The sequence below is a fragment of the Lissotriton helveticus genome, chromosome 4_1, assembly GCF_964261635.1.
Source record: "Lissotriton helveticus chromosome 4_1, aLisHel1.1, whole genome shotgun sequence".
NCBI lineage: Eukaryota > Metazoa > Chordata > Amphibia > Caudata > Salamandridae > Lissotriton > Lissotriton helveticus.
In genome coordinates this window covers 496595222-497748654 of record NC_136063.1, presented here as the reverse complement: position 1 = coordinate 497748654, position 1153433 = coordinate 496595222, and the positions used below count along the sequence as shown (strand labels likewise).

General features: G+C 44.2%; 2 protein-coding genes and 1 long non-coding RNA gene across 6 annotated transcripts in view; 1 reads left to right on the top strand and 2 right to left on the bottom strand.

Annotated features, from left to right (window-relative positions):
* Positions 1-349621, top strand: part of RALYL (RALY RNA binding protein like) — a 1751515-nt gene extending 1401894 nt beyond the window's left edge. For both annotated transcript variants that reach the window (XM_078687094.1, XM_078687095.1), the window contains 8 exons: positions 32230-32305; positions 144292-144339; positions 250006-250169; positions 269824-269904; positions 272270-272383; positions 308020-308195; positions 337666-337721; positions 343536-349621. In XM_078687094.1, coding sequence (XP_078543220.1) covers positions 32230-32305; positions 144292-144339; positions 250006-250169; positions 269824-269904; positions 272270-272383; positions 308020-308195; positions 337666-337707 — 701 coding nt within the window. In that variant the 3' untranslated portion in view covers positions 337708-337721; positions 343536-349621. The remainder of the gene's footprint in view (positions 1-32229; positions 32306-144291; positions 144340-250005; positions 250170-269823; positions 269905-272269; positions 272384-308019; positions 308196-337665; positions 337722-343535) is intronic.
* On the bottom strand, positions 7193-15475 carry LOC144828702 (uncharacterized). The gene is made up of 3 exons (XR_013610518.1): positions 15254-15475; positions 7731-7818; positions 7193-7328 (listed from the first exon to the last, which is right to left on the bottom strand). It is a non-coding gene; the product is annotated as an uncharacterized LOC144828702 (long non-coding RNA).
* Positions 349622-370744: 21123 nt separating the features above from the next.
* On the bottom strand, positions 370745-947368 carry LOC144827208 (uncharacterized). 3 transcript variants are annotated; one of them, XR_013610078.1, is made up of 4 exons: positions 947312-947368; positions 923673-923865; positions 447054-447114; positions 370745-370876 (listed from the first exon to the last, which is right to left on the bottom strand). XR_013610078.1 is itself a non-coding variant. In XM_078685602.1 (4 exons), exons 1-4 carry the CDS (start codon positions 947357-947359, stop codon positions 508783-508785), a joined length of 390 nt encoding a protein of 129 aa, XP_078541728.1. In that variant the 5' UTR covers positions 947360-947368; the 3' UTR covers positions 508753-508782. The 3 variants fall into 3 exon arrangements, 1 of the variants encoding a protein (XP_078541728.1); XR_013610079.1 differs by lacking the exon at positions 370745-370876 and adding an exon at positions 446549-446615; XM_078685602.1 differs by lacking the exons at positions 370745-370876; positions 447054-447114 and adding exons at positions 508753-508831; positions 509718-509817.
* Positions 947369-1153433: the final 206065 nt, after the last annotated feature.

Here is a 1153433-nt window from a genome sequence, read left to right as displayed (position 1 = left end):
TGGATCTAATGTCTGGTAACAAGGTAACTACTGTTGTAATTGTACTTTCTTGTGCATGTATTCTTTTAAAAGTGCTATCAGCCCTATTAATTTTGCCCAATTTATTATTAACTTAAACCTCCAGGTCCATCATATCTACTTTATTTTTAATCTAGGTTATTCAATTTGAATCTTCTCACCCCGCTTATGCATGTTTTGTTTTATTTTGCTAGTGTTTTGCCTTGAAAATGGGATGTTCCCTGTTGGATGGATATTTATGGATCGAAGGTTGAAAAGTGCAGCCGTTTCAAATCTTATGATCCTACAGCAAAACTGTTGTTTTTCATCAAATTGTCTGTCAAGACCCCCATCCCTGAATCGTCCGAGGACAAGTGCAGTAAACTAGTGGGGTAGTTTACTAAAAAGTGGGTGACATCTGCCTTAATTTTCTTGAGGTTGAAGCCAGATTTTAATTTGACCATTGCTCATCATCTTACCAAGATAACTACAATTGGTCTAGATTGCCGACATCTAAGTTAATGAATCTAGAGACTTTTGAAAGCCTCTTGCTTACTGTTAAAAACGGATTCACTGACAAACCTGGCAGTGGGTAGAATTCTTACAATAGCAGGGCCTATTCTTTTTCCTATTCTAACAGATCTCCTTAATCCCTTCCATTTGGAAGCATGTTGTGGTCGTACCGTTGTAAAAACATCACTTGATCATATGCAGCTCAAGAATATCCGTCCCATCTCGCTTCTTCCGATTTTGGCTAAAGTGCTGGTAAAATGTATTTATAGGCAGCTGTCAGAGTTTCTGGAACTCCATCAGCTGTACATCATCAACAATCAGGCTTTTGGCCCTTCCACAGTATGGAATCGTCGTGACTTAAGAGTGGTGGAGTAGTAACTTTAATTAATATTTGGTGTACGGTATACATTTTATTGCTCATCTGGAGGAAATCCCCACTCATTACTGGGCCCAGAGCTGAAACACCTGGGACGTAAGAAGAGAATTAATCAGGAGCTGCAAATCAAATCAAACTTTCAATGATCATTTCCTGGAAGTCAATCATGTGATTTGGCATTAGATTTCAAAGTTTTATTAAATCGTTTAGTAAGTATATATTAAGTTCTCAAGAATAGGTAATCAATTCATGAGTAGTACAATACAGTACAATTGCATAAAGCGTGGTCCATATAGGTGAATCTCTATTCTAAGCTTAGAAAATTTGAGAAAAGTATCTTTTAGAACCCATAAAGAGTTCCAAATCGAGAGGTGAAAGCATAAAGCTTTAAGCAATTCTAAATTAAAAGCACTTCCCATAAAGAGAAATTTGAGCATCTCAATAGAGTCTCAGAGCAGCATAAGTTCAGGCAAGGAAAATGAATGGGGCTCTCAGAGTAAATCTGAGCAAAGGGCTCTGCAGATAGTCTAGAAAGGGTCAGAAGAATCTCCATCCATCCAACGACATACACTACTCTAGAAACATGTGCTAATATAACACTTTGATATCTTTCACTAATGTAAAATGTTGCATTCTTCTGCCTCCTCATCCAATTATCGCATGGTGTCATCTTGGGAACAGGAAAGCTTCCGTCGTTTTAGCGGTTCGTGACAAAAGGCTTAAAAATATTAGGTGTTAAAACAAAACATTTAGCAAATTGAGTTCCCATAGCGTGCTTACTACAAGACAAAAACAGTTCATGGTTAGGTCTCACCTTCACAAGTGAAATCATTCTCACTTGCACATTTTATTCGTGAAGAAACATTATACGGAAATTAAACTACATAATTTAATACATTATTATATTTTATGAAAAAATCTCTACGGGGAGGTTGAAATCTAACGTTTTCTGTTAGATCATGTTCAGCTCAGCACATTTGTATCATTATACTCTTCACACCTTCACATTACTGACATTGATCTAAGGTCAATGCAAATAAAAGAAAAATTGTATTCAGAAGCCTTTCTAACTTAATACGCGTAGCTTTTGAACCTTAGTGCTCTTATTTGCTTTTAAAAATGTGGCTTCTCGTTTCAGGCCTATAGGTTATTTCTACATGTTCACTGCATTAATTTTTCATTTATTAAAAAATGCTCTAACAAGAGCTGATGTTATTGCAGCACTCGTACGTATACCAGTGCAGCATTTGACAGCATCTCTCACAGGATCCTGCTAAAAATATCAAGAGATTGTAATATCAGTAATAATATGGTTCACCTCATTTTTGGAAGGGCAGTCTTTCCAGGTGACGTTGCCCCCTTCCTCGTCCTTGAAGCATCAGCTGACTTATGGTGTGTCTCAAGGGTCTTCCTTGAGTCCCACACTCTTTAACATCTATGTCCTCCTGTTGCTGTACATTGTTAAATCCTTCAAATTGTCCTTGATTTCATATACTGACAACACAGAACTGATCATCATCATCAGAAAAGCTTTATTCACTTATAGATAAAACCATAAAAGCATACATAACGTACAACAAATATACACAGGGATAAGAACCATATAAATTGTTAAAATAATTAAAATACAGAGAAAAGTAACATGTTCATAATGCTATGCAGGTCTACAGTCAATCCCTCATCGAATTTCCTGATCTTACTGCAGCTTTTTAAAAACTAGCAAAATTACAAACAATATCCACAGGAAGCATTTGTAGAAACAAGAGATCAATTGGCCATGTCCCTGACTTCTTCAGAAGAGAGGAGCCGTTATCAGTTCAGGAACTGTATGATTACTGTAGTCAAATGGATACGCCGGAACGGTCTAAAACGTAATTCCATCGAAACTGAGGTTTTAATAGTACTAAAGCATCCTGATCTTTAGGGCTGGCATTGGTGGCCTGATGTGCTGGAGAATCTTCCTACTGCCAAGTTTGCTGTGAAGAGCTTATGCTATTGTAAGATTGCAATTTATCCTTTGGCGGCAAATAAAGCCAGCTACGCCCTGTTTCCTTGGTCTGCTTAGACGCCTAAAGAAAAATCTTTGTAATTTCTCTATCTACTTTCGGAGGATGGTGGTTCAGGCCCTCATCATTATCTTGATTATAGTAACAGCTTATACCCAGGCATTACCATTGGCTCAAAGAAGAGACTACAATGAATTAATTTAAAACGCCACAGCTAGACTGCTTGGACACCTACCTTAACACCTACTAATCAGTTGTGTAGCCTCCATTGGCTACCTATCAAAAGGCGTATTAGATTTAAGGCATTTGCATGACCCATCGAGTCATGAAAAGTATTGGCTCTCGATATCTCAGCCACCTCCTACAGGCCTTATCCCCTGCCAGACCCCTCAGATAATCTTCCCTCAAACTATCCATAAAGTCCTCGTTTTAAATTCACGAGTCAGGGAGGTCGCTCCCTCCGCTTTCTTGCCCCCAGACTCAGGAATAGTCTTTCACTCTACCTTTGTTCTATCCCCAATCAATGAAGTTTTTGCAAACAACTTAAGAATTGGCTCTTTTAGGACCTGCCACCATTGTCTTTGACAGTCTCTTATCTGACACGTTGGCAAGCCACGTTACTAGTAGCCATGAACAATATGTCTTTTTAACATTACATAACATTTTCAGCTGTTCTTCACATTTTTATTTCTTACTGATTTTTCTTTCTTTTCCTGTTCCACAAAGTACAACTTCCCATCCTCCTGAAAGATTTCATGACCATCGCCTGATTTAGTCAAATTATAACTCAAGGTTGAGTCCGCAGATACTAAGTCATGTAATTCAGCTAACCTCAGAGGAATCTCTGCTGCTTTTTACGTCTGTTTCCTTGACAGACGTTCGTATCGTTATGCCTCATTCATTTCACTTTATCTTCCTAACAACCTCTTTTATCCCTTTTAGGTTTTTACTGCAGTCTCTAATAAGAGTAAAATAGAGGGTAAAGTGGACATTTACTCAATAATTCGTGAACAAGTACAATTGGATGTGAACAAGTTTGCTTCCCTTATGACCAAATGAAGTAATTAATTCATGTGCCCCAAATTCATATCGATTGCGGAGACAAACCAGCTAAAGATCTGAGATGGTCAACTTGTAGGTCTAGTTTGTTGCATTGGAGATTCAGAGCTCTCCCAGTTGCATCTAATGTGTTGAGTAATGACGTCCAGCGATGGAAGGCCCTTTCCTCTAAAATATTCCTTGGATGTTCTGAATTGTTAACTTGTTTGTCCGAACCTTCTCTACCTCTTACCCAAGGGTTAGGATGGACTGAGTGACAATCCAAAGTAGCTGGGTCAAAAAGTAGAAGTTATGTCTACATCAGTGGAAATTTTGAAATTGGTGAGAGTTTAATTTAAGGTTCCATCGAGTTTGGCATCGGGAAGGAGAGATCAGCAACACCTGGTAATGAAATAATTTCAGTAGCTTGCAAAGATTTTATAACATTAGTTTCCTCCAGTGTCTTTGGGGACTTTGAGATATTCAATGGTGTTGTTGGCAAATATGTTACAGGGTTTCTGTTTTTATTTTTTGAAAAAACAAAGTGGTTAAGGGAGGTTCTGATTAAATTACAAGATCCATCGTAGTATGGCTATAGCTGCAAGTTCTACCACCTTGCAACTTTCTTTGGCACTAGCAAAAATGTGGGAGCGCCCAAGGCACATTTTGTAGTGAAAGCAGTAGAGAGGATTTTTACGTAATAAATATAAGGATTGGGGTTGTTGTGCTAAGTGGCCCTGGAGATTATGGAGAAGAGTTTCTGGCTAATGGCCTCTAGGCCTTCTCGCTAGATGGCCTGATGACGAAGCGGTTTTTCATCCTCTACATGCAATGCACACATCTCAGTTCTCTACACGCAATGCTCAATATCTCAGTTGTGTCGCTGTCGTGTCACGGCAGACCAGCGTGGTACAAATGTATATAGAATGCCCTTACCAGTCATTGGGTTCTTCCCAGGTTAGGTCTGCCCTTTACTGAGATATTCACTGTCCCACTAGTGATTTAGACTAGCTTGGACAGAGGATACCAAATTATCAAAAGCAGGATGGAGGGCAAAGAATCACAGAAAGCTTAACTTTTACTTGCAGATTCCCTACATATAAAGTATATTCTCTGTAATTTCTAAGAGAATCAGGATGTGCACATTAGTTGGTGTTATTATTCCTGCTAAGTGCAAGCCACAAAAGTAGCCACGGCAAAGGAAAGAAATCAACTGGAGACCAGGTACCTACTCTTGTAAATAAAACAAACATATGTTTGGATACCACTGCTAATAGAAGGATGAGATTATTTTTGCTAGTAGGTTGCACGCTGGTTCTGGTAATCCCATGGGAACAGAGGACTCCATGTCCAAGGTAGCATTTCACAGCAGTGTAGAATAACAGGCTGTAGCTGCTTGTGTTCTGCTGCTATGTCTTCGGAGACTCTAGTAGAGTGGTCAATGGAAAGAGAGGAGAGGGGAGGAAAACGTGTTATTAGTTTGTACATGTTATAAAGAACCAAGTGAGGAGATGATGTCTCTAAGAGATGGAGTGTAACAGAAAAGAGGGCATGCCCCACAGATGAGCCCTGGGGGACCCCTACTAGCAGGAGAGTAGGCGGGGAGAGTGTAGAATGCAGAAGAGGGAGGGAACACATGATTTGCAAGGAATTATAAGAACCTCTCCAGGGTTGATGTAGTGACCTCGAGGATAGAAAATAATGAAGTCAGGAAAGAGTGTACCACTCTGTAGAATACATCAGACAAGTGAAGAGAATGATGACAAAGGGTAGGTGAGTATGAGATGTAGAGGTGATAAAGCTTGACATATAGGTGGTCAGTTTACATGGAATCGTGCTGCGAAATCAAACCCAATTCCATTAAGCAGCTTATTAATAAAGAACTAAGGAATGAGGCAATTACAAATTTGGATTTTAAGCTGTGTGGGCTTATGCAGAGAGCAAAAAAGACGTCTCTTTCTTTGTTCGGGTTTATGGTGCCATATGGCCTGGTACTTACTTAAGTTCCCTTTACTATTGGACCCACCAAACCTATGAGGATGGCCACCATCTTCCTCCCCTTAGTCCAAATATTATGACAACACCAGGTTTTTGGATTGGGGGTGTGTGACCCCCTGCCCGTATTTATTACAGTATTAAAAAACATTTGTTATTAATATTTATGTACAAAAAATTACGCAGAAAGTACAGATACATTGATAGACAAAATGCTGTCATGTAGCTAACCTTAACAAATTCTAATACACAAGACACTCTTACCGTAAATCTAACAATGCATATATTCATTTTCTGCATGTCCCCTCTAGAGCCTACGGCAAGGTCAATGACTGGCAGCCCCCAGATCTCAGTAAACTACAAATACTCCACTGGAGTAAAGGTTGCACAGGGGGTACAGCTTATCGGACAGAGATTTTCCCCCGGGCCCCGCCTACGCCCTGAGCCTTACACTCCATCACGGGGCTGCAGACTTCTGCATACTGGCGCCCTGATGCGCATGCGCGTGCAGGGGTGGCCACAGACCCACTGGGAAGAAATGACTCCCCCGGCCCCCGTACCCTGACAGCCTACTTACCAGCTGTCACTGCCCCTGGAGTTACATGGTGCTGACTGCTAAGGACCGAAGACTATGGTTACCAATCATGACCTTACCACCACAGGCCAGCATAGTTGCCCGACTATCTGGCCTCCCCCTCGGGCCACTGCAGGCCCGGTGTCCTATCCTGCGGGGAGCAAGGAACAAGAGTCTGTTCTGCTCCCCACTACCCCCTCTTAAAGGGTGAGCCCAGGGCAGGCCGGTCTAGACCAGTCTGCCTGGCCGTCGGCTCAGCATTGAACCAGAAGCACTAAAAGTGCTTCCGGTTCATACTCTACCCTAAGCTCCCGATAGGTCAGCCTGGGGGTGGGAGTGACGCGTCATCAACTGGTGCGGCGACCAGCCCGCCCCCCTTTCCCCAGGGTCTAGTGCGCCCGCCATAATGGCGGCACGGTCTATTCTAGCCCTCTGCCTTGCCTAAATGTCACTGTGTGTGTATATAACTATAAACAATCCTATCAAACAAAAGGGAAGGGTTATTGCACAAGAAAAGGTTCAAATTAATTCCAATTAAAAAAAATTCTAGTCTTTTTAATAAGTTTTCATGTTAAAAACAACCAATGTATACACCAAAATTACATAAAAATGAGATATAGAGACAAATTATACAGGATTAATAAAATATTATCATGTAATGTGAAAAGACAAAAAAATAGCAATCAATACTCTCACATATAAAGACAAATTATACAGGATTAATAAAATATTATCATGTAATGTAAAAAAACAAAAAAGTGGCAATCAATACTCTCGACGCGCGTTTCGGCGTTCTGAAAAACGCCTTCTTCAGGAGCCACAAATGTATCTGAAATATACAATAGGTAAATATACAAATACAAACACTTACATTTATTGAAAAAGTTCTATTTCAATTAAGATTAAAACATCGTATAACACATAGTTAATACAACAAATTTAAGACAATCTTTTTTTACAAAACACCTTCCCTACTTGCTATAGCAATATCATAATTGCTAGACAAGTTACAAAACTGATATTTTTATATTTGAGCAGTTGTTCAATGGTCAAATCAAAGTAAGAAGAACCCCAAATGGGCAATGACCACCCCAGGCTAGGTTGATAATCAGACAATTATATCAAAAAGGAGAAAGACTGGGGACATTCGGTCACTGGATAACAAAAAGCCCCTTTGTATGTCCTAGAGTGTGACAAGGCATTTATATAGTACGAGGAGAACAGTACTTACTTTCAAATTTCATCACATTGGCTAAAATCAACTTCTAATTTCTCGACAGTTCATAGTTCAGTGTTGTAAAGGATAGGACAATAAATCACTGTGGGTGGAAGAGGACATATATTAGATGCCTTTTTTCAATATAAGGCTATAATACTGCCCAGTTAAGTGATGATCGACACAACGTAAATTGTTCACCCAGGGGCTAAAGTTATTAGTTATAGTTGGAGCTAGATGGTTCTAATCATCATATATAAGGACTCTACGACCATGTTTCTAGATCTGGATATAGTTTCGTTTTATAGGATGTCATTTAGTATCCCTAATAGAAACAAAATTATTCATATATTTTAAAAAACGACAGTATAATTGTTAGGGTTGGTCACTAATTTTAATCTAGTCCTCAAGCTCGCCTTTCGTCACACTTATAGCTAAAAGCATGGATTTAAACATACGCTTACCTATGAATAAACACAGAACATCCGTTGCAATGTGGGGTTCAAATGGGACCACTACGTTGCCCTTAGTTACTTGCCTCACGTATGATCTTTTAAATACGACCAAGGAAAGGCCATGAAAAAAAGGAAAGGGAAAAAAGAGAAATAAATCTTGCATTATTCCTGAATTCGCCTATTTTCTATCATAAGTTTCCAAGGAGTATTAAAAAACTTTCCATTCGAAGATAAACATAAACTTACATGTAGCTATGATTTACTGCGATTAGATCAGATTGCCGAACCGAAAATGAACAATCAGGACTAGATTAAAATTAGTGACCAACCCTAACAATTATACTGGCGTTTTTTAAAATATATGAATAATTTTGTTTCTATTAGGGATACTAACTGACATCCTATAAAACAAAACTATATCCAGATCTAGAAGCGTGGTCGTAGAGTCCTTATATATGATGATTAGAACCATCTAGCTCCAACTATAACTAATAACTTTAGCCCCTGGGTGAACAATTTATGTTGTGTCGATCATCACTTAACTGGGCAGTATTATAGCCTTATATTGAAAAAAGGCATCTAATATATGTCCTCTTCCACCCACAGTGATTTATTGTCCTATCCTTTACAACACTGAACTATGAACTGTCGAGAAATTAGAAGTTGATTTTAGCCAATGTGATGAAATTTTAAAGTAAGTACTGTTCTCTTTGTACTATATAAATGCCTTGTCACACTTTAGGACATACAAAGGGGCTTTTGTTATCCAGTGACCGAATGTCCCCAGTCTTTCTCCTTTTTGATATAATTGTCTGATTATCAACCTAGCCTGGGGTGGTCATTGCCCATTTGGGGTTCTTCTTACTATGATTTGACCATTGAACAACTGCTCAAATATAAAAATATCAGTTTTGTAACTTGTCTAGCAATTATGATATTGCTATAGCAAGTAAGGAAGGTGTTTTGTAAAAAAAAGATTGTCTTAAATTTGTTATATTAACTATGTGTTATACGATGTTTTAATCTTAATTGAAATAGAACTTTTTTAATAAATGTAAGTGTTTGTATTTTTATTTTTACCTATTGTATATTTCAGATACATTTGTGGCTCCTGAAGAAGGCATTTTTCAGAACGCCGAAACGCGCGTCGAGAGTATTGATTGCCACTTTTTTGTTTTTTTACATTACATGATAATATTTTATTAATCCTGTATAATTTGTCTTTATATGTGAGAGTATTGATTGCTATTTTTTTGTCTTTTCACATTACATTATAATATTTTATTAATCCTGTATAATTTGTCTCTATATGTCATTTTTATGTAATTATGGTGTATACATTGGTTGTTTTTAACATGAAAACTTATTAAAAAGACTAGATTTTTTTTTAATTGGAATGAATTTGAACCTTTTCTTGTGCAATTACCCTTCCCTTTTGTTTGATAGGATTGTTTATAGTTATATACACACATTTTTTTCCCTGTCCTAGGAATTATTGATTCTAATCAGGGGGTCCTTGTTGTTCACACTAAGGGGTTCATTAGGATGGCGGGCGGACTTTGTCCGCCCGCCACCCTAACGGAGCTCAGGACCGCCCGCCATAAGGGCTGGGGTCCCGTTGTGGGTATTAGGATGTGCCCGCCACAGTGGCGGGCACATCCCATATGTCTTACATTGTGGCGGGCGGTGCTCTCTGCACCGCCCGCCACCATGCAAAACATAAGTTGCAGCATTCAGACATGCAATGCGGCAGGCACCGCGCGGTGCCTGCCGCTTAGCATATGTACATGTGGGGGGGTACCGGTACCCCCCGTGTGCCCCCACGACAGTGGCGCCAACCTGGGGGCCCTGCAGGGGGCCCCCGCAGCAATCACCGCATGCCTTTCCGTGGCGGCATTGCCGCCGCGGAAAGGCCCACACATTTTGCCATTGTAATATGGCTGCCGGTGTCCAATGGACACCGCCACCATATACATCTATTACGACCGCGGCGGTAAAGTGGCGGACGGTCTTTCCGTCCGCCGCTGTCCCCTCCGCCATCCTAATCTGGCGGAGGGGTAAACGAGAGTGGTTGTCGGGCGGATTGCCTCCGCCAGGGTGGCGGTGGCCACCGCCACCCTGGCGGAGGCAATCCGCCCGATATCCTAATGGAGCCCTAAATGTCACTGTGCACAGTAACGGTTTGGGGAAGGCTGCTAGATCCTTCTAGAATGTTCTAGATGATGCATGACTCATGATGATGATGATGATGATAAACTTGCCATCGGCCTTGAATGAGTATACCGATGTAAAGGTTGCAAAGTTTATGTTACTGTTCAATCCCTTGGCATCTATATTAACAGTGCCCACCACAGCACAGCTCTCCATTGTAAACAAGAGTACGGTGTCTTTTAGAAGACCACAACATGAAACACGTTGTTTGAAGTTGCTGATTATCCACGGTAAAAGGAAACGTACAAACGACGTCCATTGGCCAACAATATCGCAAATCAATTCCCAGAGATACTAGAAAGAAATTCTAAACTGTTTCACATGAGCCACTAAACGTACGTAAACTCTTTGATATATTCTGCAATGATTACGATAATTTGAACAAGTTCGGTGATCATGAGACCAGGAAAGCATTCATCTGCTTCCTCGGGGTTAGTGGTGGTGCTAGGAAGAGCCATGTTATGCATGGATAGACATGGTGACATGCAGTGTGATGCCAGCCTGGGACCATACTATGAAATCCTTCTGATATGTATTATTTGTATCCTATAGGAAAGCTATGTCAGCCTGGGTCCATACTATGACATCCTTCTGATATGTATTCATGTATCCTATAGGATTGCCTACGTATTGATGCTAAGTCTGAATAACTGAATGTATGATACACTTATCGGCATTATGCTGCCTACTGTAGTGGCAGAGACACCACTCGCCAAGCATCAGAGGTATCCCACTAGCAGTGGATGCTTCATTCAAACCATGTCTTCTCTCTCTCTTCTTCATTTTATCACCCGAAAATAATAAAATCTGGTACTCCGTTGCTTGGAGTTGGCCTACCGTTCTTTCTAGTGAAGATTGCAGCCAACATAAAATTGCATCTTCATTGCTTTTGTTGCATTGTCCTACATTGTGTCTTGTGGGGAAAGATGCGAGTCTCGGCTGACTTGCATTTTATCAGCATAACCATTATTGGAAATTTCAGGGAAAGGGTGGTTCTTATTGAGTAATATGAGAGATGGGTGAAATCATGTCTCTACTGTCCCACATAGTATGATATTCATTTATGTGAGAGAAAAAAAGTCTAAAGGGTTTCTTCACTTACTTGTATTGTATTAGGGACGGATAATGAAGTGCTAATTGAAAGCTTAACTCACAAGCTGATTGAAGAAGAAGTGGAGATGCTTCAGCAAACACAAATGCATTGCTGCGTCTCTTGGCGTGTATGGAGCTGTGCTGCTTGAAATGATCAGGAGACTTATGAAGGTGGGAATCCATGCGCATTCGTGTTCAGGGAGGAGAGGGCCTACCGGGCAGGCGCACAACCAAGGAGCACATTAATAAGGATGCACCCAGGTTAAGGCGACAGCAATAGATACACTTTGTATTCTTGTGAGCACCCATGCAGATCACCTGTTAGAGATTATGCGTGTATAGTCATCTGGTGGCATGAGCAGCCGTGCCAACTCACACGGTGCCACCGTGTGTCACGCAGTACCAGTGCTCTTTGCCTATTCTCACGGTGAAAAGCTGATATCACATAGTGGGTACAAAGTGAGCTGGAAACCCAGGCAGAGAGCGCGTTCGCGTTTGGGGGCTGAGGGCGCTCACTGTCTATTACTGGTTTTATGACCTCCTCAGCACACTGGCGACAGCCTCAGAAGCCTATATTATTTGTTTATAGAGGAGTGCAAGGTTCGAAGGGCTACCCCTCCATTGTTGGCCAACTGGAGATGGGCTAAGCGTCCATCCCTGTGGAAGGTCCCACCCTTTGAAGGTCTCGACCCCGCTCACACAGTAAAATAAAAGAAATTCAAAGTTGACAGGTCCGCATCTGTGAAGAATGAACCTGGACTGGCTGCAGGGTTGAATGGACCTCTTTTTTTAACTTATATTGCATCTTGTTGGTTGCACCTCAGGTGATTTCGTCCAAGATTAGTGTGAGTGACTTTTGACTTTCTTTAACTTCTGTGCCTTTCTATATGCCTGTGCAGAGTGGGAGGTTGTTCATGGCAGTAGAACAATTAGACCAGGGGTCTCCAACCTTCTGTGACGGGAGAGCTACTTCTGGTCAGTGAAAATCGCCGTGAGCTACTAAACCCCAAGCAACTCGCGCATTTTTCCGAGAGACCTCCCCGCCCAGTTTCATTGACATTAAGCCTATTTCTTCAGAGCCCATACTGTGGTTTGAACACAATAGCGCTGAAAGCAAAGACTTTGCATGTGTGCTGTTGCCAAACCGCTTTACAACCTTTCAACTAATAGCATAAAAATCAGGACCTATCAATAACAGTCGCTACTCTACCCCAGCGAGACGTTCCGTGAGTGGAGCATGGGTGCCCCTTCCTGTGTAAACACAAATCTGTCTGCAACACAGGCACCCTTGCACCATAGCACAGGGGTGCCTGTGTTGGCACTAGGGGGCAGCAGTTTGTGTGCCAGAACAGGGAAAGAATACGAATGCATCATATTATGTTAAAATTTAAATGCAGTGCATTCACTGCCACAACAGTGAGACAAACAACTAAAGCACAAGCCACAACAGTGACAGACCAAAGTACAAGCCGTGCAAGCGGAGGCCAATGCTTGTCGGAATGGGACAGGAAAGAGGCCCTGGCACCAAATTAGAATTAGCCCTAAAGCCGGGTCTGTTGGCTCAGTGCACTAAAGCAGCCACTGCAGGGGCCTGTGTCTGACCTCATGGTCACAGGTTTAAATCCCAGCGGGTCCACTCAGCCTTTCATCCATTTGTGGTCGATAAAATGAGAACCATTGAGTTGGGTAACAACAGACATCTGTTATTCAGTGCCAGGACACCTTCGGGTAATCATGCGCTTTACAAATAGACCTGTTATGTTGTTAATATAGGGCAGGCAAATCAAATAGCTAAAAAAGTGGCCCACCTTTGCAAAATGAGTTTTTAAACTTAGACATGTTGTATATAGGAGGTGTTGTTCAAGGTATGGAAGACTTCACAAGGGTCTTTGTGCTTGCAGCAGGCAATGTTTGGTACTATCAGAAAAATTAACAACACAAAACAGCCCACCTGCCAATAAAATCGGCAAACAAATAGCCGAAAATCCAGACAAGCATTGGCACAGACCACCAACCAATAAAATCGTCCCACAAACAGCCCAAAAAACAACCAAGTTATAATATCCCGAGCGGCCACACAACACCAGGGAGCAGTCAAGGCCTGACTGTGGAGAGGCCGGAGCTGGGAAGCCAGAACTGCCTATGTGCCTGAAGACCGCAAAGTGGCCAGTGAGTACAAAGTGGTGACGAAGCTAAGGACTGTGAGCTGTGTGAGGAGTAGAGCAGGTGCCGGCTCAGGTGGCTTGATGGCCCTGTACTGAACAGTTTCTGGTGCCTGGGGTGGGTGTGTCTGGATTGGAGTTTGGACTCAGTGTGGCCTTTGCCAATGGGGAGTGGAACTGTGGAGGACGGGGGATGGTAAGGAGGAGTACACTGTGACCAGGGCCAGCGGGTATCTATTGCTCCCCCAGTGAAACTGGAGCAGTCAAGTGTGGTGTGGGTGAGGGGCCGAACAAGGTTTCAGGTTGGCAATGGTGGCCCACAATAAACTCTGAGTCTGAGATGAATTTGGATGCAAAGACATAATTTAATCACCTCTTCACTGCACCACTGAGTACCCTAAAACTGTGTGTGCTGCTGACACTGCAAAAGAGCTCGGCCACCTGCTTGCAACACGGAGGACCCCAGCTGCCACCGAAGTGTTCTGGATTCTAGAAGGCTGCACTTCACCTGCCAGCGAGAGGGCAGCATGGTGAAGGAAGTCCTCCACCACTCAATGTTACTCAGCAAGAACCCCCCACCTTCTTTCGGATAAGGGGGTTCTTCATTTTTCTCTTTTACTTATTTCAACCCTCTGTCTGTTTTACAGATCATTCTTCCTACATCTCCCATTTACCCTTTTTTGATTCCCCTTTATTATTTTTCCACTTGTCTTTCCATTTTCTCCCTTATTCTCTTTCTTTTGAATCTCTTTCCACTTTCCTCTTCACTCGCTCCCTCTCTCACCTCTATTTTACCCTTTTGTGTCTCCATCCATCTTAACTTCCCTTCTCTTTTGGCCGAACTTCAACTTCTCTATTCGACCCCCGCCTGCATCTCCCCAAGCAGCCCAGGAGCCGTGCCCCAGAGCAGTAAGTCTGTGTCTCATTCATCCAGATTCCATCCATATCACTTATGAAAATCAGACATCTCAGCAGAGGCGATGGAAAAATCAAGGACCGCAGCTCACCATCATTCTGACCTGCCTTCAAAATTGGGGACGGCCTAGGTTAGCGTGGGTTTACTTTACCAACATTAAGAATCCGCAGACGCAATATGGGTGTCGAGGGAGGGCAGGGATTATGAGCGAAAGTGCGGAGAAATATTAATCAAACTACTGTGAGGCCTTAGTAGTGTTGTGCAAAGGGGAAGCCCTGGTGGAGATCACAGATGGCCAATTGCAAGTGGTGCCTAATCAGAACACACCCCAACCTCAGGCACTTGCACCGTCGAGTCTGCACTAAAAAAACGGCTCAGACAATTTGGGGTCGGGGACCTGCGCAGATATGCTGTATATCTGCGCAGATCCCCGACCCCAAATTGTCCGAGTCGCTTTTTAGTGCAATGAGGAAAAAGGCACGCGTGGGTGTCGACAGTACTTTGATGCATGAGTGACGTGAAAACCAACAAGTAAAATCAAGGGGTGCGTAGATCAGGCCTGGCGTCGATAGAGACAGTCACAATGCACATAGGAGAGGAACGGGGCAGCAGTCCCATGCAGGGTCATTGAACATGCTTCGACTTCACTCTTTTACATTACTTTTTACAGGGGGGACCTAAACTAAGAGTGTTGTGGCTTACCTGCTGCTAATCTGGTGAAAGGTTGTACGCGCGGGTCCCGGCAGTTCTTTCGGCCTGCAAACTGCTCTACAATGCTCCACCGTGCCACGCCTGCTGAGCTCCGCACTGGCACATGTCGCACTTGCACAATGGACAGTACGGTGCCAGTGAGGGAAAGGCTGGGGGCGTATAAGCCGTAACAGTCACAAGACTGAGTCTGAGGAGAGGAACGTCATCCTTTTAGGCCCGCCCCGCCCCAGCAAAGCTCAAGCCAATCAGAGCAGCTGCTTTATGTGAGGGCGGGCAACGAACAAAGAAAAAAGCCTAAATAGCCCAAACAACACTAATGAGTTACTAAATTGAGCAGCACTCGGCGCGAGCTACTCACAGGGTCTCGGCAAACTACCGGTAGCTCGCGATCGACCGGTTGGAGACCCCTGAATTAGACTGTACCCTTCCAAGGCCACAACCTACGCAAACCACAAAGCGCTGAGTGTTTTCCTCATTGTAAGAATGAGCGCCAGGCTCCCGCTTCTTTCTGAGTGCAATCAGTTTTTCACCGGACCTGCTGGTAAGGTGTGTATCAATCAGTTAAAAATGTACAGGGCATTTTCAGCAGTGTGCTATTCTGAACTGTAATCCCATCTGAGCGCCACCCCTTAGTATCTTTACATTGAAACACCTGCTAGTGATTGGTGTAGGCTTTACAAAGTTTGTTGTCTTTATTTAATTCGAACTGGCAGGAAAATATTTTGCCACGACCAAGAGAGGGAAAATGTGCCTTATTTTAAAGTTCATCTCTGAATTCAGTTTACCAGCTCAAATGTTAAACACGGGTCGGCTGAGGCAATGGCAGTGGAGAAATTTGGATGGATTATCTAACATTTCCAGTTAGGAGAAGTTATTAAGATGAAGTCAGTGATTTCAGTATTTCTTCAGACGGGCCTGGGCAGCGGGCCAGCTAGGATGAGCATTTGTTGGAGCTTAGACAATGATGAATCGCCGCTCTGAAAGTTAGAAATGAGGGGCTTTAAGGTACATGACACCTCCATTGGCGCTTTACGTGCCTGCGGTACAGCATTCCCCAGAAGGCTTTACGACATCTCAACAAACAATTGAACGTGGCAAGAAATGGTAAAATTGTTCGATAAAGATTGTCTTCCTTTTTATGGCCGTGATTTAAGACACCGCGTCTTTGGGTTTAATTCAGTGTTCATCATGGCCTCGAACTCACTTTCAACGTAACTGCTCTCTGGGAAGTACTCCAGTATTTTATAAAGTGCTTCGTTTTTAGGTCTCGGCTGTCGAAAGCAGCGCATGCGCTGCTCTCGGCATTCGAGAGCTTCTTGGAATCAATACAGATTCCAAAGCTCCCGGAGGCGGAGTTGAAGCCCTGCGCATCTTTTTGATTGGGTAGCGTCATCTCCCATGCAAAACACTGGCTTCTGATTGTCAAGGAGGCTTCTTAGTCCCTCCTTGTTGCTGCCTTGTCTCCTTTTGGCCCTACCCACCAGGATTGGATCTTTTACTGGCGGCAGAATTCAGGCTGTTTTTTATTGCTTTTAAAAAGTACGCTCTTGCTGTCAGTTTGTGTTGGGCCTCCCTATGTGCGCATTAGTTTGCCTCCTGTGACTGCGAAGACACATGGTTTCTTAGGGCGGTGCGTGCTCCAGAGCTCTGCTGCTACCTTGTTTGTTCAGCACTTGTCAGGAAGAAGGCTGGCACCAGGGCTTTAAGTGGGGTGAAGAAACTGGGGGGGTCTCTGTAATTAAAGGCAAGGCCAATGTAATAAAGGGCGTGGCTTAAAACACGTAAGGTAAAAATCTGTGCTTAGCATAGTGTACCACCTGACTTGTATTTTGCGGTTTCTGTCATTGCATCCGTATTTGTGATACATACTGACAAGAAGTCAGGACTATTGGCTTTCTCAATGGTTGTTAGTTGCATAAGATAAATAAGCAGCAACTATGGCTTCTATATCATTTTGAGAAAGCTTCCACTTAAAGCCCTGGTGACACCACGGCAATGTTGCTGCTCCTGCGTTTTAAAAAGAGAAGGGAAATCCGGAGAGAAAATGACTCTCTTTAAAGGATTTCCCTTCCCCTACAACGCTCACCTGGCATGACGTCATGCCGTAACTTCTCTACTAGTGAGAAGTCAGCAGTGTGAGCATGCGCACATCGATGTGCCTGCTGTTACTGCAGTCCGGAAAAAACATGGACCACCAGGCCACAAAACAGAGCCCGATAGAGACCCGTTTCGAGGCCCCCTTTAAAAAACTGCCGGTGCTCAGACCCGGTGAGACCCGACCCACTTAAAGCCCTGGCTGGCACGAACACAGGCATTCCTGAATGGATATAAACCATGAAATCACTTCCTCTTTAGCCTGGGTGCCACATTAATGCCCTGGAAGCTGTTTTTACAGAGGAAGGGCAGAAGGATCCCCAAGCTGCGGCACGCCAGCCTGCCTTGAGACACATGCGCTACTTAGGAATAGGAGCCCATAGTGTAATGGATTCTTCTGTTTTTGTCACAATGTCTCAGTTGATTCCTTGAAACTGTACACCATTTGAAATTAGGTGTAAATAGATTGGATTCAAGCTCCATGTCTGCAGGAGGTAAAATATTTACAATATGGCCCAGTATTTTACCGATCAAGTATCTGCAGGATCAATGTTGTAATTGAAATACTGTGATTCACAGATATATTATGTGCACTGGCCAAAGTTGGTCTTCAATATTATATTAGGTTAAGGGGATCATTTAGATTTCTGGGACAGGAGAACTGGTGTAAATTAGTGCTTCTCCTGCCCCACTAAACTGTACATGTTCCCGCCTTATTTAGAAGTGGGCTACCAATGACTGACTGACGGTGGAGCCACCAAGCGTAGTCTATCTGCTAGAAGGGCTCTGCCATCCATGTATCTGAAAATACATCCTACCTAGGGCATGTCTTCTGATGCCTATTTTCCATAGTCGGCTTCTCTTGATGCATATTTTTTTTGCCCAAGCCACAACTCCAGGATGGCAGATCAATGTATCAGGAAAAACCTGTGTGTCTCAGGCTCATAGATTTATTTTTCTCCAGAAAATAAACCCTACCTTTGGGGGGTTTGTCACCTGAACCCTTTAGACTGATTATCCTACCATCACTGAGTTTAAACCTGGAAATGAGAGAATGCAGAAAAATATCTTCTCATTTTAGCTTCCTGAAGTTTTCTTAACCTCCACTTCAGTATCTGCTCGAAGGGACTTGTCCCATGATTGCTGACATCATTTGTGTGAACACACTTCAAGTGATCCTTTAGTCAAGGTCTACTAAGATAGCTTGGCACCTGATTTGAAGCCTCTCCTATGAGCCTGCAAGGGCCTGGAAGCTTAATGGTGATGGAACAGAGAATGCATTCTGTTCAGTAAATCAAAGTTTAGAGATCCATGCTGGGAGAACTTTGAGGCGTGTTGACTAGGGAGTGTGGAAGGCTTTATGGCTGCTTTTCACTGAGTTGGGTACATTTTGAATTAGTCATGAAGACCTGTAATTACTCTAACTCAGTATATCTTTTGTCTGCCTGTTAACTGCTTGTGGTAAAACATCATCTTTGTGTAACAAACCTCACAGTTTCTGAAATTGTCTCCATTTTTGTAGACGTATATTTGCTGTGGAGATCATGGGTACCTAACTAAAGAAAACATTTCCCCTACAAAAATGAGGAATCACATTTTTCAGCTCAGTGGATTTTTATCTCTGAAAAACCTGCTTCATGAGCCTTCAATCATGGACATCCAGTTTATATGCTGCTTTAATGGTCACTGCCCCAGGTTTAAAACACTGAACAGAATATGTTGTGAAAAGCTTCCAAATCAAATTGTTACTCAGTCTATCTACGTCAGTAAGCAGGGGTTTTATATGGCACTCGATTGCCGAGGCGTCTTGGTGCTGGAGAAACATAGAAAGAAGGATAAGTGCACCGGTACAAGATCCACTGCTAGGCCTGGAAAAGCAGGTATTAATAGGCCACGAAAACTGAGAGCTGGTTAAAATCTGATATCCAAAGGCAACCTATTCCAGAGTTTGGGAGCCAAGTATGAAAGGCATCTCCCACACCATCTGGCCTTCCTCCATTTTAGGATCTAAGCCAAAGCCTGATTGGCAGACCGTAGTGAACACCCTGAACAGTACCATTGAAATAAACTGTGGTACGCCATAGGACCGCCGCCATACAGGGTTTTGTGGACTAAGCAAAGGGTCTTAAATTCAATACGCTGCTTATCCGGGAGTCAATGAAGAGTCCTAATGGCCCCGAAAATATGATTGAATTTAGGTATGTTAAGCAATGTACGAGCAGCAGTATTCTGAAGGAATTGCAGCTTAATAAACTGTTGTTTGTCAACCCCTAGGTAAAGGGCATTACAATAGCCAATGCGAGACAATACAAGAGCAACCACCACAGTTTTCCTCAGCTCCATTGGAAGAAATGGTAGGATCTTCCGTAGAATATATAATGTAAAATAACAGGCTGAAGTAACTTGATTAATCTGAGCAGAGAAGTTAAACTGTGTGTCCCAAACCACACCCAGATTTCTCCTCTTGTCCACTGGTAACAAACACTCTCCTGCCCCCGTTGGCCACCAGGCTGTGTTCCAGATTGAAGGGCCATTGCCAAACTCCATGATTTCGGACTCTGTGTATTTAGTTTGAAATAGGTGGTGTGCGATCAACACAACTATGAAACCTAACCGAAGGCACCTCATTAGCTGTTGATATTCAACTATAATTTGAATGTCGTTGGCTTATGACACAAGCGAATAGCCAAAGTCTCTAACTAGTTTGGCAAATGGCGTCACATAAATATTGAAAAGGGTGGGTGAGAGCGCGACCCTTATGGGACTCCACAAGGGAGATGGAATATGTCTGATTTAAAATTATCCCAACAAACCTTATGTTCTCTGTCAGAAATGTTGAAAGAAGATCCAGAGCCTTATCACTGATCCCACTTGCCTTCAGCCGTTGCATAAGAATGAGATAATTTACCGTGTCAAGCACGGCTGACGGGTCAAGTAGGATCAGGATCGCCCTTCCACAACTATCAATTTGCATGTGAAGTTCTTCCGTGGCCATAACCAGTGCGGCCTCTGTAGAGTGATTTGCACAGAAACCATGTTGTGAATAATCCAGAGTGTTATTGAAGAGAGAAAGTCATTTAGTTCATGGTTAATGACTTTCTCCAAAACCTTGGACGTCAGAGGAAGGCAGGAGATAGGTCTATAGCTCTTAACATCCCTAGGGTCCATGGACGACTTCTTTAAAATGGGCCTAATGCAAACTTTCTTCCAAACTGTAGGAAAAACTCCAGCTGCTACACTGATGTTCAAAAGGGGGGTCAGGAGAGAGCTTGTTACTCTAGAGACCTCATGAATTATGTTCGGTGGACAGGGGTCCTCTGGTGAGCCAGACCTAATAGAGAGTAAGAGATCATTTACCAAGTCCTGAGTAACTAAGGAGAAACTAGATAAATGGTTCGAGATTGCTGACCCCTTCTCACCATCCTTAGCGGATGGAGTATGGGGGCCAGAGTCCAAACCCTCCAGTTCATTGTACTTTGTTTGTGCTTTTACCTGAAAGTACCCGGCCATTTGGTCACATAAATTTTGGTCCGGATTGAAAAACTCTCCTTGTTGGAGCTTGGATAGGGATGAAACAGTCTTAAAGAGTTCTCTAGTAGAGATCTTTGCCTTCTCTATCTTGCCAGTATAAAACTCAGTTTTGGCTCTACAGATAGCTTATTTGTACTCTGTAAGAGACTTGTTATAGCTAAGCTTGCTTTCTGTCTAAAACATTTATCCTGACCGCGGGCATATGAAAGTTGATGTGGGTAGGCATCACATGGCCATTTGATTCTATTAAGATTTACATGAACATTTGTTTCTTTCCCCACCCATTAATATTAAATACTGGGTGTAAATCGGTCCTTATAGGCACATTTCTTTTAACAGCATTTCCGATTTTCAGCATTTTTGTGAAAATGTGGTCATTCCATGTTAACCTTTTCTATTCACTTTGGTATCTAACCTTGCGTCATTTATTTATTGAATGGTACTGTTATTTGGTTGGTTGTATATTTAATTGCATTCACAATCCTCTTGAGGTTTGCCTTGCTGTTCAGCCTAAGCTACCAAAGATAATTCAAGGATAGCCCTAGGCCAAAACTGCTTTATCCCAATGGGTCTTTCTATTTGATCTGTGTAGTGTCAGAGTCATAGCTAACCTCAACACTGTGGTTTCTCCCTTGATAACCTGTCAACCAGATTCTCAAAACCAATTTTCCCGAAAAAATAGACAACCGTTAAAGAGTAATTTGCTGGATAGGGCTCTGACCTGTTCAGCAGTATGTACAAAATACACCATACAAACCTTTAGACTTAGAGAACAAACAAAGAGGACAGACAGAGCAATTGACACAAAATTATAAAAATATAATTGTTAATTTGATGGTATCAGTTGCCACCAGTCACGAATGTCCTTGAGATAGAATGACATAAGACGTGGGATGATAAAAACACACATTTTCGTCACAGCCCTCCATTAAAGATGTCAAGAAGGTGGGTCTTGTATTTTCAGATACAAACCAATCGCATCAAACAGGAAAATAAGTACACTCTGCAGTGGAATGCAAACACTATATATTCATTAGTAAAGTTATTAGCTTTTTGGTAGATTACAAATGTTACATTAGTTGAGTTGATGCCAAGGTTTAATGCACATTAGATTGCAGACATTATTAACATACACAGGAGTTATTCTACTATTATGCTGTATAATAAACAGTTGTTTCATGTGCTTCAATGTACATGATATTTCCACATTCACAGTTACGTTGTTCAGTTCCAGAGAGAAGTGGATATCAAAGGGGTGGACAGCCCACCCATGATTCACCCTTAATGTCAATCTGGCCTAGGACTTTTTTTTTAATGCTTTACATAAAAATCAGTAAGTAAAAGGTGGGGTAGGTAGAATTGAATTATCTGAAAATGAGATTACGATGGTCCACACAAGCTGCCTTAGGTTTATGTACAGAAAAGTGCCAAATAATGCTTGTGTAATGTTGCGTAGTGCAAGGTAGCACGGTTCTGCAGGATCCTAGTCTATATTAGGCATTTTGAAGCATGTCATGTCACTGTCTGGTCATATTGATTGCGGTCTAGGGATAAGTATCCTTATTTATTGTCCACAGAAAAAGCGATTTGTCTCTTAAAGAAAAAACATATACATACTCCCTATATCAGAGGGAGCAAAAAATACATTGCATTTCAGCCTGCATTCCTGCCAGTCATCTCTCTTTCTCAGGGTTTAAAGCTGGTTCCATTATGCCACGCCTTTAAAGTACCCTCTAAAATGGGTTGTATGTTAAATAAAAAAAATTATTTAATACAAATTCCCTTACCATATTTGACTGTATCTCTTATCCTTAACTAACCTATCAGAAACTCTATAGTAGAAGTAATGTTGTCCGGGGATGTGTAGGGCGTAATGCAGTGGGAGTATAGCCCTCTAAGACATGCCATCTCTCAATATACGCTCAATGTAACACATGTATCTCCAACCAACTTCCATTTTCAGCTAGCTTCGGGTATTAAAGTACGTACATTGTTAAACTTTTAATTAGTTCATTACAATAGAAATATAGTCCACAAACTACCAGTTCATTCCCATAAACATATAATCACAATAAACAAATATCTAATAAATGTATATAATAATACTCAACATGAACATATTTATGAAGATGGCAATGGCTACAGCAATAAAATATAAATCAAAAACGACCGAAATAGCCCATCTTGAGGAATTCATAATAAATGTATTATTGTACAACATTTCTCCTATTTTATGATTGTTCTATAGCTTCCATAGGCACCTGACAAAATGAAGAACTCAATGGAGTTTGGTTTGAGGAAGTAGCCTGCAAAAACATTGCAAATTCAAATTAACACAAAGGTCAGGAACAGGTCCATGGCAGGTAGATTTTTGAAAGTGGTATTATATAATTTGACATGATAGTGCAACAAAGGTTTTCCGGCGTCCCACGCAGGCAGGTGCTGTCTGCCTAACGTTTAGGGTAACTCTATATTCCTTTGTCATGCTTTCGTAGCAGCAAATTCATACTCGCCGACTGGTATTTTTGTTCTATTTATGGTATGGGAAAGGGAGATAGCAATGACAATAATACACAACACACACCTTTACTACATAAATGTTCATATTATTTAATAATTTACAAATGAGTCAATTCACTACAGCATTTTGGAGTACAGGAAGTAGTACTACTGAAGTACACGCTTATGTCTAGTACATGTCTTTGTGAATATGCAACAAATCGCCCTACTCTAGTTAGTAGTAGTGCAAAGAGGGCGCTGTCCTTTCTGTTTGTACTATTTGTATATGGATATTCTCATTCAGGGACATGTTAAGGATTTTGGGGGCCCTGGGCCAAACAGATTTTAGGGCCCCCTCTGTTCGGACCAGCTTTGAATTTGTGGTCCAGTTTCAGCTCTTTCACGCCCTCTTTGGCCAGGTCACTGGCAGTGCACAGACTCACTCGTCAAATTCTAATGGTGTTTACATCTAAAATTCATGGATGTCTGTTTCCAATATTGTATTTGTAGCACAGCAGTAGCTCAGTAATATCACTGCACATAATCTCTGTGACACCTTCCAATTTCTCATGTGTAAGTGTCCTGTTTTGATCTAAAAAAAACTTTTCTTATGGATGTTGCATGAAACATAAAGACACATTTCTCTGCAAAATGTCTGTCAGACTCTCACTTAAAACCCGTTGGTTTCCAAAGGTGCCATGCCATGATGGTGGTAGTAGTATGTTGTAGTAGTAGTAGACACTAACTGTAGCATTTGCAAAAAAAGAAAATGAGACTAGGGAATGAGTAGTAGAAGTACAGTACACAAGATGAAGACTTAAAACAATCTATTTAAGAATGAGTAAAGACTATCAGGCAGGACTCTCTACAGATCAGAGCTGGCACTGTCAGGGGGACCCAGTGAAAGGCTGGGGCCATGGGCCAGAGCCCACTTTGCCCATGCCTTCAAATGTCTCTGTTCTCATTGTATTGCCAACTTAGATGTTTTGGGGCCAGTTCACAAAGGCTCATAAGGGCATATAAAAGGGTACTACACGCAAAAATTCTGATTTACACAATCCTGAACGCCTTTGTGATTAGTCTTCAATAAGTTAAGTTTAGTCGTTAAGTTTGTGTTTTACCTGCCACTGACAAAGGACAGTGCATACTCTGCCAGAATGCAGATGATGTTTAAGGGCGAGTCCATGGCCCCTATTATTATTAATATTGCCTATTATTATTCAGTGATATGTTGCAATTATTGCTCTTTTTTTGCAAGGTCAAAGAAATTGTTCTGCAAAGCCAATAGCGCTAGAAAGGCGCCATTAAAACCCAAAGCGAGAGTTTCACTCCTGCGAGAAGCCAGCAGCGCCTTTTCCATCTGAATGTTAATTACATTGCACCATGACCAAGAATGCCCACATGCACGCGGCCGACAGTGATTAATATTCGCCATTCTTATCAAGGAAAGAGAGTCTGCCGCAAATCCAATTCTGCTGCCCAACAATATAAAGCACAAAAAGAGAGGCTCCCAGTTTATTATAAAAAGTGCTGCCGCGCGCACTTTTTTATTCAGCATGTGCTCTAAATCCGAAGCCCAGTGCAAGTGATGCCACAAACACTGGCAAGATTAGAAAAAAGCAATTCCGTGAGCCGAACCCTTTGTGCTTCTCATTCTCGGAGGTTGTATAGCAGTCGAAGGAGATGGGATTTCTCCAGGGAAAGCTGCATTCGCCTTTGACAGCTCTGCTGTTTCACTCGTAGAGGTCAGTGGCAAGGTCGTTAAACCTGCCGTGACTGGCTATGTTCTCACCCCACCTGGCATCATTGTGGGTGAATGTTGCGTGGTCTTTTGGGCGTGTCATGCTGTACCTGCTCGCTTTTACTTGGCGCCAGGCGGGCAACTAGCGCCAAATTTCGGGGGGGGGGGGGGCTAATCCTTCCAACCATAGACCGAGTGGCTGAAAGAAGGGGTGAAAACACACCAAACGCTTAATTTACACGTAAATGGTCTTTTAAAGACCTGTTAAGCACTCGAGTGCGGCTGCAATTAGATGTCCGCCAGCCTGCAAAGCTGTGTCAGCCCGGGCTGACACACACGACGGGGGGAGGCTGAAGCCCCTTGAACCCAATGGGTGTTGCGCGCCTGCTTGGCGCTGACCTGTGCTCCTGGGAAAAGGACGCAGATCCCAACTTTTAGTAGCTGTCTTAACTCAATTTCATTTGGTGGCTAGTTTTGTTTCGTTTACCACAAAAACATGTTTACTTTCAGTTAAGGGATCAAATAATAACGTTTATTTTATGGAATAAATGCAGTAAAAGCGGTGCTGGAACGATTTTAAGAGTGGGGGTGCAACCATCATTGTTGCATCCAGAAGTCAAAGAGATTGTGAAACATCCAAATGTCCCTTAATCACAAGTATAAGAAATAAGCCACACCTATTCAGCAGGAGAGTGGTAAGGGTGTGGTATATATCTGGTGGTGCACATTGTTGCAAACAGATTACTGTGGTGGGGTGGTGCACCATCAGGTGTTTAGTTAATTAGTTAGTTATGCAGAATGTTCCTGGTATTGTTGGTTTGAGGACACAGTTCTGAATTTGGAAAATGATAATTTCTTTACAAGAACACCTCCCCTCCAAAAACAATACAGACTCCAAAATCCAGGCACATTGTTGGAGACATAAATTGAAATTACAAAGAGCCAGGTAGACAAACTAAAAAACAGCGATACAACCTTAGGGATACTATCTCAAATTAGTCCAGTCAAGGAGTCAAGAAACAGTGATTGTAGATCATTATGAATTTATGAGGTATTCATTGAACAGATAAAAGGGAAGTTATAATAACCACTACAGAACGGCAGAGAGGACCCAACTAGATTTTTTTCACCATATTTAAGGCCCTTTGCTTACAGGTTGAGATAACAATTATTAATAGGATCCCACTCACATATACTTAAGTCCTAAAACTCCTTGATGTTGTGACATTATAATCTTGAGAAAATTACCTAGACTAAGAATAGATAGGTTTGAATTCATTTACATTCGAAGCAATGGCCCATGGTGGCCAAGATCAAATTCGTTTGACCATCCAGTGGATCAGGAGGATCAGAAGATGCCACCTACTGATGACCGCAAGGGTTGGAGAACTCAAAGAATAATGAAATTGGCAAATATAGTAAGAACAGAACATATGATCCTGGCAAGGTGGTGTGCTGGGAAGGTGCAAGTTTACTGAATGAAATATCTATAAATCAATGTATGAACAAAATGTTTCCAAATATTATCCACCAACATTTAACAGAAAAAGGAAAAGGAATACTTTCACTTTAAGGCTCCTTTTGTGACTAATAATCAGACCTCCCAGGATTTCGCGATTTGCAAAAAAATCACAAAATTGTCCCTTTTGTAAAAATGCAGCGATTCTTTTACAAAAGTTCCTTCAAAATATGTTTGTTTTAAACCTGCTGTTTACCCTCTATTTACTGGCTCTGTGCTGCCACTGAGCCAGTAAAGAGAGGGTGAGCAAGGCCAGCAGGCAGCAGAGGTGTTAAATGCCTCTGCTGCCTGCCTTTGAAATGCACCTACCCACTCCTGAGCAATTAGACTGCCGCCTCACATGTTTGTGTGCCCCCTGTGGACTAACCCCTAACCTTCCACAAGTCTCCTATTGTTTTTGTAGCTACTCTCAACCTTCTCTGCCACTACCCTCCCTCCCGCCCCTCCACTCCTGCGGCCTGCAGGCATAGGTTGTCTGGTGCCTAAAAGAGCAGGTTTTCTTATTGTAATCTGCTCTCTTTGCCTACAAATTAGCCACAGAGAGTCGCAAAATCCTGGGGGATCTGGATAATCCTGACCTAGGCAGGTCTAGACTGTCATTTAGAGGACAGCAGCAATGGAATTTTTGCCAAAAAGCAAGAGAAAAGCAATGGAAGTCCCGCAAAAAAAAAGTAGGAGCCATACGTTTGAAGACCAGCCTTATTCCCTTAAACGAACCTTCTACAACTCGTCTTTGAACTGCGAACAGTCCAATTTATTGAGATAGAGCAAAACTAGTCCACTTATGGGCCATGCAGCCATTTCGTAATAGTTTATTATTTCACATCACCATAGCTTTCAAAAAGACGTCTGTACTGTACCCTCTGGCCTGTAAACCATATTATACTCCTTTCATTATTACCATTTATTGACATCTACTTTCTAAATGTTTACTATATTTTATTCTTCCTGTGTTTGGATGGCTCCAGTGCCTTTTGTAGGTTTAAGACAATCCTTAGTTTAATCTACTGATAGGAGAACGAAAGGTTCCTTGTTTACCTTGCTGTATTTAGGAGTCTTCAGAACCTTTAGTAGAGCGCATACAACATCTTTATTCCAACCCACCCTTGTTTCCTGCCAGGGATCAATGATGTTTTCATCTCTTGAGATTTCTTCACATTGACTACTGTTGTCTCTGCAATTTTACACCCTGGTATACACTTGTGATAAAACATCCATGAATCATTCACTCGCATCCAGTAATTTAACTTATCAATTAATATCGTCCCGGTCCAGAATTATATAAAGTGCAGATGCAACACTATGAAAGTATCTTCAGTGGCATCATAATGGTCAGACATCCGTCTCAGCACAAGAGGGACTGTCCTGTAAAATGATCACGCATTTTTCTAGTACACTTGCTTTGGAATGGACCCTGATAAGTGCCTTCCCTGCACCATTAAGGAAGGACTGATTCTCAGGTCAGGGGCTGCCTTCTTTCCTTCTTCATCTGATATGTGGTTCTAAACCATTTCAGAGCTGGGAAGTTTACTGTCTTTTGTGTTTGCATAAAGGGTGTATGCCAAGTACCACTCTTCATTCTGAAAGCTGAATTTGGCCTTTTCCCTCCCCATATTGTTATTCTTTTCTTCGTTTTGAGAGTCAATGGCGAATATGGTGATCAAATGTTTCCCTTCCCCTGGGCTCTTCTGTCCTTATCTCCCTGGTCATGGCATTGGTGAACAGCCTGTTTTCTTGAGTAACGCTTAACCTAGAGTGGCCTGCAGGGCTACTGTGTGAGCTTTATTATGAATAGAGACCCGAATCACGTCCTGGTGTGTTTTCCTCCAATGGCACTAAATGGAAAATGGTCATAGTGCAGTACGGGGAAAACAGTGGTGAACTGATGATAGTATGTTAACTGGGAACACTCATATGACTCGGATGTATGCATTTAGACTCCTGCGTCTGCGACACTCGACAGGTCACTATGGTATGAGAACAACCTGTCTGAGAAATGTTTCAGATAGACCAGCACATCTAAATGCCCGTGGTATGCTAACATTTATGCTGGATACAAGAAACACACAAGGACAACAAATGGAAGCAGCAAAACAACATACTTCTCAATCTCACACATGATGCAACATACAAATTGCACATTAGCTAATATTTGGGACTCCTGTGTCACATAAAAAACTGCCTCACTCGGAAAACTGACATGATGTTGGAGAGAAAATCAGAAAATGCTTAACTATGATCTTTGCGGATCTGGGGGAGGTTGACTGGAGTTTCTACTGGATTTTCAACTCCTCTGCAAGACCCCTATTTGACAGGTCATCTGCAAGCTATTGTGCACACAGCTGCCCTCTGTGATGTGCAGTACATACTCCCAACCCATGTTCCCCTTTCCAAGAGCACACACATCTGTTCAGTAATTCTACCTATGTGAGAACAGTGGAAGCTTGGATTGGGCTATAACTGTTAGCGTAAGGCGTGCCTGTTGGCTTTGACAATGATGTGTCTTCTGCCTTTAACTTTGCACAGTAATTAACGAGAGACGCTTCTCTCCATTTTTCAATACATTTTTACTTTAAAACTTGTAAAATGAGCACAGAAATAAAAGTTGCCATTTTAACATTTATTATGTTTTCTATGTGGAATGCTTTTCTGAATGTTTTTTTTTTTACGATCGCTTCATTACCTATTTTTGGTTCACTCGCAAATATATAGTTAATAATTTCTTAGGCTGTGGTTGTTTTGATATTTAAATTAGTTGTATAAAGTGATGAAAGCTATCTTATAGGGGGTCATGGTCCATGCATGCTGGAATTACACATTTAAAAACGTATTACACGCTTTATGTGTGTTTATTGATGTTCAAGATTGCATTACGCGGTGCAGAAAAATCACATAAATATATTCAATTGCCCAAAATGTTATAGTATTTAAAATTTAAATTGGATATGCGTTAAGAATTTGTCTCGGAAATTAAATTAATTTCAATAAAAGCACATAGCGAATTGTTCTTTACTCTTTGTAGATACATTCATTAGAGATGCATTGTTTCAAATATGATAATATTCAAGCATACCATGGTCAAATTAATAATACCGTTGCTATGGTGTCAGATTCACTTTTTGTATCTAAAAGGATGACAAATAAGTCTCATTACTGACATTATATCAAACATTGATTTAAAAAGGGAGCAGTGTAACATTATGTCAACATTTATAATACTAAACTTCTAGACGAGTAGACCGGTACTCTAAAATTAAATTAATTTTCTTGTTGTTTCTTGGAAAAGGACAAATCGGAACAAGAGGTTTAATTTATGAAAGTGGGTGCCTTTTCTTGCATTTGAAGCAAACACAGCATAGTAAACAAAGATCTTTTATTGCACAACAAAACTAGACAGAATAGCCTGCTTCAGCGGAGGTGCAAACATAATGTTGCTGTAAAACTAGATAGGACGTAGAGATGATTGAATTATTTTAATTGGGTAGAAGCACCGAATTAATAAATGATTACAACACGGAAGGCTGTGATTAGCTAAAAATATAAAAGGAAGCAACACTGGTCATTTGCCCATAGGCGGTGGAAGCGGTGTGTGGGTGGGGGGGTGGTGAGAGGGGGTGGGGCGGGGGGCAGGCTGTCTTCTGTCAAATTGCTGCTCATGTACTTTAACAAAGAAACTGGTGTTTACTTTTCTTTCTCTTGTCAGTTTCAGTATTAAGGAGAATTTTTTTTTTATTATGGTGTAGTTTCTTTTAGATAATATACGACATCCATTTTCAAACGTCTGATGTCAGCGTTCATATTGTGTGACAAGTTCTGTTTATTTATTAACCTAAACAATATTAACATTGGCTCATGTAGAGCCTCAAAAATCATACAAGAATTGTTAGCATGCATTGATACATGTCACCGTGCTGGAAAACAGACATACATTCACTTCACCTGTGATGTTGAACAGAATCCTGGCAATATCCACAAGACTTTACAAGATTATTTGTCTTTAAAAATCTAGTTTTAAATATCTTATATGCAAATACAGAACCTGGAAAGTCGGTTTCAGGAAATTATAACAACTGTGTTGCCACAATGTTATTCTTAATGTGATTTACAAGCCATTCCCGCCCTTAAAACTGCGTTACTAGCCTGTTTCAATTCAGTGCATAGAGTAGGCTTTGATCGGGCCCTTGCTTATGAGTCTGGCTGTCTTGTTTGTCTCATTTCCTTTTCCTGATCTGATGGCCTCCCTCCATACTTTTGAGTTTGTCACGCTCAAGGTGAATTTCACCCTGTTTTGATTGGATTGAATGTATCCTTCCACTACTGATATCAGTCTTTGCCTTGAAGTGTATGTGAAGAAATATTTATACAGCCACTGCCTGCTTTCCTCATCCCTCCCCAAAATTCCCACCACCCTCTTTTGAAAACTATCCCCTGGTAGTACCCATTCCCCCACGAGCCCGTTTCGACTCTAAGTGACCCCCACCAATGTATCAGTAGGCAGCCATCTTAAAATGGTATTAAACAATACCATGATGGCCCCTCAATCATGCACATGTCAACATTTTAGAACAAGAAAGTGGCAGGTTTTGAAAAGGGAATTGTATTTTCCCAATTTATTTATATTGAAGCAGATGCAATTCTAAGTGGGAGACAGCTAGGATAAAAAGCTGTTTAACTTAAAAAGAAATGTGAGTCTCCTACCTGAATCATTTTCTTTTGTTTAGCGCAAAGCAATTGAAAATCTTCACCATGAATCCGGACGTATGTGCAACTGCCGTTTTTACATTATTTATCTTACAGTCTAAGCAAACCTATTCAAAGATGGCCACTTCAGATGTATATGCTTGCATGCAGTCAACTATAAATAATGGTCTCGACGAACAAAAGGAAATTCAGTCAAAGATGGCTACTTTAGTGACCTGCACACTTACAGCAGACATCTCCGAATGAATTTTCTTAAAGTATAAGAAAAACGGCCGCTTCACATGCCCATGTCTGCATGGTGGCCATTTTTGAATGGTTATCTTCAAAAAGAAGAAAGTTTATTCAGAGACGGACTCAGCACATATGAGCACTCACATGACAGCCATCAAAGTAAAATCACACGAATTGGTAAAGCCAATAAGTTTCATAGTTGATACCTACTGGCTCCATTAAAGGGTGTTGTCTCAGTATAAAAAAGGAGTTTACCAAGTCTTGTATTCAGAGTCGATGCAGCGTTGGTACGTTTAATAGCAGTGAATCTTCCCTGTTTTTTGTCCTTTCTCACACATATCTACAACTTGCTAGGGACTATTTAAAGGAATCTTTTATTTACTTATTGTGAACGATGAAAACATTCCTAACTGATGCAAAATATTGAACTGAAATGCCATTCATGTGGAACTGGAGCCTGCTCCCTAATTGACAACTGACTATGTTATCCAATTACTGAAATATATGCACTGGGAGTGGTCTTTGCAAGGATGTCCATCTTGATACACTTTTCTCTACAAGTGGTAGAAAAATATTCCTGCTCATCATTGGATCTGTACTTTTCTCTTTATGTACCGTGTGTCGCTAACGCATGCCAACTTGTTTTTACAGATATCAACATGGCGGGAGAGCCAAAGCCATATAGACCAAAACTGGGAACAAAGAGGCCCCTTTCTGCTCTCTATAGGTAGGTGCAAAAAGTCTACTGATGAATTAACCCAAAGAAATGATGTCATAAACCATAAAAGACCCAAACCCAGCTACATTGAATAAAATCAACACATAAGTGCAAACGTCGGTCCAGTTCAAATTACAAGGAACTTTCTGAACACAAACTGAAAGGAAAGTGGTTTATGACGAACCAGTGAAAATAAATGTAGCATAAGAAAGCATGTTATTGGAAAGTAACTGTAGTAACGAATGTAGATTTAGACATTTATTAGTAAAGTGCAAATGTTATATTCCATATTTTGCCATAGCAGAGCTGTATTCTCTGGGTCTTCAGGACCAGGAGACTTCTCTTGATCAACGTTTCTTCACAAGGTGGGTCTATGAATTAAGATTGTGCAGTCTGCTTAAATAGTTCTGGGTATTGCTTGTGAATGAACAGTATTTAATAAACTATATATTCAGATGCGCAAAGAACAATTTGTTATTGCTTAATTGTTGAGAGGGGCGTTATGGCCCACTCAAGACTGTCTTTCGCTGATTAATCAGTTTGCTATTTGCTGCAATTGTTGAGATAGTGAAGAGACGTCGCGTCCCACTCCTGGTGTTGCCTCTCACGAATGATGTCCCTTTCCAACACCCTGCAATGGTACTAAATAGCATACTAAACTCTGTGCACGCGCTACTGTGCTATGCGTGCTATACAGCTGAGCCATAATGCAAACCACTGTCGTCCTTGGTAGCCCACAACTCCTGCCTTTCTAATTTACCTAAATTGTCCATGGCTTGTCTTACTTTTATTTGATAATGCAGTAATTTACCATTAACACTACGTACCTGCACTCCCTCTCAACACTAATGAACTATGATTGAGATGCTTAGTTTAACAGTATGTATTTGTTCACATTTCTGCCTATATTGATCCATGTTTATGTTGTTGGTATATTATTTATGCTTTCAATACTTATTTTTCGGTGTGTTAAAACACGAAGAGCAACTACTATACTTCCACATTTATTGAACAGATAAATGCTCCCTCTCGCTTGATGCCTACAATAAAGTATAACAATAGAATAAATACATTAGCATTGTAGTTTTAAGTCGTGTTCACAATAGCCACATTTCAAGCTTCAATAAGACAAGCTAAGTGTTCTTTTTTAAACTCATTGCTTTCAATATGCCCAAGTGTCATGCCTAAAGTCGTGACTGACAGCACGGAGACACACTCAAAGTATTTTTTTTGTTTTGCATATCAATGCAGAAACATATTGTGTTTTGTATGTATTTATATGTAACAAGCCATATAGTCAAAATACTACGAGCTTTAGCTATCATGTCCAATGGAAACATGCTGAGCAAATTTTCTGCATCATTATTACTGCTAGTAAAAGTGTGAGATTCTTCAAAGGAATCGACTGGTTTGTGGTAGCAATACTATAACTAAATCAAAGTAATAGGCGAGGAAACATATCATACACCTATACCATCAGTTTGTTGGATTGTGTAATTAGTTTAGCGGTTTCAGACCAGGTTGTAGTGGACCGATGAATTCCACTGCATACACAAAAACATACCCATATTTGTGCCTTTTACAGCGTTCTTTGAGATGTGAAATGTTTACTGAACTTTTATAGTTACTCTCACAGTTTCTCTGACTAACTCTCACTAATGTTCCAGAAATCTGCTGTCTAACTTCTTTCCCAGCTGCCATAGACATATGCCCTCACTTGCCTGACCTCCTCATCTATTAATTCAGTATTTCCCTCCTATAGTTTATTTTCAAATCAACCCATCTTTGCTCTCTGGTTTCCATCCAGTCCCTACCCAGACATTACAAGTAATCCTCATATGTCTCCTAGTTTACGCTCCTGCCTCTAAGTCCATTTCTAAATTTCACTTGTTATTCCACCGCGCATTACTACCACTTTGTTAGTTTTCATTACCCAACTCAAGTGTTTTCAAGGAAGTCCCAACTCAAAATTATTCAAGTTTCTGAGACCAATCCAACCTACCTGCCTAAATTGTAATGCACCAATGTTAATAGCGCATCTATGTGCAATCCTTTGAATAGTACTCTAAAAAAATTGTAAAAAAATGTATTATTAATTAGGAGTTAAATTGTAGGCAGTTTTACCTACCGGGCCAAAGACTTTAAAGCAAACTAAAACTGTATTTTTCTCACAGATACCACTTACCACAGATACTCCCTGTCATCACCAGGGTATTTTTTCCATTTTCTGATCAGATGGAGGAGTCAACTAACTCTTATAAACAAGAGTCTAAAGACGAAAAGGCCACCTGCTGAAAGTGAAAATTACTCGAACAAAGTCCTCTTTCCTCCGCCACCTATCTCTAGGCTGTCTGTCTCATAACCAAATGCCTGAAAGAGTGGCTAAAGGGCAGCACAAAGTCAATAACAAAGGGGGGAGAGAGAGATTTGAAAAATGGATTTGTTCTCCCTAGTCAAGTATGTATAAACAAGATGAATCCACTTTTTAGAATGGAGAGGTTTCCCTACGATGGTTGGGATCACCAGGGTTGTTAAAACACCCCTCACAACCAAAAGGCCCCTTGGTATCATGCTTCATCATCGGGGTCTTCGCACCCCTCTACGGGATGCGGCGTGCTGCGACCTACGATTACGCGGGAGCACTTATAAACGACTATGTGTGGTGTGTGTGAGGGTTTGTGTATTATATACGTGAGTGGTGAGGTTATCGGCGAGTGATGTTAAAAATTGCCTGGCTCGTGGGGTGCACACAAAAAAACTTTAATCGGTCCCCTGGCTGGCGTTGTTAAAAGGGTGAAAGAATTAGAGGTATGGTATGCAGGACAATGTGCATCACCTCCTGTGTGTGTGTGTCAACATGTTTCGGAGTCGGAACTCCTTTTTCAGGACTGGGGTACACAAATCCCCACCTTACTCACGTTTCTCTACTTTAAAAATGTGTTATTTACAAAAAGTGAGATATGGTGCAGGTTATGCAATGTACCTACAAAATTTTTCAATTCGTCGCTAAATAGCTGACTGTTATGTATTGATTCCACTGCCTCATGAGCCTTAGGAAACGTAGGGGTTTCTCGTGCTGGTTCGCTACGAGGTCTGCGAGAGAATGTCTCCTGACTGCCCCATACGCGGCTCCGTTATCCTATGGAAACTTTGATCCTGACTATAGTAGGTTTTATATATATAGTATATGTATTTACACACATACATACACACATGACCCTGTTGAAGGCTACAGCTGAAATGCGTAGGCCATTTCACGCTGCTGCTGCACATGGTGGAATGAATAAATAAATCAATTCAAGATAACTGTTTGGTGGTGCTGTGTCAAGCGCAGAATGCATACATTTTCTGGGGCTTCTAGTGCTCATTGAACAGACGTATATATGTGTGTGTATATATATATATATATATATATATATATATATATATATATACACGTATAAATAGATATACACACATATGTATGTATATACACACACATATATATATATACACACACACACACACATATCTGTGTCTGTATATGTATATATATATATATATATATATATATATATATATATATATATATATATATATATATATATATATATATATATACACACACACACACACATATATATATATACACATGTATTTTGCACAGTGGCTATCACAACTGTGTAGTTATAGTTGGACAATGTTTTCATAGCAAATTGACTTTCTGGTTTGCTAATAACTTTGGCGCATTTTGACTGTTCTAGCTTGATTCTTGTATTCAATCTTGGATTGATCAATTAACGATCTCAGGTTTGCGATTCTTTTTTTCTTTCCCCGAATCTCTGGTGCCACCACCCTTTCTCCATGAGGATTCTTCTTTTTTTTTGTCCTCATTCACCTCTGAACACAATATCCACTCCAGACGCCTGTACCCTTGAACCATGACAATAGATGGGTGACCCTCCCACCTGCAGGTACACATGTGCGTAGGAGGGTACTGTTCCAAGTGAGAAAGACACTCTCAAATTTGATCCAGCAGAGACCGGCAGCCGCACATTAAGGTGGAGAAGGTCCATCGCAGCCTAGATAGATCTTAAAAGGTGTAACCATTGAGCAAGAGTATCATATCTATTTGTCACCTATCTATTTAACCCCTGCCTCTTCTTCCAACCATCTTTATAAGAAGTTCCAGATAGCCTTGTTCCTGTTAGATGGTTTCCCCCCTAGATCTAGCTTGGATGTTGAGCGTACAGAGTCTAGCCAATCGGATGTATGACGTTATAACGCATACTATTACTCCGCATACCATTACAACGCGACTTTTACTCCGCATACCGTTACAACGCATAGCGCCTTGGGGCGCTGGATAGTGGTAAGTATAATTTACTATTCTAACTCCAGTCCCCGTGGACCCTAGGGAAGGTGTTGGATAGTAAATTATACTTATTCCCTATCCTAGAGCGCCCCCCAGCGCAATGCGTTGTAATGGTATGCGGAGTAAAAGTCGCGTTGTAATGGTAGTGCGGAGTAAAAGATGCGTTGTAACGGGTGTATACCAGCCAATCAGAGTGTAGGGGAGGGAATCTCTCTACCCACTTACGACAGATTTCTCTTCTCACTAGAAGTATGGCATAGAATAGGAAATATCTTGCCAGGCCTGTAATATTATCCAAAACTCCAAAATAATCAAAGAGAGTTTTAACTTAACTTGCAGCCACAGTATGCTCGAGATAGTCTTACCCACTTTCTCCAAGAATTTGAAAAGAGACGGACATTGTTGGAACATATGAAAATCCAATGCTTTCTCCAATCGCATTTCAATTGACATTTTGGACAGCTTTTGTGGAGTTAGGTAGGCCCAGTGAATTTAAAAAATATAATTGCTCCTTAACCAATCAGGCTTGACAATTAAAAATAAAGGGCTCATCGATTTGCTGCCACTGCACTCCCAGCAGGCAATCACCCCATAGATTGTCCACCAGCATGAAGTCCCCATCTATGGCTTCTTGAATCTCCCAGTACCATATTGATACTTCTTTCCTCCCAGGAGGTTTTGCCACCAGATGCTCTTCTAGATAGTTGCCCATGCTGATCGGAGATTTCTGATTCTGTGCACAACTTCTCAGTTGAATATATTTGAATGTATCCTTTCTCCATGAGGATTGTAAGTACGGGAACAGTGAACCAAACACGGAAACGGCCAGTCACTGAAGGTACAAGACAAATAAGGAAATAGCCAGCCTTTGTCCAGATGAGAACCCCAAATCACTAGCGGTTTGAAATGCGACGGCGATAAGCATCAGGATTTCTTTATTACCTTATCCACATCAGTATGGATAGTAAAAAGACACTCTGAAATCATAAACCTATCCCTACTAGATGTCATTAAAACCCAAATGTGCACACCAAGAGGGTCATGATAATTTGCAGTAATACTGATAGGCTCCTCTGATTCTTTAATTATTGGACTGGTTTTAACAATTGGCTGTTATTATTTGTTCTTAAATGTACTAGCACTTCACGTTATGTTTTTTTGTTGAATGTATAGTAATCACTACGCTGTGTGTCACAATTTTAGAGCCACCAAGTCTAATAATGTGTTGCCACTGTCTTGTTGTAGTACATTTGATCAATGTTAAAGATGAGTAATTTTTCTTTTCATGACATGTTGATAATGCAATGACTATATCAGAAATAAATGTGAAATAAAAAAACAGGTCAAGTTTATTGATTCACTTGTCCTAGTTTATAAGTAAAATGATTTTCAATTATACAGGCATCTCTCCTGTTTTTGTACAATTTGGTAGAGGCCCAAGGTGGCTTTAGATAAGGGCCCAGCCCCCCAGTTTGCCAACTTTTGGAAAGTTGGCATTTTTCTGCCTTAGCCATTTGGTGCCTGCAACCTGTCTCTGGGTCATATGACTGGGTGTAGCTGACAGCTGGGCTGTGTTTATATATCCTAGACAGCCACACAGAACGGGGAACTTAGGTGCTACCTGTGGAGCATGATAACAAACTGGAATAATTGAAATTAAATACTGATTCATGTCAAGAACTTGTTATAGTCTTTAAGAAAGTAAAGGTTAATGATGACTACTATCATATGATCATCTTGAACTGTAAATATTCTAAATGATGACACAGTAGTATAACAGAAATGGTAGTTTTGACTGAAAACCAGTGATGCATTTACTTTTGTTATGTTTATTAAGTACAATCGGATTTCACTGTAGTAGTTAATTATTAACTACTATGAAGCCACCTGGTTAACATGCCTTACACTTACCATTTATCTCTATACAAATTGTAATTTAGTATGTCCAATACCTGAAAAAATGGTTTATATTGGTAGAGGCTCTTTACCTTTTGAAATATTGCTTTAGTTCTCAAAATAATTTTTCTTCTCTTTTATTTTAACATTTTGGAGGACAAAAAAAACAAAAAAACTAAGGGTGTTGTGGAGGACAACAGTGAGCCATGATAAACTCACGATGGATGGTCATATCTCTCTCTCGCACACAACAATGACCGTATGGCAGATGAGACTGCATGTCACTATATTGCAGAATTACTATACTATTTCTCGATTCAGCTTCAAAAGATGTATTGACACCGAGGTACCAAGAGCAGGTACTGGTGGAGGAACAGATGCACTGGGTGTTGGTGGAGGTGCTGATGGAGCAGAAGACGTAGAAGGTGCAACTGGAGGGACAGGTGCTGTAGGGTAGTGGTGAAGGTGGTGATGAAGAAGAAGTTGAAGGTGATGCAGTAACGGAAGAAGTGGCCGCTGCCGTTCTTCCTGCTTTGGCCTCTTCTTTCTCCTCCTGATGCCTCATTTCTGCATGCTCAAACCTGGTGAAATTAATTATCTGCAGGTGTTTTCTTATTCCCATGGTACCAAAGGATTACTGTTAATTGTTCCCACTGGAAATAACACCCCCCCTGCCCAGGGAGCACATTGGGAGCAGAACAAACCAACACTCCCCCAATACTATGAAAAAGGCTGCCTTTATTGGGAGTAAGTTGCATGTAACAAGTTAGGCATTCATTTGTTCCATCTCTCCAGGTGTCAATAAAGAAAAATCACATACAATGGATTCCTTTAATTTCTTCGTTCATGCCACCTGTTCATCATCCTCTTGCAACAGCACTGGATCATCTTCTTCAGCCATTGCCGTTATCCAGAAGTTGCAAGGTGGCTTTTGAAAAAAATGTTTTTCCCCTCCTAAGAGCACAACCTTCTCCTTTGAAGATATCACATTGAATGGGGATAAAGGAAATACTCTTCCTGTTTTCTACAATTAACAGAGTTCTAATCCAATGAAATGCTGTTTTACAAAAGCAAAAGTACAGCAGTATTATATTGATACTGCATTATTATTGCTATACCCAATAGTTCACAAACCCAACATACATTTATAATACTAACACATATACCATCAAAAAACAAAGCCAGGCATGAAACACTCAATCCATATTTTAATTACAAATAATTATTTGGTGTAAATATAATTTAAAAATTTAGCCAGACTACTTTTACAAATCGATCATGCAGATGATGCTGACGTTTATGATGAACTTTGTCCTATCAGAAATGCACTGTGGTTCCAAAGTAAAACTTTAAAAGAATTAATACCATAATAAACAACAATATATGTTTAGAAACTAATTTTTAAAAACCATACACATGTACTGAAAAAACAAAGGTTCAAGATTGGTTATAGTTAGGAAACCTTCATGTAATATTTCTATACAAAACAAAACTTAAACTACACAAACCGTATAAATTAAAAAAGTTATAGTTATAACTTAAAGATATAATTTGTACCCCACCCAAAACTTACTATAACACGCGCACCTTCAAACAGTGTTGTGAACTTGCTAGCTAGGCTTCATTAACTTTAATTCGGCCCTCAACCATGCACACTCTTTTAATAAATTATGTAATTTCAGATGCCATGAGTGTAGTAATGAATGCTAAAATTTAACATCCTATAAGTGATATAATATAAAATGGAATAGACCGTGCATGGGGAATGCGCAAGTTATCATTAATGTAGACTGGCTAGCGAGTTCACAACACTGTGTATGTAGGTGCACAAGCTACAGTAAGTTATGGTCAGGGCCCAAATAATAACCTTGCATTATATACATATATATATAGCGTACATCTCTGACATCTGAACGCAATCCAAGCAGCCCGTGCGCATCCTCGCGTCCTAAAACAATCTAAACCCACTCCTCTGAAACATCTAATTTCACCATCCAATTGTATATATACACACTTAGCTCTTCACATTGTACATATAACACACACTTCACACATATTCACTAGCTTCGAGCCAAGTAGTGTGTTACGATTTTTAGTAGACAGTAATTTTTCAATACATTATCTCTCTTTCCCCAACCCGCACTAATCCATTACCCACATGCACGCTGCAGTTCTTAGATAACACTTGGCATATTTCCATAACCAAAGACCAGGGAGAACATTATCTGGAAACACAATCATAGTACCAAGCCGCATACCCACCCGCATAATGGCCCACTGGGGCTTGACCCGTGTCATTAGTTTTACGGCATTTACCGAGAACCAAGAAGCAACATGCAGCGCCAAAGTACAGCACTTGCTATATGAATACCCAAACACGTGATATCAATGAAGCATACCACGAAGGTTTACGAGAGTCACTCTGCATCAGCGAGGTCTTTTTCACAAACAGCACACCAAACAAACATGCCCATGACTCACCTCATCCATCCGCTGTTACAGAATGCGCGCGCATGACATTGCCTTTATGCCACTAGACCTGGGATGTTTTGTCTATGGCCACTGTTCCAAACTAATGCAGCATTACGATGTACAAAGCAAGAGGGAGGGAGAGAATATTTTCCTAAATTGATTTACATTAACAATACAGACGAATACATGTCTCCAAACGCACTCAGAAGTATTTTAAATGTTTGTTTTCATTTGCATGAAGGAAATGTAATGATGATGACTTGCACATTTAGAGTCACAAACTTTTCTATGTCCATCACCTCCCCACCCGCTGCCATGGCAACTCACCTGGTCTCTTTTCGTGTGTCACATGTACTGCTATATAAATGCTCATTCACCTAGGTGAAATCAGATGTAGTGAACAAGGCGGACTTGTCTGCCGAAACACGTCTGGTCGTTTGGAATAAAATATACTCTGAATTCATCCCACGGAGTCGGTGCCTGTTTTGATACTTTTACCAGGATTGATTCTTGAAGCGGGGGCCGAGAAAAAAGGGGTCCCAAAACGTGTTTTCCCCATGCAATTTCCCATAGGACCTTTAGCCGGGGCTACAGCCCAAACGACTGAACGGAATTACACCAAACTTGGCAAAAAGGTAGAGTTCTGTTCGCAGATGGGCCTTTTTGTTAAATGGTGTAAATCCGTTCAGTAGTTCCTGAGAAAATCTAAAGTAAAATCATAACTATATATTGGAGGTGTTACAGTAAGCTTACGTAAGCTTACGTAAGCTTACTGTACTCTGTACCTTCCCGAGCACGAGCTGAATGCTAATTGGCTGTCAACTATCTGTGAACATTCTAAATCAGAAAGTGTTGGCAGCCATCTTGTGCCTCGGTAGACTGAGGCACAAGAAAGCAGAATAACAAACGTGTAGAACGCAAAAAGGAGGCAGGGTAGAAACACCCTGACCCCCTAGGCCTGCTCAGGGGGTCCCACAAGGACCCCCAAGGCCCCCCCCAATTTTTTTTCACAAAAATCACAGGGTACGAGTACGGTAAGCTTACTGTAAGCTTACTGTACTCTGTACCTGCACGAGCTGAATGCTAATTGGCTGTCAACTGTCTGTCAACACCCCAAACCAGAAAGTGTTGGCAGCCATCTTGTGCCTCTGTATACTGAGGCACAAGTAAGCAGAAAAACAAATGTGTAGAATGCAAAAAGGGGGCAGGGTAGAAACACCCTGACCCCCTAGGCCTGCTCAGGGGGTCCCACTAGGATCCCCAAGGCCCCAATTTCTTTTTTTTAAAAACCCGGTCTGTTTTTTTTCAAATTACCCCCCAGGGGGACCAAATCCCGGGGGCATAGTGAAAAAGAAGTGTAGGGGGGCTGCAATCCCCCCACACTGCCCCGGGGACCACCACCCCCGGGGCAAAGCAATGCAGCCCCCTGGCGCATACTGTAGGTTCCAGGTGGGCTAGTTGGCCCCCATGGACCCACAGTATGCAAGGGGAATTGGTTCCCCCTCTGCAAACGCGCCAGGGGGCTGCATTGCAGAGAGGTGTAAAAAGAAGGGTGGCCTCATTGCACCTATCTGCAATGCAGCTCTCTGGCGCATACTGGAGGTTCCTGGTGGGCTAGTTGGCCCCCATCTCTGATGGCTATCACATCATCTGTGCCAATAGATCTAACGGCAAACAAGGAGGCGGGGTAGCACTCATTCATAAATCCGATTGGCCCGTGGTGATCCCCTCGTATGAGCAAATTGACAACATTGAGGGACTGGTTTTTTGTGTTAAGGTATCTGCATCTATATCTTGCTCAGGGCTCTTGATCTTTCGCCCCCCCTGGCTCTAGTATCACCCATCTGCCGGCCCTGGCGGATTACATCATTCAGACCAGCACCCGCTATGCTAATTTTACAGCCTTAGGAGATTTCAATCTGCATGTGGATGATAAGACCAGCTCTCACAGTAACTGTTTTCTTGCAACACTCGCCGCATGCAGTCTGAATCAATTGGTGGAGGGGCCCACGCATAAAGAAGGGCATACTCTTGACCTAATTTGCACTAACCTTGCTAACACCCTGGTCACTAATTCCACTCCTGTGATCTGGTCAGATCACTTCCTGATCTCCTTCACGATCAATCTACCTCAGTTAGATAGGCCTACCATAATCCCTAAGACTTCAGGTAGAAACTGGAGTCGTATCACTTTGGAATCACTCCAAAAACATTTAAAAGACTCACAGCCCACTCCAGCACCAGACCTGAATTCTCGCATTACCAATCTTGACGACTGGTTAGGCCAGGCCATGGAATCACTAGCCCCATTGAAGCCTATTAAAACCTATAGAGCAGAACCATCAGCCCCATGGTATTCTGACGCCCTTCGTCAAGAAAAAGCATTGTGTAAAACTCTCGAACGTGTCTGGAGGCAAAAGTACACTACTGAAAGTAAACTCATTTATAGAGCTGCCTTAAAGGAGTATCGTAAACCAATAGTGGCACATAAAAGGGACTACCTAGCTAATAGAATAAACACAGCCAAGAATGGGACTAGAGAGATTTTTAACATTGTTAGATCATTTACGGATCCGCAAGCAATGAACAGGAGAGTGCCAGCCACCCAGTCCTTCTGTGATGAACTCTCTGATTACTTTGAAGACAAAATAGAAATTATATATGCCTCTTTCCCCACTACCAATAGCCTCAAACAGAGCGAGGAAGAAGCTACGCTGATTGAGTTATCCCCCGCCCTTTTAGAGTTCAAAGTTGTATCAGAAGAAGTCACTCTTGCTGAATTACAGAAATGTAAATCCGGATCTCCCAATGATCCTATGCCGACCAAACAATATAAGACACTGGCATCACTCCTTAACCCTCTTTTCAATTCCATTTGGAATGATTCCTTGAAAACAGGAAATTATCCTGATAAATGGAAACATGCCTCTCTTATACCTATTCTTAAGAAACCTAATGCAGATCTGGACAACCCTAGCAACTACAGACCGATATCCCTTCTGCCTGCTCCGGCCAAGGTCCTGGAAAAATTGGCGCATTTCCAACTTGCCAATTACATAGAAGCCAATGGACTCCTGCATGAGACACAGCACGGTTTCCGTTCTGGTCACAGCACGGAGTCGGCATTGATAGAAATGGCAGACACAGTGAGATGGACACTAGACCAGGGATCGAGGGCGGTGTTGGTGCTGCTAGATCTTTCGGCAGCATTCGACACCATCTCTCATAAGATCCTTCTGAAAAGACTGGCCACTTTAGGTATAGGGGGTACTGTACTGAAGCGGCTTGCTTATTTTCTTTCAGAACGCACTCAGCAGGTATTCACTCCCCCTTACACATCCCCTGCCAGACCACTTAAGTGGGGAGTCCCCCAGGGCTCCTCCTTAAGCCCGCTTCTTTTCAATGTCTACTTCACCCCATTAGTTGAAATGATTGCGCAGGCTGGAGTCAAAACTACTTCTTATGCAGATGACATCCAGCTCCTGTTTACCTTTAAAGAGCCCAATGTCAAGGCCTTTGATCTTATGAAAACCTGCCTTAGGAACATATCTAGATGGATGGACTCTAACTTCCTTAGGCTAAACGCCGAGAAAAAGGAGGTTTTGTTTTTCAACTTATCATCCCCACTATCATCTAATCTGTGGTGGCCGGATGATTTGAGCCAAGCGCCCGTACCAAAAAGCTCTGTACGGAACCTCGGGGTGTGCTGGGATAACCAGCTCACCTTTGAGATTCAGGTGCAAAAGGTAGCAGGTTCCTGTTTTGCAAAGATCAGAGCAATAAAAAGACTTATCACCTACTTGCCCACTGATTGTCGAAAAACAGTGGTTCATGGCCTGATAACTGCCCATCTCGATTATGCCAACGCATTATATGTAGGCATTACGGCCGGTCTGTGTAACAGACTCCAGACGGTCCAAAACGCGGCAGCACGTCTGGTGGAGGGTATCCCTCCCAGACATCATATTACCCCGCATCTTCGTAAACTGCACTGGCTGCCCGTTAGTAAAAGATGTCTATTTAAAGCTATGACACTGGCCTACAGGGCCTCACAGGGCAAAGGTCCGGCCTATCTTAAAACCTGCCTACGTCCTTATCACAATGCCAGGTCATTGCGCTCAAACTCTCAGTCTCTCCTAGTCACTCCTAGGTTTAAGAGAACTCGGAAAGGAGGGAAAACCTTTGAAGTTTGCGCTTCTCAACAATGGAATAAACTTCCTTTGTCCGTCAGAATCTCTATTCCGAAAGGCTCTTAAAACTCATCTTTTTGATCTGTAATCTTTCGTATATCTGCCCTCTGTTTCCAGATTCTCTAGTGCCGGGACGCCCCGCTGGGGCAGCTGCGTTCTTTATAAATGACACAAATAAATAAATAAATGGACCCCCAGTATGCAAGGGGAATTAGTTCCCCCTCTGCAAACGCGCCCGGGGGCTGCATTGCAGAGAGGTGTAAAAAGGGGCGTGGTCTCATTACACCTCTCTGCAATGCAGCCTCCTGGCTCATACTGAAGATTCTTGGTGGGCTAGTTGGCCCCCAGGGACCCCCAGTATGCAAGGGGAATTAGTTCCCCCTCTGCAAACGCGCCCAGGGGCTGCATTGCAGAGAGGTGTAAAAAGGGGCGTGGCCTCATTACACGTCTCTGCAACGCAGCCTCCTGGCGCATACTGGAGGTTCCCGGTGGGCTAGTTGGCCCCCAGGGACCCCTTGTATGCAAGGGGACTTAATCTCCCAACTTAGAACACTCTACAGGGCGCCTTAGCACAGTGGTGAAGCTAGGGGGCGGGACTTGAGGTGATGTGAGTGCAAACATTCCCTGAGGCGCGTTTTAAGTTGGGGAATTAATTCCTGTTCAATCCAAAGGTCGCCTAGGAGGCAACTAGTCCAACAGGTATCTCCAGTAAGCGCCACGGAGCTGTGTTGCAGAATGTTGTAAAAAGGGGGTGTGCCCTTTGAACAACTCTCTGCAACACAGCTGCCTGGATATATATATATATATTCATCTAATCCTGTTTACCACCATACAAAATCAGGCACCGACTCCGTGGGATGAAGTTTCAAGGACAATATTTATTCAATACAATTAGACGCGTTTCGGTGTCACTACATCTGATATATATATATATATATATATATATATATATATATATATATATATATTACCTACTGGCGGTCGCCAGTAGGTATATATAGTTAGGATTTTTTCTCTATGGGTTTTTTGAAAATTCTATGTCTAATAACTTTGGCGTTTGTGGACGGAATTGGCTGAAATTTTCAGGAAAATGGCACATTTTGTTTCTGAGCAGCCCCTGAAAATGTTGGGGGGGTTCGTCAAGGGGGGGCCGAGAAAAAAGGGGGGTCCCAAAACGCATTTTTCCCATGTTAATTTCCATAGGGCGGTTGGCCTCACTTTTAGCCCGAACGGCTGAATGGATTTGCACGAAACTTGGCAAAATTGTAGGGACTGGTAGCCCGATGTGCCTTTTGTAGGTCTCAATATATGTGCTCCAGTGGATTTTGAGAAATTAACGTTTAAAAAAAGATATATATATGTAACAGCGGACTGGGCAGCGGCCCAGGACGCGTACTTTTCGCGCAACGGAGCTTTGTGAAGCGAAGCTGATTGGTTCTCCGGCGTCTGTCAACATTCCAAACAGTCCGTAGCGGCCGCCATCTTGTCTCTCGGTAGGATCGAGAGACAAGAGGAGGTCAAAACAAAGGGGGAAATAACTATAAGGGGGCATAGTAGATCCTCGCTGACCCCCTAGGTTTGATGTGGAGGTTTTAAAAGGGCCCCGCGGGGCAAAAAAAAAAAAATAATAATAATAATCGAACGGCTGAATGGATTTGCACGAAACTTGGCAAAATATTAGGGACTGGTAGCCCGATGTGCCTTTGCTAGGTCTCAATATATGTGCTCCAGTGGATTTTGAGAAATTAACGTTCAAAAAAAGATATATATCTGTAACAGCGCTCCGCTTCGCGTAACGGAGGTTTGCGAAGCTGATTGGTCATTCTGTCACTGGGCTATAGTTGGGCTACATCTGGCTGATATTTGGGCTACATTTGTTTTTTTGTGTGTCTGGCGGCCATCTTTGGGCTACATTGGGCTACATTTGGGCTCCAACATATATATAGGCCAATGTAGCCCAATATATATTTTTCAAAGTTAATTTTCGTAAAAACCACTGGAGCATATATCTTGAGACATAGCAAAGGCACATCGGGCTACCAGTCCCTACAATTTTGCCAAGTTTCGTGGAAATCCATTCAGCCGTTCGAGCTAAAAGTGAGTCCAACCGCCCTATGGAAATGAAGGAAATGAATGGGTAATTTGTAATTAGCAAATAGCTCATCGCAAACTAGGAATGGTAAAGAATCGCTATTTATTCCTTAAAGTTCGCTATTTAGGAAATGCAAAAAACTTTGATGATACATATGGCGGTTCATCTCTAACAAGATAAGAAGCATAGGGATACATTTATGATGACTGGCGCATCACCAGGGATGTGTTAGTCATTCTGTGCCGCTGTTCCGTCACCTATGGTGTGCTGCATTTACAATGCGGCGCATCATGGGGCAAAAACAGCACAGATGTGTGATGTATCTGTGCCGTAAAGGTGGCGCATTGCTGGAGTTGTATCGCAAGTGTGATGAAGCTCCAGCAAGGGTCGGGGGTGCCCCTGTCGCAGGGTTTCTGTTCTCACACAGAACTGTGGACAGAGGATTGGAACCTCGGCGAATTAGGGTGTCCCAAAACTCACGTTAGTAATCAAAAACTCCTTAGCAAGCTAGGTACAGTGTCACATTGGATATAACAAACTCTCAATGTTTAGACAATCCAGAATATGAACTTATAGTACCTCAGGATACGTGGAACTCATGAACAGTCGGTCGTTATATATTTCTTAGAAACCAGAACATGGAGTTAAGAAGAACACATGTGTATTTGAAATGTTTATTTACTAATGCCGTCTTCACAGGCGTAGTATCTTAGATAATACAAGTACACATATTATCAGTAGCAAAATTACCAGCATAGTTACTAGTACATAAAAAGCGAATGGTGATAGTATGTTAACATGCTGTAAATGAATAAGAGTTAGCAACACTTATAAGCAGCCGCGGGCCGTGGAGGGAGTTACGGTGGGGCAGGGAGGCGGGGAGGGGGAGGGGCAAGGTAGAGAGGGCTCCACCCTGCTTCTCCCCGCCTCCCTGCCTCACCGTAACTCCCTCCACGGCCCGCGGCTGCTTATATCTCACCCTCCCTAATACACATATTATATTATTTGCTAAGAAGGTCTCTTTGTGTTGGTTTAGGGCGTGTCCATACTTTAGTGTCTTAGATTTGAAGGAATCACATCAGCATACACCAGCTCTCTCTTCATGTGAGCCGCATCAACTGTTGTGTATGTGTGTTCGGCAAAGCAATATAAAACCCGCCTCATGCCCAGAATTGGCAGAAGTTGCACTTATGTTATAAGTATGAAGTCGTGGAGATCAGACCTCATAACAATTCTGTATCGTGTTGTTCTTGAAACTTTAGCACTCGCTGTACAGATATAGTTTAACAAGCAAAGCAGATAGTAGAGCAATAACATATTATTCTCATGTAAACCACGATGAACTACTAGGTTGAAAGCTAAAGCAACAACTAAGTGTCGTGTGCAGAAGTTGCAAAAAAGGAAAAATGGTGTTTAAACCGGTAATGAGCCCATGCTAACTTAACACGGTGTAAAGATATCCAGGACCTAGATGACACCTCCCCATGATCCGGAAACGAACTGAATAAGATAATAGAAGTGCCATCTCATGAGAGCAGATTGCAAGTTTATATGTGGACGGTCCGCCAGGTAAAGCATTAAAAACTAGGAAAATTTAATGCTAAAGAAAAATAAAACAGCCAAGTACTTTATCGAGTCTTAAGCCAATAGGCAAGGTAAATAATAAAAACTTGACAAATAAGTCAATGAATTGTCAATGAAATGCTAGTACTCAGCATATCAAACATGAAAAAGGTCTATGACATAACTGTGTATGCAAAATAAGCTGCAACAGCCTCCAATAGGAAGTCACCGTCTTCATCCGAAAACAGTTCAGCCATCCAATTTAAAAGCGGAAAAGAACATACGTGCTCTCCCAGCACCGGATCCTCTATCACCATCAGAGGACAGCTCGGTGGGTTTTCAAGAAAGCTCTGTTCCAAGAAAGACTGTGCTGCCGCCAGTAAATTCCAGGGACCAAGTAGTCCATGCATCAATGCCACAGCCATAATCCTTTCGCCAGGACAAACCAACTCGTGAGTAATGATAGGAGTCATCAGCTGATTAAAGTCGACGTCAGGAGAAACCGGTCCGCAGAGACACAAATCAATGGCCCAATCGAAATCACAGGTCAGGCAGTGAAATACAGGCTGGACACAGGTGAAGTAGGAGAATCGAAAAGATAATCCATATGCCGTGCTTAATATCGCCAAAGGCATTGTGCCATAATATTCTAGCATGCGATTGCGGAACAGTGTCAGCAGCTGCAGGGTGGGAGGTTGCATAGGAGGGACATCCATATTTAAAAATGTAAAAAAGCACAAGAGCGTCCGCTGGTAATGCAAGTAAAAATGCCAATCCACGAACCAGAGTGGAGAAAATAGAATGAAAGGAAGCAGGGATGAGTCCAAAGATTTTCTCAAATGAAGTCACGAGACCACTGGTAACAACTTTAAAAAAGTGCGCCAGGGACTTTGCGGAGGATGCGTTAAAGATAGTCGGAACCATCTTGCTGAATTTGAAAGGCAAATCTGAATTGAAAAGTGTGTGCACCTCTGTACGGGTGTTCGCTATGTGAAGCACGAAAGTTTCACGGGCCGAACTCAAGGCCACCTCTCTCTGAGACAAAAGAGCTCTTATTCTTGCCATGCCGTTGAAATCTGTCCCAAGGTTGGTATTTGTGGCCAGATTGAAAACTCCCTATGTTCATGTGTGGGAGGAAATAGAACATTTCTGCAGCAAATAACCCGTTCACTTACTGTTATGATAAAAGGAATACTTTTAATTAACTCAGAACAATCTTCATTATTGAGCATCAAATAACTACCATTTTCCAACAACTTGAACGTGGGGATGATAGCAGGAACTGGCGTGCCTTGCAACACGCAAGCCATATTTGGTCGGTGTTTGTTGCATGAACCGTGTAACTGTATGTGCCTACACATTAGTGAATGATCTGGCGTCTCAGTGCATTCCTCTCCATTCAGATAAACTTCTTGATCATCTTTGAAACATCTGTATGTGTATGGAAGCGACCAGACCCTATGAAGAAAAGCACTACCTAAAGGTTCATAACGACCTATTGGTATATATTTCATACAATTTGAAAACTTATATAAAGCAAAAGGCAGCGTTATTAAACCGTGGATAAGGCACGTTGCCAAAAAACCCGCAATCCTCTGCTGATGATGTCACTGAGCATGTCATGAATGATGTAATATGTGACATCATCAGCAGTGGATTACGGGTAATAGTATCTCTAGTTTACTCCCCTATAGCTGTCTTTCTTTTAACATAAGTGTCTGTTTCCTTCCCTTATACTTACTGTTTTTGGTTCGCTTCCGGTTCGCGTACCGGCGAGCGAACTGGGAAGCGAACTAAGAGAAATAGAGGTTGGCACAGTTCCAAATATTGTACCAATTTTTTAATAACGGGGAGGTAGTTCTGAAAAGAACTTTTTTTTTTTTTTTTCAGAACATTTTTTTACTTTTTTTGAATTTTTCTGAACAGTTTTATATTTTTTGGGGTTTTTCTTGGAGGGAGCAATGAAAACGATTCATTGTAAAGGGCTCAACAGGAGCAACAAAACAAAAAAAAGAAGTATTTATTATTTTGGGCGTTTCGTACAAACTTGCATATGATAGTCAATAGCTCTGTTGATCAGAGTGATGCTTCTTTCTCCGTAGGAAATGAATCCATCGCAAAATACGCAGATGTGTTTTACATCACCAAATCTCATTTGTATATTTGGCACCATCTCCCTGCCCTCTGGTCCCGTTACTTCCGGTACAACAGATCTTCTGGCCATAATAGGGAGATTATCTAGGTCGTTCCGAAACTGTGCAGCACTGTAGTTGTTAGGATGCCACCTAGTCATATGGCGATGCATTGTGTAGTTTCCGAAACTGTATTTTTTGTCGGTCCCTCTGGACAGTCTATCTTGACATATAAGGCAAGTTACGTATCTTGCATTTACTTTTTTCTGACCTTTGGGAATTTAAAAAAATTGCCAAATGAAGTTTTCTTTCCGGTGAGACGTCCTGGGCTGCTCAGGCAAAAACTGCCTCTCTTCGTGCTCGTCCTCCTGTTCCTCTTCTTCGTCTTCTTGTTGAATTATAACTTGAGCAGGTGGTCCACTCTTCCTTGGATGTGGTGGAGGTGGTGGGGAAGCACCAGCTGAAGCTACTAAAGAAGCCATTGCTCAGTGATCACAAAGGGTCTTTCTCTCACAATGATGAAAGTCAGAGTGAGGAAAGAAGGAGGGATTTTCATCATTTGGGAAAAACAAGAGTTCTCAACCAATCAAAAGTGTTCATTTTAGATTATATGACCTAGTCTTACATCATTAGGAAACCAAAAGTGAAATGAACCAATGAAAAGTGTTATTACCAAGTCACATGACTTGCTGTGTTTACGTTAAGCGCTTTGCAGGGCCTCCCGGTTTGCTTCCAGAAACCTGCGCTTTGCGACTCGCTTCGCGTACCAGTTCGCTAACGTAGTACGTCATATGACGTATCACGCGACAACGTGAAACGTCATGCGGACGGGAGGCGTCACGATGTTGTTTTCTAACGCGGCACTTGCGGTAAAGAAACGTTTACCGGCTCGCGGTCTATTTCGCGGCATCAAGGTCAGCTAACGGGAAGCTTCCCGATTCGCGAAGCGGGAACGAAGAAAAAAAAATATTTAAAAAAAAAATTATTCATAAACATATAAAATATATTTTTGGATTTAAAGAAGAATACATTTTACAGCTACAGATATTAGCTGTTAAAAAACCAATGAAATTCACTGAAAAAACCATAGGTTATAGACCATATATAGTTAGGAATTAGCATTTACAAAACCTTGAAAATTCACTGAAAAAACCATAGGTTATAGACCATATATAGTTAGGAATTAGCATTTAGAAAACCTTATTTTACTCACACAAAACCATTGAAATTCCATATATAGTTAGTTGCACTAACTATATATCGCGCACCCGCAATCCACTGCTGATGATGTCACATATTACATCATTCATGACATGGTCAGTGACATCACTGATGACATCACTGATGACATCTCAAATGACATCACTGATGACATCACTGATGACATCTCAAATGACATCACTGATGACATCATGACACACCAATACCAGTTACTACATAAGCACTCACTGATTCCTACGTCTACACACACATTCACTCATTCACCCATACAATCACTCATACATACAGTCACTTATTATTACAACACTATCATATGCACTCATACACCTATGCAGACAGTCACACACTGCCACTCATCCATGGAGTTACTCACACACCAAGCCAGTCCTGTAAAGAATCAATCACACTTCCATTTCTTCATCTATACAGTTAAACACAGAACACCATACTTCAGTGACATCACTGATGACATCACTAATGACATCTGAAATGACATCACTGATGACATCTCAAATGACATCACTGATGACATCATGACACACCAATACCAGTTACTACATACACACTCACTGATTCGTACGTCTACACACACATTCACTCATTCACCCATACAATTACTCATACATACAGTCACTTATTATTAGAACACTATCATATGCACTCATACACCTAGTCAGTCCTGTGAAGAATCAATCACACTTCGATTTCCTCATCTATAGTTAAACACAGAACACCATACTTTTCACACATATACTAACACATACTTACTCTCTTATACAGTCACTGATACAAGTACACATTGATATGCACAGAGTCACACACCTCCCAGCCAGCCACACACACACTCAGTCTTCCATACATCCAGTCATTCTTCAATATGTAAAACGTATTTAAACTTTACAAAAACACACAGACACTAGATGATGTCATCAGTGATGTCATTTGAGATGTCATCAGTGATGTCATCAGTGATGTCACTGACCATGTCATGAATGATGTAATATGTGACATCATCAGCAGTGGATTGCGGGTGCGCGATATATAGTTAGTGCAACTAACTATATATGGAATTTCAATGGTTTTGTGTGAGTAAAATAAGGTTTTCTAAATGCTAATTCCTAACTATATATGGTCTATAACCTATGGTTTTTTCAGTGAATTTTCAAGGTTTTGTAAATGCTAATTCCTAACTATATATGGTCTATAACCTATGGTTTTTTCAGTGAATATATATATATATATATATATATATATATACCAGCACAGAAGCGTGGGAGCACTCACAGGGTGTCATTTCAAAAAGGCGCTTTATTATTCGCAGAGTCGTTTCGTCGTGATGCCTCTTCAGTGTGATAAGCCAAAGACCACAATGCACAGTAACGGGGTGTTTATATATATATATATTTTTTTAATACAAATGAATGACGTGCATTTTTTCATATGCTACAGAGTTCCATGTTAGCTACCTGTTCCTTCTCATCTGTTCCAGCATTATGCACAATGCAGGCAACCCATACTTGTGCTGATCAACACTGAAGTGTCAGCTGCGCATGTTGCTCCATCCCTCTGTTTTGCGAGGACCAATGCACTCTTGTTCACTGAACACATTCTCGAAGCCTTAAATGCTGTTGTCCTGCTTCCTTTGTCCTGTAGTGGTCTTTCAGACACAGAACACCCTTCTAAATCTAATTTCTTATAAGTATTCTTGACCTTATTGACAGTGTTTTCCTTGCACATACACAACCCTTGACATACATCAGGGCAAACTGAAGTGGAGAAAATAATAAACTGAAAATAGTCATGAGCCCACAGAATCTTGGTTGTCGACATGGGTGCCAAATACAACAGGATGTCCTCTTAATAAGTGATTTTTTAGCACTTCCAGGGACAGGGAATGAAGTTCAAAATTAAAGATATAAGGTGGAAATATTTCTGTCCAGGGAAGTAGACTTGTGTCTCTACATGCAGGAAGAAAATCTACTTGAGGGTTTTAAAAAATCAGTTACAAAAATGATCACTTCAAAGGCATGACTTCTTGTCTTTCAAAAGAATAGTCAGATAATTTCAGACCTACATTGCTTGGTTCCACTGACAAATGGAATGATACAAGGGTATATCTTGTATCCTACAAGGAGATGCACACTAAAGTCACAGGTTCAGGAAAGCAGGCACCTGCACAGATGTGGTTTACCTGATGTATGTAGTACAACCATAGGAATTTCCAGATGCTGGTGTCTACTGGGCTTCTATCTCAGACAACTCATGACCTACAGTAGTCCACAACGTGCAATGGGATCTCGGGAACCTATTTAAATTTCAACTTGCCCGCCAGTGTGGCAGAATCCATGCATGACTAAAGCTAATGTATTATTCACATTCTTGTGGAAATTAACAGGACACAAATTAGTTCTTGTAAGGGCTTTTGATTGATGTAACAAATAAAATAATCTGTTATACAGCTTTATTAAGAGTCTGTTCCAAGACAATTATTGAGGATAACTGGCATTCTTTGGAAATCTGAATCATGCAGTAGGGGTACTTAATTCAACAGCTTGGCAGGTAATCACTCAATGAGGGATATGAATAATAGTTCTGTGACTAAGATGATAAATATGCCAGCCAGCAATTTATGAATTAGCCCATCAGAAAGGAGGGGTGTGGGTAAACATGCAGAAAATTCTGTCTGTGATTCACAGATATAAAGGCTTAAAGGGTTTCAGTCTGCAGAGCACTGAAAACAAAAAAAGTTGCTAGCCATTCAAAACATCTGAGGACAGATTCACGAAGAAGTCATGCAACGCAACACAGTTACACAACTTGCTGGGAGAGCAGGAATGGGGAGTATCTACTAAAATATTACGCATTCCTACTCTTGCATACTGAGAGTTGCGAAGCGCCATGGCAAGCACACTTGCACCATGGTCTAAGGGTGCCTGCAATACAGGTAGGATTGTTTTTGTGCAGGGACTTCTTCCTGTACCAAAATAATTCTTTGATCCATTTAACTCTTTTTACTTGTGCTGAAGAGTGTTGAAAATGTAAATAATGACGAAAAATAAAGATATTTCTCCTAGTTATACTTCTGTTGATGGGACTGACCCCAGAATTAATGGGTGGATACATGTAAATGCCCATGCTCCACCCATGGAATCCGTACCCAACGCAGAGTAAACACAAATGCAAAAGACAAGGGTGCACCAAATATAGGCAATAAGTGAAAACCAGAAGTATTTTACAAATTTATGACAATGAATCTCGAACTATCCAATAGTGTTCTTTCTGTATTGGCGCTTCTTATAAAATTGTGCCTCCCTCTAAGCTCAGTTGGAAGCTTATTATCCTGAGCCAGGTTCCAGGAGAGGTGAGGTTCACTCCCTGTATAACACAGATAAAACAGATACTGGTTGATACAGAGGTTTGAAAGATACTTATCACGACACAGTTGTATCCTTTAATTATTTTTTTTCTTTTTGTCACGCAGTAGCAAACGTTAAGGACTGTGGCCCTGAAGAAAGCTGCGGAATTAGGGTCCTTTCAGGCTGAAACATGTTGGCCGTATATATATGCAGTTATTTGGTTAAACTGCATCTTTGCACTGTTCTTGTTGTTTTTACTAAAGGAGTGATCAAGTAATATTAAAGTTTTGGTATTGATTCACTACCCTTTTTTAACCTCACATTTAACCTCACATTTTTCTTTGCACTGCACTGCACTTTATTCCACCACGATCTTTACTCATATGGTCTTCACTGCATCTGGAGACAAGACCCAGACAAGTTTAGGTTATGGCTTAGTCCCAATGATCATGGGACACACCATTCCTATTTGGATGACCAAATGAGAATACATGATCTACATCTGACGTTGATGGACATCCTACTTCTCTCTGTATGGGTCTAGTCCATATTTGAAGTGAATCCCTCTACACAGGTCCTTTTTTGTAAATACTCTGTAAACTCTTCTGTTATACAGCATTGGCAAACGTTCATTGACTTGTTGAGCAGTTAGTTTGTCAGTTTGTTTTCTGGAGCATAATAGGCCCAGCTTTAGACCCCCAGTGTGGTTTTTTTGTTTCTTGCATTTACTGGTTGGGGGACTTCACCCTGGGCAGGTAACTAAATATTTTCCCTCTGACCCTCTTTCCCCGTTGTGTTTACTGCTTCTCATAAATACTCATAAAAACCAGCCAACATATTTTTTCCAATAGTCAATGGACTTCTTTAGGGCAGAAAAATTCTGTGTGAAAGCAATTCCAAATCTAAGGTCAAATTGATGAATAGTTAATCCTGCGGGCAAGGCGATTCTGTATACACCATCTATATGGAATCAATATAGTTAACTATATATTGTGGAAGAAAAATTGTGTTTCAGTAATCCATCCATATAGGAATCATGAGTATTTGTGTCTCATATCCATTTGATAGAGGGGCTTTATCTGCCATTAGAACCCGGCGTTAGCACTCAGAGGGATTTCTCAGGTTCTGCTCCTCTGCGGTATCCATCGAAATGCCGGGTACAGGGCAGATAAAGTCCCTCTTCCAAACGTTCCCTTTGTGAATGAAAACTGGTGGTAACGTATTACTGTTTTGCATTCGGAATTCAGTCACAAAATAGTAATATATACAGTTTTCTGTATTTGGAAGGGATGCCTTTAACACTCCCCTTCCAAATACCGAATCTCAAATGCAAGATGTGATTCTGTAACGAGTTACCAAATCACATTTTGCATTTTGTACATTTAAAAAAAAAAAAAACACACTTTTTCTGGTCTCAAACTGCCCGATTCTGCAAACACTCACTGCCTGGAGAGATTGCTTTACAGGCAAAATTGAAATGCCTCAACAGCTGCTTGAACAGATCTAAATTTGTAATTTCTCCCCCCTACCACTTCTCACAATATCCTGCGCAGTACCTCCAATTTTCATAGGGCAGCTTATATACCATTGTCACCAAATACAGCTCAGTGCCTAAGAATATTGGCTGTGTGGTCTCGGGCCAATGGCACCCTAAAGCTGTCTTCTACCATTGTGAACACATCCATCAAATGTATTTATTCTCCATATGACCCTCCCTGCCTCTGAAGAAAAAAATCACTGAGTCAGCGCAGCAGTTGTTCAATCTTTGCCACTGTTCTCACTACCCATTCCAGGAAGATACTGAAAGTTTAAAACCAAACAATGCATATGCTCTTGAGCAACCCATCAGCATGGCCTTATCTACAAAGAACGGACCCTTAAACTGGATGCCCAGAAGCTGATAATCTCCTGATTGTATCAGTAGTAGGCAAAATGCTGATTTGATGTCAATTTTACCCATTACCGCTCCCACCCCACACTTTCACAGCATTGCTATTTCCCAAATCATTATTAGCATATTTAACTGTACAATCCACTTGTCATTACACAGCCTCTCCAGTGCCCCTAAGGCATTCTACCATTTTTAGGCTCTATGTCTCCTTCCCCGGTCTCTTGGCCGACCTCTGCACCTTCACCACTGTTGATCTGAGAGCAGCCTTGTCCTCCACTGCCATATTGACAATCTAATTGTATGAGAGTCTCCTGTATCTTTCTGGTAGGTGACTATTTTATTGCGGTGTGGGCTGCTACCTCTCCCTACACCAAGGCCCTTCCTTACAGTCAACTGCCCTCTGTCGACCATCTCTTTTCAGTGCGTAGGGTGCACATGCCCTTCTCAGTCTGCCTCTTTGGATTGCGACTCTTGACCAGAAACCTGCCTCTCCCACTCAGGGAGGCACCCCTTGCACTTACGCTCCCTCTCTTTGACTAAGTGAGATCCTTGGTCGCCAGCCACAGTACCGCACCTTGCCTACGCCGCCTCCAATTTTTCCTTGCTTTTGTAGGCTTGCGCCCACTCTTTGTGTTGACCCTTGTACATCATGCCTTTCTGCCACCCAGTTCAGTCTCCTAGCCACCCACCTGCAGTAGCACAGTCACCTTCAACCTATTCAGGACCCCCACAACGTCTAGCAGGTACCTTGCTTGCAACAGCCTTCCTGAAGTCATCAAGAATTTAAACAATTGGATCACTTCCAGTGCAAACTCACTGGCTGCCCTGAAATACAACAACAATACACAGGATACAGGCCCAAGGCCAGTTGGTACATAGAGGGAGTCAGACTGATGAAACGCCACTGCAAACAAATGGAGCACAATTACAGAATGAGCCTGACAATGTAGACAAGAGCATGTTCAACTCTGCCCTGAGACACTACCAATAAATAATCTGGACCACCAAACGTGCTGCAATGCCAGCACCAACAGCAACCAAGAAATATTCGCCATTGTGAAAGATTTCATCTCACAATCAGCCACCTCCAACAGAATCACTCCTTCGCAGGACCTCTGTATTAATCTCTTTAGCAACGAAATCACCACCATTTACACAACTTCAGCCTGCAACCGTACCCAACAGACCTTGCCAAATCCCTCCCGATCTTATCCAAAGAACTAATGCTAACCTCATGGTCTGTCATCACCCCAGAAGAAACTGCTGCCATCATTAATTTCATCCACTCAGGCCCCATCTGACACCTGGCCCTGCGCAGCCTCTACCAGAGCCCTGCAAGCCATTAGTGCCATGCTCATACCCATTCTGAATGCCTCCACCTCTTCCGCGACCTTCCCAGATTCTTGAAAACACACATCTACACTCCCAGTGCCGAAGATACACTCTTCAGACCCTTAAACTCTCGCCAAGCAGAGACCGATCTCGCTACTACCATTCCCAGCCAAGGTTTTAGAGAAAATCATGAACAGACAAATTATAGAATACCTCAACGACCCTCAAATCCTCGAAACCACTCGGGTTTGGTGTGTGAACTGGTTTTTGGGTGCTTGTGGGCCTCTTTTACGGTCTGCTGGGCCAGTTTTTACTGTTGATTTTCCTGATATTAAAACAAGCATTGCCTGGAGCAAGGTCAAATCCCTGCTGTCTTCCATACCTTGCAAAACACTTATACAGCTGGACTTAACAGGCCGAAAACTGCCCCAATTTGCAAACAGGAGGCACTTTCTTAGTTAGTAATTAACTAATGGGGGGGCGCTTTTATTTTGGTACTAATGCCTTTTTTCTGCCACAGTCCAACCCTGCCTACTAACTGGGAACAACCTTTCTCAATGTATACAAGGTTTATTATAAAACTTTCAGGACTCATAAATACAGCAATTGCTGTAGGCACATCCTGATTGTAAACGTACCTCAGTTACTCTTTACTTCACGTGGGTGTGCATTTGGTCATCACATATACAACAAGGGGTCAAAAGATGTGAGAAACGTTTCAAAAATATTTATTTTCCCAACATAGTAGTATTTTATAAAGTGTTATTAAATCGGTCTAATTTATGAAGTGTTCTTCATTGTTGGTTTTTAGCCTGAAAACCAAATCATGTATCATGTATCATCATAGAAAGCTTACCCGAAAGTCATTACCCCACCTGACCTTTTTAACTAACATATCAAAATAGCTGGCAGTATAACCACTTTGAAGATTATCTTTCAAACGAGCAGGGGTTCAGCATGATAGTGAACAGTTGAGTATTCCAAATGACTAAACTGATACATATTATCTGTTATCAGTAATGGGTAAGGCCTGGGTGATGGAAGTAGCTGTGAATGCCTGCCTGTTTAGCTGGGCTGGCTATTACATGGCTCTAGCTTTCACTGTTATCCACATCCAAATAGCACTACCACCAAAGACCTGATGAGTGGTCATGTCTGTAATTGGGGTGTTGGTTGTCTGGGGTGTGAGCCCTGGTCAACCAGCAACCACAATCCTTGTCAGGGTAAGGTGCAAGTAAAGCACAAATTAACCTGTGAACAGATAGTAAAACATTGAAAACACCACACAAATAGGATCCAGATTAGAAAAGTAGAGTAAAATGTAATAAACAAAATAAGACCAAAACAACAAAAATTCAAGAAGTAGAACCTGAGGTATTCAATTTTAAATATTAAGGTACACATAGCACTAAAAATCTCAAAGCACCAACATTGGATATCTAGTTGCGCCGGACCTGTACAAAGTCACAAGTTCAGGTCGACCGCAATGGAGTGTGGGCCAGCTACAGTGATCCAGTAAGGCACGCCTAATAAAGTACCTTAAATCCAGGTTTGCGGAGCATTGTGTGGATCCACATCGAAGATGTTGCACAACCAAAGTAATGCATCAGTTCCTAGTTGTGGAGAGACTGATATGTAAGGGCCTGTGTCATCATAGAGAATCCTGTTGACTGGGCTTACGATGCGAAGTCCAGCATAGAGGATGCAGAGCACAGTCAAGATAATGCGTGAGTTCTGAAGAGCTGCAAGGTTGCGATGTCGGAGTCTGGCATTGTTGTCGAAGTTGCCGTCAATTAGGGATGCGAGGGCCTGCGCCAAGGATATGTCACAAGGTGTGAGTGATACAGAAGTTCTGTAAGATCTGGTCTTTGTGACTGGTTCAATGCATGTGGCAGTGGAGATATGTCGATTCTGCTTGGGTTTGTGCCGTACAGTAGAGAAGATGCGTCAGTTCCGCTGGTATCACAGAGGCTGACAGAGCACATTATGCCCACTTGCAGGGATCCAGGACTGGGGTGGCACTACTTGGCAGGGTAGACTCGCAGGTGGGTGGCACAACAAGTGCTGCAGGCCTCCGGGTAGTATTTAATTTACAGATCCTGGGCACATGTACTGCCACTCTACTAGGGACTTACAAGTAAATTAAATATGCCAGTTGGTATAAACTAATATTACCATGTTTAGAGGAAAGAGCACAAGCACTTTAGCCATGAAAGCGATTCATCAAAATGCCTGGGGTAGAGGAAGTGACATCACATGCCATGTGTCCCCTGCCTCATGTCACAGGAATTGACATCACACAAGCGTTGACCTGATGACATCACAGAAAGGGACATCCCCTGCTCTTTGACCCACCCTATGATGTCACAGGAAGGGACATCACACAAAGATTGACTTAGTGACATCACAGGAAGTGACATCACCTGCCCTTTGGAGGCCCATGAAATCAAAGGAAGTGACATTGCACGACCTTTCATTTGGTACTATCACAGGAAGTTATGCATCTAACTTTTGGTTAATTCCATCACAAATAGAGGCTGGAAAATCTACAGAAAAAAAAGAAGTACCCTATAAACAGAAATACTTCAAATCCTATTGAAAATATAGCTGCATAAATTGTTTCAGGTAGTATCTTCAGATAGACAATTAAGATAATGTAGCATTGATTGAGAACTTATCAAAAAGTGCACAACAATGGAAAATACACTAGTAAAGTTGAAATCCGCCATTATCAATATCAAACAACTTATACAATGGGAATTTTGATGGGCCTATAATGTTCAAAACGAGTTCAAATTATCATTTGTTTTAGAAACTTAGAATACCATGTAATTAAATCTAAGTCTTGGAATGTAGATAACCGTGCTATTTAATGCATATCAAGTTCTCCCAGCAACATTCCTTTCCATCACATGTTATACATACTTCTAACCCTGTTAAGCCATTGAACCTTTCCAGGTTTACTATCTTTAATTTCTTCGACAGAAAGCACGCACATCATCACTGATACAGTACTTGCATTGATAAATAATATGCTTGTTCTGCATTAGCATGTTTAAAAATTAAGAACATGTGGGCAGATTTTACTCACATGGATGCTGATACTGGCTGTTATGTTGATACTGCATTACTTATAAGAAGAGATGGTGCTGTTCAGCTTGCTTGAAAATAAGGCACTGTCTGGGCAAATAGAAAGAGGCCCACAGTTCACATGTCCCCAGCTAGAATTGCATCTGCTGGTATGAGCAGCAGGTAGTTCTAGTGGTGATTGGGAAATCCTCCTATGTAGAGAATGACTTGATGGTAAAATGAATTCTAAATTAATATGAAATACAGAATAGGCTGACAGCGCCACAGATATGAGTAGGATGCTGGTAGAAAGAATAGTTGCTGTACTGATAACTGCCAGTCTTGATGAGAGAGCAAATAAGTGGACAGCAAGTGTATGGCTGCAGGAAATCAAGGTGGCTAATAGTGCTTTGTAAAACTGTTTCCATATTTCTACACATGACTACACATGACTACACATGACAAGCTGATGTGATGAGGTTGCATATCCCTTGTGACAGAAAGAAACAAAATGGACAGCAAGTTGGTGCTTTGCCAATAGTGTTTAGAAGCATGGTAGCTGCTCTCTTCTTGCCTCTGCATAGGTTACTGACTTCTGCAATCACTGGCAAATATCTTCAGGTGGCATTGGCCTAAAGGGAATATACACTGATTTAGAAGAAACTGTTGTTTGCCTGGCAAAGTGTGAGGCTGCTGCTCTGCCTCTCTGAGGCTGTTTCTCTGATTGAGGGAAAGGACCAGCTCATGTTTTAAGAGGATACCGCCAGTGGCGCATGTCAGCAAATCTGTTGATGGCTTAATTTAAATTGAGCTGCTTAACCTCATTAGGTTCACAAGCCATTATCATTAAGTCACTGAGACTCATCTTCACATTTATTGCACAAATAATTTTTCTACCACTTTCAAACAGGAGAATAATCTATCATTTATAGCATTAGTAATAGATAATGTAAGAACTAGATTTAAAAGATCCAAACCCTGAGGAAATGGTCCTGGCAGATACATGAGATAGATACTGCCTGACAGAGTGAATACCCTGTAGATTCTTGTCTGAAAAATATGATTTTGCAGTTTCCAGTTCAGATTTTGGAAGAGTTCAGCCTCCTGCAGCCTATGGGTATTTGTCAACAATAACTAGTGCAGAGGAAAAGTCCAACAAAATCTCAGCGTTTGGATTGACCCATCTGACAGCAGACTCGAGACCCATGTTGTTTGTAAATCAAGCATCAAACTCATTCACAAATCTTTCCAAAGTATGGAAATAAACGTCCTGCTTTAAGCGCTCAGACCGTGGAGTTCTACTTTCTGAAATATCAAAATGGCTAGATATTTTCCCTACAGCGGTACTGACAAAATAATCTGTCAGTTTGTTAATCAATTTACAGTGTCTCAAAGGTAGAGCCCTTGAATTGGATTTTTCTTAAATCTCAATTCCACACTGCTCTGCTAAGTCCTTACCCTGACTTATCGGTCCACTGACTGTCTTGACGGAGTTTCACTAAATCACTTTTTGTTGACTTAATAGGATCACATGCTCTTGGAAAGTCAAGGTCTTTTTTTTCTGTACTAGTTCTGATAGACTGTGAATCTTTCGGAAAATGAGCTCCATACACTGCAATGTTCCAAAGTTTTCAATGTCCTTAGGAATTCCTGTAGCTTCTGAACTAGCCTCCTCGTCACGTTGTTTTGAATCTATCACATGGAGAACAACAATAAAAGACTCAAATTGCATCTGTACTTTTGTAACACAGGTGTACCAGTAAACCCACCCCGCACCTGGAAGTCTTTCTAGCTCCATTACATACAGTCTGCTTTCTTTCTGAGCTTTCACAAAGAGCTCATGCCTTGGTAAACTTTGTGAAAGAAAAACATAAACTGCTTGCAATGTTGAAAAGAAATGTTTTACTGGTTATATGCTAGTTAGAGTTTGCACAAACACAAGGTTTAGGCGATGGGCATGGCAGTGTATATAAATTGCTGGTGATGCAGTCCATCTTATTTTTACTTGGACACTATTAAAACAGCCACTCATGATGGATGCTCCATCATAGCGCTGTACAACACATTTCTTTCAGTTTAGTCCAGCTTTCTGTACTGCTTCAGAAATGGCTGCATAAAGGCTGGAGGCATTTAACCTCTCCAGATGGTAACAACCTAGTACATTCTCCTGAACATTTCCATCACCATCAACAAAGCAGATAGTAAAATTCAGCTCTGTGAGGCATCTTTGGTTTCATCAACTAGCACTGCAAAATATTTTGTCACATATTTGTCAATACACTCACGAACAAGCACTACCACCACAGATATCATGTCATTTTGGCAACTAGGAGAGGTATAGTGCCCATACCTCGTGAACATTTTTTCTTTTAACCTCCCATCTTTATAAGAAATCATCTCTAATAATGCAGTCAAATTTCTCCTATTGTGAGAATGCTTATCTTCTTTCAGCTCCGAAAAATCAGGAAGATCAGCAGATTTCTCACTACTAAAGCTCTGACCCAAGTAGTTTTAGCCGTAGTCTTCTCTCATATTGACTATGTTAACCCAATGTACTTTGATATACCAGCATATCAATCTAAAAGACTGTACCTGGTGTAAAACCAGGCTGCTAGATTAATCTATCATCAGCCAAGACAGCAGCATGTCACCCCTCTTATGAAAAAGTTACACTGGCTCCCGGTAGTCGAACGCAGTGCATTCAAGCTGGGATGCCTAATTTTCAAAGCGCTTCATGGCAACTGCCTAGTGTTTGTATCTACCTGGGTTCAGAGATATAGACCCACTCGGGATGTTAGGTCTTTCCATCTGAATCTCCAGGCTACCCCGCCCTCTAAACACAAAAAATTGGGGGGGGGGGGGTAAGATTTGCGGTCCTAGCCCCTTCATTTTGGAACGCTCTTCCTCAGGACATTAGATCAATAACATCATATCTTCAATTCAGGAAACTTTTAAAAACCTGGCTCTTTCACCAGGCGTATGAATGAATCACTTAGCGACAAAACTCCTTTGATCCCAGTGCCATGAAACTGTATGGTGTACGTGCGCTTTATAAGTACTTTTAACATAACATAGATTATTTGATTCAAGGTGCCTCTATTATTTCACTCTCCAAAAAAGAGCTGGCTGTATTGTCATCATAGAATGATGAACAGTCAGCAAGGGCAGCCAGTGAAGTACTGTCTAAGCTGCCAACATGAGAAGATGAATCTTCAACCTCAGTGTGAAAGGAACCCTGTCAGCATGTGAAGAAATATCAGTAATGTGAACAATGTCAGAGCTATCATCAGCACAGAAAGAAGCAGCGGCAACAGCAGCAGATGATGTTTCAGGGTTGTCCTAAGAATGTGCGCATATGCCTTCCCTGCTAGACAGAGCAAAATCAGACAACTCTTTTATTTTCTTGCCTTCATTAGAACCTTTAGGAGGGTCTTCAGTGCTCGTTTCTTTTGTGAACAAAACCAATATTGATCTTTGTTTTGGATCTTTGGATATTGTAGTAGAGAAAAACATTTTTTTGTTCCTTTGTTTGCAGCTGAACTTAGCAATTCCACTGCTAAAATGTCAAACATAGATGAAAAAAGGGTTAGGGCATGGTGTGGTACACTGCACATAACAGTGAGGAAACATCGGACTGTGAGGAAACATCGGACCATGCAGGGCAGAAGGGAGGAGGCAGTTGCATGGACTCGGATAACAGAGTGCAAGGAGGAAGTGGGTAGGGGCAGCAAGCTAACTGTGCAGGGCAGGTGGGAAAGGCAGTGTCAGAAGAATGGCCACAGAGGACAGTACATAGTCGAAGGTCTCTTTGGAGTGCCCTATCCTTTAGTTGGAGTAGACAGTGCTGAGCTTATACATAGGCTGTGGATGTGCCAGGGAGACCACAAAGCGAAATCCAGAACAACTTCCATATTTATAGATCTGGTGTTACTGATGGCAAAGCAGTGGCTGGTTATGAGATGGAAAGTTAACAGCGTGTCTGCAATTAGTAAGTGGCGAGTTGAAATACTGAAGCGGGCAGAACTTGAAGAGAGGCTTTGTGAATTGACAAGAGACGGGGTACAGCAGATCGCATGAGGGACTAGGAGACTTTACTGATGGAATTTTGCAACAGTCAGAATGATGAAGGGTATAGGGCACAGCATCCAAAAAGAGGACCCTGGATAAATGAAAGTGAGACTGCACTTGGGGTCTGAATGTTTCCGGTATCAGCCCCACCCATAGGAGACGTGTAACACGAGCCTTTTCACCCACCACCCCTCCCCCACACCTATTGAGTGCTCTTACGTAATATAAGGATCTTAGAAATTTATCACCACATGCTTGTAAATCAGCATCATATCCTGGATGACTAGCATGACTCATGGGTTTTGTTTGTCTAATTGTTCTGTTTACTGCCTGAAAGCAAGCTTCTATCTTATATTACAGCTCATGGAGCTATCGATTGAATGCCGTCAATGTGGTTTTAACGAAGCTGCTGTACTTTACATCTATTGAGTGGAATGGAAAAGTGTTTTAAGGGAACTGAACTGTAGAGCAACATATATGATTTGACTCTGCTTCACCTCGATTACATACATCCAGGAAAAAAGGCACTGAGAACTATAGAGATAATACCGGCTGTAATGCATTCGTAATTACAGTAAGATGTGGAGGGTACTAATGCAATATAATGCAAATGTATTGTTTCTGAAAATTAATAAATCGATGTTTAAAAAAATGCAGGAAGTGAGGCGAGAAAGGCAGCACCAAAACAAATGGGAGACTGGTACAAGAGAAATTCACAGGTGTCTTCTATGTTTACCCACTGTATTGGGACTGTATTTTCATGGCGGTGCCCAAACAAGCTGGCTCCATTCTACTATGTGCTCACAATCATGCTATGCCCATACATCTTGCAACAAGGGTGGAAGATTACAGTTATGACAAACTGTGCAGATTTTACCCAGGGAAGAATAGTATCCAGCCTTCTCACCAGGGATGCACTGTCTTCAGCTTAAACCAAAACTGGTGTTTTTGTATGAAGCTGCTTTCTTAGCAAGTGGCAGGCATGGGCCAATGCGGAGTGATATGCTGCGGAGCAGAGGCAGAGCCACACTTCAGGCCACCATGCACTGCACTGCTGGTTGCAGTGGCCACTGACCTCAGGGAGGATTCTGTCCACATCATGATGCATGCACTTAAAATTAAACTTCTAATGAAGCACTTAGTTCCTTAGTGATTGTACTTGTACAGGTTTGTCGCGGCCATGTCCACACCAGTCACAAGTCGATGACCTCCGGGCCGCACCTCCACAAGGGTCTGACTCAGAGTGACACGGTGAAGTCACTCACGGCCCAGTCAATAGTCTCAGGATTGGGACTCGAAGTAAAGTATGTAGAATCAGTCACACAAGTCAGTGACGAATACCAAGTCTGTCTGCGCCGAAGAGACATGCGTGGCGCATTATCACAGCTTTTAGAGCGTTGTGGGGGTGGCCAAAAATTGTTGCCAGGGTCGGCATTGATAGTGCTTTCGGGCCACGAGATTGACGGACATGTGACCCAAACACACTGTACACCCACCGCACCAGTGCATCACAATGATAGGGTGGCTGCAGTGGCAACATGAACAGAAGTTGCGCTTGCAGTTACACACACATGCCTCTGGCTAAGCAGCACATGTATAGTAACTAGTTAGTCTCTCCAGGTTGTGCTCAATCATGCCCCAGCCATGCACCATGTTTCGCACGTATTCACTGATCTTGCACGTGCCACTGACAGGCTTCATCATTGGCTACAAGTGCAATATCAAGCGCTTCGGCTCACACTGATTTGATGCCACCAGACCTGTGCGCTTGCCCAAGGCTCACAAATAGCCAGGGGTGACAAGGGATGCAAAGGGCGGCTTAGGTGTCGCAGTTGGGACCCTTGGTGACCCCTAATTGACGTCCATGACTTTTAGCCTTAGCTAGCAGCGGTAAAGTGCACAAAGTCCTATGGTCAACAAAAAAAACAAATTCTGAAAAACATAGAAGGATGAGGAGGCAAAAATCTAGGGATAACCCTGCAAAAAGAGCTAGGTCCAACAATCTCCATCTGTTTGATAATCCAGGAATCAAGCGCACTGTAATTAAGACTGAGATTATTCCATCCAGGGGCAAATCTTATGAAATTTCTTTCCATTACATCAGAATCAGTCGGACTCCATGGTGTCTTCAGAAGAAATCTGAGGACATATCTATTGTAAGGAGGAAAGGCTAGACTAGTATATCCATGGTAAAGATGATGGGCTGGATTAGCATTTCAGAAGAACTGCATCTAGAGACCTGGCTGGGCATTGTGCACAGAAATGTAACCAGTAAGTCAATTACCATTCATTCAAAAACGTTTCACCCACAAATCAGCTCAAGAGTGGTCAGTATTTTGGTTTTCATGGAGACCAATACTTTAACATGATGTGTCACCTGTTTATTCAATCAGTGTAGTTTTTTTGCCGCACTGTACCTTCTGATTTGTGACACTGTTGTAATTTATACACTTGAATCAAACTTTGTCTGTAGCACGCCCTAAGATCCAGTCATTGTGACTTATTCCTCCTACAGAGGAAGAAACCTGGTGGAAGAGCACTGTAACTTTATGAAGGATAGCTCAAGAACAAACTTGAAAAAACACTGGAAGACCTAGCCAGCTACCTGAGATTCAAAAAATAGCTAAAAACTATAATATCCAGAAAGTAGTTCAGTGATGATAGCTGGTTGCTGACCACTACGATAACCACTTTTTAACAAAAGTGAACAGGCATAAAATAAAGCTAAAGTACAGGAGGACAAACAGGTGAATCCCACCAGACTCAAAATGCGGTTGCACACTTTGTTGGCCTATTGCTTTTCAGTCAACAAGATCAATGCAAGGGTTCCCAGGCACCAGCTCTAAGGTCAAATGAAACTGAGGGCATGCGTTTGGTCTTTGGAATCACAAACCACATGCAACCTATCAAAGGGATCCAGAACTGTAGTGAAACAGCAGAATGCAATGTGATGGAAATACTCTTTCTATAAAAATAAAAGCGCTCCAAAGCATTAAGGAATGGACGCAAGCTTTAGTGTCTGCCAAGTTTTTTAAAAAGATGAACCAAGAGCAATGCATTACAACGTCATGCTGATTGGGTACCTGTCGGCCATTTTGTTAGGCCACGCCCCGTTTTATATTGATAGTTATGATGCATGATATCCTCTCAGGAATTACCACTACTTTGTTTTTGCTCTTTGTGTATATGGTTTTGATATTGTAAAATAAAGGTAGCAAATCATCAAGAAAGTGACTGTCGCATCAGAGAGCCTGGTCTTTTGCTGAGGTAAGATATGGCAGGTCTACGATTCATTTAATTATTGAACACTGTTGACTTTTTGCTTGTGGAGACAACTTCAAATGGGCTAATGTTGACCTGCAACTTGATTGTTCTTCTTAGCTATCCCTTTATCATAGGATAAGGTGCCTGAGTTGGATTGTGTGCTCATCTTACTTTCACGGTTGAGAACCTGAGTGGTGTATCCAAGCAGACTTTGGTCTACTGGATGGAGCCTCGGTCTAGTGTGTTGATGGTAGGCCTGTAGTTATGCATTGAGTAGCTCACAAATTGGTGTTAGCCCAAGTGTCATCAAGGTGTTTTAGGAGTGTTTGATGCTTTCTGAATGAGATGCTGTGTGGCTCTTCCTCCAACGTGGCATTGGTTATATCTCATATATTAATGTGCAGTGGGATACCTTTTTGGGCATAACATTGAGAATGTGAGTTATATTGTGAGCTGTGCCCTGAGGTTAGTTGTGATTGGTTAAAATGCGGGCATAGGTTTTGGGGCCACATGATGCGATTTCTGGTGTTAATGAATTCTGGGAGAGGAAAATTGTGGCTGGTTTTTAGTGTATAAGACATTGTGGAAGAGTCACAACCAGCAATTCACATAATCTTAAGAGAGACCTGTATTTTGGGAGGTTAATAAAGATACAGGTTTCTGGAAGCAAAAGGGAAACCTAACATATGTCAATAAGTATAATAATGGATTCATTTGTGGGCCATAGTTGACATTCAATTTCAAGAGACTCATTTGTGTCAAGAATTCCAATTATGGGAAATAAAAGAAGTAAGTGGTTGAACCTACTTGTGCTTAGAAGGCATTTGTCTGTATTGGGTGGGTATTTCTTTGAATATTATTGAAGAATTTGTTGAACTTGATTCCCTCAATAATGGTCTAATTTGCGTGTCTGCTGAGAAAGGACCATGTAGATACGGAGAGGCTTTAGTATGTAGGGTGCATGTAGATTACTTATGCGCAGTTGATTTGTATGTGTTCAAGCACAACTAACTCTTACAGGACACGGACATGTTCATTCAGTATTGGGGATAAAAATAATAGTTGGAGACGTCTTGTTTGTATTCATTGATGGTTCTAATTGGTAGATTGCAAATCTAGCGGAAAGGTTTCTGATATTATTGCAGTGAAAAACAGTCATTTAGATATTTCAGCACCTGGGTCTGCAACTGCTGATATTAACTCTTTATACCAAAGATGAGGCTGTCAGAAGAAATCTTGGAGAGTTCCTGAAGTTGTGGCTGCGTTTCCCTTTGTCTGTAATTGGCTATCATTACTTCATTACAAATTCCAGTATAACCCATTTTTTGTACTGCCTACAGTTTAATCTACTTGCCAGTCTGGCCTCGTAAAGTACCAGAAATAGAGGTGCTTTGGACAAATGTCAGATTCCTGGGACTAAGGGATGTTGAAAGGTTTCGTCTTCCAGCACAGCTGTTATTTGAAACCCAGCGGTTGTAAACAGTGGACACCCACAGACCCACAGAGATTATGTGTAATCTCGCCGGTGGAGTTCTACAAAGGCACAATAAATGGGGAATGAGGGTTCTGAGAGTGATGTGGATTACTCTGTAAAACAGGAGCAAGGCAGGAAGTTACATTCGTGACCAAGTCACCACTCTGAGACTTATTCTGCAGTAGCTGTAGCTCATAAGTTATTTTACTGAAAATGTCCTCAAACTCTGCATCTGTATGGGTTGCGATGAGCTTACAGAAATTGTCAGAGGGGGAAGACCAGTATGGTCTATAGTAGAAGTTCTTTTGGTGAAAAAGTTAGAAATTTGTCTGACAAGTAGGGAGAAATTATGTCTACGTTGTAGAACTAAACTGTGAGATATGCAGTGGAAACATCCTGCTCGGTATACAGCAATTGACAGAACTCGAGATTCAGCTTCACATATGGGCATTTCGGTTATCTTTAGCCTACTTGTTATGTCATCAATAGTAAATAGTAGCAATTTGTCAATCTCAGAGTCTTGTACCAGATGCCATATCTGGGTGTGGCTCCTTTTTTCATATTAGTCTTTATTATGAATTTCCTGGTAAGTCTGGTAACAAGAGTTACTGGTATTCTCTGAAATGCCAAGGCAAAAGTAACTCTGCTGGCCCATTGTTTTTCACAGGAGAGAAATTAGGAATTACCAGTGGAATTGTAATCAGAATGACTATTTCCCTCAGTATTACCTCATTTTTAAGAAAGGCCCACAGGTTCTATTTGTCATCCCCGTTAACTCTGCATCCCCAGAGTTACCAGTACCTCCCCTTCCAGAAATTCTGGGAGGTGAATTTATGGGGTCTCACAATGGGGGCCTCTTAATGATGCCCTTGATGTGGCAATGCCCTTAAAGTTTCAGGATAAGGATGCCAAGATGTTGCTGGAGGGTGATAGACATACAGCTGCTTTCTTTATTTTGGCAATGACACTAGCTATTAAAGTGCAAGAGTGTGTCCCCTGTTCAGCGCTCCATTGCTCTCGAGCTAGGTTTGACCTCTTCAAATTCCCATGCATATGTGCACACAGCCAGCTCTAGCATGCAAGTTTAGCAAGAGCTGCTGTAGGTGAATGGAATTCAAGACCTAACAAAGTGATGTTCAGTAGATCTGGGGTTGCGACGAAAAAGTATACAAAAGGGTGGACTGTTTTTACTGAGAAGGGTATGCTATTGGGTACGTTTTTATACCCCTGATAACGGACCACTGTGTACATTAAGATTGCAATCCTGTTTATACCAACATTCCTCCTTCTTTGAGGATCCCACATGTCTTTTGTGTTAATAAAGCAGAGTATAGTCAAGCTTGCTTTTGTGCCTAATAGGGAAGAAAAAGCTTCTTGAAATGATCTTGCCTGTGGACAGGATAAAAGCATAACTCTTCTCTCATGGTTTCTCCTCTTCTATTGCTTCAAGAAACTGGAATAGCCATCCAAGCAATTGAGTCTGTGTCCCCGGTCCTCCAGGCAACTTGCATCTAGCAGCTGATGCTATTCCTTCTACCTTCATGTATTTATATTAACTTTAGGGTTAATTGTACTTGAGTACCTTCAGCCTAAAAAAACCTTTGTTGTTTCAGTCTTGAAGAAGCTATCAGCCAACCAAAAAGTCCTACGTAGCTTTGGGCATATCTCCTTGCTGGCTTTTGCTGCTGAGGTTGCCATTTCCATCTGTATTCATTCTAATTTGAATTTTTAATTTTGAGCTATTTGTAAGCGCGCGTTCACTTGGCAGTTTCATGGCGCTGTAGGAATTCAACTGAGGAAAAAGGAGTGAAAGTTATGAACTAAATGCTTGCTGAAACAAAAAAGTCTTGAGGTTGCTGCGAAATTCTGTATAGGAAGACAGCGATCTTAGGGTGAGCGGAAGGGAGTTCCAAAAAGTGGGAGCGAGCACCGAAAATTTCGGGCCACCAGAGCGCTTCTTCTTAAACCGGGGAATGACTTAAAGAGATTTAGAAGAGGAGCGCAGGTCTCTGGTGGGGATGTAGTTAGTGATGGCTGCGTTAATAAAAGCAGGGGCAGTGCCAGCCCGAGCCTGAAAAGTAAGGCAGCCGAGTTTAAAAAGGGCTCTTTGTTTTATTGGAAGCCAGTGAAGGGCGATAACCAACGGAGAGGAATGATGAAATTTAGGTAGGCCGTGTACCAGGCGAGCCGCCTGGTTCTGCACCAGCTGGAGGCGATGGAGTGCATAGGCCGGTGCGCCATTATAAATGATGTTACCGTAGTCGATTTTGGACAAAATCATGGCCATAACAATCAATTTCAAGGCGGAGGATGAGAAGAACCGAGAGACTTTCCTAATGATTCGTAACGTAAAAAAGGAGGAAGAAACAACAGAACTAATGTGGGTGTGAAGTGTCAGCTGATGGTTAAGCATAATCCCAAGGGTTTTTACCGAATGGGAGGGGGTGGGGGCGGGACCAAAAGAAACAGGCCAAAAAAAGGGTGTCCAAGGGTTGTCGCTGCCCCCGGTCAAGATCAGTTCTGTCTTGTCCGGGTTGAGTCTGAGGTGATTTGCGTTCATCCAACCACGGATAAACAGAAGGACCGTCTGGAAGTTAAGAGCAGCAGAAGAGGGGGAGGAAAAATTAAAAATAAGCTGGAGGTCATCAGCATAGTTATATACTGTGACCTCCATTTGTTGAAGTGCAAAAATAAGAGGAAAAATATAAAGGTTGAACAGGAGGGGGGATAGGGAAGAGCCCTGGGGAACCCCGCAGTCCACTTTCCTGGGAGAGGCTGAAAATTCGACCAGGTGGACCGCCTGAGTGCGTCCCTTCAAGAAAGAGCCTGGCCCCTTATGCCCGCCGCCTTGACACGGGACAGAAGAATAGAATGGTCAACCGTGTCAAAGGCGGCGGATAGGTCTAATAGGACCAGGGCTTGGGGGATGTTGGTATCTAGGCCCTCCCTAAGTTGGTCCATTACTGAAATGACTACCTTTTCTGTGGAATGCCGGGGGCGAAAGCCCGCCTGGCACGGTGCAAGATAGCTACTACTTTCGATAAAGGAGCTGAGCACCTGGGTGGCATGGGACTCTGCTATTTTTCCCAAATAGGGGAGGAGGGATATGGGACGATAGTTTGCGGGGCAGGAGGGATCCACTCCAGGTTTTTTCAGTATTGGGAGGATTGTGGCTGACTTAAAGGGAGCCGGGACAGAGCCTGATGCAAAGCAATTATTCAGAAGGGCCAAAACCGGAGAGGGGCACGGCAGAAAAAGCTGGCTAAGGATGCGTGCCGGGGCAATGTCCGCAGGGGAGCCCGATTTGACTCAGCTGAGTAGGGGAAGCAACAGTTCTCTGGTGAGTGAGGGAATGGAAGTGAGAAAACTAAGGTTATCGGGAGGTTGAGGAAAGGTGAGAGAAGGGAGGGGGGCGGAATGTTGGCTTTAATGAGAGTTATTTTATCAATGAGAAAGTCATTGAGTAAGTCGCATAGAGCCTGGGAAGGAGGGATTTTGGGTGAGGTTCTGTCCGAGGCAGCCAGCTCGTGCACAGTGGAGAAGATTACCCGGGATTGGCAGTCGGCCGCTAAGATGCGTCCAGAGAAATAGTCAGTTTTTGCCGTGAGTATGGAGGTTTTATATTCTTTGAGTGTCGTGATGAAGTGTTGCCGGCTAGAGGGTGAGTAGGCACGGCGCCAGGCACGTTCGGCCTGTTTGACCTTCAATTTCATGGCTTTGAGGTCCGGGCTGAACCATTTGTTGGCCTGATGGGAACGGTTAATAACCATGCACTTCAGGGGGGCCACTGGATCACAGGCGGTGATAAGCCAGTGATCAAGTGCGGCGGTCTGGGAGAGGGGGTCTAATCCCATGATATCAGGGCAGGAGGCTGAAAGTGAGTTGCAGAGGGAGGTGATGTCAACCTTGTTCCAGTTCCTAGCCCGGATATTTTTAGGAGCTGGGGGCAGAGTGTTGAGGTTCAGGTCCATGGAGAAGGTAAGGAAAGAATGATCCGACCAGGGACAAGGCGAAACAATAAGGGAAGAGGTAGGGATATTAAGCGTCCAAATCTGGTCCAAGATGTGGCCACCGGTATGGGTGGGGCTTTGAACATGTTGGGTAAAGTTGAAGCTAGAGAGTGACTGGGTAAAGTCTTTGGAGGAAGAGTCCTCGGCGGGGTCCGTAGGCCAATAATTAAAATCACCCAGAACTAAGACAGAGGCATTGTTAATTACCAGGGTGGCCAGAAGATTTTGAAGGGCAGGGAGAAAATCAGGGGACGGTTGGGGAGGTCGATAGGTTAGTACACATGTGATCGGTGTCTTGAGATAGGTGGAGCGCACTACGAGACAGTCAGCAGATGGTAGTGTAGGCGAGGCCAGAATCTGGAAGTTGAATTCCCTGCGAGCAATCAAAGCTACTCCACCTCCTGCTCTGCCAGCAGGTCGATCAGCACGGAGTATAGAGTGTTCAGAGGGGAGGGCAGCAAGGATGCTGGGCAGGGAGTCAGGCCTGTACCAGGTTTCTGTAAGAAACAGGAGATCTGGAGTTTTTGAGTCCAAGAGATCGTAGATTTCAATCTGGTGCTTAACGGCCAATCTCGTGTTCAGGAGAAGGGCGGTGGTAGTTGTGATAGGGGGGGGAGAGGGTGTGTGGTGGAGCCTGGTGCTGCGATGCCCAGTTTATGGGTGTATGTCCTAGTAGCTGGATTCAATTGCCAATCAGAATTTAACATGAGCAATTGGTCAGCGGTGTATGATAAAGGTAGGGCAGTTTCCTGTGTCCCGTGGCCCGGTCTGGCGCGGACGGGCGCAGACGGGCTTGCCTTAGGCGCGCCTTCGGCGCGCCATCAGCGCGCCCGCTGCGCCCGTCTGCTGCGCGGACGAGGGTTACACATGATATAGGGGACAGGAAGTGAGGGTTGAGGGCGTGGCCTCTCGAGCGAGGGGCGTGGCCTAAGAGGGCGTCACTGCTGGCGGCAATTTCCTTGTCCCGCGGCAGCGATAAGCTCCGCTGCGCGGTGACTTGAAGAGCGAGAAAGTGCCCAGAACAGGTGAGGAGTAAGCAAGTTAAAACAACAAAGTTAAGGAAGTGACACTCAAATATTTAAAATACAGCAAAACAAACAGGCCTACTCCCGGCTTTTCGCCTCAGGAGAGAATCCTATCGTCTGGCCGCTTGTCATCAGCACCAGATAAAGAGGTGGTTGGGGGCGTGGCCTCTCGAGCGAGGGGCGTGGCCTAAGAGGGCGTCACTGCTGGCGGCAATTTCCTTGTCCCGCGGCAGCGATAAGCTCCGCTGCGCGGTGACTTGAAGAGCGAGAAAGTGCCCAGAACAGGTGAGGAGTAAGCAAGTTAAAACAACAAAGTTAAGGAAGTGACACTCAAATATTTAAAATACAGCAAAACAAACAGGCCTACTCCCGGCTTTTCGCCTCAGGAGAGAATCCTATCGTCTGGCCGCTTGTCATCAGCGCCAGATAAAGAGGTGGTTGGGGGCGTGGCCTCTCGAGCGAGGGGCGTGGCCTAAGAGGGCGTCACTGCTGGCGGCAATTTCCTTGTCCCGCGGCAGCGATAAGCTCCGCTGCGCGGTGACTTGAAGAGCGAGAAAGTGCCCAGAACAGGTGAGGAGTAAGCAAGTTAAAACAACAAAGTTAAGGAAGTGACACTCAAATATTTAAAATACAGCAAAACAAACAGGCCTACTCCCGGCTTTTCGCCTCAGGAGAGAATCCTATCGTCTGGCCGCTTGTCATCAGCGCCAGATAAAGAGGTGGTTGGGGGCGTGGCCTCTCGAGCGAGGGGCGTGGCCTAAGAGGGCATCACTGCTGGCGGCAATTTCCTTGTCCCGTGGCAGCGATAAGCTCCGCTGCGCGGTGACTTGAAGAGCGAGAAAGTGCCCAGAACAGGTGAGGAGTAAGCAAGTTAAAACAACAAAGTTAAGGAAGTGACACTCAAATATTTAAAATACAGCAAAACAAACAGGCCTACTCCCGGCTTTTCGCCTCAGGAGAGAATCCTATCGTCTAACATCTTGGACTCGGCAGAAGCAGGGTTGACTGTGTTACGTGGCCCAGAGGTTGCTCTGGTGTCCATTATGAGCGAGTTGGAGATCCCCAACTGATCAGTTTTTCATATTGTCGCTCATTCACACGTTAGTTCTATGATGCATGACTTAGTTATCAAAGATACAACTCTTGATTGGCTCTCATCCTATCGAGAGATGTCTTTTTAAGTTGTTACATTAGCCCCTTTCTGATCCACTGTCTGACCTCTGTCTTAATGTATTCCACAGGTTTCTTCCTTTAGACAACCTTATTCAGTGTCTAAATGACTCCTTTACCCTTATGAATCATCTCCTCTGCACTTTCTTCCCTAGCCTATGCAAGTGGAATCCAAATTATTCTGAGGGTGGGTGGCAACGTGGAACTATCCCGATCCAATTTCCGGTGTTGTCTGTAATTGAGGGATGGACTAATGAAAATCTTTCAACCTAATTCTGAAAAGACTACGGTTGTCAGCGAAATGGTGGGCTTCCAATCTAGGCTTGACTCCCAATCTATAGTGTGCAACATTATTTTTGGCAAGGGCCTGACTCTAACTTTAGATCAGCAAAGTCTGTTCAAGTTACTTTTATTTAAGGACGCTTAAATATTAATGTTTTTCTTTCTCAGAAGTGCTTCACAAGGTGATCGAGGCAGTTGTAATGTTTCGAGTGTTACAACTCTTTACATAAGCGACTTTCTCTTTACCTGATTTACCATCTCTTCCTGGTCCAAAAGTCAGCTGTCCAATTCCTTCTTGTTCTTCCATCTGTTTGTTTCCAGTCATCTGAAAAGGATTTCCTGCGTACACAGGGATAAGCATTCTTCCTTAAAGACATCATGTATCTCTGGCAAGGTCCAGTATTGTCATGGACAAGACCTTCTCTAGAGATCTTACTCTTTCCAAGTCTTGCCAGACTACCTTATCAATCTCGTCAACATTCAGAGTCCAGCGGGAGGTTTGTCTTTCTCTATTTAATTTACTACATTATCTTCCTTTGTCAATCTGCTCATCTACAAATCACTTGAGCTTTCGTAAACACCTTTTAACCTGACAGTTTCAGCATTAGCTTACCTTCCTCTTTCAGTCAGTCTGTTACCTCTCAACACCTAACGGGTATTTGCGCACTCTATAAATTTGCTTAGTAAGAATTAAGTATTTAAAAAAACGTGATTCTCGACTATGGAGTATCTTTTTGCAGTGGTGTCTCCTCAATAGAGAATAGCCCTCAGCCAGCCCCAGAATGATCCTTTATGCTCTGGGCTCCTCTGCTTACTTTGTGCTAAGGTCCAAGAAGGTTGCAGCTTAAACACACATGTAATGCCGATCTCTCCAGTGCGCATAAACACAGATCTCAGTAAATGACATTGTTCAGTCAAAACATATTTTTTTTAATGTCTTGTGGATCTGTCTTGAGAGTTCCTCTCACAGATAATTGCCTTTTTTGTGCTTTTGGTCTTATTATTTTTTTCCGTACATATGTTGGTAGTTCCAATCTTGGGAATTCGGTAAGGATTATTATAGTTAGTTCCTGACAACACAATCGTGTACAAACTTTGTTTTCACATTCGCGGCCATTATCAAACAACCATTTAGATTGTGTGCGCTCAGCAGGAGCAATAAAAAAGAAAGGTCGGTTTGTAATTACCTCCCTGATTACCCATCACACTTCAGAAGCTTAGTTTAAGTGATATCACAAATCACATCAGCCTTCTTAGTTCTATAGAGTGGAGTGGGTCAAATTTAGGGCAATCCTATTTAAAACAAATTGATTTCCAAGTTAAGGACGTCTTTCAAATAGGTTTTTAATTGCTGAATTATGTCCACAGGGTATTGTAGCAGGCACTCTTCTGTGTGCATTACACCCACTATATAATTAATGCTCCTTGGCAGAATACTGATGTTCCAGCTGTCTTCCCGACTTCAGAATGATTTTGTTTTCACCGTCGGCTGCACATCAACAATTGCAGCTTCCATTATTCCACAAATGGCAAAAAGAACAACATAAAATACCTTTTGTTATCGTGTTCGGAATCTCAATCAGTGATTGGATTACCAATTGATACTTTTATGGCTATATTAGACAAAATATGCAGCGAGGACCAGCAGTTTCGGAGTTCATCCTTCCAAATGTATTACGATGGGGTCACATGGGCATAGCTTTAGCAACAGATGCTTTGATAAATCATTCACATTAGTCGGTGGCGGTGTGTGAGTGCCATGGGGCTGATGCCATCAGGGCAGCCGCGGCCCGTGGAGGGAGTTCGGTGGGGCAGGGAGGCGGTGCTGGGAGGGGCAGGGTGGTGGGTGGTAAACAACGGAATATGGATAATTGCAGGTAAGTAAACAATTTAATAAATAAAACGAATTTCGTAGCACGCACTGCATCGCATTTTGCGATGTAGGGTGCACTACGAATAGTTAGGGGCTCTAATGAATGGTAGCCGGTGGCTCTCCTGCACTTGGACCTCCCACTCCAGGGCTATGATACCCCCATCGACTACCCATAGCTCCGCGGTGGACATTTCAAGCATGGCTGTTTCAGTGAGCTGCAACCAGTGTGTCACTTGCAGCTTATTTGCACTGTGGAGAACGGCAGCTTCTGCAGTTGTAGTGAGAGTGGCAGCCGTAAGGAGCTGACCAGGATGGACACATCACTTCCTGGCACGAGGCGGTAAGATGGTTCTTCTGGATGCATTGAGAGGATTGAAGGGCATGACTGAGTGCCGCAAACTGTAAAGAAAAGCAGGGGTGAAGTATGACTTAGTGAGTCGCCGGGGATCCTATCTTCCGTGTTCTCTTCTGTCAAATTCTCTGCCCACGGCTGTTCCCCTTTGAGGTACTGTTGGTGAGAGATGGAGTAACCGGACATTTGGGACAATATATGACTTGATACACCAGTAAGTGATTTTCTTCCAGTTCACAATACATATTTGTTCCTGCTTAGCTTGTCATCTCTTGAGGATCAACCTGCACAGATGTATAAACTGAGGGCCATATTTATCAAAGTTTGCATCGCCCTTGCGTCACACAAGTCGCAAAGGGCGACACAAAACCTAGATAGATTTACCAAGCCTGGTCCTTCTGTCCTCTGTACATCTGGAGTAATGCAAAGCAGTGACCTGCACTGCCTTCCATTGTTCCTGACTGCTTTCCATGGGTGGAGATAGGGTGTTCTCACACATTCACACATGGATTTTGGCACATCCCTAGATTTATTTGCCATGAGTGGTAGACCTGGGAATGCATAAAAATGCTGCACTTATCCAGATGAGATATATCTTTCTACGTGTGCTGCATTCTGCAGCACTCATAGAAAGCGGAAAAAGCTTCAAAGGATTGTTTTTGGTGCACGGGTGCCTGCTTTGATGTTAGGCAGCCAAGGTAAGGTAACCAAGTTAAGATCTATTGTACTGTTAGTTAAAACAATTACAAAAGTATTTAAAAAAGAGAGATTTCGTTTTTTCTTTTTAGTCTAGGAAGCAGTAGCAGAAGCCTCAATGAAGGTTTATGGTGTTCTTACATTTCAGCCTAAAAAAAAAAGAAGGCAATATGATTTTTTCCTACATGAGTAATTAACAGCAGCTGATTTCTTCGTACTGTGATCCTGTCTCACAAGAAGACCCTGGCCTATGTACTTCAGAAGTTCAAACTCGATGCATGGTTAATGATGGACACAGGACTGTGCACTTACTGTTGTACAGAACAACACAACGAAGACATGCCCACAGCAGTGTAAACTCGCTCCTCTAATGCAGGGTCCTACACCGCTCTCCAGTTTACGTACAGATTTCTTCACACCAAGGGGGATATTAGGATGCCCGCCCGCCACCCTATCGGCTATCGGGACCGCCCGACTAAACGGCGGGGGTCCCGACATTGGTAATAGGATGCGCCCGCCACAGTGGCGGGCGCATTCCTCAATTTAACATTGTGGCGGGCGGTGCTCACTGCACCGCCTGCCACAATGTTAAAAAAAATGCACATATTTAAATGATTGAAGCGGGAGGCACCGCACGGTGCCTGCCGCTTTGATCATGTAAATGAGGGGGGGTACCACAGGTACCCCCCGTCTGCCACCCCCCTTTGGCCTTCACTCTGGGGGCTCACAGGGTGCCCCCAGAGTGAACACCGCATGCCTTTCCGTGGCGGCATTGCCGCCACGGAAAGGCATTGAAAAATGCACATAGTAATATGGCGGGCGGTGTCTAACAGATACCGCCACCATATTACTTGTTTTCCGCCCTGGCCGCAAGGCGACCGGGGCAGAAAACAGGCGGGCGGTGTTTTTCACCGCCGCCATCCCCCCCCGCCATCCTAATATGGCGGGGGGGATTTGGGCTTGCTATGTCGGGCGGATTGCAATCCGCCCGACATCGTAATGGACCCCCAAGTTCGGTAGAGCGCTGATTGTTCATCAAGCCCTTTTTATAATAGTGAGTCAATTTTACAGTGAAAGGGAAATGCTCTCAAATAAAAAATCCTTTCTACTACACAAAAGCAGAGCGAGTCTTTGAGTGAGCTTTCCGTGGATGCTGTTAACAAGTAATTGATCAAGCGCGCAGTATCCAAGTGCACTTCGCAGAGAGAGGTCTTTTCATTTTGCAAAATGTTGAAGTGTCTTTCTGTGCGCCATTTCCTAAGTCAAATATCATTCTAAACAGACAATATCAGGGACAAGTGTTGCTGAAAAGTCATTCATACTCCCAGATAATTAAAGTTGAGGAGCCTTTATCATTTTCTATGTTGCCCACTGGCAGGTGACGTAAATGCCTCAGCTTGCATACATTTTTTGAAGTACATAAATTGCACTTCGAGGACGCGTTGTTGGAAAATTCTTCAGCAAGAGCCAAGGAGAATACAGAGGCGCTTTCACAACCTGAGGGTGAGGCTCTATCCACACTCTTGATTCTGTGTCATAATGATGGACAGCCATCGGCCGAGTGTGCCCCCTGCTGCTTAGATTGTTCTAGAAGCCAACAGCAGAAGTGTCCTTGGCGGAGACCAGGCGGATTTCAATTATTTACAATACCTGTTAAAATATCATTTGAGGTCATCGTGACAGAGACGAGCTCATGTGCATAAGGCTGAGTGACCTAGTTTTTGAGTTTATATAGCTACGCGCGTTCAAGGCATACACTCTTGATTTTCTCGGACAGTATCAAGCATCCTACAAATGTAGTCGCTGAACTCTGCCTCATTCGCTTTTGGGGGGTGGCTGCAGAGAGCGCTAGCTGTCTGTCGGAGGCAGCTTTGCATACAGTACTACCCAGACACAGTCCTTACTTAAGATTTGATGGCTTTCTCTTCAGTTGCAGCTGTCTACCCTTTCTGTGTTTGACCTACCCACATGAACTTTCCGGTTTCACCAGTGGTAGATGTGTCGAAAGAAGCATTGCATCCAAATGGAGCCACTTTAAGCAACACCAGTTTGCTGCATTTCCTTGCCTCATAGTGGTCACTAGAAAAACTCCAGCAAAACTCAGAGCTAGTAAACGAATGCAACTATCATAGTGGGCCCTGTTGTCATGGCGATACAACTGAAATAAACAATTCAGCTTCAGTGAAACGAGTATTGGCAATGCCACAACTGGCTTGTTTACCTTTGCATACAAGCAAGAACAATTTCCCATTGCCAATGCTGCGTTTTATTGCATCTGCCAAACAACCATCAGAGTAGAAATAGTACAGAAAACTCCGAAATCTGATCTAGGTGTTAGGTGCCAATAACCTCATTCCAATGAAATAACATACATTACTACATTTGATGTATGTGCAACCGCTGTTCCTCTCCATGTTTATCTGATTTCCCATTAAGAGGTGAAGGTTTTTTACAGGAGTGACTGATGAGATGCATTGGCGGGTCTTCACCAGTTGCCTTGGGTCAGGACAGCCGACAATGGTGCCAAGTGCTTCAAACTGCCGTATTAACAAAGATGAGTTTGTTTTGGTCTTTTAATAGCTTTGAATCTGTAAGATAACTCAGTAGACCAATACATCTGTGTTCATCCTGAAGGCCATGTTTGTTCCGTGAAAATCTACTCATGCGGTTATCCTTCTGAGGTCAATAAAATAATTACCACTTAATTGGGTACAGCACCAATTTTCACTGCCTAATGACCAATACCTTTCTGGAGCATTCTTTAAATGTGCTGCAACTCTTATTATTATGCTTTATCAACACTGACTGCAGCAGACACGGCATTGGCTTACATTGTTCCTTCTCATGCATGTGTGAAGAGAGAAAAAGCAGACTGTCTAATGATGTAGCCATCTTATCAAAGACGACTTACATTGGTTAATTCCACTGTCAAATATATCAATAGGGCAGATTTTTGGAGGCACCATCCATCCCCTACCTGAGGTCTCTGCTGTCAAATATATGGAATTTGAAGTTACGAATAGGCTTTAGAAGCCTAATCAAATTAGTTTGTTTCCAGTAAAATATGGTATACATTCTTTCCTGCCACCACACTTTATAACGATATTGCAAGTCGCGCAGGAGCTCAGTAGCCAGTTGTAGCAAGCTATGTACAATTACAGTTGAGGGACCTGGAATATAATTTTTACATATTGGCAAGACATGTTATTCTTTTTAGTGTGTGGTCACATCTTCACTCTTCTTTAAGCTAACACCTTTTTAGATCCGTCTTGCAGACATCTTTAGCTGTCTCATCAGTTTCATGTAATAAAAATAGTCTTCAAAAATTGCATAGAGGAGAGGCAATTCAGTAATAACTGCCTATTCCTTCCCCAGATATGCTTGCTAAGCAGAGGAGCCACTACTTCTGGGAGCCTTTTGCTCGTGAAAGGAAAATGTGTGCTTTTCCCCCATCTAGTCACAAATGTTTAGGTGAAGCTCTCATGTAGCCCTTCCTAATTTGACAGGGCCCACATTCTCTTCTTGATCTTTTTCGGATTGGCTCAAACTTCACTGCAAATGGTTGAAATTCACCATGAATTGCCATAACTATGAGATCTCTTTCCTTGACCACATTGTTAAAGTAGAGAACGATCATCTCTATACTACCCCTTTTCGCAAACCCACGCAGAGAAACACCCTCCTCTTTTACTTTAGTTATTATCCCAGATTACTCAGGGACTCTGTCCCTTACATCAAATTCTTAAGAATTAGACACAACTGTGAACAAAATTTTTTTAGGGAGAAGAATCCGAAGAGTTATCCATTAGACTACTTTCAAGAAGATATCACAAATGATTTGTTATGCGATCAAGAAAAGAGCCTGATACTGCTCCAGAGATACTCTTTTTGTATCCAATTAAAACCAAAGATCAAACAGAATGGTTTATGTCATTACCTTGTCTTCTGCATTGCATTTTGTGACTAAATGCATGAGCCTTGCACTTGAGCCTCCAGTGTTCGCAATGAAGAGAGGTAAAAACTCCGTCCTTTTGAGCCTGTGAGTGGCTAGGCGTCCTGTGGAGGTACATGGATTGGAGATAGCGCTGAAGTGTCCTTGTGAGAGACGCATTTGGTCTGCTCACATCAGGCAGTGTGTAAATAAGTGAATAGACCTATAGAGAGGAAAGATGCATTTGAATTGGTAAGGACGGCAGTCTTCAAGCAAGGGGTGAAAAGAGTACAATGGACAGTATTGTGCTCATACACGTATAAAATGGGATGAGTAGCGGCCATATTGGAGTGGGTACTCAAAAGCAGCAAATAAGCTTCACAAAGTATTAAAGCCAGAAACCAGAGAGCAGGATTAATGTTGAACAATGGAAAAAGAAATTAAATAGAGTAAGAAAATAGAATAACAAAGTATTATAGACTGCAAAGCTTATATAGTCTGTCTTAAAGAGTGGTCCTTCTCATGAGATGGCATAAATGGGTTTTATAAATTGAATGAGTCAGACACTTTAAACTTATACAAGTGAGACCATGCCTGAGCACTCATACATCACTATTCTTAGTGCTAATTACAACATATATATTCACAAGGCTATTCAAATTTGGTTTTTGTGATTTTATTTTCATCTTCTGATTGTTCCAGCCAACACGTGTTTCGTCATCCAGGAGTGAACCCACGACTTCCTCAGGGCTGTTAAGATGCGAAAAAATCCTTGTAAACCTCTGTGCCAGTTGTACTTCCGTCCCAGCCAGTTGGGGATAGGATAAAGGTTTCTCAATATTGGTCCGAGTTGTACATTTGAGTCTTAGTAAGATCTGACATCCACGCCATTCCGCATAGTGTCCGGTTTTGAAAGAGTAAGAGGGCATTCAAAATTAAAGGCCGTATAATGCTTTTGAGCGACGATGCCTACACATGTCTGTCACTGGCTGCAAGTATGGCCGCTGCATTTCTCACTTGTAAGGTAGATCCCTAGGGGGTCACATTTAGGGAGTGCGGGTGATTTCCCCCTCCATTGAGCACAATAGTAACTGCTTACGATTTACCTCTAAGAGTGAGCACCAACACCACACGGGGCTCTATCACCCAACACAGAGTTTAAACGTATGCAGTCCAATCTTCCATTCAGTTCAGTCCTGAGTGCATAGTGTTCAAACACAAAATCCATTTAAGTTCCTCTTAAACACTATCTCTAGGTGTCCAGTTAAAGTGCTGCTCGAAGTCAGATTTGTGAACTAGAATATAGAGGGCATCAGGTCTGGTACTCATCTAATTAGGCTGTGTTCCCTCTCAGTTGAATAGGCAAACAATATACAGTGCCTCAAATGTCACACAAATAAAATAGGTGGCTAAAATTTGAATACATGCCTCATTATATCAGGCCAAATAACATGCAAGTGCTGATTGCATTTTCTTGGCCTGAGGTACAAATGAGTAGTAAAGCAACATTTTTAATCCGAAGAAATGTAGGTCTGCAGTAGAAGCTTATTTGTGTAGATAAGGACAGATTTTGGTTGATGATATATCATGCACCACGTCTTTCACCGCTGATCCCTTTGATGTAGGCGGGCTCTCCACACTAATGCTGTTTTACAAGTATTGATATGTATACAGGTCTCAGTAACAGCCTAGTAACCAAACGGTGGCAAGTACTGCACTCGAAGGCCAATTGCATTCTGCTTTTACATAGGTTGTGTGCCTGTTTCAGGCCGGAAGACAAAGCACAACTCAAAAATACCGAGTACAAAATCAAAAATTACAAGAGAAAACACACAACAAAAAAGGATCTTCTTACAAGAAATATGGTCAAACAAGAAGTCAGAGTATCTATCGAGCTGTGGAAAATTATCTTTGCAGGGCCAAGAACTCGATGTAGTTCATTCTTGTAGAACGAGTGCTAATTGACTTGAGAAGCTGGCCTCCTGCTTTCTTTGCACAATACTTGTAGTCATAGATGATGTTAATGAAGATGGACAACTTCAATCTTGGAACAAACATAGTAAACTGCTGCCTAATAGACCTATGAGAGAAATAGGCCCTGGTTGCTTATGGCCCTAGCCAGGTTCCCACAAAAAGTAGCGTAGAGAGGCTGTACAACAGCAAACCGAAGATTACCTACAATTATATTTGTCTGTCCCTTTGGGAAAGTAATGCGGTGCAGCACCCCAAACAGCAAACACTTTAAAGATTAAATAATATATCACACATAATAATTCACTTAAAGTAAGCATACATTTTGGACTAACTTCCCCAAAAATTAGAAGAAAGGAGAAAAGGAAAAAATGGAAAAAATGGTGTTTGTGAGTGGGAATAATCCTTTAAACATGTTTTGAGCTATTAAATTATCTGTAAGACAAAGATGTCGAAAAACAATACGTCTCCTTTAGTAATAAGCCCTAAATATTTACTCCTCTGCGAGTAAAAGGATATTGGCCAAAAATTGTTTTTATCTTTGCTAGTAGATGACAACAGTACATGAACTATTAAACGACATTTGTTGGGACTGTGCTGAAGTCAACTACCACCTTGGTAGATGCACATCCACAATTTGGTGAAGTTAGAGACTTTCTAAGGTGCATGTTTGCACTTCGGCATAAACTTCTGATGGAAGTTACAGATTTTGTAAGTCTGCGGTTTACTGCCACACTGGTCAGAATGCCGCCAGCAGAGCTTTAGAAAACAAACGCTAGCTCCCACTAAGCAGGTAGAAACCTTGCCATTTTAAATCCCACTCTTTCTTTCCAAATATAGATTACAGACAACAATGCACTTCCTGACAGCTCAGTTCTCAAGAGTAAACAGTCTACAAAATGACCTTTAAGCCTTTAAAGCTGTTGATTGTCATCACAACAGGCACACAAAACAACCACCAACCCATTGATCCCAGGTCTACATTGGAGAACTATTTGAAAAAATCAATTTTGCCAGGACTTGGTTCAATTGTTCTTCTTGATATGGGAAGACGGCTTCTTTTTGATATCAGGAGCCAAACATTTAGTTCCTAATGTGTAGTGGGTCCCAGGTAGGCATCATGTTGGTATGTGCTGGCTTTCTATTTGTAAAGTGTATTCATGATTTTTTTTTAACTTAAGGTTTGTCAAATTTGAAGAGGCTCCCACAAACAGGATGAAGACAGATAAGTGCGGGGAGAAGAAGCTTTATTCAATCACTTTAGCCACAGCTTTTCCCAGCGGTGACCTCCGAGTGCAACTTCCTTGCAGCAGTCCATTTTAGAACCTGGAAGCGCCAATTTTCCCTTTCTCATAGACAATGACAATAGAAGCGGTGCACAACGTTGCTTTCACTAATCTAAGCTAAATCTAGTGAATGTTTCTTCCGTACCACGTGCTGTGAATTACGATAGAGGAAAACTAACATTTTGGGAAGAAGTTCTTCTCTTTGTTCCCATGTCCCTAGCATTAAAAATTGACTTCTGCTGGAAGCCTAGGGCAAGAGGATTGACAACTTTAATGATTTTGGCTCCATCATACTTAGAAAGATCTTAGAGGAAACAAAGGTTATCTTATTTACAGATCAAGGAAGATGACTCTGACACTGGGACACTAGTTGCTAAGTTAATTTCAGCTTCCCCAGGAGAGGTAATTATCCTATTTATAACCTCTATGGGTGTTCTCAGAAATATGTTATACATCGAATTGGAGTGGACTGGTGTTGCAGGCAAAATGATGTCAGTGCATTTTGAAATATAATCTAAAAGAATAACAATGAAAAATAACTATTAGTGTAAATACATGTGTTTTGATACACACTTTTTATATACCATGTAATTTGTGTAAAAATAACTGCCATTTTGAATTGTGGATTCTAAAGAGATTTCCAACAGATGCCTGTTACCCATCCGTGGTGGCTGGTAGAGACAACACCATTTGCAGGAGAATGGCTGCCGAGGAAAGAAAATGTATTTCTTGATTAAAATACCAAATTGCCATTTGCCTTAATAATATGCTAAATGGAAACACCTCGCCAGAAAATAGCATAGACATTCTACACATATATCTGATGCAATGATTTTGGAGCTCATTCTATATTCATAAGCAATTTGGGTATCCTTACATTTTGTTCACGATTACTAAATTGTAATTTAATAGAAAGCTGATGTATTCGCACTGTATCAAACGCATTCCCTTTAAGTGGTTGAAGAGACATCCAAAGCTGTGTGCTTTAGAAGTAAACATTATTTTTAGAGGGTTCTTTATAGAGAATATTTCAAATATATGTTAGACAAGGACGAAAAAAAAAGCAAGCACGGCTTTATTCCATCCACAGATGTTAAAGTATCCCCACATCTCTTCAGCTCACCCTATTGCATTAACAGGGTGCTTTGTAATGATGCCCCATCTGAAAGCACAGCTGCGGATTGCTATGGCGGCACCCTTTCATTGCAGACAATGGAGCGTGTCGACAGGGCACTGAAAGTGAACGCTCTCATCGTTTCTCTTCCGCAGAAGCACAATGGCCACTGAGAAGATGTCTTTATGTTATAATGGACCAGTTTATATGGCATATTAATAGCGTAAGGTCGACAAGTGCAGGATTTCATGTTTTGTAACAGTATGAATGTCCTCCAATATTATCCTAAGGGCGTAAGTGCAGGATTTCGAGTTTTGTGAGAATATAAATGCCCTTCAATGTTACCACAAGGTCGACAAGTTCAAGGTTTTATGTAATGTAAGTGATTAATGGTATCACAAGGTCTACAAGTGCAGAGTTTCATGTTTTGTAAGATTATAAATGCCCTTCAATGTTCTGCCTCGAGCACGTTGAAGTGTACCTTGTTGAGATGTTAGACTGGTCTAACAAATGTCGCCGCAATCCTTTCTTTTTTTTACAGTGAAGTGTTTGGGCCAAAGGTTCAAACAAAATGTGCCTCTAATGGCCTATCACAGGAAATATCGAATTCTTCTTGAACGAACTTTAATAGGTAATTAGAATGCTGTGGAGCTTGTTTTGCAAAAAAAAAGGTTTTAGTGCTTTTGAATGACTGCGTCTTTGTTCATGAGGAGGTTGCCTTTTGATTCAGTTTGTATACATGCCTGATTTGTTCCTCGTCAGCTTAATTGCATTGGGGCCTACATGTCACGTATCCCGTGGGACAAGCCATTTGAGCTCTAGTGATGTCTACAATGTAAAATATCTCTCATAGGAACTAAATTATCCTCAAAGAGGCCTACCTAACCGCTTTCTGCATGACCTCTAGCATACTATAGATCATACAAGTCCGGCTCTATGCTGTTATTTGTTTCCTGTGGCCACGGCATTGTTGACTTTTGATTCTTGATGGATATTACTTAATATGTCTGATTCGTACACTATGGGGTCGAATGCGGGGGATGCAAATGCTCTTATGAATTAATGCCCCAGGGAGTGGGGTTGGATCACGTTGCCCATACTGTTGAGGGTGGGCGACAGGCACTCTGCAAGTTGGGGGTGGTGGGTGGTTTTGTGCCCGTTATGCAAGGAGGCAGGGTGTGGGGTGGGTGTTGGGGGTGGTTTGTTTCAACTGTTTTGTTTCTCGTTTTTGTGCGATGATAATGTCTGTTTTCTTTTTCATTGATGGGTCAAGTCATTTTGTGCAGCAATTCTCCTTATCTATTGTACTGTATGTCCGCATTCAAGCTCCTATCGCAGCACCATGGGGAGCACAGGAAGTAAGTAGGGGTGTGTCCATTAGTCCACTTACAAATTCTATGAGTGCACGGTTTGAGCTATTGACACCATACATGCCCTACATCCACTACACTCACTGTCCGGCCATAAGCATGTCCTCAATTTCACGGCTTTACATTGCTCACGTGGGACGTCATTCAGCTCTTAAACTCCTCGCATAGAACGTTAATGGCCTGGGAGATAAAATCAAGTGCTGCATAGTTCTCCAGTACCTGAAGCGGCAGGCGCCAGACATTGTCCTTCTCCAAGAGACACATTTAATCGGCAACTCGTGCGGTGCATTGAATAGATGGGGATATAATTTGGTCGCTCACTTAGGGTTTACTTTGGGTTCTCGTGGGCCGGCGTGCTTTTACACAGAGGATGTCCGTATATGATACACAGGGCTTGGTCGGATGAACAGGGAAGATATGTAGCGCTCTCTGGCACATGGGAGGGACAGACTCTCAATGTTGTATCTGCGTATATCTCCCCTGGGCTGCAGTGTCCCCCACTGCGAGACATCGGAGCGCTCCTGCTTGACTTAACCTTGGGGCTACTGGTGCTGGGGGGAGACTTTAATCTTGCGGTAGATGGTGCCAAGGATCGCCTCCCGCCTCGTAGGGAGCCACCGGGGGGGATCTCAATTGGCAGCGTTCATGGCTGCTATGGGCCTGGTCGATATCTGGAGACGGCTTAACCCTACCGCCGTGCAATTTGCATTTCACTCTGGGGCCCACAACAGTCAATCGCGCATTGACCACGTGTTCACTCACGCTCAAGATATACATGTTTTCACTGAATCCAGGTGCCTTGCGCGCGGAGTCTCTGATCACCCCCCTTCCTCACGACACTCACGCTCAGATTACCCAAGCGCCGCACTACCCCTCATATAAATCCCTGGGCGCTCAAGGTACCCCACATTAAGGAAACACTACTCAAAGAGGCTGACTGCTATTTTAAGGGAAATGTGGGGTCGGTCACCTCGGCCCATGTATTGTGAGGAGTGTTTGGTGGTGTTATGAAAGGCAGAGCTTTGTTGCTGATGGTTGGACATAAAAGGGAACTCACCAAATACATAACAAACTCGAGGAGGATATCCTGACCAGGGAAAAAGCCCTTGCACATACCCCTGATCCAGAGGTGCAGAACTTGCTAGCGATGATGAGTCTTAACTACCAACAGCTTCTGACGGAAGCGATGAAAGCAAGGTATAACACCACACGCTATAAGATATATGAACATGGCGAACGGACGGGTAAACTTCTGGCCTTGTAGTGATTTAGCACGTATCGAGCCCCTTACACGTGCGGACAGAACTGGACAGTATGGTAAGAATTGCATGCCTCCTAGCCCTCCGGTAATATGGGATCAGATTCCCCTTGGGCACCTTCTCGGTTTTTAACCGCACTAGTTTTGGATTGCAATAAATGTTGCATGCTAATGTGTTTTTTCTCCAATCCAATCACAGCTGGCCTCTTGTGCACCCTTTCTGCAGCCGATTGAGATATCAGTACTCGCTGGCAACATAACCTATTTGATTTACTACAGAATACGTTGGCCTCGTGCTTGCTATTCGAGAGGTTTCCTGGCTACATAATTAATGTGAAGTACCAAAGAGCACGTTGACCTAGTGCATGCCATTCTAGAGGTTGGCTGTTGAGACCAACACCGTCACCGTTTACACCTCTGGTTCCACCAACAGTTTGCAGTATGGCCATTAGTCAGGGGCCACAGCATATTTCTCCATTGTAGTTTTTAACTAAACCCCCCCTTTTTTGTTCCCTTTCCCCACCCTACAACCCTGTATTTTCTTTTAATCTTTTTGCAGGTTCAACTACCCCCAGTACAGGACTACTAGGGCCCCACTACAGGCTACACCCAAAAGGCTTGGAGCCTGTTTGTCAATCGTGCACTTTATTTATTTTTACTCATAGGTCCTGAAGAAGTGCCAACCAATTCCTTTGGAACACCTGGGCACGAAACATGTCGACCCCACCTTAGAGACCGCCCGGTAGGAACATTGCTTTCCCACAGGGCGTCCAGTTTCTTTTATATAGGCAGGATCTACCTTTACCATTAAACTTATTGAGCGTAGGACTGACCCTGACCTATTTTAGACCACCTTACATGTGCACATTACCTCCATTGCCCCCTTACCCGTACGCACCCAACAGCTTCTCCAAAAAAGATCTCCGACAAAGAGCCCCGGGAAACGGTGAGCCCGTCGAGCATTGCAGCGCCGGCCCGCCAAGGAACAAGGCCCAATGATGAAGCACGACACCTCTCGGGAGTGTGAGGGCAACATGACAAAAGCTTTGTATTTTCCCCTTCCCCTTCTAGCTTACCTTTAGGAACTGCATTCCCTGTATTTAATGGAGAAAAAAGAACAAATGTCAAAGTGGGTTCCCTCAGTGTGTGGGGCCAATGGAGACACAATCACTGATCCCCAGCAGATTGCCGATACGCTCGCCTCCTACTTCTCCTGGTATATACGTCCTCCGAGATGTCCCAGGCATCAATGGCTGCGGACCTTCTTTCAACTATTAAAGTTGCCTGTCTGTCCACACAAGACAGAGACTCCCTGGAGGGCGACATTACGGAGGCCGAAATTCAGAAAGCAATTCAAGATGTCCGCTCGGGTAAAGCCATGGGACCCAATGGGCTCCCGATTGAATTTTTCAAGTCGATGGCTTCGAAACTCTCTCCCCACTTGCTGCAAATGTATACCGAAAGCTTTGATATAGGGGCGCTACCAGTTGATGTAAGGACGGCCTCCATTGTGGTCATCCACAAACAGGGCAAACCACCAGATGATTGTAGGGCCCATATCACTCCTCACAGTTGAGGCGAAAATCTTAGAAAACCTGTTGGCCAACAAGCTCATCCCCTGTATTACCGAGCTAGTGTACCCTGATCAATCCGGGTTTATGCCAGGGAGGAACACAGCTTGAACTTAAGGCGATTGCACGGGGTCCTGGGCAGACGTGACATCAGAAAGGACGCAGCTCTGCTATCATTGGACGCATCTATGGCGTTTGATACCACTGAGTGGGACTTTCTTTTCGCAGTGCTGACAAGGATGGGGTTTGGACCAAACTTTATAAAGTGGATCCAACTGCTCTATGCCCATCCAACCGCGCATGTGACAGTTAACAATCACGCCTCTAGGCCATTCCCATTAGGGAGAGGCACTAGACAGGTGTGCCCTCTGTCGCCCCTGCTCTTTGCCCTAGTACTAGAGCCATTGGCAGTCTGGGTCAGGGGAGACCCGGAGATCAGGGGCCTAAAGTTGACAGAGGACCACGAAGACCGTATCTCATTATATGCGGACGACATACGCCTCTATTTAGCCTCACAGTCTCTCCACCGGGTCCTCCATATATTCCATATCTTTGGCGCCCACTTGGGGCATTCTATTATTTGGACTAAGTTCCTACTTTACATGCTATGGGATACACGCCACACAAACCTTGGGGCTATGACATACCAGTGGCATCATAGGGCTTCAAGCATCTCGGCACATATATTACACCAGACCCGACTTTAATCTATGAGTCAGACTTGCTCCTACCCCAGACCCAACTTCGATCCGACGCTAAACATTGGCGATCCCTCTGCCTTACTCTCCTGGGAAGGGCAGCACTTTTCAAGATGTTAGCACTGCCACGCTTCCTCTATGCATTGCAAAACACCCCTAATGCGGTTCCTGACACCTATTTTGCCAGTATTGAAAGCGTGGTGCAAGGGCTACTGTGGGATGGTCGAACTCCGCGCATGGCCATGAAAAAATTGACGATGGGGTGGTATGATGGGGGTATTGCACTACACGACATGCAGCTTTATTATCAAGCATCCCAACTAATTGTAATCAACAAATGGGTACACAGGGAATAAGACAACCCAAATTTCCGTACAGACCAATGGGTTCTGGGACGGGAGGGATACAATAGGGCACTCTACTCAAACCCTGGCAAGCTTAACCTCCCAGAGAAGTGGCTATCCCAATGAGATTGCGCCTGATCCAATTGAAGATCCTCCATCGTGTATACTTAGACGCAGGAATCTTGGTCAAAATGGCTAATGCCACCAACCGGGAATCTTTTTTCATATCCTGTGGGACTGCCCAATAGTGCAACAATACTAGAGCAAGGTTACAAAGCAGGTGGAGAGAGCAGGTGGTAAGACTCTGAAGGCCTCCCCAACTATGTTTCCTAAATATACGGGACGCAAATGATTTAACACAAACAGAGAAAACGTGGGCTTCACTGGGCTGGGTCATCGCAAAACATAATATTGCACAAAAATGAGGGGTGGGTGCGGCCCCAACCCTACACGAATCGGCGGTTGACATGAACAGGGCAATGATCGCTGAGAAGGATGTCTTCAAACACAGGGGTTGCCCTAAGAAATTAAACCACAAATGGGGAAGTGAAAAAGATACAGAGGTAACATCTGCTTATCTCCTACAGTTGAATCACAACGTGAGAGACATACACTATTGGACATCTATGGTATCAATAATGTGCTCTTACTTGGAACCGAATAAGGTGATTGCTTGCTTAATAAGTACCAACTGGAGTATGTATCTGTTTTGTAAATTTGAATTCTTATGTGTTAATTACGTGGTGGACATGTTGGACACTCTCACTATGATTACACAGGAGAACTTGTACTGTGTTTTTCGAATGTCATCTGCACTGAAATATGCACATGTGTACTGCGGACCCATCTACTGCTTTATTGCTGCTTTATGCTTTTCTTTTCTTTTCATTATTAAAAAAGAGGCTTACCCTGTCACTTGCCTGCCCCCTCTTTTTTCCTTCTAGCAAGCCAAGCACCAATCCTAGTAGGTGAGGAGCTGCCCCCCGAGCCCATTTTGAGTGACCACAGAGGAGGAGTTGCTCATTTCCATGGCCACACCTCTTTAGTTGGCACAGTAGCTCTGTGAGGGGGAAGAAAGGTTCCACCATCTTGGTTTTAGGTAGAGCGAGGCATTGTGGAATTGTTTTGCATTTTGGCACACAGGAACTGATACAAATGTAAGTAGGATAACTTTCCCCTATTGGTTAGGGAGGGGCCAGGAGTCACCCCTACCGACAAGCTAGTGTAAGGCATAAACGTGACACCTCTGGTTACACGCTAGAGAAAACTACTGGACCTGTGAAAGACAGAAGAAGGACTGCACCTGCTTTTGGGACCTGTGGGGAGAACCATAAGGGCTTAACCTGCTGCTACTTGTACCCAGGACCAAGAAGTGGGTACCAAGGATCATGTCCCTGTTAAGCTATAAGGACACAAAAGCTGCAAGAAGCCCCCATTCCTGAAATAGTCCAGCTGACCAGTTTTCATTGGACCTCCCTGGAGCCTGCTGGTTGCTTCTGTCGAAGTAAGTCTTGAACCCCAAGTGCTGTTCTTTAAGTCCTGGCATCCTCTGCTGTGTCAAAATGTACTCCTCCTAACATCCTGAAAAAACCTGGGACTTAGAAACATTCTCAAACATTTTGCCTGAAAAACTGTTGAGGGACCAGGACCAACCAGCCTGCTGATCCTATAAGGGTGCATCACCTGTGGTCTTGAATTCACCATAGTTCCCGCTATGTTCTCTAGTCAACCACCTATACCTCAGAAAATCTGTGATTATTCTTGAAGTAAGAACGTAAATCCCATCCCCTGTAAGAAATAGGATACGTTTATAAAACATTGTGGGTCCTGAAGATGGAGTTTCACAACTGAACATGCATCAACTGTGTTAAGAGGTTCCAGACTGACTCAACAACTAGGGAAGCGACAAATGACATGCTCTCGGCTGGGGGTCTTGAAATATATGTTGAGGACATGTGAAAGAGAGTGTGAGAATGTGTGAGTTTATTTGAATGGTATGGATATGAGATTTTATCTGTATTTGGGGTATGGGATTGTTGATTTGTGCAATATAAATTTGTACTGTCCCCTAAACAGGATTTGAATATTTCACAATCATAGGAAAGAATAGTATGCATTTATTGAATAAAGGAAATAATATTTTCTGTTAAACCAAATGGTCAGTGGCCATTTCCTAACTTAGACTATTATTGAAGAAATACAGGTTAATCGGGAAATGCTGTATTTACATTGTAGTCTTCCTTACCGCTTTCCTGAACCTAAAAAGAAGAGTTTTAGGGTAACCCCATATGTGTTGTTAATGCAACGTGAGCTCCCTGACAGAAAATTAGGGAGAGGAGGGGTTTTTATGCATCATTTGATACTTTAATATAAACAAAATTAGAAATTATATAGTATTCATACTTTACGTACAGTCCTGGGTGTGATAGTGGTCATCATCATCACCACGAGGTTTGCTGTGGGGTTCACTTGTTCAGAATTCTTGGTACCAAGCTTTGAAACGTCATACTGTTTGACCTCGCCACACCAATCATTATTATCTCATTGATAACATAAAGAAATGGAAACCTGCTTGTACTGTTAATGCTTCTCACCCACTTCACCCACTTCCCCCTTTTGTTCTCCTTATCCCTTTCTAGTATATTTTTTTGGTCTTAGCGCAACAATATCTGCAGGCAACAGTTGCGCTCTACCAATAAATAAACAAAATGAACAGTACGCCATAAGCAGTTATTGTGCCACAATTCAGTCATCTGTGTGACCACATCCCCTAGGAAAACTCACCCATATTTGGTATTTCCAGACTCCGGATATGTAGGGGAACATTTCCTTGGTTAGCCTTCAGAGTTTTTGTTTGTCCATTTTAGAAATACAATAATATATTATGCAAATCTGTTCTGAAGAAATATATATTCAGGGCGACCCAGAAATGTCCTCTAAGTTATGCATCTGGCTTGGGTGTACAGGAAAAAGGCTAATTAAGCATCTTCCAGGTCATGTGACTTGGCATGTGGCGTGCTGACATTATCACATGTTTGCCAGTGTATTTGGACTGGTGCATCTGGATGCATCCAAATCGTTATGTGGAGATATGGCTAATTGTTGCAGATGTTGATGGTCAGCAATTTTAAAAGAGGTGTATGTTCCCCTTCACTGTCCTGTAATTGTCAATATTCCATGACTGGTGGATTCTCAGTTGCAAATTGCAAAAGTCAGTAGATTAGTATGCCTGTCAGTGAACTCGCATCATTGTGGGCAAGCGTTTCTAAGGAGACCAGGATCTATACAAAAGATTCTGTTAAAATATTTACATTGAGAATATTCTGACATGTTTTCGGGTTTTTAATTGGTAAAGATCCTGTTGAAGTGTCTCTATCTTTAGTGTTCAGTATCCTAGGAAGTGGAATTAATTGTGCGTTTTAGTTTTTTTGCCCTTGTATGTCTCCCTGTGGTACAGCTCCCTGAAAACTAGCCCTGATAGCAGTATGATATATGGCTAGAGTTTATAACTAATTGAGGCTAATTACCAAATCAGTAGTTGTTAAGAATGTATATTCAACGCTGTTCCTTTTCGGAACGAACTCTGTCAGGGTTCTTTGTTAAAATCCAGCTGTTCAATTACCCCCTGTTTTATATCGTTTGTGTTCATTTTTGTTCACATATACAGGTTTTTACTTTCCTTCCCGTCATACGAATATATTGTAATTTACAGGGGCACACAATCATATAGATCACGTGTGCATAATTACAATTGTTGTGGTTCCTGATAGTCCATATGGCTGGTAACCCTAGGTCCAAAATCTAGATGGTGTTTGTGAAATGGTAAATGCTACAGTTATCACATAGGTAGTGGCCTACTATACTGGTCCATCACCACCCCCTTTTGTACCGCTTTGTCCGCCATAAGTTGGCAGGGTATGCTCAGACGTGAGTCCCTTGCTCACTTTGCCACTGGATTCAAGCAAGCCTGGCTGAAGACGGCTGAAATGCCAGAAACCGGTCCTAGGAAGCTTGTTTCCGGTCCAGGGAAAGCATGGCTTGGCAGTGCGGGCTGGACTGTTCCCATGAGGCACAGGGTCAGACTGATTTGCATATGGCCATGTCTGAACTGGAGTGGCAGAGTGGGCTAAAGAACGGTGATGGATTAAACCCAGATCTTTTGACTGGTGTGAGTGTTTGATTAGTTCAGATGCTCTGTCCATCACCACCCCCTTTTGTACCGCTTTGTCCGCCATAAGTTGGCAGGGTATGCTCAAGCGTGAGTCCCTTGCTCACTTTGCCACTGGATTCAAGCAAGCCTGGCTGAAGACGGCTGAAATGCCAGAAACCGGTCCTAGGAAGCTTGTTTCCGGTCCAGGGAAAGCATGGCTTGGCAGTTCGGGCTGGACTGTTCCCATGAGGCACAGGGTCAGACTGATTTGCATATGGCCATGTCTGAACTGGAGTGGCAGAGCGGGCTAAAGAACGGTGATGGATTAAACCCAAATCTTTTGACTGGTGTGAGTGTTTGATTGGTTCAGATGCTCCGTCCATCACCACCCCCTTTTGTACCGCTTTGTCCGCCATAAGTTGGCAGGGTATGCTCAGACGTGAGTCCCTTGCTCACTTTGCCACTGGATTCAAGCAAGCCTGGCTGAAGACGGCTGAAATGCCAGAAACCGGTCCTAGGAAGCTTGTTTCCGGTCCAGGGAAAGCATGGCTTGGCAGTTCGGGCTGGACTGTTCCCATGAGGCACAGGGTCAGACTGATTTGCATGTGGCCATGTCTGAACTGGAGTGGCAGAGTGGGCTAAAGAACGGTGATGGATTAAACCCAGATCTTTTGACTGGTGTGAGTGTTTGATTGGTTCAGATGCTCCGTCCATCACCACCCCCTTTTGTACCGCTTTGTCCACCATAAGTTGGCAGGGTATGCTCAGACGTGAGTCCCTTGCTCACTTTGCCACTGGATTCAAGCAAGCCTGGCTGAAGACGGCTGAAATGCCAGAAACCGGTCCTAGGAAGCTTGTTTCCGGTCCAGGGAAAGCATGGCTTGGCAGTTCGGGCTGGACTGTTCCCATGAGGCACAGGGTCAGACTGATTTGCATATGGCCATGTCTGAACTGGAGTGGCAGAGTGGGCTAAAGAACGGTGATGGATTAAACCCAGATCTTTTGACTGGTGTGAGTGTTTGATTGGTTCAGATGCTCCGTCTATCACCACCCCCTTTTGTACCGCTTTGTCCGCCATAAGTTGGCAGGGTATGCTCAGACGTGAGTCCCTTGCTTACTTTGCCACTGGATTCAAGCAAGCCTGGCTGAAGACGGCCGAAATGCCAGAAACCGGTCCTAGGAAGCTTGTTTCCGGTCCAGGGAAAGCATGGCTTGGCAGTTCGGGCTGGACTGTTCCCATGAGGCACAGGGTCAGACTGATTTGCATATGGCCATGTCTGAACTGGAGTGGCAGAGTGGGCTAAAGAACGGTGATGGATTAAGCCCAGATCTTTTGACTGGTGTGAGTGTTTGATTGGTTCAGATGCTCCGTCCATCACCACCCCCTTTTGTACCGCTTTGTCCGCCATAAGTTGACAGGGTATGCTCAGACGTGAGTCTCTTGCTCACTTTGCCACTGGATTCAAGCAAGCCTGGCTAAAGACGGCTGAAATGCCAGAAACCGGTCCTAGGAAGCTTGTTTCCGGTCCAGGGTAAGCATGGCTTGGCAGTTCGGGCTGGACTGTTCCCATGAGGCACAGGGTCAGACTGATTTGCATATGGCCATGTCTGAACTGGAGTGGCAGAGTGGGCTAAAGAACGGTGATGCATTAAACCCAGATCTTTTGACTGGTGTGAGTGTTTGATTGGTTCAGATGCTCCATCCATCACCACCCCCTTTTGTACTGCTACTATACTGGGTAGGCCCGTCCGACTGAGAACTGTGTCACTCACATTGATAGTTCTTCATAGCCTTGTATGGACCAGGATGCCCTTCAAACTCTTAGCACCCTTAAAAGAGGACATGGTTTTTTTCCCACTTAAAGGATCATGTGCTCAAAATGTGCCAGTTCCTGTTAATGACCTTTTTGATCATGTTGGAAGCTATAATAAAGTTTGTGGCACAGATCAACAGGCTCTCTTGATTGTTTTTCAAATCTATTAATAATAATGCTTACCTATTTCTTGCTCTTTTGTTTGTTTTTTGAATAATCCTTTCTGGGTAGTCTTGTGCCCTCAGTTTTTCTGAAAGGGATTCTGCGTGTAATGTGAAGTCAGAGGTCTTACTACAGTTTCTTCTGAGCTGCAAATATTGGCCATAAGGAAGGTTCTCCTTTAATAGTCTCGGATGAAAGCTATCAAAATTCAGTAAAGTATTTTTGTCAGTCGGTTTGTGGTAAGAATCTGTCTGTAGGGCTCCTCCCTCAGTATACATTTTCACATCGAGAAAAGTAAGGGACTCACTACTTACAGGGTCGTAAATTTGAACTTTTTGCCACAGTTGTACATCCATAAGAAAAATGGAAGTGTGGAGTTTGTGTCCCCTTTCCAAACCACTGGGACATCATCTATAGACCTCTTCCATGTTAGTAAGTTGTCCCTAAATGGGTTAGCTGGGTTTAAGAGCAATTCTCTCTAAAAGTCATAGACATATAATCCCACCACACTTGGAAGTCCTGTGAATTTGTAAATATAATGTATCTTCGAATTTCAAATGTGTTTGTAATTGGCAGTCTGGCACACTCCAAAATGAATTAAGGGGTATCACATATTCCCAATTTTCTCTTTCAAGAGTTTTCTGTATCACTTGTAAAGTATCCTCCTTTTGTAGTCTAGTATAACGAATTTCAATATATAAACCAATTAACAGGGTCACCTCTAGACTGAATCCAATCTTTTTCATATGGTTCAAGAGATATTTTGTGTACTTGAGATATGTGAGGTCTTCTGTATTAGTGATCTTAGGAAACAAAATCACAGAACTGTGGTAATATAATGGCTCCAGGAGGGATCAAATGCCTAATGCTATAAGGCACCCAGATGATGGTAACCTATGTTTGTGTATTTTTTGCAGTGTCAGACTGGGTTGGTGTTCATAAGAAAAACTGGTTCTCTTTTTTTTCAACAAAGAGCTCTGCTGGTATTTAGGTGTATAGCCCACTCAAATATGTTAGGTATGCTGGATGAGAACCCAATGATGAAGCATGTCACTATTATAACTTGCTGAGTAACTACAATGCCAGCTAGCTGACACAATGTACCAGCATGTTTGCACAAACACAGCTTTTCATAGATTTACTTGCTGGGGTAGACTCCATTCTGCAATGACCCCACAATGTCCCTCTCCATCCCTCAATATTGTCTGTGTAAAATGCAAGATTCTTCAGTGGTCACTTAGTGCCATATATATTAAAGTATTTTCTACTCCCCTTTTGTGATTCAGAAAAGTATTTTTGAATTGCAATTAGGATGGGGCATGAAAGGAGCATTCTCTCATAACTATGAATAGCAATAGGATGAATCACTGGTTTGCAAACCATAGAAATTCTACCAACTCCTCAAAGGAGCTGGTACAGATTTGTAAAGGGGCATCTGTCCCCATCAGGTAGTTCCCCTTTGGGAATCATGTTAGGTGGCTTTGGGGGGCGCAGGCATTTGTCCAATTGAACGCTGCGTGCTGCCTTTCTAAATGGATACATATATATTTTGTAAACACCAATTCCTTTAAGGAACACTGGCTGCTTTAAAAAACATAGCTTCCCAATAAGGAATGCACACACAGGGGTGAGGCCCACTGTTCCTGGCAGACCACCATTTCTGTGTTTGTTGTCAATCATACGGGATTGCAAATAGCGACCTCCCTACTTAATATTCGTCAGACAGGTTGTTCTGCAACTGGAGATGTTATAATACAACCCACTAAAACGTATGTTGTAATGCAAAATCAAGTTAAAGATTTTAACTCCATGACCAATACTCGGGAATTTCCCAGTGTAAGACCAGGTTCATAATGCCACATAAATAGATAATTCTAGAGGTTATGGTTATGTGTCTTCATTGTCAGGCCTATTTGGACTGATGATTTCATAGATATGGCCTGCTGAGGCACATATGTCTTCACTGCCAAGCCATAATGAGAATGGCATTTCCTAAAAATGCGAGAGATTGCAGCATTATGTTTGTCCTCAATGACTTGCCTTTTTGGCCAATGACTTATGGCTAAAAGGATAAGATCTATTTACTCCCATCAGTCCCAGTGTTTCCTATAATTTATCATTCAATGAAGAGCTACACAAATTAAGTTTCAATTTACTTTTTATATATCTGCAAGAAATTCCCTCGGCAAGGGCACGTAAGTACAGTGACAAAACAAACACATAGGCTCATTTGCAAAAGGATACTTTTACAAATTCTTTTTAAAATGGGAGGGTGCAATTCATGAAGTGTTCTTCAAAATCCATCACTTTAGCCTGAATTTTAGGAAGATTTGGATTATGCTTTTTTCAAACCTTATTATCTACTTGAATCATAAAGTAGGAAGACTGGTAACATATTTGTACATCTATGTTTAAATGAATTTGCCAAGTACCCTTACCAGGAAATCTATACATCGGTAAGCCAAAGAACTCATTGAAGTATCCTTCTTTCACTGATTAGTAGTGTGAACTGAGTGAAAAACGTACTCTTATCTAAAATTTGAGAGTACAGGATCAACAATTCAAAATGTAATGCAGTTAAACGAATATCTAACGTAATGTTAAAAAGAAGCTCACAAACAGCCGTGAAAATAGTATTAGCTAACTATCCTAAAAAAGCTAAACATAGTCATGGAAATAATCCTAAAGTCATATAGCTGGACTCCCAGTCATCACAAGGCTGCATGTATCTAAGATCAATACTTTCCCTCACATATCCAGACAGACTAAGCTGAAGGTCCCACGTTTTGAAGACTCTTGGAAAAAGCCCACTGTGGTTTTAAGGCACCTTTAGCTGCGGAGGTAGGATAAAGAATCAGATGCACTGGATTGTTGTCCTGGGGCAGTTTTCCTGCTGCGGGTTGTACCATCATCTACAAACCTGGAAATGGTTACAAGATGATTCCCATTGGAGGTTCTTGTTCTTGCATCAAGATTCTGGAAGCTTGCAGCAAATGGATTTGGAAAAGATGAAAAAGCTTTGACTGATACAGGGTTCAAGTGGAGAATGATTTACATTTGTGTTCTTACAAAACAAAGCTCTTGGGAATTTGACATTAGCAGACCAGTACCTGAAATGAAGTAATCCCCAGATTTGCCTTCACATTTCTGGGCCCATGCAGTCGTCCCAATACAACAACTTGGGAAGTACCATCAATTGTGTTGAAAAGTCTGTGCTATCCTATCTCCATATATACAAATCTCTTTGAGCAGCCCAGCTCTCATCTTTAGGTCATTATCTTAGATGTCCTTCTAGCTTCTTTGTCCTTCAGAACGTCAGAGCTACAAACACACAGACCTCTGGAAACTTGGAACACCAAACAGCATCAAGGCAAGACAATAAAGCAAGTGCAAAAAGACCGCCCCCTCTGTTCTGGTAGTAAATCAGAAATCTGGTTTTATGAGGTGTGTGGTAAGCACATTATTCATGGCAGTTGATATATTGGTAGCAGTGAACACAGTTTTGCTCATTTTTATTTTGGTAAATTAGAGGACCCTTCTCAAAGCTTAAAACTACTATTAGAACTTGTGAGCACAGCATGGCAGTTTCCAGGAATACATCCTAAAATCACTGGTGATTTTAGCACACCAGACCCGTCTATTACTAAGTAGTCTGTGTGTAGATTTTCATCTGTTTTGATATTCCTAAAATCTTGTGGTACTTCATTCGGAGTCACTGAATTTGCATGTTACATTCCAACAAGGCCCCTGACTTCACTTCCTGCACAGATCTGTATTTTACAGCTCTACTTGCTCGAATACAATAGTTTTATTAGTCAAGGAAAGGGTAGAAAATAATTGCTGATAGTGGTTCCAGTTGTCTGTTGCTGATAACCGACAGGAAAAAAACACTATTATACCTGGATGAATCACTCAGTGACCTATCCATCCCATATATTTTCCAGAGAGCATCATTAGAATATGGCTTGCCTTATTTTGGCTATGCCAAAGTTAGATGTAGATTCTGAGTGGCTGAATCTAATCCCTTCACCAAATGTATTTTTGAAAAAAATATAAAAAGTTCATTTGAAATTTACAGCTTTACCTTCTACAAATGTTTAAGATTAGAGCTTCTACTGATAAGATGTTATAATCTCTTAGTTTATTTCAAATAGTAAATAAACAAGCATTGACAAGCCAGTTGGCCTGGTCTTAATGTGACAAAACAGATGATTACACGCATGCAGGAGATGAATCCATGTTCTAGGACATCAAATCCCAATCTATGGGCTTTGCCAATGGTTGGAGGTGATGGTGTGGTATTGGTGGTAAAGGTAGTGTTACTGGCTGTGGTATTGGTGGAGCTCATGCTTGTATTGGTAATACTGGTGGTATTAGTGGTTAGTATTGATGTAGTGGTGGTGATATTGGTGATTGTATTGGAGTAGTTATTATTGGTAAAACACCCAATTACAAACCCACCCAGACACTCGTGCATCCACTCACAGACGCACTCAGAGACTCATACTCACACTCACACATTGACTCAGACACTCATGCACCCACTAACAGACCCACTCAGTGACTCTTGCACCCACTCACAGACCCACACAAACACTTACTCACTGACTGATTGACACACTCATAGAGGCACTTGCAAACTCACTCAGACACTGACTCCCACTCACTCACTAACCAACTCAGGCACTCACACACCCACTCAGACCCTCACCCACCCACCCACACACCCACTCTAAAACTCATGCACCTACTCACAGACCAACTCAGACACTCACGCACCCACTCACACACACAGTGAGACATTCAAGCACTCACACACTCACTCTCAAAGATAACAGTTAGGAAATAAAATTAAATAAACCTTAGAGATTCACTTAAATACTAAATGTTAGAAAATAGAATTTTTTCAAAACCTTAGAAACTCACTGAAAAAAAACCAAAGGTTACAGGGACGTTATAGTTAGGTTCACATTTTATTCATATAAAGCCTTAGAAATTCAGCAGTTATAGTTACCTGAGCTAACTATAACTTATGCCTCCGCAATGCACTGCTTATGACCTCACATATTACGGCACTTCAGTTCAACCAAAAGTTCAGCTGTGAGAATGTGTTTTTTTGTGTGCGACAATCAATGCACAGTTGTAAGATGCTTGTCAAGCTGCCTCTTGAGAAGTCTTAAAGCTTTTGCAGGTCCACCATGAGCTATTAATGGATTGGACTGTGCAAGATAAACCTGCAGTTCATAGAACTCCCACAAAAAGCATTATACAGTGATGTATTTTCTCTGACCCAGACAAGGCGCTTCCCCCACCTGTCAAAGATGGATCTGTTTTTTAAGGCTGCCAAAGGGTACTGCTGTGCCTTCTATCTTACGTTTCTGCAAGAGCAACTTGAACTCCAAAGCAACCCATATACCAATAAACCTGGTAGTAGATATGGGTAAGAAGCTAATAAGCTTCAACAAGAGGAGAGGTAGGGAGAGTTAAGCAACACTCTTATTCCCCGGTTATAATCAGTAAACAAGAAAAGAGTGTCAAATGGTTATACCAGGCCACATTCAGGAGCAGCTAAGATATCCCCCTATCTTAGCTGCTCCTGATTGTGGCCTAGGAAGCTAATAACCCACAATATGTTCCCATGGCAACGGAATTAAGGATTACATTCAAGAACGTTTTGCTGCTTGAGTAACGCTAACATGGGTGAGCCAGATAGTCCTCTCAGCAACTAGTTTACCTACACATTTTGTAGGTGTTTTGAGAACTTAGTTACAGCTTAAATGGCAATAGTGGCCTATATCTCTCCTAATTTAATCATTCAGTTTCAACCAATAGCACAGTTCCCACTGAATCCTCACTGGTTTTCCCAATACCTTTTTGGTTCAGACCTAGCTCCAACATCTTTAAAACTGAGACCAGAGTCTTTAGCAAGCCACCTATCAAAAGAAAATCTGCTTTGGCAAACAAGAAAGGAACAACAGGACAGGCCCCAGAAATGTTCTGAGAACAAGACAGCATAGCAATAGAGGAGCTATGACAACACTTGTACGCTCTTAAAATAACAATGACACAGGGAACTACAGTTGCACCAACTGCTTTAATTCAAACAAACCCTATTTATCTTGATTTATGGTCATGCAAATAGCACTGGCTATATTCTGTCCAAACAATGATGAGATGGGTCTCCCTCCCAAAGAAAGACCTCTCTCTTGAAAGTAACTCCTAACTTTTTACTTCATTGAGATTGCAGGCCACTCATGGAAGGCATATGGCAGGGAACAACCCTGGTTAACAGAGCAGAAAAACATCTGTATATATAGCACAGGTACAAGGACTATCCTCGCATTTTTGGGATTCTCTGCAGTAATCAGGTATTAATTCCGTCTGCAGTGTGTGAATTATTTTGTGGCGAGGAAGGCCTGTTTCTCATGAGATACTATTCACTAATTGACTGAAAGCTGGTTGGCAGGCTTACAATCTCAGCATAGGTCAAAATTAGAGTTTTGAAAATGTAGAAAGCTCTGTAGATATACCACACTCTTATAGAATTTCTCCCAGAAGGTCAGGCACTTTCATGCATTATGCTGCAACATAAGATGAAGGAGAAATTCAGGCTTGTTCACAATAGGCAGCTAGACTCCCTCAAAGTGTTCCTGGTGGTCTGTGTCGCCCCACATTTATCCTCCTGCATGCACTTAAGAGCACACCCACATGATTCAATTAGCCTTATTTAGGATTTAAGTTATAAAAGAACGTTCTCCAAATTAGCAATCAGTTGTGTGGTAATATTATGCAACAGCCCTTTTTGCCCCACTCTCGACCCCCCTCCTCCCATCCCATCTTGGCCTCTCAAAAAATTAAAAGCAAATTATGCAGTTTTGTAAGCGTTATTTAAAATGTAAGACCAACCACTAAGTATATGGGGGAATAATTAAAGATGCAGCGCTGATATAAAAGAACAGAATTACCTGATCATCATATGAGAGTAGTTCTTTTATAAATATTTCAAAAGTTGGACACCAATTATTTGCTGTTTCATTAATGATTGCAGTCTGTCAGGTTTGTTAACAATGGACGCATCATTTCTCTTTCAAATAGATCAAATATATTGTCATCATCATCATCAAAATTACTTTATTCGATTAATACATGTTAATACAAAAAGTATGTATACATCACTGTTAAAAATATTAAAAGACGCAATTCATCAGTATCATTCAATAAATGATTTCCTGGATTTGAGACACATACATAAAAAAGAGCCAACACTGTAACAGGTTAGCGGATCAGACTGCATACGTAACAAATACAGGGCCAAACGTCATTATCTAAAATTGTGCTTACGTAAAAGCGGAATTAAAAACCTTTTCCGTTGGTTACAATAAAATTTACAGAAAAAAATGTGCAAATCAGACTGTCGTGAAGTGTTATCACATTGGCAACACGGGAGATCGTTTGAAGAAAAGATACCAGCAGGGTGGCCCAACATGCAAGGGATATATTTGAGCCAAAACCTTAGCAAAATAAACCTGTGCCGTGGGATTGTTGCAAAGTTCAGATAGGTGGATATCCCCTCAACCAGCAATGTCCCTTCAATATATTCTCTAACGGTAGGTTTATTACGCTGTACATTCAATCTCCATTCTTTAGCAGCGATCATAAAACATGTCTTTAGCGCTTAAATGTATGGGTTTCTTGTTCCCAACCTATTTGAGAATGAGCGAATAGAATTAGTGCTCTTTTCTAACATAATCCCACGGTTCTCTACCATAGTCCTCCAAGATGCCTTATAGTTGAAAGTGATTCCTAGGTATGGGAAAGACTCCCATCTGTGTCACTTTACGATTTTAGATAAAAAAAGTATGGTGGTTTACTCAGTTTTTGCCCTGCAATTAAAACAAATGAATTGGATTGATTTGTACGGAGATCCAAACCTTTCATAAAATCCACATAAGTGTTTAACATTGTCCGGAGGGATCTTCCCGTTCGTGCAATTAAAACTGCTTCATCTGCATATAATAAAATTGGGATGTGCAACTTCCTTTTTCTGGGCAAATCTATCGCTGTTTCTAGTAATTTAGACTCCACCCATTAGTATACAGTGAAAATTAAAAAGGGCGAACTCCTCTCGTTACTGGAAACCACCTAGTGCATTCTCCCTGTGACCCATACCTAACACATGCTTTAGCCCTCGAGTACAATTGTCTAATAAAGGTAATCACTGCCTGGTCTACCCCCATTTTCCTCATAATTCTCTAAAGCTGTGGGTGAGATACACAATCAAAGGCCGCACTGAGGGCTGTCACGGCCAGGTATAAATTGACTTGCTTCGCATGAGTATACTTTGCTATAAGCAGGCTCAAATTCATCATTGATCTTGTGTGCCTCTAACTTTTTGAAACTCATACTGTGCAGGAATCAGGATATTATTTGTTGATGCCCAAGTCTCCAATCTATTTGATAGCACTCTGCCCATTAATTTTGCCGAGCTATCTAGAAGGAAAATAGGTCTGTAATTCCTGGGGTCACCTTTTTTAAAAATTGGAACTAAAATGGCTTTAAGCTAGGAGGCGGGAGGTCCCTCTCTTGCTATTGCATTAAAGGTTTTAGTGAGCAGCAGACTCCAAAGGTCAGGGCAGTCTGTGAAAAAATCAATTGGAGCACCATCAAAACCGGGCGCCTTATTGCTGGAACTTTGATCCAGGGCTATACATACCTCCCAGTTATCAAAAGCGAGGGTATTACTAGAAGATGGGACAGACTCTGCATCCATAGGCCCTGGGCTCGCTGGAGGTACATTAAAGATGTTAGTGAAGTGCGCCACCCAAGAGTCCTCATCCACATGCGTATCCAAACTAGGCTCTGCATTAGATTTTTTAAATGGGGCGTTAATCGTCCGCCAAAAATCCCTTACATTATTTGTGACAGATGCAGCCAATAATTTCTCCCAGGCTTCTTCTTTCAGATTTTTTTATATATTCTTCCTTGCCATCAAATAACGTATACAGGCCTGTTTCACAAGTAGGGGATCTTTTGGTACTATCCTGAGTGCACAGTGTAAGTCAGAAAGTGCTTTAGTGCACTCATGGTCGACCCATTTCGGTCCCTTAGTTTTACGAGGCCCGCCACTCTTAGAGAGGTTCCTTTTTACCTCTTGCAGGATAGTTTTGAAGGCTGCAATGGTGGACCCTAGATCCTGATTTGGATCAAGACATATTTCTATTTCATTCATTGTGTTTGATATTACCTGGGGAATGAGTACAATCTTATCAATGCTATCCCGCTTGAGTGGTATCCCGTTCTTTCTTCCTATAGTGGGTTTTGAATGAGAAAAGGTAGCGACGTGAATACCTGGCCAATTCATATGCCAGCTTATGGCTGCGTGGTCACTAAAACCCAGGAATTCAACTTGCCTCACTACGTCATTACTATGAACTCAAGGCAGCGGTTTTGTTTGGGGGCAAGATGGCGGTCTGTCCGTAGACCGTGTAAGCAGCACTGTACTGTGTCTGATCTCCGCTTGAAAAACTGACATGCCGAAGGATTGAAGGATTACGGTCAACTTTCCCTGCCCGATCGCAAAACTAGCTAACTGGGTTACCTACTAGCAGTGAACTGAGTCATGAGAGATACTTATGCTTCTTTTTGAACTCTACGTTTCCTGTGAGCGGCTTCAGTCTTCCGCTACACCGGGAGCTCCGTTCGATTTCACCGCTCTGCCGCGAGTGATTTCCCCGACCCTCCCAGCCGCAGCTGCAGTGTGTTTCTCGCAATTGGTGCTGCAGGGTGGGGTTCCGACTCCGACTCCGCTGCAGGATCAGCCTTGCTCCGACTCCGACTTCGAGTACTCTGGAAGAATTGTAGTAGCGGACTCCGTAGCTGATATCAGCTCTGAATTGCCAATAGCGGAACTTGGTGGAGCGGCTTTCGCGAAGAAAATAATACAATCACGCTCTGTGAGGAAAATACCCGATATAGACAAGCATATCTTAATAATCCCGCAAAATCTTCTGCATCTGCCGCAGCAACTAGAGCACGGGTTGCTAAGGCGGCCAGGGTTCTTCGCAAGGAAGCTGAACATCAGCAGCGTGAGGAGCTGCTTGACGAAGATGAAGGAACACGCTTACCAACCAGCTCTGGCAAATCTAAGACGCGAGCCCAGCAGGCTACATCAGATGTAACAACAAGACAGGATCTCTACGCTGCCCGTAGGAGACTACAATCAACTGGTGGCACTGTATTGGATTTATTTTTCAAGAAAGGTCTTCTGACTGGCTCCAATGAGAGAAATATGACAGTAGAGACAACAGAGACTCCTATTGTATTTCCCACTTCCAGCACTACCACTGCCGCGCAATTGGGAAATCTGGGACAATCCTATGCAAACTCATCTGCAGAAAATTGTGCAACTCCTGAACTACAGCTTCCTTCAGTGAACATCGAAACTGTAAGTAACAACGATGAGTCTGCTTCTCTCTCTGGTATAATGAAGACCCCGATTAGTACAAATCAGGTTTTAGAGCCAGTGCGGCATTCTATGTCTTTTTCAGGGGTCGGGGAAAATGTTCTGGGGGTACAGATAGATTCAACCCAATTTCGAGCGATCGAACCCAGTCAACTGTCTCCTAGCAGGCTCCACACAACCCCTACTGAACTTTTGATCGCACCCCCTTTACAACAGGATGCTGACTGTGCGGGCTCAGACTTGATAGATGGGGTCAATACATTAAGTCAAATAACAACAGGGGAAAGCACCTTAAAGAATCATTTATCTGAAGAGAAGGAGAAGGAAAAGGAACTCAGCGAATTTTACTCTTTCTCTGATGAGAATGGATTAAATATTCAGGAGGACTGCTCGGATGAAACTGATTCTTTGAAAGGCTAGGGAGAATCTGAAATACCACTTAGCTCCTATGGTGAAAGCAGTGATGAGCAAGACTCTAACATTAACACCATTAGAGCCAGACCTAAAGCCACCACCAGGATACTGGAAAAGGGCTCTAAGTATAATCAGACTCCTCCTAATCTACCTTTACAACTAGCTGCTACAACCTCAATTGCTGCAACCTCAAAGGCCTCAGCCTCAGCCTCAGCAAATCTGGAGGTTTCTCAAACAGCCCTAGAGACTATTTTGCAGGCAATAGCGGCTCATAGAGAAGAGACTGCTCAAGACAGTAAAAGATCTCGTGCCGCACTCCGAAAAATGCAAGGAGTTGTTAGAAAACTCTCAAAATCATGTACTCTGATGGGTGAAAGAGTCACCGAGATGGAGGCTAGGGTTGTGACTAATGAGAAAGAAACTATGTTGAATGCTGAGCGCGCTAAACTTCAAGATGCCGAGCTCGTAGATATCAAGTGAAAGTTGGAGGAGTTTGAAAACCGCCAACGTCGGAACAATCTCCGTATTTTAGGTATTTTAGGTGTCCCGGAGAGACTTGAGGGGGGTGATACCCGAGCTTTTGTGGTTAAACTGCTAGAAGAGTCTCTTCCCGCCCTCAAAGATTGGAACTTGAATGCAGAGGTTCAACGAGCCCACCGGATGCCATTCAATATCCCTACGAAACCGGGCATATATCCCAGAGCTATTTTGGTTTATTTTGGGAATTTTTTGGTAAGACAGTTTGTTGCCGATAAGGCTAGGCCTGACAAAAAAGTGCAGTATAATGATTTTGCATATTTTTCAAGACCAGACTTTTGCCACGTTACTGTGGAAAGACGTTGGCGGCTTCGCTCTTTGATCAAGCCTTTTCAAGATAAAGGCGCACAAGCATATCTTAATAATCCCGCAAAGTTAAAAATTGTACATGGCGGCCACACAAAATTTTTTCAATCAGAAATCAAAGCAAAGGCTTATCTAGATCAGATCTCTTAAAAATTTCCAGAATATGAACGAAAATGAAAATTTTGTTGTTCCTTGCAGATATGCAGTAATGGTAGGGGAAGGGAAGGGAAAAACCCTGTTTGTCCAGTATAAATTAACTAATAGCGTAATACATTCTTGGATGATGTTTCATATGTGTTAATATTTGCATTTCTACCGGGGTTTTTCACCTATAGCAGATCACCGATATTGTATAAACGATCCGCTACTATCCTTCTCCCCACTCTCAATCCTTATTTCTTTTCCTTAGTTAATTCTTTGAGTCAAATATCTTTTAAGCGGTAGATTAGATACTATGCTGTGACGACATCACTCAGACTCTGTGTGAGTCTGATTGCCCACTGAATGGGGGGGGGTCAGGGGAAAGGTGGTGGGGTTGCATGGGGGGGACACGGGAGGGCTTCTTAGGGGGGTGAAAACACAAAAGAGAATTAAAGAACCAGGTTTTTCAGCTCAAGAAACACTTAAAAGGGTACCGAATAGAACAGTAAAAGATTTAGATAATTGTTTTATGATAAAGTTTTATATGCTTGAGGTGATGCTACAACCATTTCCTATAAACAATGGGTAGATTAAATATCCAAACTTGGAATGTCGGAGGGTTATTAACAGGGGATAAGCGCAGACGCTTGGCTGAGCTGCTTAAACTAACTCCAGTAGATGTATTATGCCTCCAAGAAACCCATGTACCATGGATTAAAAAACCGTGGTTAAATATGAATGGATATAATCTATTAGCTGTCTCCACACAAACCTCGAATATAAGGGGGGTAGCAATACTTGCGAAAAATAATCTTGGACCAAGTGTACGACACCTGTCAGACACCCACGGCAGATGGGCTATTGCTAAACTTGCTTCTGGTATAACCATATGCACGGTATATGGTTCAAATCAAGACGATCCCACAATCTTTGAAGAATTAGAGATCGAATTGCCTACATGGCAGGGTCCGCTAGTTTTGTGTGGCGATTTTAATATTTCATTAATTCCTCCTTTTTCTAATATCTCCTCCAAAACAAAATACCGAGGACGTAAACCTAGAGTTTACAAAGCTGTTAGGAGGCTTACAGCTAATCTTGGCCTAACTGATATGTGGGTACACAACAATCCATGTGATCAAGGATTTACCTACTTCTCTCATCCGCATCAAAAACAAGTTCGAATCGATTATATATTTGCTACTGGAGAGCTCATTTCACAATCAGATATAAAAAAATTCCAAGAATAATTTCAGACCACAATGCATTAATTCTCGCAGTCACAATCACCTCTCTGTCTACTCAACAACGATCTTGGTCATTTGACAGGAAATTACTCTCCAATAATGAATTCATTTTACACATTAGAAAATGGACTGAAGAGTTTTTTAATATAAATCGCTTCAGCGCGTCTAGAAACAGAGTTTGGGATGCATACAAATCTGCCTTAAGAGAAGAGATCTCCAGTTTTCAATATGCCGCACGAACCAAAACTAGAAATTTCTATGAAATAAAGTTGTCTGAACTGACTAAAGCTGAATTAGAGCACACCTCCTTGATTGAACAGGGCAAATATTCCATTAATCAATGGCTTCGAGTTGCGGTCTTAAAAGCCGAACTTAATACTGATTTAAGCCAAAATGCCGCTCAAACTTATAGAGCCTATAGAAAGAAAGTTTATGAAAGTGGGGAAAAAATAGGCAAACAATTGGCATTACGAACACGTCAAAAAAATGTTTCTAAGAATATTACCACTATAGTAGATGGTGGACGGACCTACGTCCAACCGACAGACATTATCCTACAATTCAAACGATATTATCAAAATTTATACTCTGAAGAAGTGACTAAAGCGGAAGAAGATATTGATACCTTCTTGGCTGGTTTTCTTAGCAATTCGGCAGCCACTACCTTACTAGATAACGAGATGAGAGAAGAACTTGAAGCCGAGATCACATTGGAGGAAGTTGTTGTAGCCCTATCACTTTTATCTTCTGGTAAAGCAGCAGGCCCGGACAAATTGCCAATTGAAATTTATAAAACCCTTTTTCCCCAACTAAGCCCCCTATTATTGGATCTATTTCTGGGTGTTCAATTTAATGGCGTTCCCCCATGTTCTTGGGATGAGGCTAGTATTATAGTTTTTCCTAAGAAGGGAAAAGCACCCGAGCAGTTGACGTCGTATCGCCCCATTTCATTGATAAATTCGGACTCCAAATTATATTCCAAAGTGATGGCTCTCAGACTCAGCGGGATCATTGTGCACCTGGTCTCTCCGTGGCAGCATGGCTTCGTTCCAGGTAAAGGGACCACCGATCATATTCGCTGGGCTATTGCCCTATTTGATGCCATGTCTGTCGTGGGGGGCCAGATATCTATGATCCTGCTTGATGCTGAGAAAGCCTTTGATCGTGTTTCATGGAAGTTCTTGTGGGTTGCCATGGCACGTCTTAATTTCGGCCCTAAATTTCTTAAATCGATAAAATCTATGTATCATCAACCCAAAGCAAGAATTTCATAATTAGGTTTGGAATCCGGTCCTATTAACATTACAAGAGGCACAAGACAAGGGTGTCCCTGCTCACCTTTACTTTTTGCCCTTTATATAAACCCTCTTATCCTAAAATTGTTAGAAAATACTAATATCAAGCCAATCCTATGCAACCAATATGAAACGAAAGTTTTGGCATACGCTGATGACATCGCGGTATTAACAACTCACCCGATAGAAGCGCTGCATGAAATTGAACAGCTCTCCCTGCAATATGGCAACTGCTCGGGATATTCTCTGAATAGGGGGAAAACCATTGTATTGTGCACAGACAACACTGTATGCTTAGATATAAGAAGAGCAAAAACTGCTATGTACCTGGGTGTGATCTTATCCACTAATACCAAGACATTAGTTAAAAACAACTTTGACCCACTTATAGATAAGATCAAGACAGATCTGGACAGGGTAAATGGTTTACATCTTTCTATTATTGGAAGGGTGAACTATTTGAAAATGAATATATTACCGAGATGCCTATATCTTTTTCGATCTATCCCTCTAATAGTAGAACCTAAGATAATTATGTTAATTAACAAACTCATTTCTAAATTTGTTTGGCAGCAAGGGAAAATTAGACGGTCACTGTCTTACCTGTCCATTCCGTTTAATAGAGGTGGGCTTACAGCACCGAATATTATCCTGTATCATTGGGCAGCTTTTTAAAAACATTTAAAACCAATGATTCTAGAATTACCGTCTATCTCTGGTACTATTAACACCAAAATTCCTACAATTTATGAATTGGTACTTGGGCAAGAAGCCAATGGTCTTTTACTAGGAAAAACTGAAAATACCCACTATAAACCCCTAAAGGGTGAAATCATTAAAAGTGCCTGGCTAATCTGGAATCAGGTCCTTAAACATATGAAGATCGGCAAAATTAACCGCTACACGCCTCTACTCCAAGCTACTATTACTTCTGGTCTGGATTTTGATCACACGGCTAAGAGATGGCAAAGATTGGGCATAAGAACAGTAAGAGATGTTTGGGTAAATGGCCCACATACTACATTTCAAGATCTAAAAACAAAATTTGGTCTTCCTGAAGGGGACTTTCTCAAATTCGCCCAACTCCATGCAAAACTAAAAGCAAAGATTGACTCAATCAATCTCCAGAAGAACGACCTAATAAAAGCATGCACTATCTCAAAAACTAGGATAGGAACATTTTATGATATTCTTCTAACAAATATTAATGACGATATTGAGAAAACAGAAATTAAATGGGCGGTGAAATTAAATAACCCCGATATTGATATAGATAAAATACTTGACATGAACAATAATTTGTTTATGGCTAGCAATTTAAGGGCACAACTTTATAAAACAATATATGATTTATATTTTACCCCGGCTAAACTATTCATGTGGGGTAAAAGGGAGACTGATCTATGCCCACGCTGCTCACAAGGCCCAGCGACATTAATTCACATGTTTAGTAGCTGCCCCGAACTTCTTCTCATAAAAAAATATGATCGCTTCATTTTGGGAGAAAGTTTTCCATCATAAACTTCCCGAATCAGATACCCTATACGTTCTGGGGTATGATAGCTTGCTTAACTTAATTAAATCAGAACAAAGATTATTATTTATAGGTACAGCTGTTTTGAGATTAATTTTATCGGCTTGTTGGAAGGATAACCTTCCTCCTAGCTTTCAAATGTGGTTAGCTCGTTTTTTTGCTGTTTCTAAGTATGAATCTGCAATATTTGCCACCAGGGGATTTAAAACAAAGCGCCGTGGTGAAGAACTTTGGCGCCCAATCTCTATCTGGAAAGAAGGTTTATTTCCTAGTGGAATTGACTGAATTTAATGAGACTCTGCTTCAGTATGCTATTGCCTTTTGCAATTCCCCATCAACACATTTGCTCTTCTGCTCTTTGATCTCTTGTTAAATTTCGCACATCATATCTGTTATTGGTTGTATCATCTCCGTTTATCTTTTTGTTTTTACTGAGCTCAAATGTATGTACTCTATTCAATCTTTTTATGTTAAATGTACTGTCTTATGCTGATACTGGTTCTTAATAAAAAAAAAGGAATAAAAAAAAGGAATTCAACTTGCCTCTTGTTGAGGTTTCCACCCAGTCTGGCTAATGCCATTAGAAAATCTATGGAGAAACTATGTGAGGGGGAGCAAATATATTGTCGATTTAAGGAAGACTTGTCGTCCATTAACTAGAGAAGTCATTATAAAAATCGGGATCACAGCTGACATCGCCTCGTGCTTGTAGTTTTGTTCGACTCTACTATGTTGGTTGATAATTGGTTAAGGATTTCTCCAAAGATTGTGAAAGGAAAGAAACCACTTATGTAGAACTATCTGTTCATGGCAGCATCAGCCCAGTAGCCTTTGGTGATATAAACATCAATAGATCTGTAGCAGTGTAGAGTCAAAGCAGCTTCTGCAGTTGAGTTGCCCAGGTGGAAAGTGAAAGGCACTTTCCCTATAAATAACTTTTCTTCAAAGTGCACGCACAAAGCTATCATTGAACTATTTTGCAATCTATAGTTGTAATAAAGTGAGCAGCAATGTGGCACCATCCATCTCAATTTATTAACCTGTCACTCAAAGGAATTCTCTTGGAGAACCTGAAGGCTAGAACTCATCACTTTTTCCTGCACCTGTCATGAACACTTTGGTGCTTGTCAGAAACAATACAATTGAAACACCATGACGCTCACATTGTGACCAATAAATTGGACTATCAATCATATAAGTGTATATTTCAACAGCAGTGTCTACAGTAAGGTAACTCAGAATAACATTTCAAGGCTCCGAAATCTATTTTTCTTGTGAACTATCACACACATTAATAAATAGTCCCTAAACTGATCGAGAACGTGGCTGTCAGAAAACAGGTAATTGAAATAGTGTGTTAGAGACTACTGAAAACCTTTCACCAGTTAGCTGCACCCTGGTAGACTACCAAAACAAAGTCTACGTATGATCAAAGCGACATCAGTGCTTGCGGAAATAAAATGCAAGAAAAATATACATTTGTGGGGGAGAAGTCAGGTTAAACATATCTGATTGTGGGGAAAATCAACAAAAAAAATTATTCTTCAAGGGAAAATATCAAGATAGATTTATTTCTAGAAAGAACAAACACTACTACAGTATCCTTCCATTGTTCGAAGTCATGTCATCACGAACAGCAGCACTGCAGCCCTACATCAGCCCACTTCTGGAATTTAACACCAAGCCCTGTAGAGTCATTAGAACGAAAATGCACAGGGAGACGAGATGGGAGGGGGGAGAGCAAGCGTGAGATGACAATGCAGCATCAGAGCAGCAGCCATGTTAACTAATATGGCGATTTTATAAAAAATGTAGCACAACCAAATCATATTAATAAACACACTTCTACATGTATTCAACTCGTTTCAACTGCAATCATGTTGATTTAGCATTTGCGTATTGGATTCATCATAAAAACATTATTTATCATCGTATTTATTCACAACAATATGTCTAAAAAAGTGCTACTACACTGGGATCAGTGTTTTAGGAGGTTGGCCCACTACTGATTGGCTGAATTCACTGTACCTATCCAACAGAATTCCTACAAAGTGGTACAAACTAGTTTCTGTGGCTTACTGTAAAATGAATCCCACAGTGCCATATTTCCAGCTCAACAAGTTGGCAGAATTTTCCCACTTTGTTGCCTAGATCTTCCAAAGGGTACCTCTCCCGCTCCCTCCATAACCAAAGAAATAGTTACCCATCAGGGTTTCTCGCCTTACAGGCAGTAAGGCTCCCAGTAAATGCTGAGACCCAGAATAACACAGGGATCCACTGGGTTAGTTCTATTTGGCATCAATTTGTTACACAGAAGGCCCTACTAAAATGCTATATATTTAGGAGAAATTACATTTCCATGATATGGGGTTTACTGAGCCGGAAGGCGCTTACGAGTGGCCAGGCCTTCGAGCAGATTCTTGAGCAGCTTTTGAGAGTTGACTTTCATACAGGAGAAGAGCCTGATCTTAGTGGTTCGTTGGCTCTAAGGAAGCCTCAGTTCTGTGGCAAATCCACACTTCTGTTGGACAGAGAGAATGTGTGATACAATCTCAATACTGATGCCCTGCAGAGAAAGCAGTCTTGGATGGTGATGACCGCCACCAAGCTTAATCTGATTTACTTGAATGCAGAGGAGTAGCAGCCTTTGAAAGGCTATTGGTGTGGCTTAGAAAATAAGAATAAAGTTTTACTAATGATTTTTATTTAGATTACTTAGTTTTATTCCACGACAGTGGCATTCTTTTTTATGGCCAGATTTAGAAGAATTGGGATTTTGCAACCGCACACATTTACTAATGTATAAAACATCTGCAGAGTCATGAGAAACATGGAACTTTAGCTGATGATATACCTTCAAACTTAAAAAGAGTATAGCTTGTATTTTTTTTTTATCCGAGCACTATAAGTTTAGCCCTTACTTTTTTCAAGACACTACAGCCGCTAGTATTGAAGGTGCCAAATTAACATTTCAATCTCAAAAACGGGTTTACTTTGCATCTCTATACTGAGACTTGGTCTGCAGTCCAACATGGTTGATTCTCAGCCCAGGTGCTAGGTTTTGGCTCCATGTATGAGTGGTGAAATCTTGGTGCAGGCAGGTACTTGTCTCTTATTCATCCTGGGTGGTTTGGGCAGACCATGGCTGACTTCCACAAAAGTCATATACACCCAGAGGCAAATCTTCAGGGGCGGAGTTTGAGGTGTTACATCCCCCACATGTAAATGTATTTTCTGGTAAATAGTTGTGTCCAGGCACTTTCAGCCAGGTATGGTGAGGTGTTTGTCGGATTTCACCAGGAATTGTTCCATACACACAGATAAATACACACACACTTCCTCTCTGTTCTAAAAGTCTTCAAAAATGTTGGTTATTTTACTAAATATTGTGTTTTCTCTCACTTCAAACCCGTCCATTGCCCCTTTAGCCCCTCTCATGTGCCCTGCTTGTCGTATTATGTATTTTAATATTATACGACAGCGTGATTGTTTGAAAATCTGAACCTCACACCAAGCTACACCCCAGTATCCGCCAAGTAATATTTTGAAGCAATTGCAATCCTTTAGGGGAAATCGCATACAGTGAGACCCTTTAGCCCGTCCCTTAGTGCACAGTGGTCAGAAATGCCAGCTAACCAATTCTACAAAACTAAAAATATATCCAGGCCACATCTGAAATAGTTGGATTTTCTACACTCCTAAACCATTGTTTTGACTGAAAGTGATAAACTGTGTAATTGCCTGTACCGAGTGACGTAAAACAATCATAGACATTATAAATGAACTCTAAACAAGATGCACAAGAGTGCCTTATATAATGAAGATATCCACTGAATTCTTGCCTACTGTGTCACCCTTACCTGGTAGTTCGCATTTTGTGATGCATCTTTGGAACATATTGTGCAGTCAAGTTTAAAGAACATTCATTCAGAAGTGTCAGAATGCACAGTTTCAGTGCAGTTCTTTTTCTGCTTAATTAAGTGCCCCCAACTGCATGCTCATTAATAATTTACTATTTAGGTCTTCTTAAGCCTCTAAACATATTGGAAGCACAGGTACTTAAGCAGTCCCCGTTGCCACGAGTGTAACAATCAAAGGTTTTTTTGGGCAGGATTAGACTCACCTCTTCTACGAATTAAAGGAGCTATTCCCAGATAAGGAACATCAGAGAAAAACTCCCAGAATTCCAAACACCTCCCGTCAGTGATCTTACATTTACCTTTAATCCCAAGTAGAAACAATGTTTTACTATTCGTTCACTATAAAACTTCAGATGAAGCATTCCCTAAACACTCTCAAAAATGAAAAGCACGCCTTCACGCACGTCTAAAGCTTAAAAGGGCACGTTTCCATGCACATACAGCAACAACTATAGTTCCCTAAACAGCTGTCCACAAGACATGTCTAGGACCACGAAGCTCGTAAACCTGCCCCCTGCTCCTCTCCGGCAGTGACACCGGATACTCACAAACCAGGATACATGTTGCTCCCTAGACTCATTCACCATTCCTCGACCCCAGTCTCTGTTTCAAATGAAAAAGCACAGATAGGCATACTCATAAAATCCTTAAACTAGGCTACTGAAAACCAGTTTTCATCACAACTACGCCCCACCAATCCTTTTTTGCTATTACTTACTTGAATTCTGAGTTTTAACCCGTTTCTAGATCTATGGGCAGGCACAGGACATTCTTGTTGTGTGCAATGGATTTACTTAGGTCTGTGAAATGTATTGATTAAAAATAACATCCTACATTCATTCTATAGGGGCTAGTGGCTGGTAGGACCTTTAAACTCATTAAGCTTAGTTATACACTTTTATTGTGATTATTTTATAAATTTTCAATTATCCCTTGCAAACCACAGCTTCTTTGTTTAAACTTTACCATCCTGCAACTGTTTACTTTTTGCTCTATGCTCTGATGGGATAAAAAGATGCAGCCTTCAGCTCATTAGAATAAAACACTGGTTGGCTTCAGGGCCAACTTCGGGGCAGTGCGACCGGTGCGGCTGAGCGCTGACCTCAGTGGGGGGAGCTGTGTTTAGCAATATCTTAATGATTGGAGAGATTAGGGGCACTTTTACCTGGTGGTAGTGAGAGAATCCAAGGAGGTGGTCATGGAGTGTGGGGGGGGCACCAAAAATAGTTGTCGCACCGAGTGCCATCAGTGCTAAAGCTGGCCCTGGTTGGCTTCGCCAAGGTCAGCATGATTCCGGAGTCATCATTTCTGAAGTGCTCCCTGAAATCCCGATCAGCTAGCTGCCTGTGTCTCAACCAATGCACTTACTCCTGCCTCTACTATTAAACATATGGACCAACTTAAAGCTCCTCGGAAAGGCAAACATCGGAGGGGAAAAATGAACTTGCAACCTACAGCTCTCGACTGCATTGCAGAATAGTCAATAGTTTCCTTTTTAATGTATTCTTTTTTCCCCCAAGTCTATTGAATTTGGGCAGTATAAGGAAAATTCCGGATCATGTCTCATTAGGGTAAGACTTCTACAATCTTGAATCTCCTATGTCTTAATAATGTGCCAGGATTAGAGATGACAAACAGAATCTATAGGGTATCATGTATATATCTACTCGACACGGAGCTTGAACCTACCTACAATGCAGCGGAGAGCTGTGCATCCGCGGTTGGAGGTCTACAGTGTGTAATGCATAGAAGTAGAGAGCGAAAGAATCACATAGCAATTGAGGGGGATGCAGTACTGAGGACAAGAGATTTTACAATGGAGGAGGAAAGTGTGAGGCTGCTTACATGAAGAGTTCTGGGCTATGGAACACGGAGAGAGGGAGGGCCGCAGGCTGCACTGTGTGGATACACATTGATGAAATGTTGCTTCAAGAGATGCTACTTGCACAAGTGGAGAGGGCTGGAGTGTGACGGATCTGGAATGGGATGGTGTCTTGGTCCTACCTTTCCAAAGGCACTTTACCAACCAATCTTGTAAGGGCTGGAAGATTCCAGATGAAGACCACCTTCCCTTCAAATCCAAGTGAATGGTCTATTTCAACCACAAGACAATGTCACAGGAGTCCTCGAGGCTTTCTGCTTATATTGCCATGGCCCATCAATTTAGTAATGGGTTTCTCTTGTCTTAAGTACCAACCCCTCTTTTGGAGAGGTTGATAAGACTGCACCAGTTAAACAAGGAGATTATCAGTACAGAACCCCTTCTGCAGCTCCTTGAAGCCCTACACCCTGCAGCTCAGAGGACTGAGCGTGAATAGAAGTGAGCACCTTTAGGACCAGCCAATGTTCTAACAATCTCTGGTTCGCAAATTTGTTTTGGGAGAGTATTATGATCCCCTGGTATCTGAGAGGTTACTGATTGAATGCCGCAGCATCAAGAATACTGAGAAGGCAGGAATCAAGAATCTGTACCTGTTGCCCGGCAGTTATCAAAGTACAGTAACATGCAAAAACCAGCTGAAAGTTTGGATTGCTGTGAACTTGTGCACACTGAAAAGGTAAATGCATGTTCTAGATGGAAAGAATTGTGCAAGCAAATTTTAGATGTAAGTATTGATGAAGGAAATGCACATTTTGTGAATGCAATGATACATTCACGTGCCAAATCTGCTCGTCTGCAAAATGTGCTGAATACTTAAGAGCATATTGATCATACAAATGGCTTCAACATAAAATCTTTGCTTGGATGCAGTGCCATGTGTGTGGCAGGCATACATATTGCTGCATCCCTTATACGCAAAGGGATGCAGTGAGATGTGGGTCTGATACACAACACATCACCTTGTCCTACTGCTGCTTGGAGCAGAGCAATATGCAAACCTGACAGGGAACAAAAAGGCCTACTGGCAGCTTTTTGGCCCAGGTACACAATTGTTCATGTCAGTCGTGAGCAGCGAGTACATATTTACATTTTGGCCCATTATATAGTGGATTCACAGTAAGCACATTAAAGGGCATGTAGATGCTATTTAAGGACATGTAAGGGCTGTTCTTTTCAATGTTCCTCCAATAGGTGAAGGATCAAGTGCCTGCTGACATCAGCAAGCTCTGTGCCTCCATCCAAATGGCTGGTGTGAGCCCATGCATTGTATATGCTGCTCTAATACATGTCTGTTCGACCCATCTAAATCTTTGAGCCCAGCACCTTCGTCTGTGGCCTGGTACACTCCATCCCTGAGATCAAGATTATGAAACCTTGCTTTGGAAATGCAGCCTCACACCTACAAAAGGCATATTTTACTTGCAGTGTGGCACCCACACTTCAATTACTTTACCTTTTCTTCTCGCTAGCTGTGAACTGTGTGCACCTCGTAACTTCCTGCTCAGTTGTAGCTGTGCTAAGCTAACAGACAACTTGAAATGGTGTCTGGGAAACTTTAGGGAGACTAGGTTCACCTTTGTCCATGAGTAGCTTTGTTTAGCTGTTGTAGGAGCTGAGGCTTGTGCACTTTCCCCTTGATGAGGACTTTATGAAGTCACTTAGAATATTAACATAACATTTGGTCATTTGTATGTTATATGCAGCACCAATATGAGTTATACTTGATAAGTGGCGAAGTCTTCCAGGCTCGAAGGAGAACATGCCATGCTTTTATCATATGAGTGCACCTTGAGAGTGAAGCGACAGGAATATCTAATAAAAGAAGAGAACAGAATTCTTAACCGTCTATTTTCGAGACGCTAGCTAGTGCTCTGTATGGTTAAGAATACGTCAGTAATGCATTGTAGACATCCCTCTGGGTTCCATCTGCCTGGCAGAGGTTTCTTTAGAAAAATGCCCTTTTGTAAAGGCGCTGGAATCTTCCTCTAACACCTTCCAGATGTGCGCAGCCGATGCTTTTTATGCGGCACACCTCGAGTGGCCGCCGGCTCCCTTTGAAACGGATCCAGGGAACGTTCAGGAGGCGGGTAAGAAAGGGCTCTGAGGCAGGTAAGTGCACAGCAGTCATCTTGGCATCTGGCGCAGACCGAGAGTCACCGGCTCGCATGCGCAATGGTGGAGCCCAAGAGAGGCCCTGGGCCTCTGCTGCTAAGAACAGTGCGCGCACAGGCTCCGGCTGACGTTTTACTTGAATGAATAACGTGGCAATTAAAAAAGAACGAGATAAGCGCGCGGATTTATCTTATCCGAAGCGCAATACATCAATGACCCGCGCTGGATTTTTTTTTTCCAGGACAATTTATCTATATCATGCCAAAGCCATTCAAGAAGGCCAGCTGTGTAAAGCAGTGCCCTCGGAATGTTTACAATCTCTGAGCCCATCGGGGTATACCAAACATGCTCAAATCTAGTTTTCCCATCCTGCAGGATCTAGGTACATTCTTGTGTGGGTACAATTCCTTTTACCGTGGCCGCTAGCTGCCAGAGACCGGAAACGAGATTCATAGCCCTGGGGTTACTCGGTGCGTGGTTATCGTGTGTTGAGAAGATTATGCAGACAAATTGTTAAAACATATCAAATGTTCAATTTGTATGTACTGATAAAATATATTTTCGGTAACCTAATATTTTGACAAGTTGATTTGACAGACCTATTTCACTCAACAGGTTCAGTTACATTGTTGGAGTGTGTGTATATATTTTTGTATAGTATGGTGGACGGATGTGAATAAATGTGGATTGCTGATGGTATGAATGGCTGATTGCGTGAATATTTATTCATTATATTATTTTTTTGTCCCTTTAATCACCAGTAATGGTACCCTTGATGCTAAAATTATGTGGTAATCGCGTTGTTTATTTTATGAAAATAATATAAAAGCAAATAAAAAGCAATTTAGAAGCTTTCGGATGTTTATACATTGGACATTCTGAAATAAAATTGATTGTTTGTAATAATTATCAGCACTGGCAATTGTTTTTGTTAAGATGTTTCAAGTCCAGGCAGGACATGACCTGGCAGTTCGGGCCGGACTGTTTCCATTGGGCAGAGGGTCAAGACTGATTTGCGTATGGTTGGGTCCAAACTGGAATGGCATGGTGAGCAAAAAAACAATGGATTTAGGCCCAGATCTCTCCACTGGGGTGAATGTATGATATTGCTCTGCATTGATTCTGTCCATCAATTGTCCTTTTTGCAAACGTCACTCATGATAGCGGATGAGATAAGGATGGTTTTGGCACCACGCTAAGCTGGCGAAACTTGGAACTCCGCTATATCCACCAGGATGGATCTGCTTCTCGAACTGAGGCTGAAATCTCACATCAGTGACACTGTAGTGACAGTGAAGCCGACTCTGCCTCACAGTAACGACCTACAGGAATAACTTTGCAAACCACGAAGGCTTTATTACAAATTAGTAAAGTTGCAATCAAATCACATTAGTTAATCATCAATCAATAATCACCTGAATCCGGCATATACAAAGTTACTTCAAGCAGTTCAGTAGACCATTTAATGAACAAGTTATTAAAGCCAGAGTATGCAGATGAAAAAGTTTTGATTTATAAACCGCAAACTTGACCCGAAGGGATCAGAGTGCTTTACATGAGCACCCGCTGCGTTACTGATGGACACATTCATTTTGTTAGGCATGGCGAGATTAAGTGATTTGCCCAGATTCACAGGATGTTGAGTGTCTCTGCTGAGACTCAAACCCAGTTTCCCAGCTTTGAAGTCGACCGCTCTAGCCATTAGGTGGTCTTAATTAGTCTGACTTAATATTCACATTGAAAAGTCCAATTACCCTTTAATATTTGTCAATCAAAATCCTCTACTTTGCCAAAAATGTATTCTGCTGCATAGAGGACTAACACATTATTTCCCATAATAGCACTACAGTTGGTGCTGATAGCCGCACTGATTCGTCCTCCTCACATCCCAAATGGTGGAGGAGTGAAAAAGAAAACTCCTCCACCATTTAGGATGTGAGGAGAACAGATCCATTAGCAAGCTTCACACAGTTAAAGCATGAAGTTGCATCCAATTGATACATCCCACAGGTTACCATCGAGCATGACCAATCAAAACTCAGTGTTCCTTCTGCATTCGGGATCAGCCTCCTCATGGATAATACAATGCCAAATTCTTCCATCTTAGTGATCCTCATGCTATTTCACAAAGAAGTATTCACCTCCTCTGCTCCCAAACTGCAGGTACTTTTTTTGTTCAAAGGAGTTAATTGCTATGTTAGGAACTTCAAAATGTAAGCTAACGAAATATAACATTTCTAAATGATAACATAGCATTAGCATAGTGGAGAAGTGCGGCTCAGGGGTTAGAGGCGGCAGACCCGGAAGCTGAGATCGGTCCTGGACCAGGGTTCAATTCCCCGCCTCGGCGGGTCTTGGGCTATAAATTCCACGGACTCGATAATTCTCGCCCCGGTGCCTCCTCGACTCACGGGTTCACACTCTACGACTCTGGGCAATAGCTTGCTTAATCTCCACAACGGCCCCTGGCGGCGGGATGCCTGACTTTCACCTTGTGGATACCCTGCTATCTCACAGGGGAATACCAGGAAGGGTTCCCTAAGCAAGCGCTGGGAAACCCACTCCGGGTAGCTGTGCGCTATATACGCTCAACTACATTTACATTTACATTTACATTTACATTTACACATAACACAATGACTTTTGGGACTAAAAACAAAGCAAGGGCTATGCACAACAGGCAGAATTCTGGCATTTATTTAAAAAAGGAGTGAGGCACGTAGGCCCACTTATGTCAACTTTAAAATGCACATCCTAAATGCAGCAAAACAAGATCATGTAAATACTTTGTTTCTATAAACCTAAATGTAAAACAATGTGAGCACACCTATATACAATGGTTAAATGTGTTACAGGCTAATATATTATCAAGTGCACATAAATGTGAAGGTGACTTTGCGTCACCACTGGCAGTGAGACTATTGTCCTTAAGGAGAAGAGAACCCCCTTATAGGAACATGACTGGGAAACACTCACTGTCAGCTCAGTCATTTTCCCCTCTCACCCTCTCCCGGACATCTGGCTAGTATCACATGTGCTGGTAAGGTCCATTACCAGAGCAGCAATAGTGTAAAGCAGCAGGAATTAGGGTAGAAGAAGGGGGGACTTAATGGGGTAACTGGACTATTCCAAGAACATGAATCATGCACCATGGTTTTATGCACAACCCCACAGCAGCAGAGGAAGAGCTAGCCCTAATATGACATCTTGGGAATGCTGGGATTTTAATGCAAAATGAATGAATGAATGGGGGTTTATGTATAGCGTGACGTTCACTCCAAGGAGCATCTTGGCGCTTTCGGAAACCTCAGCAAGTTTTTGCAGGGGGGAGAAGGGAGGAAAAGAAAGAAAAAAGGGGGGGGGGCGGGCAGCAAGAGGATGGTAAGGGGGTCATATTAGTGACAGTATTTGATTGTCCGGGGTGCCAAAGATCCAGGTTTTTAGGAGTTTCCTGAAAGTGGGTTCGTTACCGGTGTGCCTAAGTTGTGAAGGCAAGATGTTCCAGGCCTTTGTACCAAGTGCAGCCAAGGTTTTGCCTCCCCGGGTTTTCAATTTAAAATTGGGGATGGTGAGGAGATTTTCTGAAGTAGACCGTAGTGTTCGCTTGGTTTTGTAGGGCCTCTTAGGTATTGTGGGCTGATGTCATTTATGGCTTTCTGAGTAATGGTTAGGACCTTGTACAGGATCCTTTTATGGATAGGTAGCCAGTGGAGAGTCTTTAGTGCCTCAGCTGAAGGGGCGCGCTTTGGTAGCCCAAGTACCAACCTTGCGGCGGAGTTCTGGACTACTTGCAGTCTTTTTACCACCGTCTTTTTAGTTCATGCATATAAGCTGTTGCAGTAGTCCAGGCGCGACAGGACCAGTGCCACTGCAACGGTCTTCCTAGCATGCAGGGGGAGTAGATCGAAGAATTTTCTTAGAGTTTTTATGGTTTGAAAGCACACACCTGAATGAGAGAAATGAGAGAGACAGAGTCCAGTGCCTCTCATTTAGTGTTCCATATCCGAGCAGAAAGCATGGCCTGCAAACATACTGCAGAAGCAGATGGGTAAAGAAGTCTTGCTCTCCGAACAGGGTCCCAGTAACTGTAGGAGGTTTGTCTTGCTTCGCCTTTCAGATAATACAGAATCTCCCACACGGTGGCTTAAACCCATGGCAAAGCAGGAGACATAACACAAAAACAACATCTAGAAAAGGGTTTTATTTTACAAAATGCAAAGACTTTCTTTTTAGAATAAGGCTTGGGGTTTTATTTTACACAATGTTCTCTAACAGAAAGGTTTTCCAGGATGCCAAATGCTGAACATTCAAATACACATAGATATATATATGTTTTTATGCAAGCAATAGCACACTTGATTAATGCAAAAGTTAAATGCATGAATAATACTAGTGAATATACAAGCATCAAATAATATGAGATAAGACTCAAGCAAATATAATATGCTGGACGTCCTGCAAGAGATCAGAAAGATGTATACACACTAGATACATCAAATGATTACTTTGGATGCACACCTCACTCATTCACACATCCCAAAGAAAACACCCCAAATGATCAAAGCCACACATCACAATGGCAATAATCTAAACTTAACACTTTACCTGGTGCAAAACACTGCATCTTAGCCCACTCCTTACCGGGGGATTAAACAGCGGTGGATAAGAGCCTCAGCAACCAGGGTTCCGCTGTACCGAAGTAGACGCTTCTGTCTCCATTCGGATTCCAAAATCCCGGTTTCTAAGTCAACAACCCTCAGCTTTATAATCTCAAAAACACACTAGAAGGTTGGAGAAACCTTCCCCCCTGCACCAGAGGAATCTTACCAGTACTGGCCAGCTTCCAAGCAAGCATTCCATGGCAGGAAGTAGTTCCCATGTTCCCTCTACAGTCTCGCATGTTCCAGCCTTTATCTTGTTGAAGCTCAAGAAAGCCTTCCAGGGTACATTAAACAATCTCTCATAAAAATAATCCTTGAACGTGATTAACCCAAACAACTTGCAAGCGTGGCTGTACACACAGATAAAGCTCAAGCCAGGCAGAGTCAGAATTCAGGATGACATGAGGCCTTGTCAAAGCCAATAGTAAGAACTTCATAATACTTATCAATGTACAACAAAATGCACATTTGTGCACCACTGCTTATATCATCACATGCTTCATCTCTCAATGTACAACACAGAGCACATTTGTGCACCACTGCTTATAGCATCACATATTTCATCTCTCAATGTATAACACAGTGCACATGTGTGCACCACTGCTCACAACACTGCACTTCGAGACCATAAAGTACAGTCCACACCTCTCCCTCATGCTTTCAAATGCACATCCCACACATTCTGTTCTTGGCAAGGCTGTTCTACTCTGTGACAGCTCCCACTGAAAGACTGCAAGATTACAAGAAATAAACATTTAAGAGAAGCAAGGCATATGCAGGACGTTGTACATTTAGGCTAGGGTAAAATAACACACCAACGTCAATTAAAATAATGGTAGTCAAAGGTCATCACAGGGTGTCAGACCACAAGAGTGCATCTAGCACTACAAGGTTGAAGATCTACCATTGAGCATCAGTTTCTGTGCTGCTTGTGCTTCTAAGGCTAACAATGTCTTTCTGCACATTTGGTAGTGCACCATGTTGTGACTAGCATGGCACATACTTGTTTCCCCAACAACTAAGTCACATAGCTGGGCTTTTTTCAGCACTGTAGTTGTATGAACATTTTCACAGCAACACCTTGCTGCACCTGCCCACTTCATAGTGTTTGGATGCACAAATAGCTCAGTAGTTAGTATCACTATTTGTGTGTTGAAGAAGTTTTCATAACGAACAAGATAGCCCCTTAGTGAGAAATGTGATGGGATTATAGATGCTTTCAATAGAAGTAATATTTTATGAGCACCTCTTCTCAGTAAGGTAAATTATAGGGGAAACAGTCTGAACACCGCGGTCTTAACCACGCATATGCCTTAACCATGAATATGTGTGGTTAAGGCAATGCGCGGTCTAGCTGCTGGCTGCTGGGGATGGAAGCGGGAAGACCTCACAGGAAGAGATCTGCGGTAAGGTAAGTGGGACTGGGCTGTAGTTTTCTGGGCTGAGGTCATTTTCTGTGCTTGGGGATCAGGGGTAGTTTTCCTTACCTGGGGGGGTCAGGGTAGTTTTGTGGGCTGGGGGTCATGGTTGTTTTGTGTGCTGGGGGTTGGGTGTAGTTTTGTGGGCTTGGGGTGTTCGGGAAAGTTTTCTGGCCTGTGGGTTGGTGTAGTGTTGTAGGCTGGGGCGTCGGGTAGGTTCCTGGGCAGGAGGGAGTCAGGAGTAGTTTTGTGGTTTGGGGTGAGTAGGGGTACTTTTCTGGGCTGGGTTAGGTCAGGTGTACTTTTCTAGGCTGGGGGGGTCTGGGGTAGTTTTCTGGGCTGGGGTTTGGGGTAGTTTTCTGGGCTGGGGGTGGTTCGTGGGTAGTTGTCTGGGCTGGGGGTCGGGGTAGTTTCAGGGCTGGGTGTCAGGATAGTTTTCAGGGCTGTGGGGGTGCAGGGCTAGTTTTCAGGGCTGGGGGTTGGAGTTAGTTTTCAGGGCTGGGGGTGTTTGGGGTTAGTTTTCAGGGCTGCAGGTTAGGGTAGTTTTCAGGGCTGGGGGGTCAGGGGCAGTTTTCTTGGCTGGGGGCATCAAAGTAGTTTTCAGGGCTGAGAGAGGGTCAGGGTAGTTTTTTTATTTAGGGGCTAAGGTATTAAGCTTTAAGGGGAGGGGAATGGGTAGTTGAGATATTATTTAGGGCTGGGTCAGGTCTGGGCTGGGTCAGGTTAAGGGACAGGGTTTTAGGCCTTATGGCAGAGGGAGGGGAACAGGTAGCCGGGGTTGTTTTTAGGGCTGCAGGTTGGGTTGTTGTTTTAGGTTGAGCCTGACTCAGCGCTGCTCTGCAAGACTAGCTGTAGTAGAGTATGCACTTGAAGCCCCGCCCATCCTCCGCCCATATTTTTCATTGGCTTGTGTCTTCGTCCTTCGTAAATGCTGGCTTCTGATTCAGTAATTGGCTGGTGCGGCCTTGTCTTAATTTATAACCTCCCATGGCTACAGGCCCCTTTACTTCAGTTGTTACATGGTACATCTTTCTAAATCTGTAAGCACTACTTTCTGTAGTGAATTTTTACTACTGCAGGCACGACATGCTTTCCTGCAACATTCAGCGCACGATGTGCGCTTTCATTGTACAAGCAGCCTGTCACTTGGTTGGTGATGGGATCACTGTATCTAGTCAGAGTTAGGGCTTGCCTGTTGCAGTTAAAGGCCACTTTAGTTGTGAACTGTCCTCCCCCACGACGGTTCACGGGAGTGGAAAGGGTTATGGGGTTTCTTAATTAGGCACATTCACCCACTGCCGGTACCTCCATATCGTTCTGTTTTGCTGGCTATAGTCCGCATGCTTTGCTCCCCGGCACCTGCTTGTAGTAAGCCACCCAGCCACTATGATAAATTGTGTTGTGCATGCATCTTAAGGGCTGGGCATGGTCTGTGGGCTTAAATAAAAGTGCAGTAGCCGCTTGTGGCTATTGTACGCCTCCACCACAGTAAGCGTGTCCTTGTGTAATCTGGCCCAGGCGAGGCTTGTGTGTATGTGCCATCACAGCATTCCAAATTGGCAACGAGGCGGGCAACACCTGATGTGTTCTGCCAATTTCGGACAGTGCTCCTCGTCCTCCGATCTAATTCCCTTGAGGCATCCACCCCGGAGCAGCTTCAGAGCACCCCTTGCTGCAGCACACTGTGACATTTCCAAGGGCATGGCTTGGCCCTACCCTGTGGCCTTCTATTGAATGAGTGTGGTGTTGCCCGCTCCAGTCCTGCCCACAAGCTGGCCCATCAGGTGCTACAAGACATGCTGAGGTGACTCTCAGCCCATGCAACGGCATTCCCTGAGGTATGAGCCCAGCAGCTTGGGGGCCTGAACATTCACCATTTGGCACCTGCTGGCAATGTAGCAGGCACACTCATCTGCTGGAGGCTCAGTGGGTGGACGTGGTGGGTGGACGTGTCCCAGAGGTCGGAACAATGAGGCACCTACGCTCAGGCTATGGGGAAAGTTGTCCAGATGTCCCATACAAAGTAGGAACAAAAGAAACAGAACAACAAGGACAAGAAAACCCATAAAGAGGGATAACGAGAGACACACAATCACAAGCTAGCTCAAACAGTGAAGGTAGTACCATGCCTGCACTACCACGAGACGCCGCATCTCCAGCGGCTGCACTGCCGGTGCAATAATGAGGGACGCAGCCCCATTGACTGCATTACTGCCAGTTGCCTAATCCAGGGACTTGGGAACTCGTCTGTCCAGTCCACCATCTCTATCATGCAGAAAATCAAACACTTACTACATAGACCACACTAATAATCCTGTTCCTCCGAACCAAGCAGAACCAGTAGTGGAGCATGTTATGTGTCCGCTGTGTGGTACTATTCACCTGAGCTACAATCTATGCTATGCCAAGATATAACACTCTTTAATTCAGGGATTCACACCTGTTAAGCTGCAGGCAGTACTTTGATTTGCTTGCAATCAAGATATATAAAATGTTAATTTAACTCATTTGTATGGCGCAGCGAATCATCCCCAGAGGGATCTCTCGGCACCTGAAAAAGGGACACCAAATAGGCAGTAGAGTCTAAAACAGCCAGGTTTTGAGTAGCTTCTTGAACCGTGCAAAAGTAAGGCAGGCACAGATCTCCTCAGGGAGCCTATTCCAATGCTGAGGGGCAAGATAAGAAAAAGCCCGTCCACCTAGCTTGACCTTTCTAATCCTCTGAGTACAGAGTAAAGATCGGTTGCTAGATCTTAACTGCTGTGTTGGTCGGTACCATTCAAGTTTTTTTCCCAAGTAGGCATGGTTATTGCCCTGTACGGACTTAAAGACTGTACATAGCAATTTAAAGAGGGCCCTCTTCCTAATGGAGAGCCAGTGCAATTGATGTAGGAGGGGAGCAGATGGCGTACGTGCTAGCTTATTCATGGCTAGGCGAGCTGCCGTGTTTTGGACCTTCTGCAATTTTGATGCCAGGTCTTCCCTTATTCACACAAGCAGAGAGTTGCCATAGGCTAGTCGAACGATCAAAAGTGACTGAATCAGAGACTTCCTGGCTGCTAGAGGGATCCACTGGAATATCTTCCTAAGCATCCTCATTGTTCCAAAGGAGGCGCCCGAGAGTGATTTATCATGTTCTTCCATCGACAGTTTATTGTCGATCCTGATGCCTAGATCCATAGCCCACTTCTTTGGGGAGGGCGGCGCTCCCAGTTCTGCAGGCCCCAAGTCGGAGCTCCACAGCTCTTCTGCTGTCCCAAATAGCAATATCTCGGTTTTAGTGGAGTTCAGCTGAAGGAAATTCTTTCTCATCCAGCTTGCTATGGTAGACATGCAATTTTTGAAATTTTGCTTTGTTGTTGTGACATCCTCCTCTATAGGAACTATCAGCTGCGTATCGTCTGCGTAAGATATTGTTTCAAACACGCAGCCCCTGATAATACCGGTCAAGGGAGCCACATAAATATTAAACAAAGTGGGACTAAGGATAGATCCCTGAGGGACTCCCTTGTCTACCGCAGACATTTGAGACAAAAGAGAGTCCAGCTGAACACACTGTGACCTGTCTGACAGATAGCTTTGTGTCCATTTCAGAGCCATGCCCCTGACACCAATCCCTCGCCACCTATCTAATAGGATTCGGTGATAAATGGTGTGAAAGGCGGCTGAGAGATCAAGAAGGACCAAAAACGTAGGGGTTCCCTTGTCCAGCGACATCCTTATGGATTCGGTAACCTCCAATAGTCCCCGGTAGCTTGTCTCCTTTCTGGTGAAGAATTGGCTTGGTAGTTTGGTCTGCCCTGTTCCCATGATGCACTGGGCCAGGGACAGACTAATTTGCATATAGCCAGGTTCTGAGCTGGGATGGGGCAGTGAGATAAATAACGGTGATGGATCAAGCCCTGATCTTTGGACTGGGTAAGAGTGGTCTGCTTAATTCAGACACTCTGTTCATCACCATCCCCCTTTTCTGAATCTGTACTATAAGAGGCCCGAAAGCCGGACTGGGAAGGGTCCAATATGATTTTTTTTCCAGGTAGTCGGAAAGGTGCCTATTAACACCTTCCCTGCTGGGCACATTCCTCCACTGTGCTGGGGGGAAGGGGGGTGCACACAGCACCCCCATGCTCATGACGAGCTCAGCTTGTCATGCAGCACAGTGCTCGTGTGCTCATGACGAGCTGAGCTCGTCATGACCTCACCCGTTTTCATAGAACGCTCGCACAGCAGGGGAATTAGCCCAGCATGCAAGCGTTCTAACGGTCATGACGAGCTGAGCTCGTCATGAGCATCGAAGGAGTTAATTATAGTCTCCAAGATTTTTGAACAACAAGGGAGAAGGGAGATTGGCCTGTAGTTTTGCAGATCATTAGGATCCCCCGATGCCTTTTTAGACAGTGGCTTAAATGGAGCATTTTTCCACTTCTGGGGAAATGTGGCTGTGGCTAGCGAGATGTTATAAACTGCAGTTAGCACATCCACCAAGACCGGAGAAAGTTCTACTAAAACTGGTGGCGGGACTGGGTCAGTGGGTAACCTGATTTTACGTGCATGATTAAAGAGCCCACTTACTCACTCGTTATATCAGGAAAAGATTCTAGACTCGGTGTGGAGACCTCCTGTATAGGATCTTCCTTATCCTGTGTCTCTACCGACCCAAAGGCCTAATAAATTAAATCAATCTTATTAGTGAAGTGGCTGGCTAATTCTTCACATCGTTCATGGGAGTGTGGCAGGGATAGGTTGGTGGCCCTAGTGTTCGTAAATTCCTTCAGAATATTAAAGAGCTCCCTAGAGGAGTTCTTGGATTCCGCTATTCGAGTACCCAGATGTGCCCTTCTAGCTGCATTGCAGCTAGCTAGGTATGCTTTATGAGCCGTTCTATACAGCTGTTCGCCTGACTTCAATTTCGATTTCTTCCATTTCCTTTCTTTGGCCCCGCAAAGGGTCTTTTCTCTCCTCAGAGTATCTCAGTACCAAGGTGCAGGGGCTGTCCTCTTCTGCATCTTAACCTTTTTTAGCTGAGTAGTAGCATAAAGGCCCCCTATAATTGAGGCCTCGACCTTCCCTAAGGCTGTGTCACAGTCTTGACAGTCTCTAAGTGAAGGGGCCTTAAATTTGTTGCCAAAGGCAGTTGCAGTCACCTTCTTCCAAGATCTACGGTAGTCCGTACGGCCTAGTGGTCGAACGGGCAGCTTAGAGAGTGCCCAGTGAAAACTTAAGGCTGAATGGTCGGTCCAATGTAGTAACTCTGGGGGATCCACTACCAATTCCTGCATACTGGAGAACATCGTATCTAACTGGCCCAATGTGTGGGACTGGCAACTCTTGAGAGAAGGCCTAGTGATTCCATAGCTAACACTAAGCTAGCGAACTCTGTGTTAGAGGAAAGATCTAAATGATGAATAAAGTCTTCTGTTCCTTTTGTACAGAAACTATGTCTGTTCCAAAGATGTTGTGTGGACAGCACTTTCAGTCTGGCCATTTTCTGGGGTAGTCAGGTAGCATTCATAAATAAGCATGTGCAATGCAATAGGTTGCACATTACTGAAAGTTTGAGCTATTGCCGTTACGAATGATAATGTTTGTTATTTTTTTTATTTAAAAAATATCCCAGCGGTAGCCTAAGTAATAAAATAAAATCAATGAAGCAAGAAAAGGGTGCAGTACCACAGGCTGTTACTAAGTGGACCTATGGAGTTGTAAATGGACCTCTATTAGCCACATAAGGGACTGCACCCTTACTCATGACACTGTGGGGATATTTTTTAACAATAACAACAAAAATCACAAACATTATCATTTGCAACGGAAATAGCTCAAACTTTCAGTAATGCGAGACCTACTGTATTGCAAACGCTTGTTAAAATAGGGGTTTGCCTAAGATCAGTGGAAGGGGTTTGGGTAGTTGTATGGACAGCTCATGGGGGTCAAGGCAGTGTTTAAGGGTTAGGAGAAAGTGTGGGGGTTGGGAGTCAGTAGGGGAATTTGGACCTGAGGGCGGGAGGTGGGGAGTTTGTAGCTTAGGGCGGGAGCAGTAGGGGTCGGGACCTTAGCCACACATACCCCTTTACCATTCATGCCTTTACCATGAAAATACGTGGGACAGGCATGCGTGTCCAAGGAAAGCGTGGTTAAGATGCATTTGTGGTTTACGCTGCGTGGTACAGGCATGTGTGGTTTATCCAGTCGTGCCTCTATTGTACAACCATATTATAGACTAATAAAGCTGACACATGTAGATGGCTTTTGTATTGCCTGAGTCCTAAGCCCCAGTAGAAAGATGTCAAACTTTACCACATTCCTGAAAGACTGATACAAGCAGACTATGCCGGTACCCATGAAATGTGTAAAAAAAAAAAAAAAAAAGTTTGTAAATTGAATCCCGGAATAAGTCACTAAGCCCACACCGAGAGCAAGATTGTGATTCCTCCATCATGGACAACAGCTCACCGATGTAATTACATGGTGGAATCTGGTCCAGGAGTTTTTTAGGTGATTTAGACTTCAAGATTGACATTTCCAATTTAAGCAGTGAACCGATGCATTCCAGCTTCAATCCTACTTACTGCAGCAAACCCATCTGTAAGGGACTCATTTGATCTTTGGAAGAAGGCATAAAAACCCCAGTTTTTTGCTTCTGTTGAGCTGTTTGACAAGAATTTGGGATGAGAAATAAAGAATTACTGAATCAAGTGTCCCACTTTTTACATAAATAAGGATTTTTGTTCTATTTTTGTGAATCTGTTTTCTTATTCTTATGTCAATCAATGGTGTTAAGAGAAACGGGAAAGACACGGTTCCTCTTGTGACACGTCTCCTTTACAGCTCTGTTTACGGTGTTGTTGTTATTCAGTGCACTCTGTTACAGAGTCACTCAAATAGCCAATTAACCACATAAAACAATAGGTTTAACCAGTAACTGTCTAGTCACATAATATAGGAAGGCAGCATATTATCCACCCTCCAGGATAATATCTGACACATTTCTTTCACTGTGAACACTGGGACTCTTAAGCAGTTTATGCTGGAGTAGATTTCTTTAGTGAAATACATCTTAACGGACCAGATGTATGAAAGGGTTTTACCCATTCTGTGTCTATGGGAAAATGTGTGTGTACATATGGAGCAAAGTGGCATGACAGACTCTGTGCAGCTCGTAGTGTGAAGAATTTAACAAGGAATCCACATAAAACATATTTAATTGCAGCTTGTCCAGTTTCTGCCTGATGCTTTCTGGGTCAGTAATAAAGTACCAACTTGCCTAAACTAGAGAACAACCTCGAAACTACAACACCTAATAACACATTCAAACCCTATATAACCTTGCATCATTTGTATTAAAGCAAATCAGATTCCCCAGATATTAAGTTCTTTATCCCAAACATAAAGACTTAACATCAAAATATGTATTGCTATTGAGAATAATTCACTAGCAAGCAGTTCTTTATTTTAGAAGAAGCCTCTACCTTACATTGTGTTATAAAAAATCACATGTGAATGCAAAAAACAGACAGTGTCCTTAAAAGAGTTTGAAACCAACTCCTTTTCACTACCTTGCAGACTGCTGCAGGGGTCCTCAGTGAGACCAACGATGTTTATTGTCTACGTTACGTCCCTCACTGCTCTGATTAGATCATTTGGCTTCTCTCTTGTATCATATGCCGATGATACCCAGATTGTGGTTTCCTTCTTTGACTTCTCTGGCAGCACTCTTCATAGATTTCATGACTGTGTGCTTGCCATAGACAATTGGATGGCCAAAAACTGTCTTAAACTAAATTCAACAACGTGTGCACACAGCTTGTGTGCACATCCCAGCTGTGGGCACTACCTTTGGTTCGTCTTATAAGACGCAAACGGACGGTTACGCTACCAGCAGGAGCACCCGCACAGAAAAGAATCCAAATCACACCCTTTACAAACAGGTTCTAAGAAACTTACCCGCTGTGCACCGCACATATTGTTTTATAGTTTTTTTGTTAAACTAAATTCAAACAAGACGGAGGTCATCCTTTTTGGCAAAGATACCTCTTTCTGGACATCCTCTTGCTGGCCACAGAATCTAGGACTGTTACCAGCACCAGACAAGAAGGTTAAGAACCTTGGGTTTCTCATGGACAACAAACGTGTCTTTGAAGACCAGGTCAATGCTACTATCTCTGCTACCTTCAAAAAACGTAAGTTAGTGACAAAGATTCTCCCTTACATCATTCCATCTCTGCAGAAAATAGTAGTGACAGCATGGTGTTGTTAAAGCTGGATTACGGCAATGGGCTCTATCTTTACATGCAAGCGGAGTTTGTCAACAATCTGCTGTCCCTTCAGAATGCGACCTCTCGGCTTCTGTTGGGAATCCCCAAATTTGTCTGCCAAACCAGCTCTACAGAAGCTTCATTAGTTCCCAATCAAACAAAAAATCCATTTCAAAGCCCTGTGAATCACATTCAGGTCTCTGCATAACCTTGGCCCAAATTTTCTTAAAGGCCAATTTAAGTGGTATCTTCTGGAGAGGCTACTTCGTTCAAGTTCGGCCAAATGCATTGTGATTCCAAAGTTTAAGTGCACCTCCTGGGGCAGTAGGAGCTTTGTGATAAGGGCTTCAAAATTATGGAATACACTTCATCTGCATATTAAATCTCTGCCTAACCACCTGTCCTTTCGCAAGGCGCTGAAAACATAGCTTTTTAGTTATTTATTCAGCTTCCTACTCTCCGCAAGCCTGAAGCGCCTAAAAGCCTCTGGGCATTTGTTCACGCTATATACATTTATTTAACATAACGTAACGAAAAGGTCTCTAAAAATATTTTTGTTTTCACAACACTGGAACATTGGTTTGACACCCTGAAGAAGGTGTTTTTTAAATATGAAGATTCCGCTGAATCATGTGTCAACGTTTTTTTTAATTGTGATGGTTACTGTTTAAGTAACCCAATGTAGGAATGGACTTAGAAAAGGGCTATTCAATTGCTAGGATTACTCTGTCAAACAGAAACATAGTTTTTGGGATATCTTCTTAATGCCAAGAGTCACTTTTGTATCGAGTATTTCAGCATCCATGTATCCATGCTGAAACAGTAAGTGCTACCATAACTTAGAGACTCCGCAAGAGAGGCTGATCTACCAGCTTTAACCTAGAAAAGATATTTCTGTTATAGGAAATATTTGAGCTTTGAAATTGGAACAGTATATATTGATTAAAAACAAACAGTTTTGTTTTTCCTCTGATGGAATAAGAGTTACGTATGAAATTCGGGCTCATAACATATTGGTTGTTATGATAAGTATATGAAAATTGTTAACAGATTTATTAAATATTATTATTAAATAAATAATTATAGTTTGAAGAACTTGTGGATCCACTAAATTGGACTATACGGCAAATGGGAAATCCACAGATTTTGGTTGAATGATGAATGGTAACTTCATCTGTCATCATTAGATTTCATCTTGAATAATGGCCTGCCGAAAAAGGTTTAGTACATTTGCTTCTATTAAAAATGTATTCATGATCCAAGTGATTTACAGTATAAGAAATTCTGAGTAATTTCTCATGGTCAAAAAATGTGATTGCAAAACTATTGATTTCAAGGACTGACCTGTCTGTCAATTGATGTGCTGGATTTTACCACAGGAAACTGATCAAATGCTACTCTAAATGCCATTTGTTTGTATAGCTTAACTCAGGGGTGATCCTGTTATCATCCTCAGAATAATTAAAATCGAATTTGGCCAGATTGATTCAAAACTATACCCTAAAGGTGGTCTTTAATGCTAATGTTACATACCTTCTTTATACTGATTCTGTTGATCACATAAAATGTATTGCTGCCAATAGAATACTCTATATTTTCAAACAAGAATGAAGCTGTTTGACAAACTTGATGAATTGTATTTATTTTACTTTAGTTCTGATCATTACTATGCCTTTATGCATTAGTGTGTTGTTAGAATGTAAAGGCAGCTTAGAATGTGGCATACAAAGGACCTAGGTGTAATGATCACTCTTATCAACACTTCAGTACGTATATCTACCAATAAAAAAAAACAGCAATAGAAGCATGATAAGTCCTAATATTTTTCAACTTATTTGACACTTTTTCTCTGTTAAAAAATATACAGTGGTTGAAGAGGTAATAGCAAAATCTAGTCCGTCAGAATTCCGTTCTATCATAGCATTAATTCCTATTGATGCCAAGTTCTTGAAGGATCTTCTTACACAGCTTGATGATGGCTTTCATACATAAACGTCTGAAACCCATATGCACTACAGTCGAGCAAAGGTCCAATTAAAGACAGATACATTCAAGGTATAGATGATTATAGGAGGGCAGGCATTAATGCTACAGTAGTATCAGCACATTTTTTTCTCAAAATGGTATTTCATTTTTATCCTTTACCTTGCCTTTTTTGGTATTTAATATCTCATCATTCCTTGCAGTTCACCCACTTTTCACTTGTTTGGTGTTTATCTATTGGCTAAGTGTGAGAAAGTGGATTATTAGATGGAAGGGTATTAGTCCCCCCACAAGTAATAAAGCCACTGTTATTGTTAGGTTCAGTAAAGGTTTCAGTAAGTTTAACAGGAGCTCAACCCATGGTAGCTATGGCATCCTTTGTTATTAATTTGGCACAATTCCAACTCTGCTAATGAATTGGGTCTGTAATAAATAGTTTACACAGTCCAAAACCTAGCTTTTTATCTGGTTCCTAGGTGGAGACAGCATTATTTAATTTTAGCATTACCTCCCAATTTGTCCACTGGAACAGTTCTAGCCCTTGTACAGTGAAAATAGCTTTTTACGCCTTTTCACTGTAAGGGTAAGTTTTACTTAAACCATTTTCATGTCCTAATCTTAAATACCATGCACTCTGCCATATGGGCAATGGAGGAAAATTAGGGTGACTTGTTAATATTTAAAAGCAAAGTTTAAGCCTGCCAAAGGCTGTTATTCTGACAGGTCAGATTTGCAGTTTAAAGCTGCATAGCCAAGTTACTAGTGGCAGGAATGCAGTCTTGTTTTGCATTGTCATCTTAGTGGTGGTACAATATATGCTGCAGCCTGGTATTGACATTTACTATTCTGATCCTGGATACACTTTGTACCATATACTAGCGACTTATAGGTAAGTTAAATATGCCAATTAGGTGTACATCAATCTAACATGTTGTTTTTAGGGGACAGAGCACAAACACTGGTCACTGGACAGCAGTCCCCCAGAAAAAAACAATGACAACATTTAGCAAAAAATAGGGGTGACCACATAAAAAGGGTGTTTTCCTACCCTAAGCATCTGTAGCAACAGCACACAAAATGCTGGTGCTTTTTAAAAAAAAAAATCCGTTGTTGATCTAACACCCTCCCTTCAATGTTTGACTATTTTTCTATTTGGATTGAATAAAATGCCATTTAAGAGAAATAGGATTTCCAGATTAGATATTCTCTCAAGTATACTTACAGGCATTTTTAATTCAGTTCCTCAGGTAGTCATAGACAGGGTGCAGAGAGTTCTGCAACCAAAAGCCCAGAATGCATGTGAACCTCTGAAAAAATGGCCACATAAAACCTGATTTGCAAGTATTTAACTGTCTTCCAGCAGAGTCTGCATTATGCTTAAGACATACTGAGGCAAAGGACTGGAACACAAAGAGGAACTGGCACTCTGCTTGGTCCTAAACAGGAGTCAAGGGGCAGTCAGCTCAAATCAGAAACCCCAGATTTTGTCCAAATGCCAATAATGTTGTGTAGTTCCTATATATCCTATACAAAATATGCGTGTTCAGATAACATAAACTGTGGGTTTGGTGGCAGACTGGTTCCGAGCATCATAATCATGATAATCATTAATATAAAATGCATGATAAAAAGAAAGCGCATACTCCTACGATGCCTATCTAGATGTACCTAAGCAGGTGAGTAGGTGTGAAAGCCAAGAATCCCTCTAGGATTTAGTCTAACGCTATTTCCTGAAGTGAGAGTGTGGGACCCCGTCCTGGTCTCGAGTTTGACACCCCGCGAGGGATGTGTTAGACCACTGTCAGCTGGAGCATCTGCATGCAGGAGCCTCAACGTCTCTGGTCAGTATGTCTGCTAGGAAGTCTCAGTCTCCTCTAGCTAGCCCTAGTAAGATGTGCTGTATTTAAACAGAAAGTATCTAGGGTTCCTTTGTTTCTTGTTTCGTGTATTAGCCATTATTGGATTTGAGGATGAGGAAGGGGATGAACCTTGTACGTAGATGTTATGCAAGTGGTGTAGCCTCTGCCTGGTTTCCAAGAACCCTTATGAATATTCATTCATACTGTGTGAGTCGATTGATGAAGTTATAGGACGCTATTGTTCAAGGAAAAACCCTCCTTCTGGGCCTAGGACTAGAGCTAGGTAAAGGTTCAATCCTAAAAGGTTTGTTACTGTGTAGTGTAAGGGAGGTAATGTAGGTGAAGGCGTATGATATTACCCGGGCCTATATCAGGATACCTATATGGAACATAACAATAACAGAAGCACTTCCTTGGGTGCTCAGAGGCCCAGACTTTGATAAGAGCTAGCATGAGAGCAGGACCTGTATTTAAAGAGAGCAAAAACCGAAGTGTACGGACTAGCCTTGTAGTGACAATAAGCGACGAAGAGGATCACAGTATAGAAATACTGGGCTTGGGAGAGATTCACACGTAATAACTAGTTGTATTCTTACCAATCTCCAACAATGTTTCCAGAAGTTCGACTGTAAACCCTATTTGTCTGAAGTAACTGTACTACAGTACTTCCAAATGTCTCACTGCATTTTTTTCTATTTTTGCATATTTGAGATTTCATCCATGTCTTGTAAAAATATACATTAGTTTTACAATATTGTAAAACTAAAAAATATTTTCGTTTTCACCTAGATAAAAAAATTACTTACAAAAATATATAATCTTTTCAAGTGTATGGTGATTTTGCAGTTTTTTTGCGACGTGTATCTCTTCTACTTTCGGTTCAGTGGTCGGCTGTAGGCAGTCCACAAATGATAGACGACATAATCACTGCAGTGGTGAGCATGGACAATAAGAGTTGTTGAGGGACAAAATTAGAAGAACCACACTGGTCAGTAAGCCAGGCATATGCGCCTAATTCCAAATGTATGCGTGCAATACGTGTAAGGACAGCTGTGATAGGGTGTGATAAAAATGCAGAAAAGACCCATAATGACTGGACTGCTTGTCTGATGACTGCCAAATTTTGATAGCAGTGAGTGTGCTCACTGGACACAGCTCCTTCAAAAAGAAGGGGTTTATGAGTCAAAGTTGGAAGTTAACAATTGCTAATAACAAGGAAATCACATTCTTTGTGTTCTACTAGTCTACTTTACAGGTGTTGTATTTACTGTAACTTTTCTTTTGTTAGCAAGCGATTCAGCTCTTATAAGGCCAAACAGAGTCATGTTTTAGTAAATTAAAATAATTTGATTTGATAATCGTATTTAGACTGGAGAAGCTAATTCATCAATATATTTAGGCAATCTAGAAATGTACTCATATTCCTCCTACAGTGGAGGTAGATTATTAACTTCTGGAGAATTCACAAGCTATTTCACAGCATACGTAATGAAATTTACAGAGATTGTAGACTTTCATGCGCACATCTAACTCCAACTCCCTGATGCCATACATGCACAGTATTATTGCCTCATTCGCATGTCACATGTTGGAATGAGAGATAATGTGGTAATATGTGGATTTTCATCGTTTTAAGGTGTGGGAAGGTATCTGGTGGGCATCAAAATTATGCTTTATTCAGTGTTCATCTCCTTCCTTGTAGGAACATTTATTTTAATCCCGGGAACACCCCCACCCCTTCCACCCTTTTTCCCTGCCTTACCCTTTTTTTTACTGCAGAAAGCCTACCGAACAGACCGCATGAGTATCAGCGGATGCTGATTTTATAATTCAGGACTTGCGGGGCATGCCCGCAGGGGCACATTTTGTGATTTGGGTACCAGATGTCTATGAAGAAATATTAAGAATGGTGGAATGAAATGTGCCTTCTATACTCCATACTAAAGCACTTGAACCACCAGAAGCCTGTGCAAAGTTCTACTTTAGTTTAAAAAAGTACAAAACTCAGAATGCATCGTCTGTTTGAGTTTTAAGAAGTAAATATGTTAATGCATGCAATGCCAAATAACGCCTACATGTGCAAATCTTTGCTTCTTGTTAAATGAAAACAATTGTCTCTGCTCTAATAGGTGTTTTGCTTACATTTCTGTTCATTACCTTAGAGAAGGAGAGGCAATCTAAGCTCTTTGAACATTTGCTCCCTGCAGCAAATTACCGAACTGGCCGCTGTGTGACTGCGGCCGCCTTCTGCCGTCGCTCTGCAGCGCTGACTCGGCTACTCATTAGTTCATATTCTCAGGCCTATAATGGTTGTTTGATGTGACATTACAGCAGGCTCGGAAATTACCCATCAGCGAGCCCATTTGCATGCATTTGTAGCTACAGAGCGGCAATGAGGAAAATAGGCGCACAATATATCCCTGAGTGTGCAGTTATATTGCCATTATAATCTTACAAAGACGCAAATTAATGTCATTTTTCTGACTGCGGCTCATTATTGCTTTTTGTTTTATTTCCACAGTGGCTATGACATTGATTATGAATACTACCGGGATGATTTCTATAGCCGGTATGTGTAGGTTTATTTCATTTCTGCATGTCCTAACAATTTCTGTATTTTGTTAGTTTGAGAATGCGTAATGTGATTTTTACAAATCTTGTTTTGCTTCTGTTTTGCATAATGTCGATCAGGTCGGTTTTATATAGAAGAAGCCCATTCATTAGATGGTAAAAAATAAATGTTCTTTCCAGTGGCACAGAAAAGATCTTTTTTCATGCTCATTAAAGATTTTAAATATTTATTTCTTAGACGCAAATACTTAGACTAAACTTGCAATAAAAGCCTTGCCCAGAAAGAAGCACCGTTCCAGGCCAAGGCAGTACTTAAAGGCAGCAAAGTGGTGGTTCAAGATAGTACCTACAGTTTTCTGACTTAGACCTATTACCAAACGAGGAATACAGCAATATATTACATAACCTAAGGTACCAAAAGTCCAAGCCCTGAAGTTGTTCTTTGCCTTGCTTCTGAAAATGAATGTACTTTTTCATCCAATGGTCGTGCTCAGTAAATAATATTTTAAGATAACTTGCATTCCCATTTTAAATACATTGATTTAACAAAATGGCAAATGTGTTACCCAATTGACATTACACACCTTTACCGTCATAATCATAGAGGAGGGACCTGTGTCTCAACTTTAGACACCCAGCAGCCTCCCATTCATTGCTGAGGGGCAGGATAAGAGCACGGAGTAGAAACTACATTCCTGCCCTGCTTATTTTGTGTTATTGCCACCGTCTACCAAAGGTGAATGGAGGATAACCACTGTGCCCCCTGAGCATCCTTACTTGACATCAAAGGTCCTCTACCTTGATGGCTAAACTGTGATGATTTACCAGATCACCAGTATCCTTGCCCAGAGGTATATGTCCGCCAGATGACCCTGTAGAAGCAAGTAGCACAGCAGGCTCATGACTCGGGATACAGCACTGAAGTGGTCTTTTGGCTACTCAGCAACACTCCAAAAAGCTGTTATGGGAAAGGAATATCATGGATTGAGGGTGGTGCACCACAATATCGTTTGTTTGCATCAACATGCAACAGTATGAACTATAGAATATTGATACCCGCTACACTGTCAAGGTCCAGACAAGTTTGTAGCCTCTGGACAGGCTCTCATCTGCTCCAGGTGTCCCTGCCCGGTAGAAGGGGATTAATAAGGCATGTTCAGTGAGTGCTCTGGCAGTGTTGCAGTACCCACCTTGCCTGCTATGGTAATCATTGTGTCCCATACGAACTAGGTTACTGACTCTAGAATGTAGGGTGAAGCTTGGAAGTTGAAAAAAGAGGAATGCCAGAGGTGAGTCATACCCATTTTAACAAGAGATGTATTTTCTCGTATAAAATGTGAACATTAAAACTGTTTGTGATCATTTATTAGGTTTTATCTATCTTTATAATGACCATATATGATGTATCTATATATTTGTTGGCAAGCTATGTTTACCGTATGTCAAAGATGAAGCAGACCATTTTAACGGCAACTTGACATCAAAGAATCCGCAATAATCGGTGGTGGACCACAAGAATACCCTTTTGGTTGGGGATGAGTATCACATGTGTTTAATTTAAAATGTAGGCTGTATGCTGGTAGTGGATTCCCACTTGCCTGCCTGGGTCGCACTTAACATCCATAATGGATTCCACTATTGAGGCTTGTTAATCAACCACTGATTGAGTAACAAGCATCAATACTGGAATCCATTACAGGGTTTTGACTGCAAATATCTAATATAAGATTTTTCTGAATATACAACACAGGGCCACATGTATCAGGCAATTTTAAATTTGCAAAGGGGCCGATTCACAGAACAGGGCCATTTGCAAACGCAAAAACGCCTTTTTCCATGTTTCAAACCCTATTTTGTGATTCTTTAACCTGTTACAGATTCACAAAATGGGTTAGCAATTTGGAAGGCGCGTGTTTAGGGCGTCCCTTCCAAATGCCGAACCACAGCGGTATGTATGAATGTTTTGTGACCGTGAATGTGGTCGCAAAACATTCACTATTTACCACCAACTTCAAGTTGGTGGTTACCCATTCGCAAATAGGAAGGGTTCCCCAAGGGACCCCTTCCCCTATTGGGGAATGGTGGTGAAAAGTTATTTTAAGAGCAATCGGTAGTCCCATTGCCCACTGCATGCTGTTAAAAAATGAAAAGAAAACTTTTAATTTTTCTTTTTTAAATGCAACTAATTTTCCTTTAAGGAAAACGGTCTGCATTTAAAAAAAAAAGATTCATTGAAAAGTGGTGACTGACCCCAGCAAGCCACCATCCCTGTGATTTTAGCGATTTCTAGGGGGCCGCAAATTGCAACCTACCTCATTAATATTAATGAGGTGGGCCGATTTGCAACCCCCTTCCGAATTGCTAAATGAAATTCTTGGAGTTTCGTACATTTGGAATAGCGATTACCTAATTGGAATTAGCTGAAAATCACAATTAGGTCATCGCTTTTCCAAATGTTGATACATGTGGCCCACAAAGACTTGTTATTGTTTGAAGAGTATTCATTGATATTTCATCAAGTATTTTGAAGCAGAACCTGAACAGGTAAGTGGGGAGCCACTACCCGCATACAGCACTAGGAATTCAAAGTGCAATATTGGAGACCTTGCAGATTCCTGGTCAGCACAGGTGGAAAACCGGAATAACATATATAATTTAAAAAACTAATTAAAGGAGGGGTGCGAGTTTGGAACATAGTCCAGGTAATTTAAAATGTAAGCACATTCTATTTTTTATGTCCAGAGGAAGGTGCTTGACCTGAGCTACATAATACACTTTTAAGCCAATCGACTGATAGGTAATATAGGATCATTAGAAAGAGAGATGAAATCTAATATATTGCTATGAACATTTTAAATATTGTAATTCGATATAGGAAATTAAAGGCCCTATTATGATGGCGGACGGACTTGCGTCCGTCCGCCACCCACGAAGAAGAGGGACCGTCCGCATGGGCAGCGACGGTCCCTCCATGGCAATTAGGATGTGACCGCCACCCTGGCGGTCACATCCCCTACCTTTAACATCGCGGCGGATGCTGCTTCAAGCAGCACCCACCGCAAGGTTAAAAAATGCATGTTTACCTTTGCATGCACGAAGCGGCAGGCACCGCGTGGTGCCTGCCGCTTCGTGCACGCAAAGGCAGGTACCCCCCATGTGCAAACCCCACCCCCCCTTCACCCCTGGGGGCCCGCAACGGGCCCCCAAACAAAAGTCCGTATGCCTTTCCACAGCGGAAATGCCGCAGTGGAAAGGTATAGTACCGCAGACATCCTAATATACCTGGCGGTGTCTGATAGACACCGCCAGACATGTTAGAGCTTTCCCGCCGCGGTCGGAAGGCGACCGCGGCGGAAAAGCGGCGGAAAAGCTGCGGACTGAAAAAATATCCCCCCGCCATCCTAATCTGACGGGGGGTATTTCTTCAGTCCGCAGCGGATAATCCGCATCCTCCGGCCCGGCGGTGGCTTCCGCCGGCCCGGAGGATGCGTATTATCCGCAATCATAATGGGCCCCAAAATTAGGGATCCATATTACTGAAAATTCCTAATGGAATATATTGATTGTTGTTGTTAACCTGCTATATTATTAATAAAGGGATTAATAAAATATATTACATTAAAACTCAGTCTCAAAACCAAGCAGATAATATTTAAGGGACCCCAGATTGTTATCGGTGCACAAAGTTTGGCCAACACCACAATTCAACCAAAAAGTAGCCGAGGAGCACTCGTGTTTTCCTCAATATGACTACACTGGTGATCTGTAAATTGTATTGTAACGAAGAGTATACCCTTCGTGAGTCGTCAATGACTTCTCAGTAATTCCCATACAAAAGATTTGTGATGCTAATGTTATCCCCGTCCATTGTTTAAACTATTTCTCTTGATGTGGAAAGAAAAAGAAAAGACTACTGGAAAAAAATATGCATTGCTTATGTAGGGAAGGTTAAGAGCAGATGCCTCTCTTTTCCAGAGCAGCAGCAGTTCAATAGACTATTGAGTGTATGAACTATCGTTTCTGAAAATGTGTTTTCTTTGGTCTTCTCTGCATAGTTATTCTGACTGGTGTGCCTTGCATGGGGATGGCATATCCTGGGCATTGACTGAATGAAGGAAAAAGGTGAACGGATGTTCTGTCTTCTGATGTTGCGGTACTGGAGAGAACTCGGTGCAAACGACATGCAAAGTCTTCCTGGTGGGAAAGTCAGGGTGCTTTTTTGAGGCATGTCATACAAGACATTCCTGTGGAATGTGGCTTAGGTAAACTGGGAAGCATTACTTTGGGTACATCACTTTTCTGACCAGCACTAGCTTCAGTGAGGCACTTTTAACAGCAAGGTTGGGCCATACTAAATTGGTAGGATACTGGTTGAATTGAGTAGACATTGTTGGAAACTGTCAATATGTCCGAATAGAAATAGGGATACATGTAATTTTGGCTTCACCGGCCTCTGCAGAAGGCCCCTAAGGTCCAGTGTGAAGTAAAATCTAGTTTCTGTCGAATGTGAGTACTTTTGCAAGTCAAGTTTGCTTCAAAATCTGTCATATACGTCGCGTTTTCCTGAATATTGCTTGATAGAAGACTTCTTAACAACCAAACAAATAGTTTTTAAATCACCTCACATTCTCGGTATTCCTATTTAACCAATGTCATATAAAATCAGTGCAATTTCTTCACGTATTTTTCACAATATTTTTGGACAATGACATTTGAAATGCCTAATTCACAACATGGGCTACTGGAATGTGGCACATTTAAATCATTTCCAGTTCTGACTCATGTTACATCCCTGGTTTATTTTAAACTGCACAATTTAGCTCAACATTCCTTATCAAGTTCCTGTAAATCTGCTGTAAAATTGTTTTACATTCTTTTCAGTTTAGACTGGTGTTTTTATACTGAAAATAATTATTTGCAAAACTGTCTTTGAGGAGATCCTCAAATCCTCCAACTTTAAATTCTGTGTAGTTTTGTTCTAGGTTGCTGGGCAAAGAGACTTAAAAGGCACAATTTGCCACAATAATTCTTTAGATGTGTTTGCAGAATATGGACCACCCACTCCTAAATATTACTTAAGTTAAAATTCTGCCAATATTCCCCACTTATTGTGCTCTAAACAACGCCATTTGACTATATTTGTTTGAATATTCTAATTTTGGAACCTCCAAATCATTCTGCTAGCTGTCTTTAAATTATATCCAGTTTTTGCTAATGCTAGTGTTCCACTGGGCCTTAAACTGCAACATTTGCTCATTTTATCTTAAACCTTCTTTGTCAAAGCCCTCTATAACATTGTCTTCAAATCGTCCAAGCACTGTCTAGGCTGTCATCAACAATGGGAGTAGCACGACCAACAGAACTGAATAGCAAGGAGTGATCATTGGATCAACAACATAGGACTTTATATGATCTCAGTATCCCCACAATCGGAGGAGGGCGGTAGTGGAGGAATATTTTCATTGCTTGTATTAAAGTTATTGACTACCTTGTTGCAGCACTGATGACGTTCATCTTCACATGGGTTTTTCCGATGGCTATAGGGTTTAATACAGAATTGTAAGCTACTCTTGTTCTAATCCTGTACCTTAGCCCGGTAAGATGTTTGCAAATAAATCCTTTACAGTCGGTAACCTTAATTATATTGTTTGAGTCTCCCAGATCCCTGTCCTCCAAGTGTGATCAAACCATGTACATCTTTGCCAGCTATGGGATCGCCATCATTTCTGGACACCAACTGGATGAATGTAAAAGGCAGCGTAACTACAAGTGCCTGACTTTTCTGGAAGGCTGGTCTACAGCAGATCAAATCTTCAAATACACACCATATAGCAGTTTGTGTCATAAATCATGCTACCTTTCGAAGCCAGTTTATCTTTGCAACAGTTTTGTGGTTGTTTTATTGCACGCATGGAGTGTTCATATTATAGGCAATAATTTATCATTGTTATTATTTCTACTATTTCATATTATAGACAATAATTTCTCATTGTTATTATTTCTACTACTACACTTGGTTGCAGAAAACCATCAGGGACTGGTCACTTCTATGAGCTCTGTATTTCGCTCTGTGTCCGTAGTGGGCCATTCACTGTGATGCAAGATCTACTTCTGATTTTTCTGCAGTGGTCCCTACTTTTGTTTATTTTTAACTTCTACCAACCTTCGCTCCCTTCTGTGCAACTTCCAAGGTAAAGTCCAGAGGCTTAACCTCATAAGTGCTGCGCACGACCAACGGCCGACGGCACCACTACCTCCGTAGTGCTGCCGTCTGCCGTTGAACGTTCCAACTGCACCTGCGCAATGGAACGTCCAGCACTGGAGCTGGACGTTCCATCGCAGCTAAGGTGCTAGCTTGCACAGCTTTCCACAATCAGAATCTTCTGGCTGCTGCTAAATACTCCTAAAACGGTGCCATCACGTTGATGGTACGCATTAAGAGGAGATGACCAGGAAGAGAACAGCTCTCTGTTACGTTCAACACCAGGAATATTCAACTGCTAGACAGGCAGCAGAAGATCAACGTTGATAGGGGACTCACTATGGGAATAAAGCTTGTTATGGATTGAGATACTATTTTTTTCCAATTTAGCCTTAATTTCTCATTACTTTACAGCTTATTTATAGAAACTGCAGGCAGTAAACAGGTCTTTACATCCTAAGGACCACCCTTAAGGCTATATTAAAGCTGGCATGGGGTTATGCCAATATTTCTACATAGAATTAATCTAACTGCTTCTAGCAGCAACCTAGGCATTGATCACCAGCATGAGGAACAAGCTGTACCTGGAAGATGCCACAAAAGAGAGCCTTACAGAAGCATGACTGAGTAAGTATCGCTGAGCGGCTGTGGTCGTTTGATCCACTGGCGCCAAAGAATATCAGCCTCCTGTCAAAGCATTTAAGTGGAAGTGCTAGAATGGTTGATCCTCAGCATTTGTTGGTTTCAAAGCACTGTCTCCACTGCAAACAAAGCGGAACATGTTGACCTGATGGTGCTCTCAAAAAGGGCACCGCGTGTTCTTGCAGACAAGGCAGAGCAAGAGCAAAACTGTTGACTGCTTGAAGCTAATCAAAAGAGCATCTGGCTTTTCAGAGAGGAGGTCGGACCGCACTGCAGGCACTAATAGGCACAGGGCAAGACTGCAAATGCCCGACAGAAGAAGGGAAGGTGCCATCCTAACAATCATTTCAGCAATGAAATGAACAAGTGACGCCATTCTGCAATGTTGATGTGTAATGTATAACTTTTCCATCCTTTGTGTCACATAACAAGCCTTCCAGCTTGAAGTTTCCTCGATGAATCAACAACACGCGTCCATACAAATGAGCTCCCAGAAGCCCTGTTAAACACCACCAAAGAAGGCCAAGCAGCCCAGCAGCAAAGCTGCTGATTAGAGATTGTGTAAATGAATCACTGCAACAGATCAGGTATACAGTAAAAAAATATTGACTCTTTGGCTACTTTCCAGTCCCTCAGAGAGGGATCAACACACCTACCTCAGTCTGTTCTTTGCTTGTATTGTTTTAATATCCAATAGGAACTTGCCTTCATGTCTAGCTAGTTGATTCAAATACTTTTATGTAGCAGCTCTTGCAATAATCATGTGTTAGTGAATAGACTCATGGCACCCCGCTTCTCTTACATCCGCTGGTCCTTCGTCCCTGTGATTGGTCATTTGTAAGGACTGTGCCATTTTAGACCTATATCAGAACCAGAACTACCTCTTCTCCTTACTTCACATGTAAATAAGCCTTTCTCTTTCAATGACTTTGACCCGGTGCAGACAGCACTTCAACGCAGACTGGTTCAAAAGCAGAATACTCCTGTAAAGTGTGTTGGTCGAGTTCTTGGCGTGTGCATCTAGGAGTGCACAGTGACCTGTCAAATGCACTAATTTAGTTCTCTGCTCCTGTGCTCTTTGCGACTTAAAGAATATTGTTATTTTATATTCTGTCACATAAATGTATGCCATCAGCACTAAAGGCGGCCCTGACCCTCCAGCACAGATCGGCCACGTCATCAGCTCTCATTGGAGCCTTTCCATGCTCATACTGCCTTATCTCTTTCTCCCCCCTAAGGTCCCTCTCTCGCCAATCTCCCCCCCCCACCTCTCTCTATATATTTATGTATAACTCTAACCACTAGTATATGTAGTAGACCTTTGTACTTACTACCATTCCTATGAGTTTAGAGTTTATCCGTTTGTATCTCTTCCTTGAGTGACTTTACAACTTGTACATTTGCAATTTGTTTTCTGTGTGTATCTCTTCGTTGTGTGACTTTACAACTTGTACATTTGCAAATTTTTCCTGTTTGTATCTCTTATGTAACTCGTGTAATCCAAAGTCCTTATGTAATGCAACTGGTTCTTTTGTAAAGCGCTCTGACACCTTCGGGTAATGTTCGCACTATATAAAATCGCATTAAATAAAAATACTGCGTTGGACTAGTGCCCCCCGCACGAAGTGCACCCTACAGCATCTTCCTTCCATAGCTGCAATGTCTGATTATCCAAGAAGGCGCTCACTCACCTTCCTGAATGCTGGAAGTGGACGCCTTGCATTCCAGAAGGATTTTGCACAAGCGTTGTGTAATATTTGGTAGCCCGCAGCCAGTCGTGACGCAGCCGCCATATTTTCTTCATCTAGCCGGAGTGCAGAGACCGAGAATTTCAATTACATCATCAGTCTTCAAGGCCAGCAGCAATTTCACCTACTAGTAGTGTGAGACATTTCCATGTTGTGTAACTGCTAACGTTCTTTGCTTCAAATTTCAATTAAATAAAACTTGTTTATTAGAATGGCTTAGCACAGTTTTGTTTCCTTGCATAGTTCCAGAACTAGCTGCATGCTTCTGGGAGAGGGTGTTATTTGTGTATACATTATTTAAATGACGCTCAGACCTGGGGTATTCAAGCGCTTTCTCGAGGTAAGGCAGGTGGTAATAGCGGACAGATAAATCTAGGCAAGTCCTTAGTATATTTTTATGGTATATGCTGCAGCAGTTTTAAATCTCCAATGGCCACTTTTAAGAGTAAGTGTAGCAGACTGAAGCTGTTTGTTATTTATAGAGCACTAGCTTGGCACCAAAGTGTCCATGGTGCACTATTGGTGTCAGCAATTTCTGAGCAGAACTAGTGTTTTGACTTAACACCTACGTGGCATCAGAGGTAGAGTGGAGGTGTATAAAATAAACAGTAGCACTATCAGCCTCATGATCGTGAGCGACCTAGGAGGTGCGCCCTAGAGTGCCTCGAATAAATGGTATATGCAGAGTTTCAGGAAGCCCCAAAAAGTAGGGTGTGTGCCACACGTGTGTACACGTTTTCATGCACTGTACAGGGCAGTTTGAGCTGGAAATGCCATGCTTCAGGAAATAAATGTTTTCTCTTTGTTTTGAACCCATCCTCGCGAGATCACAATCCTGCAGGTTCACCTACGCCAGTGGTTCCCAATCTGTGCGCCATGGCTCCCTGGTGCGCCGTCAAAACTAGCCGCATACCCCTTAATGCATTCACTGTTGAAGTGTTTGTTGGCTTCAGTTAAACTGATTAGACTTAAACGCATGATGTTGATGATTAGGAAGTGACATGCCTAAAGATGGAAACACAGTTCTCAATTGACGGCATAAGAACAGAGCCCAATGGCGGACTTTCCAATCTGCACCTCACGCTAGTTTTATTTTTTGTAAAGTGTCCTGCATACACTCCGGCACCCGCCATTGTGCGATGCCCCTGTTCTCCATATCCTTAATCCTTAAAGCAATAGCAGGTGTTTTAGGTGATGAAGTCAAGGTAGACGTAGTAGTTTTTCAATAACCTTTATTCATGTTCTTTATTTTCATGTGTAATTCCTTATTACAACAAAACAGCTCAGCCAACGCGTTTCGTTCTCAAGCGCGGGAACTTCATCAGGGCTGAAGACCAATTAATATAAAAGCCCAATCAAAAGACATATACATAAACCAAACCACATATATAGACATAAAAAACATTACAACCCACACAGGACAAAAACACCAACCTAGACATGATTATTTCTTTAAGCCTACTGGGAAAAGGCGAATATCATCCCCACCTTGTACTAATCTGATCCCAGATTTGGTAATAATTAATTGGTGGGCATAGTGAAAGGGGATCCTTTTCTCAACTAGTACCAACATACTTGTAGAATAGTTGCACAGTGTGACGTAATTGATGGGAGAGAGACACATGTACAGCCAGGAGTGTTGACAATAAACATGTAGAGTGACCATAAAACACACATAATTGAATGCATAGACAAACAAAAAACAAATTATGTTATATACTAGGACAGAGACAGAGGAAAGAAGTTGTACCAAGGAAACACACACTAGATGACACATAGTGTTTACCTTAGATGTGCTAGACGCTGATTTGTGTGCAAGTCCTAAACCATATAAAAACAGTCCCTATGTCGGACATATTTAAAACTAGTACGTATATTCGGTGACATATTACATCCTCAAGTGCAATTAAAATGCTTTTTTTTAAAAATAGGAAAACATGTATCCATTAGTTTCACAATTTGAGCCTATATTAGTAGAGGTAAAAAAGTGATGGCATGTCGAGGGAGATGACCTCCATATTTCACTGGATCCCCACATTCCACACTCCCAAAGTAGGTAGAAGATGCCTGATTTATTTTGTTAGAATCATTGATAGTTTAGTCTTTTTTCAAATGCATTTTCCACCAATGCAAGTTATCAAGAAAATAAAGTTGTCCTGTCTCTTAAGCACACTAAGTGTTATTAAGTATTGGCGTGTCCTTGATCCTTAGGTACTTCAGGAACACATTCCTTCCGGTACACACATATTTCCAGACAGGCCAGCTCTCTCTATGAGCACAGGGAAGTAAAACACCTTAATCCGCATAATGCCAACATTTGGAAGCAAGAAAGAGGGGCATTGAAAAAAAAATCAGAGGAATTTATTTGGCTTGCATTGAATTAGAGGCAATTTTAGGGAGGAGGCAGCTATAATAAAGCTGTATTTGGGTTAAAAGAAACTGTGAGTCACCCTGCTGAGACAAGTGTTTTGGCAAATATGACATGGGTAGAAATGGAAGTGCATACAAATATTCTTCAAGTGCAGAAACACTTTGGCAATTGGACCTACATGCACAGGGCTGCTATCTAGTACTGTAAGTGGGCTAAAAAGGTTTTATAGGGCAAAAAGTGGAACTAGGAATATGTTAGTAAAGGTGCTACCTCAGTAATATGAAACATCCTGTGTATATGATTCTACTACCTTCATAAGCTTCAACCCAATTATTTTCTGGGAGGAAAATGGAAGTAATATTGAGGCTGGGCTTCCATCCCACATACCCTAAAAAAAAGTAACATAGTGGGGAGCCGCGGCCAATGATCAGTAGGTCAGGGGATCCATGGGTCCAAAAAGTTTGGGAACCACTGACCTACATAATCTGTTTTATATAGTGCTGCAAACCCAGAGCCTGCAGGTGTACCAGCTGATACCCATGTAGCAAGCTGGTGGGGTAGTTGGTTCAGGTTGTGCACAGCGGGAACACCAATAGTTTGTGCTTAATTTACAGAGCGAGGACCCTCTGACTTCAAGTGCTGCGTGACCCCAGCTCCTTGTGGAAGGAGTGAGGGGTAAAGCTTGAGAGAGTGTCTGAGCAGTTCTGATGAACTGCTTTAGGGGTCATGTATCTTTGTACCTTATATGTCATATGTGTGCACCCAGTGGACGGTCACTCATATGCAGACCTGGGTTCCTGGAGAGGAGCTGCAGTACCCTTGTGCTCTTATGCACATGCCATATGCTCACGTTTATGCAATTTTTGAAAATGTGCATTTTTTTATGTGTGGCGAAGCACTGCACACTTGCAAAGGAGCTGCATGCTGCTTTAGTGGTTTAGTTTTTTTTCAGTTGTATTTGTATAGAAGAGAGCAGCTCTAGGCAATACTTTTCCATTAAGTAAAATGCTTCCCTTTGCTTGCAAAATTAGTGGCACACGTATACAATCTCAGTTACCTCTTTTTCAACTCACTAAATTCCCTGGTATTTTAGATTGCAAATAATTACCTGCAACAATCATTTTTCTGTGCCACCCCAAGGGTGTCATCACTCACATTATTACTTCTGCATACGCTAAATAAATGTCAAACATGTCGGCTTTACCAATGTTTTTTAATCTTTTTGCGGATGCTGTTCAGCAGCAGCAAAAAACCTTTTGCTGATGATCTTTAGCATCGGAAACAGGCTTTGGCAAAGCCAAAAGGTCGACTAATGTCTTTAAAAGGCGAGACCTATTGGCTTTGCCAATGTTTGTCAATGAGGACTACAACCTTAATTTCTGTTACAAATAGGAGGAGAGTGGAAGCCTGGAAAGCAAGGGCTCTCAGCATAATGCCTCTCGATTGTGACAGCCCTGTGAACACCCTTCTGTTTCTTCTCCATCTATACCGCTCGGGCAATGCTGTCTGACTTTTTTATATCCTATAACCAGGGCCATTGAATTAAGCAGCAAGGTTGGGCTAAATTATGCAGCAAGAGAAGGCAAATTTTGCAGCATAATGCGACACATTTTATGATAGTGTTCAGTCATTATTTTGTAATTTTTATACGTGCTAATACCGTCTGGGCTTTGGTTGAACCTCATTTGTTCCAGTTAAATACTCCAATATAGCAATAAGCAACCCGAAAGATGACCACTCAAGCTTTTTAAAGGACCTTTCACTGCATTGCAGCACGTCAATGCGCTTTTAGTCATTTTGGACCGTTTGATCTAGAAACTATTTTTGTTATAGTCTGCGGATTATATAGGAGATGAAGGAATCTGTGGCAAATGCGACAAATCTATCATGCAAAAAACGCTGCGACCGCACAAACTCATAATTCCAGTGGCCCTGCCTATAATAGAAGGAAATTATAACATATCCATCAAGCACTAAGGGGCTTATTAATGAGGGCCCTGCATCACTTTTGCACCACATAAAGTGGTACATGCGTGACGCAAGGCTCTCATAAAGATCTATCTAGTCACACAAAGCCACCCTGCGTGGCTTTGAGTGGCCTCATAAATCTTGAGTAAGGCCTTACTCGGCACCTGTTTCCCATGCAACTCCTATGGAAAATGACGGTGTTCCAGATTTTCAAAGTGATGTAAACCTGGAGTAGGGTCAAACTGTACATGTCCTGAGTTGAGGTGTAATGAGGAGAAATATGTTAATTTCTCCTTGTTTTTTCCCTCTTTCCATGTGTGCTGCATTTTGCATTTTGCAGCACACATGGAAAGAGGAAAACGCCTTGTAGGATTATTTCTGTGCAGGAAGGTTCTCCTTGCTGCACAATTACAATCCTGCCCGCAACGGAGGCACCCTTGCACCATGGTGCTAGAGTGTGCCTACGTTGGTGGTAGGTTGCCAAAATGGCACCAGCCCAGGCAGAAAACACAGGAATGCACTTACTGCTTCCTGTATTCCTGCCCTTTCACGTATTGCAGTGCTGCAATGTGCCTTGCTGTGCTGCCTTATGCCAAATTGCCATAAATTAGGGCCTAAGTGGCTAGGAAGACGCTGCACCATAAATACTGAATTAACCTTTGTCGGTGCGCAGTATGAAGCTGACAAAGACATCCTGAGGGTTTTGGCATTTGTGGTTCAAGTCTCTTCCCTCAGTGAATTAAAAGTTTCCATGGCCTTTATTGCTGTACAGGTCTCATCTGTTCCGCATGGCATTACACCTGACGTTGTCACAGGAATAGCTAAATACGGGAATATTATAATAAGAATGCTTTATTCCATGTGCCCAGTGAATGAGAAGGGAAAAACTAAGGGGCCATTAATTTTTTTATCTCTGCATCTTCACGGTGCGTTAGCTGTAACCTTGAAAAGCCCAGAAATTTTTATGATATAATAAAAAGTATCATGGTTCGCCAAAATGACAGCAAAACATTCAAGAAGATGCTTTTCAGTAGGAGCTGAAAGAAGCATTAACAAACCCCAGCAGGCTTGTCTACATGGCACACACTCAATACACCTCCATACACATACATAACTACATACGCACTTGTGCTTACGAAAAGATGCTCCTATTTACACTAATGCGCCACAAGAGATACACAACGAAACATAAGTAGACTCATGCTGACACAAGCAGATTCGCAGGGACACCATACACACAATTATAGACACAGGCACACATTCACAGACATGCAGGCACACAGGTACAAGATCAATTGTGATACCGAACAACCCAGCAGGCATGATTGATTTGCTTTGTAAAGTCCTATGCACGGTGAGCATGTTTAGGGGTGGGGCGAATAATTCCACTCTGTCAGTGGAGTTTGCAGAGTTTTACCTACTGGGGAACACGGAGTTCCAGCAAAACTCCACCAACAGCCGCGTGGTGGAGTATTTCGCAAGCATGACTTACCAATTTTCTGTTGGCAAGTGCGTGGTAGAATTTGCACCCTTAGCACAATTTCTGGGTGCTAAAATGCCTCCCAGCGAGATTTCACAATGCGGGCGGTCGCAGCAGGTCACGATTGTTCACTTTGAGGAAGCTGCCGCTCAAGTAGAAAATATACTCGAGCGTCAGAAAGAAGCAGCGCCCTCGGTCGCGCCGTGTGGTGCAGTACATGCTTACTTCACAGCGTGGAAGAAGGTCCTGGTGCAAAAAATCAGTGTGAGCGACGCAATATGCCAAATTCAACCTACTCGCGGAACTCCGTGGAATATAACTCTGTGGAATTCCACAGAGTGAAACTCTGCATGTTCTGCCCACCCCTAAACATGCCATTAAATATAATGGGGTTTCCCTGTGTCCTTCAGCACCTGGGTATGCAGTTATGAGCTACAAACACTTCTGTCGGGTGAGTGAAATCTCCTCAAGGGGAGAAGATTTCGCTCACCCGACACAACTGTTTGTAGCTCACCCCTAAACATGAGCTGTGCAAAACTGCCAGTGAGGGCTCAGAATTGGTTTACAAGGTGAATGTCAGGTAGCAGATGCAACACATAGGGAAATCTACACAACACATCTCTGCCAGGTGGCAGCTTCTTATATTCTGTATATTCTCTCAGTGTCATCTGCCTCTTTCCATCTCTCTCTTTCTCTTTCTCTTTCTGTCTCTCACACTTTCGCTCCTCCGGACTCCCTACTGCTGCCTTCTATGCCTCCTAAGTCTCTGTCTTCTGTCTCATGTGTCTGGCTGTTGGTGTGTGTCTTTCTCTCTGCCCGTGTTTTTTCTTACTGTTCCTTTTGTCTTTTGTGTCTCTACGTATGTTCTCCCAATCTCATTCTGTGCCCAGTCTCTCTCCTTCTACCCTATCTCACTCTGGCCCATCTCTCACTGGCCCATTTCTTTCTATCCGCTGTTTTTTCTGCTCCGAAAAAAACGCGCTTTTCTGTCTCTGTCCCTGTCTCGCTGCCTTTAAATCCCCTGTTAATTTTTTCTCTTCATACATTGTCTTTTGCTGTGCCCCTGTCTTTATATGTGTTCTTGCTTCTCTTTGTTTGATTGGCTGTGTACACTTCCTATCTTAGCTATTTCCATCTCTCTTCTCTATTCTTTTGGAAGCCGCTGACTCTCTCTGCACCTTCTCTTTTGGTACCTAACATGAGACATTTTCCCTGATTCGTGCATTCACGGAGAAACACTCACTTGTGTTTCCTACTAACCATGGCACGGTGCAGTGCGTCTGCAATCTAAAGTTTGCTTCCTAAGCTTCTGCAGGTAGCTGTGGATGAGCAGCTAAGGCTTAGCTTAAATAAGATGGTGTGAGGTTAAATCAGGGTGCAGTATAACATAATTATTACTGTTCCTATAAAGCAATGGATTCTCCCGACAAGGGGGCGGATTAGGATCGCGGTGATTCCGCATCCTCCGGGCCGGCGGAAGCCACCACCGGCCCGGAGGATGCGGATTCACCGCTGCGAGGCTCCAAAGACACACCGCCAGATTAGGATGGCTGGTGGGTCAGGAAGACCGTCCGCCACTTTTCCGCCGCGGTCGCATTCCGACCGCGGTGGAAAAGCTCTGATATGGTGGCGGTGTCTATCAGACACCGCCAGCCATATTAGGATGGGGCAGAGGACATGCTTTTCCGCGGCGGCTTTTCCGCCGTGGAAAAGCATGTGGTCTTTCGTTTTTGGGGGCTCATTGCGAGCCCCCAGGGTGTTGGGGGGTGCACATGGGAGGTACCTATGGTACCCCCCTGCATATGCATGCACATAGCGGCAGGCACCGTGCGGTGCCTGCCGCTTTGTGCATGCATATGCAAAGCATGCACTTTTAACCTTGCGGCGGGCGCTGCTTCAAGCAGCACCCGCCGCAATGTTAAACATAGGGTATGTGACCGCCAGGGTGGCGGTCACATCCTAATCTGCATGGAGGGAATGCCGCAGCCCCTGCGGACGTTCCCTCCACCTCGGGGTGGCGGACGGACGCAGGTCCGTCCGCCATCCTAATACGCCGCTATGTTGTTGTTTTTTTGCAAGGACACTCCACCTTAATAGGAATTCAAAATGTGTAAATATATGTACAGTAAACACAATGTCAGACAGTGAAAATTACACAAATGAACTATACAATCAAAAATGCAGTGATAAAGTAGTATATCCCATTTGAGATTACTGATCACAAACACTAGCACACTCCTTAAAAAACATCTAGCTGAAACGAAGAAACAAGGTGACAAGTGATGAGACAGTGATGTAGGGATCCTCAAGGCAAAATAAGTGTTTCAGAGGTTTTAAACATGAGCGAGAAGATCTCTTGGTTTAAAATCAATAGTCTACGACACATAGTCAACAGTCTTCCCTCTTGTGTGTTATTGTGTCTCCGTCCCTATAAATATGGATAGTTCAGGTTTGGGGGGGGGCGGGAAAGGGGGCATAGTGCATCCAGGCCAGCAGTTTCTCATTCGGGGGCACAGCTAACACTTTGAGATGGCTTAAATCCTTCTCAGTCAAGATTGCGCACATGCCAACCATACTGCCAAACATGCTTCACCTACAGGCAGAGTCAGGTAACCAAAACAATGAAAGATTGGACAGAGAAGAAGTGTGCTCATCATGAGGAGTCGCCACTTTTCCCACCTGCCTCTAATAGTCTTGATTTCTTGAGGCGGGACTTTGCTGGTCTCTGGTGAGGAAGGAGAAGGCATCTAGGTATGGTGTCTGCATCCTTGTGCTTGCCACTGACAGAGCTGGCATTTTTACATTCAAAAGCTTTGGTGAGATGAGCATGAAGATAATGTGTGTGTCATATTTTGTAAGGATGTGTATATGAACATAGTGCTTCATCGTGTTGGCAATCTCAACTGTATGGGATGTGGATTGAATTGCAGGGACTAATATCCTGTGTATCAAATTGAGCAGTTACAGTGTACACTGGTAGGAAGTGCCAGAAACGACCTCCTCTGCTCAGGAGGGTGACTATCTGGGGCGCAATGCAAGGCCCCATCATTTAAAGTTTCGCCACTGGCTTCTATACTTTTAATGTGACTGTGAAACTTTGAAAGGGACAGGGCTATTCCTTCTGAGCATTTCTTCTCTTCATAAAATGAACAATACCAACATCCTTTAGCAGGACTGCTGACCTTTAATTGGAAAAATATGGGATCTCATTAGTAAGGCTACTGTATTTTAAGAGGGGCTGTATGGCCACTTGCCATCAGTGCTGCCATATCTTCACCAGGACAGTTTGAGCCCTTCTGAGTAATAATCTCATGCTTAAATGGGAAAGTTGCAATCTCAGCAGGACTGCTTTAGGTTGAGTGTAGCATTACGAATCCCACACTCCAATGTCACTATGATTTGAATTGAATGGTAGAGCCACTTGTCAGAAGAAAAAGTATACGTTTAACAGGATGATATAGTCTTAATGGAACACTAGCTAAACTTCTCTGTTATTCTTTTAATTCAGCAGTATCAGAACTTCTAAGCATGGCTGCTAAGCTCTACAAACTCTCATAATCAACATTTCTAAGCAGACATTATATATGCTTAATGGAACAGTACTGGAAGGCCTCAGCAGGACTGCTATTCTTTCACTGTGGTGGTGTGAGAATTCTGAGCAGAGTTGTCGTACTTTTAATAGTTTAAAACTGATAGCTGGTTTAAGTGGCAATGGAGTGTAGAGTTCTCTTATACACTACTGAGCTTCTTGGTGGATAATGGCGTGGTGCACACAAAGCAGCTCAGGGTAAGCAAAGACCAGAGTGTAGTAGTGTAAGCTTCCTCTCACAAACACATATCATCCATCAGCAGGAAAATGACACACACGTGCAAACACACATTTGGCATGTGCAGTATAAGGAGCAGCAGTTTGGTTTTGGCATAGCAGGTACAGTACAGGCAGCAGCAAGATAATAATCACTGGATGACTAGGCATGCTTTGTATTGCCAGCACATGTATGCAGTATACGTTTTGCATATTTGTTTCTAAATTGAGTAGGCAGATTTTTTTCAAATATTAAAAAGAAGGAAAAAACTGCTTCACTTATTAGTTTAATTTGTTTTTACCATACAGCTGTTAAAATTCCAAGAAAGAAGAAAGGGCATCTCTTAGTGGTTCAATATTGTCTTTCTTGGGACAGGAACCAGTTCACGATCTTTTGTTTTTAATATGCAAATAGCTCGCATATCAGTGTTAGTACCTGTTAGAAATGAGGTTTCTGGTAGGTTAGTGTATACACCTAGGCCAGGCAGAACCCACCACTCTAGTCAGAGTAAGGGTGTTACAAACTCATGATAACCCCTGCTCACCACCTTGGTAGCTTGGCAAAGCACTCAGGCTTATCCCACAGGCAATGTGTAAAGCTAGGTACACCACATAAAGAGACTCCACACAGTGGTATATAAAAATAGTACTTTGTATTAGACATAAAACACATAGACCCTAAACCCATAAATCAATAATCACTTGCTTTGCACATAAATCACTTTGTAGATAAAATGAGCTTTGTCAATCACACTGCATGTAAAATGAGCATTGTCAATCACTTTGTAGATAACATTAGCTTTGTCATTCACATTGCAAATAAAATAAGCATTGTCAATCACTTTGTAGATAACATGAGCTTTGTCAATCACCTTACAAATAAAATGAGCGTTGTCAATCACTGTGCTGATAAAATGAACATTACCCCTCACTGCAGTTAAAATGATCTCTTACCCATCACTTGGCAATCAAAATGAAATTTACGGTGCAGGCTCTCTGGCCATGGTAAGAAGAACTAATTAGTTGCAAATCACCTGCTACCGGGTAGCGAGGGACCCACCCCGGAGGATCTCGTGGCTGTCAGCACTGCTCCGGGGTGACTATACAATGGCAGGTAACCGGGCCACCTGCCTGTACTGCACAGTAGTGTGGCCACACCAGAAAAAATGCCCCTTAATGAACTGTCTCAGGCAGGAGGCACGAGGTGGCAATCTTGCACCGGTGCACGTCGGCCTCAGGCGGCAAATGCGGTAAGGGTGGGTCCCTCTCTGCGGTCCTGGGATGATGAGCGTCTTGCTCAGTCTCGCCCCCGTTGACTTCTCTTGGTGGGGCAGCTGGCCAGCCGCCTTTGATGACGCCACACACTTGCTGGCTTCTGGGGATGTTGTTGGGCAATGCCAGAAACTCCTGTCGGCCATGCTGTTTGCCCAGCAATGCTGCACACTGCCTTGTGCTGCTCTGGCTGAGGAGCGACCGTGCTAACTAGGTGCTGATCTTTCCCGACCTCATGGGGTGGGGACTCAGCCCAAATTTCTAGAACCAGATTGCCGCTCCCTCGGGGCCCAAGGAGCACGATGCAGGAGGCTCTGTCAGGCGTGTAACAGCACCCTGCAACTCTTCACTGCCTCAGGGAGCCTTCCAGAGATAAGACACGGGGAGACTTTTCAGCAACACAGCCTCCCATTATTCTTGGGAACGTGAAGACACTATGAATATTTTGATGACCCTGAGTATCCCAGAACAGGAGGCCAGCACACACAGGCCCTTGGAGAGTCCTTCACAAGCAGGATAGTATCTAGATAAAGAGTCATTCCTTTTCCTCCAGCACAGACAGAAGCAGCAACCTCAGGTCAACCCACCCCTCACACAGAAAAGGCAGTGCTCCCCACACAGTCCCTCAGCTCTTCTTCTTGGCAGGGTCCTCTTGTTCCTTGAAGTAATCTAAAGTCCTGGGGTTTTGGGTGTAATACTTATACCTCAAAATGTCATTGTTCTCTTTGTGGCAGAATCTCTGAACCCAGTCCAAACCAGTCCTGTCCTCCCTGGTGCAGCATGACCACACGGGGTGGAGACAGCATTGTGAAAAAGGAGACACAGCCTATTTAGGTGCAATCAAAGCTCCTACCACCACTCTAAATGCAGACCAGGTCTATTTAGCCTCCGAAGAGTCACCCAAGCAAGGCAGGTCACACCTCAACCCCCCTAGTGACTACCTTAAATGAATGCACATCCCAGCTCCTGTCACTCAAACACCAGACGCGTAATACACAAACAGCCAGAGGCACACAGAATGGTAAAGTAAGAAAATGCTCACATTCTAAAAGTCTCAACCGGTAATCATTTCAAAGGGCAAATATATGAAAAGAGTTAATCCATCGAGGAGGAGAGAAACAAAGGAGGAGACCACAAGGAAGAATATAAGAAAAAATAGATTCTTATTTGCAAGTAGTTATATCAGCACTACAATACAGTGTATGCATAAATAACCCAAAAAGTGGGTGTGCGTCTATCGTGCTCGTGATGGTGAACAGCGCAGTGATACAATAGGGTGAAGAACAGCGTGAACGGCGCACAAATTACAGAAAACCTAAAGGTCAACGATACAATGAAGAATATATACAAGGCAGGTATTGGATTAAATTGCTTTAGTTGACCACAGTAATGCCAGAGGTTACGCTGAGTGCTTGACTGCGTTTCGACCTGTATTATTGTAGGTTATCATCAGGACCGGGTTACTTACGTTAATATAGTGCTGTATAAAGATTAAGAAAACACATGAATGAGGCCCAAAGGAAACCAAGGAATAGTAAGGTAAAAGGGGGGCTCAAGAAAGGAGCAACTACCAGTAATAGTAGTTGAGGGTCCAGCTAGACAGAGTTAGCAAAGTGAAGGGTCCTGGCTGGCTCTACAAGGAAGGAAAGGAAAATTGCTGAAAATGGGAGGGGGTTGGGAGGTAGGGGTAGGGAGGTGGTTTGTCTGTAGTCCAGGGAAACAGGCAGTCTAATTATCTGGGGGGAGGGGCACAAGGCCACCATCAGTAGTCTAGATCCATGTAGAATGAATCGTAGTGGACCAATGACAGGATAGCGAGATCCAGGGGTCGGGGTTCAATAAGCCACAACTGGAAACAAAAAACAGATATTAATGCAGGCTAGTAATGGCAGGCTAAACACCAAGGAAGGTTTGGGGGGTAGGACAATTGTACCTGTAATGCTGTTGATATTTGGTTTTGTGCCCCTCCCCTAGGTAATTGCACTGCCTGTTTCCTTGGACTACACACAAACCACAACCCCACCCTCACCTTACATTTTGCCTACCTTAGCGGTGCCTTACATGTGAGGAAAGGGAAGATTTGGGCCTGGCAAGTGGGTGCACTTGCCAGGACAACATGGCACTTTACAACTCTGTGTACAGACATCAGGCACGGCCCGTGCCGGGCATTATACTGGGGCGGTGACGTCAGGCATGGGAGGGCCAGGGTGGGGGGTTGTAAAATGCGGAATATGGACCATTAAAGGTAAGTACCGAAAAAATTAAATAAAACGAATTTGGTTGCCCAGGCTGCATCACATTTGGCGATGCAGCGTGGGCAACGAAATTCGATTTTTTTTTTACGGTACTTACCTCTAATGGTCCATATCCCGCATTTTACAACCCCCCACCCTGACCCTCCCCTGCCTGACGTCACCGCCCCAGTATAACGCCCGGCACGGGCCGTGCCTGACAGACATTACAGTGGTAGGTTTGAGACACATTTATAGGGTTACTCATGTGGGTGGCACAACAAATTCTGCAAGCCCACTAGTAGCATTTGATTTACAGGCCCTGGTACACTGCGTGCACTTTACTAGTGAATCAAATATGCCAATCATGGATAACCAATCATTGTCATAATTTATATAGAGAGCATATGCACTTTAGCGCTGATCAGCTGTGTTAAAGTGCCCAGAATCCTATAGACAACAAAAACAGAGTCAGAAAAATAGAAGGCAAAAGGCAAAACATTTGGGGATAAACCGGTCAAAAGGGCCAGGTCCAACAGTACCACAAATTTTAGCTTAAGTGACGTCTGCCAAGTTCCCCATTGCCTAACACTATTCACCTTACTCAATATACAACCAACATTTTAAATGCATGGCAGTGCAAGGTATTCTCAACAGATTTACAGAACCAGATGTTCCCGCCCCATTCCAGTTGATGTCACTTCACAGGCATAGTGTTTCACTTAATCTATTGTGTCCGTCCTTTAAGAGCATAATACATTTGAGAGTAGGGGCTTAGGGAGATAAAGAAGTGTGTTGAGGAGTCAAAAAAGGGCACTTGTGACAGCCCACTGGAAGGACAAGGGGAAACAAACACAGACCCCTTTCTCATCTGACGTGAGATCTCTCTCGTCTGGTGTCAGAAACACTTATTTGTTTTATAGCTCCTCGTGTCCCTCTGTGCACAAGTGTCCAAACTCCCCAGATTCCACTGCATGTGGCCAGCCCGGTTACACAGGTGATCCTTATTTAATTTGTGTAGGTAGGCAAAGCTTAATCTGTACTTTGCATTATTAGGTCTCGCCTAGGTAGCGCATGTGTGCTGTCTCTTCAAGGCATGCTGTATCTACAATAAGGGCTTCAATAATAGCCCCTCTTTTTCATTGGCTCCTCTTACTCTTCTTTGTAAATGCCCCCTTTTGTTCGGTGAATACACTTAGTAGTCCCTCTTTGGGGACTTTTGTATTCTTCCTTGAGGACTGCCCCTAATACATGTGCTCTTACTCTTTAGGTTATTTAGGATGCTTTGGGAGACTCTGCTCATGTTACGTGTTCGTGTTCTCTTTACTTCGTGCGCTGGCTTGATGAAAGGTTCACAGGCAATTCATTTGCCTTGCTTGATCTTTTTTCACGGCCACTGCTCTCTTTTGTTTTTTTATTTACTTTGGAAGCTGTGTTTGTGTTTTGGTCACTTTGGGCAGAAAAGATAAGCATACAGCCACTTTATTTGCCGCATCCATCCTCCCACAGGCTTGTTTAGGACTTGCTAACTCTGACGTTCCACTTGATCACGCTGTGTGAGCATCAATTCCCATACCTGCCCAAACTAGCAGAGCTCAGATTAAAGAGGAAATATTTTTACTTATAGAGTCTCAAAGCCCCCCCTGCCCAGGGGAGGTCTGAACTGTTATCACGCTCCAGCACAGGCAATTAGTAGTTCCCTCTTTTAAACGAAACACAGAAGCCCTCCCCTTTCCCTCACTGTGCAGGTTATAGGTCTGGGGCTTGTAACTCGAATAGAAGGATTTTGGTATTGCTGTTTCCAGTGCCTCCTATGCCCGGTGGCTTGGGACACAGGGCATGGCCGGGGTGGTGTGAGCAGCGTTTTCAATGGAAAAATCTGGAGAGCGGCGCCTGTTGAAGGGTGAGCTGGAGGGGCTCCAAGTGATATTGGTAGAGGCGCAGTCCTAGGCCAGGGCTTCTATCGCACATGACTCTAGCGTTAGGTTCTGTTTTGTTATGTTATTTTTATGAGCAGTGCTCTTTATCCAGGCACAACAGTAGGTCGCAGATGTGGCCAGAATCCTGCCTTCATCTGTTGGTCTAACTGTGTGATCATGAGCAAATCCCTTTAGCGCCCTTTGCATTATTTACTTTCTATGCCAAACCAGGTAGTGCTTAGAAACAATTCAGTCTGCTTTTGCATGTTGTAGGAGAGCATACTTTTCTTTAATCTGTATATTGTGTTGTTGCACTAATGAATTCTAAAAGCGACTGATAGGACACCAGCATAGATATTTACCTGCACACCTCAGGCTGGGAGAATCGCTTCTGTCAACCGTTCTGTTCGCGTTTCTTAGAAAAGTCTGACACTTTTAAAGTGTTCTACGCTATTTTCATATTTCTATTCCTTTTCAAAAGCGGTGTATAAGCCTTTTTTGGGGACTGGCTATTTCCGAATAAAGGGGCACGCTTTTCAGTGAGTACTTTTTCAAAATAGCTACACACTTTTCGAAGTGCAACTCAACGCCTGCCTTTCACAATCAATATCATGACAATATGCTGCATGGCTAAAAACGTATAAGTTCACAAAGGCGAGGCCTATTGGGTATAACAATGCCAGTTGAAACTAACCATGGCTATGCCCTCTGGCTAGTCAGGGCATTGGCTGTGGTCCCGCTGGGATACAGAAGTGTTGCAGATCCCGGTGGAGGTTAAAAGCGGTTATTCTGGATTTTTGCCACATGTCCTCCTTTACAGAGGGTGATGCTCTCAACCAGGAATTAATGTGATACAATGGTCTGTAATTTAAAATTGTTCTGATGCTTTGGCCCGAGGTCACAAATGATGACTGACTTTGGTCTGCTACCTCTGCATAGAACCCTCTTCCCACAAACCAACCATGAGGCAACCTTTCTCAGCCAATCCCAAACGCAGCCCTATATTTAAACAGCAGCAACATGTAAAGAAATAGCAGTACAGTAACAATACCACGGTGGCTCAATATGCATATCCCTTAATATCAGATGCTCATCATATCATGACATAAAACTTTATTTTAAAGAAAATATGAGTATCTCAACAAAAAGTAACATAAAGTTACAGCCAATTATAAGTATAAGCGAATCTTTTTGATTTTGTTCTCCTCCCTACATATGAGATCTTATCTAAACAGGGAATGCTTTAAGTCCTAAAAATCATTATTTGCTCTTTCAAAGCTGATGAAATGAAATATGGCTGCTGCATTTTTTGCCGGTGGGCCACACGTTTTAGTAGCTGAATTCTACTTCAAACAAGTTAGTATTCAGGCAGCTCGGCAATCTCTAATGCACGGGACCATGAATACCTGCCCAGGAGAAATTACATATATTTTGTTCTTTCTAGACTAGAAAAGGCTCAAGCATTTATACGTTTCTATCCCTTGGTTGGACCTCAGGATACAGCCAGATCTGGACACAATGTGCACGAAGGAGATTGGGCTGCGCCCCAGAGAATGGACGGATTTAGATGCCGTTATTACAATATTAATGCTGAAATATAAGAACACGCCCGCAAAGATATGCAGTGTTTCCATGTGAGCATGATGTTACGACAAAGCCTGTATAATCCGAAGAATAATCTCATTCTCTTTTGAATTAATATGGCAACCGCACATACATACTAATGGTTCCCTCCTATGCGCGACAGCGAGCACGTCCGTTTGCCGCGAGCCCTGTCTGAGCTCTGCGCGTGGCATTTCCAAGGTGCAAAACGTGGTCCACAAGGGGCGGCCTTATCCATGTGCAAGCTGTGCACCTGCACAGGGCCACCAAACCCCAGGGGCCACCACGCCAATATATATCCTTAATATAATAATCCTCTGAGGATGGATACATATTTGCGTGGCGGCCCCTGGCAGGGATTTGGTGGCCTTCGGTTCTGTTCCGCTTCCAAACACCCTGACCCCCCCTCTTCACTGGCCTCCGCGCTCCGTCCCGCCTGGACCCACTCTTCCAGGGACCCCTACCTACGCTCCCTGCCCAGGGCCGCCATTAGCCTAAAGCCGCCCCTGTGGTCTAGCCCATTAAAACCAGACATGCATGTGCACATTACTTAGCGCTGGACCATCACACAAAGCCCAACCAGAGTACACACAGCATCAATTGTCACATTCCTCTGGGAGCGCAATGCACTCTGGGAGACAGAAGACCGGGCGCAAGTGCTACTTTGTAGTCTGGGATTCCAGCCTGCACAGATAAGAACTGCATAGAAAACCACGAACACCAGAACACCTACACGTCTATCTACGTTGTTTTTAATTGTCATCATTAGACTGTGCTGGGCTTGATACTACCTTCATATTGAACTAAATCAAGCATAGATTTTGATCTGGGCTCCACAGAGCCATAGCTGTTTCTTGGAAGACCTATTGTTTGCACTATATAACGTACTTAGCTGCGCTTTGTGTCAGTCCCTTGTTCATGGTTTGATGGCTTTGTTGTCTATCTGAATAGTCTGCTCTTGATTTGATGGCTTTTCTCTGCAGACCTGTGTTTGCTCTGCCCAGGAGCGTTTTCGTTTTTCAGTGATCTGAATCTGATTGGATTCTATCCTCCCACCGAAGACCTGAGGCAGTTCTTTGTTTTTTGTGTTCAGCACTCCATGGGACTGCGTGTGTTTCCTTTCTCCAGCACTGCTTTTCCCCTGCCACCCCTACGTGCTCTTTTCACTCCCTGATCTCCGATGGTCCCCACCCATCTCGCTCGCCGACCTCCTTCCATTGTTTTTCTGTCTCCCAATTTATTATTTATTTCCTGTATTTTTTTTTCTTGCAAAGTGCCCTAGCAGCAGCAAAATACTGCAGGGCCTCTGTGTTTTTTTTGTACCGCATGTGCGCATGTTTTTCACTATTTTAAACTTAAATTTACTGTTTCAAGGTGACTACTTGCTGTGTTAGAACAGTCAATTAGAAATTATCACTATGCATAAATGATGCATACATCACTACGCACAAGAGCATGTGTCCTAATGTTTGTGTGCAAACCAGTGGCCCTTTTGGAACGGGCTATTTTTAACACAAACCTCATTGTAAGGTTGCAGGCCGCGTGTCCACTTGTACATTGACGCTTGTATTTAGCAAAAAGCATTGGCAAACCCTCTATCTATGTCTTTTATAGCCAATAATTATTGGCTTTGCAAAAACCTATTTTTCTTGACAAAGATATTTAATAAAAAAAATTATGCAATTGTAAACTGCAAACCATGAATTTGTAAAATATTTCGTTTTCCTCAACAAAAATGATTTTAGTGAAGAACAAAAAGAGTATAGATCACAAAGAGATCCACCCAGTAATGGTCAGAAAGCCCCAACTAAGAATCAACTAGGATGCATCTTAAAGGTCTTGCAGTCAGCACTTTATCGATATATACACGAATATTAAGAATATCTGGGGTAATCTAGACCTAAAGAGCTAATCTCCCGAATAATCAAAGAATTGAAACAATTGCAGGTAATTTTAAAAAGTCAAACACACCCTTTAATTAATTAAAATATATATATAATGAGTATGAAAATGCATTCAACACAGACTCCTGAGAAGCTTTAACCCCTGCAATACCGTCATGCTGCATTTCACAAACATTCACATAGTAAGAATTAGCAATAAAGGACCAATTGAAAGAAAGACTAGAGTAGTAATCAACTGCTTGAGGTTTGCCTATTGCAATGATTATTTCATGCACTAAAACAGCATGGGCAGACACCTGATAAGTTCTCTGGCCCATGATTCCCTGCAATAGCAGTTTTCAACCATATTTTCGGCCTCCGCAGTAATGTCTTCTCTACACAACTGCATGTGTGTATCAACATGGAAAGGTTAGGTGATGATTACCTGAAAGTGTCATCAGATACATTTGAAATGTGCAGACATAACCTCAATTATCTTTAGTTTTCATTGGTTTTCGGAAAACCACATTCAGTGCTGCCGAATCAATACCAAGGTGCTACATACTGCGTGTTGTAACACAAACGGTCGGTAGGCCAAGCAAATCATACGATCAATTATAATAAGGTTGTCTAATGTGCACCTTTCCAATTAAGACTCACAAGAGTTGCAGTGGAACAAGGCGCACATAAACATCGCCTCTTTTTTTACACTCTACTCATGCGCATTCAACATAGGATTGCGTTTTAGTACCACTGTGCACCTTCTACATCTCTTAGTCATTCTCCTGCAAAGGGAAAAACATCTTAATGCTAAGCAAGGTATTAATGGGGTCTTATATGTGGCCGTTTTGGAAGCTGTTGTAATTACTAAATACCTGAGTCTTGAAATCAGCTGAGGCTGAGATCCCTCGCAGTCAAACAAATCTAGATCCTCCGCAGGGTCGGACTAGCATTGTAAATAGGTCCAGGCATCAAAATGAAAGCGTCTTTTATTAGCAAATCAGATAGCTAAAAAAGTGGCTCACATTCACAAATCTGGAAGTTTTGAACTTGTAAAGTCTTGCTGTGTGGTGTTTTGCATGGTGTGGGAAACTGCATGCATTTGTGCTTGTCAAAGGCAATATTTGTAGTGGAATCAGGGAAATCAACAGTAAAAAATAAAAATGACCACAGGACCATAAAATGGGCCTACAAACAGCCAAAATAACAGGGTGAACACTGACCTCTGAGACCAGCCCTTCTGGCATTGCCCGATTTCCCTATAGGCCAGTCCGACCCTGTTCCTACAGGTTTCTTTGAGGAATACCACGTTTATTCTTGGTCAGACAAAATTCTGTCTGATACAAGAAAAGCAAACCCAAAGCATAACAGTTGAATAAATAAATTGAAATATTCAATCCACATTTATTAATGAAGGAACCTTTTCATGATTATTATTACCCCAAAACATTGAAAATAGGATTTTGAGAGCAGGATTTATAAACATATAAAAACACATCCATAGTAAATCAGGAGAAAGTGAATGTCAATGTTAATAAATGGAGAACAGTCGTCCAGGCTCTAGGCACCCTCTAAGAGTAGCCACTAATGGAGACATTTCATGTAAAGGTCCACAGTTTGCCCAGGAAGAGTATTTTATCTGCTACTTAAGTCACTTTTATGAAAGTGAAAATCGGTTTGCAGAGCAAGGCAAAAATCTGTGGCAAAAGATGGCTCCACTGAGTTAGATTCATTGGTTTTGTAGTGCTGCTGGAGTATCAATTTCAGCTGTTATGCGTTTCAAGGAATAGAAACCAAGAAATCAAGCGGCTAACATTCTTTTACAGGTATAGTTACCACCACATTCTTCTCTTGCAGTTTGTTTTGGGAATTTAAATATTTTATGGAAGTCCTACTCCATCAGCTGGACAATCCTGTAAAGTCGTGGCTGAGTAGTGCTTCATGAGTTCAAACACCATGTTTTTGTGGTCCTACTAGAGCTTCAGATTTTAAAGCAAAACATTTGCAGCAAAACAAAGCACAACATTGTACCCCCCCCCCCCGCCAAGGTCATATTAAACCTTATATTTTGTCCTAGTCCCCCTCAGATGAACACCTTTGCCAGGATCATTTTTAACAAAGCTCTCTAACTTCCATTTTGGTGTTCCAAATGTTCACAACCATAAATGGAAGGGTTCTTAAACTCCAAGCCACAGGATCAAGTGGAAAAATTGATTTCTCCAGTTCCAGTAAGGCCACAGCCAAAAGTCCATTCCCATTGGTATTTCTGGTAGACTGGCGGTTCACCAGATGCATGCGTTTCTTTTGGTCACTTGAATCTTCTACAATTTCCAGTCAAGGAGAGAGGTTTCACAGAATATAACCTTCTTCTGCACAGACCTTGTCCATCTTGCCCTTGGGGGTCTGCAAGAGGCCAGATTCACAGGCACTCAGAGTACTATTTCAGGCCCAGGAATTCATGGAGAGCTTGAGTTGTTTTTTTTTATGTGTGAAAAAGCTTTTATTGTTCGATAATTTAAAATCATTACAATATGCTAACAGTCATATTCTAACTATGCAGTTTAAAAACAAGATGCATTAATGTTTTAAATGGGAGGTATGGCCACTTCTCCCCTCCTTCCAGACCTACAGTTTTCTTTTTGCGGCTCTGCGTTTACGGACAGTCCTACACGAATTAGTTCTGTGAATTTCCCCAGCCGTGCTACTATTTGACATGCTGTAGACGAAAAACACAAGTCCGAAATTTCGCAGCATCGGTTGAGGCCCTGAGCTCTGCAGATTGGATGGCTAACTTTGGGCAGGAACACAACAAATGATGCCAGGATTCCTGGTGATAATCACAAAAGTCTGCATGCTACTGTTTTATCCACTCGGGCCCAGCTTCGGTTGAACTCCACTATGGGTAGTGCCAGGAGCCTCATATAAGTGATCTTTTTTCGGGTTTGAACGGATAGAGCTTGCTCAAAATACGGCTGTGCTTTACCCACTTTATAAGAGGCATCCAGAGAGGAGAGATTAGGGTGATGATGCAGACTGGCGAGATCTCTTGCGAATGATATTTGCTTAACCTGTCGGTTCACTGCTCTTTTCCATGCTGCAATTGAAATATTCGTATTGGCCAGGTTTTCCACCTCTATTTCCAGCAATTGATTAGCTGCTGCCAATTGCACTTGCCAAGGTGATCCGCTTTCTTCGAAGATTGTTTTAATTTGAGCTTTCAATGCCGTTGCTAGGGCAGGCAGAGTGCTAATGTAATATTTTATTGTGTCTCCCAGGCAAGAGATGTCGGGGCGAGAAAGCCCCAGCTCCAACCTTACTCTGGCTCTCCTGGCCTGTCGTGGGATGCCCAGCACTTTCTTCTATGCGGCAATTTGAAAACTCATATAAAAGCTGGTAAGGGCTTCAGGGAAAATTAAATGGCCATAGTTGACTGAGGGCACTATTTTTGCTTTTAAAACTTTCAAGATGGCTTCCAAGGATGGGCTATGTAATTTTCGGTTGAGGTTTCCCAGACTGCAGATAATTCCTGCCCCTTTACTTCTTAGATGCTTCAGGTGAGCTGTTGTCTTTGCCACCTCCATTAGCCTGAGGCCCAGGTAGTTATAATTTTTGCAAGATCTAATTTGCTGGTCACCCAGGCGCCATTGGGCTATATGCTTTCGATGGTACTTCCCAATGATGAGAATCTTGGTCTTCTCCTGGTTTACCAATAATTTATTCTTTTGATTAAACCTGTATAGCGCATCTAGGGCTTTCTGTAAGCATGTCCTGGTATGATCCAAAATTACAAGATCGTCAGCGTACTGGAGGATTTGGAACCGCATATTCCTCAGCTTTGGAATGACTAAATGTGCCCCCTCCAGTGCTTGACCCAGGTCGGATGTGCGTTTCTTTTGGCCACTTGAATCTTCTACAATTACCAGTCAAGAAGAGAAGTTTCAAAGAATATAACCTTCTTCTGGACAGGCCTTGTCCATCTTGCCCTTGGGGGTCTGCACGAGGCCAGTTTCACAGGGCACTCAAGAGTACCATTTCAGGCCCAATAATTCATGGAGAACTTGAGTTAATCACCCAACATTTTTTTCAGTAGGCAGATGTTAATTCTTCATGCCTACAGGCATAAGACTTCTTTTGTGCCTAGCACCTTTCTGCTTTGTGATTTGCTACACCACCCAAGTGAGATTAACAGTATCTTCCTAGTGAGAAGTCCTGCAAATTATTATCCTATCTTTTACAGCAAAATCACCCAGTTCCTATTTTACCCTTGTGTAAAAACCATCCCATACTGATTTGTTTTGCTGTATTTCAAAATTGCAAACTGACGTTGGTCTAGAACTCCCTCAGTCTCACTCTCCTAACTCCTCCAATAGCCGCTGTCTGCTCATCTCAGCAGTTTTAAATCATAATGCCATCTCTTCTGCCTTATCAAGTTGTGGAGAGAGGGTCCTTTATGTCTACACACTCACTTCCCGTCAAAAAAGAGGAATAGCATGGATTGTATTGGGAAGTGAATGTCATAACAAAAAGGAAATGTATGGGCAGGAAGCCCCAGAAAATGAGAAGTCTTTGATCAGTGGTAATCGGCCTCTCCTGCAAGGGAAGTAACTATGAATAGGCCTAATTACCATTGAGCCACCTGGATCTTCTCTGCTGAAAAAGGGTGGTTGTTTAAAATGAAGATATGAAAAAACGTTACAAAATTCACCTTTGAAATATGCCTGTGAAATAAAAACCAATGTTGAGCAATGGTTGTTATTTTCTGTAATCAGTTATATGGCTTGAGAATGACTTTTCTACCAATTTTTCTTACTGAGTTCGTGTCAAATAGGTTTTAGCACGCTGCACAGTTTTACTCTGTTACTATAACCTCAAGCTTCAGTTGCCCATTTTTCTTGTTAACTATAGACAATGTTAGCTGTCCTTTCTCTAAAGACCTATTGTGTACAATACCAATATTTACATTTGACCTTGGGTAAGTTCATTACTTATCATTGGGTTTCTTGTCAAACTAGTTTGATTTCTTCTTATTCCATGACACACCTTTGTGTTCTTGTGTTTGCTGTCCCCTGGAGCTTAGCTTCTTTACTATTCTTTTCACCAGATAACTTGTATGCTTCCACTGCCTACAATTGGGCAATACTTTATTCTTTAGCTTTCAGCACTCCATTGGAGTGCATGTGTTTCTCACTTTATACCCTATTTGTTGCTTCCACCCTTAAAACCCCACCCTCTGAGCTCTCTCGGTTTCTTCCCCCTCGGTAGGTCTGTGCTTTCCCTGCCCCTCCAGAATCCATCTGTTGTCCCCAGCCTTCCATGTTCATCATTTCTTCATGCAGTGCAACTGGGAGGCAATCTGGTTCTTCGCCGTTCCTCCATTGCTCCCCACCACTACCAGTTCTAGTTTGTATTCATTCATTTATTCAGAGGGATAAGCAGCTGCAGTTTGCTGTCAGATCACTTTGATTCTGCGCTAAGTTTTACTTTGCTGCTCCAAGATGAGTATCCGCCATCTTGGAACAATAAATAAAAAAAGTAAATGCCCACTGTAGCATCATGACACATATGTGTACATGCTTGATGACACATGCACGTGTATACAACATCTTTCTGGGAATTACATGTTTTGTTGTTGTTTGTAAATGCTGTTCAGCATTGGCAGCAATCTGTTTATATTGTTTTTGCCAGTACTGTTTAGTACCAGTAACAGTAATTTCTGAAGCAAACAATTTGGGAAGTGCAAGCCCTGTTGTCTTTGCTGATGCCTGTAAATGGATGTGTGTGCACACTTCACATTTGAGTTTTATGCACCATGTAGCTGATCCTAACCTTTGCAAGGCTGACTTAAATTATGTTAAATGTGAAAGCCGGTTCATTTTTCACTTCTAACATCCATGCCTAGCCGGCTACAGGGATACGCTCATGCTCCATTTAAAAGTGGAGGAATTATCTCTATAGGCTGGCATTTGGTATTTAATACTTCTATAACCTTTGCCATTTGTGGGTATTTCACACCTTTTTTGACCCTTTTGTGAGTTTGAAAGAGTGCGACACCAGCAGTCCCAACATTTTCAGCCCTGCAGCCAACCCTCTAATTATATCTGCTCAAACAGAAATTCCACCTTGCGGACATAAACGTCTGTGAGACCAAATCCATTTTCAAGAGCAAAAACACATTCTGTAAATGAGTATGCAGTATGCTCACACAAATAAAAAAATCCCTGTGAGGGTACCGGTGTGAATCCGGACCTAAACAGTGATGGATTCGCAGTCCCAATGTTTTAGGGCGCCTCTCACTGAAGAACAAAAATGATGCATTTCAAGTTGAACGAACATTCTCGTTTCACATCGCATGGAATCGACTGCATCTTCCCTGCTAATCCATCTTTCTCAGTTTTACTTACCATGAAAGAAAGGACTGCAGTGCCAACGTCAGACTGCATTACACATATTTATTGCTCGATAGAAGAGTTTACTGCCTATAACGGTACTTTATGAGGATAACAACATTTCAGCATTTTCTTTTCCCATCCCAGTCATGAAAACAAGTCGAGGCACGGTTATGACATTCATGATAAACCTAGCCATATTGCACAAATAATTTAACATTCCTTTATATGCCAATTTTGTCTGCAGAACTACTAAGGTAATACACTTTTCGCTGATCTGTGTGCAGCACCCTTTAATAGCTAGTTCCTGTCATCCAGCAGGGCAGGCTGTTGTGCACTACCTTCAGCCAGAAAAAAAAAGCAAAGACCCAAAAAAAACAAGTTTTCAAATCACGTCCTTTTCCTGATTTATACTGGCTGACATTAGGTCTGGACGAGCAATCTTCTCAAATACCAGACCCAGTCATGCAGCTAGTTAGCTCTTTCTCGCCTTCTGCTCTCTCACCAAACGATTTTTGACTTGTTACATTTGCATATTTCTCATTGAACCCTCTATATATAACCAGAGCTCTCTGAGCTTCCCAATGGCAAGTGCAAGTCGTCGTTCCAAACAACGTTTTTGATTTCAAAGATGGTATTTGTAGCCCTTTTCATTCCATTATAAATTCAGGGCTACAAGTACCAGAAATCAAAACACTGGATTGGATAAGGTACCCCTGCATGGAATCAGGAAACTTGAAAGGTCATCCCATAACATCTTCTGCAATCATTACTAGGAGTTGTTTTATATTAATTTTGGCATAAATGATCAATACAGTGACACTGTTTCACGGTTTCCAATCTGTGATTGTCGTGTTCTACAGCGTGTCAAAACAGACAAAATGTGTCTGGTTTTGTCAGCAATGGCACACACGTTGTTTGAAAAGCTTATTTTTTTGTACGTGGCAACACCTTTATATTAACATGCCACCATCTTAGCTTTTTGCCAGAGGTTTGTGCAGACTACAAACAACAGACTACATCTTCAATGGAATAGCATATAAGGCATGTCTTATTTCGTGGCAAAAAATAACTGAGAGATTTTCTACGGATGCGTTTCTAACTGAATGGCAATGCGTCACATGCCTCCCACATTCAGAGCTGCTGCAAGACAGTCTGACTGTTTCAGAAGGTCTGTCCAACCTCCCCAGGAGCTAACCTGCTTTGTGCCTCAGCATTGCAAAGTTAGTTGTCGAGTCTGTTGGCCACAGGTCACCTTCATATCACCACTTTACAGGATAAGGACTTCTTCTATTGGTGTTGGTGAATCCCACTATCCTCAACAATATAATGCTATGTTTGCCATACAGACCTTGAAGGCCATTCTATTTTTTTTTTTATAGAAATAAGTGTGGGTCAGCCTTCTGAAGGCTTTGATGTTAAACATGTGTCCCATTAGCAGAACATTTCTTGAGAGGTAGAGTGTGAGGAGATCAGACACTCTTTCATTATGGCTAAAATGGCACTCTCTCCTTACCTCAGAGACTCCAGTGTGAAATGCACAAGCCATAGCTGATCTAGAACAATAAGGATTAAAACATTTAAAAGACATATCTTGCAGGGCTCTCCACAGTAAGGCCCGTGCCATTATCCGCTTGTCACGGTATGGCTAAATGAACTCAGCAGCTCTGAGTGGTCCAACAATTCATCTGTCCTAGATTTGACTGTAATGGAAATAATACAGGATCTCATAAACCCAAAGAGCAATACAATCCAGTCAAGTATTTGGGCTATTTGCAGATAAATGAGTGAGCAAAATACATGTAATGATTGTATTTAAATTTATTTGCATGATTCTCATTCTAAACGGGGCGTGGCTTGAGCGCCGAGGGAAATGGCGGCGTGAGCCCGGAGCTCCGTGCCTATTCCCTACATTCATCCTGTAAGAGGGGCCGCGGAGCCAAGGTGTGCCCCGGCGCCGCACTGACCCTTCACGGAGACTGGCTGGGCGGCATCTGACCGACTAACGGCTACACGGTGGGCAGAACGACCGCCGATTGCGGCGACCACCTGAGCGGAGTGACCGAGAGCGTCGCAAAAGATGGCGGCCGCGGTGCAGATCTAGGACTCCGGGGGACAAGCGGGGATCCGCGCTGCCGGAGCTGGAGCGCTGAGCGCGATCGCCGGCTCGGGGCCCCGGGCGGCGATCCCCCTGCTGTGGCGGCCGATCCTTCACCCTCGGCAGCTGAGCGCGGAGACCGCGACCGCGGGAGGCGGAGATCCGCCCGAGGAAGCCGGAGCGGGTGGTGCGAGCAGACGGCCCCCACCGCGGCAAAGACGAGCAGTAGACCGGCGCCCCGGCTCTGGGCCCAGGACACGTCAGCAGGTGAGGGGAGGCTACATTGAGCAGCGCACCACGAGAAACGGTGCACAGAACGTATTACTGGGGGCCCCCTCCCCCCCCCCCTCGCCTTGCTGCGGATGCTGTGGAGGTGTGCAGGGGCATAGCGGGGGAGCCCAAAACCTAGTGGAGGATCCTCGGCGGCGCCGGTCCCCTGTGGCGATATGCACCAAGCGCACTAGCCCAGGGGGGTGGGAGCGGGCAGCCACAGGCCACAGGCCCCGGGGGACGAGCCACGAAGCGGACGATCCTCTGGTGCACGACCTCAGCGCAGAGCCACCCCATAGCGCACAGGAGAGGGCCACGTGGCAGGGGCCCGGAGCACCGCGGACTGCAGGGGAGGTCGGTAGCGGCGAGGCCTACTGCGATGGGGAAGCCAAAAACCAAGGCGGAGGAGGCGGCAACTTCTGGGGCGGCGGAGGGGGGCCCCACCGAGCAGACAGACCTGCAGCGGTTGCAAGATCGAATACTGGAGGCCATAACGGCCACCCGAGAAGCACTCCACAATGATATAGCGCAGGTGGCATCGGGGCTGGGCTTGCTCCGGGCGGACCACGACAAGCTAAAAGACAGGGTCAAGGAGGCCGAGACGGTGATCAAGGAGCTAGCGCCGGCCCATAAGGTGACCGAGAGACAGCTAATGGAGGCCCTGGATCGCATACGCACCCTGGAACGGCGGGCGGAAGACGCTGAAAATAGGAGCCGGCGCGGCAATGTGCGAGTCGTAGGTGTGCCGGAGACGGAGGGAGCAATGGACATGGTTGCCTACATGGAGGAATGGCTAAAAACAGTGGTGGCACCGGAAGGACTTTCGCCATTTTTCACTCTGGAGCGGGCCCACAGGGTCCCCTCGGGTCCTCCCAAGCCCGGGCTTCCGCCCAGACCGATAATAGCCAAGGTGCTCCACCACAGGGACAGAGATCTTCTCCTGCGGAGGGCTCGGGAGGATGGCCCCTTTCAGATTGCGAACAGCAGAGTTACACTTTTTCCGGATTTCACTTTTGAGACACAGAAACAGCGGGCCTCCTTCCTCACAATTAAAAAAGAGCTGCGGACTGAAGGGATTGCCTACTCCTTACTTTTCCCTGCCAGGCTGCGAGTCGTGGTGGACGACAAGGCGGTCTTCTTTAGCACGTCGGCGGAGGCCTGGGACTGGTGGGAGACATACAAAGCTGGCACCGACGGAGCCAAGGCGCGAGAGGAACGGGAGAAGGAGCGAGAACGCTCACCGGCACGGCTGCGGAAATCACAGAGGCTGAGGAGGCGAGGGAGGGGGAAGCTAGGACCGACGGCCTCCCAGACTGCAACGGAACGGCGGGCCGCGTTACAGGAAGTGGAGAAGCAGGCTCGGGCAGAGGGCCCCGACTCCAGAGGGGCCACGGACTCGGACACTCATGCATCGGCCTCGGGCTCAGAATCGGACCTTTCTGGGATTCTTCGGACTGGAGGGCCGCTGGTGACACCGCAGACGGCGGACGAGATCCTGAATGTCTGAAACACTGGCAGGACACGTTGGGTAAAGTTTGGATGCTGGGAAGTGGACCCGTGCCCACGAGTATAGCGGGGACCGGGGCACACCAGAGGGCTCAAAGCGGGGAGGACATGTGGAATTGGGGAGGGGGCAGGGAGTTGGGTGGCGCAGCACCCCTCGGGCCGAGTCCGCGCTCCGTAGGCCCTTAAGGCACCCACGGCTGCGGCTGTGTAGTCGAGACCTGGGTCACTCAGGTGTGGGAGTTTGGATGGGAACTAGTATCATGATATTGGGGCCTATTCTGGGGGTGGGGGGGGTTCCACAGTTGGGGATTGTTTGTTCTTCTTGCAGGTGTTGACCCTGGGTACACCGTGGGTAGGACTGTCGGGATGTTTTGTTTTGTTCAGGGGGGGCACCACCACCACCGACGGGCGAGAACTGGAGGGAGGATTTCGACCAGATCACTGGGACAATGGCTAATGTACAAAAGTTGAACTGTATTACCTGGAATGTGCGGGGCCTACATACTATGCAGCGCAGACACAAGATACATGCCTATTTAGTACGAAGGGGAGTGCACATCGCGATGCTTCAGGAGACACATCTTACACGGCAGGAGGGGGCGGCGCTACAGAGGAGATGGCGGGGGCAGGTTTACCACACCAGCTATTCGGCCTATGCTAGGGGGGTACTAATATGGATTAGAGCAGGCACACCTTTCCAACTCACGCGCCAGTGGATAGACCAGGAAGGGAGGTATGTGGTGGTGGAAGGGAAGCTGGAAGGTAGGGAGGTTACCCTGGCTAGTGTATATGCCCCAAATGTGGACCAGCTGGCCTTCCTCACATCGCTTTCGGGGCGACTGGCTCACTCCCTGGTGGGCCCGATCCTTCTGGGGGGCGACTTTAACTCCATTGCGGACCCCTCTTTGGATAGGTCCCACCCCCCCTTGCACGATTCCCCGGTCCACAGGCTATCTAAGGGCAGAAGGGAGTGGCAGGAAAGTTGGGAACTTGTGGATGTCTGGCGCGGACAGCACCCGACTGACCGGGACTATTCCTTTTTCTCCGGGCTCCACGACTTACATGTCCGGCTGGACACGATACTCTGCTCCAGAGGGGTGTTGCCGCACGTTACGGGGTCTGAGTACCTGACGAGAACGATTTCAGACCATAATCCGCTATTGATCCGGCTAGCGTGGGTGGCAGAACCACCCAGGGTCCCTACCTGGAAACTGCGGCCTGAGACCCTAGAGGACCCCCTCTTCGGAGCGGCCCTAGCGGAGGGGGTGGCTCAATACTTCGCGGAGAATGAAGGAACGGCATCCACTAGGGCGACGGAGTGGGACGCCTTTAAAGTAGTAGTCAGGGGCATCTGCATTAGGGATTATGTGGGCGTGAGGAAGGTGTTGTTGGGCGATTTGGCCAAGGCGGATACCAGGCTGAGGGAGGTGGAGAAGGAGCGGCCAGGGCGCCCTGAGCTCCAGGAGACGCTCTGCACGGCCAGGGAGGCAGTAGCCGTTGAAGTGGAGCGGCTCCGAGCCTTCGACCATAAGCGCTATGTACTGCGCTCCCACGTGGAGGGCGATAAGGCGGGCACCCTCCTAGCATGGCTCTCGAACCCCACTCGAAGATGCTCCCCCATACTCCAACTGAGGAATGCGGCGGGCGCGGTGCAACATACTCAGCTGGGCATAGTCGATGGCTTCCAGACGTATTACGAGGGCCTCTACAAGAGCTCCCCAGGCGACAGGATGGAGCTGGCGGGACCCTTCTTGTCTGGATTGCCCCTCCCACGGCTGGAGGCGGAACAGGCAAAGGATCTGGGCTCGGACGTCGCGCTGGCAGAGATCAAGGCGGCGGTGCGGCGCATGGCACGGAATAAATCGCCGGGTATCGACGGGCTCCCCATAGAGTTCTATAGTAAGTACCTAGACGTTCTGGCACCACGACTACTGACCGTGTATAAAGAGGCCAAGGACGCGGGCCGGCTGCCTCAGTCAATGCGGGAGGCGTTAGTGGTCCCACTGCTGAAGCCTGGCAGAGAGGGTGGCGACCCCGCGTCCTATCGCCCACTTTCCATGCTCACCGCAGATTATAAGATCCTGAGCTCCATACTAGCGGCGAGGCTCCTACCTCACATGACGAGCCTGGTACATGAAGACCAGAACGGTTTTATACCGACGCGCAACACCACCATAAACATCAGGAGGCTTGTCCGCCTCATGGACGGGCTGGTCGGCGGGGCTGGGACGGAGCTGGTCCTCTCGGTCGACATTGAGAAAGCCTTCGACAGCCTGGAGTGGGACTATCTCTATGCTGTGATGGAGCGGTTTGGGCTGGGTCCGGGCTATATTCATTGGACGAAAGTCCTGTATGCGGAGGCATTAGCGAGGGTGAGAGTAGGGGCGACGGTGTCCCTCCGCTACCCGGTAGAACGCGGTACTCGGCAGGGCTGTTCCCTATCGCCGCTTTTGTTTGCGTTGGCCATAGAGCCATTGGCGGCTGAGGCCCGGACGGGGCGGCATTTCCGAGGAGTGCGAGCTAGAGACGGACAGCATTTTATTTCGCTGTATGCCGACGATTTACTGCTATTCCTCCGCGACGGCGATGAGGACCTGCAGGGAGCGGAAGCGTTGCTAGAAAGCTTTGGAGAACTGTCGGGCCTGAGGGTCAACTGGCCCAAGACGTGTCTTTTCCCGCTGCAGGAGGGCGCGGCCCGGCCACGACACCGGTCGGAGGCGGCCTGGGAACCCGCCTGCATCAAGTACCTGGGGGTCCACATTTACCACACGGCGGAGGCCCTGTTTGAGGGCAACCTGGGAAGATGCGTGCGAGGACTGCGGGGCTGTATGGCCTTTTGGGCCACGCTGCCACTATCGGTGGCGGGCCGAATCTCTTTGCTAAAGATGGTTGCCCTGCCGAGACTGTTATATTACTTCCGGACGCTCCCGATTTGGCTACCCAGCTCCTTCTTTCGGCTGCTTAAATCTCTGGTAACAACGTTTATTTGGGGAGCGGGGCGCTGCAGAGTGGCGCTCGCCACGCTTTCTCGCCCAAAGGATGAGGGGGGACTGGCGGTGCCAGACTTCGAACTTTATTATCTTGCAGCCCAACTACAGATCTTCACGCAAGAGGTGGCGAGAGTATATCGGGGCCCGGAGGACGACAGCTTGCGGGGAACACCCAGACACATCCTAGCGTATATTACCCTCCAGCAGAGGCTGGACAGTCGGGATTTATCGCTGGAACAGCGCACGTACCGACAATGCTGGAACAGAGTGCAGAGGAGGGCAGGGGTTCGGCGCCCATACGCACCGGAGATCCCTCTGGGCATGCTCACGGCTTTGCCACATGGGGGCGACTGGTCGCAGCTTCAGGGGTGGGAAGAGGCGGGAGTACAGGTGGTCGGGGACCTCTACGAAAATGGCGCGCTGCTCCCGTTCCAGGAGTTCATGGACCGCTTTGGTGTCCCGAGAGGGGGATTCTTGCTTCATGCGGCGGTGACCAGAGCAATACAGGCCCACTGGGGGGCAGGCCTTGAGGAACCTGGGACGGCGGCAGCATGCCAGTACCCTATGATGGCGGCGGGCACGATCAAGGCGGTAACGTGCCTATACAACCGAATGGTTAGAGAGGCTGCTCCCCCCCTTCCAGCCCTAAAAGCCAAGTGGGAGGCGGACCTGGGTAGGGACATACCCGACGCGACGTGGGCACAGCTGATCCGTAGGGCTCGCAACAGCACGAGAAACGCTCGCTTCCAATTAATCCACTATTACACATTACACAGGGCGTACATGACCCCGGGGAGGATCAGGCGGTATTTCGGGGCGGTGACAGCAACTTGTCCCCGGTGCCCGGAGGAAGGGGCGGAATTAGTGCATATGCTATGGGCGTGCCCGGCCCTTCGGGATTACTGGCAGGAAATAGGGGAAGTATTGAATGAGGTGACAGATAGGACCATAGACTATGGACCGGCGGAATGTCTCTTGCATTGGTTCCCCCGTACCCCCAAGACCAAACTCACGAGCAAATTCATCGATATGGGGTTGATGGTGGCTAAGAGGGAGATCACTAGGAACTGGAAGGCGAGGGTGGGGCCAACTCCAAGGAGGTGGCGGCAGGAATTTCTAAAATGGGCTGCGGCTGACAGCACACATAGGTACCAGCTGGCGCGCAGGACCCCTACCCAAACTGCAGCAGACACTGCGACCTCATGGGAAGTGATGGTTCAAGCACTCAGGGATAATGAGGCTAACGAAGAGGAGGAGGCCCCCGACGTAGACAGGGTGGCAGAGGCCAGTTGAGCGCCCAGTAGCAGCAGTTATGCAGGGGGGCTCTTACCAGTACCCCAGACATGTCCGTTAGAGAAGCCTTAGTTGGGAGGTGGTGGGGGGGGGGGCATGGGGGGGGGGGAGTTGTAGGAATGGCGCAGGGGGTGGGAGTTGGGGGTATTAGCGCACAGTTGGGTAGGACTATAAACGTAAGCATGCCCGTGATCCGTTTGACAGCCACTCCTTTATCTAGAACGTCGGGCATGAAAGAGCAGAGACATCATCGCCGCCCAACCCCCGGGTTGTGGGCATAACGGCTGTGTATTGGTTGACGTGCCGCACTGTATACCTGCTCGCTTTTCTGACGCTGTTTCTATATGTAAAGGCCTGTACAGGTATGCTTACAATAAAAATTATTTAAAAAAAAAAAAAAATGATTCTCATTCTAAAAAATAATTAGGGGGCATATTAACAAGAACCTCGGTAAAATTATCGCCGTTTTAGCGGCGATAATGGGCTTGCTAATATGCGCATAGAATTCCAATAGAAGCCCAGGTTAGATGCGCAGGACATCTAACCTGGGCTTCTATTGGAATTCTATAACGCATATTAGCAAGCCCATTATCGCTGTTTTAGTGGCAGTTTCCTGCCGCTAAAACTGCGACAATTTTACCGAGGTTCTTGCTAATATGCCCCCAGATTTTTGTAATTTTTCTGGGACGATTGAACATCCCTTAACACTCTGACTTCATCTTCCATCCTGATCATTGCTTTCAGAAGACCAGATCACTCTTGCTCCAAGTTCCTTCTTCGCCATAAAATCTACTCCAAAAGGCAGTTCTTCCTCCTTGTCTAATGTTTGCTCAGTGTTTAATTCTGGGCAACATTTCTTGACATGAAAATGTGGTTGCTATCAAATATTTCATGTGGTCTGCACGAAAGAGGCTTGAGCTCGTCAGTCATAACTTTTCCAAACTAGACATAACTTAAGTGTGTCACCTTTAGGAAGATGTAACCAGTGAAGGAAACTCCTGAAGTCTTTCAGAGAAGCTCATTATCCTGAAGTTTCAGAATGCCGAAAAACAATTAGATAGTCAAAAAACGATGCAGACCTATGCAGTTCAGCTAGTGTTCTGTGTATTTGCTCTTAATTTTAGGTAGTGTTTTATTAAACAATTTAAAATCATTAAAACGTGTCTCAATTGTGCCTGAGTAGAAAACATGTCACTGGAAGTTTATCTTCTCAGCATCTATTCAAAGATAAATATTCTGCTTTTCCACACCTGTGCTTCCAATTTACTTTTTTTAATGAAATAAAGCCTGGATTGTCTCTAGTAACTTTTGCTGCTGCAACAGGCCATGCTAAGCATTTGTTTTGATGGCTATCGTCAAAAGGGCAGCTGTATTGCTCTGTTTTATGCCGATCATAGGGGCATATTACCAACAACTAGCGAAATTTATCGCTAATTGGGCTTAGCGAGTTTTTTTTATCGCCAAGCATCGCCGGATATTTTCGCAGAGATAACGTGCTATTAGCAACGTTTATCTCTAAAGCGATAAAATATCCGGCGATAGCAGCGAAATGCGTTAATATCGCTGAGAATACAGCGATATTCACAAACTAACACCAATAGGGTCTTGGCCATAATATCCACCTCCATTTGGATATAATGGCTAAGAACTGGTCTGAGCAGGCGTTAGGTTTTAGAGATATTCGCGCTTAGCGTGAATATTTCCATCGCTACGCCTGCGTTGATAATAGGCGATAGCGATGTTAGCGACTGCTTTCAGTCGCTAACAGGTTGGGTACGCCCACTTTGCATGTCATTAGCGATAAATATCGCTGACATGCAAAGCGGGCCCCAAACCGCTCGCTATCACCTACAAGCTGTCGCTAACTGCTGTTAGCGACAGCTTGCTAATAGGGCGATAGAATTATTGCCGCTTAGCGGCCGAAAACGGCGGTTAAAGCGGCGATAATCTTTTATCGCCCTCCTTGATATATGCCCCATAGTCCCCATCTTTTTGAAGGGGGACAAGATTTGGCAGTCCACTTTCTATTGGCAGAATTTCTCATCCAGCGTAGGTGTTCGCAGAGAAAATATTTTGATGTTTCAGTAACAATTGTAACAATTGTAACAATCTATGTGTCCTTAACAATGTAGCAGATTAATTAAGACAGGATCTCCTTTCTGTGTGCCTCCTTTGGCACGTCCCCTGGGCCTGTTTTTGTTTTACAACTTTACTGACCTACAGCAAGCCTACAGGCCAGCGTGACTCTCTTTGGAGCCAACAGATACACTTGCACAGACTCCCAGACCAGGTTTGTAGCGACTGCAGGAGAGAAGAGAGCCTTGCTGCATTTCTTTTTCATTAGTTTAGCATGGATGCCTTTATTCATTGGGTCAACGTGTTCAGCTTTCAGGGCTCAGAAGCAAGTCTAGGCTGTCATTGCAGAGGTCATAGTGATGACTCACATGTCCTTTGAGGGCAGAGATGCAGAACAGCGGGGTGCTGTAAAAGCCTCAACATTAAACACAAGCTGAGCCCATATCTCCTGTTACAAAGGAAAATATATATTGGTCAAGGACAGTTCTTTAAATAAGATGTTTGGTTTGCGGCCAAAAAGGGTTGGAGCGGTCTATAGGGCAATTAGGTAGTGCCCGATGGGCTGGTCTGACAGGTCAGCGTGGTCAGTTGTTGGTGGGTCTGTTTTACGATCTGCTGGCCCAGTTTTTCTATTAATGTTCCTGATGTTATCAGGGACATCAACAGTAAACCTGGGTCAGCAGACCGCAATACAAGGCCCACAAACACTGCCTGCAGCAAGCTCAAATCCATACTTTGCATCCATAACTTCCATACCTTGCAAAACACTTATGCAGCATGTCTTTACAAGTTTAAAGCTGCCCCAATTTGCAAACCTGGGACATTTGATAGCTTTCTAATTCACTATTTATTCATTTTTATTTTGGTGCCCAGGCCTATTTTCAGTCCCAATCCGACCCTGCTGCCAAATATGTTAGGTGTTTTATAGTAAAGAGTCTAATCTAGAATATTTTGCTTAAAAAAAGGTTTACTTAGTGAAGGAAAAAGGTGAATAACTGCAGTGAATGATACCATTCTGGAATTTCATTTTTTACTGGACAAGTTAGTGAGACCAGAGAACTTCCTAACCAATATAATTATACTGTTTTCAAATAAGGAGGCTAGGCCTGGCTCCTCCATAAAAAAGATTCTATTTATTAACAATAAAATATCTTCAGTACTGTTGAAAGCTAAAAGGAAATCATTAAGCATTAATTTTTGTTATTTGTTCATTTTGGACTGGCCTATTGTTTTGCCAACATATCTGTTGGTATCGTTGAATGTTATAACTCTTGAATACGTTTTGCTGGGATCCCTTAACACTCGTTGATTTCATACAAATACAAGGTAAATTGAGCATCTCACAATTTTATATCTTGGAAGGACCAACTGAGCCTAGGATCTATGGAAGGGAAGTTCATAAGCTTGACCACAATTCTTTCCTTAGAATCATAGCATTAGCTAATCATGCAAAAAGGAAGACGATTTCTGATATTCTTTGCCCACTGCCTGATTTCACAACAGTGCCACCACAACCCACCAGACGAATGCCCTGAACTGATCACGGAACACCTATCAGCACGACCTTATAAAGGGACTATCTGCATGGTTCGGGCTGCGACTTCGTGCGGAATCCTGCAACACTTGGTGCACCCACAAACTTCTTCTGAATTGACACGGTCTCCGATAAGTCCTAAGCATGCATTTAACACCCAGATGGGCTTTCAGAAGCTGGTGAAGCTCACTTAAAATCAGATTCCTTGTTGTTAAGCTCCTGCCGAAGCCTTCAAATTAAGTGCTAAAAGGTCATCGGAGGACGAAGCAGGATTGTGCAGCTGTCAATGTCTTTATGCTGCTGACTAGAAGTGTCACTTCATCTTAGTCTGAAGTTGGATTTAGTCACTTTTTGGTTCTCAAATTCCTGTAGCATGGCAAGGGCGGAAGCTGGTGCTGGGCAGTGCCTGTCAAACCTGAGCTCTTCACCACGAGGTCTCTTTGAACTTTTTTCTTTATGACAAAGAGCTCTGAGCAGGACATAACTAGATACCTTGTGCAATGCTGATGCACCCTCCATGGGAAAACTTCAGCACTTTGTCCCAGTCCCTCCAAGGTGAAAAAATGGCAAAGTCCCAAAAACCTCTTCCTGCTTGGAAAGATCCTTCTGGTCACTCCTACGGTCCCCAGGGCTCCTTCAGTGTCCATTTCACAGTCACCAGCTGGGCCCTATTCAAGTTCAGAGTCCATGCTGCCTTTTGTGTTCCTAAAGCAGCATTTGGCAGACAACCACTGGATCTTTGGAGAGCTGCTCTAGTCTCTGTGTGCCAGTGAGAGCCAGGTTTCCTTCCCTTTGCCAGTGCTGTATTTGTTTCCCCTTCTGCTGGGACCACAGAGAGAAAGTCTAGGTTGGCTCTGAGCATGAATAATTTCAGTTCCTGAGATCCCCAGTTGAGAGGCTCCTTATAAAGGAAGAGCTGTGAAAGCTGCCCTTTGTGCTGCCAGTTGTCCCTGCTCCATCGCCTTCTAGATGGCTAATCCTTGCTAAGTGGTCCCTGTTAGCATATCCGTCGTCTTCCTGCTCCCAGAACAAGATTATTGTCCTCCAGATGGAGAGCTGGGGATGTGTATTCAGTCTCTAAAATAGGGCTACTAGACAAAATAAATCCACACGTTTAATTAGGCAACAGAAAGTAGACCTTTATAAAGTTACTTTGCCACTAACTGTATCAAACACATATGTTCGCCACTGAATTAGATTTCTGAATAATTAGCAGAATATGACTGTGAAAGAAAACCCTATTATGTTCATAGGTTCATTTATAAAAAGTGGTTTTTATTCATAACTATACCTGTTCACGGAAAATCTATTTTACCTACCCCGTGACAAACAGCTTTTAATAAACGTTCATTATACAAACATACTATTCATTATAATCTTAAATGTTCCGCAAGTGTATATTATCAATGGATATGGACAATGATTTCCTACCTTAGTTAATTTCTCTTAGTTTTGGCTGAAAAGAGCAAAATGTACCGTAAACCCCTTTAGTCATTGTCTCCTGGACATTAGTGTGGTTGATTGATGGAAAAGACTCCTGTGGTTCCTGATAATGTCTGTCACAGTATGTATCTTCCTACTACTGTTTAACGTATGATTGCAGTTCATACATCCAGATCACAGGCTTTGATTAGATGTGGTATATTTCATTTGCCAAGCACTTTTTAGTTTTCTATGGAACATTGCAGCAAAGATCTAATGTTGCAAACAAACAATAGATTCAAGCCCTAAGGATGAACTGCCGTATAGGAGCATAGTGTGCGTGCCTTTATGCTATGCTAATAATGTTCATTTGAAAAAAAGCTTCTACAATTACATTGTTTAAAGATCTTGACTATTCAGTAAACTTATAGTGATCACTGTCCCTAGGAATGAGGCAATTTTAATGGTTGACATTTCCAATAACTTCTATTACCGCACATACCTTAATTATTCGTGATGTGATAATATCAGGAGGCCAATCTTACTAATATATATGGGATACAAAGTGCCCAGAAAATATTGGGACATTTGGATTTTGATGCAGTAAACCCCAAAATCCGTATGTCAGCCATTCAAGGGGGAATACTCACAATATGTGCTACTTATCACACCCTAAAATAAAGTACAGCTCAGGGTTGTTATTTAGTGGATGTGATATATATTGTACCTAGAACTGGCTAACTTATAATGAAGGCCTACACTAGAGACATTCTGAGTTGTGAATGCACTTTAGACATTTTACAAGCATAAAAACAGATGCTCAGCTCTGAGCCAGTGCACCTGTCCATCATATCTCCAAGAGAGCCCATTTCACAAAGAAGTTGCAAGTCCTGAGATGTGCTGGCATGGACCTGAGCACTGCAGAATCACAAAACATCTACTTGTGTTTGTAAGTTCCCATGCTAGCATGAACCAAGAGCAGGGCTAGAATTGGGAGCATATAAGACTCTCTTCCTTTTTCTATACAAGGATAAGATCACCTCCTCTTAAAAATACCCCAAAAACTATGGAAATACAGGTTCCCTTTTCAGTTACTTCCTGCACCACATGCACCTGAATCATTCAAGTGTATATTTAGAAGTACCGATCAGAGTGTGATAGGTAACCTTTAGGATTGTCTCAAAAGTAGGATGGAGAGTGTTTGCCTCATTTCCAGTGCTTTTTCATGATTACTGAGCACCCACAATAACGTTTCTAGGGGCTGCTTACAAATGCAACATTTCTACTGGAGCATTAGAACTTCCACATATATGTAACTACTACCTCTGAGAGCAAATCTGGCTTTATGATTTTAATGTTAGTTTCAGATTTTTTTCTTTGAATAAGTCAGAGACATAAGCGAATTTTTGAAGAGATCAAACAAAAGCGAGCCCCCCAAGAGACTCCACATTGGAGAAAGATGAAGTAGAGAACATGAGTTTGGCGGTATGTAATAAATCCATTCGAAACAACAAAAGTCATGCCAAATCAGTGTCTTTAATACCTATTGTATGAATAGGAAAACTGAGCAAAGCGCAAGAGTTAATCACATTGAAAATAATGGAAAGGCGATGGTAAAATCAGCATAGGCACATGATATTTATGCACTGCTTCAAGCTGCTTGTCCTAAACAACAAAGAAAGTGGTCCCTGCGTTTTACTTGGCTGAGAATATGAGCTGTGTACTTGGGCCTCAGAGAAAGCATGCATCATAATGTGTATTTAACATATGTATATGTAAACGTAAATGGGAAGCACACTTTCCCAAATGAAGTGCCTGCCACAGAATAACAGATTTTTATTGTTACCCAACTCAGTGGTACTGATTTTATCGACTAGGCGCAGATGAAATGCCAAGTATCTAACCTGTAGGTATCAGGTCATATAAATATATCTGAGGGGAATTCTTTATTGCAATGAGCAGCCAGACCTCGGTTCAGTGGTGTTGCCCAGAAAACAGGCAAGAATGCTGGGAAACATTCAGAAATGGGGGTTGTATGACAGAGGCATGCATTGCTAAATCACGCGTGCCTCTAAAACACTGCCCGAACAACTAATGTGCCTTAATGAGTTCCTTTACCATGAATACCTTTACCACACATGCCTTTACCATGCAATTTCGTTGTAAATGCATGGCTGGTAAAGGGATATTGATATGTATGGTAAAGATCACACCCCATCCCCACCCCCCACCGAGCGCTAAAAATAACCCGCCTCCTGAGCCCTTAAAAGAACTCCAACCCCTCCTGAGCCCTAACAGCAACCTAACCCCCACTATACATTTATTTAGACCATATCCTCTAAATATAAAACAATTAATCACCTAATAGCACAAGCAATATAAAAAAATTGCAATGAAAATAAACATTCATGGCTTCCAATCAATTATCCACTCCATATTTTATTAAGCCAAGTCTGAATTTTGAAACTGCAGTGTCTGATTTCATGATTCGGTAAAGCCAAGATATAGGGAAAGACTGTTTCACTCCTCAATGAATCCCACTATCAATATTGTATGCGGCTTCAATAGTAAATAATTACAATCCCTTTCTTTAGAAACTTCTTCAATTTTTATTTGTATTTCAGATTTAGAGAACTTTACTGGAGATGTTCAAATGGGAGAGTTTAGAGAGAGTTTTCCTGCAATTTCATATAATGCTCTAACCTCGCACATTTTAACTCATTTTCTTGCACTTTTTCCCTACTGTCAGATGCGATTTTGTCTTCTCTGATGTTAATAGCGTATTCCATAATCATAATTTTGGCTTCATGGGTATAAAATACCAAGATATCAAACTCATCTCCATATTTATTGTCTGTACCATTGGAGGCATGAACAAATTTACTACAATATTCAGATATTGGTCCACACCTTGTCTTGACCTTCCCAATTCTGCATCCCACTCATATATAGATTATCTGTCCCATATACCAATTTTATTTTTCCACTAGTATGAATGTAGTTAGTACCAGTGCTAAATCAGAGTCCTTCCTATATTTGACGAGCCCTGCGATAGTGGGCAATACACTTGACTTCACCACTTCGAGATGGCTTTTTCAGGTTAATTGCTGAAAATTGCATATCCAGATATTTATAGGATTTACTTCATCCACCTTTGTATTAGTAAAGGAACCATTCAATCTCAATATTTTGGGACCTAAAACTATTATTTTAGTTTTGTCCATATTAACTGTTAACCTTTTCAATTTGCAATATTTGTGGAAAGCATTCCATACTTCCCTGATGTGATCCGAAGTCAATACTTCATCATCCTTTAGAAAGGCTTTTGATTGTTGGTCTGCTTCACTATGTTGGATTCACTTTATTCCATTAACGTTAAGATAATTTTCCACTTTACTTATCGATTCCTTTACTTAATGGAAATGGAAAAGGCTCTCCGCTTCTTTCATTCTTCATTCATTATAAAACCCACTCGTCTTGGGGAGTCACATGTGCCCGCGAAACAAGATGCCACCTCCCGTGAGCTTTCCTGGATGCCTATATTTTCAATAATAATATAGCATTGTTAAGGCTCACTGTGACACGTTTATTGTGCGTTTAATAGCTATATATTGCCAGCGCTTCATAAGGATAACTTTGTTGTTGCTGTTCCTGCAAAACACATTTCAGTCTAGGATGAAGGCTGGTATTTTTTACTTAAAAGATATATATCATAACAATACTTTTTAAACTTTTGATGAATTGCAACAAAATGTATTTGACCTCCCTCATATGTTTCCAAATATGAACTTTTGTGGAACTTCATCCTTGATTAATTTCCTAACAATTTCCCTCAGAATGCCACCTCTGATTTAGAAATGTATATGCAAACGATAGCTGTTTTCCCATATGCTATTTCAATTCTCTTTCTACTTTTTGGAATAAAGAGTTCAACATATCTGTTTACCAGGCTTTATGGAAGAAAATATGGATGAATACTATTTCTGGCTGTCTCCCTGTATTACACCAAACCAATCCATTCATACTTTTTAATTGTTTAGGACTCTTTTAAATGTATACAACTCAGAGCTTTTAAATTCTCCAAATAGTTGGCATTGTAATATGAATCCTGTATTGCTAAGACATATGCTGTATGAATGCAATATTGTTTCTAAGTTTTGGAAGGACGTTTGGGAGGTTATTACAAAAACCTTTAAAATCTCAGATAATCTTCCTTATGATATGTTGATTTGTAAATCTATTTCACTATTCACAAATGTGTCTGATTTAAATAACAAACTACTGGACCTTCTAGCCTCTACTGCCTTAAAATCAATTACTACTAATTGGAAAAATGCTTTATTATTATCAATCCATTCATGGTGGTCATGATTATCTTTCTTATGATAATCTTTCTTATGACATGTTGATTTTTAAATCTATTTCACTAGCCACAAACTTGTCTGATTTAAATAACAAGCTACTAGACTTTCTAGTCTCTACTGCCTTAAAATCAATTACTACTAATTGAAAAAATGCTTTATTATTATCAATCCATTTATGGTGGTCATGGATAATTTTTACTAGAAGAGGAGCTAATTCAACTCTTGGGTGTGATTCATAACACATCTACTTATTTCTTATTTTGGAAACTGATTTATGACTAAATTGCATATATTTTTAAATAAGTATTACTTAAATGTTATATAACTGTTTAATATATAAGAGATTTGAGATTGAAGTGGGTAGCTCTACTTGCTTTTATCTATACTCACGTTTTTTCTTTATCCCCTTTTTGTGTATAGTATTATAATGCAATTATCAGTGTATAGGTGCATTTATCATATTTATACTGGTTTGTAATTTTGTATGTACATCTTTAGATGCTCTTTTTTGTATGGTCTATTGTCATATCATAAAATTCAATAAAATATCTTGAGCAAAAGAAAATCAAACCCACTCATCTATCTTCAGTTGTAACTAAACGTAGAGAAGTTCAATTATTGAAAATCTTCAGGGACCTGTCTCTGTTTAAGAATCTCAAGGTATTTCTCTCTTTTCGTGACCTGAGAACATCAGCATATATGCCGAATTTCAAGGTTTAAAGGAGAGAGCACAGTCACTTAAAACGGTTTAGCACTGGTGAAGAGGACAGTGTCCTAAAAGACAACAAAAATGGGTTAAAAAAAACAGGTTGGGTGTAGGCAAAATGTTTGGGGCTGACCCTGTAGAGAAGACCAAGTAAAACAGAACCAATACTTCCTCTTGCATTTCCATACGTGTAACTTTTTTAACCTGTAATTTTGGAGTATCCCCTGCTGTCATTAACTTAAAGGGCCCTATTATGATGTTGGTCGGAAATCCTCCGACCGCTGGTTGGAGGATTTCCGATCGACATCACTTGTTTGATTTCCGACTTCCTAATTACAATGTACGCGGTCGGAAGCCAAACCGGCAGGCCATTCTGGCGGTCTTCCGGCGGGCTTAAGGAGCCCGTCGGCCAGTCGAAACCACAACGTACTCCCTTTAGGATGGCCTTTCTGCCATGGAAAGGCTGTCAGAAAGCAACTTTTGGGGCCCCTAGCAGGGCCCCCTTTCCTCCGCAGCCTACGGTTGTGGTCCTGGGGGGCACCTATGGTACCCCCTGGAAATCCCCGCACCTGGTGGTAGGCGCAATGAGATGCCTGCCACCGGGTGCAGAGATTTCCGTAAACTCCCATTTCTCTATGGGAGCTTGTGCTGCGACCGGTTTCTGACCGCAGCATGAGCTCCCATAGGGAAATGGGAGTGTGCGACCACACCATGTGCAGTTGCATTGTAATAATGCGGTCAGGACCACTGACTGGAGGTCTTTCAATCCCGATTCCGTGCCGATGTTGGTCGGAGGCAACTCCGACCAACATCATAATCCGGTCCAAAGTGTTTTACTACAAACTTAATTTTGAGGAGACAGAGACGATGCGGAAGGTGAAACAATTGAACCATCTACCCACTCTGCCAATGATATCTCTTCCCACATTTTTGTGAATTGGGTCTGTATTATTTGTGGAATATGTCACAGCTTGGGAAATGGTATTCATAGTATCCATTACCTTCTACAGGCCTTATCCTCCTTATACATCTTTTTCAATTTTTGGTTAGCTGCAAGTTTCTTCTTGGCTTGCTCACGATGCTAAAAGATCATAAAATTACCTCCAGTTTATTTAATATTAAAAGGTTGAGAATGTCATGATAAAACTAGAACTTAAAATGACTTTGCTAAATCAAATAGAGAAACTAGCCTCGAGTCACCTAACTCTACTGCAGAGCACTTTTGTAGTCGCTGCCTTACCCTTCTGATTCTATTGTCACTTGTGTCAACCAATTGCTTTGCACAATTGTTAGTTATGCAGTCACCCTGCTTTATCTTTTAAAAATCTACTGAAGTCTCTGTTTGTATCTAACAATACTAACAAGCAAATCAACCCTTGAGTTAATGGTTCTTCTATTGGCCGAATACTATAGGCTGAAGCCTCGGGCCACCACTCTGCCCACCCACACCCAACTCCTTGCATGCCTTTGAGCAGAGGTACTGGATCCCTTCACAGCTCCTTGGTTATAAACTGGACATACATTGATGCAGTTACTACAGGAACTCTACCAGATTTCAGCAACAGAGGGTACCAGGTCTCCGTCTTCAGACCCTCTAATTCTCGTGTCTCTTTCTACAATGTGATTTACACTTTAGTTAGAGACAATGCTGGCACGTTCTGGCATTGCTTCAGTTGCCGTCAGGAACACACTCATGCTACAGTCCTAAAGCGCTATAATTAAAAATGACATTACTGGTCTCATTGGCCACCGGAGTTTCTTCTCTCCTTTCATGCGGTGCAACTCCCGGGCCGTAGTCAACTCCCATTTTCTGCTTTCAAATAGAGTTTCTCACTACCTGTTCACCTCCTTCACAACAGCAAAAAAACAAAATGGCCGACAAGCTGGTGTGTTCAGCGCTTGGTGTTTCCAGAAGCAGAGGAAGGCTTGAACGCAGTACAAATTCAGCCTACTGCAGAGAGGGAGTTGGAGTCTAAACTGCCAGGTATTTGTAATACTGTGTTTTATTTTAGCAGGCCACAAGTAATCTGTCCCATTGTGTCTATACACTTCCCTTATTTAGATGTACAGCTGTCAAGGGTTTAGTGTTATTCATCTGCCAAAATGTACCTGGTAAACCGTGGTTTAATCTTCTATAGTCACTCACTTGACTCAGACTCAGTGCTCATTAGCTTCCTCATTCACATCCTCTCTCAATAGTGAGGTTTTGGGTCCCAGAAGAATTGATTTAACCAGCTGAGAGATTTCAGGGACCTTCTTCCGTTTGCTGCCCCCACTGTTCTCACAGTGATGGCGAGCAGTTGGAGATCTCGAAAGTGGAGAAGCACATGAGATTCCAAGGATGTTGTAACAATGTTCAGTGTTTCCCACTAGACCAAGAATGTTGAGAACCAAAATAGAAATGGGTCTGGGACCCAATGGGGAGGGGATGATCAGATTCCTCTGTTTGTACTCTTTCTTCATACCCTGTTGACACATGGTGCCTGTGGAGGAGGCACAAGGCATCCACAGAGAGAGTCCTCGCCCTTCTGAGTCACTAACAATCCATAATGCCTACAACTTGCCTCAGCCATAGTCTGTTGCGTGCCTGTCAACAGGTGGCACAGCTGGAAACTGAAACAATGGCAGGGGTCTTGCTTTAGTTTTAGAAAACATGGTTTCTGCTGTTGGTTTTGTGGCGATTTAATGTGTTAGTCATTTCCCAAACTCCTTACTATTTATGTGTTTTCACGTTTAATCAGGAAGCAGGCATTTTTCTTCATAGTGTTTATCAGAAGAGACGTGCATTCCACTTAGCAACCATTATAAGGGTTCTTTTGCTACCATCAAGAATAGTAACTGTGCTGTAAAATAATTTCACAATATTATCCTAAATTGCACAAAAATGTAGCATAGTTGTTCATGCAGGTAAACATCTTGAAAGTAAGACGTATATGAATGTACTTTATTTGGAATGTAAATGCTAACATCAATTTGGCGGATTTCTAAACTTGCTTTAAGCCTATGGATGCTTTTACAAGGCAGTCAAATCATTCTTTGGGAGTGTGATTTACTTCGAAATTCATTCTTTTGTTCCACCAACATTTCGTTTTAATTTTTATATGCATTTTTTCTTCCCACTAATGTGAAGCACCACTCAGAAGGCATTGACAGTAGCAGAAGAATCATGAATGTATACAGTCTAAGGACGACACACATACATAAACCAAGCCCAAACTGCCAAAATACAAAGATATAGTTTGGCTTCAGGAGTTCACCCATCAACGCAGTACTCACCCCATAATCCACCAGACCAGTAATTCCACTTTACTAGCGCTGTGATTAGTGAACGCTAACTGTTAGAAATGGGGTTTCTGGTTGACTAGGATATATACCTAAGCCAGGCAGAATACACCACTCTAGTCAGGGCAAGGGAGTTACACACACAAGATAACCCCTGTTCACCATCCTGGTAGCTTGGCAGAACAGTCAGGCTTATCCCAGAGGCAGTGAGTACAGCGTTTGCGCAACACACACACACACACACCAGTGACACACTAGGCACACCACAAAAACAGCCACATAATTCAATAATCACCTTGCCACTAGGCAATCGTCATAATAATGTATTATATTATAAATCACTTTGCAGTATCTGTAACCCACATTAGACCACAATCACGTAAATCCCTTTGCTATCTAGGCCATTGTCATAGTCATAACATAGATCATAAATTACTTTGCTATCAACCATAAATCATCTTGCCAATAACAGTCAAGTGTCATAACTGTACATGTAGTGCAATAAACCCATGGGTTGCACACGTCATGAAATCACACCATCACGGTACATAATATGCAAGTCTTGAAAATTATCTTGGTTATTGGGTTATCACCAGGCTGAATATGCCATATACCACTACAGTCGGGGCAGGTGATGCAGTATGTAACGAGGAAAATACATGAATCACAATATTTCACATAAGACCATGGGGTGCCGCCCCTCTGCACTCCTATTACAGGCTATGCGGTTAGGGTGACCAACTGGCATGGGTGCAAATTCAGGACGGTGAGTGTAAAAATTCAGGACAAAGGGTCAAAATTCAGGACAAAATTCAGGACAGGAGGTCAAAATTCAGGACAAAACTTCGGGACAAAAGGTACATTTTACAGACACATCAAAGGAGGTCGCAGTATAGTATATAAGTAATCCCATCTATATCCAAACATATTCATCCATTTGTAAACCTATCCATCATGTATCCTCCCTTCCATCCAACCCTCCATCCAACCCTCCATCCACACTTTCACTCATCCATCCATCCTTTCACCCTATCCATCCGTACACTCATCCATTAACCCTTTCAAACCCTCCAGCCATCGTGTCACTTACTCATCCATCCACCCAGTCACTCATCCTTCCACTCATTCCCCTTTTCAGTCATCCATCCTCCCTTTTTCTCTCCATTGACCCTTTCACTGAGCCATCCTTCCTTCCATCCATCCTTCTACTCATCCACTCATGAATCCATCCATTGACTCTATCACTCATCTATCCTTTCACTCATCTATCCACCCATTCACTCGCCCATCATCCACCCTTTCACTCATCCATCCATCCTTTCGCTCATTATCTATCCATTCACCCTTTCATTCATCCATTCACCCTTTCACTAATCCATCCAGCCATCCACCTATCCCTTCCCTCACTCGCCCACCTTTTCATATTAATTATGAGCTGAGTCTTTATCTGCAGAGTTGCATACTGAAGAGGCCCATCAAGAATTTCCCCCTTGTTGTAGTTCCTAAGGCAAGTTCTAGGATAGGCCATGAGACGGACATACCCCTCACCCTCAATCTAAAATGGAGACCTTCTTCTACGAATATCGATGAACGCAGAAATTGAGCAGGCAGCTTGAGTTCAGTAACTTGCGGGCAATAAACACGACCCCTTAATCGGTCACAATGGACTGAGGGGGTCGTAAAGTTCCAACCAGGCACAGGCTGCTGGCCACCTTCAGTACACGCCGAGGTCCGCCGCAGATGCTTACCTCGTTCTTGACCGGTGAAAGTCGAGGTGGGGAGCCATAAGGAGTCCTGGGGCAAAGGTATGGGTGCCAGTTCCACAGCAGACTTCTCTATGTATGCAGTGAGGTAATAGCAACGCAACCGCCATAGTAGTGCTTCTGAAGACCTTCTAAAGCAGGGAAATATACTAAAAAGTGATCCCTAGCCCTGGAGCCGAAGCGCGGCTCGGCTTTCTGTTGGCCATTCGTTGTATAGTGTATATACATGACTAGCTATAAATTAAATACATGTGAGAGAGGGGCTAAGGAGAGATGAGGGGCACCATGGTGGGTGGTAATCAGGGAATACATAAAGAAGGTCATTGAAGGGACACCAACAAAGATTGTCCTCCTGGGCGCCACTAATACACATAGTTTAGGGTTTGACAGTTCTTACAGAGTCTTTGCAGCAACCCCCCTGTAACGTTTCTGTCCTGTTTTGTGATACACAGTTATACGAAAGCTACGCCTCATTGTTTAAAATAAGTTTGCATTTGCAAACAAATGCAGAAAAGAGACGTTTTAAGGCAAGGGCAAAGTGTGCAACTTCCATGGTCCCAAAGCTATAAAGCCCCCCCTCATCCCCCAGGAAGATCTATTTCTATATTATTTATGTCTATTTATCTCAACGTACCCCCCTCTCCTGTGTAGTTTTAAGGCTTGTTGGGCCCCAAAGGAAGACACATATCAGCTGTTTCTGCATGATTCAGTTTTTAAAACTTTAAAAATAGTTTAATATTTTTGTGCTTTGTGTAAGCTTCAGTTTTCAGAAAATGGTTAATAAAATTCACAAATGTTCCGAACAGGTGGCCCCTAAACATGTCATGCACAGGGCCCCGAAAAACATTAAGATGACAATGATACAGGGCAGTAGCTATCGACGGTGGAGAAAGAGCATCGATACCGGGTCCATTGCACATCAATTACTGTTGCCTTTTACAGTGCAAACAGACAGCGGGATGACATTATCATTGCTTGCACCGGGGCCCAGTGCTCTCATGTGACGTTTAATCTGTTTAAAGCGTAGTGCGATGAGGATCTTATGAAGAATAGCCAGAACTAAAGAAAACCTCTAAAAATGCATTAGGCTCGGAATCTGACATTAACAGTTCAGTTCCCCAGCTTCCAATCCAGCCAAATGCGCCTTGAGGCCTGGTCCCTTTAGAACGTGATTTACTGAGTCTACAGGTCAGGGGTCGAGTAAGGGTCCCGATAAATTAAAAAGGTTAAGGCTTAAAACCGCTCTGCGCTTTTCAGAAGTATGGGGGCTAGGTACCTAAAGCTGTTGTCATTGGCCCTGAATCAGGGCTAATGAGAGCACTCCTGCAGTGTACCTGCGAGCTCTAGGATTGGCTGATGGCTTTTAAGCCAATCCTAAATAGCTTTGTTTGGTCTCCACGGCAAACGCTTGACATTGAAAGGCAAATAATTCGCTGTCACGTAACAGCTGTTAAAATTACGGACAAATGGCGTCCGTTAAAGAAGTCTTCTCGGACAACGGACAGACGGCCGAAATTACGGACTGTCCGTGAAATTTACGGACGGTTGGTCACCCTATATGCGGTACGACAAGATCCCAAGTATGTCCCAGAGAAACCAGAGTGCCTATTAGGCCAGTTACAGTAATGTGTAGACTAGTAAACTAGTTACGCATCCCCCAGCTGATTAATTTGTCACTTTATTTTTTGTATGTTGTTGATGTTCTTTCTGTGTATTGATTTTTCTAAATGATGTTTGCAAAATTGAGTCTAGAAATCATTCACTTGATAAAAAATGTTAATCTAAAAATAAGAAATATATGAAAAAGAAATACATTGCTGTAGATCATAACATGTGTGTGATCTCATGAGTGAATGAGTATTTGAAAAGATATCAGTATTGGCACTTGTGTTATTCTCTTTATTATTAGAGCCTAGCCTTACTGATTATAGGCCAAACCCTGTGTTGTTTTATTCACTTTCTAAAAGTTTCATTTTCAAACGCAAAATTTAAAGGCCACTTGTACCAAAAGGTGTGTTAAAAATTCTGAGTTCAGAGACCCTAAACTTAATTTTTCTATCTTGTCCCCATGGAAGGCTCCACATGTATAATTTTACAGCGCAGCCCCAATGATAAGCCTATGGGACAGATAGCCTTTCAATAGTGAAAAACGAAATACACAGTATTTCACTATCAGGACATGTCACATACACCAGTACATGTCCTACCTTTTACATACAGAGCACCCTGCCCATGGGGATACCTTGGGCCTACCTTAGGGGTGCCTTGCATGTAAGGAAAGGGAAGGTTTGGGCCTGGCAAGTGGGTACACTTGCCTGGGCAACTTGGCAGTTTACAACTGCGCTTGCAGACACTACAGAGGTAGATCTGAGACACAATTACAGGGCTACTCATGTGGGTGGCACAAACGGTGCTGCAAGCCCACTAGCAGCATTTAATTTACTGGCCCTGGCGCACAACGTGCACTTTACCAAGGACTTGCCAATAAATCAAATATGCCAATCGTGGATATCCAATCATATTTCAATTTATACAGAGAGTATATGCACTTTTCATTGATCAGCAAGTGGCTAGAATTCTATAGCCAACGAAAACAGGGTCAGACAAATAGTAGGCAAAAGACAAAAAGTTTGGTGATGACCCTGCGGAAAGGGCCAATGCTAACACTAACGCTTCAAGTCCACCATAAATACAAGAAGTAGAACGTTGAGCTGTATTATGCCACGCAGCCCCCACTAAGGCCAGATTCCAAGTCATGGAGTGCGATATCTCATTCTACCCTCTCTATTCTTGTGTCCCCCAGTACCTTGTGTAGTGTTTTGGGCCTTAGGCCCACATGCTACTGAAATGATGGACCCAGGCACCGTGGGTATGTTCAGTTAACTGGTTATGTGCACTTGGGCCCTTTTATTGACAGACCCACGTCACATGTGACACCTGTGGTGGATGGGTGTTGGGTGTGTGTGTCCTGCCCGCGAGAGAGTGACTGGTAAAACTAGTGCCTACTGAGACACTAGAATGTGTCCAGCAGGACACTACACCATGCAACTCAGAGTCAGGCATAAGTATACAATCATTTACAAATCGGCACCTTAGAGGTATTTTGGTGGTGCATGAGCAGAAATATTACTTTAGCCAGCCGTGAATGTTTAGGACCTCCATAGGTCTCATACACCACTTCCCAAGTTTCCACCTGTGCCCAAGAGTGACTCTGAGGGAGTAGCAGAGGATGTGTAAACAATCTGCATGGCTTCTGCTGCACTCTTCCAGGTCACGTTGGAAATTGCATGAGGAATAACGGCGCTGTGGCCTTGACCATAGGTGCAACACCACCTTAGTCTCCATCTCACCCCACACAGCCCTGCACTGCCCTACCCTTACCGATACATTCAAATATGCCATTACTAAGCGCCCACAGTGCAGACCTAGCCTTTTCCACAACCAACTCAAGCCTTAGATCAAAACTAGGCCCTATTGTGTATTGAGCAGCTTTGTTGCCTTTTCTGCCACCCCTTGAGCTTGTGTTAAACAAGCAGAAGTTCCTTAATAGTGTGTTTTAACCACGACTGCTATTAGCTACCCTACGTGGGTTAATTGTTACAGAGAACTGTTTTGCATTTTCCTGGAAATAAATTACACTTTCACTTGCATTGCAAACTCTGTTAACATGTCAGACTAGGCAACTAAAGTGTTTTCACTGACGTCTCTAACAGGCTCAGGATATATAAACACCTATTTGCCACTTATTAACTTATATAACATGAAAATGTATTAGCTTTCCATCCGAATTTAAACGTTATTTATAAAATGCCAAAACCTGCTGAAATTTTATCAAATAACTGTATTTTAAAGTACCAAAGATTTGCCTTATCTTTCATGTAACATTTTACAGGTTATGAAAATGTCAACAACTGAGAGAGGATCTGCTATGCTTAATTGCTACATTAATCACTAGGAGTGTGATTATTGTGAGACTTAATGCCATAACTCAAGCGTGCCGTTCAAGAATAATTTATACATATATTATTTAAGTTATACACTTTGTCGACAGAATAAAATTTAGCAAACAAATAAATGTCCTTTGTGAAATACAACGCTCTTTATCTGAATACCACTGTGACATTATAAATAAGTGCATGCATTCGCTGAATTAATGTGGTTATCTTAACAAAAGAGGACAACGTTTTTAACATGATGGCTTAGATATATCATATGACGTAGAGACCAATAACACCTGCCACCAAAAATATCAGCTTAGTGGATAGTACCTATCTTACGAGCAGGGGCGGCTCCTCCGCTAAGGCGGAGGAGCTTCACTCCACTGCTCCTTGAGCAGGAAAAAGAAAATGATAATAAAATAGTTATTATCGGTTAGGGCGGGGGGGGAGACTTGTGACACAGGGGTAGTGGATCTATCTTACGAGATAGGGACCAGTAGCATTCACCACCAAAAATAGCAACATGGTGGATTGGATCTATCTTATGAGATAGAGACCAGTAGAACTACTACCACAAATATCAACATGGTGGATTGGATCCATCTGATAAAATAGAGACCAGTAGCATTACTACCACAAATATCAACATGGTGGATTGGATCGATCTTATGAAATAGAGACCAGTAGAATTACTACCACAAATATCAACGTGGTGGATTGGATCCATCTGATAAAATAGAGGTCAGTAGCATTACTACCACAAATATCAACATGGTGGATTGGATCTATCTTATGAAATAGAGACCAGTAGAATTACTACCACAAATATCAACATGGCGGATTGGATCCATATGATAAAATAGAGGTCAGTAGCATTACTACCACAAATATCAACATGGTGGATTGGATCTATCTTATGAAATAGAGACCAGTAGAATTACTACCACAAATATCAACATGGCGGATTGGATCCATATGATAAAATAGAGGTCAGTAGCATTACTACCACAAATATCAACATGGTGGATTGGATCTATCTTATGAAATAGAGACCAGTAGAATTACTACCACAAATATCAACATGGCGGATTGGATCCATATGATAAAATAGAGGTCAGTAGCATTACTACTACAAATATCAACATGGTGGATTGGATCTATCTCATGAAATAGAGACCAGTAGCATTACTACCACAAATATCAACATGGTGGATTGGATCTATCTTATGAAATAGAGACCAGTAGCATTACTACACAAATAGCAACATGGTGGATTGGATCTATCTTATGAAATAGAGACCAGTAGCATTACTGCACAAATAGCAAAATGGTGGATTGGATCTATCTTATGAAATAGAAACCAGTAGCATTACTACCACAAATATCAACATGGTGGAATGGATCTATCTTATGAAATAGAGACCAGTAGCATTACTACCACAAATAGCAACATGGTGGATTGGATCTATCTCATGAAATAGAAACCAGTAGCATTACAATCACAAATATCAACATGGTGGATTGGATCTATCTTATGAAATAGAGACCAGTAGCATTACTACCACAAGTATCAACATAGTGGCTTGGATCTATCTTATGAAATAGAAAACAGTAGCATTAACCACCAAAATTATCAATATGGTGGACAGGATCTATCTTATGAAATAAAGACTAGTAGCATTACAACCAAAAATATCAACAAGATGGATAGGCTCTGTCTTATAAAAGATAATGCCAATAGCACACATCACCAAAAATATCAACATGGTGGATTGGATCTTATGAAACAGAAAAAACTATGAAGTAAAAGCAGAAAACCTACACTGGAAGTTTAGCATTAAAAAACACACAACATTGAGGTAAATGCACATCTACAGTTTGCCCTAATATTCGTCAGCACCTATTACTGAGTTGAAAAAGCCAGAGATATTAAAACAGCAAAAATGAACCCTTTATTCATGTCACAGTTTACTTTTTTCCTGCCTTTATGCAAAATGCCAACGCATCTCTATTTTCACTTCCTTCCACGTTACTCCTTTACCCTAGACCCACTTCCTATATTCCCCACCCTTGTTTCTAAAGATTTATTTTGAGTACATTTTACAATGCTTCTGTTTAGTTTTTCTTTGTTTTTGCCTTTTTATTTAGTGTACTTAATACTTTCACCCTCGTTCTTTTGACTCACCTCAAATTTTCTCAATTCCTGTGCAGATCAAATCAAACTCTGACTGGGAGAATACAGGATGATTTTTTTATGTTAGATGGACGTCCCAAACAAAATACCAAAAACATAGTACCCTGGGAAGCACTCTGCAGTTTGTTTTATCTACAAAAAACCTTAAAACTTATTTTTATTATTTCAGCCCAGAATCTGGTCATAATTGTCACTGAAGCCCTCCACCCCCCCCCCCAACTGGACATCATACCGGCAAAATACTACTTTCTTTATTGAATATCTGCTGATTAACAATAGACATGCACTTTTGAGGCTGGCTCTATAATGAGATTCCTTAAAACAGCTCATTAGAACTCACTCCAGTAGTGGTCTACTTAGAGCAATCTTGTCCAACATTCAAGAAATGGAAACCCTTGAGATTCTATAAGTCTCTTGGCCTTTCCATGGATGCTCACCAAAGATTGCATCCAGGGAAAGGTGCCCTGCCAGGTGTACACACACTGGTTCCGGCAATCATTCTATTACCTGCTGAACAAATTCAGCTCCTATCTAATGGCATGAAATTCAGCTCTCATCTAACGACACTTGAAAGGTCATTAATTCTACTTTATTACATAGATGAGCAGAAAACACATGGCTAGTCTGAATGGAGTCACCACATCTGGAACAACATTCTTCCCCAGTAGGTACAGTGTTGAATCAAAACCTCAGAATGACTGATTCTCACTTCCTTTCTGACATCGAATGTCATCTGGGTGCTCGCTGCTGTAGAGTTTGCTTGAGTGCGCTGCTGATTTGAGGTGAATTGTCCTGATTAATTCTGATAATATCATCCAGGATAAGCAAGATACTGTCAGTGAGCACCAGACCAAAATTCGGGATTCTGAGGATTCCACCTTTATAATCACGTTAACACGTGTATTTTATACCATTCAAGTGAAGACTGAGACAAAACGCAGGCCCCCATGGCTCATGGGGACCTCCAACTTCCAGGAGCCCCCTTGTAGCACGAGTCTCATGGGCCTCCCAGCACATTCAACAGGCAGGCCTCATCATTTTGTATTATGCCACTGAGTTGAGATGCTGACAAAAAACTAACTTTTCTTATCAGTGATAGCTTGCCTAACCTCCAGCTATCCATCATTCTCATCTAAATTCCACTGGTGCCAGATACTGGCCTGATACTATTTGAGCATATCTCATGGAAAGGATTTCTGCCTTATTAATATTATTTATAGTTGTCCAAAATTGACCTGCTGGTTATCCCCCATACGCCTCTGTCTTGTATCACATGTATGCTTATGATTGTTAGCTGTTTTAGAGCGCTTGGCATCTTACATTCGCCAAGTTTTGACCTTATCAAACACTGCAAAATAACTTAATTGCACTTTTTCAAAGTTTGTCTTTTGTGCTTTTAAGCTCATTTATAAGAGACCAATATTGAATATCTTACTCTCAAGCTGTCTTTAAAATATCTGTGTTTAAATATAAATACCCTGCTATTGAAAACAGTCTCAAGAACTGGACAACTGGAAACAAATAAGATTACCAAGATAAAAAAGCTGGAACGGACAGCCTGAAAGTTTTAAGTTTTTTTACTTTCAGGAGATGGGCATCTTAACTTAATTCTTTATAAGCCATGGTAATTGAAATGGGTCCCTCATAATTCTCTGATGTATTTAATGCAGCATCGGCAAAGTTATTCATATTATACTCAACACTGGACTATTCCTTATGTTATCATCAGTGTTTCCGTTCCTGTTTATTCAACTGCAAGTTGTGATGTTTGGTTTAGCAGGTCATGTGTGGCTTGTCATGCTTGCATTTTTAGTTGTTAGTACTTTTTCAGTAATAGTTAAATATTTTGTTTCACGTTTCTGATGTTTCGTATATTTAATATCAAAAACGATTTCATCAGTAGATAGAAAAAGTTTAGGTAAAACCCTGTTCCTAAAGCGTAGTAGGACCTGGAGTACAGTGATGCAGGTGTGGCCTGGGAGATCTTTGCAGTTTTAAAACCTCATCTGTGCAGTTTTCCATTTAAAAAAATACCCGAATCGTCTTCGAGTTCTCCCTTTGTACAATTTAAAATTAGTCTGGACCAGGAGCCATGATACGCAACATGCCTAAACTGTGGTCCATCTAATAGAGGTGTATCTTGCTTTTCCCTTTGTGGAAGGTGATGTCTTCACCTACTTTGAGACTTTTCATTATTTCAATCCTGCCTCACAGATCCTTGTGTTAAACTGATCTAAAGATGAAAATGTGGCTTCAGATATCACCTACGACTAAATGTGCTAGGGCGAATTGAGCTCCAAGAAATTTACTATAGCTGGACGTACTATTTTCACACCCCTAAAGAAATTTAGAAGAATCCCCAACATGTATTGTCCTCCCACAAATATTAGGTGGGCCCTATTACAAATGTTGATAGTGAAGTTCCAATAGCCTCTCATTGTGAAACATATGGTTTCCCCCATGACTTAATAATATTTAATAAGGGCCAATGGAGTGATTCTGTGGCTGAGGTGTTTTCCGCATAATTATGGATTTTCTGCATTAGCCACTTAATCTGTCATCTGCTGCATATTCTTTAGATTTTAGCAAAAATGTTTTTGGATCAATCAGATGAAAAGGTACCAAAAACATAGTGACATTCTCACACTGCAGAAGGCCTTTCACAAAGGTTGTTTGGCCTACTTACTTTTGTAAATAGTTAAGGTACTTTGTAACCTCAGCCTAAATGTGTTAAGCTTGTAGCCACTCTTCCACTTTTACTTTAATGACACCCTCACACTTATAGTTGCAGGTACCTCCCCAATTTCCTGCCTCCTCCTCTTTCCAACTAAAGTCAAGTCATGGTAATTTAGAACGTTCATAATCCTTAATTTAATTGGTGCCATACATTCCTTGGAAAATCAATTGAAAATTCTGATGTTAAAGAACTCTAGTCTAATATAATTACACCCTCAATGGTGCACTGTAATGATCAAACTTCAGATGTTTGATTACTCCTTCACCATCATGGATTATGTAGGACTGTTATGCCAGAGCGGCATACAGTAGCATTTGATTATCGCACCTGTGCTTCTAAACCAATACATAGAATGACTACGTGATATGTCAGACAGAAATATGATCTGTATTATGCCTAGGGCTTACAACTCTAGCTTAAAGTGTCTTTATTGGACAGCATTCATGTCTGCGGAGATTGTCTCAGAGAAATCAGAAACTTCATGTGTTCCCATTTTGTGAAAGTGCACCCCACCAAAGCTGAATTTCTATTTCTTTCTCCACCCTTCCAAACCTTACTCCTTCATTTAGAAGACTGGCTTTCTGAACTACGCTACACTGGGTTCTCTAAGTCAGAGTACTCTGATTTGTGCTTCTCTCTTCCCTCAACTTCAAAACCCACTTCATTGAATTTGCCTAATCTTGTCTATTTGTTAACCATTTTAAGAAATCTAAATGCCTGCCACTTTTTACCAATCTATGCACCTTTTCCTAGTCTTTTCTTCTTTCTAGACTGATTACCACAGTCCTACCACTGGTCATATGCATACGCAGCCTACCAATGGCTGGAACACTGATACATCATCTTGATTTGTATATTTATATTATGTCTACCACCGCAAACTTCTTAGAAGAGTCAGTTTCATTGTAATGGTCTCACCATAGAAATGTATGGTAAATGATTCTCCTTGCTGTTTCTAACCTACGTTCTATGCCAAAACTTGTATGTTTACATGGAGCATTATTATGTGTAATACAGTAGTCTGCTTTTATAATAGGTGCACTACACCACTGTTTTTATTATGGTTTTGTATACCATGATGATGAAGAATAATAATAATACAAGTTGATTGAGGAAATTAAACTTTTTTAATGTTGATTGTAATTAAGTATTATATAGACCATATCAGAAACTAGATATGCTGATCATAAAGTATGTCTTCCATTTTTATTGTGGTGTATTTATCATTGTTGAGGTGATGTGGGGCTTTTCACACGTGAGAAAGACTGTTATGGTGAAACGTGTCTTTCTGCATCTATACATCCTATGAATGCATACTCATGAGTGCCCTTTTCTTGTTTTTTTGAAAGTACCACTACATATATGTGTCTATGAATGTATACATGTTAGACCTGGCATCCTTGGCGTGGTTTTCCCTCTTTTTTTGCCTCTACCTCCTTGGTTTTTGATTGTATGCTAGACTGCTTTTTTGATGGTTTTAGCACTCTGGCCACTTTACCACTGACGATCAGTACTAAAGTGCGATGCGCCCTGGGTAAATTGTGATTATGATGTTTATCCATGATTGGTGTATTTGATTTACAAGCAGCTCCCTAGTAAAGTGCACTGTGTGTGCCCAAGGCCTGTAAATCAAAAGCTACGAGTAGGCCTGCAGCACTGATTGTGCCACCCACATGAGTAGCCTTGTAACCATGTATCAGGCCTGCCAAAGCAGTTTTAAACTGTCATGTCAACGGCCCAAACCTTTCCATTTATTACATGTAAGGCACCCCCTAGGGTAGGCCAAAGTTAGCCCCATGGGCAGGGTGCAGTGTATGTAAAAGGTAGGACATGTACAGGTGTGTTTTTACATGTCCTGATAGTGAAATGCTGCCAATTTCGTTTTTCACTATTGCAGGGGCTATCGCGCCCATAGATTATCATTAGGGCTCCTGGTTTTATGGTAATTATTTTTTTTACATTTCCGTCTGTGTTTATCCATATTTATTTTTTGATAATTTTATCTGTAGTTATCCATTTTTATTTTGGTCTTTGTGAAAAAAATTGAGGCTGAAATGAGTATATTTCCATATTTATGTAACAGCTAACTATGCACTCATGCTCAAATGCCTGTCAGGTTTCAGTGCTGTGAATAACCGCTGAAGTTTGCATGTTTTCTTATAAGTACATTGATTTAATACACTTATATGAAAACATGCAAATTTCAGTATCAACCGTGTGTATATTTACTGCTGTTAAAGCCTCTTTACTAAAATCCTTTTCTTTTTTACTCCCCTTTCCTATCAACCCACACAGCTATTGGCTTGGCAGTCATGGCAGACAGAATTTAGAATTACTCAAAAACCAACCAGTTTCCACCTTTATCCACATTTAAAAATATACACAGGCACGAAAATAAATGTTTTCTGTCTGAATTTATCTGTAAAAATCAGTAAAAACGGAAAACAGGGAGCCCTAGTTATCATTGCAGCTGCTGTGTAGCATCCTACAAATGTAACTTTCAGTTGGGAAGAGATGCAGATTTGGAGTATGGGCACTCTGAGCTCAGAATTTAAAAATACATCATTTATTCGAGTTGGTCTTTAAATTGTGTGTGTCAAAATGCCACTTTTAAAAAGAGTCTTGCTTTGCCATTCTGTGTTATAGCCTGCCTGTGGAATCAACATCTGGTTTAGACTGACAGGTACTGTTTGTGCATTCACTCTAGACAATCACACAAAGGGAGCTCAGGTGTGCCCTGCATATCCTGATGGCCCATCACCAGACTGATTGACCTTCCTTAGCTAGAGTGCTGCAAGGAGTTTTCACTACTGACATCTGAATAGGGCTAATCATGTCCTCTCACAATGCTGTCTTCACCCCACTGTAGAGTGTCTAGAGCCAAGGCTGGGCAAGACAGGATATTGTGGAATACAAATACTTTCCTTTGAAGTATGCCTACTTACATGGCCAAAAGGGGCATAAGTATTGGACCTCTAATACCCCATTTTTAGAACACTTCTGGAAATCTACCAAGAAGAAGAGCTGTAGACGTTGTAGGAGGGGAACTGCCACTCTGCTTTTTGTTGTGTTGTGCTGTCCTACTGCTTGTGGCTTCTGTCTTGGAGACTGAAAGGACTGGGCTTGTGATTTTTGTATCCTGCTTGTCAAGATTCTCCAAGGGCTTGAGTGTGCTTGTCTCCGTTGAAAGTCTCGGGCCATCATACACTTCACCTTCAACTCCTGAACTCCCCTGCTGGGAGTTCTGAACTGCCCAGTGGTGCCAATTCCTGTTCTAGACCCTAGGAGGTGGCTTTTCTGAAAAAAAAGAGAAGAAAATCCATGCACTGGACTTCAGCGCCTGTTTTTCCTGCGGCAAGTTTGCTGTGTGGTAGAAAAAACAATGCTGCACTGCGTCACGGCCAAAGAATCAATGCAGCCCCAATGTGCAGCCTGAAAATCACTGAAGCCAAGTCCCTAGCACCCTGTCTCTAACATCTGTGACACCCACTCCAACTCCGACCCTGCTGGGCTGCTGAAGATTCGACATATCACCTGCATCGCAGTGGAAAATCGACGCAGTGCCTGTTCACGCCATTGCATCGACCTAGTGTGCCTGGATTTCCCCACGCTTTGCACCTGTGCTTCAAGTCTACATCGATGCTGGGCTTCAGTGAGGAACAGAAAAATGACACATCACCTCCCCTCGCAGTGAGAACCTGACCCATCACATTCTCTCACATTAAGGAGCTAACACATAACCTCCCCTGCCTAGCAGTAAGGACCTGGCGCACCACCTCACCCGGGTAGCAAGGAACCAATTCATCACCTTCCCTTTGCGAGTAAGAAACTGACGCATCACCTTTCCTGAGAATAAGGAACGGATGAATTGTTTTGCTTTTCTGGTGCCTCATCTCCCCTGTGCCTGTTTACATCTTTTCTTTTGACGCATCCCAGGTACTTTCCACTAAAAAGTAACACATCCATAGTTTTATATGGACTGAAATGTTTTAACCTTTTTAAAGTAATATCTGATTTATGGTTGATGGATTTTTGTCGTTTTGGTTAGATAAATATGACCTATTTTTCTAAATTTGTGGGTAGTCCTGTTGTGGTGTTTTTACTGACATACTATATGTGTGCACATTCCCTCTGCAGTTTAGCCTGACTGCTCTGTGCCAAACTACCAGAGGGTGAGCACAGGCAAACTTAGGTGTGTACTTTATTTATCCTGACTAAAGTGAGGGTTCCTGCTTGTACAGGGTGCATACCGACTTTCAAACAGAAACCCCATTTTTAACAATGCATATGTATATAGAGAGAAATTATACATAATCCCACAATGCTTACTAACCTGTTCTACAGGGTACCCTTGTTGGTGAACTACCTTCTAGATTACACCAATTGAAATTCACATAATGAACATACCTGTGAAAAGTGTAAATGTCAAGAGTAGTTGCTCTCTTCGATTGTCCAAATCAAAGTGAACCGGCTGTAACTTTGGGATTTATTTTGCATTATTCTGTAGTCTCTACCACAGTCTAGTAAAATGTGTTCTTTTTCTATGAATTTCATCACAGTGAAGAATAACATGAAGGAAGCCAGTGCTTAGTGCTTGCTTCAGATTATTGGTTACAAATCAGTGACTCAGTGAAGTGGCCGTTCTTTGACATTTTACATTAGGAAAATGGATCCATTTGTTTCTTTGGTAATGGAAGTACCAGTAAAAAAAGCAGCAAAATAAAAATATGTGAGATTGTAGTTGTAATATCTGAGCCATTTTTATTTTTCTGTTTCTGTTCCATATTTTTCATAGGACATTGCTTTTAACGGTGTTCGCTCAAAGAAACATTCAGCAAGCTGTCTGCCAAACCCATTTATTTGTGAGAAATCTATATCCAGCTACAGTAACAACTTTCATCAGCTTTAATGTACCGTTTCCAGTGCTTTAGGCTGTTAATATAGATTTCTCATTGCTCTATGCTTTATCATTGAAAGCTGATCTATCATTGCAACACCTAGTTTTGTGCAGCTTCAGGGATTAGGATTATTGATTGTATATGTATTAAATTTAGAAGATTAAACTCTCTTAGTCTTATTCATGTTGAAGGTGCAAACAACAAATACTGATACAGAATCAAGATCTGTGGATATTTATACTTGCAAATGCAAGCAACATCTGCAAAGAGGTGCAACTATGGGAGGTTTCTTCAGTAATGAAAGTATGGCTAAATGTGTGAAAATTGATGTTCCCAAAGATGGAGCAGTGGGGATGAGGGTATGGCTAAATGTGTGAAAATTGATGTTCCCAAAGATGGAGCAGTGGGGATGAGGGGATGGTTAAATATGTGAAAATGTGTGTTCCCATAGATGGAACAGTGGGGATGGCTTTTGGAATTGTAGTAAACATCCACGGAGTTGAAACTTTGTCACAATTCACAAACTTATTCAACATATTTTCACACTAAATTTGTACATATAAGATCATCGTCAAATTAAATCTCAAACAAGTATGCAAATTGAGTGTGAAAAATACCCTGTTTTTTCTATGTAGAGGGAGAGGTACCTTTTCTACCTGTAAAAATATTTCATGAGTAAAGAAAAAGAGGAAGACAAAGATTAGGTGCATGAAGCCTATTTTTACATGATAATAACTTATTTCCATGCAGCGCTTCATGCTTAACTTAGCATGTGCATCTTAATACTAATTATAACCGGATGGATTTATTGATATTAAAAAAATCGGCAGAAACTCTCCTAGTATAGACATAGACGTTCACACAAAAATGTGTGATATCCATAAATTTAGGTGATTACATATAGAAATTTTTATGGATCACCAAAAATCGATAATCGTTTGCCGAAACCGAGGACTAGTACACTTAATACTTTATTTCTGAACCTACCGCTCTAACATAAACTGTTAGTTAAAAATGAAGGACCTAATCATGCAACGCAGTGTGAATTCAGCCAGGGTGCATGTGAGCCGTGACGCTGGTCATTCATGGGATCACGGCTTTTAGAAGAAACAAGGTAGGGTCACTGAGGTTGGACCTCTTCTTATGACAGCCATTACTTGGCACTGATGCTTTTGTCGAAGAATAGGTCATTCACTCTGGCATCACTTCATATTTAATATTAGAGGCTCTGTATTCTAACCAGAGGTGCTCTAGAAAAGTGTTATTTTTTACTCGATAAAGACTATCTCTGCCGCTTCTGGTAAAACTAAGAAAGAACGACTGTATCTCTTTCCATTCGTTATGTTATTTCAAAATATCAGAGATGAGTAACTGAAAACATATTTTCGCGCTCATTTGAGTCTTTCCCAACATATAGGGCGACAGTGCTCCTAGAGTAGAGGCTTAAACTGTGGAGACGTTTGCAGTTGCGTTTGGAATTTTAAGCCGTATGACCCTATGTCCAGAACGGTCTAGTTCTTGCCTGGAGGTCTAATGAAAGCCCAAGCACAAGTCAGGCGACATGATGGAAATCAGATGAAAATGTATTCCTGTTTAGGTAGTGGTCTTTAGCTGCCATTTGCATACTCGTCTCATCCATAGACTTTGTATCACCTTTATGTCAGTTTCTGCCCATACAACATTGTACATGCTAATTTCCAGGAGGCTCTTTCTAAAAGCAGCTGTTTCACAAAATAGCGCATATGTTACACTAAGTTAATGTTTGCAGCTGACACCATATAATATATGTAGCCGGACATAATCACTGCCCAGGGGCTGGAGCATCCTATTTTTCTTGGTTGCTTACATCAGCACACGTTGACACACACCGGTTGCAGATTCAGACTATGCCTTGTGCACACCCTTCAACGTATGCGCTATTTTGTGAAACAGCTGCTTTTAGAAAGAGCCTCCTGGAAATTAGCATGTACAATGTTATATGGGCAGAAACTGACATAAAGGTAATACAAAGTCTATGGATGAGACGAGTATGCAAATGGCAGCTAAAGACCACTACCTAAACAGGACACACCTTGCATGTACTATTCACAGGCATCAATCAATCAATCATTTGTAAAGCGCACTACATTCCTGCGAGGGTCTCAAGGCGCTGGGGAGGGGGGGCTGCTACTGATCGGACAGCCAGGTCTTGAGTATCCTCCTGAGGGTTAGCAGGTCTTGGGTCTGTCGTAGGCTCAGTGGGAGGGTGTTCCATGTCTTGGCGGCGAGGTGGGAGAAGGATCTCCAGCCAGTGGTTGTTCTTCGGATGCACGGACGGTGGCGAGTGAGAGGTCGGCAGAGCATAGCTGGCAGTTGGGGATGTAGAAGGAGAGACGTATGTTGAGGTAGACTGGGCCGGTCTTGTGGAGTGCTTTGTGTGCATGGATGAGGAGCTTGAAGGATATCCTCTTGTTGAGGGGTAGCCAGTGCAGGTTTCTCAAGTGGGGGGTGATGTGGCCATGTTGTGGTACGTCGCGGATCAGTCGTACCGAGGCGTTTTGGATGCGTTGTAGTGGTTTGATGAGCTTGGTCGGAGCTTCCACATAGAGGGCGTTTCCCTAGTCGAGTCTGCTGCTGATGAGGGCCTGGGTGACTGTCTTCCTTGTATTTGTCGGGATCCATCTGTAGAACTTGCGGAGCATGCAGAGGGTGTTGAAGCAGGAGGGGGAGACGGCGTTGACTTGCTTGGTCATTGAGAGCATTGAGTCGAGGATGATTCCCAGGTTGCGGGCATGGTCAGTGGGTGTCGGGAATGCCCCCGGTGTCGTCGACCACCAGGAGTCGTCCCAGACTGAAGGGTTGGAGCCGAGGATGAGGACCTCCGTCTTGTCCGAGTTCAGCTTCAGACGGCTGATCTTCATCCAGTCGGCAACGGCCTTCATTCCTTCGTGGAGGTTGGCTTTGGCGGTGATGGGGTCCATGGTGAGGGAGAGAATCAGTTGAGTGTCGTCGGCGTAGGAGATTATGTTGAGGTCGTGCTGTCGGGCGACGTGTGCGAGCAGGGCCTTGTAAATGTTGAACAGTGTCGAGCTGAGGGAGGATCCCTGGGGCCCTTTTTCATATTAAGGCCCTTATCTATGAGCATTTGGCGTAGGGCATCACAGTAAAGTCACCTTGCTGCGTTGCCCTATGCCAAAGTGAAAGGGCAAGAATGCACCGTATTTAAGCAATGCGTTGCATTCCTGTCATTTCTTCCTGCTCTGGTGCCATTTCAGTTGCCAAGCGCCAATGCAAAATGGTGCAAGGGTGTCTGTGTTGTTTGCAGGATTGTTTTTGTGCTCTTACTACGTATGCCTCAGATTGTAAGACACTTAGAAAGATGAAATAACGGAAAATACGGGAAGCGTAAGGATTTGGCACTTGCCCAGGTTTACATGCTCTTGGTAATCTCACCACAATGCCCACCGAACACCTCCCGAGCACAGAGTAAGGCTAAGCAGCAATTTGATCTCGCTTGCCTTACTCCATATCTATGAGGACATTCAAAGCCGTGCATAGTACCTTTGCGTGGCCTCCTAGACATGAGTTTGTAATCTGCACCACTGAGACGTCAGAAAAAGTGACACTGGCAGTGCGGAAGGCTCGTAAATAAGCCCCTATTTGTGTATTATTCTGAAACCCAATAACTGCAAAAGATTAGTAAATCACTGGAGACATCTTGTACTAAAGCACCAATATTATAACATGGTAGATGCCACATGTTAACTTTCCAGTTTTCCTTTTGTAGTAAGCAGAAACTGGGAGTGAAAAAGGGATGAAAATGTCCAGAAGGGTAACCTAATTTAACCCACAATATAAAAAGCAGATAGCTGGACTTTTGTACCCTTCTCACAATACACCGTGTAACAAGACCCAACCGTTAGAATTTTATATGAACTTAAATGGACTCACAAAATGAGTACAAAGTGTGGGGAATTAATTAGTTCCTTAAACTTAACATATAGGTAGATATTGCATTTTTGGGTACCCTTCAGTAACAGGAGGCAGATAAACTAAATTCCTGATAAGTTACAAATTGCTGTAAAACGACACATACTATGATACATTTATTGGATGCTCATACTTAAAGGGACACACAAAGAGAGTCCAACATTTAGAAAGAAACAAAAAGTGGCTTAAAGTTCACATATAGGCAGCTATAACACTGGGTGCTCTCCAGCAGCACAGGGTGGATCGTTGGGTGAAAACCAGGGCACTCTAACCTGTAGCTCATAATACAACACAATGTTCCATTGATCTATGGCACTCACTAAGCTAGATTATCAGGAAGTAGTCATATGTCAAAAGAAACATTTTTGAGAGAGGTGTAAGAGGTCAAAAAGCTCAATTAGATATGCAAATAACGCCATTTGCTGTTCAGGGGCAAATCATTATCCTATTCTCAGAACCAGGACTGTGCAAATGCGGTTTGTTCTACTGGAAATTTGGATGGGTGAGAGTTCTCTTTGGCAAACTTGCTCCCAAAAATGTGCATTTATGATTGTGTCTTGCAGCAGACACTAGTGCTCATACACAAACTCTACATTTTTGGTGTATTAACCAACATAAACATTTGGCTGAATAGGTTGGTGAGTGGGAGAGTAGTAGAGTAAGTGACAGAGAAATCGAATGAGTGAGTATTAGTGAATGAGCGACTTCCAGTGGATTTGTCGCTGGGTGACTGTCTGACTTTATGATCTATTGTATGACTAGCTAAATGAATAAATTAATAGGTGAGTAAACAAGTACCCAAGTGGGTGGTTAGTTTTATACGAATATTTTATTTAGTGAGAGGGTAGTAAGGTATGTGGATGAGTGGGTGCATGTCAAAACACATGCATGGGTTAGCATCTTTGTAGGCAAGAGAATGAGTGGGTGAATCCATGATTTAATAGGTAGTTGGTTTGATGAATCAGGAAGCATATAAATGTTATGTAGTTGAGTTGGCATGTGTGTAGAACCATGAGTGGCCAAACGATTGACAAGGAGGGTTTGTTCTGTAGATCTGATAGCTAAATGTATCCACTTGGGTGGTCCGATTGGCAGGTTTGGAATGGTTTGGAAAATAGGCTCAGGCACCAGAGTAATAGTGTCCCCAATTAGTCAACCAGATAGCTTGAAAAAGGGGGGGAGCGCACATTTGCAAACCAGGACAGTTTTTAAGTTCTAAAGACACGCTGTAAACGTGCTTTACTGACTGTGGTAGACCACAGTCATTTCTGCTTGCTGCAGGAATGCTTGTGGTTATAGCAGGGGAATTGACATTAAAAAAAGAAAACAGGGCAGGCAAACCGCAAAACAGGCCCATTAGGAGCCAAATAAAAACAACCTACAATCTGACCTATCAAACCAGCCTTTCTGGCAATGTCAGAATGCCCTGTAGGCCAATCCAACACTGCCCATTGGTCATTGATAATGGCAATGTTGTTGTCATATGTTGTAGTATTTCCCCTTCTGGGCCCACTTTGGTTGTCCCTTGGTTACATATAAGAGCAGCTTTAACCCCTTAAGTACACCTCTTGTACACTCATGACGAGCTGAGCTCGTCATGAACCGCGTTTTTTTTAATTTTCCAGCACACAGCGGGAAAATGCACCGCATCGATGGTGTTAAGCTGCCTTTGCTTTGTACAGCCTAACATGATAGAAATACACTGCACATATTATTTGTTATTCAGTGACTCTTCTTGGGATTTAGTCTGAACATTTCATACAAGGTCGAACAACATGGTGTACTGTTTATCTGGGCCCGTTCAGCAACATCTCCTAATGTTTTTAGACACAACACAATAGCAGAGATGCAGTCTTTCTAACACAACAGTTCTTATAATATAAACTGTGTCTCAACCCCTTTGAGGTTAGAGGGGAAAATTCCAGCAGCGAGACGGGTCTTGGAATGGAGGCAGCAGCCTAGTGTAAACTGAGTTTGCACCTATGATGAGGACCACTTAACCACGCCTACCAGATCTGGGGTTTGGTATTAATCCCATAGATCACTAATATATCCCTCTACTCTCATAGTGAGGGTAGGCTTAGGTAGATATATTAGTTGCCATGGTCGGGTTGTAAACAGCCTGTTAGTAATGTTAATTACTTTTCTCAGTTGTATCTGTCTACTAATCGCAGCAAACCTGCTTCAAAATAGACTAAGATAGTTTCAATAAATATATTGTAAACTTCCTTTGTTGCTTTCTTCTGTTTATTATGCAAAAGAAACAATTGATGGACGGAATGCTGGACAATGCAAACATTCACCCTCAGTCAGAAGGATGTTCTTTTTGCTTCTGTTTATTATGAACATGCATGAGTGAGAACAAAAGGTGATGATCTGTTTCCACTGTTCCCTTGGGGGCTAGAGGGTTGTGTTCTAGATTTGCTGAAATTACCTGCTTCTCTGGAAAGGTTAGGAGTGCATGTGAGTCACTGTGTGTTAGTCAGATGTGTGCCTAGAGGTACTGACATGGTTGAGAGGCTCGGCCCCTACATTCTGACGTCCTCTTCTCCCAAGGCACAGTTCTGTTTCCCAACAGAATCCCTGCAACAATCTGATGTTATTCATCTCATTGATGATGTTCTATATGGTGCCAGTACGGGTGTCATTGATGGTGTATTTTGAGATTAGGAAATTATATGTAAGTTCAAATGTGCAATTTTCAGCTGTGTTTTTAATCATAATTGGAAGTTACTACCAATGAAGCGGCAGTGGTAGTGTAACTACCATATGATGTTCAAAAACCATATTTTGGGGTATTGTAGCAGACCCACAGATTTTAAACATTGTGCTATAATAATAATAACATAGCCAAAATATCCACATACATGCATCTAAATAATATAATGTCAATTCTGGGCAATAGCTTGCTTAGTCTCCACAACGGCCCCCAAAATGCGAGGGATGCCTGGTTTCACCATGGGGGTGCCCAGGAGTGGACACTTCACAGGGAAAAACAAGGAAGGGTTCCCTTGCGGTATTCGTACAAGAGCCGGGAGACCCATTCAGGGTAGCTGTGCGCTATACAAGTACAAAAACATTTACATTTACATATGCTAATCAGCAGAAGCAATAAGCATTCTAGAATGTTGCTTTATTTGATGCCAGTTGTGATTTGGAGATGTATTGTGGCATCATTCACTGGATGGGCCTGTTAATAAAAAATAGCGATATAGTATGGTTCCAGTTACCAGTACGTGTGCAGTGCAAGTGGGGGTGTTGATGCTGGGCTTAGTGTAATGTACTGGGCTGTGCAGGGTAGACAGTACTGCACCGCTGTAACAGAATGCCGTAGTAATTGTAGTGTGTGCCCTGTATTATTTTTGCAAGGCTTGGTTAAGCTGGACACTGGTTCCTGCCCTGTTTTACTTGCTATCTTCTATATTTTGCCCTTAGCTATTCTTGTTTTTTGGACTCGAGGACCGCTTATCCTTCTCTGCACAGTTGTTCTAAATAAATAATTGAACAAATGCTGTTATTACAGAGAGAAGAAAGAGAGTTAAATAGGAAAGTAAGGATAGATGCACACAACTACCAGAATAGCAAATGACAATGGAGAAATGGGACACTCACTCTGAAGCAAGGCAAGACCAATATGGAGTATGAGTCATAATCATAGATGTGTTGTGGAACAGACTGATGTGAATATGATGAGGTAACAAATGGACCTAGTGAAGGTTTATAGTAGAAGACTGTTGGATGGGGTTAGTGATCCACAAACACAATGAAGAGGAACTGTTGTAGTAAGACAGTTAAATTAATATCGGTTCAAGAAAAAGTTCGGGAGGGATACATTTTATGATAAAATTGTTATGGGTGCTTGAAGAGGAGTCTTTCAAGAGGGTCTTTTTAGCATTCCATCATCAAACCCTCAGCGAAGAGATTAACCACAGAATGCACTGGAAAAAGGTTTTCAAAACGTTTCTGTCACCATTACTGACTTCACGCTGCCCAGCAAATCCTCTGTTTGATGTTGTTAATTTATCATAGAGGGAAAATCAGCATGCCTTTCATTTTGAGTCTTCCACTATTGGGAATGTGTCAAATACTTAGTTGAAATTTGAGATCTTTAAAAATGTGCACTACATCACGCCTTAAAAAAACACAAACGTGAAATTCAGCAAGAATCTTAATAGACATATGTGATCAGAGTAGCTACGAGCAAAATGTGAATTCAAATTCAAAGCCAGTATCTGCTACACTCTGGCTTGTAGAAGAGATGTATCTGGATTATGGAAAAAAATTGCTATGACCATATTCGAGCTCTTTATGAACCACATTATGGTATGTCGTGTACAGCTCACATTACCGCCCATTTTACATCAACGATCTGCCCTCTATGATGACAAATTATGTCTGTTAAACATCTGAAGATATTTTAAGACCAATCAAATTTCCTTATATTGGGTGATAATGTGAGTAAAAGAGATTATAGATCTTTAATATAGTGTGTTGGAAATTTAGGAATCTCAGCCCTTTAAGTATTCATTGAGAGGTTTTGTGGAGTGTGACATGTACCCTCACGTTTGCTTTAGAGTAGCAGTTTTTGGTTGCAAGGTTTGGTTCTGGTGGACTTTCTTCAAGTTGAGTGCCACACACTGTAATTTCATTGTTGCCCAATAGACTTGTGAGAGTGTGCTACAATACCTGCTGGCAGAATTAACTGTTTGGCACAAATGGCTGCTCTTCGGCGAGATGAGTTTTGGCAGAGTGAACACTGTGGGCCAATCCTTTCCTTGACAGTGCAAGAGTCCTCAGCCTGCCTGCAGTGGATGGATTGTCTGAACAATACCTCCATAATTCTTCATAAATATTTACAAATTCTGTTAAATGTGGCATATTCCAAGTTGTTCCTTTTTAACCCTCTTTTGTTGGATCAGGTATTTACCACTGGGAATGTAGTGAGATTCCATTTGTTGCACAGGAGCTGGGTGGCAAACAAAATGTTGTACATGATTATTATTCTTTTTTTGTTTAGTTTTATATACTAGACCCGAAGATATCAGGTATCAGAGCTCTTTACATGAACACCAGTTTTGTTACAGATGGACACATTCGTTTTTGTTGGACATGGGGAGATAAAGTGATGTGCCCAGAATTACAGGATGTTGAGCGTCAATGACGAGACTTGAACCCGATTCACCAGCTTTGAGGTCGACCGCTGTAGCCTTACATCCTCTCCCCAATTAAGGATGGACCACCCCTTTTAAAAATCCATAGGAATGGATTTCAATAATAAGTCTTTACTTCCCTTGATTCTATCTACGCACACTCACTGTGGTTACTGTACTTTTAGTTTATGCTAATGGATGACAGTTGCTGTACACCTAGAGGCGAAGTAAAGTGGAAACAGTTCGGTTTAATTTTTACTTGCTTTTGTGTCAGTCATGTTTAAGACACAGATGCAGGTTTGGTGAAACCAACAGTGCTTGTGCATAAATGAGCTGGGTGTTCTCTTCTCTACTCTAGGTATTAGTTGAAGTGACCTGGAGTGCTAGTGTTGATCTGAAGTTCGGGTAGAGGTGGAGAGAGCCAGTCTTTGATGTTGCCCTATGCAAACAAGGAGGAGCCACCCCTAATCTCAAGCAAAACCTACCACGAATAACAGCAAAGCAATCCTTCTAACAAAACTCCTCAGTGACTTCATTCAGAGAAAAGATGATTTTCCCTGTGAGGCTATGTAGGGGTCTAGCCTAAGTAGAGTGATGTCATTGTTGATACATTCAAGTGGCAACCTTTAGTTGGAGAAAAATGGACCTGAATGGGTCCATAACAAGCTCAGGAATGTGTGCATTATCTGTAGGGGAAGGTACAACTTCTGATGACCCACATTAAAGGTACATCAGCCCAAATACTTTTTGAGCTTTTGCCTAAGTGGGGAGACAGGGAGAGGCACAAAGAAGAAATCTCAATGACGTGTGGTGATGCAGTATCTTGGCTGGGTTACGTGTCAGCCACCCAATGGCAGCACAATCACCTAACTCACAAGTAACTGCAGATCCTCGCTACTGGTGTGGGCAGCTGGGACGTGTGTTTCTGTGCAAGGAAATAGGATCAGTCCTTTGTGCTTCTGGTAGTTTGCATCTTTCACATCAAGTTCACATTGACAGAGACTCTACTTTACTCCAATAGCATATGACTAGCTATAAAGGACAGAATTAATATGATATTTTTCCCCAGGTTCAATCTTTAATCTTTAAGGGCACTGAGCTCCCAGAAATCCCACAAAAATGTGGCATCCAATAATACTAATGGTGTTGCTGAATCCACAGTGAATGGAAGGTAATAATATGGATTCTGATAGTGGATTGTTTCCAAATGGGCTTCAACATAAGGACTGCTGACTCTAGGGCTGCAACACTTCTAGCTGAGCATGAGACATGATACAGACAAAAGCCACACAGTGCATCTGTGGGCTTCATAAAAGCAAATGGCAATGGAGTTGGAATTCCTTTCAAAGTGCTACCCTATTGCAAGGCACAGGTAGAACTTAGTCAATCCAATATGGCTAAACCCATCGGCTTTTCTAAGTTTCGTTGTATTTTTCTAAATCCAAACAAGAGACTCTGGACTTTGGAAAAAGAAGGGGAAATGGGCTGCATTAATGACTTGTAGGCAATAGAGAGAGAACAGCTAATGTCAAGGTTCACAGATGCTCTTATCAGCAAACCACCCCTTGGAGCTAGAGGTAAGGGCTCCCAGGTCCTGGCGAGCGTTCTTGAAGAAACAGTGTTTCTATTTTTATATTTTCCATTAATTTTGAGTAAAGCTGTCTTTGAATGATTTCTGTAGTTGCAGTTTCTCTCACAGTGTTGATTGAAAGCCTTCCTAATATTTCTTAGTGTTTGCCATATATTTCTTAATAACGTTTTTTATCTTTTGGTCTACACATGGTGAGGACATGAACATTCTTTATTTCTTTGACAGTGTTGTTGCTTAGCTGTTTCGTGGGGAGTGAAAGCTTACACAATTCCTCTGGGAATCACCTTGATGCTTAGGGCAAGCCACCAAAAGTTAATTATGGTTGCGGGTACAGAAATGTCTTTACCTTTGTTGGTGCTACCATTAGCACAATGTGGGAGCTTTGCCAGAGCTAGAATTAAGGATTTGGTTCTGTCTCTCCAGTAGTCTTCTTGTAATCCGAATCCCTGCACGGGTCACAGTTGGTTGAATGTATTTTTTAGATGTAAGCATGGACTTTGTAAATTGTTCTAAAATCTCTGCAGCTATTGAATTTGAATTTGTCAGTGAACTGACTTCACAATATCAGAATAATTCATTTTTATAAAATCAGATGTTTTGTTCGACCCACCCAATGACTGAAATTTCTTAGAGTGAACACCTTCAACACATTTGGTTAATGGTTTGTTTTATGACCACACTGTAAAAGATAATTTGGTCTTTCCAGTGAAGAGACTGTTGACCCAAGTATAATGATAAAACTGGGAGCACAGTGACCATCAGATGTCCGCCTATGAGCAATGAAGGAGTTGCCTCCATGCTCCATCTCTAGATACGCAATTGTGAATTATGGACTTATGCCTTCAACTTTCACATTTCCTTATGCGCTATTAGATATTAAAGTAGTGATCTTTAACCTGAGAGGTGGACCACCCTGGGGACATGAATGGATGTCAAGGAAGGCACAAGGCTCTGGCCAAAAAGAGCAAATCTCTACCCCTGAGGAAGGCAGACAACCATTAATCAAAATGTTACTGAGACTTGAGTAACAATACACAGCAGCCTTGATCTTCTCCCTTGTGCATAATTTATTTTATTTATGTTTATTTTTCGAGTTTTTTATAGTGCAGACTTGACCCGAGTGTACCAGAGAGCTTTACAGAATGTGTACAGCAAAATGTACAGACAATATACAAGGAAAATAGTAAAGACATGGGGACACATGGTAATAATATGTAAATAATGGCTATAAAGTTCGGAGGTAGCGATGGTAGGTTATTTCAAAGGTTAGGGGAATGCACAGTTAAATGCAGAGGTAGATTTCTTCAGCTTCCTTGCTGGTAGGAGCCACAATCAGTAACGTCTTTTGTCAGTCTTGCGCTGGCTGGGTTTATATGTCGAATGGATACCACTAAACAAGCCCAACTCCTCGATCCCTCAATTCTGATAAAGGATTATTCCTGCCAAGACATCTGCCAAATAGCATTTTGGCATTCAGGTACTTCAGATTGATTTTAAAAGGGTTACCTGGACATATCTGTAATGTCTGAAATGTTAAATATGTTCAGAGCTGTCTGTGGCCCCATGTGCTGCACAACACCTTCAGACAGTACTGGTATTTAAGACAACAGTTCTGTCTTCTAAGTATCTCGGTACTTGTATTTTTGCTTTTAAGTTTGTAAGGATGGCCACTAAATCCAAGCTCCCAAATTGCTTTTGACTAAGAAGACGGGACGGTCTGGAGGTGTCCTACATTATATGAGGGCAATTGCCATCTAGATATAGTAAGGAGAAAAAATAAAAGGCAGCAATATGCATAATCATTTTGAACACCATTTGAGAGCCTGCCAACATTGTGTCTCCTCTTCTTACAATACATTTTTAATTTCACAGATGTAATTTACTGTTAGAAAAAAAACGGAACATAGTTTTTAAACTAGTCTCTTAATATTCAGCAACATCCTGCCTCTCATTTGATTTGTTTGTGTGACTTGCTCTGTTTTTTAGTGCGTACATGTATACGATAAATTGAAAAGCACTTTTGTGCTTCAGTTATGTCGATTTGTTAGAGGATGTTCTACTCAAACACCTTTAGCTTGCTTACAATATTTAACATTGTGTGTACTACCGGTGGGAAAATGTACTTGAAATTATTGGGGGTTCAATTAAATTATTTTACTCGAGAGGGGAGCAGCATTTAAAAGCCCGAGAACCATTATCTTAAAGGTAAGCAGACCAGATAAAGCAGTGCGGTACATACATTATGGAAGGTGGTCTAACTATTAATACGGATTGTACATTTATATAACATTTTATTTAAATGCTCGGTACGCGAAATATAAAATATGTTGATAGGATGTAGATTTATATTATTATTTTAATACCCGCTAATACATGATTTTAGGCACTCATCATGATTTGTTTGTGCACGTTTCTTCACGTTCATAGTTAACTAATAAAGCAGAACACCAGGTATTTCTTTTTTAAACTTTAAAAAAAGAATGCACGCTATTCACTGCGAGCCTGGTACATCCTTATTGAGCGCTTAAACATCAAATAAGCGTGAACGCGCGTGCACACGCCCCCGTACTGCCATTTAAAACACTCAGTGCCTGTGTTGTTGATTTTCAAGGCTCGTCTCTGATATAAGGCGTCTAGTGCTAATGATTTAACAGATTGATTTTCAACGACGGCATCTTCTCTCACCGATCCGGAGGCGTCAGGATTATTTACTTGACTGTAATCTTCAGAAAGCAGGAAATTATTCTGCCATTTGTGATGCTTTATATTAATTTTTAGACGCACGCGCAGGGTTTCAGAACGCGAGGCGCCTCCGTGAATTGTTTGTTACATGCTGCGACGCATTGTCTTCAAAGGCAGCCCGGTTTCATGTGTGGCTTCGGGCGAGGCGGACTAAAACAAAAGCTACGAGGCACCACGAATCTCGCGCTTGGAAGCCTAAGCATTGAAGTCACCATACACGCTCTGCGCCGTCTGAAAAACACCTGCATTTAGAGTACGATACATTGCTCACTGTGGGCATGTATAGGGTTTTTTCATGCTTGTCCTCGCGAGACTCCTCTTTGACCAGTGGTAAATGGTTTGAAAGGGCGAGATTTTGATCGATACCTTATATCTATTGATCCAAACCTCGATCTGGTCGACTGAACCTTTGTTGCCTGTCTAGGAGGAAAACAGTACACCCATTTCTATGTTAGTTCACCCAAGAAAGGACTCTACTCTCAAAGATCACGGACAACTTCTAGTTTTCAAAAGTTTATTGTAAAGATATAATGAGCTGCAAATACAGGCATCTCAGAATGAGATTCACGAGATACACAGGTCCAATTACATACATGTGCTCTCGAAAAGCCCTCAGACGAGCAACAGAAATCACTAACACAAGTTCTAGGAATAATAAAGCTATCAGCATAGATGCATATCTCTCCTTCATTTAGGTTGGAGGAAAACAAACACAGGTTAGGCGTCCCTACCCTGTTCTAGATGGTATCCCTACTTAACCAAATCCCAACCTAACAAAGGTGTCAGCAGTGAATGACCCCCAAGGGAAGTCACCCACTCTAAGTCTCTTGGTGAAAACCTATAGTTCTCCAGTCATGACCCCTCACTGCCTACCCATCCGCTCTCTAAAGGGTCCTCAGGTCTCTGCTCTAACTCCACCCAGGGGTGCTGTCCCTAATACAAAACAGTCAACAACATTTGAGACGCCCCTTGCGAAACGCCTCTCACGTGGTGTAGCTTCAGGCTTTTTCCATGATGCTTTGTATTGGGCCTCAGACGTTAGAGTTGACCTTGCTTCTCAGACTCTTCTCCGGCCCGCTGATACCCCTTAAACATTCCAGAACCCTCCTCCATGTCTGGGCCATCTACTGAACAGACCTCTATTCATTCATTTATAATTGGATCCCCCCTTTCCTGTTGCAGACAGATATCTGCCGCCAAGAACCCAACTCTCATATACTTCTAAAAAGGCTTGCAACATTTCTCAGCCCAGACATGTACGTGTAAATCAACGTTAAAACATTTCAGGCCTACAATATTTCTCATTATGATTATAACATTCAACTTCTTCATTTAATTAAAGCATGTTAATACTCTTATTCTATTATTAAGTAAACATTTCTATAAATCATGGTCTATTAATGCAATGACCAAAAACGTTAATATAATCTGCGTCGTGAAAAGAACCATCTTCCCTTTCCCTCCAGCTCTGGCCCTGAGGCCTACCACGTTCTGCTTTTAACCACATACCATCTTATGTTTTAGCAGCTTCACGACATGGATTCAAAAATAATCACGTCTAATAAAGTCATATAATGTCACACATTTCTGTATTAGTTCCACTTCTACTTAAATCTCTACATTAGCTATACATTCAGAATATATTTGCAGATACTATTAGCACTCATGGCATTTCTCTTCATGATTTGTGCTTACTACAGGTAAGTGTGATGTACTCATACATTTAAATCAGTTTGCGCTCTCTCAGTTCCCCCCTTTGATGACCTCTCGGGGTCATCACTAACATTTAAACTGCAGTTATTGCTGGCATTCTCTGCGCTTCCAGAGCTCTCAGGCTCCTGTACTGATTATCTTGTATGGCAGCCAATCTCTGCAGCTGCTCTCTTTGGGCCCTTTCTGACCTTCTTGCTCTGTACCATTTGAATACCCTCACCAATCCCCACAATATTATCCCACAGATCAATATTATGATGATAGGCTTTAGGATATACCATACAAAGCTTTTGCCTAAGGCGGAAAACCACCCTCCAACTGTACTCATTCCGTGGCCCACCTTTTCCCAGACATTTTCTCTACTCAAGTCTTCGATCTCCTTGTGAATACTAGTTATGTTCTTAATAACTTTCTCAAGGGGCTTCGAATTGTCTGGAATGTATGTGCAACATTCCTGGACCTTCAAAGCCTTACAGACTCCGCCCTCTTTTGCTAGTAGGACATCTAATGCAAGACGATTTTGAAGAACCATAGCCCTTATCGATTGCATCTCTCCTTCTACCAGCATTAAGGACTGAGCAGTGCTGGCAGACAACCTGTCGACAACTGTTGCCAGTCGTCTAATTTTAACATCATTAAGGATTATTCCCAAAAGAGGAAACATAGCTCCAAAGACATCTCCAACCATTTCGGCATCACCTACATCTCTCCTTCCCCTCGATGATGTCTGACCCTCAATGATCACTAAGTCTTGTGCATGATATATTTTGGGGAAGACAATTGCCAAGTAACATGATCCATACCAGTTGTCAGGTAGTCTCACGTAAGCATTTCTTCCACATACAAAATACACATTTGGAATCACTTGCATTCCCTTCAGGAAATCCTTAGTGTAGTACTCTAAATTAAAAGCATGCTCACAGTCAACTTCACCCACGTATACATTTTCATAATACGTTTTGGCTCGGTGAAGACATAACTTTCCTCTCTGTGCTTTATCTAAAGCTATTGGACCACTACTACCCTTTCTCTTGTGTGATTTCTCTTCCTCGGTCCAATCTATTTTCCCTTGTCCTGATTTCTTCAAAATCTTTTGTCTCCTGTAACGATCATCCACCTGCCCTATGAACTTCTTCTCGACTTCTGACACCTTGCATGTCAGGTTATTTCTACGGGCATGTGAAGTATCTAAGGTAATCCAAGGAATGAAGAATTTGGCCAATCTGTCTTCACTCTTCCAGTAATCCCATTTATTCATCTGCTTATAATTCGGGACTTCTGGCAACACTGAATCATAATTAGAGAAATAGTATTCAAAACTATCTCTCTCATAAAATATACTAAGCAATAAGCTACATGTAATGCCATATGTCAGAGGGAGGTGATGATAGCGAATTCCTTCATCTACAGACGCAGGCAACTGCATGCAGACGTAGCAATCCTTAACCTCCATGGCATCCACGTATTCATATAAAAGTTTAGCATAAGCATTTGACCTAAAGTCTCCTTGGGACTCGTCTACATGTAACCTGCGGGCTTCTGCAGCCAATAACGCTTTCTCTTGAGTGTTTTCCCTTTTCTCACCAGCAACAATAGGTGTAAGCGTTACTACAGAACTCACATCAGTTACCTTTACCTCTTCTTCATTTCCCTTTACATAAGAAATTGTTACCACTAAAGCTATTAATATTATCACTCCTACTATTAGTGTACCTATTATACATTTAGCTCTGCGGTTCGGGGTGCCGGCCTCCATTTCGTCAGACAATCTAGCTCTCTCTTTATCTTTGCAAAAAGTTCTTTTCCTCTCGTTCCTTTACAGTCTCTTTTCAATCCTTTTGTCTTTAGAATCCACACAACTGGAGGCTGACAACCTTCTTCGCAAAAGTCCTTTAACAGTTCAAAAAGACAACCCTAGCCCTTCTCCATCAACTCGAGGGAAGTTCCCTAAAATTCTCTGCTTCCTGGGCGCTAGGTAATCTTCTTTTTCTGCTTGCTTTATTTACAAAGTCCTTTAACAGTCTACTATCAGATTTGTGGTTGCAGCTTCAATAGCATAGTTCAGTATTTCCAAACGAAGATTGTGCTCTTCATGTGCTGTTATCGTTGTACCAAAGTCGGGGAATTGCAATTCTGTAAGAAACATGTGTTTTAACTTGCTGAGGCGGGGAGGTCTGGGGAGCACGAATGTTAGTGACCCTTCTTGTTCGACACCGGGTACCAACAGTCGTATTTCCACGGTGATAATGGGCTCAGAACTGGACACCACCACCGCTCGGATCCTCCCTGTCTCCGGTTTCACAGACATTTGTCGCCAGATATGTCCACTCAGGTGTGGAGTATCTTCTGTTAGGCACACGCACTCTTCTTGACCTTCTTCGGCCCGGTGCTTCAGCGCCCTGAGCACCTTCTTCTGGGTCTGAGTCTTCTGATATCGGAGGAAGGGTTAACTCTGGAGTTGACCTCAGGCTAGAGCTCCTTCTTTGCGGCCAATTAGCTTCTCCACGTGCCCTTCTACTCCTTCTCCTTCTGGTCTGTTCTCGCTCTCTTTCAGACCTGTCAGGGTCAGACTCGTACTCCCAGCTACTTTCTCCTTCTGTAGCGTCCTCTGTTTCGCTGTTGTACTGACCGTCCTCAGCTTGGTCAGACTCGTTCCCTGCTTCCGCTGGCACCTCTACAGCTTGGCTAGCCCCCTCTATGGCTTCTCGGTCCTCAGCTGGACGTCTATCCGAGAGAGGAGCTGTTTCCAGAGGTGCTGGAACCCTTTTCGTATGTGACGCGTGGATCCAATTGGGCAGGCCTCCCACCTTTACAGCTGTGTTTGTGATCAGGATGACCTGGAAGGGCCCACGCCAACGAATATCCAGACAGCTTCTTCTCACGTGTTTTCTTACCAGGACCCAGTCCCCAGGGTTCAGGTCATGGCACGGGCCCTGGCACGCTGGAACCTCTGCAGCCTGCACCTGAAGGGACACAGAACGCATGGCGTCAGACAGCCCCTTACAATAGTCCAGGATCATATCATCTGTGATATTTAACAGTGCAGTAGCTGGAATAGATGGCAGCCTCATTGCTCTCCCCATTAACACCTCATGTGGTGACAACCCTGTTCTTCTGTCTGGGGTACTACGAAGGCTCATGAGGACTAATGGCAGGGCATCAGGCCAACTCAGGGTCGTTGAGGAGCACACTTTCGCTATTCTGGCCTTGATTGTTCCATTGATCTGTTCCACAATTCCTGAAGCTTCTGGTCGGTAACTGCAATGCAGCTTTTGGTCAATATTTAGTGCTACACAGATCATCTTCACAAGCTCGCTGTTAAAATGTGTTCCCCTATCTGATTCCAAAAAGGCCGGCACCCCGAAGCGAGGGATGAGTTCTCTAAGCAGTAACTTGGCCACTGTGAGGGTGTCGCACCTACGTGTAGGGTATGCCTCAACCCATCTGGAGAACACACAAACAACCACCAGGACATAGCGGAGGCGGTTGCACCTTGGCATTTCAATGAAATCTATCTGCATTCTATTGAATGGACCTCCAGACCTTCCTATGTGACTTAGTGCAACTGGTGTTCTTTTCCCTACATTCAGCTGCTGGCAGGTCACACAACGCTGGCACACTGCTTCTGCTGCTATTCTAAACTTAGGATTGTACCAAGTCTGTCTAAACACTCTCAGCATAGCATCTCTCCCTAAGTGTACGGGACCATGTATGAGTCTAGCCATTGGACTCACCATCTCATTGGGCAACACTGCTCTGCCGTCTGCTGAGACCCAAAAATGGGTCTCACCCATTACACATCCTGCCTTTTCCCATGTTTCTTTTTCAGAATCAGGAGCATTTTCTTGCATGGTTGACAGTTCATCCCAAGTATCAACAGTTTCCAATATCATGGCTAATTCAGTTCTTACATTTATTCCACCCACATCCACCTCTGTGAAAGAGTAACCTTGTTCCGCGCAATACCGCGCAACTTCATCAGCATATCTATTGCCTTTCGAAACAAAGTCCTCATTTCTGGTATGTGCGATGCACTTTACAACTGCGATACTTGCTGGGCATTGCAATGCTTCTAACAACAGGCGCACAAACTCTCCATTGCGAATGGGAGAGCCTGAGGAAGTCATGAACCCTCTTTGAGACCATAACTGCCCGTAATCATGAACTACCCCATACCCATACTGGCTGTCGGTGTATATGGTAACTCGAATTTGATTGCCTGCTAAGCAAGCACGTGTCAGGGCAATAATCTCGGCTACCTGAGCGGAGTGTACTCCTTCCAGGCACCCTGCTTCCACAACTCCTTCAATTGTGCAAACAGCATAAGCTGCTCTCAACTGCCCAACTTCGTCTCTTACACATGAGCCATCGACAAAGAAAACTTCGTCTGGGTCGGTCAGTGGCTCATCTACGATGTCGGGTCTGGGTTTGGTGCATAGTTCAGTCACATCGAGACAGTCATGGTCTGTACATTCATCATCATTATCTATATCATTTGGAAGTGGCATCAAGGTAGCAGGGTTCAAAACAGAGCATCTCTTGAGGGTCACGTTCTCTGCAGCAAGAATAACTTGCTCATAGCGCGTGAGCCTGCTGTTGGTCAGATGCTGTGTTTTGGTCCTGGTCATTAACAGTTCAACAGAATGTGGCACGCACACCTCTAACGGGTGCCCCATAACGATATTTTCACATCTTTCAATGCTGACACCCGTTGCAGCAACGGATTTGAGACATCCGGGCAACGCTGCGGCTACTGGGTCTAAAGTAGCCGAGAAATAAGCAACTGGTCTACGGGCATTCCCATGGATTTGGACCAACACAGACAACGCACAACCTTCTCTCTCACAACAGTAAAGAAAAAATTGTTTATTGTAATCAGGCATTCCCAATGCTGGAGCACGACACAGGTCCTCTCGCAGCTGTAAGAATGCCATCAAACAGTCTTTGTCCCATGGTACCGGATCACTCACCTCCTTGTGCGTCAGTTTTTGCAAGGGCTTTGCTTTCAGTGAAAAGTTCACGATCCACTGTCGGCAATAACCCACCATCCCTAGAAACATCCTGACCTCTCTCTGTGTCTTAGGCGCATTCATTTTCATGATCGCCTCTATCCTGTCTGGTGACACTTTTCGTTTGCCTTTCTCAATTCTGTGTCCTAAGTACTGCACTTCTGTCAGGCAGTACTGCAATTTTCCCGGGGACACCTTATGCCCATTGGCAGCTAGGTGATTTAACAAAGCAATGGAGTCTTCTCTGCAAGCTTCTTCTGTCTCTGACGCCACAAGGAGGTCGTCTATGTACTGGACCAGAACTGACTTCTGGGGCAGCACTAGACTTTCAAGATTTTTCTTCAAAAGCTGGTTAAAGATCGATGGACTCTCTGTATACCCCTGAGGGATACGACACCATGTTAGGACGCGATTTTCCAGCTTAAATGCGAAAAGAAAATGGCTATCTTCGTCCAAAGGGATCGAAAAGAAAGCCTGACAAAGATCGATCACTGTGAACCACTCTGCTTGGAATGGAATCTGAAACAGTATCACTGATGGATTCGGTACCACTGGACAACATGAAACGACTACGTTATTAATCTTTCGCAGGTCCTGTACTATCCGAAATTTCCCATTGGGTTTCTGCAGACCCATAATCGGGGAGTTGCATGGACTACCCACGATTTCTTTCAGTATTCCATGTTTAATCATGGACTCGATCACGGGTTTTATGCCTGCAATCGTTTCTGGAGTCAATTTGTATTGGGGTGTTCTTGGGAACTCAGCATGCGGTTTCACTACTATTTTCACTGGGTCCACCCCTTTGACCAATCCAATCTCTTCCCCAGTGAAATCCCATACTTCTGATGCCACTGTCTCTCTCAAGTCCCAGGGAAGCTCATCTACTGTCAAAGTAGGGTACAATTCCACGCATATTCTAGAGTTTGCAACTTTGAAATCTGCGTCATCATCATTGGTCAATACCTCCACCCCTTGAGGTGTACAATATATAGTACAATTCAATTTACACAACAGGTCTCTTCCTAGCAGACACACAGGGCTTGAATCGCAAACCACAAACTGGTGCTCATCACTGTACTTCCCTATTTTCACCTGCACCGGTTCTGTCAATTGGCTGGTTATTCTCCTGTTTGCGACCCCTACCACCTGTATGGTCTCTCCAGACATGGGCAGGTCTGGAACTGCAGCTGATCTGATCGTGGATCTAGTGGCTCCTGTGTCCACCAGAAATGTCGTAGGGCACCCTGCTACTTCTGCTTCCACATAAGGTCCCCTCTGATCTACCTCTAAGGCTGCCCCAAGGGTGCAGTCTTCTCTTTCTACTCTCTGTCCGGTTAATGGGTCCACATAATAGCACTCTTCCCCGTCTACAAACAGGGGCATTTGTCTATAGGTCTTACCCATACTCCCTACCCGAGGAGGTTGCGGGAACTGGGCTCGGGGAGGAGCCCCCCCCCCTTTGAGCACCTTTCCTTGGTATGGCGTTACCCCTCTTGTAGGCGCGCTCTGGACCTCTTCCTCCTCTATCTCTTGCTCTCCTATCTCTACATTGTAAGGGCACTCGCGTTTCCAATGCCCCACCTCGTTGCACTGGTGGCACCTAGTCGTTTTCTTCAAGGCAGCTATGTCTATTCTGGGTCTAAAGGTGGAACTCTCCTCATTACCCTTGTTCTGACTGTACTGCTTCTTTCCTCCTGTACCTGTCCCTTGCTGCTGTTGCTGTTGTCCCCCTTTCCCTGCTGCCTGCATCTGTACCACCATCAACTTTTCCTTTAGTTTCTTAGCCTTGGAATCTATCTCATCACAGCAGTACCTTGCATATCTCAGTATTTCATCTAGGGGTTTAGTTTGCCAACAAATCGAGTGTTGCTGAATCATTAAACTAATATCCGGTCTCAGTCCCAGAACGAACTTGGACACGAATTGCCCTATGTCTTTTGGGTCCATTACATCTAAGCCGCTATACTGTTTAAACGCCTTCAGCAATCTCTCGTAATATTCGTGAACTGTCTCTTTGGGTTCCTGTCTTGTTCGGTCTATTCTGACCCAATCTATGTCTTGCATTGGCACCTTCTCTTTCAGCCAAGTCATCACTCTCTCGAATTTTGCCATCACAATCTCGGACGGCCCATTAGTCTTGGCATCTCTCTCTGGCTCCGTTGTGGGCCACTCAGCGCTAACCTTGCATGCTGTCCACAGATCGCCTGGTACTACAATGTCAAACAGCGTGTTCAGATCTATCCAAAGGACCTTTGAGATTTTTACAAATCTCTCCACTTGCTTATACCACTCCACTGGGCTCTCACGTAATTTGGGGAAAGAGGTGGTAAAAGCAGCTAAATCTCCCCTACTCCAAGGGACATGTACATAGTTCCCGTTTGCAACTTCACGCAAAGGGTAAGCTTCTATTCCCTGCTGTCCTGGTGTTATACCAATCATGCTTCTCCTGCCGGTCCCTTTCTTGGACCACCTCTCTTCCCACTTATCTAGTGCCCTCCATGTCCTTATTCCAGTAATCAGTTCCCTTATGTGTGTTTTCAGCCCAATCGTTCTCCTCTCATCTAGGTCTCGATCTGAGTAATGTAGCCTGTGGTTACCCTGTAATGCTTTGGTTCTTGACAAGTCCACCATATATTTGCCTGCTAGTTCGACTAACTTCTCATGGACTGCTCTCGCCTTTCGAGTGATGTCCTTTGCCATATACAGTATTTCATCCTGTTCATACATTTCCATTCTTTCTAAAGGCAGGGTACCATCTACCATGTCATCCAGATCTGACCTTAAGCTGGAGACATCAAGTCTCTTGGCTTTTATCTCAGCTCGCAATATGTCTTTCGAAGGGGGCTCGCTGGTCTCCCTACCATCCCAACTTCGAGCTCTGCGTTTGGGCTCAGGAGAGTTAATGGGCGGCCTCCCTTGCTCCCATCTCTCCAGGTCCCATGCTCGGCCATCCGATCTTGGAAGGTGATGGAACACGGGCCTGTTACCCCTATTCTGGCTCTGCCCATTCTCTTCTTCTTCTCTCCTCTCACTGCACACCTCTCTGTTATTTTCCCTCTGGTCGCTACTCTTCCTTTGCCTCGTATCGCTCAGTATCCGATACGATCCTTCCTGGTTCCCCATATTCCCTGGGCTGCGCTCATTTCTGTCATCACAGGGACTATGGTGCGTCCTCTCACAACTCCCATTCAGTTCTCTGGTGCCAGGTACACAGTGTGGACACTTAAAGCTGTTTCTGTACTCTTGTGCTCTCTTCTCCCCTTCACTGAGTATTGGGCGCGCCACCCCTTCACTCCCGGGGCCCCCGTTTTCCAGGTCTGTTCTACCTCCACTCCGGGCCCAATGGGTGACTCCCCTACTCCCTCTACAGTCCCACTCCGGGCTACTCTCCCCAGCCCCGCAGTGAGTCCGTGCTCTGCTGTCCTGACTTTCTCTTTCAGCTTCCGCAGCATTGATGCACTTTTGAGCCTTCACTGCCTCATCCCACTGCTTCATGTACTCATTTAGCTCTTGAAAGGATTTTCGTCCCGATCCCCTCAGATCCATTGGCCATCTAGGGCCCCCAGGATCTCCTCCTGGGTCCCCTGCTGTGTGCATCGGGGTGCTCCACTCTCTGGGTATCGGCATCTGACTTGGGGAATTAGTGGTATCGTTCCTCCTTGCCTCCTCTGCTCCTTCTCTGTCTTTCCGTTTCCGTTCTTCCCCTTTTGCTCTCTCTTGATCATATATCGATATTATAGGACCTATGGTAACAGGTACCTGTAGTGCATCTGGTAATGGGTAGGATGTGGCGCTTTCCGTTTCCGGCGCTCTTTGTACCACAAACCTACCGACTACCTGTTGCACCTGACTAGGCTGGAACAACTCTTTCTTTGGCTCAGGATCCCACTCTGAACTGGGAAGTGGTCTATGCTCTCCTGCATTGCCCCCCTTTGCTCCTTCAGTATTCTCGACCTCTCCCCCTGCTCTATTATACGGGGGTGGCCTATCTGTCAGTAATCTGTTTATCAGGCTGTCCTCTGTTTCGCTCTCATCATCTTCTTCCAGGGGACTTTTATTTACTGGCGCCTCTAACACTGGGTACAGTTTATTTATTTCCAAATTATGCACTCTCCATCTTTTAGCATCCGCATCCCACCTGGCATCCTGCACTGCCCTTACCGAGCGTTTCACCCTTTCTTGTCGTCTGTTCATATTCTTTTCATGCGCTGCCCTAATCCATGCTTCAAGAGCTTCAAACTGGGTTGGTCTAGGCAAGGGTCTCTTTGAGGTCATGACTGATTTCAATCGATGTAACACCTCTAATCTGAACGTCCCGTACTTCGGGAACGTCAGTTCCTCATTTCCTTCAGTAATCTTACTCCACTCTGATATCCAAAGGATCGTATGCAACCCAACATTTACTGCCATATAACGAGCTGGCGTACCCTCCGGCGGGGCTTCTTCCCCTTCATACGATCCCCGCTTCTCTTTTTTAAACAGCGCTTTCAACCATTTAAAACACTTCATAATTATGCGCACAAAATCCAGCCTCGCTACTCTGTTTACTTCCTGATGACAATCCACCAATCCTGTCGCGGCTTTGCTAGCTTGGCCTATCACAGCGCGGTCTTTCTCCTGTCGGCCAATCACGTCGCGACCCTGTCTGACGTGTTCGCTAGCTGGCCTATCACAGCGCGGTCTTTCTCCGGTCAGCCAATCACTGCGCGACACCACCTGACGTCACTTTTCTCCGCTTCGCAGCAGCACCCCTCCTTTCTCAACTCGTCTCCCGGTTATGCATGCGTCCCATTCATACACCGAAAAATGACTACTTCCGACCAAGCGGTCACTTCTCTCGACTGTACGTCCACAGTCTATCTGTAATTGTCAACACAACTGACGAGATGTCTATCGTCTCTCTGATAGGTTGCTTACACACACAGTAACTTCCGACCAGCGTCCGTTACTCACGCACTCACTCTTACGTTCCCCCTATCTCGGTCTCTCGGGTGATCAATGGTACCTCATGACCCCCTTCACACTAGTTGACAATTACTCTGGGTGTCCGATACACCCGAACCACTTAAGCTCTCCTTGAACTTAAGATTTCCACCGGTTGCGCGCGCTCACAACCTGTTCCACAGTCACTCTACAGACATTCAACTCCGCCAGACATTACAACATAGATACAATACAAAACACCGCAATCTAACGCATAACCCTTTATACTCACTCTCGACCGATACTGCTGCTTTTTCTGTCTCACGTCATCCGGATCTTCATCTGCGGGCTGTTCTTCCGATCATCGATTTCTAGGGGCCTTGGGGTAAGCTAACCTGGCCTAGGTCACCGTCCTCAAGAAGGCAACCATCCTCTATAGCTACCAACTGAAAGGGCGAGATTTTGATCGATACCTTATATCTATTGATCCAAACCTCGATCTGGTCGACTGAACCTTTGTTGCCTGTCTAGGAGGAAAACAGTACACCCATTTCTATGTTAGTTCACCCAAGAAAGGACTCTACTCTCAAAGATCACGGACAACTTCTAGTTTTCAAAAGTTTATTGTAAAGATATAATGAGCTGCAAATACAGGCATCTCAGAATGAGATTCACGAGATACACAGGTCCAATTACATACATGTGCTCTCGAAAAGCCCTCAGACGAGCAACAGAAATCACTAACACAAGTTCTAGGAATAATAAAGCTATCAGCATAGATGCATATCTCTCCTTCATTTAGGTTGGAGGAAAACAAACACAGGTTAGGCGTCCCTACCCTGTTCTAGATGGTATCCCTACTTAACCAAATCCCAACCTAACAAAGGTGTCAGCAGTGAATGACCCCCAAGGGAAGTCACCCACTCTAAGTCTCTTGGTGAAAACCTATAGTTCTCCAGTCATGACCCCTCACTGCCTACCCATCCGCTCTCTAAAGGGTCCTCAGGTCTCTGCTCTAACTCCACCCAGGGGTGCTGTCCCTAATACAAAACAGTCAACAACATTTGAGACGCCCCTTGCGAAACGCCTCTCACGTGGTGTAGCTTCAGGCTTTTTCCATGATGCTTTGTATTGGGCCTCAGACGTTAGAGTTGACCTTGCTTCTCAGACTCTTCTCCGGCCCGCTGATACCCCTTAAACATTCCAGAACCCTCCTCCATGTCTGGGCCATCTACTGAACAGACCTCTATTCATTCATTTATAATTGGATCCCCCCTTTCCTGTTGCAGACAGATATCTGCCGCCAAGAACCCAACTCTCATATACTTCTAAAAAGGCTTGCAACATTTCTCAGCCCAGACATGTACGTGTAAATCAACGTTAAAACATTTCAGGCCTACAATATTTCTCATTATGATTATAACATTCAACTTCTTCATTTAATTAAAGCATGTTAATACTCTTATTCTATTATTAAGTAAACATTTCTATAAATCATGGTCTATTAATGCAATGACCAAAAACGTTAATATAATCTGCGTCGTGAAAAGAACCATCTTCCCTTTCCCTCCAGCTCTGGCCCTGAGGCCTACCACGTTCTGCTTTTAACCACATACCATCTTATGTTTTAGCAGCTTCACGACATGGATTCAAAAATAATCACGTCTAATAAAGTCATATAATGTCACACATTTCTGTATTAGTTCCACTTCTACTTAAATCTCTACATTAGCTATACATTCAGAATATATTTGCAGATACTATTAGCACTCATGGCATTTCTCTTCATGATTTGTGCTTACTACAGGTAAGTGTGATGTACTCATACATTTAAATCAGTTTGCGCTCTCTCAGGTTTATACACGAACCATTTGTCAGCATATACATTCTTGGGCGCCTGCTGAACAGCTGTGGGGAAAATCCCAGTTTCATCTTCGAGAATGGTTAAAAATGTTGAACGGGGGCCTTTAATATTTTTATTTAAAAAATAATTTCCCTTCAGCTTCTACAGGTTTTAATATAGTAAATTGTCAAAGGCCTACCTAGTGGAACCCAGGTATTTATCCATTAATTTACTGTATTTATAAAGTGCTACAATCATCCCCAAGGAGATATCCCGGCGAATGCGCCACCATGCTTCAACCATAATAGGGGGAGTAACCAAGTCTTCAATCTCTTTCGAACTGAAAAGAGGTCAGAGGTAAGGCGGAGATCAAAAGGCAAGAATTGCAGTGGATTGCTGCTACTTGGTTGAAAGAACGTCCACGTATTTTGGCTTCTTTAAAGAACTTGGCCTTCACCATAGCTAAATTAGGGGAACGAAGTGCACGTGTAGGCTTATAGAAGGCAACTCTCTCGCGTTAGTAGGGCTTGCCCAATATGGTAGAGTGTCCTATGAACATGACATAGTAGCATGAATTTGGCCCTCTCGTGTATTAGGAGCCACTGGAGTGACTTCAAGCAGGCAGAAGCCGAGCAGCTTCATATACTTTTGCAGAGAAGTCTAGCTGCCGTGTTTTGGATGAATTGCAAACGAGTAAATAGGAAGCGGAGCACTCCTAGGTATAAGGCATTCCTGTAGTCCAGCCTACTCATAATTAATGCTTGAGTAACTGTCCTTCGCCAATCTGTCAGGATTCAACAAAAAAGCTTAGGCAGCAAGCGGAGGAAGCCAAAACATACACCACATGTTGCATTTACCTGGTCTTGTATAGATAGAGAATTAAAAAAACAAGATTCTTAGCTACTCTCATTGGTTTAGGCGCAAGGCCCAGCGGCGACAGCCACCAGGAGTCGTTCCAGATTTTACAAGCCTCAACAAAGAGCGGTTTTTGCTTTCTCAGCACCAAGTTTGTAAATCTATACGTCTTAAATTTACCAGAGGATAATTTAAAGCGGTAAATATAAACAGGTTAATCTAGTACTTAACCTCTATTCTCACTCCCAAAAAAGTTTGGCAGAGGGGTTACTCTGTCTGAAACGTGACAAATATCCCATCTGCTTTATTAAAACTGCATTATATACTGTTAATAAGGTGGATAGGATATCTGTCAGGTTTATGAGGGAGTATCGACCGCCAGGCTAAATCAGGCCCTGCATTCGTTCAGTGTGCATAAATGTCGGAAGATCTTGATTTTATGACCTCAGATGGCTTTTTTGGCACACCTAGGTTAAACTCAGAAATGGAAAAGTATTTGTGAATGTCCCACCATACGTTTAAAACTCAAAGTGTTCCTGATTTATTGTCAGAGAAACTGATACAACCTTGTTGTCAGCTGTTATACCATCAAAGAAGGAGGATCAATTACAGTCTAGGTGGCAGAATTTCTGATCCAACACTGTTGCAGACCTATGCTCTGCCACCCTGCCAGTGGAAACAGTGGACATTTCACCACCATTGGAGTTCTCTGCAAGAGGTTTTTCCATCAAAGTGGCTGCCTCAGGAGGAGTTTCATTCTGGAAGAACTCTGTTTATCCACTTTGGGCATGGAAGAATTTTTTAGAGTGATTTAGAAAATATTAGAGACACAATACTTATTTTTCTCTAAGGTAGCCACTCTTTTTATATCCTTCGCAGTTAGTGAGGTGGCTACATTTTTTGGAAATGTGCTCCATATTGGCAGATAATTACTACAATGTGTGAGGTATGAGAGGTGAGATGACAGGAGTTGGCCAGAGGCTACCTTGCAGCTGCCAATAAAACCAAAGAGAGCATCACTTTTTCTGAGGCTCGGGTGGGGCATACCTCTCAACTATATCTATGAGGCACGCAATGCCTCTTCGTGTGGCTTTGCATGGCTTCATAGATATGGAGTAAGACAAAGCAAGCCAATTAGCTGTGTTGCCGTACTCTGCGCCAGGGAGGCATTCCATGGGGGTTGCAATGGATTTTCCCATGCAACCCCCATGGATTTTGACGCTGCCCCAGATTTACTTAAGCACGTAAACCTGGGGCTGCACCAAAACCTTACGCCGCCCCCAGACCAGGCGTAACAAGGAGCAATGTTTTTCTTTCTCCTTGGTTTTATTCTCTTTCCGTGTGTGCTGCATTCTGCAGCATGCATAGAAAGAGGAAAACATCTCTTTGTGCAGGAAGGTGCCTCTTCCTGCAAAAAAACCAGTCCTGCATGCAATGCAGACACCCTTGCACCATTGTGCAATGGTACCTGCATTGGTGCTAGGTAGCAAATTGTGCACAAGCACAGGGGGAAAGGACAGGAATTCTCCCTTTTTCATAAATAGGGTGCATTCCTGCCCTTTCACTTTGGCGTAGGGCAGCACAGCAAGAAGACTTGCGGAACTGCCCTATGCCAACATGAGGCCCAGAGGGTACAAAGCAGCAATGCGCCTTTAGAAATAGGCACTCCTGCTTCTGGTGAATACCATATCAGGCCATCAGGGCCTGGCCAGACACTAAAAACGATTGTGGCTAAAACGTTCACTCTGGCCCCACACTGCAGGTGGTAGTGACTAATATGGTGTTAAGGGGCATGCCTAGGTCACAGAAGCCAGCCCCCTAGCCAGCAGCATAGTGGGGAAATACCAGAGAGGCAGAATGGTCATTCCGACCTTATGCCCCAATGCGACTCATGCCAGGTTCGAGCAGTCCCCTACTCAGTTGGACTGAAATCTAATATTTCTCATTTAACTCTTTGCATGCTGATGACGGAACCGCTCCGTCATCAGCTGCGGTGGCACTGTGCTGATGACGGAGCGGTTCCGTCATGGCCCTGCCGCCGCGCCTGCGCGGTGCGGATTCCGCGCCTGTGCTGGGCGTTCTATTGAGCAGGCGGGGCCATGACGGAACCGCTCCGTCATGAGCACAGCCCAACCGCGGCTGATGACGGAGCGGTTCCGTCACCAGCATGCGGCCGCCCCGCCCCCTTAGCGGAATAGCCGCCGCAGTGAAGGGGTTAATGTATCACGCTATATCACTGAGATCTCGCCGCCATGCGTTTTACATATTCAGTTTCTAAATGGGAAGTCAGTTTGACAGGATGTTTGATTGACTATGAGCTGCGTCAAGAACCGTATCACAAGCGTGTAATTAGCAAATGTATTACAAACAAGAACGAAGGCCCCAGGAGTTTTCCAAAATAATGAACATATCGCTTTCCTCTTAGTGAATTGCAACATTTATTCATCTGTGAAAAGTTATTTTGCATAAATTACAAAATGTGCCGGTGGCGCAGCAAACTTGTTAACAAGTAACTCCTCTTCAGCGTGGAGGTTTCATATATTGAAATATAATGTGCCAAGTATGCTGAAACTATATGTACTGACAGCTGCCTGCAATTAATGCTGCCAAGTCTGAGAGTTACGCTTTAACACACGGCACCCTGGTGGTGTAAATTGCCTTGCATGTTAGTTATCATTTTATGAATATGGTAATGTGTTAGATGTTGAGTTCATTGTTGCCTATGTTAAAAGCAGTGGCAAAAATAACTAGACTCAACTATGGTCGTGCGGCATGTTTAACTCATGTTCCTTACGTTATGGCCCTATTTATTTTCTTTTATTGTGAATTTCATGAGTCTTAGGTACCGAGTCTCTCACCTAGAATCCTTCTGCCCATTGGACACATATTTTCTGCCAGGGTCATTGCCAAGAAACTTGCTCTGGCACCGAAAGCCTACCAATGTCAAAAGTGAGAATTCCCCTGTCCATTAATGGGGACAATGTACAAGGACGTCTCAAGGACTCTGTGGAAACCATATGCAGTCAAGGCCATGCTCAAAGGATGACGTGTATGATTGGTTCGAGGCAGGGGGCATCAGAGATGTGAATGGCCACCCCAGGCTGTCAGTTAATATTATTTTGAAACTGATAACTCTACGGAATGCAATACAATGATAATGCAGCACAGTACAGTAATAGAACCTGATCCCCTGGCAATAACACTACATTCTGTTTGCGATCACTCAATAATTGCAAATACCTGAACACTAAAGCTCAAGGACAATGCAGTTACTGTGTCTGCGAACTGGTGCCTGTTTAAGCAGTGTTTGCAAACATCTCTTGTTCTTTATCACTAACCGATTAAAGGAGCAGTGCTCCCACCAAACGCGAGTTACGTTTTTCAGGGTCTCAATCCTCTACTCTTCATAAGCCTTCTGATCTCAAACACCAGAAACAAGCATACAAAATACAGTGTAACAATAACTGCAAATGACATGAACAGTGCTTCTGAGTTTGAGAAGTGCAGTACTGCAGCTAAGCAGAAAACCCTATCTCACACTTTAGTGTTAGTTGCTGTTGGTCCTATAAAATGGGATTTTGTGACCTGGGTCCTAGAGGCTCTGGTTACCCGCTCCTCACTCGTGGAGTTTTAGTCACTCATGTCTGTATCCAAGATGCCTGAGAAGTGGGAAGGATGCACTAGGTAAAATTAAGAAATCCTGTGACCTGGGCAGCAGCCGACAGCCAGTCGGTGCCATTCATTTCCCAAGGTTCAGCAAACCAACCAGGCTGGGGCACAATTTCTCTCCTTAGTAGGGTTTACGTGAAGAACATCCCCTGCCTTCTTTCCAGAATGCATTGTGGCGGCCAGCCCCAATTTAATGTGGACTACTCTGGTGAGAATCCAAGAGTAGTACCCCTCAGACAGGTCTTGTAATTAAAGAATAAGAGAGTGTGGAAAAAGTGAGGTTAGGCAGTCTTTGATCGCTTCTGTAGACCGCATCCATCCTCTAGCTTGAAAATGCTATAGCCTCTTATCCATACATTTGCTCACAATCAGCTATGGCTAGCACTAATGACAAGTGCAGAACTGCTGACCATGAAGCATCGCCAGTGAACACACTTTACAATGTTTGCCATCTTTATTGAAAACCTTATACAAATAATGCTTACAAACAATTCAAGTACACAAATAAATAATGCAAATGTCCTTACTCTGCTCAAACCTATTGAGTTTTTATTTCTATTTTGTAGACTGGTAGGCATCAAACCTGAATGTAGCTACTTTACCTCCAATAAAACTATACACCTGCAACCGGTCAGGGCTTCCACAGCGAGGGTTACCCCCACAAGACTACAGATCGGGGAGACCAATAAAGGTCCCCTGACCTCAGGGTACCAATGGTGCCCCTAACGAGCACTAACTATCCCGTTTGATGGATTCCTCAGGGACACAAGAAACAGACGCCTGTCTTGACAAAAAGAAAAAAAGGCAAAGGTGCCACCTCTGTTTGGATAATTCTCGACTTTCATCCATACATTTATGTTGTCTGTGTTCAGTTGTATAGCCTGGATTAGAGTTTTGCCAGTGAAATGTCTGACTTTCAATCGGAGGCGGCTCCTCCATTGGAGTAGAGGAGCGTTGCCCCACTTAAAATTTCCCCCAAAGCCCCAGAGATAAACAAAATGTCACTCCCCCCCCCCATTCTGAACCTAGCAGCAGGGAAGGTGGTGGGCTGGCTAAGGCACTGTTTAAAGTGAACACAAGGATCTGATAGACGGAGCGCTGAAACTTTTCAGACACTCGCTGAAACTTTTCAGACCCTCGTCCCCAGTCCCATATCAGAATTTAATCCATTATCATTCTTTAGCTCACTTTGCCACCCAATTCAGAACCAGCCATGTTCAAATCATTCTTGACCCTGTTCCTCATGGGAACAGTCCAGCCCGTATTGCCAAGCCAGGTTTACCCTGGACTGTAAGACAAGCCTTCTGGGACCGGTTTTGGGGAAACACCCCTCATCAGCCAGGCTAGCTTAAATCCAGTGGCAAAGTGATCAAGGGAACCACGTCTGGGCATACCTGGCACACTTAGGACAAATAAAGCAAACTCAAGAAGATGATGGACCCCCAAAACCGGTCACAGGATGCTTGTTTCAGGTCCAGGTAAGACCTAGCTTGGCAGTTCAGGCTGGACTGTTCCCATGAGGAACAGGGTCGAGACTGTTTTGCATATGCATTTCACTTTAAAACTCTCAACCCAGCTGTCTTAAGGTTGAGAGTAAGTGCAGGCCTCCAGAGCACTGTGGAGCGCCGAGTGAGGACGCTCCCACCAATCCTGGTGCTGCTCACATGGTGCATGTGAGCAGCGCCAGGATTGGGCAAGGGAGCTCCAGCATCGGTTCCATTAAAGAGGAGGTCCTGAGCGAGGACGTTGCATCAGGTAAGTTTTATTTTAATTTAATTTTTTAATAATATTTTGTGTGTGCCCATGCCCCCCGTTGATGTCAGCCGCCAATGCTATCAATACAATCTCTAACCCGCTATACAGTTGGTGAACGTGTTACTTCGTTCTGACTTCTCTGCCATAGCAGTTGTGGTGTCCTCAATAAAGTGCCAGTCTCTACCATTGGAGGAGCTACTTCAGGAGAGGAAACTTGTGGTTCAATTTCACCTAATGCCCTGTTGGATGGAAAAATAGCCGCCGTCCATGTGGTCCCTCAAAATATATTTCCGAATAGTCATTATGCAGGTGCAGCAAGAGGAATTACTATACTCCATGTGGAAGCAACTCAAGCCAAGTTCAGAGTTTTGTGAAGGGAGGAAGTGTCTGTTATTTTATGCAGACTTGCTGGACATAAAACACAAGCACATTCATGATAGGTGAGCACAGCTATGAAGGCTATCATATGATTGACCATAGGATATTAAAACCACAAGGAACTGACAGCTCTGTATTGTTGGAATCTAACTGAAGTTAGTTAAGGCATGTTTTCATACAGTGTAACTGAACTTTTTTTAGTTGAATTGTATTTTTCCTGACTCATTGTTTAATCAACCAATTAATTGATTGTCATCTGCATAGCAAACTAAAATAAAATCAAGGCCCAGATGTATCAAGCATGTGCATGTGGCACGTGTTAACAATGCAAATATGTAGCCACCTCGCATGGCTTTGTAAAGAAATGTAACACAGCGCAGCTACTACAGCAGCATTGTGTTACATTTCAAGCTGGGAGGTGCTCAATGGGAGGAGCATGGGTGTTCCCATGCACCCACCCATGGAATCTGGCACATTCCCAGATTTCTAAAGCTATGAAAATGCTACGCCTTCAATGAGGCAGCATGCATAGAAAGAGTAATATGCCTCTTTGGATTTTTTTGTGCAGGAAGGCGTCCCCATAAAGCGGAAACTCTTACACCATGATGCAAGGGTACCTGCGTTGGCGCTAGGCAGCACACAGTTCACCAGTCTAAGGCAAGAGCCCCCTTTCACGCAACTCAGCACAGCAATTTTGCTAGCCGCCGAGCACTGTGTGAAAGATTATTAAATATGCACGTAAATGAACAAGTCAGGATGGCAAGTGAAGAAACATGTTAACAAGCACCGACAAAGCCAATAGACTAGGCCATAGCCTCAATGCTATTGGCTTTGCCAGTGCTTACTTCCTTTGCTGTAGTTTATTATAACAGTATCAAGAATGTAACTCATAAGCCATCTTGAAACCGCAAACAATGAGAAAGTATAATAAAAAGCATTCCAAAATGTCCACTAGTATTTGCGCATGAATGGGGAAAGATGGGAAGCCACCCAGAAGAGATTTAATGAAACTTTAGGTCTGTCCCAAAGGACAGGCCTAAAAAGATCGGCACTAAGAAATGACACCTGAATGACTCCACATGCTCGGGTACACATTTTGCTTTATGGCAGATTCATATTATAGAGCACTTTATGCACATTCATTGTATTTCGAATATATTAATATCTGTGATACTGCGGTACAGAAAAATAATAATGAATCCAGCAAATAGAGTTCTCACCTTCCCCTGAGGCCCAGCGTGGAATGCTGTGCAATTATACCTGAACATGGCAGAGCTTGTAGTCATTATGGTATATACAAGAAGAACTGTGACTCTTCCCCCCCCACAAATGCATAATGAATATTTGCACTAATTGTTAAAGCAAGTTGGCCCTTACAATGCTGTGAGTATTCTCCTAATACAGACAGCCATCTGTGACAAAATTATCTAGAGTTTTCTTTTGACTGACAAGTTCTAAAAAACAAATGTCCCTTTTTTCCCTAGTTTGTTTGAATATCATGGTCGTGTCCCGCCTCCACTTCGTGCAGTCATCCCACTGAAGCGCCCTCGCATCTCAGTACCTCTGACTCGAAGGGCAAAAGCCCTATTTGCTCTAAAAGGAGGATCGCGATCAACATCAAGCGGGACCTCTTCGTCAGGATCAAAATGTGAGTGTCAGTGTCAACGAGGCTTCAGTATGGAGACATACTTATAAAATGGAAGCTGTTGTGTTTATGTAATTATTTATTTGTCTGCTTTTTCTAGAATGTATGCCCTGTATTGCCACAGGGTTGTTTTCACTGTGCATTATACAGTGTTATATCAATATAATTCTAATGGATTTAATGCTGATAATTTACATAGGAACATAAATATACATATATATACATCATGCAGAGGTTAAGTTGCACTCATGCTGTATGTCGTTTATGTAGCTTCTGGCTATATACATACATTCCCTCATCACTCAGGTGTAGAGTGCGCATGTCGTAATATATTACGGATCAATTTAAATGTGCAGAAACCCCTTTTCCTTCACCTCGCGAAGTTTGAAGTTGTTCTGGTTCTACCAATATTGAAAAAAGATTTACTCGCGCTTTTCACAGAATTCAGGGCCAGATTTATCGAAGTATTGCATTGCCTTTGCACCACGCAAGGTAACGCAACACAAAAGTCAGATTTATCAAGCCACACAAGGCCACCTTGCATGGCCTGCATGGCTTACAAAATCTGAGTTCAAAATAATGTTATTGAATTTTTTGTTTAGTACCAACTAATAAAGACAATACATAAAACATTATTAATTAGCAAAAAATACCTAAATAACATGTCAAAGATTAATCATCAATAATACAAAATTACAGTAGGTATTAAGATACTACATCATGAGAAGAAAATAAAAGGGGTAAGGGGGAGGAAGGGAAGGGGGAACAAATATAATAACTTTTACATAAGATGTATACAGAGCTAGACTAATGTATTTGAAGAAGATCTTATTTGAAATAAAGTCACCAATAAAGTTATAAATACAACATTATGAGGATAAATAGATAGCAATAGGTCCAAAAAGATTGATAAGCGTTTGAATTATGAATAATCCCTTTCATAGACAATTGACCACCTCTCCTAGTAAAGAGAAACCACGACCACCATGCATTGACAGATAATATAGAAACATCTTTCCAACAAAACGTAATGGATTTTAACGCAGCTGAGATTAGTAAATTGAAGCGTTTATGTTCAAAATCAAGTAGATCTTGAGATATAATAGCAGATTTACAGATTATTAATTGATAGGAAATATCGGAATGAAGCTTGAAACGTTTTGTTATGATATCCCAAACTTCAGACCAAAATTTAGAAACCAAAGGACAATCAAACAGCAAATGTTGTAATGTACCAGGAAGTAATTTACAATGCCAACAATCTGCAGAGGGAATAAGGTTAGCCTTAAATAAACTTGACGGAGTCCATAAACGATTATATAGGATATAGGAATTAGTTTGGTAAATTAAAACAGGTAGCCAACCAGATATACTACTGCGCCAAATATCCTTCCATGTGTCTATAGATAAAGAAAGTGAAAGTTCATTTTTCTAAAAAATTTAATATAATCTCTAAATTGCTACCTAAAGTATCTGATACTTTTTTATATAGGATGCTTACCCCATGAGATGAACTATTGACCGTTTGAATGTAAATTGATAAACCAGCTGTAACATTAGAAGGAATAGCATTGGGAAAGGAATCTAAGATTGAATTGCAGAGATATTGATATTTAATAAGGTCAGAGTTATGTAAGCCAAATTTTTCTTGTAATTTTTCAAAGAGATAAAGGTGTTATTGAAATAGACATCTTTGAGATAAAAAATGCCAGCTTTAATCCATGAATACCAGAAAGTAATACTTCTGTTCAGTTTAATAACACAACTATAACATAAGGATACTTCATTAATATTATTCATGGGAACGAGAAAAATTAAATCAAGATCATTAAACAACATTTTAGTAGATTTAATAATAACAGATTTTTGAAACAGAGTAACCTTGTTAGACATAGACATCAAAGCAGGCAATAGAAATGGACGTTTTATTGTTTTCTCAATACATAACCATGCAGGAGAATCTTGTAAAAAAGAGTGATTAAACCATAATGAACTTTGTTTTAAAATAAAAGCTTTATGGTAAAGAAAAAAGTCTGGGATACCAAATCCAGCATTACTTTTAGGTATTTTTAAGTTTTTATAACTGATACGAGGAGCTTTGTTATTCCATAAAAATTTTGGTAACAATTTATCAATATCCTTATAAAACCGTAATGGAAATTGTGTAGGGAGCATGGCAAGGGTATAAAAGATTTTGGGAGCAATAGTCATTTTAATGGAATCCATTCTACCCCACTATGAAAGATGTAGTGATGCCCATTTAGACGTTTTGTTTTTAATATGATTTAAGATGAAATCACTATTTAAATTCATTGTTGATTTTATAGATGAGGAAAATAAAATTTCACAATATTTTAATGTATTCTTTTGCCATATATTGTCACGCATTGGCAACATATCGATAGTGCAATAAACATTTAAAGGAAAAAAATCTGTTTTGTTGGTGTTTAAAGTGTATCTCGATACTGTAGAATAATTTGTTATAACATCCATTAATGAGGGTAACGATAATATAGGGTCACTACCAAATAAAAGTACATCATCCGCATAAGCAAGTGTTTTAACAATACCATCCTTAATATTGAGTCCCTTAAAATTATCACATTTTCTTATAGAGGCAAGAAAAAGTTCAATGCCAATTAAGAATAAGAGAGGTGAAAAGGGGCAACCTTGTCGTGTACCGCTAAAAAGCGAAAATTGATTTGATATTTGGCCATTAATAAATAAACGAGCAGTAGGGGCAAAATAAAGAGGTGAAATCATTCGTATAAAAGTATCTCCAAAATTAAAAGAGGATAGCGTATAAAATGAAAATTGCCAATGGATTTTATCAAATGCTTTTTCAGCATCTAAGGCTAGAATTCCAGATGGTAACGTTAAAGTAGGACTTTGTTCAATAATATGTAGTAAAGTTCTTGTATTATTAGCAGAATATCTATTCTTCATAAAACTAAACTGGTCAGGGTGAATATTAGAATTTAATATGGGGGACAATCTAGTAGCAAGTACTTTAGCATATAATCTACAATCTTGATTAATTAGGAATATAGGACAATAATTAGATACAAGAGTGGGATCTTTATCTGGTTTTGGAAGTACTATAATTAGAGCTTCTGTAAAAGAACCAGAGGTAGTTCCTGTAGATCCAAAAAATGAAAATAGTTGGTATAAAAAAGGTAAAAGGTGTGATTGAAATTCTTTATAAAATTCCGATGGAATCCCATCAGGACCAGGAGATTTATTCTTTTTAAGGGATCTTATAACTGTTAAGATTTCATCTTTAGTAATAGGCGCATCAAGTCCAATTCTATCGGAATGTAACATTTTAGGAAATTTACAGGAATTTAAGGAGGAATTAATTAAGGAAACATCCTGAAAATCGGGTTTATTATATAATGCAGAATAGAAAGTAAAAAATTCATTAACAATTTCATTGTGAGAAAGAGCAATGTTACAATGAGGACCATGAATTGAGGTAATTTGAGTTTTATCTTTTTTTACACGTAAATATTTAGCTCATAGTCTACCGGATTTATTGGCATTAAAACTAAATCTGGCTTTAGCATTAGAGATCTAGATACCTGCTAGTTTACTTAGGAGTGAATAAAATTCATAACACAATTTTTGTAACTTAAATTTATATTGAGGATTATTGGATGTAATAAAAAGTCATTCACAGTTTGCAATCTGTGTTTGAAGGCTCTTAGAATTGGCATGAAAGGTTTTATTTTCGTAGGCCATAATAGATATAGATGCACCTCTTATATAAGATTTGAAGGCATCCCATCTGTTAACCATAGAAGTAGAACCTTCAGGATTGAGTAAAAAAAATTCTCGAATGGCTGATAAAAGTTTAGGTTTGTTATACTCATTTAATATTATACCAGTGTTCATTCGCCACCTAGATCATTTAGTAAAATTTGATTCCAAATTTAAAACCAAAGAAATCATAGCATGATCTGAGATATCAATATTACCAATACTAGGAGTAGTTATTGAACTAATTATTTGCCTGGAAACCAATAAACAATCAATTCTAGAATGGGTATTGTGAGGATTAGAGAAAAAACGTAAAACTTTTTTCTGTAGGAAAATGTAATCTCCAAATACCAGCTAACTTAGTGGCCTGAATAAATGAATTGAAAGCAAAATAAACTTTAGAAGGGTGAAACTTAGTATGATATAATCTATCTAATAAAGGGTCAGATATAACATTAAAATCACCTCCAACAATTAAAGGAGCATTACTGACCTTCAGGACCTCTGTCGTAAGATTAGTCCAAAAACAGTGTCAACCGCTGTACGGCCATAAACATTTAATAAAAATAGAAATGAGTCATGAACTTTAATTTTAACTATATATATATATATATATATCTACCATCCTTGTCAGAAGTTTTACGCAGAATTTGACAATGTAGTTTTTTTGCCAAAAAATAGCAACACCATTTTTTTTACCATTAGCAAGAGAAGAGACAATAGTATCTACCCATTTCTTCTTCATATAATCTAAAATGTTATCATCAATATGAGTCTCATGTAAAAAAACAAACATCCGCTTTGCGACTACTTAGATAATCTAGAATCTTTGTACGCTTAACTGGATGGCGCAAACCTTTAACATTAATGAAACTATTTTAATATTATGTGTACAAGCCATAATAGAAGAAAGGAAAAAAGTAGATCCAAGTAAGGAAGAAGGATAGGAAAAAGGAAAGAACATGGAAAAAACGACAAACAGAGGACAAAAGGTGTGAAATTTGAAACGCGCACAAGCGTTACAAGCATGACCAGAACCGCTGTAGCCCTTGATAAAGAAATTTCAGTATTATGTCAGAAAATACATAACTGGTGAAAATCATGTAGCAGAGTCATTAGTATCCATTGAATGCTGTGTCTGATGATCCAGAAAACGTCTCAAGTCTTCTGGACGCTGAAAAGATTTTGAGAAGTTATCCTTCCAAATGCACATCGTCGATGGATCAAAGAGACCATATTTATAGCCTAGACTCCGTAGTTAGGGGCGAAGCGCAGTGAATTCTTTGCGAATTGAAACAGTTTCTTTGGCGAAGTCTTGATGAATAAATATTTTATGACCATTTACCATCAAGGAAGGTATTTCTCTAGCCGCTTTTCTGATTAAGACCAAATGGTGATGTCGAAGAACTTTAAAAATCATTTGTCGCGGTTTTGTAGGAAGAGGGTTCCTATGTGAGGGAATCCTGTGAGCCTTATCAATTTCAAACTTTTCTGAGAATTCAATTTGTAAAAGACCAGGCAATAAATTCTCTAAGTATAATCTACAGTTATTTCCCTCAACATCTTCATGTAAATTAAATATACGCAGGTAATATTGTCTATTACAATTTTCCAAATCCAATAATGTTGAACACATAGGTGAAATTTTTGCAACAAGTGGAGTAAAAGCGTCAAGTTTGACTTTATTATCCTGTATTTTGATTGAATTATCCGATATTTTCATTGACAGGCTTGCCATTTCTTTGCGCACATTTTTAACTTCAGAAGCAATAGTATCAGTATTAATGCGAAGAGCGTGAATTTCTTCCAATATTAATGATAGTGAAGGCTCAGAAGACTCTACTACTTTAGATTTAGTAGGAGGAGGGGAAACTTGCTGCCTCCTTTTATTATTGATAGAATCGTTGCTTTCCATTTTGAAGTAAAAAGATGTAGAAATATCATTGTGGACACAAAATAAAGTGTTAAGAAGTTAAAGCACTGAAAATAAGCAAGAAATGTCTGGTGCAGCAGATAAAATGGGCTGGGGGAGTGGCTAGGCCCAAGCCAGGCCCTTTCCTGGAAGTTCACTCCGCCCCTTGACTGAGAGCTGGGTTGTACTGTGCAGGGAGCAGATACCAGACAGAAGAAAAACCCACTTCCGCTGAGCATAAATCCCCAAAATCGCTCCACAACAAAGGTGAGTCCTTCACAGAAGCAGCGACCTCCTCCAAACTACTTTTCTGGCAGAAAATCGGTGTTAGAAGCTCAAAAGAGATCCATCTTGGATCACGCGCTCCCGCGAATCCTATGGCTTACAAAATCTGGAGTAACGCAAGGCAGCGCAAGTCGCTGCCATGCATTACTCTGCCCCAGGGAGGCGTTCCATGGATGGAGCGTGGATGTATCCATGCATCCACTCATGGATTTTGGCGCCATACTAGATTTACCATAAGTGTCAGACGTGGGAATGTGTCAAAATGCTGTGCCTTCCCACGGGAGGCGTAACAAGGCGAAATGTATTTATTTATTCTTATGTTTTCCTCTTTCTGCATGTGCTGCATTTTGCAGCACACTTAGAAAGAGGAAAAAGTCTCCCAGGATTGTTTTTGTGCTGGCAGGTGTCCCTTCCTACACAAAAACAATTCTGTCTGCAACGCCGGCACCTTTGCACCATGGTGCAAGGGTGCCTACATTGGCGCTAGGCAGCAAATGTTGCGCTAGTGCAAGGAGGGGACAGGAATTTGCTATATAATGTTAAATATGGCCCATTCCTGCCCTCTCCCGGTTATGCGAGTTATTGTGCTGTGCTGTATTGTGTGACATTCTGATAGATCTGCCCCTCAATCTCAAACCATTTCCAGGGTGGCACGGGGTAAAGATGAGGTCATTAATTCCCATAAAACCATGTTTGTGGTTGTTCACAAGATTTGAAGCCAAGCCACGGGTCGGAATATCCACACCACACCTCTTGCAGGAACTGTACTCCCATATAATATTAAACCTTTGTCGGCATAATATAACGTGAATAAAAAGGTTGTTGAGTGCAAGGTCGTCTTCTTGAATTCCTTGCAGTGGAATATCGAGCCATTTGCACTTTGACATCAAATTTACATCTGAAAATGGCCCTATGAATCAGAACCCCTTTGCCTCTTTTTCACTAGTCGAAGTTTACCTTACATCTGAGAACAGCCTTGTGAATGCTGAGGCTGTTTTCAATTAAGTTATCTACTCAAAAATGTCACTTAACCCTATTTAAGACTGCACAGTTTCCTCTGGACCTTAATTAGTACACTATCGTGGTACTCCCTAAGGAAGGTAGACCGTCGGATTGATGGTCTTCATATCAGCCTATCTCTTTGCTGAATACAGAAAGTAAGATTCAAGCCAAAATTCTGGCCACCCGACTACTTTGGGTGATTGCAGGCTTGGTCCACCCAGACCAGGCGGGATTTAACTCGGTACCGGCGACGTGGTTAAATCTGCGGCTACTGCAGTTGTGATTAGACACCTTCCCTAGTGTCCATACAGAATGGAGTTGGAATAGTAATTATACTATTCCAACTTCCAGCGCCCCCCTCCGCAAGTCGGTGTCCGACTTGCGGAGTAATGGTATGCGGAATCACAACTGTGATGCTGGGCAAATCACTTTGTGTCCTTATGTAACGTAACTGGTGCTATGTAAAGCGCTCTGATACCCGATTCGGGTCAAGTTTGCACTATATAAAACTTTGAAAAAAAAGGTATATTCGTGGTACAGGTGATTGGAGCAGTTTTACAGACTTTTGCACGTTGGTGTAGAACCTGAGAGGGGTGCTTGTTGTCACATCTGTTGTTTGTGCTTTGCGTGGAACCGTTGGTGTGATGGTGAGCTGATATTGTGGGGTTCCCTCAGGTGACGAATGCCCCGGATAATTGGACTTTTATGCTGATGATGCGCTGGTGTATGTGGCTAACCCAGACTGTTCACCTCTGGTGATACTATCGGTGTTCCAGATTTCTTTATTCATATTTGTGGTATCGCATAGACTGGAACAAGTTAGAGCTTCATCAGCTGGATGACAGGGTGGGGTGGCATCTGTTGGTATGGAGGTCATGACTGAAATGAAGCGCTTCTTGTATTTTAATTTGGGGAGAGTCCTGTGAGGTTTCCAGTCGTCGCAGAGTGTGCGGGTGCTTCCCCTAATCCTGATGGCCCGGCCAGCATTTTTTAAGATGATTACCCGGCCCAAGCTGCTTTAGATGCTCCAGAATGGCCCCTCTCCGGTCCCGGAGTGCTATTTTCTTAGCCTAGACAGGACCCTCCTATGGGATAGCAGCACTCCCAGAGTAGTGCTGTAAATACTGTACTGCTTGTTCTACAATGGAGGATTGGTGTGATGACCTGTCTTCCTCTGTATTCTGGTTCCATGTTGGAACCTAGTGCTTGGAACCACATGACACCAAGGTTCCCATAACTGGTCATTCCAGGATTGTCAGTTGTGAGCTGACTGTTGGTTGGGGCTGAATAAATATAACCTATTGGACACAATACTGTGTATATTCCACTTTATTACACTGGCGACGAGGATGGGATCTACTCGTGCAGGACAGCCTCAACAACAGGAGATTAGCTAAATACTAAGAGAAAACCTCACGTGACTGGTATGTCGATGAAGGAAGATTGATCAACATCTCCATGGTACAGCTGTCACCCAGCGAAGAAAACGCAGTGAAGGAGGTGGAGAACGTCGAAAACGCGACGAAAATCGGCAAAGAGGATTGCATCCGGTGAAACAACAGTTTGGAGTGAGACATTAAAAGGGTATCAACCTCAATGGTGAAGGAGGACAGAAGGACCTGTTGCAAGGAAAGCGAATGAAAACTGGAAGTAGAGAAAAGTTGTGAGAGCAAGGTGGATGGAGTAAGTGACTCGAACTTGGAGTAGTACTGAGAACTGCCGAAAAGGAAAACCAGACTCATTTTTTTTAAGTTCTACATTGTGGAACTTGAAGCCTGTCGACGGTGATAGGCACACCTTTGAGGGAAGGGTGGGGGATCATTGTTGTTTGTGGTTAAAAAGTAGAATAAGAGTAAGAGTGTTGAGTGGAGCTTGGGCAGTAAAATGCAGAATGTAACTGCACCCCCCTTCTTTCTGATGGAACCAGGAGAACCACTCATTAGGTGGAAAAAATGGAAAAAAATATTTGAAAATTACGCAAGGGTGTGTGGTGCAAATTTGAGTGGTGAAAGGAAGCATGCTTTATTGATGCATTGTTTGGGCGGAGAAGGCCAGGAGATTTTGGAGACTCTTCCAGTCATTCCTCAAGCAGAACAAAGAGGATTGAATGAGTATGAGGTGTGTGCTAGGCAGTTGGATTTACATTATCTTCCTAAAGTGAGTACAATCATGGAAAGGTACTATTTCGGGTTACGGGAGCAGGGTAAGGAAGAGAGTGTTGAGGAGTACATTACAGCACTAAGAAAGTTAGCTTCAAGTTGCAACTTTGGGGGTTTGGTGGAAGAACGAATTAGAGATCAGTTTGTTTTGAGATGTGTGAGTGATAAGATAAGGGAAGAGTTGTGGCTAAAGGATGAACCTGCATTGGAAGAGGTGGTAGGTATTGCAAAAAGGGTTGAGCACATGTTAAAATGCGTTGGAGAACTAAGCAAGGAAAAAAAGGAGGAAAAGTCAAGTAGTTCTTCAACGCAGGAAGTGGTGTGTCAGGCTGTGAAGAGAGAGGATGAGAAGAAAAAAAAAGAAGTGTGTGTGGAGGAAAAGTTGAAAGGGGAGGTTGATGGTGGTGCTTCTAAAATACAGACAAGTAGGAAGTTCACAACTCCTTTTCAAGGAACTTGTTATAGATGTGGGAGATATGGACATATGGCTAATGCGAGAGAGTGTCCTGCTCTTAAATTCAATTGCAATGTGTGTGGTAGAAAGGGACACATTGGTAGAAATTGCAGAACAAGAGTTGGGAGAGATACGAAGACTGAGACTAAATTGGTTAGCTTTCAGATTAATGATGATGTCGTTGAACATCCTTCTGATTATGTGTTGATTGGGAAAGCAAGTGTGTTGATGAAATTTGATTCATGCTCACATGTTACTTTTATTTCAAACGAGGTGTTTGAAAATGTGTTTGGAAAGGAAAAGTCTTTGTGTAAACCAGATATAAGACCAACAGGTTATCAAGAACATCCCATAAAAATAATGGGTTACTTTTTGACTGCATTGAATATAAGGGGAGGTACACAGAAGCAAAAGTTTATGTGGTAAACAGGGGGACAACTTGTTGAGTTGGTCTCATCAGGCAAGGTTGGGTGTAAGCCTCAATCCAAATGCTCATCCTGTTATTCAAGTACAGGCTGTAGACAATGTGGAGAACAAGTTCATAAAGAACTTCAAAGAGTTATTCAGTGAAAAACTGGGATGTATAAAAGGGTACAATCACAACATCAAACTGAAGTTGGGTGCGGTGCCTGTGGCTGCTAAAGTAAGACGCATTCCAATTTGTGTAAAGGATGTCGTGGGTAAAGAAATTGAGAAGTTGTTGGCAACTGGGGTTATACAACCAGTAGAAGCTACTGAGTGGCTCGCACCAATTGTGGTCGCAAGAAAGCCTAATAATGAGATTCGGCTGTGTGTTGACCTTCGTGCTTTAAATAAAGAGGTGATAGTTGACAAGTACCCTTTGCCAAACATAGAGGAGTTGGTTTCTACATTAGATGGTGCATGCTATTTCACCACCTTAGATATGGCTTCGGCCTATCACCAAGTTCCGTTAAAAAAGGAGTGTCAAGAGCTTACTAGTTTCATTACACCTATGGGTGCATTCAAGTTCTTAAGAATGCCTTTTGGGCTGGTTTCAGCTGCCTCGGTATTCCAGAGAATTATGGAAGACCTGTTCAAAGGAATACAGGGGGTAAGATGTTATCAGGATGATGTTCTCATTTCTGGTAAGAATGAACAGGAACATGATGAGAGAGTTTGCCTGGTGTTGAAGAATATGTTGGAAGTTGGTTTAACTCTGCGTCAGAGCAAGTGCAAGTTTGGTGTCAATGAGCTAGATTATTTGGGCCACCACATTTCAAGGAAGGGCATATCTCCAAAGAAGGATCTTGTGGAAACTATTGAAAAATTGAAGGAACCTTGTTCAAAAGAAGAGGTTTCATCATTTTTGGGCATGGCAGAATTTTACAATAAGTTTGTCAGAAACTTCGCAGATAAGACTGTCAATATGAGGAAAATCATGTGTAAAAATGTTGTGTTTAATTGGACTGAGGAGTGCAGCAGAGAGTTTGATCAGGTGAAGATGGATCTGAGGAATGCACCAAATTTACAGGCGTTTGTTCCAGGGGATCCGACGTTTATTGTAACAGATGCTAGCAGTAAGGGTCTGGGTGCTTTGTTGTTACAGGTGAGGAAAGACAAGGAGGTCTTGATAGCTTGTGCTTCGAGATGTTTGAAGGGAGCAGAGTTGAATTACTCTGTCATAGAGAAAGAGGCGCTAGGTATATATTGGGCTGTGAATAAATTCAGGAAGTTTGTTTGGGGTTCCTCTTTTACCGTCAGGTCTGATCACAAACCACTAAAGGAAGTGTTTGAAAAAAGGGGTTAGACTCCATCTCGGCAAGAATAAGGAGATGGGTAATTTCTTTGCAGGAGTTTGTGTTCAGGTTCGAGTATATCCCAGGAAAAACTAATGTCTCAGCAGATTGCCTGTCTAGGCTGGTGGATGTTGTAGACAATGTTGAGGAAGCTTTAACAGACGATTTTGAGAGTGAATTAAAGGTGTGTGATGTTACCTTGGGGGCGGTGAAGGAAGATGCTTGGAGAGATGAGCTGAGTAAGGATGAGGATTTGAAGGAAGTCATTAAATTGTTGGAAGGTGGTAGGTCTCGTTCTTTAAAGAAACCTTGGTCTTTGATTGCTGATGAGTTGGCAGTGGTAGATGGTTTACTCATGAGAGGTACTAGGTTAGTCCCTCCAGTTAATCTCAGAAGTGTGCTGGTGGACATGTCTCATGAGGGACACTTGGGTATTTCAAAGACGAAAGAACACATACGAATGGATTTCTGGTGGCCTGGTATCGATTTGTTGGTGGAACGCACTGTTAGAGATTGCTCTTCTTGTCAGGCGAGTGATAAAGTTTTGAGGACTAGGTCTTCTCCAATGGTTTGCAGGAGGTTGCCTAGGTCCCCCTGGGATGAAATCGCAATTGATATTGTGGGGACTTTACATGGTGAGCATCAAACTCCTTTTATGTTGGTTTTATTGGATTTGTATTCTAGGTGGGTTGAGGTTAGTTTGGTAAGGGAGATTACAAGTGAATCTGTTATTTCCTTTTTGGAGTCTGTATTTAAACATGAGAGTTTTCCGAACTCCATACTTTCTGACAATGGGCCACAATTTTGTTCAGGGAAAGTTGAGGAGTATCTCAGTAAGTGTGGCATTATTCACAAGAAGATTTCTTTGTATCATCCTGAGGCAAATGGTGCTTTGGAGAGACTCAACAAAACTTTGAAGGAAAGCATTCAGTTGGCTAGGGTCAACAATTTGGACTGGAGAAAGGAGTTACAGAATAGAATTTCAGCATATCGATTCTCTCCTCACTCAACTACAGGAAAAACTCCGTATGAACTTTTCAAGGGTAGGGCACCTAACACTTGTTTATGTCCTGCCTGGATGGCTGCAGACAAGGGTGTAAAAAATAATGAGGTGGGTGCATGGAGAGAAAGGGAATTGGAACTACAGAGGAAAAGGAAAATATATGTGGATAGGAGAAATTCTGCAAAGGATTCCAAATTCGTGGTGGGGGAGGTTGTTAAGATCAGGGCTCCTGTGGGCTGTCAAAATTGGTTGAAGTTTTCTGTTCCTAGAACCATTGTAAAAATTTTCAAAAATGCTGTAAAGACGGAGGATGGTCGTATCTGGAACAATAGTCGTGTTTCTCATTTTGGGGGAAAAGGGATATGTGATGATATTGTTGCTGTTCCTGATCTGCGTTCTAATCATTCTCGCAAGAGTGTGAGAGTATGCAAGCCTCCTGTTCACTTACGTGATTATGTCTAGGTAGTTTCTGCTTTGTTTTTCTTATCTTTTTGTTGTCTACTTCATTGCTGGACATGTAAACCTGTTTAATGTTTAAGAGGGAGAAGTGTGATGACCTGTCTTCCTCTGTATTCTGGTTCCATGTTGGAACCTAGTGCTTGGAACCACATGACACCAAGGTTCCCATAACTGGTCATTCCAGGATTGTCAGTTGTGAGCTGACTGTTGGTTGGGGCTGAATAAATATAACCTATTGGACACAATACTGTGTATATTCCACTTTATTACATTTGGCACTGCCCGATATGAGAGCCTACCATAGGGCTGCACAGCTACAGGTTTTTAATGCATGAGGACACAGTCCACATGACAAACTGGCATTCCGTGTGGAGAGGGTAGCCATGGAATGAAGACCTATCTCCACTATTTCTATGCGAGGCAGGCTGGCAGGTTCTGCTGGGGCCCATACTGGCAATGCTGGGGGCATGGGATAAGGCAGTGAGAGACTTGTGGTGGCAGGTTAGATGCACGCTGGCTACTCCTTTGTGGAGGGGCACGATCTTGCCTGAGGTGGCCAGGTTCACTTGCTTCCATCGATGGGAGCGGATTGGAATAAAGATGTTGAGTGATCTGGTTTCTTTGGACGGTGAGATCAACATGTTTGAAGCACCACAGCAGGAGTATGCTCTGCCCCCCCTCAGCAGTACCGGTACCTACAGCTTTGAGAGACCTTAGGGGAGACTCTCCCAGAGGGCAGCCCTTTGAAAACCTGGGTTCCTGGAGGGGAAATTATGAATAAGGTGGTGTCCCAGCTATATCGAGTTATCCTGAATAACTCCCCAGATACTCTTGGAAAGCGCCAGACACAGTGGGAGGCGGATGTTGGGCCCCTAGAGGATATAGGGCCCGATGTAGGACACCAAATACCGCACGGTAACGGCCGATTTCGGCCGTTACTGTCCAGTATTTGGCTTTTAAAATGTAGGGGGCCTTAAATTTACCGATTCGGTAAATTTACCGATACGGTAAAATACAGAATCGGTAAATTTACCGAATTGGTAAATCTAGATGTAGGTAGCACTGAAAACAGTGCCACAGGCCCTTAAGAATTCGTTATTTACCATGAAATACTATTTCATGGTAAATAAAGAATTCCTGTATACATGCACATCTGTGCATGTACACCTGTGCCATGTATGTATGTGTGTCACATGGCACACAAGCCAGAATCAGAGGTGCAACAGGGTGTCAAAGTGACACCGTGTCCCCCTTGACAATTCGGTAATTGACATTGATTCCTATGGGCTTCAAGGCCCATAGGAATCAATGGCAAAAACCGATTCGGTAAAAATTACCGCATTTTTACCTAAATCTCATTTACCAAATCTAGAATACCGAAACGGTAAAATTCGGTATTCTAGAGTCGGTAAATGAGATTTACCTACATCGGGCCCTAAGTACCTCAAGGAAGTTGCCATCCCCGCAAGGTTGAGGCTCGTACAGTTCCATTTCCTTCATAGGAACTACTATAATCGGTCCCATCTTCGCATGATGGGGAGGGCGGAAAGCCCTATGTGCCTGCAGTGTAGTGTGGTAGTGGGTATCTTTGTGCATAGTGTGGGATAGCTCCAGGGTGCGCTCATATTGGGGGGATGTCGTCAATGAGTTGGAGTTGGTGCTGTTGGTTGATCTCCCTAGAAGGCCCCGGTTCATGGTCTTCGGTATACCAAATGATGTGGCTCACCCTCAGAAGTAGTTGTTTTGTGAATTGGGGTTTGTGGTGGCACAGAGAGAGGCAGTCAGGATATGGAGTCGGGATCGGGCACCCACAGGGGAGGAATAGAGAGTGGAAATGGCTAGGTATTTGGAGGCGGAGCCGGTGGTGAATGAAAGTAGAGGCTGCTGCCGGAAGTTTGATAAGGTGTGGGGGCAGTGGGGGTCATATCATTGCTTGACGGATGATGACATTGTAGCAATAGTGGGGGAGTCAGAGCCTCGCGATGAGAATGGAGTAGATGCACATGTGCGGGCAGGCGTGTGAGGGAGACTTTGGGGTTTGGTCGTGTGTAAGTTTACTGTTATTTTTTTGTTTTAGGAAATAAACAAATAAATATTAATTTTTTTAAACTGCTATGTTTTATCAATGAGTAGTTTAAAGATACTATAGTGAAATGTACAGCCGCGTCTCTAGACAATGGGGTCAGGGATTTCATGCATATAAACAAATCTTTGGAAAAGGCTCTCCCTACGAACCAAGGACTTGTATATTTTTTGCAGAACATGAAAATAGCATATTCGATGCAAACATCAAAGAATTATTTTTTTCGAGCTGTGACTATTATCATTGAGTACCTCTCTTGAATTAAAGCTTTACACCACATGATTGCGCAGCAGGAAACTAGTTAAATCCTACAAACCTGTATTTCCGTAGCATTCCATTACAATCAAGATTCGATTTGAGGCCGTAGCTATCTTCAATTTCCGAGTCACTTTGAATGTGATGGGTTTCCTAAATGAGCGGAAATTGCTCGGGCGATTTCACCTGAGCAATTAGGTGTCAAGTTGAGCAATCGCACATGCGCAACACATAACCACTGATCTGGAACTGCCTTCTGCTGCCGCCCTGTGTTGTGGCTGAGGTACTGCAGGTGTATGTGTACTATAAAGCTGACCTTCAGTGGCCACTGCTTGTGCACCAACCTTAGGAGATGAGGTGTGCCCTCTTGTCATCTGCGAAGTGCAACTACTGGCTGTAACTATTTTGAGATAGCGTAGGGGTCTGGGAGCCTTATAGATTTTAAATGGGAGCTCAAAGGCAAAACAACCTTGCCTAAAATGCGCCTACATTTGTTCAATTTAGCCGTAGACCGCGCATAGCCTCAAACCTGATGAACTATCACATTTTTTAAATAGTGCGTTCATTTGAGGAAATGAAGGAGTCCTTAAAACTATTTGATGTATATGGGCTGTACATCAGAACTCCTAATTAGCCTCTAGACTTTTGCATCAGTTGTCACAATTTCAAAAGCAAAGGCCTTCTATGAGCTACACTGAATGTCTATCAGAAGCCGAAGGTGAAAACTATGTTTCCATTGGCTTCCTTTATACTGAAAACACCTGGCACATAATTAGTTGAAAGTGCCAATTAGCATTTCATTTTATGTCAGCCAGCTGTAATGAAAGTCTATGGTAATTGACTGCCTTTATAGAGGAAGACGAAATAAATGTGATGTTTCGGAGCTGCTCTTCAGTTCATGCATATGACAGTTTCTTAAAGACTGGAACATCGGATCAAATGGAAAGCCCTAAAGTACATTCCGTTTTGTTCAAGGTTGACAAATGCTACCTTAATGTAGAAACTAGGAAAACTAACATTATATTTAATGGGTGATAGGGAGGAATTGTATGCAAAAAAAATGCTTTAAAAATCAATGAATGTTTAAGGGCATGTATGTTAAGAGCATACATTTGAGTAAAATGATAAAAGAAGACATTAATACTTGTAACTAGAAAAGAATTTCGTTCCAGAGCATTTAACTTGGACAAACTTTCATTCATACAGCATAACTCCCACAAGCCATAATATCGGTCAGTATAAAATTCTAGTTATGACCGAAGAATTGTGAGGTTTAAAACGTCATGTTCTAGTTAATTTGCATTCAGTTTGCACTATTTTCAATCTTCTGCAGCTTTTTTGTCCTTGCCTGACATTAGTTAGAAATGATGTTGCACAGAGTTTTAGTTTAAAAATAATGCTCTGGCTTAATCGATTTAAATAAACCCAACGTATTTATTGGAGCCTTCCTTGCTGTATCTAAGTTGAAGATGGTAGACCTCCTTGTTCTAGGACATCTAGTACCTGCCTGTGACCCGGAAGGAGTGCGCTGCACGCTCCCTGGACACCACCTTCCTGTTGTCCTGCTGCCGCCTTGTGGTGCCCTCTCCCCGGCGCCCCCATCCCAGCCAAAGTCAGGAGCCCTGGGGTTAAAATTCTAATGGATGCAGAGTTTTCACATGGGTTTATTAACTCACTAAAGCCAGACCGATTGGCTTTTCCACAGCTTATTCTTTGTTAGATTTCTGAGCCTCTTTACCCCGAAATTTGTATTCTTAATGCATCATCCCTTAGCTGTGTCTGGGGGCGGAAGAGACCACCACCTATGCTCTTCTGTGGCCCAGGGACCAATCTCATGCAGGTGTTTATTCATCTGAATTCTTACCCCAAGCTATGCTCAGTGATCACCCCTCACTACCAGGAATTTCAGTCTGTTATGGATTGTTTCTGAACACGTTGCAGCAAATATCATTTTGGTGAGTAATCAAGTGCTTTAATTTCAGTGCACAGAACTATGAATAGATTGAGTGTAATTACAAAAATGTGGTTATCAATATTAAATGTTAAATAAACTGTTGTATGTGAACTCAACAAATGTTATTTCTTCACCTGGGGTTCTAGATTCCCCATTATCCTCACAGTCCTTTGTTCAAGTCCCTAAACATCTTCACTGTGTTCTGACTAATTACATTCATGGCTTTCCAAACCACTACGCACCCCCTTTCCAATTTCTCAGACCCTCTTGGGCACCTGAACGCACACAAAGAGCCCTCCAGAAGCACATTTACCCCAGCAGTGTCTTTCTGGGCCTCCTTCTGCAGCCCAAAGTCCAACCCAGGTGCCCGAACTTCTATACTGCACTGTAATATGTCAAGAACCTCAGAGAGAGCTAGCATGGATTCAAGCACAGTGTAATTGGGGATAAATAGCCCAACATTTCCAGTCACTAAAGACTGCCTTAGAGAGGTGGGATGAGGGTTTGGCCATACTACATACTTCACATTTTCAGTGTCCGGATTGAACAACAAGTCTTGGCAACTGCAACCCACACAGTCAGAGAGGAGAGGATGTAGCCTAACGGCTAGAGCAGTCGGCCTCAAAGCTGGGGAACCCGGTTCGAGTCTCGGCAACGACACTCAACATACTGTGATTCTGGGCAAATCACTTACAGCCTGATTCATGAAACGAAAATCGGCTCGCAAAGGGCCAGATTCTGAGAATCTGGCCCTTTGCGAGCGCAATTATTGCATTTGGGATTCATTATCCCAAATGCAATATTCGCTATTACAGAATTCTCTATTGTGCGAAGAATTGCATTTAAGGGATCTCTATTAGAGATTCCTTAAATGCAATTCATCAACCAATTTTAAATTGCAAATTCGCAATTTCGGGCCGCTATTTACCGAGAGGTCAGACCTCTCGGTAAATAGCAAAAACTTAGAAAAATGCTTTTAAAAGCATTTTTCTAAGTTGCATGTTGCACACACACATGTCCTTTGGACATGTGTGTGCGCAACACCTGTTCCAATTTGCATTTAAGGGGTGCTACAGGGTGTCCTTTGGACACCCCTGGCACCCTTTAAATCGCTATCTTATTTGCGAGTAGCAAATTGCTACTCGCAAATAAGGAATACTCCCCATTCATTCCTATGGGCCTTTTGGCCCATAGGAATGAATGGGGAGTTATTCCTTAATTGCGAGTAGCAATTTGCTACTTGCAAATAAGGAATGTGTAGGAATTGCTATTAATTTAGCAATTCCTACATGAATACCGTTTTGCGAGTCTCTAATAGCGATTCCTTATGAATCTCTATTAGAGACTCGCAAAACGGTACCTTGATGAATCAGGCTGTTAATCTCCCCGTGCCTAACGAAAATGAATGTGTTCTCATGTAACGAAACTGGTGCTCATGTAAAGCGCTCTCATACCTGAAGTCTTGGGTCTAGTTCGCGCTATATAAAACTCTAAAAAAGTTTTTTTTAAATACCATTGTAATCCCGTGAAAGTCACCCCCAGCTTCACGTCTTCTTTTATTGCCATTTGAGGAAACCTTTTCCTTGTTTGCAAAACACAGGAGGTCTCATTTATGAGGTTTTGTCATAAGGTAGTGCCGCAGGCCTTCCTGCCGCGCTGCCCTGTGGCAAATGAAAAGGGCAGGAATGCGCCGTATCCGTTCGATACAATGCATTCCAGTCCTTTTCCCCTGCGCCAGCACACAATGGGCTGCTGTGCGTCAACGCAGGCACCTTTGCACCATGGTGCAAGGGTTCTTGAGCTGTGGGGGTGATTATTTTTTTACAGGAAGGGAAACCTTCCTGTACAAAAATAATCACAAGAGGCTTTTTCCTCTTTCTGCAGCACACATAGAAAAAGGAAAACCAAGGAGAAATAAAGATATTTCTCCTCGTTGTGCCCCACTTAAACCTCCCCTGGGGAGGCGTACGTTTTTGGCGCTGCCTCAGTTTTAAGATTTCTCATAAATCTGGGGCAGTGTCAAAAAGCCATGGATGTTGCTGGGAACAACCCTAGCAACACCCTTGCACGCCCCTATAATGCAGAAAACTGTGCTTAAGGGACTAAAAAAGTGGCTCACTGCTGCCTGATAAATATCACGCAGGCTTCTGCGCCATGGAACGTCACAAAAAGTGACGTTCCGGAGGCGCGTAAATGAAGCCCCCGCCATTTATTTCCAAAGACAACAAGTCTCACACATTCACAAGATTTTTTTCACTTCCTGCAAAAGTCAGAATGATGTAAATTTTTAGAAATAGTACTACATTTGCTCTGAACCTCAAATCATGTACTTGCTAAAGTCTTTGATCTATCAGCCACTCAAAGTTTAAACTAGTTTTGCACAACTCTCAACAAACAAATCCTGGTAGCTCTGTACTACTTTATCCTTCTGAAGTCACTAAACCATTGAGTAGTCCATATGCAATAGCGTCTACTTAGACCATGTGGAAATTCTTCTTCTCAAGCCAGCTAATACTGTTGATATGAACCATAAGCCTTTGTCATTTAGTAATTGAATATATTTGTATGTTTTTAGGGGAGCAACAAAGAAATGGTTCACCTGCTGCAGCTGTGAAGCGCGTGGAGGATCGATGGCATCACTGGGTTTCTATGTTTGGTAAGGCCACCGCTGGAAGTGTGAATTTTCCCTTCTGGTGAATAAATATGCCAATTATACCATATATCTCAATTATACTGATTGGTTTCTAATCCATCTCATGGAGTACTCCTGAGAACCTTTTGGGAGTTCCCATTTACATTAATGTGAAGACACTTTCGTAAGTATAATTACAGATAGAGTACAATTTCATGTGTAAATGCATTTTGTTTTCCATAGATATCCATTTCCTCAGTGGAAGAGCTCAGCGCAAAACAGTGTTGGCGATGTTCCCTTGAAATTCCCTAAAACGAAAATATTTCCCTCTAGTGGTCATGCTTGTATTATATAATTCCTAAATATGTAAAACACTCCTTCCCGTTAATACAATTCTAACATCTAGGTCAACATAAAAATACTTTATCTCACTATAGTTAAAAAAATAAAGATGCCATTTATTCATCATAATAAAAAATATCATATTACACATTAAATAACATGTTTTAAATATCATATTCCAAAGCACAACTTATCACATAGTCATATCGTACACAAACTCATTAAAAATCCATGTTGATGCATTTCAGTGGATTAAGATATGGTTCAAACCACCTTCATCAGGACATATCGTTGAAAACAAAAACTAAAAGAGACAGAAAAACATCATTATTCTTCTTTACTCACTCCTAAATACAGTTTTATTGTCACTGTACATGTCTTACTAAACACATTCATTATTTGTTACTATCAATAATATCCGCCCTTTAGGCACACATTGTGACTGAGTAACGAACCTTCGTAATAACGATACATCAGGGACAGCCACCCCAAAGCTGTTATCCTGTACATGTGTTCATCACAGTCTTTTTGGTCAAAATGTACCTAAGAGACCTAATACCAATAAATAATGCATTTTCACTTTGACTAGGGAGTGATATAGTATCTCCCAGTTAATTTCTCTAGTGTCTTTTCCTAACTTCCTTTGGGGAAAAAATAGGGGCCGAACTTTCTCCTCTTTTGCAGTAATATGTTTAATCACAACACTGCTCTAATCTTTACACATTAAATATTTCATGTGTGTTTATTCCTAACCCTCAAATTTATTTAAGACAAGATTCACGTTAGTGATCATGCCTCATCTTCTGTGGTATACTTGTTACACCATAATGATCAGGAGCCATCTGAATAGTATTTCATTGAGTGTAAAAACAGGGGAAAACAAAAAGAAATAATCTTGTTAACCATTTCTAATGTATTGCCTCCCTCCCTTCTTGTCAAAGTACTCTTTCTTTTTCCTCAAATCTGGGTCCTCTTTCTCTCTCTCCCAAATTTATTTCAGGGAATCTCTAAGGTGCAAAAAAAAATTGTTGTTGTTAAATTGACTTAATAGCCCCTTTTTTTAAACTATAGTGAGAGAGAAAGTGATTTTATGTTGACCTTCATGTTAGTACTGCATTGATGGAAGGAGTGTTTTACATATTGAGGAATGATTTAATACAAGAATGAGCACCGTTTGCTTAATGTCTTGTAACAGATTTCCCATGGAACTCCCTCATTCTATCACCGAATCCAGCATAGTATTGTGTAATTTGCTAAAAAATGCTCATTTGATGGCTCCAGCTACTGAAGGTGAGAGTGTGATGGGTTTTATGTTATTGTTATCGCATTTATTCAGGAGCAAAGAAGGGCTGCCGTGTCATTTCATAGCTACAGAACACTATGGTTCAATGCCTGTGCTTTCCTTTTACAACTCCTTGCTATTAGACGTTAGTCCACTTGGCTTAGTAAAAGCAAAGCAATACTACAACTCCTATGAGGCACTGCTTTGATAAATTGAATGTAAGCATGATGTCCTGCTGTCATAAAGTCACCTGGAAACTTTACACATGCCTAGATTTGAATAGATATGTACATTTTTACCAAATTTACAAAAATGTTCTCCGGAGAGAGTTACAAGACGACCGTAAGCATGTCGTATTTACACTATCCATGAACAAATCTGGATTTTCTAAATGCATTTGTACAAATGGAATTTGAAAAAGTATTTTAACATACACTCCCCTCAAACATACTCAACACGTACTCAACACACTTTTCTTGATTTGTTCAAGTTAAGTATTATCTTTTTCAATATGGTAACTGGTGTACGTTTGACATGCTACCAGAATCTCCTTCGCTTCTAAGGAAATCTTTGTGGTGGTGCCCCCATTGTGGAAATTACCTCCTTTAATTGGTGTCTCAATTTGATTTCCTGAAAATTGTGCTCCTCCTTAGAAGAGAAATTCTAGATTGACTGGAGGAAGGACAATGTAATAACTTTGTGGTGCTTCTGAACTTTTACTTTATATGTAGAGATTACCAATATTTTCTTTTCTTCTTTTCTCAGTGAAATCAGACGAGCTGCAAACTATAAAGAAAGAGCTGACACAGATTAAAAGTAAAATTGACTCCTTGTTGGGTAGACTGGAAAAGATTGAAAAGCAGCATAAAGCCGAAGCAGGTATGAGTCATTCTTTGTGTATTTGTTGAGAGGTGATGGCTGTAAGATCTTCAGAGCACTTGTTAGAAATGGGTTTTCTAGTTGGCTAGGGTATGCACCCAAGAGAGGTAGAATCCAACACAAGTCAGGGTAAGGGGATTACACGCCTAAAATAACCCCTGCTCACCCTCTTGGTAGCTTGGCACGAGCAGTCAGGTTTATCTCAGAGGTAGTGTGTAAAGCATTTGCACACAACCAGCAGTAATACAGTGAAAATACTGCAAAATGACACCACACAAGTTTTATTTGCATTTCATACCCAAAATAAACAATGTTATCTTTTAAAGAAATAGAGATGTTTGAATAAAAGAAAAGATATAAAGAAGTCATCAAGAAGTTGATCAGGAGGATTCTCTGCACTAAGCAATTGATTAACGTTTTCAAAAGAAATAGAGATGTCTGAATTAGAACAAGGCATTGAGTTATCTATTTCATTAATCACTTTACTAATCTGTTTATGTACAGTTTTAAATTTCAGGAACTCGGCTATCCTTTTACCACATTTATTTTCACCATCATTGTATTCAAATGTAATAGAATACTGCAGGTTTGCAAAGTAGCAAACTTATTATGTTCCTAAGATCAAATTCGTTTTGGCATATAATATAGATGCCCAAGATCTTTTATTTTATTGAGGAGTGACAGGTATTCAGCCTTACTCTTTTTCCTTTTCTGTGCCACAAATGAGATAACAAAAGAATGTAGAGAATCCCGAAAGCCTTACAATGATCTTTTACAGAAGTAGCTAAATGTTTATTTATATTTAAAAAAATCTGAAAAAGATTTACATTTTCTAATAAAATGTATAACAAATAAGAGATAGTTGTTAAATCGCCATCGATTAAATTTAGGAGGTTCAGAAAGTGTATCAAAACAAGATATGACAGGTGCATGGTCGGATATGAAAATGGAGCCCATGTGTGAGGAGTGTAGGCAATTTGTAGGGGAACGTAAGGCAAATATGTAGTCTATTCTCATTAAAGAACCATGTAATGAGGAATAAAGGGTATTCTAATGATTCAGGTTCACAGGAGCACCAGGAGTCAAAAAATGAACAAGATGCAATAGCTGCTTTAATAGCTTTATCAGATTTGTCTGGTTTGAATTTAAACTTACATTTACGATCCAATAATGAATCACGCATTTCAATAAAATCGACTGTAAATATAATATTAGCATTTGAGAATGAGGCTAATTTTTCTTTAATAATATTCCATAAGAAGGGATATGAATTTCCTGAACAATATACATTAAAAATGAGAGAATAATCTGATCCACTTTAACCATAACCAATACCCAACAACAGTCATTGTCACATTCTTGAGAAAGTACAACCAGTTTTCGTGATTTATGGAATAAAATAGAAACACCACATTTCCTCCTAACAGCTAGAAAAAAACAATATGTCTCACCCAATATCTTTTTAATTTTTGAGATTCATCAGCAGTGCAATGAGTTTCTTGCAATAAAAGAAATTTGAGCATTAAGTTTAGAAAGATGAGGCAGTACCTTTTGGCAAGATCCACGAACATTCCACAATGCAACTTAAATATTGGGGAAAGGAAACAAACAAGGAACACCAGGACATGACAATCTGTAGAAACAATAAAAAAAATTCATAGGTGACAACCAATAAAAAATAAGTAGAACCATTAAGCATATACAATGAGAAAAAGATATGAGTTTGAAATGGAAATGCTTTAAAGGGAGACTAAAGTAAGACATAAAAAACTAATAGGAGAGATAAAAGTATAAAACAAAAATCATTATATCAGCAATTCAAGGGACAGAACCCAGACCTGAAGGAAGAGAGAAAAAAGGCAAACACAACCTGAAACAGCAGCATCGCAAGATGGTCATTGGGGCATATATAATGCAATTTAAAGAAAATTCAGCCTCAGGAAATCTGGTCAAAAAGTCATGAACTCACTAGTAAAGTGTCCATTGTAGACAAGGGAGAGGGCACAAAGATATTCTTTCAATGTAGCGGATCAGCAAATGATTTGGTATTGCCATTGTGAGTAATTTTATAGATGGGTGATGCAATATCAAATGTTCAGTTGCCTCGTCAAGGGGGCGTTTGGCCAGAAACTCTTCATACTTGCTGTTAGTAGCAGTAGATAGATCCAGAGAAATGTATTTGTTTTGGCCAGACCACAATAGTTTCTTCTTCTGTTTTACAGATTTAATTACTTGCAATAAATCATTATATTCCAGAAATAGTATAATGACCCCCCTTGGTTTATTTGAATCAGATTTAGAGCCAAGACATCGATCTCTCTGGATTTTGGATGAGTAGCTTAAGGGAAGTCCAATAGATCAGGAAGAAAAGACTTCAAAAAGTATATCATATCACCATTTCCCTTCCTTCTTGTAGATCAGAAAGATAGAGATTATGATAGCGATTACAGTTTTCCAAATCTTGAGAGTGCATTTGAAGGCGGACAGTGTTTTGCTCCATCCTGGTGATCTTTGTTGACATGACTTTTAATTGCCCTAATTGAATGTCCAACTCTGTGATTCTCTTCTCCATAAACACCCAACAGTCTCCAATGTGCTGTAGTTTTGTATTAGTAGCAATCATAAAAGGTTGTAAGGCTCTAATTTCATCTAAAACAGTATCTAAACCCAGAATATTAGATGATGAAATAGGAGAAGGAGGATCATTATTAAGTCTCTTTTCTTTGGTAGCAGGGGAAGATTGAGACTTCGTATTTAAATGAGATTCCAACAGCATTTTACTAGATATTGACTTAGAATGATGATTTTTTTTTCACATAGTGAGTCCTGCCAATAAAAAACACACTGAAAAATTATATATGGCGCTGCAAGGAGGAGAGTCATTGACGAAGAGCTTCCATCAAAAGAGTATTTGTTCAGATCTAAAAGGCCGGCTATCAATGTGTAAATATGTAACTCATAAGGAAGGCACCAACTTTGTTGGACAAGCCACATAGGACCAAGCAAAAGTCAGCATTCAAAATAGGTATTCGATTGAATGTGATGAAGTGGGAGAAGATGTCTCTGTAGCTTGGTTCTTCAAAAGAAGAAAAATGCCTCACTAAGAAAAAACAAAATGGCGGCTGGAATACATCCTTATCCAAACCATCTGAAATCCTGCATAAAGTTAGCTAGAAACTCACCCCATGGCGATGAAGCAGGTGCGTCACCCCCACTTTAGCAGCTTAAGCGGGGATGGATGCCACTGAGCAGTTCGGATAAATATTCAAAGTTAAACTTTTTGTTTATAGCTCATTTCACTTTTATCAGAGATTGCTAGTCTCTGAACTAAAGCTAATAAACACCACTGTAGGAGAGTAGCATGAATGCTTTGGGGGTGGGGGAATAAAAGGTACAACAGAGCCTGGAAGTAAGGAAGCGAAAGAGGGATGAGAGATGGAGGGATGGATGCAGAATGGATGAGGAAATGAGTGGAGAGGATGATGGATGTTCCAAAGTGGTGCTAACAAATGCTCTGAGGGGGTCCCCTCCTATTTGGTTATGTGCGGCTGATATCTGAGCACGGTGAAAGGGGGAACCATGGACAGACAACAAAATAAATAAATAACTTACCTACATCCATTGTCCCATCTGGCTCCGACACTCCGATCTGGCGCCATTCACTGCTGACACAGTCTCTCAGAATCCCCTGCGGCCAATCCTGATGCTGCATGAAAATAGCATCAAGATTGGCCTGAGCACCATGGATTTGCACTCCCAAGTAGACTGGGAGCCTGTGTCTGCTCTCTCCAACCAAGTAATGCAGCTGGGGCTGAAGAGAGCTTCAGTGCGCATGATGGTTTGGCTGTCATGAGACGATCGGCCAAACCGTCATGTGCACTGTTTACAGTGCAAAACACTCTTCCACCAAGCTGTCATCTCTGGCCCGCCTCCAAGCCTCGGCTATGACAGCCAAAATTAAATGATAATAAATAAGTGTTTATTATCGTTTTATTTCACATTCTTATTGTCTGCTGACGGGTGTGGGGGTTTGCAACGCTCCTCGGCCATAGCTGAGGAGCTGCCGCTGTTAACCAGACAGGGTTCAAAAGACTATTATTGTCTTGAAGGCATGAAGCGATGATTCAGGGTCATTTACTGTTAATAGTAAGTTCACAGCGTAAAGGAAGGATCCCAATAGACATCTGTATGATGGGTGAAATGGACTCAAGAGCTAAGACAAAGGAATAAGGAAAAGGGGCATGGGTTGGAAACAGTTCAGAAATAAGTCGGCTAGATCAAATCCACTGGTGGCAGAGTACTCCAATGGGCCGAGAGGGAAGAGGAATACCCGGTCCCGTCTGGTGCAGGGTCTCCTATGAATGCTTTGCATCTCATGTTGTGGTCCCCGTTCCAGACACCTGAACACTGAGTCATGTTGTCAAATGTGTTGACTCCCACCACAACAGGTGTAACAATGTGGCCTCTGTGGGTACTCCCCTTGTGCCCCGGTTTGGTACAGCATAGCTGCAAGGAAAGTCAGCCAGTGCTTAAGTTGAGCCGATGGTTGCAGGTGGAACCCACCAGGACAGTTTTTGGGGTGTGACACTTATTTTTAATCATTGGACTTTGACTTTGAGCAAGTGAGAGAAAAGCAGCAAGGGGGATTAGAAAGAGTAAGAAAAAGACCGGAAAATAGTGACAAAGGGAGAGAGCAGGGACGAAAAAGTGCCTGCAAGTGAGATAAAAGAGCAGGGAGAGTATGTTAGTGGAAGAAAGAAGTGTTAGGTGAAATACAGCCATAACAATCAGCAACCCCAACATTCAGCATATGTGAGCTTCTTTAAAAAGAGCTGCCCCCCTCTTTTTTTTGCTTTTACAATTTAAGCATTGTTCATCCCCCTTCCAAGAACAATGACAGGAGCATTATCAGGTACCTCCGCCTACCAACAAAAGGAGAGCAGCAGCACCCGTTTAAACAAAATCTTCTCAATTATCTTTTTTGTTTTTGTTTTTGTTTTTTGAAAAAGACCTTTATTGTCCGATATACAGTATACACAGCGTTATAGCTTACAACCCAGCCGGGCCAGCCGCAGTTAAAGAACATTATCTTGGGTGGGATAAGTGAACACAGCTTCAAGGCCGACAACCCTGGGGTCCGGCAGCGTGTATCAGTACATCACATATCACTGTTATCATGCAAGCATTCGTTGTCATGTAAGTGTGTGGTCTATGGGTTTTCCATATTTAGTCAGTGGGTCAGAGTAGCTGCGCTGAACCAACCCTCATCAACAGCAGTTGCAGCTTACGAACCCGTTATATCTTACATGTGTCTTTGGTAAGTGTCTCTGTGTGGGTCGACATTCAAACGGGTATGGTTTCATATGAACGAGTGATGAGGGTATGCAGCGCCTAAGCGTGTTTGGGGCGCATAACCGCCTTGTTTGCCCATTCCCGTGGAAATAGCCGCTCTGTATCTCAGCGCCCAGGAGAGGTATCTAATTCCTAGCTGCCACGTCCGAGGGTGCCAGGAGGCTCAAATGGTATGAAACGTGAAGTTGTATGTGTACGGATATGGTCTAAGAGGAGATAAAACCAGATCTATAATGAACTACAAAACAGGAACATGGGCTATATAGGAGGCGGGTAGGGGTAAGTGTGGGCAGAATTCGCCATAATGTCGAGAGGGGGGGATCGGAATCAGTGTGTCAGCCTTGTCTCACGGGGTAGGTAGGCAGGAGATCGGGGGGGGGTTGGGACAATGTAGGTTGTTCGTGAGGCAGTATTATATTGGGGGGGGAGGGAGTCCCCAAGCGTTCGTTCGGTGTGGTATTCCGGTGCAGTGCCCGGGCCCCTGTTGCAGCGTCTCTTACGGTGGCGCGCGTTCGGGAGTGGGGCAGGTAGTCGTCAGTGTGAAACTGTAAAACACATGTCAAGCGGTGTGCACTGCATACTGGTCAGTTGGGTGGCGTATGGTGCATCGTGTATGATTCGCAGGACTGCGCATTAGGGAGTGGGGGGAGACGGTACATGATATCTCACATAACTCCCTGTTCCACACATTTCTGTTGGAAAGAATGTAGTATGTCTTCCCATTGTTGTGCGATGGGGAACTTTCTGAGCCCTGCTGTCTCTTCCCGCTTCAGGACGGAGCTCTCAGCCCTTGCCCAGTTAGTCAGCGACAGACACCAGTGTCGGAGGTGTGGGGGCGTGGCCGCCTTCCACCGCTTGGTAAGTAGTCTTTTAGCCGTGATAAGTCCAAGATCCCAGTATCTAGTCTGGACTTTATTTAGTCTCGTGCGTTTGTACAAACCCAATATACAGGCCTCCCACGTGCGCGGCACTCGCTCCTTGGTACAATGTCTTAGTAACCCGGTCACTCCGTCCCAGTACTGCTGGAGGGCGGGGCAGAGCCAGAGCATGTGGAGGAGATCTGCACCTAGAAGGGAGCAGCGGCCGCAGGCAGTGTCTGCGACTGAAAAATACTTATTTATCTTGCCCGGGGTGAGGTACGCGCGGTGCAATATGTAAAACTGTATGGTTTTGAAGCGAGGGCTGCGGGGAATGTTCACTGGGCTAGCTAGGATCATAGCCCACTCTTTATCCGTCCAGTCTCTCCCCCTGTCAGCCGCCCATTTTTCCCTCAGGTGTATAGTTGTCGGGTGTGTGTGTAAAAGAAGTGCTTGCGTTAACCAATGGATAATGTGTGTGCCGTTGCTCATGACATGAAGGTACTGCAGGAAGTGATGTGTTGGTGGCTCACTTGACATGTCTCCCCAAGCGGTAGTCAATGCATGAACGAGGGACGCGTGAGTTAGGAACTGTCCAGCCGGGAGAGAGGTATCTCTCGCGAGGGTTGCAAAGGGGAGGAGGGCGCTGTCAGAGTAAAGGTCGCCCAACGTTTCCACCTCTGCGGTGATCCAGCTATCCAACCTCACAGTGGTCAGGGTCCCCGGCGCTGTCGGAGTACCTAATAGTGGCAATATCGGCGCATATGGAGTCGTCGCTCGTGTTAGACGCAAGCAGCGGAGGAAGCATCTGCGCGCCACCGCGAGTAGCCGTTGCGGTGGTCGGGGAGTCCGCGTCAGCGGATGGAACAGTACGTGAATCTGGAGTAGGGACCAGACAGTAGTGTCCGTGGCCGTGTCGCCCAGGTTCTTACCACCCAGCCAGCCCGACACCTACTGCATTTGTGCTGCTAGATAGTAGAGCTCCATGTTGGGAACCGCTAGTCCGCCCTCCTCAGTAGGCATATAGAGTTTCGTCAATGCAACTCGAGGTCGACCCTTGTTCCAAATTAGGTCTCTCTGCAGGATCTCGAGATCTCGGAACACCCGGGTGGGTACATACGTTGGTATATTCGCTAAATAATATAACAGCCGTGGTAGGACTATCATCTTTGCTATCTTCTCAATTATCTCTTAGAACATTTTGGGAACCCTACCTTATATGGACTGGGCCAATTCCCAATAGAAAACCATGCTAGGCAGGGCTGGATCAGGAACAAATCCCACCCATTCTCTTTTGGTCACTGTTTCCTTAACCTCATACTTTCCTTACGTTTCTGTCCAGGGACTGTGTCTTCAGATAGGAGCAACAGGGTCACAAGAAGGTTGATGGGCTGTGTTATCGGTGGGAATACCCTGAAGACCAAATGAAAACCTTCACAGACAGTGAAATAAACCGCCTGGCACTATCAGGATACATTTTCCACAGTATTACCAAGTTGTTGCAAAGCCTACATGAGTAGTGGTAAAACCTTGTGATGCAATGTGAGTTATGACATTGCTTTTGCGCGTCCCAGAGCAGTGTACGTTTATGGATTAGGGGCCAGATGTAGGTATCCAAATACCGGTTGGTAACGGCCAAAAATACAGATTTTCGGCCGTTACCAACCGGTATTTGGATACTGAGATGTAGGGCATCTCAAAATACAGATTCTGTAATTTTACCAAAGCGGTAAATTTACCGATTCTGTAAAATTACCGAATCTGTATTTTGAGATGTAGGTGGCACTGTAAACAGTGCCACAGGGCTTTAAGGATTCGTTATTTACCACCAACTATTAGTTGGTGGTAAATAACGAATACCTGTGTATATGCAAATCTGTGCATGTACACCTGTGCCATGTGACAGACATACATGCCCTTAGGGCATTTATGTGTGCCACATGGCACACAAGCACTAATCAGGGGTGCAACGGCGTGTCAAAGTGACACCCTGCCACCCTTGACCATTTCACAATTTTACCGAATCGGTATTTACTGATTCGGTAATTGACATTCATTCCTATGGGCCTGGAGGCCCATAGGAATGAATGGCAATTACCGAATCAGTAAATACCGATTTGATAATTACAGAATCTTACCGATTCGGTAAAACATATTAATTATTACCTACATATAATTTACCGATTCTAAAATACCAAATCGGTAAAATTCGGTAATTTAGAATCGGTAAAAAAGATTTACCTACATCTAGCCCTAGGTTCCTTTCCCAACCCATATAACTTTTTGCTACACTCCCCACGGACTCTTGCAACATGGGGCTGGGTCTTCTCCAGGCCACATAGAGGCGTGAACCGTGCTTTCTGTGCCTATTCTTTTTTGTTTTGCAACCTAGAGTAGATGATGCGCTTGATTTGCATTATCTCTCCCGACCCTTACTGTAACCTAAATTGGCTGAATGTCATCAGCATAGATGTGTATGTTGTACGTCTCAAAACAAGTGTACACATCGAAGAGTCTTGTGTAAAGGGCAAAACCTTGTACACACCACAGATGAAGAGAACTCTTTCAGACACTAAGGTGCTGAGCATGTGCAGACCAGTTCTATAATTCCTGGCAGTTCATTGAGGGATCAATTAACCTCTGCAGATTTATCAGTCATGCTGCTTTGGTGGTAATGCAGGGTGTGTGAGCGCAAAGTTGCCATGCTCTTTGTGATGTATTGTGCTGTAAAACTAGATCTACATTTAGATAAACGAAGCCAAAGCAAAAACTGACCGAAAAGAATGTGTTGTTTCTGCCTGCCAGGCAGAAAGATAATTGCATTGAGATTTCACTGATGCCTTGCAATGCACTAGCACATAAACGTTAAGATGGGTACAGTTTATTTTATACTGTTATCAATATTATTGTTATCTCTCTGTGTAGCTTAATAATGCAAAGAGTGTGGATAAAAGGAGCTAATGTTTTACAAGAAAGTTGTTTTCCTGAAATGTAAGCTCTTCTACGTTTCTCTTCCGTAAATCAATTCCTTTGATAAAATAATTATTTGACCTCTTTTTTCATGTAAAGCTAGTTACCAAATTTTTCAGCTCAGTTATTCGGTTTGCCCAGCTCAGTGTTGCTCCTTTTTTTTTTTAATCTATGTAGGAAATTCCATTAGCCGATCCAAAACCCCGATATTTTCTGTGGTCTGATCTCTTGGATTTTGATTTCTGCTGAAGTATTATTTCTGTCTCAGAAGCCATATGTTGTGTATACAAATAAGGTCCCTGTTCTCCAGCACCGCTTGTTCATAATATGACAGTGTGGTAGAGACTATTGATGTAACCTATACTGTAAGATGATTGTTCATGTCCTGTCCTTCATGGTCACCTGCATAGTTATAATCAGATTCACTAAGATTTTGTATGAGGATTTTTTTTTAATTTGCAAAGTCACACAAGCCCCATACCCGTGGCTTTGCACAACTTTGTAAAAAGACAGTAATGCCTTGCTTTACCCAGCATCTGGGAGGCATAACATGGGTGGAGCATTAGCATTCCCGTGCATCCACCCTTCCGATTTGGCGCAAACCCAGATTTACTAAAGTCTGTAAACATTGGGTTCTGCCAAAAATGGTGCGCCTACCCCAGGCTGGAGTTACTTCCTCTTCGGCTGCACACATGCAAAGGGGGAAATGCTTCTAAGGATAGTTTTATGCTGCCCACAGTGCATGCACCCTTGCACCATGGCACAAGGGTGCCTGTGTTGGTGCTCGGCAGACACCAGTGCAGAACTTCTATTTAATCCTTAAACTGTTGCATTTGAATGGTGGAGTTGGTACCGTTCGAATGAAACAATATAAGGATTAAATAGAAGTTCTGAGAGGAATGGTTTCACATTCTTGAACAAAGAGAACTGATCCCAGGCTCCTTGTTTTCCTTGGTGGTTTGTATATTGAGAGTAAGATTGGTGTCCAGAGTCAATCCAAGTGACTTGGGAGTGGGTGAGTGGGATTCACACCGTTGAGCCACGTGCCACAACTGGACACTTTATCTTTTAGCCACTCAAAGGGTTCCTGATGCAATAATTTGATTGAACACTAGACTATTAAAGGCTGATGTAATTAGCTCAATTCCTTGCACCCTGCAGTGACTACCATTACAAACATAGATTGAATTTAAATGCCTAACTGGGACTCATGTCTAACCTTTCTGCCACACCTGTACTGAAATCTTACAAACACAAGGTGTCAGATATTTTATTAGAAATGGATCACAAAAACCCCTACTGTAGTTAGCCATAATGCACTTTAAATAATGCCTTGTGACCCTTAGCAGGAACACACTTTCCATGCTTGCTTTGACGTTCAGTTGAGATGGATTGTGAATTTTAAGAGGATTGGTCCATAAATTCCTGTCTTGTGTTGCAACAAGCAAGTGTAGTGGATGTGCCTGGCTTCCTTCTGGGATGTCCCCCAGATTTGTTTTTCTTTAAAATAAGGGCCACATTCATTTGAGAGATCGAGAGGTTTGAGTGAGCACTAGTGAAAAATCCAATATGTTCACAGTTTGTCCTTAGACTTATTGTTTTTTTTAATTATTTATATGGTGGTATGTTGCGTAAAACATTATTGTATCATGAATAATATCAATTAAAAAAGTCCAAAATTATTTCAATACGTTCCTGGGGCTGCAGATAAGGTTGCCTATCCAAGGGGGTATTGGAATTCATCTTCCCAAGGAAGAACTTGGAAATGGTACAATTTTCCCTAAAAAATGTAAAGGCAGTTCAGACAATGTGCACCTGCAGAGTGCAGGCCTGTGCAGGAACACCTGTACAGTACTAGCCTTCAGAGCAGCCTAGAACACGCTATATGCAAGGCAGGACTCAATGCTTCTTCCCAGTGGCGGCTGCTGCAACAAAACGTGGTGGGCAACACAGGGAAAAATAAAAAACATTTTTATGTTGATTTGTAGAGCGTGCTGATCACCCGAGTGGGAATCCAGGCGCTTGAATATCACCTCAGCACTGATGTTATGGATGAGGTCTTCATATATAGAGCATAATATTTGTTTTTATGAAAGTGTTAGTTAATGATGTGAAATTGTATGTATCTGTTGATCTAAGGCATAAATATTTTGAGGCTGCAGCAATGCCTTTAGTGAACTTTGCATGTATTTCACAGGTTACCAGTTTTCAAGGCTGCCATGTATGTTGGTGTGGAGACTCGGGTGCAACTCGCAGTGTTTGTAGCTCAACTAGTTTAGCACATTCTGCAAACATCAACATGTAAAGCATGAGACCTGCAGAATTAATGTATTGATTCTTATAAAGGTGATAAAATAAGTACCATGAAGTTGAGGTCTAACTAAGAACTATTCAGAGGCAAAAAACATATACGTTTGTGTTGCCCAATCTTTATATTAATTTAATTATCCACCAGTACAAGACATACATTACAATGTTATTTGCCCTGCCCTGGAGTTGCAGTGGTGGCTGGCAGGGAACGGGGCTGGCAGGGCGGGAGGGGGGTAAGGGGCGGGGGTGTTTGAACAAAAAATATAAAAAAACACTTACCTTTTCCCTGCTGCCGTCTCACCATCATTTCTTCTCTTCCTGGCAGTCCCAGAACCAGCAATCTCTCTGGCTCCTCTAAGCCAATCACAACGCTGTAATGCACTGTTTTGATTAGTCTGAGCGCCATTGTTCAGATGGGGAATGGGAGCCTGGGCATGTTCCTCACTGGGCTATGTGTTGCAGTCTGGTGAGGAACATGCAAAGTGCGCATGACTGTTTGGTCAGCCCAAGATGGCCAGCCAAGCAGTCATGCGCACTTAGTGTGCGCACACCACTCCTCCCCCTTATCAGCAGCCCTGCCCCGCCCCAACCCAGCCCAGTAGCAAAGAAAAATACAATGATTTTTTCTGATCTGTGAGCAGTGGCCAACTCTCCTCCCCCTTAGCGGATGACATACCCCTGGGGAGTTGAGCTCAGTCCCTGGTAAGTTTTAAAGACAAATAAACCGAAAGCCTGTGCAAAGGCCTCTGCCCCCCATCTTCTGCAGCTCTCTGGCGGGGACACGAATAAACAAGGTAACCTGTGGAGTGTGTGAAGTGATCATCATCAAACGAGATTTCCCTTTCCTCCACATTAGACTCAAGGCCGTATCTTCGCTCTTCAGCTCCTGAAGTTGTCCTAAATCTCGGCTAGACATGCAGAGCCCGGAAGAGCCAGCACTGAACATCGGCAGGACCGGGCTCACTTAAAGCCCTGCACACTGACCATTCTCGACAACGCACCAACCAGGGCACTTTCTAACTTCAAGGAGAGGGGTCCCCTCAGTAACCAACACTAGTAGTGTAGGATTTTAGAAGCACTTCTAGGCTCACGAGGGAAAGGAGGTAATTCTCACACTTGAGCTAACATATGCCCTCACTATTGACCCCCACATAACATAACTGTATACAGAAGTCTCTACAGGGCTTCATTCACCTCACCTCAGCCTGCAGGATGGTTCTTTGGTGTCCCTGAATGGCCAGGAGTTAATCACCAGAGCTGTGACCAAAGGCCTCCTACTTCCCGAATCGACTTCAGTATATAAAAAATAAAATACTTACCTGCTGCTGCTGGCTGCCGCCTCAGTGCTTCTCTTCTCCCAGCAGTCCATGGGCCGCAATGCACAAGCTCTCAGACTACTGACCAATCCAGTTGCTGTTCTCATGCTGGTAATGATATTACCCAGCATGAGAGAAGCGCTGGGATTGGTCTGAGCGGGCTGGTTTGACACTCGCTCAGGGACAGTGAGCATGTGCCTCTTCTACACCTAGCTGTGCAATACAGCTCGGATTGGAGAAATCCAAGTGTGCATGCTGGTTTGGCCTGCCTAAGACAGCCGACCAAACTGACATGCGTACTTGCAGCGCCCACCACTCCTCTGTGCTCCTAGCCTTAGTGAATGGCCCGCCCCACCCTAGACTCTGCCTGGACACAACTTAATCAGTGAAAAATAAAATTATTTTATTATAATTTTATTTGTCCTCTGCTGGCTGTCAGCAGTTGGACAGCACTCGTCCGCCATGACGTAGGAGTTGCCGCTGCTTTTTCCATGTGGTGAACAGGAAACCACCCAGTGCCTGTCTCATAGCGGGGCATTTCATTATGCTACACAGCAAATTTTATATTGGAAAACAGCCTACAGCCACTTTAAAGTTTATCCTGAAGCAATCTATTTAGTAAATCCACATTGTATCCGGAAAATGATCAAATTAAAAAAAACACTATTCTCCACAGGACTGTTTTGTATAGGAGAGAACTCTAAAACACGGCTGATGTTTAAAAAAAAAAAACATATTGATCTTGTTCCCGTTTCTCAAATTATTTGAACAAGATAACGTAGGTATTTGTTCCATGTGATGATTTTTTTTACACTAGAAATATATTATTCTGTATCTTCAATAACAAGCGAGCTCTTTGCTACATGTAAATGCGTCATACTTCATTATCATCAGCAGGATATGCTTGGTAAAGTATTTTCAAAGGAAAAACTCGGCAGAGTTCTCAGTGTTCCGATAATACACATTCAAGAAGAAGCTCCGCATGAAGTTACTTACATCCTTTTACTTGGAACAGGTGCACAGTACATTCAATTTCTACTAATTTCATATGAATAATCCTTATTTAGAAGTAATCGTTTACGTATTCTTCTTATATGCCTTTGTGAACCTGCCCCAATGTGTCTGCCTCAAATAGATGTATTTTATTTATTGAAGAAATAGATAATTGCATAGCCTCTTGGGGGCCCTACTCTGTTATATATCCATGTATTTATAATGGGATAATCAGTCATTGACTATACTAATTGGGCAGCTACCCTAACAGATGTGGCGAATATTTCTCTAACTGAAGAAATACTTTTCGTACCTGTGCTGTGAATTGCAGAGGAACATTTTCATCAAGTTAATTGGACTTTTCTCTGGTCGCTACTGGAATGGTACCATTTTTTCCTGGGATGTAGGAAGGCAGAAGTGGCAATATTCACAAGAAACATCCAATTTCAGAGGGTTTTTTTATTTTCTAGAATTGAACTAATCAGTGCAATAGCACCCAAGATTTTAAATGGAAACACATTTAAAGTCACTTCATTCTCGAATAAGGGGCCCGATTCACAGAATGAACTTAAGACTAAATCCTAAACTTACTACTATTTGGTATTGACAGAATGCACTTACTACTTTTGGGATTCACAGAGTGAACTTACTACTTTCGGGATTCACAGAAGGAACTTACTACTTTTGGTATTCACGGAATAGATTTAAGACTACTAACTTTACGTCCGCACTCGGGCCGGAAATTCCGGCCCGGAGGCGGCTTGGGGGCGGACCTTGCGGCCCGGAGGCGGAGCTTGCAGCCCAGAAGTGGAGATTTCAGCCATGGCTAAATCCCTACCTCCGAGCCGGAAGCTCCGCCTCCAAGCTGCAAGCTCCGCCTCCGGACCGCAAGCCCCACCCCCAAGCCGGAAGCTCCGCCTCCGGGACGGAATTTCCGGCCCGAGTGCGGACGTAAAGTTAGTAGTCTTAAATCTCTTCTGTGAATACCGAAAGTAGTAAGTTCATTCTGTGAATCCCGAAAGTAGTAAGTTCACCCTGTGAATCCCAAAAGTAGTAAGTGCATTCTGTCAATACCAAATAGTAGTACGTTTAGGATTTAGTCTTAAGTTCATTCTGTGAATCGGGCCCAAGGTAATTAGCTTTATGTTCCATCTAGAGATGGCTGTTGCTGCAATTTGTGATGGAGCATCCTGTCCTCCAAACTCTAAAATAACAAATGTGTCTGGCATTTAAGTTAGTGTAGCCTACATTTTCACTATCAAAACCATTCTTCCATAATATGATGTTTGCTTTCCATCAGCAGTTTACCACATTTTTTAGTACTCTGTGTTCCATGGAGCAGTCCTTGTTTAATGATTATTTATTTATTAGCACACAACAGTGCTTGTATTTCAACAAGAGGTGCTGGGCATAGCAATAGAACACAATAAATCTTAGAAGTTCTGGATTACATAGAAACTGGAGGTGGATGTGACAGATGATGAACAAAACCGGACGGTACATACAGTTATAATTTGTACATATAACAAAATGACAGTGATAGTTTAGTGTGTGGCTGTGTCAGTTAAGAAGATTATTGTAAGGTGAGGGTGCACAGACATAATATCGACTCCAAAATATCGTTTGGACAGAATATCGAGTTTTAAATATCGTTTGGACAAAATATCGACAGGACAGAATATCGACAGTCAAAATATCGTTTTTAAGGTAAGTGAAGTAATATCGACTGTAAATAATATAGAAAGTGAAAATATCCAAGTATATAATCTAGATAGTAAAAAATATCGTTTTTTAAATAATATTTAATTATTTATAGTGTTTTTATGTTATAATATGTGTGAAAAGTGTCATTTTATGTTATAATTATTTTTAATTAATGATTTTTTTGTAATTATTGTGTAATTTTATTCTGTAGAGGGTTGTGGGTTTATAGGGGAATAGGGTGGGAAGTAATTTAATTATAATTAATTAAATATGTAAATTTATTAATTGGTAGTAATAATTAATTAATTGGTAATTAAATAATATTTGTTAATTATTTAAAATTTAATTGGTAATTAATTTAATTTAATTGATTAATTGCTAATTATGTAAATTAAAATAATTTATTTCCTGTAGCGGGTTGTGGGTTTATAGGGGAATAGGGTGGGAAGTAATTTAATTATAATTAATTAAATATGTAAATGTATTAATTGGTAGTAATATTTAATTAATTGGTAATTAAATAATATTTGTTAATTATTTAAAATGTAATTGGTAATTAATTTAATTTAATTGATTAATTGCTAATTATGTTAAATTAAAGGGGTATTTTTAGGGTTCAGGGTCAGTTTTTGGTTTTTGGCTAAAGGGGTATTTTTAGGGTTCAGGGTCAGTTTTTAGTTTTTGGGTAAAGGGGTATTTTTTGGGTTCAGGGTCAGTTTTTAGTTTTTGGGTAAAGGGGTATTTTTAGGGTTCAGGGTCAGTTTTTAGTTTTTGGGTAAAGGGGTATTTTTAGGGTTCAGGGTCAGTTTTTAGTTTTTGGGTAAAGGGGTATTTTTAGGGTTCAGGGTCAGTTTTTAGTTTTTGGGTAAAGGGGTATTTTTAGGGTTCAGGGTCAGTTTTTAGTTTTTAGGTTAAGGGGTATTTTTAGGGTTCAGGGTCAGTTTTGGGTTTTTGGGTAAAGGGGTATTTTTAGGGTTCAGGGTCAGTTTTTAGTTTTTGGGTAAAGGGGTATTTTTAGGGTTCAGGGTCAGTTTTGGGGTTTTGGGTAAAGGGTTTTTTTTTAGGGTTCAGGGTCAGTTTTGGGTTTTTGGGGTACAGGGGTACAGTGTAAAAATAAAGTAAAATTAAATTTACATTAATTTAATTTAATGAAATGAAATTAAATTAAATTAAATTATATTAAATTAATTTTAAATAATTTAAATTGTAAAAATTATTATATACTTACCAATACTTACGTTGTAATGGTAGTGCGTTGTAAAAGTTGCGTTGTAACGTCATATATCCACTGTTGCACTCCTTGGAGTGGGAATAGTAATTTTAACCCCTACGCTATCCAACGCTTTCCCTACTGTTGCACCCACTGGAGTGGGAATAGTAATTTTTACTCTATTGTATTTGTACGTTAATAATATTGGCTATTATTTAATTAAATTTTGTTACTATATATATATATATATGTTTTAAGAAATATGATTAAAAAAATATTTTTTTACTTTCATTAATTATTTAATTATTAAAAGTTATTTTAAGTATTGTTAAGTATATTTTAGTAATTAATTTTTTATATTAATGTAATTAAACATTGCTTTTATTAAAGTCGATATTTTTTACAACTATATTTTTGTAAACGATATTTTTAACTCGATATTTTTGTACTTACCTGTTTGTAGATAGAAACTCGATCTTTTGTCTCTCGATATTTTGTCAACGATATTTTTGTTGGTCGATATTCTGTCCCTCGATATTATTTCAGTGATCCTAAGATGAGATGTTCTTTAAGAACAATTTTAAATTATTCTGCAGAGTGATTGAGCAAATATCGCCAGGAAGCAAGTGCTAGTGTAAAGGATACAGTAACTCAAAGGAACAGAATCTAGGTGTTGCAATTGGACGTTCCAGAATACCAGGAGGGTCATGATGCATGTAGACATTACTTCAGGTACTTCAAAACCATTTGAGGTACCTGACGGTCATGGCTGTTGCAGATAGACTATACAGGGACCATTCAATACACGTTACCAAATGGGCTGTGTACATGTGCCTAGGGGCCTAATATCATGAAGGGTCGACAAAGGCCAGCCCTGAAGTGATCAGAGGCAACCACATCTGCAGCTGCCACGCTTGGATCCCGTGTTTTCGTCCTAAAGAATGCCACAGACTTGCATGAGCCATCAGGCAGAAACATGTTGACGGTGTGTGTGGTGATGGGATACTAATTCCCCTTATCCCCACATTGGTTTCTAATACCAAGTGGTATTCCATGTAAATATAAAGGTCATTTTGGCATATCACAATGGTTTTTAATCATTATATTTTATGGGTCCTTTCGTAGCAAGAAGTGCCACCCTGATTTCAGGTGTAGCCTTGCTCCTCCTCAAGCTGGGTTTTGAAGAGTGTGGGGAGTCCTATGATGAAGCATGACACCTGGTGGAATGTGAGAACATCCCATCACATTTTTGTGTATGCCCAGAAGTACATAGTTATGAGGTGGAGCATTGGTTGGTATACAAAAATAATTTGAATCTCGGGTGGCTTTGTTGTATTAAAACTGTTTTGACTGGAGGCCTTTCCACCCTTGAAGCCCCATAGCCTCTAGTTCCCTACAATGGACAGTTTCCAGGGTGTTTGTGTTTGAAGTTAAACCTTATTCCAGTCGCGGATGTCCACCATTACACCCAACACAACTTCAACCACAACCACAGCTTGTTTTTTTTTTATATAAACCCTTGCTGACAATCTAAACTGTGTAGAGCCTAATTGGATTAGCATTCCTTATAACATATGTTACATAACAATACAGGTGAACACCACGCATCCCCTTTCCTTCACGCACTAATACAGCGTTAACAATACAACAGTTATTCTGAATGGTGAAGTTTGCAACAAACATAAAATAACATAAAAATACTTCTTGTGCCCTTTTAGAGCTGTTCTTTATAAGGTATGCAGACCAGTTAATTTATCTGGATTCAGATGTCCAACTCTAATTATCTAACGTAAACAGAACTCTACCATGCATTATAGTGAAGGGAATGTACCCGGTAGTGTTTTGAATAATTACATACAGTCTAATCATTTTCCTCACTTCCAACACCCACTTCTTCTTCTTGCTCTTACCCATTTATAAACTACCCTTAATGATGCAATTGAAACTTTTAACTTCTCCCTTACCCTCTGGATGATAAGTAAATTTATGCTCAACTGGATTACGCTGTTAAAATGTTTCCATTTCATGAGCTCTAAACGGCACACCATTATTGCTGAATATCCTCCTGGGTAAACCTTCGCCCTGAAAATTTTCATCCAAAAAGGTAACCACACTAGCAGCATACGCACATTATACAACTCCCCTCTGTTCACTTTAAAAAGTACTTCTAAACAAATGGAAGGTTCCCCTGGTTATAAACACAGGTAGGGGGGAGATGCAGCAGAAAGAATGAAACCTGTGGTTTGTACTATGCTCAATAAAATCAGCAATATTTACTAAGACCAGATGATGTAAAGGAAAACTAGTTTCTAAGCTAGTCCTCAGGTATCACATCATGGTGTGATCAAAAAGTAATTATACAACACTTTCCATCTTTGTATATCCACATAATACTCAAATCTAACAGGTAAACAAGGCCACCAGAGATGTAAAAATTATAAACACAATTTATTAAAATACCTCCCTGTCAGGGTTACAATCTAGAAAATACAATTAAAATATATTCACGTAAGTGAACCAATCTAAAAAAGTCAAAGGACAAAGGTCGACGCTGCGTTTCAGTGTTTGTTTGTAGTGTTTACACCTTCTTCAGGACACTTTGACAGTTCAAACATAGTCTAGAATTAAAACAACATTATTTTAGATACATATTAATTCAGTAAATCATCTATGATACATTTACAGTGTTTACTCTACATTCTGGTGTGCATTTTTGCTCTGTAGTTAGTTCTACCTGTTGTTTTTACAAAACATTTGTTACTTTAGAACCTCCTATGAGTCTCTACCTAAGATGTGTGGTTCTATGGTGACTATACCACCCTATTGTTTGGGCATTCAGTTGGTGAAGTAAACCCCTCACATTTAGGCAGAGGTTTATTTAAAAAATATTCATAATAATAAGAGTGGATACCTGACGTTACGAAGTTTCTCTGTTTATCAATTAGAGAACTTCTGAAGATAACCGGATGTCTGTATACCATCTGTTTCTTCTATTTGTACCTTTATGAAACAAGTTTGAGAAAAAACATCTTATAATGACGATCACTACACTCATCTTTTTTTTCTAGTGTGGTATCAGTTCTAATATTGAGAGGTTACCTGGTATCAATTCACGGAAATAGGTTAAAAAACACGGAGGAGCCACCGGACTTTTCTCTCGGCTCGAGTTTTTGGCGGGATAGCCTTAGGTCCTTTTCTGAATTTAGGATCCCTGTAAAGTAGGATACACGTGTGTAAATGGACTCTATGGTATGCCTTACTTAGTTATAATCACAAAATGGATCCCACACTTACCACAGCTATATGTCCATTTTCATATCACTGTGTTAAGATTTGTTGATTGTGTTGCATCACCTGTTTAGAATGGAGGGAACGTGTTTTTACTGTCACAGCTCTTAAAGTTTTAATTCAAAGTGCTTCTTGCGTTATTATCCCCAAACTTATTATTTCATTTGAGAATAGGTCGGTACTCTCAGCTTAATGAGACTCATATGGAGATCTCAGGGTATGTTCATCAGTGTGTTGTTATTTAGAAAAAACATTCCGAGTTATTGGTCTACCCTGGACACAATTTTTATATAAAAAAACCTATTCCTGTTTAGCTCACTCATATAAAGTAAGACTCCATTATTTAACTCTACATTATCACAAGTTAAATGCGCCGGGCAAGCGCTCTCCCGATCAAGGGTCTTCCACCCTTACAGATTATAACGCGCCTCAGTTTGCATACCTTTGAAATTGTGGTCGGCCTCCCTGCTCCTCCGTGTTACGTGTCATCCGAATAAGTAATTACCGGATTGCGCGGTCTGCTTTTATGCCGCCCCTGCCCTCTTTAACCCGGAAGTAGAAAGTATTGGAAAAGATTGCCGCTTTAGATTTGTTTACGTATTTATATTTCAGTTATTTCAACCTAATGTTATAGCTGGCAATCAGGGAGTACTATATCGACACCTGGCTACAAAGCATTATGCTGAAAAGCAGTCAAGTAGATCGTTATACGCAGGACACCGAACGTGCAAACCGGAAGTCGTTACTAGAAGGCGAAGCATATTCTTAACGTCTATTAGGGTATAATGTCTAACGGCAATCTGAGTCAATAGTAATTTATTTATTAAAACTCTACGTTAATCTGTAATGCACTATAGACGATTGGTATCACTAATATTAACCATACTCCTCCACTCGAACATGGCGGCCATTTTGGAATGGGGTAAATAGTAAGACACTAAGCATATCATAAACTATCCTTTGTGCCTCTATTGATTTTCGTCATATTAGACACATTCATTTATATTAGATTAAGGAATGTTCTCAGATTATATCCAACGCTTTTTTACCACCTTGTAACGATCTCAATCTATATCATATGTTGCGCCTCCTCCTCCGAGGGACAACCTGTAAATTATCATGAACTTGCAATAAAACATTGTATTCTTTTTCACTATTAAGGTTAAAACAATGCACAGTAGACCATATATAAACATTCCACATGTTCTCATATAATGTCCTCAGTCAAAGTTTTTACATTGTTGGTGTAGCTAGTATGATGGTATATACTCCAATACTGTATCTACTTCTATAGACATTAATATTCGCACCATACCTCTTCTATTCCATTTGTTCCACAGTTAGAATATTACCATAATCGGCTTAATGATATACAGTCCCATTACTGTGATAACAGACACATACTAAATCTATGTAAAATGAGGAGCTCACTTTTCCTTGATATTTAGGAAACACCTTCTCAAATGTCTTTATACCATAAGTACACATTTATTCCATTTAATTATGTTATGCTTTTGCCAGTTGGTCAGCCAGACTCAGAAAGGGCGATGGATATTCTATAAAATCAGTCTTTCCCATTCTTTTTTGTTATTCAGACCTGTCCTGAAGGTATTAAAAAGGGACATGAAGAATTGTTCTCTTTTTTTCCTCTTGGTCTGTATGTCACCCCCTCTAAGGGTTTGCTGTATTACTTCTATACCACACCATTGAAGGTCTTCAATTTTGTGGTTGTTGGACAGCCAATGTTTAACCAAGGGAGCTGTTTTCTTTTTTGTTCTAATGGCTGATTTATGCTCCGTAATCCTTGTTTTGATTTCTCTCGAAGTTTCACCAATATAGGCCTTGTTACAGGGACAGATTATCAGGTAGACTAGATTTTTGGTTTTACAGTTGATGACATTTTTTATTCTATGCTTAATGCCATTGTGATCTATGGTATCAATTTTCATCAATGTTGCACAGTTCGTACACATGTTGCAGCAGAAATTCCCTACTGGTAAAGGTTTTCTGTTAATGGTTTGTTGACTTTCGTTTTTTTCATCTTCCCTGAATGTATGGACTAAACAGTTCCTCACTGTCCTATTTCTCCGAAAACTAAACATTGGCTTCGGGAGTTTTTCATTGTTGTTATTATTAAGGAGTGACCAATTCCTATTGATTATGTTCTTCGCCTTATTGCTAGCTGTGCTGAAATTGGTAACAAATATCAATCTATTCTCTGTGGTTTCTGTACCTTTTGGTGCTTTTGAGAAAAGAAACTCTCTGTCATAGTATTTTGCACGTTTATAAGCTTTTCTAATTAGATGTTTCAGGTACCCTCTCTCTTTTAGTTTATGTGATAGAGCGTCAGCATATCTATTAAAATCTCTGATATCTGTACAGTTTCGTCTTATTCTTAGATATTGACCGAAAGGAATATTATCCTTTTGGCTATTTGGATGGTTACTATTGTAGTGCAGTAGAGTATTTCGATCGGATGGTTTTGTGTAAAGTTCCACTGCTAGAGTACCATTGTTTTCTTTAATACTGATATCTAGAAATTCAATACTCTCTTTGTTGTATTTGGAAGTGAAATGTAGATTCACATCTCCAAGGTTCAACCAGCTAATAAAGTCAGTGAGGTCTTCAACCGTTCCGGTCCAGATGAAAAAAATATCATCTATAAACCTCGACCAGCAAGTGATATTTTCAAAATACGGGGCAATATTGTTGAAGATGTGCTTCTTTTCAAATGCTGCTACATATAGACAGGCTAGGCTAGGAGCACAGGTGGCTCCCATGCTGGTGCCTTTCACCTGCCTATAGAAGTCGCTTCTGAACAAAAAGATGTTATTTTTGAGGATGATAGTTACACATTCAATTATAAATGTTGCATGGCTGCTTAGATCCCCTGTGTCTGTATTCAGAAGACCCTCTAACATCTTGATGGTGTCATCCTGTGGGATGTTTGTGTTGAGGGCCTCGATGTCTAACGTTACTAGCCATTGGTTTTGAATATCATAGGGGTGGCCTACTACTCTGTCTATCATACTAGTTGTATCTTTGATATAGGCTTCTTGGACAGTTACTAGGGGCTGTAAGAATGTATCCACATATTTACTCAGTGGCTCTGTAAGTGAATTGATACTTGACACAATGGGTCGCATCGGTGGATCCAGAAGGCTTTTATGAACCTTTGGGAGTCCATATAGAGCTGGTATGATGGGAGTTTTATTAATAAGGAATCTATATTCTTCTTCACATATGATTTCGTCTTCCTTGGCGAGGTCTAATAGGGAGCCTACTTTTACAATTAATGCGTTCCATTCATTTCTGTTGGATTTACAATAGTGTGCAGTGTTGTTGAGGAGAAGCATCATTCTTCTATTGTAATCTTCAGTGTTCATAAGAACGATGCTACCACCTTTATCCCCAGGTTTCACTTTGAGATTTCTATTATTTTCAAGGTCTTTAAGTGCTGAGTTTTCTGCTTTACTGAGATTGAATTTGCTTATTATTGGTTTTCCTAATAGGTCAGATATATTACTTTCCACTGCTTGTTCAAAGAGGTCGACTTTTTTATGGACTATACCAATTGTGGGGGTCCAGTCTGACTTTAATTTAAGTCCTGATTTATTTTCCGGCCGTTCTCTCTGTTATTTGTCTAATCTTGTAGTAATGGCGTAACCTAAGCCTTTTTCTAATACTGCTGTCTCATTTTGGGTCAAGATTTTGTCTGATAAGTTAATAATGGCAGCTTTTTTATTGTTTAGTCCCACTTGGACTGACTTCTGGTCTTCATATATGGCCTCTTTTGCTGTGGAGGTTGAGGGTAAAAATTCCCTCTCCCTCTTCCTCTCCCTCTGTTGTGATTGCCTCTCTGAGGTCGGTGATCTAAAAAAGGTAAGGAGCTCTGATTGGAGGAAGTTTCGCCGCTATTAGTGTTATCTAGGTTGGTTTCGTTGTCAGATTCTGCTCTGGTATATGAGGAATCTGAAAAGTTCACTCTTTTTTTTGGGTAAGTTCTTCTTGGTTGTTGCCATTGATTCCGATTGAAGTGTTCTTCTCTCGGTCTGTCAAAGAAATCTTTCTGTGTATAAGGATATACAGCCTCTGGATTATAATTGGAGACGTCTTTTCTAAATTTATTTGACTTTTTGTTTAGAAGATAGTCTTTATAGCTAGAAACATCCCTTTGGATGTCCTCAAGTTTTTTCTTTGCATCTTCTAAGGCAGTATTCCCTAAAAGTTTACTTTCAAGTTCGTTGATTTCTTTTTTCTCAATAATCAGTACAGAGGTGGCTGTTTCAATAATAAGCAACATCCAGTCCCTACTGCATCTATTGGCAATAAGGGTCCAGTTTTCAATAAATTTCGCATGGCGTACAAATATACCAGGTTCATTTTTTACCTGTAGGCCTTTGGGAATAATGCCTTTTTTACAATATTCGATTAGAAAGTCTGCATGTAATTCAGTTCTAACCGCTTTCTTTTTGGTGTTCCACAATTCACGCCATTTTTCTTCATCGCAATTTGTTGTGGAAATTGCCGAATAATTTTTGGAGGTACCATTTATAATTTGGTTAAATTCCTCCTCAGAAAAACCTTTTGTTTTTAAGGTGTCCATTAATTTATTTTGGAAAACACCGTGATTATGTATATGGTTAAATATTATTATCCTTCCCAGCTAACAAACTGTGCATAAGAACTTCTAAACAAATGGAAGGTTCCCCTGGTTATAAACACAGGTAGGGGGGAGATGCAGCAGAAAGAATGAAACCTGTGGTTTGTACTATGCTCAATAAAATCAGCAATATTTACTAAGACCAGATGATGTAAAGGAAAACTAGTTTCTAAGCTAGTCCTCAGGTATCACATCATGGTGTGATCAAAAAGTAATTATACAACACTTTCCATCTTTGTATATCCACATAATACTCAAATCTAACAGGTAAACAAGGCCACCAGAGATGTAAAAATTATAAACACAATTATGATGTGATACCTGAGGACTAGCTTAGAAACTAGTTTTCCTTTACATCATCTGGTCTTAGTAAATATTGCTGATTTTATTGAGCATAGTACAAACCACAGGTTTCATTCTTTCCACTTTAAAAAGTAGCCAATGGCGACAAATGTGTTATTATCCTCTTCTTCAGCCAGAGGTCCCATTATATTCACCCCCATGGACTCCCAAGCTGTTCCAGGGCTCTGTAAAGAATGCTAAAAGGGTTTTAACATAACTTGAGATTTGCCAAAACTCTAACATCCAAACACTTTCTTACTACCTGTTCCACCCATCATGCAATATAATTTCTGGACTTCTTTTTTAGTTTTAACAAATCCTAGATGTCCTTCGTGGCATAAATCTGTAATTCTTCTCCTCAACTCTTTTAGTGGAACAACCCTTTTCCCACGCAGAAACCTTTCACCTGAAACCAATGGTTAATCGCTTACTACGCAAAAACAACGATAATCTACTTCCAATACTTTTTTAGACCACTCGCCCATCACCAAGACATTCATTTATTCTGATTGTTTATCTTTTGCGCTACCTTCACTCCATTCGTATTTTGTTCAGCATCCTTTCCTACTGCACCAGTCCAAGCCTCTCTCAACTCCTCCCAGTTATCTTCCTGTACCTCCCCAAAAGGCAAGGGTAAATGACTCAGATAGTCTGCAACCTTATTTTTCACAGCAGGAACATCCTGTATCTCATATTAATAGTCTGTATGGCTTCACAGGAGTACACACAGGCACTGATGCAGGTTGACTTTATGATGGTGCTTTCGCACCATACCTGTACAGAAATAAGTTCTGTTTTCACTGTGTTTTTTAAAGCACCGACTCCTACGAGAGTGGACTCTGCACAAGGATGGGCATGGCCATCCGGCTGCCACCAGCACCACCTGCACTGTCTGAGCCCGGTGTTGAGGCAAGTGGATCTTTTGGGATTGTCATTGCAGCAAAAATAGGATACCCATTGTGTTGTCACAGAGCACAGTTATGGTGCCTTATGCTTCCAATTTTCAATTCTTCCTACCACAGTGTGGTCTTAGCATTATACCTTTGTTCTGCTCTTGGACTGGTCTGGGTTTCACCTGCGCTCTCCTCCGTGCAAGCGCGATGGGTAATATCTTACCTATGGTCTGCTTCTACGTCCTTCTGTATGGTTGTATGCACTCAGGTGAGACTGTCTCTTCTGCCTCGCTTCCTGCTCCTTGTGACTTCTGAGACTGGGGTCACCGTGTGACGCTTTCCAATCTAAAGATATAGTGTCCTTTGGGGTCACATTCTGGTCAGCCCGATTCAATGCCAACGATGAGTGGTTGGGCTGAAGGGAACAGTGGATTCAGTTCAGACTCCCCACAGGGCTATCAAAATTCATATCTTAATTGTAAATTAAAAATTAAAATAGAACTCATGCACCGAAGCCCTGTATTAAGAATATTGTGTTGGAGCCGGAATTATTCAGCGTGCCTTAAAGCGTTATGTTGCGTACTTTATCCCTCACCTTTTGCCCATCAATTACTTGGAAGAAGAGGACATGACATTGACTCTGGAGGTAAGGGTCCACAGTCAAATCCCAGATTTCCTACTTGCCCATAATGTGCCATCCTGGGCCAATCGCATTTCATCACTACTATGGCATTGTTTTTCAACCCTTTGAGTTAGGAAGGCCCTGAGGATATCTTGCACTTTATCTGCACTAGCTCTGGAAAATGCTATTAAATGACCATGTACATATAGCGCCTAAATAACAGTGGCACCCCAGAGCATTATTGTTTACCTTGAATACATGCCTAGCCAAATGATGGCAGTGTGTAAAAAAGCAGATCAAATGCTTAGGGCAGTGGTGGCAGGAGCAGGTAGGTAGCAAACAATGCAAAAATAACAAAACCATCAACGCGGTGTTCACCTGTGAGTAATGTTTGGGTAAGTGTATGTTTTGTTTCTTCAATGCATTAAAGCTCTCTAAAGGCTCTCCTGCGACTGTAATAATGTCATCAAATCCAAATGGCTCAAGGCGTTAAGGCACCCCACTAAAAGATCTGTGTGTGTACCCGAGAGCCAGCAGTCCAGGTGTGAACACACAGCTTCCCATCGTGCTGAAGGCAATAGAACTGGGCGACATATTATCAAGAACAGGAGATGAAATTATCGCCGCTTTATCAGCAGGAAACTGCCGCTAAAGCGGCGATAATGGGATTGATAATATGCCCTTGTGAATTCCCATAGCAGCCCAGGTTCTGGTGTTAACCTGGGCTGCAATGGGAATTCACAAGGGCATATTATCAAGCCCATTATCGCCGTTTTAGCGGTAGTTTCCTGCCGCTAAAGCGGCGATAATTTTATCGCCGTTCTTGATAATATGGCCCTTTATATTTTCGACCACTTGTGCTTGGCATTAGTCGTTTATTAACCGTTCCCATGGTAGATGACTTCTGTGCCTGATAAAAGGCACTGACCCTTTCAGGAACATTGTAGGTTTGAAAGGACCCAATCTCCCATAAAGCTCATCCGGTCCACCCATCGGAGTATGGTTCTGCTTCTCATAAATTCTGCGTGTTTATGAATATAACATGGAGGATCGGAGTGCAAAGAGCTGCACTCATCAAGGAGCACTCTCGGTTCACCTCTTTGCGACAAAACCGCACATATATTTATAGAACGTATCATTTTCCAAGCATATGCTACATTCTGCTGAAAGGGCGATTAACGAGCAATTAAAGCACTAATTTCAGAAAATATAATTGCTGTCTCATCCAATGTGCTAAATGACAAGGATGCTGATAGCAGAGCAGCCAAGTAATTTAGCATGTAGAATAAAAACATCAAAGCTGTCAATGGCAAATCATCGCTTAAGTGGTTTTGACTTGTTTAAAATTAAACAAAGTACATCATTAGAACATGAAATGTATGCCACGGGATGAATTTCTTTTCCAGGTCTTGCCTGTTGAGATTTGTGAAAACTGTGCTTATTTGACGTCAATGAGTTCTCTTTCTTCTCCCTCCTTTCTGCCACCACATGCCTTTAGTTGACAAACTGTTAGAGTGCAGGTGGAGAGGCAGCCGGCTTACTAAAACTGCATTTATACAAATCTCTCATGTGGTACCCGCAGCCACCCAGTCGCTTAAGCTGATGGGTTTCATTAGACCTTAAACGATGTGTCACACTGGTGTCCACGTCAAAGAATGCCTAATTGCTTTTTCCAGATGACTCAAAAGGTAATCAATGGTCTGCATGTGTCATAAACACCTTACCACACAAGCATGTTGTGTATTTCATGACCCATGAGGGTTTGGAGAAGAACATTACTAGTATTTGTCCACCCACCACAACCTTCTTCCCCTGCCCCCCACTCGTAACACACATCACTTGGCTGGGAATTTTAACCCGTTCGCTGCTGCCGTCGGACGTCGCACGAGCTACCTCCCTGGTGCTGCGCACGTCCAATGGCCGACGCGGCCGCACCCGTTTCTTCGAACGTTCAGCACTGGCGCTGAACGTTCGAAGCAGCAAACGGGTTACAATTACAATCCCAGCTATAAAGCAATGGGGCACTTTATAATGGTTTTTGGTAAGAGCTTCATTGATTCAAACCACATCCACAGCTGGCCAGAACTCCCTAAAACTCCCAAAACCAGGCTTTCAAGTATCCAGAAAACATTCCATTTCTTCTGCAAAATACCACGCTTCTTCCCTTTACACAAATGAAGCGCTTTGAACACACAAAAATCCATACAAAACAAAACAAAATAGAAAATTACATCAAATTGCAAGGATGGCCCCAACAATCCAAGCATGGGCCCATATACATAACAATGATTCAAAATCATATCATTGGTGACAGTTCCAAAGCTCACATGTAGTCCCACAGGTGAGAAGGCATCCGGTGTGTTCTCAGACATTTTCTGCAAACACCAAAGACTGTTTCAGAGGAACAACGTTCCTGTGTTCTTGGTTTTGCCACCCTGTGATGTCCTTTGTCACCTTATCATTTGACTCAAAATTCAGATATTATTATTATTAGTTTTTATTGCATTTTTAAACAATTCAATCACTTTCATGAGATGTGAATATTTTGATTATGGCACACTCCCTTTGGTTAATCTTACTTTGAACCAATCTCCCACCCTACTAATGTGGTTCTTGCAAAAAGCTTGGAATTATATATATGTTTTCTTTCACCCTACCTTCTCACCTCACTCTTCCTCCATAAATCGTTGCAGGAAACACCAACACCCTCCTTTGACCACAACATCCATCCTAGAGAAATCAACATGCACAGACTCCTTCCTCTCAATAAATCAAACGGAGAGCTCCCATTTGTTGGATGCAGGCAATTTTTTCTTTAATTCTCCCTTCCAAGGAAGGTCCTTGTCCCTTGGCTGTGGCAATTTGAATTTCCATCTTTATGGTCTTCTTAAAACAGTCAACAACCCCATAAATGTGAGGGTTATACAATGTATTATTTGTGTGCATCACTCCAAATGCAGATGAAGCTCCTCCACCTCCTTTGAGCAAAACTGGACCCCATTGTCAGACAGCAGTCATTTAGGCAAACCCCACCTTTGGAAAATTTCCTCCAGAAATTTAATAACACCCTTTGTGCTTGTGTCATTCACACACTTAACGTCTGAACATTTTATAAACAAAACACCAATGCAAATAGGTAAGGGATGTCATGTTCCCCAGGTAATTAACCAACTAAGTCGATTGTAACCTCTTTCCAATCAAGGTCAAGAACATATTTTTCTAGCATGGATGGCTTACTTGACTTGATACCTTCTCAGTATTGGAAAATTCTGCACAATCTTGCACCTCTACCTCAACCATCATATCAAATATGTACTACCAAGAATCATGTTGTATTTATTTCTCAGTGCCTATGAGTAGATGATCAGCGTAACCCAGTTTCACAATTCTGTCTCGCAGAGAACTGGGCAGAATCATTGTGGTCCTACAAAGCAGAAGGCAATGTTTTACACAAAGCTCATCTCTCACATTCCAAATTGGTCTCACACCATCACTCTTTTCCTTCCTTTTAACCCATCCACAAGCAGATTTCGACACAACCTCTTTTAGACCAACATCGCCATACATTTCTCTTCTCCACACATCCTCACTCACTACCACCTCAGTGATCACACACACACACACTCGAACATTTCATCATCCAAAACAAATTATTCATCAATCCCTAGTTCTACATGCACCAATATAGACAGAGAATCAGCTGCACTTTTGTGTACTTCGGGAATATACTACCATGAAAACTAAACTCTTTGAGATCAATACCCCAAACTCGAGTTCTAGATGAGAAATTGTCCAAACTTTTAGATGTAAATATCTCAAGCAAAGGCTGATGCGTTCTCTTAGTAAACATTCTTGAACTTCTTTAGGACCCAGTGTACCACAAGAGCCTCTCGTCCAATGACACAAAAATTGGACTAAGTCATCGTTATTGACCTTGAAGCAACTGCGATAGTGATCTTCCATTCCTCTGAGTCCTGCATCAGAACCGCACCAAGGATAAGGGGCAACACTTAAGAAATGGCTTCTCTTCCCACATCTTTTGTACACATCCCTGTGCACGGGGCAATCCTTGTCAGTAGCCGTATGCCCTTGCTGCAGGCACCTCTATTAGTCTTTGCTCCAAGCAGTTGAAATAGGTCGTATCTATACTGTTCAGTTAGCACCCAATATTTACAAGTAGCAGTAACTTAAACTTGTCACATACACTTCCACACTTTCACATTCTCCCTGCGCCCTTTTGTCCAAATGAGATCACTCTAAAATCATACTGACCATAGGCCAAGTTTTCTCAAACCCTTTTCTAAATTATTAAAACAACATGCCTCACATTATTCTAATTCTTGTAGAACAACTAACGCCTCCTGTCCCACAACACCTAGGTAATGCACCAGCAAAGTCAGCTTCTTGTACACAGAGATATGTTTTGCACACAAATGGGTATAATTAAAAAAAACGTCCTCCATTTTGCCCATTTGATGGGAGGCTCCTGTTTGCGAAAGAAAGTGCCAACCACTGTGACTTAACAATGATGAATGGGTGCTCCTCCTGCACCACCATAAAGCTTGCTTATTGTTTATCCGTCCTTCATATCGATACTCGTTAAACGCAAGGCGAGAGCTTCTCAGTTAGCTACTATGGCTGAAAAGCACGAGAATTGCAGTTTATATTTCTTTGCCATGAGCACATTTATTACATCCCAACACCACAAAATGGCTGTTTTGTGCATCTTGTAGGCACAATAATGTTGCTTTCAGGAGTCATTTGAGCACATTACTTGCTCAGATGGCAAAATGTTGGCATGACACATTGTGGAATTTACAGCACATGCATACCCCCGGTAGCTTCGCTCTCTCCACTATCATCTTTATGTTCACAGTCAGTTAACTGGAACCTACCTCTGATACCAGAACATGCCTCAGGCAAGGCCCTACTCCACACAAACACTTCTTGCATTTGGGTTAACACAAATATTAACCTTCAACAGTTCTATGATGTGGACCATACCATCTTACTTTCACGTGTCGAGGCGGCGGGAATCGGAGGGACAGCCCTGTTATGGTTATCCTCCTTTCTGAGCGGCCGGACTCAGGCGGTTCGCCTTGGTGAGTACTCAACGGATTTCCGGCCCATCCAGTGCGGGGTCCCACAAGGATCTTCTTTGTCCCCCCTTTTATTTAACCTTTATATTGCCCCCCTTATTTTTGCGTTACAGCGGATGGAGGTCTCTGTGTTTAATTACGCTGACGATCTCCAGCACATCTTCACCCTTTCTTCCTCTCCTGAGTCAATTTCTAACTTTCAACTCATCATGACGTTCATCCAGGACTGGATGAACTTCAACCACCTGAAACTCAATCCCGATAAAACGGAATTGGTGTTGACAGGTGGTTGCTCCAGTCCCTGGTCCTCCTCCTTTTGGCCCTCTTCCTTAGGCTCCCCACCCATTTCTGTTCCCTCCGTTAAAACTCTTGGGTTTAAAATTAACAATCAACTTTCCCTACACTCCCAAGTTTCTGCTGTTGTTTCCTCAGCCTTTCTTTCTCTTAGGACAATACGTAAAGTATCAAGTATTCTTTTCCTCGGATGCGCTCAAGTTAATACTTCTGGCCATGGTAACATCTCGCCTGGATTATGGCAATGCCCTTTATCATGGCATACCTGACTACTTGATGAGGCGCCTCCAACTGGTCCAAAACCAGGCCGCCCGGCTGGTTTTCAACTTACCAAAATCACACCACGTTACACCCCTCCTTGTCTCTCTGCACTGGCTCCCTGTCCGGCAGCGCGCCTTATTCAAGCTTGGCTGCACCATCTTCAAAGCCCGGACAGGTTCTGCCCCTTCTTTCATTAACTCAGAAATACATGACTACTTTCCATCGAGAGAACTCCGTTCTTCCTCCCACCACCTGCTCGTGGTCCCTCGCTTCAAACGGAAGAAGTGGGGGGGTTCTAAATTCTCGACCACGGCCCCAGCTTTCTGGAACTCCCTCCCAATTTACCTGAGAACCTGCCCCCAGTACCCTTTGTTCCGTAAAGGCCTCAAGACCTTTCTTTTCACTCAAACCTTTCCCTCTTAAACAGACACTCCCCATTTTTCCTGCCCCCTGAGTAGCAGTAGCCTTTTAGCGCCAAGGAACCGCCAGGTGTACGAGCGCTTTATAAAACCCTTAAACTCAAACTCTATGAATTCTTCCTCTTGCACACCAGTCACGCCCAATGCAGCTGTGCATGGAAGTCCTTGCTGTTCAGGTTTTGGGTCAGGGTACGACACCAGTGTAATGAAGTTCAACTGGCCTTGACAATGGTTTTTGATCACAGCTTTATTAATCCAGACCCTGTCCACAGCGGCCCAGAACAACTGCTAACCCTGCAAGTCCCAGAACTAGAAGCTCTGGAGTCCAGGCACCATGCACTTCTTCTGCTAGATAGGACAGAAGGGTATACAGAAATCACAAGAGAAATTTCCAGCCGGGATCCATCTTCCAGTGGTTACACATGGTTGAGATCTTTCTTGAAGAGCGGGGCTTCAGTTCTTTTGGAGAAGAGCAGAAGTGATAGAGATTGCCAGACATGTGTGGAGATAGAGTTCAAAATCGTAGGGGAGAGGATTTTTTTGCAACAGAACACTCCCTCCTGTATTTCCTTTGCTTAGGCCTGATAAGGTTGCTTGCCTCTGTGAATGTTATGTAGCCAACACAAGATATTTAATCTTGCTTGCCACACGTGGGAATATACAAAAAGGAGAGATGTCAAGCCAGTTAGACTGAATACCTTCACGCTGTTCACTGCCAGATACCATCCCAATAAACTTGAGCACAAGCAAAACCCTCTATTACTGATGCAGATATCTTTCACAATTTGAATGCCAGCAGAAACGAGAAATAGAAAAAACAAGCTGAATCCCTGAAGGAATGAGATAGAAAGTATAGCTCAGAGATCAGTTCTTCTTTGAAGGCTTGAACATCATCATCAAGATTTTATAAGACTCTAATACACCCTACAAAACATGGCCGAAACCTGTATGGTACTTAAGGGTTAGAAAGCGACCTTTCAAGCATAATTTGTAAGGAGGTAACCAGGTTAAAATCCTAGCGACAGCCACCAATACTGCTGGCCATGATAGATTTCTCATGATATTGCAGTACTATTGGTTCATTTGAAAAACAGAGATGGTTTATAGTTCAACTCCATAAAATGCTCCAGTGCACTTCATGACTGAGTAGAACATTGTCATCTGAGTTTGGATTATTTCACTGACCGTGCAGCTGGAAAGGTGTCCCGTTAATTAAGGTGTTGTAATCAGATGAAGGTTAGGGTGGAGTCCAAGATCACTCCAGGAATTCTGACCTGTTCCTAGACCAGCTGAGTGAAGCTATAAGTGAGCAGATGGGGATTTGTTTGTCCATGGTATTGCTAACCTATGGCTTCGGACGGCCAATATTTACAATTTGGGAAAAAACATAAATCTGAATGGTTAGACGCATGCTTAAGATTGTACACATGAATCTCCTCCATCACTCCGTGTGGTAAAAGTATTTTAAGGCCACTGGTAATATGGTTTCATTAGGAAGAGATCAAGATGTTTGCCAACCACAGGAGAACAACACCAATGTAGGTGTTTAACTCTTGGATGCTGGCAATGTTTATTTCTGGACAGGCATTGATTAGACGGTTTCCAGAGTCTTCATAGTAGGATACTTGAATTGTTAGATCAAATACTATGTACTACTTCAGCCCTGGCATCTTCCCTGATCCTAATCAGGCAAACGTTTTCTTCTAAATTGCCTGCAAAGGAGCTGGGGCTGGGATCCCCCGTTTTGTTGCAGCCGTGAGCTATACTACAAATTTTGGGGTTTACTTTAGTATTTTTTTCTGCAAATGCTCCCAGCACAAATCAAGCTAATGGATGTGCTATGGTCACACAGTTTAACTTCCACTCAAAATTGAACCAGTACCTAAAAATAAGGTTATCATATACAGTTAGCATATGATCATGTCCTTACATGCTCTAAGGATTCCCAGGGCATGCTATGTTGAGGAGCGGTGGCCACTTCTTGTCATTGAATCCTGGGTACACACATAGACAGCACTGGGCCCCACTGTGTAGGTAGATGTTGGCATGTTTCACAAAGGTTTGAAAAAGTAGCACATTTTCTCACAACTGTCACCGGTATGTTCGGAGCAAATGTACAATTTTTCACAGAGGCAAAATTGTATTTGCACTGGAAAACGTTTTTTGTTTCACTTCCTTGTCATGAGAAAATATATTTTTCCCAGAGGAATCCCCATCGGTGTTGCGGGTCTCCCCTCCACATTCCTACTCTAAAAAATAATTTACTCCTGCCCTTGACATGAGTAAATGTAGGAGCACTGTCAGGGTGAAAACTACCTGCAAACGTGAGCTTCTAATTGTTCATCAACTTTTACGGGTGGAGCCCTGCAGGTCAAGCCCCCTCCTATAGCTATTTCGCTGCAAGTAAATGTCATTTGCAAGTAAATATACAGAAATTATCTGAATCCGGAATGGGATTTACCACGGAAATTATGTTTTTTTGCTCACCTAATTTGTAATTCAAAACAATTTGCATCGGGTTGTTTCCTGAGAATGTGCATGTATTAACTGTGACTTTTAAAAGTCGTACAGCAGATGTGACTGGACGTTGGTAGGAGTTTTTTAATAATACAGCAACACTAATGAGTTTAGGGCCAAACGTTTCAGTAATAAACAGGTTTTCTGAGTGCTGCTGTTATTAGTTTAACTTTCTACACTTGATTAAATCATAACTAGACCAGTCATTTATTTTTGTGCAGAAAAAAATTCTTTATACCACTACTAAGGGATTTGGGAATGTAAAACAAATTGTCAAACAAAGCACGAAGTAGTAAAAGCGTGCCTTAAATAGGTTCAGGAGGGAAACTGGCAAATTGTTGCCAATAGGCAAATTACGTTGTTCATTATGTTTAAAGAAACGCATAAAACGACAATTTATTTGTCCCTATTTAACAGTTGTTTTATTCCCCAAAGAGTTCAGTTGAAGTCTGCAGTCTAATGGTGATAAACGAGAGAAGTGAGATGCGAAATCTGAGGAAATAACTGCAATGTGCTCTCCTTGCAGGCGCTCACAAGAAGCAGATTGAACACCACCTGCAGTTACTGCAGGAGGAGTACGCCTCCGAGCACGCGGAGAACTCCACGGAAGAAGCCGGGGACGGAGGGACCATCGCCGACGGCGACGACGGCACTGACGGGCTGGATGAGGAGGACTTCGACGACGAGGGCAGCAACGAGCCGGTGAGGGCGACGCTCACACAGTATCAATCCAGGCCCGGCTCCAGGAAGTTTTATTTGGGTGGGCCAAGGATACACTTGGGTGGGCCACTGCGGTCACGTCTTGTCGCTTATGTCTAGCCAGGACTGCTTCTGGGCCCTCCTTTCTCTCTTATTAGTCTTACTGGGCCCAGGAAAACACACTCTCTTCCAAATCTCTTTCTAAATGTTATCACTCTCAAAAGGTTTTTCTTTCCCATGTAATGTCCCTTTGATGGGAAGAGGAGGTTTCTAAGTTGAGAGTCTCAGCCAAGTGATACTACTCGGCCTCCCTCTGTTCGAGCCTTCAGGGAGAATCCCTCTTCATTACTACCTCCACCTCACCCCTGACTCTGCAGCGCACTCCCTTACAGGCTTGATTATCCACTTTTCTACCATCCCTCTCCCATGCACCTTATCTCACAGCTGATCTTGGTTCCCAGCCCCATACCAGCCACCATCCGGTTCCACTTTCATTATTCCTGGTAAAAATATTAGTAAAATCACCTTCAAACTTGAAACATTAAATTTAGCAGTAAATGTAATTAGTATGCACTTTAAAGTATGCTCCACAGTTTTCCTAATCAACCAACTGTTAATTAATTAAACGAAAACAGAAAGGCCATGACAGGGACGGCTTTAGTGCTGGTGCGAAAGTCTTTTTTGGCACCCCACGAATGACCTCTGTATCCATAAATGTCTTTACTACCACCCTCCAACAGTGTCATTCGCCACTACGTAGCCCCTCCACCAACCCATGAACTCCTCCTCGGATTCCCTCACTACCACCCTCCAACAGTGCTCCTCATCTCTCCGTTGCCCCTCTCTCATATGCATTTCATTTGTTGTATAGCGCTACTCATATCAGTGTAGGGTGTCACAGTATTTTACATCATGCACACATTATACAGAGACAATAAATCAGTCTACAGGTAATGTCCCATAAGCCAATGAGGTTTACATGGTGTAGAAATCACATCATCCATACTAGTTTGCAATATATTTTACGAGGGTTTAGTCCGTAGAAGCACAAACTCAGGATTTAAAGAGTACTCCAGTGGTTGGGGGTTGGCTTTACTGATAAAAATGTATAACTGCCCTAACAAACTTTTTTTTAGCAACATTAGAATAATGAAAGACTGGGGATGTTCTAAGTATATCACAACACAAGAAAGTGAAGTTTGAATGCAGCCCTTTAATAACAGTTCATAGGTCACTGTCCTATGTTAGGATAGTAACTTCTGAACTGCACAATGATCTCTGTGACAAAGTCAGTAACCCACTAAGCTATCCACATAAAATAAAGTTTATCTTCATTTAAAAACTACCAACAGACAAATGATTGCACTCCAGCAGGATCATAAATCACCAGTTATCTGAATTTTTTTTATTTTTGTACATCGGTGGCAGATTTACTACCAGGGCCAAGGCTCATGTTTGGGTGGGCCAGGCTAATGTATGGGTGGGCCAGCAGCCCACCCCCTAGAACCAAGTCTGTATCAATAACCCATACAGTAGACCACTCACTTTACCACTTTAACCATTGTGGCGAAAAAATAATAAAGTGTGTCAAAACAAAAAGAGAGGCAGGGTAGTGGGACACTCTTACACCCCAGTATAGTTCAAGTAAACAAAACAAGAGTATTCCAAGGCAGTCATGGACCACTAGTATGGAGCAAACAAAACGGCTTCACTTAAGGCGTTTTAAGAAAGCCCTCACTCACCACCTAGTGATGACATGCTTCATCATCGGGCCCCACAAAAGGGACCTAGCGTCCCTTTTGTGTGCTACAACGCCAGATCTACTGCGGAGCGGGTTGGTGGGTAAGGACAGTGTTGTGCAAAGAGATTTAAGTGAATGATGTGAGGTTAAAAAGAAGTCTGTAGTGTATCAAAATTAACTTTATTAAGATCACTAAGGACTTGGAAATAAAATCATGTGTAGGAAATGCGTCCACAATTAATTAAGTGGTAGTTTCCTAAGTCAGTCGACATGTTTCAGCCACGAAACGGTGTAAATTTACCTGGCATTCTTCAGGACTTAATGTGAATAAACCCTGGCGGTATGGACTCTCTAAGGCCCACCCTTACCTAGGGGCGTGAAAGTGAAAATTAAATAGTGAAAAAAGATCTTCGGGGTCCAGCAGAGGGTCGCTACAGGTATACAATGGGTGCCGAGCGTCGAGGGCGGTGTGCCAATTACGCTCCCACCCCCCTCCTGTGACCCATGGTGTGAATCCATCACACCCTAAAAGTGCAGAAACCGAAAATTCGGAAGCCTCCTAAACCAGGAGTTACTAGAAAGACAATTTTTCTTTCTAATTTTCTTGCACTTTTTTCACTATTTAATTTTCACATTTCTCTGGTATTACAGAAGGGGCCGTAGACGCTTGTGCGGCCACTTCTGTAATACCAACTGCGCTGGCATACTTAAAGTGCCAGCGATATCTTCAGAGGGCGTTCCCTCATTTGCATGGGGGCATGCCCCATGCAAATGAGGGCATCCCTTTGCCTCTACGCCTGCGTCTGTAATACGTCACGGGCGCAGAGGCAAAGGTATGCAAACTGACAGTGCACCACCTGATTTCAGCCCTCTAGAAGGGGTAAATGGGGTCCCATGGACTCCCAGACATCGCCTTGCATGCTAGTGCAGTCACTGACTGCACCAGCCTGCAAGGGGACGTCTGATCCCATAAAAGTGCAGGTAGATTGCCACCTGCACTGTGAAAGCACAGAGCAGCTTTGAAGCAGCATCTCTGTTTTTCACGAATGCAGGAGTCCTCGGCTGCCCTGGGGGCAGCGCATTCACCATAATGCAGTGCATTTTCCTGGATTGCGTGGGCACACCTTTTGAAAAGTGCACCCAGCTCAATCCTGGAAAATATGCTGTATCCATAATATGGCCCCAGGTAGGATAAATGAGAGGGCGGGAAGAGTGAGAAAGAGAAGCAAGCAGGTGTAGACAAGAGGGGCGGGTGAGAACACAGAAGGAGCACAGTAAGACATTGGAGGGCGGAACACTGTTATTGAGTAGCCTTTCATGTATTCCTATGTAAGCGCATGAGTAGATGCAGAAAGCTCTCTACATGATGGCTGAAAAAGGCTGGTTTACTAAAGCCTATCTGTATTGTAAGCAATAGGTTTGTTTGACTGTGCTGTCAAAACCCAGACCCAAAAAGACACTCTCCTTTTAAATATGAAGAGAGACAAGAGGCACATGACTGTGAACCAAGGTTTGCTCTTTGTTGAGACGGAAAAGTCCTCTACTTGGTAATGGACGTGCACCCTTGCCCTGGGTGGCCAACTCTACTGCTGTCTGTATCCCTAATGCTGAATTTTGTTATCATAGGGAAACACAGAGCACGCGTGTGCACCATGACATAGCTCTGTCTCACAGATTGCTGTCTTGGAACAGAATGTGCACCCAAAGTACTTCCTTCATAGTGGTGTAAGGCTACTGCCTTTACCAGGAGTTAAACCGCACAGGCACAATGGTGGAATCATATTGTGTAGTGATCAGCCGAAGTGACTAGGTCCTTTTTATTAACTTGTGTCACTAGAATGAGGCCCAAAAGCCCACTCTTTTTTAAAGTTCAGCTGCTAAGTACTTAACCCACCCTAGGCCTATAGTGGTTTGTTGTGAAGTGTTGCAGAGCGCAGGAGTGGTTGCGTGTGTGCCATGGCAGGGTACAATACAGGAAGAATGCCATACTGCACAGTGCATGCATTCTAATATGTGTGCCTATGAATGGGACAGCACTGAAGGATGTAGTGCTATGCAGTGCGTGCAGGATTAATGCATATGCTGGGTGTATGTGTGTGCCTGTGAGTGGTACAATACATGAAGGGTACAATGCATGCATGTTAAATGCATGTGCTGTATGTATGTGTGAGTATGAGGTGTACAGTACTGTGCATTGTGTGTAGGCTGTATACAAGCACAGGATGTATGTGTGCATGTGGATGCTACAATACATAGAGGACTCTGGGTTCCTTACTGGCAGACCCAGGCCTGCATGGGGGAAAATAAAGTTGAGGTAGAGAAATCCCATCAGACACATTTGTGTATTACCACATTCCTGTAAGCTGGATGAGACAGAGAATGGAGAGGAGAGGCCAGGCTTCCCCTGTAACTTCAAAGGGTGATCTTTGATTCAGTGATAGGTCACAAGGAAGGAGCCTGGGCTTATCTAAGAAAGGAGATGGGGCTGATAAGGAAATCATAGGGCAGCTTAATACCCCCAAAACATTTTAATCTGCCAAGCAGGCAGAATGGCTGCATGGGGAGGAGAAGCTCTGCAAGACCTCTGCCTGTGATCAGGACTGGGAGCCAAGGTCTATTACTCTCCCCGCTGGGTGAGGGGACATCACCCAGTGAATCCAAGACTACCTGCCCGGGAACCTGGAGCACCAGCACCTGTCTGCTTGCCAAGACCAGCTCTGTGAGGTAGAGGAGAGCATTGAAGGGAGCAAGGTCCAACAGGAGCCCTGTCGAGTGGACTCCCTGTGCGCAGTGTGAGGAAATGGCTGCAGCACCAATTAGGTTGTTGCTCATGTGCAGGTCACAGTCGACGGCCCTCATATACCAGGAGGCGACACCGTGAAAAAGACTGATGTGCGGTAAAGTCCGTTGCCTTATGTGGTAGTGGGCAGTGACCCTGTATGCAAGGAGGGGCCGCCCGGCCGCCATGATGGATTTCACCATGTCGATCGGGCAGGATCCTGTGAGCTGTGAGATACGGTGACCCCATATGCCAGAAGGATTCATCGGAAGCATCTAGCACTGTGACCGTGATCTGCCAATTCCTGCCAGAGAATGACTAGAGAGTGGTCCCAGGGACCACTGCCTGCCCTTAAAAAATGAAACTGAAAAGTTTAATTTTTCTTTTTTGAATACATCCCATTTTCCTTTAAGGAAATCGGGCTACATTTAAAAAAAAATACATGGTGGTCTGCTGACCACAGCAGGTCACCATCCCTGTGAGTGCTAGCCATTCCCAATGTGGTCGCAAATTGCGCTTGCCTCATGAAAATTGATGAGGCATGCAATTTGCGACCCCATTGGGAATTGCTAACAGTGTCTGAGACACTGTTGTACATTCAGTGTTGTGAGTCGCAAAGTACGAGTCGCAAAGTACGAGTCGCAATTTGCGAGTCACTAAACTGAATAGTCGTACATCTCGCCCTTAATAATTTAGAGAAACATTCAAACATACATTCGGATATTTTATATTAAAGTGCCAAATCATGTAAACAGTTTGGAACCTAGATCACTTAAGCAAATGTGTTATAGTAGTATCTTAATTAATCATTACCAATAGCTGTTGGCTGTATTCGAATCTGTTGGTGGAAGATTGAGCAGGGATTGATTCTAACACCACATTACACCATCTAATGTGCCTTGCACTTCTGCCAGCAGAATACAGAATGAGACACTTATAAATACTGACGCCTACGCACATGGTATTTACCAGGTGTATAATTGGCACCTAAGAGGCAGCCCTTTCAAAATGAGGTGTTAAATCTTTTCTGTAATGTACATCTCTGCCGAACCTTTTGGAGTGTTAAACAATGCTACGTGTGACAACCATTGTCACAAAAATCACGATTTTTACAGATACCAGTAAACTACAGATTAATTGTATTATCAGATGCAGAAAGCAAACTTTTTGCGACTGCTACACTACTTAAGTTGGAAACTTGGATTAAAGAAGAACACTTATTAACTCTCACACAAACTGCCTTTTGCAAAGGTGAATACACAATCGATAATCCTATGTCTCATTTGTTGATGGCCGTATTCACCCTATCAACAAACAAGTAAAACCTCTATTGCTGTTTTGTTCAGCTAAGTGCAGCTTGTGACAGGGTAGATTGATTAACACTGTGGTCAAAATTAGATTGATGGTAGTTAACCTATTACTGCTAAATTTTATTAATGCACTCTATTGCACATGGGTCAAAGTTCAGACAAAAGCTGGAGTCATTTTACTTATACTATTCATGTGAAAAGTGGCTGAAAGCAAAGATGGATACTTGTCCCTTTTGTGAACGAGGAATAATAGTTGGGGTGGATGGTAGTCCACCACGTGTAATAATGACACTATTTTTGTTCGTTTACACCTGAGCTTCATCCCTGGTAGCCAAGGCGCAGATAGGCTTAATGTAAAATAATGTGTAAAGCATTTAAAAGTACCAAAACGCTTAAAAAGTCAACAATAAAACACTATAAAAATACCACTCCAATTTAGAAAATTTAGAACATTTTAAATAACGCAATGTCCCCAAAACAATAAAATCCATTAATGGCAAACAGTGATATACATTTTAAAAGTTTTAAACAAAAATAGTGGCAAAAAGTGCAAAGCATCAACCGCAGGCATTAGGTCCAGACAAGGGTAAGGTTTTCTGGAGGAAAGACTGTCATCATCGAGCAAGCTGTGCCTGAAGTGGAGCTCAATGATGGTGGGTTGCTGAAGCATGTGGTCCCAGTACAATCATTGCTGAAAGCAGGAATGCTCCGAGTGGACAAAGTCCAAAGCCCATTCCCAGGAAGGCCTCAACATCAATCGGATGCTGCTTGGTGTCAGTCCAGGTGAAGGTCTCTATGTTTGAACGTAGAAACTTTTTGGGAAGTTAGATTTTCTTCAGCAGGGCAAACCAGTGACCGGTGATGTGATATCAACAGCTAAGGCTTAGATGGTGACCCCTGTCTCTGTTCTCGAGACAGAAAGTTGGGAAAATGTTTTCCACAGTTTTTACAGTTTGAGCAGAGGTGGAGTATGCTCTTAACAACATCCCACGAGTTCCAGGACCTCTGGAACAGCATTTGGGGGGCCAAGACACACTCCAGCAGAATCCACCAGCTGTGTCCAAGTAAGGTCCAGTTGAAACCAGGCAGCTGGGCTCTTTCTGGAAAGTGTTCCTCTTACAGATTTTCTGTCCCTGTAGCTTAACAGAAGGTCATCCAACTGAATATTGCAGTCCACATCTTTGTCCTGGGCGCAGCTCTTATTTTTCTAATCACAGGTCATGTCACCAGGTGCCCTCCTGAGTTCCAGCAGTGTTCCGAAGAGGGTGCCCAGAGATGCTACATTTGCACCTGGCACTAGCCTTTGGCTGGGGGTGACTCATTGCCCCTCCCAAACCAAAAGAGAAAAACATCCCTGGTGTAATCCTACCCATTTTTCCAGCAATTCCTTTGTGCCCTTCTGCAACCTCACAGTGCAATTTCCCCCTAAAACCATGATGGCTGAGCAGTTCTTCCCCTGTACAGAGCTCCTGTGAGCACCCTAGAGTTCTGGCCAGAAAAATGAGCAAACCTGACCAAAGCAGTCTGGAGGCTGCTCCTCTTCCAATGGGATAGCTGCCTGGCTGGCTAGAAGCACAATAGAGGGTCCAGCCCCATGTATGAGCTGTATCTCCATGTGACAGGGGGGGGCTCATTTAAGAAAATTAAGTATCTGGAGCAGCACAGATGGTTATTGTGTCAAGGAAACAGGACACCTCCCCACACAAAAGCCAGTTGTCTTAATTATGGAAGCTAATTCACAATTAATCATGGACCCATCCAACTCCTGGGTGACAGTTGAACATTCTTGCAAATGGGTTCTATAGGGTTTGGGAGGTTAAAGGTAACTTTTTAAAAACACCTTTTATACAATATTATTTTTTACAAATCATACTCTGCCAATGTATTGGATTTGTAATACTTATTTTAAAAAGTCCAAAAAGTAATTTTTGATCAGTTTTCTAGGCTGCAATACAACTATTTAATGTTAATATTAACACCCACTGCTTTCCTATGGAACAGCTAACCCTGCTACAGTGAAAATAGTGTTTCAGTCCTTTTCACTGTAAGGGCATGTTTACATTAAATATTTACATGTCCTACTATTTAAATACAATGCACCCAGCCTCATGGGAACTTTAGAGTAATTTAGGAGTGACTTATTAATATTGTAAGGAGGGCGGAGGCCTGCCAAAAGGGTTTATTGGCAGGTTGGATTTGCAGTTTAAACCTGCACATTTCAGGCTACTGGTGGCAGGCCTGAAGTCATGTTTTGCAAATATGTGCTGCAGTCCACTAGTCAATATACAACAATACGCCAGTACTGATGACCAATTTCACCTTTTTCACATATCGCATTAAAACCAAACAACGCGACAACTAGACCTTTTTCATCTCAGTTTTTTAATCAATCAAAGTTTATTCATCCACAAAATTATTTGAATGGATTATTAAAGATCAATAAAGGTCGGCAGCTTTGAAACGATGATTTTTTTTAAAAAACATTCTCAGTTGGCATAAGACCACAACATATTCCTGAAGCAGAAGGAGAGATCTCTAAGTTTGAGAAAACTCTCACAATTGTTTGATATCAGTTTCGGATCAAGTGGCAAGCATTTCCTAAGTTTGCAGCACTTACTTTCCAAAGTGTTCCCAAATTACGCTCCCCTTCAGCAAAAGCGGACCGTTTTCATTGTGTCCATTCTGCAATAAATCGGGAGAATTCTACATAAGACCTTTGTGCTTACAGGGTGCGTGAGGTAACGAGACCCTCAAGAAGTCAAATTGCACCATACCTTTATCACTCGGGGAATTGGTCTCTCCGTGCACCGTGGTGAAAGAAAACGGCAAGGTAGTGCAGGCGTATACTTCCGGCTTTTTATAGTGTGAAGACTCATTTATCCAATTGTTTACGGCGCGTAGCAGCCGTAATCTACCAATTCCCTGAGTGATAAAGCCTGTTCAACAGGCTCTGAATTGTGGCAGGGGCAATCTTCTACCCAAGGGCATTACTTTTAACTGCTGATCTCTCTTTGCTCTCTGAGTCAGGGCAATTTGACAGTATACATATGTTAAGTCAAATGTGTCAGAGCCCCCAACTTGTCAATAAGCGCAATCCTGCTGAGATGTTCTGTGCGTCAGTCTTGGTGACAGCATTCAGTCCTTTGTAATCCACCAGAAGCTGAGTTCTGGGGTCCCCCCTTTCGGGCTTGCCTTGGACACCAACACCACAGGGCTGGCCCAGGGACACCTGGAAGGCTCAATCACTCCCCTGGAGACTTCCTCCTTGATGCTGGACCTCACTTTATCTGACGTCTTGTAGAGTTTACTCGACAGGTGTGCTGGCACAAGGGATGATGTCATGAACACACCACTGGGTCAGTCCAGATATCAGGGAGTCGAGCAACCTACCCGAACAATAGCTGCTGCTTTTTCAGTGTAAGGGGGAGCACTACTCTATTCACTGATCCATTCTTGGCATTGTGGGATAAGAGGTCTAGGAGAGATTCACTCACCATGGCCTTTCCTCCACCTATGACAATGAGCATGGTCATGTCAGCCCTGTCATATTGGGGCTTCAGGCAATTGACATGGATCCCTTAGGGGTGCCAATACAAAAGAGAAGCCCACTTATTTTGTGCTACCTCCCTGTAGTCAAATAAAAGGCATGTGATTAGGACATCCCCCTTCCTACAGAATCTCTTAAACAAACTGTAGTGTTCTGTTAGGTTTACTTTCTAGTCTTTTTAGAACCTTCCACACTCTGTGTTCTGTCTACTTTATCTCTGATTCCGTTTAGAATGCTGTTTTGAATTACTAACTGTATTGATGATTTACTGGCTGAGTGAGCTGCTGCGCAGCACTTGTTCTAATAAACCAGCTTACAAATCAACCTGCCTGTGAGCTAATTACTACAAAATATTTGGCGACGATCCGTGAACAAGTGTCTGCTCACCACGCGTGTACCCATGGAGTGATGTTCGGCAAACCTGAAGTGTCGCTTGCACTTTAACACCAGAAGACGCAGAAGTCTAAGAGGCACCGGTTCCACCCTCGAGAATACGTCGAGCAGTTGGAAGAACCAGCATACCCGCGTTAACCTCCTCAACCCCGCTGAGCTTAAAAAGGAAAAGAGGTACTGTACTTGTTTTTGTGTATTCTCACGGGAAGCGGCAGCAGTCTCCATTCAGCGCGGGCACCGGCCTGCTTATTTACGTCAGTTACGCTACTAGCGCAACTAACCTACACTCTTGGCGCATTGAGTAACGCCCAGCCAGTGGAGTGAATACAATTTTCCTTACGCAAATGACGTAAATTGCACCATGAAACGTCACTGAAACACAACGTTCTGACGTTGGAACACAACGTTGGAGGCCATTTTACAGATCATTTTCGTTTTTTTTTCTCGAAAGTTTTATTATCACACCGCTAACGTACAAACGAGCTTTCAACGCGCAAACAAAGACGCGCCTTCACAGCTGCTCAAAGCAAAACTGTTCACGAGGTAACCACCACGAGGTGAGCGGCTGCTATCTGTTTTTTGTGTTCACGAAGCGAGGAGTCAGTTCCAATACGAAGCGAGGAGACTATTTAAACACTATAAAAGAAGCACCTTGTTTGAGAGCTGTCATCATTACAAAGCGAGGAGACAGTCTTGACTCATCCTAGTGACGCTAACCATCTAAGTCATTTGCCTTCACGTAGCAGGAGATTGTTTCATTTCCTCATACTTACATTTGCCATCAATAGCCCGGTTGTTCCTCCTGCGTTTTGAGCATACCTTTACATTCATACAAACATGAGTCTACAAGCTGTTTCTCCTCCTCCACCATTCCTTGATCTTCCAGGTGAACCTCCCATTGTCTGGAAAAAGTGGTTTGACGCTTTCACCACTTACTTAGGGGCTATTGGTGCGTCCAGGTACAGAGCAGAAAGGAAAAAATACCTTTTGTTAAACAGTCTGGGGTTTGAAGGACGTTCAATTTTTAAACATTTACCCCCCTTGGTACCTGCTCCTGAAGAGGAAGATTTAGATGACTACAATCAAACTGTAAAACTACTTGAACTACGTTTTGATGTCAAACCTAGTCTTGTTGTTGTCAGGCACAAATTTTTCAAATCTGAGCAGAAACATGGTGAAAAGGTAGAAGATTTCATTTCTACTCTTAGGGTATTAAGTGCAGAGTGTGAGTTTGAAAATTTTAGGGACCAAATGATAAGAGACCAATATATTTGCAAATGTTTACATAAAAATATTCAACAGAAATTGTTATCACTTGATAATCCCTCTCTCGAAGAGACTGTACGAGTTGCGAAAAGCATTGAATTTTCAAAGCTTTCTGTCAAAGAATTAGATATTAGATCTTCTTCGTCCATTACTAAAGATGAGACAGTAGTCAGTTCTGTGAAGGTTGTTGATAACAAGACAGGTACTCTGGGTCGTGCCGACAACAAATTCTTTAAACAAACCAATGTGTGTTTCAAATGTGGAAATTTTCCCCATTCAAAGTCTGGTCGTCCTTGCCCAGCCAGGAGTGTCACTTGTAGACTGTGCGGCAGAGTGGGACACTTTGCTAAAGTGTGTCAAAGTGGAAAAATAAATCCTTCCTTCTCGCAACCTGGTAAACAGTGGAACAATAATTATGCCCCCACTTCGGTTGCTTATGTATCTGATTATTCTCAGGATGATACCAGTATACAAGATGATCTGAGAGACATGGTTGCTGTGGTTAGCATTGAAGATCCTGAGTCAGAGTGCGTGGATCCTTACTCCGATTTTGGTATTGGAGATAAGATAGTTTGTTTGTTGGTCGATTCCGGGGCCAGGATAACAATGCTAACTCAGGAACTCTTTGAGGAAGTTTGGGGTAATCGCAAACTTTCTCCTCCAGATAGGTTACCCCTCAACTATGAGGGCAGGAAGATCGAACTGTTGGGATATTTTGAAGATTCTATTGAATTTAGGGGGAGGAACATTTTTGGCAAAGTGTATGTCTCAGTCAAAGGTTTGAACATCCTTGGTTGGTTCCACCAAGGTTTATTTAAGATGGTTCTCCGCCCAGGAACCAAGGATCCCATCTCCATAGCTGTTGTTCAATCCGACGACATTTCCCCTGCAAATGATGTCCTTTCCACTCAGGATGATGATTTTATCTGCACTTTGACCAAAGATTTTCCTGGTGTGTTTAGCAACAAATTAGGGGAAGTGAAAGGATTCATGCACACTATCCGTATCAAGGACAATGCTATCCCAATTAAACACAAATTGAGAAATGTCCCATTCAGTGTGCGAGAGCAGCTTGAGACAGAGCTTTATGATCTTTGCAGCAGAGGAATAATTGAACCCATTGAATCCTCTCTATGGCTTTCTCCACTTGTAGTTGCTAAGAAAAAGACTGGGGAGCTTCGTGTCTGTGTCGACTTACGCAGCTTAAACAAAAACATCTGGGTCGATTCTTTTCCCCTGCCTAAGATCCCCGACATGTTGTCGCTTATTGATGGTTCTAAGTGGTTCAGTAAGCTGGACCTAGCATCTGCATATCATCAGGTGGTCCTGGATCCTGCGTCTAGGCATTTTACTGCCTTTGTATCCCCTATAGGTTCCTTTCAATACTGCCGTATGCCCTTTGGGTTGGCCTCTGCGGCAGCCGTCTTTCAAAGGATTATGACCAATATTTTAAAAAACATCAGTGGTGTGGTCGTTTTCCAAGACGATGTGCTTATTCATGGTAAAAGTGGTGATGCCCATGATAAAACTCTGAAAGAAGTTTTGAAAGCCCTGAGTAGTGCAGGTGTAGTTTTAAAGAAAGAAAAATGCATTTTTAGAGCTCCCATGGTAGAATACCTTGGACACGTATTATCTGAGAACGGTGTTGAACCCAGACCTGGTTTGGTTAAGGCCATTGTTGACAGTCCTGCACTTAAAGACAAGAGTGGTTTGAAGTCATTCATTGGACTTTGTGAGTTTTACGCTAGGTTCATACCTGATTACGCCACGAAAGTACAACCCCTATCCAACATGCTTAGGAAAGAGGTTCCTTTTTGTTGGGATGCAGATTGTGAAAAAGTTTTTTCTTGGATCAAACAAGAACTTACTGGGTCTAAAGTTTTGAAACCTTTTAATCCCAATTCATTGTGCACTATCACTGTTGATGCCAGTGGGTTTGGTTTGGGGGCTGTCCTTACTCAAGAGGTGGGTGGTGTTGAGCATACTCTTGGATATGCTTCCAGGGTTCTTCGAGGAGCGGAGTCCAACTTTGCAGTTATTGAAAAGGAACTCCTAGCTTGTTGTTGGGCTATCAGGAAATTTAATCCGTATATATGGGGTAACCACTTCTGTCTGAGGACTGATCACAGTCCTTTAGTCTCTATCCTGACTGGGGTTCGGATTAAAGATCATTCTCCTAGGATTGCCAGGCTTTCAACGAAACTTCTCCAATATGATTTTGAGGTCAGCTACATACCCGGGAATAAAAACATAAGGGCTGATTACCTTTCTTGGAATCCTGTTGACGTTGATACTGACAGAGATTGCGAGGAAGATTATGATGAAGAAGACTGTTTTGTAGCTTTTGTAGGTGTTGATGATATGCGCTCCATTAGTGAAAGGGAGTGGAGAGAACATTTATCTAACGATACCCTACTAGGTGAAGTGATCAAGTTTGTTAGAGGTGGATGGCCCAGGGAGAAAAATGTTCATGTTTCCCTTCAGACCTTTGTCAAAGTGTCTGATGAGCTTTCCATTGAGGGGGGTATCCTAATGCGTGGGGATAGATTGATTCCTCCCAGTGATCTTAGAATTAGAATTGTCAAAGGTGCGCATGAGGGTCATCTTGGCAAAACGCTAACCAAAAGAAGGGTTAGAGAGCATTACTGGTGGCCCCAGATGGATCAGGATATAGACACTGTCTTTGCTGAGTGTGTGGTTTGTTCTAGTGCTGAGAAGTGTTTGAAAACACGTTCTCCTCCCCTTCAACCCATTCCTTTTCCTGATAGACAGTGGGAAAAGATAGGTATAGATCTTGTTGGCCCGTTCTATTTGCTTCCCTCTACTTCCAGGTTTGCTATAGTTGCAGTCGACTACTACTCTAAATGGCCAGAGGTCCGTTTTGTAAGTGAGGCCAGCTCCAAGAATATTATTGATTTCTTGAAAGACCTGTTTTTGCGTGAAGGTTTTCCTTCCTCCATTGTAAGTGACAATGGCACACAATTTGTTAGTCAGGAATTTTGTTCGTTTGTAGATTTGAGTGGCATCGTTCATTTGAGGAGTGCTCTTTATCACCCTCAGACGAACGGTCTTGTTGAGCGCATGAACAGGGTACTTAACAATTGCATTCAATGGGCTATTGCTCAACACTGCCATGTCCCGAACGCTGTCAGATCCATGTTGTGGTTCTATCGTACCACTCCCCACACTTCCACCAAGGTTTCCCCATTTGAACTGTTGCGTGGGAGGAAACCATGTTCAAAAGTTTGTCCTGGGTGGATGTCACGTTGGGTAAAAATGAATTCCATTGATAATGTTGATGAAGTTGTCAGGTCTAATGTCTCGCATGCTCAGTCTAAACAAAAGAGTGTTTTCGACTCCAGGAAGAAAGTGATCTCTCAGTCATTTGTGGTGGGTGATAGAATTCGGATCAAGTTACCCACTCACTCTACCAAGGGGAGTCCCAAGTTTTCTGAACCTTTTGTTATTGACAAAGTATGTGGGAATTCTGTGAGAGTTAACATGAAGAACTGGTGGAATGCTGCCAGGGTGGTTAAAGTGGGCAAATCTGTGGTTCATCCTCAGTCTTCTCATGATATGTCTATGTTGCCTCTTGATGTTCCTATTCTGCCTTCTACTTCCTCTGCTCTTGATTTGCCTCGCAGGAGTTCTCCTGTTCCATCTTCCCATGATGCTTCTGCATTACCTTCTACTTCTTCTGCCACTGTCCTACCTCGTAGGAGTTCTCGCACTCGAGTCACTCCTGCCAGGTTTCGGTAATTTCCATGTTTTTCTTGTTCTTGATCTATTGCTGTTCTTTCCTGCCTCTTCTTTTGTTTTGTAGGAGAGAGAATAATGTAGTGTTCTGTTAGGTTTACTTTCTAGTCTTTTTAGAACCTTCCACACTCTGTGTTCTGTCTACTTTATCTCTGATTCCGTTTAGAATGCTGTTTTGAATTACTAACTGTATTGATGATTTACTGGCTGAGTGAGCTGCTGCGCAGCACTTGTTCTAATAAACCAGCTTACAAATCAACCTGCCTGTGAGCTAACCCACAATCATACATTTTAAACAAAGGCGGGAATGCTATGAGCCGGAGAAATCCCAAGTCTGTGCCCAGAAAGGCCTTGCCATTGATCGGATGTTGCTCGGCATTAGTCCAAGTAAAGCCTATATTTCGGCTTTTTGTGAGAAATAATGTATCTAAAAATAGGCCTGATGTAAATTCGCATTCAACACATAACAGCCTCTAGGACGAGATCTAAGTTGAGAAGAAGAACTGTTGATTAAGCCAACTAGACATTGGCTTTATTCATTTATCATTTATGCACCACCTTCAAATTACTATAAGTTGGGTACCTTTGAACAAAGTCTGGTCACCTCACTCACCACTCTACAGTCGCTATAACTCATGCCTTTTCCTTCCATGCACTGTTTATACCCTTGCATACTACATAACCTATAGCATTTGTAATCATGATAATCATAACATCACTTACAATTTCTACAATTACATTATTTGTCACAACACAATGAGTGGTAGCGTGGCGAGCTGTAGTTAGTGTTGGCTGTTTAGCGAGCTGAAAATGTAACGAGGTCCATTACTTACAATAATTGGAAGGAGGTGGATACATTGTAAATGAAAGTTATAACTCTAACTTTAGAATTTTTAAGGTTTGTGTAGTTTAAATTTAGAAAGAAGAGAAGAGTTGAGTGTCGTGTCATTGAGTGTCGAAAAGTGTAGTACAGTAGCATAGTGTGTATGGGCATAGAGTGGAGCAGTGTCTTAAAATGTAGAACAGTTATATAGAGTGGAATGATGTTATATAGAGTGGAGTAGAGTGTCGTACAATGGAGTGGCGCAGAGTGGATTACAGTAAGGTGGAGTAGCATACAGTGGAATACTGTAAAGTGGAGTGCAGAAGAGTTGAGTGGCATAAAGTGGAATAGAGTTGAGTAGTGTACAGTGGAGTGGTGTAAAGTGGAGTAGCGTACAGTGTATTAGCTTAGTGTGTGGTGGCTCACTTTGAAGTGTACAGTGAAAACTTATAAATTGGAGTGGAGTGCTTACCGTACTGTGTTGGAGACTGTACACTGGAGTGGAGTAAAATGTTATAACATATAATGGAGTAGCCTACAAGGAAGTGGCGTAGCGTATAGTGGAACAGCGTACTACAGTGTACTGGCATAAGTTAAGTAGAGTAGAGTAGCATACAGTGGAGTAGAGTGTCGAACAGTGGCATGTAGCGGAGTTTAGTACAGTGGCATAGAGTGGGTTAAAGTCTAGTAGAGTGGAGTACACTGGAGTGCCGTAGTGTAGAATGGTGTAAAGTGTCAGAGTGGAGGGGTGTGTTGTATACTATAGTGGTGTGTAGTGCAGTAGAGTGGAGTAGCATACTGTTGAGTAAAGTGTCATAGAGTGTAGTGTGGTGTCGTACAGTGTTGGAAAGTAATGTAGACTACAATAGAGTAGAGTGGCATACTGTCTAGATGATTTTTGTAGAGTGGAGTGGTGTACAGTACAGTGTTGTAGAGTGTGGTACTGTGAATTGGCATGTGTTATTGAGTACAATGGCATTGAGCGGCGTGGAGTGGGGTAGTGGAGTTGAGTGGAGTACTGTGTCAGAGTACAGGGGAGTAAATTGGGATGCAGTGGCAGCACAGCATAGTGTACAAGAGTGAAGTTGAGTGTTGTACAGTGGAGGGAGGGGGTATAGACAGGAGTAAAGTCTCAGAGAGTGACATACAGTGTAGTAGAGTGTTGTTCCATAGAGAACAGTAGTGTGTGAAAGAGTTGAGATGCATAGAGTTGATTGTCGGATAGTAGCGAAGATTAAGGTAACGTCTCCTACAGTGGAGTAGAGTCGAGTGGTGTAACAATGTGGAGTAAAGTACAATAGAGTGTATTGGTGTATCGTAAAATGAAGTGGCATGAAGTGGAGTGTACTGGCATAGCGTAGGTAGAAAACTATTATAAATTGGAGTGGGGTCTTGTACAGTAGAATGGAGTCCTGTGTCATATATAAAAGTGTTGTGTGGAGTAGAGCGTTGTGCATTGGAGTATATGGGCGTAGAGTGGAGTATAGAGTTGGACTATGGCGTATACAGGATAGAGGGGCATATTTACAAGGGGTTATTTTCATTGGAACGTCACTTTTAATGATGTTCTGGTGGTCATATGCCCTTCTCCATATTTACAAAGTGGCGTTATAGTAAATAAGGCGCTTTGTAAATACATGCATCACTTAGCGGGAAAGGGGGTGCAATAGGTGGTGCTGTGGGCATTCCACTGCAACACCCATTGCTTTTAATGTTGCCCCAGATTTACAAGAAGGTGTAAATCTGAGGCAGCACCAAAAACTCCATGCAAGAGCAGGTGTTAGAAAGGTGATACGAGGAGAAACACTTTTATTTCTCCTTGTTCTTGCACATAAACAATCATTAAATAATGACGATTTGCTACTTCTATGTGTGCTGCGTTCATTAGTTATTATTTATATGCAGCAAGGGACACATTCCTGTACATGAATAATGATTCCCTGCAAAGCAGGTACCCTTGTACTGTAGTGCAAGGGTGCCTGCGTTGGCACAAGGCAGCTAAATTTAGTGCCAGTGCTAGGAAAAACTCAAGGATGGCCGAATTTCTTTGAATACCGTGCATCCATGCTTTTAAAAAATTTAGGAGCACAGTGCTGCTAAATTTGGGGCAGCTCTGCACTCTGCCATTTTCTCATACATATGTCCAAGAATGTCGTTCAGTGCCATGAAGTGTGATAGACTTTTATAGGTGGAGTTATAGAGTGGAGGAGAGTGTCATACAATGGACCAGTATCGAGTGCAGTAGCGTACACTGTAGTGGCACAGAGTGGAATACTGTAAAGTGGAGTAGCACACAGTGGAGTGAAGAGGAGTAGAGTGGAATAGAGTTCAGTATTGTACAGCAGAGTGGAGTGGCATAGAGTGGAGTAGCTTACAGTAGATTAGAGTAGAGTGGGGTGGCTTACTTTAAAGTGGTGCAGTGAAGAGTCGAGGAATCTGTTTTAAATTAGAGTGGCTTCCCAGACAGTAGAGTAGAGTGCTGTGTCATACAGTGAAGTTTTGTAGAATAGAGTGACTGGGCATAGATTTGAGTGCAAATGTGGACAGTGGAGTTTACAGGGATAGAGTGGAGTAGAGTGTAATAGAGTTTTGTAGAGTAGAGTTATATAAAGTGGAAAAGAATAGTGTACAGTGAAGTGGCATAAAGTGGAATAGCGTAGACTTGAGTGGCGTAGAGCGTAGTAGCGTGCAGTGGAGTTGCGTATAGTGGAGTGGCGTGAAGTGTAATAGCGTATAATGGAGTAAAGTGTATTGGACTGGTGTAAAATGTAATAGCATATAGTGGAGTAGCGTACAGTGATGTGGTGTCCAATGGAATAGCTTTGAATAGAGTGGGGTAGAGCAGAGCAGCATACACTGGAGTGGCGTAGAGTGGAGAGCTATACAACGGAGTAAGAGAGTGGAGTGGCATACAGTAGAATGGCTTTGAGTGGAATAGCATTCATTGGAGTAATGTTGAGCAGTTTGGCATGCATTAGAGTGGCATACACTGAAGAGACGTAGAGTGGAGTTACATACAGTGTAATAGCATAGAGTGGAGTGGCGTAAAGCGTAGTGTTGCACAGTGGAGTGACGTAGAGTGTAGTAGTTTATAGTGGAGTAGCGCACAGTGGAGTAGGGTAGAGCATAATAGCATACAGTGGAGGGGTGGGTATTGAAGGGGGTTCCAATTGAGTAGTCTAGAATGAAGTAGCATATAGTGGAAAGGCATAAAGTGGAGTGGCATACAGTGGAATCGTGTAGAGTGGAATAGCATATACTGGAGTAGCACTTAGTGGAGTGGCCTACACTAAAGCGGCATAGAGTGGCATTGCATACAATGTAAAATATTAGAGTGGAGTTGTGTACAGTGTAATAGCGTAGACTGAAGTGCCATAGAGCGGAGTATTGTACAGTGAAGTGCCACTGAGTGTAATAGTGTATAGTGGAGTAGCGTACAGTGGACAGTGGAGTGATACAGACTGGAGTGGCCTACAGTGGCATGGGGTCCAATTGAATAGCATAGAATTTTAGTGGCATAGAGGAGAGCGCCATACAGTGGTGTGGCATACAGTGGAATAGCATACAGTGCAGTGTTGTAGAGTGGAGTGACGTAGAGTAAAATGGCATACAGTGGAATAGCATATAGTGGAGTAGCATCCAGTGGAGTGACATGCTCTGGAGTGGCGTACAGTGGTGTTGTGTACAGAGTAATCGTATGGAGTGGAGTGTACAGTGGTGTTGTCTACAGAGTAATCGCTTGAAGTGGGATCCCGTACAGTGGATTGGCGTGGGGTGGCATAGAGTGGAATAGTGTGGAGTGGAGTTGCTACAGTAGCATGGCATACGAATATATGTGAAATTTAGCAGCAATGTAGATTATGGTGTGCAGAGTAATGTAAAACAGTGAATTGCGCTGCTGTATGTTTGTCGAGATTTACCAATCAACGCAGAGCCACGCATGGTGGCCTTGCATTCCTTTGTAAATCTGACTTAAGTATTGATTGCATTGCCCATGCAATACCATGAGTGACACACGGGTACCGCAATCCAATAATACAGCTGGGACTTAGGTATATTTTGGGCCATGGTATACTGTGAAACCTTTTCAGTATACTGTGGTACATAGCAATGACAAGCACTAAATAATTCAGTAACGGCTGTTTTTAGAGAATGAAAAGGTAGGCATATTGTTCTTACCACACCATGGATGTGTGTAGTGTTAGGGTCGTAGGTATAGGTAAGTAGTAGGTCTCTACCTATTGCCACTTCATTAAAGTGGCAATGGGTAGGGATATGTAATTATATTTTTATATATTTTTTTAAATGTGTTTTCGGCCATGTACCACGGTTGTTACACACACAAATCCACAGAAATTCAGTGTTCTCGTTATCTCAAGTAACTATAACCTGTGCCCTAAAGTAACTATAACTTGCACCCTTGCCAACTGGTTGAAGGTTCTAGGGCCTTTCGGTCCAAACATAGCCCAGTCTCCCGGGATCAGAGTGGTTTATTGTCTCAGAAGGACTTCTTGCCCAGGGTGTCCAATGCAACTCAAGTCTCTCTGGGATAGACTATCAACATTCAGCCATCCCGCTCTTCATTCCCGCTGGACGTAATGCTGCTTATGCACAAGACTTTACATGGCACCCTAGAAACCCTTGTGGCTGTAAGCTCAAATCAGGTGGACCAATCAAACTATTTAATAGATATTTTATCTGAACTCTTTAGCTCCAACAGTGGTTAGCCTGCATTATGGGAGGTAATGGGTATAAAGGCACCATTCCTTGAGGAAACCCTGGACAAAAGCAAGAGGGGCTTTGCCAAATCCAAAGGGGTCAGTTTATATCTCGAAACGATCAATGTTAGTTAGGAAAAGGCAATACATCTTTGGCCCCCCAAGTTCTCCTCTAGTTATTACCTTTCCCAGAGATTTAGAGAAATGAAAAGCACACCTCTTGAATAAAGAGTGGGTAAAGGAAAGTGTGCTAGAATGAAGGCTAGGATAGTACCCCCTCATCAAGGGGATCCCAGGCTAGAAGAGCGCCTTAGTTCTCCCCTCCCCCGCATAGCAGCACCTCATCAGCCTTAATCGCTTGCATGCAGGCTGTAGCAAAATCTCACGTCAGAAGCTAGCCAGTTACAAATCCTCAGACATCTAAAGGTCATGCCATTACATACAAAATTATTTCTGTGTCGATCGGAAAGGGAGACCAATTCAGCAGGTGCTAAAAAGAAAAGTAAAGAAACCATCACTAGGTCAGAGAAATTAACTACGTTTAAGCCTGGCCCTTATGTATTGCTGCTGGATATACTCAGCAGAGGAAAAAGAAAATTATGCCCCGGGAACCACTCAGAAATTCTCCATATATTCCAACAAATCCCCTCACTCTCCGGGATATCCACGGACAGCTTAGTCTCTGTGAGGTTCCAGAGTGAGGAGCAAGTAACATTTATTTCCCCTTGTATCGCTCATTTGGTAATGAAGGCAGAAGTTGAACTAGCCAAGTCGTGTTTACAAGGTAGTTGTCCCCTAGAGAGAATTCTAAGCCATCTGTCTCAAATTTAGAGTTAATCTCCTCTCTTATTTAACTGTGCATTGTGGGCTAGATGTCAGCCGGTGAGAGAAGATCATCCCCTATCCCTATGACAGGCTGCAGCCAATGGACATGGCAAGATAGACAGACCCCTAAGAATTTGAGGGTGATACTTGTAAACTACAGATTGATGCAGCAGAAAAAGGTCCCAGAGTGGGAGCAGGGTAATAGACTTTACCCCCTGGTGCAGCTTCACGACACTTGGGAGTGGGAAGACTGCCCAACTGGGCCATAAAGCAAGGAATCCTCTCCCAGTTTGAGAATCCTGAATTAGAATAGCCATGGATTTGAGCTACTTAGGAAGCGCAGCAAAATTGAAGAAATAATAAATCCCTTTCATGTGGTGTTTATTCAGTAGTGTTGGTTGAGATGAGGATAAGTGCTTCGTAGTGTTGAACAGTAAAGGCTCAAGACGAGGAAAGGGTAGAGCTTAAGCTGGGTTTTAATTTTAATATCTACCAAAGTGATTAAGAAGCCACTCAGGTTATTAATGTGTCTAGTGGTATACAGCTTTCTGTGGTTGAACTTGTTTTGAGCAAAAATGTTTGCATGTGTGTTTTTGTTTTTTTATTAAAAAAATGTATATGTCCATAGGGAAGAGTACCGGAGACCTAAAGACTGGCTGGAAACTTTTGAACAGTTTCTCTCAGGACATTATAGGAAAATTCCCAGAAGCAATTATAATATGGGCTGGGGATTTCAATGCTCATCTGTATTCTGGTCAAGCGGACATACAGATGGAAGGTGTTGTGGACTGTTACAGTATTTCCCCAGTCTTGTTCCATTTGGGCTCTATGAAGCAGAAGGCCCACGATTTGAGACAGTGGTTGGTGATCAATGGTCTGTTCTGCTTGAATTGTCATTTTAAAAATTATAAGTCAGCATTCGCAATATTTTTCCAGTGCCTTCCGTCGGGCCCGATTGACTATATGGTCACCCCTGCCTGGCAAATTATGAAGATATTGACATTGGGCCACCTTGGCTTTTTTCCATCTTCACAAGCCAGTGGCAGTGGAGTAGGCACTGCCCTAAAGAGTATCTTACCCCTGGAGGCTTACAACTCATCTCGACCCCACCCATCTTCAGCTTCCAGCAGCATATCAATTAACGGAAATAACTGAGGTTCTGTCCGTGAGTCAAGAGAACAGAATTTTTGGGTTTAATGAGAACTTGATTAATGTGTTGGACTGCATATGTGTAAGCATCAGAAATGATGTGTGACAGGCAACTTGTCATGTTAAAGGGAAGAGTTGATTTGATTCAGCGTGTCAGCATATGCAATGCCTGATGAGATGGACAACCAAGCTAGTTAGGCTGCGCCTAGAAGGTGGTTTAAACCAGGAGTTGGGTATGCTCTAGTGTCAATGCAGACACCTGATTAAAGAGGAAATGGCCTTTTTCTATCATAGCAAGTTGGATGAGATGCAGAAGATTACTCAGTTAGGGGATCAACAAGACTTTTGGGTAAAAGTAAATTAAACCAACAACCCTCACGGGGAACCTTAACACACACGATTCCTAAGCATACATGATTGATCCTTATGGTAGCCCTTCTACCACAGAAAGTCTTAAATGTACTGCTGATAAGAATCCCCTCCTCCCCAACATGGTTCTCAGTAAAAGAAGTAAGGGCAGTAATTGATCGGATTAAGCTTTCAAGGGCCGCAGGCCCTGACATTATACCAGCAGTGATAATTAAATCTAATAGCAATATGTCGGTAAGGGTGTACTCCCTCATTTTCTACTGCATAGCCTCAAAAGGCCTATGCCCCATCATCATGGAAAGGGTCTATAGTGAAACCCATATTAAAAAAAGCAGAACGGTTCAGATCCCTCACATTAAAGACCGATTAGCCTTTTGGACATCTCAGTTAAGGTTTTCTCGAAAATTAGTTTTTCAAGGCTTGAGAACTGGGTTTCCGAACGTAAAATTATACTGATTGAGCAAACAGGATTTCGGAAGGGTCACCAACCATAAACCATTGTTTTGCTCTCTGGGTCATCATCAAGAAGGCCCTGGAAGTGAATCAAATGCTATTGTGTTGTTTTATTTGATTTTCGGACAGCCTTCAACCCGCTGGAGAGGGAACTGCTATGGGGGAAACTGGAAGCTCCCAACCGACCTCCTTAGTGCTTTGCATGATTTACACAAAGACAACTGGGCAGAGGTCAAGCAAAATTTGGTAAGTTATCTCAAAATATTCCCATCAAGAATGGCTTTTGGCAAGGGTGTGTTCTAGCCCCCTTGCTTTTTTTTTTACTTTTAGCAGACCTTCCAATATATATAATTCAAGCAAAGTAACTTTCTCCTAAAGTTGGGAATTAGCATATATCTTGCCTGCTATATTCAGATGACTTGTTTCTGCTGAATTGCACTCCAATCAGTCTGCAAAGAAAGCTAGACTCCCTTAAAACATACAGTAAGTAGAATTTGTTGAAAATTATTTTGGAGAAAACCAAGGTGTTGTTCTTTGGGGAAAAATGTAAAAAGCTTTAAATGGCACCTGTATGCTCGAGAGGTTGAAGCAGTGAATTCCTAAATACGTAGGTCTGTCCTTTAACAGGAATTTGAAATGGGACACACAGACGGGTTGTATCAAGCAGAGGTCCATGCTGCAGGCCAGTTGACTGATCAGATTCAATTCGAAATATGGAAGCCTGGCCCTCACTCCCTTAATGAAGGCTTATGAAGGTAAAATACACCCCTTGGGGCTGTTTGGTGCTGAGGTAATTGCCCTTGAGCCCTCTTGTGATTTGGATTGATTGGAGAGGGCAGTTCGTAGAAGGCTCATGTCGCTGCCTCCAGGTACTATGGTCCAGGGCATAAGGAGGAAACTGAATCTGATCTCCTGGAACCTGTTGGCGCATTCCCAGGCCCTGAGATTTTTCAATAAGCTGTCTCTGGATAGGGAAGCCTCAAAAGTGTCTAAACTGTGTTGGGATGAGATCCAATGCAGTGACAGAAGGTGGGAAAGGAAAGCAAGGAAAAGGCTAAGCAATCGTGAAAACAAGCATTCCAACTGGGGAACAATTGTAGTTGGTCTCCTTTTTCTAGTAAACAAGTGCTGAAAGAATCTATGGAAAAGGTTGCCCGGTCTCTTGACTTGGCGTATCTGAGAAAGAAGCCTTCCATCAGCTTCTCACTAAACATCCTTGGCCTAGACAGTGTTTTCCCTTATCTGGCTCAGATACCTAATTGCAAAGGGAAATGTTAAATGTGAGTCTGGGATGTTCTCAATCTACCCGTCCCACAACTGGTGTAATATGATCCAGGATGGTAATGGTCTTATGTAAAATTGTACTCATTGACTGTGTTTTTTTATATTCGCATTCATAATTCATATCAAGTTTTTAAGATCCTTGTTTTTAAAATACAGAACATTACAAAGGTTGGTGGTGATAGAGTTGTTGTCTGAAATGCACTTATTTGACAAGGCAGTAGGAACTGCATGATTTATACTGACTGTCAAACAGAGCTTCAAGGATGGGGTTCAGTAGGGTGTGCTGTTCAGGGGCGGGGCGGGGGGGACTTGCGAATTTTAAGTCAGAATTTTATACGGTGCAGGTGTTTTTATTGTTTTTGAATTTGTTATGGATAATTGTCCTAATAAACTTTGGGGCATATTATCAAGGGTGGCGATAGGGGATTATCGCCGCTTTAGCAGTCGTTTTCGGCCGCTAAGCGGCGATAATTGTATCGCCCTATTAGCAAGCTGTCGCTAACAGCAGTTAGTGACAGCTTGTAGGCAATAGCGAGCGGTTTGGGTCCCGCTTTGCATGTTAGCGATATTTATCGCTAATGACATGCAAAGTGGGCGTTCCCAACCTGTTAGCAACTGAAAGCAGTCGCTAACCTCGCTATCACCTATTAGCGAGATAGGCGAAGCGATAAAAAAATGTGCGCTAGAAACTAACGCCTGCCCAGACCAGTTCTTAGCCATGTTATTCAATGGGAGGTGGACAACATGGCTAAGAGCATTTCGTCGCTAATGCGTGAATATCGCTGTATTCTCAGCGATATTCACGCATTTCACTGCTATCGCCGGAAAATGTATCGCTTTGGAGATAAACGTTACTAATAGCACGTTATCTCAGCAATAAATTCCGGCGATGCTCAGAAATACAAAAATCGTCGCTAAGCCTAATTAGCGATAAATATCGCTACTTGTTGGTAATATGCCCCTTTGTTTTTTACCTATCCATGACTTGTTTTACGAGTATGCTTCTGCACTGTTTCTATGAAGCTGGTGCTTCCTTCATCCTTCACGGTACTTCCATTTTGCTTTTGTCAGGATACAGAGAGAGCGACTCTGCAGTCACCCACAGCTGCGAACATCGACATAAACCATTTCAGAGCAAACTCTTTGTAAGTAAGCCGACTGTTTGCATAAGGGGAGTAAATGGGCACTGGGTGACGAGCTCTACGGGTATGCTGCAGCTGGCGTCATTGGTGCACTCTCTGCTTTGGATTCTGGCAGCTCACCAAGCCCTCGGAGAAAGCTCCAGAGGGTCCTGCTGGCCAGGCCGGCTATGCCTACGGAAAGGGCTCAGTTCCAAAAAGCGTTATATTGTACTCTGAGTAACTCTCTTCGTACCTGTGGCCTAGACTTCAGATGTTGCTTTGTCAAAGGCACTCTAAAGGCGATTGATGGGCGATCCGCTGGAGCGCTCTGTTTACTGAAACAAGGAAGTGCCCTCATCTGAAGCACTGTCACAATCTAGTTAATATAAAAATATGGTTAACCTCTGTGCCAAAGCTGTCGCAAGCTTGTTATTCACGTATGGGAAAAAAGCAGATGTAAATCAATGAGTTTCGAATTACATGTTCTTGAAAAGAAAGTGCTTCATATTTCCGAATATATGAAAAGACAGTTTATTTCGTCTTCTTTTAGGATTTATACCTAGCTCCTGCCTGGAGCTATCTCCTGAGCACCGTGAAATACATCTTATTTTCACAGTTTGCTGGCATCACCTTTTTTCCCATTATTCATCCGTCTCTGGCATTCTCTTCTCGGGTGACTGATTTACCCCCCTCTCTTTTATATGTTTAAACTGTCCTGCCTTTTCAGACAGTGCGAATAGTTGAAGAGTGCCCCCTAGTCCAGAGCTCAAACCTATCTATCTTTCCCTTCACCTGTCCAATGAAAAGATGAGCAGATGTAGAAATGTTTCCACTTTTGCTCTCGCTCACGGTATGAGACATGCTCCTGACTTTGCCCAGATGGAGAGACGTGCCTGATGATAATTTTTGTCAATAAAGGATTTTCCAAAGTGGAACAGGCTAAAACGTTTGCACTCCAACTCTACAATGAGATTATCCTTCTCTACCTGAGCATAGGCTTTCTACGCTTCTATGAGACTCTGATGTGTATATGCAACAACCTACCTAGTGGCCTCTGGATCCGTCTTAAATAATATTTGTCATTAGGGATACATTTGAAAACGTACCCGTTCCTTGTGTGCTTACATAGAGACGCACTACTTAACGTAACATCAAATATGTCACTGGACTGATAGCTCGATAACCCTAGAATAGGTCAAAGTGCTGAGATGTTTTCTGGTGGAGGAGCCGCACCAGGGCTGAAACAGTCAGGAAATAGGTGCGTGCCTTATTGAGTGGGAGTCCAGCACCATCAAGGTGGACCTTAATCAGTGTTTTGTCATATTCTTGTTTGAGTTTGCCAAAGAGTAATATATAATCACTATAAATGGGCATCCCTTGGATAACCCATCGTAACTCGTCCTGAAAAAACTCAACAAATGAAGAAACGCTAAGTCACTTGTGCCGAAACAGACCAAAGTGAGTTGCGAAAGTTATGTTGTGTGATATCTTCTCTTTTGAGTCTTTGTGCAAGTCAAAAGTAGAGAAGATGAGGTATCCATTCAGCTGATAAATTATGTCTGTTCTTGGTGATAAATGTCTTTCATGCTGTAAAGCCAGATTATGCTGGGGCATGCCAATGCAGATGCATACTCGCCCTTCCGTGTGGCTTTTCGGTACTAGAACAATTGGTGAAACACATGAAGTTAGCCACAACAGGTTCAATGATTTCTTTTTCTAGGTGGCTTTGAATTTTTCCTCAACTTGTTTTTGGATGCTGAAGGGGAAACCTTTAAATGGTGAGCCAGGGGTTTATTGGTTTCATCTACATGAAGGAAAATCGGTCCTTTACTTTGCTCTTGTCTTAAAACAAAGGTGGTGAAAAGAATTCTATATCTACTTGACCTTAACCTGACACTGTAGTGTTGTGTGATCATGTGCAATAGGATATTTGTAGTCCTAGTCGTACTCCTTATCAGTTTATGTAATCAGTTGTGAGGTATTTGGGTGTGTCTGGGTGTGGTCAATAAAGTCTATGATGCAGTATTTTCAGTTAACGGTTGCCTGCAGAAGAATAAAGGTGGGTATTACAGATCTCCATGTGTGGTTTAGTCATTTGCATGCTCCAGAGCTGGGGTGGATGCTGCAGACACCTCGTTTATAAATTCTGCACAATACCTGTATAAGCCCAGTTTGATGCAGCTTCCAAATTGGGGGATGTTCAGCTCAATTATGAGTCAAGGACGAAAAAGAAAAAGACACTTGAGAGGGAATTTTGAGCTGCATACATATATACATGCATCTGTTAGCAGAAGGCCAGGTTGAGGGGTAGTTTTACAAAATTTTACAAAGTCAATGTTAGTCATTACATTGATAGTAGGACAAACTTTTCTTCCATGACAATGTTTAGAACTACCATAGTTACTCCATTGTCATTTTCGGATTGCCTGCTGCTCCTGTTGGAGACATCTTTTGCATGTTCATAATATTCTAAATCAGACTTCGTGGACCCAGACAAAGAGGATGATACCCTGTGACATGCTGCAGCCACTTTTACTCGGTGCCATGGATGAGTCATTCGCTTTGATTTTCCGTGAGATGATAATATGGTCTTGGTTGCAGGAGAAGTATTGGTTGAAGACTTCTTCATGCCTTAGCATCTACAGATGCTTGTGTAATGACCTAATTTTCCATATTTGTGGCATGTGCTTTGTGAAGCTGGGCACACACCTGAGTGTGGGAGATGGATATCAGAACAAGGGCATCTGCGTTTGGGTTCTTGTTCTGCAAGGTGATCCCTATCAAAATGGTTGATGGATTTATCTATTGCGTTCTTGAGCATGTGTCGACCAATGGCCCCCATCTGATGTTCAAACATACAAGATGTTCTGGCCATGTCAAGAATATCCTTTAGTTTCTTTGATTTGTGAAGTAGCTTCATAAGATCAAATCAGATTCTTAGCCTGCATTTATGTAAGCACAAAGGGCTTCTTCACAATTGTAGGTGTCAAAATCGCAGTATTGAATGCATACTGTCACCCTTGTATTGAAGTTGTATGGCCAGGTTTTTGTAAAGATAAACCATCAAGTGAAAGTCAATTGGGACTCTTAGGTCTATGCTGTCTGTTTAATCATTTGGCGCTTTGTAATTATGTAGGGTGTTGTATGGTCTTGTCTCAGCAGCATTAGTGTTTCAGAGAATGTTTTACAAGATGACATCCTCAATTTTGGAAAGAGCATACCAGTTAAACACAATAAATATTTCCAGTGTTAACAAAGTTATGTGAAAGATTACCCTGAAACTAAAATGTGAATTTCTAGATCTAGAAGTGGAATATTTGGGGTACATGTTGAAGATATAGTTTGCATCAACGCTAACACTCATCAAAAATAAATTGTAGGTTACGAAACATAGGAACAGTAATTGGCCAAGAGTCCCCAATATACCACATTTTGAGAATTGTTGTTAATTTTTAACTGGTAAATATTTATTACATGACTGCATTATGTTTGTGCTCGGGGATACATATCTGTTTAAAAAGAATCGAATACACAATCAGGAGGAACTTTTTTTCAGAGATATGTTTATGTTTAAGCCATTTTAAATTAATATTTTTGGCACCTTTATAAGATATTTTTAAACTACACTCGTAGTAATTGTTTACATTGCACTTGAATTTTAAGTTAAAAATAATTAAACAGTAAATGCTGGTAGTTAAAAAAAACAGGGACTTACTTTAAGTCCTTTAGGTCCTTGAATCATATTGCAATAAACGCTCCTTTACAATTTTTTTAAGATGACAGATTACCAAAATTGCATGAGCAGTCAGATAATGATAACTGGAATCCAAGAGAATACTTAAAACTGATGGAAAACAAATACAACCTGTTTACTATAGCTGTGCTATATTTAATAAATCAACTGTCCTCAATTGTTGCTCTACACTTGTATTTCTTTAGATGGAGAATCACGTTTCAGACCTAGAAGACACCAGTAACTGAAGAACAAACCTCAGGTAAAAGTTTGCAAAAGGCAGTATTTAAGCTTTATTCTACCTAATAATGTGAGACTAATTGGCCAAAGAAGCACAACTTAAAAGCAAGTCGTCATTAAAAGTAAGAAGGGCAAAGCACTGATGAAACTGTCACTCATGCAAACAAAGAACCAACAAACAGTGACTCTGTTTTTATGTTGTTTTTCTTTAACTTTCCTAAGGTCACACTAGGTTAAGTATCTAGTTAATCGTCAAGTTGCCACTTGTGGACATTCAGCCTTGGATAGAAAAGCCAAGGGGCAAGGAGTGTCACAAAGAAGTGGTTTTATTTTAATTCCCCTAGGAGATTTTGCTCTCCACTACAGCAAACAACGCTCAAAGGATTTGCATCATACCAATCATGAAAGGCATAACTTTACTTAGTAAGTGTGCTTTTTACATTTTTTTGTAAACCCATTCAGTAGCTTTGGAGATGCAAGCTTTTGAAAAAGATCTTCCGGATAAACTTGCAAGCATGATATTTGTTCTGTCAATCACATTTTAATTTTTCAAGAGATGAAAATGCTTATTGAAGAGTTTAAATCATTTATTTTCCACCTTCTTAAACATGCAAGTTTTGCAAAACTTACAAATTTGGCATGCTGTAAAAAATGCACGCAAATGGTGAGGTATGAATATTTCTAAAAGACAGAGAATGTCAGACCAAAGTCATTGGTAAAATTCTTTTTGTTTATTTCATTTTGAGACAACAGAAACCACATTTTACAAGATTTGTGAATTTGAATGCCATCTCGAATATGTAAATAATGTAGTTTAGTTGCAGTTCGTATTGAAACAAAATGTTTGTTTTTGTTATACCTGTGGTGCAGTTTTATGAATTTACACAATACGCAAAGATTGGTACACTTGTCGCATATTTAGGTTATTGTTAATATGTCAAATTGCATGTAGATTCACAGTTGGTGTTTAAATATGCTAATAACTGACCACAATTTCATAGTCTGATAGCACACTGATCTTAGTACTGAGAGCTCAAGTTTCATGCAGATGCGGTGTGTGTGTGAGCGACTGCATGGGTAAGTGAGTGGGTGTCTGAATGGCTGTATGAGTGAGTAACAAGTAGTGTAAGTGGGTGTATGGGTGAGTGACTGGCTGTTTAATTGGGTATTTGGTTAATTGAGTTGGTGTGTGAGTGGCTGTATTGCCAATTAAATGTCCATGTTAGTGGCTGTATGAATGAATGAGCACAGTGCTTGTATGGATGGGTGTGTGAGTGCTTGTATGGTTGAGTGAGTGGCTTTGTTGAGAGGCTGTATGGGTGAGTGAGTGGGTGTTTGAGTGGCTGTATACGTGAATAAGTGTGTGTGTGTGTGAGAAGCTGTATTGGTGAGTGTGTGGCTGTGTGAGTGTCTGGGTTGTATGTGTTGCTGTGTGGGTGAGTAGGTGGTTGTGTGAGTGGCTGTACGAGTGAGGGAGTGGGTGTATGAGTGGTTGTGTGGGTACTTTTAAGGGTCTGTGAATGGGTATGTGAGTGATTGTGTGGTGTTTGAGTGGGTGTATGAGAGGTTCTATAGGGGTGTGAGTGGGTATATGAGTGGTTCTGTGGATTATGGCATCAGTGATGTCATTTGCGATGCTATGAATGATGTTATCAGTGATGTCACTGACCATGTCATGAGTGATGTAATATGTGAGGCAATAAGCAGTGCATTGCAGGGGTGTAGGTTATGGTTAGCTCAGGTAACTGTATCTGCTAAATTTCTATGGTTTTTGTATGAGTGAAATATGAGCCTAATGATAAAGTCCCTGTAACCTTTTTTTTTTTCTTCAGTGAATGTTTAAGTTTTATTAAACTATATTTTCCAACTATAACGTCCCTGTAACCTTTGTTTTTTAGTGGATTTTTAAGGTTTTTAAAATTGTATTTCCGAACTGAAACCTGTAACCTTTGCGAGTGAGTATCTAAAGTGAGTGCATGAGTGTCTTGATGTGGCTGTTGTGGAAATATGCCTTTTTAGGGACACACCGGTACAGGGGTCACCCTTATCTTTGTCCACGGGTCCTTAGACCAACAAAATAGAGATTGACACTGAAGCTGAAATTCAAAATAACAAGTTTATTCACTCATAAGTGAGACCACGTCCATACAACACCCTTGAGTGTTCCATGAGGTAATGACTTGAATGCACAGACCATGGGCCTTTTATGCTGAATTTGCTGCACTGGTAAGCATGTAGTTACAAATAGAAGGTACACGCCTACACAGGAATAACGATCGACAAACTTGGGAAAATGTGGAAATCACTTAGTCAGAAAAGTGAGAGGGGAGCAGGAGTGCTTATGGCAGCACTGAGAGATTGACAGTTGAGTCTGAGACCAGGTGTTCTGGCAGCTACAAACTCTTTAGCATGCATATTGCTTTTAGCTGAGTCAGGAAATTTAACTAAAATAGACAGCACAGGCAGGGGAATAGACGAGCAGCAGAGGATGGACGAATTACATAGCTGACAAAATGGATGCCACAAAAAAGATGGTTTCAGCTTATGCGAACAGAGATTATTTGCGATTTCCACATACGGCCCTTTTAGCATGTGCTGAAGACATCTTCCTATACTTTTGAGGGAGTACGGAAAACATTGTTCACATGTATTTGCATTAATTCGGTAATTTCTTGGTCCATTGCCAAGCGAGCATTCACATTTGTGACATTCCGTTAAGTCGGTATGCATGGGGTACAAATAGAAATGCAAAGTGAACAAAGCATCAGGCTACATTGTATACATAAACAAGAAACTAAAAGAATCACAGCAAATATACATGGGCTGACAATAATTTCCAGCCCCATACAGTAAACATAGTCCGTAGCCATCCAGTCCAAGTCCATGTCGCTGAATCCTGATGGATTCAGTGGCTATTTTGTGCATCTTGGAAATCGCTTCAAAAACTAAAGGGGCGTAGTCAGGGATCTACACACAGCAGCTGCTCCCAATGATGTGGCATGCTCCACCATGGTCGGCCAGAAGGACCATCCTATTTTGGAGCGCCACGATTCTTGCAATTTGTAGCTCTTCTGTGATATTTCCAAGTGCCATGGCTGTCTGATTGGTTACAGTCTCCACAACGCGTGTCAAGTGCCTTATCTTCTGCTGTTTAAGGCCACACCAACAAAGAAGAATAGTCCCAAATTAAAGTCAACGTACTGCTGCAGTGCAGTATCAGTTTGATCCACCTCATCATTGTTTATGTTCCTCTTGAATCTGCTCTTAGAAATGTCAGTACACAGTTTATAGTCTTTATGGTAGGTTGCAGGTGCCAAAAACACAGGTGGTAGCAAAAAGGACACAAAGCAGCTACCTGACCACCCAATAGGTAGGTGGTAATAACCTTTATTTCCACAAATGGAATAGGTGTTATGTGAGGACAAAAAAACTACTATTGTTTATTCCAGTAACCTTTAAAACCATAGTACGGTCACTTTTCCCCACAGGAATACTGCCAATACTGTTCACATACAGGTCTGCTTGAGCTCTAGTAAGAGCTATAACAGGAGGTCCATTACCCTTGACAGTTCGAATGTTAGGGAAAACATAGTGCGTGGAGGCATTTCCTCGGTGATACTCCTCCATTTCCCATACAGTTCCTTTAGCTTGTGAATTTCCTTCCTCATCAGGGTAACAAGCGCTGTTCAGCTGGGCATTCAGTCCACCTACATCAGCATAAGTATTGTTAGCAACTTTAGAAGCCCATAGTAGCGCAAACCAGGCTTTGCAGGAGCCATTGTGTGAAAATGACAGAGGAATAAAAGGCGTTCCTCCCTTTTTCTGTAGAGCTGGCATCATTCCTCACACCCAACAGTTGGTAAAGTTTGTAGCATTATGGGTGTGATGCAACATTTGAATGAACGTATTGTTGAGATAAGACAGTCTATACTTCTCCTTGTGATAAGGAAGAGTGAAATGGTGGTGTTCAATGGGGACAGGAGTAGTAGCAGTCAGTAGTTTCCGGGCAGGAGCTACTCCCTCTACAACCCATGTTATTATAGCAAAGAGAACAACAATCAAAGTGAGTCCAATAATGAAAATACTCTTTCGATCACAAACTCTTGCAGCAGTTTGCTTCTTCTCCTTAGGCATGTTCATCTCGTCGTTGAACAACAAAACAGATGGTACCCTAAGGTCCTGGTCAGACGTTGGTTTCTACAATGAGGTTGAGACGAGCAGTCACTAAAAGGCTACCCCCCCTTTGTATTCAGTCTTTAACCACCAAGGACAGTGGCTCAAATAGTCTTTTTCAGCAACAAAGTGTCTTTTTTCCAGGGTCGCAGCTGATATCGAGATGTACCAGGGATCGTATGGTCCGGGAAGACTTCTTCAGGTCCTTCAGGTGATGTAGCTTGTCCTTTCTCGGTGTCCGGGACATCGCGGTGATCTGCCAATACAGCTGGGCTCGCTAGGTCCTGCAACACCTTCCTGCAACGTGTTGCGTGCACCCAGTTTTTCCGGTTGTTCACTCAAACCGCAGTCCTGGTAGCCAAGAGCACCTGCTCAGGGCCTCACCATCTGGGTGCTAGGGAGCTGGCTCTCTGTAAGGACTTTGTGATGACAAAGTCACCAGTGCACAAGCAGTGGCCCTCACCTTGCGACCTGTCTGGAAGAGTCTCCTGAACCTGTTGATAAATAGAAGACAAACGGTCAGTCAACTGAGACAAATAGTCATTCAGGACTAAGCAAGCTCCTGATTATGATCCCATACCCGTTGTTGGGGATCGAAACGTCGTCAACAACCACGTCTTAAACTCTAAACTTCAAATTGAGAATTTTGTGGAGTATAAGATGTCTGTGTTATTGTGACTGTTATTTAGTATTTTCACCAAAAGTCACTTTTAAGTCACTTGCCTGTGGTAAGGAAATCTGATGATTTCCTAATACCCCGTCACATCCAGCTCACTTATTGTTTATGTATTGTTTTGCTTTAAATATGTCAAAATAAATTCTAAATACCGTCCAATTGGACACAAACAAGCCCGATCCTGATTGAAGTATTGGGGTTATCTATAGTGATTCTCCTTGAAAGGGATCACTGTCTCTAATATTCCATTCAAACGTAATGAGCAAGAGAAATTTCAGTCCTCGCACTCTGCGGAAACATGAGGCGCCACCGTTGGAAAGGAAGGGATGGGCGGGTGAGCTCAGGAGGGAGTTACAACTGTTTTTTAGTTTTAACTGTAAGTTACAATTATCTTTCAAGTTAACAAGAAATAGCATGAGTGCTTTTGTGAAAATAGGTATGGTAATTATGATCGTCAATGTACGTGTCTGACTGTTATGAGAGATGATACACCTGGAAAAATAAGTTATCTGGACCCAGTTATACAAATTATAAATAACAACTATACCAATACCTATTGCAGTATGTAATGGAGAAATGCTAATAAAGTTTGTATTTAAAAAAAGTTCATTAATACACAATTGTTTTCACATAAAGGGTACCCTATCCTAATTATTTTAACAAATGGCAGACCTGTGACCGTTATTTAAATTAACAAATTTACCCCGGAAAAATTAAGAAAATCAGATGTTTCAGTAGAAGTTCTTTTCAACCTTTTATCCAAAAGTAACAAGGTTCTATGGCCTATAGCATTTACTAATAGACAGCATCAGATCTTCTTAGGTTAGGCAAGTACATGATGACCAGTGTTTACAAATGAAATTATGAGTGGTCTGACTACGTTAACAGCAATTGAATTTTGTGTATATTTTTTCTGTTTGAAGTGTGTCTATATGTTCTTGATTATTTGTAAAAAGCTGAAATCTGATACGATTTATTTTTCTACAGATCTGATTATCTGAAACCACGATGGGTACTTAGGGATGCTGTGAAGATAACCGCCTGATGTGAAATGTGAACTTTAGTTTCATGCCAGTATTGGCACCTTTCATTCAATGTGTATAAAATTAAAGTCACTTCAAGAAAGCAGGCATCAGTGTCCCAATCTGGGCAATGCCATTTCTTACGTGTTCTGAGATGTACAATGGTCAGATTGTATGGTTTACATTGTAAACGTGTTTCCTTTTGCCTGTTTCTCATTTTATTTTGTTTGATTTGATGATTTCTCTGACGGTGTCCTAAGGACAAATGTAAGATAATGTGAAGGACACATGTAGAAGATGTGGAAACATTGTAAACAATTGTATATTTGTAAAAGCTATTTTTATGAATAGCATGTTTACTGTTTGTCAAAGTCATTGATAGTACATTTTGCAATTGCTTTGTGTTCAGGCTACCCCAAAAACATCCTTATGCTATGATCATATGTGTTGTACAATACAGTTTTTGTAAGTGCAGATGGGATCTAGTGCAATTTCCCATGCACCATTACTGCTGTCCACGTATCAGGCAATATTTATAATGGTAAGCATTTTCAACGTGTTAAAAATGAATATGGATGATTGATGAAATGTGCCCACGTACTGCAAATAGGCATGGACATTAAGTATTTATAAATTCCTGAGAACGATGTAGAATGTTTTTGAAATGTTAAGACATGTGAACACAATCATCTTCATGACCTACACTAGATAAAGACATTAGCACAAAGTACGTGTTTTAACAGCTATATTTGATAAAGAGGCATGTTCCACTAGCTAGATTAAGGGGACACAAAATTGAAGCAGCTACTGGCTAATCATGAGTACTAATGATTCCATCTTGCTGACAAAGTGACATGGTCAACCTTCATTAAAAAAAAAATGTGTCTACATTTATAGGAAATTGATAATACTTGAGCGCCGTATTTACTTAAGCACAGCAGTATTCCTTCCAAACGGTCTTTCCTAGTATTATTTGTTCCAAAGAGTAGCTTTAAAATATAGAATTGATTTTGAGATCACAGCTTTACTGCAGAGTGCAAGTTTCATTGTGTGTCCACAAAACCCACATGAGCTTTCACTGCAATGTACCATGGGGTTCACTTCATTCTGCCCTGTTTTATTCCCTTTATTAAAATGTACATTGTGATACATTACACCTGTTTCCACATCAAAATAAGTACAAAGAATGCGTTAGTACACTACATTTGGAGCCCTCACAGGAGGGACTTAAACTATACTGTTCAATATTGGTACTTTTGCCCCTGTGGAAATTTGTTAAGCCCTTAATGTATTCTCAAACTCGCGCCCTGCTATAGAGCCATATTTTCAGAAATTTGAGACATACTTTAGGACTTTTGATCCTGAATAAATGTACTTATTGAGAAAGAAAAAAACCTTCCTATCCACACAAATTAGAAAATGGAAACTGTTTACACATCAAACCCCGGTCTAGCCTTACATTTTTCTGCAGCAGCCTTAGGAAACATGCCGTATACAGTTATTCTGGTCTGTACATGCTGGCACAGAAACAAATAAAAACTTTTTCTCTTTTGGTTCAGAGTGCATTATCACAGGAATCTGTAGTATGTGGTTAATGTTCTTTTCTCCCTTACTGACAAAGTAATTGAATCTCTTCTTGTTTGCTGCATTCATACACAGACTTTGACATGCCTGGGACCCATAGTCTTGGCTGATGCTCTGTCTAAGCCTGGTCTCTTGTCCCCCTCTTCTTACCTGCTCTGTAAATCATACCACCTACATTCAGATCTTGAGTCTTAACATAAGACTGTACTGTCTTCAGTGCGCGCATTTCCTTTTATTGTGAGACATATTAGGAGCCTGTCCGTTTGGATATACCACCTGCAGTACATCAGAAATGGGATTGCTAAGCTCTACAGAGAAGCAAAAATGACTGTGCAGCTCATGGGAAGGGACCGTTCCCAAGAAGATTTATAAGAATATCCTTAATTGGCTATGGTCATCCAATACTCACATAATTTGATGACTAGCAACCACCACTAAACATTTCCAGGAATTTGAAAAGTAAGAGTTCTCCAGGGAAATAACCACCTTCTTTTTAGTGTCCGATTTCTTTCCTGACTTTGGAATTGGTGTTGTACTCAGTGATGTAAAATTATGACAAACACTTCTGACAAAGTATTACTTCTTCGTAGCACCGATTTCCATTTGTCCTTACATCCCTAAGCAAAATTTCAGGTGTGCCTTTGCCATCATACTTTAGATGATGGTAATGCTTTCAGCATTTTTTATTAATATCTGATGTACAGCAGATGTGCATAATCAGTTCATCGAGTCAAGAAATAGGATTTGATTCAATTACATACTTATATGTGCACACCATGAACTCAGTCGTTTCTTCAAGCTATCCCTGTACATGAACGTAAATCTTCGTTCCAAGGAATATTTGTTAGAAAGAGGTTTTTTTTAGGGCTTGTTTGAAGGAGTACAAAGAAGAAATACAGCGAGTGAGTATTACAAGCATAAAGATGACACAGTGATTTGGGGGCAGTTATGGAAAACTTCGAACAAGGCCCAAAAACCTTGAAGGGGATTTGTCAAGATGGTGACCATATGTTTCTAAGGGGAATTCAAAGTGTTACCATGGATTGAGATAGACGGCGTTTCAATGACAGGTATTTGTGGGTAATGAAAACTATTCTTAACTTGATCCTTGCATGGAGAGTCAGCCTGTGAAGGTTTCAGAGGACTCAATGTTTGATGTCCCTTTTAAAAGGACAGTGACCTTCCTGCTAGCTGCATTGCTGCTTGCTCCATCTACCTCCATCCCTGGTCCACTGTGACAGTCCTCTTTAATGATTGCCCTTTATATGTCCTCTCGATCTCAATGCTTAAAAATATCTCAGTTCTTCTCCCCCCCAAACGACCCCCAACTATGTCATTTCCAAAGTTTCATTTTCTCAAAAATATGAAAAATAGTCTTTTTCTGTTACACTTTGCTTTAGACCCTCGGTAACAATCTGAAATAAAGATGGCCCTTTCCCTTTTATTACCATTGATTCTTAAACGTAGCATATATGTGCATATTCTTTGTTAATTGTTCACTTTTTTTGTTGTATTGTTCCATTCCTGTGGTGCCCTGATCTTGATATCACCACTAGGGATCCCTTTAAGTATACTTTTGTATGAAGACCAATCTGTACTATGTGTTTAATATATATGACCATCTTCCTTTCATTTTAGAAGGTAATCTCTTGTTAATATCAAAGAGCAGTACAAAGACACACGATGGGTCAACAGATCAAATGTTTTAGGAACTCCTGACTTTAAACATATAAAATCTTAAACATTTTATTACATCTATTTTTTTATTTGATATTTAAAAAATATAAAGAACTACAAAGATAGGAAATAAAATTGAATACATTAATTCATTATTATATGAATATATAAAGCCAATTACTAAAACCGAACATATCATGCACAATTCTAACTTTTAGGTCACCATTCAAACTGCAGATTGATGATTTGCTTATTTCAGCATTTTCAGAAAAATTGTTTTCTATTGTCTCACTTCCTCAGTTACAATTTACTTGTTTTAATTTGTAGGACCTTGATGCTGTCCCAAAGGTGCTCGTGGTTAGTGCAGTACAAATAGATATACAAAACAAGTACCCTCATGAAATAATCAATATCTGACAAATTTGTACCTATAAGTTAGGTCCCTTTTCAGTACCCTCTAAGTTAGTAGTCATGGTCTTCTTTATTTCCTAGTAAACAAAGGGAAGTTTTCTGTTGTGGCTCTTGTATTTTGAGTCCTTGATATTGTGGAACACTAATATCGTGGACAAACTATTGAGGTACATAAATAGCAAAATAGATTTTCTATATGTAACACCAGATCTATGTACCTTGACAATATGTATATTGTCATAGCATCTAGATTTGGAGATAAAAATGGTAAACCTATGCTTCCCTATGTGCACTTACCTTTCAATATTATGTCCCTCAATAGTTTGTCAATATTAGAGTAATACTATATTCTTGTACTCTATTTTATAGCTTTATAGCCCACCGTAGTGGGCTATGCCAGCCATTATTGGCCTGCCCCAACGTTAAACAAAGACCTCACGAAGCCAAAGAGGACAGAAATAAACTCAACGCTGTAGCCTTTGTACAGCTGTTGCTGTGAATGTTCTACAGCTAATAGCTGTGTGCAGGGCCACAACTGTTAGCGTTTGGACAAGAGCTGTGAAAAGGGGTGGAAGTCAGTCCCTGGTTCTCCCCAGCTTGGCTGAACTGCTTTTTGTAGTGTAACCAAGCCAGAGATGCCCAGGAGCTGAACAGCATTCATCCCTCCCTTCCTCTGAATTCCTAGTACCATTGAGCTACAGAAGTAGGGAAGGATGAAGGCTGCGTTTGTCATCCTCCATGGCCTCTTCCTTTCTTTTTCCTCTGCCAACTTAATGTATTTTGAGAGGCAGTGGAAAGAGAAAGGCAGAAACTGTGTATTAGGACCTTGAAATGTTGAGAGCAGTGGGCCTATACCAGTTCATATAGGCCACTGCTGTTCCATTGTTTTCAACGGAACTTTCAACATTCCAGTGTTGTAATACAGCGTTATAGCCAGCTGTAGTGGGTTATACTGGCCATTAAAGGCCCGCTCCATCATTGAGCTTGGGCCTTTAATTGCTGGTATAGTCCAGCTACAGCGGGCTAGAAAGCTATTAGAACATTCCACCCCATGAGGATAGGATGTCCTAATAGAGAAATGAAAGGCATCGGAGATCGAGGGGGTTAATGTCCCCCTTGCTCCAAAGCCTTTGTTTCACAGCTGTTGCTGTGAATGTTCAACTGTTAACAGCTGCGTTCAGTGCCACGGCTGTTATATGTTTTGCATTCACAGCAAGAGCTGTGAAAGCAGGTTGAAGTCAGCCTCTGGTTCTCTCCGGCTCAGCGGAACTGTTTTTTGTAGTTCAGCGAAGCCACGGAGACCCAAGAACTGAGCAGCATTTACCCCTCCCTCCTTCTGAAGCCCCAGCAGAAAGGTGAGCTACAGGAGGAGAGAAGGGTGAAGGCTCTGTGCATCCTGCTGCTCATCTTTCTCTTTCCCCTGCCCATTTCACATATATTGGAGAGGCAGGGTAAAAAGCCAGAGGACATTAGGATATTGAAATGTTGAGGGCAGCTGGCCTAAACCAGATTATATAGACTGCTGCTGCTCAATTGTTTTCAATGAGCTCCCAACATTCCAATCTTCTTATATAGCCTTAGAGCTCACTACGGAGGGCTCTTAGGCTATAGAACATTCCGTCCCTAGAGGGCAGAATGTTCTAATTTGTAAAACATAGGCCTTACTAGTCCGAGGAGGTTGAAATCAACTCGGGCTCCGTGAGGCCTTTGTTCACAGCAATAGCTGAGAACAAACATTACAATGTTAATGATCCGGGCTTCTACCAGCCATTAGAAGCCCGGAGCACTTGATTGTCAGCAATGGAGATCACAACATTACAATGTTCTGATTAAGAATACAATGAAGTTTTCTACATTTCCAATGACACAGCTGCAAATATAAAAAAAAGACAAAGAAATGCGATAGCATAGCTACTGATGCTGAATTGCCATTGAACTATAATTGGCATAGAGCGGCAAACCTGGCAGAAATTGGTAGACAAGCCAGTAGCAGCATACCTAAATCATGGAGAGCATCACTTTTGATTTTGTGTTCTGACATCTCTAATGAATATTCTAGCACACAAAAATGGAAGATATTTTACCAATGGGAAAGCAACATTTTCGTTTTCGCTCAGTGTTCTACTGCATTGTGTGGAAGCTTAGAGCCTGTTGTATCCTACACTTTGTAAATAGTCCCGATCATGCAAGCGGTGCTACTTCTGAGACAAGAAAGAGCAGATGACTTACAATTGCAGGATTCAAAGAAATTCAAGTAATTTTCATTGTTTTTTCATCCTTACTTGCATAATTGTTCATGATAACAGTGTTGTTTCAAATGCTGTAACATACTTTCTACATGTCTGTAAATAAATATTTTCTCTGAATTATGCACTAAAAGAGTTTTCCCCATTTCTTGCCTCTGAAAAGTCTGTTCATATATTGTACTAACATTTTGTTACAGATATCATCAAGAACTACCTGAAAAATCAATATTTACAAGGCATTAGAAGGGCAGCTTGTGAAAAATGTGTTCAACAAATAGCCAGGTTCTGATTGAGATTTATAACAACAAAAAAAGATGTATTTAACAGCGAGAGCAAATCCAGAATGCAGTGGATTAAAAAACATATTTTGTATGTTTTACATTAAACAATCAGGCATATGTGATGTTACTACTTGGTACAAGGTCCCTTTAGAGAGCACTGCAACATCCTTAACTGCTTGACTGCCACTGGCTCACAGACATAAATGACATTCAACTGTATGTAAAAGAGATATAGGCCCAATTTAACATTTGCTGAAGTGGCAGCAATACAGTGGTGTTCTCACTCCTCTAGATTTGGAGATCACCTGGCTCATTTATAGTTCGGTGAACCATTAGGTGTTCAGCAGCAGAGCATCAGGTGGCTCCACTGTCAGAATCCTATACCTGCATGCACATTTGACACAAGGAGAAATGTCACATGTTTATCGACAAGTTATCAAACATGATATCTGTCTGTTGATCACTAACAGAGTGGTGGATTGGATGAAAGGAGTGCATTCAAAGTGATATCATGGCATGCTCCCACACTCGTGATCAGTCCATGTACTGCTAACAGTTGTAATTGTGTACAAGCTAATTTACCTGTACCCTAAGGGGAGAATGGCTACAAGCTCTTTCTGTGTTAATCTGTTTAGTATGTCATAATTAGGCCCGTAGTTTCTTCTGATTGTATGTGGTATGCCAGGAAATGCAGGGGGACTTCAGAAGTGTGAAATCATGTTGGGGTCTGTAGCATCGTGCTACAAGTACTACACAGACACAGGCTCATTACATGTATAGAGCTTTATTCTATGCTTCCAGTGTCTCCCCTGTCCCTACTCTATCTGCCCTCATCCTGTCCCTGCTCCGCCTCTTCCTTTCCCTGACCACCTAACTCCTCCCACCCAGCTACTAGACTGCTAACATATAACATCTCCCCCTTTCTTAACAAAATTAACGACATATTCAATCATATCTCTTCAATGAGTCTCTTTGGTCGCTGGACATTGCGACGTGGCCGTGCGTTCGCCTCGTCAGAGTTCTCTTCAGTCTGAGGTGCATCCAATTGGCCCGGATCCTCTAAAGCGTCCCGTTCAGAGGTCTCAGGATCTAGTGACGCAGTGTGATCAAGCAACACTCCGGTCGTGTCTCTGGAACACTTCTTAAAGTGGGACACGTTCCTCGTTACTTTGCGGCGGTCATACTCCGCCGTCAGCATAGTGCCCTTCTGCCGAGTGACCAGTAGTGGTTCATCGCGGAACCGACAGTCCGTTTTCTTCTGTTGGTCTTGTTTCACTAGTACGTAGTCTCCTTCGTGTACAGAGGGAGATCTTGCTCTTCGCTTGGCGTCTGCATACGACTTCATCTTGTCCTTGTTACGCTTATCCGTGTCCACCATCTCTCGATGGTTGGGGGTGGGTGATATAGCACGTAGGGCTCCATCCCAGGTTGGAATTCGGTTCCTCATGGGGCGACCTAACATCAGCGTGGCAGGACACTTGCCGGTGGTCGAGTGGGGAGTTGTCCTGTAGGCTCTGAGGACCTCATTCAGGGCAATCTGTAGGTCCTTCTTTTCGGCACAGGCCTGCTGAAATGTTTTCTTGATCGTGGCCATGAAGCGTTCAACGGTGCCGTTTGCTTGTGGCCAGAGGGGTGTGACTTTCCTATGGTGGAAATCCAAGTGTCGGGCATATGCATCAAACTCATGTCCATTGAAGGGGGGACCATTGTCCGTCTTCACTTCTCTAGGAACTCCCCAGGTTGCAAATAATTCATCCAGCACCTTGAGAGTACTGGCGGCACCAGTGGAGGGCACGAACTGTGCAAATGGGAAGCGCGAGTACTCGTCAACTATGACGATCACATACTTGCCGGAAGATAATGGTCCATAGAAGTCCACGGCAATTTCTTGCCAAACTCCGGCCGGCAATGGGGTCATTTGCAATGGGGCTGGTGGATCACCTTTGCTTGTCAGTGTGGCAGTCTTTCAGGGTGGACTCCACCATTTGGTCGAGCAGGGGAAACCACACACATTCCATGAGTGCTCGCTTAGTGGACACAACTCCCCGGTGGCCTTCATGGGCAAGATCGATGACACCTTGCTGTAGATTGCTGGGGATCACAATTCGCTGTCCTCGCAGTATGATTCCGTCTGAGGTCACTGACAGTTCGTCATGGACGTGCCGGAAGGCTTGTAGCTCCTGCTTGGTGTCTCGCTCACTGTCCTCATCCTGAGGGTCATGTCTCCACCTGTTGGTTCGAATCTTGCGGAGTACCTTCTGTAGGACGGCATTCTGCACGGTGGCATCTCGGATTGCATCCATTGGAATGGCAGGAGGTAGCGCCTGGTCAGCTACGAAGTGGATATATTCGTCTGCAATTGAAGGATGGGAATTGGATGATGCAGGCGGATGCCGAGACATGTAGTCTGCCGGGTTTTCAGACTTTCCCGGCTTGTGTACGATCGTGAAAGTATACTCCTGAAGCCTCAAGCTCCACCTCTTAATTCTGGGGGGCATTTTAGATCGAGGGTTGCCGTAGATGGTGACTAGCGCCTGGTGATCAGTGATCAGGGTAAAGTGCTTGCCGTAGAGGAAGACATGAAAGTGTTCACATGCCCAGACCACTGCAAGACTCTCCTTCTCGGGCTGAGAGTACGCCTTCTCGGGATCAGACAGGCTGCGGCTGGCGTAGGCAACTATCCGTCTCTGGTCAGAGTCATGGTCATATTGCGCCAGAATGGCCCCCAACCCTACAGGGCTGGCATCAACTGTGACTTCAGTCATTCGTCTGGGGTTGAAATAGGAAAGGTTGTCGGCGGACTCCACAGCCCGCTTGATTTCAGTGAATGCTTGCTCACACTGAGGAGTCCATTCAAAAGGTTGCCCTTGCTTGGTCAAGGTGCGGAGCGGGTGGCTGATGGTCGCGTAATCCCAGATGTACCGGGCGCAGTAGCTGGCCATTCCCAGGAAGGATCGTAGATCGCTGACGTCCTGAGGACACTTGGCGTTGTTCAGGGATGCCACTTTTTCAGGTCAGGTCAGGTTTCATTCCCACTCCTGAGAAGATGTGACCAAAGAACTTTAACGTTGATTGATGAAATTCGCATTTATCCTTGTTCAAGGTCAAGTTCGCATCAAGCAGGGCATGACAGACACGGTTGAGCGCTATGTCATGCTCACGGGTGTCAGAGCCATATACAAGGATGTCGTCGCTGTAATTGAGCGTATTGGGGATATTTTGGATGATCTGTCGAATAGCCTCTTGGAAAATTTCGGCAGCTGAAGACACACCAAAGCTCAGCCTCTTATACCTGAAAAGTCCTAGGTGTGTGGCAAAAGTTGTGATGGGGCGTGATTGGGCATCCAGCTCCAGCTGGTGATAGCCCTTGTTGAGGTCCAGTTTAGAGAATACTGTGGCCCCGTTCAGAGCCAAGATCATGTCACATATAAGTGGCCCTGGATGGCGTTCACGTTCTATCGCGGTGTTGGGAACTTGCATGTCGACACAGAGTCTTACTTTGTTGGTGGTGCCCTTTTTTGGTACGACGACCACTGGCGAAACCCATGGGGTCGGGCCGTCTGTGCGTTCAATGATGTCGGCAGACAGGAGGTCATTGATCTCTTCTTCGACAGCCTTTTGGAGGTGGAAAGGAACACGCCGGGGGTGCTGAGCAACAGGCCTGATCTGTTTGTTGATATGCAGGTGTATCTGACGATTCTTCAGCTTCCCCAGCCCGATGAAAAGGCGAGGAAAACGGTCGACGATGTTCTGGTCATCACAGACTTTGAAGAGGATCTCCACAAGACGGAGACGTTCCGCAGTCGGCAGGCTCAGCAGACAGTCAGCTTCGGGGCCCTTGATGACATGAATGACGGCATCAATCGTGACATTGTCATGTGCAAGTGTAGTCGGGAATTTGCCAAGACAGTGCAGCGGCTTCCTTGACATCCAGGTGAAGACCCGTACAGGTGCATGAGTGAGGGCCGGCTTGGGGCGCATCCTCTCATACTCGGTAACGGGGATGTAGTTCAGCGAAGCCCCGCTGTCCATAACAAATTTAGTGTCGTGATTCCCCACTTTGATGTGTAACCGAGGATACTTCTTCAGCTGATCTGGGTCAGCGATCTTGTAGGCACGGTGGGTCGTGTACTCGGAGTCTCGATACGAAGACCTGGAGTCTCGGGATGGAGATCTGCGCTCCCATTGCGATTTGTGTGACTCCCTGCTGGAGTGTTCCGAGCTGGAGGACCCCGTGTCTTTGTCATGGACGGCTCTAATGTGGTGCTTTCTGGTGCTCGATCGAGACGACCTCCCAGTGCCGCTTCGCCTCTCCTTGTTATACTCGCCGCACATGGCCTCGAAATGGTTCGTCCGACCACATTTCCTGCACCGCTGGCCCATGGCAGGACAGACGTCCACGTGAGGATAGTCATACCCACACCTGTAGCACCTCCTTGCTCTCTCTGGCCTCTTCTCTCTCCGGCCGGTTTCTCGCCTCCGGTGGTCTGATCGCCTTGAGCGAGAGGATGGTCGTGATGTCCAACGATTGTCCCTCGAGCGTCTACGCCCGCCACCACGGTCTTGAACTCGGTGGGCTTGCTCATTGCTCACTTTGCACCCAGATTCAATGGTGGCAGCATGCTCCTCAGCTTGATCGTATACGTGAGTGAGCTCCTCAATGTCGTCCAGTTCTTGCGGCTTCCTCAGCAGCCGTCTTCTGAGGGAGTCAGAGTGGCACCCCTCTATGATCTGAGACTTGATGGCAGTGTCGGTGGAAAAATTATCGAAGTCGCAGTGCCTCGACAGTCGCCGCAGTCGAGTGATAAACGTGCTCATGGCCTCATCTTTCCCTTGACGTGCCTGATGAAAGGCATGGCGCTCATAGTCCACGTTCCTTTTGTGGAGGAATCTCTTGTTTAGTGCGTCACGCACTTTGTCATACGTTCCGGTGTCCGCATCAGGGAGATCCTTGATGAGTTTGCTTATTTCACGCCCAGCCAAATTCCGGAGAGCAATTAACTTGTCCTTGTCAATGGTCACTTTGGACCCTTCAACGTAGTCCTCGAAGTCTTCAAGCCATTCCTGCCACTTGGGGCCCATGCTTCCACCTGTCGTTAGGGCGATTGGCTCAGGGGCCCTCAAATGTGATCCTCCTGCGAAGACGGGCTTGACCTCATTTCGTCGCGGTGAAGTTGACATCGTGGGACCGCGTAGTGCTGTGTTGGGTACTTGTCAATGTTTGTTTGTTCCTTTTGCCAAGGCTTGTGTATTTACTCTTGACAATGCTTGTTGCTTTTGCGTACACCAATGTTTGTTTGCTTGTCCTTGTCAATGTTCGTATGTTTCTTCTTGCCAATGCTTGTTTGTTTCCGTGCGCCAATGCTTGTTTGCTTGCTTTTGACAATGCTTGTTTCTTTCTGTTCGCCAATGCTTGTTTATTTGTCACAGTCAGTGCTTGTTTCTTTTGCCGGTGCCTGACTTCAAGATGGCCGCCCTACAACAACCAAGGGTCTTGTCCTGAAAGTCGCCTGACTTCAAGATGGCTGCCGTCACTGCAGGCACACACGAGGCTTTCTCTCCAGGTTCAGTCACCTCCGATTCACCCAGGACTCACCGGTGGTCGACTTCAAGGGCAGTCCACGCCAGGATTCACTCTTCTTCAGCCACTGCGACGATCAGGTGAGGTTGGGGTGGGCTCCCGCCTTACTTTGCAGGGTCCCGCGTTTTTCAGCGACAGCGTGCCAACGCTCACGCATCGGGCGTGTGGTTTTCCGACGTCGGGTCTCACTCGGGCTCGAATTTCACCGCGCTCGACAGCGCTCGGCTGCAGACCTTCGCGGGGGCAGCAGACCTTCGTGGGGGCGACGTCCTCCACCCTGAGGCACTTTGCCTTCACCTTTGGGGCTTGGCAGAGTCGGGGTGGGCTCCCGACTTCTGCTTGTACAGCGCTCACCCTTTTGCACGCTTCACGCGTGAGTCGCGCTTCGGCGCGAACAGCGTCTCTTCTTCAAACGAGTCAGCGCTCGGTGTTTCGGCTCCCTCATGGGTCCCTCTCAACTGCGGGGAGGGATAGGGTCACCTGCTGCTGGTTTCTTTTCAGGCAGCAACTCCGTCTTCCTCGGGCAGCGCTCTCTTCTTCCCGAGGCTGCCTGGGACAGGGCGCTCTTGTGGGGCTCTGCACACAGTGGGCTTGGCTATCCCACCCTCGTCGCCAGTTGTAGCATTGTGCTACAAGTACTACACAGACACAGGCTCATTACATGTATAGAGCTTTATTCTATGCTTCCAGTGTCTCCCCTGTCCCTACTCTATCTGCCCTCATCCTGTCCCTGCTCCGCCTCTTCCTTTCCCTGACCACCTAACTCCTCCCACCCAGCTACTAGACTGCTAACATATAACAGGGTCCTGCTGGATTTGTGTAGCAAATCAGGTTGTAGGTTACTTCATAGGGATTAGTGGTAGTCCATACTCCTGTCTCATTCTGCCTTTCTCCCCCTTTGCTGTTCTCCTGAATGCTCTCCTGAAGAATTCATTTTGAAACCAAGTGCATATATGTAGGTTTGAATTCACATCCAATAAATGGTGTAAGACGGATCCTTTTTTTTCACCGGACCAAGCCAGTTCCAGTAACAGGCTGTAGCCTCAGAGGAGTGACATGCAAACTAAGACCACGACTAAGGGAATGGTCAACTACAAATGTTACACAAAGAGATGGTTTGGTTGCTCTTCCCCACATTATGTTTCCTGTTATCGTGAGACAAGACCCTGGAAACAGCATCTTATTGTTCACATATCCCCGAGATTCCAATACATGCCTGAGACCGACCGTTCCCCGATCTGTGGTTGCCATGGAACAGTGGCCTACCTGAAAGGAACAGCCACTTGAACAGGGATCCAGCGCTGGGCAACCTCTTATCATTCATTACACGATGGGTCTTTGTCGACTGAGAAGTAAAGGGAGTTAGCATTAGTCAAACAATCGAATTAACGGTGTAACCCATAGGGCTACACAATAAGGACTAGAAATGAGAGAATAACGTTAAGAAGTTTTATTACAAGTTAACAGTCAGGTTAACGTAAATAAATCTGAAAACCATGCTGTAAAGATACAAGACAACAACAGGATAGCCAAACCTCCTAAATAAGTTCAAGCGCATCAGCATGAGACAAACAAGAATTTCAGTCACAACAATACAGAAAATTAGTAATAGAATCTGGTGCTCCGAGAAGAGTCTCTGGACCGCTCTCCTAAACATCAGTAATGTCTAAAGTAATCTAATTTAGGGTCAAGGGTGATTAAATCTAAAAGGGTCTCAAAAAGTTGAGAAAATTCATTAAAAGAGAAAAATATATGTGGCAATGTGACAGCATTGCCAAAGCTCTGTCAAGAGCTTTCTAGAGATAGAGAAGTAAGTGTTAGCCTAATCCACACTCAGCAGAGTCGAAGGACAAAGCATAGAGGTCTGTACCTCTCAAAGTCCAAAGGTACAGTGGCCAACGTCCACTTGTGAGAACACTACCGACCAAATACTCTGAGCAACACATCTTTTTAACGCCATCAGGGGCTCCATTGTCCTTCCCATTCTCATGTTGTGCATGATATCGACCTTGGGTACCTGCAACTCCTTGTTACATTACTGATTAGTGACTGTCAGTTAACGCTCTGGCTCTCCATGTCCTTTGACAAGGTCCTTTTCTCAGGCTCTCTATCACTAGTACGGTGTTATATCTAACATCTATTCTTAAACTAACAACCCATGTGATTGTACCTACAAAGAAAAGACATGCAAGCAGGAATGGAAAAGCAGTATTTAATGCCGAAAGAAATACAGGCCTACTTATGTCAAGCTTAAAGGTATACTTTTGTGGTGCACATTAATATGTGTCATTTGTGCACATATAACTACAAATAAATGAAAATGTCAGTACATAAATTCAAATGAATTTATGATGGAGTTTAGGTTAATATAATGTAACTTTGAATACCTGAGTATAAATGTAAGTGACAACTACATTTTAAATGCAAGTGAAAACATTAGTGCACACAATTACATACATTTTTCTCATTTCTGAAGTAAATACATTTTAATAGTGTGAGGATGGTTTTATCCAATCTCCAAAGAGACTACATTTCATTTAACATGGTGTACATGAATCTCTAGTTATACAATGAATGCACTTCAGTGCGGAGTTCAAGTGCAAGACTTTACATTTATAATGTTAGGACACACAAAGTATGAGGCACACAAATATATTGCATATTTGTGATGTGTAATGGTGGAACCAAAATGATGCTTCTCCAATCCCCCTCTGATGGTGAATCACGCCGTCACATCAAGATATAGATCTCTTATCAGATGGGCCAGTCAAACTTTTAAGGCTTCTTTATGAATGCTAATATGGACTACTCAAGATAGTTCACGTCATCATAGTATCTGCTCAGTCTGTCTTCTAATTCTATGTCTGTTCTTTTTCTCTTTGGTCCCTTCTTTACTTGTGTACATTTGTAACCCTTATAAATCACGGATAGGAATAATCCACAAAGAGCCATTTTCAGTAGGGTTCTCAAGATGCTTCCAACAATGCCACTCCCTAAGTTTCCAAACCATCTGCCCACAGCAGAAAATCCATTCCCTATTGCTTCCAATACACCTATTGCTTCCTAGCCATTCAAATATTTTTTCAGATCAGTAAGGTTCTTAGTACTTACCTGATACGAGTAAGAAAGAAATATAAGTACAGCACTGCTGAGCCTTTAATATCCTGCAGACTCTACCCTCTTTTGTGAGGAGAACGTCTAACGCAATTCTGCTTTGCAAAACCATAGATCTGATAGCTGCCCTCTCAGTATCTACAACTAAAAATGCTCCAGCTGCATTAGTAGACAGCTTATCACCCACAGGAGACCACTTCCACATTTTATAAGAATTCAGTATCCCTCCTACAGATGGAATAATTGTGCCAAAGATGTCTCCAACAATTTCCCTAGCACTGACACATTTCATCCTGGCATGTTCTTCTCCTGTTGGGTCAACATAGATTTTCGGAACAACTATCCCCATATAGCATGATTCATACCATCTCCTGGGTAACCTGCAATAAGAGTGATTCCCACAGACATAATAAACTACAACAATACCAGGATCCTCTCCATCTAAATACAATCCCCAATTTCCATGGGTTTCAATAGTGTGATCACAAACACTCCTTCCAGCAACATTTGTGTCTAATTTGGATTTTCTAGTATGAACATACTATTTCCCATGATGTTGCTAATCGAATGCTAAAGCACCTAGATTCCCTGCTACTTTATGCTCAAGTTCTTCATTGGCCAATTTGTTGCACTTGTATGATTTGCCGCTATGGCCATTATATTTTTTCTCCTGTCTTTTACTGAATCTATACATTTCTTCTCAACATCTGTCAATATACAAGTCAAGATGTGTCTATGAGCATAAGCTGTGTCTATTGTCATAGTAGGTTTAAAGAAGTGTCCAACTGTGTCTAGTTTTTTAGCATCAGGTTGACGATTCAAATGTTTCAGCATAGGAATTTCTGCAAAAACTAAGTCATAGTTTGAATAATAATATTGGAGATGTCCCTTTCCATAGAAAAGGCTTATCAACAAATGACATGACACACCAAAAGGTAAAGGAATATGGTGATTTGTGATACCCTCTGTAGTTGAGGCAGGTAATTGCATACACACATAACACTCCCTAGCATCCATAGTATCAACATACTCATAAAGCAATTTAGAAGAAACATCCAGTAAATAATTTCCTCAATATGTATCTACATGTAAGTCATTCTCATCACATTGTCATTGTCAGTAGCAAGTGGTGCTGTAGGGAACAGTTGTGGACCAAATCACTCCTTTACTAGAATTTGTCAGTAAGCCTGATCCTAGAAGCAAAGCAATTAATACTATAGTTATTACAACTTACACTCCTCTCCCAGTCATTGGCAGCAAGGTATGTGCATTCAGGTGAGGAGTACATCCAACAGGGCACTCTTCATCTCTTTGAACTCCTCACTACTGGGCCTTCATTATCACTGCCACTTAGGCCAGATCCCTCAGTGTCTTCCGGGATAGTGTGGCACATACACTTCAGGTAAGCTCTATCTTCTTTTCTCCTATCCTCTTGGCCACTGGTCTTTGGGCACTACGCATGTTACTGCAGCACTTGGCCCCTCGCCAGGGTCTGGTTCTGCCTCAGTTAACACTACAGGATGGGACCCTCTTGTTCAGACTTCAACTGCTGACTCATTCAGACACCCCTCAGGCCAAACATGTGATGTCCCCTACTCTTGCTGGTCCCCAACAACTTGACTAACCTGCTCCCTTTGTCTCACTGTAATCAAAGGCACTTCAGAGATAGGTGCTGTTATATCTCCAAGGGGACACAGGAGTCTGTGAGTATAGGTGCATGCACCCACTTGGGGAGACCTCCGCACTTCACAGCTATTGTAGGGACCAAGATGACTTGGTAGGGTCCTAACCACAGAGGCTCCAAGCACATTTTGTGCATGTGCTTCTTCACCATATCCCAGTCACTGGGACTGAGGCCATGGTACTGCTCCTGTTGAGGCAGGGCTGTAGCCTCTCCAACCTGATGAGACACAGAACACACCACATCAGCCAGTCCTTTGCGGTAATCAAGAACCATTTCATCTGTAATGTTCACAAGCACATTTGCAGGCAGAGCTTGCAATCTCATGGCTCTGCCCATGATCATGGTGAGATAATCCTGTCCTCCTACTGAGAGTACTGCAAAGACTCATCAACACAAGGGGCAATGCATCAGGTCATTTCAAAGATGTCAAAGAACACACTCTAGCCAGTCTGGATTTCAGCGTCTGATTGACTTGCTCCACAATACAAAAAACCTCAGGTCGGTGACTGCAATGTAGCCTCTGCTCCACTTTGCAGTGCTGCACACAATATCTTCAGTATCTCCTTATTAAAATGAGTTCCTCAGTCTCATTCCATAGGAGTCTGAAATCCAAATCTCGGAAATAACTCCCTTAACAACAACTTAGCTACTGTTAGACTGTCATTTCTCCTGTTCAAGTAGGCTTCAACCCATATACTGATGAACACAATCACCAAGACATATCTTAGCCCATTGCACACAGGCATCTCGATGAAGTCCAATAGCATCCTGTTGAAGGAACCTCCTGTTCTCCTTACGTGACTCAGTGTTACTGTGGTTATTCTACCTACATACACCTGTGACACAACCCTTCAGCCATCAGTCGGAACCTAGGATTAAACCTTATCTGCTGAAGCAAAAGCACCATAGAATCTCTACTTACATGAGCAGGTCCATGATACTGTCTCGCCATTGGGGTTAACCAGCTGTTTTGCAAAACTGGTCTTCCATTTCTTGAAACCCAAATGTCAAGCTAGTCTCTCTTGACACAACCTGCTATAACCCAGCCTTACTGTTCTGCTTTAGTTGTGGGTGGTGAACTCCGCAAACTCTGCCGGTGAAATTCATGGTGTTTTGCCACTCTGTGTTCCAAGCAGAGCACGGAGTTAAGCAAAAACTCTGCTTACAGCCACGTAGCAGAGTTTACGGTTGCCCACTGCCCACCCCTTTGTTACAGCATTCAGCTATCCTTCGAAACAAAGCATCAGGCTTTCTGGGAGTTTCTACATGGCCCCAAGGTACTGCGAATACAATTACCTTATGATGCTCTTGAGTTCACACAACTCTGCCATTGTAAATGTCAATGCTTCCTATGAGCTGTTGACTGCATTCAGCAATATCAAGGTAAAAGAATACTATAATGGTGCGAGATTACCACCGCGCATATGCCCAGAGACTGCAACTCCTAAGCACTGTACATAACAGGTGTCATCTATTACCCAATGTAATAGCACCTGGAAGAATGCAGGGCTGAGTCGTTCCCACTGGGATTTCAATTTGTGACCTACAGGTTATGCCCACGGTTGTTTCATACACCGAGCCACCCCACCGGCTCAACCAATTAAACTCAATGACAACATTTCAGCTGTAACCACACATGAGGAGGTAATGTTGCGAAACCTAACAGCAAAACACAAGCTGTAAAGTACCTTTTAAGGTAGTGCCCCTCACAAAATTCACATCGCCAAAAAGAATAAAGCATATGCGTTGGAAACACCTAAAGAAGTAGGGATTACAACCACAAAAGAACATGCTGTGGCTATTCCAGGCATGTCCATGAAAATTGCAAACATGAACACGTCAATACTTTTACAGCACTTCATCAGCAAACCTTTCATTCCAAAGAGAGGAACAAGGCTTTTTTTGATTATTAATAAAGAATGTGCCCTTGAAACCAGGCTAGTTTTAGGAAGGAGAAAGAAATGCATGTAGCGGGTATGGTGAAGTCTGAGGTTTCAGCAATAGGGCTTAGTACATTTGGCAAAGAGCAAGTGGGCACAGAGGGATGATCAAAACACTGAGCAAGAAGAGGGATGACTAGGGTGGCACTGCGGCGCATGAGCACGCGGAGTGGGACAGAAAGGAAGCGGAGATGAAAATACAGGGCAAGGAGAGGGATAAGAACAGAGGGATGCAGAGGTAGTGAAGAGAAGCTGAAGAGCACATAGAGTGGAACAAGGGGCACTGACAGGGATGATGAAAACACAGAGCAATGAGTGGGATGAGAACAGAGGGATACCAACCAAGGCGGCTTATAAGCGCACAGATGGGTGAAATACAGGCGGTAGTAAGAAGGGAGGGAAACACAAACAAAGGGACGGAGAAGCAGAACACAAATGGGTAAGCCACTGTACTTGGTACACTCAACCTAAAAAGCACGCAGCAGTAAACTGTTTTAAGCAGGGAATAGTTCTCATGGTGCCCAGCAGGAGGTGGTGTCTTGATAGATAGATGGTCGTAGTTAGTATACGTCTTTAAATACATTTGAGACAAACTACAACTCCCAGAAACCTTTTAAGAAGTAAAAAGTGAATCTGGGGCACAGGGGTGATACAGAGGAATTTTGGAGTTCAGTTTAATTTCTGTATTGTAAAGGCAGCATGGAGTCAGCAAAAAAGGGGCAGAGTCTGCCCAGTGTTCCCAGCTTGAAGCACCGCTCGGACACAAGTTATGGGCTGCTGAAGGAAGCCCAGCATGGGACCCTGCAGGAGCTCACCCGAGTACACATCGATTCCATCAACCAGGTGCTGGGAGAGGGACTGAGTCATGCGGCGCAGGTGAGAGGGTAATGCATGTTGCATGTGTACATTAATACTTTTTATATTTATAAAAAGTACTCATGACCCATATAAAAATATCCATGCGTGAATTTGTTTGTATTTCTGTTTATACAGAGTCATGTTTTTTAACCTGGGATATATACAATACTTTATCCGCTCGTGGAATTGCACAGAGTTTTTTGGTAACTCCGTGGAAATCTGCAGAGGGAAACTCTGCAAGCTCCGCCCAGGCCCATTCTGATACTGACACTTCCTCCTGCAACCTCTTAAGTTCCTCTCATAAATCAGCTGTGGTTAACAAGAGGTTGCAATTGGTTTGCTCTGTTCCCTCAATTTGATATTCACCATTGAGAGTACAAACATTTAAGGCACAATATCAAATGTTCTCATCAGCATACTTTTTGCCCACAGTTACATAATCTTCCCATTTGTGGTGTGCAGAACATTTCACATCCGCAATCTGGGCAGGTAGCTGTAGTGCCTTCAACAAGTTATGCACTCTTTCCCCATTCCTTATCAGGACCGTGAAAAGTTCCTAAATCCCCGTTGTGACCATAACTCTCCAAAGTCATGGATGACAACATAGCCATACTGGCTATCAGTGAAAATGCTCTAAAATGCAGCATGCTACAGTATGAGAAATCAATTCAGCCACTTGTGCAGAAACCCCTCTTTGAAGCCAGAAGGCTTCAACCACACCTGAGACAGTACAGACAGCATAGGCAGCTCTCAGGCTTCCTTCATGGTCTTGTAAACAGGAGCAATCAACACACATTACATAATCTGATTCAGTGAGCAGGGCATCTTGTATGCCATTTCTTGGCTTTATGCACAGTTCAGTGACATCAAGACAGTTATGCTCAACTTCACCTTCAATAACATCATTTCCAGGAATGGGCAACAAGTGAGCAGGATTTAAGGTAATACATCTTTTGAGAGTGATATTGCTAACAGCAAGCATGACTTGTTCATACTTAGTCAAACGGGTATTGGTGAGGTGTTGAGTTCTGGTGTAGGTTAATATTTCCACAGAATGGGGGACAAAAACATTCAAAAGATGACCACTGCTTTGAGACAGCCAGGCATAGCAGCAGCTACTGGGTCAAGTGCAGCTGAAAAATAAGCAAAGGGTCTACGAGCATTCCTGTGCATCTGGGTAAGCGCTGATAGAGTGCAGCAATCCCCCCGAATGCAAAACAAAGTGAAGCATTTATTGTATACAGGCATTCCCAGTGCTGAGTCATAACAGACTTCCTCTCAGCTCTGAGAAGGCACGCATGCAAATATCATCCTATTGTACTGGATCTGACACTTCCTTAGTGGCCAAGACTTTGCAGCGGCTAACACACAAGGATAAGTTGGGAATCCACTGTCGACAGTGGCTCACCATGCCCAGGAATATCCTGACTTCTTTCTGAGTAATTTGCAGATTCATTCTCAGAATCGACGAGATTCTCTCTTGTGACACCTTCCTCGTCCTTTCTCAATGTGATATCTGAGGTACCGGACTTCTCTCTTAACGTACTGCAGCTTGGTCAGGGATACTTTATGTCCATTTTCAGCTGAGTGGTTCACCACGGCAATGGTATCTTGTCTACAAGCCTTCTGTGTATTTGACAACACCAACAGGTTGTCACTGGACTGGACCAAGACTGAGTGATATGGTATTACCCGGGACTCCAGATTCTTCTTAAGGATCTTGTTGATGATGGACAGACTCGCGATATACCCTTGTGGGGCTTGGCGCCATACCTAAACACTGCTACTGAACCAAAATGCAGAGAGGAATTGGCTGTCCTTATGCAACAGTATGGAAAAAATGCTCAGCAAAGGTTAATAACAGTGAACCACTCCACCTCACATGAAATCGTACCACAGTACCACAGGACAAGGTACTACAATGGTCATGATATTTCTCAGTCCTTGCACTTTTCCATGCTTGCCATTGGGTTTCTGCAAGTCCATAAAGGGTGAGTTACATGGAATCCCCATAATATTTTTCAGAATGTCTTGTTGAATCATTGAGTCAATCACAGGAGTAATCCCAGCAATGGTTTCAGGGGTCAGATTATATTGTGGAATTTTCAGATACTCAGCAATGGAGTTCACTGCTATGCGGATAGGTTCAACAACTTTAATGAGGCCTATATCCTTCACTGAAAAGTCCCACAATTCAGGTAGCACTGTCTTTCTCAGCTCTGGGGGCAGATCATCGTTTGTAAACATGGGGTACAGTCTGACATGTGAACTCTGGCTTACAAGTTTGAAGACATCTTCATCATGAGTTTGAACTCAATACCCTTTGGGGTACAGTAAATGGAACAATTTAACTTGCAAAAAAGAAAGATCACTTTTAAACAGATTTACAGGACTTGAATCACACACCACAAATTGGTGATTCTCCTCAAAGGACTCTATCTTAATGGGTACTGCTATAGTAACAAGATTAGTCAATTGTCTGTAGGCAAGTCCTACAACTTGGATTCTTTTTCCCGAGCAGGGTAGGTTGGGAACCTCTACTGTTCTAACAGTAGAGTGGGTAGCACCAGTATCATTCAAGAATGATACAGGGTGGCCATCCACCTCACCATCCACAAATGGACCATTCTGGCCTACCTCTAAGGTTGCACCAAGACACATTTCTCCAACCCCATCAGGTATTGTCATTGCAACAGGTCTGAACTGTAATCCTCATCGCCTGTTGACATACCCTGATTCACAAAAGGGTTGTTGTTTGCATTGGAGACTGGATTCAAATTATATCTTGAAGCATTTGCATTCAATTGTGGCATTGGTATTTGTGGAACCTGCATTACCTGAGCTTGGGGAACATGGGAATGTTGTGTCCTTTGCCTTTATTAATGCTGTGTATGAACTGGATTATTATTTTGGAGTTGCATAAATCAATTATTCTGAAACTGATTCCCAACATTAAACTGACATTCCCACTTCCAGTACCCCAAATGTGACAAGGATTCAACTTCTTCAAAGTTGCCGCATCAAACCCAGTTCTCGGATCAATTGAAACACTGCAACCTCTACCCTGTTGTTGTAACCAATTACCACCTTGCATGGTCAGAGCTCCCTGTTGATACACTCCTTGCATAGAACCAACATTCCTGACAAACTGCTGATTCTGATTTCATTGTGCAGCTTTCATCTGTGCCACCTTCCACTTCTATTTCAATTTCTTCTGCTTCATCTCCAATTCATCACTACAACATTTTGCGTACCTCAAGATTTCTTCAGTTGACTTACTCTGCCAGCAAATGAAATGCTACTGAATCATCATGCTAATCACAGATTTCAATCCATGCACAAATCTGAACACAAATTGTCCCATATCTTTAGTCTCAATGGTCTCCGTCCCACTATACATCTTAAACGCCTGTAGCAGTTCCCCATACTATATGTGTATTGACTCTTTGGACTCTTGGGTTATTCTGTCAATCTTGACCCAATTAATGTCTTCAGTAGATAGCATTGATTTTTAAAAAAATGTAATCACCTAGTGATACTTTCTCATGATCACTGGTGACGGACCCACTGGTGTCTCAGAGGCTACTTCTCAGGCCAGGCCACAGCTATTTTGCATTCAACCCACAAGCCACCTAGGACCACAATCTCAAACAAGGTATTCAATTCTATCCACTGGTCCTTTGATACTTTGAGAAACCAGTCAACCTCTCTATACAATTCCACTGGTTTTCCCACATTTTCACTTCTGTTCTAGGGCACATGGACATAGTTTTCACGAGGCACTTCTCCAGACAGAGGCAACTCATGTCTTACTTCCTTTGGTTCTTCCCTCTTTGCTCACCTGCTTTCCAATCTATCCAGCTCACTACACTTTTGGATATAGCAAATGAATTCTGTGATCTGTAATTTCATTCCTGATGGTAATCAAAGCTTAAACATTTACTTCTCTGTAAGGCTTTGGATGTACTCAAATCAATTTTGTATTTATGAGCTAATTAGGCCAAGCTTTAATGAGCCTGTCCAGCACATCTGGTAATATCTTTACACATGCTCAAGAGCTCTTTGTCTTGGTAGGTATCAAATTAGGACTAATCAAAATTGCCAAGTATAATTTAATTTAATTTAATTCTAATTTTAATTTAGCCACATCTACTGTCTTTTCCCTCTCCAGGGTTTGGACAGTCCTTCCACTTGTTTCTGAACCTTCACTTGGGATGTCTATACCTTTGAACCAATCGCCCTATTCTTGGGCACTCAGACCAGGTTGCTCTACAGGCGTATTAATTATTATCTTTCCTCTAGAGGTACTCAGATTTGCATTACCTGGTGAATTACAAATGGATATGTCAGAGTTTGGCAAACCCAAAGTAATTCCTGTCTTAGCAGTACTGCAATTAGAACTTTGAAGTACCCTCATGTTGGACATGATTAAGGGTGGTGATCTTAGTGGAAATCTTTCATTTGAAGAAAACCCTATCTGATTTCATGTTGGATCTGCACTTGCAGGACATGGAGTATTCACTTGTGTCTGGACCAAAAGTACTTTTCTCACTGTTGAACCCACAGGATTGTTACCTGAGGTACGCATCTCAGTTGGAAAATCCTAAGTATGTGTAGCACTTTCTGCCATTCCAAATTTATACAAATGAACTACAGGACCAATTGTGACGGGAACAATCAGTGCATCTAGGGTATTTAAAGCAGACAAATTTGGAGGGACAGTCATCCCTGAACCCTCTCCCATCCAATTAGAATTTATACCTACTGGTATGTAGGCACATCAGAATTCCCACTGGTATTTGAATTACTCCCTCCTCCAGCCTGGGTCACATTGTATGGGGGTGGACAATTTAACAATAGTTAATTTACTAAATCTTCAAACAGATAACTAAAACTGTCCTCACCTTCATTCTCTGTGTCATCTATCTCTTCCTTCTTTTCCTTTTGTTTACCTTTCCCATCTTCCTCACCCGTCAATGCAGGGTACAGTCTAGCTCACTCGATCATGTCAGTTCTCCATGTCTTTTGTTCTGCGTCCCACCTAGCACCTACCAAGTGGTAACTGCCTTTTTGACCCTTTCTTCATATCTTTCCTTGTGTCTAAGATGAGCTATGTGTTCCCAAGCATTAAGTGCTTCGTATTGTGCAGGTCTAGAAGGGAGTTTCATGTCGTACAACACCCTCCTTAAATTTTCAGTGATTCTCAAATTATGTGTGCTATAGAGGGGAAACATCAGTGCACCCTCTTTATTAGTGATCTTGTGCTATTGTTAAAGCCAAATACATTTGTGAAGACCCACGTTTATCACCATATAATGACCTGGTGTTCTTTCGGGAGGAGATTCTTCTCCCTTTCTAACAGGTACATTTGCATCTTCCTTCTTTAGACTTTGTACGGATTTAAAGAATTTCCTTTTCAGTCAAAATATGCAAAATTCACAAATAACATTACATGTAAACCAGGAAATGATTCTTCACCCATAATTCTTTGCCCAGAGTACACAACTAATACCAATGCGACATTCTATGATGTTTCCAAACAATCCCAGCGCTGCTCTACCAACTGACCAATACCAACACAGCACCCTGTGATGTCAATTTCACTCCTTGCAGTGGCTTACCCTCCTTCAGAATTTTTCACAAACGCAATCTCTCAACAATTTACTCGCAAAAACTAATGCAAAGCAACTTCAACAGCTAACGTCTACTCCTCTAAAGAAATGAAGGCATTCAAACATACAATAAAAGGTCCGGAACAACACTTACCCTGATGTACACTGGAACGAAACCTCATCCAGCGGGGTCTTACTCAGATTGATACAATTACTCCCTGTTTACTGGGATTCCCTATACGAACTGCACCTTACAATCACACAAAGATAAAGTCCATATCTCAATTGTGCAACAATGAAGTTTCACGACTGGCACCACAACACAGCAGACAACTAAAATATAGTGTATTCTACACTTTTAATGTCATCTCAGGATCTTAGACCACGTTGAACTAGATAACAACTTCAAATTCTCTGCATTAAGCGCCCCATTCACACAACAACTTAAAACATCTCAGCAGAACACCACATAATCATAACAAAACACGGTAAGCTAGGCTAAGCAATTGCAATGCATATTAATACTCACACCTCCGCTATTACAACTCACTCCCAGACTGCTGGAACTCCATCAATCCTCCGAATGAACAATGGGCTTTAGAGGTTTGAACTGGGTTTGGGCAACTTCTTAATGGGACATCCTAACTTACTCACTTTAAATGACAAACTATCCGACAAGCTACTAATTAATCCAGCGCTTGGCCAGCCTCTCACCATTTATTATCTGGGGGGTCTTTTCTTTCTTGACTGAGAGGTCAAGATTAACATTAGTCGAACAATCTAGTTAACAGCGTAACCCATTTGGCAACACAATGAGGACTAAAAATGAGAGAATACAGTTAAGACGTGTTATTACAAGTTAACAGTCAGGTTAATGTACATTGATCTCAAAACCATGTTGTAGAGATACAAGATAACAGGATAGGCAAACCTCCTGAATAAGTTCAAGCGCATCAGCATGAGACAAACAAGAATTTTAGTCACAACGATACAGAAAATTAGTAATAGGCTCTGGTGCTCAGAGGAGACTTTCTGATCCTCTCGCCTAAACATGAGTAATGTCTAAAGTCATCTACTTTAGGGTCTGTCCCGGAGGGGTTGGGACTTGTGGGTAATCAGCCACTAGGCTGTCTTGGGATGCTTTAGAAAATAGAAACACAGGTGCCTTCAGGAGAGGTCTCAAAGAAGGTTTAATGGGGATATACGTCTTTTTCATCGGAAAAGGCAGTCCACTGATAAACAAGAATACTCCAGGGCTTAAATCATAACTGGCTTCGTTTCAGCTCAAACTTCCGGGGTCTTGACAGGCGAGGTGATGCTGTCCCAGGGACGTCTCTCTAGACTTCCTCCACCGGAGCCCAAAAGAAAAGGAAAGTGGGGGTCAGATAACCGTAACGCTTTCGTATGTTTTACAGGGCCGGGGGTGAAGACACAATTCCCATGCAAGGTGCTCGTTACACTCAGTCTGGGGAGAGGGCAGTGCTCGTGCAGAGGGAGGGGGGAAGTAAGGGCGGTGCTCCTCACTCATGGGGCTGTTTCCTCCGCCCGACCCAACCCGCTACCCGGCCACGTACCTCTCGGAGCCACGCTCCTCCCGTGGGACCGTGGCTGGGCGATGCGTTTTGTTGTTGGCCTCCTGGCTTGCCGCTCTCTCCGCGCTCGAAGTCTCTCCTCTCGTCCTCTCCTACACTCGTCTTCACCAGGGAAACGCCTTCCTCCGGGCTCCGGACACTTCCTGCTTTTTGCTTGCCGTCCTCGTCGGTGGGCGGAGTCTCGTCCTCCAGATACCATTCCTTAAAGGGGCCGCTGCCTTGGACATCGTCGGTCCCGTCGTCCTCGGGCTCAGCCGTCCAGGTGCATTGTGGTAGCTGTGGGGACAATGGGCACAGTGAGAGAGGGGTGGCGGACCACCAGTCCTTAGGTCCAACCATGTCCGGTCCGCCCGCCCCGTCACAGGGTCTAAAGCAACAAAGGTGATTAAATGTAAAAGGGACTAAAAAACTTGGGAAAATTCAGAAAAAGAGAAACATATATGTTGGAAGGTGTCATCATTGCAGAAACTCAGCTAAGAGTCTTCTAGAGATAGGTAAATAAGTGTTAGCCTAAGCCACACTCAGTAAAAAGACTAAGGGGAAACATAGAGGTCTGTACCTCTGAAAGTTCCAAGGAACAGCAGCCAACATCCACTTGCGAGAACGCTAATTAATACCACACAAATCTTCTGAGCAACACCCTTTGTTCACGCCATCAGGGGCTCCATTGTCCTGTCCATTCTCACGCTGTGAGCTGCAACATTTGTGGATTCTCCCAGGCCAGTCCTGTGAACGATATGGACCTTGGGTACCTGCAAATCCTTGATACATTACTGAATAGAGACTGTCAGTTAATGCTCTGGCTCTCAATGTCCTTTGTCAAGGTTCTCACCTCAGGCTCTCCATCGTTAGAACAGTGTTACATCTCTTCTCAAACTAACAACTCATGTGAAGGAAAAACATGCAAGCAGATATGAAAACACTGTATTTTAGGCAGAAAAAAATACAAGCCTACTTATAACAAGCTAAAACGTATAATTCAATGGCACACATTAATATGTGTCATTTGTGCGCATATAAATACAAATACATGAAAATGACAGCACATAAATTCAACTTAGATTCATGTTGCAGTTTAGGTAAATGTGATGTAACTTTGAACACAAATATAAATGTAACTGAGAACTACATTATAAATTCAATGTGAAACCATTAGTGCACAAGTTTACTTAAATCTTTCTAGTTTCTGAAGTACATACATTATAATAGTGTGAGGATGGTTTTATCCAGTCTCCAAAAACTACATTTCATTCAATAAGGTTAAGGCACACAGTTTATATGAATCTCTAGTTCTACAGTGAATGCGCTTCAGTACTGAGTTCAAATGCAACATTTTACATTAATAACGTTCAGAAACACAAAGGAGCAGATTTACAAGCCCCTTGCGCCTCATTTACGCCGCCGTTGCGTCACTTTTGAGATGCAGCAACGGAGCAAATCGTGTGCCATGGTGCGGGTACTTAAAACGTGACGCATCTGGGAGACGCATCACGTTGTAAAGCCCTGAGCACATGTAGGCATTCCTGCGCAGAGGGGGTGTTCCGGCGCAGAAACGCCTCCTAAAAGTGGCTGAGTGAAATCTACAAGATCTACACTTTTAGGCCCATGCCGTGTCAAAATGCTGTGCCTGCTCGAAACAGGCGTAAGGATTGTCGCAGCATTAACAAGATAGGCCCCCAGAGCATTGCTGGAGCTGCGTCGCGCTCGCGACGCAACTCCTGCAATGCGCCGCCTTTACGGCACACATGCGTCATGCATCTGTGCCGTTTTTGCCCCATGATGTGCAGCATTGTAAATGTGGTGCATCCATGCTGGCGGAGCCGTGGCGCACAACAACTGGCGCATCCCTGCTGATATGCAGAGATGCGCCAGTTATTGTAAATCTGCCCCAAAGAATGTAGTGGTAAGTGCATGCATATATTGTGTTTTTGTGACATGTGAGGGTGGAACCAAAATTATATTGTTCCAACATGATTGGCTTTGCTATGATGATTTAGGATAAACTTGGTATCCGACTGATCAATGTAGTCTAACTGCCACTGTACTGGATTGAAGCTTACCCATATAGCTTATTCATTGTTTAACGTTTTCTTGAAAAAGTTCTGCACACCTGGGCACAGGAGAGATAGGATCAGAGGCAGAATCTTAAGCTGTATCTACTGAAGGGATAGGTCTATACTCCAGGATTGAAGAGAATAATATTCTTCTACAGAAACATAAGGAAAGGAGGTAGACTGCTCTACAACGAAACAAGCACATGTTTGTAACTAAAATCCAACTTTTGAGATCATGTCACTAACCTTCTGTGTTGGATCCAGTGGGAGAGATGCACACTTCTATCTCTCACCATCTCCACCAGTGACCACATACACAGTGATACGTGGGCCAGCAGTAGAAGCAATCAAGGGGAATGTGATAAGAGAGAAAATAGAGAGACTGGACTCGACCACTCTGACTCAGCGCTTCTGCTGTGGGATGATGACTGCAGAACATAATGGGTGTCTCAACGTTATGAGAGATTGTTACTAAAGTGCCATGAAAGACCTGCATCCAAGTGTAACTGTGAATGGAAATACCTTAGCTAAATCTCTGCATAACCAACTCCCTGTTATCTGATGTGTAACTTGTAATCCCAGAAACTAAACATACAAGTGATGAGTATCTTAATTATGTGTTCACCAACACTTCTCTCAATGCATTCTGTTTGGAAGATGAGTATTAGTTTCTATTTGACGGTTGGTCGTTGAAGGCACTTAATCATTAATATGCTGTAATTCCGAGCTCAACAATATGATCTTACTTTAACTCTACCACCTTATGTATTGACATGTGTACATACCCCATGAGAGACATGGTCCTTACTCAAGACATTATAACCTTAAGGTAAATGTCACAACCCTACAGTCTTTTAGAAAAGATCATTTTAAATGCCTCAAAGTTCAGTTTGTTTCCAAAAACACAACTTGACTTTTAAAAAACTATTTGTATTACCAACGTCCTTCAGAGCACCACAACTGTAAGCATGAGAGTGCATGTGCCTCAGTCCAGTTACTGACCTTGTGAACCTTGTCTTTGAGCAATGCCCGGTATGCTAGCACTGTATCACTGCTATTGGATTCCTCATATTCAAACGATATCAAAGAACCAAAGGCCAATGGGCCTGCATTTGAGAAAGTGTCTCTTTTTTCCTGGTCATGCCCATTGTTTTGTGACTGATGCTCTTGATTTTGGAACATTTCACACAGGGGCACAGCTCACCATCCCTACAGCGTATGTCTTCTGACCCAGAAAACATGATAACATTTGCTACTCTCCAATTTGCATATTAAACTTTTCAGTAAGGCCATAGTATTTGTTATGTTGATTTTTTGAACATTCTTATCACCTGGTAGGGTATCCAGTTGCTGAGAAGGTGAGTAGGACAAGTCTAAACCCAGCAGTGTCTTCAATATACCACAAGGTTAGTTGAAGATCCAGGTGTTTAGATTCTTGTGGAATCCGAGAAGAAAAGAGGGGGTACTCATGTGATGGGGTAGGTCGTTCCAGGTCTTGGCAGCGATGTATGAAAATGAATGACTTTTGGTTCCGCTTCTGTGGATACACAGGGTGTGTGAAAGTGAGAATGACACAGAGCAGAGTGGTCTGGTGGGTTGGTAGAAGTGTTTGTGGATTGTTGAAGTTAGCAGGTCCTACGTTGTGAAGAGCCTCGAATGTGTGGGTGAGAAGCTTGAACTGACTGCTTTTATTGATGGGGAGCCAGTGAAGCTCCCTGAGGTGAGGTGAGATGTGAGAGTTGCAAGGGAGGTTTAAGATGAGTCTGGCAGCAGCATTCTGAATGTTCTGGAGTCTGCATGAGGTGGGTTAAGATTCCGGCATAGAGTGTGTTGCCAGAGTCTATTCTGCTCGTGATGAGGGCTTGTTTGACGGTGCATCTGGTGGTAGGGAGGCCACTTGAAGATCTTATGCAGCAATCATACGATGAGGAAACATGAGGAAGTGACGGTATTGATCTGTGATGCCACTGTTAGTTTGTTATCCAGGAGGAGTCCTAAGTTTCTGGCATGGTACGATGGGATAGGCATGGGTCCTAGTTCCGTGACCACCAGGACGGATCACAGGGTGAGCTCTTGTTCCCAAATATCAGTAGTTCCTTCTTGTCGGTATTGAGCTTTAGGCAGTTCTCTTTCATTCAGTTCGCTAAGATGGCCATGCAGTTCAATCAATCAAATAATGTTTTACTTGACAATTTGTGTCATAAAAGCGTTTACAGATAAAAAGTTAAAACAGATCTAAAAAGTTAAAAAACTTGAATAAAAACACTGCGCAAAATAGCAAAATAGGCATCAGAATATCCTGGCATGATACCAATACATTGGTTCATAATGAAACTAACATATAAATATTAGTTTGAGATGTCCTTAATTAATCTCAGAAAAGCGTATAAGGGCTTATTGAACCCCACACATAACTTGAGTTCGAATACTCGATCATAAATGGAAGCGAGTGACAGTTTCATTTTTCAGCTGTAATATGTTGCGAACGGATATACCACATCTACCTTAAAAATGTTGCCATAGCGTACCTAGGTGATGGGTCTGTACAGAGAATTTGAAGAGCTGTGCTGCATAATCTAGTGCCCATATTCCTGCACATTTGCACCAACTAGACCTTACGCGGACAAGAATAGGCAGGGCAGACAAACAGCACATGTGCTAAGGTTTCTACCTGATTGGCACATATTATACATTTGTTGGTATGTGTGGTGGACCATTTAGCTGTGAAACTCTTTAGTGGTAAAGTTCATGTTCTAAATTGGAAATGCAATTTGCGATCGAGAGGCTTTGTGATAACGTCACAATATGGCTCGAGGTTTGGGTGTGGTTTAGTCTGTAAATGGAGCCACTCTTCATGTGCAATCACCTCCCAGTACTGATGTTTGAGTGTGTCTTTCGACGGGAACTGGGAGATAGAGGGACTATCCCACAGATGTATGAGGCCCAGTTTGTTAAAGAGGACCTTTAAATTTCGCAGCCAGCTAATTTTGTGGAATTGGTCCATATCAATAATGTCCCTTAAGCCCTCAGCATACACAGCCAATTCCGGTGTGGTCCATATCCTGCATCAATATAGGATGGGTCATAAACTGGCATGGTCCACCATAGCATTCCTACCCAGATCGATCCTTAGGGGGACTGTAGGTGTGCTTTGTGGTAGACTAGTTATTGCACACAGAAACTTGTTCTTAGCAACAGTTAGCTGTGTCATATCCTCTATACCCCATAGCTCGGCACTTTGCTGTTATAAATTTGAAGTACTGGACTGAGTGGTTTTGTCAGGGAGGTTGTGAATTCCTTTCGTAGGGCATCCGCAAACTGTTAATGTTTTAGTGCCATGGCATCGATGTGCAGTTTCCATCTCATATCCTTCTGCAGTTTGATGCCCAGATAAACAAACACATCAAGCTGCTCAAGGGGAAGCCCATCCATTGTTATTTTGCCCTTGAAGGATCTGTGTTGATTGAAAGCGATGAACTTGGTCTTTTAAGCGATAATGTTTAAGCCTCGTAAGAGACAGAATTCTTCATACCGTTGCAAAACAAGTTGCAGACCACTTGGGGTTTTAGAGATGATTAGAGTGTCATCTGCTAACATTAAAATCGAGATCTTTCTGCCAGCTGAAATGGGAGCATCAGTTTGAATAGCAGCAAGAAAGTTTGCCACTCCATTTATAAAGAGGGAAAACAGTGTTGGAGCTAACACACATCCCTGGCGAACGCCCTTAAGTACCGGAAAGGGATCTGTCTTGTTTCCCTGCACTCCCCAACGGACCTGTGCAAAAAAAGGGAGAGTAAGACCTGTGGCATCCCCAATACTTTCAATACCTCCCATAATTTGGGCCCAGAGACCGGGTCAAAGGCTGCTTTCAAATCAACAAAGGCAGCATACATGTCAGCCAATGTGTTCTAACAAAGCAAAAGACCAGGTCAATTGTAATTATATGGGCTCGAAATCCTGCCTGGAGGTGGCCAATGATGAAAGTTCATCCATACATACATAAATTTGGGCCAACACGAGCAGAGCTACCACCTTTTGTATGGAATCTATAAGGCTTATTGGCCTGTAGTTGGCGGGCATGGACTTGTCTCCTTTTTTATATATTCTGATTATTTCAGAACACCACCAGGTGTCTGGAATAGGAGCGCCATGAGCAATAGCGTTTGCTAGTAAAAGAATATATTGCATCCATTTGATCTGTCCTGCAAAAAAATTTCAGCGGGAACACAATCCTGCCCTGGTGCTCAACCTCCTGTCAGTGCATTGAGAGCAGTTCTAACGTCTGCCTCATCAAATACCTTATCCATGGTGTAGGGAAGTGTTAATATTGATCCATGAACGTCTGCATCATCACTGGCATATTGGGAGAAAAAGTGACTAACCCACTCACTAGGATCAACATGGTTTTCCGGGGGTGGTGCCACTCCTCCCCTGCCCTATTTTATCAAGTACAAGAACTATTGTGATTGTTTTTTGTTTTTTTTTATTACTTTTTTTATTTTAACAGTAAACAAGAGTAGGCGTTACAAAATCAGGTGTCATACTATAAAATGCAGAACAGGGACAAGCGGGGGAAATATACAGGTAAATAATCAATGCAATGGGGACATGGGACATATTCTCGAATACGCATAATAGAAAAAGAAGAACACACAATTATCAAACGATCAAGTACAATCCCATCCGCAAGACCCCGTCTTCAATGATATAGGATAATCAGAGCCAGTGTAGACACCCAAACAAAGAGAGGATCAGTGAAGGATAGACAGCCCACATCTCGTAAAAGGGAAAAAGAAAAGAAAAAAGGGGCCATAGAACAAAACAAAGGCAAGGGAGTTTCTCCAATAGTCACTAGGGGTCTCATTAAAACATAAAAGAACATCAGTATTTGTATTAGGGGGCAGCAGGACAGAGCAGGGGACGCTGGCGATAATCACGGGCTCGCTGGCTAACAATTGGGCATCAACAAAGCTCATTGAATTCGGGTCTTGCACGGGGTCCTCGATCTCAGGCGTACAGCGAGCCGCTGATACCACAGCCGGCTGAGAGTTCAATGAAGAGTCGTCATCCAGTCCGAGGATACCGTCCACTTGCACAATCAGTGTCCGGAACACAGCGACAGTTTGCGAATGGAGCGCCCCAATGGCGGCCATGACGGCCTGCAGCGATAGCGCGCCTTCCGTCCGCCCCATCTCCTCTCACCAGGCGATAGAGCAGGACTTGAACCCCGGAGGCCGGCTACTCCGGGGTAACAGGCCACGCGAATACAATGTCAGCAATGGGCGCTACGCTTCTTACAAAATCGACACCTTCGCCGTTAGCGTGGGCCCGAGCCCGTCCACCCCGGGAAGGTAGCAGGGTCTCTGGGCACCGGACCCCGAACGTGGCAGCCGGTGTAGCACGCTGGTGTGTCCTCGGTGTAGACAGCGCAAAGTATCGTCATCCAAAAATCAACAATTTACGGCACACTTCGGGAGACCGGGCTCAATCCAGGTCCCGCGGCCGATGTTGATCAACTACAACCCGGGCAGGTCAGAAATCGAGGCCCCGGCTTCCGCACGCTGTTAGGCCGAGAATGGAGACACGGCGTATCTTCGTCATCCGATAAGATAGAAAACTCAGGATTGCACCTTTAGAAGCAGAAAAACTTCACGAACACGGGAATCCGGTGCGAGTTCAGGATTAATGGCAGGATATTCGAGCTGCTGGCGGAGGTCGCGGGAGCCGGGAGCTTACGCGGCCATCTTGATTGCTAGCGTAGCTCCTCCCCTCCTGTTTTGTTTTTTTGAAAATCTTTTTATTGAAAGGTTAAGTTCAAAACAGTCATGACATGTTAGTGTTTTGTAAATTACTCTTTTCGTACACACATATAATCGTCATGTCATTTAGGATGGAACCATTTTAATTTTATGGCATTTATAAACGTTCCCAACATAACACCTCCCTCCCTTGCCCTCCCTCCCTCGGCACGTACATATTATTATTATTATTATGGAATTTTATAAAGCGCTTGGTTACGCGCTCCGGCGTGTCCCCGCGCTGAGAGTGAGCATGTGAGATAGGTAAGGAGGTTAGAGCAGTGCTAGGCGGAAAAGGTAGGTTTTGAGGGCTCTGCGAAATTTGGCCTCAGAGGGTTCGAGGCGTAATTCAGCGGGGAGCAGGTTCCAATTCTTGGCTGCGAGGAGCCTGAACGATCTGCCCCACATACGAGCTTTACGGATTTTGGGGACAACAGCCAGACCAGTGCCAAAGGATCTAAGCATCCGCTCTGGTTTAGAAGGGGTGATGAGGCTGTTTAGGGGAGCTGGTGCTCTACCTCCAAAGATGCGATGACACATGCATAAAGCTTTGAAGGTAATCCTTTCACGGATCGGAAGCCAGTGAAGGGACTTTAGAGCGGCTTTAGAGGGCGTTCTCCTAGGAAGCCTCAGCACCAGCCGGGCAGTGGCGTTTTGCAGTACTTGGAGACGATTGAGACTTCTAGCCATGATACCCAGGTATAAGAGATTGGCATAGTCGAGTCTCGATGTAACCAAGGCATGCACAAGAGTCTGTCTGGCACCAACAGGGAGTAGGTCAAGGACCTTACGTAAGCTCTTGAGTATCCCGAAGCACATTCCCACCACCCGATTTACCTGGGGAGCAAAAGACAACTCGGAGTCGAATAGTACCCCGAGATTTTTGGCCTGTTGACACGGCGCTGGAGTAGAGCCCAGACAGTCAGGCCCCATCACATTGTGATCACTCATGGTTCCTAGCCCCCTCTACATATGCACATTACTTATTGTGGACCTGCTGTAACCTTACAAGGACTATACATAATACCTTCCATGTATTGTATTTATCTTGTGCACCCAGAGGTGTTTATAACGTTCGTGTCCTGGTTGGGCCAAGTCCAGTAAAGGCCACTTTATTCCATATGAATACTATCACACCTGTTGTCCCAGGTCTATAGCATGGTCATACTCTACATCTTCACCTGCCTCAAATGACCCCAGCAACGTGTTCCAATCCAGTGATATGGGGGTTTTCCTAAGTCCCCTGCGCTCCTCGCGCTGCAATGTCGTGCTTTCAGCCTTACCCCAGCGTATCACCTCCGCCCTCCATATCTCAGGATCTGGTGGCCTAGGCGATTTCCACTTCATGGCTATGGTGCGTTTCGCGAGGATCAGGGCTAGATCAGTGAAGCGTGTGCCTACGCTCTTTTTTCGTTCTGTAGGGCCCAGTCCTAGTATGGTGTACTCCAGTGTGGTGTATGGTTTGGTGGGGACTAGTCTGGCCAAGTCCTCTTGTACCGTGGTCCAGAAGTACCCCAATTTTGGGCACGTCCATAACATGTGTACTAGACGTGCATCCTCCACACCGCATCGGGGACATGCATCAGTCGTGTTGGGGAACATTGTGTGTAGGCGGTGGGGTGTCAGGTATGCCCTATGTAGGATCATTAGCTGTATGAATTTGAATTTCGGGTTTCTCGACACTTTCTTAGGGTGTTTGGGAATCCTATCCCACTCCTTGTCTCTGATTGGCCTCCCAATATCATGTTCCCATTTGTCTCGTAAAGGTTGCAATGAGGTAGCCCTGCCCTCTCGTATACCGTGTGTTATCCATCTAGTCAAGTGGCTTCCTGATCCCATCAGGTACTGCATCGTGAGTAGTGGGTTCGTAGGTGGCTCTACCCCGTCCGATGACCATACCTGAGTGACATAGCGTTTTACCCCTGCGTGTTGTAGGAATAATCTTCCCGACGTGTGGTGTGCATTTCGGAAGTCTTCAAACGCCATAATCCTGCCATCGGCAAACAGATCCCCAATCTGTGTTACACCCGAATCGTGCCACTCCGTAAGTAGTGGATTCGATAGTGTTCTCAATCCTACTGGGAGTCCTAATAGCGGTATCATGGGGGTATAGGAGGACGTGCCAGACATGTATCTCACCTCCCTTTTCCAGTAATCAAACGCTAGTCGGAGCAGGGGGGGTAACGATCTCGGGACTTCTGCTCTCGGAAGTAGCAGGGTATGTACACTTCCCCTGTTCCACTCCGTCTCTGACATGCCAATTTCGTGCAGGTTGCGCCCCACCAGCCAATAAGCCAACCATTGCAGTTGGCAGGCGAAGTTATATGCCCGGAGATCCGGAACTCCCATGCCACCTGCCTCTGTGGGGAGCTGCAATTTATTTAAGCTAATACGTCGCCTCCCAGAGCCCCAAATCAGCTCTGTCAGCAGTGTGTTAAGCGTTTTGAACGTGGATGCAGGGACCAACAGTGGCAAGCTTGTGAAGTAGTATAAAAGGCGGGGCAGAACCACCATCTTAGTAATGGTCACCCTGCCCGCCACCGAAAGTGGCAGCGCGGTCCAAAATTGCACTTGTGACTTCAGCGCCGTTATTGCCCTCCCCAGAGTGCCATCTAATAGATTCCTTGCCTCTCTATATATCTGTATTCCGAGGTAGCGGAAGGTGGTCTCCGCCACTTGGAAAGTGTGTGGTGCAAAGGGCAGATGGGCTTCCGCTCCAGTAGCCGAGAAGAAAAACCCGTACGACTTGGGTTCACTGATAGTGAGTCCCGATAGTGTGCGGAAGTTGTCAAATATGGCAGGGACAGGGTCCAACTCCCCCCCCAGGTCTCCGAAGTATAGGATGATGTCATCTGCATACGCCGACACCACATGGGTCACCCCATCCCTCCGTATGCCCCTGTGTTGCGCAGACCCGCGAAGTTTGCTTAACAACGGCTCCAGTGCCAATATAAATAATAGCTGGGATAATGGGCACCCCTGCCTTGTACCTTTCTCTATGTCCAAGTGCGTAGAGATGCATCTATTCGTGCGGACCCGTGCCGTTGGGCGGGTGTAGAGCAGTCGGACCCAGTTGATATACTCTGGTGGTATTCCAAAGTATTCCAGCGCTGCAAACAAATAGTCCCATTTGATAGAGTCAAACGCCTGTTTTAGATCTAGCGAGATACATCCCTCCGTGTCCAACTGTCCCGGCCCGCCTAGCATGAGTTGGCTGAGTCGTCTTAGGTTCATGGCAGTGCTCCTGCCCGGCACGAAACCGCACTGGTCTGGGTGTATTAGTGTCGGAATATATTGTGCCAGTCTCGTCGCCAGAATTTTACTCAATATTTTGTAGTCTGTGTTCAATAACGACAGAGGTCTATAGTTTGCCATGTGCAAGCCGTCCCTGCCCGGCTTCAGTAGTGACACTATTAGGGCCTGGAGTGTGGATTGTGGAAGGCCCCGTGTCCGCAGCGCCTCTCGGTATACCTCAAGTAGCCGCGGCGCCAGGAGGTCTATGAAGGTGCCATAGAATTCCACGGGAAGGCCGTCCATGCCTGGGGCCTTTTTCCGCGGAAGTGCTTTTATGGCTTGGCGTATTTCCGCTACTGTAATTGGGCGTGCTAGCTCTTTGCGTTGGCAGTCCTCAAGTCGTGGCAGTTCTAATCCCTCCATGAACTCCCCAAGTGCCTCATTAGGGAGTGGATTGTGTGGGCCATATAGTATTTCATAGTAATCCCTAAAGGCTGTGTTAACACCCAACTGTGTCGTTGCCAACGACCCCCCCTGGTCAATGACCTCCATCACAGGTAGTTGTACTGGTTCATCCCGTACCAGTCGGGCCAGCAAGGATCCCGCCCTATTTGTGTGTGCATGTTGCCGGCATGTGTATTCCCTGTAGTCCAGTATGCGCAATTCCTCGAGCAGCTCTGCGTGTTGGATGTGTGTCTCTTGTAGTGGTGTAAATGGTACAATCGTGCCAGCAGCCTCGCTGTCGAGCATGGCCAAGCGCCCCTCTACATCCCGGAGTCTTTCCATCACATTGTGTCTCATACCCACCCGCGTGCTCATCGCCTCTCCCCTAATCGACACTTTGAAAGCGTCCCATTCTATTTGGCGGGAGCTCGCAGACTTATCATTCACATCAAAGTAATTGGTTATTGCATCCGCAATTGCTGCGCGAAAGGTCGCGTCCTCCAGGAGGCCTGGCGAGAGACGCCATGTTGGTATGGGTGTTGGAATCCTACCCCATTGGAAGGTGACTTCTACTGGGTTGTGGTCTGAGAAAGTCTTGCCCATGTGCTCCGCTATTGTTACCGCCCCCAGGAGTGCTTTAGTGCAAAAAACTTGGTCGATTCTGGTATGTAACTTGTGGGGTGGTGAGTAGAAGGTGTACTCCCTGTTCAGTAAATGTTTACCTCGCCAAGCTTCCACTAGGTTCCACCCCTTTGCCCACTGCGCCAGCGCTTCTGCCTGTCTTCGATTCTCGGTTGCCTGTAGGGGCAGGTGGGACCTGTCTAACAGTATATCCAGGACTGCATTAAAGTCCCCACCAATAAGCCACTGATATTCTGCCCAGTCAGCTAGCACTCTATTGATGTTGACTAAAAAGGCTGATTGGCCCGAGTTTGGCGCATACACACTGCCAAGCACAACAGGGGAGCCATCTAGTAACCCTCGGATAAATACATATCTGCCTTCTGTGTCCGACCTCAGTTCCACTAGCTTAAAGGGGACTGAATTCCTCAGCCACACAGCCGCCCCTCTCGAGAACGCAGAATAAGAGGTAGCGAACAATTGCCCCTTCCATTTTTTGAGCAACTTCCCACTCTCTGCATTCGTCAAATGGGTCTCCTGAAGGCAAGCAATTTTAACATTCCTTTGGTTGAATTGAGCTAATATTCTGTGCCTCTTGTGGACAGACCCCATACCACGAACGTTCCAGGTGCACAGTTTGTAGTCATTAAGGGTCCCCATTCCAGTCTGCAGCAGGCAGAGTCAGTGAGCATTGCACCATGAAGTGTGTGTACATAATCTGTTGTAAATCCTGTGCCAAAACAATATACAACCCCACAACTACAAGGTCCCCGAGTAAAACCCTTCGGGGTCCAAACATTGCGGCCCAACGTGGGCATATGTAATACCAAAACATGTCTACGTGTTGGGGAGCGGGGACCACTTACACCAGTCTAGAGTCTGTTGATATCACTCCGTTGTGCCCTTGGCAGGTGTGTTCCCCACCCCCGATCGCCCTCACACATAGCTTATTCTTTACCACTCGGATTCTTCTATTGTTGCAATCAGAGTTCATTTGCTTCTTGTGTCGTGATCTTAGGGAACAGCTGTAGGCTATCCGCCGAGCCCGACACCTCCGTATGCGTGGCAGAGCGGCTATCTGTGGCTGTTCGGTCTCGTGCGTCATGTTCTGCCACGGCGGCCTCCGTCAGGTGACCAACCTCCGTCGTCCTCCTAGATCTGGCCGGTAGTGCCCCTCCAGTCGCCGTAGGTTCTTTCGCACGGTCCACAGTCTCGTCAGTCCGGCTATGCTCCTCTCGGTGAGAAGGTCCCTCTCCCTGGTCTTCTTCAAAGGGGTCCTGTGTATTTGGAGGTGTCAGGGTTATCTCCATCCACTCCGTTTCTTCCTCAGGTGTGTCGAAGAAATAAGACTTGTTTTCATACAGTATTTTAAGACGAGCCAGAAACAGTAGAGCGTATTTCAGGCTTCTGTCCCGTAGCTTGCGTTTCACCCCTAGGAATGATGATCTGGCTCTCTGTACGGCCGGGGTGAAGTCCGGGTACACTGAGATGGTTTCGTCTTCATAACGTAGTGGGGCTTTTTCTCTCGCCACTCTTAACACGGAGTCCCTATCTTTGTAATGCAATAGGCGCGCAATCAGTGGGCGCGGCGGTGCCCCCGGTCTAGGTGGTCTCGCTGGCATCCGGTGCGCCCTTTCCACACTGTACATCGGGGTGAGGTCCGGGGGGCCCACAACCTTTTTCAGCCAGTCCTCTACAAATTGTGTGGGGTTTCTCCCTTCACTTTGTTCCGGAATACCCAGAATTTGCATGTTGTTGCGGTGGGCCCGCCCCTCCGCATCGTCCATTTTGTCCCATAGCATTTTGATCTGTTTCTCCATGTTTTCAATTTTCGTGGAGTGGTCCGTTTGCTGTGGGATGAGGTCGTCCAGCGCAATCTTGTGCTCAGTGACCTTTTCCGCCAGTTTGTTATGGTCTGCCCTGAGGAGCGACAAGCCCGTCGCCATACTGTCCATACGTGTCTCCAGCGCCTCCCTGGACGCCTTTATTTCGGCCAATATAAGGTCTAGCTTTGCGTCCTGTGAGGTCTTGCCTGTTGGTGGTATCATCTCCACGTTGGAGGAGGCCAGCAGATCCTCCGATCCTGTAGATTGAACATCAGTGTTGGCGCCGTGGTCTTGTACCTTAGCCCTGTTCCTGCCCATGGCCCTCGTCTGCAGGGTGGCAGTCGCGGTGTCCCTCCTCCGTCACCGGGGTCAGGGTATGCGCAGATTTCCTGCAGGTGTGTGGTATTTAGCGAGCGCAGTCATTGTACAGGCGTTGGCGCCTATGTATGGGTAGATGGTCTGTAGTGCGTCAGTGCCGCGTCCGCCTCCAGCAGCAGGTCACACCCGTGCCCCCGATGAACAGACCGCCAGGGCGCCGTCGGTGTCCAGTAGGAGAGTGGTGGCCTCCAGGTACTCTGAGGGTTGTTATGCGCCACACCCAGCGTTACGGCGTATTCGTGAGCCACAGGATCAACTAGCACACTTCCAGTATCACCCCAGGTTATTATCACGTGTGCCCTCCTATGTTGACCTGGGTATCGTATAACCTGCAGGCCCCTCCTCACAGTCTGCACCGGCACAGCGCCACCGACCAGTGTCCCAGGTGCCCTACAACGGTTAACTCCGCTCCTTTCTTGTGTCCCCGTCGTCCTCAGGAGCAGGGGCTGTGCGGTGGCAGTAGCGTAGTGGCCGGTGCGTCCCACAACAATGGCGTCCCTTCGCTCGGCGTTGCAACGTAGCGTGCGCCCTCAGTCCTCCAAACTTCAGCCCCCCAGACCAAGTACCTGTGAAGGTTTGCCGCCGCCCGGGTTCCAGAGCAGCGCTCGGCGGGTCAGGCGTGCATACTCGGTGCTCCGGTGTTCCCGGCGCCGTCTCCGTGGGGCTTTGGATGACTGTGCGGTTGGCCCGCAGGGCTCTCTCCATGCTATCCCGCCCAATTGCCGGTGTCCCGCAAAGGTCTGCACCGCTTCAGTCCCCCTCTGGTTGCGCTGTGCAGTCCAGATGTCTTGCCGCGTGGCAGCGCTCTGTGTGCCCCAGCGGCTGGTCTCTCCGATGTCGGCCCGCCTCTCCACCCTAGTCCGCGGCTTCTCCACAGGATCTAGGCCGCTCCGGAGCAGTTCGCAGTTCGGCACATCAGTGGCCGCCGAGGTCGGAAGACGGCAGTCGGAGGGTCCCACCGCCCTTCAGGATTTATAGCGATTGTTTGGGCGATCGGGGAGCGAGGGAAACCAGGATAATTAGCTAATTTTGTCGGGCAGCGAACGGAGCCGCTCTAAAGCACGTCGGCTATGCTCGGCTCGTGACCACGCCCCCTATTGTGATTGTTTACTGCCACAGGCACGTTTAAGTTCCAACCACCTGTCCTCGTCCCAAATTTTTTGGGCACAAAGGGTAACCTTCTTATAGGTCGTCCTAGCGGATCGCACTCTGGCCACATCACCCGACTTGATTGCCTCACTAAGGGCACCACTGGCACTTCTACAATCGAAGTTGTACCAATGATGCTTGGGTTCTGTGTCTCTCATTCTAGCTTTGCTGGGTCTTAGAAAGTAGGTACGAATATGAGTAAATAGTGAAGAATGCAATTATGTAATGTCATTTAGCTATTAAGGAGGGATATCTCCATTGCTTTTATTCTGTTGACCATCTCACTAGTTATGGAAAGTAGGACTGCCGGGCGTTCTAAAACCGTGGGCCATTTAACTCGTTGCATGTTATTTAAGAGATGGAGGTCACTGGTAGTATGTGTAATATCTGTTTGTGTTTGTGACCTCAAGTCCCTAAATGCAAACCCAGAGCACAGAGAGTTATGGTCACTCTCTACTCTTGACAGCACAACCATGTCCTCAAGGGTATGCCATAGGTTCAGACCAACTAAAAGGTAATTAATACGACTTGACTGGAATCCACTATTGTATTGGGTATACCCCTTGTCTGTCTGAAGTGGCTCTACCATTGGCTGCCCTAGGATCATTTAAATGCAGCCTCGGTCCATCTTTTGATTGGCATAAGCTCCAGTGAAGGAACACCCCACTGCTCATCCTCCCCCTCGCCACTTCATTATCCTCGTTACCGAGGGGTTCAGAGGTTGTATTTAAGTCCCCAGCTATAACTACTGAGGCTTCCCCTGAGAGGGTTTCTAGAAACTCGCCTAAGGGGTGAATGGTGTCTGATTTCCGCCCCCCACTAAGGCCTCTCACGTATACATTGTATATATCAATGGATCCATATTGGCCAGTCTCCAGTCTGATTGCAAGGATGTCATTATTATCTGTTGGTAAGGCCTGGATTTTGAGGCTGATATCCTGTTTAACCCAGGCTGTAAGTCCCCCCATGGCTGACCTCTAGCACCCTGGATTGCTGGACCATTTGAGGTGATGGAGCACACGAGTAGGTTTCATATCTTTGAAATGGTGATGCTAAATTCTCTTTACTGGGAAAGTTGGAATTAACATTACTATTTTATATAGGCCTCTTTTAGAAAGTCTACTGCAAAAAGAACGGACGATAGATGGAATGCCGAACAAATCAAGCATTCACCCCTAGTCAAAGATATGGGTTAAATCCATTGGTTTGTTTTGCCATTCCAGTTTAGACCCAGTCATATGCAAATCAGTCTTAGCTCTGTTCCCCGTGGGAACAGCCCAGCCCCAACTGCCAAGCCAGGTCCTTCCTGGACCAGAAACAAGCATCCTTGGACTGGTTTTAGGGTATCATCCCTCATCATCCAGGCTGGCTTGAATCCGGTGGCATAGCAAGCACTTGACCCAGTCTGGGCATACCCTTCCCACTTAGTGCGGCAAATGAAAAAAGAACAGATGATGGACGGAATGCTGAACAAATCAAACATTTACTCCCAGTCTGAGATCAGGGTTAAATACATTGCTTTTTTGCTCGCCATTCCAATTTAGACCCAGCCATATGCAAATTAGTCTTGACCCTGCTCCTCATGGGAACATTCCAGCGTGAACTACCGAGCCAGATCCTCCCTGGACCAGAAACAAGCATTCCGGGACCGGTTTTATTGTATCACCTCTCATCAGCCAGGCTAGCTTGAAGAACTCTGCCAGGAGTAAAGACTGCTGTGCTACAAGGATTGCCAATCTGCTTGACTGTTTCTCTAGAAGAACTGCTTTTCTGCTTTGCTGTGGTGCTCTGCTGCGGATTGGTTTACCTCCTTTCTTTTGGATAGGTCCTTCCAGGTGTCGCCCCCCCCCTTTCAACTCCAGATTCCATCCTATCAAACAGGGAGTGCTGCAGAGCTCTGCGTTATGTCCAACGCTTTTCAACCTGTAAGTTCAGCCCCTAGCTGCGGTAGCCAAGAGGAGAGGGCTGACTATAGTATCATATGCTGACGATACACAATTAGGAGTCGCCCTCTCCGATGACTGTTTGAATGAAGCTACAAAATTCCAGAGCGGTCTTGCAGACAACACAGGGTGGATTGTGGCCAACTGTCTCCAGCTCAACGCCAGCAAGTCTGAGGTCTTGCTGGTTGGGAAAGATCTTGAGCTATGGAGTGAACAGGGGTGGCTCACCACACTGGGCCTTGCACCCACCCCCAAAGAGGTGGTGAAGAACCTTCAGGTCTGGGTTGATTCGGCCCTTAGTTTCCAAACCCAGACTAAGATGGTGGCGGGGACATGTTTTAGCATCCTGCGTGGGCTTAAACCTCTGCTGTTTTTTTTTACCCTACCATCCGACAGATGATTGTCCTGGCATCCGTGTTGTCGAGACGGGACTGCGCCAGCTCGCTCTACTTAGGGCAGCAAGACAGAGATTCTGAGACTACAGAGAGTCCAACATGTGGCTGCTAGAACTCTTCTAGGCATGCCTAGACGCTGCCCCACCTTCACCGCTTTCCGTCAGCTTCATTGGCTGCCGGTGGCAAAACGGGTGGAGTTCAAGCCCCTCTGCTTTGCGTTCAGGATCTTGAACTCCCCTACACCTGGCATTCTAGCTGGCCTGCTCTCCGCCTATGTTCCTACTTGTCACCTTCGCTCAGCAGGTCAACACCTGGCAGTTGTTCCCCGGGTCGGTAGGGCATGAGCCGGTGGGCGCACCTTTTGCACACTGGCAGCTAAACAGTGGAATGCCCTTCCTGTACACATCCGGAGCATGGATAACAATCTGACATTTCGGAAAGCACTGAAGACTAATCTTTTCCCATCTCTTTAGGTTTTGCAGTCCACTCCCTCGGTCTGTCTCTGTGGCTTTCATGGCACTCTGGATTTTTCTCTCGCTCATCTTGATGGCCTTTATTGCTTTTAGTGCCGGGACGCCCCTTTTCTGGGGCAGCTGTGCGCTCTACAAATCAGCCTAACCGAGCCTGCTGATCTCTGCCCTACTGAGGACACGGACTGGGCCAATCCTATTGAACCCAGAGTGACTCCAAGGACTTTCTGGCTTTCTCCCTAGTCTGATGCCTCAGGGCAATCAAAGACTTCCTTTAAACCTGCAACAGCCCCTGGACTCTGCCATCTGTCAGTCCTGCCCTACCAAGTGGGCCAATCCAGTTCCGGGCCCTTGAAAGTTGACTTCTGCTGTTCAGAACTATTAAAATAGATGCAGTGACCACTTTGCTCAGATCAAAACTCCCAAACAAGTAAGGCCTAAACAAGTAAGGCCTCAGCTTCTTCAGTGCTCAGACCACAGCAAATGACTCATGCTCAATCGCACTCAACTCTGTTCCTGTGGAAGTAACCTCCTACTAATGAAGGCTACTGGTTGGTCTAGGCCCTCGTCCTTTAGCTGTGAGAACACAGCCCCCACACCGTGCTCTGAAGCATCTGTCTGCACAAGGAATTCCCTTGAGAAGTTGGGCGCCTTAAGCACGGGTGCTGTGCCCATGGCTGATTGCAGGGCATCAAAAGCTCCCTGGTAGGCTTCAGTCCAGTTCACCTTCCTAGGCTGCTTCATGGAAGTCAGATCTGTCATGGGTCCAACAATCGTGCCATACCCCTTGACAAATCTCCTGTAATACCCAGTGAGTCCTATGAGGGCTATCACCTCTGTCTGGGTCTTGGGGGGTTCCCAAGCCAGAATGTTATCAATCTTGGGCTGTACGGGCGCCACCTGCTGGTCCCCACCTGGTATCCCAAGTACACCACAGAACCCTACCCGATCTGGCACTTGCTTGCCTTGATTGTGATGCCTGCCCTCTGCAGAGCCTTCAACACTATTTATTTATTTTTTTATTTTTTATTTATTATAGAGTTTTGTATAGCGCGAACAAGACCCGTGGGTATCAGAGCGCTTAACATCGAGGTAGGTTACACATTGACAGTCCAATATCAATTCTAAAAACAAACAGATATAAGGTAAAAGGCGCTATGGCTATATGGGGTGCCTAAATAAATATATTCCAAACACATGTGCAATTAGTAATAAAAGGTGAGAAAGGCCTAGTTCATAACACGGTCCATATCAGTAGATAAGGTGGGCCTTGCGAGACCCCAATTGCATGAGGACAAGGGGTTGAGATTGCTTGGTTAACCCGGACTCGTTGAGTTCTGTTGCTTAGGAATGGATTAAACTATCTCAGCACACTACATCACATTACATCGAGGTAGGTTACACATTGCCAGTCAGATATCAGTTCTAACAACCAACAGATATAAGGTAGAAGAAGCTGTGGCTATAAGGGATGCCTAAATAAATATATTCCAAACACATGTGCAATTAGTAATAAAGGTGAGAAAGGCCTAGCTTATAACACAATCCATATCAATAGATAAGGTGAGGTAGAGGTTATATAGTTTGGCTATGAAAACAGCAATTGGTTCACACAGGACTGTGGTATCGATCAGGATACAGCCGAGGCTTGTGAGTGGAGTCAGTCTCTTGATAATGTTAGTATTCATGAAGAGGGACCACTCTTCAGCTGATGTAGTAGTTCATACCAGCGATCCGTCGGCTTCTCTATGCCAGGTATTTACTCATCATATGGCTTTTCAATTCCCGTTTAAATGCTGCAATATTTTGGATCTTCCTAATGCTTGGAGGGAGTGAGTTCCAAACTCTGGGGGCAGCTCCAGTGAATGCTCGATCATATGTCTTTTTCTTTCGAAAAAAGGCCGGCCTCAAGCGAGCTCCTTGGCGCTTCTCGTTGGTCTGTTTCCTCCCGATAGCTTTATTTTCTTGCTTAGGTATTCTGGCGTGTTATAGTGCACCGCTTTGTGAGTAATACATGCTGTCTTCATTTGAATTCTGGCCTCATAAGGTAGCCAGTTTAGTGCTTTCAGGTGAGGAGATATATGATCAAATTTCCTCGATCCAGTGATAAGTCTTGCCGCAGCGTTGAGACAGGCTTTTAGCGGTGCTGTAGATGTTTTAGGTAGACCAGTTAATGTAGAGCAACCATATTCGATCCTGGATATGACTAGGGACTGTATAGCCAATTGTAAGTCTGCCTCTGAGATGAATGGTTTTAATTTCCTTAGGTAGCTCAGATGGAAGCGGGCACTTTTCGCCATTGAATTAATGTGGGCTTTCATGTCGAGGTTCTCATCTAATATGATTCCCAATGATTTGGCTGAGTTGACTAGGGTTGGTGTGCAGTTAAGCGCAGTCACCAATTTGGTCCATTCCTTTACTTCCGGGTGGCTCCTTGGAGGTGCAATTAGCATGAATTCTGTTTTCTGGGCATTTAATTTCAGATGATTCGTCGTTAACCATTGCATAGCCATCTTTAGTGTCTTATTCATTAGATCTATGTCATCAAGGGAGGCGATCTTTAAGTATATTTGCGTGTCGTCAGCATACATGTGGTAGGATATCGTTGATTTCCGAAGAATGTCTGTAAGAGGTTCGACATACAAGTTGAATAGATCTGGGGATAGTGTTGAGCCTTGCGGGACCCCAATTGCATTAGGACAAGGGGTTGAAATTGCTTGGTTAACCCGGAATCGTTGGGTTCTGTTGCTTAGGAATGAATTGAACCATCTCAGCACATTACCGGCCAATCCCATCCTGTCCTATAGCCTGGACAGTAGTGTTTCGTGGTTTACCGTGTCAAAAGCAGATGACAGGTCTAGGAGAATCAATAGGCATGCTTGATTTTGGTCTAGGGCTTGTAGCGCGTCATCAACAATATGCAGGATCGCTGTTTCTGTGCTGTGCCCTGCTCTGAACCCTGATTGGCATTCGTCTAGTAGGGAGAACTTGGTGATGTGTTGCTTCAATTGGCTCTGCACGCATTTCTCAATTAGTTTGGCCAGTAAAGGGATGTTGGTTACTGGTCGATAGTTATTCGGATCTGATGCGTCCGCTGTCGGTTTTTTGATTATAGGCACTACTTGTCCTGTTTTTAGGCAATCAGGGAGGATCCCTTGTGTAAGTGAGGCGTTTATAATTTTGGTCCAGATTGGAACCACAATGTGGCTGATTTCTCTTACACATTTTGCAGGTAAAGGGTCTTGATAGTGGTTGTTTGGTCTGATTTCTGACAGTGTTTTGGCGATCTTGACCTGGTCGTATAATTCAAATGTGTCCCAGTTTGCTTCATTCTTTGTTTTATTACTCTCTGTTGTCACACCGGCCTCGCTCCTCGGCAAAGTTTGGGTCGGGAGGATAACCGCGGCGTTAGAGAGCTCTACCTCTAGCGATTTTGTTCTCTCAGAGAAGAATGTAGAGAATTCCTCACAGCTTAAGGGAGTTTTTGAGTTTTCTTGGGTTGATTTGGCTAGTTTATCTGATTGCTGTTTTAGTATCTCGAAGAGTTTTCGTGGTCTATTTTTGCCCAGAGGAGGTGCAGATGATCTTGCCAAGTGGCAATGAACACTGCGATGTCATCTGGGTAGGCAACACTGTAATCCTCCAGTCCCGCCAACACCTGGTTGACTAACTTCTGAAAGGAGGCAGGGGCATTCTTCAACCCAAAGGGCATCACCTGGAATTTGTAGTGCTCCTCTGGCATTGAGAATGCTGACCTCTCCTTTGCGCCATCAGTTAAGGCAATCTACCAGTACCGGGCAGCTCCCAACTGATCTACGAGCTCATCAGCTCTGGGGATGGGGTGCGCATCAGTCCTGGTGACCGAATTGAGCCCTCGGTAGTCCACACAGAAATGGAATTCTGGCATGGCACCTGTTGCGGCAGCCTTTGGGACCAAGATCACTGGGCTGGCCCAAGGGCTGTTTGAGGGATCAATCACCCCTAGTGCTTACATCTAGGAGACCTCCTCCTTGACGCAAGCCATGACCCGGTGAGTCACTCTGTAAATGTTATGCTTCACAGGATGACTGTCCCCAGTTCCCCAGTGTCCACATCTTGGACACACCACTGAGTGACACCAGGGGTCAGGTAGAACAGAGCAGCAAACTGCCCTAACAGTTGGTGGCAGTCACTTGGCTATTCAGAAGAGGGCTACTTAAATCATCAAGGGGAGGGAAAGAGAAGCTGTGATCCACTCGGCTTCCAATGGTTAGTATAAAGATCAAGTCAGAGGGGGAGTGGACCACTTGTCCTGTGTCACCAGGGTCTCGGATAGCGTGGTAGACCATTGTTATAAAAAAAAACTCATATACGGACACAGACGTTGGGCGGTATATGTTGATTCTCCGCCTTTGTGTACCGTAACAGCATGATCATTGGGTCTTTTCCTTTGTAAGTTATGCTGACCTCCACATTGAGGAAGACCCACTGGTTTGACAGTAGTGGCCAAAGTTTAAAAATAGAGTGTACTGGTGTTAAAAAAAAGGTGAGTTAAAATTCCTAAATTCAAGTCTCTTGTGTTTTATTCTTGAGGTATATGAATTTGGACATTAAAAAACAGGGTTGTGCGTGTATAGACCTAGTTACTGGCCTATTGCACTAGTGATCGTGGTCGTCATGGTCAACATGTTTCAGCCTCTTGGAATCTCTAGAGGCTTTCATCAGGACCAAATGGTTAAGGGCCAAATTGTAGCTCCTAATTGTGAAATAAGGGGTGTAGATTTACTCACCACCTTAGATAGGTATGGGTCAGATCTATATTATCTGTACCTAAAAGGAAAAGGATAAAGAGAAAAACAGTAGAAATATTGCGTCATGATGGCTAGCAAGTATCTTTTAATTTAATTAGCTGTTACGTTTTTTCCATTAGTATAGTCCCTGGGGATCCAATTTGGAATAGGGTACATGTAGAGTGAATAGTATTTCATTTATGCCAGTATTGTAGAGCAAGATTAGAGATAGGTACAGCAAGTTAATGATTTAAGAAACAGGAATAGCGAGTTCCTTATGGGGAGCTGGTTAGGCTAGTTATTCGAAATAAGAGAAAAGATGGACCGTCTCTGTTGTTATAAAGAGGGTTTCCAAGTCGTCTCTGTCAGTGGTTTGGTAGTTTAGCAAAATCATTGCGGTGTCAAAGAGCGTTAGTACGGCTTTTTTGAGGTTTAGTGGCCGCCGCATTATGGCGCGCTGGTATTGGGAGAACAAAGGGTGGGGTCATTGTGCGCTGTTGACATATTTCGGTATGTGATGCGGCTGGATTTCGAATAGATGTTGGTCGAGTGCATCATAGTTTCGAAATTTGCCAATGTTTATCTAGTATTACGGTGCGAGTGTAATGTGGGCCTTGTCATTAGGCAATGGTGCACTCATAATTTGACTCTTAATTGTGTCTTCTAAGTTTAGTATGTGCCGTGATCATCAATGCGAAAGTGTTGCAATCAGCAAAATACGTAAAATATTAATAGAATCTTTACCTACGACATGAGTTGTAAATAGTTGCATCGGGTTGCCAACGAGTCTGGAGGGCCTTTTGCTGATTCGGAGACAAGGGAGGAAATTTAAGTTAGTAACCTTTTACTCACGGTTACCGACTCTCTTGAAGTCTGCTACTTCTCGGCTTACAGGCACTCTGTCGGAACGGCTTGTTCTGGCTCTGTTGGTGGTTCCCGGGGAAACGCGGTTACGTTCACCAGGCGTTTTTACAGAACCTCGAAGTATCGAAATAGGCAATAGACTGTGGTCTATTGGTGGTTGGCAGAGTTGGTTGGCATTTGTGTGTATTAGAAGAGAGACTATCTTAACATGACAGTATTGTGTTCTGTGGGCACATAGTGATGTTTTAAATTTTGGTAATAACCTCGTAATGAATTACTCGGTGCTTAGGGATGGAGCAGATTATATTTACATTATTTTCGGAAGGTGGTGGAATGATCTTCCAAATTATCTTAGATGCTCTCCATAAATGTTCAGGATGGCACTTAGTGTGTTCTAAGTTGACAATGATACTGAGCATATTCGCTCATTGTTAAGAGGAGGAGCTACATTGATGACAGCTGTATGGGAATAGCAGCATCATTCAATTTTCTGAATGGAGATGGTAGAAGTTAAGTCTCTTGCACCTATCTCCGATTTATCGATATGTGTTTCTCACCCCTAGTTGAAATGCAACATCAATCTGTTTTCTGGGTAGTAACATTAGGTGGTGTATACTGTTCTTGCTAGGTGGTTGACAAGAGTTCGACAGACTGGGCATCAAATTGTTAAGTCATTTGTGTAGGGGGTCTTAATTATCATTTATGCTAGTGAGTGCCACGGTATATTGTCATTCAGCCCTTCTTTGTCAGTATTTAGACGGTGCACCTAGCGTTGTTCTCTTTCGTACAGGGTACGTTCTGCATTGTAGTTCTTGGCAAGGAGGGTCTCTAGTACCACGCAGTTAATATCTTCTGGGAGATGGTTGTGCTCAATGAAATGTCTGCTCATCTTTGTTGTTGATTGTTTACACATGATGTTACTCCTGTGTTCAATAATGCATTGTTTTATCTTCCGGCAAGTCATTCCTATATACTGCAGGTCGCAGGGGCAGGTAATCATATACACTACATGTGTGGTATTACAATTCGTATGATTACGTAGTTCCCATTTCAAGTTTGGTAGTAGTTGTAGGCTTCTAGTCACTTTCGTCGTTTGCACACGGAGCACGAGCCACATGAGTAGTGTCCTGTTATTGGGGCCAAGTTCCATGCAGATGTTATGGTGTTTCTCTTTGTTACTACGCTAGGTCTTGTGTGCACTAGGATGTCTTTTATGTTTCTGGTTCGTTTGTTGGCAAACCTGGGTTTGGGCCATTTCAAAGTGTTTGAGGTGAGGATCCCACAGTTCTTGTTGATGATCTTTTTTACGTTGTTTGATGCAGTGTTATATATAGTAACACAGGTCAATAGATCTTCAGGTTCCTTCCGTGTTGTTATTAGTAACAGGTTCTCTCTTGGTTGGTTGTGTGCTCTTTTTTGGCACTTCTTTATTGTCTTGATGGGATAGTTCCTCTTCATGAGCTTCTTCTCCAACTCCTTTGTATGCATCTTGTAGTCTCCCAGGTTGCTACAGTTGCGTTTGAGGCACCAGAATTGGCTGTATGGTAGACTTTCCCTTAAAGGGTGAGGATGGAAACTGTCGTATGAGAGTATGCTGTTTCGGGCTGTTGGCTTGTAGTAGGTTTTGGATTGCAGAGTACCTCCTCCTGGGAATATTGTGATGTCAAGGAAGTCCAGTTGTTTGTTATCTGCTGTATATGTGAATTTTAGGCAATTGTCCCTTGTATTTATCCAGGTTACAAACTCATTGAGTGTTTCTCGAGTGTCATTCCAGATCATAATCACGTCATCTATGTAACGTCGCCAGAGTTTGATTCCTCCGAAGAAAGGGTTAGTTGCGGTCTGTGTGTGTTCTTGTTCAAATGCACTCACGTATAGACCGTCTACACTTGGGGCAAATGTGCTGCCCATTGAAGTGCCATGACATTGTCCAAAAAGAGTGCCTTCATATTCGAAAAAGTTTTCGGTGAGAGCTAGTTTACAACATTCAAGTATGAAATGTCTAGGTGTTCTGTGATTCCAGGTTTCACTGAAAAGGATGTTTTCCAAAGTGTCTAGCGTTTTCTGTTGAGGGAGACTAGTGTAGAGGCTCTCTACATCGAGCCCTACTAGGAGCATGGTTTCTTCATCATATGCTTGTCCGTCCAAAAGATTCAGAAGATCAGGGGTGTCTTTCAGATAAGTTGGTGTCTTCTGCACCAGTGGCCTAAGGTACTACACGTCATCTTACCCATCGTGTTCCTTCGCAGACAGGAGGTCAGAAGAGGCTAGGACTCCTCCTCCATTCCAGCATCTGTTGCTAGGAGCATGCCTACTTTGGACCTCTCCAATTGGGGCTTACGGTGATTCACATGCAGGACCCGTACAGGATTCCTTGGTGACTGCAAGTCCACCAAGTAGGTGACTTTACTCTTGCGCTCCACCATCTCTAATGGTCCAGTCCACTTATCCTGGAGCGACAAGGCTCCACTGGGGCCATGACCCACACTTTCTGTCCAGGCTGAAACTCGATCAGATTGGCAGTCTGATCATACCATTGTTTCATCTCCTCCTGGCTGGCTTGCAGATTTGTCTGAGCGAGTTGTCTGAGGCACTTAGTCTGGTTCCTAAAGGCCAGCATGTAACTATATACAACCTGGGGAGGTTTACTGGGAGCTTTCTCCCAGCCTTCTTTGACAAGACTTAGAGGTCCTCTCAGAAGGTGACCATACAAGAGTTCAAAGGGACTAAACCCTAAGGACTTTTGCGGTACCTCCCTGTAAGCAAACAAAAGGCAGGGTAAGAGGACGTCCCACTTACACCCGATGGGTTCACCAAGACCCATAATCATGCCCTTCAGGGTCCGGTTGAATCTCTCAATCAGGTCATTACCTTGGGGGTGGTAAGTAGTGGTAAATTTGTAGGTAACTCCGCACTCCTGACACAGGGACTTCATACATTTAAATATGAGCTGGTATCCCGGTCGGACACCACCTCTCTGGGGAGCCCCACACAGGAAAATTCCCCCTCAACGGATGACTCACCACAGGGGCCATCACAGTCCGGAGAGGGATGGCTTCTAGGTACCGGGTGGCATGGTCCACCAAGACAAGGATAAACCTGTTGCCCATGACTGTCTTGGAACTAAGAGGCCTCACAATGTCAATATATCCACCCTCTTAAAGGGGGTGCTGACCACAGGGAAAGGTTGGAGAGGAGCTTTACACTTCCTCCCACTCTTACCACTTGCCTGGCAGGTCTGGCAAGACCTTCAATGAGTATCAGAATTCTTACGCATTTGGGGCCAGTAAAAGTAGATGACAAGCCTTTCAAAGGTCTTGTCTTGCCCCAAATGTCCTGCCAAAGGCACATCATGAGCCAGACCCAGTAGGAAGGCTCTGAAACCCTCGGGTACCACCAGCACACGGGCTGACCCAGGCTCAGCAACCTTAGGTTTGTTACACAGGAGACTGTTCTCCCAGTAAATCCAGTGTGAGCCAGACTGATCACCTCCTGCCTGGTTTGCAGCCTGCTGACGCAAACAACAAGAGAAGGGCATCTCTGCTGCTCCTGGAGGGGCCTCCATCCTGCTGCCAATAGGTCAGCTCAGGCAGGTCCCCCAGTTCAGCCACTTGTTCCCCTGTAGGCTCCAGGGCATCCCCCTCAAGGTCTGCCTCCACCTGGACCGTGGGAACTTTGGGGGCTGTTTTCCCACGCCACTGCCTCTTCTCTTTCTGTCAGGCACCTGGTCTACTCTTTCAGGCTCCAAGTTCTCTTGAATGCCCTTACCGGCTGCCATAGACCGAGTGGTCACACACGCCCACTTAGGCAGACCCAACATCTATAAATGAGACCTCCGCTCCACCTTTGCCCAAGCGCAGCTCTCCAAATCATTGCCTAGCAGACAGTCATCAGGCATGGCTGGCCTCACAGCTACTTTCAAGGTACCTGAGACCCTCCCTCCACTCAAAGGGAGCCTGTGCCACTTTGCAGAGGCACTATGAGATATCATGTGCAACTACTGGGTAGAACGTGTTAGGGACCACCTGCTCCTCAGACACCAGCCAACAACTGACAGCTGTCACACTGGCTCCAGTGTCTCTCAGAGCTTCCACACTATGGCCATTGATGGTCACCAGCTGCCAGTACTTCTTAATGTTATCAGGCAGATGAGCTCTTGGGACCATCTCACTGTCTCCTAAAGAAACCAGGGACATTTCTGTTGGACCCCACCCCGCTTGGGCACCCTACTCCTCTCCCAAAGCTACACTAGCCATTTCCCGGGGCGATGCACCAGGGGTGCGGTGTAAGCTTCTTGGGACACCTAGGATCCCCTTGGAAGTGGCTCACCTGACCACAACCATAACATGCCTTGGGACCCCTATGAACAGGCTTACCTGTCGGGACCCATGGTTTCTTTTCACTGGAAGGCTGGTAACCCTTACCTTGGTTCCCTTGGTAATTAATTTTGGGCCTTCTGTTTACCCTTGTCCCCCGCACTCTTTTGCCGGGGACCCTGCCCACCTTTGCCAGAGTCTCCCACACAACCTTTTTAGACCCTGGTACCGACTCAGTGGTCTGCCTCCACAGCAATCTTCCTGGGTGAGTCAGCTTACTGTCAATCAAATGCTGGCATAGCTCTGGAAAATAATTATCTGACAAGTGCTCTCATGTAACCAAATCATAGAGCCCCTGCAAATCCTTCACCTTGCTACCCTTCACCCAACCATCCAGTGCTCTGCAAAAGTAGAACACATACTCCACCCAAGCACTTGGCTCCAGCTTCTTACTGTTTCTAAATGTCTGCCTGTACAGCTCTGGGGTCAACCTATACCTTTCTACTAAGGCTTCTTTCATGGGGGCATAGGACTGCTGATTCTAAGTGGGCAATGCTAGCAATGTTTCCCTTCCTTCACTGATAAAGCAGCCCCACGACCCGCTCCCCAATCTCGTTCAGGGACTCTGTGGGACCTCATTGCTACCTTATAGGCCTTGAACCACTGACCTATGTTCTCATGCTACATGAAATCCTTAACCTCCTTCGGGATGTAAACCTTCCCTTTTCCAGGCACTAATGGTGCGCTGCCACCATTAGGATGGTCTCTAGACTTTTGGCTTTCAGATCCAACTCCCTTAACCCTCTTTCATGCTCTAAGAGCATCTTCTTCTCTTCCATGGCCAATTTCTGTCTCTCTAACTCCAATTTCTTACTCTCCATGTCACACTTCTTCCCGAGCCTGAGCTTTGTAAGCTCCAACTCATGCACTCAGCTTCTCTGCCTGTCCTCCAACTCCTCTGGAGACAGACCCTTTGAAGACACCCTGCTACCCCCCTTGGAAGGCAACTTGCCTCCAGTCAGGCCCAATAGCCCATCATGCTGCCCACCAAAATCTCTCCCCCAACCATAGGCTCCTCGGTATGGTATTCCTCCTTTATGGTGAAGCCTCTTGCAAAGATTTTATATTTTCTGCAGACAGCTTTACGTTGTGGCACAGTGTAGTTATCAACTCTCTCCTCTTAAAATTCAATATCCACAGATGCAAGTGATGCTGGTTTACTCATGGCAAAAATTGGCAGTTCTCAAGTTGCAAATAATTCCATGGAAAAAGTTCTACCAAATGTATGTGGTAGCGTAATGGCCTGCACTATACTAGTAGTGTACCCCAATCACTGTATGTAAGACACAAATGCAAGTCCAGATCCTCACCGCTGACCACCAATGTTAATGAATGAATGAATGAATAATAGTCTTATAAAGCGCGGACTTTGCCCAAAGGCGTCAAGGTGCTGCAGATATGGCCAGAAGTCGAGGTAAATAGAGGCTCACGAGAATTAGGTGGTACAGAGCAAGGTCTTCAAGGGCTTATGGAAGAGACAGTGAGACTCTTGTCCAGAGATTGACAGAAGGAGAGTATGCCAGAGCTTAGCAGCAGCAACAGAGAAAAGCTCTTCCCCCCAAATTGGCTCTCCTAAACCTAGGAACTACCAACCAATGTTTACAGGCAGATCTTAACTGCTTGGTGGGAACATAGTGTTGAAAAAGTCTTTTTATGCCTTCAGAGCCTAGGTTATAAAACGCCTTATGAGCGAGGCAAAGGGCTTTAAATAAGGTTCTCCGGCCTAAAGGAAGCCAATGCAGCTTGCGAATGGACGCTGAGACTGGGCGGAATTTAGGAAGACCCATCACCAGCCTGGCGGCTGTATTCTACACATGCTGCAGTTTGTGGATGGATGCTTTATTGATGTCCAAATATAGGGCATTACAGTAATCCAATCTGTACAACACCAGGGTAACAACTGCCTGCTTTCGGGATGATAAGGAAAGAAATTCAGAGATCTTCATGAGGACCCTAATGAACAGGTGGAAACCGTTCTATTGATCTGAGGACCGAAAGAAAGGGAGCTGTCAACTATGACACCAATGTTTTTTGCTATGGGGTCTGGGCAGGGACGTGAACTGAGCATTTTGGGCCACCAGGCAAGAGACCATGTAGATTGTTGGCTCCCCTCGGTTTTATCACCATTGAGTCTAAGGTAGTTATTTACCATCCAGGAGGCTACTGCCTGCATGCAATTTTTTACGGTTTTTTAGGGCACCTCTATGCTGTTGGTAATAGACACCACAATTTGGGTGCCATCAGAATAGGGCAGCGCCTCCAGCCTGAAGGATCTGATGACCTTGGCTAGCGGGGCGACGTAGATGTTAAACACCGTCAGACTCAGTGAAGATCTCTGAGGGTCCGAGTGAAATGTATCCATTTTTACTATTTGTGACCGGTAGTAAGAAATGAGGCAAGAAGCTTCAAAGCAGAGCCCATGACCCCAATTTCCTTAAGCTGGCCAACCAGTCTCAGGGGGGAGATGGTGTCAAAGGCTACAGTTAGTTCGACACTGTCTTTCATGACATCTTCAGAGACAGGCTAGAACACAGCAGAGTCAAAAACAAGGCACTGGCCTGGATTACATCTTTCCTAGATAATAAACATCAGATTGTAACACTAGGAAGTTACAAATCGGGAGAAAAGTGTCATCGGGGGTTCCCCAGGGCTCATACCTGAGCCCAACCATCTTCAATCTTTACATGACACCACTTCTCTCTATGATGGCCACCTTTGATGCTGAATCTATCGCATAAGCAGATGACACTCAGCTGATCCTCACTCTTGACAAAAATCCCACAGTGGTGCCTCGGTACCTTACTGTGTCGGAGAGGGGACATCACGGTGGCGGCAAGACATCGGTTCCTTACAACGGTGCGGTGTTGATGGATTCAAGAGTCACGCACGTTGAGTATTGGCTCTGCGTTGATGAAGCACCGACGTTGGCGAAGTCGGGGTGCAGTGCAAGTCAGGACTGTTTGTTGTGGACATCACAGGTGGTGTCCTAAGCTCTGGTGCAGGCAGCGGCCTCAGTGACGGCTTCGGAGTGGATGTGGCACGGCGTCAGCAGGCATCGGGCCTATGGTGCAATTTGGGGTGATGCACCGTGCTCTTCACGAGCAGTGCCCACTGCTTCGATGCAGGTTGGGGCGTCACTCGCCAGCGTTGGTGTTGCAATTTCCTTTTGTGGAAGCTGAAACAGCAGTTCCAGATTCAGAAAGACAGAAGAAATTAAGTCTTTGTGTCCCAGGGACTTCAGAACAGGAGGCGAGATCTTGCCCAAGCAGGGGACTCAGCAAAAAGCAAAGTCCTTCTCCTTTCCTTGGCAGCAGGCCAACCCTAGACAGCAAAACAGCACATGGGCAGTATTCCTACTCAGTTTCTCCAGGTCTTCTCCTTGGCAAAGGTTCCTCTTGATTCCCAGAAGTGATCTAAAAGTCGGGTAAAATCCTTTGTTCTCTGGTGGCAGAGAGCCCTTTGCTTGGTCAAAACCAGTTCTGTCCTCTCTGGCGCAGCTTCCTGGCTGGAGGTGGAAACAGCATTGTAGAAGGCAGACCAGGCCCATCCAGGTGAAAGGAAATCTCCCCCCCCTACTCTAAATGCTGCCCAGGTCTATTCAGCCCAGCCCTGACATATCAGACTCTCTGGAGCCACTGCACCTCCCCAGCCCCTGACACTCCAACCCCAGACAGTCAATCCACATCCTAACAGAGGCACACTGGATGGCTAAGCAAGAAATACCGACTTTCTAAAAGTAGTATTTTCAAACACAGATGGTACAAATCACCCTCTCTAAAAGATGTATTTTAACATTCTGAGTTCAGGCATACTGAATTTTATTTTCCTACCTTGTTCCCAGGGGTAGTTATGTTTATAAGATGTTATAAGCAAACTCCCCGTTCTATCCTATAGGAACAGGTAGCCTTGCAATAGTGAAAAACAAAATTGGCAGTAATTCATTATCAGGGCATTCTACACACATCAGGGCATGTCCTACCTTTTACACATTGCACCCTGCCCACAGGGGTGCCTTGGGCCTACCTTAGGGGTGACTAACATGTAGGAGAAGGCAAGGTTAGGGCCTGGCAAGTGGGTGCACTTGCCAGGTTGACATGGCAGTACCAGACTGCACACAGGCTCTGCAATGGCAGGTCTGAGTTACATTTACAGGCCGCTTATGTGGGTGGCACAATCAGTGCTGCAGCCCACTAGCAGTATTTGATTTACGGGCCCCGGGCACACACAGTGCACTGTACTAGGGACTGAATAGTAAATCAAACATGTCAATCATGGAAACACCAATCTATAACAATAATTTACAAAGGGAACAGTTGCACTTTGGCACTGAACAGTAGTGGCAAAGTGCCCAAAGCATCTAGACCAGCAAAACAGAGTCCAACACACGGTAAACATAGGTGGTCAAGGCAAAAAATACAGGGGAAATCTACGCCAATGATGCCAGGTCTAACAGTGTGTTTGTTGCACAAATACGTTACACATTGCCTCTTTAGATAAACCTGACTGCTCTGTGCCAAGCTACCAGAGGGTGAGCACAGGTTATCTTTTAGTGTACATCTAGCTTACCCTGAATAGAGTGGTGATTTCTGCTAGTACCGGGCGAATACTTTGATAACCAGAAACCTCAGGTCTAACAGCTATTTTGTAACTTTTATTTAGAATAAGTTACAGAGTCCATTCAACCACTCTTATTAATATTCAATACAACTCCAGTTCAGTGGTAAAAATGGATTTGATAAAGTTGTACCTTTTCTGTCTGAGGCTCCAGTGAGCTACATATCTTCAGCCTGCCTGCAGCTTCTCTTCCGGTCAGTGTCAGAAGTGAGAATTCTGGTCCCAGAGCAAACACGATGGCCTGGGCCTTTTGGCAGAAGTACCTGTGACCCATTGTAAGAAATTGGGTTGTTGGTTGACTGGGGTGTGGGCCCTGGTGCCCTGGTCAAGCAGCAACCACAATTCATGTCAGGGTGAGGCACACCCAACCCAAAATTAACCCGTGCTCAACTCTCTGGTAGTTTGACACAGAACAGTCGGACTTAACTTAGAGGCAATGTGTAAAGTATTTGTACACTTCAAACAGGAATGAAGTGAGAAACACCACACAAATAGGATCTCACACTAAGTTAGAAAAAAGGTTTTATTTTAAATAAATAAAACAAGAGTAAAACAACAAAAGTCCAATCAGTAGAACCAGAGATATGCAATTTTAAAGATTTTGCTGAACATAGCGCCAAAATGCACAGAGCACCAACTGTGGTTATCTGGTGGTACTGGACCGGAACAAAGTTACAAGTTCAAGCCAGCTGCGGTGGAGCACAGGGAAGCTACAGGGACCCAGTTAGTCATGCTCAACAGAGTACCTTAAATCCTGGTTTGCTGAACGTTGCAAGGATCTGCATCAAAGGTGCATGATGCAGTTGAAGCAATGCGTTGTTTCTGCGATTCGGCGAGGCTGCAATGTGAGGGCCTGTGCCATCGTTGAGGATCCAATTGACGGGCTTGTAATGCAAAGTCTGCCGTCAAGGATACGGCGCGCAGTCCGGGCAATGCATCGGTTCTGAAGAGCTGCAAGACTGCAATGTGCAATCCATTGTGATCATTGAGGCTGCCGTCGACAAAGGATGCAAAGGTCTGTGTCGAGGATGCATCGGACAGTGCCCGTTTCAAAGGCATTGTGGGATCCAAAGGCGATGCGCGTTTTTGCGACAGGTCAAAGCTACACAGCAGCGGGGATGCATCGGTTCTGCTCGGGGTTGTGCCACACAGAAGAGGAGATGCATGGGTTCCCCTGGATCTACAGAGGCTGGTGAACACCTTAGGCACACTTCCAAGAGGATAGGACTGGGGTAGTACCACCTGGAACTCTGGATTCACAGATAACAGTGTCCAGGTGCAGGGTTGTTGGAAGCATGTTATGTCCCTGAAGCTTCAGAACAGGAAGCCAGCCAACTAGCCCTTGGAGACACATTCTTGGGTTCTGGGTTCAAGAGATCCTGGTCCAGTCCTTCTTACCCAGGCAAGAGGGCAAGAGGTCAGCAGGGCAGCAGTCCTTCGGAGCAGCACAGCAGTCCTTCTTCCTGGCAGAATATCCACAGGTGCAGAAATGTACTGAAGTGATGGAGTCTGAAGTACAGTATTTATACCCAGATGTGCCTTTGAAGTAGAGGAGGTATGCAGCCCTTTGTGTGAAGACATGCCTATTCAAGTGTATGTTGGGCTGGGCCCAGCTCCTCCCTCCCATCCTGCCATTGAGGGCCCATCTAGTCACACCAAAGTTCCCTATTGTGTGTGGCTGTCTAGGAGTAGTAGCTCAACTGTCAACTAGATCCATTCATGTGACCCGGAGACAGTCTGCTGGCACCAATTGGCTGAGGCAAGAAAATACCAACTTTCTTAAAGTGGCATTTTAGGTTGTAATTAAAAATCCAACGTCACCAAAAGTTAGGATTTTTCATTACGATTCCAGAGGTACCAAACTTGTTATCATTTTGAAATTACACTTTTAAATCGTAATAAGGTAACACCAATGTTATCCTATGGGAGAGGTAGGCCTTGTAGTAGTAAAAAAACAATTTAAAGCATTTTTTACAACCAGGACATGTAAAACATTAAAAGTACATCTCCTACTTTTTAAATACATTACATCCTGCCCTCTAGGATATGCAAGGCCTACCCTGGGGTGACTTACATGTATTAAAACAAAAGGTTTGGGCCTGCCAAAAGGTTTACTTTGTGAGGTCGAAACTGCAGTTTAGAACTGCACACACACAGGCTGAAATAGCAGGCCTGAGACCTGTTTAAAGTGCTACTCAAGCGGGTCTACTAGGAGCATTTAATTTACTGGCCCTGGGCACAGGTACTGCCAGTTTACTAGGGACTTACAGGTAAATTAAATATGCCAATTGGGAAAAAGACAGTCTAACATGTTTTAAGGAGAGAGTACAAGCACCTTGCACTGGTAAAGTACACAGAGTTCTAAGGCCAGCAAAAGCGAAGTCAGCAAAAACAGGAGGTCTTTAACTGGACTAGTTTGTGGACTTATACATTTGGTGGATTCACACCCACCCTAATTAACAACCACTTTCTAACAATGAACCTCAGCATTGCTGTTGGGATCCCTATCTTTGAGTAACACCAATGTCAGCAGAAGGCCTGTGTGCCTGTCACACATCTGTGATGATACTGTCATTTGGTACCTCTGGAACATGGGGGTCCTATCTTCCTCTGCCTCCCGCTGCTCTTCTATAATTCCAACGACATAGGACCCATGATTTACATGCAATTGGCAGCAAGGACCAAAGAGACTGTTACCAGCCCAAGAAGTACAGCATACCATAGTTCCATGCAGTGTTTGTTCCCCACCAGCTATCTCCTGAATCAGGCATAGAAATGTGTAAATGTCAGAAACCAAACAAGTGCTGTGCTGATCTGCAGCTTTAACGTACGTATGCAACTCTTTCCTTGCTTTTATTTCTCATCTGTCCCATGTGACTCAGTTTATGTACCAAGTAACTGTAGTTCCTACCAGACTATTAATTCATTAACAGTGGTTAATGCCATAAAACTTCTGCCAGCTGATAAGAGAATTTCCTGAACATAAATAAGTCTAAAATATTTGGTTTTTAAAGAATAACAATGCTGGAACAATTTATTATTTGTGACTGATATGCGTACTAGGTGAACTAAACAGTCTACCCCACACCACCCTCCAGGAGTAAATCTCGAGGATTTATACCTTACTACCCGGTGAAAGTCGAGGCCTAATGAGGAGGCCCTTGGCAATGCTGAGAGCCTATAGTGGTATTTATCTCCTCTGTTTTCAAAGACAATATTTATCACAAGGGTAGCCTAATTACCTCGACTGACCAAGACACTACATCTCAGAAAGCACTGAATATCATGAGTATAAGTCCAAGTCATTTACTATTAAGTGCTTAGTAAAAAGATAGCAGAGAGACATGGTTTTGAGGAAGCTTAGTGAGAGGCTATGTCTACAAAGGAGTAGATAGCAGCTGCTTCACTGAGACAGGGCAAGTATGCAGATTTCAATAACGCAGAGTTAGTCACTGAGCTAATGAGATGGCAAAAAGCCCACCTGGGACTGTGCTAAGACTGTTATGAGCATTAGCTCATTTGAGCACATGCCCTGTTGTTAACTTTCTGTGCCCCTCTCTACCTTGCTAACCCAAATCCTATTGTTAAACCTATGACCACAGATATTGCTACACTACTCAGAAGTTTTGAAGGGGAAACAACTTGCTTAGAGAAAAGTCAAAGAGCAAGGAATGCAACAGAAGGAAAGAGTTAGGCAAAAAGAAGCTTGAGTTTAAAAAGCTCAAGATGGAGACTACTGAGGCAGCACCTGCACAAAAAGTGATGGCTACTTCTCAATATAGTAATCCCCCAGCCCCCACATCCTCAAAGACCTGCACTAGGGTCCTATGTGATAATCACTTGAATTAGCATTTGAATTATGCAATTGAAATGTATATTCTTTAAGGTAGGACATTGAAAAAGTGGCGCCTTGTATTCCAAAATACATGTTGGATATTATTGTCACTGTCTCATTTCTGGATGAAATGACACAATGACTGGATGTATATTGTTGAATCTCTTTTTGAATTAACTTTGATTACAATTAAAACTGAATCACTAGAATTTCAAAATGCCCGAATGGAGCTCTGAATGCTGTCTTTCACTCATCATCTGATCAGACCCGAATCAGGTTATAGGCTCCTCTCAGATCTAATTTAGTGTACACGTTGGCCCCTTGAACATCATCCAGAATGTTAGTAATGAAGGGTAGGGGGTTTTAATGTTTATTACATTTCAACTCTTGTAATCGATACAAGACCGCTGTTCTGAAGAACCTTTCTTTGGTACAAAAAATAAGCAAGCTACAGCTGGGAACTTGGGTTTAGCAATCAGACCATTCTCAAGATTGGCGTCAAGATACTCTTTTAGGAGGTGGTCATGTGAAAGGAGACAGAGGAAAAATTGTGCCCATAAGGAACTATTGCCTCAGAAAGAATTGTGATCAGCAATCAAAAAAAATGGAGGCATTTCAGATAGTTGTGCATTTGTTTCAGTGGTAGGAATGAGGGATTTCAGACCCTCATCAAAAATCAGACCAGTTGATGTAGGAGATATGTCTAGCGAGCCAGTTGATTCCCAAAATAACATCATAGCAAAGAGGAAATTAAATCAAAGGTATGTTTCTCTTAATGTGAAACAATCGGGAGAGAGAAAGCGTGAGTTTCTTCAGTTACTAGACCAGACCACTAATGTAACATCAATGGCTTGAATTCCAACTGGAATATCCTTCCTCAGACTGGAATTTATATAGTTTGAAGCCAACTGGATATCAATAGATAAATTAGAAGTTCTCAGTGCCTAATTTGTAAAAGAATAAGTGCTGGTGCCTAAAGTTTTGCTCAGAAGACCACTGACGGTACTTTAGAAGGTCTGGATGGGAATATTATGGCTTCTTAGGCTTGATTCTACCTCATTACTCTTTCACCCACCACCAGACACACCCTATCTTAACTCTGCCAAGTTCATCCTTCCACTTTCTCTTTAACCCTTTTCGGAACAAAGTGAAAAGGGCTGAGTTAGGCCGGTTGATCTCCTTAGCTAAGCTCTTTAATTTAGAGATGAAGGAGTACAGGTCAATGGAAGCTTGCTTGAGTTCCAAAATCTCCTCCTGGGCCGAATATTTAAGTTTACGTTGATCAAACCACTTCTTGAATTCTGCAAGAAAGGCAGGGAAATTATCAAGATGAGGTTTGGGTTCTGAAACCAAAGGCATAGCCCACGCTAAGGTGCTTCCTTTGGAATTACTAACTACAAAGTCACTGTGGACCTAACAGTGGTGTAAATATGGGGCTTAAAGGTGAAATTGATCTGGCCAGTGTCCAGAAAGGCCTTTAGTTCCCTTGGGTTTCTGTCAAACTTTAATTCCACCAAGCCAGCCAGAGGAGGATCCAAAGAACCTTGTTGCAAGAGATTGCTGCAGCCTTTTCTGTGGTCAACCTTGGATTTGGAGATTCCAGTTGTGGACTGCAGTTAATAATTCTTGCTCCTGATCCATCCTTATATTCCGTTGGCATTGCAACCTGCCTAGAGCAGGCTTTCTTGGTATCAAGTGTAGGATTTTCTTAGTGTGTAGGAATGGCTGACTATCTCCTGGAAAAAAAACAGATGCCAAAATATAACTGGAAGTCTAGAACTGCTCCAGAAAATAATATTCAGTAGGAAGGAGAAAAACTGGCCACCAGAAAAAACATCCAGCTGTCAAGGCCAAGCAGCAAGATGAGGAGTACGAAGAGAAACATAAGCAGGGACTAAAGTTGGTGGAAAATCTACAGAGTCCAGTAAGTGAGCAATCAAGCAAGGACAATTGCGATTCATCTGGACTAAAATGAAACTCCCTTAAATAGTACTAAACAGGATGTGACCTAATCCACAAGGGATTCGGCCAGCTTGAACTGGAGAATTAATTTAAAAAACTATAATCCAAGAAAACCTTTTAACAACATGTATGGATTTAAATATTAAGTAAATAAAGAGCATAAAGGTAATTTACATGACCATAGTGATTTATAATCTAGAGATCCAGGATTTCTTCCTTCTTTAGGGGTTCCTACTCCCTGTATGCAGGAATGTAATTTCTAGTCCACCCGAAACATGCCATGAAGAATCAAGATGACACCCATGGACACCGCTACACATCAGCAACTCCAAGCATCCGACTCTGGGAAACGTAGTGAAAAATCCACAATGTTCTGGGCCGCTCTGCCTGTCAGCGGATATGATAGGGAGAAATCCTTACAGTCTTTCAGCCCACTTTCTTAGCAGGTTTCTGCCAAACAGACCCTATGTCAAGGTCAATTTCAGCAGTTCCTTCCACAATCTGCTCCCCCTGTAGGGTTATCTTTTTCTTTCCTCACTCACAGGCAAGATAGGTTGGTTCCAAACCAGTCTACTTGTTCATGCTTCAGACAAGAGTCCAGGCAATGTTCATTCACCTCTGGATAGTTGGCTGTCAACAACACCAATGCTTGGCTGCATAGTAGTCCCAGAGTACTCTGTGGAGTAGCTCCACAACCAACTCCAGTATCTGAAGCATCAGTCTTTACTATAGAGGGTTGACTGTAGTCAGGTGCTTTTAGTAAATGTGTTTTGCTCAGTGCCCCCTTCAGTTCCAGAAATGCCTTCTGACATTCTGCAGTCCAGATCACTTTCCTGGGCTGTTTCTTAGATGTAAGTGCAGTCGAAGGGTCCACTGCAATGCCATAGTTAGCTACAAAGTTTCTGTAGAAATCAGATGGCCACATTTACAAAGAAGTGACTGAGTGCGGCGTTAGGCTTCTTGGCTTAACGCTGCGTTCCACCACTTCTGAAATGCACAGCTGCACCATATTTACCACAATATGGTGCAGTCCTATGGAATTCCCCCTGCGCTGGCACTAAATTTAGCTGCCTAGCGCCAATGCAGGCCCCCTTGTGCATTGTGGGGAATGATTGTTTATGTGCAGGAAGGTGTTAATCTTTAAATGGCGATTTGTAACTTCTGAGTGTGCTGCTTTGTGTAGCACAAGTAGAAGTTGCAACTCGTCATGTTTGAAATGATTGTTTATGTGCAGGAAGGGACACCTTCCTGCACATAAAAAATCTTGTATGGCGTGTTGCTGTTTTTATGTGTGCTGCACAATGCAGCACACATAAAAACAGCAAAACTGGGAGGGGGCGTGGCTTACCGAGCCAAGATGGTGGACGCACCTTGAGAGTGCTCCGTCATCTGCCCGTAATCCTCACACTAAACGAGCCATCCCGCCCTGAAATTTGCTGCTCACCCGGCGCAGTATCTTTGGCTGAGTCCCTGGGAGTGCAGAGCTTTGTACCTCGTCGTCCCGCTGCTGCGGACTGACCCGCCGTGCCTCTCAGTCAAGATGGTGGCTCCCTCAAAATGACTGCGACGCTGGCCACCCTTGGAGTGCTCCGCCTGGCCCTGTATTCGGTCTTCAGGATAAGCGGGGAGGTTCCTCTGCTGCGGACTAGCCCGAGAGTGACTGCTGGCCCGGGGTGGTGCTCGGCTCCTTCTCCCTACCTCCTGGTCTCCCCTGCCAGCTCTGGGAGAGGTGGGCACAGTGTGCGGTGATCTGGCGGCCTACTCCTGTGAAAAGAGTCATGCTTGTGCCCCCGCCCTCCCAGCAAAGCACCCACAACACCGGCTGCTACATCGGTCAGGAGGACAGCAGCTGCCACCTCCTACAGCGCGAGGAGCCTCTGATGACCCTGGGACTGTGGTGTGGGGAACTACAGAGCGGGTGAGTCCCGGCGGCAGTGGGGGTCTGAGGACATTTGCTCGGGGCCCCCCGTGCGCGTGGGAGGCTAACTGGGGTGGGGGCTGGCCCCAGGTGGCCATGTCCAGCATCTGGCCTGGTCGGGTCTCCCTTCCCTTCCCCGGGCCGAGAGATACCTGGACCGGTTCCCCCGAGCCCTGTGAGTACCCCGAGGAGGCGATGCTCCATGCTGCGCAGTGGTCCCAGGGCTGGGGATAGCCCGGGGAAGGCCTTTGGCCCCGTACATCGAGCGGCAGGTGGCCCGTGACTGGACGCCTCATCCGCTTCCTTGGCCTCCGGCCTACCACCCTTTGTTTGAACGGCACTGGAGAGGGTGGGAACCCTCTGTGGCTGTGCCCTACATCCTGGTCTCACGCTGATCACACCCTCTACCGTGGACCCGACAATAGGGGCTTTCAGCCGCACACATCGAGCGGAGTCCGACTGGGTGTGATGGTCTCCATCGGTGGCCCCTGTCCTGTATTCCTCTTGTTGGAGCTGTGGTTCTGGAGTGGCCCCCCTCCCCATAACATTGCCCACTGGAGTTGCGGCCTAAAGGGGTGAAGCTGTCTGTTGGCTCTCCTACTACCACCCTGGCAGGGCGCTCTGTGGCCCTGGTGGGCGGGGACCTACCTGTGGCCCTGGTTCAGGATTCCCTCCTTCCCTCTCCCCCTTCCTTGCTCCTGAAGGGCCATCCAGCCCGGAGAAGCGGAGTTGGCCGCACGTATTGGGCGGTGGTGGACTGGTTCGAACCACACCTTCATGCTGGCTGCTCACCCTGCCTAATCATAGCCATCTGAAGAGATCTGTCATCCCCTCACTGAGGAGTCCACATGGAGGGATTCCAAGACTCCACTGTTCCACGGAGTGTCACCATGGGCAGAACGGACAGATTGGCAAAGACGGCTGCCACCCAAACAAAAATGGATTGTTTCACCCCCTTCCGCGGACTTGTCCACTATCTTACAAGCCATCCATGCCTCACAAACCTCAGTGGAAGGCAAGATTGTGAAGGTGCGAGTGGACATGACTCTCATCCGGCAGGACCTCCGGAATGCCACAGCCCAGATCAAGGAGACTGTGAACCGAATCTCCACTGTAGAGGATGACCTCCAGCAACTTAAGGGACAGGTGGCCTGTCTCCAGTCGCACACTCAGGAGTTGCATTGTAGAAAATAGGTCCCAGCGCAACAATCTCCGCCTCGTGGGCTTCCCGGAGGGAGCGGAGCTGGCCGCACAGTGGCCGCATGCTTCGCAATTGAGCGGGCCCATGGGTCCCTCTCCCTAAATCACCACCGGGTACGGCCCCCCAACCAGTCATAATGCGGGTTCCTAATTTCAAGGATCGCTATGCCATCCTGTCTAAAGCCCGCAAACAGCAGCGGCTCCACTCCGAAAATCATTTACTCCGGGAATATACCCGTGAGGTCAAGGGTCAGCGCTGCTCCTTCGGTGAAGTTAAACAAAAACTGAGGGCATTCAACATCCAGTATCGGCTCTTTTTCCCGGCACGCCTGCGAGTGGTGTTCGCTAACAAGACCTTGTTCTCTGACACTCCTACAGAGTACTGGACCTGTGCGACAGAGGATCGCCCTACGGGAATTGATGACCGAACTCCACTCCTGGGGGGGCGGATGGTGGACCCGTCAATCTCACACCTTTTGCTCCCCAGCCTCAATGCAACCGCTCCCGCAGGTGCCGCGGGTAGAGGCAGGCCCGGTCCGACTCCCAACCGGGCCACTCCCGACAACCAATACTGCTCTCTGAAGAATCCTTGGCCGGGAGGCACTCTGGCTCATCCGGCCACCTGAACCGTGGAGGTGCTATGACCCGGCCCTCTTTACTTGATCTCCTGGACACGGACCTCTCACGTAGCCCGATGCTCTTGAGAAACCCTGATTGACCTCTTCTCTGCCTGCTATGCTTGGCTCCGCAGCCAGAGGCGTGCTTAGACTCTCTTGCTGATGGACTCGTTTATGCACATCCTGTCATGGGGAGGGGTCCTCCTTGCTTTCTCATTCCCAAGCATTTTAGTTTGGTTGTTCTTTCACTTGTTTATTGTTAGGGTGACAGATGCTTCCGTTCCTGAAGTGTAGAGTGGGGGTGAGGACGGGGGGGCCGTTGTCCCAAGTTTTTTCTTTAGTTTTGTTTCGTTTGTACTTTATTTTTGCCGCACCAGCACTTACATTGCCCCCTGATTTTGCACCCGGTGGGACACACAGACTTCCCTTTGGACACCTCACTGGGCCTTGTGACGTCCCTCTTCACTACCAGACCTCCCCTTTTGGGACTTATTGCCACACTGCCACACCCGCCACAATGCCTGACTCACCTTTATTAGGCACTTTTCGTGCAGCATGTCCTGGCATGTTAATGGCCTCCTGGCCCATTTGAAGGGCATAGCTGTCCTACGTTTTGCCCAATGCCTTGGGGTGGACTTTCTACTGATACAAGAAACACATGATGGGTAATCACTGCCCCTTTTTAGCATGCTACGACAGGATTTGGCATTCGGGGTTCACTCGGGGATCCAGAGGGGTGGGGATCCTGGTGAAATGCTCCCTTCCCCGTGTGACTGTGCACACAATCCTTGATGCCCAGGGCACCTTCGTGGCCCTTAGTGGCACGCTAAATGGTAGCCCCCTCAATCTTGTGTCACTCTACTCTCCTCCATCGATGTTTTCGGCGACCCTAACCAAATCCGCTTACCTCTTGGCATCCCTACCCCTGGGTCCCACATTCCTCGGGGTCAACTTTAATGCGGTCTCCTCACCTGACCTTGATACGACCGGTCCCCCTTCCCCTAGTAGAATCGCACAGGCAAAACAGCTGATGACTTGGTCCGAATCATTGGGTCTCTGTGATGCATGGCGTATATGGCACCCACATTGTAAACAATTCACACACACCTCGGCGGCACACCACATACAGGCACGGATTGATGCCATCTTCGTTCCATCGACGGACTGCCTCTTGATTCAGGATATCGCACTCCTCCCATGTGGTATCTCCGACCATTCCCTGGTAATGATTTGGACAGGCCCCCCTAGCCTCTATGCGGCAAACATGGAGGCTAAACGCTTGGTTCCTTCAGGACAGGGTGTTTCGGAAGGTGGTGGGGCGGGAACCTAAACACTACGGGCCCGATTCACAGAACTAACTTAAGACAAAATCCTAAACTTACTACCATTTTCGTATTCACAGAAGGCACTTACTCATTTTGGTATTCACAGAAGACACTTACTCATTTCAGTATTCACAGAAGTTAGGAGTCCTAACTTTAGGACTCGTAAATGCCTTCTGTGAATACCGAAAGTCTTAAAATTAGGAATTTTCTCAGTTTAGGAGTAGTAAAGTTGAGAAAAATCCTAATTTTAGGACTTTCGGTATTCACTGAAGGCATTTAGGTGTCCGAAAGTTAGGAGTCCTAACTTTACTACTACTAAATTGAGAAAAATCCTAATTTTAAGACTTTCAGTATTCACAGCAGGCATTTAGGAGTTGTAAAGTAAGGAGTCCTAACTTTACTACTACTAAACTGAGAAAAACCCTAATTTTAAGACTTTCGGTATTCACAGAAGGCATTTAGGAGTCCAAAAGTTAGGAGTCTTAACTTTACTACTACTAAATTGAGAGAAATCCTAATTTTAAGACTTTCGGTATTCACAGCACGCATTTATGAGTTCTAAAGTAAGGAGTCCTAACTTTACTACTACTAAACTGAGAAAAACCCTAATTTTAAGACTTTCGGTATTCACAGAAGGCATTTAGGAGTCCAAAAGTTAGGAGTCTTAACTTTACTACTACTAAATTGAGAGAAATCCTAATTTTAAGACTTTCGGCATTCACAGAAGGCATTTAGGAGTCCTAAAGTTAGGAGTCCTAACTTTACTACTACTAAATTGAGAAAAATCCTAACTTTAAGACTTTTGGTATTCAAAGAAGGCATTTAAGAGTCCTAAAGTTAGGACTCCTAACTTCTGTGAATACCGAAATGAGTAAGTGCCTTCTGTGAATACCAAAATGGTAGTAAGTTTAGGATTTTGTCTTAAGTTAGTTCTGTGAATCGGGCCCTACGTTCTTTCTAACGACGGAACTGTCTCCTCCCCGGGCACCCTGTGGGAGGCGCGCAAGGCCATGATTAGAGGGGTGGCCAAGGGCCAACTCAAGCTCCAGCGACAGGCCCAATTGGAACAAATTACTACACGGGAAGTGATACCCTTTGCCTTGAGCGTGCCTCTGCCAGCTCCCCAGACGCTTCCGATGTGAGACTTCTTACCCGGCTCCGCTCAGAGATCAAGCAGTTGTCGCAGGAAGCGGCCAAATTCATTTGGCGCTCCTCTGAGGCCAGGGTATATGGTTGGGCCGACAAGAATGGCTCACTCCTCCACCGCCTTGCCACTTACCCTAGGGCGAACCGTATAATTACCGAGATCGTGGCGCAGGATGGTTCGATGTGTCGTTCCCCAGCGGAGATGGCCCGTGCCTTTGCCACATACTACCACCAACTATACGAGGCTAAAACTCCAACCCTTTCTCTTGCGGACCTGCTGGAGGTCGGGGGTGGCTGCCTTCTGAGTTTAGACCCTGTTACTCAAGCTGATCTAGACCGTCCCATCACCCGTGAGGAGATTGAGGAAGCGATTGCCCTTATTTCCTCCAGCAAGACACCAGGTCCGAACGGCCTCCCTCAAGAATACCGTGTGCACTACCGGGATATTCTCACCCCCCAACTTGCAGAACTGTTTCGAGAAGCTGTTGAAAAAGGCTCCTTCCTCAGGAGACGGACATGGCCACCATTGTGGTTCTTCCCAAATTCCAGCTGCCCTCGTCACGATGTGCAGACTACCACCCTATCTCCCTCATTCATAGCAAGGTTAAACTGTTCACCACAATCCTCGTCCAGCGGCTAAAACCCCACTTGTCCACGCTGGTTCATCCCGACCAATGTGGGTTCATGCCCTCCAGCGGCACCCAGCATTGTCTCTGTAGATTGCAATCAGCCTTGGCCCACCGCCATCTACTCACCCCGTATCTTGCGATTCTTCTTGTAAACTGTGAGAAGGCCATTGATTCGGTGGATTGGGGGTTTCTAGCAGATGTCCTTGACAAGATGGGACTCGGTCCCAACTTTCGGGCCATGGTCAAGGTTCTTTACGCCCACCCTCAGGTTTGTGTCTTGGTGAACAGTGTTCTGTCAGAGCCCTTCTTGGTTTGCAGGGGAACTAGGCAGGGTTGTCCCCTTTCCCCCCTGCTCTTTGCTTGGTTGATGGAGCCCTTGGCGTCCCTGATGCGGTCATGTGAACACATGCAGGGATGGGAATGGCCCAACACCGAGCCAGACAAAATTGCCCTCTATGCAGATGACGTCCTTATCTATTTAGCAGATCCCACCCGGTCAGGCCCCCATTGTCTCCGCATTCTGCATTCCTTCGAACGGACCTCTGGCCTCCGGTTAAACCCTGACAAATCGGTTCTAGTTCCCCTCCACCTATCCTGCAAGTGTTTTGATTGGCAATCCGATATATCTCTTTGCTGTCAATCCTTCAAATACCTGGGAAGATGGATGACCTTGCTCCCTGAGCTTAGTTGGGCCCTCAATGTGACTGCCCTGGTGAAACGGGCCAAGGCAGACCTCCAGAAGTGGCAGTCCTTGCCCTTGAACTCCATGGGGAGGGTTGCCCTCTTTAAAAAGATGGTGCTTCCCCAATTCCTAAACGTTCTCCAAAACACTCCCATGTGCTTTCTCAGGGCCTGGTTCCGCAAACTGGATAGCATGGCCAACAAGTTCCTGTGGGGGAAGGCTAGGTCCCGACTGGCGCTAAATGTGTGTAGGATTCCCTCGTTCAACGGGGGTCTAGGGATGACTCACCTTTATTTGTCTTACCTTGCCACGCGACTTCTCTCCATACTTGGTTGGTTCAACGGGGGATGGTCTGACCCGGCTTACAGGCTCGAATTGGGGGAATTGGGCCTCGCCAGGATTCAATCCATGTGGTACGGTGCCCCTTCTCTTTCTCCTCTACCAGAGGTGACATGCTCTGTGTTAATGGCCTGGCGAGCTGCACTGCGGCACACCAAATGGCCACACACACTGACTCAATGTACACCCTTGTGGCAGGGGACCTGGCAAAAAGAGGATAATGAGCTGCAGGACTTCAGAGCTTGGAACCTTACAGGTATTTTACAATTAGGAGATATATGGGTGGGGGACCACATGCGTTCCTTCGGTGACCTCCAGAACAGATACTCACTGCATCAATCACAATTCTATAGGTATACGCAACTGCGACATGCCCTCCACATGCACCTTACAACAGGTACACAGCTTCCTGATCACAGCCCGCCAGAGGCTCAGATTATATTCGGGAACCTGGGGAAGGGTGGCATCTCCCGCATTTATCGTACACTGACCAACAATACCCCTACTTCCCTAGACTACCCGCGGGCTCAGTGGGAGGATTGGGTGGGCCCTTATGGCCCCCAGATCGGTCACCGAATCCGCTAGGCTGCGCTTGGTGCAGCTCTATTATTTACATGCCACATACTTCACCCTGGTGCGCCTTTATCGGTCGGGGTTCAGCCCGACCTCTGCTAGTACTAGGTGTGGCCATGACCCAGCTGACTTCCTCCATATGGTATGGACCTGCCCCGCCTGACGCGGTTCTGGGGGAGAAATCGAGGAAGTACTACCCCAGGTCTGAGGCCCCCCATGACCCAAAGCACACGATCATGGGCATCAATGATGGGTTGGATGGGTCTCGGAATGAGAAATTGTTTTACACTACAGCTATGGCAGTTGCCAAGAGGGACATTGTGGCCTCCTGGAAATGCCCTGAACCACCGAATGTTGGGCGATGGCAGACTTGGGTGTACTGGTGCGCCACACAGGAGAAAGTCATTTATGAGGCACGTGGGTGTCCCAAGAAATATCATAGAGTCTGGGGGAAATGGGTAGGGGTGTGGTTTAGTCATAAAGGGATTTTCCAAACTCATGCGGTTTGATTTTACTAGTGTCTGTAAACTGGGTAGCACAAACTCTTCTATGTAATCCTAGATATTCATGCTGTAGTGCTGAATGGCTGGTGTATTCTTTCAGCAAAATCAATAAAAATTTGTTTATCAAAAAAAAAAACAGCAAAACCGAGGGAAAACAAAGCATTTCTCCTCATTGCGCCCTGTTAATATCAGGTTTTCCCTAGTTTTAATGTTGGCACTACCCCATATTTACGCCACTCTTGTAAATATGGGGCAGTGTCAAAATCAATGGGTGTTGCGACGGAATGTCCACCACAACATTCATTGCCCACCCCTTTCACGCTAAGTATAGCGTAAAAGGGTCCCTTATTTACAAGTCAGCGTTAAGTCATGTTAAGTGGCTTAACATTGCTGTGTAAATAAGGCAAAGCCTGTGTCGCCACCACAGCGTCAAAAAAGTGCAGTTCTGGTGGTGATAGGGGCTTGTAACTATGTCCCAGAGAGTCCTAAAAATGCTCTCACTTCTGTCTGAGTAGTTGGCACTTCCCACTCCTACGAAGATTGTATTTATGCATCCCACAGGTGAATCGTCCTTTTTCCCTACCTGATGCCCAAGGTAGACTACAGTGTACTGCCGCATCTCGCACTTGGTTGCTTTAATTGTAAGTTTTGCCTTCTGTCCCACACCTGTTCAAAGTGCCTCAGATGGACTCCCATGAATTGCTGAATGTGGTAATGTAATTGTGATAGCCCACACTGAACTATTTGAACCCTGCAATATTGTTCACCATTTATTGAAAGCGGGAGGAGCATTATTCAACCCGCAATCTCTCAGGTTTTGAGAATGCGGTCTTCTTATTGGCACTCATTACAAAAGCGATCTGCCAGTAACTGCTGGTCAGATCAAAGGTGCTCAACTACTTTGCAACATACAACCTTTCCACAAGCTCATCAGCTCAGATGTCATTGAGGCCTTGGTATTCCACACAGAATCCTAAGTCCTTAAAACCTTGCTTAGCCACAAGCACCACTAGATGGGCCATGAGGCTGTGCAAGCAATCAATCACCCCAAGTCCAACAACTTGAATACCTCTGTCTTGATGCTCTCCTAGATGCGGTTCGACAATTGAGAAGTCTTGCTTTTGACAAGAAGACTACCTCTTGTTTCTATCTCATGGACACAGACAAGTGTTAACCCTGGCATCAGTGAGAAGAGGTGAGCAAACTCCCCAGAACTTCCTTATTCTCTTTCTGCTGGTCAAGCATTAACTCAACAGCTATATGTACCCCTTCCACCCTGCCCTTATCCTTGGCACAATGCAACAAGTTAGGAAGAGGCTCACTATCTTCCTCAACTCCCACAGACATAGCTATGATATTCGTTGTGTAATGTCTCTGGAGGTAAGGTTTAAGCTAGTTCAGGTGAAGCGCTCTTCTGGGTTCCCTTATGACACATGTGCCCACCAAGTAGTTCAAATCAGATAACTTCTGCACTACTTTGTAGGGCACATACTATTTATGTTCCAAAGCTCTGACACAAATACATGTGGGAGCCAAACCCCAATATTTTACAGTACCTTAATATTTTGATCACCCCAAATTTACTTTCGCCACTCAGCTCCTGCACCTTTGATCTTGTGATGAGAGTCACTACTCTCCTTGACACTTGGCCACACACATCAGCTTAGCATAGTAATAAAAATAGTGACTAGGACCACTCAATAACTGAGCTCTAGATCAATGAGAAGTTAGAGAGTTTTATTAAAAAGTATCAAGTAGGCAGTACAGAGAAATGCAAAAAATATATATGCTATGAAGGCTCAGATCAGAGTACAAAGACATAAATCAGAATTGTCCTAATAAGCTACAAAAATCATAGGAGAAATGGAAAGAATCTCTAGACGATAAGAGAAGTTATCAAAATAATTATACAAAGTCCTGTGAGGAGAACGAAAAGTCTCTCAGTAAATTCTATTTGTCAGATTCACAAGGAACACTGAAAAATTCTTTAGTGGGGGGGGAGAAGAAATGCTCTGGCTTACACTGAAAACAAAGGGTTTTTATACATGTTTTACAAATAGATAATAAGCAAAAAGGGAAACGGCCACTACAACGCGGCCATTTCCACAAGTAGCCATAACCACGCATGCATTACAATGCATGCGTGGTTACACGAAAAGCCTTTACCACGCATGCCTTTACTACGAGATACGTAGTAAAGGCATGTGTGCAGAAGGTAACAAAGAAAAGAGGGGAGGCTTGGGGGGTCTCCCCCACCACAAAAAAACAGCGTGGGTTTAATAAAGGGGGTTGGGGGGGGCTCCCCCCCCAAAAAAAGAAACTCACCTGATTCAGAAAGATGAAAAAAATGAAGAGTAGAAATGTGGAGGCAATCGGCGTCGTTAGAGGAAACGGGAAGACATTTCCGTTTCCTCTTAATGACGTGAAACGTCACCGCGGCAGGGATTGGAAAGAAGAGGAAGTGGAGAGGTAAGGAGGAATGAGGGGGTGGTTTCACAGGGGAAAAATATAAGGGATAATTTACAGTGATAGGAGATATCCTTTAACATAAAAATGCTAATAACATGCATAGTTTCACAACGAAAAACGTTGTAAAAACGTGCGTGTTAAAGGCATTTTCGTGGTAAAGGAGATGCGTGGGAAAGGAATTCCATTGTAACGCATGCGTGGTAAAGGCATGCGTTGCAACGGAATTCGTTGTAACATCATACAACCAAGCAAAAACTACAAATTCAGCATATAATGACTAGTCAGAACACATATTGAGAAAACCTGAATGGAGATCGTACCAATAATGTAGAACACTAACCCATTTCTAAGGTAGAAGAAAACTTCCATCAGGTTCTGGAGATGTACAACACAATATGAACTATTTTCAAACTAGGACTCAAAGACCAGTGTGCTCGCAAGCCCACATTGGAACTTCCAGCTGAAGTGACCTTCACAATTCTATATTAGGAACACAAAGAAAGTTTAATTCCCAATACATGTTCTTTAAGGAAAATCACCTGCTGTCCTGTGATCCACGAAAACTGTGGGAGGAGAAAACACGCAGGGGGACTTTGATTGGAAGGCGTAATGAGTAGGAGCAAGATGAGCAGAACACCAAGACAGCATATATTTTAATTAAGTGGTGCCTCTGCGCAAATGTGGCATAATTAAAATACACTAATAAACACACTTCATAACCTTTAAATAAAATTATTTCAAGTGCAACATTAATAATTCATTGGTTATAAATATATTCATTATAAAAATCATTAGTATTCAAAAATAATTTTGGAGGCGCATTACCTGGGTAAAAAGGGATTCTTTGCAATCCCCAACATTCCACTTCCCTTGACATCCACATTCCCCCAGGGAAAATTATTGCAGGATGCCAGAAGAACGTCAGAAGGTCCTGAGAGTGATGGAGATCCCAGTTTAGTGGGGCATCGTGGGTGGCGCCAAAGCCACGCCCCCTACTAATATTCTTATTATTAACACCAACCCTACAATTTTGCAGCTTTTGCTGTATTCCATCTTCTATTGAGAGAAAACTCTTATTGTGGTAGAAATCCAAAAATCAACAAAAGTTTTCTTTAAACAATAATATTTTTCTTCTTTTCTTCTTATTTTATTAAAACAATAATCAAAATAAAAATTCAAAAGTATTCTTCATTTTAACAGTCCATATCACAAGTTAATTTTAGATTCATTTTTGGTTTCAGCGCTCTTTTTTCAACAATAGTCTCAAAAATTGTATTTAAAAAAAATCTTTATTCATCTATTCAAGGTGATTCTTCCTCCATCTCATACTCAGTTTCTGATTCACTCTCAAAAGTGTATTGACATTAATTCACCCAGGAATAATCATCCAACGCAGTTTCCTCTTCTTCTTCTTTGTCTTGAGAAACTGTAGCTAAATAAACCCATTAAGGTGAGGCGTATTTTTGATTTGGATCTCACTTTCTTGTGGCTCTTCTGGCAACCAGGGGTTCACTTCCACTAGTTTTAGAATATATTTGCCTCTTAGGTTTCTCTTCTGGATCACAAGATTTTCTTTCGCTAGTTCTCTTCCATGGAATATATTCCTCAACTTTCTCAGCAACAGCCTTTGTCTCAGTTTCTTTACTCTCCAAGGAACTTAAACTTGAGCTCAGTCACGATCTTGACCTTGATCAGCTTTGTCTTTGTCTGTTCTGTTCTGTTCTCAGTGAACGTCTTCTTTGCTTTGGTGGGGTCATTGTAACTTTGATCTTCAACTGCAACTTTTCACTGCATGGATCAGAGACTACAACTTATTGCTGCCAAACATGCCTTTGTCTTTTGCCCAGTACCGGCTCATCACTCTGATCACTGTTTTTAACTGGAATTTCAGGAATGTCAGGTTCTTTGCCTGATCTTCCTCTGACCTGAAACTCTACCCCTTTAATTTGCTTGTTGTTTTCACCAATTTCACATTTTTCACCTCTCTCCGGATTTTTTTTTTTTAAAGAGTTTTATTTAGTGCGACCTAGACCTGAGACATCGGGTATCAGAGTGCTTTACATGAGCACCCGTTTTGTTACAGACGGACACATTCATTTTTGTTAGGCACAGGAAGATTACGCAATTTGCCCAAAATAACAGGATGTTGAGCGTCGTTGCTGAGACCGACAGCTCTAACTGCAAGGCTACATCCTCTCCCCATTTATGCTGTGAAACTCAGCTTGGCTTTGTGTGGTTGTCTCTAGACGGACTGATTCATCCACTGCTTCAGTTACTCTCACTTTCTTTGTGTGAGCAGTGTAGTTCAACTGTGGCACACCAGAGCATTTCACATATGTGTTATCTGATATGGCCCCTTCCATCATTCTTCCAAGTACCCCTTCCAATCACCAGGATTCAAGGTATGACAAGCAATATCCTTCGACTCTATTGTTGCAACATTCACCTGATGAGACAAATTTTACCACATCAGCCAGCCCCTTTAAATAATCCAGCACAAGCCTAATTACTCTTCCCATGATAATCTCAGAGGGAGATAAACTAGTCTTTCTGTCAGGAGTCCTTCTCATGCTTATCAAAACAAGAGGAAGGGCATCCGGCCACTTTAAACCAGTTGAAGCACATACTTTTGCCAGTTTGATCTTGAGAGTACAATTCACTCTCTCTACAATACCAGAAGATTGTGGTCCATAACTACAATTAATTTTATGGTTGATCTCAAATACTGTTCAGATTATTTGCAAAAACTCATTTTTAGGTCTTGCCTAGCAGCTCGCATGCGCTGCATAGGAAAAGACCTTTAGCCATCGGCACAGCTTTGCTGCCAAAAACTTGCACGAGTTTCATTGCTTCCAATGGCAACGTGTGCATGTCTGGCGATTCCATTGCAGGAGCGAGATTTGAAACCATATGTTTGTAATTAACATATCGTTCCTGATCGCTCTCGCAAGGGAAACAGGCGCCGGCCCCCTCCCCTGGCCTCCCTCTGCTGCCTCTCGTGAAACTTGTTTTTGAGCGCGAGGCGCGCGCTTGCTTTTAAAGAGATTGGTGATTGATTGATGACCCTAATTAAGGCAATATGTTCTAGCGCTTCTCTCCAGGGACAGCAGCAAAGCTTTCAGGGCTGCACTCTGCAGTGATTTTTCTGTACTCAGCACACAGATGGGCTCGTCGTCTCCTCCTCATCAGCCATGTTCCACTGAAAAAATATTCAGAAGCGAAGGCACCAACCAACGGCGTCCCGGCCAACCATTAGAGAGGCTCAGACATTCCTCGCAGACCTCCCTCGGTTATTCCCCAGCGACCCTCTGCTTTTCCAACAAAATACCACGCGGCGTAAAAGCAATTTGAATACCAAATGCGCGCATTTCTTTGTCACTGGCATTACGTTAAGTGCCCCCAGAAGTGCCGTGCACTCATTATTGCTTGTGTTTTTTTTTTAATCTTTACAGTGAAGTTCACAGCCTGCAAAGAAAACAGTAGCATACGGTTCGAGACCAGCAGTCCGGCCAACTTTCACATAGGCGGGGATGGCGTGGTGTATGTAGCAAAGACCTTTGACAGCTCTCTGAGTCGCATGGACTTCCTGGTGTATGCGCAGGACAAGGAAACGTGACAGCAGTGGCACGCGACCATCAAGTTAAGCCAAAGACCGTTGCTCAGACCGGATGTGACGTAGGTAAGAGTTCCACAGAGACACTGCAGTATGTGACTAGAAATGCTATTTATCTCAAGCATAGAGGAGTCAACTTCGTGTCATTCGTGCCTTTTGCTTGTAATTATGAAGCTTAATATTTGGAAGGAGTAAAAAAACAGGAGTATGCAATAACAGCATGGAAAAGAAAATATGTCCTTAAGGGCCTGATTACGAGTTTGGAGGAAAGGTCACTCCATCAAAAACGTGGCACATATCCCGATTGCCATATTACAAGTGTCATCATATTCTATTGGATATAATGGAACACGTAATAGGGCTGAGGGAATATTCCTCACGTTTGTGATGGAGGGACCTGTCCTCCAAACTTGTAATCAGGCCCTATGTGTGCTCCTACAAAGAAATGACTTAACATTAACGCACAGATGCCCTGTAGGTGGATTTCTAAACATTCCCACCCCAGAGCAGATCGGTCAACAAAACTATATAAAAACGTATAATGTATTAATGATTCCTCCTGACTGATCACCCTACCTCAACCAAGCAAGGGGCAACCAAACACCCCAGGAAAAAGAAACAAATACCTTATTTAGAGTTTAGAGCCCCTTCTGCCCTAGTTAGACGCTAATGATTTCTGTGCACCATAATTGGGCGAACGGGATGCCTGCCATTTTCTAAATGAGGCCAGAGCCCTTTGGCACACACTTTAATAGTCATGGAGCACACATGACAGCATCTAGCTGACCACTGTTAGTATGAATCACTACAAAACAGTGCATTAGTCAGTCAGTGCCACCTACCATATTTCATTACGAGACAATGCAAGTATAACAAAAGGAAGTGTTTTCCTCATTGACTTACCAATGACAATACAAGAACCATATTGGGTCCCCCACCTCCGAAGCACTGCGGGATTGATGGTAAAAATGTGTTGTACAAATGCTTGTAACATGACATAACCTGCGCGAGGAACCCTCAGAAAACCACTCAGCATTTCCACCCCAAATCTCATACCTCTGTAGCGGTCTTCAAAACTTATGACAAGGTGCAAACACGACTTCGGGGTATACAAGACTCGGGCGAGGAGGAGTGAAGCCATCTTGACAAAATGTGCTTTTAAAAGATACAAAGGGACATTTTTGCAATGTTTGAAATATTCAATATGTTAAAGTAACAAACCTACGAGCATCAATTTTTGTCATAATGTGTTGGACAATACAGGGGCTGTACTCCCAAAGTCCAAAAGACGTTGAACGCCCTGATTTCTAATGTATGTCCAATTTGCTGTGCTGCATTTGTTGTTGAGAAAAATGCTACACAACAGTTTTGTTTAACTTATTTAAGATTTCATTTCGTGTTCCCATTTGAAGGTTTAACTCACTTCCAATGTCAAACATGGCGTATATTATTATTGTGAGATATTAAAATGCTTTTCTGAATATCAGTCTTTGTATTTCGGGCAGTAAATATCCTTGAGCTTCACTAATGTAACTAAAGCACACTGATGTGGGTTGGTTAGTTCAGAAAATGTAACTTTTTACCTAAAAACTGAGAGAAAATATTGTTATGACATTTGGGAGGCCGGCTAAATTATTTTACAAAATTGGGATTTCAATATTGAAATATTTGAAGAGCTGTTCTCCAGGAGGTGACTTGCATAAGCAGGAGTTATCAGCAGTATATGATGTAAAGTTTGCCATTTCTTGGAGCCAAGGAGTTGGGGTCAGGCATTTTTGCCACCAAGAATGGCCCTTTTTCCGTAACACAAGCCAAGAAAATTGCCTCTGATTTCACACTTGAATAGTCACAGGGCGCCATAATTACGCGGCAGGGGCCCTGCCCATCCCTGGGCCGGATGCCATTGTACCCGCTGCAATACTTTCAGCCACGCCTCTGGTAGCAGAAACTGGCGAGTTCCAGTTTGCAGCATTGCAGGTTGACTCAGGCCTGTGGCACTTTGGGCATCATCACCTTATTGGACTATTGATATGGACTGCTTGGCCTTCGGAAGATCCGTTCCGAAAATGTGAGTTTCTAACAACCCTCAGTGTCAAGAATGAACCCCCTTGGTCCATGCTCGGTATCATCTGCTAGCATTTAGACTGATGTTTTGACGTTATTCTGTGGTCTACAGAAGGGATATTCATTAATACAACAGTGTATTCCTAGCTAGGGATTCATCATGCCCATGAAATTCATGTTCTGCTTTTAATGGTATTTTTTTAAAATGTGAGAACAAAGAAGCAGTATCTCACTTCAGGGATCCTCGAAGCATTTGGGGCAGTAGATTAATCTAAAAACCTTTTTGACACTTGAGGAATTATAATATCTTAGCCATGCAGCCGAGCAACAGTTATATGATTTCAAAGCTAATAATCAAATCTAAGGAACCATATATTATCATTACTATTGTTCTTATTAATTATTATATTGTTTTGGTATGCAAATGTTGAGGGATGGGGCTATGGCAAGAGAACAGGCCTTTTAAATCATATAACTGTTGCTTGGCCAGACACTGCAGTGGCTGTAGTATGGAATATTGGAATATCGGGATACCCTAATTTCAAACTCAAAACATCGAGAGCGTGACCAACTGTTTGATCATCTACAGAATAATGCTGATATAATTTCCTTTTCATTTTTAGGTCTCGCCTGTCAATGTGCTTGCGCATTGAGCTTATGAGAATATAGGGGCTTATCCAGAGCTTAACCAAACTGGCGATTCCATGCAGTGCCCGTGAAAAGCAAGCTCAATGCGCAAGCGCATTGACCTAAAAAGTGCGTGCACATGAAAGACGGCCATCTGCCGCCAGCAGCTTCACTTGAAAGGGATAATTTCGCACTTTTCACGGCCGCCAGGCCGTGTCGCATTTCTCCTCCCCCTCCCCACAGCAATGCTTGTCCTCGCACTCTCCCCGTTAGCCTCTTGTTACAGGCATTTCTCCTCCCCTAATTATTCACGGCCGGCCAGCCGTACTTGCACTTTCACGGCCGCCAGGCCGTGTCTCTCGTTTGTCCTCCCCCCTCCCTACAGCAATGGCAAGAGTTTGCTTGTTATTTTTTATATTTATGAGTTCATATGTGTTTCCAGTCATCGAATGCGAGTCCACTGGATGAGAGCTCACAAATGCGCCATGTTTTTAACAAGATTATGACCCTAAGCTTTGAACTGACAGAAGCATTATTAGAAATTATTTGTTACTGAGGCGAGATTTAGTGACATATTAAACACTTTTTTTTTCAATCAGAGTCCATTGAAATTGAAGATTTCCCTCCGAGGCAATCCATTTGCTAGCAATAATAATAATATATAGAATTAACTGCCTGCTCCGGTAGATAATCAGGCTGCCGTAACCCCAAGTGCTATGGACACACAGCCTCACTCGTTGTCTACTGCCTGCATGGCCACATGCGCTCTGGGCACACAGCCTTACTCCGTGTTCAAACCCCATATCTTTCACGTTTTTTCACCACGAATTTACAGCAATGCCGAGAGCTTGAAACTTCACCTCAGAAAAGCGGTTTTTAAATGCTATTGCGCTAACTACCGAAGCAGTCTTAAAATCCTTTGACACCCCAGCTGCTTTGACACCCCCTCCCTTCCTGCTGGCATTCACCCCTCACTTTTCACCGCACAGTCCTTGTTTTAAATGATGTAGCTCGGTGCAGCTAAATTTCTTTCGGCACCTCGCTGTGCCATTTTATTCTAAATAAGCCCCAGAGAGTCTGCACCATGAAAAGTGCGGTAGTCGGCATTTGAGCAGCGTACACATGATCGAAAGTGAGGTATTCACTATCAAAGCAGCGTGTGCACCACCTGATGTGTGATATTTGGTTGACGTTTATTCTTAACTTGGCATAACCAATAGGTCTCGCCTTTGGGACGTTATAAGAGTTTAGTTATCTGGCACAATCAGTGCTTAATTTGTGGCGGTGCTTTCCGGTGCTTAGCACCGGCACTTAATTTTCAGGTTCGTGTCAATACGGATTTAGTGCACGTAATTTGATATAATAGTAATTAGTGGCACAGAGTGAGTGCTGCTCTACCGTAAGTGCTGCTGTTACTGTTACATAGTGTTACGTACTGATGTGTTGTGTTGTTGTTGATGACTGATGTTGAAGTTGTTTCTGACTCCTATTCTGTTCATGTTCTTCTCAATGCCAATCTAAATGTTGTTCAATGCAGTGGCACTTGCGGCCCAGTGGCCGCAGCTCAGTGTTGCCGGCCAAGTGGGCGGGACACTGAGTTGGGCTGGGCTGGAATTTGGTCTTTTGCGGGGGTTGGGGCTGTGCGCGGCAGCCGGTAGCGTGCACAGTTTTTTAAGATTGCGCGTGCATTCGCTGCTTTGCCGCACCCCAGCATACCCGCACGGCCGCACCTCACCACCGGCACCGAGTCCTCGTGGTTCAACGGCCGCTGGCTGCCGCCGCCATTCAAAGTCTCTGAAAGCACTACCTGAACGACATTGGCTGCGTTGAGGCGTTAACTCCTTGCATGCTCATGACGAGCTCAGCTCGTCATGAGGCACGGTGGCCGTGTGCTGATGACGAGCTGAGCTTGTCATGACATGCGCGGCGCTCACACGCGTGGCTAATTCCCCCGCGGTGCTGAGCGTTCTGAAAAACAGGCGTGGTCATGACAAGCTCAGGTAGGTGCAAGAGACTGTGCCTGGCAACAAAACTATCATGACAACCAGCACGCTCTCGGGTGACTCATGGGGCATACTACTTAGTTACGATAGATTGGCCCGACTCTCAGGTCCCCACAGTGGCACTACTTTAATTGACGAGGCCACTTTTCACTCACTTATTACCTTTATCACTCCTTTTTGGTCCTGAAGAAGCGATAGGGATCTTCTCCTGGGACCATGTGTAGCGTGAAACATGTCGACCTACAGTATTAAACTTTTATAAACAGCACAAAACAATTACTGCTACTAAGGGGGCCATAATTACCCCTGAGAAGCACCTAACCTATTGGTTTTTTAGCTATGACAGCAGGTCCACTTTATTAAATCTACTCACTCTCGACACCCCCTCGTCATTTTTACCCACCACTTACCACCTACTTGTCACAGATTAATACTGACCTGCACCACCTTACGGCTTGACAAACAAAAGATCTCCGCCGAAGTGACCCTTCAGGAGACCAGGAGGGCATTGCAGCACCGGCCCAACAAGGAGCACTGCCCTATGATGAAGCATGACATCCTTCAGGGTGTGTGAATGCATAAATTACAAGTCTACCTGACTTACTCTAATTTCTAAAAACAAGAGTTCCCAAACCTCTCCCCCAGGAACTACAACTCTCTTTAGTGAACCATATAAAATACTTTGCCACTTGGTCTGCATGCTTGTTTCCAAGCATAACCATATCCTTTCCAGCTTTATGAGCTATACATTAAACAGAAGTACATTTTATGGCTTCTATATTTCCTTCACTAAATCCAATATGTAAATACTATTCTTTAAGGGCCTTCTGAGAATGTCATAAAACTCCTCTGTGACCACAGCTGACCATAGTCATTGACAACTCCAAAACCATATTGGCTGTCTGTATTGATCATCACATCCAAATTCTCAGATTAGCAGTACGTTCTAGTCAATGCAACCAATTCTGCCACTTGTACTGAAGTTACGTTTGTCAGAAAGATGCTTTTAAAGTTTCAGAAGTGGAACATACTGCAGAGGCAGCTCTCAATGCTCCATATTGGTCTCTCAAGCAAGATTGATAAACAAACAATGTCAGATCAACCATTTCCAAAGGTGTCCCTTTAATGTCTATTCTTGGCTTACTACATAATTAAGTCACCTCTATAAAGTTAAAGTCAATCTCACCATGTTACCTATCTTCACAACTCTTGTCTGAAATAGGAAGCAGTGTTGCTGGATTCAAAACATTGCATCTCTAATAGAAATGTTCTCTGCTGCAAGTATTATCTGCTCCTAATGAGTCCATTTGCTGCTGATCATATGTTGGGTTCTTCTTCATGTCAAAAGGATTTCAACTGAATATGGGACATAAACAATTAAAGTATGTTCCATAACAATCTCTTCACTCTGTTCAATGGCAATGCATACAGCTGCAACCAATTTCGAACAGAGAGACTTACAGCTACTGGATCCAACACACCAGAAATATTTGTCCACTATGCACATTAAACATCAATGCTTTTGTGTAAGAATCAAAAGTGCATATGGAATTTGTACAGAGGAATATAAATGAAGAGAAAATTGTATGGAGGAAGTACCCTGGGTGTTGAATGTATTAATAAAGGGAAGAAGGTTATTCGGTAACTGTGTGAAACAGCATCATAAGATATTGAGTGTGCATATACTAACACAACGGTATGTTTACGTTCTTTTTCCATTTATTTTTCTTTCTTCTCAAAAATGTGTCGAATTTATTGTAATTCTGATTTGTGAATGATGTACTCAGTTGATTTAATAAAATAAAAAAGTTGTTTAAAAAAAAAAAGCACATCCATTGCTCGCATGACAGAACTGAGAAAATGTTACGTTGTAACCAGGCATCCAGAGTGTGGGTGACTTACTCGCTTTCCAATTTTTTTCAAATGGGTCAATGCATTCATCATCAAATGTTACCGGATCTTGGACATCACTATATGTTAACCTTACTAAAGGCTTTCCAATCCAGAAAAAGTTTGGAATCCACTGATAACAGTGCCCAACAATTGCAAGAAACATCTGAACCTCTCCCCAGGGGATGATCTAATTCAATTTCAGAATTGCTGATATGTATTCTTTTGAGACTTTTCTCATACCCTTTTCAATATGGTGTCCAAGATAGAGGACTTCCTTTTCAGAATACAGCATTTTAGTTTGGGGGAAACCTTATTTCCATTTCAGATAGATGATTCAACAATGCAATTGTTTCAAGCTTATACTCCGTTTTTTAATCTTAGATGCTACCAGTAGGTCATCAATATATTGCACCAAGAATGAATTGCATTGCAACTTCAAACTCTCTAGATCTTTTGTCAAAATTTGGCTAAAAATCGAGGGAGTTTCGAAATACCTTGCTGGGATTCTACACCACGCAAAATATTAGGCATTCAAGAAACGGCCCTTAAATGGTTATCCAATTTCTTGGATGACAGATTCCAAACTATCACCCTCGGCCCTTACACCTCTCATGAGGTTTGTCTGGACAAGGGGGTTTATTTAATAACTGAAACACAAAAAGGAATTGTGATTCATCATGGAAAGGAACTGAGAAGAAAGCTTGGCATAAGTTGAGGACTGCATATCATTCTGCCTCTGATGGAATCTGAAACAAACTCCCTGCTGGATTCGGTAACACTGGACAACATGAAACAACAATCTTATTAATCTTGTGGAGATCCTGTATGATTCTTCACTTGCCATTTGGGAGAGTTACAAGGAGTACTTCCAGAAGGATTCTGTGTTAAATCACCTTTTCAATCACTGGTTTAATTCCTTCTTCTGCCTCTTTCGTAAGTCAGCAGTGACTGGTTCTATGAAATATTGCATCAGATTTGACTTTTATTTTGACTGACTTTATTTTTTTAATCAATCCAATCTCTTCTACAGAAAAATCCCATAACTCATTTTTGACAGTATGCCTTAAATTCAGAGGCCAATCTCCTTTGGTTAAAACTGGAAATAGCTCAATTCTTGAATTAGGTGAATTTATTTTGAACATAGAATCCTCATCTTGTGTTTCAATGACAACACCATCTGCTATGGAATAAATCACAAAATTAATTTGCAAGTCCCTACCCAACAGGTTCACAGGACTTGTATCACAAAATAAATTGGTTCCTATTTTCCAATCTGGCCAATTTTAACTGGAACATTTGCTGTAACCTGATTAACAATTTGTTTATTACCGATCCCAATAACTTGGAATTCTGCAGAACGGGTAGCCGCTATATTGTTCAAAAATGAAATTAGATGCTCATTTACTTCTCTGTCAACATATGGGTGACTTTGGACTACCTCTAGAACTGCTCCAAGTAAGCAATCCTCCTCCCCCCACTGGCATGTCATTGTGAACTACTCCCTGCCAACTCATCATTCAGAATCAATGGATTCTGCTGGTATGCAGCACTATAGAGCATCTTGTTTCTCATGTTTATTGCATCACCGAGGCTGTAGGCATAGGCATTCAAAATGATTTCTGACTCTGCACATTTTGTTCAGGATTATGCGTATTTGGCACCATAATATTTTATGTTATATATACTTGATATAGCGCACAAATCACCAAATAGGCATCTCAACGCTGCAGTATAGAACAGACAGCATTTGTCACAGGAGATCACATTAGAAGAGGCAAACTTTCAATGAATTCCTTAATTGGCTGTGGTTCAGGAAGATGCGAAGGTGAGTCGGAAACCTAATCAAATAGACAGGGGCCAGGTAAGAGAAAGATCTCCCCCCACATCTAGCTCAACGGATGCGTGCCACACACAACAGAGTTTTGTCCTTTGATCTTAGACTTCTGGTGGGAGCATAGGCTTTAACTCTCTGTTGAAGATACCTAGGACCTGTTTCTTGTAAGGCCTTGTAGGTGAGACAGCATATCTTGAAAATTCTCAAGAGAAGAGCTGATTGGGTGCCCAAATGAAGATCTAGAATAAGTCTAGCTCCTGTGTTCTGCACCACCTGAATTTTTTTAACCAAAGTCACATGCGCTGCTGCCACTAGCGAATTCCCATTGTCTAGTCTACCTACTACCAAGGCTTGGAGTAAAGCTCTTCTGCCCGAAGTCGGAAGATAAGGAAAAATTCTGCGTAGCATGTGCATTTTGTGGTAGCACACCCCAGCGGTGTATAATACGTGATCTTTCATGGAAAGAGTCTGGTTTATTTTTATTGCGATATTCTTCACTGATTGCTTAGGTGATGGAGAGGGCCACCATTCGCTGGACCACAGAGAGGTTGCTTTGCAAAACAACAGGATCTCAGCCTTATCTGTATTCAATTGTAAACAATTGTTGGTCATTCAACATGAAATGGCTAGCATTCCCTTAGCAAAGCGATCTTTGGTTACAGCTAAGTCTGCATCAAAAGTGAAGGCCAGCAGAGTATCGTCAGTGAAAGATATAATTCCAAAGCCAAACGGCTCGACAATCTTGGCCAAGGGTACCATATGGATATTAACCCGTTGACCGCGGCTGGAATTCCGCCTCAGTGCGGGTGATTTATGACTGGGCGTGGTCAGGACGACCCCCGGCCATACTCCGCCCACTGTGATGTCGAACGGCTGGGGGCCGTCCGACGCACGCAAAGGGTTAAACAGCGTGGGGCTCAAACATGAGCCCTGTGGTACCCCCTTGTCCAGACAAACCTTATGAGAGTTGTAAGGGCCAAGGGTGATAGTTTGGAATCTGTCATCCAAGAAGTTGGATAACCACTTAAGGGCCGTTTCTTGAATACCTACCTTGTGAAGTCTCTTTCTCAGCCTAGCATGGGAAACTGTATCAAACGCTGTGGAAAGATCCAGCAGCATGAGCATAGTAGGGGTTCCTGCATCCAGGGAGAGTTCAGAGATTCCGTGACTGCCGAAAGGAGGTGTGGCGCCGCGGCCAGGGCGACTGACGCTGGAATCTGGGGATCAGGGTTCGATCCCCGGCTCCGGCGGCAGGTTAGCCCAGCACCATGTGACTCTGGGCAATAGCTTGCTTAATCTTCCCGACGGCCCCCAGCGCCTAGAGACCCTAACGGGTGATTGTGCGCTATACAAATGTGGATTATTATTATCTCCGTACTACGTCCTTGTCTAAAACCAGACTCCAGAGTCCAGAAGGTGATTGTTTTCAAGATCAGCTGTTAATTGTTTATTTATTAGGCCTCCTAGCAGTTTGCCTAAGAGTGGCAACAGAGATGTCGGACAGTAATTCGCTAGGATGCTGGGATCCAGGTTAGCTTTCTTTAGGATCGGTTGGACATTCTCAACTTTCTACTCAGAGAGGATAGTGAAATGGGCACCAAACAATTAAATTGGGCATGAATGGCCAGTGAAAGGTATTTGGATAGTAAAGCCATAACTTTAGGCAGACAGGTGACAAGGGGGGAACCTGATTTTGACATTCGTCAAGACCTCTGGACCTCCGCCAGAGAAAATGGTTCAAACCAAATTAGAGAGGGGGTCATGGCGCCTTCCAAATTTATCATGTTACAAGTGGTACACAGGTTGCTCATAGGCAGGGTGTGAAGTTTAAATAGATCTGTGAGATTTTCCCTTGAAAAAACGTAGCAAGAGTGTCACACAGATCCTGTGATACTGAAGAGGGCTGCATGCACACCTGACGGTTCCTAAACTCCAGAACAATCTTAAAAAGTGCCGTAGGAGTATTGCCTGCATTTTCAATTTGATTGGTAAGAAAAAATGTGTGCGTAGGTCTAATATTAGAATGATGTCTAGCCAGGGCACATTTATAGAACTCCTGTGGAGTTTTAGTTCAACGCCATTTCCTCTCTAGATTTTTACAGGCCGATTTTTCCGTTTTAAGCTCTGTCATATACCAAGGAGCAGAAGCACATAGATTAGAAGAGCACATCTTTTTTAGAGGAAACGTTTTGTCAAAAGCTTCCGTGAGGACTGTTTTAAGATTGCCCAACAGGGCATTGGCATCAGAACTGCTTGAAGGAGCATAAAGCTGAAATGCCTTGCTAAAGGAGTCCAATGAAAATGCGTGAAAGCAACTTCGCTGGGTATTCTCCAGTCACCTTTCTTTTGGTAACTTGGATTTTTGTGAAGTTTACATTTGGAAAGGGATTATATAATGATTGGTCCAAATTAAAGGCCTATGATTCACAGAAAACAGCCTCACTATTAGTAAATGTCAAGTCAAGTGAGTGGCCCGCTTGGTGAGTGGGGCCGGTGACTAATTGGTGCAGACCTATGGATGCCATGTCTGCCATAAACTGAGTCACTTCAGGGTTGACTAAGTCTTCTCCATGTTAGTTAAAGTCACCCAGAAGAAGAAAAGTATTTGTAGCCAGGACCTGGGAGGGCTATAGCTTCCACCAAATGTTGGCTAAAGCCCGTCTTAATCCCAGGTGGGCAATTTAGCAAAGCGCCCAACCAACTTTCTGGAGCAGGTAAATTATTAAACAAAATGCTTAATTCCATGGATTCAGAAGAAGAGGTTCAAATCCATGAGACTTTAAGCAATTCTTTAAAAACAATGGCTATACCCCCTCAGTTTTCATGATCTCCGTCAAACCTGATTAGTTTTTTTTTTAAACTTTATTATTTTCAAAAAGAAATACAAAAATAAAGGTAAGCATACATGTTTAGAACATACTGATGAGTCATCGGGTGTCACTCTAGTCATATATACGTAATACATAATCCTCCAAACATACTCAAATGTCAGTCGTGATACAGGGTTAAAAGCATGCAGAGGGACATCACATCAAGGGTCACCCTCTAAGGTAGCAGAACCCCACATTGATCTCTACTGGATTCATACATTACTCGACTCCCCGAGCAACGGGGAAGCATGGGCAAAAGAAACAGAAGTACCATCCGAAGTGTTATATAAGGCAAGTGACCAAGAGTGGGATCCCTCACAATCCTTCAACCAATTCCCTCAGGAACCACTACATGGTTAGGGGTAGGCTGGCTTCCGACAATGGCTTCAGTGATATATGAGCGGTACGGGCCCAAAATGTCGACGGGTCTGGATGTGGAGAGAACCATGGCTGAGTATTCAGCACTATTAGCATTGCAGTGCGCCATGCTCCGGAGCCAGGAACTGTGTAACGGGGGGCGTCGGTCACACCAACGCAGTGCAACCTCACGCTTAGCCAACAAAAAGCTCAGCGCTGCCAGTCTGCGCACTGCCCTCGGAAATTCGGCCATATATCCCAAAAGGGCAATCTCAGGGACGGGAACCAGCTTTAAGTGTAACATGTCACTAAGTGTGTTATGTACCTGGGACCAATAATCATGCAGCTCAGGGCAGGACCACGAAAGGTGTGCAAAGTCCGCAAATGGTCCACCACATTTGCGGCAACGAAACTGATTAGTTGATAGTTGTCCAGGATGGAGAAGGTAATAGCCATATTTCAGTGAAAAAACATATCTAGGGATAAAGAGATGATGACATCCCATATTTCAGTAGCATGTTTAGCTAATGATCTCATATTGCAAAGAAAGCTTTTTGTGGAAGTTTGAGTGTAGTTGACATGTGGAATGTGAGATAGTGAATTGGTAGGCTCTGTGGGGGATGGAACAACCGGGTGGTCACCCCTATCCGTTGAAGTGAATTCAGGGTGACGGAATTGGTGTCGAGACAGAAGTTAACGCAGGGTACTACGTCACTATGAAAATGGCAATGGAGGCAAGCCAGCAGGCCCTCCAAGATATCAGGAAAATTATTTTTAGAAGGCTGGTGTTTAGATACACTGGTTATAATCTGGTAAAGTGAGGCGAGTGGGTAGGGAATTCGAGTAACAAAGTCACCTGTTTTCTCCAACGGACCAGGGGTCCTGGCTCCCGGCGACGTCCTCGCGTGGACTGGCGAAGACGGCGCACCTTTGGTGCGTACGCTGCATGTCCGGGCCAGGATCGGTTTATTTGGCCATGCAACCTTGGACGCTAACTAAGGGTTGGGGCCAGAAACCAGAAGAAAAATGATCAGAGAGTCGATGCTTTCTCCGCACAAACAGCCAAGGACTGGGGTGTACCGGAAGACAGCAACGAAAACAAGTAAGAATAAACAAAATAGTATGCCCAGAAGGAGTAAAAAATCAACAAAAGTACCTTGTAATGCAGATAAAATTTAAAAAGTCAGGGCTGTCTGCTTGTGCACTGCTTATTTCACTGCATCTGTGAAATTAGTACTATATTCCTCTGAATTCTGCTAGGATTCCGATTGCATTCCCTCTTCCAGTGCCTGATCTTTCCACAGAATTGACAAACAGTATTCTTCTACATCATTTCAACACTCATATTCAAAACATCACCTCTACCACTACCTTGCACCTGTATCTAATGTATTCCATTCATACCAGTTGGAACAACATTTACATTTGACCCAATTTGATTCCAAGATCCTTTTTCCAATAGCTTAGTTTGGGCAATCGTCAACATCTCCTTGATCCTTTTCTGTTTTGTATCAATATACTTACTGCTAGGAGGCGCTAGGGGGCGCACAGCGGGATGGCTGCCTGACTGAGCAGCTCCGCCGGGCGGATCAGACAAACCAACAATTGGGTTGTTAAAACATACCTATTTCCAACTTGAAGCATGCAGGAGTGCATGAGAACCTAAAGTGCACAATCGGAGCGACTCCACCAGCAGCGGCGAGCTCTCGTTTCAGCCGTAACAGCTCCGGTGGGAGAGCGGGGGACCTGCGAGGACATGGTGGCTGACCGGCCGGATAGACGCTGAGGTCTGTACACTTGCAATGCGCCGCGTGCCTGCATGACCTACACCGCCAAACGTCTGGGGCATATCACTGTAAATAACGAACGACCCCCGCCACAACGAACTGTGATAGATGCATGCGCGAGGAGAAGGGACAGGCAGATGACCAGCGCGCAAAATGGCGCCGCCGATACCGCTCCATTAACGGTTCTCAAAGGCACCTAAGGGCATACTGGAGTCCCACGCACCACGGTGTAGCTCATGTGTCTCCTAATGTTACAGCAGCAAGTTGATGAGATCTCCCCACACGGTGCCACCACATATATGACTTTTAGCTGGGTGACTGCAGCATAAACATAGCAACTCACAAGATGGCGGCGCCCGTACCTCCTGTAATGTCCTGGCTGCAAGCTGCTGTTTCTTGCACTATTTCAATTGCTCTAGTTTTATTCTGAAGCCAGGCTGGTATGTCTGAATGATCCTGGAGACCTGAGAAGTGGGTCCTGTTACCCTCACACTTCAAGTTGGCTGGTAGTGTCGATATTGCGCCACTGCCCCTCCCCTAGTACGAGCATGCTGATTGAAAACGGCGAATCGCGATCAGACCCTCACAATAGCTCCGACATCACCCTGTAGCCCCTGCTCGCTGAACTAGGGCTCTACCACCACTTCTCTGATTGGGACTCGGAGAGATTGCCCGCTACTTACAAGGAACAAGTATCCCACGCGAGGAGAGCTTAACTACACCAAGTGGCGCGAACTGAATTTGCACGTGTAGCACGGCTTGAACTTCGCTATCCACGCTGAAGGCGGCTCTCCACTGTCCCACCCTCACCACCTATAAGCTTTTCAGACTATTATTAGTGGGTGTCCGAGAACGACTGACGTTTCTACAGGATCCTCCAAACCACAAAGGAATTCACAAGTGAGAACCAGTACCGTGCATAGCTGTACTCCACCGGGTGCTTCACCTGCATTCAGCAATTATGGGCAAGCCGGACAGACAGCTATCAAAAATAAATTTTGAGACACGTAAAACCCCGAAAGGTCAGGCGGAACCGGTGGAAGAAGATGCGGCATCGGGTAGCTCAGAAGAATGCAATATGGTGGACATTCTCAAGGCCATTAAAACCAACCTGCAAGAAATTAATGGCAAACTGGACAATTTGACGGGGCGAATGGATAGAATGCATGCCAAAATGGAGCAACACGGGGAGAGACTAGATGACGCCGAGAAACGCATATCAACGGTGGAAGATGACACACATGCCACCACCACCAAATGCACAGGCATGGAGAAAGTACTGGAAGTAATCAGAGTCAAGGCGGAGGAATTGGAAGCGAGATCGCGTCGCAACAACGTACGCATCGCAGGCCTTCCCGAGACGACCAACACGGGACGCATGGAGACATATATCGAACAATTATGTAAGGATGTCTTTGTAGAAGATTCCATGTCTCCAATTTTCATCATCGAACGGGCACATAGATCTTTGGCGCCCAAACCTCCAACAGGCGCAACTCCTCGGCCTATAATCGCCCGTGTCTTAAACTACAGGGACAGAGACACCATCCTGCGACTCGCAAGGGATAAAGGCACCATCACCTACCAAGGTAATAAATTGGACTTTTACCCGGATCACACATACGCGGTGCAACAGGCTAGAAAAGAATTTCACACCGCCAAGGCCAAGCTCCGAGACCTGCAAATACCATATGCCATGCTCTATCCGGCGCGCCTCAGAGTCACATGGGAGGAGAAGCCGATCTTCCTGACAACCCCCAAGGCAGCCATGGACTTCATTAAAAAGGTAGCATCCAAGAGTAAAAAGGGGAACAACAGGGAGGACACACATGAGCCTGAGTAAAGGTAAGATGTCGAGCTACTGCTTTGCAAGGTGGGAAGTGCATTTTTTCGAACACTGGATGCCTTGCTGAGGGTCCCCCCTCACCAAAATAAGACAAGTTAACTGGAAGGCTGATGCACATTCAGCGAACATTGACGAATGGACAATACCTGTTTGAGCTGAACTTATGAGACACACCGCAACACAATCTTGCAACCATGACAAGTGTATCGTCACCCTAGTACTGCCGCTATGAAACATGTGTAGACTTGCACTGAGGTAACCAGCAGATAAAGCCTGATACAAAAGGTGCGGTGAGGTACATTGCAGCTGCCACAGGGCTTCCACACATGGTAACGGTTGCAAGCCTCGGGGTAGATGGGATCCCGAAAGCACCCTATCCGTTTTACTGCTGGATTATTTTTTGAGCTGGCAACCCACACTCTGAATTTATACGATCTGATCTGCCCCCATCCTTTAAGTAGGGTGGTGGAAGTGTATCCCCGGCGGACCTCCACATGGGAGATCCCCACAAAGTTATGGTTTCCGAGGTTGTTCCTAGGGCTACATGGCTTCGGCAAAATTGGGTTGCTGAAGTGGGTGGGTATGGGGGAAGTTGGGGTTTTGTTAAATCGACAATGCCAGGGCATTTGAGATGCATCGCTAATTCCCAAAGGCAATTATGATCATCTGTGTTTTGTAATGAACAATGTGCCTATAGATTTTCTGATGAGATTTGTACAGTTGTATTTCACATCACTGTTACGTTATGGCTGGACATAGTGAACTAAATTTGTTGACTTGGAACGTACGGGGCATAATTAATCCGAAAAAGACTAGACAGATCATCGCAAGTTTGGATAGGCAGCACATAGACATTGCATTACTGCAGGAAACGCATATAGCTCCAACTATGTGCGGAAAGATTGGGACGAGATGGGCTGAATCTTGTTACTCGTCCACATATTCATCTTACTCCAGGGGGGTAATGACATTGATAAGAAAAGGTGTTAAGTACAAAATCCACAGGTCCGTTTCAGACCCATATGGTAGATATGTAATAGTATCTGGAATGCTCCGTGGGCAACCCCTAACACAGGTAAATGTCTACGGCCCGAATGTGGATTGCCCTGAATTCTTTCAGGAGCTTTGGAATCATATGACGGAATTCACTGACACGAACATCATATGGGGGGGGATTTCAACGTTGCATTGAATGACACTCTAGATCGTTCTGGAACCTCCATGGAACCACATAAACGAGCTAGAGGTAAGATACAAGACTTAATGGATACTTTCCCCCTAAAAGATATCTGGAGAGTCAGAAACCCGGTGGTTACTAATGCCACTCACATAAACGCAATGTATGGTAGCTGGTCCAGGATAGACTACTGGCTGGGTTCTGATAATGTATTGATGTGGACAAAACATATCGCCACGCTACCTAGGACTATATCGGACCACAACCCGGTCATGTTACAGATACAAATACCACACTACACACCCCCACCATTTAGTTGGAGATTCAACGCTAAGGCGCTTCTAGATCCTCTATATGCGGATAAAATTACCACAGCCATCAAAGAATATTTCCACTTTAATGTAGCATCGGTCGAGGATCCGGGCACACTATGGGAGGCATTTAAAGTGACACTGCGGGGTGTTTGTATTGGCGCTAAGGTGGGGATATTGCGCGATATCAGAGATCAGATAGAGAAGTGTGAAGTAAAAATAAGAGCTCTGGAAATGGAATATGAAAGGACGCAGGATGTTACTATTCTGGGGGGCCTCAGACAAGCACTCACTGAGCATCAAACATATGCCGCAGATGAATTAAAGTATGTTACTAAACGACCCTTAGCCAAACAATATGGGGAGGGTGGAAGGCCAGGCAGAGTGCTTGCATCGAAAATTTGCGAAGGGAAGGCAACACAAGCTGTGACACAGATACGGGACGCAGAAGGCACACTACTGACGCAACCGGCAGATATACTCCGCTGCTTTGTAGATAGCTATAGCGCATTGTACACCTCAAAGCAAACACCACCCCCGGAAGAAACATTTGACTATTTACGCGATATTGCCATTGCCTGGCTATCAGACCGGCAGCGGGAATATTTAGCGATGCCCATCACGGTCGAGGAGGTGACAGACATTATTCGCTCACTACCAAATGGTAAGGCACCCGGCCCAGATGGGTTTACCTGTGAATTTTACAAGACATACTCAGACATTCTGGCTCCACATCTAGTAGCCATGTACGGTAGTGCCTTTGATCAAGCCACATTACCATCATCCCTGCGTGAATCTGTGCTGATAGCACTCTTGAAGCCCAACAAAGACCCAGACCTTTGTGACTCTTACCGTCCTCTATCACTGCTGAATGTGGACTCGAAAATACTGGCCAAAATTCTGGCGGTCAGATTACAGCCCTTGATGACTAATTTGATATTGCCAGACCAAGCTGGGTTCATACCCACAAGGGCAACCTCCCACAACACCAGAACATTGTTTGCAATGTCCCATTATTTAACACCTGACACTAAGGCGGTGGCGGTTATGCTCGAAGGCCGCCAAGGCATTCGACTCGATTGAATGGCCGTACCTGCTCAATATGTTACACCGCATGGGCTTTCCCGCACGGTTCATAACATGGATATCGCTCCTTTATACGAATCCGGTAGCCAGGGTGCGTGTAAATGGCTATATCTCAGACCCCTTCCATATCAAACGAGGCACGAGGCAAGGATGCCCTCTCTCGCCCTTGCTATTTGCGCTTGCATTAGAACCACTTGCCTGCATCATTAGACAGTCCCACAATCATTCAGCTCTACATTTCCCAAGTCGCCATTTGCATATATCCATGTACGCGGATGACATGCTACTATACATTAGAGACCCCGAACAAAATTTGAACCCAGTACTACGCGAATACATTAAATTTGGCAGACACTCTGGCTTGCAAAGCAATTGGGAGAAATCATCTATAATCCCCCTTACTAACACCACAACAAAACATGCAACGGATTTCCCATTGGATTGGCAGACTGACCCGGTCCGTTATTTGGGGATCTGGTACAGCAGAGACCCTGTGGAAATTATCCGCACAAACTATGGCAGAGTACTGGATAAAATGGAAGGGCAAATCGACCGGTGGATACAACTGCCACTGTCGTTGGCTGATCGTATAGCCATAGTGAAAATGAATATCCTCCCCAAGCTCCTGTACCTGTTTAACAATATACCGATAACACCCCCGAAAGCGGTGTTCAAAAACGTAACCTCGCTGGCTCTCAAACTCATATGGGCGGGTAAACAAGCACGCATAGATTTGCAGACTCTGACGTTACCCTACGAAAGAGGTGGCTTTTGTGTACCTGACTTTTATCTGTACTACCTCTGTGCTCAGGCACAGTATGCCACATACTGATACCATGAGGTTCCTTACTTAACACACACAGCGGTGGAGGAAGGGGACGCCTTTCCAATACCACTGACCTCAGTACTTACACACAAACGCCCGCCGTTGCACACGGCAGACATCAACACGGTTGACACAACTGCGGCCGCTTGGAGATCACTTGGCCGGTTGACGCACAAAATGCCACTTTATGCGCCAGCGTTACCGCTGCATCACCATCCCCAGATATCTGTCACTAGCGAGAAGGTGGGTATGGATCTCCTAAAACAGGCGGGCATTGACACATTTGGGGACCTCTATCATGAAGGCGTCTTCAAGAACATAGATGATCTGTCTTATATCAGCAATCAAACCACACTGTTCCGTTTCACGTATTATAGATTGCAAAGAGCAGTCCCGGATCTTTACCCGAATTACCCGGCAGAACCCCCCTGTTTGGAAACACTACAATGCATTATCACCTCCTCGAATTCGACACACCTAGTTTCCCGATTGTACAAAAAAGCCCAGAGCGAGATCCCATTCACTTCCACTAAAGCATGGATGCGATGGTATGAGGCATTACCAAACCCACTGACTGAAAAAGAATGGTACACTGCATGCGCGCTTATTAAGTTGCTCACTCCTAATGGTAATTTACGCATACTACATCTAAAATATCTCCACCAATCATATCATACCCCATTACGTCTCCATAAATTTGGACTACGTGAGGATGCTGGCTGTAAGCGTTGTGGGGAACAGGACGCTGACTTTATACATCTGGCCTGGTCCTGTCAGAAAATACAAGATTACTGGGGAAAAGTAACTAAACTGCTGAAGAACATGGTGGGGTGGAGATTGAATGCTCTATAAAAGTGTGCTTATTAGGCCTGCTCCCTGGGGTCAAAGCAGGGAGACGTAAGTACTGTGCGATTTCTCTGCTTTTAGCCAAGCGGCAAGTATCCCAATGTTGGGGAAGCACGAGAGTACCAGACACGAAACAGTGGATGAAAGATATGGCGCACTGCAGAACACAGCTAGTGACTTATGAGGAGGAGCTGCCAGCTCGGTCTAGGCCAAAAGACTATTGGACTTATTTGACGAGTTATTTGCAGACTTTGGATGCCCCCGACACTCTATGAACACTGATACCACGAGCACCAAGTCGCTTTGGATTTACTAAGTGAGGCATATGTACTAACTTGATGCAACTTTATGAACTGTATTGAATATGGCACTGAGTTTACGATATCTTACAGGTTGGGAAGAAGGATGCGGGAATGTACTGGTATTGTTGTATTACCATTTTTGATGGTTGTACTTCTTTGTTTCTGAAACTCAATAAAAAAGAATTTACAAAAATAAAAAAAAATTAAAAAAATATATATACTTACTGCTATATTTTGTCAATTTCAAAATCTAATCTATACTCCTTGTCTGCCAGCAAAATTCACTTTGCTGAATGTGATTAATACTATCTGGCCTCAAACCATTTGCGAAAGCAGACACAAATCCACAGACCTCATCCTTTTCGAGTCCTTTGACTCCACTATATATCTTGAAAAATCTGCATAAGCCTCTCATAAAAGGCATGCACTGCCTCTTTCAGCTCTTGTGAAGTACCCAAAATGTTATTCCAATTTATATTCCTTTTAGGAACTCACTTTTCAAATACTCAATCACATGCTTTTATTGGGTAGCCACCTCTTTAGAAAGAGAACCACTAGGAGTAATCCTTGCCGGTTCTTGTGTAGCCCATCTCACAACTGCCTTATGCTCAACCCGCAAATCACCTAGAACCACAATCTCAAACAACATATTCAAAACTACCCACAACATCTGGGCAATATTTGTTAATGTCTGCATCTCTTCATAAGAATTTCCTGGATCCTCTCTTAGTTTCGGAAAGTTATTTGTAAATGCATACAAATCAGCTTGAGACCATGGCACTTGCACAAAATTCCCTCCATGAACTTCTCTCAAATGAAAATCCAAAATTGTTCCTGTCTCAACCTCTCTCACGTGTGACACCTCTCACCTTTGTTTCAAACCTTTTCATTCACTTTTTATGTACTGTCCCTTTTCTCCATCTTTCTCTATATTCCATCAAATCACTCCAATTCCTCATTTTCTCAATTACATCTTTATTATTGGCTCTCAATGTAATTAAACCATCTCTTTAATTTCATCATCTGTCATATTAATTTGGTTTCACATTCTTCATTATGCAGATGTTACCCTCTAATCCATCAGCCAATTCTTCGAGTTCATCATGTGCTTCGTCCTGGCTGCTTCTTTATTCAAATATCTAATTTCATCAGCATTGTAAGTCAACAATCTATTTTAATCATGAATTCCCTGCAGCATCTCGTCAAATTCAATCTTCAAATTTCCCCCCAAAAATGTATTTTGGAACTTCTTCAACCACAACTGTTTTCACAGGTGCTGCAGCTTTAGGTTGTACTCCCAATTACGAATCTCCACTTGTGCTAGGCACAGCAGCCATCACTATCTGTGTTGGTGCACTCTGTACCTTTACATTAGTAGTAGAACTGCACAACTATACCACCATCTACCCCAGCACCTGTATCAGGTCCTGAGCTAGTCTCACTTGTTCCTGCAGATCTTGCTGTGTATAGAGGGAATCTAGAATTCAAAAGCTCATTTATAAATGTATGTATCCTCCTCAGAATCATTAGTCTGCTTGTCTTTTTTATTTGTCTTATCCTTGTCATCATTCCTATTAATTATACAGGCAATGTTTTTACACATTCAATCATATTCTCTTCTCCGACGCTTTTTCTGCAGCTCCATTTTATTCGCAAGATAATGTTTAAATGAGCTTTTCACCTGCTTTGTTGCTTTCTTTCTCTGTCACTATGCAATCCCATGTATTACACTCCTCAAACGCTGTAGTTCTAGATATGGGCTTCATGTCATACATGGATTGCCTCAAGAAATCTCGTTTTCTAACATTAAAGGTATCCTCTAATGGAAATTGCAAAACATCATCTGCAGTATATTTATTCCAAACTGAAATCCAGGTACACATATATTACTCAATCTCTTTCATCATTTCGTAGGCTAGTCCCCTCTGCCAGTAATTTCTGACCCTCCCTAGGTAATAGAGTAACCTTAGGCTTTATTAACAAACTTCCCATTCTTTTTGCTTAAAACAAACTAAAAAATCAACTTAAAATCAGAGCAAACGAGCAAGTGAGCAGACACCAATCATAGTGGAGCTACATCAGCAACCAACCAATCAGAGCACTGCTTTGTGATGACGTATCACCAGTCCCAGTGCAGTGCCTTGGCGAACTTCCCAATCACAACATGACTTATTCATGAATAGGAAAACAATCCCAAAACCTTGTTAAATCAATAATTAAAATAAACCCACGTTTGTTTACTCTCGGATTGGAAGGAAAAGTCAGTAAATCAAGTAAAACAATTCAAAGAAAATCATGAAACTTCAGAAACAAGAGCAAAATTTCCAAATCAACAACAGAAAACCAGAAGTGGTTCAAAAAGTTTAACTAATCACACTAGGCAGACTACCGCCCAGCAGTAATTCACCCTAGTCAGTAAACGTGCTCCCATGCACTTAAGAGCAAGACTCATCAACTCAAATTAAACTCGCAACCTAGAAAAGAAAACTTACAGTTCAGAATTCCTATCAATGTGTAAGCGGAACGTCGCTCTACATACCACAATTACAGACAATTGAAACAAATAGATCTTGATATCTTGGAATTCACTGAATCTGATACCAAACCAACCAATAAAACCCAATGAACTACAAAAGATCTTGAAATGTGTTTACAAATATGAATAATACATCTGTACAACGTCAAAAACTCAAATATCATAGGAAAATATTTTGGGGGAACCACAGTCAAAGAGGAGGCTCTTTTATGCAACCATCCTCTTCTTCCTTTTTTGTAGGAGACGAATATTTTACTGTACCCTGATATTTCAATCAACCAAAAATTTACCTTTGGTGTTTCGGCTCCTGCAGCATTGATCATCACCCTCCTCGACATAAGCCCCACAAATCAACTTAGTAGACAAAAAAAATAGTGATTGTATTATAAAATGTTAAATAGGCAGTACAGGGAAATGCAAAATATATGTGCCACAAGGGCTCAGATCAGAGTACATAGTCAGAAATCAGGATTGTTGTAAGTCCCAATAGGTAACAAAAAGCATAGGAGAAATGGACAGATTCCCTAGAGAAATGAGGAAGTCATCAAAATAACTGAACAATGTCCTGTGAGGAAAACGAAAATCCTCTCACTAAATTCTATTTGTCATAGTCTAAATGAACAGTGACAGCATTTCTAGGGGGAAGAAAGGCTCTGGTTTACACCCAAAACTAAGGATTTTTCTTCACATTTTACGAATAAGCAAAAACTGCAAATTCAGCATGGCATGACTAGCTGTATCATATAGTGAGCAAATCAGAATGAGGATAATCACAATAATTATAACACTTACCCATTTCTAAGGTAGAGGACAACTTTTATCAGCTTCGACCGCAACAGTGCAGGTCAGAGATCTATAACACAATATAAAACATTTTCAAACAAAGACTCATACACCAGTGTGCTATCAAGCCTGCACCAGAACTTCCAGAGGAAGTGTCCTTCAGAAAGTTACATTAGGAGCACAATAAAATCTCATTCACAATACATGTGCACTGAGAAAAATACCAGTGAAAACTGTGGGGATAAAGGACACACAGCGGAATATTGATTGGAAGGGGTAATGTGCAGGAGCAAGATGAGTAGAACACCAAAACAGCATCCATTTTAATAAAATGGTCTCTCTGCAAACATGTGGCATAACTAAACAATGATATTAGACCTGGCATCATTGGTGTGAGTCTCCCTTCCATTTTGATGGATTACCTCCTCTGTTTTAATATGTTTTTGCTGGTTATATGCTTTGGGCACTGTGCCACTGCTATTCAGTGCCACAGTGCAAGTGCGCCCTATGTTAAATTGATGTACTAATTGGTGATTCCATGATTGGGTTATTTGATTTCCCTGTCAGCCCCTAGTACAGTACACCATGTGTGCCCAGGTCTTGTAAATCAAATGCTGCTGGTGGGCTTGCAGCACTGGTTGTGCCACCCACAGAAGCAGCGTGTAAAGGGTGTCTCAGGCCTGCCATTGCAAGGCCTATGTGCAGTCTAGTACTGCCATATCGACTTGGCAAGTGCACCCACTTGCCAGGCCCTAAACCTTCCCTTTGCTTCATATTAGACACCCCTGTGGTACGCCCAAGGGCAGGGTGCATTGTAAGTATAAGGTAGGACATTGGCTCTGATGTGTGTAGCATGTCCTCATAGTAAATTACACCATTTTCATTTTTCACTATTGAAGGCTACCCGTTCTCCATAGGCTAGAATGGGCAGTTAGATTATTACATTCTTATAATCCTAACTGACTCAGGGAACATGGTAGAAAGTCGAATTTAGTATGCCTGAACTCAGAATAATAAAATGCATCTTTTAGTAAAGTTGGTTTTAATATTCTATGTTTGAAAATACCACTTTTAGAAGGTAGGAATTTTCTTGCCTAACTGTCCAGGCCTGCCTCTGCTAGGTTGTGTATTCCTTGTCTGCCTTCACTCACTTGGGGGATCATTCCAGTAGCTACCACACTCTTCTGGGTTCCTGACTGGGTACTTCTCCCTCCCACCGCCGCTATACCTACAGCGGCCGCCGAGCGGAGCGGAGGAGTGGAACCACAATACCAAGCCTCCCCAGCGGCACTGACATCAGCCGCCAAGGACGCCTACGCGCCCGGAGGCGCTTTAAATCACAGCACAGCCCCCGCGTCGCGGGAGCGCCGGGCGAAGCCCGAGCTAAGGGCGGGCCATCTGTGGCCGTCAGGGGTCGGCAAGGGTCGGGTCGGGCAACCCCCCTAACGAAGAGCTAAAGGACAATGGGTAAGCGATAATTACAAACATCGCCCACAGGAGGGGGAGTTAAAGCTAAAATCCCACGAAACTCTGCTAGTATAATATCCTACTTAACCTCTGCTGTGGGGGAACTAACATTTTTCAAAACAACAAGTGGTCCTGAGCATACGAGAGATAGGGAGAACAATGGATATATATAGATCACAATGGAGCTCTATATAGTTCAAAATTCCTTGACCAGCCGGACAAGGAATATTTATTGGTTCAATTGATTTGTAATATCAAAAATACAAACAAATAACCCAAGAAATAAGGGTTACATTGGGGCACAGTCCTGTGCCTTAAAGGGAGGAAAAGGTGGGAAAGTAAAGGTAAGTGGAGAAAATTTAAGTGGAGAAAATTTATCAGGCAAACAGTGTGAGCTTGCAGGTCACTGGTTTAAGTTATACATTTAGCAGTGTATCCTGGAGTCATTCATACAACCAATAGTATCAGGGAAGTACATGTATGAACTACTCTAAGGTCGACGTTTCGATCCCCAGCTCAAATATCATGGGATCATCATCAGGACAAGTGTAATAATGTTGCCTGAACACAGTTATATACCACACCCAGCGGTTGACTTGAGATGGGAATGGCTTCAGATGAGAAAGTTCGAGGGGGGCAACCACGTTTATTCTTAATGGGTAAATTGTTCCATGGAGTGTGGTGATACAGTCTGTAGGGGAGCTCGAATTAGTGAAGCCCAATCTTTAGGGGTTTCAAGGTGAGGTGACAGCAGAATAACTGGTCTTGTGATTAATAACTTGGAACATCTGGTCCTATGGCAGTATTTTACATAGTTTTTGGTATCTGCATAGGATTTGCAGAAGTCTGTTTCAGAGAAAAGAGAATGCAGCGTGGTTTGGTTGTTTCTTTATGGAACCTGTTAGTTCGTGGGCTGGATCGCCGTCCTACAGCGTCTCGAATTAGCGCTGAATCAGGAAGTGCGGCCAGGCGATTAACTGGTCCGCGATGGTGGAGAAAATTCTCCGAGGCGTCGGTCACTCGAGCAGCTCACAGTGGAGGAACTAACAACCCAAATTGCTAACACTGAGCGAGAATTGGGTCTGGAAGGCATCGATATTCAGTCACAGGGGCCCGTTGTTAGCCCCACCACTAGGCATATCCCTTTGGAGCCAAGGATTATATTTGACACTGCTAAGAGTATCATAACATCTGACTCTATTACCCCACTTTGCCCAGAGCAGGGCTCATCTGTTAACATCCCGACTGTGATCGAGTCCTCAGAGGGAGGTCATAATGACGTAAAGAAACGTGGAAAGAGGCAGTACAAAAAGTCTAAGACACCGATTAACAACTTGACAAAGAAAGGAACCTTATTATCCAGCCAACTTGAAATCTCCATACGGGACTTGGTGGAGAACATTTTCACAGAGAAACTGGAATCTACTTTGATACAGATATCCAACGACATTATTGGCACCTTGAATGATTGTGTGGCAGGGATTATGAAAACATGTGAGCGTCTAAACGCTTCTTCTCTAACACAGGTACATTCCCTTAGCCAGCCGGCAGTCATCTTTCCATCCATTAGCCAGGCCTCTAAATCCCAGAGCCCTGGGAGAAGGGAAGTGAGTGCACCATTATCCCCCACTAGGACTCAAGAGATAGAAATGCTCTCCATTAACACAGTGTCATCCCGGACCGGAACAGATTGAAAGGGTTCATTGTTGGGAATAGGCCCTGAAAGCCATCCTACTCCAAAACGGGCTCTGTCAGTCAGGAGGGAACCCATTAGGGACAGAACACCGGTACCCCTGCCGACTATCAATCTTCCCCCCAAAGCTACCCCTTTTGTTGCTATTCTTGTAAATGTCCCCCCACTGAAAGCAGGCGAGGTTGAATCCCTTGATGTCCTGTTGAGTAACATAAAGAAGTGGTGCAATGAAAACTACACTGGGGGGAAAAACATCTCTTCTAGTATAAATATGGGCAGACGGGTAGGTTGGCTGGGTCATACAAAAAACATCTTAAGGGGGATTGCCTCATTGTAAACTTTAATAATCCTGACGGGGCAACACATATGCTTTGGGATGCCTCTAAACTAGATCTGGAGGATGGAGGTATTCGAGCTATGCCATTGGGCTTTTTCTACCCGCAGCCGAACATGTGTAATATGGGAGAGAGGAAAGATCCGGCTCGGAGCTCCAGTAATCATAGTAGGCTTACCCCAAATCTTCCCATTTACCAACCCACCTGGGTAACACAAAAATCACGGTTGCTGCCTAAGCCTAATAATACCCCCAGACAGGAGACCAGGGTGGGACTGGTTTTATTGAATCGATTTTCCCCCTTATCCCAAGTAGGGGAGATTGATTGACTAGAGGATCCTGTTAACTTGATCTTAAATACCCAACATAATAGTGTAGGCATGACTGAGGGGATGGGGGAAAAGGTAAAAATGTTAAGTTGGAATGTTGCTGGTCCAAGGTCAAAGAGGGAAGATAATGTCTGGTTAAACTTTGTGAAACAGTACGATATTGTTGCACTCCAAGAGACGTGGGACAGGGACTGTGACTTCTGGTTAAACGGCTTCACATCATACTATGTACCTGCTTTGAGTTCGCTAGCGGGGAGAGACAGAGGGGGTCTTATGTTTCTGGTCTCAGTAAACATAGCAGGTAGAGTTAAAATGGTCGATTGTATTTCCCCTAATTATCTAGTACTGGAAGTAAGTTTGGCAAACAACATCCAGCTAATTCTTATTAACTGTTATAATTCAATGCAAGGGGAGTCCCCAAACGAGCATCTCCATTCGTTGTCTAATTTTTAAAAAATGTATAAGGAAAAGCAAACCACTTTTGTTCATTATATTTTGATGGGCGAATTTAATGTACATTTATGCAATCTAAACTGTCAGTATAGAGTTAGCGATGGCCCCGATTTCACAACCCCTCAACATTTCGAACACAGCTCTAAGGGTGAAGCAATGGAGGCACTCTTGTCCAATAATGACTTGTTTGAGGTGGGGTTTTCTGATGGGAGTGACCGTGTCGCTACATACAGAGCAAGGGACAGTGAATCTATAATAGACTATATATTTGTATCCCCAGGACATTTAAGTCACGTAATTTTTTATAATGCCATACCCTCCACTTTCAGCGATCATAACCCGGTAGTGATAGAATTGGACAATGGTCTTTCCCTCTTGAATAAAACGGCCACGACACAAGTTGTAGCTGATGTAAAAGTAAAAGATCAAGGGAGGAGATTAGAATGGAACAAAGTCACTCCCGAAGACTTTTTTCACACCATTAATATGAAGGTTGGCACGGAACTAAATACATGTGCAGACCCTCTCAAATATGGGGGGATGTAATCGCTTCATACGAAGCAATTTATTTGGAAGTGGCTAAAGAACTCACAATCAATACTCGATCTAAAGCAAATCCTGCCAAAGGCTGGTTCGATCAAAAATGCACGAAAGCACATAATCTACTTAGAAAGGCCCTTAATAAGATACCTAGGAACAAACTCCTAGTAGCTCAGCTTAGGAAAGAGTATTCATTAATAGTGCAGGCACGCAAAAATGAAATCAAACAAGCTGCCTGGGCAGCACTGATGGAAAAAGCAACAATGAAAGATAGTTCTGAGTTTTGGGCAATCGTTAATAACCCTCTGTTCACTGGTACCCAGAACTCTGTATTAGAAGTCAACATCTCAGAGGAGGACTGGTTAAGTCACTTTAAAAATATCTACGGGAGTAATATTGAGCTGGAAACTTTTGAGGTACCAAGCACTGACCCCCCCATTTACACCAATTAGTTTTACGGCAGAGGAGGTTGAGAAAGCGATAGAGGGAACGGCAGGGCGTAAGGCCTCAGGCCCTGACGGTGTGCCATCTGACATGTATAAGGTTAACTCCAAATACTGGGCGAAAATATTGACGAATGTTTTTAATACATCGGCTGCATCAGGGTTCCCAAAATCATGGTCCTGTTCAATTATAATCCCTGTGTTTAAGAAGGGCCAAAGGGGACACCCCAGATGTTATAGGCCAATATCTTTACTAGATTCTTCTATCAAAATCTTAGGGAAGGTCATTCTAGCTAAAATAACAGACTGGGCTACGGAGAAAGACATTCTATCCAACATCCAGCATGGCTTTAGATCGGGAAGAGGGACGGAGGACCAATGTCTCAATTTACATTTAATTATAACCAAATATATGAAGGCTGCTAAGGGCTCAATCTTTTTGGGTTTCATGGACGCAGGAGGGGAAATGCACCGCAGGTTTTAAATCAGGAAGAGGGGTCCGCCAAGGCTGTATCTTGGCCCCTATGTTATTTACGTTATATATAAATTCCCTGGAAGACAATGTGTTAACGGCGATGTGGAAAAGTAAATTTTGCCATGTTCTGTGTCCCTACGTGTTCCCCATCTTATGTTATATGTGCATGATTAATATGCATATGTATTCCCTTATGATCGATTAAAGACGCAATTTTAGTTGTGTCCATCTCTAGTATGCCAGTTTTCAGTTCTCGTTAAAGCTACGAGTATTAGGCCTATGTAAAGTTATGTTGCCACGTTTTACAGTGTGCACATTAATTCATTGAAAAGTCTCCGTTTCTAGGCCTCAAAAGGGCCCGGACACCAGATTCAGCTCCTGTCTCCTGAACCCTCGCTGAGGAGCGATACAGCCCCCACCTGTATCCCTGACCCTTCACTTACTTCCTGCCTCACAGTGCCCGGCCCGGCCTGGCTCTGCCTGCCAGTCTGCCAAGAGTATGTTATGATTCTAGTTATCAGTCCAGCCCTCCTTCTCTGCATTCCTAAAGCTACTGAATCGCATCAATAGTTTCAGTCATCGTCTAGCCTTTACGTCTCCATGTAAGAGAAATACTGTATTAATGGTCATTTAATATTCCTCAACACACACTACATATAGAATGATGCATGCACCAGTCTTAGAGTCTGTTAGCCTTTACCCTGATAACTTTTGGATTCTATCAAGATGTTCTCTAAACATCAGATACTAGATAGTGTTTAGGTACATGTCGCTCTGACACTCCAGACTTTCGTCTCCTCTTCTAGCGCAGAAGTCATAGCCCCCAGTTCCTCCTAGTAACACGTCATTGCCAGCTTGCGCGCACCACTAGGTCAGAGGTCCCGGCTCCTTAGGTAGCCCCCTCCATGTTTCCGCCCCGTTTATGACATATTCTGTTACGTTTACATCACATGTCTATGTATATGCCTCTTGTTCCACCCACTTTATGCCTTATCTTTCGCGACTGCTATGAACTCCACCCACTGCTACGCCTACTGTACTGAATGCTATGTATTTTGTTTAACTATATATACTTGTGCACTGTTATTAAAGGTTGGTTATCATTCCAGATCCTGCCCCCGGCAGCTGCCATCCTATTCCCGTGCAGGTTGTCCTGTTCCTGTCCTTTATGCCTGATTAAAACCTGCAAACTCCAGCTACCTCGAATCTTGACTCTTATTTATTGAGCTATCTGTTATTGTATATCTAGTCAAAAATAGAACAGGTATTTAATTATTTATTTACCACATAATGGCGCCCGAATAGGGACTTGCCCTTTCCCCACGCGCCGGAGAAGCCACGCCAGCCCCCTGACCCTCTGCAGCCGTGACGGAACCATACCGTGCACGTGCAGATATTTCTGCTTCAAGTATCCCTCAGGCCCACGGAGGAGACGGAGGTTGCGGTCCAGCATCCAGACGAGGCGGTGGAGGAACGCGGCGAGTCCCGACCAGAGCCCAAGCCGAGAGTCCAAGGTCCGAGGTATCCGGAGGCCCACCCGTAACTGAAGTCCGAAGTTCGTAGTCCGTCGTCGTAGCAGTCCAGTCCAGTCCGAGGCCTTCCGTTCTTGCTGCCCGGTGAGTACCGTTGCTGGGGTAGTATCTAGACAGGGTCAATTAATTTGTCTCTGGTCCGTGGGTTTGGGTACGCAAATCCAACACGAAGTATCCACCTAGGTGGATGCGGGTCCTGACGTGTCTCTTTATGAGACCGGTATGTTTCGTACTGTTTCAGCAGTGCATCTAGTAACTCTAGTAAGTTCTAGTCTCGAGAAATTCATGTGTTTCTGTTCTCAAGTATTCCAGGTAATGTTTCTGTTCGAACTGTTATTTTAAATGTCATTTCAATGTGTTTTTAATGTCGTGGTATGAGTGATCAGTCTCAAGTCATTATTGTGTTCATTGTGTATTGTATTGTGTCCAGATCCCAGTTCACGTCATGCCTCTGTTCTCAAAATTACGTCAGTTAAGAACTAGAAAAGGTCTGCTCGAGGAAGCAGTTCCTGTCCCACCTAGGGACAGTCCAGGTCATTTTATGTATCATAAGCATGGCATAAGTGCCATATTATATCTAGACTTATGGGTCGAGTACACTAAGGAATTAGAAGAGAAATATAGATGGCCTGTATCAGGCACATGGGATGCCGAGTGCATCATGCGAGTAGAAGAAGTATTATGGAAAAAGAAAGCCAGACAGTCACAGAAAGATGCCATCGAGTTATGGCGCAAAGAATCTCATAAAAGAACCGAAAAAGAAATCAGAAAGTCAGAATTAAGTAGAGAATCCTCAGAAAGAGCCCAAGAAAGGGAACTAATCGAAATAGGTGAACGAGTTAAAACCGAACAGTCAGACAGACAGAGGAATGCCCTTATTAAGGGTATGTACCCTCTTCTTGCCGAGGGCTTGCCAAAAGCAACCCCGGAGGCATCCAGTAATTTTCCGCCACCCTTAGTTCCGACCAAGCTACGTCACAAACCGACCGCAGCTGATATTTTTCTCTCGTCCTATTTGGACGACACAGCCCCAGAATATGCAAATCCTGTTCCGCCAGCTCCTGTAAATAATGTAAATCCTGCTCCTCCAGTCACCGGGGCACCTGTTACAGCACCTGTTACGGTACCCCCGGTCCAGCCTACATTACAAGTACCCGCTACACTGGTCACTCTGCCAGCACGAAGAGTATCAGTCGACGATTCCAGTTTAGGGGCCGCGGGAGGAGGTCCTCCGGGAACCCCGCCGCCACACAAACGTGTAACGTCAGTCGAGTTACATGAACGTGCGTTACAGCGCACGCCCAAACATCAGTCTGTTGCAGATATCAGACGAGCTCTTACCGAATGCCGTTATGATCCGGTCCCAGGTGATGATAGTATGGTTATATATTCATTACGTGTAAGACGGGTGACCGAGTATTTGGACACCCTACCAAATATGAAAGAAGATCTAGACAGAATATATCGTTTCATTCGTACAGGAACAGACCCAGAAAGTATTGGCGAAGTCATGTTTCTAAGAAAAGCTGAGATTCAGCTCATGCTATTAAAGTTTCTAATTAATTGTTTAATAAGGGAACAAGATTATCCGACTAAAGATCCGACCGAAATGAAAGTCCTGACAAGGTGGAGTGATAATAAAGCCGAGGGAAGACACAGGACGCTCAGTTGTATAGAGAGTATGTACAAGAAAATTCGTAAGGAAATAATAAGGTTACACGAGAAACGCAAAGCAGCACAAGTAAGCGAGAAGGAAAACGACTCTTCTACTGAAGAGGTAGACGACGAGAATACCGCCAGAATAGCGTATGTAGGTAAAGCTAGACTTCCCGACCGACATTCACGTCTAGAACACAAGAAAACTGTCCCTCTTCCAGCACCAGAACAAGGTTCTCTAGAGCAAGTATTTCAAGCTACCGATCACATTCTGAAATCACGAATCGGTTATAGTGAACTTAGTACCATGCATGAACAAGAACTAGCCCGATCAGCAGTCCGATGGGCTACTGATTCTACCACTTTTCCAGACGAAATAGTGGCACAAATGTGTCTGAAACTGCCCCCAGCCGAGCAGCGACTGGTGGGTATGTATATGATCCAGCACCTCATTACATTGTATGAGGGTCAGCATTCCGATCCAGGTCCGTTACATGATGTTCTGAACGAGTTACTCCAGTATAAATGGAGAGGTCTAGGTACCGACTTAATTAGTATCATTCTAGAACAGCGCCACAAATATAGAACGTTTCTGAACCCGCATTTTGTTCACGTCTCACCCCCAGAAAGTAAACCCTTTTACATAGACAGACAGCATCCGTTACGAGAAGTACACCCAGTTAGGACAGCGGGTGGTGAAATGCAACGAGTATTTGTTTACACCCCGATTACAAAGATGGAACTCTTAGAGATGAAAAAGTTAATTCCCTGTCACGATAAAGATCCAGCAGGGTTCCACCGTGAATTAAAAGACATGCTCCGTATGGGAGAATACACGTATCCAGATATAATTAAAATGTTAAAGGTCCTGTTGCCCGCGGGCATATATGAAAAACTCAAGGAAAAAGAATGGGAGGTGGGAGAGAAAAAGATAGATTGGGCAGCTCTAGAAGCTGAAGAAAATACACGTGTACCAGGTACCGGTCAAGGAGATAAATGTAAAGAATTACCTGAACTGTTAATACAAGTTTTGCCAAGATTACTAGCCACGAAAAAGGAAGACTGGGATGCAATCTCAGCCTGTAAACAGAAACCAGACGAAGATACTAGTGATTTTTATTCTAGATTTGAGAAATGTTTTAGCATCAACAGTGGTTTGAAGACGAGTAGTGAGTCATACCCTCATCTTTTTGTTACTAAACTAGTCGAGAATTCAAGTCCACAAGTTAAAAATAGAGTTTTGAAAGTCGAGAGTACCTGGCAAGCTAATACTCCGTCCCAAATGCTCCAGATGCTCCAGTATCACCAGAATAGAATCAGGGAAGAGCAAGAACACGAAAGGAGACGTATGAAAGACACGAAAATGAAAGTATTAGTTGCCCAATCTGTTCCACAAGACAGTCAGAAGAGGGGTCCAAATCAAGCCAGTCATCCTGCAGTTCCTGTTAAAGGGACCTGCAATTATTGTAAACAGCCAGGTCATTTTATAAACGAGTGTGCAGTTCTGAAACACAACATAGCCACTGGTAAGACTAAAGAAAGACCACGTCCGCCTAGACAAGAACAAGTTTCACAGACTTCCCAGTTACCACAGAATACACCACAGACAGTTACAGCACCGCAGCCTATAGCTGCAACACAGCATGTTACACAGCAGATGTACCAGTATGCACAGTCCGAGTATCCAGAGTACCAGCCGTATTCATGAAACAGCCTAGAGAGGGAGGTAGGCTTGCCTCTCATCGAGATTCCTGTAGATCAAGAGGGTCCCTATGTTCACAGTCAAGTATTAGGGAAAGACAGAAAGTTTCTGATTGATACAGGGGCAAGTAGGACTACTATCAGTCATGACGAGGTTCCAGGGGCTCCGCTCTCAGGCTCTAGAAATGTTTCCCTTGGATTTTCAGGAAAGCCAATTGTTAACGAGATTTCCAAACCAGTTACTCTAGAAGTAGGTCCATTGTCCCGAACTACTGACCTGCTACTCACGAAATCATGTCCAGAAAATTTGTTAGGCATTAAGACATTAAAAGAATTAGGTGCAGTTATTTGCTGCTCCCCAGAAGGAATACGTTTGTTTTTACGTGACTTTAAGGGTCACTATGTATTACGTGATTTTGATCCAAGATTATTGAATGTTCCGCAGCATCTATGGGCACAAGGTCCAACTGATGTTGGTTTTATGCAAATCACACCCCATCGTGTGACTCTCAAACCAGGTGTAGTGTTACCACGAATCAGACAGTACAGATTGCCACCTGAGGCTGTAGCAGCCTTATCCAAAATTATTGACGAGCTCATTGCTCAAGGAGTAGTTGTAGAAACTGACTCCAATGTATGTAATTCTCCTATCATTCCAGTCATGAAACGTACTGATCCAAATGCACCTCCAGTATATCGATTAGTGATTGACCTTCGAGAACTTAATAAATGTATCATTCCCCAGTACCCAGTTGTCCCAGATATTTCTTCCCTATTGACAGCCATTGATTCTGAGGCTACATTTTTCACAGTCATAGACCTCAAAAACGCATTTTTCAGTGTCCCCATTCATCCAGACAGTCAGTTTCTTTTCGGATTCTGTTTAAATGGAAGGAGCTATAAATTCACACGAGCTCCTCAAGGTTTCACAGAAAGTCCTAGTATTTACAGTCAAGCACTTAAGAGACAACTAGACAATATTCACATGCCAACTGACACTGCCCTGCTCCAGTATGTCGATGATCTACTGATCACAGCCCGTTCTGAACGTGCCTGCGAGCGTGCGTCACTTACAGTCCTGTATTTCCTAGCCGAGATGGGGCACAAGGTGTCCCCTTCGAAGCTTCAATTCTGTGTCCAGCAAGTGATCTACTTAGGCCACTTACTGTCCAAGAGGGGTAGGCAGTTGACACCTGACCGTATCCAGTTAATAGCGAGTCTTCCTCAGCCCAAGACCCAGAAGGAGGTACGAGCTTTTATCGGCCTCACTTCTTATTGCCGACAATGGATTCCTCAGTATGCATTTCTAGCCAAGCCACTGATACAGTTAACGACACAGGAGGCAGCCGTATCGACTGTCCTCCCTTGGACCCAGGAACATACACTTGCTTTTAATGAGTTAAAGAAAGCTTTATGTCAAGCTCCTGTTCTAGCTACTCCGAACTACAGTAAGCCTTTTACACTTTTTGTCACAGAACGTAATGGTACAGCATTATCTGTTCTCACACAAGATCAAGCAGGACAATACAAGCCCTGTGCTTATTTTTCGAGCACATTAGATCCAGTAGCCCAGGCTCTGCCTGCGTGCCTCAAGTCAGTTGCAGCCACAGCACTAGCTATCAGACAAAGTGATTCCATAGTGTTAGGACATTCCCTGACAGTACAAGTTCCACACTCCGTGGAAGTTCTTTTAAACCGAACCCAGACTCAGCACTTGACCATTGCACGTTTAACAGGTTATGAATTGACACTGTTCCAGCCACACATAGAAATCAGACGCTGCAACGTTCTAAATCCTGCTACACTGTTACCGTCAGTTACTTCAAATCCTGCCACACATGACTGTGTGGAAGTAGTTAACACCATGACAAAGCCAAGACAAGACCTGACAGATATTCCATTACCAGATCCCGACCTGACACTTTATGTGGATGGTTCATGTATGAGAACAAGTACAGGAGAACTAGTAGCCGCGTATGCAGTGACTACTGAGACTGAAGTTATAGAGACACACCGTATTGACACTCTGTCCGCTCAAGCAGCAGAGCTAGTTGCTCTGACCCAAGCCTGCATACGTGCCAAAAACCTGAAAGTTAACATTTACACAGATTCACGTTATGCATTCGGAGTCGTACACGACTTTGGAGTGCTCTGGCAAGAAAGAGGTTTTATGACTTCTCATGGAACCAAGATTCAGCATGGTCTCCTTATCCAAGCTCTGTTAGATGCAATACATTTACCAACAGCTATCGCTATCATGAAGTGCAAAGCACATACGAAAGTCACTGACATTATTTCCCAAGGTAACGATCTAGCAGATCGAACAGCCAAGTTTACAGCCCAGACTCCAGACATTCCAGTTAACGCAACACTGACACACACTCCAGATCCGACTACATGTATGACAGTTAAGGACCCCACTCAAGATGTCATAGATATCCAGTCACATGCTACTCCCGAGGAAATCAAGAAATGGTCCGAACAAGGAGGGGTCCAGACAGATCAGGGATGGTTGACGAAGGGAAAAGCCACATGGTTTCTCCCCGACTCAATGGTTCAAGTCATTATTAATACCGCACATAGTCCTGCACATTTAGGAGAAAAAGCCATGTTAGACAGTATCCAGAACATTTGGTTCAACAAGCATTTACGAGCTGCAGCCAAGCAGAAAGTCCGTACCTGTATGATATGTTGTCAGTTCAATCCAGGTAAAAGTGTCCCGGTGGAACAAGGGGGATTCCAACCCCCTGACCACCCTTTTGAAGTCCTCCAGATGGATTATATTCAGATGGAGCGATGTCGAGGTTTCAAGTATGTTCTTGTAGTTGTATGCGCTTTGTCCAGGTGGACAGAAGCATATCCAGTTCCAGATTACACAGCAGCGACCACTGCCAAGCAGTTGGTTCGTGAATTCTTCCCCCGTTATGGACTCCCTAGGGTCGTGTATTCTGATAACGGCCAGCCATTCTCATCTGAGCTCATGAAACATGTTTCCCTCTTGTTAGGGTACCAGTGGAAGTTTCATTGTGTACGCCATCCTGAAGCAGCAGGTCTCGTAGAGAGACATAACCAGACATTAAAAATCCGTCTTGCCAAAGTCTGTAAAGAGAAAGGTGTAGACTGGCTAGTAGCTCTGCCAGTCGCCCTATTTTATATGCGCATGGTCGCACATTCCAGATCAGGTCTGTCCCCTTATGAGGTCGTATTCGGCCGCCCCCCGAACATGTGGGGTACACCTAGACCCCGAAGTATTACAGATGTTTCCAGTAATATGCTGACAGATTACCTAGCTTCCTTGATGTCTGCCCTACACTCTTGTCGTTCACAGGTTGCCGCCGCATTTCCAGACAATACTGAGGTGAAACAACATGAGGTCATTCCAGGCGACCTAGTCCTTGTGAGGAATTTTGATCGTTCAAGTCCGCTGGATCCCCGCTGGAAACTGCCTCAACTTGTCCTTCTGACCACCCGCACGGCCGTGAAGCTGGAAGGCCGCAAGGGGTGGGTCCACCTGTCTCACGTCAAGAAGTTTCATGGACTCCGAGAAAAAACTTTTTCCAAGAACATTTTTAAGGACTGCCAGAATTCTAAAAACTGCCCTATTCTCAAGGACTGTCCCGCTACAAACTTTGATTCCAAGCCTCCCCTGTTAGAGGAAACTCCGCAGCAGGAGTATAAACAGAAGCTCCGGTCTAGTAAAATAAGTCAGCCAGTTTAATTGTCTAAGTCCCCCTCGGGTGAAACGGTTAGACAGGTTTCTGACATGTATGAGATAGACCCCCATAGTGAGAGAGTTAGTCAAAACTCCATCAGATGTATTGTTATTTTATGTTTTCTTCTATTTTTGAGTTTGATGGTTACTTGCACAAGTTATGCATTGCATTTATGTTTTTCAATTTCTCATGTAAATAAGTTTTCTAATGCTACAGTAGAACACACATTTAGTGATCTGCCTCCTCACGAGCTATCCTATCGTCTTGCTATGCGCAATAACACATTTATCCGTATGTTACACTATTCACACCAGACCAGCAATGCCACTAATTGTTGGGTGTGTGGTCGACTCCCCCCTTTCCAGACACCGAAGGGAGTTCTGCCACTCTTTCCTTATCCGTTTTCACATAATGGTTCGTGTGGAGCGTGGTCCACGTTAACGTCATCCTCAACTGATATGTCCCTTCTGAATAGTACATGTTTTCCAGACAAGCAAGGTCTCACCCATAGAACCGGGTTAGACCTAGAAAATGAAGTTTATAATTTAGGTAATTATTCTTCGAATTTTATGGTCCTGAATGTTCAGTCTGATACTACTCCAGATTTACCTACTATTTCAGTACTACCAGTCAAAGGCGAATTATGTGTCCGAAAAAATGGTTCCGCACATGTAGGACATAGTGATTGTACTACTATTGTCAAGTATAGTGACAGTGGGAAATCTATTTTCAAAGCCTCACGTCATTCTTATTTTGTTTGTGGTCAGACCGCATATGTTCGTCTGCCCCTCGATTGGGATGGAACATGTTACATTGCCTTCCTACTGCCACCAGTTTTCCTAGCCCCATCCGATTATCATAGAAACACACATCTAGTACACATTAGACATAGAAGGGAGATTGAGTCCCCGATTGTCGATCAAACTGAAACTGCTCTAGAACAGTATACAGACTTCAATAGAGGTTTCTTCTTCTTTATAGGACCTATCCAGAATAGTAAGTTAATCCGTAGGTTAACCAGAACCCTTGAAGCAGTAGTGAATGAGACTACTTCTGCTCTAGGTAACTTAACCGAAGAGCAATCTGCTATGAGATTTGTCGTGCTCCAAAATCGTCTCGTTCTTGACGTCATACTGGCCGATAGAGGAGGAGCATGTAGAGTCATCGGATCTAGTTGCTGCATTTTCATTCCTAATAACGCGCCGTCTGTTTATTCAGCTATAACCAGACTTCATAAAATTGCCCATCAGTTACACCAGAATCCAGGCACCTGGACATGGTCCGGTTGGCTCTGGAGTATAATCTCTGCCTGGGGATGGAAAGTATTGTCATTCCTAGGTATAGCAGTAATGATCATTTTCAGTTGCTGCCTCTGTTTACAATGTGGCCCTGCGATTTGCGGCATTTGTGCTACATCCTGTATTCCAAGTCCTAGTCCTAAGTCCCGTTCCAAGACAATTCGAGACGAGCAAATGATACTGTATGAAATGATAGATGGTATCATGAATATTGATGTTTCCTGATGGAAACGTAGTGACAAGGAGGGAATGTGGAAAAGTAAATTTTGCCATGTTCTGTGTCCCTACGTGTTCCCCATCTTATGTTATATGTGCATGATTAATATGCATATGTATTCCCTTATGATCGATTAAAGACGCAATTTTAGTTGTGTCCATCTCTAGTATGCCAGTTTTCAGTTCTCGTTAAAGCTACGAGTATTAGGCCTATGTAAAGTTATGTTGCCACGTTTTACAGTGTGCACATTAATTCATTGAAAAGTCTCCGTTTCTAGGCCTCAAAAGGGCCCGGACACCAGATTCAGCTCCTGTCTCCTGAACCCTCGCTGAGGAGCGATACAGCCCCCACCTGTATCCCTGACCCTTCACTTACTTCCTGCCTCACAGTGCCCGGCCCGGCCTGGCTCTGCCTGCCAGTCTGCCAAGAGTATGTTATGATTCTAGTTATCAGTCCAGCCCTCCTTCTCTGCATTCCTAAAGCTACTGAATCGCATCAATAGTTTCAGTCATCGTCTAGCCTTTACGTCTCCATGTAAGAGAAATACTGTATTAATGGTCATTTAATATTCCTCAACACACACTACATATAGAATGATGCATGCACCAGTCTTAAAGTCTGTTAGCCTTTACCCTGATAACTTTTGGATTCTATCAAGATGTTCTCTAAACATCAGATACTAGATAGTGTTTAGGTACATGTCGCTCTGACACTCCAGACTTTCGTCTCCTCTTCTAGCGCAGAAGTCATAGCCCCCAGTTCCTCCTAGTAACACGTCATTGCCAGCTTGCGCGCACCACTAGGTCAGAGGTCCCGGCTCCTTAGGTAGCCCCCTCCATGTTTCCGCCCCGTTTATGACATATTCTGTTACGTTTACATCACATGTCTATGTATACGCCTCTTGTTCCACCCACTTTATGCCTTATCTTTCGCGACTGCTATGAACTCCACCCACTGCTACGCCTACTGTACTGAATGCTATGTATTTTGTTTAACTATATATACTTGTGCACTGTTATTAAAGGTTGGTTATCATTCCAGATCCTGCCCCCGGCAGCTGCCATCCTATTCCCGTGCAGGTTGTCCTGTTCCTGTCCTTTATGCCTGATTAAAACCTGCAAACTCCAGCTACCTCGAATCTTGACTCTTATTTATTGAGCTATCTGTTATTGTATATCTAGTCAGAAATAGAACAGGTATTTAATTATTTATTTACCACAGCGACACAAAACATTCCGCGTATGGGAGGAACGCCCATTCCTGTACTCCTATACTCGGATGACGCTGTTTTATTGGCACAGACCCCCCATGGTCTACAAAGACTATTAGACTCCTTTGGGGATTTTATGAATTCACTGGACCTTGTGGTTAACAATGGAAAATCTCACATTATGTCACTGGGTGCGAGGAAAAACAGTATTAAATTGTTTTATTGCACCAAAGGCAGCAATCTCAAGAGTGAAAGTTTTTACTTATTTGGGGGTCGTGTTTGATGACAAAGGGCACTGGGCTCCGCAACTCTCAACTAAGGTAAATGCTGTGAGAAGCTCTGCCGCTGCAATATTAGGTTTTGCAAAAAGATTGGGAGGAAAGCCGTGTGAAGCAATCCTAGCCATATACAAAGCAAAAACCATCTCAATCACTAGGTATGGGGCTGCAATATGGGGGTACGCAAAATCTGATTCCATCCAAAGAGAGGAAAATAAAGTTCTTTGTGCCCTTCTAGGCCTTCCACAATTGACTGCGACTTTTGCGGTTCACCTCGAGTTGGGATGGGCTACATTTCAGACACAATAAATATGGCCCCAATCTTATTATGGATTAGAACCTGGTTGAACCCCAATCTTACTCTGCACCATAAGATTCTCAAGGACTGCATGAAATTAGAGAAAATGAAGGAAATCCAGTGGCTGTCCTTTATTAAAATGACAACAAGGAAACTGGGGCGCCCAGAGATTTTCTCCAATCCTGAGGGCCTGAGCAAAGCGGACCCAAACTGGGTTAAAACTAATTTCATTAAGTTCAGTGAGTTAGAGCGGGAATCGGAAGAGTTAAGCAAACCCACGGTCAGGGCCCACTACATGCTCATTTCGTCTCTAGCCATGCAATCGTACCTTTCCATCGTTACGATCCCTTTTCATAGATGGCTTCTAACAGCATTTCGGTTTAACCAGATTCATTTGGTATTAAGTGAAGCAAAGGGATGGAGTAGGCCTGAGGATGTGGTCCCTTGTAAATGCAATGATCACTCTCCCCACTATGCATTTCATGTTTTTTTGTCCCTTGTATTATGAAGCTAGAAAAAAATGTATTTTTCCATTGTTAAAAGAGAAGGTATTCCTGCAGTCTAAACCTGCAATACTGTACATACAACTAATGGAATTCCCTGTAATCATGTTTGGTGTTGCAAGTTTTCTTGTCGCATCTATTCGCAGTAGGAGGATTAGACTGGCAGCCCAACAGGAGAGGGATCATTTGTCACTATAAGTGTATTGAAAGCGATTAACGGATTTCTACTGTGAAACTGTTTTTTAAAATTATTTTTAATGAAATTTTATGAATTTTGGTACCATTTTTAAAAAACTATGTACAGTATACTTTTATGATTTTAATAATCGAATAAAGTGGTTTCTGATTCTGATTCTGATTCTATTCCTTGTCTGGGTTTGTGAGTGACAGGGCTGGGGGATTCCAGGAGACAGGCTGGGGCAGCCCAGTGGTGAATAGAGAGATCTGCATTTAGAATGGGAGGGAGCACCTGGGACCTGAATAGGGCTTGGCCTTCCCTCTACAATTCTGGCTCCACCTCCTGTGGCTTGTCTGATGTCTATGCCCTGCACTGTGAAAGGAGAACAGGAATCATGTCAACAAAGTGCTCCAGAGCTGTATCTTCCCTCCCCTGTGCTGGCTCCATCTCCTGTGGGGTGGCTGATGTCTCTGCCCTGCACAGTGAAAGGAAGAAGAGAGTCATGTAAACAGAGTGCTCAGGAACTGGTTTGGACTAGGCAGAGGCCTCTCTGCCTTCAGAGAACAAAGGATGTTGGGGTATAAATATTGGGACCCTGATCCCAAGAAATTAGATCACTACTGGAACAAGAAACCTTTGCCAAGGAGAAAAACCAATGGAAGCTGCAGGAGTTTTACTGCCCCTCTGCCAGTGTGCTGTTTGCTGGGTTGGCCTGCAGTGGTTGCTTCATTGTCAAGGAAAGGAGAAGGACTTTTTTTAAGGACTATCATCATCTTCAGAATATTCTCCAAGGGCTTGAACTGTGCTTGCCTCTTGTTGAAGTCTCAGGGACAAAAGAATTAATCTCCAGCTCCCCTCTGAATTTCCTTGCTGGGAATTATCAAACTCCGGACATTTGCGTGTCGTTGGGAGCTGGAAGCGTGACACATCGAGAGGAAGCGTGTCGCGGCGGCAGCTGAAATCGTCGCATCGCCGTGGAAGTGAGCCTTCGCCGCATCTCCCCTGTGTTCATCGAAGCTGCCTGCTGTCGCATCACCGGAGAAGCGTGACGCCATCGAGAGAGTCGCCATCGCATCACCGGAGAAGCGTGTCGCAGGGCCCGTGGCGGCTCCAAAGTACAGAGTCGTCGTAAGGCTGCCAGGGCCTCTACGCATCGTCATCCCATCATCGCATCAAGGGCACCATCTTCTCGCATCGGAACCCTGATCATCGCATCGCATCATGGCGCCATCTGTGTACCGCAACGGGCCCGCAGGCCGAGAATCTACGCATCACCTCCGCACCGGTAAGGAGTACGACGCATCCCCACCTCTGCGCAAGCATTGAGGCACGACGCATCATCTCCCCGGATCACGGAACCGACGCATCTCCCCTTTTGCGAGCCTTTTGTTTACTTTGCATTACGCATCCAAGTACTTTGTTAAGAACTTTACCGCATTTATCATCAACTTGAACTAAGTAACTGTGATCATCTTTAAAACAATCTTAAGTGTAGTATTGTAGATTTTTGTCGTTTGTGGTCTTGTTTTTAAGTTTATATAAAGAATACTTATTTTTATAAAACCTGTGCTGTGTCCATCTGTAGTGTTTTCACTGTATTACTGTGTCTATTCACAAATGCTTAACACACGGCCTCTGAGATAAGCCTGTCTGCTCGTGCCAATCTACCAAGGGGGTGAGCAGGGGTTATTAAGGAGTGTAATCCCCTTATCCTGACTTAGAAGTAAGGGTCCCTATTTGGACAAAGGAGACTACCATTGCCAACTAGAGACCCCCAGATCTAACATTGGTGGTCAGCCTTGAGGATTTGGACTTTAAATTTGTGTTTTGTATACAGTGATTGGTGTACACTACTAGTGAGTGCAGACCAAACGCGTCCACATACTTTTTTTTAGAATCATTTTCCTTGGACTGTTAGTTTTTCCTGAAAACTCCCAATTTTTAATACCATGAGTAAACCAGCATCTGTTGCATCTATGGATCTTGAATTTGAGGAAGAGAGGTTGGATACCCACACTGTGAAACAGCTCAAACATCTGTGCATGAAATTGAAAGTTGCTACAACCGGCATTTCTAAAAAGGAAGACTACCAAAAGGCACTGAGGGCCTGGGTAGAAGCAAGAAATGCCCCTGATCTTGTGTTGGAGCCAATTGTGGCTGCAGATGGGCCTATTGAGAGGCCAGTGTTTTCAGGTGGGGAGGGGGACTCTCTTCACCTGGCAGCAGTATCTCTTCCAAAGGCCTGTCCCCCAGAGAGTTGGAAGACAGGGCACTGAAGCTGGAGTTGGCTAAGCTTAAGATGGAGAGTCAGAGGGAAACAGAGAATAATAGGTTGTCTTTGGAAAGGGAGAGAACGAGAATGGAACATGAGAGGATGTTGAGGGAGTTAGAAATCAAGGCCAAGGGCTTAGAAATAAATCCCTCTGGTGGCAGCGCACCATCTGTGCCTTCAGAAGGCAGGGTACATATTCCCAAGGATGTCATCAAAGATTTCCACAAAAGTGAAGCCATCAACGCACTACATGCTCACTTCGACCCCCAATTAAACCCGTATTTCGAGAAATTGAAATTGCGTCAAGCCAGACAAAGAGAGGGAGAATCGGTAGATACATTCTATGCTCGACTGCGAGCACTTGCATGCACGTGCACCAACAATGACCTGTATAAAGGGGCTAGAGCCCAGACAATTCAAGAATGCAGGTCCGCACAATTGAGGCACCTGATTCAACGACAACCTGGCATATCACTGGAAGATATGCTGATAGTAGCACAGACATACAACCTATATACCGCGAGGGTGGAAGAAATGGAAGAAGCCCTAAAAAAGGACAACTCCTATGATCGAGCGCCACCATCAAGTCTGAAGTGGTGGACGCAGTCTGGAGCATGCCGGTGTATCAGCGACAAAGGGTAGGAACCACCTCAGAAGCCTCATGCCAGAACTATGGCCTGGAAAATCATCCACTAGAACGATGCCCAGCAGTAAGCCGCATATGCTCTACATACAACAAGCCAAACCACTTTGCCAGAGTATGCAGAGGAGGCAAAAAAGTGCAAATAGGATGAGGCCAACTTACTTTCAATAGAATGCTCAGACAACTGTCCGTGGACAACAGACTGGACACAGCAGAGAGAAACCCTGAGATGTGGCAAGGTTATGAGGCCAACCTTGAGGACGATTAAGAGGAGGACGTTCTCCTCATCTCATACACAGCTCCAAGTGGCAACGGGCGAATGCCCCAGCTGGGCTGCCAGGTAGCCATCACTGGCACCATATTACCCACCCTGATCCACAAGGGGTGTCAGTAAATGTGATGACACACAAACAATTTCTACGGCTATGCCCACGCCCTCCCATCAATCCAACCAGTACCCGGATATATGCATATGGGAGCAAAGAACAACTTGCCTTGGTGGGCCTGACAGATGTGCAGGTCCGACTTGGAGAACAGGAGGTGATGGCTTGAATCCATGTCACAGAGGAATGAGAAGGCAAGCTTCTCAGATGCCACACCTCTGAAGATTTAGGGCTAGTATTTTCCGCAAAGGAATTTCATGCCCCACAGGTAGACGACATTCTGGAGCACTACCAGGAGCTGTTCACAGGGCTAGGGTTCTGCAAAGCTTCTCATTGACAAGACAATCCGCCCAACGGCACTAAGATACCGGCGTATGCCATTACACATACAATACCAGGTAAAAGAAAAGCTAGAAAAGCTTGAGAAGATGTAATTGAAAAGGTGTCTGGGCCGACACCATGGGTATCCCCGCTGGTCATCACAGAAAAACTCAAGCAGCCATGGGTTATCAGGCTATGTGTTGACATGAGGCTACCGAACCATGCAATCTGCAAGGAAAGAGGCCTAACACCAATGATGGATGACAGCATTGCATACCTTAACCGTGCAAAATGGTTCTCCAAGTTGGATTTGAATGCTGGCTATCATCAGCTAGTGCTCCATCCAGACTGTAGATACATAACCACATTTACGACCCACCTAGGACTGCGCCGATACAAATGGCTCAACTTTGGAATCTCATCAGCCTCCAAGTTTGTCAAATCGCTATCAGGGACACTCTGTCAGGGTTCGAAGTGGTCATCATGAATATCAGTGACGATATTCTCATCTTTGCATCCACTTTGGCGAAACACAGCAAGTGCATGAAAGCCACACTGCACCGCCTGCTGAAAAGTGGACTGACATTGCTCAAGGACAAATGCCAGTTTTTCCTGCCATAAAGAATCCAATGGAAATATTTAGTTTCCTGGGCATGGCGTCATACTATGCACGCTTCCTACCAAACGTGGCCAGCCTGTCGGAACACCTCCGGGCACTCACCAAGACAGGAGCTAAATGGGCCTGGGGCCCTGCAGAGCAAGAAGAATTTGATAGCATCAAGAATGCCTTCCTGACAGATGCCACCACAACGTATTTCAATCCTGAGAAAGCCACGGAATTAGTGATGAATACAAGCCTGGTAGGACTGGTGGTGGTATCAACACATGAACATGAGCCAGGGGTGTGGACTCCCCTTACCTTAGCCAGCTGTGCTTTAAAGCTTTGGCAATAAAATGGGCATGCCATCATTTTCACTTGTATGTTTATGGATGAGAGTTCAAGGTAATCACAGATCGCAAACCTCTGGTAAGCCTTTTTGCGGGGACCATTTTCACCCACCCACACGGATTGAATGGTGGGCGGTGCAGTTCCTGCCATATCAGTTCACAGGTGTATACCAGCCAGGAGTCAGTAATCTGGTGGATTTCCTTTCAAGGCACCCACACACGGAACAGGAAGCCAAAGAAGATGGAGTAAGTGTAGAAGAATACGCACGTCTGGTGACTGAGGCAGCCTGCCCCACGTTGCTTACGATGGAAGACATCAGGCAAGCAACCGCCAGAGACAACGGGCTGCAAAGGGTGGAAGAGGCCATCACTAACAAGCATCTGTTCCCGAAAGATCGCAACCAATGGCACCCAGACGCAAGGTCTAGGCTTACCGAGATGTGGAAGGTACGAGACGAACTTAGCTCATTGGCAGATAGAGCCATCATGACAGAGGGACCATAGACATCCCGGCAGAGCTCAAAGACCGCGTGGGTGCCCTGGCCCATGAGGGGCACCAAGGCATTGAGAAGACAAAGGCCTGAATCCGGAGAAAGGCTTTGTTCCCTGGTATGGACCACAAAGGGGATAAAGTAGTCCAAACCCACCTGGGAAAGAATCAGCGTGGACTTTGGCAGTTTCCCCAATGGGAGACTGACTCTGGTAATGATGGATGATCAGTCAAAATATCCAATAGTAGAACTGGTACCATCTACTGCATTCACCCACATCAAACCATTGCTGGAAAAAACCTTTGCAGCGTTGTGCATTACCATAGGTAATGAAAACTGACAATGATCCACCATTTCAGGGAACAGACTTTGTCCACTATCACTCGACATTAAGCATGAAACACAGGAGGATAACACTGCACTGGCCACAAGCCAACGGCACTGTCGAGAGGTTTATGAGAACTTTCAATAAAGCACTCAGAGGCGCGGTAAACCATAATCAAGACTATGAGTGGGAGCTTCACAAGTTTCTAAGGATCTAGCGCAACACACCACACTCTGCCATGAAATGTGCACCCATGACCCTAATGTTTCAACGGCCAGTCCGGAGCTAGTCTCCCCTTTGGTCCAGGCTGGCAACCCACCCCCTTCAGGAAAAGTATTGTGCAGACCAGGAGAAGACAAACCAATGAAAGAGCCAGCCAGACCAGGTGATCTGTGCAACGACAACTGCAAGTTTGGGGCCAAGTGTTAATAAAAGATTGTCACCCAAGTTGAAGTTTCGTACTCCCTATGAGAAGGGATCCTGGACAGTGACGGTGATAAAAGGCACAATGATCATTCCCAAGGCCAGGACACGACAACCTGGAACATATCGTGGTTCCTTCAGACCAGCCCGAAACATGAACCCTGAAAAAACAGAGAATGAGAACAGTTGGGACAAGTCAGGCATGAAGGAACCTGGTGAGTCACACTATAGTGTCACTCCTGGTGAAAGCTCAGCCAGTTCACCAATGGCCAGTCCTGAGCTGGTTCATTCTCTAGGAGGGGCCCATCCCCAACCGGATGTGCCAACTGAGATCACCTGTTCCTAACGCCTGCCTTGGCCATCGGTATGGACTCAGACCAAACCCAGTGCCCAGCCAAAGGCTTTGTGACTTCGTTTGCACCCAGCTGAGGACATCATAGCTCATCTAAAGTTGGATGGGGTGTAGTGAGCCACTCAGGTTCACCGTCACAGGTAGTGATGTTGACACGCATCTGTTTGGCTGGGTGTGGACAAACAGATAAATAAAGGGGGCTGCACTGCTTGTGGTCAGTGCAGTAGCTGTAACCATTGTGTGCTTGTCATTCTTATGGAGTGTACTCAGATTAGGCCGTACACCGAAAACCTGGATACTATCTCTCTCTTACACCCTCCCTGTCACCCCGGTTCACAATAGCTTACAATGGTAAGCAAAGAGAATGCTTACTTTTTTTCACTCCTTAGATAGCGAATAGCTAGAATCTTTCTGCATGTTTCTACACATTATGAGCTGCTGCAGCTCTTTTTTTTTAAAGCTAACTTGTATTGAACTGTCTCTAATATCTGTTTTGCCACACATATCTTTCAGATTTTTGATGTCTTTAATTTTGCACTAGAGGTTTTATTTTTATTCTTCATGTTCGCAAACATACTCGTTCTTTCAAATGAAAGAGCTATGCACCAAGGTTTTAAGTGGTTTGTGGGAAAGGTGGTGTGACCATGACTATGTATTTTATGGGATAAAGTACCCCTGGCGCCCATGATAAGAATATTGCAAGTCATCTCGGAGTTCCATAGCCTTTTAGATGAACTCCGACTTTGGCCTCTTTCCTCTATATGGTTATGGAAATCTTCAATGACTTGCAATAGCTTTATATAAATAATCTGCTGCACCTGATACAATTTGATGTTATTCTTTTGCTGTATTCCTAGTGTTTTCTTCTCTGCTTTCTTTTTCGTCCAAATTTCTTTTCCACCCCACTGTAAATTCAGATACATTGGAGATGCACAACTTTATAGATTTAGGGGCATGTTACCAACAACTAGCGATAATTATCGCTATGTTGGCTTAACAGCAATATTTTTATCGCCGAGCTGCGGTGATTTTTATCGCTTAGGAACCTTGGTATTATCAAGGTTTATCTCCTAAGCGATAAAAACCGGCCGAAATGCATGAATATTGTTAAAAATTCAGCGATATTCATGCATTATCGAGCTAATGCTCTTAGCCATTTTATCCACCTACCATTGGATAACATGGCTAAGAACTGCTCAGGGGCAGGTGTTAGCTTTTGGAGATATTCGCGCTTATCGCAAATATCTCCAAAAGTTGGTAATAGGAGATAGCGATGTTAGCGACTGTTTCCAGTCGCTAACATCTTGGCACGCCCACTTTGCAAGTCATTAGTGATAAATTTCACTGACATGCAAAGCGGGGCCCAAGATGGTCGCTATCTCCTACTAGCTGTCGCAACAGCTTGGTAATAGGGAGATAATTTTCTCTCCGCTTTCTTGGCTTTTAAAGCCAAAAAAGCAGAGATAAACTCCCTTGATAATATGCCCCTTAGTTCTCATGCTCTTTGAAGCCATGGTGGAAATGTAATGCACTGATATGAAGGTCTGTCCTGCTTATCTTGCTCATGTGTGAAAACATTTTGGAAATTAGGGATGATGCTCATGAATCATACTTGTTCAACATTATAGTTGTATTACAAATTACATTTGCAGCAGCTTTTAGGTTCTGTTTCCAGAAGAGACTAAAAAATGTCATCAACCAAAGGAGTCGATGTAAGTAGAGACTGAGACTAAAGACTCCTTCTGTCCAGCTGTACCGGTAAAGACAGCCATCTTCTGGCATCTTGAGAGATCCCTTTTGAACTAGTTACGTTCTGGCCCTGAGACCAACTATGTCTATATCTTGAAGAGAGTTTGTTGGGGGTTTAGAGGAGGTTAAAAATTGCAAGAGTGAGCACAGATTCTGTTTCTCAAAGATGGTGATCTGCAGTAACACAAGGCTGGGGTTACGAAATGATTTGTCTGTGGTGTGCCTTCATCAGAAGAAAGAATCAGAGACAAGAAAACATTACACTACTTCAGGAACAGTCTGGTGCATTTTCTTGGAAGGACAGCTTCAAAAGAGAACGTACTGTGAGAGTGGGCAGAATAAATGCACGTTTCTCCTCTATTATTATGGGTTCACGTGGCTTAAAAGCAAAGTGTTATTTACTGCAAAATTACAGGGAAACAAGTATAATCTTCTCGTTGCAGCTCCGTCTATTTATCATACCTGTTGCTTCCAGAAGCACACTGCGAGATAGGCTGCATGTTCCCTGCACAACAGCTGAACTAAGAATACATGTTAACAGCAAAAATATTGTAGCGCAGAGGCAAACCTCCAGCATGAATTCCAAACCAGGGGCCAGATTTCTTTTTTTTCTAAAGCATCGGCAGGAATCACCATCACGGCAGTTCATATCAATGCTGTTTACAGTTTGGTGCAAGGCTCTCATCAACATGATTAGCTGGGAGGAACAGGCGTCCGTGGGTTCAGGCGCCTGGTGCGAGCCTGCAGTGAGGAAGCTAACATGTCCTTCGCTTACCTCACACACCAGCAGAAGGTGCTGCGGCTCTACAAGAAAGCTCTCCACCACCTGGAATCATGGGTGGTGTTCAGGACATGTACTCTTCGAACTTTCCCTCGACCGTAGAGACCCTGCCATTTGACCGATGCCCCGTGGAGCTGTAAGCTGAAGAGGAGACGGGCTGTGGATCCCCCCCCTCAGCCGTCACCTACCCAGCCGGACATTGGGCTGACGTTCTTTCGTATCTCCCTCCTACCCCCTCACCCTACCCCCTTCCCTTCCACGCTCCCTTCTTTTTGCCTTCCATCCCTTTAATGTTTTTCTGTTGAGGCCTAGCTATTTGACCGATGCCCAGTGAAGCTACCTGATAGCTGAAGAGGAGATGGGCTGTGGATTCCCCCTCGGCCGTCACCTACCCAGCTGGACCTTGGGCAGACCTTCCTTTCGTCTCTCCGTTATATCTTTACCCTGCACCTTTCTCCCCTACCCCCTTACCCTTCTCACTCCATTTTCCTTTTCTTCTATGCTCCTTGAATGTTTTTACTGGTATCATTGGTAATATGTAACTGATGTAAGTTTGCAGCTATGTGGAACCTTATGTAAAGCGCTCTGATACCTTCAGGTCTAGCCAGCGCTATATAAAACTTTTTAAATAAATAAATAAACATGATGAAGAGAGCATTTAGAAGTTTTCTCTGCCCCTTACTGCCAGGGTTTTGTTGGCGGCAACAGCAGTAAAAAGTGACCTCTAATTACGCCTACCGAAATTAGGTGGGTGGCCTCTGGGGTCTGCCTCTGACAGTCCTTACTCCGTGGGGCTATCAAAGGGGTTTAACCACTGTGGAGACAGAGTAGCAGCGGCAGCAGCTCCATTAGAGCGGAGGAGTGCCATCCCTGTTGCCACCACCAAATAAAACGATAATAAAACCGGTTTTAAACCAGTTTTAATATTGTTTTATTTTAATCCCCTGGACCCGCCCGAAGGACTCTGTCGAGTCTTGAGTGCGGGTCCAGGGGGTGACATTGCTGATGGGGGGAGTGGTGGACACTCCCTTCACTGCACAGGAGGTGTTTGACCGACCGTCTCAGGCCGGCCAAACCCCTCATCCGAAGAAAAGCTCTCTCCAGCCCCAGCTGCATTGCTGGGGCTGGAGAGAGCAGGCACAGGCTCCCAGTCTGCCTGGGAGTGCAAGTTACCGACGCTCAGGGCAATACAGCTTCAGGATTTGTTGCTGGGCAGGCTGGGAGCCTGTGCCAGGGCCAGAAGCAGGAAGAGCTTGATGCGGCGGGAGACTGTGGCAACGTTGAGGTAAGTTTATTTTATTTATTTTTTGTCCCCGAACCCTCCCCACCTCCCTCCTCCGGCCCCGACTGCCCTGAACCCACAGGGGACAGGCCGCTACTGCGGAGTAGTCTCCGCTGTGATCAAACTTAAGGTCCACCAGCGTGTAAACTTGGCTAGCAGACCACAGTTTTGGTGGTATGGGTACTCTGTCTCTGTTGAAACAGAGTATCTATACCTCCAAGATATAAAACTGGACCCAATAATTGTGCAAAGGAGCTAAATTTAAAACAGGCATTTAAAATTTGTTACTTGGACATAATTGTATTTTCAGTTCCAAATAATTACTGTATTTAATGTTCATTAATCAACCCAGAGCATGTGTGTTTTTTGTGTTTTTACCAACAAAGGATTCTTTGTTCAAATGGTAATAAAAGAAATGTTCAAGGCGTTTCTGACAGCAATCTTGCCTTGAGTTATATTGCAATTACCTAAATCTGATCGACATTGCAATGTTATACCAGATTGAAGCTCTGCTTGCCAAATGTTTTCTTCTGAGACTAGCATTGTCATTTGTATCCATGGTTGGGTTTGCCCTGGGCCTTCTCTTGCTTTGAAAATAGTTTATTTTTGTACTTAAGTTAAAGTGTTAACAATTATAAATCTATTCTATGTGTAGTATTCTAAAAAGCCTTGCTTGTTTTAATATAGCCAAACTATAAATAGGCTCTATTACATAAGTAGTGTCAACACAGAAGTTGTTTTTAATTTGTGTGGGTATCCTTAGTTATATGATCAAAAACACATTGGCAGGGCCAGTGAATACTGTACCATGTAGTCCCACACGTAAGACTCTGGCAAATCTTGTTTCACCGGATATGCATAGTTTTTTCAGGGACTGCATGGGGTTAAACAAAAGGGAAGTGGGAAATGGCTGAGCCCAGGATGAATCACAAGAATAGTGTCCCTGAGCTGTCGGGCAGGAGAGGATGCACTAGATCGTGTAAAGTGGTACGTGAGAGGTCAGTGCTAGAGTTGAACGGGAAGAGAGAAGCAACCAGGGGAGAGAGGCACAAGGGGATGAATATTAAAATGAGGTCTTGCCTAGGGTACAGGGGCTAAAGAGTGAGCAGTGCTGCACAAGGGTGTGTGGGCTGATGGGAGAGATGTGTGGGAATATGGGTATTAGACTTGTAGGGCTGCATTGGAGTTATATGAATGGAAGAGTTCCCACACCTACAGGAGTCTTGCATGCATCTTGGATAATTATGTAACGAACAAATGTTTTTGCTTCCCAAAACTGTATCCCTCTCACCCAAAATTGTGAAGCGCTCTGATACCCGTAAGGGTTATGTTTGCACTATACAAAACTTTATAAATAAACAAATAAGAATTCTGGCATCCAAGGTGTTAGACCCGGCTTCCTGGGCGCCAGGGCACTCAGGGGTAACTGCGCTCCCATCGCATCAACTGGAGTGTTCCCTCACTGGTGTCCTGGGGCCTCAGTACTAAGGGATCCAAAACTGGATAACCAAGTACTCTTCTCCAGCACTTGACTCTCTCAGGGTAGCGAGACAGAGCAGTCCAAGGCTTACTCAAGGAGGTGAGGTGGGGTTAGACATTCAGAATACAGTGTAAACCGTACCACCAGCTGATAAACTCAATGTCCAGTCAGTGCTTTACTTTTTATTAAAGAAAAGTACTTTAATACACATAAGATAATTATTCTACACATAAAACTAGGATAAACAGGGAAAACCAGAAGTCTCTACAACCCTCTGGGACAGAGTTCTGACCCCAAACAGTATTATAGCGCCTAGACACCAAGCACTATAAAAACACAGTTAACATGAAAACACACAGTAAGCATTGCATATTACAGATCATGTTACACAGGGCTGTTCTCATTCACTAGAGCCTTGATACCAAACTTTGTATTGAAAGGATATAGTTTCAGCATATGATGTGAAGTCAAATGTTCATGATCAGCCCCATAACCCCCCACCCAAAGCAACAGAAGTGCCCTCCCATTGTGAGTGAGGACAACGCTCTAGTGGTGTCAGGGATCTGATCAAAGGTGCCGGATGTCTTGGCACAGTTTACTGGAGTCCCACTAGTCACTGGCTAGCTGTAGGAGGGTAGTGGTTGGGCAGAGTGCCAGTTCATCCTGATACCCTCAGAGTTCACAAAAAGAAAGGTCGGGGTCTGCTTCACTGGTCTCTCTTCCCAGTTACTGCTTGTACAGGCTCCCACAGCGCAAGGGAGGAGCCTAGAGGGGATTTGACCTCACCTTCAAAGACTAGAATCAAGCATCCTCCTCTCTCTGGCTCTCGTCATGTGCTCAACAAAGGAGGTGCTGAACTGTTCCTACAACAAGTGGGAAGTTAAAGAAAGGACTAGGAAAAGCTGGCGTGACCGGAGGTGTAAATATAACACCTTTGGGCATCCATTTTGTTGGATGTATTTGCCTCACACACCCCGAAGGATGTCATGCTTCATCATCGGCGGTTGCTCCTCGTCGGGGGGGCGGTGCAATTCCCGACGGGCACACCTCAAAGAGGGGCACTTTAGCGGAGATCTTTTGTATCCAACTGCCCTATGGTGAAGTGTGGGTGTGTGGGCGGGAAGGCAAGTGAGCCTGGTGTGATAGTTAAAATGCAGCAAGGGGTGCCGGAAACTATTTTATTCTGGTGGTCCCCCTACTACAATTAAAATCGTGAAAACAAGCTCGCTTGGTGTCACCTCGTTAGGTAGAGTGACCCATGTCGAGCTAAGAAAAACAACAAATGGTCAACATGTTTCTCGCAATTGGGTAAATCTCCTGCGATTCATCAGGACCTTAAAAAGTGAAAACGATAAAGTAAAGAAACACAAAAACATGCCAGTGTCATGTATGTGGTGTGGGTATATTTTACCTCTGTGGAAAGTCCTATGCCTAAGGGTTAAGGGCTAAGAGCCACATGAGTGGTCGGCGGGTCAGTACATCGGGGTTAAGCCTTCAATTTAGCTCAATCAGCCCGTGTCCGCGTGGGATCACCTACCCATCTCCGCCGAGCTCGTCATGTGCTGCAAGCTTCTTTCCACCAGCCTCTGTTATGTGTAAGCTTCCTTTCCACACCTTTGGTGATGTGCCGCAAGCTTCCTTCCCACACCTTGGGCAGCTGTCTGTAATTTCCTTGGTCCAAAGCGAACGCTCCTCCAAGCCTCACAAACAGCTGGTCCTTAATGTTGCTGTTGCCTTCCTTCCAGACCGTAGTGAACAGTCTTATCTCCTGTCTTCACACTGCGGGGTCCGTGCCTGGCTATCTTCTCTGTCATAGACCAGTCTTTGAACAACAGCTGCCCACTCAGGCCAGACTTTTATCACCTCTGATTGATAGGCTCATCCAATCAGAGGGTCTTCTGCTCTTTGCATTCTGAATACACCTCCAATCACAGACCATTCACTGCGTGTTCAATGCATGGGTAAAGCATGTAGCAGGTCCTGTTCTGGTATCAGGCTGTGCAACCCACTAGAGAGGAATTTTAATTAACTCCAGCCCAGGAGGCCCTGACCAGTGGGGGAGGGTCCTCTCCACACAGTTAGTGCAGCTAAACCCAGATAAGAGCTGAGTGTCTCCCCCAGCCCACCAGGCCTTTCCAAGGAAATAGGGAGGGGGACGGGGGAGCTGGGATGTCCAGCAGGACAGCTCACATTCCTCACACTGGCTCAAATCCCCATTCTTCCCCTGTACACCCACGGGCTCTCAAACACACATCAGTCAGACAAAGGCAACAGGCCCAGAGGCATGGCAAACTGCACAGACTTGGTCAGGAGGGTGCCTAGGGACTCACCCCTCCTGACTATAGATGTATTGCTGCCACCACTGTCAGTCTACCACAGCCATAATAGAGAGGGCAGTAGCCACTCTCTGAAAGATAGGGGTGCACTAGGCATGCCCCCTCGACCTCAGAGCCAAGCTCTAGGGTCTCAATCCATGTAAACAGGGAGACCCTCAGTGGACATGTATGATTGTCATGCTCACTGAGGTAGGGATCTAGAAACTATACAGTAGCTTTTGAGTGACTTGCCTGGAGATTAGCATAAGGCAGGGGAAGCACTCTCTCCAGAGACATGCAGGAGACTTCCCGTCCCAACATATGCCCTCCCCAGATCAGAATGGCCGGTACTTACTTCCCAGTGGGAGAAGACCGATCATCTGATTGGATAAACCGGCGGGAAAGTCCATCTGCATTACCGTGCTGTAAGCCTGCTTTATGTTCCACTGTAAAATCTAGTCCCTGCAGAGATATGGACCACCTGAGCAACTTTGGATTCTCCCCTTTCATTGCCATAAGCCACTTGAGGGGCTTGTGATCTGTCTGAACCACAAACTTTGCACCAAACAAGTAAGGCCTGAATCTTCGAAGGGCCCACACAATGGCAAAGCATTCTTTTTCAACTGCAGACCAGTTCTGTTCCCTGGGGAGCAGTCGGCAGCTGATGAAGGCCACCGGATGCTTCCTTCCCTTTTCATTGAGCTGGGCAAGAACTGCCTCAACTCCCTTGTCTGAAGCATCTGTCTGCACAATGAAGGTCTGACTGTAATCAGGGACCTTCAACACAGGTGCATTGCATAGTGCAGTCTTCAATTCATCAAATGCCTTCTGACACTCTTCAGTCCAGATCACCTTCCTGGGCTGCTTCTTAGCAGGCAGGGTGTCCCCTGTGTCTGTGTCAAGCACACAGACAGGCGTCAGCCCAGGGGTAAGTGAAAAGAGACGGGACAATCTCCCCAGCAGCTCTTTACACTCCACCTGCTGTTCAGGTGTCAGTTCAGAGGCAAGCTTAACTCCCTCAAATGAACCATCCTTCTCATCACCTTGCAATAAGTCAGGGAGGGACTCACTCTCCTCTTCTAACTCTTCAGCCATTGCAAGTAAAGAAACCGTGTCATTCCTGGGAAGACACACCACCCTCTCTAAGGGTACCTCCACGACTGGTAGGGGAACCAAGGGTGCCTTCATCGGGCCACCAGACATGCTGCTGGCCTGACAGACCAGACAGGTATGGCAAAACCTCTCCACCTCCTGACCTACTCCTGGCCAGTAAAACAGAGGTGCTAACCTGTCCTTTGTCTTTTTGATGCCCAAGTGCCCAGCTAGGAGTACTTCATGGGCTAGATGCAGCAAGAAATTCCTGTGCACCTGAGGAACCAACAACCTTTTGCTGGCTCCTGGTTCTGGGTCAGGAGGCTCACTGTAAAGGAGTCCATCTTCCCAATCCACCTTGTGCTTTCCGACTACTCCAGTGGAGACCCGCTCCTGAGCAGTCGTCCGCAGGCCAAGAAGTGTAGGACACTCAGCCTGTGCCTTACAAAACTCCTCACGGGACGGTCCTCCTGCCACAAGCAGCTCCTGCAGCTCTGGCAGGGACCCAGACTCCAACACCTTATCCGCCTCTGGATGCACACCCTCCTCTCCAACAGGAGCAGGAGGTGCAGACACCAGGACAGGTGCCTTCTCAGAATCTGCCCTTAGTTCTTGTTCTGGCCTGTTCCCCTCTAGTGTCTCTTCCACTAGAGCGGTCCCCACTTCACTAGGAAGCAGTTTTTCAGTCTGTGCCCTAGTGAGCACAGCTGATGAAATCCAGGCCATATAGGCCTCAGGGCCTGGTACTAACCCGGGTTCAACAAGATCATTCCCCAGAAAGCACCCAGCACCCTGCTTCTCTCGCACCCGGACATTGACCATGGCCTTCCTGCCATTCACCCCTACCTGCACTCTAGCAAGAGGGTACTCCATGTCATCACCACTAGCTACAAGTCCATACCACTTGGAACCAGGAATGATCTCTTCGGGTTTGAGATATTTGCGTTCAACCATAGTCCTGTGGGCACCAGTATCCCTCATGGCAGGAACCTTCCTTCCATTGATACTTGCCACACTCATATACCCCGTTGAGTTAGGGTGAATATGCTTAAGGGCTTCTGGGTCAAGTTCCCAGATGTCCCTGGTGACTAAGTTAAACTCACTTGGGCCTCCCTTCATGTCTGCCCCCACTGAAAGCACACTTGCTATCACGGGTGCCACTGGCACCACGTCCTTCACTGGGCAGTCTGGCTTTAAGTGTCCCTCTCGGTGGCACTTATAGCATTTAATCACCATGGGAGTGAAAGGACCCTTACCTCCTTTCCCCTCCTGGTACTGACTAGAGGCCCCGTTCCCCTTAGACTCTTGTCCTGACTGAGAGCCTTGGGAACCGTTCTGGCCCTTCCCCTCTGGTTTAGGGCCAGCCTGCTGGGAGTTCTTCTCCCCTTGGCTTGGAAAGGGGTTGCCCCTGCCCCCTGTTCACTCTGTTGGCAAGCCACTTATCTGCCATCACTGCAAGTTTCTCAGGATCCCTCTCAGGAAGGTCAGACAAATACTGTCTGAGTGGGACAGAGCACTCCTCCCGGAGACGCTCTGCAATCATCACCTGATTTAGGGACTGGTAATCATTTGCTTCCATCCCTCTCACCCACTCATTCCAGTCTCTCACTATGTCATGGACCCAATTCTCAAAAGGAACCCCCTCTGCCTTCTTGTTCTCACGGAACCTCTGCAAATACTGGACTGGTTTCAACCCAAACCGCCTAATCAAAGCATCCTTCATGCACTCATATGTCAGACTGTCTTTCTCAGGCATCCTTTCAATCACTTCAGTCCCTTCCTGAGGGAGGCGACTCAGTAAAGTCGCTGCTTTAGACTGACCATTAAGACCTTGAGCCTTACATGCTAGATGAAAGGCACGCATCCAACTGAGAATATCAGTGCCAGGGACATACATGTGTATCAATTCTTTTGGTACCTTGGTGGTATTTTCCTTTCCCTGGGACTCTGAAGTGGATGCACCATCCACAGAGCTAAGCCCTCTATCAGCTGCTAACTTGAGCTTCTCTTTCTCTAGGGCTATCCGCTCTTTCTCCAATTCCCTATCCTTCTCTTTCTCCTGTCTCTCCCTTTCTTTCTCCAGCATCTCCCTTTCCCTGTCCTTCTCTTTCTCCTGTCTCTCCCTTTCTTTCTCCAGCCCCTCCCTTTCCCTCTCCTTCTCCTTCCAAGCCCACTCTTCCTGTCTGACCCTTCGCTGCTCCTCTTCTGCCTGGCGGGCCATCCTTAGCTTCTCCCTTTCAAACTCCCTTGCTTTCTCCTCTGCTAAATCCTTAGCTTCCTGGAGTTTCAGCTGAAGTTTAAGGGTCTCTGCTAGCTCAGTCCCTCCTAAGGAGGCGAATCCTGGGACAGGGGAAAAGGTAGCCCTGGAGATAGGGGGAGGTGAAAGTCTAGGGGCAGGTCTAGGGGAATACCTAGGGGAAAGCATAGGGGAAAGCCTTAGGGAATGCCTTGGGGCTGGTACAGGAGAAGCCTGCACTGACTGACTTGGCAGGCTTGTGGTATCAGTGCTCTCCAACTCTTGCACAACAGTGACCTCTTGCTCATAGCATTTTGTCATGTGGCTAATCAAGTGCCCCCTGTCCTTAGACCTTGGGACCTTCCACCCCCTTTCAGCGCACATTTGCTTTAATTGTTCCACAGTCAAGTTCTGCAATTCCAATTCCTCTCCAATGTTATCTGCCATTTTACATATAGCTTATGGATATCTGCTGGAATTATCAACTGGCCTCAGTGTCCACTGAGCCTGAAGTCTAGTGATCCGTCACCGCTTGCCACCAATGTTAGACCCGGCTTCCTGGGCGCCAGGGCACGCAGGGGTAACTGCGCTCCAATCGCATCAACTGGAGTGTTCCCTCACTGGGGTCCTGGGGCCTCAGTACTAAGGGACCCAAAACTGGATAACCAAGTACTCCTCTCCAGCACTTGACTCTCTCAGGGTAGCGAGACAGAGCAGTCCAAGGCTTACTCAAGGAGGTGAGGTGGGGTTAGACATTCAGAATACAGTGTAAACCGTACCACCAGCTGATAAACTCAATGTCCAGTCAGTGCTTTACTTTTTATAAAAGAAAAGTACTTTAATACACATAAGATAATTAGTCTACACATAAAACTAGGATAAACAGTGAAAACCAGAAGTCTCTACAACCCTCTGGGACAGAGTTCTGACCCCAAACAGTATTATAGCGCCTAGACACCAAGCACTATAAAAACACAGTTAACATGAAAACACACAGTAAGCATTGCATATTACAGATTACAGATCATGTTACACAGGGCTGTTCTCATTCACTAGAGCCTTGATACCAAACTTTGTATTGAAAGGATATAGTTTCAGCATATGATGTGAAGTCAAATGTTCATGATCAGCTCCATAACCCCCCACCCAAAGCAACAGAAGTTCCCTCCCATTGTGAGTGAGGACACCGCTCTAGTGGTGTCAGGGATCTGATCAAAGGTGCCGGATGTCTTGGCACAGTTTACTGGAGTCCCACTAGTCACTGGCTAGCTGTAGGAGGGTAGTGGCTGGGCAGAGTGCCAGTTCACCCTAGATACCCTCAGAGTTCACAAAAAGAAAGGTGGGGGTCTGCTTTTCTGGCCTCTCTTCCCAGTTACTGCTTGTACAGGATCCCACAGCGCAAGGGAGGAGCCTAGAGGGGATTTGATCTCACCTTCAAAGACTAGAATCAAGCATCCTCCTCTCTCTGGCTCTCGTCATGTGCTGCAAGCTTCTTCCACCAGCCTCTGTGATGTGCTGTAAGCTTCCTTTCCACACCTTTGGTGATGTGCCGCAAGCTTCCTTCCCACACCTTGGGCAGCTGTCTGTAATTTCCTTGGTCCAAAGCGAACGCTCCTCAAAGCCTCACAAACAGCTGTTCCTTAATGTTGCTGTTGCCTTCCTTCCAGACAGCAGTGAACAGTCTTATCTTCTGTCTTCACACTGCGGGGTCCGTGCCTGGCTATCTTCTCTGTCATAGACCAGTCTTTGAACAACAGCTGACCACTCAGGCCAGACTTTTATCACCTCTGATTGATAGGCTCATCCAATCAGAGGGTCTTCTGCTCTTTGCATTCTGAATACACCTCCAATCACAGACCATTCACTGCGTGTTCAATGCATGGGTAAAGCATGTAGCAGGTCCTGTTCTGGTATCAGGCTGTGCAACCCACTAGAGAGGAATTTTAATTAACTCCAGCCCAGGAGGCCCTGACCAGTGGAGGAGGGTCCTCTCCACTCAGTTAGTGCAGCTAAACCCAGATAAGAGCTGAGTGTCTCCCCCAGCCCACCGGGCCTTTCCAAGAAAATAGGGAGGGGGACGGGGGAGCTGGGATGTCCAGCAGGACAGCTCACATTCCTCACACTGGCTCAAATCCCCATTCTTCCCCTGTACACCCATGGGCTCTCAAACACACATCAGTCAGACAAAGGCAACAGGCCCACAGGCATGGCAAACTGCACAGACTTGGTCAGGAGGGTGCCTAGGGACTCACCCCTCTTGACTATAGAGTTATTTCTGCCACCACTGTCAGTCTACCACAGCCATAATAGAGAGGGCAGTAGCCACTCTCTGAAAGATAGGGGTGCACTAGGCATGCCCCCTCGACCTCAGAGCCAAGCTCTAGGGTCTCAATCCATGTAAACAGGGAGACCATCAGTGGACATGTATGATTGTCATGCTCACTGAGGTAGGGATCTAGAAACTATACAGTAACTTTAGAGTGACTTGCCTGGAGATTAGCATAAGGCAGGGGAAGCACTCTCTCCAGAGACATGCAGGAGACTTCCCGTCCCAACATATGCCCTCCCCAGATCAGAATGGCCGGTACTTACTTCCCAGTGGGAGAAGACCGATCATCTGATTGGATAAACCGGCGGGAAAGTCCATCTGCATTACCGTGCTGTAAGGCTGCTTTATGTTCCACTGTAAAATCTAGTCCCTGCAGAGATATGGACCACCTGAGCAACTTTGGATTCTCCTCTTTCATTGCCATAAGCCACTTGAGGGGTTTGTGATCTGTCTGAACCACAAACTTTGCACCAAACAAGTAAGGCCTGAATTTTCGAAGGGCCCACACTATGGCAAAGCATTCTTTTTCAACTGCAGACCAGTTCTGCTCCCTGGGGAGTAGTCGGCGGCTGATGAAGGCCACCGGATGCTTCCTTCTCTTTTTATTGAGCTGGGCAAGAACTGCCCCAACTCCCTTGTCTGAAGCATCTCTCTGCACAATGAAGGTCTGACTGTAATCAGGGACCTTCAACACAGGTGCATTGCATAGTGCAGTCTTCAATTCATCAAATGCCTTCTGACACTCTTCAGTCCAGATCACCTTCCTGGGCTGCTTCTTAGCAGGCAGGGTGTCCCCTGTGTCTGTGTCAAGCGCACAGACAGGCGTCAGCCCAGGGGTAAGTGAAAAGAGACGGGACAATCTCCCCAGCAGCTCTTTACACTCCACCTGCTTTTCAGGTGTCAGTTCAGAGGCAAGCTTAACTCCCTCAAATGAACCATCCTTCTCATCACCTTGCAATAAGTCAGGGAGGGACTCACTCTCCTCTTCTAACTCTTCAGCCATTGCAAGTAAAGAAACCGTGTCATTCCTGGGAAGACACACCACCCTCTCTAAGGGTACCTCCACGACTGGTAGGGGAACCAAGGGTGCTTTCATCGGGCCACCAGACATGCTGCTGGCCTGACAGACCAGACAGGTATGGCAAAACTTCTCCACCTCCTGACCTACTCCTGGCCAGTAAAACAGAGGTGCTAACCTGTCCTTTGTCTTTTTGATGCCCAAGTGCCCAGCTAGGAGTACTTCATGGGCTAGATGCAGCAGGAAATTCCTGTGCACCTGAGGAACCAACAACCTTTTGCTGGCTCCTGGTTCTGGGTCAGGAGGCTCACTGTAAAGGAGTCCATCTTCCCAATCCACCTTGTGCTTTCCGACTACTCCAGTGGAGACCCGCTCTTGAGCAGTCGTCCACAGGCCAACAAGTGTAGGACACTCAGCCTGTGCCTTACAAAACTCCTCACGGGACGGTCCTCCTGCCACAAGCAGCTCCTGCAGCTCTGGCAGGGACCCAGACTCCAACACCTTATCCGCCTCTGGATGCACACCCTCCTTTCCAACAGGAGCAGGAGGTGCAGACACCAGGACAGGTGCCTTCTCAGAATCTGCCCTTAGTTCTTGTTCTGGCCTGTTCCCCTCTAGTGTCTCTTCCACTAGAGCGGTCCCCACTTCACTAGGAAGCAGTTTTTCAGTCTGTGCCCTAGTGAGCACAGCTGATGAAATCCAGGCCTTATAGGCCTCAGGGCTTGGTACTAACCCGGGTTCAACAAGATAATTCCCCAGAAAGCACCCAGCACCCTGCTTCTCTCGCACCCCGACATTGACCATGGCCTTCCTGCCATTCACCCCTACCTGCACTCTAGCAAGAGGGTACTCCATGTCATCACCTCTAGCTACAAGTCCATACCCCTTGGAACCAGGAATGATCTCTTCGGATTTGAGATATTTGCGTTCAACCATAGTCCTGTGGGCACCAGTATCCCTCATGGCAGGAACCTTCCTTCCATTGATACTTGCCACACTAATATACCCCGTTGAGTTAGGGTGAATATGCTTAAGGGCTTCTGGGTCAAGTTCCCAGATGTCCCTGGTGACTAAGTTAAACTCACTTGGGCCTCCCTTCATGTCTGCCCCCACTGAAAGCACACTTGCTATCACGGGTGCCACTGGCACCACGTCCTTCACTGGGCAGTCTGGCTTTAAGTGTCCCTCTCGGTGGCACTTATAGCATTTAATCACCATGGGAGTGAAAGGATCCTTACCTCCTTTCCCCTCCTGGTACTGACTAGAGGCCCCGTTCCCCTTAGACTCTTGTCCTGACTGAGAGCCTTGGGAACCGTTCTGGCCCTTCCCCTCTGGTTTAGGGCCAGCCTGCTGGGAGTTCTTCTCCCCCTTGGGCTTGGAAAGGGGTTGCCCCTGCCCCCTGTTCACTCTGTTGGCAAGCCACTTATCTGCCATCACTGCAAGTTTCTCAGGATCCCTCTTAGGAAGGTCAGACAAATACTGTCTGAGTGGGACAGAGCACTCCTCCCGGAGACGCTCTGCAATCATCACCTGATTTAGGGACTGGTAATCATTTGCTTCCATCCCTCTCACCCACTCATTCCAGTCTCTCACTATGTCATGGACCCAATTCTCAAAAGGAACCCCCTCTGCCTTCTTGTTCTCACGGAACCTCTGCAAGTACTGGGCTGGTTTCAACCCAAACCGCCTAATCAAAGCATCCTTCATGCACTCATATGTCAGACTGTCTTTCTCAGGCATCCTTTCAATCACTTCAGTCCCTTCCCGAGGGAGGCGACTCAGTAAAGTCGCTGCTTTGGACTGACCATTAAGACCTTGAGCCTTACATGCTAGATGAAATGCACGCATCCAACTGAGAATATCAGTGCCAGGGACATACATGTGTATCAATTCTTTTGGCACCTTGGTGGTATTTTCCTTTCCCTGGGACTTTAAAGTGGACTCACCATCCACAGAGCTAAGCCCTCTATCAGCTGCTAACTTGAGCTTCTCTTTCTCTAGGGCTATCCGCTCTTTCTCCAATTCCCTATCCTTCTCTTTCTCCTGTCTCTCCCTTTCTTTCTCCAGCATCTCCCTTTCCCTCTCCTTCTCTTTCTCCTGTCTCTTCCTTTCTTTCTCCAGCCCCTCCCTTTCCCTCTCCTTCTCCTTCCAAGCCCACTCTTCCTGTCTGACCCTTCGCTGCTCCTCTTCTGCCTGGCGGACCATCCTTAGCTTCTCCCTTTCAAACTCCCTTGCTTTCTCCTCTGCTAAATCCTTAGCTTCCTGGAGTTTCAGCTGAAGTTTAAGGGTCTCTGCTAGCTCAGTCCCTCCTAAGGAGGCGAATCCTGGGACAGGGGAAATGGTAGCCCTGGAGATAGGGGGAGGTGAAAGTCTAGGGGCAGGTCTAGGGGAATACCTAGGGGAAAGCCTTGGGGAATGCCTTGGGGCTGGTACAGGAAAAGCCTGCACTGACTGACTTGGCAGGCTTGTGGTATCAGTGCTCTCCAACTCTTGCACAACAGTGACCTCTTGCTCATAGCATTTTGTCATGTGGCTAATCAAGTGCTCCCTGTCCTTAGACCTTGGGACCTTCCACCCCCTTTCAGCACACATTTGCTTTAATTGCTCCACAGTCTAGTTCTGCAATTCCAATTCCTCTCCAATGTTATCTGCCATTTTACATATAGCTTATGGATATCTGCTGGAATTATCAACTGGCATCAGTGTCCACTGAGCCTGAAGTCTAGTGATCCGTCACCTCTTGCCACCAATGTTAGACCCGGCTTCCTGGGCACCAGGGCACTCAGGGGTAACTGCGCTCCAATCGCATCAACTGGAGTGTTCCCTCACTGGTGTCCTGGGGCCTCAGTACTAAGGGACCCAAAACGGGATAACCAAGTACTCCTCTCCAGCACTTGACTCTCTCAGGGTAGCGAGACAGAGCAGCCCAAGGCTTACTCAAGGAGGTGAGGTGGGGTTAGACATTCAGAATACAGTGTAAACCGTACCACCAGCTGATAAACTCAATGTCCAGTCAGTGCTTTACTTTTTATAAAAGAAAAGTACTTCAATACACATAAGATAATTATTCTACACATAAAACTAGGATGAACAGTGAAAACCAGAAGTCTCTACAACCCTCTGGGACAGAGTTCTGACCCCAAACAGTATTATAGCGCCTAGACACCAAGCACTATAAAAACACAGTTAACATGAAAACACACAGTAAGCATTGCATATTACAGATCATGTTACACAGGGCTGTTCTCATTCACTAGAGCCTTGATACCAAACTTTGTATTGAAAGGATATAGTTTCAGCATATGATGTGAAGTCAAATGTTCATGATCAGCCCCATAACCCCCCACCCAAAGCAACAGAAGTGCCCTCCCATTGTGAGTGAGGACACCGCTCTAGTGGTGTCAGGGATCTGATCAAAGGTGCCGGATGTCTTGGCACAGTTTACTGGAGTCCCACTAGTCACTGGCTAGCTGTAGGAGGGTAGTGGCTGGGCAGAGTGCCAGTTCACCCTGATACCCTCAGAGTTCACAAAAAGAAAGGTGGGGGTCTGCTTCACTGGCCTCTCTTCCCAGTTACTGCTTGTATAGGCTCCCACAGCGCAAGGGAGGAGCCTAGAGGGGATTTGATCTCACCTTCAACGACTAGAATCAAGCATCCTCCTCTCTCTGGCTCTCGTCATGTGCTGCAAGCTTCTTTCCACCAGCCTCTGTGATGTGCTGTAAGCTTCCTTTCCACACCTTTGGTGATGTGCCGCAAGCTTCCTTCCCACACCTTGGGCAGCTGTCTGTAATTTCCTTGGTCCAAAGCGAACGCTCCTCCAAGCCTCACAAACAGCTGGTCCTTAATGTTGCTGTTGCCTTCCTTCCAGACCGCAGTGAACAGTCTTATCTTCTGTCTTCACACTGCGGGGTCCGTGCCTGGCTATCTTCTCTGTCATAGACCAGTCTTTGAACAACAGCTGACCACTCAGGCCAGACTTTTATCACCTCTGATTGATAGGCTCATCCAATCAGAGGGTCTGTCGCTCTTTGCATTCTGAATACACCTCCAATCACAGACCATTCACTGCGTGTTCAATGCATGGGTAAAGCATGTAGCAGGTCCTGTTCTGGTATCAGGCTGTGCAACCCACTAGAGAGGAATTTTAATTAACTCCAGCCCAGGAGGCCCTGACCAGTGGGGGAGGGTCCTCTCCACAGAGTTAGTGCAGCTAAACCCAGATAAGAGCTGAGTGTCTCCCCAAGCCCACCAGGCCTTTCCAAGAAAATAGGGAGGGGGACGGGGGAGCTGGGATGTCCAGCAGGACAGCTCACATTCCTCACACTGGCTCAAATCCCCATTCTTCCCCTGTACACCCATGGGCTCTTAAACACACATCAGTCAGACAAAGGCAACAGGCCCACAGGCATGGCAAACTGCACAGACTTGGTCGGGAGGGTGCCTAGGGACTCACCCCTCCTGACTATAGATGTATTGCTGCCACCACTGTCAGTCTAACACAGCCATAATAGAGAGGGCAGTAGCCACTCTCTGAAACATAGGGGTGCACTAGGCATGCCCCCTCGACCTCAGAGCCAAACTCTAGGGTCTCAATCCATGTAAACAGGGAGACCCTTAGTGGACATGTATGATTGTCATGCTCACTGAGGTAGGGATCTAGAAACTATACAGTAGCTTTTGAGTGACTTGCCTGGAGATTAGCATAAGGCAGGGGAAGCACTCTCTCCAGAGACATGCAGGAGACTTCCCATCCCAACATATGCCCTCCCCAGATCAGAATGGCCGGTACTTACTTCCCAGTGGGAGAAGACCGATCATCTGATTGGATAAACCGGCGGGAAAGTCCATCTGCATTACCGTGCTGTAAGCCTGCTTTATGTTCCACTGTAAAATCTAGTCCCTGCAGAGATATGGACCACCTGAGCAACTTTGGATTCTCCCCTTTCATTGCCATACGCCACTTGAGGGGCTTGTGATCTGTCTGAACCACAAACTTTGCACCAAACAAGTAAGGCCTGAATCTTCGAAGGGCCCACACTATGGCAAAGCATTCTTTTTAAACTGCAGACCAGTTCTGCTCCCTGGGGAGTAGTCGGCGGCTGATGAAGGCCACCGGATGCTCCCTTCCCTTTTCATTGAGCTGGGCAAGAACTGCCCCAACTCCCTTGTCTGAAGCATCTGTCTGCACAATGAAGGTCTGACTGTAATCAGGGGCCTTCAACACAGGTGCATTGCATAGTGCAGTCTTCAATTCATCAAATGCCTTCTGACACTCTTCAGTCCAGATCACCTTCCTGGGCTGCTTCTTAGCAGGCAGGGTGTCCCCTGTGTCTGTGTCAAGCGCACAGACAGGCATCAGCCCAGGGGTAAGTGAAAAGAGACGGGACAATCTCCCCAGCAGCTCTTTACACTCCACCTGCTGTTCAGGTGTCAGTTCAGAGGCAAGCTTAACTCCCTCAAATGAACCATCCTTCTCATCACCTTGCAATAAGTCAGGGAGGGACTCACTCTCCTCTTCTAACTCTTCAGCCATTGCAAGTAAAGAAACCGTGTCATTCCTGGGAAGACACACCACCCTCTCTAAGGGTACCTCCACGACTGGTAGGGGAACCAAGGGTGCCTTCATTGGGCCACCAGACATGCTGCTGGCCTGACAGACCAGACAGGTATGGCAAAACTTCTCCACCTCCTGACCTACTCCTGGCCAGTAAAACAGAGGTGCTAACCTGTCCTTTGTCTTTTTGATGCCCAAGTGCCCAGCTAGGAGTACTTCATGGGCTAGATGCAGCAGGAAATTCCTGTACACCTGAGGAACCAACAACCTTTTGCTGGCTCCAGGTTCTGGGTCAGGAGGCTCACTGTAAAGGAGTCCATCTTCCCAATCCACCTTGTGCTTTCCGACTACTCCAGTGGAGACCCGCTCTTGAGCAGTCGTCCGCCGGCCAAGAAGTGTAGGACACTCAGCCTGTGCCTTACAAAACTCCTCACGGGACGGTCCTCCTGCCACAAGCAGCTCCTGCAGCTCTGGCAGGGACCCAGACTCCAACACCTTATCCGCCTCTGGATGCACACCCTCCTCTCCAACAGGAGCAGGAGGTGCAGACACCAGGACAGGTGCCTTCTCAGAATCTGCCCTTAGTTCTTGTTCTGGCCTGTTCCCCTCTAGTGTCTCTTCCACTAGAGCGGTCCCCACTTCACTAGGAAGCAGTTTTTCAGTCTGTGCCCTAGTGAGCACAGCTGATGAAATCCAGGCCATATAGGCCTCAGGGCCTGGTACCACCCCGGGTTCAACAAGATCATTCCCCAGAAAGCACCCAGCACCCTGCTTCTCTCGCACCCCGACATTGACCATGGCCTTCCTGCCATTCACCCCTATCTGCACTCTAGCAAGAGGGTACTCCATGTCATCACCACTAGCTACAAGTCCATACCACTTGGAACCAGGAATGATCTCTTCAGGTTTGAGATATTTGCGTTCAACCGTAGTCCTGTATCCCTAATGGCAGGAACCTTCCTTCCATTGATACTTGCCACACTCATATACCCCGTTGAGTTAGGGTGAATATGCTTAAGGGCTTCTGGGTCAAGTTCTCAGATGTCCCTGGTGACTAAGTTAACCCCTTCGGGGCTGATGACGAGCTGGGCTCGTCATGGCGCACACCGGTCGTGCGCTGATGATAAGGCCAGCTCGTCATCAGCCCCACCCTCGGGGGAAGCGTTGGCGCTCCCCCCGAGGGTCTCCGATCGCGGTCGTTTTGCTGGGAGCGGCAGCGGAAGAGTTTCCGCTGCTGCCCCTGCCCCTCCCCATGGGAATCCCTGATAACGTCAGCGCGCACAGCGCGCGCTGACATCATCAGGGATTCCCAGCGCTCAGGAAGCCATTTGCTTCCTGAGCGCCGGTGAAGAAGGTAGGTTTTGGGACTCCGGCGGGGGTTTGGGGCCGCAAAGAGGCATCAGGGGAGAGGAAAGAGATTTTCCTCTCCCCTGATGTCTCTTTGCAGGGCATTTCTGCCTCACAATCGCGCACAGCGTCGCGATCGTGCAGCGGAAATGCCCCCACTAGCACCAGGGATTTAAATTTAGTTTATAGGAAGCGACCCCTTGGGCAAGGGTCGCTTCCAGGTGGGGTCTCATTATGTTTTTGTTTTTCTGCCCCCCCCCTGGGGGCAAATCGGCCTGGTTTTTCGTCCGTTTTGCCCCCAGGGGGGCAGAAATTCCCCACTAGCACCAGGGTTGTTTTTCGGGGGCAATATGGCGGCCATCTTTATTGTTTACGTTTTTCTGTGCCCCCTGGGGGAAATCGGCCCGTTTTTTTTGCCGTTTTGCCCCCAGGGGGGGCAGAAAATGCCCACTAGCACCAGGGATTTTGTTTTTAGCTTTTAGGAAGCGACCCCTTGGGCAAGGGTCTCTTCCAGGTGGCCTCACAATTAACTTTTTGTTTTTCTGCCCCCCCTGGGGGCAAATCGGCCCGTTTTTCAGCCGTTTTGCCCCCAGGGGGGGGCAGAAAATGCCCACTAGCACCAGGGAATTTAAATTTAGTTTTTAGGAAGCAACCCCTTCCTTCCTGGTGGCAAGTAATTATGTTTTTGAATTTCTGCCCGCCCTTGGGGCAAATCGGCCCGGTTTTTTTTACGTTTTGCCTCCTGTTTTTTGGCCCACTAGGCCCTAGGGTTTGAGTTTTGTTCCAATGTTGGTTTTAATTTTGGTTGTTTTTTACTGTCCGCCTCCCTAGGTGCCGGTTGGTCTTTTTTTGTCCTTACTGCCTTGGCTGGCAGTGTGTGGAGTGGTGCTTGGCTGGCGGTGTGTGTGGAGTGGCGCTTGGCTGGTGGTGTGCGTGGAGTGGTACTTGGCTGTCTGTGCACGGAGTGGTGCTTGGCTGGCGGTGTGTGTGGAGTGGCGCTTGGCTTGCAGTGTGCGTGGAGTGGTGTTTGGCTGGCGGTGTGTGTGGAGTGGCGCTTGACTGGATGGTGTGCGTGCAGTGGTACTTGGCTGTCTGTGCACGGAGTGCTGCTTTGCTGGCGGTGTGTGTGGAGTGGTGCTTGGCTGGATGGTGTGTGTGGAGTGGTACTTGGTTGTCTGTGCACGGAATGGTGTTTGACTGGCGGTGTGTGTGGAGTGGTACTTGGCTGGATGGTGTGCGTGGAGCGGTGCTTGGCTGGCGGTGAGTGGCGCTTGGCTATCGGTGTGCGTGGAGTGGTGCTTGGCTGGCGGTGTGTGTGGAGTGGTACTTTGCTGTCGGTGTGCGCTGAGTGGTGTTTGGCTGGCGGTGTGCGTGGAGGGGTACTTGGCTATCTATGCACGGAGTGGTGCTTGGCTGGTGGTGTGTGTGGAGTGGCGCTTGGCTGGTGGTGTGTGTGGAGTGGTACTTGGCTGTCTGTGCACGGAGTGGTGCTTGGCTGATGGTGTTTGTGGAGTGGCGCTTGGCTGGTCGTGTGCGTGGAGTGCTACTTTGCTGTCTGTGCACGGAGTGGTGCTTGGCTGGCGGTGTGTGTGGAGTGGCGCTTGGCTGCTGGTGTGCGTGGAGTGGCACTTTGCTGTCTGTGCACGGAGTGCTGCTTGGCTGGCGGTGTGTGTGGAGTGGCACTTGGCTGGTGGTGTGCGTGGAGTGGTACTTGGTTGTCTGTGCACGGAGTGGTGTTTGGCTGGTGGTGTGTGTGGAGTGGTGTTTGGCTGGCAGTGTGTGTGGAGTGGTACTTGGCTGGATGGTGTGCGTGGAGCAGTGCTTGGCTGGCGGTGAGTGGCGCTTGGCTTGCGGTGTGCCTGGAGTGGTGCTTGGCTGGCGGTGTGTGTGGAGTGGTACTTGGCTGTCGATGTGCGCTGAGTGGTGTTTGGCTGGCGGTGTGCGTGGAGGGGTACTTGGCTATCTATGCACGGAGTGGTGCTTGGCTGGCGGTGTGTGTGGAGTGGCGCTTGGCTGGTGGTGTGTGTGGAGTGGTACTTGGCTGTCTGTGCACGGAGTGGTGCTTGGCTGGTAGTGTTTGTGGAGTGGCGCTTGGCTGGTGGTGTACGTGGAGTGCTACTTTGCTGTCTGTGCACGGAGTGGTGCTTGGCTGGCGGTATGTGTGGAGTGGCGCTTGGCTGGTGGTGTGCGTGGAATGGTACTTTGCTGTCTGTGCACGGAGTGCTGCTTGGCTGGCGGTGTGTGTGGAGTGGCGCTTGGCTGGTGGTGTGCGTGGAGTGGTACTTTGCTGTCTGTGCACGCAGTGGTGCTTGGCTGGCGGTGAGCGTGGAGTGGCGCTTGGCTGGTGGTGTGCTTGGAGTGGTACTTGGCTGTCTGTGCACGGAGTGGTGCTTGGCTGGCGGTGTGTGTGGAGTGGCGCTTGGCTGGATGGTGTGCGTGGAGTGGTACTTGGCTGTCGGTGTGCGCTGAGTGGTGTTTGGCTGGCGGTGTGCATGGTCTGGTGCTTGGATGGTGGTGTGGGTGGACTGGCGCTCGGCTGGCGGTGTGTGAGTAGTCACTTTCTGTTGGTCACTACACACACTGCTAGTTGAGTGACACTCTACGCAGTCCATCATTTTCTGTAGTTGCTATGTCAGATATGTGGGCGTGTGAAAGTGATGAGCCCTTGAATGGCGCTGGCGGCTGGTGGTGTGAATATTTTGTATGTGTCACACTTACAAAAGGTGTATGAATGTCCTTACTGCCCCTGTGTGATGGGGGTACTGGTAGGAGCAAAAGACTGACTGGCACCAAAGGGGTCAGGCAGTAAAAAAAAATTCAAAAAATTAACCAGTGTCTTGATGTTAAACCTCATCTAATCCCAATTGGTCTAAGCCCTATTTGATGGCCCATCTGGCCGAATTTAAATTTGGGGGGCAAATTTGTGTGTTGTTGTTTTAATTGTTATATTGTTTGTGAAATGTGGTAGTAATTTTTTTTTTTCTTCTCTATTTTTGTCTTGTTCCAGGCTTTTGCTGTTTGGATTGTTGTAGGTTGCGGGTCTGTTTGCAGCTTGTGTAGTTGCTTGTGTTTGGTAAGTGAATGTATTTTGTACTACTTTCCCTTGATGTTTGTCTTTTTGAAAAAGGTTGTACTTATTGCAGTTTGTGTGGCTCTGTGTTTTTTTTTCAGCATTAGTGTTTGATGTGCACTTTGTTTTCTAATCTGTCATTTCTTTTTTTCTTTCTAGTGGGGTATCATTTCTTTTTGCTGTGTCTCAGCAGAGTAGGTGCTGGTGAGTGTTTCTATATTTGGTAAGAGTGAAATTGTTTTGGATTGTATTTATCTTTTTGTGAAAGCCTTACCTTGTTTACTTCTTACTTTGCACAGTGTAGGTTGTTGTTCACTTGTGTGTGCAGTCTTCTTGCTTTTTAAGGATAATGGCTAGTCGCAGGATTACTGCTCAGCAGGTTCTTGGTTTGCTTTTTGAGTCTTTCTCTGACCATGGTGCAGAGAGACTCAGAGGTAGGGGCAGAAGATTCAGGCAGTGAGTTTTCTCTTCGCATGGAATCATCATCATCGGATGATGAATCTTCTTCTAGTGCTGATGAAGGGCCTGTGGTAGAGGAGGACATTGATGTGCCGGTAGTGGGCCAAGAGGCATCTGTGCTGCTGCCTAGGGCCGCAAGGTTTCCTTTCTTTTTACGTCGGCAAGAGGCATGTGGGCTGGAGCCTGCGCCCAAAAGGCTTCACATTGCTGCGGTGCGCAAAGAGGCTTCTAGTGCTTTTCGTCTTCCTGCTGGTGTAGTGCAGCAAGAGGCATCTGGGGCTGTTAGGCTTCCTATTGGTGTAGAGCGGCAAGAGGCATCTGTGCCTGCTTGGTTTCCCGGTGGTGTAGTGCAGCAAGAAGCATCTCAGGCTGCTGGGCTTCCCGTTGGTGTAGTGCAGGAAGAGCCCTCTGGGGATGCTATGTCTTCTGTTGGTGTTGTGCAGCCAGAAGTATCTGTGGCTGTTAGGCTTCCCGTTGGTGAACAGCAGCAAGAGGCTTCTGGGCTGCAGGCTGGGGTGGCTGCTCCCCCCGTTGATAGGGATGGCCTCTGGGTTCCCCCTGGCATGGTGCAGCCGGCATTGCCAGAGTTCACTGGTGTTCCTGGATGTAGAGTGAATACTGAGAATTTTCTGCCAATAAATTTTTTTCAGTTGTTTTTTGACGATGTGTTTTTGCAAGAGATTGTTGATCAAACTAATTTGTATGCAGAACAGTTTTTGAGGGCCAACAGTGCCCGCCTTAAGCCCTATGCTAGAGCAATCCGGTGGACTCCCACAAATGTTGAAGAGATGAAGAAGTTTTTGGGATTCACTTTTTTGATGGGCTTGCTAAGGAAGCCATCAATGTCTTCATATTGGTCCACTAGTCCCTTGATGGCAACAGCTATATTTCCAGCAGTCATTAGTCGTGATCGGTATATGCTTCTTCTTCGGATGATGCATTTTGTTGATAATGGTTTAGCGTTGTCATGCGATCACCCTGATTGTGACCGTTTGTTTAAAATTCGGCCTGTCCTTGATCACTTTGTAGATCGTTTTTCTGAGATCTTTGCCCCTGGTAAAGAAATTGCAGTGGATGAGTCTTTGCTGTTGTTCAAGGGCCGCTTGGTTTTTAGGCAATACATTCCTAGTAAGAGGGCACGCTATGGAATCAAACTGTATATGCTGTGTGACAGTGAGACTGGATATGTCTACAATTTCAGGGTGTACACTGGTAAGGAGTCCAGCATTAACCCTCCTGGTTGTCCTTCTACTTTTGGAGTGACTGAGAAAATTGTGTGGGAACTAGGTAGAGGATTATTTAACAAAGGCCATCATTTATATGTAGATAACTTCTACACTGGTGTGCGGTTGTTCAAGGAGTTGGCCAAAGTGGGCACTGTTGCTTGTGGCACAATGCGCAGTAACCGTAAAGGTTTCCCAAAGGAACTTGTTTGCAAAAGGCTTGTGCGGGGACAGTCTAGTGCATTGCGATGTGGGGAGCTTCTAGCTGTGAAGTTTTCACACAAGAGAGATGTGTACATGCTGACTACTATCCACGATGAAAGTACAGAACCTGTGCCTATTTGGGGTCAGGGTGCTAAAGTGCGCAAACCTGTGTGCATTTTAGCTTACAATAAGTTCATGGGTGGTGTTGACAGAGTAGATCAGAGGTTGGAACCTTATGCTGCTCTTCGAAATGCTTACATTTGATACAAGAAGTTGGCTATCCATCTGTTCCACTTGGCATCCTTTAATGCTTTTGTTGTGTACCAGAAGTCTTGTCCTGAGACGAAGATGCCTTTTGTTAAGTTTCAGGAGTCTATAATAGGCAGCCTTGTACTTGTGGAGCAGGCAAGTGTTTCTAGATTTGGAGTGGTGGAGGAAGTGGCTAGATTGAAAGATCGCCACTTTCCTGAATCTATTCCTTCCACTACTGCAAGAGACTTTCCGACTAGAAGATGCAGAGTCTGTTGGCGAAGAGGCGTGCGGAAGGAGTCTCGTATATACTGTCCTGACTGTCCTTCTAAGCCTGGATTGTGTCTGTCAGCTTGTTTTAAATCGTACCACACACAAAAGAAGTTTTGGGAGTTTTAATGAGCTGTAAAGTGGATTGCCTGGTCTGCATTCTGTAAAAGTTTTTACTTTGTTTCAAGGATTGGCATTAGTGCAAAGTGTTTAGTATAAGAATTTGTGTTAGCTGATTTGTAGGTATTTCCATTTGTTTAGTGTTATTTTGAAAAAAAGAATTCTAAATGTGTTTGTGGTGTGTGCCGGCTGGTGCTTGGCTGGCGGTGTGTGTGGAGTTGCGCTTGGCTGGTGGTGTACGTGGAGGGGTACTTGGCTGTCTATGCACGGAGTGGTGCTTGGCTGGCGGTGTGTGTGGAGTGGCGCTTGGCTGGTGGTGTGTGTGGAGTGGTACTTGGCTGTCTGTGCACGGAGTTGTGCTTGGCTGTCGGTGTGCGCTGAGTGGTGTTTGGCTGGCGGTGTGCATGGTCTGGTGCTTGGATGGTGGTGTGGGTGGACTGGCGCTCGGCTGGCGGTGTGTGAGTAGTTACTTTCTGTTGGTCACTACACATACTGCTAGTTGAGTGACACTCCACGCAGTCCATCATTTTGTGTAGTTGCAGTGTCAGAAATGCGGGCGTGTGAAAGTGATGGGCCCTTGAATGGCGCTGTTTGCTGTTTGCTGGTGTGAGTGTTGAAATGTGATGTGTCCGCGGCTGGCGGTGTGAATGTTTTGAATGTGTCACACGTACGAAAGGTGTACGAATGACCAAAAGAGGTTGGTGCCTTGACGTGGCTTTACAGCTCACGAGCTGTGAGTCAGTGGTTCAGTTAATCATACTTTCAATTATACGCAGTGTATTTCATTTTTTGTGAAATTACTTGCGAATACAATTGTATGTACTGAATCATCACTCACCCTCGTGCCAAATCCAACCAGTATGTGTGTGTGCTTGCGGATTAGATGGCTGTGCAGTAATATTTGTTTTTTTTCTCTTTCTGCGGTAGGGTGTACCTTGTCCCTTATTGTGATTGTTTTAATGTGTTGCTTTTCCTTCCAGATGGTGTCAGTGGTCTGGTTTGAATCAGGTATGAAAGGTGCGTGAATGGCCTGTAAAACGGTTGGTGCCTTGTCGTGGCTTTACAGCTCACGAGTTGCGAGTCACTGGTTCGGTTTTTATGCATTTATTTATTAACAGAGCATTTTATTTTTTTGAAATATCATGTTAATAAAATTTTATGTACTGAACCATCACTCGCCCTCATGCCAAATCCAACCTGTATGTGTGTGTCTTTGAGGAATAGATAGCCGTGCTTGATTCTTTGTCTTTTGAGTAACTCAGTTATAGTGTATATTATAGCTATAAATAACTTTCTAAATTTAGATATTATTGTTAATTCATGGAAGTATATGGTCATGTCTTTCTGGTGAATTCTATTGTTGTTTTTTGTCCACAATCTCTTGCAAACTTGAAATTGTCTGTCACAATTTTCATGCGATTTTGTCCCCTGAATCGCACGTTCTCCAACTGAAAACTTAATTCATTCAAAACAAATTGGTTTTGCAAGGGGGTTCCCATGAGTTTTTGGCCCGGGGATTGGCGGGCATCTTTGGAAACTACCAAACCCAAACAGTTCTGAATACTAGACACGCGGGGGAGTCCAGGGAGGCATGGCATGCGTGGGTCCCCCAATGTTTTCCTACCCAGAAACCCCAGCAAACCTTAAATTTAGATTAAAAAAACCACTTTTCCATACATTTTTGGGTGGGATCTCCCTGCCGGCACAAATGTCCTACCACCCAGCGTTCCCCTTGTTCTCCCGAGTAAAATGATACCTCACTTGTGTGGGTGGGCCAAAGGCCTGTGACTAAGGTAGGGGGGCTTAATTTGTCAAACTTAAATACTACTTTTTTAAAAATTCATTTTTAGCCTGTTCTGCTTTGGGGCACGCACACAAGTGAGGTATCCTTTTACTCGGGAGAACAAGGGAACGCTGGGTGGTAGAACATTTTTGCCGGCACGGAGAACCCATGCAAAAAAGTTTGGAAAAGTGATATTTTTACCTAATTTTAAGGTTTGCAAGGAATTCTGGGTAGGAAAACATTGGGGGACCCACGCATGCCATACCTCTCTGGACTCCCCCAGGTGTCTAGTTTTCAGAACTGTTTGGGTTTGGTAGTTTCGAAAGATGGCCAATGAGCCCCGGGCCAAAAACTCAGGTGCCCCCCCAAAAAAAATCAAGGTAGTTTTGCAATAGGGTATTGTAAATTCACCACCGTACGTTTTGAACCGTTTCCTGTTGCAGCCACTATGCCTACCCACGCAAGTGAGGTACCATTTTTATCGGGAGACCTGGGGGAACGCTGGGTGGGTGGAAATTTGTTGATCCACACAGATTCCAGAACTTTCCACCACAGAAATGTGAGGAAAATGTGTTTTTTTTGGTCAAATTCTTAGCTTTGCAAGGGATTCTGGGTAACAAAACCTGGGGGTAGGCAGACGAGTCACCCCATCCTGAATTCCCCTGGGTGTCTAGTTTTCAGAAATGTATAGGTTTGCTAGGTTTCCCTAGGTGCTGGCAGAGCTAGGGCTCAAAAACAAAAGGTAGTCTCTTTGTCCAAAAAGCGCAAGATTTCACTGTGAAATTGAGGTGCAACCACCTTGCGCTTTGCGCTGTTTCATATCGCAGCCACTATGCCTAACAACGCAAGTGAGGCACCATTTATTTCGGGAGATCTGGGGGAACGCTGGGTGGGTGGAAATTTGTTGATTCACGCAGATTCCAGAACTTTCCACCACAGAAATGTGAGGAGAATGTTTTTTTGTCAAATTCTTAGCTTTGCAAGGGATTCTGGGTAACAAAACCTGGGGGTAGGCAGACGAGTCACCCCATCCTGAATTTCCCTGGGTGTCTAGTTTTCACAAATGTATAGGTTTGCTAGGTTTCCCTTGGTGCTGGCAGAGCTAGGGCTCAAAAACAAAAGGTAGTCTTTTTGTCCAAAATGGGCAAGATTTCACTGGGAAATTGAGGTGCAACCATGTTGCGTTTTGCGCTGTTTCATGTCGCAGCCACTATGCCTACCCACGCAAGTGAGGTACCATTTTTTTTGGGAGACCTGGGGGAACGCGGGGTGGGTGGAAATTTGTTGATCCACACAGATTCCAGAACTTTCCACCACAGAAATGTGAGGAAAATTTGTTTTTTTGTCAAATTCTTAGCTTTGCAAGGGAATCTGGGTAACAAAACCTGGGGGTAGGCAGACGAGTCACCCCATCCTGAATTCCCCTGGGTGTCTAGCTTTAAAAAATGTATAGGTTCGCTAGGTTTCCCTAGGTGCTGGCAGAGCTAGGGCTCAAAAACAAAAGGTAGTCTTTTTGTCCAAAAAAGGCCAGATTTTACTGGGAAATTGAGGTGCGACCACGTTGCGTTTTGTGCTGTTTCATGTCGCAGCCACTATGCCTACCCACGCAAGTGAGGTACCATTTTTTTTCGGGAGACCTGGGGAAACGCTGGGTGGTTAGAAATTTGTTGATTCACGCAGATTCCAGAACTTTCCTCCACAGAAATGTGAGGAAAATGTGTTTTTTTTGTCAAATTCTTAGATTTGCAAGGGATTCTGGGTAACAAAACCTGGTGGTAGGCAGTCGAGTCACCCCATCCTGAATTTCCCTGGATGTCTAGTTTTCAAAAATGTATAGGTTTGCTAGGTTTCCCTAGGTGCTGGCAGAGCTAGGGCTCAAAAACAAAAGGTAGTCTCTTTGTCCAAAAAGCGCAAGATTTCACTGTGAAATTGAGGTGCAACCACGTTGCGTTTTGCGCTGTTTCATGTCGCAGCCACTATGCCTAACAACGCAAGTGAGGTACCATTTTTTTCGGGAGACCCGGGGGAACGCTGGGTGGGTGGAAATTTGTTGATCCACGCAGATTCCAGAACTTTCCACCACAGAAATGTGAGCAAAATGTGTTTTTTTTTCTCAAATGTTTAGGTTTGCAAGGGATTCTGGGTAACAAAACCTGGGGGTAGGCAGACGAGTCACCCCATACTGCATTCCCCTGGTTGTCTAGTTTTCAGAAATGTATAGGTTTGCTAGGTTTCCCTAGGTGCTGGCAGAGCTAGGGCTCAAAAACAAAAGGTAGTCTTTTTGTCCAAAAAAGGCCAGATTTCACTGGGAAATTGAGGTGCGACCATGTTGCGTTTTGCGCTGTTTCATGTCGCAGCCACTATGCCTACCCACGCAAGTGAGGTACCATTTTTTTTGGGAGACCTAGGAAAACGCTGGGTGGGTGGAAATTTGTTGATCCACGCAGATTCCATAACTTTCCACCACAGAAATGTGAGGAAAATGTGTTTTTTTTCTCAAATTGTTAGCTTTGCAAGGGATCGGGGTAACAAAACCTGGGGGTAGGCAGACGAGTCACCCTATCCTGAATTCCCCTGGGTGTCTACTTTTCATAAATGTATAGGTTTGCTAGGTTTCCCTAGGTGCTGACAGAGTTTTTGCTCAAAAACAAAAGGTAGTCTCTTTGTCCAAAAAGCGCAAGATTTCACTGGGAAATTGAGGTGCGACCACGTTGCGTTTTGCGCTGTTTCGTGTCGCAGCCACTATGCCTACCCACGCAAGTGAGGTACCATTTTTTTCGGGAGAGCTGGGGAAACGCTGGGTGGGTGGAAATGTGTTGATCCACGCAGATTCCAGAACTTTCCACCACAGAATTGTGAGGAAAATGTGTTTATTTTGTCAAATTCTTAGCTTTGCAAGGGATTCTGGGTAACAAAACCTGGTGGTAGGCAGTCGAGTCACCCCACCCTGAATTCCCCTGGGTGTCTATTTTTCAAAAATGTATAGGTTTGCTAGGTTTCCCTAGGTGCTGTCAGAGATAGGACTCAAAAACAAAAGGTAGTCTCTTTGTCCAAAAAGCACAAGATTTCACTGTGAAATTGAGGTGCGACCACGTTGTGTTTTGCGCTGTTTCGTGTCGCAGCCACTATGCCTACCCATGCAAGCGAGGTACCATTTTTTTCGGGAGACCTGGGGGAACACTGGGTGGGTGGAAATGTGTTGATCCACACAGATTCTAGAACTTTCCACCACAGAAATGTGAGGAAAATGTGTTTTTTTTGACAAATTGTTAGCTTTGCAAGGGATTCTGGGTAACATAACCTGGTGGTAGGCAGTCGAGTCACCCCATCCTGAATTCCCCTGGGTGTCTACTTTTCATAAATGTATAGGTTTGCTAGGTTTCCCTAGGTGCTGACAGAGCTTGGGCTCAAAAACAAAAGGTAGTCTCTTTGTCCAAAAAGCGCAAGATTTCACTGGGAAATTGAGGTGCGACCACGTTGCGCTTTGCGCTGTTTCGTGTCGCAGCCACTATGCCTACCCACGCAAGTGAGGTACCATTTTGTTTCGGGAGACCTGGGGGAACGCTGGGTCGGTGGAAATTTGTTGATCCACGCAGATTCCAGAACTTTCCACCACAGAAATGTGAGGAAAATGTGTTTTATTTTGTCAAATTCTTAGATTTGCAAGGGATTCTGGGTAACAAAACCTGGTGGTAGGCAGTCGAGTCACCCCATCCTGAATTTCCCTGGGTGTCTACTTTTCAAAAATGTATAGGTTTGCAAGGTTTCCCTAGGTGCTGGCAGAGCTAGGACTCAAAAACAAAAGGTAGTCTCTTTGTCCAAAAAGCACAAGATTTCACTGGGAAATTGAGGTGCGACCACGTTGCGTTTTGCGCTGTTTTGTGCCGCAGCCACTATGCCAACCCACGCAAGTGAGGTACCATATGTTTCGGGAGACCTGGGGGACTGCTGGGTGGATGGAAATTTGTTGATCCACGCAGATTCCAGAACTTTCCACCACAGAAATGTGAGGAAAATGTGTTTTTTTTGTCAAATTCTTAGATTTGCAAGGGATTCTGGGTAACAAAACCTGGTGGTAGGCAGTCGAGTTAACCCATCCTGAATTCCCGTGGGTGTCTACTTTTCACAAATGTATAGGTTTGCTAGGTTTCCCTAGGTGCCGGCAGAGCTAGGGTGCAAAAACTACAGGTAGGCACTTTGCCATAAAAGGGTCAATTTGTAACTGCAAAATTGAGGTGTGACCATGTTGCATTTTGCACCGTTTCCTGTCGCAGGCACAAGGCCGACCCACACAAGTGAGGTACCGTTTTTATCAGGAGACTTCGGGTAATTCAGATTTGTAAATCAACTGTTATTACCAATTGAGCTTTCATGCATTTCTCCCTTTCAATGAAAGACATTGTGTAAAAAAAAATGTTTTTGAAAAATGACCAATAATTCTCATGCTAGTATGAGTATTCCCAATTTTGAAAATGTGCAATTATATACTGTTTCTGAACTCTATATTTTGTACCCAATTCAGAAATACATAGGTGTCTTTCATACAGATGTTTCCATGTATACATTTTCCAAGACAAAGTGCTCTATACCCAGTAAATGAAAAAATACCACTGCAAGATGCTACTCAGTTTTTGGATCTGGGTTCGTCGGGTTCTTGGTGAAACTACAAGTCCTATATATCCCCACAACCAAGAAGGTCTAACGGGTGTAACGGTATATTGCTTTCCAAGAGCTGTCAAGATTAGAAAAAGTTATGGGTGAAAACGTTGAGACAAAAGGCTGTTTTTTTTCAACAAATTTTCAATTATTCCAACATTTAACTGTTAGTTTCTATAAAGAAACCTTCATGGATTTAGACAAATGACCCCTTTCTGAATTCAGACTTTTGTCTACTTTTCGAAACTGTACAGCTTTCTAGGATCCATTATTGCTTTCAAACTCATTTCTACCATTAACTGGAAGGAGGTGGAAAGCTCTAAAAATAGCAAAAATAGGCTATGTCCCAGAAAAATGCCAAAACTGTGTGAAAAATGTCAGTTCTCTGACAAAAGACTGTCATTCCTTAAAAGCAGAGTAAATGGAGATTTCAGCCCCACAAACCCTTTTTTGATAACATTTTCAGGGAAAAACCCAGAGGCTTTCATTTGCAGCCTGTTTTTCCCATTTTTCTGAAAAAAACAAAAATGTCACTATATTTTGGTTAATTTCTGGGACCCCTCCAAGGGAATCCACAAACCCTGGGCGCCTTTGGAATCCACATGATGTTGGAAGAAAAGGACGCAAATTTGGCGTGGATACCTTATGTGCGCACTACCCCAAATCGCCAAAAAAAGGCCTAGCACAGGAGGGGAAAAGGCCTAGCAGCGAAGGGGTTAAACTCACTTGGGCCTCCCTTCATGTCTGCCCCACTGAAAGCACACTTGCTATCACGGGTGCCACTGGCACCACGTCCTTCACTGGGCAGTCTGGCTTTAAGTGTCCCTCTCGGTGGCACTTATAGCATTTAATCAGCATGGGAGTGAAAGGACCCTTACCTCCTTTCCCCTCCTGGTACTGACTAGAGGCCCCGTTCCCCTTAGACTCTTGTCCTGACTGAGAGCCTTGGGAACCGTTCTGACCCTTCCCCTCTGGTTTAGGGCCAGCCTGCTGGGAGTTCTTCTCCCCCTTGGGCTTGGAAAGGGGTTGCCCCTGCCCCCTGTTCACTCTGTTGGCAAGCCACTTATCTGCCATCACTGCAAGTTTCTCAGGATCCCTCTCAGGAAGGTCAGACAAATACTGTCTGAGTGGGACAGAGCACTCCTCCCGGAGACGCTCTGCAATCATCACCTGATTTAGGGACTGGTAATCATTTGCTTCCATCCCTCTCACCCATTCATTCCATTCCAGTCTCTCACTATGTCATGGACCCAATTCTCAAAAGGAACCCCCTCTGCCTTCTTGTTCTCACGGAACCTCTGCAAGTACTGGGCTGGTTTCAACCCAAACCGCCTAATCAAAGCATCCTTCATGCAATCATATGTCAGACTGTCTTTCTCAGGCATCCTTTCAATCACTTCAGTCCCTTCCCGAGGGAGGCGACTCAGTAAAGTCGCTGCTTTGGACTGACCATTAAGACCTTGAGCCTTACATGCTAGATGAAAGGCACGCATCCAACTGAGAATATCAGTGCCAGGGACATACATGTGTATCAATTCTTTTGGTACCTTGGTGGTATTTTCCTTTCCCTGGGACTTTGAAGTGGATGCACCATCCACAGAGCTAAGCCCTCTATCAGCTACTAACTTGAGCTTCTCTTTCTCTAGGGCTATCCGCTCTTTCTCCAATTCCCTATCCTTCTCTTTCTCCTGTCTCTCCCTTTCTTTCTCCAGCATCTCCCTTTCCCTCTCCTCCTCTTTCTCCTGTCTCTCCCTTTCTTTCTCCAGCCCCTCCCTTTCCCTCTCCTTCTCCTTCCAAGCCCACTCTTCCTGTCTGACCCTTCGCTGCTCCTCTTCTGCCTGGCGGGCCATCCTTAGCTTCTCCCTTTCAAACTCCCTTGCTTTCTCCTCTGCTAAATCCTTAGCTTCCTGGAGTTTCAGCTGAAGTTTAAGGGTCTCTGCTAGCTCAGTCCCTCCTAAGGAGGCGAATCCTGGGACAGGGGAAAAGGTAGCCCTGGAGATAGGGGGAGGTGAAAGTCTAGGGGCAGGTCTAGGGGAATACCTAGGGGAAAGCATAGGGGAAAGCCTTGGGGAATGCCTTGGGGCTGGTACAGGAGAAGCCTGCACTGACTGACTTGGCAGGCTTGTGGTATCAGTGCTCTCCAACTCTTGCACAACAGTGACCTCTTGCTCATAGCATTTTGTCATGTGGCTAATCAAGTGCCCCCTGTCCTTAGACCTTGGGACCTTCCACCCCCTTTCAGCACACATTTGCTTTAATTGCTCCACAGTCACGTTCTGCACTTCCAATTCCTCTCCAATATCATCTGCCATTTTACATATAGCTTATGGATATCTGCTGGAATTATCAACTGGCCTCAGTGTCCACTGAGCCTGAAGTCTAGTGATCCGTCACCGCTTGCCACCAATGTTAGACCCGGCTTCCTGGGCGCCAGGGCACTCAGGGGTAACTGCGCTCCAATCGCATCAACTGGAGTGTTCCCTCACTGGTGTCCTGGGGCCTCAGTACTAAGGGACCCAAAATTGGATAACCAAGTACTCCTCTCCAGCACTTGACTCTCTCAGGGTAGCGAGACAGAGCAGTCCAAGGCTTACTCAAGGAGGTGATGTGGGGTTAGACATTCAGAATACAGCGTAAACCGTACCACCAGCTGATAAACTCAATGTCCAGTCAGTGCTTTACTTTTTATAAAAGAAAAGTACTTTAATACACATAAGATAATTATTCTACACATAAAACTAGGATAAACAGTGAAAACCAGATGTCTCTACAACGCTCTGGGACAGAGTTCTGACCCCAAACAGTATTATAGCGCCTAGACACCAAGCACTATAAAAACACAGTTAACATGAAAACACACAGTAAGCATTGCATATTACAGATCATGTTACACAGGGCTGTTCTCATTCACTAGAGCCTTGATACCAAACTTTGTATTGAAAGGATATAGTTTCAGCATATGATGTGAAGTCAAATGTTCATGATTAGCACCATAACCCCCCACCCAAAGAAACAGAAGTGCCCTCCCATTGTGAGTGAGGACACAGCTCTAGTGGTGTCAGCGATATGATCAAAGGTGCCGGATGTCTTGGCACAGTTTACTGGAGTCCCACTAGTCACTGGCTAGCTGTAGGAGGGTAGTGGTTGGGCAGAGTGCCAGTTCACCCTGATACCCTCAGAGTTCACAAAAAGAAAGGTCGGGGTCTGCTTCACTGGCCTCTCTTCCCAGTTACTGCTTGTACAGGCTCCCACAGCGCAAGGGAGGAGCCTAGAGGGGATTTGATCTCACCTTCAAAGACTAGAATCAAGCATCCGTCTCTCTCTGGCTCTCGTCATGTGCTGCAAGCTTCTTTCCACCAGCCTCTGTGATGTGCTGTAAGCTTCCTTTCCACACCTTTGGTGATGTGCCGCAAGCTTCCTTCCCACACCTTGGGCAGCTGTCTGTAATTTCCTTGGTCCAAAGCGAACGCTCCTCCAAGCCTCACAAACAGCTGGTCCTTAATGTTGCTGTTGCCTTCCTTCCAGACCGCAGTGAACAGTCTTATCTCCTGTCTTCACACTGCGGGGTCCGTGCCTGGCTATCTTCTCTGTCATAGACCAGTCTTTGTATTTTAGAAAAAGGGGACCCCTATATAATACTCCTTCACTTGCTATACATAGGGAAAAACTGGTTTAGAAAAGGTCTATAGCTAAGTGACAGAATCATCAAACAATTTACTATCTGGATATGGTCAAACAATTTTCTTCATGAACATTTATAGTCCAACTGTATTCAAAAAACCCCAATAGGTAAATACTTAAATGTTTGATTTTATTGATATTCAAAATTTGTATTCATTGTTTACTTATATATTTTTTTCTTCCTCTCTTTTTTTGATTATCTTTGAAAAAAAATAAATATATAAAGTAGTTGGTATTACATATGAAAATCGTATATTACATTTTTGTAACATTAAATTTAAAAACACATTAGAAAAAGTGCATCATCAATAGACTTAAAACTATACAAATATGATGAAGTCAAAGCGGTAGATAGCATATAACACTACGCGCGTTTCGGCTCTTGAGCCTTCTTCAGGTGACCGTCTATTGCTCTATAAAACGTGAAGAAAAAACATATATCAGTAAAGCAACATAACAGATATATATACAGTGGACATAAGCAAAAGTGAATAAATACAAATATACAGTTAATTGGCCTTGGATCTTGAAAGGAGCAGCACATTCCTGGACATAATGATCAAGATATTTCAACTGAATGTTCATAAACTATTTGAAACTTAGATATATGCATCATTGTTGAATTTCATATTCCCAAATATATTATGTACATATCGGTGGTTTAGCATTCATAAAGATAAACATGTTGATCAAAATATTTCAACCGAGTGTTGATAAATTGTTTGAAACATAGATATCCGTGTCATTCGTAGTATCATCTCTCTCATAGTTGAATTTCTTATTCCCAAATATATTGTATACATGTCAGTGGTTTAACATTCATAAAGATAAACATAGATGACCATTGTTACAGATGCTGTACTAAAAAGAAACTATTTGTAATGATGCACATACTGAATCGAAAAAAACTGTTTTTAAAGACATAGGAACATCTCAATACATAACGGATGGGTGATAATGTCAATTGAAAAATCACATATTTTGGGTCATCGCAGCTTGAAATCTAATCAGAATGTGACATAGCTTTTGATATACTCAAGAAAACTTTTTTATGATGTATATCCTGAATATGGACAAAACAGTTTTTATAAACATAGGAACATCTCATGACATAATGGATGGATGATAGTGTCACCCACAAAATCGCATATCATAGATCATCGCAACTCAGAACGTAATCAGGTTTTGAAAACTTAATAATAAGGCAGTTATTCAAAAAAGACTATTTATTGAAAAAGCTCTTTCTTAAATAGGAAAAAATAATAATAAAACAGAGTACATGTGATAAAGGATACTTACAATAATAAAGTTGAACCGAGACCTGATATGTGGTAGGGATAGAAAAACCTCAGGGGCAACACAAGAGGAGGAACAATCGCAGATGAAGGTTTTTGAATATCTATAGGTAGACAAAATATAGTATTTGTAGTTCTGTTAGATGGTATAGGAACATGAGAACAGATTGCAGTAGGTATATAAGAGTGCATTTTATGAAAAGTTGCTCCGTTTAGCCATATGCGGAACAATGACTTAAAAAGTCCAATACCTGTTGAGATGTAGAAGGGTAAAAATAATGTGGCGACTATTCGCTTTGGTCGTGATACAGTGAGGTAGATATCTGTCGAGAGAATGCAAAGTTGTAACTAAATAGTGAATTAGTAAATAGTAATAGGAAAAAATAAAAAGGAAAGAGAAAGGTAAAGACTGAGAAACAGTGATGAGTAATTTACCTAAATCTTCATAGATGAGGACTCCTCGAAATATTTGGTTTGAAATTGATGCTGTAAGTTGTATGACGGCTGTCAATATGATTAGTATTTACAATGAGATCTGAAGATATAGAGGGTAAAAAATAAATATTTCATATGTAAACATCTAGTTCGATACGTTGTCACTGGGTAAATACGGGCAACTAAATGTATACGATCACCAGTCTTTGAACAACAGCTGACCACTCAGGCCAGACTTTTATCACCTCTGATTGATAGGCTCATCCAATCAGAGGGTCTGCCGCTCCTTGCATTCTGAATACACCTCCAATCACAGACCATTCACTGCGTGCTCAATGCATGGGTAAAGCATGTAGCAGGTCCTGTTCTGGTATCAGGCTGTGCAACCCACTAGAGAGGAATTTTAATTAACTCCAGCCCAGGAGGCCCTGACCAGTGGGGGAGGGTCCTCTCCACACAGTTAGTGCAGCTAAACTCAGATAAGAGCTGAGTGTCTCCCCCAGCCCACCAGGCCTTTCCAAGAAAATAGGGAGGGGGACGGGGGAGCTGGGATGTCCAGCAGGACAGCTCACATTCCTCACACTGGCTCAAATCCCCATTCTTCCCCTGTACACCCATGGGCTCTTAAACACACATCAGTCAGACAAAGGCAACAGGCCCACAGGCATGGCAAACTGCACAGACTTGGTCGGGAGGGTGCCTAGGGACTCACCCCTCTTGACTATAGATTTATTGCTGCCACCACTGTCAGTCTACCACAGCCATAATACAGAGGGCAGTAGCCACTCTCTGAAAGATAGGGGTGCACTAGGCATGCCCCCTCGACCTCAGAGCCAAACTCTAGGGTCTCAATCCATGTAAACAGGGAGACCCTTAGTGGACATGTATGATTGTCATGCTCACTGAGGTAGGGATCTAGAAACTATACAGTAGCTTTTGAGTGACTTGCCTGGAGATTAGCATAAGGCAGGGGAAGCACTCTCTCCAGAGACATGCAGGAGAATTCCCGTCCCAACACAAGGTTTGCTCACTCTGCAGCTGAGCCGTTATGAAGTATGAGGCCGACATCATGGCAAGGAGGGATATACAGGCAAAACAGGGAAGGGCTGATGTAGTGATGCAGGGTCGCAAGGTTTACATCATAATGAAGGGGGAATGGCTAAAGACAGCTTTACGTCTGCTACACACTGTAGTGGTTATAAACAGTGCTCCAGGACTTGGGGAGGAAAAGTCATAAACAGGCCTTTGGAGACAGGTAACAAGAAAATACTAATAAATGCCACTTAAATGACAGCGAGTAGTGCTTGTCCTTCTTATGTCCTTTTCCAGACAGAGCTTTGTGTACAGTGATGCTTCTCACAGCAGATAGCACTGGAGATCTCTCCAATCTGAAGCACTGACCAACTAGGCACAATGAAGTGTGAGATCCTGCAAGTGACAGCTTTACAGGAGCAGTAATCTGAGACACAAAAGGAAAGGTCGAACTAGAAACATCCTCACCTTGACCGATAGAAACTCCAATTTCACCTCTCACACTAACCATCTACCAAAGCTGCAGTGCTCAGGAAAAACAAGTACTCAGCATCCCCTCCTAACTAGCCCCCCAGTAAATTTGTAGGGGGAGCCCTTTCCCTAGGCTCGCTCACTTCAATCTGGTCTCCACTCTCAAGCCACAGGAATACAGTTATAAACTTCTACTCTATGGGGACAAGTTTGCCTTATCCGTATCATTGTAGTTCTGAAATTGCCCACACCGCATAAACAATAAAAAATCACAACCTCTTATGTAAAAGTAACACCCCTGCAACATAATAATACCTAATCTCCTGTAGTTTATCTATTAATGCTGTCAACTACTGAATGAAGTCACAAACCCTTCCCACTGAAGATCACACTCAGCTCCAAATAAAGCAACCTACCACATAGAAATTGGAGTATATGCTTGAAATGGTTTCCATACGAGCACAAAACAAAACCCACTAACCACTGAAATAAACACCACTAACCTTGGGTTCCAGAGCAGCGTCCTACCCAATATAAAAAAAAGTAAATGTCTCATCAGGTTATATAAATACAATTTTAATACAACACAATATCAAGCACTGGATGCTATCAAGGTCTATCAAGCTTTCTTCTACGTTGCTCAAGCAAAGGACACCTCCTTTAAGTAGCCACCGTGCACATTTCTGACCAGCGACGCTGCACCCCTGTTCTGAGCCCACTTGATGACACTCCCTCCCACTCCCACCGTTGAGGAATCAACATCCATCGGACTGCTGATTACCCCCATTGCTGAGGCATTACGTGCTGTTTTACTTGGCAACCGAGGAATTGCCGTCTCCCCTGCCAGATGACCCGCGGTGACACCCACAGACTTTACCCACCGCATCCTCATGTACCATCCACACCCTCCCACCAATGCCCCCTCCGGGGTCCCTCCCCTCTGTGCTTTCTCCCTATACTTTCTACATAGAGAAGAGGCAGGTTTGTCCCACTGTTTGTTCTTGAGGCAAGCTGGTCGCTTACATACTGGATGTTTTGCCCTTTCGAGAACCCAGTTGCATGCTTGTTGCCACCTGGAATGTTGACACGGTTATGGGCATTCTGTATAGTGATGATACTTGTGTTTCTTCTCTTGCAGTGTTAAATGATCAATAAATAAATAAATGTTGCAAAACAAAGTAGCCCAAGTGCCACCCTGCACTTATTATATACTTGAAAGGTGTCAAGTTCCTCCTTAGGAGGGTCCCAGTCAGAAGGAAAAAAGCTACAAAACCTCCCTTGCGATCTCTGTCGTTCTTGATTCAAGATGATTCATTAATGAATGTGTTGGGAAGCATGGCACCAAAAAATACTCTGAACCAAGTTTATGAAAAAGCCAAGCATATATCTTCCAGAACTAGGAATGCAAGTAGACATCAAACTGCAATGCCGAACAAAAATCAAGGACAAAACTGGTAACAAGTGGGTGATGAACATGCCGAAAAATAAAGAAACAAATGTGTTGTAATGCATCCATCTAAATGACATCACAAGAAATATATTAGTTCTATGCTAATTGGCAGGCAATGTCAGGCAAAAATTACTGGAAAAAAACACCATCTTAGGAAGGGTTATGCACAAGACTAGCCATGCCTATACCTGCAGACATAGGGAGTCTTGCAAGCATTAGAGGAAAAATCCCATGTTTGACATTCCTCTTTCCCTGCAGGCTTCCATGCCCTGAGCATGGCCACTCGGGAGTAGCACTCTTTACAAGTTACCAGGGCCGGACTGGCCATAGCAGGCATCAGACATTTCCCCGGGAGGCTGGTAGAGTGTGGGCTGGTTTTGCTACTGGGGGCAGGTATTGCAGCAGTGCTGCACTTATGGGCCCTCAATAACAAAAGCAACCGTGCTTCACTCTAGCATGCCCAACCCCCTCGAGGGCTGGTCCAACATAATAGTGAGGGCTGCTTTGGGTTCCCATTCTGACCTTGCAAGCTACAGAAATTCCTCTCAGGAAACCATACCTACAGAAATTAACACGAGTTCTGAGCAGTGATGGTTGAGATGCCTTCATGTGCTCTTAGCACTTGAACCAAAGACACTTTCTCCCTCCATGCAGTCATGCACTCACCTGGTCCCAATCGCGGGGATGGCACTGGAGCTGATGCTGGTCCTCCTATCCCTCCAGAGGACAGTTAATGCCTAGGAATCAAAACCTTAGAACACACAGGAGGACTGGGTGAATTATTTTAAACCTCAATATGCCCACAACCAGTTGGATAATTCACTGGTAGATCTTAGGCCAGTTTTTTATAAAGGTAACTTTTTTAATATTGATGAAGTTTCAATGGCCCTTAGTACAGTGGCAAGTGGTAGAGCACCGGGACTTGATGGGGTGCCTGCGGATGTTTTTCTTAATGACAAAGAACGCTGGGGCAAGTATATCTTGCTTCTTGCTAACGCTGTGGCCCAGGTAGCTCCAGTCCCGGAATCATGGCAGGGCGCCGTGATAATACCAGTTTTTAAGAAAGGAGATAAATCGCAACCTGGTAATTATAGGCCCATACGCCTTATCAATACTATCCAAAAGGTGGTGGGGAGGATGGTTGTGAATAGGGTACTTGATTAGGCTGAGGAGACTAGTGCTTTGTCACCCTTTCAAGCAGGGTTCCGAAAGTTCACCAGCACGATAGATCAAGTTTTTCGGTTTACCCTTCTGCAATAGAAGACTGTGTTGCTGGGCAAAGGCAGTCCGTATGCGGCATTCCTCGATTTACGCGCTGCCTTTGACCTAGTTCCCAGATCTCCGTTATGGGCAGTTTTAAAAAATCTGGGCCTACCGTTAGATCTGTTAACACTACTGATGAGGTTGCATGAAGCAAACTTCGCTAAGATACAGTGGGGAGGGCAGGGATTGGTTACCTCTGATTTGCCGGTGCAGCGAGGTGTTCGCCAAGGCTGCTCGATGGCACCCACGCTTTTTACATTGTATATTAACGGTGTTGTCGCGCGCATGTTATCTGCAAACACGGACGCACCTACTTTGGCTTGCATCAAGACACCAATTTTAATGTTTGTAGGTGACACGCTGATTTTATCAAAGACCCCGAGTGGTCTGCAGCATGCCCTATCTATTTTTGATACATTTTGTGCGGACCATGGTTTGAAAGTCAATGTAGCTAAAACCAAGCTCATGGTTTTTAATCCTCATCGTAGTTTTAAAAGTAAGATCATTATGAATGGACACCCTTTAGAGGTGGTCAATGCTTTTACGTATTTAGGGATTCTTGTGGTAAAGGATAATAGATGGACACAACATATAGATATGGCGGTACTAAGGCACAGGCAACTTACAGGAGCCCTTAATTTGGAGCACAAAAGATCCTTAACTAAGCCAATAAAGCCCATACTCCAGGTGTATGAGGCTAAGGCTCTCAGCTCAGTGCTTTACGGCGCTGAGCTGTGGGGGTTTGAGAAATTGAAGCCTCTGATAATTTCAGAAAACAAGTTTTTCCGAAGTATCACCGGACTTCCTGTGAGCACTCCCTTGCTTCCTCTGAGGTATGACCTCGGAAGGAAGACTATTTTGGATCTAGCAAGGCTCCGTCCGATCTTATATTGGCGGAGGCTCTGGACTACTCCAGAGCTCCTACATTATGCGGTAGGATTCCTGGACATTATTAAATCTGATGTTTTTCACAAAGTAAGTTGGCTGAATGAAATTAGAGACACCTTAGTTGGCCTAGGTTTGCAAATGCTATGGGGAAATCCGGAGACAGCACCATTTCCATCAAAAATGGCTCTAAAGGAAATTTATTGGGAGAAGGTGGCTCTCCGAAATTGGAGCGGTACTGACTCCACGACTATGGCCGGAGGTTTCCTAGAAGCAAAGCTTAATCCCTGTTTAGAGCCTTACTGGGATGTAATTACTAAACCAGGGGACAGGAAGCTTTTTTTTCAACTTAGAGCAGGTTCCCTTCCCCTTAGGTCTTTGACCGGCAGGTGGGGCAGTCCGACTTATAGTAACTGCCCTGCATGCGGAGATCATAAGGAGACTATTGGCCACTTTTTATTTGCCTGCCTGCCCTATGAATCTCCAAGGCGAGCCTGGTTAACCCCTCTGTGTAAGTCCTTAGGTACTACTAGTAGTTCTGAAGCTCTAAGAATCATACGCACTAGCACTTTATTCCCTATTTCAGTAGCTATTGCTAAATACTTAGGTTGGGCATGGGTGGTTAGATTGAAGCTTTTAGATACTGATCGTTGATTGTGTTCTTATGTAAAGGAATATTGGACTCGTTAGTCAATGTATAAAATTAGTATTTATAATCTATAAGTCATTTGTAAATAGCAATTGAGATGAATTTTACCTTTTGGATTGTGTTTTTATTAATCTGTTTGTAAATTATATTTTAATTTCATTTTTAAATTGATATGTATCCTTGAAATATATGGAATTCTCAATGCTTTTATGAGTGAACCTCGAATAAAGCTATAAAAAATAAAATAAAATAAAAGAACACACACTGTTCCAAAGGGGGAAGGGTGGTTGGGATAAAATAAGAAGAGAGTCTTGTGGTGTTGGATCTGCTTTGTGGGTTTGTGACACTACGTAACTTGAGCTGTCACTTCTGAGAGCTATGCTAAAGAAACAGTTGATGGACGGAATGCTGGACAATGCAAACATTTACCCCCAGTCACAAGGATCTGGGTTTAATCCATCATTCTTTTGCTCACCACACCACCCCACCCCAGTTTGGACCTAGCCTTATGCAAATCAGTCTTGACCATGTTCCTTTTGGGAACAGTCCAGCCAAACTGCCAAGCCAGGTCCTCCCTAGACCGGAAAAAAGCATCCTGGGACCAGTTTCGGGCATCACCCCTCTTCAGCCAGGCTAGCTTGAATCTAGTGGTGTAGTGAGCATCTGGGCATACCCTTCCCTCTTAGGACCACATATGCAAAAGAAACTGTTGATGGACGCAATGCAGGACAATGCAAACACTCATCCCCAGTCACAAGGATCTGGGTTTAATCCGTCATTCTTTTGTTCACCACACCACCCCAGTTTGGACCCAGCCATTTGCAAATCAGTCTTGACCCTGTTCCTTGTGGGAACAGTCCAGTCCGAACTGCAAAGCCAGGTCCTCCCTGGACCGGAAACAATCATCCTGGGACCGGTTTCAGGGCATCACCCTTCTTCAGCCAGGCATTTGTCACTTCTGAGACCTTCTGCGTTAGTGAGGTAGATGTGCCCGGGACCAGAACCTCTGTTTTTGCGATGACACAAAACAGTGGAAATAACAAAAGGGGGCAAACCACCAGTACACTAACAAGTCTTTACATACAACAAACATGCATTCAGTTTAGTGACACATGCATACACGTTTCTACAGCAGCTCGGCATGAGCTCAGATTAGAGTGTGACACTCCTAGGAATAAACTTGAAATACAGATTGGAGATTGGAGCATAGGTTATAGTGACTTGCACTCCTAAGGATACACTGAAAACACAGGGTGGAGTACAAAGGTCGATGAGTATGGTATGCAGACAAAATATCGATATTTAAATATCGATATACAATTATATCGAAGTTTAAATATCGATGGGACAAAATATATAAGGTAAGTAATATCGATAAATTTAATATCGATATCAGTAATATCGAAGTTTTAAATTTCGATGTCAGTAATATCGATGTTAATAATTTCGATGTTACTAATATCGATTTTTAAATTATTGTTGTGTATATTATTATGTATTTATTATGTTTTTAATTTATTTTTATGTAATTTAATTAAATTTTGTATTTTAGTACTGTAGCGGGTTGTGGGTTTATAGGGGAATAGGGTGGGAAGTAATTTAATTATGTTAAATTAATTATTAATTAGTAGGAATTATAAATTATTTTTAATTAATTGGTAATTATTTTTAATTAATTGGTAATTAATTTTAATTAATTGATTAATTGATAAATATGTTCTGTAGCGGGTTGTGGGTTTATAGGGGAATAGGGTGGGAAGTAATTTAATTATGTTAAATTAATTATTAATTAGTAGGAATTATAAATTAATTTTAATTAATTGGTAAATATTTTTAATTAATTGGTAATTAATTTTAATTGATTTATTAATTGATAAATATGTTCTGTAGCGGGTTGTGGGTTTATAGTGGAATAGGGTGGGAAGTAATTTAATTATGTTAAATTAATTATTAATTAGTAGTAATTATAAATTAATTGGTAATTATTTTTAATTAATTGGTAAATAATTTTAATTAATTGATTAATTGATAAATATGTTCTGTAGCGGGTTGTGGGTTTATAGGGGAATAGGGTGGGAAGTAATTTAAATGTAATTAGGTAATAATGTTATTTAATTAATTGTTTGGTTAATTATTTAATTGTTAATTAATTATTAATTGTTAATTAAATATTATTAAATGGTATTTTCATTAATTTTTTTAATTACATATATTTTGTTCACATGTTTTTAATAATTATGTATTGGTATTTGTAAATGGTTTATATCTATTTAATAGTTAATGTTTTTATTATTTAAAATAAAACATTTATTTATAAGTATGTTATTTTTACCCCTACGCTATCCAACACTTTCCCTACTGTTGCGCTCTCTGGAGTGGGAATAGTAATTTTTACCCCTATGCTATCCAACGCTTTCCCTACTGTTGCACCCCGTGGAGTGGGAATATTAATTTTTACCCCGACGCTATCCAACATTTTACCTACTGTGGCACTCTCGGGAGTGGGAATAGTAATTTTTACCCCTACGCTAGCCAACACTTTCCCTACTGTTGCACTCTCTGGAGTGGGAATAGTAATTATTACCCCTACGCTATCCAACACTTTCCCTACTGTTGCGCTCTCTGGAGTGGGAATAGTAATTGTTACCTCTACGCTATCCAACACTTTCCCTACTGTTGCGCTCTCTGGAGTGGGAATAGTAATTTTTACCCCTACGCTATCCAACCCTTTCCCTACTGTTGCACTCTCTGGAGTGGGAATAGTAATTTTTACCCCTACGCTATCCAACACTTTCCCTACTGTTGCACTCTCTGGAGTGGGAATAGTAATTATTACCCCTACGCTATCCAACACTTTCCCTACTGTTGCGCTCTCTGGAGTGGGAATAGTAATTGTTACCCCTACGCTATCCAACACTTTCCCTACTGTTGCACTCTCTGGAGTGGGAATAGTAATTTTTACCCGTACGCAATCCAAAATGTACTTAATTTTTTTAATTAGTTTTACATTGTTATTAATTGTAATTTATATTATTATTTTATGTATATACATTTATTTGTAATTTATTATATTTTCATTTATTTATAAGTTATAAAAATAATTATTTTAGAGTTAATATTAATTAAGTATATACTATGCATTATATTTTTATTATTATTAGTTTTTATTACATTATTTATTGATTATAAATATTATAATATAGTTTTAACTATGTTTATTATATTTATAAGTATTATTTTGTTAATATTACATTTTATTTAAATTTAAAAAAACCATATTTTTTAAAAAACAATATTTTTGACATCAATATATATTTTTCGATATTTTTGTACTTACCTTGTTAGAGATAGGATCCCGATATTATTGTCCTCGATATTTTTGTTGCGATATTTTGGTACCTCGATATTTTTGTAGTCGATATTTTGTCATAGATTCGATGAGTATATCAAAGACTCTGAAGTGCTTTCTCTTGGCACTACTGTTCATCAGAGAAACAGGACTAAAGTATTTAATCCTTGAGCGGTGACAGTTCTAGCATCATGGTTGTAAGGAGGGTCTGGAGTATACACACACAAGAAGCGCTGGAGTAAATCACAGAGAGGAATGGTGGAAAATACTATAGTCTTTGAAGATGGGATACTCGTTCCTGTTTACTACTGTAGGAGGCTTAGTGCACACTAACCTGATATCAAGTACTTAGCCTGATTCTTCAACTTGTCTGAAGTTTGAAGAAGATCTTGAAGTCTTTACTCATGAAGACGCATGGGATCTGGAGTAGCTGTGCAGGAGGGAGTGAGGTGGAAGAAATTGAGGAAGCAGATGTCACGGGCACCACCGGTTTGGATGGACTTTAAGGAGACTTGAGTGCTTTTAGTTTCCAGCAGCATTCTTCAGGTGAGTGGTAAGGGTTAAGCGTTTTCTGCAGGGAGCAAAGCCAAGCCACGATTCAGGTTTGACTGGGGGTTTATATACCCTCTTGCAGGCTCAATGGATCTAGTTAGATCAAGTGATGCATGTTTGGGTGCATGGCTGTCTGGAAGGTTCTAAAACCTTGTGGTACAACATGCATTAGTACACTCTCTATGACCTTACAGAATGGGCAGGTGCAATTTGTTTATCTGAACCAAATAACAGGAAACTAATGTATCATTTTCGGTCGAGCAAACATTGTAGAAAATAACAACAAGGCCCGAGAAACAGCAAGAGCAAGGCTTGTCATTGGCTCAATGGACTCTGGGGAAAACTTGCAGGAATTTAATGGAAAACATGCCATTGCCCTAGGAACAGCAAGAGTAGTTAATCCATTGATTCGTGGAATGTGGGGAAGGCTTGCAGGGGTTCAAACTTAATGGAAATCACTGGTGCTGGGGAAGCATCGGCCATGAAGGTGCTGGGGAAGGACATCAGTCATGATACCATAGAGGGACATAAAATGTCATAGGGGTAAAGCAACACGAGCCCTGCGAGCTAGGCCCACTACATAGATGGTGCAAGAGGGAGTTGTGACACATGCTGAGAGCAGAAAACAGGAACTTGCTCCCTTCTCATAACTGTACACAGCTGCCTCTGGCAAGTTCCTGGAAAAGGTATAACATCGGAAATTTCTATTGAGTCTCTCAACACTTACGTATATTGAATAAATAGAGTTGGCACCAGGCAAAATCCTTAGAGAACCATTCAAATGATAACATTGGCATCTAAAGCAAAGTTTTCTTTTCTCACAAGTCGTTTCCAAATTTGTTACTGGCATTTGTAATTGCAAGTAATTCTTAACCCCAGATGGTAATTGTTTAGCTCCTAAATGCATTAATATAGTTATTAATGTTTTAATATAAAATGTACAAGACCATAGATCATCATAGCTCTATTATTTATAGTTTATATAGCGTGGACTTGACCCAGAGGTATCAGAGCGCTTTACATAGAGGACGAGATAATAGTTACATGAGTTATATGTTGGGTAAATGCAATTACATGGAGTAAGCATAAAAATCTGACAGCAATATGCCAGCAAGTATATGTTAAGCAGTAGCAGTTGCAGGAGTTACATGTGGAGAAGATACCATTGCATGGGGAAAGTACAGGTACATGGCAACAGTGTGTATTAAAAGGGCATGATAGGCAGCAGGAAGCATAGAAGGTAAGTACTATTACACGGAGTAGGCAGAGATATCTAGCAACAATATACCAATAGGTATACAATGAACTGTAGCAGTTGCATGAGTTACATAAGGAGTAAATACAGTTACATGAGATAAGCACAGATACATGACAACACTGTATATAAAATGTACACAATAGTTATGGTAGGGTGTGTCGACTTAAGGTAACAGCGTGTGTAACAGTACAAACAAGGAGTAAATGATAGATAGTATCAGGTGCACAGGTTACAAGTGGAGTAGATACAATTCCAGGAGGTAAGTACAGATACATACAGACAAATGACAATAGTGTATACACAGGGGCGGCTCCTCCCTTAGGGCGGTGGACTGTAGCCCCCCTGCTTCCTCGCAGTGCGAGAAGCAGAAACATAAATGGTATTTTAAATGCCATTTTATGTTTCTGCTTCTCGCACTGCAAGAAAGCAGAAGGGTATGCCTGTTTGGGGGCGGCGGGGCAGGAGGAGTGACTTGCCCAATGCTGTGGCCCTGACTGGTTGGACGGCCCTTTGGGGCTGACCAAACCAGTCATGCGCACTCTGCCTTTTCTCTATGTAGGATGCATGTAGGCTACATAGAGAAAATGACCTCCCCATAGGCGCCTGGCTGGGCGCCGTCCCCACCAATTACAACGCTGCCATTGCAGCGTTGTGATTGGCTTAGGAGAGGGGAGTGTCGCTGCCTGTGGCTGCTTCCTGTTCAGCAGGCAAACACGGGACCAGGCCAGGGGCTGAGGCGGTGCGGGACCCGGTAAGGTGAGATTTTTTTCAATGTAATTAACCCCCCGCCACGAACGTGCATGACCCCTTCATGTGACCCCGACCCAGCCCCCCACCCATGTCATGCCTGGCGCGACTGTTATACAGGAGATATACGATGGACAGTGGGAAATGCGGGCAATGTTGTTCTGAGGGAGTTACATTAGGGTGACTTAGGCAACAGTGTATGCCTAAGTTAGCAGTGATTACTTGAAATGAGTAGAAAGCATGTAGGCACAGAACAACATGTCAGCAAAAAATATCAGAGTTGAAAAGTCTTGGTGTAGAGTAAGCAGACAGCAAACAGACATAAGACGACAGAGTAGATTAGCAGTGCACCATCAGAGGGAGGGCCACCGGGAAGCCTGGCAAAGGGATAACGGTGGAGCTTAAAGGAAGAAAGAAGTGAAAGCCTCTTCACTGTCCTTGCATCTGGCCATTCGCCCATTTGAGGAAGATATGGGGAAGCAGACCCTTGACAGCAGTCTGAAGGCAGTATACAACGGAGGACTCCTCACCGGCCCTGAATCTGGTGGGTCATACGCTTGAGGGAGGTGGAGGTGGTAGTTTCTTGGTCAATGATCCTTAAGGCCAGTGCTTCATATGCGTACAAAATTCAGACGGCACCTGGTATTGGCTGAGCGAGCCACGGGAGGTTGAGAGCAAGGGAAAACTGCAAGCTCACCTCCGCTTGCTGTCCTCCTTTGCATTCTGAGACCCATGGTGGTTCCAAACACATGGTAGTCACTTTGCCAGCAGCCAACCTGCGCAGTGCTTTGTGCACCTGAAAGACTCAGGTGACACCAGGGCTCGATCGTTGGGGTCTTGCGAAGTTGAGAGCAGGGGGCACCCGGGCTCGGTCACGGGAGGCTCGGGAGATTTAAAGCAGGGGGCACCATCAGGCTCATCTCCCATTGCTGCAATCCTTTCGCACTCTGAGACACCTGTACATCACAGACTCTCCCTCACCCTGGGTCCAGCAAGCTGCACGCCTGAAGGGTTTTGGGGGGTAGGAGACTGCCAGCCCCTGCAGATAGCCCGGGCTCGACTGCTGGCTCCCAGGCAGAGGCCAGTGGTGTGAAAAGGGGGGCAGCGGTAGGCTCATCTCTAGTTTTACCACCTTTTTTAGGTCGAAGCCTAGCGAAAGCCTGCGCACATGCGCAGTCTCGCTGGCGAGATTTAGTGTCATCAGGAGGGTTCGCTAGCGGGCTTTAAGCCTTGCCCCTCTTTTCCATTGGCTGGCGTCACCGTTCATGCTAAACGCTGGCCAGCCATTGGAAAAGAGCTTCTAGTTACGTACACTTTTCTCTTTTAGAGCCGTCCCACTTGGACTGGCTCCCCTGACTTACTGCTGTCGTAAAAGGTTTGTTATCTTCTTTATGGGTCCAAACAGATGGCCCCATAAAGAAGATAAAAAACCTTTTACACCACAAGGAAGTCAGGCCAAGCCTGTCCAAGTGGGACGGCAAAAAGAGGAAGGTCTACGTCGTGGCAGTGCCGCGATTATACCAAAATGAAAGAAATAGATGTTTTTTCTATTTCTTTACCTTTGGTATAATCGCGGCAACCGCACTTTACTTATAACATTTTAAAAGTAAAGCGCGGATGCCACGATTATACCAAAAGTAACCTACCCTGTAGATTAAAAGATGACCTGGGGAGAGAGGACTAGAACAAAACAAAGAAACAAAGACAATGGACATTGTAACACTTCCTTGCTTGAAAGGTTGGAAATGTTGCACTGCAGGACAGCTACTATCTAAAAATAAAAGAAGGCTTTTAGTAAGCTATTGTGCTGTATGGCTATTTTGCTGGCTTTGACAATTAACAGCTCATATTGCATGATATACCTGCTGACTCTCTCTTTTTTTTCTCCTTTGTGTGCAGGAATAAAATTTGATCTTTCTACTGCACTATAGTATAATTAAGGTTCATGTGGTAACCGCAAACATTATTATATATACTTTTCCCAAGAGAACTACCTTTAATATTATGCAATATCTTTCAGTAGTTCTAACATTCAAAGTAATAGGTTGATAATGCTAATATGAAAAGCATTCATTCAAAATTCAAAATTGTGTCTACTACATTCTTGGTACATGTATACTTGCTCAAATCAATATTGTCAACCCATACTTGTGTGATAACAAGTCTGTGTCAGTTTGATTTCACTGACTTCACAATGAAAGTAATGTAATGAATATTGAGTTCTAAATTTCAAGGAATTACTCACTGTACAAATAAACAAGTGCAGAAATAGAGTTTGTGCGCCTAGTGGATGATTTCTTTAGTAAATAAAAGAAGTGCAAAAATAGAGTTTGTATTCCCAATTGAGTACTTGTGAAAAGGGAAAAGTGCAAGTCCATTTCCTTTACAAGTGTGGTGTGAGAATACTTTTCTATTTCCAATAAGGGAATTCATCACCGTCTCAAAATAACAGGGTACAAGGATTTGACCAGCAACTCATGGCAGCAGAAACTCTGCATGATGATTGCCTTCCAAAAATGCTATGGGCCACAATAAATCTATATCCTAGCCATTCAAGACTCCCACCACCATTTGCAGGTCTTGTGAGATTTCTGTGGCTAAATGGGACACATCACTTTTCTCACCTTTACTCAGGCATGCACCATAGCACGTCCTTCTGAGAGGCAAGGCTTCTGTTCTGACAGCACCCTCATTCTACACACTCTTCTGCTCCTAAAGACATGCAGGTTCAGAGGCTATAAAGAGCTGCATTACACAGGGCAAGCAAGTAGAGGTAAGTACATTCTGCACTGCATCCTGACAGAGAATTTAGAAACTGGTAAGAGTAATATATATAGATGATGGTGTAGACAAAAGCAAAAGGAGTAACATTGGTATAACAGTGGGTGAGCGATAAAGAATATGAGCAATTAGACTTTCAGAGGACCACAAAATTAGATGCTGAAACAACTTTTGAGCAGATATGGTACGGGCCAAAGATGATTAGATTTAAGGTGAAAAGAAATATTAATCAAGGAGGACATGTTTAAGTTCTCATTGGTGAGTGGGCAGAGAAGCAATGTTGTGACTTGATGATGGAATGGAATTGAATGAGGCCTAGATTAACAAATAGTTGATGCAACGCTGGGCAGCACTCAAAGTTGCTGTTCAGAGCTGAGTGAAATAGAGAAAGCTTATCTGCACCATATCTACAAAGAAGTGGAGCAGTTGTGCTGTCTCCCTATGCTGGTGCACTCTCAGAAGCCATACACAAATGCAGGCCCCCGTGAGCATAGTACAATGGTGTTTGCATTATGGTCAGAATAGTTTTGTGCAGGATAGAGACCCCCCTACACAAAACTATGCTTAAAGACAATTCTTTGTACGTGTGTTACATCATGCAGAAAATATGCAAAGAGAAAAAAACGAGGAGAAATAAAATTATATTTGTCCTAGCTATACCAACCTAAGGGATGTGTTGTAAATCCATGTCTACAATTCTTTGTAGATATGGATTTGCATAACATTTTATGGGTGGATGTACGGGAATGCCCATGCTCCACCCATGGAACGCCCCCTTGAATCTAAAGTAAGGCAAGGCAGTGCATTGCATTGCTTGCATTACTTTTGGTTACAAACCAACAAAAATGGCCATTCACATTGGTTTGTAAATACCAACCATAATTTTGCATCAGGTCTGCATTAAAAAGGTAATGCAAACCCAACACAAAATCTTTCCAATTCTAGGCCTGAGTTTTTGGATGAAAACTGGGGTTTTATGCAGTATGTACAAATGTATGTATCTATATTGTATCCATATAGCATGAACCTAGATGAAAGGAAACAGTGCGGTGCTCAGATTCAAAGACACAGAATGGTAGATGGTTTGTGGACTGTTACTGCATCATGATGCAGAATTCTTTAAAGGTGTAGTTGTCTGGTGAGAGCTACCAGCAGTCGTTAATCTTCTTTGGAGTATGTGTTCCACTAGCTTCATTTTTCACCACTTGGGCCGGTTTTACTTAAATGGCGCATTTTCCCTGTTTACGGCACGAAGCACCGTTAACTAGGTGCACCAGCCTTAAACAGAGTAAATACACACTGTTGTGATGAATGTCCTGCCCTCGGGGCACCAGTGAACTCCCTCTGCCCTGAGGGCAGTGCTTTCAACTAAAATACAGAGCAGCGGTTTAAAAGTCGCACTGTGTTTCTCTGTGCAAGTGGCAACCCGTCTGCACTTTCAAGAGAGATTAGATATCCGCTTGCGGGGGTGCAGTGAATGTCTATCACCCCTTGAGACGGCATCCCTTGTGGGGGACAATGACAGCTCCACCTTTTTTGGCACACTTTCAGCCTCCTATGGGTATGTTAGCCTCTCTGCCCCTGGCAGTAATACAGTGCAGGCAAAGAGGCAAAGTGATTCCCTCATTTGCATGGTGCCATGCCCCCATGCAAATGAAGAAAAGCCCTCTTGTGATAGTGCCACTAGATCTATCAGTATTACAGAAGGGGCAACACAAGTGTCTGCAATCCCTTTTGTGCTACCAAATTGCCCCGGGGGGCGCACACAGCGGCACACATGCCCGCTGTGTCTGGGGCACTTTCCGTAATAGGCCCCATTTATGATTTATACCGCTGCTGGTACTCACTCCATTAGAATTTGTTTAATGCTGATGAAAATGTATAATTGAACTTCTAACATTAGTAACCTGAGGAGTGCAAACCTGAAATATACTGTTTGCTGTACTTTATATGTAATGAGAGATGCAGTCTCATTCATGAAACAACAGACGTTTAATCTAGAAAAAAAGCAGGACTGAGAGCATATTTATATCAACATGTGGAAACAAAGGCAAGAAGAGTTCCAAACCTCAGAGAGCGATATAGAGAAAGTGATTGAGAAATAATGATAGAAAATCTTCTGATCTCTCAGTAATGTAGACCTTGGATGAGGTTGAAATCCCTTTATCAGGAAGAGTTTTACTGTACTACACAAACAATAGTATAAAATAACATCAGGTTATTTTACAGGCTTAAAGATGCCCTCCAGAAATTGGCACTCTTCAGAATTCTGCATAACTGACAATGGAAAAGAAAAACATACTTTTAAGGTTGCCATGCCAACCTGTTTAATTTTCAACAATATGGGATATACTGAATAAAGTAAAGTACCAGAGGGATTAAAAAGTAACAAGTTAATTGTTTTGTTTTGTTTCCAAAACGTTTTTATACCATTTTTGTGAGACAGTACAATGCATCATTTACAGTACATGATTTAGGGTATGCAATGAGAACATACAGGGGATTGCATTCAACATGACAATATGGTTTACCGCAGATACAGGAAATGTTTTACAATTATAATTGAATGTGAAGATTATAATGGAATGCCACAAGGATGAACAAGATCATATGAAAACTGCTCTGCTATCACGCAATAAACTGTTAAGAGAAAGTGTCGACCTCTTTAGAGGTCAGTAGGTACTGTAGAAAGATCCGTTATTACAATCATCCTTGATAGCTTGTATAGATGCAAGAATGTCAACATGCATATTCAGCCCTGATAGTGGTTGTATACAGAACAAGCAGATGCTATAACCCGAAGAAAAAGGAAAAAAAGAAAAAAAAGAAAACTAGAACAAGAGGGGGCAACATACAGATAAAGATAGAGTTAGGGAAATAGGTGGAAGGACCAGGTGAGATGATGTTAAAGTGTGATGTGGTAGGGGGTCCATCAAATAAGGGAGTCCCAGTGTAACAACATGAGTGTCGGCATCTTGATGGTGTTGCAAGTTTTGCGACAATTAACAGGTTCTAGGATGGAGCCAGAATGGTCTCACAAAGCATGACTTGAATTGTGTTGGTCCTAAGTATGATGGAGACAGTAATAGCTCTAGAGGTTTGCTTTTATGTAAATACTTATCACAGCTGTCCCACAGCTTTCTTGATCTGCGCATCGAATGTGATTTGAAGAACACAGCATTGTCAGCACTTCTGGTAAAGTATAACAACTGTAACCACTTCTTAGCTGAGGACTTCGTTTTCCATTTCAATAGAATTACTTTGTCACCTAATATCAAACTCAGATCAAGGAGAAGCAAGTCTGATGTGCGAAGATTTAATGAGGATGGATAAGGGGAGATGCCCAAGGCAATTGTAGATAGATCTGCAATCAAACAAATCTTCCGCATGTCTTGAATAAGGTTTTGTACTCTGTCCTAGAAGGGCTGACATATTCACATTTGAGAAACATGTTCTATGTCAGCTCGAGAACTGTTGCGTTTCCAGCAGAGATCTGACTCGAGTAGGTCAAGTTTATGAAGTTTAGTTGGTGTCCAATATGTTTTATGTATGGACCAGAAGTGTACTTTGGTTAAATTTTGCAATAGGAGATTGACAACTTTTTTTCAAATTGACTCAAAAAGAATGGAACCGCGATGTGCTGGATTCTATAAGCCCCATTTATCTTCCATGTGTTTTTATAAACATACGTTTTTTGATGGTTCTAATAATTTATATATTCTGGATTCTGAGTGACCAATTTCCCTACATTAACCTAGTAAATCAGGGAGGTCAAGTGGTGCAAGGCACAGACCCAGTTTTCAGAGGGCACTATTTAGTTTCATGGAAGTCAGTAGCACACTTGATGCCTCACGCCTCCAATAAGATAGACTTGTTTAGCATTGTAATACATTTATTGTAGCAGACAGATCACAGGCCAGAACCCAGAAATGTATTGGTCATTTTTTTGTCCAGTAGTTTCAGAGCATTGATGATGTTTTGGATGATGAGATGAGAATGGTTCAATTTCAAGAGTATTATATGGCTAATGTTCAAGGTGTAGCGCAAAGGCGAGGGGTATACTAACTGAGATTCTATCTGTATCCATAGGAGGTATCTTGTTTATCTTGTATGAACTACAAGGAACCATGGGCAGCCAAGAAGCTGGTATCTTTAAAATCAGGACAACTCGGGCCCCCTTTGATTTTTATTCATTTTGAGTTTAACTAGAGATATTATTGCCTTTTTATCGTTCCAGAGAAATTCGGAAATTAGCTTGTCCACTAATTTGAAAAAGGAAACTTAGCGAGAGAATGGTTATTGTTCTAGCGCATTGGGTGATGTATATTGGGGACCGATGGCCTGATTTATAAGCCCATTGCACTGTTACTTTTTAGACGCTCTGGTGGCTCAGTGCACCTGCCCATATTCACAAGGCCACATAAAGTCACCCTACATGACTTTTCTTGGTCTTATAATTTTGGGCCCCTTTCACGCATTACTCTGAGTGAAAGAGGCGGGGGTTCAATGTGTGTTGCTGTGTGTGTTCCCACGCAACATCCATGGAATCTGACGTTGACTTGCATGGAGGTGTTGCAGCAGCCCTATGACAAAGGGATGGAGCAAGGATTCGCATGTAACACGACTTGCTTGTAGTCAACCCTCTCAACATAACGGTAATAAATTAATCAACATGTTTGTATTACTAATATTGCATTACACTACATTTTGGGTATCTTGATGAAATTTGCATATGTGCTTTTACTAACCGTAATCCGCTTGCAACTAAAATGGCTGCTGCTACGCAGGATTTTCTACTGCGCATGCATCTGTCATACTCACGTGACATGACGTACTCTTAGCTTTGGAGGGAATCTTTCGCTTCTGCGCATTGCAACTAAGATGGCTGCTATGTGTTTCAGCATGCATGAAGCTTGCACTGCTGCTTTTGCTAAGTTGTTCTTTCTGCTTAACCTTAACGCAATAGTTACAAATAAATAAATGGGAATAGAGTACAGATAAGTGGTATACAGTGCATTCATTTATGCTGTGTTCTAATATTGTTTCTTTTCTACTTTTCATATATCGTAATCTTTGGGCCCGAGAGGTTCTAATATTCCATCTTGAAAAGCTACACTGCGCATGTCAAACTCCAGAAGGAGCTATGTCATTTGTCATTGAAACCCAGCCAAGGCACGAATTGCTAGAAGATGTTCCTGGGAAATTCAACTTCTGACCTCTGTGAAGGAAACTGAACTAAATTATGGACTACATTGTAATCATTATTGATACATTCACTGCCGGGTGGAATAAAACCAACGTGAGAAAAATAAAAAAATTGATGGGGGGGAACGTTAAACAGAATATCCCAGAGAAAAGTTTCATTTTGGTATGGTGTGACGACCTCTCCTCATTCCTTGTCCAATCAAATTTGGGGATCCTTACATTTGCAACATCGGGGGGTGGTACACTGACCTGAAAAATAGTATAACTAGTGTAGGTTTAGCTTGAGAAATAGTCCGAATAGCTGACCTGTCACTGACCCAACGCACTCAATAGGTGACCAAGAGCAGAGGGCTGCGGAGCACTCTGTCAGAAGAATCGATAATCCAATCGGGGTTCTGGGAAGCTGAAGTGCTGGCGAAGCACTTTATCGGGGAAATCAATAACCTAATCAGATGTGCCAACTGAGATCACCTGTTTCTAATGCCTGCCTTGGCCATCGGTATGGACTCAGATCAAACCCAGTGCCCAGCCAAAGGCTTTGTGACTTCGTTTGCGCCCAGCTGAGGACATCATAGCTCATCTAATGTTGGTTGCGATGTAGTGAGCCACTCAGGCTCACCGTCACAGGTAGTGATGTTGACACGCATCTGTTTGGCTGGGTGTGGACGAACAGATAAATAAAGGGGGTTGCACTGCTTGTGGTCAGTGCAGTAGCTGTAATCATTGTGTGCTGGTCATTCTTATGGAGTGTACTCAGATTATGCCGTACACCGAAAACTGGATACTATCTCTTTCTTACACCCTCCCTGTCACGCCGGTTCACAATAGCTTACAATGGTAAGCAAAGAGCATGCTTACTTTTTTCACTCCTTAGATAGAGAACAGCTAGAATCTTTCTGCATGTTTCTACACATTATGAGCTGCTGCAGCTCTTTTTTTAAAGCTAACTTGTATTGAACTGTCTCTAATATCAGATTTTTGATGTCTTTAATTTTGCACTAGAGGTTTTATTTTTATTCTTCATGTTCGCAAACATACTCGTTCTATCAAATGAAAGAGCTATGCACCAAGGTTTTAAGTGGTTTGTGGGAAAGGTGGTGTGACCATGACTATGTATTTTATGGGATAAAGTACCCCTGCCGCCCATGATAAGAATATTGCAAGTCATCTCGGAGTTCCATAGCCTTTTAGATGAACTCCGACTTTGGCCTCTTTCCTCTATATGGTTATGGAAATCTTCAATGACCTGCAATAGCTTTATATAAATAATCTGCTGCACCTGATACCATTTGATGTTATTCTTTTGCTGTATTCCTAGTGTTTTCTTCTCTGCTTTCTTTTTCGTCCAAATTTCTTTTCCACCCCACTGTAAATTCAGATACATTGGAGATGCGCAACTTTATAGATTTAGTTCTCATGCTCTTCGAAGCCATGGTGGAAATGTAATGCACTTATATGAAGGTCTGTCCTGCTTATCTTGCTCATGTGTGAAAACATTTTGGAAATTAGGCATGATGCTCATGAATCATACTTGTTCAACATTATAGTTGTATTACAAATTACATTTGCAGCAGCTTTTAGGTTCTGTTTCCAGAAGAGACTGAGAAATGTCATCAACCAAAGAAGTCGATGGAAGTAGAGACTGAGACTAAAGACTCCTTCTGTTCAGCTGTACCGGTAAAGACAGCCATCTTCTGGCATCTTGAGAGATCTATTTTGAACTAGTTACGTCCTGGCCCTGAGACCAAATATGTCCATATCTTGAGGAGAGTTTGTTGGGGGTTTGGAGGAGGTTAACAATTGCAAGAGTGAGCACAGATACTGTTTCTCTAAGTTGGTGATCTGCAGTAACACAAGGTTGTGGTTACGAAATTATTTGTCTGTGGTGTGCCTTCATTAGAAGAAAGAAACAGAGACAAGAAAACATTACACTACTCCAGGAACAGCCTGGTGCATTTTCTTGGAAGGACAGCTTCAGAAGAGAACGTACTGTGAGAGTGGGCAGAATAAAAGCACGTTTCTCCTCTATTATTATGGGTTCACGTGGCTTAAAAGCAAAGCATTATTTACTGCAAAATTACAGGGAAACAAGTATGATCTTTTTATTGCAGTCCTGTCTATTTATCATACCTGTTGCTTCCAGAAGCACACTGCGAGATAGACTGCATGTTCCCAGCACAACAGCTGAACTAAGAATACATGTTAAAAGCAAAAATATTTTACTGCAGAGGCAAACCTCCAGCATGAATTCCAAACCAGGGGCCAGATTTTTTTTTTCTAAAGCATCGGCAGGAATCACCATCACGGCAGTTCATATCAATGCTGTTTGTAGTTTGGTGCAAGGCTCTCATCAACATGATGAAGAGAACATTTAGCAGTTTTCGCTGCCCCTTACTTCCAGGGTTTTGTTGGCGGCAACAGCAGTAAGAATTTACCTCTAATTACGCCTACCGAAATTAGGTGGGTGGCCTCTGGGGTCTGCCTCAGACGGTCCTTACTCCATAGGGCTATCAAAGGGGTTTAACCACTGTGGAGACAGAGTAGCAGCGGCAGCTGCTCCATTACAGCGGAGGAGTGCCATCCCCCCAGCCACCACCAAATAAAACAATAATAAAACGGGTTTTAAACCAGTTTTAATATTGTTTTATTTTAATCCCCTGTACCCGCCCCAAGGACTCTGTCGAGTCTTGAGTGCGGGTCCAGGTGGTGACACTGCTGATGGGGGGAGTGGTGGACACTCCCTTCACTGCACAGGAGGTATTTTACCGGCTGTCTCAGGCCAGCCAAACCCCTTCATCCGAAGTGAAGCTCTCTCCAGCCCCAGCTGCATTGCTGGGGCTGGAGAGAGCAGGCACAGGCTCCCAGTCTGCCTGGCCGACCTGACCTCATCAGAGCCGCTCGCTCCACCCGCCGCGTGGCCCATCCTGAGTGTGCCCGGTCTCCGCTGCCAGTAATTGTATTTGCTTCACTGTTGTGCCAGTATTTGTATTTGTATTTGTATTTCGCGTCCACTGTTGTGCCCCTGATTTCGTTTTAGTTGCTTCCACTGTTGTACCCCTGATTCTTTTTGTGCTTCTACCGCCGTTTTCTCCTGCTGTTCCACCCCGCTCCCCGCTCCCTGCCGCTGCTCCTCCGCGACCCCACCCCCGTTTCCTTCTGTTCACCGCTCCCCTCCCCACTCGCCACCCCGCTCCCGCCTCCCAGCTGCTGCTCCCTCCCACTGGATACTTAGGGTGGTGTCCGCGAGGCGGGGAGCTGTGACCGACCTGACCTCGTCAGAACCGGTCGCTCCACCCACCGCGTGGCCCATCCTGAGTGTGCTAGGTCTCCGCTGCCAGTAATTGTATTCGCTTCACTGTTGTGCCAGTATTTGTATTTGTATTTGTATTTCGCGTCCACTGTTGTGCCCCTGATTTCGTTTTCGTTGCTTCTACTGTTGTGCCCCTGATTCTTTTTGTGCTTCTACCGCCGTTTTCTTCCGCTGTTCCACCCCGCTCTCAGCTCCCTGCAGCTGCTCCCCCACGGCCCCACCCCCGTTTCCTTCTGTTCACTGCTCCCCTCCCCACTCGCCACCCCGCTCCCGCCTCCCAGCTGCTCCTCCCTCGCTCCACCCCCCACTCTCCATTTATGGCAGAGTCCGCACGTATGCGCAGCGATCACGCGCAGCGGGCGTGCCGATGGTGCGCCGAAGGCGCGCCAAAGGCAAGCCCGTCTGCGCCCGTCTGCGCCCGTCTGCGCCCGTCCGCGCCTGGCCCGCGCCCAGCGCCCGAACCCCCGGCCCCTGACGACGCCAGACCTCACGACGGACCTACGACGCCGCCACCCTCATCGCACTCAACACCGGACGGAACACCACCTGCTACCGAGCCACCCTGAAACGCACCCACGGACCCTTCACTTGCCATGCCTGCAAGTTCACCTGCCTCCGGACCAGTGCCGCACCCGACAAGCCGAGCACCAGCAACAACCACCTCAAGTGCATCCTGCTCAACACCCGCTCCGTCCACAGACACGCCGTCGAACTATGGAACCTGCTCGATACAACAGCACCAGACCTCGCCTTCCTCACAGAAACCTGGATGAATGCCTCCTCAGCGCCCGACATCGCCATAGCCATCCCGGACGGATACAAGATCATCCAGAGAGACCGCGTCAACCAGACCGGAGGAGATATCGCAATCGTACACAGGAACACCATCCGCATCTCGACCAACTGCAACAACACCCTCACCGCCGCCGAACACCTCCACTTCCAGATACACACTGACCCCAGGATGACCCTCAGAGGCACCCTCACCTACCGACCCCCGGGACCACGCACACAATTCAGCTAAGACATCGCAGACTTCATCAGCCCGCACGCCCTCTCCTCCACGGACTACATCCTCCTAGGGGACCTCAACTTCCACCTGGAGAACAACAACGACAGAAACACCACCACCCTGCTGGACAACCTCGCCAACCTCGGACTCAAGCAACTGGTGAACACCCCCACTCACTATGCCGGCCACACGCTTGACCCCGTCTTCTCCGCCAGCAAGCACATCTCCTTCAGCCACTCGACTGGACTTCACTGGACCGATCACAGCTGCGTCCACTTCAGCTTCAAGAGAAACACGACCCTCCACCACCCACAACAGGCGCCTCGCCGGAGCTGGAGCAAGATCACCACCGAGCAGCTCACCACCCCCCTCAGCCAGAACCCGCCCGCCAGCGCAACGGACCCCAACGAAACAGCCAGCAACCTCACACAGTGACTGACCGCCTGCGCCGACTACCTCGCACCACTAAAGAACCCCCCCAACAGACCCGGCAGCAAGAAAACCCCCTGGTTCACCGACGAACTCAAGGACTCCAAGAAGAATTGCCGCATCCTCGAGAAAGCCTGGCGCCATGACCAGACCACAGACAACATGACCGCCCTCATGCACGCCACCCGCAAGCACCACCAGCTGATCCGCACCACCAAGAAGACAGCATTCAAAGAACGACTGGACAACAACGCCCACGACAGCAAGGAACTCTTCAGCATCGTCAAAGAGCTCTCCAACCCCAGCGCCGGAAACAACGACATCACTCCTTCGCAAGACCTCTGCGACTCACTCGCCTCGTTCTTCCACCGCAAGATCATCGACATACACAACAGCTTGGGCGCACCAACCACGCACCCAACCATAGAACCAACGCCCCCCACCACCACCCTCTGCAACTGGACCCCGGTCAGCCTCGAAGACACCACCCGCACGATGAACACCATCCACTCCGGATCACCTACCGACCCTTGCCCCCACCACGTCTTCAACAAGGCCGACTCCATCATTGCACCCCATCTACGGGACATGATCAACACCTCCTTCCACGCCGCCACCTTCCCGGAGAGCTGGAAGCACGCCGAGCTCAGCGCCCTCCTGAAGAAACCAACAGCGGACCCCACCGGCCTCAAGAACTTCCGCCCCATCTCGCTCCTCCCTTTTCCTGCCAAAGTCATCGAGAAGACCGTCAACAGACAGCTCGCCGCCTTCCTCGAGATGAATGGATCCCTCGACCCCTCACAGTCCGGCTTCCGAGCCAACCAAAGCACCAAGACCACCCTGATCACAGCCACCGATGACATCAGATCCCTGCTCGACAACGGGGAAACAGCAGCCCTCATCCTCCTGGACCTCTCCGCAGCGTTCGTCACTGTCTGCCACCGCACCCTAGTACAGCGCCTCAGCAACACAGGAATCCAAGAAAAGGCACTGGAGTGGATCATCTCATTCCTCGCTGGAAGAACCCAGAGAGTCCGCCTCCCCCCGTTCAGATCCGAGGCCACCGAAGTCATTTGCGGCATACCACAAGGATCATCACTCAGCCCAACCCTCTTCAACGTCTACATGAGCCCTCTCGCAGCCATCGCACGCCAACACAACCTCAACATCATCTCCTATGCCGACGACACGCAGCTGATCCTCTCCCTCACCAACGACCCCGCCACTGCCGAAACCAGCCTACACGAAGGAATGAAAGACATCGCCGAATGGATGAAGAACAGCCGCCTGAAACTGAACTCAGACAAGACGGAAGTCCTCATCCTGGGATCATCGCCCTCTGCCTGGGACGACTCCTGGTGGCCCCCTGCCCTGGGCTCCACTCCCAAGCCAACGGACCACGCACGCAACCTGGGCTTCGTCCTGGACTCCTCCCTCTCGATGACCAGACAAGTCAACGCTGTCTCCTCATCATGTTTCAGCACCCTGCGCATGCTCCGTAAGATCTTCCGCTGGATCCCCACCGAGACCAGGAAGACGGTCACCCAGGCACTCGTCACCAGCCGACTGGACTACGGGAACACCCTCTACGCCAGAACCACAGCCAAACTGCAGAAAAGACTCCAACGCATCCAGAACGCCTCCGCACGACTCGTCCTGGACATCCCCCGACACGGCCACATCTCTGGCCACCTGAGAGACCTGCACTGGCTTCCCGTCAGCAAGAGGATCACGTTCAGGCTCCTCACCCACGCACACAAGGCTCTCCACGACCTGGGCCCCAAGTTCCTCAACGACCGCCTGATCTTCTACACGTCCACCCGCCAGCTGCGATCGACCAGCCTCGCCCTCGCCGCCGTCCCATGCATCCACAGAGCCACCGCCGGAGGAAGATCCTTCTCCTACCTGGCAGCCAAGACCTGGAACTCCCTCCCCATCCACCTTCGGCTGACCCTGGACCACCTTTCCTTCAGGAAGCAACTCAAGACCTGGCTGTTCGTGCAGTAACGTATCCCCCCCAGCGCCTTGAGACCCTCCCTGGTGAGTAGCGCGCTTTACAAATGCCATGATTGATTGATTGATTGAGTGCAAGTTACTGACGCTCAGGCCAATGCAGCTTCATGATTGGTTGCATGGCAGGCTGGGAGCCTGTGCCAGGGCTAGAAGCAGGAAGAGCTTGATGCGGCGGGAGACTGTGGCAACGTTGAGGTAAGTTTATTTTATTTATTTTTTGTCCCCGAACCCTCCCCACCTCCCTCCTCCGGCCCCGACTGCCCCTCACCCACACTTTGGCAGGGGACACTGCCGCTACTGCGGAGTAGTCTCCGCTGTGATCAAACTTAAGGTCCACCAGCGTGTAAACTTGGCAGACCACAGTTTTGGTGGTATGGGTACTCTGTCTCTGTTGAAACAGAGTATCTATACCTCCAAGATATAACACTGGACCCAATAATTGTGCAAATTAAATTAATTAATTCGTTACTTGGACATGATTGTATTTTCAGTTCCAAATAATTACTTTATTTAATGTTCATTAATCAACCCAGAGCATGTGTGTTTTTTGTGTTTTTCCCAACAAAGGATTCTTTGTTCAAATGGTAATAAAAGAAATGTTCAAGGCGTTTCTGACAGCAATCTTGCCTTGAGTTATATTGCAATTACCTAAATCTGATCGACATTGCAATGTTATACCAGATTGAAGCTCTGCTTGCCAAATGTTTGTCTTCTGAGACTAGCATTGTCATTTGTATCCATGGATGGGTTTGACCTGGGCCTTCTCTTGCTTTGAAAATAGTTTATTTTTGTACTTAAGTTAAAGTGTTAACAATTATAAATCTATTCTATGTGTAGTATTCTAAAAAGCCTTGCTTGTTTTAATATAGCCAAACCATAAATAGGTACTGTTAGACCTGTCAGCCCTAGGGTGGTGTTTCCCTGTTTTTTTCGCTCTTGCCTCATTTTTCCCACCTTCTTTTTGTTGGCCCTTAGGTCTTCGGGCACCTTTTCATGGCTAATCTATGTTAAGGTGCAGGTGCTCTCTACTACAAACATGGCTGCCACTGGCCCCTGCTACTGCAGCGTGGTCTTTTAGTGTAGCACCCTAGCTGCCAGGAGCTGGCTGGATCACCATACAATGTTGCAATGCCAGCCACCCATCCCCTGTCCATAGGTAGAGTGGGGAAGCTCCTGGAACCTTCCAGAAGAAAGGCGGGGTTGATTTTTGCCGCCTTAGAGAGTGGTCACCTGACCTGGGCATACTTAAGCAAGGGAGGGAACTTTTTCTAGTCAGTTGGGGCATCACTGACCTGGGGAACCCACGCAGGAGTTTTAGGCGGGAGGGCCTAGCTAGGAACCTATGCTACTGGGAGTGACAGGAATTAGGTGCTGCCTCTTAAGCTGAGTGAGGTGTCCTAGACTAGCCCCCTGATCTGGCCCAGCGGTAGGGAACCCCAGGGTCCATCTGTAGTGACTGAGGGAAACTCCTCCAGCCACCAACTCACCCCCCTCCCCTCTTCAAGAAACCATCACCTAAGGGTGCAGAACCATCCAAGCGCCAAGAAGACTACTTTCCTTTGACCAGAGACTGCTGGGGGATCGACCAGGTACTGGACTGTGCTGCCCTGCGCCCCCCTGCCTGCAGTGGGCCCACCAGCCCCACCTGTCTCCCCCTGTCTGAACTGCTCTGCTGTCCATTCTGCCTGCATTCCCTGCTGAACTGTAAGAAAAGCGTTATCTCCTGCCCCCCTGTCCAGCGCTGTATCTGGGACTGCCTGTACTGTCTAGCGCTATTGCCCTGAGCCCTGCCGTGCCACTGGGAGTGCCCCCACATCGAGTGCCTCAAGCGCTTCCCGGTGCTGTTCTGACCCACGCGCTACATTGGCCGCGTGTGTTGCCCCCGTAGCGCTCTGGGAATTAAGTGCACAGCTCAGGTTGACTCACCGCCACGGCTCAGAGCCGCCTGCGCCGTCCTGAGGCGCCGAGGAATCCCCTCAGAGGTTGCGTGTGTCCCCCCCCTCGGCGGCCCCCGTATGCCAGGAGAGGGCCGCCGGAATCCGTGACAGGCCGCGCTGGGCCGAAAATCACCCTCCTTCTACTCCCCCGGCGCCCCAGTGGAGTGTCGCGTCATTGGCCCCCCCTCGGCGGCCCCCGGTGCCAGGAGAGGGCCGCCGCATCAAGTTTGTCAGGCCGCGTTAGGCCTGAAGCCTGCCTGTGCCCCTGTCACGTGAGCGGGAGCGCCGCCGCCTCATCGGCCGCGCCCCCTCCCAAGCCTCTCAGCCATTGGTTGTCCCTGCCGAGCATTGTGAGGAAGGCCCGGCACCCAGAGCAGGTCGCGACTCCTCGCGGAGGGGGTCAGGAGCCGAAGGCGCCCCTCCGCTTTGCCCCGCAGTGCGTCTCCTTGTCCTCGGCGGCGGTGCGCTGAGACAGCGCCTTGCACCGCGCTGACGCAGCGGGAAGCCATGCGACCGGCGGAAGCTCCTCCCGCCTACACCAGACCACCGCAAGGGCCCCGGAGGGCCGAAGACCAAAGGTAACCCCCAGGGGAGGAGGGCGGAAGGCCGGTTTGAGGCCCCGAGTTCGCCCCTCCCCCGGGGAACGCTGTAACTGGGCCCTGTTGGCCCCATTGAGCCCAAACCAGTGCTGAGGCCTGATTCACGCAGGAGGTGTGCTGGGGCCAAGTATCGAGTTAACTATTTCCAGCCCCTTGGTAACAAGATCGGTCAGGTCATTGACTATTGGTGTTTGGTGGCCGGTTCATGCGGCCTGTATTGCTCATGCTTACTTATATGTTTTCAAGCCTGCTGAAAAAGTGGTGATACTTTTCCCTGTACTGAATTTCTTGCAGGGGCGGGCTTCTACAGTTCCTGATGGGGTTGAATCCTGATTCCTGGTGGTTCATTCCAGTACTATTTTGATGATCTGACTTTGGTTACTAAACTGTTGATATTTACAAGAGGAAATGCTTATAACTGCTCCTGATTGCTAGTTCATGGATTATGAAAGTACCCTCTTAGCCTGCTGAAGAGTATAACGCGACAGGCTGTGTTATTTCAAGTTTTCCGCTTTACTGAAAGTATTTAATGAAATGTTTCATCATTCTAGGAAGTGGAAATGCATTTTGAAAGGCGTCCATGAAACGCTTTAATGTGGTACCTTAATGTAACGCTGATGATTTGCTAATGCATTAATTGCTTTGATCTAAAGCCTACATAAAAGATCTTGATTTCCAAACACAACTACTGGTGTGGTCTCCATTATTGCGCCCACTTCGTGTCTCAGTGGATGAGTGTGTTAAGTGGCTGCTTTACACGTAAGCCCCTGGCTGCCTTCCTGCTCGAGCCAAGCTACCCCCCGGAGAACTGGTGGTCCCAGTTCTTACAGGTACTGAGACAGGTAATTGTATCAGCTCTATTACATAAGTAGTGTCAACACAGAAGTTGTTTTTATTTTTGTGGGTATCCTTAGTTATATAATCAAAAACACATTGGCGGTGCCAGTGAATACTGTACCATGTAGTCCCCCTATTAAGACTCTGGCAAATCTTGTTTCACCGGATATGCATAGTTTTTTCAAGGAATGCATGGGGTTAAACAAAAGGGAAGTGGGAGATGGCTGAGCCCAGGATGAATCACAAGAATAGCGTCCCTGAGCTGTCGGGCAGGAGAGGATGCACAAGATCATGTGAAGTGGAACGTGAGAGGTCACTGCTAGAGTTGAACGGAAAGAGAGAAGCAACCAGGGGAGAGAGGCACAAGGGGATGAATATTCAAATGAGGTCTTGCCTAGGGTACAGGGGCTAAAGAGTGAGCAGTGCTGCACAAGGGCGTGTGGGCTGATGGGAGAGATGTGTGGGAATATGGGTATTAGACTTGTAGGGCTGCATTGGAGTTATATGAATGGAAGAGTTCCGACACCTACAGGAGTCTTGCACGCGTCTTGGATAATTATGTAACGAACAAATGTTTTTGCTTCCCAAAACTGTATCCCTCTCACCCAAAATTGTGAAGCGCTCTGATACCCGAAAGGGTTATGTTTGCACTATACAAAACTTTATAAATAAATAAATAAGAATTCTGGCATCCAAGGTTTGCTCACTCTGCAGCTGAGCCGTTATGGAAGTATGAGGCTGACATCATGACAAGGAGGGATATACAGGCAAAACAGGGAAGGGCTGATGTAGTGATGAAGGGTCGCAAGGTTTACATCATAATGAAGGGGGAGTGGCTAAAGACAGATTTACGTCTGCTACACACTGTAGTGGTTATAAACAGTGCACCGGGACTTGGGGAAGAAAAGTCATAAACAGGCCTTTGGAGACAGGTAACAAGAAAATACTAATAAATGTCACTTAAATGACAGCAAGTAGTGCTTGTCCTTCGCAGGTCCCTTTCCAGACAGAGCTTTGTGTACAGTGATGCTTCTCACAGCAGATAGCACTGGAGATCTCTCCAATCTGGAGCACTGACCAACTAGGCACAATGAAGTGTGAGACCCTGCAAGTGACAGCTTTACAGGAGCAGTAATCTGAGACACAAAAGGAAAGGTCGAACTAGAAACGTCTTCACCGTGACCGATAGAAACTCCAGTCTCACCTCTCACACTAACCATCTACCAAACCTGCCATGCTCAGGAAAAACAAGCAATCAGCATCCCTTTCCTAACTAGCCCCTCAGTGAATTTGTAAGGGGGGGCCTTTCCCTATGCTCCCTCACTTCAATCTGGTCCCCACTCTCAAGCCGCAGGTATACAGTTAATAAACTTCCACTCTATGGGGACACGTTTGCCTTACCCGTATCATTGTAGTTCTGAAATTGCCCACACCGCATAAACAATAAAAAATCACAACCTCTTATGTAAAAGTAACACCCCTGCAACATAATAATAACTAATCTCCTGTAGCTTATCTATGAATGCTGTCAACTACTCAATGAAGTCACAAACCCTTCCCACTAAAGATCACACTCAGCTCCAAATAAAGCAACCTACCACATAGAAATTAGAGTATATGCTTGAAATGATTTCCATACGAGAACAAAACTAAACCCACTAACCACTGAAATAAACACCACCAACCTTGGGTTCCAGAGCAGCGTCCTACCCGTAGGTGATGGCGGCGCCTGAGTGAGGCTCTGCCGCGGCACCGGAAGACTCGCCTTTCACCATCCCTGGTTCCTGTGTTTGAGGCTTGGTCCCGACGTCGGAATACCTCCGCAATGCCCTGAAACCTTTAAGGCATTTCATTTTCTACGGGAGAAGACGGAATCCACTGCTTGCTCCTGAAGGCGCTCTGCTGCTCGCGGCCGCCATTTTGCGTGACCCGACGCGGAGCGCTCCTCTCCTGCAGACAAGCGCGTCTTGCTTCTCTTCTTCTGTTCAACGGTCGCTAGACCCTTAGGAGACCCTCGCAGCCTTTATGAAGTTTGAGCTTGCAGCCACACTCAACAAGAGGGTTCTACAAGTGAGTGTATACCTTTGTTTCCAGCGCGGCCGCCATTTTGCACACACCTCGATGTACTATTGTTTATAAGCCAGCATGCTTAATTCACATCCTCTGCGCCTAATGGCTACGCCTGGATTCTTCTAAATGCCTCATTGTTTACTTCTTCATGATGGTCTTCATTACCTTGAGTCAGCGTTCTAATGCATTTTAGAGGCGGTAGACTACTTGCCGTTCCTCTTAGCATGTGCTTTTTCCTGAAAAATTACCTCAACGTCATAGAGGCTTCCTTCTTGGCTACACCTCGATTGGTTGGCGATTTTACTACAACTATTTGCCTCTTGACTGCAGGCTTTGCTTTTTTGGTTATCCTTTCTGACTCAGCTGGATTTTTTACATACCTTTATTTAAGTTATGTATTGCGCTTATCCTAGGAGCCTGGCCATTATATTTTTGCTCTTATCGGCTCGGTAGTCCTGCCTGCATGACCTATCTTCAGTCTGCGAATTCTCCCTGTCTGCATCTTCGACTTGAATGCCTCCTCATTATGTCAATTGTACCTCCTGTTCGCCATTCATCATCCATTTCCTCATATTACCTATGATTGGCACCTCGTAACTGAACCTGCCTTCTAGTGACTTTTTCTTTTGCCATAACCAGTGTCTCCTTCTTCTGGTGTCCCGAGCTATTTCAATACGCTTCCTGCACGTTTTCCCTTTGTTTTTACAGCTTCTTTTTATGGGGCGACTAAAACACATGTCTCGCCTACCGTCCAAATCGACTACAAAGGTGGCTTTTGTGAAGAACTCTAAAGTCTTTTCTGCTCTTTCTCAATTAGAGGATTCCCTCGCTTCGTCTGGATTGGAGGCAGCCATGGATTCGTCCTCTCAGCCAATATCAGGGAAAACCACAGTTAAAAGACTGAAAAAAGACCCTCCTTCGCTCCCTAAGCCATCGACACCTGTATCTATGGAACTTTTGCTGGAAGAGATTCGATCATTTCGCCCTTTTCTCGAGGAAATTGGGTCATTGCGCCCCTTTATGGAGGAAACCAATGCCAAGCTTCAGGTTCTAACAGACAATTGGTCACAAATTGAGACAAGGGTCTCTTCGGTTGAGCAATCTGTTGCATCTTTTCGAGAATCTCAAGCCACAGTTTCACATTTGTCTTCGCAGGTAGGCGCTCTTCAGAAGCAAGTGGAGGAGTTAGAAAATAGAGGTAGGCGTAATAATCTTCGCATTTATGGCTTAGTGGAGGGACTTGAAGGCTCGGACCCACCTGCTTTCTTTAAATCTTTCCTTCCCAAGTTGCTCCACCTACCGGAGGGTACGTCTCTCAACATCCAACGAGCTCATCGTCTTGGCCGCCTACCTTCGTCTCTTTCCATGTCACAACGACCAAGAGGCGTCATTCTCTACTTCTTGGAGTACACCGATCTCTTGAAAGTTCTAGCAGCTGCCAAGGCTCTTCCTAAATTGACCTGGTCCGACTCTCCATTGTTTTTTGCCCAGGACTATGCCAAAGCAACTGCGAATCGTAGGAAAGCTTTCCTAGGCATGAGAGAGGTCCTTCGCTCTATGGGTGCTCGTTATGGCTTGTACCATCCCTGTTTGTTTAAAGTCACCTACAACAACAAAACAACTACCTACGAGGACCCAGTGAGATTGCAAAGCTTCATTAATGCACACAAGACCTCTGCCATGGATGCCTCTGGTCCTTCTTCCTCTTCCCCTGGCTGATTTGTAGTTTTGCTAGTCTTTGTATTGTTCTCTTTCTTTCTTCGCATGGTTTTTCCTCCTTGATGTTCTTTCGCTTGTTCGACTATTCCATCTCTTGCATTGCATTGTTGCTGTTTATTTTACGTTTCTGGCTGACTTGTGGTTTGCCTGCCTCTGTCTTTTTCTTACGTTTTGTCGTCTTGGTTACTTCTTTTTGGCGTCTTTTCGCCTGTTTGGTTGTTTTTTCCCTATGTTGCGTTCTTGAATGTTTGTTTCATGGTCTTTTTATAGTTTACTGTTTTGTAACACATTATTGTTTCTCCCCTTCTTTATCTCCACAGGAACCCCTTCTTTTTTGTCTGATGAAGTCTTCCCGGTTCCCTGCCCGGACGACCTCAGTTGTGTTGCCTTACCTATTTGGCCCCTTCCCCCCTCGACTTCTTCTCATCTTCCTCTTTTGTAGGTATGTTCCCCTCATGTTTTCTGCACCTTCTTTGTTTTTTGTACTTGTCCTCTTCCCTTTCCCCCATGAATCGATTTCCTTCTTTGCATAATGATGATGATTTTATTTTTTCAGGTTGTATTTCCTCTTCTTTCCTTTTTGATCATTTCTTTTCTTCACTTTCTCATTTACTCTCCTACGGTGCTTTTCTCTCTTCCACTTCTTACTTCTTAATCTTGGGTCTTTTTCTCACTTGTGCATATATTTTGTTTGCATATTGCTTTCTTCTTCTTCAACTCTCTCTTTTCTTTCTTCTTCTATTTCTGACCATTTCTTTTTTCTTTCCTGATTTACTTAATCTTATTGATTGCATTTTTGATTTCTTATTTTACCAATCTGTTGCCTTATTGTATAAACTATGTCTTTAAATTTAATCTCCTGGAATGTTAAGGGTATTAATTCTCCAATTAAACGACAGCGCATTTTATCCCACCTAGCTAAATTAAATATTGACATTGCTTTTCTTCAAGAAACTCACCTTTCTGATATAGAATCTGAAAAGCTTAAGAGGGGTTGGGTGGGTGAAGTCTTTTATTCACAAGGTGATGGCAAACGCAATGGTGTTGCTATTTTATGTCGCAGGTCGCTCCCTTTCACAGTTATTTCCCAAGATTCAGATAGTAATGGTAGATGGACTCATGTCAGACTATCGATTAGAGGTGTTCCAATCTCTCTTCTTAATGTTTATGGTCCCACAAACGGAGAACCCCTTTTTTGGGCTGAGTTTTCTCCCCACATTACCCAATTCATGGATGATAACTTCATTCTTGCGGGTGACTGTAATCACCCTCTTGATCCCTTTTTGGACAGGAAGTCTGATGCCACTTATATCCCCACAAAACCACATAAACTTTTTACTCAAGCTATTTCACAACATAAGCTTGTCGATTCATGGCGTTTATGTAACCCGTCTTTACAAGAGTTTACTTTTTACTCACCTCATCATCGTTCACAATCACGACTTGATTATATTTTTGTTTCCCACGCACTTGCCCAAACGCTTAATGCGGCGGAAATTGGGCTAATATTGCTTTCTGATCATGCTCCTGTAGACGGCCCCCCAGCGCCTAGAGACCCTTACGGGTGATTGTGCGCTTTACAAATGTGGACTTTACTTTACTTTAGTAGTTAGTCTTGAGGTTCTCCCCAAAATTGATGGCCCTAAAAGATGGCGTTTTAATAATGCCCTTCTTCTTGATCCCAAATTTTCCAATTCCTTCTCTACCTTTTTTGATGAATTTTTCCTTTTTAATGATGTCCCTCCAGTCTCAAAACACACTCTCTGGGATGCTTTTAAAGTCGCTGCACGTGACTTCATCATTAATTTTGTCGCTAAGAAACGCAAAACTGCTCGGCACTTTACTAAATCCCTTCTTCACGACATTAAGAGATTGGAACACGCCTATTTAACTTCACATTCCTCAGATAGTCTGACATCTCTGGTTGCTGCTAAGATTAAATGTAATGAAAAGTCTACTGAAGATGCCTCTCTATATCTACTTAAGTCAAGTGCCAAATTTTATGGTGGTAGGAATAAAGCTGGAAAGATTCTTGCTAATTACTTAAAGGTCAAGCACAATAAAGTGAACATTGATTCGGTTTATGACACTAATGCACGCTTACAACACAAGGATGCTGATATTCTTGCTACTTTTTCCCATTTCTATGAGACCTTATATACTTCCGACACCCACTCTTCTCCTCAGTCTCTTGCTCACTTTTTTTCCACCATCCAAACCCCTACTTCTTTCCCTCTTGACCTCTCCTCCTTAGAATCTGATGTATCACAAACAGAATTGCTTACTGCCCTTCAACGCCTTAAACTTAATAAAGCTCCTGACCCGGATGGTTTTACTGTTGAGTTCTATCTTCATTTTTCCAAATTACTGATTCCAAAACTTCGCTCCCTTCTCCACTCTACAGACCCATTTCCCTAGTTAATATTGACTACAAAATCTTTGCCAAATCATTAGCGATTAGACTTGATCATTTGCTTCCTGACCTAGGTGATGAACAATCAGGTTTCGTTAAAGGTCGTTACCTTACTGACAATACCAGACTTTTATTTAACATCTTAACAAAATCCACTCATCTCCAACATCCTCTCGCGGCGATAGCCCTAGACGCTGAAAAGGCGTTTGATAGGGTTGAGTGGCCTTACCTTTTTCATACCCTTAGTTGGTTTGGATTTGGCCCTAAATTTATTTCCTTAATTTCATTATTATATTCTCGCCCCCGAGCTGCAGTTTATGCTAATGGCCAAATTTCTCCTTATTTTGACTTGGGTAGAGGTGTTCGCCAAGGCTGTCCTCTTTCACCTTTTCTTTTTAACCTGGCCCTAGAACCCTTTTTGTCCAGACTACGCCAAAACCCCAATATTCACGGCTTTCAGACTAAAGATCTCTCCATAAAACTTGCTGCCTATGCAGACGACATTTTACTTTTCATCTCGAACCCTGCTGTTTCCATCCCCGCTTTTTTTGAGGAAGTACAGACCTATTCCTCAATTTCTGGTTATAAACTTAATCACGACAAATGCGAAATCTTGCCCTTGACAAAGTTCACCTTTAAGCCTGACTTTAGCACCTCCAATTTCACCTGGAGCTCTTCCCATATTAAATATTTAGGATTGCATATTACCCCTTCCATCCCTGATACCATTTCCCTCTGCCTTACTAAATGTATCCAGAAATTATCCGACCATACGGCTAAGTGGCATCCTCTTTACTTGTCTTGGTGGGGTCGCTTAGACACTATCAAAATGATGCTTTCTCCTATTGTTCTTTATACCCTTTCCAATATTCCTATTTCTATTCCAGCTAAGTTTTAAAAAAAAATTAATTCAGTTTTATCCTCCTTTTTATGGCATAATAACAAGCCTAGAATGTCTCTTGCCAAACTCACCCGTCCTGCTTCTGAAGGTGGTGTTAATTTTGCGGACTTCCTGGCATATCATAAGGCCTTTTTGTTGCGTCAATCCTCCCTTTGGCTACAAGATCCTGATTTCCCTTGCCCTTTGTGGACTAAGGTTGAGCGCCTTTTCCTCTCCCCTTTCTCCTTTGCTGAGTGTATCTCCTTTTCACGCAAGCCCTCTTCAATCCTTACTCCCATTCATAAATTCACTCTCAAACTCCTTTTATCCTCTAATCCTTCTCCTCCTGTATGTGTTGCTGACTTTCTTTCTTCCACTATTTGGCACAATAAATACCTTCTACTCCGGGGTAAGCCTATTTTCTGGAAATCTTGGAGAACCAAGGGTTTGCTTTGGATTTCGCAATTATTCTCACAATCCACTTTTTTGCCCTTGCACACTCTTCGCTCCAATTTTGATTTACCCCTCTCTTTTGCTCCCAAATACCTCCTCCTTAAAGCGTCAGTCATGGAAGTTTATAACAAGCTTTCCAAGTCTACCCCCTCTTCCATTTTACCTGACCCTGTTACTCAACTTCACTTTACTTTACGTACTCTTCCTAAAGCCTCTGTCATCTATAAACACCTTCATGCACATACACTTCCCAGACCCAAATCCAAGGTGGAAGAGCTTTGGGAGAATGATTTTTCCATATCATGGCCAATTTCTCTTTGGGACAAGATTTGGACAAAGATTCGTAAAACTTCTAGGGCTGCATCTCTAACACAATCTCTTTTTTTTATTTACAATCGTTTATTACACACCCCCTCTACCCTCCACAAACGCTTCCCTACCACACCAGATACATGTTGGTCTTGCACTTTACCTAATGCTACTTTGTTTCACATGTTGTTCATCTGCAAGGAGGAACGCGCCTTCTGGTTACAAGTTTGGGCTCAAATTAATGTTATTTTTTCTACTAGTATCCCATTTTCCCCTATCCAAATCTTTTTGGGTAGTTTATCCCCTTGTTGGGACAAGATTGATCTCAATGTTCGTATTGTTGATTTATTATTGGCTGTTGCATTTCAACAAATTACTATTAATTGGAAGTCTGCATCCACTATTACTTTCAAAGCATGGTGGTATAATGTTTGTCACAATCATAGACTTGATACTGCTTTTGTTTTTCCTGCCCAGTTGGCAGCTAAGCGTGCTGAGTTATGGCTTCCTATTTCGTTGTATTTAGATAAGTGTACAACTCGCTCCTTTCGTCCGAGACCTGCTCAGCAGGAGGTTTCTAAACCCCCTTGATACCCTTTCTCTTTCCTCACATCTGCTAAACTGTTTAACTGCATAGTTATATTTGCATTTGTTTTCATTGTATATTTACTGTACCCTTTCTTTTTATTTCCTGTTACCCATGATTAGTTTATTATGTTTCGAATTGCTTATTTCACTTTGCATTGTTTTTTGTTTACCATTTTTCTGATTCCCCTTCCCTTCCCATCCCCTTATTATTTTCCCTCATAATGCTTCACTTGTATTTTGTATTATTACCTTGTATTACTTTTAATAAACTTCTTTTGAACTCAAAAAAAATAATACAATACAATATGAAGCACTGGATGCTGTCAAGGTCTATCAAGCTTCTACGTTGCTCAAGCAAAGGACACCTCCCCTAAGTAGCCACAGTGCAAATTTCTTACCAGCGACGCTGCACCCCTGTTCTGAGCCCACTTGATGACACTCACTCCCACTTCCACAGTTGAGGAATAAACATACATCGGACTGCTGATTACCCCCATTGCTGAGGCATTACGTGCTGTTTTGCTTGGCAACCGAGGAATTGCCGTCTCCCCTGCCAGATGATCCTCGGTGACACCCACAGACTTTACCCACCGCACCCTCATGTACCAACCACACCCTCCCACCAATGCCCCCTCCGGGGTCCCTCCCCTCAGTGCTCTCTCCCTATACTTTCTACATAGAGACGAGGCAGATTTGTCCCACTGTTTGTTCTTGGGGCAAGATGGGCGCTTACATACTGGGGGCCTCATTTATGAAAAGTGACGCATCGCTGCGTGAAAACAGTGATGCGTCACTTTTCACTGCGCCCTCCTTGCACCACCAATGATGCGTCATATTTACAGTATGACACATCATTGCGCAAGGAGTTAGAGATACGTCAGTATTTCTGATGTATCTGTATGGCGCAAAAGTGGCGCATTGCTGGAGTGTGTCACAAAAGTGACGCAACTCCAGCAATGTATCCTTTCACATGGGGCAAGCCCCATGTGAAAGGGCCTGTGTCAGTCTTACGCCTGCTGTGAGGCAGGCGTAAGAAATTGACGAATTTGTGTCCTAGAAGTGGCGCAGTGAAATCACATAGATTTCACTGCGTCACTTCTACGACCCTTTCTTGCGTCAATACGCCCCCTTGCATACATTATACCTGGCGCAGGTATAATGTGACGCAGGGATTTACAAAATGACGCATCTACCTAGATGCGTCACTTTGTAAATATGGTGCAACAAGGCGCATTTTTTACACCACTGGTGCGTTTCTTCTTACTTGTGTTTCTTCTCTTGCAGTGTCAAATGATCAATAAATAAATAAATGTTGCAAAACAAAGTAGCCCAAGTGCCACCCTGCATTTATTATATACTTGAAAGGTGTCAAGTTCCCCTTTAGGAGGGTCCCAGTCAGAAGGAAAAAAGCTACAAAACCTCCCTTGCGATCTCTGTCGTTCTTGATTCAAGATGATTAATTAATAAATGTGTTGGGAAGCATGGCATCAAAAAATACTCTGAACCAAGTTTATGAAAAAGCCAAGCATATATCTTCCAGAACTAGGAATGCAAGTAGACATCAAACTGCAATGCCGAACAAAAATCAAGGTCAAAACTGGTACCAAGTGGGTGATGAACATGCCGAAAAAATAAAGGAACAAATGTGTTGTAATGCATCCATCTAAATTACATCACAAGAAATATATTAGTTCTATGCTAATTGGCAGGCAATGTCAGGCAAAAATTACTGGAAAAAACCACCATCTTAGGAAGGGTTATGTACAAGACTAGCCATGCCTATACCTTCAGACATATGGAGTCTTGCAAGCATGAGAGGAAAAATCTCATGTTTGACATTCCTCTTTCCCTGCAGGCTTCCATGCCCTGAGCATGGCCACTCGGGAGTAGCACTCTTTACAAGCTACCAGGGCCGGACTGGCCATAGCAGGCATCAGACATTTCCCCGGGAGGCTGGTAGAGTGTGGGCTGGTTTTGCTACTGGGGGCAGGTATTGCAGCAGTGCTGTACTTATGGGCCCTCAATAACAAAAGCAACCGTGCTTCACTCTAGCATGCCCAACCCCCCGAGGGCTGGTCCAACATAATTGTGAGGGCTGCTTTGGGTTCCCATTCCGACCTTGCAAGCTACAGAAATTCCTCTCAGGAAACCATATCTACAGAAATTAACACGAGTTCTGAGCAGTGATGGTTGAGATGCCTTCATGTGTTCATAGCACTTGAACCAAAGACACTCTCTCACTCCATGCAGTCATGCACTCACCTGGTCCCAATCGCGGGGATGGCACTGGAGCCGATGCTGGTCCTCCTATCCCTCCAGAGGACAGTTAATGCCTAGGAATCAAAACCTTAGAACACACACTGTTCCAAAGGGGGAAGGGTGGTTGGGATAAAATAAGAAGAGAGTCTTGCGGTGTTGGATATGCTATGTGGGTTTGTGACACTACGTAATGTGAGCTGTCACTTCTGAGAGCTATGCTAAAGAAACAGTTGATGGACAGAATGCTGGACAATGCAAACATTAACCCCCAGTCACAAGGATCTGGGTTTAATCCATCATTCTTTTGCTCACCAGACCACCCCACCCCATTTTGGACCCAGCCATATGCAAATCAGTCTTGACCATATTCCTTTTGGGAACAGTCCAGCCCAAACTGCCAAGCCAGGTCCTCCCTAGACCGGAAACAAGCATCCTGGGACCAGTTTCGGGCATCACCCTTCTTCAGCCAGGCTAGCTTGAATCTAGTGGTGTAGTGAGCATCTGGGCATACCCTTCCCTCTTAGGGCCACATATGCAAAAGAAACAGTTGATGGACGGAAGCAGGACAATGCAAACACTCAACCCCAGTCACAAGGATCTGGGTTTAATCCGTCATTCTTTTGTTCACCACACCACCCCAGTTTGGACCCAGCCATTTGCAAATCAGTCTTGACCCTGTTTCTTGTGGGAACAGTCCAGCCCGAACTGCCAAGCCAGGTCCTCCCTGGACCGGAAACAAGCATCCTGGGACCGGTTTCAGGGCATCACCCTTCTTCAGCCAGGCATTTGTCACTTCTGAGACCTTCTGCGTTAGTGAGGTTGATGTGCCTGGGACCAGAACCTCTGTTTTTGCCATGACACAAAACAGTGGAAATAACAAAAGGGGGCAAACCACCAGTACACTAACAAGTCTTTACATACAACAAACATGCATTCAGTTTAGTGACACAAATGTACACGTTTCTACAGCAGCTTGGTATGAGCTCAGATTAGAGTGTGATACTCCTAGGAATAAACCTGAATTACAGATTGGAGATCGGAGCATAGGTTATAGTGACTTGCACTCCTAAGGATACACTGAAAACACAGGGTGGAATACAAAGGTCGATGAGTATATCAAAGACTCTGAAGTGCTTTCTCTTGGCACTACTGTTCATCAGAGAAACAGGACTAAATTATTTAATCCTTGAGCGGTGACAGTTCTAGCATCATGGTTGTAAGGAGGGTCTGGAGTATAAACACACAAGAAGCACTGGAGTAAATCACAGAGAGGAATGGGAGGAAAATACTATAGTCTTTGAAGACGGGATACTCGTTCCTGTTTACTACTGTAGGAGGCTTAGTGCGCACTAACCGGATATCAAGTACTTAGCCTGATTCTTCAACTTGTCTGAAGTTTGAAGAAGATCTTGAAGTCTTTACTCACGCATGGGATCTAGAGTAGCTGTGCAGGAGGGAGGGAGGAGGAAGAAGTTGAGGAAGCGGATGTCACGGGAACCACTGGTTTGGATGGACTTTAAGGAGACTTGAGTGCTTTTAGTTTCCAGCAGTATTCTTCAGGTGAGTGGTAAGGGTTAAGCGTTTTCTGCAGGGAGCAAGGCCAAGCAACGATTCAGGTTTGACTGGGGGTTTATATACCCTCTTGCAGGATCAATGGATCTAGTTACATCAAGTGATGCATGTGTGGGTGCATGGCTGTCTGGTAGGTTCTCAAACCTTGTGGAAAAACATGCATTAGTACACTCTCTATGACCTTACAGAATGGGCAGGTGCAATTTGTTAATCGGAACCAAATAACAGGAAACTGATGTATCATTTTCGGTCGAGCAAACATTGTGGAAAGTAACAACAAGGCCCGAGAAACAGCAAGAGCAAGGCTTGCCATTGGCTCACTGGACTCTGGGGATTTAATGGAAAATATGCCATTGCCCTAGGAACAGCAAGAGTAGTTAATCCATTGATTCGTGGAATGTGGGGAATGCTTGCAGGGGTTCGAGTGTAATGGAAATCACTGGTGCTGGGGAAACATCGGTCATGAAGGTGCTGGGGAATAACATCAGTCATGATACCAGAGAGGGCCATAAAATGTCATAGGGGTAAAGCAACATGAGCCCTGCAAGCTAGGCCCACTACATAGAGGGTGCAAGAGGGGGTTGTGACACATGGTGAGAGCAGAAAACAGGAGCTTGCTCCCTTCTCATAACCATACACAGCTGCCTCTGGCGAGTTCCTGGAAAAGGTGTAACATCGGAAATTTCTATTGAGTCTCTCAACACTTACGTATATTGAATAAATAGAGTTGGCACCAGGCAAAATCCTTAGAGAACCATGCAAATGATTACATTAGCATCTAAAGCAAAGTTTCCTATTCTCACAAGCCGTTTCCAAATTTGTTACTGGCATTTGTAATTGCAAGTAATTTCTTGACTGCTAGTAATTCTTAACCCCAGATGGTAATTGTTTAGCTCCTAAATGCATTAATATATTTATTAATGTTTTAATATAAAATGTACAAGACCATATATCATCATAGCTCTATTATTTATAGTTTGTAAAGCGTGGACTTGACCCAGAGGTATCAGAGCGCTTTACATAGAGGACAAGATAATAGTTACATGAGGTATATGTGGGGTAAATGCAATTACATGGAGTAAGCATAAAAATCTGACAGCAATATACCAGCAAATATATGTTAAGCAGTAGCAGGAGTTACATGTGGAGAAGATACCATTGCATGGGGAAAGTACAGGTAAATGGCAACAGTGTGTATTAAAAGGGCACGATAGGCAGCAGGAAGCATAGAAGGTAAGTACTATTACACGGAGTAGGCAGAGATATCTAGCGACAATATACCAATAAGTATACAATAAACTGTAGCAGTTGCATGAGTTACATAACGAGTAAATACAGTTACATGAGATAAGCACAGATACATGACAACACTCTATATAAAATATACACAATAGTTATGGTAGGGTGTGTCGACTTAAGGTAACAGTGTGTGTAACAGTACAAACAAGGAGTAAATGATAGATAGTGACAGGTGCACAGGTTACAAGTGAAGTAGATATAATTGCAGGAGGTAAGCACAGATACATACAGACACATGACAACAGTGTATACACAGGGGCGGCTCCTCCCTTAGGGCGGAGGACCGTAGCCCCCCTGCTTCCTCGCAGTGCGAGAAGCAGAAACATAAATGGTATTTTAAATGACATTTTATGTTTCTGCTTCTCGCACTGCAAGAAAGCAGAAGGGTATGCCTGTTTGGGGGCGGCGGGACGGGAGGAGTGACTTGCCCAATGCTGTGGCCCTGACTGGTTGGACGGCCCTCTGGGGCTGACCAAACCAGTCATGCGCACTCTGTCTTTTCTCTATGTAGGATGCATGTAGGCTACATAGAGAAAATTACCTCCCCATAGGCGCCCGGCTGGGCGCCTTCCCCACTAATTACAACGCAGCCATTGCAGCGTTGTGATTGGCTTAGGAGAGGGGAGTGTCGCTGCCTGTGGCTGCTTCCTGTTCAGCAGGAAAACACGGGACCAGGCCAGGAGCTTAGCCGGCGCGGGACCCGGTAAGGTACGTTTTGTTTCATTGTAATTAACCCCCTGCCACCCACCACAAACGTGCATGACCCCTCCATGTGACCCCGACCCAGCCCCCCACCCATGTCATGCCGGGCGCGACTGTTATACAGGAGATATACGATGGACAGTGGGAAATGCGGGCAATGTTGGTCTGAGGGAGTTACATTAGGGTGACTTAGGCAACAGTGTATGCCTAAGTTAGCAGCGATTACGTGAAATGAGTAGAAAGCATGTAGGCACAGAACAACATGTCAGCAAAAAATATCAGAGTTGAAAAGTCTTGGTGTAGAGTAAGCAGACAGCAAACAGACATAAGACGACAGAGTAGATTAGCAGTGCACCATCAGAGGGAGGGCCACCGAGAAGCCTGGCGCAAGGGGATAACGGTGGAGCTTAAAGGAAGAAAGAAGTGAAAGCCTCTTCACTGTTCTTGCATCTGGCCATTCGCCCATTTGAGGAAGATATGGGGAAGCAGACCCTTTGACAGCAGTCTGAAGGCAGGATACAATGGAGGACTCCTCACCGGCCCTGAATCTGGCGGGTCAAATGCTTGAGGGAGGTGGGGGTGGTAGTTTCTTGGTCAATGATCCTTAAGGCCAGTGCTTCATATGCGTACAAAATTCAGACGGCACCTGGTATTGGCTGAGCCAGCCACGGGAGGTTGAGAGCAAGGGAAAGCTGCAAGCTCACCTCCGCTTGCTGTCCTCCTTTGCATTCTGAGACCCATGGTGGTTCCAAACACATGGTAGTCCCTTTGCCAGCAGCCAACCTGCGCAGTGCTTTGCGCACCTGCAAGACTCAGGTGACACCAGGGCTCGATCGTTGAGGTCTTGCGAAGTTGAGAGCAGGGGGCACCCGGGCTCGGTCACGGGAGGCTCGGGAGGTTTAAAGCAGGGAGCACCATCAGGCTCATCTCCCATTGCTGCAATCCTTTCGCACTCTGACACACCTGTACATCACAGACTCTCCATCTCCCTCACCCTGGGTCCAGCAAGCTGCACGCCTGAAGGGTTTTGGGGGGTAGGGGACTGCCAGCCCCTGCAGATAGCCCGGGCTCGACTGCTGGCCCCAAGGCAGAGGCCAGTGGTGTGAAAAGGGGGGCAGCGGTAGGCTCATCTCTAGTTTTAGCACCTTTTTTAGGTCGAAGCCTAGCGGAAGACTGCACACATGCGCAGTCTCGCTGGCGAGATTTAGTGTCATCAAGAGGGTTCACTAGCGGGCTTTAATCCCTGCCCCTCTTTTCCATTGGCTGGCGTCACCGTTCATGCTAAACGGTGGCCAGCCATTGGAAAAGAGCTTCTAGTTACGTACACTTTTCTCTTTTAGAGCCGTCCCACTTGGCCTGGCTCCCCTGACTTACTGCTGTCGTAAAAGGTTTGTTATCTTTTTTATGGGTCCAAACAGATGGCCCAATAAAGAAGATAATAATCCTTTTACACCACAAGGAAGTCAGGCCAAGCCTGTCCAAGTGGGACGGCAAAAAGAGGAAGGTCTACGTCGTGGCCGTGCCCCGATTATACCAAAATGAAAGAAATAGATGTTTGTTCTATTTCTTTACTTTTGGTATAACGCGGCACCCGCACTTTACTTATAACATTTTAAAAGTAGAGCGCGGGTGCCACGATTATACCAAAAGTAACCTACCCTGTAGATTAAAAGATGACCTGGGGAGAGAGGACTAGAACAAAACAAAGAAACAAAGACAATGGACATTGTAACACTTCCTTGCTTGAAAGGTTGGAAATGTTGCACTGCAGGACAGCTACTATCTAAAAATAAAAGAAGGCTTTTAGTATGGCAATTGTGCTGTATGGCTATTTTGCTGGCTTTGACAATTAACAGCTCATAGTGCATGATATACCTGCTGACCTCTCTTTATTTTCTCCTCTGTGTTCAGGAATAAAACTTGATCTTTCTACGGCACTATAATATAATTAAGGTTCATGTGGTAACCGCAAACAATATTATATATACTTTTCCCAAGAACGCTACCTTTAATATTATGCAATATCTTTCAGTAGTTCTAACATTCAAAGTAATAGGTTGATAATGCTAATATGAAAAGCATTCATGCATATCAAAATTGTGTCTACTACATTCTTGGTACATGTATACTTACTCAAATCGATATCGTCAACCCATGCTTGTGTGATAACAAGTCTGTGTCAGTTTGATTTCACTGACTTCTCATCTCAATGAAAGTAATGTAATGAATATTGAGTTCTAAATTTCAAGGAATAACTCACTGTACAAATAAACAAGTGCAGAAATAGAGTTTGTGCTCCTTGTGGATGATTTCTTTAGGAAATAAAAGAAGTGCAAAAATAGAGTTTGTATTCCTAATTGAGTACTTGTGAAAAGGGCAAAGTGCAAGTCCATTTCCTTTACAAGTGTGGTGTGAGAATACTTTTCTATTTCCAATAAGGGAATTCATCACCTTCTCAAAATAACAGGTTACAAGAATTTGACCAGCAACTCATGGCAGAAGAAATTCTGCATGATGATTGCCTTCCAAACATGCTATGGGCCGCAAGAAATCTATATCCTAGCCATTCAAGACTCCCACCACCATTTGCAGGTCTTGTGAGATTTCTGTGGCTAAATGGGACATATCACTTTTCTCACCTTTACTCAGGCATGCACCATAGCACGTCCTTCTGAGAGGCAAGGCTTCTGTTCTGACAGCACCCTCATTCTACACACTCTTCTGCTCCTAAAGACATGCAAGTTCAGAGGCTATGAAGAGCTGCATTACACAGGGCAAGCAAGTAGAGGTAAGTACATTCTGCACTGCATCCTGACAGAGAATTTAGAAACTGGTAAGAGTAATATATATAGATGATGGTGTAGACGAAAGCAAAAGGAGTAACATTGGTATAACAGTGGGTGAGCGATAAAGAATATGAGCAATTAGACTTTCTGAGGATCACAAAATTAGATGCTGAAACAACTGTTGAGCAGATATGGTACGGGCCAAAGATGATTAGATTCATGGTGAAAAGAAATATTAATCAAGGAGGACATGTTTAAGTTCTCATTGGTGGGTGGGCAGAGAAGCAATGTTGTGACTTGATGATGGAATGGAATTGAATGAGGCCTAGATTAACAAAGAGTTGATGCAACGCTGGGCAGCAATCAAAGTTGCTGTTCAGAGCTGAGTGAAATAGAGAGAGCTGATCTGCACCATATCTACAAAGACATGGAGCAGTTGTGCTGTCTCCCTAAGCTGGTGCACTGTCAGAAGCCATACACTAATGCAGGCACCCTTGAGCATAGTACAATGGTGTTTGCATTATGGTCAGAATAGTTTTGCGCAGGATAGAGACCCCCCCTACACAAAACTATGCTTAAAGACAATTCTTTGTACATGTGTTACATCATGCAGAAAATATGCAAAGAGAAAAAAACGAGAAGAAATAAAATTATATTTGTCCTAGCTATACCAACCTAAGGGAGGTGTTGTAAATCCATGTCTACAATTCTTTGTAGATATGGATTTGCATAACATTTTATGGGTGGATGTACGGGAATGCCCATGCTCCACCCATGGAACGCCCCCTTGAATCTAAAGTAAGGCAAGGCAGTGCATTGCATGCCTTGCATTACTTGGTTACAAACCAACAAAAATGGCCATTCACATTGGTTTGTAAATACCAACCATAATTTTGCAGCAGGGCTGCATTAAAAAGGTAACGCAAACCCAACACAAAATCTTTCCAATTCTAGGCCTGAGTTTTGGGATGACAACTGGGGTTTTATGCAGTATGTACAAATGTATGTATCTATATTGTATCCATATAGCATGAACCTAGATGAAAGGCAACAGTGCGGTGCGGTGATTCAAAGACACAGAATGGTAGATGGTTTGTGGACTGTTACTGCATCATGATGCAGAATTCTTTAAAGGTGAAGTTGTCTGGTAGGAGCTACCAGTAGTCGTTAATCTTCTTTGGAGTATGTGTTCCACTAGCTTCATTTTTCACCACTTGGGCCGGTTTTACTTAAATGGCGCATTTTCCCTGTTTACGGCACGAAGCACTGTTAACTAGGTGCACCAGCCTCAAACAGTGTAAATACACCCTGTTGTGATGAATGTCCTGCCCTCAGGGCACCAGTGAACTCCCTCTGCCCTGAGGGCAGTGCTTTCAACTAAAATACAGAGCAGCGGTTTAAAAGTCGCACATTGTGTTTCTATGTTCAGGTGGCAACCCGTCTGCACTTTCAAGAGAGATTAGATATCCGCTTGCGGGGGTGCAGTGAGTGTCTATCACCCCTTGAAAGGGCATCCCTTGTGTGGGACAATGACAGGTCCACCTTTTTTGGCACACTTTCAGCCTTTTACGGGTATGTTAGCCTCTCTGCCCCTGGCAGTAATACAGTGCAGGCAAAGTGATTCCCTCATTTGCATGGTGCCAGCCCCCATGCAAATAAAGAAAAGCCCTCTTGTGATAGTGCCACTAGATCTGTGTTAGAACTATCAGTATTACAGAAGGGGCCACACAAGTGTCTGCAATCCCTTTTGTGCTACAAAATTGCCCCGGGGGCGCACACAGCGGCACACACACCCGCTGTGTCTGGGGCACTCTCCGTAATAGGCCCCATTTATGATTTATAACGCTGCTGGTACTCACTCCATTATAATTTGTTTAATGCTGATGAAAATGTATAATTGAACTACCACCATTAGTAACCTGAGGAATGAAAACCTGAAATATACTGTTTGTTGTACTTTATATGTAATGAGGGATGCAGTCTCATTCATGAAACAACAGACGTTTAATCTAGAAAAAAAGCAGGACTGAGAGCATATTTAGATCAACATGTGGAATAAACACCGACTAAAACAAAGGCAAGAAGAGTTCCAAACCTCAGAGAGCGATATAGAGAAAGTGATAGAGAAATAATGATAGAAAATCGTCTGATCTCTCAGTAATGTAGACCTTGGATGAGGTTGAAATCCCTTTTTCAGGAAGAGTTTTACTGTACTACACAAACAATAGTATAAAATATCATCAGGTTATTGTACAGGCTTAAAGATGCCCTCCAGAAATTGGCACTCTTCAGAATTCTGCATAACTGACAATGGAAAAGAAAAACATACTTTTAAGGTTGCCATGCCAACCTGTTTAATTTTTAACAATATGGGATATACTGAATAAAGTAAAGTACCAGAGGGATTAAAAAGTAACAAGTTAATTGTTTTGTTTTATTTCCAAAACGTTTTTATACCATTTTTGTGAGACAGTACAATGCATCATTTACAGTACATGATTTAGGGTATGCCATGAGAACATACAGGGGATTGCATTCAACATGACAATATGGTTTACCGCAGATACAGGAAATGTTTTACAATTATAATTGAATGTGAAGATTATAATGGAATGCCACAAGGATGAACAAGATCACATGAAAACTGCTCTGCTATCACGCAATAAACTGTTAAGAAAAAGTGTCGACCTCTTTAGACGTCAGTAGGTACTGTAGAAAGATCCGTTATTACAATCATCCTTGATAGCTTGTATAGATGCAAGAATGTCAGCATGCATATTCAGCCAAGGTAGTGGTTGTATACAGAAAAGGCAGATTCTATAACCCGAAAAAAAAAGAAAACTAGAACCAGAGGGGGCAACATACAGATAAGGATAGAGTTAGGGAAATAGGTGGGAGGACCAGGTGAGGCGATGTTAGAGTGTGAGCTGGTAGGGGGTCCCAGTGTAACAACAGGAGTGTCGGCATCTTGATGGTGTTACAAGGTTTGCAACAATTAACAGGTTCTGGGATGGAGGCAGAATGGTCTCACAAAGCATGACTTAAATTGTGTTGATCCTAAGTATGATGGAGACAGTAATAGCTCTAGTGGTTTGCTTTTATGTAAGTACTTATCAAAGCTGTCCCACAGCTTTCTTGATCTGTGCATCAAATGTGATTTGGAGAACACAGCATTGCCAGCGCTGCTGGTAAAATATAACAACGGTAACCACTTCTTAGCTGAGGACTTCGTTTTCCCTTTCAATAGAATTACTTTGTCACCTAATATCAAACTCAGATCAAGGAGAAGCAAGTCTGATGTGCGAAGATTTAATGAGGATGGATAAGGGGAGATGCCCAAGGCAATTGTAGATAGATCTGCAATCAAACAAATCTTACGCATGTCTTGAATAAGGTTTTGTACTCTGTCCTAGAAGGGGCTGACATATTCACATTTGAGAAACATGTTCTATGTCAGCTCGAGAACTGTTGCGTTTCCAGCAGAGATCTGACTCGAGTAGGTCAAGTTTATGAAGTTTAGTTGGTGTCCAATATGTTTTGTGTATGGACCAGAAGTGTACTTGGGGTAAATTTTGCAATAGGAGATTGACAACTTTTTTTCAAGTTGACTCAATAAGAATGTAACCACGATGTGCTGGATTCTATAAGCCCCATTTATCTTCCATGTGTTTTTATAAACATACGTTTTTTGATGGTTCTAATAATTTATATAGTCTGGATTCTGAGTGAACAATTTCCTTACATTTACCCAGGAAATCAGGGAGGTCAAGTGGTGCAAGGCACAGACCCAGTTTTGAGAGGGCACTATTTAGTTTCATGGAAGTCAGTAGCACACTTGATGCCTCACGCCTCCAATAAGATAGACTTGTTTAGCATTGTAATACATTTATTGTAGCAGACAGATCACAGGCCAGAACCCAGAAACGTATTGGTCATTGTTTGTCCAGTTGAGCATTGATGATGTTTTGGATGATGAGATGAGAATGGTTCAATTTCAAGAGTATTATGTGGCTAATGTTCAAGGTGTAGCGCAAAGGCGCGGGGTATACTAACTGAGATTCTATCTGTATCCAGAGGAGGTATTTTGTTTATCTTGTATGAACTACCAGGAACCATGGGCAGCCAAGAAGATGGTATCTTTAAAATCAGGAAGATTCAGGCCCCCTTTGGTTTTTATTCATTTTGAATTTAACTAGAGATATTATTGCCTTTTTATCTTTCCAGAGAAATTCTGAAATTAGCTCGTCCACTGTTTTGAAAAAGGAAACCTAGCGAGAGAATGTTTATTGTTCTAGCGCATTGGGTGATGTATATTGGGGAGCGATGGCCTAATTTACAAGCCCATTGCACCACCGGTGTGTTACTTTTTAGATGCTCTGATGGCTCGGTGTACCTGCCCATATTCACAAGGCCACATAAAGTCACCCTACGTGACTTTTCTTGGTTTTATAATTATGGGCCCCTTTCACGCATTACTCTGCGTGAAAGGGGTGGGGGGTTCAATGGGTGTTCCCACGCAACATCCATGAAATCCGACGTTGGCTTGCGTGGAGGTGCTGCAGCAGCCCTATGATAAAGCATGCCACAAATTTTTGTGGGTGAGTGCAGTTTTTATACCATGTGTGTCTTGTCGACTCACCCTCTTTGATTTAGCGACAAATGTTTTCTCGCCCCATTTCCCTGTGTGTGATAAGTCTTGTTATAAGAGGTCTGAGTGGGGTGTTCCTCTCACCCCTTATAACTGTGTGTGACCTGATACATTCCCAGATTTACAAAGTGTTGCAAACCTGGGAATGCATCAGAATCCTACGCCTCCCGAGGGGAAGCGTAGGAGTGGTGCAACAAGGAGAAATACTTTTATTTTTCCTCATTTTTTGCTCTTTCTATGTGGGCCGCATTCTGCAGTATACCTAGAAGGAGCAAATCGCCTTTAATTATTTTTTATGTGCAGGAAGGTGCTGCTTCCTGCACAAGAACAAGTCGCAAGGTTGCGGTTTGTGCGCTGCTGCAGGGGAGAAGGACTGGAATGCACCATATCTTGTAAATATAGCACATTCTTGTGCTTTTATTCTTTTTTTTTGTTCAGAATGATTTTATTGAAACAATATGCAAACAGAAGAAATCAGACAAATACAATACAAAAGAAAATTCTCATATGCGTAAATGATGAAATTGCAAACATAAAATGCAATGATCCAAGGAATAGGAAAGGTGAGAAAAAGGGGAGGAAGGGATGGGGTAGGGGACATATCATAGAAACATAAAATACAACAAAATAGAGTCATAATTAAATTGAATTAAAAAGGCCGGTAACATAGGGGAAATTAGGTAACAAAATATAGAATAGAACTAGAGGTCATCGCATTACATAACCCAAGAATCATTGCATAACATACGAATCAATAGGAGACCAAAAAGTTTGAAATGATTGCGAATTATGAACAACGCCTTTAAGAGACAGCTGTGCTCCTTTTCTAGTAAAGATAATCCACGACCACCAGGCATGAACTGAAAGAGAAGAAGCATCTTTCCAACAAAAAGTAATGGATTTTAAAGCAGCTGACATTAAGAAATTAAATAACTTAGCTTCTGACTCACTAAGAGGATGGGAAAGGGCAACTGATTTACATATTAACATAGCATAACAAATATCATCTTGTACAGGTAAAATTTTTGAAATTACAATCCAAACATCCGACCAAAATTTTAAAATAACTGGGCAATCATACAACATATGACGAAGTGATCCAGAGCTAGAAGTGCAATGCCAACAGACATCAGAAGGTAACAATTTTGCATCGCACAATCGAAATGGGGTTCATAGGGCATTAAATAAAATAAAAGCATTAGTTTGATACAAAGACACTGGATGCCAACCAGAAATACTGTTAAGCCATATTGATGACCATATGTCATCTGATATGGAAATGGACAATTCATTATTCCAAAAAGATGATATTGTACCAACATTGGAGCCCTGGAAAGAAGTAAATTTTTTATAAAATACCGAGACAGCTTTGTGGGATGATGTAACAGCTGCAAGGTAAGTCAACAGATCATTAGTGGTGGAGGAAGGAATACCATTGGGAAAAGAGTCCAAAATTGAATTACATAAAGCTTGGTATTTTACAAAATCAGATGGTGGGATATCAAATTTTAACCGTAGTTGCTCAACAGGAATAAAAGCAGTACCACAAAAGACATCTTTGAGATGAAAAATTCCTTTTGAAATCCATGAGGACCAGAAATTGATGTTTCCATTTAGTTTAAGTAAAGCACTGTGCCATAAAGACAAGTGGACTGTGGAGAGTAAGGGCAGTTCAAAATTAGAATCCAAATCATTAATTATTAGTCTAGAGGATTTGATAATAGAGGATTTATGAATAACCTTGGATGTAGAGGACATTGATAGCAAAGAGGGCAGTGAAAAGGGACGAACAATTGAGGATTCAATATCAAGCCAAATTGGGGGTGTGACCATATGAGAGGTTGTAAACCATAAGGAGCTTTGCTTTAAAATAAAAGCTTTATGGTAGAGGTAAAATTCCGGAATAGCAAAGCCAGCCTGGGACTTAGGGAGTTTTAATTTCTTATAAGCAATACGAGGAACCTTATTAGACCAAAGGAATTTAGGTAACAATCTGTCAATATCTTTATAAAATTTAAGAGGGAACTGAGTGGGAATCATGGCCAATGAGTAAAAAAATTTGGGTGCAACATTCATTTTTATAGCTTCCATTCTACCCCACCAGGTGAGGAAAAGGGGAGACCATTTGGATGTTTTGTTCTTAATATATTCTAGTATAAAGTCACCATTAAGTTTTAAAGTAGCAGGCAACGAGGAGGCAAATAGGATACCTAAGTATTGCAGCTTACTGTTCTGCCAAATAATGTCTGTGTTTGGTAGCATATCCGGGGTACAAAAAGCATTCAAGGGAAAAAATTCTGTTTTACTGACATTTAACTTATAACCAGAAACCACTGAATATTTTCTAATAATGTCTAATAGGGAGGGAACAGAAGAAATTGGATTACTAATAAACAATAAAACATCATCAGCATAGGCCAAAATTTTAATCATGACATCATTTATCGCAATCCCCTGAATATTATCATTGCATCAGATATAATTAAGAAAAGGCTCAATTCCTATTAAAAACAATAGTGGAGAAAGGGGACAACCCTGCCTAGTACCTCTAAAAAGGGAAAATTGAGCGGAAATTTGACCATTAATAAACAAACGAGCAGTAGGGGCAAAATATAAAGCAGAAATCATACGAATAAAATGGGCACCAAAATTAAAAGACAATAAAGTTTTAAATAAAAACTGCCAATGAATTTTATCAAAAGCTTTTTCTGCGTCCAAAGCCATCACTCCCGCAGGGGAAGCAAGATAAGGACTCTGCTCAATCACATGTAAAAGGGATCTAGTATTGTTAGCCGAATACCTATTTTTCATAAAACCCGATTGATCTGGATGAATAATGGAGTGAAGAATGGGAGCTAATCTAGTGGCAAGAATTTTGGCATAAAGCTTACAATCCTGGTTTATTACGGAAATAGGACGATAATTAGCAACCAGGGTAGGGTCCTTATCAGGTTTTGGCAAAACAATGATTAAAGCGTCCGTAAAGGAGCCTGAAATAGTGCCAGAGGAACCAAAATGGGAAAAAAGTGAACTTAAATAAGGTAAAAGGTAAGATTGAAATTCTTTATAAAATTCAGCGGGGATACCATCTGGGCCCGGGGATTTGTTCTTGGGAAGTGATTTAATAGCAAGTAAAATTTCATCAGAAGTAATCGGAGAATCTAAACTTAATCTATCTGTAGGAGAGACTTGAGGTAATTTGTACTGATTTAAAAAGGAATCAATTAAAGAGTCATCACAAGGTACTGGTTTACTATATAACTGAGAATAAAAATTTAAAAATTCTTGTTCAATATCATTATGGGAAATAGCAACTCGACCACTAGGACTACGAATCGATGTTATTTGAGTTTTGTCCCTCTTGATCCGTAAATAGTTTGCAAGAAGTTTTCCAGATCTATTGGTGTTAAAGCGAAATTTAGCATTAGATTTTGTAAGGTGGATTCCTGCTCTAGTACTAAGTATAGCATTAAATTCATAACGAAGCTTCTGTAATTTGGATTTGTACTGAAGGTCATTAGAGGAAATAAATAAACGTTCATATTTAGCAATTTGTTTTTCCAAATAAGTAATATTAGAGTTAAATTGTTTATTTTCATGTGCCATAATAGAAATAGTGGCACCTCTGATGTAGGCCTTAAAAGCATCCCACCTATTCACAATAGAAGTTGAACCTTCTGGGTTGAATAAAAAATAGTCTTTAATATTTTGTAAAAGTTTGGACTTATGTTTATCATTGAGAACTATATTTGTGTTCATACGCCAACGATTTTGCCTAGCATAGGTAGAGGAAATATTTAACACAAAGGAAATCAACGCATGGTCCGAAACATCAATATTACCTATAACAGGGTTGGTGGCTGATTGAAGTAGAGAGGGTGAAAGCAAAAAATTATCAATTATGGAATGTGAATTATGGGGATTAGAGAAAAAGGAAAACCATTTCTCCGTAGGAAAGTGTAACCTCCATATATCAGTTAATTTGGTTGTGCGAAGGAAAGATTTAAAGGCATGAAACACTTTAGGAGGACGGAATTTTGTAGTGGAAAGCCTATCTAGTAACGGATCAATAATTACATTAAAATCCCCCCCAACAATCAAAGTGACCTGCCCCAACTTCAGAACCTCAGAAGTCAAAGCAGACCAGAAAGAAGGGTCATCAGCCGTAGGACCATAAACATTAAGCAAAAAATAAATTGTGTCATGAATTTTAACCTTAACCACTATATATCTACCTTCTGAGTCTGTAAATTTACTAAGAATCTGACAATGTAACCGTTTTGCAAAGAGAATTGCAACCCCATTTTTTCTTCCCTGCGCAGGGGAGGAAACAATATTATCAACCCATTTTTTCTTCATATATTGGAGAATTTTATCTTCAACATGCGTTTCTTGAATAAAACAAATGTCAGCTTTACACGCACCCAGGTAATCTAAGATCTTAGTGCGTTTTACCGGATGCCTCAAACCCTTAACATTAAGAGAAACAATTTTAACATTATGAATATTAGCCATTGTGCATTAAGAGAAAAGGACAGAAGAATGATACAGAAAAAGAAGAATGGAGAAACAGCCTTAGAAAAGGAGCGACTCTATGCAGAAAGTAGGAAAAGGAAAGACACAAGAGGAAGAAAGCAAAAAAGGAAAGGAGACAAACAAGGAACATAAATAAGGACAAAGAAACGCACACCCGTTCCACAAGAATGGCCAGAAACCGTTGGAGCCCATAAGTATAAGAATATGCAAAGATGTGACAAGAAAAGTCAGGCTATTCGAAGTCAAGTATTAGGATCCTGAGTATCCATAGATGGAGGAGCTTGTTGCTCAAGAAACAAACGAAGATCTTCAGGACGCTGAAAAGATTTGGAGACATTGTCTTTCCAGACACGCATCGTTGAAGGATCAAAAAGACCATATTTAAATCCAAGGTGTCGCAGCTGTGGACGATAGGCAGAAAACTCTTTGCGAATAGCAACAGTTTCTTTGGCAAAGTCCTGGTGAATAAAAATGTTGGTCCCATTCACTAATAAGGAAGGAATTTCTCTTGCAGCCTTGCGAATAAGGACCAAATGATGATGACGCAGAACCTTGAAGATCATTTGCCTGGGTTTAGTATGTCTAGGATTTCGATGGGAAGGGACTCTGTGGGCTTTATCAATCTCAAATTTTTCAGCGAATTTTATATTCAAAAGGCCCGGTAGAAGGGATTCAAGATATAAACGACAGCTAGTCCCCTCAACTTCTTCAGGCAAATTAAAAATACGCAGGTTGTATTGCCTATTACGATTTTCCATGTCCAACAGTTGAGTATGCATTGGAACAATTTTGGCCAATAAAGGTGTAAAAGTGTCAAGTTTGTTTTTATTATCCTGAATTTTAATGGCATTGTCAGAAATTTTCATTGACATAGAGGCCATATCTTTGCGGATATTTTTGACTTCCGAAGCAATTGTATCAGTATTCAAGCGTAGTGCTTTAATTTCCTCCAAAATGAGAGCAAAAGCAGGGTCTGAAGACTCTACCATCTTAGACTTTGCTGGAGGAGGAGAAACCTGCTGCTTACGTTTATTAGCATTGGAATTCTTAGAATCCATTTTGAGGTTAGTAATAGCTCTGCAATAGGTGTAAATTGATAAAAAGATGAAAAACAGCCTCAAAATGCAAGAAGAATGAGGTAATTATCACGAAAAACAGCAACAAACTCTTAAAAGCAGCAGGTGCAGCAGCTATATTAGGCTGGAGGCGTGGCTAGGCCCAAGCCAGGCTCTGTCACAGAAGTTGCTCCGCCCCCAAGCACTCAAACTCAGCAGTACCTGAAGGAGAGACCGGGGTCAAGAACCATGGAGCCAGAAATCGACCTTGCTCCACAAGAAATCGCCCCAAAATCACTCCACAAATCAGGAAGCACTTTATAAGGTAAGCGCCAGCATTTCCGCCGACTTCCTGACACAAAAATCGGCGTTTGAAACGAAGTCGGGCTGAGGGAGTTACGGAGCTCCGGTAATGGCGGCCATCTTGTTTGACGCGCTCGCGCGTCCTCCTTGCCCTTTTATTCTAACGCATGGCAGCACAGCAGGAAGGCTTGCTGTGCTGCCCTGCGTCAAAATATAGTAAATGAGACCCCAAGTTTTTATTAAATCCTTGATTTTGTATAGCATTTTACTTTCATGCATAGCCAGAAAGTCCTTTATATTGTTGGAGAACCAGGTACCATGGTATTCAAATTTGGGTTTTTTGCTACTATAATCCTGAATCCCTACACTTGTCAGCATGCAATGAAATTCCAGAGGGAAGACTGGTTTTTCCCTGTTAAGCGAGTAACTCGACAATGCAGAAAATGTACTGTTTCTCCCATGATAGCTAGAATAGCTCTTTCTGCATCCTCTGTAAATATTAGAATGTCTTCTGCATAGGCTGCAACCAATTGTCTACAGTTGGAAATTATATCCCTTTAAAACGGTTATCCCTTAATGCCAGTAGGGGATGTTCTATCACCAGTACAAACAGAAAATGGGATAGTGGGCATCCCTGTCAGGTTCTTTGAGTTAGTTTGGATGAGTTTATTATTAAAACATTTTTTAATGAGTTTTGTATAGTGCGAACTCAACAGGTATCATAGCGTTTTACATGAGCATCAGTTGTGTTATAGATGGACACTTGCATTTTGATAGGCAGGGGATGATTACGTGATTTTCCCAGAAACACAGGAAGTTGAGCATCCCTCCCCAGACTCGAACCAGGTTCCCCAGCTTTGAGATTGACTGATCTAGCCGTTAGGCCACATCCTCTCCCCTATTTGAAAGGTGACCATTGATTCTGACCCTTGCTTCTGTGCTGTAGTAGGGAGCCCTAGTCATGCGAATAAAGTCGCTGCCCGCCTGGTTAGTATTTTTGCAGCGCCACAAGGAAGAAGGCCCAAGAGACCATGTCAAAGCCCTTCTCTACCTTCAATGTCAGAGGGGATCACAGGTGAATTTTAAGTTTTTGTTTTGTCGATCACATGAGAACAATTGTGTTATCCACCACTAGTCTCCCTTTTAGGAACCCTACTAAGCAGGTTGGATGTTTGTGTAGGACTTTCTCTAGTCTGAGAGTTAACATTTTTGTGTCTATCTTGCAATCGATGTTTACCTTAGATATTCATGTTGAAAAGTTCCCAATTGTGTTAAAGGTGCTGAGCCTTTTGTGTATCTTAGTTGGCTTTCTAGGTTTTTATTTCAGTTTCTAATTCTGAAAGCTTTTTATTTGTGACTCTATTTTTGATTGACATCAGGGTTATCATAATTCCTCTTAAAGTGACTTTTACTGCATCCTAAATGACTGCAGGTGAGGTTGTTGTGGCACTATTTCCTTCCAAGCCGTGATTAATTACCTCCGGAACGTTGTTTTCAGAGGCTGAGTCCTCCAAAAGAGAATCATTGAGTCTCCACTGTATGGATCGAGGTATATTGGCACCTATTTCTACTTCCACGGAGATACAAGCATGGTTAGATACCACTATCCGTTATATTCTTGGATTTTAACTTAGTGATTCTAACTTTGTAACTATTAGTATCTACTCAATTTTAGAAAAGGTAAGGCGGGGTTTGAATGGAGTGTGTAGTCCGTACTTGGGTGGTTGTGAAAATACAAAAGATCTATGAGAATATGGTTACTGCCAAATTTTCTCATCTGGGAGTATGATTTGTTATGTATAAATGTATTTTCTTATATATTCCCTCCATGTTTCTGCCAATAGGTTGAAAGCTCCATCTAGTACCACAGTTTTGTCTAGGGATCGCAAAGATTGGATGAAATTGTACGTGGGGACATAGATATGTGTGATATAGAATACTTTGTAATTTTTCTTGGCTGTGGCTATGCGTCATATATCCTTGCTGTCGTGTAAGTGTGACACTGTTGAGATCCCAGACCTTTTGGAAATGACAGTTAATACCTCACTTCTCATGTGATGTGCAGGAGAGTTAATAGAGTCAACGATCCATGTAGCATTGAGTCCGGTGGTGCCTTTCGAGTCACAGTATTGTGTAACATAAATATGTCACCCTTCGGTCTGCTACAGTAGTCCACAATCTTCCTTCATTTACAGGATGTTCAAGAGCTTTAGTGGTTAATGAAACAACTTTGAAAGTGTGGTCCTTCATCATGATGCATTCTGTAGTATTTTGCCTGATTGTGACAAATAGTGGGAGGGTTTGCTTAGTGAAATTTCCCCAATCCTATATATGTACGAGAGAGAAAATGTGGTGATATGTGCAAAGGGCACTTGACTTGTAAGAGCCTGAGCCAGCTTGGTGAGATTGACAATGTGGGTATGACAGTAAAATCATTGTCGGAGCGGGGAACCCTTAATACAGATAAGATATGGTGTTAAGATGTCAGCCCCTTGAATGGAGAAGAGGTAATAGTAAGGGGGAGTGTAAAACAACCAAAGGGAGCAAATAACACACAATACCCTGAAAACCAAAACCACCCCAAGTCCCACCCCTGAGGCGATTTGAGCATGCACCTTTCATCGAAACATTAAACAAGCATGTGAAGTGCCATGAGCACAAACTCCAAGAACAACCATATCCATCTCTGTTAAACCATTGAACAAACAAATATATAACATAGCACTAATTGCATTTATTTCAGTTCTAGCATAAGTAAAGATGTAGTTTATAGTGCAGACGGGCATAAAATACAACTAGTCTCAGAAATGACAGATCTGTGTGTGACAGACATATCTTTAGAAGTAATCTTATAAAGCGCGACTTCTCACCCGTCAGAGTCCCAAGGCACAACATGCGTTTGGAATCCTCTCTGTTTGGAAACCTATGAGTGAAAGATGTGTGATTGAATCATGATCATAAAGGATGTGTTTGATGTAGGGCATGTGATTAGAAGATGTGGTTTGATTCTATGAACTTATGTGTAGTTTGCAAGTTCAACTAGTTTGTGATGGCCGAGTGGGTGTAGCGAGGTTCATGTTGTTAGTAAGCTATAATAAGGTATGAGATCAAAAAATTCCAAATAAGGAATGGAAGCTATTCAACCCCAATATCACTCTTTAATAATTAACTAATAACTATATGTATGAATGTGAGAGCTGATGGTAACCACAGATCAGCCATGAATCCCAATCCCTTGACCTTAGCTAAGGAGACCACACTACCTTCTTATCGGCATCTTGGGTGGTATGTCCATCTCGGTTTGAGTTGATGAAGAAATGAAAGACTAGGTCTAGCAGATCAGTTAAGAGCAGAGGTCTCGCTTTATGGATTCTATATTTTGCTGGGCCAATAAATGAGTAAGGTGTGGATAGGTCTCTTAGTGACTGTCTTAGAGTAAAAAATCCCTTTCTTTTGAATACCATTTCTTTTCAGTAGTCTTGTGCAATGTTGGTCTTAGCACCATTCCATTGAACATGTTGTACTTTCTTAGTGTGTGATAGTATTTCTTCAGCATGATGCTATATTAAGGTCTGAAGATCATAGGTCTTGGAAAACACGTTGGGCTTCTTGCATTGTTGGTTTGCCTTCCTGTTGGTATTCTATGTGCCCTCTCAATTTCATATTTTTTTTATTTGCAACAAAGGGGACAAACAAGAGAAAGCCATAATAAACAAGATTTGTCTACAGAAGATTCAGCAAGAACAGTAAATTAACATTTGCAATAAAAAGATGCATAAATCATAAGCAATATAGAGGACATACAGAAAAAAGAGAGAAAGAAAATTATACTGTTATTGAGACATGATTAACCCCCAGATTCTGTAAATTTTTCGTTTAGCCTGCAGGCCCCTTGTAGCAGCAAGGGCAAGCTCCATATTATATGTTTCCTTAACCAGGCTCCACCATTCCATAACCGTTGGTGGATTTTTTAGAATCCAAGCTCTAGCAATAACAAGCCTTGCACAAGTAACTAAGATATTCAACAAATCACAAAATACACTCGTACCCCCGCATACACCCACCAGCACATCAATTGATGAGAATGAAATAGGATGAGCAAGTCTATCAGAAACCACCTTAGTTATTCCCTCCCATAATTCACTAAGATGGGGGCAAGAAAAAAACATGTGTACAATATCAGCACCACTTAGATTGCATTTTGGGCATTTCGTACGCTCACTGAAATTATTATTCGTTGCCCATTTAAGAATTCTCTCGGGGGTGTGATATAATGGACATACAGTTTTAAACAGCTGTAATTTAAGACTACAAGATTGAACTGATACATTTAGACTTTTGAGAGATTGAGTAATTAAATCAGATGATACATTCATTGCCAGTTTTCTATTCCATTTCTCGGTCAATTTTGTAATGTCGCTGGTGTTAAAGCCTGAAAAGATCTTATATCCAATACTAATCATGGCTTTATCTGCTTCTCTATAAATGCAATCCCAGACCTCAGAATCTAATACCGAGGTAAGCTCTAATTTCCTCACTAGATAGTCTTTGATCTGATAGCATTTGAACCTGGCCAGTTCCGGTAAATTGTAGCACATCTTCAGTTGTTCATATGCCATGAATCCCTTGTGATCGTATAAATCACCCAAAAATCTAATACCGGAATCTAAAAATAAAGGGCAAGCTGAGTCGTGAAAAATTACAGGTAAGCCCGGATTACCCCACAAAGGTGTTTTACAATGTAGAAGAAAAGCATTACACTTAACCATAATGGAGCGCCAGATATTAACTGTATCTCGTACCGTCTTAAATTTAACCCTTTTAAAATAATTAGGGTCATTTAGCCTGTAAAGGAACATATTAACATCCTGTCCAAGTAAAAATCTATGGAAGTACAAACATTTATCGGAGACCATGAGGCTACGAAAACAAGTCAAAAAAGCCGACCAATAATAAAGTTTAAAATCCGGGAGGGCCAGTCCGCCTTGATTGAAAGGAAGTTTAAGTAAGGAGACAGCCCGCCGGGCTTTTTTATATCCCCATATAAGTAAGAATTATTTACCCGTAAGGGAATTGTTTGAAATAGATATAGGTATTTGGGTAAAATTTTCATCTTAACTAACTTTATTCGGCCAATAATACTAAGCGGCAATTTATGCCATTTCTTAAATTGCATAGCAGTCTCTTTTAGTAATGATTCATAATTTAATGCCACAATTAAATCAATATCCGAGGAGATTTTAACCCCCAAATAAGTTGCTACACAGCAAATTCCTGGAACAGGGGCTGGCGATTGGTAATTCATAATAATTTGAGTTTTAGTGGTGTTGAGTCTATAGCCAGAAGCTGAGCCATATATACCCGCTTCTATTATAATACCCTTCAGGGCTTGGGGCACATCAGAAGAAAAAACTGCAACATCATCCGCATACACAGTGATATCAAGTTTATTTGAGCCATTAAAAAAAGGACAAATTAAAGCCTGACGTTGAAGTGCAACTAAGAAAGGTTCCATACCTAAAGCAAAGAGCAGGGGTGATAAAGGACACCCCTGTCTTGTCCCTCTCTTAATTGGGAACATAGAAGAGCATTTTCCCATATAAGATACCTTGCCCATAGGGTTATCATAAAGCGATTGGATCCATCTCAAAAATTGGCCTTTAACGCCAAATGCCTGTAGTGCCGCCCATAAAAAGCCCCACGCCACTCGGTCAAATGCCTTTTCTGCATCTAATAAAATCATACCGAGTGAGGCGGACTGGGTCCGAGCAGCATCAAAATCAGAGATAGCCATATTAATATGCGCTGTAGTGTCTCGCTTTGGAATAAATCCATGTTGCTGGGAAGAAACGAGCTGGGACATTACTGGCGCCTGCCTAGTAGCCAATACTTTTTGCAAAAATTTTGGCATCGCTGTTGATAAGCGAAATTGGTCTGTACGAACCTCTATCTTGAGGTATTTTGCCCTTTTTAAAAAAAAAATAATTTGGGTTAGGTTCCAGGATTTTGGTGCTTGTTGCCCATTGCCTATAGCGCGGATCACATCAATTAATAATAGTATCAATTCCTCTGAGCAGCATTTAAATAATCCCAAAGGAATAGAATCCCCACCTACAGCTTTGCCCATTGCTAAGGAATTGATAGCACCCCTAATTTCTGTCGCTGTAATATCTACCGCTAGTTGTGCAGATTGTGCCGGCTCTAAAGTTTTGACCTTATTTAACTCTATATAATTTTTAATACTATCATCCGAGGCTACAGTTTCAGGTGTATAGAGAGTTTGATAAAATGACGCAAACTGTTGCAAAATTGATTTAGAGTCACAAAATAGTTGGTTGTTGTCCCCTTTAATTTCTTTAACAATATTCTGAGATCGATCTTCAGCAACTTTATAGGCCAAAAGTTTACCAATCTTATCACCATTTTCATATTGATCAAGTTGATATTTCTTTAATTTACTAATACTCTTGGCCCTAAGAAGATCTTTTAATGCAGCTTTAAGTTCAATTAGTTTGAAGCTTAATACATCCAAGTTCGTTACCCCAATTGATAGAGTTTCTGATATTTGATGTTCAATATCGAGTATTTCTCCGAGCCTTTTCTCATTTAGACATCGACGTTCTTTATTTTGTCGCCATATATATTGTTGTGTAAATCCACGTATACTAGCTTTGCAAGCGTCCCAAACTATCAAAGATTGAGTAGAATGTATATTTATGTCAATGAATTCCTTAATGTGTTCTTTAAGTTGGTTCACAAACCCAAGATCGGTGAACAAGTATCTTGGAAATGAGAAAGGGCGAGGTGAAGACTCTACAGTTGTAACCTCAAAAGTTAAGGAGATCGGGTTGTGGTCCGAGGTTACCATTGGGCATATAGCCATAGAGCTAGTTCCAAGAATAAGGTCTGAGACCCAAACCATATCTATGCGTGAGCATAGTGTGCTGCAGAATAATATGTATAGCCGGCCAATTTAGGGTATAGGCATCTCCAGGCATCTTTAAGGAGATGAATTGCTGCCAAATCCAAAATTGCAGCTCTAGTTTTCCTCATTCTCTGAAAGGAATTTTTCCTAGTGGTATCTAAATTATAATTCATAATACAATTAAAATCACCCAACACAATATATTCCCCATCCCATACAAGCAATTCCATATTAATCTGCTCAATAATTGTTGGCTCATCTTGATTTGATGCATAGACCCCACATATTGTATATTTTCGACCTTCCAGCTTTATCTGTGCAATTGCCCATCTGCCCGCTTTATCAGTTAATGTCTTAAGTATTTCAACTTTTAGATTTTTATGCTTTAAAATCGCCACCCCCCGAATTGAAGCATTAAACTCAGTACAAACCATAATATCGTATCCTAATTGTTTAAGCAAGTTTTTATCTTTATAAGCTATGTGAGTTTCAGTAATGACCGCGATTTGAGGATTGTACATCCTAAGCTCCTCATATACAAGGCTCCTCTTTGTTCTGTTATTTAAGCCCGCCACATTTCATACTAAGCATTTTACTTGATGCATTTAATGAAATATATTTCCCTATCTGTATGGCCTCTATAATAAACCAACTCAGCTTTATAATTCCTCTCATTTTTATAAATTTTTCGTCCCCTGATGCATTTTTTACCCCAGAACATATCTCCCTCTTCCCCACCCCACACACTATCCCACCCTCCTACCCAATAGCTACCTGCAGGTCCCCTCTTTAGACCGGCAGCCTGCCCTCTCAATTTCAAATACTATTTTGTTTTTGAGTTTAAAGAGCTTTATTGAAGTAATTGGTAACATATGTACACTATACAACAATACTTACGAAAGAAAAAGTAGCAAGGAAATAGCAAGCTGAATAAATACATTTGATGGAATAAAAGACACAAGAAGTTATTGGACAGCGGATGGATTGATCCTAGATGATGAGGACTGGAGGGAGGCCGTGGCCTCTCCGAGGGTCGTTGCAATCCAAATGAGGCTCCGACTGGTTCAGTTGAAGATCCTCCACCGCTGCTATGTGACTGGCCCACGGCTGGTGCGAATGGGTTTAGCTGTGAGTGATGAGTGCAAGAGAGGATGTGGAGAGTCTGGAACTTTCTTTCATGTGTTATGGGACTGTGCCCTCATTCGGGGGTATTGGTCTACTATTCATGCCAAGGTGCGTGAGGTGTGGGGAGTGAGCTTTGAGCTGGAGGCACGGCGTTGCCTCCTGAATGTTTGGGACCCGACGGATCTCCCGTCCCATGGAAAGGTGTGGGCCACGTTGGCATGTGGTATTGCCAAACGTAATATAGCTCAACTGTGGGAGGCGAATCAGCCACCCACTGTCGGGAAATGGATGGAAGACTTGGACTGGTGCATGTTTAGAGAGCGGGCGGTGTATGTGGCTAAGGGGAGGCCCAAGAAATGGGGCAAGATTTGGGGGCCCTGGAATGTTTATAGGGGTGATATATGCGCTCCCCCTGCAGAACCGGAAGATCCAGTAATGTCGGAGGACCCTTGAACCCGCATGTTGTTATTTCTGTTGAATTTTTTGTACAGGAGGATATATGTATATGTAATGTGTGTGAGATGCATCCCAGTGTATTTATTGTAAGTGTTTTATATTTTTATGTGTTTAATAAAAAGAATTCCCAAAAAAAAAAGACACAAGAATTCTATTATTAATATAGAGATATTCCAAAGAGGAAAAGCAATAATAAAACATTGTGCCTAGAAACATAATAGCATTTTAAATTTTTGCAGAAGAAGGGAAAACCTAGAAAAGGAAGAAAGAAGAAAAGAAAAAGAGGAAAGAGGGAAAGAACAGAGGAGGGGGGAAAGAAAGAGAAAAGAAAATGAAGATAAAAAGAAAATGAAGATATAGTAGTATATTCACCTAATATATGATATTAAAACTTTAATATTATAGTAATCATAATGGTTCCTAAAAACAGGATAATAACTGTACATTTGACATAATAAAAACTTAAAATAGAAAAAAGAATAAAATACTCCTGGTGGTTCATACACAAAGGAGCTATCCTAATTACGTAGTGCAGATGTGGATAAATAATTGGTAAGTGGAGACCAGAACGCTTCTTTACTAATAAGTTGTTGAGAAGTTTTAGAAGAAGCTCTGTCCAGTCTGTGCTGATAGCAAAGAAGGTTCCACCAGGTGGAGAAAGAAATCCTAGAGGCGTCCTTCCAATTAGAGGTGATTACCTGAAAGGCAAAAGCAATTTACAAGTCTACAAATATTCCCACCTAGCGAGATCCGAGCCAATTTGCAGGGTTACTTCCCAAAATATGGAGTAAATATCAAAGGGAAATTTAATAGCACAAATAGAGGAAATTGACTCACATACCTTAGACCAAAATCGGGCTATATTAGGGCTAAGAAAAAAGGAATGCATTAAAGAGCCAGGGGTATTAGGACATACCCAACAGTTCGGGGATACGTCTGAACTATACTTGGAAAGAGATAATTGGGTTAAAAATAATCTTTGATAAAAATAATAAAGAGTCTGAGTGGTGCTAGAATTACACAAGGTGTGGTGTATGCATGTCCAAATGGAGTTTCATGTATTAACAGAAAGGGTACGCTGTAAATCAGATTCCCATAAGAACTCAACTTTACTTTTGCGGTGACTGAGAGAAGAAAAATTGTGGTATTTCTAAACTTGAGAGGCTCTAATAAAGGGGGAAGTGGATAGAGGTTCAAACAGAGGATCTTGAGAAGGGAGGGGAGATCCAGAAAGCAGAGAAAGCTGATCCGTCAAGAGAAATCGTAAAGATTTGTTTCTAAGTAATGAGGAAACAGGTAGGTCAAATGTGGACTGGAATTCTTGTGGGGAAAGACAACGAGAATCTTGTATTAGTTGCTTAACCAGGAAGATCCCTTCGGCAGCCCATGTTTTCCCAAAAATAGTGCAATTGGACAATTTAATACTTTTATTATGCCAAAGAGGTGAGTCTAAAAATATCTATAAAGGGCTTTGAGACTTACACTTAATAGGATGAAAAGTTGAAATTAATTTTGAAATCGTTGGGTAGGTAAAACAACAAGGAGGATGGGTAAAACTGGCTAAGAGAGAAAAAGAGAAAGGAGAGATCAGTGATTCCTCTAACCTGTGCCAGACAGGGATGCCGTAAAAAGGAGAGGCTGTGGCACACAGATTTAAAGCCTCTGGGTAGGAAACTGCCTAAACAGTGTTTAAAAGATTACAAAGCAGCCATTATGGAGGAAAAGGGGCTACACTATTCAAAGATCACAGGATCAATGAAATCATCTAGGGATCTTTTTAAAGTTATCAATTCTCCTATTTCCCCCATATTATGGATCCCTCAGAATTTTCCCAGGAGTTCTGTGATAGAAATATCTGATTTCTTTCAAACTAAAATCACAGATATTTACTGGAAGCTTCCAACTCCAATGCAGGGTTTCCTGCTCATTCTACACCCCAAGTGAGGTCTTGCTTACGGAGGACAATCCCAGGCTTCTCACTTTTCCCAGTATGCTGCCAGAGGTGATTGACCGGCTTCTGGAACAAGTTAAATCAGGCTCACCGTTGGATACTTTCCCCCTATAGGTGCTAAAAATCGGGCATGAGTTTATTTTCCCCCACCTTACTGCTGTTCTGAATGTTGCCATCTCAGAGGGACAGTATCCCACATTGTGGAAGATGGCAGTGGTGAAGCCACTTCTGAAGAAGCCCTCTCTTGACCCGGTTGAATAGAAGAATTATTGGCTGATCTCTTTACTTCTGGCTCCAGCGAAGATCCTAGAAACTTACCTAAATTCCCATCTCAGTGCTTCCCTAAAGGAGCACCTATTACTCGATGGCTCACAACATGGATTTAGAAGTCACCATAGTGCAGAAACAACATTAACCACTGTATTCAACAATATCCGTACTCAAGTGGATGCTGGGCATACCACCTTGCTTGTTCTACTTGTCCTTACCGCTGCCTTTGATACCCTGTCTCCTCTGAGGCTGGTTGAACGCCTCAGTGAGATTGGGATCGGGGGCTCTGCTCTGAGGCTTCTTACCTCCTTTCTTAGTGAAAGGGCACAGACTGTGAAATTCAGCCAATTCTACTCGGCCTCCAAACCCTTGTCATGTAGTGTTCCTCAAGGCTCCTCCCTGAGCCCAACACTTTTTAACATCTATGTTGACCCACTGGCTAAGGTTGAGAGATCCTTTTGGTTAGAGGTGCTGTCCTATGCGGACGACACCCAAATAATGGTATCCATTTCTCATAGCATTAGGGACTCTGCCCTTAATTTTAGGAATTGTATGCAGGCAGTCTCCTCCTGGATGGTGGAAAACTTTATGAAACTGAACGGAGAGAAGAGTGAGGTCCTGATTTTCAGCAGTAAATTGAAGATTTGGTCCAGTGACTGGTGGCCGGACACGCTTGGTGTCTGCCCCTGTCCGGTATCCCATGGAAAGAATCTAGGGGTCATTGTGGATAACTCACTTTCCCTTAGCCTCCAGGTCAGCAGGACAGTGTCCACATGTTTCGGGATCATCAGCATCCTTAGAAAAATCACCCATGTCCTCTCCTTTTAAGCACGCAACCAGGATGTTATTGCCTTGGTAACGTCCAGATTGGACTATTGTAATGCCCTTTATCTGGGCATTAATAAACGGCTCCCAATTGAGTTGCGAGCCAGCTTCAGAACAGCCTGCCTCACACACAAAGCCCTACACACAGGCAAACTTGAATACCTGGACGCCAAACTCAAAAGGGCCGGCCAGTCCAGGAACCTCAGGAGCTCCAACACGCTGCTACTCATCCCGCTGAAAACTTGCAAACAAAAAACTGTGGCCACATCGTTTGCTGGAAACGCCCCCAAAATCTGGAATTCCATCCCCCCACATCAGAACGATCCTCTTATTTCCAAAATTCAAAAACCTGCTCAAAGTCCTCTTCCTCGACCGCTCTCAAGCGAACCGATAGGAGCCAAGGAAGTACCTTAGCCGGCACTCCATCTAACTTTAATTATGTGACCGGTGACACTGACTCTCATCAAGAAAACTTTTTGGATACTCACATTGTTTGATCAAGAAAACTTTTTGGATACTTAAGGAATAGGGATTATTATTTTACATAAGTAAGTCACTTTCCAGGACACTCTGTATATATTATCTTGTGTAATATGATAGAATTGTAATATGCTCAGACATTATAGGAGCATTTTTACTGATATTGTGACTATTGTTTTATGCCATTGTAAAGGAACGTCTATTGTATTTGTTGCCTAAATGTTCATATAACATTTTGTGTTTATATTTGCTTGTAATGCTTGTTTGACTTGAACCCTCCATGCTCCTTCTGCTCGATCTATATTCAGCGCGAACCCCTATGTTCTTCTATATTCTCTGTACTGCCTATTTGCACATAAGTTACTTGCTGTGAGGCGCTCTGATACCCTCGGGTCCAGCTAGCGCTACATAAAACTCCTAAAATAAAAATAAATAAATAAATAAAAATAAACAAAGGCCTAGTGCGACGTTTGCAACTGGTGCAAAATGCTGCGGCCAGGCTGGTGATGAATCTACCGAAATTCTATTCAGTCACAGCCTCCTTCAGGTCACTGCATTGGTTGCCTTTGGACCGTAGGATCCATTTTAAAACACTGTGCCTGACTCATGATGTCTATTTTGGCTTAGGCCCAGATGGGATCAAGGCGATGTTCCAGCTGTATGCTCCCAGCAGACAGCTCCGGTCCTTAGATAAAAACCTGTTAACAGTACCGAGGTTTAAAAAGGCAAGGTGGGAGGTAAAGCCTTTTCCACGGCTGCGGCTAGGCTGTGGAACTCCCTCTCGGAAGAGCTCTCTAGTCAGGTGTCCCACTCTCTCTTCCATAAAACCTTAAAGACCTGGCTTTTCTCACAGACTTCAGTATGAGTATGTTATTGGTCTGCACCCCTCAGTCTGCTAATAGCACCTTAACGCCCTTGGGCTAAGTTCGTGCTTTACAAATCCAATATTCATTCATTCATTCATTCATTCATACAGAAGTGAAAGTTCCTCCCGAAGTAGATAAACATGGTAACATTTGGCGAATTAGAGAAGAGGAATGATACTGTTGAAACTTGGGAAAGTGGACACCACCCCGATACTTAGGAGCAGAGAGAAGGGATAAAGAAATACAGGCCTTCCGACCGTTCCAAAGAAATTTACTCAAAATTCCATTAAGCGTTTTAAAAAACTTCAATGGAAGTTTAACTGGTAACATGGACAAATAAAAGTTAATAACGGGGAGCAACATCATTTTAATGGTGTCTAATTTACCCCACCATGACAAAAAAAGGGGAGACCATCTGTCTGTCATATTATTTACTTTTAATAGAATTTCTTCCAAATTAAACTGAATCGTTTTTGTAAGGGAAGAAGAGTATTTTATCCCCAAGCAAGTAATATTATTAGTATTCCATTTAAAGGCAAATATACTCCTTAAACAATATTTATTTAAAGGAAGCACTTCAGATTTGGAAAAATTCAACTTATAACCAGACAAGGCCGCATAGGAAGAGAGAAGTTTGGTAAAAGCGGGCAAAGAGGTAGAAGGATCGGAAACATATAACATAATTATCAGCCAACCTAACCAAGTCATATGTCATGGAAGCAGAGTCAAAATCAAGAAAAAGTTTCAATTACAGAATAGGAGAACACAAATTGGAGAAGGTGCAATTCTTCTCTTACCTAGGCATTTTATTGGATGGGCATTTAAATTTTAAAGCTTTACTTGAGGAGCGTTGTAATAGGATATTGTCAAGTACAGGGGCAATAATGAACTTTTGCCGCAGATTGGGAAGGTGGTCCCCAGAGCAAATGATGAATCTATATAACTCTATCTGCTACTCCAAGGTGCCATATGGAGCAAAACTCTGGGGATTTGCCATTTTAGACAAACTGCAGGTAGAATAGAACAAATATATGAGAAGGCTCCTCAGGGTCCCAAAGGGTGTTCCCGCTTATATTGTCCATGAAGATCTGGGGGGGCCTTTATAGAGGATAGGTTTCAGGTCAGACCCCTGTTAGCATGGCTAAAGATTTGGGACAACCCGGAGGCTGAATTGACCAGGCAAATAATTATGGATTGCCTTGGCAGGGATAAGGGAATGGCATCCCATGGCTAAAGTCTCTTAAGGCTGTTTGCGAAAAAAGTTGGCTGTAAGGATCTCGTCCCAAACCCGACTGGAGGAGTAGTCCAGAATAAGGCTAGTGTGAAGAAGAGGTTCACTACTTATAAAACAGCCTCCAGAGAGGAAAAGGAATTTGGCAAACAGTCAGTCAGAGCCTATAACTTAGTGAGGACTAGTGAAGGAATGGAACCATACCTTGCCCTTACACACAACGCTCAGGATAGATTTTTAATTACACGTTTTAGGCTCAACATTTTACACTATTTATTAGCCGAACCAGCAGGTTTTATCAATTATGTAGATCCAAAGGGTCCCTGCGGCTGCGATCACCGATCTCCGCAGGATACCCTTCATTTTATATTACTTTGCCCTTTTTACTCACTGCCTAGGCGCCTGTATCTAATAAATTTGTTAAAAAAATGAAATTCAGACATGCTAAGGTTGCTCTTTTACATTTACAAATGGCGCAAGACCCTTTTACCCTGCTTTCTATCACAAGTTTTTTAAGGCTTGCATTGAAACTAAGAGAGACAAGAGGATCTGTGTAAAGGAGTGGGGGATAGATAGGGGACTAATGAACCGTAATGAACTGTAATGAATATTGCTGTGCCCTTTTTTTTAAAATAAATTGTCTGTACAGATGACAATGAACATGTGTGTTATTTGTATTTTTTATTGAACTTTTATGGTGTTTTGTATAATGCCGAATAAAGGAATTTACTTACTATAACATAATATCATCCGTGTAAGCAGTAATTTTAATTTCAACAGTTTTATGTATAAAGCCTCAGAAGGTGGGGGTGTATTGTAAAGAGTGAAGGAAAGGCTCAAGAAAGAGGATAAAAAGTAAAGGGGAAAGAGGACATCCCTGACAAGTTCCCCATTGTAGAGGGAAATAAGAGGATTGAGAGCCAATAACAAAAACTGAAGCGGTTGGGGAGGAATATAACAAATTGATAAGAGACAAAATAGAAGGACCAAAACAATTCCATTTAAGGGCACGCATCATGAAAAACCAATGAACGCGATCAAAAGCTTTTTTCGCAGAAAGGGTTATGGCAGCGATAGGGGAGGAGCTCTTAGATGCAAGATGTAAAATGTTGAGGAAAGTTCTGGAATTATCAGCAACGGGCCTTCTCTTAACAAACCCTGTTTGTTCAGAACCAATTAAATCAGGAAGTACCTGATTGATATGAAGGGCTAACACTTTGGCAAATAGTTTGCAATCAAGATTAATCAAAGATATAGGACGATAATTGGAACACCTAGACGGGTCTTTATCTTTATTAGGAATGAGACAAATCATAGCTTCGAGAAAAGAGTCTCGAGCCTCACCATTAAAAACAAAATGTTGAAAAAGAGATAAAAGATGGGGCAGAAGGATAGGAGAAAACCAGGAATAGAACTCAGCAGTGAGATCCTCAGGACCAGGGGCTTATCTTTAGGTAACATGGACAAAGCATAAGTAATCTCTGAAAGATGTATATCTTTTTCACAAATAGAACAGTCAGGAAGAGGGGAAGAGCGGGGAGGTAATGAGTTAAAAAAAGAGTCCAGATTTGCATCTGAAGGAGAAAATTCAGGAGTATAAAGGGTCTTATCGAAATCTGTAAAACAAATTAATATTTCTTCGTCTTTAAGGCGGGGAATATCACGATCATCAATAATTTTGACTATTCTAGATCTTTGAGATTTAATTTTCAAGTGGTTCCCCAACAGTTTACCAGCCCGATTACGTCCACCATAAAATTTAGAGTTAATTTTTAATAACGTCCCCGAGGCTTCTTCCGTAGATTTCCTATTAAAGTCAAGTTTTGCTTGGACCAGAGTCTTGAAGGTATCACCATTTTTAGGAGAAAAATATGCATGTTCCAATTCTTTAATGGAAGAGAGCAAAGCAGCAGATTCCTTGCGATATTGTTTCCTTTTGCTAGCTACATAATCTATAATGAAGCCTCTGACTGATGCTTTGAAAGCATCCCAGACAGTATGAAAGGGCATATCTGGACTAGCATTAAGAAGAATGAATTCAGAAACAAAATCTTTAAAGCGTCCAAGAAAGGAGGGATCTTTAAGAAGATAATTATTAAAATGCCAACAACGAGATTTAGAGGGTAGGGAAGGAAGATCTAAACAAATCAAACAGGAGTGTGATCAGAAATAAGAATGGAGCCAATCTATACATGCAGTAGGTTGGAAAGGAGGTGCGGGCTTAAGAAAATGTCATCAATTCTAGAGGTAGAGTTATGAGTGGGGGAATAAAACGTATATTCTAAACTATCTGGGTTAAATATTCTCCAGGCATCAACTAGGCCCCTCGCACACATGGTCCTTGCAAAGGTTTTTTGCATTTTATTAGGAATATACCTAGAGGAGGATTTCCTATCCGTGAAAGGGTCCATGGCCTGATTACAGTCACCAACCACTATTAAATTAGATTCAGAACATGCATGAAGAGTATGTGACATGGATTGCCAGAATTGTGAGTCAATTGCTGTGGGGCCATAAATGTTTAGCAAAGAAACATGGGATCCGTTAATAAGAGTATGGAGAAGAAGCCAACGTCCATCTTCATCCTTCTCTTCTTTTTCTATCGTAAGGGATAAGGATTTATGAAAGAGTATTACTACTCCATTTTTTCTGTCTTTAGATGGAGAACTATAAATATGACCCACCCTTTGCTCTTTAAGGGAATTAACATTATTTTCATTAAGGTGTGTTTCTTGTAGCAATGCAATTTTACAGTGGAGCTTAGAGAGATGGGAAAGTACCCCTTGCTTTTTAACTGGGTTATGTAATCCATTTACATTTCATGAGATAATCCGAACATTGTCAGTCAATACAAGGCAAAAAAGGCATTAATACTAACAAGAAAATCACAAAATTCAACAAAATTATACAGTCAATTTGAAGGCAACCAAAAACAATACAGTTAATGCATTGAAAAGTAAGCAAATGAGCATAAAAAAGAATATGAAAAAGGTAAACAATTATGATTACAAAGAGGAAGAGAAGAGTAAGAAATAATGAAGGTACACTTGAAAAGGAAGATAAAAAGTCAAAAAATGAGAAAGAGAGAAAAGAAAGGAAAAATGGACAAAGATGAGAAAGTAAAAAAAGAAAAAGTAAAAGAAATGAGTGATAGAAAACAAGCAGTTGACAGAAAGCCAGGAGACTTCACTCAAGAAAAATTGAATAAATATCCAGAGGGAGGAAAAGAGCATTGGGAGGCGGAAAGCTGCAGAAAGAGAAAGACAGCAGAACCGACACAACACAGACAACCGAGACCGGTGAGACCCAGCCAATTAAGATTAATAGATAGAAATAGATAGAAGGAAGGGAGTAAAATGTATAAGAACAAATCAAGGGAGACCATCCACGAACTAAAAAATAAAAAGGAAGACAACAACAACCAGAATAACCAATTAAATAAGTGACACTTACCAAATATTTGGGGTAACCATGAACCCTGGGGTCAGAACAAAAGGGCAGGGGGTAGGAGGACATCCGGGGAATGGATCGGAACAATAATATAAACGGCTATAAAAGAGAAAAAAGAAGACATGGAGGATTACAAAATGAAGTAACCATTAAAAGGGTTAACCAGTCATAATAACTAAATAAAAACAATGTCTATAGACCATAGACAACAACATCATAGTGGGTGGAAGTTTTCAAAACATTAGAATAAGGACAGAAATATCCAAAAAACAAAACACAAACAGATTGGACAATGCAAATCAGGAACCTCCAAAGTCCATCTCGTCTCCTTTGTGGCGAGAAATAAATTGTCTTAAGTCGTCAGGATAATCGAAGGAATAAGACCTCTCGTTGTAGGTAACTTTGAAGAAGAAGGGATGCACTAGACCTTATCTGGGTTTCATAGATCGAAGGGCTGGACGAAGAGAAAGAAATTCCTTGTGGCAAGCTGCAGTAGCGTGGGCCACATCCTGAGAGAAGAAAACTTTTTGGACAGACCACAATATCTGCTTCCTTGACTTTGCCGCTGAGAGGACCATTAAAAGTTCAGTATATTCCAAAAACAGAACAATTATCCCTCTGGGATGTTGTGCTGACGATGATGAAGATGAACCAGAATTTTTAGGGCGGATGCGATGTGTGTGCTGTAAATTAAGAGATGTACCATCTTTGAGACCAACAATCTTGGGAATGTGTACTTTTAAGAAAGCAAGCATATCAGACCCCTCCTCTACTTCAGGAATACCATACATTCGAAGATTATTGTGTCTACTGCGGTTTTCTAAGTCTTCTGTTCGAGTCTTGAGGAGAACAATCTCTTTAGACATAGGTGGAATTTGAGGTGTCACTGATCCTTTGTTCCACAACAGACATTCTTGATTCCAGGTTAGACCATTTCTCATCTAGCTTCTGAAGGGCTGCATTGGTATCAATAACAAAGGGCTTAATAAACTTTATCTCTTCCATGAGGTCTTCCATTGTAATGGGTAATGGCAAATTAGGTTCCTTCTAGTGACGCTTATGAGAAGCGACTGGATTAGGTTCCTTACGAGAGGAAGACATACCTGCTGAGATGGTTCGCTGACCAAGAGAAATAGAAGGCTCCATAAAGATGAAATTATTGAGAACTTAAAAGATTCAAAAAATGTGCAGCATAGAAAAAGAAAGTCTGGATCGTACAGAGCTGTCTATTTTTTACTCTTAGCCTCAATACAGTTGGTATGAGTCATTGACTTTGTCGAGACTGTGACGAGGAAACGAACCTTCGCCCACCAACCAAATCTACTAGCGGTCGTCCCACAATGAGAGAGATTGGCCTGCTACTAACTAAGGCACTCGGAGTCTGAAGAGCTCAGTCCAACCCTCCTATGCTGGAGAAAACATAATGTATAGAGCACAGAAGAACAAAACTATGAAGCACTGCGAATGATAGGCACCAGTGGACTCCAATTGGACAAATGCTACTAGGTGTAAGTGGTAATCCAAGGTACGTCACAAGAAGGTGTCACACTTGAGGGAGCAGGTGCATACACAGACTCAGTAGTTACAAAAAGTCAATGTGGTAAGTAGGTAAAGATATCAGTACAGTATTTAGGTAGATCCAATTTTTAAGGCCGTTGCATGTATAGAAAGACTCGGATTTATGAGGTCAAAGTCAGAGGAGAATAGCCTCAAAAAGGGAGTTTATCCATCCCATATTCAATTAAACAAGACTTAATAGCGGTCTTCATCAGTTGGAGGCTAGTAAAAAACATGACCTTTAATTCAAGAGTATTGCCCATGAGGGGCAATACTTCCCAGCAGAAAATGTCTTCATAAAGCAGACAGTGGGGAAGTGAAAGGCAGAAAGGCCCATTTCTGTCAAAAAATCATAGCCAATTACACAACACTAGCTTCACGTTGTTGTTGAAAAATAGTGGATAGCATAAATGCAGACAAAACATCCCATTATGCAGAACAGCTGTGTAGGAAGAACCGTTACTCGCTATGAGGGATCCCAAATGGCGGTCGCGGTAAAAAAACATAAAGCCTGCCCGTAAAATACAGCCGAAATTCGAAATATTTAATGTTGAGTAGACAACATTGAGGAGTCTAATTAATTTGAATTTTTTCTTAGAATAAGGACCCCTATAGGCAAATGAGAAAAGAGGTGTGATACCTCAGGCCCACAGGGGACTTCCTCAGAGTGTATTACTCAGAGTAAGGAGTGTACATTCATTTAGGTTATTTTTAGGGTCATTGTAAATGTTGTATATATTGTGTATATGTACTGTATTATATATGTGATTGTGATTTATATGTGACTTTATGTATTGGTTGATGTCCTGTATATATTACGTTTGATGTATGAGTTCTTGATTTTTGTATTCATCCCCGTAATATGACACATGTATTTGATAGAATCATGTATATTTAGATGCACAAAATACTGAAAGCGTCAGGGTAATTGATGGTGCCTTGTAGGAAAAAAAAAATGGATTGGTCCCTCCATACTACTTTTTCTTTGTTATGCATCTTTGATGTTTTATGCCCAGGTATAGGAGGGTCATTTGGGCATACCCCTTCTATTGCTGTTCTTCCTCAGAGGCTTATGTAAGGGGCACGGCATACCTGTATGTCCCCAGTTGAAGCGCCAAAGTAGAGCCGCGCTGTACACAAAATAGCGGCCGCGATCCACACAGGGAGCGAACAGCAAAACTAAGTCCAAATACAGCGAAATAGCAACTCACCGCAGCGTGAAGATAGGTGTTATAAAGGCAGCAACCATTCCGACGGAGAAATCTGCTAGTGAAGGTCCCCGCAGAGCCGTACTTTTGGTCGCCCTTCCTTCTTTACGCGATCTCAGTCAGGAGTGAGATCAACCCGCCTCCATCTCAGTCGCGCTCAAGCCACGCCCCCTTCAAATACTGTTTTGAAGGTTATTTCCAGGGTTTTTGGCATCCAAGTTTCTAGGAATTCTATGCAGGAATTTGTATTACATTTGGCTCTTGTTGTTTACCAAAAATGTTCTAATTCCCTCTTCGATTGTAGTCTTCTAGTTAAGTAACTTCTTTTGTCAGTGCCACTATCTTGGTTGTAATGATGCTGGTTTGTTTCTTTGATGATGTGCTAGAGCCCTCTAGCACACTTATTTCACGTTCAGCTTCAGAAATCTTTCCAGCTAGGACTTTCAGCCCTTTTCTTATGGCCTGACCATCATTCTGTATAATGACTTTTAATCTCTTGAACTAAGTCATGGAGTGCACCTAGCCACTGAAAAATAATGTCCATATTTGTGGAGTAGCCTGCCTCAGGCTTGATCAGCGATTCCGGCGATGGTGGTCCTGATTTTAACCATTTCTGGCCAGTTGTGCTCTCTTCATGTTCCCTCTGCTCCCTGCCCTCCTATCCTCTTAAATCAGTCATTATAGATGACGGGTGTATTGTTAGCACTGGCGGGAGAGATAAGTATTGCATGGATGTGGTGAGTATGTTTAGGAGTTTAATTCAGAAATGAGGTGATGCGCACCTAAAAGTATTCTGCTTTATATCCTCCACATGGGCTGTAACTGCCAGGGTTAACAAAACATTAACAGTGGGCCTGCTGAAGAACCTTCAGATGCATGCGCCTTTATTTTGAATGTGGAGATCTACCTGAGAGTCAGTAATTGTAACAGGGAGTCCTATCCCCCTAGCTCCGACAGTTAGGTTCTGCAAGGAGGCAGAGTAGAGGTTCAGGACTCTGGTTTTTAAGGGTGATATGTGCTGTATTCTGGTATTAATTGCAGAAGTGTTCTGATAACTGATTTGATACCTTGCTCTGTGGATGGAGGCCATGTTGTGCGGAAAAATGCGTGGTTCGGCAGGTAGATGTTTTCAATGCAAACATGGCCTAAAGGCCAGAAACACCGACCCTTTAGTAAACTATTAGCCTTGGGAAAAGACCAAAACTTAAGCGAATCATAAGAAAGCAGACTGCATCAAGCTCCTCGTAGAGACTTTTATATGTCATTATGGACGATCTTAACACACATAAAGGAATACACTGAAATAGAGCACATAGCACACAAATGCTCACCTAATGACATAATTACCTTGCAAATGACCGAAGTCATACTCTCTGGATAACTCCTTATCCAAGCACTACTGCAGAGCACAGGTATGAAAGAAAAAAGATAGATAGGAAGATAGATGGATAGATAGAAACAAAGAAAGAAACAAAAAGATAGGAAATGAAGGAGAGAAAGAAGAAAAGCAAGAAAGAGAATGCAAGAAAAAAAGGAAATGAAGGAAAGGGAGGGAGAAAAGGAGCAAGAAAGAAAGTAAGTAAAGAAGAAAGGAAGAAAGAAAGGAGGCAAGGGAGAAAGAAAGCAAGAAAGATGGAAAGAAAAAGAAGGAAGGAATAATGAAAAAAGGAAGAAATAATTAAGGAAATGCATTTAAAACGTTTATTAAATAACCATTGGTGGAGATCCTGGATGCCCAAGGAGACCCTCTCTCCTTGGTTCGCGGTTGAGCTTGCCCACCGCTCCCTGGCTCCCCGACCTCCACCCGGGGCCCCGGCATGGTCTATCAGCATGAGGTTCTTCAATGTTTGTGACAGGGACGCTATCCTCAAGGCGGCGAGATCACAGGGTCCAGTGACTTTTCAAAACAACAAAATGATGCTTTTCCCAGACTATACCAGGGAGGTGCAGGCCCAACAGTGCACCTATGACAACGTCAAACAGAAACTTTGTGGTCTGGGTCTCCGGTATGGTCTCCTTTTCCCGGCCCGCCTCCAGGTTGTCTTTCAGGAGAAAACCTTTTTCATCGATACCCCCCAAGAGGCCTGGGCCTGGCTCAAGGAGGAACGCCCTCTACGTACTCACCCTGCCTTCTCTCCCGCCCGCAGTGGGCCACAACACTCCCAGCCACCCCCTCCTAAACCTCAGAGACGCCGCACCCGCTCCCGCAAGAACAACGATCGGCTGGGGGGGCTCGCTATCCCCGGTGGAGATGTCCCAGAAGCTCCCTCCCTCTGCACCTCCTCGTATCTCTGGACCTCCTAGCCTGCCTGGATCCTTGGTTGACTTGGGCCGGATCCCAGACCCGTCCGAAACGTTGCGGGCCTCCGTGTCTGACTCAGGCTTGTTCAGGAGCCCTGTGCTTTACAGATCTGCGGATGATGATGCTGATTGACCCCTGAGGCCCAGCAGATTGGGGTCCATACCTGCCTTTTATTGCTAATTGCAGCTGCTAACCTTGATACATACATATGTAATGAGGGGTCCACCTCCTCCAAGACTCTGTGTGACTAATTGTTTAGTTTGCTACCCAGTGTTGTTTGTAATTGCTTCTGGGGCCTTGTTTGCCATGTTCATGTCCTGTTAAGCGTTTTAGCTTAACACTCCAACTCTGTGTTGCTGTTTTAGGGTGTTTCCTTTTCAGGGCGCCAGATGCTTCATTTTTGGAAGTGTAGGGTGGGGGGCATTGGGGGGCGAGGGAGGGTGGGTATACCGTTGTCTCCTGATTGTTTATTGTTTTTGGCCGCTTACGAGCCGCTGTTTCCTGTTTTCCTTGGTAGCCTTTTTTGCACGCACGCCACCGACTATGACATGAGCCTTAACAGACCGCATGAAATTCAACCCCAGTCCCCGATTAGTGTAGGGTGGGTAGAGCTGAGGGGAATGGGAGGGGGGATAGACTTGTCACCTGGTTATTTATTTTTTTCGTCAACCTATGGGCCGCTGTCTCTTGTGTCTCATAGCACCTCTCCGAGCACCCAAGACTCTGGCGGGGGCATGGGCCTTGCCACGCTATACAGACTGCATCCCCATGCCCCGGCCATGGGTGACTACATCCCCTGGGACCGGGGTGCCCCCGCACTGTCCCCTGATGTCATACCCGCCCCAATGCTGTCTGCCATGGGTAGACCCCTCCATATCCTGTCCTGGAACGTCAATGGCCTGATTGACCGTATTAAGCGCACTGCTGTCCTCTGCAGCACCCAATGCCATGCACCTGACATTCTTTTCCTGTAAGAGACGCACCTTCTGGGTACTCACTGTACCTTCCTTGCCCGCTATGGGTTCGACAGGGTCTGGGGGCTCCCGGGGGGTGGCCATACTGATTCGTAAGGGTCTTCCCTTTTCCTTGTCACGGGCTGAGACGGACACACATGTGGCCCTGACCGGCAAGATCGAGGGGCATCTTAATAATGCCCTCTACCCTTCGGCACCTCAAAAGCATTTTCTCCTCCTTTCCTCCGGGGCTGGCGGTCATCAGGGGCGATTTCACTGCTATTATGCATCCACCGCATGACACATCAGGCGCTCCCTCTGATTCCCGTCTAACCTCCGCCAAGTGACTTTCTGACTGGTCCTCTGCCCTGGGTCTCTGCGATGCTTGAATGGTGTGGAATCCCCGTCAGGACCAATACACCCACACCGCGGTGGCCCACCACACTCACTCTTTTATCGACCTGTTCCTCTTGCCGGCCACCGACTGTCGGTTGGTGTCGGGCCTATATTTTTCCCCGGGGCATCTCGGACTCCCTGTCTCCCTCCGTCTCAGGACTCATCCAGATGGCGTTCATACGACCTGGCGGATGAACGCTTGGTTCCTGCAGGACAAGGAGTTCGTCGACTCCCTTGAACAAGAGCTGCGGCAATACTTTTTGATCAACACAGGATCGGTCACCTCACCGGCTACATTGTGGGAGGCGGGCAAGGCTACTGTACGAGGAGTTGATTTATTCTCTCCAGACTCAAGAGATGTAATGAAAAGCCGACACGTGTTTCGTCGTGTACAGTTGAGTCAACACGACTCTTCAGGGCTTGAGGAATGGTACGTTCGTGGTGTTTATTAATGGATCAGGGCTAATATCCGTGTATTGGACGGTACTTGCCGGAGAGAGACACGAGTCTGAATGATAGTCACGTGGAAGGTACTAGTTACTTGGTATTCTGTATTCAAGAAAGTACGGTCCGTACAGAGAGACGGCAACCGGGAACTACAGGAGGAGGGATTCTAAAACAGAGCGCATCGCCTTTTTGAGAGACGTACTCGTCTCGAGCCAGTCAAGTAACAGACGGATCCCCTCCCGGCTTATCTCCTGACACACCAGGAGTCAGAGTGGCTAAATACGAAGATTTTCGCCTTTCTTGAATACAGAATACCAAGTAACTAGTACCTTCCACGTGACTATTATAAAGGGACAGACCGTTTCTATTTAGTCACATTCAGACTCGTGTCTCTCTCCGGCAAGTACCGTCCAATACACGGATATTAGCCCTGATCCATTAATAAACACCACGAACGTACCATTCCTCAAGCCCTGAAGAGTCGTGTTGACTCAACTGTACACGACGAAACACGTGTCGGCTTTTCATTACATCTCTTGAGTCTGGAGAGAATAAATCAACTTCTTGCTGTATCAAGAACACACCAAAGATTCTGCTTCTGTTTCCTTATATATTTTTCAGTCATTGCACTGTTTGTGATACTTTGTTGTAGTAGCGAGAGCACACTTGTATATACATTGTTTAGTCCCTTGACTTTTTAGACGGTTAAGGGTGTTTTTCCGCCTGCTCTTTACGCACTACATGTCTGATTGTCAATCAACACCCTGTAACGTATATCCTAGGCAGTGCGCCTGAGTAATCTGAATTTCTAAAAACCCCACTGAAGTGTTACTGTACGAGGAGTGGCTAGGGGTTTGGTCCATGCAAGATGCGCGGCTCAGGCCGCCCGCCTTGCACAGCTGGAGGTCCGCGCTGCACTGTTGGAGGTGGCCCAGGCTGATACTGATAGTCCTGATTCCACCTGACAACTTGCTCTGCTCCGTGAGCAAATTTGTCACATCTCCTTAGACTCCGCTAAAATGCTATGCCATTCCTCAGTGGCGCGCGTGTATAGCTGGGGTGATAAAAATGGCAAACTACTCCATAACCTAGTCTCGTACCCCAAAGCGGCCGCGTCATTCTGAAGGTTTGCGACGTGGCTGGTTGTCGACATTTCACCTCGCGGGCCATCGCCCAAGCCTTTGCAGATTACTATGCCAATCTATACGCAGCCAGGCCTCCTTGGTTACAGTGCTGTTAGAGACCGGGACCCAGCTGCCCCGCCTTCCCCAGGAAGTCTCTGAGACCCTGGATCTCCCCCTTTCTCCGAAGGAGATACAAGGGGCCATTTCCCTCCTACACTCGGGCAAGACACCTGGGCCGGATGGTCCCGTACCTCGTGGCGCTGTTCCAGCATGTAGTAGACACAGGGTCTTTTCCTCCCAAAACGGACGTGGCCACCATTGTGGTCCTCCCGAAGACACAACCGCCCTCCCTTGCCTGTGCGGACTACCGCCCCATTTCCCTCATCAACACCGAGGTGAAAATCTTTGCCACTGTATTGGCTCAGCGTATCCGCCCCCACTTACACGTCTTAGTCTGCCCGGACCAGAGTGGTTTTATGCCAGACCGAGGCACTACCCTGCCTCTACCTCGCCCTCGTGCATCGCCACCGCCTCACCCCACATCTGGCCTTGCTTCTTATTGATTTTGAGAAAGCAATTGACACGGTTGATAGGAGCTATTTGGAGGACGTGTTGGAAATGATGGGGTTCGGCCTTCCGTTCCAGCGCCTCATCCATGTCCTTTACTCCAGTCCTTCAGCGAGGGTCTTAATCAACGGGGTGCTTTCGGAAAAATTTCCCATTTAGAGGGGCACTCGCCAGGGCTGCCCACTCTCGCCACTCTTATTTGCGCTGGCAATGGAGCCCCTGGCCTCTCTTGTATGCCAAGACTACAGCATCCGCGGGTGGACTTGAGACCCCTTTCAGGTCGACAAGATCGTTCTTTACGCCGACGATGTCCTCCTTTTTCTGGAAGACCCTGAGAGCTCCGGCCCGGGATGCCTAGATGCCTAGATGCCCTCTCTGCCTTTGAACAGGTCTCGGGCCTGCAACTTAATCGGCGAGGTCCACTCTAGGACCTCTCCACCCGTCTCATGACTGCTTTGATTGACAGACGAATATTCCCCTGCACAGGCTGTCCTTCAAGTACCTGGGTGTTTGGATCGCCCTACTTTCAGAACTCGAAAGGGCCCTGAATATTCCGCCCCTGGTCAACAGGACAAAAGCGGACCTTCAGAGGTGGCAGTCCCTCCCTCTCAATCTCCTTGGCAGGAGCGCCCTCTTTAAAATGATGGTTATCCCCCGTTTTTTGTACATTCCACAAAATGTGCCTCCACCTTTACTATCTAGCCACGAGGCTCATCGTGGTCCATGATTGGTTCACGGGCGGCTGGTCTGACCCGGCGTACCGGGTGGAACTTCGTTCAATGGACTTCCCGCAACTACAGGCCTATTTGTACAAAGCCCCCATGCCTCAGGATTTCCCCCCTTGTCACCAGAATGGTTCTATTGCCTTGGCGCACAGCGTTGCGCCACACGAAGTGGGGCTGAAAACTCACCACACAGACGCCCGTGTGGTGTGGTGCGTGGCTGCGAGAGGCCTCATCCCTTCGAGAGTTTCACTGGTGGGACAGCATCGGGATCTCGCACCTTGGAGATATCTGGGTTGGGGACCACATCAGAACCTTTGCAGACTTGCAGCAGCGCTACTCCCTCCACTCACCCTTGCGCGTCTTTACAGGGCCTGATTATGGCCCTCCCCGACCTGCACACGATGCAATCACGCCCCTGCAGACTTCTACCACATGGTTTGGCAGTGTCCTGTCCTGGCGGCCTTCTGGGCAGGAGTGGAGCTGGAAATTACATTGACCCTGGGTTGGACGGTCCCTCATGACCCGTTGCGCTTGCTCCTGGGCGTGTTTGATGGCCTAGATGGTTCCTGGGCAGATAAGCGCTTCCTTGGAACGGCAGTGGCAGTGGCAAAGCGAGATGTTAGGGCACTCTGGTCTCAGGCCAAGTCTCCTAGTGTAAGGAAATGCAAACGTGGGGTTGACTGGTGTGGGACTCAAGAGGAATCCCTCTTTGAAGCCCGGGCTGTCCTGAACTTTCCACGAAGATTTGAGGCAAATGGTTCAATCGAATATCCTAAAGGGGTTGCAGGTATTTAAGCTTATTGTCAACTATGGACATCATAATACCCTGAAGTTAGACTTACAAGGCCCTGTCTCCATTCGCGTGGCTCTATACAGTCTTCGTAATGTGCTTGATTTTGCTACCAATGTACAGTTTTGGTGTGTTTTAAAATTCAATAAACTTGATTATCCAAAAAAAAAAACATTGGTGAAATGGAGTCCAGAATAAACGTGTTCTAAAGAACTATCTGCTTATGAATTGACATGTATAACATTGAAGATAATTTAATGCAGAACAGTTTCAAATGGATGCAATCTGTCATGCTGTGAAATACCAGCAGTCAGATAAACAAAAGTTATTCCAAAAGGTATTTATAACTGCATTGGCATGAGACAGGAACCAATAAAGCGTGAAATGTGGTCTGTGCTCACACCTGGTAGAAAAGTCTTGCTTTCCCCTCAGGATTTAAACACAACCGTCACACTAAAGTACTTATAAAGTAAAAACAAAAACACTGTCACTGAAGGGAAATACCTTGTTTTGTGGCTGTGCATATTGTGAAATAGTAAAATGCATTCACTCAAAGTAAAGTTAACCAGTGGCTCACCAATTGCCCCCATTATGTATGCTGTACGGGTGGAACCTAAAAATGAATGACACAACAACAGACCAGTTTAATATATGATACATATAAATGTAGTAATTTCTGGAGGTATTGGCTAACATCAGATCTAAAAAACATAACCGACTCTTGAAATGTATTTCGCTCTCCGCCGAGTGCATCAGAGGAGAAACAACACACTCCAGAGAACAACAAAGCTTGCCTGAGTTTGTTGAATTAAATGCCTGTCACGTATGGAGTTTGTTACTGTGTAGTGCAGTGAATATGTTTTTTACATGATTTATATCTTACTGTTTGTTTGCATTCCATCATTTCATTGGTAACAGCAGTCTGGTGAGTCCACAAGTGGGAGGTGTAGGCTTTTAGTTAAAAATAAAATGTCCTTTGTAGTATTAAAACACACACACACACACACACCCACCCACACACACACCCACACACCCTTTGGTTTAGTGGTGCAGCCTGTTTTATTTAAGCTCCAAGCGCATATGGCACTCTGCACCTGGCCCAATTACATTTCCACTGTCATCCCTGCCAGTGCACAGTGGATGCTGGATGTGGGTGCTACAGAATGGCCGCTCTGATGCGGAGTACAAAAGGGCATATTTATGTGGTTTTTACGTCGCCCTTGAGAATTGCAAGGGGACCCAAGGGCGACACAAAACCTAAATAAGATTTATCAAGACACGCAAGGCCACCTTGCGTGGCCCAGAGCGATAAATCCAGAATAATGCAGCACAGCGCAAATCGCGGCATTGCATTACTCTGCCCCAGGGAGGTTTTCCATGAGTGCAGCATGGGTGTTCCCACCCATTCATCCATGGATTTTGTGCATTCCCAGATTTACCATCAGTGGTAAAGGTGGAAATGCGTAAAATTGCTATGCCTCTCCAGGGGAGGCGTAACAAGTAGAAATATCTTTACTTCTCCTAGTTAGTTCCTCTTTCTGTGTGTGCTGTATTCTGCAGCACACATTGAAAGAGGAAATTGCCTCTCATTATTGAGTTTGTGCAGGAAGGTGTCCCTTTCAGAGCAAAAATAATCCTGCTTACAATGAAGGCACCCTTGCAAAATGGTGCAAGGGTGTTAATGTTGGTGTTAGACAGGACATTGTGGGCCAGTGCTGAGAAATAACAGGAATGTGCCGTGTTATGTTAAATATGGCACATTTCTGCCCTTTCCCGATCATGCACAGCAGTGCAGCAACGTCATTTGTGCTGCCAGGTGCCAACACAGGCACCCTTGCTCCCAGGTGCAAGGGTGCCTGCGTTGTAAGCAGGATTGTTTTTGGGCCGGAAGGGACACCTTCCCGAATGAAAACAAACCTGAAAGGCAATTTCCTCTTTCCATGTGTGCTGTATAATGCAGCACATGAAAAGAGGAAGTAACTAGGAGAAATAAAGATATTTCTCCTCATTATGCTGCCCCTGGGGAGGCGTAGCAATTTGACGCACTCTCAGGTTTACCACTGATGGTAAATCTGTGAATGCGCCAAAATCCATGGGTGGATATGTGGGAACATCCACACTCCACCCACGAAGCTTCTCCCTGGGGCAGAGTAACACAACACAGAGTTGCGTTACTCTGGATTTATCAAGCCACTCGGGCCATGCAAGGTGGCCTTGCATAGCTTGATGAATCCTAGTTAGGGTTCACAACACCCTTGCACCCCTTTCCATGGTGCAAGGGCAATGCAAACCCTACATAAATATGTCCCTGATAGTTTCAATGCTCTCTGCCATAGTTACTCCACAGAGTATGGGTGAAGGTGTAAAGCACAAATTATGGGCACTACTCACAGGCAAAAAATGAGCGACTCATTGGCAGAACTGCCAACTGTCCATCTCCTTCATGGCATGAGCACAGAGTACCAGCCAAGGGCATCTGAGGTTGTTAAAGAATGCCTGTAGCATATCACTGCATTATAGATGTTTCCACTCATGTTCCCCCTCCTCCTGAGCTCACACACAGCATTCCCTTCAAGGACAAGGCGTCCCCATAAAAGGGGCAATGAAAGACTTCAAGTGAGTGCAGTCAGTCACATGCAAGGGATTGTTATCACAGTTTTTAATAAACCCTACAACATAAGAGAGAAGAAGAATATTACTGTCACGTTAACTGACGGGCTAACGTAATGTCCCTCACAAATGTGATCTTTGTGGGGTGAAGCGGACACTAGATATCGAGCCGTAAGATGATGTAATGGTGTTTCAACTGACAGAGAATGGCATTGAGCTCATCCTTGTCTTGTAAATAACATTCATCAGCCATTTCTTAATTGTAACTCCAATTCATAATGTTGCAGCAGTAGTCTATTACTCTTATAAATATAACTTTAACACATGGTTAGTATTTCTACTGAGGTTCATTACTTCACCTAACAGGCGATGGTCCTCCAATGGACCTTTCTCTGTCGTAAGGAGGGATGAGGAAACAGGATGTCCAACTGTCAACTACCCATTAAGGACCATAAATTAGTAGCCAACTTACAAATTCATAATCAGGTTTAGGTAAAATACTCTCAAAACCATGCTATAGAAATAAAGTATGGCAATTGGTAGACTAAACCTCCTAAAGAAGTTTAGTCTGACAAGAATCATGCAAACCAAATCTCCACTGTGGCTACTCAGAACAAAAGTAATAGCACCTGATGTTCTGAAAATAATCTATGACTATCTCATTTTGTATTGTTAGTAATGACTACACAGAAATGTTCAATTTCAAGTATGGCTTACTGCCACTGTTTCAAAAAGTAGCAACATGGAAAATAATTTTAAAAATCATTAAAATAAAATAAAATCATATTAGGCCCTTATACTGAAAATTTCAGACGTCTAATACAATTAGTTTAGGAACTGCATCAAAGTCAAGTTGGTTAGGACACTCTGCAATAAAGTCAATAGCAATGTTGAGTTATCATCAAATTTTATGACATCTCTCTTAATGAATGTAAGTTAACTGGTTACTTAATTACCTATAAAATTCACTAGTTGATTAATCCCGCTGTTTCTATCTAGTCAAGCACGCTTTTACAGTGCTGGTTCTTCAACTTTTCTAAGTTTCTGTGTCATTTTTCTAGACATGTGAAAGGTGCATATTGATATTTTTACTGTTGAGATAGGTTTTAAGTTTTAGCAAGGCAAGATCAGCTTTTACACTGCATCAATAAGGTATGGCTTTTTTTTTCACCAACTACTAATTTATTTTTTATGATATGGAACGCCGATGAAGGTCCACATAACATAACATCAGATATACAAAATACAAAGATAACAAACATGAATTGTAAATTCTAAAAAACAATATACTAAGTACAACACAGTAATATACAACTTCATTAGAACAAATGTATTGATCTTCGGTCAAACCATTTCATTAGGTGTAAATATTAAGCACTTACAGACCTCCGATACAGGTTGAATGTAATTTTAAAGAAACACTGTCCTTAGAAAGTGACAGCGTTCATTGTGCAACACAGGACATCCGAATAGTACATGATTAAGGTCTTGTAGAGAAAAGTGACCTAACTCACATAATCTCTCCTTTTTTGGGGCATTATCCCGAATACCTGGGATAACACTTAGGGGAAAGCAAATCCATTCTCAACAATAAGATCGATCTTAGGGTACCATGAAGGAGATTCCAGGTTAGATAAAGTTGGGGTTTATTCCAAAGATGGCCCTCCTGTACTACCCAATATCGCTGATTTATTTGACATAGAGCACTCTCTCTGCCCTGAATTATAGTTTAAGGTTTTTTTTTAATATAACTCTTTAGAAGGGATTTAGGCAAAAAAGAGCCTTCACTGGAACAAGCCCCAAAAGTTTATTCAGCCAACAGGAAGGACCTAAAAAAAGCACTCTTCTCCTTTTGAAGGACAAAAATGTATCACTTAAGTGCTGCGTGAAGAGTTCTCACCTTTCCCCCCAGAAGGGAATTTCCCCATCTCCGAACAGTTGGCATTGCAAAAGTAAAAGTTGAGAATAATCCAAGTAAAGTGCGTGAGGGTCTGTTAGAGGATTCAAAACACAAATCTGACAAAAAAGGTGACCTTCTATTACCTCGAAGAATCGCTAAGTCTCATGTCCAACACCTCAGAAACGTAACATAAAGAAGGGGGATTTTTACCCGATAGACTGACAAAACATGACCAAACTGACATTTTCCACATGTTGTATATAATCTATTGAGTGTGTTTGCCTGGGTTAAGGCCCTACTTGAGCAATGGATTACAGGATTATCATCCTGCCCACTACTAGGGAACATTTGATCCAGGTAAGGATGCGATTCTACTTTTTCCATTTGTCATCCCCTAAGTGCCAGTTAAACTCCTCCCCACTATTATCATGCCCTCCTTGCGAAAATTCAAATGTTAAATTTTTGATATATATATATATATTTTTAATGGGCTTCGGCATACTTCATCTGAGCTGTAAAGTGGCGTTTTAAATCAATAGGGGTTATATCCATAATCTCAACATCATCAGAATATAATAGACAACTTATAGACATGCCGCCAAATTTTGGTACCCCCGCACCTGACTTAAATGGCCTGGTAAATTATAAATATAGGGGAGAACAAAAGAGTAGCCAACAGGCAACCTGGCATTAGGGCATTGTGGGTTGTAACCTTTCGGGATGAACCCTCAGTTCTTCCCATCAGGATTTGACACCAGGTGGCTGTGTGAAGTTCAATAATTAGCCTCAGATGGTGAGGAGGAGCACCCAATAGGAGTAACATTCTCCACAGCGTCTGACGATCGACTCTATCGAACTCTGTGAAGAAATCACTCTGATGATGTGGCATGATAACTTAATATAGTGCAGCAACTTGCCCTCTAAAGGACATCTTGGTGCTTGGATAGCAAATCAGTTAACCATATTCCATTAAAAGATCCAGGTCTTCAGATGTCTTTTGAAGCTTGAAAAATCGATGCATGCCCTAATGTGGAAGGGGAGCTGATTCCAATGGTGGGGGGCAAGGTATGAAAAAGAGTGACTACTGTATTTTAAAGTTCGAATACATCGTGGTTGAAGAAGGAGCTGGTTGCTTGATCTGAAGTTTCTTTGAGGAAGGTAGGAGAGTAGTTTATCCTGCAGATATCTTGGTCCTATACCTTACCTCGCTTTGAAGGTCAGACAGAGTAGGTTAAAAATTGCTCTTTTCTTTACAGGTAACCAATGAAGGGTCCTGAGCAGGGGAACAGACGGAGTGCCAGATAGCTGTTTATTCACCAGTTGGGCAGCCGTATTTTGCACCACCTGTAGTTTTGATAGAAAAGATTCATTGGATGCTGCGAATAGCGCATTTCCAAAGTCCAGGCAACTGATTATGAGTGCCTGGACTAGGGCCTTCTGCAGAGACACCAGTACCCACTAGAATACTTTCTTAAGGAGGCGCATTACGTCAAAACACAAGCCAAAAGTGGCTATAATGTGCTCTTTTATCGATTGTTTTTTATCTATCAAAATGCCTAGATTTCTTGCTGTGTTTTTGGGGAAGGGAACTGAGCCAAGGTTCCGTGGGCCACCAGTCCATTGTCCAGAGGGACTGCACCTTTCCAAACAGTAAAATCTCAGTCTTCTGCCTGTTCAACTGAAGGCAGTTTAGGGACATCCACGGTAAACAGACATGATATCGACTACAAAATATCGAATGGACATAATATCGAGTACAAAATATAGGCTGGACAAAATATCGAATGGACAGAATATAGACATCAAAAATATCGTTTTGAAGGTAAGTAATGTAATATCGAATGTTAAAAATATAGAAAGTTAAAATATCGAAGTATATAATATAGGTTATTAAAATTATCGAATTTTTAATAATATCGAATTTTTTATAGTGTTTGTTATGTTATTATATGTGTGAAAAATGTGTATTTATGTTATAATTAATTTATTAATAAATTTTGTTTTTTTATTTTTTGCGTAATTTAATTCTGTAGCGGGTTGTGGGTTTATAGGGGAATAGGGTGGGAAGTAATTTAATTATAATTAATTAAATATGCAAATTTATATATTGGTATTCATTTTTAATTAATTGTTAATTCATTTATATTTGGTAATTCATTTCATTTCATAAAGCTTTATTCGGAACAAGAAACAAGTCCATAAAAGCACAACATAGAAAAATACAGTTAAGAAAAGCGGTGGCCATACTAACGCAAACTATACAGATCAGTTAATAATGGTTAAAACTGCATACTTTTCCTAGCATTAATTGATTTTAAAAGGAAGGTAGCTGTGTAAAAACACACATCAGGGTGTTGAAGGTTAAAAAGCAGTCTCATGGAGTCTTTTACAGTCCTAACTCCAAACTTTACAAACACTGGTTTAAGATAAGCAATCCGCAAGTATTTATACGGTTGACAAAACAAAAGAAAGTGCTTAGTGCTTTGTAAACAAATGTTATCACATGGGCATGGGCCAATAGGGGGTGAACGCTGTTGTGGGAAGGCCACAAGATTGTGGACTATCCCAGTTCTCAATCTAGTCAACACATACCGGTGGGCCTTCCAAGTCACCTGCGATAAGTACGGTTGAAAGCTCAAAAAGTCATTTAGATCATGATATAGAATACAGGAGGAAAGTTCAACATTGTCTTGGTGCCGTCTGTTAGCTTGGTGATTTAAAAAAGAATTCTTGATTTCCTGTTTGGCTAAATCAGAGGCACCACAATGATTAGTAAAAACATCCAGGCCAAAGTTCTCCTGAAAACTGTCCACATTATACTTTAGCCAAGGAATCCTTCGATAGTTATCCAGGGACAAACAGTCTGATATAATTGATCTACACAAAGACGTCTCTTCTTTCATCCATGTCGAGCGCCAGAGCATAAGTGGTCTCAGGAGAACCAAATCGGAAAGATGGAAAATACCCAATTCTTTGTGCACTAAAACGTTGGAAACTGAGCTGGGTAGACACAAAAGTCTCTTTAAAAAAGTGTTCTCCTCTACCTGGAGCGGTCCCGCCGGGGCATAGCCCCAGACACCTGCTCCATACAAGGCCGTAGAGAGGCATCGGGACTGGAATATTTTAAGCATATCATAGACACGCCTGTCCCCCAACTTCGTAGCCAACGTAAATATGCCATTTGAACTCCTGGCCATCTTAGACCTTACATTATTGTGTTCACTGGACCATTTGTTATATTTATTGTTTGAAAAAGTAACCCCTAGATAAGAAAATGTATCAACAAGTTGAACCTTGTGCCCATCGATGAAATATGAAAAGGGCTTCTTTCCGTTCCTCCTCCCACATTCCATTACAAAGGTTTTGGATTTGTTAATCACTAGCTTTCTTCCTTTGATAAATAGGGAAAATCCATCAACCGTTGGAGGCCTATGGGGGTGCGTGAGATTAGAACCGCGTCATCCGCGTATAATAAAACTGGGACGCGGTCACCGTGTATTGTAGGAGCGTCCCCTGCCATAGATTTTAAGATGGGATCTATCTCGTTGATAAAAAGAGTAAAAAGCAGTGGAGCCAACACACATCCCTGTCTAATTCCACGCCCGATTTTAAACTTGGTGGTACATTCCCCTTTGGATACCGTAACGTACACAAGCACGTAATTTGGTGTACAATCGTGCCAGAAAAAATACGATACCCTCAGGAGCCCCCATTTCAATAAGCTTGGCCCACAGGATGGCGTGATCCACTAGATCGAAGGCACTACTTAAATCCGCAAAACAGAGATAGATAGAGCCTGATTTTGCTAGGGTATATTTATCGATAAGCAAGTCTAGGTTAAGACATTGCTCTATCGTACCACGATCTTTCCTGAAACCAAATTGACTGTCAGCCAGTATACCATTCTCCTCCACCCATTCTTCTAATCTTACCATGAGAACTCGGCTCATGACTTTTACGGAAGAATCCAGCAAGGAAATCGGGCGATAGTTCTTGGCATCCCCACGATTGCCTTTCTTGAATATTGGAACAATTATGGATTCTTCCCATGTCGGAGGCACCTCATTGCAGACTGCAGCATTAAAAATATTAGTTAAAAGTGGGCCCCATACCTCGGGTACTAGTTTATAAACGTCGATTGGGACCCCGTCCGGACCCTGTGCTTTCCCCCCTTTACTAGCCCTGATACTATCTAAGACCTCTGGAACGGAGATGTTAAGTGGTAGATGAAGCCATCTGACCGCCGTATCCTCTCTAACACTGCCTGAGTCAAAGATTTTAGAGAAGTGAGAAATCCACTCTTCCCTAAGAATGGTGGTTGTTAGTTCAGGGATTTTTCCATCTTTAAGAAAAGGGGAATTAATTGTTTTCCAAAACAGGGTACAATCGTTCAGTTCAGCAGCCTGAGCCAGGTTATCCCACGCGTCCTGCTGGAGCTCCGCTTTCCTGCGTTTTAAAGTTACCTTATAACTACTTCTGAGACTTAAAACCAAGCTCTTGTCTCTGGGTTTGGTTGTTAGTGCCTTTTTTAATTCTTTAAGAGCTAATGTACAGGCTTGGTTAAACCATCCCCGCAAGCGACCTTCCTTTTGCTTGGCGGTAATGGTAAGTTTAGAATCAATTATAGAGTTAATGTAAATAAAACGTTTTATAGAGTTAGCAGTGGCATCACCGTCATCTAAAATCCCTACTATATCTGTCAGACAACTTTTAATAATGGAACCAGACGTAATCTCGGCCTTGTCTCCTTTCCATCTGATTCTCATACCAATGGGGCGGTGGGGTTCGATGTTATTAATACTCCCCATCGTTAGGAGTCCCTTTGTTTTCCCATAACAGGGCCTCTACGGTCAAGCAATTATGGTCACTAAGCTGCATATCTACAACTTTGGGTGCCATAATCCAGGGTTCTAGGCTCGAGGAAATACAGATGTAATCAATCACTGAGGAGGCTCCACGGCCTGTGAAGGTCGGGTATATTCCTCGCAATAATTTTTGTCATTAACCATAATATTCATATCATGTCCATGGAGGAAGAGATTTAATGATTCCCCATAGTGATTATGTTGAAAGTGTAATGCACCCTCTCCTTGACAATTTACCACCCCGCAAAAGTTGAGGTCAGAAAATGGGCAGGTGACAGCATTGAAATCCCCTGCCATAAACAGATCAAAGACGACATTAGAGGTTATGATTATATCGTCGAGGGCACTAGATAGTGCTTTTACCGCCTGATCCCTAGTGTTGTCAAAAATATTGTTATAAAAAGTAATTAAAAGGATGTTTCTACCATCCGCATAATACAACCAAAAGATCTGAGAATGCACCCCCACTTTTACATTGTTTTAACCAGCAAAGGAGTTTCAACAGATATCAGAACCAGGAGACCCCCCTTCGCTCTCCCTGACAAAGATCCAATAGCGGGTAGCTGATATGAAACGAATCCGTCATAGCCCTTAAAGTCCAGGCACCAAGTTTCCTGGAAACATATAATTTCAAATAAGGCTAAAAATTCTGTCCAGCCCAGACAATCCGATTTAGACCTGATACCTGCGACATTCCAACTAGCAATATGGCAGCTACAGAAACCTTCTCCATAGGGTGGTCGCCCACTACCATGCTGGATATGTGCAAGCTGTGTACTAACCTCGGAGTTGGTAATCTTAGATGGACTCTCCATACCTCCTCCAGTTTCATCCACCATGGCCACAGACATACAATCTACAGGGGTACATACTTCACTGGCGGTGGTTATACACCCCAGTAGGTGAGAACTTTGGTAATTAATTAAATTTTAATTGGCAATTAATTTTAATTAATTTAATTAATTGATTAATTGCTAATTATGTTCATTTTACTAATTTATTTTCTGTAGCGGGTTGTGGGTTTATAGGGGAATTGGGTGGGAAGTAATTTATTTATAATTAATTAAATATGTAAAAATATTTATTGGTATTTTTTTAGAATTGTTAATTAATTTTTTATGGGTAATTAATGAAATTTTAATTGGCAATTAATTTTATTTAATTGATTAATTGCTAATTATGTTAATTTTACTAATTTATTTTCTGTAGCGGGTTGTGAGTTTATAGGGGAATAGGGTGTGAAGTAATTTATTCATGAATAATTAAATAATTCAAATTAATTAATTGTATTTAATTTGAATTAATTGTTAATTAATTTTTAATTGTTAATTAATTAATTGTTAATTTGTAATTAATTTGAGTATGTAACTAATATAAAAAATGTATTGTAATTTGTAATTTTAATTGATTAATTATTATATTATATTAAATTGGTAATTACTTTTAATTAATTTTTTATAGATATTAATTTATATTTTTTTAAATAATATAAGAAGTATTTACTTTCCCTACTGTTGCACTCTCTGGAGTGGGAATAGTAATTTTTACCCCTACGCTATCGAATGCCTTCCCTACTGTTCTACTCTTTGGAGTGGGAATAGTAATTTTAACCCTTACGCTATCCAACGCTTTCCCTACTGTTGCACTCACTGGAGTGGGAATAGTAATTTTTACCCCTACGCTATCCAACGCTTTCCCTACTGTTGCACCCAATGGAGTGGGAATAGTAATTTTAACCCTTACGCTATCCAACGCTTTCCCTACTGTTGCACTCTTTGGAGTGGGAATAGTAATCTTTACCCCTATGCTATCCAATGCTTTCCCTACTGTTGCACCCACTGGAGTGGGAATAGTAATTGTTACCTCTACGCTATCCAACGCTTTCCCTACTGTTGAACTCACTGGAGTGGGAATAGTAATTTTTACCCCTACGCTATCCAACGCTTTCCCTACTGTTGCACTCTTTGGAGTGGGAATAGTAATTTTAACCCCTACGCTATCGAATGCCTTCCCTACTGTTCTACTCTTTGGAGTGGGAATAGTAATTTTAACCCTTACGCTATCCAACGCTTTCCCTACTGTTGCACTCACTGGAGTGGGAATAGTAATTTTTACCCCTACGCTATCCAACGCTTTCCCTACTGTTGCACCCAATGGAGTGGGAATAGTAATTTTAACCCTTACGCTATCCAACGCTTTCCCTACTGTTGCACTCTTTGGAGTGGGAATAGTAATCTTTACCCCTATGCTATCCAATGCTTTCCCTACTGTTGCACCCACTGGAGTGGGAATAGTAATTGTTACCTCTACGCTATCCAACGCTTTCCCTACTGTTGAACTCACTGGAGTGGGAATAGTAATTTTTACCCCTACGCTATCCAACGCTTTCCCTACTGTTGCACTCTTTGAAGTGGGAATAGTAATTTTTACCCCTACGCTATCCAACGCTTTCCCTACTGTTGCACCCACTGGAGTGGGAATAGTAATTTTTACCCCTACGCTATCCAATGCTTTCCCTACTGTTGCACTCACTGGAGTGGGAATAGTAATTTTACCCCTACGCTATCCAACGCTTTCCCTACTGTTGCACTCTTTGGAGTAGGAATAGTAATTTTTACCTCTACGCTATCCAACGCTTTCCCTACTGTTGCACTCTTTGGAGTGGGAATAGTAATTTTAACCCCTACGCTATCCAACGCTTTCCCTACTGTTGCACTCTTTGGAGTGGGAATAGTAATTCTTACCTCTACGCTATCCAACGCTTTCCCTACTGTTGCACCCACTGGAGTGGGAATTGTAATTTTTACCCCTACACTATCCAACGCTTTCCCTACTGGTGCACTCACTGGAGTGGGAATAGTAATTTTTACACCTACGCTATTCAACGCTTTCCCTACTGTTGCACTCTTTGGAGTGGGAATAGTAATTTTAACCCCTACGCTATCCAACACTTTCCCTACTGTTGCACTCTTTGGAGTGGGAATAGTAATTTTTACCTCTACGCTATCCAACGCTTTCCCTACTGTTGCACCCACTGGAGTGGGAATAGTAATTTTTACCCCTACGCTATCCAACTCTTTCCCTACTGTTGCACTCACTGGAGTGGGAATAGTAATTTTTACACTTCCGCTATCCTACGGTAATAATATTGGATATTATTTAATTATATTATGTTACTATATATATATATGTTTTAACAAATATGATTGTAAAACATTTTTTTATAACTTTCATTAATTATTTAATTATTATAAGGTAATTTAAGTATTTTTAAGTATATTTTAGTAATTAATTTTTAATATTAATTTAATTTAACATTGTTTTTAATAAAGTCGATATTTTTATAAACTATATTTTTGTAAGCGATATTTTTTACTCGATATTTTTGTACTTACCTGTTTGTGGATACAAAGTCGATATTCTGTCTGTCGATATTTTGTCGCCGATATTTTTGATAGTCGATATTATGTCCCTCGATATTATGTCAGTGTTCCCACGTGGCAATGCTTCTCATGCGTGTGGTGAAACGTGTTTTGACATTCTCTAACTCTGGTCCAAGGGCAATCACCAGTTAAGTATTGTTTGCATATGAACGTATTTCACAGCTGAAGGGCTTAATCAACTGAGCCAGGGGAGAAAAATAGATATTAAAGAGTGTGGGGCTCAGGGTCGAGCCCTGAGGCACACCCCTTCCTAAGGTCTTGCATTGAAAATGATCAAGCGTAATTATTTGAGTCCTGTCCTTCAGAAAGTCTATTAGCCAAAATAAGTGCTCTACTGTGTTTTCCTGTCTTAAACAAACACTGGATTAGGGTAGGATGGGACACAGTGTCAAATGCCGCAGACAGGTCAAGAAGGACCAGCATCGCTGGTGTGCCTGCATCCAAGGAAGGGTATGGCTTTTTAATATTGCACCACTACTTTCATGGATGCAGCAGTACTAGGAGTCGTCATACAAAGTTCAGTCCGGTTTCCTATGTATTGTGCTGCTGCTTTTTGTTCGCCGAGCTGAAAACATTTTTAGGAATCTTACTCCTTTTTTATAATCACACAAGACCACATCTAAATGCGCTATTAATATCTGCGTATAAAGAAAAAAGAGATAGAGGGACCAATCAAACAAATATTTTCATACAAGGTACCATTAATTACCTTGATTTCTCATTTATTTAAGAGAGTTATATTTATCCATAGTTCAAAATCATATAAGTGTCAAATGGCAGGACTGGACGTAAACAAATCTAATCCGAGTTTCTTCATGTGCAAAAATATATACAAAACATATAAGTCACATTCATATATATAGTATAATACATATATACATTATATGCAACATATACAACATATATACAAACTAACGTAAACAAAAAACTCTAACATGAACAAAACAATGAAAGTGTACACTCCTTATTCTGAGTGGTACACTTTAAGGAAATCCCCTACGCGCCAGAGGAATTCAACCTCTAATCCTATTATTCAAGAAGGCGTTTTCCTTTTTATACATGAATCACAATAATGGGATTCCTCAAAAGTCTGTTGACGCAGTCTCAGTCGCGTTTTAGCCAATGTTTGGAGATATTCGCGCTAAGCGCGAATATCTCCAAAAGCTAACACCTGCCCTGAGCAGTTCTTAGCCATGTTATCCAATGGGAGGTGGATAACATGGCTAAGAGCATTTGCTCGGTAATGCATGAATATCGCTGACTTTTCAGCGATATTCATGCATTTTGGCCGATTTTTATCGCTTAGGAGATAAACTTTGATAATATCAAGGCTCCTAAGCAATAAAAATCGTCGCTACACGGCGATAAAATTATAGCCGCTAAGCCAACATAGCGATAATTATCGCTAGTTGTTGGTAATATGCCCCCAAGGTAATTAATGGTACCTTGTATGAAAATAATTGTTTGATTGGTCCCTCTATGCCTTTTTTCTTTATACGTCTATGATGTTATATGCCCAGGTATAGGAGGGTGATGTGGGTATAATCCCCCCTTTATATTTGTATCTAATAATATATGCTGCATAATTCTGTTGCAAACAAGCACAAAGGGCAATTATGTAAGCCTTTTTCTGCCTTATGCAACATTCTCCGGAGTAATTAATCCTCCTTGGGAGAGTAATAAGGATGGATGTGAGACTTGCCTCTAAGTAAGCCAGGTCCCTATAGGGGGTACCTCTGACAAGTCTATAGATTACAGGTTGGTCACATCCATGAATGGCCAATAAGACTATTACCATGCCAGTCACATGTCAGACACACTTCTGAAAAGATAAGTAGGGCTGGTGCTAAATCAAGGATGCCCATTGTATCTCTGATGAGGAAATAGGCTTGGAACAAGGGCAAACACTTCTGCTAGTCATAGGCCTAGGCCAGAGTTAGTCATATACAAGGTGCATTGGTGGCACATCTTTAGAGCTAGTCCACAGTCAATACTCTGTATAGCTATGAAAGGCTAACATGAATGTTAATCAAATGCTCAATGTTCTAAGACTTGTCCTTCTCTGCTGCTATATATTAAGAACATTAAACAAAGTCACTATGGGCCATATTTATCATTATGTTGTGTCACCCTTATGCAGCACAATACTCCCATAGACCACTGCCTGCTCCTAAAAAATGTTTTTGTTAAAATTCACAAAGGGAAAGGTGACCCTTGGGAGCCCCATGTGTGAATGGGTTACTACCGCCTTTAAGGTGGTGGTAAAATATGAAAAATTTGCAACTGTATTTCCATCACAAACATGAATACCACAAGGAATTGTTACTTGGAAGGGGTGCCTTTAGTGCACAGATTCAACATGGTTTCCTAAACCAATTTAGCTTTTCAGACAACCCTTTCTGAATTGTTAAGTGGGGTTAGTACATTTCAAAAAGGATTGCAGTATTCACAAACCGTCTGATTTACTGAATCAATGGACTTGTGGACACTAAAACCGTTGGTACATAAAGGCTGGTGGAGTGTTATCTACCTTTAAAAATATTCCACTTTTTAAGTTCAAACACATTTTCTCTCCTTTAAACTATGCATATGCAGATATACACAAAATGCAAAGGAAGCAATCCCCCATCTGTTACCCATAATGACGTATTCATAACTAAACTGAACTTCAACTTCTACTGTTCCTAAAATACAACCTGAAAATGTAGGCAAACTATTTTATTTGGTGTCATTTAACAATAGATCAATACGTAAACTCACTACACAGCAACATAATATTCAGAAAACATAACATAAAGGATCAAATATATAAATGTTTTCAAGCACCTAACAATTCTTTAGGTGCACCAAAATGTATCCTAAATTCCACCTCCTGATTCATAGGATAAATGGAATGTAATGTCCGTAACCTATTCTGGTGATAACCTTGCCAGTAGAATAGGTTTCAGGTTAGGTGTGTAAACATGAGTGCTGTCGGAGCCTTCAGGGCTGCATCAAAATGGGCCACCTGGGTTCCTTTCCGATCACCTCATTATGATGAAAGTGGTCGGAAAGGAAACCTGCTGGTCATTCTGGCTGGCTTTCGACAGGCTTGGAGAGCCTGTCTGCCAGTCAGAAGCCAACTAGTAATCTCAAGCGCGGGCTTTTCCACCCTTGAGATTACAATGCACATTTTCAACATGGTGGCCTGTCCAGCATGGAAACCATGTTGGAAATAGTGTTTAGGGGCCACCAGAAGGGCTCCCTTTGGTGCACTGATGTTGCCCCCCTGTTGATGCCAGCACCCTGTGGCAGGCACCTTAAGGTTAACCACACCTCCCATTTTACTATGGGACCATGCATAACGGGCAGTTTACAGCCGTAGTGCATGCTCCCATAGTGAAATATAGGAATGCGACCAAACAGTGTTCGCTCGCATCCTAATGAGGCGGTCAGGACCGCCGACCAGGAGTCAGTCGGTCCCAGGACCGCCGACCAGGAGTCGGTCGGTCCCAGGACCGAGTCGGTGTCGGCAGGAAGGAATTCTACCAGACATCGAAATCAAGCCCTTAATTATGTGTTTCTCTGAATGAACGGTATTTCCAAGAGAAAGCATTTCTGAGTATTTGATATTTGTATGAACCTTGTACCTGACCTTATGCACTGAATTTAGCGTAGAAGTACTATTAACCCCAACCTATGTTCCGAGTGTTGTCCTTAGAAGTGCTTCACTCCAATCTGTGATTTTTGTTATTCTGCTCTCATGCAGGACGGTGTCAAGCAATTGTAAATGTATGTGAATGAGGTCAATGCATAGTCATTGTATGTTGAGGCCTGCTAGTGCGCGGATGGTAATTGCCTCCTCTTTTTATATCCAATATATTGCGTCATCGCAAAACCAGAGGCTCTGGTCCAGTGCATATCTACCTCGCAGTCACAGAAGGTCTCTGGATCGACAACATCCGGTTACGCAGTATCACCCAGCTGCCGAGCAGATCCAATATCACAAGTCTCTCATTGATTATTGTATCCCAACCTAATTTGCCCCAGTGGACAGTGTGTGCTCTAAGGTTTCCATTCCTTGACATGTGCTGTTCTTAGAAGGGATAGAAGGTCCAGCATTGGCTCCAGTATCATCTCCGCAGTTGGGACCAGGTGAGTGCGTGACACAAACAGGGCCGGACTGAGAACCAAAACCGGCCCTGGCAAAGTGCTCGGCCGGCCCCCTAGGGGTGCGACCGAGCTCTTTGTCAGGGCCGGTTCCGGCCGATTTTGTTACACGGCCGATTTTACAGCTATGCTGCTAAAACGGCCCTGTAACAAAAACGGCCCCCAGGGCCCCAAACCGGCCCCCACCCTTGCGGCGCACCGGGGGATTGCCCAGTGCAGTGGCGTCACTAGGGAGGTGCGGGGGGGTGCGGACCGCACCGGGTGACACCAACACATGGGGTGACACCAATCTGCACTGCAGCCTCGAGTCTGCTCTCACCTTTACTGTCGCCACCGGCATAACACAGGCCCCCGCAGCCCACGAGTTGGGGGAGGGAGGGGGGGGCAGCGCTCCAGGGCCCCCCTCCGCAGCCAGAACACACAATACATCAGTCTTGCTTGGATGTGACGGGTTACGTCACTTACGTGGTTACGCTCGCCGTCGTTGCACCTCACACAGTCTCTTTTTAAATTAAATGGTGCCCGGCGCGCAGTTGTCTCCACGTCTGTGCCAGCTCTTCATCCTTAAGGTGGTACTGGGGGAGCTCTGGCCAACGCTAATTAATCATCCATCCAGGGAGAGCAGCAGGGTAAGTGGGGCAGTCTATCGGATTTAAATTCATAATTTAATTGAGGTCAAAGTCACGGCGGGGAGAACGAAAGTCCTGCGCGCCGCTGGGACCAAGACAGATCCATAATAATATCTGGCAGGGAATGAGATACGAGTATATTTATTGTGACAGATTGTTTTACGGCTGTGGCATAGGGCTCAGGACAGGGGGCCGCTAGCGCTCCTGGCTTGTTAGGGGCTTCTCGAAGAGCTCCACTGCACTTTTATTTGGCAGTCTGTCTGGGCAACTGTCTCGGCTGAGAAACAGTGGGTAGACGGGGGTCACAGACTTGAATTGTGCGTCATGCCCCTGGCTGCTCTTAATAATGGGGAGAATAGGGTCGTTGGGGGTTACTTCAACAGGGGGGGAAGTAGGCCTCAGCATTGTGTGCTGGATGTCAGGGCGCCGGTGGAAGGAGCTACATGTGTTCGGTGGGAGGGCATGATTGTCTTGCTGGAGTAAATCTCAGAGCCGTCCACCCATTGACCTTTTCTGTTAGGAAGTTAAGAAGTTCTCCGATGTATTTGCAGATGCTGTGTTTAGTGTGGGTGGTGTCCAACGAGTTGATTGCCACACATGAGGAAAATCTGCCCTATCCCCAGACCTGGGTTTAGGATTCTGTGTCTCTCTCTGTGTGCACTCCCTTCTCCACCAGCATTACCGCTACTTGTCTTGTCTAGCCTCACCTTCTGTATTCCGGATGTACTCCTGTCCAATTTTAATTATGCATGGACATGAAGAAAAAGAAACTAACTAAAAAGCCTCATGTTTTAAACTTTGCTTTGCCAGAGACTCGACCCCCACGAAGTTAAAGGCAAGGCCCCTTAATGAAGATTAAAAGTTACATTTATGTAAAGACAATTCAAAGGCAACTTATTTTGTAGAATATTGTTTAATCAAACAGACCGTTCAGGTGGATTTCGTACATCACTTGTACAGTCCACATTCTATACGACTACTATTCCTAAAACGCCCATGCTTGGAATGGAAGGCAGCCCTCTGCGTTTTTGTGGGGAGTCTGCCCGGGCAGGCGGGTTATTCTGTAGTGGTGTTTAGCGCCAGTTATGTGCAGAAAAATGTAATTCCAGTTATGATGATAGGTAAAATGTCAACACTTTGGTAATTTCAATAGAAACATTCACTTAATGTCAATAACCATGGCCAGGCCTCCCTCTCCAGATTGTATTACTACCTCGGATGTAAATGCAGAGTTGTGTGCTTTTCAGATGCCTACGTTTCAAACATTGTAACTTTGAAGGTGCAGGGATTTTAATGTAATGTTGTTTTTTGTGTGTGATAGAATCACGAAAAGATGAAATCTTTAAATCGACCCAGACAAACGTGTATGTTGGGTAGACAGGGCTTTAGTAAAATGAAAGCAGAGCTGAGGAGATCTTGATTGATATGGAATGTATTTCTATATCCGAAGTGCATGGATCGATCAACACAGGCTGTTTTTTTCCTCTCCACTTCTTTACTTTCAGTATGATGGTGCCCTAGTTGCGGATGTGCAGAGAGTTTCCAGAGACGGAGCGCTTGTTATCGAGATATGCATAGGTGCTTGTTATGATGCAGCTGGTTTTGAAGATAGTGCTGACCTAAAAGTGGAGCCAGTGGGTTTCCTTCAGAATGTAGGCCACGCTTTGTTACCCATGGCCAGTGTCATCCAGGATCTTAAATGTGACCACAAGTATAAAGGAATGCCCAACGGTAATCCAAGAAACAAGAGAGACGAATGTTCATTATAAAATCACCCCTGATTGATCCAGCCAGGTGTTGATGGTCCACAGCATTCGTGCCCACTATAAAGGTAATATACCTGGGAGAAAGTTGGCTAGCCTGCAGTCCAGAACTGGTTATTGCCCCACATTTTCGCCTTACTACAGCTGTCAGAGAAAAATTGCATAATACTCTCTACCATCTATCCACTGACCTCCCAATCCACCAGTCTTCACCCATCAGTGTCAGAGTTCAAGGAAGAGAAAACTTTCAAAATACTAGCACAGATACAAAATTCCAAGGCCACTGTAGAAGGACAATTGTCAAGGAATTCAGTAACTATGATAAAGTATGTAGAAATTAGGGGTTGGCGTAACTCACATTATTCTGTGTAGCGTAATCTTTCCGAATTACCTAAAAATTCAGCGAGATTACACAGAATCACATAAGTGTAATTTAGAATTTAGCACCATTTTCTTTAGGCACAAATACCCACTCACCTTCAAAATGCACGCGAGGGTGCATTTTTCTCTAAAAATAGAACTAACTGCAACAGAACATTAATTACAATGTGAGCTACCATTTGAAAATGTGAAAGTGGAGAAAGATTTTCCCCCCAAAGGACTCAAGGCATTTACCGCCAGTTTCTTAGCACAAAATGCACCATCACTTACAAAATGGATGCAAGGGGGTATTTTTCGCTAAGAAAATAGCAATAAATGCAACAGAACATAAACTGCGGTGCAAGCAGCTGCTCACATTCTCTAAATGTGCTGTCACCTAAGGATCCCCCCTAAATTACTCTTAATTCCGTAAGTGGCGTAATCTAGTTATTTTTGGTAATTTCTCCTTAAAAAGTGTTGCAGAATTTAAATTAGTCTGATTACTCCAGCATGATTGATATTATTCCCAGGCCTCACAGAAATAGCCAGTGTAAGTAATTCCCTATTTGATGCTTTTGAACTGTGTTTGGGTAGAGTTAATTGGTGCCAAGAAAACATTTGCACAGTAAAAACTCCACAATATGTGGCATTCATTTAAACACCATAGAAGCACTTAAAACATTGTCTTAACAAAATACACCACTTTCAAATGTGCTTGCATGGTGCTGGTAGGTGGGCAGCTACAAAGTAGGTGGCCAAAATCTCAGGGTGAACATGCAGCTGGTCTTTGGCCATTAGTAGCCATTGCAGTTGTCAATGGAAATAATTTCAGCTTGCTCTTCACTACAGTGCCACCTGTTGCTCGCACTCTTGTTTATAAAAACCCAGGGAAGACAGATGGAGTAAGAGAGAGAGGGAGACAGAGGGCGCTAGAGGGAGTAATACAGAGAGAGGGAGCTAGAGAGAGCAAGACAGAGAGAGAGGGAGCAAGAGGGAGTAACAAAGAGAGAGAGGGAGACAGAGGGAGCTAGAGAGAGTAAGACAGAGAGAGAGATAAAGGGAGTAAGAGAGAGAGAGAGGGGGAGCTAGAGAGAGTAAGACAGAGAGAGAGGGAGATAAAGGGAGTAAGACTGAAGACAGAGAGAGAGGGGAGCTACAGGGAGTAAGACAGAGAGAGAGAGAGCTAGAGTGAGAAAGACAGAGAGAGAGGGAGCTAGAGTGAGAAAGACAGAGAGAGAGGGAGCTAGAGGGAGTAAGACAGAGAGAGGGAGACAGAGGTAGTAAGACAGAGAGAGAGGGAGCTAGACAGAGAGAGGGAGCTAGAGGGAGTAAGATAGAGAGAGAGAGAGCTAGAGGGAGCAAGACAGAGAGAGAGGGAGCTAGAGGGAATAAGAGAGAGGGAGCTAGAGGGAGCAAGACAGAGAGAGAGGGAGCTAGAGGGAGTAAGACAGAGAGAGGGAGCTAGAAGGGAGTAAGATAGAGAGAGAGGGAGCTAGAGGGACCAAGACAGAGAGAGAGGGAGCTAGAGGGAATACGAGAGAGGGAGCTAGAGGAAGCAAGACAGAGAGAGAGAGGGAGCTAGAGGGAGTAAGACAGAGAGAGGGAGCTAGAGAGAGCAAGACAGAGAGAGAGGGAGCTAGAGGGAGTAAGACAGAGAGAGGGAGCTAGAGAGAGTAAGACAGAGAGAGAGAGGGAGCTAGAGGGAGTAAGACAGAGAGAGAGGGAGCTAGAGGGAGTAAGACAGAGAGAGAGAGGGAGCTAGAGTGAGAAAGACAGAGAGAGAGGGAGCTAGAGGAAGTAAGACAGGGAGAGAGGGAGCTAGACAGAGAGGGGGAGCTAGAGGGATTAAGATAGAGAGAGAGGGAGCTAGAGGGAGCAAGACAGAGGGAGAGAGAGCTAGAGGAAGTAAGAGGGAGCTGGAGTAAGACAGAGAGAGAGAGGGAGCTAGAGGGAGTAAGACAGAGAGAGAGGGAGCTAGAGGGAGTAAGACAGAGAGAGGGAGACAGAGGGAGCAAGACAGAGAGAGAGGGAGCTAGACAGAGAGAGGGAGCTAGAGGGAGTAAGACAGAGAGAGTGAGCTAGAGGGCGCTAGACAGAGAGAGGGAGCTAGAGGGAGTAAGAGAGAGGGAGCTAGAGGGAGCAAGACAGAGTGAGAGGGAGCTAGAGGGAGTAAGACAGAGAGAGAGAGCTAGAGGGAGCAAGGCAGAGAGAGAGGGGGCTAGAGGGAGTAAGAGAGAGAGAGGGAGCTAGAGGGAGTAAGAGAGAGGGGGCTAGAGGGAGTAAGACAGAGTGAGAGGAAGCTAGAGGGAGTAAGACAGAGATAGGGAGCTAGAGGGAGCAAGACAGAGAGAGAGAGGGAGCTAGAGGGAGTAAAACAGAGAGAGGGAGCTAGAGGGAGCAAGAGAGAGAAGGAGCAAGAGGGAGTAAGAGAGAGAGAGGGAGCTAGAGGGAGTAAGAGAGAGAGTGGGAGCTAGAGGGAGTAAGAGAGAGCGGGAGCTAGAGGGAGTAAGACAGAGAGAGGGAGCTAGAGGGAGTAAGACAGAGAGAGAGGGAGCTAGAGGGAGTAAGACAGAGAGATGGAGCTAGAAGGAGTAAGAGAGGGAGATAGAGGGAGCAAGACAGAGAGAGGGATCTAGAGGGAGTAAGACAGAGGGAGAGTGAGCTAGAGGGAGTAAGACAGAGAGAGAGGGAGCTAGAGGGAGTAAGACAGAGAGAGAAGGAACCAGAGGGAGCTAGAGGGAGTAAGACGGAGAGAGGGAGCTAGAGTGAACTAGACAGAGAGAGGGAGCTAGAGGGAGTAAGTCAGTACCTAGCGCCGTACATTTCCGACAGAGGTGGTCCATGCGGTAAGTCGTGAGGGGGTGACACCATGAGTTACCCGCACCGGGTGACACCAACCCCAGTGACGCCACTGGCCCAGTGCCCGCAATGGCCAGTCCGAGCCTGGACACAAATCTTCATTTGCAGACCTATGGATGTCTTAATTTGGAAATCTACCTAAAAGTATGAGGAATCCCATATGAATTGGCTTATATTTACAAAGCATAGCATCTTGGGGCATGGTGCACTAAGGACATTTTGCAAACAAGCATGTGAAATTGCACAGTGAGGCCCAGTTTCTCAAAGGTTCAGCGTTGGGTTAGCATTACTTTTATAATGATAAACTGATGCTAGACCTTTTTAGTATTCACAAACCTACGCAGAGTGACATTTGCGTTGATTTGTATGGAAAAGTAACGCAAAACATCGTGAAACGCTGCTTTCGTTACTTTGCATCAAGGGGGCAGTATATGGGTGTACCCATGCTAACACCCATGCTATTTGATGTCTAAACCTAATTCTCAGACATCAATAGAGTTTAGCACCAAAAATGAACACAGCTGAAAAACATGCTTTAAACAGAGAAATGTTTTCATCATGCTTTTCCGATTTTCCATGTGTGCTGCACTGTTCAGCGCACATACAAAGTAGGGCAATCTTTTTCACTTGACTAAGCATAATATTTTGTACAGGAAGGTTGCCCTTATTTTACAAAACCTATGCTAGACTCACGCACACACCTCCTAGCGCGAAGGTGTGTGCGTGACGCTCGGCAGCTGAAATCAGTGAAGGCACTAGGGAGAGGGGAGGAGAGAGTAATTCCTAGGTGATTATGGCACCCTCCTGCTCCCTCAATGTCACGCACAGCAGCACAGCATCTTTGGGTGCTGTGCTGCATTGCCTGACAGCATTCGTAATCTGGGCCTGACTGATTTGCAGACTGCCCCTCAATTTGCGATGTGATTGATATACAATAATTACCTACAACACAAAATGGTTATGCGCAGGAGGTCTAATAAATATTAAGCCTGCATGTTGTGAGCCGCTGGGCAGGCAGTAAGCTCAAGTTGGAAGCGTGTAAGAATAGTAGATCACAATCCCATTCACATTCTCTGTCAAGAAGCATTTTTAACAGCCATTTGTATCCCTAAGAGGGACAGATGCTGATTAAAAAGTATTTACAGACAGGTAAGATATTACCGGGAGTATACAGAGGTACTCCGTCCTACAGTCAACACCACACCCGGGACTGCTCACAGCTCATCACAACGGTGAAGCTTTGCCACGGGGACAAGTTGCCCGTTGCAAATCAGACACCACCCCGATTCGGGCACTGCTATCTCATCAATGGTTTGCAGCCACATCAGCACTCACGAATCATTGATACATTACTTTTCAAATCACAAAGTGGAAGGGGGTCGCCAGTTTTACACCCCTCCATCTGTGACTCAGAAGGAAAGGAGCGAGTTTTCTGATTCGCATAATCAATTTCGTACATAGGAAAACGCACTTTTAGGGCCACATGTATCAAACATTTGTAATAGCGATTACCGAATTGCGATTTTCTGTGTATCGCAATTAGGTAATCGCTATTACAAGTGTATGAAACTCCAAGAGTTTCATATAGCGATTCGTAGGGGGTTGCAAATCAACCTACCTTATTATTATTAATGAGGTAGGTCACAATTTGCGAACACCTAGGTATTGGTAAAATCACGGGGATAGTGGACTCTTGGGGTCCGCAGACCACCATGTCTGTGATTGCTTTTAAATAAAGCAATCTTTTTGTTTTTGAATGCAGCCCGTTTTCCTTAAAAGAAAACAGGTTGCGTTTGGGAAAAAAAATTAAAAGTTTTCCTTTCATTTTTTAAGAGCAGGCAGTGGTCCATGGGACCACTGCCTGCACTTAAAAAAGGTTTTTGTTTCTCTTCGAATGCAAATGGGTTACCACCTACTTGAAGTAGGTGGTAAAATGTGAATGCTTTGCGACCGCATTCACGGTCACAAATCATTCATACATACAGTTACATTCAGTAATTGGAAGGGACGCCCTAAACACGCCCCTTCCAAATACAGAATCACAAACCCATTTTGCAATTCGGTAGCAAGGTTACCGAATCGCAAAATAATGTTTGATACATGAGAAAAAAAAATGTTGCGTTTGCAAAGGGCGCCGATTCTGAGAACTGGCCTATGTGCGAACGCAAAAATTGCTGGAAACATGTGGCCCATACAGCCTGATTCATCAACGGGCCGTTTTGCGAGCCCCTAATAGCGATTCATAGCGAATCGCTATTGAGGACTCGCAAAACGGTATTCATGTAGGAATTGCGAAATAAATAGCGATTCCTACACATTCCTTATTTGCGAGTAACAATTTGCTACTCGCAAATAAGGAATAACTCCCCATTCATTCCTATGGGCCAAAAGGCCCATAGGAATGAATGGGGAGTATCCCTTATTTGCGAGTAGCAATTTGCTACTCGCAAATAAGATAGCGATTTTAAGGGTGCGAGGGGTGTCCAAAGGACACCCTGTAGCACCCCTTAAATGCACATTTGAACAGGTGTTGCGCACACACATGTCCAAAGGACATGTGTGTGTGTAACATGCAAAAGAAAAAAATGCACTAAAGTGCTTTTTACACTATTTTCGCATTTTACCACCAAGTCAGACTTGGTGGTAAATTGAGACCAAATATTGCGATTTCGCTATTTCTAATTGGTTGAGGAATTGCATTTAAGGAATCTCTATTAGAGATTCCTTAAATCCAATTCCTCGCAAATGTGCGAATTCTTAAATAGCGACTTTTGCATTTGGGATGATGAATCCCAAATGCAAAAATTGCACTCGCAAAAGGCAAGATTCTGAGAATCTTGCCCTTTGCGAGTGCAATTTAGCTTGATGAATCAGGCTGTTAGAGTCCAAAAGTCTGTGACTTACCGAATAGCAGGCTCTGCAATTGCAAAAGTGCTTAATACATTTGGGTCTTGCTCTGCTATCCTCAACGGCAATGTTAGTATTTTTTATAAAAATCACATTTTAAATATTTCCTATGATTTTTTTTTTGTTGTCGCGCAAATGTAACAATGAGGCACAACAACGCAAAGTGTTGCTTGCCGACAAGAATTTCAAAACTGTGACATCACGCCAAGCGCATTGGGCTTTTTTTTACCCTGATCTTCAGGTTTCACATCGCATGTTGTGTGCAATGTAAAATATTCTATCACGTCTCCTGTTGTGTTCTATTGCTTACATAACATTATACAGTAGATTAAATTGTTCCACAATCTAATCCGATAACAACGCTTGCAAATATGGCCATAATGACAATAATGTGTTTTTAGCAGAACGCTGCGTCCAGGGTTCCTCAAGTGCTACAATCTAGCAGAGCACGCAGATGAGTGTGTGCTGTGAAGACAATTTGAAAATCATATTTTATGTGACTGTATGTTTACCTCTTCCATCTTTACTTATTGTCTGACACAAAATAGGAGCCATTAGTCTCGTTTGTGGAACTGTGCACTTATAAAGATATCAGCTGTTGAAAGATTGGTCTTGCTTCTGAAAAGAAATTCAATTTCCTGAACTGCCTTGGGCTTCCTGAGGCTGGTGGAAGGCAATCATATTGATTGCTGTGAAGATAATAATCTCGTTTCTTTGATGGACTGGAACTGGCTTCTTCTACTTGCTAAAATGTGTTATTTTTAGTGCAGGCCTGATATTTATTTCCTTAGAATCCAAGTGAACCTGAACCGCTGGAGAGAAATATGTGGGCGCATCACAAACAGAAGTGCTCAATGCAAAGTCAGTGCTATTGTCTGCATGTAGCCGGCATATTCGGACTAATACATATAGTTTTGCATGGGGGCGGTTAGCGGGAAGTAAATACCCGCCCTGAGCGTGCACAAATGGATCCAGAACACTCTACACCCTTTATTCCCCCTACCCACCGCCCTCCCAAACATTTTTTAGAAGAAATGAGCATTCTACAATGAAATGGTAACAAAAAAGTTTCTAAATAAGTCATATGATCTGAAAAGACCCTCAAAGAAAACATTCAGTGCTCACGAGATGCGTGAAGAACGCCTGACCTATCCATGGGGTGTTGCATGTTCGTCTCCCTGTGAATGTTTGGAGAAGATTGTGGCAGAATGGTGCGTTTGGCAGTGCAATTTCCTTACAAATGTCTGAAGGGCAGCTGGTGATTCAAGCAGTTGAGAAAAAGCAATTTCACAATGCCTATCATTATTCACAGCACGTTTATTCACTTCTTTCATCCTGCTGCTTCCAAGTAGAGTATGGGACGGATGCAGTGGCAATATCTTTGGAAGACAGAATGTGATCAAAGAAAAGAAACACACAAATCTTACACTCCGAGTTCGTAGACAGCAGTGCTATGGCTCAGTTTAATATATACAGGTTCAGACAGCCAAATGGCTTAACGGAAAATGATTTGGGCCCCCGCGGAATGATATGAGGGGACACCCAGTCTCCCATGTCTTACAGATATCCACTAGTCTAGGTCTGGAAAGGGCCCTCTTAACTACTGCGCCCCCTGAAGGGCTGGTGCCACAGGGACTGCAGGGACCGGCTTTACACCTTTACAGATAGCAGAGTTTACAGAGAGCTTACAGGGGCAGGTCCCGACAGACGAGCGACTATAACTCATACGTTATCTAGAATATGTATGGAAAAAAAACGTTTTGCGCCCCAACATCAGCATCTTGGCTTATGAAAATATACACGATTCGCTATCAACTGTAAGCGTTTTAGTCCATAAAAAGAAACTAAATTTGCAAAAACAAAAGCTTCTCATTGTCATTCTTTGGAGTCTTTCGACCTCACGTGTAGCTAAATTTCCAAATGATCCTAATTTGCATAACCTCTGTATGCACTGTTATGTAGATAATGGCATGCAGCAATCTACACTCAATTTGCACATGTAAATTATGAACGAATTGTCATACACCTAGATTTACGAACATTATTCCACGATGCAAATATTTTCGAACATAAGTTTCTGCACTTATTAACATTTCAAACACAAAATATTAAGCCACATGTAATATTATGTTTGCGCTATCGTGACATTTAAATTAATAATTTAGGCGAACGGACCCAACAAGCCTTAGTACAGGCCAAAGGAACAACATTTTCCTAAGAGAAATGTGTTTTAGATTTAAAGCATCAAAACGACGTTAATGTTACAAAACAACACAATAAAATTCCTAAATCAATTTAGCAAAAAGGTAACAAAAATAAATGCAATAAGAAAAGTGGCATAATATAGTCAGAATCCGCTTAGGGAAAATACGCTTAAGTTTTTGAATAAAAAGTACCAACTACTCAAAGCACCAATATGTCAATGGTTTTGTGTGACTGCAAACCATGCATGATTTAACCATGTGGTGCAGGGGCCGGTTAAGCCTGGCGTCAGGAGCCATGGTTTACATCTGATGGTTTGGGTAGAATGGAGTCGTAATACTCCAAACCCGATCTAGCCAAGTACATTTCAGACAAGGAAAGGCTGGAAGTGTTCACAGCGTGGATACTGCCTGGTGTCAAGCTTGGCGTGTGGAGAACAAGCTATATGAGAGTGCCTTGACAATGATCAATATTTCGCAACAGTCATCGAATACTCACATTGTTTGGTGACAGCTGGTATAACTTTCCTCGTGTCCATTTTAAGCAATCTTGCTATTATGTTGCTGCAGCCAGGACCTTGGCAGACCAGTTGCAGGCAACTGGCCCGCCACCTCGAGGACAACAACATCTTAGACCCATCCCAGTCCGGATTCAGATGAAACCACAGCACCGAGACAGCGCTCATCGCCGCCACAGACGACATTAGGTGCCAACTAGACAACGGCGAAACATCAGCCCTTATCCTCCTGGACTTGTCAGCCGCCTTCGACACAGTCTGCCACCGCACACTAAAGACTCGCCTCCATGAAGCCGGAATCCAAGAGAAGGCCGTCAACTCAACTACGTCTATCCTCTCCGGCAGAACCCAGAGCGTCCGCCTCTCACCCTTCCATTCCGAAGCCACCAACATCATCTGCGGAGTACCCCAGGGCTCATCCCTCAGCCCGACACTGTTCAACATCTACATGGCCCTGCTTGCATAAGTGGCCAGCCAACACGACCTCAACATCATCTCCTATGCCGACGACACCCAGCTCATCCTCTCCTTCACCAAGGACCCACTCACTGCCAAGACCAACCTCCACAAGGGAATGAAGGCCGTCGCAGATTGGATGAGGAGCAGCCGCCTAAAGCTGAACTCGGACAAGACGGGGGTCCTCATCCTTGGACCCACCCCCTCCGCCTGGACGACTCATGGTGGCCGACCACGCTGGGACCGGCACCTACACCCACCGACCACGCACGCGACCTAGGATTCATTCTCGACTCCTCCCTCTCCATGTCAACGCCGTCTCCTCCTCCTGCTACAACAGCCTCTGCATGCTCCGCAGGATCTACAAGTGGATCCTCACCGAAAACAGAAGAACAGTGACCCAGGCCCTAGTCAGCACCAGGCTGGACTACGGCAAAGCACTCTATGCAGGAATCCCGGCCAAACACCTGTGACGACTACAACGCATCCAAAACGCTTCCGCCCGGCTGATCCTCAACATCCCCCGCCGCAGCCACATCACCCCCCACCTGAGAGAACTACACTGGCTCCCCGTCGACAAGAGGATCACCTTTAAGCTACTCACCCATGCTCACAAAGCACTCCACAACACCGGACCAGCCTACCTTAACAGCAGAGTCAGCTTCTACACCCCTACCTGCCAGCTCCACTGCACCAGCCTCGCCCTCGCCGCTGTTCCCCGCATCCAATTAGCAACCTCCGGCAGCAGAGCCTTCTCCTTTCTCGCCGCCAAGACCTGGTACACCCTCCCCACCCACCTGCGGCAGACCCAAGACCTGCTCGCCTTCAGAAGATACCTCAAGACCTGGCTCTTCGAGCAGTAGCGGCACCCCCTCCCTCAGCGCCTTGAGACCCTCACGGGTAAGTATTGTGCTTCATAAGTAGATTGATTGATTGATTGATTGATTGCTATGTTGAATCAGAAATTATTTTTTGCAAAGAGTAGTTGCCACCTTGAAAGTTGGAGGGCATTTCCAATGCGGAGAAGTATTCTGAAAATCAAGTTGTGTTGAGAAACAAACTTTGAGCTATTCTGGAATTTTACTGTAAGCAGGGCTAAAGCCTTAAGAATTGTTACATTTAAGCTTTAGATTTATCATGTGAGGAAACTGAAAGAATTCCAATGTCAAGATAAGGTCTATTACATTAAATATACATATGAATGTGTGTAACCTACAAGGAGTTCTTAGCACGTGATATAAGTATGCTAACAGTAGGATCTACAGAATATTAAAGCCTGTAATTACTTTCTAGTTGCACAACACAAAATAGAAAACTACACTTATCTCCATCAGAAAGTGCATAGTTATTAAGCTAGAGGGAATAGGGAAGGAGTATTGATCAATATTTGGATGGATATTTACTCTTGTTATGCTTCATTTTCAGGACATCAAGTTAATATCAAGAACACAGAATTGGTTACATAGTGATTCATTTAAGGTGTATCGTTATCGCTGTTAACTATAAATGCAGAAGGGGGCTTGGCCAAGCAACATGGCCGACAGGACGTGAGCTCCACCAGCTCTGTCCCGAAGACCTACAAAATCCTGCAAATAACTCCTGCCCGGGCTGTCAACTTGTCTGATATTGGTATCGGAAGTCACTCTGACCCGGTTGAGACCTCCCGATCTGAAGGAGCGGTCCCGCACCCCTCCGTGAGCGGAGAAGACGACACTGCCGGTGGCTGCGGTGGCGCGCTGATTCACGCGACGCCGCAGTCTGGGCCTACATCACGAAGCCGAGCTGCGGGCGGACCGCCCGGGACTACCGTGCAGCGAGCTCCAGGCCGGGCGAGTCCTTGGCGGACCCCGGCGCTCTGTCCGCGACTGCCAATGTGAGCTTGAGGAAGTGGGGAAAAGTGGCTGAGAGGCCCGATGATCTGCAGTGATCGGGGTGACGGAATCCAGGCGCCGTCCATCTTGCGCTCTGCTTCGGCGGTGGAGCTCCGCCCCAGGCGCTGACACTGCCGGGGATAGATTGACTGGTCTTCGGAGGCCCTATCATTACCAGCGGAGAGCGTGAGTACTGTTGCCCTGGCCCCTACTCGGGGCGTACAGTCTGTGGAGCGGGTCTCGAGTTATTGGGCGGTCGGCCCGGCCTGATCCCGCCGCTGTTCCCCGCGAGAGCTGCGACCTTGCTTCCTCCCTCCCCCCCGGACTGCGGACAGCATTGCGTTCCCATCTTAGGGGCTATTGGTACTTCGATCCCTGCGGGGGTCCTGAGAAGAGGCGCCTTGGTGATACGTCCATGCTTGCGCCCCACCCCCGACCGCCATTTTGACTGCTTTCCCCTGGCGGCTTACTGAGGGAACGGTGGCTGCGTGTGGCGGAGTGCACCGCTGAACCTACTTACACAGCGGCCCTGCGCCCTTCCGGGGGGGCGCTCGTTGAAGCCCCTGAGCTGGACTGCTGCTGACTGGGGATGGAGTGAGCCATGAAGGGCGTTGGTGATCGTGCCTGCTGACCCGACTGTCCTGCTCCTTGGTGCCAGACTCTGATCTCCACTGCGCTCCCGGCTTTGAAGGGGTGACGAGTACACGCTGCCTCCATTCTGCCCTGGCTGCTAGATCGCCCGGCCTGTCCTGAGCACTGCCTGCGCTGCATTGGCCGTGAGCCCTGGTGTGGCCTCGCTGTACCTGCTGTCCCTGGCCTAGGCCCGACCGAATAGCTCCTCTCTGAACGGTGGGGCCCAGAGTGAATACCGTGGAACGCCCTGGATAGGAGCTGCAGATATAACTATGGCGACGCGTAAAGATCGCTCCTCGAAGGCCTCCCAACCTAACACAATTGTGCAGTATACTACTCCACGCCTACAGTCACAGAGGATCACACGGCAGACGGGGCCTGACGACGGGAGTGAGGGTCCTGCGGAACCGTCTAGAGCTGAAATCCTTAAGGCTATTCAGGGATCCCACTCTGCCCTGGAGCGACAGATAGAGACGGTCTCCATCGATGTTAACCTACTGCGGACCGACCTCCGCAAGGTGCCAGATAAGGTTTTGGACGCAGAGGGCAATATCACACAATTACAGGGTGAGGTCGCTTCTTTGCAAAAATCAGTCGCCCAGCTTACCTCTACCACCCGCGCATTGGAGAGACTTGCAGAGGATGCGGAAGGGAGGGCCGGTCGGAGCAACATACGGGTCCTTGGAGTACCGGAACAATTGGAGGCAAGGAATCCTGAGCGCTTCCTGGAAACTTGGATCCGCACGCAGCTGTGCCCGACTGGTTTGTCCAGCGTCTTCATTGTGGAACGGGCGCATAGAGCCCTCGTGCCCCCTCCGCGCCCCGGCGAGGCTCCTAGAGCCCTCATTGCTAACATTCTGAACTATAAGGATCGTGACTGTATCCTGAAGGTTGAGAGGGAGGCGGAATCCCTCATGATTGAGAACAGTCGCGTGTCAATCTACCCTGACTACACCCAACAAGTACAGGAACAAAGAAAATCCTACTTGGGAGTTAAACTAAAACTCCGTGAAATGAAGCTCCAGTATATGCTTTTATATCCTGCCAAACTCAAGGTACTCTCCCAGGGCCGTGCGCACTTCTTTGAGACACCTGCGGAGGTATGGGAGTGGCTTGAGATCAGAGGAGATGACCTGCCTCCAGGTGAGCGAGGTGGCTCACATGAGACTTGGGGGACCAGACCGCAGAAGAGGCGTCGAGGGAGAAGAGGATGCCGGTCTGGCTCCCGCGGATCTCCTGAGACTCGGCCTACAGTAGGGGCAGATGGAGCTATTCATATGGAAACCTCACCGATGAGAACGGGTTCGAGTTCAACCGGGGATCCTGCCCCTGGTGAAACTTTGTTGCCGGACACCTTGCAGGAAACACCACCGGACACAGACTCCACAGCCCCGGCGGTCCCAGAAACGGCCCTCTCTGAGGCAAGGTTGGAATAACTTTTTGACTTCAGTTGAATGTACTTCTCTGTGCGGATGTCCTCCGATTGGGCGACCTCACACCGACACTTTGGTGGGCTACCACGCTTTCTCCTTGTCGTTGGGGATTCTGGATATTGGAACATGCCGGAGGGCTTGCGCCCCTGTGGCCTGGGATGCGGGGGGAGAGGGTGGGGCTGACTGTTGTCTGGAGCAACATTGTGTCCACGCTACTGACGGAGGTGAGAAGACATGCTCGGGTATTGTCTTGGAGTCATTGGGTCTCTTGGGGAGCTGGGAGGGAGGGTGGGTGGGGTTGACTTGTTGTGAGTGAGTGGGTGTTGAGTGTGTTGTATGGGGTGGCTGTGTACGTCCTGGCACTGGCAAGGGAAGGGCAGGGTGGCGTTTTTCTTTGTTGCTATCCTCTTGCTCGTGGGTGGGGGTGGGGAGGCTGTTTTTGCAAAAGTTCCGTGTTTTGGGGTTTTTGGGGGGTGGGATGGGGTTCATGAAAAGGGTATTGCTGACATCATGTACATATTGAATCCGATTTGTGGATGGCTCACTGACAGGGCTACACCTCCAGATTTAAATACAGTGGGGACCGAGTGGCGGCGGGTCATGTTGTACCTATACTGTGGCCCGACTAGGTGTGATCATTGGCCATGGGCTTTAAATTTTTTAAGGTGGAATGTGCGTGGTTTGGGTACTTGCACCAAGAGACACAGGGTCCTCACCTTCCTTAAGCGACATGGGGCCTCGGTTGCTTGTCTGCAAGAGACCCATCTGGACGACGACGGCGCACAGCGGCTGTCCAGGAAATGGAGGGGCCAGATTTTCCATTCCTCCTTCTCCTCATATGCTAGGGGGGTCCTCATTTGGGTGACCCCGGGGATTCCTTGCGCTGTTCAATATGTTGATGCGGATGTGGACGGCAGGTACCTGTTAGTGAGGCTTAGATTGGACGACAAGGAACTCATACTCCTTAACACTTATGCCCCCAACACTGATGACCCGGCCTTCTTCTCTCGAATCCAGGACCTCGTGGCTTCGAGTTTGGATGCACTCCTCCTTTGATTTGGGGATTTAAATTGCATATTGCACCCTGAGTTGGACCGTCATCCGCCCAGGTCGGGCACTAAGCCCCGTATGACGGCGCGTTTACGGGAAGTGATGCACAATCTTGGGGCAATAGACGTGTGGCGAGCTTGCCACCCCACCCAGAAGCTCTACACGTGTTACACTCCGACACACGGTACCCATAGTAGACTTGACCGCGTTCTTGCGGCCAACCTCTCCCTGTCTCTTACCTTGAAAGTTACTCATCAGGCCCGATATCTGTCGGACCACGCCCCAGTGACCTCCATGGCGCAGTGGCCTGATCGAACTGCACGTCCACGCACATGGAGGCTGCCTGCTGACCTCCTCCAGGATCAGGTGGGCAGAGACCATATAGCGACGGCACTGTCGAATTATTTGGAGCTCAACTGGGGGGGAGATGAGCTACCCTACTCTACAAAGTGGGAAGCCTTGAAGGCGGTGGTGCGTGGCGAGTGTATGGGCCTCATGTATGGGGTCCGGAAACAATTGTTGTCTGAGCTGCACGATGCAGAAGTTGTGCTCCGACGCGCCCAATCCCGGTCTGATCCGAGCGCGTTAGATCAGCAAGCGGAGAAAGATGCCTTGGTGTTGATACATGACACGCTCACCCGGCTTGACAGATTCACGCTGGGCCAGTACAGGCAACGTCTCCACCGCGAAGGGGATAAAACTGGCCGCTTATTGGCCTGGATACTCCGTCGTGAGTTCGCACCTGAAAGGATAGTAGCCCTGCGGGGCTCTAATGGAATTATGGTCCACTCTGAGTTTGATATACTTGAGGCTCTACGGGGCCATCTACAGGCTGTTTATGAGGCTGACCCGTTGATTACGGAGGATGTCTATCACTCATACCTTGAGGACCTCCACCTCCACAATTTGCCGGTGGCTGCGGTAAAAGAACTTGATATGAAGCTGACACTGGGTGAGATTACTGCGGCGATAGCCGCCCTCCCTCGTGCCAAGACCCCTGGTGGGGATGGATATCCGGCCGAGTTTTATCATTCCTTCGGGCACGTCCTGGCCCCCCTCCTGTTGCAAGTTTACACTGAGGCTCTGCACACTGGCGCCCTTCCACCCACCATGAATCAGGGAGAGGTGTGCATGATTTTGAAGCCGGGCGGTGACAGTACTGATCCCGCGGCGTACCGCCCTATCACCTTGATTAACACAGATGCAAAAATCCTTACTAAGTTATTGGCCACTCGCCTTGCCCCGCTCATGACTCGACTGGTCCACCCCGACCAGTGCAGATTTATCCCGGGTCGTAATACGGCGATGAATTTGCGTCGCCTAAATCACATGCTGCACGAGGTACAGGGAAGAGAGGGCCCTCACGTGTTGGTCTCAGTTGATTTCGCTAAAGCCTTCGATACGGTACATTGGGGATATCTGGTGCAGGTGCTTCAGAAGATGGGGTTCGGGCCTGGATTTCGCAATTGGGTCCGGGTGCTCTATGGGGCGCCCCGAGCCAGGGTGCGCTTGGGATCGGCCCGCTCGAATGAGTGGTCATTGGAGAGAGGCACCCGCCAGGGCTGTCCTCTCTCCCCACTCCTGGTTGCTCTTGCAATTGAGCCCCTTGCCGTTTCCGCCCGCACTGAGCTGCAGAACTGGGGGATAGTGGTAGGTGACACTACCAATGTGGTCTTCCTCTACGCAGATGATGCGCTTTTCTACCTGACCTCCCCCGTTGAAGCCCTCCCCGCCTTGTTGCGGCTCCTGGACCGATTTGGTGCAGCCTCTGGGTTACGTATCAATCTTAACAAATCTCTGGTTTTCCCACTGACGAGCTCTGTCCCAGACCCGGGAACGGATCTTAACTACTTGGGCCTCCGCTGTGAGCGAGTGGCGTTTCGATACCTGGGCATTCAGGTGGCCACATCTGATGAGAGTCTGCTGACTCACAATGTTGACAGAATACTCAAGGCCCTACACAAGCCTTTTGCCTTTTGGAACACGCTTCCTCTCTCCCTCATGGGGCGGTTGGCAATTGCCAAAATGGTGATGCTCCCTAGGGTTCTATATGTTTTACAGAACACCCTATGTCCGTTACCTCCTCGAGTGTTTCGCACGTTGAACTCGCTCCTTACCTCCCTACTTTGGGCGGGTGGGCGCAGCAGGCTAGCTCTACGCACCGTAACGAGATGTTGGTGTCATGTATTCCTATAGGTCCTGAATCGATCCCCCTATTCCTGACCCTATTCTAGTTAAACAAACCAACAAGTTAACTAGCAGTCAGCCCATGAGGCAGAAAACCCCCATGATGCAGATACCGTTATCTGACGCAGTCACACTACGGCACAGGAACGTGTTATCTGATTAGGTCATAACGCTTGCGATCTAATTAGACAAGCGATATTCCTCCAGCCCCTGATAAGGCATACGGAGTTCTCATAACAAATCAAACCTATGACAACCTGGGCAAAACCCTGCGGCCATTGTTTTGATTTCACCGAGAACTTTAGTAAAAGAATGTGCTAACGAGCAAGTCGTATGACATCTTTATTGACGTATCTATGTCCATCCTTACGTCAATCTCGGCACCTTAAAGGTATAAATATTACCGATCTTGCCATATGCAAACACACGCGTGGTGACGAGACGGAGCAGCCATACTTGCCGAAGCGAAGAGCAGAGCAGACCCCGCTGGCAGCAGCCCCGCCTTTCTGGCGCGCTGAGAGACGCGCTGCTTTCTCCTGCCGAGAATCCAGCACCGGCGTTTCTGGGCAGCCCTCGCAGGCCGCCTGGAATATCGAGACCAGAGAGAGAGATACCATTCCTCATTCATCCTAACTTCCAGGTACAGAACTGAATAACCCCTCACAGAGAATTCTTTAGTTATTCACTTGGCAAAAACAAACTTAACTTAAACTGTAACTTTCTATTCCCGCCCACGTATTAGACTTAGGTCAGGTACACGGGGTAGGCGTATCTAGAAACACCAGTTGAGTACGTTTAGTCAAATGTATATGTGTATGTAATATATTTTATTCATTTTAAAACATCTTATGGCTTAGAAACCATATCAATGTTTTTACAGTATTATTTTATACTATTGCTTTTAATGTATGCACTTTACTTAACTATAAGTATTGCAATAATATCGATCCATTTCTCTTGTATGAGAAAAGAGACTGATCAATAAATAACACCTTTTTATTGAACACGCCCGTCTCTTCCTTTTCTCTACATTCTGATGAGACTAAGAATGCACGTACTGACTGAGTAAAATAATTTGCCTTTTGTTCACACGACTCTCGAGATTGACTCTTGATTAGGGGAGAGCAAAGTTGTCATGTTCTATGGTTGTCAGAAACTAAATCCCTTCTTGTCTAATCAGGGAAGTTAAGTCTTCCTTGAACATTCGAGAAAGTTTCTAGTGAACTCTGAGCTAAGCTGGCAAACCCAAAACTTTAAGTCTAGTATCGACAGTAGTAGACCTAGTTAACGTCTGGCCTAGGCCCTTACTGCTGTAGGTATTATTCCAATGCGCAGAGCCTATTGGGAAGATAGGAACTACACTACATGGCGCCCAACGCGTTTGGAAAGGGCGATAAAACTAACGTAAGACATTTAGAGTAACTCAGTCGTGCTTTCTCACTCAGACCCCTTTTCCCAAATACTCCAAAGACGTCTGGAGTGGGTGAAAGGTTATATCCGCCAGACCTCGCAGGAGGGAACTCCTATGTATGGTTCGGGAACAAATACCATTCTGGTTGGCACAGAAAATTACCCAAATAGAGGCGGTGTTTCCTGACACCACCCCGCTAGAAAAACACAGGATTCTGACTATCTGTCTTCCTATGGGAATCGCACCACACATTGAGGACTGTGACACTTGGGGTACAGTCTTTGCTTCCATCTACACAAAAACGCACGGTGTTCCATCCATTTCGGTGATACCAGATGTGCTAAAACAAATTCAAGACGAATACGGTCCAGAACCTGCTTTAACTCTTGGTATGAAATTACTAAAAGACTTCAAGCAGGTCTCGGCTATATTATTAGCCAACATAAAAGGTGAAGCAGCAAACGTAGCGATCCGCCAGAGGTTAAAAGAGACAGATATAGCAGACCAACCAGCTGAAATTGCCAGAATCATAGAAAAATCCTGAGGAACTAGGCAGAGATAGTTTAGGTGGAATACCAGTAAAACCGCAACTGACTGAAAGTCCAGAAAAAATATTTTTTAATAATAATTCACCAAAAAAGAACTGGGATGGAAACAAACAATCCAATCCTAAAGAAAAGAAATTCCAGTCCAGAGGAAGGTCTCCTAGGCTAAGAGAGAAATCTCCGAACCAAAGACACAGGTCACCCCAGAGTGACCCCTCTGGGAAAAGATATAACCTTAGAAATAGGGATAATATAAAAAAGCCTGATAGATATCAAGACATTGATACACGTCCCTCTCAATCTTTTCAGACTTCCTCGCAGAAATCGGAAAGAAGAGGACGATCAGAACAAAGAGAAGAGCACACCAAGTCCAAAGACAAGGAACCTGCTCAGCTAAAAAAGAAATTACAATTTCCAAAAAAGAAGGTAGCCAGTATCAAGGTAGTTAACAATGCCGAGAATACTGAGGACACAACTGAAAAACGGAGAGTGGGCTCAGACAATGCTAGACAGTGCAGCAGAAGTGAGCATAGCTCGCAAAGTCCTTATGAATCATCTGGAGACAGTGGACACGAATGAATATCTTCAAGTGGAAACTGCAGACACCAGGGTTAGCAAACCTCACAAGATATACGAGATAACATTACGTATAGAGGGAGATAAGACTAGGAAAATAAGGGGACTATTTTGGGATAACCTCTCCAAGGGTTATGACATCCTTCTAGCTGAAAAAGACTGGCCACCAGAGTTTGTCAGGGAGTGCCCTCATGGCGAAGAAGTAATTATGCCTGCCTTCTCAAATTTAATTCCAATTCATAAAAAATACACACTTGCCAGAAAGTGGGCAGTGGCTCTAGCACCTGCTTTATATAAAAATCATGTAGGATGGGATGAGGACTCCCCTCCTCACAAAATCCAGTTAAAATCACAACCTACTGCACAAAGGCAGTACCCAATTAAGCAAGAAGCTAAAAAACAGGTAAATGAAATACTAGATCAGCTAGAATACCAGGGGGTGATTGAAACTTGCACCTCACAAATGAACAACTCTTTGTTTCCGGTCTCCAAACCAGACAATTCATATCGTCTAGTTTTGGATTACCGACACCTTAACACATGTTGCAAAACTTTTGCAGTGCAAAACTCACACAGTGCTGCACTAATGAATAACATAGTGCGCAAAAAATATAAAACAACCTTAGACATCTCCAATGGATTCTTTTGTCAAAACATAGCACCAGAGAGCAGATATTTAACTGCATTCTCAGTAAATGGCACTCAAAAACAATTCTGTCGGTTAGCCCAGGGGTACAAGAACAGCCCGGGGGTATTCTCAGCGAGAGTAACAGAATTACTTCAACTATATGATGATGAAGCATTATCTTATGTCGATGACATTTACTTAACAGATGATGACTTGGAGACTCACTTGAAAAGAGTGAACACCATAATACTTGGGTTCGCTGCAGATGGTTACAAATTCAACTTTAAAAAATCCAGAATTGCCCATCTGACAGTCCTATACGAAGGATATGAATTATCAAGTATAGCCTGGTTGACAATTTTCTAAGAACTAGAAGAATTGAAAAATCTAGCATATGAAGAAACATATCCTCTGCCAATCGACATTCTGCCTTTACGACATTACGCCTGTGTAATCTATACAGACGGACATGCACAACCCTCCGTTTGGGGAGAACAAGCATACAACCCCACATGTGAGATTACAAAAGAAGTGTGGCGCGGAGGTAAACTAAAACCTCTATTAACAAAGACACACTCAGTAGAAACTAATTCAGAACAACAAACTGAAATATTAGCTTTGAAAATGGCGCTAGATAATGCGGATCGCGAATTCCCAACACTTATAGTGTCAGATTCATAATACTGCGTCAAATCATATAACAGCGATTTGCAGACATGGATTCAAAACGGTTACAAAGATGACACAGATGCACCAATAAAGCAGAAACTGCTCTGGGAACAAATAGCTCTTTTACAAAAAGAACTACCAAAGACTCACGTGACTCACTCACTGAGTCATCAGCGTGATGGCGTTCACGTTGTAGGGAATTCATTGGCTGAAACAGCCGCAGCGGCAGCCACTAAATCGGCTCCCGTAGTTCGAAAAAAGCGTACATTAAAATACATTGACGGTGAAACAGTGCTGGCGGTGAAAACATCATCAAAAGGCGACTGCTCAGCGTTACCGATCAACTATCCACTCAATTATACATACATAATCGATGCAAACTCCGTCCCTTTTGCTCGAATCCCTGGAGTGGGGGATAGAGTGATTCCAAACATGGACAGGAGAAACTTGTTAATCGCAGACGCACACATGGGCGAGGGTCTCAGACACCTTAAACTGAAAGATTCTCTGGAAGAATTACAATCACGGTACTGGTGGCCAGGCATGAGCCTGCGTCACACCATGTTTGTAAAAAACTGCCCAAACTGCAACAGAGATCGCAGTGGGGAGAGAAACAGTTTAATACCTCGTCGTTCTACTCCAGGAAAAATCAGGAGTAAAAAGGAAGGGTTGCGATTAACATATACAGGCTAGTTTCCACTTATAATGTAGATCACCAGCACTCGGCTGACGTCCGGACTGTTATACAAAGATTTGCGGGTCTAAATGGCATATACGCTAAGCGCATGCTATGTTTGACTATTGTTTTCACTCAAGCCCTCCAGCCTGGGGGGAAACATGGCCAAATGAGCATAGTCCAGCGGGAATCTTCTCACTTCCTTCCTGAGGGTACGGGACGGTGTAAAGAAAAAACCAAGGCATAAAGCAATCTATAACGGAAAGGATATTAGGTTCGGGAGCTGGGTGGGTCAAACATCTAATAAGTGTCCAACGTAGTCTCAATAACTTGCCAAGAAATTCTCTGAAGGGATTCAGTGCGTACGAATTATTATTTGGAACTAGGATGATGATCTCTGACATTGATAGTCAGACTTCAGTGGTGAAAGGAAAAGCCTTTGATATCAAAGACCGTTTGGCTATTTTGCAGGACTTAAACAAAACAAGAAAAGACCTGAGCAACATAAAGTTGAAACAACAGCCAACAACCACTGAAGAACCACCACCTGTCCCAGCAAGACCTGTCTGGATTCCAAAAGTCGGGGATCTAGTCAGGGAAAAGATCGCGGTAAAGAAGGAATTTGGGCCTTCTTACAGAAAAGCAGTTCCTGTCTTGTCTGTCAACGGGACAAGATCAGTTGTACTACCGCCACTTGCTGGTAAAAAGGAGAACCGAGTTGTATCCATCGACCTGGTAAAACCACAACATGTGGCCGATAACAAACAGTAGGCCAAGTGGACTCCCAATAAGTAGCAGAACACCAAGGTTTGCTACCAGTACAGAGGTCCTAACGAAGAGGCTCATCACATTCGAAACGCCTACAGAAGAACAACAAGGACTATGCAGCAATGCAATAGAACTCAGACCTCTGAAAACCCAAATAAAAACATTTAGCAGAGACACACCAATCTATAATGAAGTACCAAGTGAAAATGCAACCAATGAACCAATTGGAACAATTGACAGAACTGCATCCGGCTACTTCATAAACTTCGATGATTCCTCTGAAGGTTTCACTGAATCAAAGACACAGCCATCATCAAAATCCTTTAAAGACAAAGCTAAGGAACTTTTGAAACAACTGAAAGAAACATATCTGATTTCCCCATGGATTGAATTTTGGGTGGGTTTTGGTGCATTTATCCTCATACTTTGGCTCATCATGATACTAACTTTGGGACGCTTCATTGAGGGAAAATATGCAAAAATGGACACAGCAAGTCAGAAAATCAACTTGATCCTCAAACCACACACATCTTCACACGTCGAGAAAAGAGAACTTTCTTCAGCCAACTTCACAGCCAATCCGATACCTGGTGGGGTAGCCTGGGACAACACTGACTATGAAATTTATGGTCCGGTCGAGATCCTGAAATATCCACACCAAATTAAGATCTCATTGAGTGACTTTGCAAAACCAAACTCATTTGCTGATGATTGGGACTTCGAAAGCATTAATAATATGATGTCTGACTTAGTAATGTCTGCTAAATTTACCAAACATGATTATTTGCAGGGTTCTACAAATTATGAGAGTATGTATTGCTATAACCACTATGGTAACCACTTTTTACATAGATCTGCACAACCTAGAAATGTTTTAAATTATAATCAATGGGAACATTGTGCAACACCTCCAAAAGGGAGCTCAAGAACCGTTTACGACAAATATTCATATTTTTCAGGTTTTAACACAAGTAATGCTGAAACATTTTATTTTAAATTGTCAAACAAAACAGGGACCAAGACCATGATAACCAACACAAAATTGTTATATTCAGACTCATTCTTTGAAAAAATGAATACTTTTGGTTTTGAATATTGGGACAAAAATGTTGAATTGAAAAGTGTTTGGGGTACAAAAGAATGGCAAGTACAGGGTATAGAAGCTTTGTTTAGAGCCTGCATGATCCCAGAACAAATGATATTTTTAAATGACACTGTTCAACAATCCACCTGTCTTGGCCTAGCCAAAATCAAAGATTTAAATAAACCGTCTATTCCAAAGCCAACAATGTTTAGCAATAACTCTGATACAGATGAAGAGATAGACGTAAACCATATATTAAACCAAAACAGAACACATCCTAATTGGAAACAGTGGTTGATCTGGCCCACAGATACTAATAACTGTCAAGACAGATTCCTGAACAAAACACAGGGGTTCAAAATGACCAGGCCAGACCCTAGATATCCTCAAAGACATCACCCAGGGATAATAACAACCTACAGTGTGGGCAAATTATGCCTTCAATGGCTACAAACTTCCACACTGGCAGAAATTAAGCAACACCTAACTTTACTTACTGATGGTGCTGACTTGCGTGATTTCACTTTGGGACCACGCAAACAGCGTCAAAAGCGTTTCATAGCAGCCTCTGTATATGCAGCATACAATGAGGCCTGGAAGGTTACTCAAATTGAAACAGCAGAGAGAATACGGGAAATTGACCGTATTAATTTGGAAAAATCACTTTCTGTAGTGGACAATGGGTTAATGACTCTGTCCTCCAGAATTTTTTCTTTGGACAGCATTGTGTCGTCAGCAATCGATATATTATCGCAAGACTTACTGTTATTACAACACGGTCAGTCACAATTGCGTTCTATTGTACAGCTTGGCTGGACGTTACAAAATCTGCGTTCAGGCTATGTGCCTTGGCGTTTAATCAACACAACGTCACTATTCCAAATCTTTAACCTTACTGATAGACAAATCGGTATGGCACAAAAGGGTGCTGATTATACAATCTTGAGCATTGAAAAACTAGAAAGATTACCAATGACAATGTCAGAACGACCTGTCAGTGAATGGATAATACATGGGATAATAAATATTCCAATCTCAACCTTCAGGTTTCAATACTGCCAAAAATATATACAGGCTGGCATGTACGAGAAATTGGGAAAGGGGTACCTTAAAACAACATGGAACCTGCCATATTCACATGCATGTGTCAGTAATAAAGGACAGAAAGTGTTTCTTAGTGGCAACAATTGTGCGATGTCACTAAGTGGCACACTTCTGTGTAACGGAATTAGTTTGCATGGAGCCTGTGAAGGGAATTCATACAACCTTTCATGTCACCAGCAAGGCGCACCTGCAACAGAAATAGAACCATTCTTTCAAAGACTCTATAATGGGAGTTACATTCTTATTGTAGACCGCAGATGTTGTAGTCTTATGCCCGGGACTCCTTATCTAGTAACTACGACGGCGAAGGTCAAGTGCTGTGGACGCTCGTTGATCCCCAGCTCCTTCCCAGACAGGGAGGCAAGGCCCGATTTGAAAATTACTTCTATTCGAATAGATACTTTAAGCAGAATGAAAACAGTCCTTCTTCAGACGCCTACCAGGCTCTCGTCATCAAAAGAAACGTATGATCTACAAGTCGCAAGGACGACTGCAGAGATACATACATTATTATCAACTAATTCCCCCGTACATTTCGCGGAAATCCTGAATGAAATCTTAAATATTTCTGATACCAATGGGGTCTCAAAGGTATTTAAGACAGTATTTTCGATGGCATTAACACCATTCAAAGCCATACTGGGTATTTTTCCAGATTTCGTCCATTCGATTTTTGGCGGACTTCCCCTGATCTTGGGACTAATTGCAGGAATCCTATTTTTAGTCCTTATTTTTCGTTATGGCAACCCATGTCACAGACAAAACTCTTGCGACAAGGGAAGAAACAATCCTAGCCATTGGATACCGGGACCGGATATCAAAAATCCTGGGACTCTCCCAGCTTAGAGACCTGAACATGACTTGGTTTCTATCATTTCGACCAATGTGGCAAAGATGTGTTTTACCTGTATTGAGGTGTCTGCTATGCGGAGAAGAATGCGTGTTAGACACCTGTCTGACGCTACAATCGGATGCGCCGATGGACGCAGAAACATTGTTGAGCCCGATCAAGGTTCATGCTTTGTGCTGCCCTCAAAGGCTACCAATCCTGATGACGGCATTCGTGGAAGCTTCACCACTACGATTGATGGGTAGTGAAGTTCAAGATGAAAGCAGCATCGAACAGGTACGACCTTCTGTCAGCAATGCGAATCAGAATGTCAATGGAGACAATCATGCGCAAGAATGCATGATTACACCTATTTCCGAGTTAGTGGAACTTTCCCAGGAAGCTGTTGACAGTTTTTTCGAAAGCCTAAATGATATGATGTTCTCACCCGAAAAGAAATAGAGACTTTTGAACAAGCCCGCACACGGCGTTCCCTGAATTCGGCCTTCAACTTTAAAAATAAAGTCACATGAACAATTTCGCTCCAGTTCACGGACAGCAATTTTTCAGCAGCCCCAAAATATTTTTTCATATTTTTCGGGACATTATCTTCTGCTTAAAGTAAGAACTATTCTTAGAGAACTAAGGTTTCTAAATTTTAGATAGCTTATAGACATTAGCTGCCCGCTGGCATGTTCATAAATATTTTATTCTGTGATGGAATGGTCTCAAAACTTTTTTCTGTATTTAAGAAACCATTTCATGTGTAATTCTCATATACCATACAAGCAATAATGTATACAAATGCGATTACTTTGGCATTATTCTACAGCTTGAGTGCATACAATATATATGTCTGCAATTTTTCAGTATATTTGAAAATTTCAAAATGCATTTATGTATTTTGGGGTGGTAAGGTATACACACTACTCTATAGTATGTTGTACTATGTTATACTATGCCTAGATTAGTAGATATGTCCATAGTTAGCGTGGAGTGGGTGTCATGTATTCCTATAGGTCCTGAATCGATCCCCCTATTCCTGACCCTATTCTAGTTAAACAAACCAACAAGTTAACTAGCAGTCAGCCCATGAGGCAGAAAACCCCCATGATGCAGATACCGTTATCTGACGCAGTCACACTACGGCACAGGAACGTGTTATCTGATTAGGTCATAACGCTTGCGATCTAATTAGACAAGCGATATTCCTCCAGCCCCTGATAAGGCATACGGAGTTCTCATAACAAATCAAACCTATGACAACCTGGGCAAAACCCTGCGGCCATTGTTTTGATTTCACCGAGAACTTTAGTAAAAGAATGTGCTAACGAGCAAGTCGTATGACATCTTTATTGACGTATCTATGTCCAACCTTACGTCAATCTCGGCACCTTAAAGGTATAAATATTACCGATCTTGCCATATGCAAACACACGCGTGGTGACGAGACGGAGCAGCCATACTTGCCGAAGCGAAGAGCAGAGCAGACCCCGCTGGCAGCAGCCCCGCCTTTCTGACGCGCTGAGAGACGCGCTGCTTTCTCCTGCCGAGAATCCAGCACCGGCGTTTCTGGGCAGCCCTCGCAGGCCGCCTGGAATATCGAGACCAGAGAGAGAGATACCATTCCTCATTCATCCTAACTTCCAGGTACAGAACTGAATAACCCCTCACAGAGAATTCTTTAGTTATTCACTTGGCAAAAACAAACTTAACTTAAACTGTAACTTTCTATTCCCGCCCACGTATTAGACTTAGGTCAGGTACACGGGGTAGGCGTATCTAGAAACACCAGTTGAGTACGTTTAGTCAAATGTATATGTGTATGTAATATATTTTATTCATTTTAAAACATCTTATGGCTTAGAAACCATATCAATGTTTTTACAGTATTATTTTATACTATTGCTTTTAATGTATGCACTTTACTTAACTATAAGTATTGCAATAATATCGATCCATTTCTCTTGTATGAGAAAAGAGACTGATCAATAAATAACACCTTTTTATTGAACACGCCCGTCTCTTCCTTTTCTCTACATTCTGATGAGACTAAGAATGCACGTACTGACTGAGTAAAATAATTTGCCTTTTGTTCACACGACTCTCGAGATTGACTCTTGATTAGGGGAGAGCAAAGTTGTCATGTTCTATGGTTGTCAGAAACTAAATCCCTTCTTGTCTAATCAGGGAAGTTAAGTCTTCCTTGAACATTCGAGAAAGTTTCTAGTGAACTCTGAGCTAAGCTGGCAAACCCAAAACTTTAAGTCTAGTATCGACAGTAGTAGACCTAGTTAACGTCTGGCCTAGGCCCTTACTGCTGTAGGTATTATTCCAATGCGCAGAGCCTATTGGGAAGATAGGAACTACACTACATTGGGATGAAGGAGGCCTCGAAGCCCCGAGGTTTGACCTGTATTATTATGCAGCGCAGCTTCTCCCAGCCGCAAGGTGGTTCGCCGAGGATGATAATTGGGAACTGGCACTGCTGACTGGTACGGCAGATGACAGGGCCCTGCAGAAGGCTTTGATGCCGGGTCGTGGCGCCAACAGCACTCTACCATATGTGGTGCAACACACTACCGGAATTTGGCAGCGGTTTGTCGAAAGGGTGTTGAGGCGTGCTCCGTTTCATAGGGAGCTCCCTATTCGGATCTTGGCCCCGATACTCCGGTTGGAAGAAAACATGTCCTACCGGGAGTGGCGATCGGGAGGATGTGAGACTCTGGTGGACCTCTACCCGAATGACTCCTTCGTGTCCCTTGAGGGTGCCATGGAGTCCTTTGAACTGGGCGCCGGGCAATACCTCCACTACAGAAGTCTTCAAGACGTGGCCAGGATAACGTGGCCCCAATTTCCAGAAGCGCCTCTACTCACCAATACTCTTGATATCTTTTTATCCTGTGGGAGAAGCAAGAGGTTGATCTCCCTTCTATACTCGGCCATGCACCGAGACTCGACCCCCCCGACGGCACCGGCTTGGGCAGCTTGGGAGGCGGACTTAGGGGTGGAACTGGAACCTGCCCAACGGAAACGGATTGGGCTCTTGACCCGTAAAGTCTCCTGTAACGCACGTTTTAAGCTTATCCATTTTAATTTTGTCCATCGCACCTATATGACGCCTGTCTCCCTACATCGCATATCGGTGGATAGGCGTCACGAATGCCCTAGGTGTGGGACGCGGAGGGCGGGTTTCCTGCATTTGGCATGGGAATGCCCCCTGGTTCAGGACTTTTGGCGCAAGGTGGTGGCCCACATTACTCGAGCCACGCACATTAAGCTTCTCTTAGATCCATTCCACTGTCTGCTGACACTGGTACCCAGGCCCAAAAAAAAGAAGCTGTCCTATAAATTCCTGCAACTCTTGTTAGTTCTGGCGAGGAGATGTGTGGCTATCACTTGGATGGGTCAAAGGGCACCCGAGATTCCCCCTTGGCTGCGGGATGCAAGGGAATGGGCCTTAGCTGAAGAGACACACATGCAGAGCACTCGCAAAGATGAGAAACTACAGGATGATTTGCTCGCTTGGAGAGTGCTGTGCATGGAGGGGCTGGCGGAGGATGATTCGGACGCCACCAGCGCTGAGTTATTTACTCCCGCTGATTCGGAGTCTGACTATGATGGGGAGGGAGCTGATGTGAGATGTCTGGGTCCGGTGTAGGGGCCCCAAGTAGCCACGCCGATATTCCTTAATATGTATGCCTGTATATAGCTGTGATTCCCATGGGTCAACGCTACGCTATAATGACTACGCTTTAGCTAGCCCTCACATAAATGTCCTACATTTATCGGATCTGTACTTAGTGATACCATTCATGGGGTAATTGGTTATTATTAAACTGTTACGTAGTATGAGAGTGCACTATGAGAAAATGGCGAAGGTACTGATAGTATCATATCCTTAGAGCACAAATGCAATTTTCCTCCTTTTATGCATGCTTTACTCCTACGCCGCCCAGCCTCCGGGATGTGGGCCATATACGGCTGTGTATTGACCTTGGAGCGACATGTCATTACCAGTTGCATGTCGGTGGTATTGATAACTGTATGCTTTGTGCCCTTTTTTCTATCTTCGCAATAAAAAATATATTTAAAAAAAAAAACTATAAATGCAGAAACCAAATGGCAGGCTACTAAGTTACCTCTTCTTGTCTTTAGCTACCCACTTCAACCTGCAAACATCCATGCACTGCACAGTGATTAGTCAAAGGAATGGCACCCAATGTCTCAGTTCTCTCTGTCTTCTAATACTGGCTCTCATATCCTCATCTATTCGCACCTATCAAAAATGATTTCCATGGGACTTGGACTTTTTCTGACTATGGGTCACTGCGGCAGGGCAATATAATATGCTGCAGCTGATGGGGTACTCGAATCAGCGTTCCCACATTAGTCTTCAGTTTGAATACCAAAAGATACAGGCGAGAGAAACATGAAAACTGTAGCAATAAAGGTGGTTTTGTGGCTTGAGTAATTTAGCCACCTTGTCCCAAGTTTTACATTTAGATTTAGGGGTTTATTTAGAGGTTTGGAGGATGGGGGATTTTGAAGGGCTTTAAGTGGGATGAAAAAACTGGGGTGTCTATCAAAGGCGCGTGGCTGATATAAATATTTAAGGCTGTTGCCTGAAAACATACATGTAAGTTAAAAATCTGTGCTTAGCATGGTGTGCCACCCGACTGGTATTTTGCTGCTTCTGTCATTGCATCCAGATATAGAATACAAGTAACATTACACCTACAACATGCCAGGACTATTGGCCTTGTCAGTGGTTGTTAATTGCATAAGATAAATAAGCAACAACTATGGCTTCATCGTAAATCATTTTGAAAATGCTTCTGTTCTGAAATGATGAGACTGCGAAAGATTATAACAAGTCTCTTTGAAGTTACATCAAAGGCAGTAATGGGTGGTACTGCTGCAGAGTCAAGATTTAGTTTCACCCTGATGGTGAGGGCAAAAAAGGAGAACCCCCTAGGGACCCACCTCAACACCTGCTTTTTAGGAAGAACACAGCCCACTTAAAGCCCTGGTATTTTGTCACAAATGTGGCAAATGTCCCCTCTGCTATATTACAAGTGCAATATAGTCAATGGCACCAGTAATACAGCGCACAGGATATCTGCCACACTTTGACAGAGTATCCGGTCCGCCAAACCCTGAATGACATTTTTGGAGCCCAAAAGCCTCCGGCAAGGCTAAATACTGTAGGTGGACATAGCTCCGTGAAGCTGGATAGCTCAACTAGGATCAGAGGAAGCCTTTTTCTTCAGGGCAAAAGCTCCAATTGTGGTGAACCTGGAAATCCTGTTCACCAAGATCACACCTGTCCTGGGCAATCGTGGCACAATGTCCAAGTCCAAAAAGAGTCAAAAAATGACAACTGTCTGCAGCTGCTACAAAATTAACTCCTGGTGAATTTCACTCCTAACTGGTCAGCTGTTTTTTCCACACATAAAGGCCCTTTCCTTAATCTTTTCTGTCCAATAGGTTAACAGGAGGCAACCATATTTGTCCAGGGAGATCACCTTGAGTGTCTGGCTAAAAGTAGAGAGCATGTCCCACCTCCGTCCTTTTATGCCAATTCCAGAAAGAACTTTTTTCTGCTCTTTCTTTACTTGGTCCAGTCATGTTCTAAGGGACTGCTGGTGAGAAGCAGTTTTATATTGTGCATTAGCTAGTGATTACTTATAACTGCTAACACCATTTTCAAATAATTTCCCAAACCACCCAGCCCACTGTTGCAGGAGTTCATGCTTGCTTGCAACAAAACTGTCCCAGAGTACCCTGCTCTTAGGTATTCCAGGATGGGAGGGCCCTTTTCCTAGTTTCCAGAGCTCTTAAATTCCACACAGGGGGCCTTACTCACTGATACTGGAAACAGGTTCTCCCAAATGTGAGAGGATAGATGGTCAAACTCTTAGTTTAAACCCCTACATCACACCATGTGTTTCTTATGGTAAATATGATACAGGTCAAGCAGCAGCCTTTATTACAGTTAACTCCACTGTCCCACATTCCAGGATAAGTGGCCCGTGATTACTCCTCTCAGTCTTCCTGTCATTTAAACTAGGCCTATTGGCTCGGTACGAAGGAACTTCAAAGCTCATCAAAGAGCTAATCACTGTCATGAGAGAAGACCCATCACAGAAGAACTGGATGATGTGTTTGAAGCTCAAAGATGATCTTAAAAGATGGTGCAGAGAACATCTGTTGGACAGGGCCCTTTTTGCAGGGTTATCCCCAAACATTTTGCTTCTTCCTCCTATATTTTTCCTGACCTGTTTTGTTCGCTTTAAGACTCTGGACATTTTAACACCGCAGATCAGTGCTAAAGTGCATATTCTCTGTATAAATGGTGATGATAATTGGTTCTCCCTGATTGGCATATTTGATTTACAGGTAAGCCCCTAGTAAAGTGCACTGTGTGCACCAGGGCCTGTAAATAAAATGCTACTAGTGGGCCTGCAGCACTAACTGTGCCACCCACATGAGTAGCCCTGAAAAGGTATCTCAGTTCTGCCAATACAGTGTCTGTGCGCAGTTTGCAAACTGCCATGTCGGCCTGACAAGTGCACCCACTTGCCAGGCTATAACCTTCCCTTTTCTTACATGTAAGGCACACCTATGGTAGGCCCAAGGTACCCCCCGGGCATGGTGCAGTGTGTCTGAAAGGCAGGACATGTTCTGGTGTGTGTGACATGTCCTGATAGTGTGATACTGCCAATTTTGTTTTTCGCTTTAGAAAGGCTATCTGTCCCATAGGATAGAATGGAAGGTGCTTTGCAACATTTTACAAGTATAACTTCCCATTGGGATAAAATGGAGAGATAATGTTTAGGCTCTCTAAACTCAGAATTTAATAACACATCTTTTAGTAAAGATGTTTTTTAAATTGTGTGTTTGAAAATACCACTTTTAGAAAATAGGCATTTTCTTGTTTAACCAATTCCTTATGCCTCTTTACTCAGGAGGATCCTTTAATTGTGACTGATCATTGTATTTTGCGAGGAAGTACGGCTGCCAAGGTGCTCTTTGTACTGCCCCTTAGAATGTCAGAAGTGCAGTAGATTTTTGATTGCATCTCATTGAAGTCAGAGGTCCCCATATAGAAAATTTGATTTAAGTCGGAAGAAAGCTTAAAACACCCCTAGTTTTATTAGATCGACTCTTAGGAGCTGGGAGGTAAGATTAACATTCCGGAACTTCAATCCTTATTTGGGAGTGCTGATTTGTATGCTACGGGCAAGGAAAGGATTAATTAATTGCTGGAATTGCAAACTATTGTATTCTTGCTTGGACTCATTTCAAATTGTATACACTAGAGATTTTTGTATTCAGCTTTGATGCGATGGTATTGGACTCAAACTAATTATATTACATTTTTGTTACCATGCACAAGTAGTCTTCTTCTTCTGCTTTTATTGCATTAGAAAAGACCAGATGAGTTGCAACAAATCTATAGGAAACTAAATTACAAAGACATAGAATAGTAGTTGCACTTAGGAGCTGTACATCTGTTTTAGAAGGGGGGAGTGGAGTGTCAGTGTGTGCATCCGCAGAACATTTAGGTCTAGAGAATGTGACTGCACGGACCAGAGAAAAAGCATCTTTTAAAAATGTCAGCGGTTCTTCTTCATTGCTTGCCTGCAGAATGATGAGCTTGTGTAAATCCATTTGTCCGTGGTAGAAAAAAAGCCACGTTTCTGCCAAAGTGTCACTTCTACCTCTCAGAGAGGTGTTAGACTATATATAAATACACTTGAACGCCAGTTCTTCCCTTTGTCAATATCATGGCATTCATCTGAAGAAGGGCTTTTATTGCAATACACCTAGGATTATTTTACATCACAAATTGTATTTGTGATCATTACATATTCAATTCAATCTCATACATGTGTAGTATACAGAAAATAATGCTTTTTTATTGAATCGTCCTTTTTTAATGTTTTAGTCCTTCTTAGGTGCAACTCGTTTGTCTTCCCATTTCATTGCCTCACAAATGGCTGTTCCGAAACTGCTGAGTTGGGCAATATTCCTGTAAACTAATAGTTAAAAAATTCCTGGCAATGTTGCACTCCCATATGTGTTTTTCCTCAGTCTATTGAATGTGTAGACATATTTCTTGATAACGCGGTACTTTATCGAAACATTAATATGTTTTCTTGTAACAGAAGACTGTCCTCTGGGACTCCTAATATTCTGCTCACAGGGTGTACCATTACCCTGTTATGCAGACGGTGAAACGAACCACTCTAAACATCTACTTAACAGACATGTGCTAATTCTTGAAAGCAACTCTCGCACAGCACAGCCAAACAGACCACAATTCAAAGAATCATTGGGAACTTTTATTTATTCTGGTCTCAATTGATCAGTGTAAAAATACTCTGTCCGCTTTCAGTCCATTATAAATAATTCATGATTCAAATCATGAGGCTTAAACACAGCATGTTTAAATTGATCAAATGACAAAACAAATAAATGATTTTGGGAAGGAACTTGTTGACTGTGCAGGAGTAGTACTTTCAAGAATTAGCTTCTTTCTTTGCAGTACATGTTTTCTTGTTGCATAATTTGATTCTCCAATGGTTTCCCAGTATTGCGCTTTTTTTATTGCAACATATATTGCCAGCCTCCAACTTCAAAGTGCCAAGTGCACAAGTATACCCCTTTATGTTTTTCTCCAATAGACCTTTTATCTGTAGAGTGCCGCCAAAAAGCATAGTAACCTTTAAATGAAGGATTGTCTTACGCAGTGTCAGACTGCTGATTATATGGGTGTGGCTTCTATTGTGATGTCCTGAATAATCTACTTGTGTATGTTCTACGTAGTAACTGACTTATTTATGTATGTGCTTGTATATGTGCAATTTGAAATATCTATACATATGTAGGATGGTTTCTGGGAGTGTGTGATTGCATGTGTAACTGTGCGACTACATGCGCATATGGCTTGGAGATTACACACAGAAATCTAGTCAGGCACAAATGCTATTGAAAAGCGTTAGTACATTAAAGGCAGATCGTTGCCTTCAACAAAACACGTTATGAGCGTCACTTCGTCTTGTGACAGTGTGTGATTCAAACAGCTGTATTAAGAGATATATTGTTTGCATTAAGAGATATATTATGTGCAACTGCTGATTTAAAATTATGCAGCCCTCCCTATGTGGCGTCTGTGTGCAGACACAAATGTATAGCATATCTAGCTCTTTTGCCCCTTCCTAGTCTGCTGGCTCCCACCCAACTCTATTGCGACCCCTCAACTATTTCACATTATCCAACTCCACCACCACACTTCCACTTCCCTCCTCATTACTGGTTCCTTCCCTTCCACTTTTGTTTTTGTAGGCATCAGAGAGCTGAGTCCTCTCATTCACCAATCCCACCCGCTCTCCTGTTCACCACCCTCACCCAATTGCCAAACACAATAGATTGCCAATGCTTGTGAAGAACAGTATTAGTGATTATAACAACATTAATAGGGTTTATTTGACACCAGAGACAGAGAAGTCTATGTCTATGCCATAAACTAGAACATTTACACACACACACAGTAGATAAGACAATTTTAAAGGCTTCATTTGTGAGTTATTAACAAAAATATTATTCTACTAACATTTATTCTAGATTAGTGCAAGGATACACTCAGGCACAAGATGCAAAGGATTGCTACATCTGCACCCATCTACCTGAATCGGCTGCAGAGGAGGTGACTTATCACCATATATTTTAGTCATATGCAATAACAAAGTATTCTGCTTACATTAGTATATAGCTGAGAACACCTTCAATATTTGTATTTAAATTATGACTTGGATTTTCTAGAGTTGGAGTAGTAAAGAGTATGAACTTACACCCACAAGTAAAAGAAGTGGACATAGCTTGGTATTATTTTAGATCATTCATACCTATAGATAGTGTTAAGGCATACAAAAAAATGTAACCTGTTTAATGAGACCATTGGAACAAATATTTATCATGACATTAGAGGGAAGAAACACAAACATTACACATAATAAAAACAGAGAGGAAGATGTTTTGAAAAACGTTTGGAAGAAAGAGGAAGATGAATTCATAAATACATTTTTTTATCAAAAATGTAAATTAGAAGACAAAAAGGGAAAATTGGTGTTTTTCAAAAGAAGAACCCAAAGCAGTGGCAGAGTTGTAGGAAGGGGAGGTAGATGGCAAATTTCACAAAGAGAAGAATCAAACTCCAGGAATGGCTATTTCATTTGTGGACAGGATGCGGATTTCCAATTGCTAACTGACTGGGAGGATATTTGCTATTTAGCTTATGTGTTCCCTAAGATGTATCATGCATATACTATAGATGCTTTAACAAGTATACCATCACATACACATACAGGTTGTATAAGTGATAGAGCCCAACTAGTTGGCACATTTTTGGTGCAATCATACCACCAGTGGGAGTTATATTGAATGACAAAAAGATTAGAAAGCTTTCACCAGTGGTTGATAAATTGGAAACTAGTACTCCTGGAGCTTTATTAGTTGTAAATACAGAATTAGTGGCTATTCAATCTATGGTTTCGTAGAATCACCTAGCATTAGACATTTCACTAGCAGAGAAAGGCAGCACCTGCCAGATGCTGAAATTTCAGCATTGTTGTGTATACATACCTGATGAGTGTAAGAAAGTTTTAGAATCCACAAAGAACATTTCTGACCTGAAGTCTTAATTAGGATCATTAGTGGCACCTAGCGTTGTAGAGAATATAAGCAAAGGAGTTTCTGTTATTGGAAATTGGTTCGTGACAGCTGGGAAAGGATTTATTACAGCAATATTTGTGCCAATATTAATTGTAGGGATTTGCACACTGACTTTGCTTGCAGTTTACAAACTTTGAAAATGTTGTATTACGAGAAGGAAAACACAAAAGAAGGACATATGAATGAAAAATGATTTAGAATTAAATGATCACATTTGTGATGAATACAGAAAGGTAAAACAATTTGAGAGTTTGAAAAGAAAGAGAAAGGACTCAACTAAGAGAGAGAATGAACTCATTGTGAAAAAGTATGATGGTTAATAGAAATTATGAAAGTAGTGCTACTCGGAAACTGCTTGAAAGCAAGCTTGAATAGAAAATAGTAAACATGGATAAAAAGTTTGATTCTTGACCTCTCCATGATCATGATTTGGCATAATTGATAAGTTACTTAAATAGTTTCAAGTATTTCCACAGAAAGTTTCTACTTTTACAAAGATCACTGATTTATACATGATTCATTTTGGCTTTTAATGGCGTAATGAAGAGTCCATTCATTGTAATGTCAGCTTAAAATGTGAACTTGACTTCTAACCTACTTATTTTTCCCCTTCAATGAAGATATTGTAAAATTATTTCTTGTTCATTAAAATAGATGTTTCAATTTCCACTTGGACTATTGTCTAAACATTTGATGTTACAAGGCTTAAAATGTAGAGTTTTGTTGAGAAAGTAAGCTTGAGCAAGACAAACCCCACGTCAATCCGTAGGTGTTATAAAATAGTTGCAAACATAACATTGCTGTCTGAGGGCTATTGTATTTGTGTGAGAAGAGGAGTGATCCTGTTCTCAGGAGAGCATCGGACGTGGATTGGTTGACAGGAGACAAGAAGAGCAACAGGTTGCAAATACTTTGCAAAATGTGTAGTCTATAAAAGTGTGTGTTCCTGAAGTAGGTTAAGACACTCTTTCCAGACCACTTACCACACTTTTCCATTATTCCCTGACCCTTTTTTATGTCATTTTGCTTGAGACTCAGCTGAATTTCTTTAAATTCTCTTTATGGGAAGTTCTTTGCTTTCAGATTTTTGATATGTTTGAGTTGATTTAAATGCTGAAGCTTTATGCTTTTCTCTCACATTCTCAAACTAGAACTCTTTATGGGCTTTGACTAACTCCATTTTACCCGATTCTTAGAAAAGGGATTTTTTCCTTTACGCAACAAGCTTTTGATGCATTTATTATATGATAACTAATATTGATCTATAGTTCTGTCATTTGTGGATTATTGAGATAAATATGAATTAACTTGTGATTTATAAAATAAAGATGATCTACTAAAAGATGTGATTAATAAAACCCTTTAAACTTAATCAACTCTCTTTAAAACCTAAAGAGACTAGACTTAGATTAATGATTGTGATTATAATTTATATGATGCATTGTTTTCTTCTTCGCTAAAACATCGGCAAAGGTCTAATCTAGGCAAAGCAAAACACCCAGAGAGGGAATTAGCCTGTTTGATTTCAGCTCCAAGAGGATAAACTGCTCTTCACTGATCTGTTGACAAGAGTTTTAAAAAATGAAAATATAATCTCTGATAGTTGGGAACCCATCAGAGATGTACTTCGTCCCCATTGTGATTTTTATTGGCCATAGGGGTGCTGGCTGATATACTCAGAAACATTTAATTATGAATGGTCTTCAAGTCGATTATAAAGTGCATAAATATTTTTGTCGACGCATGATGTGTTAGTTTACTCTATTAATCCAAGGGTGGCGCTCTTGACACTGGCAGAAACATTACATGTTTTCAAACGGCGCCAGGTTAGGCACAAACTAGAATAAGCCTATCTTCTTCATTGACAGAAACATAGGCCTTCTTTGACAATCTGGCGGTAATACCAATTACAGATTAGAATTTTTCGCCCCCAGTAGAACCACACACAAAAAATAGACTGGAGAATAAGTTACACTATAAGAACAGTATTCCCCATTCCTAGATGTGTAAATCACAAGGATGTGCAAATTGCACACCAGGGAAATACTGTACCCCACTCTATCACTATTTACTGGGTGTACAGTTTGCACCAATGGAATATAGCAAATTGTAGACCAGTCGACATAAGAGCTTTAGGGGCATATTTATGAGAATGTCGTGCAGCGCAGCAAGTTTCTTTGCTGGGCTGTGTGACAGGGAAAGGGCAGGAATGCACTGTATTTAAAAGAATACAGCACATTCTTGCCTTTTTCCTAGCCCTGGCGCCGTTTTGGCTGCCTAGCACCAACTAAGGCACCCTTGCACCATGATGAAACATGTCGGGGTGTTCTTCATTTTCAGACTTATTCTTGAACTACCACGCTGGAATATGTGGCTTAGTGGTTTGAGGCTTGGATCACTTAAAGTAGTCACCACTGACTTGCCTAATCCGCACAAGGTACTTAAAGAAAGAGTTGTTCACTGTTAACTTTACAGTACCTCGTAAGGCTAGCATGTACAATATGACAAAGGATAACATATATATAGTGCAGCAACTGGTGAATAATGAGCAGAAACTGCTCCTTTATGGAGGTGAAAGGGGTTTTCTTCATATTAAATTTTTTAGCATTAATTCACAATTAACATGTAAACACTTAAATGTCTTAACTGTGCATTATTCATGTTTAGTTTGACCAAAGCCAATGTACGCCAGTGTTTAAAATGGCTTACTTTGGTTGCCATGTTGCTTGTCACATGTGTGCATTTTATTTCCAGGCAAAGCTGAATTCCAAATTAACCAATGCAACGTTCTTTTGCTTATTTTCCAAGTGAATGTTTTCTTTCACAGTAATAATCATGGAATGTTTTAACTGGTAACAGCATTACACCTACAGAGTACAGGTGGTTGTATGACATCACAATGCATGTCTTCATCATGCATGCTTTTACCATGCTAACCTTTACCATGCATAGTTAGTTGGACATTTGACTCATATAAAACCAGAGAAATTCACAAGTTATAATTATTTGAGCTAAAAAGAACTTGCACGCCCGTAACGCACTGCTGATGATGTCACATATTACATCACCCATGACATGGTCAGTGACATCACTGATGACATCTCAAATGACATCACTGATGACATCATCCAGTGAATGTGTGTTTCTGGAAAGTTTAAATATTTTTCATATATAGCTATGCCAAGGTGTATTGAAGAATGAGTGGATTTAGAAGTGCCTGAATGGATTATTTAGTAGTTGCGTGACTGACTGTATAAGTGAGTGATTGAACATGTCTTACTGAATGCATGGGTTAGTGACTAAACTGTGTGAAAGTCTGTATTAGTCTCTCAGTTGGTGTGTAAGCGGCTGCATGGGTTGGTGAGTAGCTACATAGGTGTCTATACGGGTTATTGATTTCTTGTCTGAGTATATGTATGAGTGCCTGAGTGTCTGTGTGGGTCGGTGGATGGGGTGTGACTACATATGTTTTAAGGCAGTATATGAGAGTGTTGGAGTATATAAATGACTATACGTGACAGTAAGTTATTTGAAGAGTGGGTGTATAAATGAGTATCTGCTTGTATCAGTGACTGTATAAGACAATAAGTATGTCTTAGTATCTGCATAAATAAGTGATGTGGTGTGTATATATAAATCAGTTAGTGTATATAACTGTATACATGAGTAAATGAGTATGTAATTCATTCTTTGCATGACTAACTAGGTGTGTGACTAACTCTATGGATGAGTGATAGAGTGTGACTGTATGATTAGGTGTATCAGTACATATTATACTACTGTATGTGTTAGACACTGGATGTGTGTATAGACCTAGGAAATAGTCGGTGCTATGTAGTATCTGGCATTCTTGTGTGTATGGTTTCAAAAATAGTAGTCTGTATTTTAGAGTGTGTGTATATCATAGTTTATATTAGGTAATCATTATGTGCATCAGATTATCATGTGTATGATGTCATCAGTGATGTCATTTGAGACATCATCAGTGATGTCACTGACCATGTCATGAGTGATGTCATAGCAGTGCATTGCGAGCGCGCGATTTATAGTTAGCTCAACTAACTACAACTGGTGAATTTCCCTGGTTTTATATGAGTCAAATGTCCAACTAACTATAAAGTCCCTGAAACCTATGATTTTTTCAGTGAATTTTCTAAGGTTTTTTAAATGCTAATTCCTAACTATAACATCTGTAAAACCTATGGTTTTTGCAGTGAAGTTCAAAGGTTTTTTTAAATGTTAATTTCATATTTTAATATTTATAAAACCTATATTTTTTCTTATTGTTTTTTAATATTTTGCAACTCCATTATCCTTTTTTACTTTGAAAATTATGTAATGTTTTATATCTTCCCTCAAAAATATGCATATCAAACTTTTTTTTTCGGGAGAAAACTACAGTCCCGTACCAGCAGTCTATCAAACTCGATCAGCACGCGAATCCTATCCACCACATTTAAATGAAACACATTTTGTATCCGATGAGTTTGTAACACCGCGTCCCGCGTAACAACATGTACGTATGAGGTCGCGCCAGCTGCTACTGTGGGATGCGACCGGTACGCACTACCAATTGGCGCATTACATCATGTACGTATGGAGTGGCACGCGCTGCACGTTCCAAATGCGACGAATGCACGCTGCCACACCCTGTGATACGTCATAGACGTACGGTATCGTGCCGCATACGCCATTCCCTCACTTTTTTTTGTTTTCAAAACTGTATCTAAATAACTTTAAAGTGTATAGGAGAGCAAGCGATAATTAAAAATATTTTAAACAGTTATATATTTCTAAGTGTAATAAACTTATATTATAGTAAATATATTTTCTCAAAATCACATCGGGTGCGATCTCATTGCGCACTAGCTGCGTGATTGCCATGTGACCATAAAAAAACATTTCATTAGTTCATAACATTTCCCATTGTAACAGTTCGAAAACGCCACCCATTGTAGTCAATATCAGTACTGCATTTCATGAAACTCACTTCTTCTGCTCGGAGAGCTTTGTTCTAAACTTTTTGCAATATACACATATCTTACACTACACACAACATGCAACCATCATTTTCATCAATATTCATGCTCTGTAAAGTAGCCTTTCACCTGTGATAGCCATACAACTAAAAGATACATTACCGAAATATTCTCCAATACCAGAGGTAACATGGTTGCATACGCTGTCCACAGCACAACTTAATATAGTACGGCCCAGAGACAGTATCATGCATAGATAATGAACACACGGACACAGATAGATAGTGGAAGTGGGTATGGGCACGTGCGCTTGACTCCTTTTTATTACCAGGGTCACATATCCAGTGACGTCTGTGCTGGATGCGTTTGGGGTGAGTGTAAACCAGCCCTCAGGGAATGCTTGCTGCTAGCATCAACTACAACAGTAATCATTGCATCACACACAGAGATTCAATATTAAAAGAATCAATAATTTGTGCTGCAGTAAGGTAGGGACAGTAGATGTGAAATAATACAGAAATATTTCTATTGTAAAAGAACCACAACTTGTGGTATACTGACACACAATCAATAGATCTGAAATAATACACAAAAAGATTATATCATAAACACTCCATCAGTTCTAGTGCACTCACATAGCCACATCAAAAGCATTCAGCATGTGCACAGCCAGCAATAATGAGTGCTGTAGACAGGCCGTACTAGGAGCAATATCTGTTGCCATCAACACTACATCATCTGCAATAGCAACTCAATCTGAATTGTGAACACTGTTGTCTGCAGTGTTGGCCTCAGAGAGCGATCAGCAACGGCCCTCACCTACATAAGGTGACTTGAGCTGCCCAGTGTGTCGTAAGCAAAGCAACAAAAAAGCGTGTGCGGAGCCTGCAATGATACATATGCATGGTGCAGACTAGAACAATGTCTTTTCCTACAGGACTACCTCATCTACAAAAGCGACTCAATCTCAATTGTGAACACTGCTGTCTGCAGTTTAGGCCACAGAGAGCAGTCAGCAAGGGCCCACAGCCACATGGCATTGACTTGAGCTCTACAGTTTGCAATACGCGAAGCAAAAAAAAGTGTAAAACCTCCAATGATGCGTATGAGTGGGGCAGACAGAGCACACTAGAGCACTGTTTTTTCCTACAGGACTACCTCATCTACAATAATGACTCAATCTCAACTGTGAACACTGCTGTCTGCAGTGTAGGCCACAGAGAGCCGCCAGCAAGGTCCACAGCCACATGGCATTGACTTGAGCTCTACAGTTTGCAATACGCAAAGCAAAAAAAAGTGTGCAGAGCCTACAATGATGCATATGAGTGGTGCAAACAGTACGCACTGGAGCAAAGTCTTTTCCTAGAGGACTACCTCATCTACAATAACGACTCGATCTCAACTGTGAACACTGCTGTCTGCAGTGTAGGCCAGAGAGGGCGTTCAGCAAGGGCTCACAGCCACTTGGCATTGACTTGAGCTCTACAGTTTGTAATACACGAAGCAAACAAAACGTGTACGGAGACTGCAATGATGCGTATAAGTGGTGCAGACAGAGCAAACCACAGCAATCTCTTCTCTTACAGGACTGCATCATCTACAATAGCGACTCAATCTGAATTGTGAACACTACATTCTGCATTGTTAATTGAAGGCAGTACTCACACATAATCATCATAACTTTTTCTCACTCCCTCTTTACAAAAATACAACAACATAAATTACAGAAAACTCTACAATAAATAAATAAAAACAATTCGAATTGGGATTTCATCTGTCCACAGTCTACACTATTCACTGTTCCTTTCGACTTGCAAGATTAATTTGGTCATTGTACTAAACCTATACCTCATCTAAAAAAACTTCTTAAACCAAGTATAGTATAGCCATATAGCCTGCCGTAGCAGGCTATACCAGCTATTAAAGGCCCTGTCCAGCATTAAAGGCTCAAGCCGAAGGTGAGGGCCTTTAACAAGGGAGAGCGACTTTAATAGCCACTATAGCCCAGCTACAAAGGGCTATAAGGCTATTTGTACATTCTGCCACTAGAGGATAGAGTGTTCTAATAAATAAAGCAAAGCCTTGAGAGAGCACAAGGGGATTGGAATCCCTTCAAGCTCCCTGAAGCATTTGTTCACAGCCAGATCTGTGAACAAAGAAACTTTGCAATGTTGCAGCTCCAGGCTTATACAAGGCATTATAAGAATAGAGCTACTCCATTGTTTTCAATGGACCTCCCAACATTCCAATGTTCTAATAAAACAATATTGTGTATGTTTCAATAGACGTTCTAAATACTTAACAACTGGATTCTGTAATTAAACAATCATCACTCAATCTAAATTGTGAACCCTGCGAACCACAGTCTAGAACAGATGCAGTGGTCATTAATACCTCACAGCCACATACCGTTCGATTCAAAAGCACGGAGTTGGTTGCACCTGATCACAGAGGGTACACAGAAATCATCACAAACTTTAACTTATGACATACTCAATCATACAATTAAGACCCCATTTCACTGTTTGCACCGGCTGTACCACAGTATACTCCACCGACTACTGTCAACCAAGTCCAATAATCATGTGCAGCAGTTAGCTATGGAAGCACAGAGTGTGATGCACCTCAACACACGAACTTCTGAGAAAAGCAAGCAGCAAGTAATATCGGACATCGTCCATTGTGGGATCAAGACACTGTTCCACTGTTGGAACCTAGAGTTGGTTGCAGCTGGTTGAACGGACTACCTTCATCTCCACTCTCAGATGCAGTTCTAACATCATCCATTGTGGGATCAAGACACTTTTCCACTGTTGGGACCTAGTGTTGGTTACAGCTCGTCGAAGGGAGTACCTCCATCTCTACTCTCAGATGCAGTTCTAACATCGTCCATTATGAGATCAAGACACGGTTCCACTGTTGGGACCTAGAGTTGGTTGCTGGTGGTCGAAGGGAGTACCTCCATCTCCAGTCTCAGATACAGTTCTAACATCGTCCATTTTGGGATCACGACACTGTTCCACTGTTGGGAACTAGAGTTGCTTGCACCTCATCGGACAGGGTACACAACAATCATCACAAACTTTACCTTATGACATCCTCATTCATATAATTAAGACCCCGTTTCACTGTTCGTACCTGCTGTACCACGGTGTAGTCCAGCGACTGCAGTCAACCAAGCCGAATAATCATGTGCAGCAGTTAACTACTGAAGCACAGAGTTTGATGCACCTCAACGGAGGGAGCTCCGTGAAAAGCAAGCACCAGGTAATATCGGACATCGTCCATTGTGGGATCAAGACACAGTTCCACTGTTGTGACGTAGAGTTGGTTGCAACTGTCGAAGGGAGTACCTTTATCTCCACTCTCAGATACAGTTCTAACATCGTCCACTACGGTATCAAAAACACCGTTCCACTGTTAGTACCTGTCGGACTACTGTGTTAGGTGTATACAGAGCACTCCACAGGGCTGGGCTTCAGGATGGACACTATGTGCCTGTGTCGCGGTAGCCAGCGTTAATCTCAGGAGCCTTCCGAGCTCGCAGACCTCGGCCCATGAGCTTCTGCCGGCACGTGGTGGGCCCTCTTTCACATACAGCGGTGTCATAAGGTGAACTGTGGAGCATATATGCGTTGCGTTCCATTACGCTTTCTAGATACCAGCACGCTGAAAGCATCATTCACGCAGCCACCTTCGCTCACGGCGTCAGCCTCGTGGCGGTGTAAGCTGAGCAGACCTGGCAGACACGTTCGCCAATCCGGAAGAGAACCACACCCAGAGAAACGTGCCTCTTCTTCAAACCCCTAAGCTAGCCTTGCATACGCCGAGCCAGCCCACTACACTAAACATTTAGGGGGGGCACGTACGCGCTACCATTCCGTAATCTTCCCTACTGACTGTACTATCATGGTTGTGTCCACTGTCCACTGCACTCAATAGATCATCAGTGTATGTTGACATGTACATGTCTGTGCTCTGCATACTCAACTGTGTCGGGCACATCCCCTCAAGACTTTACATTATATACTTTTATAATCGATAATTACTTACCACCTACTCACATACTTTGTTTCCATCTCTCCCCACATTCTGCATTGTGAGGAAGAGGTGCCAAGCCATCTTTAGTTTGTGTACATGGCTAGCCAGGTTTCCCACAGTATGTAGTTTTGGTGTCTCTGCTAGGTGCACATGTTGTTTTTAATGTTATATGTGACTATATTAGGTAGCGTGTTTATTCACAAGCAGTGGTTTCTCCCATTTACATATCGCTGTATTAAAGAGCATACATAGGTTTTTCTCACAGGTGAAAAGTGCAACCACAATGACAGTCATTCATTACTATCCAAGAATGTCCAACTACACGGCGCTTCTAGGCTTACAGCCCCCAAACTTGCGACCTTTCTTAAAAGCACAACAACTCCCACAATCCGACTAACATTCACACAGCTTTCTAACTGCAGTTATCTGCTTCTCATTAACATGCACTCATACGGAATGTGAGCTGGCACACTGCATGTCCTTACTGTTTCAAACTCAGTAACTTCTTGTGGCGATGTCTATTCCCACCCACAGAAACTAACTCCCAAACTTCAACTTGGCCTTCAATTCTTATTTTGAAAACAGATTTCAAGAAACAAACAAAACTAAAAGCGCTTTTGTTCAGAACAGTAGTCTCCCTCACTTCTTGCAGATACCACAAACTTCAAGTAAAATACATTCCCTTTTAATTAAATACGAACCGCCAATTACACTGTGTGAATTGTTACACAACTTACAAAACATGTCACACTAAACGTCTGGCACACTTTTTTAACACGGTCTCCTACAACCTTCCAACATGCTTTCACACTGTTCTTCTTCTAACACCAGACTACATTCATTTGATCATCTCTGGAATAACAGGAACAGTGCCCATAATTCTCGCTCTCTTTGCGGCCATCCTACTACTAATTCTACTTTATAGAAATGGCTACGCTCTCTGTGGTAACAACTATGTCCGACAGAATACGCCTCTATGCCAAGCTACATCAATACTGTAAAAAAAAAAAAATCTTTTCGGCTACCTACCTCTATCTATTATCGGAGCTAGCTACAACATAACATTTATCTGCACTTATGCAATATGCGTACAACCATCGTTTGATTGCAAAACTTGCCCTTTTGATTGGCGAATGGATCTATGCCTTGCCAACATCCCAACAATCGCTCCCGATATCTAGCATGTAATGCAGTATCTTGAAAACCATGAACATGATTGTTCTGGCAGTGGAGCAATGGCGAATGCAATGCAAAAAGGAATCGTAGCGGAATGGGATTTCTGCGCAGCCGCGAAAGATCTCCTGCAACGTGGGACCTTTCACAACATCGCAGATTGCATGCCAATTCAAATTGCCGCTCCAACATTTGAGGAACATTACTGTCCCTTTCGAGGATATGAATTGGATTGCTTCGCTTTTCTCAGATGATGGCAACAATAGCATCTTGGAACATTATGTATCTCAGGCCGCTGAAGAACTTCTGGACTGGAATCTCCAAGACTTGTAAGAAACTCACGTTATTCTTGAATGGATTTTTTTCCATCTTTTTTTACTTTTTCCTTTAAATTTTTTATAATACACTTCAATCCTACTACTATCATAAAACAACTTTCTAAGTATACTCAGACATTTGAACTCTATCTTCATGACTGCCCCTTACGTCTCGACTTTAACCAGGGATCGGTGATGTATGGACTATGCAAATACGCTATTTACTTCCAAAACTAGCCTAAACCCAACACTCATTTTGAAACCACGTCTATTCTTTGTGCACACACCTCTCTGCTTCCCTGTTCTTCACAAAGCCCTTTCACACAAATTTACTCAAAGTCAACTTCTGCTCAGAACCTCACAAGAAAAATGAAAAAAGACGACTTTGTTTAGGAACTGGTTGGCACAGTATAGAAATCGTAAACTACCTTTATCCTTTATTTTCATTCTACAATTTTTTCATCCATGTCTAATAGCTATTGTGTAGGTCACATAGAACTGTTACTTATAATGTGCAATTCACTGATGCAGGAGCTTGGATTTGACTACAGCAGAAGCGGTTGGAGTTTGTCTCAGCTCGATGCCTTAGCTCTCTACCCAAGAATGTTTTTTTGAAACAGCTGAAGACAATAATGTATGGTTTGACTACAAAGGTGCCGAATGTGCTTCTCAGAAGCGCAATGTTTGTATTCATCCTCAAAGTTCCAATGTGGGTAGAACTAGTACTAATTCTGACACGCACCGCATTGAATCTACTGTACAACTGTTTGCTGACTATTCTACTGTTGATAATTTTGTGTTACAAAAAAGCACTGCCAAGGTACCTAAAAAGTTTGATGATTACATTTTGCAATTTCTTTTTTATTTCTTTCTTTTCTTAATGGATACATTTGGTAATCATATCCTACCTTTATTTTCCTTATAGAATGTAGAGTCATTCAAGTGTAATAGCTAGGTCACATGCAACTGTAACATATAATATGCAATTCACTGATGAAGGAACTTATATTTGAATACAAAAGAAGTGGTTCAACTTTGCATCAGCTGGATGCTCTAGCTCTTGCACCAGTGGGTCCAATGATGGCACTTAAATAAAGACACTTTCTATATATTTTGCAAACTCCATGCCTTTATTACACACATCCACTTTCTTAGACACACCTCATTTCACAATTTTTCTTCTGTAGCATTGCGACATTCTACATTATATTCTTCACGATTATTTCTTTATTCCTTCTTCCTAAAACACTTCATTCAACTCTACAGACCGGTAGGGATGAGTAGTTTGCTTCCCACTCCCTGTATAGTATAAACGCACACTAACACTACTTACACAGGTAAGCTACAGCAGCCAGTATCCTACAGCACCCACAGCACATCACTTTACAACAATAAACTCACGACTTACACTCACAGTTTCATCCCCGAGTCTTCAGACCGGTACTAGTGAGTCCCCGAGTTTAGCGGTACCTCACCTCTGCACCTTCTCACTCTAGACAAAATAGCACTTTCACACCAGTACCAGTAAATACTTCGGTTCTGCCAGTATGGTACAGACCACTCTGCTCACAATTTAGGTATACGCTTTCATCCCCAGGTGTACCGGCACCTCACCTCACCACCATCTCACAGTAGGAAAAGCAGCACTTTCACACCAGTAGGAGTAAATACTTCACTTCGGCCAGTATTCTACAGGCCCACAGCACATCAGTTTACAGCACTCACTTCACAGTTTAAGCACACACTTTCATCCCCGCCTGTACCGATACCTCACCTCAACACCATCTCACTGTAGGCAAAACAGCACTTTCACACCGGTAAGGGTAAATGCTACGCTTCTGCCAGGATGCTACAGAGCACTCAGCTCACAGGTTAGGCTCAAACTTTCATCGCCAAGTTCACCGGCCCCTCATCTCCGCACCATCTCACAGTGGGCAAAACAGCATTTTCACACCGGTAGGGGTAAATACTTTGCTTCGGCCAGTATGCTACACCCCCAGAGCACATCAGTTTACAGCAGTCAGCTCACGGTTTACACGCACGCTTTCATCCCGGAGTGTACCGGCACCTTACCTCAGTACCATCTCACAGTGGACAAAACAGCACTTTCACACCGGTAGGGGTAAATACTTCACTTCACACTTTACAGCACACCTTAACCACCCTACAGACCTCACAGTGCTCCTAACCTCCTCTTTCCCACTTTTTTCTGCCCTTTTTCCCCTTGCTCGCTTCAACGGAATCACAAAATGGCGGCCAACACTTCCTAGTTGCAACTGCTCGCACCGCTCGCAGCCAATCAACAGCAAGCTTGTGCTCGTAACACCTCAGCCAATCAGATGGCAGAATTCCCAAATATCGATATCTGTAAATTGTGATATTTCTCAAAAACTACTGAACAAATTTACACCAAATAAACAAAAGCGTGCTTTCTAGACCAAGACTCTTCTCCCTGCCAAATTTGGGGTAATTCAGTTCCGCCGTTCGACCTGTAGCCTTGTCTAAAGTTTCCTATGGAAATTAACATGGAGAAAACATGTTTTGGGACCCCCCCTTTTTTCTCGCCCCCCCATGACGAATCACCACCAAACTTTCAACATAGGAGCTGATATCAACTAAAAATTTGTTTTGAAAATTTCGTGAAGATTCGTCAACCGGCGCCAAAGTTATTGGGAATAGAATGCCATTTTCCTATGGTCACTAGGTCCTAACTATAACTACCTACTGGCGACCGCCAGTAGGAGATACATATATATATATATACGTATATATATATATATACACGCGTCGGGCATGAATCGACAGGCATTCTGTAAACTGGATCCGCTTGCCGATCCGGCTTTTACCTCATGAAGGTTGCTGCAGTGGATGTCAGAGTGCGTCTCCAACAGGTGGGAACCTTGGAGCTTTGATTTATACGCTACCTCCCAGCCATGGGAGATGCACCACCCGGTAATTTGGGGCCACGGAGCTCCGAATCACGGAGTCTCAATGTGGAGGCATCCATGGAGGATTGACAAGCCGGATGTGCGAGTAGAGGCCCATTGGTGGGCTTGAAACAGCTCAGACAGCGGCACATAACTGAGGCACTCACTACAAGACCCACAAACCAACGCAGACTCATTTGAGTCGCCCATTGGAGGGCTCATATTTTTAAGTGGGAGGTGTGGCCTCTATGCCAAAATGACTGTCGCGCCGCTGAAGAGTGCAATGAAGACGCGTCCGGCGTGAATCGACAGGCATGCTGTAAACTGGATCCGCTCGCCGATCCGGCTTTTACCTCATGAAGGTTGCTGCAGTGGATGTCAGAGTGCGTCTCCAACAGGTGGGAACCTTGGAGCTTTGATATATATATGTATGTATATATATATATATATATATATATATATATATATATGGCAGGATAGCTCAACAGCGGGTGCAGGCGTTGGGCCAGACCAATGGCCAGAGGCAATTTTTCAAACAAAGGACGCCGCACACTGCAACTTCGATTTTTAGAATTTATTCAGTGCCCAGTCTGACACACCAACGCGTTTCAGCCTTACGGCCTTGTTCACGTACATACACATACATACACGGTACACATCCAACATTTTGCCGCCCCCTGGATTACTATGAGCTATGCCAGACCTTGTAGCATTTGACCCCAAAAACCTTAGGACATGCGTCCTCACTTACTGGTAGTCCCAAGAGTGACTTATTTTACAATTTCATACTTTGTTCCATTTTCATATAAATGGTGTTCTATGACTGGCGTAATGTTCAGCATTTTTTGCGAAACATTATGAGTGTTGGTAAGTTGTATGTCAATATGGCCCTGTGTCTGTACTCATGTGGACTCTTACCTAGCCTCCTCAATGACCAGCCATGGTACTAACTCTGGCTAGACTTCTCATCCTGTGATAACCCTTAACAATAATGGGCTCTTTTGCTATTAATAGGTAACATAGAAGTCTTCTTTCACATGTAGTCTTATACCTACTTCATTAACCTTTTCATACATATCACAAATAAAGACAATACAGAACTTGATAGTAGCATCTTTACTTTTGACAAGGTAATACATTTACATTTAATTTAGTGTGCCAGAGGCCGTAACTTAGCTTAATTTATTCTAGGAGTTTAAAGTAACTGACACAATCAATATAAAACACAGTCTCTTTATTGTTATTCTTAACACGCCCAAATAATAAGTAATTAAAAGTAACTAAAGGGCATATCTAAAGTGAAAACTAACGTTTTTGAGCATGAGCACAACTAAAAGGATGTTAGTCCATTAGCACTATATTTATTTTAAGAGCACCACATCTCACAAGAGATGAAATATTCGCTGAAGAATGTATAACTAAATGAGTAATAAGGTGATTTGCAGCCTTGAAAAAGCCCCTGCCATACAGACCCTATGTGGGGTGAAACACATGTTGGCTATCAAGTGAAAAGGTTTTATTTACCATATATTGGAAATGATACCTTGCAAATATTATATATGTGAAGAACTGTTTGTGATAAACAGCTTCAACACATAAAAAAATGTATTTGCACTAAGGAATTTGATACCTAGAAACAAGGAATCAGTACTATTAATAACTGTCTTGGACAATATGAAAATTGACACTCATCACCGTAACTATTTATATCCATGAGGCGTAGCTGGGCCAAACTATAAGGAGTGTCACAGAGTTTTCCACACAAAGAACGGAGAATGCAATAATAATAATACTACAAACAAATTAGGCATTTTAGGCTGAATGAGGAAAGGGTCAGGCCTGCAACCTGCATCAACAATGTAAAAACATGACTGTGAGATCCACACACATCTAGCTTGAGGGGCGGTTATAGGATTTTGGGGTTCTGGCTGAAAGGGAATGTGTGAGGTCCCTCTAATTTGCATACAAAATAGGACATTCAGGGTGGTTTGCATCTCTATAGATGACCCTGCTTCTGAAGCTGCTTTATGCAGATCCCTCTTGAGCTGCAGTCCCTACCTCCCATCCACCGACCTCTTTTAGTGCTCATAAAGGGCTGCAAGTGTAAAGTTTGCTTGTAGGCTGAGATGTTTAGAACAGCTGGGGCACTACACTGCAGGACAAACGGTGTCCTGCAGTGCCTCTGTATGGGCAGCAGGCTAGGAGGCCTGATTGGAAGTGAAACCTGCAGACTATGTCTCCTTCAACTGGTACCAAAGGAGGGGGCCCACCTACCCTACGCCTTGCCTTGCTACACCATAGAATCGAGGCCCTGGGGCACAATTGCAATAAAACACCTTTCTCCCAATTAAATAAGGAAGAGGCCTGGAGTGCTGTGGCCTGGCTGTGGCGTACTGGTGCAGGTCCCCATGTTGGCAGCTGCCCACACTGCCTATGCTTAGCACTGACCCTGTATAGTGGCACTCCAATTGGGAAGAGTCAATAACTCCTGGGGATTGCTTGTTTGACAGGAGAAGTCAAAGGAAGGAAAGGAGGCTCAAATAATGTATGTAGATGACACCCAGCTGCTGTCCTGTTCAGATAGGCCTGGTATAATACTGAACGCAAGCATGCCCCGCACTGACTTTGCCAGAGCTGGCACTACCATCAAAGCCCACACATGCAGTGCTTTTGTTTGAAGCCTGTCACCTTACTGTCATAAAGTGCACCCAGCAAAATGGGTTGGGGATGGTTAGCCGATGTTCACGAGAGATTCTGATAGTTTCCCTGCATGACACAAAGCTTGAGATTGAGTCGCAAACAGGGTAGCCCAAATCTGGGAGCTTTAGATTTCTGCCTTGCTCATCTCTATATGCTCCTTAACCCTAATTGGAGCATGGAAGCAGCACATGCCTGATGGTGAGATGGAGAGAACAACTCAATGAGACAAGGACATCAGGAACTAGCTCAGAAGATCCGGGTCAGGGCAGTGAGGTGGCCATGACTTCTTTTCCCATCATCTACTCCAGTCCAGTGCTTAATTTGTAAAGCCTCAACCACCAGGGCCCTTCTCAAAAGGCCACTGCAGCTTGCACCATCCACGGCCCTGTCAGTGCTGCCAATGACCATATCAGCACAACTACTAACCACTCCACTCCTACAAGTCTGAGAATTCAGAACATTTCAGGGCACCTAAATGTATAAGAATTACATTTTCTTTTTTTATCATATCTTAATCGAATACATGACAGAGAGGTAACAATCCAATTAGTAGTGTCAGACTATTATGAACACACATAGTAGAAACAGAGTCTCCCATTTCCCACAACTTGAGAATTTGACAGCATCACAGATCTACATCACTACTTTCCATTGCAGCTACACTCCCACCCATCTTATCTTATCTTATCTTAACCAGAATTTATACAGCGCACGTTCACCCAGGGGTTTCATGGCGATTACAGAGTATCTCCTCCACAACTCAGTGCATAGGCACCCCTTTATTCATTCCAGTGGCCCCAAATCTTTTCCCACTTACGGGGACAATCACAAATTTCATAATGACCCTTTCCACCACCATACACCAGTCCATATCTTGTTTCAAATCTTTGTGATATGGTGGTGATTCTGCTCCCCACAGTCTTACTACATTCCTCTTGGCCACCATAAGGCCTAAGGTGACCCATATTTGCTCCACAAGGCCCAAATCGATAGTCTCCCACGCATTCAGAAGACACCACCTCTCAGAGAGGGAAGCATCCCCTCCACCCACATTGTTTATACAGGCTACCACTAAGGGCCAATAAGTCTGTATTACTGGACAGTCCCAAAGTATGTGGTAGAAGGTGCCCTCTTCCCCACACCCCAGCTAGCAAGTTGAATCAAGCCTTCTTACTATCTTAACAAATGTATTACAAGATACATATGCCCTGTGCAGTATCTTGAATCGCACCAGGCAAAATCATGATCTAATCGCCACCTCTTTATGAGAGGCTAAGACTTCCTGCCAATCTTCATCCACTATGTCTCCAATATCATATTCCCAGCATGGGTGTAGCTGAAGCAATGTGTCTGGAGCTAGACCAATTAATATTGTACCCCGAGTACCTCCCAATGACTGTAAATATATCTAGTATGAGACCCAGGGAGGCGTGAAGGGCTGCTACATAAAATTGGATATCATAACCGTACAGAGATATTTGTCCTCCCATTCCTCAGTCCCTAGTAAGCCATGTATCAATGGGTCTTTGTGGACCCAGATCGCCAGTGGCTTTAAACCTAGGGCAAACAATAGAAGTGAAATGGGGCAACCCTGCTGGGTCCTACGTTGCAAGGGGAATTCTCTACAAGTTTTTGCATTAACGAATACTCTGGCCAAAGGATCAGTAAACAGGAAACATACCCAGGACAGAAACTTGGGGCCAAAGCCCATCCGTTCCAGTACTGTGAAAAGATATGGCCATTCTTACTGTGTGGAACGGCTACAGGCTTCGAGGGACAGAACAGCGGCGTTGTCTTGTATCAAATGGACTCACCCTAGCACACCATGAAGGTGCTGCAGATTTAAGGCCGTATTTCAGCCGGGCATTAAAACGGATTGGTCCAGGGGGAACCAACTTGGTAATAATTTGTATCAATCTAAGGGCTAGAAGCTTCACCAGAATTTTGACTTCAGCATTACGGAGGGAGATGGGTCTATAGGAGGAGCAATCCTTAGCCGGCCTACCCTCTTTATCAATGACTACAATGGATGCGAGCCTTTGATCCCTGGGGAGCACTCCCTCCTCCCGCCTCTCCAAGTACTTTTTTAGTAGGTGTGATGTAAACAGAGTTGTAGTGGTCGTGTGTAGTTCTATTGGGAGCCCATTAGGCCCCAAAGTCTTGCCTGCAACAATTACATTTTTAATGTATGTTGAATGAATAAATATTGATTGGAGTGCTCATCTTAAAATTAAACAACCAGGTTGTGGACTGTGATATGAGCCAGTGTTGAGAGTTAAGTGCAGGTACTGAGCACCACAAACCACTGGCTCAAATTAAGCAATGATCTACTCTGACTCTGCCCAAACTTCACTTATGTAGATGCTGCTACTAACTAATCAACAGAAGTCTTTTTTTTTTTTTGCAGAGTTTTATATAGCGCGAACCAGACCCAAACTGAATCAGGTATCAGAGCGCTTTACATAGCACCAGTTACGTTACATGAGAACACGCATTCATTTTAGGCACAGGGAGATTAAGTGATTTGCCCAGAATCACAGGAGGTTTTTGGCGTCGTTACCGAGACTCGAACCCAGATCCCCAGGTCGAGCGCCCTAGCCGTTAGGCCAACTCCTCTCCTGGAAAACAGATTACGTCCTTCAACATTTATCCTGCTTTGTATGCAGGAAAGTAGGAAAAACAAGGAGAAAAGAAAACATTTCTCCTTGTTAGGCCTTCCTGTACCACCCATAGAATACCCTCTTGATGCAAAGGAATACAAAGCAATTGTAATTTGTATTGGAAAGCAAATCCCAGCATAATAATTTGCGTTGGGTTTACATTTCAAAAGTAATGCGCAACACGGTAATGAAGCTGGTCCTTATTGTTGACTGAAGGTGGCTCCTGTCTCGTAATTCTACTGCTGAGATTTCTGAATATTTTGACTTTCCACCTCCACTAGCTGGAAAATAAATTTCTCTATTTTAATTTCCGCAAGCTCTTTCTAAACAAAGTAGCACACTTAGCTCAAATGATCAGGTAGCTTCGCCACTGTTATCCCCAATACCACATGTGTGAAAATGATAACATTGAGTTAAAAACAATGACCACAAAGGATGAAAATTAAAAGTTAAATTACACACAGAGAGGTCATACATTTGCATATCAGCCTAAATGGAGGGCCAATTCTTTTCCATATTTAATCCAAAAGGATGAGGCATATTCAATGTGATAATATATCTTGATTCTAAGCTGTATAGTTAAACACTCCGCCGCAGATGTTGGGGTGACCTGATCAAGCCCAATAAATTATAGTAGGTTACTGTTACTGGAATGGTGTTCCTTGAACTGTATCAAAACCAGGTATTGTTTATCAAGGTGGGTAATGGCCCTCATATGCTTTAAAAAAAATGTTTGGAACTATGTATAGTTCTCCCTATTTAAAACAGATTGCATGGGCATTTCAGTGCAGAGGTGCAAAAGTCAGAATTGCACAACAGGCCTTTCTGAACGTTGAACTAATTTTTGGTGTCTGATATAGTAAAGGATTGCACCTTCTTGCTGCATTTGCATGCTTCAATTCCTACGCAGCAAAAATCTGTGCGCATCCTGCCACTTGCATCATGTGTTTTGGTGATCATGTTTTTACAAAGCATGTCCTTCAGGTTTCCGCTTCTTCTGAAAGTGATGCTGGGGTGTGAGGATTTTTTGGGGGATTAAGTGTCCTCTCTATGAAGGCCATGCTAGTGTTTCTGTAGGATACTTCTAATATATTGGCTTGTTTGCTGAAGGTAGAGATAAACCTCATTTGGTCTTCCTCCCTGGACGTTTTCTTCGGGCTACAAGGAGATTTCCCCTCTTTATCTTATCTACCTTTTTCACAGCTGCCGATAATGTTTTGGTATCATATCCTGTCTGGCGAAATCTATGCCACATCACTTCCTTCTCACCCTTGAATGCTATGCCATTACTACCGCTGTGTGTAGCTCTAATAAGCTCCCCATATGGGATACTGTGAATCAGGCTCCTGGGGTGGCTACTGGTGGCATGCAACACCCTATTACCAGCAGTGTTAAATTACTGCATTGATGGTTATATTTCAATATGGTTTTCATTAGTTCATCTGCTCTGCAGTCCTTTGTGTATTTTGCTGTACTAATTCTTTCTATTAAAAGTTTGTTTTTTACTTTTCACAGTCATTTGTGATCAAGACACTTGAAACACGTTGAGTGCGTTGCTGCCATAAAACGTCATTGGGTTCCACCACTTGTCGGGAGGGCATGTGAATATCTCTGTATTTTGGAGTTGTTTGTGCTGACACATTTTGGTCCCCATGCCTGATCACGAACTATATCTATATTTTCACTGAAAAAAACAAAGATTACAGAGTGATGTCATTTGAGATGTCATCAGCTCCGGAGAGGAGTTGGCCTAACGGCTAGTGCAGTCGACCTCGAATCTGGGGAACTGGGTTTGAGTCTCAGCAATGACGCTGAACATCCTGTGATTCTGGGCAGATCACTTAATCTCTCGGTGCCTAACAAAAATGAATCTGTCCTCATGTAATGCAACTGGTGCTATGTAAGCACTCCGATACCGGATCCGGGTCTAGTTCGCGCTATATAAAACTCTGTGAAATAAAAAATAAATTAAAAAATATATACTTGCTGAATTTCTATGGATTTGTACAAGTGAAACTTGAGCCTAACTATAACGTCTCTGTAACCTTTGATTTTTTCAGTGAATTTCTACTTTTTTTAATGCTAATCTCCAAGTGTAATATCCCTGCAACCTTTGGTTTTTACAGAGAATCTCTATGGGGCATGTTATCAAGATGGGGCGATAAAATTATCGCCGCTTTATCGGCAGGAAACTGCCGCTAAAGTAGTGATAAGGGGCTTGATAATATGCCCTAGAGAATTCCCATAGATGCCCAGGTTAGATGTCTAACCTGGGTTTCTATTGGAATTCTATAGAGCATATTATCAAGTCCCTTATCGCCACTTTAGCGGCAGTTTCCTGCCGATAAAGCGTCGATAATTGTATCGCCCTATCTTGATAATATGGCCCTATGTTTTTTAGATTTTATTTCTTAACTATAACGTCTCTGTAACCTTTGGCTTTTTCAGTGAATTTCTAAGGTTTTTCAAATTTATTTCCCAGCTATAACGATGTAACCTATGATTTAAATTGTATTTTCTATACAAAATGGCCCTATAAGGTGTATTTTTAGAAGCTTGCATTTTCTTCATTAGATTATTAAGCACAGTTTTATCCTTATACATTTTATATTCGTGGTAATGTTGCGATGATTGTGATCATGTTGCAAAAGTACAAAACAAAAGCAGACATTCAACGACCACCACACCCAAAAATTTAACTTAAAAAGTTAATTCTAACTATTTCAGTGCACATATTACTAACTTTAAGAAAACATGTTTGTACACACATTTCTGTGTTATAACTGTTTGAACCCTACTTCCTGTTTTCGAGACTACATAGAGAGTCCGGTAACTGCGATGATCGTGCCTTTACTAGGGGGTGCAAAACATATATAGAGGCTAATTCTGAGGGTTTACTCACTAGCTGGTTACCCCTTGATACTGTGTCATTTAATCATATATTAACTAGTATCATATCTGGCTCCCCCAATGACCCTTATCCTATTTCCGTTTTAAAAAAATTGGACCCCCATTTTCTTAGTCTTATTATGGAACTTCTTAATGCCTCACTTTTGGAAGCAACAGTGCCAGCCACCTGGAAAAACGCTATGATTCTCCCTTTCCTAAAAAAGCTAATGCTGACCCAGATGTGCTTTTGAACTTCCGTCCTATTTCATTGCTCCCCGCATTCTCCAAAGTTTTAGAAAAACACATCAATCGCCAATTGACATCTTTTGTGGACTCTCAAAATATTTTGCACCCATCCCAATCTGGCTTTAGAGCAGGCTTTTCCACCGAATCGATGCTCTTAGGAGTCACAGAAACTATTCACCAATGACTGGATAAGGGTGATACAGTGGCCCTCATTTTATTAGACTTGAGTGCCGCTTTTGACGCTGTATCCCAGGAGACCCGTCTTCAAGTTTTACAATCTAAGGGTATTGCTGGCTCTGCTTTGAACTGGCTTGCGAGTTTCCTCACTAGCTGAACGTTTCAGGTTTTTTCCCCAACAGCCAGCTCCAGATCCCATTACTCCCCCTATGGAGTGCCCCAGGGCTCTATCTTAAGCCCGCTGCTGTTCAATATCTACATCAGCCGTTTAGCGTCCCTTGCAGAAGAAGCTGGCCTAACTATTTATTCCTATGCTGAGGACACCCAGCTTATCTTTTCTTTATCTACCAAAGATTCCTTGAAATCACCTTCCCTTCAATTAGGTCTACAAGAAATTGCTGGTTGGTTGCATACTAATAAATTAAAGTTGAATGGAGGAAAAACAGTGCTTTTAATTTTCAGTGGAAACAAAGCTCTCTGGGGCCTGCAGCACTGGTCTCTGCAAATGGGTGCCCTTCCCCTACCTTCGCAATCTGTATGCAACCTTGGCATTATTGTTGACGAACAATTGTCCATGCGACAACAAGCGGTCAAGGTTGCATCTACTTGCTTTGGAATTTTGAAGTGGCTTAAAAAAATCCTATGGATGCTGCCACTTATGACTCAAAAGACAGTGGTTCAAGCCTTAATCGTATCCAGATTGGACTACGGTAATGTTTTATATCTGGGTGCCAACAAAGTTGTAATCAGGAGGCTTCAAGTGGTCCAAAACTCAGCGGCCAGACTTCTTTGTCAGCTACCTTGAATGACTCCCATTACAGGGGTCTCTCAAGGATTGAGACTCGCTAAAGATTGAAAACCGGTCTAAATTCAAAGCCCTTTGCTATTTGCACAGAATCAATGCCGGTACTGCCCCCTGTTACCTTAATGCACTAGTTCAACTGTACACCCCTTCTCGCCTTCTCAGATCATCAAGTCAGGCAAAGTTTATAGTCCCTAGGTTTAGACTTACCCGAATGGGTGGACAGTCTTCTTGCCTACTTGGCCCCGTCTCTATGAAATTCGCTTCCACCCTCACTGCGTTTTGAACAAAATTATGTTACATTTCGGAAAAGCATCCAAAGTGGTTATTCAATATCTGAGCTTTGACCCGCTGCTTCCCTCTTTTATTCATGTGTCTGTAGGTACTGGGAAACCTCCGGGTAGCTGTTGCACCATATAAATTCAATTATAACAATGATAATAATATATGCACACATTTTACAGTATTTTAGACACTAGGGGCTTATTATTGCACTGTTTAAAGTCATATTTTTGTAGGGAGTTTTTATAAAAAACATTTAAACTGATTTACCATTTTCACAGTGACTTCAGGTTTCGCAATGATATTGGTATGCCGCGAATACGTCTCGAAATGACAAAACAATATCTCTTTAACACAGTGCGCATAACTTTTTCAGTGTAATCTATAACTGCATGCATCACTGTATCAGTAAGTCTTTCATTCACTGTATAACTATTTCAGTGAATCTGTAACACGGTGCATAAGTCTATCAATGCTTCTGTAACAAACTGCATGACTGTATCAATCAGTGTCTCATGGGGTCTGTGATTCGTTGCATGACTGTCAGTCAATCTGTGAGCTTCTTTCAAATAAAGTGTCCTCTGTATGAAGGACATGCTGGTGTTTCTTTAGGATATGTCTCATATATTGGCTTGTTTGCTGGAGGAAGGGATAAACCTTGTTTGTTCTTCCTCCCTGGACATCTTTGGGCTACTAGGAGATTTCCCCTCTTTATCTAATCTACCTTTTTCACAGCTGCCGATAATGTTTTGGTATCATATCCACAAAGTGCCTTTGTGCACTTGTAAGTAAGTATGTAACTGTCTGACTGGATCTGTGAGTGGATACAGGAGTATCTAAGTCGTTGTCTGAGTGGGTGAGTGAGTTGGTGCATAAGTGTCTGAGTTGGTCTGTGACTAAGTATATGAATCTCCAAGTGGGTCTATGGCTGGGAGCGTGAGTGTCATAGTGGTTCTTAGAGTGGGTCTGTGGGTCTCTGAGTGGGACTGCAAATGCTTGTGTGAGTCTCTGATTGTATGAGTGACTGGATGCATACATCTCTGAGCGAGTCTGTGAAAGGGTGTGTGAGTGACTGTATGGGTGTGTGAGTGACTGTGAGTGGGTGTATAATTGCCTCAATGGGTCTGTGAGTGAGAGCATAAGTCTCCGAGAGGGTGAGTGGATGGGTGCATGCATGAGTGTCTCAGTGGGCCTCTGACTGGGAGGGCGAGAGTCTGGATAGATCTGTGAGTGGATGCATGAGCCTTGAGTGGGTGAGTGAGTGGGTGGGTGCCTGCATGTCTAAATGAGTTTGTGTGGGTGGGTGACTTTCTGAGTGTATCAGTGAGTGACTGAGTCAATAAGTCTCTGAGAGAGTCTGTGACTCCGTGTGAGAGGGTATATATGGATGCGAGCGAGTGGGTATATGAGTGTATTGTGTAAATAGGTGTATGAGTGTCTCAGTGGGTCTGTGAGTACATAAGTGAGTGTGTGAGTGTGTCTGTCAGTGGGTGCATGAGTCTCTGGATTGGTCTGTTCATGGGTGCATGACTCTTCAAGTGAGTCTGTAAGTGGGTGCATGAGTATCTGTGTGGGTGCATAAGTGCCGATGTTGTTCTATGAGTGGTTGTAAGAGTCGCTTACCAGGTATGAAACTGTACGCATGAATCAATGACTGAGTCTCTAAATAAGTGTAAGAGTCTCTGAGTGGGTCTGTACATGGGTGCATCACTCTCCAAGTGAGTCTATAAGTCGGTGCATAAGTACCTGAATGGGTAAGTGAGTGGGAGCATGAGTATGTGAGTGGGTTTATGAGTATTTGAGTGGATATGTGACTGAAGTGTGTGAGTGGTATGTGAATGGGTGTATAAGTGTGTGAGTGAGTTTGTGAGTGCGCACATGAGTGTGTGACAGTGACATGTGAGTGTGTACAAATATATCTATGTTTTATATTTCCACCAATATACGCGATGTCCGGATTACAGTACACAGGGGTCCATGCTGCAGATTACTTTATGTCGTGAATATCACATGAAATAAAAAAAATCTATTTTAGACACATAACTTGTGTCACGAACACACCCATTTCCATTCAGATTTAGTCCAGCCAATCAGAGCATTCCCGTTGGCACGCTCATCCGTGATTACTCGCAAAACCAGTGTGAAATATCCATGGCCAGAGATATATCTATAATTTTCAGCTTAGATTTCTCACAAAGTACTTTACGGATTTTCACCAAATAACACAAAGCACAATCTGTGTAACAACATCTATCTTTCTGCCAAATTTGGTGTAATTCCGTCCAGCGGTTAAGGCTGTAGGATCAACAATGCATTCCTATGGGAATCAATATTACAAATTAACCCTTTTTTTGTGCCCCTATTTCTCAGTCCCCACAGAACTGATCAGCCCCAAACTTTCCATGACACATAGATCTTGCTTTGACACAAAGATTGGGGAAACAATGCCAAAATTATAGGCAAGTAAAAAAAAGGCTTTTCCTATGTAAAGTAGGTCCTAACTATACCTACTGGCAACATATATATATATATATATATATATATATATATTATCTACTGGCGGTCGTCAGTAGATAGTTATAGTTAGGACCTCTTTTCCAAAGGAAATCCCCAAAATTCTATTTGGAATAACTTTAGCGCCGGTTGACGAATCTTCCCGAAATTTTCAAAACTAATGGCCAGCTCCGGTCCGCTCCCATTCTGGAAGTCTCGAGGTGATTCGTCAAGCGGGGGCTGAGAAAAAAGGGGTTCCCAAAATGTGTTTCCCCCCATGCAATTTTCCATAGTAACCGTTCATCGCTGCTACAGCCCGAACTGCTGAACAGAATTACACCAAATTTGGCAAAGAGGCAGTCCTTACTTCAGATTCGTGCCTTTTGCTTAAATGGTGTAAATCCGTTCTGTAGTTCCTGAGAAAATCACATTTAAAAGTACATATATATCTATGGCCGCACAGGATCTGCGCATCCTAATCGCACCCTGTCGTGCACAAGCTGTATTCTAATTGGCTGTCAACACTCCAAATTAGGAAGTGTTGGCAGCCATCTTGTGCCTCGGTAGAACCGAGGCACAAGAAACCTAGAAAAAAAATGCGCAAACACGAAAAGGGGGTAGGGTAGAAATACCCTGACCCCCTAGGCCTGTTCAGGGGTTTCTTTAAAAATAAAAAAATAAAAATAAAATCGGCAAACTCAGCGCAGGATGCGCGGATCCTGCCAATCAATGCTAATTAGCAAACTGGTTTGCTATTTGGAAGAGAGCGCAGTAAACCTGCTCTCTCTTTCAAATAGCAAAGCAGATTGCTTTTCCAAAGGGGGAGCAGCATGTTAACTGTTCCCCATGTGGAAAAGCAATGCCGGCTCCCGCAGGATGCAGGGAGCCGGCTCGGACCGTGGGTGGATTGGGGACCCCCTACCGCCCCCAGCGGAGAGGGCCAGCCCCGGGGGATGGGGTCCCCAGGGCCATAAGTGGCCACAGGAGGGGGGGCAAGGCAGACCCCCTCCAAAATAATATTAATTAAAAAGGGCCTTGACTCAGGGGATGGGGTTCCCGGGCAAATTATGGCCTCTAGAGGGGGGCCACGTGGCCCCCTTCCCGATTTCTAGGCTGGCCCTGGGAGATGGGGTCCCCGGGGCCAATAAATTAGAAAAAGAAGGGGGCTACACAGCCTCCCTTCTTAAAAGTTTTTTTTTTTTAAACGGGATCACATCGGAGGCCACGCCCCTCCTTGCACCACTCTGCAAACGCGACCCTCAGGATTCAAGGGGACTTAATCTCCCATCTTAAAATGGACACAGGGTGCGTGTACACAGGGGTGAAGGGAGGGGACGGGGCCTCAGGTGACGTGTGCAAACACGCCCTGTGGTGTGTTTTAAGTTGGGGAAACAAGTTTCCCTTCAATCGTGAGGGCCCCTGGGGGCTAACGAGCCCACCAGGTGCTTCCAGTAAGCGCCACTGTGCTGCGTTGCAGAGAGGTGGCCCATGCCGTGCCCCTTTTTACACCTCTCTGCAACGCAGCTCTATGGCGCCTACTGGAGGTACCTAGTGGGTTACTTGGACCCCAGGGACACTCAGTATTCAAGGGGACTTAATCTCCCAAATTAAAACGGACACAGTGCGGGTTTAGACAATGGTGAAGGGAGGGGATGGTGTAGGAAAGTGGCTCTATATATAGCGGACCAAAGTAAAATCAGCCAAACTACGAATTCCGATTTACTCACCTGTTATCAGGAGAGACCTCAGTGCTGCATCTTTGAGCCCAGTTCTGATCCTGAAAAGTAATTCTAACCGTACTTACCAGTAACTTGAATTTCCTTCCATAGGCTAACATTGACTGGTTTCACTTGGAAATTCTTCGAAATGTTTTGAAACTTTACAATATTCACCTAAAATCATCCGAACAAGGAATTCCTATTTACTCACCTGTTATCACGGGAGAAGCTAGTACTGCATCTTTTAGCCCAGCACTGACCCTGAAAAGTAATTCTAACCATACTTACCAGTAACTTGTATTTCCTTCCATAGGAACCCATTGTGTGGTTTACACCAGAAAAGTTTCTAAGTGTCAATTTTCACAAACTACAAATATTCCTTAAACATCGCCTGTATGACTTAAACGCATTCTTTCAACTGTTTACAGGAGATGCACCAGTGCTGGATCCAGGATCCACCACTGAGTAAGAAAAAGTAACGATAACACTACTTACCTGCTAAGTTAATTTCCTCCCATAGGATAACATTGGTGATTCTATGTGAAAAAGTTTCTAAGTGTAAACTTTTAAAATACAATAATATTCCTTAAAAATGACTACTGTAACCAAAACACTTTTACTCAACTGTTTACAGGAGATGTCACAGGACTGAATCTAGGATCCAGTCCAGTGGTTAAAAAAGTAATCCATAAAGTAACTAATTGCATTTAACTAGAAATCCCCATTGAGCTCAATATTGCATTGTGTTTGAAATTGTGTTGCCCATTGCAACAACTGTAACTACTGTACTTAAAAGTCTATTGCCTATTTGCAAAGTATTTAAACCAAAGTAATTCATTTTGAGAAAGTATATTTTGTAATGTAATTATAATGTAATTTAAAAAATAAAATATCTAAAAATAAATAGTTTTAAAAAATGTAGTAAATCAGTATAAAAAATAAAGATAAGAATTAATACATTTAAAAATGGTCATTTACAAAACCCTTGAAATTCACTGCAAAAACCATAGGTTTCAGACATGTTATAGTTAGGAATTATCATTTTAAAAACCTTTGAAATTCAATGAAAAAACCATAGGTTTCAGACATGTTATAGTAGGGATTAGCACTTAAAAAACCTTAGAAATTCACTGAAAAAACCATAGGTTTTAGGGGTGTTCTAGTTAGCTGGACATTTCACTCGTGCAAAACCATTGAAATTCCTCTGTTATAGTTAGTTGTACTAACTATAACTCGCACGCCCGCAATCCACTGCTGATGATGTCACATATTACATCATTCATGACATGGTCAGTGACATCACTGATGACATCTCAAATGACATCACTGATGACATCATTCATGTGTCACTCAGATACACCTCATCATACACTAGTATAACCTTTCATCACTCTCTATAAAATATAAACTACCATTTTTGAAACCATCGACACACCAACACAAGTTTTTAAAAACCCACTCAGTGATTTGTAGATCTACACACACATCTAAACACCTACCTATACATTCACTCATACATGCTGACAAAGATCAATAGAACAATATTAAATATACTTATACATCTATATCAACATTACAAAGCAGCAAATATCCTACTCATTCATGCGGTCATCCTACTCACTTATGCAAACAATTAATCATACTTACATTTACTCAGCTATACACTTATACAAACATAACTTTATTTATTGATATAGAAAATAACTCATACTTAGTGTGTTATAAAATCACTATTATACGTTTACAGTTTTCCATACATTTAGTCAGACAACCACTGATTCTTATATATACTTATTTATATACACCAACTGTCACATACAGTGCCTTTTATATTTCAACATTGTTAGACATGTATCATTGAGAAATATATTTACTCATCAACACACACAAGAGATTCACTCACCCAAACAACTGTTTCCACATGCAGTCTTAACATCATATACCTACTAAATCAACTATTTACACATCTTTGGACAGTCACACACCTCCCACTCAAACACATACGCATTCACTCTCCCATACAAATAATCACTTAACTAATTAAAAACTAATATAGAGTTTCACATAGGTAGTAACCAACTTATGCAGTTGTTTACACAACAAGAGACAGAGTGAAACAGATATTCACACAGTTTAATCACTATAAATTAGGCACTTAGACAGTCCTACTAAATGCTCCATCCAGACACTTATACATCCACTCAGTCTTCAATACAGATTCCTATATATATAATACTTTTTTAAATATAGAGGCAAACCACATTCACTGGATGATTTAATCAGTGATGTCATTTGAGATGTCATCAGTGATGTCACTGACCATGTCATGAATGATGTAATATGTGAAGTCATCATCAGCAGTGGATTGCGGGCGCGAGACTTCTAGTTAGTACAACTAACTATAACAGAGGAATTTCAATGATTTTGTATGAGTGAAATGACCAGCTAACTATAACACCCCTAAAACCTATGTTTTTTTCAGTGAATACATATATATATATATGCATTGAATTTAAAGTTTACTTGCAGTAGTAGCAGAGAAAGTATTCAGTTTTAAGACCTAGAACTGTATGTTGAAAATGATAAAATTCAAACACGTACTTACCGCAAGCCAACAGCAGGTAATGCTATCCTGCACGCCCATAGTTTTCACCCTACTCCACTCAAACAATCAATCCCCTATGCAGAATGTCTAAGAATGACACGAAACTGCAGCACCAGTGAGGGTTTAAAAGAAGCCAAACAGAACCTGTTTTCTAGATTACTACAAAGGGGATACACTTCTAAAACATGCAAGAGTGCAGAAGTCAAATGTAACAAAAAAACTCGTAATGAATTATTGTTCCCAAACCAAACAGAGAAATTGCAGGTCAAACAGGAGAGGCAACCGCCAAGGTTGATAACAGGATACAACCGGTATCATGCTAACCTCCGCAAAATCCTAACTAGGCACTGGCCGCTTATCCGCAATGACCCTACAATAGGTCATATGGTGGGTAAAACACCCTTAGTATCGTTCAGGAAGGCAAAGTCAATGCGCAGTGAATTGGTCTGCAATGCCCCTGTAGTGAAATCCAAAAAACCCCAAGACTGGTTTCAGGCACAAAAAGGATTTAGAAAATGCAGTAAGTGCAAGGCCTGCACCCATGGGAAGAACACATCTAATGTTGAAGTACCTTTCAGGCGTTTCCCGTACAAAATTAGGGAAGCCTACACTTGCAAAACCGAGTTTGCAGTGTACGTGCTCACCTGTGAGTGTGGGAAAAGATATGTGGGCTCTACCATCCACCCTGTTCACGTAAGAATTTTGCAGCACTTGCGTGCAATTACTAATGAAGACCCAACTTACCCAGTCGCCAGACACATACACGAGAAGCATGGGGGTAATGCAACAGGCCTCACTTATTATGTCATCGACAGTATACCCAGGAATGTCAGGGGTGGAAATCGTAAATTGGCGTTGCGCCGCCTGGAGTCTAGGTATATTATTCTCCTAAACTCCAAAATCCCGTCAGGATTGAACGCGGATGAGGCGTTAAGTGTCCATATTTGAACTGTATACAGATTAGTTTTCCTTCTGTCCCTTCCCTGAGTACCACTCATAACCATCTGATGCTCCAAGCAATATACACTCACGTTCTAGTATTAAGTTGTCAAACAGTGCTAGTGAAGGTACTTACTTCACGGCACCACACCCATTAGCCTCCCGCCGCCAATTACTTGACAGGTCCCCGTGTCTAAATCAGCACGACTCCGGTCAAACTGCATAAAACATCCTCCCCCATCCCGGCGGTAACTCGCTATCAGCAGTTACCGTGTATCAACATAACACTGAGTGACTCGCTGAAGACGGCCATAAAACAAGGTATTTACCAAATATGCAGGCCGCCTTACGAGCGCGCTCTCACAAGCGGGCATTAAGCCATAGATTACAGACTCACCTCGAGCTGATGTGGCAGGCAGTCGCAGCAACACGGGTAGTGTAAATACTAATCACCGGGCTGCTAAAGCAGAGAAACCTTTGTGGCAGAAGCGCGATTATGCGCATCCAATTACAGAGCGACACATGTCGTATGGTGATGTCAGGTGAATTTGCGAGGCCTGGATAGGCCTAGGTAGTAATTCATGGGATGATTATGCAGTAACCCACAGTAACATATATGGAAAACAGACTCATGCGAGTAGGCATCTCGTGCATTAATGACATATTGTGAGGGACAACAATAAATTGCAAAGTTTGGTATTTAAATGGTCAAAAACAATTGTTTATGTTAATGGTGACAAGGGGAAGGCATGTGTTTATTTATATTATTTTTGCATTGCTTTGTATAATTTATGAAAGGTTTTTTCGAGTGTTACATAATAACTAGTGAAAAAAGACTAACATAGAACAATGGAATATGCATAGTCATCAACTAGTTATGGTAATTAACTGGGTGGGTCCAGGTTTGACAGAGTAATAGCCAGTCAAATGGCAGAGGAGTGTATCACATGACTAGAGTAAAAAGTATAAAGATGCTAAGATTTAGCAATACAGATGTTAGTGAGCAAGGCGGGAGTAAGCCGCCGAAACGCGTCTGAGCAGCAACTGAACATGGAATAAACGTTTTGAACTGAGATTCACGGAGTCAGCGCCTTCTTTGAATGGGAAAGTTTGGTGTGGTAAAGAATATATATATATATATATGATCAAGGGCACATCGTGCTCGAAACGCGTTGCAGAGAGGAGGGTTAAAATAAACATCTACCTGCCAGAGCCGTTTGGGTCCGACTCTCTATTTTCGCCTGGAGTGAAAGTCTGGAGAGAATGCCTGTTGCGAGATAGATTTTATATATATATATATATATATATATATATATATATATATATATATATATATTTTTTTTTTTTATATCATAGATAGGTAGATATCATACATATATATATATATATATATATGTGTTAAATGGAGCTCTCACATTTCAACATGCCTAAAGGTTATTGGTCTGCAAATAGCACTTCAGGAATTGATAATACCCAATTATAAGTTGATCTTAAAAAAACATAAATTAAAGTTGAACCCCTTAAATTGGATAAAACTGCATCAGCAGGGAGAAATCATGCTTGGTATATGAGAATATAAAAAAAAAAATGTATAGAAAATGAGGAACTACACAGACCATAAAACCTTGCGATGGAGCGTGACGCCCATTGGACAACTGACAATCAAATAAAAAAGTGCAGTTTCTGTCATGCCTAACTGGATGAGAGCGGCGCAACCCTTTGAAAAAGTTCAGGACAATTGAACGAAACATGTTAGGACAGCCGATTATCTCCTAATGAAGAGATGCAAACTCCGTTGTGGTGTGCGGCTACGACTTTCCTTTTCCAAGGAGGGTGTTTGGGGAATATATATATATATATATATATATATATATATATATATATATATATATATATATATATATATATATATATATATATATATATATATATATATATATATATATATATTACCTACTGGCGGTCGCCAGTAGGTATATATAGTTAGGATTTTTTCTCTATGGGTTTTTTGAAAATTCTATGTCTAATAACTTTGGCGTTTGTGGACGGAATCGGCTGAAATTTTCAGGAAAATGGCACATTTTGTTTCTGAGCAGCCCTTGAAAATTTGGGGGGGGTTCGTCCAGTGGGGGCCGAGAAAAAAGGGGGGTCCCAAAACGTGTTTTTAACATTGAGTTTTCCATAGGGCGGTTGGCCTCACTTTTAGCCCGAACGGCTGAATGGATTTGCACGAAACTTGGCAAAATTGTAGGGACTGGTAGCCCGATGTGCCTTTTGTAGGTCTCAATATATGTGCTCCAGTGGATTTTGAGAAATTAACGTTTTAAAAAAGATATATATCTGTAACAGCGGACCGGTTAGCGCTCTGGTTCGCGGACTTTTCGCGCAACGGAGCTTTGTGAAGCGAAGCTGATTGGTTCTCCGGCGTCTGTCAACATTCCAAACAGTCCGTAGCGGCCGCCATCTTGTCTCTCGGTAGGATCGAGAGACAAGAGGAGGTCAAAACAAAGGGGGAAATAACTATAAGGGGGCATAGTAGATCCTCGCTGACCCCCTAGGTTTGATGTGGAGGTTTTAAAAGGGCCCCGCGGGGCAAAAAAAAACCAAAATAATAATAATCGAACGGCTGAATGGATTTGCACGAAACTTGGCAAAATATTAGGGACTGGTAGCCCGATGTGCCTTTGCTAGGTCTCAATATATGTGCTCCAGTGGATTTTGAGAAATTAACGTTGAAAAAAAGATATATATCTGTAACAGCGCTCCGCTTCGCGTACTTTTTGCGTTACGGAGCTTTGCGAAGCTGATTGGTTCTCCGGCGTCTGTCAACATTCCAAACAGTCCGTAGCGGCCGCCATCTTGTCCCTCGGTAGGATTGAGAGACAAGAGGAGGCCAAAGCGAAGGGGGAAATGACCATAAGGGGGCATAGTAGATCCTTCCTGACCTCTTAGGTTTGATGTACCATTTTGCCAAGTTTGGTGTAATTCCGTTCAGCCATTCAGGCTGTAGACGTATGTAAATGTCCTATGGAAAATTGCATGGGGAAAACACATTTGAAAGTGTTGAAATTTAGAACCAATTAAAATGTTACTTTGGTTTTGTATTTGTGTGTGATGAAAGTTAATTGGTTATGTATATATGTCAAATGAGAGGAAACCACAGCCATTTTGTGATACTACTGTCTGAGGTACATTTGTGAGGAATTTTTGGTGGTGAATTTCTGGTGTTTGATTTACACAGTACTAACACTTCTGCTACTTTTAAAAAGGTGAGTTGTTAATTTGTAAGGGGAACTATGTTGTACACTTGAAGATAATTTGAAAAATGTTTTCTGTTATTTATTTGCTGTCCTTCTGTTATACTAAATACTTGATGAAGTTAGTTTTATATTATGTATTACTAAAAACGATAAATGAAAGTGATTATTTTTTTCTGCAATTTACAGCAAGCAATTTCAAAATAAAATGGCTCACAATGAAGAGACCGTGGCAATTTCTTTTGAATTGTCCACTACATTGATTGAAATTGAGAGCACCAATAATGAAATATTGTCACAAGGAGGACATGACTTGTATGATTCCATTAGATTGATTGAAATGGACAGCACCAAGAATGAAATATTGTCACAAGGAGATGACTTGAATGATTCCACTACATTGATTGAAATTGAGAGCACCAATAATGAAATATTGTCACAAGGAGGAGATGGCTTGTATCATTCCATTAGATTGATTGAAATGGACAGCACCAATAATGAAATATTGTCACAAGGAGGAGATGACTTGAATGATTCCACTACATTGATTGAAATTGAGAGCACCAATAATGAAATATTGTCACGAGGAGATGACTTGAATGATTCCACTACATTGATTGAAATTGACAGCACCAATAATGAAATATTGTCAGAAGGAGGAGATGACTTGAATGATTTTTTTGATCAATCTCTTGATGGCGAATTTATCGAGTGTTTGGAGACCATAGAGTTACAAGAATCATCATTGCAGACTTTTAATGAGGAGATTCCAGATGAGATGATTGAAGAGGAAATTACTGATGAGGACATGTTAGTAGTTGTTTCAAATTTAGAAAATTCTGAAGAATAAATTTATATTTAGAAATCAAAAATTGTTTGAGACATTATTTATTTTTATTTTTAATTTATGAGGTTGTAGCGAAGTGATTGTAGTATAAAATGAGACTTATAGTATAGAGTGCAACATTTTTATGTTACATGGTAAGTTTACTCATATTTACTTCCCTTCTGCCACTATATTATCTCCAATGTGTATTTGACATGTCTTCTTCATCTCCGGCCTCCTTTCTCTCACTGTGTGTCTCCGATGCATCTTATCGCTGGTATTTTGTGTAATTACAGAAGAGAGTAAAATAAAATAGTTCGGAACGTGAAAAGGGGGCAAAGTAGAGTACTCCTCACCCCCTAGGCCTTTTTAGGCGGTCCCAAAAGGATCAGTTTCTGCTTTCCTGAGAGATTATGGTATGAGTTCCATATACCACAATAACTTGCATTACAACATGCAAGATATCTATCTCCTATTACCAACTTTTGGAGATATTCGCGCTAAGCGCGAATATCTCCAAAAAGTAACACCTGCCCTGAGCAGTTCTTAGCCATGTTATCCAATGGGAGGTGGATAACATGGCTAAGAGTATTAGCTCGGTAATGCATGAATATCGCTGAGTTTTTAGCGATATTCATGCATTGCGGCCGTTTATTATCGCATTTGCGATAAACCTTGATAATAGTAAGGTTTATCTTCGATAATTTCTGACGATGCTTAGTGGTAAAAAATTGGTTGGTAAGCATCGTTAGCGATAAATATCGCTTAACTTTGGTAATATGCCCCAACGTCTGTTAACGTTCGATTCGAAGGAAATGAGGAAGTGTTGAAAAACATTGTCTGCGCCATCTTGCCTTTTTTGAAATGCCACACTTTTGTCGTGCACGGCAGCCATTTTAGATGTCTTGACCAGACCCACTCTCTGCACGCTGTCGATTCGTAGCATGGCTCCTCACCCTCGTAAGCATCTCCCCCAGGCACTGGTCACCACCGCTCTCTGTCTTATGCATGGGCAATAAACCTTCCCCCATCTGCGCTGCTCTTCCCTGAGAATCACACTCTGTGCCCGCCCGACACCTCCCTTTCGCCCTATTCACTACCGCACCCTCTGACACTCCTCTTCCTCTGTGTCCGAATGTCCAGGCCGGTCCTAGGCTATCAGCTAGCCCTGCAGATGTAGTTTATGGCCCCAGCTGTAAAGAATCACCCCTCTTCAAAGGAGTTATAGTAGATCAAGGCCCACACCCGATGTGATCCGTCACAGCACACGCGTTCCTACTATCTGAAAACCATCCTGTATTGTGATTGGGGAGAGGACCGAGCCTGAAGCGGAAGATTCCAGGAATGACTCTTTGTACATCAAAGTTTTTACAATTATGTGTCACATTAAAAATATATAGCACTCCAACAAAGTAGTAGGAATATAAAACTTTAATAACATATAAATATATACAACAAAACAAAAACAGTAAAAACATTTAAACAACGAAGAGACCGTGGCAATTTCTTTTTAATTATCCAATAGATTTATTGAAATTGACAGCACCAATAATGAAATATTCTTGTCAGTAGCGGTCTGTTGTGCGAATAGTTCCAAGGCAGCAGAACGCGCTGAAATCTAGATGGCACGAAAGTGATGTCTAGCAAGTTGCCGCCCAGCAAATAACGGCGTGGGGCGCCGCGGGGGTGAGTGAGTCCAGTAGGCACCACAGCTATTCTTACCGGCATTGCAGAATTACTGCTGGGGACAATGCCTGTGCTGTAGCAGGGTCACAGCAGAAACAAAAAGGATTCTGTTGAAGATGTTGTTGGTTTTCAATTTGAAAACAGTTCTGGTGTCAACTGCTATGCTAATGTAGTGGTTAATGTTTTGTTTTCTCTAGAAAATGTAAAAGAGGGGGAGGCAGTCCAAAGTTCCGTTAAAAGGGCAAAGGAAAGGATCGGTGGTTTGAACTATCAGTCAAAAAGGGGAGGGGGTGCAATAATTTTTCCTACCGGGTCACACTGTGCTTTCACCGGAAGTGAGGTCTGCAGGATTGTAGTAATTCAAAGTGAGGCTGGCGCCAGCATGGGAGCGCCGACGTCCCGCGGATACAGTTTCGTCACTCCACGGGCGATCATGGCAGTCATTCCCCATCGGGGGTCGGAGACTCCCGCGGCTCCTCTAGAATCTTCAAGGTCGTGGAGGACTACGGTGGTGGAGTCAACCAGTGACCGGGCCATTTCTTTATGTTGGGCCCGCTCTTGCCAGGTCGACCGCCATTTTGAGAGTTCGGCAGCTACCGGCGATCGCGGGGTCACATGAGCGGACGGGCTCCACCCTGCCGGGCGAGACGTTGCAGCATGGCCACAGTGGAAGAACCGTTATCTAGGTCGTTCCGAAACTGTGCAGCACTGGAGTTGTTAGGATGCCACCGCCTGGAGCGCTGAGGGTGCAGCTGGGAAGCCTCCACCTGGGGAGGCGGGAGAGGCCTGTTCGCACCGTCTCTCCCTCCCAGTGCACCCCACGGCGTCTCGCTTGAGATTTGTTATGGCCGGACCAGGCGATGAGGACGAGGGGGGGTCGGAGGCATGTGCAAGACATCCCCCTCCAGTGTTGTCGCAGCCATTATAAAAGAAAGAAGTGTCCCGTCCGTCTTCGGGCCGGGCTTCCGGTGGATGTCGGCCGGACGCCCCTGGCTCTGGCCCCATGAACGGGTTTCTTGGTTTATCGGCTGCAGCCGGATCCCGTCGGCCTCGGCCCCCCGACCGTTGGTGGTCGGACCGGAAGAGCATGTGGCGGGACTACCTGCAACTCTCAAGGGCCACCGCGGCCGGACTGGGAGAGAGAGGGGAGGGTCGAGGAGACATTCCCCCCCCCTGCAACTGTTCAGCGTTGTAAAGGCAATCCCCTGGCCGGGTCCCGCTGGTCTCGGCCTCTCCTGCGGCTACACCCTACGTTAGGATCTCCTGGCCGAGGCGTGGCAGCAGAACCTGCCTTATATGGGCTGCTCCCGGCTGGGCGTAGCCGGAACCCTGCCCCACCTTGGAAGTTTCCAGAGTGGGGGTGGATGTTCTACTGACTTGCATTTTCCCTAGTCTATCGATTTTTTTGGCGTGGCAGGCGGTGGGACAGCGAGGGGTGATTTGGTTTCTCTTACTGTTTTTCTGGTCTCTCACCACTGGCATATTTTAACGTTTTCTTGTTTCTAGGACATTAATAGGTTTTATCATTACGTTATGTTATCGTTTCTTTGTTCGTTGTTTAATAAAAGTTCATGTTCATCAGTGGCCTACTGATTTTCGTTTTCCTATTTTTTTCTTTCCAGGTTGTTTCATGGTAAAGTTTCTGTTAACAAGATACAGTGATCACTTCGTTATTATTGCATATGTCCTTTTCACTAGGGGTGCTCTCTGGTCGGGCCAGATGACGTATCTCTAGTAAATGGTCCGGGTGAAAAAGGTGCATCAATCAGTGGGGAGTAGATAGGCATGACAGATTACAACGGGGGAGAACGGTCCGCATTACGTACCCTTTCACTACTTGCAAAGATTTTCCTACGTTTATTTGCAAACAGGGAATACCTCCAAAAAGAACTAATTCCCAAACAGTCAATGTTCGGACAATCAATCAATCAATGAGGAATGAAATAGGTACGACGTGTTAAAGGCTTGCGTTACCTACCCTTCACTATCTGCAAAGGGAGATAGAATATTCCTATTCTTCCTCGTTTGCAGGTAGAGAAGATCGTTAAGAGAATTAACTTCGAACAATTCAATGCTCGATTGAAACAATCAACAAGGGGTACTGTGAACACAAATGAACGCCGCTTATATACATACGCATTGCTATTTTCAACAGGTTGTTCCTAATGTTTCTATTTTAGCGAGGTCAAAAGAGATCCCATTAGTGGCCTACTGATTTTGCTCGATTCCTTTTGTTTTTTTACACGATTTTTCGCTATCTGCAAAGACTAAACAGAGTATTGCGACTCTGTGCTTGTTTGTAAATAGAGAATGAACCAAAGAGAACAATCAATCAAATGGAGAGAGAAGCAGGCACGACGGATTACAAAGGGGGAAAGGGCTGCATTAACTACCCTTCACTATCTGCAAAGAGAGAGTACTCCTAATAGAAATGAGGGGTGGGGGGCAGCAATCAAAGCAGATCAGTGTGCATAAACACGAAAAAAAAAATTCTTACCACGTACTTGACATTCGACAGCTTATGATATTTGCTATTAAAAAACCATTGAAATTCACTGAAAAAACCATAGGTTATAGACCATATATAGTTAGGAATTAGCATTTACAAAACCTTGAAAATTCACTGAAAAAACCATAGGTTATAGACCATATATAGTTAGGAATTAGCATTTAAAAAACCTTATTTTACTCACACAAAACCATTGAAATTCCATATATAGTTAGTTGCACTAACTATATATTGCGCACCCGCAATCCACTGCTGATGATGTCACATATTACATCATTCATGACATGGTCAGTGACATCACTGATGACATCACTGATGACATCTCAAATGACATCACTGATGACATCTCACTTGACATCAATGATCACATCACTGATGATATCATTGATGTGACAATACAATGCATCTCCTCACATTTTAATATAACCTCTGTTTCACCCAGTGTTAAAAACAGAGTATAATTTTTGAAACCATTGACACACCAATACTAGTTACTACATACGTACTCACTGATTCCTACGTCTACACACACATTCACTCATTCACCCATACAATCATTCATACATACAATCACTCATGTTTACAACACAATCATATGCACTCATACACCTATACAGACACTCACACTCTGCCACTCATCCATGGAGTTACTCACACACCTAGTCAGTCCTGTAAAGAATCAATCACACTTCCATTTTCTACTCTATACAGTTAAACATAGAGCACCTTACGTTTTCAACCATATACTAACACATACTTACTCTCTTATACAATCATTGATACAAGTACACATTGATCTGTACAGAGTCACACACCTCCCATCCAGCCACACACACACTCAGTCTCCCATGCAAATACTTGGGCAATCAATCAATAACCCATATAGTTACTCATATAGCTACTGATCAACACATGCAGCAGTTTACAGAACAACAGACATAATGATGCACAAATTAAGACAGTTTAGTCACTAACCCATGCACTCAGTGAGACACATTTAATCACTCACTCATACATTCAGTCATGCACCTACTAAATCCTTCGTCCAGACACTTATACATCCACTCATTCTTCAATATGTAAGACATATTTTAACTTTACAGAAACATAGTCACTGGATGTTGTCATCAGTGATGTCATCAGTGATGTCATTTGAGATGTCATCAGTGATGTCATCAGTGATGTCACTGACCATGTCATGAATGATGTAATATGTGACATCATCAGCAGTGGATTGCGGGTGCGCAATATATAGTTAGTGCAACTAACTATATATGGAATTTCAATGGTTTTGTGTGAGTAAAATAAGGTTTTTTAAATGCTAATTCCTAACTATATATGGTCTATAACCTATGGTTTTTTCAGTGAATTTTCAAGGTTTTGTAAATGCTAATTCCTAACTATATATGGTCTATAACCTATGGTTTTTTCAGTGAATATATATATATATATATGTGTGTATATATATATATATATATATTTATCATAGATAGGTAGATATCATACATATATATATATATATATATATATATATATATATATATATATATATATATATATATATATATATATATATATATATTCAAAGAAACAACTTATAAATCACAAAGTTGACTCGAGCCCAGGTCCTTTTAGCGTGTTATTTATTCACACACGGAATGCCAAACAACACCCGACGCGTTTCGGTGCAGCCGCACCTTGGTCACGGGTAACGGTGTTTACAGACAATTACATTTTTAAAGTCAAAAAAATATAAACATAAACGTAGGACTACTCGTCCTCACACCAGTGTTAGTTCAACCACAGTTATGGCGGCCATATTTGAATGTGTAATTGGACACAGATATAATATACATTATACAATATGTACAAAGGAAACCGTATAAGGATCGCAGAGATTAATGTAACTTTAAATTAATTTGTTACAATTTACTCAAAGGTTAAACCCTTGTGTCAAATCAAAAAGTTTTTTCAAACGTTTCTCAAGATTGAGCCCAAGTGGGCGAATGTACCCAAGCTCAGATACATAAAACATAGCAATTCCGCCCCAGTGGGCATGACTGCATCATACCAGTCAGTAATCTCAATGTCCTGGAACTTCAACATTTTAGTTGAATTCCAAAGGTTTTCAAATAAACAAATGTATAGTCCTGTGATTCCATCCAATTAAGTCAAATCGGCAGCAACCAGTGGTATTACGTAATCCATGTGCGGCGACACATATGTCTCCTACAAACATAAAAAAATATATAATCACTTTAAAATATACTCAAATAGTTAAACATCCAAGACAGCTTCAAATTCATGTTTTTAAGTGATTACATTACTAGAGTATCATCAGAACGGTGAATATATTACACGGACTCTTTAAATTAAGTTAGGTGGACTGCTAACTCCTCATCCTTATTCAACCCCAGCGGGTGTACAGTGTCATACTTAATTATGAACCTTGATTCAAGCTGGCGTAGTTGTCTCAATCTGTCTCCGCCCCGTTCTGACGGTGGGACTCTGTCTAAAGCACAAAACTTAAATACACTTAGATTTTTTCCATGCAGGTCCTTAAAATGTTTGGCAATTGGATAGTTTTTGTCCTCATTCGTTATTGCCCGCATGTGTTCTAACACACGTTTTTTACAAGGATGTATCGTGCTGCCAATGTAGGTCAATGGACAGGGACATTGCAGTGCATAGACACAGTAGTCAGATTTACATGTCAAATGTTTTGTAATCTTAAAGGGTTTGTTATTTTTAGATAAAGTGATTTCCTTTTTATTGACACTGTTCTTGCAAGCTTTGCATGAGCGACAGGTAAAGAAACCTTCTACCTTCCCGGTATCATCTTTGTCCTTTACCATGTTGCTACATAGCACGTCTTTCAGAGCTGGACATTTCCTGTAGGTAATCATAGGTTGATTCCCCACAGCCTTTTTTAGTGTTTCGTCCAGCTGGAGTATATGCCAAAATTTCTTCAGACTTCTTCTGACCTGCCATGTTTGATCAGAATATGTGGTGATAAATCTAAGAGGTCCCTCTTCACTGTCGCTTGGTTGTTTGGATATGAGAAGATCTTTTCTCTCTACGTCTCTGACTTTGTTACAGGCTTGTTCGACCACTTTGGCCGGATAGCCCCTCTCCCTGAACCTCTCCTTCATGATATTCATTTCCTTGTGAAAGTCTGTGTCGGTTGCACAGTTCCTCTTTGCGCGTAGCAACTCGCCAAAAGGGATGCTGTGAATCAGGTTTTTGGGGTGACAGCTCGACGCATGCAACAAGCTGTTGCCTGCTGTAGGCTTTCGATACAGCTTGCTGATGAGTCGTCCATTGTTAACTGATACCAAAACATCCAGAAACTCAATTGACTGCTTGTCAATAGTACTGGTAAATTGTAAGTTACATTCGTTCTGATTCAGTTCTTTGACGAATTGCAAAGCTGCCTCTTTACTGCCCTTCCACAGACAAAACACGTCGTCTATGTACCTGGCCCAGAGGACCACGTTCTGGGTAAAGGCCAAGATGTCACCCCAAAAACCTGATTCACAGCATCCCTTTTGGCGAGTTGCTACGCGCAAAGAGGAACTGTGCAACCGACACAGACTTTCACAAGGAAATGAATATCATGAAGGAGAGGTTCAGGGAGAGGGGCTATCCGGCCAAAGTGGTCGAACAAGCCTGTAACAAAGTCAGAGACGTAGAGAGAAAAGATCTTCTCATATCCAAACAACCAAGCGACAGTGAAGAGGGACCTCTTAGATTTATCACCACATATTCTGATCAAACATGGCAGGTCAGAAGAAGTCTGAAGAAATTTTGGCATATACTCCAGCTGGACGAAACACTAAAAAAGGCTGTGGGGAATCAACCTATGATTACCTACAGGAAATGTCCAGCTCTGAAAGACGTGCTATGTAGCAACATGGTAAAGGACAAAGATGATACCGGGAAGGTAGAAGGTTTCTTTACCTGTAACTCATGCAAAGCTTGCAAGAACAGTGTCAATAAAAAGGAAATCACTTTATCTAAAAATAACAAACCCTTTAAGATTACAAAACATTTGACATGTAAATCTGACTACTGTGTCTATGCACTGCAATGTCCCTGTCCATTGACCTACATTGGCAGCACGATACATCCTTGTAAAAAACGTGTGTTAGAACACATGCGGGCAATAACGAATGAGGACAAAAACTATCCAATTGCCAAACATTTTAAGGACCTGCATGGAAAAAATCTAAGTGTATTTAAGTTTTGTGCTTTAGACAGAGTCCCACCGTCAGAACGGGGCGGAGACAGATTGAGACAACTACGCCAGCTTGAATCAAGGTTCATAATTAAGTATGACACTGTACACCCGCTGGGGTTGAATAAGGATGAGGAGTTAGCAGTCCACCTAACTTAATTTAAAGAGTCCGTGTAATATATTCACCGTTCTGATGATACTCTAGTAATGTAATCACTTAAAAACATGAATTTGAAGCTGTCTTGGATGTTTAACTATTTGAGTATATTTTAAAGTGATTATATATTTTTTTATGTTTGTAGGAGACATATGTGTCGCCGCACATGGATTACGTAATACCACTGGTTGCTGCCGATTTGACTTAATTGGATGGAATCACAGGACTATACATTTGTTTATTTGAAAACCTTTGGAATTCAACTAAAATGTTGAAGTTCCAGGACATTGAGATTACTGACTGGTATGATGCAGTCATGCCCACTGGGGCGGAATTGCTATGTTTTATGTATCTGAGCTTGGGTACATTCGCCCACTTGGGCTCAATCTTGAGAAACGTTTGAAAAAACTTTTTGATTTGACACAAGGGTTTAACCTTTGAGTAAATTGTAACAAATTAATTTAAAGTTACATTAATCTCTGCGATCCTTATACGGTTTCCTTTGTACATATTGTATAATGTATATTATATCTGTGTCCAATTACACATTCAAATATGGCCGCCATAACTGTGGTTGAACTAACACTGGTGTGAGGACGAGTAGTCCTACGTTTATGTTTATATTTTTTTGACTTTAAAAATGTAATTGTCTGTAAACACCGTTACCCGTGACCAAGGTGCGGCTGCACCGAAACGCGTCGGGTGTTGTTTGGCATTCCGTGTGTGAATAAATAACACGCTAAAAGGACCTGGGCTCGAGTCAACTTTGTGATTTATAAGTTGTTTCTTTGAATATTACGAGGATCGCCTCCTCACTCGAGCCCGCCGCCGTGTGTGGCTGGGAGACTGGCGGACATTTGTGGATTCATATATATATATATATATATATATATATATATGTTAAATGGAGATCTCACATTTCAACATGCCTAAAGGTTATTGGTCTGCAAATAGCACTTCAGGAATTGATAATACCCAATTATAAGTTGATCTTAAAAAAACAAATTAAAGTTGAACCCCTTACATTGGATAAAACTGCATCAGCAGGGAGAAATCATGCTTGGTATATGATTAACTCATACCAGTAGTTATGTATTCACCCTATCTGACGGCACATTTCTCGGCTAAAATAACAAATTGCTTTCTAAATCTACGAATGGGAATAAATATGACAAAAGAGTGTATGCAGCCCTGGATTGAGAAGTGGGTGGATACTAACTGCAGATTATGCGGATGGCCACAAGAATCATTAGTTCATATACTATGCGTGTGTCCTAAATTAATTACCATTTGGCGCATTATTTTTTAAAACCCCTATTTTTGAAGATCGGGGTTAGATTAGCACGCCAGGCACTTATTAAGTCCCTATCTGGTGAGTCGATCCCGCTGATATGCTAGCCGATAAAGTTTTTGTATGCAGCTGAAAATCTTTTGGTATTGCCAGTTTGAGATGTATTAATTGTATCACTTAAAATTAAGAGTCCTCTGCACAGTCTGATACCTAGTAGAACAAAGTGTATGTGCTATTAGGGTAATAATTAAGCAATGAACTTACTGAAATGATCATGGGACAGATATAATTGATGCACTTTATAATTGTCCTTGAGCTATGGAATTACTAATTATGGCACGTTGGCACTTTAACTCGCAATATGTGCACTATCTTGATATAGTAATTATTGATGTTTTCTTAAAAATAATTTTCTTTCCTCAACGGAATTACTATTTATTGCATGATTTGTATCACTTGAAATTAAGAGATCCTCTGCACCATTTGATACCTAGTAGAACAAAGTGTATATGCTATTAAAGTAATAATTAAAAGGTAATTACTGAGACTATCTTGGGACAGATTTAATTGATGCACTTTATTATTGTCCTTGAACTATGGAATTACTAATTAGGGCACATTGGTACTTTAACTCTCAATATGTGCAATATCTTTCTAGGGTAATTATTGACTTTAAAAAAAATAAAATGTTTTTTCAATGGAATTAGTATTTATTGCATGATGCAGTCCATGTTTGATTTTATGACATATTTATGAATGTATTGGTACAATTGTTAATAATAATTGCAGTACAGAGTTTTCTGTTTTTATAAATTATGTGATTGTGAAGAGGTTTGATTGCAATTCATTTTATTAATCACACAATAAAGAATTTATTTACTGATATACTTTAACACATTGTTGGGAAAGTCCCAAATGGTGGAAAGTGCTCATAGTTGGGGCGAATGATAAATTATTTTTGTGGTCAAAGGGCCCGTGCGGCCACCATTACTAATGGTGGGAGGTATCTAAATGCCAGGTTGTGCAAGACACCAGATCTTAATGTATATAGAAGCAAAATCAAAGCCTGTGTCAGTTTATTGGGCAGTACCGAATTTTGAATGGCTTTGAAAACATAAGCTTTGACAGCGCTGCTAAACACACAGAGATAACATTGTGTGGTAGCGTCACACATTTTTAAACCAAACGTGAAAGATCAAGGCATGTGTCAGTTTATGGGCCAGAAACAAAGGCTATAATACATTTAAAACATAAGACTTCAATTGCGCGAACGGCACCTGAAAGTAAAAGCATGGTGCGGTAGTGTAAATATGTTATCTTTAGCGTTGTCCTGTGTGCCAGCACGCACGGGACATCTCTAGGAATTCCATGTTCTGTGCTGGAATGTCTATGTTTGATTTATTGGCAGTTGCTGCCGAGAGAGCCACGCATCTACACGAATAAAGAAGAGCTGTTCACTTACCACGACTTCGTCTTCTTTTCACTGGCGACGAGACAAGACTGTTTGTTTACGTAACCTTATAAAAAAGAATGCCAAGTATGAATGGTCTGAACAGTGCACGATTGATTTTAACTTGTTGAAAACTGTAACTGTGCGGGCACGCCCACTCAAATCGTTTGATTTGAACGACCAATGCATTGTTGTTACAGATGCCAGTAATGTTGGACTGGGAGCTTTCCTTATGCAAAAGAGAGTCAACAATAGAGAAGAAGTAATTGATTTTGCCTCTAGAACACTGAGAGGTGCTGAGGGCACTTACGCCACCATTGAGAAGGAGGCATTAGCTTTATGGTGGGGTGTACAATATTTCAGGAACTTTTTGTGGGGCAATCATGTAACTCTTAAAACTGACCATAAGCCATTAGTGGACCTTTTTACAACCAAGGGTGGAGGTAGGGCAACACCCCGCATTGCCAAATGGCAATACAGACTTGCTGAATTTAATTATCACTTGGAGTATGTTCCTGGTATAAAAAATTATCTTGCCGACTGTTTATCGAGGTTACCTCTTCCTCACAACGATCATAAGGAGGAACCTGATCAATTTGAGATGGTGTGTGCTGTGGGTTCTGTATCTGACACTGGTGCTGCTTTATCAGAAACTGATTGGAAGCGTGCTATTTCTGAAGATGGGAATTTGTGTAAGGTAATAGACTTTTTGTCAAAGGGTTAGCCTAATGACAATTCATTATCTGCTGAATTAGTTCCGTTTAAAAGAGTTTGTGATGAACTGTCTTTAGTTAATGGAATTTTACGCCGAGGTAGTCTTTTAGTTGTACCTACTTCACTTTGCAAATCTGTGCTTGACTTGGCTCATGTGGGCCATTTAGGAATTCGAGCCATGAAACGGAGAGTACGTGAGGATTTTTGGTGGCCTGGCGTTGATCGGGCCATCGAACATTGTGTTAGGGATTGTGGAGCATGTGTGCTTAGTGACAAAACTCAAGTTACTTGCCCATCTTCTGTTAATCCAATTTCTGTGAAGGACATACCTTGGAACAAATTAGCCTTTGATGTGGTTGGCCCATTCAATGATTTGGGAAATACCCCTAAGTATGCTTTAGTTCTGATTGACTATATGTCAAAATGGCCTGAGGTGAAGTTTGTGGAGGGTATCAATTCTTCCACTATTATAAATTTTCTTTTTTTTTTTTTTTTGCAAGACGTTTATTAATATTTCTTGTTGCAGTACATATAGCATAGCCTACAACCCGTAGGGCCGGCTGCAACTTGTGGGTGTCCGTGATGGCTTAAGCCGTAGCTCGTTGGCAGTAACCTGCGCGCCACCGGTGCTCCTATGTACAATATGCTTTCACATGACGTCTTATTTTATTAAACATAAGAAAACATTTCAACTCTGTAAACTGGACATTGCTCATCGGTGTGTCCCATTTTGTCGGCTGTATCACCAAGGAACATGTCAGCAGCCGTTCGTCCGAAACCTATAATGAATGCATGCTGACCTCCGGTGTTTGGCAATAGTGTGGGTGTATTTGACAGTCGTATGTGGTCAACCCTTGCCACGAGGTATTCCGCCCATCAAGGGACAGCGGAGCCTCTCGTTTCATCCCTTCATAGTATAGTGTTTCGCACAGGTGGTGGTGTGTCCTGTCAGTCTGCTGAAGAGACGTGACCCTCATCTGTCCTAATGTCTGATTCTGTGTTCGTGTATGCCTCCAGGCTCATGCTCTATATATGAAGGGCAACTATCCAGTACAGTCAAACGGGGGGTGAATATACGGGAGTGGAGGGGGGGTGGGGGCGTGGGTGGGGAGGGAGAGCGTGTGCAAGAGAGTGTCGCTGTGAAAGGTGGCCAGGAAGACACGTCAGTGGACCTTTGTGGTGTCACTGCGTTTGCAGGTAGACAGCTATCCAGCCCACAGGTTAGTGTGTCGGACATGTTATGGGCGCAGGCGCCAGTCCCTTCGGGCAGTCGGGGAGGTGGCAACCTCTGTCAATCTAGATACGCCACACATCCAGCGCTCCGAACACGTTTGTACTATAGGGGGTGGGACAGCTCCTTCCGCGCGCCCATTGTATCCTCATCTGTTCCTTCTGTGTCATTTCGCTCGTGTCGATCCCTATATGTATCCCCTGGTCGCGCCTTCTTTTTGGAGGGAACCCACAAAACCATCCCAGAGCTGCGCAATTGGAACCTGCCTCAAGCCCGCAACCTCCACTATTATTAATTTTCTTACTGAAGTTTTTCTGCGAGAAGGTTTCCCAGAGGAATTGGTATCTGATAACGGTACTCAGTTAGTTTCTGGTGAGATGGAAAGTTATTTTAAAAGGCATGGGATTAAACATGTGCTCACTTCTTTATATCATCCATGTAGCAATGATTTGGTAGAACGCCTGAATCATGTTATTAAAGATCAATTACAACCAGCATCTATAAACGGTCTTCATTGGAGGCATGTGATTTCTGACATGTTGTGAGCTATGAGGGTCACTCCTCATGCCAGCACAGGTATTTCACCTTTCACCTTGCTCAGAGGTAGAGTAGCTGGTTCCAAGCTTAATAAGGATGGGATGTTGAGAAAAGACATTGACGTTACCAAGATTGGGAGTGTAGCTGATATTAGGAGTGCTGCTCAGGCAAAATATGCACAAAAAAGCGTAAGAACTTCTCCTGTATGTCAGGGTGATTGGGTGAGAATTAAGAAACCTGTGTTGATACGCAAAGGGCATGCCAAGTTCTCCCCTCCTGTACAGGTCAAAGAGGTCGTGCATTTCTATTGTACCCAAATCTAAGTTTGAGTTTGTCAGAAACAAATTTGGTTGGATTCCCTTGATTCCTCTTGTGATAGGAATCCAATTACTTCTGCAGCCACCACTGCTCGCAGCTCTAGTTTTCTGCGGAGGTCGTCAAGAACTAAGTCTATGCCTACTAAGTATCGTGATTTTATTGTATCTTGAATTGTTATCTTATATGTACATCCTGCTTTGGGTTTTTTTTTTTTTTTTTCTCTCTTTCTTTTCATTTTGTTATTTTTATTATGGATGGGGGAAGGGTTAGTTTTAAGGAATTTTGCATTTTGTTAATCTTTGTGTTATTTTGTATTTTCTTCTGGGAATGTTTCATTTCCTTGTTTGCTGTGTAGAAAGGGGGATGTGTAAAGATGTTATCTTTAGCGTTGTCCTGTGTGCCAGCATGCACGGGACATCTCTAGGAATTCCATGTTCTGTGCTGGAATGTCTATGTTTGATTTATTGGCAGTTGCTGCCGAGAGAGACACGCATCTACACGAATAAAGAAGAGCTGTTCACTTACCACGACTTCGTCTTCTTTTCAGGTAGCATGTACATATTATAGGGAAAGTCCCAAACGTGAGCGAGCAGTGCTTCCAAGCCCACACCATGATTACAAAAATGTATCCTTCCATAGGATTTGTAGTTTATTAGGAAAAGTGAAAAGTCTCTGTTGTCCTGTTTGTTTTGTTACTTTGGTTCCTATGTCGATGCAGTCGGTGGCATTTACTTTATTCACCATTTTTATACGGTTTCAGGATAGATAGTCTTACTTTGGTATCTACAATTTGATCCACGTCTGTGCTTAGAAAGGCGAAGTATGGCAATTTGCTAAGGTGACTAATCCTGTTACGGGGAATGTACACCCAATTACATCTATTCGTACTATATAAAAATAATTTTATTGAATTAAGGAACTGAGGGGAGCAAGATGGCGTCTGGCTAGTCGGCTGGTGAGAGCGCTCCGACGCCGACCTGTTCATTCTCTAAGTTTATGGATTAGTTTTACAGGTTAGGAAGCAGTAGCTACGCGCTGAGTTTCCAGCTGATTTTCCAGTTCGCTGTAGCAAAAGACGCTGCCCCCCCACTGTACCTTATGGAGAAATGGAGATTGGCATCGCGTTTGCTTCAGCAGTGACAGCCTCGGCGATACCAACAGCTGAGGCGCGATTCCGGCAAACTTCACGGCACTCCCCACAACACTCTCGACATCCCAGCAGGGGAGGCAGATTGGACGGCAGATTGGACGGAGCAACTGTGGTGCAATCCCCGTGGCGGAGTAGCGGAGGAAACAGAGGAAGCGGAGTTCGCGGAGTGCGAGGAGATTCTGGCTGCCTGCAGCGCAGGAGAGGCAGCAGAGGTCAGAGGAGTCGAACGCCAGCTGGAAGACGACGGAGACATCACGGACAGACAGCGTGGTGTAATCGGCAGCTGCAGTTACAGCAGCAGCAGCTCCTGAGGAAGCCAAAGGACACAAGGGGAATATTGATACACTGCTCAGAGTTCAGTATCAGTATCTACACTTCAAGAGACTGCCAAGCAAGAAGTACTGGTAAGGCAGAAGCGGCATATAGGGCCAGAGGGGGCGAGAGAAAAGTGAAAGCATTTACTACTCAATCAGGCAATGTGAGCACACCAGGAAGTTACTCACAAAGCGGGCGCCTGAGTCTGAACTTGAGCTTGAATTGGAGTCTGCCTGGCTTAAAAGGGCAGAAAGACTTACAGAAACAGAAACAACATCAGCTAGCCATAGAGGCCATAGAGGCTGAGCTAGAGGTATCTGAGGCGGGTGCGGCTCTCAAGGGAGACAAAGGGGTCATAATGGCTCCAAAACTTGTCCGTGGAGGGAAAGCGAAAGTACCTGAGGGGGCTGAGAAACAAGCCCTGGGGCAAGCCGTGAAAAATAAGGGGGTGATAAGGACCCACAAGTTACGAATGAGGAAGGAGCAATGGCTAATAGCAAAGCGAGAACTAGGAAGCAAGCAGCAATCAATGCTATGCAGCCTTCAGGTCAAACAAAAGGTATAACGGGATATTTCACCCCCACGAACACAACAAATACAGCAACAAATACAGCAAAGGAGAGCGCCACCAATACTATAACTAATGCCTCTGAGGTTTCTGGCACCCCTCCAGTAGAGATACAATGGAGTAACATTATGGACCTTAATGACATTATAGAGAACGCAGAGGAAAATACACAGCCTGATGTGGATATTGTGACCTCAGAGACTTCAGAGACAACAACAACAACGCTAGCACAACAAACTGAAATGTTGATACAGAAAATAACGGCAAACAGTGGTCAGAGCGGGCTAGAGGATAACGCGGATCCAGTGGATACATTTTTTTCAGTAACAGATGGATCAGATGCGTCTGAGGAGACATGCTCAGGCTTGGAGGAAAACGGTGGCATTAATACAGACTCAAGCTTGGAAGGGGGAAGTGGATCTTCACCAAGAGGGAAAAGTCAAGAGCTAAATCAAGAGCCAAGGAAGAAAAGGATGTCTCGACGTCAAAGAAGTACACAATCGCAAGAGAAATCAGGCAGCAGCCGCAGACGGTTAAGTGCGGCTAGCACTGAAACGGAAGCAGCCTTAAACTGGGACTACTCAGATACACAGCAAATCTACAATGACATTGAGATTGAAAAAGAAGATCCTAAAGCTGGGGGGGCGCATGGACAGACACAGACACAGACACAGGCACAGGCGGCGGAACCCACTCTGCAGCTAATACTTAACTCAATCAAACAACTGCAGGATGCTACAAAAGCTGAGGGTAAAAAAAACCGCTTAGCAACCAAAAATCTGCAAGGAGCTATAAAGAAGGTTGCAAAGATATGTACAGCCACGAACACGAGGATGACACACCTGGAAGAACGAACAGGGTTGATGGAGGACCAGCAAGCTAAAGACTCAACTAGATTGAAGGGGTATGAAAAACAGATGGTGGACGCCCAGTGGAAGCTGGAGGACTTAGAGAATCGTCAAAGACGAAATAACCTTAGAATCCTGGGTATAGAGGAAGGGGTTGAAGGCGGGGATATCAGGGCATATGTCCTAAGAATGTTCAAGGGAGCCTTCCCGGAATTAAGTCATTGGGATTGGGACAAGGAAGTGCAAAGAGTGCATAGGTTCCCATTAAATCTCAAAAAGAAAGGCTCCACCACCTCCACTGCTGAGGGGACATCAAGACCAAGAGCCATATTAATATATTTTGGCAACTTCTTGCTGAGGGAAGAAGTATACGCAAAAGCTCGTCCCAATGCTAAACGCACATTTGAGAACCAATCTTTCTTTTCAACCCCAGACTACTGTCATAGCACAGTTGAAAGAAGATGGAGATTGAGAGAGCTACTGGATCCATGCCACAAGATGGGCCTGCAGGCCTATTTAATGAACCCGGCCAAACTAAAGATAATCCACAAGAACTCTACCAGGGTCTTTTTTTCCGAAATTCAAGCGAAAGAATATATGGATATGATCAGAGCCAGCAGTGAGACTAGTAGTGAAGCTAGAGACAAACTTTGAAGATTGAAAAGGGGATATATTCATTAACTTACATGCTGGTTGAGCAAGAGAAAAGCTGGTTCATGAAGGGTTCAGCTGTGTTAAAATGTAACTAGAGTTAGTATCTGAGTAGAGATTACAAGAAGTACGAATCTCAGGGGGAAGATATACGGGCGATATGGTCAAAATGGGCAAATGGACAAATGGACATAATGGAATGAAATGGTTTTTTCCTTTTTTTTTTTTTTTCTTTCCTTGGGGAGAAATGGTTAAAGTGGCTCTAAAAGAGGAAATCTAAGGGAAATAATTAATCCAGATGGTCTAATTTAATTTAAGTATACAGGTCGGCAAAGGGGAGACGACAGCCAGACTCCATCACAGAGGCCAGCGGCCTGCTTGCTCTAACAGGTGGGGGGGGAGGTGGGGAGAGGGGGTGGGGGAAGGGGGAAGGGGGGGGAGAAAAACGTAAAAAAACATCACATCAAGACAAGATGGAACAAGGGGATAATTATCTTTTAAAAGACGAAAGAATTGTAGAAAAACTGTATGCTGAAATGAGGATAAAACAAAATTATCAATGCGGATAGGCACATTGAATATATGTGGTTTAAATGATGGAAGGAAGCGAAGGGAGCTGAGGGAATATTTAAAAACAATCCAGGTTGATATGCTGTGTCTACAGGAGACCCATATAGAGGTGTCCCAGAAGGGCTTATTGGGTCAGTTAGGTTTCCAATTGCTTGTATACACAACACAAGGGACGAGAACAAGGGGGGTGGCGGTATTAGCACGGCAAGGTATGGTTAATGTTAAAAGGCAAAAAGTTGATTCATATGGGCGATGGGTGTTGATGGAATACAAGGTGAAGGGATTTAATTTTACTCTATGCACAGTGTATGCCCCGACAGTTGAGACCCTGAAATGCTTAACCTGATAAGTACACAACTGGCTAACTGGCCCCAACCTCTGGTGGTATGTGGAGATCTTAATATTAATAGTCTGAATGGCTTATGGAAACAAGACCCGAAAAAATTTGGGGGGAGGAAAAAGAGAAGCCATACGGCTTTGATAAGGTTAATGGAAGACAATGGATTAATAGATATCTGGGAACAACAGCACAAGGTGGGGGGGGCAGCACGTATTTTTCCGCACCCCATAAAACATTAGCAAGATTGGACTATTTTTTTGTATCCCCTATAATAGCGACCATGAGCAAAGTTAGTAAGCTTCCCCGTGTCATATCGGACCATAATCCACTGATTTTGGACATTGCAATTGCATCACAAAACAATCTAAGCTTAAACTGGACATTTGAGAGGGCACTATTACAAGATGTCAAATATATTGAATACATGAGAGGCTGGTTAAAAGAATTCTTTGAGGTCAATAGAGGAACAGCCCCCCCAGCTATAGTATGGGATACTACGAAAGCAGGCATAAGGGGGGAAACACTCAGATATTCAATTAGACGAAACAAGGTTGAAAAGGAGGAGATGGTAGGAAGAATAGGAACTGTGGCAAACATTGAGGAAGAACTAGTGGGAGCTATAAGGTCTAAACAAGACACTGCTGTAATATCACAGAGATTAGCAATGGCCAAAGCAGCGGTGGGGGAGATACTTGCATCTAAAGCAGCAGGGAAGTATTTGGCCTGGAGGAAAGAACAGTACGAATACAGCGAACAGATCGGCCGTATACTGGCCGTGCGAACTAGACAGGAGGCCACAAAGGGTGATATCACAGAGGTAATGCTTCAGGATGGCAGGATGGTTACTGCACCAAGGGACATATGTGCCAGATTTCAAGAATTCTATCAATTACTATATAATGCTGATCAAGGGGCTGAGAAGTATGAGACAGAGGAATTTCTGGAAGGAGCTAATTTAGAACAACTAGGAGATGCTGACAAAAGGGCTCTGGAAACGATGGTTAGCCAAGGGGAAATGCATAAAGCAATTTTGGATCTCCCAGCAGGGAAAGCTGTTGGTCCTGACTCCATACCACTAGAATTTTATAAAAAATTTTTTTCCTTAAATCAAAGAGGATTTTTATAATTTAATAATTAATATACAAAAAGATATCCCTCCCCCAGAGTCATGGAGTGAAGCAACTATGATAGTGTTCATCAAAAAAAATAAACCACCAACTAATCCAGGGTCATACAGACCAATAAGTTTAATGAACAGTGATGCGAAAGTTTACTCGAAAATTATGGCAAATAGATTAGGGAAAGTAATAGGTATGATAGTATCCCCTAGACAGCATGGGTTCATCCCTGGGAGAGGCACCACAGAACATATCAGGAGAGTTGTAACCCTGTTTGATGGAACGACAGCCTCACGAGATCCTATGTCATTAATATTATTAGATGCAGAAAAAGCATTTGATAGGGTCTCGTGGGGGTTCCTATGGGCAGTATTAGAGAAGGTAAATCTTGGGAGTGGTTTTATAAAGGCTATCAGGGCTTTATATGTCAATCCAAGAATTAAACTTAGAATTATGGGCGAATGGAGTAAAGAGATAAAGATTGGACGGGGAACTAGACAGGGATGTCCTTGCTCTCCACTTCTCTTCGCCCTATATATAGATGCATTTATTAGGAAAATAGAACAGAATATAGACATACGGCCAATAGTCTTGAATGGACACGAAACAAAAATTCTGGGGTACGCGGACGATCTGGCGGTTACCTCTTGCGATCCTGAAACTGCATTACGGGCAATAGAAACAGAGGCAGCTATATATGGAAGATTATCAGGATATAAGCTAAACGTAGATAAAACGCAAGTTGTAATAAATAACAAAGTAACGTTGGCAGATCAAAGAGTCACTGAGACTGCGATATATTTAGGGGTTTCAATCTCCTCCGATATTACAACCATAGTAGAGAAGAATTTAGAACCTATAATACGCAAGGCTAAAACTGACTTTAACCGATTAAATAGCCTGCATTTGACTACAATTGGCCGATGCAACCTGATAAAAATTTCCTTTCTGCCTAAAGTGCTATATCTTTTTAGGTCCATTCCCCTACTATTCGACAATAAATGGTTCAGAGAGCTAGAAGGGGTAACAAACAGGTTTATATGGGCAGGAGGAAGAACGCGACGTAGCCAAAAATTTTTGTCGTTGCCTCGAGAACGTGGTGGGTTGACACTCCCAGACTTCAAAACCTATTATTGGGCATCAGTTTTACAGTTTATAAGAGGGATGCTGGGGGGAGATATAAGGGACAAATGGAGAGGGAGGGATATGACCCCGGATGTATATGAGCTTCTGGTCAAGGATTCGGATAGCTGGCTGCTCAAATATGATGAGAAAAGTTACTACAAGAAGGTACGGTTTAAGACCCTGGGGGCTGCCATACCAATATGGTCTATCCTTAAAAAGAAGCTAAAATTGGGTAGAATGAACTATTATACACCACTATATGGGAATCCATCGTTTCCAGGAATATTTCATGATTCCATAATGAAAGATTGGGACAGGCAAGGGGTAAAAACTTTAGGAGACCTTGTAGGTCCTACAGGGGTAATTATCACTTACGAAAACGCACAAAGGCATTATAATTTAAGGCGAAGAGATTTTTATAAATATTTACAAATTAGGTCAGTCCTATCAAGAAAGAGGGGCGGAGAGGCTGACATGCAAAAAGTAGATTTGATGGAAGACTTGAGAAAGGAGTCAGGCTGCTCTATATCGCAGCTGTATGTTGAAATATGTAAATTTAAGAAGGATGACTCTAAAAAAATGTTTGAGAAATGGGGAACTAAATTAGGGCTGACTGGGAACGAGGCCGAGAAGTCGTTAATAATGTCAAATAAGGTGCTGAGTTCAACAAATCTGCAAGCACAGCAATATAAAACACTGTATGAATTGTATTATACCCCCCACAGGGTGGCACAGTGGGGTGGAACAAGTGGGATAATATGTCCAAGATGTCACTCTACCCAAGCCGATACGATTCACATGTTTGCTTCATGTCCCAGGTTAGATAGCTATAAACAGGATATGGAACAATTCTTTCAGAAAATACTGGGAATGAATATAACACTGTCAAACGAAGTTATGATCTTAGGAGTTGCTAAGGATTGCGTGGTTGTTCCTCATTATGAGTTTTTGTATATAGCCATGGTATTAAGCAGACTATGTATAGCATCGCTATGGAAAGATCCTAGTCCACCGACTGTACATCAATGGGTTTCTAGGTTGCTGGCAATCTTTACCTTGGAACAGGCTCTATACGAAAAAAAGGGAAGGGTAAGAAGGGAAGTTGCGAGGCGAATATGGGCTCCAATAATAACATGGAAGCAAAAGCTGGGGGATTTATAAGCATACAGTAAGATAACTAATAATTTGTTTTAGGTACTAAATTGAATTTGTAAGATCTATTATGGATAGAATTTATTAAATGCAAGCACGAATTTATAAACTTGTTAAAGGATTAAGTTAATAATGAATGTTATTTGATTTTCTTATCTCGTGGAAATATATAATGAAAATGTAATTGTAATCTTAATGATGATGAATAAAAAAAAATTTTTAAAAAAGAATTAAGGATTCCTTTTAATTTAAATTTTTTACCCGTAGCAATTTTGTTTTGAGTATGTTTAAAGTAGCTCATTATCGGTGAATTGTGTAACTAGTGTGTTTACAGAATCCACATTTTACAGAAGAGTTAACAAGGCCTTGAAGGCATGATTACTTGTTTCTCGTTCTTTTAGTTTTTTATTCCTAATGTTCTTTAGAGAGGAATAGTCATGCTTTTACCTGTATATTAGATAATCGCTTAACATTAAAAAATGTGTTTAAGCAGCTTATTTATCCAGTGATAATGGTATTGGTACCCATTCTAGTTATGTAGAGCTAGCCTGAAACTATCTTTAGAGGCATTATTGTAAATAAAAAAGAGATTAAGTGATACAACAAAAACGTACATATCACAGCAGGAAGTAAGACAGTTATACATAAGAAACATGTATGGTCAGTTAAAAAAAAAACACACAATATGGACAGAGTTGTTCTCCATAGTTTCCCCTAAACCATGTTGTCAAGATATGTCATGATAAGGGGAAAATTTGAGTACGGTGGTTAGTATCAATGTGCTTACTTGGTGGCTCATTCCGATTTGCTGATTTTATTACAGATCAACCAGTATATATTGGGGGTACTCCTTGTTTCGTTTCAGTATTTGTGAAGAGTGTGTGTTGTTTTGAATCATCATGTCACATCAGCCAATTGTGTAGTTCAGCATCTTTATTAAGTCCTTGTTTGACTTTATTACATTTCAGAGTAATGTTACTTACGAAGGTTTCCATGTCACCACCTCGCAGGCTTCTGTTTAGTTTTTCGATCCCTTGGAAGAAGACAATCATATATCGCAGGTGGAATATTTTAAAATGTTTAACCAATGGTAATTTCAGGTCTGATTTTTGGATGTTGAGATGATGCTCTTGAATCCAGAGATGTCGGGATACTGGAGATGGACTTCTTGCGTCATGTATTGGCTATGTTATATCCCTTTAAACCAATAAAGTTTATTAAAAAATAAATAGTCTTGAATTCAATGTTTACAGGGTCTGATTGTGCTGCCGATGTAATTTTTTCCACATAGACAGGGTATATTATGAATCCTGTATGTTCTCTCACAATTAATCCAGTCCCGAATTTGTGAATGTTTACTGAACATTTTACAGTTTATTTTGCTCTAATTTGCAGATAGAGCAGTTTCTGCTGGTTTAGAAACCCGCGGGTTTCTCCAAGAAGGTGGTTGTCTTCCTTCTTTTTTCCTGGTAGAGTGAGTGACAAAACATCTGTTTTAGATTTGGTGCTCTTTTGAAGCTGATTTGGGGGAAAGGTTTGATCCCTTTTTGTAGTTGTGTATGATGTGTTGAAAGCACCAGTATTTTCTCAAGGTTTTTCTAATTTGGTGATGACCATTATTGTATTCTGTAATAAACTGAATTGTTATGTTTTTGTTTCCGTCTTATGTCGATCCTGTAGAAGTTGATTTCTGTCCAGGAGAGCGGTTTCACGCATGGTATTATATAGATACTTTTCGTCTTATCACTATACTATCAGACAACTGGTACGTTCAGTTGCTTCTTGTTTATAGACTTCCCTTTCACTAAGGTTTCCTCTAGTTCTCTTATATAAACATCTATTTTTCTGCACCAGGAGGCCCTTCTAGTTGAATGTGCCCTTTATAAATATACATGGTATGTTATATTCTCGTTTGGGTAAATCGTCAATTGAGGTCTTGGGATCGCAGCTTGTGGCATGCAAGATGGTGTTTGTGGATGCTCTTTTTCTATGTATTCAACTGTGCAATTTGTTTTGATCAAATCATCAATATATCATTGATATATCTTGCCCAGCAGATTATGTTGTTGGTTAATCCCTCATATTTCTAATTTCAAATCAAACTTTTTTAAATTTTGTCCATGAAGATACAGGCATACGGGGGAGTGAATTTGGCCCTCATGGCAGTTCCTTCTTGTTGTAGGAAAATTGAGCCATTGAAAATACAGAAATTATTTTGCAATCAGATGATTTCTTAAATCATCTGATTTCTTTATAAAAAGTGTGCCGGTCTTGTAGCGAGTGTTGTTTTTTTTGTGCGAAAATATGCACACGTTCATATTATCTTTTTTTTTGTTCAAAGAGTTTTTTTATTAACAACACGAGAAAATACATTCCAGATATATGTATAATAGGGATTGAAAAAAAAGAAAAACAAAAAGACCAAGGGGATGACGGGCGGACTTTGCCCGCCCGTCATCCTATCGTAAATCGGGACTGCCCGCCATAAGGGCGGGGGTCCCGGGGGTGCCATTAGGATGTGCCCGCCACAGTGGCAGGCACATCCTGTATTTTCAGCATTGTGGCGGGCGGTGCTCTTTGCACCGCCCGCCACAATGCTGAAAATGCAATTTCACATTGTCATTTGCAAAGCGGCAGGTACCGCGCGGTGCCTGCCGCTTTGCAAATGACAATGAAGGGGGTACCACAGGTACCCCCCATGTGCACCCCCCACCTGTACTTCACTCTGGGGGCCCCCAGGGGGCCCCCAGAGTGAAGACTGCATGCCTCTCTATGGCGGCAGCGCTGCCGCGGAAAGGCATCTAACACTGCCCATTGTAATATGGCTGGCGGGGTCTAATAGACACCGCCACCATATTAAACATTTTCCGCCCCGGCCGCAAGGCGACCGGGGCGGAAAAGTGGCCGGCGGTATTTTGGTCCACTGCGGTCCCCCCCCCCGCCATTGTAATATGGCGGGGGGAATTCAGGGAAGGATGTCGGGCGGATTGCCCCCACCAGGCTGGCGGTAGCAATCCGCCCAACATCCTAATGGACCCCCAAGAATGGAGAAAGGGGAAGACTAATTACAAATCAAAACAGATAATTAGTTTTCCAAACAAAAGCGATCAGTAGCAGGGCAGAAATAACACTTACAGACAAAATACAGATCTTAAACAAAAGTACCTCAAATTTTTTCCACCTTCATTAATGATCGTGCTCCTCCTATTTTAGCTAATGAGGACTCCATAGCATAGGTTTCTTTGACCAAAGACCTCCATTCCATGATATAAGGTGGTTTTGGAGATATCCATACCCGGGTAATAGTCAGTCTAGCACAAGAGAGTAAGATATTATTAGATCTTTCTGTGGGCTATTCAGAGCGGTATAAAGCAGGAATATCGACGGGATAATATCGACTAGCATAAATATCGAGGTAAGAATATCGAAGTTAAAAAATATCGTTGAAGTAAATATCGTTGTTGTAAATATCGATTTTGTATAATGACAAAAATATCGTCAAAATAAAATATCGTTGTATAGAATATCGTTTAGAGAAATATCGTTGAATATAATATCGACAAAATAATTGAATGTGTTATATAAGTGTAGAAAAATTTGTTTTATGTTTAAATATTATTAATTAAATGTCTATTTTTATTATTATAGGGATCAAAATGTAAAAAAAAATTAAATGTTTGTAAATATTTTAGGAGCGGGTTATTGGTATTATAGGGGATAAGGGTGGGTAGTAATTTTAAAAAGTAGTGTAAATAATATGTATAGAATGGTAAAAAATTAGAAAATTTTAATTAATTTTTTATTTTGAATGGCGAAATTTGAAATTTAATTTAAATAACAGAATTATTTATTTAATGGGTTTTTAAAAAGATTTAGTAGCGGGTTGTTGGTGATATAGGGGATAAGGGTGGGTAGTATATTAAAATATGTTTCATAAAATGTAAATTTTATTTAAAAAAATTATAAATTTAAATACGAAAAAATATTATATTTAATTGAAATTGAATGTATTATATAATAATTTTGCAATTAAGTGTGGGTTTTATTTATATAGTGTTTAATAAAAAATTCAATTGCTATAAAAAATACGAAATTTGAAATTTCAATATTTAAATTTGAAATTTTAAATTTGAAATTAGAAAATTGATTTTTAAATTATATTAAAATAAGTCAAGTGTGTAATATTTTATGTTTGTGTATTTGTTATAATATATGCTAAGAATGATTCGAAAAACACAAAAACAACGTTTGGGTTAAAAATTATAAAATTGTGAAAATTATGTAAAAATGTATAAAAAATTCGAAATTTGAAATTTCAATATTTAAATTTGAAATTTGAAATTTGAAATTAGAAAATTAATTTTTAAATTATATTAAAATAAGTCAAGTGTGTAATATTTTATGTTTGTGTATTTCTTATAATATATGCTAAGAATGATTCGAAAAACTAAAAAACAAAGTTTGGGTTAAAAATTATAAAATTGTGAAAATTATGTAAAAATTTATAGAAAATTCGAAATTTGAAATTTTAATTTTGGTTAAAAAAATTTGTTATTGTTATGTTAAAAAAAACATATTTTGTGATTGTCATTTAATATTCTATTTTGTAGTATAATAGATAAGAGTTGTTATTAATATATATAAAGTGATGTTTATGTGTTATAATATCACAAATATTATGGTTTACTGTCCAGCAGTTTCCCTGACTTATGTAGGATTGGAGTTAGAATAGTTATTTATTATGGTTTTCTGTCCAGCACTTTATCTGACTTATGTATGATTGGAGTTAAAATAGTTATTTATTGTTGCTTACTGTTAAGTATTTTCTATGAGTTATGTTTTATATTTTTTTATTTATAAAATTGTTTTTAAATATTATTATTATTTTTTTTTTTTAGAATTATTATTATATATAATGTTGTAATATTATTTTTATAAATAAACAAATATGAATATTTTCAACATTTTTACATACATATCACAAGTGTCAACATTTATTAAGTACAATAGTAATATAGTTTTGTACACATTTTTTTATTCATACTTTCATTTGTTGATGCAAACATTTACATAATTTTAATACACCTTTTTCAATTATTTGTTTACATTTTACATTGCAATTTTAGTCATATATACATTGTTATATTACATTAATTAGTATATTAAATTTTAAATTTTCTTTTTTTAAATTTAATATGGTAATTAATTGACATGTAATTGTATTTTTCTAAAGTATGTACATAAAATAGTGCTCAGTTTTATACATATAAAAATATTTTTTAACAATCAAAAACATATTTTTAATATACAATAATTAATTCATATATAAATATATTAAATATATTATTGTATATTTTACATTAATCATATGTTTATTTACAAACAATAAGTAAATTATTACAAAACATGGAAAATAAATTGCTATTCATCTCTATTGTTTATTTTTAATAATGGGGATCTAGTCCTATTTTTATTTTTATTGTGCTGCCATTTTGTTTTTTGAACCTCACTTTTTAGTCTATCTACATCGTTGTTTGGGTCATTTCAGAAAACGGAACCTCGCGGTTGGGAGCTGCTTCGTGTTGGTGAATGTAAGTTTATTTTACATAAATTTTAACTACATTTTAAGACATTATAGAGCTAGTTGTAGTGTGTACGTGTTGCTATGTGTTGTACTTTACAGTTTATGTGAAAAATAAGTGTTATTTAAGGTCGTTATTGATAACGTACTTTCTTAGATATTTCTTATGAAATTAAGGTTTATGTATTGTGTAAATGAATTAGTTCAGGTGTTTTCCTATGTTTTATATGTTATGTTTAGGCTTTCTGGCTTTCGTATTTATTGTGGGTGGGTTTTGTTTGTATTTATTTACAGGTGTTCGTTTTGGTGAGCAGATGGATTTTATCTCGTATTTTTTGTAAAATACAGGTAAATGTTTCACTACATTTCTTGATTTTTCAGGATTTTGGAGCGTTTTTATCGTGATTATTTTTCGGGTTTTTTATGGTTCCGTTCTCCAGAGTATTGCTACGTGGGACCCTTATAAAACAGTTGTATATTTTGCATTTTGTGGGGATTTTTTTAAAACATGTGGATTGATTTTGGTTCTAATCGTCTTGAAACCATGTTCTTGGAACACATTCTACAGCTGCAGAACAGTTAAGTTATTATTATATTTTTGTTTGGGGTGGATTGTGCTATATTGTGCAATTTTTTTAAATGTCGTTTTATTATGTCTTGTAATAATGGATTACATTTATTTTTACATGACATAATTTAACTACATTAAAAAAAAGTTTGTTTTATTTATTGTTTGAAATGTTTTTATGTGTTGCTTGTTAAAGGATAGATTTGGCTATTAGTTCTAAGTATTCAAGACCTTCGATACTTGGGTACATTCTTATTTTTTGCTGTAGGTATTCGTACATATTTAATGTTTGTTTACTTAGTTTAGGGCCGATTTTAGATAGAGATTGCTCTATTCTTAGTTCTTGGTAGCTTTGCTCTTTTTTGATGCTTTGGATTAGTTTATGAAGTGTGGGTTGTGTTCTTCCTATTGTGGCTTGGAAGGCATTATGCCATCCTTCGACCGCGTTGTTAGTTTTGGCTTTCTGTGTCATAGTACTACCATACACATTCCACCATGGAATTTGGAATTTAGGTTGTCTGCGGTGGCCAGAACGATGTAATCTTCCCACCCAGGTATCTTCAAAATAGTCTAAGAAGGGAGTTAATTTTTTCTCATTGGTGCGGTAGAAAGGGCTGTCAAGTAGTAAATTGTAATAATTAGCAACTTCTGTTGTTGGTACAAATGCCAATGCAATTAACTTTTTATTCTGATAAGCAAAGTTACTGTTTGTTGAATATTCAATGCTTAAAGTAGATTTTTGTAAGTGCCTCCATATACTTTGGTTGTAGTGATAATAACACCCTTGTATAGATGTGTGAGGATATATTTTAAGTATAGCTTGAATCATGGCTATTTCAAAGTCTATTATTATTCTTTGTGGATAGTAATTATCAGTACAATCTTTGATAGTTGTTAAACTTTCTACGTAGGTAGCATTTGTTTTATTTGGCAGCAGTGTATAAATTAAAGGGATATTTGTTTCTTGGTATTCACCATGGATGGTGTAAAGTTGATAGAAAGGTTTGGGACATACTTTAAAAGTTCCGTCCATCATCCAGGTTTCACACGATTTTAGTTTTTGCAAATTGCTATTTGTTGCAAAAAGTAAAATTCTTTTATCATGACTGTGGTTATCATACATTAAGAATTTATCTTCATTGTGTGTAATAGTATATTCAGGATATATTTTAATGTCTTGAAAGGTTTCAGGTGCTGGTGGAGTTGGATCAGAATCTCGTTTTGTTTTAGCAATTAATCCTTTCAAGTTGGGTATTGAAGGTAACTGTCCTGTGACATGTTCTGGCACCTTGCTTAAAACATTTTTCAAAATAGTGGTGCTTGTTTCTTGTGAGCCTGTACTAGCTTCGCTCAATGTCTCTAGTGCTTCTCTTACTTCGACTTCTGTTACATTGGGTGGGTGGTTATGCTCATGTACATTTACAACATTGTTATCAACAGTCTTTGCTCTACCATAGCATGCAGTTGAGTAATATTTACTACATTTCCAGTAAGTTTTATTCCCTTTTATTCTTTCTTGGGTGTAGGTGTAACCCATGTAGCTCAGCATTATTTTCCCTTTTTGAGAAGTAATAAAAGTAGCTCCTGTTGCCATGTCTAAGGTAGATCTGTGAAGACATATATATGTTTTTTTAGTAAAAGTGAAAAACATTTCTTGAGATGTGTACGTTAAAAGGAAAAAGTGCAAAAACGTACTTACAATGTTGTTTTCCTGCTAATTTTATGTTTTCTGTTCTTATATGTAGATTTTCACTCTTTAATGTTCTGTAGTTGTGGTAAAGAATAATAAAAAAAAATGATTTCGTTTTATAGTTGTTTATTTTTTCTTTCTGATTATTAATAGACTCAGTGGGTATACTTACTTAATGTAGTAGAAGATGTTGTTAGTTTAGTTGTAGATTGGTAGATGAAGTTTGTATATTCTGTAAAAGAAAGTTAATTTGTGTTATTTATTGTATTAGGATATATTAGTAGGTAATAACATATCAAGTCTTTTGCAACTTTACTTTGCAACTTTTTAAAATTATTTAAAAGCTTTCTAAGTAGACATGGATAAGGCAGTTCATAATTTCATTTAATTATTATCTTGTGGTGGTTGTTGATAGGATGTTGTAGTTATATTTAACCCTTTCGATGCTCATGACGGAACGGTTCCGTCATGAGCATCGGTCGAGCTGTGCTCATGACGGAACAGTTCCGTCATGACCACACCCATTTACATTGGGGCCCAGCACCGGGGGTAAATCTGCACCGCACGGAAGGTGTTAAACAAATATAAAGACCATGTTTTTAGTTTAGGGAGTTTAGCTACTTTTCGACAGGTTTATATGATAAATGAAATGGGACTTGACTTACTTGAGTTGTAGTATGCTGTGTTGTAGTCGTTGTAGTAGGTGTGTATTCTCTTCTTTTCAGCAAGGTAACCGTTTCCCTCCAAGTTTGGCCAAAAAATTGTAATTTAAGTTAAGTTTGTAATTGTATTTATAGTAGTGAGTTAATTAATGGTTATATTTGATTGGTTCAATTAAATATAATTTAAATTCATTGGCTGACAACATTAGTTTGAATTTGAAAGCCGTTATTTTGTAAAGAGTTAGTAGCATCAATAATTGTTTTCGATTTTTATTACCAAATGTATTATATGTGTTTTATTTTAATGGTAAATATTTATTACAATGTTAAAATTAGTGAAATGTGATTTAAAGTAATCCGATAAGAGTGTATGATAGTGTTTGGTAATGTTTATATTGGTATACAACCTTTACAACGCAACTTTTACAACGTACTACCATTACAACCAAACTTTTACAATGCAAAAACCATTACAATGCATGTATTTACAAGGCATGTTTTTACAACGTAGGTACCTTTACAACGCATATCATTACAACGTAAGTATTGGTAAGTATATAATTATATTTAAAATGTAATATGTTTGGGGTTTTTTAAGGGATATTTTTAGGGTTCAGGGTCAGTTTTGGCTTTTAGGGTAAAGGGGTATTTTTAGGGTTCAGGGTCAGTTTTGTGTTTTTGGGAAAAGGGGTATTTTTAGGGTTCAGGGTCCGTTTTCAGTTTTTGGGAAAAGGGGTATTTTTAGGGTTTAGGGTCAGTTTTCAGTTTTTGGGTAAAGGGGTATTTTTAGGGTTCAGGGTGAGTTTTACGTTTTTGGGTAAAGGGGTATTTTTAGGGTTTAGGGTCAGTTTTCAGTTTTTGGGTAAAGGGGTATTTTTAGGGTTCAGGGTGAGTTTTACGTTTTTGGGTAAAGGGGTATTTTTAGGGTTCAGGATCAGTTTCAAGTTTTTGGGTAAAGGGGTATTTTTAGGGTTCAGGGTCAGTTTTCAGTTTTTGGGTAAAGGGGAATTTTTAGAGTTCAGGGTCAGTTTTCAGTTTTTGGGTAAAGGGGTATTTTTAGGGTGCAGGGTCAGTTTTCAGTTTGTGGGTAAAGGGGTATTTTTAGGGTTCAGGGTCAGTTTTCAGTTTTTGGGTAAAGGGGTATTTTTAGGGTTCAGGGTCAGTTTTCAGTTTTTGGGTAAAGGGGAATTTTTAGAGTTCAGGGTCAGTTTTCAGTTTTTGGGTAAAGGGGTATTTTTAGGGTGCAGGGTCAGTTTTCAGTTTTTGGGTAAAGGGGTATTTTTAGGGTTCAGGGTCAGTTTTCAGTTTTTGGGTAAAGGGGTATTTTTAGGGTTCAGGGTCAGTTTTCAGTTTTTGGGTAAAGGGGTATTTTTAGGGTTCAGGGTGAGTTTTACGTTTTTGGGTACAGGGGTATTTTTAGTGTTCAGGATCAGTTTTCAGTGTTTGGGTAAAGGGGTATTTTTAGGGTTCAGGGTCAGTTTTCAGTTTTTGGGTAAAGGGGAATTTTTAGAGTTCAGGGTGAGTTTTCAGTTTTTGGGTAAAGGGGTATTTTTAGGGTTCAGGGTCAGTTTTCAGTTTTTGTGTAAAGGGGTATTTTTAGGGTTCAGGGTCAGTTTTCAGTTTTTGGGTAAAGGGGTATTTTTAGGGTGCAGGGTCAGTTTTCAGTTTTTGGGTAAAGGGGTATTTTTAGGGTTCAGGGTCAGTTTTCAGTTTTTGGGTAGAGGGGTATTTTTAGGGTTCAGGGTCAGTTTTGTGTTTTTGGGAAAAGGGGTATTTTTAGGGTTCAGGGTCCGTTTTCAGTTTTTGGGTAAAGGGGAAATTTTAGGGTTCAGGGTCTGTTTTCAGTTTTTGGGTAAAGGGGTATTTTTAGGGTTCAGGGTCAGTTTTTACTTTTTGGGTAAAGGGGTATTTTAAGGGGTCAGGGTCAGTTTTTAGTTTTTGGGTAAAGGGGTATTTTTATTGTTCAGGCTCAGTTTTGTGTTTTTGGGGTACAGGGGTACAGGGTAAAAAATAAAAATTAATATATTAATTAAATAAATTAAATGAAATTAAATGAAATTAAATTAAATTTAATTAAAATCTATTCATTTTAATTAATTTATATTAAAAAAATTATTATATATTTACTAATACTTACGTTGTAATGGTATGCGTTGTAAAGGTACCTGTGTTGTAAAAATATGCGTTGTAAATACATGCGTTGTAATGGTTTTTGCGTTGTAAAAATTTCGTTGTAAAGGTATGCGTTGTAAAAGTATGTGTTGTAACTTCATACATACTTTATATTACTAATGTATTTTTTCTTATTATATATACATAAATAATACATATTGTATATAAATATATGTTAGAAAAGCTTTTTTTGAATTTAAATAACTATGAAAAAGTGAATAACAGAAAGGTAATGTGTATATAAGGTTATAAAGAAAATTACGATTTTTTCTTATATTAATATAAGTAGAAAGGTAGTCGATATTAGTGTTGTCGATATTAGTGTAGAAGGTAATGTTATTTTAAATATTGTCGATAATGTAGTAGTCGATATTTATGTAGTCGATATAATTGTTAACGATATTAGAGTAGTCGATAAAAAATATCGATATTTGTGTAAATCCTTGTTTAAGTATATGGTTACGATATTATTGTAGACGATGTATTTGTGGCGATATTTCTGTAGGTCGTTGTTTTAGTAATCGATATTTCATCATGGAACCATTCAGAGCCTATACCCCTAATAATACCAGTGAAGCAGTAAGAGGAGAAAACCCTAGCAAGTTTTTGATTCAGAACCTGGTCAACTCCTGGCCAAAACTCAGCCATTCTGGACATAAAAATAACATGTGTTCTACATCGGCCGCTATTAAGTCACATTTGGGACATTTAGACGGGTCGCTGGTTGGGCTGTTGATGAAGCAAAGCTTCGCATTTGCGACGTGCTTTTGTCATGAACCTCGTTAATGTGTAATAACGTAATAAGTTGTACGTCTTACTAACGTTTATTTTATGTTGAAACGAGGTTCCCCGAAGCTTGCCTATGTGTTTTACTAAAATAATTATTTCGAGTCTTTAAAAATGGCCGCTGCTTGGAAGTAAGTGTCTGCGCATGCGTCAGTCACACTCACATGTCCTGATGTGTTTGCAGGTTTGGAGGGAAATAGTTGCGCATGCGTAATGCATAGCTTTGCCAGTAACGTGGTACTGCTCGTGCCACTGCTCTTGTGCTCGTATGTATGTAGCTAACATTTAGACTGCATAAGTATATTTCTTAGTGATAAGTTGAAAGTACAAACCCTGTGATGTGTTTTCATAACGTTATTTCTATGTATTAATTTGTTCTCGCTTACCTTTCATGTACCGCGGGGAATGGGGGTCTGACTGAGCCGAAAGCCATCTTGGAGGGTACTTGTGCGCAGACTCGAAAACAGCATCTTGTCATTGAATGGCTGCCAAAGAAGGTTGATACCAGAAGCAAGCCTGGGAAGCAGCACCTTCGCCCCGCAGCGTCACGATATTGTTCTATTATGTTGCAAAAATGTATTCTTTGCCTGTATTCTGCGCAATTTTCTCATGGGAACCCCAATCTTGCTAGGCGGTGCCCTGAGATGTAAATAAGGCCTCCAAATAGTGTGTTCTGATTGGTGTGTTACCCAAATCCTATCTTAGGACCAATCCAAATTGAGGGATTCTGACACTTTGCAACATTGGGGGGTGGTACACCGTCCCCAAACTGTATATCTACCCTGGGTTCACCTAGGGAAATTGTCCGACTTGTCTGGTTTAGCTGACCTGTCACTGACCCATCGTACTCAATAGGTGACTAAAGATACAGAGAGCTGCGGAGCACTCTGTCTGAAATTGACCATAGACTAAGGTTCTACTGAACCTTAAAGTGCTGGCGAAGCACTTTGCTGGGAGTTCGCTGACCCAATCGGGGTCTTGATCGATAGCTGCAGAGAGGGTGGAGCGCAGGCGTTGCTTCCAAACTGCGGGTGCGGTCCTGTCCTGAGCGGTCCTGTCCTGAGGGTTTGCTGCCCTGTCCTGAGGTCCTGTCCTGATTCCTAATCTGAGGGTATCCTGTCCTGTCCTGGGTGTCCATTCTGCACCTGCTGTCCATTGAGGGGTATCCTTCCTTGAGGGTTTCCTGTCCTTAACTGACCCGTGGCCAGGGTTTGGTTTCCACACCAGTCTAGGTAAATATTGCTCTAAGTTCTTTAAACTTGCACCTTTCTATTTTTCTGTCTTTTGCTTCAATAAAGAGACACCTGTGCATATGTTGATTTTTTCCATGCTTTTGCCGCAACTAGTGAAACATAAAGTCAATTGCATATTTTCATAACTTGTTCCTATGTTACCCTACCTGTTAGAAATCATATTTTGCATTGCAGTTTGTCATTTCCTGATATGGTCTAGAACGGCCTTACTTAAATTTTCCAAAGAACTATTGCCCTAAATGCATAGCGTTTTCTGTTGCACCCCATATTAGCATTTCCATGATTACCCTGACTTTATTTCTCTATAGTTATGTACTTTTCGTTATCTTGATTATTGATTGTCTTATTCTTGTAAACTTAATGCTCAACGAAAACGAACTTTAGATAAAGCTTTTAAAACTTCCAGTTGTCCGTGGTCATTTTACAACAGTATTGAATGTCATTTTGGGTTGGTATTTTGCTGCTTTTCCTTTTACAGCTAGCTCCCTGATCCGTTGTGGTCATAGGTACCCGTGTCGGTAGATGGTAAGTCGGGTACACTGAGTAATAACAGTAGGGCATTCACACAAATTGGTAGCAGCCCGTGAAGTCACCCTGTCAATGAATATTGTGAATTGAAAGTATATGGGCCCGAAGCTGGAAACGGCGAAATTATTGGCTGGGTGACCTCGCGCGCTCTATCAGTTTTTCTGGCTAGCAGAGGATGGTTAGGGACTAGTTGAAGGTTAGGCAGGATTAGTCAGGCTAGTTAAGTCGGTAGCTGCTAGTACATTAATGCTGCTATAAGAGCGGCCGTTCCGAGGGACCTGATCAATCTCTTGTGAATACGCTGCTTTGAAATTCATGAATTGTGTTATCATTGTTATTCTTGTTCTTATATTGTTATATGTATTAATCCATGCGTTTGTAAACCGTCTCGTTCATTGTTGTCCGAACTCCCCGGGGAATTGAAAAGGCAAGTGGTGAATAGAATCCATTGTCTTGAGGTCGCAGGCTTAAGGAAAGTTAGGTGCAGGTTAGGATAACCGGGAAGCACTAACTAGGGTTTTTTCTGAATACGTGTGTGAATAAATGTCAGTAACGAGGTTCATTGGCAAAATTCCCATAGTGGCGTAACCTAGTAAGGGTCACATCGGAAGAGTAGCAGGTTCTTCGGAGCTAGGGTGAAAGCAGAGGGGTCCGCTGGGAAACCTTAGACTCGGATATATCCCAGAGAAGTGGATGAGTTTAGGGGAATAACAGGTTCACCGATGCTAGAGTGAAGGGTGGGCGGAAGAGATCTACCCGCAGCGTGTGAAAAGTAAATGGAAGTAGTTTACTTGCAGTAAAAGAAATCTTTCCTGTCTAGACACTTGAGCACTGTGGCGAATGTGTATTCGTTGTAAAATAACCAAGCACTAGCACTTTAGAAAGAAAGAAAGTTTCCGTTACCTTGTGAAGGGAGGGAGTCAGCCGCGAAGCGTCTCTGACGTCACTCCGTGCCGCGCTGGGATTGGTAGAAGCAGCGGGCGGGTAGCGGGGCTGAAATTGTAAAGGAGGGGCGAAGCGCCGGAGCGTGAGGACAGTCTCACGAAGGGACCGCGCACCCATTGGCCGAGATTATTTGAACGCGTGCACCCCATTGGTCGCACAGAATCGCAAGACGCGTTCTGATTGGAGGTGACTTTGTAAACAGAGTTAAGCGCAGAAATCGTATGTGGCACTCGTATTGTCCAGAGACTAGACCCGATCCAAGAAACCAAGGGTTTGAAAGGGATCAGTGGAAAGCCAATAGATACGATATTATGTACGGAACTAAGAGAAAAATGTCCCTTGTAAATAGGGTAAAGAATTATTTCAAAACGGACAAACCAATTAAGTCCAGAGAAGGTGTTATTGTCCCGCCACCGAATACTCCCGCCTCGTTCATGATGTTTGACCGAGGGTACAATACCTGTGTGTGGTTGGAAAATTGGGTAAAGTACACAAAAGATGACGGAATATTGGCTTTTCCGTTAGACGGTACTTTCAATGGCAGGATTTTATTTAATTTGAGAACCCGCATGAACGAATTGCATCCCAGACCAAGACTAACGCAGTATGAGGCATTAGAGGAATGGGAGATTGAGGCTTTTGAAAGAGAGAAACCCCGGTTGGACAAAGGTCTGACCAAGTGGTACCCAAGGCTAAAACAAGAGACCAGGGACAAAAGGATGAAACAGTGGAGACAGAGCATGATTGTTGAGGGTCTGTTTCCCATGATGCCAGCGGGTACCCCTTCTGCAGGAGAGAAAAGGACAGAAAAGAGTAAACATTGGGGGGCCCTGGGGGAGTCTGACGATGAATTATTAGATGACATTTTTACGAGAAGTCCGCCCCCTTATAATGAGGGAGCCCGACCTTCCAGTACAGGAGAAAATCCCCAGCGTCCATCTATTAAGGAGGAGGACAGATCCCTAAGTAGGGGGGGAGGTGGCCAGGTACTGCCCTATTTTGAGAATCCCGGACCCGCGGAGGTACGAGATATATATCCTAGAGTGCCCGTGAGCCCAGAGGAAAAATATTCCCGTGAAAGAGCCTTTTTCCCCGGACCTCTTTATGAAAACGAAGAGAAGCCATTAAGTTCAGGAATGCCCTTTTTGCAGCCTCCATATGGGGAAGAGCGCAGGTCATTTGGCACAGGAACTTTGTTCCCAAAACCAAATTATGGTGGAGGACCAAGTGAAACGCATCCTACTGCCCCGAGTTTTACCCCTCACCTGACCCCACAGATAATACCTGACCGAACCTTAGGAAGAGTACTAGATGAAAGGGAGCAAGAAGCCATAGCTAGACAGAGGACAGAAATAATTCAGAAAATCTCCCAGTTAAATGCCAGTCCTGAGGCTTTGACTATTCCGGTAACAATCGGACCAGTGGTTCCGTTGTATGGGAATAATCAAGGAAGTCCAAACCCTCCAGTTATGAACCCAATCATGGTCCCGCCGAGGCAAGAGCCCCTACTGATAGACGATCAGTCCAGTGAGTGCGAGTCCGAAGTTGTGTTCTTGGACCTGCCAAACAAACAGACCGGGAAGGGAGTGCAGAAGAGGCATAATCCTTTTAATGCGAAAGAAATTAAACTAGAATCAACGTCAGGTACCAGGAGTGTTTCTTTGGTAACTCCGGAGGAAATTGAAAATTGGAGTCGTGAATTAGAAAAACAGACTCCGCAAACGAAACCTTTAGACCTCTACAAACTGAGGGTAGAAATAGAGGAATTAATGGCAGGAAATGTGGGATTGGACAGATTAAATACCTACTCTGAAGAAGAGTTGCTGTTTATGTGTAAAAGCCTTACCAGAAGTACCCAAGTGCTCCACGAAAAGCTGACAGACACCGCAGCTAGTATGGGGGTAGATATTTCCAGATCCAAGCCCTTGCAGAAACCATACTGAGCTGAATTCTCAGACAAAGATATAGAGAACTTGAATGTGTCAGGGAAAAAGTTGCAGATGAAAGAGTTGCTTGCAGTTTTGCAAAAATGGGGAGACGTGGAAAAATGGAAAAGCAGGTGGGCACGAAAGAAAGATGAGGCTCGATCCAGACAAGCCACCCCTGAGTTCCCTTTGAGAGAAGTAGACAAGCCCAAAACATTATGCCCCATGCGTGAAGTGCCAGGTGGGAGGTATGTGCACGTTCCATGGTCCAGACAGGATATTGTGTCCTTTACTAACGATTTCCCGAAACTGCGCGAAAAGCCAGTGGACTGGTACCGGCAGGTGGAAAGGTTCGTAAAGGTGCAAAAATGCCTGTGGAAAGACCTGGATGGATTTTTCGATATTGTGGTCCCGGTAGATCTATGGACCGAGTGTAAAATAGCCATAGGCTGGCCTAGTGAGGAGTACCCGAGGGACTCTAACACAGGGGAGCCGTCGATTGAAGTGATGAAAAAATACGAACAAGTAATGCTGCATTTGAAAAATAAGGTGCCCGCAAAGGAAACTGATTGGACCAGGATAGATAGAACCACGCAGGAGAGAGACGAGACAGTGCACTCCTATTATGAAAGGCTGTTGCAGGTGTTTAAAACATACAGTGGTATAGATAACATCGAGATGAAGGATATGACGCATTTCATTTACAGGTTTGTAAACGGTTTAAGGCCTGAAATTTGTCAGTGGATAAAAGATAACAAAATTTGTTGGCACTCCAAAAAGATAGACGAGGTCCTGCGGTACGCAAAGTACTGCGAGGACGAGATGGCAGAAAAGAAAAAGGCGCTCAAGGAGAAGGTCATGTGGGCTCAAGTGAAGCTCGCAGAACAGCAGGAAAAGCAGTTGAGTAATATGGTTAAAGGCACTCAGAACCAAGGTCCTGGGGGTGGGGGAGGAGGTAAGCCCCGGCCCAAAATGAGCAGGGAAGAGGCTATGAAGAAATTTCCCTGTCACCAGTGCGGAGAAATTGGACACTGGCGTAACGAGTGTCCTTATTTGCCTGACGATAACCCCAAAACACCTGATTTAACTCCACAGACGCAGAAAGAAAGACCAAGAAAGACTCAACCACAGGTAAAAACGGTTCAGGTGCCCCGAGCTCCAAAGCAAGTACATAAGGGAAAAGGCACAGAGGGTGATGAGATAGAAGTCTGGGAAAGCAATGAGAACAGAAATGCAGCAACTTCGCAGTATCTGTTAAACGATACCTTCCTTTGTGATGACCAGTACTGACGGGGCCTGAGAGGGGAGGACGAGGAGTGCGTACTTGGCGCCTCCTTGCCGGTAGACCAGTCCGGACCATACATTGAAGGAAAGGTTGACGGAAACGATGTCACTTTTCTGTTGGACACTGGTGCTACCCGTTCTACTGTGAGAACAGTAGACGTTCCAAACCTACCCCTCTCGGGAGAAGCCATCCAAGTAGTAGGTGTATCTAATCTATTAATTAGTACTCCTGTTACCAAGCCCATGGAGATTTCAATTGGAAACTTTAAGGAGATGCATAGATTTGTCGTTTGCGACACCAGTCCAGTGAACTTACTGGGACGTGATTTGCTGTGCAAAATGAACTGTACCATCTTTTGCACACCAAAGGGTGTTGAAATTCAGACCCCAGATGAAGACGGCATTTATAAATTAATGTTAATCAGACCTGACTCAGAAATTAAACGAATGACCATGCAGGATTTGCCCCAAGAACTCCAAGAAGCAGTGAAGCCAGAGGTATGGGACTTTACTGGGAAAGATGTAGGGTTAATGAAAAACGTGGACCCCATACAGATAGCAATCAAGGACAATGCAGTATACCCCAATACAAAACCCTACAGGATGAATGCAGAAGTGAGAGCAGGTGTCACTCTGGAAATACAGAAATTGCTAGAAGGAAACATCATACAGGAAGTAATGAGTAGCCCATGTAACTCACCGATTATGGGTATCAAGAAACCTAGTGGCAAGTACAGAGTAGTGCAGGACCTACGAAAAGTCAACAAGATAGTAGTCCCCTGCTGCCCTATTGTCCCGAACCCAGCAGTGATTCTGTATCAGATTCCCTGGGATGCTGAGTGGTTCACTGTGATAGACCTATGTCATGCATTCTTTTCCATTCCCTTGCATCCAGATAGCAAATTTCTTTTCTCATTTGCCTTCAATGGTCACGTGTATGTCTGGAACAGGGTCCCTCAAGGGTACACAGAGAGCCCCTCTATCTTTAATCAGATCTTGGAAAAATGTTTGGAAACTTTGGTCTTACCTGGGAACTCTGTCCTAGTGCAATACATAGACGACCTCTTGGTGGCGTCTAAAAGTCATAGGGATTGTGTAATTGACACCATTGCCCTACTGAACCACCTGAGTGAGAAGGGACAGAAAGTGGCCCCTGACAAATTACAGTTTTGTGCAAAATCAGTGAAATATCAGGGGCACCAGATAGAGAAAGGTGTCAGGAAAGTGACATCAGAAAGAGTGAGAATAATTCAAAATATGCAGTTACCCCGTACTCAGAAAGAGATCAGAATGTTCTTGGGAGTGATAGGATACTGCAGGCAGTGGATTCTGGGATTTGCAGTCCTAGCTAGGCCCTTGATAAAAATGACCAAGAGAGGAACACCAGATATTGTAGAATGGGATGATGAAAGCTTAACAGCCTTCACCAAACTGCGAGATTGTCTGTGTACAGCCCCTGCATTGGGAATGCCAGACTATACTAAAGAGTTTGCCCTATTCTGTGACACTCGCGATAATTGCGCTTGTCAGTCCTAACTCAAGAACATGGCACGACCAGAAGGCCTGTGGCATATTTCTCTGTCACCCTGGATCCAGTGGCGGCTGGATTGCCGGGATGTCTGAAAGCGGTAGCTGCTACCTGCGCAAGTTTAGAGCAGAGTGAGTCCATTGTCATGGGACATCCTGTAACTGTGTATGTCCCACATGGAGTGGTAATTTTACTGGCCAGAACAAAGACTCAGTATCTCACCCCTAGTCGGCTGACTAAATACGAGAGGATTCTTGTGGGTGCTGCAAATGTAAACATTGTTAGGTGCAGTATATTGAACCCTGCCACTTTACTCCCCGACCCAATGGATATGGAAGGTGGGGTGGATGATGAGCATGATTGCATTGATTTAACAGAATTCAATACCAAGCCACGTCCAGACATTAAAGAAACACCATTGCCTGTGCATGACAAGGAATTATTTGTAGATGGTTCATGTCTAAGACATGAACAAGGAGGCCTGAGTGCTGCCTATGCGGTAGTCTCCTTAACCAAAATTGAAGAAGCAGGTTATCTATTTGATATAAAGTCTGCACAAGTAGCCGAATTGATCGCTATGATAAAAGCTTGCAAAATTGGGAAAACCCTACGCATAACAGTGTATACTGACAGTCAGTACTGTTATGGGGTTGTGCATGACTTTGGCCAGTTATGGCTACAGAGGGAGTTCCTGACTTCATCAGGTACCCCTATTCGAAATGGAAAAGTGGTTCAAGACCTTTTAGAGGCAATCCAGTTACCAAAGGAACTGGCAGTGGTAAAGTGTGTCGCTCATAAGAAGGACATGGACACTGTATCACTGGGAAATGATTTTGCTGATCGAGTGGCCCAATGGTGCGCCAGAGATCGGTATATCGTAAATCCAAAACGAGGGGGGCCAGGAACCAGCTGCCAACTTCAGGTGTTTGAAGAAGTGCCTACATGGGATGAAGTGAAAGAGTGGCAGCAGGCGGCACCTTGGCAAGAGAGAGAGAAGTGGAAAGAAGATGGGTGTAGACCAAGACGTGTGGATGGTGTCATCTTAGGTCCAACTGGTATGCCTGTGTTACCTAGACACTTACTTAGCACAATGGCGAGATTGATACATGAAGGATCACACATTGGTAGGGACGCCATGATTCTAGTGTTCCAACAGACTTGGTACAGTAAAAAGTTCAGGAAAGTAGCAGAGTCCCTCTGCCAGAGGTGCCTGTCATGTCAAAAGATGAACCCAGGGAAGAAAACTGTGGTGGAACTGGGGAAAATTGGGAGGTCCGGGGGTCCCTTTGTGAGAATACAGGTTGATTTCATCACCATGCCCCGTTGTGAAGGGAAGCGATATGTCCTTGTCATGGTCTGTTTATTTTCGAAGTGGGTGGAAGCTTTCCCTACTCCCCAAAATGACGCAAAAACAGTAGCTAAGTGTTTACTAAAAGAACTGATACCTAGGTTCGGGGTTCCAGTCACTATTGAATCAGATCAAGGCTCACATTTTCAGAATGAGGTGATCGCCGAACTCTGTAAGGCCTTTGGAATATCACAAAAGCTTCACTGCGCATACCGTCCAGAGGCTTCTGGAATAGTGGAACAAATAAATGGAACTATCAAAAACAGACTAGCAAAACTGTGTGATGCATCTAAGATGACCTGGGTGAAGGCCCTGCCCCTGGTCCTGATGGGACTCAGAAGTGTTCCTGACCGCAAGACAGGCCTAAGTCCCCATGAAATCATTATGGGAAGAGTGATGAGACAAGCATGGGTGCCAGGAAGCAAACTGTTGAGTATTACTGATGATTTGGTGCTTGAATACTGCAAGAGATTGGGTGACCAAGTGCGTTCTATCTCTCGCCAGATCGGAGAAGACGCCATCCTCAATCCAACGACTCCTCTCCACAAACTGGTCCCGGGAGATTGGGTCAAGATAAAGAAGCATACTCGGAAGAGCTGCCTGGAGCCAAGGTGGGGAGAGAAACGCCAGGTGATCCTGGTAACTACCACAGCAGTAAAGTGTGCAGGGGTTCCACGCTGGATACACGCCAGCCACACCCAGAAGGTATTACCAGACGAGGAGCCTGAAGAAGAAGGGCGTCCAGTGGAGGACTCTGCAGGAGCCAGACCAGAAGTAGCTGACGACGTACAGCCCAGTACCAGTCGAGCTGCAGAATCAGCAGACGATGGCCCAAGAATAGTTGATAACGAACTACCAAGAGCCCAGCCTGCTGAAGGGGTCCAAGAAGCTGAGCCAGAAGTAGCTGAAGACGAGCTGCCAAGCATATGGCCAGAGGAGTGGATACCATTGATTGATCTCACCGAAGACCCCATTCGAACAAGTGAGCGACTTTGGGAAGGTAGAGAGTGGACTAGAGAGGAAAAGAAAGGCACAGGCGAAGAACCTCAGAATCTTGAGATTCACATCAAAACTGAGGAAGGAGAAGGTCAGACAGGGACAGAGCAAGTGATTGATACAGAACAAGTGAAGGATACAGAGCAAGTGATTGATACTCCTCCACTGACTCCTGATGTCGGGAAGGGACAGACTAGACATAGCGTAATAGTTCGAGCAGAAGAAAGTCCAGAGATCGAAGTGCTTGAACAGGATCAGATAGGATTAGCAGAACGTGTTCAGGAAACAGAAACAGAGACATTTGAAAAACAAACCAAAACCTGTCCTGAACAAGGCCAGATTAGTAACCAGGCAGAAGAAATAGATGCTAGCCCTGGAAACAGTCAGATAGAAGAGGAAGAAACTGAAACAGAATTGCCACAAACTAAGGAGAACAAGAGGGCAAGAGAAGAAAACGAAGTCCAAGTACCAACTAAAAGACTTAAGAAAAGAAAGCACATTGAGCCTGGATACATAAAGAAATTGAGACTGAGAATAAAAACGGTAGAAGAAAAACGTGCAGAAGAAAGGAGAAGTGCTCGCATAGCAGAACAACCAGAAGACACTTCCAAAAGAAGGAGTGATCGAATAAAGAGACAAAACAAAAAGTACAAGTCACCTGAATGGACACTTGTGTTGGAAGAATTTGAAGATCTTGATCTAACTGACGAGAGCGACGGAGAACCAGTCGCTGAGTATTCTGCCGAAGAAGAAGACGAGCCACCGTGAATTTGCACAAAGTAAGCTACTGGTGTAAAGACACAAAGAGGGGTCGAGAAACTTCTTCTGAGCCAAAATGTCTGATTCAAACGTGAATGGTAGACCTAGTTGCAGTCGTTGCAAAACATGCTGCAAGGTATGTGTATGTAGTATAGTTATACTGATATTACTCTGGATAGGACTAACAGTTTTCATTCCTTTTGCGGTGAGCAAAAATACTAATATTGTCCCTACTGAAATTGTAAATACTGACAGTGAGGAGCTGACAACACAGAGTGTAGCCAGACATGAGAGAGCACTGAGACAAACAAAACAAGACTTAGAAGCATCAGATGAGGGAGAACTACATTATCATGGAATTCAAAATAAGACGCGCTTAAATGTTTTCGCAAACTTGTTAATACACTATGTAGAGACTATGGAAATTGAAGATTGCTATGTCTGCATGAAGCTGCCTACCTCTGTAGCTGAAGGCGTGACATACCATCACTTGCCGCTGACATACGGAATCTCCTGTAGCATTTTAGCTAGTTTATTTTACAAAAGAGGACCGTTACAGTACTATTACTCTAACAATGACGTGATCTTTTCTGAACTTCCCATACGTGGGAACTTGAATCCTGTACATACCAAAAGCGACGTAATACGATATATGGGAGACTATTTCCTGACTATTGGTGATATCGACATAGGTGACGCACACAGAGATAACTTGACTTGTTCTTTGCGTGAGCAGGAAAAGATGTTCCTGAACATGGCAGAGAAAAGGAGAATTAAAATACAAAAGAAGGCAAATGACGAAAGTCAGAAAAGACCAAGGTGGGCAGAGAACATGGAAGGCACCTCTAATGGTGGAGCGGGTCCTGCTCTGTTGCTGGATTTTGAAAAGAAAGGCAAGCTATGTCTTCACCGCGAGAAGACTAGCTATTATAATAACATTTTCATTGGTTCCAGTGAATGCGAACATAATTACAAGGTAATTGGAGGTTGGGGTTTCAAAAATGGGTCAGAGCCTGTGTGTCCTGGAATTTATTATATTTGTGGGGACAAGGCTTATTTCAAATTGCCGGATCACTGGTATGGAAGCTGCTACTTTGGCATTGTCTTCCTGAAAATATACCATGTGAATGGAGTTGCTGGAAGCAGGGAAAATACTAATGGCTTAGTGCGTAGTAAAAGAGAAAGCATAGGTGAAATAATGGGTAGTATTTTCAGTGCACTGATACCTGGAGTGGGAGTGGTTCTGAACACTCACAGAATTTGCAAATTGTCTACTATAGTGGATGTGTTGTCTACTGACACAGCTCATGGATTTCTGCTGGTCAATACCGAACTGGTTGCGATCAGATCAATGGTTTTGCAGAACAGACTTGCTCTTGACACCTTATTAGCAAAAGAGGGCAGAGTCTGCCGGATGTTGAAGGCGCAACATTGTTGCACTTATATTCCGGACAAAAGTGTACAGCTCAAAAGATACGTGAAAAACATTACTAATTTGGAAAGGGAACTTAAACCACTCGAGGTTGACAGTGCCTGGAAGAGACTGGTAGATGGTCTCTCAAATGTAGGTCATTGGTTTGCTAGCTTAGGTAAAGGCTTATTGTTCAAGGTACTGATGCCAATTGGAATCATAGGGCTTATCCTATTTTTCATATTTGTCTGTTGCAAGGGTCGTAAACACACCGGAAAGCATCAAGTGAATGCGAGAGGAGTGAAACGAAGTGTGGATGAGCTTGAATTGGAAGAAATGAATAATCAGATATACAAAAGGGTGAAGAATTCTCACCCTACCAAAGATGAAAAAGAGAAATTGAATCGTTTGCTGGAAGAGATAGAGATGTATAAGGTGTGATAAGTTGGCATCTGGTTCCATTTATTTTTGTGATGATAGTAAATATCATCAAAGAGGGGATTGATGAAGCAAAGCTTCGCATTTGCGACGTGCTTTTGTCATGAACCTCGTTAATGTGTAATAACGTAATAAGTTGTACGTCTTACTAACGTTTATTTTATGTTGAAACGAGGTTCCCCGAAGCTTGCCTATGTGTTTTACTAAAATAATTAATTCGAGTCTTTAAAAATGGCCGCTGCTTGGAAGTAAGTGTCTGCGCATGCGTCAGTCACACTCACGTGTCCTGATGTGTTTGCAGGTTTGGAGGGAAATAGTTGCGCATGCGTAATGCATAGCTTTGCCAGTAACGTGGTACTGCTCGTGCCACTGCTCTTGTGCTCGTATGTATGTAGCTAACATTTAGACTGCATAAGTATATTTCTTAGTGATAAGTTGAAAGTACAAACCCTGTGATGTGTTTTCATAACGTTATTTCTATGTATTAATTTGTTCTCGCTTACCTTTCATGTACCGCGGGGAATGGGGGTCTGACTGAGCCGAAAGCCATCTTGGAGGGTACTTGTGCGCAGACTCGAAAACAGCATCTTGTCATTGAATGGCTGCCAAAGAAGGTTGATACCAGAAGCAAGCCTGGGAAGCAGCACCTTCGCCCCGCAGCGTCACGATATTGTTCTATTATGTTGCAAAAATGTATTCTTTGCCTGTATTCTGCGCAATTTTCTCATGGGAACCCCAATCTTGCTAGGCGGTGCCCTGAGATGTAAATAAGGCCTCCAAATAGTGTGTTCTGATTGGTGTGTTACCCAAATCCTATCTTAGGACCAATCCAAATTGAGGGATTCTGACACTTTGCAACATTTGGGGGTGGTACACCGTCCCCAAACTGTATATCTACCCTGGGTTCACCTAGGGAAATTGTCCGACTTGTCTGGTTTAGCTGACCTGTCACTGACCCATCGTACTCAATAGGTGACTAAAGATACAGAGAGCTGCGGAGCACTCTGTCCGAAATTGACCATAGACTAAGGTTCTACTGAACCTTAAAGTGCTGGCGAAGCACTTTGCTGGGAGTTCGCTGACCCAATCGGGGTCTTGATCGATAGCTGCAGAGAGGGTGGAGCGCAGGCGTTGCTTCCAAACTGCGGGTGCGGTCCTGTCCTGAGCGGTCCTGTCCTGAGGGTTTGCTGCCCTGTCCTGAGGTCCTGTCCTGATTCCTAATCTGAGGGTATCCTGTCCTGTCCTGGGTGTCCATTCTGCACCTGCTGTCCATTGAGGGGTATCCTTCCTTGAGGGTTTCCTGTCCTTAACTGACCCGTGGCCAGGGTTTGGTTTCCACACCAGTCTAGGTAAATATTGCTCTAAGTTCTTTAAACTTGCACCTTTCTATTTTTCTGTCTTTTGCTTCAATAAAGAGACACCTGTGCATATGTTGATTTTTTCCATGCTTTTGCCGCAACTAGTGAAACATAAAGTCAATTGCATATTTTCATAACTTGTTCCTATGTTACCCTACCTGTTAGAAATCATATTTTGCATTGCAGTTTGTCATTTCCTGATATGGTCTAGAACGGCCTTACTTAAATTTTCCAAAGAACTATTGCCTTAAATGCATAGCGTTTTCTGTTGCACCCCATATTAGCATTTCCATGATTACCCTGACTTTATTTCTCTATAGTTATGTACTTTTCGTTATCTTGATTATTGATTGTCTTATTCTTGTAAACTTAATGCTCAACGAAAACGAACTTTAGATAAAGCTTTTAAAACTTCCAGTTGTCCGTGGTCATTTTACAACAGTATTGAATGTCATTTTGGGTTGGTATTTTGCTGCTTTTCCTTTTACAGCTAGCTCCCTGATCCGTTGTGGTCATAGGTACCCGTGTCGGTAGATGGTAAGTCGGGTACACTGAGTAATAACAGTAGGGCATTCACACAAATTGGTAGCAGCCCGTGAAGTCACCCTGTCAATGAATATTGTGAATTGAAAGTATAAGGGCCCGAAGCTGGAAACGGCGAAATTATTGGCTGGGTGACCTCGCGCGCTCTATCACTATTTAGGGACCATTTTGATATTCTTTCTGGTGTATAGTACAGAAAGCATATTGTTTTGTATTGTTGTAGCCTTAAACTAGAGGACTGTACTGAGCTATTGATACTGCGAAAAGCGTCAGAAATCTTATTAGCAATTATATTGATACCCAATCTTATACTCCACTTCTCAGCTAGTTTCCCGCAATCATCAGCCTTATAAGAGTTAAGACATTAATAGCCCTCACTAATTAACGATTTAGTCTTAGCTGAATAAAAGCAGTCCCAAATATCTGAGTCTAAGATTTTCCTAAAATTCAACTTACGTATAAAAAAGTCACAGATTTGTAGGTATTTAAACCGCATAGCTTCAGTCAAATTATAAAGAACCTTTACTGTTTCAAAGTCCATAAAGCCATCATTACCATAAAGGTCCCTGTTGTAGGTCTAGTCATTTTCCTATAGACCTCTTGTTATTGGCCACACGGCTCGCGCAGCTGAGTGTCTTTATTGTGTATAAATATGATGTCAGCATTCCACCAAGACTGACAGTTTCACCTTCTTCCCTGTCGGTCACCTGTTCCTCCCCGCAAGTTCTTGTATTAATAAATACTTATTTCAAGGACTTTCTATGTGTACTAATTCATTGTACATTGTCACTACAAATTTGGCGACGAGTGCGGGACGAATGAAAGAGCTTGCGGAGGAGTAGTTGCGGAGGATGTTCCGTTATCTCAGGCAAGTCTTCGATACTCTTTATTTCACGAGAGTTTGCTTGATAGTAACGGTAGTTTATTTTATGTCTGAAAGTATGTCAAGATTCCAGTGAAGCCTTGCGGCAGCTAAGTGGAAGTTTCGAACTAGAACCGAAGCCGTCGGAGCCGAGCATATCAGAAGCAGCTGAACGTATCAAGTTTCCAGGCAAGTTCAGATGTTGTTCGTTACCGTGGAAAATGCGCGGAATGTAACACAGTTTTTCTTGTTTCCTGCTTTTCAGTCAGCTTGAGGTAATGCCGCGCCTGTGAGGAAACGGTTGACAGGACCAACTGTCTTCTGTCAACCGTCTTCAGCAAGTTGACGTCAGCACGTAATCATTGGCGGTATCGAGATTCGGCACCAGCTGATAGAGTCTAGTCAACGTGTGCACGTCACTACGTTCGTTGGTGTGCGTGCCGCCATTTTGAGCAATTCATTTCCTCACTATCGGCAGTGTTTGTTAGCGTGTTCTATTTCCATTAAAAACAGAGAAGCAAAGATTGTCAGGTATTTATAAATTTAACGAATTTGTTTCAAATTGTAATAAGATTCAGAAGTAATTTCGATTTCAAAATTGCGTGGTTCATTAAAAACGAGACTTTTGAGGAAGGTATTTCACAAATGGCTAATGAAAGCAATTTCAGTGCTCCAGCACATTTTCTTGAAACGCCAGGCAAGCCAGTCATGCCATGGAAAAGTTGGTACAGGGCATTTGACAGTTATTTGGTGGCAATTAATGGTAAAAGATTCGATACAGAACGCAAAAAAGCTATTCTTTATGGTTTATTAGGTATTGCTGGCCAAGAAATGTTTAGTAGTTTGCCTGAATTTGAACCTGAACCAGGACAATTTATTCCTTTGGATGAGTTTCAAGAGGCCATCAAGAGACTGGAAAGACAGTTTGATGAAGAAGAAAATATAATGGTGGGGAGACACAGATTCGTAATGAGGAAACAGACTGAGTCTGAGAACGTGGAGGAATATATAGGCAGTTTGAGAGTGTTAGCTGCTAAATGTGGATTTGGTGACAGAGTTGATGAATATTTACGCGATCAGTTCGTGTTCCATTGTCATGAAATCAAAATTCAGGAAAGGTTACTAGCTTGCAAAAACCCCTCGTTGTCTGAAGTCATAGACATCGCTAAGGGAATCGAGCGTTCATTAGAGGGTAGGAGAGAGTTGGCCAGATCGAATGGTACAAATAATACCAGTATTTCATATGTCAATGATAGAAGAAGGAAGGAGTATAATGGTAATCGTTATGTCAAATCTAATTCTGTTGTTAATCCTGTGAATTTTGTATGTTATAGATGTGGTTCACACAACCACAAGGCAGATTCTACGAGTTGTCCAGCTACAGGAAAAAGATGTACGAGATGCCAGAAGGTAGGGCACTTTGCCGGTGTGTGCGGAAATTTTGGCCATAAAAAGGTAGAAAGAGCAAAAGTAAATGTTATAGAAGAATTTGAAGAGGATATGTGCTCTAATATTATATTAGCATTAGGTGACGTTGACCCTGACATAAAAGGTCCCATAGGTACAGCACATGTTGGTGAGGTGGAACTCAGTATCATGGCAGATTCTGGGTCACCTATTACCATTGTTTCAGATATAAAATTTTTGAAGTACTGGCCCAATACAGATTTGTTAGCTCCAGATGTCAATCCTAGGGCATTCGGTGAACATGACATAAACATGTTTGGGTATTTTTTTGACATTTTAAACATTAAAGGGAGATGCATTGAAACAAAGATTTACGAAGCGGAGAGGGGCAGAGATATAGTGGGTTGGAGAGATCTGGCAAAGTTAAAAATTATTCTCAAACCTGGTGCTGAGGATCCCATCGTGTTAGATGAGGGTTTTGTCTCTCTCATTTCTTTACCTACTAAGTGCAAAAGTTTAAGTTATTCAGAATCAGAAGGAGAATTATCCACTATTTTGAGTAAGTATAAAAGGTTGTTTGAAGAACGCATAGGGTGTGTAAAAGGATTTATGCATAAAATTGTATTAAAAAAAGATGCTTCCCCTGTAAAACACAAAGTAAGACCGTTACCCTTATCAGTTAAGGAAGAATTACGCTTACTATTGGATAAACTTGTGAAGGAAAAAGTTATTGAACCTGCTGATTCTGCAGAGTGGGTTTCGGGCGTAGTTTTAATTAAGAAGAAAAATGGAGAGTACCGTCTATGTGCCGATTTGAGATCATTGAATAAGAACATATTGGTAGATTGTTTTCCATTACCTAGAATTCAAGAGATTTTAGCCAGCACATCAGGATCCAAGTACTTTTCCTTAATTGATCTCAAATCGGCATACCACCAGGTAAAGTTAGATGAAGAATCTAAAACGTTAACTACCTTCATCACGCCCCTGGGGGCATTTAGATATGTTCGCCTTCCTTTTGGGTTGGCTTCTTCTGCAAGTGTTTTTCAGAAGTTGATGGAGAATATGTTCGGCGGGATCAAGGGTGTGCAGAAGTTCCAGGATGACATTCTGGTTCATGCTGAGACTGAAAGCAGACACAACGAGATCTTGGATACGGTATTGCACAAATTACAGGAAAGAGGTATGACAGTTTCAAAGGATAAATGTAAATTTTTGAAAACTGAAATTGAGTATCTAGGTCATGTTCTCAGTGATGAAGGCATCAAACCTAAACTTAATCTTGTACAGGCTATAACCGATGCCCCCAATCCTGACAATAAGGACGCACTCAGGTCTTTCTTAGGCCTGAGTGAGTATTATTCTAGATTCATTGAAGGTTACGCCAGAATGGTAGAGCCTTTAAGGTCTTTGTTACGCAAGGGACAGATTTTTAGTTGGGAGAGGCAACATGACGTGGCTTTCAAAGAAGTTAAAGAAGCTATTGTTATGGCTCCCACATTGAAACCTTTTGATGCTCAAGGTTATAATGTCATCACTGTCGACGCTAGTTCTGTAGGAATTGGGGCAGTGTTTACCCAGAAAATTGGTAAGCAAACTCACACAGTTGCATTTATTTCGCGTAGACTTAACGATACTGAAAAAAATTACAGTACTATTGAAAGAGAGGCACTAGCTTGTGTGTGGGCGGTTGAGAAGCTAAAAATGTACATTTGGGGTAAGGAATTCGAGTTGATCACTGATCACAAACCACTCATATTTTTATTTGATGGTTATGGTAGAGGCAACGGGAGAGCTTCATCCAGATTAGTGAGATTGTTGGCTAGACTCCAGGAGTATAATTTCAATATTAAACATATTTCAGGCAAGTGTAACATCAGAGCTGATTTTCTTTCCAGATTGCCTACAGAGTGTCACGATAAACAAATAGTTGAAGAAACTGAGTGTGTAGTGTCTACTGTAGATGTAATTCAACAGAGCAATATGACCATTTCTAAGGAAGAATGGTTTGAAGCAATGAGTAAGGATGTAATTTTGTCTAAGGTTAAGAATTATATGTCTACTGCATGGCCTCCTATACGTAACTTGTCTTCAGATCTTAGAACATTTGTACAAGTGGCAAATGAGTTGAGCATAGTTAAGGGATGCATTAGAAGAGGTGATTTACTAATTCCTCCCACCAGTGTTCGAAACAGAATAATAGACATTGCACACAAGACTCATTTGGGAGCCACCATGACCAAAAGACGCATCAAAGAACATTACTGGTGGCCTGGCATGGATATGGACGTGAACTTAGTTGTAGACAAATGTGAAGCCTGCACTAAGTCGGATAAACATTGGAAATTGAGAACTCATGAGATGCAACTGGTGTCTATCCCTAGTACAGCGTGGTGTAAGATTGCCATCGACATGGCGGGACCATTCCATCTGTTGGGACAGAACGAGAAATTTATTATCGCAGCCAGTGACTACTACTCAAAGTGGATATACCACAAATTTGTAAGCACTATAGACTCTGACACGGTCATTGATTTCTTACGCAAGTGTTTTGACATTGAAGGCAATCCACGGATCATTGTTTCTGACAATGGTAAACAACTGACATCAACTAAAATGACAGAATTTTTCAATTCTCGTGGTATTATCCAGGAGAAAACAGCTTTGTATTCACCTAAATCGAATGGACAAATTGAACGTGTCAACAGGTTTCTTAAGGAAGGTATCCAGCTTGCTTTGTCTTCTAACATACCAGTGAAAGACTTCATTAGAGAAAGGGTATTTTCTTACAACGTAACCCAGAACTCAGTTACAGGTTTCTCTCCGTTCTTTCTGTTGAGGGGAAGGAGATGTGATCATGATGTTGTTCCCAAATTTACTTCATCAGGGAAGGATTTGCCTCCCTCTGTTGTTATTGATGATGGTAGGTTGCATGTTAAGAAAAAAATAACTGAGTGTCAAATGAAAAGCAAATTGTATCATGACAAGGTGCATAGGGCAATATACAAAGAGTTCTTTAAAGGTGATTGGGCATTGGCCACCAAGCCTGGTCACCAAGTTAAGGGAGAGTCCAAGTATTTTGCCCCCGAAGAAGTAGTTGAGGTTTCAGAAAGTGCTGTTCGACTTAAACATGCAGGTTGGCGTAATAGAAGTGATGTAATCCGAGTAAGCAAACAACAGGCTGATATCTGGTTAAGAGATCAAATTGATAAAACAGACTACAGCAAAGGGTATTCATGGTTGAACACGTTAAATGGCAATGAGGAAGAACTGTCCAATAACAACGCAGTCGGTTATAATTCTGAATATGATGATCTAAATGGTTGCATGAGTAAATTAAGTCACAGTTTTCGTGATACTAGTGATGTTGTAGATGAACCAGTAATTGACGAAGAAAACATTGACCAAAGTAATGCCAGTGATGAGGAGTACAGTAATGTTCCTGGTATAGAGATAGCAAATTCTTCCACTGAAGATTGTATTCATGGAGGGTGGCAAGGAACATGTACTAGGTCTGGCAGGGTTGCTAAATTACCCAGTATGTACAAAGATTATGATGTGAGTTAGTATTTTCTTCAGAAAGGGAGATGTTGTAGGTCTAGTCATTTTCCTATAGACCTCTTGTTATTGGCCACACGGCTCGCGCAGCTGAGTGTTGTTATTGTGTATAAATATGACGTCAGCATTCCACCAAGACTGACAGTTTCACCTTCTTCCCTGTCGGTCACCTGTTCCTCCCCGCAAGTTCTTGTATTAATAAATACTTATTTCAAGGACTTTCTATGTGTACTAATTCATTGTACATTGTCACTACAGTCCCCTAAAGTTTTGATTCCAGAAGTAGCCCATATATTACCAAATCCATCATGAAAAATATCAGGAAGTCCCGGATTGCCCCACAAAAGAAGTTTAGGATGTAAAAAACGAAGTTTGACATAGTATGAATCAAAAACCAAATTTTAACAGTCTTGAACTTGACCCTTTGGAAGTAATTGGGGTCATTCACTTTAGCTAAAAACATATTAGAGTCCTCATCCATCATGAATTTATGAAAGTAATAGTGGTTATTTGAGTTAAATAAACTATGGAGAAGACCAAGAAAAGTTGCCAGAAAGTATAGCCTAACATCAGGAAAGTTAAGCCCCCCTTTATTTAATGGAAGCTCAAGTAAAGCAATTGATCAACGTGCTTTTTTATACCCCCGTATAAAACTGCTAAAAATCCCGTCTAGACTTTTGAAAAAAAAATTATTAACCCGTAATGGGATGGACCTAAATAGATAAAGAAATGTAGGCAATACCTTCATTTTGATTAGGTTAATCCGACCAATGATGCTAAGCGGCACCTTATGCCATTTTATCAGTGTAGCAACTGTTTCCTTTAGTAGAGCCTCATAGTTGAGTGGACTATTTCGCTTATTTTAGAAGAGATTTAAACACCTAGATATGTAGCTGTTCTACATATCCCTTGTACTGGGGCCGGGGCTTTATAATTCATTATTATCTGTGTTTTATTTGTATTTAGTTTGTATCCGGACACTGCCCCAAACCTATTGGCTTCTTCAATTATCCCATGTAAAGCTTCTACCACGTCTGTGGAATATATGTTATGTTATGTTATGTTATGTTATGTTATGTTATGTTATGTTATGTTATGTTATGTTATGTTATACAGTTTATTAAGCGCACAGCTGCCCCAGCAAAGGGGCGTCCCGGCGCTAATCCCAAGTGAAGAAACATAGCTGAGGAGAGAAAAAACGGAGAAACACTATTTCTCCGGAAATAGATACGTTTTAATGGCTTTTCTGAATTGCAGAACATCCTTTATCTCTCGAATTTGAACAGGAAGTGAGTTCCAAAGCTTAGCCGCCAGGAGCCGAAAGGAACGACCTCCTGCTCTACTGCACTTAAACCGGGGTACAACCAACAGATTTTGTCCTGCCGACTGCAGAGACCGCGTGGGCATGTACAGATTAAGCAGTGGGCTCAGCAATTTAGGAGTGTATAGTCTAATGATTTTAAAAGCGATACACAAGGTTTTGAACTGTATCCGCTGAGCCACAGGAAGCCAGTGAAGTTTCCGGATAGTGGCCGATGTTGGACTAAAACGTGGTAAACCTATTAATGCTCTAGCAGCAGAATTTTGGTTCCGTTGAAGGCGGGTAATTTCCGCCTTGTTAGCACCAATAAGTAGCGAGCTCGCGTAATCCAGCCTTGAAAGTACAGTCGACTGAACAATGAATTGTCTGGTGGCGGGGTCGAAGAATTTCAAAACTGGCTTAAGGCTGCGTAGAATGCCAAAACACGTGGCAGCAACCTTTTTCATATGGACAGAGAAACTGAGCTATGAATCTAACCAGATATCCCGATATCATCGGCGTAAACTGTAATTTTGAACAAATTCAGGCCAAAGTAAAAAGGAACTATTCGGGATTGGGTCTGTAAAGCATAAATAAACGGTTCAATAGAGAGTGCGAACAGCAAGGGAGACAAAGGGCACCCTTGCCGAGTACCCCGAGTTATTGTAAAATTAGAGGATGTCATCCCAGCGTAGCTGATTTTAGCAGTTGGATGGTCATATAAAGCTTGTATACACTTTAGATATTGACCTTTAAAGCCAAGGGTTGTCATTACTGCCCAGAGATAATCCCACCCCACTCGGTCAAAAGCTTTTTCAGCATCCAGCAGTACCATACCGAGTGGGGTGCAGTTTATCTCTGCGACATCAAATGCTGTTATGGCCATGTTTACATGGGCTGTTGTGTCTCTGCCCATGACAAATCCGTGCTGTTGGGGGTTTACTAATTTCGGGATAAAAGGAGCCAATCGTGTAGCTAAAACTTTGTCAAACACTTTTGCATCGGTGTTAATGAGTGAGATTGGTCTATATGACCCACACTCATCAGCAGGTTTTTTTTTTTTTTTTTTAAATACAATCTTTGCCGTATTCCACGAATTAGGGGCCTTTCCCCCTGTGCCAATTGAACTAATTACCTGACAAAAAAGGGGTAGTAGTTCGTCAGTACAAACTTTGTATAGTTCTAATGGTAGCGTATCCTCCCCAGCAGCTTTACCCGATGGCAGGGCAGCGATTGCAAGTCTAATCTCTGTCATAGTATTATTCTCAATCAATTGATCAAATCCTTCTATTTCGCTATTCGTTATTATGTTAACATCCAAATACCTTTGTATGTTATTGATAGTGGGATGGTTTTCTGGAGTATACAGGGTTCTATAATAATTTACGAATTGCTCCAGTATCTGTACAGGATAGCTATAAACCAAGTTATTAGGTCCCTTTATTGTCCTTATTAATGTTTTAGCCTTATCGTCAGCCACTTTATATGCTAAGATTTTGCCGATTTTATCACGACTCTCATATTGAGAAAGATGATATTTATGCAATTTTACACTGCTTTTTTCTTTAAACGTAACTTTCAGAGCAGATTTGAGATCCACCAGCTTATAACCCAGTTCGACCGTATTTTGGGTGCCTTGACATAGAGCCCCTGCTAATTGATTTTCCAATGACAGTATGTTGGTGACCATCGTAATTGGTTGTTTTCCTACACTCTGAATTCTGTCTCCGGACAAACTGTTGCGTGAACCCCTTATACTGGCCTTACAGGCATCCCACACCACAATAGGTAAGGCAGAATTAATGTTTATTTAAAAAAACTCTGTCAAGTGTTTCTTAAGTTGTAAAATAAACTCTGTGTCTGATAATAAATATCTAGGAAATGAAAATGGCCTTGGGCCCTGCTTTTTTTGTGAGATATTAAAAGTGAGAAGAATTGGGTTGTGTTCAGAAGTGACCCTTGGGTATATCTCCATGGTGCTAATTTCTAAGATCCTATCCGAAGCCCAAGCCATATCTATGCGTGAGCATAACTTATGTGGTGCAGAATAATAAGTATACCCTGCTACATTCTGGTATATTATTCACCAAGCATCCTTTATATTATGTATGCGTCCCAATTCTATGATGGTGGCTCATGACCTGCGCATCCGTTGAAAAGCTCCCCGTCTAGTCTAATTCATTATGCAGTTAAAATCTCCCATAATTATACGCTCTCCTTCCCATTCTAACAATTCAATGTTTAGCCGGTCAAAAATTGCAGGATCATCTATGTACGGTCCATATATAACACAAAAAACATATTTACAATTTTCCAAAACTAGTTGAGCAATAGCCCATCTTCCCCCATTGTCCAGGGCAGTTTTAACAACTTCTACTCTAAATTGTTTCTGCTTCACAATGGCAACACCTCGAACTGAGGCGCTCAATGCTGAACAGACTATTACGTCATAGTCTAGTTGCCCCAGTAGCTTCCGGTCTTTATGGGAAATATGGCTCTCTGATAATAGGACTATTTGAGGGTTATACATTTTGAGCTCCTCATATACTAATCGTCTTTTATTCCTACTATTGAGGCCTGCTACTTTCCAGGCTAAACATCTCAATCGATACATCTCCTTGGTGTGTTGTCCCCTTCCATTCTAACCATACATATGGCTGTCTCCCTATTCTCAAATTTAACAAACCTCATTCTTATTTTGTTACTTTTTCAAATAAATGTCCCCCTCATGGAGAAAAGTACCCCTAAACCCACCTATCCCATGCCCCACCCCCTTGTCCCTTAGGGGAGAATACCCCTCTATATCCTACTGCCGCTGTTTGGGCAGCCCTGCAGAGTAGCAGCGTCGGAGGCCGCCCCTGCAGCCCTCAATCAATACAAAAAAGTAAGTTTCTCTAACAGTTTTGGATAAGTTATAGTTTATTATAATAGAAACTAGCTAAAAAAAGAACAGAAGAGAAAGAGGAGAAAAAAAAAAGAAAGAAAAAAAGGCAAACAAAATTTAGAGAGTAAGGCAGAGCAGGTCACCATTGAATAAGCCTTCATAAAGCTAAATTCCCAGTTCCAATTCCCTTCAGAGAAGATAATGAAGCTTAAATAGACCAAAAACGTTGGATAAGCTTCTGGCATACTAAGCAAGAGTGCTAGGTTAGTTTAGAGAGTGCTTGTTCAGATTCCTTATCATCTGTAAAAAAAATATGTGTGACCGCCCTTAATTACTTTTAAACAAGCTGGTTCTTGAAGTAAAACTTGTCCTCCCAAAGATTTAAATGGATCTATAAGCTGGCGCAGCTTCCAGCGTCTTTCCATCGTTGCCTTACTTAAATCATATCGAAGAAAGAAAGAAACAACCTCTATTGTGACAGGGGAATTAGGTCTAGTTTTCAGTGACACTGCCTGTAGAGAGTGTTTTCATTACTGTATCCATACCATGAGAGTATTTTATTGATGTGTAAAGGGTCACCACATTTAGTGCAGCCAGTATGTAATCTGGTTAGCAATCGATGTTATCCAATTTGTGCAGTATGTATTTTGTGTCCCTTACATAGGTCATTAAGCTCTTCATGAAAGTCTCATTTGTTGTTCATGTATTACCCTATAAGAAAACAGATTGAATCTATACCTGCAATGATGGACCATCCTTTTGGAAAGAAGCCGGGCATATGTATTATTGGTAACATGGTAGGCATCACTGGGTATTTTATATACAGGATTTTCTTCTCTTTGGAATGTTGATGCTTTTGTTGTACCATTTATCAAGATACTCGATTAAGCTTTTTTGTACTTCAGAGAATGGGTTGTATGGTAATTCATTTTAGCATGTGATCACAAATAAACCCTGACTAGACATCTCATCCTATAATAACCCTGAACAATAACTGACTCTTTTGCTATTAGTAGTTAACATGTGAGTCTTCTTTAACAAGTAGTCTCATACCTACTACATTAACCTTTTCCTACAGATCACAAATAAAGATGCAATACAGGATCTGATGTTAGCATCTTTACTTTTGTCAAGGTGATGTATTTAACATTTAATTTAGTGTGCCAGTGTCAAAGGACACAATCCACATATAACACCATCTCTTTTTATTTGTATTCTTCACATGCTAAAAGAATACATGGTCTTTAAAAGGGACTAAAGGGCACTTCTAAAATTAAAACAAAGGTTTTTGATCATGACTATTCTTTTAAGAGCACAAGAGGTGAAATAGCCTGTGAAGAATGTACAAATTCATAAAGCATATACTCATTTTTAGCCTTGGAAAAAAACCCTGCCTGTCAGGCTTTATGTGGGGAGAAACAGGTTTTGGCCATCAAATCAAAAGGTTACATTAACCATATAATGGAAAGGATGCCTTGCAAGTATGATATTTGTGAATAACTGTGTAAAAAAAGCTTCAAAATAAAAAAAGAAACCGCTTAGAATGTATTTACACCAAGGAATTTGACACCTAGAAAAAGCGAATCAGAACTATACAATGACTCTCTTATTTATTTATTTATTTTGCATCTTGTAACGCGCAAACTAAAACCCAAAGGTGTCAAGGCGCCTAACAAAAAAGATCAAAAAGCGGGCACTCATGCGCTTAATTCATACGCTCGGACAAAGAGACGAGTTTTAAGGGCAGCTCTAAAGGTTTGAAGGGAGGGGAGGGACCTGAGCTCTAATGGGAGGTCGTTCCACCATTTGGGAGCCAAAAGGGAGAAAGCCCTACCACCCCATCTGGCCTTCCGAATGCGAGGGATGTGAAGAAGAAAATGATTGGAGGAGCGAAGGTTCCTGCCAGGGTTGTAATAGGTCAAGATGGAGCCAATGCCTGTAGGGCTACTTTTTGCCAAGGCCTTAAAGACCATACACATGGACTTAAAGACAATCCGCTCCTTTATCGGCAGCCAGTGAAGCTGCTTCCTGGCCAGCGTTGCCGAAGAGCGTCGGGGAAGATCAAGGACAAATCTGGCTGCCGCATTCTGGACTACCTGCAAGCGCTGCAGCTGACTCTTATTCAGTCCGGCATACAGCGCATTGCAGTAGTCCAGACGGGACCCCAGAAGGGCGACAGCCAGTTGCCTTCTTGCCTGCAGGGAGAGGTAGTTCCTGATTTTCCTGAGGACATGGATTATACCCCAACAGGTAGATACCGTCCTGTTGACCTGTTGGCGCATGTCAAGGGTAGGGTCAATCATCACCCCGAGGTTTCTAGCCGAGGAAGTAGGCTTAGGGCAGGGACCGAGCGAGTCAGGCCACCACTCCATGGACCAAATATCTTCCCTTCCGCCGAACACCATCACCTCGGTCTTCTCCCCATTCAATTTCAGTGAGTTGTAAATCATCCACTGGTCGACAGCCTCCATGCAAGATCTAAATCTGGAGGCCGTCAGCTCTATTGACTGGGAGAGAGACACGAGGATCTGGGTGTCATCCGCGTAGGAAACTACCTCCATCCCAAAAGATCTAATAAGTCTAGCAAGGGGGGTCACATAGATGTTAAAAAGGGTAGGACTAAGCGCCGACCCTTGAGGGACCCCACAATGCACAGACAGGGATGGAGATAGAAATTTTCCCAGCATTATCCTCTGCTCCCTATGATCGAGAAAGGAAGAGAGCAAACCCAGGGCTGCCCCCCGGACCCAATCTCACCCAGTCGAGATGTTAAGACGCGGGGAGATAGGGTATCGAAGGCAGCCGTGAGGTCTAAGAGGATCAGGAGGGATGTTCGACCCTCGTCCACACTCATACGGATGGAGTCGAGGACCAGGGTGAGGGCGGACTCGGTGCTATGTTCCCTCCTGAAACCATGCTGGGAAGGGTCCAAACAGCCCGACTTCTCCACAAAGGCAGCTAGATGCCCATTTAAATGGGACTCAAGCATCTTTGCGGGGGCCGGAAGAAGTGAGATGGGGCGAAAGTTCTTTAATACCCCGGGATCTAGGGAGGGTTTCTTAAGAAGAGGTTTTACCACAGCATTTTTCCACTGCTGTGGAAAGACACCCTCCCTCATTACCCCATTCATGATCTCAAGTAAAGGGGGTAAAAGAGATCCTCTACACTGCTTCAAGATCTTAAGCGGGCAAGCATCTAATGGAGACCCTGACTTGGTTTTCTCAAGCAGCATGTCAAGATCTTGTAAGGAGAGCGGGGGAAAAGATTCCAAATAGCCGGCCGCAGGAGGCTCCGCCGAGGAAACATCCGGAACCGCAATGGCCGGAGGCTCACCCGTTATGAGCCTCTGTGACTCCAGAGAAGTGTAAATGTCCGATATTTTGGACTGGAAGAAGAGAGCTATGTCATTACAGAGCTCCTGAGATGGAATAACAGGATCGGGGACCTGGAGAGATGTGAGAGAGTCCACGATCCTGAAGAGCTCTTTAGGCGATGAAAGGGAGGAAGTCAGGGTCACAAAGTAGTCTTGTTTGGTCCCGATGACTTCCGACTTATATCTCTTGAGCAGGGCTTTATGAGCTTCCCTGTCTTTGAGATCCCAACTTGCATGCCATCGCCGCTCCTGTCTCCTAACTTCCTGCCTCAGGAGTCTCAGTTGTTCAGAGAACCAGGGGGCTGATGGTCTTTTCCTGGCTGAATAGCAGGTCCGAGCCGGCGCGAGTTCGTCCAAGGCCTCTGTGAGAATGTTATCATAGTGCGGCACCGCCGAAGAGGGATCCATCTCCCGAATAGCAGACAACCTAGGAATCCATGGGTCAAAAGAGTGTTCCCCGATGTTTTTGAGATTCCTGCGTACTTCAAGAGTACTCGGAACTTTCCTAAGAGTTTCCTGGCTAGAGAAGGATAATAGGAAAATTGAAACCCAGCACTGTAACATGTTTTTACATATTCGTAACACACACATTGATCATCATCACATGCAGAGGCAGTGTTTGGCCATGCATGTGTGTGCAAATAACATGCCAATTAGGCTTACTTGGTCTGCAACCAAACCGGTAAAAAATATCCTTTGTCCAAGTGGGTCTGCTACTGGTATACAAGATGCGCAGAGAGGTGGTACAATTTGGAGCACGAGAGGGGACATGAGCCAGGGATTCAGGGGGACATGGACGTAGAGGCAGGGTGGGTAGGGAGAGACATGGACACCGGACAGAAAAACAGGCGTTATGGATACAGAATGACAGGAATATACAGATGCAGCCATGGGGTCACATGAGAAGACCGGAATAGTGGGACTCGGACATAAAAACAAGAACATACGGGAGAGAGACAGGGCACAGAGACATGGAACTGAATGGTTTTTGGCCTGCTTGGTTGTAGGTAAAGCAATGCCAATCTATGTAGCATCTAGCATGACATGATCTGGCACAGCTTGTTCGAGACCGTGTTGAAAATGTGTGCCAAGACCTAACATGGACGATGGAGCTGCCATGTTCCTCCTTGTGACCTTGGACTCCACACATCTTTTGTCATCATACTACATCTTCATCTCACCCACTGCGTGCAGCTCCACGCCAAGCAAGATGAGGTGTAAGGTGGAGACATTGTTCTGCTGATCGCAATCTCCCACCACGTATATTTCCACCTACACTTCCTGTACCGGCCGTGGCACGTCTGGGGACTGTGCGTCTGAGCCATGCCAGTTTGGGAGGGAGGAAAGGGGGGCAAGCAGAACCGACAGCATTTGTGTTTGTAAACGGCCGCTTTATTGAAACAGGTGCACATCACACTTTATTAAAACTGGCATTTTGCCTTACAAAAGTAAAACCTCTCTAAACATCGAATTACCTGACTCCTTGACATTTCCTTCCCCCACCCCTACGATCCCCACATGATAAAAAAAAAACACCCTGCAACATACAATACATAACTTCCAATACATTAAATAATACACAATCTTATCACATAACATTAGAACTCCTACCCTCCCAAGACCTACAATCCTATTTTCCTTCCTGCAACTGTAACTAACGACCCTCTAATGTAAACTTCCAAACTGCTTAAATTTTCCCAGCTCCTGTTCACCAACTCCGCAAACTTAGCGATAAACTACCAAACTCCAGCCAAACTTGGCCAACTTCAAAAACAACTCCGCCACCCAGGAAAAGGCGAACGGGTAGGTGCTTACACCGTTGCCACCTTTTCCTGCCCCCCGCCCCCAGTAACAAACGCCCTGATGCCCTTCACCCTTGGTCCTTCACTCCCGACGTACACCCAACAACCTGGACAAAACCTCCCATAATTCTAACAAATAAAGGTCCATGCCCATGTGTGAAAGGTGAACCCCGTCACCCCGAAAAAATTCCGGCGCATTGTACCAAATGTCCCTGTGCCAGACCCGTGAAAACCCCAAGTGCCGACAGAAGCGAACCATCTCCACATTAATCTTCCGTCTGGCCTTTTCCACCGCCCGAGGCTTCCCTGCCCCTCTCCAAACCCTCCGCGGGACAAACTCGGTACACCCTGACCACTTCCTCTTGATTTCTTCCAAGTCCTTTTTCATGGCCCTCATCAAGACCAACCCCGTTTCTTGAACCATATCGTTCTCACCCAAATGGAGAACCAACACATCAGGGCATCTACACTCTACCAACAGCTTGTTAAGCGTACCAACCAACTCTTTCCAACGCATATCCCCTCTCCCAAACCACTGAACCTTAAAAATAGTAGGATTAAGTCCCGAATTTTCCCCGAAGTAACTGTCCTGTGCTTGCACCTGAGCCCACTTTACAAATGAGTGGCCCACTATCCACACTGCCATATCACGGGCGAGGGGACCAGCCACAGAACCTTAAACGAGAAACAAGAGTCAACACACAGTGCACAAAAAACAACCACGCTATCATTGGGCATCCTCGCTGTGCATGTACCGCTTGTAACAATCGGACGACCACCTCTCCAGGTGCATGATGTCCCCTCGCCCCCACCCCCAACTATGCGCCTCCGACGCTGCGCCAATGCAAAATGAGTACGTGCCATAGTTCCTCCCATCCACCCCCAGCAGATCCAACATTTTCTGCAACACTGCCAACAGATGCAATCCCGTCGCCCCCCTCCCATCAGCATGTCGAAAAACCAACCCCTCCGCCGATCTAGCCGCCCGCCTTTTCAACCCCCACTGTACCGTGCACACCTCCCCCACAGCCTCCTTCCCCAATGAAACCCACCTGCCAACACTCCTCTTGGACTTTCGCAACCACAGGCACACCTCCTCCCCCCCAAAAATAACCTCCGACCACCTTACCCCAGTACCTGTCCTCGACCCCAGCAACTCAGACACCCGAAACACCCCCGCGAACATCCACGCCATCAAGGTAGCGAACAAGCAAGCCTCTCTCCCATCCCTGCAGACCAACGGCAAGGCTCCCACTACCCTCCCCAACAAGGTCCACGACAAAGGTAGTCAACCCTAACCGACCTCCCACACTCCCAGGCCCAACCTTCCAACATCCGCGACCCGAGCTCGCCTGCGGACGGTGCATAAACCCACAAGAGTTTGCCCATTAAGGCAATCCCGGCCAGCTTGCCCGCTATAGTGACCTGCGTGAGGCCATTGGCGATCAGCAACAGTATAAACTGTACCACATCTTCCTGTCTCTCTTGCCCCGCAGCCCGCCATCGTGCCCCGGATGCCACAAACTCCCCCCATGCAGACACATACGTTGTCCTCGTCGACTCCGCCAATGACCCTAGAACCAGCTGCAACATCCTGTGTTGCCTGCGTACCACAGCTGTGGAGGCATGCATGTCGGGTCTCGATCTGCGTCCTTGGCTAACCGACGGAATCTCCCCCACTGCGAACGAGACAAAGCATCCGCTATGTCATTATTGATTCCAGGAACGTGCACCGCTCGAAAAGCAATGTCATGGCACAGGCAACCCATCTGCTCATCCCTGGTGGACTGGCGATTCACCACCTGCACCACCTTCATGTTGTCCACATTAAAAGTCACACATCTGTGGGCCAACACCTCCCCCCACAGCGAGATCGCCACCACCAGAGGAAAAAGTTCCAAGAACGCGATGCTCCTCCCACCCCCGCCCATTCCGGGGGCCACTTCTCCGCACACGACCGCCCTTGCCAGTAGAGCCCAAAACCATTGCTCCCTGCCGCGTCTGAAAAAATCTGGACATCCCAGACCAGGTTATCCCCGTCTGCATGGGGTCCTGTTGAAATGCTGCAGAAAAAACTGCCACATCCGAAAGTCTTCGCGAATGCCCCTGGACAGCCTCACGTGGTGATGAGGAGGCCTCCACCCCACCAGGGCCCTGCCCAACCTCCTACAGAATGTTCGCCCTACCCGCAGCACTCTGCAAGCAAAATCGACGTGCCCCAACAGCACCTGAAGCTCCCAAACCGTGACTTTGGGCCTTGCCAACATGACCTCCAGCAGCCCCAACATCTGCTGCTTCTTCTCCACTGGTAAACGGGCCTCCATGGTCCCCGAGTCCAGTTCTATGCCCAAGAATGACAGTCCCGTGTCTGGCCCCACTGTCTTCTCCGGTGCCAATGGCACACCCAGGTCCTCCATGAGCTCCTGAAACCTGTCCAGCGCCACCTGGCAGTCCGTGGAGCCTGGGGTCCGACCAAGAAAAAGTCATCCAGGTAGTGAGTAACTCTTTGGTGACCCGTCCGTTCCGTAAAAAACCACTGTAGAAACACTCAAAAAGCGATACAAACTCGAAAAGTGCGCAAGACATCGAGCAGCCCATCGACAATGCCTTGTCCACATACCAGCGGCCGTTAAACTGGATCCCCATTAGGGCCCAATCGTCTGGGTGGACCGGAAGCAGCCGGAAAGCCGATTTGATGTCGCACTTTGCCATTTTCGCAGTTGCACCCGCAGCCACCACCAAGGCCATGGCAGCGTCAACCGACGAGTAAGACACCGTAGTCTCCCGCTCATCAATGTAATCGTTGACCGAGCCGAAACTGCCCCACCTCCTTCTTGGGCACCACCCCAATGGGGGACACAATCAAATCCTCCAACGGCCAGTCTTCAAAGGGGCCCGCCATGCGGCCCTCACTGACTTCTTTGTCCAATTTGCCCTGCATCACCTCCGGGTGGTCCCTGGCAGACCTCAAATTATCAGCCCATCTCCTCAGCCATGGCCCCTCATAGCCCAAACAAAATCCTTCCAAAAACCCGGTCCGTAACCGATCCGCGGCCCCCTGTCCTCTGGGCCTTCCTAATGACATCCATGTACTTAAACAGGGACCCCGACGGCTCTGGAAATTTCTCGCAATAAACGCTGGTGAAAATTAAAAAGGCCGCCGTCCAGTTTTCGATCGTGAGAGGCACTTTTGGCCTCTTCTGGAGTTCGTATTCCTCCTCTTTGGACCCCTCCTTCGCCCGTACCTCCCGGTGTAAAAGCTTCAGCAACTCAACATACTCCCCTTCCATATGCGCTCCTTAGTCGACATCATCAAATGCGCACACAACGGTTTCGTAACCCCCATGTATGGCAACCACTTAATCTTTAGCTCCTTACTCTCTGGCTTCGCCGCTCCTTCTGCAGCTGCCCCGGCATCTGCCGTGCCATCTCCGCTCGCTGCCCCACCAGCAACAATGCCGCCAGCGCTCTCAAGCCCCGACCCCGAGGGCCCCACACCCCCCTTCCTGCTGTCGTCCTCCAACACCTTCCCACCAGGCCCCACCACCCCATCATCCGGGCACACTACTTTGTCCACCACATATTTCCACCCCCTCCGACGATCCCCCGTCCTTTCCCGCGGACCCCGTGACAACTACAAAACACCACCAACACCATTAGAGGACCCCCCGCCGCTCTCACCATCCCTCAACTCCCCTTCTTCCAAGCTATCCTCATCCTCGATCAACTGCACCTCGCCATGCATATAACCCCACCCGGCTGGTGGCACCAACTGCACCCTGCTGGCGACAGCAAACACATCCCGTGCCCCTCCCAAGCCAGTAAAAACATCTGAGGCGGTGCTCCTCTTCCGTCGGTGCCCCCAAGCCATAGAGGCCCTGTGGGTGGAGGGGTGGGCGAGACCATTACGGCCTTCTTGTGCCGGCCGCGACAGGATTCCCCCGCCGGTGCCGGGCATGCGCGGGAGGCTTAGCCCTCCCTTCACCTTGGCGACGAGGGGCCGTCCCTAGCCCTGCCAAGTCAGGAACCCCGCGGCGGACGTCCTGAAAAAGAAAAGGTAGGTCCGTTGTGCTGGGTCCCTCAAACTGAGCCTCATCACCACCTTCGCAACGCCCCCCCACCCTCCGCCTGCCTACCGCCCACGCACCACCAACCTCCACCTGGCCCACCGCCTCACCCCTGCCCTCCTCTTCGTCCCTCCAAACCAGCCCCCCTACCCCTGCCCCCCTTCATCCGAGGAAGCCCCCCAACCTCCCAATCCCGCTCTCCCTGCGCCCCTCCCACCCCCTCCCTGTAAACCCCGAACTACCCCCCCGCCACGACGGGCCCACCACCTCACCGCCGGATTGCACCACTCCCCCCACCGCCCCAGCGCCTCACGCACCCCCTCCTCCCAGGTGTCGAAAACATCAAGCCCCTCCCCTTCCCTCCCACTATCATCAGACTCCAACAACAAAGGGGACACCCCCCAACCGCTGCCTGCCCACCACTACATCCCCCGGAACCCTCCCCAGACGCTTCCCTTGTACCCCCAGCTCCCCTACAGATGCCTCCGCCCCCCATCCACCTGTGGCCCACCAAAACCACTCCCTGCACGCCCCTGGTGATCCCCCCCAGACCCCTTGCCTCCCCCTGGCCTCATCCTGCACCATGCCACTCCTGAATGGAGATGGACTCTCTCTGTGCCCCCCCCCGTGCCCCCCTGGTGGCTTGCCTTCCCCCCGCCTCCTGGTGCGCCACCTGTCTCCTCACGGCCACCCCCGTGTTACCGGGACTACCAGAAGCATCGAGCTCCTGCTGGGAGGGGACGCCCTTGCCCCCCTCCCCCCGCCGCACGCTTTGCCGCCTTGCCTGGGCCCCCGGCCGCTCGCTCAGAGGCCCGCGCAGATTGTTTCAGCGATACGCACCCCGCCCTGCTCCTCACTTCCACCGCCCCCGATGGACCAGGGCGGTCACCTGCCATCTGCACGGGCGGCGGGGAGCTGCGACAGCCCTCCCCCGCCACTGCTTCCTCCCGCCCTCTACCCGGCCGCCCTCACCTTCTGCCTCCACCGGTTGCACCGGTGGCGAGGAGCCGCCGCCAGCGCTTCCGTGGCGCGCCTGCCACTCCGCCTCCTGTAACCCCCGACTCCACCACCAGGGCTGCACCCCCAGCATCCGCACGGCCCTGGGACCTCACCTGCACTCGCGCCGCTTTCCTGGGCGGCGAGCACGCCATAACAGCGGCCACCACCCCAGCGGACGCACGCCTCACCGGGTGCACCCCGCCATGATGGCCCACCAATAAGTCCATCCGTCCTGCTTCGCTAAGCAGGCGGATGGCTTCAAGAACTCTCACGTCGTCAGCTGCCATTATTAAACACCACGCTCCAACGCCAAACAAATCCCAGCAAAAATACTCGCCAAAGGCCTGCCAGCAAAAAACCCTGACTACAGCGCTCCCAGCCACCAGGTCACCAGAACCTAAAATGGTGGCTGGGGCAGCGCAGAACACCTATTCATACCCATGGGCTATCTTTTTCAAATTGGGCTGCCTTTTGGCTATTCCCCAGGCAGCCCAAAGCAGCAAAATAGCTGCTCCCTGCTCGCACCCTCCCCCTCCCAAATCTGCCCAGGGGGTAGACCTCGCAGTGCTCGGCTGCCCCCCAAATCCCCCTTGTTGCTGCATTTACAGAGGAACAACACCTGGCGTTGTTTTACGGCTATTCCTGTTCCACGGGTGACTGCTTTTGGGTATGTGATTTCTCGCCATCGCGCCCAAAATGCAGATCTTGTGCCTTGAAGGTTCCCGCATGCACGTACATTTTTTTGCAACAGCATTTTCTACCATTTGCCACTGTGCTTTCCTGTATGTAGGCGCTGGTGGGCATTCTGATGTATGCAAAGACCCATGTGTGGAAACTTACGCACACAAAACACTCGTGTGTTAACGTTCATAATCAGAATTTTCAAGTATGAATAGCTCTACTTGTCATAAATTCTAAATACATTCTGAAGAAGTCCCTGCTTTTGCTCAAACCACGCAGAGGCATATTAGAAAATATAATATTAATTTTTACCATGTGGCCCAGTATGTTCATATTCCTGCACATAAATAAATCTAAAGAGAGTAGACATACAAATGACGTTTTTAAACGAAGACAGCTCTCCACACTCTACTCTCACACAGAGACATGGGCACAGATTGAACACTGTATATCTGACTTTATCTCGGCCCTGAAGTCTAAATGTGGAAGTGAACACCTGAAAGACAGATCCAATTGTTGAAGTAAATCAATAAGCACACGCTGGCTGACCAAGGGTGAAACAAAAAGGTTCAGTGCTAATGAAAAAGGGATTGCAAGAGACAACAGACTCCTTTATAGAGTCACTTAACTTGACTGATGCAGTAACTCAAGTGTGAAAAGGATTAACTGCTTTCCATATGCTGTGGCATTCTAACAACTTATAAAAATATATATATATATATTTATCATCCGTGGATTAAAAATATACAATTTGAATCATCATGTTTTGTCTGTTCAGACATGGGTGGAAATTGAAGGATTTACAGAAGGGAGGTAACAGAATATTGCAATAAAGGTTCACAAACTAATCCGATAGTAAGCACTGGCATCGCAATTTCCTCCCTACGTGTAATATCCTCTGGATGCCGGAAATTACACTCTTCTTGGTGAGATTCTGTGTTACACCCTCTTCTAAATCAGACCCATGGAGTCTGATTTAGATTTGTGAAAAAAACTGAAAATCCTTCAATTTGTGGACAAAGTAAATCCTGTCAGGTCCCCGCTAAATTGAATAGAACTGTGAGGCAGATTTATCAATGCTTGGTACCGGTACAGTGCCACAAAAAGTGCCACAAAACAGTACAAAGGTTTGAATTGGAATTTACTTTCCAATGATTTGCACTGAAAAATAGTCCTAAAGTAATGCAAAGTAGCAGTTTGTGCTACTTTGCTCTGGGAGGGGGGAGTCTTCCATATGAGCTACAGAATTTGTTTATGATCCTTAACTCTGCCTCTGTTATTCTCTTACCTTGAATTTAAATTCCACCACTGACACTAATGCTACTAGCTTTTCGTAAGCAGCCAAGGCACTTGGTCTTCATCTATTGTTTAAGGCCCTAATTCATAAAGGAAGCCATGTTCTTGATCTAATGTTTGCCTAATCAGAGTAGACACTCCCTTCCCTCTTCTCTAGGGAGATCATTTTGCAGTACCTTTTTTAGTCTCGGCACACGGAGGAGTTGTGCACCAAAAAAAGGGGATACAAAAACTTAAATCTTTCATATGACACTCAAGCTAAATCATTCTACAAAAGCAATAAAAATGATAAATTATCATCATCTTCTACTAGTTGCTCGGGCCACTTTTTATGCAATTCAGATTGAATTTGCATCCTGTGCTTCAAAATATATATTTTTCTATTGCCAATGATTTAGTCCACCCCCTGTCCGAAATAACTTGATCATTGCCTGCCAAGAACTATGCATGGAACTTTGAGTTTTTAATTAATAAAATGCAATCTAATTTCCAACCTCAACACTCTATTCAAGAAGAACTGTCTAAGTATGTTCACATTTCACCTACTAATACAGTCATGATGGCATATATACAAGGGGATTGCGCCACCAGAGTGTCACTTTTACTGACGTTCAGGTGGCGCAATGCCCGGCTCCATATTTACAAATTGGTGTTAAGCCACTTTGCCTGGCATAATGCCACTTTGTAAATATGGTACCTTTTCACGCAGATATATGCGTGAAAGGGCAGTGCAATGGGTGTGGCTGTGGGCGTTCCACCGCAACACCCAGTGCTTTTTGACGATGTCCCAGATTTAAAAGTATGTGTAAATCTGAGGCAGAGTTAAAAACTAATGCCATTCAAAAGCAGGTGTTAGATTGGCGCAACGGGGAAAAATCCATTTGTTTCTCCTCATTTTTGCTCTTTCTATGTGTGCTGCTTTCTGTTGAACACATAGAGAACATCTTTAAAGATTGTTTATGTGCTGGAAGGTGTCCCTTCTTGCACATAGACAAGCATTCCCTGCAACTCAGGCACTCTTGCACTATGGTGCAAGAGTGTTGGCACTAGGCAGCTTTATTTAGCATCAGCGCAAGGAAAAACACAGGAGTGCACTGTATTCTTGTAAATACAGCGCATCCGTGTGTCTTTTAAAAGCAGCAGCTCAGCAAAATTGCTCGCAGCACCCTACTGCAGCACTTTCTTGTAAAAATACCTCTTCCTCTCTAATTTTGATCTCTCTTTCTCAGGAAGAAGTTGTAAGCAATCTACGAGCCACTAAATCAGGCTCTCCATCGGACACGTCCTACAAATATACTATCATAAGTAATGAAATCATTCGTACATCTATTACTAATCTCTGCAACCATTCCATTTGCTCTTTAGTGTTCCCAGACATCTGGAAACATTCCAATGTCGTACCTCTCCTTAAGAAATCTAATGCTGATCTGAGTGACCAACTACGTCCTAATTCCTTACTTCATCTCCCATAAAGGATGATTCTTGAGAAATGTAATTATCAGCTTATCTTGGAAGCAATCTTTTTGACTCTTCTCAATAAGGCTTTTATCCACTTCAAAGTACAGACGAACAGAGATTTTCCTAGAAAAAAGACACTCAAGCTTTAGCAAAACGTTCAATGACATTTGTGTCTCAATTCAGATTTTGTGAACTGGTCTATGTACTAACAGGTTACTTCTCAAAATAAAGAATGTGACCCACTTCATGAATATTAATGAAGTAGGTCGCAAATGTAACCTATTCAGATTGGTGATTATCAATGAGAGGTGGCCTGCAAGAATCTGTAGGAATTTGAATAGATACATGGCCCACCACTTGTTTTATTTGGGTCGCTGCATCCCTTAAGGAAAGGCAATGAGGTGCATTTTTACATAGAATTAATGCGACCAGCGCAGCAAGTAACGTTGCTGTGCTGCATGAATGGTAGAGACCTTTTTATCTACTTAGAAGTGGCACACTTTCTTTCTCTCTCTCTCTCTCTCCCTCTCGCTCTCTCTCTCTCTCTCGCGCTCTCTCTCTCTCTTGCTCTCTCTCCCTCTCTCTCCCTCTCTCGCTCGCTCTCTCTCTCTCTCTCTCTCTCTCTCTCTCTCGCTCTCTCCCTCTCGCTCTCTCTCTCTCTCGCTCTCTCGCTCTCTCTCTCTCTCTTTCTCTCTCTCTCTCTCTCTCTTGCTCTCTCTGCGCTGGAGCACTTGTGGCTGCCATATGCCCAAGCAAGCACCCTTGCACCATAGTGCAGAGGGTCTTACTTTTACTCTGCATATTTTTTGTGCAGGAACAAGAAGGCAGCACACATGCAAAGAGGATGAAGGAAAACATTTCCCCTTATTATATCTGCCTCAGGGAGCGCAGAATTGGGGTGCAAAAACCTGACTACAATTCTTTGTAGATCGGATTTGCTTCAAAACTTGTGGATGGTTACGTGGGATCATCCATGGAACACCCATGGAACACCTCATTGACGCACAGTAACAAGTCGGCACATTGTGATGTGTTGCATTATTTTGGGGTACAAACATACACAAACCTTATTTTGCACTGGTTTGTAAATCCCAGCAGAAGACTTTGCATTAGGGTGTGTTAAAAAAAGTATAACAAACCGGACACAAACTCTTTGCAATTCTGGGCCCAAGTATTTAATGGACTGTCACCCATACTAACTTTGTGGCATGCTTCATCACCAAGTCCTCGCTCAGAAAATAGATGCAGAAAGACAGGCTCAACCTCTCTATAGAGGAAACTCTTGATATCTTGTTCTTAAAAAGGGATCCTCTAAAATAACACAATTATGATAGTTTGTAATTACCTAGATGTATGCCCAATCTCAGGAATCTTATTCTAGGGGTCCTCTGACAAACATGAAAACAAGTACTAGATGTCATTGAATATATTAGCTGCCCTGCATCTCTAATGGTGGGCTACATGTTTCAGCTGGCTACTTTAATGCCTATCATTAAATGTTTTTGCACAAACTATTTTGCAGTCGCAGATACTTCTATTTTGCGAATCGCAGCATTTACAATTGCAATATAGGAGATGTAGGAAGGTGGAATCTGACTATATGGTTACCCCCACTTTTTTCCTGGAGTTATGCTGGTTTTTGACTTAGTTGGGCTGGGATCCTGCTATTCAGGGCCCCAGTCTATCTGCTTTCTCTCTAAAATGGATTCCCTGTACATTAGGTACACTCCAAATTGGTTACCGGGCTACCCTTGTGAGTCCCTAGTATATGGTACCTTAGGTACCAAGGGCATAGGTATCCCAGAGGCCTACCAGGGGTTGAAGCATGTATTATGCCACCCTGGGAAGCCTTCCAAAATAGCACCACAGGTCTGCACTTGCAGCCTGGGCAAGGTGGTGTAAGCACCCCTTACTTAGATATAGTATACCTACATCTACTATTGAAAACAGACACATATAAACCTATAAGTCACTCCTATGGCTGGTCTTGACAATCCTGAAGGCAGAGTGCTTGGTTATGTGTGAGAGGGTGCCCTAGCATAAGCTGAGCCCCTCTGCAGCCTTTGGAATCCCTTCCTTATAGCTGTTCTGTGATATGGCCATACCATATACTCTTACATGCATTATAATCCTCACGGTTAATGCTAACTTTGGAATGGCTTTATCAAAACATGTCGTGTTTGGTGTCAAACACTTTGGAATACTATCCCCCCACCAGTTCTGGCGGCAGGGGTAGCATTCCACTCTTTCAGAGGGAGAAGACATGTACACACTTACTTTCCCAGTAATAGTTTTAAAGAGCCCCAGAATCACAAAATGGATGCTTCTGCCACAGACACGAGTCTGACCTCCTGCTGCTGGACGAAACTTCAGCAGGAGAGGCCTGGACAAGGAGGTGCTAGCACCTCCCCAGACAGGCTTTAGTGTATTGGGGCAGGGTGGGTTGCATTCAGTGAATGCTTTTCAGACAGTGCCTGGGCACACAAGGTGTCCCCGTGCATTTCCCAGGTCAAACCTGTTGCTGGGGCACTCAGGCCCAGCTCTGGTGCAAAACTGGACGAAGGGGTGTAACCACCCCCTCCCCAGGTCCTGCCATAGGTGGGACCCTAGAGTTAGTCCAACCCCTAAACTTGGTATAAGTATAGGAACCAAGTCCCTAGGACTTTAGATTACAATGGATAAAACTCTGACACAGAAATCTTGGACCTTCGACATTCCATATCAACTGGAAGATGTCAGAAATCTCACTTGGGGTCAAGGAGTGACTCCCCTGTTCAAACAGGCACCAAAGAAGCATCTTGCCGGTCTGCATTTTCGAGGCTCCTGCCGGATCCTGAAGAATCTGCGACACAGGACACCAACTTCCAGACATCTCCGAGGCTGACACGAGTCCCCAGCAAAGCTGAGACCTGTAGCTATCTTGAAAGATGTGGGACCGGAACTCCTGGACATCGTGCACATTTGCTAGTGCATCAACTTCCCGAGCTTTCCTGAAGTTGTGCATTGGGCTACTTGTAGTCCAAGCCCTGAGCGCCTTTTGCATTGAAGATTGTGGGCCTACACTCCACGAGTGTTCCGTGGGCCCGCTTTCAGCATTTTTTCTGCTTGAGGCTTCTTTGCGATCCCTATTCCGTTGACTGCTGGGTCCCCACGAAGGCAAATCCTTTGTTTCTTGGGCTTACCTGGTTGCTCCAGAAGTGCCCTGACTCTCCTCCAAAAGGTGAGTCCCTCAAACCGTGCTGGTCTGCACCGAAGCCAATCTTGTCATCTTGCTTGGGTTGCTGTTGCCAAGGCTTGTTGGGTCCAATCTGGATACCAACGTTGCAGTACTCGACATCGATGTGGTACAGCTCGAATCCAGCTCCTGGTTGCCGTCAACACCTCTTGGTCCTCCTGGCTGAAGAGTCAAGCTTCATCTACATCACCTTAAAGCACCCAACATCGGCTGGCATCTTCTTGTCGCCTTCCTGGTCACTGGCTAGTGACCCAGACTCTGTCCCCTCTGCTTTCAGGTTCTTCAGGTCTCTGATCCATCCGGACACTTTTCACCTCGTCGCCTGCAGCACTTCTTTGCAGCTCTCCATTGGAAACGACGACAAAACATGACACGAAAAGACACCTGTGCACCGCTTCCCTGGGTGAGGTAGCACGAGTTCTTTGGTGCTCCTGTGGGTCTCGACTCTCAAATTGTCCAGTACTGAAGGGGTTCTACAGTAGTCCACTCCCAAGTGTCCTTATTCTTTAACTTTGTAAGTTTAACTTTCGCCGTAGAAGTCAATGGTGATTCGCGGCTGTGTTTAGACACTGCACGCATCCCCCGTGGGTCTCCTGCGTCCCTACCTTGGGTGGTTCCTGGTTGCCCCAGTGGTTCTACAGGCTCTAGGCCTAACTCCTATCCCTCACGTGGTTCTTATACCACTTTCTTAGTATATGGTTTGTGAGGCCCCTAGGGCAAAACATATACTGTGCTAATTTATTGTGTGCTATTTAAGTTCTTGTATTGTACTTTTACTTCTAGCCTCATAAAGAGACTAGAGGGGTTGTGTTTAGAATAAATACATATATATTTGATATATACCTGGTGTGGATCTCCTTTCATTTGATTATTCAAGGGATTATAGACTGGTAGAACAAGCTGCTTTACATTCCTTCAAGACTTAGCCTGAAGGCTGCTCTCCACAGCTACCACTAGGATAGTTTTATATAAAGGTTGTCTTAAACCTACCATCAATAAGTGTCGTTTGGACTGATTCAACGTGCCCACTAGAATAGTGGACATCATATGCCAGGCCAACTTCTCATATTGATGTGCAGCATGTGGGATTCCAGCTTGCATTGTTTTACCAGATAATCTTGAGAATATCATTTGAAAAACCACTAAAGGTACCATAGGTACATTTAACCCAAGCTTATAATACAGTAAGTTCTGTTAAAATCTGGATTGTGGCGTAAACATTATCGGTGCCATCTTGTCCTTTTCAAATCCATATGTGCGCGTAAGCAGCAGCCATTTTTGATTGCCATGGTCTCTCTGCCCACTGCCAATAGCCTGCACGTCTCTCTCCCCCTCACTACCCGGCCTCGCAAGCACCCCCCGTGCCTCGACAGCCCCCGGTCTCTCCTGCTTGGGCCATAAACGCACCTCCAGCGTGACCCTGTCCCCGGGCCACATCCCGTGCTGAACCCCCTCACTCTTTCATCTCATTCATAGAACAGGCCCTTTTGATAACCTCTGCCTCCCTGCCCGATTGTCCGGCCTGATCCCAGGCAATCACCTAGCCCAACAGATACGGTTTATTGCCCCCTCCAGTAAGACCTCGCCTCACATCAAAGGAGCGGGGATTAATCAATGCCTCCACACCCTTAGATCCGACCGATCGCCCGCATTCCTGTTCCCAGCGGAATGTCCAGCTGCGCGATAGCCATCATGCTGAGATTTGGGTGGGGACCCCTACTGTAGATATGTGTGAGAACGGGCCTGAACCGGGGATTCCAGAGATGCCTTTTTTTGTACTTCAAGCAATACCACTGATATCATAAATGTAATAAAGCCATAAACTTGTGTATAAGAGGCCAGGCCTCAGAGATGCGGTTAGAGCACCTCGAGAAGATACCCTGTTGTCTGATTTGACGTGTTCTGCTCCATCGGAATAAACTCCTGTTTCCTGTCTTCTGTCTCCAGCGCCTGCCTCTTTGTTTGGTAATCTCGAATGGTATGAGAGGCGGCTAACGCCGGGCAAATACTGAAGGGTTCTTGGTCGAAATCGGCCCTACCTTTCTACAATTGGCGTCCCAAACGTGGGGCCCATCAGCGACACGTGGATCCAGTGGGAGAGGTCCCGACGACAGTGTGAACAACTGCAACGATCGGGAAGAGCTCCTGCCCGATAGACCCTCGTCTGGCAGCCGATCATCCGAACTTCACCGGTTCCGAGCGGACCTCTCTCGAGTGATCTACGGTCCTGACTAGGAACCATCAGGAGTGCCACAGCAATTACGGAGAATAGAGGACGATCAGGCGCTGGAAGTGGAAGACGAGAAACCGTCCATGCGGTCCGGGTAAGGTCGTGTAACACGACGAATTGCGAATTGATTGTTTGATTGTTTGAAAATACTAGTATTACTCATTTGATTGTTTCTGAGAGATTCTCTGTCTGCAAACAGGGAAGAATAGGAGTATTCTCTCTTTGCAGATAGTGAAGGGTAGGTAACGCAGGCCTTTGCCCCCATTGTAACCCGTCGTGCCTGCTTCCCTCTCCATTTGATTGATTGTTATCCAAGCATTTACTGTTTTGGAATTGGTTCTCTTTGGATCATTCTCTATTTGCAAACAAGCACAGAGTCGCAATACTCTGTTTAGTCTTTGCAGATAGTGAAGGATAGGTAACGCAGGCTTTTGCCCCCATTGTAATCCGTCGTGCCTATTTTTATCCCTCATTTGATTGATTGTTTATCCGAACATTGATCGTTCGGAATTGGTTCTCTTTGGGTTATTCTCTATTCACAAATAAGCACAGGGTCGCAATACTCTGTTTAGTCTTTGCGGATAGTGAAGGATAGGTAGTGCAGACTTTTGTCCCCTTTGTAACCCGTCATGCCTGTCTTCGCCCCGTTCGTTGGTAGTTGGTTCAGCCCGGACCGCTTATTAGAGGTGAACCATCCGGCTCCACTGGAGGGCACCCCTAATAAGGACATGTTTACTAAATATGGACTAGTCGCCGTGGCTTATAGTAAGCTGTGGCATAAATACACGAGAAAGGATCGAGAAAATCAGTGGCCACTGATAGGATCCTTCGATAACGATAAAATAAACGCGCTGGGAACAGCCCTTTATAACAATAAGACAACACCCACTATGCTCGATAGCTTCGGCATGTGGCGCAAAGAAACAGAACAGCGGAAAAAGAGAAATGAGGTCAGGTTAGAAAAGGAATTACGCAAAGCAGCTCACCTAGCCGCTAACAAATTGAAGGAAGAAATAAAAGAAAGAGAGGAAACCAAGCTAAAACAAGATTCCGAATCATCGGGCCAGTGTCCCGTCAGGACACCCTCTCCACTTTACCCCGAGCTACCTTCGAAACAGCGAACAAACGATGATTTACTACTAGGTCCCCCGATCATCTACATGCCCCCTCCATATGCCCCTTCCCAACCCTTAGCACAGCACCCGCAACCCCCAACGACAGGCGAGAGTAGTGCCGGAGCCTCGGTCCTCACGGCCTCTGCGCCGACCGAATCCCTTGCACTCAGCGCAGCACAAGCAGCAACTTCAGGTGATCCCGAAGCGGGGAGGAAAGACCCCGCAAGATCGAATAGATTAAGTAAGGACGAACGAGCTGGGATCGATAAGATTGTAAAGACACTGGTGGTGCGAAAGGAAAGTGAGGATTATATAACGGATATGTACAATACATATGCCAATAGCCACAGACAACACTTTGTCGTACGCCTTTGTTACCACACCCTTAATGCCTACGAGGACCGATACCAAGGAAAAGGCCCTGAAAACCTAACGACTCTGTATAGGAAAATTGATGTCCGAGATGGAGGCGAGTGTGATGTGGCGAACCTCTTCACGCATACGCTTGAAGTTTTCCGCCACCTCACGGAACTGAAACCAGAGACTAACACCACGACTCCTGCAGCGACTGAAGCCAGAGTAGAAAAAATTTACACTATGATGCCCATAAAGGAGGCCGCTCCCTATTGGGTCCCCCCACGAGGACAGGGAACACAAAACGATATTAACCACCAAGATGCGAGAGGGAGGGTAGTTTACAACTGGGTTTACCAACCATGGGATCGGCAAGACATCCTGACTTTCCGAAAGTCCTTGCCTGATCTGCGAAAGAACCCCACAGCCTTCTATACAGAATTAGCCACCGCTTTGGGTTCAACGATTATGACCCTAGCGGATATTGATTGATTTGTTTTTCGTGTTATGTCTGCCAGCTGATGTGTGGAAGCAAATCCGGAAAGTAGACCACCTTGAGCTATTTGGATACAACTCGGTGATGTAGACAAACAGCGAGAGCCGGGACAGAAACCTATGAAAGCCATTCTAGACCTACCAGATAAGATCGTGCAGAAATTAAAAACCTTAGTTCCAGAAAGGAAGGTGGACTGGTCGGTAGTAACGGCCTGTCGCCAGAAACCCCAGGAAGACGTATCAGAATACTTCTCCCGGTTTGAAACGGTGTTCTCCGATTACAGCGGCCAGGACATGACCACTGCAACCGGACATCACTTGTTTGTCCAGAACTATGTGAAAGGCCTGACACCAGAAGTCTCGCAGAAACTACAGACTAGCGAGAGTAGTTGGGCGGCCTCCAAGCCCGCAGCTATCCTTCAGATGGCTCAATACTATGAGCGACAAAAGAACGAGAACGATCAAGCGACTGAGAAAAAGAAAAAGGACTTGAAAGAGAGGGTAATGATTGCTCAGTTGCAAGGGGTGACTATAGGAAGGGAACAGTATAGAGGGAACTGCCAGTCGAATGCTCCTAGAAATCCACCCCCTAGAGACCGCACACCCGCACCCGGCGCTCCACGAACAGACCTCGATGAGAACCAGTGTGCGTTTTGCAAAGGATTTGGCCATTGGAAATCTCAATGTCCAGCGCTGCAAGAAGCACTCAGAAATAAAGCCACGAGAGACGTAGAGGGCGGGCCGAGAAATAGAGGACAGGGACGAGGGCACTCAAACGACACCAACAATGACAGACCTGGCAGACCGAACATGTTTGACCATCCCCGACAGAATCAGTGCCAACAGTCTGACTGCGACAATGCCCACGACTTTGCATAGGACTGCCAAGGGCAAGGAAGGGATCCAGTCGAGCTCTATGTTGACCAGCAAGGTCCTTATGTCACCGCTAAGGTCCTAGGTACCAAGTCTCCATTTCTGGTAGATACTGGTGCAACACGTAGCGCGTTGTCTAAACGATTGATTCCCAGGGCACCCTTGTCTGGCTCACATGTGACATCAATAGGTTTTGATGGAACGCCCTCCACTAATCCCTTGTCCACACCGATCTCTCTTAACTTGGACAATAACACTACTAACACGACGTTTTTGCTCTCCTCCAACACCCCCAACGCTATTATGGGACTTGACTTGTTGAAACATTTTCGAGCTACTATTAGGTGTTCACAAGACGGAGTTCGAGTCATCCTGTACGACAACCCAACGCTGCTCAGATCTTGTCACACACGACGCATGTTTTCCATCACCGACGCTGACTTGTCCTTACTCGACACCCTACCTCTGTACCTATGGGCAAAGACTGACTCGGACGTAGGACGCATGATGATAGACCCCGTACACATAACCGTTCGACAGGACGCAGTGCTCCCAAAACTCCCACAGTATCGGATATCGCCCGAAGGCGAGAAGGCATTGGTAAAAATCATCCAGTCCCTGGTAGACGCAGGAGTGGTAGAAGAAGTAGTTAGCAATGTTTGCAACAGCCCTATCCTACCCATTGTAAAGAAGCAGGGTGAGGGAGATGAAAAAGCGTACCTCTTCATCATCGACCTACGAGAAGTCAACAAAGTAGTCGTACCTCTGTACCCTGTAGTCTCAGACATCACCACCATTCTGACTCTGATTCCCTCCACTGCCACCACCTTCACGGTAATCGATCTCAAGAACGCATTTCTCTCCATCCCCATCCACTCAGACAGCCGCTACCTTTTCGGCTTCACTTTAAAATCCCGCTCATATAGATTTTGCAGAGCACCCCAGGGCTACACTGAAAGTCCAAGCATCTACAGTCAGGCCCTCAAGAGACAGCTGGATGCAGTCCAGTTCCCGGATGGAGTGGTATTGATACAGTACGTCGATGATATCCTTTTGGCGGCCGACACCACTCCACTCGCAGTCACAGCCACCATCCAACTCGTGCACTTCCTCGCGGAAAACGGCCACAAGGTCTCCAAGAAGAAGTTGCAATTCTGCCAACCTCAAGTCACTTACCTAGGCCACCTCTTGTCCAAAGATGGGAGAAAACTCACACCCGATCGAATTCAGGCTATTCTAGAGACCCCTATCCCTAAAACCCCGAAGCAAGTCCGCTCTTTGGTAGGCCTCACCTCCTTCTGTCGACAATGGTTGCCAAATTTCAGCCTCACTGTGAAACCACTACTTTCCCTACTGGCTAAAGATGTCCCCTTCCCGCTCCCTTGGACCCCTGAATGCCAATCCTCCTTCAAGGAACTACGAGACGCCCTTTGTTCAGCACCAGTCCTAGGAACCCCTGATTATACAAAACCCTTCTCTCTCTACACTCACGAAAGTAAGGGATGCGCTTTGTCTGTCCTGACTCAGTCCATTGGCCCCAAACAACGGCCATGTGCCTATTTCTCTGCCACTCTTGACCCTGTAGCAAGAGCTTTGCCTGCCTGCCTTCGAGCAGTAGCCGCTGCTGCTGTCTCTATCCGACAAAGTGAGGGAATCGTACTCTCGAATTCCCTCACGGTACTAGTGCCTCATGCTGTTGACACCCTCCTGAACCAGACCAAGACACAACACCTGACCAGCGCACGACTGACTGGATACGAACTGACACTGCTCGCACCTCACATCACGTTGAAACGATGCACCACACTGAACCCAGCCACCTTGCTGCCTCTGCCTGAAAACTATCCCGATGTGCCCCCAATACATGACTGTGTGACCCTCACGGACGAACAGACTAGGAGTAGAGTTGACCTCCGAGACACTGCCTTCCCAAACCCTGACGGAGAGCTATGGGTAGACGGCTCTTGCATTAAACTGCCCGACGGCACCACCTCAGCTGCCTATGCAGTTACCACAGCCCGAACTGTAGTTGAAACCGCCCGCATCACGCAACGATCCGCCCAGGCGGCAGAACTGATTGCCCTCACACGAGCATGTATCCTAGCAAAGGGGACGACAGCAAACATTTACACGGACAGCCAGTATGCCTTCGGGGTGGTTCATCATTTTGGGCCCTTATGGAAGGAGAGGGGATTTCTGACATCTCATGGCACACCCATCCTGCACGGAGATCTAGTCTCTGCTCTGACTGAAGCGGTTCTCCTCCCCAAACAACTTGCCGTAATCAAATGCCAAGCACACAAAAAGGTGACAGACATCATTGGACAGGGAAATGCACTGGCCGACATCACTGCCCGAACCACAGCTGAGAACAGGACGACGACTCGCATGTACGTGACTAGGTCACAAGCAGAAAAATGGCCAGACGCTCTTCCCCTGGCATTGCTGTCAATGCGTTCCACCCCCACCAAACACCACTTGACCCCTTTCGAGGTTGTTTTTGGCCGACCCATGAGTATCTGGTCTGCACCCAAACCGACATCTATTCATGACGTCCCGGACGTCCTAATGTCTGACTATCTGTATAACCTAACTAAAACACTGTCTGTTATTCATCAACAGGTGCTGCAGGCCATCCCCGATGCTTCCAGGGACCCCGGACATACCATCCAGCCTGGAGATTTCGTCCTGATTCGGAACTTCCAGCGGGAGAAGAGTCTGGAACCCCGCTGGACGGGCCCCTGGCAAGTCCTGATCACCACCGAACAGCTCTTCGAGTGGAGGGGAAGCGAAATTGGCTGCATGCACATCATTGCAAGAAAATCTCTCCAACCCTGACGTCGACCGAAGACGTGACCACCCAAGAAGAGCTCCTGAACAAAGACCAACCATCCCTGAGCTGCTACCCTGAGACAGAGACACTCGAATTGGCGGAATTCCCTGATCCCACTGTGCCATCCAGAGAAGGGTATAACCTGCGACGAAAGAAGGGAGCTTCGGCTAAGCAGACCACCGACTAAGTTACAATTCTCAGACTGGTGGCCTAACACTACTAAGGCTGCCAGGAGAAAAGCCCAACGAAGTTTGTGGTTCTGCCCACTACCGAGCACCTTGAAGATGATGGAAGCGCCCGATACGAAGATGATGGAAGCAACCGGACATCCGAAGACCCACTACAGAAACCCGAAAACTGACAGGTTGCACAGCTCAAAGACTATTGCTCTTTTTATCGCTCTTCTCTTTTGCCTCCTCCTCATGACTACCTTCTGGATCGCTCTTCTCTTTTGCCTCCTCCTCATGACTACCTTCTGGATCGTACCGCACCGGCTCATAAGACATTTCTAATGACTGCACAGCCTACCACCATGAAAGAACACTACCTGGTCTCTCTTTCACCTCAAATCCAAGAAAGGCGTAAGGAGTTCTGGAACAACTCCTTCGTACAGTTGCTGCACCAACACAACCTTGCTGCCAATGCCACGAATTGCTGGATCTGTGGGTTGATACCACATGCCACCGGACATTCCATCCCCTTCATCCCTTCACCTTTCTCTGTTCATGGTTCCTGCCTTGCTTGGCTGATCCTCTTGCAAGAGAGCTACAGAGACAATGCCACTTCCAGCAGAACTATGTCACACTTTTATCATGGGGTCTGGCTGAACAAAACCGGAAGAACTGCTGCTCCCTTCTGCCCTCTATCCTCCAATGCTTCTGTTCACATGGACATCCCCGCCAAAGAAAGGGTGGAGATGCAAGTATTCAACAATCCAGCCAGACCCACCTTCTCCTACCTCCGGAAACGAACGGCTGCCACACTGACTGTGGCCCTATCTGTCGTCAATGTCTCGGGCCTTGTATGCATCACAGGCCATGGGACACAACTGGTGGGCCACAGCTCTTGCCGCATCACCAGAACTTTGGACTCAACCGACCCGCCTTCTTTTGTCACCTCTCCAAACATGTACTTCGTCTGCGGTACGAAAGCCTACACCTGGCTCCCAAAGGGCTGGGGAGGTACCTGTTACATTGCCTTCATCCTTCCTCCGACCTATGTGGCTCCGGCAAACCATCACCGACAAAAACGAGCAAAGGACATTGAGCAGGCCGACTCCACTGGAGCACAATTCTTGGATGCAATACAGGGACTTGTTCCGCTTTGGGGTCCGATGGCGAACAGTCGCGCCATTCGGCATTTGTCCCAGGCAGTCGAAACAACGATGAACATTACAGCTGGTATCCTCACAAACAATACAGCCGAGCTTCAAGCGGTCCGTCTGGTGGCTCTTCAAAACCGCCTTGTTCTAGATGTGGTTCTGGCGGACCGTGGAGGAGCATGCCGTATCATCGGGTCCAGCTGTTGTACCTACATACCAGACAATTCGCCATCAGTCTACAGAGCCATTGAACACCTCCACAGACTCTCCTCGGAAGTTCATCAGGAACAAGACGGATGGTCACTTGGGAGTTGGTTCTGGAGTGCTGTAAAAGACTGGGGATGGAGGTTGTTCATGATCGTACTGATACCAATCGTCGTAATATGTGGAATCTGCCTGGGTATTCAATGCTTGCCACCTCTGTGCTCACTGTTTGCTAACTGTATTTGCCCTAAGACTCCGAACTTCGAAGCTGAACGCATGAAAGCTTTGTATGACATCGAAATACGTAATATAATGGGGATAGACATAAATTGACAAGCTGGCTAGATATGTTGAAAAGGGAGGACTGTTAAAATCTGGATTGTGGCGTAAACATTATCGGCGCCATCTTGTCCTTTTCAAATCCATACGTGCGCGTAAGCAGCAGCCATTTTTGATTGCCATGGTCTCTCTGCCCACTGCCAATAGCATAGCCTGCACGTCTCTCTCCCCCTCACTCCCCGGCCTCGCAAGCACCCCCCGCGCCCCGACAGCCCCCGGTCTCTCCTGCTTGGGCCATAAACGCACCTCCAGCGTGACCCTGTCCCCGGGCCACATCCCGTGCTGAACCCCCTCACTCTTTCATCTCATTCATAGAACAGGCCCTTTTGATAACCTCTTCCTCCCTGCCCGATTGTCCGGCCTGATCCCAGGCCATCACCTAGCCCAACAGATACGGTTTATTGCCCCCTACAGTAAGACCTCGCCTCACATCAAAGGAGCGGGGATTAATCAATGCCTCCACACCCTTAGATCCGACCGATCGCCCGCATTCCTGTTCCCAGCGGAATGTCCAGCTGCGCGATAGCCATCATGCTGAGATTTGGGTGGGGACCCCTACTGTAGATATGTGTGAGAACGGGCCTGAACCGGGGATTACAGAGATGCCTTTTTTCGTACTTCAAAGCAATACCACTGATGTCATAAATGTAATAAACAAGTGAAGTGGAGCTACATTAAGCTCCATGAGCCATTTGCACAGCGTCATGCCGCCCCTGGCGTGCATGTCAGTTTCGAAGGTATTTTAACAATTTTTCTGTAGTAATCCCGATTTTTGTTCTAGTTTTGTCACTTTTTTATGTTAGTTTCATTTATCATATTATTTTATCCAAATCCACGGAACACATTCATATGCCAATTTTCAGTTTTCTTATATTCAAACAGTGCCGATCCTGGCCTCTTGAAAGAATATGATTTTTTTTTTTTTTTTTTTTTTTTTTTTTTTAAAAACCTTTATTTGAGCAAGCAGAAACGTACAAGGATGGGCCTACAACCACACGGGCCAGCCGCTACAAAGGAGTAGACACATATCACATAAGCCCGCAGAGGTAACCGTCAATCAACAATGCAATACTCCACATTAAATACAGGACCAAAACAGGTTTTATATATATGAAAGAACAAACATACAAAAAGGCGAGAGTGTATCACTGAAGGTCAGCCCAAGGGACGCAAGGGGGGGACAGCAGCGGAGGTGCAGTAATAATATCCTAAGCACTAAGGAGTATGGAGCGGGGGGGGGGGGGGAGGGGGGCAGATATCAGGAAGAAGAAGGGGGGAAGAGCCGGTGACACCAGCTCAGTCCCTATATGAAGATTCCGGGAACGCTAGCCTAGGGAGATAGGGTAATCTCGATAGTGTCCACAAGGGGAGGAGTACAAATGTCGCCACGGTATTCGTTCCATTGACCCCACACCTTCACCCATGCCCTGGGTCTACCCCTGGCCACATAAACAGTTTTCTCACGGAACATGGACCAGTCCATATTATCCTCCCATTGCGCGAGGGCAGGGGGCCTGGAGGCCCCCCAGAGTTGCGCAATATCTCGCTTCGCAATCATATAGCCCAGGGTGGCCCATCTAGTCTGTGCCACCGAATAGTCCGTGGGCTCCCAAACATTCAAAAGACAGCGACGAGGTTCCGGTCGCAAGGATATCCCCGTCACCACAGTCATCAGATCAAGCACGGCCACCCAATAAGCAGCCACCATCGGGCACTCCCAAAGAATATGCAGGAAAGTAGCACGCAAACCACATCCACGCTTACACAGTCCATCAGAGGAAAAGCCCATCACCATCAGTCGCGGTCCCGTCACGTACACCCGATGAAGGATCTTCAATTGGACCAGACGGAGTCGAGCCGGTATAGCCACCTCCTTCGGAGAGGAGAGGGCCGATTGCCAATCCTCATCATCAAGTTCCAACCCATCTCCCATCCACTGTTCCCGAAGTCGGGCCAATAAGTCAGTCCGATTGTTGATCAACTTTTTATAGATCAGGGAGATAGTGCTATCAGGAAGATATCCGTCAAGGATACGGTCTTCAAGTGGGGAAGAGTCAGGCGGAATCTCACCAGGAGCAAACACCGAAACCAAAGCGTGCCTGATCTGTAAATAACGAAAGAATTCCCGACCACTCAGGCCATAGTCAGCCTGGAGGGCCTGAAACGGGCGCACAGAACCCTTAGAATATACATCCCCCACTTTAGAGATCCCAATCAAGTCCCAACGGTCAAAACCCTTGGAAGACCAAAGACCGCCCAGACGTTCCGAAGCATAAAGAGGCGTCGCCAACGTCAAGCGATCCTCCCAGCCCAGGCTCACATTCGCAGCACGCCACACTGTCAAAGCAGTCAAAGTAGGTCCCACAAGATGGCGCCCAGCGGAGCGAGAATAGAGTACTCTATTAAAGTCACCTCCCGGAAGCTGAAGTTTATCCATCTCAAACGCCGGATTACGACCCGGAGAGAACATAGCGTGATTAATAGCGGACAGATGGGAAGCCCAGTAGTATCTCTTAATATCGGGGAGCGCCATGCCCCCATCGTACCACGGGATAGAAAGTTTCGCGAGAGCAATGCGCGGTCGCCCATCCCAAATAAGTTGCCTCTGAAGGCTCTCAATCTCCCGAAAATAGGTCTTGGGGATAGGATCATAATAATTCTGGAGAGCGTAGAGAAACCGCGGTAGTGACATCATCTTAAACAGGGCCGCCCGACCCAGTGGAGACAGGGGAAGTTTGCGCCAGCGGGCAACGTCCAAACGGAGCCTAAGCAACGGGGGAAGGAGATTACGATCAAAACGAAGGGACGGATCCAAGGTAACGAAAACCCCCAAGTATTTGAAACCATCCCGGACCACCTGAAGAGGAAGTCTACTCGGCAACGGAGGCAAGATACCAGATAAAACGTATACACAGGATTTAGACCAGTTGATGACGAGGCCTGAGTTAGCACCAAAGGACGCAAGAACGTCAAATAAAACAGATAAAGACTTGCGAGGGGAAGTAAGATACAAGAGGATGTCGTCCGCATAAAGCGAGACGCGGTCTTCGAAGTCCGGGGCCCATCGAATACCTTTAAGGGACGGTTCCCAACGGAGCCAGGCCGCCAACGGTTCAAGAGCGAGCGCGAACAACAGAGGGGACAAGGGGCAACCCTGACGGGTACCCCTGCCCAAGGAGAAGGGGGTCGACACTCTACCGTTCACTACAACTTGCGCCAGAGGTTCCGCGTACAACAGTCTAACCCAGCTAATAAACTCGCACCCGAATCCAAATTTCTCAAGTGTCGCCCATAAATAGGGCCACTCCACAGTATCAAAGGCCATGGAGGCATCCAGGGACGCCAAAATGGCCGGTTCAGTCAAAAGCCCCGCCCTCGCCAGCGCGCCGTGGAGGCGACGTAAATTCAGAGCAGTGTTGCGATGCGGGATAAAGCCAGACTGATCCGGATGGACCAACTCCCCAAGAACCGAAAGGAGACGGGTCGCCAAAAGTTTAGCCAACACCTTAGGTTCAACATTTAATAGGGATATGGGCCTATACGAGGAACAGAGGTCACGCGGTTTACCCTCTTTGGGAATGACGACGATTGTCGCCAGACGCTGATCATAGGGAAGCATGTTCCGCTCACGAGATTCTAGAAACATGGCGCGGAGATACGGCGCCACCTTATCGGGGCATAATTTGTACAACTCAATAGGCAAACCGTTCGGGCCCAGTGCTTTGCCCGAACGGAGCGATCGAACTGCATTGGCTATCTCATCATTCGTAAAAGGGGAGTCCAAAGCAATACGGTCCAAGTCGGTGACACAGGGCAAAGTGATATCACGCAGAAGAAGGCGGGAGTCGGCAACATCCCTCACAGACACGGGAGCATATACCACACGGAAATATTCTGCAAAACGATCAACAATGGCGGTCGGATCAATCACATTCTCACCACTCGCAGACTGAATCACGGGCACCACACGATCAACTCTTTCTTTCTTGTCCAACCACGCTAGGAGTTTGCCCGCCTTGTCACCCACATCGTACAATCTGCCCTGCTGCTCACGAAACATCACCTTTGCAGCGTCAGTGACCAGAGATTTATATGCAAACTGTTTTAGACCCAGGGCATGGAGTTTGTCAGGCGTGACACCAGATTCCAACTCGTCCTCCAAAGCAGAGATCTCCCCCTCAAGGTCCACCACCTCCTTCCTCCCTGCCCTCTTAGCTTCAACAATCAAGGAAAGGGCCTGTCCACGAATCACAGTTTTAAAAGCTTCCCACAGGGACACAGCCGAAGAGACCGACCCCTCATTTTCCAGGAAATATGCATCCATGGACTTGAGCAAGAGGGTACAAGTCTCAGGGGAGGAAAGATACCAAGGGTTAATGGGAGCCATTCGGCCCGCTGCCTCTACCCCAACCTCGAAACGGAGCCAGAGCGGCGAGTGATCAGAAATACCCCTCGGCAAGTGTAAAATCTCACGAACCGCCGATGATTGGGCTGCGGGCATCAGGAAATAATCCAGCCGGGACAGACTGCCATGGGCCCCAGAATGAAAGGTGTATTGGAGCTGAGTAGGATGCAACAGTCGCCAGCAGTCCACAAGGCCAAAGGTATCCAAAAACCCACCCAACCACTGCTGAGCCTGCGGGGTATCTCTAGGGGGATGGCGATCGTGAAGGCCGGAAAGCACCGAATTAAAATCACCGGCAAGAAAGAGAGTGCTATCAGGGAGATCCAACAGAACACGGCCCAAGTCAGTAAAAGTAGAGGCCTGCAAACCCGGGGGAACATAAACATTGAAGAGAGATAGGGTGCGGCCTTCATATCTACCCACCAGGACAGTATATCTCCCACGGTCATCATGAATCACCTCATCGATAGCCAGGGGGAGGGAGGTTCGAACAAGAATACCCACACCCCTAGATCCGGAGGTAAACCCTGAGTGCGCCACAAGGCGGTAGCCCCATCTATTCATCGCATAACAAACATTACCAATCAAATGGGTTTCTTGCATGAAAACAATGTCCGGTGACAAACGTCGTATACATTTTAAGACCACACTGCGCTTAATACGATCTCCCAGGCCATTAACGTTCCAGGAAAGAAATTTCAACCCTCTACCCCCCATCCCAACCACCCGAGCCAAGACCCCTCGTCCATGAGCTAGACATCAGGAACAGCAGCAAACACAGGAGCAACTCGCCTTGAAAACAACACACAGAAAAGAAAAAACTTCCCAACCCCCCTCCCCCAAACTGAAGAGAAACACCCCCCACCCTGCACCCCTGCAAAAAGCTAAAGAGCCACCCCAACCTGCAGTGTGCCTGTCGCCCAAGAACCCCTATTCTACACAAAGACCCCGGAGGAGGAAAGGTCTCCGTTCCATCCACCCCCCGACCTCAGCAAGAACAAAAATAACAAACGAAAAGACAGAATGATCACAATGTAGAGGGACGCCGGCCAACACTCCTGAGGATGTATTCAAAATAAGACATAAGAGCTGAACAGTTAGATCTCCACACCACCTTCGGCACCGCCAGGGTGAGCGGCGGAGTCTGTCTCAGGAGGACAGTCAGGCAATGAGTCCAGCCAGTCATTAACAGCATCTGGCCGATCAAAGAAAAGGGTACGTTCATTGTATTCAACCCGGAGTCTAGTGGGAAAGAGCATGGCGTAACGTAGGCCCCGATCCCGGAGACGTTTCTTGGCACCACGAAACTCCATACGTTGTCTCTGAACCTGTTGGGAAAAGTCCGGGTAAAAGTTCACCGTAGCATTCTCAAAGGCCACCGGGCCCTTCACCCGCGAGGCCTGCAGGATAGCGTCCCGGTCTCTATAATGAAAAAGCTTCGCTACAATGGGTCTCGGCGGGGCTCCCGGCTTGACTTTGCCCCCTGGAACACGATGTGCACGTTCCACCGTGAAAAATTTTGTGAGACCAGAAGGGGCCAAATGGTTCAAGACCAGATCCTCAACCAGGAGATCCACCGAGTGGGGTTCAGGGTTTTCCGGTACACCAACCAGGCGAACATTGCAGCGACGCGCCCTATTTTCAAAGTCCTCCAGGCGACGGGTCATGAAGTCGTTCCCCCGACGGAGATTTCCAATCTCTGTTTGGAGCTCCGAGACGTCATTCGTAAGGCTAGAGGATTTAATATCCAGTGATTGTACCCTCTCATTCGTCTTGCCGAGGTCAGCACGAATCAGATTCACCTCGATAGCCACGGTGTCAAGTTTGTGGGCCAAGGCCTCGTACTGTAGGCCGATGGATTCCCTCACACCCGAGATGGCGCCCATGATATCCTGTAAGGAGGGCTCCGCCGACTCTTCCAAAATTCGTTCAGACGCAATACTAGAACCAGGCAGGGCAGCTCCGGGGGACCCCTTAGAATGGGTATAACGGTCCATGACATTTGATTGAACTGGAGCTCCGCGCAGGGGTGTTTTCGTCTTGCGCGTCTCTCTGTCCCCTCTGCCCGCCATTTTGAAGATGCGTCACAGGACAAGCCACCAGGTCCGACGGGCCCGACACCCAAAGTACAGGATCAAAAGTACAGAAAAAGGGGGCACAACTCGGGTAGAGGTCGCCAAACCAGCAAATAGGTCACATGAAAGCCCAACAGCCGATCTGCCTCCAAGTCTCAGTCGCAACACGACATCCACAGCCGTGGCCCAAGTCGGAACGGAATCGAAACCGAAACTTAGGAAGGGGGGACCCACAAGGCCAGATCTCCTGCCGTTGTTGTTCAATTGCAGGACGGCTACAGTACCGCACCCCGTCCCGGGCGCACCTCAAGGGCGGAGCCCAAAAGTTCAGAGCACCATATCTCAGGAATACGAGATCCAAATCGATTTCTGAAAAGTGCTAGGGTAATCAGCCAAACGTCCCCTACACGAATTCTTGCAAGAAATCAGGATTCAGCCAGGATAAAATGTCGGGAGCGGCGAGGGTCCGGAGAGCGCTGTGCTCAAGCGGCCATCTCGGATGCCCGCCAAGCTCCTCCTCCTCGAAAGAATATGATTGATGCTGTGTTCATCACAGGCAGTTTTTATTTAAAATAAAACCCAATGCATTTCGGGCCCTTACAGGGCCCTTCTTCGGGGGTCACTACAAATGATAAAAAATTACCATTAGCACCAATATTTTGCAAATACATGTATACAGAATTTTATAAATGTTACGCTTTTCCTAAATCATTTGTTATTACACATATTTCATCTTACTTTGCATATCCTTCCTTATTTAATCTACCTAAAAGGCTCCCTTCCTTGGATTGTAACCGTCACCCACAGTGGCTCTCCATTCCTATATCTCATGTTGCACTTCCCAGGTGGTCCCAATCACTACGTGTTACTTTCCTGTGCCCTTCCCCCAACCCTCCTGTTATCTGTGAAGCATCCCTCTTTCAACCCGTGCTGACTACCATATTACCGCTAATGTGCAGGTTTAAAGCTTGTAGAACACGCATATTTTTATCATCTTCAAATATTCTCATGATGTTAAAGCAGCAGAGTTACTCGTTCACTTTTATATGCTTATTAAGTCAAACAGCGTGTCTCCTACGCAGCGTTATTCCATACCTGCTGTGATAAAGCTTAAAAGCTGCAGTCTGCTCCTTTCCTCCCCAAGCTGTGATCCCTTGTCTGTTAACACCTGCCTCTTAAATCACACTGCCAAAGAAATTTCCCTCCCAGTCACGTGCACGTTACTAATCCCCACCCCCTTGTGCCTTTTCATTATTACCAACTGCAAGTCCCAAGATGCATGTCCTTAGTTAAGCGCTATATCTCTTCTTGTTGCATGGTGAATAATCATTTATTAAAAGCAATGTCTCAATTCTGTGTTCTGTATTCAAATCACTTCGTGCTTGTTCCATACTGCTTGAGATGAACAGTGTTCTTCCGATGTGTTAGGTGGATTTTTTGAGTTCTTTTTTCATCTTTCTTTTCTTTATCAAATCTTTAAGTGCGGGTGCATTCCTTAAGGGTGGGGCCTTAGTATGAATGTCCAATAGATGAGGGGATGCACACCCATTCTTTTTCATTTTGTGTTCGCAATTGATTCAGCCTTTGTAAAGTTCGCGTGCAGAACGGTTGTTCTGGCCTGCCCCTTTGCCATTTAGAAAGATCAACAAGTGAAGTGGAGCTACATTAAGCTCCATGAGCCATTTGCACAGCGTCATGCCGCCCCTGGCGTGCATGTCAGTTTCGAAGGTATTTTAACCATTTTTCTGTAGTAATCCCGATTTTTGTTCTAGTTTTGTCACTTTTTTATGTTAGTTTCATTTATCATATTATTTTATCCAAATCCACGGAACACATTCATATGCCAATTTTCAGTTTTCTTATATTCAAACAGTGCCGATCCTGGCCTCTTGAAAGAATATGATTGATGCTGTGTTCATCACAGGCAGTTTTTATTTAAAATAAAACCCAATGCATTTCGGGCCCTTACAGGGCCCTTCTTCGGGGGTCACTACAAATGATAAAAAATTACCATTAGCACCAATATTTTGCAAATACATGTATACAGAATTTTATAAATGTTACGCTTTTCCTAAATCATTTGTTATTACACATATTTCATCTTACTTTGCATATCCTTCCTTATTTAATCTACCTAAAAGGCTCCCTTCCTTGGATTGTAACCGTCACCCACAGTGGCTCTCCATTCCTATATCTCATGTTGCACTTCCCAGGTGGTCCCAATCACTACGTGTTACTTTCCTGTGCCCTTCCCCCAACCCTCCTGTTATCTGTGAAGCATCCCTCTTTCAACCCGTGCTGACTACCATATTACCGCTAATGTGCAGGTTTAAAGCTTGTAGAACACGCATATTTTTATCATCTTCAAATATTCTCATGATGTTAAAGCAGCAGAGTTACTCGTTCACTTTTATATGCTTATTAAGTCAAACAGCGTGTCTCCTACGCAGCGTTATTCCATACCTGCTGTGATAAAGCTTAAAAGCTGCAGTCCGCTCCTTTCCTCCCCAAGCTGTGATCCCTTGTCTGTTAACACCTGCCTCTTAAATCACACTGCCAAAGAAATTTCCCTCCCAGTCACGTGCACGTTACTAATCCCCACAACTGCCTGTGATGAACACAGCATCAATCATATTCTTTCAAGAGGCCAGGATCGGCACTGTTTGAATATAAGAAAACTGAAAATTGGCATATGAATGTGTTCCGTGGATTTGGATAAAATAATATGATAAATGAAACTAACATAAAAAAGTGACAAAACTAGAACAAAAATCGGGATTACTACAGAAAAATGGTTAAAATACCTTCGAAACTGACATGCACGCCAGGGGCGGCATGACGCTGTGCAAATGGCTCATGGAGCTTAATGTAGCTCCACTTCACTTGTTGATCTTTCTAAATGGCAAAGGGGCAGGCCAGAACAACCGTTCTGCACGCGAACTTTACAAAGGCTGAATCAATTGCGAACACAAAATGAAAAAGAATGGGTGTGCATCCCCTCATCTATTGGACATTCATACTAAGGCCCCACCCTTAAGGAATGCACCCGCACTTAAAGATTTGATAAAGAAAAGAAAGATGAAAAAAGAACTCAAAAAATCCACCTAACACATCGGAAGAACACTGTTCATCTCAAGCAGTATGGAACAAGCACGAAGTGATTTGAATACAGAACACAGAATTGAGACATTGCTTTTAATAAATGATTATTCACCATGCAACAAGAAGAGATATAGCGCTTAACTAAGGACATGCATCTTGGGACTTGCAGTTGGTAATAATGAAAAGGCACAAGGGGGTGGGGATTAGTAACGTGCACGTGACTGGGAGGGAAATTTCTTTGGCAGTGTGATTTAAGAGGCAGGTGTTAACAGACAAGGGATCACAGCTTGGGGAGGAAAGGAGCGGACTGCAGCTTTTAAGCTTTATCACAGCAGGTATGGAATAACGCTGCGTAGGAGACACGCTGTTTGACTTAATAAGCATATAAAAGTGAACGAGTAACTCTGCTGCTTTAACATCATGAGAATATTTGAAGATGATAAAAATATGCGTGTTCTACAAGCTTTAAACCTGCACATTAGCGGTAATATGGTAGTCAGCACGGGTTGAAAGAGGGATGCTTCACAGATAACAGGAGGGTTGGGGGAAGGGCACAGGAAAGTAACACGTAGTGATTGGGACCACCTGGGAAGTGCAACATGAGATATAGGAATGGAGAGCCACTGTGGGTGACGGTTACAATCCAAGGAAGGGAGCCTTTTAGGTAGATTAAATAAGGAAGGATATGCAAAGTAAGATGAAATATGTGTAATAACAAATGATTTAGGAAAAGCGTAACATTTATAAAATTCTGTATACATGTATTTGCAAAATATTGGTGCTAATGGTAATTTTTTATCATTTGTAGTGACCCCCGAAGAAGGGCCCTGTAAGGGCCCGAAATGCATTGGGTTTTATTTTAAATAAAAACTGCCTGTGATGAACACAGCATCAATCATATTCTTTCAAGAGGCCAGGATCGGCACTGTTTGAATATAAGAAAACTGAAAATTGGCATATGAATGTGTTCCGTGGATTTGGATAAAATAATATGATAAATGAAACTAACATAAAAAAGTGACAAAACTAGAACAAAAATCGGGATTACTACAGAAAAATGGTTAAAATACCTTCGAAACTGACATGCACGCCAGGGGCGGCATGACGCTGTGCAAATGGCTCATGGAGCTTAATGTAGCTCCACTTCACTTGTTGATCTTTCTAAATGGCAAAGGGGCAGGCCAGAACAACCGTTCTGCACGCGAACTTTACAAAGGCTGAATCAATTGCGAACACAAAATGAAAAAGAATGGGTGTGCATCCCCTCATCTATTGATAAATGTAATAAAGCCATAAACTTGTGTATAAGAGGCCAGGCCTCAGAGATGCGGTTAGAGCACCTCGAGAAGATACCCTGTTGTCTGATTTGACGTGTTCTGCTCCGTCGGAATAAACTCCTGTTTCCTGTCTTCTGTCTCCAGCGCCTGCCTCTTTGTTTGGTAGTCTCGAATGGTATGAGAGGCGGCTAACGCCGGGCAAATACTGAAGGGTTCTTGGTCGAAATCGGCCCTACCTTTCTACAGTTCTACTGAACTTAGAGTTGTGTGTGGTAAGGGCCTAGCACACCCTCACCACAACTCAAGAGAGGTTAGTAGGAAACCAATAGTGTAGGTAGGTGCACACACCACACCTCACTAGTGATGTCCTCAAAGGAGGGACCCAGTGGGTCTGTCCCCGATGTCAGTCAAGTACAGACATCTACGTATGACACAATCCCTTTCCAAGAGTTAAGGGCTCTGTGTGCCATGAGAAAATGGAGTCCAGGACAGAATCCCAATACCCAACGCCTTAGAGAGGTGTTATTGCTTGATGACTTTAAGAGAGCATCATATCCTGAACAGGTAGGCAATTGGATGGGTACATCTAGAGGAACAGAACACTGATGAGTTACCTCATCAGGACTCTGACTCTGATGGAAACCAGGAAGGTGACAATGACCTACACCTGGAGACTCCAGTTCTGCCTGGAGATGAGGACGGCCAAAATGGACCTATCTTTGTACCCCCAGGTAGTGTTGGTGGTGTGCCCAGAAGGGAAATATCTCCTTCCCAGGAATCTAACCATTCTGGTACATCAGTAGGGTCCTCTGCCTCTGCCCATAGGAGGAATACCTCCCAGGGGAAGAGGAAGCATCAGGTGAGAATGGAAGAAGCTCAGCTGAGAATAAGGACACAGAAAGTAGCCTTAGAACAGGAGACCCTAACTCTTGAAAGAGAGAAAAAGAATGGGGCTAGAGCCCCATGGTGGCAGCAACTTCCCTAGTGGTAGGGAAAGGTCTTATGACCATAGAAACCTGAACAATATTGTCCCTCCCTATCAGACTGGGGATGACATCCACAAATGGAGAACTGAATTGGAGAGTCACCCAGGAGCAGTGGGCATCAATCTTGTGGCTCTCCTTTGCAGTCAAAGGTAGAGACAAGCTCCTCACTGTAAGAGAAGAAGATGCTGACACAAGGTCTTGAAGAGTGCTCTGATTGATGGGTTGGCCTAACCACTGAACAGTATAGGTTGAAGTTCAGAGACACCCAAAAGGCTCAGACTCAAGACTGGGTTGACTTTGTTGATTGTGCTACTAAGACTCTGGAAGGTTGGTTACTGGGCAGGAAAGTGCAGGACTTTACAGGATTGTACAATTTGATTATGAGGGAGCAGATCCTTAATAATTGTCAAAACCAGCTTTTACACCAGTAGTTGGTGGACTCTGATCTGACCGCTCCCCAAGAATTGAGAAAGAAGGCAGACAAACGGGTCAGAACCAGGGTGAGGCTTAAGAACCAGGGTGGTGACCAGAAAAAAGATTCTACCAAGTCCCAAGAGAAAGGTGGGGATAAATCTTAAGATAAATCCACAACTGGGCTCCAAAAATCCTCTGAAGGGGGTGGGTCCCAAACTCCTTCCTCCCCTACCAAGAAACCTTATTGCCATGTGTGTAAGAAACCTGGCCACTGGAAAACTGACAGCAGTTGCCCAAAAGCCAGCAATAAGGAAAATATTCCTCCAAGTAATACTCCAACTCCTCCTGTTACTACTAGTAGTAATCCCCCAGGTGGTGGGAGCGCCCCCAAAAATTTGGTTGGGTTTTCTTGGGGAACTCGGGTGAACTCTGTCCTAACCAGGTCCCCTACTGCAGCAACTCTAGTTTGTGATGGTGGCATGGGGTTTGCCAATTTCATACCTTGGGTAAGTACAGACAAGAGCCCCACATAGACGGTCAGACAGCTGTGGCCTATAGGGACACAGGGGCTAGTGTCATCATGGTGACAGAGAGACTAGTACCCCCAGAACAGCTTTTACCTGGGTTTACATACCAGGTGACCAATATTGATGGAATCAAGTCAGATCATGCCGTGGATGTAATAAATCTCAGCTGGGGAGGAGTCACTGGCCCAAAGAGAGTGACAGTGTCTCCAAACTTGCCTGTAGATTGTTTACTAGGCAATGATCTAGAGATCTCAGCCTGGGCTGAGGTAGAAAAAGAGGCCCATTCCAAAATGTTAGGCCTTCCTGAAAAGGTTAGTGGGGCTGTGAGGGCCACAGCCCAAACCCAGACAGATTTTAGTGTGGTGAAACCTGCAACTATGAATCACTCCACTCAGACAGAGAGCATTGGGGAGGAAGAAAAGTCTCCCTCCCATCAGACTATAGGTGAGGGTCAGCCTCCTCAGGGAACTGACCCTACCCCTTGTGAAGGAACTGCCCCAGAGGTACTCAGGCCTGGCAGAACCCCTGATGACAGAGAACCCTTCCAAGGTGGCACCCAGTCTGGAGCAGGTAACCTGCCCCTCTCTACCCTGCCTCAGTCTGCCCAGGGCTGCAGAGGTCAGGGATGTCAGTGGACCCCACAGGGCTCCAAGTCCAGAGGAACCACCATCCACAGATTAGGGGAACCCTCTGTGTGAGAGGGTGCCCTAGCATAAGCTGAGCCCCTCTGCAGCCTTTGGAATCACTTCCTTATAGCTGTTCTGTGATATGGCCATACCATATACTCTTACATGCATTATAATCTTCACGGTTAATGCTAACTTTGGAATGTCTTTATCAAAACATGTCGTGTTTGGTGTCAAACACTTTGGAATACTATCCCCCCACCAGTTCTGGCGGCAGGGGTAGCATTCCACTCTTCTAGAGGGAGAAGACATGTACACACTTACTTTCCCAGTAATAGTTTTAAAGAGCCCCAGCATCACAAAATGGATGCTTCTGCCACAGACACGAGTCTGACCTCCTGCTGCTGGACGAAACTTCAGCAGGAGAGGCCTGGACAATAGGTTTCCTGTCCAGGGAGGTGTTAGCACCTCACCAGACAGAGTGTATTGGGGCAGGGTGGGTTGCATTCAGTGAATGCTTTTCAGACAGTGCTTGGGCACACAAGGTGTCCCCGTGCATTTCCCAGGTCAAACCTGTTGCTGGGGCACTCAGCCCACCTCTGGTGCAAAAGTGGACGAAGGGGTGTAACCACCCCCTCCCCAGGTTCTGCCATAGGTGGGACCCTAGAGTTAGTCCAACCCATAAACTTGGTATAAGTATAGGAACCAAGTCCTTAGGACTTTAGATTACCCTGGATAAAACTCTGACACAGAAATCTTGGACCTTCGACATTCCATATCAACTGGAAGATGTCAGAAATCTCACTTGGGATCAAGGAGTGACTCCCCTGTTCAAACAGGCACCAAAGAAGCATCTTGCCGGTCTGCATTTTCGAGGCTCCTGCCGGTTCCTGAAGAATCTGCGACACAGGACACCAACTTCCAGACATCTCCGAGGCTGACACGAGTCCCCAGCAAAGCTGAGACCTGTAGCTATCACGAGAGATGTGGGACCGGAACTCCTGGACATCCTGCACATTTGCTAGTGCATCAAATTCCCGAGCATTCCTGAAGTTGTGCATTGGGCTACTTGTAGTCCAAGCCCTGAGTGACTTTTGCATTGAAGATTGTGGGCCTACACTCCACAAGTGTTCCGCGGGCCCGCTTTCAGCATTTCCACTTGAGGCTCCTTTGCGATCCCTATTCCGTTGACTGTTGGGTCCCCACAAAGGCAAATCCTTTGTTTCTTGGGCCTTCCTGGTTGCTCCAGAAGTGCCCTGACTCTCCTCCAAAGGGTGAGCCCCTCAAACCTTGCTGGTCTGCAATGAAGCCAATCTTGTCATATTGCTTGGGTTGCTGATGCCAAGGCTTGTTGGGTACAATCTGGATACCAACACTGCAGTACTCGACATCGATGTGGGACAGCTCGAATCCAGCTCCTGGTTGCCGTCAACACCTCTTGGTCCTCCTGGCTGAAGAGTCAAGCTTCATCTACATCACCTTAAAGCACCCAACATCGGCTGGCATCTTCTTGTCGCCTTCCTGGTCACTGGCTAGTGACCCAGACTCTGTCCCCTCTGCTTTCAGGTTCTTCAGGTCTCTGATCCATCTGGAAACTTTTCACCTCGTCGCCTGCAGCACTTCTTTGCAGCTCTCCATTGGAAACGACGACGAAACACGACACGAAAAGACACCTGTGCACCGGCTTCCCTGGGTGAGGTAGCATGAGTACTTTGGTGCTCCAGTGGGTCTCGACTATCAAATTGTCCAGTACTGAAGGGGCTTTACAGTAGTCCACTCCCAAGTGTCCCTATTCTTCAACTTTGTAAGTTTAACTTTTGCCATAGAAGTCAATGGTGATTCGCGGCTGTGTTTAGACACTGCACGCATCCCCCATGGGTCACCTGCGTCCCTACCTTGGGTGGTTCCTGGTTGCCCCAGCGGTTCTACAGGCTCTAGGCCTAACTCCTATCCCTCACGTGGTTCTTATACCACTTTCTTAGTATATGGTTAGTGAGGCCCCTAGGGCAAAACATATACTGCGCTAATTTACTGTGTGCTATTTAAGTTCTTATATTGTAATTTGACTTCTAGCCTCATAAAGAGACTAGAGGAGTTGTGTTTAGAATAAATACATATATATTTGATATATACCTGGTGTGGATTTCCTTTCATTTGATTATTCAAGGATTATAGACTGGTAGAACAAGCTGCTTTACATTCCTTCAAGACGTAGCCTGAAGGCTGCTCTCCACAGCTACCACTAGGATAGCTTTATATAAAGGTTGTCTTAAACCTACCATCAATAAGGGTCGTTTGGACTGATACAAGGTGCCCACTAGAATAGTGGGCATCATATGCCAGGCCAACTTCTCATATTGATGTGCAGCATGTGGGATTCCAGCTTGCATTGTTTTACCAGATATACTTGGGAATATCATTTGAAAAACCACTAACGGTACCATAGGTACATTTAACCCAAGCTTATAATACAGTAAGTTCTACTGAACTTAGAGTTGTGTGTGGTAAGGGCCTTGCACACCCTCACCACAACTCAAGAGAGGTTAGTAGGAAACTAATAGTGTAGGCAGGTGCACACACCACACCTCACTAGTGATGTCCTCAAAGGAGGGACCCAGTGGGTCTATCCCCGATGTCAGTCAAGTACAGACATCTAAGTATGACACAATCCCTTTCCAAGAGTTAAGGGCTCTGTGTGCCAATAAGAAAATGGAGTCCAGGACAGAATCCCAATACCCAACACCTCAGAGAGGTGTTATTGCTTGATGACTTTAAGAGAGCATCATATCCTGAACAAGTAGGCAATTGGGTGGGTACATCTAGAGGAATAGAACACTGATGAGTTACCTCATCAGGACTCTGACTCTGATGGAAACCAGGAAGGTGACAATGACCTACACCTGGAGAATCCAGTTCTGCCTGGAGATGAGGACGGCCAAAATGGACCTATCTTTGTACCCCCAGGTAGTGTTGGTGGTGTGCCCAGAAGGGAAATATCTCCTTCCCAGGAATCTAACCATTCTGGTACATCTGTAGGGTCTTCTGCCCAAAGGAGGAATACCTCCCAGGGGAAGAGGAAGCATCAGGTGAGAATGGAAGAAGCTCAGCTGAGGATAAGGACACAGAAAGTAGCCTTAAAACAGGAGACCCTAACTCTTGAAAGAGAGAGAAAAAGAATGGGGCTAGAGCCCCATGGTGGCAGCAACTTCCCTAGTGGTAGGGAAAAGTCTTATGACCATAGAAACCTTAACAAGATTGTCCCTCCCTATCAGACTGGGGATGACATCCACAAATGGAGAACTGCACTGGAGAAGGCCTGCAAAGTACAGAAGGTCCCCCAGGAGCAGTGGGCATCAATCTTGTGGCTCTCCTTTGCAGTCAAAGGTAGAGACAGGCTCCTCACTGTAAGAGAAGAGGATGCTGACACAAGGTCTTGAAGAGTGCTCTGATTGATGGGTTTGGCCTAACCACTGAACAGTATAGGTTGACGTTCAGAGACACCCAAAAGGCTCAGACTCAAGACTGGGTTGACTTTGTTGATTGTGCTACTAAGACTCTGGAAGGTTGGTTACTGGGCAGGAAAGTGCAGGACTTTACAGGATTGTACAATTTGATTATGAGGGAGCAGATCCTTAATAATTGTCAAAACCAGCTTTTACACCAGTACTTGGTGGACTCTGATCTGACCGCTCCCCAAGAATTGAGAAAGAAGGCAGACAAATGGGTCAGAACCAGGGTGAGGCTTAAGAACCAGGGTGGTGACTAGAAAAAAAGATTCTACCAAGTCCCAAGAGAAGGGTGGGGATAAATCTAAAGATAAATCCACAACTGGGCCCCAAAAATCCTCTGAAGGGGGTGTGTCCCAAACTCCTTCCTCCCCTACCAAGAAACCTTATTGCTATGTGTGTAAGAAACCTGGCCACTGGAAAACTGACAGCAGTTGCCCAAAAGCCAGCAATAAGGAAAATATTCCTCCAAGTAATACTCCAACTCCTCCTGTTACTACTAGTAGTAATCCCCCAGGTGGTGGGAGCGCCCCCAAAAATGTGGTTGGGTTTTCTTGGGGAACTCAGGTGAACTCTGGCCTAACCAGGTCCCCTACTGCAGCAACTCTAGTTTGTGATGGTGGCATGGGGTTTGCCAATTTCATACCTTGGGTAAGTACAGACAAGAGCCCCACATCAACGGTCAGACAGCTGTGGCCTATAGGGACACAGGGGCTAGTGTCATCATGGTGACAGAGAGACTAGTACCCCTAGAACAGCTTTTACCTGGGTTTACATACCAGGTGACCAATTTTGATGGAATCAAGTCAGATCATGCCCTGGATGTAATAAATCTCAGCTGGGGAGGAGTCACTGGCCCAAAGAGAGTGGCAGTTTCTCCAAACTTGCCTGTAGATTGTTTACTAGGCAATGATCTAGAGATCTCATCCTGAGCTGAGGTAGAAAAAGAGGCCCATTCCAAAATGGTAGGCCTTCCTGAAAAGGTTAGTGGGGCTGTGAGGGCCACAGCCCAAACCCAGACAGATGTTAGTGGGGTGAAACCTGCAACTATGAATCACTCCACTCAGACAGAGAGCATTGGGGAGGAAGAAACATCTCCCTCCAATCAGACTATAGGTGAGGGTCAGCCTCCTCAGGGAACTGACCCTACCCCTTGTGAAGGAACTGCCCCAGAGGTAGTCAGGCCTGGCAGAACCCCTGATGACAGTGAACCCTTCCAAGGTGGCACCCAGTCTGGAGCAGGTAACCTGCCTCTCTCTACCCTGCCTCAGTCTGCCCAGGGCTGCAGAGGTCAGGGATGTCAGTGGATCCCACAGGGCTCCCTGTCCAGAGGAGCCCCCCATCCGCAGATATGGGGCACCCAGTCTAGTAACCCTAGCCAGGTGAAAATTCCTCAACCCTCTGAGGGATCCCCCTTACCCTTGTGTAGGGGCCTCCCCAGATGGGCTCTGTTGGGTCAAGACAAACCTGGAACCCAGTGGTTCCAAATCCGCCCTGTCCCTCCAGTGTTCCAGCCAAAGGGATCCAACCCCAGGAGGTGTGGCGCCGCGGCCAGGGCGACTGACGCTGGAATCTGGAGATCACGGTTCGATCCCCGGCTCCGGCGCAGGTTAGCCCAGCACCATGTGACTCTGGGCAATAGCTTGCCTAATCTTCCCGACGGCCCCCAGCGCCTAGAGACCCTAACGGGTGATTGTGCGCTATACAAATGTGGATTATTATTATTATTAAAGGTTGACCCTGAGAGCACAGTGCAACTCAGTCATGGAAAGAAAGGCATTTATGGTGGACAGTGGTTTGAGGTAGCTGAGCCCAACCTTAGTAGGGCCTCACTTTAATACTCAATCCCAACACCAGCCTTTTACTTTACCAAAACATCCCCCAGGTAGTAATTCCCGATGGTGGAGACCCGCTGATACCCTTAGGGTGAGGGATTGCTTAGTGGACCATAAGACAAGGGGTAACCATGCTAGTGCAGGTACTTCCTTATGTATCCACTTAGTCACTATAGGCTCACCTGGGCAAGGTTAGCCTTATCTCCTTTCGTTTGGGGGGGTGTAGGAAGGTAGAATCTGACTACAGGGTTACCCCCACTTTTTCCTGGTGTTTTGCTGGTTTTCGACTTAGTTGGGCTGGGATCCTGCTATTCACGGCCCCCGTCTATCTGCTTTCTCTCTAAAATGGATTCCCTGTACATTAGGTACACTCCAAATTGGTTACTGAGCTACCCTTGTGAGTCCCTAGTATATGGTACCTTAGGTACCATTGGCATAGGTACCCCAGAGGCCTACCAGGGGCTGAAGCATGTATTATGCCACCCCTGGGAATCCTTCCAAAATGGCATCACAGGTCTTCACTTGCAGCCTGGGTAAGGTGGTGTAAGCAACCCTTACTTAGATATTGTATACCTATATCTACCATTGAAAACAGACACATATAAACCTATAAGTCACTCCTATGGTAGGCCTTGACAATCCTGAGCTGAGCCCCTCTGCAGCTTTCAGAATCCCTTCCTTATAGCTGTTCTGTGATATGGCCATACCATATACTCTTACATGCATTATAATCCTTGCGGTTAATGCTAACTTTGGAATGGCTTTATCAAAACATGTCGTGTTTGGTGTCAAAAACTTTGGAATACTACCCCCCGCCCCCCAAGTTCTGATGGCGGGGATAGCATTCCACCCTTCCAGAGGGAGAAGACATGTACACACATACTTTCCCGGTAATAGTTTTAAAGAGCCCCAGCATCACAAAATGGATGCTGCTGCCACAGACACGAGTCTGACCTCCTGCTGCTGGATGAAACTCCAGCAGGGGAGACCTGGAAAATAGGTTTCCTGTCCAGGGAGGTGCTAGCACCTCCCCAGACAGGCTTTAGTATATTGGGGCAGGGTGGGTTGCATTCAGTGAATGCTTTTCAGACAGTGCCTGGGGTACACAAGGTGTCCCCGTGCATTTCCCAGTTCAAACCGGTTGCTGGGGCACTCAGGCCCAGCTCTGGTGCATAACTGGACAAAGGGGAAGGGGTGTAACCACCCCCTCCCCAGGTCCTCCCGTAGGTGGGACCCTAGAGTTAGTCCAACCCCTAAACTTGGTATAAGTATAGAAACCCAGTCCCTAGGACTTTAGATTATCCTGGACGAAACTCTGACACAGAAATCTTGGACCTTCAACAGTCCATATCGACTGGATGACGGAAGAAATCTCCCTTGGAGTCAAGGAGTGACTCCCCTGTGCAAACAGGCACCAAATAAGCATCTTGCCGGTCTGCATTTTCGAGGCTCCCGCTGGATCCCAAAGAATCTGCGACAAAGGACACCAACTTTCAGACATCTCCAAGGCTGACACGAGTCTCCATCAAAGCTGAGACCTGTAGCTATCACGAGAGATGTGGGACCGGAACTCCGGGATATCCTGCACATTTGCTAGTGCATCAACTTTCTTAGCTTTCCCGAAGTTGTGCATTGGGCTACCTGTAGTCCAAGCCCTGAGCACCTTTTGTATTGAAGATTGTGGGCCAACCCTCCACGAGTGTTCCGTGGGCCTGCTTTCAGCATTTCGGTTCAAGGCTCCTTCACGATCCCTAGTCCGTTGACTGGTGGGTCCCCACAAAGGTAAATCTTTTGTTTCTTGGGCTTTCCTAGTTGCTCCAGATGTGCACTGACTCTCCTCCAAAGGGTAAGTCCCTCAGACCTTTCTGGTCTGCACCAAAGCCAATCTTGTTATCTTGCGTGGGTTGCTGTTGCTAAGGCTTGTTGGGTCCAATCCGGTTACCAACACTGCAGCATTCGACATCCGAAGTGGCACAGCTCGAATCCAGCTCCTGGTTGTCGTTGAAGCCTCCTAGTCCTCCTGGTTGAAGAGTCAAGCTTCATCTACATCCCCTTAGAGCACCCAACATTGGCTGGCATCTTCTTGTCGCCTTCCTGGTCACTGGCTAGTGACCCAGACTCTGTCCCCTCTGCTTTCAGGTTCTTCAGATCTCCGATCCACCTTGGATCCATCCAGAAACTTTTCACCTGGTCGCCTGCAGCACTTCTTTGCAGCTCTCCATTGAATACGACGACGAAACCAGACACGAAAAGACACCTAGTCACCCGGCTTCCCTGGGTGAGGTAACACGAGTACTTCGGTGCTCCCGTGGGTCTTGACTCTCGAAGTGTCCAGTACTGCAGGGCTTTTACAGTAGTCCACTCCCAAGTGTCCTTATTCTTGAACTTTGTAACTTTAACTTTTTTTTTAAAACTTTTTTAAAAAAGTTTTTATCAGTGGTACAACAGAACCGATGCATTTACATCCATACATTCCAGTATATAAACATCAATGCGTATATGTAGCCGGACCCGACATCAGGGCAAGAACGACATATTAATACAGTCTCAGGGCAGTGGAAACTCGCCTCCCTCTGTGTTTCCCCTTTCACACATTGAAGCAGAGCCGCGTGGCAACAAAAGGTAAACAGCACCACACAGTCACAAGTCGGTTAGGTGCACAGGCATTCATCTCCACACGTCAGCCAGGGGTCAAATGAAAGAGCCAACATTCCAAATTGGTCACCTTCCTCGGGTCAGTCACATTAATTTATAGTGTATTATCGTTCAGACTATGTGTCGATCGCAAACAGCACCCAAGTCTCCTATGTCCTATCACTTGTGAGGGCACTTAGCGGACTACCCCAATGCGGCATTATGTCTGGGACAAATGCGTCAGCTCTGCGTCATCAGAGTCAGCACTGTCCAGTAGGTAGCACTGCAATGGGGCCCATATATTTGCCGGCCTGGAGGAAACCGGTAGTAGCTCAGAATATGTAGCGATCTGTTCCTGACAATATGTAAGATCATGCAGCCATTCCTTGAATTTCGGGGCTCTGCCTCTTCCCTACCTGCAAGCTACTCTCCTCTTGGCCACCAGGAATGCTAACGCAAGAAATTTACGATATGACGCTTGTATTGGCTCCACATATCCCAACAGAGCAAGTAGTGGGGTGGGCATGACCACAGTGTGGACCATTTTAGACAGTGCAGTAAACACCTGACGCCAATACGCCTGCACACTTTCACACTGCCATGCCAAGTGTAAGAAGTCAGCTTTTGGAGCGTGGCAACTGTCACAAGTGTCAGTGTCACGTAAGTTATACCTGTGCATACGAACCGGCGTGTAGTACAGCCTGTGTATGAATTTGTAATGTGCCATTTTGAATCTTCTGCTCGAGGAGACGTGCTCTGTTTGTTGTAAGCAAAATTCCCATTGTTTATCTGTGAGGACCACTCCGAGTTCCGGTATACAACCTTTACAACGAAACTTTTACAACGACCTACCATTACAACGCAACTTTTACAACGCAAACTATTACAACGCATTGCGCTGGGGGGCGCTCTAGGATAGAGAATAGGTTAATTTACTATCCAATAACCTTCCCTACTATCCACGGGGACTGGAGTTGGAATAGTGAATTAAACTATTCACTATCCAGCACCCCAAAGCGCTATGCGTTGTAATGGTATGCGTGGTAAAAACCGCGTTGTAAAGGTAGGTGTTGTAAAAGTATGCGTTGTAACGTCATACATCCCCGAGTTCCTGATCCCATTTGGCCCTGGCTGCAAGCGGCGGTGATACTTTCAACGTATGTACAGTTCTGTAGATCGTCAAGACTAGTTTTTTGGGTGTCTCATCCTGAAGGATACGGTGTAATGGCTCAAACGCTGGAGGTTCACCAGGAAATTCCGGTGTGATCTCCTTCAGGTCTTGACGCAGTTGAATGTAAAGAAAGGTGTCAAGAGGAGACAGAAGCGTGCCAGAGCACAGGTGGTCCAGTGTACGAACTGTTCCTTCATGGTACAGATCTCCCCATGTCGCAACATTTAAGCATTTAGCTAGTCTATGGAAGACTGCCTCCTGTAACAACAGCATGTCTGGGTGATAAGTGAGCGGCAGTAACGGCGAATACATCATGGCAGTGTTTAGCATATATCCTAATCGAGCCCACGCATTCACAGTGCTCATTACCGTGGACGGCGATCGATCTCTACCCTGGGAAGGGGCATATATTACCCCCTCTATAGGTACTGGATGAGCCAGCCAGTGTTCTGCCGCTACCTGGGGCATATACTGAGGCAGATATATCCAAAAATTAGCATAGTGTGCCTGCGCAGTATAATAATACAGTTCACAATCGGGAATACCGAATCCCCCCCGGTTGTACGGCCTGATGAGAACATCCCATTGGAGCCGGGGCGCCTTACCACCCCAAACCAAACGAGTGAGCTCCGATTTAAGCTGACGGAAGAAATATCTTCCGGGATAGGATGGAACATTTAGGAATAGATAAAGCAACTGCGGCAAAATAACCATTTTTATTAAAGAAGCTCTACCCGCCATTTACAGTGGCAATGTGATCCACCGCGTAATATTGTCAGTAATACGAGATATGGTCGTGCGATAGTTGATTCTCAGCAACTCATCTCTGTCCCTCGTCACCCGAATTCCTAAGTATTTGAAATCTCCCTCACACTAGGCAATGGGATAGTCTAACGCAAATTTCACCGTGGACGCCGTGAGGGGAAATAAGCATGATTTGCTCCAATTTATTTGAATGCCAGAGAGTTTGCCGAATCGAATACATTCCCTGAGAACGAAGTTTAGATTTTGGCTGGGATCGCGAATGTATAAGGTGATATCGTCTGCATACATTGATATTAAGATCTGTCGCTGATTACATTGCAGGGCCTTCTCCTTATGATGCTGCCGCAGTTTCGCAGCCAAGGGCTCAGTAGCAATCGCAAATAATAAGGGCGACAAGGGGCAGCCTTGCCTTGTGCCTCTGGTGATAGGAAATTCTTGAGACAGCCGCCCATTGACAGTCACTTTGGCGACTGGCGATTCATATAATAGCCTTATCCAAGATATAAAAATAATCGGGAAGCCCATTTGCTCCAACACTTGGAACACATAGTCCCATTCCAGGGAGTCGAAGGCTTTGGTGGCGTCCAAAAAAATGCCCGCCATAGGTAAGTCCTCATGCACATTATTCATGATGGTAAAGAATGTGCGCAGGGTGTGTGACGTCGCCCTGCCCGGGACAAAGCCCGATTGATCAGGTAAGATCAGATTGGGCAGCAGGAGGTTGATGCGCGTTGCAATTAGTTTAGCAAGTATCTTCACGTCGCAGTTCAGCAGCGACAGGGGCCGATACGAGTCACAGTTATTAGCCGGTTTCCCAGGTTTGAGCAATGATGTAATAAGAGCACAACGCATGGAGGGCGGGAGCTACCCTACCTCCAGTGCGTCTTCATAGACCTCCCGCAGAACCTGGGCCATGAAGTCAATATATGTTTTATAGAACTCCACTGGGATCCCGTCTAACCCTGTAGCCTTACCCGACTACATGTGCATTATTGCATCTCGTACTTCGTATATTTCAAACGGAGCACTTAAAAATCACTTAACCAGCCTAAGGATACATCCTGCAAATAGTCATTCAATTGAAGCTTCCCGACTCTCGTGGTGGTGTATAAAGTGGTGTAATGTGTGACAAAGGCATTGAGGATCTGCGTAGTGTCCCTACATATCATTCCATCAGATCCCTCAATTTCCAGTACTACATTCGGCTGTCGCGTCATCCTGATCAACGCAGCAAGGGCCTTCCCAGGTCTCTCACCTTCGCCATACCGGCGAGCTGTCCAATGCCGACCTCTAAACTTGGACTCCCTATCAGCCTCCTCAGTGTATTCCGTAATTTTGTCCCTGATCCGAGCTAGGGTCATTTTATCCGGGCATTCCGCTAAAGATCTGTCAAGCGCTTTGAGTTCAGTTTCAAGACCGTTCAGCTTTGCCAGTATACTCTTAAGGACCCCAGAGCCTTTCGCTATACACATCCCTCTCAGGGTAACTTTAAAGGCGTCCCATATAGTCGCCACGTCCTCCACTGATTCCTTGTTGCGCTCAAAGAAGTCTAACGTTTCCACCCTCAACTCCTCCTGAAACACAGCATCCAGAAGCATTGTAGGTTGTAGCCACCAGGCAGCCTTCGGCGGACCTAGGTCCTCAGCCTGCAACGTGATCTTTACCGGTGAGTGGTCAGAGTAAGTCCTGGCTAGGTGTTGCGCTCCTACAAGCGCAGGGCCGAGTTGCGGAGAAATAAATATGTAATCCAGCCTAGCCCACGACCGAGCCTGTGTCGTGAAGTGCGTGCCTTCCTGTATATCAGCATTAAGATGCCTCCATGTATCCACCAGATCATAGTCCTTGATTAACGTGTGCAGCTCCGACCTCGCTCTAGTGTAATGGTGGGGTGCAGGGTGTGATCTGTCAATGGCAGGCTCATGTGCTATGTTAAAATCCGCGCCCCAAATTATGTGAGCAGGGTCCGTGCTCATAATTGTGGCCCATAACTCAGTGAAAAATTGGGGATCATCAGTGTTGGGTCCATAGGTGCATATCAGGGTGACCTCCATGTGCCCCAGCCTTCCCGAAAGCATACAGTACCGTCCCTGAGTGTCCTGCTTGCTACCAACCAATGTGAACGGTGTGCCCCTTTTCACCAGAATCGCCATTCCTCTAGCATAAGTCGAATATGAAGAAAAGGCTGTATGAGCCGACCATCTAGCGCAAATGTGTGACCATTGTGGGGTTTCAAATGCGTTTCTTGTATGAAAGCAATATGCATAGCGTTACGGTCCAAGTATGACAACACCTGTCGACATTTCTGCGGGTCTCCCAGCCCTCGTACATTCCACGTTAGGAGGTTCAAGTGTGTACCTGCCATAAGTAGTATGTTGTGTAATGATATCTACGCTCGCGTGCCCCAGCCAGCCCATAAAACCAACAGTACAGATCATGATATGCATCATCTGCTAACAGCTTCACAGGTGAGTCAGCACCGTCCAGCATCCATAAAACGCATTCACTACTAAAATAGCCAGTACTCAACAATGTATGCTTCAAATGCATCATGTGAACAACCCCGCCCCCCTTAACCACCCCCAAACAATCCCAAAGTACCCCTCCCATTCTGTCAACAAACTGTCGTATCATGCGATTATCAAGCATCCCATTCCTCGCAATCCTACCCCCTCCCACTGAAGCATCCCCAACTTGCCAGCATGCTCTACCCTCCCCCCTCCCCTACGACCAAACAGTAGAACAATCAGTCCCCATACAACAAAAGTTACTACTGGGGAATACCCATAGGGGGGTATGCCAGAGGGCCACGTCATCACCACCCTCTCCTCGAGCCTCCTGACCTGTACCACCACTAGGCTCCATCTGAGGGAGGGCTCGGGTCCTGGAATACGTTACTACCGGACATGTCGCAGTCTCTCCATATTGTGCAGCAGGCCGTCCATTCCAGTCCCATCTCAGCTCCGGAGGACATCTAGCCACAGACACAAAAAAATCCAGTGTACTAAAGTCACCACAAGGACTCTCCTTTAGTCTTCGTCACCTCGGCCAGGGTATTCTTCACGCCACTCTGCCCCTTGATGTGTTCCACCTCGTTGTGCCCTCTTCACCGATCGAAGGAGGTCCTCCACCTGCTGCGGATTCGTAAAGAATTGCTGTTTACCCTGATGTGTCACACGTAATCTTGCCGGGTAAAGTAACGCATAATCAATCTGCGCCGCCCTCAGCTTTTTCTTAACTTCAATAAACATGCGGCGTTCCTCCTGTACTATAGGGGTGAAGTATGGGAAAATCGAGAACGACACTCCCTTGTAGGACAACTGCTGCTTCGCCCGTGCCGCCCGGAGAGCCACATCCCGGTCTCGGTAGTTCAAGAGGCGTGCAATGATGGATCTCGGAGGCGCCCCCAGTTTCGGCCTTGGCCCAAGGGATCGGTGCGCCCTTTCAACAATGAGCTGTGCGGAAAAAGCTTCAGCGCCGATGGAGTCTCTAAGCAGGCTTTCGATATAGTCCTCCATACGCCCAGTATCTGTGGATTCTGGAATGCCCGTTACGCGGATGTTGTTGCGTCTACTGTGGGCCTCCAAATCCTCATTCTTAGCGGCGATAACGCGCAGCAACTTATCCATTCTCGTTAATTGTGCCGTGTGATTAGCAGTGGTGTCGTCCTGATCAGAGATTCACCGTTCAGTCTCCTTCAGCCGCTCCTCATGTTGGTCAACCTTCTGCACAATGGTGTCCATTCTAGAAGACATGCGGTCCACTTTATCAACTACCGTTGCAAATCCTTGCCGCATTTCCTGAAGGAGTTGTCTCATGTCCAGTTCCGTGGATGCCGTGCCGGTGCTCGAGTTAGTAGCATTCTCTAATGCTGCATTGGTGCTCGAGTTAGTAGCATTCTCTAAGTCCTGTTCAATGGGAATCTGCTTGGGTCCCTTTTTCGCCACGAAGTTGAAGCTGAGCCTGGGCTGGCGTGTATCCGGTTTCCCCATGATGGCAGAGGTCCGGTCGCGCCGCCCAACTGCGGTGGGTCTGCAACGCATGTCCACGGTCTGATTCCTTACCACTGAATCTGGTAGTGCACCCGCAGGCTCTGTAGTGTATGGCCGCTGCGGTACGCCACTCTGCGAGAAAGAGGGGGTGGGGGGTAGGCGCAGGTCCCTCTATCCAGAGGGCCTGGCCAGGCCAGGTATTGCAGTTCACACCTCCTTAGGATCTGTACACCAGGGGAGCAAGTCAATCCCGCCCGGGGTGGTGTCACCTTCTCCCCTCAGCCTACTCGCAATAAAGCAAGGTAAAGTCCGGGCGCGAAGAGCTCGTTCCAGCCCCCCTCACCATGTGGGCCCCTTTGGGTAAAAACGTTCCCCGGGCTGCACCCTCAGCACAGTAACCTGCCTTCCACGTGGTAGCCTGCGGTCTGCTCCGCCGCTCGTTGCCAGGTCCGGCGAGATCCCCAAATGTAGCGCCTCGCCAAGTCACCAAAACAGGATCGTGTTGCCCATCGAGGCACCTCTCGCCATATAACTGCTCTGCCAGTTGTTCGCCGTGGGCAATTATGCAACTCTTCGCCACCTTTATCCACACCCCGTGTCGTCACTGCACCAGCGCGATCTTCCCCAGCTGACTCAAATATGCACTGTGAACGGCAGGCCTCGCGTCGATATTGCCAGTAAACGGCACCTGCACTTTACAGCGACGGCTCCAAGCGCTGTGTACAGTCCATTCAGACTCCTATCACCAGCGTGTCGAACCTGCCCCCAGGGCATGCCCTGTGATCCCTGCAGTGCTACGCCGTCCTGAACATGCGGGGGAGGGAATGCAGTCCAGCTCCGCGACACGATTCAGCGGGCCTTACCCTGGGCTCAGCGCACACAGTCCACACGTTTATGCAGCCGGGCCAGTCCCTCTCAAAATAGCGGATGTTGCTCAGGACCGCTCAGGACGTGCCCATGGATATTAGCTGGGGGGTCCACTATAAGGGCACCGGGCCCTCTCACCGCGTGAGCGTACTGGTGGTGTCCTCCGCCTACACCGGCACTGGTCATGTGGCCTGCACTGCATTTGCCAGTCCTCGAGCTTTCCTGCCGCCCAGCGCCGACCTGTATGAGCCTGCCGCTCCAGTGCTGTTCTCGGGCAGAACTTCAATGTCGCATAACTGCAGAATGCATCGGTCGATCTCCTTTAAGTTTTCGTCGAGGGTGTAGGACGTCCTCACACACAATTCGGCACCTTAATATCAAAACACGGTCCAGTTTTAAAGGATAAATCTCAGGATAATGATTCCAGGCAGCCGGAGCCTCACCAAATGGCGGCCATTCAGCTAGTGGGCCCTCTTGTAACTTTAACTTTCACCATAGAAGTCAATGGTGATTCGCGGCTGTGTTTAGAGACTGCATGCGTCCCCGTGTGTCTCCTGCGTCCCTACCTTGGGTGGTTCCTGGTTGTCCCAGTAGTTCTACAGGCTCTAAGCCGAACTTCTATCCCTCACATGGTTCTTATACCACTTTCTTAGTATATGGTTTGTGAGGCCCCTAGGGCAAAACGTATACTGTGCTAATTTATGTGTGCTATTTAAGTTCTTGTAGTGTACTTTTACTTCTAGCCTCATAAAGAGTCTAGAGGGGTTGTGTTTAGAATAAATACATATATATTTGATATATACCTGGTGTAGATCTCCTTTCATTTGATTATTCAAGGGATTATAGACTTGTAAAACAAGGTGCTTTACATTCTTTCAAGTCTTAGCCTGAAGGCTGCTCTCCACAGCTACCACTAGGATAGCATTCTATCAAGGTTGTCTTAAACCTACCATCAATATGGGTCATTTGGACTGGTCCAAGGTGCCCACTAGAATAGTGGACATCATATGCCAGGCCAACTTCTCACAGGACATATGGCCCAATGTTCCTATCTCCAAACCAAAAGTGACTTTTATGAAATAAACATAGGCCCGAGCTGAGCCTTTAGGTACTTTGCATTTAGTTGGTTTACAGGGAGTCAAATAGATCCATACCATCATCACTTTTCCCATATATTGTTTAGGGAATCTAAACCCGTTCTGGCCTTGGTCCCTAATGGACATCACCTGTTTCAGTTGCAGGAGTGTGGATTTTTCACCATGTTGAAAACCTGCAAACAGTTTCAGTGCTATATATGTAAAAGTCCTGGAAAGAAAAGTTATTCAAAATATTTCAGATACATGTAGTAACAGATTTGCATTCATTCTTTAATTTCTCATGCTCATCACAACCGATACTCAACTGTATTAAATATTTATAAGTTACCCTAGTGTTACATAAAGTATGAGCACTGATTAGAGGGTAAAATATTAATCAATCAAATAGTATTTGTAAAGCGCAGCTTATCACCGTGGGAGGTATGATGTGTGATCTGACGACGTCTGCGAGTGGTGTCCTGTAGATGTTGTAGAGGGTAGGCCTAAGTGCAGAAATTTTGGGTACGACACAGATGGTATTCTTGGGTTGCAAATTGAAGGGAGAGTGGCTGACTCTTTGGGTGCATCCTTTGAGGAATGATGACATCATCTGAGTGCATCTTGTGTGATTCCAATCTAGCGAAGTCGATAGATGAGTGTGTGGTGAGAGACTGTGTTGAACACTGCAGGGAGGTCCAGGAGAATGAGGGCAGCAGATTCTCCTTTGTCAAGTAGAGCTCAGATGCTGTCTGTTGCTGCAATCAGGGCAGGCACTCATACACCCACTGATTCATCAAAACACCTTGGTGTATATATTTTTAACACTCAAACATTATAGAAATACAGTCACTGGATGATGTAATCAGTGATGTCATCAGGGATGTCACTGGCCATGTCATAAGTGATGTAATATGTGAGGTCATAAGCAGTGCATTGCGGGGGCATGAGTTATAGTTGGCTCAGTTAACTGTAACTGCTGAATTTCTCTGGTTTTGTACGAGTAAAATATCGGCCTAACTAGAACGTCCTTGTAACCTTTGTTTTTTTCAGTGTATATCTAAGGTTTTTTTAATCCTATTTCCTAACTTAAACAGCCCTGCAATCTTTGTTTGTTTCAGTGAATATCTAAGGTTTTTTAAATGCTAGTTCCTAACTATAACTTACTGTAACCTTTGTTTTTTTCAGTAAATTTCCATGTTTTTTCAAGTAGCAATGGTCTTTGCAGAATCGTTTGGAAAGGGGGCAGGCATCTGACCAGCTCTCAGAAATCCTGCTGAGTAGGACTTATAGTAAGTACCAGGAGGGCTTCTTGGTACCCAACGTCCTTTAGCATCCAAGACAACTTTATTCCACAACCAAAAGTGTGCCAGGAGACGTGTTTGCAGACTGGTGCAGAAAGGGTGTGTGGCCTCCGAAGACCTTTAAGCAAAGTGATTTTGTGGAACTTGCTGGAGTTAACAAGAGGGACACTTGGCCTCCAAATACCCTCAATAGCCAAGGAGCTTTCATCAACCAACAAGTATTATGCCAGGAGGCACTTTTGCAGAGTGATGGATAAAGAACATCCTTGATGATTGCACAGGTAGTGCCTGTATGATTCTATGAGTGCCATTGCCAAGGACAGACTGAATACCGGGGGTTTTTAACAAGGCGTAAAACACATATATAGACCTATTTTATATAAGGTTTCAGTGTAGCTATTTAGTAAGACACTAATTTAACTTTCCCCTTTGTATTCATTTGTCGAAATAACTAATTCAAAAATGCATTTTCCTTCTTCACAGCAAAACCGGAGGTAGGAATGACATCATTAGTTGTGAATACAAATGGCAAAGTAAAAAACAGATATATAGACATATTTTACACAAAGTTTCAGTCTAGCTGTTAGGTAACATATAGGTTTAACCTTATTTTAAGAACACATTTATAAAAAAGAACAGTTTAAAAAAATAACTCAACATCTGAACTCAAATAGAACATAACTACCAAACACCAATCAAACTACTCATTGTTACCGAAACTCATGGGGAATTAAAACCTGCTGCTAAACTAGTGCAATGCACAATCTGGAAACATCACATGACTGGGAAAGTAAGGAATATCATTTGATAATATACTTTTCAGTAAAATGAATCAGAAGTATACACCTACTCCTCCTTCTTGAATCTTCTTTGCCAGAAGTTTTTTGTGAGCAGGTGTAGGTTTTGGCTGGAAACGTTTTTGGCACTCATGTGGGAAGACGTTCATGTTATATCATCCTAAAACTTAAAGAAAAAGTCTCCAACTGCCGATCAAGCAGAAGGAAGCTGGAGGACCATCTACATCAGTGGCAGCAGCAACAATTCCAGGGCAGAAAGTCCCTTTAGAGTTCTGGCTACTACAGCAGATATGGCTCCAGAGTTTTCAAGAATGGCCACTTATTGCATGGACTGAAGTGTTGTTGTAAGACCTGGAGAGCAGTAGGTTACATCTATTTGCAATGCTGGCAAAAATCATACATGATAATATTTTCCCCCTTTTATATTTGTTGCACATTTCATAAGACAAGTTCATGGTGAGCAGTAAGAAGGCAACACAAAACTAAAGGACCCTCAACTTCAATAGCAGCATAACAACACCAAAGCAGAGAATCAATTCAAAAGTCCAATCTCAACTTCAAATTTTGCCTCCACAGTTTTCCCCTATAGCATCATACTTTATGGATTGTGGAGTTATAGTGAGTGCTGGAGAGCAGTCCATAGTGGCCCCATGCAATGCTGCAAATAATAATAAATGTTGCTTTATTTGTATTGTTGGCCCTTCATAGTTTTTCTACATTACCAGGTATTTTATTATCTTACACAATGGGTATTTAATATCTATGTGTTGTTCATTTCATCTTCTCATTTATTGTTACACTACTTCCATATAACTTGCTGTATAGACAAGTCAAGCTGTCACTCTACAAATAAATACACAGGTAACTTTTGACAGTTATCACGATGTACTTTTAAATATGCCAACAGTCTGTGTTTAAATCTTCCAAAAGGTGCATAGACAACATATACAAACATACTCTGGTCTTTTAGACAATACAGTGTTACATTTTGTAATCTCTTCTTTTAAACTATCAACTGTAATATATGTGTCTTGTTCTGCAACTTCTTCTCTTAACAACTCTTCATTTTCACTTGAATCCTGCTCAGGTCCAAAGAAACAAAACTGCACATCACCACACACCTTTTCTATGTCTGCCACACTAACATGCAAAAGTGCTCTATTCCTTTCTCCTAAACATAAAGCAGGAGTTTTCACATAATACAGCCTCCTACCTAAAGTTTGCATTGTTGAGTGGTATAACTCACTTTGTGTTTTAAACTTCACCTTGGAAAGATAGGTAGGAATGTTCTTAATATATCATTGGATTGCTGTCTAATACTAAAAACACTACTACAGTTCCATTTGTATACAGTACCCCCACTACACCATTCTTGTACCTCTTCTGCAATAATTTCTTCTACATTTCTAGTTACCAGCACCTCTTTTGCTATAGGTCTACCGTTCTTCATTTCATAACATCGTCTTTAATCAATAGGATGAGCTAATCTGTCATCCTGGAGATAGCTTTCTCCATTAAAGAAAGGCTCTGTACAAGAAGTATTTATCTAATCTCCATTAAAATCTGTACAACAGTTACTTCTATTGACTAATTTTTTCCTCATGTTTTGTCTCCTCATGCACAACACTATTTTATCAAGAGTCTTCATTCTATTTAGAATCAAAATGAAAAGCTTCCTCTTCAAAGCAAATACCTTATCAACTACTCTCCCAACTCGTTCTTTCTGTTTCACTGCATCTCTCTTTCTTCTACACTTTTAAAAATGTATCAAAAATTTTACAAGGCTGTTACTATACAATAATTATAACATTTGCGCAGAACCTATGCAGCCATCTAAACACCTACTTACAACCCATGCAATCATTGAAATACTGAGGCACACATGAGCACTGATGAATCACTCAGGCTCTACTCATGCACTCGTCTAATTATGTAGAGAACACTTGTAGTAAACCTATCACCTATATTGTCTAAAGAGTACAAATTCCTCAGTAAAACTAGTAAATACATGAGTTTGTGGTTGAATACACCAATACTCCCTGGATGATTGAATGAGTGAATAGGTAGTGCATTCATGGGTCATTCAATATCTGCATACTTATTGCCTGCCTGTTTGCATGAGGATACCACTAGTATCTGGGTGTTTGGATGAGTGCATGAGTAGAGCCTGAATGACTAATGCTTCAATAATTCAATACATGCATAGACACTGGTGGGATGATTACATGAGTGCAATTCTAGTGCCTGGATGATTGCAAGAGTGCATACATAGTATATAGGTGATTCATGCAGTGCATGGATAGTGCATACATGATTGTTTAAGCCCATGCATAGCACCAAGCCTATTGGATGAGTGGATAAATAGTGTTTCAGCAATTGGATATTGCCCATTTCTTTTTGGTTGAGTGAGCAGGTAGTGCCTGGATACTTAGATAACTACATGGGTAGTGCCTGGAGAATTGAATAAGTGCATCGGTAGTGCCTGTCGAATTAGATGAGTGCATGACTAGTGTGAGTATCGGCATGATTCCATTGTTAAAGCTTGAGTGATTGGAGGAAAGTGTACTGCTGGGGTGATTGTACTAGTGCAAGACTATTGCCTCAGTAATTAAATGACTGCGTAGGTACTGAATGGGTGATAGGTTTACTACAATGGTACTTTCTACGTAATTAGATGAGTGTGATTAGAGCCTGAGTGTTTCATCATTGCATACGTGTGCCTCAGTATTTCTACGACTACATGGGTTGTAAGTGGGTGTTTAGATGGCTGCATAGTTTCTGCCCAAATGTTATAATGATTGTATAGTTACAGAGGTTTGGAATTACTTTTCCTGGTGACCAAAGAGAGGGCAAGGTGCAGGGGTGGCCAGGACATGGCATTTCAGAAAAGCAGGGGGCCCAGCTGAACGTATTGTCACTGAGAGGGACCATGCCTCAACCCACGTCCTCGGGGCGCAGGTCCTACCCAAGCTGTATCAAAACCAGGGCTCCCAGTGGTTACTCACAGTTCTGGTAGTTTTGATGCCCCTACCTGCCATTTGGATGAGAGTAGGAGGACTTAGTGCTCAGCGCCTCCAAGTAACCGTGGAATTGTGTTAACTTTGCCTCCGGAAACAACTCCTTATGTCATCGTCCTGGGGAATATTCCCCTCTGCTCTAGCCCACTGGGGAATCTTATCAGGAGATTAAGAATAAGGTGATACATTGGCTTAGCTCACATCTCTCTTTTACGAGGAGTATGCGGATCCCATTATTCTGATATGGAAGGTAAGCTGGATTGGTAAGGATAGGAACCCCTGGGCGGGAAATTGTGTGGTGGTTAACTTTAACAATCCCTAGTTAGCGGGGAAACTACTTGCTGCCACCCCCTGATCAACATCAGGCTTACCAGGGATAGTTGCCTTTGGGTATTTTTCTATAGATAAGGTAGCTTAGCTAAACCAGCTGACTTTCATTACGCTGGTAGAGTCCCCTGCTCTGCCATTGTTTACCCTGTGTTTAGGCCACCTAGCCTGGCAGTTTGGCTGGACTGTTCCCGTTAGGGGTGGGGTCAAGACTGATTTGCATATAACTGGGTACAAACTGGAATGGCATGGTGAGCACAAAAAAAAAGATGGATTTAGGCCCTGATCTCAGTACTGGGGTGAAAGTATGACATTGCTCTGCATTCTGTCCATCAACTGTTCTTTTGCGGATGAATATCTGGAGCAGGGTGGAGCTGAAGTTAAGCGGGTTGATTCTTGAGGACTACTTGGCTTTGGATCAGGTTTCTAGTATACCTTGGTTTGTGCATGTTAAGGCTGCCTTTTTCTCTATAGGTAGGCTGAACATTTTCACTAACCCGACCTTTCTCTCCGTCCAGGAAGTGGGGAGTGTCAAAAGGTTGTTTTTGGAACGCTCCCATTAGAGAGAGAAGGTATAGAACTCCAGAAGTTAGGTGTCAAATGCTTTTAAAAACTGTGCAGGGGATGGAACCTCATTTGGGTTTGGTTCGCTCACAGCATGACAGCTTCTTATTGGCCATGTTCAGTTATAATCAATTGCATCATATTTTGGCATCCTCATGTGGGTGGGTTTGGGCTGAGGTAAAGGCACCAAACCCACCCACATGAGGATATTATTATTATAAAGTGGAGAATATCCTGCGTAGACACATTGTTCTGCCCTTAATTCAGCTGGCCTAGAAAGCATTTTTTAATCCCCTTGCTGAAAGCATTGAATTTTAAACAAGTCAGGCCTGCCCTGATGTACCTTCAGATGCTTTCCACCGAGCGGCTGATTTTTACTGTTTTATCTTTTCTTCAAGCTGTCTGGGTGGCCAAGAAATTGAGACCGGATTAGTGCTTTTGTTTCTATGAGTAATTTTACTGTCTGTTTTTATGATGTATAAAATTGATATTACTGACTTTTGATTACAACTATTATGGCAATTTTATTTACTGAATAAAGATTTATTTTTTGTATAGTTACAGCATTGTTAATTGCATAAGTCAATAGATAGTACCTAGGTGATTAGATGAATGTATGGATAGTGCCTACATAGTACAATGTCTACATAATTTCTGCCTACCTGATTGCAAGAGTACATCTGTAGTGCCTGGGTAACTGAATACCTCCATGGATAGTGAATCACTGATTTGATGACTGCCAAAGTAATGACTGAGTGATTGCACGAGTGCCTGAATACAGCCTGACTGACTGTGAAAGTACCTTCATTGCTGTTAGATACATAACAGTAGTCACTAGATCTCTGACTCATTGGTTATCTCCTTCTGTCAGTATCAAACTACTTGCTTTACTGTATATATGCTTTTCTTCTGAGCTATGTGTGAGTGAAATCTAGGTATCACACTTGATATATATTTGCATACATGGCTCTCTAGAAACATACATTGATTTTTTTACTGAATGTGCACATGCACCAGTAAGTTTCTAAAACAGAAAACATTTTGAAATTTTCCAAAGCACAAAACCTTTTGCGAATGGCATACCTACATCATTCTGCTTCTAAAATATATATTCAGCGTATCTCAAACAAAAGTTTTACTCGATATGAAGCTAGCACAAGAACTCTCAAGGCATTCTTCACTATTAATCCTTTTCAATTTTAAACAAACCATGTTTAAAGAAAAACACAACCCTCACCATATACATGACATTTTCATCAGCCTTACTGAACAAAGATCACCTTGTAAACATATATGCAATTTCTTAATAGATGTACACCTTCAAGCCATCTTTCCAAAAATATATACCGCTCTGCATCTTTAAGTAAACTCAAACGTCTCACCATTTTTATAGCTATGTGGAAGCACAAAAACCATAGCTCACCATCCTAGCACATGCAAAGCGGTCATATTAGGCAAAAACCACATTGACAAACACTTCCCAATACTTACCTAACAAGTATTATACCTTTCTAAATCAAATACAGGCAGACAACATGTGCTCATCTTTTATTTCTCACAACACTATTCCTGATTAATAATGTTACTGAAAGTACTAAAACTCCCAGAATGCAAATAATAGATGTATCTATTCTGCACATGTTTAGACATTTAAAACATTCTTAGTTCCTCGTTGCAACTTTCCACCAGACTATACTATTATTTTTGAATAAACTACACAATGTAATAAAGAGGCCCTAATTCATGTTTCTCTTACTTCCCAAACCATTAACCACTAATCTCCTAAACACATACCCTCAAATAGATACAGTTCACTCATATATTTTTGCACGTCACTGTAATACTCCTTTTAATCAAACTCCGATATACATCTTCATTTCTAATGTACATTTTTAAAATAATTACAAAGTTAAATACATACCAGTGAATTTAGTTTGTAGATTATATTGTTGTTTTAACTCTTTCTGGATAGTTTTGACACTTAACATTTGTAAAAATTAAGCACTAGAATGGTACACCACTCTCATAAAAAGAAACTCTAAAATGGCAGCCTCTTTAACTTCCCACTCCATCATCATGAGAAAAGCAGGAAATGAAATAATTTCTTTCATTTTAGACTACTGCATCTCCACTTGTGGATGATTAGTATCTGTTAACCTTTTCCCTCTCTTTTAAAATGAGGTTCCAGTCAGTGTGTTTTTGCAATGTATTTGCGATTATCGCATAGTAACCGTCAAAAAATAAAACGGAAGTCCAAACCAATATTTAGCTTCAATTTTTTTTATTTACTGCACAACAGTTTATTACATAGTCCTGAGTTGGAAATTAAAACTTACCATTACTTACATTGTGTCATCACTCCCCAACTTTTTATAAACGGCTCTGTCTCTTTAACACCCTTCCCCCCCAATAGACTTTTAGCTGACTGTACCTTGCAACCCAGTGGAACCAGTAGGAACATGCTGGTTCTAAATAAGATACAGCAGGTGTGCTTCATGCCACAGATTCAAAAGCATGTCCATGTCAGTATTTCCTATTCTTTTCTTAAACAACAGCCAATAATAAGACTTCTTGCTAAGGCATCCAACGCACTACCTAATTTTATTCACTTTCATGCTGACGGCATCCAATGACAAATCTATTTGTTTTGCTTTCTTTTAAACCTCCATTTTAATTACTTTTCCTTTGGAAAAATACCTCACTCAGCTCCAGCCTTCTCCTTACTACTATTGCTCCTACACCTCAAAATGCTTAGAGTATGGATTGTGGGCCACAGCTGTATCTATTGGGCTAAAGAGGCTGCAATAAGAGAGTTATTAACAGGGAATTGGGTTTGCCAAATGTGCAGATTACTTAGTTTGGCCAGAGAGGGTAAACGTTTCATCAGTTGCTGGTTTTGGTTAAATTCAATGTGGATTCCTAAGCTCCTCACTTCTTGATTGTGCACTGTGGTAGCAATGACCTAGGCATATTGACTGGGGTAGGTCTGGCCATCCTAATGAAACAATCCTTTGCAGAACTGATGTCACCTTTCCATCACACTGCCTTGGTGTACTCTAATATATGCCAAAGATAGAAATATTGGTGTACTCTAATATATGCCAAAGACAGAAATGGAAGTGGTCAAATCAATTATGTCCACAGATTGACAAAGCCGGTAAACATGTTAATAAAACTGAGACAATGCATGAGCTGTATCTAGAACAACAATATGCGTTTTGACATGCATGGAATTAATAGGGTGTTTCTTAGTAACGTGAAACTTTGTAGCCGGTCTTATGTATAACAGCCATGCACACACAACCAACAAAACGGCTCTTGTCAGAGCCACCCTAGTACCCGAATGATTGTGAAGTTTTTTCTGAAGAGTTTTTTTCCCTTTCATTTTTGACAATCTTCACAATGATGTCACGATCCTCCTGGGCATGTCGCGAAAACAGAAAACAAAAGCAGACATTCAATTGCCACCAACATATCCAAACATAATATGTAAAAAAAATCCATTCTGAATATTGCACTAAACATATTACAATATACATACTTCTTTCACAGCAGGGTTAAACTCATATTTTTACGCTAACTTTCTTTAAAAACCATCTTTCAGATCTTTTTTCTGTTTACGCGGTTATTTGGAAAGTTGTGATGACTTTGTTAACCGCGACGATCACGCCTTTTCCATGAAGTGAAAACACATGGATGCACACAAATTTCACAGTATTCTACACACGAGGGGTTTATTGCTGTACACTTCAAACTCATGTTTTGCTGGTATATTTCTTGAACAACCATCTCTAAAACCTATTTTCATTTTTGCAGTGAGGCCGGAAATCGCAACAACGTCGGTAATCATGATCCCTGCAGTTACGTCGCGAACGCAGAAAGCAAAAGCAGAAATTCAATAGCCACCACCACATTAAAAAATGATAACTTTATAATTAATTCTAACCATCATAGTAGATAACTCACTATATAAATAAATCTATAAAAATAAATTCTCATAATCTCAATATCTCTATAACAATGCATATTAATGATTCACTGGTAATTTTTTTATATATCCTCCAATATTCGTGAGGACGTTGATAGTCGCGATATCTTCGCGATGGTACTCAAGGGGCCGCACTGGCGGTTGTGGTGTTGCCGCAAATATCATATGAGATTAAAGAAAACAAGTTTGGACACATAACTTGTGTCACTAACACCCCCATTTCTCACCGTGGGGTCAGAGTATCTCCACTCTGACCCCTTATGCAAGTTTTCACACAGAATCTCAGCCCTGGGAATTGTTCCCGATAGATAAAATGGCAGCTGCAACTTTCAATTCAGATTGTGTTGTGCCAATTAGAGCATTCCTGTTGGCATGTGAATTCGTAATTCATCGCGAAACCACTGCAAAATATCCACGGCCAAAGATATAACTATAGTTTTAAACTTACATTTCTCAACAACTACTAAATGGATTTACACAAAATAAGCAAAAGGCACTTCCTTGAACTGACATCTACCTGCCTGCTAAAGTTAGTGTAAGTCCCTTCAGCGGTTCGGACTATAGGTGTGGCTAAAAGCTCCTATAGGAATTAACATTACAATCCCAGCCTTATTTCATGCCTCAAATTCTCAGTCCTCACTGCACGCATCACCTCCAAACTTTCCATAACAATAGTATCCACCAGGACACTTTTGTAGACATTTCATGCAGATTGGGCAAATGACGCTAAAGTTATAGCCATGTCAAAAAATGCTTTTCCTATGGAAACTAGGTCCTAATTATAACTACCTACTGGTGATATATATATATATACGTCAGTACTCGAAACGTTACATTTTGGAAGGCACTTAAAATAAACAACATCTTGCCTGGACTACGTGGGGTCTGTCTCTTCTCTCGCCGCTGCTGTTACTGCTGCATGTGGAGGTTTGAAGGATTCTTACGATATATATATATATATATATATATAACACACACTCAGAAGGCGTGCATCTGCCGCTTCCGACGGTGGGCACTCGACGGGGTTTGCCAGCCCCTAAAGATTAAACCACTCCTGGTCCGCTTATTTCTTCACGTGAAAGAAACCAGAGTCGAGGCCCCAATGCAGTTCACAGTGCTTCAGGTTTATTAGGCACAAAAAACCCTACGGGTTTCGAGATCAGCCGATCTCTTGCTCACGGGTGGAGCTTCGGTGCACTGCCATTCTAAACATTACCGTGTTTGAAAGTCACACGTGATCTATAAACATAGACAAGTTAATTTCGTTGTTACAATGTCTTTCAAAAAATAAATGAAAATCTATAAATTCATTTAAATCATTTCATCGCGTTATTGTCATGTTATAACGTATTATTTAAACAGGAAATGTGTTCTTATTACGATACATGATAAGTAACACTTGTTTAGCCCCAGGGGGCCGGCCGATTGTAAACCATCCCAGCATTATTTGCATCATATGATATTTCAGCAAGAGTTCACGTTTAGCCCATGTGGGCAAGTGTCCATTCATAGTTCAAATGATGCATCGCATAATGCCACCTGGCCAAATTTTGCCAAATGTCATGCCCCAGTGGGCAAAATAATGTCTCCAATATTGTTAATCTTCCTGTTCCTGTAATTTAAGAAAGACATTGTTCTTTTAACATAATAGATTATGTCAGATCACATGCTGCATACGTTAAAATCATTTTAAAACTTCAAGAATACAGTTACATAGCAAGCAGCAGCTACTTAACACATTCTAGCCTGACAAATTTGATTATATAGGTGGATTGCTAATTCTTCCCCCAAGTTATGTCCTGTGGGTTGCATTGTGTTATATTTGATTATATATTTTGATTCTAGCTTCCTTAATTCCAACCACCTGTTACCTCCTCGCTCTCTATTCTCCACACAGTCCAATACACAAAACTTCATTAGATTCGGATTTTTGTTATGTTCCTCCGCAAAATGTCTGGCAATTGGGTACTGATGATTTACATTCTTGATTGCCCTTTGGTGTTCCAGGATTCTCAATTTAGCCTGCTTTGTGGTACATCCTATATAGAATTTATCACATGGGCACTGTAGTGCATAAATAACATATTCAGTATTGCAACTGAGATGTTTAGGTATTTTATGTGCACTGCGTTCTTTTGATAATTTTAGTGTTTTACAGTTGTGACTGTATTTACATGCTTTGCATTTACGACAGGGAAAAAATCCCTGTATTGTGTTGGACTTTTGATGTTCCTTAATCAATGTGGTACTTAGGGCATCTTTTAAGGATTTGGCCTTCCTAAAGGTTAATGAGGGGGTTTCATGAATAAATTCCCTAAGATCCTTATCCAGCCTTAATACATCCCAGTACTTTCCTAGACTTTGTCTCAATTTCCATGCCTGGCAATCGTAGTTTGTGATGAATCATATTTTGGCATCTTTTATATTTTCTTTTGGGATAAGAAGGTCATTCCTGGCCATTTAATCCACTCTTTCAACCGCCTGTTTGATAACTTTCTTACTGTAGCCCATTTCCGTGAATCTGTTCAACATTATTTGAGAAACTTTCAGCGGAACTACAGTTTCGTTTGGCTTTAATGAGTTCACCCAGGGGTATGCTACGTATTAGGCTGGGGGGGGGTGACAGCTATCCGCGTGCAGGAGGCTGTTCCCTGCAGTGGTTTTCCGGAATAGGGAGCTGCTCAAAATGCCCTCCCTCACCTCCAGTCTCACATCCAGGAAGTCAAGTTGTTTTTTGTCTATAACACTGGAAAATTGTAAATTTAGGGAATTATCATTTAGGATGGATTGGAATTCTTTTACCTGATCAACTGTGCCCTTCCATATGCAGAAGATATCATCTATGTATCTCCTCCAGGGGACGACGTGGGTACTAAAGTGGGAGATCTTATTCACCACTTGCTCCTCCCACCAGCCCAGGTAAAGACCTGCGAAACTGGGGGCGAAGCAAGTACCCATCACCGTCCCCCTCGTTTGCTTATACATTTGTTTGTTAAAAATGAAGTAGTTGTTAGTAAGACATTCCCATATCATATCCAGGAGCATGTTAGTGTGTGTTAGATGAGAGATAGATCTCTCTTTTAGATAATGTTTATAAGCATCTACCCCTAAGTCTTGGGGGATACTGGTGTAAAGGCTGGTGACATCAAAGCTCACCAGCCAATACTCTGGATTCCAAGCAATGTCTTTGATGATTCTGAGGAAGTCTGACGTGTCCCTCACATACGAAGGGAGAGTCTGGACGAAGGGTTGTAAGAAGTGGTCTATGTATCTGGAGGTACTCTCATAGAGACTGCCTACAGATGAGACAATCGGCCTACCTGGTGGTGTATGGAGGTCTTTATATAGTTTTGGCAGTAGATAAAGTGCAGGTATTTGTGGATATTTGCAGAGCAGGTAATTATATTACTCCTCCTCTTATTGTCCCCCTTGCCTTCCAATCACTCAACTTGTCCAAGTATATTTGTTTCATTTCATTATCCTCGTATTTAGTTGTTTTGACATAACTATCCTCATCTGCCAGTTGTCTCAGACCTTTCTGTAAATACATTTCAAGTGGCTCATTTCAATTGTACCTTCAGAGTCTACTAAATTTAGCAGAGGATCGTCACTGACATCGTCATACCCTGCTTGTACATGAACAGCTTGCAAAAGTTCCGCATCATTTACATTTAAGATACTGGGGTTATCCTGAACTTTGTCTCTTTTCAATCGTGGTTTAGTCGCAAACCATTTTTTAAATTTAAGTTTGCGAGTAAAACGGAACAAGTCAATGCGGGTGTTTGTCAGATTAAATTTTGATGTTGAACAGAATGATAGCCCTCTGGACAATACTTCAAGTTGTTGTGCTGTTAAAATACGTTTAGATAAATTTACCACAGTCATGGTGTTTACTTCTTTGCCGCTTTCCCTCTTGTTAGGACTCCCACCGGGCTTGATACTGCTTCTGCTGCCTTGCCTCCTCTTCCTCGTGCACCTCCTCTGCCGCCTCTTCCACGCCCTTTTGAAGGAGTGCCTGTTTGGCGTCCTTTGGCAATCAGGGCAACCTCGTTTAAAATTAAATCTTTTACCGGTGTTGGTTCAATGGACTCCGAGACATTGCTTTCAATTGAGTCACCGTCTTCATCCACAGTTATTGATTCCCCTTCCACTTCTCCGTTTTGTTTGGGCAATTGTTTCTTTGTTGCCACTGTTTTACTTGATTTAGTTTTTTTGGTGGCGTTCCTGATGGTGTCAAATTTTTTTTTGCGAAGGTGAGGATTTGGCCTTTACTATAATCAATTTCATCCCGGTGAAATTTCCTCTGTTTTTTCTCTTTTATGTCTTCCTCTATTTTCTCTAGGCGTTTGTCAATTTTACCCATCTCTGTGGCAAACTCACTTTCAGTGTATTTGCCTTTCAGTTTCATGATGATTACTTCACCCTCCGCATTCAGTTTTGCACACTCTTTCTCAGCATTATTTATAAGCATTTTAAGCATGTTGACTGAACATGCATGATTATTGTCCATCCAATTACTGATAAGTTCAGGATCTGGATTTTGGAAGGTAGGTATAATAAAGATTCTTAGACCTCGCGGTATCTTATTACATTCAAGATACTTCGTGAGAGCAGCCGCTTCCCACCATCGAGATTGTTCACGTTTTAGAATCTTCCATAATGCATCCCATAATTGTTTAAGTTCGTCTATTTTCTTACCAGGTGGCCATGTTTCCTCGCCATCACTGGGCTCAGGTCGTGTAAATAATTTCGCTGCTGCTTCCATCCTCCTGTTATTTCGTACTTCAGCCCTTTCTCCTGACACAACTCGCCAGCCGGCATTCAGTTGTGTGCACTGCACTTCTCCGTATTGCACTCGATTCCCAGCTGCTGCTCTCGCTCCCCGAGAGAATGGAAGACGCTCTATTGGTAATAGCTTCGTCCGGTCCGGTGTTTCCAACTCACCACGGTGCCGGAAAATTACGCGATCAAGACGCCGCTGTTGATTTCAAAGCCGCGTTTCTTAGTTCGTTCAAACGTACTTCCCGCAGCAAAGCTCCATGGAAATCAGGCGGGCAGAGGCATTATTTATTAAATAAACACACACTCAGGAAATGTGTTCTTATTACGATACATGATAAGTAACACTTGTTTAGCCCCAGTGGGCCGGCCGTTTGTAAATGACATTTGGCAAAATTTGGCCAGGTGGCATTATGCGATGCATCATTTGAACTATGAATGGACACTTGCCCACATGGGCTAAACGTGAACTCTTGCTGAAATATCATATGATGCAAATAATGCTGGGATGGTTTACAATCGGCCGTGCCACTGGGGCTAAACAAGTGTTACTTATCATGTATCGTAATAAGAACACATGAAATGATTTAAATGAATTTATAGATTTTCATTTATTTTTTGAAAGACATTGTAATAACTAAATGAACCTGTCTATGTCTATAGATCACGTGTGACTTTCAAACACGGTAATGTTTACTTTAAAAGAATGGCAGTGCACCGAAGCTCCACCCGTGAGCAAGAGATCGGCTGATCTCGAAACGCGTAGGGTTTTTTGTGCCTAATAAACCTGAAACACTGTGAACTGCATTGGGGCCTCGACTCTGGTTTCTTTCACGTGAAGAAATAAGCGGACCAGGAGTGGTTTAAAATATATATATATATTATATTTTATTTGTATATAACTATTTATTCGGCTTTTAACTTTTATATCATTTTAAAAGTTTGTTGTAGCCGTTGCCATGCGTACTCTTGTAAATAGATATCTATTCCTGTAACATGGTACTGTTTGGTCGATGATAATTGTTTGTATTAACCACAATCTATGACCAACTGTTTGAAACTGTGTGCAATACTGGCATTCATGCCGTAATGTAATAATTGTAAAAACATGGAAACACTGATAGTATTTCTTTTGTTTCCATTCCATGTGATGGCATTTTGCACTTTAAAATGGGTGATCAGCCCTCGTGACGTTTGTCATGTGATCAAGGCTATCTCTAGCCGAAACGCGTCATGGCGGACTGGTGCTGGGCTAATATTTAAATAAAAGAACATTTGCACCATCCTTGGGTCTCGCTGTTCCTGATTTGCTGATCAGCTGTCATTGCTTTGCTGGTTATAGCTTCGGGAGCGCCACGTACCTCATATATATATATATATATATATGTAGTTCAACAACACAGTTCTCAGCGGGAGGCGCGCAAATCAGCTGGTGCTCGCGGCAAGACAGGACTGGTCTCACAAAATACTTCTCAACAAGAAAAATACATGGCACTCTCCTTGGATTATCAGACTTTTATTCACTCTATCACTCTCCTCCTCCTACGCGTTTCGACCATCATGGTCTTGATCACGGTGGTAAAAGTCTGATAACCCAAGGAGAGTGCCACGTATTTTTCTTGTTGAGATATATATATAATACCATAGGGGAGCAGAAGTACAGACCATTCTTATGGCACCGGATCCTACGGGACTTCATGTTTAACCTTACCCGACTTACTTCGGAAGGGGGACCCTGGGGAGGACACTACCTGATATTTTGCTATCTCCAGGCTACATATTCAAGTGGGTGATTTTTTAACTCTCACTATATCCTGCCAAGACAGGATGCCATAGCAATCTCTATCTTAACTATATTAATACCAAATATATTTGATTGGACCGACTATCTTCCCCTCCAACATGCTTCAAATGCGGCCCTGTCCTTAGGCACCTGGATTACTCGGGTCAAGACGTATTTTGATGCCCTGGTGCTGAAATGTTATTCCGTCTTTTGAATTTATGTCTCATACCGGTTCCATGTTCCCTGTTTTCATCTACGTCTAGATGTTTTATAGAGCCCTGTTTCTTCATTATGGAAAATGTATTATCAATGTTGATGGGCATAGAATGCCCACCATTTAGATTGAAGAAGTCTGCGCCCTGATGAAGGAAGTCATAAACATTGGCATTTCCGAAAAGCGTGTCAGCGCTTTCACCTTTTTTTTTTTTTTGTTACATGTGGTGCACCTTTATTGTATTTGTTGTACACTGTCAGTTGTTTGTTATATATTCTTTTTTCTATAGGATGTGTTGATGTTTGTATTGTTTTTTCTTATGTGAAGTTGAGGTGGTCATTTGTAGAGCTCTTACAGTTTTGTATTCTTTACTTTAGGGCTCTTGTGTGTGTTTGGGCAATTGTATTTATATCGTTCTGTGATTATTTATTTAATGTATATATGAGTGTTGTTATTTATTGTTTGTTTATATCAATGCACTAAAAAATATTTATACAAAAAAATGAATTTCTACATTAAGATGAATAAACAATTGTTAAATTAATTTTTTATGTGGGTGACATTTTTAGAGGTGGAGTTATTACCCATTTATAAAAAAAATCGTGGGGGATCTCCCTTGTGTTCTCGTCTGTTATCAGACTTTTATTCACTCCATCAATATCCTCCTACGCGTTTAGACCATCATGGTCTTGATCACGGTAGTAAAAGTCTGATAACTCAAGGAGAGTGTCATGTATTTTTCTTGTTTATATATATATATATATATATATATATATATATATATATATATATATATATATATATATATATATTCCTTCAAACATCCCCATCAGGAGATAAACGAGTCGCACAAGAACTTGCCTTATTTAATTTATTGCATGCAGAACGGCTTTTTTCACCAACATGTTTCGTTTCAACATGAAACTTTTTCCAAGGTGTGCCTCTTCCGATTCAAACGTCAGTTTACCACAGGTGAGTTCACAATGTTTTTTTATTACCTCCTTCCGAAGGTTCCGCCCAATTTGGAATCTCTTCCTCTTAGAAATTGCCTTGTGGGACCTGTAGTTACACCAGCGAATGTTCTATTTTTACAATTTTTACAACCCTCCAGTGGGTATTGATTTTCTTCTGCTTTGTTGCGCTGCAAATTCCCTCGGTGTCAGCCAACTTTGATAGCTGACAGAGGGCCAAAAACCGGAGTCCAGTCCCCGGGAGCACCGCATTCCCTTCAGTCCGTTGCCGGTTTTACAAAAGTGGTTCAGTGCGGGGATGCCTGGCGCTTCAAAGATGGCTGTGCGTTGCTCCTCGGCAGAACCAAGCCGACATGTATTCCTTCAAACATCCCCATCAGGAGATAAACGAGTCGCACAAGAACTTGCCTTATTTAATTTATTGCATGCAGAACAGCTTTTTTCACCAACATGTTTCGTTTCAACATGAAACTTTTTCCAAGGTGTGCCTCTTCCGATTCAAACGTCAGTTTACCACAGGTGAGTTCACAATGTTTTTTTATTACCTCCTTCCGAAGGTTCCGCCCAATTTGGAATCTCTTCCTCTTAGAAATTGCCTTGTGGGACCTGTAGTTACACCAGCGAATGTTCTATTTTTACAATTTTTACAACCCTCCAGTGGGTATTGATTTTCTTCTGCTTTGTTGCGCTGCAAATTCCCTCGGTGTCATACATATATATATATTTGTTTTTATTATTATTTATTTATATTTAAACAAAGAATACAGGATACCTAATGGTACATTTATTGTAACAAACTGTTATTCAAATTAGAAGTGAGTTAACTTTGAGCGAGGGGGGACCTTACCAGCATAGCTGTGAATAGTTCCCCTTTTAATTAGCTCATTTTTTTTTTTTGTACTGTTAATTTATGATTTCTTCCTTTAGCTATTTTAAGTATTAAGCACAAAAATCAGTGAAGTCTCTTTTGGCTTCATTTACTGTGCGCGGCTGCTGTATGGGTTTATACTTACCCGGCAGTGGCTTCTTAAATGTCAGTACTGCCCTGCATGGGACATAGGCCGAAGCTGATCCATTTTGGAGGCGATGCTCACAGACGAAATAACGTTTGAGAAATATATCTAACAAGAGCTTGAAAAATCGTTACCAAAATGGCAATATGTAAGTTCGTGTACATCAGATAATGAACTCCAAGCACTGTATGAGTTAGGCAACTACAACTGGCAGACACACCAAAACACCAGCAATATGATGAAGAGGCCCTCAAACAACTAGGCAAAGCACTGTATTGCATATCATTTGACCACAAAGTCCACACTTGTTAGCATGAATGAAAAAAGCAAAAGGCGCAGCTCGGAAATGATATCTGATCAGCAAAAAAAAAGTTTTGAAAACTAGGTTTCAAATTTACTGATATTTGACGTGAGTCAGAGCAGCAACCAAAGTTGCTGCACTGCATCAAGGTTAGAGAGAAAAGCTGCATCACATATACTAAGCTATGGGACATTTTTTCTCTTCCTGTGCGCTGGCACTCTTCCGTGTGCCATGCTCCTTAGCACATACTCTTGCACTCAGGTCCATAGGTTTTGTACTGGAAAAAGACTCTTCCTGTACAAACACTATCCTTTAAGAGTCTTTCCAGTTTGTATGAGGGTTGTACACGGTACAGAAGCACACATGTAAAGTTGGGAAAATAACATTAGAACATTTCTCCTCATTACGCCTGCCTCAAGGAGGCAGAAGATTTTAGTGCAAATCCATGTCTATGAAAGTTAATCGATGTGGATTTGCATCAAAACCAAATTAGCACTACGGAGTGACCCCATGACATAAAGTCGAGCAAAGAAGCACATAGAGTTACTTTGCATTACTTTAGTGAACTGTACAACGCAAATCCTAATTTGCATGAGATAGTACATTTCACCCAAACACTTTTGTATTTGCGCCACTTTAATGTTGCAAAATTGGTACTACATGGGCCCAGATATGCAACAACATCTGCATTGTATTATTAGAAAATGTATGATATGATCAGTGCATATAAACATTTCGAAGGAGTAAGTCACAGAGATCATATCAAAATGTTTATTTTGATGACAAAGAGTGCTCGAGGTACCCCCCCGTGTTAACATGTTTATTTCTTCCAGAGCTTTCCAATTTATATTATGCCAATTTTGAAACTACATGGATTTTCTGCTTCAATAATATTTTTTTGCGGGGGACAATAATGCATTTTTGGGCCTTTTGGAACTTGAATATAAATAATCATAGCACAGATCCGACAACCAGATAATATAGTGAAATACGAGGAGTTCAGTTTCTGTGACCTCACTCGATTATAAGAAGAAAGTCAGCTAATTTCTTCATTGTATGAAAAACCATTGAAACGCAAAAGCTGTGCTACAATTTACCCCGTGGGGATTTCATGATTACATGCAGGAACAACTCTACAAAGATTTATTTTTATACATTCGGAGGCCTTGATTTAAAAATGGATTGCTCGAGGATATCTAATGAAACTAGCAAGACTGTCCCAGAAAAAGGCTTAGTGGCAGATTTACAAGCCCCTTGCGTCACTTTTACGCTGCTGTTGCATCACTTTTGTGACGCAGAGGCATCGTAAACAATGTGCCACTTTGCAACACATTTACAACGTGACGCATCTAGGGAGATGCGTTACGTTGTAAAACCCTGCATCACATTATACCTGATTCAGGTATAATATATATAGGGTGGGCATTCAGACGCGAGAAAGCCTCGTAAAAGTGATGGAGTGAAATCTACAAGATTTCACTGCGTCACTTCTACGACACCACGGAGTAAAAACCTTGAAGCAGGCGTAAGAGTGACGCAGCACAATAGGAATAGGCATTCCTGAACATTGCTGGAGTTGCGTCGTGCTTGCGACACGACTTCAGCAATGCGTTACCTTTTGCCAACAGATGGGTGACTCATCTGTCAATCCTTGCGCCATGGTGCACCGAATTGTAAATGTGACGCATCCATGGTGGCGTAAGGGTTTCTTTGTGTGACGCAATTAAACTTACGCATCTCTGCTAAAATACAGAGATGCATCTGTTTCATGTAAATCTGCCCTTCATTTTCAAACAGAAAAAACCTGCCAACCAAAAACAGAAAGCATAATCAGCTCTCTTGTAGAGTGTTATAACATTCAGCTCAAAGACTAGTGGAAAACATGTTCCAAAAAAAATGCATAGTTTGAAAATCCTACATTTTTAAACTTAAACTCTTGAATGATTATTTGCCCTAAAAATGTAAACTTATTATAGACAGTATAGTTAGGGACTATAAACCAGTTGAAGGGATGAGATGCTACATTGCGGCCGGGGTGAAAATGAGAAACAAGTTTCGAATCCAGGCTCAACATCCATCATATGCCACTGGCCTGGCAACTCAGACAAGTCCTGCATAATGCATCTGAGGAATTCTTGTTCTTCTTCCTGGACCAATAAATGTGTGGGACAAGTCTTGCAAAGGTCTTATCTTGGCCCAGGCATCCTGCCAGGAGAATCTCATGAGCCAGCTCCAGTAGTGTTGTACAGTTTCCACTTTCTCAGTAGGAACTATTCGTTTTTTAGGCAACATAAATGTTGGGATTGTGCCAGACTGATTCTACGCACCCGTCATGATGGATTGACCTACTGACCTGCTAGCTCACAGTGCCACCATAAGTACCCCTAAACCTGGCAAAGTAACAGATGGTTTGGGCAACCTCAAAACATGACAACCCTGACTGCCCAAGGAATCCCAAAGGAATTGTGGCAACAGATCTAAAACCTTTTCTCTCAGTCACTTGTGCTTACTCAGAGAGATACACAAGAAATACATGAAGGGCATTTTCAATATTTATTGAACCATTGTGATTTTTTGTATAAAATATGTGCACTGTAATGGTTAATAGACAGAAGCAGATAAAAGCTATTAGTAGTATAAGAACAGTGAAAAGGAGAAACAATTCCGCTGCTGTTGTAAGACAGTGTATATATACGGGCATATAAGTATTGGGTATAATGTACTCCTACAATGAGATCCCTAACCTGGTTGCCTAGGGTGGGTGCTCTGTCAAAAATCCCCTCCTGGATGATCTAACTCCCCATTACCTGAAGGGAAGGTATGTTGGTCCCAGTCTTGGTCATAAGTTGGACATCTCTCTTTGCAGAGGGTAAACAGGAATCAGCTGGGCTGAGACTCCAACACAGCGACAACCTCACAATGACAGCAGAGTGCTCCTCTAATATAAGCGTGGAAATACATGTGTATTCATAATAACAGTATCCATGCTTCCGTGTCAAGGCTTCAGAGGGCTGACATTGATTATTGTCTTTGTGATAACCCAAACAGCATTTACAAAATGTGTGTCTAGGCCCTGAACTAAATGTTCAAGGTGTCATGATAGTACAAAGTGGATTTGTAAGCAATGTTGTTTCAGTGAAACTAATCTCCCACAGTCACATAAGTAAATGTGTGTCAAAAGCCATTGTGTAGAAAAGAAGGCAACTTAAGAAATGTGTACAAGTAAAATGGCAGTGTTTCTTCCTGGGCCTACCCTTGCCACAGGACACCCACTCCTCGGATAGGAGTCGACTAAAGCTATCTAATAATAAGAAGCAATACAGAGCAATACTACAGCATATGTTTATATAAAAGATGCAAAAATCATAAAAAAGGCAATCATTCAATTTGAAAATCAAAGCATACAGAAAGCCATTATTAAAACAAACTGTAAAAGCAAATAAAAACTAAACTTAACCCCTTCAGCGCGGGTGACAAAGCCAGCTCGTCATGGGCGTTACCTGCGCTGCGCGCATGACGAGCTGGCTTTGTCACAATCAAGCCATTTTTCAAATTTCAGCGCACGGAGGGAATTCGCGGTAGCGCGGAAGCGGTTAAAAAGAAGTTAGGATGTTAAAAACAGGCGGTATCAAAAAGTTCCCAGCAAACAGAATAGCCAATTGTTTATGTGTTCTGAGAGGTAGACAAAACATTTCTGTTCCCAGCAACCGCAGACGAAGATCCCAGAGACACACTTCATAGCAGGTTTATAGAGCAAGCATGTTCCCATCCTACCCCCTCAGCAGCCACCAAAGGAGTGATCACAGTCAGTGGAAAAACCGTAGATGCAAAGCGAAGATCCTGCTCACCAGGAGCAGAAGTGTCCCTGGAAGGCTTGTAGAATCTGTTCAGAAGCATCAGCAAACGAAAAGGAAAGCAATAAAAATGGGCCTTTAGCGGGTCCACCAGTGTGTCCATGTCCAGAGGTTGAACAGATTGCGTTCCTAGGCACAAGTCCCAGACACACTCAAATGTGCACGGCAAACAGTGGAATACAGGCTTCACACAGTGAAGCCGCACAGGCTGAAATGATGAGAACTAATGCTCATTTAATTTCTGAAGCAAAGGTGTATCTAAAAATTGTAGAGGGCCTTGTCTACTATATGTAGGATGGCTGTTTCAGTGCAATGGCCAGGTCTGAAGCCCGATTGGTGAATGTTCAATAAATTGAAATTTGTGATGTGTAAGTTCAGTTGTTGTTGAACACATTTTTCCAAGACCTTTGCTAACATAGGGATGTTGGTTATTGGTCGGAAGTTGTTGGGGTCGGTGCAGCTAGCCATGTTTTTTTTAGGATAGGAGTAACTTGACCAGATTTTAGGCAGTCCGGGATGTGACCTTGTGAGAGCGAGGCATTTATGATCTTGGTCCAGAGAGGGGCTATGATATGATAGATGTGGGGTAGGCACTTTGCTGGGACAGGGTTTTTGAAGTGGTTGTTGAGTTTAGTAGTTGTTAGAATTTTGGTGATATCACCGATATCATAACATTTGAAGTTAGACCAGTGAGAATTGTTTTTGGGAAAAGATCGCTTATTAAGTATCAAGTTAGTAGCTAGACTGAGCTAAGGGGCGGCTAAGTTTGTCGCAGCCATATTGAGTTCAAGTTGGAAGGAATTCATTTTTGCTGTGAAGAAAAAGGAAAATTCATCACTACTTAGTTGTGAGGTTGATGTTAAGAGTGGAGATTTGGCCAGTTTGTTCGATTGTTGATTCAGAATTTTGAAGAGTGTTTAAGGTCTCTTTTTAGCATTCTCTAGTTCTGATTTGAAGAAGTCTTTTTTTGACCTTGGAATACTTTTATTGTATGATTTTCTTGCCTTTCAGAGTAGTTTCAGCTGGGGGGAGGGGCGAAGCCTCCATTTCTGTTCAGTTGATCTGAGTTTGCGTCACTCCTCATTCAGGCCTTCACTGAACCATGGGTTTTTATCCTTGTCAGGTATTCTTTTGAGTTTTGTTGGTGCGGCTTGGTCGAAAACTTTGGACATCATGGAGTTATAGTGATCAGTAAGGGCAGTGACGTCTCCTATGTTGTTGGGGGGATAAGAGCCTTCTCACATTGGGAGGCTAGCTTGATCCAGTTGATGTTCTTAGTGTCTCTTATCCATTGTTTATGTTTAATTTGTTGTGGGAGGAATTGTGTGTTATAAGAGAGGATTTGGAAGGTGATAATATGATGGTCTGACCAGTCACAAGGGCTAATCGAGATCGAATCAATAGTATTTATTTTGAAGATGAGCCAGTCTAGCGTGGCACCTTTAGAGTGAGTGGGCTCTGAAATGGCTTGGACCAGGGAGTGGTCATCAAGGAAGGTTTTAAGGGTGCAGACCTGCTTATCCAGTGTGTTCTCTCAGTGGAGATTGAAATCACCCAGGAAGATGTCATTCAAGTGCGGGAACGAGTTTGCCGTGATCATTTCTATAAGTTGTTCTGTGAACTTCATGTTTTGACCAGGAGGATGGTAGAATGTATGTAATTTGAGGGGGTGGTTGCTAGATGAATTCACAGAGATCCCAAGGTATTCACAGAAGTCCAGGGGTTCCGAGTGAAATTTTGAGATGGTGAGGTCAGAACGATGTATGCAGGCTAAGCCTCCACCTATTTTGTGAGGTCTGTCTAGTCTAATGATGTTGAAGTCTGGGGGGATCAGGAGGTCAAGGCATGGAGAGGATGATTCCTTGAGCAATGTTTCCGTGAGGATAATTATGTCCATATTCATGCTAAGAATGAGGTCAGCAATATCAGAAGCATGTTTAGGGGCTGAGCAGCAATTTAGTAGAAGGCAGGACATCTGGTTTGGGGGATTCTTTGGACTAGGCTCCTGGTTATCTTGAATTGTGGTTATAGAGTGAAGATTATTCCTGTTTATTCCTCTATGGATAGGATTTGAGGTTCTGCAAGGGTTGATGGAGACTAGGTGGATAGCGTATTCCTCTTTGTCTAAGATATGGTCGGAAGGAGATTCGTACAGCCGTAACAGAGATTGCATTTCCTGGTCCGTAATGGAATTGGAGAGATTGCGGATGCGCAAGTATCGATTGTCTAGAGGCAGTGTTTGTCAAGTTGTCAGCTGTCTTTAGCGAGTTTTGGAGATAATTAAGTTTAGTAAGTGCTTTTTCCGCAAGTTGTAAGATGGTTTTGATTTCAAGGATAACGTTTTGAAGGTTTGTAGATGTGCGGTAAGAGGTCTTGAGACAGTCTTGTTCCATCTGTTGATGCTGTGTGGAGGATAGGAAATGGGGTATCAAGGGAGTAGTTCTAAAGTTGTTACTCATTGTAGCTCTAGTAGAGGAAGGTAATGAGGTGTGAACTAATGGTGGCAAGTTGTTTATCTTTCTTTCACTGAGTGTGGGTACATGCCGGAATCGAGTTTTTTCTGGAGAGGGAGTGGAGGTGGGGGTAGAAGTGGTATGGGCCTCAGAAGTATTGCGAGAGAATGAAGAGGATATCGGTGTATTGTGTGCTGAGGAGAGAGATTTGTTACCTCTTTCATCTAATCTAGTTGAGGAATGTGGTCGATTTTCCTCCAGAGCAGAATGAGCAGTGGGGGTAGTACTAGGGTCCCTAGATGTGCTCTTTACAGCCAGAACTGCTGAGAAAACCATGTTTCCTTATTCTAATACCAGAAAGATAATTGCCAATACTCATGTACATAAACTTCCCCTAAAGCTTCATATCTGCCCTCTTGATGGTGTTCTAAGCAATAATGGAAATAAAATGTAAAAATCAGCAGAGTAAGGAACACAAGGATTTATCCAATCAATGAAAGGTGTTTCAGCAACAGTGAGCGGCAGCCTCTAATTTCTCGATGTGTAAAATAGTGTATGTTGCATCTTTGCATCTCATGAGTATTTGCTGTTTAGTCAGTTGGTAAGGTGAAAACAGGCTTGTAGCATTAATATGTCACCATGGTATGCGACGAGAACAAAGTGTCTGAAGCGTACAACTCAATAGCAGGATGGATCTAAGTTGTGACTGTGCATGTTGTAATGCAGACATATCATGTTGTATAATGTCTACTGCTGACGACATTATATTACCAAGGGAGTAAATTCTAGAGAAGAAAGTTGTCAGGCCATTGTCAACTACGGCTAGAGCCTTCTCTAAGTTAGTCCTGTCAATATTGAGCAGTCTTTCAGCTGCTTCCTGCTGAGAATACAAGAAGCATTTATGACTTGGTTTTCAAGGACGTAGCAAGAAGTTCCATAGTTCCAAGTCATCAGAAAGGAAGGACAAGTGTTGTTTCATTTGGGACAATGTTGAGGCTTTTAGCCACTCAAGACACAACTTCCCAGCATTGTAAGCGGTCACCACCTCCAAGTGTTCTGTCAGCATATAACGCAGGTTAACACTGCGGATCGTTAAGCCCCTGGTGATACCTAGGAACCATGCTTGACATTCATTATTATTTAACGGCCAAACAAACCATCACTTCCAATTGGTGTCTGGTGAGTTGTACATGTCATTGCGTAGCATGATGCCTAGTGTTTCCTTCTTACACTTTGTAAACTGCTGCCAGTTTTTAAAACGTGCGAATGGGTGGTGTGTTCAAATCCTTTATCTTAGCTCAACGAAGCCATGATTTTTATTGCACAGTTGTGTTCAGGGACATCATTTTTTGTGATATAAGGCATGCTCTAAACAAAGCCCTGTTCCCCTGAACCTGCCAAACTTTTGTCCCCTAAATTGTTTTGAGATCAATCGTGTCTCTACAAAAGTCGACCCCTTGTGTGGACAGCCTGGAAAGGATAGAAGCAGAATATATCAGGTTAGGAGTAATAAGACAGTCAAGGGGGGTGGGGCACGCCGCGGACATGCACAACGTGTTTACCTTATTGCATCGTGGTAAATGAAGTTTTCATGGTTGCTTGCTTCAGATAAGTGAAGTTTCATGGCCAGTGCCCATATTCCGAGTAAAGTTTCATGGCCAGTGCCCGTATCCCTATACACGTGTTTCGAAATTCCTTTCTCTTCAGTAGGGAAAAAGTTCATAGGTTCTTGTGCATGCTGCCGTCATCTTATCAGGATTATTACCACTCCCAGCATGCGTCGCGCACCCCTGAGCTCGTCAGCTCGTGGCTCGAGGGAGCCTTTTCAACAGTCAAGGGGGGTGGGGCACGCCGCGGACATGCACAACGTGTTTACCTTATTGCATCGTGGTAAATGAAGTTTTCATGGTTGCTTGCTTCAGATAAGTGAAGTTTCATGGCCAGTGCCCATATTCCAAGTAAAGTTTCATGGCCAGTGCCCGTATCCCTTTACACGTGTTTCGAAATTCCTTTCTCTTCAGTAGGGAAAAAGTTCATACGTTCTTGTGCATGCTGCCGTCATCTTATCAGGATTATTACCACTCTCAGCATGCGTCGCGCACCCCTGAGCTCGTCAGCTCGTGGCTCGAGGGAGCCTTTTCAACAGTCAAGGGGGGTGGGGCACGCCGCGGACATGCACAACTGAAGAGAAAGGAATTTCGAAACACGTGTATAGGGATATGGGCACGTTGTGCATGTCCGTGGCGTGCCCCACCCCCCTTGACTGTTGAAAAGGTTCCCTCGAGCCACGAGCTGACGAGCTCAGGGGTGCGCGACGCATGCTGAGAGTGGTAATAATCCTGATAAGATGACGGCAGCATGCACAAGAACCTATGAACTTTTTCCCTACTGAAGAGAAAGGAATTTCGAAACACGTGTATAGGGATACGGGCACTGGCCATGAAACTTTACTTGGAATATGGGCACTGGCCATGAAACTTCACTTATCTGAAGCAAGCTACCCTGAAAACTTCATTTACCACGATGCAATAAGGTAAACACGTTGTGCATGTCCGCGGCGTGCCCCACATCCCTTGACTGTTGAAAAGGCTCCCTCGAGCCACGAGCTGACGAGCTTAGGGGTGCGCGACGCATGCTGAGAGTGGTAATAATCCTGATAAGATGACGGCAGCATGCACAAGAACCTATGAACTTTTTCCCTACTGAAGAGAAAGGAATTTCGAAACACGTGTATAGGGATACGGGCACTGGCCATGAAACTTTACTTGGAATATGGGCACTGGCCATGAAACTTCACTTATCTGAAGCAAGCAACCATGAAAACTTCATTTACCACGATGCAATAAGGTAAACACGTTGTGCATGTCCGCGGCGTGCCCCACCCCCCTTGACTGTTGAAAAGGCTCCCTCGAGCCACGAGCTGACGAGCTCAGGGGTGCGTGACGCATGCTGAGAGTGGTAATAATCCTGATAAGATGACGGCAGCATGCACAAGAACCTATGAACTTTTTCCCTACTGAAGAGAAAGGAATTTCGAAACACGTGTATAGGGATACGGGCACTGGCCATGAAACTTTACTTGGAATATGGGCACTGGCCATGAAACTTCACTTATCTGAAGCAAGCAACCATGAAAACTTCATTTACCACGATGCAATAAGGTAAACACGTTGTGCATGTCCGCGGCGTGCCCCACCCCCCTTGACTGTTGAAAAGGCTCCCTCGAGCCACGAGCTGACGAGCTCAGGGGTGCGCGACGCATGCTGAGAGTGGTAATAATCCTGATAAGATGACGGCAGCATGCACAAGAACCTATGAACTTTTTCCCTACTGAAGAGAAAGGAATTTCGAAACACGTGTATAAGGATACGGGCACTGGCCATGAAACTTTACTTGGAATATGGGCACTGGCCATGAAACTTCACTTATCTGAAGCAAGCAACCATGAAAACTTCATTTACCACGATGCAATAAGGTAAACACGTTGTGCATGTCCGCGGCGTGCCCCACCCCCCTTGACTGTTGAAAAGGCTCCCTCGAGCCACGAGCTGACGAGCTCAGGGGTGCGCGACGCATGCTGAGAGTGGTAATAATCCTGATAAGATGACGGCAGCATGCACAAGAACCTATGAACTTTTTCCCTACTGAAGAGAAAGGAATTTCGAAACACGTGTATAGGGATACGGGCACTGGCCATGAAACTTTACTTGGAATATGGACACTGGCCATGAAACTTCACTTATCTGAAGCAAGCAACCATGAAAACTTCATTTACCACGATGCAATAAGGTAAACAGGTTGTGCATGTCCGCGGCGTGCCCCACCCCCCTTGACTGTTGAAAAGGCTCCCTCGAGCCACGAGCTGACGAGCTCAGGGGTGCGCGACGCATGCTGAGAGTGGTAATAATCCTGATAAGATGACGGCAGCATGCACAAGAACCTATGAACTTTTTCCCTACTGAAGAGAAAGGAATTTCGAAACACGTGTATAGGAATACGGGCACTGGCCATGAAACTTTACTTGGAATATGGGCACTGGCCATGAAACTTCACTTATCTGAAGCAAGCAACCATGAAAACTTCATTTACCATGATGCAATAAGGTAAACACGTTGTGCATGTCCGCGGCGTGCCCCACCCCCCTTGACTGTTGAAAAGGCTCCCTCGAGCCACGAGCTGACGAGCTCAGGGGTGCGCGACGCATGCTGAGAGTGGTAATAATCCTGATAAGATGACGGCAGCATGCACAAGAACCTATGAACTTTTTCCCTACTGAAGAGAAAGGAATTTCGAAACACGTGTATAGGGATACGGGCACTGGCCATGAAACTTTACTTGGAATATGGGCACTGGCCATGAAACTTCACTTATCTGAAGCAAGCAACCATGAAAACTTCATTTACCACGATGCAATAAGGTAAACACGTTGTGCATGTCCGCGGCGTGCCCCACCCCCCTTGACTGTTGAAAAGGCTCCCTCGAGCCACGAGCTGACGAGCTCAGGGGTGCGCGACGCATGCTGAGAGTGGTAATAATCCTGATAAGATGACGGCAGCATGCACAAGAACCTATGAACTTTTTCCCTACTGAAGAGAAAGGAATTTCGAAACACGTGTCTACGCCTGGACGCCGCGCACCGCGCATTGACCGCTCTCCTCCGGACACAGCTTTCCTCCAGCCTTCCTTCAGCCTCCACGCCTCGCCGGACCCGCTCCGCGGGTCCCGCTTCGTGGCTTGAGGCTCTGTGCAGCATTGGGGCATTTAATTTAATAACACTGACACCGGCAGGGCTGCGAGGGTAGGGCGGAGGACTCCATTGTCCAGGAGTCTCCGCGCGCCCATCTCCAGCTGGGCTCCTCTCCCTGCCGGCCGCGCCCCCAACAAGCAGGATTTAACGAGCCTCAGCAGGCTGATCTGTGGATTCTACGCCTGGACGCCGCGCACCGCGCATTGACCGCTCTCCTCCGGACACAGCTTTCCTCCAGCCTTCCTTCAGCCTCCACGCCTCGCCGGACCCGCTCCGCGGGTCCCGCTTCGTGGCTTGAGGCTCTGTGCAGCATTGGGGCATTTAATTTAATAACACTGACACCGGCAGGGCTGCGAGGGTAGGGCGGAGGACTCCATTGTCCAGGAGTCTCCGCGCGCCCATCTCCAGCTGGGCTCCTCTCCCTGCCGGCCACGCCCCCTCGGTGCAACCCTTAAAAGGAACTATTACTCCCGCGGCGCGGGAGCGCGCGGGAGAAGCCCGGGAGAAGCCCGGGACAAGGGCGGGACCGTCTGTGGCCGTCCGGGGCCGATAGAGGCCGGGCTGGGCCAGGTTATTTTTATTTCATCTTACAATTTATAACGGTTCGGGGTACTGTGTTGTGACTTTGCTACCGTTTACTATTTGTTTTGTAGCTTTAACACTTATTGATTGGAACCGTCATGAGTCACTCCGTCCCTCCTGGTGTAGGAACTTCTGCTTTGGGTCCTTTGGATAAATTCTTTAAAAAAACCTTAAAGGATTTAGATAGGGACTTACTCCTAGCGGAAAGAAGGGCAGAACGTCGCCGCTCCGTTGAGCAGTTAAAGAAAATCTCACTGCACTCACAATCAGTCCTAAATTCCACCCATGAGACTGTCGCCCAAGGGCTGAGCACAACTGAGGACGACACCACTGACATTATCCAATCTCCAAACATTTTCAGATTTCCAAGTATCTCCCCGCTTTGTGCCGCTGATAACAGTGGTGGAAACTCTAGTCATTTGCCAATGGATCACTCGAGCCTTTTGGTATTAAATTCTCCAACTGGCAATGTAATTGGTCTAGATCCATGTCCTACGCTGCCCAATTGCCAATCAGGGGGCACATATCCTTGTGTGCCCACAGCCTCAACGAGTAAATGTAATAGTAGTCTTAAGCCTGAAGAGGCTAAAAGGATTGTGCACTCCCCTCCAAGGAAAAGACGAAGGAAGGGTGGGGTCAAAAGGAAAGGTCATAATGCCCTGATCTCTTCACCTGCCCTGCATAAGTCTAATATTGAGCTGGGGCCCTCACTAATTGTAGCCTCAGAGGTCTCAGACACACAGGTGACGGTAACTCCGGAGTCACCCAGAGAAGAGGTTCATGAGCTGTCCTACGCCAACATTGAGAAGCTAATTAAATCTTACATGCTTCCTGTGTTGGAACGCGTTAGGCTACTGGGTGATAAGTTAGATCGTATATTGGCTAATACCGACCCTGTCCATGCATCTAGTGGGGTCATGGCTATTGGCCCGTCGTCCAGTCGTCCTGGTCTACCTCAGGGTAATGGTACCTTGACTACCACTTCTAGTGTACCAACCAAAAGCGCTTCAAAAAAGGCTACTGTAAACACCAATATAGTACCAGCTATAGCTACTACAACTTCTGTAGTGGTGAATAGTGTGAAAGAAAAGCCCAGGGTGGTTCTGAATAAACCTGTTGAAAAGGGTATGGCACAATATACAAGGAAAGGGATGGGTAAAACAGTCAACCCCTCTGGTCCATCTAATAAACCCCAACCCCTTCCCCAAAAGATCAATGTTGACTTGCCACCGGATTCTTCTAACTATGTGATTGTTATGACGGGTGTGCCTCCGGTTGCGGAAGGGGACAGGGAAAATAATGATAGTTTAAAAAACAAAGTCATTTTCTGGCTGAAAACAAATAGGCCCCTCCCCTCACATCTCAATGGGGACATTGTTACAGTCAGAAGATGCAGGTGGGTAGGGATCCGCCCCAAGGACATAGAGGGGGATATAATTATTATTAATTTTAGGGATCATAAGGTTGTTTCCCATCTGTCCGACTGGTATGTAGGTAGTAATGAGGGAGGGATTTCTACAAAGAACCTTACATACTTTTATCCTGAAACCCTGATTAATCCGACAGACCAACCATCTGGAAACAATCCTATCAAAACTAAAAACCCTCTCAGATGGACCAACTTTTCCAATAATTATCACGGATTCCAATTTAACCCCGAGGTGCAGTATCGCTCTTATATGCAATCCAATTACAACTGTCCTGTTCAGACTCCAGGCTGGGCTAAGATCACCACCCAGTTAAGGGGCCCCCCACCTCCACCGGACCAAATATTTCTCAACCACATCCAACAACCACCTGCCTTTATGCCTTTTGCTCCGACAATGCCACAACAGCAGTTAAGTTCCTTGTCAGTTTATCCCCCCCCAAATAGGCCTACCCGGCCCCATGAATTCTGGAATATCCCTCTAAAAAACTTGTATGATCCGTTGTCCTGGTTATCGACAAACGATTGACCAGCACGCTTATCTCGGGTTGAAGTTCCTGAATCTGTGGGATTTGGGGGCGGTAACGTATGCTGCACATTAACCAGCATACCCGGAAATATGGTAGTCCATCCTCAACCTCCCACGGAGGTCTGTTCCAACTATAGTGGTGAGCGAGAAACATCAACTCCTGTATCTCCTCCTGTGTTGGTTGACGATGTGGATATTGTAAATGTTGGTTCCGGCTCTCTGTGTCATGTAGGGCCTAAATGTTTGTCAAATGGTGGTCAGGCTATAGTTACATCGGGGCACGTTATTTCCACTCCTTTGTCTGATGTGTTCACACCTAACGTTGTAACTGAAACGAGTGATATTTTATGTAAAAAGGGTACCACCCTGGGTTGCTGGAATGTTGCGGGCATTGCATCTTGTATTAGTGTTCCTGATTGGGTGGACTTTATTCGACGGGGTGATGTCTGGTTATTTCAGGAGACCTGGGCAACTGAAGCTGTGTACTTCCCAGGCTTCCTGAATTTTAATAAACTAGCAGTCAGAGGCCACAGAGGTAGGGCTATGGGGGGGCTTATTACATGGGTTCGTCAGGTTGCAGGTGTGTCTGTGAAGGAAGTCTTTATAGACTGTCCAGATATCCTGATAATTACTGTGAAATCTAGTAGTTGGTTGGATTTACTGCTTATTAATGTATATGTTAGAGGGCTATCTGGTGGCAGAGTTTCTTCGACACTTACCTGCCTGGATGGCTTCTTGGGTTCCACACAACTAGCGGGTTATGTGGTCGTTATGGGGGATTTTAATTCTTGTTTTGAACCCCTAGGTTTAGAGGATGGCATATTGACCGAGGAGGAGGATCAGACCTGGGGGATTCCCCAACTCGACTTACCCCCTATTGTCAAATGGACCCAGGCAGCTACATTTATAAAAGGTCTTTGTTTAAATTGGGGCCTGCGTGCCCTTAATGGGCGAGTCAACTCCGATAGGGAGGGAAACAAAACGTTTTTTAATGGCAGACACGCTAGCCGCATCGATTATATCCTAGTTGATATTAAAATGTGGCACGTAGTCCAGGATATGTCCATCAAACCGCGTCCAGAAAGTGACCATGAACCACTCATAGCGGAACTGAAGGATTCCAGCTTTGAAGGGCCGGTTGATCCACAGCTTAACCCTGTACAAGAGGCAGTGGTATTAACAAATGACCTAAGGAGGGTGCGCTGGCCAAAGGTTGCTGTAGATATTGATGCACGAGCTAAAATTAGGTCTTTGGTTTCAAACTCACTAATGGAAATTGATATCTGTGAAAAGCAGGATACGACACTTTCAAAAGTCACAGATATTCATGCTGGTTTATTTCTCTCCCTAAAAACCTTGTTTGTAAAAATGGTTGCTGTTCACGGGGCCAGGGGGAAGGGCAAGAAGCCAGCAAACTGGTACAATGAAACTTGTCGGAAATCTCAGTTATCCTTGTTTAAGGCTCTGAAGTCAAAGAACCAAGTCCTAATTAAAAATTGTAGGAAGGAATATAAAGTAGTTAAATTCCGGGCCAAAGCCGCTTGGGACGAGGAGCGCTGGTGCCTCTTAGCTGAGGCATGTGGTGCCAGGAACTTACAACATTTCTGGCACCTACTCAGGTGGGGACAGTCCCATGATGACCGTCCCGGCCCAGCGTCCATTGAGCAAAGCAAATGGGTGTCATATTTTGAGGCGCAATTCAGTTGTCTTGGTAACATACAAGATTCCATTAACTGGCCTATTTCCTGTGACACTTTAGTGTTTACAGCCAACGAAGTTGAATTAGTCCTAAAAGCTATCCCAAGAGGGAAAGCACCAGGTCCCGACTGTATACCTGCGGACCTTTTTCAACAGGACCATGATTTATGGATACCGTACTTAGTACGACTGGCAAACGCGTTGGCCATGGGTGCTAGGATCCCGGATTCATGGGCAGGTGCTGAAATATTGCCCATATTTAAGAAGGGTGATCGGTCGGTTCCTTCTAACTACCGACCGATCAGCTTAATTGATGCGGTCCAGAAAATAATTAGCCGTCTTGTCCTTATAAGGGTCCAGGCATGGATTGAGGATTTTAACATCCTTACTCCTCTCCAAGCTGGGTTTAGACCCCGTGTGAGCACTTTGGACCAGGCGTTTCGATTCATGTTATTGCATTGGAAGACGGTAACCTTGGGCAAGGGCAACCTATATGCTGCCTTTGTGGATCTACGGTCAGCTTTTGACCTTGTCCCAAGGGCAGGGTTATGGAATTGCCTTTTAGATTTGGGTATGCCTCCCGCTCTGGTGCGCCTTATAGTGAACCTCCACGCTGAGACGTATGCTTTTGTGCGTTGGGGCAAACCGGGCGAAGTGACAGAAAAATTTTCGGTGGCCAAGGGGGTCAGGCAGGGTTGCGTCTTAGCGCCTACCTTGTTCTCTCTATACATTAACAGAGTTACGAAATATTTTGATAATTTTCCAACGGATGCACCAACCCTTGCAGGCATGAATATCCCCCTGCTCATGTTCGCTGACGATACTCTCCTGATTTCAAGAACCCGTCAGGGTCTCCAACGTGCACTGACAAGGTTCGAGAGTTTCTGCAGCGACCATGAGCTGGAGGTGAATGTCTCAAAAACCAAATTTATGGTTTTAAGGGGGCACAAACGAGTTACTGCAGGGGTTTTTATGGGGGGTGTCCCCCTGGAGCAAACCAAGCACTTTACCTATCTGGGTGTCACTTTCAGTGACACCCTGAGTTGGTCCCATCAGATCGAGCTCATGGCCCTGAAACACCAACAGCTGGGCGGAGCACTGATTAAAGAACATAAAAGATCTTACACAAGGCCAATGTCCCCTCTTTTGAAGATTTATGGTGGTAAGGTTCTCTCAGCCATTCTTTACGGCGCGGAGCTTTGGGGCAGTTGTAATCTGAAACCATTAAAGCTTGCCCAAAATAAATTTTTAAGACTGTCTATAGGTCTTCCCCAGTCGACTCCAACTATACCACTTCTTTACGATCTGGGATGTCAACCAGTGGAGGCCCAAGCGAGATTCCGGCCAGTTGCATTTTGGCGTCGTTTATGGACAACGCCTGAACTTCACCACTATGCAGCAGCATGCCTGGAGGTCAAAAATAGTTCTGGTGCTTCTAGTGTAGGATGGTTCAGAGATCTTAAATCCATCCTTCTAGCCCTGGGCCTCGGTGAACTGTGGTACTCGCCCGAGTTAGCTAGTTTTCCCTCTAAAAAGGACTTAAAGAGATGTTATTGGGAATGGGTGACCCATAATACGTTCATGGAATCAAACCCTAGCAGCCTCACTGGTCTGTTCCTCGTACATAAGGATACACCCAAGTTAGAGGGGTTCTGGGATATTATATCCAAATCCTTGGATCGTAAATTATTTTTTCAGTTTAGATGCGGTTCTCTCCCAATAGGGGAGTTTGTTCAAAAATGGGGTACTGAAAAGTTGTGTTACTGCCCTAAATGCAAAGATACTCGGGAAAGTTTGGATCATTTATTGTATGTGTGTCCACTATATTCTGCTCCCAGAGCCAAATGGTTAAAACCCGTATGCCGGCAGCTAGGAACTAGACTGGCTGTTGAAGCAACCAGACTGTTAAAAACAAATTTGGACCAACTTATTGTTGTAGGGGTTGCGAAGTTCCTTGGATGGGCCTGGGTTCTTAGATGCAGGTTTCTTAACAATATCAAATAGTAGGAGTCCTTTTAGCACATTTTAATTGATGATGTAACGTCTCTTGTGTGTTATTACTCAAATTTTTTATAATTATGTTCAAGAAGCTGATTAGCTTGTCAAATGATTTAATAATTCTATTAATTGTTCAAATGTATTTATTGTATTTTTATGTCTTTTATGATGAACTAATCGAATAAAGACTTCTTGACTTGAAACACGTGTATAGGGATACGGGCACTGGCCATGAAACTTTACTTGGAATATGGGCACTGGCCATGAAACTTCACTTATCTGAAGCAAGCAACCATGAAAACTTAATTTACCACGATGCAATAAGGTAAACACGTTGTGCATGTCCACGGCGTGCCCCACCCCCCTTGACTAGGAGTAATAAGACACTGGGTCTAATGTATCATAACCAGAAATAAAAGTACGCTTCTGCGTAAATGTTTTAGTACTAGTCCGTGGTGGTGTAGGGCAATGATCCCATTATGCGTAAATAAAAAGAGCATGTGGAGTACTTGCTGTATGCAAACAATGATCACTGTAATGTTCAAAACAGAACATTTTATCATAATTAGATGTGCCTTTATGCAGTTCATCAGATGGAAAAACAGTAGAATGTCCTAGATCTTCTATCATTTCATGCACTGTGTTTACATCCTAATCATCAGAGATAGTACTAAGAGTGATATTTAAGGCTGGGCAGAGTTCACGGCATTTCAATCCGTGTAATTCTCTGAAGTGGCAGAAAAACTCTGTCACGCTCCGCAGAGTTCTGCCAGCCGTGGAGTCTGTTAACACTGATTTTTAGTGCCAGGAGTTTGTCCTGTGCTCTAAAATCAGCATGAACTGCACTACGTGTCGTGCCAGCGGGCGCTGCGGCTTTCTGCTGCTCGACTGGACAATCTACTCGAGTGGCAGCTTCCTCAACGCGAATGGCAGATTTCTCAATGTGAGCATGCGCGCTGCCACCATTGCTCGTGATGAGAAATCTCGCCAGGAAGGGGTCTAGCGTCACTTCGCTGAGTTTTTCTAAACTCTGCACGTAGGCAAAACTCTGCAAAATCCGCCGGCGGATAGGAATTCTACGCCCACCCCTAGTGACAATGTCATTCAAAGATAATTTAAACAAATATGGAATTTATAAAAGTTCTGTGGGGCCATACATATCATACGATACCCTATCCCAAACATTCTCATCAGGATCTGGAATAGCCAAAATGTTGACCAGGGAAAAGTCTCTTAGTTCTTTGTGTGATGAAGAGTGTAGTTTTAGAATCATGTTCACCAGTACCGCAGAGTAATCAGGAAGATACATCCTGATTAATCAAAGACCCGTTTTGCGAGTCTATAATAGCGATTCATAAGGAATCGCTATTACAGACTCGCAAAACGGCATTCATGTAGGAATCGCAAAAAGAATTGCGATTCCTACACATTCCTTATTTGCGATTAGCAAATTGCTAATCGCAAATAAGGAATAACTCCCCATACATTCCTATGGGCCAAAAGGCTCATAGGAATGAATGGGGAGTATTCCTTATTTGCGATTAGCAATTACCTAATCGCAAATAAGATAGCGATTTAAAGGGTGCCAGGGGTGTCCAAAGGACACCCTGTAGCACCCCTTAAATGCAAATTGAAACAGGTGTTGCGCACACACATGTCCAAAGGGCATGTGTGTGTGCAACATGCAACTTAGAAAAATGCTTTTAAAAGCATTTTTCTAAGTTTTCGCTATTTACCACGAGGTTTGACCTCGCGGTAAATAGCGGGCCGAAATTGCGAATTCGCAATTTTTAAATGGATGATGAATTGCATTTAAGGAATCTCAAATAGAGATTCCTTAAATGTAATTCCTCGCAAAATAGCGAAATCGCTATTACCGATTTTTGCATTTGGGATGATGAATCCCAAATGCAAAAATAGCTCTCGCAAAGGGCCAGATTCTTAGAATCTGGCCCTTTGCGAGCCGATTTCGGCTTGATGAATCAGGCTGATAGTGTCCATTTAGAAGCAGTAAAAAGACTGTCACAAAAACAATCCAAACAACCAGGAAAACCAACTAAATTGTAATCCAAAGGTGTGACCTTGGAGTAACAAAGTATGTCTTTTTTAGCCAAAGATAGAAAACATGAAGACTCATCTGAAACAGTAGAAGTGGTGGTACTGGTGAATTCAATGAATCAGAGGAAAAGTCATCAAAGTCGATGAAGTAGCCAAAGGCAATCCAATCTATTTCTGGCAGCTCTGCAGCTTTCGTAGAACTGGGAGATGACTCGATCTGTGGGACATTGATATAAACTGGATTTGTGTCAGCATTCCGACTTGAAATTTGTGTTTCTGTACTAGCTGATTGTACAGTAGTAGTTTTAGTAGCAGGTAGAAGAGATACTTCATTGTTGGTTACTGCTATCCCCCATTGGGGAGAGGATGCTTCATCAGTAGTTATAGCTTCCATTCAAACCTCTTGTATGTTAGTGAGAGGAGGCAGGTAACTACCCAGGAGCCCTTGTGGCCTGTTGTTGAGAATTAGCCACTGTAGCAAGCGGGGTTGTCAACGTGGCTCAGACTGTCGTATAGGCAAGAATCAAGGTCCACACTATCTTGTCTTCAACATGGTTTATTTGTTTCATAGACCTGTGTATTCCAATATGACAGAATTCAAGGAAAGAAAACACAAAAAAGGCAGATAATTCCTCTTATCCGGTTCTGGTTCTTATATAGTAGCTCCCGTCTTCTTCTGATTCTTCCTTTGGTAGGCAGATACTCTTGAAACAAAAGAAGCGAAGAGGGGCACGCATTAAGGCAATTGCTTTGACCTGAAAAGAGGGAAAAGGAGTGAGGGACCACCAGTGCGCGTTCGGACGTCTATAAATGTGTGCTCGTGCAGGAAAAGATAACAGGAGGTTTAAAAGAAGAGGCGGACACTCTACTGGCCGACTTTCTCCCTCCTCCCGGCCCAACCCGCAAACCGTTTGCATATCTAGGAGAGCAACGCTCCTCCGTTATCCTCTCCATGGCATTCCTGCGCGCCTCCTCGTCTCCTCTTCCAGGTTTATGACGTTCACTCCCTCGACCTTGATGTCCAGGGATTGTCCCCGGGGGAGTGATGTCAGTTCTCTGGGCAGGGCTGTCGATGAAAGGGTTTTCCTTAAAGGAGCCGTCCTCGCAAAAGGGGATTTTGGTATCCCGGGGGTACTTGAAGTGCAAATTCAGTCGTCTGTCTGTAAAGAAAGGAGAGGGTCTCTTTCAGAGGGCACAGTCCACCAGTCCGAGTTAGGCACATTCCCCACATTTCCCTCCTTGTAGTCCTGTGGTATTACAAGTTCGCGACAGCCACATAGTGTGGGTTCATCAGATCAATGGAGACAAATCTCTTGTTTTTGCATCCGGCAAGGAGTGAAAGAAGTACAGTTCTGGTACCTTAAATGGCCAGGACCGGTATAGGTACTCTATTGGATGGCTTGAATACTTTCTTGTCCACAAATTTTTCATTGACCAGATTCTCAATCTTCGGGATCCAACCAGGAACTACCAGCACTTCATTCACTTCACCAGTGGTGGTGCATTTTACTTGGGGTTTGCTTTGTTTGCTCTGGAAACTGTTCAGTTGCTGTAAAACAGCTAGATTTTCTTGTAGATCAAATGGTGTTTTAGCCGCCACTTTGCTGGGACTGTCAAAGTCTGGGACCCACATCTTTACCCCAAACAGGAGTTCATAGAGAAAGCGGCCACCCAAGGATTTTCTAGGCAGATTGTCAAGTGCCCTCTGGACCCCATATAGATGATGGACCCAACACGAGTCTAGTAACCTAGCTGTTAAAGATAGCTTTAAGTCCTGTTTTTTTCTCTCTATGGTCGTATTTCCCTCCGGATGGTAGGGGGAGTAATGCCATAGGGTCACACTCAAACTTCCCATGACATCTTTGTAAGCCCTTGAGGCAAACCCTGGACCTTGGACAGAATGTAGTGTGCTAACTGCGTATGTACCGATAAAGACGCACAGATCCTTTTTTAACATTTTAGGCATCAGTCACTCGCTGTGGCAATACCCATAGGAACCGAGAGCTGGAATCCACTGCAAACAAGATATTCTTGGAAGCCCCATTTGATGACTTTTGGCCGCAATGGTCCAGATAAACATAAGTCAGAGGCTTGTTTGGAATCAGTAGAGGTGTCTGTTGTGGATGTGCAACAGTGGGACCATTCATTAGCTGGCAGATGTTGCATTTAAGAACAAAATCCTTGCTCTGTTTGTAAGACCCTGGAAACCAGTAGCGTTGCTGCAGTAATGAAATTGCAGCAGCCACTCCCGCATGCGCGGATGCAAGACCTGCATGTGAAACTGCAATTATACCTAACCTATGGCCTGAATTTTGTATTACTCTATCCCCCACTCCAGGATCATGAGCAAATTGTACGTTTTGCGCATCTAATTTGTAGGAGTACCTTAGTGAAAAGTCTTTGGGGAAGTGGGTCTCATTGTATGCAGCATTGACAGCCGTCATGATGTCAGTGCTTATTTTCATAATGGAACAAGTAATTGTAGTGACTGCAGCAGTTTGCACTGTTATGTTTGTGTCTACATCAACCATGGAACTCTCTCCAACGTGTACACCAACCAGCCCATGACTCAATGTGTGGATTGCATGAGTCCGGGGCAAGCAATTTTTCAGGTTTGTCACCTGTTCCCAAAGCATATTGTGCTGGATTGTGCACTCTTTTCAATCTAAGAATCCATTTTGGCTCCAGTAGTGTAGATACTCATTGTAGGACTGGACACAATAACATGAATCAGACACTGTGAGCATGGGGTATCTGAGATCCATATTCTCCAGTGCCAGTATTAGAGCTCAAAGTACAGCCAACTGCGCAGTGCAGTCATGTATGTTTTCTTGGGATAGAATTCTTCATTCTGTATGGGCCCCTTTAAATGGTGCTTTGTCCCTACAGCAGGTTGGGCTGAACCATCAGTATATATGAGGAATCATAATGATAAAGAGATATTATTTCATTAGGAAGAGGATATTCATGTTCATATTGCAAAGAGGCTTGCATTTGTAGTGTAGAGTCAAACCTGTAGTCCACATCTGTTGCGATGAGTGAGTTAGCCCATTGTATTCAACGTGGATGTATTGCTTTTGCGTTTAGAATGCTTGCTCTTGTGATGGCCTCTAAGGTCGGGAACGGGGTCATGACAATAATTAATTTTCCCTGAGCTAGTGCTCTCTTCCTCACCACAAAAGTCTGTCCCGCTATCAGTATTTATTTCCGTCAGTGCAAAACGCATTTCAATATTGGAGTATAAATTAGATTTATCTGCAACAGTACAGTGTCACCTTCATTGAATATAACGTAGGTGCACCCTGAAGCCCTGCAATTACGCTGATCACCAGGTGTGTTGTGTTCACACATGTGTATAAGTGTTTTGAAGCTAGCATGTCAGGTTGTACTGAATGTAGTATGTTTGTATGTTCAGTGGTCCAGTGTGTACTTGAAAAGTCTGCATGAATAAGGTCATAGAATGGTTCAACCACAATTTTACACTGATGATATATGTTTTTCTCTGCTCGTGTGGTCAGGTGGATAGTGTCATCATTGGGTCGTAATCACTTGAGGGTTTGGTTCTCCAAGTGATTAACCAACCTCTACCAGTGATTCGCAGTCATGAAGGCTGACAAGTGATGAAGAAAATGTCCTATCCTGTGTAGAGAAGCTTTAATAGGTTAGGATAGGGACATGATCAAAAGAGCATTCGTAGTCCTTCTTCACTTTCACGTACCGCTCCGTTATGCGCTCTTACCATCCAACTCTCTCTGAATGTTTTTTCGGATGTATCCTGAAAGGAACAAGATGATCCTGTATCAGTACTCAGATACCTGTCAGGCCGTCTAATGCTATAATGGTTACACAGGTTATGGTGTTTCAGTGGCTTCCTGTTGAGGAGACCCACCCCACAATTACGTTTTGTTTTTGTTTTCTTATTATCCCACTTCTTCTTTATAGAAGACTCGGGTGCTTGCTTGGAGTTATCCTTTTCGGAATTACTCTTTAGTTTTGATTTACCAGGTGTGGCTCCCAAATTATCTCCACTTAGCGTAGCATAGGTTTCTGCAATAACTCTAGGCAATTCATGCTGCTATTGTCTCAGACCTAAATTCCTTAGATGCTGGCATATAGTAAATGCTGCGCTCCCCCTTTTATGTTACATGACATAATGGCAGATACTGATGCAAAATTGCCCATGAGTTCCATTCCCGAATCCAGGGCAGGTGCTTCCCCTTACTCATTCTGGATCTGTTTAAGCATTTCCGGCAAACAGTTAATGAAGAGGTACCATGTGTTTTGATATATACTCTAGCAAAAACTACATCCCAAGTGGTGCAGTCTTCCACAGGGAAAGCCATCCCCATCAGCAAGCAAACTGTTAATATCCTGTGTTTTTGCTTCCGTCCCATATAGGGAAACACTGCTTAAAGCAGACTTATTTTTTGTACAGTCCAGAATGGAATCTCCTCCCATCTGATGGGAACCTTACCCATCTCTGCATTTAGTGTTTGTGGGTTTTTGCCCCGTGTAGCCAATTGTGGTTATGCAGCTTGAGCAGTCCACATAGGATTAAGTGTTACTGCTTGTATAACGAACTGTGTCAAACATGGGTATATTGTCACTACATGTTTGTATAGTCTACACAATTGTATTGCTGATAGATTATCAGCCTCAGGATGTGGTGTGTAACTGGCTAAAACTGGCTATGTTGCTCCCTCATTGCTAAGGGGACATAGTCTAACATTTTCTGTTGTGTGTGTTGTAGGGGGTCATCAAACCAAGTTCTGTGTTCTTTGTATGTTCAAGGTATTTCTATTTCTTCATATAGTGAGTAGTTGTTTGGAAATTTGTCGTGTTTGTAGTTGTGAAATAGACTTATCTTGTCAATCAATCAAATAAATCTATATTTGATCTGTTTAGGTCATAAAAGAAAGCTAAATATGAATAAAAAAACAATACAAACAAATTATCAGTTCATACACATACTTAGATATCATAGTGTACACTTATAAAAGAAAATAGCAACAGTCAAAAAACTCTTAGAAGGTGAATTGACATCTAACGAATAAAACAATTCATGTGTCATATCACATTCGTCCTCCTTAAGTCAGGCGGAAAGTGATGGAAGAAGAGGTTTATACAAATATCCTAGGGGGACCTGAGTAATAGTACTTCTAAGCGTAGTAAGGCAGATGGTAAACAGCAGATTACATACCAACCAGGGAAATCGAAAATGCACAACAATACAGTCCCCGTGGTGTCAGCAGGGTTTGGTCCAAGCCATGCACACCTCCACACTAACAAAATATTTTTAGAATGATAAAGCTTTATGACACTCTAACAAGTCTAAGGTTGTGTTAAATAGTTCCTCATAGGATTCTTGTTGACCTTTTCGAAGAGCTGGGACCCCCAGTCAGAACAGTCACTTAAGAACATGCAGCAGGAGGAAGGTTGGTGACTGCTTGTGCAGCGATGGCATTCAGGGAGGATTCCTTCCTAGTCAAGCCTACCAAAGTGGAGCCTTCTGTGGAGCTAGAAGTTTGTGAAGGAGCTCCATGGTTGTTACAAGGTTGTTGAGCTTGATGAGGCTGCTCTACTGGGACAACACTCCCTGATGGTGCTGGCTTTGTGAATGATGTGATACAAATTTTCAGGGGTGAGTTGATTGGTTTCAATTGTGTTGGCCCTTTAACTGGGCAACTGTATTGCTTGCTGTTAAAATTGGCTGACGCATACAAGGCTGTAATAATGGTATTTTAGCATCAATAGAATCCAGCGTGGAACAAGAGGAAAGATTTCCAGAATTAGTGCTGATCAGAACTTCTCGAGATGGCTCTCTAATAGGTGCAACAGACTATCTTGGTTCCAATTGGAGGTCCCTTCCTCTATATTTGTTAGTAACAATGAATTTGGGGATTTAAAGGCCACCAAGTCAGCAGCCTGCAGAGATAACTCATGCGGCATGGGGATGATACTATTAGGTTCCTTGGGCAAAGCACCACGTTTAGACTTACTAGGTTGTAGCGGAGTACAAACGCAATTCCGCAAGAGTGTAGAGTTGGGTGATTTCATATGGTCTGTGGGATATGTAGCTTGGCAGGGCTTGACATCTGAATTTGCTCCATTTGGCGTTGTGGTTATATCTGAGGGAGACAAGGTCAGAAGTTCGGGCTCGGGACACAGCACAACTTTAAATAAAGTCTCGTTGCTGTAAGGGCAATCTGTGTGTTAATGACATACACTGAATGCTTTAACATAAGGTCGATGGAAGTATCTTTTACTGGGGGAGTGGACACAGATCTGCAGCCCCCAATTTTCTTATCACCTATGACCACTCTAGCTAATTGGGCCTATAAAAGCTGTAATACTCCCCCCAAAGCCTGTCAATACGATCCCAGTGTTCAACGCTCAGCAAACATCTCTGGTTAAAAAAGAAATGAGCAACAAAAGTAAAAAGTCAGTACCTCCTGCCAGCAGACAGGAACGTGCTTGCTTGCTGATTAGTAATTATGGACACTTCCACAAATTCCTATGTGATGGTAAAGCCAACTTCCAGAAATTTAGGAAAGTAGAAAGGACCAGTGGGTTGCCAAGGAATAAAAAGCTTCAACCATGCCCGAGGTCAGAAATCCAAGGGGGGGCGCCCTCCTCCAGTCTCTGACGAGCGCAGATGGGCCTGCCTTTTGCCCAGACTTTGCCCGGGCACAGCCTGCACATGTCCTGTGCTGTGGGAGGAGTGACTGCTAGGCTCCTGCTTTGGTGGTTGCTGGTGCCGGTGATCCCACAGGGCTTGTGAGCATCCCGTGCTGCGAAATGAGTGACTACAATTGAAGTGCCTGGAGGCACGCTGGTGATGTTGGCTAGCAGCTCCTGCTGTGGTGGTTGCTGGTGCCCGTTGTCCAACAGGGCTTGTGAGCGTCCCGCGCTGCGAGAGGAGTGACTGCAATTTAAGCACCTGGAGGCGCACTGGTGATGCAGGCTAGTGGCTCCTTCCGCTGTGATTACTGGTGCCCGTGGTCCCGCAGGGTTCGTGAGCATCCTTGTTGTGTGGTCTGCTGCTGAGAATGTAACCCATAAATAGAACACCTCTGTCCTATTTGCTTCGTGAACCTCAACTACAAGGTCTCTTCTCCACCCATAAGTGTGATGCCATGTTGTAAATGCTTCCAAGTAACCGCATGTCTGCAGTTCCCAGCAGCAGTGTTAAGTGTTGCTGGGCCTTCTGTGTCAGACATAATCTGAAAAGGAATTCAGAGAGAGTAGCTCATTTGGAAAATCCTCTGAAGAGTTCAAGGTTGAACAACCAACAGCCAAGACATAGATTATCACAGGGCTATATTACTTGCAGGACGAAGTGCGGTCCAGTCATGACATCAAGACAACCCCTTTATGGTAAATTATGTGGCGATGGAGGGCATTGGATTTAAATTATTTCATTTTGCAAATTGCCTGTATGTTTCTGGGTATTTTTTCGACAATTCCCATTCCTTGATCATGTAGTGAGCCATTGCGCATGAGCAGGGGAGTAGTGTGCCCGATTAAAGCTCATGCGCGTTTATCTCCGGTGCTCACACATGCGCATTTAGTTGCTTCTCACTAGGATTCCTTTCCTCCCCGGAAAAGGATACCGCCTCAAACCTGACCCGGCCTGTGCATTTAAACTGGCGGTTTTGCCGATGTGAGTCTCCTTTCGGCAGAAGCGTGGTCTTGGGTAGGTTGCAAGAAGGCAGCACCCGCACTCATTTGTAAGTACTTCAAAGATGAAATATCCTGCACTGTGAGCACTCGGCCCAGCACTTCAGATGATTGGCTAATGTGCCTGTATGCTGCTGTCTCTGTGTTTGTTTTTACAGCCCGGTTACTTGCGGGCGCCCATAATTCTGACCACGTAGGATTACTACACGCAGTGCTTGGTGAGCATATTCTTTGAGCACTTATCACTTTACAGTTTGTACGCCCGTTTTAAGTAAACAAACCAGGACAGATTGCTTTGTCGTATTGAGCATATATTTTAAACTTTACTAGGTTGAGGATCACTTAAACTCCTCCCCGCCTTTTTTCAATATTGATGCTATGTAAGGTAGGGGCCAAAACCACATTAAACAAAGCCCCCCCCCCCTCTTTTTGACCAGTTACGATCAACCTGTCCTGTGTGCCTTTCTACTTTATTGCTTAAGTGTAATTGATGTACACACATGTGGTACATTTTGCGGCATCAAGTTGTCATCGATGCTGTCTTATTACTTTGTTTTGTTCTTTTTCAATTTCCTAGGCTTCACTCAGGAGTGGCTTCCACCTATTAGCTGTGACCATGATAAGGGTACACAGGTTCTACTCCACCCTGATTGAGATGAGAGGGTAATTTTTATACTCACTAAATCACGTGCACTTTACATATTCTTTATGGTCCTGACGAAGCGCTAACGACCTATGGGCAACGGAAGCGCGAAACATGTTGACCTTGACAATTGACACCTAGGCATAATAGGCCTCTTGGGTCAATAACTTTTAGCAGTATTGACTGCCAAGGGTATACTTTTAAACATATCGCTGCATGTTTACCCTTGTTTTAATTTCAATCTATCACACTGGCACGATTTTTCTTTACCCTCCTCTTGACTCATTACCCGCACACCCACATGCATCATCCGGCATTCCTCTAAAAGATCTCCGATAAAGTGACCCTTCGGGGGACCCGTAGGGAATTGCAGCGCCGGCCCTACGAGGAGCAAACGCCCGATGATGAAGCATGACACTCTTCGGGGTGTGTGAGGGCAACAGAGGAAACACAATGTCTTTCCCTCTCATAGCTTTGGGTCTTTTACACCTAGGAATCCCCCTTTCTCTTTTTCCTTTCTTTTTCTTCCAATTTTTTAAGTATGGGTGACTTTTTGCACCACGATGCATGGGTGACTTTTTGCTCCCTGGCATAGGAACTTTGTCCTCCTTGTTGTTTAAACATTGATTTTCGGAGCACGGACACTGGACCTTATAAGCTCCTTGGTCCCCCCCTCTCCTTTTGATACATATATTTAGCACGGCTGTTTAGCCGTGGGACCGTTAATTTTATTCTGTCCTTTCTTTCTTTTCTTTTCGTGAGGCACACGAGACAGGATTACTTTTTCAGTGGGACTTGGTTTCACAGTATACCTGGACTTCATTGCCATTGCGATGCAGTGATTTTTTGCCCCACTTTCGTAACTGTAGATTTGCGCATGGTACGTAATGGATAACCCTTTAAGATAGCAATTTAACAAATTGTATTTTAAGAAAGTGCTGGAGTCCATTTGAGTGCTCACGATTAGGTAGCAGTATCACAGGGCTATATTACTTGCAGGACGAAGTGCGGTCCAGTCATGACATCAAGACAACCCCTTTATGGTAAATTATGTGGCGATGGAGGGCATTGGATTTAAATTATTTCATTTTGCAAATTGCCTGTATGTTTCTGGGTATTTTTTCGACAATTCCCGTTCCTTGATCATGTAGTGAGCCATTGCGCATGAGCAGGGGAGTAGTGTGCCCGATTAAAGCTCATGCGCGTTTATCTCCGGTGCTCACACATGCGCATTTAGTTGCTTCTCACTAGGATTCCTTTCCTCCCCGGAAAAGGATACCGCCTCACACCTGACCCGGCCTGTGCATTTAAACTGGCGGTTTTGCCGATGTGAGTCTCCTTTCGGCAGAAGCGTGGTCTTGGGTAGGTTGCAAGAAGGCAGCACCCGCACTCATTTGTAAGTACTTCAAAGATGAAATATCCTGCACTGTGAGCACTCGGCCCAGCACTTCAGATGATTGGCTAATGTGCCTGTATGCTGCTGTCTTTGTGTTTGTTTTTACAGCCCGGTTACTTGCGGGCGCCCATAATTCTGACCACGTAGGATTACTACACGCAGTGCTTGGTGAGCATATTCTTTGAGCACTTATCACTTTACAGTTTGTACGCCCGTTTTAAGTAAACAAACCAGGACAGATTGCTTTGTCGTATGGAGTATATATTTTAAACTTTACTAGGTTGAGGATCACTTAAACTCCTCCCCGCCTTTTTTCAATATTGATGCTATGTAAGGTAGGGGCCAAAACCACATTAAACAAAGCCCCCCCCCTCTTTTTGACCAGTTACGATCAACCTGTCCTGTGTGCCTTTCTACTTTATTGCTTAAGTGTAATTGATGTACACACATGTGGTACATTTTGCGGCATCAAGTTGTCATCGATGCTGTCTTATTACTTTGTTTTGTTCTTTTTCAATTTCCTAGGCTTCACTCAGGAGTGGCTTCCACCTATTAGCTGTGACCATGATAAGGGTACACAGGTTCTACTCCACCCTGATTGAGATGAGAGGGTAATTTTTATACTCACTAAATCACGTGCACTTTACATATTCTTTATGGTCCTGACGAAGCGCTAACGACCTATGGGCAACGGAAGCGCGAAACATGTTGACCTTGACAATTGACACCTAGGCATAATAGGCCTCTTGGGTCAATAACTTTTAGCAGTATTGACTGCCAAGGGTATACTTTTAAACATATCGCTGCATGTTTACCCTTGTTTTAATTTCAATCTATCACACTGGCACGATTTTTCTTTACCCTCCTCTTGACTCATTACCCGCACACCCACATGCATCATCCGGCATTCCTCTAAAAGATCTCCGATAAAGTGACCCTTCGGGGGACCCGTAGGGAATTGCAGCGCCGGCCCTACGAGGAGCAAACGCCCGATGATGAAGCATGACACTCTTCGGGGTGTGTGAGGGCAACAGAGGAAACACAATGTCTTTCCCTCTCATAGCTTTGGGTCTTTTACACCTAGGAATCCCCCTTTCTCTTTTTCCTTTCCTTTTCTTCCAATTTTTTAAGTATGGGTGACTTTTTGCACCACGATGCATGGGTGACTTTTTGCTCCCTGGCATAGGAACTTTGTCCTCCTTGTTGTTTAAACATTGATTTTCGGAGCACGGACACTGGACCTTATAAGCTCCTTGGTCCCCCCCTCTCCTTTTGCTACATATATTTAGCACGGCTGTTTAGCCGTGGGACCGTTAATTTTATTCTGTCCTTTCTTTCTTTTCTTTTCGTGAGGCACACGAGACAGGATTACTTTTTCAGTGGGACTTGGTTTCACAGTATACCTGGACTTCATTGCCATTGCGATGCAGTGATTTTTTGCCCCACTTTCGTAACTGTAGATTTGCGCATGGTACGTAATGGATAACCCTTTAAGATAGCAATTTAACAAATTGTATTTTAAGAAAGTGCTGGAGTCCATTTGAGTGCTCACGATTAGGTAGCAGTATCACAGGGCTATATTACTTGCAGGACGAAGTGCGGTCGAGTCATGACATCAAGACAACCCCTTTATGGTAAATTATGTGGCGATGGAGGGCATTGGATTTAAATTATTTCATTTTGCAAATTGCCTGTATGTTTCTGGGTATTTTTTCGACAATTCCCGTTCCTTGATCATGTAGTGAGCCATTGCGCATGAGCAGGGGAGTAGTGTGCCCGATTAAAGCTCATGCGCGTTTATCTCCGGTGCTCACACATGCGCATTTAGTTGCTTCTCACTAGGATTCCTTTCCTCCCTGGAAAAGGATACCGCCTCACACCTGACCCGGCCTGTGCATTTAAACTGGCGGTTTTGCCGATGTGAGTCTCCTTTCGGCAGAAGCGTGGTCTTGGGTAGGTTGCAAGAAGGCAGCACCCGCACTCATTTGTAAGTACTTCAAAGATGAAATATCCTGCACTGTGAGCACTCGGCCCAGCACTTCAGATGATTGGCTAATGTGCCTGTATGCTGCTGTCTCTGTGTTTGTTTTTAAAGCCCGGTTACTTGCGGGCGCCCATAATTCTGACCACGTAGGATTACTACACGCAGTGCTTGGTGAGCATATTCTTTGAGCACTTATCACTTTACAGTTTGTACGCCCGTTTTAAGTAAACAAACCAGGACAGATTGCTTTGTCGTATGGAGTATATATTTTAAACTTTACTAGGTTGAGGATCACTTAAACTCCTCCCCGCCTTTTTTCAATATTGATGCTATGTAAGGTAGGGGCCAAAACCACATTAAACAAAGCCCCCCCCCCCTCTTTTTGACCAGTTACGATCAACCTGTCCTGTGTGCCTTTCTACTTTATTGCTTAAGTGTAATTGATGTACACACATGTGGTACATTTTGCGGCATCAAGTTGTCATCGATGCTGTCTTATTACTTTGTTTTGTTCTTTTTCAATTTCCTAGGCTTCACTCAGGAGTGGCTTCCACCTATTAGCTGTGACCATGATAAGGGTACACAGGTTCTACTCCACCCTGATTGAGATGAGAGGGTAATTTTTATACTCACTAAATCACGTGCACTTTACATATTCTTTATGGTCCTGACGAAGCGCTAACGACCTATGGGCAACGGAAGCACGAAACATGTTGACCTTGACAATTGACACCTAGGCATAATAGGCCTCTTGGGTCAATAACTTTTAGCAGTATTGACTGCCAAGGGTATACTTTTAAACATATCGCTGCATGTTTACCCTTGTTTTAATTTCAATCTATCACACTGGCACGATTTTTCTTTACCCTCCTCTTGACTCATTACCCGCACACCCACATGCATCATCCGGCATTCCTCTAAAAGATCTCCGATAAAGTGACCCTTCGGGGGACCCGTAGGAAAATTGCAGCGCCGGCCCTACGAGGAGCAAACGCCCGATGATGAAGCATGACACTCTTCGGGGTGTGTGAGGGCAACAGAGGAAACACAATGTCTTTCCCTCTCATAGCTTTGGGTCTTTTACACCTAGGAATCCCCCTTTCTCTTTTTCCTTTCTTTTTCTTCCAATTTTTTAAGTATGGGTGACTTTTTGCACCACGATGCATGGGTGACTTTTTGCTCCCTGGCATAGGAACTTTGTCCTCCTTGTTGTTTAAACATTGATTTTCGGAGCACGGACACTGGACCTTATAAGCTCCTTGGTCCCCCCCTCTCCTTTTGATACATATATTTAGCACGGCTGTTTAGCCGTGGGACCGTTAATTTTATTCTGTCCTTTCTTTCTTTTCTTTTCGTGAGGCACACGAGACAGGATTACTTTTTCAGTGGGACTTGGTTTCACAGTATACCTGGACTTCATTGCCATTGCGATGCAGTGATTTTTTGCCCCACTTTCGTAACTGTAGATTTGCGCATGGTACGTAATGGATAACCCTTTAAGATAGCAATTTAACACATTGTATTTTAAGAAAGTGCTGGAGTCCATTTGAGTGCTCACGATTAGGTAGCAGTATCACAGGGCTATATTACTTGCAGGACGAAGTGCGGTCCAGTCATGACATCAAGACAACCCCTTTATGGTAAATTATGTGGCGATGGAGGGCATTGGATTTAAATTATTTCATTTTGCAAATTGCCTGTATGTTTCTGGGTATTTTTTCGACAATTCCCGTTCCTTGATCATGTAGTGAGCCATTGCGCATGAGCAGGGGAGTAGTGTGCCCGATTAAAGCTCATGCGCGTTTATCTCCGGTGCTCACACATGCGCATTTAGTTGCTTCTCACTAGGATTCCTTTCCTCCCCGGAAAAGGATACCGCCTCACACCTGACCCGGCCTGTGCATTTAAACTGGCGGTTTTGCCGATGTGAGTCTCCTTTCGGCAGAAGCGTGGTCTTGGGTAGGTTGCAAGAAGGCAGCACCCGCACTCATTTGTAAGTACTTCAAAGATGAAATATCCTGCACTGTGAGCACTCGGCCCAGCACTTCAGATGATTGGCTAATGTGCCTGTATGCTGCTGTCTCTGTGTTTGTTTTTACAGCCCGGTTACTTGCGGGCGCCCATAATTCTGACCACGTAGGATTACTACACGCAGTGCTTGGTGAGCATATTCTTTGGGCACTTATCACTTTACAGTTTGTACGCCCGTTTTAAGTAAACAAACCAGGACAGATTGCTTTGTCGTATGGAGTATATATTTTAAACTTTACTAGGTTGAGGATCACTTAAACTCCTCCCCGCCTTTTTTCAATATTGATGCTATGTAAGGTAGGGGCCAAAACCACATTAAACAAAGCCCCCCCCCCCCTCTTTTTGACCAGTTACGATCAACCTGTCCTGTGTGCCTTTCTACTTTATTGCTTAAGTGTAATTGATGTACACACATGTGGTACATTTTGCGGCATCAAGTTGTCATCGATGCTGTCTTATTACTTTGTTTTGTTCTTTTTCAATTTCCTAGGCTTCACTCAGGAGTGGCTTCCACCTATTAGCTGTGACCATGATAAGGGTACACAGGTTCTACTCCACCCTGATTGAGATGAGAGGGTAATTTTTATACTCACTAAATCACGTGCACTTTACATATTCTTTATGGTCCTGACGAAGCGCTAACGACCTATGGGCAACGGAAGCGCGAAACATGTTGACCTTGACAATTGACACCTAGGCATAATAGGCCTCTTGGGTCAATAACTTTTAGCAGTATTGACTGCCAAGGGTATACTTTTAAACATATCGCTGCATGTTTACCCTTGTTTTAATTTCAATCTATCACACTGGCACGATTTTTCTTTACCCTCCTCCTGACTCATTACCCGCACACCCACATGCATCATCCGGCATTCCTCTAAAAGATCTCCGATAAAGTGACCCTTCGGGGGACCCGTAGGGAATTGCAGCGCCGGCCCTACGAGGAGCAAACGCCCGATGATGAAGCATGACACTCTTCGGGGTGTGTGAGGGCAACAGAGGAAACACAATGTCTTTCCCTCTCATAGCTTTGGGTCTTTTACACCTAGGAATCCCCCTTTCTCTTTTTCCTTTCTTTTTCTTCCAATTTTTTAGGTATGGGTGACTTTTTGCACCACGATGCATGGGTGACTTTTTGCTCCCTGGCATAGGAACTTTGTCCTCCTTGTTGTTTAAACATTGATTTTCGGAGCACGGACACTGGACCTTATAAGCTCCTTGGTCCCCCCCCTCTCCTTTTGATACATATAGATGTTACCTACTCAGCTGAGTAGGATAATCCATACCACCACGGAAAACTTTGGGTAGGAGGTGTGTAGGGGTCTCTGGGTATGCACAAGAGAAATACTCAGGCAATCCACCATAAGTACGCCTAAACCTGGCAAGGTAACATATTGTTTGGGCAAACTCAGAACATGACAACCCTGACTCCCAAGGAAATGAGGCAAAAGATCCAGATACACAAGAAATACTTAAAGGGGCGTTTAATATTTATTGAAACATTAAGATTCTGGACAAAAATACATGCACTGTAATGATTAATAGACAGAAGCAGAAAAAAGTGATTAGCAATATAAGAACAGTGAAAAGGATAAACTATTCCACCATTGTATTGTATTGTATTGTAATTGCATTTACACAGTGCTTACTACCCCTGACGAGGCGTCAAAACGCTTTTTTGGCGAGTAGCACGCTACTCCGAGACCCATAGAGGATTAGAGTTGAATTAGTATAGTGAAACATGCAAGTACTTTTTAAGTGGTGGATAGGCAAGTCAGTTATTTGGATTTGGAATGATAGCAGAAGGATAGAGGTGGAAAAAATGTTTGTATTTATATATCGCATGTTATCCCTGATGGGATGTTGAAGCATGCTTCTCTGGAAGCCCAAAGCAGTGTATGTATGCGGGCATATAAGTGCTCAGTTTGTGTACTCCTACTATGCACTCCCTAACCTAGTTGCCTAGAGCAGGTGTTTTGCCAAGATTCGACTCCTGAATGTTCTAACTCTTCATATCTGAAGGGAAGGTATGTAGATCATGTATTGGTCATAAGTTGGACATCCCTCCGCGGAGAGGGTAAACAGGAATCTGCTGGGCTGAGACTTTGAAATAGCGGCGACCTTGCAATAAAAGAAGAGAGTTCCTCTGATTTAAGCACAGAAATATGTGTATTTATAATAACAGTATCCATGATTCTGTGTTGATGTGTCAGCCCGGCAGACATAGTTTATTGTCTTTGTGATAGCCCTGTTGTGTTTAGGCCGTGTACTAAATGTTCAAGGTGTCATGATGTGAAGTGAATTTGTAAGCAATGTGGTTTTAGAGAAACTAATCCTGCACTGTCACATAAGCAAATATGTGTCAAACATCATCGTGTAGAAAAGAAGATAACTTTAGAAATGTGTACATGTAAAATGGCAGTGCCACAGGACAGTGAGAAGGACCTGTAGCATTGGTGGATCACAAGTGCCCTTGTTGTCCCTTACACAGGAGCCTTCGACTGACTGTAAAGGAGGTTGCCCTCCCAGTACATGTGATAACTACCAAAGGCATTCCCTGCTGCTTGGCCTTCAGTTTGTTTCATCATGCCCTTAAGGGCTGGGCATTCCCTCTATCCCTACAGAAATCCTCCTTGGCGAGTTCTCCTTCTCAATGCCATCCACCAAGTGTAGGTAGGTCACCAAGGGAAGTAGTTCCCTACTCAGTGGGCTCTGCGGCGGCCACCTCAGGTGACCCGTTCATCTCTCTGGGAAGACACTTAGGGGCTGGTTTCCCCTTTTTAACAGCTAGCTGGGCCATGGTTCCAGGTGCCAACTCTTTTTGACTCCCATCCTGGGCAGCTATGGACCTTGACGTTGCACAGAACAAATCAGGTAACTCCAACCTCTCCACATCAGCCTTTAACTCCACTTCCTTTCAGATAGTGTACGCAAGGTCATTACCCAAAAGATAGTCCTATCTTCACCGTTGATCACCAATGTTACAAATGGGGTTCCTGGCTGTCAGAGTATGCTAGATACACGCTAAAAGATAACCTGTGCTCACCCTTTGGTATCTTGGCACAGAGCAGACAGGTTTATCTAAAGAGGCAATGTGTAAAGTATTTGTGCAACACAGACACACACAGGCAGAAATACAATGAAAACACCACACAAATAATCCACACACGTTAACAGAGAATATTTTTATGAGACAATCAAGACCAAAAATCCAATAAGTAGAGTTATTAATTTTTAAAGAATAAAATAGTGCTTAGAAGTTAATAGCACTAATGGGTTACTTGGGGTCATGCTAGACCGGATAAATTCAAAGTTCAGGCTGACCATGACGGATGGAAGGCTGGCTACAGGACTTAGACAGGTCCCGCTGACAAAGTATGGATGGAGCAAGCGTCAACGTTGAAGGCTCAATGCCAAGAGTCGAGGAGGCGCGACGTTGTTGTCAATCCCGTGGATGGAGGCGAAGCATCAGCGTCAACCCACGCAGTCGATGAAGGCTACGGTGTTGAACCCCTTTATGAAGCAGGTACTGCGTCAATGTAGAGCTGCCCTATCAGTCTGCATGAAGCCATGCATTCTATCAAGGCGATGTTGAAGGGCAATGTGGTAGACCCGATCGATGCAAAGTCAGCGCAGAGTCTATTTTGAAGTAAAAGCAGCTACAGATTCCCCGTCTGAGGCCCAGAATTAGATTGGCACATCAGGCAAGGGAGGACTCACAGATAGCAGAGTCCAGCAGCAGCAGGGTTGCAGGAAGTCTTTGATGGTCCCTATACTCCAGAACAGGGGGCAAGCCAGCAAGTCCTTGGAATCACTCTGTGTTCAAGTGAGATGGGTTCAGTACTTGCCCTCAGCAGGCAGCAGGGCAGCACAGCAAAGCAGTTCCTTCAGAAGAGTCAATCAAGCATAGTAGAAATCCTTGTAGCACAGCAGTCTTTCTTCATAGGTCCACTGGTGTACTTCTTGGTAGGGTCAGTGCCTCAGTACTTATACCCAAATGTGCCTTTGAAGTGGGGGTGGCTTCTAAATAGACCTTTGAAGAGCACAGGTCTCCTTTCATCCCAGTCCTGTCTGCCAGGATGTCTGTGGGGGGTAATCATCCCTTTGTGTGGCACACAGGACACTACCTATTGGGGGGTGTCAGCTCTCCATCCTTCCAGCCCAGGAAGAGCTATCAGAATGTAGATGAGTTCTCTGACACACCCGTCCTTCCTTTGTTTGTGGCTGTCGAGAGTAAATGCACAAAATGTAGCTGTCACCTACCCCAGACATGTATTGGAGACAGGCTGCAAGGCACACAGAGCAGGAAGAGCAGAGAAATGTCCAATATCAAAAATGGTATGTCTAATTCCAGTGCTTAATTTGTAAAAATTCATAGTGCCAGAGCTCTCGACAGGAGGACACTAGAGCTTGCACCATCTGTTGCCCCAGGCAGCACTGCCATTGACAGCACCAACACACTACTAATCATCACACTCTTAAAAGTGTGACCCTTCATATTATTACAGGGCCCCAAAGCTATAAGAATGGCTTTCGAGGCAAATACTAATAATTCGAAATTGAAATGGAAATTATAAATAGAAGTTGTTGTGCTCGTACCTAAATTGGCAGACACCACAACCATGTGGTAGACAGTCATAAGCCCCGGTGCTGACAATTAAGTGCTGGTGCTAAGCACCCAAAAGCACCTGCCCAAATTAAGCACTGCTTTAATCCAACTTCACCAGTAAAGAGGATTTATCATTACCATTCCAACGATATGAAACATGATGCAGCTACTCGTTTCTAATCATGAATTACAGCTTAAAGGTGTTTTAAGGAATCCCCAATGGTAGCCTATGAGAAGAGTAGGCCTCACAGAGGTGAAAAACTAATGAGGTGGTCTGTCACTGCCAGAATATGTAAAACTTAAAAGTACATGTCCCCCCTTTTACTTACACAGCACCCTGCCCTTAGGGCTGCCTAGGGCCTGCCTAGTGGGTAATTTATGTATAATTGAAGGGGAGTTCAAGGCTTGGCAAGTGGTTTCAAATGGCAAGTGAAAGTGGCAGGAAACTGCACACACAGACTTTGCAATTGCAGGCCTGAGACAGGTTTGAAAGGCTACTTGTGCTGGTGGCTCAACCAGTGCTGCAGGCCCACTTGTAGCATTTAGATTAAAAGGCCATGGGTATATAGTATACCGCTTTACAAGGGTCTTATAAGTAAACATGGCAATCAGGTATACACCAATGTCACCATGTCTAGGGGAGAAGCACAGGCATTATAGCACTGGTTAGAAGTGGTAAAGTGCTCAGAGTCCTAAGGCCAACAAAAAGAAACAGCAAAAACTGGAGGTATACAGGCAAAATGTTTGTGGGGGGAAGACCCCCCTTAATGATGACAAGTTTAACAGTTGCCAACAGGGGAAAATATGGTTCTGGCCACTTGTCCTTAGGTATGCCAATTCTATCGTAGGGCATCCCAAGATGCCTTCTCTTTCATGCAGAAGAGGGTATTTCCTGGTGGCCATAGACCTAATTTCTTTCATCTTTCTGGTTAAGACTCTTTTAATAAATTCCTCTTTCCCCTTATCTTGGTATTTTCATGTCCCCCAGTATCGATGTTCGATAAATGGAGTTTTCTGCCATAGACTGGTAATCTCTATTCTTACAGCCTCTTCCTTACAATGCCACATATCTCAATTCTATGTTTGGTTGGGATTCTGGAATTCATGTCACTTCTTCCATCCCTCTCTCCAGTGTCTGCTGGCTCTCCTTGTAACATCAGGGCTCTGAACAGAAAGTAGGAAGAACATCATTTCATCATGTTTCGTAATTCCAGAGTCTTCCACAGGAGCAAGCAATTTTCCTTTTGTACTTTTATGGTGGAAACAACACAAAAAGTTGATGTGATCCAAGGATTGTCAGACTCACATGTAAAAGTGTTGCTCGTGGCAATGCCCCACTTTTGCTCTCAGCTGCCTTTAGTAGTTTGATGTAAGAAATGCTTAGACGCAGGCATTGCTCTTCCTGTAATTTCATAGACTGAGGTGACCATAATAGAATATGCATTCCACTGTTCCATTGAACTCCTTTTGGTTTTCATAAAATCTCATCTGTGATTTCAATCCCGAGCCTGTTTTGTTTATCTAAACTATCTTAACTAGTTTGGCCTTGCACAATAAAGTCACCCGCTTTAGTTGAAAACATTCCATCCCACGAAGACCTGAACATCTCCGTTGATTTCCTGCATTGATTTTGATGGCCCTGATCACTTAGCTTGTCTTTAGATTATTGATCCACCAAGTTGTTGCTAGAGCCTTTCACGTTTATAATTGCATGGAATATTGTAGCCATTTGTACCCAATCTGCTATGCACATGTAGGCAGTATCAGTAACATAACAAAGGCCCCCGCAGCAACCCCAGTGCGGAGGGCCCCCGAACTCCAGGGGCCCCCTCAGCACAGTTCCCTGGCCTGAGAGCTCCTGAGTGAGTCCGCAGGGGGGCCCTCAATGTACTTTGCAGAGGGAAGCCCTCAGCTTTCGTTACACCACTGGGCAGTGTTGGCCGGTAAAGTGGCAGAGGGCATGTTCAGTGGTGCTCAGAAGTTTTGCTTTCATTTTTTCTTTTTACTTTTCCCTATTTGATTTCTAACAAGCCTACACGACTTTATGTATAATTATTCCTCCCTCCTTGCTGCTAGACAGGGCTAGAAGTTCCATTCTCAGCCTGTGTAATCACATCATTTAAATTATCAATCTATGCGCAGTTATATGCTTTATGGATGCCAAAATAGGCATTGCCTTTCAAGTTCACAGTCATCCATGTACAACAGCCTCAGAATGTTTCCATTGCTGATCCTCGAATTCACCTCTGTTGGCCTGGTAAATGTTGTTAGAGTATCAATTTATAGTATCCTTAGGGCTCTACAACTCTGTTGCATTTCACCTCACTTGACAGTTCCCTGCTCATTCAGAAAATGACTTGCAATGTGTTACTTGTGTACATTTGCATGGTTGCTGACCTCATCAGTGGGTAGGGTTACCTCCTGGCCACCTTTTCCATGGCACGACCAGTATTTTAATATCCCAGAATACAAATATTCTTATTCTTTGTAAATGGGTAAAATTACACTTTTGTGCCATGTGGTTGGTCGTTATTTGGCTATGGTAAATATTAGAGGGTATATTTACTAAGTGTTAGCGCCGTGTGTGCGTCACAAAAGTGATGCAAATCGATAATAAATCGATAATAAATCTTTTTTTTACTAATTTACTTTCCAGCGCTGCTTTGCATTACTTAGCACCCAGGGGCATACCTTGGGTGGTGCATGGGCGTTTCCATGCAACCACCCAAGGTTTCTGAAGTTAAGCCCTATTTACTTTAAAATGTGCTTTAGGTTTAGCATCGGAAAAATAGCGCCCAGTTCAACCAGACGCTGTCACAGAGAAATGCTTTCATTTCTCCTTTCTTTTCCAACTTTGCATGTTTGCTGCATAGTACAGCACCCATGCAAGGTAGGAAAAGTTTTAAGGTTAGTCTAAGCAAAGTATTTGGTAGTGAAAGGGTACCCTTCCAGTACAAAACCTATGCGAGTCTCATGTAGACACCCTCGCTCTTTGGTGTAAAGGTGTGTACGTGGAACACGACAGCACATTTCTGCACCGGTGCTAGGAAGAGGGGAGGAGAGTGCCATATTTCTGTAAATATGGTGCTCTTCTGCGCTCTCCTTCTCACACAGCACAGCGCAGCATTTGCGGTTGCTGCACTGCATTGTGTGATAAACGAGTAAATCTGGGCATTGGAATATGGTCATCATTATTGGAATCCACTATTTCGGCAGCTGACAGAACCATCTTGCAGAAAGGCGGTATCTAAATTACAGCCAGAAAATAGAGTTTTAAACGGTACCACCCCAAATTAATTCCACATCCCATATAAAAAAAGTGAGTATAAAATTACGGCCGAAAGTACCCCACTTTGTTCTAGTTCCATTTTATACTTGAACAACGCAGCTGGTCTGTCTTTTCCCGCTCCCACCGTCTGTCCTTGACTAAAGTGTAGTTGTTGTTTAGAATGCAGGGCGCGCAGCGGTCTTTTTTCTATGTCCAATGGGAGCATGACAGAATTGTTTCATCGGTGTATTTTGCTCACGGTTTCGCAGAACCCAGCAGTGTAAGATTCTGAAACTTATCTTGAAGATCACTGAAGCCTTAAATTAAATGTCACGAGGAAACCAGAGAGTTGATGAAACTTAGAACTCCGCTCAGAGAATATCATTTGGATCTTTTGCAATACAAGAAAAGGAAAAGCTTTGCTCCCAGCAGCTTGAAGTGTGTTCGGCGCTCGCCTGTGGCATCGGCATTCACCACAGCATACTTGATTAAAAAAAAAAAAGAAAATCCTAAATTGCTAGCAAGCCATCAAAAAGATGGCACAACATGATTCCTACAGTACGATAGCCTTAAGCCACTAAAAGTATAATCCTTTACACACAGGTGTAGAGAGCCATCCGGGCTCTCACATACAATGTATCCTTGCACGCACGCACGCACACGCAACCTTGGGGCGGGCTCGCCCCTCGGTATAAATAAACAAGCGGAAGACCGCTCGGGGTCTTTCCGGCTAAGTGCATGCAAGTGTTGGTGTGATTATTCAGTGCGTATACATACACGTGGTAGGCCCAGCCTCACCACTCTACATTGGCGACGAGGCCGGTGTACCTGTATCCACGTGTGTCTGCCTCGCGCGGCGGAGCCTGCCGCTGTGCTGCTCTGGCCCCCGTGCGCCTGAGACCCGCCCACGCGTCTCCCGTGAGGGTGCGCCTTCGGCTGGCGGGACTCGGGACCGGCGGAAGCCGACGTGCGGCTGGGTGAAGGTCCTGCGGGTGAGTGCTCGTCTGCCCCGCTTGCGCAGCCCCTGCCTGCCGCACTCCGCCTGCCACCGCGGAGGAGGCGCGCCTGCCGACTGCAGGCCCGGCGAGCGCCACGTGACGACCCGCCCTGGGCCCGCCCTCGCTCTTCGGAGCTGCCGCGCATGAGGCGCCCTTGCAGAGGCGCGCGCTAGGCACGACGCCAGGCCCCTCCTGCTGTGCTCCTGCCCTCGTGGGGCGAAGGGACGTTCTCACGGACTGCAAGTCAATTAATGAGAACATTTGAAGGAAACAAAACAATCAAAAGAAAAAAAGGCAACAAGCATTGGCACATGCAACAAGGCATCTCAATTCACATTGGCTCCCACAAGGCCGTGCATCATAGTCCTTGCCGCCACGGCTGGTCCCTGGGTTCCTATCCATCGCCACTGCTGACTCTTCCCGCGTCACGCCCTAAGGCGCCTCGAAACGCTGCGTGGCCTGCGCCCCTGCCCTGCGCCTCACGCCGCCGCCATCCCGGAAAGCACCAGCAAGGCCAGAGTGACGCCTCGCCATGAACCACGGCGCTCCAGGAGCGGTCCAAGACGGGGCTGGCCAGCCCCCCCAGCCGGCTCTTCAGCAGCAGCCAGCTGCGCCCGCCGCTCAACCACAGGCTCAAGCACAGGCCGGAGCGGGCGCCCCTGCAGGTCCTCACGCACCCGCGCCCCATGCGCATCAGCACGCCGGCGTAGCACCCATACCGCCGTTCAGCGAATCAGCAGACCCGGCAACGGCGGCCGTCCGCTGGAGAGCATGGGTCGGACGCCTCAATCTGTACTTCAGGGGCACAAGAGAAACCGACGGTACGGTGAAGAGGTCGCTCCTCATTCTCTATGGGGGTCAGGAGATCTATGACTTATTTGAATCGCTCCCGAACACTGGAGCCGAGGACAACTATGACGCCGCAGTCGCGGCCCTCAACGCGCACTTTGACCCTCAGTTGAACAATGATTTTGAAAAATTCAAATTCAAGCGCGCATGGCAGCTGGACTCCGAGTCAGTCGACATGTACTACACTCGACTCCGACGGCTCGCGAGCACGTGTCCCTTCACCAACCCTCGCGACGAAATCAGGGACCAGATCATCGTCGGCTGCAAATCTAAGTTACTGAGAAAGCTGATCCTCCGACAGCCGGGGATCACCCTAGACGAGATCCTCATCCTGGCAAGGTCGCACGAGTTGTCGGATGCCCGGGCGGAAGAGATGGAGGTCGCACTGCGCACCCCGGTGATCGCCCCGTCTGGGGCAAGGGCCCCGGCCATCAAAGAAGAGCGGGTGGAGGCGATCCAAAGAAGATTCCCGCCAGCAAGGCCGCGAGGTGGCCCGCCAAGGGACAGCCAGTGCGGGTACTGTGGTGTGGACCATCCTTCCACGGCCACGTGTGGTGCCAAAGGCAAGACGTGCCTCAAGTGTGGGCGCATGAATCACTTCGCTGCTGTCTGCCGGGGAGGGAAGTTCCGGGCAGCAGGCCCGCGCGCCAGAACTGTGACCCAACGGGTCCGACAACTGTCTCTCGACCAGGAGAGACCCCCTCCCGACACGGAGGCTCAAGACCGCCGGCCCAGATATGAGGACGACGAAGACGATGAGGTGTATGTCATCTCCTACGTGAGCCGGGCATCCACGAAAAGACGACCGCCTCCAATGTGTTCCGTCTCAGTGGACGGGACGAGTGTCAACGCGCTGATAGACACAGGGGCGTCCGTGAACGTCATGGACTCGGACCAGTATGAGCGCATGTCCCCAAAGCCGACGCTGGCACCGTCCGCGGCACGCATCTACACCTATGGCGGGACAGAGCCCATGCCTCTTCGTGGAGTGATTCAAACTACAGTGGTCAACGGAGAATATTCGACTGTGACCAGATTCCACATCACCGAGGGCAAGAAAGGCACCCTCCTGAGCTGCCACACAGCAGAGGATCTGGGACTGGTGTTTTTCGCCAACCAAGTACACCAGGCTCACGCTGACTTCATGTTAAAGGACTTCCCAGAACTGTTCAAAGGCCTTGGCAAGCTCAAGGGTAAAAAGTTTAAGCTACACATTGATGCGACGGTGAAACCTGTCGCTCTCAGACACCGGCGAGTACCGTTTAACCTCAGGCCCCAAGTTGAGGAAGAGCTTCGCAAGCTTGAGGAGTTGGGAGTGATCGAGAAAGTGTCGGGCCCGACACCCTGGGTCTCGCCCCTGGTGGTTGCCCCCAAACCGAAGCAGCCGGGAGCCATACGTCTGTGCGTGGACATGAGGCTCCCCAACACCGCTGTCAAGCGCGAACGGCACATCACCCCCACTATGGACGATATTATAGCTGACCTCAACGGGGCGAAATGGTTTTCCAAACTAGACCTCAACTCCGGATATCACCAGCTGGAGCTAGAGCCGGCTAGCAGGTACATCACCACGTTTTCGACGCACGTGGGGCTGCGTCGCTACACTCGGCTCAGTTTTGGGGTCTCGTCGGCCGCCGAGGTCTTCCAGAACGCCATTCGCGAGGTGCTCTCCGGACTAAAAGGGGTGATCAACCTGAGTGATGACATCCTAGTTTACTCAACGACCCTAGAGGAGCATCACGCCAACTTGAGGGCGACCCTGCAGAGACTCGCCGATAGCGGCCTCACCCTCCACCGCGCCAAATGTGCCTTCTATCAGGAGTCAGTGGACTTCTTTGGATATATCTTTACGAGGGAAGGCCTTAAAGTTGACCCTAAGAAGGCCGAAGCCATTAAAGCAGCCAGCACGCCTAGAAGTCAAACAGAAGTCCGCAGTTTTCTGGGCATGGCCACATACTGTGGCCGGTTCATCCCGAACCTAGCCGACTTAGCGGAGCCCCTCCGTGCCCTCACCCGTGCTGATCAGAAATGGGACTGGACTGCTGCTGCACACAAGGCGTTCCAGGCCGTCAAGGCCAGTCTGCTTGACAACACCATCATGGCCTACTTCCAGCCACGGAGACGGACCGAATTGATAGTCGATGCCAGCCCAGTGGGATTGGGAGCCGTGCTGCTGCAGGAGTACGGGCCGGAAGAGTGGAAGCCTGTCGCCTATGCCAGCAAGGCCCTGTCCGACACGGAGACCAGGTATGCCCAAATTGAAAGAGAGGCGCTGGCCATCAAATGGGCATGCCAGCATTTTCACCTCTATCTCTGTGGGCAGGACTTCACGGTGGTCACAGACCATAAACCCCTGTTGCCCCTCTTTGCGGGAACATCCCGGCTTGCTCCCCCACGCATCGAGCGGTGGGCTGTCCAGCTGCAGGGTTACCGGTTCAAGGTGGTGTTCAGGCCAGGAGCACACAACCCTGCCGACTACTTGTCGCGTCATCCGGATGTCACCCCCCCACCGGCCCTCGCTGCTGAAGGAGATGAAGTGGAGGAGATAGTGCACATGGTCACCCAAGCGGCGTGCCCCGAGAACATGTCGCTCCAGGAAATTAGCGACGCCACTGCGACGGACGAGACCCTGGTGAAAGTTAGAGAGGCACTCGAAGGAAATCGTTGGGCCCATTTCCTTGATGGCGCTTCGTGCCTCCGGCCGGAGGTGCGTCATGCCAGGCAGCAGCTGTGGCAGATACGGAGTGAACTTAGCGTCGGAGATGAGGGGGTGGTGCTGCGCGGGCACCTCATCGTCATGCCCGAAAGCCTCCAGCAACGAGCCCTGAGCCTGGCTCACGTGGGACACCAAGGGATTGCAAAGACCAAGGCCCGCTTGAGGAGCAAGGTATGGTTTCCCGCGATGGACAGCCAGGTGGAAGCCATGATACAGGCCTGCCACGCATGCACGATCACGGGCGGAGACCCTGCCCCAGCGCCCGTGCTCACGGAAGAAGCGCCCCAGGCCCCGTGGGCTCAACTCAGCATTGACTTTGGCAGCTTTCCGGACGGGCGGCACATGCTGGTGCTGGTAGATTCTTTTTCCAAATTCCCAGTTGTGGAAGTCATCGCATCCACTGCGTTCCCGCAGGTAAAGAAAGTCCTAAACCGAGTGTTTGCTACGATGGGGCTCCCTGAAGAAATCAAGTCCGATAATGGGCCCCCCTTTCAAGGGAGAGAGTTTCAGGCTTACTTGGAGGCTCTCCGGATCAAACATCGGAAAATCACACCCCTGTGGCCTCAAGCCAACGGGGAAGTCGAGAGGCTGATGCGGACATTAAACAGAGCGCTGCGGATTGCGGTGGATAACGGTGAAGACCCAGAGGCCGCCCTGGACGACTTCCTTGGAGCCTATCGGCAGACACCTCACTCAACGACAAAGTGTGCTCCCTCTCATGTTCTGTTCAAGCGAGCTCCAAGGGATGGCATTCCTACTGCCAACACGTGGGTGCCGGGAGAAAGGGACGCTGAGGCCATACAGGCCCGGCGACAGGCCACCAACATCAAAGCGAGTGCACATCGGCATGCCAAAGAACCAGCCCTCCGGCAGGGGGACACTGTCGTTGTCAAGGATCGCCATCCTGGGTGGAAGTTTCGGACTCCCTTTGAGCCAGAAGTGTGGACAGTGGAGCGAGTGCAAGGGACTATGATTACAGCTAGGAGGAATGGCCAAACCGTGACGAGGAATGCCTCATGTTTCAAGAAGGTACTGGACAATGTCAATGTGCGTCAACGGACCGAGGGAATGGAACATGGAGACCAAGAAAGCATGGACTTTGATAACTGTTCTGGTCCAACACCTACTCTGCCGCGAATGGCCACCCCACCAAGGCCAGTGTCACCAGGCCCTGCGGTCGGGCGGAGTCAGCCAAGGGTCGAAGATGCGAGCGAGGGTCCGAGGACAACCCCGGCCGGGGTTGTCGAACTACCTCGGACCCAGGATCGTCGCTACAACCTGCGGCCCAATCCAAGGCCGAGTCAACGGTTGTTGGACTTTGCTTGTTCGTCTCCATGAGCAAGAGACTATGAATGTGTCTGCAGAAAGAGACTAAAATAAAGGAGGGATGTAGAGAGCCATCCGGGCTCTCACATACAATGTATCCTTGCACGCACGCACGCACACGCAACCTTGGGGCGGGCTCGCCCCTCGGTATAAATAAACAAGCGGAAGACCGCTCGGGGTCTTTCCGGCTAAGTGCATGCAAGTGTTGGTGTGATTATTCAGTGCGTATACATACACGTGGTAGGCCCAGCCTCACCACTCTACAACAGGGAGGCTGGTGCACACACAGATAGATAGATAGCTCCTATATTCCTATATGTACAATTCTATATTTAATTAACAAAATACGGTTAAAGGAATGTTAGGATCCAGTATTATTTAGTTGTGCAACCTTCAGTCCAGAAAATCCCATGCGCACTGCTCTTCACCTCATCTCAGACATTATAGGTAACATCACAAGAGATAACACCTTTGGCATCTCAGAAATCAACAACAAATATTTTATCTTTTTACTTCTTTATTTAATTACTTGTATTATACCGCTGACCTCACCATTGCAGAGCATTTTGCAGCAGCAATAGTTAAGAAATAATGAGCCATGATATATGAACATCTTACATCAAGAGACAAAGTTATCTAAATTATCAAAGCATTATAAGAATTAGCCAAGACTAGTGTGGTTACCAGTCATATCAGAGGTAGCAAGTCAGTAGCACCAGACTCCTCTAGGGACCTGGGGAGCTGGTGTACCAATGGAGCCATAGTTCGGTTGTGGACCAAGCCAGTGGACGAGTATGCAATTTATCCTGCATGCGCCAGGACTCACAGTACCCATTGCTACGCCACTACTTATTGTATGCTGTGAGGTTTACCATTGGCTAGTTGTAATATATTAGGACCATGTCTACTACGTTTTACTGTTATATTACTTTTATGTAGGTTTGTAAAGCGCACTATCATCCTCAAGGGTATCCTGCCACTTAGCAGGTGTGTGTGCCTAGACCTGCATGTGGTACGTTGGTTGGTTAATTGAAAAGACAAGGCTTCAGTTTCTTGAGGAATTCGAGAAGAGCGGAGAGGGCTATGATGTGGATTGAGAGGTCATTCCACACTTTAGAAGTGATGTAAGAGAATGTCTGTCTCCCTGATCAGGTTCTGTGTATGTGTGGGATATGAGCGAGGAGTCTTACGGACCGGAGGTGTCTGGGTGGTTGGTGGAAGGAGATGAGGCTGTGGCAGTAGGTAGGGCCTAATTTGTGTAGTGTCTTGAATGTGTGTGTGGAGAGTTTGAAATGAGTGTGCATCAAGAGCCAGTGGAGCTCCAGAAGTTGTGGTGTGATGTGCTTTCTGTGTTGAGGAGGTTGAGGATGAGTCTGGCTACCAAGTTCTGGATGACATGCAGTCTTCTAGTGAGTTGCTTGGTGATACCGGGGTAGAGGGTGATCTCAGAGTCCAACCTGCAAGTGACCAGATTGTAAGTTTTTCTAGTGTTGCTTGGGAGCCATTTTAGGATTCTCCTCAGCATCTTCAGTGTGTGTCAGCAAGATGCAGCCTTATCTTTTGCAGTCATGTCCAGTTTGTTGTCAATGTTTATTCAGAGGTTCCTGTGTGGTTACTGAGCATGGGCCGGAGTTTGTCCAGCCACCAGTTGGAGTCCCAAGGTTAGGTGTTCTTGCCAAACATCACTACTTCCGTGCTGTCGGGGTTGGGACAGTTGGCTTTCATCCAGTTAGCAACTTCGGACATGCAGGTGGTGAACTTGTTTCATGTATTGGGGGTCTTGTCCAAGAGGTAGAGTAGACGTTGTGTGGCGTCTGCGTAAGAGAAGATGTTGATGTTGTATGTGCGTATGACGTTGGCTAGAGGGATCATGTGTGCATTGTAGAGCATGGGTCTGAGCAATGAACCTTGAAGCACTCCACAGATGAGTTTGTGGACTTCCGATGAGTAAGGTGCCAGATTGACAGCTTAGGTTATATCTGCTAAGACTGAGCAAATCCAGCAGCGAGCAATGGATAGCAGTGACATTAACAGGGTTTTCAGCATTTAAATTAATAGGAGGAAGGAAAGCTCGATCAAAGTTTTATCCAGGATGGTTACCCATTCCTAGGAGTGTAACCTGGTCTTTGGGAAGGTCAGAGAAAAACAATAATAAACAACTCAGAATAATACAAAAAGTAGGGGGTTAAACACAGAAAGTTAAAGGTTGGATAGGTGGTTACAATTAAGAAACTAGGCATAATTCCCAAGTTCGTTAGTTTTTCCTTTGAAACTAAATGCATTAACCAAGTGTTAAATAATACAGTCTGATTAGAAGATGGTAAGGTGTGGAATTTAAAGATGTAGCTGTGTGCTCTGAACTATGCAGTGCTGAAATACCAGAGAAACAAAATGGTAGGCTATGCAATCTGGAAAAAGATATCTTAACTACAGAGCACCAAGAGAGTGTTGTAAACAATAAAATGACACAGAGGGGTAGACAAGAGGAAGGGGTGGTGAAGAAAACCTGGGACAAGAAGATAGAATTGATTTGAATTCCATTCCTGTGCCTTCCACTGAGAAGACTTGAAGACAAAAAATATTAATTATGCATCCCATGAAGTCAGGTGATTATCTTTGTGATTAAACAATTGAACTACATTGCATACCTTCTTTATTATTTCATTTTTACCCATAGGCTATTTGGTGAATTCTACTATTTAAAATGTATTAATGCAATGATTGTAAATTTTCAATGCAATGTATGTAAGGGTTTTTATTTGTGTTTAAAAGGGTGGAGATGTGTAGAGGAGGTTATGTAATGGAAGTGATGGCATCAGAAGAACATGGATTGTTGAAGATAGAATGCGAAAAATGACAGTTGGAGAAACCAGTTGCTTGGAAGACGCGGAGAGCTTGGTCACATGATAAAGTACCTTATTTAACTTCCATTTGAGTAGCGTGTTATTACACCTTCCTTTTCAGAGACTGGTTATAAACTGAGATGTGCATCCACGATTGGAAGAGAGTGTGGGTGGAACAAGATCTTGAGCACTGACATGGATGAGATTTTTAAGGGGTGGAAGGGCACAAAACATATGGAGTTGCACAATGGATAGGCATGGATGTGTTAGAGTGTTAGGGATACAAATTTGCACAATTTTCCTTAGAATTCTAGCAGGTTAGGCGGTAGAGGAATGACAGTCAAATTACATTACTATATCGTTATCCTCGAAGTGTAGTTTGCATTACATGTTTTGGCTCAAATGACCTCTTTGATTCCCTCCAGGCATAGCTTTACTGCGGTCATTTTGTTAATGTTCAGCAATACCCACCCATGTTCTTTTTTGCATGTTTTACCAAAATTCACATCAGATTCCTCTAATAGTTCAGGACTTGCATCTGAGTAATTTGGCATAATCCATATATGTTTTAAATAAATCGCATTAAATCGACCCCGTTATTCGAAACCCAAGCCCTGGCCTCAGGCTCCTGGCACGCCTCAGTTCCTCCTCCATCTGTGACGTTAAAAGCGTCGAAGATAAAGTTTGACATGGGCGTTGCAGGCTTAAACCCTGTATTGCCCTTGACTACATGTCAATCAGTCTGTCACCCCACCCTTTCCCCACTCGTCACATAGTGGGGAAAAGGTGGGCTGAAATGGCAGCCATTGAAGCTTTGAATGTGCGACTGCGAAGCTTCGAAGGGGGACTTGGGGAGGGGGGGTAGCCGACCACAGGAAGGTCTCCCCCCGGGACAGTTTGGAAGGGGCAGGGGGCGGGCTTCATGCCAGACATTTTGTTTTGGGCTATTTTTATTTATAACCCAATTGCAAATTATTTGGGCTCCTGCTCCCAGCCACCATTTTAGGTTTGGGACCTGGTGGCTGGGAGCGATGTCATAGTTTCGTTTTTGAGGGAGTTCTAGTTTATTAGGAGCTTTTGCAGGTTTATTGGAAGGGTTTCTAGATTAATAATTTCTCTCTTACTGTGAGGCATGGAGGATTATAGAGTGTTGGAGGCTCTGAGGCTTCTCAGTGACGCCGGCAGGATAGATCTTGTTGTGGGAGAGGCTGAGGGGACGGCGCACCTGGCGCGGCAGGCAGCAGTGGGTGTAGTGGCGGCCCTGGCCGCATGTACAACTCCCAAAAGGCGTCATGGTTCCCTGGTGAGTGAAAGGGACCGCCCGTGTGGCAAAAAGGCGGCCCCTGCTTCTGGTGTGCAGGCAGGCGGCAGGGAGGCTGCCAGGACGTCGGGGGGAAAAAGCGAGTCTGCCGGGAATGCGGACGGGGCTCAGCGTGCAGGTACAGAGCCCGCTCAAGCGGGTGGTGGTTTCTGAGGAGCCCCAGGAGCAGTTGATGGCCTCGGGGCTTAGTGAAAGGAAGGGCTCAGCGCCCGCGGTTGCTGGAAAGGCTGGCGGGCGGGGTGGTAGGAATGACAGGCAGCGGAAGGCCTGTGTGTCCGCTGGGCCTGGGTCCCCGCATGAGGGTGCAGGCAGGCGGCCGATGGCAGCTCGCGAGGAGGGAATATCTGTGACGGGAGAGCGGGGCAACTGGGAGAAGGTGGAGGGCGGATTGCTTTGTTTTTTTAGGACAGAGGTGGGTGCCGAAGGGTTTGTGGATGCGGGGAGATTTCTGGCACGGAGGAGGGCGTGCAGTGGGACAGCCTTTCGGGAGCTGGGGCGTTTGTGGGTCCCTTAGGGGATATGGCTGCAGGGCCATCGGGCCATGCGAGGTAGCTCTTTGGGGGGGTGGAGACTGGTTCTTTGAGGGGAGAGCTCACAGGGGGATGGCGAGGGGGCACAATTAGAAGGGTGGGAAGATACCCCGGGGGTGCCTAATATACAAGGGGAAATGGAAGGGGCCATCAGGGCTGCCCCTCGGACCGGGCAGGTTGGGGCAGGGGATGCGAGCAGGGGGCATGGGAGATGTTGGACTGGGAAGACATGGAGGGAGCAAAGGGTAGCGGGCAGGGGCCTGAGCAGGAGATTTCGGGCGAGCTAGAGTCAGTGGGGGAGCAAGGCTTGGGAGGGGCTGGACATTTTCCCAACTTGGTTGGAGTGTGTGAGGGGCTGTGATAGGGGGGGGACAAGTGGGCGCTCCTTTGGCTCGGGCTGCTCTTTGGCGGTGAGTGGGCGGCCTGGGAGCAAGATGGAGGGGCGCATAGGGGTGCGACTGTGGAAGAGCTTGGGGGTACAGGGTCAGATGTGGGAGTGGGTCAGGGGTTGGGCCCCCCATCAACCATAGTGGCTGCCATGCTGGAGTTGAGCGGGGAGGAGGAAGGGGGATTGCCCCCCAGGTGGCGTGTAGAGAGGTCAGGGCAGGTAAGTCAGGTCTGGGGGTATGTCTGGGCCATCTTTGCGGGGGGGTGCAGGGTAGGGGTGCAGTGTTCAGATGTGAGGGACCCAGCACATCAGTCCAAACATTTTTGTTACAGGGCAAGGAGCGTTGCGGCACTGCTGACTTGGTAGGGTTTGGAGGGGCCCATGGGCACCGAAGGGAGGGTGGAGTCTCACGGGCGCACCTGGTACCGGCGGGGAAACCCGACACGGCCAGCACACAAAGGCCCAGAACGACCTCGCTGGCCCCAACAACAAGCAGGTCTCAGTGGACCGCCGCACCATCGAGGAGTGCTTTGGAGAGGGCGGAATGCTCAGGGGAATACCAGTGTGTAAAGTCGGCTCCTCCGCAAGGAGGGCATGCTCGGTCCGGTAGGGCCCGCGGGGAAGAGTGGTTCAGTAGGGCCCATGGGAAAGACTGGTCTCATGACTGGCTACAGGTGGAGGAGCTGATAGTGTTGGATTATGATGATGAGAGTCCTGAAGAAAAGGAATTGCTGGATGACGAGGGTGAGCGGGGGCAATCTCGCGTGTTACCTAGTGTTTTACAGGCCCCTGCAGTGAAACCACGGAGAGAGTACAGCCACCCAGTGAGGGCTCCCCGGGTCGCGGAAGGGAGAGAGCCAGGGGCAAAGTGGAAGGCATATGTACGGGCTCCCTCCTTAGTGCCAGGTAAGGCCATTAGAGCCCAGGACAGGCCCATAATAATGTTTGTGGGGACAGGGGAGGAGAGGGGTCAGAGAGTGAGTGAAGGGCGCTTACTGAAAGGTAAATATGTGATTGATATTGGGGAAAGAACCTGGGATCAGGGGGGTCACAAGTGGTACCAAGGTGGAAAGCGGGACAAACACAGACAAGGTTGCCGGTGATGGCAAAGTACCTCTGGAGAGTAAGGAATTGAAAATTAAAAAACTCCCTTATATGGGAGTGTTGAAACTCCTGGGGGCACATTTAATGTTAGCATCCAAAGAGCGCATTTGTAAAGGGGAATACGTGGAAATGTTAAAGCTTTTACACAGGGAGGTAAGGTCCAAGGAGGGCTCTAAGGAAGAGGAATACGAGCTGGCCAAGAGGCCTAAGGTGCCATTGACTATAGAGAATTGGACGGCGGCGTTTTTGATTTACGCCAACGTTTACTGTGAAAAGTTCCTGGAGTGCTGCGTGGCTTTATTTATATACATGGATGTGATGAGAACGGCCCAGATCACTGGGGGTGGATACGCATGGGTACAATACGATGAGGAGCTTCGGGCCCGAATGGTATGGGACCTGGAAGCCAAATGTGGGTAACTGGACACGGATCTGTAGCAACATACAATGGGGGAGCGAAATGGGATAAAAATATATTTACGGCTAGTGGCTTGCCTATAGTGTACCGGCCCTTTCAGGAGAAGCCCATCCGGAGAGGGGTGGGGGCTTGGCCATGACTCAGTCTGGGGCGGGAGGCGCTTGCTGGTACTTTAATAAGGGCATGTGCGCCCGCGAATATTGCATGTTCTGACACACGTGCTCAAAATTTGGCACCCACTTGGCTTGGTTAACTTCTGGGGCGGACGGCCACAGGGCAAACAGCTATGGCAACAGTAGGGTACTAGCGCGGCGGACAATCCCAGCAATTTCAGAACAGCAGAGGGGGCAAGGAGTCACAGGATCCTGGGCCCAAAGGCTCATACGCCAGTTAAGCTAGACAAGTTGGAAGAGGGCCTGCGGGGGTATGAGGATTTGAGAGCAAGGCATGTTCTCCTGGAGGGGTTCCGATGGGGGTTTCGGTTGGGCTACCTGGCGACCAAGACAGAGGCGGTGGGTGGATAACCTAAAATCAGCTGCAGAATACAGACAAGTGGTGCAAGACAAATTGAACAAGGAGGTGCTTGAAGGTAGGATGGCAGGTCCGTTTGATGATTGGCCAATGAAGAAGTTAATTGTCTTCCCAATAGGGGTCGTACCCAAAAAAGAAGAGGGTCAATACAGATTGATTCAACATCTTTTATGGCTGGAAGGGGCTTCGGTCAATGATTTTGTTGATGAAGTGGCGGACTCAGTTTCATACTCTTCAGTTGACGTGGCTATGTCACTGGTGGTGACTGCGGGCGCAACTGCAGCAATGGCAAAATGTGACAATGTCGGCGTTTCGGTTGCTTCCAGTCCATCCGGATGATTGGGATCTTCTGGGTATCCATTTCGAAGGGAAATGGTACGTGGACAAAGCTTTACTGATGGGTTGCTCTATGTCGTATGCATTGATTGAATGTTTTAGTACCTTCTTGCAGTGGTTATTCACGCAGCACATGGGTCACACTTTGGTGACACTACTTGGATGATTTTATCTTTGTCCGTTCACGGAATGCCAGGCAGCACTAGACACTTTCTATGATCTCATGGGTGACCTTGGGGTGCTGTTAGCACCGGAAAAGACAATGGGACCCAGTACAGCTCTGTCTTTTCTAGGTATTGAAATTGATTCTGTGGCTATGCGGGCTCACTTGCCAGCAGACAAAAAGGTGAAAATGTTGTAACTATTGGAGAGAATGCTGTCAAAACAGAAAGTGACGGTGAAGGACATACAGGTGCTCCTAGGTCATCTCAATTTTGCGTGCTGGGTGGTCACGGCTAGGGGTACTTTTTGTAGGAGACTGGGGCGGGCTCTGGCCAGACATCATCTACCTCACCACCATGTACGCCTTACGGCGAGGTGAAGGAGGACTTACGCATGAGGACAGTTTTTCTGCACGCTTTTAACGGAGTGCCATTGGCAAGGGAAGATGACGTCAACTGGGACATCAACATTTTCTCTGATGCGGCGGGCGGTGAAGGCTTTGGCCTGTTTTGGCAGGGTAGATGGTGTGCTGAGCAGTGGCCACAACAGTGGAAGGATGGGGAAAGGAGCATAGCCTTTCTGGAACTCTTTGTGGTGGCATTAACACTTTGGGGAAAGGAGCTGGCACACAAGAAAGTTTTGTTTCGAGTTGACAACATGACAGTGGCTGAGAATGTGAATAGATAGTCAGCAAGGGATGAACAAATCCTGAAGTTGTTGCGGGTCTTTGTGTTAGGAAGCCTTACGCACGACATTGCTTTTAGGGCATTACACATACCTGGTGTGGACTGTGATGTATTCCTATAGGTTCTGAATCGATCCCCCTATTCCTGACCCTATTCTGGTTAAACAAACCAACAAGTTAACTAGCAGTCAGCCCATGAGGCAGAAAACCCCCATGATGCAGATACCGTTATCTGACGCAGTCACACTACGGCACAGGAACGTGTTATCTGATTAGGTCATAACGCTTGCGATCTAATTAGACAAGCGATATTCCTCCAGCCCCTGATAAGGCATACGGAGTTCTCATAACAAATCAAACCTATGACAACCTGGGCAAAACCCTGCGGCCATTGTTTTGATTTCACCGAGAACTTCAGTAAAAGAATGTGCTAACGAGCAAGTCGTATGACATCCTTATTGACGTATCTATGTCCATCCTTACGTCAATCTCGGCACCTTAAAGGTATAAATATTACCGATATTGCCCTATGCAAACACACGCGTGGTGACGAGACGGAGCAGCCATACTTGCCGAAGCGAAGAGCAGAGCAGACCCCGCTGGCACAGCCCCGCCTTCCTGACGCGCTGAGAACGAGACGCGCTGATTTCTCCTGCCGAGAGATCCAGCACCGGCGCTTCCGGGTAGCCCTCGCAGGCAGCCTGGAATATCGAGACCAGAGAGAGAGATACCATCCCTCATTCAACCTAGATTCCAGGTACAGAACTGAATAACCCCTCACAGAGAATTCTTTAGTTATTCACTTGGCAAAAACAAACTTAACTTAAACTGTAACTTTCTATTCCCGCCCACGTATTAGACTTAGGTCAGGTACACGGGGTAGGCGTATTTAGAAACACCAGTTGAGTACGTTTAGTCAAATGTATATGTGTATGTAATATATTTTATTCATTTTAAACATCTTATGGCTTAGAAACCATATCAATGTTTTTTTATACTATTGCTTTTAATGTATGCACTTTACTTAACTATAAGTATTGCAATAATATCGATCCATTTCTCTTGTATGAGAAAAGAGACTGATCAATAAATAACACCTTTTTATTGAACACCGCCGTCTCTTCCTTTTCTCTACAATCTGATGAGACTAAGAATGCACGTACTGACTGAGTAAAATAAATTGCCTTTTGTTCACACGACTCTCGAGATATACTCTTGATTAGGGGAGAGCAAAGTTGTCATGTTCTATGGTTGTCAGAAACTAAATCCCTTCTTGTCTAATCAGGGAAGTTAAGTCCTCCTTGAACATTCGAGAAAGTTTCTAGTGAACTCTGAGCTACGCTGGCAAACCCAAAACTTTAAGTCTAGTATCGACAGTAGTAGACCTAGTTAACGTCTGGTCTAGGCCTTTACTGCTGTAGGTATTATTCCAATGCGCAGAGCCTATTGGGATGATAGGAACTACACTACATGGCGCCCAACGCGTTTGGAAAGGGCGATAAAACTAACGTAAGACATTTAGAGTAACTCAGTCGTGCTTTCTCATTCAGACCCCTTTTCCCAAATACTCCAAAGACGTCTGGAGTGGGTGAAAGGTTATATCCGCCAGACCTCGCAGGAGGGAACTCCTATGTATGGTTCTTGGTACAAGTCAACGTTGAAGGATACACTGTTCCAAAATATTGTGCATCTAATCTTTGTTTCCATAAGAAACCTGATCTGCAAACAAACAAAAAAATAACCATCCTGTCAGTAAAATGGGAGACAGTGATGAAGAAAGAGAGGCAGTTAGATTAGCAACTGAACTCGCAGCAGCTGATGCTACCATGCAAGACGCAGACCCGGATATAATACTCATCCCGGTCATTAAAAGGAAATCTATAACCATAAAACTTATAGAAAATGGACTGACACCTAGAGGTGGTACAGTCATATTCGTAATTGAGGCACACGAATATCGGCAGACAGAGGTATACTATTCATGGATAAATTTTCCAGCAGCAAATCCTGTAACAAAGTACTTCCACTATTACAAAATAGAGGAACCTCCTGAAAATTACACTCCTTTCGAGGAGGTGGAAGTACCACTCAAATTTCAAGAGCATTTGCTCTTATTTGATGGCGCCCTAAAACATAACAATCACATCACCAGGCTCGGTCCTTTAGGTAGACCAGGAGCAACGTGGCCGGTCCTAGCCGGATACACACCACATCCAGACATCAATGGGATGTCTGCAGCAGAGCTGTTAACACAGCTAAAACAATTAATAAAAATACATAGACAATTAGTCCAATATGTGATGCGGACTTCAACAATTCAGCCAGCGATTAAACTCCCACAGCTGACCCCTCACCAGGGGAACACAAATAAAATTACACCACAGAACATCCAGTCCTGCCTAGGTAAAGTACCGGCTAAACGGGAACGAATACCATTCTGGCTAGCGCAGAAAATCACCCAAATAGAGGCGGTGTTTCCAGACACCACCCCGCTAGAAAAACACAGGATTCTGACTATCTGTCTTCCAATGGGAATCGCACCACACATTGAGGACTGTGACACTTGGGGTACAGTCTTTGCTTCCATCTACACAAAAACGCACGGTGTTCCATCCATTTCAGTAATACCAGATGTGCTAAAACAAATTCAAGATGAATATGGTCCTGAACCCGCTTTAACTCTTGGTATGAAATTACTAAAAGACTTCAAGCAGGTCTCGGCTATACTATTAGCCAACATAAAAGGAGAAGCAGCAAACGTGGCGATCCGCCGGAGGTTAAAAGAGACAGATATAGCAGACCAACCAGCTGAAATTGCCAGAATCATAGAAAAATCCTATGAGGAACTAGGTAGAGATAGTTTAGGTGGAATACCAGTAAAACCGCAACTAATTGAAAGTCCTGAAAAAATATTTTTTAATAATAATTCTACATCACCAAAAAAGAACTGGGATGGAAACAAACAATCCAATCCTAAAGAAAAGAAATTCCAGTCCCGAGGAAGGTCTCCTAGGCGAAGAGAAAAATCTCCGAACCAAAGACACAGGTCACCTCAGAGTGACCCCTCTGGGAAAAGATATAACCTTAGAAATAGGGATAATATTAAAAAACCTGATAGATATCAAGACATTGATACACGTCCCTCTCAATCTTTTCAGACTTCCTCGCAGAAATCGGAAAGAAGAGGACGATCAGAACAAAGAGAAGAGCACACCAAGTCCAAAGACAAGGAACCTGCTCAGCTAAAAAAGAAATTACAATTTCCAAAAAAGAAGGTAGCCAGTATCAAGGTAGTTAACAATGCCGAGAATACTGAGGACACAACTGAAAAACAGAGAATGGGCTCAGACAATGCTAGACAGCGCAGCAGAAGTGAGCATAGCTCGCAAAGTCCTTATGAATCATCTGGAGACAGTGGACACGAATGAATATCTTCAAGTGGAAACTGCGGACACCAGAATTAGCAAACCTCACAAAATATACGAAATAACATTGCGTATAGAGGGAGATAAGACTAGGAAAATAAGGGGACTATTTTGGGATAATCTCTCCAAGGGCTATGATATCCTTCTAGCTGAAAAAGACTGGCCACCAGAGTTTGTCAGGGAGTGCCCTCATGGCGAAGAAGTAATTATGCCTGCCTTCTCAAATCATATCCCAATTCATAAAAAATACACACTTGCCAGAAAGTGGGCAGTAGCTCTAGCTCCTGCTTTATATAAAAATCACGTGGGATGGGATGAGGACTCTCCTCCTCACAAAATCCAGTTAAAATCACAACCTACTGCACAAAGGCAGTACCCAATTAAGCAAGAAGCTAAAAAACAGGTAAATGAAATACTAGATCAGCTAGAATACCAGGGGGTGATTGAAACTTGCACCTCACAAATGAACAACCCTTTGTTTCCGGTCTCCAAACCAGACAATTCATACCGTCTAGTTTTGGATTACCGACACCTTAACACATGTTGCAAAACTTTTGCAGTGCAAAACTCACATAGTACTGCACTAATGAATGACATAGTGCGCAAAAAATACAAAACAACATTAGACATCTCTAATGGATTCTTTTGTCAAAACATAGCACCAGAGAGCAGATATTTAACTGCATTCTCAATAAATGGCACTCAAAAACAATTCTGTCGGTTAGCCCAGGGGTACAAGAACAGCCCGGGAGTATTCTCAGCGAGAGTAACAGAATTACTACAACTATATGATGATGAAGCATTATCTTATGTCGATGACATTTACTTAACAGATGATGACTTGAAGACTCACTTGAAAAGAGTGAACACCATAATACTTGGGTTCGCTGCAGAGGGTTACAAATTCAACTTTAAAAAATCCAGAATTGCCCATCTGACAGTCCTGTTCGTAGGATATGAATTATCAAGTGTAGCCTGGCTTACAATCTTCCAGAACTAGAAGAATTAAAAAATCTAGAATATGAAAAAACATATCCTCTGCCAATCGACATTCTGCCTTTACGACATTACGCCTGTGTAATTTATACAGACGGGCATGCTCAACCCCCCGTTTGGGGCGAACAGGCATACAACCCCACATGTGGGATTACAAAAGAAGTGTGGCGCGGAGGTAAACTAAAACCTCTATTAACAAAAACACACTCAGTAGAAACTAATTCAGAACAACAAACTGAAATATTAGCTTTGAAAATGGCGCTAGATAATGCGGATCGCGAATTCCCGACACTTATAGTGTCAGATTCACATTACTGCGTCAAATCATATAACAAGGATTTGCAGACATGGATTCGAAACGGTTACAAAGATGACATAGATGCACCAATAAAGCAGAAACTGCTCTGGGAACAAATAGCTCTTTTACAAAAAGAACTACCAAAGACTCACGTGACACACTCACTGAGTCATCAGCGTGATGGCGTTCACGCTGCAGGGAATTCATTGGCTGAAACAGCCACAGCGGCAGCCACTAAATCGGCTCCCGTAGTTCGAAAAAAGCATACATTAAAATACATTGACGGTGAAACAGTGCTGGCAGTGAAAACGTCATCAAAAGGCGACTGCTCAGCGTTACCGATCAACTATCCACTCAATTATACATACATAATCGATGCAAACTCCGTCCCTTTTGCTCGAATCCCTGGAGTGGGGGATAGGGTGATTCCAAACATGGACAGGAGAAACTTGTTAATCGCAGACGCACATATGGGCGAGGGTCTCAGACACCTCAAACTAAAAGATTCTCTGGAAGAATTACAATCACGGTACTGGTGGCCAGGCATGAGCCTGCGTCACACCGTGTTTGTAAAGAACTGCCCAAACTGCAACAGAGATCGCAGTGGGGAGAGAAACAGTTTAATACCTCGTCGGTTTACTCCAGGAAAAATCAGGAGTAAAAAGGAAGGGTTGCGATTAACATATACAGGCTAGTTCCACTTATAATGTAGATCACCAGCACTCGGCGGACGTCTGGACTGTTATACAAAGATTTGCGAGTCTAAATGACATATACGCTAAGAGCATGCTACGTTTGACCATTGTCTTCACTCTAGCCCAACAGCCTGAGGGGAAACATGACCAAATGAGCATAGCCCAGCGGAAATCTTCTCACTTCCTTCCTGAGGGTACGGGATGGTGTAAAGAAAAAACCAAGGCATAAAGCAATCTATAGCGGAAAGGATATTAGGTTCGGGAGCTGGGTGGGTCAAACATCTAATAAGTGTCCAACGTAGTCTAAATAACTTGCCAAGAAATTCTCTGAAGGGATTCAGTGCGTACAAATTATTATTTGGAACTAGGATGTTGATCTCTGACATTGATAGTCAGACTTCAGTGGTGAAAGAAAAAAAGCTTTGATATCAAAGACCGTTTGGCTATTTTGCAGGACTTAAACAAAACATGAAAAGACCTGAGCAACATAAAGTTGAAACAACAGCCAACAACCACTGAAGAACCACCACCTGTCCCAGCAAGACCTGTCTGGATTCCAAAAGTCGGGGATCTAGTCAGGGAAAAGATCGCGGTAAAGAAGGAATTTGGGCCTTCTTACAGAAAAGCAGTTCCTGTCTTGTCTGTCAACGGGACAAGATCAGTTGTACTACCGCCACTTGCTGGAAAAAAGGAGAACCGAGTTGTATCCATCGACCTGGTAAAACCACAACATGTGGCCGATAACAAACAGTAGGCCAAGTGGACTCCCAATAAGTAGCAGAACACCAAGGTTTGCTACCAGTACAGAGGTCCTAACGAAGAGGCTCATCACATTCGAAACGCCTACAGAAGAACAACAAGGTCTATGCAACAATGCAATAGAACTCAGACCTCTGAAAACCCAAATAAAAACATTTAGCAGAGACACACCAATCTATAATGAAGTACCAAGTGAAAATGCAAGAAACAGTAATCCTGAAGCAATTGGAACAATTGACAGAACAGCATCCGGCTACTTCATAAACTTCGATGATTCCTCTGAAGGCTTCAGTGAATCAAAGACACAGCCATCATCAAAAACCTTTAAAGATAAAGCTAAAGAACTTTTGAAACAACTGAAAGAAACATATCTGATTTCCCCATGGATTGAATTTTGGGTGGGTTTTGGTGCATTTATCCTCATACTTTGGCTCATCATGATACTAACTTTGGGACGCTTCATTGAGGGAAAATATGCAAAAATGGACACAGCAAGTCAGAAAATCAACTTGATCCTCAAACCACACACATCTTCACACATCGAGAAAAGAGAACTTTCTTCAGTCAACTTCACAGCCAATCCGATACCGGGTGGGGTAGCCTGGGACAACACTGACTATGAAATTTATGGTCCGGTCGAAATCCTGAAATATCCACACCAAATTAAGATCTCCTTGAGTGACTTTGCAAAACCAAGCTCATTTGCTGATGATTGGGACTTCGAAAGCATTAATAATATGATGTCTGAATTAGTAATGTCTGCTAAATTTACCAAACATGATTATTTGCAGGGTTCTACAAATTATGATAGTATGTACTGTTATAACCACTATGGTAACCATTTTTTACATAGATCTGCACAACCTAGAAATGTTTTAAATTATAATCAATGGGAACATTGTGCAACCCCTCCAAAAGGAAGCTCAAGGACCTTCTATGACAAATATTCATACTTTTCAGGTTTTAACACAAGTAATGCTGAAGCATTCTATTTTAAATTGTCAAACAAGACAGGGACAAAGACCATGATAACCAACACAAAATTGATATATTCAGACTCATTTTATGAACAAATGAATACTTTTGGTTTCGATTATTGGGACAAAATGTTGAATTGAAAAGTGTTTGGGGTACAAAAGAATGGCAAGTGCAGGGTATAGAATCTTTGTTTAGAGCCTGCATGATCCCAGAACAAATGATATTTTTAAATGACACTGTTCAACAAACTACCTGTCTTGGCCTAGCCAAAATCAAAGACTTAAATAAACCGTCTATTCCAAAGCCAACAATGCTCAGCAATAGCTCTACAGATGAAGAGATAGACGTAAATTATGTATTAAACCAAAACAGAACACATCCTGATTGGAAACAATGGTTGATCTGGCCCACAGATACTAATAACTGTCAAGACAGATTCCTGAACAAAACACAGGGGTTCAAAATGACCAGGCCAGACCCTAGATATCCCCAAAGACATCACCCAGGGATAATAACAACCTACAGTGTGGGCAAATTATGCCTTCAATGGCTACAAACTTCCACACTGGCAGAAATTAAACAACACCTAACTTTACTTACTGATGGTGCTGACTTGCGTGATTTCATTATGGGACCGCGCAAACAGCGTCAAAAACGTTTCATAGCAGCCTCTGTATATGCAGCATACAATGAGGCCTGGAAGGTTACTCAAATTGAAACAGCAGAGAGAATACGGGAAATTGACCGTATTAATTTGGAAAAATCACTTTCTGTAGTGGACAATGGGTTAATGACTCTGTCCTCCAGAATTTTTTCTTTGGACAGCATTGTGTCTTCAGCAATCGACATATTGTCGCAAGACTTACTGTTATTACAACACGGTCAGTCACAATTGCGCTCTATTGTACAGCTTGGCTGGACGTTACAAAATCTACGTTCAGGCTATGTGCCTTGGCGTTTAATCAACACAACGTCACTATTCCAAATCTTTAACCTTACTGATAGACAAATCAGTATGGCGCAAAAGGGTGCTGATTATACAATCTTGAGCATTGAAAAACTCGAAAGATTACCAGTGACAATGTCAGAACGACCTGTCAGTGAATGGATAATACATGGGATAATAAATATTCCAATCTCAACCTTCAGGTTTCAATACTGCCAAAAATATATACAGGCTGGCATGTACGAGAAATTGGGAAAGGGGTACCTTAAAACAACATGGAACCTGCCCTATTCACATGCATGTGTCAGTAATAAAGGACAGAAAGTGTTTCTTAGTGGCAACAATTGTGCGATGTCACTAAGTGGCACACTTCTGTGTAACGGAATTAGTTTGCATGGAGCCTGTGAAGGGAATTCATACAACCTTTCATGTCACCAGCAAGGCACACCTGCAACAGAAATAGAACCATTCTTTCAAAGACTCTATAATGGGAGTTACATTCTAATTGTAGATCGCAGATGTTGTAGTCTTATGCCCGGGACTCCTTATCTCGTAACTACGACTGCGAAGGTCAAGTGCTGTGGACGCTCATTGTTCCCCAGCTCCTTTCCAGACAGGGAGGCAAGGGCATGGCCCAATTTGAAAATTACTTCTATTCGAATAGATACTTTAAGCAGAATGAAAACAGTGCTTCTTCAGACGCCTACAAGGCTCACGTCATCAAAAGAAACGTATGATCTACAAGTCGCAAGGACGACTGCAGAGATACATTCATTGTTATCAACTAATTCCCCCATACATTTCGCAGAAATTCTGAACGAAATCTTAAATATTTCTGATACCAATGGGGTCTCAAAGGTATTTAAGACAGTATTTTCGATGGCATTAACACCATTCAAAGCCATACTGGGTATTTTTCCAGATTTCGTCCATTCGATTTTTGGCGGACTTCCCCTGATCTTGGGACTAATTGCAGGAATCCTATTCTTAGTCCTTATTTTTCGTTATGGCAACCCATGTCACAGACAAAACGCTTGCGACAAGGGAAGAAACAATCCTAGCCATTGGATACCGGGACCGGATATCAAAAATCCTGGGACTCTCCCGGCTTAGAGACCTGAACATGACTTAGTTTCTATCATTTCGACCAATGTGGCAAAGATGTGTTTTACCTGTATTAAGGTGTCTGCTATGCGGAGAAGAATGCGTGTTAGACACCTGTCTGACGCTACAATCGGATGCGCCAATGGATGCAGAAACATTGTTGAGCCCGATCAAGGTTCATGCTTTGTGCTGCCCTCAAAGGCTACCAATCCTGATGACGGCATTCGTGGAAGCTTCACCACTACGATTGATGGGTAGTGAAGTTCAAGATGAAAGCAGCATCGATCAGGTACGACCTTCTGTCAGCAATGCGAATCAGAATGTCAATGGAGACAATCATGCGCACGAATGCATGATTACACCTATTTCCGAGTTAGTGGAACTTTCCCAGGAAGCTGTTGACAGTTTTTTCGAAAGCCTAAATGATATGATGTTCTCGCCAGAACAGAAATAGAGACTTTTGAACAAGCTCGCACACGGCGTTCCCTGAATTCGGCCTTCAACTTTAAAAATAAAGTCACATGAACAATTTTCCCTCCAGTTCACGGACAGCAATTTTTCAGCAGCCCCAAAATATTTTTGCATATTTTTCAGGACACTATCTTCTGCTTAAAGTAAGAACTATTCTTAAAGAACTAAGGTTTCTAAATTTTAGATAGCTTATAGACATAGCTTATAGACATTAGCTGCCCGCTGGTATGTTCATTGTTATTATATTCTGTGATGAAATGGTCTCAAACTTTTCTTCTGTATTAAGAGCCATTTCATGTGTAATTCTCATATACAAAATAGCAATAATGTATACAAATGCGATTACTTTGGCATTTTTCTACAGCTTGAGTGCATACAATACACATGACTGCAATTTTTCCGTATATTTGAAAATTTCAAAATGCATTTATGTATTTTGGGGTGGTAAGGTATACACTATACTCTATAGTATGTTGTACTATGTTATACTATGCATAGATTAGTAAATATGACCATAGTTAGCGTGGAGTGGGTGTGATGTATTCCTATAGGTTCTGAATCGATCCCCCTATTCCTGACCCTATTCTGGTTAAACAAACCAACAAGTTAACTAGCAGTCAGCCCATGAGGCAGAAAACCCCCATGATGCAGATACCGTTATCTGACGCAGTCACACTACGGCACAGGAACGTGTTATCTGATTAGGTCATAACGCTTGCGATCTAATTAGACAAGCGATATTCCTCCAGCCCCTGATAAGGCATACGGAGTTCTCATAACAAATCAAACCTATGACAACCTGGGCAAAACCCTGCGGCCATTGTTTTGATTTCACCGAGAACTTCAGTAAAAGAATGTGCTAACGAGCAAGTCGTATGACATCCTTATTGACGTATCTATGTCCATCCTTACGTCAATCTCGGCACCTTAAAGGTATAAATATTACCGATATTGCCCTATGCAAACACACGCGTGGTGACGAGACGGAGCAGCCATACTTGCCGAAGCGAAGAGCAGAGCAGACCCCGCTGGCACAGCCCCGCCTTCCTGACGCGCTGAGAACGAGACGCGCTGATTTCTCCTGCCGAGAGATCCAGCACCGGCGCTTCCGGGTAGCCCTCGCAGGCAGCCTGGAATATCGAGACCAGAGAGAGAGATACCATCCCTCATTCAACCTAGATTCCAGGTACAGAACTGAATAACCCCTCACAGAGAATTCTTTAGTTATTCACTTGGCAAAAACAAACGTAACTTAAACTGTAACTTTCTATTCCCGCCCACGTATTAGACTTAGGTCAGGTACACGGGGTAGGCGTATTTAGAAACACCAGTTGAGTACGTTTAGTCAAATGTATATGTGTATGTAATATATTTTATTCATTTTAAACATCTTATGGCTTAGAAACCATATCAATGTTTTTTTATACTATTGCTTTTAATGTATGCACTTTACTTAACTATAAGTATTGCAATAATATCGATCCATTTCTCTTGTATGAGAAAAGAGACTGATCAATAAATAACACCTTTTTATTGAACACGCCCGTCTCTTCCTTTTCTCTACAATCTGATGAGACTAAGAATGCACGTACTGACTGAGTAAAATAAATTGCCTTTTGTTCACACGACTCTCGAGATATACTCTTGATTAGGGGAGAGCAAAGTTGTCATGTTCTATGGTTGTCAGAAACTAAATCCCTTCTTGTCTAATCAGGGAAGTTAAGTCCTCCTTGAACATTCGAGAAAGTTTCTAGTGAACTCTGAGCTACGCTGGCAAACCCAAAACTTTAAGTCTAGTATCGACAGTAGTAGACCTAGTTAACGTCTGGTCTAGGCCTTTACTGCTGTAGGTATTATTCCAATGCGCAGAGCCTATTGGGATGATAGGAACTACACTACAGGACAATGACTTGTCTTGTTCGTAGTGGGGGAGTTTCCGTGGGCTGGTCAAGGAGGCGGACAGGACACCGATGCCAACGCCCGCTCATCTGTGGTACGTAGACGACGTAGGGTGCTACAATTGGTGGTATGCTCATTGTCGGCAGCCACCTGGTCAGCATATCAACTGGCTTGGAAGGTCTTTTTGACATTAGGTGCTCAGCAGCGCGCGGAGGGTTTGCGGCAGTCTGAAGATGTTGTTCAGTTTATTCTAGACCTCATTGATAGGGGTCTTTCTAGGGTTACCATCACTGGGAAATTGGCAGGCAGTCTATGAACTTCTGGGCAAAATTGAAGTGGGGGGTCTGTGGCAGGATATGACTCCATTGTAGTCGGGGGTTCAAATTTGGCTGGCCAAATCTAAAACATCTCAGAGGGGGAGAGGAAGAGGGGTCCGGCTAGAAGCAGCAGTGCCAAGGGTGAGGTGCCCGCTACTTTGGGCTTGGCGTTGGCGATCTTTGTCAGGAGGTTCTGGGGAAGATGCCGTGTTTCAACACGAAAATGGGCAGAGGGTGATAGAATATCAGTTATGCATGGTTTTGAGGAAGGCCTTACACAACATTGGTCTGGATGGGGCTCAGTATGTGATGCATTCTTTCTGGATTGGGCGGCAACTGAAGCGAGCAACAGGGGCTGGATCCAGGACGACATCATGAGGTTGGGGCACTGGTCGTCGTAATGTTTTCGGCGCTATGTTAGATGGGATGCGGGGGAGTCGCATGCGTCAACCCCCTTATCAGGTTTGGTGGCTGGCCCCCAGTAAGAAGAATTTACCATCTGGATAGTGGGGCACTCATTTGTCAAATGGGCTTATGTCCAGGCATGCAGGATTTATTTTGATGCACACTGGGGTTTTAATGACTGTTGGTTTAAAATTGTATGGAAAGGGAAAGGAGGTATGCTTTGGAGGGAATTAATACCTTGTTTGAACAGGTGGATGGTACAGGGCCGGTGTCCGGATGTTTTGTTGATTTGCCTAGGTGAAAATGACTTGTTCATGGGCAAAGGGGTGGTGCTGATGAGGGCAATAAGGAAGGATTTGTCGTTATTGAAGGAGCAGTGGTCAGGATGCCATGTGTTGCGGACTGAGTTTGTGCCTCATAGGGTGTAGAGGGGTGCTTTGAATCCAAGTGCTATTGACAAGGCTCCACGGAAAGTCAATGCGGAAATGTCTAGGTTTTATTGAAGTGTGGGCTTTGGGAGAGTCACAAAGAAATCGGTGGAATTTTTTTAGAGATGAAGGGGTGCACCTATCTAGGATCGGCATGGACCTTTATTTACTGGAAATCAGGAGGTTTTGTCGAGGTGTCTGAACGTCCAGAAACATTCCGCATAGAGAGTATGCTGGCTTCCTATTTGGGGGGCAGAAAGGTGGGGGTAGTTTGTCTCCCCCACTTTCTGGGTGGCGGGGGTCATTGGAAGTTTGCCAGGGTTGGCAGAGGTTTTTTGGTCATTGATGAAGTTGGGTTATCGACAGGGAAAGGGTAGGCAGGGTATTTTTGAGTTCGGGTAGACATGTTGGGTGATTTACAGTTGTAAAGAGGCAGGCAGGGAGGTTTTTTAAAGGATGTGTTTAATTAATGGGGTTATAGTTTATTGCAATGCTTTGTATTGTTTTATAATATTGTAATGGATGGGGGGTTCAAGGAAATCTTAGGGGCGGGTGTCAGGTATGTGGTTATATTAGTGAGGTTTTTAGTTTTGTAAGGCGGTTGCCAGGGAATTTTTATTGTTATGTGCACTTGTTTCAATAAAGCTGCCTTTTACACACAATCTCTTAATTTGTGGTCTGCCCCCCTCCCCCTCCCTCCCAAGGGGGGTTTGGGAGGGTAGCCGACCACAGGGAGGTCTCCCCCCCCGGACAGTTTGGGAGGGGCAGTGGGGCGGGCTTTATGCCAGCCATTTTGTTTTGGGCTATTTTTATTTATAGCCCAAATGGAGCCCAATTATAAATTCTTTGGGCTCTTGCTCGAAGCCACTATTTTAGGTTTGGTGACCTGGTGGCTGGGAGCGTTGTCGCAGTTTAGTTTTTGCCCTCCCTAATTTTTTTGCTTTTGGGGGTGCAGGATTTTCTTTCCCGTTTTGTTTGGCGTCTTTTCCTTGGGACAGGTGAGCAGGGGCTTGGTTATGTATTGTCGCTTGGAGCAGGTGCAGTGCGGGGGTCATTGGAACTTTGCCAGGGTTGGCAGGGGTGTTTTGGTCATTGATGAAGTTGGGTTATCGACAGGGAAAGGGTAGGCAGGTTATTTTTTGAGTTCGATTGGACATGTTGGGTGATTTACAGTTGTAAAGAAGCAGACAGGGGAGGTTGTTTAAGGGATGTGCTGAATTAATGGGGTTATAGTTTATTTCAATTCTTTGTATTGTTTTATAATATTGTAATGGATGGGTGGGGGGCAGGTTCAAAGAAATCTTAGGGGCGGGGGTCAGTTATGTGGTTGTTTTAGTGAGGTTTTTTATTTTGTAAGGCAGTTGCCAGGGAATTGTTATTATGTGCACCTATTTCAATAAATCGGCCGTTTACACACAATCTCTTGGTTTGTGGTCTGCTCCCCCTTCCCCTTCCCTCCCAAGTTTCAGTATCTTTCCACTGAAAGGAGATGGAGCTAGCGCCATGCAGACTGTCGTGAAGACACTAACCGGGAAAACTATCACCCTAGAGGTGAGACGTGAATGACCGGTTGTCCCTGACTGGTCCCTTACCGGCTATAATTGTGTGTTTGTGTCCTGGGCCGGCAGGGTGCGAGATATTACTGCTGGATACCTGGTGCTGAAACTTAACTCATGTGCATGACTACGTCTTTCCTGATCTCAGCCACAGGGTAAACAAACTGGTGCAAATACTTAGGGGTGCAACAAGCACTAGTGTCGCAGAGTGTCCTGGCAGCCTCCACTATTCCTCCATAGGATTTTACAGTACTTCTGTTTCAATGTACACTTTGTATTCTTGTAACACGCTTTTTGTTGGCATAAGCCTTTATCAATTGTTTCACATTCAGCACTTTGCACAAACTCTTGCATGCTCTCGGTGACATAACATACCGGGTTGGCTGTAACCTGACTCTTCTCCCCTGTCTTGTGCTAATTACTTATCTCTGCCAGTCTATCCACTTGTACTATTTAAATACTTCATAAGGTCATGTAAGACGATTCTGGAATGTATAGCTGAGACAGGCCGGAGTGCATTAAGGTGTCTTCTATAATTGAGTTGAGAATGTGTACATTTTGCAAGAATAAGACTTAGGCAGTTGTCTCCAAAAATTGTATGCAAGTTTCCCCTTCGTTACTGGGCAGGAGTGTACTTGAAAAATTGTACTCTTCGAACCCAGCATGCACAAATCCAAGAGAGATAACTGGTTAATGTACCGGGAGGTCGTCTGCATGACCTTTTCTATTGAAAGCCTACTACTACTGCCGAAAAGTACACATAAAGTATATAATCTTGTTTTTCAGGAACCCCAGTAATATGGATCCATGCAAAAGTGAGTTGAAATATGTCTGATTCTTTATGTCGACAGAAGGAAGAATGGTAGATGTAACAGTGATATAGCACAGTAGTGAAATATCTCATTTGCATTTGACTGTTTTGACAACCCACCTATGAGGTAGGGTGAATGCTGGAGAGTTATGGTGGTCATACGACACAAACCTGCTATATAGTCTGATGTTTGTTCTGTGGAGCGCAATGATCTTCATGTGTATGCAGGGGACAGTGGCTTCTGAAACCAGTAGTGAATGAGTCAGAACATGCACTGAATTTACTAATGATGATTGCTGCAATAAGTTTATCAGCTGTCTTCTTATTTTTTTAAATTGGCACATGTTGGTAGATTTTTTTTCGAATATATATGTAGTTTATGGTATAAAATGATTTCCGTAAACTGTAACAATATTTTATGCTATTGAATATACTGCTGTAGTCGATACAAATAGGGGTATTTCAGGGTTTTAAATTAATGCTTAGATTGCATATAGTGGGGAAATTATGGTGTTGTCAAATTTTAATTATGGTTACTGGAATGTGCTGATATGCTTTACTGTTTCAAGGTAGCTTTTAAACCAATCCCAACAAGCACTAGGTTTAATTTTTTGAAGTGAGTCAAGTATGTGCCACCCCTTAAGTGACTCTATAAAGAATATGAAAAGCCAAATTCCTGTAGAGTAGAATTTAATAAACTGTTTCTTTCAAAAGGTTTACATTCACTAACTACTGCAAACAAATCACCTCCTGACATATTCCCTTGAAAATCCTGCATAGAAAACTAGCTTTGAATTAAGCTATTTTCCTCTCCCTTATTTATTTTCAATGCACCTCTCCTCTTCTAACGTAGACATGTCTGTTCTGTGTATATACTACTATCTACTCTAAATCACATGGCTATCTCTCTTAATCTCTTTTGTGAAACCATATCCATGTAACATAACAATATCTATGAATTCCAGAAAGCATTGTTTCTATTATAGCATCCACTAAAGGTTACTCCTTAGGCACTCATGTACCACAAAGAAACTTGAGTAAATGCATGGAAAGGTTTCCTTTAGCATGCAAAACAAACCCCAAATACCAATAGTGTCACCACTAACTCTGGGGCTCTCACTCTTGTTTGGGGCAAGCAAGCTCTATATAAATGCCAATTTAATTCAATCATGCTCCAGCTCTGGAAACAGAGCAGCTCATGAGCACAAACAGGACATGTGTAGGCAGCATGGTAAGTAAAAAAGCTTTTAAATGCTATGTGTGCATGTGTGAGAGTGTGGGTCTGTGAGAGCTTGTGCTTTTGTGTACAGGTGAGAAAGGAAGAGTGTGTCAGTGAAGGAGTGAGTGATAATAAGTGACAGGAAGAGTGTGTATAAGTGAGAATGACAGTGAGTGTAATTGAGTGTGTGTGAGACTGAATGGGACTAGGCGACTCAGAGTGAGATTAAGGGAGACTGAGTGAGATTAAGGGAGACTGAGTGAGATTAAGTGAGACTGGATGAGTTGGAGATAGCCTCAGTCAGGATGTATGGAAATGAGGGTGAATGAGTGAGACTGAGTGTGCATGAGTGAGTCAGATTGATATTGAGTGAATGAGAATGAGTGGGACTGAGTGAATCAGTGAGGAAGAGTGAGTTACTGTGAGGCAGAGAATGACTGACTGAATGAGTGAGTTTGAGTGAGTCGCAGTGAGATTGAGTGACTCTGAATCAGCGGGATTGAGTGAATCAGGAAGAACAAGTGAATCAAATAAAGGCTGAATGAGACTAAATGGGGCTGACTGGGTCAGAGTGAGAGTGAGTGAAACTGAGTGAGACTAAGTGAGAATGGGTTCGTTAGAACGATCAAGACTGCATCAGGCAGTGAGATATAGTGAGATAGAGTGAATCGAAATAAAAAAAATTAAGGAAGACTGAATGGGACAGAGTGAGAATGAGTGAGTGCAAGCGTAATTGAGAGTAAGTGAATAAGACTGAGTGAGAATGAGTGGGAGAGTAAGAAGGAGGTTGAAAGAACCCCTCTCCTGAACCCACTGAGAATGCATCAGGATAGCCTACTGGAATTCCAGCCAAGGATTACGCCTCACCACTTTTAAAGGTCACCAGCCGCCTCTCGCCGATTTCGCTGCCTTCAGTGCAGTACAGCAGAAATGGACAAATCAGACTTGATCAAAAGTAAATTAATATAAGTTGGGACATAATTAGACTGAAAAAGTAAATGGAAGCAGAGTCCCCGAGGGCTGAGAATGGTCATTAAGCTGATAGGTGTCTGACCGGGGGAGGCTGTTTGAGGGGACATCCTCCAATTCCGTCTGTGCAGCCCTCCAGGCTCTCCGATGTCTCTGATCTCAGGTGCAGGATCGCAATTGTAGAAACAGTGGGCGCTGCCCCATAGATAGGAGTAAAGCAATGTGGTCCCAGCAGCGTTGGTGCTCTCTTCCAGCTGGGACACACTGGAGGCACCCCATGGCCTCCATTATCCAATGCGAACAGAAGAGAGCAGCACGCCCATGCACTGAAAAGCTTCCTTTATTCCAGACACTTACCAAAAGATTTACAACCTCTGACGTGTCAACCAACTGATCATGTACAGGGCTGGTCAGTGCGTCTTTCTTGTCTGCGTTTTTTCCACAGCTATTCCAACATGTATATATGCGGCATTCTGGGATGTGTCGTTTTTGACTCGCATTGTTGTGAATACAGTGATTTATATAGTCTCTTATGGAAAGGAGAGTCAAGGGCCCTTATTTAAATGCGCTCTTCTCGACCTCATACCTTTCCTATACATGTATTGCGAGTTCTCTAGTGGTATTTTGGTGATTGCAGTTTTTGTGCAACGATGTCCATGGTGAAATGATTTACATGTGCATTTGCTGTATAAACTGCACCCCAGCTTTGTCTGAAACTTACAACATTGCTGCATTAAACACCAAAATGTCTGCAAAATGCGTGACTACAGAACCCACAATAACCCATGCTTACTATGACAAAGATAGAAAAAAATGGGATAGAAACCCAGTGTTCTCATACTAAATCCGAAACAAACAACATATGCAGGGATGTAGTTAACAACAAATGGGCATGTAAATCACTCCATCATAAACATCTTTGTCATCTGCTACAACTCAAAACAAGCAATCTTAAATTACACGGTATGTTTTAGAAGTAGGTGGGAGAAATATATTTTTCATTCTTGCTTCCCATACATGGGAGGCTGGGCAGAGGAACTCTACACACAAGCACAAATCTCCGATACCAGAGTAAGATTTCTGGAAATCTAGGAATCAAAACTTGAATACAAATTTAAAACAGCGCCTCCGCCAGTTGATGAAGCCATGGTAGATGTGAAAATGCTACAGGCCCAATTCACGATGCCATTTGCACCTCAAAAGCTGTATTATGAGCTCATATGGCAGGATAGGTGGCTGCAAATGTGATCCACTCGCGTCTTAGTCGGCACTACCTCATGCGCCCAGAGGTAGTGCCGACTAAGACGCGAGTGGATCAACGGTCCATTTCTAAAATATTGAATCATCTCCATGGCGTTGCCAGTTGACAAAATCACTCCAGTAAATTAAAAGTCCGTATACAGGACGGAAATTCAAAAGACGTATTCATCCTCATCTGCCGCTGCCGTCTACGAATTCAATAAAAGCGATCCTAAGATCTTTTGTGTCAACGCGAAACCCGCTACATCTGCGAGTAGCAGTTTAACATCAATTTAGGCATATATTTCCATCAGTGCCGTTTTCCACCGGCCCATCGCTGTCCCAGTCTCCTGATTAAAGATTAAACGCAGCACAATCTTTTGAGAAGATACAGATTATCGATTTCTCCGCTCCATGCTTTTCTACAAACTTGGCGCTTTCACTCAGCGATACTACATGAGGCCCTGAAGAGAATCCCAAGGGAATAATTGGGATTCGAAACGAGTAGGCTTTTTTGCCACATAACGTCTGCGAGAGCGGCCCGATTATTTAATTAATTTTTTCACGCCGCTTGTACATTACTAATAACTATCCTGTTGAAGATTGAATTTATCTAATAAGAATGTACATCTGAAAAATTCCTTTTGTTTTGTTATTTCTGCAAAATTGTGGCCGCAGATTGTGGCTCCATGCTTCTCCTGAAGTATAGACTGTATAAATTTTAAAGATTTTATTATATGTTTCTGTAGTCCCTTTCCCAAATGGTTTGAAAGCTTTTGAATGCCTGTGATATGCCTGTAGCAGTGAATGATTGATGATTAGTACCCTGTTTTTCTATTTGTATGTGTCCTTTTTGAATACGTTCCTTCCGATGATTTAAAAATATAAGCTTGTCTTTCTAAAAATGTAAAAATAAAAAGCTATTACGTAGCAATTCCCGTTCTTGAATATATTTTTCGAGTTCTGTTCGGTTTACTGTTTATTTAAACTATTCATATCAGCATTGGCATCCTGTCTTTCGTTTTCTGGCTTCTTGCAGGTGGCACAATGGCCTGCTCAACTCGCAGTGGTGAGCACATCAGCACCCTTTCTGCTCCATTGAAGAGTTTGTTGATTCAAAGTAAACACAAGGCAATCTTGACTGCAATGACCTGTGTAGGTAGAAGGAGAGGACTGAGAAACATAGGAACTTGCAGTGGGGCAAAGGGACAGCAACAACAAACGGTTATTATATTCTTGGGCTTACAAATAAAAGGAAAATGCTTAAGCAGGGTAGCCCAGCTACTCATGTACACCAAAGCAGCCCTACACTTGGTCCTCTCATACTCAGCGAGCAGTGAAGGGTCCCAGCCATGACAGACAGCATGGGTTTACAATGAAGGACAGTTCTGTGGTAGACCAAAGTCAGATCAATGGAGAATAAAATGCAGTTCACCTGTTTTTAGGCTTCACCCAGTGGCGGCTCCTCTGCTAAGGCAGAGGAGCATCGCCCCACAGCTCTAGAAGCAGTGAAAAAGCAAAAATAAAATGATAATAACAGAAGTTATTTCTGTTATCATTTTATGTTTAGTATCAGCCAGGTTGGGCGGGGCGGAGCTGGGCTCCTGTGACGTCTGGGAGGGGGAGTGGTTGCTGCACTCCAAACTGGGCATGACTGCTTGACAAGCTCTCTCGGGCTTGCCAAACAGCCATGCACACTTTGCATGTTCCCCACCTGGCTACATAACACAGCCTGGTGGGGAACATGCCCAGCCTCCCATTACCCGTCTTAGAACAGAGCAATGGCACTCAGACCAATTACTACACTGCATTGCAGCATTGTGATTGCTAGCCTTTGTACTTCCTGGTTCTGGCCACAGAGAGACAACAAGGGACAACGGAGGAGATACAACTGAGGACTCCAGACGCATTGTGGAGGTAAGTATTTATTTTTTATTTTGTACCCCACCCCCCCCCCCCCAATCAGCCGCGGCCGGCAGTGGGAGTACCTGCAGGGCGGTGACTTGGGGAGGGGAGGGGCATGGTGGGGGGTAGTAATGTATGGATTACGGAGCTTCCCAGGTAAGTAAACATTTAAATAAATAAAACGAATTTCGTTGAGTGCACTGCATCCCCAAATGCGATGCAGTGCGTGCAACGAAATTTGTTTTATTTATTTAAATGTTTACTTACCTGTAAAACTCCGTCATCCATACATTACTATTCCCCACCCTGCCCTCCCCCTCCACACATACTTCAACAAAGCAAAAAGCCAGACAGATTTATTTTTTGGTTTTAGATACCACCCAGCCTATCAGTTCTGGGGGATCAACTATTTTATTTTAGTATTTTTATCTATTTTTAGAAAAACATTTTATCATTTGATTTGTACATGTCATCAAACAAACAGTCATCAAACAGTGAAAAATACATGCAAACAAATAAAATGTGCAATAAATATACAAATGTTCAAAATATACACAATCAATACTGTAAATTTTGGAAAAGAACACCAAAATCAAATGCCTAACAAATATTTGACGCTAGGAACCAGTCCTTCATATTAAGTACACGAAGACAGGCGGACAAACAGTTTGTAGGTGCTGCCTGCCTGTCTTACTAAGCATGGGATGAGGTAATGAATTTTAGGGTTGCAGACTAGGGGTGACAGAACATATTGATTTTGGCGGCCCTAGTGGCACCCTTCTTCTTTGTCCCAGGCTTGGGGTCAACGAGTTTCGAACCACGATATTATTATGGGTTCTCCTCAGGACAGGGACTGGATGGAGCCGAAGCTGTGTATAGTAATGATGGAATTTGGTGTAAGTATTGTATGGATATTATAAAGATTTATAAAGAATTAAAAGAATCAGACTCCAGACTCAATGAATGATATAAATGAATACCTGTACATAGCACTTGTACGTCACTCATATGTCGTTGCAGTTAATGGGTAGCCTCGTGAGTGGCGGAATTCTGTAACCGGACAAATATAGCAATGAGGACCTCCTATTATATGCCACTACATTTGTATGGAACAGATAATATTGATAAAGAACGTACCTTGCAAAGGATTGCATCGCGTTTAGTCAGAGGGGGAACAGCCTTTCATTGGTCTTTAATTCGAACAAACCACTTCTCGATTCGTCAGTAAATTTCAAAGCAAGCCTGGCCCAAAATAACGAAGAATGTCTGTAAGTCTAAAGACTTCTTATTAAATCAAGTGCCACTGTAAATAGAAGAAAGCATACCTTCGCATTGAAAGGTGTCGCGTGTATAATCCAAGGGAGGACGCTTTACATTGTTCTTCGTTTCAAACAAACGCCGACTAAGTTTGTTGATAGATTTTGAAACGGACCTGGCCAGAAATGACGAAAAATATATATATAAGTAATCTGGCAGTTTTTGCAGAATGAATAAAGAGGTATATGCTGCTGTTAACAGCGATTCTACTCACTGTTTCTCACGGGCGACCTGCTCTGTTTGCTCGCGTACAGCGTCTAACATTAGCACGCCGCGAACATAGATGATATAATTAAAGGGGCCACATGCTAAAGGGAATTATGGTCTTCGTAGTTCTGCTCACGAGCGGCATCTCACATGAGCACACCGCGAGCTGTGTGACTACAATTAGAGGTCCGCATACTAAGGAGAATGGAAACCGGTACAGGGTTGGGACTAGATCCCGAGTACTCGCGATGCAATTTACATAATAAAGAGTCAGAAGGGCAGGTTTGAACCAACACTACAATGGACACTTACGCCCAGTTACAGGGGCGGCATGTGAGTTGTTTAATTGCACACGGGTAAAGCAGAGAGCATGACCTGACCTGGATGCGGGCCAGCAGATGTCTGTGTGAAACATCTCATAGGTTGTTTACTTCGGACAGCTCGTTCAGTCCGGAGTTAGCTGTATCAAATTTCAGTATGAGGTATGCTTCCTTCTGGGATAGACGTATTTCTGGGTCCCCTCCTCCGCCACTTTTGATCACTGATAACACAGTCCATTTCAATTCCTCAACCTTGTGGTTATGTTGTAAAAAGTGAGCCACTAGCGGGGCAGTGAGGGTTTTTGTTATTAATTCTGGACCGGTGTTGAATGATCCTTTATCGCACCTCCTGTGTAGTTTTGCCAATATACACTTTTTGGCACGGGCATTGGATCGCATATACAACATACTTTGTTTTGCAATTAGTATGTTCCTCATGCCGCCAGAATTTCTTACCGTCTGTGAATAGCGAACCTTCCATTGTTAAATTGCACACAGAACAGGTGCCACATTTTCGATGGCCCTTCACCGGACTCATTCCAAAGATGGTACTCTGGGTATCTCGTTTCTTTTGAGGTCGTGTGGATGTGATCTGCTCCCCTATACTCCGGTTCTTCTTGAGCGCGAAAAGGGGTAGTCCGACATCAGGTAGAACTTCTTCCACTAGGTGCCAAGAGTTTCGAATAATCTTCTGGAGGGGGTGTGTGTGGGGCCCGAACGTTGATACACAGACCATTCGCTGCGTGGGTGACCGTTGTCTCTTCTCCAGTAGATGTTCTCTCGGAGTCCATCTGGCCCTTTTCATCGAATGTCTAAGAAGCTTCCGTGGATAACCTCTTTCCTGAAGTTTCTTGACCAAGGCTTGGCCATGGATATCGAAATCTTGAATTCTTGAACAATTTCTTCTTACCCTAAGAAACTGTCCATAGGGAAGATTGTTCTTAAGGCTTCGAGGATGGTAGCTTTTAAAGTGCAGGGCGTTGTTTTTGTCCGTCTTTTTTTGATACAGGGAGCATACCAACCCGTCAGATGCTGCCTTGACCTCCACATTCAAAAAAGATAATGCTTTGGCATCAAAAGTGAGACTGAACTTGATATCAGGACTGCGGTTATTGAGCCATACATGGAATGATTCTAGCATTTGTGCGGTTCCATTCCAGACGCACCACACATCGTCTATATATCGCAGCCACTGCTGGATATAGACCTTGTACGGATTGTTGTTATATACGAATTTCTCTTCGTATTGCCCCATGTACAGGATGGCCATTTCGGGGGTGAAAGGGCAGCCCATCGCTGAGCCTTTGACCTGTAGGAACAACTTGTCATCAAATGAAAAGTAGTTTCTTTTCAGCGCCAATGCTGCAAAAGATAGAATTAGCTCAGTTGGAACTCGATGTGGTCGTGGCCTTTTCTCCAGGTATATTTCAAGAACATCAAGACCGTCTTGTTGTGGGATTTGCGTGTATAGTGACGCAACGTCCATCGTCACCATCAGCTGTTTGGCAGGATCGAACTGTAATCCTTCCACTTTGTTAATGAAGTCCATTGTGACACGAAGTTACGATGGTACTTGGAATACTAGTGGTTTAAGGAAAACATCCACAAACTGAGAGATTGGCTCTAGGACAGAGTTGCACCCAGACACTATGGGCCGACCGGGAGGTGTTGTTGCATCTTTATGGACTTTTGGTAAAAAGTATAGGTGAGGTACTCGAGGATATTTCTTTACAAGGTACTCTGCTTCTTTGGGGCCCAGTATTCCCTTTTCTTTTGCACCATTCACCAAAGACTTGACTTCCTGTGTTATTTGACTTGTGGGATCCTGTGTGATTTGGCGATACCATTCCTCGTTGTATACGTGGCTTCTTCCATCTGTTCTATAGAGTTCCATAGACCACAGTACCACCGCACCACCTTTGTCAGCCGGTCAAATAATTGCATCTTGCTGATTCTTCAATTCACGGATCGCTTCCTTTTGTTCTTTAGTTAAGTTAGATGGTACATAGGGACGTTTCTTTTCCAGAGTGTTCAGTGATGACATCACTACACGTTCAAAAGTAATGATGTTCTTGGAAATATTCTGATTGGGAGGACAAAAAGATGATTTATTCCTTAGTCCTGACGCCTCAGTCTGAGGTTGGTTTGGAGAATCCCTAAAGAACCATCTAAGGCGTACCTTCCTGAAAAATTCCATCACTTCTAACTTAATGTTTGTAAAGTCCATCGATGTTCCAGGTACAAAAGACAGGCCCAGTTCCAGAACCTCTTTCTCAGCTTTTGATAATACTTTGTTGGAAAGATTGATGATAGGGGATTTTGTTATGACTTGTAATGATGTTTCCGTGTTGTCATTTCCCATTGGGGCTTGAATCTGGTCCGCTTCTGTTGTTGGCCCTGTCCTAAAAAAGGTCTCTTTTGAGGATTTCTATTTGAGGAACCCTTACCCAGCTTCTGAGTCTTCAGTAGATTCTGAAGAAGACGTCTCCGAGAAGGTTGAGAACTTCTTTCTTGATCGACCCTGATAGGTATTCAAATACCTAGTGGAGTCTTGACGGGTATAAAAGTCGTCTTTTAAATATGGATATACTGTCTCGAGACTGAAATTTTTGAGATCTTTTTCAAATTTGGACGTCTTGAAATTGATGGTATGGTCTTTAAACGTAGCTAATTCCTTTTCAATCTTTTCCAACAGTAATTTCGCTTCCGTCTCAGTATGGTTGTCTTTGATGGCTTGAAGCTGTTCTTCAATTTCTTCCTCTTCTTTTTTGCAGATTCTTTGTGCTGTTTCGATGGTATGCACCATCAAATCCCTGCTGCACTTTGTACTGATACTGCTAAACCCCTTTCTGTACACTGGGTCGTGAGTAAAGATCACTGGAACGTTTTTGACCTGTAGTCCCCAAGGTATTACACCCGCCTTCAAATTGGCAAGTAAAAAATGTCCATGTAGTTCGGTTCTCACGTGCTTCTTCTGTAGTCTTATTAGTTTATCTGAAACATTCAGCTGTTTAGCTGTGTTGCTCAGCTTCACAGAGGAAAAGAGTGTGGAGTCTGAGAGGAGTTTCTGAATATGGTTCTCACTGAAAGACAGTGTGTCCTTTTCAGACATGTCTAGTACTCAGGGCTAGAAAGACCTGAGGTCAATTAATGAGGTTCTTTTGAAAACACCATTTCGTGTGTATAACCTTGCGGACAGCTGCCCGCTCTACAAACAGGGCAAAGGAAAAGGTTTGGGTCCTGTATCTGAACTGGCTTGGACCACTCACATATACTTCAACAAAGCAAATAGCCAGACAGATTTATTTTTTGGTTTTAGATACCACCTAGCCTATCAGTTCTGGGGGATCAACTATTTTATTTTAGTATTTTTATCTATTTTTAGAAAAACATTTTATCATTTGATTTGTACATGTCATCAAACAAACAGTCATCAAACAGTGAAAAATACATGCAAACAAATAAGCCCCAATGGGAAATGACAACACGGAAACATCATTACAAGTCATAACAAAATCCCCTATCATCAATCTTTCCAACAAAGTATTATCAAAAGCTGAGAAAGAGGTTCTGGAACTGGGCCTGTCTTTTGTACCTGGAACATCGATGGACTTTACAAAAATTAAGTTAGAAGTGATGGAATTTTTCAGGAAGGTATGCCTTAGATGGTTCTTTAGGGATTCTCCAAACCAACCTCAGACTGAGTTGTCAGGACTGAGGAATAAATCATCTTTTTGTCCTCCCAATCAGAATATTTCCAAGAACATCATTACTTTTGAACGTGTAGTGATGTCATCACTGAACACTCTGGAAAAGAAACGTCCCTATGTACCATCTAACTTAACTAAAGAACAAAAGGAAGCGATCCGTGAATTGAAGAATCAGCAAGATGCAATTATTCGACCGGCTGACAAAGGTGGTGCGGTGGTACTGTGGTCTAAGGAACTCTATAGAACAGAAGGAAGAAGCCACGTATACAACAAGGAATGGTATCGCCAAATCACACAGGATCCCACAAGTCAAATAACACAGGAAGTCAAGTCTTTGGTGAATGGTGCAAAAGAAAAGGGAATACTGGGCCCCAAAGAAGCAGAGTACCTTGTAAAGAAATATCCTCGAGTACCTCACCTATACTTTTTACCAAAAGTCCATAAAGATGCAACAACACCTCCCGGTCGGCCAATAGTGTCTGGGTGCGACTCTGTCCTAGAGCCAATCTCTCATTTTGTGGATGTTTTCCTTAAACCACTAGTAGTCCAAGTACCATCGTATCTTCGTGACACAATGGACTTCATTAACAAAGTGGAAGGATTACAGTTCGATCCTGCCAAACAGCTGATGGTGACGATGGACGTTGCGTCACTATACACGCAAATCCCACAACAAGACGGTCTTGATGTTCTTGAAATATACCTGGAGAAAAGGCCACAACCACATCGAGTTCCAACTGAGCTAATTCTATCTTTTGCAGCATTGGCGCTGAAAAGAAACTACTTTTCATTTGATGACAAGTTGTTCCTACAGGTCAAAGGCTCAGCGATGGGCTGTCCTTTCACCCCCGAAATGGCCATCCTGTACATGGGGCAATACGAAGAGAAATTCGTATATAACAACAATCCGTACAAGGTCTATATCCAGCAGTGGCTGCGATATATAGACGATGTGTGGTGCGTCTGGAATGGAACCGCACAAATGCTAGAATCATTCCATGTATGGCTCAATAACCGCAGTCCTGATATCAAGTTCAGTCTCACTTTTGATGCCAAAGCATTATCTTTTTTGGATGTGGAGGTCAAGGCAGCATCTGACGGGTTGGTATGCTCCCTGTATCAAAAAAAGACGGACAAAAACAACGCCCTGCACTTTAAAAGCTACCATCCTCGAAGCCTTAAGAACAATCTTCCCTATGGACAGTTTCTTAGGGTAAGAAGAAATTGTTCAAGAATTCAAGATTTCGATATCCATGGCCAAGCCTTGGTCAAGAAACTTCAGGAAAGAGGTTATCCACGGAAGCTTCTTAGACATTCGATGAAAAGGGCCAGATGGACTCCGGGAGAACATCTACTGGAGAAGAGACAACGGTCACCCACGCAGCGAATGGTCTGTGTATCAACGTTCGGGCCCCACACACACCCCCTCCAGAAGATTATTCGAAACTCTTAGCACCTAGTGGAAGAAGTGCTACCTGATGTCAGACTACCCCTTTTCGCGCTCAAGAAGAACCGGAGTATAGGGGAGCAGATCACATCCACACGACCTCAAAAGAAACGAGATACCCAGAGTACCATCTTTGGAATGAGTCCGGTGAAGGGCCATCGAAAATGCGGCACCTGTTCTGTGTGCAATCTAACAATGGAAGGTTCGCTATTCACAGGCGGTAAGAAATTCTGGCGGCATGAGGAACATACTAATTGCAAAACAAAGTATGTAGTATATGCGATCCAATGCCCGTGCCAAAAAGTGTATATTGGCAAAACTACACAGGAGGATCTGTCTCTTGGGGGGAAGATGGCGGCTGGGTAGGATGCTCAGCCGGAGAGCTCCCGACTCCGTGATTCCTCTGATATGAGGCACCGTGGAAGACCCTGTTAAAGCACCACACGCATGAAGGCAAGGTAACGGCAGACAAGTGGAGAAAAAAAAGGATCTCTTACTATTTTCACAAACCACACGGGATGGTTTCTTGTCTGGCATCGGCATCGACATCAGCATCGGCAGTGGAGTGCGGAGCCTCGGGGGGAGAGCCGGGCTCACATCGCGGCGTGCTAGGGGAGGCGGAGCCACTCACTCTGGTGAAGAGACGCTGTTCAGATACTTGGGCAGCCGCTGCGAGAGCAAGGGCGTGCTGCTGCCGGGCCTCCAGGAGACTGAGGTATCAGTTCCGGGGCGCGAGCGGCAGAGTAAGCGGCAGAGTAAGCGGCAAATTCTGCCCAAGCTTCGAAGAGAAATGCGGAAGTGAAAACCTGTATCGAACGCCTAGAAGTTTGGAGTTTGGCTTAACTAGCACGGAGGGAGTGTCATATCTACTGTCGGACATCGAATCTGAAGCAGGTAACTTAAAGAGAGACAAGTGGGCATTGTTTGAATCCACACGCTTAATTACCACAAACATCACAAGTATCTCCCAAAACTTGCACATTAAAAGCCTGAGACTTAACACAGATAAACAGCATATGAGTGACTCATTAAGAGCAACAAAGGAGGGTGGTAAAAAGGACTGCTGTGAACTGGAGGAAAGCCCCCCTCAAGAAAGGTTAGCAGAAAAGTTAGCAGAAGCAAAGATCCAGGGAGGGCGATCCTCAGAAGTACAGGGGAAACAGGTTATATCATCATATAGCTTGCGGAACAGGAATTTTATGAGGCAAGAGCAATACCCTAAGGGCATATCTCCAAGGGAGATCAAAAAAAGGCACATAAAACTGGCCAGGGAGAGCGCCAAGACAGCTCCTGAAGGTGGGTTAACCACCTCCAAGGGAAGAACAGTTTCCTCGTTGAAAACCAAAATAAAAGTGACACCTTCACTAAAAACTTACTTCAAAGTTCAACAGCAACAGGGCACAAATACAGACGATCAGGCCTATATGCAGGCACAGTCCTCTACAGAAGACCCCTCACTTTTGAGGGAAGAAGGAGATACTCTCCCCTCAAGCGTAGTAATACCACCCTCTCTTTTGGCAAGCCCCCAGACACTGCTGGAACCTGAAAAAGTGGCCCCAGATAGTATAAAAAAAAGGAACAAAAATAAGAACAAAAACAAGGTTGAAACAAAGTGTTTGGAGGACATTTGGAAGACTAACAAAGAAAGCAAGTTGGAAGAAGTAGTTAAGCCTCAAAAAGTAGTCATGGCGGAGGGGGGTGAAAAGGAGATCACCGTCGAAATATCACTCGAGACTACAGATGACGAGGAAAGATTACAAGGGGGGCAAAAAGAATCCCAAAAAAAACACACAGACGAACTCCTAGAAAAAATATGGACAGAAATGAGGGAAAAATTTTCAATCTCAGAGGCTAAACAAGATAAAATTCAGGAAGTCTGTGAGAAGTTGGACAATAAGCTAAATGCACTGGGTGACAGAGTGACGGCGGTAGAAAGCGAAGTTGTCGCCCTGGATAAAAGGGTGGAAAAGAACCGGAAAGAGATAAATTCCCTGAGGCAAGAGAGCAAGATAATGAAATGAAAAGATGGAGTCACTGGAAAACCAGGCAAGAAAGAACAATATCAGGATCTTGAATGTTCCGGAAAATCAAGAGGGACCAGACATGAAGAAGTATGTGGTAGCACTACTGGCAGAATATTTCCTTTGGGCCGACGAGGCATTGCTAGAAGAAGACATACAGAGAGCACATAGAGACCCATATGGGAAAAACAAAGATAGAAAAACACAGAGGAAAATACTTGTTAACTTTAAAACCTACGTCCTAAAAGACAAAATTTTGGGAGAGGCATTGAAAAAAGGTAACTTTAATAAAGAAAACTGGACCTTCAAAATAAGATCTGATATGTCGAAGGCCTCCCAAACCAGGCAATGGGAACTAGGAAACTTAATGTCAGAGCTTCAGCAGTTGGGTGCTACGGTACAGATGAAATTCCCACCATCACTTAGGATAATGTGGCAGAATAAAATGAGAAACATGAAAGATCCGGAAGAGGTTAAATCTCTCATTGAACTAATGCGAGATCAAACAAGGACAGAGAAACCATAGAGCTAACAAGAAATCCTTTGAAAACATAATATTGGATACATTTTAAAAAGTATAACGGTGTAAGGCTATCAATAACTTTCTTTATGTAAAAAGTCAAGAATCACGGGAGAGGGAGTCACGAAGGGTTACGAAGATAACCGAAGGAAAAGAAGAAGGAGGCTTCCCCGGGGAGGGCAACATAAAAACACAAAAAAGAAAATACAAAAACATCACAAAAAAGAGAAAGGGTGGGGAGCAAAATAGGGGAAAAAAAACCAAAAAATCCTCATACGCCGGAGTAGAAATAAAAAACAAAACGGAGTTTCAATTCATAAACAATGACATAAGCTACGAGCAGAAGTGGGAAAGTGTCAGAATGAACAGAATGAATGGGGAGCATAAGTAGAGATATCAAAATACTCTCTTGGAACGTAAATGGATTGAGGACGAAGAGTAGAAGGAATAAAATCTTAGAGTATATTAGAACATCAGAAAGAGAAATAATAATTTTGCAAGAAACACATCTCCTGAAAGAAGAATGGGCTCAAATAACAAAGACCCTAGGCTGGGAGGACACATATGTTTGCACCACAAAACAATGCTACATCAAAGGAATTGCGATAATTATAAAAAAAAACACTGAAAGCTGTCTTGGACTCAGTAGAAGTGGACAATAAAGGAAGATGGGCGATTGCCAGAGTAAAGATTGAAAATAATCCTCTCACGATTGCCGGATATTATGGCCCAAACTTAGATGATGCAGATCCCTTACGGAAACTTTATTCGCAGTTATTATTAGCCACTTCACCTATAATACTGGGAGGCGATTTTAAATTAATTCTGGAACCCAGATTAGACAGGTCACCACCAGGGAGACAAGCAAATCTGCCAAAAATGAGAGAGTGGATTGGCTTCTATAAAAGAGATCTAGAGCTGGTTGACATCTGGAGGGATAAAGGAGACAATAAGCAACCTTTCACTTTGTACAATAAAAAACTGGGACACAGGTCGAGGATCGATTATTTTCTTATCGACCGAGATCTGTCAGGAAGTATAAAAAGTGTAGCCCACATATCAGATCACTCGGCTGTACAACTAACTCTACAAGTTAGAACAACAGGAAGGATAAGGAGATTTACAGTAGAGAGGGCTATATTTAGACCAGCAGATTGTAAAAGAATTGGAAATCGAAACAACAAACTTCTTTGAACTTAACAAAACAGGCACCACAAAACAAATAACTTGGGATGCATATAAAGCTGTGTTAAGGGGGAAGTTGCTGAGTCTAGGGGCTCATAAAAACAAAAAATTAAAGCAAGAGATCACAGATCTGGAAACTACCATCAACACTATAGATACTTCAATATTAAGGGAAGTAGATACGAGTAGAAAAGAAGAATTATTGGAAGAAAGACAACATAAAAGAGAAAAACTAGAAGACATCTTGGAAGAAAGAGTGCGAAAAAAGTGGGAGTCAAGCAAGCTAGCAAAACATGAATATGGGGAGGGATGTGTAAAGTGGCTGGCGTCGAAACTTAAAACAGACCTAGCCAGAAATAAAGTAAGGAGTGTACACCAGGGAGATCAAACAGTCCAAAGCACTGATGAAGACATAATCAGGCAAGAATTCAGGAATTTCTTTGAGGACTTATATACAGAAGATACAAATCCGCAAGAAACCCTGATCAACACCTATCTTGAGGATGTTCCATCCTCAGCACTAACGGAAGAAGACAAGAGAGAACTAAATAAAGAGATACTAGCAAGTGAAGTAGAGGAGGCTATTAAGAGTTTGAAGAAAGGGAAGGCAGCAGGCCCTGATGCTTGACCAAACGAGTTTTACATGGAATTAAGAGACACCCTGCTCCCACATATCACGGAACTGGCAAACTTGATCCTCAAGCAAGAAAGTAGTATACCAGATTCCTGGAACGACGCAATAATTACCATCATCTTAAAACCTGGTAAGGACCCTGCTAGATGCGAATCATATCGTCCGATATCGCTGCTAAACTCGGATTATAAAATCTTCACTAAAGTTATGGCAGCACGGTTAGGAAAAATATTGCCGCAACTTATAAACCAGGACCAAAAAGGATTCATCAAGGGGAGACAACTGCATGAAGTCACACATGAGCTTCTGACTGCAATAGACATAGCCACGCAAAAGAAAGCCCCTCTTACCATACTTACTGTCGATGCCGCAAAGGCATTCAACAGAGTTAACTGGGCCTTTTTAGAAAAAGTTATGATCAGAAACAACATTGGCCACCCCTTCATGCATGTTGTGAAACAAATATGTAAGACACCGAGATCCAAAATTGTAATCAATGGCAGTCTCACAGATGATGTAAAGATAGGCAGGGGAACGAGGCAGGGATGTCCCCTTTCGCCTATGCTCTTCAATCTATATATTGAACCACTTGCAAATAATCTAAGAAATGCTAAAGGAATCACTCCATTTAAGTATAAAACATGGGAGAAGAAAATCGCATTATATGCGGATGACCTAATGATTTTTACGGACGATTATCCTAAAGCTAAGGAGACGATTGAAGAAACTATAAGTGCGTTTGGGAAGGTCTCTGGCTATCTGGTAAATCATACAAAAACGGAAATTATGACCTGGAACACCCAGTTTGAAAGTTCAAACATTAAGAAAGAAATAAGATATCTAGGAATCTTAGTGAATCATGATCTAGAGAAGATTCCGCAAGGTAACATAAATAAGGTAGCAGGAGAGGTGAGAAAACTGCTTAAGGTATGGTCCACCCTACCACTAAGTTTGATAGGAAGATCCAACATTATCAAGATGTCAATTGTACCAAAGTTCACATTCCTTTTTAATACAATTCCTCTGGAATTTGGAAAATCACTGTTAAAAAAACCACAGAGTGAAATCACAAGTTTCATTTGGGCCTCGAAGGGCACAAGAATCTCATGGAGAAAACTTAGAAGGGGAAGCAAGATGGAGGACTTGCTAGCCCAGATTTGGTAGAGTATCACAGAGCGTTTCATTTCAAAAACATCCGAGTGCTATTAAAAAGTCATCAAAACTATCCAAGGCACCTACAAGTAACAACAGAATCAGTTGACCACTTCTTATTTAAATTCGGACATCCCAAGTATTTCAAAAAAATAAAACTGAAGACCTTAAGGGAGGCAGCAAAAATCTGGGTACAAATCAGAGTCACTTTAAATATTCCGTATTATAGCGAAATGGCCCCCATCTGGGGTTCACCAGGAACTCCAGAATGCCTAAAAGACTCATTGGCAATTCCTTTGAAACTAGCAAACATCAACTACTGGGGACAGCTATTAAACGGTTCAACTCTGAATACATGGTCAGAACTTCAAAAGATGACAAAAAATTCAATTTCAAAATTTAAATACTATCAAATTTTAAGTTGGTCCAAAACGATACCTACATATACCAAAGAAAATGAAAAATTAGAAAAAGAAAAGGTAAGGATTACACCGATACCTAAAGAAGTGGCAAAGTGGTACTGGGCGTTAATAACTGCTGGAGATAGAAACACGAGTATAGAAGATCAAATCTGGGGGAAAGACTTACTGACAACCGACTTGGACTTAATTTGGGAAAAGTCAGTGGGGAAATGTTGGTCGACTCTTAAATCTGCGGCACTGAAAAGAAATCATCTTTATACCATACATCGAGCTTATTGGACGCCAAAAAAGCTATCCAAATTTAAAAACGCAGGAGCAAAGAAATGCCCGAAATGTGGGGAAGAAAAGGCAGACGACATTCACATGTTTAGAAAATGCCCCCTACTAAAAGAATTTTGGAATGAAGTTAGTAAGACCTTGAGCATAATCATGAACAAACGAATAACTGTAAGTACTACCCTTACTCTTTTTGGGATCGAAGATACAGCAGATGGAGGGGGGTTAAAACAATGTCAAGAAAATCTACTCTTTGTGTTAATTGTACTTGCAAGGAGGGAGATTTGCATTAAATGGGTTGGATCTTCCCCCCCAACACATGGAGAGTGGATGAACTCAGCTGTAAGGATTAATAAACTAGATAGAAAGGGAAACATCTGTAAGAGATTTAAGTACTGGGAAAGTTTTGAAAACCACCTAAATCCTAATACAGGGTAAAAACATCGGTCCTATGATTAATGCGAAACAACTTCTGGCAAACAAGTATGGTACTTGTTGAGCAGCCAAAATGGCTAGCTCCCCCCGTTTCGAAACCAGAGTTTACGTTATGTGACGGCCTAAGGGTACTCCTCTAAAGATCATCGAGAAGATGATAAACTCCCCAGACAAGAGAGACCATGGGACAGAATCGGAAAAGAACAAAAAACTAGAGGCAGACACCTGAAACTCCAAACACATAGAGCTTCGCAATATGAGGAATAAATAAAAATTAAAAAATTAAAAAACTACACAGGAGGTGCGACAAAGGATCATTCAACACCGGTCCAGAATTAATAACAAAACCCTCACTGCCCCGCTAGTCGCTCACTTTTTACAACATAACCACAAGGTTGAGGAATTGAAATGGACTGTGTTATCAGTGATCAAAAGTGGCAGAGGAGGGGACCCAGAAATACATCTATCCCAGAAGGAAGCATACCTCATACTGAAATTTGATACAGCTAACTCCGGACTGAACGAGCTGTCCGAAGTAAACAACCTATGAGATGTTTCACACAGACATCTGCTGGCCCCCATCCAGGTCAGGTCATGCTCTCTGCTTTACCCGTCTGCAATTAAACAACTCACATGCCGCCCCTGTAACTGGGCGTAAGTGTCCATTGTAGTGTCGGTTTAAACCTGCCCTTCTGAGTCTTTATTATGTAAATTGCATCGCGAGTACTCGGGATCTAGTCCCAACCCTGTACCGGTTTCCATTCTCCTTAGTATGCGGACCTCTAATTGTAGTCACACAGCTCGCGGCGTGCTCATGTGAGATGCCGCTCGTGAGCAGCACTACGAAGACCATAATTCCCTTTAGCATGTGGCCCCTTTAATTGTATCATCTATGCTCGCGGCGTGCTAATGTTAGACGCCGTATGCGAGCAGCAAACAGAGCAGGTCGCCCGTGAGAAACAGTGAGTAGAATCGCTGTTAACAGCAGCATATAGCTCTTTATTCATTCTGCAAAAACTGCCGGATTACTTATATATATATTTTTTGTCATTTCTGGCCAGGTCCGTTTCAAAATCTATCAACAAACTTAGTCGGCGTTTGTTTGAAACGAAGAACAATGTAAAGCGCCCTCCCTTTGATTATACACGCAACGCCTTTCAATGCGAAGGTATGCTTTCTTCTATTTACAGTGGCACTTGATTTAATAAGAAGTCTTTAGACTTACAGACATTCTTCGTTATTTTGGGCCAGGCTTGCTTTGAAATTTACTCCCGAATCGAGAAGTGGTTTGTTCGAATTAAAGACCAATGAAAGGCTGTTCCCCCTCTGACTAAACGCAATGCAATCCTTTGCGAAGGTACGTTCTTTATCAATATTATCTGTTCCATACAAATGTAGTGGCATATAATAGGAGGTCCTCATTGCTATATTTGTCCGGATACAGAATTCCGCCACTCGCAAGGCTACCCATTAACTGCAACGACATATGAGTGACGTACAAGTGCTATGTACAGGTATTCATTTATATCATTCATTGAGTCTGGAGTCTGATTCTTTTAATTCTTTATAATTCTTTATAATATCCATACAATACTTACACCAAATTCCATCATTACTATTCACAGCTTCGGCTCCATCCAGTCCGTGTCTTCAGGAGAACCCATAATAATATCGTGGTTCGAAACGCGTTGACCCCAAGCCTGGGACAAAGAAGAAGGGTGCCACTAGGGCCGCCAAAATCAATATGTTCTGTTACCCCTAGTCTGCAACCCTAAAATTTATTACCTCATCCCATGCTTAGTAAGACAGGCAGGCAGCACCTACAAACTGTTTGTCCGCCTGTCTTCGTGTACTTAATATGAAGGACTGGTTCCTAGCGTCAAATAATTGTTAGGCATTTGATTTTGGTGTTCTTTTCCAAAATTTACAGTATTGATTGTGTATATTTATTGCACATTTTATTTGTTTGCATGTATTTTTCACTGTTTGATGACTGTTTGTTTGATGACATGTACAAATCAAATGATAAAATGTTTTTCTAAAAATAGATAAAAATACTAAAATAAAATAGTTGATCCCCCAGAACTGATAGGCTGGGTGGTATCTAAAACCAAAAAATAATTATTTGCTTTGTTGAAGTATATGTGAGTGGTCCAAGCCAGTTCAGATACAGGACCCAAACCTTTTCCTTTGCCCTCCCCCTCCACACGTCACCGCCCTGCAGGTACTCCCTCTGCCGGCCGTGGCTGCCCCCAATCGCAACCCTTCTTCGGCTTCTCCACTCTCATTCCCTGCCAGCCGCTACTGCAATTAGGGCAGAAAGCACTATTACACAATACACAGTAATATCGATTGCTATATTAATAAACACAAAATTACAGCGAGTGACTCTGGGTGACAATTTAGTCAGTTAAACGTTGTAGAATTAAATCCTGCAAAGTGGCTTAGAATTTAGAAATATCATGCAGAAATCGATGGAATACCATTGGTTTACACATATTATCGCCCAATGCCATAGTTAACCAATAGGTGATTATCTCAATAATACTACAACATGGAATCTGTAATATTGTACGCAGTATTACCACGCCGGTAGTACCATCCCCATTGTAATGTGGGCCTTTGTCATATGCATCTACTTAAGACTGATTTTGGATCTCCTTAAAACTGAACTTTACTTGCAACTCTCCTTAATCTAAACAGTGCCAAGAACACTGTTTAGAAAGGCCACCAACATTTAAGTATTATACAATTCAAGATCAAGGTAAAGTCTTGTTAAATTCCTGAAACGTAAAATTAGGTGATTAACATGCTGAGTTTCTATTAGAATCATTCAAGGGAGGAGGAGATGCCAGGCTGGGTGCAGTGTGCTAGCAAGCGAGGGAGAATAACACACCAGATAATTAGAGAACAAGAGACAGCCTTGAACAGTTTCTGCAAGCTATAATTTTACACCCACAGCAAGTTTTATTTTTATAATCCTTTAACTGAAAAAGGAGAAGGCATTGTTTTTGATATTTCTGATTTAAATGTTCACATGTCAGAAATGTGTGCGTGTGTGTGTGCGCGTGCGTGCAATTTCATTCACGTGCTTGTGTGTGTGTGTGATTGTGTGTGTGTGTGTGCGTGTGTGATCAATAACAATCTTGTATTTTTCCATGTCCACTATCAACACTTTATATCGGGTTGATTACATTTAAAATATAACAATTACCCTTTTAGACGAGGTCTTGTAATGTTTGGATTCCTTACCCGTAATCTCCATTAGTGTCAGTAGAAGTCTTCATTGTCACAGCCCTTATCATCAAGAGATGAGCTGGAAAGGGCGCGAGGGGGCAGCTTGCCACCGCCAACACTCACTGACGCCCAGGATATGTTTGGCCAGTGGAGGACTACATCTCTTAGGGTCTGTGAGGGCCAGCTTCTTGGTGTCTAGGACCATATTAGGGTGTATGAAGGCTGGATGAGTCTTACTAAAAGACAGCTGGTTGTGTTTGCAGATGAGCTCTGTGGTCCAGCTGAGGGCATTTGAGGGTGAAACAAGGGTCTTTTAGGACCTCGTGGTGTCTTAGGACACAATGAGGGACTCTAAACGCATTCAGTGACAGTGTGAGTTGAGGGTGACTCAAGATAATCTGTGTTTCTCTTGAGGGCATGACTGAGGTATCTGAAGGCATGCCAACACACCCAGAGGCTAATTGGGAGTGTCTAGGAACCAATTGAAGGTAGAGGCAGCCTAAGGGTCTAAGAGGGTTGGTTTGTGGGAGCATGTTACAGGGGATGCTATATATGTCTGTAAAGGCCTATGTGAGAATGTTCTAAGGGCATGCCATACAGGGAGGGCACACCAACAGGCTTTAAGAGCACAGCTGAGTAACTCAAATATCAAATGATGTTGTCTCAGTGTAGGCTGAGGGACAGTTTGGTGTGTCTAACGACTAAATGGAGGTGTCTAAAAGGCAGGCTCAAAGCCTGGTGGGGGCCTCGGGGGGTCCGATGAGGGGTCAAAAAGTGGTCTTGTGGTGTTTTCAGAAAGAGTCAGGTTGGCCAGTAGTTGCTGAATCTCTGAAGGCTTGTTAGAAAATCTGAAGGCAAGGTGTGAATCTCTCGTGGATACCAGGGGGCTAACAGATTGATAGATGTGTTTGAATGTGAATTCAGGGTTGTCTGACAGAGGGCTGACTGGGGTATGTATCAGTGGCGTTACCGGAATGTCAGCTCAGGCAGGGCCTGCTAGTAGAGCCTGAATGTATGCTGAGATTTTCCAGGGGCATCTGTGGTGTCTAATGATTAGCTGAAAGTTAATTGACGGCTGACTGATGTACCTGATTGCCACATTGGCCTTTCTTAAACACAGCTACACTTTAGGGTTTCTGAGGGCGTATTGAGGACATCTAAGAGCTGTTCCAGAGAGTCTGTGGTGGACCGAAGTGTAGCTGAGTGTCTGCTGAAAGGTGTAGTGTCACTAGGGCATGGTTGAAGGATCGCTGAATACCTTCTGGGAGTGTCAGAGTATCTGCTAAGGGTCTCTGAGCCTAAATGCCATAGAATGGTGTCAGCATAGCTGGGTATGTCTGATAATCAGCTAAGGACCTCTAATGATGAGATGACAATCTCTGGGGGCTATCCACAGGTGACTGAAAGCAAGTCGGAGAGTTTGTTTCCAGTAGAATCATCATAAGGGGATGGGCATTTGTCTCCAGGCATTGTGCCTCTAATAGCCCAAGGAAATGTTTGGGGGAAAAAACAAGTGCAGGTGCACAAAATATTTCTAAGGAGTCCACTGCCCTCTGCTATGCATGGTTCCACATAGTTCTATCACTACCTGAATGGACAACGGCCAAAGTAAGATTGCCACAAATGAGTGAAGTGAGGGTTTCTCCTACTTAAAAATGTTGGAAAAATGACATAGCGTAGAACATTTTAAAACTCAATATATACTTACATCTAATAGAAAAGGCATAAGATTTAACAGGGCACTCAGAAAGGGTACTCATGAAATAGTTCAGTACTTTGGAGAAGTGTGGCTCAGGGGTTAGAGGCAGCAGACCCGGAAGCTGAGATCAGTCCTGGACCAGGGTTCAATTCCCCGCCTCGGCGGGTCTTGGGCTAAAAATTCCACGGACTCGATAATTCTCGCCCTGGTGCCTCCTCGACTTACGGGTTCACACTCTGCGACTCTGGGCAATAGCTTGCTTAATCTCCACAACGGCCCCTCGCGGCGGGATGCCTGACTTTCACCTTGTGGATACCCTGCTATCTCACAGGGGAATACCAGGAAGGGTTCCCTAAGCAAGCGCCGGGACACCCACTGCGGGTAGCTGTGCGCTATATAAGCTCAACTACATTTACATTTACATTTATTTGTCCGGTTTGAGGAGAGGCGAGGTACTGGGGTAGGTGAAGGGATGTACGACATTACAACGCATGCTTTTACATCACATGCTTTTACAACGTGAGTTTCACAATGCATACCATTACAACGCATAGTGCTTTGGGGCGCTGGATAGTGAATTATTTAATTTACTATTCTAACTCCAGTCCCCGTCGATAGTAGGGAAGGTGTTGGATAGTAAATTAAATATATTCCCTATCCTAGAGCGCCCCCCAGCGCAATGCGTTGTAATGGTTTGTGTTGTAAAAGCTGCGATGTAAAAGCATTGCGTGGTAAAAGTTGCGTTGTAAGTGATGTTTCCCAGGTGAAGTGGTGCTATGTCATTTGTTCTACTAGTACCAGTGGGAGACGCCACAAATAAAGGGTGATGAGGCGGGTGGAGGAAACGTGTGAGAGGAAGCAGGGAGTCACGTAGAGGGTAGAAATAATAGATTTTTTTAAAAGTTACCTTTAGCTGCAGCTGCCTCCAGCGTAGCATCGCGCTGCCTCCCCTCTTCCTGGGTCCAAGCCGACCCTGGGACAGACTCCCATCCAATCCAGTGCTACAGGCAGCGCAGGGATTGGCTTGAGCAGGCTAGAAAGACACTCCGCTCAGGGAGTCTGTGGGTGTTTTTCCAGCCCAGCTGCTCAATGCAGCTGGGTTGGAGAAACCTAGGTGCGCATGTGTATTTTGGTAGGCCTGAGACGGCTGGCCAAACACACTCAGGAAGTGCACGTAGTACTCCTCCTCTCTCTCCCATGCCTAGGCCACGCCCCTCTGCCTACAGCACTGGCTAAGAGCTGGCAAATATAAAATAAAACGTTGCAAGAACATTGTTTTATTTTACATTTGCTGGCTCTGAGCCAGGCAGTGGGGCGATGCTCCTCCGCATTTACGGAGGAGCCACTACAGACTAGTTCAAGTAAAAGATTAAAGTTGCCTAATAAACTATCAATGAGAAGGCAGACTATATTGTTGTCCTCTTTCTAGCATGGAATGGCAGTCATGATTAGCATAAGGAGTCTTCCAGAAACATTGGTACTATGTAATAGCAGAGCATTTAAGTTGTAGGCAGCAGTGGCTAGTAAAATTTGAAAGTGGTGAGGCAAAGCGTACAAAATTAACTTACTTTTTCTCCCACTTGACTACTTGAATTCAAGGGAGTTTGAAAATGCCGATCTCCCTTTTCTCTGAGTACTCGAGTACAGTTCGTGCCTCCTTCTGTGTGATTCCAACTGCCACCAAAGAGTTGTGACGGGAAAAAACATAGCCAATTACAACGCTGCTTTCATGCTATTTATTTCACACACAAAGCTTGAAATCAGCATCCGGATTGGCTGGACGGGCCAAACCAGTGCTCCTTCTGAGTACAGGGGAACGGGGTCTCTGTTCCCATAATGCTCTCATACAGGGCAGATTCTGAGGGCAAATGTGCACAAGTAAGATTTGCCACTGTTAGAAATGGGGGTCTCTAGTTGGTAGAGGTGGGTACCTTTGACCAAATAGGGACCCTTGCGTCTAGTCAGAGTAAGGGGGTACACTGCTAAAATAACCCCTGCTCACCCCCTTGGTAGCTTGGCACGAGCAGGCAGGCTTATCTCAGAGGCAGTGTGTAAAGCATTTGTGATCACATACAGTAACCCAGTGACAACACTACAAATTAACACCACACAAGTTGTAGTATAAAAATAAGTATTTTTATATAGACTTTACACAAGACCACAAACGACAAAAATCCACAATACTGTACTTTAAAAATGGTAGAAATAGCTTAGTTCTCTTTAGGTGGTAAATGCAACACTTTAAGTTCAATATACCTTTGGATGCGTAACGCTATACAACTAAAGAGTTGCAGGGAAGGTGATGCGTTGGTTCCTTACACCCAAGAACGATGATGCGTCGGTTCCCTACTGCTGCATAGGGGACGGTGATGCCTCGGTTCTTCACAGCGTGGGGAGGTGATGCGTTGGTTTCTTACTGCGCTTCCGTGGCGATGCAACTCGCAAACGCCGTGATGCGATGAAGATCCAGGGCAATGAAAACAAAATGGCGTTGTCTTCTTGATGCGACAATGATGATGCGATGCGTGCACGCCCGACGGCAGTACGGCGACTCAACAAATCTTCTGAGCCGCGACAGGCCCTGCGACACGCTTCTCTGGTGATGCGACGGTATCTGCTGCAAGGGCGACACTCTTCTCCGGTGATGCGAGGCACTTCGGCGATGCGACAGCGGCAACACCCTTCTTCAGTGATGTGACGACTGCGGCTGCGGCGGCGACACACTTCTCCAGTGATGCAACCGCATCTACTGCGACTGCAACACTCTTCTCCGGTGATGCGAGGCGCTCCGGTGATGCGATACGGCAGCAACAACACCCTTCTTCAGTGATGCAATGACATCGGCTACGACGGCGTCATGCTTCTTCTCTGTGAGTCGCGCTTTCAGCTCCCTGCGACACACAGTCTCTCAGAAGGCCCAGCACAACAGTAGGCAAGGGAACTCAGGGGAGCTGGTTGGTGAAGTCTGTTATCCCTGAGACTTCAGCAGGAGGCAAGCTCAATTACCAAGCCATTGGACATCCTTTACAAGTAGCACAAAATTCCTTTCCCTTTCTTTGGCAGTCAGGCAACCACTGCAGGCCAATCCCCCTAACAGCACTCAGGATAGTCTCCTCCTTCTGTTTCTCTCTGGTTCCTCTACTCAGAAAAGGTTCTTCTTGTTTCCCAAAAGTGATCTAAAGTTCTTGGGTCTGGGTCCCAATATTTATACTAGCAAATGCTTTGTCCTCTGAAGGCAGACGGTCCTGTACACAGTCCAAACCGTTTCTGTGCAGTCCTGGAGCACTTTGTTGATAAGACTCCTTCTTTCTTTTGACAGTGTGGCCCAGGGACACCAGGCGCACCACAGGAGGTGGAGCCAGCATTGTGGAAGGGAGGCACAGCCCTATTCAGGTCCCAGGTGCACTCCCCCCACCCATCTACATGCAGAGAGCTCTATTCAGCCCTGTGCTGACTCACCGTGTCTTCTGGAATCCCCCAGCCCCTGTCACTCAAACTCCAGAAAAGGAATACACAACCTAGCAGAGGCAGGTTTGGACATTTAGGCAAGAAAATACCTACTTTCTAAAAGTGGTATTCTCAAACACAGAATGTTAAAACCAACTGCACTAAAAGATGTATTTTATCATTCTGAATTCTCGAATTTCTACCTAGTTCCCTGAGTCAGTTTGGAGTATAAGATGATATAATCAAACTGCCCATTCTGGCCTAGGGGGAAGAGGTAGCCTTGCAATAGTGAAAAACAAAAATGGCTATACTTCACTATCAGGACATGCCACACACATCAGGGCATGTCCTACCTTTTACATACAATGCACCCTGCCCCTGGGCCTACCTTAGGGGTGACTAATATGTAGAAAAGGGAAGGTTTAAGGACTGGCAAGTGGGTGCACTTGCCCAGTCAACATGGCAGTACCAGACTGCACACAGGCTCTACAATGGCAGGCCTGAGACACACTTTACATGCTGCTCCGATGGGTGGCACAATCAGTGCTGCAAGCCCACCAGCAGCCTATGATTTACAAGCCCTGGGCATACACAGTGCACTGAACTAGGGTCTGACAAGTAAACCAAATAAACCAAATAAGCCATTCATGGAGTCACTAATCCATACATCAATTTACCATAGAGTGAGCATTTGCACTTTAGCACTGATCAGCAGTGGTAAAGTGCCCAGGGTCATAAAAACCAAAAGAAACAGGTCAGACAAAATACAGGAAGAGGGCAGAAAGTTCAGGGAAAAAGTGCCAAGTCCAACACAACCCCCTTCCAGCCAAAACACAGGGTAGACCAATCACTACCCTGATGGGCTTCTCTGCTTTGGGCGATAGAACATGGACCCTGGCCCGCAACAGCAGGGGCCTATTCCAGTTCTACGCCAATCTGAACCTTTTTGGATCCCTCTGTCCATACCCTCAGGCCCACCATGCTAACCCACGGGGAACCCTTCTCCTCACCTATGGACACCATATGTGCAGCACCTAACCTTAGCTTGCTCACAGGTGTGTCCCAATAGACAGACAGAAAGTCATAGAGGCCACTGACAGTAGTCAGTGATGAGACCCAGGCCTTATGCCTCTCAGGGGCTCTCAAACACCTGTGGCGTCAGAGATCGGGGGGCAATAGTCCCAGGTGCTTGGCACCCATTCTCCCTCCTGTCAGGTCAGGTATGACATCCTGCCACTGACCGATCAGCCTCAGGCCTGTACCCGGTGGCTGGACAAGAGACTGGGGTGGGCTCTCTCATACCTGTTCCTCCTCCTTGGTGCTCTGTACCCTCCCACCTGGAGTGGTACCCCCTTCCAGAATTGTCAGGGTGCCTGTAGCAGGTGTCCTGCACAATTCGCCCACCAGTTCAGGGGTTCTATCCTGCAACTGGGCTTCCCGGTCAGGGAGGACACCCTAAACCTGGCCCTCCAACCTAGGGTCTAAACCCTCCAGTTGAACCGAGGTCAGAGGCGAGGACTCCCTCCATCTGCATCCCCTTCCAGAGTACTGCACCTCCCCATCAGGGGTGGTACCCCTAGAAGACCAACCGGTCAGGACACTGTTTACAGTTGTCCCACCCTCTAGGTCGGACAACACCTGACCCTGGCTTCCTAACCCAGGGACCAACCCCTGTGGTTGAACACTTACCCGGCGCACCAGGACTTCATTGGGAGCACATATGCCCCCCCCAGGGGTGAAACATAACATGTGTCATGTGACAGTCTGCCTGGCACAGATCTCGAGACTCCTGTCCATCTGACAGTGCATGAAGATACCTCACGGCAGAAGTGGTATCACCATGGTCACTCCTTGGTGACTCAGCCCTTCTGGCTGGCCCCTGACCCACTGGTTCTTCCACTGGGAACTTTCCCCCCTCTCACCCCCCAATCTGAACTTCTGAACCCTCCACTTAAGTGTGGCACTGCCAGACACCAGAATTGATGCAGGCCTGCTTACAGACACTCCCAGTTCACCAGACACTAGGGGATCCCCCTCAACAGGCGGCCCATCAGGGCAGCCTAGGCTCCCCACCTGGTGTTCCCTTAAAAAAACATCCAGGCTCTGAGAATGGGTTTCGGGCACCTTGGGGCACACAGCCCCACACTCACTCCATCCCCACTGAGACAGGATGTGAGCCCCTACACCGGGACCTAGCTGGGCTACTCTGCACCTCTTCTGCCACTCTGGGTTGGAAGATATCTGAACCACTCCTCTTAGGATCCCTCCCCAATGCCTCTCCAGGCCTTCTGAAATCTACCAAAAGGTCTGCCTCCAATGTGAGCTTCCTGGGGTCAGAGAGCTCACTCTCCAACAGGTGTTGGCATAGCTCTGGAAAATGGGGACTTACAATATGCTCTCCCACAATTGGATCACACAGCCCTCTACAAGAGTTAACCAAGCGATCTTTCACCTCTCCAACCAGTGTCTCGCACACATACTCCACACCGCTCTCTTGAGATTGGCAAGACAGTATCTGACTGTCTCTGTCACTCAACCGACACTCTCCTGAATGGTCTTTACACTCACATACCAGGACTTCAACCTTGGGGGAACCCCTCTCACTGTACCTCTCATCTAGAGTCAGTAGAATGATTCTCCCACCACTAGGACCATGAACCCCTGCATCAGTGTCCCCATTTACCTCAGAGACACTGCGCACTACTGGAGCTACCTCATGTCCTTTAACCTCCTGGTGTATGTTAACCCCCTCCTTCAAGTCGGGTGTCAAATCTCTGGGTGTGTGTACTACTCCCTCAGCACTAGAAAATTAAATTTTGCTGCCACCATCTGAGTTGGATTCCACCTCCAACTCAGCAAAGTTCACTTCCTGAGCTACATACATTTCCTTTTTTTGGGATGCGACACTCATGGCCCCAAGCCTCTCGAGCTCCAAATCAAGCTCCCTCATTCTCAACTCATGCTCAAACTGCATCCTCTTTTCCTCTAGGGCCAATTTCCTATTCTCCAATTCCAACTGTCCACCCATCTTGAGCTTGGCCAGCTCCATTTCGTGCATCCTATTTTTCTCCCTGTCCTCCAGCTCTTCTGGGGACAGGCCCTTGGCAGAAACACTGCTAGCTGCTGGGGAGGTGCTCACCTCCCCCCTGGACCCAATGGCCCTTCCAGTGGCCCCTCTGCATCTTCAGTCCCCACCACATGCTCAGGGGTACTTCTTGCTTCCACCCAGGGCCTCAGCGCCTTTTGTAACTCATCCTTTTTGGTGAGACCGGTCATAGCAACTTTAAATCTCTTGCAGAAGTGCATTAGCTGTCTCACATTATAGCTTTCTAGTTTCTCCTCCTTAAAATGCTTTACTCATTTATTTATTTATTTATTTATTTATTTTAAAAGTTTTATATAGCGCGAACAAGATCTTTAGGGTGGGTACACGAGGGAACATAGTATGGAAGGTAAGGTAAGGCAAGGTAGGTCAATGCAGTAGTACAAATAAGAGGGGAGAAGAACAATCAGTTAGGTCAATATTACAGGTAAAACACATGTGCAAAGGGATCAAACAAACAAATAATATAGTTCGACGCAGAGTCTTAAATGGTGGGTAAACTTGGTAGTTCTTGTCAAAAATAGAAAATCCGAGGAAAAACAATCGACCAAAATGTATGTGGTTGTGTTTGGTCTGCATTCACTAGTAGTGTTCACCAATCACTGTATATGAGTCACAAATGCAAGTCCAGAATCCCACCGCTGACAACCAATGTTAGAATTGGGGGTCTCTAGTTGGCAGATGTGGGTACGTTTGACCAAATAGGGACCCTTGAGTTTAGTCAGGGTAAAGGGGTACACTCCTAAAATAACCCCTGCTCACCCCCTTGGTAGCTTGGCACAAGCAGGCAGGCTTATCACAGAGGAAGTGTGTAAAGCATTTGTGATCACATACAGTGACCCAGTGACAACACTACAGATGGACAACACACAAGTTGTAGTATAAAAATAAGTATTTTTATATAGACGTAACACAAGACCACAAACAACACAAATCCACAATAAAAATGGTACATAAAAAATTGTAGAAATAGCTTAGTTCTCTTTAGATGGTAAATGCAACACTTTACGTTCAATGTTCCTTTGTATGCGTAATGCCATACAACAAAAAAGTTACAGGGAAGGTGATGCATCAGTTCCCTACTGCTGCGTAGGGGACGGTGATGCGTCGGTTCTTCTGCGCGTGGGGAGGTGATGCATCTGTTTCTTACTGCGCTTCTGTGGTGATGCGACACACAAACACAGTGATGCGATGAAGATCCGGTGCAATGAAACAAAAATGGTGTTGTCTTCTCGATGCAACAATGACGAGGCGATGCGTGCATGCCCGACGGCCATGTGGTGACTTAACAAATCTTCTGAGCTGCAACACGCCCTGCGACACGCTTCTCCGGTGATGCGACGGCGACTGCTGCGACGGCGACACTCTTCTCCGGTGATGCGGGGTGCTTCGGCGATAAGAGACAGCGGAAACACCCTTCTTCATTGATGCGACAACAGCGGCTGCGGCAGCGACACGCTTCTCCAGTGATGCGATGGTGTCTGCTGCGACAGTGACACTCTACTCCAGTGCTGCAAGGCGCTCCGGTGATGTGTGCAACTGCGGCAGAGGCAACACCCTTCTTCAGTGATGCGACTACAGCGGTTGCGACGGCGTCACGCTTCTTCTCCGTGAGTCGCGCTTCCAACTCCCTGCAACACACAGTCTCTCAGAAGGCCCAGCACAACAGTGGGCACTTCAAATTTCCAGTAAAGGAATTCAGGGGAGCTGGTTGGTGAAGTCTGTTATCCCTGAGACTTCAGCAGGAGGCAAGCTCAATTTCCAAGCCCTTGGAGATCCTTTACAAGTTGGTGAAAGTAGCACAAAGTTCCTCTTCCCTTTCTTTGGCAGTCAGGCAACCACTGCAGGCCAATCCCCCAAACAGCACTCAGCTTAGGGTAGTCTCCTCCTTGGGTTTCTCTCTGGTTCCTCTCCTCAGCAAAGGTTCTCCTTGTTTCCCAAAAGTGATCTAAAGTTCTTGGGTCTGGGTCCCAATATTTATACCAGCAAATCCTTTGTCCTCTGAAGGCAGAGGGTCCTGTACCCAGTTCAAACCTGTTCTGTGCAGTCCTGGAGCACTTTGTTGACAACACTCCTTCTTTCCTTTGACAGTGTGGCCCAGGGACACCAGACACACCACAGGAGGTGGAGCCAGCATTGTGGAAGGCAGGCACAGCCCGATTCAGGTCCCAGGTGCACTCCTCCCACCCATCTACATGCTCTATTTAGCCCTCTGATGACTCACCCTGTCTCCTGGAATCCTGCAGCCCCGTCACTCAAACTCCAGACAAGGAATACACAACCTAGCAGAGGCAGGCTTGGACAGTTAGGGATGAAAATACCTACTTTCTAAAAGTGGTATTTTCAAACACAGAATGTTAAAACCAACTTCACTAAAAGATGTATTATTTCATTCTGAGTTCAGGCATACTAAACTCTAATTTCTACCTAGTTCCCTGAGTCAGTTAGGAGTAGAAGATGTTATAATCAAACTGCCAATCCTGGCCTATGGGGAACAGGTAGCCTTGCAATAACGAAAAATGAAAATGACTGTAGTTCACTATCAGGACACGCCACACACATCATGGCATGTCCTAACGTTTACATACAATGCACCCTGCCCTTGGGCCTACCTTAGGGGTGACTAGTATGTAGAAAAGGGAAGGTTTAGGGACGGGCAAGTGGGTGCACTTGCCCAGTCAATATGGCAGTACCAGACTGCGCACAGGCCCTGCAATGGCAGGCCTGAGACACTTTACATGCTGTTCCGGTGTGTGGCACAATCTGTGCTGCAATCCCACCAGCAGCCTATGAATTACAAGCCCTGGGCACACGCTGTGCAACTGTACTAGGGTCTGACAAGTAAACCAAATAAGCCAATCATGGAGTCACTAATCCATACATCAATTTACCATAGAGAGAGCATATGCACTTTAGCACTGATCATCAGTGGTAAAGTGCCCAGAGTCATAAAAACCAACAAAAACAGGTCAGACAAAATACAGGAGGAAGGCAAAAGTTCAGAGATGACCCTGCAAAAAGGGCCAAGTCCAACAGCCACAGTGAAGCTTAAGGCCAATCGGACATTCTCACTTCGTGGCAACCATCAGGACGGATGATATCACATGGTGCACTATGACAGGCCAACGCCTCCTCCCCAGACAATACTGCACGTACAGAAATGCTGCCAGTCCTGAAGGTACTGATCATTATAATAAATGCTCACATTAGGGGAGGGCCAACACTCCTTAAGAGTAACTTCCCCTGGATGTAGGCACAGATTCTGAAAGATGCCAAAGAATGCAGCGCAGCAGCCAAAACTGTTGCGCTGTGTCACAGGGAGAGAGCAGGAGAGTGCCATATTCACAGAGATATGGCTCTCTCCTCCCCTCTCCCTAGCTTTGGCGCTGATTTCAGCTGTTGTGCGCCAGACACACACCTTAGTGCTAGGGTGTGTGTGTGTGAGACTTCCACAGGTTTTGTACAGGAAGGGTGCCCTTCCTGTACAAAATGCTATGGCTAGACCTTCCTTAAAGCTTCTCCTACGTTGTGTGTGTGCTGCACAGTGCAGCACGCATGCAAAGTGAGAAAGAAAAGGAGAAATGAAAACATTTCTCTTTTTAACTCCTGCTTTCTAATGGCTTTAATTTTCGGCACTAAACCCTGTCTACTCATGTTAGTAGACAGGGTTTAGCATCAAACATTATGAGTGGTTGTATGAGAACGCCCATGCACCCCTCATGTAATGCCCCCTTGACTCAAAGTAAAGTGATATAAAAATTTATATAACATTGTCTACCCAGGTTCTGAGGGTTACTGAGTTACCCCATTACAAGTAATGGATATCAAAGTAAAGTGAAGCAGCGTTTTGTTCTGCTTTATGTTACGTTCCCACACAATGCAACGCTAATGTCAATTAGTGTTGGCTTGTTAATCCCAAAAAAGATTTAGCATTGGGTTAGCATTGCAAATGTAACGCTAACCCGACCTTTGTGAATCTGGGACGTAAAATACAAACATAAAGACGTTTCAATAATACATATAAAAACAAAATCAGTTCTAGTAGGGAAGGTGCAACAGCAAATATATATTTTTATTAGCCCAAGTTCATTTTGCAGCGTTTCCGCCACGCTGTTTTAATCCATGACAGTGTATCAGAGGGTGTCAGGCAACACATGACCGAACACAATCAAAGGTGGAATTAAAAAACATTCTTGCAACCTGTGTCACCTGTTGCAGTTCTGAATTTAAATAATATGTTATCGCTTTGATACTAAAATAAAATCGCCACTGCGTTGTAAGGGGCATTCACTACACATTTTTCACTGCTGCTCCATTTAAATACATTAAATAGTTGAATATTCACTTCAAAGATAACCGGAATTCTTTGCGGTTCTTGTTACTTTTATATACTTGAAATGTGTAAAATCCATGAAGCACAGGTAAGACAAGATGTGCTTCATATAAGTGCTAAACTACATCTCTGTCAGAGTGAAAAAAGTTTGTCAATTGTCTTTGCCACCAGCAGCGAATCATTTGTCTTGCTGCATGGGTGCCCCTTGCACTTGTGAGAGGATGGGCGAAGGATGAACCCCCTTTCACTATGTGACAGGGAGGACTAAATTATGCAGCGGGCTTAACTACAATATACAACGAGAAAAGGGCAATTACTTGCCGTGAAGCAGGACTATTTCACTATTTTGTCGAGAAAAAAAACTAACGCTGCACAGCAACACACGTGGGAGCTTGTTTAGTAGGTTTAATTATTTTGAGCTAGAAACCTTTTTTTAGTAAGATCTACAGTTTATGCAAAGGAGGATACATTATGTTGCAAGTGTGGCAAACACCGCAGCCATGTTTATATTTCCTCAAATGCAGTGCTGTCTGTTGTATCTTCATTAAAATAATTGATGAACCAAAAAAAAAAAAACTTTCCACGTCATTTTAAAATAGCGCTGATTTAGAACTAATGCTGAAGCGTTAATGTTACTCTCTGAACTTTAAAACCTTAAATGCGCTTCGCTGCATCGCATTTTAAAGGCGATTTCAATTTGACACGAGTAATCCCCATTTAATGAGTAATTGCCGTGTGTAACTACGTATTGGCATATACTTAGCTGCCTACACCTCGCGCTAAGCAGAACACAGCAACTGAACTGCATCGCAACTGAATTGTACCTTTTTCGAAAAATGCCGTCTCCGACCATCTTTGCATCATGACGAAGACACACTGCTCGTCACAGCTCTCTTCCTTGCGCAGCGACGCTTTGTGACACCGCGTCACCACGTAATCCACGTACTGCGGCGGCCATCTTGGATCTCCATAGAAACCATCCAAACACATTTTATCGTCGGCTGCTCTCAACTTTAACTGCAAATAAACGCGACAACAGTTTCAGAGAGCGGCAACGATTACAAAAAAACTGATAAAGGTGCAAATCCACATATATTTTAAGACATTAAAAACAAATTATACAAGCAAATAAAACGAAGGCATTTTGACATCTAACAACAATAAACTGTGGATGAAATAAGATACAACTCAGCAACAATTCAACAGTAAGCTGTATTGATGAAACGCTGACAACGGTGACTACGTTATTTATTTTAATTAAATTTTATTTCTAATATAAACAGTGTTATACTTTACACATTTCAAATCTTGTATAAACATGGATATTTCTTCTTCTGTGGTTGCTCCTCCCAAATTTCTACAATGTCCTGGTCCTCCAGTTATGAATTGGGAAGATTGGTCAGAGTCTTTTGAAACCTATTTAGAAGCAATTGGTGGTGATGTATTTCTACCGTCTAGAAAATTAGCTTTATTGAAACACAATTTGGGAGTTGAGGGCAGGAAGGTTTTAAAAACTTTACCTGTAAACAATCGTGTTGTTTCAACAGTTTCTGACAGTGATCAGACAAGTGAAACTAGTGAAACAAGTTCAAATGATACATCTGTTGACATATATTCTGAAGCTTTAAAAGCTTTAGAAGAAAACTATGGGAAGAAAACTAGTATTGTTGTTGAAAGACACAAATTTTTTTCTAGAACACAGTTGCAAGGTGAAAATGTGCAGCAGTATGTAGCTTGTTTAAGAACATTAGCTATCACTTGTAAATTTAAAGACTTACATGAAGAGATCATCAGAGATCAGTTTATAAATAGAATTAGAAATATAAAAATTCAAGAACGCTTGCTTGAACTCAAAAATCCGTCTTTGCAGAAAACACTGGACACTGCTAGGAAAATGGAAAATACTTCCCATTATGTTAAAGAATTGAGCTCTGTACCACAAAAAGACAAAGACGAATCTAGCAGTATTAATGCTTTGAGTAGTGGTTACAAAAAAACAGAATTTAAAAATGACAACAAAAATATGAAAACTAATGCTTACAAAAACAAAAACAGTTTTAATAAAAGGATATGTTTCAGGTGTGGTAGTCAAAATCACACTGCAGAATTCGTTAAATGTCCTGCTAGTAAAGTCACATGCATTAAATGCAAGAAGATTGGTCACTTTGCCAAATGTTGCAGAACAGGTGATAATAGCAATTGGAAACGATCTGTTAATCTAGTAGAATCTCAATTAGATAGCGATGACGATGAAAATGATAGAAGTGAAAATGATATTGAAGTAATGGTGCTGTATGATGATTCTGTAAATGATATTTCTGAAGATTACTGTCCTCCCAAATGTGAAGTACTGATAAACGAAGTATACATGTCGCTCTGGGCAGACTCCTGTTCGCCATATACTATCATTGACAAAAACATGTGGGAAAATGGTAACAAATACACCTTGATATCATCTGATGTTCGACCCAAAGGATATTGTGGAATAAAGTTACCTGTAATAGGTTATTTTGAAGCACAATTAATCTTTAAGGGGAGATCTTGTTCAACCAAAGTATATGTTGTCGAACAAGGTCGACCATTATTGAGTTGGAAAGATCTTAAAAAAATGGGATTGTTATTAAATCCCAATCATCCTGATCAAGTGGTATTATATGAGGATTATAATGAGCAGGTATTATTAACTGGTGGAGAATCTTCGTCCAAATGGGAATCAGTTTTTCCCCAATTGTTCAGCAAAGATTTAGGATGCTTAACCAAATTTGAGCATAAGATAATATTGAAAACAGACAGTGTACCTGCAGTACATAAAGTAAGAAATGTACCATTTGCCTTAAGAGAACCTTTAAAAGAGGAATTGAATAGATTATGTGATGCTAAAGTTATAGAACCCATAGAGGCCTCAGATTGGCTTAGTCCTGTTGTTTTGGCTCGCAAACACAATGGCAAAATTAGGATGTGTGTTGACCTGAGAGATTTAAACAAAAATATTTGGGTTGACCGACATCCTCTACCACATATTAATGAGATGATATCCAGTATCAAAGATGCTATGTACTTCTCGTCAATTGATTTATCAAATGCATATCATCAAATCAAATTACATGCAGAATCTAGGCATTTAACATCTTTCATTACGCCTGAAGGTGCTTTTCAGTATCTCAGAATGCCATTTGGGTTGGCGTCTGCATCTTCTGTATTTCAAAGAGTCATGTGTAGCATTTTGAAGGATGAACCGAATGTAAGAATATTTCAGGATGATGTCCTCATTTGGGGCAAGGATATATGTTCTCATGACAAAGCAGTACACAGTGTTCTGCAGAAACTACAACATGCCGGTTTAACTGTATGTGGTGAAAAATGCAAGTTTGGAGTGAAAGAAATAGATTATCTAGGACATACAATTTCCAATGAAGGAATTAAACCTAAGATAAAATTATTAGATGCCATCGAAAACGCACCCCATCCTATCAATAAAGACCAATTACGGTCATTCTTGGGACTTGCTGAATACTATTCTAAATTTGTCCCAAACTTTGCTGACAAAGTATATACTTTAAGAATTTTAATGAAAAAAGGTGTTTCTTTTGTATGGTCCACATCATGTCAACAAGCATTTGACAATATCAAAAAAGATATCACCAAAGCAGTTGCTCTAAAGCCGTATGATCCAAATCACACCTCTATAATTGTTGTAGACTCTAGTGCATACGGTTTAGGCGCTGTTCTGATGCAAAAGCATAGTGGTATTGAACGAATAATAGCTTTTGCATCTCGTACATTAAGGGGTGCTGAACCTTCGTATTCTGTAATTGAAAAAGAAGCGCTGGCATGTTGGTGGGGAGTAGACCATTTTAAAACTTTTATTTGGGGAACTGCATTTGAATTGAGAACAGATCACAGACCTCTTATTGACATTTTTACCACAAAAGGAGCTTCAAGAGCTACACCCAGAATAGCCAAATGGTTATACAGGTTACAGGGATACAATTTTCAAATTAACTATGTTCCTGGTCACAAAAACATTAATGCAGACTGTTTATCTCGTCTTCCTTTACCCAGTAACAAAGATCATACAGTAGAAGATAATGATGAATGGCTAGTAGCTAATATAGAAGAATCGTATAACAATGCATTTAGTAAACAGGAATGGGTCCAAGCAGTGGCTGGTGACACAATATTGCAACAAATTATCAATAATCTTCATCTTGGTGTTGATTTATCAACTTTAGATAAGTCCATTCTAGCTGATTATAAAATGATTTGGCATGAGTTATCTTTTAATGATGGCATACTTAGAAGAGGTGACAGACTGGTAGTACCGTTAACACTACATGATAAAATGTTGTGTTTGTTACATGAAGGTCATAGTGGAATGACTAGCATGAAAAGGAGAGCTAGAAATGATTTCTGGTGGGTAGGCATGGATAAAGACATAGATAGGTGTGTTCGGAATTGTTTAGCCTGCATGTGCAGTGATAAATCTCACAAATCTCAAGAAACAACCATTTCAGCAAATGTTTTTCCAGATGGGCCTTGGGACAAAGTCGCCATTGATATTTGCGGTCCATTTCATGTTAAAGGAATTGAAAATAAGTTTGCAGTTGTATTAATGGATTTTCACTCCAAGTGGCCTGAAGTAGCTTTTGTAAGGGATATCAAGGCTTCCAATATAATTGAATTTTGTGAGGAAATTTTTCATAGAGAGGGTTATCCGAGCATAATCTTATCGGATAATGGTCCACAATTTATAGCTGAAGAATTTTCTGTTTATTTAAACCAAGTTGGCATAAAACACATTACCACCTCTGTATATAATCCAAGAGAAAATGGTTTAGTAGAAAGGTTCAACCGTGTGTTGAAAGAATGCATTCAACTTGCCAACAATAATGATGAAAATTGCAAGAAAGCTGTTAAAGAAATGTTATGGTGTTATAGAAATACACCCCATACAGCTACAGGTAAATCTCCTTTTTCCTTATTAAAAGGGCGTGTGGCTGGATCTAAGGTCAAACCAAATTGGATGTCAAAAGGTCTTACAGGTAGAGTTGACAGTAAAGAATTACTGAATAGAGTGCAACAATATCAAAACAAATATGTACAAAAGCACAATGTCAAAATTAATCATAATATCAGAACATTTAAAGCAGGTGATTGGGTACGCTCACAAGTAATGGGGAATCGAAAACCTGGATCTTCCAAATGGTCAAAACCCAAACAAATCATATATGTATGTGGAAACATAGTGAAATTGGATGATGGGAAACAATGGAATATAAGAAGTATAACGAAATGTAATGATCTGGAGTGCAGACAAATTGATGGTAAAAAAATTGATCACTCGGAAACAATTGTTGCAAAGGGTGAAGATGTACCTAAATCTACATCTGTTGTTCCATCTCTTTCAGCTAGGCTCAAGTGTAAACCACTATGGATGAAGGATTTCATATGTTCGTAAATTGTGAAGATGCATACAAGAGTACATAAGTTTGTATTATAATAGTTTTAAATTTTCTTTCAAAAGCTATTCTCATGTTTATAGGTATTGTTATTTTGTATAATTTATAGGAGGGGAGATATGTTGTATCTTCATATATTCCTAATGATGCAGTAATGTTCCATGTGTCACTCTGTGCTCACTGGATTCCAGAGTGTGGAATCCAGGGAGCAGTACAAGGAAAGACGGTTGCAGAGGAAGCTGTCCATGAATGCATCTGGGGTTGTTTGATACTAAATAAATAACTTTTCTACTTTATACACTGTGTTCCTGATCTTTACACTGTCTGGAAGATTTGTGTGCTAAAATGCAGTACAATGTGGTGAGTTACTCACCCTAAGCTGTAGTTTGGCACGTTTTGAAGCAAGATTATTTCACCATTTTGTCATTTTTAAGTCAAAATTGCGACACCACATGCGCTCTCGTTTGCAAGACTATTGTTTATTGAAAAAAGGGCTAGGATTCCACCCAAGGCTTACTATAAGTCAGCTTCGTAAGTGGGCAGCACTTCCTCTAGACTTCCTCTTTTTAAGGCTAGAGCATGGCCCAAGTACTGATTGCTTCAGCTTGATTGCCATCCTTGCGCTGATCGGGCTGTCATTCAGATGCTTTTTTTTTTAACGTGTCGCTTCTTCCCCCCCTCCCTCCCCCCCCCCGCATTAATAATGTGGCACTTAAAAAACTATGCACACTGGCCGTAGCGCAGTTAACATGACATTTGACCTTACAAAGCAGGGTGTTTTAGACGTGTGGCGACTATGAGGTCAATTTCCTATAGAATGGTGTTTTACACTCTTGCACTGTACACTAGATCAAACGTACATACCATCTTGACATACCACAAGGCAGGGAGTGTTAAATGCTGACGATGGTTTAATCTGTTGCCTCCATCTTTACACAAACTAAACACAGCACTCTCTATGCCTTTGATGTTCTACATGTCAAGCAGTGTTTTCTGCACTTGATTTTCATTCAGGGAACCACAACCGGCCCTGGCAAAGTGCTCGACCGGCCCACCTTCCCCACTCAGGGTGTGGGGGGGGGGAGGGGGGGTTGGAAGTGCCGCCGAGCTCTTTGCCGGGTCGGTTTTCGGCCGATTTTGGTACAGGGCCGATTTTGCAGCTATGCTGCAAAAACGACCCTGTAGCAAAAACGGCCCCCCGGGCCCAAAACCGGCCCCCGCCCGTGCGGCGCACCGGTAGATTGCCCGGTGCCCCCTATGGTCAGTCCGGCCCTGCTTTCATTGAGGGTGACTGTCTTCAGCTCATTGAAAGCAGGTCAAGTCGGCCGTTTAAAGCCCATTTTGGTATTCTGCTGTATTTTTTCCACACAACAGACGAAAAAGACTTTCGTCCTAATGAGTCTGACATCGCCATTCACAGTGGAGAGGTCTACAGAACTTCTCAGGAAATAAGTATTTATTCCCATTGCTTGTTTATGTATTTTTTAGGTCCAGCATAGCGTTGCAGCGCATGCGCTGCTCGCTTTGCGAGGCATGCGCTATACAGTATAGCGAGGAAAGCTCCGCCCACTTTCCACCTATCTTTTTGATTGGCCGAAATCCTAAATGCTGCATTCTGATTGGTTTTCGGCAACTTAGCCCCATCTCCTGATGGCCATGTCGTCATTTGTCATTTTTCTCCTTCCATGGCTGTCGGCCCCTTTACTTTCAAAACTGTTTTGTTCCCCTGCCTCCCCCGTTCCCTCACGCAGTCCATAACGTCTCGTATCACCATCGCCCACCTCCCGTTCATGCCTTACTCCGACGGCTCCACTTCTGTTTCTAATGCAATAGGTCTTGTGTAAATATGAGTCCTATTGCATTTTAAATGCTTGTTTTGTCCTGGGATTGGCTGGGTGAATTCGAGCTCTATTTTGCCTGACCTGTCCAGACGGCTATTTTATGCATGCGTCGACTCTCTTTTATAAATGTTACATTTAGGCATTTTTTGTCAGAGGGTCTGATTAACCGGCATAAAGATTAATTTACTGATGCAGTATAGCCCCTCCTCCTTTCTGTCCCCTTCCGGGCTCCTGGTCATGGGGTTCTCTCCAGACACAACACAAATGTGCCCGCAGCAGCCCCACTACCCTCCAGCAGCTGCTCCGGGATGTCTGTTCTGCTTAAATAGTAGCCTAACCGCAGGCCACGACACTGAACCGGGCATTAAAACACAATAAATACCCAGCACTCACCCTCAGCACCTCCAGAGGTACCTCGGCTGCAAGCTCTGTGCTCCTCGACAACAGCTGGTGACAGGATCCGGTGTAAGACAGCGGCCTCGAGGAGGTACCCTAGTAATACTGCCCACCACGGGGGGAAGATGGCGGCCGTGTAGGACGCTCGGTCGATGAGCTCCTGACACCAGACTCCTCTGACATGAGGAAGTGAGATAAACAACGCCGAGAAAAGCACCAAAAAAACAGAAGAGAAAATGCAGCGATACTCCGTGACATTATATATTCTATACATAGAATAAGGTACGAAATAAGGCACTCCTCGAGTGGACCCGACCGTTGGAAGCGGTTGAGTTAACGGAGGTCAATTGAGGAATGGTAGCTTACCTCCCGACAGTGTGCGATTTCCCGGAGGAAACGAACCCTGCTTCCCGAGCCTCCTGCCGTGCGTGGAGTTTTGGATCCAGTGAAGCTAGCGAGCCCGAGTGTGACACTGGGATCTGGGCCTCGGCCGCAAAAGCGAAGGCAATCGCCGGAAAGGCTTCCGGGAGAGTGTGGTTTCTGTTCCGGGGCGCGAGCGGCAGAGCCTTGCCTGACGACGCGAGTCCTGGGTTTCATTTCCGGAGCAAGAGCAGCAGAGCCTCGCCAGACCGTGCAGGATCAGCGGTGGAGCTGCGGAGGGGCGGCTGGAGCGAAAAATGTGCATGTGGCAGAGAAAGCGGACCGGACCACATTGTTAAAAGAGGCAAGTGGGCTGATTCTCTCGGGAGTGTGCATACATTTGAAATTCAAGGATTAACAAAGGAAAGGAGCGCTGCAAAATTAGGAAAGGACAGGATACTGAGGCATATGAGCGCTAGACTAAAAGTTACAGAGGAGGGAGGTGAGGGTGGGTGCAGTGAATGTAAGGAAGTCCCCAAACAAACTGAACCAGCAGTAGGCTTGGAAATCAACACAGGAAATAAACTGGTGGGTGCACCGAGCAAACAAGACAGGCAGGTTATATCGAATTACAGCCTGCAAAACAGGAACTTTCTCAAACAGGAACAATACCCAAAAGGGAGAGATCAAAAAAAGAGTCAAGAAGCCATCCAAAGAGAGCGTAAAAACAAATTTTGAAAGCGAAAAAGCTCCAACCAGAGGCAAAACTGATACATCACAGAAAAGAAAAATTAAGATAACACTATCACTAAGAACTTACCTTAAAGTTCAGCTAAAACAGAACTCATACACCGAGGAGCAGGGACAGCTACCGATACAATCAACACCAGAACGCCCTCTTCTAACAGAGCAAAAAATCGTGCCTCCTCCAGTATTACCTGACCCACAACAAAATTCACAAGCAAATTTAGACCACGAAAAAATACCTCCAGTTAGCAGTAAGAACAAGGCGGCACAAATTAAACTGGCTTTTTCGACAACCAGAGAAGCAAACAGGGAAGAAGAAGCGAATATCGCCCTCCCAGAGAGCATCATGGCAACCGGGGGCGCTAAAGACACTGGAACCGCAGAGATAAGGGAGGAAACAACAGACGACGACGAGAATGGGATGCTTGGGACTGAGCTACAAAAAATGGGAGATGGTATTCCGAAAAGCCACACAGATCAATTCCTTGAGAAAATATGGACGGAGATGCGAGAGAAATTCACCATATCAGAAGCCAAGCAAGATAAAATCCAAGAAGCATGTGAGAAACTAGACAACAAGCTCAACGCATTGGGAGACAGAGTGACTGCTATAGAGAGCGAAGTTGGCACCCTGAATAAGAAGGTGGAAAAAAACCAGAAGGAGATAAACTCCCTGAAGCAGGAGAGTAAAACAATGCATGAGAAGATGGAATCGCTTGAGAACCAAGCTAGAAAAAACAACGTAAGGATATTAAATGTGCCAGAAAACCAAGAAGGTTCTGACATTAAAAAATATGTGGTGGAATTACTATCAGAGCATTTCCCATGGGCGGATAGAGCGTTGCTCGAAGAAGACATACAAAGAGCACACAGGGATCCATTCAGTAAGAACAAAGAGAGGAAAACACCAAGAAAAATACTTGTGAACTTCAAAACCTATGTTTTAAAAGAAAAAATCCTGGGAGAGGCGTTGAAAAAGGGTAACTTTAACAAAGATAACTGGTCCTTCAAAATTAGATCGGACATGTCTAAAGCCTCTCAAAGTAGACAATGGGAGCTAGGGAACCTAATGCCAGAATTACAACAACTTGGCGCAACGGTTCAGATGAAGTTCCCTCCTTCGTTAAGGATAATGTGGCGAAACAAAATGAGAAACATAAGGGACCCAGAAGAAGTAAAATCTCTCATAGATTTAATGCGAGAAAAAACCATGTCGGAAGAGCCGATAAGATAAAGAAGAAATCCTTTCTACCATATATTAGAGTTTTAGCTGCAGTACAAAAAAAAAAAAATAGTTGATTAATGGTGTTCGGCGTTGTAGAAATAACTTTTAAACACATATATGTCAAGAGTCAGGGGTAAAGGGGCCGCAAAGGGTTAGGAAGATAACCCTAAGAAACGAAGAAGGAGGCTTCCCCAGGGTGGGTAAAAACAAACCACTAAAAAGAAAACACAAAAAATGAACAAATCAGAACGAGGGTGGGGAGCAAAATAGGGAAAAAATAGAGAAAAAAATCCTCAAATGTCAGAAAAAATGGAAAAATGAAAAGGAGCTGCCTATCATACACAATAAAATAAACAGTAAACGGGATCGGGACGCGCTAGGGAGAAATAGAGTAGATGGGGAGCATGAGTAAAAAAAACGTTAAAATTCTCTCCTGGAATGTAAATGGTATGAGGACAAAAAGCAGGAGGAACAGGATTCTTGAGTACCTTAGAACATCAGAATGTGAAATAATTATATTACAGGAGACACATCTACTAAAAGAAGAGTGGGCCCAAATAATAAAGAATCTGAGATGGGTAGACAGATACATATGCACTACACAAGAATGTAATATTAAAGGGATAGTGATAATAATTAAAAAGTCACTTAAAGCTACCCTAGATTCGGAAGAAGTAGATGGTAAGGGGAGATGGGCAATAGCGAAACTAAGGATTGAAAACAGCTCTTATACAATAGCAGGATATTACGGACCCAACTTAGACGACGCAGACCCCTTACGGAAACTCTACTCTCATCTATTACTAGCCACCACCCCAATAATCCTGGGAGGTGATTTTAACCTCATAATGGATCCCAAAATCGATAGGTTTCCCCCGGGCAGGCAGGCAAACTTACCAAAAATGAGGGAGTGGATTAGTATATACAAAAGAGACTTAGAACTGATAGATATTTGGAGAGAGAAAGGGGAAAAAAATCAGCCTTTTACATTGCACAACAAAAAACTAGGACATAGGTCGAGAATTGACTACTTCCTTATTGACAGAGACTTATCAGTGAGAGTAAAAAACTTAGTTCACCTACCGGCTCATTTATCAGATCACTCTGCGGTTCAACTAACACTCCAAGTAGAGACAACAAAAACTCAAAAAAGATTTACGGTAGAACGATCCATACTACTAGATCAGCAAATTGTAAAGGAACTTAAAATAGAAACAGAAAATTTCTTTGAAAATAATAAAATCGGTACGACTAATCAGATCACTTGGGATACTTACAAAGCAGTACTAAGGGGAAAATTACTAAGTTTGGGACATATAAAAATAAAAAAATGAAGTGAGAGATAAAAGATCTGGAAAATAACATCAACTCCTTAGACGCAGAATTAAAAGTAGAACAAGACATAACCAGGAAAAAGGAACTGGAAAGAAAGAGACAAAGTCAGAAAGAAAAACTTGAGGATACACTAGAAGACAGAGTGCGTACAAAATGGGAATCAAGCAAATTAAGAAATCATGAATACGGAGAAGGTTGCGGAAAGTGGCTTGCGTGGAAACTAAGAACAGATCAAACCAGGAATAAAGTAAGGAGTATACATCAAGACGGCCAGGCGAACCTAAGTACTGACGAGAATGAAATCAGACAAGAGTTCAAGAAATTCTTCACAGAACTATACACGGAAGATACTAATCCTCTAGAAGGTCAGATTGATGAATACCTTGATGCTATACCATCTTTAGCCTTAACAGAAGAGGAAAAGGAAGAACTGAATAAAGAGATTCAAATAAGTGAGGTAGAGGAGGCAATTAAAAACTTTAAAAAAGGTAAGGCAGCAGGCCCAGACGCTCTACCAAATGAACTCTATATGATATTAAGCGACACTCTGTCACCATACATCACAGAGCTGGCAAACCTGACTCTCAAACAACAAAATAAAATCCCCGACTCCTGGATGACGCCGAAATAACCATCATCCTAAAACCAGGCAAGGACCCTAATAGATGTGAGTCTTATCGGCCTATATCGCTGCTTAATGCAGATTATAAAATCTTCACAAAAATTATGGCAGCCCGGTTAGGAAGAGTAATGTCCCAACTCATAAATAGGAACCAAAAAGGATTTATTAAAGGAAGACAACTGCATGAAATTACTCACGAACTCCTGAGCACCATCGACATTGCCACGCAAGAGAAAATCCTGCTCACAATACTTACCGTTGATGCCGCTAAGGCTTTCGATAGAGTTAACTGGCTCTTTCTCGAAAAAGTTTTGGCTAAAAACAACATAGGCCAACCGTTCACGCACGTCATGAAAGAAATCTACAAAACACCAAGGTCAAAAATTCTAGTTAATGGCAGTCTTACAGAGGATGTGATCATAGAAAGGGGAACCAGACAGGGATGCCCTCTCTCGCCTCTGCTCTTTAACTTATATATTGAGCCGTTGGCAAATAAACTAAGAAATACTAAAGAAATAACCCCGTTTACGCATCATGCTTGGGAAAAAAAGATCGCATTGTATGCAGACGACTTGATGATCTTTACGAATGATTATGTTAGCTCTAAATCGACCATAGAAGAGATCATAAGTACGTTTGGAAAGATCTCAGGCTACCTAGTAAATCACTCTAAAACAAAACTGAAATAATGACCTGGAATACACACTTCAAGAACTCAAACATCAAGAAGGAAATAAAATATCTAGGAATCTTAGTAAATCACGATCTAGAGAAGATTCCACAGCGTAACCTAAACAAAGTGGCAGGAGAGGTGAGAAAATTACTTAAAGTGTGGTCCAGCCTCCCACTTAGTATTATTGGAAGATCAAATATTATCAAAATGTCGATTCTGCCCAAGTATACATATCTTTTCAATACTATTCCCTTGGAATTTGGAAAAGCCCTTCTAAAAAAACCACAGGGGGAAATTGCCAGTTTTATATGGGCCTCGAAGGGAACGAGGATATCTTGGAAAAAACTCAGAAGAAGAAAACAAGATGGAGGACTAGCAAGCCCAGACCTGACGGAATATTACAAGGCGTTTCAGTTTAAAAACATGCGGACATTGTTCAAAACTCATCATTATTATCCAAAATATTTGCAAGTACTGACAGAGTCAGTGGACCACTTTCTATTCAAATTTGGGCATCCAAAATACTTTAAAAAAATAAAATTGAAGACTCTAAGAGAGGCAGCTAAGCTGTGGACACAAATTAGATTATCTCTGAACATCCAATATTACAGTACAATGGCCCCCATATGGGAATCACCAGGAACCCCAGAATGTCTAAAAGACTCAATGGCAAACCCCCTGAAACTAGCCAATATTAACTATTGGGGTCAGCTACTAAAAGGATCCTCTCTGGTTACTTGGGAAGAACTACAAAGTATTACCAATGACTCAATTTCCAAATTTAAATATTATCAAATGTCAAGCTGGGCCAGAACCATCCCTACAAATAAACAAGACAACGGTAATCTGGAAAAAGAAATTGTAAAAAACTCACTAATCAACAAAGAGGTTGCAAAGTGGTACTGGGCCCTTATAGAAGCAGGAAATGGAGATACACAGATTGAGGACGAAATCTGGGGGAGAGATCTACAAATAGCCAACCTGGATAACATATGGGAAAAATCTGTAGGAAAATGCTGGTCAACCCTAAAGTCAGCGGCTCTGAAAAGAATCCACCTATATACAATACACCGTGCATATTGGACTCCGAAAAAGCTTTCCAAATTTAAAAATGCTGGCGTAAAAAAATGTCCGAAATGTGGAGAAGAAAAGGCAGATGATGTCCACATGTTTAAAAACTGCCCATCTCTGGAGGATTACTGGGAAGAAGTTGGTAAGACCGTGAGCATGATCATGCATAAACAACTAACTGTAAGTACAACCCTAACTCTTTTTGGGATAGAAGATACAAAAGATGGAGGGAGATTAACTAAATGTCAAGAGAACCTTCTTTTTGTGCTAATTGTACTGGCAAGGAGGGAGATCTGTATCAACTGGGTTAGTGCATCACCTCCAACACATGGAGCATGGATGAATTCTGTCTTAAGGGTTAACAAATTAGACAGAAAGGGAACTACCTCTAAAAGATTTAAATTTTGGGAAATCTTGGAAAACCATCTAGACTCCAATACAGGGTTGGTACAAACGGTCCAATGATTAATGCGAAACGACATTTGGTGGACGAGTAAAATACTTGTCGAGTAGTCAAGGTGGCTAGCTCCTACCCCTATCCCAAACCAGATCTGTTACTATGTAATGGTTTAAGGATACTCCTCTGAGAAATCCGAAAAATTTGGCAACTTCCCAGACACGGAAGACCAAGGGGCCACTCCGGTAAATACAATCAGAGGCAGAAACCTAAAACTCCATACATATAAAAATTCGCAATATGAGGATAAAAAAAATAAAATAAAAAAGACAGCGGCCTCTGACCTCAAGGCATGCTCTCCCCATGGTTCTCTAACAGGCACTGACGCATCACCGGCTCCTGTCTTAATTTAGTCCCAGGCCGGCAACTCAGATGTTCTGCCAGTGTACATAATTATGTATAAATGTAAATAAACGTTCATAATCGCTACCAGACTACTTTTCACAGAAGTTACAATCGTGAGCAGTCATTTTAGATGTACTCCTAATCACGAGAAGTATAAAGATTATTCGAGGTTCAATTACTTTGCCTCTGTGGGTGCCCATCAGGTAGTGCACCCACTCACATTTCAGCTCCCACCAGAAGACTATTTCCAAAATAATGAAAATTTATCTTGTAAACGGGGTCTGGCGCTTTGTGCAATAACCGCTATTAAATCCAACATTTTAATCCCTGTCTGAATGTTTGAGCATCAAAATGCATGTATTTTAAGACCAATCTGGTCCACTGACCTCACAGTTGAGAACTTTGGGGCATATTATCAAGGCCGGGCGATCCATTATTGCCGCTTTTATCGGGAGGAAACTGCCGATAAAGCGGCGATAATGGGCTTGATAATATGCTTTATGAATTCCTATCGAAGCCCATGTTAGATGTCTTCACAGTTTCCTGCCGATAAAAGCGTCGATAATGGATCGCCCGTCCCTGATAATATGCCCCTTTGACACTAACCCACACCTCTCACTAAGAAACATGCCTATTCCTAAACCAGCTCACTGAGCATGGGGAGATGTAGAAAAAGCTACCTTTGTGTTGACTCGATGAAAAAACTCTGGACTGGATTCATCAAAAAGAATATTCAAACCTGGTCTATTTATTGTCCTTCTTTGTACTTTTGTGTAGATAAAGCGCCGGCTCGGTTAATTAATTCAAACAATTTCTTTCCTCATCTCGTAAATATTCTCATACTTAAGACAATAAACAAGACGCCGCAGGATCAGCCGTGTTGTTGATTATTAATAATTGGATTTTGTGAAATTAAAATAATTACAGCGATATTTTAGCGACAACTAATTATTTTCATTCCTCTAAGGATTTCTTATACACAAGGTTATCGTTTTGACTTCTTTTGTTTCAGAGCAGCTGAAAGTAGTAACACTACCCTTTCTTTTCAGCTGAGAAAAGAACATTTTACTTTTACGCCTTTAAATTCACCCAACTATTCTCTTACATACTTAGCTGCTCCTTGCCTGCCATTTTTTAAACTGCATTCTTAATAATACCTTTAAGATGGGTAATTACTTTGGGAGTGGGTTGATTGCATTTGACCATCTGTTCTCATACCTGGCATGTTACGCAGTTTGGTGCTTACTTTCCCTCCATTTTAAAGAACATTATATGTTTCAGCACCCACGCTAATGTGCTGCATAGCTAAATACATATAAGATCCCAATGGCGAGACCGATTGGCATTGCCAATGCTTGTTTCTCTTTTCACTGATGCCTTCTCAGGAATCACTTCTGGCCCCAAGTGAGGTGATCAGATAGTACCCTGGAACCCGGACCAGTCAGCCTGCTCTCATTCAGCTATCCATACTAGGAAGGTGCTCTTCAGTGAAAGTAGACACAACAAGCATTGGCTGATGCAAGACCTATTGGCTTTGTCATTTTTTTTTTTTACATTTTGCACAGCAGCGCAGCAATTGTGCAAAATGGCCGAAAGTAAAATAAAAGAGCTATGAGGTGGTCAGCGCTGGCCGGGTCATAGTACTTTAAAAAAAACTTTCAGTCATGTTTTGTAGCAGCTGCTGTGCAACATGACTGGAAAAAAATGACACGCATACTGCTGTGTCAGCGATTTAAAAAAATAAATAACTTGCAACATATTACACAGCAGCTGCTATACAACATGGCTGAAGTTTTAAAAAAACAAGCATTGGCATAGCCAATAGGTCTCACCTTTGGGACCTTATAAGTGTTTAGTTATCCGGCACAATATCCTTGGTGCAACAACATTAACTGTTGCATGGCGAAACACTTATAAGGTCCCAAAGGCGAGACCTATTGGCTATGCCAATGCTTGTTTTGCTTTGGTAGGTCATAGCACACTGAAATCTCATCTACTGTTGCTTTATTGTAGGATATTTAGCAGGCATCAAGTAGAAGGCAGATACATACATGTTGGTGTTCTCCATTCTTTTACCATACTGGCCATGCATGCATTCTACTAGTAAAATATTCTGGTCTGTGTTTTAGTTTCATACTTTTTAGGCAACTTAAATCCTTCCATTTTGCACAAGCCCTCCTTGCGAGTTACTGATTTGATCTGGCCTGGCTTTCAGTGCTGCTGCATTTATTGCAAAATTTCTAGGTGCAGGAAGATGTCCTGTTCTTTAACATACTCCTTGAAACTATTTAGTTATACAGATTACGTAAAATGTATTTTTTTTACTTGACACGTGCACTCCTGGTTTGTCCTTTTATCAGCGTTGCCTTAACGGTTGCTATATTAGTACTGTCTGACCCAATGGCACTACATTTGACAACTTCGCTTCGCTTCAAAAACAGATGCCTTCTGGAAGAAGGCGCCAAAAAGGGCAAATGTGTTCACTCCTCCCAAGGTGCATTGCTTGTGTGTTGCAGTGCACAGAGCAATGCATCAGAGCCTTCTGAATGAGTCTATCTACAGGAATGTGCACTAGAAGGGCATTCTTCCGGTAAATCCTAGGCCGGAGTGCACATTCTCCGCTGCACCATGACGCAAACCTTTGCGTTGCACAAGGCAGCCTGTTAGTGCACTAGAACATGGGGGACACCAGAAGGAGGCCTATCTCCGGGGTGTGCTCTGTTAGCTGAGTGGAAAATGTTGAAACCAAGGTACCTTGGTTGAAATCCTGGCTTCCCCATTCCCATGAAAGTGTGTGATCCTGGGCAATTTACTTTGTGTTTCAGTTCCCCTCTGCGCAGGTAGTCCACATTCCAAGGAAAGGGAGAGTTTGTAGCTGAAAAAAATATAACATTTTACTTGGACTAACTTTGAAATTCATTGATGTGAGGAGTCATTTGTAGGTAGAATGTTAAAAAGCAAAGAACTACTGATAGTTTTTGTTGGTTTTTTTTAAAAGAAAAAGTGTAAATGCCTTCCAAAATGGAGCAGTTTCCTACGTGTACAGTTTAGGTGCTGAATGCAGGCAATGGAAAGTGCGTGTGCAGTACAAGAACCATTAGGTGAAAATATAGTGCATATTTATGGGGTTGCTGTAGCTCACAGAGCGCGGGAGTCAAGATGGACGATGTCCCAGTGTCCTATGAATGTCCCGGGATCGACTCTATGTAGTGCTGCTCATCCTTTCATCTTTCCGGTGCAGGCTACATGAGTGCGGCGGAGCTCGGTACTCATGGCGGAGTAGAGAGGGCATATTGAGTGGCGGCAAAAGTGAAAAATAGGTGCTGAATGCAGGAAATGGAAAGTGTGTGTTCAGTACAAGAACCATTAGGTGAAAATATAGTCCATATTTGTGGGGTTGCGGTAGCTCAGAGAGCGAGGGAGTCACGATGGACAATGTCCTAGTGTCCTATGAATGTCCCGGGATCGACTCTATGGATCCTTTTATCTTTCCAGTGCAGGCTACATGAGTACGGCTGAGCTCGGTACTCATGGCGGAGTAGAGAGGGCATATTGAGTGGCGGGAGCGAGCAACACCAGGAGCGATAATTGCTAATACATGGCACCAAAGCTCGCTCCTGCAAGGGAATCTCCAAACGTGCACGCGTTGCCATTGAAAGCAATACAACGCGCGCACGTTTTTGGCCTCAATAGCGAATCCATGACAAAAGGTCTTTAAACTATGCACCGCATGCGTGTTGCGTAGGTGAGACCTGAAAAAGGTCTATGGCGTGGCCAGGGCTGACTGTATCATGGCTAAAAAACACTCTTGAAGCCAACAGATCTCTTTCAGGTGAGACGTATTGGCTTTACTAATGCTTTTTACATATTAACACATTGCCAGCAAAGGTTGTACCTCTTTAATATCAGTTAAGTAACTAAATATAGCAATCAACAGCTGATAGGTCACCGGCCTCTGTCCCAAAAAAAAACCTGACGCTGCACAGCAACACATGTGGTAGCTTGTTTAGTACCTTTTTATTATTTTGAGCAAGACAATTTTTTTAAGCAAGATCTGCAAATTATGCAGAAAATGGTGCATTATATTGCAAGTGTGGCAAACACAGCGGCCATGTTTATAGTTCCTCAAATGCAGCGCTGCATGGAAGATTTGGGTGCTAAAATGCAGTACATTGTGATGAGTTTCTATAGCGTAAGATGTTGTTTTATGATATGTCAGCCATAGGCTGCAGGACTATGCCAAGAGACACGTTACCAACTCTTGTGTGTAGCATGGTTGCGAGTCCTTAAAATGTGGCACAGTGTGCAGTGTGTATTTGCCATGATAATAAACCCCTTTTGTTCCATATTACAAGATTGAAAGCTCTCTTCAGTCACACCTATATGAACCTGAACCAGATCCTATGAATCGCTTTCTCTTGTAGTCAGCAACACGAATTTCAGTAAATCTCCTTTCGTTGTACACGCGTTACACAGCCAAAGAGAGCCAGACCGCTCGTCAATTACATCTAAATTGACAGATATTTGTGCGGACATCTCAGTCTCACCAGCTTTTTGTTTAATGGCATCTCTGATCTCTGAACTCCTGACCACTTTTACTGCTGCTTGTTCATGGACTTAGAAGACTGTGGTATGAAAAGGCCTGTATTGCTGCAGGGGATGGAGACGCGAGGTGGAGGCAGTTCAAAACAAGCATTTGCAATGCATTAGGTCTCGCATTACTGAATGTTTGAGCTTTGGCACTGCAAATAATAATGCAGCGCTAATAGCTCAAATCTTTAGTAATGAAAGACCTATTGCACTGAAAAAGCTTGTTTAACCCCTTGCGTGATTCTGTCGGACAACGGCCATCGCGCGCACTACCTTCGTAGTGCTGCGCATGTCCATTGGCCGACGCGGCCTTGCCAACTCATTAAACCCGCCACACAGGGGCGGAATTGCCGCCGCGGTAAATGGGCTAATGTTACAGTGCTTTTTTAAAGCACTCTGACGCCTTTAGCGTATCCGTATAACTCTGGCAATTCTCCAAAGAAAACAAAGGGATTTCTATTATAATAAACAGGCCAACGCCTCTCAACGGCAGGTGTCACAAGTGGTGGCCAGCCTGGACATCATACATATTTACTACACTAAGTCAACAGCATTATGAATATGTACACAAACTGACTGTGATATAAGTGACAAAAGTCAGAGGACATATTCATAATCATCCTGTAGAAGGAAAGAGCTCAACGTGTAAAGCCACTCCAAGTTAAAAAAAGTAAGCACTCAAGGACTATTCTGTGATGAAGTTCATACATTTCAGAGCACTTCCAGCATTAGGTCATCAAAGCCGTTCACCAAGTTAAGAGACATGTCTTAACTCAAGTGCAATACAATATGGATCTATACCTGTTAGAAATGGGGGTCTCTAGTTGGCAGAGGTAGGTACCCTTGTCCGAATAGGGACCCTTGTTTCTAGTCAGGGTAAGGGGGATACACACTTTAGATAACCCCTGCTCACCCCCTTGGTAGCTTGGCACGAGCAGACAGGCTCACCCCAAAGGCAATGTGTAAAGTATTTGTACCAACATTCACAGTAACACAGTGAAAACACTACAAATGGACACCACACCAGTTTAGAAAAATAAAATATCTTCATCTACACTAAACAAGACCAAAACAACAAAAATCCAACATACACAGTTACAAATATGACTTTCAAAGGTTTTTAAGCACTTATACCATAGAAAACTTTGGATGCGTGACTTTTACACAAAGTACCTGAAGATGCGTCGAAATTTACCAGGCTAAACAGCCGTAGAGACAGGAAGTGTTGGAAAACATAGCGATGCGTCAGTTCCCGAGTCCTTGGAGATGTGAGGCGACAGTTCTCCTGCACACAGGAGAAGTGATGCGTCGAATCCGGACTGTAGGGGGAAGTGAGGCGTCGAAATCCAAGACGGTTCTGATCTGCGGGTGATGCATGGAAAACTTAGTGGTGCCCAGGTACGATGCGTGACACACAGGAGTTGATGCGTTGTTTTGCGTGGCTTCGGCTGTCCGGTGTCGGTGCTGGGGGCTGCGCGGCGAGACTTTGCATCACCCGGCAAGACTCGGCGAGGCTTTGCATCGTCCAGCGTCGTTTACGAGAGACTTTGCACAGCTTTGCGATGCTCTGCGCCGGTTTTTGCAGAGATTAGCTGCAAAACCCACCTCTGAGGCCTTGTAACTGGAAGGAGGCACCTCAGGCAAGGGTAGGACTCACAGATGGCAGAGTCCAGCAGCACCAGCAGATTTGCATGAAGTCTTTTGTGTCCCTGAGACTTCAGAACAGGTCTGCACACTTCAGGCCTTTGGAGATCTCCTTCAAGCAGGGGACAAAGTCCTTCTCCTTTCCTTGGCAAAAACTGAAACTGCAGGCCAACACCAGACACACAGCAAGGGCAGTACTTCTCCTTAGTCTCTCCAGCTCTTCTCCGTGGCAAAGGTTCCTCTTAAATTCCAGGAATGATCTAAAGTCTGGGGTTTTGGGTCTGAGCCCAGTTCAAACCAGTTCTTGTGTACACTCTGCAAGTGCACAACAATATCCATTGTCAGTGTGAGTCTTGACTCCAGACACACCAAAGGGGGGCAGAGCCCTATTCAGGTACAGGTGCTCCTCCTCCCACCACTCAAAATAGAGGTCAGGCCTATTCAGCCGAGTGCTGACTCATCCAGACTCCTGGAGTCACTGCACCTCCCCAGCCCCTGTCACTCCAAAGTCAGATAGTCAATCCACAAACAGGCAGAGGCACACAGAATGGTTGAACAAGAAAATAGCCACTTTCTAAAAGTGGTATTTTCAAACACACTATTTAAAAACCATCTTTACTAAAAGATGTGTTATTAAATCCTGAGTTTAGGGATACCAAACTTCATTTTTCCATCTTTTTATTACAATAAGATATGCTTGTAAAATGTTACAAAGCATTCCCCATTTAGTCCTATGGGGCAAGATAGCCTTTCAATAGTGAAAAACGAAATTGGCAGTATTTTATTATCAGGACATGTTACACACATCACTACATGTCCTATCTTTCACATACACTGCACCCTGTCCAGGGGGGTTCCTTGGGCCTACCATAGGGGTGTCCTATATGTAAGAAAATGGAAGGTTAGAGCCTGGCAAGTGGGTGCACTTGCCAAGTCGACATGGCAGTTAGCAAACTGTGCACAGGCACTGCAGTGGCAGGCCTGAGACATCTTTTCAGAGCTACGCATGTGGGTGGCACAATCAGTGCTGCAGGCCCACTAGTAGTATTTGATTTACCATCCCTGGCATACTTAGTGCACTTTACGAGGGACCTACTTGTAAACCAAATATGCCAATCAGGGAGAACCAATCACAATAACAATTCACACAGAGAGCATATGCACTTTAGCACTGATTAGCAGTGGTAAAGTGCCCAGAGTCCTACAGCCAACAAACACAGGTTAGGAAAAAATAGGGGGAAGAAGCAAAAAAGGTTGGGTATATTCCCGCAATAAGGGCCATTTCCAACAATACCTAAAGAGAAGCAACCTATGGAACACAGGTGTGACATGGAGAGAAAGAGTTGAAAACTAACATCTTCTCAACTGAAGCGGGCACACTCCTTAATTATAGTGGTGGAAACGTTTGCAGATAACCTACTGTGCACTAACTAATTGCAGATGTGAACTCAAAGCCAGTTATTAATTTGTAAAATAAGAAGTGCAGGTGCTGAATTTTTTTGTAGGAGTCCACCTCCCACTTTCCTCGCTCCACCCCCAGTCTCCATTGTCTCCACCCACTTCCACTATTCGCTCCAATGATAAGTACCCCATGATGTGGATGTGGCCTAGATAATGACTGATGGAGCAACTTAGGCTAAAAAGGTGAATAAGTCAAAGGCAAAACAGATTTTTGTGCAACGTACATCCCAAACTCATGTTTTTTGAAGGCACTCTAAAAGTGAAAATGAACAAAAAGGCTATTCGCTCAGTTGAATAAAGTATTTGCCAATAATCACACCATTTGATCAAGCATGAAAGCCAGGATTGACCCCAGATTCTCCACTTTCACACTCTGCAATTCACCAATTATAATCATATTTAGATTAGTAATTCTTTCTGGAATCAAAGTTTAACACTTTGTCCTTAATCGATGGGGCATAAGATTAGTGGTGGGGTGAGGAGCAGAATCCACATTTTTTTGTTGCTGTTTTACATGGTGCAAACCCTGACGTGGACAGACAGAGGAGCGAGCACAAGGCAGACACAGACTATGTTACACTTTTTTCCAGGCACATCCAGATTTGCTGGAATTCAAAGGGTGCTGCTGAGCCCATGGATGAGAACCTGCTTCCCTATGTCTCTCCCTTGCCTATGTCTCTCGTGCACGCTCCTCAGACTTTCAGCAGCTCACTCACCTCCATCACAACTACACACACACACAACAATAAGCAGCAAGGGCCAAGCACCGACAATGGTCTCTATATTTGCCTAAGATCAAAAAATTTGGTTTAGGGGAAAAGCTGGGATTCATCCCCCAGATAATTCCCTTTTTTGCACTGTGCAATTCAGTCGTAATGATTAGATGGGCATACCTTTCTGACTTCAAGGGTTAGTGCTATGTCCTTAATTCATGGGGGATGAGATTTGACATTTAAAAGTATTTGAGGGGTGCCATGTTGGAAATCCTGAATTGATGAGCTGATGACTTCTATTTAAAAATATTTTGTGCAAATAGAGATTTCTTGCTTATAGGAATTCACGCAGACCTCAGCTCTTACCCTGGTGGCGCGCTACTATTGATCATTCTATACATTAGCAGCAGCAGCACAAAAAGGCCGTATAAGGAGACACTGGAGTCTGAGCAGAAAAGTGATTTTAACGACAATACTGACCTAAATATGCTATACAGACTATGGCGTATCATATAACAATTTCGAATACAGTGCCCAAAATTATCTAACATCAGGGGGCCATCGTCTCATTTCCGGAATCATTTCATAAAGGTCTTCAAGTTCAAATAACTTTATCTCCATTTTAAAAGTAAGCACTCTATATGGGACTTAAACGCTCGCACTTCACATAATAAAGCATCAAGAGAGCACAGAAAACAGCCCCTGATGCAGGAATAAATAGATACCAATTTAAGTAATTAGAGTAATCCGTTAACGGAAGGGAAAAAAGTTTGAAGACAACCTAACCCACCGCAAACACCCCTATAGACATGGGCAACTCTTTTGCAACCTCGATTTAATCAACTAATAAAATGCTATGGTTCAGACTTGAATTCAGTTACTATCTCAGTAGCAGATACAACCCAGATGAAGACTTAGACACACTTTCAGAGGACACAGGCATATATGATTCTAGCCTGACACAGCCCTTGCCATCAAAAAGTAAAGTAATTTAAAAAAAAAATGATGTGTCTACACCAAATGACACATACATAATTAAGTAACACTAACTAAAATATCGGACACACCGTTTGAACAATCTGTCATCAGTCAATCCGACAGCATTATTAAAAGAAATTTCTCTGAGCACGCAGATACGAAAGAAAAGGAAATCTATAGACAGTTTTGCTCCCTGTCTCATGCACACACATAGCAAAAAGCAGAAAGGGCCCAGCGCCACCAATGCTTTCCTCTGCTTACCTCCTCCAGGAGGGGTCATTTACTTGTGCAGACCAGACCGGTGTGCGGTGCCGGTGCCTTGTAGGTTTTGCTCAGCTGACCCGACCCCGTAATGTTGTGGTTGCCAACCTCGTGCAGCGGTAAATAGCACTAGAAATTCAGGTGCTGGCAGTTAAGTGCAGTACTGTACAGCCTGTACAGCACTCCAAATACAAAGTAGTATTACGGGAGTCGCTGGTGGGCAATGTGCACACCAACAAAGGGGAATATTACAGCCAGTGAGGCGGGCAAAAGTTGCATACGTACTTTCGGCTTGCTCTTCATTTGCAGAGCAGGCCTTACTGAAAACGTCATCCTTGCGCCTGCGTTGTCCCAGCATGCCACACCGTAGTTCAAGTCTTCATGACAGGATGCCGTTCTGACATCACTAATGTGATGATGCATCCACGCATGAGTGTGCCTGGACCTTGGTGGGCCAATTTGTGAAAACGCATCAGGAGCCACCCGAAGGACAGGTACATTTAATTTTTAAAATAATTATCAGGTCCACTGCACAGGAAGAAAAATGTTATAGCTCCGGCCCTGTCAAATATGTTCCGGTGCTGAGCACCGGAAAGTATCGGCACAAATTAAGCACTGCTCAAAGCCATTCTTGAGAAACACACTATACACTTTCGAGCACTGATTGTGTGTTGAACAAGGAAATGGTCAGGGCCACTGGAATTATGCGGCACATTAGGGCCAAATTATGAGGGAGGGTTGAGCAAATTATGTGACACGAAAAGTCAAACTATGCGGCATAGTCTGGCATATTTTGTAACAGTATTACACCATTATTTCGACATTTTTAAATTTGGTAACCCTGTCAGAGTATTAGTTGCACCTTATTAGTACCAGTTTAGCACCCAAATATAGCAATAAGCAAAGGAATGTTGACCAGTCCACCTTTATAAAGGACTTTCCACTGAGAGGCAACATGTGTTGCTGCACTTTTAGTAACTTTTGAACCATTTGAGCTAGAAACACAATGTTGATTTTTTGCTGTTGACTTCTCAAGCTCATTGACTCTGGTGCCACTGCACTTGCTGCACTATAGGCAGTTCGTTTCATAATGTACTAGCAGCCGAGCAGCTTGCACCTTGTGATCATTTAATCAGCAAGGACAGACGACTTCAGCATTTTATTTAAACGAGAAGCATCAGAGGTCTGATAAACACACTGAAGGGCTCGGTTAATTTATAATATGGGACTAGAGTGAGCATGAGAAATGCAATTATTTCTAAGTCTTATAACGGCACTATTTAACAAGCACAAACAAGCACAACTTTGCATTTAGGTCAGACTTCATGGATTGATGCAACTCATCACGCAGAGCGATCTGGCGCCTGCCTTACATTTTAAAGACCGTTATTTTAGGACACTCTAAAAAATGCAACTTAACTTACCCTCCGTTGCAGGGACAAAATATGCGACACACTCACACCTTTAATCCTTATTTGTAGATAAAAATTTTAAATAACAAGTTTTCATGCAGTGCATGTAAAAATAAATAAGTACAAAAAAATAGTTCTACTTTTTAAAGAAAACCTGATGTTCCTTTATTTTCAGAGACTAATACAATGACTGCCTCCACCATGCATGCAGTTTCTGATAAATTTGTATAACAAGCATTTTCAATGCAATAGGTCTCGCATTTACGCAAGTTTGAGCTATTGACATTGCATATGACAATGCCTTTTATTTATGTGTTAAAAACAAAAATAAAAGGCATTGTCATTTGCAATGTCAAACTTGCGTAAATGTGAGACCTATTGCATTGCAAATGCTTGTTATCTCTCTCTTGGGAGGCGAGGAGAGCGAGGCAGCGCACTGAGGAAAACTAAAAACAAGCATGGCATTTTGGAGCCCACTGGAGGGAGAAGAATGCTTTTTACATGTAGCAGCGCACGGAACTCACTGTGAGGAACAATAGAACTTCAACAGGGACTCAATGTCCCAGCATGCAAGGTACTAACCATACACACTGCGCATGACCCACTGGGGGTCCTGCATGATTTTAAACTAATTGATTGGAGCCATCTGTGCGTTTGCTAGAGCTGCCCATGAAGAAGAGGCTGTGTCCTCGAAACGCGTTGGCATAAACTGCTTTCTGAAATGAAGATGCCGGTTTTTCCAATAATAAAAGCTTGTGCTTTCAGCTGTTGCGAGTGCGTCCTTTGAAGCTTTCGGGCCATTGCAAACAAAAAAAATATATGTATAAAATTGTATATATATATATATATATATATATATTTCTCACCGCTCAATTTCCCTCGCAAAGGCAAAGGAACGGACCGCACTCCGTGGATAAGTTCAATTATTATTTATTTTTCAAAATGTAGCAACAGGACGCGTTTCGGCTTCGCGCCTTCCTCCAGCTGTTACTTTACTGCACAAAAAATCATTTTTTAAATAAAGTTTTAACTTAATGACATCATTTCCTATAGTGAACATCAATGATGGACTCAATTTTATGCGTGAACTGCGGCCATCTTGGAGTGTATAGCTTACAACCACTTTAACCAAGTGACTAAACATCAACACAAAAATAAAGCCCTGGATGGGCACATTGTCAAACCTAATCATTCATTTTACAGAAACACTTTATCAGTTCATGTTTTTCAAAAATTATTGTCGTTTTGTAATTAAAAAAAGAGAAAAAGAAATGAGAATAAACCCAAGATGGGCGTATTTACAAATGCATTACAAAATTCATGGAGAAATACTCAACAATCAAATGTTGAAGACGTTATTCATAATGCATAATCAACTCATAGTTCATTAATGAATGTTTATACAAAACGATTATGAAAATGCTATGGATATATATGTGTTGTATATTCAGTGAGTTCAGCTTTGCAAGTACTGTGTTAAAACTAATCGGGGGTGTATGAAAACTGGGACTTACTTGCCTAGATGTATAGCTAATTCTTCTTCTGTGTTTAACCCAAAGGGAGTTCTCGTATTGAGGTCGATAATGTATCTAGACTCAAGACGGCGTAGCTGGATTTCCCTATCTCCGCCTCTTTCCTTGATAGGAACTTGGTTAAGGCAGAAAAAACGCAGAAGATTCCGATCACTACTGTGTTCTTTCGCAAAATGCCTTGCCACTGGGTAATTCGGGTCATTGTGCTGTATTGCCCTGGCGTGTTCTAAAATTCTCCTATTTACTGGGTGAATTGTACTGCCTATATATTGCAATTTACATGGACATACAAGGCAGTAGACACAGAATGGGGTGGTACATGTTATGAATTTGTTGATTTTTCTGGTTAAAGATTTCCCTGGGACTAGGTAATTTATTTGTTTGGTACTTGCCTTGCACGCTTTACACTTTTGGCAAGGAAAAAATCCCGTCAGATTTCCTAGTCTCGGTGTGTGTGAAACTGAGTCAAAATGACTACGCACCAAAAGATCCCTCAGTGAACGATTCTTTCTGTATGTGATTTTGGAATGGCAAGATAGCTCTTTACCAAATATCCCATCTGATTTTAGAATCTGCCAGTTTCGTTTCATGATGTTATGTATTTCTTTGGACTCTCTCGAAAAGGTAGTAATGAATCGAGGTGTATTGTCTTCCTTTGCAGATATTTTTTGCTTATCTTTAAGGAGATTGGTTCTCGGAATTGTTCGAACTTTATCTAACGCTTTTTCTAGAATCTGATCCGAGTACCCTCTTACTCGGAACCTTGAAATAGATTCTTGAGCTGCTGTGTCAAAATCAGTAGGTCTTGTGCAGTTTCTTTTAATACGAAGCAATTCCCCGTACAGAATGCATTTCTTAAGGGATTTAGGGTGGCAGCTGCTTGCTTCAAGAATCGAATTCCTTGCAATGGCTTTACGATACAGTGAGGTGCATATTTTGCCTTCTTTAATGAAGACTTTTAGATCTAGAAAGTCAACCTTGGTATCACTTATATTGCCACTGAAATGCAGGTTCACTGTGTTATCATTCAAGTGTTTGATAAAAGACTCAGCTTCTGTTCGAGGACCTTTCCAAAACATGAAAAGGTTGTCGATGTAATGGTACCATCCTTCAATTGATGAGACCCAGTGCTGATTTTCATCAGCCCCGGCAACCTGCTTCTCCCACCAGCCGACGAACAAGTTCGCGTAGCTGGGGGCGAAGCAGGTTCCCATCGCCGTGCCCCTGCATGCCTAAAGTATTGTTTTTGAAACAGGAAGATGTTATTGTTGAGGCAGAAAGACAAAAATTTGAGTAACATCTCATTGTGTTTTGAAAACCTCAATGAACGTGTCTTAAGAAAATATTCCACTGCTTGTATGCCATGTTTGTGGGAGATGCATGTGTATAGGCCTGTAACATCAAGGACGATCATTATTATGTCTGACTCCCTTACAATGTCACATATAGTTCTCATGAAATCAGTGGTGTCATGAATGTATGATGGTAAGGTTTTCACATGATCAATCAAAAAGAAGTCCAAATACTGTGACATTTTTTCGGTTAGGCTCCCCCTCGATGAAATAATTGGTCTGCCCGGTGGTGACTTTGCATTCTTGTGAATTTTGGGCAGATGGTAGAAGGTTGGTGTGACCGGTTGTTGGTAGGTCAAAAATGTAAGCTCATTTGTATCAAGCATACCCTCGGCCGCCCACTTGTCGATGAGATCATGGTACTGGATGATACTGTTATTGTATTCTTCTTTGTTGATTTTTATATAACATGTAGTGTCCCTTAATTGTCACAATTCCTCAGTACAATAAAATTCCCGTCGTCATTAGGACAATGTTCCCACCCTTGTCTGATGGTTTGCAGACTAAGTTAGGGATAGATTTCAGTTTCTCCAATACTTGACGATGTGCAAGGGATAAATTCCACTGTTTATTACTGTTAGAGCTCTTTTTCCTCAGACTTTCCAAACTCGTTTTGACTGATTCTTCAAACATATCTATTGCATCTTGTTGCATAGTGGGTAGGAATTTCGATGATGGTTTAAAGTTTGTTATTGCTCCAGTTTGTGTTATGCCAAACTGTTCAGCGACTGCAGCGCGTTGTTCAGCGTCATTGGCAATTGGTTGACTGTCCATTATTTGTAGGAGGTCGAAATCACCTCCCTCCAGGTTCTCCATTGTAGTCACCTCTCTGATGCTTGCTTGTGTTGCATCGCCAGATTTTTGAGCTTATGAAACTTTAAAAGCTTTATTTTCCGTGTGAATAAGTATAAGTCAATTCTTGTTTGGGTATATTCAAAATCATGCGATGGGCAAAACGTAAGTCCCTTTTTAAGGACTTCTGTTTCAGTTATTGAGAGCTTGTATGGTGTCAGATTCACAATTGTAAGGTCCTAGGTGGGAGTTACCTCTGGTTGCCTAGCTTGCTCCTTGTGTAGGAGGCTACTCCTTCTGATATATACATCCATTCCCACTCAAGAAAGAATGGGTCCGAGTCCACTCGGTGACAGGGGGTGATGTTTATTACCAATTTGAAGCGCAAACAAAGGAGTTTGTTATGTCCTTGCAAAGCACATGAGAGGGAGTTGCTGTATCCTGGAACCGCTGGACAGGGCAGACGCGTTTTAGCCTTTCTGCTTTCTTCAGTGCCCCTTTTCTCCCCAGAAGCGATGTCACACCTGGGAGCCGGTTTAAATCATAGTTGGTCTTCTCCCATTGGAGTACTGCGCTGGCCCTTCCTCCTCGGCTACTGTGTGCGCTGTTCCTGCCTCACAATCCATGCCGGGTTTTGTGTTTCCACGTAGCGGGGGCAAAATGCAGTGATTTGCCCACTTGTACACTCTGTGGCATCCCAGACTTACTGGCCACGATCCTCACGCACCCCTGCAGGCGACACAGGAAACAAAGAAGGTCCGTTCTACCCCTGTTACCTTCACGCAGTGAAATACTGCTTCCTTTCTCCCCGAACAGCAAATGCACTTGTGCGCATTTTTCACCATTCAGGGGGCAACACGCTGTATTTTTGAATACACAGTCCACTCGCTTGCAAGCCAAGCGTGTTTCTCCTGAATGAAAGGGGGTCCCGGAAACTGGTGCTTGCTCACCGTTGAATATTACATCCAATCCCACTCAAGAAAGAATGGGTCTGAGTCCACTCGGTGACAGGGGGTGATGTTTATTACCAATTTGAAGCGCAAACAAAGGAGTTTGTTATGTCCTTGCAAAGCACATGAGAAGGAGTTGCTGTATCCAGGAACCGCTGGACAGGGCAGATGCGTTTCAGCCTTTCTGCTTTCTTCGGTGCCCGTTTTCTCCCCAGCAGCGATGTCACACCTGGGGGCCGGTTTAAATGAATGAAAGGAGTCTTATCATGCGCGGACTAAGCCCAATGGGCGTCAAGGCGCCTACTTCATAAAAACCAGCACATATCCATGGCGTAACAGTCCATCATTAATAAGCTCTGGCGAAGCACCACGTTTTTAAGGCCTTTTTAAACAGATCAATTGAGGGTAAGGTTTTGATCTCAATTGGAATAGCGTTCCAGAGCTGAGGGGCAACAACAGAAAAGGCCCTAGCTCCCCATCTGGACAGCCTGAATCGGGGAACAACAAGTTGGGATAATCCCGAAGAACGAAGACACCTTGTTGGAGAATAGTGGGTAAGCAGAGAGCTAATAGCACCCTTTGAGCCATCCGAGAGTGCTCTATACGTCAGACAAAGAATTTTAAAAGAAATTCTGAGCTGAACAGGGAGCCAATGAAGATCCCTCCTCGCAGTGGTGGCAGATGATGTCTTAGGAAGGGCTAAGACATAACGCGCGGCAGCATTCTGCACGATTTGCAGTCGGTGTATAAGGCCCTTGTTGGACTCCATGTATAAGGAGTTACAATAGTCTAACCTGGAGCCAACAAGAGCGACTGCAATCTGTTTGCGCGCCTGAAGGGAGAGATAACTACGGATTCTATTAAGAGTCCTGATCACACCCCAGCAAGTGGCCACGGTCCGATTCACTTGTAGGGACATCGAGAGTGAAGTGTCGAAGACCACCCCAAGGTTTCTGGCAGACTGGGAGGGGGTGGGGCAGGTGCCAAGAGAGGAAGGCCACCACTCACTCGACCAGACATCTTGGTCTTTCCCAAAGACAAGTACCTCTGTCTTGTCGCCATTCAGCTTCAGGGAGTTGATGACCATCCAATCTGCAACATGCTGCATGCATGACCTGAAGCTGGAGGCGGATGTAATGACAGAGGAATGAGTCAAGGACACCATAATCTGGGTGTCATCGGCGTAAGATACCACCTCCATCCCATGCGATCTTACAAGTCTAGCAAGGGGGGCCACGTAGATGTTAAACAGGGTCGGACTTAGTGCCGACCCCTGTGGCACCCCACATTGCAATGACTTGGCAGGGGAGAGGTGGTTTCCAAGCATCACTCTCTGTTCCCTATCAAGGAGAAAAGAATTAAGGAGACTCAGGGCCGGCCCAGTGACACCTGCCTCCTTAAGCCGAGATGTAAGGATGGCGGGAGACAGGGTGTCGAACGCGGCCGTGAGGTCCAACAAGACTAGAACTGTTGTTTGACCAGAGTCCACTTTGCGTCGGATGTTATCGACCACAAGAGTGAGGGCGGATTCTGTGCTGTGATGTTTTCTGAATCCGTGTTGGGTGTTGTCAAGGTATTTAGAGGCATCCAGAAAGGAAGACAGATGGATATTAAGGTGTGCTTCTAGTATTTTTGCTGGTGCAGGGAGTAAAGAAATAGGTCTAAAATTTTTGAGGAGGCCGGGGTCAAGTGACGGCTTTTTGAGGAGAGGCTTCACAATGGCCTTCTTCCATACCGATGGAAAGGAACCCTGAACAATGGCCTTATTCATCACCTCCAACATAGAGGGAAGAAGACCGGTTCGACACTCTTTAAGTTTTTTAAGAGGTAAAGGGTCCATAGGGGAGGAGGATTTGGTCCTGTCCAGTAGAAGGTTCAGTCCTTCCAAAGACAGAGATGGAAATTCAGTGAATGATCTGGAAGGAACTTCATCCATAGACTCCCCATTACTTATAGCCGGAAAGATATTCTCATCCAGGGAGTGGCGTTGTACTTCTAAGGAGGTATGGATATCCAGAATTTTATTGTGAAAAAAGTCTGAGATGTCATTGCAAAGATCCTGAGAACTAACGACAGGGTCTGGAAGTTGAAGGGAGCATAGCGAGTCAGCGATTTTAAAGAGTTCCCTAGAGGAGGTAAGAGAGCTAGTAAGGTTGGAAAAGTACTCCTGTTTTTCCAAAATCACTTTCTGTTTATACTCCCGCAGAGCAGACTTATGGGCCTCTCGGTCTTTTAGGTCCCAGGATTTCCTCCATCTTCTCTCGCTGCTCCTAACGCCCTGCCTCAAGGATCTCAGCTGATCAGAGAACCACGGTGCTGTGGGCTTTCGCCGGGCTGCGTAACGCAGGGATGCGGGGGCAAGATTTTCAACTGCGTTGGTGATGGAATCCATCAGATCCTGAGCTGCCTCATCCGCATTTTTCAGGGAGAGGAGCTCTGGAGCTAAAACTAGAGAGGCAAGAGCCTCATCCGTGATGTTTCTGAGGTTTCTCCTGAGAGTAAATTAAGTAGTCGCCTGATTAGCGGGCCATGAGGCAGAGAGAGCAAGTTTCAAAGGTACTGCAAAGTGGTCTGTCCAGACCAGTGGCAAAGGAAGGCCAATAGAGAGTCTCGAGTCACTTGAAAGTACCCCGTCGAGGATGTGGCCCGCCTTGTGTGTGGGACTATTCACAAGCTGAACAAGGTCACAGGCTTCGAGTGCCTCAACCAATGACATGGTATCCTTAGAGTCAATCTCGTCAAGATGGAAATTGAGGTCGCCTAGTATAGTAAAACAGGGCTTTCCAAAATAGGGTTATGCGAATCCTCAATAAATCAGCCGAGAAGCTGGCTCTATAGCCAGGCGGCCTATAAATCAGTATCCCCGTAAAAGAGACCGACGGAGCACACATGATACAAAAATGTAGAGCTTCGAAACGATCTTGAGACATGGAAAGCGGTTTTACCATGCAGGAGAAAGAAGATTTAAAAAGGATGGCAATTCCTCCTCCTCTACGCAAAGGTCTATCCAGTTTATGGAGAGAGTAGCCCTCTGGAATGGCTAGCAGTAGATCGTGACCAGAAGAATCAGAAGCCCAGGTCTCCGTAATAAAGACCCAGTCCGGCTGTCTCTCATCCACAAAATCATGGAAAGCTAAGTTATGTTTAATGAGCGAACGCGCATTAATAAGAAAACCAGTTCTGAGGGAGATGGTGGGCTGTGTGATGGCAGGATGAGATCCAATAGAGCTAGCAGCAGGGAGATGAAAGGAAACTGTACAAGTTCGACAGCGGCGGGAATGCAATATCCCTTCCGGGGAAAGGCTATGTAGGCAAGGGCGCGCTGAGGGTCTAAAAGCCAAAAGTTCTAATGAAGAATATTGCCTGGGTACCTCTACAAGTGATGACAGGGTAGGAGCCAGGGCCAGCCCGTCCCGCAGCCCGTCCTCAGCACGGACGGGCGCAGACGGGCGCAGACGGGCGCAGACGGGCGCAGACGGGCGCAGACGGGCGCAGACGGGCTGAACTCTGGCGTAACTCCGGCGGAAGTCCGGCGATCCCGCTGCGCGATGACGCTGCGCGTCAGCATGGCTACAATTTATGTTGTTCGCGCCTCCTAAATGAGGACTAGAGCGCGCTGTGACTCACCCCTCACCCAATATGGCCGCCGACGCGACACTGGCGAGGGCCCGCAAATTGCGGTGCTTTTCCCGATTATAGTGCAAGTATGGATGGCAGCATGAAGGTAAGCGTGGCCGGCAAAGTTTAAGAACAGGGGAAAAATAGTGCTAACAAAAACGTAACCAAAAAGACAAAACGGGAATATTAAAATTCACAAGAGTTACACAGTGACAGAGCGCTGCCAGGAAGTGCGCTGAAGCTGACTAGGAGCTCGCCTAACATTTGCCTGCAATTTATGCTGTTCGCGCCTCCTAAATGAGGACTAGACCGCGCTGTGACTCACCCCTCACCCAATATGGCCGCCGACGAGACACTGGCGAGGGCCAGCAAAATGCGGTGCTTTTCCCGATTATAGTGCAAGTATGGATGGCAGCATGAAGGTAATCATAGTTGGTCTTCTCCCATTGGAGTACTGCGCTGACTCTTCCTCCTCGGCTACTGAGTGCGCTGTTCCTGCCTCACAATCCATGGCGGGTTTTGTGTTTCCACGTAGCGGGAGCAAAATCCAGTGATTTGTCCACTCGTACACCCTGTGGCATCCCAGACTTGCTGGCCACGATCCTCACGCACCCCTGCAGGTGACACAGGAAACAAAGAATGTCCATTCTACCCCTGTTACCTTCACGCACTGAAATACTGCTTCCTTTCTCCCCGAACGGCAAATGCACTTGTGCGCATTTTTTTATATATACATATCATATCCACATTACAAGTTACCTGTTATGCATCTTTTATATTACATGTTTATTCTAGGGTGGTTAACGTTAAACCTATATTCGTCAATGTGTAGCCAACAATGGACGCTGATTGGAATCAGAATTTTTAAGTTTTCATTACTTTTCATGACTAAAATGTTGATATTAGAATGGATAATGCTGAGGGCAAGAGGAGATGTGTGTTCCTGGTGCTCCATTTATTGATTGCATATTTATGAGAGTGAGCAAGTGTGTGTGCATGCTTGTGTGTGTACATTGCTCGTGCCAGAGCATCACTCTGCGCGTGAATTGTCTGAGTGTGATTTTGAGGGCCCAGCCCCATACTTGGGTATTTTGTCGTTAGTGCTGAAGTGCGGGTTTGATTAGTACGTGTCGTTGAATTTTCTCTATCTTGTTGCGCTCACATGTTCAGTCATTGCACGTGGCATCAACACATTGTTTCTGCGCTTCTTGCTGTCTTTGCATTGCGTCTGTGTGTGCTCCTATGTCAGGTTTCATGTGTCAAACGTTTTCCCCTTTACCTGTGGATTGGAGTCACAGCTTTGTGGGCTTGTAGGGTCCTGGATCTCCCATGTGCTTTGCAATATCTTTATTAATCACATTTTTGAGAATTCTAATCTTTAGAATGTCTGTTTCCCCAGACACACTGTGTGTATTCCTCTGAGTTTCATACCCATCAACAAGGAAGAACTTTCAGCCCACCAAGTACTTTTCCATATTCGCCTGTCACCAACATATAAAACACCTTTCACCTGTTGAAACACACTTGTTAAGACCTGAAGCATCAAAAGATAATACCCCAAAAGTAAAACGCTGTCTGAAACACGTTGGCCCCATAAAGATAAGAAACCTTTTACGCCAAAAGGAAGTCAGATGAGCCCGTCCAAGTGGGCCGGCTCAAAAAGAGAAAAGTGTACGTCACCCTAACCTCTTTCCCAATGGCTGGCCACCGTTTAGCATAAATGGTGACGCCGGCCAATGGGAAAGAGGGGCGGGGCTTAAAGCCCGCTAGTGAAAGGTACTAAAAAACAAAAATCTCGCAAACGAGTCTGCGCATGTGCGCAGTCTATGCTGGTGAGACCGAAAAAGAGCACTGCAAGGGCTAATTTAACACTGTCTCTGCCATGAGTCGTGTTTAGCAGCTGAAGCAGCACTATTTTACCAGCAAAGACAGAGGTAAAAGATAGCTCGCCACATGAACTTCAAAGGAATGTGTTCTTTTGGCTGAAAATGTAGCAGCCTTTTTTATTACTGAAACCTGGCTAAGCGACGCATCTAACCCTGACATAGCAACCACCCTCCCCCCCGACTTTACCATCCTCAGGCGGGATAGACCCTGCGGAAGGGGAGGGGGGATAGCCATCATCGTCAAGAAATCCTTTATGTGCCACACATTTGATCTGGCCTTTCTTAAGGACTGTGAGGGCATAGGCTTTGTGATTCAAATCAACTCATCCACTTCCTTTTCAGGAGGACTCATCTATTGCCCCCCTGGGAACGCTACGCCTTTCCTGGATTCCCTGGACGAGACTCTTGGAGCACTCATGACCCACTACCCCACCTTCACCCTTCTCGGTGATTTTAATCTTCATTTGGAATCCTACTCAGACCCCCACACTTTGAATTTCCAACATTCACTTGACATTTTCGGCCTCTCTCAACTGGTCTCCCCTCCAACGCACCGGGCCGGTCACACGCTAGATGGCATTTGTACAAACTCAGTCACTCTAGCTGTTTTCCCCCCGATTCCACAAATATGGACTGACCACTCTTTTATTCCTTTTTCCATCAAGGCAAAACCCTTAGCGCGACCCAATATTACGTGCTTCCCTACCCCCTTCTCCACCAACTGGAAGAAAGTGGCAGATCGCATTAAGTCGAACCCCCAGCCCCCTGCCCCCCCCCCCACTATTGTCGGAGATGTATCTCAAGACTCTAAAAACTTCCACTCCTGGATTGACAGAGTGGTTTCGGCCAACTCCAACCCAACCAACCTAAAATCAGTCCATCGCAAAAGAAAGCCCAATGCCCCCTGGTACACCCAGGCCCTTACAGAATGTCATCTTAAATGCAGGGTCCTTGAAAGAGAGTGGAGGAAAACCTACGATCACACTTCCAGATCCCTCTACATCCTGCAGAGGAAACAATACCTCTCCAATATAAAAAAAGCTAAAAAGGAGTTTTTTACTACAGCCATAGAGGAAGCTAAACAGAAACAACATACTATTTTTAATATAGTCAAGTCTTTCACCCACCCCAAGGCCCTGGCACTCGAAATCCCTCCATCTCAAACCCTTTGCGATCAAATAGCTGATTTTTTCATCGATAAAATAAATAACATCCACAAGGACTTTCCCCTCCCCTCAATCCACATGCAAGATGCCGCCACTATTTTACCCTCTCTGGGCAATTTTACTACAGTTTCTCTGTTACAAACACAGAAGGCCATTATGACCTGTAAATCGGGAGCCCCCACGGACTCCTGCCCTCCGATTATCCTCCACCATCTCATTGAGGCCGTCAACCCCTCAATCAATGCCATTGTTAATGAATCCCTCAGCTCAGGCATTGTCCCCGCTGAATGGAAGAAGGCTATAGTCAAGCCCTTAATGAAAAAACAAAATAAATCCCCGATAGATCTATCTAATATGCGCCCAATCTCCCTACTCCCGGCACTTGGCAAAATCACTGAACAACTAGTTCATGAGGAATTAAAAGCCTTTGTGGAAAACAATCATATTCTGCACCCACAGCAATCAGGTTTTCGCCCTGGCCACTCAACGGAAACTGCATTGATTGAGCTATCGGACACCATTAAGTTCCTGCAGGATGAGGGGAGAAAAGCTGTACTCATCCTGCTCGACTTAACCGCAGCATTCGATACCATCTCACATGCCATCCTCATTAACAGAATGCGCGAGATTGGGGTGTCGGGTACTGCATTAATATGGATAACATCATTCCTATCCAATAGATCACAAACAGTTTCACTTGGCCCCTTCCTCTCTGGCGAAAGACCCATTACATCTGGTGTGCCCCAGGGGTCCATACTTAGTCCGCTCTTCTTTAATATATACATGGCCCCCCTTCTCACACTGATTGAATCCCATGGCATCCTCGTAACATCCTATGCTGACGACACCCAGCTTGTCATCACCATTGATAAAAAATACTCCGATGCCGCCCTCAGATTTCAGAATTGCCTCTCCCAAGTCTTCTCTTGGCTCAACCTTAACCATCTTAAGTGCAACAGCGCTAAAACTGAAATAATACCCTTAGGCAAAGACATTCTCTTCTCCCCAAAGGATTGGTGGCCTCAAAACTCTGAAGCACCGCCGAGTGCGGTCTCTTCGGCCCGCAATCTAGGCGTCCAATTTGACTCGTCCCTTAGTTTTGATGACCATGTGCGCATCACTGCAGGGTGCTGCTTCAATCTTATCAGACAGCTGAAGAAATTTTTCGACTTCCTCCCCATCTCTGCCAGGAAATCAGTCGCGGTGGCTTTAATCCTTTCCCGGCTGGATTATTGTAACGGCCTCCTGGCAGGAATAAAGAAGTCTTCCCTCAAGAAACTGCAAAGCGTCCAACATGCAGCGGCCAGGCTCGTCCTTAAACTCCCAAGAAGGTCCTCGGCCTCTGCAGCCCTTAACACTCATCACTGGCTACCCCTCCACAAGAGAGTTCTTTTCAAGCTCCTTGTCACGGTCTTCAAAGCCACTAGGAACACCGGCCCTTCTTACCTGGCCAAGCGCTTTCGGCGCTACATTCCATCACGCTGCTTGAGGTCATCAGAAGCTAATCTGGTTAATGTACCTAGAATAAAGCTAAAAACTAAAGGTGGAAAAACCTTTTCATTCCTGGCGTCCAAGGCATGGAACGGTCTCCCCTGCAACCTTAGGCACGCCCCTACAGAAATCCTTTTCAGGAAACTCCTGAAGACTTGGATTTTCCTTCAGCCTGATCCATCGGTTCTCGCAGCCATCTGATCTATGCCTCCCTATGCTGGTTCTTCTGTTTGCCCAGCGCCAAGATGCTCCTTCCGGAGCGATAGTCGCGCTATATAAATCCCAATAAATATCAAATATCAAATATTGCATCTAAAGTAAACAACAGAACACTGCAAATTACACGCTTTGTTACTCCTGATGGCTAAACGTAGAGTGTCCATACATTGGGGGGACAGGAATGCACCCCACAGTCAAGGACTGGATCCAAGACGTCACTTTCAGTCACACTCAACTATTGACTTTGAGAGCTAATGCCTGTAGCCTCCAGGCCAAAAGATATATGGAGCCCCTTCTTAGACCTACTAAAAACACTTCAGGAAGACATCCCTGCCTCCCCTGCCCGGGCTACATCTCGCCCTTCACAGTCTCTCGAACCACATGTAGATACGCACCCAGTTTAGTTAAACTCTCTCGAATGGTTGTCAGGACCTGAAATTTGTTGGCCGCTCACGGCAGGTTCAACGGGAGTAGCTGATAATAGTGTTGATATGTTGTGCTCTCCATGAGGACTAGCCTAATGGCTACTGTCCTTAACTCGGTGATGTGAGATATGTAGGAAGCCTCCTGTCCGTTTTGAAAATGTTCTTTTTTGTTTTTTGTTTGCTTGTTCACGCATTCGCGACAAAGATGCTCTTTGATTATTCAGTCTTGAGAAAGCAATGCTGAATGCGAATTGTTGTAAAAAATGTCAATAAATACATTTACAAAAAAAAAAGTAAACAACAGAGCACAGCACACAGAGACATACACAAAGCAAAAATAACAACATAATTGAATTATACAATGGCACTACACAAGGAAATTGCCAAGAAAATGCATCATGGAGTACCGCGTGCCCTAGATTGAGTCAAAGGCGTTTATTTTAACTGAGGCCTAGAATAAATGCCCCTATCTGTGTTTTGTGGATGCATCTGATTACCAATGCACTTGTGGTTTATGTGTGCTCAATATCCCTGTCAATGCCTTTGTACAAGGTCCATGGCCTATTAGCATCATTCATTCATTCATCAGAACATTTTGTACAAGTGAAAATTGCCAATATAAAATAAAATGAAATATCCATGTTATTTGAATGATTTTAAAAATGCAGATAAAATAGCCAGAGAATCAGGGAACGTAAAAGGGAAGAGAACAAAGGCATATAAAACAAGATGGACTATAAATCCCAGAGTACCAAGAACAACACCTGGTACCGTCCATGCAAGAAGAGGCTGAAGTATTCGGCCTGGTCGCCCCCACGCTCCTCGCTTCTCCTGCTCTGAGCCCCCTGCTGCCAGTGCCTGAGCCTCCTCCTGCTTGCTCGCCGTTCCCGGCGCTCCAGCCGCCGCAGGGCCGCCCGCCAAGCCCGCACAGACTTTCCCGCCGCTACCTGCCTGCGGCCCCGCCCCCCGCGAGCCGATTGGCTCACACGCTCCCGCCTCCCTTCGAACCCTCCCTCCCCGCTCCCTTCTTAAGGGGGACCTTGAATCCTCCTCGGGAGCGACCACTGCGCTTTCGGCCTGGTCGCCCCCACGCTCCTCGCTTCTCCTGCTCTGAGCCCCCTGCTGCCAGTGCCTGAGCCTCCTGCTGCCTGCTCGCCGTTCCCGGCGCCCCAGCCGCCGCAGGGCCGCCCGCCAAGCCCGCACACACTTTCCCGCCGCTACCTGCTTGCGGCACCGCCCCCCGTGAGCCGATTGGCTCACACGCTCCCGCCTCCCTGCGAACCCTCCCTCCCGGCTCCCTTCTTATGACGCCCCCTGAGCGACCGCGCGCAGCGGGAGCACCGAATGAGCGCCGAAGGTGCGCCAAAGGTAAGCCCGTCTGCGCCCGTCCGCGCCGGGACCGCGCCCAGTGCCTGGACCCCTGGCCTCCACCGACGGAAGCCGATCCGACGGACCTACGACGCCACCGAACTCAACGCACTCAACGCCGGTAGAATCCCAGGCTTCTACCGAGCCACCCCGAGACGCACCCACGGACCCTTCAGCTGCCACTCCTGCAAGTTCACCTGCACTCGGACCTACACCACACCAGCACCGTCCAAGCCGAACTCCTGCAGCAACCACCTCAAGTGCATCCTGCTCAACACCCGCTCCGTCCACAGACACGCCGTCGAGCTCTGGAACCTGCTCGACACCACAGCCCCAGACGTCGCTTTCCTCACGGAAACCTGGATGAACGCCTCCTCAGCGCCCGACATCGCCATCGCCATCCCAGACGGCTACAAGATCATCCGGAAGGACCGCATCAACCAGACTGGAGGAGGCATCGCCATCATCCACAGGAACACCATCCGCATCACGACCAACACCGACGACACCCTCACACCCGCCGAGCACCTGCACTTCCAGATCCACACCGACCCCAAGACCACCCTCAGAGGCACCCACATCTACAGACCCCCGGGACCACGCACACAATTCAGCGAGGACATCGCCGACTTCGTCAGCCCGCACGCCCTCTCCTCCGCTGACTACATCCTCCTCGGGGACCTCAACTTCCACCTGGAGAACAACAACGACCGCAACACCACCACCCTGCTGGACAACCTCGCCAACCTCGGACTCAAGCAACTGGTGACCACCCCCACCCACTACGCCGGACACACACTCGACCCGGTCTTCTCATCCAGCAAGGACATAGCCTTCAGCCACGCCACCGGACTCCACTGGACGGACCACAGCTGCGTCCACTTCAGATTCAGAAGGACCACGATCCACCATCACCAGCAACAGGCTGCACGCAGAAGCTGGAACAAGATCACTGCCGACCAGCTCGCTACTTCCCTGAGCAAGAACCCTCCCACCAGCACAACGAACCCCAGCCAAGCGGCTACCAAACTCAGGAAATGGATCAGCGACTGCGCAGACGACCTCGCCCCTCTGAAGACCCTGCCGAACAGACCCGGCAGCAAGAAAGCCCCATGGTTTAACGACAAACTGAAGAGCTCCAAGAAGAACTGCAGAGCACTCGAGAAAACCTGGCGCAGAGACCCAACACCGGACAACATGACTGCCCTCAAGCTCGCCACCCGAAAACACCACCAACTGATCCACGCCACCAAGAAAACCGCATTCAAGGAACGACTGGACAACAACGCACACAATAGCAAGGAGCTCTTCAACATCGTTAAACAGCTCTCCAACCCCAACGCCGGAAACAACGACATCACCCCTTCGCAAGACCTCTGCAACTCCCTCGCCTCCTACTTCCACAACAAGATCGCGGACATACACAACTGCTTCTGCACTCAACCGACGCACGCCACGATCGAACCACCGCCTCCCACCACCACCCTCCACGCTTGGACCCCGATCAGCACCAAAGAGACCGTCCGCACGATGAACTCCATCCACTCCGGATCTCCGACCGACCCCTGCCCTCACCACGTCTTCAACAAGGCCAACGCTATCATCGCACCCCACCTGCGGGACATCATCAACACCTCCTTCGACACCGCCACCTTCCCGGAGAGCTGGAAGCACGTCGAATTCAGCGCTCTACTAAAGAAGCCATCAGCCGACCCCACCGACCTCAAGAATTACCGCCCCCTCTCGCTGCTCCCGTTTCCAGCAAAAGTCATCGAGAAGACCGTCAACAAGCAGCTGGCCGCCTTCCTCGAGACGAACGGATCCCTCGACTCCTCGCAGTCTGGCTTCCGGGCCAACCACAGCACCGAGACTGCCCTGATCGCAGTGACCGATGACATCCGAGCCCTGCTCGACAACGGAGAAACAGCGGCCCTCATCCTCCTGGACCTCTCCGCGACCTTCGACACTGTCTGCCACCGCACCCTAGTGCAGCGCCTCAGCAACGTCGGAATCCAGGAGAAGGCACTGGAGTGGATCATCTCCTTCCTCGCCGGAAGGACACAGAGAGTCCGCCTCCCCCGTTCAGATCAGAAGCCACCGAAGTCATCTGCGGCGTCCCTCAAGGCTCCTCCCTCAGCCCAACCGTCTTCAACGTCTACATGAGCCCCCTCGCAGCCATCGCACGCCAGCACAACCTCAACATCATCTCCTACGCCGACGACACCCAGCTGATCCTCTCCCTCACCAACGACCCCGCCACCGCCAGAGCCAACCTTCACGAAGGGATGAAAGAGATAGCCGAATGGATGAAGAACAGCCGCCTGAAACTGAACTCGGACAAGACGGAAGTCCTCATCCTGGGATCTTCACCCTCCGCCTGGGACGACTCCTGGTGGCCCTCCGCCCTAGGCAACGCACCCAAACCAACAGACCACGCACGAAACCTGGGCTTCATCCTGGACTCCTCCCTCTCCATGACTGGACAAGTCAACGCCGTCTCCTCGTCGTGCTTCAACATCCTGCGTATGCTACGTAAGATCTTCCGGTGGATCCCCACCGAGACAAGGAAGACGGTCACCCAGGCCCTCGTCACCAGCCGTCTGGACTACGGCAACGCCCTCTACGCCGGAACCACCGCCAAACTCCAGAAGAGACTCCAGCGGATCCAGAACGCCTCAGCCCGACTCATCCTGGACATCCCCCGTCGCAACCACATCTCCAGACACCTGAAGGACCTGCACTGGCTCCCGGTCAACAAGAGAATCACCTTCCGCCTCCTCACCCACGCACACAAAGCCCTACACAACGAAGGCCCAGGATGCCTCAACTTCTACGCTCCCAAACGACAGCTTCGATCGACCGGCCACGCCCTCGCCACCGTCCCCCGCATCCGAAGAGCCACCACAGGGGGAAGGTCCTTCTCCTACCTCGCCGCCAAGACCTGGAACTCCCTCCCGACCCACCTCCGCCTGACCCAGGACCACCTCGCCTTCAGGAAGCAGCTCAAGACCCGGCTGTTCGAGCAGTAGCGGACCCCCCCCTAGCGCCTTGAGACCCCCCGGGTTAGTAGTGCGCTATATAAATGCTTTGATTGATTGATTGATTGAAAAGGTAGTGCTATGTGTCACAGAGACAGCAAATAGAATCTGGGAAAAGATGCATTTCTAAGTTTTACAATCAACATATACAGTTTGTTCTGATGCGCAGAAGTTATTTTCTTTCTGATTACATGAGGAAGATTGTTGTAATCTCAATGAGTGAGGGGTAGGTCTAGATAGCAGGGGCATTGAATTCCAGCGGAGGGGACTACATAGTAACGAGATCTGGAACTGGGAGCTGTAGAGGGTGGTTTGGGAGGCACTTGAATGTTTCAGTTGGCAGATCAAAGATCCCAGGTGGTGGTGAAGCAAATTAAGGTTTCGAAAGAATTCAGCACTTAAACATGCACTCCGGTCCGACTAAACCATGGGCCTCATTTATGAAAAGTGACGCATCGCTGCGTGAAAACAGCGATGCGTCACTTTTTACTGCGCCCTCCTTGCGACACCAATGATGCGTAATTTACAGTATGACGCATCATGGCGCAAGGATTACAGATACGTCAGTATTTCTGACGTATCTGTATGGCGCAAAAGTGACGCATTGCTGGAGTGTGTCACAAAAGTGACGCAATTCCACAATGTGTCCTTTCACATGGGGCAAGCCCCATGTAAAAGGTCCTGCGTCAGTCTTACGCCTGCTGTGAGGCAGGCGTAAGAAATTGACGCATTTGTGTCCTAGAAGTGGTGCAGTGAAATCTTATAGATTTCACTGCATCACTTCTATGACCCTTTCTTGCATCAGATCGCACCCCCTGCATACATTATACCTGGCGTAGGTATAATGTAGCGCAGGGGTTTACAAAGTGATGCATCTACCTAGATGCGTCACTTTCTAAATATGGTGCAACAAGACACATTTTTTACGCTGCTTGTGCGTTACAAAAAGTGACGCACCGGCGGTGTAAAAGTGACGCACGGCCTCATAAATGAGGCCCCATGTATTTAGCACAAGGCTGCCAGACCCAAGCTCTTCCATCAATATGTATATGGACAGAGACGGTCTTGCTGACTAAACATTTTGGTTGTGACTTCCAGACCTCGCAACCATGAGGAAAGAGGCGGAAGCATATTGGAATGTGGCTTTTCTGGCTGCAGTTAGAATGTGAACGCATCCACTCACTCAACTCCCCTGATTGTAATCTTCCAGAGAAAGGGCTCGATTTCGATCTTGTGGGACAGGTTGCTCCGTCACAATGGTGACGTATATTCCCGTCTGCAGAAATACAAACCCCATTCTATCCTACGGGATTTATATTTTGGCGGACGGGATATACGTCACCCTTGTGATGGAATAACCAGTCCGACGAGATCTAAATCAGGCCCAAAATGTACATGCCAGGGACAGTGTATGCAGCACACACCTTCACGGCGCTAATTGACCGAGAGTTTCCAACCAACAACCAAGCCATGGGTACAGGTGTGCAAAATTTGCATAATTTCATTTTGCAAAAATATGGACAAATTACACGAAATGCAAATCTAGCATTTAGCACTACATTTTAGAGTGAAATGAATCACTGTGCCAAAACTGAAAAAAACACTAAAAACGCAAGCGCCGCAAACAGCTGCTTGTGTTCTGTTCGGTCACAGTATTTTCATACTTCCGTGAAAGATGTTTTACATGAACATACTTGAAATTATGCGACGTGGTGCAATTTTGTGCATTATCCGTAACAAGCATTACGTGAAATGCCGGAAATCACATGCAAGATAACACCGGTGTAATGAAACTGTTGCCAGGGACTGAAAATGCCGACTGGAGCACACATTACACCAGTCTTGAGATCAGCTGCAGAGCTCTTCATGTAGTTTTCCAGTGGTTAATTTGTAAAAAACAAAAAAAAAAAGTAAGTGTCAAGACTCTCGTCGGGACGCACCTTGCTTCATTTCTCCTGTTTTTGCCGCCTAAAACAGAACCAACAAGCATTTACAATGCAATGGTCTCGTCCTTGTTAAAGTTAGAGCTATTGTCATTACTCATGATATTACTTTAGTTTTTAAAACAGAAATAAATGGCATTGTCATTTACAATGCCAATAACTTAATCTCTCGCAAATGCGAGACCTATTGCATTTGCACCCACACACACACAGAGCCACACGCACCCACACACACAGAGCCACACGCACCCACACACAGAGCCACACACAGAGCCACAAGCACCCACACACACAGAGCCACACACACAGACAGAGCCACACACACACACACACACAGAGCCACACACACACACACACACACACAGAGCCACGCACACACACAGAGCCACACACACACACACACAGAGTCTCACACACACAGAGCCACACACACAGAGCCACACACACTCACAGAGAGCCACACACAGCTCTCTGCCCAGTAATGCCCCAGGGAACAGCGGCACGAAAAAACGGATCACTAGCAGAGAACAGAGGCACAAGCAGGGAACAGAGGCATAAAAACCGGATCACAAGCAGGAAACAGAGGCACCAAAACCAGATCACAAGCAGGGAACAGAGGCACGAAAACCGGATCACGAGCAGGGAACAGAGGCACACAAACCGGATCAAGAACATGGAACAGAGGGAAATGCAAGGAACAGAGGCACGAAAACCGGATCACAAGCAGGGAACAGAGCCACGAAAACCAGATCACAAGCAGGGAACAGAGGCATGAAAACCGGATCACAAGCAGGGAACAGAGGCACGAACAGGGAACAGAGGCACGAGCAGGGAACAGAGGCACAAGCAGGGAACAGAGGCACGAAAACCTCACACTTTCGCATTCTCCCCAAATTCTAGACAGAAGAAAAGCAGAGAAAGGCTCACCTGAGACATTTGTCTACAAAGACCTCCCTGGCAGTCTCCAGCCCTCTGGGCAGCTGCAGTGGAGCGCTTGTGAATTTGCATTTAAAAGATATCAGTAGCTAATGTTGTTTTGTTTGTTCTGTATCGGCTGTGGTCAATTGAATTAGTGCCAAATAGCTATCTCCTTGTCTGTTTACTTTTAGAGAAAAAGTAATAGAAAAAAAACCTCTTGGGTTTAATTACTTGTCGGTTCTAATCTCGCCTGTCTGGTGAGGAGACCTGGGCACTCCAGCCTGGGCCAAGAGCCTTGGTATCCTGTTACCGACTCATTAGTGGCAGTGCTGCCTGGTAATTACTGAGGCTGCCCGAGGAGGATGTGGCCTCACCCCCTGCACACCTGATTCACTGGATGCCTTCATTCTGAATGCTCGGAAGGGGGGCCCTCTGAAGGGCTTTCTATTGGAAACAAATACAACCGCGCCAGCCCTCTGTTAGGCCACCTGCCTGCACTCAAATGTTAACTAAAATGGACTCCACAGACGACATCTTAATCTTCCCTTCATTCTCATGTCGATCTTGTGTTTTCTTAATTTGTAAGCTGCATCTTCAGTTTGTTTCTGTGGGACTGTGTCATTAATACTACTCTCGCCGCCGCCGTCTTGCGTCGCACAAAACCCCTCGATTGTGGCTTTTGAGTCCTTTCATAGCTGTACACCTTCGGCTGGGGTGGCTGCCCCTTGGAGATCTCCAGGAGTGCCTGATCCAGCCTTCAATATGTCATTAGTGCCAAACAAGTTAATTGCCCGCGCAAGTGTCCAGAAATGTCCCCATTAATGTGCACTCGTTTATAGACGTGCGCCAAGCAGCGACCGCGCAGATGAAACGCGAACGGCCCTTAATGAGCGTCCAGCGTCGAACCAGCGGCAAATCAAGTTAATGACTCGGCGGCAGTGAGCATCGGAGGGCTTCATAACTGAAGGATGTGTTCTCATCGCGATGACAATACATTTTCAAATATCAAGTGATAGCACCTGTGTCTCCCGCACTTGCTTCTAATTTGACAGAATTCGTCTATACTTCGTATATTGTGAGGCTTACATTAGGTCGAAAGTTTAAAAAAAAGAACATATGCACAGGCATAGTGCTGTGCAATTTGTTATAACATTTCTGGCAGGGCCTGGGTGGGGCAGGAGCAGAAGAGAATGCAAGTTGACGGTCTATATCGGACAAGTGCCTTAAAGGGGGGGGGCATGCGGCTGGGGTTAGCGGTCGGATAGGAAGTCGGGGAGCACTTTACCACCTGGCCCGCCCCCCGGTTTGCTTTACTAGTTGCCCCGCCCCTGGACCCATTACTTACGGAGCCGAAGGTTAAGCCCCGTCCGAAGTTGTTGAGGGGGTGCTTGGGGCTCTGCCCCCGCTCCCCCACCAGGGTGACGGAGATACGGTCCCGGCTTCAAAGAAGGAGCCGGTGGCCACCGTCACCTTGTACGTCGCCATCGTGAGGAGTGCGGCGGAGCGCTCCTCGGAGGGCAGATTAACTACAAGGGGGAGGAGTTTGGGAAGGAACCAGGGCGTCTTGATGACAGGATGTGCATTGACGAGAGGGTGGGACAGAAAATGAACATCAAAAAGACTTGTTTTGCTCCTTCAGCCTGCATTTATAGCCAACGGCCGTGTGGAGCACTCGACTGCTTCAAGGAGCTAGAAACAGCGCGACAGCCATTGCCTCCTTTGGAGCGATCGGATAACTGAGTCAGAAAGCTGCTCCTCTGGTGAAGCCTTATGTTCACATGAAGTCTGGGCTTGCACTGATGGGTGATGTTCCAGAGTATTTTTCTCTAAAACTTCACAAAGTGCTTTGGAAAACTTATTAAATAAAGAAGGACTTGAAATATACTGCGAGTGTGGGTAGGAAATCTACCCCTTCCGAAGCAACAAGCGAGCTCCGCCATGACACCACAACGTTTCTCTCCTCTTCCCATTGGCTGGAATGTAAAATTCTAGCCAATGGGAAGAGGAGAGAAAGAAAACAGAAAGAAAGTAAAAAAAAAACCCCAAATACCGTCTTCAACGGAGTGATGCTCCTCTCCTCCAATGGCTGGCCTCCGTTTAGGAAGCCAGCCAATGGAGAAGAGGGGCGGGTTCAAGCCCCCATACTGTAGACATAAAGTCTCGGAGCAAGACTGCGCAAGCGCAGCCTTCGAGTCCGAGACCTAAAAACTAACCAGGAAAGTGGGGAGAGGATGTGGCGTACTGGCCAGAGCTGGATACTTCGGGCTGGGGTACCAGGTTAGAGTCTCGGCATCGGCTCAACATCCTGTAATGCTGAGCAAATCACTTCATTTCCCCATAATAAATAAATAAATGTGTCCTTAACTGGTGCTCATAAAATGCACTGGTGTTGATTAAGTGCCAGTGCGCTCAAATTAAGCATCGAGTTTACCTTCATATGCTGTGAGTGTTTCAGGTTTCGTAAAGAATGATCAGTGTAGGACTTAAGTAGGGTGGGTCCTTCGGTGTATTAGAGCCAGCGGTAATTAGAAACGGACTTTGAAAATCATGTTTTACTTCATCTTGACTAACCCAAAGAAATGGGCTTTCGCCAGATATTGTTTATCTGATTTTTTTCATGCAAAACATTGTGAACTGAATCACCTGTAGGTGTCTGGGTGAATTCAGGTTGTAGGTGTGTATTTATGACAGGGCACTAATGCAAGCTCTTGAGGTCAGGCTGAAGGCAGTGCAAGTTTCTCACAATATATTTCAGCAGTCATAAAAGTGTACAGGCTATAGCGCACATCCAGTCATTGGCCTCGCTGCAAAGCGCAATGGCTACATATGTGCCATTCACAATTATGAGTCAATGAGGAAGTGTGGGAAAGAGGTAAGTTGTCGAACTATTAACAGCACGCAAGAAAAGAAAATCGGCGCTTACAGGAGAAAGTGTTGAGGTGTGTGGTCTGTCTGAAGGGGTGTTGAATGGAGATGTAAGTGGTCGTACAAGTAGATTGAGAGTGAGAATACAGCGCTGAAGAAAGATGGTGTGTGGAAGATGTAGTGAGGATTTCAGAATGATGTGTGGAGAAAAAGGGCATTAAGTGTCTAGAGAGAGATCACAGAGGAAAGTGATGTGAAGGTGAGAACCGGAGTAATTGAGACACTCCGAAGCCCACTACCCTTTCCAGAGACCTTAAAAATGTCTCATTCAATCTCATATTTTCAGAACTGAAACATGTCAATCTGGACTATTTACCAGAAAATCATTGTCCCTACTCATTTCATGCTGATGACAGCCATTGCCAAAGCCAATAAGTTTGCCTTCTTTTAGACCCATGTCCACTATGTTTTATAGGCATGGATGCAATAAAGATAAATCACAGAATGATACCCAAATACTTGTCAGGTGACACGATGTGTAAAGCCCAGTACTTTAGTTCACACGTTTTAAGCCACGCCCTTAATTACAATGAGGCTGGCGGACGTGTGGGTGACACAGTGTGCCTGCTTTGGGTTCGAGGTGCTGCATAAGGCACCTTTTCGTTTCCATGGTCTGGGGTTGTACGAAGTGACTTCATCAGAGGACTCTCTTATTATTTTGAAGGGACTGCAGTCAAGAGCTAACGAGGTGGGGCACAGACTGACCCCTATACTGGTCAACCTCTGCTTTAATTTGTGCTACAATTATTCATATATAACCTCCTCTCTACCTCCGCCAACCCGCACCCATGTTTTAAATATGTGCAAAGAGGCCGAGAGATGAGCCATTATTGCATGAACACTTCTTAATTAAAATGAGTATACTTTTTCTGGCGAGAGGGGAAGGAGTCCAGTTGTCAGTCTTAAGCCTGTGGTTATAGGTAGAGCACATTACTGGTTTTCCTCCTCACCAATGTTTAGTGGATTAACAGAACTCGGACAGGAAGTCCTCGAGGCGGGCGGATTCCACACCAGGCCTTACGTGGGGTGGGTGCACACATTACTTGAAGTGCGGAGAGGAGGTGGAGGACAGAACAATTGGCAGGCTGCTCCTGGGGTGCATAGATGACGTCACAGTGCGCGGCGAGGGCGCGAACGCCTCTCTAGCAGACGTGGTGAGGGAGATGGGGGTCTGCGGGGTTGGGCTGAATAGAAGACGCCCCAGGCTGCACACTGGTCACTGAAATAGGCATTACACACCATTTACAGTGCATAATAACCCACATGGTCGCACTTGACTTAATTATTTCCTTGGTGTGGGGAGCACGACACAGCATGCACAACACTGCTTCACTCCCGGGACCTGCACTAATACTATGAGCGGCGCCATTTCAATCCCGAGTGGTGTCTGCGCATGCGAAGTGCATTGTTGATGCTGGACAGGGAATGGGTGGGGGTGGCCCCAGACAGAGGCAGATTATACCGAAAGTAAAGAAATAGATGTTTTTTCTATTTCTTTACTTTTGGTATAATCGCAGCACCCGTGCTTTACTTTTAATGTTAAAAGTAAAGCGCGGGTGCCGCGATTATACCCAGGGTAAAGAAAAAAGAAAAAAAGCTCACCATGACTACACTTTTCTCTTTTTGAGACGGCCCACTTGGATGGGCTCGCCGGAGCTTGTCAGTTCTTTTGAAACACATGGCCCTATAAAGATAAGGATCCTTTTGTGACGGGAGTAAGTCAGGTGAGACCGTCCAAGTGTGACGGCTCAAAGAGAGAAAACTGTACGTCAGAGGATGCTCTTTCCCAATGGCTGGCCGCCATTTAGGACGCCAGCCAATGGGAAAGAGGGGCGGGGCTTAAAGCCCATATCTGAAACCCACCCTAAATCATTAAATCCCGCGTGCTCATCTGCGCATGTGCACAGCCGACGCCAGCTCGACCTAAAAAGGCACATTGAACAACATATAGTGAAATTCTAGTTCAATACAAATGCAATGAATTCTAGCATAAACGTGCAACCTTCATAATAATTCAGGCGCCCATCGAAAAATTTTGCTGTAGCTCCAAAGCAATGAGTTTTGCATGTTGAATGCTTGCAGTCTGGTCATCGTTAAGACTTACATTCAGTCTTTAATCCTCGCATGTGAAAAATCTATTATTTACCATTTTGGGTAAGAGCAGTTGGGTGTAATGTTTGCCGGGAAGCAAAACTTTACTTTAGAGCAAGTAATTTGTGCGCTGATGCTGTGGCATAATTAGCCTTTTTAAATGCACCAGTGAAAAGATTACGTAATGCAGTCAAACGTTGTAACCGAAGGTGAACTAGACGCAGTGCGGTAGATGTGGGTCCGTTCGGAAAGATAATATTTAGTTTAAATGGTAAATAGGAAGTGACCCAGGCAATGTGGTGAAGAGTCAAAAATTAGCTAGCATTCGCGCCAAGAATTTTCAATTCTATTAAGGACACGGAGGCGAGGATTATGCTTCTCTTTCTTTACTGTAAATTACACAGCAGCCAATAAACGTTCAGTTTAATAACAATAAACTACAAAGACCATGATGCTCGGCCTTAGCCACGCCTCCATTAGCCCTCATAAGAGCCCTGGTAACATTCCCAGCGTCCTCTTTCTTTACAGAGCCTGGAAAACACAAATACGACAACCCGTAATTTCTGTATATAACAGCCTCAATAATATCATAACGGGTGGCTAAGCATGATCATACATTGAACATAGCCGGGTGGGATAACCCTCGCCTCCGTGTCCTTAATAAAATTGAAAATTCTTGGCGCGAATCCTAGCTAATTTTTGATTCTATTACAGGACCGGAGGCTTCAGATTATGCTAGTTTAACGCTGTATCAAACACAACAGATGCAATATCACCCACCGGCTTATAATAAAATTGTTTAAATGTCGATTCAGACGACCAATCCGCACAATGCATAATATCCTGAATATTCGCTCCCAACAGAAACGATTACGATGCCATGGCACCACGCACAGAGAGCGCCCCAAACAGTTGAACATCAACCCCAGACTCCTTCTTGATAAATTTAAGCCACCTTGCAATAGTGGCTGAAGACACAGGTTTAAACGGTTTCTGTACAGCAATCAAAAGCTGGGTCACCCCAGTCGGTCTCAAGACACGAGTACATTCCTCGTAAGCTTTCAAGCATTGGACCCCACATAACTTGGTGTTGCTAGGAAAGGCATGATATTCAATGTGTCTAGAAAGTGTTTTTGTACGACCTGTAATAGGAAAGGAAACTCCCTCTGGAGTAAATACTCTACCTGTAACTTCCAAGGCACATACATCCGATGATCTCCTACAAGCCGACAAGCATAATAACATGGCTAATTTCGCAGATAGCTGCTTCCTGGAAAGCAAGTCATTAGAGGGCCAACTATCAAGTAGTTTGATTACCAGAGAAACATCCCAAAGTCCAGAGTACTTGGGCTTGGGAGGATTTGCGACTCGTATGCCTTTAAGGAGCTTGCATACCAAAGGGTGCACACCCACCGGTTTCCCGTCAATGTGGGAGTGCCCCGAGGAAATGGCTGACCTGAAATTATTCACCGAACGATAGGCCAGGCCTCCTGCCGCCTTTTCCGATAAAAAATTCACTACATGTGAAAGGCTTGCCCCCACGGAATCCAAACCCCGTTCCACGCACCAACATAACCAGCCCTTCCAGGCTGAAGAGTACCTTTTCCTTGTGGAAGGGGCCCAAGCCTGCTTGATAAAGTCATTAGCCGTTCCTGAAACTCCAGGCAAACTCCACTGTTGCCTGAAAGCCTCCAAGCCATCAGCGAGAGGCGTTGAGACAGGACCAGTGGATGTTGCTCCCGTAGAGGTCCCAGGAGGAGAGACTCTGACCAGGGCAACAACCTCGGGAGATCGCAGCACATCCCCAACAGCATCGGGAACCAAGGCTGTGATCTCCACAGAGGCGTCACCAGGACCACCTCCGCCTTCTGTTTGAGAATATGCGAGGCCACTCTTGGGATGAGAAGGAATGAAGGGAATGCATAATTGACCGACCCCGACCAATCCTGCAGAAAAGCATCCGTCGCTGCCGCTGCTGGATCCGGTCGCCAGCTGAAAAACCTGGTCAGTTGTCTGATCAGCCTGGATGCGAATAAATCGATCTGGCACGGACCCCACAGGTTCTGTAGCCATTGGAACAGTCTGGGAAGAAGCTGCCAATCGCTGTAGTCCCGAAGATGCCTCGAGTTCCAGTCCGCTACCACGTTGGACTGACCCGCGATGTATTCTGCTATAACCGTGATCTGACGGCTGAGACAATAATGCCAAAATTCCTTGGCTATCTCCACCAGCATGGACGACCTCGTCCCTCCTAATTTGTTTATGTAACGTACCGCCGATATGTTGTCCATCCGCAGAAGGATGCAACACAAGCTCTGCTGCGGAGAGAGGGTCTTGATCGCGAAGGACCCTGCGAGGAGTTCTAAACAATTTATGTGTAACTCCAGTTCCTGAGAAGACCATCTTCCTCCTGTAGAAACCGTGCCACAGCGCGCTCCCCAGCCCCAACGGCTGGCATCAGACTCTATGACCACCTCGGGCCACGAGCTGAAAATGGCTCTGCCGTTCCATGCTTCCACGTGGCTCAACCACCAACGGTGCTCGTCCCTCACCTCCTGTGTCAAGTGGGCCAGATCCGAGTAAGCCAGACCTCTCTGAAGGTGCTGGATTTTCAGTCTCTGTAGAGCCCTGTAATGTAGGGGCCCGGGAAATATCGCTTGTACCGACGATGCCAGTAAACCCACTACTCTGGCGATCGTCCTGAGCGAGATCATCTGCCTGTTGAGAAGGGATAAAATCTCCTTCTTTAGGTCCTTTAATTTGGACCTTGGGAGTCTCAGTTGCACCGATTGTGAGTCGATCACAAAACCTAGAAAATCCGCTGACTGCGATGGGACCAGGGCCGACTTGGCCTGATTGATCACAAAACCCAGGTTTTGAAGCACTGAGACTGTCATCCGCAAGTGTTGTGACACCAGTTCTGGACTCTGAGCCATGATCAGAATGTCGTCCAGGTAGATTATCAACCGCACTCCTTGCTCCCGAAGGTGCGCGACCACCGGCTTCATCACTTTGGTGAAGCACCAAGGAGCCGAGGAAAGCCCGAAAGGAAGGGCCGAAAATTCGAACCATCGTCCGTTCCACTGAAACTGGAGGAAGCGACGATGGGGGGGGGGGAAATTGGAATAGATAGATAGGCATCCTTGAGATCCAAGCGGACCATCCAGTCGCCTAGTTGCAACAGATCTGCCAACACATGGATCCCCTCCATCTTGAAATGGTTGTAGACCAGGAAATAATTGAATTCCCTTAAATTCAAAACCAGTCTGTGACCTCCTCCCTTTTTCTGAACTAGAAAGATATTTCTGCAAAACCCTTGTGGACTGACTCGCACACTGTTATGGCCTTTTTGCAAAGCAATTCTTCTATCTCGTTGCCTATAAAAACTCTCTCTTGTTGGGAAAAATGGAGAGTCCTCGGTGTGTTTAACTGTCTGGGTGTCTCGTAAAACTCTAGTTGAAACCCCTGAATCGTCTGCAAGACCCATGCATCCTGAGTCAGAAGACCCCAGTTGTGTAAGAAATGTCGTGTGCGATCCCCCAATGGAAGAAGAAAACAGTCCAGTGCACTCACCTGCTGAGTTCTGGGCGTGGAAACCTGCCCTGTTGCCTCCTCCATGGAATCTGCTTTTGGAGAACCGGCGTCTTGTGGGATTAAACGTGCCACCTCTGGTTGAATCCCAGTCACCTCGACCATGTCCGAAATCTCCTCTGGGGGGACCTTGATTGGCAAACCTCGTCCGGCCCTGTTAAAAATTTGTTGCTGGAAGACCCGCTTGATCCCGGATGGGGATTTGTCTAATGAAGTGAAGGTGCCCACGTATTTGGAGACATCCTTCACGAACCGGTCACCAAATAGGTTGCCCTCCGCCAAGGGCCCAGGCTCAGCTGATGCTAGTTCCGTCAGATTAGAGTCCATTCTCATCAACAGTGACTTACGGCGCTCCGTGGACAATGCACAATTTGCCTTGCCTAACAAACAAATGGCACGCTGAGTCCAACCCGCTAAGATATCCGGGTCCACCGGGACGTTGGATTCCTTGGCCTGCAAGGCCATTTCGAGGATTTTGGCCAAAGGACCAACCACATCTAGTACCTTATCCTGGCAACCGCGCCAGGCGCGGTCGATCCCCTTCTTGGGGTCTTTAGCAAATTTCTTCAAAAATGTAAGAAGACTGACGTCTATCTCCGGGGTCTCCACCACCTTATGGGCAAGGTCGGGACGCGGACATTCAGACCTCAGGCGGTTACGAACCTCCATGTCAAACCCCTTTCTAATATTCTCCTGAAGGTATTCTGCTACCGCAGGGGCCGGAACCCAATCCGCATGATCTATGTTGGACTATCTCTGAAGGATTGAAAGTAAAGGGGGTATCAGGAGGAGGAGCTGCATCGGAAGAGGCAGATTTCTTTGCCTTCTTCTTCGGAGGGGGTTCCTCATCCATGTCTATAGTATCAGTACCAGTGGTGGTAGTAGTATCAGTGTCCACATAGTGTTGCTTATTTTTGGCCTTGCCACCGCCAGGATAAGCATGATCCTGCTTCGATGCAGCTGGGAGGGAACCTAATGCGTCGGCATGTGGCCATTGGTCGTTTACGACTGCCTGACTGGCTGGTGGAGCCTTGTTTGTGGGTTTATCTGTTAGGATTGAGTAAGGTTTTTCCCCTTTTTCGCAGCCCTGTTTCTATGCTCATGTGTTTGGGTCATGTGTTCAGGGTCCCTTTCCCTTTATATGGGCGTCCAGTCCTTTCCTCCCTGCTTGTTATCTATTGATGTTCCAGCCCACCTGAAGGATCGTGAATTTTGCTGAGGACAAAGCCTATTTTGAATATCCCCCTACCTTTGGGACGCTTGTGATCGGATTGCTGGTTGGGAGCTCTTGGTTCCTTGGGAGATTGGCACCTTTCCGGGACTTTGCTTGGTGACATTTTTTACTACCATCTGTTGGGGCATTCTTGGCTTGAAATAGAGCCCCAGGACCTTGCCTTTTGAACCGCTTGCATTTCGAAGCGGTTGTTTGCAGTATTTAGCCTGTTTTACCGGCTGGTAAAACACAAGTTCTGTGCTGCTTCCTGCATTTTTGTAGCTGCTCCACCTCGTTATGTGGGGTTTGGGTCAAAACGCGAGTAGCCTGGTTTTGATCGTGTTTTCCTGGGTTTTTTCTGAGCTTGTTATAGTGGCCACTATAACAGAAGAAAGTGGGTTTAAATATATTTAATACCCATACTGAGACGGGTTTTTCTCTGATGATACAAGAGTTTTTTCCCCTGGATCCATATTAAGACTTTGTTTATAGAAGGCAGTTGCATGATGGGATTTTGAGTACAGCAGGGAATTATTGTCTCCTGCTTCATGTTTTTCATCATCCAGGAGACTTTTCACAGTTGGATTGGTGTGATATCTGTAAGTACGACTCTACCAAATAAAATGAAGTAAGGGTTTAATAAAGAAACACAGGAGCAAGGTAGGACGCAGCCTACACAGGACTTAATTCCCAGCAACTATCCTGTTGGCTCTGTAAAGGAATACAATCTACAATAGAATCCTGTTGAATAAAAGCATTCTACAATCTGACAGGAAATATATTTAAAGAAACATGACAATATCACTTTGTTCTTTATTTAATCCAGAACACAGCTTGGGTTGCATGAGCATTGAAACAGTCGTTACTGCAATACTTAAGGTTGTTTTTTTTTTTTATTTATTTAAAAAGGCTTTTTATTGGCATCAGCACGAATACACAGAAACATACAAAAATATATATATATACAGGTGGAGCGTACATTAGCGGTTTTTTATATCTACAGTCCATTTGTGGATGCGCGCTTTTTTTCCGTTTGTTTTCCCTCAGTTACGAGGAGGGAGAGAAGAGGGAGAGAAAGAGGGGAGGAGAGAGGAGGAGGGGGGGGAGGGGGGGAGGGGGATCGTTGTCCTTTACTGGGCTTTCCTCAGGTGGTCGTCGAGTGGGCCCCACATGTGTAGTTTGGCGTTATGTTCTTTCGAGAAGTTGCCTGTGATGTTGTCTGCCCCTCTCAGGAAGGTGACCCAATTAATCCATGTTTTAAAGTTTGCTTTGGCTGTGTTCTTCCAGTTAGTCAGGATTATTTTAAGGGCTGCTGTGAGGAGTAGGTCCAGTAGTTCTCTCTCTTCTCTACTTTTTAGGTTCGCGGTCAGGTGTTCTGTCGCCAGGCTTACGAAGCTGATTGTTAGGTCGGCTTTGAGCATATCATTTATAAAGGTGTTTATCTGTGTCCAGAACCTCTTGACTTTCACACATGTGAAGATGAGGTGTTCGAGGGTGCCCTCTTCTTTCTGGCAGTTCCAACAGTTGCCCGATTCGGCGATGCCGACCTTGTGGAGCTTGGATGGTATCCAGTAGGCCCTGTGGAGTAGCCAATACTTTGTTTGCGCTAGTTGTGGGGTGATTTTGTTCGTTGTCGCCGAGCTCCACATTTTTGCCCGTTCTATTTCATTTAGTTGCCTGCCCAGGGTCGTCTCCCATGTGTTGGTGGCTTTCTTGTTCTGCGCCAGTGTGGAGGGGCTCAGGAGCTTGTAGATCTTTGCAGTTTGGTGACCTGCTGAGTTGAGGACTTGCAGGTACTTGATGATGCTTGGCTCCCCTTTGTGTAAGTTCGCTTTCGTTATGGCTGTCTTGATCTTGAGGAAGTTGTAGAGCTCTTGGTTTGGGAGGTCGTGTAGCTGCTGTAGGTTCTGGAACGTCAGCGGTCCTTGCTTTGTTTCCGTCTGGTTGGGGAGGCTGATACCTTTCTCGATCCATGTGTCGTTTTGCATTGTCGCTCCATGATAAGTTATTTTTGTGTTGAACCAGATAGACTCCCATGCTGTGCCTCTCAGCTTCTGCGCCATGCGTCTGTCTATTTTCATCAGCGCTTCCCTCGTGTGCTTCAGTATGGCGTTTGTCTTTTGGGGGTGTCTGTTTGCTGTTAGAAGGGCTATTGGCTTGAGCCCTCCCAGGATGTCTTTCTCAACCTCTAGCCAGACTGGTTTGTATGTTTGTGTATCGTCTATCCAGGCAATACCCTGTCTCGCCAGGCATGCCGTTTGGTATGTTTTGAAGTTTGCCAGATTGAGGCCTCCAAGGTCCTTTGTCAGTCTTAGTTTTTGTAGGCTTATTCTGGGTTTTTTGTTTTTCCATAGGAAGACGTTTATGAGTTGGTCTAATTTTTTGTGGAAGGCTTCTGTCATTGGGAGTGGTAGCATTGTTAGCGTGTAGTTTATCGCTGGGGTTATCATCATTTTGATGGTTTCTATTCTTCCCCACCAGCTTACGTATTTTGGCGACCACAGTTCTAGCCTTTCTTTTATTTTTTTCAGTGTGAGGTCCTCGTTGTGTTGGAGCGTTGATGTGAGATCCCTTCCAAAGTGCAGTCCTAGGTATTTTAGTGGTTTCGTCTGCCATGCCAGTCCGGAATCTCCTAGGACCTCTCTTGTGGTGTGGACATTCATTGGCTTGCATTCCGATTTGTCCTTGTTGAGTTTGTAGCCTGAGGCTCCCGCGTACTCTCCTATTGTTACCATGAGCGCTTTTATGGACGAAGAGGGGTTCGCTGTTGTGATTAGGATGTCATCTGCATACGCCGCTAGTTTGACTGTCTTCTCTTTGATCTTGACGCCTGTTATACCTGTGTTGTCTCTTATTCTGGCCAGAAGGGGTTCTAGAGCCAGCAGGAAAAGGCCGGGGGAGAGGGAGCATCCTTGTCTGGTGCCTCTTCCTAGCGTGAGCGTTTCGGATGCGCTTCCGTTTACCACTATTTTTGCTTTTGGTTTGTTGTAGAGGGCCATAACCATTGCCGTGTATTTTCCCCCCAGTCCGAAGCGCCCCATGCAGTTCCTCAGGAAGGGCCACGAGACTCTGTCAAAGGCTTTTTCCGCATCTAGCGCTATCATGACTGCTTGTTCATTACTCCTTGCTGTGTGGTTGATCAGATGGCACAGTAGCCTTGTGTTGTCCTGCGATAGCCTGTTTTTGATGTATCCCACTTGCGAGGTGTGGATGATATCTGGCAAGACTCTGTTTAGTCTATTGGCCAGGACCTTTGCGTAGATTTTGCAGTCGACATTTATTAGCGAGATTGGTCTGTAGTTCTGGGGGAATTGTGGGTCTTTCCCCTCCTTGGGGATTATGGTGATGTTGGCCTCGCTCATGGACTCCGTCATTTTCCCGTTCTGGATGCATGTCGAGTAAGTTTGTGCCTTAGCATTCTGATGTGTTCGCCAAAGGTTTTGTAGAACATTGCGGAGTATCCATCTGGTCCTGGCGCTTTGTTCTGTTTTAGTTGGCTTATGGCTGTTTCAATCTCTTTTTCAGTTATGTCGGCTTCAAGCGACTCCCTCTCCTCCTCCTTCAGTTTTGGCAGGTTGGTGTCATTAAGCAGAGTTAGTCCTGCATCTTTGCTCAGGTTTTTGTCCTCGGCATATAGCTCTTGATAGAATTGTCTGAAGACTTCCAGTATTCCTTTGTTCGTTGTTTGGGACTTGTTTGTTTGATCTGTTATCGCTGCTATCGTGTGCTGCCTCTGTTTTGCCTTTAGGTAGGATGCCAGTTGTTTCCCTGCTTTGTTTGCTGCGCATAGATTGACTGATTTGAACTTTGTTAGCTAGCACCCCGCCCTCTCGCTTAGAATCTTGTTCAGTTCATATTTCTTTTTTGTGAGCTGGGTGAGCATGTTTATGTTTGCGCAGTGACCTCTCTCCAGTGCTGTTATCTCCTCCTCTATCTCAGAGATTTTCTTGTTTCTGCTTCTGTTCATCCTGGATTTGATGTTTATTAGTTTCCCCCTTAGTGTTGCTTTGAGGGCGTCCCATATGATGTCCTTCCCTACTTCGCCATTGTCATTGTGCTTGAGGTAATCTACAATTGCGGCTTCGATTTCTTTCACGTTTTCTCTTTTTTGGAGGATGTCATCGTTGAGCCTCCATCTTCTCGTTGGGCTTTCGTTGTGTTTGCCACTTAGAGTGAGTGTTATGTGAGCGTGGTCCGAGATGGTTATCGGAGCTATCTCCGTTTCTTCTATAAGGTGTGTGTGGGTGTTGGACATCAGTATGTAGTCAATCCTACTGTAGGAGTTGTGTGGGTGTGAGTAGAATGTGTACTCACGCGCCGTTGGGTGCTGTAGCCTCCATGGGTCTGCTAGATGCTGTTTGATGCACAGGTCTTTCAGGGTGTTGCTGTTGTTGTTGGAGTTGTGGCTTGGTCTGTTTGGGTGCCTGTCCGTTGCCTGGTCCATTGTCTTGTTCATGTCCCCGGCTATGATCAGGAGGTCCTCTTGGGGCAGGCCGGATAGTTTGCTGTCCACTTCCTGCCAGAATTGTTTATTTTCAGAGTTTGGGCCGTAGATGTTGGCCACGTGTATTCTGTCGCTCCCTCTCTGGACGCTCGTTATTAGCATGCGGCCATCTTCGTCTACGTCTGTTTTTTGTGTTATTAGGTTGGCCCTCTTGCTCAGGATCGTTATTACTCCTCTTTTCTTCCCTTTTGCCGGTGAGCAGAGTACTTCCCCTATCCATCTGGCCTTGAGTTGCTTCGCCTCTTCTTCTGATAGTTTGGTCTCTTGCAGCGTGTATACGTCTCCCTTTAGTTTGGCCAGGTGTTCTAGTATTTTCCTTCGTTTGACCGGGTGATTCAGTCCTTTAACGTTCATGGATACTATCTTCAGATCAGTAGACAGGCCCGCTTTTGTTGGGTCTGTCACGGTGGTTTGGTGTTGTCGCTGATGCTTGTTCTCTTCGCCCGGTCTGGCGCTGGCCTATATGTCCGTTCTCTCCGGTTCGTCTTGCGGCCCCCCCCAGGGGTTTGGATGGGAATAGAGAGAGGGAAAGAGTAAAGGATGTACGCCGAGAAAAGAAAAAGTAAAGGGATTTTGTTCATTACACAAATGATAGCTGTATCATGTACTGTCTTGTCCACCTGCCCCGCTTCCCCCCTCCCCCCCACCCCCCCTCCCCCCGTCTGTAGTAACTCGGGTGTGCGACAGCAAGGGTCCTCACACTCCCCCCCCCCCCCCCCAAGTCTTTGCATAGTCTCTGCTATTGAGTCGGTCCCCCAGCCCTAAGGTCTCTTCGTGGAAATGGGGGAGGTCAGGTGATCAGGTGTTAGCTAAAAAAGGATATGGCTGTTGTTGTTTCTCCCCCCTCTTTCCGTAGCTGTGGTGGCACCGCTGAGGTAGCTGTGGTTGCTCTTGTGCGTGATTGTCTGAGGTAGATTTGTTCGTTTGAGTTCAGAGTTGCGGGGGGGATCAGATGATCAGGCATTGGCTAAAAAAAGGATATGGCTGTTGTTGTTTCTCCCCCCTCTTTCCGTAGCTGTCGCGTCACCGCTGAGGTAGCTGTGGTTGCTCTTGTGCGTGATTGTCTGAGGTAGATTCGTTCGTTTGAGTTCAGAGTTGCGGGTGCTTGTTAAACAAAGATTCTCTTTCCTACTCCTCCCCTTCATTTGTCTCATCCGAGGATGCTCTTCGCTTTGCCCCCGGGCTTGGTAGCTCCATGTCTTCTGGTGCCGGGCCTTGTAGGTATTTGTGTAGGTCGTTGGGGTCATCGAAGATTCTGCTTCCGTGCCTGTCTGTCACTCTCATTTTGGACGGGCCCGCAAAAGTGAAGGCGATGTTCTTTTTCCGCAGGTGTTCCCTCTGGGCTAGGAAGCCCTTCCTCACCTCCACTGTCAGTTTGGAGAAGTCTTGGGTGATTGTTACTTTGCTCCCGTTTACCAGCATCGGGCGGCCTTTTCTGGCTACGGAGAAGATCGCGTCAGTGTGGTTGTCCCTTAACGGTTTGCATATTATGGGCCTAGGGGCGTTGCTATTCGCTTGCTTTCTGGCCGGTATAAGATAGGCTTTGGTGATCTTGAGCGGTTTTTCGAAGCTGAGTCCGGTGAGCTTGGGTATTAGAGTCTCCAGCATTAGGGCGCATGCCCCCGGTGTCTCTTCCTCCTCCTCACGTACCCCCAAGAGTCTTATGTTGCCTTTGCGGCTTCTGTCCTCCTGCTCCGCCATGGCCTTTTGTAGTGCCGTGGTTCTTCTTATCACCAACCCCAGGTCTTTGTGTGTTATGTTGGCGTTGTCCTCCAGCTGGCTTATTCTTTTCTCTGCTTCGTCTATTCTCCCGTTGGCTTTGCTTTGCTCTGCTCTAATCGCTATTAGTTCCATCTGGATGCTGTCCACCGTTTTTTTCGTGGCCTTTGCCAGCTCGTTTCCTTCTGTTATTTTCTTCAGGAGAGTGTCTAGTGTGATAGTCCCGTCACCCTGGCCGCTGCGCTCCTTTCTCGGAGAGGCGGGGGTCTCGTTCTTGCTCTTTTTCAGGTCGTTTGTGCCTTGCTTCCCGTCTCTCCCTGCCATGGCGTCGGTGCCTCGTCTGACCTGGTGTGCCTTGGGTTTCCCTTCTATTAGCTGTTGTCTTGTGGCGGCCTTGTTTTCCCCCTTTCCTTCCTTGTTTCTCAGGGTGCTTATTGCTGTTAGGGGGTTGTCTCTGAACCTGGGTGGCCACTTGACCACTCTAGTTTTTGTCCTGTACTCCGCCAGCCTTTTGCGATTCCGTCCCTTGTCCGCCTTTTTGCACTCTCTCAGGCTTTGGTTCTCGTCGTTTAGCACCCTCTACTGCTTCTGTTACGGGTTGGCTGGGGGTGTGGACCTTGCTTCCGTGCGTGCTTGCTGCTCTGCGTCTGTTGCCTGCACCCTGCCGCAACCCCTGTCTGCCGTTGGGGGGGCTGGTCAATCTCTGGGGTAGCTCCGCGCTGGGTTGGTGTCCCCCTCTGCTCCTTCCCCCGGGTGCTCGTGTGGCGCTTCTGGGTGCGCTCCCTGCTGCCTTTTCCAAAATGGCCGCTTGCTCGCTTCAGCTCCTCTCTTAAGATGGCCGCCCCTTTCTGTGCCTTCCCCTCGTGGTTACAATGAGCATTCCCCCTCGGCACCCTGCCGCTACCCCCGTCTGCCGTTGGGGTGGGCTGGTCAATCTCTGGGGTAGCTCCGCGCTGGGATGGTGTCCCCCTCTGCTCCTTCCCCCGGGTGCTCATGTGGCGCTTCTGGGTGCGCTCCCTGCTGCCTTTTCCAAAATGGCCGCTTGCTCGCTTCAGCTCCTCTCTTAAGATGGCCGCCCCTTTCTGTACCTTCCCCTCGTGGTTACAATGAGCATTCCCCCTCGGGCTATTCGTTTCTTCCCGCCTCTGCCGTGCGCCGGCACTTGCCCTACACTGGCAGGTTCCGCTTCAGCCCCGAGCTCTTCGCTCTTCTCCCCCAGGCGACTTGATGGTGAGCTCTGCGCCTCCCGGCTGCCGCTCCTTCTCGGGCCGCTTCCGCCCCCTTCTACCCTGTCCACACTCGTCTCCGCCGCTTGCGCTCTTGCTTGCAATTCCCCCCTTATGCCTTGGAGTGCTTCGCTTGGGGAAAACTTCCTCGCAGTGTGGTCTCCCCTCGCTTCTGCCCACACCAAGATGGCCGCCTCGTTTGCCTCGTCTGTGGTCAGGGGGGAAGGGGGGGTCGCTCTGCTCGCCGCTTTACCTGCGGTGTCAGCAGCGTGTTGCTTCTCCTCCCTTCTGTGGGGGCCCGGGGGGGTTCTGCGCCTGAGGTCGGGCGCTCTTACTTGGTGGTCCGGTGGTCCGTTCACTCCCTCTCCGGGACGTCCGCCATCTTGCGCCTGTTCTTTTTCCTCTCGACTAGCTTCTTTCCGCTTTTTCTCGCTTCCTGGTGACCGCACCTCTGCTTGGCTCAGCTCTCGTGGTGCCCCTTAAGTTCATGCACCTCTCCTTCTTGGTTGTAGTAGCGCTCCTCCGCGTTCGTCTCTCCTGCTCGCCGTTCTTTGACTTGGGGGTCGGGAGCTCCGGACTTGCACACTTTTTATTTTTTTGTCCATTTTATACCATACCACGGAGGTTATATTTAATACCCTGTCTTAAAAAACGGAATTTTTCTCAATTTAGACCGGCACTTTGTTATCTTCAGATGTTAGGCTGGGATTGTACCTTATTTGTGTGTAGTTTTTTTAAATTAGCACTCAAATTTAGGAAAAGTATGGAAGGCTAGCTGTGCTTGTAACAGACATATTTTTAGAAAAATATTAATTCTTCTATGTCTACCGAATAATCCTTTTTTAACATTTGAGCGTACATCTTGTCTGTAACTTTTTTTTTCTTGTAATCTTTTATAATCAATTTAATCAAGTTGTTTTAAACCTTTTTATGTAAACATGAGTCAATATACGTTTTGTGTGTAATGCTTTTATGGTTGTTATTTTAAATAACCGAATAAAGTTATTTGAACTTTGACAGGAAATATATTTAAAGAAACATGACACATCTTCCTCTGTAGCAAAACAAAAAAACAAAATAAGAATTAACACACAAAATCATTTAACCATTTAGGTTTGACAGGAATACGTTTCTTAAGATTATCTACATTGCTATTTACAACATTACTATTTACAAAATCAGAATTAGTTAGCTTATCATTGCAAACAGAAGTGACATCACAAACAGGATCATGCAAAACTTCATTGTCAGAAAAACCAGACCCAAAAGTAGCATCTATAGAAGATTGAACAGAATCTGCAAACTCAGGGGACTGAACCATTTCTGAAACTTCACTAGATGAGCCAGTGGCACATTCTGAAACAATAATGCCACCATGATCCTCTTTTTGAAGAGTATGGAACTCATCAGATCCAGAAGACAACAAAGAGGAAGACACTACAGGAACATTTCTATCCTCATTCTTACCCTTGAAAATGGCTAATCTACGGAGATTCCATACCTTACCATCACTTAAAAGAACTGCATTGCATAAAACTTTCTTAACTAACAAGGGTTTAGAAAATTGTGATTCACCCTTTCTTACTTTCCAGTTTTTTTTTACTTTAACCCACATACCAACTTTGATATCAACTAAACCATCACCAAATTTTTTATCAACATGACATTTGTATTGAAGATGTTTCTCCAGAATTTTATTTTTAACATCATTCATATTGATGTCAACACAAGATTGCTTATGTAACCAAATAGGATTGCACTTAGTTCTAGCAATACGGCCTCTCATAATCTCAAAAGGAGACATTTGTAACGCATCATGAATATTAGTCCTGTAAGACCAAACTGCTTTAAACACATGTGCTTCCCAATCTTCACCTTGGACACCAGCAATTGGGATGGCATTTTTGAGTACTTTATTAAATCTATCACAAAGTCTGTTTCCACTGGGATTGTACAAGGAAGTGGTTCTATGAATTATGCCAGTTCTATCAAAATAAGATTTTGCTACTTTAGACATAAATTGTACGCCATTGTCACTTATGATTTGAACTGGAAGACCTTCCTCAATGAAAACTTTATCCAAAAATTCCAAAACATTAATGGAGTCAACCTTATCCACGATGGTAATGTTAGGCCATCTTGAAAAAACATCAATGATAGAGATTATATATTTATGAAAATCTCCCAAAGGCCCCATGATATCAATCGCAACAGTATGCCACGGACCATCAGGAATGATAGGTTCACACATGTCAGGTCTCAGAGTATAAAGTACCTTATCAGAATTGGCACAGGTTATACAATCACGAACAATTCTTTCAGTAGCTAAATCAGCACCAGGCCACCAGTACCATCTTTTAACATTCTGTTTGGTTTTAACTATTCCACAATGGTCCTTATGACATAATTGAAGAATGGAATTTCTCAAAGAAGTGGGAGGAACAGCCCTATCACCACGAAAAATAGTGCCCTCCACAACAGTTAACTCATTCCTGACTTCCCAAAAAGGTTTAATTTCCGAAGTTAAACTGTTTTTATTTGGCCAACCATGACAAATATAGGAAATGATCGAAACTAACATATTCTCCTTTAAATATTCCTCTTTATCTATGCAAAAATGATTTTCATCATGAACTAAAGCTACTTGCAAAGAATCCCACTCATTTACGTCACACTCTTGTAAATCAGACGGCATACGTGATAAAAAGTCCGCAAGAACATTGCTTTTACCAGGAACATATTCAATTTTAACTAAAAAGTCTTGAAGGCGCATAGACATCCTTGCTATCCTGGCAGTAGCATTGTAAAGACCATCAGTGGGAAGAAGCTTGGTCAATGGTTTATGATCTGATCTGACAACACATTCTTTACCCCAAATGAAACTGCGGAAATGTTCTAAAATCCAAACCACAGCTAATGTTTCTTTTTCAATTACAGAAAACTTACTCTCAGGAGTAGAAAGAGCTCTAGAAGCGAATGCCACAATGTTCTCTTTTCCCTCGATATTGATTTGAGAGAGAACTCCCCCCAAACCTTTGTTACTAGCATCAACTGTAACTACAGACTTCAATTCTGGATCAAAAGTGCTTAAAACAGGAGCATGCATAATCTCTAATTTGATGTTGTTGAATTCATCTTCACATATTGCTGACCACACAAATTTCACATTGCTTTTGAGTAATTGCCTGATATTAAAAACTTTACTTGAGAAACCTTTAATGAATTTAGCATAGAACTCTACCATACCTAGAAATGATCGAATTTTATCTTTATTCGCAGGAGGAGGAGCTTCTTTTATGGCATCCACCAGTTTAGGTTTAGTAGAAACACCATCCGAACACAATACATGGCCTAAATATGTAACTGATTTGACACCAAACTTACATTTAGAATGTTCAATGGTTAACCCTTTATTCTCAAGAATATTTAAAACCTCTTCCAAAACAGCATTATGCTCAATTTTGTCCTTTCCAAATATAAGGATATCATTCTGGAAAAATCTAACGTTGGGATGCTTGCCAAATAATTGAGGCATAATACGTTGAAAGATGGCGGCGGCCGAAGCCAACCCAAATGGCATTCTCTTAAACTGATAACACCCAATAGGTGTGATAAAGGTGGTGAACTGTTTACTATCCTCATTTAATAAAATTTGGTGGTAAGCTGAGGATAAATCGACAGTACAAAATATAGTTGCACCTTTCACAGAAAATAACATTTCTGAAATCTTAGGTAATGGGAATTTGTCAACAACTATATTGTCATTTAAATGACGAAGGTAATGCAAAGACGGATTTTCCCATTAGCACGTTTGGCAATGACGACAGGTGAAATCCATTCTGAGGACTCAATAGGTTCAATTATGTCGTCGTTCACAAGCCTGTCTAATTCTTTTCCAACTTCCTCACGAATTAAAATTGGTATATTCCTAGCTTTAAATGTTTTAGGATTGGCATCGTTTTTTAACACAATGTGATGTGAAAAACCCTTAAAGGAACCAATTTTACCACTAAATACATTAGGTAATTTAGTTAGCATATGATTGCCAATTTCCACACCTTCATTAACAATGAGAACAGGGTCAGGACTGTTAGGGTCCAACATGATGTCTAAATCCCCTTGGTCGTGCCAGCCCAGAACAGAAGGTCCACGTTTGGCAATGTATAGTTTACCAAGAGACTCTCTTCCTTTAAATCTAAACTTCAAAGGTCTAAACCCTAACATGTCAATTTTACCCCCTGAAAATCCTTCAGGAGAAATATCCGATTGGTAAAGGGTGTTTCCTAAATACCTTCTCATTAACGATGGTATATGGAGAACCTGAATCAGCGTAAATGTTGATAGGAACTCCACCAATCAACGTTACAAATAGGTTTTTTCCTAATTTGTTTATTGAAAGAGTCATTGATATTAAAAATAAATACTTTTTCTAACGGTTTAGGTTCACATTTCTCTTCCATAGAGCAGTGTATAACTTTCTTTACAATACACTCTTCATCCTCAGAAGAGGAATCGCAAATAACTTTCACTTTTTGTTCTTAGTTCTATTACAAGCTCTAGAATAATGACCTATTAAACCACAATTGGAACATTTCTCTTTTAGAGCCGGACATGACTTGTTGTTGGCTAAATGCGAGTCACTGCCACAGCATCTAAGTTGCTCATTCTTTTTGGTATCTTGAGATTTGATTTGATTTTGAAATTTCTGTTTAAAATTGGGTTTATTCTGCACCTTAGAAACAGTTTGATCTGTAATAGTTTTTTCAGAAACAGTTTTGTCATTAATTTTAATAGCTCTAGCACTTCTACCAGATAACTCAGCTTTCCTAACAATCGCTAGAACATCTTTAAGGTCAGAATCCCCATTTATCCATAACCTATCTTGAATAGCAGGATCAGAAGCATGCATAACGACCTGATCCCTAATGTACTGTTCTTGAAGGTGATCAAATTTGCAATTTTCAGCCATTTTTTTGAGTTCAGAAACATAAACATCAATTGTTTCACCAGAAAGTTGTTTTCTGTGAAAAAAACGTATACCTGGTAATACCAATGCAAACCTTTAGGGAAAAATGATTGTCAAAATCTTTCAAAATATCAGTGAATACATTAGAATCACCACCCCCAACACTCTTACTCATTTCATCATAAATCTTAAGTCCACAAGCACCTACAGAATGAAGAAATAATTTCTTTTTCCTCTCAGGTTTCATTTTACCATCTTCTTCAATAGTTTCAATAAAGTTAAGAAAATACGCTTTCCATTGTAACCACTTCATACATGGTTCCGAACCTGTAGGCCAAAAAGCTTGAGGAGATTGGATAGTAAAATTTTGTGAAGACATAGTTGAATAAAAACGAAAATCTTACTGAAATGTTTGAGTCAGAGCCTTCTTTCCAAAGTTAAAGCTTTCCTCTTTTTTTTTTTTAAAGAAAACAATTAATTTCCTAATATAACCAAAACGCTATTGAATGTTACAATTAAAATATAAATTGTGAAGTAAAACGATGAAATTGTAAGTAGCCAGCGTAAGGAAAAGAAGAATGAACTTTCTGTGTAGAAACGAAGAATCTGCCTTCCGTGTTGTTTCCCGTGTTATGGAAACTTAAAATGGCCGCCGACGTCCAACGTCATCACGCAGTGTCACAAGGTTAGCGTGAACACAGCGTCACTGTCACATACGAGAAGTATGGAGCAGCGTTCGGACGAAGAAATGGAATCCAGTACTGGGACGTCACACAAAGAATGTCTTCGCGGCCTTGTCAGCACAGAATACCTCGCGCAAGTTTCCCAACAGGTAACGGAGGATTTTAAAAGATGCGCGGTGATATTTTAAGATATAAGTATCTGTGCAGGTCAATGAGACATTCGGCAGGCATCAAAATTATTTGGAAAACATTCACGAAGGTCTTAAAAATCAGTGGAGACTTATAATAAATCCAGACGAAAACGAGGTTAAAATATTAAAAATAAAAAGTCACAAATATGCAGTACAGCTTCGGATAATAAGAATAGTCTTTTCTTAGTTTTAAATCCAAGCAGAGTACTCACGAAAGACCTCTATTAGTCAGGAATGTAGAAATCTTGAAGCTTTGAATCCGCTTAAGGAATGTGAAGAACTGATTTCGAAAAAATGAAAGAAGAAATTCAATTCAAAATTCAAAAGTCAGTTCAGGGATTCCTAGTGTTCCTTCTCCAACCGCGTCGCCATTGTAAAGTATGACTCTACCAAATAAAATGAAGTAAGGGTTTAATAAAGAAACACAGGAGCAAGGTAGGACGCAGCCTACACAGGACTTAATTCCCAGCAACTGTCCTGTTGGCTCTGTAAAGGAATACAATCTACAATAGAATCCTGTTGAATAAAAACATTCTACAATCTGACAGGAAATATATTTAAAGAAACATGACAATATCACTTTGTTCTTTATTTAATCCAGAACACAGCTTGGGTTGCATGAGCATTGAAACAGTCGTTACTGCAATACTTAAGGTTGTTTTAATTCTTCACTACAGGTGCTGTCCGTTCCCATCTCAAACAGAAGAAAGGGGTGTAGCTGTGTTTGCCTTCTGCCTTCCTTGTTTTGTTTTATCCCACCCTCTCCCAGTACCCCAGTGATTAGTGCACTGTGGTCATTATTCAGTGTACATTACGGGGAGGCTGGAGGAGGATTGGGTTCATCCTCATTCCTGCAGCGTGTGGGCAGAGCTGGGCGTGTGAGCTGTGACAGAATAACAAGCCCACGTATTATATCGCTGCCTGAGCAAGGATGGATGAGACTGGGAATGCAGTGGGTGAGGGTAGTCCTACATTGCAGGACTTGATGGGGGCCATTACATCTTTACAGTCCCAAGTACAGGATTTAAGGCAGGAGAATTTGGGGTTGCGCCAGGAATTGACAGTAATGAGGGCTAGAGATCAAACTAGAGGGCCTATAGTCCAACCAGCAACGTTCCAATTTGAAAGAGGGTCAGGGCAGGGAGCCACTGGGGGTACCCCGTTATCAGTCACTGTCACCACTCCTGTTCCTGTTCCCTTGGCGGTTCCCAAGAGGTTTTTAGGTGATAGCAATAAATATAGTACCTTCATGAATCAGTGTCATCTGCATTTCATGTGCCATCCCACAGCCTTCCCGGATGACTCAGCCAAGGTGGCGTTTATAATATCTTATCTGGCCGGGACAGCAGCCTTATGGGCAGTACCTTTAGTGGACAATGACGATCCTGTATTGTACAACTATGTGGCTTTTAAAGAATAAATGCGGTGTGCCTTTGCCAAGCACGCTTTCATGCAGGCTGACGATGCTGAATTATTAAAATTGAGACAGGGTAAACAGGATCTTTTGACGTATGTCTCGTCATTCAATCGTTTAGTGTCAGAGACGCAGTGGCCCGCTGCCAAGAGGACTTCCTTTTTCTATCAAGGGTTGTGTGAGGAGTTGAAGGACGTTGTCTCACAAGTAGTAGATCCACCTGAGGAATGCATTGCTTTTATAGATCTTGTGGTGAAACTAAATCATCGTTTAATGAAGAGGCGGGGAGAACGGAATCGGTATCAGGCCTCCCGGGTACTGCCGGTAAGACAGGAAGTTAGACCTCCTTTAGACGTCAAGTCCAGTTCTGAACCTATGGAGATAGGTGGGGTCAGAGGCCCGTTGTCCAATGAAGAGAAGAGTAGACGGCGAGTGCAGAACCTTTGTCTGTATTGTGGCAAAGGGGGCCATTATGCTCGAGAATGCCCAGTAAAACCATCTAGTCTCCCACCTAGAAACACTGTAGCGTTTGTAAGTACGTATGGTGGAATACGAGTTATGGAAGATAGGAATGTATCATATGAAGTGGCTGGGGCAATACAAGGTGTTCCGCGACATTTCTTTATATCTGCTTGTTTGGTGGTTTTGAATAGTCACAGGACCACTGTGTCGGTGTTGTTGGACTCTGGGGCTACTGGGAATTTCATGGACATCCAGTTGGCAGATAAACTGAAGGTTCCTTGTGTGTATAAAGAACAGCCAGAACCCGTGCGAGCTATTGATGGGACCGAGTTGTCATCAGGTTCCATAACGAGACAAACTGAACCCATGTGTTTAGTATGTGACAACGGACATTCTGAGTATGTCTGTTTTGATTTAATTGATACTCCTTATTTTGGGTTGGTGCTGGGGGTGCCATGGCTACAGAAGCATAACCCTCGGATAGACTGGGTAAGGCGAACTGTTTCTTTGGATTCTGCCCATTGTTTGCAGGGGTGCTATCAGGTGGCGACTGATTGGGTTACTCCATTGACTTGTGCTGTGGGAGATAGCATAGAGGTAAAGGCAGTACCAACGCCTTATGTTCAGTTTAGTGATGTGTTTGATAAGGGTAGGGCAAGTAGTCTCCCTCCACATCGTCCATTTGATTGTCGTATCGATTTGCTGCTAGGTGCTACATTACCGTGTAGCCGCATCTATGCTTTATCTGAACCTGAGGAGCAACAATTAAAGGTATATTTAGATGAGATGTTGGCTAATGGTTTCATCCGCCACTCCTCTTCACCAGTTTCATCTGCAATATTTTTCATTCCAAAGAAGGAGGGTAGTCTGCAGGCCTGTGTGGATTATAGATCATTAAACAAGGTTACAATTAAGAACAAATATCCCCTCCCGCTTATTCCAGTACTTTTGGATTAGTTGAAACATGCTTCAGTGTTTACTAAGTTGGATTTAAGGGGCGCATACCACCTCATTCGTGTTCGTGCCGGAGACGAATGGAAGACTGCCTTTAGAACAAAGTTTGGTTTGTTTGAGTATTGTGTTATGCCTTTTGGTTTATGTAATGCTCCGGCTGCTTTTCAGTTTTTTATTAACGAGGTTTTGAAGGAGTTTTGGGATTTGAGTGCTATTGTTTATATTGATGATATTTTGATTTTTTCTGAGTCATCTGCTGAGCATGAGTCGCATGTGTACCAAGTACTGAAGAAACTCCAACAACATCAGTTGTACGTGAAATTAGAGAAATGTCAGTTTCATGTTTCTAGCGTGGAGTTTCTGGGCTTTATAGTTTCCACTTCTAGTATCAAGATGGATCCTCGAAAGATTGAAGCCATTGTAACGTGGCCTAGACCTGGATGTGTGAGGGACATTCAGGTTCTGTTGGGCTTCGCCAACTTTTATAGGCGATTTATAGCGCGATTTTCTGATGTGGTGACTCCTATAACCGCGCTGTTAAGGAAAGGAGTGCCTTTTGTTTGGTCTACTGGTACACAGGAAGCCTTTTAGCTATTGATTGATAAGTTTACATCTGCCCCAGTTTTGGTTCACCCTGACCCTGCGCTGCCTTTCTTTGTTGAGACAGATGCTTCTCTATATGCAGTAGGAGGGGTGCTTTCTCAGAGAGATTTGGAAACAGGATGTATGCATCCAGTGGTGTTCTTTTCAAAAACCTTGTTGCCTGCAGAACGCAATTACACTGTAGCAGAGCGTGAATTGCTCGCAATCAAACTGTCCTTTGAGGACTGGAGGCACGATTTATGGGGGGCTCGCCATCCTATTACGATCTATACAGACAATAAGAATTTGGAGTTCTTTCGCTCTGCTCGAGCCTTGACTCCAAGGCAGATGCGCTGGGTATTGTTTTTTAACGAATACGATTTCACCATCACATACAGACCCGCAGCTCAACAGGTGAAATCTGATGCCTTGTCTCGTATACATGTAAATCCATCAGAGTCTGGTCTTGAGAAGGAAATAACTCCCATGCTGGCAAGTGATAAGATCGTAGGGAGTGTGGATGTGGAAGACTTTTTGGCCTTGCTTAAGGAGAGTTTAAAGGGAATAGATCTTTCCCCCTGGCTGCCGATCCCTGAGTTTGTAGTACGGGATGGGTTGTTTTACAGGGGGGACAGGTTGTTTGTACCTCCTGAATTAAGGGACAGAGTGATTCAATGGTGTCACTCCTCCTCTCTGGTGGCTCATCCGTGAATAGCTAAGACTAGAGAGCTGTGTGTACGATGGTTTTGGTGGGATACCTTGGCACATGATGTGCAGGAGTTTGTTGCCTCTTGCCCTGTATGTGCTATCAATAAGCCCTCCCATAACAACCCCTCAGGTCATTTGCACCCATTACCAGTTCCTCCCTCTCCCTGGCACACGATCAGCATGGACTTCGTAACAGATCTTCCCCTCCTGTCAGGGTTCACGACTATACTGGTGATAGTGGATTTGTTCACTAAGATGGCCCATTTTGTTCCCTTGCCTAAACTACCCACGGCCAAGGAATTAGCCTCTGTGTTTGTGGCCTCGGTGGTGCGGTTGCATGGTTTACCATCAGCTATTGTGTCGGATAGAGGGGCTGAGTTTGTGTCTCATTTTTGGTCTGAGTTGTGAGCCTCATTACAGATTAGTGTGCGTCTGTCATCCGCATATCATCCGCAGACGGATGGGCAGACAGAGCGCACTAATCAGACAATGGAGCAGTATTTGCGATGCTTGTTAACTTCCTTGACTAGTAGTTGGGTGGAAGCTCTCCCGTTAGCTGAATTTGCATATAATAACAGTTTGCATTCAGCTCTGGGGATGACTCCTTTCTACTGTTCCATGGGATTTCATCATAAGGCCATACCTATCCAACCATCGGGTTTAGTACCAGGAGTGGATACACTTAGCAAATCATTGCTTGACGTGTGGGACAAAGCTAGAACACATCTACAGGTAGTGAAGGAGGCAATGAAAAAATATGCTGACCGTCATAGAAAGCGTGCTCCTTCTTATGTGGTAGGTGATCAGGTATGGTTAGCCACTAAGAATTTACACTTGGGTGGGCCTAGGAAATTGCAGCCCCGTTATGTGGGTCCCTTTTCCATCGTGAAGGTGGTCAATCCCGTGGCCATGAAACTGGAGCTGCCTAATGAGTGCCGGATACATCCTGTTTTTCACACCTCACTCTTGAAACCATACATTAGATCTTCAATGGGTTTACCGCCACCTCCTTCTTTGGTAGTTGATGGGCAGGAGGAATTTGAAGTGGAAGCAATTTTGGATTCTAGAAGGAGAAGGGGGAGGCTTTACTACCTGGTGGATTGGAAGGGTTACCCTGCTGAGGACCGTTCCTGGGAGCCTGCAGGGGGTGTTCATGCTCCTTTATTGGTGCGTAGTTTCCATCTGCGGCACCCTTCTAAACCCCGCCCGGTGGGAAGGCCTTTGGGGGGGTACTGTTAGGAATTAGTAAGGTTTTTCCCCTTTTTCGCAGTCCTGTTTCTATGCTCATGTGTTTGGGTCATGTGTTCAGGGTCCCTTTCCCAGTCCTTCCCTCCCTGCTTGTTATCTATTGATGTTCCAGCCCACCTGAAGGATCGTGAATTTTGCTGAGGACAAAGCCTATTTTGAATATCCCCCATACTTTGGGACGCTTGTGATCGGATTGCTGGTTGGGAGCTCTTGGTTCCTTGGGAGATTGGCACCTTTCCGGGACTTTGCTTCGTGACAATTTTTACTACCATCTGTTGGGGCATTCTTGGCTTGAAATAGAGCCCCAGGACCTTGCCTTTTGAACCGCTTGCATTTCAAAGCGGTTGTTTGCAGTATTTAGCCTGTTTTACCGGCTGGTAAAACACGAGTACTGTGCTGCTTCCTGCATTTTTGTAGCTGCTCCACCTCGTTATGTGGAGTTTGGGTCAAAACGCGAGTAGCCTGGTTTTGATCGTGTTTTTCCTGGGTTTTTTCTGAGCTTGTTATAGTGGCCACTATAAAAGAAGAAAGTGGGTTTAAATATATTTAATACCCATACTGAGAGGGGTTTTTCTCTGATGATACAAGAGTTTTTTCCCCTGGATCCTTATTAAGACTTTGTTTATAGAAGGCAGTTGCATGATGGGATTTTGAGTACAGCAGGGAATTATTGTCTTCTGCTTCATGTTTTTCATCATCCAGGAGACTTTTCACAGTGGAATTGGTGAGATATCACTTTGTTCTTTATTTAATACAGAACACAGCTTGGGTTGCATGAGCATTGAAACAGTCGTTACTGCAATACTTAAGGTTGTTTTAATTCTTCACTACAGGTGCTGTCCGTTCCCATCTCAAACAGAAGAAAGGGGTGTAGCTGTGTTTCCCTTCTGCCTTCCTTGTTTTGTTTTATCCCACCCTCTCCCGGTACCCCAGTGATTAGTGCACTATGGTCATTATTCAGTGTACATTACGGGGGGGCTGGAGGAGGATTGGGTTCATCCTCGTTCCTGCAGCGTGTGGGCAGAGCTGGGCGTGTGAGCTGTGACATTATCCTTTGTAAAGCCATGCCTTTTGGCAAAACTTTCCAGCTGCTTAGTTATGGGTTTGAGCGCAGCCGCCAATGCTTGTTGCACAGTCGCAGGCACTGTGCTTTCTACTGCCTTATTAACTGAGGCCTGGACCGAAGCGTCCAAAGCCTCCACAATCCTGTCTTCCACAGTAGCAGCAGGCTGCTCTTCATAAGTTTCTTCCCCTGCCTCCTCATCAAATTGCACCCACTCCTCCATAATTAACACACAGTTGGGCAACAAGAAGTTTAGAAGTCACAGAGGTAGGCACTAGGGGAGTAAGGGGGGGGGTCAGCCCCACTGCACACAGACACAAGTAACTTTCCAGTTCCAGACCCCCTCAGCAGTGCTGTATTCAATGTTTTGCAGCCCAAAGGCCGTAGGAGCCAATAAACAATATATATGGAGTGTGTGCTCACTCCCTGAAGGCAAACTATTAGGGCAACCAGTCAGGTGTCACTCTCCACTAGCCTATTCGTGAAAACGCGGTGCAAATGTGGTCAAAATTGGCAAAAAGCGTGAGTAGCCCAACGTGTGCCCAAATCCTACCAAAGGTAGCCCAACGGGCGCGCTTCACGCTACACGCTATTGCCGGGTGGTGTGCGGCTCCAAAATGCGCTCGGGCGATTAGGGAAGCCACCGCGCAGTCCCCAAGCCGGCCGAGGCGCCGGCTGAGGAGAATAATTAAACCGCAGCGCTACCCGGTACTGGATGCGCCGAGGCGCGAAGAGCAGAAGCAGGGAGCGGAGCTCCGATCGTGAGCGTTAGAGCGCTCCACACAATGCCGCCACTAGCGGAAGCCAAACCAACCTGAATAAAGCGCGGGAGCACCCGCGACCTGAACCATGCATAAATTCACAGAATCACCATAAAGAACGCGCTATCACTTGTGGGACACCCCCGCGCCGCACGGCCACCAGCTGCTGCGTGTGCCCCTCGCTTTGCCCTCTGCCTCGCTGCCTGCCTCGCTGCCGGCTGACCCTGCTGTCGTTTGCCTTGACTTGTTTTGTCTGTCATTTGTGCTTGTTTTTATTATAGATTTTGCCCGTGTTAGCGTTTCTTGATTTGTTTTGTCTTTCACTTGTGCTTGTTTTTATTGTAGATTTTGCCCGTGTTAGCGTTTCTTGTCTTCATTTGTGCTTGTTTTCGAGCAGATCTTGCCCGTTCTGCCTGTTTCCCGCCTCCCTCGCCGCCCCCCGCTTCCCGCCACCACCGCGGACCCCGCCCCTTTTTTCCTTCTGTTCCCTCCCCGCTCCCGCCTCCCAGCTGCTCCGCCCACCCGCGCACTTCGCCTTATATGGCGACCGTGCGAACGTGCAGCGTTGACGCGCAGCGGGCGCGCCGATTGTGCGCCGAAGGCGCGCCAAAGGTAAGCCCGTCTGCGCCCGTCCGCGCCTGGACCGCGCCCAGCGCCAGGACCCCTGGCCCTCGAAGACCTCGACCGACCCGCCTGACGTACTCCGCCGCCTCCCTCATCGCTCTCAACACCGGCCGACTCCCAGATTGCCACCTAGCCACACCACGACGCACCCACGGACCTTTCTGCTGCCACGCCTGCAAATTCACCTGCATCCGGACCTGCCTCGCTCCAGCACCCGCCAAGTCGACCTCCAACAGCACCCACCTCAAGTGCATCCTGCTCAACACCCGCTCCGTCCACAGGCACGCCGTCGAACTCTGGAACCTCCTAGACGCCACAGCACCTGACGTTGCCTTCCTCACGGAGACCTGGATGAACGCCTCTTCAGCTCCCGACATCGCCATCGCCATCCCAGAGGGCTACAAGATCGTCCGCAGGGACCGCAACGCCAACCAGATGGGAGGAGGCATCGCCATCATCCACAGGAACACCATCCGTCTCACGACCAGCACCGACAACTCCCTGACCACTGCGGAACACCTGCACTTCCAGATCCACACAGACCCGAAGACCACCCTCAGAGGCACCCTGATCTACCGACCCCCGGGACCACGCACACAATTCTGCGAGGACATCGCCGACTTCGTCAGCCCGCATGCCCTCCCCTCCGCCGACTACATCCTCCTGGGGGACCTCAACTTCCATCTGGAGAACAACAACGACCGCAACACCAGCACCCTGCTCGACAACCTCGCCAATCTTGGACTCAAGCAGCTGGTGTCCACCCCCACCCACCTCGCCGGACACACACTCGACGCAGTCTTCTCCTCCAGCACAGACATCGACTTCAGCCACGCCACAGAGCTGCAATGGACGGACCACAGCTGCGTCCACTTCACCTTCAAGAGAACGACGACTCACCACCAGCAGCAACAGGCCGCCCGCAGAAGCTGGAACAAGATCACAGCAGACCAGCTCGCCACCTCCCTGAGCCAGCACCCTCCTGCCAGCTCAGCAAACCCCAGCCAGGCCGCCGACAACCTCACGAAGTGGATCAGCACCTGCGCGGACGAGCTCGCCCCGATGAGGACCCCGCCCAGCAGACCCGGCAGCAAGAAAGCCCCGTGGTTCACCGACGAACTCAAGAGCTCCAAGAAGAACTGCAGATCCCTTGAGAAAGTCTGGAAAAGGGATCCTACACCAGACAACAGGACCACCTTCAAGCTGGCCACCCGGAAGCACCACCAGCTGATCCGCGCCGCCAAGAAAACTGCATTCAAGGACCGGCTGGACAACAACGCACACAACTGCAAGGAACTCTTCAACATCGTGAAAGAGCTATCCAACCCCAGCGCAGGAAACAACGACATCACCCCATCGCAAGACCTCTGCAACTCCCTCGCTTCATACTTCCACAACAAGATCAAGGACATACACAACAGCTTCAACACCCAAACAACGCACACCAAGACCGAACAACCACCCCCCACCACCACCCTGCACGCCTGGACCCCGATCAGCACCGAAGACACCATCCGCACGATGAACTCCATCCACTCCGGATCACCGACCGACCCCTGCCCCCACCACGTCTTCAACAAGGCCGACGCCGTCATCGCACCCCACCTGCGAGACATCATCAACACATCCTTCGACACCGCCACCTTCCCCGAGAGCTGGAAGCACGCCGAACTCACCGCTCTACTCAAGAAACCCACAGCGGACCCCACCGAACTCAAGAATTACCGCCCCATCTCGCTCCTCCCGTTTCCCGCCAAGGTCATCGAGAAGACCGTCAACAAGCAGATGACCGCCTTCCTCGAGACGAATGGATCCCTCGACCCCTCACAGTCCGGCTTCCGAGCCAATCACAGCACCGAGACCGCCCTCCTCGCCGCCACCGATGACATCCGAGCCCTGATGGACAACGGAGAAACAGCGGCCCTCATCCTCCTAGACCTCTCCGCAGCATTCGACACTGTCTGCCACCGCACTCTAGTGCAACGCCTCAGGAACGTCGGAATCCAGGAGAAGGCACTGGAATGGATCATCTCCTTCCTCGCTGGAAGAACACAGAGAGTCCGCCTACCACCGTACAAGTCAGAGGCCTCCGAAGTCATCTGCGGCGTCCCCCAAGGATCCTCGCTGAGCCCCACCCTCTTCAACGTCTACATGAGCCCCCTCGCGGCCATCGCACGCCAACACAACCTCAGCATAATCTCCTACGCCGACGACACCCAGCTGATCCTCTCCCTGACCAACGACCCCGCCGCCGCCAGAGCCAACCTGCACGAAGGGATGAAAGAAGTAGCCGAGTGGATGACGACCAGCCGCCTGAAACTGAACTCTGACAAGACGGAGGTCCTCATCCTGGGCTCTTCACCCTCCGCCTGGGACGACTCCTGGTGGCCTCCCGCCCTGGGCACCGCACCCAAACCGACAGACCATGCACGCAACCTGGGCTTCATCCTGGACTCCTCCCTCTCCATGACCAGACAAGTCAACGCCGTCTCCTCGTCATGCTTCAACATCCTGCGCATGCTACGGAAGATCTTCTGGTGGATCCCCACCGAGACCAGGAAGACCGTCACCCAGGCCCTCGTCACCAGCCGACTGGACTACGGCAACGCCCTCTACGCCGGTACCACCGCCAAGCTCCAGAAGAGACTCCAGCGGATCCAGAACGCCTCAGCCAGACTCATCCTCGACATCCCACGAACCAGCCACATCTCCGGACACCTGAGAGACCTCCACTGGCTCCCCGTCAACAAAAGAATCACCTTCCGCCTCCTCACCCACGCACACAAAGCCCTACATGACCAAGGCCCGAGCTACCTCAACAACCGGATCAACTTCTACGCTCCCAAACGCCACCTCCGATCAGCCAACCACGCCCTCGCCGCCGTCCCCCGCATCCGAGGAGCAACCACAGGAGGAAGGTCCTTCTCCTACCTGGCCGCCAAGACCTGGAACTCCCTCCCGACCGACCTGCGCCTGACCCGAGACCACCTCTCCTTCAGGAAGAAGCTGAAGACCTGGCTGTTCGAGCAGTAGCGGCACCCCCCCTCCCCCAGCGCCTTGAGACCCTACGGGTATGTAGCGCGCTATATAAATGTCATTGATTGATTGATTGATTGTCAACACCAATATAAGCAAATTGCAACTCGGTAAGTTAAAGCTCCAAATACATGTAAACAATGCCAAATTCATAGAGAAAGGAGCAGAGCACTTATCTCTTGCTGTGTGAGCAGCAAAGAAAGAGGACGCTGGGAATGTTACCAGGGCTCTTATGAGGGCTAATGGAGGCGTGGTTAAGGCCGAGCATCATGGTCTTTGTAGTTTATTGTTATTAAACTGAACGTTTATTGGCTGCTGTGTAAATTACAGTAAAGAAAGTGAAGCATAACCCGATGCCTCCGGTCCTGTAATAGAATCCACACGTATTCACCTTTTGTATTCAAGAGGTAATGGACATTCAAAAGAATCAGCCAGCACACTTGTGAAGGACCTTAGGTATGCGGGAATGCGATTTCCCACTTTTTCCGCTCCTTAGAGTTGTGATGTATGCATTCATTGTGATCGTGGTTAGGGGATTCTGTTGTAGCCTAATAAATTAGTTTTCTGTAAAAATCAAGCACCGTGCTGAAATATAAAGCGTGGCGCCTGTGCCTATTTAAGTCATGAGCATGGTGGCCTGTGAAGCGAGCGTCATAGTGATAAAACACAAAAAATCATGAAACCAACACATAACAAAAGAAAACTTACAGTGTATGTTATGAAAACACCCTGCAGGTTTCGCTTCCCGGTCTGGCATCATAAGGGCAACTCTGATTTCTAAGCAAGGTGTGATTAAGAGGCAGCAAAGCTCGCGGTCATCTTTGAATGGAGCGCAAGTTAAACCCTTTTGCCTTGGAGGCTTTAAGTATTTAAAAGTGAAGGCAGCGTCACGCATTGATGTAAAAGTGAAGGCGGTGTCGGACTCAGTATTTAAAAGTGAAGCCGGCCTTCGAGCACAATATTTAAAAGTGAAAGCTGGCGTCGTGCACAGTATTTAAAAGTGAAAGCGGGCGCCCCATTGAGTAATTCAAAGTTTAAAATATAGTGTTGGGGCCCATCGGGAGACGGGGAGGGGAAGAACCGACCGGACACAGGTATATAGTGTGTTAAAGGCCGCTTTTATTGGAAACAGGTGCATCCTGAACATACCCCAACCTTGGCCTTTGCCGCACAAAACTAGGCCTAACTAAATAAGCACATAACTGTCAATCCCCCCACCCCCACCCCTAAACAGTTCCCCAACAACCTCATAAAACTCCTTGTCATTTACACAAACTCCTGGCTCAATGTTTTAATCTCTGCCCTCTGTACACTCCTTCCCTTCCAACCAGTAAAGCTCCTTCCTCCTATCCTACCCCCCCCCCCATTATACTAGGGAAAAGCGCCAACCCAAATAAAACCACCCCCGCACCTGCTCCTAGCGACACACTCGACAACCCTACCACAGAAAGCACCTGAAACCAACAAAAACCCCTTACTGTATCCTCCCCCAACCCTAGCTAGCCTAAAACAGGGAGGGAGGGTGGGACAAAAAACCCCTTCACCGCCCCGGCTGCTGGGTCACTGTCCCATCAAAATGGTGACCAGTGACCCAAAATGGCCGGTTTTATCCCCACCCAGCCCAAAAGCAGCCCAAACCCGCCGACCAGCCCAACTAAACAATCACTTCCTGTGTCCTCTTAAAATGCTTCCCCTCCCCTTCCTCCCGGAGCCCCAAAATCCCCGGGGGGGGCGAGCCTCCCTCCGGTCGGCCACCCCCCGCAAAGCCCCATTGGGGCCCATCGGGAGACGGGGAGGGGAAGAACCGACCGGACACAGGTATATAGTGTGTTAAAGGCCGCTTTTATTGGAAACAGGTGCATCCTGAACATACCCCAACCTTGGCCTTTGCCGCACAAAACTAGGCCTAACTAAATAAGCACATAACTGTCAATCCCCCCACCCCCACCCCTAAACAGTTCCCCAACAACCTCATAAAACTCCTTGTCATTTACACAAACTCCTGGCTCAATGTTTTAATCTCTGCCCTCTGTACACTCCTTCCCTTCCAACCAGTAAAGCTCCTTCCTCCTATCCTACCCCCCCCCATTATACTAGGGAAAAGCGCCACTCGAAAGCCTTTACCGCTTTCGACCCCCCCCCCTAGGACCTCTGCACTTTCGGATACCGCTTCACCCCTATCGCCCTGTCCAACGCCTCCTTCAACTGCACCACATACAGTTCCATCCCGTATCTAGACAAATGGACACCATCCTCCAAGAAAAAATATATAGCTCCATACGTGAGCTCCGGGTGTTCCATCCTGCCCACCCCTTCCTTCTCACAAAAGGCCCTCATTTCCCTGTTGATCTTCCTCCTGGTTCTGTCAATCGCCCCCGGCCTCACCGCCCCCCTCCAGCATCTCCTCGGAATGAACTCAGACCAGATAATGTGACACCCTGCCCACTGCCTCTTAATCTCTAGTATATCCCTCCGCATTTGCTTTACCAGGGCCAAACCCTTACATTGCACCAGGTCGTTTTCACCCAGATGAACTACCAAAACATCCGGGCACACCCCTCCCCGAACAACATTATTTAAAACCGGCACCAACTCGTGCCAACGCATGCCCCCCTTTCCTCTCCAATGGCATTTAAACAACTGTTCATCTAATTCCAGGTTAAGGCTCCTGCATTTCTCCCATTCGGCCTTTTCTGCTCTTTTAACAAAAGAATGTCCCACCACATAAATGGACACCGCCGCCGCCGTAGGCCCTGCCACTGCACCTGAAAAGAGACACATGTAAGCAACCAGTCCACACCTTCTCATTCCACCATTACCCCTCTCAACCTGACGTATGTCTTAAAACAATCCGATTTCCAGCGCCCCAACCGCTTTATGTCCTCCTTCCCCCAACCCCGGCGCGCCGCCTCCGTCGCCGCCCCTATGCGGAAAGAATGCGTCCCGAAGTCTTTTGGATCCTCACCCATAGACCGCAGGGCGTGCCGCAGGACCCATAACAACTGCGCGGCCGTCACACGTCCCGCCTCTCCCCTGTCAAAAACCTCCGCACCCACCAGCGCTCCACCGGCCGCCAACTGCCTCCCCCACTCCACCGGACACACCGCCTCCTTGGCCCCCGGACCCATTACCACCCACGTGCCCCTCTCCCGCTGGTCGGTCTTGGAACGTCGGAGCCGCACCGCGACCTCCCTTCCCCGAAACTCCACGTCCCCCCACAGCAACCCCGCCCGTCCTTTCAAACCCACCAACTCTGACACCCGAAAGGCCCCGAAATACAACCACGACATCAAAGCAGAGAACCGCACCGCCTCCTCCTGATCTCTACACACCCCCGGCAACCGACTCAACAACCCCTCCAACATTGCCTCCGTAATGGGCCGCCTCTGCCGTATCCGGGCCCCCTTTTCTCTCTCCCAACCCTCCAGGAGACGCCCTCCCAATTCCCCCGCCGAGGGAGCATAGCCCCACCAAAGCTTGCCCATAAACGCCACACCCGCTAGCTTACCCGCAATGGTCACTCTCGCCAGACCTCTGTCCATCAACCCCAACATGAATTGCACCACCTGTTCCTCCCGTCGCCACCTGTCCCGTTGCCTTACCGCTCCAAAACGCAGAAACTCCAGCCATGCCTGTTCGTAACTCTTCCATGTGGACACCGCCACGGACGACCTCACCAATCGAACGACCCGCGCTCTCCCACCGACCACATCTCCTCCGGCACCTCCGTCTTGACCGCCTCCGCCTCCGTGGCTAGCCCATGGAATCTCTGCCACTGTTGACGAGACAAAGCATCCGCAATGTCATTGTCCACTCCCGGCACATGTTGCGCCCGAAACAAGATATTGTTGTCCAGGCACCTCAACACAAACACGCGCATCAGTTTCAGCACCTGAGGTTCCCGCGCAGACTGCCGATTCACCACCTGTACCACCGACATATTGTCCACCCTGAACAACACGCGCCTGTGCGCCAACTCACGCGCCCACACAGTCACAGCCACCACCAGCGGGAACAACTCCAAGAAAGCAATGCTTCTCCCCCCCGCCTGCCACTGCTCCGGCCACCGTTCCGCGCACCACCGGCCCGCCCAGTAGAGTCCAAAACCGCCGACTCCCGCCGCATCCGATGACATGGTCACGTCCCACTCCCACTCCTCCGGCGGCGCCATAGGAACACCGTTGAATCTCTCCAAGAAAGCCAACCACATGCACAGATCCTCTCTCGCGCCCGCCGGCAACCGAACGTGGTGATGAGGCATTGACAGCCCAGACAAAGCCAATCCCAACCGTCGACAAAAAGTCCGACCCGCCCGCACCACTCGGCACGCGAAATTCAAGTGCCCCAGCAACACCTGTACCTCTCGCACCAACACCTTCCTTTTTGCCAACATGTCCCTCACCAGAACCACCATCGCCGACCTCTTGTCCTCCGGCAGGCGTGCTTCCATGGCCGCTGAGTCGAGCTCTATCCCGAGGAACGACAGCACCGTGCTGGGCCCTTGTGTCTTCTCTGGCGCCAAAGGCACCCCCAGGTAATTCATTAGGTCCATAAAACTACTCAGCTGTTGCTGGCAGTCCGTTGAACCGGGGCTACCTACCAGGAAGAAGTCGTCCAGATAATGCGTAATCGCCTCAGAGCCTGTGCGCCAGGAAAAGGCCCACTGCAAGAAAGAACTGAATCGCTCAAACAAGGCACATGACACGGAGCACCCCATCGGAAGCGCTCTGTCAACAAAAATCAACCCGTCCAGCTGTATTCCCAGCAACTGATGATCCTCTGGGTGAACCGGCAGCAACCTGAATGCCGATTTTACGTCGCATTTTGCCATGAGCGCCCCTCGCCCCGCCGTCGTCACCAATTTTCTCACAACGTCCACAGACGAGTAGGACACCGACGCCAAGTCTGCCGATATAAAATCGTTCACCGACGCGCCCTCCGGCCACGAAAGATGTTGAATCAAGCGGAATTGACCCTGCTCTTTCTTCGGGACCACACCAATGGGTGAAATGATCAGATCCTCCAAAGGTGCCACCGCAAAAGGTCCCACCATCCTCCCCTCTCTGACTTCTTTGAAAAGCTTCTCCCGGACGATGCCCTTGTGTGCGTTCACAGACTTCAGGTTCTCCGCCCAACGAGCAATCCGCGACCCTCGTACCCCAACCGAAAACCCTCCCTGAAACCCCGACGCAGCACCGACGCATCATCCGCCCGCGGATAAACCTCCAAGAGAGGTTCCAACCGATCCAGCCTAACCGGAGTACGAGCCTTTTCCCAAGGTACTCGCACCCCCCCTCCCCCCCCCTCTACCCCTACCGGGCCCGGGAGCCGGGAATTGACCCTGTGAGGGGCCTCCCCAAAGCCCCCAGCAATGCGATTCTGGATGTCGTTTCCCACAAGAGGAGCACTCGTGCCTAAATTTGCACGTCTGCCGGAGACAGGAACCCCTGTTAAAATCCCAGCAGGCCCCCCCACTCTGGACGCTCCCGGCACCCCCCGGACCCACCCCCCCACGGGTGGGGCGAGCCGAAAAGGGGGTGGAAGCCAGTGGCAAACCACTGGCCGTGTAAATAGTGCGGCCAAATTTCGCCCCACTCATTGTTTGTTGATAAAGGTCCGCGTCCAACTCCCCCCACTTAGCCTCCGGATCAGACGCCATATGCGCCCTAAACTCCTCGTCGTAATGCGACCACGCATTGCCACCGTAAGTCACTTGCGCCCTCCGCACTACGTCCATGTACTTGAACAGCGCGACTGCCCTGTCTGGGTACTTCTCGCAGTATACGCTCGCATAGATTAAGAACGCCGCTGACCAGTTTTCAATAGTAACCGGCACCCTCGGCCGCCGTGCCAATTCCTGTTCTTCCTCCTTCGACCCCTCCTTGGCCATCAACTCCCGGTGAAGCAACCTAAAGATCTCGACATACTCCCCCTTCCATATTTTCTCCCTGGTCGCCAATGACAAATGAGCCCCCAATGGCTTCGCTACTCCCATGTACGGCAATTTTTTAACCGGAACGTCGCAGCTCTCTTTCGCCCCGGAACTCGACGCAGCCGCCCCGCCTAACGCCCCCTCCGTCCCAGCGGTCCCCACCGCCGCGCTCGCAACCGGACCCGCACCGCTCCCCGTCGCTCCGACACTCGCCGCCACTACCTCACTAGGGGACCCACTCGCCCCCGCACTCCCCGCCGACCCGCAAACCGCCTCAGTACACACACCGGCATCCATCACATACCTACCTTTCACCAGTCTCACTGTGTCCCCACCCTCCGCATCCGTCCCAACCGACACGTGGTGTCCTCCCACACCACAACCTCCCGCCTTGCCTCCTTGAGGCGTGCCCAAGCCACTCCCCGACCCCGTACTGGTCTTACCTGGCGTCAAGGCTGGCGTCCTCACCGGATCCCGCCGCCTAACCAGATCCACAGGGGGGGCCGTCACTCGCGGCACCACTTGCCGGGGGCATTCCTGCAAAACACTGGCAACAACATTACAAACCTCCCCGGCCTCCCGCAACTCCCCTTCTTCCTCTGACTCCAGCTCCCCACTCCCTGCTCCTTCTACCACAATCCTACCAGGAGATACCCTGCTCTGGCCCTACACTCCGTCATCAAGGCCCCTAGGTCCACACTCACTCTCCGTCTACCCTCATGTTGGTAAGAAGAAACCGCTGTCTCGTGGCTCCATCCCCGTCCCCCGGCGGCCGGATCGACCCATCGGGAGGGGGGCGCTGGAGAGCTACTTTCCATCCATCTGCTGTCGGACCACCCCAGGTCCCTCGTTGGAGCGCGACCGCCCGTACTAGGCAGAGCCGGCCCATCCACTCGGCGGGGTGGAGCCGCATGCTGCTCACCCGAGCCCCTCCCCCACTGCTCCTGCCAAGAGAAAAACGGGGAAGTCCAGCAAGCCGGGGCGAAACCATCTCCACTACCTCCCCAAACGCCTCTCCCCCCGCCGCCGAATGTCCTCCCCGCCAAGCCGGACGACCCCCCCACCCACCCTCCCCCCACCCCCAGCTTCCTGCCCCGCCCGGACCGCCCCACGCGCCCCCTCCCATACCCCCCCACCCTCCCCAACCCCGCAACTCCCCCCCCCTGCTCCCCCCCGCACCCTCCAAACTACCATCCCCTCCGCTGGGTCCCCCAAGAAACCTCCCCCCACCCCCGTCCGCCCCCATCCCCCGGCGCATCCCCCAACCCCCCACCTGTACCCTCCTGCCCCCTAGTGCCCCCCCTCCCCCCAGCACCCCCCTCCCCCCGCCCCGCGGTGAGCTCCTACCGCCTGACGGGTCCTGCTGCTCCTCCTCAGATTCCTCCACCTCCTGCCCACTCCCCCCCCCAACCTCCTCCCCCTCCTCCTCCCCCTCAGTATCCTCGATCAACAGTGGTGACACCCCCCCAGCCCCTTCAACACCCCCTTGCACTACCCCCCCTGGTCCCCCCTGCGCCCCCTCCAGGAGCCCCACGCCCCCTTCCCCCTCCAACCCCCCCCTTGCCTCCACCACTGTCTGCCCCAACTCCCTGCCCCCCCCCCCCTCGTGCCCTCCCTCCACCCCCACATTCGCATCCTCAGAGTGCACAACCGGTCCTCCTGGGCCCTCTCCCCCCGCCCCCCGTCATGCCCAACCTCCCCCAGCCCCACGACATCCCCCACAAACACCAGGGGCGCCTTCTTGCCCGGACCGTGCCTCTTCACCGGAGCTTTCTTGCGCTTCGGCGCACCAGCCGCCTGTGGGCCGCCACCGCGCGCCGCCCTCTTCCCCGCTCCCGCCCCCTCCCCCTTTCGCGCACGTGACCTCGGCGGGTCACATGCCACCACAGCTGCCGCGGCGCCATCAGCAGCGCGCCGCGGTGGCCTTACCCTAACTCCGCTGCACAGCAGGTCGGTCCTGCCCGCCTCTTCAAGCAGGCGCAGCGCCTCCTGCACCCTGGGATCACCGAACGCGTCCGCCGCCATCACAGGTATTCCTCGTCGCCGCCTCACACAACAGCCCGTCACTGCGCCTGAAACTGACAAGAAAACGCCCGCACCACTCCACACACCGCCGCTGTCCTGCACAAGCCTGCCAAAGACGCGATCGCCTTCCAAATACGCTAATACCAAAGTTCGACAAAAAACCCCTTCACCGCCCCGGCTGCTGGGTCACTGTCCCATCAAAATGGTGACCAGTGACCCAAAATGGCCGGTTTTATCCCCACCCAGCCCAAAAGCAGCCCAAACCCGCCGACCAGCCCAACTAAACAATCCCTTCCTGTGTCCTCTTAAAATGCTTCCCCTCCCCTTCCTCCCGGAGCCCCAAAATCCCCGGGGGGGCGAGCCTCCCTCCGGTCGGCCACCCCCCGCAAAGCCCCATTGAAAAGAACGAGCACTAAACTGACATGAAAGCGTGCTTGTGTTACTAAACGGATGTGAATGCGAGCACCATTATACTTAAATGAAAGTGGGTGCCGTGCTGACACTGGAAGTGCGGCGCCCGTGTAGATAGAAAAGTTATAGATATGAGTACACTAGAAAGTTATGAGCATGGCAGCCCGAGAAGCGGGCACCATGATGAAGAATTTACAATGTAACATAAGCCAGACTGGACAGGAAAGAAGCAGTCCCCAAAGGGACACATGAACGCTTACAGAGTAAGGAAACTGTAGTTGGCCGGTGCACCCCACTGAAAACCGGAAGTGGTGTATGGGGAGCACCAACCAATGAGGAGCCAGCAAAGCAGAGGGACGCATGAATCAACCTATGGTATACAGCAGTCAGAGATTACACATTTATAGTGAATACAACAGGTCTTTACATACAGCACATGCGTGCTGATGCTCGACCTAAAAAATAAGAAAGAAAAATGAGTGGAAACATGAGAGACATGCAAAAGAACAGAGCTGCGGAAGGGAGAGATATGCAGAGCAAGGCAGTGAAGAAAAAAAAATGGAGAGAGAGAGAGAGTGTGTGTGTGTGTGTTTTCAGAACCACACCTTACAGATAGCATCACCCTTAGCTTGTATGTGTCCCCTCCCCTCCAGCCTCCATCATTGAACCGACTGATGACATGAGCTGCCTGCAACTTACTGAGCATTGTATTGCTGTCATTCAGATCGGAAAAATACCTACATTACTCCTGTAACAATGCTGATATACAAGAACTGAGATATTAAATATGTATACTACTGTGCCTTTCACAGTGGATCTCCAGTGTATATACCAGAAGCAAGAACTCCCACGTTTCACGCGTAACAAGCACTGACAGTGAGCTATTCTCCTTGTTTAATGTTCAGTACAGCCACGTGGCATTCAGCAATCTCACTCTTCCCCAACAGAGACTATGGTCCAGGTGTTTTATAATAGCTATCAAATGTTTGTAGACATCAAACTCACCATGTTGCTAGTACGTATCATCTAGCACCTTCAGAGGGTATGAAACAAATATTAGAGGCCGGTTTATAACCTATTTGTAGACCTAACTTAGTGAGGACACAGTCTACTCCTGCTTTGCAGAATAAAGACTGACTTATGTTTTAGGTTTCACCTGTACTGCGCTTGCCCTGTGCTTATGAAATCTCTCATATTTAATATATTTAAAAGGAGGTTCATATCATTTCCCATTGCCGATTTACTCTGCTCATTCGCTTTTGCACGAAACTTTTCTTTTAACTTCCCATGGCTGCAGGCATTTACGATACTTCTCCTAAAGCTGTTCACACTATTTAAGCCCCATTCACTGTCAAGATAAGATCTCTTCCCACCGAAAAGGCAGACAGCTTCTAACAGTATGCTGCAATGTTTTCTTTTTTAGGTCGAGCCTAGGCAGCACGCTTTCGCGTTGTTATCTCCTCTATCGGCTTTTGGCATGCCCATGAATTGCCATGTGTTCGTTGTTGTGCCATTTAGAAATACAGGGGGGCATATTATCAAGGAGGGCGTTCAAATTATCGCCGTTTTACCGGCAGAAAACTTCCGCTAAAGCGGAGATAATGGGCTTGATAATATGCCCTGGAGAATTCCAATAGAAGCCCATGTTCACACTAGAACTTGGGTTTCTATTGGGATTCACAAGGCCATATTATCAAGCCCATTATCGCCGGTTTTGCAGATGTTTTCTGCCCCTAAAACAGCGATCATTTTTAACGCCCTGCTTGATAATATGCCCCAGGGTTTTTATTGGTGCATTGGGTCTGATTCTCCCACCTTTGCATGCTTGGGTCACACCCAGGTGATTTCACTTATTGTTTGCCTACGCTGGCCATCCCAATACATCTGCAGTCCCTCCTGGTCATCCTGATCTGCCTTTTTATTTTGTAGGCTATCAACATTGTTTTAGGCCTTCAGGCCGTTTCACGGAGCAATGCTCTATTCGGCACCTGCAGAGTGACAATTTCTGTCCAGTAGCTGTTGAGCTATGCCAATAGTTCTAACTAAAAAAAAATGCAAGACCTACTGCATTTCTAATGCTTGTATTACTTAGGTGTGTAAAGCAGATTCTTTAGCCTTAGAATGTTTGTGGCATTTCCTATTCATGCCTCAATACATTTCTTTGCACTTTTTAGGAATTATCAGATTGATTTTTTCAACTTAATCTATTTGGTCATTATGATTAAATTCTAAAAGTTGTAATAAACATTGTACACTCAAAAGAAAGTTAATATACAAGAGCAATGCTATATTTTACTACTAAATAGGCAGCCACAAGTGCAGTGAGTCACAGACAACAGGGTCATGATTTGAATGGTGCAGCAGGTGCAGTAGCACCGGGTCCTAAAGTTGTCAGAACTCCTCTAAACAGATAATATTGCTATATTTTGACTACTAAACAGGCAGGTACCTTGCACTTAAAAGGGACTTGATTTGAATGGTGCAGCAGGTGCCGAGGCACCGGGGCCAAAAGCAGTAGGGACCCCTGTAAACCCAGAGTTGTGCTAAAATTAAAAACTAAACAGGCAGTCACAAGGGCAGTTACTTGCAGACAACATGGTCATGATTTCAACGGTGTAGCACGTGCAGTGACACCAGGACTAAAAGCTGTAGGTACCCCACTTAATACCTAAAATTGCTTTATTTTACTACTGAATCAATCAATCAATCAGGGGTTTGTTAAAGCGCGACTACTCACCCGTAAGGGTCTCAAGGCGCTGGGGGGGGGGGATGGTGCAGGTTCCATTCCATCAAGGAGGGGGTCTGTCGAAGAGCCAGGTTTTGAGGTTTCTTGCGAAGATGGGGAGCGATGTTGTCTGTCTGAGGTGGAGCGGAAGGGCGTTCCATGCTTTGGCAGCGAGGAAGGAGAAGGAGCGGCCTCCCGATCTTGTCTTTCTGGTGCGGGGGACCACGGCGTAGGAGAGCTGGGCTGATCGTAGGGTCCTTTGGGGTGCGTGGAATTTGAGTCGGCTGTTCAGGTATGCTGGTCCGGTGCCGTGGAGGGCCTTGTGTGCGTGGGTGAGCATCTTAAAGGTGATTCTCGCCTCGACAGGGAGCCAGTGGAGTGTGCGCAGGTGCTGGGAGATGTGGCAGTGTTTTGGCAGGTTGAGGACCAGTCTTGCGGCGGCGTTCTGGATTTTCTGTAGCTTGCGGATGAGGTTTTTGTTTATTCCGGCGGTAAGTGCGTTGCCGTAGTCGAGTCTGCTGGTGACCAGGGCGTGAGTGACTGTCTTTCGGTGTTCGAGGGGGATCCATTTGAAGGTCTTACGAAGGAGGCGGAGGGTGTGGAAGCAGGAAGATGAGACAGAGTTGATCTGGCGGTCCATTTTGAGCTCGGAGTCCAGGATGATTCCCAGGTTGCGTGCGTGGTCTGTGGGGGTTGGCGGGTTTCCGAGGGCGGTGGGCCACCAGGTGTCGCTCCAGGCATCGGGGTTTGGGCCCATGATTAGTACTTCTGTTTTGTTGGTGTTTAGTTGTAGGCAGCTGTTTTTCATCCATTTGGCGACGGCTTCCATGCCTTCTTGAAAGTTGCGTCTGGCGGTGTTGGGTTCGTTGGATAGGGAGAGGATGAGCTGGGTGTCGTCTGCGTATGACACAATGTTGAGTCCGTAGGTTCTGACGATGGGGGCAAGTGGAGCCATGTAGACGTTGAAGAGCGTCGGGCTGAGGGAGGAGCCCTGGGGGACTCCGCAGGTGGTAGGTGTGGGGTCCGAGAGGAAAGGGGGGAGTCTGACCCGCTGCGTCCTGCCGGAGAGGAAGGAGCAGATCCAGTCGAGGGCCTTGTCCTGGATTCCTGCGTCATAGAGTCTGCGTATTAGGGTGCGGTGGGAGACTGTGTCAAACGCCGCTGATAGGCAGTCACAAGTGCAGTTACCTTGCAGACAACAGGGTCATGATTTGAATGGTGCAGCAGGTGCCGTGGCACTGGGACCAAGAGTTGTCAGAACTGCTCTAAACATCTAATATTGCTATCTGTTTTTACTAAACAGTCAGTCACAATTGCAATTACCATGCAGTTAAAAGAGGCTTGATTTAAATGGTGCAGCAGGGGCAGTGGCACTGGGGCCAAATGTTGTCATACCTCTACTAAATACCAAATATTGCTATATTTTACTACTAAACAGGCAGTCATACATGCAGTTATCAAGCGAGCACTAAGGTCAGGATTTGAATAGTGCATCAGGTGCGGTGGCACCAGGACCAGAAAGCTCCAGGCACCCCACTAAACACCTAATATTGCTATATTTTATTCCCAAACAGGCAACCACAAGGGCATTTACGTTGCAGACAACAGGGTCATGATTTGAATAGTGCAACAGGTGAAGTAGTACCGGACCCTAAAGTTGTCAGAACTCCTCCTAAACACCTAATATAACTATATTCTACGACTAAAACAGGGAGTCACAATTGCAGTTACCTTGCAGGCAACAGGGTCATTATTTGAATGGTGCAGCAGGTGCAGTGACACTGGATTCATAAGTTGTCAGAACCCCTCTAAACACCTAATATTTGTAATATTTTACTACTATATAGGCAGATACAATTGCAGTTGTCTTGCTGTTAAAAGGGCTTGATGTGAATGGTGCAGCAGGTGCAGTGGCAACAGGGCCAAAATCTCTAGGGACCCCACTAAACGCAGAATATTGCAAACTGTTAGTACCAAACAGGCAGTGGCAAGTGCAGTGATCTAGCAGATATTAGGGTAATTATTTCAATGGTGCTGCAGGTGCAGTGACACCAGGGCCAAAAGTTGTCATTACTCCCCTAAACTACCAAATAAGCAGTCACAAGTGCAATTACCTTTCAGGCACTAGGGTCATGATTTCTATGGTACTGCAGGTTCAGTGATACCGGGGCCCACAGCTCTGGGAACCCCTCTAAACACCAAATATTGCAATATTTTAATACAAAACAGGCAGTCACAAGTGCAGTTACCTTGCAGACAATAGGGTCATGATTTGAATGGTGCAGCAGGTGCAGTGGCACTCGGGCCAATAGTTGTCATAATTCCTCTAAATACCAAATATTGCTATATTTTACTACTAAACAGGCACAAATGCAGTTACCTTTCAGGCATTAGGGGCATAATTTGAATGATGCTGCAGGTGCAGTGGCACCAGGCTCAAAAGTTGCCAGAACTTCTCTAAACACGTGATATTGCAATTACATCAATTAATTCTATTATTTTCCTCTATCATTTTTCAAAATGTTGCTATTACTTACCTGCACTATACCATTAGTAACAGCACAGTATATTGCCTTTTTGCACATAAACAAGTCATAACACTTAAACAGACTTTCTGTAACTTATATTGTACAACTACTCAGCAAGCTACAACTTAGAACAAAAAACTGCTTATTATTAATCACATAGGTGAAACCTAATGCATTTACCAATGCGTGTTTATCTTAACAAATGCGATTCTCTTGTTCCAATGTGGTGGGATTTCTCTACTATCAAATTTGGGGTTAGATGTCGGTTTGTGGCTGTTCTAGCTCGAGCCTTCCAGCAAAAATAGTTAAACATCCACAAGCATGTAAAAATGGACCATGTCAGTTGAAGTAATCAGTATGTTTCCAGGGCGGGAATAGGGTGTGACACCACCACTCTAATGTAATGCAACTGTATTGGCAACTGTTCTTCCTAGAAGAAAAATAAAAACAATAAAATTAAATGTGCACATCTGTATTTCAGTATATTTACACCTTGTGTGAATACTGCATGGTTTAATTGTCATACACGGGAGTACTACAGTGAAACTAATACTGTCGTTCTTTGCATAACGTACTCTTGGAATTCTTTGAGAATTGCCTAAAGTTAGAACTTTAGGCCATATTATCAAGAAAGGGCGATGCATTATCGCCGCTTTTATCGGCAGCAAACTGCCGCTAAAGCCTCGATAATGAGCTGGATAATATGCCCTTGTGAATTCCCATAGAAGCCCAGGTTAACACGAACCTGAGCTTCTATGGGAATTCACAAGGGCACACGATGGGCACACGATGGCCACTTCTCTAGTAGAAGGACATTAACAAAGCTCAGCAGAAGCTCCAATTACTTTCCCAGGAGAAAGACCCTGTCTTCCTCAATGCATAAATCTGGGTGGGTAGGTAACTAAGTAATATTGGGCACTGAGATTACACAGAACAGGTATTTCTCTCACACGCAGAAAAGGAATTGGCCATGGCCCTTCTGAAGTCAGGTGGAAATCCTGACATCAAGAGGACACTCCACCCAAGGAGTGTGAGTGCTCTATGCATGAGCTTGGCGCTCATTGGCCCAAGCAGCATTTGTCCAGTAGGCACAGCTGTTCCACATAACACTCTTTATGGTGCTATGTGTATGGTTTGTGGAGCTCTATAAGAAGGGACTTCCACGTTTCAGCAAATCCAACAAAGAGAAAATATGTATTCCTGATTCTGTAGGCAAGAAATCCATCTTGGTGCTGTGACCAGAGATGTGAATGATGGATGCTTTCTCCTGCATGTCCTTAAACCTTGGAGGTCAAGATACAGCATGCCCCCACATTCAGCCTGTCCTACCAGTGCATGCCCAGTGCATTTAGCTTGAACTACAAGAGTCTTTGGGAACTTTCTAATTTCGTCATCTATGCCAGTGAGTTTGATGAGGGGCATCCAACATCACAGAAATTGGTTTCACAGGCAATCCATTCTGCGAGGGACAACCAGCTACTAGAGTCTCTGCTGCAACACGCGTATCTGAAGCACCAGTGGGTGTTCCATCACTGATCTTCATCTTTTTGTTCTGGCTCTTAGCCACACCTATGAGTCCAGCCAAAGTCTCTCAGCAGAGACATTGTGTAGAATATTGGAATGGGCATACAATCGAGTCTGTGCCACAACATCTTGCCACAAGTCTACTGAGGATGGGGCTCCAAGAAGGTCAACAGTTCACCTCCAACCCTATTGTGATACTACCAGTTCAATGTCACCAGAGGGGCCAAGCCTGGAAACCTTGCCAAAATTCAGTTATCATGCATCCACAATCCGATATCAGCACTATACTTGCGCCCCTACAGAGCTAATATACTGGTTCACAGTTCACTGCTTGGATAAAACTGAATTGGGTCCTGGCGTTAAGCTTCGGACCAACAATACCCAAGTATATAGTTGCTTGATGCCTTTTTGAAGATACAGGGAATAAACGTGTTTATTTGTACGTCCTCGTTCTGGATTGCTTACTCAGGAGCATGTATGCTCTCATCTACAGCGCAGGATTGTTTGCTTCTCTCCTACAGGATTTCAGGGTCTTGTCCCATTGCACATACGTACATGCTCCGCTGTTTCTGAATCCCAAATTGAGCTAAGTTCACAGACTTTTTTTCAACGCCTGTCTCTTACTGACGTAATCAACCCATCTGAGAACTGTGAGCAGGAAACTCCCGTCATACCCGAATCTTCCCAGAAAGTGCGGGCCACCGGCTACACACGGAATATGGTGTGATACATCATACAGTTTTAGAGGTTGCAGACCAATGACTAAATACCTATGAGTCTTCAAACAAGTACTTAGGAAAGATTTCGAAAATGAGTTTCATGGGTGGAAGTAACTGAAAGTTTCACAGTACCCACTGCCAGTCATTGCCCGAACAGACCCTAAGGGTTCGGCCATGGAATACCCTCTGTATATTTGCTGGATTTGCCCAGGCATAACCATTTGATGTTTCCACATCACAGTAGAGTGTGAGTTCACTAAAAAACTGCCCATCAGAATATGTTATCACAAAAAGGCAGGGTCAATGGCATGTATAAATACCAACATAAGGCAGTGTGTAGAGTCAACATGTTTCTATTGCAGGCTGTAAGAAATTGGGTTACTAGTTGGCTTAGATGTGAGCCCTGCTCAAGCAGCAACCACAATCCTAGTCAAGGTAAGGCACAAACAAACCCCAAATTAACCTTTGCTGGACTCCCTGGTAGCTTAGCACAGAGCCTTCGGGCATAACCTAGAGGCAACGTGTAAAGTATTTGTTCAACACTTCAAACAGTAAAACAGTGAAAACACCATACAAAACGTATCACACACCATGTTAGAAAAACAGATCTTAGTTTAATAAATAATCAAGAGCAAGATGACACAAATCCAATCTGTAGAAACTGAGTTATGAATTTTTGAAGAATAAGCTACATTATAGCACCTAAAAGCAGAAAGCACCAATTGCTTCTATCTGGTCTCTCGCGACCTGGTCAAAGTCAGATGTTTAGCCAACCGTGATGGAGCGCTGGTCGGATACATATCAGATTAGTCCAGCTGAAGGCTTACTGTCTCAAGTTGTGAGCCAATAATCTCGTTTGCCCTGAAGAAAGTCACCACGAGCAAGGAGAGCTTCGCAGGTGGCGTGGTGCGAAGAGCAGGTCAGGCATAGCGGATGGGCGGGCTGGAGCTTCACATTGACGGTCCCCTGCTGGCAGATGATGCTTTTGTGCAAAGAGACGGACTTGGGGCAGATCACGCTTATTTTAGGTGCGAGCAGCGAATTTAACAGCTCAAGAGTCACACTAAGGGTCCAGGATCTGAGAGGTACCTCTTGGGGTTCAGGAACTCACTGAAGAGAAGCTGTTGAGGAGCCTATTATGTCCCTGAGGCTCAGATCAGGAGACCAGCAGACTAACAAATTGAGTCACTTGGGGTAATAGGTTCAATATAGATCTGCATGTTCATTCCCAAGCAATAGGGCAGCAGGCAACAGGTCAGCACAGCAGGGCAGCAGTTCCTTAGGGAGAAGCAGTCCAGCAGAGTGGCAGTCCTTGTAGCAGCACGGCAGTCCTTCTTCCTAGCAGAGTATCCACATGTCCAGAAGTGTTCTGAAGTGGTGGTGTCTGAGGGCTTTTTTATACACAGCTGTGCTTTGGACAAGGGGAGAAGCTTCTTGAGGTATGCCTTTCAAGTGCACAGATGCCCCGCCTTACCTGCCATGGCTCCAGACTAACTACAGGGGGTATGCAGCCCTTTGTGTGGATTCAGGATGAAGCCTATTCAGGTGTAAGTGAGGCTGGGCCCAGCTCCTCCCTCCCATCCTGCCAATCATGGCCCATTTGGTCACACCTAAGCTCCCTTTGTGTCTGGCTGTGTAGGAGGAATAAACAATGCCCAACTACCAACTATATTCAGTCATGTGACCAGAAACTGGCTGCAGACACCAAATGGCTACAGCAAGAAAATGGCAGCTTTCTAAAAGTGGCATTTTCAGAATTGTAATTTAGAATCTGATGTCACCATAAGTTAGGATTTTAAAAAGGATTCCAGAGACACCAACTAGTTATCTCTTCCCATTTGGAAATTACACTCATAAAATGTAATACGGCAGCTCCAATGTTATCGTATGGGAAAGATAGGCCTGGCAGAAGTGAAAAACAAATGTAAGAGTTTTTTCACTACAGGACAATTAAAACTAAAAAGTACATGTCCAACTTTTTAAATACACTGCATGCTGCCTACTGGGCTGTCCAGTGCCCACCCCAGAGGTGGCTTATAAGTATTAAAAGGAAGGTTTGAGCCTTGCAAAAGGTTTGTTTTGCCAGGTCAAAATGGCAGTTTAAACTGTGCACACATGCTCTGCAGTGGCAGGCCTGAGACCTCTTTAAAGGGCTACTTAAGTGGTTGGGACAATCAGTGCTGCAGGCCGAGTTGTAGGATTTAATTTCCAGACCATAGGTGCATGTAGTACCACTTTATTAGGGACTTATAAATAAATTAAATACGCCATTTAGGTATAAGCCAATTCTACCATGTTTTGAGGAGAGATCACAAGCACTTTAGTGCAGGTTAGCAGTGATAAAGTGCACAGACTCCTAAGTCCAACAAAAAATAATTCAGCGGAAAATTGGAGGAGGAAGGCAAAAAGTCTGGGGATGACCCTGCAGAACGGGTCAGGTCAACAATTGATTTGTCTTTGTTTCGCTACTTATAACTTTTGTGACCGATCATTTCTTTTTCACTGATATTCCTTTATTTTGCAGTCAGAACATTCTCACTGTTCTCTCGAGTGTGGGTTCATGCACTAGTCATTTTTACCAAGAGCAGGTTCACAGCACTGCTTTTAATGTTGCCATTTACAAATTGCCTTGACTGTTGTTGCAGTCTGACCAACATAAAATAGGTAATGGTAAGCCAATCCTCTCTGCAACTTTTCTAGGAGAAGCAGATGCAGGCGATGGCCAGCAAAGGAAAGGTTCATGGCTGTCTCTAAGTCTGCCCAGAGATAGTACCACTTGAATTGTACTTGTAAGACAATGGCATGAGTTATTTCAATGACATTGAGGACGCACTGCACTGTGAAAGTCTGAAGGTGTTTGACTGTTGAAGAGATAGCAGAGACAAAGCAAGCCACTGAGAAACGGTCGCAGGACCTCAGACCAATACACACGAAAAGACAACTGCAAATCCGTCTGTGTCTATAGTCAGCATCACTGGGTCGTACGAGGAATGGCATAACACAGATGGCTCTTGAGCACATTTTCATTGAGCATGCATTCAACAGTAGTGCTAGTTTGTAGACCATGCTAAGTATTTTTAGTGTTGCAAGTCTAGGAACTGGTCTTAAGTTTATGCTCTATAAAAGGGAAAGGTCTTTCAGTGTACCTTGCTTTGTGACATGAATTCACCTATGTGTTCTTTGATGGAACTTTCTGCTGGTAAGCAAATTGCTTACTGTGCAATAACAATTACCTTTTCAGTTAGGGGTGCTTTCCAAGTCCTTCTGTAGGCTGACTGCTGCTGTGCTTTTCAGTAGTTTACAACTACACAATTATGTGATTCTGTCGGACAAAGATGACAGCCGGGAGCACTTTTGGCAGGCTGGGCACACCTGAGCTCCTAGATGCTGCCCAGATGACCAAGAAACGAGCCACAGAAAGAGCACTTATCAATGGAGGTTGAAGGAGGTTGAAATTTGGACCTTGTGAGGTGGTAGGTCCAGAAGATGTGTGAGCAGTCAGAAGGGCACCGCAGACGGAGGCTGGAGGTTTATGGTCACTGGGATATCAAGACTGATGTTGATTAAAGCAGTTGCTATTGCCCGAACCAGCTGGAGACGAGGAGAATGAAACCGATTTGAGAGGTGAGGAGGGTGAGATGGAGAAAAACGGCACTGGAGAGGCTGCTTTCTGCCAAAGAAGGTTCTCAGTGCTGGTGTTGCGTTACATGAATAGGGTTAGCTAGGAGCCTTGCAGTCCCTCCCTTTAGGAGAACAACTTGGGGTGGGAAAAGCTTTTTTAGGACCACAGCCCTGCTCTGGAATAGCCTACCCCTGGAACTTAAAACTGCTCCTTCGCTATCTATCTTTAGAAAAACCTTGAAAACCTGGCTTTCTCCTCAAGATGAGGAGCTGTTGTTTTTCCCTATATGTATCAAGAGTCTTCAGAAGGTTAACTGAATTTGTAGCCGTATCTGTCTTCTTAACGCCAAGACGCCGCCGGGCAGGATTTAGCACTTTATAAATTTCTCATTCATCCATTCATTCAGCTAATTTCCTTGCCTGACTGACGAACGGAGTGTCATCCTTGAGCGGAGTTAGGGATCAGATGTACGACCATGTCATTTTGCGAGTCGCAAATTGCACTCAATTGCAAGTTACAATTTGCGACTCGGAAAATGACATGTACAACAGTGTCAAAGACACTGTTGCCATTCTCAATGGGGTCGTAAATTGCATGCCTCATCAATATTCAAGAGGCCCTCACAATTTGCGACCCCATTGAGAATGGCTGGCCCTCCTAGTCATGGTGGCCTGCTGGCCTCAGCAGACCTCCATGTCTGGGACTGCTTTTAAATAAAGCAATTTTAAAAAAAGAATGCAGCCCGTTTTCCTTAAAGAGAAGAGGATGTATTTGTTTTTATTTTAAATTAAACATTTTCGTTTAATTTTTTAAGGGCAGGTAGTGGCCCCTAAAAAATGTTTCCCCTGCAATTGCAAAAGGGAAGGGGTCCCTTGGGACCCCTTGGGACCCCTTCCCTTGCAAATGCATTACCACCCTCTTGAACAGGGCAGTACATTGTGAGGATTTCAAAACCTGGTAGCGAGTCGTAATTAGAAATGGACGCCCTTGGAATGCCTCTTCCTAATTGCGAGCTACAAATAAATTGTGAATCACTAAATAGGTTTTGTACATGGCCTAGTAGGTTTTTGCATGCGCAAACAGTTCACCACCCCATTTGCGCATGCAAAAACAGGTCGTACATCTGGCCCTAGGTACTCCTTTCTGGACCAGTGACTGTTTAAAGCATTCCTTTGTGAGCAGCAAAAGCAGGGCATTCTCTTCTCTCAGGATGCATGTCTTCTTAGTCACAAGGTGAACTGAAACTAAAGGCGGCTCACAAACGTTTTTGCCCCCCACAAAAGTTTCAGACACGCCGGTAGCAGCAGTTTTTTCACCCTCGAACATCATCAATTTTTCTCTTGCGAAAAGCACTCAATGTTTCTCTCTCCATATACCTTTTTCCCTCGGCACCACTGGAATAAGAGCTTTTTGTGTTCGGTTTCTGAGAGGTTCGAGGGTCAGTAAATTAGCCCTGAGCAAGTTAATGCTTTCAGCCTCGTGATCTACAGATGGAGAGAGGCAGGGAGTGTTCAGCAGGGGCTCTGCAGCTGCAGTCTGGCTCGTGACTTGTCCATTTCAGGTCGATAAGAGCTTGAAGTGCTGAGTGGCTAAATTAATGAGAACTGCTTATCATAAAGCTCCTATCGTGCACGGGTCTCTCTGGAGCGTTTCCATTCTCAAACTCTAGGGACATTTTTGCAAAACCATATTACCGATCTCAATCTGCCTGGAATAGGAAATGTGCCTGCTTTTCATTCTCTCATTTAAATATCATCCTAGACACAAAATGTGATTTATTACCTTCCCGGGGTGTTCGTAATACGTGCGTTTCAAAATTCTAATGAATACTCCTCAGCAGACATAGCCTTTTAACACAATTACCTTCATATTGCTATTGTCAGCAGCATTGGCTTGTTGTGTCTTAATAGGACGGATAAAGGATTCATTAAAGCTGACAGCGCCGAGGGGCGCGAGCTAGGCTCGAGACTGACAGATGACGCACATGTTTATCCTTTTCTGTACTGTGGTTTATTTTCATTTCTTGAATAGAGGACATAAAAAACATAAAAATCACGCTCATAGAAGCGGTTCTTCAGCATGCATATCAGTGAGTTATAAATGTCAAATACCTAAACAAAATATTATTTTTTAAAGTCTTTATTTTACATTTAAATGTGCCTTTCTTTTTGCCTTTACGTTGCTTTTGTTTGTTAGACATGCCCTTATACTGAAATGTATTGCCTACAAGAAGACGACCAGGCAGGTTAAGTGCTAGTGGAGAGGGGGGACTTGACGAAGAAGATTGAGGTTCAATCCTGTCTACCTACCCCCCGTACTACACTAATAATAATAATTCCTTCTTTATTCGGATGGGAACAGATCCATAAAAAGACAAAATAAAACAATCATACAATATAAAAGTCAGTATAAACAAATAAAACTACGTGACTGATTAAAACACGACAGGATACTAAAACCCCACAAGTCTATGGCTATATACCCTGCCACATTAATAGTAACCCCATAAATACATAGCAATGGGACATCAATCAATTCTTGATAACCTAGATCTGTGAGCTGCCTGCAAAAACTAATCACAGCAAGGAGGAGATAGGGGTTTGGAAACAACTGTAGGTGCAAAAGTGCCACTTTTGCCTGCCTAAACTTCAAACTCTTAAAAAAGGGCTGGAGGAATCGTTTTCTTGGCACTGAGAACAATTTAAACAATAAAACAAAATGAAGCATGTCAAGTGGAGATCTAAGATCGCATCCTCTATGGGATGAGGAAAGAAATGAAGTTGGTGAAGCTAAAAGGTGGTGAATTTGATTAAATCTGAAGCGCATAATTAAATCTATCATGGGTAAACTGGTATGGTTTCATACCCTGCGCAGACTTTAACATTGCATGAGCCCTCACTGTAGGTTTACTAAACTCTTTATTTTCACACTGGAAAGTGACAAATTTATGATATAACTCTTTTATGATGTTGAGATCCCTGGGGCATAAATTGGCATGTGCAAGAAAAAGGTCTGGCCTTCCTACGGCCTGTGCAGATTTCTTAATATTATGTATCCATGTAATTTAGATGCCCTGTTCCAGGGCCAGACAGTGCGCTAAAATCAAGCAGTTTAAACCCTTATGGTCGCAGGACCAAATCTTTTTCTAGCAAAGTAATGGTGTAATTGCCACTTGGTCTACCAGGTAATCAATCCCTAGCTCTTCATGCATAGACCAGCCTGGCGTGCCTTGGGGGACTCACAGGATCCACTGTAAAAACGTGTTTTCCACCACCTATAAACTATGAGGAATGTACCCCCACACCTCACTGCCTTACAAGAGTTCTGCAATGCCCTTGGCTTTGTACAGTTTTAAGAGGACCTCTGGTGTCCAAGAGCCCAGTCTGCTGGCAATGGCCCGCAGATTTATTCTGCTCGCTGTGCTTCCCATCTAAGATGGCTCTCCACTATAAGTTGTTGTCGAATAACACTCCTATGTAGGGAAAAGTCAAGACCATAGTCAGATTATGATGGTCCACTTTAAAACTTTTCATGTGAGGCCCCCGCCGACCAGCAACTAGTACATATGACTTAGTAAAATTAACCGACATATCCAGCTGGTCCATAAAAGAGATAAAGCCATTTATTTAAAATGGCAGGCCCCGGGCCGTACGGGCCATGAGCACCGCATCGTCGCCGTAGAGTTAGACTGACAGGGCTCTCCTCCCCACTCTCTGGGAATCCGATTGGAGTGCCAATAGGGCCACCTCGAGGCCATTAATATAAACGGTGAAAAAGAATGGAGCTAAAATGCAACCTTGGCGCACCCCACTCGTCCAGTTAAAATTATTTGGGAGTGCCCCCTCATGTGTGTATCTCACTGCTGCAGTCATCTGGGCGTGGAGTGATATCAGTAGATGGACAATAGAAGGGTCCACTCCCAGGGAAAGTAAAATATCCCATAGCTTAGTCCGGTTGACTCGATCAAACATGGACGGAAGGTCCATAATGGTTAAATACAGAACACCGGTTGTATCAGGGGGTATTTGGCAGTCAAAAGATAAAGACTGAGGCATTGATCTGTAGTTGACATGCCTTCACAGAAAACAAATTGCACGTGATAAAATCTGGTTGTCTATGGCCCACACAGACACTCTGGATAAAAGAACCCGACCCAAGACCTTTACTACATCGTCAATAAGGGAGATCAGATGATATGATCGATGATTGCCCTTGTCCCCTTTTTTATAGATTGGGCTAATTATAGCGGTGGACCAGGAGGGTATCATCCCCATTAAGGCAACCTCATTTAGGAGTTTGGTTAAAAGGGGGGCCCAGACCTCAATGTCATCACGAAACAGATCTGGGTGTGTTCTATTGGGACTCAGGGCCTTATTTAGCGATCGCAGCTCTATACTTTAATGTGCCTCATACAGCGAGAAACTAATGGGAATTACAGCTGGACTAGCCGGTATATCTACCCTTGGCCCCTCCAGGGAACCTATGGAATATACCTTTTCAAAATGAGAGACCCACTGGTCTTTCAGAATAGGGCTGAGTCCCTCAACTCCCCAAGCTTTCGCCAGGTCGCCCCACGCCTGTTTTTGTAACTGGTGCCTGTGTAGTTTCACCTCCCATACTAGGGATTTGCTAGTTACCGAGATAAAGCGCCTTATACCCGATGGTCTCGAGGCACTGTACATTGGGAACCTGCATTAGATCTAAAATCACCTCAAAACTGAAAATACCTAACAAAAAAGCAGAGGAGAAAGAGTGAAGGACCTACTGTGGGAAGGTAGCCGATGCTGTACATTGTATGTATGAATGCTCAGAGACTACTACTTTGTCGCAAAACTGGGATGAGATTATAGTTATCAAAATAAATTCCATACATGGAGTGCAGCCTCACTTTGGGATTTTATTGAAATACGATTCTGCAGCTGCAATATATTAAAAAGCGTCTACTCGTGCTTGTCCTAAACAATTTGATCACATTTCTAGCACCATTACGGATTTACACTTGTTGCCAGTGCAAAAGAGTATTTTCACATTGCATTTTCTTTCTTATTCTAAAAATGAGTGAAGCATACTCCCTCTCGCATTCTTTCTTTTTCTACTTACTGTACCCAGTGTCAGATGACCAGGGTAAGTTGGCAGGGCCACCATGTTTCTGTGTGCCAGATAGTGGAATTCCCTAGACCTGAACAACTGGGAGATGAAGTTAACACTCTCATTCTGCAGGTGACCTCTCCAAATAATGATGGAAAGAAGGTCATTAACTACTTACATAAAATCCTGAGTTAAAACCCAAGTATTCAGAGCAGATGGTCAGATGTGTTTTTAATTTCTTGACAATGCTGTGCAACGTGGCCAAAAGGAGAAAAAAAGAAATAAAGGAGCAATGAAACAGCCAACATTGGCCACGTCATATTGTAGGTGTGCACTTGTGTTATGAGGACACCTTTTTTTTTAATGTACCAATCCAAGATGGGTTGGTATATTAAAAAAACTGAGAGACCACCCCCTAAAAAAATAAGATGGCTGTGTGAGGGTGTCAATTGAGGCGCGTGGGGCTCACAGGTGGGGGTGATTAAAGTAAAAATAAAGGTGTGTGGGGGAGGAGGGCAGAGAAGCACACAAGTGAGGGAGCCACACAGAGGGCAGGAGAAAAGCATTCAAGAGAGAGAAAGGCACAGGAGCAAGAGCAGAAACACACAAGGGAGAGTACAAGACCATGTGCGGGAGTGAGGGGTAAAAAAACACACGGGTGAGAAAGAGCAACACAGGGCATTGAGGGGGAAGAAGCAGACAAGGGAGAAAAATGGAAAAGACATTCATTCTCATGGAGTGCTTACGCAAAAAGAAAAACATGACTCTATGGTACATGGTATGTGGGTACGCACCACCTACTGAACAATGCATAGGCTGAGAGCAACACGTCACCCTCACTGTTGATGACCTTGTAGCATAGGTAAACAGAGTACAATGATTTTCTGATAGTGTCTTGATCTGGCTTAATGCTTCATTATTACCTCCGCAAACCATTGTGGGTACATAGCACCTCCATTTTAGGATTTCAAGTGCATCAGAGATATTTTATTTTGTATGAGAAATGTTTTCTCTGACCTGGTAGTCATTATCAATATAAATGATGCCATCCTGGTCAGAGACATCACAATAGAACACAATTCCCAATTTTAAGCTGCATTCAAAAGATTTGCAAGTGTGGCCCACCATTATATCCCAGCAAATATAAATTCCTGAAATTCAACCAACTTTCTTGGGAACACATTTTCATCTCTGGCGCAGCAGAATGGCTGCAATCGGGGCGAATTTAGAATCTTCTGTCCCTCCTGCATCCTTGTAAGGGGTGCACACTTTCCAGGGGATGGACATGTACTGTGGGCGGTTCATTCAGTCATTTGAACACCTTTCAGACCACCAAGGATTAACCATGCTGAAAAGTTATGATTCTCTAAAAACAGAATGTGTTAAAGGACAGCTCTAGCTCCAATGACCTGTCTGCAATTGTTCTGAAGAGGTATGAAGGGGATTATCATGCCCTCATCATGATGGAACAACGCTAATCCCAAACTGAAAAAAGGATGATAGCAATTTGTAGTGTTTTGTCCTCGCGCACCCCTCGCGCAAGGTCATTGTATTGTAGTTTGCTCATGCTGCCCGTTGGCGCCCAAGCCTTTACCCTGGGTGACAGTTGGCTCGGTGGTGACAGTTGGCGTCTGGCTCCGAGAAGTGCTTGCATGCACACGGCAGCAGTCTGTGGGAACTTGATATTTACAATAAATCTTACCTCTACTACTTCACGCTTCTTTCGTTATTACATTCATGGCGACAAGCAATATGATCAAGTTCCCACACAACACCCACACAGATCATTTTGGAAGCAAGTTGAATCAACACAGGAGGAGCGCAAAATCAAATTCAAGAGAAGTAACATGTTTTCGGATGAAGCCCTCGTATACGAGAACAAGTAAGGAAGTTTCAATAACTCCGCTCTTGAGTAAAGCTGGAAGTGCACTGGAATTTGTAGGAGAGGCTCAGCACCACGTCAGGAAGGTAGTCTCCCGGAAGAGGTGCCTTTGTCCTCCACCCACAATCAACGTGGATCAAGCTGGCAGGAGAGAGGATCTCAAGGGGGAGGTGGAGGGGCATGATGCATTTGCTCCGTTAGGTCCGTACTCTTCCGCCCACTGCTGGGTAATGCACGTTCTAGGTTGACATTGAGTCCTGTCAGCGCTCAGCCTCTTCTGCACACTTTTCAGCTTCTTCAGCCTTCGCGAGTGAGCTTCAGCAGTGACCCATTCCTTCACTGGTAACGTCTTGGTTTCAATCTACAATAAGTTCTCTGCGACGCAAGGATATTTAAGGTACTGCTTAAAATTATATGTCTTGCTTCACTGTCCACTGTGCATGCATACCATCTCGGTGACACGCACACCTTTAACTTTTCTATATGAAAATAGCGTGCACTGGCTTACACAGTAACACGCACACCAGGTCAGTCAAAAACGTGAGCATTGCTTCCCGGCCTTTCGGTGATACGCACACCCTTGTTTGTCCTCCTTACAATGATTAGCATGCACTGACATACACGGTGACACGTACACCTGGCCATTAACTAATTCACATATGGTTGAACCAGTTCCTGGTGTTATTAAACTATTCAAATTAATTCTTACATTGTTCCTTGTGGCACTTTAAAAAATCTAACAAATCATTTTAGATAGACTTAATCTTCACCATACAGGCAGTCCAGCCTCCACCTCCATTTTTAGACTCACCTGGAGAACTACCTGTAAAATGGTGACAATGGCTCGATGCATTTGAGACCTATTTAGGGGCAACTGGGGCTCACAGATTCAGACCAGAAAGGAAAAAATATTTACTCTTACACTCTTTAGGATTTGAAGCGAGGGCTACCCTAAAACATTTGCCTGACTCTGAAGCTATAGAGGGTGAAGAACCAGATGAATATCAGAGCACCATTAGGAAATTAGCTAACAGATATGATGTGCAGCCTACAGTTGTTGTGTTAAGACATAAGTTCTTCAAACGTGTCCAAAAGAATGATGAAGATGTGGATACATACATCACAGCTCTTAGGAAAATTATTGCTGATTGCGAATTCGAAAATTTCAGTGAGCAGTTGGTTTGCGAAGTTTATAAGCCAATGTTCTGACAGAACAATTAGACAAAAGCTATTGTCATTAGAAAACCTCTCTTTGGAAGAGTCCATTTGCATTGCTAAGAGTATTGAAAGTTCCCAAGCTTCAGTGAAGGAACTTAAGAGCAAGCCTACCGAAGTAGTCACTCCAGTATGTCTTACAAATTACAAGGAAAAAAATATATACCCCACAGAGCAGCTGTTTCAGAAGGACTGACATTTGTTTTAGGTGTGGTAATTCTGTTCATATAAAAAATGGTAGACCATGTACAGCCAAAAACGTTGTGTATCATGTCTTGTGGTAAAGTGGGCCATTTTAACAAAATATGCCAGACTCACAAAAGAGAAAATGTGTCGATAGGGCGCATCAAATACAACAGTGACAGTGAAAATGATGATCCCCTGGAAGAATTAAAAGATATGATTCTGGTAGCAAAGGACCGCCACCTCAGAACAGGCGATCCCAATGTCTGTGTTGACTCCTAAGTTGACATAACTATTGGAGAAAAGAAGATACGCCTTCTTGTGGATTCAGGTGCCCATATCGCCATGATTACAGAGTCACTTTTTAAAGCAAATTGGGGAGACAGGCCGTTATTCCCCCCGATCGTACCCCTGTGTCCTACGAAGGATGTAAAATCGACCTTCATGGATACTTTGAAGATGTCATGGAGTTCAAAAACAGGCGCATTAATGGTAAAATATATGTGGCCATACATGGGCTGAATGGGTCTTTTTAGTCTGAAGCGTCAGGATACCCGTAGAGTGACAGCATGCGCTATATAAGCATTACATTCAATTCAATATCCTAGGGTGGTTTCACCAAGGGTTGTTTGACATGATATATGCCCAGGTGCAAAGGAACAGGTCTTGGCCATTCGCAATTCTACTCAAGTGGAAAAACTCCTGAACAAATATCCTAAAGTCTTCTCTGGAGAATTAGGAAAAATCAAAGGTTTCAAACATAGAATAAAAGTCAAAGAAGAAGCTATTCCCGTAAGACATAAACTGAGAAGTGTACCTTTTAGTATAAGGGAAGATTTGGAAAAAGAGCTAGTATCTATGCATAAGAGAGGAGCGATCGAGCCAGTCGAATCATCGGATTGGCCATCCCGATTGGTCATAGCACGGAAAAAAAACAAGCTGAGGATTTACAGTGACTTGTAAGGATTTTAAGCCGGCATGGATGTCCAAGTGGTTCAAACGCAGCACACGACTTGATGTTATGGTTAGAAACAAAGTTAGTGACGTGAAAAACAAGCAAAAATCATACTTTGATACCAGGAAACATGTCTCACAGGGAGTTTACTGTAGGTGACATAGTGAAAATAAAGAGGCAGGGCTTTTAAAAAAAAGGTGAATCTAAGTTCAGCGAACCTGTTTCCATTGATAAAATATGTGGCAGTGCCTTACATGTCAATAAGTGTAATTGGTGAGAGGCCTAGTATAAGTTCTGAGGTGGCCCGTCACACTCTTCTGTTCCTAGATACCTTGATTTTGATGTTCTCAATAACCCTCTTGCTTCCCCCAGGAGGAGTTCCAGAGTTGTCAGATTACCTACAAGGTACAGGTAATTTTGGAAGGGCGAGATTTTGATCGATACCTTATCCCTATTGATCCAAACCTCGATCTGGTCGACTGAACCTTTATTGCCTGTCTTTGAGGAAAAAGTGCACCTCTCTGCAAGTTAGTTCACCCAATAAAGGACTCTGCTCCCAAAGATCACAAACAACTTCTAGCTTTCAAAAGTTTATTGTAAAGATATGATAAGCTGCAAATACAGGCATCTCAGAATGAGATTCACGAGATACACAGGTCCAACTACATACATGTGCTCTCTGAAAGCCCTCAGACGAGCAACGGAAATCACTAACACAAGTTCTAAGAATAATAAAGCTATCAGCATTGACGCATATCTCTCCTTCATTTAAGTTGGAGGAAAACGCACAGGTTAGGCTGTCCCTACCCTGCTCTAGATGGTATCCCTACTTAACCAAATCCCAACCTAACGAAGGTGTCAGCAGTGAATGACCCCCAAGGGAAGTCACTCACTCTAAGTCTCTTGGTGAAAACCTATAGTTCTCCAGTCATGACCCCTCTCTGCCTACCCATCCGCTCTCTAAAGGGTCCTCAGGCATCTGCTCTAACTCCACCCAGGGGTGCTGTCCCTAATACAAAACAGTCAACAACATTTGAGACGCCCCTCGTGAGACGCCTCTCACGTGGTGTAGCTTCTGGCTTTTTCCATGCTGCTTTGTATTGGGCCTCGTACGTTGGAGTTGACCTTGCTTCTCAGACTCTTCTCCGGCCCGCTGATACCCCTTAAACATTCCGGAACCCTCCTCCATGTCTGGGCCGTCTACTGAACAGACCTCTATTCATTCATTTATAATTGGATCCCCCCTTTTCCTTTGCAGACAGATATCTGCAGCCAAGAACCCAACTCTCATAGACTTCCAAAAAGGCTTGCAACATTTCTCAGCCCAGACATGTACGTATAAATCAATGTTTAAAATAATTCAGGCCCACAGCATTTCTCATAATGATTATAGCATTCAACTTCTTCATTAATTAAAGCATGTTAATACTCTTATTCTATTATTCAATAAACACATCTATAAATCATGGCCCATTAATGCAATGGCCAAAACATTATTTCAATCTATGTCGTGAAAAGAAACACTTTCTAGCTTTGGCCCTGAGGCCTACCACATTCTGCGTTTTACCACATGCCATCTTACATTTTAGCAGCTATACGACATGAATTCAGGAATAATCACATCTAATAAAATCATATAGTGTCACACATTTCTGTATTAGTTCCACTTCTACTTAAATCTCTACATTAGCTATACATTCAGAATATAATTTCAGATACTATTAGCACTCATGGCATTTCTCCTCATGATTTATGCTTACTACAGGTAAGTGTGATGCACTCATACATTTAGGTCAGTTTGCGCTCTCTCAGTTCCCCCCTTTGATGACCTCTCGGGGTCATCACTAACATTTAAACTGCAGTTATTGCTGGCATAATTTGTCTCTGCGCTTCCAGAGCCCTCAGACTCCTGTACTGATTATCTTGTATGGCAGCCAATCTCTGCAGCTGTTCTCTTTGGGCCCTTTCTGACCTTCTTGCTCTGTACCATTTGAATACCCTCACCAATCCCCACAATATAATCCCACAGATCAATATTATGATGATAGGTTTTAGTATATACCACACAAAGCTTTTGCCTATGGTGGAAATCCACCCTCCAACTTCACTCATTCCGTGGCCCACCTTTTCCCAGACATTTTCTCTACTCAAGTCTTCGATCTCCTTGTGAATATTAGTTATGTTCCTAATAACTTTCTCAAGGGGCTTTGAATTGTCTGGAATGTAAGTACAACATTCCTGGACCTTCAAAGCCTTACAGACTCCGCCCTCTTTTGCTAGTAGGACATCTAACGCAAGACGGTTCTGAAGAACCATAGCCCTTATCGATTGCATCTCTCCTTCTACCAGCATTAAGGACTGAGCAGTGCTGGCAGACAACCTGTCGACAACTGTTGCCAGTCGTCTAATTTTAACATCATTAAGGATTACTCCCAAAAGAGGGAACATAGCTCCAAAGACATCTCCAACCATTTCTGCATCTCCTACATCTCTCTTTCCCCTTGATGATGTCTTGCCCTCGATGATCACTAAGTCTTGTGCATGATATATTTTGGGGAAGACAATTGCTAGGTAACATGATCCATACCAGTTGTCAGGTAGTCGCACGTAAGCATTTCTTCCACATACAAAATACACATTTGGAATCACTTGCATTCCCTTCAGGAAATCCTTAGTATAGTACTCTATATTGAAAGCATGTTCACAGTCGACTTCTCCCACGTATACATTTTCATAATACGTTTTGGCTCGGTGAAGACATAGCTTTCCTCTCTGCGTCTTATCTAAAGCTATTGGACCACTACTACCCTTTCTCTTGTGTGCCTTCTCTTCCTCGGTCCAATCTGTTTTCCATTGTCCTGATTTTTTCAAAATCTTTTGTCTCCTGTAACGATCATCCACCTGCCCTATGAACTTCTTCTCGACTTCTGACACCTTGCATGTCAGGTTATTTCTACGGGCATGTGAAGTATCTAAGGTAATCCAAGGAATGAAGAATTTGGCCAATCTGTCTTCACTCTTCCAGTAGTCCCATTTGTTCATCTGCTTATAATTTGGGACTTCTGGCAACACTGAATCATAGTTGGAGAAATAGTATTCAAAACTATCTCTCTCATAAAATATACTAAGCAATAAGCTACATGTAATGCCATATGTCAGCGGGAGGTGATGGTATCTAATGCCTTCATCTACAGACGCCGGCAACTGCATGCAGACATAACAGTCCTTAACCTCCATGGCATCCACGTATTCATATAAGAGTTTAGCATAAGCATTTGACCTAAAGTCTCCTTGGGACTCATCTACGTGTAACCTGCGGGCTTCTGCAGCTAATAACGCTTTCTCTTGAATGTTTTCCCTTTTCACACCAGCAACAGTGGGTGTAAGCGTTTCTACAGACTTCACATCAGTTACCTTCGCCTCTTCCTCATGTCCCTTTACATAAGAAATTGTTACCACTAAAGCTATTAATATTATCACTCCTACTATTAGTGTACCTATTATACATTTAGCTCTGCGGTTCTGGGTGCCGGCCTCCATTTCGTCAGACAATATGGCTCTCTCTTATCTTAGCAAAAAGTTCTTTTCCTCTCGTTCCTTTACAGTCTCTTTTTTCCCTTTTTGTCTTTAGAATCACACAACTGGAAGCTGACAACCTTTTTCGCAAAAGTCCTTTAACAGTTCAATAAAGACAACCCTAGCCCTTCTCCATCAACTCAAGGGAAGTTCCCTAAAATTCTCTGCTTCCTGGGCGCTAGGTAATCTTCTTTTTCTGTTCACTTTATTTACAAAGTCCTTTAACAGTCTACTATCAAGCCTGTGCCTGCAGCTTCGATAGCAAAGTTCAGTATTTCCAAACGAAGATTGTGCTCTTCATGTGCTGTTATCGTTGTACCAAAGTCGGGGAATTGCAATTCTGAAAGAAACATGTGTTTTAACTTGCTGAGGCGGGGAGGTCTGGGGAGCATGAATGTTAGTGACCCTTCTTGTTCGACTCCGGGTACCAACAGTCGTATTTCCACGGTGACGATGGGCTCAGAACTGGACACCACCACCGCTCGAATCCTCCCTGTCTCCTGTTTCACAGACATTTGTCGCCAGATATGTCCACTCAGGAGTGGAGTATCTTCTGTTAGGCACACGCACTCTTCTTGACCTTCTTCGGTCCGGTGCTTCAGCGCCCTGAGCACCTTCTTCCGGGTCTGAGTCTTCTGATATCGGAGGAAGGGTTACCTCTGGAGTTGACCTCAGGCTAGAACTCCTTCTTTGCGGCCAATTAGCTTCTCCACGTGCCCTTCTACTCCTTCTCCTTCTTGTCTGTTCTCGCTCTCTGTCAGACTTGTCAGAGTCTGACTCGTACTCCCAGCTACTTTCTCCTTCTGTAGCGTCGTCTGTTTCGCTGTTGTACTGACCGTCCTCAGCTTGGTCAGACTCGTTCCCTGCTTCCGCTGGCACCTCTTCAGCTTGGCTAGCCCCCTCTATGGCTTCTCGGTCCTCTGCTGGACGTCTATCCGAGAGAGGAGCTGTTTCTTCCCGAGGTGCTGGAACCCTTCGCGTATGTGACGCGTGGATCCAATTGGGCAGGCCTCCCACCTTCACAGCCGTATTCGCAATCAAGATGATCTGGAAGGGCCCACGCCAACGAACATCCAAGCAGCTTCTTCTCACATGTTTTTTCACCAGGACCCAGTCCCCAGGATACAGGTCATGGCACGGGCCCTGGCACGATGGAACCTCGGCAGCCTGCACCTGAAGGGACACAGAACGAATGGCGTCAGACAGCCCCTTACAATAGTCCAGGATCATATCATCTGTGATATTTAACAGTGCAGTAGTTGGGACAGATGGCAGCCTCATTGCTCTCCCCATTAACACCTCATGGGGTGACAACCCCGTTCTTCTGTCTGGGGTACTACGAAGGCTCATGAGAACCAATGGCAGGGCGTCAGGCCAACTCAGGGTCGTTGAGGAGCACACTTTGGCAATTCGGGCTTTGATCGTGCCATTGATCTGCTCCACAATTCCTGAGGCTTCTGGTCGGTAACTACAATGCAACTTCTGATCGATATTTAGCGCTGCACAAATCATCTTCACAAGCTCGCTATTGAAATGCGTTCCCCTATCTGATTCCAAAGAGGCCGGCACCCCGAAGCGCGGAATGAGTTCCCTAAGCAGTAACTTGGCCACTGTGAGGGTGTCGCACCTACGTGTAGGGTATGCCTCAACCCATCTGGAGAACACACAAACAACCACCAGGACATAGCGGAGGCGGTTGCATCTCGGCATTTCAATGAAATCTATCTGCATTCGATTGAATGGACCTCCAGACCTTCCTATGTGACTCAGTGCAACTGGTGTTCTTTTCCCTACGTTCAGCTGCTGACAGGTCACACAACGCTGACACACTGCTTCTGCTGCTATTCGAAACTTAGGATTGTACCAAGTCTGTCTAAACACTCTCAGCATAGCATCTCTCCCTAAGTGTACGGGACCATGTATGAGTCTGGCCATTGGACTCACCATCTCATTGGGCAACACTGCTCTGCCGTCTGCTGAGACCCAAAAATGGGACTCACCCATTACACATCCTGCCTTTTCCCATGTTTCTTTTTCAAAATCAGGAGCATTTTCTTGCATGTTTGACAGTTCATCCCAAGTATCAACAGTTTCCAATATCATGGCTAATTCAGTTCTTACATTTATTCCACCCACTTCCACCTCTGTGAAAGAGTACCCTTGTTCTGCGCAATACCGCGCAACTTCATCAGCATATCTATTGCCTTTCGAAACGAAGTCCTCATTTCTGGTATGTGCGGTGCACTTTACAACTGCGATACCTGCTGGGCATTGCAACGCCTCTAACAACAGGCGCACAAACTCTCCATTGCGAATGGGAGAGCCTGAAGAGGTCATGAACCCTCTTTGAGACCATAACTGCCCATAATCATGAACCACCCCATAACCATATTGGCTGTCGGTGTATATGGTGACTCGAATTTGATTGCTTGCCAAGCAAGCACGTGTCAAGGCAATAATCTCGGCTACCTGAGCGGAGTGTACTCCTTCCAGGCACCCAGCTTCTACAACTCCAGTAATTGTACAAACAGCATAAGCTGCTCTCAACTGCCCAACTTCGTCTCTTACACATGAGCCATCGACAAAGAAAATTTCATCTGGGTCAGTCAGTGGCTCATCTACGATGTCGGGTCTGGGTTTGGTGCATAGTTCAGTCACATCGAGGCAGTCATGGTCTGTACATTCATCATCATCCTCGATATCATTTGGGAGTGGCATCAAGGTGGCAGGGTTCAAAACAGAGCATCTCTTGAGGGTCACATTCTCTGCAGCAAGAATAACTTGCTCATAGCGCGTGAGCCTGCTGTTGGTCAGATGCTGTGTTTTGGTCCTGGTCATCAACAGTTCAACAGAATGGGGCACGCACACCTCTAACGGGTGCCCCATGACGATATTTTCACATCTCTCAATGCTGACACCCGTTGCAGCAACGGATTTGAGACATCCGGGCAACGCTGCGGCTACTGGGTCTAAAGTAGCCGAGAAATAAGCAACTGGTCTACGGGCATTCCCATGGATTTGGACTAACACAGACAACGCGCAACCTTCTCTCTCACAACAGTAAAGAAAAAATGGTTTATTGTAATCAGGCATTCCCAGTGCCGGAGCACGACACAGGTCCTCTCGCAGCTGTAGGAATGCCATCAAACAGTCTTTGTCCCATGGTACCGGATCGCTCACCTCCTTGTGCGTCAGTTTTTGCAAGGGCTTTGCTTTCAGTGAAAAGTTCGCGATCCACTGTCGGCAATAACCCACCATCCCTAGGAACATCCTGACCTCTCTCTGTGTCTTAGGCGCATTCATTTTCATGATCGCCTCTATCCTGTCTGGTGACACCTTTCGTTTGCCTTTCTCTATTCTGTGTCCCAAGTACTGCACCTCTGTCAGACAGTACTGCAACTTTCCCGGGGACACCTTGTGCCCATTGGCAGCTAGGTGATTTAACAAAGCAATGGAGTCTTCCCTGCAAGCTTCTTCTGTTTCTGACGCCACAAGGAGGTCGTCTATGTACTGGACCAGAACTGACTTCTGGGGCAGCACTAGACTTTCAAGATTTTTCTTCAAAAGCTGGTTAAAGATCGATGGGCTCTCTGTATACCCCTGAGGGATACGACACCATGTTAGGACGCGATTTTCCAGCTTAAATGCGAAAAGAAAATGGCTTTCTTCGTCCAGAGGGATCGAAAAGAAAGCCTGACAAAGATCAATCACAGTGAACCACTCAGCTTGGAATGGAATCTGAAACAGTATCACTGATGGATTCGGTACCACTGGACAACATGAAACGACTATGTTATTAATCTTTCGAAGGTCCTGTACTATCCGAAATTTCCCATTTGGTTTCTGCAGACCCATAATCGGGGAGTTGCATGGACTACCCACGATTTCTTTCAGTATTCCCTGTTTAATCATGGACTCGATCACGGGCTTTATGCCTGCAATCGTTTCTGGAGTCAATTTATATTGGGGTGTTCTTGGGAACTCAGCATGCGGTTTCACTACAATTTTCACTGGGTCCACCCCTTTGACCAATCCTATCTCTTCCCCAGTGAAATCCCATACTTCTGGTGCCACTGTCTCTCTCAAGTCCCAGGGGAGCTCATCTACTGTTAAAGTAGGGTACAGCTCCACGCATATTCTTGAGTTTGCAACTTTGAAGTCTGCATCATCATCATTGGTCAATACCTCCACTCCCTGAGGTGTACAGTATATAGTACAATTCAATTTACACAACAGGTCTCTTCCTAGCAGACACACAGGACTTGAATCGCAAACCACAAACTGGTGCTCATCGCTGTACTTCCCTATTTTCACCTGTACCGGTTCTGTCAATTGGCTGGTTATTCTCCTGTTTGCGACCCCTACCACTTGTACGGTCTCTCCAGACATGGGCAGGTCTGGAACTGCAGCTGATCTGATCGTGGACCTAGTGGCTCCTGTGTCCACCAGAAATGTCGTGGGGCACCCTGCTACTTCTGCTTCAACATAGGGTCCCCTCTGATCCACTTCCAAGGCTGCCCCGAGGGTGCAGTCTTCTCTTTCCACTCTCTGTCCGGTTAATGGGTCCACATAATAGCACTCTTCTCCTTCTACAAACAGGGGCATCTGTCTATAGGTCTTACCCATGGTCCCTACTCGAGGAGGTTGCGGGAACTGGGCTCGGGGAGGAGCCCCCCCCCCTTTGAGCACCTTTCCTTGGTATGGCGTCACCCCTTTCGTAGGCGCTCTCTGGACCTCTTCCTCCTCTTCCTCTTGTTCTCCTATCTCTACATTGTAGGGACACTCGCGTTTCCAATGCCCCACCTCGTTACACTGGTGGCACCTTGTCGTTTTCTTCAAGGCAGCTATGTCTAATCTGGGTCTAAAGGTGGAACTCTCCTCATTGCCCTTGTTCTGACTGTACTGCTTCTTTCCTCCTGTACCTGTTCCTTGCTGCTGTTGCTGCTGTCCCCCCTTTCCTGCTGCCTGCATCTGTACCACCATCAACTTTTCTTTTAGTTTCTTAGCCTTGGAGTCTATCTCATCACAGCAGTACCTGGCATACCTCAGTATTTCGTCTAGGGGTTTACTTTGCCAACAAATCGAGTGTTGCTGAATCATTAAACTAATATCCGGTCTCAGTCCCAGGACGAACTTGGACACGAATTGCCCTATATCTTTTGGATCCATTACATCCAGGCCGCTATACTGTTTAAACGCCTTCAGTAATCTCTCGTAATATTCGTGGACGGTCTCTTTGGGTTCCTGTCTGGTTCGGTCTATTCTGACCCAATCTATGTCTTGCATTGGCACTTTCTCTTTCAGCCAATTCATCACTCTCTCGAATTTTGCCATCACAATCTCGGACGGCCCATTAGTCTTAGCATCTCTCTCTGGCTCCGTTGTGGGCCACTCAGCGCTAACCTTGCATGCTGTCCACAGATCTCCTGGTACTACAATGTCGAACAGCGTGTTCAGATCTATCCATAGGACCTTTGAGATTTTTACAAATCTCTCAACTTGCTTGTACCACTCCACCGGGTTTTCCCGCAATTTGGGGAAGGAGGTGGTAAAAGCAGCTAAATCTCCCCTACTCCAAGGGACATGCACATAGTTCCCATTGGCGACTTCACGCAAAGGGTATGCTTCTATTCCCTGCAGCCTTCCTGGTGTCGTCCCAAGCGTGCTTCTCCTACCGGTCCCTTTCTTGGACCACCTTTCTTCCCACTTATCTAGTGCCCTCCATGTCCTTATTCCAGTGATCAGTTCCCTTATATGCGTTTTCAGCCCAATCGTTCTCCTCTCATCTAGGTCTCGATCTGTGTAATGTAGCCTGTGGTTACCCTGTAATGCTTTGGTTCTTGACAGATCCACCATATATTTGCCTGCTAGTTCGACTAACTTCTCATGGATTGCTCTCGCCTTTCGAGTGATATCCTTTGCCATATACAGTATTTCATCCTGCTCATACATTTCCATTCTTTCTAAAGGCAGGGTACCATCTATCATGTCATCCAGGTCTGACCTTAAGCTGGCGACATCGAGTCTCTTAGCTTTTATCTCGGCTCGCAATATGTCTTTCGAAGGGGGCTCACTGGTCTCCCTACCATCCCAACTTCGAGCTCTACGTTTGGGCTCGGGAGAGTTAATGAGTACTCTCCCTTGCTCCCATCTCTCCAGGTCCCATGCTCGGCCATCCGATCTTGGAAGGTGATGGAACACGGGCCTGTTACCCCCACTCTTACTCTGCCCACTCTCTTCTGCTTCTCTCCTTTCACCGTACGCCTCTCTGTTATTTTCCCTCTGGTCGCTACTCTCCCTTTGCCTAGTATCGCTCAGTATCCGACACGATCCTTCCTGGTTCCCCATATTCCCTGGGCTGCGCTCATTTCCGTCATCACAGGGACTATGGTGCGACCTCTCACAACTCCCATTCTGTTCTCTATTGCCGGGCACACAGTGTGGACACTTAAAGCTGTTTCTGTACTCTTGCGCTCTCCTCTCCCCTTCACTGAGTATTGGGCACGCCACCCCTCCACTCCCGGGGCCCCCGTTTTCCAGATCTGTTCTATTCCCACTCCGGGCCCAATGGGTGACTCCCCTACTATCCCCCTCTCTACAGTCCCACTCCGGGCTGCTCTCCCCAGCCCCGCAGTGAGTCCGAGCTCTGCTGTCCTGACTTTCCCTTTCAGCTTCTGCAGCTATGATGCTCTTGTGAGCCTCCACTGCCTCATCCCACTTCTTCATGTACTCGTTTAGCTCTTGAAAGGATTTTCGTCCAGATCCCCTCAGATCCGCTGGCCATCTAGGGCCCCCAGGATCCCCTCCTGGATCCCCTGCTGTGTGCATCGGGGTGCTCCACTCTCTCGGTATCGGCATCTGACTTGGGGAATTGATCGTATCGTTCCTCCTTGCCTTCTCTGCTCTTTCTCTGTCCTTCCGTACCCGTTCTTCCCCTCTTGCTCTTTCTTGGTCATATATCGATATTATAGGACCTATGGTAACAGGTACCTGTAGTGCATCTGGTAATCTGTAGGATGTGGCGCACTCCGTTTCCGGCGCTCTTTGTACCACAAACCTCCCGACTACCTGTTGCACCTGACTAGGCTGGGACAGCTCTTTCTTTGCCTCAGGATCCCACTCTGAACTGGGAAGCGGTCTATGCTCTCCTGCATTGCTCCCCTTTTCTCCTTCAGTATGCTCGACCTCTCCCCCTGCTCTATTATACGGGGGTGGCCTGTCTGTCAATAATCTGTTTATCAGGCTGTCCTCTGTTTCGCTCTCATCATCTTCTTCTAGGGGGCTTTTATTTACGGGCACCTCTAACACTGGGTACAGTTTATTTACTTCCATGTTATGCACTCTCCATCTTTTAGCATCCGCATCCCACCTGGCATCCTGCACTGCCCTTACCGATCGTTTCACCCTTTCTTGTCGTCTGTTCATATTCTTTTCATGCGCTGCCCTAATCCATGCTTCAAGAGCTTCAAACTGGGTCGGTCTAGGCAAGGGTCTCATTGAGGTCATGACTGATTTTAATCGATGTAACACCTCTAATCTGAACGTCCCGTACTTCGGGAACGTCAGTTCCTCATTTCCTTCAGTAATCTTACTCCACTCTGATATCCAAAGGATCGTATGCAGCCCAACATTCACTGCCATGTAACGAGCTGGCGTACCCTCCGGCGGGGCTTCTTCCCCCTCATACGATCCCCGCTTCTCTTTTTTAAACACCGCTCTCAGCCATTTAAAACACTTCATAATTATGCGCACAATATCCAGCCTCGCTACTCTGTTTACTTCCTGATGACAATCCACCAATCCTGTCGCGGCTTTGCTAGCTTGGCCTATCGCAGCGCGGTCTTTCTCCGGTCAGCCAATCACGTCGCGACACTTTCTGACGTCTTTTCTAGCTGGCCTATCACGGCGCGGTCTTTCTTCGGTCAGCCAATCACTGCGCGACACTTCCTGACGTCACTTTTCTCCGCTTCGCAGCAGCACCCCTCCTTTCTCAACTCGTCTCCCGGTCATGCATGCGTCCCATTCATACACCGAAAAATGACTACTTCCGACCAAGCGGTCACTTCCCTCGACTGTACGTCCACAGTCTATATGTAATTGTCAACACAACTGACGAAATGTCTATCGTCTCTGATAGGTTGCTTACACACACAGTAACCTCCGACCAGCGTCCGTTACTCACGCACTCACTCTTACGTTCCCCCTATCTCGGTCTTTCGGGTGATCAATGGTACCTCATGACCCCCTTCACACTATTTGACAATTACTCTGGGTGTCCGATACACCCGAACCACTTAAGCTCTCCTTGAACTTAAGATTTCCACCGGTTGCGCGCGCTCACAACCTGTTCCACAGTCACTCTACAGACATTCAACTCCGCCAGACATTACAACATAGATACAATACAAAAACACCGCAATCTAACACGCATGACCCTTTATACTCACTCTCGACCGATACTGCTGCTTTTTCTGTCTCACGTCATCCGGATCTTCTTCGGCGGGCGGTTCTTCCGATCATCGATTTCTAGGGGCCTTGGGGTAAGCTAACCTGGCCTAGGTCACCGTCCTCAAGAAGGCAACCATCCTCTATAGCTACCAACTGGAAGGGCGAGATTTTGATCGATACCTTATCCCTATTGATCCAAACCTCGATCTGGTCGACTGAACCTTTATTGCCTGTCTTTGAGGAAAAAGTGCACCTCTCTGCAAGTTAGTTCACCCAATAAAGGACTCTGCTCCCAAAGATCACAAACAACTTCTAGCTTTCAAAAGTTTATTGTAAAGATATGATAAGCTGCAAATACAGGCATCTCAGAATGAGATTCACGAGATACACAGGTCCAACTACATACATGTGCTCTCTGAAAGCCCTCAGACGAGCAACGGAAATCACTAACACAAGTTCTAAGAATAATAAAGCTATCAGCATTGACGCATATCTCTCCTTCATTTAAGTTGGAGGAAAACGCACAGGTTAGGCTGTCCCTACCCTGCTCTAGATGGTATCCCTACTTAACCAAATCCCAACCTAACGAAGGTGTCAGCAGTGAATGACCCCCAAGGGAAGTCACTCACTCTAAGTCTCTTGGTGAAAACCTATAGTTCTCCAGTCATGACCCCTCTCTGCCTACCCATCCGCTCTCTAAAGGGTCCTCAGGCATCTGCTCTAACTCCACCCAGGGGTGCTGTCCCTAATACAAAACAGTCAACAACATTTGAGACGCCCCTCGTGAGACGCCTCTCACGTGGTGTAGCTTCTGGCTTTTTCCATGCTGCTTTGTATTGGGCCTCGTACGTTGGAGTTGACCTTGCTTCTCAGACTCTTCTCCGGCCCGCTGATACCCCTTAAACATTCCGGAACCCTCCTCCATGTCTGGGCCGTCTACTGAACAGACCTCTATTCATTCATTTATAATTGGATCCCCCCTTTTCCTTTGCAGACAGATATCTGCAGCCAAGAACCCAACTCTCATAGACTTCCAAAAAGGCTTGCAACATTTCTCAGCCCAGACATGTACGTATAAATCAATGTTTAAAATAATTCAGGCCCACAGCATTTCTCATAATGATTATAGCATTCAACTTCTTCATTAATTAAAGCATGTTAATACTCTTATTCTATTATTCAATAAACACATCTATAAATCATGGCCCATTAATGCAATGGCCAAAACATTATTTCAATCTATGTCGTGAAAAGAAACACTTTCTAGCTTTGGCCCTGAGGCCTACCACATTCTGCGTTTTACCACATGCCATCTTACATTTTAGCAGCTATACGACATGAATTCAGGAATAATCACATCTAATAAAATCATATAGTGTCACACATTTCTGTATTAGTTCCACTTCTACTTAAATCTCTACATTAGCTATACATTCAGAATATAATTTCAGATACTATTAGCACTCATGGCATTTCTCCTCATGATTTATGCTTACTACAGGTAAGTGTGATGCACTCATACATTTAGGTCAGTTTGCGCTCTCTCAATTTCTTCACCTCTTCTCTCTCCCCCCTCTCTCTCTCTCTCTTTCTTTCTCTCTCTCTCTCACTCTTCTCCGCTTCCCTTCTTCCTCTTCCCATTTTTAAGGAAAGAAGATATATGTAGAGTTTTCTCCTCGTGCGCCCCTCACTCATGGTCATTGTATTGTATGTTGTCTTGCGCTGCCCATTGAAGCGCGAGCCTTTCCCCTGGGTGACAGTTGGCTCAGTGGTGACAGTTGCTGGGGACAGTTGGCGTCTGGCCCGAGAAGTGCTTGCATGCACACGGCGGCTGTCTGTGGAAACTTGATATTTGCAATAAATCTCACCTCTACAACTTCACGCTTCTTTCGTTATTACACAATTGTTAGGCAATGTGGCCATTTTAATTTATATGTGTAGTGATAGTTCCTACAAGTCATGACTGACAACAGTTTCTCTTTTACTTTTCCAAGCTTCGCAGTCGATTCTTCAGCTCTAGGATTATGCCGACCAGTTGCAGACTGCTTTTCCAGAAAACAACAGTCAGCCACTCGCAGCACAACACAACATGCCAAAGAGATGGAATAACAGTTTGTTTTAGATATCATGTTTTTCTCTTTTAGGGATCCCCTTTCTCAAGTTACATCTGTTAATCATTTGAATATAAATGACAAGAATAGAATGCATGTTTGTATAATGACAATTTTCCTTGCAATGCGATAATCAAATTGTAATAATCAAGTTTGTTTGAATATATTCACAGTATTTAATAAGAGCTGTGTTCCCTCTTCTGAAATAATTATTGCTGAGTTGTGAACAAGGTTTCATGAAAACTTATAATTTAATTTCTCGTTTATTATTACTGTTCGGTTTCACAGAATATATATAAGTAAAATGGTTTCAGGCCGCTTTCTGCTAATTGTTTATTCTAAAAGATTCAACAATGGCCAATTTCGGGTATGCAAATTTGGAAGAAAATATGAAGGGGAGAGAAGAACTTTGTGCCAGGAGACAGAGACAAAACAGGCCATGCAGAATCATTTCACCTACTTTTGCTGAAGGTTAACATGAGGTGCATTCTGCTTTCACTTGCTGTGGGCTTATCAGCCTTCCTCCTGGCGCAGTTGAAAATACCATACAATGCTATTGTACTGAGCAATGAATATATTATTTGAAGCAGGTATGAGAGTGTGAACTATCTTTGATATTCAAATAATGTTTGCTTATGGCACTGAGTTTAGCTTAGTGAGCCAGAGATATTAGGAGGGGGGTTTCTGGAAATGACCATCTTTTGCGTGATGTACCCCAAGGTTTTTGCCGGCTGTCGAACTTTATACACTTTACTCTGCAAACCAGGGGTAAAGTGCCAATGCTCCCTATTTCAACATACCCCAATTGGTATATTTACCTTACCAATATGTCTCTATTTGGTAAAAAGCATATCCAGGGCCAGTAAATTAAATGTCACTAGTGGACAGCTAGATCCATTGTGCCACAGCTACATTGACAGTAAAAACATGACTGTAGGACTACCATTTGTTGCCTTGCTGTAAAGTTTTAAGCTGCATATTCGGCATGTCAAAATAACTTCTTTTGGCAGGACAAGTCCTTCCTTTTAAATATGAATAAGTCACTCCTAAGTAGGCCTTTTTTCCATGTGCGGAGATTCACCAAAAAGGCTAGGAGTAGCAGAAGTGACATCACATACTCTTTGGCCTCATTTACATTACAGGAAATAGCCTCACCTGATGCTTGGCCCTGATACCATCTCACAAATTGGTATAATTGATTTACAGAAATGTAGGAAAGCCTTCCTCACAAAATATGTGATGAATTACTAAACAAACCTCCTTATCATAAAATATGAGAAGGCTGTGTAGCAGCTGCAGAAGCATCCTTCTCAAAACAGGTACAACACTAGGAGCAAGTAGCAATACAAGCCACCTTCACAATTTAGATGCCACAAGAGCAAAAGCTTTGCAAGTCTCCTTCACATACTACAGGTACAATGTATATAGCAACAGGGTAATTCTTCTTCATAAAATAGGTACAGGACGGTCATTAATTCAAGAACCTTACAAAAACTGTTAACACTAAGGGCAGAATTGAAGTGTAGGCATAGAAATCTGCCAAGATGGAACAAGTTATGTGTCATACCTTGAGGTAGAGTTTGCTTTTTAGCTACCAGCAGATTGCATACTGATATTTTATAATTGTAGAATGAAAACTACAAGGCCCAGAATACAAAGAGTTGTTGAATAAAAAGTAATGACTGGCTTCGCCACATATGACATGGCACCCACTGGCATTTATGTGTGTGAATGCAACAATTTTGAAGCGTGCCAGGCTATTTAAAATGATATTTGATAAATAAAGTAAAACACAATGCTTGGTTGGTGTTATGTGAATGTCTACAGGGTTGGACTGGAACAGAAAAAAGGCGATGGCACCCAACTTAAAGTGACCCCCATTATCGAAACAGGGAGCTAAAAAATTGCCCCGCACTGGCGGAGTTCACATAGCCATCTTATTTTTGGCTCTGTTTTTGGTGCTGGGCCCTACTTTTCCAATCCCTGCCAATCTCTTTACTCCTACTCCTATGAAAGTTAACTACCTCTCATTTTTATTTAATACCTTACCCTGTGTCTTTGTGTTTTTGTAATTGACATTTTTTCGAATTGTTTTTAGTTTCGCTTTACTTTCTTCTTTTTTTCCTTCCTTCCTTCATGATCCTTCTTGTTTCTTCTCTTCCCCTCCCCCACCCAGGGCCATGGCAGAGTAGAGGAGTAGCAGCGCCAGGCCCCCCCCTGAACCAGATAGGGGGTTGAGTTAGAACCAACCGCCTACCTTACAGTCGGAGACAGCCCGAGGGGGTGCAGCCCGTGCCATTTTCTCCAAGGTGGAAGTGACAGCATTTGTTATATACATATAGCTCCATCTGCCGTCCACCTTGGCAGCAGGCGACAGGCCAGGAAGTGGGTACAGCCTCCAGGAGCATTGGTAGCAATGAGAGAGGCTGCACCAGGCTGTGTGCTCCAGTTCTGAAGTCCGACACACACTACAGTAGCTTACGCATCGGTGAGCCAACCTCCTAGATAAGGATCAGGACCTGCTCGACCTGCTGGGCATGGAAGTCACAGTGCTCGGTGAGTAATAATGCTTTCTTTGTTGTGCTATGCTAACATTTTTTTCCCAAATAGAAAGCATGGTGCATGCTTACTCTCAGGCAAGTGAAGTTTATGTTACAAATATTATGTGATCATCATCTAGACAGGTGTTCGGCAGCTCTACCTAATCCTACTCATTGGCGCTCATTGGCGCTCGCTTAGGCTCATTATTTAAGAAGTCATGCAGAGACTTCTCTGTTCTGTCTCTAAGATAGTGGTAGTTATTATTAGTGAGTTAGTGGAATCTCTGTGCCTTTCTTTTTTTGTAGCTCATACAGTCCCAACCCCAAGCAATTTTCCAGTGATGTATGCATGAATCTATGCATTTTAAAAAATGCAGACTGAGTTAGCCCGTCAAAGGGGGTTGAGAGGCTGAGAGAATGAGATGAGAAGGAAAACGTATTTGTTACAATTTATTATTAGATACAAAATGTAGTTAAGAAAATTTGGAATAGGGATAGAAAATAAGGAATAGGTCCACGACACCAATAGGAGAGGAGATCTGGTTTAGAAAATGTAAATGTTACTGCATGTGCCCCTCTTTGCCAAAATATTTTTGAGCAGATCATCTGTACCAGTAATCTTTTTTTAAATTTTATTTTATTTATTTCTGACATGAGCATTCAGAGGCAAGAGGAATACCACTGAGGCTCCGGTGGGTGAGGGAGCTTAAGATGACTTCCCGAGTGCTCCTGGAGAGGACCCTGCTGGCCCAGTAAGTCCTCCTGTTGTTAATATTATTATTTCCCTAAATGTTACCACTCCAAATTTAGAATTATTTTTTTCCTTTTTACTGTGCCTGTCTCCTAATTTTTTCAAACTCCTCTTCTATCTATCTGTTTCCTTAATTCTTCTTATCCCTGCATTATCCTATTTACTTATTTCCTATATTTGAAGTTTCTTTACATGACTTCAAACTATCTGTACAAGTCTGTCTGTAGCTTCCCTTTTCTTCTGCTTTGTCAGTAAGCTTTCCCTCACCCCCTATATATATATTGTGAACTGGTGGTACTGTAGGACTCAGAGAACCTGTTTTAGGTCAGGTACTCTATTGTGAAAACTGCATGCCAAATTAAGGCATTCTACGCATGTTTGTTGAGAAAACTTTCTTTTTCTCACTCATGTTCAAACAGTAAAACGAGAGAGTAGCCATGGTTATGGTGGAACCCTAATGTTGTGTGCGTATTATTATCATAGTATGCCAGCAGTTAATGACCGTGCAGCATGGATGAAAGTATGAGGAGGACGGCCCCATAGCATTTGCCAGCTAGGACTATATGTCCTTCATTGACGAAATATTGCACCACATTATTGAGCTTCAATAACACAGATTCGTCATAGCTCTGCCCTCCATTACAAAAAGTTTTGGTTGGCTTGTCTACCTGACGTTTCAAACATTGCCGACCAACACAATGCCAACGCGATGTTTTGAATTTTTGATAGTAGATACTGTAACTGAAATGAAGTGATGTTTTATGGTTATAACTTTCTTTAAAAAAAATAGGGTCAGGTATATTTGGCATCTAAAATGTTTAATGTTTTTTCTAGCCTCACAGACCACCAGTTCCGGGGTTGGCTCCAAGAACGCCAGTGTAGGGGACATGGCAGCGGTCACTAAGGGGGGAGCCCCAGTGGCAGCAGGGATGGACAGCAGTAAGTCACATTGCTTCCTTATTGACAAATAGAAATATACTCACTGCAAGGGCATTGACTTGTGAACTCCCCGCTTTGCTAATAGATACAGCTGGAGTTGAGTAGTCCTCTTCTATCTCCGACTCAGCAGATGAAAGTTCATAAATTAACTTTAACAATGATAGGTTGATGGGTTGATGGGAAAGGGATAACAGGGATGGAAGGAGAAAGGATGGGTGAAATGTATGTAATATAAGTGAAAGGATGTGTGGGTGAAAGGATGCATATAGGTGGGTGAAGATGATAGGAATCTGCATGACTGGGTGAAGGATGGATGAAAGGGTATATATGCATATGGGTGAACGGAGGCCTGCCTGGGTGGGTTAAAGGGTATGGTTGAAAAGATGTCTGCCAGGGTGGGTGAAAGGAATGCTTGTGTGGGTTAAAGGCAAAGCAGGATGTGTGAATGGGTGAAAGGATGCATGAGTGCGTAAATGGATGTTGGTGAAAGGTTCGTTGGGAGCTATGTTTGGATGGATTATTGATTGCATATCTAGGGAAGGTTGGTTTTCTATGGTGAAAGAGTGGATTGGAGAATGTAAAGCTTGAGTGGTGCGTATCAAAGCCAAGGGTGAAGATTAAGAATTCTAGAAGAACAATGCAATGATGAACGGATAATTGCTTGACTTATGTGGATGGGATAGTATGTTACGAACGTGCCAAAGCTATATCCCTTTCCTTAATCCGTTCCCTGTATTGCAGTACATTGCTTTTCCCACTGTCTAGATACAGCAGATAGGATGTCCACATGATTGATTTATTTTATACGTGACCTGTATTATTCATATTATTCATCTGCTTTGTATTGAGGGTAAAACTGAAAGGCATTTTGGAGAGGAGCAAGGCCATTGGAATAAGATAATTGTCTATTACAGCTGCCCCAGTTGCAGACTGCAGAGATAAGCAAAGTATGACTAAGAACGAGTACAACTAGGCCGCCAGCTTAATTCATTTAGCACAACAAGTGAGAGAATACTTGTACTCCATAATGCATAATGCCTTTCTCATTAATAGGAGGTAATTTATTTGTACATTTCCACACAAAGTGTCTGTTTAGTTACTTTTACTAGGAACTCCTTCAAAAGAAAAAAACAGCAGTTGTTTAACTGGTATACAGTTGTGTTTATTCTGTCTTAATTCCTTTCAAACAGTTAGTGCATTTGGCTTTTGCCTTTAGTTTTATGAGAGTCATGTGTGGGTAGTGGCTGTGTCTCTAATCACATCAAATCGAATGGCCCTAGGAGACCATCAATGTACTACTACTACTACTGTGTGACCTACTACATAATTTTAAACAAGTTGTTTTGCACTGAGCATTGTTTACAATTAGTTTTTGGACTTTCTAGCTGTGGCAGCAAAAGCTGGAGGTGATTAGGACCGAGTACCAGCAGCTGGAGGCCCTGGAGGAGGAGGAAGAGGAGAAGGCAGCTGCCCGGGCCCCTGAACCAGCACCTCCAGCTTCTTCTCAATCATCATTCACTGCTGCCCCCCCCCCCCACTCAGGCAGCAATTTACTTTGTCAAGTCCTTTCAAGGCTGGCATGGATAGACGCCCAGCAGAGTCAAATGGAGAGGCACCGTAATGAGCTCCTGAGCCTGACCCACCATGTCTTGTAGTGCCCTCTGTCCCTGTATTAACTTTTGTTTTTGTTGGTGGGTCTTGGTTGTTGTTGTGGGTGGAGAGGGTGGGGATGTGGCATTGGGATCTGGGCTGTTATAGTTTGGACTACTTTTCTTCCAGACAGTAGGCATTTTGATTGGAAAATGATTAGGGACAGGGATATTTCATTTGTTTAGGATGAGGGGTGGGACAGTTGTTGTGGCGGGTTTAAGGGGTGGGTTTATTATTGTTTGGGTTAAATATTAAATACATATTTTACATTATTTATGCCTCAAATCCAGGTTTTTGGGGGTGTTTTACTTTTCACTGCTGCCTTTTAGCACAATCTGTTTTTAAAATTTGCTGCTAGTGTATAACAACAACTAGGTTTGTGCTATGCCTATGTGGTACCCTTATCCTACTATTCTCCTAGTCTATGATGTCCGCAACTATATTGACCACTAAGGGAGGGTAAACATTGCCTTTATTGTCTACAACTTAGTAGAACAATGAAAAATAGTTCTCTTACAAATAGATAAAGCGAGGGCTGCAGGGTTTCCCAAGGTCCCATGTTGGTGGTAGTAGTAGCAGGCTAGCACATTAACAACAGTGAAGGAATCAGAAGTGAGGTTCCACTCCCACCTAGATGAAATCTAGCTGTAGGATTTTAATCAGGAGGGTTATTAATCACAGGAAACTAAATTAAAATAAAAACTGAGTTTGTGGGTAAAATATTATTATATCATAGCTTTACAAAATTACAAACAATTGAGACTAGACTACTGCACAACAAAGAATACCTGATAGGGAAAATATATCATGCAATATTAAGTTATTCAGAGGAATGGTTTGATGAGCTAGTATTTAAATTAAAACAAAATTGTCATTTGAATTATGAAGAGGACTAAAATTCTGGAGTGGACGCAGTTATTGGTTAAGCATTTACCGAACGCAACACACAATCCCTGAATGATGATGATGCTGTGGAATGATGTTCTTCAGTATCTAAAATATCGATCACTTTTATGCTTGAGTGCGTATATGGGGCCAGTGTGGACTATTGTTTCGGTAATAGAAATCAAACGGAAAATCCTGCACTGAGTTGGTGTTGCTTTCACACATCCACCCCACCAAGTGTGTGATCAATTAATGGTGTAAATTATAAAGTAAACGCAAGGAGATAATGGATGGAGTGCTGAAACCTTTCAGACACTCACCCCAGTCACAGATCTGGGTTCAACCCATCACCGTTCTTTAGCTCACTTTCCCACCTCAGTTCAGACCCAGCTATCTGCAAATCAGTCTTGACCCTATGCTTAATGGGAACAGTCCAGCCCGAACTACCAAGCCAGGTCATCCCTGAACCGGAAACAGGATTCCTGGGACCAGTTTCGGGGTAACACCCCTCTTCAGCCAGGCTAGCTTGACTCCAGTGGTAAATTATAAAGTGACACTTCTATAAATCACCCAGCCCAGGGGAAGAGGGTTAGAGGTTGGATGAATGAATGGAAAAGGGGATTTGGAGAAAGGTGTTACAAAGACAAACACTTCATCTGGGCAATGAGCAGTCAACCATCATCAATCTGTTGTGGGAGGGAAAGGAAACAGAGGAATGACTATGACACAGTTAACTTAAATGCAATGCAAACCAAACAGTCCGTTAGCCCCAGAGAGACCCAAGTTATATTATTATATATCTAAATGTTCTGGCACCTAGGTTTGATATATAGTAAAAATACAAATTATGTAGGAGTAAATAGAACAACACACACAGTTCTATAAATGATTTTTTTTAAATGCATACTGTATTGCCAAATTGGGAGGTGCTTCTTCATTCTTCTTGGATTGTCCGTCAACATTGGGTGCTTGGCTGATGCAGTCCAGTATGGTGCTTTTGCCTTGTAGTGCAGGAGAAGAGAAGGCCTGCGGATTGTAAAACATAAATTATATTGTAGAATCAAGTAGAAGGACAGAAGTGCACTAAGAAGACTCAGAGGCAAGGCAAGAGAGAAGAATATTCCTTTTGCAAGCATTCATTTTATGGCTGATGTGTGATGAATTATGTGAGAGCAATTACAACAACCAACAATCACTGATGAGAGGCCACATGTATCAGGCTGAAAACAGTTGCAACTGTCATGATCATCATCATAATATGAAGGCTACCGTGTGCATAAAGTGATAATCACCACTTGTCTGTCTCGAGTTACCTATAATAATAGTCTCCCACCCAACCACCACCTAGTTTCAAATTTGAGGCAGCGAGCACACACACTCAGCAACATTGATTTTCTCAAATCAAGTAAAATCAACACACCTCTCACCACCAGTCCAGAGTTGAGTAGGCCTCTAAGAGTCATCACCAAATGTTGGTTTCTGTGAAGTTGATAACTTCTTTCTTCTCGTAGTTGTTGAAGTAGCCACACCCTGAGTCCTTCCATCATCCTCCTGACTCCAAATACCATGTCCAACTCCGTATCGACTGAGTCCTGACTCAAATGCTATAGATCGACCTGTATTGCAATGCTGTTGATGAACAGCAAGAGAAATATTGAGTAATTTTTTGTGTAGACTAGATTTGCATTCGTTCGCAAAAGGGATTGGCCAGGTCATTGAGGAGTGTGAAGCAGAAAATAAAGTAGTGTGGACCCGGCAAACAAATCTTGCTAAGTGTCAAAGGGGAAGGAAAAAAATCACCTTCAGGAAAACAATTATCACCCGTTGTTAGGCCATCAACATTGCAAATTATCACAAACACAATCAAGCGTAATAGTTATAGTTAAACACCCAGTTTCATTGCCAACCACCACATGAATCATCTCAACATACTCACAAACAACAATCACTCATAATATATATCAATCTTTGGTGCGTGCATGCCATTTACCTGTTCTAATTCAAGCACGCTGACGGTGATATATTGCCAATCCTCTTTATTTCACAACACACTCATTGGCAAGTCTTGTCAATCAAATAATATGGGGCAGTCCAGCTAGGTGAATAAAGAAAGGATAGAGGCAGGCACATTGCCTCTCCAATGCCCTTGAGGGGTAAAAGGGCGCTTTTTCACTTCATACTGGTCCAACTCCAATCCAGCAATACAATGTGTCAAAAATGGTCGGGCTGCATTAGTCAGTCAGACACAAACAAACAAAATAATACAATGCTACCCTAGCTCTCTTTTTTTGTCATCAAAGCAGGTTGGTGGTCCAGGCTAGTAGCCAGGGAATTAGAGTTTGTCCTGAACTCAGGTGGTTCACCCAGAAGTTGGCCAGCTAACACACTACCACCATGACCTGAGTCTGACCATTCACTATCCTCCTTTTCCTGTCCACACCTTCAAGTATGGTGTAGTTTGGTGCTATAAATTGCTCATTAATTTTGAGCATGGTGAATATCTCCTCATTTTGGGCCGGGAGACACGTCCTTCTCACTGTGACAACTGCACCAGCTGCACTGAACACACACTCAGTGAACACAGTGGCTACTGGGCAAGCTAAATATTTTATTGCCAGCCTGTGAGCACTGCCATTGGTGGCTCTTCCAATACCAATATATCAATGGGCTTTGATCAAGATAGATCTCTGTTGGGTCATCCAGATAGCCTTGGATCATCCTCTCAACAATCATTGGAGCCCAACCTTGCTCAGCCTCTTTTGCCTTCGCTTCTGCCCTGGTCTTAAGCCCTGCATTTAGAAACCATTCAAAAGCAGATTTTGGGGCTGATGTTCCGGTTCCTGTTGTTGCTGGTGTGCTTATTGTTGGTTTTGGCTGTTGTGAGCCACAGCACTGCCCTCAGGCTCTGAACTTGATGGCTGCACTGCAGAACTTGTACCCTGGAGGAGTGGGACTCTAATTCCCAGCCGTTCTTTTTATAGGTCACAGGCTTAATCAGCAATCCACGTCTCGTAGTTTGAAACATCCCCATCTGAAAAAGGAATGAAAGTGGCTAGTAATTGTTTTTACTGTGGATCAAGAATTGTGGTACACATGTAATGTTTGGCTGACACACTGTCTCTTTGTATCCTTGTATTAACAGATGAGCGAATGATTAAGCTCACCACCAATTTTGTCCACACCTGCATACATTTCAGACACCTTCTTTAGCTGTCCCTGTAGCATATACAACAATGGGATAGCTTGGCCTATGGTACTGTCCCCCTTGCTGACTTCCTGTGCGAAAACTCAAAAGGAAGCAGCATCTCGGTCAGGCATTTGATGATAACTCATGGGTCCATCTCAATGATCATGTCTTTCACAGTTGCATCCCCTCTTTGCATGACATATTCATTAATTGGTTCTGCACTTCTCAAACAGATGTTGCAGCATGTAATAAGTTGAATTCCAATGTGTTGGCACCACCTGTATGAGTGGCATTCTATTATCACGATGAATGACCCTCAACTGCTTCCGGGCTTTTAAAGAATGGCTGAAATGAGTGCAGATTCTTCTGCAGGTGGAGAGTAGGTTGCTGACTCTGTCTTATTTTCTGAGAAAGTCCTGTACAACAATGTTGATGCAGTGCACCAAACATAGGACGCTGATATAGCCACCATATGCCATGGCCTTAACTATATTATTGCCATTGTCTGTGGCAGCAAATGCAATGTTAAGCCCTCTTGGTTGCAGCCATTCAAAGACCTTGTTGTTAAAGTCTTCCAAGATGTTTGCAGTAGTATGGGATTTCTCCATGGTGAACATGGCTATTATTGCATGCTTCCGACCGCCATAAAAAATGTCAGCAGTGTCAACACCTGAATATATCATTTCTCTAAACCCCACAAAAGAGATCCAGTGTGCAGTGATGCACATGTAATCAGTGGCTTGGCAATTGGTCCACATGTCTGTTGGTAGGTGGATAGTGCGAGCAGCACTCTGCTGCAAAGGTTGTCCAACCAATTCCAACACATTATGATGTAATGCTGGAACAGCAACTCTGGCAAAACAGGACCGCTGGAAACCTTCCATTTTGGGCGGATGGCTGCCACAAATTCTAGAAAACCCACCCCTTCCACAAAAGAAAAAGGGAGCAGGTCCAGTGCCAACATTTTAGCTAGTGTCACGCCGTTGGGTGGTTGCGTTCGTACTGCGCCTCCTGCCTAAACATGCCAGGAATAGTAGCCTGGATTTTTTCTTTTCTGGTGCCACTGACGCAGATGATGTCTTGAGAGCAGAAGGTGGTAGGCACAATGTGCATCTCAGCAAGGCAGTCACTGTATGCTCTTGCTTTGGTGTCTCAACTTAAGTCTTGTGCCATTGCAATGTTGCTGATGTAGGCAATACTACTGCACTGCTAGGGACAGAGTTCATTTGTATAATGAAAATGTCTTCCTCTTCTTCACCTTCCACCTTGATCAGACAAGATTTCCTACTCAGTATTTCCCCCCCTTCACAACGCCACTTGCATTTTTTGGCCGCTAAAGTGCTCTTCCAACTGGATTGTGTGGTGTTTTCTCACACAGGTTGTTTGGCCTATGGTACCATTCTGTGTACCAAGCTTACCCCGACTAACACTTGCTCAGCAAATGGAGCATATGGCAATGTTCAACTCCTTCTTGCTAACTGTAAAAAACTCCCAAACTTTGGAGGTCCACTTTTTGACGCTGGTGCCACTGCCAATGTTGGATGAAATGGCGGTAGGTGGGCGTTTATTTTCATGTTTGCCTCTCTGCAGTGCCTGCTTCTACTGAGGTGGTTGTTGCTGCCGGGGCTTTGAAAATACGGCAGCTGGTGGTGGTGGTATCTGTACCATATCACTCAGGGCAGGGGGAGATGGGGTAATGTCGGTCTCCACTGGGGCTGGGCTAACACCCATGATGACTGGATCATCCTCTTCTTTTCCCTAGCCTCTAATGGTGTTTCTCAGACTGAGGCGGGATCCAAGTGGAGTTTTGATCATCAGAAGGGGGGCTTGGAGAAGAAGATGGTCGAGTAACCCTCCTTTTCCTTGCTGGCGATCAGGAAGACAATGGATCTTCTGAAAAAGTGGCTTCTTCTACTTCCTCAGCATGAAGCTCAATCTCCTGAACTGTTCCTACTTCGGGAGAAACTACTATTGCTGGCTGCGGCTGTGGTTATCCACTTATCTGAGCCTCCTGCAATGATTGGGTACTACGCTCCAAAGGATATTAACCCATTTCAACGTCACTGTTCGATGGCGTTGACATGATTAGAGCCTGCCTCTGTGTCAGACATTGGCTTGGGCCTAGGTTGGGGTGTGGTTGTTGATGCAGGAGTGCTGCTCCTAGCGTGCTCTCCGGAGGCTGGTTTGTCAGTCGCAGGTTTGCCAAAAAAGGTTCTGGTCAGCACGCCAGTGGGGAAATCAGCTTCTTCATCTGCTCCCCAAAGGCCACTTTTTTGGCAGCACCTTTCTTTGGGGCCATCTTGCAGCTGTCACTTGGCAATGGCAATTAGCTTCACAAGCTGAAGAGAAGTGCGTTTTGTGTGGTCACTCATCACGTCGTGCACAGGCCTTCTGTCTGGCAGTGCTGTGGATGATGTTGGCTCTTGTGCGCCTAAAAGCAACCAAGCAACAAAAACATCAGTGAAACGTGGCATTGTTGCAGAATTAGTAGTATCATTTAGTGTGGTGACTTGGGTTATAAATAATTAACAATGCAGTTTATCCATTCATAAAACTACACCAACATAAACTTTCATGTACACTCAGGAAGGATAAGAAAGAGCAACAGAAACACACAGAAGTACCAGTTTGCTTTATGTGTATCACGTTGGGATTGGCACTCACGGAGGTGCAGGTGACATAAGAAAACTGACAATCAAATAATCCTTAGAAAATGAATGCTGTTGTGCTGCTGTGCACCCCCTACAGCACATGAGTTTGCTGCTGTATGTTAGGAAAAGGGGAAAAACAACATGAGAAAATAAAATAAAAAAGTTTTTTTTTAATTGTAAAAAAAGTAAAAACAATTGTACAAATCTTTTACAATTGAGGCCTGGAAAACAAAGAACCCATGAAGGCCTATGCCAACGCACACTGGCTGCCTACACAAAATGTCCACCGACCACAAAGTCAAAAAGCAAGCAGGGAGGCATGGCCACAAACAAGAATTTGAACTCAAGAACTTTTTGAAATACCTATAGAAACACCAATTCACTAGGGAAGTCAAATTTTTCAAAAATATTTTAGAAAAGGTACTTTTAGAAAGTTGCCTTTTCCCTCCCTAAAGCCTCTGGATTCTCAATTGCAAGAGCTCCAACTTTTGCCTGGCAACTGACTAGCCCCCTTGACGAGGTGTGAAAACTGCTCCCAGAACAGGACAAAGACCTTGGGTGTGAGGAGGTGTTTCTCTTCCTCTAGTAGGATGACCTTCTGGACTGTACCCAGGAACTTGATTAACTTCAAAGAGGCCTATCCCATCACAGGCATATGTTACCAGACACCTGGACAGGGCCCTCCTTTGTTCCTCTAGTCAGGTATGGATCAATCCCAGGGGATGCCCCCAGAACTGGTTTAGAGTAACCTCACATGAGGGGTTGTAACTTTCCCTGGCTACACCTCTGGGGTGTGCCCATAAGCTCTACACAGGGAAAGAAGGGTTCTGCTATCTTGCTTTTAGGTAAAGAGTGGCACAGTGGAATTGTTTGCAGAAGGGCATGCAGGAAATGCTGCAAAAGATGGGTACAGTAACCAATAGGATCTTTTACACCATTTGTTAGGGAGGAGTCAGGAGTCACCCTATGCACAGGCTGATACCAGGATTAAATGTCGCATCACAGAAAATTGTGGAGGGGGGACAAGGGGCTTGATCTAGGTCCAGTGACTTGTGCTCCTTAAAAGTAGAATTGTTATACACGGGAGTCACAGTTCCTACAAAAAATGTAATAGAAAGAGGGAAAGAAAGTCGTTCCCTTAAAATAATGCCAAAGGACAGTATGTCCTTGTTTTGGTGCCCTCACACACCCCAAGGATGTCATGCTTCATCATTGGGCGGTGCCCCTCGTCGGGCCGGTGCTGCAATGCCCTATGGGTCCCCCGAAGGGTCACTTTTTTGGAGATCTTTTGAGTGATAAAGCTGTAAAGGTGTGTGCGGGTCTGAGTTGGAGTGGTGTCTTGTGCAGTGTTAAAAGATGGCTGGAGGGGGGAGAAGTAGGTTTAAGGAGAAATAACCCCTCTATCATCAATAAAAAACCAAAAGGTTGTGCTGCTTGAGGGTGATAAGGCGCCCAGTAGCTAGACAAGTGTCAAGTCCATTATGGACAGATGAAAGGTAGACATGTTTCGTGCAGTAAAGTGGCTCAAGAGGGAGATCCTGTGCGCTTCTTCAGGACCAAGGTAGAAAGTGAGGTGAGTGCTAGACCGGATTTAGGGAGCAAGGCGAGTGAGGGAGAGGACCGTACATACAGTTACGATGGGTAAAGCAGGTATATTAACCCACCCAACCTCTCACTGCATGTTTATTGCATGCTGCTTTTTTCTTTTATTGCAATAATGATTGTTTTTTTAACTGTGCTTTTATCGTCTGTTTGTACTAAAGAAAGCTCCTTGTCCTAAATCAGTCAATCAGGTGTCTTGTAAAGTGAGATCACTCACCCATAAGGGCCTCAAGGCGCTAGAGCGGGGGGAAGGCTGCTGATCAGTCAAAGCACTGTGGTTCAATCCAACAGTCAGGTCTTGAGGTCCTTTATGAATTGAGCAAGTGACCGTGATTGCCTGAGGTGAAGAGGCAAGGTGTTCCAGGTCTTTGCTGCAAGGTAGGAGAAGGATCTTCCTCCGGCGTGGTCTTGCGGATGCATTGGAGTATGGCCAGGGCGAGTTGGTTGGATCATAGGTCTCTGGTGGGTGCTTGGAATGCAAGGCGGTGGTTGAGGTACGTAGGTCCCAGGTTGCATAGGGCTTTGTAGGTGTGTGTGAGGAGCTGGAAGGTGATTCTTTTGTTCACTGGAAGCCAGTGGAGGTCTCACAGGTGGCTGTTGATGTGGATGCAGGCAAGATGTTCAGGATGAGTCTGGCAGAGGCGCTCTGAATGTTCTACAGTTTCTGGAGGAGTTTCTGGGTGACTCCGTAATAGAGAGCGTTGCCGTAGTCTAGTCTGCTGATGATGAGTGCATGGGTAAACATCTTTCTGGACTCTATGGGGATCCGCTTGAAGATCTTTTGGTGCAGGCATAGCGTGTGGAAGCAGAATGATGAGACAGCGTTGATCTGGCAATTCATGGTGAGCGAGGAGTCCAGGATGATGCAGAGATTTTGTGCGTGGTCTGTGGGTATGGGGGAGTTTCAAGTGCTGCAGGCCACCCGGAGCTGTCTCATGCAGGGGGTGGAGCCCAGGATGAGGACTTCATCTTCTCTGAGTTGAGCTTAAGGCATCTGCAATTCATCCAGGTGGCAACCACGTTCATCCCATTGTAGAAGGCGTTCTTGCCAACTGTGGATACGTTGGTGAGGGAGAGAATCAGCTGGGTGTCATCAGCATAGGAGACGCTGTTGAGTCCATGGTTCCTGATGATGGCTACTTGCGGAGTCATGTAGATGTTGAAGAGAGTGGAGCTCTAAGGCACTATGCAGCTGATCTCTGTGAGGTCAGAGTGGAACGGTGGTAGTCTGACTCGCTGTGTTTGGCCAGTGAGGAAGGAGCGGATCGGTTCCAGGGCTGTGTCATGGATTCCTGCGTTGTGGAGTCTTGTGCATAGGGTGCAGTGGGAGACAGTATCGAATGCGGCTGAGAGGTCCAGGTGATTGAGCGCTGCAGTTTCACTTCTGTCGAGTAGGGTGTGGAAGCCGTCTGTGGCAGCAAGGAGGGCAGTATTGGTGCTGTGGTTGCTTCAGAAGATGGATTAGGAAAGGTCCAGGATGTGCTTCACTTTGATAAACTCGGAAAGTTGGGCTATGATGGCCTTTTCGATGACCTTGACTGCGAAGGGGAGCAGAAAGATGAGTCTGCAGTTCTTAAGGTCTGTTGAGTCAGCACAGGGTTTCTTCAGCAAGGGGTTGATCTCTGCGTGTTTACAGTCTTCCAGGAAAGTGGCAGAGTTGATGGAGCAGTTGATCCTGCAGCAGAGTTTCGGGCGATGGAGGTCCCGGCTCTGTTGAAGGTGTGGTGCGGATAGGGGTCTGAGGGTGCTCTGGAGTGGATGCTCTTCATGATCTTGAGGGTGTTGTCAGCGGTGAGGGAAGTCCAGCTGAGCAAGGTCTGCTGCAGTCCAGTGTTATTAGGTGTGGTGGTTGTGGGTGTGGTGAGAGGGTTTTGTGTATCAAGGCTGTCAAAGCTGTCGTAGATCTCCTTAATCTTGCGGTGAAAGAAAGTGCTGAGGTTGTTGCAGAGGTCTTGGGACGGTGGGATTTCTGCTGTTGTTGTGCTGGGTTTGGCAAATTCTTTGACCATGGTGAAGAGTTCTTTGCTATTGAGTGAGTTGGTGTTGATCCTTACCTGCAGGGCCACTTTCTTTGTTGTTCTAATGAGGAGTTGGTGTTCGGTGACTGCAGGTTTGAAGGCTAAAAGGTCTTCTGGGGTCTTACTGCTCCTCCACTTCTTCTCAAGCTGTCTACAGATGCGTCTGTACTCATGAAGGGCAGGAGAGAGCCAGATGGCTTTCTTGGAGTGTCGGTTGCTTGGGGTTTTCTTGAGCAGAGCCAGTGTGTCTGTACATTTGGAGATCCATTGGTGGAGTTTGCGTGCTGAGGTATTATCATCCAAGGATATCGGTGGTGGGGTTTTGCTAAGGGAGTTGATGAGCTGTGATTCTGTGACTTTTGTTTCAACTTCAGCGAAGGTAGCAGTGGGCATGGTGGTGTACGTGGGTTTGGTGAAGGAGAAATGGACGCAACGGTGGTCAGTCCAAAGGATCTTGGAGGTGTGGCTGAAGGTGATGTTGTCGCTGGTGGAGAAGATGGGGTTGAGCGTGTGCCCTGCTGAGTAGGTTGGGGAGGTGACCAGTTGTTTGAGTCCAATGGTGGTGAGGTTGTCCAGCAGGGACGAGGTGTTCTTGTCGGGGGGTGTTTCAGGTGAAAGTTGAAGAGGATGTAGGCTGTGGAGACAAGAGCGTGGGGTGCAATGAAGTCGATGATGGAATCGCTATAGGGTGGGTGAGGTCTGGGGGTCTATAGATGAGGGTGCCACTGAGGGTGGTGTTCGGGTTGGTCTGGACCTGGAAGTGGAGGTGCTCTATGTTGGTCGAGTGGTTGTCCAAGTGGCTGGCGAAGTGGAGGGTGCTTTTGTGTATGCATTCCTAGTGAATGATCTTGTAGCCATCTCCGATGGCAGTGGCGATGTCCAGGGGTAGACACAGGCGAGTAGGTCCCAGATCTCAATGCCGTGTATGTGGAGGGAGCGTGTGTAGAGCCGGTTGCAGCTGAGGTGGTCGGGTCTGGTATTTGTCGGTCGGGCAGTGGGTGGGACTGGTGCAGTGGCAAGCCAAGGTGTGGCTGCAGTTACAGCAGGAAAAAGGTCCCTGGGTGTCATGCGGCGCTGCCCTGTGGTAGGCTGCAAAAAACACAGTTGATGGACAGAATGTAGAACAATGTCATACATTCACCCCAGTACAAGGATCTGGGCCTAAATCCATCGTTTTTTTGCACTCCACACCACCCTGGGTTAGACACTGGCTATATGCAAATCAGCTCTGACCCTGTGCCTCATGGGAACAGTCCAGTCCAAACTACCAAGCCATGTCTTTCCCAGACCGAAATCAAGCATCCAAGGACCGGTTTCTGGCTATCAGCCTTCATCAGCCTGGATAGCTTGACTCCAGTGGTGTGGAGAGCCTGGGACTCACGTCTGAGCATACCCAGCCCACTCGGGGTGAAAATTGCAAAAAACACAGTTGATGGACAGAATGTAGAACAATGTCATACATTCACCCCAGTACAAGGATCAGGGCCTAAATCCATCGTTTTTTTGCACTCCACACCACCCTGGGTTAGACACTGTCTATATGCAAATCAGCTCTGACCCTGTGCCTCATGGGAACAGTCCAGTCCGAACTACCAAGCCATGTCTTTCCTAGGCCGGAATCAAGCATCCAAGGACCGGTTTCTGGCTATCAGCCTTCATCAGCCTGGATAGCTTGACTCCAGTGGAGTGGAGAGCCTGGGACTCAAGTCTGAGCATACCCAGCCCACTCGGGGTGAAAATTGCAAAAAACACAGTTGATGGACAGAATGTAGAACAATGTCATACATTCACCCCAGTACAAGGATCTGGGCCTAAATCCATCGTTTTTTTGCACTCCACACCACCCTGGGTTAGACACTGGCTATATGCAAATCAGCTCTGACCCTGTGCCTCATGGGAACAGTCCAGTCCGAACTACCAGGCCATGTCTTTCCCAGGCCGGAATCAAGCATCCAAGGACCGGTTTCTGGCTATCAGCCTTCATCAGCCTGGATAGCTTGACTCCAGTGGTGTGGAGAGCCTGGGACTCACGTCTGAGCATACCCAGCCCACTCGGGGTGAAAATTGCAAAAAACACAGTTGATGGACAGAATGTAGAACAATGTCATACATTCACCCCAGTACAAGGATCTGGGCCTAAATCCATCGTTTTTTTGCACTCCACACCACCCTGGGTTAGACACTGGCTATATGCAAATCAGCTCTGACCCTGTGCCTCATGGGAACAGTCCAGTCCGAACTACCAAGCCATGTCTTTCCCAGACCGGAATCAAGCATCCAAGGACCGGTTTCTGGCTATCAGCCTTCATCAGCCTGGATAGCTTGACTCCGGTGGTGTGGAGAGCCTGGGACTCACATCTGAGCATACCCAGCCCACTCGGGGTGAAAATTGCAAAAAACACAGTTGATGGACAGAATGTAGAACAATGTCATACATTCACCCCAGTACAAGGATCTGGGCCTAAATCCATCGTTTTTTTGCACTCCACACCACCCTGGGTTAGACACTGGCTATATGCAAATCAGCTCTGACCCTGTGCCTCACTGGCGTGGCGTCTAGTGTTCAGGGCATGGAGATTGCTGGCTTCATAGCGGTAGATCAATCAATCAATCAGGGATTTGTTAAGCGCTCTACTCACCCGTGAGGGTCTCAAGGTGCTGGGGAGGGTGCAGCTCCGAGTCTTGAGGATCTTCCTGAAGGTGTGCAGAATGGGGGAGCGTCTGATGTTGATCGGGAGCTCCTTACAGGTCTTTGCCGTGATGTAGGAGAAGGCTCTTCCACCTGCTCTGGCTCTACAGATGCACGGGGTTTCCGAGAGGGCGAGGTCGGCAGAGCGGAGGTTTCTCTAGGGTAGGTGGAAGGAGGCTCTTCCATTGAGGAATTTGGTTCCGGTGTTGTGGAGGGATTTGGAGGCATGAGTGATGAGCTTTAAGGTTACCCTCTTCTTGACAGGGAGCCAGTGGAGGTCTTGAAAGTGCTGGGTGATATGTTTATGTCATGGGATGCTGAGGAAGAGTCTGACTGCGGTGTTCTGGATGGTCTGGAGTTTGCGGAGCAGGAATTTGTTGATTCCAGCATAGAGGGCATTTCCGTAGTCCAGTCTGCTAGTTATGAGTGCGTGGGTGATGATCTTTCTGAATTCAGGGGGATCCATTTGAAGGTCTTGCGAAGGATGCAAAGGGTGTTGAAGCAGATGGAGGTGACAGCGTTGATCTGTTAGGTCATGGTGAGAGAGGAGTCGAGTATGATGCTGAGGTTCCGGGCATAGTGCGTGGGAGTGGGAGGTTGCCAAAGGTGATGGACACCAAGTGTTGTGCCATGCTGAGGGGGTGGGTTCAAGGATGAGGACTTCTATCTTCTACGAGTGGAGCTTCAGACAGCTGCTGCTCATCCAGGATGAGATGTCTTTTATTCCTTCCTGGAAGGTGATGGTGGTGAGGGGATCCTTAGTGAGGGAGAGGATGAGCTGGGTGTCGTTGGCGTAGGATACTATGCTCAGTCCATGTTGTCTGACGATGGCGTCGAGGGGGGCCATGTAGATGTTGAAGAGTCTGGGGCTGAGCCGGTGTCGTGGAGTCTGGCGGTGAGAGTGCTGTGGGAGATGGTGCTGAAGGCCTAGTAATATGAGGTCCGTGGTGTGGCCCTGGTTGAGGAGAGTGCGGATGTGGCAGCGAGGAGGGTGGTCTTGGTGCTGTGGCTGCTGCAGAATCTGGATTGGGAAGGGTCGAGGAAGGAGTTGTCATCGATGAAGTTCGTTAGCTGGATGTTGACGATCTTCTCAGTAACTTTGGCTGTGAAGTGGAGGAGAGAGATGGGTCGGTAGTTTTTGAGGTCCGTCGGGTCTGTGGAGGGCTTCTTGAGGAGGGGTTTGACTTCTGCGCGTTTCCAGTCATCTAGAATGTGCTGGTTTCGCAGGTGGCGTTGATGGTGCGTCGAAGCTCAGGTGCTGTAATGGCACTCTGTGGAAGTGGTGCGGTGGGCAGGGGTCCGAGGGGGCTCCTGAGTGAATGCTATTCATGGTTGTGGTGGTGTCTTTGATGGTGACCGGGATTCAGATGGAGATGGAAGGCTGGCTGCGTTCCTGGAGGAAGAGGTGGTTTTGACATCTGGTGTCTGTTCGTTGAAGTTGCCGTAGAGGGATTTGATTTTCAAATGGAAGTAGGAGACGAGTTTGTTGCAGAGGTCCTGGGAGGGTGAGACGTCACATGGGGGTTAGGTGAATTCCTGAATGATTCTGAAGAGTGCCTTTGTTATATGGTCATTAGGGTCATTGTCCACATTGCTAAGTTAGCATGAGCTTTGCTGCCATGATGCTGCTTTTGCGCTCTTTACTACATGCTCTTTATTTTGCAAGACTCTGTTTATGACTTTCACATGGGAACTGTCTGCTTTTCACAGACTCTGCTAAGTTCCTGGAGTTTAGTCTGGACACGATGTGCAAGGTCGATAAACAATGCCCCTTGTCAGTCCATAGCACCTAGACAAAACACGCTAAACTGAGCTGCACTGCTGTAGACTCGTGCTTTGATATTACGGGGATGCATGTTGTTTTAACGCACACTTGGAGAGCGCCCTTTCCATGGAGAAGAGCTATGCTGTTCCTATGACATAAACCTTCGATCTAGGCTTTAAGGTATGCGGTCTGCTGACAAAGCCCAGAGATCTTCTTTTATATAATAAACTTCTTTGAGTCAAGGGGAGGGTGGTTAGGCCTTATAGCCCTTTTCCCACTGTCTTTAGATAATGACATCTCCCTTCATATTCTATGGAATTGTAACAATGCTAATTGTTCTCAGTTTACTCTTTTGGAAACAGGGGACCCCTATATTTCTAATGAACAAGCTATACATAGGGAAGAAAATGCATTAAATAAAGGTCTATAGCTAGTTTAGATCAAATAATTGACACAACCTATTCTGAGTCTCTCTGTGGCAAGTAACCACTAATACAAATATGTATATATAAATATACACTAATAAGTCTGAACAAATATATTTCATTTTATTATCCAATGCAACTTGTTATTGTTTTATATTCTCATATTTTCATTGGTTTTTCTAAAAAGTGTTTGTTCATCTCACATAATACATGTCACAAAATTCACATAAATAAATTAATTCGATAGGTAAATACGATAGACGTAGAATTGATGGAGGCAATGCGGTACATGTGGACTCTACTGCATTGCCTCCTTCCTGCCAATACCCAGACCCTCACTTCTGATACTGTCTGGGAGGGATACACAAAGGTTAACAACCAACAACACCTAGTCATGTGATCCAGGAAACAGGGTGCAGGCACCAAATGATCAGGATAAGAAAATACTAAACTCTCTAAAGGTGGCATTTTCAGAATGGTAATTTAAAAAAATTGACTTTACCATTAGAGTTTTAAATTTCAATTCTTCAGGCACCAAACATGGTATTCCTACTTGCTACCAAACACATGTTATCACTTATTAATTGCAGTCGGCTAACCCAATGTTATCCTATTGGAAAAGTAGGCCCCATAGTAGTGAAAAACGATTTTAGGAGTTTTTCACTACCAGAGTATGTAAAACTTAAAAGTGCATGCCCAATGTTTTAAATACACTCCACCCTGCCCCATGGGCTGTTTAGAGCCTACCCTTCGGGTGACTTACATGTATTAAAAAGGAAGGTTTAGGCCTGGCAAAAAGTCAACACATACTATCTTAGTGTATTTTCTTAACAATGGTGCATTTAGTAATACTGATTTGAATGTTTTTACGTTTTGACTTCCATAGTTTATATTATCATGATTTTCAAGATCACGTTATTTATTCATGACAGTCGGTGAGAGTTGGGAGCTTTAACATATTTAACATATTATTTTTTTATGTAGTCTGTGGGTCATATGTTGAGTGAGCACGAGTTTCAGTATGATTTGTATGATGTTGAATTTCATTTGTCAAATTGTGGTTGAGGCATTTAGTGGGAGCACATAGGGTATTAAGTATGTTGTTTAGCTTTATATCTGTTATGCTCTGGTGTTTTGTTGAAATCACATGCAGGATTTAAAACACACTTGAGATGCTCTTTAAACTGTGCATGCACTCTGGTGGGAGGCAAGATGAGGTGACTTGGTTGCAGGCAATATCACATGATTTTTCTGAAACACACCCTTTTTTGGGGGGGCACAGGGGTTTAGATTAAGAGTATAGGCACCAAGTAAGTTCATTTAACACAAAAAAATAAGGCATGGAAAAGGGTTGCACAGTGAATGAAAATGTTGTTTAACTGCCCTTGGGTTAATTTTGCACGGGTTGCAATTTTTATTAATTTTATAATTAAGAAAATGGAGGACACTTCATTGTGAAGTAGCATAATGTGAACATTTTTAGTAGATACAAGACTGGGATGAGTATCAGGGATTGATATATGGTGTGTTCTATTGTAGTTATCCCTGAAAAAGGGCATTTCATGCCCAAAATGCATTGTGTTGAACCAAATATGTCGTATTTTGAAGAAAGGTGAATCTCCATGTTTGTAGAAGAAAAGACTGAATAGGCAATGGTTGAACTTTTAGATACATTGGATTAAACATGAACTATGGAGGAAATTGGATGAAATAAAAATGGATTAAACTTGATAAAGTTTTGTTAGAACATATTGCCTTGTGAACACAAATCAAGCAGTGCACCCTGGGTTGGGACCTGACGAGATGCCAACATTTGTGCAGTTTCAAAAGGTTTATTTTGCCAGGTTGAAATTGCAGTTTAAAAGTGCTCACACAGGCTGTAGTGGCAAGCCTGAGTCATGTTTAATAGAGGGCTACTTAAGTAGGTGGCACAATAACTGCAGTAGGCCCTTGAATAGAATACAATCTACAGGCCCTGGGTACATTTAGTACCACTTTACTAGAGACTTATAAGTACATTAAATGGCCAATATCACAATGTTTCAAGGAGAAAGCACAAGCCCATTAGCAATGGTTAGCAGTGGTGAAGTGTACAGAGTCCTAAAAGCGAAAGCAAAATGGGTTCGGACAACAGGAGGGGTGCAGGCAAAACATTTGGGAGTTACCTGCAGAGAGGGCCCAGACCAATAATAAGAAGGAGAATTCATTAGAAGCCTTGAATTTCCCCATGCTGACATATAATGCAAAGGGTTCACCTGCTGTTATACCTAGATATGCAGCAGCGCCAGCAGTTCAGCCAGTTGAAGGGGAACTGGCACAGTACAAATGAGACAAACAAACCAAATTGCCGGGCAGTATAAGTTGGTAGACACAAGTACACACCTAGTACAATAAATTGCTAGGCTGACAAACCATTTGTGTTTGGTCACTTGTATTTTTATGAAAAAAGATTATGAAAAAATGCCTTGGCATCAAAAGGATTCACACCGCATTTACAGAGGTTCACAAGTACATTGAAAAAACCATAAACAATACATTAAGTCAAAACATACACATGTAACAATTGTGATGACAATGAATATAGACAACTGGGGAATGCCTCAAAGAATTCCCTTTGTTGAGGCACCAATCCTGGATGAAAATAAACAAGTGGACAGCTAAGGTGACAAACTAGCCTACTTGTTTTTACCACCGCTAGATACACATTAATTGATTTATCAAATGGTGCAAAACATAGGAAGACACAAAACTATGCAACAATGTAGAATTGTGTGTGAGTTATATTCCTATTGTGCCCTGATAGTTCAGTATCTGGGTGGAGCAGGACGCCGACGCGTTTCGAACCCGTTCAGTAGTTTAAAGGGTTCTCCTCAGGACAAGGATTGGGGAGGTCGTTGTCGCTTATGCTGGAAATATCAGGATGCTACCTTGATGTTTAAAGTGCAAGCACGTGTAAGGGATGCTGATGCGCCTAAAGTCGATAGATGTGCCTTTGTTTGCAAGATTTAGATTCAATGCGCGAACACGAGCGGCAGCCGCCGCGGTAGTTCGGCAAATTTTGGACGAGTAAATCGGAGCTGTACTTCAGGCACCCAGGCGGTAAGAAACTGACAACGCGGGTCAAATGAGGGCACGCTCGAGTAACAGCAAAGCGCAAGAGGACAGTGCAATGCACACAAGACAAGAAGAAGGAGGACACCACAACATCACACTCCTCTACCGGATCCTTTTCCCACTCACCACCCTACTGTTCCGATCGATGCCTGGCATTGGGCAGCAGGACTTGCAGCCTAACTACACTAATGATAGTATGAGGCACACAAGGGGATGGAGAGCGAGACATCTTGAGTGAAACCCTTGAAATATTCAGCATACCCCCCTCCTCAATTGATGTGTATTCCAAACCCACAGATGCTCTTCTGCCCTGTGTCACTATTCACGTGCCCCGGTCTCCAGCCATCCTAGTGAGTATAAATTGTTACAAACCCAAAAGGGTAGAGGTACATCTATTGTTGCCTCTTTTTGTTCAGAGTGACGTTAAAGATCATTTGATTGATAAGAGTAAGTGGCCTCAATAGGTCATTGGTGATGAGGCGGCTCTCGTTGCTGTGAGGGAGGCGCTGATAAATGCTGTAATTGGTGTGTGCCAAGTCAATGCTGACTGGACTAAAATCAGTAATTGTAAACAAAATATGAGTGGAGCCCCTGCTGATTGTCTAGGCCATTTGAAAGATGTGTTTTAATACTATTCTGGTATCACACAAGCTATTAAGATTGAGCAGGAAGAGCTAGGCGCTGCTTTTGTTAAGTGTTACTGCCAGATTAAAGTCTTCTGTGATAAGGTAATGTCATTCCAGAAGACTAGAGGTGGGCAAGGAGACGGTACGGGGGATGGTAGGGGAAAGAAATAGGGACTGTACAAGCACCTCCACCCTCTGACTTGTCTTTTGTCATCAGTCATGCCTTGATTTTGCTTTATTTGTAAGGCTCCTGTACCACAATGTTCATGTTTCAGTCTTCAATTATACTTTCTTTTACTTCATTTCTTGGACACTTGCCCCCTGCGTTGCTGTTTTTTATTTACACATATGTTATTTCTGTTGCTTCCTTTCTTGCACCCTTGACTTGTTTGTTGGTTTTGTTTTCTGTTGCCTCCTGTTTTCTTGTTTCCATCTTTTTATTACTCGAATTTTAATGCCTTTCACACACAACTCCTCTCTGTCAACCTTTGTTTCTTTTTCTCATTCCCTTTTCTTCTCTGTAAGTGATTTGGAGCGAGTAGGGTTTGTGTACGTTTTTCACAAAGATTTCACAACAAGGATTCCTATGTTGGAAGTTATGACGAAATACAAGCCATTCACTATAGCGGAGTACAAACAGATTTTCAGGCCTAGGTATTTTTAAAACGAGTTTAAACTAGATTATAAATTGATAACTCACTTGGGAATTAAATGCATATAAACAGGATGCCACAGGCGTCTCAATTATTTACCAGGCTGCAGGTTATTTCGGTTCACCTATTCCCTCATCTCTTTGGCCATTCGGACGACTACCCCTGCATTGTTTTTGTTTTAAGACTAGCGTTTATTCAACGGAATCTTTAACTGCTAGCTGGCCAGGAAAACATAGGTGGCACTGTACTTCCTTATTGACAGAACAGAATGTTCCTGTCCCCGGGGCTGTCATGGCGGCAAGGGGTGAATCTCTCATCTGCAGAGGGTTTGACTACCAGGCAGTTCCGAGGATGAAAGCCTGTTTTATTTTTACCAGTTTCTTCCTCAACAGTTTACTGACACGGAAATAAACCTATATGTGTGGAAATAGCCTTAACGTCAAGGGATTGCTTGCTCTGAACAAATAAAACGATGATCAACAAATGAGTCATTTTTGTCACGTGATCGTGACTGATAGATTACAGGTAGTCATTCTCATGTAGCCGGTGGCATAGCAATGTTGCCATGGGCCCTAATCCAAGTTAAGAAAATGGCTCCCTAACCCTGAGGTTAGGTGGTAAAAAAATAGAACAGCCCAAATAGGGTGCAGGGGGTCTCAAACACCCCCAAGGAAAGGCGCAACTGCACCTGCTGCACTAATGACAGCAATTCGTCTGCTTTTCTGTACCTTTTTACTCCCGCAGGTGCCTGCATCACTGTCTGAATATCCCAGTCCCTCTCTTTCCTATTTTTCCTTTCTACCATGCTACATTCCACACCGCCCCCTGTTTTTATCTCTCCACTTTCCTCCCTCCCCTCATTCTCCATTGATGGCTTCATTCCATGGTTCCCCCTCTCCTTCTTCATCTCCCTTTTCTCATTTACTCTACCCCTTATCTCTCCACTTTTCCCTCGTCTCCTACACATTTATCTTGATCCTTCCTTGCTTATCTCCACTATATATAAATAGAACCTTGTTTTTGCTCTGCTACCCTTCTGCTATCCTTCCGAATCAAAATAACTGACTAACTTATCCACCACTTAAAATGTACTTGCATGTTTCACTATACTAATTCAACACTAATCCCCTATGGGTCCCGGAGTAGAGTGCTACTCGCCAAAAAAGCGCTTCAACGCCTCGTCAGGGGTAGTAAGCGCTATATAAATGCAATTGCAATTTTACAGCACGCCTGTGTGCATAGGTTTTTGTAAAAATGTATTCCATATCCCTCCACAACTGCGATTTCAGATAGTTAACACTTACTTGCACTAGTTAATAGATCAATGTAAAACTAGCATTCCAATGATACACGTGAGAAATATCTGTGCTCGAAAATTGACAATGAGGTGAGATTCAAAATTCGAGTCGAGACTTAACCTCACACAATCACAGGACTGCGGATTCAAGGGGCGGCAATCGGAGGGATAGCCCCGGGCGCCACAAGCTCTAGCTACGCCCCTGATTGTGTAGGCAGCATTATAGTAGCCAAGCCTGTAAAGATTAAAATAAATCTGATGAAGAAACTCCCTCACATTTTCCACTACCGGTTACGCCCTGAGGCAGAAGCGGGAATCAGACCTGTTATGAGCTCTTCAATAAAACAAGGAGTTTCCGTGCCAACTGTGAGTATTTGCAACACCCCCATCTTAGCAATCAAAAAGTACGATAAAGAGACATATAGATTGGTGCAAGATCTGTAAACTATTAATACTGCTGTGATATTTAGTTTCCCTGTTGTCCCTAACCCCCCAGCCATATTGACATGTATTCTAGCCACTGAATATGGTTTGTAGTGGTAGATATTTGCTCAACTTTCTTCTTGATTCCTATGCAATCTGACAGCCAATACCTTTTCAGGTTGTCATTCGCGGCGGGGACATCTGAAGTCGTAAATGAACTAACCTGTTCTCCCAGGTTTTGATTAAGTATCTTTCGGGATCATGTTCGAGCTATATAAAACTTTATAAATAAATAAATAAAGAAGCTGCTGCAAAAATGACAGGGATCTCCTTCCTCATCCTCGTTCTCCGTCCAAACATACCAATAATACCAAACACTGTACTTCCTCCATAGTTCAGAAGTTGCTTCTGTTTCTGACTTCTTCACCACTGGACATGAGATTCTTTTCTCTGAAAACGTTCTCACTATTTCGTAATTGTGTCCAAATATTCTATCAAAACAAGAGAAATATTTTACTTTCTTTCATTAAAACTCAGAATGGAACTGCAAACAATTAGTAGCCAGATATAATTTAATTATCATAAACAAACACTCTACCTCGTCTGTTGCAAGATCACTTGATATTGATTGTTCCCATAGCAATCACCATTATCAAGACAGAACGTTTTGGGCTTAAAAACTATTGTGGATTACAACTGACTACTCAGTCAAGAAAGTCTCTCCCAGTACTTTTTAAGAAACAACGTTTTTTCTTTTGTGGTACTTTTTCAGTTAAATCAGAGTACCTCTAAATATTTCCCGCAAAATTCCACTTGTAACATTCTCGTAAGGTTCTTTGAAATACCCATCAACTTTTGTGGATTATTCAGATGTCTGTATGACTTACTAATGATACAATGTTCAATTCACACTTCTTTATCGATCTAATCAGCACTCACTTGATCCTTTTCTCACACTGCACAAGGGAGTGCTGAGGATCTTCAGTGCGATGACCTAATTGGAGGTTTTTTTCTTCAAAATTATTCCAAGGAGTATGATGCTCCCGCTCTGTCCTCCTTATGCATGAAAGCTAAGCAGGGGTATGTATTGGATGCAATTCAATTAGGACCACACCCAAGATGGTGCCGTGCATCACATGGATTTGTAGTTCTCATGGAAATCTTGCGAGATCTCCTAGCTCCCATTTCCAGAACTGACAGGCATGAGGCCAACTTGGAACTTCACCAAAGACTGTAACTGGGGCAGGCTATGATTAAAATTGGTACAGGAACCCAAGATACCCTCAGATATAGAGGAAGGGGCAAACAAGGATTAAACACAGTCAGGACTGGGGGTTTAGTGAGTCACCGTCCATCTTCTCTCAACCACTCAAGCAGGATTTGGACACCCTCATCTTCCAGAGAAGATCTACTCTCATTGAATATGTAGACGATTGCTGGTTGTGTCTGACTCCTTTGAACAATGTAAATGCGACTCTCTGTCCCACCTCAACAAATTTGCAAAGAAAGGACAAAAAAGCTTCTAGGTACAAATTACAATTCCGTCTTCTCCGTGCTTGGTATCTCTAGGTCATGTAACATCTCTACGGGGGAGAGGCACCTCTCTGCATTGCACATTGAAGGTATCCATAAGTTACTCATTTCCACCTCTCATATATGCATGTTATTCGAAATCGCAGATTTTGCAGTCAATGGAGAGTGGTATAAGTTGCAATTGTTAACGTTTTCCAACATTTGAATGAAATACACCTCAGAACTATTGCATTGGGCCAAGGAGGTAAAACAAGACATTGTGACTTTTAATAAGACATCAGCCTCTGCCCCAGTGTTAGAGCTATGTGATTACATCAAGCCAATCACATTATTCTGTCATGAAAAATATGGGTTTTCTTCAGGGGTGCTGGTGCTAGATCACGGAGCTCGAAAGAAATCTGTTGCATACCATTCCTTCGCTTTCAATGCAGTCACAGCAGGACTTCCGCCTTGCCTATGAGCTGTGGTGGCTGATGGCCACATTTTGGAAGCCTCGGAAAACATAGTTCTCGGCTCTACTTTTACTGTGGCTGTACCTCATGTTGTTGTTGCACTATTGCGCATGACTAAAACCCAACGCTTGTTCATGGCAATGACATCAGGGTAGAAAATTATTTTTGTGTTTTCCTCTCACATCACTCTAATCGAAAACCGAGCCTCCTTAGAGCCCACTGCTCAAAACAAGGAACCCCATGACGGCCTCACTGTAAATGCTCATTTAACTAAGACTCATACTGATCTCTCTAATGTACCAATACCCAACTGTGAACTTTTATATTATGTTGATGGCTTTCAACTTAGAAATGATTGTGACTCACTACTGGCTGAATACACTATGCATCATCTTTATGAAGTAGTTAAAAGTCAATGTTTACCTCAAGTACACGCTGCTCAAATACCAAATTGATTATTCTCATGCATGAATGTATTCTCGCTGTTCAAAAGATTGTTACCATATTTACAGATTCCAAATACGCCTTTGGAGTGGCTATGATTTTGGGCTCCTGTGGAGGCAACAGAGTTATCTCACTTCAGAGCGGAAACCAACCCAGAATAGTTCTTATTTTAAAGGACCATTTGATGCTCTAATACACACACATACACAACAAGAAGGAAACACAAACCTAAGTGATGCTCACATGTTGATTTCTAAACCTGCCATTGTAAGTATGCTGCTCATCAATCCTCTCTAAACAAAGTGCCAAGAGAATACATTTTTGTTGACCAAAGAGCTAAAAAGTTTGCATCGTCCTTTAGCTCTGAAATAACTCTATATATTTCTCTGACCAGTGACTTTCCTATGCCCACTCTAAACAATGTTCTGATTTATAGGAATGTGCCACTGAGGCAGAAAAGCAGACTTGGATGAAGCAGAACTGTAAAAGGGATCCTAATAGAGTGTGAAAGGTCCACATCAGAAGAGTAGTTGTCCAAACATTTCTCCTCCCTAAACTCACCCAGCTGTACTACAGTGTCGCCCAGATCAGAAGTGCTACTTGATTCGTGCCACAAGCACCCACTGGTTTGCTCTATTTTTTCATTCTGTTGTCCAAATATATTAAAACTCGTGCACCACTTGTGAAACCCACAACATTGGGAAGAGAATCAAAGCCACTTCATTTCCCATCCACTTCTCTAGTAGTCCTTTGTCCACATTCAGATGGCCTACATCCACATGCCGAAAAGCTGTAGGTACATGTATGTCCTTGTTTTAGTCTGTATGTTTTCTGATTGGATCAAAACTAACCCCTGTGCCCATGCTGTTGAAATTGCAATTGCAAAAAGCCAAGTCAGAGATTGTATTCCAAGATCAGGGATGCCTTTTCAAATAGGAAGTAAGAAGGGTGCCCACTTTTGTCTTCTGTAGTTCAGGAAGTATGCAAAGCTTTAGGAATTAAACTCCACTTCCCCTATGCATGTCACACTCGTCTTCCAGAAAATAGAATATTTTAACTCCATGCTATAAAAAAGCTAAGACTTGTGCAAGTACCCCAACACCCTTCCCTTGGCACTCGGGTCAATCATGGCTATCCCTTGTTAAAGGACCGAGTTGCGTGCATATGAAATCATGATGGGTGACCAAAGCTGAGTCCATCAATGCTATCATCCTCCAATACTGCAAACAACGTATTCACTGTCTCTACAGCTTCGTTCTCAAGTACAAGCTGTCCCCTGCCTGTCCCGCTGAAGCTTGCCATGATCTGGAACCAGGAGATTGGGTTCATGTAATAGTCTGTCACTTGAAGTCTGCCCTCAAGCTCTGTTTGTATGGTCTTTTCCAAGTTCTGTTCACCACAAATACTGCTGTGAAGTTTTGTGGAGTACCACCCTGGGTTTAGTCCAGTCATTGCAAGAGGACAACCAAATCCAGAAGCTCCAACCCTGCAGCTCTTTCCATGCCTGTGAGCCATGTTGTTCCTATTCATCTTGTTCCTGCACTGGTGAATATCCCAGGTTCTTCAGCACAAGGAGTTTTTGCTGCCAACATCCACACCACATCTTCAACAAAGCCGACTCCATCATCGCACCCCAACTTCGGGACATCATTAACAGCTCCTTCGCATCCGCCACCTTCCCGGAGAGCTGGAAACATGCCGAGCTCAGCGCCCTCCTCAAGAAACCCACCGCGGACCCCACGGACCTCAAGAATTTCCGCCCCATCTCGCTCCTCCCTTTTCCTGCCAAAGTCATCGAGAAGACCGTCAACAAACAACTCTCTGCCTTCCTCGAGACAAACGGATCCCTCGACCCCTCACAGTCCGGTTTCTGAGCAAACCACAGCACCGAAACCGCCCTCATCGCAGCTACCGACGACATCAGGTCCCTGATCGACAACGGGGAAACAGCTGCCCTCATCCTCCTGGACCTCTCAGCAGCCTTCGACACCATATGTCACAACCTGGGCTTCTTCCTGGACTCCTCCCTCACAATGTCCAAGCAAGTCAACGCCGTCTCGTCATCCTGTTTCAACACCCTGCGCATGCTCCCAAAGATCTTCCGGTGGATCCCTACCGAAACCAGGAAGTCGGTCACCCAGGCCCTCTTCACCAGCCGACTGGACTACGGGAACACCCTCTACGCTGGAACCACAGCCAAACTACAGAAAAGACTCCAGCGCATACAGAACACTTCCGCACGACTCATCCTGGACATCCCCCTTCACGGCCATATCTCTGCTCTTCTGAGAGACCTGCACTGGCTCCCCGTCAGCAAGAGGATCATGTTCAGACTACTCACCCACGCACACAAGGCTCTCCACGACATGGGCCCCAAATACCTCAACAGCCACCTCGCATTCTACACACCCACCCGCCAGCTCCGATCCTCCAGCCTCGCCCTAGCCACCGTCCCACGAATTCGCAGAACCACCGCCGGAGGAAGATCCTTCTCCTACCTGGTGGCCAAGACATGGAACTCCCTCCCCACCCACCTACGGCTGACCCAGGACCATCTCTCCTTCAGGAAACAACTCAAGACCTGGCTGTTCGAGCAGTAGCGACTCCCCCTCCCCCATTGCCTTGAGACCCTAGTGGGTGAGTAGCGTGCTTTACAAATCTGTTGATTGATTGATTGAACCTTGCTATCACAAGGATGCAGCCCCATCTCCTGCCGACAAGTACAACCTCTGGCATAGATAGCTGAAAGCCTCCCAGATACTTGATTCCTCGATCGGCCTGGCTGGGTTTCTTTGCTACAACTCTTGTTGTCTTGCTCTCTGTGTAGCTCTGTTTTAGACAGAGCTCAGGTGACAGGTGCCCAGAGTTCACCAACACCCCTTCTGCCACCCAGCTTTCAGGTCAACATCATTTTTGCAATTCCTAAAGCTAACACCAACAGAACCTAAATATTTGCTCTTGCTAGATTTGTGCCTTCCGGGCACAGTGATGCCAGAGGAGTCTGACTCAGTGGCATAACAATAACCCTCGCTGCCCGAGATGCGAGGAGGTCCCTGAAGTCCAGGGAGGCCTTCTCGGGCACTGTACACTGACTACATCTGCTGCGTAGGGGTCCCCCTCCATGCACTTTGCAGGGGGGCCCACTCAAGTTTTGTTACGCCACTGGTCTGCCTATAGTCCTCGTTACCTTTGATGAAAAACTCAATGTCTTAATTCCTACTAACATGGTGACTACACTGGTGCTCATGGCAATGTTATTTCAAAATACCCTTTTCAACTGGAGGCTTCCCTTTCCCTAACCAAGACATCATGCTCTCTGCTGTGCGCCTAGTTGACACGGCTCATAGAATGGCTTGTGAAACTCGAAATTATGGCATCTATGTGGCCACAGTGATGTGACCTATTTCTCATAGCACACCCTGATTTCCAACTCTGCCTCTATTACTTCGAGCTTCCATTTGGGGTTATTTACTCCTGCAGTTGCTACCAGAAAACACTTGGTACTCACTTTGTCTTCAACAATTAAGATGATAGAAATATTCTGGTAGTCATTATTGTCCTTATACTACTTTATATACTTGTAAGAGTGTGTACATCTATTATCAACCTCTTGACTAGAAATTAAGAATCTGCTCCTTCTTTACCACTTAAAAAACAAAACATGATGAAGTTATAGAGGAGAAGTCTGATTGCGCCCAGCTCTCACGTGCAAAGACTCGCTCTCCCACCCAGCATTGCAAGTGAGAGATTTTAAATAAATACCCTGCTCAGAACGGAAAGTTTACATTTTCTAGTCCCTTTAAAGGTTATTTTTACACTCTCCCAGGATTTCAGATCCTACACCTGTGTATCATCTTTGGTTCTGCTTCATCACATGATCTCCATTGGAGTCCTGTGTCTGAAACCATAAACATTTGGGCCCCAGCTCAGCTCGGATAACGTGGATTATCATTGGGTGGTATGTGATCAACCTGCAGCCTGGCTCTGGGACTCCATGGGCAGCTGGGCTTCCGGCGTGCGCGAGCTGGTGATATATTTTTCAAAGAAGAACAGTTTAAGAAATATACACAAGTGGTACTGAATTACCAAAGGTGATAATAGCTCAGTGCAACTCGATTACCCTTTGGATACAACTATTGTTGAATATCCTGACTTAATTTTGAAGTTCTTTTTATAACCCTATAGTTAAAGTAACATCATTATATTTGTAATACACTTTAAAATGTTTCTATGTTTTTTTTTCTTCAAAAATAGTCTCCAATCTAAAATTTGAAATATCGTAAATACAAAATTACTCATTTCGGTAGTACATTGGTGGTTCACTACTAATATATGCAGTTGTTTTGATCTTTTTTTCTCCCTAAACTAAAATCTACAATTATATTACCAGGCATTCATCTCATAAATACACATCTTTGTTGAGCAGATTAAAGAATTAATGTCAAGCACACTTACAGTTACAATGCAGTATCCGATTAAAACGGTAAATATATGAAATATAGTACTTAATCTAATCAAATGTTAATGTTAAAATTACATATTTAAACGGAGAATATTGATGCTCAATGCGGACTACAGTTGGATATTCGTTTTCATGTGGCTTAATCATGCCATTCTAATTTTTATAACAAAATAATTATAGCTCACAATCTCTGCACTCCCACATTTAATCTTGCAGTTCATTTTTCATTTATGTATAGCAGATAAAAAGAATCAAGGGCAGCCTACCAATGTCATTATGAAAGGGTGAACGTATATTTATGAAAGTTTTAGTGGAATGCAGAAACAAATCTAAATATTTCTTTTGATTTTGTTTTGTTTCAGTCCTCAGCCAATAGGTTTAGCAAAATTAAAAAAAATTCTAATTGTAACGTTTCCGATTAATTACATAGCATTGTATAGCATGCAGATGGACATATGTGTAATGCCACAAAAGTGCATTTTTACTGGTTACTAATTAGCCAATAGGATCCCCGGAGAGAATAACATGCAAAAGCTGAAACAGGAGTCATTAAAAGCACAGGTTACAGACGACGACACCTTAATCACAATCACCTATTTGTCAAATCAACTGGTTAATGTCCCTTGGACTGGATAGGTACTCACGTGCATGGTCTGACTCGACTTTTACCTTTATTATGAGTGACAAAATAGTTGATCGCTTGTTTCTCAGATTTAGTTATGGAGTCCAAAGCAGTTCAATAGAACATTTATGTAGCACCAACACTTCATTATCAGTATTACCTCAGAAACCAGGAGAAAGAAAGCTTTCTCTGTGGTAATCGGCCTGGCTTTTTATAGCTGAAAGTGATTTCTCTTCCCACGTAGTTGGTGTGTGTCTTTTTAGCGCAGATGGGTTAAAGAAAGAATGTGTAAATGGGTGAATGAATGACTGCATGGATGAAGGTATGGCCTTTTCATCCATCAATAAGTTCACGCTTGCATTTGTAAACAATGCTATGACGCTTCATATACATGGTCTGAAGGCAGTTCATTACACCGAACTGTGTTGTACAACTTTGTCATTTATACCATCCATCTATAAGTATCGCCCTCACTTTGTTGGAAATAGGACAGTAAAAGATAAAAAACATTTTAAAAATCTAATTTAACATGGAAATTTGACAAGCTACCCATGACAGTATTTGGAATGACTATAAAGTGAGCATATGAATCAGAAAATGGAGTCAGGTTCTCTACACAGACTTACGGTGAAGAGAGACATTTTTCAGAAATGAGGACATACATATTGCGTTGAGAAAATGAAAACCGTTTTGTCTGAGAAATGAAGTTGCATCAGGTTTGATGTGAGTAGCCAAACCAAGCCTGCTTATGTTAATAGTGCCGACTCTCACATCATCAATACTTCTAAAACGTACATTACAAAGTACAGAAACAAATAGATTGTGCTTTGTGCCAGCCCCGTTCGGCCATTGGCTGGCATGTTTTTATGGCTTGCCATTGCTTGCAGAGGCTGTCCATCATGTATACGGTATTTCATGCAGGATACCATTGTCCAATGTGTGTTCCCTTTAGATTTTGGTGATGGGGCAGAAGTCGTCATAGTCTTTCTACTAGAGCCGGTATTTCCTTTGTGATGTATTTACTTTGCTTACACAGCATCTTAATTGCTGGTTTGTGGCTTTTTTTTCTTTAAGAATGGCTTACTGTTTACATGCCTTTGCCAATACTAGTAATCAATTGTTTTTCTTTGATCATTTGATTTACTTTACTTTACTGAATCCAACATGTTGTTGGATTTACAGTTTCTTTTTTGTCCACAAAGTAAAGATGTGTGTCCACATAGACTTTGTTAACGTTGAAACAAACTTAATGGCCCTTTGACAAAAATATCTACTAAGCAATAGTTTTCTAAGTATGATTTGTTTTTTTAACCTCTGTATTGATTTTACAAACAAAGTAATTGGTGACATTTTGAGTGCGGCGGAAGCATAGACCACATCATCATATATAGCGCAACAAAAGAGCAGTAAAACAACCATGGAATGACATGTGGCATAATAACCTTGACTTACACCAGTGAATCTAGCTCTCACAACCCGTTTATATACCAATAATGTCGAGGCTTACCTGGTGAGCATTTCCCACGCTGGACCAAGGTCTGTCCAGGCAGGGCTCCAGCTGAATGCCTCTAAGCTCGGCCCAGTCTTTCCATATTTTATAGTGCTTCTGGGGATATCCCCTTGCCAGATAAATTGGGCGCTCCAACACCATGCAGTAATCCTTGCCCTTAGCCCATGTCTCTACAGGGGAAGCCGTAATGCCCAGCCAAAATAACGCCCTCTGGTATCGATTCGCCCCCTAGGTCGTCAGTGCTATGTAAGAGGATAAGATTGGGTTCCTTGGAGATAGGCCTGCCCAGCACATCCTCTAATCAGCCCAGGACACCGTTCCAGAAGTGAGAGAGTGCGGGGAGTGCCAAAATGTATGGAATATGTCCCCTTGTGGTTAATCACACCTTAGACAATTCCCCACAGCTATCAGATGTAGCAGTGCTCTAGTGAGGTAGATGCAATTGAGCAACTTCAGTTGTAGCCGTCTAAATTGGGATGCTATCACCACCTCTCGAGGGTGCCTCCAACACCTCCATCCATCTAATGGACCCAGGTCCTCCTCCCATGCCCTCTTCACCCCCTCCATCATGTCTGGCAAGTTGTGCAAAAGCATATTAGAAATCTCTGACAATTTGTGCGCGTTCATGTATGTAAGCAGAATTTTTATCCCATGGGGAGAATTCGGGGATAGATTCCTCTGACTGTATATATGGGAGAAGTGAGTGGCGAAGCTGTAGGTAGCGAAAGAACTGTGTGCGAGGTATATCGTATTTTACCTGTAGGTCCAGAAAGACTTCAGCATCCCCTTGTGAGTCATTTCTCATAATGTAGATATTCCTATGGTGTCCAAGGTGGAAAAAACGCTTAGGGCCACAGCTTGTGAGAGCCAAGTGCCCCGCCACAATGGGGTCTACAACTTGTGCCTAGCAACCCAACCCATGGACTTCATGGCTGTAGTTCGGACCTCCAGCACCACCCGTGTGGCACCTGGGAGAGTCTCTGACATGGCACATTCGTAAAGTAAATGCGGAAGGTTCTTATGATCCATTGCCCAAGCCTCCACTGTGTATGCCGGGTCATCAAATCCACAAACCCACCACTCATTAACCACCAGCAAATGTGCAGCCCAGTAGTACAGTAGCATATCAGGATTAGCTATCCCTCCCTGGTAAACTGGTCAACAACTTTTACCCCAGTGCTATTTGAGACTGGCCCCCTCCCAATAACAACGTTCTAATCTGTGCCCTCACCTTGGGGAAGAATGCCTCAGCTACCTGGAAGTGGTATTTGTGTAGCTGGTAGAGGAAACATGGCAGAGACACTATTTTAAAAATGGCTGATTGTCCCAAAAGGGATGGGGAGTATGGACCGGAACTTAGCCTCCCGTTCCAGGCCACCCAGCTGGGGTACAAGGTTTCTCTCAATGGACCTCGATTTATCATCTGTAATGAAGGACCCTAAGTACTTGAAACCGGACAGAAGAATGGGTACCCCCGACGCCCACAGCATATCCACCCGACAAGGAGCGATGGGGTATATCGAAGACTTGATGGTATTCACATGGAGTCCAGACTATGTTACAAATATCTGTAGCTTTTGATGAGCCCTAGGTCATGAAGAGGCTGGATCCTCTAATAAGAACAGAACGTCACTCGCATTCGGCAAAATCCTGTCATTCACCACAGAGGTCCACTGAAAACACCGGAACAACTCGTCGATTCACACCCAGGCCGCTGGAGGCTCAATCGTGAAGGTGAACAGCACGGTTAACAAGGGGCAACCCTAACGAGTGCCCCATGTCACCGGAAACCATCTGAAGTCACCCCCCCATACGCACCCTAGCCTCTAGGCTGTTGAAGAGTAAACAGCATGTGAGGCAACAGGGTGAACAGGTACAACCAGTCCACCAAGTCGAAGGCTTTCCTAAAATCAATGGAGAGCAGGGACCTGTGGCCACAATAGGTCTTGCTCAATGTGATAGCATTATGCACGCAACGTAAGTTGTGGCGCGTGGCCCGATTGGGTCTGAATCCGTATGGACCAGGTAGCTGATAACACTCGCTAGGCGGGTGGCCAACATCTTGGCCGAGATTTTTACCTCTGAATTCAAGAGGGAGATCAGCCGAAAGTCTTCACAATGTGTGTCTTCACTGCCTGGTTTCGGTATTGCGACTATTTAAGCCATTCTTAAATCCAGGGGTGGTTCGCCCTTCTCTAGGGCCTCCTTGAATGCCTCCAGTAGCAATGGTCCTGTCTAAGGCCCCACCAGGTGCCAAAATAACATCCAAAAATCATTAGGTCCCGGTGCCCTACCAGCTTTTCCCTGCACCATAGATGAATGCAACTCACCACAGGTGACATCGGACTCCAGGGAATCGGGTCCTCTGTGGATAAACTAGGAATCTGTAGATCATGCAAAAATGTGTGGAGATCTGAGCGAGGGCTCTGGGGATCCACGCTATGCAATTCCCAATAATGGGTTGCAAAAGCATGCGCAATTGGCACACTCCTGGTTACCCGAGAGCCCTTTTCGGCAACCAGGTAAGCCGCAAGGGCTGCAGATGCTCTAGGAGTACACAGTCAGTAAAGAGTCTTGCTGGCCTTGTCACCCCACTAATACATTCTGCTGCGAGTAGCCATTCATACCTCTCTGGCCTCTTGTTTAAGCTACTGTCAGAGCTAAGTTTGCATGTGCAGCGAATCCTGTAGAAGGGTGTCCTGCATCAATACAGGTATCAGGCCCCGAGGTCAAGGACACATTCTCCAAGGTCCCTGACCATCAGCTGGGCAAATCCCTCTGATTCTTGGAGTAATTGATGATATCCCCCTGGATGGCAGCTTTCTGGGCCTCACACATCATACCTCGGGAGACCACCAATCCTTTGTTTTCAGCATGTGACCGTGACACGCTTGTTGACACATTTCCGTAAATTCTTCTTTGCTGAAGGCTCCAACGATTCAGGCCCCAACCCACCGCCGCCCTTCTCGGGCCCCATGTGAGGAAATGCCTCAAGCCAATATTCTACCGTCCAGAACCCAATGGTCCATGCGGTCACCAAGCTGAGTAAAAACAAAAAAATGTAAATGGTGGAGGGGAATAAACGCAAAGCAAGGAAATTGGGAGGCCGTGCAAAGTGCCTGTAACCACCACACAGCGACCCAGCCTATCCTGCCACGCCTTAGAGACTACTTAAAGATATATGTTTCCTGCTTAAAATGCTCACTCCTCTGGAGCCCCTGTGAAACCCTGAATGATATGTCTGGAATAAGCCTATGCAGGCTAAAAAAGAACATCTATTGCCCAAAAGATGGGTTTCCTGGAGCATCACCTTGTCTGCATCAGTCTGTGCAGCCACTTTTAAGACCGCCCGTATTGATTTTGTCCAGTATCCCGTTTACATTCCAGGAAAGAACTTTAAATGTGTCCAAGGTTACTGGGCCCTGCATATCAGTCTTATGGTTAGGTAAGCTAGCCATAGCTTTGCCAGATCGGTGAAGTATATAATAAGGTCACATGTGTCCGCCCTGCATCCGCGCTCACTGCCAACCTGTGAAGAACTCTCCACCCCAAAAAACAACATTCTGACACCCTCCCCAGCCCTCAGCGCCACCCCCATACTTTGTGAACTGGAAGTACCTGTTGTGGTGCAACTAGAGACTGTAGCCAACAGAGCTAACATGTGATGTACATCACCCCTACTGCCTAAACCCCCCCCAACAGAATCTTTCCAACCTAAGAAAAATATGAGACCTAGCTAAAGCCATGCAAGACTTCCATGCAGATATAGATCGTACTATTTAGCACCTGCAGCCTAAGACCAATTAGTCACGTTCCAGGGTGTTCGGCAAACCCATCAGGGGTCATTATTGTCAGGTAGTGCAGCAGATTTGTCCACCCCAGCTGCAGGCTCCCCTCTAGGGGCTGATGTCAGGGCGTTCAGGACCCAGGGATTGGGCTCTTCGCCCCCTCCAGTTCAACTGCTTTCTCAGAGCTGTGTGCCACTCCCTTGAAGGCTCGCTATTGTCTCCCCACCCTTACTTTGTCCCTCCCCCCAAAGCGATGGCTCACCAAGGTGCCTGGCCGGCCGCTCCTCTATCCAGTCCCAGACTGCCTTGGTGTATCAAAGGAAAAGGTCTTACCCTAAAATATGACCTTTAGACGGGCTGGGAACTGTCAACAGAAACATGTAGGTAATGTCCATGGCTCTCAGTTTCTGCTGTGCATCCTGGAATGTATTTAACAAAAGGGGGTTGCCCTAATCTTCCCACTTGGACCTGGGCATAAGATATAGAACAGAAAAAGTGGTGACCTGTGGAAATAAATTGTTAAACAACTGAACCAGTAAGCTTATTCATCGGTCACTGGTTTGGTATATAATTCCAAAAATGCTATTTATTAGTCTTATCTTGAAGTGAAAACCTCAAGCTCCTAGGATAGGGTGAAGAAAGAAGTGTATCTACAAGCAACAGTGACAAAACAAATGTCTATTGACATAACAACATAGGTCATTTCTTCTACACGAAAAACACCTACTACAAAAATCAAGAAATCAAGACTAATTAAGTGTTACAGTACAAACATACATATATACAAAGTCCCTCAAACTATGGGGAATCGTCTCTCTTATCCTGGAAGGAGCACCGCTGCTGCTGTACTCTCAGGGTATAATATGGTAAAATCATCACTGGGGCGGATTGATAGAACAGCTGGCTGGCCTTGCGGGCCACCGACAGTCCTGATAAACGTAGTTGAGCTCTCGCACAATGAACGGGCAGGGGCGCCCACTGGAGTTTTTGTGATCAGGGCTCTGTGTGTCCACTCTATAATGAAGCAAGACCATACCTCGCCTGTGGGGACCCATCTCAGCAGCCATATTACATAAATTTGGTAGGTATGTTCCACTCAGCCCCCTCCGGGATGCCCATTACACGTGGATTGTTGCACCTGGACCTCCCCTCTGCAGCTTCAGCATGGGCCTCCAGCTGTCCCACTCAGTGCTACAAGGCCACCAAGCACTCTTCATGTGATTTCACCATGTCTTTAGTCCCAGATAGCCGGCCCTCCACTTCAGTGACTCTATAAGTGGTGTTGGCCAAGTCCTGCCTGATTGCCCTCCAGTTCCACCATCTTGCCTCCCAGGGTTACCTTGAGAACTTGAATGGCGCGCTATATTGGAGACTTTTGAACATTGCCCTCTGGAGGTATGCCAACACTAGCAGTGCCATCCTTGCTGGCAGAAGCACGGTGCTTGGTGAATTTATCAATTTTCTGTTGGGAACTAGAGGCTGGCAGCTTGTCTTTAACCGTGGCGTGATTGGTGGGGCACTACTTTTGTTGCACCTGCACCAGGAAGCTGATGGGACCCACCCAGAAGCTCCCGCCCCCCTTTCACGAAGACGGTTATCACATCCACTAGGAGGGTGTTGGCTTCCCGAGCCCGTGGTCCCCACTGTGACCCACCATCTCCACCTTGCGTTGCAGGGGGCACAAAGGTCTGTGCGTATTTCTCAGGGCACATGCTAGAATGATGTGCAGTATTCAAGAGGTGAGTTTCCACCATGCCCCAAGTATGCAAATGGGAAAGATGATTCAAAGGGCTACAGACCCCTCACTACGCACGAATCAGCTGTGCCACTTCTTCGCCGCCACAGAGCTCGTTCACTGACCTAGATGCTGGCTGGCAGAGGGTGCGCCTGGGTACCCACGAGGCAATTCAAACAAAGAAGAGTTGAAGGAGAAGGAGTCACCTCACCGCGGGCAATCTTGTTTTGGTAGTGTGACTTCCGTTTCCCCCAATGACCGGAGGTTCCTCAAAAGTTGGATAGCCTCACCGCCCATCCAAAGCAGCCCTGGGGCATAGTAGGGGCAAGACTCCTGATATCAATGTGGCAGCCGTTCAGCCCATTTGAGTGGCCACAGCTCAGGTCTCCTACAGCTCCCACGCTTCCAACATCTACGCTGCCCCCAGGCCCACTGCACCACGGCCTAACCGCAAGGATCATGCTAGTACGTGGCGGGGTATAGCGACAGCCCGGGCAGCAAGGCCTACACAGGACCAGGCTCAGCTCTACCCGGGGACCCGAAACCAATCAAGCCCCCTCACTCAGAGGCTCCTCGGAATTCGTCCGGTCTCGAGGTGGGCCTCTGAGCCATTCATGCCCTGAGGGCAGTTTCTACTGTCAATCTTCAGCAAAGTGCCACAGCTACTCCCGTCAGCCCCCCAGGCTCTGGGGCACCCCTGCAGGTGTTGGGGCTCACTGGTACAGGCCCATCCACACCCCATATCACGATCATGAACACCATCCACTCCGGATCTCCGTCAGTCCCATGCCAACACCACATCTTCAACAAAGCCAGCACAGCCATCGCACCCCATCTCCGGAAAGTCATCAACACCTCCTTCGAGACAGCAACCTTCTCTGAGAGCTGGAAGCATGCAGAGATCAACGCCTTACTCAAGAAACCCAAGGCGGACCCCAAGGACCTCAAGAACTTCCGGCCCATCTCCCTGCTCCTGTTCCCGGCAAAGGTCATGGAGAAGACCATCAACGAACAACTGATCCGCTACCTCCAGGAGAACAACATCCTGGACCCTTCCCAGTCCGGGTTCCGCAGCAACCACAGCACCGAAACTGCCCTCTTCGCCGCCACCGATGCCATCAAGTCCCTGCTGGACAACGGGGAAATGGCGGCCCTCATCCTCCTGGACCTGTCAGCCGCTTTCGACACAGTCTGCCACCACGCACTACGAACACGCCTCCACAAAGCCGGGATCCAAGAGAAAGCCCTGGACTGGACCACCTATTTCCTCTCCGGCAGAACACAGAGCGTCCACCTTCCCCCCTTCCGCTCCGAACCCACTGAGATCATCTGCGGCATACCCCCGGGCTCAACTCTCAGCCCAACTCTGTTTAACATCTACATGGCACCGCTCGCCCACGTCGCTCGTCGGCCCAACCTCAACATTATCTCCTACACCGATGACACCCAGCTGATCCTCTCCCTCATCAAAGACCCCCACACCACCAAAACCAACCTTCACTAAGGAATGAAGGCCATCGCTGAATGGATGAGGAACAGCCGACTGAAGCTGAACTCGGACAAGACGGAGGTCCTCATCCTCGGATCCACCCCTTCGGCCTGGGACGACTCCTGGTGGCCGACTGCACTGGGAACCCCCCAACACCCACCGACCATGCACGCAACCTAGGGGTCATCCCCGTCTCCTTCTCCTGCTTCAACACCCTCCGCGTGCTCCGCAGGATCTACAAGTGGAGCCCCACTAAAATGAGAAGAACGGTTACCCAGGCCCTTCTCAGCAGCTGGTTGGACTACGGAAACGCCCTCTACGCAGGAGCCTCACCAAACTCCTGAGATGGCTCCAACGCATCCAGAACACCTCTGCATGCCTGATCCTCGACATCCCTCGCCACAGCCACTTCACACCCCACCTGAGAGACCTGCACTGGCTCCCGGTCAACAAGAGGATAACCTTCAAACTCCTCATCCACGCACACAAGGCACTCAACAACACCAGACCAACGTACCTCAACAGACAACTCAGCTTCTACACCCCCACCCGCCAGCTCCGCTCCGCCGACCTCGCCCTCGCCACAGTCCCCTGCGTCTGAAGAGCAACCTCCGGTGGCAGATCGTTCTCCCACCTCACCGCCAAGACCTGGAACACCCTCCCTATCCACCTACGGCAGACCCAAGACCTGCTGACCTTTAGAAAACTCCTCAAGACCTGGCTTTTCCAGCAGTAGCAGCATTCCCCACCCCAGCACCTTGAGACCCTCATGGGTGAGTAGTGCGCTTTACAAATGATATGATTGATTGATTGATATAAGGAAGAGGCCCACCTGCCCATCTCACCATATGTCAGTTTGCAGGCTCTCAGGTGCCTGGGGGCATTCACCATGTACCCGACCATCTACATTCGCTCCACTCATTCCGCATCAGGCCCGCTGTTGCACTGTGTATGTTCATGCAGCATTGTTCATGACGTTCACCCTTGGACGTCATGAACAATGTCATAATGTCAGAACATTCAGTATTCTGGTTTTAGTCGTAGTGTTTATTGTTCTGTAGTAGGGGATCTCTGTGTATAGTCATAATCTAGTGAATAGTCCCGCCCATGTGCGTGGACCCCGGAGCAATCAAAAATAATCTCTTAAGCTGTCTTCATTGCAGTCCTGCATAGACACTTAAGAGAAAATTAAAGACAATAATGCAGCCTGTACCTAAAAGGCTACACTGTCCAATACTTCAACTAGAAATGCCAAGGATATAACACCAATAACACATTTAACATAATCTGTCAAGTTTCACCCATAGAGAAACTTTCCTCCCCTCACCAAATCCTTGGAATGATAGAGAGGAATGTAGGGAAAGACAAGACTCCATAGGCTGCCATTATGTGTCTGGAAAAGGGATACCGTACCTTTAAGGAACTTTCTGGAGACCCTCGGTATCCCACCATGCTCAGCCCCTTCCTTTTACTTTCAGTTCTTTTTTCCGGCTCCTGCTAGCAGGACCTTGGGGCATTGAGCTCTCCCTTTTTTGGGTTTTTCCCATACATTTTTTCACTTTTAAAGTGTTAGAGTGTGTTCACTCGGCGTGATTTTGCCTTTTCTCTTCTTTGCTGAATTTTCTCTGGAGTTTTGACTGCTCTTTTTATCAAATATGCCTGCCTTATTTGATAAATGCCCTGAGTGCTCTAGGAAAGAGGGAAAATCGGATCCTCACAGGGTGCGCCACCTGTGCCTGCCTTCTTCTCATGTTCCTAAGGAGTGTGATATCTGTCTACAGTTCCCTAAAAGAACCCTGAAGGACAGGGAGAAGACCAGGCTCCAAGGGCATGAAGGGGCTCCTTCCTCTGCCCGTGAGCAGGCCTCTGGGGGGGCTCCCCAGTAAGGAAAAGGCCAGAAAACGCCACCGGTCTACGTCGACGTCGATGGCCTCGACATTGGCGTCGAAAGAAATGACCACAGTCTGTTCCCCGTCTCCCCAGGGTTCTGGGTTGAAGCAACGTCGACGTTCGACGTCGAGGGGACTGACGTCGAGACCTCCGACGAGGTCGACGTCGAGGACTGATTCATCGTCGATCCATCATCGACGTCGAGAGGGGTCAAGACGCCGGCGCTCGCCGTCGAGGCGACACATCCGGTCACCGTCGACGTCGACACGTAAGTTTGCGACATAGAGACGAGGATCAGCGTCGAGACGGAGGTCGTCGACGCCGAGGAGAGCGCCGTCGGCGAGGAGACGATCGACGTCGAGGCACCGACCGTCGACGTCGAAACGACGGCCATCGACGCCGAGCAGGCGCTCGTCGACGTCGAGGCGACGTTCGTTGACGTCAAGGAGACGCTCGTCGACGTTGAAAGGACACTCAGCGTCAAGGAGGAAGCCTAGACGTTCCAGGACCAGGACGGAGTCCTCGGCTTCAGCGAGCACATGGCGCCGTCGCTCGTCTACGAGGGGTAGGGCCTCAAGATCGCCCCCCTCTTGTAGGAGAAGAAGAAAATTAGAGTGGGACAGTCTCGGGGCTCCGAGTACTCTCAAGTTTACTCACCCTCCAAACCGAGGTCGCCTACAGCTCCTCCTTTGCCCGTGGGTCCTCCTCAGCGTACCCCGACTACTCCTCCACTGCCTAAAACTCCTACTCCTCCACCACCTCCGGTTCCTCCTCACCGTCCTCCTCCACCGGCTACGCCAAGGTCGGCCTCACTTCCTCATTTGCTGACGCCACCTATGGGGCCTCCGCAACCTAGGCTCCCGGTTCGGCCTCCACAGCGCCCTCCTTTCCGGCCCACGGAACGTCCGAGGCCGCGGACGTCAAGGTCTCGCTCAAGACGGAGAGATAGGTCAAGGAGTCGCCGTCGCTCGTCTACGAGGTTCAGACGGCACCGTAGGAGGGACAGGTCTAGATCCCGCCGCACGGATTCATCCAGTGCCAGGGACTACTCGCCGAGCCTGACGGACTCCCCTCGGACGAGGGTGTCCCCGACCGACGACATTGTCTCCTTCCAGGAGGTGTTGCTGCGAAGAGCGGCTAAGCTGGGCATCATGCTCACGGTACCCACGCCTTTGACTTCCATCATATTCGAGACCTTGCACAAAAAACATTTGTCTCGCCCCTTGTTGCCGTTGGTGCCTGGGCTGGTGGAACCAGCCATGGAGCTCTTCCTCACCCCTGCGGTCACAAAATCAGCTCCTTCCAGCCTGCATAAGAAGTATCGGGCTCCTGACTCGGATCCTGCATTTCTGCGCTTGGAACCTGCACCGGACTCAGTGATTGTGACGGCGGCGAGGAAGCAACACGCCACCACCCCGTTATCGACAGTGCCTCCTGACAAGGAGAGCCGCTGGATGGACTCGGCAGGCGGGAAGGTCTGCGGGACGGCCTCCACGTCTATGAAGGCCGAGAGCGCCTCGGCCTTGTTGGGACCATATGATCGGTCCCTCTGGGAGTCCCTAACACGGTTAGTGGAACTCCTTCCCCGGGATAACAGGGAGGACTTCCAAGAAATCCTTAATGAAGGACTGATGGCCTCCAACCAGGTGATCAGTGCGGCTGCGGATTCCTCCCTCCTGGCAGCGCACAGATACTGCCATGGGGTCAACCTGAGGCGCCACGCCTGGCTGCATCTGACGTCATTGAAGCCCAAGGCACAGCAGAGGGTTGCCAATCTACCCTTCTCAGGTGAGACCCTCTTTGGCAAACATGCGGACGAGGAGATGGCATGCATGAAGGCGGAGGCGGAGACCTTGACGGCTGTCAGCTTGGAGAAGCCAAAGGAACAGAAGAAGACCTTCCGCTCGTTCCAGAGACGGTACGGGGCGCAAGGTAGAGGGCAAGGTCGGCAGGCTGGGCAGGAACAACAGCAGCAGCAGCAGCAGTTCCAGCGGCGCCCGTTCCAAAAGCACCAGAGGGGCCGTGGTGGTCAGCAGGCATCATCCGTGACCAAAGGCCCGGCTGGATCTAGGCCCTGAGGTGCTTCTTCCCCTTCATCGTTACCCGCTCCGGTGGGGGGAAGCATCCAACATTGCCTGGCAGAGTGGAGAAACATTACTCAAGACACGTGGGTGCTGAATATTGTTTGCAATGGATACAGTCTTCGGTTCACCAGTCCGCCTCTAGCGATTCCACCGGTGGACTCGCAGTTCCAACTGCGCGAGCTCCAGGCGGAGGCCGATACCCTGTTAAGAAAAAGGGCGATAGAAGACGTCCCTCTGTCTCAAAGGGGAAAGGGTCTTTACTCACGCTTCTTCCTAGTCCAGAGGAAGGACAAGAACGAGTTCAGACTCATTCTGGATTTGCGACAAGCAAACAAGTGGATTCGCAGGGAAAAGTTTTGAATGTTGTCTTTGCACCAGATTTATCCTCAGTTGCAGAGAGGAGACTGGCTGTGTGCGATAGATCTGCAAGATGCGTACTTCCATGTGCCCACTGCACGGAAACATCGGAAGTTCCTGCGCTTCCTCGTCGGCGCCAATCACTACCAGTACACCGTACTACCATTTGGACTGAAGTCTGCGCCCACGACTTTTTTTAAATGCATGGCTGTGGTAGCAGCACACCCGAGAAAGAACAAGGTGTTTGTCTACCCGTACCTGGACGACTGTTTGATCAAAGCTTCCACCTTCCAGGAAGCACAGTTGCACTTCAACAGGACGGCTGTCCTGTTGAAAAGTCTGGGGTTGCACATAAATCTGTCCAAGTCTGTCCCGATTCCTGTACAGTGCCTGCAGTACTTGGGAGCCTCCATCAATACGCTGTCGGCAAGCGTGTCTCCTTCGGAGGAGAGATGCTTATCCATCCTTCGGAAGGCTCAGGCTCTCATAGCTGCTCCATCTACAACAGTGAGGACTGTGTCTTCTCTGCTGGGATCGATGGCCTCTTGTATCTTCCTCACTTCGCACGCGCGCCTACACATGAGGCCGCTACAAGAATGTTTGGAGGACCAGTGGGACCAGAAGAAAGGGTGTTGAGATGACTGGATTCAGTTGTCTCTTCACGCTCAACAATCCCTGAGATGGTGGTGCTCGGCAGAGAATCTCCTCAGAGGGGTTCCTTTTCCACACGGACATCCCGACTCAGACTATAGTGATGGATGCGTCTCTCCTGGGCTGGGGAGCGCATTCAGACCATCTACAGATCCAGGGAACGTGGTCTCCAGTGGAATCCACGTATCACATCAATTTCCTGGAACTCAGAGCGGTTCACTTGGCACTGAAGGCTTTACATCCGTCCTTCCAGACCAACTCCTTGCTTGTGCAGATGGACAATACAACCACAATGTATTACCTCAACAAGCAGTGGGGCTCAAGATCGCGCACTGTCACAGGAGGCGCAGGCGATCTGGCACTGGCTTCTAGCCAGAGGACTGACGATAACGGCGACTCATCTGTCCGGTATGCAGAATGTTCAGGCGGACGCCCTCAGCAGGCTGCCTCAAGAAAACCACAAGTGGGTCATAAACGACGAGGTGCTCGACGACATCTTCGCCATGTGGGGCACTCCAGACGTGGATCTGTTCGCCACCGCCAAAAACAGCAAATGCCGCGACTTCGCCTCGAGGTATTACCAACCGGTGACCCTGGGGAACACGTTATGGATCAGCTGGCCCAGTCCCGGGCGCGGATGATCCTCATTGCTCTGGAATGGCCCAGGCAGTGGTGGTTCACAGACCTGATTCACCGGTCAATCCTGCCTCATCGGCGGCTGCCGTGTAGGCCGGACCTTCTCACGAAGTTCGGGGGGCAGATGGTGCACCCCAACCTCTCATCGTTGAGTTTGGCGGCATGGCTCCTGAGATAGTGCAATATGGCCACTTGAATCTTCCTGAGGATTGCATGGACATATTGAAGGAGGATAAGAGGCCATCTACTAGGACCTCTTATGCTTACAAATGGAAGAGATTCTGCATCTGGTGCATGTCTAAGAACTATGATCCGACGACTTGCAATGAGGATGTTATCCTTCGGTACCTTCTACATCTAGCTCAGTCTGGCCTTAATTTCCATTCCATTAAGGTTCATCTAGCTGCATTGACTGCTTACAGAAAGTGCCCTTCACAGACATCCTTCTTCCAAGTTCCTGTGATTAGGGTTTTTTTGGAAGGGTTGAAGAAGGTGTTCCCTCCTGTTCGGCTTCCTTCACCTTCGTGGGAGTTGAACATGGTGCTGTCCAGGCTGATGAAGGAACCTTTCGAGCCTATTCATAAGGCTTCACTGCAGCACCTGTCTTGGAAGGCGGCGTTCCTTGTGGCCATTACATCGGCCCGCAGGGTGAGTGAAATTCAGGCATTGTGTTGCCAGGAACGTTATACTGTATTTCATGCTGCTAAGGTTGTTATGTGTACTCACCCTAAGTTCCTTCCCAAGGTGATTTCTGATTTTCATGTTAATCAGAATATAACTTTACCAAAATTTTTCCAGAATCCTTCCACTCCAGCGGAACGGTCTCTACATTCCCTGGATGTCAGAAGGGTGTTGAAATTCTATTTGGATAAGACCAAGGATATTCGTAGATCCGACCAGCTGTTTGTCAACTATGGGTCAGTTAGGACTGGTCTGGCTACTTCGAAACAGTCCATCTCTAGGTGGATTGTCTCATGTATCCAGCTCTGTTATCAGAAAGCGAATAAGACCTTAGGGGGTAAGCCTAAGGCTCATTCTACCATGGGCAAAGCAGCTACAACAGCTTTGCTTCGAAATGTTCCCATTGCAGAGCTCTGCAGAGCAGCCTCTTGGAAGTCGGTCCACACCTTTGCTAAGCACTACTGTCTGGACTCTGATGCCAGAGCAGATGCTCAGGTTGGGCAGGCTTCGCTGCGGAATCTCTTCGCACAATAGTGGTGTTGTCTTTATTTCTCCACCGCCGGGTTGTTTTTGGATGGGCTTGCCATTCTATTCACTAGATTATGACTATACACAGAGATCCCCTACTACAGAAGGAGTAGTTTCTTACCTGTAACTCCAGTTCTGTAGTAGGGGTATCTCTGTTATAGTCATAAGCTCCCGCCCTCCTCCCTGGTGGAAAAAATGGTACTGTTATGTATGCTACAGGCCTTGCTTTATGCACCTTCAAAAAGAACTGAAACTAAAAGGAAGGGGCTGAGCATGCTGGGATACCGAGGGTCTCCAGAAAGTTCCTTAAAAGCACGGTATCCCTTTTCCAGACACATAATGGCAGCCTATGGATGCTTGTCTGTCCCTACCTTCCTCTGTATCATTCCAAGGATTTGGTGAGGGGAGGAAAGTTTCTCTATGGGTGAAACTTGACAGATTATGTTAAATGTGTTATTGGTGTTATATCCTTGGCATTTCTAGTTGAAGTACTGGACAGTGTAGCCTTTTAGGTACAGGCTGCATTATTGTCTTTAAGTGTCTATGCAGGACTGCAATGAAGACAGTTTAAGAGATTATTTTTGATTGCTCCGGGGTCCACGCACATGGGCGGGACTATTCACTAGATTATGACTATAACAGAGATACCCCTACTACAGAACTGGAGTTACAGGTAAGAAACTACTCCTTTGCAATTATCTGTTTGACTCCCTGTGAGCTACACCGTTACTTTGGCGTTGGCTTGTGGGTCTTTTTGTACCTTTAACATAAAAAAATAGTTCTTGGAATTCTTCTTCACATCTGGATTATTGAAGACACATCAATTCTGGCGACGACCGAGGAAACTTAGCCACAATTTGGGCCCACCAAGTACAAACGTCTAAAGGACTTTGTAAAGAAATCAAAAGCAAGTGCTTAAGCGCATATAATTTAAAGGAAACAAGGAACTTCAAGATATTGCCCAATATCGCTACAACGCATAACTTTAACAAGCATTTACAATGCAATGGTTTTGCCTTTGTTAAAGTTAGAGCTATTGGCATTGCTCTTGACATTATTTTTATTTAGTTTTTTTTTAACATAAATAAATGGCATTGTCATTTACAATAGCAGGGCAGGGCACAGGGAAGGGGGGGCGAGGAGAGACGAAGGAGAGCTGCGGGCTCAGGGAAGGGGGGGCGAGGAGAGACGAAGGAGAGCTGCGGGCTCAGGGAAGGGGGGGCGAGGAGAGATGAAGGAGAGCTGCGGGCTCAGGGAAGGGGGGCGAGGAGAGATGAAGGAGAGCTGCGGGCTCAGGGAAGGGGGGCGAGGAGAGACGAAGGAGAGCTGCGGGCTCTTGTTGTAATGCTTGCATGGATGAGTTGGTGGATGCATGGATGGGTGCATGCATGGATGGGTGTATGGATAGATGCATGGATGGGTGGATGGATAGATGCATATATACAGCCAATCCCTCAACAATTTATGCAATCCACCAACCCATCCAACCAACAACCCATCCATGCATCCACCCATACATCCATGCATCATGCATACATCCATCCATCATGCATCCATCCACCCACTGCGTCCCACTCCGACCCCTCTAAATATAACTAATTTTTTCTGTATATAGAGATGACTGTATTCACTAGTATATGCAGTAGACCTTTCTACTCTAACATTCCTATGTGACTCTTGCAGTACATCTATTCATATCCCTTCTATATGTATATAGAAATATAACGAGAATCAACAGTCTCTTCTTTGTGTGACTACATCTAGTACATTTCAATTGTTTTCCTGTTTGTATCTTTTAATTAACGCATGTAAATCAAAGTCCTTAGGTTTGGCAACTGGTTCTTATGTAAAGCGCTCTGACACCTTCGGGTAAAGTTCGCGCTACATAAAATCACATTAAATAAAACTTTACCCCACAAATCCAACCATCCATTTGTGCCTAGGCTTACATTTTACGGCCTCGAAGCACACAGAGAAGGGACAGTTTACTAAGTCGAGGCTTTGTAGGGTGCATGGCAGGGGACAGTTTTAGGCGCCAAGGGAGGGTAGGGAGCAGAGTCAGAGTACTTCACGGAGGTAGGGGCAGTTTTTTATGGTTCAGGGCAGGGGGCTGCGGTACTTTTTGGAGCATGGCCTTATTTTAAAGGGCTCAGTTCAGGTGGAGGAACGGCACAAAACATCAGGCAGACAGAGGGCAGAAGGACACAAAAACGAGGGGAAACAATTATAACTGAGGGCAGATTGGCACAAAAAAACAGGCAGACAGAGGGAAGAAGGATACAAAAGCGAGGGGGGGGGTGATTCTAACGGAGGGCAGAACGGCACAAAACACCAGGCAGACAGAGGGAAGGAGGACACAAAAACGAGAGGGGGGTGATTCTAACGGAGGGCAGAACGGCACAAATCACGAGGCAGACAGAGGGCAGAAGGACACAAAAACGAGGGGGGGATGATTCTAAGGGTGGGCAGAACGGCACAAAACACTAGGCAGACAGAGGGCAGAAGGACACAAAAACGAGGGGGGGATGATTGTAACAGAGGGCAGAACGCCACAAAACACAGGCAGACAGAGGGAAGAAGGACACAAAAACGAGGGGGGGGGGGATGATTCTAACGGAGGGCAGAACGGCACAAAACACCAGGCAGACAGAGGGAAGGAGGACACAAAAACGAGAGGGGGGTGATTCTAACGGAGGGCAGAACAGCACAAATCACGAGGCAGACAGAGGGCAGAAGGACACAAAAACGAGGGGGGATGATTCTAAGGGTGGGCAGAACGGCACAAAACACTAGGCAGACAGAGGGCAGAAGGACACAAAAACGAGGGGGGGGATGATTGTAACGGAGGGCAGAACGGCACAAAACACCAGGCAGACAGAGGGAAGAAGGACACAAAAACGAGGGGGGGATGATTGTAACGGAGGGAAACACTGCTAAATATCTACAGAGCAGATGTTCAAATCAGATGACCTGCTTATAGGATCTTGACAGACTCAAAAACAATGTGTACGTTTTCAGCTGACAGGAACATGTCTGCTGCTGCCGCAATAGCTCACCAGGTTGCTTGCTAACCAGAAGATCAAAAATCATCGATTTCATGGTGATGCCTGCTTGGGATACGAGGCTATTTTAAAATGACCATTATTTACAAAATGACCAAAAAGAGGATCATTATATTCAAGAAGGCTTTTGTTATATTTTAAGGTGTTTAACTGATTTGCTACAATACTATATCTTATTTTAGGCAGGAGACCGGGAAATAATTTTTCCAGGTGCATACCAACATTTTTGCCGCATTCTACATCTGCAGTCCCAGAATGCTCTAGCAAAATAATCCTCATCATAGCAACGGGAGGGGGGGTTTGAAGAAGGGCGGGGGAATTAAACCGTTCCTTGAGCAAAACTGCATCCATTTTGGGCTAAAACAATGGTGTCCACAATACTGAGCTAGAATTGGAAAATCGTGCTTCTAAAATGTAGAGTGATGAATTAGTTGTTTAAAAAGGACCTGCAAGAAGAGTAAATCAAGCCAGCTGACAGGTTTGAACCCTCAGGCTCATGCGTATCCCCATGAGAACCCGAGACCAAGTGAAAAAAATGCATTAGCCACGTGCTTAAATGCAATACATGCACGGTGCACATTGTGTGAAACTCTAGGACCGAGACCAAGTGAAAAAAATGCATTAGCCACGCGCTTAAATGCAATACATGCACGGTGCACATTTTGTGAAACTCTAGGACAATGGGCCCGGACAAAGCATTCACACCAGCTAATCTCCCTGATCCCGTTGTTCAGGTCTTAACAGGTACTTGTAGGTCTTAAAAAAGGCAAGGTTTCGTTCCATTGTGCAGTTCTCTGGTCTTGGTGCGCTTCGCAGCGCTCTCGTACGTCCCGTACGGCTTCAACGGAGGTGCCCTACTAAAGCTCACGCTTCTCGCGTGAGCCGGCGTACGACGCAAACACTGTGGAAGGCAGGTGTGCGGCGTACCAGCAACCGTATCAGAAGCGCACTGTTCTCAGCGCGCGGTTGCAGCGTATGCCTCTTACTGGCGGGTAAGGTGCGCACAGTCTCGCTGGCCAGAGCAAAGGGGGCGAGGCGTACCTGGTGACGCGTCCGGCTGGCTTTAGATGCAGGAGGGGTGTGGCTGTGTCCCAGGCGCTCGGATGCAGAATACGAAGCGCCCAGTTCTCCTCATCCCAACGTACAGTTCTTAGTGCACTCGCTTCAGCTTCTTACCAATAAGGACTACGATGCACACAGTGTCCAACACACTAGGAGTCGTACTAGCCTCAGGGACACAGCAAAACGTTGCGCACCCGTTCAAAGCGCGTCCCGAGCAGGAAGGCAGGTGCCGGCAATGCCGGACGAGATTCAGGGGCGTTCCCGAGAATTTTTGGCTTTCGGCTGACGTAGCGTGACGTAGCCAAAAGCCAACAAATCTCGGGAACGCCCCCGAATCTGGTCCGGCATTGACGGACAGATGTGTCTTCCAATGGCTAGCCTCCATTTATGGAGCTAGCCAATGAAAGACAGGGGCGGATTCCCAGCCCCATACTATACTCATTAGGTTTTCGCCTAGCGAAACGATGCTTTCGCATCGTTTTCGCCAGGCAAAACCTAAAAACCATACGCAGATTAAATGTTATCGTTTTGAAATAATAAGATTGGAGAGCCCAAACATCGGCATGCGCTGTTCCCAGAGCAACCACGTCATAAAACGTGCATACGTAGGATGATTGAGCGTGCTTAATCACGAGCAACAGGAAACTTGCAGTGTGACGTATTCCTACTTTCACCGCGGTAACTGATTGTGCGGCTTGGGCAGAGTTTACGGCTGTAGTCAAAGCAACAGGAGCACACTATTAAAGCAGCCAAACTTTGATTACTAAAGGAGGCTGTGGAATATACTCTGCAAAATGTTGAATACTCACAGCAGGATTGCTTAAAAAATAAAAATAAAGACTAAGGAAGAATTAACAGCTTTATTCTTAAAGAGCATAAATAAATATCAACAGGTTTTTCAAAAAACAAAAAAGGTTTTTGGAATTGTAAAAAAAAGAGAATATTCAAAGTAAATTTGAATTAAATGACGTAGAACAGAGTTACTAGGAGTATTTTCCGTTTCGTTTTTTAGAGCTTTGGAAAGCATTTTAAGTTATACAATAGTCTTCCAATTTTAAAATTTCTCAACATTAGAAATTACTTTGCGACAAATACAAAGAACGTTTATAGTGGTGCATTATGGCAAGCTCTGGTGCATTTCAACAGCCAAACCTATTTCTACAAGTACCGGGGAAAACAATTTTGAAATGGCAAAACTAGCATAGATCTTTTGAAAAATATTTGGTGCAATTGACGGAAAGAAGTTCGATCCTGAAAGAAAAAATGCTTTGATGTATGGTCTTCTAGGTGTGCTCACAAGACATTTTTTGATCATTAGCCAGAATATGAGGTTGCAACTGGGAAATTTGTGCCATTGAATGAATTTGAGGAAGCTGGGAAAAGGATGGAAAAGCATTTTACGGAAGCACCCAGTATAACGGTGGAAAGACATGCATTTTACATGGGAAAGCAACAGGAAAACCCTGTTGGCACTTGACACTCATAATACTGAGGGAAAATGGACACAAGCTTCTCAGGGAGGCAGTGTGGGGCATAGGGGAGGGTGGCAAAGCTCAGATCTCAACATTCAACCAACCAGCACAATAAGGTAATGTTCAGCCCAGTGCTTATCTTTCTGAAAAAGAAAGTTATTTTAATCTTGCAGCAAAACTAAATACTGTGCAAATAAATGAACCCAACATGCAATTTTGCAGAATGATACATTCTATCAGTGAACTGCTAAATCCCCTTCCCAGTATTCGTCTTCCTTCCCACTATGGTCATGATTCCTGCTATTACAGTGCCCACCCTTCTGTGGGTATAGGCAGGATTAGGATCAGGCGTAGCTAGCTCAAATGTTCTCACTGTTTTAAATGTGCAGCTAAATTCAAGTACTGTTCTTCCTTTAGCAGTCTGTAGTGGATATGGCATATAACTCCATTTACCTTTGTGTCTCTCATCCCCTAGTGTACGCTAGGCTAAGCTCTCTGATTTACCTGCAAGTTGCTCTCGACAGTCCCACTCATGCACCTTCTGATGCTGCACTATCTTGCCTGTACAACGTGGACTCTTCAATGCAGGACCACCGAGGCAGCCTTTCCAGATGACCCACCAGGATGAACTCAGTAGGTGGATCACTGGAGCAGAGTCCGGCTCAGCGGCGGGTTATCTTCAGGCACTAGCAGCCCCAGGGCAGATCAGGCTCTCTGCTTGGCTGTGATGTAGTCCTTTCGTCTGTGTTGGCACCGGCAGCCTTAGATGATAAAACCCACTGCCAGATGACATTTCTGGCATAATCTTTGTAGAGCTCACTTCAAGTACTATGCAGAGAGGCCAGGATAATCAATTCATAGCACAGTACCTGGTTAGTTCACCCAATAAAAATATTTGTGGGCAAAATCACTTGAGGGTGAAATGCACCTGCCCATACAAGGAGAATTGAGAGGTTGATTACTTCTAACCACAATATCCTCTAGATATTCTCTTAGTCCTTCAGAGATCATTGACAAGGGATACTTACTAATGTTAGTTTATGTGTCAATTAGGTAGTATTCATAATACTCTTTAAATTCTTACTACATTTTGTGTTCCTATAGAAGGAACCAAATATTTGAATTTGCTTAGTCCTGGTTAGTTTTTCAAATCTTCATGTTAAAGGTGGACTAAGGAGGTACCTCTGCCCCGTTAATGTGATGAGGCATTTTTTAGGGTCTTCAGTTAAATGGGGTTAACTTTTGGGCTTCGAGGGGGTGGACAGGGGATCGGTAAGTCGATGGCAGCACCCATACCCCTTGACCGGTATATGACTACAGGAAGGTGTCCCCTCGCCATCACCATGTTATAATGTTCACCAAAATTAGGGGTAAAATCCATAAGGAACTAGTGCAGGTATGCCAGCCTTATGTCACATCACATTGCATGGACTGAGTGCACCATAGGTAGGTGTTAATGGAGCTCTGATGAAGGCTGTTGACCCTGTTGGGCAATACATAAGGTTGAAACATGTTGGCCTAATTGGTTGGATGGATGAGATCATTGTCCTGATCCAACATCTATGCATTACAAGTTTTTAACCATATCTAGGGTACCCAAGTATTAAGATACCTTATGATATTTTTAGGGAAATATCGGAACCCCTTCTGTTATCCTGTAGCATTAATCAAGAACTCCTGACTATTGGACAGTGGCCGGCAGTAATTTTGAAAGGGAGGGGACGGGTGACCACACACAAACACATATACACACCATCACACCCATGTATTCCCAAATGCACACATACACCCACTTATTCACAACACTCTCTCACAACAAATTCATAAATTTATACATACATGCATGCAAGCACCAAATATTTGAAAACCTAAAAATTACCTGTCTTGCAGCTCCAGTAAAGGAAAGCCTCTGAGTTCCCAGGAGGGTTTGGACTGCTGCCTTCTCTCATTAGTTGATCTTAGGACAGCCAATGAGGAAATGTAACAGTCCCCCACTTGTCACAGAGTGGGATGATGTCAGTGAGGCTTGCTGACCCCACCCCAACCCACCCCACCCCACCCTTTTACAAGGTGCCACTGTTTTACACTTAGCCCTTGGAACCGCAGAGCTAAAACTAAAACTAAAGCACCCATCTCTGAGTCAATCAGTGATGCTCCCCCTCGTCATGAGGAGGGGTTAGAGGCACTTTTTCCAGGCTGATGAGGTCACACCCACAGGCTGTGAAATCCTCAGCCTGGCAAAGTTCAACTCAGAAAGCCAGGAGCCTGAGTATTTAGGGCATGTATGGGTCCTGGCTGCCTAACCTGAACAAGAAGAGCATCTGTCAGTCCATATGGATGGGTTGTGGATGCTAGTGGATGAGTTCATCTAAGTGGTACCCACCTGGTGTAGATAGATCACCTATGATGAATCATACCACGACAATATGTGGGTGAGGTGACCTATCCAAATGCCCTTGACTACCTGCGGTATCTCTTGAGGTAGTAGAGTAGAGTGATTTAAATTTCCTTTGGACCATGGCACTTTTGGTGTGATATAATGTAATTTGGCTGCCATTGGATTTTGATTCAGCTGATGGCAGGGGATCTCTCAGCTAAGAGTAAGGATATAGAGGTGCATGGCAGGGGAGGACACCACTGGCATACTGCACAGTTGAATAAGCATGATGCAAGCACTGCCTCAAAATAAATTGCCATCAAAATAAGTAGAATTGAAAACGTAATTATCTGAATTCTGACAGTGATCTGGGATAAAAACCAGGTTCCCTATCTCCAAAGGTGAAATCAGTTCAAGAGGCAAGGACTTCTACTTCGCAAACCATGGTGACTAACCAGTTTGGAATTACAAGAGCAAAACTATTATAGTTTTTAAGCAAAATTATATTTTGAAACATGCATCCCCATCAAAAGGCAAACCAAATTACTCTTACCTCTAGACTGCCTGAAATGTCAGCCCATCAATGCTAGCCATTGTCAGCGATTAGGCGCCAAACTTGGCTTGAGTACGTGCATGTACGCAAAGGAATAAACACCATGAGGGAAAACTGCCAGCTGTCAACTGTTTATATGCAGGCTTCTGCCCTGCACATCTGTGCAGAGGCTCTCCATCGTGCTCCCTCCCTTTTCAACTAAGACCATGGCATAATCCTCACATAAATAGAAAATAGATAGGAGGGCCAGAAGAGGTTCCTTTCATTCCCTATGTCTGTCTTGGTGCCTGGCCTGGGCATATAGGGAGCACTATTCAGCCCAGTGTGTGGTGAGACTGTATTGTGACAAAGAATTGTAGTGCTAGGATACTTCACAGTCCTTGCACTGCAATAGATTCAATTCATAGGCAATATGATAAACGTAATGCACCAGTGAATGTTTAGTGGTCGATGAAGAGGAAATACTCAATGGGCTGGACCTAAATGTGTATGACACATTTACCAAGCAATACTGAAGACGACTGACATACAGAAGCAGTAGCTGTAGAGGGTTAACCCAAAGTTTATTTAATTAGTTTTATTCATGACACAAGGTCTTGCACAAAGCTAAGAGGTGTCTGTTATACCTTAAAAGTATAGATTTCTAATCAAGAGAATGTATACCATTAGTAAATCATCTAATTTTCTCATAATACAATACCAATGACACAACATGGGTCTGATTTACAAACAATATCTTGGAGTACGTAATGTAGTACTCAAGTAGTACTATTTAATGTACTACAAAAGGCAGTTCACAAACCTATGGCCAAAGGGTATGTAACGTTTACAACGAAATTTTTACAACGCACTACCATTACAACGCAGGTATTACCACGCATACCATTACAACGCATTGCACTGGGGGGCGCTCTAGGATAGGGAATAAGTTTAATTTTCTATCCAACACCTTCCCTAGTGTCCACGGGGACTGGAGTTGGAATAGAAAATTATACTTACCACTATCCAGCACCTCTAAGCGCTATGCGTTGTAATGGTATGCGTGGTAAAAACCGCATTGTAAAGGTATGCGTGGTAAAAGTATGCGTTGTAACGTCATACATCCGGCCAAAGATCTCTACCACCACCTCTCCTATCTTGTCGGTATAGAGATCACATCATGGTGGCGGACATCTCTGCATACATAAGTATAGGATTTAATAGTGATGTAGGAAGCACATTGGGGAGTGGTGGGAAAACGAGGAATAATTACTACTAAATGGGTGGGGTTAGGGTTAAGGCAACATTGCAGCCAACAGGCTGAACAGCAAGCAGGAGTTAGCATGAGCTCCCGGAAATCCTGTGCTGCTGCACTCTTCTTTGTCCAACTCTCAGCCAAAACAGCTGCTTGTTTCTTCTTAAAGGGGAATAATCCATCTACAATCTGCCACAAAGGTTTATAAAAAAAGCTCGAGCTTGCCAACACAGAAGAGGCAGCTGAAGATCTGCGTAACAGCTTTCCTGCAGTGGTGCAGGCTTCACAGTGCGGTTTGTCACCATCTCCCTGTCTCACCACTGGTTGCAATCTCCAGGCATAGTTTTTCAGTCTCCAGTTAAAGAAGAACTGCCTGACTGATTCAGCGAATATATGATGTTACATCTCGGTGTTTACACCGCAATACCTTTACAACGCAGGCACTACAAAAACAAATGAAAAACAGAGCTCCAATTCATCAGCCTCCCCATCCCCCAGACGTCCTACAGATGTACACTTCAAAAAGGAAAGAAGAAAAAGGAACAACAGCAGAGTTCCACAGACAAGTATCAAATAGACTCCCTTCCCGTCACTGGGTTATCAATGCACCAGGGTTCCGTTCAACATCTTCCCCCCAATGAACTCTATGAATAGTACTTGAACCAACCGCCCCACTCTTTATCAGATTTTTTGGGGCAACTCCTACTAGCATACGTGACTTTTCTGCTGCCATGTAAATATCCATGCCTCGTGTCCATTCAGGAGCTATTGGGGGTTTCACTCACTCCTTCCCCCAGGACCAGGCTATATCCCTCTTTGCCACTACCAAGCCTAGGACGCAAAACAGTAGTTTGGACTGTGGAAGGTCTACATCATTAGGGATCCCCAAAAGAATGAACTTTGATTCCAGAGGAATTGAATCTTCCAGGATATTACTAAATTCTCGGATAATTACCACCCAATACTCATGGATTAATGGGCACCTCTAGGGTGTGTGAAGTAAAGACCCATGCTCACCCTTGCACTGCAGACAGTCCGGGAACATCGCCCTTCCCGTACCATGTGGTCTCTTTGTCACAATATACTCTGTGTAGAATCTTAGTTGAATCCGTTGTAGCTGTGACTTTATTGTCACTTCTCTTGGGTGCATTAGGGCAGCCTCCCAATCTATGTCCTCCATGCCCTCACATCCTGGTTCCACTTCTCTTGCAGCCTTCCTAGGTTGTATGGCATATTGCTATTCAATGGTTTGTAGGTGAGGGAAACTGCTACTTTTCCCAGTTCCTCTGTTAGCAACCTCCCTTCCAGTGGTGCCTACTCCGGGATGCCCTCCACAAGTAGCCCCTCAGCCTGCCATGCATGCCAAAGCAGTGCATATTTCAGGAATTGGTTAGACTGCATTCCATCCGTGTTGCAAGTAGGGAAAAGGCTTAAGATCCCTATTTTCCAACAAGTCCTCCACATTAGAGACACTGAGAAGGTCCTGGCGCCCAAACCCCTTCGATTTCCCCATCTCCATGAGTCAGGTCCCCTCCCACAAGGGATTTCTCTTGTGATTCTACACAACCAGCCCAAACATTTTGTGGTCTTGCTCCATGCCGCTATGGTCACCTGAGTGACCAGCGGTAATCATTGTGATCCCTTTCACCCATAAAGGTAGTGCATGTACGACCGACCGTGACCCCCACTTTACCTGCTCAAGTCTAAAGGTAGAGTGGTCCTAAAGGGTGAATATTCAATCATCAATATTTATTAAGTGGGCCACCCAATAATACGCTTCTAAATCCGGGAGCGCTATTCCCCCAATGTAGGATTATGCTCCAGTGTCTTCAGGGCAATTCTGGGGTGTCCCCCTATTCCACACCAGGGAACGCACATTTCCTTCCAACCAAGGGAACACTTCCTGAGGGACCCGATAATAGGTGTTCTGTAAGACATATAACAGCTTGGGGAGAGAAATAATTTCAAAGATAGCTGCTTGCCCCAACAGGGTGAAGGGCAGCCCTCTCCACCTTTGTGCATCATCCTGAATGGTTTTAGCCACCATTCCTAGGTTCCTGCAGAGGCAGAGTTCCCTTTCCAGAATCAGAAAGATCCTCAAGTACTTAAAGTCATTCTCCACTAATGCTAAATTTTGAGGGAGTAGGGATATGTCTATAAGACTACAGTGAAAATACACCACCGACTTATTCTAATTGACTCTTTAACCATAGTGAGCCACTTCAATAATTGGGAAATCAATGGAAGAGTCGTGGTTGGATCAATAATATAAAGCAAGATGTCATCAGCATTGAGTAAAATGTTTTCTTTAACATCCTCCACCTCGGTTAATCTGAATCCACAACACATACAGCACAATGGTCCCGTACTACACATGCCAAAGATTCTATGGTGGCAGCAAAAAAGAGGGAAGACAGGGGGCACCCATGCCTGGTTCCCCTACCAATGGGGAAGTTTGAGGACAGCGTCCCATTTACCTTTCCCGCCACAACCAGGGCCTGATAGAGCACCACCACCCATTTATGATATTTGGGACCAAACCCAAACCTCACCAACGGTCGATCCAAGAAGGGCCAATGCAATGCATCAAACGCCTTCCCTGTGTCTAGAGCGAGAAAGACGTGTGCGGTCGGTTGGCCTTTCACCTCGTTCAGCCAATTATGCTCCAGCCTCATTGACCTGCCAGGCATGAAGCCTGACTGGTCCCTATGTATCAGGGGCGTAATGACCTACAGAAGCCATGAGACCAGTATCGTAGCCAAAATCTTAACTTCAATATTAAGTGATGCTGTTACTTAGGTTTGCTGTCGTTATGGATGACTGTGATGGTGGGGCATCGGAGATCAGGTGGAAGTAATCCCTGTGTTCTGACCTCCTTAAGCATATTCAGCAAGTGGGGCCCCAGCACCCCAGCGTAGCGCTAATAAAATTCCACCGACCAACAAATATTTTCAAACAAAGACTGTCAGACTGAGCAACATTACCTCAAAATTACCTTTGGTTTTTCAACACTGATTAACTTCTGGCAAGGATACCACATATCATACTAATCTGCCAATGGCACTAATGGATCATGCCTATGGTCTACAAGAACCATATTATTCAACAACAAAAAAGCTTTTGACAGGATTTTGTGGGTATTCTTGTTGAAGGTACTATAAACTTTCACATTTCATCAGGAAGTGACCAGGTAGGGCGCTTTACTTAACATCGCAGCGCTTAGGGAGATCGCTTTCCAGCTCTCATTTGCGGTGGGCAATAGCGAGTTTTAAAGTACCCGTTTTTTATGTGATTTATATTTCGTTACATTTTCCCTTGTTTTTAAACTTGGCCAAACCCAGCTTACCTGCTTTATAATATTGTAACGCACCGCGTTTTGGCGGGTCCCTTTCATCCCTCTTTTCACCGGCGGCCATCTTGGGGGAAACACGGGACGCCCGGCGGCGCCATCTTTGTTGGCGCGCTAGTGTCCATAGGCAGATATTTAGGGCTGGCAAATCAGGGTCCAAGCCTTGACCAGGTAGGGCGCTTTACTGAACATCGCAGCGCTTAGGGAGATTGCGTTCCAGCTCTCATTTGCGGGGGGCAATAGCGAGTTTTAAAGTACCCGTTTTTTATGTGATTTATATTTCGTTACATTTTCCCTTGTTTTTAAACTTGGCCAAACCGAGCTTACCTGCACTATAATATTGTAACGCACCGCGTTTTGGCGGGTCCCTTTCATCCCTCTTTTCACCGGCGGCCATCTTGGGGGAAACACGGGACGCCCGGCGGCGCCATATTTGTTGGCGCACTAGTGTCCATAGGCAGATATTTAAGGCGGCCAAGCTAACGCGCAGCGTTCGCGCGCAGCATGAGCACGCTGGAGTTACGCCAGAGTCCAGCCCGTGTGCGCCCGTCCGCGCACGGACGGGCGCGGGGTTGGGACTCGTGGTCGGCGGTATGTCTATACTTCGGGAGAGTTATACCAGCTTCGTAGGGAGGGACAGTCCCTAGATTTAGCCACAATGGCTAAACTGGACGAGATGTCCATTGTAAGATTATCTACTGGTTTGACTGGATCCCATCCTTCCTCCCTGAAACTGACCTGTTTAAATACAAGGTCACTGCACAAACATAATTTAGAAATATTCTCCCTGCTTCAGGATGAAGATATTGACGTCCTAACTCTCACTGAGACTTGGCTCGGGGATAATTCACTGCCAGACATCATAGCTGCTCTTCCGAATGAGTAATATGCAGTATGGCACAATCGTGCAGATAATGCTCGAGGAGGGGGAGTAGCAATTTTGTTTAAAAAAACCCTAACAGTAGTCAAAATAGTAGCAGAAACAGTGGATTTAGCCGACGTTCCTGGAGTTAAAATCATGTTTGACAATTTGTGTCTTGTGATTTTTACAGTTTATCGTCCGCCCAATTCTACTCCAGCTTTTAATGACCTATTTATGGCCACTATATCTGACATCTGTTCAAGATATAAAAAAGTAGTGGTAACCGGAGATTTTAATTTACATTGGGACAAGGCTCATAAGGAGCCGGCAGCCCGATTCCTGGAGACAACTATGTCCTCACTGGGCTTTAGGCAACTGGTAGAAGCCCCTACACACATAGAGGGACACATTCTTGATCTTATTTGGACCTTAGATCCTAAGGTGGCTCTTTTGGACATTCTACCTTGTATTTGGTCGGACCACCACCTGGTCTATTGTGACATCCCTATTGATGCTAAGCTGATACAACCACCCCCTAAAATGAAGAAAGTCCGTCAATGGAGGAAAGTTGATTTACAAACTTTAACTGATACCCTTCCGGAATTTGTTCAACCAATAGCCCTAATGGCAATTTAGACCAGGATTATAGGGTCATAGTGTGTAGTCTGAGCAAAGCGATTGATCAGATCGCACCGGAGAGGCTACAAAAAGCTAAAGAAGCAGGAAGGGGGGCACCATGGTTTACACCGCCTTTGAGGGAACATAAAAAGAAGCTACGCCATGCAGAAAGAAACTGGAGGAGAATAAAAGATGAAGGGGGTCGAGAGCAGTATAAAAATTTGCTCAACTCATACAAAAAACTCATCCTGGTTACTAAAGCAAAATATTACGAAACTCGTATAAACCAAGCTGAGAATGTTCAGAAAGAAACATTCAAAATATTAACAGAACTGAGCAAAAAACCTGAAAACACTGAAACAACAATCAGTTGTAACATGTTTCAAGACTACTTTCTGGAGAAGGTAGAAACCATTCTCTGTGATATTAGGAATGGTACTGTGACTGTATCTATCATGTCACTGGATGTCCAGACCCCTTCGGAAGTCCTTATTTCAAAATTCCCATTGATAGATTCGGTGATTCTCGAGCAACTTATGAGCAAAACTAAATCAGGCTCTCCGGCAGATCCATGCCCCCCTAGGGTCTTCTGTTTGGCACGCCCTATTCTAGAAGATCACATCATCTCTCTTCTGAATAACTCATTGGAAACAGGGGTGTTACCAGCCAGTCTCAAGGAAGCACGAGTGAAGCCTCTGATAAAGAAGCCAGGAGCCGACCCCACTATTTTGAAAAACTATAGGCCCATTTCCCAACTCCCGTTCTTGTCCAAAATCTTATAACAACATGTGCTGAAGTCCCTGGCCGCGTCTCTGGAGTCACACCATCTTCTCCAGGAACGTCAGGCAGGGTTTCGGGCACACCACAGCACCGAGTCGGTGATGCTCTCGGTGCTGGATGAGCTTAGAGGGATGGCTGACAGTAAGAAACCGAGCGCCCTGATCCTTTTAGATCTATCAGCGGCGTTCGATACTGTCAGCCATGCCCTGCTCTTGGATAGATTGGCCAATTTCGGGATTCGGGATACGGCTTTTCAGTGGCTTCAATCCTTCCTGTCGGGAAGGACACAGCGTATTCAGTTGGGGGACGGCATATCGGACGTGGGTAACTTGACGTGTGGAGTCCCTCAGGGTTCCGCACTATCTCCATTATTGTTTAATCTTTACCTACAACCATTGATTAATTCTCTGGCCAATATGGGCTGTCGTGTGTTTAATTACGCTGACGACACCCAGTTGCTACTTAGCATAGACAATACGATTCCCGCGCAGAAACACGCACAGGATATTCTCAGATATGCAGTCAGTTGGATGACTGCAAATCTGTTGAAGATTAATCCTGAGAAAACTGAGGTTCTAGTGGTCTCTACTATAAGTTCTCCCTGGAGTGATCTGTATTGGCCCCAGGAACTAGGTCCCACCCCAATACCATGTGACAAGGTGAAAAGTCTTGGTATCAAGATTGACTGCGAACTGTCTATGGCCAGCCAGATCTCCTCCATTGTGGGGACTTGTATTGGTCTAATTAGGCCGTTGCGTAAGCTAGTTCCTCTTCTCTCCCCGTCCATGCTTCGTACGGTAGTCTCTGCTACAATCATCTCGAGGCTGGACTACGGGAATGCTCTCTATTTAGGTCTGCCGAAAATCTTGACCAATAGATGGCAGGTTGTCCTGAATGATGCGGCACGACTCATCTTCAGGCTCCCGAGAAGATCCCACACCTCTCCTCTGTTACAGAGCCTTCATTGGCTGCCCATTAGGCAGATGGCAGAGTTCAAAAACGTATGCACGGCCCATAAGGCAACCTATGGGCAAGCACCTGCCTATATTAAAGAACGGCTGGAGGTGTATAAACCTGAACGAAGGCTGAGGTCTTCTGATGCTCAGCTGTTAGTTTGCCCACTGTTTAAACTAGCAACAAAGGGTGGGAGATCTTTTTCTGTTCTAACTCCTCAAATGTGGAACAAACTACCCGAGTCCCTTCGCAAAGAAGGCAATCTTCTGCGTTTTAGAAAATCGTTAAAAACACTTTTATTCAGGGAGGCTTTGGGCTCAACTTAGTCCGCATTATGTTACTGGTCTTTCCGATCTGCCAATAGCTGTTTTGTCCTTCGGTCATGAGCGCCTTGAGACCTGCCGGTGAGTTGGCGCTATATAAACCGAAGCTAACAATAACAAGTCAGATATTATATCAAACACCTAAAGTCCAAATACGCATTAATGACTTCTCCTGCTCCACAATATCTGTTATTTGCGGCACCCGACAAGAATGCCCACTGTACAGCCCTAAATGCTTTACATACGGGGCCCTACATAACACCACTTCAGGCATAGTTTCTTCCAATTCTTAACCTTAGACCTTCTACTGCCATAGCAGTATATGTTGATGTTGCTTTTTTCCCCACACAGTTGAATATACATTGCAAATCATTGAGCACACCGCCGATCAATTTGATTTGATCGCAAGCTGCAAGTTTTTAATTTTTAAACGCAATTTTATTGAGCTTGTATATTTCTTAATGCATATACAATACATAGTTTGAAATAAAGAAAAATAATTTTGAAGGAGCAATCCTACATTCAAATGATACAGCCAAATTGTGAACACAAATATGGTCACTTATACATAATGACTTCAGCTAATTCAGCAGCCTATGTGATGTTAAATCTGCGGATCACTCGTATAGAGAAACAGCCAAATATTGTAAAACTCATACAGTTATTTATAACCTAATATAGTAAAACAAAAACTACCCTCCTCCCCCCGGTTCTCTGGCACCTTGTTTTGTACATGAACATAACAGAAGGCTGTATTCATTCATGTAAAGCCAAATATATATATATATACAAAACATTCACATTTATATTCTCCCATGCGTTAAAAGAAAAACAATAATATAAAATTATACAGGTTAAGTCGGGTTAGCTAATAGAGATGTGGGAGGTGTGAGTAGAATGGGCCTGACCTGAGATGTCGGAGGAGTTAATGGATCTATGGCTTTAAAGGCTTCCAGCATCTGGTCCCACTTCATAGAGATAGGAATCCTACGCAGTCCTCAAACTTCTTCTTGCCTAATAATTGCACTCTCTGCAGTGCCCCAACGGGTCAGCCCTGAGTGCCAGGAAAGTGGCGCAGGCGGGGAAGCAGATTTCCATCTCATGGTGATGACACGTTTCGCTATTAGAACCGCCATATCCGCGTATCTGAACTGGACCCTCTGCCCTTTGGGGCGTTTATGCAGTGCCAATAGACAGCTATCTGCTGTTGCCCAGACATCCGTGCCAGTGACCTACTGCACTCTATGACTGATTGTATGCCAAAATACTCATAGCCGCGGACCCCCCCACAACATCCCTCGCCGCACCCACATCACACTTCTACACCCCCACTCGCCAGCTCTGCTCCGCCGACCTCGCCCTCGCCACAGTCCCCTGCTTCTGAAGAGCAATCTCCGGTGGCAGATCGTTCTCTCACCTCGCCACTAAGACCTGGAACACCCTCCCCATTCACCTACGGTAGACCCAAGACCTGCTGACCTTCAGAAAACTCCTCAAGACCTGGCTTTTCGAGCAGTAGCAGCATTCCCCACCCCAGCGCCTTAAGACCCTCACGGGTGAGTAGTGTGCTTTACAAATGATATGATTGATTGATTGATTGATATGGAGTAGGTCCGCGTCTGCCTCCTGACACCTAGGACAAGAGAGTTGTGCATTCGGGTACATGCTATTGAGGCTTTGTGGTGTGAGATATGCCCTATGCAAAATCCTATACTGTATGTATTTGAATTTAGCATTTCAGGATACTTTCTTAGGGAATTCTAAATAGAAGCCCACTCTTTATCTGTAAGTTCCTTATCCAGTTCTAGTGACCATTTAGCTCAGAGTGGGCCTAGCAGTATTCCCGAATGTGCCCTGATGCCCCTGTATAGCCAACAGGTAAGATGGCGTCCTTCTCCCATTAGATGTATTGCATAGACTAGCTCATGGGTTGGAGGTTCGATCCCAGTAGCGAACCAGCTGAGTTTAATGTAGTGAGAGATTGTAGCATGGAGGAAACACAGTGTTGGGGGAAACCTCCTGAGTGCAGGTAAAGTTATCATGATCGGCTAGAGTGCCCTCTATGAACAGCGTTCCAATCATCGACACACCTTCTTGTGTCCATGGGGACACAGCTCTTTTTGAGATTAACCCAGTTGCAGTAGGTATCCCAAGCAAGTGAATGTTAGGATAATATGGTGGGGCCTAATGAAGTGTTTTCTTCCAGTACATTAATTCTATCATAAGCAGGGGGGGTTTGTGGGTGGAATCTTAGGGTGCGGCAACAATAGTGTGTGAAGAGTACCCTGGTTAAGGAGCTGTGGTGTATAGCCTATTTTATGTATATGTCGTCCTGTGAGCCACTAAGATAACCATTGTAGTTGACTGGCCATGCTGAGGTACCGGGTTTTTAGGGACCCGGTGGTGCCAGGGGATAACACCCGAAGACCTCTGAGTTCTCCCTTGTTCCGGACCACAGAAACGCTGAGTCTTCTAGTCGCAGTCAGAGATCAAGTTTATTGGTAGCTACCAAGTAACACGTGTCCTAGAAGCACGACAAACACGGGTCATGTGTTCTCAGGAGACTGTTCGTTTTTACAGAACCAGCCTTCTCCTTATATACAGAAATAATAGCTGCAAGCAAGAATTCTTGAGTTTATGATACGGCTGTAAACATATTTCTACAATAATACAAAGAGCGAAGTCATGTAAGCAAGCCCACATTTTAGATGTCCAGTTCGTGATAGATTACCCAGCCAGACCCGGAACTTCCATCAGATATCAATGAAACACAAATAAAGGAAGTTACCACCCAGTCATAAAACTGGCCATAAACAAGGAGTATGGACAGGTGCATGTTTGTAGAAAGCATGGTCTGTATGTAGTGAATGGTTTGAGGAATGTTATGTATTGATGCTATCGTATTTGGCCACTGGGCGAGGGGCTGCCCAAACAGGTTTGGCTAAAGGCAATGGAGTCGGTTGGGACAGGTCAGGGGGAAGTCAGGGAAGGTGGACGTGTCCTTTTAGATCAAGCTCGACCTTTAATTGACTTATCATGAGGGCAAGACGTAAGATGGATGTCGTTCACAAAATGGAGTCTAAGGAGTCGGGACGGAAACTACGATTTAGGGGCGTTGGCGACCCTCGATTATGACGCAAATGTATAGGAATGATGTCCTAATCATTATCGGTTTGTGGATACCAAATTCGTCATGGTACGTTGATATTTTGTGACACGGGTATTGGACCTCGATATCGGGATAACAACAGGGTCCAGATTTTCAGAACCACAGACCCTCCTTTTGCCCTTATGTAAGGCAATAATTCATGTTAATCTGAGTCCAAATCTGTATGAAGGAATTCGTGGAGATGCTGCTGTAACATCATTCTGTTGCTCAGTTCGTCCCTTGACACAGGCTTCCGTACACATGAAGTAGCACAGAGGCCACAGAGTGCAGGAGCGCACTGTACACACAGGCAGAACATAAACAGAAGTGCTAAGATCATCCCAATGAATATCAGTGTTTTCCATCCCCAGGCAGTGATCAGTCCCCAGAACCACCCTAGCAAGGACCAATCTCCTTTTTCCACGTGAAGGGAACCAGATATTTCGTGTAGTTTAGAGATGGCTTGGTACACTGTCGGTGCGTTATCAGGGATGAAAATGCAACAACTAGATTGGATCACTCTACACACACCACCACGATCGGCGAGTATGATATCTAGGGCAACTCGGTTCTGAAGGGTCATAAGTCGATCCGACTGAAGCTCGGTCGTCAAATTGCCAAGTGCTCCGGCCGTTGTGATCACGGCGGATTCGACTATCCTTGATAACTGGCGAATATTCCTGCTGTTCACCATAGGCCCCCAAAATGGCAGAAAACCCTTTGCGAAGTCAGCGAATTCCTGACCCGCGGTGTCGTCGTTACTCACGACACCTCTAGCTGTCCTTGTCCGATGGTAATCTGCTCGGGCCGTGTAGGTGGGAGGCAGCAGAAATGAGATGAAACACGTGCCTGAGAAGTCAGGGGGCAACCATGTATATGCTTGGTCGTGGCAGACGAAATACGTGCCTTTGGCTGCTAAGAGTATAGGGGAAGTTCGAGAAGCGAACACATATGTTTCCGTGCATATGCTCTTTCCTAATTGTGCTTTGGGATCCCTACCAATACCTTGTAAACATAAGTGACCTCGGTGGGGTACTATCCAAACTGGGCGGGATTTCTTCGCTGTCTGGCTCTTACTCAGGTAAACCCCATATTTAGTTACGTTCCAACGAGTGTATGGAGTGAGTTCATCTTTGGGGATCGTTAGATATGTGTCGAACTCTCTACTCATGTTTCTTATCCCTGCCACTAGTGCCTTGTTGTTAGAATCGCTTTCAATGGAACCGGTTGGGTATGGTTCTAGGGCGAACAGGAACATGGTCTGGAAAGCCCACAGAGAACCATAATAACTGAATGGCAGGATGAAGTATGGGATACCCTTATCAGTCGTGTGCGGCATGAGTCCGCATATCCAACAGTTTGATGTGTTCATTATGGACTGGTGTTGGTGTAGGAGTTGAATAAATGAGTTATTTACAAATTCGAGTCTTCTGGCAGACTCGTGTTCAGGTAGATGGTGAAAGGAGTGTGGAGAGAGAGTGGGAGGAGGCGTTGGCCGGGTGTCATTTTGGAATAAGGAAACTTGAAATACGAATAGAGCATAACCAGTCAAGAACATTACTATGCTACACAGCATTAAAACACATATTATTAAAAATCTTCTTCTGGACAGTATTGTACACAATTGTCTTTCAAAGTTCGTGAATCTGGCAGGTCTCTCTACCCTTGGAAACTCCATCCTCTACTTTCTGCCCGCGGTGGTAGGTTGATTCTGCCAGGGAGTGCGCTCCGTTCAGTCCAGGGTAACTCCCTCGGACCAACCAGAACCGTTGACCTAAAACTTACCCGGTTGCACTCCCCACATTTCAACCGCGGCCCTAGCAGCGGAACCGGATGGCGGTTCAAAAATCAAAAATGAGGTAGTTCCCTGGGACGAGAGAGCTGAAAAAATAAAAAAAAAGTTCTTAGGGGAAAAGAAATCACATTAGTTTGTTCTTTTATTAGTCTCTGGGGTTAGATCTCAAGTTGTACCGTCGTTTCCCAGGTACGGACGTGTCTTCAAACAATGTCTCAGGTTCGGTAGTGTCCAACTGCATAGACGGTGACACAAGTCCTTGCAAAATACGATCACTCTCCTTTTCGGCGCCAGTCTCTTTTAAACGTGCATGGCTAAAAGGGATGAAACGAGGTATGGATTCTGTTTCAGAGTCGGCAAGTCCTTTATTGACCCACCGGTCGTATGGAAGGGGCAGAGGGACCCGTTTACAATGGGTCCCGTGCACCCAGTTCTTTTTGCCTTCCACCCGAACAGCGGACCTCGTGGAAAGAAGTACCAGGTATGGTCCGGTCCACCTCGGCTGTCCGTTGTTGGTGCGCTGGAAATTCCGCACCAGGACCCACGTGCCGGGTTCGATGGTATGACCTGGATCGTCAGAGGCTGACGGAGAGGAACTGTGAACCTGTTGGTGTAAAACACGCAATTTAGCTGTCAATTCGCACAAATAGTCAAGCAGTACGGGGTGTTCTATTTCGCTGAGTTTCTTTGGTCTTGGCACGCCCCAGACGTTGGCTGGGCGGCCAAACACTATCTCGTGAGGGCTAAGTCCTAATCTAGAATGGACAGTCATTCTCGTTGACAAGAGTGCTAGGGGCAAGGCGTCAGGCCATTTAAGACCTGTACTGGCTTGGATCTTGGCTAGCTTGAGTTTCAACGTGCCATTGTAGCACTCTACTAATCCAGCTGATTGGGGGTGATTTGCAGCGTGGAACTTCTGGTGTATGCCTAGACACTCACACACTCTCTTCATCACGCGTCCTACGAATTCACTTCCATTATCACTCCAGACAATTCTAGGCATACCAAATCTAGGGAAGAACTCTTTGACAAGGGCTTTGGCAGTTGTCAAGGCGGTATTGTCTTTAAGGGGGTACGCTTCCACCCACCTGGAAAAGGCGCAAACAACAACGAGCACATACTTTAGATTGTTGCACCTCTCCATGTGGATGAAATCGAGCTGCAAAAACCTCGAACGGATACGCTGGAGGCGCAAAATGACCAGCTGGATTTGGAGTTCCCCTACCGGGATTGTGTTTTAGACATATCATACAGTTTCTGACCACATTCTCTGCATATTTTGGGATATTGCTATTCTGCCATACTGGGGCCAATAGTTTACATATTCCTTTCGAACTGATGTGCGCAATGCCGTGAGCCATCGTTACTACTGCAAGTACGTATGCATTAGGTAATAGCCATCGCTGGTGTTCCGACAATTCGACCCAACAACCATTCGCATCTAGTCTACCCTTACTTTCTCTCCACTCATTCAACTCTTTCTCAGTTGCCTCGGCTTGTATAGATTTCACGCTTTCAATGGTGTCTTCACACATTCCCACATCAGCAATCCATCTAGCGGGGCCCGCAACATACATCCGACTCATTGTGTTCCTTGCAGTCTCTTTCGCAACCTCGTCTGCAAATGCATTCCCGCGGCCAACATCGTCCTGAATCTTTTTGTGTGCACTGCATTTCATAACGGCAACTTGTAGGGGCAAGGTCAGTGACTCAAGGAGTTCATTAACTAGCTGACCATGTTGTATCTTTGCACCATGTGATGTAAGGAAACCACGTTCTCGCCACAATCTCCCAAAACTGTGAGCCACACCAAAGGCGTACTGGCTGTCAGTGTACACATTCACTCGCTTTCCTTTTGCTAACACACATGCTCTGGTAAGTGCAATAAGTTCTGCCGCTTGTGCAGAATGGTGGGAAATACGCGCGGTCTCTATAATGGTGTGTAATGTTGTTACGGCATATGCTGCAGTCGTGTCACCATTCGGCAGCTTGAAACATGAACCATCAACCCATAAAGTGTCATTGCATTCAAGAAGGGGAGTGTCCTGTAAGTCTACTCTCCCTTTTGTCTCTTCTTCTGTCCTAAAGCAGCAGTCATGTTTATCCATCTCGTCTGTTTCTGTTGGGATGGGTAATAGCGTGGCGGGGTTGAGTGTATCACACCTCTTTATGTGGATGTGACTTGCTAACAGTGTAAGTTCGTAACTCGATAGTCGAGCGCTAGTAAGATGTTGTGTCTTCGTCCTGTTTAGCAAAATGTCTACTGCATGTGGAACCATAACGATCAGAGTATTATTCATGACTAATCCAGCAGACTGTCGAATGCAGACAGCTGCTGCGGCGGTAGCCCTCAGACAACTTGGTAGGGCTTTAGCCACAGGGTCTAGAGTTGCCGAAAAATACGCGCATGGGCGCTGTTTGTCCCCAAAGTGTTGTGTTAAGACTGATAATGCACAACCTTCCTTCTCATGGACGTATAATGTAAAAGGCTTACTGTAGTTGGGGTTTCCCAACACAGGAGCCGAACACAATGCATCACGCAACTCGTGGAAACTCGTCTGACAATCTTCAGACCAGGGCATAGGATTGGGCGTGTCTTTACAGAGTAGCGCCAGCAAGGGTTTAGCTAGTAGTGAGAAATTCGGTATCCATTGTCTACAGTACGATGTAATGCCCAAGAAGGCTCGAACCTCTCTCTGTGTCTTTGGGGCTTGCAAGTACCAAATCAAGTCGTATCTCAAGGATACCAAAAACTAAGGACAAACTAAGGACTGGGAGACGCTCCACTTATACTTAACTGAAGTATTTGAAGATCTGTGACGTCGCTAGAAGACTCGTCTATCGTTTCGCTCTACCAAGGATCACTGGGTCCAAAACAAGGCGATAGTCAGGGCAGCAGTCCTTCGTAGCCGTCGGGACGCGGGGAACCTCGCAGCAAAGACCTTCGGAACCACGTCGACATACAGGGGTCGCTGAAGTGGCTGGCCGTCCTCCGGAATTTTCACACGAAGCTCCTCATGAACATCTGGCTTGGACAGTCGCCGCTTGATACCGCCCCGAGTTGGGCGCCAACTGAGGTGCCGGGTTTTTAGGGACCCGGTGGTGCCAGGGGATAACACCCGAAGACCTCTGAGTTCTCCCTTGTTCCGGACCACAGAAACGCTGAGTCTTCTAGTCGCAGTCAGAGATCAAGTTTATTGGTAGCTACCAAGTAACACGTGTCCTAGAAGCACGACAAACACGGGTCATGTGTTCTCAGGAGACTGTTCGTTTTTACAGAACCAGCCTTCTCCTTATATACAGAAATAATAGCTGCAAGCAAGAATTCTTGAGTTTATGATACGGCTGTAAACATATTTCTACAATAATACAAAGAGCGAAGTCATGTAAGCAAGCCCACATTTTAGATGTCCAGTTCGTGATAGATTACCCAGCCAGACCCGGAACTTCCATCAGATATCAATGAAACACAAATAAAGGAAGGTACCACCCAGTCATAAAACTGGCCATAAACAAGGAGTATGGACAGGTGCATGTTTGTAGAAAGCATGGTATGTATGTAGTGAATGGTTTGAGGAATGTTATGTATTGATGCTATCGTATTTGGCCACTGGGCGAGGGGCTGCCCAAACAGGTTTGGCTAAAGGCAATGGAGTCGGTTGGGACAGGTCAGGGGGAAGTCAGGGAAGGTGGACGTGTCCTTTTAGATCAAGCTCGACCTTTAATTGACTTATCATGAGGGCAAGACGTATGATGGATGTCGTTCACAAAATGGAGTCTAAGGGGTCGGGACGGAAACTACGATTTAGGGGCGTTGGCGACCCTCGATTATGACGCAAATGTATAGGAATGATGTCCTAATCATTATCGGTTCGTGGATACCAAATTCGTCATGGTACGTTGATATTTTGTGACACGGGTATTGGACCTCGATATCGGGATAACAACAGGGTCCAGATTTTCAGAACCACAATGCAGGATGCCCGAAAGTCAGGAGCACCAAGGCCTCCCTCTTCAGTTCGCAACTGTAATTTAGCCAGACTCACTCTTCTACGTCCCCTACCCCAAATAACTTCTGACAGGAGTGTGTTGAGTGTACGAAAGATGTGAGCTGGACTCATGACCGGTATATTAGTAAGGAAATGTAAGAGTTGAGGGAGCAAACCATTTTAGAGAGGGCCACTCTGCCCATCACAGACAATGGCAACGAAGTCCAAAAAGAGACCTGCATCCGGAGTTATCCTATTATTTTCATCAAGTTGCCATCTATTAGGTCATGAGAAGTTCTCTATATTTGTATACCCAAATACTTAAAAGTGTGTGGGGCAGACGCTAGGGTAAGGGCGCCAAATGTGACTGGGTCTGGGGTGTCTCTGTATCGCATATAGAAAGCATGCAACTTATTTGCGTTAATTGCCAGGCCAGATACCTGTTCAAATTGTTGAAATATAAACGGGATAGGTTTCACATCCGTAATAAGGTCTTTTAGGTAAAGTATAATGCCATCCGCATACGCGGACACTACATGCTTTGTATTTCTAATTGAAATCCCCAAATCTGTGGCCTCTGTGTGGAGCTTAATGAGTGGGGGCTCTAGTGCCAGGACAAATAACAATGGTGACAGGGGAAATCCCTGCCTAGTACCCCGTTGCTATTGAATAAGCAGGAAAAAGATGAGAGCCAGTCCTGGCCCGGGCCGTAGGGGCAGTATATAATACTTCAACCCACTGTAAGTAACCTCTCGGGATACCAAATTTCTCCATAGACGACAGCATATATGTCCATTTACGTGTATCAAACGCTTGTTGCATGTTGAGAGAGAAACACCCAGTTTTGCAAGAGAGATCCACAGCAGTTTCCATTATATAATGGAACCGTCTGATATTGAGTGATGTATTGCGTCCAGGTTTAAATCCACATTGATCAAAATGGATCAATTTTGTGAGGTAGGGGAGGAGACGTTTGGCCACTATGTTACTAAGTATTTTATACTCAGTAGATAATAATGAAAGGGGGAGGTAGCCTGACATATCACAGGGATCTCTATTCGGTTTGGGGAGAGAGATAACTAGTGCTTGCCTACTTGTTAATGGAAGAGTACGCTTCTCCAAGGCGAACTTGTAGCGGTTCTCTAGGCACGGGGCCAGTTTCTCAGCGTATGCCGAGTAAAGCTCAGCAAGTAGTCCATCTGAGCCTGGGGTCTTGTTTTTGGGAAGATCCTTGATGGCTTCCTTGATGTCAGTTTTAGTGATAGGAGCTTCTAATTCTAATTGAGTGTCTGTTGTCAGTTTAGGGTATGTGAGGTTATTCAAAAAGGCTGCTATATGTTCATGTGATGCAGCAGTTGGAGCACTATATACGTTTTTATAGTATGCATAGAATGCAAGGTTAATCTCTGCTTGGGTAAGATGGACAGTACCATCTGGGAGAAATATTTCTGGTATCGGTACTGGGGGGGAGCATTACATATAAGGCGTGCCAGAAGGGTTCCCGATTTGTCTGCATCTTTATGACAATACTGAGTGTATGGACTATAGTCTATCAGGCGAAGTTGTTCGAGTAGTTCAGCGTGTTTGATTCTGGCGTTTTGTAACTGTGCTTGTTTAGTCAGATTGGCAACAGCTGCATTTCCCAAATTATTAAGGGAGTCTTCCACCATGGTAAAGTTCTTGTGTATTTCCTGCCGAGCTTCTATAGTTGACCCTATTGCCGTGCCCTTATAGCTTCAAGCATAGAAGTAGCAAAATCCAGTTGCTGGACGAGCCGAATCAGATGATTTGAGGGCTATTTATACAGCACGATATTTAGGTGCCATGATCACTTCCATTTTACAAATATGCTGTGAACATAACTGGTCCACCAAAATACAGCTTGAGAACAGGAAACATGTGCCACTATCACACATGGGACTGATCAATTTAGTTAAAACATTCATATTACCAAATTATCTATATCATTTTTTAGCTATTCCACTATTACATACCTGGTTATTATTTTAAAAGACTAGATAACACAGTCTCAGGATTTATCTTGCAAAGTAAAACACCCCATTAATATTCAATTCAATACTTAAATTACCGATTACTAAGGGTGGTTTGGGTCTTACAGATTGGAGATTGATTTACTAGGCCTGCATGAAAATATGTTTACAATTTTTCTATTCCATCAATACACCTAGTGGATTCTGAGTTGGCTGCTTACTGACTAATACTCCTAAATCAAGCACATGAATATTTGGTGATGATTCAAATGCCTATAAGAAAGTTCAATTCAACCCCCTGGGGTAGCTTGAGAACGACATGGCATGATATTAAACCGTTTGTTCACATTCCTGAACTACATTCTCTAACTTCTCCACTTGCCAATCTTGGATTCCCTTATATCATTCATGACAATTATTCTCATATATGGCAGACACTTGGGATCACCAAGCTAGCAGATTTATTTCTAGATCACACACTGAAATCTTTTTTTCATCTTGAGAATGAATGTGGCTCACAAAACAATGAATTATTCAAATACTTATAGATTCAATACTTTTTTGTATTATAGAAGAAGCAATCCCAACCACTCAACTCCACCAAGGAAGCTTTACTAACATAATATTTGGGGGTAAAATACCCTCGATTTCTTATACATGTGCCTCTGTATTACAAAGGGTCGAGAAATGGTCCACATAGTTATCTGAATCTATCACCCTAGATTACATTTCAGCGATGCAGATTCTGCAAAATAATCACACTCACAAGACAAAGAGGCAAGGTATGTTGTAACATTTACGACTTTTTTCATTAGCCCAACTAAATTAGCAAAATAGCACAATGATACCACACTTTGCCCCAACTTCTTACACACACATCACTACTGTGCATATGTTTGCCAGCTGTCCTAATAAGGGAGTAATTTTGGACAGCCGTCTTCCATAAATTAAATGACATACTCTGCTGTACAAATTGGATTATTTGTTGAAGGGGGTGGGGGGTGGAGAAGCCCACTCAGACGAAAACCACAATCCTTGTCTGGGTGAACCACAAAAAGTCACTAATTTAATCTCTGCTGAACACTTTGGTAACTTGGCCCAACGCAGTAAAGCTTAACTTTGAGGCAATGTGTCAAGTATTTATGCAGCTCTGTGGAGGATTGGCAACCACGGAACAGGACTTACTCTGGGTAGAGAGGAGGCGATCCACAATGCTGGTCCGGGGCGCCATAGGAAGCTAAACAAGAGACCAAAAATCATATAGCTAAGCTGAGGAGGAGAAAGGGTGGAGACGAAATGAATGGGAGAAGGAAAGACTGAAAAATGACTGGTTTTGGCAGGAAGGGGATGGAGAATTAAAGGGAAAAAGCTGAAGGAGGAAGAGTGGAGAGTGGAGAAGGAGAAGGAGGAGGAAGGGCGAGAGCGGGAATCGGCGGAGGAGTAGCAGACACTGAAAGGATTAGTGGGAGCCAATGAATAGAGTGGAGACTGCAGTGAGGAGATGGAGTTAATGAGGAGGACGAGGAGCGAAAGGCGTGAGAGAGGCATGGACGGAAGAGTGGTGGCCATCACTGGCAGACAACTCACTGCCTTTCACAACCCAGGAGAGTTTTGGCTACCCGGAGGATTTTGATTACCCACAGAAACCTCCTATTGGGAGAACATTAAGCATGCTTTAACCTTGCACTTGCTTGGATGTGGTATATGTGAAATTTTACACCCTGGTTGATAGAACTTTATATGAAAGAAGTGGTTCCACTTTTCCTTTGTTGTTATCATACTCTTCATAGGCTAACACTCATGGAGGGATATTTGCTGATGTTTTGTAGAAGCATAAAACCGAGCCATAAATTAGAAACCAGAAACGTATTAAGATATTAATGTGAAGAAGGGGAAAACCCAATGGTCAGTAATTTAGCTTTAAGAAAAGGAGAAACTTTGTAAGAATATTGGATTTTGGCATGGGACATTTGTTTACTTTATTTCCATTGTTTAAATTCCTCATCTCTTTGTCAATATATCACCAGTGTGCCACCTTTTTGGGTATCACAGGTCACAATTTCAACCCGACTGAGTTGCATGGCATAACTCTACTTCAAAATGTTATCCTTCCTGATTCATGGTTGATAGAAAAGAAGACAGTGGCCAGAAATGCAGTTGGGCTAAAGGGGCATAATACCATCAAGAGCATAGTTACATGGGTTATCTCTCTTTCCTCCAAGGAGTGCCAGTGGCAACACTACCAGGACCCTAAAAGTAAAAGAAAAGAAGATAGTTACTAGACATAGGCACTGAGAAGAGAAAGGGGAAAGAACAACTGTTAAAGACCCTCAATTATAACTTTTGTTTGTTCAGAATAAAACCATCATTAATAAAATCTTACAAGACAAGCATCTGAAAACTTATTTCTGCCTATCTCTCCACAAAGTGGTGTCAGAAGTGGGATCAGAGAAAATGGAGGCTTTCGTTGCAAAACTCGCTGATGGCCTGCAAAAATTTGGGAGAGCATTGGAATAGTTTATGGTAATTTTGCAAGAAGTCTGGGAGACATTTCAGAAAGCTATCCAAGCTCAGTCTGAACAGATAGATATAGCAGCTTAGAGCCAAGACATAGGAAAAGGAAAACCTGCAGACGTCTTAGGTCAACAAAGAGGACACACAACTGTACCCTCTGTGGTATTACAAAAATACACCAGAAGGGAGGACCCAGAATTTTTTCAATAACTTTGAAAGGAATACCGGAACCGCTGCATGGCCTCCTGGTAAACTATGAGTAGAGTATTTGGGTCCCATGAACGGAGAATAACAAACAGCATATCAACCTGCTAATCCAGAGGCCCTGACTCTTTATCTTGACATCAAGAAAATTATTTTAGCGAGGCTAGGAGTAGGTGATAAGACATTTCAAATCTGATTCCAACAAGCAGGGGCGTAACACAGGCCCACGCAGCCCCCGCGGTTCGGGGGGGCCTCTAGCTCCAAGGGGCCCCCTCGGCACTGCACTGTGGCCGGAGAGCTCCTGATTGAGCCTGGAGGAGGCCCCTCTAAGTACCGTGCAGGGAGCCCCCCTCACTTTTCGTTACGCCAGTGACAACAAGTAAAGGAGAGAACTGGAGAAACCCCTCAGGTTTTGCTTTTACCAGGTAAAAGATCGATGGTTTAAAACTGAGACTGCCACGAAAGAGGAGATATTGGAGAAAATACACTTAGAACAATTTCGGAACTCGTTGCATACTCACATACAAAGATGGGTGAAACAACATAGTTAACTAACTCTAGAAACCACAGTGGCCAAAAACATATCTTTTTTAATATTTTGCTGCTAATTTGTGGTGCATCTGAGAAGCCGCCTCAAAATAAAAATAAAAAGTGCAGGCTCCCCTGCTTTAAAAAAATGAACCCCCTGAATGGGCTAGGGCCTGATGGGGGTGCGGCTCAATGGTTTTTATAGAGGAGGGGGACATGAGGCCTACCTCCCTAAGCCTTCTTCAGGCCCCAAGAACCCCATCCCCTGGAACTGAGTTAATTATTAAGGGGAAGGGGGCATGTAGACCCCTCCTCGAGTCTTTTCTGAGGCCCTGGGACCTCATCCTTGGGGTTGTTACTCATTTAAAGGGGGGCATGCAGCCCCTCCTGGTGGCTTTTCAGGTCCCAGGGACACCATCTCCTGGGTCGAATCAAATAATAAGGCCAGGGGGCATGTGGCCAACCTCCCTCTGCACCAGTGAGGGATCCATTTGTTTTAATAAGGGAATGAGGGCCCCCTCAACGAGCCTCGATGAGGCCTCAGGGACCCTAGTCCCAGGGCCATTTCTAAAAATATAGAGATAGGGCCACGCGGCTTCCCCTCCCCTAGCCTAAATCGGCCCTGGGGACACTATCCCATGTGGCCCAATATTTTGCAGTGTCTCAGGGACCCCATCCCCCCTGACACTGTAGTTTCCTGCCCAATATAGTGAAGGACGAACCCTGCCCACCTCTCCCAGGCAGGGTACTGAAGTTGGCTTCCACCCATCTAACAGGAACAGTTAAACAATGGGAGCAAAGGAATGGTGCCGGCTCACACAGCACCCAGTATGGTGCTGGCTGGGGAACCAGCATGAGCTGCTGGGGCCTTAGGGCCCCCACATACCCTAACAAAAGGTGCCTTGTGGTTGCCATGGGTATTACTCACTGCTCCAGCAAGGTGCACCCCATAATGCCCCACTACATATTTTATTGCTGGTAGAATGGGCACCACCAAACATTTTTTAATGCTGTGGGGGCAGCAACTTAAACAAAGATTGGCATATCCAATAGTTCTCGCTTTTGGGACCTTCTAAGTATTTATTTATGCAGCATAATATCCCTTGTGCAACCACATCAACTATTGTGTGGCTAAACACTTATAAGGTCCCAAAGGCGAAACGTATTGGCTATGCCAATGCTTGGTGTGGTTGTGTGTGTGGTTGTGTGTGTGTGTAGGTGTGTGTGTGTGTGGATGTGTGCTTGGGTGTGGTTATGTGTGTGGTTGTGTCTGTGGTTGTTTGTGTGATTCTGTGTGTGGTTGTGTGAGTGTGGTTGTGTTTGTGTGTGGTTGTGTGTGTGGTTGTGTGTGTAATGGTGTGTGGTGCAAGCAAGTAAAATGGACCCCCCTCTCTATCGGTGACATCTTAAAATAGAGCCATGACAGAAGTTTAGATTGCTCTTAACAAGTACGGGTCAGATATGTGTCCATATGATTGCAGGATGAGAGGTATGTCTATGTGCGTGTAGTGTGAGAGCTGTGACTTTGAGTGCGCGATGAAGTGTACTTGGTTAAGTGCAAGCGGAATGTCACAGGAGAAGCTTTGCTGTGTCTTTGTGAGCTTGTAGTGAGCAGGGTGATTGCGTGTCAATGCTGTACTTGTCAGTGTTGGGTAATAGAAGAAAAAAACAAGGCATTTTTACAACATTTAAAACACCTGCACACTTGAATGTTCAGAGAGCTGGAATGAAAACACAAATGTGCCTTGTGCTCCAGCTAGGGAGTTGCCTAAAAGGACGGGCAAGACACTACACACGACCAAAGCCCATGGCCCACCACCATCTAAAAGGAGGAGGGGGTTGGGTGCTCCCCAGAGGGGTAAGCTTAGCCACTCCGAGTTCGGCAAATCCCTGAAAAGCAAGACCACTGGTGCAACTATAACTAAGGCCCCTGTACCATCTGATATAGTGTTATCAGCAATACCAACCCTAGACACAAATGCTATATTATCTGCTACCAATTTAGTAAGGGAAACTGGGGTAGTTTCCCCCCCATGTCAAGAAGTTTTTTCACTCTCTGATACCCCGTGGAACTCCGCAGAGCAGCTACTTAGGTCCTTTATGCTCCCTATATTGGATATTTTCAAGAGGGTGGAACATCGACTTGGTAATCTAGAGGCATTGTTTGCTGATAAAGTTGGGACAGGGCCTTCTACGACCATCTCAAGGCCCACCACTTTGCCGACAACTCTACCTCAGACTCCAACTGTCCTTGCTCCTACCCTGGTTGCCTCTAATGGTCCTAATAATGGCAATATTGGAGCCAACAAACCTTCTGGTAATAACAAATTGAGAACTGTAGGTTCTCCCAAGAGCTCCAGTAAGGATAATAATACAGTTAACAAGCCCCCTAGTAATATCCAACGGAATAAATTGGTATCTCAGCATGCCCAGGCTCCTGTGGCAACAGCGGTAAAATCTATAGCCCAGGCTGCAAGAGAACCTCAGAAGGGTGGTGAAAACCCCAGTATCACGAATCAGCAACTGGGAAGGGGAAGGTCGAGCTTGCTCATAAATGATAAAACACAGGGTCACAATGTTGAACTACCCCCCGAGGCTGTACCATTCGTAGTTGTACTCACAGGAGTCCCTACTCTAGAGGCAGGCAAAAGGGAGGGGCATCCCCAGCTAAAAAACAAGATTCTACACTGGCTAGGACAAAACAGACCACTCCCATACTACATCGATGGGGAGATAGTCCACGTCAGGCGCCTCCCTTGGTTGGGCAGCAGGGAAAAAAACCTAAAGGGAGATATTGTAGTAATAACCTTTAGGAACCCAGAGGCAGTCAGATGTATACTAACAGGGTCCTCGGGGAATTTGAATACTGCCATAGTTCCATACGATCTAACCTATTTTTATCCAAGATCGCATGCGACTCCCCTTCTTTTCCCCGGAGGGCTAGCCGATCCTCACCGCAACAAGAATGCGTATATGCCTCCCTATAACAGTCACACGGGCCATCTGCTCAGGCCCCTGCCTACTGGGAACACTTTGGGGTGGAATATAGTCCCTGCTAGTGGCCGCAGTATGCTTTCAGGGGGGTTGGACTACTTGTATGGGAACAGGAGTATGGAGCATTTGATCCCTTTTACCCCGCTGGAAACTTCTAACAGATATGGTGTCCTTTCCTGCTACGATGGCTGTGATTGACTTCCCGCCTCCATCATTCCTCCTCTAACTAGTTCAAGGGTGGGTAAAGGGGAGCCAGCCCGGGAGGACACTCAGAGTGGGATTGGGTTGATGTCTACATTCTCCCAATCTACTATTGCCCCCTCCATATCACACGAGGCCAAACTCCCCACATCTAGCCACGACACATCTAAGGGACAGATGAGCCCTGAAGCAGGTGACCCAATCGTAGAATCTGCTACATTTTCCAATCAGCTAATTGATCCACCGACCCGACAAAGTAGACACCTAGCGGCCCTATCATGGAATGTGGCGGGTTTGGCTACAAAATTAGACAGCACTGATCGGTGTGATTTTGTGGATACTTATGGTATCTGTATATTTCAAGAAACATGGGCTATGACCACCCACCATAGAATGGGGTTTGTTACTCACGCTGAACTTGCCATAAAGGGTGCTAGAGGCAGGCCATCTGGTGGCCTGACCATATGGGTGGGTGTCAATCTTGGGTTCTCGGTTAAAAGGATCAATACTAATAGCCGCGACATATTATGTATTCTTTTAGCTCGCCCAAACACACCCAATTTGGCAATTATTAATATCTACTTACGCCCGGTTCATGGGGGAGGGACATCACAGACTCTAGAGTCCTTAACTAATCTATTGAACAGCCTCCCTAGCGAGACTAAGGTGTTAATAGGGGGAGACATCAACTGCCACTACGAGCCACTTGGGGGGGTTATTCAGATATCGTCAGATGAGGATGACGCCTGCCAGATTCCATTTCCTAATGTCTATCAAACTAAATCCTGGTCACCTATGGTTATGCAGCTCACATCCTTGACGTATACATTTTCACTTAGAGCATGTAATGGTCGCTTTCCGGGGGATAGTCCAGGAAAGTGTACTTATAATGGAATGTGCCATTCGTCAATAATTGATTATTTTATGGCTAGTTTGTCTTTATGGCCACTGATCTGTAACTTCCATGTACACGATCGCTCGGAAAGTGATCTGTGGGACTTTGGGAGGGTTTCCTAAGAGATCCACAGACACCTGGATAGAGGGTAAAGATGGTTTTATTGTTTTGTACAGTTTACGTTGCTGGACCGGTATACGATAGAAAGGAAGGGGATTTGCTGCGTCTTCCGTTGCCTCCCTTTCCAGACCCCGCCTCCTCAGCTCCCGATGTCGTCTGGGAGATGAAGTCCTCGTTTCCGCCGTTGTGGCTCCCGAGCCGGTTCCAAAGGGAAAAAAAACAAAGGAGACCACTATTAATTGGCCGTCCGCTACTCTTAATGCCACACAAGGAAGGGGGGGGGGGGGGGGGTGTGGGAACACACGTGCTCTTAAAACCCCGCTCCGTGGATGTGCAATGTGTGAGGGGGTGAATCCGGGGTTGCCCGTGCACGGATAGGTCCTAGGGGTTGTCCCTCCTTCTCCCTGCCCAGCCCAGGAAACGTGACCGTACCAGTCCTAGCCACACTTCAGGTGAAGCGTGGCTGGGCGATTCGCCTTCCCGTTGGCCTCCTGGCTTGTCGCGGGTGTCTCTCTCCAGCTCCTCTGCTCCGTTGTCGGGTCTCGATCCTTCACGGTCTGTCGGGTCTCCTCTCCAGCTCCGCTCCTCGGCTCCCCTCCTCTCGCCTTCGTCCTCCTTCTTCGTCTCGTCCTCCTCCGCACCGTCCTCTCGAAATCTCCAGTCCTCTCCGTCCACGCTCGACCTCCTCTCCGCTCCGCCTTCGCTCTCCAGTCTCCACTCGCCTCCTCCGGGTGTATCACACACCTGTCTCAGGTCCTGGGGTTGTTTTACCTCGTTCCAGGGGGCCGGTCTGTCATCCGGATCCGCCCACTTAAAGAAACAGTCCTCGTCCTTGTCGATCCCTGGACTGCATACGATGTCGGCAGTCATCCATGTGTCCGTTTGCTGTGTGAAGAGAGGAGATACATGAGTAAGTACATCGGGGGGGGCCCGAGTCAGGGACCCCCCCGTCACACACCTCCCCCCTAGGTTTCTCCCGATCGGGGAGAGGAAATCTGGACAGGAAGTCCGCGTTCACGTTGTCCCTTCCTTTCATGTGGCGCACCTGAAACCGGAATGGTTGTAGGGCAAGGAACCATCTCATAACCCTCGGATTGTTCGATATGTTCCTGCTCATCCACAACAGGGGGGCGTGGTCGGTGTATAGAATGAACGGGCGCCCCTCCAGGTAATACCTCAGTTTGTCAATGGCCCATCGTATGGCCAGACACTCCTTTTCAATAGTGGGATATTTCACCTCCCTAGGGAATAGCTTTCTACTTATGTACAGTATGGGCCTTTCACCCCCTTCCCTTGCGTCTTGTGACAGTACTGCTCCTATGCCGAAGTCGGAGGCGTCGGTGTGTAGGATGAAGGGCCTCGTGAAGTCCGGGGAAGTCAACACCGGGCTCGTGGTGATGGCTCTTTTGAGAGTCTGGAAGGCTTTCCACATGGATGGTGTGGGTTTGAGGAAGTCGACACCCTTCTGTTGCTTCTTCAAGGTATCCGTCAAGGGTGCTGCCACATCGGAAAATGAGGGAATAAATCTCCTGTAGTAGCCTACCAATCCTAGGAAGGCTCTCATGTCCTTTGCGTTTTTGGGGAATGGGGTGTCGGCTATCGCTCTCACTTTTTCTATCTGGGGTTCGATGGCCCCATGGCCTAGCAAGTATCCCAGGTATTTCACCTTTTGGAATCCAACCCTGGATTTCTTGGCGTTTATGTGTAGGCCTGCGTCGCTTAGTTGCTGTAGTATGGCCCGTAGGTGTTGTAGGTGAGCCTCCCATGACGGACTGAAGATTATAATGTCGTCTAGGTACGCCGAGCTGTACCCCAGATGCTTTCTTAACACCTCGTTCATTAGTCTCTGGAAGGTCGCAGGCGCCCCATGCAGGCCAAAGGGGAGGACGTTGAACTCATACAGACCGTCGGGAGTGGTGAAGGCGGTCTTCTTTCTATCTTCTTCCCTTAAGGGCACCTGCCAGTAGCCCTTGATCAGGTCCAGGGTGCTGATGTATTTGGGTTCGCCCAGTTTTTCGATGAGCTCATCGATACGGGGTATCGGGTACGCATCGAAGGAGGATACTGCGTTCAAAGCCCGGAAGTCCATGCAGAACCTGCTACTGCCGTCGGGTTTTGGCACCATCACTATGGGTGAGGACCACTCGCTTCTGGACGGGCGGATCACCCCAAGGCGAAGCATTTCGCCCACTTCCTTCTGTACGGCTGTTCTCTTGGCTTCAGGTATCCGGTACGGCCGTTGTTTGACAGAGACGCCCTCAGGGGTGTCTATCCGGTGTTCGGCCATTCTTGTTCGGCCCGGGAGGTCAGAGAATATCGATGAAAACGGGCGTAGTGTCTCTTGTAGGCCGTCCTGCTCCTCTTGATACAGCTCCTCGTTGATTACTAGTTCGCCTAGCGTGGTTTTCTTGTTATTTGCGACCGGGGCGACGAGGTGGGAGGACACCGGGGGGGATCCCAACCATTTTTTTAGGATATTGATATGAAATATCTGTGTTTTCCTGCCCCCTATGCGCAAGCGATAGGTGGTTCTCCCGATCGTCTCAATCACTTCGTACGGGCCTTGCCATTCGTTCTGGAACTTCTTCGCCACCGATGGTAGAAGTACTAGGGCCCAGTCGCCGACAAGGAGTTGTCTCCACTTCTTCCCCTTATCGTATTGGGCCTGTTGTCTTCGTTGGCTCGTTTCGAGATGGGCGAATGCTAGCTCGCGTATCTTACCCAGTTTATTCTTTAGGCTTTGGGTGTATTCCAGCAGATGTCTGGTATCTCCCGTTGGTTCGCCCTCCCACACCTCTTTGGTCATGTCCAGGAGGCTGCGGGGTTGTCTCCCGTAAAGCATCTCGAAAGATGAGCACCCTAAGCTGCTTTGTTTCTGGCCTCTGATGACGTAGAGGGCCAGCGGTAACAGCAGGTCCCAATCTGTCTCATTGACGGTCAGCATTTTCTTTAATACCGACTTCAGGGTGCCGTTGTACCGCTCCACTAGGCCGTCTGTCTGTGGGTGGTACACCGAGGTTTTTATCTGGTGTAGACCTAGCAAGCTGCATACTTCTTTCATGACCCTTGACATGAATGGGGTACCCTGGTCGGTGAGGATTTCCTTGGGAAACCCCACCCTAGAGAACAGCTCCATGAACTTATCCGCAATGTTTCTGGAGGTTGGATTCTTCAGTGGAAACGCCTCCGGAAACCGCGTGGCATAATCAACGATCACCAGTGCGTATTTGTGTCCTCTCTTGGTTTGGGGTAAAGGTCCGATGAGATCCATCCCGACCCTCTCGAAGGGGGTTCCTATTATGGGAAGGGGTTGCAGGGGCACGGCTGGTGCTCGGTGGGTGTTTTTCCTCTGGCACACGTCGCAGGTTTGACAATGTTTCTTTATATCGTGGTAGATGCCAGGCCAATAGAAGCTCCTGAGGACGTTCTGCGTCGTCTTTTCGCTCCCTATGTGACCGGCAAGCAAATGTGTGTGGGCGTAAAACAGGATTTGTTCGCGAAAACAGGTCGGCACCAGCAACTGCATGGGTTCCTCCGGTTTGGCCTGTCGGTAGAGGAGGTCGTCTTTGATCCAGAACCGGGGATACCTGGGTTGGGGATCGTCCTGTTCCCTATGGGCTTGTTCCCATGCGTTGAACAAGCTGTGATCGTTGGCCTGAGCGAACCTAAAGCTCCAGTCTCCCTCCCAGGGGTCTGGGGAGGTCAGGGCAGGGATTGCCGTCCTACCGTCCTCTACCCCCGACCTGAGTCTCTCCCTAAAGAGCTCCAGGAAATGGGGGTTGTCTGTGCCTAGAATCAGGTTCTCGGGAAGGGCGTCCAGTACTCCCACCTTCGCGATCAGGGTCTCTTTTCCCTCTACCGTTATGGGGACGTACGCCACGGGGTACCCCTTGACATCCCCGTGCACGCACTTGATATACACTAAGGGGCTTGGTTTGACCTGGAGGGGCCCCACGTAACATCCCCGTATCACCGATTGCTTGCAGCCCGAATCCAGGAGGGCTCGGACGGCTACATCATTGACCCGAACACTCACGTGGTATGCGCCTCCCAACTCTGCGGAGTACATGACGGCTTTAGGCAGATAGCTGACATCTATGGGTTCTTCCTGGTGTCTTTTCTGGGGGCAAAACCTGGCGATGTGCCCCCATATCCCACAGTCGAAACACTGCGGACCCCGCAAAGGGGGATTATCAGCCATCAGGGGTCTGGGTAGGGGTAGCCCAGGGGGGGCCTCATCCTCCTTTCGGGTCGGGGAATCGGTTTGGAGGGTTTCTCAGGCTCCGTCGTATGCAAACGGGGTTGGGCTCGGGCATACGTGGTTGCCATCTCCATGGCCTGAACAGTCGTTAAATTGGAGTGTTGGCGTAGCCACCTCTGGGTCCCAAAGGGAAGGGCCTCGAGGTATTGCTCCAAATAGATTCTGTCCATGATCTCCTCTTTTGTACTTGTTGTCGGGGTAAGCCACTTGTCCGCGGCTGTCTTTAACCGAAAGAACAACGTTTTGGGGTTGTCCCCAGCCTGTCCCCTTTCTTTGCGGAAACGCACTCTGTACGCTTCCGCATCTAACCCCAAGTGATCCAGTATAAGTGTTTTGATCTGTCCGTAAGGGGTCCGCCCTGTGCTGTTGGCAACCCTGTAGGCAGCCTGGGCCTCCCCCGATAGCAGCGGGGCCAGGAAAAACGGCCATTTGTCCAGAGGCCATCCACACGCCAAGGCCACTCTCTCGAAGTTGGTGAGGAATGCGTCCGGATCCTCACCGGAGACATGCTTCTGGAGAGAAATACCAGGTGGTGTGGCTGGTGGTCGGCTTTCTCGCACCTGGGGGCTGCCGGGGTCGACAGTAGGGCGCAGTCCTTCCAGCTGAGACACCACTGTGTGTCTGAACGTCTCACGGTCTAACTGGGCGGCGGCAAGTTGCTGTTCTACCGCCCACCCCAACTGCTCCTGTCCCTTTATCAGTGCCTGGATCATCTCATCCATCGTTGTGTTCCTGATGGTTTCCTCCGCTATGCCCGCATTCTCCACCACTTGTGGGACTTCGGGAGGGTTTCCTAAGAGATCTACAGACACCTGGATAGAGGGTAAAGATGGTTTTATTGTTTTGTACAGTTTACATTGCTGGACCGGTATACGATAGAAAGGAAGGGGATTTGCTGCGTCTTCCGTTGCCTCCCTTTCCAGACCCCGCCTCCTCAGCTCCCGATGTCGTCTGGGAGATGAAGTCCTCGTTTCCGCCGTTGTGGCTCCCGAGCCGGTTCCAAAGGGAAAAAAAACAAAGGAGACCACTATTAATTGGCCGTCCGCTACTCTTAATGCCACACAAGGAAGGGGGGTGGGTGTGGGAACACACGTGCTCTTAAAACCCCGCTCCGTGGATGTGCAATGTGTGAGGGGGTGAATCCGGGGTTGCCCGTGCACGGATAGGTCCTAGGGGTTGTCCCTCCTTCTCCCTGCCCAGCCCAGGAAACGTGACCGTACCTGTCCTAGCCACACATCAGGTGAAGCGTGGCTGGGCGATTCGCCTTCCCGTTGGCCTCCTGGCTTGTCGCGGGTGTCTCTCTCCAGCTCCTCTGCTCCGTTGTCGGGTCTCGATCCTTCACGGTCTGTCGGGTCTCCTCTCCAGCTCCGCTCCTCGGCTCCCCTCCTCTCGCCTTCGTCCTCCTTCTTCGTCTCGTCCTCCTCCGCACCGTCCTCTCGAAATCTCCAGTCCTCTCCGTCCACGCTCGACCTCCTCTCCGCTCCGCCTTCGCTCTCCAGTCTCCACTCGCCTCCTCCGGGTGTATCACACACCTGTCTCAGGTCCTGGGGTTGTTTTACCTCGTTCCAGGGGGCCGGTCTGTCATCCGGATCCGCCCACTTAAAGAAACAGTCCTCGTCCTTGTCGATCCCTGGACTGCATACGATGTCGGCAGTCATCCATGTGTCCGTTTGCTGTGTGAAGAGAGGAGATACATGAGTAAGTACATCGGGGGGCCCGAGTCAGGGACCCCCCCGTCACATGATCATAACCCTTTGGTGGTGGAGCTGGATCTGCCACATCCTGAGGGGGTGCAACAAGAGGCTGACATGGTTTCTAGCAATATTAGGATTATACAGGGTGGTAAAAGAATCCGCTGGGCCTCTATTAAGACTTCACCAGAAAATCTGGCTTCGATGTACAAAAGTGTAATTCCTCAGCTAGAGCGGTTGTCAGCACTGTACGAGAGTGTCTCAAACTTTGCGGAAGGCGCTAAAATTTTAGAAATCCATAAAGAATTAATGACGGCCTTGGCGGGCAGCTTTTACAAACCCTCCAACCAGAGCCAACGGCAGCCACGGGACCCTAATCCCTGGTATAACCAGTCATGTAGGAGGGCGAAAACTACTTTAGTATCCGCTCTTAAAACAGGCAGTAGGACTTCCATTATGATTGCAAGGAAGGCTTATAAGGATCTCCTGTTCCATGCAAAATCTGAATGGGAAACTGAGAGATGGCATGCAATCAAACAGGCATTAATTGCGAAAGATGCCCGATCCTTTTGGAATCTGGTCCACACTGGGAAGGTAGAGGGCAAGTCCAAGATCGACCCTAACATCGCTGAGGAAGCTTGGTGTGCTTACTTTAGAGATCTTTATTCTAGTCCAGCTTCCCTAACTATTGACTTATCAAGTTTTCCCCTGAGGTTGGATCCAAGCTGGCACCCTCCTCTATTTACTTTGTCGGAAGTGACACTAGCGGTACTAGCACTGAAACCTAATAAGGCCCCGGGGTTGGATAAGATTCCTGGTGATCTCTACAGAGATGAGCTGAAGATATGGGTCCCTTACTTGACTGTCCTATTTAACGCAATTTTGGACGAACAAGAACTCCCTAGCACTTGGCTGGGGGCCGAAATCATTCCGGTTTATAAAAAGTGCTCTCCGCTGGTACCATCAAATTATAGGCCAATTAGCCTTATTGATGTTACACAAAAAATCTATGCCAGACTCCTTTTACAACGCCTGCAGGATTGGATTATAGAGAACAATATTCTCTCCCACCTGCAAGCAGGGTTTAGAGCCAAAACATCGACCATTGACCAACTACTACGGCTCCAGGTACTCTACTGGAAGCATGTGGTCCTGGATGGGGGCAGCCTGTACCTAACGTTTGTGGACCTCAAATCCGCCTTTGACATGGTGGATAGGAACCAACTGTGGAGTATATTAACCAATATGGGGATTCCTCCTTACCTGTGCCATCAATTTAAAAGACTCCATGAAGGAACCTTTGCGAAGGTACGCTTTGGTAAATCTGGTCAGCTGACTAGAGCATTCCCAATCGAGAAGGGAGTCAGGCAGGGGTGTGTACTTGCCCCTACTCTATTTTCCCTCTTTTTAAATGGCCTTATAGATGATTTGACCAGCGCAAATAATATTGATGCCCCCAATTTAGCTGGCGGTAAATTTCCTGCACTAATGTTTGCGGACGACACCTTGCTGCTTTCAAAAACACCAATGGGGATGCAGCGGGTGTTAGACCAATTTACCGAATTCTGTAAGAAAAGGAATCTGGTGATTAACATAGATAAAACAAAGTACATGGTGTTTAACGCCAGCACAATTAATTGCCCTCACCCGAAAATGGATGGACGACCCCTGGAAAGGGTAAATAACTTTGTCTACCTGGGTTTGACGCTGAACGACAAAATGGGGTGGGACACCCAAATGTCTAGGGCTATTTTAGGGCTTTCACAGTCCGTGGGGGGAATCTTAAGAGTGCAGAAAACTTGCGTGCATAAACTAGTGAGTGCACCGCTAGAAATATATAAAGTTCAAGCCAGATCCTCCACTCTCTACGGGGCGGAACTCTGGGGGCACCGACCAGCAATTGAGATCGGTGTTACTGAGAATAACTTCATTAGACAGTTGCTTTCTCTACCAAAAAACACACCGCTAATTCCACTAAGGCTGGATCTAAACTTGAGGCCAATTGCAGAAGCAATTGCCTCTCGCCCACTTCTCTATTGGCGAAGATTGTGGAGTGTCCCGGAGCTTGAGAGCTATAGAGAAGAACTGAAGACCGTGATGGCCTGTCAGGGTGCAGGCAGGATACAGTGGTTATCATTCATAAGGGGGCAGGCGACCAGGATTGGCATGGAGAACCTGTGGTCCAATCCGGAGGCCACATGCCAAGCTACCTCGAGACAAACCCTGGCTGAGACCATAAAACACCATAATCTACAGGAAGCTCTCCAATCAGCCAGGCCCTCCAGTCTTACCGATAGTTTCTTAGATCTTAAGAACGTTTACAGCTTTGAGAAGGAACTAGATATGATTGAACCGGTTCTAGCAAAGAAGCTGTATCTACAGTTTAGATACGGCACACTGCCTCTGCACTCATACATAGACAAATGGAAAGAGGGTCCAGCTCGCCCCTGCCCAGGTTGCGAAAACCCTAACGAGACCTTAATGCATGTAATCTTGTTCTGTCCTGCCTACTGCAACAGTAGAAAGAAATGGATTATACAGCTATGTGTGAACCTGGGAGTTAGGAATTATCTAGAGTTTTTTAGAATTTTAAAATCCGATACCAATGCACTAATAGTCACAGCCATTGCTAAGTTCTTGTTTTCTATGTGGTTAACAAGACGGAGAATGTTTCGGAAGTAACAAAGCCTCCTGGTTTGTTGTTCGATAACTCTCCCAGGAAAACTTTGGGTTTCTATTGTATTTTAATCTTTTAATCTGTTAATATATAACTTATTGTCTTAAATATCTTAACGGGACTCCACAACCAAATGGAAACTTATGGACTATGTATATGAACTGGGATGTAACATGTGTATTATTTCATTGCTTAAAATGTGTTTTTTTTCTTTTTTGTACTTTTATGGTTCATAAACAAACCGAAATAAAGTTTAGAATGAATGAATGAATGAAAACACAATTTCATTTCTCAGCCTAGTTTCTGCTCCACCAAAGCGAAATTACAAATCCAGATTGCCGAATCTATCTGAAAACGAAATTATTGTGTCCTCTCACGAGAGGGCATATTTAGTAACAGTGTCACAGTGGCAGTCATAGAAAATGTAAGCAGCTTCAACTAGACCTGGGGAACTGCTTTCTCCTTTCTAAACTCTTCTTCTCCCACCGTTCGATTTTTAGCTGTACTCTTTCAAGAGAAGTGAACAGATTTAGCTTTTTTTTCTTCTTTGCGTCTTTTAATAAAAGCTTTTATAACGGAAAATAAATGTTTTCAAAAGGGCAAGGAGGGAAATATTTCACCCCATCAATTATTTACGCTTTGTCAGTATCCTCACCAAATAATGGCGAACTGCAGAGTAGTGAATATGGGCTGGCAGATTGTGCCAAGGATCGAAACCAAATCAAACCTGTTCACTAATGTAAGCCCAGTTTCAGAATGAGGGAGGCGGGGGGTAGTTATAAAGAGGTGGGGACCAAAGGTTGCTCGGGTGACGCGGACTGGCTGTGTTTGCCAAGGGTCAAAACTGCATCAAACCTGTTCACTAATTGAAGCCAGAATCAGAAAGAGGGAGGTGTGGGGGAGAGGTGGGCACCAAAACTTTGCTACGGGGACTGGGACTAGCTCTAATCTGGGGCAACAGAGACAACACTTGGTCCAAACAAGAGAGGGGTGCTTAGCAGTGGGGCTGCCTGAAGAAAGATTTCAAGATTTGCATACAAACTCAAGATGTATGTGGAGGTCAGATGGCATGTCTGAAAAGACAGCATCCTTCTCCACCCACGCCCCAAGATCTTCTGGCACTGGAGCACCTCAGGTTACGATTCCTGGTCTATCTCACCAGTCCCAGCAGTCACCACACCACACAGAGCCCCAGGAAGCATGGGGTCCTAGAGACAGGGCCTTACCTGCATTTACAGGAAGAGGGAAGACATACGTAGAATGAAAAAAAAGTGTGCATGTAAAATATTTCCCCCGCCAAGAAAAGTTTTCACAGTGGTGCCGATTTCTCTGCTCTCAACTTGCTGGACAAATGCCGTTGCGAGAAGGAACTTTATAACAAATGGAGACCTGGTCTCGAATTCAAGTGGCTGCTGTTTATTTCAAAGCAGACTTGGAACCTCGATTAATTAATTCAGAGGCTCTGAAGAACTTGATCATATCATTGCATTACATTTAATTTGTTCAAAAATACAGTTTTATAATGCGTCAGATATTTGAAAAAACACCAACAACACAAATTATGAACAAAATTAAATCATACACTATGAATTTTAAACATTCAATTACTGTGACAAGCATCAAAAACAGTTATTGCTACTTATTAACCATTTCAAGCAATTGCATACATTAGTACACCAGAAGAATTTACACATTGGTGGTCCTAATACTGCCTCATTTGTTAATTTTTAGGACCAATCCCACACTTGGGCTATTTATTTTGTGCTTAAGCTGGATCTAGTCATTGTAGACTATACTCAGTGCTTAGCCTTTGGTGGGTGTACGGAATTAGTTCCAAAAAAGTGCAGACGCGTTTCTAAACCCGGTCAATGATTCACGGTTTTTCTTCAGGGCTCAACTGGGTACCTAACGATAAATAATACACAAAATCTTTTAGGGGCCTCTCTTATTCTCTCATCATTCGTTACTATTTTGCTTAACCAACGAATGTTTACCTTAATGTATTCCGAAATTCCTGTATTCGGATTAAAGTTTTGACGCTGTCTATATCCTGCTATTCAGATCTGCAAGAGGGCAAAGAGACAAGGGACTATCACTTGTCACTCCGTTTAAAGTTTGCACTTCCTCTTGTGCATGCTTATCGTTATACTCACTAGCTTCTGAAGTTGTATAGACGTTTTCGCTCACGCTGTTGGCCACACCACTTTTCGCTTTGTTGAGAATGTTCTGTCAGTCTGTAATAATCGTTAATATAAAACGATGTCAGTTTCATCAAAAGTATGTTATAGGCTCTACAGTTATTTTTAAAGCAGTAATTACGGCTTACTTGCACAAGGTGTTTCAGCATTTTATGCGGGTACCCCCTAGCTCTCAACTGATTGCTTAAGATCTCAGAGTGGGCCACAAAATCTTCCTTCCTAGAGCAATTCCTCCTAATACGGAGCATTTGGCTGTAGGGGAGATTGGCTTTTAAACTCTGGGGATGATAACTTTTATAGTGGAGGATTGTGTTTTTGTCTGTCGTCTTGCGAAATAAAGTAGTAGTCAATTTTTGCTCCTGCGGGAAGACTTCTACGTCTAGAAACGTTAGTCGTGTCGTGCTGAAGTGTGATGTATTCCTATAGGTTCTGTATCGATCCCCCTATTCCTGACCCTAGTCTGGTTAACAAACTAACAAGTTAACTAGCAGCCATCCCATGAGGCAGAAAACCCCCATGATGCAGGAACCGTTATCTGATAAAGCCACACTACGGCACAGGAGCGTGTTATCTGATTAGGTCATAACGCTTGCCATCTAATTAGACAAGCGATATTCCTCCAGCCCCTGATAAGGCATACGGAGTTCTCATAACAAATCAAACCTATGACACCTTGGGAGAAACCCTGCGGCCATTGTTTTGATTTCACTGAGAACTTCAGCAAAAGAATGTGCTAACGACCTGGTCGTATGACATCCTTATTGACGTATCTATGTCCATCCTTACGTCAATCTCGGCACCTTAAAGGTATAAATATTACCGATATTGCCCTATGCAAACACACGCGGTGGTGACGAGGACGGAGCAGCCAGACTTGCCGAAGCCCAGAGCAGAGCAGACCCCACTGGCGCAGCCCCGCCTTCCTGACGCGCTGAGAACGAGAAGCCGTTTTTCTCCTGCCGAGAAATCCAGCTCCGGCGCTTCCGGGTAGCCCTCGCAGGCAGCCTGGAATATCGAGACCAGAGACGAGAGATACCATCCCTCATCCATCCTAGATTCCAGGTACAGAACTGAATAACCCCTCACAGAGAATTCTTTAGTCAGTCACTTGGCAAAAACAAACTTAACTTAAACTGTAACTTTCTATTCCCGCCCACATATTAGACTTAGGTCAGGTACACGGGGTAGGCTTAGCTAGAAACACCAGTTGAGTACGATTAGTCAAATGTATATGTGTATGTAATATATTTTATTCATTTTAAACCTTCATATGGCTTAGAAACCATATCAATGTTTTTACAGTATTATTTTATACTTCTGCTTTTAATGTATGCACTTTACTTAATCACAAGTATTGCAATAATATCGATCCATTTCTCTTTTACGAGAAAAGAGACTGATCAATAAATAACATCTTTTATTGAACACGCCCGTCTCTTCCTTTTCTCTACAATCTGATGAGACTAAGAATGCACGTACTGACTGAGTTAAATAAATTGCCTTTTGTTTTCACACGACTCTCGAGATACACTCTTGATTAGGGGAGAGCAAAGTTGTCATGTTCTATGGTTGTCAGAAACTAAATCCCTTCTTGTCTATCCAGGGAGGTTCAACTCCTCCTTGCCTATTCGAGAAAGTTTCTAGTGAACTCTGAGCTAGCTGGCAAACCCAAAACTTTAAGTCTAATATCGACAGTAGTAGACCTAGTTAACGTCTGGTCTAGGCCTATACTATTGAAGGTATTATTCCAATGCGCAGAGCCTATTGGGATAATAGGAACTACACTACATGGCGCCCAACGCGTTTGGAAGGGCGATAAAACTAACGTAAGACATTTAGAGTAACTCAGTCGTGCTTTCTCACTCAGACCCCTTTTTCCCATAATACTCCAAAGACGTCTGGAGTGGGTAAAAGGTAATATCCGCCAAACCTCGCAGGAGGAAACTCCTATGTATGGTACTTGGTTTAGTCAACGTTGAAGGATACACCGTTCCAAAATATTGTGCATCTAATCTTTGTTTCCATAAGAAACCTGATCTGCAAACAAACAAAGTAACCATCCTGTCGGTAAAATGGTAGACAGTGATGATGAAAGAGAGGCAGTTAGATTAGCAACTGAACTCGCAGCAGCTGATGCTGCACTGCTAGACGCAGACCAGGATATAATACTCATCCCGGTCATTAAAAGGAAATCTATAACCTTAAAACTTATAGAAAATGGACTGACACCTAGAGGTGGTACAGTCATATTCGTAATTGAGGCACACGAATATCGGCAGACAGAGGTATACTATTCATGGATACATTTTCCAGCAGCAAATGCTGTAACAAAGTACTTCCACTATTACAAAACAGAGGAACCTCCTGGAGAGTACACTCCTTTCGAGGAGGTGGAAGTACCACTTAAATTTCAAGAGCATTTGCTCTTATTTAATGGCGCCCTAAAACATAATAATCACATCACCAGGCTCGGTCCCTTAGGGAGACCAGGAGCAACGTGGCCGGTCCTAGCCGGATACACACCACATCCAGACATCAATGGGATGTCTCAAGCAGAGCTTTTAACACAGCTAAAACAATTAATAAAACTACATAGACAATTAGTCCAATATGTGATGCGGACTTCAACAATTCAACCAGCAATTAAAATTCCACAACTGACCCCTCACCAGGGGAACACAAATAAAATTACACCACAGAACATACAATCCTGCCTAGGTAAAGTACCAGCTAAACGGGAACAAATACCATTCTGGTTAGCACAAAAAATCACCCAAATAGAGGCTGTGTTTCCAGACACCACCCCGTTAAAAAAACACAGGATTCTGACTATCTGTCTTCCAATGGGAATCGCACCACACATTGAGGACTGTGACACTTGGGGTACAGTCTTTGCTTCCATCTACACAAAAACGCACGGTGTTCCATCCATTTCGGTAACACCAGATGTGCTAAAACAAATTCAAGACGAATATGGACCAGAGCCCACTTTAACTCTTGGTATGAAATTACTAAAAGACTTCAAGCAGGTCTCGGCTATATTATTAGCCAACATAAAGGGAGAAGCAGCAAACGTGGCGATTCGCCAGAGGTTAAAAGAGACAGATATAGCAGACCAACCAGCTGAAATTGCCAGAATCATAGAAAAATCCTATGAGGAACTAGGTAGAGATAGTTTAGGTGGAATACCAGTAAAACCACAACTAATTGAAAGTCCTGAAAAAATATTTTTTAATAATAATTCAACATCACAAAAAAAGAGCTGGGATGGAAACAAACAATCCAATCCTAAAGAAAAGAAATTCCAGTCCAGAGGAAGGTCTCCTCGGCGGAGAGAAAAATCTCCGAACCAGAGACACAGGTCACCCCAAAGTGACCCCTCTGGGAAAAGATATAACCTTAGAAATAGGGATAATATTAAGAAGCCTGATAGATATCAAGACATTGATACACGTCCCTCTCAATCTTTTCAGACTTCCTCGCAGAAATCGGAAAGAAGAGGACGATCAGAACAAAGAGAAGAGCACGCCAAGTCCAAAGACAAGGAACCTGCTCATCTAAAAAAGAAATTACAATTTCCAAAAAAGAAGGTAGCCAGTATCAAGGTAGTTAACAATGCCGAGAATACTGAGGACACAACTGAAAAACGGAGAATGGGCTCAGACAATGCTAGACAGCGCAGCAGAAGTGAGCATAGCTCGCAAAGTCCTTATGAATCATCTGGAGACAGTGGACACGAATGAATATCTTCAAGTGGAAACTGCAGACACCAGAGTTAGCAAACCTCACAAAATATATGAAATAACTTTACGTATAGAGGGGGATAAGACTAGAAAAATAAGGGGACTATTTTGGGATAATCTCTCCAAGGGTTATGACATCCTTCTAGCTGAAAAAGACTGGCCACCAGAGTTTGTCAGGGAGTGCCCTCATGGCGAAGAAATAATTATGCCTGCCTTCTCAAATCACATCCCAATTCATAAAAAATACACACTTGCTAGAAAGTGGGCAGTAGCCCTAGCTCCTGCTTTATATAAAAATCACGTAGGATGGGATGAGGACTCTCCTCCTCACAAAATCCAGTTAAAATCTCAACCTACTGCACAAAGGCAGTACCCAATTAAGCAAGAAGCTAAAAAACAGGTAAAAGAAATCCTAGATCAATTAGAATACCAGGGGGTGATTGAAACTTGCACCTCACAAATTAACAACCCTTTGTTTCCGGTCTCCAAACCAGACAATTCATATCGTCTAGTTTTGGATTACCGACACCTTAACTCATGTTGCAAAACTTTTGCAGTACAAAACTCGCATAGTGCTGCACTAATGAATAACATAGTGCGCAAAAAATACAAAACAACATTAGACATCTCTAATGGATTCTTTTGTCAAAACATAGCACCAGAGAGCAGATATTTGTCTGCATTCTCAATAAATGGCACTCAGAAACAATTCTGTCGGTTAGCCCAGGGGTACAAGAATAGCCCAGGGGTATTCTCAGCGAGAGTAACAGAATTACTACAAACATATGACGACGAAGCATTATCGTATGTCGACGACATATACTTAACAGATGATGACTTGGAGACTCACTTGAAGAGAGTGAACACCATAATACTTGGGTTCGCAGCAGAGGGTTACAAATTCAACTTTAAAAAATCCAGAATTGCCCATCTAACAGTCCTGTTCTTAGGATACGAATTATCAAGTGAAGGCAAAAGCCTGGCTGACAATTTCCTAGAGAAATGTGCCGTACTCCAAGCACCTAGAACACTAAAAAACCTACAGTCAATTCTAGGCTTCCTAAATTTCGGAAGAACATACATTGCAAATTATGCAGAAAGGGTCAAACCCCTTTATGATCTAATAAAACCAGATTTTAAAAGAACCAATTGGACTCAAATACACACAGAAATTCTGAGATCCTTACAAACAGACATGCTAATTAAAACAAAATTAGAAACACGTGATAACACACGCAATCTTGTGATTCGAGTCATCCCAGGAAGATGCGGATTCACATACCTGACCTCTAATGAGGGAGAAAAGGTACCAATTGCATTCAAATCACACTTGTACACTAAGGCTGAAATGAAATTCAGCCCAACGGAAAAAATTCTAACTGCAACACAGACAGCTATAGCAAAAGAACGAGCCCTGGCACAAGGTAAACAAATAATAATCGTGACACCGATACCAGCCCTGGAGGCGGTAACAAAGGCAAGCATTCCAAATGCTAAAGCGCTCCATCCGAGATGGATACAATGGGCTAATTCTCTTGCTGCAACAGACGTGGCATACGAATTTGATCCTAACTTAAAAACACAAGAATTTCTCCAATATGAATTTGAATGTCCTTCGCCGACCGAAATTCTGCCTCTAGACCATTACGGCTGTATAATATACACAGACGGATCAGCACAACCCGCAGTAGGGGGTAAACAAGCCTACAGTGCTGCGTGCGCGATCGTTAAAGGTCGCTGGCACGAAGGGAAATTTAAACCAGCTATCACTAAAACACAATCTCTAGGAGATTGTACAGCTCAGCGAGCTGAATTACTGGCGTTCAAGATGGCGCTTGAAAATACCGATCGAGAATTCCTCACACTCATAGTGTGCGATTCGTATTATTGCGTTCAATCTTACAATGAATACTTGCAGATCTGGTTTCAGAATGGTTTCAAGGATGCGAAAGGTGGCACAATCAAGCATAAAATGCTCTGGGAACAAGTAGTTCTTTTACAGAAAGAACTACCAAAGACTCACGTGATACATACACTGAGTCATCAACGTGATGGCGTTCACATTGCAGGGAATTCATTGGCTGATGAGGCCGCGAAAGCAGCTGTGCAAACGGCTTCCGTAGCTGCCATCACACGGTCAAAAACAAAAATAGACAGCGAAATATTACAGGCTGTCAGCGCTACAGAAAAGGATTCGATAGAAACACTCCCGAAAGGCTTTCCAGTAAAATACTCATACATAACTGATGCAAACAATGTTCCTTTTGCTCGAATCCCTGGAGTGGGGGATAGGGCAATTCCAAACATGGAACATAGGTTAGGACTAATAATAGCGGCACACGAAGGGCTTGCTTCTATACATGCTGGCGTCTCAGCCACAGTATCATTATTAAAACAGAGATACTGGTGGCCACAAATGAGAAGACAAACAAGGAACTATGTTTTAGAATGTGAAATATGTCAAAAAATGAAAGTATCAACGATGAGACGTCCAGCACAGACGCCCCTTCTAATCTCGGATAAACCATTAGCCTGTGTTTACCTAGACCACTGTGGTCCCTTACAAAGGGATGGTAACTATAAATATATCTTGGTTGCAGTGGACTCATGCACGAGATTTATATGGATGTGGCCCCAGCGAACGGCTGACGCCAGAACTGTTATAAAAGATTTGCGAGTCTTTATCGGCACATACGCAATTGGCATGCTGCATTCGGACCACGGTCCTGCTTTTAGCTCTAGAGCTTATAAGGAGGCCATGGTCAGCATGGGCGTGACAATGCGGTACTCTTGTCCATTTCACCCTGAGGGGAACGGAATTGTTGAAAGAAAAAACCGTGACATAAAGCAATCTATAACGGCAAAGGTATTAGGTTCGGGAGCTGGGTGGGTCAAACATCTAATAAGTGTCCAACGTAGTCTAAATAACCTGCCAAGAAATTCTCTGAAGGGATTCAGTCCGTACGAATTATTATTTGGAACTAGGATGTTAATCTCTGACCTTGACAGTCAGACTTCAGTGGTAAAGGAAAAAAGCTTTGATATCAAAGATCGTTTGGCTATTTTACAGGACTTAAACGAAACAAGAAAAGACCTGAGCAACATAAAATTGAAACAACAGCCAACAACCACTGAAGAACCACCACCTGTCCCAGCAAGACCTGTCTGGATTCCAAAAGTCGGGGATCTAGTCAGAGAAAAGATCGCGGTAAAGAAGGAATTTGGGCCTTCTTACAGAAAAGCAGTTCCTGTCTTGTCTATCAACGGGACAAGATCAGTTGTACTACCGCCGCTTGCTGGTAAAAAGGAGAACCGAGTTGTATCCATCGACCTGGTAAAACTACAATCATGTGGCCGATAACAAACAGTAGGCCAAGTGGACTCCCCATGAGTAGCAGAACACCAAGGTTTGCTACCAGTACAGAGGTCCTAACAAAGAGGCTAATCACATTCGAAACGCCTACAGAAGAACAACAAGGACTATGCAACAATGCAATGGAACTTAGACCTCTGAAAACCCAAATAAAAACATTTAGCAGAGACACACCAATCTATAATGAAGTAACAAACGACTATGCAAGAAACAGTAATCCTGAAACAATTGGAACAATAGACAGAACTGCATCCGGCTACTTCATAAACTTCGATGATTCCTCTGAAGGCTTCACTGAATCAAAGACACAGCCATCAACAAAAACCTTTAAAGATAAAGTTAAAGAACTTTTGAAACAACTGAAAGAAACATATCTAATTTCTCCATGGATTGAATTTTGGGTGGGTTTTGGTGCATTTATCCTCATACTTTGGCTCATCATGATACTAACATTGGGACGCTTCATTGAGGGAAAATATGCTAAAATGGACACAGCAAGTCAGAAAATCAACTTGATCCTCAAACCACACACATCTTCACACGTCGAGAAAAGAGAACTTTCTTCAGTCAACTTCACAGCCAATCCTATACCGGGTGGGGTAGCATGGGACAACACTGACTACGAAATCTATGGTCCGGTTGAAATCCTGAAATATCCACACCAAATTAAAATCTCATTGAGTGACTTCGTAAAACCAAGCACATTTGCTGATGATTGGGACTTTGAAAGTATAAACAATATGATGTCTGACTTAGTGATGTCTGCTAAATTTACCAAACATGATTATTTGCAGGGTTCGACAAATTATGATAGTATGTACTGTTATAACCACTATGGTAACCATTTTCTACATAGATCTGCACAACCTAGAAATGTTTTTAATTATAATCAATGGGAACATTGTGCAACCCCTCCAAAAGGAAGCTCAAGAACCGTTTATGACAAATATTCATACTTTTCAGGTTTTAACATAAGTAATGCTGAAACATTTTATTTCAAATTGTCAAATAAGACAGGGACAAAGACCATGATAACCAACACAAAATTGATATATTCAGACTCATTCTTTGAACAAATGAATACTTTTGGTTTTGATTATTGGGACAAAAATGTTGAATTGAAAAGTGTTTGGGGCACAAAAGAATGGCAAGTACAGGGTATAGAATCTTTGTTTAGAGCCTGCATGATCCCAGAACAAATTATATTTTTAAATGACACTGTTCAACAAACTACCTGTCTTGGCCTAGCCAAAATCAAAGAGTTAAATAAACCGTTTATTCCAAAACCAACATTGAACAGCAATAGCTCCACAGATGAAGAGATAGACGTAAATTATGTACTAAACCAAAACAGAACACATCCTGATTGGAAACAGTGGTTGATCTGGCCCACAGATACTAATAACTGTCAAGACAGATTCCTGAACAAAACACAGGGGTTCAAAATGACCAGGCCAGACCCTAGATATTCCCAAAGACAACACCCAGGAATAATAACCACCTACAGTGTGGGCAAATTATGCCTTCAGTGGCTACAGACTTCCACACTGGCAGAAATTAAGCAACACCTAACTTTACTTACTGATGGTGCTGACTTGCGTGATTTCATTATGGGACCGCGCAAACAGCGTCAGAAACGTTTCATAGCAGCCTCTGTATATGCAGCATATAACGAGGCCTGGAAGGTTACTCAAATTGAGACAGCAGAAAGAATACGGGAAATTGACCGTATTAATTTGGAAAAATCACTTTCTGTAGTGGACAATGGGTTAATGACTCTGTCCTCCAGAATTTTTTCTTTGGACAGCATTGTGTCTTCAGCAATCGACATAATATCGCAAGACTTACTGTTGTTACAACACGGTCAGTCTCAATTGCGTTCTATTGTACAGCTTGGCTGGACGTTACAAAATCTGCGTTCAGGCTATGTGCCTTGGCGTTTAATCAACACAACGTCACTTTTCAATATCTTTAACCTTACTGATAAACAAATCAGTATGGCCCAGAAGGGTGCTGATTATACAATCCTGAGCATTGAGAAACTCGAAAAATTACCAGTGACAATGTCAGAACGACCTGTCAGCGAATGGATAATACATGGGATAATTAATATTCCAATCTCAACCTTCAGGTTTCAATACTGCCAAAAATATATACAGGCTGGCATGTACGAAAAATTGGGAAAAGGGTACATTAAAACAACATGGAACCTGCCCTATTCACATGCATGTGTCAGTAATAAAGGACAGAAAGTGTTTCTTAGTGGCAATAATTGTGCGATGTCACTAAGCGGTACACTTCTGTGTAACGGAATTAGTTTGCATGGAGCCTGTGAAGGGAACTCAAATAACCTTTCATGTCACCAGCTAGGCACACCTGCTACAGAGATAGAACCATTCTTTCAAAGACTCTACAATGGGAGTTACATTCTAATTGTGGACCGCAGATGCTGTAGTCTTATGCCCGGGACTCCTTATCTCGTAACTACGACTGCGAAGGTCAAGTGCTGTGGACGCCTATTGTTCCCCAGCTCCTTTCCAGACAGGGAGGCAAGGGCATGGCCCAACTTGAAAATTACTTCTATTCGAATAGATACTTTAAGCAGAATGAAAACAGTGCTTCTTCAGACGCCGACCAGACTCACGTCATCAAAAGAAACGTATGATCTCCTAGTCGCAAGGACGACTGCAGAGATACATTCATTGTTACCGACTAATTCCCCCATACATTTAGCAGAAATCCTGAATGAAATCTTAAATATTTCTGATACCAGTGGAGTCTCAAAAGTATTTAAGACAGTATTTTCGATGGCATTAACACCATTCAAAGCCATACTGGGTATTTTTCCAGATTTCGTCCATTCGATTTTTGGCGGACTTCCCCTCATTTTGGGACTAATTGCAGGAATCCTATTCCTGGTCCTTATATTTCGTTATGGCAAACCATGTCACAGACAAAACACCTGCGACAAGGGAAGAAACAATCCTAGCCATTGGATACCGGGACCGGATATCAAAAATCCTGGGACTATCCCGGCTTAGAGACCTGAACATGACTTGGTTTCTTCCATTTCGACCAATGTGGCATCGATGTGTTTTACCTGTATTAAGGTGCCTGCTATGCGGAGAAGAATGCGTGTTAGACACCTGTCTGACGCTACTATCGGATGCGCCAATGGATGCAGAAACATTGTTGAGTCCAACAAAGGCTCATGCTTTGTGCTGCCCTCAACGGCTACCAATCCTGATGACGGCATTCGTGGAAGCTTCACCACTACGATTAAGGGGTAGTGAGGTTCAAAATGAAAGCAGCATCGATCAGGTACGACCTTCTGTCAGCAATCCAAATCAAAATGTCAATGGAGACAATCATGCGCACGAATGCATGGTTACACCTATTTCCGAGTTAGTGGAACTCTCCCAGGAAGCTGTTGACAACTTTTTCGAGAGTCTAAATGATATGATGTTCTCACCAGAGCAGAAATAGAGACTTTTGAGCAAGCTCGTACACGGCGTTCCCTGAATTTGACCTTCAACTAGAATAGCAAAATACCATGAACAATTTTCCCTCCAGTTCACGGACAGCAAATTTTTTCAGCAGCCCCAAAATATTTTTGCATATTTTTCGGGACACTTTCTTCTGCTTAAAGTAAGGACTATTCTTAGAGAACTAAGATTTCTACTTTTAGATAGCTTATAGACATTAGCTGCCCGCTGGTATGTTCGTAATTATTGTATTCTGTGATGGAATGGTCTCGAAACTTTTTTCTGTATTAAGAGCCATTTCATGTGTAAATTCTCATATACCATTTAGCAATTATGTATACATATGCGTGATTACTTTAGCATTATTTCACAGCTTGAGTGCATACAATACATGTAAATGCTTTTTTTCCCGTATATTTGATAAATTCAAAATGCATTTATGTATTTTGGGGTGGTACGGTATACACGATACTCTACAGTATGTTTTACTATGCATAGATTAGTAAATATGTCCATAGTTAGCGTGGAGTGGGTGTGATGTATTCCTATAGGTTCTGTATCGATCCCCCTATTCCTGACCCTAGTCTGGTTAACAAACTAACAAGTTAACTAGCAGCCATCCCATGAGGCAGAAAACCCCCATGATGCAGGAACCGTTATCTGATAAAGCCACACTACGGCACAGGAGCGTGTTATCTGATTAGGTCATAACGCTTGCCATCTAATTAGACAAGCGATATTCCTCCAGCCCCTGATAAGGCATACGGAGTTCTCATAACAAATCAAACCTATGACACCTTGGGAAAAACCCTGCGGCCATTGTTTTGATTTCACCGAGAACTTCAGCAAAAGAATGTGCTAA

Excerpts from the sequence above, each read along its gene's own strand:
- LOC144827208 (XM_078685602.1), bottom strand. The coding sequence starts at position 947,359 with ATGACGTTTTCAGTAAGGCCTGCTCTGCAAATGAAGAGCAAGCCGAAA. Across the intron at positions 509,818-923,672 it reads GACGGCATTTTTCGAAAAAG|ATATTCAAAAACCTTCATCT; the intron begins GTACAATTCAGT and ends GTCTACCTATAG. Across the intron at positions 508,832-509,717 it reads CTCGGTTCAACTTTATTATT|AGCAATAGACGGTCACCTGA; the intron begins GTAAGTATCCTT and ends CACGTTTTATAG.